The 1,153,433-nt window shown below is 39.5% G+C and overlaps 2 protein-coding genes, 3 long non-coding RNA genes and 2 pseudogenes across 18 annotated transcripts; 5 read left to right on the forward strand and 2 right to left on the reverse strand.

The window, feature by feature from the left end:
- The first annotated feature begins 275,396 nt into the window (after window positions 1–275,396).
- On the forward strand, window positions 275,397–296,502 carry CD180 (CD180 molecule). Its single transcript, XM_003925783.4, has 3 exons — window positions 275,397–275,664; window positions 287,404–287,570; window positions 289,148–296,502. Exons 1-3 carry the CDS (start codon window positions 275,575–275,577, stop codon window positions 290,874–290,876), a joined length of 1,986 nt encoding a protein of 661 aa, XP_003925832.3. The 5' UTR covers window positions 275,397–275,574; the 3' UTR covers window positions 290,877–296,502.
- Window positions 296,503–298,942: 2,440 nt separating this feature from the next.
- On the reverse strand, window positions 298,943–872,713 carry MAST4 (microtubule associated serine/threonine kinase family member 4). 13 transcript variants are annotated; one of them, XM_074385245.1, is made up of 31 exons: window positions 872,023–872,482; window positions 709,945–710,098; window positions 681,809–681,933; window positions 600,708–600,782; window positions 571,792–571,823; window positions 554,958–554,993; window positions 416,007–416,095; window positions 379,390–379,459; window positions 373,784–373,862; window positions 367,638–367,795; window positions 365,352–365,427; window positions 363,387–363,596; window positions 357,441–357,542; window positions 353,679–353,811; window positions 349,104–349,171; window positions 346,473–346,558; window positions 339,307–339,515; window positions 337,803–337,941; window positions 336,113–336,245; window positions 334,965–335,130; window positions 332,989–333,090; window positions 327,166–327,288; window positions 326,865–326,977; window positions 324,394–324,521; window positions 323,810–324,045; window positions 319,445–319,645; window positions 316,156–316,385; window positions 314,551–314,673; window positions 307,782–307,918; window positions 305,599–305,780; window positions 298,943–305,240 (listed from the first exon to the last, which is right to left on the reverse strand). In XM_074385245.1, the coding sequence occupies exons 1-31, from the start codon at window positions 872,389–872,391 to the stop codon at window positions 301,372–301,374; spliced, it is 7,953 nt and encodes a 2,650-aa protein (XP_074241346.1). In that variant the 5' UTR covers window positions 872,392–872,482; the 3' UTR covers window positions 298,943–301,371. The 13 variants fall into 13 exon arrangements, with proteins under 13 accessions (XP_074241346.1, XP_074241357.1, XP_074241354.1 ...); XM_074385256.1 differs by lacking the exon at window positions 600,708–600,782 and having other exon boundaries at window positions 872,023–872,713; XM_074385253.1 differs by lacking the exon at window positions 554,958–554,993.
- LOC120365392 (small nucleolar RNA U3) lies at window positions 484,882–484,965 on the forward strand (annotated as a pseudogene).
- An 81,636-nt stretch (window positions 872,714–954,349) lies between the features above and the next one.
- LOC141583481 (uncharacterized) lies at window positions 954,350–958,341 on the forward strand. The gene is made up of 3 exons (XR_012516109.1): window positions 954,350–954,397; window positions 956,967–957,139; window positions 957,902–958,341. It is a non-coding gene; the product is annotated as an uncharacterized LOC141583481 (long non-coding RNA).
- Window positions 958,342–1,040,176: 81,835 nt separating this feature from the next.
- On the reverse strand, window positions 1,040,177–1,058,794 carry LOC141583482 (uncharacterized). The gene is made up of 3 exons (XR_012516110.1): window positions 1,058,551–1,058,794; window positions 1,056,737–1,056,975; window positions 1,040,177–1,040,275 (listed from the first exon to the last, which is right to left on the reverse strand). It is a non-coding gene; the product is annotated as an uncharacterized LOC141583482 (long non-coding RNA).
- An 18,968-nt stretch (window positions 1,058,795–1,077,762) lies between these two features.
- On the forward strand, window positions 1,077,763–1,089,876 carry LOC101028371 (rab GDP dissociation inhibitor beta-like; annotated as a pseudogene).
- Window positions 1,089,877–1,125,778: 35,902 nt separating this feature from the next.
- LOC104651020 (uncharacterized) lies at window positions 1,125,779–1,146,420 on the forward strand. Of its 2 annotated transcripts, none has more exons than XR_005579824.2 (4): window positions 1,125,779–1,125,912; window positions 1,126,915–1,127,111; window positions 1,140,757–1,140,959; window positions 1,145,643–1,146,420. It is a non-coding gene; the product is annotated as an uncharacterized LOC104651020 (long non-coding RNA). The 2 variants fall into 2 exon arrangements; XR_005579823.2 differs by lacking the exon at window positions 1,145,643–1,146,420 and adding an exon at window positions 1,145,311–1,145,628.
- Window positions 1,146,421–1,153,433: the final 7,013 nt, after the last annotated feature.

The raw sequence follows: 1,153,433 nt of genomic DNA on the forward strand, positions 1-1,153,433 counted from the left end.
AAATTATAATCACCATGAGATACCACTACACAATTATTAGAATGGCTAAAATAAAAGCTACTGATAATACCAAGTGCTAGCAAAGTGCAAGAAAACCAAAACTCTCATATATTGCTGATACATACTGGCATACTCACTCTGAAAAATGAGTTTGACAGGTAAGCATGAACTTACTATCTAACACAGAAATCATATTCCTGGGTATTTACCTTAGAAAAATAGAAATTATGTTCACACAAAATTTTGTACATGATTGTAGCAGCTTTGTATGTAACAGTCAGAAACTGAAAGCAACCCAAATGTTCTTCAGCACGAGAATGGATAGTATGGAGTGGGACATCCTTATAATGCAATACTACTCACAATGAAAATGGATCAACTGCTGATACATGCAAAAAAATGAAGGAATCTTGAAGGCATTGTGTTAAGTGAAAGAAGCAAGTCTCAAAAGTTTATATACTGTCTGATTTTATTTGTATTACATTCTTACTAATTTTATTTATGTTACATTCGCGATTGGCTCATGCCTATAATCCCAGTACTTTGGGAGGCTGGGGCAGGAAGATCACTTGAGCCCAGGAGTTTGAAACTAGCCTGGGTAACATGGTGAAAACCTATCTCTACTAAAAGTACAAAAATTAGCTGGGTGTGGTGGCTCACACCTGCAATCCCAGCTACTAGGGAGGCTGAGGTAGGAGAATTGCTTGCACCCAGGAGGTGGAGGATGCAGTGAGCCAAGATCGTGCCACTGCACTCTGGCCTGAGAGACAGAGTGAGACTCCACCTCAAAGAAAAAAAAAATTCTCAAAAAGACAAAACTATAGTGATGGAGATCAGGGTTGGCATTGGTCATGAATTGGGAGAGAGTGTAATGATGAAGGGATAACACAGGGGCATTTTTGTAGGGTTGTTGAAACTGTTCTATATACTGGTTACAATAGTGATTATACAAATCTATATGTGTTAAAATTATAATATTGTACACTAAAAAAGTGAATTTTACTGTACAATAATTTTAAAAATTCAATAGTTTTAAACATGGCATTTGACATTGCAAATTGAGGAAATGATTCAGTCATTTGTAGAATTTAAAATATGCCCCTATTACTAAAAATCAAACTTTAAAATCTGTAATTTAAGATGGTAGCAACTTCATCCATACTTTGGACCAAGTGAGTTCTCCAAGCAGCCACCAAAGCTGAAGTTACTAGGCAAAGGAAAATAGTTTTTCTGGTACGGCTTCATTCTCTTTTTGATCAGCCTTGGATCAACCCCATACTGACTACACCAAGGATAGAAGAAGAGAGGACTGTTATTCCGCTGTTACCAAAATGGCTAGAAAAAAAGAGAAGACGCCACTTTTTGGGCAATGATAATATTGCTTAGGGCAAGAGTCTGGGGAGAGGCGACGATTGTAAAGTAGTGTTAAGAGATTAGAAAGAAACAAGACCATCCCTTGCTTTTAAGTTTTGGTAAAGCTTATAAATACACCATCTCAGCACAGTTTTTCCCGATGTTTCTAAAGCATCAGTATCACCCTTCCTCATTTACCGGCTTTTGCTTCTTATGTTCTTTTCTTTTCTATATATTCTGCATTCTGTTTCTATGAAAAAGAGTCAAATCATAAGCTAATATCAGAGACTCATTTAAAAATTATTTCTAGGGATATCTTCTAGGTTTGGAATAGGCTTAGCTCTACTCGCATCTTTCACATATGTATTCCTGCATAATGATTACTAGGTTGATCCTAGTGGTTTTCCATTTTGTGTATTATTTTGGAAATTCCTGAAGTATCTAATAATTCAAATTAGATTATATCATTTCTGGGATAGTTTTATTGCTAACTGTATTATATTAAATTCAAATTTATATATCAAAATGCTCAGATGATCAGAATATTCACTCAACTAAAAGCCAGTCCCACTGGAGATAACCTTTTGCAAAATGAGAAAAGTCCACTAGTGCTAAATCGTAATGAATATGTAATGAAGTCATCGTTCCTTTGTCAGCCGCATAATCAAAAAAAAAAAATGTTCAACAGGTATTTATGGACCACAAAGAAGGAAGGCTGATGGTTGTAATTCTTAGTCGTAAGGTCCTATGCTTTGTCTCATTCCTCAAAGGATATTTTAAAACACTTCCTAGGAAAAAAGCCTCAAGTACTGAGCATTCCCAATGGCCTAGCTGCCATTTATCACCCCATTTCCTGCAAAATGAATGCTCTTTATATTTTATCTTCCTGAGTATAAATGTCTTGACCCTTCAGACACCATGACTTTAATAAAAATGTGTTTTGTTTATTTTTCAGCATTTTGTACGTGGGAAGCACTTAGGAAACGATTGTTGAATGAAGGAAAGAAGGAAGGAAGGAATGCAAAAACAAACAGCTGTGGGGAAAAAAGCTTTACAAAATTCTGCCTACGTATGCAAGTGAAAATCCTAAGCATAGAGAGTATTCCACAATGCTAATGGGATGTCCACAGACTCTACCTTCTTCTGTATCTCTCCCCTGAGATGAACAGATGAGGCTGTGGTCACTGGGCCTTCTCATAGACCCATTATCTTGCACTGTGTTCCTTTTCTCTGCTTCATTAAAGCATTTCTTCTGAAAGGCATTGCTAAGTTTAAAATGCGTCAAACCAAAGGTCTGTGGCAGGCTGAAACACTCTGCCTCAGCAAACTGCAGTCTCTTCACCTGGGTGATACAAGCACTGACTTTGCCTCTGCCCAATTTAGATATAGGAAACTCGTTCCATTTGTACTGTGCCATTTACCCATAACACTCATTCAATTTTCCCACATACCTTTCCCAATTAGCTACCAATTTAATCCATTTAATCTATCTCTACCACAGTAAATATGTTCCCCTTTAGCATTTGCTAGCACTTGGGTCAAACATTCAAGGGCCTCTAACAGGCTTTGTGAGTCATTTATTTTTCCTCTTCCTGTTCAATTTTGTACATACCACTCATCACAAAAATGGATGCTGCTGCTGTAGGTAAATGCACTGGCAAGAACCTAACTACACAATCAGTCATTTAGTCCTGAAAAACAGAGTAATGACTGCAAAATGAATCTGGGCCACAGGGCAGAAACCATACTTAAACTTCATTCAGCATAGCACCTGCCACACAGCTGATGTAGTGAAAAATTGTGTCATGATGAGATGCCCTAGGTCTGGGTGCCATTTACTGTCCTTTCCATTATTGTTGATAATAGCAGTGCTTTCAAATGGAACAACATTCTTCCTGCCATGGATCAAAAGGATTTAGAAAAATATCCTGTCATCCTATTTGAGAGACCAATAAAGAAATAATTCAATTTTCTTAGTATTGCTGAGACCTTGGCAGCTAATATTAATTATTATCTCTAGCCATTTGGCACCGGCTAGTGCTTCTAAATTACAGTAAACTGCATTTTTCTATTTTGTTTTGCAGGAGAGTTAGCCCATTTTGAATTTTGGGAAGAGGACCAGCCTGACACAAACACTTTTCTCAGGTAACTCCTACCATGACCAACTTTCTACTTTGACACTGACCATTTGATATAAAATTATGGATGTTGATTTATCATCAGTTTACCTTTGTATTACCCATAATATCCCACATGACATTACTTTAGTAGGGATGCTTCTCAGTCTCTGTATTTTTTTTTTTTGACACTTCATGAAAACTGTTTCTCCTATGTGCCAAGAAAAATCTCGACACTACAGAAGAGAAGTACACATGGAACCTTAAAAAGTTTTATCCTGTAAAAAGGGAATCTACTGTGTGCAGTGGCTTGTCCCTATAATCCCAGCACTTTTGGAAGCCGAGGCAGGCAATCATCTGGGGTGAGGGGTTTGAGACCAGCTTGGCCCACATGGTGAAACCCTGTCTGTACTAAAAATATAAAAATTAGCCAGGCTAATTTTTTACAGGTGGTAAGCACCTGTAATCCCAGCTACTCGTGAGGCTGAGGCAGGAGAATCACTTGAAACTGGAAGAGGGAAGTTGCAGTGAGCCCAGGTTGCGCCACTGTACTCCAGCCTTGGCAACAAAGCAAAACTGTCTCAAAAAAAAAAAAAAAAAAAAAAAAAAAAGACTCCATTGGTATAATCCACAGTCTGATCAGGGGATTATCAAATTTATAGGAACTTTATAAAAAGACAAACAGTTGGGAAATATAAGTATTTATTTGGCAGTTTTATTTGAACAAAGGTCTTCTTTGATGTGGCCAGTTTGGGGGCCTAATGGATAAATTAACAATTTCCCCCACATGGAGTAGAAGAAAGGATAAACATAAATTACCTGCTGTGGTGACAACAGCCACATTAGGCCTTGCAATTTGAGATTACTGAAAAATACTGTGGTGAGAATTGCTAGTTGGCCATTTAGTTTGCCTATCTTCTCCTCTTTTTTATTGGTAGAATCTCATTTTATCCAAGGAGGCAACATGCCCAGCTAAGAGATGGTGTTTCCTAGTTGTCTTAGTCTGTTTTGTGTTGCTATAACAAAATACCACAGACTAGGTCATTAATAAAGAAAAAATTATTTGGCTTACGGTTCTTGAGCCTGGGAAGTCAAAGGGAATGGTGCCAGTCTGCTTAGCATCTGGAGAGGGCCTTCTTGGCATCATCCCATGGATAAAGGTGAAAGCAGGAAAGCATGCACAAGAGAGAGCAAGAGATCAAACTTGCAACCTCAAGCCATTTCATAATTTTCATTAACCCATTCATGAGAGTGAAGCCCTCCTAACCTAAACACCTCCCATTAGGCCCCACCTCCAGTGCTATTGCATTGGTGATTGAGTTTTCAATACACACTTTTCGGGAAGCACATTTAACCCATAGCACTAGTCTTTCTGCAAGTTTCTGTGACTGAGGCTTAAATGGAAGTAATTGAGGTGGGGCTTCTAGGACTGCTCTTTAAAGGGAGCCAGTTCCCCAGGGAGGGTGTTCATTCATAGCCCTCTCCACCACTAACAAACCACTTTTCTTTCTGACTGAAACAAGTGCATGATAGACAGTAGCACCCTAGCAGCCATCCGGGATTTTGGAAATGAACGAGTGACACCAAGGATGAGAAAGTGAACGTGGAGCCCTGGACTTCCCATCTCTAGATCTCTTATAGGAGAGAGGAAAGGAAACCTGTGTCTTTTTAATACCATGATTATTTGGATTTTTGTTCCAAGGGTTCTGACAAACCTAACACTAATTTAAAAGCTGATCAAGAAATTATTCTAAATTTACTGAGTACTTTCTATTCTTAAAATTTGGGATATGTCCTTTCATTAATAGTAGAAACATAAGAGATTATCCTTGCCCTCTGTTTTGAAAACTTATTTTAAGAAATAAGACTGATATGGAGCACAATGTTGTGTCAAAGCTCTGTCAGAAACACACACGAACTTACACAACACACCATACTTCTTTTGTGGTGACACTTTCCGCATGACTTTTCCATCTTAATAGTACTGTAGGGTTCTTGAAAACAAAGCTGGGTCTAATTCTTACATCAAGTAATCAATAAAAGCATTACAGCTATGACACAACGAAAATGATATGTGAGTTTTCCTGCCATTCTGCTTACCTTTTACAGCAAGAGATAATTCCAGCTTGATTTATCATGTCTTGCCTACTTCCTTTCCTAACATTCAAGAAACTCCTGCTTAACCATTTAAGTGCTTGCACTCTTGCAACAGAGAATCAGGATGCAGTAGGAGAATAGTATTAGGTTGGTGCAAAGGTAATTGCAGTTTTTGCCATACTTTCTATAGCAAAAACCACAATTGCTTTTGCACCAACCTAATAGTTCAAGGAACTATTACTACTGTAAAACAAGGGACACGTGATGGCAAAAGCTGGAAAAATATTTTCTTCTTTTTTTTTTGAGACAGAGTCTTGCTCTGTTGCCAGGCGCCAGGCTGGAGTGCAGTGGCACAGTCTTGGCTCACTGCAACCTCCGCCTCCCGGGTTCAAGCAATTCTCCTGGCTTAGAATCCCAAGTAACTGAGACTACAGGCATGTGCCACTACGGCCAGCTAATTTTTGTATTTTTTTTTAGCAGAGATGGGGTTTCACCATGTTGGCCAGAATGGTCTTGATCTCCTGACCTCGTGATCCACCTACCCTGGCCTCCCAAAGTGCTGGGATTACAGGCATGAGCTACCACACCCAGCCAAAATATTTTCTTCTTAATGTTTAGCACCTTTTTCCAAAGGTTTAAAATTCATTTCATTAGAGTACATAATTTATATAATTAAATGCACTCATTTTAAGTGTATAGAAAAATTAGTTTGGACAAATGTATATGCTTATGCTACCATCAGTCCAAATGTATTATAAAACCAATCAATCAACCCACTATGACCTCTCAAGCACATTGAAGTTCTAGCCTCAGGGAATCATGTGTTTCCCTGTTACTGTAGGTTAGTTTTGCCTATTCTGAAATTTCATATTAGTGGAATCATAAAATATATTCTCATATGGGTCTGTATTCTTTCACTCAGTGTGATATTTTTGAGATCCATTCAGATTTAATAGTGTTTTAGTAGTTCATTTTTTTTGTAAGACAAATAATATTTACTATAAAAAATAACTATTTTTAAAAAAATAGTGGGGTAAGTAACTGAAATAAATCAGCCAGAAGGCAGGCCCCTAAGTAGAATTAGTCTTTCTTTTAAACCCAACCAAGACAACTAGACCTCATCACTCAAAGTTAATTCATTTTTATTGAAGAACAGTTGTTTATTGCAACACAGTAAACAGGTAACCTACAGAATGGGAGAAAAATATTTGTGAGCTATGTATTTTATAACGGTTAATTTTTAAAATAAGGAACTCCTACAACTCAATGTTTTAAAAAACATATAATAACTCAATTTTTAAATGAGCAAAAGACTTGAATAGATATTTATCTAAAGAAGACATACAAATGGACAAAAGGTAGGTGAAAAAATGATCAATGTCACTAATCATCAGGGTAAAGGAAATCAAAACCACAATAAGGTATCACCTGACACCTGGCAAAATGGCTATTTATTTTTTAAAGACAAGAAGTGTTGGCAAAAATGTGGAGAAAAGGGAACTTTGGAATGCTGTTGATGGGAATGCAAAATGTCACAGCTGCTTTGGAAAACTGTAGAGAAGTTCTTCAAAAACTTAAAAATTCAACTACTATATGATCCAACAATCCCACTTCTATGTATTTATCTAATGGGATAAAAACAAGACCTCAAGGAGGCATTAGCAATTCTATATTCATTGCAGCACTATTCATACTAACCAAAATGTGGAAACAATCCAAATGTCCATCAACAGGTGAATTATAATTAAAATGTGGTATATACACATAACGGGATACGATACACGTGTTTGTTGGGTCATTGAGAAGAGACCCATTGGAGCAGTAGTGGTTTATGAGGGCAGTGGATGCAAGAAAACAGAATTTGGAGATGATTTGGTTGGCATATATTCCCTTCAAATAAAGGACTTTGCTACGCTATACATTAGCCTGTGACATACCTCAGGAACCAGCAATGTGGAACATGACTTTATTAGCATTACTTAATAATGGCAGTATCTATTCAAGTATTAAATAATGGGATGCTGACAATAAATGCTTTAAGAAATCAGAAATCAGAGAGAAAGAAATGGACTAGAAAAGTCAGGGATATTTATTTAGAGAGATAAACTCTGAAAAAGCGATAGGATTGAGATAAGCTGAAAAATGTGAGAAGCTTTTTGGAAGGAATTGTCCCAGACTTCCAGCTGCCACCAATAGGGAAAATTACCAAGCCTTAATCAAAAAGCTGCTTGAATCTGCTCAACTTGTGTAAAGCTCCATATGGATGCCTCCCTTATATACATATTGACTCTGTCTATGAGATAGTACATATTGAATTCATTTGGAAACAATTATGTCCTATGCAAATTGTTATCAATATCACTGTTAATTCACATTTGTGGGGTGGAGGTTATGTAGAATTCTACCCAATTCTCAACCCCGGCTATCGGAATAGCTTTGTTATTAAAATGTGCAGACTCCGACTTATGAAAACAGTGAGCGTCACATGTTTCAAACATGACCTTTACCCAATTAAACTTGCATAGCTAACCCAAGAGTCATGTCCAATGACACCAGTTGATACTTAAGTCTGCTATTTTAATAAGGCACAGACAGGTTTAGCAGATGCTGCAACAAACAAATAAATATGTTCCAAGCAGTAAATCTGCAGGGACATTCAGATTAGCATGAAAAGAATGTGCTTCATTCTTTCCAATGTAATCACAACAAGTAAGAGTTTATCACTAATTACAGATGCATACACATATTCATGGTCTACTGGGAATAGCATCTCCATATGGCATGACTTGCAAAGACGTTACATGTCTCAAACATTATTATACAATTGAGAGAACATTTCAACATTAAGAATATTCTATATTTCACATATAAAATGGATATGTGATGTGGTGAAAAAAATCACCAACTATTCTGATCATACCTAAGTTACAAATTGCTTGTACTAGCTTGAGAATGTTATTTGATATCTTTCTATGTCTGAGTTTCTCCAATGCCAAGTTGACTTTATTATCTAAATTATGAGAAAACTTGGTGGGAAGGAGGAAGAACAGAAAGTTGTCTTGGAAAGCAAATATTCTATGTACATTTAAGAAAAAAAATTTATAATACGATACTGAACTATTGCTGTACAATTTTCCCCCATGACACTAAAATGAAAAATTAATACTGATGACAGAAGCAAATATGGCATTAAATTTTTTCAGTGTTTAAGACAAATAGGAATCATCAATCTTTCTCACTTTTATCCTTTCTTTGGGCAATATAAAAATTCTATGGTTTATAAGATGGCAACAATAAAATTATGCAGAGAAGCTCCACTTACCCAATAATTGAGTCTATATTAAAGATCAGGATTACAAAAATACATGTCTAAAGGGAGACATTTATTGCAAAGTAGAAAATATCTGTTCATTAGGCCAAGAAAATATTAAGACAAATGTTATTCACCTTTTTAGTTCACTAAACAATTAATTTAGGGCTTTCATTCTTCATAGTCATTAAGCCAAACCTTCTAATGAGACTATTTGCCTAAAATTGCTATTAATTGCATACAAATAGAAAAAGTAAACATATTATATAAAACTTCTAATTAATAAATAGAAACAGGTTATTCACTTTGGGCAGTATTACCATTGTTTCCACTGACCCCATTGTTTCCATTGAGGTACGCAATACATAGAAATCGAATAAATAAATGCAAAGTAGCGGCAACTCCTTATAAGTTATAAAAAGTAAACAAACCTCAGAAATTTATAACTCACACTGGCAACATTATATAAGTTTCAAACATGCAACTTATTTTTAAAATTAGGTTCTTCTTAGGTACTCCAATATATTGGTCATTTTTTCTATGTATGGCAATTTTCTTTTTCCCCAAATATTAAAAAGTAAAATAGTAAAGTAAGGCTCATATTCTAGTGCTCAAATTAAACCTGATAATCTATATACTGGGACCAAGATTTCCAAGACCATTTCTTATGGTGCTACAGGCAGTTGCTTTGTACATCATCCTGTACTTCCCACACAGGTGGCATTGGGCCAAGTCAATAGTAAATTAACCTGCTTCTCCTTCTGTATTCTACTTTCATTACTTCCAGCACTGACAGTGGTTATTCTTAGTTATCCAATCTGCTTGGGATACAGATGGTAACATCTATCTATCTATCTATCTATCTATCTATCTATCTATCTACATCTGTACATCAAAGTTAGGCTGTAGGACCTTAAAACAATAGGCCTAAAAAGGAATCTCAAATCTATAGAACAAGGTGTATGCTCAGATCATACTTAAAAGTTGTTCTCCTATGCCAAGTGGAGACCTGAGGACTCATCTGATTATGGGCCAGTCATCTTAACAGAAGTTGATGCAGCTCCTCAGCCGCTAAGCTGTATGCACTACCACCTTCATTACCACAGACCAGGTACTTCTCTTTGGGTTTTTGTCTCCATGGAAGGAAGATGGAATCAGTAATAACGAATCCAGTGTAAGAATTACTCGTGATAAAAAAAATTGTCCACCGAGTGCTTTAAGCTCCTAGGAAACTGTGTGAACATAGTTTGTCATTTGTATTTTGAGACTTTGTCCTTGCAGGAATCATCACTCTCTTAGTGCCATGTTGCCTATGCATTCTTTCCACAGAAGCAGCCTTTTTCTGTTTGGTGTTTGGGGCATGCTAGTCCAAGTTTTCATGATTTCTGCCAAACAACTTTTATTGTTGTTGTTAAGAAAAAAATCTCTTATGCCAATAATGCATTCTTTTCTCTTAAAGTGAGGTTCTTGGGTATCATTTTAATGCTATTAATTTGGAAGTGAGGAGAGTCAAGTTTTAGCCAGACACTGTGTGAATTTCATAGTATTTAATCATTGCTCTGAGTTCAGTTTTCATGACCATCAAAATGAGGGTGGCAAACTACACAATATTTGAGCACACTTTTTAAAATGTGCACTATATGTAATCCCAGCACGTTGGGAGGCCCAGGTGGGCAGATCACAAAGTCAAGAAATTGAGACCATCCTGGCCAACACGGTAAAACCCTGTCTCTACTAAAAATACAAAAAAAATTAGTCGGGCATGGTGGCACGTACCTGTGGTCCCAGCTACTCGGGAAGCTGAGGCGGAAGAATCACTTGAACCCAGGAGGCAGAGGTTGCAGTGAGCCGAGATCGCGCCACTGCACTCCAGCCTGGTGATAGAGCAAGACTCCATTTCAAAAAAAAAAAAAAAGTGTGCACTATAGGCAAGATCACCTGTATCAGAAACACTTAGAGGACTTGATAAGAAGAGTAGGTATCATCTTTGGCCTTAAAAAATAGAAAGAGTTTGTTTGAGACATTTTAATCAGCACATCAGTAATAATTATCCATGACAAAGTTTAGGAGCCACTGCTCCAAGATCAGCACTCAATGACCGCTTGGTTTCAGCAATCAATGGCCTCTTGGTTTCAGGAGCTTCTAAGTAAACTTTAAAGATTTGCCATCCATTTTAACTAACAGCTTTTTGTTAGTGGGACCAACCTTGCTTTATCCAACACCTTCCCTGAGAATATGTTGGGCAGAATCAGGGTGAGCTGCTCTCTGCAGTGCATGCAGTACAGCAGAGTGTAGAGAGGCATCACATGGCAGAGCGAGTCTCATCTGCCAAAACTTGATCTTGCAAACAGCAAGGCCTAGGATTTTTCTTAGTCTATTTACGTATAATTGAGCAATCAATGGGCACACTGCCTTATGTACATAGAAGGCACTACTAGGCATCAGCTTTGAGAAAAGGAAGGCTTTGTTGCAAATCAACCAGTAAGAAGATCGGGGGAAAAGCTTAAATCTATTTCTTCAAGCTTGGGGTTGGGACAGGTTTTATAGTCAGAGGGTAATGAAGTGTGCTCTGATTGGATCTTTTGGTGGTGTGATGCCAGGAGACCTGCTCGAACAGGATCCTTCCATGAAGTGATGCCAGAGCTTGATCTGATTAGATCTTGAATCCTACCATGTGGCGTCCACTTCTTAATTAAATTGCCATTCCTTGGTCTGAGCACTTAGGTTCCACCAGTGCTAAGGTTATATGATCTTCAACCTGGGAGGCCATGGCAAATGAAAAACAACTCACAATTTTGTTACGTAAAAGTTGAACCAGATTGGTCCGATATGTTTACACATGTAACAGCTTTCCTAGGTCTTGAACTATAAGAAACATAACAAACCTGCATAGTCTTAGTTAAATCCAAACCCTACCAACTAAAAATTAATCTAGTTGATCGTCAGGATAAAGTGACTTGAACTTTTACCTCTTAAGAATTTATAGCAACATTCCTGATATCAACTCACCACAAAGGTTTTATTTTCTCAAGGGCAATTGCAAGTAAACCTACTCTAAATTATTTCACTCTATTATCCTAAGAAAATAATTATCAATATACACAATATTTGTGTTACTGTGAATAGCAAAAATATTGGAAACACTCTAAATATCTATCTGATAGATTTACTCAATAATTTTGTGTATATGATAGAATATTATATATCTATTAAATATGTAGCATAAGAATATCTACTGACAGAATTATGTTCGTAAACACCACGTAAAATAGAGATTGTAAAAGAGTAGTTGCTCCATGATCCATGTTTAAAAATAAAATGTATAGATAGAAGCATAGAAAATAACATATTAATAGTGTTTACTGTGGGTAATGGAATGATGAATGTTTTCTAATTTATTTATGATTCCTAACTTATTTGTACTTACATTTATTTTCTCCAATTAACATATACAATAAATGAAGTTAATTTTTTAATCTGAATTGTTAGAATTATAAATATATTATTTCACAATCTAACTTGTGATATATTAAGCTATACTCTGATATTTAAAATTGTATTAATGTATTTTACTTCTATGTCTTGTCTCTCACTGAGATTCCTTGCAGAGATGAGGAAACTAGGGCAGGGAATCTCCAATGTGGTCCCTATATTATCTGCAAAACATTATGTACAAAAAGTATATTTATTTAATGTAAATATTAATCTAAGATACCTTATGTTTGTGTATGTGAGAAAAAGAGCAAAAAATCCCAGTTCATGCACCCTCACTGTGAATGTAAAATAAGGCAGTAAGAAAGAATAAGGGCCTATTTTTTGTTGTTTTTAATATCTAGGGGAATTTGGATTAGAAAATACAGAATCTATTCCATGGGTACTTTTTCCTATTGGAATTTGGGAAAGGCTTACCCGGGTGGTTCTGGTACAGGATCTCTCACGAAGTCATATTTAAATTGTAAGATGTGACTGCAGTCACCTAAAGATTTGACCAACACTGGAGGCTCTCTTTCACTGTGGCTTATTCATATGAATGGCAAATTAGTGCTGGTTTTTGGTAGGAGGTTTCAATTCCTTCCCATGTGGGCCTTTCCAGAGGTTGCTTAAGTGTCCTCAAAACATGTCTTCCTCTCCTTACACCCCCCACATCCCCAGAGAACCAGCAGAATCCATCCTTTTATGACCTAGGCTTGGAAGTCAAATGCATCATTCCTGCTACACTCTATTCATTAGAGTCAATCATTTTGTTCATTGCACATTGAAGGAGAGGAATTCAGCTCCATCTTTTGAAAGGAAGTATATAAAAGAATTTGTGAACAAATTTTAAAACTACCAAAAGGACTTTTCCTCACTAAGTCTGATCTGGTGACTGCTACTTCTAAATGCGTAATCACCCAACAGCAGAGGCTAAAGCAAATCCCTGATGTCACACAGTTCTCTAGGAAGACCAGCCAGCCACATCATGAAGGACTGATTTCATTGCACCACTTCCAAAGTGGAAGGAGGGAAAATTTAGCCTCACTGGAACAGATATGTATTCTGAATATGGATATTCCTTGCCAACCCACAATGCTTCTGTCATCACAACCAACTGTAAGCTTGGAATGCTGTGTTCATTTTATATTTCACACACACAAAATGCTTCTAACCAAGTTACTATTTCATAGCAAAAGAAGTGCAGTGATGTTCACTTTGGGATAGAACAATGTAATGGCTTCCTGAAACTTTGCCCCCATAAAAGTAAGAAATACAGTTTGAGAATCAACGACTGGAAGTAGGAGTGTCTCCCTTCACTACTAAATCTAATAATGACACACAGATATTTACTTTTTATACCTACAGTGTTGAGTGTTGGCTTAGGGGTTCTAGTTTCCAAGGGAGAGATGATGATTTCAGGTGAATTGATGATGGTTCCATTAAGATGGATGTTGAGACTGCTACCTGGCCTTTGTGGATTTGAAACCATATCCCAAAGAGTTAAAGAAATCAGTGACTGATAGAAACTCTTGACATCACAGGATGACAGATAAGAAAAGATAAAACTTGCTGAAATGCTGACACTCTATGCTTGTGAGATTAAAACACTGGCTACATTCATTAAAAACCCAATATGGCCGACTGGATTCTGCACAGAACGAACTTGCTGGTGTCAGAGACCAAATTTCCACAGCATGTTTCATACTAACTCCCATTGAATTTGCCCATGTGACCCATGAAGAGAAATTAAGAGATAACTGCATGCCTGAGGACTTTCCAGATATCCCCTTTCCTTGCATCAATCACCTGCTAATCTCAAAATCCATCCTCCAAACTGTTTCTAATAAAAATATTCCCTTACAGAAAACCACACTGCCATGTGTGTACCTATGCAACAATCTTTCATGTTCTTCACATGTACCCCAAAACCTAAAATGCAATAAAAAAAATATTGCCTTAAAGTCAGCATAGGGAGACAGGTTTGAGATCCACTCCAGTCTCCTTATTGGTCAACCTGTAATAAAAATAATTTCTTTACTCAAAAACACAGTGTCATAGTACTGGCTTCTAGCACATTGAGCAGTATGCCCCTTTTGCTCAGTAACAGATGCTTCTGCCGTGAAACAAATAGTAAAAATAAAAGGATTACTATACTACTTGGTATGAATATCAGCTCAAAGATCACATTTTCCCTTATTTCTTTTCCTAGCATATCTACTGTCACCATCAATGCACCCAGAGATGACATGACTCCCTTCTTTGAACTGCTTCCATATCTTAGATTCACACCACAACACTATGTGATTTGCTGAGTTTACTTCTGACACATCTGACTTTTAAGGACAAGGTCTTATTTGTTTCCTCAGCAGCTGTCATGGAACAGGTACTTAAGTATTTGGTGGCTGAAGGAATGAATAGTTAAATGAAAGATTGGCTTATGAGAAAGATGATGGGATAATATCTGCTTCAGTCTCCAACAAAACAATTTAAGGAATAGAATTGGCCCACATATGTGTTGATGGCCTACAAAAGAAAACAGCAGATTTTATCCATTTCCACATGACTACATCTTTCATCATGCATAAGACAGAAAAGCTTTCTTACCCACTCATTTTACAAAATTAGAAAATTAAGGTCCAGAAAAACAAAATCCTTTAGTTAAGATCACACAGAAGTGCGGCAAAATGAGGGCTAGACTCACGTTGTGCCAGCTTCAGGCCAATACTCCTCATAATATATGTCATGTGTTTCACAAAATTTATATCAAATACATGTTTAAATAAGAAAAGTAGACAATAACATCCAGGAGTTCTTAATGTACACTGAGTAAGCACTGTTTTTTCTATCCCGTTTACCCACAGTACACCAGGACAATAGATGTAACCACCATCTGGGCACAATAGCCTCTTTTTGGTTTTCATATGTTTGTCATCTCATGAATAATGACAAAAGTCAGCCTAAAGGCAGAGTGGAAAAAAAACCTTATTAGACATTTTAATAAGAATTAAATATAGCACACCCAATTTTTTATTCCATATGTTCCTGATTTTAAAGAGAGAGAGATAGGTAGACACAGAAAGAAAAAGAAGAAAGGAAAGAAGGAGGAAGGAGGGAAGGGAAAGGAAGGGAGAAAAGAAGGAAAGAAGGAATGAAGAGAGGAAAGGAGGGAGGAAAAAAGAAAGGAAGGAAGGGAGGGACGGAGGGACAAAGGGAGGGAGGGAGGGAGGAAGGAAGAAAAGTAGGGAGGGAAAGAGAAAAAAAGTCAATGCCCTTTGAATGCAACTACAGGGACATATCCAACTTAGAAATTCCGATCTCAGATTACAAATATATCTCTGCTAGGTTCCATCTTGTCATTACTGCTAATTCAGCTTCATGCCGTTGTATCATCAAAATGTTATACTTCATCAATTTTGAGTTACATAATTTTATTGAAAAGAACATGGTCATCTTATTTGCTTAATCATTATAACACATTTTAATTTTTAGCTTTATAAATACCAATTAGAATGATGAATGCAATGGATTTTTCATTACTACAACATCTATTTCTTACTACTAAACTTTGTATATATAACTGTCCATTTATTAATGATATCAAGTAGATTTCAGTGCACAAACTTTATGAATGATGAAATAATGTGTAATATGCCTTTTGGCACAGTATAATAGTCCAGATTCTGGTCACAAAATATTTGCATAATAAAGACCTTTCTGTTGCATTACAATGAAAATATCATCTTTTTATTTTGCCCTTAGAAATGTGTAATTCATTCATCTATTACTGAATTTGGGAAAATTTACCTAAGATACTGTTATCTGAAGCCTCACTGTCTGAAATTTTCTTATACAATCAATTTCACACCATTGTTAAAATGTTGAAGAACACTGTTGTCTCTTTGCATTTATCTTCATCTAGCCAATCTGTAAACTCTTTCTCTGTCAACTCTTTCTTTTTGTCATTATGGAGAAACATTCAAAAATTCCTGGATTCTCAACTGTAGTCAATAAAAGCTAACGATTAAACTATAAAGATGATGGTTCTAGATTTCTTTTTTACCTCCTTGAAAGATTATATAAAACTTAAAGCAAAACAATGCAAAAAACTGAAGGATAGTATAATAGTAATGATTCATTTGACTATTTTATTATTCCTCTGAGCTATTTCATCACTGTTTTTCATTGTAGTTGGGAATAATTGATAATATACAGGAAAGCAAGATCACTGAAATTCAATAACCTAACTTAGATTAAGAAAATACAGATAGATAACAGATAGAGCTGTATAATAATTGCAATATAAAATCAGTTTTGTTGTATCTTTTAAAAGAGTAAGTAAACTTTTTTCTTTGTTCTTTGGAAAACATCAAAGACAAAAATAAAAATCATGAAATATCAACCTTTACAAACAAATAGAACCACTCAAAAAATAAACTAAAAGTTCAAATTGGGCCCAGTGTTTTCTATCTTTTCATCTGCAAAGAACTGTCCAAAGCATTAAAACAGATAATAACAAAACAATGAGTTTGCATAGAAATAATTGAGTTTGCTCTTCTGGCCCTGGTTTAGACATAGACCCTTACCACGGTTGCTATTTGCCTGACTACCTGCCTTGAAAGTCCCCACTCCCACCAAGACCCAGACTGAGTGCAAGGGTCATTGCTCATAACTGAAGATTTGCCCTTCATGAGGAGCTCTCCCTAAGTGGTGGGCAGTACTGCTAGAATGTCATGGCCAACCTTATCAGGAAGAATGTTTTTGCAGAGAGAAGAATGAAAACCACAAAATAAACATCTACAATAACTCTGGTGCTGAAACTGAGGAAGTATGAGGTCCAGAAAGGATCTGACTGGTGTTTTAAATATATCTTTTCTTTTTCCTTTTGTCTTGAGCCTGTCCCCTTTCTGGCCTCTTTTGGCTTGGTTTACCCCTCTTCATTCTATGATTACAACATCACATGAACCTAGCTCAGCAATGGAAGACAAGTTGAAGATTTAACTTATTTGTAGGAAGTTCTCCTTATGGAGTGTCATTATTTTCTAGATAAATTCTAATTTTTTCAAAGTTCTGAAGCTTAATCATCTCTTTCTTAAGGACAGTAACTGTAAACTCATGGCTTACAAGTTGAGCTAGGCAGTCTTATGAGCTTTGTTTAGCCAATTGAGCATTACTTGAGTTCAAATTCTGTTAATATGTTATAGGTTCCCATTATTTGTATTCTGCATTTTCACACTTGTACTTGACTTACCTGCTTACCAAGCATATGCATATGAAGTTCCTACTTTAAGAACATCTAATTTTTAACCTTTAAATAATTTCCAAAAATGTATTTTCTTTCTTTCACACAGAAGATGAACCTTTAAGACACTCTTTATCTGAGATATATATAAAGAAAAATGAAATATCAGAACATCAACTGAAATTCTATAAACAGGAAAATGTTTGCATGAATTGGTCAAAATTCTCACTCAATAGAACCAGATAGAGAGGCTATCACTATGTTTGACATAGTATCTTATCACTTCATTACAATTCTGTCACCCACAGCTATAAACTGTAGGGCTTTATACTTTTCAAAGAATTTATTTGATATGCAAGAAAGATATTAGAATTTGAACTATATCATATTGTATAATCCAGCATGGAATATATCATCTATATATTCTATATCTATTTCTTGCAGAAAGTTTCATCTCAATTTTTAAAAATTTTCTTTGAAAGCAAAATAATTCATGGCATTTCCCCTCAAATAAAAACTGTTTCCTGTCTCATGAATAACAAATAAGGAAAATGGACTACATGTTGCATTCATTCATATAAACAGTTAATGGAAGGTGACTGCCGATGAGTAGGGTAAAAGGTTCCTTTCCTCCTTTGAGATGAGGCAAGAATTCTGTATCTTAGCTATAGGGGTGGTTACACTAATCTGTAAATGGGATAAATATTCTTAGGACTACACACATAAAAAAATAAGAACTTGTAAAAATGGATGAAATTTGAGTAAGATCTGTAGACTAGTTAATTGTATTATATCAATGTCAATTTCCTGGTTTTAGTAATAAACTCTAGTTATATAAAATATTACCATGAGAAGTGAGAGGAAGGTAAATGTTTGAAGCGTACACAAGACCTCTCCATACTATTTTTGCAACTTCTGTGAGTCTATAACAAGTTCAGAATAAAAAAGTTAATGGAAATTTTGAGAGTTCATTCCATTGCTTATTTCTTTTCAGAGAAGCTGATGTCTGATACTTTAACAACACATGTTATCTGTGCAAAATGCAATCCATTTAATTTGAATAATTCAATAGGGATCAGGGTCAGCTTCACTAATCACTCATCACCTTTTAAAACTCAAGCTAAATTCTACAGAACATAAGTCACCCAAAAGTGAAACTTGAGCAGGTGTTTTAGCTAACTTATAAACACAGATTTCTCAGACTTTGAAAAACTGTCAAGCGATTTATTGCCCAGCCCTGGTCCATTTGGTCCCTTGAGGGAGTTGTCTCTCTTTTAACTCTTCTCTGTACACACTTGCTTTTTCTTCTCTACTACTTCACATCTCCTCTAACACTTGTGCATGCTAAAAACAAACCATTGTTGGAAGTTCTTGAATTTTTTTTTCTCCAGATATTGGATCTTTGATTGCTTTCATTAAGCATCATGGGTTGTCTCAGTGATTTGAGATGTGCTTCCTTATAAATTTCTCCTTCTAAACTCAGGAAAGCTTGAGGAGCACATGCCTACTCTGTTCAATCTCTGATAATTGCAGTGAATGTGATCTAAGTTTTAACTGCTCAATCACTATTTGCAGACACTTCAGGAATCTCTCATTTATATTCAACCTGCTGTTGTCAGTGAACCCTGAACAAAACCAAGATCAATAACATGAAAGTGTGGAGGGGGTAGAGTGAGTAAGAAATGTGAATGTATGTTAAAAAAATTTAGAGATGAATGGGACAAGAGGCAAGCCTATATATTAAGAAAAGAGAATCTACTCTCTTTTTGGGCCTCAGTTTCTTTATCTGTAAAACAAGACTATTGATGGGAAAACAACCCTAATAGTCTGTTATTTGGTGTACTCTAATAAATTAAACAAATAATCCATAAAGTAGGGAAAATCATTTCTCTAGATGCAGCTCATTGTAGATAAAGCATACTTCTATTTTAACTTGGAAAATTCAACTACAGGGAGGAAGGAGAGATTTCAGAAATAACTTTCTCCCGGATTCTATTCATAATTAAACTTCAATCATCTGATCAAATATGATTCTATTCCTGTTCGCAATCTCTTATCTGCTTCCTAGAGCTTTTTCTGAATGAGAATTGGAATCGAGAAATGGTATGCTGCACTTAATTCTTCCCTGGGCATATCCACATTAGAAATTTTTAAAACCATAAAAGCTGTACCGTAGGCTCCAGATCCACCTTGTGAATTGTTTTAGGGGAAAGAATGTTTTCCTATCTTTTTTGCCCTTGCAAGATGTATTGCCTGTGGAGGCATCTGAATCACCCCAGTTCATATAAACAGGAAACACAATCCCAAGTAAAGAAGAAAAAGAGAAAGCTGGAGCAAGCCAATCACTATAGGTATAATTCACAAACACACACACACACACACACACACACACACACACACACACCACACAAAATAGCACATTGCTGAATTTCCTTCCCTCAAGATTATGCAATTCTGAACTTACAGAAAGCTTGAAACTCTCAAGTGTCCCAGAGTCTCTGATTGAAAGTCCAAAGTTAAATGAGGTAGGGGTAACCTGTTGTAGACACTAGAAATAAGATTTCAATATCCCTGGGTCAGGTCCTTTCGTGATATAGGCCCTTTAAATACTAAAGTGCTGTGAAAATGGAAGTGTCATCTCGAATGAGCCAAAAAGCATTTAGACAGTGAGAAATTGAAGAGAATTAAATGATACAATAAATTGTGATACCACTAGAGATGGTCCAGTTATGACATGGAAAGTTGAGTCTAAGCTTTCATAGAGAAAAATTTCATATATATAATAGGTAAATTTTATCTTATATGTAATGTATAATTTAAAAACTGGGAGTGACATTAGCAAGATGGCAAACTAGAAGCTCCTAGCACTCTTTTGCCACTCAAAAAAAAAAATACAAAACAACAAATAAATAACTACCAAAGTAACTAAAGGAGAGCACCAGAGAACAGCAGAGAAGGAGCAGAAATCCTATAGAACGTGGAAACCCAGGATGGGCACACAGAAAAAGGAAGGAGGCACTTCACCTCTGTCACTTCACTCCCCAAGTTTTGACCAGTTTAGAACCAGGAATGTCTTCTCCTTGCTGGAAAAGGGTAAGCAAGAGAATCCCAGATGTCCCCATTACCACTGTAGACAACTGGGGTCTTTGCTATTGGAGATTCCCGCAGCCTTCAAAGGCTCGAGCCCAGGTAAAGAAGCTCACAGAGCCCACACACTGAGATACTCCCAAAGAGGAAGCTGACACTGAATTGCACCTCAGGGCCCAAGCTGCTACTGCTCTGTGACATCTTGGAACTTGAACCACTGCCAAAGCACATTATACTCTGGGGGCAAATAGGTATTGTATCTCTCCTTTATTGAGGTTCAGCTGCTACTGCACCATGCCCGTCTAATATCATACCATACCCAAGCAGAGGTGCTCTTACATCCTATACCCTAAGGACAAGCTACCACAGAGCCACTTCATGACCCCTACACCAGTCATTGGGGCACCCTTTGTTTAGAGTCAAGCTTAAGTAATCCTTTCCCTACTGGACCTGGAATCTTGAAACCAGAACTGTCAAAATTCAAAGACAAAAGAGAACTTTAAAAGCAGCAAGGGAAAAGCATCAAGTTACATATAAAGGAATGCCCATTAAATGACCAGAAGGCTTCCAGGCAAAAACCTTGCAGGCCAGAAGAAAATGGGATGATACATTTAAAGTGCTGAAAGAAAGAAAAAAACTGGTAGCTAAGAATACTATGCACAGAAAATCTACCCTTCAGAAATGAATAGATATAGTATTTCCCAGACAAGCAAAAGCTAAGAATTTATTATTATGAGACCTGCCTTATAAGAAATGCTTAAGGGAATTCTCCAAGCAGAAATTAAAGGAAAAAATGCTATCATGAACAAACACAGAAGTATAAAACTCACTGGTAGGGATAAATGTATCAAATATAGAAAAAACAATTCCGTAAAGGTGGTGTGTATAAATCATACCTATCTCCAGTGTATAGGTTAAAAGTAAAAACAGTCAAAAATAACTAAAGCTGAAATAAGTTGCTAAGAAAAACACAATATAGAAAGATGTAAACTATAACATCAAAAACAAATTGTAGAATGGGAGGGTAAAACTCTAGAGGGTAAAAGCTAAATATGCAACAGAAGTTAAGTTGTTAACAGCTTGGAATAATAGATTATAACTTCAATGTTTTATGTAAACCTCATGGTAGCCACAAGACAAAAAAAAAAAAACTACAGCAGATACACAAATGATAAAAAGGAATCAAAGCTTAGCACTCTAGAAAACTGTCAAGTCAAAGAGGAAGACAACAGGAGAGGAAGAGAAGAACAAAGGAACTACTAAACAACCAGAAAACAAGAACAAAGTGACAGTGGTAACTCCTTACCTATCAATAATAACCTTAAATATAAATGACTTAAATTATTCAATCAAAAGACATAGCATTGCTGAATGGATTTAAAAAAAAAATAGATCCAGCTACATGCTGCCTACAAGAGACCCAATTGAGCTTTACGGATACACAAAGACTGAAAATGAAAGGATGAGAAGATATTCCATGCAAATGGAAACCTAAAGAGAGCCAAGATGGCTATACTTTTATCTGAAAAAATAAACTTCAAGTCAAAAATTGCAAAAAGACAAAGATTATTTAATTATAAAGGGCTTAAATCATTAAAAGTACATATTCATTGTAAATATATATGGACCTGGCTGGGCATGGTGGCTCACACCTGTAATCCCAGCACTTTGAAAGGCCAAGGTGTGCAGATCACCTGAGGTCAGGAGTTTGAGACCAGCCTGACCAATGTGGTGAAACCGCATGGTTTAGCAGAGACACCACATAGAGACCAATGTGGTGTCTCTATTAAAAATACAAAAATTAGCTGGTCCTAGTAGCAGGCACCTATAATCCCAGCTACTTGGAAGGCTGAGGCAGGAGAATCGCTTGAACCTGGGAGGCAGAGGTTGCAGTGAGCCAAGATTGCGCTATTGCACTCCAGGCTGAGTGACAGAGTGAGACTTGGTCTCAAAATACATATATATATATATATATACCTAACATCAAAACACATAAATACATAAAGGAAAATTAATGAACATTAAAGGTGAAATAGATAATATGACAACAGAAGGAAATTTCTTTTTCTTTCCTTTCTTCTTCCTTCTTTCCTTTTATTCTTCCTTTTTTCTTTTTTCTTTTCTTCCTTTTTCCCTTTCTTTCTTTTCTTTCTTCATTTCCTCTTTTTTCTTTTTTCTTTCTTTCTTTCATTTCTCTTTCCCTTTCTTTCTTTCCTTCCTTCTTTTCTTTTTTCTTTTCTTTTCTTTTGACAGGTTCTCACTTTGTTGCCCAGGCTGGAGTGCAGTGGCACAATCATGGCTCACTGCAGCCTCGACTTCTTGGCCTTAACTGATCCTCTCAGCTTCCTAAGTAGCTGAGACTACAGACATGCACCACCACACTTGGCTAATTTTTTTTGTAGAGTCAGGGTCTCATTATGTTACCAAGGCTGGTCTCAATCTCCTAGGTTCAAGTGATCCTCCCACCTTAGCCTCCCAAAGTGCTGTGATTAAAGCACTATTTTGTAATCATAGCACTGCCCAGCAGTAGAGAATTTCAATCTCTCAAATTCAACAATCAATAATTCAAACACACAGGAAATTAATAAAGAAATACTGGACTTAAATTGCAGTTTTGACCAAATAGACTTAACAGAAGACTTTCCATCCAACAATAGAACACATAATTTCTTCAGTGCACGTGGAACGTTTTCCAGTATAAGCCATATGTTAGACCACAAAACAAGTCCTAACAAATTTTAAAAGATTAAAATTGTCTCTCATATCATCTCAGACTACAATAATATGAAACTAGAAATTAATAACCAGAAGAATCCTGGAAAACTGAAAAATATGTGGAAATAAAACAACATGCTCCTGAACAACCAATGGGCCAAAGAAAAAATCAAAATGTAAATTAAAACATATCTTGGGACAAATTAAAATATAAAAACAATGTACCAAAATCTAAGGAAAGTGTCAAAAACAATTCTGAGGAAAGTTTATAGCAATAAATTCTTACATTAAAACAGAAGAAAGATTCCATATAATAGTCTAACATTATGCCTCAAGGAACTAGGTAAAGAAAAACTAATTAAACCTAAAATTAGCAGAAGGAACAAAATAATAAATATCATAAATAAATCAAATAGAGAAGAGAAAAACCATAGAACAAATCAGTACAACTAAGAGTTTGGTTTTTTAAAAAACAAACAAAATTGACAAGCCTTTAGCTAATCTAAGAAAAAAAGAAAAGATATAAACAAATAAAATCAGAAATGAAAGTGAAGAAATCACAACACATGCCACAAGTAAAAAAATAAGAAATTATTATGAATAATTATATGTCAACAAATTGAATAATCTAGAGGAAATGAATAAATTCCTAGAAAGATACAACCTACCAAGATTTAATTTTGAAGAACTATAAAGCATCCCAACAAAGAAAAGCCTAAGACCAGATGCCTCCACAATTGAATTCTAGTCAACATCCAAATAAGAATAAATATCAATACTTCCTAAATTCTACTGAGAAAAAAAGACCTTGAGAAAATACTTTTGAACACATTTTATGAGGTCAGCATCACTTTGATAACTAAGCCAGAGAACAATATCACAAGAAAATAAAACTACCAATCAGTTTCTCTGATAAATATTGATGGGAAAATCCTAGATAAAATATTAACTAACCAAATCCAACAATATATCAAAAAAGATTATACATCATGACTAAGTGAGATTTATCCCTGGGCAAGGCAAGGCTGGCTTAATTTATACACATTGATCTGTGTGATACATCACATTAACAAAATACAAATAAAAAGGACAGGATTATCTCAATTGGTGGAGAAAAAGCATTTGACAAAATCCAACATTCTTTCTTGATAAAAACTCTCAACAATTTGGGTACAGAAGAAAAGATCCTCAACATAATATAGGCCAGTTATAAAAATAAAAAAAAAACCCACAGCTAACATTATAATCAATGGGGAAAAACTAAAAACTAAAACCTTATCTGCTAAGATCTAGTACAAGACAAGGATGCCTACTCTCACCACTTATATTCAGTAAGTACTGAAAATAATAGCAAAAGCAATCAGACAAGGAAAGAAGATAAAAGGTATCCAAATAAAGAAATAAAATTATCTTTCTTTGGAGATAACATGATCCTTATGTAGAAAACCCCAAATATTCCACCCAAAAACTGTTAAAACTAATAAATGAATTTAATAAACTTTCAGAATATAAAATTGACATACCAAAATCAGTAGCATTTGTATACACAAAAGCAACTAACTGAAAAAACAAATCAAGAAACGATCTCATTTACAATAGCCTCCAAAAAATAAAACAAAACAAAATACTTGAGAATCATTTTAAGCAAGGAAGTGCAAAATCTGTACACTGAGAACTGTAAAACATTGATGAAAGAAATTGAGGAAGATACAAATAAATGAAAGATATCCCATGCTTATGAATCACAAAAAATATTTTTAGAATGTCCATATTACTCAAAGCAATATACAGATTTAACATCGTCTCTATCAAAATCTTAATGGCATTCTTGACAGAAATAGGAAAGCAATACTAAAACTTGTAGAGAACTATAAAAGATCCCAAATAGTCAAAACAATTCTAAGAAAGAAAAAAAATAAGTTGAAGGCATCACACATCCTGATTTAAAATTATATTATAGAGCTACAGTAATCAAAACAATATGATACTGGCATAAAAACAGACTTATAGACCAGGGGAGCAGAGTAGAGTGCCCAGAAATAAATCCAAATATTTACAGTCAACTAATTTTTGGTACCAAGGACACCAAGAAAACACAACAGGGAAAGGATGCTGTCTTCAATAAATGGTGCTGAGAACACTGAATTTCCACATGCAAAAGGATGAAACTGGACCTTTATCTTATGCCAAACACAAAAATAAAACTCAGAATAGATATAAGACCTAAATATAAGACCTCATATGCAGAAATTGGGGCAAGAAATGGATGATCACTTAACAGTGAAATAGACCTCAAAGAATAAACACGTTTATGCAGAAATGAGGAGCTATTGACCTGGAAGTGGTAAAATTATTTAGGGCAAAACAATCCAATCCAGGCCCAAAGGTATGAGGCATATGAAAGAGAGAATGACATCACAGGATAAAACAAAAGGGAAGAAGATATTGGGGATATTGGTGAAGGGAATATTTGTGGGAAGGATTGAGATGAAAGGCAGTAGAAGAAAGGATGGGAGGGGAATGCACTAGGCAACAAGGACAGACAATAAGGGGAAAGAGTAAGAGAATGGATTCCTAGAGAAGATGGTGTTTATTATTTTTTTATTGCATTTTAGGTTTTGGGGTACATGTGAAGAACATGCAAGATTGTTGCATAGTTACACACATGGCAGTGTGGTTTGTTGCCTTCCTCCCCCTCACCTATATCTGTCATTTTGAAGTGGCCTAGGATGACAGACGCAGAGTCAGGTTAACTCGAATACAAAGGAACTCTGATAAGTTATTTCACTGACTGCTGAGGCTTACATAAGGAAGTAGTTTATCACATTCTGGCCCAGTTGATGGCCAGGTGAAAAAATGATGCAAGGAAATATCGAAATTGCATGAGAATTGGACTTTGAAGAAGAAATTGAGGGAACTTTGAATAACAAATTGAGGGGAATTCCCCTCTGGAAGGAGAAGTGTCTGGAGCACCTTGACGTTTCCATTGTACTTAACTATTGATCTTGAACAATATGAACGTCTCTCCTACCCCTACATTTTTTTTCTTCCATGTAGACACTGTGAATCATGTAACTGATCATATTTATTTTACTCGCTTTCAGGTGCCTAAAAAACAGAATTTCAGCCTATTGCTACAACACTGTAAAGCATACCTTTGGAGTAATAAATACGTTCGGGGAGTCACTTTACTTTTACTAACTTCACTCCCCTCTTTCACCAATTTTCTTCACTTATTTTTTTCCTGTTTTCTTTGTTTTTATAGGACATCCCTGCTCTGTTTAAAATGAGATGAAGTATAAATAATAAATATTTTAGTCTGTGGTTAATTCAAGGTTTGCACAAAAAACAATTAAAAACTCAGATACTAGGCACCTGACAAAGAGCATTTATTACCAGGGAACTTTTGAGAACATTAATAATTCTACAAGTCATATCTGCTACCAGGTTTACGTCTTTTATATATACCCTAATATTGATATTAAAGTGGCAGAGGCATTGCTCAGGTTCCAGATTCCCACATATCTACCTCGTTATTAATGTGACCATAAAATTCACTGTCCCAAACCAGGCACTTGAGAGTCAGAAGAGGCCCTACTAATAATTATGTCAGGACAATAGGTATGTATGTGCTAAGTCATAGTCTTGCCTTTCATAAAGATAGATTTTAAAATATAAGCTGAAGTTCCAAACTACCCTTATTCTCTGAGGAAAATCCTCAACTCTGTTATAATAGTCTTGCCATTTTCTACAGTAAATGGCTATGAGAGCCCTTTCAGTGCTAAAGTTGTTTGGAATATTCACAGGGCTCTGTTAACTTTCAACAAAAGATTATAAAGCTTACCAGTTGTGATGGGTAGTCAATCAAGTAACTGGTTAGCTCATCATGCTTGTGGTGAAACCACCAGAAAGATGGAAATGGAGGAGAGCGATTGAATTTAGACAGCTGTTCCATTACCTTTCCTCCACCACTGAAATTTGCTTCTATTCAATATGAAAACAAATCTCATGCATTTGAAATGCATAGTGCTTTAAATATCATATGTAACCTGCGGACCAAGTATTAATTGAAATCCTTTGTGTTGTATTATGACTTCATGCTAACTCTCAGAAAATTATATTCATGGCCATTTTGATAGATGAATTCAAGAAAATTCTTAAAAGGAGCTTTATAAAACAAACTACAATAAACCCATGTTCACATTTCAGATAGTCCTTTGGTCCTTGTGCCTGGCTACCCACTGAAATGTCAAAGATGAAAAAAAAATGCAGGCCGCAGTTCTAACCAGATGAGAGTAAAGAACAAAAGGAATTTCTGGTAGAAATATGGATGAATAAGTTTTCCATCCTGAAATGCAACCACCAAGACCACCCACAAGACATGGTTTTTCCAACTATGAAAAAAGGACATCGCTTGAAACTGAGCATTTTATTAAATATCTAAAATTAGCATTTGGGGGCTGAGTATTTAAGCCTACCACTCTGTGAATGTGTTTCCCCAGGTCATTATTAAGCAACTCATTGTTTAGGAGGAGATGGCCCTAGAGACCGGGAATACTGTGCCTGCTTCTGACCATAACTCTGACACCCCTTCTCCTGCTAAGGCCTACAACCCAGTGGGGCAGCACTACGGGGGTGGAACCACAGCCTTATAAATTGGAGGGTATTTGGTCTCAGAGAATTTCTGAGGGTGAGTCAGGTGTTGGGCATGCAAGGGTGAAATAAAAACCCAAATTGAAATATGAAACTGAGAAAGGGGTGCCGAGAAGAGGTATCACAGCAGAGCTAAGCAGGTGGGAGCCAGCCTGGCTCAATTCCTGAGAGGCCGGCCCATGCTCACAGGCACCTTTCATCCACTCTCAGCCCTTCTCCTGGTTGGACAGAAGTTCACTTTCACATCCATTCCAAACCGAGAACCATTTGAATAGGAAATGGTATTCCATGTGTCTCAAATTACGTTAATTTGGGATTGCCATCATTCATATACCTTGAGATAAAACGTAAAGGCCACAGAGAGTAGTGTAACTCTGCACACATCTGAGAGTATGACATATCTTAGTTCAGTATTTATTTAATAAAAGTTAAACAATAATTGACCTTTATTAATGTTGATGATAATAAAACATATCCTCTCTTTTAAAAATTATCAGTTCCTAATATGTTTAACTTATTAAGCAACTTATATGCATTAGTTGTTACTCTTAACTATCATGCTAAAAGGAAATACTGCTATTTCCATTGTACACATAAGAAAAAATAAAAATAAATAAGTAAAAATATAATTAAAGTAAGCAGTTCACTTAACGACATATGACTAGTAAATGACAGAGTCATAATTTGAACAGATTATTTTGACTCCACAACCTTAAGTCCTCTAAATTTATTAATGAAATTCCCAAGAGGAAGTCTTGCAGAAAGTTTTAATCTTACAGCAGGTAGAGAACAGATTAGGAATACAGAGGTGCTAATTGAACATGTTTCCATCTTTCTACCTTTCCAAGGATGCCCTAATCAAAATGTGGTTGATTTTAAGAGCCCAAAGGTTTTTACATGATATTTACCAGCAAGAATTTCTTTCTACATTTTGAGTTCATGGTTTGTGAGTTTGTTAATGCTCTCAATTCTAAAGTACTTTTCAAATAAATAAAATAAGGTTCAACTGTTTCTATGTTAGAAAATGATTGTATCTTACATTAAAAGAAGGCAAAGCAATTCAATTTTTTTTTGTGTATGACTAATGACAGTTTATTCTCCCATGGTTTTGCAAATCATTTACCAGGCCTATTTTTAAAACATGTAAATCATCATAATTTTCACAAGTAAAACATGTTTCTTTGCCAGCATATAAGTAACCTCACACTGTATTTATCAAGGACAGAATGAAACAACATTAGAAAACTAACCAGAAAAGCTTTTCTAATGTGGATCTTTAGGCTGTAGTCAACCAAACGGATAACTATTGCCCTGACCTGAATCTATCTGAAACTGTTAGTCATTCTGACCTCAATAATTCTCTCTGTTTATTTCCCATATAAAGATTCCACTGTTCTTCTTCAGTGCCACCAGACTTTATCCTAGTATTCTCTAAGATTCCATATGAGAATCAAACAGAGCATTCAAATTTTTGTAGAACAAACATCTGGCTCTTTAGAATTTTTCCAGACTGCAGCTCCTCCACTAACAGCAAAAGTAGAGCACTTGACCAAAATCTTGGGCTTTCCTTAAGCTCCAGTGTTGAAATAAACCAAATGTTGAAATACTGCTATTGTGTCACCACTTTTCATCTTTATGATCACTCTTACCACTCTCATGTATCTCATACTAGCTGCTCCAAAACTGAAGACTAATGCCTGCCTTTTACTTTCATCCTCAACTACAAGGGAAATCTGATTGGGAAATCACCTACAGTTTAATCATTTAAGATTCTATTTTTACAAAAGAGAGAGAAGAGTGGTAAACTCCAGTGTGCTCAAGAAAAAGAGATGTATTTGATACATTTGGAAAGGATCTTCCATGCCTCTGTAGTCAGGTCAATGGGCTCTGTCAAAGAAGGAAACAAGGAAAAGAAGTCCACTTTTCACAGGTTAACATGGTCCCCTCTGTGAGAGGCTCTCAGCTTCTTCAAAGGTGAGTTTTCCTCCAAGTTAACAACACACTTGAGGACAGGGTCTCTAGTTTGAAAGAAATGCACTCAAACTCTGGCTTAAACTGCCGTATAATTTAGCAAGTTACCTAATTTATCTAACCACAGCCCTAGATATATATATATTTTTTAAAGATAACAAGAATAATATCTATGGTACCAAGTTGTCCTAAAGATAAAATGAGGTAACATGTGTAGGTGTTTAATATAGTGTTGGGTATGCAGTAAGCATTTTAAAAAGTATCATTTATTTATTATCATTTTTCAGATGAAACTGTAGTGCTAAGAAATGTTTGTAAAACCAGTTAGTTTGGAATGTTTATTGACAGAACTAATGGTAAGGCTACGCTGAGGTACTCAAACACTTGTATTTACATTTTATGTAAACATGGAGTTTTAATATTCTCTACCTGCTGTATCTTCTCTGGTTCGGTGACTTTGTTTTTATTAACTTTGTTCATTGAAGTAAAGTTATATACCTACCCTACTATATCTGAACAAATTATAATCTGAAAAATGTAGATGCCAAGATCTGTGCTTAAAAATATCAAATACTATCATTTAACCTAAATGTTCGCAGTAAAAGTGCCTTTTCCATTTCTAAAACATGGGCCAAGAATGAATTCTTGAGCTTAAATAAAAGAAGCCACACATTGTTACTGTCATGGAAATTACCAAAGTCCTACAGAGAATGTGATAGAAATCAACATGTGTCAGTATTAAAATATTTAAGGGTTTTCTTACAGTTTAGGCTGCAGCACTAGAGGGTCAAGAATCACTTGAATTTATAAGAACACTCATGTCGAAAACACAGTTTCATTTGTCATAGCCTTATACTGTATTGACTCTCCACTGAGTATTTTTACTTGCAAAGTTCAAATACCCAACCATTTTTCATTTATTATGTGCAAGATTTTAAAAGCTCTAAACACTCCAGAGAGGAAGAAATTATACTGGGTGGTCTTGGTAAGGGAAAAGGGGATATAATTAGGAATGACATAGCAAACAGGGGGAAAGGCAGACTTAAATCTGAGAACCACAAAAGAAAACTTTTCTAACTACAACAAAAATGAATAAGATATCAAAGGAAAGTCAAAGACATCAATGACACGAAATAATTTGATGAGGCCACATGAAGAATTTCAATTCTTCAAATATCTTTAGTACAATTTTTAGCCGAAAGCAAGAGCACTATAAAATAAATAATCGCACATGTTTGTCTTATCTTGAATGTGAAATGAACAGAGTCGCCAAGAGAGAACACGGGTGTTTTAGACCATGACGTTCACATCAGGCCTGGAAACTTCGGAAAAGCTAACAACCTGTCGGTGAAACAGGGCAAGAACTAACACAAATCTCAACTTTTCTCATGTCCCATTCTCTGGCTTAGGATAGTGACCATCTCAGCAAAATGAGACCAGGACACCAGGGAAATCTTTTTCTAGAACTGTTATTTTGGAGACAAAAATCACAGATCATTCCAAAACTAGCAGTAGAATTGTGAAGAGTTCAGAAAGGCATGAAGAGGGAGCAGAGAGGGGCTAAAGGACAGTCAGGGAACAGCCAGGAAAGGCTGGGGACAGGGAAGCCAGAGTGGCTGTGGGGGGAAGCATGAGGCTTGGTAGGACAGAGCTCTTCCAAGGAGGCCAAGAGCAGGCAGCCTGACCTTGTTTGAAAGGCAATGTTGTCTACTCTCTCCAGAATGGTTGGTCTCTGATTACAGGCTCATTGCTTCCTTCCCTGCCTCCACTTCCCCAGGTGAATCTCATCTGATGCTGAAGGAAAAGATGGTAGAACTAGATCTACTGACTTTAATTCACAATGTTTTTAGATGTGCATTATTAAAACTCAGCACATGAGGAAGAGGAGGGAGGACTGAGAGATGGGGACAGGGAAAATGTGAAGAACATTGAGTAAGAGGAAGAGAACAGTTGGGAACCTGTAGGAACTGTAAGGAGAAGAGGAAGAGATAAGTGAACTTCAAGGAGGAGGAGAGAGGATGACCTGCTGGGCTGGAGGATCTTGAAACATTTCCAGACACAAATCATATGGATGAGGAAATAAACAATACCAGCTCCTATGGCTAAAATGAAAAAGAGTTCTCCATTTCCTGTGGAAAATTGGAGCTCACTCAAAACACTGCTGGTGATTGTGTTTAGTTTTCTCTGCAAATGCTCTGCTATAAATTGCTATTACTATATAACCTTGAAGTTTTAATTTGCAAGTTCAGTAAAGTTGCAGAAAAGCTTCCCTATTTTAATTTTCAAAGTCTAAATTCTCAGAGTTGGGATCATGGAGATCAACTACACTGCCTTTATCTGATTCACAGAAACCATGTCTCTTGATGAGCCAACACCACCATGGGAATCAGTTGAGCAATGTGGTCTAAGCTCCATGAATTCCCAAGGGGATGATATCTTGGATGACTGGCCAAGATTTTGATTTGAGAAATGTAGATTTCACATCCCAGCTCTTTAGGCACTCCAGCAAGCAATCACGTGAAATTCTGGAACTCCCTTGACACTAAATAAGGATTCTTAACACTTAGATAGCACTCGAGAGTTTGCAGATGTTTACATCAATGTTCTCATCTAATTCTCACTGTAGACACAGGAAGTGTTATATTTCCCACTTTGCAGATTAGAATTCTAATCGGACTCAGAGATTTATGGGATTTATCTAAAGTCATACAACTAATAAAGTCTTCTAACTTCAGCCTACTTCTGCAGATGTACTAAAATATTTACCTATGTAACTTTAGTTCATTTTCATACTTCTTGCTGATAAAGACATACCCAAGACTGGAGAATTTACAAAAGAAGGAGGTTTAAGGGACTTACAGTTCCACATGCCTGGGAGGCCTCACAATCATGGTGGAAGTTGAAAGGCATGTCTTACATGGTGGCAGACAAGAAAAAAGAGCTTGTGCAGGGAAACTGTCCTTTTTAGAACTATCGGATCTCATGAGACTTATTCACTATCACAAGAACAGCACAGGAAAGACCTGCATCCATGATTCAGCTACCTTTCACTGGATTCCCTCCCACAACACGTGGGAATTCAAGATGAGATCTGGGTGGAGAAACAGCCAAACCATGTCATTCTGCCCCGACCCCTCCCAAATCTCACATCCTCCCATTTCAAAACCAATCATGCCTTTCCAACTGTCCCCCAAAATCTTAGTTCATTTCAGCATTAACTCAAATGTCCACAGTCCAAAGTCTCATCTGACAAAAGGCAAGTCCCTTCTGCCTATGAGCCTATAAAATCAAAAGCAAATTAGTTACTTCCTAGATACAATAAGGATACAGGCTTTGGTTAATACAGCCATTCCAAATAGGAGAAATTGGCCAAAACAAAGAGGCTACAGGCCCCATGTTGCTCCAAAATCCAGTGGGGCAGTCAAATCTTAAAGCTCCAAAAGGATCTCCTTTGACTCCATGTTTCACATTCAGGTCATGCTGATGCAAGAGGTGGGTTCCCATGGTCTTGGGCAATAACTTTTGATGCAAACCATGAAATAATATGATACTAAAGAAATTCCCAAGAAAATAGGCCATTAAGAATGTGCTAATACAGTACAAGCATAGCAGGGGTAATTAATCTAATTAAATGATACACTGCTTCTCTTAGTTGGTGTATGTAAGAATCTAAGTATTTGAAAATCTGTATATGCTGTGAATCCATTGTATCTTGTTTATTACTACACAATAATTATGTTATTCTATGTCATTATTTTGAGAAAGTTTCTGCAAGAAGTTTCTGGAGAATTCAAAGAATCATGCATGTAACTAAGACATACATGTTCCATGAATCAAAATCAAAGCCTTAGATTCACTAGAGAAAAAAATCCCACCTGGTTAGACAGATAGGTTGGTGTAATGGTTAGGCACACATAAACCAGTACCAGTCTGTCCTGCATTTAAAGCCTGGTTCTGCCACTTATTTGATGTCTGATACTGAACAAATTAGTTAATCTTATTTTCGTGAGTTTTTTCACCTATAAAATGGTGATGAAAATATTTTCAATCCCTTGGGATGTTGTGAGAATTCAAAGAGTTCATACCTTTAATGTATTTAAAACCATTTCTGATACACAGTAAGCCCTATTTGTAGGTTATAATTGTTTTCATCTGCTGAGCATCATATATTAGGTATGCTGGTGTCTTAGTCAATCTTCAATATACCTCTAAGAGATAGGATTATTACAGCACATAAAAGAGGAAAAAGTTCAGAGGAGTCCAGTAATTAGCCTCACATAACACAGCTAATAAATGGCACAGTCAAGCATCAGCCTTATCCTTCTGGGTCTAATTTTCCTTGATGCTTCCTCTAGAGACACAGCAGTGGGGTATAAGCCAAGATAGCTGCTGCGTTTTGTCCTTGCAAATACATCTCATAGCTCAGACCTCAATTCTACCAACCTTCTGTTGTTCCAAGTTATTTTTTTAAATAAATTCCATTAAAGAAATGGGTATTGGTTTGACCAAAGCATAAGAAATCATAAAGTTATAAGGCATGTTACAATGGTGCATAATCTTAGATACCAGAAAACATTTCTATAGAGAGTATCTCATTGAATTTCCACAGCAAATGACCACTACCTGCATTTTATAGTTGGAACAACAGGTTCAGTGATATTAGATCATTTTGGTATTTCTAGGCCACATGATGAAGGGATCATTCTGAATCTGAATGCACAGCGCTTTCCTCTGCACACTTTCATCACTGCTAATTTATACTTGACTTATATGTTTTCTCTAGTTTTCCTTGGGAAAATTAATGTGATGTTACTAACCAGATGTGACCCTGCTAAGCCATTTGCCAAAATATATCTTATTGTCCCTGCCACAGGATATACCCCATCTAAACAGGATGCACGCCCACACAATCCACCAGAAACACTTTAACTCTATAATGAAGGCTCTCTGAAGTACGTGGCTCTTTCTTCCAGGGGATTCTCTGGTGAGAATTTATGGAACATTTAGTAGAAAACAGTAAATGACAACTAAATACATATTATTGAAGGAATTTAAAAAAAAACAGATTTTCTTTTGTGGATAGCTAAAAGTTGCATTTCTAACCTATAGCTGCTAAAGGGGTTGCATGTACAAATGGAAATAGAAAAATAATATCTTTACTAATTTTACTTTTACTAGTAAAATATATATTACTAAGAAGCATTTAAAGGTCATGCTTAATCGTATCTCAAACCGAAAAAAAGAGGTGGTGTGAAGTATATGCATATATAAGGTTTTTCAAGGTTCTGAAACAAAAACTTTTAGAAACATCATTGTGACATTAGGGTGTTTTAATATTTATCAAGTAAAAGAATTGTGAAGCCTGGCCATGTTTTTCCCTCCTGCTTACCATATCCCAGGAAAAAGAGCCAAAGAAACTTCTCTGAAATGTTATTTTACAAAATTTCAAAAGCACCATCCCCAAACTGCTACTCAGCAGAAAAAAATCACCAGTTTGAGTTCACTTGGGACCTATAAATCCAGAAATCAGAAGAAAAAGCTTTGCATCCCCTGACTTGAGTTGCATGATGCAACTGAACAACTTCATTGGAACATTTCAGAGTTGTAGTTCTAAGTAGAGAGTAAAAAATAAATAAGATGCCACGGTATTTATCACTCCTCCAAGAACTTTAGGCAAGTCAGATTTTATACCCTATGCAGAATGGATGTCCCCATTTAGGAGCCCATTCCAGCATCTCCTAAGAATAAAGTACTTCCAGGACTAACTTCAAAGCAAATCGCAGAAGCAGAGCTTACAAAGCTTTATGCCACAAGCACTTCAAATCACTAGGTATCTTAAATCAATAATTATGCTGCTATCATTAGCTAGACAACGACAGTGAAAATAATCAAATATTTTTAGGTTCATTATTCTTCCTTTCACAAACTGGAAAAAATTATGTTAGTATCTGTAGTGCTGATAATTGGAAGCCTTAGAAGTATTCAATAAGATTTATATCAAGTGTATTTTATATGAGCCAAAATGAGAGCTGTGGGGGAAAGGGTTCTCTTGAACTGATTCATGTTACTTGTTTTAGTGTTTAATTAACGACCTGATGACATGTTTTGAAAATAGCAATATTTCTAACTCCCTTAGCAACAATGTCCAATCCAGGACTTCCTCTTCACTGCAGCCAAAGCTGAGTTTTAACTCCGGCTACATGGATAATAAGAAGGCAAGTTTTCTGTTACGGTAGCTAAAAGGTACATTTCTACCCCAGTGACTAACTGTATCATGAAACAATGAAGCAAAAGATAAGGAAGGTGAAACAGGAACAGAGGGCCTAAATAAGGGGGCCGGCTTTCCCCAGCCACAATAAACAGCAGATTATTTGAAACCACGCTTGCAATTCTTTTTACATCCTTCATAATAAGAGCTCAGGAATAACTAGACTTGAAAGAAGAGACCCTGCGGAGGCACCTCAGCAGTGGCATGAAAAATAAAGAAAAGAGAAGGGAAATTTCTACTAGTGAAAAAATAATTATTATTATCTAACACATTCTCTTTTGTATTCTATGAAAGAATTTTAATGTCATTTTCTCAAAAGCATGCCTAATCCATTTCCAACCTGAAAGAATATACTTTACATCAGAGAAATGCAAACTACTTGTAAAATTACAAATGCCTCTCTGGGAATATTATTAGCTTCTTCTAGCTGGTTGCACACTTTTCTCCTCCTTCCATCCACCATGTTGGTTTAGTCAATGGGGTGACTGTCAACTGGCAGAAGGAAATCTGTTACTGAAAATCTTTTCCTCATAATCATGTTTCCGCTTGGAAGGCATATACATTCACCACCTACTCTACCTTTCCGATTTTTTAAGCTAATTGTAGCTTAAAAGATCTCTGTTTACAAAACAAGTGTCTATATTCTTTATAATTCCTTTCCCCCTTCTCCTTTTCTACTTCTTCTCTAATTACTCCAGCAAAATCTCTCACCTTCTCTTGATTATATTTTATTTGACTTCATCTTAGTTTATTTTATTTATTTTGAAACAGGGTCTTACTCTGTCACCCAGGTTGGAGTGCGGGTAGCGCAATCATGACTCACTGCAGCTCTGACTTCCTGGGCTCAGGTGATCCTCCCACCTTAATCTCTCAGGTAGCTGAGACTACAGGCACACACCACCATGTCAGGCTAATTTTTGTATTTTTTGTAGCAATGGGGTTTCTCTATGTATCCAGACTGGTCTCAAACTCCCGGGCTCAAGCGATCCAGCCCCACCCTCCCAAAGTGCTGGAATTACAGGGGTGAGCCACCATACCCAGCCTCTCTTGGTTATATTTGTAAACAACAACTAAAAGTTCTTGTTGTTTTGGAACTCTAGAAGTATAAAATATTATTACATGTGCAATTATATCAAATAAAAGGAAATCTTTAAAATTTGAAGTGAAATTAGATCAAATAAACCTATATCTTCAAAGCCCTTGAAAATATTCACAAATCTAAAATCTTCTCCAATGTTTCTGTCTACTTCCTTATCCTTATCCTTCTCTCCTTCAAGCACAATCATTTCAGATTAAAATATAACATATAGCTTTCTCATTTTGCTAAAAATATTACAGCATTCCTCTTTTTCTTGTATTTCATTGCAAATGGGGGTAGTCAGTTTTATCATGGTTTAAACAGACTATGGATTTTTCTTGAAATTTAACTACTAAAGAGTAGTAGCAATGACATTTTTTCTATGGAGAAATATGTCAGTGTCACAGATAATTCAATTCCCAAATGATTTCCAACAGAACTCATTCAAAAGATGTTAAACACTGACTGACTACTGAAGAACCTGCCTGAGTGCACTATGCATTAAGAACTAACAAAAATTGGCGCCCCTAGTTGGGTTTGTTCTCTCACTTGTAGTCACCAACAGCTTCACTGAAAGGAAGGACAGCAATGGTGGTGAAGAACACAGGCTCTGAAGCCAGATGGCCTAAGTCCAAATTTTAATTCTGTCACATGCTATCTGGGAAAACTTGAGCAAGTCACTTACTCTTTTAGAGCCTAAACTTCTTCATCTCTAAAATAGGGATAATTATAGTACATGTGCCATAGAGATGCTAGGAGAATTTAATGAATTAATTCGTGTGAAGTTTACAGAATGATTCCTGTTAGATGGTAAGCCATCAACAAATGTTAGAGATCTTTATTATTTATTATTATTATTATTATTATTATTATTATTATTATTACATCAGACACCAGAATCTCTTCTGCTTTTGTATCTCCCTTACCGAAGTTCACATGGAGGTAGGTACACCAGGGAGCTCAAAAGAGACTTGCTGACACCCAGATGTGTGATGTATGTGATGTGTAAGAGCTGCGTTGAGTTGAGGGGCAGGAAGGCCTGCAGAGCAGTGCTACTATCATCTGGAGTTAACAAAGGCTGGAATTAGCCCAGCTGCAGTGGAAAGGAAGATGAGTAAACAGGGGCCAGAGATATGACAAACTCTGAAGATCCAAATGGGAATGGTACCCTCAGCCCAACACTCATGCAAACACTCCTGACACAGCAGCAGGTCGGTCAGTAATAGGAACACCAACATTGTTAGGTGACCACTGCTGCTGTATTCCCAGAACCCTGCCTACTTACTAGAATCTCCAGCACCTAGTTGTCAAAAGAACTTGGAGTATATGATCCCTAAGGTCTCATACAGTGCTTAAGTAATGCCATTTTTGGCAAAGCAAATGCCAATATTCCTGAAGTATTTTCCTTAGCAAATAACAAGATGCTGGAGGCAGGATGGGGCTAGGCACTGACAACCTCTGTGACATTTATTTCTTCACCAAAGTAAACAATCTGAGCAAGTAGGGAAGATATATTAACCTTTGTTAAAAATAGGAGGTGGAAATATATTTTATTTTCTAAATTGTCTTTATGTTTCAAATATAATCTAGAATGAGCAAAAAAATAACACAGCGTAAAGAAGAATAAACATACACCAGTGTGTCTGTTAAAAATCCCTATTTTAGTTTCTAGTTGTATGCTTTCACTTGAGGGGATTGGATGTGGATAAAATGAGGGAAAAGTCAAGAGGACAGATTAGGGTGGGGCAGTGTGAAGAGAGGGTGGTATGTAGGCATCAATATATTCTTCCTGACCCTAACCCTAGCCCCATGTGGCAAAAATGTATGAACACAGCAGGCTGAAGCCTCAGGTATAGGGAACAGAAAGTGAGAAACAACAAAATCCAGAATGCCTAGGTGGCTCCTGACTCATGTCTAGATTCTGCACCGATTGCCAAATACTGACTAGCAGAAAGGCAATAGTCATGTGGACACAAACGCATGTTCTGTAGTCATCCTTGTCTGAGTTCAAACCCAAACTTTGCCAATTACCAGTCATATGACCTCGAGCAAGTTACTTATCTTACCTATGTCTTCTCCTCAGACAAATAGAGATAACAATGACACCTTACTCATAAGGCCATCCATTGTGAGGATTAAATAACACAAAATCTTCAACATTTTTAGAGCAATGCTTAGAACAAAGGAAGTTCTCACTAAGAGCCACTATTATCACCATCATCAATAACATTATCATTTGCCCTGCTCTTCTATTTCCTGGACTGCCTCAGCAGCAAAAAAAAAAAAAAAAAAAAAAAAAAAAAAAAAAAAAAAAAACACCTCTTTTCTTAGAGATATGCAAACCAGCTACAAAGTTCTGGAATTTCAGTTTTCCTTCTGCTCCATGGTTTATATGTTCTGTGCTTTTAATAGGTATATATCCATATCTAGTAGCAGTAGTCAAACTGACTGGACAAATAAGACAAACAGAGTGTCAAAATCAAATGAAATATTGAGATAGTCTTCAAATTTAGCATTTCATTTGGGAAGCACAAATAGACCAGATGGTCCTCAGTATGCCTGAAGAGCAAAGGAAAGGTTGAGGGTTTTATTAGAAGGAGAAATATTACTTGTTGTTTTGAAAGAAAGCTCATTGGCACTAGAGAAGCTCTTGGGAGCTGGGAAGCTCTGATTGGTGAGTCACAGCAGTAGGTAAAACTAGTTAGGATCACTGCAGGCCATGTCAGCAGCTACTAGTTAGAACTGGTCTTAGGGGTACACTAGCCATTTCACCAGCTGGGCTTGTGGATAATTTAACTCTTGGAGCAGGTGCTGTGTGCCCCGAGTACTTATCCCACCCAGTCTCTCAACTCTGATTAGTTGAGTATGACAAGAATTACCCAATTCATATTAATTAATTTAATTACTTTATTAATTTAATTACCATATTACTTTTAATTGCAAAAATCGCAATTACTTTTGCATCAACCTAATAGAATAAACTTTCACAAGAAAAAGCCTCAAAAGGCTAAAGGACCTTATAAGGAGTGTACCAGGGTTTTCTTTCTACCACGTTAGGTTAGAAGAGTCACTACCTGCTTGCATTATCTTCTTAGAACACATCCCCCAGCACCAAGACTCTTCCTGTGTAATTCCATCAAGTGTCCCCTGGAAATAACAGTAAATGTATAATATTACTGTTTCCATTCATGGCCAACCATATTGTAGAAGGGCTAGAAAATGATTTCTTTAGAGACACATTGCTGAACTTTATAATATCCTTGGTCCTTAAAGTTAGAAAAGCAGCACTAGTGGAGTGTTGCTACATGGATGGGAAAAAATGCAGTTGTATCACAGGCTTAGATCTGTCACAAAGCTCACCTCATGTGGAATCTTGCTTATTTAAAAAGTTTTAATGGGTACGAAGAATAGTTAGAATGAATAATAACTAGTATTTGATAGCACATCTGGGTGACTGTAGTCAGTAATAACTTAATTGTACATTTGAAATAAAAGGTGTAATTGTATTGTTTGTAACACAAAGGACAAATGTTTGAGGTGATGGATACCCCATTTACCCTGATGTGATTACTACACACTGCATGCATGTATCTAAATACATGGTATATGTATTTCCTAAATATATATACCTAATTTATACTCACAAAACATAATTTTTTTTTAATTCTCACATTTTGTTAAAATTCCTGAGGCTGCTATATCTTAGACCATTGTCGCTGTGTCCTCTTAGAGAAAAAAGAGGCAGGAGAAACAGCAGAGAAGTAAGTTACGATGCCCCAGAAGAAGAGAGGATACTGCAAGGGTATTTTAGAGCCAGAAAGGACTAGAAGGCACCAGCTGGCCCAACCTACTCAGGATCATATACCGGGAAACTGAAGCAGGGAGGAAGCTGTTTTGTTTAAGGTCACTGGGGGTAGATATGGAACTGAGATTTAAATTGCCTAACTCTTGTCTAATATTATTTTTACAGTGCTATTTTATGGAACAGAAAGAGTAGTAAAATTATATTTCATATAGTATTTTAATTAAATGTACTTTTTTTCAAAGGTAAGTAACTAAGAAGCAAGGAATGTTGCTTGTAAACCCTCTTTATAATTTATATTGGCTTTTTGGGGACCCAGAACATTAATAAAAATGGAGAGAAAAGATATCATTTTAGTGAAGTATGCTTTATATTTTCTATCGTAAAAATAAAACATGCACATTTGAACAAAATTGAACAATACAACGCTAGCAACAAGATTCCCCAATATCAAAATAAGTCTTAGAGACACCATTCAAACACCATCACCCTTAACAAGCTGGTATGTTTCTTTTAATTTTGTTTTCCTGCTGCAATTTTTATATATTTGTAGCTAGATTATACCAAATGCTACATTTTTATTTTTACTTAGCATTATAACGTAAGCATTTTTTTCTGTTTTAAAAATACATGCTCTGAGATAGAACTGGAAAACAGAAAAATAAAATATTTTTTAACTACATTTAACTTAATTAAAATTGGCTGGGCACAGTGCTCACGCCTGTAATCCCAACATTTTGGGATTACCAAGGCAAAAGGATCACTTGAGTTTGGGAGTTCAAGACCACCCTGAGCAATATAGCAAGACCCTCATCTACCAAAAAAAATTACAAAATTAGCCAGGCATAGTGGCACGTACCTCCAGTCCCAGCTACTTGGGAGGCTGAAGTGGAGGATCACTTGAGCTTAGGAGTTCAAGGTTACAGTGATCAATGGTTGCATCACTACACTCTAGCCTGGTTGACAGGAAAAAAATACCCTGTCTCTAAAAATAAAAATTTTAAACAATAATTTAAAAATAAATATAAATTAATATTAGTTAAAATTAGAATCACTCATAATGTTGTACCATGGACATATGATCCTTCCTATCGTCATTCAACATATTTTCTACTGCCTACATTTACTCTGTGCAGGCATCTACTTTACCCTGTGTAAACTCCAGGGATTGATGTTTATGCCTCAGCATAGATGGAGTGAACAGAGCAGAGAGAAAGAATTAGCAAGACAGGTTGACCCCATTACTCCTCCCTTACCTCCTGTTCAAGTTTTACCCAAGCCTAAATTCTTTTCCCATTTTCTCTATTTTATTTAGAGTTGTATAACTTCTATGTGTTCAGCTGGAGAAGGAGCTTCCAAGAGAATAGAGTAGGAGGTTGAGAGGAGAATGATTTAGAGAAGGGGAAACAGTGTTAAAAGTGAAGCTCTAATCACAAGTTATAAGTTTCAAAGAGAAAGTCTTCCAAGGAAGTCAGGGCCTAGCAGGTTAAATCCAAGGTGGGAGAATGGAAGAAAGCATAATGGCGAGGGATGAAAGAAAACCAAGAAATGGGGGGAAATGAGGGGAAGGAGATTGTAGAAAGGAGGGAGGGAGGAAGGGAGGGAGGGAGGGAAGGAAGGGGGAGGGAGGAAGGGAGGGAAGCAATGGGAGGGAGAGGGAAGGAGGGAGGGAAGGAAGGGGAGAGGGAGGGAGGGAAGGGAAGGGAAGGGAAGGGAAGGGAAGAAGGAAGGGAAGGGAGGGAGAGAGAGAAAGAGAAAAAGAAAGGCAGAAAGAGAAAGAAAGAAGAAGAGGGAAGGAAGGGAAGGAAAGAAGAAAGGGAAGGGAGGGAAAGAGAAAGAGAAAGAAAAAGAAAAGAGAGAGAGAAAAAGAGGAAGGAAGGGAGGGAGGGAGGGAAAAAAACTGCTATTCCCTTCTTTTCTACCTGCCTTTCTGTGACCTAGACTGATGTAGTGATTAATTTTATATATCAATTTGATTTGACTGGGCCACAGGGTGCCCAGATATCTGGTTAAACATTATTTCTGGTCTGTCTCGGAGAGTGTTTCCAGAAACAGTTAGCAATTACCCTGAGATAAGAAAATGTCTGTTTCTAAGTAACCTCTCTCAACTAATCTCAACATTAGGAAAGATAGTTTAATAATAAATGATTTATCTGCAAGACCACTTTGTAACTCTTCTGGTTTCTATCTTGACTAGAAAACTTCCTGGGGTCTGTTTCTGTTCCCACCTCTTAGAAGCTGTGTGAGTGTTCATAAATTACTTTTTATTTCTGAGCGGCATTGACCTCATTTGTAAACATAGGATAAAGTATTTACCTCCATCAGTTGTTGTGCTGATTCACCTATTCATTCCATAAACATGTATTCAGACCTATTTTATGCCAAGCACTTTTCTAGGAGCTAGGGCCACAGCAGTATGCACAACAGGCCATATCCCTGCCCTCTTGGAAAAGACAATAGGTGGGGGTCAAGGAGACAGACAATAAACAAATAAATAAATGGTTGCCTGATGGTAACTGCAGTACAGCATTCCACTTTTTTATAAAAGGCAATTAGCAATGACATCTATCCTCTATCTGGTCATGTATATATTTCATGGGGCAGTCTTTCTGGCAGCTGGAACCTCAGGTACAAAGGCTGAGTCAGGAATGTGTTTGCATTTTCACACAACAATTTAGATACCAGGATGGCTAGATGAGAGTGGGACAGGAAGGGAGAGGGGGCAGAAAAGGTCAGATAGTAAGGGGGTTGCAGATCTTGCAGGGCTTTCAAGACCAATGTAAGGGCTCTGAGTTTTACCCTGCAAGAGACTGGAGCTCTGGAAGTTCTAAGCAGATGCAGGATACGATCTGACATGAAGGAATCACTGGCTCCCATGCTACGATGAAACTGTAAAGGCAAAAGAAGAAGTAGGGTCCATGTAGAAGGCCAAGGCAGTATCTGAGAGGGAGGTGCTAGTGGCTTGGTCCACAGTGGTAGCAGGAAAATAGGGAGCAGTGTCTGGATTCTGGAGATACTGTGAAGGTTAAAGCGATAGGATTTGCTGATGGGTTGGAGAACATAAACGAGGTAGAACAAAGTCTAATGTCTGGTATACAGTACATGCTCTACACTTGTTAGCTTCTTTTCACTTCTTTCCTCCTAATAGATATTTGAGTTCAAAGCATTGAAGAAAAGAAGGATTTAGAGGAAGGAAGGAGTGAAAACTAACAGGGAAAGGGCAGAGCCTGGGCTTGCACACAAACATCTGCCTAGTTCCTTGTCTCTTTCAAACAGCATGAAGTCTTTGAGGGTTTTTTTGTTGTTTCATTATTTTTTTCATTTCTTGCTTCTTTTTTCTTTATTGAGGTATACATTTTCAGTGTACAATGTGGTGTCTTCATATATGTATGCATTGTTAAAAGACCACCACAATCAAGCTAATTGACATATACATCACCTCACATAGTTATCATTTTCTATGTGTGTGTTGTCAGAACATTATGGTCTACTATCAGAATTAGAATGGTGGTTGCCAGGGGCTAGGTGGAGGGAGAAATTGGGTTAAAGGGTACAAAAATTCATTTAGAAGATGAGTAAGTTCTGAGGATCTAATGTACAGCGTGATGACTGTAGATCATAATACTGTATCATATACTCGAAATTTGCAAGATAGATCTTAAACATTCTCACCACCTACCAAAATAAAAGAAAAAGTAACTTCGAAGTAATAGGTTAATTAGTTGGTTTGTATTATTTCACAATATATACATTTACACCACTCTGTACACAGTAAATATATTCAATGTTTATTTGTTAGTTATAATACAATAAAGCTGATAAAAATTTAAAATGTAAGATCTACTCCCTTAGCTATATTCAAGTATACAATAAATTGTGTTTAACTATAGTAACCATGCTGAACATAGGTTTTCAGAACTTATTCATCCCATATAACTGAAAGTTTATACCTTTAAAACAATACCTCTCCATCTTCCCCAATCTCACCCAGATCCTGGAAATGACCATTCTACTCTCTGCTTCTATGGGTTTAAATTCCACATGTAAGTGGGACCATGCAGTATTTGTCTTTCTGTGCCTGGCTTACTCATTTAACAGAATTTCCTTCAGATTTATCCGTGTTATTGCAAATAACAGGATTTCCTTCTTTTGTAAGGCTGAATAATGTTGCAGGCTGAAGTGTGTTGCTCCACATTTTCTTCATCCATTCACCCACTGATGGACACATAGGTTGATTCCATATATCTTGGCTGTTGCAAATGGTGCTACAATATACATGGAGTGCAAATTTATCTTTGACATATTAATTTCATTTCCTTTGGATATATACCCAGAGGTAGATTTGCTGGATCATATGGTAGTTCTAGTCTTAATTTTTTGAGGAATCTCCATACTAGTTGCAATAATTTACATTTCCACCAGTAGTGCAAAACGGTTCCCTGTTCTCCACGTCTATGCTAGTAACTGTTTATCTTTCATATTTTTTATCACAGTCATTCTAACAGGTATGAGGTGGTATCTCCTTGCGGTTTTGATTTGTATTTCCCTTATTATCAGTGATATTGAGCATTTTTCCATCTTCCTGGTGGTCATTTGTGTGTTTTCTCTTGAGAAATGTCTGTTCAGGTCCCCTGCCCATTTTTTATTTACCTTCTTTTAAATATATATATTTTGAGATGGAGTCTCACTCTGCTGCCCAGGCTGGAATGCAGTGGCACAATCTCCACTCACTGCAACATCCTCCTCCCAGGTTCAAGCAATTCTCCTGCCTCAGCCTCCTGAGAAATTGGGCTACAGGCATACCAGCACACCCAGCTACTTTTTTTTTTTTTTTTTTTTTTTTTTTTTTTAGTAGAGACAAGGTTTCACTATATTGGCCAGGTTGGTCTCAAACTTCTGACCTAAAATGATCCACCTGCCTTGGCTTCCCAAAGTGTTGGAATTACAAGCATGAGTCACCACTTGGCTGTGCCATTTTTCAGTGGGGTTTTTTTCTTGCTATTGAATTGTTTTTCTTACATGGTTTATGTATTAACCCTTTGTCAGATGTGTTATTTGCAAATATATCCTCCCATTCAATAGGTTGTGACTCCATTGGGTTGTTTCCCTTGTATGTAGAAGCCTTTTTAGTTTGGTCCAATCTTATTTGTCTAGTTTTGCATTTGTTGCCCTTGCTTTGGGGATATTTAAAAAAAACACCGCCCAGAAAAAATGTCAAGAAAAGTGTTGTTCTTCTGTTTTCTTCTAGCAGTTTTAGAATTTCAGGTCTTACTTTTAAGTATTTAATCTATTTTGAGTTAATTTTTATGTGTGGTATAAGATAGGGGTTCAGTTCCATTATTTTACATCTGGATATCCAGTTTTCCCAACACTATTTATTGAAGAGCTTACCCTTTTTCTACTGTGCATTCTTTGCCCCTTTGTCAAAGATCAGGTGACTATTGTCTTAGTCCACTTGTGTTATTATAACTAAATATCTGAGACTAATTTATTTTAAAAATCAGAAATTCATTTCTGATAGTTCTGGAGGCTGGGAAGTCCAAGATCAAGGCACCAGCATTTGGTGTCTGGTGAGGGCCTTCTTGCTCTGTCCTCATATGGCAGAAGGCAGAAGAAGGGCAAAGGGATGGATTGCTGTTTCCTTACATGGAGGTAGAAAAACAGAGCCTAAACTAGTTTCCTCCAGCCCTTTTATAAAGTAGTAATCCATTCATTGGGCTGGAGCCCTCATGACCTAATCACTTCTCACAAGGAAGTAATTAATACCACCTCTTAATACCACTACCATAGGAATTTAATTTCAACATAAATTGAGGAGAGGACACACTCAAACTCTAGCAACCATAAAGGCATGGATTTATTTCTGGGCTCTCTATTCTGTTCCATTGTTCAATATGTCTGTTTTTAATGCCAGTACTATGCTGGTTTGATTACTATAGTTTTAAAAATATTTTGAAATCAGGTAGTATGATACCTCCGGCTTTGTTCTTCTTACTTAATATGAATTTACCTATCAGGGCCTTTAGTGATTCATACAAAATGTAGGATTATTTTTTCTATTTCTGTGAAAAGTGTCACTTGAATTTTAATAGAGATTGCAATAGAAATCTATAGATTGCTCTGAGTACTGTCTTAGTTCATTCATTCTACAATAACAAAATATTTTAGACTAAGTAATTTATAAACCACAGAAATTTATTTATCACAGTTCTAAAGGCTGAGATATCTAAGATCAAGGCACCAGAAGTTTCAGTGTCCAGTGAGGTCTTGCTCTCCACTCCAAAGATGGCATTTTCTCACTGTGTCCTCACACAGGGGAAAGGAAAAAGTGTTACTTCAAGCCTCTTTTATAAGGTCATTAGTCTCATTCAGAGGACAGAGCCCTCAGGACTCCGTTTTCAATGTATCACCTCCCTCAGTTTTCAATGTATCAGTCTTTCATCTCCTTGGTTAAATTTATTCCTAAGAACTTTAGGGTTTTGAGGCTATTGTAAGTAGGGTTGTAGACTTGATTTACTTTTTAGATACTTCCTTGTTAGTGTACAGGAACATTACTGATTTTTAATGCTAATTTTGTACCTTTCCTAAATTTATTGGTTCTAACAGTTTTTTGGTGGAGACTCGGGGCTTTCTACAATATAAGATCATACCACCTGTTAACAGAGGCAATTTAACTTTTTTCTTTCCATCTCGGATGTCATTTATTTATTTCCTTTCCCTAAGTCCTCTGGCTGGGACCTCCGATACTATATTAAATACAAATGGTTAGAGTGGACATTCTTGTCTTTATTCATGATCTTAGAGAAAAGGCTTTCAGCTTTTCACCATTGAGTCTGATGTTAGCTCTGGGTTTGTCATATACAGCTTTTTTTATGTTGAGGTACATTTCTCCTATACATAATTTGTTGAAAGGTTCTATCATGAAAAGATGTTGACGTTTTCCAAATGCTTTTCTGTATCTATTGAGACAATCATATGATTTTTATCCTTCATTCTGTTAATGTGGTTGATATGGTTTGGATCTGTGTCCTCACCCATATCTCACTGTAATCCCCAGGGTTGGAAGGTGATTGGATCATGGAGTGGATTTCTCATGAATGGTTTAGCACCATCCCTGTGGTGCTGTGCTTGTGATAGTGAGTAAATTTCTATGAAATCTGGTTGTTTAAAAGTGGTAGCACCTCCTCCCTTTCTCTCTGTCTCTCTGCTCTAACCATGTGATGTGCCTACTCTCCCTTCGCCTTCCCCCATTATTTTAAGTTGTCTCACGCCTCCTCAGAAGCTGAGCAGATGACACCATCATGCTTCCTGTACAGACTGCAGAACTGTGAGCCAATTAAATCTTTTTTCTTTATAAGTTATTTAGTCTCAGCTATTTCTTTACAGCAATGCAAGAACAAGCTAATACAGTAGATAATCACATTTATAGATTGTGTATGTTGAATCACTCCTGCATCCTAGAAGTAAGTCCTGTTTAATTATGTCTATGGTTCTTTTAATGTGCTGCAGAATTTGTTTTGTTAGTATTTTGTTGAGAATTTTTGCATCTTTGTTCATGAGGGATATTGGCCTGTAATTTTCTTTTCTTGTAGTGTCTTTGTCTGGCTTTGGATCAGTGTAACACTGGTCTCAAAAAATTAGTTTGAAAGTGTTTCCTCCTCTTCAATTGTTTGCAAGAGTTTGACAATAATTCATGTTAATTCTTCTTAAATGTTTGGTAGAACTCACCAGTGAAGCCATCAGGTCCTACACATTTCTTTTTTAGGAGTTTTTTGATTACTGATTCAATCTCCTTACTCATTATTGGTCTGTTTAAATTTCCTATTTATTTCTTCATGATTCACTGTTGATAGGTGGATTGTGTGCTTTTAGAAATTTGTGAATTACTTCTATTCGCTTTTTGCCATATAATTGTTCACAGTAGTCTCTTATGATCCTTTGTATTTTTGTGATATCAGTTGTAATAGTTATAATTTTATTTGCATCTTCTCTGTTTTTACTTAATTTGGTCTAGCTAAAGGCTTGTCAATTTTATGTTTTCAAAAAACCAACTCAGTTTCATTGATCTTTTCTCTTGTTTTTCTAGTCTCTGTTTCATTCATTTATGTTCTGATCTTTGTTATTTCCTTTGTTCTGCTGACTTTGGGCTTAATTTGCTTCATTTTTCTAGTTCCTTCGGATATATAGTTAGGTTTTTTATTTGACATCCTTCTTTCTTAATTTAGGCATTTATCATTATAAATTTCCCACTTAGAACTAACTTTGCTGCCTCCTAGTCTGTTTCTGGGAGTTACTGGTGTAAATGTCCTGCACTTGTTGCAGCAGACAACTGGGGCATTCTTGGCTCAAGTATAAAGCCTTTGAATGCTGCTCAGTTAGGGGCCTCCTCAGCCCCACTGTTCTGAGAGGGTGAAGGTAGAGAAGGGTCACATGAAGAGCATATGTGTTTTCCAAGAGAGGCTTTACTGTCTTTATTCTTTGACTTAAAATCAGTATTAACAACCTGCAAGAAGAAGAAGAAGTATTTTCTTTTTTGAGACAGGGTATTGCAATGGCACACTCATGGCTCACTGTGGCATCAAACTCCCAGGCTCCAGTGACCCTCCCACCTCAGCCTCCTAAGCAGTAGCACCTACTCCATGAGTAGCTAGGACTACAGATGCATGCCACCTGTAGATATTTTTATTTTTGTTTATATTTTTTGTAGATACAGGGTTTCACCGTGTTGCTTAGGATAGTCTCAAACTCCTGAGCTCAAGCAATCTGCCTGCCTTGGAATCCCAAGGGAAAAAAAAAATTAATTTTGATTGGGTTATATAAGGTCTTAATTGAGTCTCATCAATGCTTAATTCTCTGTTTCTCCTCCAAATACCCATACTAACACATCTCTGGCACTAGATAAAACCTGGAACATAGATACAACCCAGGTGAAAATGGAGGAGTGAGAGGATCAGAACAGAAATTGGGATTTGTTTTCACTTCCCAGAAAAATTAGGGCTCTAATTAGAAAAAAACATTAATGTTGTATTTCATACACAGCTCAATTTTATGTAATGCAGTGCTACCCCCTACAATAACAGCACTGTAGTCTTAACATTTACTCTAGTTGTTTAAAAGTCATCCATCTATTTTTCTCCTATAAAGATATATTTGAGTTACATTTTGTGAATATTTCCTAAGAACTTATTTAGGCTTGATTATATTTTCAAAGTTCTAGCTCTAGCAAAGTAAAACAACTTGATTTATCAACATATGACAACCATACTATCTAGAGTCCTGACAAAGTTGGGTACCCAGCCATTTCCTTGGGTTATTTCATAGTAGGACTTGTGGAGCTCGAGGGATGACAGGCATCTGGACACAAGCAGCAAAATAGGAAAACTGGAATAAGGGATCTGACATTTCTTTCTTTCATTAAAGATAGTGAAGAAAGACCTGAGCTGGCTCACGCCTATAATCTCAGCAGTTTGGAAAGCTGAGACAGGCAGATTGCTTGAGCCTAGAAGTTTGAGAACAGCCTGGGCAACATGGCAAAGTCTCGACGAAAAATACAAAAGTTAGCCAGAAGTGGTGATACACACCTGTAGTCCCGGCTACTTGGGAGGCTGTGGTGGGAGAATCACTTGAGCCTGGGAGATTGAGGCTGCAGTGAGCTGAGACTGTACTACTGGACTCCAGCCTGGGTGACAGAGTGAGACTCTGTCCAAGAAAAAAAAAAGATAGTGAAGAAAAAAGAATCTTTTCCCTCAAGTTTCTGACTACTTTGCCATGTTGTACTGATAATGAAGAGCCCCTGGTAGAATTCTGAACTTCAGCTACAATGTCTATGTGGCACACACTATGGAGAGGAATTATGACAGTCTCGGTATAGTCACTTTACCCCACTGTTCTGGGGGTTTTCTCACTCTTGTAACTTAAGGTTTCATTTCATTTCCTTGTCAACATTGGCCGCGGCCATTTCTATGCTCTTAGTACTCTTCAAAATCTGTAGAATCACTTGATGTGAGAACCAGAGTCTTTGAAAACCAGAGAGTTTCCAGAAGCCAAAAGTTTCAAGTTAGAAAACTGAAGCCAAGGGATGCTGGGTAACTGCTCCTGGGTATGAGAGGAAGAAAAAGAAACCAGTACTGGCACATGACATTCAAGTTTCTTTTGACTTTATAAAATGCGCAGCTTACACACTGTAAGATCCTAATATAAACTTTAGAAATGAAGGGCACATTAGTGGTTGCAGAGGTTTTTGAAGGGGACAGCAGGAGGTAGGTGGGTGTGGTTACAACAGGGCAACATGAGGGCTCCTTGTGGTACTGGAATTGATTAGTATCTTGGCTGAGCTGGTGAATATGCCAATTATACAGATAATAAAATTGTATAAAACTTAATATGCACACACACAAAAATTTGTAAAATAAAACTGAGGAAATCTGGCTTCAGATTTCTGAATATGTCAATGCTAATATCTTGACTATAATATTACATTGCAGTTTTGCAAAATGTTACTCTCAGGGGAAACAGGGCAAAATGTACAAGGACAGGATTTCCCAGTATCATTTATTCTAATTACATGTGAATATAAAATTATCTCAATAAAAATTTCAATTTAAAAAAGTAATTACTGGGAAGACATTAGGTCTCTAAAATTGACTGCGTGCTACAGATGCTGACAAGACAAATGCAGAAATATTGAAGAAGTGTTTATTCACCAGAGAGCAATGCTTAATAAAAATAATGAAAACATTCAAGCTAGCAAAAAGTGAGGGAAATGTAAATTAAGACTGAAATATTTTCACCCATCAAGAGCTAATATTAAAATTTGAAAAGATGTGACAATGTCCATGATAGTATGCTAGCCTCTTATATGATAATACTAGGAATATAAAGAGACACAATATCCTTAAAAATAACTTAGTGTTTTGTAATGATATATCCTTGGTATGAAAAATTCAAGAAATAAAGTCCAGTGAAAGAAGAGTGAGAAAATTAACCTAAAATTCTCTTACCCAGAAAAATGAATCACATTATACATGACTTTAAAATAAAACTATTTAATTCAGCTTTCCTTAAAATTAGTAAAAGAAAATAACTATCTTGAAATGGAAGGAATTATGTGATGTCCGGTAAATGCTGAATATCAGAACTAGGAGAAAAAAACATTGTGAACTGGAATTCTTATGTCTCCATGTGTATTTTTAACATGTTATTATTAATAAGCATCTATGTCCATTTTCAAGTGGCAAAACTCAGTCAACTCTCTGATAAAAAGCAAGAGTCTAGGACAGGCACAGTGGCTCTTTGGGAGGTAGAGGCAGGTGGATCACGAGGTCAAGAGATTGAGATCATCCTGGCTAACATGGTGAAACCCTGTCTCTACTAAAAATACAAAAAATTAGCTAGGTGTGGTGGCATGTGCCTGTAGTCCCAGCTACTTGGGAGGCTGAGGCAGGAGAATTGCTTGAAACCAGGAGGCAGAGGTCGCAGTAAGCCAAGATTGCACCACTGCACTCCAGCCTGGGTGACAGAGCAAGACTCTGTCTCAAAATAAATAAAAAAAAATTTAAAAAGGCGAGAGTGCAAGAGTCTAAACAAACTCATAACCAACCATAAATATCACACCCTAATTTTTTAAGACACACAAACCCTTGAAAACATAAACTTACTGATAGGATGAGTTTTCAAGAAAATAGTAATAATGGGATGCTAAGCGCCAAGCAAAATAACATAAAATATACAAATTACATGTAGATGCCTAAAGCCAGCAGTGATTACGGCAACAGTAAATACAGAAAAATTACTCATGTATTAATACTATCAGTCTCTGCTTTCTGAATTTCTTGTCCATTGAAGATTTGGCTTTGTGGTATCATTAAGTTCTGTTTCTTACACTCCATTAGTCACTCAGAATAATGCTATATTTTAACTTACCCCATGGTTTGCTACTATGTTTCTTCCCAAATTTTCATTTGTTTTGCTTTTTTATGTTTATTTGTTAGACAGATAAATACATTAATTCAGTACTGAAAACATCCAGGTTTATAATAATGAAACATGTATATTAGTTTATATTTTCTTGTTAAAGATAGTCTCTATTGATCCATATTCTTTGACCCAATAATTCTATAAATTTAATCCAGAAGAAATTATCAGAGATGCACTAAACATTTATGTACAAAGTAATTTATTATTTATGAAAATCAAAATTAGATAGAATCTGAATAAATGATAATAAATGGTTTGTCAAATAAATTGTGAAGAAACATAAATAAAAAACTATATTTTCTGAATGCTCACATAAATGTGTTAATGCATAAAAAAACTACAGATACAAAATTGATAAAAACAGTAACTTCTGACAATGAGAAATACAAGAGGACTTTAATTATTTAAGACTTTTAAAATGAGAAAATAATGGTGTTTTACTTGATTTAATCTCTAAAACACATATAAAACTATTATTAATGTTCTATAAACCCTACATAAATCAAAGACCAAAGAAAATAGCAATGAAAAAAGCACATCCATAAGATGAAATATCATATACCTATTAAGATTAATGTATCTGGATACATTTTAGTGATATGAGAAAATGTTCATTATATATTACTAAGTGGAGAAAAGGGAATAATAAAATGTTCTGTCTACTATGAATATCTGTGTGTGTCCCTAAATAGGAAAACAGAAGAAAGCACATCAAAATATTAATAGTTGTTATATGTGAGCTGTGAAATAATGGTGATTTCTGTTTCCTTTCTATATTTATTTACTTTCCAAGTTTTCTATATTTTTATAATAAAGGTAAAAATATTTTAAAGCCAAATTATAAACTGAGTTCTCACATCTACTACACAGTATGTTACCATCAATTCCTAGGAAAATATTCTTTCTGTTGTGGATATTCATCATGGAGATTGTGTACAGTAGATGATGCCCCAGGATTCCACTAAGTAGAAATTAACAGTGGTGTAACACCTGCTAGAATGTTCTGTAAGTTCTACTAAAAGCAAAACAAACCAAAAAATGGGAAGGTAGAGTAGAGATTCAAAGAAGGGAATTTTCTTAACAATAAAATTAGCAAGCACTTATTAGACATCTTCCTGACCTTAATATACAGGTACATTCTGGCAACTCACATAGTACTGTTACACCCTGAAGATTTTAGGTTCACCAAAGGTGGAAATTCCTAACAAGGGTACTAGTTTTCAAGGCAAGAAATGAAGAGCTCTTTTCTAAATATTTTTTAAAATGCGAAATGCAAATCAAAACCACATTGAGATATCATCTCATGCCAGTTCGAATGGCAACCATTAAAAAGTCAGGAAACAACAGATGCTAGAGAAGAAGTGGAGAAATAGGAATGCTTTTACACTGTTGGTGGGAGTTTAAATTAGTCCAACCATTGTGGAATACAGTGTAGTGATTCCTCAAGGATCTAGAACTAGAATTACCATTTGACCCAGCAATCCCATTACTGGGTATATACCCAAAGGATTATAAATTATTCTGCTATAAAAACAAATGTGTATGTTTATTGCCACACTGTTCATATAGCAAAGACCTGGAACCAACCCAAATGCCCATCAATGATAGCCTGGATAAAGAAAATGTGGCATATATATACCATGGAATTCTATATGGCCATAAAAAGGATGAGTTCATGTCCTTTGCAGGGACATGGATGAAGCTGGAAACCATCATTCTCAGCAAACCAACACAAGAACAGAAAACCAAACACTGCATGTTCTCACTCGTAAGTGGAAGTTGAACAATGAGGACACATGGACACGGAGGGGAACATCACACACCAGGGCCCATTGGGTGATGGGGTTCTAGGGGAGAGAGAGCATTAGGACAAATACCTAATGTAGATGACAGGTTGATGGGTGCAGCAAACCACCATGGCACATGTATACATATATAACAAACCTGCACATTCTGCATATGTACTCCAGAACTTAAAGTGCACTAATGAAAAAAATAGGACAGTCTTATCTGTCAAGCAAGACATCTATGTGGTTTGCTGAAGTCAGCAGACTGGACTAAGTCACTCAAATTATTTTCTGTCCTATCACTATAGAGAGGAAAATAACCTAAACAACATATTTATAGGTTGGATTTTCAGGTAGGTTTTTCTGTTTTGTTTTGTTTTTTTTTCTGAGACACAGTTTCGCTTTTGTTACCGAGGCTGGAGTGCAATGGCGTGATCTCGGCTCACCGCAACCTCCGCCTCCTGGGTTCAGGCAATTCTCCTGCCTCAGCCTCCTGAGTAGCTGGAATTACAGACACGTGCCACCATGCCCAGCTAATTTTTTGTATTTTTCGTAGAGACGGGGTTTCACCATGTTGATCAGGATGGTCTCGATCTCTCAACCTCGTGATCCACCTGCCTCGGCCTCCCAAAGTGCTGGGATTACAGGCTTGAGCCACGGCGCCTGGCCTCAGGTAGCTTTAAGTGAAAAGTAACCTAGAGCAAAGATTCTCACATTCAATATTCTAGAGAATCAAAGTCTCTTGAATGATTTCAATAGATGTTATAAAACTCTCAAACCAAACATGTTTAACTCACTTTAATTTTTTAATATTAATATACATATAAATCAGTGCATTTAGGAGTTTGTATGTATGCATATGCATATTATGTAAATAGACTGTGTCAATTCACATGTGTATGCACAAACACACACATACACACAAACAGAAGTTGCTGAACATTGCAGTAGACAGGATATACACACTGGGCATTTCATCACCATCCAAGCAGAAGCTTCAAGAATTCTCACTAGTGGAGACCCCTTCCAAGGCCTTGAGTGGTTCCTAGGAATGTGTCTACCTGACCATAGGTCTTGGTTAAATTTGTAAAATAAGATATTTTTATATTTTTCTACTTGAAGAGATTCTCCAATATTGCATGTGCTTTGGACCCCAGAAACCTGAACCTATCTGTGTGTAGGATTAAATATAAGGAAAAAGAGCAGACAAGAAGAGGTAATGGCATACACACTTACTGAGTGCTAAATATGTGTAAGGCCCAATGAAAGGCATTTTGTACAAACCTCACAGAATCCCAGGCCTTCCATTTCCAGCTTTGGAACCTGCCCCCTCACTTCCTGGCTCAGTGTGAAGTCAGTTCAATTGAATTATGAGGCTGGTTCACAGCTACCCCTATAGGGATGAGGATAATGAGAAAGAGAAGGAATGTTTAGCCCTGCTTCAATTCCTCATTGTCTTCCACTTCCTCTCTTTGGTTGCTTGATAACATTGCATTTTATTTATAATGCATTCTTCTTGGCTTTAATGTGATTTTTAACATATTTCATCTGATTCTACTGTCACCCTACAAGATAGGAAGGTATTCTTAAAGCCATTTTACAGACCAAAACAACCTAAATTTTAGAAATGCCAGGTGGCTAGATAAAACCCATGAGGCAAATAACACAGCGTGATCACCAGAATCCAACCTTTATGACCTCTCACTTAGTGACCTTACCCTGCCCCATCTCTTGAAGCAGTGTGAGAGGCAAAGGGTAAACAGACCTTCCTTCAACACTGGGTTACTGCAGTAACTGCCTTGAGGCTTCCCAGGCAAAATCAGTGTGGCCCACAGCTACAGGAGAGCAAAGGAAACAAAACCATTGACACCATAATCTTTTATTTTGACTTCCATTAAGAGAGCATCAACCAGCAAACCCATGGATCTAACCCAAGGCCAGTGGCAGGCACTGAAACTCTAAATTTCTGCCTCTAAAATAAATGCATGGCCTCTGGCTCCACCACCACATCCTCAAAATCTAAGCTTTTTCAACTGGCTTCCACAAGCTTTCTCCTCTTATCCCCTTCCTGTAGTCACTGTGGTAATTTTTTTAAAGCCTGTTTATAGACTCAGATATAATCTTCTCACATGTGAAATTCATAAAGGTAGTTGTAAGGTCAAAATAGAGCCACTCATCATCATTCAATTTTCTTAAAATAGAGGAAAAGTTGAACTTCGAAGACGGTCAAAGATGTCACCTTGCCAACTTGCTCAAGTTCTCCAACTACACAAAGTTATTTCCCCTCCCTGACTCAAAGGAGTTCTTGTGGTTTTTTTCCTTTTTAATAACTCAAACTGGTCAACAGAATGAAAAAGTAAAGGTGAACAGACATAAAAAATTAGTTCCAGAGAACATGGCCACATTTCTAGAATGAACACAATATAATAATTGCTTATGTATCTTCGCCTCTTGTTTCTTCATTACCTCTTTATAGTCCACTTCCCTCTCACAGTTCTACTGAAAGGGCACACTTTGGAGTCTCTATTAGCCCTTCTGACAAACCAGATTGTTTATTGTCTCAGTCCTTTTTCTCTGCTTTCTCTGCATGGCTGTTATGGTCTAAATGTTTCTGTCTCCTCAAAATTCGTATGTTGAAATCGTCACCCCAGAATGATAGTAACAGAAGGTGGGGCCTTTGAGAGTTGATTAGTTCATGACAGTGCAGCCCTCATACATAGAACTAGAGCCTTATAAAAGATACTCCAGAGGGCTGCCTTGCTTCTTCCACCATATAATCCCAGCACCTTGGGAGGTCAAGACAGATGTATTCCTTCAGCTCAGAAGTTCAAGACCAGCCCGAGCAACATGGTGAAAACCCATCTCTCCTAAAAATACAAAAAAAACCAGCCAGGCATGGTGGTATATGCCTGTGGTCCAGGCTACTCAGGAGGCTGAGCGGGGAGGATCTATTAACCCTAGGGGGTCAAGGCTACAGTGAGCCATGATTGCACCATTGCACTCCAGCCTGGGTGAAAGACAAAAAAAAAAAAAAAGAAGGTACCGTTTATGAATCAAATTGCCAGCCCTTGCCATACACCAAATCAACCAGGACTTGATCTTGGACTTTCCAGCCTCCAGAACTGTGAGAAATAAACACTTGTGGTTTATAAGCCATTCAATTTATGATATTTTGTTATAGCAGTTAAAATAGACTAAGACAGTGCCCTTCACTCCACTGACGGGGTTCCAGAGTTTCCCTTCTTGAAACTCTCCATGCCTTTGGACTTGGGGATATTTCAGGGTTTTGGTTTCTTGTTGCTTCTCCACTTGCTGCTTTTTTTCCCCCGGTCTAGTTGCAGCTCATTCTGCTCATTTCATCCCCATTCTGTTTTGCTGCTTTTCCCATTCATGTTACAGCAATAACAAAAAAGGATTTAAAAACCCACAAGCCACTTCAAATCCCATCTGAGAGATAAGTCACTTGCTCCTGTTTGCAATATAAGATGTTTTAAGGGTTGAACTCAGAAAAGACTCTAAAGGAAGGCATGGAGATGCATTTCAAAATGCCATGCATTTTCCTTGGGTTGAGACATGCATAGTCTCAGGCTCAGTGAGGTTGCCCAAGGAATCAGAAACGACTCACAGAATTCACTGTGAAAGTATTTCCCAAAGTGGGAACAAATAGAGAAACTTTTTATCTCTGTCATTATAGGCTACATGACAAGGACTCAAGGTTCAGAGGGCCATGTGCTTAATTTTATTCTCCAATAACCAGACTCTTGTTGCTGATCAGTCAAAAAACTAAATTGATATGTAATTAAAAGCATCTTTTGCCTGTCAGCACTCCCTGATAATCAGCATATTTGTCTAATAGAAGGGCAATGTAATTAAAGAGGTTTTGAATAATGGAATTAGAAAATCGCAGAGAGGTGTGCTTACATATAGTGTGTCCTACTTAAACAAGGCATCCCCTAGACTTTCCACATGTCACAAGGTCAGGAAGAAAAGCAGTGGTCATTGACTAGATACTCAATTGATTTAATACAAATGGAAGTAAGATTTCTTGCTTTCCCAATAAAATATTCATTGAATATTAATAAGTAGAACTCAGTAAATGTCACTTTAAGTTTTACCAGGCTTCTTATGATTCATCCATTCAACACGCTACCTAACCGACTGCTGAAAATGCATAGGCACTATAGGAAATGTAAAAGTAAATTAGAAATATATCTTCTGGTCAAGAAATTGACAATCCAGTAGTACAATTAGATATCCTCTTAAATAACCACAATATAAGTAGAAAGTAAATTATGTAAGAACTGCTCAGAGAAAATACTATGTGCTAAGATTCTTTTAAAAAATATCAGCATACGGAGATTACTTTTAGTGCCAGGAAGTAGAGAGCTATGGAGGAAGACAGGGACTAAAGAAGGAAATAGCATTTGATGTGCATTTCCTATCCCAATTCATTCATTCATTTGAGAATTACTTATTACTTCCTCACAAAGTGTAAGGATGTGGGGAATACTATAGCAATAAAATACACAATGACCTAGTTCCTATGTAGCTCTGAGTCTTATCAGGAAAGCACGTACTATATAAGCGATTGCAAGAACATTGAGAATCACCAAAATAACATGGTGCGTATTGTAACCTGGCAATATTCAAGCAGTCTTGCACTTCCCCCAGTGACCCACAATACATTTTTGTGCTTCCCTTTCTCTAGCTAGGAAGCCTTGGAATCTGGCTGCAGGATTGAAAATGTCAGCCTATAATACAAAAGACTCATTTATAAATCACAGACAATATTGGTATTTTATCTACCAAAAACCCTACCTCCACTGAGGGAAATTTAAAAAAAAAAAAAAAAAAAACAAAAAACAAAAAACAAAAAAAAACAAGGCAGTCAAACAGATGTTAGTTACTCAGCTGACCATAAATGTAGCCTAAATAAATAAAAACTAGGTATAATTCTCAGTTAGACATAATACTCTACACAAAAGACAGAAAAACATATTATGTGTTTTTATTAAGCCCCTTAGATTGTTGGCAAAGTGGCCTTATGTAAGGTAGTTGAGACAACTCATCCAGGACACAGCCTCATGACTGTAGGTAATGAGAGAAGTTGGCTCCTTTTATGCCACATAAGTATTCATATTCATTCATTCCAAACAAACCTGTCAGGCATGGTAGCTCATGCCTATAATTTCAGCATTTTGGGAGGCCAAGGCAAGAGGATCACTTTAGCCCAGGAGATCGAGACCAGCCAGGGCAACATGGTGAGACCCTATCTCTACAAAAAATAAAAACAGCTGGGTGTGATGGCATACACCTATATTCCAAGCTACCTGGGAGGCTGGGGCAGGAAAATCCCTTGAGCCCAGGAGGTAGAGGCTACAGTGAACTGTGTGCATACTACTGTACTACTAAGCCTGGGTGACAGAGTAATAACCCTATCACAGGAGGCAAACGAGCAAACAATAAACATTATTGCTACAGACAGTCCTCAACTTATAATGTTCAACTTAAGATTTTTCAACTATGAGATGGTATAAAAGCCATGTACCTTCAGTAGAAACCATACTTTAAGTAACTATACAACCATTCTGTTTCTCACTTTCAGTACAACACTCAATAAATTACATAAGATATTCAACACTTTATGTAAAACAGGCTTTGTGTTAGATGATGCTGCCCAACTGTAAGCTAATGTAGTATTCTGAGCACATGTATACCTTAAATATCTAGTAGCAGGCTAGGCAAACTATAATGTTCAGTAGGTTAGGTGCATTAAATTCATTTGACTTTGCATATATATATTTCTACTTACATATGTGTTTATATTTTCAACTTACAATGGGTTTTATTAAGATGTAGCTCCATCAGAAGTCAAATAACATCTGTAGATAATTTTAAATAAATTCTTTATTTTAATGGAGGCTCCTTTATAAATGCTTGTGATATACTTTCTTAAAAATAAAAAACTCTTCTTTTCCAGAAAGCCTCAATCTACTTCAAAAACTTCATGTGCTTACTTTTTATATTTACTGATTTGTTTCTTTGTTTGTCTATTAAATCCAGCAAACATTTAGCATGGTGTTCTAGACACTACCATTGTAGTTACAAAGATGAATAAAACATAGCTCTTGCCCTCCTGTATAAGCAATAAAATCCTAGAAGAGGAAGAAATCAACATACAAAGCTTAAACAAGGGACTCCAACAGAGGCAGGTTTTAAAGGGAGACTACAGTCATTACTGGGCCCTAAAGGTGACAGCGGGCATGCCAGGCCAAGGAAATGGCTAAAGGAAGAGAGTCCAGAAATTGCTCTATGGGAAGAGCAATTAAGACACTTTCATGTTCAGTGCTTGATTAAATTGTACATTAACAAGATTTTGTAATCCTGAGAGAGTGTTGGTGGTTTTTTACTAGAAAGAGGCTAAAAATAGAAACACATTGATTGTGGACTTTTAGTGTTCTCTTTAAATAAAACCCTCCTCGAGGTCCCATCTTCATTCTGAGTTTCAAGGCTGATTAAAGCACTGTTTATTAAAAGCGGGTCTTCTCTACAAGGGAAGGCAAACTCTTAATTCAAAAAAAAAAAAAAATAAGTGACGATCCAGGGTATAGTGAGTGTTTTAATAGCTACACAGTTACTTACTAACCACACCCAGAATTATTAACAAAACAGACAATTTTATGTGGGTAAACAATATGAATCAGTTACTTTTAGATCCCAGTTTCTGTGAGAGAAAGAATGTGTGCTTTCATAAAATAATGACCCATGTGGTCATCACCACTTTTCATTCCTACATATCAATATTCTTGACAAGTATCATCTGATGCAATGTATATTATTCTGTCTAGAAAGGCTAATGATTTGACACAAATACCTTAACTCAGGATAGCTGAGATGGTGCTGGGTATAAACCAATGCTCAGTCTACCATTTGACTTCCCAATTAGTTCTGGACAACATTTCCACATTGAGCTACAAATCAGAGAAGAAATGAACTCTGCATTATCTCACAACTCAACCAAAACACCTCAACTCAGTGCCACCATTCATTCCAACCTAGAGTGATCAAAGATAAAGATATCTCATGAACTTAATATATTTCATGTTGAACCAGTGACTTTCTGCTTGGAACTGTGGAGAATTTCCCCACCAATCTCTTCCCATCCCTCAGGATGTAGAAAGTGCCCTTTCCTTCTGCTCTCCTTGCTGAGAAGGCAGAACATTCTTTTGTGAGCATTAATTTCTTTTTATTTTTATATATATTTGCATATATATATATATTTCTACTTATATACGTATCTATACCTATTTACATATATGTGTAGATAGATAGATAGATAGATTTTTTTTAAGTTTTTTTTGAGATGGAGTTATGCTCATCGCCCAGGCTGGAGTGCAGTGGTGCGATCTCGGCTCACTGCAACCTCCACCTCCCAGGTTCAAGCGATTCTCCTGCCTCAACCTCCCAAATAGCTAGGACAGGACTACAGGCATCCACCACCACATCCTGCTAATTTTTGTATTTTTAGTAGAGATGGGGTTTCACAATATTGGCCAGGTTGGGTCGAACCCCTGACCTCAGGTGATCCAACTGCCTCGGTCTCCCAAAGTTCTGGAATTATAGGCATGAGCCACTGTGCCAGGCCTAATTTATATATGCATATGTAATTATATATATATATATATATATATATATATATATTCATTTTATACACACACACACAGACATACTATGATGGTTATGTTAGATATCACCTTGACTAGATTAAGGGATACTATTATAGCTGATAGAGCATTATTTGTGGACATCTCTGTGAGTATGTTTCCAGAAGAAATTTGCATTTGACTCAGAGGACAATGTGGGCAGGCACTATTCAATTGTCTGAGGGCTCAGATAAAGCAAAAAGACAGAGAAAAGGTGGATTCACTCTCTCTTTCTGGGAGCTGGCACACATTTCTTCTCCTGCTTTTAAATATCAGAACTTCAGGTTTGACTCCAGGGCTTGCACTGTCAGCCCTTCAGATTCTCAGGCCTGCATTCTCAGAATGAGTTACAACATCCATTTCCCTGACTCAAGAGTTTTAGGACTTGCAATGAGCCACATTACTGGCTTCCCTGGTTCTCCAGCTTGCAGATGGTACATCATGGGACTTCTTCACCTCCATAATTGCATGAGCCAATTCTCCTAAAAAATCCCCTCTTAGATAGATGACTAGATAGATAGATAGATAGATAGATAGATAGATAGATAGATGGGTAGATATAGATGGATGGAAAGATAACATACATACATAGATACAAACATAGATAGATTCATTCTGTCTCTCTAGAGAACCCTGACCAATATACATGTACACACATGTTTTTATGTATTTACATACTTATATATTTAGTCTATTTTTTTATTTTCTAAGGTATGAATTTAAATTAATCAGTTTCACTTTAATTGCTGGTTGACCTGCATCCCACAATTTTTTGTTTGGTTTTTATTATGATTCTATTAGAAATATCTTAAAATTTCTCATGTTTTTTGTCTTTTACCAATATACAAGTATGCTGTTTAATTGTCAAATACTTCAAAATTTTCTAAATGTCACATAGTTATTGATTTCTAATGTAATTCTGTTATAGTCAGTAAGATTTCAATCTTTTGAATTTAATTATTTTATGTCTCAACATATGATCTGATCTGTCTTGGTAAATATTCTGTGTCCTCTTGCAAAGAATTCTTATTGTGAAGTTGTCAGATGAATTGTTCTATAAATGTCAATTTGATTAAGATAGTTGGTAGTTTTGTTCAAATTACACAAATTCACATATGTGATTTGTGTTGTTTGTGCTATTATTGTCATATATTTTGCACAACCCATGCTATAAATCCCAAATTAATTGTTAATATTTTTACTTTAGTCAGTTATCTTTTAAGGAAGAAATGAGAAAAAAAGGTAGTTTATATCTACCCAAATATTTAGCTTTTATGACATTTTATACATTTTCATGTGGATCCGAGTTTCCATCTGATATCATTTCTCTTAGGCCTGAACAACTACTTTTAGTATTTCTGCTGAGGACAAATTATCTGGGATTTTGTTGTTTTAAAATGTTTGGTATTTCACCTAAATTTCTAAAGGATAGTTCTTTCAGTACTTTGAAGATAACATTTTATTATTCTCTGGCTTGCACTGTTTCTCAGAAAAAAATCAGCAATAACTTTCAACATTGTTCTCATTTTTATAATGTATTTTTTCTCCCCTGGATAAAGTTTTTTTAATTTTGGCTTTCAGCAACTGACTATGGTGTGCTTTCATGTTTTTATTTATGCTTATTCTACCTGAGGTTTGCAGATACTATTAGATCTGTTGGTTGATATTTGTCATCAAATTTGGAAAATTATGATTTCTTCAAATATTTTTATTACCAGATCTCTGCGTCATCTTTTTCTGAGAACCTAACTACACAGTGTTTTGTTGCTTGATAGTGTCCCATAAGTAGCTGAGGCTGAGTCCATTTTTTAAAGTTTGTTTTTCTCTTTGTGCTTCAGTCTAAACTATTTCTAGTGACCTGTCATAAAGTTATCTTTTTCTAATAGTCTCCAATTTGCTATTAAGCCTACCAGTGGTGAATTTTTTCTTTTAGATAACAATTTTTTAGAAGTGGTGTTTTCATTTTTTAAGTAATTTCTCTTCTGAGATTTTTCTTTTGTTGACTCTTTAAGCTCTTTTCTTTTAAATCATCTGACATTGTTATCATATTGTTTTTTTCAAGACTTTGTCTGATAATTCAGTTATCTATATCATCCCTGGGTCTGTTTTGTTGACTGTTTTTTCTCCTAGTTATAGTTATATTTTCCTATGTTTTCATTATCTAATGATGTTTATTGTTTGTTTGGCATTGCAAGTGGGACATTGTTGAGAGTTTGGATCTTGTTCTTTTCTCTTAATTGAATTTTGTTCTAGAAGGCAGTTAATTGATAAGTGGATCAGTTTTATCCTTCCAAGGACTTTGCCAGAAGTTTTGTTAGGGCAGGACTAGTATAACCCTTACTTTAAGGCTAATGTAGCTCACTCCTATGGCATCTCAACTAAGTGTCTGATATCCTCAATGAGGTCACTCCACTCTGAATGTTAGGAATCCCAACATCTTGCAGCCCTATGTTTACATCCATTCAGCTAAGAGTCTTCAGTAACTATTTTCCACCAGACTTGCAGAATCTCGCCTACACATTGCATAGTAAGCCACAGACTCAGAGAAGCCCATATTCAGATATCTAATATTCCTTCTCTGTACAGTATCCTGCATTCTAATACTCTAACCTGCAAGTTGCAACACCCCCAAAATTTGAAATCTATTACCTTTGTCCAGTAAGATAACTGTTTATTGTCTAGGATCATCTTTTATATGTTACATCATTTGTAAAGTGCTCCAAGACAGAAGGCCAGGGTGAATATGAGTCTTGTCTTACATGTTTTCCTTCTCTCGAGGACCACAGACTTGTGATATCTGTTCTCCAATGCCTGAAAAAGATTGCTTCAGATATTTTGTTGATCTTTATATCTGTTAATGGAAGGAAGGTAAGTCTGATAATCATTTCTGTGTCATGGATGGAGCTATATGCCATAATCATTACTGGAGGTTTACTTGAGCTAAACTCCTCAAGTAGACGGAAAACACACACACACAAGAACACAAACAATCAATAGTTTCCTCTCAACGAAAACTCAAATATCTAAAGCTTTCCAATGTCTGAAATTTGAGACCTACATATTTCCAATCATGATTGAATTACCAACACCCAGCCACCCAAAAAAACAAGCATTTACTGGTGGCCATACTTCTTGCTTGGTTTTAGAAAGATGAGAAACGGAAAAAAAAAAAAAAAAAAAAAATTATGTCTAAAAAGATGACTTTCTATGGCATGGAACTACAGAAATTTGACTACCTGGATTGTTGAGCTCGTCTAAATGTGCTCCTGTACATATATTCCACATATGTGCCTCTCTGATAACCTCTAAAATGACATTAAGCCCATTTCTTGAGTCAAAGTGCCACTTCTCGGAGATCAGAATCTCTTGTGGCAAAGTCATCACGTAACTTATTATCTAAACTGGGACACATTGACAGTTTTAATAATTATGCAAGCACAAGCATCGTGCAGCATGGCATATGGTCACCCTACTTACATCGTTCTAGCGAGGAAATAGTCATAAAATGGTTTCCTGCTTGGAGCTGCGGAGGAAGGAAAGGAAAGTGATTCTAATACATCTTTAAACTACTTATACTCAGCATGTTATAGGAAAGTCTTTTACTGTTTTTTCTGTAAAGAAACAGAGGTCTGAGGATATTTATAATCTACCATATTTAAGTGGTCAGTTGTCAATTTCCTTTACCTCAGTATATTCTCTGTCAGGTTATACTTGGTAGAGTATTGCGTCATGTTTTGAAAGACCACTTCACACTAAATGCAGGAATTGCCATTGTGTATAATATGCTGCACATGTGAGTGAGGGGATAAGGAGAGAAACGGGGAAAGAGAAGATACAGCGAGAAAGAAAAATATATGCGTTGCCATTTTTCTTGATAGGTATATTAAGCTGATTTCATCTTGTCCCTAGAAAGTTGGAGAAATAGTGTTCAGGTCCTATTGAACCAATTACATTATTTGTTCTATTCTGTTCATTCATTAAGAGCTCTTGTCTGATTCAGCAAAGTAAAAAATCTTACTTTATTAAAGGTTTACTTCACTGTGATTAGTGTGAATACTAATCAGCCAGAGAAGAAAAGGAAGGAAAGATCATTTGAGGACTAAAATAGTTTGTTAAAAGGAATAGCTTTATACCAGTCCTTGAAAAAGACTTTATCCATGTTCTGTTTTAAAGAGGTTTGCAATATAAAGCCTCCCCAGCTCTCTTCTCTTGCTCCCTTTTATTTAACGGTCGTTCCAGAACATTTTACAGCCATTCAGCTTGGTTTCCATTGATTTCTTTGACTGAACTGAGAAAATATCACAAAATGTTCTCAAGCCACTGGGGCATTAAAGAGAAAGCACAATAATGTTCTGGAAATTTTTTTAAAACCTTTGTCTTATAGTCATGGCCAGATAGAAAATGTTTTTAAAGGAGAAATAAACAAATATCTTCTGTAGTCTTTCTTCTTAATTAAATGGATAAGAAACAGATAATGTTCTGCTTATGGATAGTATAAATAAATAATTATGCATCAGTGGCAGATTTCTCACAGCAGCTTGATTGGTTTGATGTAGTTTGGGCAACAGTTTTTTTCTTTTCCCATTTAGGTTTCTCCTGTGTAAATATGCATGCAGTGATTAAAAAAAGAAAAAATACTAATGCACTGCAGTGATTAAAAAACAGACATTCTTAAAATTTCCAGAGCTCTGTAGTAAACATTTGTTTGCAGTACAGATATTTGAGAGCTGCATCTCAAATTATAGTACCATACAAATGTATAAATACTAAACAGAATGTAAATCATCATAGCTTTATTAAGATAGGTTATGAAGAGTCTATCTCTAAAATTTGAATTTTCAGCAATGAAAGAGACTAATAAACTATCTTTAGTCTATTAATATTGATAAGAGAAAGTTATTCATTTGTCCTAAATGAAATACAAATTAGAAGGAACTGGAGGCTTTCTCAGAACCAGGAGAAGAAAGAGAAGACAATGAAGACTAGAACCAATTATTTCTTTTAGTCCCTTCTAGCTAAACATTTCACCAGGACCTTGTCAAGAATTGTTGTCAAATACCAGTTGGCTCTACCTTTCAATACATCCAGAATCTGAACAATCCTAATTACCACCACTGCCTTCACTCAATGCAAGTTCTCAACTACATCCCTGCAATGGCCTCTTAGTGATCTATTTCCAGTCCTTAGTCTCTCCAGCCTAGTCTCAACCCACAGCCAGAGTAATCATTTTTAAAGTAAAGCAGTTATTTTATTTCTCATCTGCTTAAAACCTTGCAATGGCTTCTAGTTTCACTTAAAAAATAAAAAAGAAAGAAAAAAGAAAAAAAGAAAAGAAAAAGCTATGGCCAGAGCAGTGGCTCATGTTGGTAATCCCAGAACTTTGGGAGGCTAAGGCAGGAGGATCACTTGACCCCAGGAGTGTGCCTGGGCACTATAGCAAAGCCCTGTCTCTACCAAAAAAAAAAAAATACAAAATAGCCAGGTGTGATGATGCACACCTGTAGCCCCAGCTACTCAGGAGGCTGAAGTGGGAGGATCACCTGAGCCTGGGAGGTCAAGTATGCAGTGAGCTGAGATCATGCCACTGCACTCCAGCCTAGGTGACAAAGCAAGATTATCTCAAACCAAAATAAATAAATGAAAGTTTTCATGATGGTGTATATGGTCTACATATATTGCAGCAGAACCACCACCGTCAGTCACTCAATTACCCTACCATATGGTCCAGTAACCAGATTCATATTTATGCATATAGCAAAATAGAACACTTCCATCAACTAGATTATATGACTTTAAGGAGCCAGAAAGTCTTCCTCACTTTCAAACACTTGTTCCCCTCTTGCCAACGGATAATAGAATTCAAGCAAGGGGCTCTTTATGTTTGACCTTATCACTTTAACCTTTGCTGAACAGCAAATATCCTTTAGAGAGACAAAAGTGTTTATTTTTAGAAATTTTCTATATGTAAGGATATATTAATTTCTCATACTCTTTTTGGCAGTAAACTTTGATAGAAAAATAATATAGATGCTGCAATAAGGAGAGAGAAAACTGAGATAAAATCTTACTGAATAAAGTGGCAGAACACACACAGGACAAACTTCAGTTGCATGATAATTTTACAAAGGGCCAAAACAAAAAATACTTAAAATTAAAAATGTAACGGTCTTTAAAATATTCACTGTCAAAAATATTAGTACATGCTTCTTGTAACAATTCAATTAATACAAAAATACATAAGGAAAAAATAATTCTTACTTTCATCTTCAACTATATTCCCATCCCCATCAAGATACATTATTTTAACAGTTTAGTGTACATCCTTCCACTGAGACACATTTAAATTAAAAGTATACCCCTAATACTAAATGATTTAAAATTCACAAACCATTCCTTTTTACCATTTACTCAGGCTAAGGATGTTTATCAAAAATAAAACCCTAGCCTTCTAGGATATTTGAAGATACTTATTTGAAGATAATTATTTTATTAAAAAGAAAGAAAAAAGGGATTCAAATGCAAATGATCTTTCATTACGTCTCTCACTAAGTCTGACAAACTCTAGTTTATTAAGCAATTTTTTGCTTAAGTTTGAGATTTTTGTCAAAGGTCATGCATTCTTCCAGAAGAAGAAACTAAAATGCTGTTTTCCCAGTGGAAAATTTGCATAAATATTTTCCTTGTTTTTTCCATTGAAAATATATTTGGAGAAATTAATGATGATTTCTGTGGTTGTTTGCACACACCTTGTGCTCAATAAGCACTCATCATAAATATTTCCTATGACACATTCTTGGTTTTACAGATGAGAATACCGAGGACTGGAAAATTCAAGCACTTACCTGAAGCACACAGTAAGTGGCAGAGCTAGCACAGAGAGACCATTTAGTCTGGGGAAGCACTACAGTACTATGTGGTAGTTAATAGGCTGGGACTCTGGGTCCAGTCAAAATAGGGTTCAAATCTCAGCACTGCTATTTAATGTTAAATATTAGCCACCTCCCCGTCATTTTAAACAATATTAACTAACATGTTTAGAATCACAGTTAAGGAGTAGAAATTACTAACAAGGAATTTTCAAAACTCAAAAACAGAATAAGTTCAGACCAATGTTGTTCCAATATATAAGGAAGTGTCTGCAAAATATCACATTCAGCTTCTAATTTTTGTGGAGTTTTTTGTTTGTTTGTTTTTTTCGTTAGATCTTTGTATTTTCAAAATTGTGTTTTGGATTAAAATATTTTCTTTCTTTTTTTTATTTTCTTTGTTAAAAACAAAGGTAAGGAAATGCTTGTTTTCTTTTGAGAAAATGGAAGAATATGAATTAACGAAGTTGCTACAGTCCACTCAGCAGAGTATAACTTTATATATCTATAGCCTAGTAAATGACAATTTTGGTTTCTTGGAATAACGTTAGAATATGAGAAAAGAAATAGAAATCAAGAGCATGGTTAGAGCCAGAACAAAACAAAACTCAGAAGGCAAAGTGCTAGACCAAAATGGGGTGGAAATTAAGCAGACAGGTATAGCAGAACCATATTTAGAAATGAGAGGAAAATATCTTCTCTCACTTATCCCTTCATAGAGTTCATAATCTAGGACGAGATGACAAATACGTTCTCTATGTGTAAACTCCATCTGATTGATGGTAGCTACCTAAAATGTTGTGCTGAAAGGGATGCTAAGCCTCTTTTTGGACTCAGAAAATATTATGAAGATTCTTATTGTCTAACCTGGTTTTAAAATAGGAAATAGAACATACATGTGATGCATTTGCTATCTCTTGGCCAGGCAGAGGAAATGGGACTAACAGTCACCAGCACTTGCCTTTCATCAGGTGCTTCAGCCACAATTGTTTAAATCCTCATAAATCCAATGAGGTAAAAGTTATCATCTGCATTTTACAGATGAGGAAAATCCTTCTCTGAGAAAATAACTGATTGCTATTTGGAGAAAGAGAAAAACAATGACTTTGCAATGGAGGGAAGGGAAGGCAGTGAGCATATAGATGACTATTCATACACAAAGAAAGTGTGAGTCAGCTACTGCCACTCAAGAAGAGCCAATGTACACTGATGTCTTCCTATCCCAGTTTTCAACGTTTCTTATATTTAAGTTTCACAAATATTTTGCAGTCTAAATTGTCTCATTCTTTAAGATTTGCCATTATACTAATTATAACCTCTTTATAAATGATAAATAATGTTTCCCTTTAAATTATCTTAGAGTTTGAAAAGGGCTTTATTCATACTCTCTGATTACTACCCTTAGACCACAAAGAGATTTTAAAACAATGAAAAAGAAAACATGCTAGCTCAAGTGTATAAGCCTCATTAACAGTCTCAGTCTTATCAGTAAGTTACCTCTATCTTGGATTAGTCTCTCTTCCCATCTAGGCCTTCGTTTTCCCCATAGGGAATTGCACCATACCCTATAAGGTCAATGCAGACTCCCAAATGCTGTGATCTCTACAAGTTCAAAATGCAATTCTTACTAGAAACAATTAGAGTGGTTTTACAATGAATAATAACGGTGATTGGAAACAATAATTTTATTATTTCTTTTTTTAAATCATAGAAGACATTTTCAGAGACAGAACATCTATTAGCTGAAAGCCCCTTGCTGGACTTAAAGATCCAAGGGGAGTCATTCATTCACTCATTTGTATGCACTGAGCACTGGTTATGAATAAGGTGCTGTGTAAATGTGAGAGAAATTTAAAGTTGTATAAGTATACATCTGCTCTAATGACTAATAAATGTACTTAAGTAACTAAAACATGGAGCAGAAACGAAAAAGAAACGTAAGAGTTATACAGAAAATTTGCCAGGAAAGGTTGGAGAAAGAGTATATTACCTCTTGTGAAACTATGGAAGGAGTTAAAGAAGTCTCCATAGAGCCTTGTTAAGTGGGCTTCAAATATAAGTAAGTCTTGGCCAAACAGGGAAGAGTGTGAAGAGGAAGGTGATACAGGCATCTGGTGTGCCATGAGCAAAGTGAGGAGGTGGAATAATGCAATACATAAATGGAGAAGATTTTAGAATGTCCATTTTGGCTGGGTTGAAAGGTCCAAGAGGGCAGCAATGATAAACGACAGTGGAAGATGGTATAGTAATTCTTGCCAAGCACAGGAATTAAAGACTTTATTTTCTAAGTTCAGTCCTTTAGAGCAAGAGAGTAAAAATCTTAGCCATCTGCCAGATTAATCTGGCAGTAGAATGCAAGATAAAGGCAGCGGAGAAGATCCTGAGTATAGTGAGGTCACTGAGGAATGACTTCAAAGTCTAACCAAGAACTAACAAATGGCTGAAGCATCATTACAGTGAGAAAGGAGAAAAAGGGGCAGATGCAAAAACTAGTAATCATCACAATAATAGCTAACATCTACTGGTGTTTATACACATCCTGTACTGTTCTGAGCCCAAGTCATTAGCTCATTTAATCTTCACAACATTCCTATAAAGTAAGTTTTATCGTTTCAGTTTTACAGTTGCAAAATGTGAGCAACAGAAAGATTAAAACTCACCGGAGGTTGCCCACTTAGAGACTCATCTCTGGGTCCAGAGTCCTGTTGCTTAATCATTCTATAATGCTTCTCTCCTACAGAAAAAAGATTGACATAACTTGAGCACAGCTTAATGATCCTCTCAGGGAGTCACTGGTTATATATGTAATAAAAAATAACAAGTTGGTAAATAAAATATGTAACAAGTAAAATAAATATGCCCAGCTTACCTATAGCAATTGCTCAAGTCTTTAGAAATGTATTACCAAATGAACAACTCCACCAATCAAATAGTAATTCCTCTCTGCCCCACCTGTCATTGAATGTGCTGTTGCTCCCGAGGTGAAATACGTGAGAAATTCTTTTTAAAAAAATTTAATAAGGGAAAAGTGTGTCTACCTCACCCCCATCCTGTGATGTCTAATTTTATCTTTTGTGTGGCTTTGTGCCAGGTAAGCTGAGGACGTGGACTCAGTGGCAAACCCCTCCCATGTTTCTCTCAACCAGTCCCTTGACTGCGTCAGCGACGGAAACACAATCCTCTACAGTTTTCGACCACAAGACCCAACTAGAGTTGTAACAGTGATTAGGAACAATGTGTCTGTCCTCAGCAAAGAACACATTGAAAGTGCCTAATTTGAAGGAACAAAGCTCCACACCTAAAACTCTTGTTTTCCTTAATTCTCAGAAGGAACTATGACAGTTGTGAAAATAGGCAAGGCCCACCAAGTGACAACCTATCTGCAGTCCATATTTATGCTACTACCACATCATTTTCTCTTTCATTTATTTCATTGCTTTTTGTTTATTTGGCTGTCAATCACAATGCCTAGGAATACAATAACATAAGCAACACAATAACATAAGCAACAGGAAATTCCAGAGGAAGGGGAAATGTCACTGACTAAAAGTCAATGATATGAATATCTAGAAACGGAAACAAAATGCCAGCTATTTCCCTAATTTCAAAGAAAAAGCCCTTGTTGGGCACCTTAGACTCAATGCTCCTGTTCTGGGTTGCTCTCTTGCATCTGCATTCCAGCTGGTGGAATTCAATGCAGGAAAGAGCACGGTTGCCATTTGATAAAATACATTTAATTCCCAGCAGGAAAAATTAACTGTTTCACAATACTGCTCTTGATGTAAATATGCTGTTTGTTAAATTCCAAACACCTATTAATTTGCTTTAAATTGCCCTAATAATAATCATTGCTTAAAGTTACAGCAGTGAAACAGCTTCTGCTTTTTGAAAAGCTAATTTTGACAGCAGGTGCTTTTTATGTCATTGTAAATTTTCCTATAAAGATCCTTATCCCTTAATTGTAAATTGCAGCTGCTTTGAGGGTATTTTGGTTCATGATAATGGTTTGATTGATTATTGAAGTTCTAATCCCACTGAGCTAAGGAGTCTAGTCTGTTGGGATTTCCAAAAAGCAACATCAAAATCTTAAATATCAACTCACATTAGTTCACTCTGTCAGAACACTGTCAACCATGAGGTAATGTTGTTTATAAAACACAGAGATCATCATCTTTTCCTTTTTGGTCAAAAAATTTAAAAAAATAAACAAAACATTTGTGTGTGGCTTCAAATGATATGTTTCCTTAGCTTCCTACTCAAAACAAGATATGCTTTTGGAGTAAACTAGACAAAGTGTTTTGTTTGAAGGATATGATTATATTTAAAGAGGAACAGGATTTCTCTATATTTTTAAGGAAAGAAATATGATGACGGTAATATATTCAAGACTTTCCATATTCTAAAAAGTAATAAAAACTCTTAGAAACTCAGTTTTGCTATGTTCTCTAAACTGTGAGATAAACATAAAAGTGAACAGATGCGTTGCTTATTCCTGAAACTCATCCAATTTTTACATAGGAGACTCTGTAGCTATATGTCTATCTACATTTGTTTTTCATCAGAGACAGGGATGTTGAGTATGTTGATCTCAGAGACATTCTATCCTCTTTGGGAGCCTACCCCAACAGAGGATAAACATAAAATTGCCTCCTATCCCAGTCCCATTCCTTTTCCAACTTCTTAAAGAGATTTAGCTGCGTGACCTTTGGCAAATCCCTCAACTTCTCCATGCCTCAACTGCCTCATCTATGAAATTGTGCTAACAATACAACCTGATTTTCTGCAGACCAAATGATATAACCTACTTTACACTCTTAGAGTCGTCACTATCACATTTTAAGCATTCAAATAATATGGACTATTTTATGTTCATTATTAAATAATTACATATCCTTATTGAGCACCCTCTCGAGACAGGCACTCTATGGGACGAAAGAATGAAATATAATCTCTATCCTCTAAGGTAAGAAAACTGCAGGCAACTGCAGCATGCTTTTTCTTGGCCACTAAGCTAAGAAGGAATTTTATATTTTAAAAGGTTTTTATTTTTTTAACAAACAAAGAAGAATATGCAACAAATACATGTAGTAGCCCTCAAAGTCTCAAATATTTGCTATCGGGTACTTTACAGAATACATTTTCCAAGTTCTGGCTCTGTAGGGAACATAAATGTCCTGATGACATAATAGGAGAAGAAGCCTACAATCTTGCCTCAGGGAAAATAGAGGGAAGAGAATAAGAGAGAGGAGGCGAGAAGTCACCTAAGGTTTCAAGAAGAGGTTATATTTGAACTAGGACTTGTGGACTTGTAGAGTAGGTGAGATTTCATCAAACTGAGAGGGAAAGTAGTATAGATAAAGAAAAAACAAATCATCAAAACAATAGCGTGGTATATTGATTGTAGGAATTGTGGTTAATTGAGTGTGACTCGATTATAGGTACCTAAGTGTGTAGGAGGTAGTGTGGGTGGGGAAGGAGAGAACTAATGGTTAAAAATTAAGGTGAAAAGAGCCATAACATGAAGGACCTTAGATGATCTGTTAAGATTAGAACTTTGATTTGAAGGTAAAGAGTTATCATCTAAATTTTTTAAGCAGGACAATGACAACATCAAAACAGATTCAGAATAATAATTCAAGCCACAGCACACAAAACAAATTATAAAGAAACTTTGGTTCAAGATTGAATAACAGGAACCAGGTTTAACATTCTGTCTGAAACAACTAAAACAATACCCTAGATAAAATATATAAAAACAAGATGTTCAGAAATTGAAAATAGGCAGTGCCAAATAGTGACTCCTGAGAGAAAAGAAAAAAATGAACTAAGCCCTATTACTGCCCAGATTCCCATATGGAGAGAAGTTACAGGCTTTAGCACAAGAGAAGGAAGATGAAGGGAAAAAAATCAACAGAAACAGACCCAGAGATGATAACTATAACAGAATTGGTTGACAAGTACATTAAAAGTGGGAAGTATATTCCAAATGTCCAAATATTGGAGTAGAATGCTTTAGCATGCTAAATAGAGATATGAAAGTTTTTTAAGTACCTAACTTAAATGTCTAGAGCCATGAAAACAAAAATAATAATGTTGGAGATGAAGAATACACTTGATAGGAATAACAGAATGTTAGACATTATTGAAAAAAGTATCAGCAAACCTGAAAACATAGTAATAAAAGTAATAAATTCCCCACACACACACTGAAATGAGTGTTAGTGAGCTGTGGGAGAACTTCAGACTTCCTGATATGCACACGTTGGAGTCACTGGAAAAAAAAGAGAGGATGAACATAAAAAGTATTTGAAAAAATAATGGACAAAATTTTTCAAAGTGGATATAAACTATAAACCCACAGACTCAGAGTTAAATGGACCCGAGCATAAGAAACATGCATAAGAAAACAATGAAGTTTATCATAATCTACTTAGTTTTAAAATGATGATAAATAGAAAAATTTTAAATCAGCCATAGGGAGAAAATGACATATTACATATTGAAGGTATAATAGTTGAAGAACAAAGACCAGAATAACAGCAGGATTCTCTTTGGAGATAATGTAAGGCAGAAGGCATTGAGCAACATTTTTAAAAAAGACTGGAAGAAAAGGAAAAAACTACCAACCTGTAATTTTATACCCCAAATTTTATATCTAAAATTTTATACTTTTTTTATTAAAAAAAAAATTTCCAAAACCAAGAAAAAATACGTTTTCATAATAGAAAGGCTGAACGAATTTGTAATCAGCAGCCCCATACTATAAGACATGTTAAAAGATGTCTTTCAGGATGAGGGAAATTGATACTGAATGGAAATCTGGATAGAAAAGTAATGGAGAGCACTGGAAATATTTTAATTTTTAAAAAATGTTTTTAAAAAGATAATTGACTGATTAAGGCCAAAACAATTACAAGGTATTACAGGATTTATGACATAATAGAAGTGAGATGTATGAATACAATTCCAAATTAAAAATAGAAAGAATTCTTCAACCTGATAAAAGACAGCTACAAAACTCTGCAGCTAACTTTCTATTTAATGTTGAAAGACTGGCATCAAGAACAAGGGAAAAATGTTCTCTCTCACCCCTTCTATTTAACATTGTACTAGAAATTCTAGCATAAGTAATAAAGCAAAACAAAGAAACAAGGAATCCTAATTAGAAAGAAAGAATTATGCTGAGTCAAAGAATTTAGAAAAAGAATACTCCACTTACATCAAATTCTAAAAAATACAAGCCATCTATCAAAAACTAGATCGATAATTGCCTGGGAATGGAGTTGTGTGGGGAGGAAGGAGGCAGAGAATAAAAAGGGGTACATGGAAACATCTGAGGATGAAGGATTGGTTATTACTTTTATTGTGGTGATGGTTTCAAAACTCCTCAAACTGTGCATTCTAAATTTCTGTACTTTATTATATGTCAATTATATTTCAGTAAATCTGAAAAAAAAATTGCAAAAAGTAATTATACTCAGGGTTGAGATGCAGAGGCAGGAATTCATCTAGGAGATAACATAAAGAAGTGGAAAAATGATTAAGAACAGAGCTACAGAGATGACTTTGGGAATGAAGAGAATACATAGATATAAGATTTCTTTCAGAAACTGAATGGACAGTTGGACAACTGGGTGTACAGTGTAACTATGAACAGCATTAAGGAACATAAGAGAAGGGTCTGATTAAAGAAGAAAGACAATGCTTTGAGATCTGAACATGTCTTATGGGGCATCAAATTGCAGATTTTAGAAGTAGATATATCTACAGTGCTTAATTTCAGGAGAGAAATCTGGGTTGGAGATAAAGATGTTGGAATCATAAGCATATTTAGGAGAGAATTGAGGCTATGGGAATGGATGAGAATGCCCAGGAAGAGACCTTGGATTGAGAAATAAATGAGAAAGTAGGGCTTTGGAAATACCAATATTAAGGGATGAGCAATGGACTTTGCTCTCTAAGGCGGGTCTCAATTCTCTTTTCATCATCTTTGTCCTCCGAGGGTCCCTGTGTGAAATACGTTCACCCGTCCAAGCCCAAAGAGTGGACTCAGGCACGAAGGACAGCGAAAGTGAGACTTTTAATAGTGGTCTTGCAAGACCTGCAAGATCAGGTGTCTAGTAGGCAGGCACACCCAGGGCAGCTGCAGCAGGTAATTTATCTCCTAGCACACAAGTCCCTCCCCCAGTTCCTCACTGGTTGAGTACTATGGGATTACAGTATTCCCAGGGCATTGCCTAAATTTCGTTTTCTTCCTTATAAGGTTATACTACATCCCCTTCTCTGCTTAAGTTTCAATTTCCCAATAATGAAACTTTCTTCCCTTTTATGGGCTGATACCTCCTCTACATTCTCTTTGCTTATCATGACTTTCTAGGAGCATGAGCTGTGCGGCTTGTTACATCATCCACAGGTTGGCTGCCGGTGCTTAGATTTATCATTCCTTAAAAATGGACCACTTAAAATGTGTTCTCACAGTTCCCACTCTCTTTTTGTAATGTTATACTCTAATCTGAATGTTCCAATCAGGTCAGATGAAAATAAAATAGTATCTCCAACAACAGGATATTCCTTTCCCTTCCCTCCAATAATTGATATATGTGTTTACAATTTCAACTCAGTCTTGGATTAAAACGTAAATATTTCATCAGATTCTCAAGTCCCATACAAAATACATACTTAACTCTTTTCAGGATATACACTGTACCTAAATTTTGGCATGTTTGGTGAGAGAGACAGCAGAGAATTGGAATATGCAAAAATGAAAGGGAAACTGGAATAGTCTTAGAAGACCAGCCTCCTTATGCTGACAAATATTTTGTCAGCTCCACAGTGTAATTTTAAAATGAGATTGTAATAAATATGGATAAAGTGTTATACTTAATTCTCCCAACAATAATAGAAAAGTAACTTATTAGCTCTGCGTTTATATATTCTGCTTATCAAGAATAAAATGGTGAAAGTATTTTTATCAAGAATAAAATGGTGTAAGTTGTTTTTTATTGACCAATTAGAGATTATCTCACTTTACACAAAAAACAATCCCTAGGCTATAACCATTTCCTTCCCCATCTCCCACCCTCACACCCAGTGGCTGGATGTACTTAGGGAAAACAAAACTGTTCACATAACCACCATTTCCAATGGCAAAACTTGTATTTTCATTTATTTTAATTAATTAATTTTTTTTTTTTTTGAAACAGAGTCTTGCTCTGTTGCCAGGCTGGAGTGCAGTGGCTTGATCTCAGCTCACTGCAACCTCCACCTCCCGGGTTCAAGTGATTCTGCTGCCTCAGCCTTCTGAGTAGCTGGGACTACAGGCGTGCGCCATCACACCCAGCTAATTTTTGTATTTTCAGTAGAGATGGGGTTTCACCATGTTGGCCAGGATGGTCTCCATCTCGAAACCTTGTGATCCACCCAGCTCAGCCTCCCAAAGTGCTGGGATTACAGGTGTGAGCCACCGTGTCCAGCTGGTATTTTTATTTCTAAGGAAAAATTCCAGTGAACCAAAATCTTTTCATCCTTTGTTCAATTCAATTAATTCAAACATCTTAGCCTTGGAGGTATCAAAATTTAGTAAAACTCAAAAAATGAGCTACAGAAAAAAAAGTAGCGGTCTCTTTCCTGGTGTCACTATAAGGTAGGGAACACTTAGACTTTGGAAGAGAAAAAAGGTTGCAGTCAGCCAAGACTGTTTCTTGCTGTCTGATATTTAACATTATTATTTCCTTTTCCATCTTTCATATGCAGACCAAATTCAAATTCACTAAATTCTAATTTATCAAATAGACTCACCTGAGAATTTAAAGATGAGGTCAAGTATTGGATAACACTTAACATTTGGTTTTTGTTTTTGTATTCTTGAGTCACACCCTAGACTGCAACTATCCCTTCTACCTAGTCAATTCAGAAATCTAAGTGCTTCCAGGGTGGGTACAAGCAGAAAAGACAAAAATTGAGCTTCAGATAGATGAAACAGAAAAACCATTCTAAATTTCACTACTCAGGTACATGCTAGGAGTCCTATAAGGCCATAGGAAGATAAACGAATGATTCTTGAGGAATTTCTCCTGAGGTTGCCATTGCTGGTATTATAGTAACTGTTACTCTAATTTCGCAAGAAGAGAAGATATGGCATGGTAATCTTCATTCTTATAAAAGATATGTTACTTGGTAGGTATAATATAAGCAGACACTAATATTATTCACCATTTTTAATCATCTGAGATACACTATATCTGAAAAAGACAATTTAACTGAATACTGGGGGACAAATAGAACTGATTTGAAGAGTAGAGTAAGGGGGAAGGAGTGTGGGTCCCACTTGGAGTGCAGAGGGGTGTGTGATGTAATCTCAAGAAGGAAGATTGAAGACTAGTTGGTTAGGATCTCAATTTATTAGATTTCTTAGGCATTTTTAAGTTTTGAAAGTTCTAACAGATTTGTTTCATTGTCTTTACCATTAAGTTTTCTTTCTTATATATCTCCTTCCCTTACATTTAGCTTTCATCTATTTCAAAATAATTAGTAGTACTCAGACTTCCTACACAATGGTTCTCAAATAGATTCTACACTCAGTTTAGTTAAGAATACAATATGAGAAGGGGAGAGAGACAGGAAGAGTCAATTTAAAAAATAGCCTAGAATAACTGCTATTTTAAGGATAACAACACATAATTCAAAAGCCTGGAATTACTCAAAAGAGGCAGCCCCTGAGGAAATGCAGAACATAATCCATAAGAAGTAATTAAAACCTTCCTGGTATACTCCAAAGAGGTCAAAAGAATTTAATTACAAACTTCATAGTTATATTATGACATTTTACAACAAAGCTAGAGGCAAGAAGTAGCCAAGCCAGGAAGGACTTAATCACAGAGGATCTTAATTATGTCTTTCCCAAGGAATCAATACTCTCTTCTCTCACAATAACATTGTTCATCATTCTGGAATATTATTTGCATTAACTTTTTCAAATACCCTATAAAGTTAACAAGAAACACCAATGGGGAGTAGTGAAGCTGTCATGTTCAGATTTTTGATGAGGGAAGATAATGGGAATGTCCATATCTAGAGTGCTCAAAAGTCATCAAAACACCAATCAGAGTATACATCAAGCAAAACACATTCTGTCTGGTTGTATAAGCAAGGTGAGCAGCTTTTAACACGACACTTTGTATTAGACCATTCTCATGCTGTTGTGAAGAAATACCCAAGGCTGGCTAATTTATAAAGAAAAGAGGTTTAATTGACTCACAGTTCCACACAGCTGCAGAAGACTCAGGAAACTTACAATCATGGCAAATGGCCTCTTCACAGGACAGCAGGAGAGAGAATGAGTGCCAAGCAAAGGGGAAAGCCCCTTATAAAACCATCAGATCTCGTGAGAACTCCCTCACTGTCATGAGAACAGCATAGGGGAAACCACCCCCATGATTCAATTATCTCCACCTGGTCCTGCCTTTGACATGTGGGAATCATGACAATTCAAGGTTTGATTTGGGTGGAATCGCAGAGCCAAGCCATATCACACTTAGGATTCTCCATAAGGCCTAATTCTTCCTAGAATAACTATCTTCTACCAATTTAGGATTCTCCTCACCTCTGATCAAGTCTTAGATTTGAGGCATTAGAAGTAAGAGTCAATTAAACAACAAAGACAATGACATTGTTTTCAGAAAGCTTCTTTTGCAGTATAGGAATTACTCCAGAGCAGGGAAGACAAGTCTTACTCTATTACCCAAGATCATAATTCTAATGGATGCTTTGGCTTCAAGCAGCAAAAAACAAAAATATGCAACTGCCTTAATCAATTAGAAGATTTACATTTTCACATATGAAGAAGTGTACATACAGAACACTTCTAGACAGTTCTAGAACCAAGCTGGGTTCTGGTTTGTGGCTCTATAAACTACAACCCATAGGCCAAATCTGGCCTACTACTTTTCTTTGTAAATAAAGTGTTATTGTAACACAGCCAAGACCATTCATTAATGTACTGTTTATATAATGCACAGCCAATGACATTCATTTTTGTATTATTCTGTGCTACAACAAGAAAGATGAGGAGTTGTGACACAGATCACATTGTTCACAAAGCCTAGAATATATATTATCTGGACCTTTACAGAAAAAAATAGTTGCTAACCCCTGCTCTACCTCTATCTTCCTGTAACTCTCTAGGCAGAAAAAATAGTTGCTAACCCCTGCTCTACCTCTATCTTCCTGTAACTCTCTAGGCTCTGCTCTCATTTGTGTATTTGGCTCTTGCCCAGCCTCTGTGTCCACTCCAGGTCAAAGGTGTCACATGCAAGCATAACAATATTTCTAAACAGAATATAAGCCATATTTTTCTTGTGTTGTCTTGTAAGAACAAGGAAGATTTCCTAGAAACCCACAGAACACTTTTATTAACATAGCTTTGGCCCAAAATATATCACAAGGCAGTACCTGAATCAGTCATTGGCAAGGCAACTGAAATTGCCAAGACTGGTTAGGCCAATCAGAATCCACTCTCTGGGATTGAGGATAGGTCCGCTTCTCCTGAATAAATGGCCAGGGTACCGAGGATAAATGTCTAAACCCAAATTAGGACTCTCTGGAAAGAGGAAAGCAAGGAGAATGGATGTTGGTTACTACTAAAGCATTGAGTTTTAGGAAAAGTGGAAGAGATGAGCTTGACTTGGTTGCCTAGATCTTTCCCCTATATATTTACAATGGCAAATGCTAACAAGAAAGATACTGAAAGGCATGAAGAGGACTCAAAAAAGGAAGTTTGAGGAGTACATGCTACTTATTTTGAGGTTTTTCTACAACCAGCCCCATCAATATCCAAAATAATAAATGCCTTATTGTCACATGGACCTATTAGGAAAATATACATTATATACTCCCCGAAAGAGCAGAGGAAGAAAAAGAGAAGAACAAAGATGTTGTTCTCCTGGAGAAAATTTACCAAAGTAATTCTCTGACCTCTTGTGCTTAATAACTGAATGATACTTATATCTAATGCAAAGGTATCATGCAGCTCCAAATGGCTTCTGCAAACTGTTGTTAGAAAAGGGTTCATAGGTATCTTCTCCACCCACCACAAATAAACACTCATTATATGCAATATGTAAAAATATAAAATTATAATAGCATAAGCAAGTGAGATCTATAGCTCATGTTTTTACTTCCATGGGAAGACTTTTCATAATTTCAATACAGGAAATCATTTTTAAACATTTCCCATGTATAGTTCCTCCTTGATACAAGAGAGTATACAGCAAATGATTTAAGAAAGGCAAGTCTGTGAATGGCAGTTCATTCTTGATTTGGTTCTATTGAAGTCTGTTATTGGTATATAGGAATGCTTGTAATTTTTGCACATTGGTTTTGTATCCTGAGACGTTGCTGAAGTTGCTTATCAGTTTCAGGAGATTTGGGGCTGAGATGATGGGGTCTTCTAAATATACAATCATGTCATCTGCAAATAAAAACAATTTGACTTCCTCTGTTCCTAACTGAGTACCCTTTATTTATTTTTCTTGCCTGATTGCTCTGGCTAGAACTTCCAATACTATATTGAATAGGAGTGGTGAGAGAGGGCATCCTTGTCTAGTGCCACATTTCAAACAGAATGCTTCCAGTTTTTGCCCATTCAGTATGATATTGGTTGTGGATTTGTCATAAATAGCTTTTATTATTTTGAGATACGTTCCATCAATACCTAGTTTATTGAGGGTTTTTAACATAAATCACTGTTGAATTTTGCTAAAGGCCTTCTCTGCATCTATTGAGATAGTCATGTGGTTTTTGTCTTTGGTTCGGTTTATGTGTTGGATTACATTTATAGACGTGTGTATGTTGAACCAGCCTTGCATCCTTGGGATGAAGCCTATTTGACCACGATGAATAAGCTTTTTGATGTGCTGTTGCAATCCATTTGCCAGTATTTTATTGAAGATTTTTGCATCTATGTTCATCATGGATATGGGCCTGAAGTTTTCTTATCTTGTTGAGTCTCTGCTGGGTTTTGGTATCAGGATGATGTTGGTCTCATTAAAAAATTTGGGGAGGATTCCTTCTTTTTGGATTGTTTAGAATAGTTTCAGAAGGAGTGATTCTAGCTCCTTTTTATATGTCTGGTAGAATTCAGCTGTGAACCCATCTGGACCTGGGCTTTTATTAGTTGGTAAGCTATTAATTGCTGCCTCAACTTCAGCCCTTGTTATTGATCTATTCAGGGTTATGACTTCTTCCTTGTTTAGGCTTGGAAGGGTGTAAATGTCCAGGAATTTATCCATTTCTTCCAGGTTTACTGGTTTATGTGTGTAGGTTCGTAGTAATCTCTGATGGTGGTTTGTATTTCGGTGGAATCTGCGGTGGTATCCCCTTTATCGTTTTTTATTGCATCTATTTGATTCTTCTGTCTTTTCTTTTTTATTAATCTGGCTAGTGGTCTGTCCATTTTATTGATCTTTTCAAAAAACCAGTTCCAGGACTGATTGATTTTTGAAGGGTTTTTTGTGTCTCTATCTTCTTCAGTTCAGCTCTGATCTTAGTTATTTCTTGTCTTCTGCTAGGTTTTGAGTTTTTTCATCTTGCTCCTATGGCTCTTTCAATTTTGATGATAGGGTGTCGATTTTAGATCTTTCCTTTCTTCTCATGTGGGCATTTATTGCTATAAGTTTTCCTCTAGACACTGTTTTAAATGTGTCCCAGGGATTCTGGTATGTTGTGTCTTCATTCTTGTTGGTTTCGAAGAACATCTTTATTTCTGCCTTCATTTCATTGTTTATCAAGTCAACATTCAAGAGCTAGTTGTTCAGTTTCCATGAAGCTGTGCAGTTCTGAGTTAGTTTCTGAATTCTGAGTTCTAATTTGAGTGCACTGTGGTCTGAGAGGCTGTTTGCTATGATTTCCATTCTTCTGCATTTGCTGAGGAGTGATTTACTTCCAATTATGTGGTCAATTTTAGAGTAGGTGTGATGTGGTGCTGAGAAGAATGTATATTCTCTGGATTTGGGGTGGAGGATTCTGTAAATGTCTATTAGGTTTGCTTGGTCCAGGTCTGAGTTCAAGTCCTGGATATACTTGTTAATTTTCTGTCTCGTCGATCTAATATTGACAGTGGAGTGTTAAAATCTTCCACTATTATTGTGTGGGAGTCTAAATCTCTTTGTAGATCGTTAAGAACCTGCTTTATGTATCTGGGTGCTCCTGTATTAGGTGTGTATATATTTAGGATCGTTAGTTCTTCTTGTTGTATTGATCCTTTTACCATTATGTAATGCCCTTCTTTGTCTCTTTTGATCTTTCTTGGTTTAAAGTTTATTTTATCAGAGACTAGGATTGCAACTCCTGCTTTTTTTCTCTCTCTCTCTCCATTTGTTTGGTAGATCTTCCTCTATGCCTTTATTTTGAGCCTATGTGTATCCTTGCATGTGAGATGGGTTTCCTGGATACAGCACACTGGTGGGTTTTGAATTTAATCCAATTTGCCAGTCTATGTTTTGATTGGGGCATTTAGCCCATTTACATTTAAGGTTAATATCGTTATGTGTGAATTTGACACTGCCATTTTGATACTAGCTGGTTGTTTTGTCCATTAGTTGACGCAGTTTCTTCATTGTTTTGATGTTCTTTACCATTTACTACTTTTTTGGAGTGGCTGGTACTGGTTGTTCCTTTCTATGTTTAGTGCTTCTTTCCGGAGCTCTTTTAAAGCTGGCCTGGTGGTGATGAAAGATCTGAGCAATTGCTTGTTCATAAAGGACTTTATTTCTCCTTCACTTATGAAGCTTAGTTTGGCTGGATATGAAATTCTATGTTGAAAGTTCTTTTCTTTAAGGATGTTGAATATTGGCCCCCACTCTTTTTTGGCTTGTAGGGTTTCTGCTGAGAGATCCACTGTGAGTCTGATGGGCTTCCCTTTATGGGTAACCCGACCTTTCTCTCTGGCTGCCCTTAGCATTTTTTCCTTCATTTCAACCCGGGTGAATCTGACAATTATGTGCCATGGGGTTGCTCTTCTTGAGAAAAATCTTTGTGGTGTTCTCTGAATTTCCCGGGCTTGAACATTGGCCTGCCTTGCTAGGTTGGGAAAGTTCTCCTGGATAATATTCTGAAGAGTGTTTTCCAGCTTGGATTCATTCTCTCCACCACATTCAGGTACATCTATCAAACATAGATTAGGTCTTTTTACATAATCCCATATTTCTTGGAGGCTTTGTTCATTTCTTTTTACTCTTTTTTCTCTAAGTTTGGCTTATCATTTCATTGAGTTGAGTTGATCTTCAGTCTCTGATATCCATTCTTCTGCTTGGTCAATTCGGCTACTGAAACTTGTGTATGCTTTGTGAAGTTCTAATGCTGTATTTTTCAGCTCCATCAATTCATTTATGTTCCCCTCTAAGCTGTTTATTCTCATTAGCATTTGGTCAAATCTTTTTTCAAGGTTCTTAGTTTCTTTGCATTGGGTTAGAACATGATCTTTTAGGTCAGAGAATTTTGTTATTACCCACATTCTGAAGCCTGTTTCTGTCAATTAATCAGACTCATACTCTATCCAGCCTTGTTCCCTTGCTGATGAGGAGTTGTGATCCTTTGGAGGAGCAGAGGCATTCTGGTTTTAGGTGTTTTCATCCTTTATGTGCTGGTTTCTTCTCATCTTTGTGGATTTATATACCTGTGGTGTTTGTGGTTGGTGACTTTCAGATGGGGTCTCTGTGTGGACGCCCTTTTTGTTGCTGGTGAAGTTATATCTTCCGTTTCCTAGTTTTTCCTTCTAACAGTCAGACCTCCCTGCTGTAGGACTGCTGGAGGTCCACTCCAGACCTTGCTTGCCTGGGGATCGCCTGCAATGGCTGCAGAACAGTAAGGATTGCTGCCAGTTTCTTCTTCTTTTATTTTTGCCCCATAAGGATATCCACTATATGCTACAAAGAGAATAAAATACCTAGGAATATAACTAACAAAGGATGTAAAGGACCTTTTCAAGGAGAACTACAAACCACTGCTCAACAAAATAAGAGAGAACACAAACAGATGGAGAAACATTTCGTGCTCATGGTTAGGAAGACTCAATATCATGAAAATGGCCATACTGCCCAAATTAATTTATAGATTCAATGCTATCCCCATCAAGCTACCAATGACCTTCACAGAACTGGAAATATCCACCTTAAACTTCAAAGGAGAGCCCACATAGCCAAGTCAATTCTAAGCAAAAAGAACAAAGCTGGAGGCATCATGCTACCTGACTTTAAACTATACTACAAGGATACAGTAATCAAAAAAAGCATAGTACTGTACCAAAACAGAGAATATAGACCAATGGAACACAACAGAGGCCTTGGAGGCAATGCCACACATCTACAATCATCTGATCTTTGACAAACCTCACAAAAACAAGCAATGGGGAAAGGATTCCCTGTTTAATAAATGGCATTGGGAAAACTGGCTAGCCATGTGCAGAAAGCAGAAATTGGACCCCTTTCTGACACCTTACACCAAAATTAACTCCAGATGGATTAAAGACTTAAATGTAAGACCTAGCACCATAAAAACTTAGAAGCAAACCTAGGTAAAACCATTCAGGACATAGGCATAGGCAAGGATTTCATGACTAAAACACCAAAAGCATTGGCAACGAAAGCCAAAATAGACAAATAGGATCTAATTAAACTCCAGAGCTTCTGTACAGAAAAAGAAACAATAATTAGCAACCAACAGAACGGGAAAACATTTTTGTGATCTACCCATCTGACAAAGGACTTATATCCAAAATCTACAAAGAACTAAAACAGATTTACAAAAAACAAACAAACAAACAAACTGATTCAAAAGTGGGCAAAGGATATGAACAGACACTTTTCCAAAGTAGACGTATATGAGGCCAACAAACATGAGAAAATGCTCATCATCACTGGTCATTAGGGAAATGCAAATCAAAACTACACTGAGATATCATCTCACACCAGTTAGAATGGCAATCATTAAAAAATCTGGAGACAACAGATGCTGGAGAGGATGTGGAGAAATAGGAACACTTTTACACTGTTGGTGGGAGTGTAAATCAGTTCAACCATTGTTGAAGACAGTGTGGCGATTCCTCAAGGACCTAGACATAGGAATTCCATTTGACCCAGCAATCCCATTGCTGGGCATATATCCAAAGGATTATAAATCATTCTATTATAAGGACACATGCACATGTATGTTCACTGCGGCACTGTTTACAATAGCAAAGATTTGGAACCAATCCAAATGCCCATAAATGATAGACTGGACAGGGAAAATGTGGCACATATACACCATGGAATACTGTGCAGCCATAAAAAACTATGAGTTTCTGTCCTTTGTAGGGACATGGATGAACCTGGAAACCATCATTCTCAGCAAACTGACACAAGAACAGAAAATCAAACACTGCAAGTTCTCACTCATAGGCAAGTTTTAAACAATGAGAACACATGGACACAGGAAGGGAAGCATCACACACTGGGGTCTGTGGGTGGGGACTAGGGGAGGGACAGTGGGGGGTGGGGAGTAGGGGAGAGATAACATGGGGAGAAATGCCATATATAGGTGATGGGGATGGAGGCAGCAAACCACATTGCCATGTATGTACCTAAGCAACAATCCTGTATGTTCATTTACATGTACCCCAGAACCTAAAATGCAATTTTACCTATATATATAAAGAAAGGCCAGTCTGGAAGACTCTGTATATTCTCTCAGTTGAATAATTGCATGAGTCTGACCTCTAATAACATGTATTTGATACAACTCATTTAGTACTCAAAAGTACATCATTATATCTTCTTAATGTTTTCATTAAATTTCAAGTTTCTCAACAGATTGTATGTTCCCTCTAGTGTAGATATTTTGTTTCCTGATATACCCTGCCCATAATACGTGTTCAGTATAAACTGAATACAGAGCTCTACATTTTTTCTTTAGTGATTCACAGTTGTATAAAGATTTGTATTCCAAACTGTTATTTGTAAACTTGAACTTGATATTTAAGTCCATTTTCCTCCTAAAACAATGTTAGAGATATTAGTTAGATCTCTAGCATAGTCCATGAAAGACTTTAACAAATGATGTAACTAATATTGTTTATTTTTATGACACAAAGTAGCAGAAAATCATATTAGTAGAAGGTTGCAACAGTTACCTTATAAGTTCATGATTTAAAGCCATAAAGAGTGCCTTTGAAGAGTAAAAGAATTCAGCAGTCATCATAACAAGGAGAGCCCCCACAATAAAAAAAAACAAACAACAGGAGGACATATGTTCTTGCCCAAAATAGCACTCTTTTTCACAATCACTAGCATCAAAAATAGTACGGTTTTTTTTGTGTGTATTTCAGCATATGCTGAAAAATCACACTGGTATACTAGCAGTTTTCATCTAAAGAACAGTAAAATCAGTTCAGAAATTGGTAATTATATTGTGATTCATTTGCCAAGAAAAAGTCCACATTAATTGCATTGGAGAAAAAAAAAAGATAACATCAAGGGAAAAAACAGAGCATGATGAGAAACACTGTACAATTGGTGAGGACAATATTTTTCGAAGTATTGGCACACCCACTGAAGGTATACCAACTATGAATATTTAGTTTATTCTGGTTTTAAGTCCTGTTGATAAAATCTTTGTTAAAAGTCTTTTCACTTAATCTTAGGGTCAAGTCTCATGACTACCCAACCAATTTTCTCTCTTCTCTTGGCTATATATCTATTATAGGTAAAGAAATAACTATATTTCATTCTTGCCTCTGATTAGCAACTCAAAACTAGTTCTTAGAGTAAAATTTAAGTCATCATGCTAAGGGGAGTTGCTTACTCCCTGCAGCTCTCCTGCAGTCTTATAATTAACATAATTAGCCAACTGTGGCTAAATGGGGAAATCATATCATTTGCTTTCCATGAACATGCCCTGGGATGCCTCATCATTCTTCCCACTAATGGAGAGAGCAGAGATTTGTTAAACCTTGCTCTTCAATTGGATTTAAAGCAGAGAGTTCATTTCCAATATCCAAATTACTTATACTTTAAAACTAGCTCATGGTTGATTCCTTCTTCACCAATATGTCCAATTAAAACACACAAAACAAAATTACTCTCTAGGTGATACTTTGTCTAAGCACAAATTCTTTACAATCATCATATTTAAAGCAATAAACAAATTGAAAAATAAAAATGTATTGTTTTTGTAAAAGTGATGCCTGCTCACCAATAAATCAAGTAATAACAGAGAATTTTGAAAATCACCACAATTTCTCAAACTGACACTGATGTTCTAGAGATAACTTTCTAGGTGTCTCTCTAGGCATATGGGCAAATAAGATTTTCAAAGCCGTATACAATAAGCTCATAGCTAACATCATACTCAATAGTGAAAAACTGAAAGCTTTTCTTCTAAGATGAAAAATAAAACAAGGGTGACCATCTACCACTTCTATTCAACATAGTATTTACTGGAAGTACTAGCCAGAGCAGTCAGGCAAGCAAATAAAGTAAAAGGCATTTAAATAGGAAAAGAAGACATTAAGTTGTCTCTGTTCGCAGATGACGTTTGTGTGTCTGGCTTTTTGTATGTCAGCATATGATGAAAAAACCATACAAGTCACTAGCAGTTTTCAGCTGAAAAACAGTGATACAAGTTCAAATAAATTAAAATATTTTCACCTTGACTCATTTTCTTTTTTCTCTCATATATAAAAACTCTCATTTCTTTTATATATAGAAAACCCTAAAGACTCCCACACAAAAAAAATAACTGTTAGAACTAAGAAATTAATTCCGTAAAGTTGCAGGACACAAAATCAACATACAAAATCAGTAATATTTCTGTGGACTAACAATATACTATCTGAAAAAGAAATTAAGAAAACAATCCCATTTGTAATAACTACAAAATATACTTGGGAATATATTTAATCAAAAAGATGAAAGATATGTACACTGAAACCCATAAAACACTGATGAAAGAAATAGATAAACACAAATTCAAAGGATATCCCAGGTCCATAGATTGGAATAATTAATATTGTTAAAATGTCCACCCTACTCAAAGTAATCTATATATTCAATGCAATCACTATCAAAATTCCAGTGGCATTTTTACAGAAATAATAAAAGCTATCCTAAAATTTGTGTGAAACCACAAAACAACCTAACAGCCAAAGCAACCTTCAGCAAAAAAAGAACAAAACTGGAGGCATCAAACTACCTGATTTGAAAATCTACTACAAAACTATAGTAAGTAAAACAACATGGTTACTGACATAAAAACACATAGACCAATGACACAGAAGAGAAAAGTCAGAAATAAATCAGTACATTTAGTCAATCAATTTTCAACAAGGATGTGAAGAATACAACATGGGAAAGGATAGTCTCATCAATAAATAGGCTGGAAAAACTGGATATCCACATGCAGAAGAATGAAATGAGATCCCCTTATCACACTATATACAAAAATCAACTCCAATCAGATTAAAGACTTAAGTGTAAGACCTAAAATTCAAACTATTTCAAGAAAACATTGTAGAAAACTTCCATGATATTTGGGGCAAAAATTTTTTGAATATGATGCCAAAAGCATAGAAAACAAAAGCAAAATAGTCTAATAAGACTGCATCAACCTAAAAAGGCTCTGTACAACCATGGAAGTAATCAGCAGAGTGAAGAGACAACCTACAAAATGGAAGAATATATTTGCAAACCTACAGCTAATAAAGGGTTAATATCCAGACTGCATAAGGAACTCAAACAACTGAATAGCAAGAAAGCAAATAACCCTATAAAGAGTAAAATCATCCCCAGTTGAAAATCAGTTTTCAAGTAATGAGCCTGGTTTTGGTGTTTCCTCTTGGTAGGGCAATTTCAGGACCCTGTATGGCAGAGGAGCTGAACTCCAGATTGTCACTGCCTCCTTCCAAAGCAGAATTCAAAAAGATGTTGGCTTCAGCCTCCTATACTGATTCTCATTCATTTCTGTATATTTGGGGACCAAGGAGATATTCCTCTTGTTTTGAATCACAGCTATGTCCTATTGGTTTTCTTCCTTAAACTTTCTATCTATCATTGCTACACGTTTGAAGCAGAGGGGGGATGTTGAGTCGTGAACTTAGGGAGCCAAATGGAATGGAAGTCAGTAGGTCAACCTAATCTTTTGTTTCAAACTAAGCTTTTCTCTTCAGTAGTCATTAGAGTTTTTAATGTCCAGGAAAGGAGAATGTGTTTGAATTTCTATAGTCTTGCTAGATGGAAGCAAATCACACTTATAAATATCAATTTACTAACAAGAAAAGTGTGATTTCTTTCGGTAGGGAATAACAGCAGCAGCAGAAACTACAGCTATACCAATCAGCATTCATTGAACACTTCATATATGTCAGGGAAACCCTTGACCTCATTTAATTCTAAGAACAGTCCCAAGATGTAGATAATATTTTACAGTTAATGTAGCAGAAGTTTAGTAGTATGTCTAGTTAACAGTCAATTAAGCAATGAAGCCAGGATTCAAATTTAATTTTAAATCCTAGGCTGTTAACAAATTTCCTCTATAGCCTCCCTATAGTACTCAACATAGCATAAATAATTAATGCTGAGATCGCTGTTTCTTAGTGATCCTTAATGCCTATACCTTGATGCATAATACTGCCACTACCACCACCACTTCCACCTCTACCACCACCTCCACCACTTTTCTATCTCTACTGCCACTGTTACCATTTACTGAGGACTCATGACCAGAAGCCATATTAAAGGGCTGGGGACTGAACTTGCCTCTTCTCTCTCAAAAATAACCTTCATGAAAGCAGAAAAAAAAAGGCAGATGAGATTTACAGACAGACAAAGTTCATTTTATTAAACTAGGTCCATACTATATAGTATACCTTTGGATAAAAGGCTTGAACTTGATTTTACTTGAATGTAACAGAAGAAAACAAAGTAAAACTGAATAAACAGCTACACTTCAGACAGATTCTTCCAGTTAAAAATATAAAATATGTAAAAACTTTAAGAATTAGAATAATTTTAACTTTAGTCAATACTCATTGACATTCTGTAAGACAAAAAGTCTTAATCTTACATTTCTTCCTCCTTATCTTCCTTCACATCTTGTTTGTTGTTACATTATTTTATATGCTCAATGTTTCTACCATCTTCATTCAGTTCTAAAATTAAAATTCTCACAGTTGTTGGCAGTTTTAAAGTGAAAATTATTTAAAGCATAATGTTAGTTCTATTACAACTTTTCCATTTGTTCTTTGTTTGATTCACCTCTTGGTTGGCTGGATTGCATAGCATGGAATATTATTCAAGAATAACTTGATTTTCCTGAATTATTTTATTTTCAAGGAGATCAGTCTGTTGCCTTTAGACCTGAAAGACAATTTGGCTTGCTACCTAAATTTGGCTTCTTATTTATTTCCCTTGAACTTTCTAGAGAATATTAAACTGTCTTGTATTACTTATTATTGCTGTGGAAAAAGTAGTTGGAATAGGATACTTAAAAAACATGAATATCTTCTACAATTTAAAAATGTTTAAAACAGGAGATTAACATTACTAAAATTTGCAGGTGGGCAGCAACACAATCTTATTAAAGAGAATATAAAAAGGGTACATAATTTTGTGCAGGCATATCTTTCCCAAGTTATTCATTCAATTGCATAAAAATATTTATTCAATGCCAACTATATACTACATGAGGGGATGAACATCTGGCAATTCCAAAGTTATTACCTTACCTGTAAAATGGAGATATATCAATATCTACTACATGATTACTCTATTAAATGAGGAAATATGCATACCAGTTAGGTGCTTAACATAATTGCTCAGTAAACTGTATATGCACTTATATGTGTACTGTGGTTTGGTAGCAAATGTTTAATAACTAGCTGGGGAGAGGGGTGCCTGATTTACAGCATTTACTAATTTGCATGGTATAAATTATGCTACTATTCCAAGCTCCCAATATGATTTTGTTAAGCAGGTTGCTAGGAAGAGATGGCCATATTCAGAGCATGATTCTATGTATCTAGCATTATAAAAGAAGAAAACAAAAGCTACAGTGAGTGAGAGGGAAACTTCAGGGCTTGAGTTTTCTAGGAAATGAGATGTGAGAGATACAATCTCTCAAATACAGTACAATATAAATTCTGGGAGTGAAAAATAAATAATAAAAGATTTATAAGGATATATAATAAGGATTATAATAAGAGATTATCACAGAGAGACCTAGTTACAGGACATTTTTCAGGAGGTGACTTTTGGGCTGATTACTAAAGAATGAGCAGGTATTTTCAGTCAACAGTGGGGAAAGGCATCCCAGAAAGTGAAATACTAGGCCCATGAGACAGGAAAGAAGCATGTTTCAAAGATTAGGAACTAAAAACCTATCATGAGCAAAGAAAGTAGCACAACCTGATGCCAGAGAAGAGGCGAGAATCAGATCCCACCTAACCTTGTGCACCAGCCATCTGGACAAGTTGGGGTTTCATTCTAAGTGCAAGAAGAAGTTATCACAAACTTCAAGCAGAAGGGAAATTCCCTTCTGCGGTGTAGAAAAAGGATTGAGGACATAAGTAAGCATGCTGAAGAGCTATTAGGAAGATAAGGAACAATTAGGATGCTTAGAAGCTGTGAAAATATTTGCAGGAGAATTATGATTGTGAGTTGAGCCAGTATAGGGAAGAAAAAGACGGAGAGACGCAGAGACATTCAAAATATGCTTGAAGAAGTCATCAGGATGTGGGGATTGAGGGAGAAAGAGATGTCAAAGATGACTTCTAACTTCTGGCTCATACCAGAGTTGATAGAAATACCATTTATGGAGAGAAGGAAAGCTAAGGAGCATCTTTGGAGATAAAGATTATGTTTAAGATGCCAATAGTACATTCAAATGAATTTTAGAATAGACTTTTGACTATGTGGTCTGGTCTCCATGTGAACCTGAAATAAAAATTTGTGATTTATCTATATAGAGCTAGTATTTAAATCATGATGCAGATGAAAATGCCTAGATGAAGAGTATGAGTAGTCCATACTCATTGTATGAGCTACATTCTCATGAGATTTATACATCCTGCAGTATGAGTAGTCCATACTCTTCATCTAGGCATTTTCATCTGCATCATGGTTTAAATGATAGTCCAACCAGAAAGGGGCCCAGGACTCAGTTTGTATCTCCAGTTATTGGCTGGTAAGAGAAGGAGACACCATCAAAGGAAACTTTGAAGGAACAGTGAGAAGACAAGGAAGAATTTTTTTAAAAAGTGGTATTATGAAGACAGAGAGAGAAAAAATTTTCAAAGAAAGGGAATAGGTAACCATTGAGTGGTCACAGAAAATGACTAAAATGTCCACTGGTTAGCAATTTGGGAAGTTATTGATAACTTTAGTGAAAATTGTTTCTGAGTTGGGATTGAGGTACAGAGAATGATCCTACCACATGATTCCTCTGCTTTTGAATATAAATTTAGGCCATTAAGATGGCCTGGATTTCTTGAGGATTTGTTCACTTCGTTGATACAAAGGGCCACATGTGATACCTGCCACAAAGACGTAGGAATTTATGTTCTTGGAATGAGCTGCATTCTCATGAGATTTATACATCCTGCAGATAAGAAAAAGTTAAAACTTCCATTGAGTACAAAAATAAATAATGAGTAATCTTTGAAGACATATATTCAGCAACCTTCACAGGACTCCTTTCACAATGGATATGTGGAATCAGGAAGATAGGGTGGAGGAGAGAAGTCTGCTAAATCATCACATAACATTGACTTTACCAGTCAGAGAAGCATGAGAAAACATTAGATTTAAAACAGTGTAAAAAAAAGATACAGAGTTTCTTGTTTGCTGGCTCTGGGGCAGGGATGGTGGGTTTTATTGTTTTATCATTGTCATTTTTTTTGCTAATGAATAAAATGATTTTTTAAAACTAAGTCCATCTATAACTGGCATAGCAAAATGTACTATTTTTTCTCCAAAGCATAGATGTCATGTGTCTAGGAAAACAGCTTTAGATACATGTGCTATGTTCTCAAGTTTTTCTCACTAAAGAAAGAAAGATTAAACAAATTATGATAAAAGAAGAAAAGTTGTTTTAAATCCATATCTTACAAGTCTATTTTTTCTTTTTACAGTTGAATCTACCACTGTTAATTAAAAATCTTTAAGTAACTAGAAAAAATGAGAAAAAGAGGTTCCTGCTAAGTTTAAACATTTATTCAAATAAAATGTATATTAAATTATAAATTTTTCTACCCTGCATTATGCATGTCAATCCTGCTTATACTGCCATTATTATGAAAATTTAGGGTTGAGAAATTTAGAACTTGAGGGAAAAAAGTAGAGCTCTTCCAAGCCAACTGATAATCACAGAAAATTAACTGTTCTGCATAACATTTTAAAAATGAAGCCTGTACCATATTTAGTTTCAAATTTCTAACCAGAGACATATGGTAAATATCAGAAATGACCTCTTGTTCCTTTGAAAAAAAAAACAAGATTTGAATTCTATATTGTGGGAATTTCTCTTCTGAGGATACAAGAATTCTAAAGAATAGCCCTGTCCTTAATGCACATATTAACCAGATGGGAAATGAGGAAAAAGGGGTGAGTGGGAGCAAATGGGAAGATCAGTCAAGCAAGCTTTGCTATAATCCAGGCATGAGAAGCATAGGGTGAGGGTGTGGTGGTGACGGGAAACAACAAATGAGAATGAAGTTGATGGATAGGGCCTGAATGATAGAAGGAAAGGAAGACATAAAGGCATGAAGACTGAACTCTTGAGTTGCAGTAAGAGTGGGAGTGCATTAAAAAGAAATACGGAAACCTAGAGTAGGACATGATTTTAAGAGAAAAAGTTGAGTTCAATTTTAAGTGGGAAGACTACCAAGTCATCAGGAGGAAAGAGGAGTGAAATTGAAGCTTGGGACAGAAACTATGCTCAGAGGATAGATGTGTAAGTCGCCTAAATACAGATGACGGTCACATCAAAAATGGAGAGGCAGTGAGAGGGCATAAATGAAGAAAGAAAAGAGCAAACAGCTCTGCCAGATGTACGTAAGGAAACCCATTATTTTCATGGGTAGCATATGAAAGTCAAGACATGAGAGATCCATTGGCAAAGAAGTATAGGTTTTTTATTATTTCTTCAATACAGATAAAAGTGCTTAGAATCTCACAACTCTATTAAAAACAGCTTTACACCGAATCTAATAGTAGAACTTTCAAAATGAAGGCAACAAAATCAAAATAAATGAGACACAATAGGCTAAGTCCGAAAATAGAATTGGCAAATACAGTTCATCAAAATTATTTACTCAAAGCAGATTCAAGTAATTCCAAATTTATTTGATTTTGTGAGGTGAGCATTAATTTGCAAATGTTCACATATTGACATACTATACTGTCACTGGTCACAGACTTGACTAGGTTATTGAATGAAATTGTCATCAATTCACCACAGCTAATTGGAAATGTGAAACATCCATTCCTTCTATGTTACAGAACTAGTTACATTTTAATTGCATACGTAATATCGGTAGCCTCCGCATAATACCATGAACATAATTGTGAAAAACTTACTCAAATCCAGTTTCTGTGGTAGAAGTTCTTTATTCTCATTATATTTCATACAAATTACATTTTATCTTCCATTGTGAACAAAATAGTTCCCTAAATGAAATAAAGTCATGTACAAACAAAATATACATTGAAAAATCAAATGAGAATGATCGTGTTTTTAAAAAGCTATCCATTTCAATAATGACAATGGGCAAAACATTACTAACAAATCCGTACTGCAATAAGACATGAACTATATGCACCATAAGCCATGCTTGCAGAATGGTATCAAAAGATATAGGCGGTCTGGCATACTGTCTGCCTAATCTGCTTTGGAAACAGCAGGAATTCAAGCTGAACAGTAATTCTGTTCTTTTCTATTTCCCTTATGGGATCTTCAAATAACAGAACAAAGATATAATAAGTAATTCATTTATTTATACATTTTCTACCAAGTATTTTTCTCCCTAATCCACTTTAATGAACAACTCTTCTAGGGAAAAGAAAGCTGACCATCTGGCAGACACAACCCAAATACTTATTTTAGTCAGAGTAATTGAATATGAGGATGTGATGGGGAGAATGAGATTTTGCTGAACAGAGCTGATCCTAGTCAGCAATTCCTGGCTAATCAGCAGCTAATCCCACTTTGGTTGCGTGAACCCTGAACCTAGGAAAAACTCTAAGCTTCTCTCAATCATCCAAGAGTCACCTTCTGGAGACAATGACTTCATCTGAAGAGGCAACCTATGTTCTTTATGCCATCCAGCCCTAATGGTCCTGTGAACTTACTCCAAGTTCAGCTGCTCATCTGGGTGATCTCAGCCTTCTTTTCATATTCCTTGTACTAACCTTATACTTGACTTTAAACAGTTATGTCTCCCATTTTCCTACAAACAATGCTACTCTCTTAGAGCCAAGAATAATTTTTCTTATTTTTTTAATAAGAGCATAAATTCTTGGTGAAAACAGACAGCATCTAATTCTCTGAAAGCAAATGCTTTTCTAGTAAATGTATGCTTGATTGAGTTAAATATAATTGTTTATAGAGGATGCTTACTCTGCTAGCACTGTGCTATAGAAATTGACTGCCTATTAAGCCATTTCTCTAGTCTGGTTTGAAGAAGTATTTTAAATTTTATCTAGATTTTAGAAATTACTAGAATATTTTTAAGGAGAAACAGAAATAGAATAATGACAACACTACTTCCATCTTGTTTTTATTGATAAGGAACAAGTTCTGTTATCTTTCTCCTATTTTAATCACTATTGAAAGTGTGGTCCGTAGATTGGTTCATGGAATTGGCATCGCCAGGGAACTTGCTAGAAATGCAGCAACAAGCAAGGTGCAATGGCACACCCCTGTAGTCCCAGCACTTTGGAAGGCTGAGACGGGCAGATCACAAGGTCAGGGGTTTGAGACCAGCCTGGCCAGCACAGTGAAACCCCATCTCAGCTGGGCATGGTGGCAGGTGTCTATAATCCCAGCTACACAAGAGGCTGACGTAGGAGAATTGCTTGAACCCAGGAGACAGAGGTTGCAGTGAGCTGAAATCATGCCACTGCACTCCAACCCGGGTGACAGTGCAAGACTCCATCTCAAAAAAACAAAACAAAACAAAACAAAAAAAACAGAAATGCAGCAACAGAGGCTCCACTCGACAATACCAATTGAATCAGAATGTGCAGTTTAACAAGATCCACAAGAATGCACATAAAATTTGGAGAATCACTAGTTTAGTTTATAAATTTTTCCTTTGTCAAATTATACTTTGTGTTTTATTTATTTTACTAGATTTTTCTTAAAGTACTATGTGTCTGATGTAATACATCAAACAATATAAAATTGTATATCTAAAAGTTAATAATCACCCCTACCCTAGCCATCTGTGACAACCCATGTTAAAAGTTAACTGTAGTCTACGTCTCTCTCTAGGTTCATATATCCTGATACAAAAATATATATGCACATAGCTGATAAGTTCTGAGTGATGGAGCAATCTTATTTTTAATCAGCTCCAGAATGTGGACATTGACATAAAGGGGCTGTTAACCCAAATCAGCATCAGCTGCCTACATCTGCCCAAGCCATTTTTCATATTCTCTAGGCGTTAATGGGCATTTTCACAGCAATCTGTGCACAAATGCCAACCTCCAAGCAGCAAGACGAAGATGAATAAGGGGGACAGACAGAATAAATCCTCAGGTTATGAGGGCCTAAGCCTTTGTATATAATATATCTCACATGATAATATGCACGTGACATGAGTAGAACCAAATGTTTATGAAATCAGATCAGCACATTGCAGTCTCTGTCTCCACTTACAGTTGGCAGCATTGATGGTGATGGAAATTATATGGCTTGATTCAGAGGACAAAGGACATTGTAAGTATGATTTACCCCTAAGGTTAAATGGTCATGTTACAAAACCAGAAATATGCATAAGTTTTCTGTAAGCAAACAACACACATTGCTTAAGCATCTCTAAAGGGAAGATGATAAAAGTAAGAAGGAATAACTATTTTGTAGGAAATAAAAGTTGTAGCCTATCTTAGAACAACAGGTGGCTAGAATCATCCAAATAAATACAGCTTAAGAAAATATAGAATAATGTTAACAGTAATAAAAGAAAGGGTATTCATTAAATTATGAACTCCCCAATTCTCTGACAGATGGCTTCCTTAGTGTCCAACAAGTCTAACTGTGGAGCCACTAAAACACACACAACTGTTACATTAGACACCAAACTAGCTCATGCAGTATTTAAAATTGGCCTGAAAATTGTCTGTACCGTTTTTCCCACCAACTGGAATTTGATGGGTCCAAGTAGATCCTCTCCAAGGGGTAGGTTAATTAAGAGAACAAATTCCTTCCTGATGAATTGTCCGCTTGTCCATTTCCCACTTGTCCACTTCCAATGACAAACTCTGTGACCTCTATGGCACAGGTCACAGAGTTTGTCATTGGAAATGGAGTCAGTCCTTTTAAGTTACAGTTGAGATCTCATCCCCTAGCTTAGCTCTTCAAATTTCTGAATCCTAATACTACAGGTTTTCAACTTTGACCTAAGCCTTCTGATCTGGTCTGCAGCAAAACTGAAACAGAAAGAATCCTTAAAAAATTGTACAAGTGTAGGTGAATCCAGTTGGTGCTCTAACACGAGGCCATTAACCAAACCCCAGTGCCCTATCATTAATAATGTTGATTAAGATCCAACCAGATCAATATCAACTTTGCTTTCCTTTCCCGTAACACCTTTAGTGTACAGAACTCCATTACAAGGGGAGATATGGTAAAATGCAAAATCTGAAAGACTGAACTTATTTCAAAAAAAAAGATGTTATTTTTAAAAATAAAATATTATTTCCTATGGGTTGTTAAATGCTAAGCATATCCAATGGATTGACTTTAAAAAAAAATGCTGGCTATCAGTACCATTGAATGATGTTGCTAATGATGTACCACGGAACATGCTAAACGTTTTATCTATGTTATGTCACGTCATCACTAAAACAACAACTCACTGTGTTGTTAAAAATTACCTCCATGTTACAGATGTGGAAATAAGAGTCTTTTTTTTTTTTTACACAGTCTCTCTCCGTCACCGAGGCTGGAGTGCAGCAGAGCGATCTCAGCTCACTGCAACTTCAAGTGATTCTCCTGCCTCAGCCTCCTGAGTAACTGGGACTACAGGCACATACCACCATGCCCGATTAAGTTTTGTATTTTTAGTAGAGATGGGGATTCACCATGTTAGCCAGTATGGTCTTGACCTCCAGACCTCGTGATCTGCCCACCTCAGCCTCTCAAAGTGCTGGGATTACAGGCATGAGCCACCGCACCCAGCCCGGAAACAGAGTCTTAGAGAGACTAAATGACTTCCAAAGGTCTTACAAATATAATAGTAGCAGATGCACCTTTCAATCATGAGTTTTTCTGGCTCCAGAGCCCATGGTTTTCTGTACTTTTCTATGGAGTCTTCACAGCAAAGTAAGAACACAGTGAGAGAATAAATCACTGGGTCTGGAGTTCCAATATGTGAGTCTCAAGCTGGCTCTGCCACCTACTGCAAGCAAATTACTTAACATCTTTGAATCCTTGTTTTAACATAGGATGCTTTAAGAATTAAATAAGTTAAAGAAAAAATGAAGTGTCTGGAGTATAGTCAGTTTATGCATATTACTCCCCCTGACATAATTTTTGTTCATTTGGAATTGCAGAGACTGATTCTGACATATTTTTAAGACTCGCTGCATGCTGGACAATGGATGAACAAGTGCCATCAAGTACTTAATTATCTGGCTAGAAGAAAGACAACATCATCCATAGACAAATTGAAAAAATGAGATTGGATAAAATATCTGTGGTTTTTTTAACCTTTCCCAGTAATGCACAGCTTGAAACATACATTGCCAAATATTTTTATCCTCATATCAATTCAATTAATTTAAACGGAATATAAAATTAACATATAGATTTCAACTTAGGGGCATTATTATTTTTTAACTAGTTGTGTGAACCAAGTTATCTAATGGCTGATATTTATAAAACAGTACAAATCTTATTTAGTGAAGAATCTGCTTCTAAGCTGGGCGACGTGCAGGGCTCTCCAAATCTCATCAGCACAAAAGCCAAAAAGGTTAATCCTGATTTAGCCGCCTAGACATTTAAAGCTGATCAGCTGTTTCTGTCCTTTTGTTCCACTCCACCTGCACAAATCCTTGAAGCTCCATTTAACTCTGCTCCAATGTGCTGGGTATCCAGAGGGCCCCAGGCTGGTGACATGAGGGACTTTCCTGAAAACACGCATCACCACCCCTTCCCTGCACACAGGCGGCACTGCCAGAGGGCTCACGTATGGTGTCCAGAAACTCATGTGAGAAACACATCCATCTGTCACAGCTTTGTATTGTGTAGGATCCTATAAGAGTTCTTGTATACTCTTCATTTTTGTTTAAAGGCAAAGAACAACAAACAGTAAACAACCAGATTTTTGCAGTATCAAGAGATTTTGGTTGAAGCTGATACATCTGCAAATTGAGAATGTACAGGAAATATGCTCTTTTCAGTAGCAGTGCAACAAGAGCCAAGAGTACACAGGGCAAGAAAGACTAAGAGTCTCAGAGAATTCTGCAGCTTAGTGGATCTTTTTCTATCATCAAACAAACAAGCAAGTAAGCAAGCAAATAAATAAATAGGAAATCACTGTGCTCAACACATATATTTTGCTAAATAAAAATATAAATGAATAAATTAGTGAATTATAATTAATTAATTAATTGAAGTAGGACCAGAATTGGAAAAAGAAGAGAGGAACTCAAATCTCTGATTTTAAAAACAAGAAAAAAACAAAGGCTTCCTTGATCCAATCTTCTCTAATTGTCATCTCCTTTCTCTTTTTCTCATCGTGCTTTCATTCAGATCTGGCATCCATAGAGTTTACTAGCTGTAGGTTCACAAAAAGTTATTTCAATACTCTGTCCTTTATTTCACCATCTGTAAAAAGAGGATAATGATAGTATATACTTCAGGGAACTTTTGCAAGGATTAACTAAATACCTATAAAGAATGCTGAACTGATGAGCAGCACTTAGTGGCCATGGTAAGTCTCGGTCTGCCCGTGTCTGTAGGACAGGAGTGGCCACCACACTTTGAGAATGTTTCTCATCAATATGGGACTCACTGTGAAGTAGAAGGTCTTGGAGTAGAACCTTCAAGGAAAGAGGCTGACGGTAGCATGTCATTTACAAAAGATATATAAAAATCTGAGCTGCTGTGGTAGGAATAAAAGGGACTTCAGGAGTTGCCCACTTAATCAGGAAAAAAACTTTGGGTTGGGAGAATTGAGAAATGTTAGGAGGAGGAAGAAGACGCAGGCTGAAAAATATCTCACAAACAACATCAGTCATAGAAGACTCAGTGAGAAGTGTTAAGAGCACTGTTGCATTAGTTCAAGTCCTCTGAAAAACAGAAACCAAGATTGGATTTGATAGGCAGGAGATTTATGGAGGAAACACTTATGGAGGAAAAAGGAAAGGAAGCCAGAGAAGAGAGGATATATGAATGAGCTGGGAATGGCTATGTGCAGCAACCATTCAAAGTGTGATGTGGGTATGAGCCCTGAGAAGGAGATCGGGAAGGAAAGAGGGATGGGAAGAAGGGGGTCTCAGATTTCAGTGTAGCTCCAAGGAAGTCTTGGCCAAGCTAATAGGAAATCCTCAAGTCAAGTAATCCATCAGAGAGGGCTCTCATCCTGCAGGGAAGAGCTTGCATTAATCCCTGCCGTGCTCAGTCATGGGCTAAGAGAAGCCTGTGGGAAGTATGGCCTCAGCAGGAACAAGCCAGTACTCAGTGGGAACTGAAGGCAGATGGGGCCATTAGTCAATAAGGCACTCACTACAGGAGACCTGAGAGTTCCTTTCCATGGCCACCACACTCCTCTTGGACTGCACAGATCTACTCTGCACACAGCCTTAGGTGACGCTGCTTCATGGCTCCTTGCAGCCCCTCTTACTTAAGGATGTTAGTTGACCTGAGAGTCACTACAGATTCTCATCCTCTCCCATTTCCACTATCCATTCTAAATTCTACCACCTCCGCTATCATCTCAGCTGGTTTTGGTGGCTTACCTGGTGATGTGAGCCAAATTTTCATTCTCGAATGATCTGAACTCTTGACAGGCATACCTTTCTGGGCTTGTAGTTGCCGCCATATCTACTCACAGGTCATAGGGTAGAGAGTGTCAGCAGATGCCAATGTGTATCAGAAGGTTCCACACACATTCCTCGCTGCCCCCATAGTGCAAAGGCAGCCCTATGCTCCCTGCAGGTCAGGAGCCATTACCCCTGCCAGGATGGTGACTTTTCTTCTTGCCTGATGGTCCCTAACAAAGTTGTCCAGAGTGCTTTGGCAAGAGGGGTACCTTGGACTTCAGTAGAACCTGACTATGTCCCCTGGAAGGAGGTTATCCTCTCTGGGGTCCAGGACCTCCAATTCAGAGAGCCCAGAGTTTCAGAAACAGGAAGCACAAAATCTCCAGTGGATCACTCAGAATGATGCTAAGTTAAGCCATTTCTGCTTTCACCTCTTAGTTCCCAGACCAATATATTCTTTCCATTGGGGACATGGTGTCATAGAGAGGTCTCTGATTTAATGCATATACTGCATCTTGAAGGACAGAACCTCAGCCTTTCAGAGAGTTGCCTCTAAGCCAATGCCTCAACCAGGCCTTCAGATGGCCACTCCATGGCTTTTTGAGGCTAGCTCCTTCTGGATGGTAGGCAGCAAAGTATGTGATAAAATCAGCAGATCCTATGGTCATGATTCCTCTCTTACTCCTCCTTTGCTGTGAAGTTAGGTCCCTGGTTGGATTCACATTTGGTAGGTCTGACTAGATAGCAGTGCTGGCTGAAACTCTATGGGTCCCCAGATAGTCCTGCTGACTGAAATTCTGCAAACAGGAAAGGCACATACCCAGAGTAGATCTCTATCCCTGTGAGGATGAACCACTGGCCCTTTCCAGATGGACTCAATGTAGACACCTTGTCACCAATGGCCAGCTGGACTCCTCGAAGATATCACGGCTCAGATTTAGCTCCCTTTCAGACAGGTAGGCCGTTCAGAGACAACAGAGGCTACATCTAAGTCATGCGTAGTTCACATCTGCCATTCTGTCTACACTACCTAGATGCACTGTATGACCTTGGGCAAATCACATGACCTCTACATACCTTAGTTTCCTTTTATGAGTAATAAGGAGGGTTGGACTAAATGCCTCTGAAATTTCTTGTGTGTCCAACACCGTGAAATACTATGATACAAAGATCTGGGATATTAGTGAATAGGGATGTGGTGTTTCTCTAACTTTGAGTCTACGTACAGCAAGCCCTCACTTGAATTGTTTGAATTACCATGTTTTGCAGAGAACCGAATTGGCATAAATTCACAACAATCTAGATTGTAAAATACTTGAAAAGAAGTTGTGTTACTTTCAAGTATGCCACTGTTACTAAAACTAGACTAACAAATTATTGCCTAGTAAAGTACCTCCCTTAGTCCAGAGGTAAAATTTGGTTTTTCTCACTTCCACAATTTACATATGAATTGATTGTTTAAAAATTAAAACAAAATAAAAAACCTAAACTGCTCCCTCTTCCCCCTGCCTCAAATTCACTACTCAATGGCAGGGTCCTTCACTTATACCATTTAGGATAGGGCATCATCAGGATGATAGATGAAAATGACACAGTAAAATCCAGACATTTCATGATCAAAATTGAGGGTTCAGAGTTTCAGCCAGTTACCTCTTTTCTCCTACTCTTCTCTTCCTGGGACTTCCTGGGTACTCTTGTCTAGTTTGACCTTAACAAGTTTCTTCAGTTCTCTGTGGCCTTTCTCAGCCCCTTCACCCACAAAAGAAAGATAATTTCACCTACCTACAGTGTGGTTGTGAAGATTAAATAAGATAATAATGTGGTTAGCCAGCCCCATTTCTGGAGTGTGGCATTGAGTATATAATCATTTTCATCATTTCCATTTGTGAATAATTTTATTGCCTCACTCTCCTTCTTCCACGTCAATAGATATTCTCACCCTCTTTGCCAGGGCTTTGGGTCTCCACTTAACTTTCTCATTTCTCAGTAGAAAGTTAATGTCCACATTTTCCCTGTTCCAGACACTGTCATTTCACACGTGTCTGGGCCTCAGTAATTCCCCAACATCCAGGTCCTTGGATCATCTTCACACCTCCCAAGTGAGGGTGTTCGAAAGGTTTTTGTTTTCAATATGTTCAATATTCTTCTTCCCTTCCTCCACGCATGCAGGCACTTTTCCTGTGGTGATAATTGGCACAATCTATGAAGGATAACTTCATCTACCCAAGAAAGATAAGCCATTGCTTAGACTTTGTCCAAAGTACAAGAGTTTAGTTTGGGATAAATATGCAATGTGTCTTCAAAGCAAATTATTTAATGAAAAACAATGTCCCTAAAATAGAGCTTCTCCAAAATAAAAGTTTATCTTCCCCAATTCCCTTCCCCCAGTTTAAAAGTAGTTCTATCAAAACCTCTATTTTTCAATGGAAAGAGGCTGCAAGTTTTAGGTGATGTTACTAACCAATGTCTAGTGGCAAGTAATGGTTTTCAAATTTCTGCCATTTTCTTTTTTCTAAATTTCTGCCATTTTCTTTTTTTTTTTTTTTTCAAGTTTTATTTTGTTTTTAATTGAGACATAATAATTGTACATATTTACAGGGATTGTGATGTTTTGATACATGTATACATTGTGTAATGATCAAGTCAAGATAATTAGCCTATTCATTACCTCAACACTTGTCATTTCTTTGCAGTGGGAATATTCAAAACCCTCTCTTCTTGCTATTTTAAAATACATAATACACTAGTGTTACCTATAGTTAACACTATAGTTAACTTACTGTTCAATAGGTCACCAAATCTCACAGAAGCAAAGATAGAATAGTGGTTGCCAGAGGCTGGGGACAGGGATGGGGGGAAAAAGAGAGGTTGGTAAACAGGTACAGTTTATTTTATTTCTAAGTTTGATCAGATTTAATCATCCCAAAGTCACAGATAAGGGAGCAGGCTCAGAGGAGACATGCAGATTGTCAGGGATCACAGAGATAACAGGACGGTTCTAAATCTTTTCTTACTTAGACTAGATTGGGGTCAGCAAACGTATTCTAAAAAAGGAAAGATAGTAAATATTTTAGTGTTTGTGGGCCACATATGGCTTCTGTTGAATATTCTTCTTTATTATATTTTTCACAATCTCTTAAGAATGTAAAAATTATTCTTAGCTCACATCCCATATTAAAAACAGGCAGTGGACTGTATTTGCCTCAGGCCAGAGTTTGTCGACCCCTGGACTAGAATAATTTTACTGATCCACTATTTGCATTTTATTTTTCACCCTGTTCCATAAACCAAATAAAATTTAAAATGCCTTCAGGTTTTATAACTAGTTTTTGTTTTTGATTACAGAGACGAGGAGTGGGTAGTGTTTCTTTGTTCAATAGTGGTAACCATAGGAATTTGGATTCTTTCTTCATAGTCAATTCTTTTCCCAAAGGTTTTAAAAGTAAATTTAGGATTTATAGGTCCCAAAACTTACACGTCTGCCTAAAATAACTAAATAGTTTTACTATATTTTTCTGAAGAGAAAACATGCAGTCTAAACCCTTTAACTTAAAAATATCTTACGTAGTTTAAATTTCCAAGGATTTTTCATGGTGTCCTTATTTCCAAAAATTTCTGGATATAAAAGGGAAATAAAATGGGACTTTTGAGCATTTTAAGCTGAACTTTACTACTTGTCATCACTTTGAACTTAACCAATGAGTGTTCCTCTGAAAAACTAATCAGCCCATATGAATAGCTTACAGAAAAATCAAAGTGAATATAAAGAATTCCTTTCTTTCATCAACTTTCACTTCTCTGACTATTTAGTCTTCATGAGTTTTTTAGGGTTTAAAGATCATTTTCCAGGACAATTCAGAAAAAGCAAACAGGAAATCAATGTCATGTTAATAACTGCAAGGGTCACCCTGGGTGAAAAAAAGTCATTCTTCATATATTATTGGCCTACATCTGTTATGAGAATTGCTATTCTTATGTGCTAGAGTTATAGGCAATGTGGAGTATCAGTAAGCCAGATGCTAAGATGACCAGCTTCATAATCTCCTCCATATGCTAATTGCTTTGCAAACCTCCTCATTTCTATAATCAGAAATGGGTCAAAATCTTTCTGGCACAGAACTGATGAAAAGCTTATCCCATGTGTTGTGCATTACACAATTGGCATCGACATTACAGAGATAAGAGCCATCCCTCTCTCCCTTACCCTACCTTCCTTTAGAGAATTAAGAATTGGCCACAGCCAGAAGGTGGATACTACATGTGCTCTATCAATTCCTGTAGGTGCATTTCTAAACCAGACTCCAGGTTACAGTCAGTCTTTTCCTGCTGTTCTAAATACCCGTTTCTTCTCCGTGGCCCTCAGTGTCACTCTCTTCTGCATCTTTGCATATTCCCTTCGTGTTTCCCCAATTTTCCTTTAAATCAAAGAATTGTGGGCTATTTTGGTGATTTTGTAATTTGAATCTATCATATAATCCTATCCAATAACAACAATTAGATTCCATATTTCAAAGAAAGTATAACCCAACCATAACCCCTATGTAGAAGAAAATGTATATCCATATAGAATTTATTATCTAAATGCCTGTTATTCCCACTGCTGAATCCTCCTTCAGCTACTAGTTTTGGTCTTAGTTATAATAGTGTCTTTCCCAGTAATTTCACTATCCATATAAAATCAAAAACAGAGACCATAGGATCCAGTAGACTAGTAGTTTTCAAACTTTGTATACACAAGAATTAGAAGGATTAGTCAAAAACACAGATTGCCAAGTTTACCCATAGAGATTAGAATTCAATATATCTGAAGTGGAACCTAGAAATATGAATTTTTGCAAGCTCCTAGGTAATATTATGTAGGCAGTCCACAGGACATGTGTAGAATACAATGAGTTAGGACCTTTTGGAAACATTCTGAAAATCATTGGATAAAAGTTAGGCTGAGTTTTCTTAATCATGCAGCCAGAACAAAGTAACATAATCATCATAAATCTGTAAAATTATAGATCTTGTAGGTTAGCATATTAGGGCTCTCCAAAGAAACAGAACCAATAGGATATATAGAAAGAGATGCATTTTAAGAAATTGGCTCACATGATTCTGGTGGCTTGGGGAGTCCACAATCTAATGGGAAAGACTGTCAGGTCGTGGCTCAGAAAACAGATGTAGTTCAACTTTATAGGTAGTCTGCTGTGGAACCGGGAAGAGCCTATAAAAGTCCAAAGGCCATTGCCACAGAATTCCCTCTTGCTCAGGGAAGATCATCCTTATATTTTATTCAAGCTCTCAGCTGACCAGATGAGACCCACCCACATTGTGGAGGATACTCTGCCTTACTCAAAGTCCACTAATTTAAATGTAAATATTATCTAAAAACATCCTTACAGAAACATTCTTAATAATGTTTGACCAAATATCTGAGCACTAAGACTCAGCCAAGTTGATATATAAAATTAACCATCACAGTCAGGGTACCCAGTTAAGATTGAGGCCGAGATTCAGGAATCATGGGTTATAATCCTATAACCCTCTAATTATCTGATTCATCAGTTCTCCAGTATAGTGCTACCTCTAGGATATAACTTCTAAAGTTATATCCTTAACTAAAGAATATAAATTAAAATGTCAGCCTTTGGTAGGCAAACATACTGATTACTCTTGACTAAAATTCTAAAGTAAAATTCCTACATTTAGTGGGCAAACATTCTGATTACTGTAAAATTTCTAAATTTTAAAGTAAAATTCCTACCTTTAGTAGGCAAACATACTGATTACTGTTGACTATTTTTTAAACTTGTTGAGTTAATCATACCCCCTCACTCTCTTTCTCTTTCTCTTTGTGTGTGTGTGTGTGTGTGTGTGTGTCTCATCCAAATCACCAGAAGAGTAATGGCAAACATTTTTAAATAATTATCTGTAGTTAAGAATATTTCCAGTGATGTTGGGGATATAGTTAATTTCTTTTTCATCTAGGAATCAAAGGCTCCAACTTTTTTAGTATTAGGCTCTAATTGAGTAACCTGATTTTTTTTTTTATTACAACAGGCTTTGGGAATGGGCATGAAGTCTTCTCATTATTTAAAAGTGTAGGCTGTAAGCCAAATACTTAGGAGGCAGTTTTACTTTCTCTCTGATACTTCTCTACTCATTCATTCATTCATTCATTCAGTTACCTTTTTCAAACCACTATTCTGGTCTGAATTTTGACATGCTGGACATACTAATGTGGGTAAGACTTACTCTAACCTCACATAGGTCAAAGTACAATGAGGAACAAACATATATACAATAAAAATAAACATAACCACTTACTAAGTATTTATTTATGATAAGAAACATACTGTACTTTTTGTTCTAGACCTCACAAAATTTCTAAAGAGTGGTTAATCCCATTTTACCTTGAGAATAATGAAACTAGGAGTGGTTAAATAACTTGCCTAAGATCTTGCCACTAATTTCTAAGACACCATGCTATACATCTACTCCTGCATGTGTCTAACTCCAAAATCCACACTCTTACTCTACTATAGAACTAACAACAATAGAAGCCCATAATGGACTCCAAATCTCTGAAAGAAGGTTTAAACAACTGTCTATAATACAATTCAAAAGCTTATTCATTTCTCTTTAATCCATACATCTTCAAAGTGAGAAATCATTAGTTCTTTCCCATCATTTACTTAACTGAGATTTGAAATATTCAGGTAGTCTGCTGTGGAACCAGAAGAGTGCACCTATAAATAAATGATTTTTGGAGAGAGTCATTTATTTATAGGTGCACCCTTTGTTCTCAGCATTGTTTATAACTCTGACTGTAAAAATCTGTCAAATGATGACTATACCTTTCCTTATTTGAATATCAGAGGAAAATTAATCCTTGAGATTCTCTTTTAAAAGATATTTTCATAAGGTGGAACTTTAATTTCTTAAATCAGTGTCAATCCAACTGGGTTCCAAGGGCCCCCAAGGGAATCTTGAAGAATTTTATTTTGCTTTTAAAAGAAGTAGGGTACAGTGGTTCACACTTGTAAGCCCAGGATTTGGGGACACCGAGTCAAGAGGATCAAATGAGGCCAGGAGTTTAAGACAAACCTGGACAACATAGTGAGACTCCATCTCTACAAAAAAAAATTAAAAAATGAGCCAGGCACTGTGGTGTGCACCCATAGTCCCAGCTTCTCAGGAGACTGAGACAGGAGACTCTCTTGAACAAGTTTACAGTAAGTTATGACTGTACCACTGCCCTCCACCCTGGTTAACAAAGTGAGACCCATCTCTAAAACAAAATGAAAAAAGTAGGACCTAATTAAACTAAAGAGCTGCTGCACAGTAAAAGAAACTATCAACAGAGTATACAGACAACATACTGAATAGGAGAAAATAATTGCAAACTATGCATCTAACAAAGATCTAATATCCCGAATCTGTAAGGAACTTTAACAATTCAACAAGCAAACCAAACCAAAACAAAACCATTTAAAAGTGGGGAAAAGACAAGAGCAGACATTTCTATTATAAAAATAAAGTGTTGCATCAAAATGACAATGAACTTGTACGTTCATCACAGAACTAGTCACAATACTAAAGACATAGACTCAACCTGGGTGCCTATCAATAGTGGCTTATAAAGAAAATGTGGTACATATACACCATGGGACACTACACAGCCACAAGAAATAACTATTATGTAATTTTCAGCAATATGGATGCAGCTGGAGTCCATTATTCTAAGCACATTAACGGAGCAACAGAAAACCAAATACCACATATTCTCACTTATAAGTGAGAGCTAAACACTTGGTACTCATGGACATAAAGATGACAACAATAAATACTGGAGACTACTAAAGTAGGGTGGGAAGGAAGGGAACACATGTTGAAAAACTAGCTATTGGATGCTAGGCTTACTAAAATAATCCTCAGAATCACACAATATACCCAGTTAACAAACATGCATGTGTACTCACTGAATCTAAAATAAAAGTTGAAATTATTTCTTTTAATGTTTTAAAGAAGTCTGTTTTGTTTCAGAGCTGGAGAAAAACTGCTTTTCAGAGGTGAAATCTAGCTGGCTTCACAAACCAAATGTCCTTGTTGTTTGGGAGGCAATAAAATGGAAAATGGAGGCTTGGTACAGATATTCCAATTTTGGGGATACTTACGTGTGCATTTCAGTAGTGAAATTTCTGCAAAGTAGATCCTGGAGGAGCCTATCCAAGTGCCACCACAAACAAATATCATCAGAACCTAGACAGTTTCAGAAAGCATTGTCAACTAGAGAAGCTACTTCACATCAGAGAATCAGTAGTCTGAAAACTCTTACAAGAAAATTTGATGCCAAGTCAAAAACCAGGGTGACGTCTCCAAGATATAGCCCAAGTTCTTCCCTTGCTCAGGAATTTTTGCTGTGTCAAACATTGTTACACATAATTTAGCCATCACTGAGGTTTAGAGACGCAGCCATTTCGTTTAGCAAGACATTTGACATCACGAAATACTACTGAGTAGATGGTATGCATGTGCACCCACAGATACAAACATAGAGCAGCAGGGTTAGAGACGCAGCCATTTCGTTTAGCAAGGCATTTGACATCACTGAATACTACTGAGTAGATGGTATGCATGTGCACCCACAGATACAAACATAAAGCAGCAGGTTTAGAAAGCAACTGCAACATAAAACAAGCAGTTTCATTTGGATGTACAAACTGAGTCAATACAAGCTATTTGCTCAATCAAAATTTTTTTCATAAAATGTGCCAATCTATGGGCTCCGTCCTTCAGAGAACTTAGTTCTGTTCAAATCTTGGTTCTGTATGTTTTCTCTTCCCTCTAGCATAAAGTAAACTTCTTATGACACGATTATTGTAAACTTTCATCAGTCTGTCAAATCTTCGTGTGTGTGATTTTTCTTAGTGTGTGTGTATATATATATATATGTATATTTTTTTTTCTCTTCCAAAATGCTGAGAGATTCCGTTTGGTGTTTGAAAGCCTGAATATAAATTCTTGGACCAAGTCAGCCAAATCAATTGCCAAATCCAAATTTGGCTGAAATACCAGAACACTTTTGTGCTTGTGGAAAATGTCCTGGTTTTCTTGGTCAGGGCTGCTTTGGGTTTTGGCTTCATTCCTCTCACAGCACCTTAAGGAAAGGTCCATACTTCTTAGAAAACAAAAGAAAATCTTCTTCAGAATTATCTATTTTTAGAAAAGTTGAGTTTCATTTATATTCTGAAAGTGGGTGATTGCTTGGCCTGTTGTGAATCAGTTGTACTAAGGGTAAAAAGCATAAAGCTGAAAAATGTGTCCGTCCAAGCCTTTCTTGAGCATCTGTGCTCAGTGATGAGGATGCACAGAGGAAATGGATGTATTTTCACTCCTCTAAGTGCTAAAATCTACTGGAAGAGACAGACATATAAACAGATAATTATAGTACCATGTAATAAGTGCTGTAAAGATATGAGAATACAGTGATATGGAAACCTAAAGGAAGGAGGATTTTTGTATGTATCTGTGTGTTGCTATTCTTCTCCATTACTGGCACTCCTTCTAGAAGCCTCAGGACAAGAAGACAAAAACAAAGAAGCTCTGAATCTGCATCTGGAAGTCTCACACAGAGAAGAGGGCTTCGCTGTATTGGGGTTGAATAAGGTGCTGATAATCAAAGTATCATCACCTGCGTGTGTTGAGCTTTGACTATTTCTAGCACATCGCTAAGGATGGAGGCTTCTCAGTGGCAGTGCCAAGGAAACTGTTGGAGATTGCCAGTCATTTTAGAGAAATGCCATGAAACAAAGCATGCCAGATGGCTACTGATGAAAGTGATGAAGGTTCACGCTTAGAAATGAAGTCCAATTCCATATTTGGTCCTTCTTTCCTTCTTTCTCTTTTGAATGCATAAGACAGCACAAACTCGGCCTTATTCTACTCCTGCCCTGCAAAATCGCCATCCTCCTTTTTTCTTTTATAAAGTCCTGGAGACATAGAGTCAAGTTACACCTGCTTCATTCCCAAAGCCTCAGAGGCTCCCGAGGTGCATCTCTTGCTGCACCCAGCCCTTTCTTTCTCTCTTGATTCTTCTTACTTCTCTTCTCACTCCTCTTTTTCCTGCCAGGAATCACTGTGTCAACAGAACCCACTCAGGGTCAGCTGCCTGCCCAGGACTAGTTTCTGTACGGTAAGCTTTTCCCATCTCTATATCTCATGTAAGAAGAAAAAAGAAATGCTCTGCTATTTCTTTGTTTCCTCATGTTGATCCTGCTTCCTTACGATGCTACATCATGACCCTGCTTTGTGGAAGAACTTCACCTTGCCTCTTTTGAGAACAAGCATAACCTCCGGCCACATTTCTGTTCTCTGACCAGTGCATGATATTAGAGCTAAATGCTTCTTCCTCGCTCCCAATGTCCTGGTAGAGGGGACTCTACTGGGGTTACAGTCCTGGTCTGCCTCCCCACACCCCCACACCCTGCCTTTTCTCACTCGCCTGGGGGAAGTGGAGTGATAACAAGGTAATGGGAAGAATAAACATAGGCTGCTTTTCCCAGTATCTTGATTTTTTCACACCAAGGGCCAAGCCCACACCGCTCCTCCTGTCAGGACATGCATGGGTAAGTGTGCTTAGTGTCGGCTCAGCATCCCTAGGTCATCGACTCACTAAGGTGACATTTCAATTCTCTGTTATTATATCCTCTCAAAGAACCCCCTGCAGGTAAGAAGTAGTCATGTTATCTGCAAAAATTAGCCTTCACTCTCTCTAAGCAGATTCATATCAGACAAATTCATTTCTGCTTTTTGGCTTTAAGGTATAGGAGGCCTTACCAGGAGAAAGGGAAATGGTAGCACATTTCTCAATCCGTCTTGAGGATCGTAAAAAGGGCCTCAGATGAAACATAACAAGTTAAAAGAATTCCACACATTGGTGGCTTTAACTTGATTATTGTCCTTTAGGGTGGGGAAAAAAACCCACCACATTCTGATATTTGGAGGTTCTGAGCCTTGAGTCTCTCCCTTCCTCCCACCTAGCATGTCCTCATAACTATATCTCCAAAAATTATTCTTAAAGCTTTGCGAGAAGTGTTCCCTCATCTACAGAGTAAGGTCTCTTTCCTCTAGTTTTCCACCATACTTGCTCTAATGGCATTTGAATGAGTGAATGAGTGAGTAAATGACTATGCAAAGATAAAAGAAATGGAATATCCTTTGCTTGCCCATCTACAGAAGAGAGATGGAACCTTCCCTGTTCCTCTTTGGGGTTACTTTTCCCCTGCCACTTTAAGCTCCATCGAAATACCTCAGGGGAATGCAGGAGCCCAGAGCTCTCCATCAAACAGCCCAAGAACAAGGCAGCAACTTGATTTTCATCACCTGAACTTTGCTTTGCGTTGCCTTGGACACTTGGGTCAGCATAAGATTTGTAACCTTTAAAGCCCAGAGCCTTTTTGTTTGGGCCAGGTAGCTCAACTGCCCAGCCTGAGACCAGGTCTCCACTGGCACAGGATGGTGAGCCAGAGGGCAATGCTCCAGACAATTCAGAAGAGCAGAAACTAAATTTGGCTTTTAAAAAAGCCCGAGGAAAGCAATTTTGATGCCTGGATAATCACCCCAGTTGCTTGCAAAGCATGCCAGTGGAAACCTGTCCCAGGGGTTCCAAGCTTAGAAAGTACAGTGATTGAAGCTTCATCCAGAAGGAGGGTAGCAAGGCAATTAACCAGAGGAACAAATGGGACCTTTGCCTGGAGCAACTTCTGTTCCATCAATTGAGGGAATTTACTTGCCCTCAAAGGAAGGTTACTGTAGCACCTGGCATCAGAATTCTCAATATATGAGCTTTGCAGTCTCCTTTGATCTGCACTTACTAGTTCCTGGATTATCAGGCAGTAACCAGGGGAGGGAACATATCCTCTAGCTGCACTTGGCTCACTGGCTGGGATCAGCTCTGAGAGCCCCCACATGGTTAACTTACTTTTAGTATAGGTTTACTTGTCACAGCTCCCTTCCAAAAACTCAACTGGACAACATTTTGTCATCTTTAAGATCAGACTACATCTACGCCAGCTTCTCACATCTTTTATCTCTCAGCCCTGCAGTGATATCCTCAGTGATATGGGGCCACCCAAAGAGCCCCAAGGTACTGTTTTGTTGTGTTTTGTTTTAGAAGGAGAAGGACTTTGGGTTTCTAGTTTCAAATCTTAGCTGTGTAACTCAAGAAAAGTAATTTTACTTCTCACTTTCCTCCTCTAAAAAACTAAAATTGCAAAACATAATCTCACATATTTGTTATTAACACCAAGTGAAATATTTCATGTCAAGGACCAGAACAGTGACTGGCATATTGTAAATGCTTAGCAGGTAATTGCTCCCTTCCTTGACTCTTTCCCACAAGCAGGCCCTGGAGAGCTCTTCCAGAGCAGAGGCTATGGTGGCGCACTCATGATAGCCAATTGTTAAGCTTTCAGGAATTGTGTGAGCCAGTGGTGGAAGCATTCACATCACAGAAATCAGCAAATACTCTAAGTCAGAGCTTCCACCCACTCACCCAGAGATTTGGTTCATCAAATACCGCCATGTACTTATCAAGATGTGATCCCTGCAATAGCAGCAACATCACCAACAAAGAACCTTTGTAGGTTTGTATTTCTAAAAATCTGCATTTCTAAAAATGCAAATTAAGCAGTCACACCCCAGAATTGCTGCAAAGAAAAAAATCTGTGTTTTAACAAAGCCTCTGAGTGAGTGTGTCTGATATGTTCAATGACTGGCAGAGAGATGAGTGTGGGTAGAGTGACGTGAGCCAGGCGAAGATAGGAAGATACACGGTCAAAGAAGAGACAGGGTGGTGGTAGGAGCAGAGAGTATCATTGATACTATAAGGATTTTCACTTATGTTCCAAGTGATAAGGAACCCACTGGAGGGTTTTGAACAGAATATACTGTCTTTTAAATCTCATTTAAAGGGATCACTCTGGCTGTTGGGTAAGGGTGATGAGAGACAACAGTGGCTCGGACTCAGGTGATACAGAAATACATGGTGGAAGTGGTTGGCTTCACATACGTTCTGGAAATAGAACTAATAGAATGTGTTGATGGTTTAGATATGGAGAGTAAGAAAAAGAGAGAAGTCAAGAATAACTCAAAATTTATTTAGCCTGAAAAACTGGACAGATTTTTACTAAGATACAGAAAAAAAAATAGGCTTATGGAAGGCAGAAGGTTAGTGATTAGGAAGTCAGCCCATTTTGAACACGTTGGGTTTAGAAGTCTATTCGAAATCGAGACGAAATGTCAAGGAGGCCGTTAGATATGAACTGGAGTTTGGAGAAGTTGGTTTGAAGGCACGTTTGGAAGTAACCAGCTTCCAGGTGACATTTGGTGAGCTATGATAAGATAGTTCAGTAAGTGAATCAGATAGAGAGAAGCGGATCCTAGCCTTGGGAAGCACATAGATCTGGAAGATATGGACAAACTAGCAAAGGCCACAGAGGAGCAATCAGTAAGTATTAGTTCCATACCTGCTAGAGAAGCAATCAGAGAGATGAAATAATATACTGCAAGTGGCTGTGTAACTTTAGTTGTGTGTCATTTCCTAGGGCCTCCTGTGTGACCTAACCATCAGTGTATCATGCAGTGCTCACTCGCAGCCTTCTGAATTAAGGCACTGGATCCTGAAAGCAGTGTTGAGTTATGTGTGCTGGGCAGCCCACTGAGCCAGTCTGTTCTTCCTTCACCCACTAAGGTCCTGCAGGACTCTCTTCCCCCTAAGGAATAGAAGAGTCATTACCCGCAAGCTAATTGCAGCCATCAGCTGGCTCAGCAGATGAGGCTGACACTAGGCCTGTGTTTGTGAATATTTTGGCTTATCAAAAAGAGCATGCAATTATCTTTAAAATATAATTCTCTGTTTTTAACATAAGCCGGAACAGTCAAAACTCCTTAAGCCCAGAGTGCTTTTACAAGGACAGTTTATTCAATTACCTTTTTAAGCTTTTAAACGTCTAGTCTCTGACTTATTTGAGCAAGTGAGGAGGAAAGACAAAACATCAGTATCTCGCTGGAAAAATACTGTGGTTATTGGCACTGAAACAAAAATAATGTTCTGATCAAGGCACTGTGTTACCCAAATCAAGAGCATGCTTCATCTTTTTCGTTAGAAATCTTCCTGCATTGGGAACTTCGTGAGTCAGAACATTTGTAAACTGTGTTGTGGCCTTGGACAAGTTCATCGCTCTGTCATTTCCCTTTCAGGTAAAATGGGAACAGTAATACCTACACAATAGCACATGTGTGGGAAGCACCCAACACAATGATACTCAATACCTTCTTTTCCATTGCCTTTAAAATATCCACAGCCACAAGTAGCTTAAATGGCTGTTCTGCACTGAAGGGAACTGCTGGTGCTGCTGTCTGTCCTATCCCTTTCCAACTTCCCAGGCCCTCTCCAATCTGTAAGGCATGTACTTGGGATCTATTTTACCAAAGCAAAGCATTTTGACTAAACTGTTTATTTGAAGAGAATATTAGGACACGGCCTCATCAACTACTATGAACGAAATGAAAAGTGACTTTAAAAGACTGGCTCACACCTGTAATCCTAGCACTTTGGTAGACCACGGTGGGCAGACTGCCTGAGCTCAGGAGTTCGAGACCAGCCTGGGCAAAATAACAAAACCCCATCTCTACTAAAACTACAAAAAATTAGCCTAGCATTTTTGTGCGTGCCTGTAATCCCAGCTACTTGGGAGGCTCAGGTACGAGAATTGCTTGAACTCAGGAGGTGAAGGTTGCAGTGACTCAAGATCACACCACTGCACTCCAGCCGAGGGGACAGAGCAAGACTCTGTCTCAAAAAAAAAATTACAAAGTGATGTGCAAGGCATACATTGTTGACCTACTCCATCCATGACCTTCTCCTCAATCCTGAACCCCTTTTTCAAGCGAAAGACTGAGGATGGCTGTTTCCCACATTCCTTGATAGTTTTGCTAAACTGAAAATGTAATACTCACTTTCATAACCTAGTTGAAACATATGGATGAAGGTTCCTCTCAAAATAACATGCACCCATCTTTGTGGTTGACAGGGAAGCCCAGTGACATCCAAGTACAGTATTCTTGGATGCTGAGCCATGCCCAGTGAAGTGGCCTTGCCCAAGGTAGAAGGCCAAGAAAGCAACCTGCTAGGGAACGCAGGTCTGAGAAGAAGCCAGCTGAGCCTCCCATCCATAGAGTAAATTAGTATGGATATCACTTTAAATGTAATTTCCACGAACTACAACGTAGTTCATTCCCCCATGTATTACACTTTTCCAAGGGAGACCTTTCATCTTACTTCACTCTGGCTCCCTCTAGAAATGTTCTTAAAGATGAAAAATATCACAGCAAGAAGCAAGCAATAGGGCAATTGTGGTCACTGTCTTCTGGGAGAATGTATCCAAGGAAACTCAGATTTTATCAGCTCAGAAGCAAATCCAAGGAGTTGTTTTCTAACCACTCCCTCCTTCTTGAAGCTCTCCCCACTCAGCTTCCTGGAGTCGCTCCTGCTTTTATGACAGATTCTTTGCTGTTTCCTTGGTGAATTCCTCTGCCTCTGCCTACCTCTCCTTCTCTCATGCTACAAATACTCACTCTCAGATTCTCCACCCCAGGCAGAAAGAAACACCAGGGTTTCTGAGATCAGAAAGTGAATCATAAATGTGTTGACCTTTCAGAAGGTGTTACTGGATACAGGAATGAGTGGGACCTGGTTTGGAAATTTCAAGTAAAGGGGTAACAGAGTTGTATAGGGGACCCTTGCCTGAACAGCCAGTTAGAGAAAATTAAGAGCCAATTTTTTCTGTCGTTATGGTTTCAGTTACCATTTACATGCTGAGGAATCCTGAAATCTCTCTCTAACATATTTCTCATGAGCTTCACAACTTTTTATCATAATTGCCATCTTCCCCTGAATAGTCTACAAAAAAGTGAAACTGAAAATGTCAAAACTCCTATGATTCCTCTCTTACCATCAAACCTACTTCTCATTCTATTTTTTACACTTATTGTGGAGTCCCCATCTATCTAGTTTTCCACATTAGAAACCTAATCCCAATAGCTCCCAATCATTTCTCAAATTCAATCACAAGTCCGATAAATTTTGCATTCCAAATATTTTATGAATTTATTATACTTCTCCATCTCTAAGTCAAAGAAGAAAAATATTTGATAAGCAGTTCCAGGATGGCCCCAGGCTAATAGCAGTAATTAAATCCATAGGACCCCATGGTGGCATTCTATAAGGAGAATTCTATAAACACATCACCTTCTGGCCACACATTTTTTTTTTTCCTTCCAGAAGTTAATGTTTACCTTGTAATCAAGTACTGGACATTTTAAATTTTTCCTGAAACTTAGCATTCTTATCACCCTCCTAGCTTTCTTTTAGCAAGTAATTAACTCATAAGAATCTTAAGATTCATATCTTGGCCCAACCAATGTCATCACTATTTGTTATAGAGAAGGGGTCCACTGAGAGTCAGAGTGGTCCTGCAGCCTCAGGACTATGACAAGTGGTACCCACAGAAGTTTCCAGTGCCAAGGGCAGGCATGACATTGGGCCCTCTGTGCTTTGAGAGGACACTATCACGGGAGAGATATGATATCAACTTGGGAAAAGTTATTAGTCATTTCCTGATTCTATTAAGAATCTGCGAGTCTAGTTTCTAATTGAGTTCCCTAAAGAAATAAGAATATGCACCATTTGGGAATAAGCAGGAGATGGGAGAAAGGAAAGGTACAGTATAGGTACATCCCCATCCCGATCAACAGAAAGAAAATTAGCAAAGGACTGTCAGTTCTCATGATGTTAAGACATTATTTCATGAAACTGAATTACTTTATAATATTTAATAATCTACTCTGCCTAAGCAGTAAGGGCAGACAGAACTGCAAATAACATTGCCATGATTGTTGTCTTCAGCAAGCTTACAATATAGCAAGAGATGAAGTCATGGAAGCAAGAACTTACAAAGCAATGTCATTAGAATTGTCATGAGTATGAAGGGAGGTGTGGACATGTGAAATGAGCAGCCAATCAGATTTAGGGGAGAGTCAAAAAAATACTGCTGCAGGAAATTATATCCACACAGAGACCAGAAGTTGAACAAAAGTTGGTCAGGTTGCAGAAAGAGAATAGGCATGGAAAAGACAGGTTCTGGGAGAAAACAACAGCGTGGGCAAAAGCCCGGAGATGGGAGATGGTCAGGCCCATTTAGGACTGCAAAAGAAGTGCATCCTAGCTTGTGTAGAACTGAGATACAAAGTGATGAGATTTAAGACCAGAAAAACAAAGAACATTTGAACTTTGAAGGCTCTTATTGATTGCACGGAGAAATTTAGACTTTGTCATGTCTTGTGTCTTAGAAATATCACTCAGTGGGCCAGGCGCGGTGGCTCAAGCCTGTAATCCCAGCACTTTGGGAGGCCGAGGTGGGTGGATCACAAGGTCAAGAGATCAAGACCATCCTGGTCAACATGGTGAAACCCTATCTCTACTAAAAATACAAAAAATTAGCTGGGCATGGTGGCGTGTGCCTGTAATCCCAGCTACTCAGGAGGCTGAGGCAGGAGAATTGCCTGAACCCGGGAGGTGGATGTTGTGGTGAGCCGAGATCGCGCCATTGCGCTCCAGCCTGGGTAACAAGAGCGAAACTCCGTCTAAAAAAAAAAAAAAAAAAAAGAAAGAAATATCACTCAGTGAAAAAATGGGTTAAAAGGGAAGAAGACTAGAGGAAGGATTATTTATTAGGAGGCTTATTACAATAATTTAGATGAGAAATTATGTTGGCTTTTGTTAGGGAAATAACAATGAGGATATAAATAAGTGGTCATGTTAAAAAATATATTTAAAAATTCAACTCAATAATAACTAGTGATTACCAATCTACAATTGCAAAGACACGGAACAGAGTCAAGTGCCCATTGACCAATGAGTGGATAAAAGAATATTTGATATATAAACAGCATGGAATATTACCCGGCCATAAAAAGGAACAAAATGTCCTTTTCAGCAACTTAGATGCTGGAGGCTATTATTCTAAGTGAAGTAACTCAGGAATGAAAAACTGAATACCATATGTTCTTGCTTATAAGTGGGAGCTAAACTGTGAGCATGCGAAGGCATGCAGAGTGGTATAACAAACTTTGGAGACTCAGAAGGGGACACATGGGAAAGGATAAAGGATAAAAAATCTAAATATTGGGTAAAAGATACACTACTTAGGTGACAAGTACACTAAAATTTCAGAATTCGCCGCTATATAATTCATCCAAAAACAAGTGGTTTTTTGTTAGCTTGCAGCTTGTCCTGCCATCCTGGAGGGGGGTTGCTCCCATGCTCTCTGTCAATGTTGACACTCCATGACCCCCACATCTGAATTCCCTTCCAAAGACAGGAAGAGGGACGATGTGGAGGTAAAGGGCGACCTGGTAGGCCCTGGAAATTGCATTTAGCACTTCCACTGGCATCCTTCTGGTTATGTTTAGGGACAAACGACTGTGGGAGGGGTCTCCAGGTGGTGGCCAAGCACTCAGTTAAAACTGATTTTTATGTTTAAGGACAAAAGGACAAGCTAACCGAAAACCACCTGTACCCTCAAAGCTATTTCAATTACAAAATAAATAAAACTGTTAAAACTAAAAGGAAAGAAGGGTGATTAACATGAAGACTGAGGAGACAGCAAAATTAAGAGGGACCCCATGTGTCTGACATTAGCAGTTTGTTGGATGGAAATAGCACTCACTGGGATAGGAAACTAGAGAGGAAAAGCAGCTTTAGGGAAACAGGATCAAAGGAGGATAATGAGTTGACTTGCTGATGTTTTGAGTTCTACATTTTTGCAGGATATTCAAGTGGAAATATGCATAGGCAGTTAAGTATGGAGGTTAGAAGAGAGATCTGAATGAAGGATAAAAATCAGAGCGTCAACAGCACATAATAGTGACAATGGGTATAGATCTACCACGGAGAAGATGAGAGCAGGAGTTGAGACTTAGAATAGGAACTGGATTCTTTTTTTATTTTTTTTTTTATTTTAAGTTCCAGGATACACGTGCGGGATGTCCAGGTTTGTTACATAGGTAAATGTGTGCCATGGTGCTTTGCTGCACCTGTCAACTCATCACCTAGATATTAAGCTCCACATGCATTAGCTATTTATCCTGATGCGGCTGCTCTCCCTCCTACCACCGCCCTCCCACTGACAGACCCAAGTGTGTGTTATTCCCCTCCCACCATGTCCATGTGTTCTCATTGTTCAGCTCCCACTTGTAAGTGAGCCATTATCCTCAGCAAACTAACACAGGAACAGGAACTGGGTCTTGCAGAGCAGACTGAGAAAGTGTGGGTAAAAGGGAAAACGGAGCACTGTGGTGGTCTGGAGAGCAGGAGCTTTTCAGAAGGAGTAGTTTATAATAATATGCTGCAGTTATCAAGAATGGAATCTGTATGTGCAGATAATGTGCAGATGTTCAAAATCCATTGCATGGAAAGAGCAGGTTGAGGAAGAATATGTGTGGTATGATCTCATTGTATATTTTAAAATATTGAATCTGAATGAATATTTCTGGAGAAATGAAGAAGAGATGGCCAAAAATAGGTCCTTAAGAAATAAGACTTGAGAGTCATAGAGAAAAAGAGGCTGCAAATTACCACTTAATGTACCTCCAATGTTGGTGGAATATTTTACCTTGAGTGTACCTTGCATTTGCATCATTTTAAAGTTAATTAGAAAGAGAATTGTTATCAGTATTAATACTGCAGGTAAATAAAGTAAATTCAAAATGAAAAATATTAATTAGCTTTGCAACAAGAAGGTCATTAGCGAATTAATAGAAATATTTTCAGCGGCCAAGAGTGGTGGCTCATGCCTGTGATCCCAGCACTTCGAAAAGCCAAGAAGGGTAGGCTGCTTGAGCTAACGAGTTTAAGACCAGCCTGGATAACATGGGGAAATCCAGTCCCTGCAAAAAAATACAAAAATTAACTGAGTGTGGTGGCATGCACCTGTAGTCCCAGCTACAGGCGGAACTGTGGCAGGTGGACAGCCTGAGCCTGGGAGGTGGAGGTGGCACGCGGTGAACTAAGATTGTACCACTGCACTCCAGCCTGAGCGGCAGAGCCAGACCTGTGTTAACAAAAAAAAAAAGAAAAAGAAAAAGAAAGAAAGAAAGAAATCTTCGGTGAAGTGATATGCTATAAATGACATAGGAAAAGAAAAGGAGAAGATCTGTGCAAATAACTCCTTCTAGAAGATTGATTATGAAGACAAGGCAAGAGATAGGGCAGTTACCAGAGCGGGCATGAGGTTGAAACAGAGAACGTTTTATTATGGAGAGTGTATGGCACACTGACATCTTGGTGGAGTCTACCCTAGTAGGCAGAGAGCCTCCTGCAAAAGCGAAAAGGTAGACAAGGACTCGAGATAGACATCTCAGAGCAGTAGGAAAAGATTGGACTAAGAAAAAAATGGACAAAAATTAACCTTGGATAGTAAGAGAGTCACCTTCCTCAATGCAAAAGAACATGAAAAGGGAGGAATCAAGGCAATGCAGGTAATCCTACAGTGTCAGTAGCAATAACATACAACAGCATCTCAGGCTTTTGAAATGTCCCGAATGCAATGAAAATGCAATCAAATTTGGTGTTGCAGGCCTTTAGAAGAATAATTTAGAGCTTCAGTGTTGATACCTAAAATAAAAACAGATTTATTCTTTAATATCTTTATCATGCAAAGCAAGCATGAATGATAGTAACAGATTACATGTGCAACTCGTGTTTTGAAAGGGTAATCATTTATAGCTGGATAATTTGTATGAATTACAAATTGCTTTTTTCTTCTTTATTAAACTCAAGAAAGCATGCAATATGGTAACATTAATTTATCTTACTCATAATATACGAGTTTCTTAAGGGCATGGTTTATGTCTTATTTGTCTTCATTTACTTATACTCAGCACAGGGCTAGCATGCCGTCACTGTTCAATCAGTGTTCAATAAATAAATGAATGTAATCCTGAAAATAAAGTTGGTGCTTTATTCTGATATATATTACCACCCAAATATTTTCTTTAAAGCCAAAAAGAAGAATTGCAAGGGTGCTTTCAGGAATAGGGAGAAAAGAAAAGGTCACAAGAGCTCTTAACAGTGAAGACTCAGGAGTGTATGTTTATTCCATGTTGCTCACCCCAACTGTAGCCATGACTTCGAAATAATAGCACAAGTTAATGCATTTTCACACCTCCAAAAAAGGTTACGCTCTTCATGTCAGCCTGCTGTGCACAATTATAGGAGAGAAACCACAGGGACTAACCAGTTGCTAAAAAGCATCCAGAACATCAAAGGATTTTTACCAATGCATTCATTCACCAGAGCTGCCCAGAGCAAATTTAATAAGAACCTTTAGTTTAGAAAGTATGCATCCTGGATGGCAGACTTTTCTAAAGGACCAGATTGCTCCAAGGGATTGAAGAGATGTAATCTAAATAACTGGCTCCATTATTGTTTTCTCCTTGTCAGCTACAATTACAAGTCACTACCATCAGAGGGCTATTTACCAGTCTGTATAAAAGGGATTAAATATTGAGCTAACTGATTGGAAATACATCCATGTACTATGACTTGCTCTCCCCATTGGGACTCATACTGACAGCTTAGAAAAAAGAGCCACAAAATTATAACACATCACACCTACTTGGCCACAGTCCTAGGTGGACCCAGCTCTGACAAGATTAAGGCAGACTGACCAGAAATCCATTATTGATCTGTACTCTGATTTTATTCAATAGGAGGGAGACCTTTCAGATATATTACATTTAGAGTAAATTGATAGGCTGGTCTTCTACACAGAGCACTCAGCATGAATTATAGATGTGGCCCAACTACATCCACACACTAAGACTGGGGCTGTTTTGCTGAGGCATCCTTCTGAAATAGTTTGTATATCTTTCTCTTCTCCTTCCCACTGCATAAGCTAATACTTTGACAAGCTAACCTCCCATTTTGTGGCTCCTGCCATCATTCTCCACTTCTTCTCTTTAATAACAGAGTCCCCTGAGTTTTAACTGACTGTTTGGCCACCACCTGGAGACTCCTCCCAAACTCTTTTGTCCCTAAACATAACCAGAAGGATGCTGGTGGAAGTGCTAAATGCAATTTCCAGGACCTACCAGGTTGCCCTTTACCTCCACATCTTCCCTCTTCCTGTCTTTGGAAGGGAATTCAGATGTGGGGGTCAAGGAGTGTCAACATTGACAGAGAGCATGGGAGCAACCCCCCTCCAGGATGGTAGGACAAGCTATAAGGAGCCCGGGTTCCTAGACCCCCACACAGAGCCAACTGCCCCACCCCTCTCATCATCTACCAGCTCATACTGTTATATGAGAGAGAAATGCTCTTTGATCTAGTTTGAGCCACTGTTATTTATTCTACTTTGAAGTAGCCAAACCCAAATCCTAAATAATACAAAGAGAGAGAAGAGAACTCAGGAACTGAGAAACAAGTCAGCAGGAAAATAAGGTAGGACAATAAAGTGGGGGAGCACCAGGAAGGAGAGCAAGGCTAAGGAGGAGATGAGTTATGCTTTATTTGTTTGCTTGTTTTAAAGTGTTCAGAAACACAAAGGAAGAGGAGGAAATCAAAGCTAGAGAAGAAAGGAAAAGCAATGTCGTACTCTTTTATCCGGCCTCCTGGGAGGTTGTGGGAGGCGGGAAAACAGAAGGGGAAGGAAAGGAATCCCCAGCTGTTGACAGGGCCCACAGAAAGTTCACACTCAGCCTTCTGCTGGGAGCCAAAGATGTTATTGACTCAAAAGAAAATGGGGTCCTTGGGATTAACTAGGTACCCCAAGAGCCTCTGCATGTACGGGAACCTCAATCACTCTAGAACAGAGCAGATCTCCTCACCATAAGGGCAGGGTGCGATGGTCAGGCATTACCATTGTCCATGTTCCTATTTTACCCACAAGTAAGATAATCACTCAATGCAAATGTGTGCAAATTTCCAGTTCTTTACTAAGAGTCGCATGCTTTGAAACATTCATTTCCGGAGTCCGCTGAACAGGACATTCTCTGTTATTCACATAAAAACAAATACAGCTCCTCTGAATTAAGAAACTCTTTTAAAAATCATATGCTAATTATTCTTCTATGCAATACCTTACCACAGCCAGCATGTCTGTGAGTAAACATCATTTACAGCGTTTCAGGAGCTGGCAAAGTCCCAGTGCCCCAGGAGTCCCACACACAGCGTTATTTAAGCTAGCTGTCAGACCTCAACAGCTAAGCCTCGCGTTGCTGGAACAATGGTTGTTGATGCGGCAGTTTACAGGCAACACACAGATCAATTGGAGAAATTAATTAGTTGCAGTCAACGAATAATGGTAGGTGAGAAAAAAATGCCAGCACCAGACAATTTGAATCAAGATATATCAAAATCCAGTAACTCTGGAAGAATTTGAATGAGTGTGCAATCGGGTTTCCCATCGCTTCAGTTGTCACAAGTCATTCCTGCCTTCAAGACTCGGTAGTCCAAGAACCCATTCTGCAGAACTTCAAGAAATCAAGTACAGTCTTTTGAGGAGTTTCTCCCTTCAATCTCTCTCAAGATACTTACACATTACATAAATCGGTCCTGACTGTCACTTGCCACCTCAATGAGCCATCATTGTTCTCAGTGACTCTTCCCTCCCAGTGGGTCAATTCTTGCCAACTCAAAACAGTTGTCCAGGCTGTTATCTTTTTCTCTGAATTACTTCTTCCTAAGCATTAGCCATCTCAAAAGTGACTCAGACCAGGATATGATGTCTAACAATAGATAATCCAGGGGATACTCAAGAGAATAACCACGCAGAATAAAAACCCTACACAGAACATTTCCCAACAAAGGATCCACAAACCAGGCCATTTCACAGATGGCATGATCAGCTTATGCCTCAATTTTCTCAGGCCACCCAACTGTTGTGGGTGACAGAGGGAGATCTAACTTTACTCTGGCTCGACTTCAGGGAGCTCAGGACCCCTGAGCATCTCCATCTCTCAGAGATGCCAAGCTGACTTCAAGAAGGGTGACTTCCATATTATCAAGCATAGCTTCTTGACTTCCCATGGTCCAGAATTTAATTTTGGCTTGATCTCACATGCACTGATTTACAGATTTGATTAGTCACCTTAAATCTCCAGCTAAACAGAAACTGACAGAAGCTTACAAAGAGCAGCTATCTTCTCTCGCCCCTGCTTTATTCTGCTGGAGCTTTTAGAAGTATGCGGGTTCAATAAGGCCTGGATTAAAACCACTGAAGAGCACTGGGAATATTACAGTGTCCCTAGCTGATATGGGATTCAAAATCAAAACAGTTTTAAAGAATAGGTATAAAGAAATCTAACTAAATTATCATTTTTATCATGATGATGATTTTGGTGTTTTATCAAACAAATTTTTAATTCAAATACTTTCTGGAGATGCTGTCATTTTTTTTTTGACATCCTTATTTGCTGGTGCCCCAGGCCCACACAACTTAAGAGGAACCCCAGCTCTGGGTCCAGTGTCAGAGTCCCCAGTTATACATGAGTAGTTTAGTCCAAGAGCCTTGCTAACATTACAGGTGCCTCTGTTTAGAAATCCACCAACCTGCCTATGTAAAGAACAAGATCTACTCCTCAATGTCTTCCTACTAGAGTATTTCTGAGAACAATAGGGTTTTTGTACTCAGCAAACAAGCTTGAGCTGCCCTCTAAATTATTTAGAACCAAAAGTAGCCTCTTCCTATTTTTTGTCCTCTACTTCCCCTTAAGCTTAAACCCGAAGGTCACAGCAAACTTCATATGGCTCATTTATTTGACAAATGTTTGTTGGGCATCTACAGTGCATTGAATAGTGTTTACCTCAAACCTCAGAATGTGACCTGATTTGGAAATAGGATCTTAACAAATGTAATTTTTAAGATGGAGTCATACTGGAATAGGGTAGATTCTAAGAAATCCAGTGACTGATGTCATGATAAGAAAAGGAGATGAGACACAGAGAAACGTACAGGGAAGAAAACCTCATGACAGTGGAGGCAAAGATTGGAGTGATAGAGCTACAGGCCGAGGAGCTAATCCTGTGGGTCGGCAGCAACCACCAGAGACTGGAAGAGAGATCTGGAACAGATTGTGCCTAGGAGTCTCCAGAAGAAACCAACCTGGCCAACAACGTGAGTTTGGGCTTCTGGCCTCCTGAACTGAAAGGGAGCAAATTTCAGTTGTTTGGAGCCACCTAGTTTTTGGTAATTTCTTATGGCAGCCACAGAAAACGAATACACCTCCTAGTATTTTCTAGTCACAATACCAAGCACTGAGTATAGCAACAGCAAGACATGTAAGGTGTCTATTCTCATGTAGCTTAAATTTTCTAGAGGAGAAGACAAACAATCGGTAAGTAACCAAATAAATCAATGTGATCGTTTCAGACTGTGATCAGTTCTACAAAAAAGAAAAGCAGAGGTATGTGATAAAGAGTGACCAAGGCAGAATGCAGGGCAATACAACTTTTAGGATGGGATATTTCTGGGACATTCACACCGAAAGTATTGATACTACCTACTAATTATCTCTCCAATCCAACCATGTCGCTCCAGAGAGTCCCTCCCACTGTCATGCTCTTCTCCTCCCAGCCACAGATATCTGGCCTCTCCTGCCTTCTCTTCCTGACCTCAATGCCAGGAGCTCCTTGGCAGCTCTGCTTCTAACATAACACACTATTTTGATCCACAAAAGTTTTTCTTCACATGTCCTCCAGCTTGAACGTGTATCCAAACCGACAAGAATTGTGTTTTTCCCCCATCCAGCTTGTGCATAATGGATGTCAGTATATTTCCTCACCATACTCAGAGAGCAGACCCAATTTAACTTAATTACAGCCAGAGCTCTGTAAACAGCCGCTCGTTACTGCGAGCCCTGCGGTTTATGAAGAGAACACCACAAATGACAGGAAGCTGCAGGGGGAAAAATAGTCTGAGCTGCCTTTGGCATGTTCGTTTTTGAATACAGATACTTCCATTCATCGATGGGGACATTTATGCAACCTGGGCTGTGAAGATGACAGTCTAGAAAGGAGCAACAGAGGCCCGTCACAGCCAGATTGCTGTGCTGAAGAGGCCATCTGTGAGCAGAAGGCTGACACCTAGAATGCAAGATGCTTCATGGGGACCACACGCCACCATACCCATCGAGGCAACCTACATGAGAATTTCAGGACCACCCTGATCCATGCTACCTACCCTGTTATTCAGGAATCAGCACAGACCCAAAAGCAAATTAATTCAGTCAGAATTTCACTTCTTCAGGGAAAAATTTACACCCAATAGTGCATGGTTTCATACAATGAAAGAAGTTGTGTTGAACTATGAGAACACATGGACACAGGGAGGGGAGCACTACACACTGGGGTCTGTTGAGGGGAAATAGGGGAGGGACAGTGGGGGCTGGGGAGTTGGGGAGAGATAGCATGGGGAGAAATGCCAGATACAGGTGATGGAGAGAAAGGCAGCAAATCACACTGCCACGTGTGTACCTATGCATCAATCTTGCATGTTCTTCACATGTACCACAAAACCTAAAATGCAAGTAAAAAAAAAAAAAAAAAAAGTCACGCCACCATCTGGCAGACTGAAAATTGCAGAATGGGCAATGTTTTGGGAGGGAAAGCAGGTCCCTCCCTCCATTGTCGTCAGCAGGCAGGAGAACCCTGCCTGGACCTCAGACACACGCAATAAGGAGCAACACAGAGGATATTCAGAGAGTCACTGGAAAGAACTGTGTTTTAAAATAATGCCCCAGAAATGTGAAAGTAGGGCCCTTGTTAAAATGCAGATTTGAGTTCACTAGATCTGGGACAGGGCCTAGCATTCTGCGTCTCAAACTTTCACTGATACCAGCGCCACAGGCTCTCCAGAACCTAGAGAAGTGGCCACGGCGTGAGGAGCGGCTGTGGGGAAGGAGTCCAGCTAGGAGGCTTTTGCCTAGGAGTCCAGGTGACAAAGATGCTGCACTCTGCAGCGATGTGGAATAGGATCAACTTTGTTGCATGTGAGATGTTGGTTATCATCAACAAGAATCAGTATTATGAATATAATTGCATATAGCAATTCTAGGTGTTGAATTAAGGCTGTTTCAAAAATAAAGTTTTTTGGTTTTTGGGTTTTGTTTGTTTGTTTTGAGACGGAGTCTTGCTCTGTCGCCAGGCTGGAGTGCAGTGGCACAATCTCGGCTCACTGCAACCTCTGCCTCCTGGGTTCAAGTGATTCTTCCTCCTCAGCCTCCCGAGTAGCTGGGACTATGGGCGCATGCCACCACACCTGGCTAATTTTTGTATTTTTAGTAGAGACGAGGTTTCATGGTTTCATCATGGCCAGGATGGTCTCGATTTCTTGACCTCGTGATCTGCCCGCCTCAGCCTCCCAAAGTGAGCCCCCACGCCCGGCCGCCCAAAATAAAGTATTTTTTAAGATGATAAATCAGCATATCTCGAATAGATCTGCGTAGCATAATCATCTGGGGAGGAGTTAGCAATCAGAACCCCTGGGCCCCAACCCAAAGCAACTGAATCAGTTTTCTCAGTCTAGTGTGTGTAAGGGGTTGGGGAGGAGGGAAGAGGGTAGGCAGCCCTGAAGAGAGGAAAGAGATAATCCCCCACCCCACCCCAAAAAAAGAGGGACTGGAGAGAAGAATTAAATCTACAACTTCTTTCTTAGGTAAATTTTATTGTGTATATTTGAGGTTTACAATATGATGTTATGAGATACATATAGATAATAAAAGAGTTCCTATAGTGACACAGATTAACTTGTCATCTCACATTGTTACTTTTTCATGGCAAGAGCAGCTAAAATTTACTTGTTCAACAAAAATTCCTAAAACAGTACGATTTTATCAACTATAGCTTTCACCTTGCACATTCGTCCAATGTGCACATGGATAAAGGACCTAAATGTTGTCAATTAATGATGTTAAGCACCTTTTCATATGCCTATTGGCAATTTTTATGTCTTCTTTGTAGAAATGTTTATTCAGATTCTTTGTTCTTAAAAAAAATTCTGCTACTGAGTTGTAAGTGTTCTTTATACATTTTGGATATTAATCCCTTATCAAACATGTAGCTCACAAGTATATTTTCCAAGTCCATAGGTTGCTTTTTCACTTTGTTAATTATTTTCTTTGTTGTATAAAAGCTTTTTAGTTTGTGGTAATTGCCTTCATTTGTTTTTGCTTTTGTAGCTTGAGAGTTTGGTATAATATCAAAAACACTCATGATTGAAGTCAATGTCATAGAGCATTTCCCCTATGTTCTCATCTATGAGTTTTATAGTTTCAAGTATTACATACAGGTTCTTTATCCATTTTGAGTTGCTTTTTGTGTATGTTGTAAGATATTGTAAGATAAGGATCCAATTTCATTCCTTTACCTGTAGGAAAATCCAGTTTTCCCAGCACCGTTTATTGAAAAGATCATTCTTTCCCCATTGTGTCCTTTGATGGCATTGTGAAAAATTAGTTAGCTGTATATGCTTGGACTTATTTCTGAACTATTACATTCTATTGTTCTCTGTTATTGTTTATATGCTCAGGCCATACTGTTTTGATTACTATAGTTTATAATTTTAAATCGGGAAGAAAGTATGATGCCTCCAACATGTTTCATCAGTATTACTTTGGCTACTCAAGGTTTTTTGTGATTTCATGTAGATTTTATGATTTCTTTTCTATTTCTGTGAAGAATGCCATTGGAATTTTGATAGGGATTGTGGTAAATTTGCATACTGCTTTGGATAGTATGGACGTTTTAACAATATTAATTCTTTCAATCCATGAACACAGGTATCTTTCATTTGTGACCTTTAATTTTTTCAGCAATGTTTAAGAGTTTTCAGTGTACAAATCATTCACCTATGTGGTTTAAATTTTCCTAGGTATTTTTTATGCTATTGTAAATTATTTTCTTGATTTCTTTTTCAGCTAGGTCATTATTTGGGTATAGAAAAGCTACCAATATTTGTATGTTGATTTTTGTATCCTGCAACTTTACTGATTTCATTTATTAGTTTTAATAATTTTTCTGTTATCTTTAAAGTTTTCTACATATAGAATTATGTCATCTGCAAATAGAGATAATTTCACTTCTTCCCTTCTGATTTGGATGCCTTTTATTTATTTTTATTGCCTGATTGCTCTTGTGAGTACTTCCAGTACCATATTGAATAAAAGTGTCAAGAGTGGGCATTCCTGCTTTGTGCCAGATCTTAGGGGGAAAAGCTTTCAGTTGTTCCCTATTCATTGAAATTTTAGCTCTGTGTGTGTGTGTGTGTGTGTGTGTGTGTGTGTGTGTCTGTGTGTGTGTGTGTGTATGTGTGTTTTAATGGCCTTTATTATGTCTATTATGTTGAGGAACTTTCCTTCTATGCCTAAACCAAAGAGCTTTTATCAAGAAAGGCAAATGCTTTTTTTATGTGAATTGAGGTGATCATGTGGTTTTTATCTTCCATTCTGTGGATGTAATGTATCACATTGATTTATTTGCATATGTTAAGCCAGCTTTAATTGCCAGGGATAAATCCCAGTTGGTCATTATGTATAATTGTTTTGATGTGCTATTGAATTCAGTTTTGTAATATTCTATTGAAGATTTCTATATCAATGTTCATCAGACAAATTCGTCTGTAGTTTTATTTTCTCACAGTGTCCTTCTTAGTTTGGCTTAGGTATTAAGGTGATGCTGACTTCATAAAATGTGTTTGAACATATTCCTTTTGCTCTATTTTTTCAGAAAAATGTAAGAAGTATTGGCAATTTTTCTCTGAATGTTTGATAGAATTCAGCCACAAAGCCATCTGGTCCTGTGCTATTCTTTCTTGGAAGGTTTTTAATTACATCTTCAGTATCTTTATTTGCTATTGGTCTGTTGAAGCTTTCTATTTCTTCCTGATTCAATCTTGGTAGGTAATATTTTTCTAGGAATTTATCCATTTCCTCAGGGTTATCCAATTTGTTGGCATGTCACTGTTCAGAATAGTCCCTTAGAGTCCTTTTAATTTCTGAGGCATATGTTGTAATATCTCCACTTTCATTTCTGAGTTTATTTATTTGAGTCTTCTCTCTTTTTTCATAGTCTATTTGTTTATTTTATCAAGAACCAATTCTTGATTTTATTCATTCTGTCTATATGGTATTTCTGTTCTCTATTTTATTTATTTCTGTTCTGATCTTTATTATTTACTTCCTTCTGCTAACTTTGAATTTAGTATGTTACTTTTCTCACTCCTTGAGATGTAATCTTAGGCTATTTATTTAGGAATCTTTCTTCTTTTTTAATGTAGGCATTTGTTGCTATAAACTTTTCAAACTACTTTTGCTGCATCTTATAGATTTTGATATGTTCTGTTTTCATTGTCGATTGTTTCAAGATTTTTTTATTTCCTTCTTGATTTTTCTTTGACTCATTGGTTGTTCATGAGCATATGGTTTAAGTTTCACATATATTTTTAATGTTCCAAAATTCCTCTGTTATTGATTTCTAGTTTCATATTGGTGTAGTCAAAAGCAATACTAGATATTATTTCAGTCCTCCTGAATTTTCTAAGACTTGTTTTGTGCCCTAGTAAATGGTCTATCCTGGAGAATGTTTCATGTGCACAAGAGAAGAATATATATTCTTACTGCTCTTGGATTGAAAGTTTTATATATGTCTGTTAGGTCATTTAATATAGACTACAGTTCATATCCAATATTTCTTTATTGATTTTCTGTCTGGTTGGTCTATCCATGTTGAAAGTGAGGCTATTGGCTTCCCCTATTTGCATTACTATCTATTTCCTCCTTCATATCTTTAGTGTTCTGTTTATATATTTAGATGCACAGATATTGGGTATGTAAATGTTTACAATTGCTCTTGATAAGTTGACTCATTTATCATTAAATAATTACCTTCTTTTTCTCTTGTAATAGTTTTTTGCTTGGATTATATTTTATTGGATATAAGTATAGCCACTTATTCTTTCTTCTGTTTACCAGTTGCATGGAATATTTTCTTCCATTTATTTACTTTCAGCCTGTATGTGCCCTTAAAGCTAAAATGGATCTCTTATTTGCAACATATAGTTGAATCTTGTTTTTTAATTCATTCAGCTAGTATGTTTTTTTATTAAAAGTTTAATCCATTTGCATTGAAGGTTAGTGTTGGTAAGGACTTAATTGCTGCCATTTGGTTATTTTCTGGTTATTTTGTAGATACTTTGTTCCCTTCCTTCTCTTTTGTCTTCCTTCATGAATTGGTGATTTTCTATAGTTTTTAGCTTTCATTCTTTTCTCTTTCCCCTTTGTATGTCTGCTGTAGTTTTTAAATTTTGTTTTTATTTTTTGCTTTGTGTTTAACATGGGCCTTATGCAAAACATCTTACAGTTATAATAGACTACTTTTAACTGATAATGACTTAACTTTGGTCACTTACAAATACTGTAGACTCTTGCCCTTCCCTCCATAATTTATAATTTTGTTGTCAGAATTTACAATTTCTTTTATAGTATATTTCTGCACAATTTATTGTGGGTATATTTTTAATTATTTCAACTTTTAACCTTCATATTAGAAGTTTGAAGTGTTTACACATTATACTAATGGAGTATTCTGAATTTGACTATGTATTTACCTATACTAGTGAGTTTTATACTTTCATATGTTTTCATTGTTTACAGCTGAAAAACTCCCTTAAGCATTTCTTGTAAGGTGGGTCTAGTGGTGATGAATTTCCTCAGCTTTTGCTTTTCTGAAAACACTTCATTTTGCCATCATTTCTGAAGAACAGACTTGTGGTTATGCTATTGCTGGCTGACAGTTCCCCCCCCCACCCATTAATCTGAATATGTCATTCCATCATCTCCTGGTCTGCAAGTTTTCTGCTTAGAAATCCACTAATAGTCTTGGGCTAGGCACAGTAGCTCATGCCTGTAATCCCATCACTTTGGTAGGCCAAGGCAGGCAGATTACCTGAAGTCATGAGTTCAAGACCAGCCTGGCCAACATGGCAAAACTGTCTTTATTGAAAATATAAAGATTAGTCAGGTGTGATGGTGCATGCCTATAATCCCAGTTACTCAGGAGACTGAGGTTAGAGAATCACTAGAACCCAGGTGGCAAAGTTTGCAATGAACCAAGATCAAGCCACTGCACTCCAGCCTGGGCAACAGAGTGAGACTCCATCTCAGAAAACAAACAGAAGGAAGGAAGGAAGGAAGGGAGGGAGGGAGGGAGGGAGGGAGGAGGGGGATGAGGGAAGGAGAGGGGAGGGAAGGCGAGGGAGAAAGAGAAAGAGAGAAATGAAAGAAAGATAGATAGATCCACTTATAGTCTAATGAAGATACCTTTGTATGCCATTTGATACTTTTCTCTTGATACTTTTAAAATTTCCTCTCTTTGACTTTGATTTTCTTATACTATGCCTTGGTGAGGATCTCTTTGGATCAATCCTGTTCTGGAAGCTTTGAGTTTCATCAATCTGGATGTCCATATCTTCCCTAAGGGTTGGGAAGCCCTCAGTCAATATTTTATTAATTTTTTGTGCCTTTCTTCATCTCTTCTCCTTCTGGAACTCCCTTATAAAAAAAAACTTGCTCACTTAAGGATGTCCTATAAGTTCTGTAGGCTTTCTTAACTTTGTTCCATTATTTTTTTTTCCCTTTGACTAGGTTATTTCAAAAGACTTATTTTCATGTTAATTGAGTCTTTCTTCTACTTGATCTAGTCTTCTGTTGACATTCTTAGTTGCAATTTGTATTTCACTGATTGAGTTCTTCAGCTCCAAGAATGCTATTATTATTTACTTCATTTTTATGAAATTTATCTCTGTTGAATTTCTCATTCAGATCATAGGTTGTTTTCCTAATTTTATTGAATTGTCTATCTGTATTCTTATGTATCTAACCAAGTTTCCTGGAGATTATTTTGAATTTGTTTCCAGGCAACTCATAATTTTCATTTCTTTGGTGTCAGTTATTGAAGAATTATTGTGTTCCTTTGGTGGCATCATGTTTTCTTGCTTCTTCATGTTTTTTGTTGTTGTTGTTGTTGTTGTTGTTGTTGTTGTGTGTTCCTATGCTGATATCTACACGTCTGATGTAACGGTCATCTATTCCAAATTTATAGTGGCTTTCATAGGGAAAGACTCTTTGAATAGGTTTACTCTGAAACACAGGCAATGCAGCTCTTCCCCCAAACTAAGGACTGTGACTCTGAGGCACTCCCAAGTGGTTAAGGCCCAGGAGGACAAGAAGGTAGCTGTAACTCTGATCTTGGGAACCAGTATGGCTCCAGAGAAGAAGGGGTGTTCAAGATGCTTGGTTTCTGGAGAGTGGCAACTTGGGCACCAGGAGAGGGGATACTGTGTACTGGTGCCTCTGAACCCTGAAGTGGTGGGACACAGAAATAACCCAGGCTCTGCAAGGCCAGGTGCAGTGGCAACACGGACCCAGGAATGACAGACAGCACAGCAGTGGCTTGGGCTCCAGGGAGGAGGAAGCAGTGCAACAGTGACTCCATGCCCCAGGGAGGTGTAACGTCTCAGTAACTTGACTCTAAAGGGCTGATCCAGATCCAGCAAGAAGGGGTGCTGTGGCTTTTCGGTCCAAAGCATATGGTGGCACAGCTCAAACAAGTTTTTGTCTTCCTGGGAGGCAGAGTGCCTCATCAGCTCAGGTGCCTGAAGGGACAGATACTCTGCTGGGCCAGGGCCCAGTTCCCCAGTTCCTCATGGGGTGGGGTGTCACTTTAGCTCAGGCACTGGGGGGTACAGCTGCTCCCACTGAACACATGTTTTTAGAATAATAATGGGCTGAAAAAGAGTCTATCAAGGAGAGGGAGAAGTGAAATTTGAAATAACTGGGAAAAAAAGTAAGAAGAGTAGGGATTTAGAGTGATGTCAACCAGACAGCTGACTGAGGTACATGATGCTCATCCCAACCCCAACCAAAGGGAAACAAAATAACAAATACTCAACTATATCTTAACTAGAGTACCTAAAAGAGAGTGGAACCCCTGTGAAGCCCTGAAACTCAGGGCAGCCACATAGAGAAAGGAAGGAAATGGCCTCTCTGCCACCCTATCCCCAAGTCAGGATCAGCTCAAAACTACAAGAGCTTCTCTTTGTGGGAAAAAGATAAGTAAGAGACCCCTAGACCCTGATTCCCAGCAGATCAGGGTACCAGGTTGGTTCAGGCAGCAAGGGATATGTCTGCTCTGCCTGTTCTGGAGTGGCTTCTGCATTGGACCAGTGCACCTGGTCCTCATAGGGCAGGGCATTGTGTGAGCTTAGACACTGGGGATGAGGCTGATCCCCTAGGCTAAAGTTCCAGTTCCCTCAGTGTGGGGTACCAGGTTGGTTCAGGTGTCCAGGAGATGTGGCTGGTCCACTGCACCCAGGCTCTAAGTAGCCATGGTATAGCAGCTGCTGAGGCTGGAGAGATGAATTGCCTTCTAGGCAGCTTGTTCCCAGACAGCAGGGAGCTACAGCAGCTTGGCTGGGGTACAACACATGTATGCGAACATGGTGCAATGATGATAGAGCCTCAGCGATGGCGAGATGTAGTGGCTACTGGGTCCCGGGGCAGGACACACCATAGCACTGGCTCTAGTTTCAACGTGGTGCCGCACAGTAGCAGCTTGGGCCATGGGGGGCAGGGCACAAGTGGGCACTTTCTCTGACGTAGCAGAGCTGTGTGAACTCCAAGCAAGTCCCAAAGCGGGGCTCAGGGACTGTGGGGATTTCAGGATTCTCCAGTATTCAAAACTGCAGGTATATACAGCAGTGATAGAGGCCTCCGGGGAATTCCTGCTTATCTTCCGGCAGAGGGAAGCCCCTTCTGTTTTTGAGCTGATCCTGACTGGGTAATAAGTCGCCAGAGGCAAGGCATTCTCTTCCCTTCTCTATGAGGCTCTCCTGAGTTTCTGTGCTTCACAGGGTTTCCACCACTCTCTTGCTATACTCCAGTATTCTCTTTTAGTCACTCTAGTTAAGAAGTAGTTGTGTGTTTGTGGTTTTGGTTCCTTTTTTGTTAGGTGGCATGAGCACTAGGCACTTCTAGTCAGCTGTCTTGTTGACATCACCCTAAATCCACACTTCATCGATTGCCACTGCTTTCAAATTCTCTCTCCCTCCACTTGATGGACTCTTCAGCCCAGTACTCTTCTGATCAAATGTGGTGGGGTGTCACCCATCAGCTCCTCAAGTTACACAGGCGGTGCACCCCCATGCAGCAACTGCTCAGGGCACATGCTTAGCATGGCTGCTTAAGAAAGAAATTGTGTTTCATGAATCAGCAGCTTGGGCTTCACCTGGGAGCTTATTAGAAACTCAGAATCTCAAGCCACTACCCAGACCTATTGAATTAGAATTTACATTTTAACCAGATCCCCGCTTAATTAGTGTGGATGTTGAAGTCTGAAAGCACTGCTCTGCATGGACTTAAGCCAGGTTTTCAGGACAAACACTGCTCTGCATGGATTTAAGCCAGGTTTTCAGGACAAACACACCCTAGGCACAAAGGCAATTATCAAGCTACTCAGGTAATGCAGACTGGGATTAGCTGCTACTTATAGTCGAGCCAGGCCACTGGAGGAAAGGAAGCCTGAGAATGTGTAATCAATTTAGAACATCATCTGGCAGTAACCCAGTGGAAGCCAAATTGTCTCTTTCTCTGTACTGATATAATTACCAACATGAGGAAAAGCAGGTTCTTTCTTCAGATAAAGTAACCTTGTTATTTATCAGCCTGTGCTAGCTCTGCTTCTGATTAGCAATTTATTCTGGGTGGTTATTGACTGACCCCACTTGGCCCCCGTTATTTATTCTATTCCCGCCAGCCACAATTATTTAGCTCTCAGGATGATGGAAACATAGATGGCATTGTGTATATTTGCATTTTCTGCACATTATTCTACTTTTCTTGCCTGCTCTATAGACAGAACATCCTTAAGGGCCATGACTCTTGACTCCTTACAATACTTAGCAAAGCAGCACTCACTGGAGAAGGTGGCAGATGTCACTGGGTGGTGTCAGGAACCATTCTTAGCACTGTTCATCTCAATTCTCTAGCTCATGAGCCAGAAACAAAATTGTTTTAAAGCCACATTGGGACACACTCAGTTCCACAGAGCTCACTGCCTGTCTGCTTCTCTGTGTACTAACTCTATGTTCTAAGTCAATCATAAAGAGCAGATGCTGTCTTAAAAATCATTTTCAAAGCCATTCATTGGAACTTCAAGTGTGTATTATCCTAATATGATGCCTGCAGTGGTAGCTCTGTTCCCAAGATAGACCCTCAGAGTGGGAAGCCATATTCTTATAATGTTACCAATTAACTATGACCATGAAATGTCATACAAAACATTAGTAAATGCAGAGGAGGAGTATATTGAAAAACTCATTGTTCAGTGGGTATAAAGTTTCAGTTGTGCTAGATGGGTAAGTTCTAGAAATCTGCTGTATAACGTGCTGCCTAAAATTAACCATATAGATTTTGCACTTCAAAACTTGTCAAGAGGGTATGTCTCATATTAAGTCTTTCTACAGAGAAAAGGAGGGGAGGGAAGGGGAGAGGAAGGAGGAGGGAGAGGTGGGGAAGTTGGGGAAAGAAAGAGGAAAAGGGAGGGAGGAAAGGGAAAGAAGGAAAACAGAAAGAATAAAGAGGAGAAAGAAAATGAAAGACAGGAAAGGAGAGAAAAAAAGAAGAAAGGAAGGAAAAGAGAAAGAAAACAGGAAAGAAAGGAAAGAGAGAGAGGAAGGGAGGAAGATGGAGGAAAGGAGGCAGAGAGAGGGAAGGAGGGAGAAAGGGACCTCTATTTCTGGTGCCCCAATAGAGGGAGATGTTGAATTTGTCTATTACCTTTATTGTGGTGATAGTATCATGGGTGTTTGTACATATTCAGAGTCACTAAATTGTATATATTAAATATCTATAATTGTTTATCAATTATAGCTCAATAAACCCTTTTTCTTGAAAAAAGAAGAGGAATGTATTATCTTTAGAGAAATGAAGCTGTGAAAACAAGTAGTAAAAACAATATACCTTTAGTACTTTACTAAAGGAAGTCAGTGTTGGGAGGAACAAGATAAAGAAGGGTTTCTTCCAACCTGGACATTATTTTCTGTCTATTTTTGATCAGCCCTAAAAACAAAAAGACAGTTCCCATATAGCTATTGAAAAAAAGATGAAGAGAAAGAGGACAGCTGAAGTCCCATGCATGGCTGGAAAAGAAAAATGATCCTCAAGAGCAATAAGTCATTTTGATTAGGATATGACCACAGGGTTTTGGCACCTCCTAGAGTTACTCAAAATCCTAGAGTTCCACAGCTTCCCCAAAAAGAGCTTTTGACTCAAGTAATTCATTGCAGATGACTTACAAAAAACACTTAAATAAATCTAGGAGAAAATAATGATTCGTGTATCAATAATGAATAGTGAATACCCATCTATTTGTACCTATCCTTAAACATTTATCTCAGCCTTGCTCTAATATACATCTTATTTAAATAGATTTTTAAATAGCACATTTATACTCAGCCACTTGAGTATAAAGCCATGCTGAGTGTGCCTGAGGACGACACAGAGGTTGGGGCCACACATCCCTCTGACTGGGAGCCACCATGTCCCTTGCACTGCATTCAAAGTACCTGGAAGAAAGTGGCAGGCATCTGAGGAAACCCACAACTGCAACTAAGTGACCCTATCACATTTCTGCAAAGGGGAATTGTGGAATTAAGGAAAACTTCATGGAAGAAACAGAATTCCAGATAGTGGAGAAGAGTGAGCATGGGATTCCAGGTGAATAAAGGAAATTCCCAGGAGATAAATACAAAGACAAGCCCTCCATTGTGTCTGCCGCAAAGCTCTCCACTCAGGCCTCTCAAGGAATGTGAAGAAAATTGTATGCCCCAAGGGAAGTCCACGGAGGCCCAGTGACAGCTGTTGTCTTGAGCGCATTGCATTCCACAGGGCTGGAGTTCGGGGACAGATTATGGTCAACAGCCCTGACAATTTCTACATTTAACTTTGTTCACAGAAACAGGCCTGCCTCAAACTGTCAGGGCCTATGGCAAGCCCATATACCATATGTCTAAATTATAAATGAAGCAAACAAACTACTAAATACAATGTGCTCTATTCTCCTACCTTAACAAATATACTCTTTCAAACAACCTGGATGTCCAAATTCCAAATTACTAGAATTTGCACCAGAATATGGCATCAGAACATGGCATCTAGAGGAGAACTAATGCCAGCCTCTGACCCAAGCTCTATCCTTTTCTCTCCCCCAAACTCAACTCTATTCTACATCTCTATCCTATACAAATGAGGTTTCTAAACTGCTTCTGAATTTTGAAAGGCCTAGAGTTTCATGCAATTAATTAACAACTTTCAAAACAACTTCTCAGCAGTAAGAAGCCCAGTGAAAGAGCTTGTGAAAGAGGCACTGGTCAATTTTCTGATGTTTTCTTTTCATTAAAGAAAACTACCTTGATCAAGCAATCATGGTTAACCTCATCCATGATAAATCATGTTGACATCATATTTTTCAATAATGTGGCATGTTGATGAGGAGGGGACTTTTCTTCCTCCACATATCCCAGACTGCATATCCAGACTCCATCCACAGCAGCCATCTGACTACCCCTCAGGCCTAGGGCTATGCACATTAGTGGCCCAGTCTTCCTTCTGAAGAAAAGGCCCAGAGAAGACGACCATGGAGGTTCTGGAAGCAGGCTCAGAGCCATTCTGGCTAACAGAATTCCAAGGTCCTGGGTAGCTGGGATGTGGTCTTTGAAGGATGCTGCATGCTCCTGGTGAGCATTTAGAAAAAGCAGGCCTAGATAAAAGCTGAAGGGGAGCTGAAGCATGGGCCCAGGGCAAGCCTGCTTTTGTCTGAGTGAAGCAGAAATTTTTGCCCAGGAATTTTCTCAATTTCCTGATGCTCTCAAAGAAACAGGTGGGAGAATCAACATTTATACATCTCTCAAAAAAAAACGCACTAGACTTCTTACTGCTTTTGAAGACTTCCATCCCATCAGTATCTCAAAAAAAAAAATTTTTTTGAAAGAGAAGGGACAACTGTTTCTTATGGAAAAATTCCATCTGCTATACCTAGATATTCTTCCATCCAGGAAATGGAGTTTAAACCCCTTCCCACCTTAATTGTGGACTGGACTCAGTGATCTGTATCCAAAGAATAGACTATGAAGAGGGAAAAATAATAACTTCACGGTGGAGAAACCTGGCAAACACTACCAATACCAAATGATCAAGGTTGACCTATCAGTGATAAATCATGTCAATAACATGTTCCCTGATAACATTTCACATTGACAGATTATTGGTTAGGAACTTCTTCTCTGACTCATAATTCCTGTCTAACTATGAGAAAAACATAAAACAAATCCAAAATCAGGAACATCTGCAAAATACCTGATCAGCCCTCTTCAAGACTGTCAAGAAACTATGTGAGAAATTGCCACACAACAGAGATTATGGAAACATAAACACTAAATGCAATATGGTACCCTGGATTTAATCATGGCACAGGAAAGGGACATTAATGTGGAAATTTGTGAAATACAAAAGAATCTGGAAATTTGTGAAACACAAAAAAAACTCAGTTTACCACGGGAAAGTAGCACAACACCTAGATCTTGCCATACACTAGGTTCATTCATTCGAAGGCCCAGAAAAAAACATGTTGAGTCTCATGTTAATAATAGTACTATAACAATGTTTGTTTGTTAGATTTGACAAATGTACCATGGTAAGGAACAATATTAACAATGGGAAAAACTGGGTCAGGAATATTTGGGAAAACTCTGTTTTCTTTGAAACTTTTCTGTGAATCTAACACTATTCCAAAATAAAAAAAAAAATGTATTTAAAAAAAAAAGTTCATCCACGGCCTCAAAGAATTATAGTACATCTATCATTCTGTCTCAGTCTGGCCCACATTCACTCGATGGAACAATGGGATGGCATTTCCCAGGTCTGAAGTTGCTGATATGGGGCTCTCGTTCCTGAGATCTCAAAGATGCCAATTCTCACAGTCAAAATCAGACTGATCCCAGAGGGGTACATTAGTAACAGCTCCTCGGAACATCAAGATGTGTCTGTATGAATTCCAAAGAACATAAGGCTTAGAAGAAGTGAAAGGGAAATTACTTGTGGCATGTTTACAACTTGGAACAGCATAAAATAGAAAACAAATGACATAAATAAAACTCCTGTAATGAACTTAAGGAGAAATTCCAAAACAGACCACAGTGACTGTAGTGCTCTAGGGTAGAACATTCGTCTGTGAAACTTCTCTCTAACAAACACACAGTAGGCATTCCACAAAGTTGACCCAAAATGAAATGAATTGCAACATGTACAATCACCTGAATCTAATGTTAAAAAGAAAATGTTGGAAATTGGCATTAAACTCAATAGGCCAACTATTTTTAGGGAAAGCACTCAGTTTACCAGGGAAAAGTAGCACAACACCTAGATCTCATACACCATACACCAGGTTCATTCATTCAAAGACCCAGAAAAAAACATGTTGAGTCTCATGCACACACACTTGTTGAACATTATGGTGAATAAAACACATGACTCCAAATATCTTACGTAGTTATAAATTTGCTCCAGGCAACAATAAGGAGGTCTTTCCTAATTAATTTATGTATCCTTCAATCAGCCCCACTATGTTTCAGGGGAGCAAAGCATGTAAAAGGGATTGTACCATAGCTGTTCCAAATAAAAAACAGAAAATTTTCCCGTTTTCCTCCAAAAGAAGCGTTTGCTCTCTCAATGGAGTCTTACTGTTTAGAAGTTGTTTTGAAAGTCATTAATTAATTATATGAAACTTTAGGCCTTCAAAAATTGGCAGCAATTTAGAAACATCATTTACATAGCATTAACTACTTTTGAATAAATATTTCAACATCCATCTGGGACAGAATTGTTCAACTTTCCTTTGTTGGATCACCAAATGAAGAAAACGTTTACATCACTGAGCACAGTCTACGTGCTAGGAATGAGACGAGCTTACTTTATTCATTTCCCCTACCCCTATAAGCAGGTGTTATCCTCCTTTTACACACAAGGAAGCTTAAGTCTGAGATAAGGTCACATTCCTGAGAGTGCTAGGTAGGGATTTGAGCTCAACATCATCTCCTATCAGAGCTTACACTGCCTTCAAAAATACTTTGAGGAGGAGGAGGCAAGAGAGATCAAGCCTGCTGTAGGCAAAATTTTGAAGTGCCTGCAGCTTCTATTCATCTGTTCCTACCCTGAGCTCTTGCTTTGCCCTTCTTCTCTCATCTCTGAATTCAAGCTTTCTTGTCATCGATGTCATCCCTGCAGATTTATAATCACTTCAGTTGCAATTAACAAAAATTCCAGCTCAAAGCACCTTAGATAAAAAGCAGGGTTTTTTTTTTAGATCAATTACTAGAAAATAGAGGTGTAGGGCAGGTTTTGAACCAATCTCTATCCTGGGATCACACAGTGGGACTGAGGCTTGTTTTGTCTCTAAATTTCTTTTTGTATATTCTCAGTAGTGCCTCCATTCGAGAGTGAATTTTCCCAATGCAGCTCCCAGGAATGAATGCTTCCCAATTGGCATTTGGTGGAATCAAAGTTTTTCTCTTTCTGTAATCATTAAAAATAAATTTTTAAAGTAATAAGTCTCATTTACATTCATTCATATATTTATTCATTTATTTGACAAATATTTGTAAGCATATATTATGAGTCAACCACAGTTCTAAAGAAAGGGTAAAATTTCTTAAGTATTTTTTAAGACAAGAGCCCTGTTTGATTCATCCAAATTGGTGACTGTGTTTCTAATGTATACCATCTCTAATCAACAGGTAATGACTGACAGAATAAGGATGTAGAATGGGATTGCGAAGCCACAAGAAGCTTAGCAGAAAACAGGGAAATCGTTTTTGGTATTCACTCTAAAATGCAGAAGGAAGGAGGGTTACCCTTTCTCCAGGTATTTAACAATTTTATTCCAGACCACACTTTGAGGAAGTGTCAAACTCAGCAAGCTTCTCTTATAGTAAGTTATTTCTCCTCCAAAAAAAAAAAATATATATATATATATATATTAGAAATTGGGATGAGTACCTAAATATAGAGCAAACATTAAGAGATCTGAAGGGAGACATAGACTGCACATAGACTACACATAGCACAATGATTATAAAGGATTAAATACCCCACTTCCAACAATAGACAAATTATCTAGGTAAAATTCAATAAGGAAGGTGGGTGCAGTGGCTCATGCTTATAATCCCAGCACTTTGGGGGTGGGGCTGAAGCAGGTGGATCACTTGAGGTCAGGAGTTAGAGACCAGGCTGGCCAACATGGTGAAACCTCATCTCTACTAAAAATGCAAAATTAGCCAGGTATGGTGGCATGCATGTAATCCCACCTACTGAGGAGGTTGAGGTAGGAGAATCACTTGAACCTGGGAGGCAGAGGTTGCAGTGAGCTGAGATCGTGCCTCTGCACTACAGCCTGGGTGACACAGTGAGACTCTGTCTCAAAAAGACATAAATTCAATAAGAAAACCTTGGACTTGAACTACATTTTAGACCAAATGGACCTAACAGACATGTAGAATATTCCACTTAAAAACAATAAAATGCATATTCTTCTCAAGTGCACTGGAAACATTCTTCACAATAGACCATATGTTAGATTATAAAACAGGTCTAAACAAATTTAGGAAGATCAGAATAATATCAAACATTTTTTCTGATCACAATGGTATGGAACTAGAAGTCAACAACAAGAGAAATCAAGGACAATTGTGGGATACAGCAAAAGCAGCATCAAGAGGGAAGTTTATAGTAACAAGACCTACATCAAAAAAGGAAAAAAAAATCCAAATGAGCAACTTTACACCTCAAGGAACTTGAGGGTGAGGAGGACATACTAAGGCCAGTATTAACAGATAAAACAAAGATCAGAGTAGAAATAAATGAAATAGAGACTAGAAAAAACAATAGAAAAGATCAATGAAACTAAGGGTTGGTTTTTTTGAAAACTTGAAGAAAATTGACAAATCTTTAGCTGAGCTAAGAAAAACAATGACAGAAGACACAAATAAATAAAATCAGAAATGAAGGAGGAAATATTACAACTGATAACACAGATATATAAAGGATCAAAAGAGACTACTATGAACAAGTCCATGCCAACAAATTGAACAACCTAGCAGAGATGGACAAATTTCTAGAAGCATAAACTTACCAAGACTGAATTACAAAGAATAGAAAATCTGAACAAACCAAATCAAGAAAGGAGATTAAATTAGTAATTAAAATCTCCCATCAAAGAAAATCCTAGGACCAGATGCCTTCAAACTCTTTCAAAAAATTGAAGAGGAGCAGATACTTCCAAACTCATTTTATGAGGCCTCCATTACCCTGTTATAAAAGCCAGACAAAGACACTCCAAGAAAACTACAAGCCAATATCCCTGATGAACATAGATGCAAAAGCTCAACAGAATACTGTAAAACTGTATTCTGCCATCCTTCAAAATGATTTAAAAAGATTCAAAATGATCCTTCACCATGATCAAATGGGATTTACCTCTAGGATTCAAGGATGATTCAACATATGCAAATCAATAAATGTGATTCACCATATTAACAGAATGAAGGCCAAATACCATATGATCATCTCAATAGATGCCAAAAACAACATTTGACAAAATTCAACATTCTTTCATAATTAAAAACTCTCAGAAAATGGTGTATAGAAGGAATATTCTTCAACACAATAAAGGGCACATATGACAAGCCCACAGCTAACATCATACTCAATGGTGAAAAGTTGAGACATTGCCTCTAAGATCAGAATAAGACAAAGATGCCTATTTTCACCCCTTCTATTCAACACACTACTGAAAGTTCTAGCAGCCAGAGCAATTAGGCAAGAGAAAAGTAATTAAAGACGTCGAAATAGGAAAGAAAGAAGTGATTGTCTCTGGTGATGGCCTCTTCTTATATATAGAAAATTCTAAAGACATACACATACAAAAGTTGGAACTATCATAGCTTTGTAATATGTTTAGGAATGTATTACAAAGCCAAATTGTATTTTTAGTACTTTATTCCTTTACTGAATAAAGGAATTCGGTAAAGTGTCAAGATAAAAAATCAACTTATAAAAATCAGTGGCATTTTTATATAACAAACTATCTGAAAAAAATTAAGAAAATAATCTCATTTACAATAGCATCAAAAAATTAAATATTTTTTTAAGTAAATTTAACAAAGGAAGTTAACGATCTGTATACTGAAAAGTATAAAATGTTAGTGAAAGAAATTGAAGACACAAATAAATGGAAAGATATCCTGTGTTCAAGGAATAGAAGAATTAATATTACTAAAATGCCCATATTACCCAAGTAATCTACAAATTTGATGAAATCTCTATCATTCTTTACAATAATAGATAAAAACAGTTATAAAACTTATATGAAACCATGAAAGACCCCAAATAACCAAAGCCAATTTGAGCAAAAAGAACAAAGCTGGAAGCATTGCTCTATCAGATTTCAAAATATATTACAAAAGTATGGTAGTCAAAACAGCGGTAGTCAAAACAGCATGGTACTGACATAAAAACCGACACACCAACCAATGGACTAGGATACAGAGCCCAGAAATAGTCCCGCACATTTATGGTCAACTGATGTTTTACACAGTTACCAAGAACACACAGTGCGGAAAGGACAGTCTTTAATTAATAGTGTCAAGAACTGGATATCCACATGCAGAAGAGTAAAAATGGGCCTTTATCCTACCTCACATAAAAATTAACTCAAAATGCATTAAAAACTTAAATGTAGGACTTGAAACTGTAGAACTACTGGAAGAAAACATAGGCAAAACCTCTATAACATTGGTTTCAGCAGTAATTTGTTAGGTAAAACCCCAAAACACAAGCAATGAAAGCAAAAATAGACAAACTGGATTTGATCAAACTGAAAATGGAAACAACACAGCACAACAAAGGAAACCATTAACAGAATGAAGAAACAACTCACAAATGGGGGAAAATATTTCCAAATCATGCATTCAATTATGGGCTAATACCCCAAATAAACAAGGAACTCAAACTACTCAATAATAGGAAAACAATCCTGTTAAAAAATGAGCAAAGGATCACAAAAGACATTAATCAAAAGAAGATATACAAATGGCCAACAGATGTGTAAAGAATACTCAACATATTTAATTATTAGAGGAATGCAAATTAAAATAACAATGAGATATCACCTCAAACCTGTTAGACTGGCTATTATCAAAAAGATAAAAGGTAAGTATTGGAGAGGATGAGGAGAAAAAGGAACACTTGTACATTGCTAGTAGTATTATAAATTGGTACAACCTCTTTAAAAAACAGTATGGAAGTTTCTCAAAAAAAACTAAAAATAAAAAATTATCATACAATACAGCAATCCCACTTCTGAGCACATATCGAAAGGAAGTGACATCAGGATGTCAAAGACATGTCTGCACCCTCATATTCACTGCAGCCTTATTCACAATAGCCAAGATATGTAAACTACCAAAGCACCCATAAACAGATGAATGGAGTTTTAAAATGTAGTGTGTATAAACAATGAAATACTATTCAGCCTTTAAAGAGCAGGAAATTCTGTCATTTGCAACAACATGGATGAACTTAGAAAACATATACTAAGTAAAATAAGCCAGGCACAGAAAGACAAATAACATATAATCTCACTTATTTGTAGAATCTAGAAAAAGTCAAACTTATACAAGTACAGAGTAGAATGGTGGTTCCCAGAAGTTGGGGGATAGGGGATAGAGGGGTAAAGAGGAGACAATGGCCAATGGGTACAAAGTTTCAGTAGGCAAAAAGAATAAGTTCTGGTGATCTATTGCACAGCATGATTACCATAGTAAATAATAATGTAGATTTCAAAACTACTAAAAGAGGATTTTATATGTTTCCATCAAAAAGATGTTAAATATTTAAGGTGATAGATAGGTGAATTAGCCTGATTGATCATTCCATAAAGCATACATGTGGAATCACACTGTGCTCTGTAACATCACGGTATATACCATAAAAAATATACACAATTGACAATTAAAAAGAAAATAAAATGTAAGAAAAAACACAGAGTCACTGACATTGATACACAAAAAAAAGGAAGGAAGGAAGGGAGGGAGGGAGGGAGGGAGGGACGGAGGGAGGGAGGGAGAAAGGGAAGAAATTTGGCTGAGATAGTAAAGTGGCAATACAGCCAGCATTCCAAAAGGTCCAAATTCTGCCTTGGCCCATTAAGCATTGCCCTATATCCTCACCACCATCTGCATCCCCCCACCCACCTCCAACTTTGTGGTTTCCTGTGGGGCACACATACCTAAGACAATGGGAACTGGGAAGGAAGATTCCACTTTACCATTTGCCAGGAGCACATCACCTGCAAACCAAAGTTGCCTGGTAAATTAGACAAGAGTCTCTGATATAAGTTTATGACCTCAGTGTGGTCTTTTTCTTCCAGCCACCAGGTTAAATGTGATGAGAACTCCCAAATACATAAATGTGTCTTTGAGAAGAACCTGGCTGCCTAGCTATCAAGAAGGGGAAGAATTAACAGGTCTAGGGCCAAGTCCTTATCTAATCATTGTTTAGATGGAGAAAGCAGCAGAGAGAGCCATATTCATGAGTGGGACTTCTCCTACTGGAAAATGTGGCCCTGTGAGTATGTTGAAATCTGACCAGGTTATTTTAGTATATTTCCTCTTGGAAAGGGACATACATTAGTACTAGGCATCATCTCCACTGCTGGGAAGTTTCTTTCTAGGAGGAGCTATCTAACCACTTTACTCTTTATATAGTAACAATAATGGCTACATTTACCTTATTGGATCATTGTCAAAATTGTTTTCATTTATTTATACTTTATGATTTTTTCAAAAAGCCCTTAAGATAGCTGACATCAATATGTAAGAATATAAGATGATGCAAAAAATGAGACTAAGGAAAGACAGAAAAAAACAAGACAGAATATAAAATGGAATTCAGAATGAAGCTAACATAGTTCATCTCATAGAGACATAATTATATGCTACAGGGAAATGGGAGGATCCAAGATGGCTGAATAGGAATAGCTCTGGATTGCAGTTCCAAGTGAAAGTGCAGAGGGTAAGTAATCACCGCATTTCCAAATGAATTTTTACTGCCCCAATACCAGGAGATTCCCATGCAGAAAAGTGCCACGAGCCTCCAGTACTGCTGTTTCAGCCAGCACAGTGGGTCTCCACACAAAAACTCACACAAATCCAGGCGCCATTTCAACTGGCAACTGAAACACCTGGGAGATTGAGTTGCCCATTTAAATGAAAAAAAAGGGGCTGAAACAGGGAGCCAGATGATCTGGATCAGCTGGTCCCACCCCCACAAAAACCAGCAATCTGAAATGTTCTGGATTGAGAGTTTCACAGTAAGCACAGCTGGACCCGGAATTGTCCAACTCCGTGGGGGGAAGGGCATCTGCCATTACCAAGGCAGTCCACCACTACTGAGCAGTCCACCATTACGGAGGTAGTCCACAATTACTGAGGCAGACCACCATTACCAAGGCAGTTCTAACTATACCCCTATAAACAAAACTGCAGGGAAGTTCACAGAGCAGCTGGGCAGAGCCTACAGTAGCTCAGCAATGCCTCTGCTGGCAGATTGTGACTAGGCTACCTCCTCGCTGGGCAGGACAGCTCTGAAAAAAGGCAGTAGAATGACAGGAACATATAAATAAAGCCCCACCTTCCTGGGACAGAGCACCTGGCGGTTATGAGTTCTGCTTCAGCAAACAAACATACCTGCCCAGGAGCACTGAACAGAACAGTGGAGGTCACAGCTCAGCACTTGAGCTCACATAAGGGACAGACTGCATCCTCAAGCAGCTCCTCAACCCTCGTGTAACCAAAGACACACCTCATAAGGAGAGCTCAGGCTGACATCTGGTGGGTACCCTTCTGGGACAAAGATAACAGAAGAAGAAACTGGCAACAACATTTACTTTTCTACAGCTGCCACAGGTGATCCCCAGGCAAGCAGGGTCTGGAATGGACCTCCAGCAGTCCTACAGCAGAGGGGAATGACTGTTAGAAAGAAAACTAAGAAACAGAAAGAAATAACTTCATCAGCAACAAAAAGGATGTCCACTCAGAGACCCCATCTGAAAGTCACCAACCACAAACACCACAGGTAGATAAATACATAAAGATGGGAAGAAACCAACGCAAAAAGGAAGCAAATACCCAAAACCAGAACGTCTTTCTTCCTCCAAGGGATCACAACTCCTCAGCAGTGAGGAAACAAGGCTGGATGAAGAATGAGTCTGATGAATTGACAGAAAACAGGCTTCAGAAGGTGGATAATAACAAACTTCTCTGGGCTAAAAGATCATGTTCTAACCCAATGCAAAGAAACTAAGAACCTTGAAAAAAGATTTCACAAAATGCTATTGAGAATAAACAGCTTAGAGAAGAATATAAATGAATTGATGGAGCTGAAAAACACAACATGAGACTTTGTGAGGCATACACAAGTTTCAATAGCTCAATCGACCAAGCAGAAGAAGGTATATCAGAGATTGAAGATCAACTCAATGAAATAAAATGACAAGGCAAGATTACAGATGAAAGAGTAAAAAAAATAAACAAAGCTTCCAAGAAATGTGAGATTATGTGAAAAGATCTAATGTATGTTTGATAGGTATACCTGAATGTGATAGAGAGAATGAATCAAAGCTGGAAAACACTCTGTAGGATATTATCCAGGAGAAATTCCCAACCTAGCAAGGCAGGCCAACATTCAATTCCAGGAAATACAGAGAACACCACAAAGATTTTTCTCAAGAAGAGCAACCCCATGGCACATAATTGTCAGATTCACCCGGGTTGAAATGAAGGAAAAAATGCTAAGGGCAGCCAGAGAGAAATGTCAGATTACTGACAAAGGGAAGCCCATCAGACTCACAGCAGATCTCTCAGCAGAAACCCTACAAGCCAGAAGAGAGTGGGGGCCAATATTCAACATCCTTAAAGAAAAGAACTTTCAACATAGAATTTCATATCCAGCCAAACTAAGCTTCATAAGTGAAGGAGAAATAAAGTCCTTATGAACAAGCAATTGCTCAGATCTTTCATCACCACCAGGCCAGCTTTAAAAGAGCTCCTGAAAGAAGCACTAAACATAGAAAGGAACAACCAGTACCAGCCACTCCAAAAACATACTAAATGGTAAAGAACATCAAAACAGTGAAGAAACTGCGTCAACTAATGAACAAAACAACCAGCTAGTATCAAAATGGCAGTGTCAAATTCACACATAACAATATTGACCTTAAATGTAAATGGGCTAAATGCCCCAATCAAAACATGGACTGGCAAATTGGATTAAAAGTCAAAACCCACCAGTGTGCCGTATCCAGGAAACCCATCTAAAATGCAAGGATACACATAGGCTCAAAATAAAGGCATAGAGGAAGATCTACCAAACAAATGGAGAGAGAGAGAAAAAAAAGCAGGAGTTGCAATCCTAGTCTCTGATAAAATAAACTTTAAACCAAGAAAGATCAAAAGAGACAAAGAAGGGCATCACATAATGGTAAAAGGATCATTACAACAAGAAGAACTAACGATCCTAAATATAGACACACCTAATACAGGAGCACCCAGATACATAAAGCAGGTTCTTAACGACCTACAAAGAGATTTAGACTCCCACACAATAATAGTGGAAGGCTTTAACACTCCACTGTCAATATTAGACAGTCAACGAGACAGAAAAGTAAAAAGGATAATCAGGACTTGAACTCAGACCTGAACCAAGCAAACCTAATAGACATTTACAGAACTCTCCACCCCAAATCCAGAGAATATACATTCTTCTCAGCACCACATCATACCTACTCTAAAACTGACCACATAATTGGAAGTAAATCACTCCTCAGCAAATGCAAAAGAATGGAAATCATAACGAGCAGTCTCTCAGATCATGGTGCAATCAAATTAGAACTCAGAATTCAGAAACTAACTCAGACCCGCACAACTTCATGGAAACTGAACAACTGGCTCTTGAACGTTGACTGGATAAACAATGAAATGAAGGCAGAAATAAAGATGCTCTTCAAAACCAACAAGAACGAAGACACAATACACCAGAATCTCTGGGACACATTTAAAGCAGTCTCTAGAGGAAAACTTATAGCAATAAATGCCCACATGAGAAGGAAGGAAAGATTTAAAATCGACACCCTATCATCAAAATTGAAAAAGCAAGAGGAGCAAGATCAAAAAAACTCAAAACCTAGCAGAAGACAAGAAATAACTAAGATCAGAGCTGAACTGAAGGAGATAGAGACACAAAAAATCCTTCAAAAGTCAATCAATCTAGGAGCTGCTTTTTTGAATAGATCAACAAAATAAACCACTAGCCAGATTAATAAAAAAGAAAAGAGAGAAGAATCAAATAGATGCAATAAAAAATGATAAAGGAGATATCACCACAGATTCCACAGAAATACAAACCAGTATCGGAGATTACACCACAGATTCCACAGAAATACAAACCACTATCGGAGATTACTACAAACAACTATGCACGTAAATTACTAAACCTGGAAGAAATGGATAAACTCCTGGACATGTGCACCATACCAAGCCTAAACCAGGAAGAAGTCAAAACCCTGAGTAGTCCAATAACAAAGGCTGAAGTTGAGGCAGCAATTAATAGCCTACCAACCAAAAAAAGCCCAGGTCCAGATGGGTTCACAGCTGAATTCTTCCAGACATACAAAAAGGAGCTGATATCACTCCTTCTGAAACTATTCCAGACAATCCAAAAAGAGGGAATCCTCTCCAGATCCTTTTATGAGACCAACACCATCCTGATACCAAAACCTGGCAGAGACTCAACATGAAAAGAAAACTTCAGGCCAATATACATGATGAACATAGATGCAAAAATCTTCAATAAAATACTAGCAAACCAATTGCAACACCATATCAAAAAGCTTATCCATCACGGTCAAGTAGGCTTCATCCTGGCAATGCAAGGCTGGTTCAACATATGCAAGTCTATAAACATAATTCACTACATAAACAGAACCAAAGACAGAAACCACATGATTATCTCAATAGATGCAGAGAAGGCTTTCGACCAAATTCAATAGCCCTTTATGCTAAAAACTCTCAATAAACTAGGCATAGACAGAACATAACTCAAAATAATATAAGCTATTTATAACAAACCCACAGCCAATAACATACTGAATGGGCAAAAACTGGAAGCATTCCCTTTGAAATCTGGCACTAGACAAGAATGCCCTTTCTCACCACTCCTACTCAATATAGTATTGGAAGTTCTGGCCATGGCAATCAGGCAAGAAAAAGAAATAAAGGGCATTCAGTTAGGAAAGGAGGAAGTCAAACTGTCTCTATTTGCAGACAACATGATTATATATTTAAAGGACCCCATTGTCTCAGCTCAAAATCTCCTTAAACTGATAAGCAACTTGAGCAAAGTCTCAGGATATAAAATCAACGTGCAAAAATCACAAGCATTCCTGTACACCAATAACAGACTTAAAGAGAGCCAAATCGAATGCTGGGAAGATGGCCGCCTAAGAACAGCTCAGGACTTCAGCTCCCAGTGAAAGTGCAGAGGGTGAGTGGACGCCGCATTTCCAGACGAACTCTTATTGCCCACAGACCAGGAGATACCCAGGCAGAGGGGTCGCCAGCATCGCAGTCCCAGCCGGTGCGGCTCTTTTGGCCCACGTGGGGCTGATTCCGCCCTCCCGGCTGCTGTGACCACGCCCTGTTGCTGCGGTTCTCCGTACAAAAGCCACTGGTCTGGGAGCCCTCGTAGCTGGCGATCAGAGCCCTGAGACGGCAGAGTTGCCCATTCATCTGAAATAGCGAGCCAGGCCAGGAGATTCCTAGGCAAAAAATCCGCCAGGAGCCGGCGCCGCGGTTCGAGCCGACTCCGTGAGTCGCAGCACGGCAGATCCCGGCGCCTTTTCAACAAGTGACTGGAACGCAGGGTAGTTCAACTTAAAAGAAAAGACTCTGAGTCAGGGAGCCAGGTGATCAGGCTCGGTTGGTCCCACCCCTCCACCCCAAACAACAACGAAAACAAAAACAGTAATTGGAAACCCTCTGGGTTGAGCCCTTCAAACCAAGCACAGCTGAACCGGGATGGTCGGGCTCCGCGGGGAAGCGGCTTCCGCCATTACTGAGACTCTCCACCGCTATGGAGGCAGGCCGCCGTCGCCGAGGCAACCCACTGTTGCCGAGGCAACCCGCCACAACAGAGAGAGTCTGCCATAACAGAGGCGGGGCCACCATTGCAGAGACAGTTCTAACTACGCCCAAATAAACAGGACTGCGGGAAAGAGCTCAGGGCAACTGGGCGGAGTCCACAGCAGCTCAGCAAAGCCCCTGCGGGCAGGCAGTGGCTAGGCGTGCTGCTAGCTGGGGGGGTCAGACCTGAAAGAAAAATCAAAAAAGGCAGTAGTGCAACGGAAACTCATAAAGCTCCAACTCCCTGGGACAGAGCACCTGGGAACAAAAAGTGCTTTATGAGTTCAGCTGCAGCAGACCTAAACATACCTGCCCAGCAGCTCTGAACGAACAATGGAGCTCACAACTCAGGACTTAAGCCCCAATAAAAGATAGACTGTCTCCTCAAGTAGCTCCCTGACCCCCATAGATCCAAAGACACACCTCATAAAGGAGAGAATGGACTGACAGTAGGCGAGCATCCTTCTGGGACAAAGATAGCAGAAGAGGAAACTGGCAGCAACCCTTACTGTTCTCCAGCTGCTGCAAGTTACACCCAGGCAAGCAGGGCCTGGAGAGGACCTCAGCAGTCCTACAGCAGAGGGGCCAGTCTGTTAGAAGGAAAGCTTAAAAAAAAAAAAAAGTAACTTCAGCATCCACAAACTAGAAGCTCACTCAGAGACTCAATCTGAAAGACAGTAATTACAAAGACAACAGGTGGATAAACCCACAAAAATGGGAAGAAACCAGCACAAAAAGGATGAAAACTCCCGAAACCAGAACACCTCTCCTCCTAAAAGGGATCACAACTCCTCAACAGCAAGGGAACCAGACTGGATGGATGGAGAAGGAGGGTGATGAAATGACAGAATCGGACTTCAGAAGGTGGGTGGTAAGAAACTACAGTGAGCTAAAAGAACATGTTCTAACCAACATAAAGAAAATTGGAACCTTGAAAAAAGATTGGACAAACTGCTAATGAGAATGGACAGCATAGACAGGATTATAAGTGAATTGATGGAGCTGAAAAACACAACACGAGAACTTCGTGAAGCATGCACAAGCTTCAACAGCCGAATTGACCAAGCAGAAGAAAGGATATCAGAGGTCGAAGATCAACTCAATGAAATAAAAAGAGAAGGCAAGAACAGAGAAAAAAGTGCAAAAAGTACTGAACAAAATCTTCAAGAAATGTGGGACTATGTGAAAAGACCCAATCTACATTTGATAGGTGTACCTGAATGTGATGAAGAGAATGAATCCAAGCTGGAAAATACTCTTCAGGAAATTATCCAGGAAAACTTCCCCAACCTAGCAAGGCAGACCAATATTCAAATCCAGGAAATACAGAGAACACCACAAAGATATTCCTCAAGAAGAGCAACCCCAAGGCACATAATTGTCAGATTCACCAGGGTTGAAATGAAAGAGAAAATGCTAAGGGCCGCCAGAGAGAAAGGTCGGGTTACCCACAAAGGGAAGCCCATTAGACTCACAGCAGATCTCTCAGCAGAAACCCTACAAGCCAGAAGAGAGTGGGGGCCAATATTCAACATCCTTAAAGAAAAGAACTTTCAACCCAGAATCTCCTATCCAGCCAAACTAAGCTTCATAAGTGATGGAAAAATAAAATCCTTTGTGAACAAGCAAGCACTCAGAGATTTCGTCACCACCAAACCTGCTCTACAAGAACTCCTGAAAGAGGCTCTACACATATAAAGGAACAACCAGTACCAGCCACTCCAAAAACACACCAAATGGTAAAAGAGCATCAACACAATCAAGAATCTGCATCAACTAACCAACAAAACAGCCAGATAGCATCAAAATGACAGTATCAAATTCACACATAACAATACTATCCCTAAATGTCAATGGACTAAATGCCCCAATCAAATGACACAGACTGGAAAATTGAATAAAAAGCCAAAACCCATCAGTGTGCTGTATCCAGGAAACCCATCTTACATGCAAGGATACACAAAGGCTCAAAATAAAGGGATGGAGGAAGATCTACCAAGCAAATGGAGAGCAAAAAAAAGCAGGAGTTGCAATTCTCATCTCTGATAAAATAGACTTTAAAGCAACAAAGATCAAAAGAGACAAAGAAGGACATTACATAATGGTAAAAGGATCACTGCAACAAGAAGAGCTAACGATCCTAAATATATATGCACCCAATACAGGAGCACCCAGATACATAAGGCAAGTTCGTAATGATTTATAAAGAGACTTAGACTCCCACACAATAATAGTGGGAGACTTTAACACCCCATTGTCAATATTAGACAGATCAACCAGACAGAAAATCAACAAGGATATCCAGGACCTGAACTCAGACCTGGAACAAGCAAACCTAATAGACATTTATAGAATTCTCCACCCCAAATCCACAGAATATACATTCTTCTCAGCACCACATCACACCTACTCTAAAATTGACCACATAATTGGCAATAAATCACTCCTCAACAAATGCAAAAGAACAGAAATCATAACAAACAGTCTCTTAGACCACAGTGCAATCGAGGTAGAACTCAAAATGCAGAAACTAACTCAGAACCGCACAGCTTCATGGAAACTGAACAACTTGCTCTTGAATGTTGACTGGATAAACAACGAAATGAAGGCAGAAATAAAGATGTTCTTTGAAACCAATGAGAACGAAGACACAACATACCAGAATCTCTGGGACACATTTAAAGCAGTCTCTAGAGGAAAATATATAGCAATGAGTGCCCACATGAGAAGAAAGGAGAGATCTAAAATTGACACACTATGATCAAAATTGAAAGAGCTAGAGGAGCAAGATCAAAAAAACTCAAAACCTAGCAGAAGACAGGAAATAACTAAGATCAGAGCAGAACTGAAGGAAATAGAGACACAAAAAACTCTTCAAAAAATCAATAAATCCAGGAGCTGGTTTTTTGAAAAGATCAACAAAATAGACAGACCACTAGCCAGATTAATAAAAAAGAAAAGAGAGAATAACCAAATTGATGCAATAAAAAACGATAAAGGGGATATCACCACAGATTCCACAGAAATACAAACCATCATCAGAGATTATTACAAACAACTCTATGCACATAAACTAGTAAACCTGGAAGAAATGGATAAATTCCTGGACACCTGCATCCTCCCAAGCCTAAACCTGGAAGAAGATGAAACCCTGAATAGACCAATAACATGGACTGAAATCGAGGCAGCAATAAAGAGCCTACCACCCAAAAAAAGCCCAGGTCCAGATGGGTTCACAGCTGAATTCTACCAGACATACAGAGAGGAGCTGATACCATTCCTTCTGAAACTATTCCAGACAATCCAAAAAGAGGGAATCCTTCCCAAATCATTTTATGAGACAAACATCATCCTGATACCAAAACCCGGCAGAGACTCAACAAGAAAAGAAAATTTCAGGCCAATATCCATGATGAACATAGATGCAAAAATCTTCAACAAAATATTGGCAAACCGATTGCAACACCATATCAAAAAGCTCATCCACCATGATCAAGTAGGATTCATCCCGGGGATGCAAGGCTGGTTCAACATACGCAAGTCCATAAACGTAATTCACCACATAAACAGAACCAAAGACAAAAACCACATGATTATCTCAATTGATGCAGAGAAGGCTTTTGACAAAATTCAACAACCCTTTATGCTAAAAACCCTCAATAAACTAGGTATTGACGGAACATATCTCAAAACAATCAAAGCTATTTACGACAAACCAACAGCCAATATCATACTGAATGGGCAAAAACTGGAAGCATTCCCTTTGAAATCTGGCACTAGACAAGGATGCCCTCTCTCACCACTCCTATTCAATATAGTACTGGAAGTTCTAGCCAGAGCAATCAGGCAAGAAAAAGAAATAAAGGGTATCCAAATTGGAAAGGAGGAAATCAAATTGTCTCTATTTGCAGATGACATGATTGTATATCTGGAAGACCCCATCATCTCAACTCAAAGTCCCCTGAAACTGATAAACAACTTCAGCAAAGTCTCAGGATACAAAATCAACGTGCAAAAATCACAAGCATTCCTATACACCAGTAATAGACTTCAAGAGAGCCAAATCAAGAACGAACTGCCATTCACAATTGCTACAAAGAGAAAAAAATACCTAGGAATACAACGAACAAGGAACGTAAAGAACCTCTTCAAGGAGAACTACAAGCCATTGCTCAACGAAATAAGAGAGGATACAAACAGATGGAGAAACATTCCATGTTCATGGTTAGGAAGAATCAACATCGTGAAAATGGCCATACTGCCCAAAGTAATTTATGGATTCAACACTACTCCCATCAAGCTACCAATGACCTTCTTCACAGAACTGGAAAAAAACACCTTAAACTTCATAGGGAACCAAAAGAGAGCCTGCATAGCCAAGTCAATTCTAAGCAAAAAGAACAAAGCAGGAGGCATCACACTACCAGACTTCAAACTATACTACAAGGCTACAGTAATCAAAACAGCATGGTACTGGTACCAAAACAGAGATATAGACCAATGGAACAGAACAGAGGCCTCACAGGAAATACAACATACCCACAACCACCTGATCTTCGACAAACCTGACAAAAACAAGCAATGGGGAAAGGACTCCCTGTTTAATAAATGGTGTTGGGAAAACTGGCTAGCCATGTGCAGAAAGCAGAAACAGAACCCCTTCCTGACACCTTACACCAAAATTAACTCCAGATGGATTAAAGACTTAAACATCAGACCTAACACCATAAAAACCCTAGAAGAAAATCTAGGCAAAAACATTCAGGACATAGGTGTAGGCAAGGACTTCATGACCAAAACACCAAAAGCAAGGGCAACAAAAGCCAAAATAGACAAATGGGACCTAATCAAACTCCACAGCTTCTGCACGGCAAAAGAAACAGTCAGTAGAGTGAATCGGCAACCAACAGAATGGGAAAAAATTTTTGCAGTCTACCCATCTGACAAGGGGCTGATATCCAGAATTTACAAAAAACTAAAGCAGATCTACAAGAAAAAAACAAACACGCCCATTCAAAAATGGGCGAAGGACATGAACAGATACTTTACAAAAGAAGACATACAGGAGGCCAACAAACATACGAAAAAATGCTCATCATCACTGGTCATCAGAGAAATGCAAATCAAAACCACATTGAGATACCATCTCACACCAGTTAGAATGGCGATCACTAAAAAATCTGGAAACAACAGATGCTGGAGAGGATGTGGAGAAATAGGAACACTTTTACACTGTTGGTGGGAATGTAAATTAATTCAACCATTGTGGAAGACAGTGTGGCGATTCCTCAAGGACCTAAAAATAGAAATCCCATTTGACCCAGCAATCCCATTACTGGGTATATTCAAAGGATTATAAATCATTCTACTATAAGGACACGTGCACACGAATGTTCATTGCAGCACTGTTTACAATAGCAAAGACCTGGAACCAACCCAAATGCCCAACGATGATAGACTGGATAGGGAAAATGTGGTACATATACACCATGGAATATTACGCAGCCATCAAAAACGATGAGTTCACGTCCTTTGTAGGGACATGGATGAAACTGGAAACCATCATTCTCAGCAAACTGACACAAGAGCAGAAAATCAAACACCACATATTCTCACTCATAGGCGGGTGTTGAACAATGAGAACACATGGAAACAGGGAGGGGAGCACTACACACTGGGGTCCGTTGGGGGGAAATGAGGGAGGGATGGGGGGAGGGGGAGGTGGGAAGAGATAGCATGGGGAGAAATGACAGATACAGGCAAGGGGACGGAAGGCAGCAAACCACACTGCCATGTGTGTACCTATGCAACAATCTTGCATGTTCTTCACATGTACCCCAAAACCTAAAATTCAATTAAAAAAAAAGAAAGAAAGAAAGAAAGCCAAATCAAGAAAGAACTGCCATTCACAATTGCTACAAAGAATAAAATACAGGTAGTGCTCGACCTACGACCACGGTCGGGACTGTGGGATGGTTGTAACACAATTTGGTCATAAGTTGAGTAGGCTATATGTACAGTTGAAATGATGCATGCGGAGATGGTAGTGCTGCCAGAAGCTGGTCTGCACTGTCATACGCCCAGCTGGGCAACGTTTACACTGCCAGATGCGGAGCAGTCATGGCTAGTGATTGTGGTTGTAAAGTCGAATGGTCGTAAGTTGCATAGGTCGTAAGTCGATCAATACCTGTACCTAGGAATACAATTAACAAAGGATGTAAAGGACCTCTTCAAGGAGAATTACAAACCACTGCTCAACGAAATAAGATAGGACACAAACAGATGAAGAAACATTCCATGCTCATGGTTAGGAAGAATCAATATCATGAAAATGGCCATACTGCCCAAAGTAATTTATAGATTCAATGCTATCCCCATCAAGCTACCAATGACCCTCTTCACAGAACTGGAGAAACCTTAAACTTCATATGGAACCAAAAGAGAGCCCGCATATCCATGTGAATTCCAAGCAAAAAGAACAAAGCAGGAGGCATCACACTACTGGACTTCAAACTGTACTACAAGGCTACAGTAATCAAAACAGCATGGTACTGGTACCAAAACAGAGATATAGATCAAGGAACAGAACAGAGGCCTCGAAGGCAATGCCACACATCTACAACCATCTGATCTTTGACAAACCTGACAAAAACAAGCAATGGGGAAACAATTCCTGCTTCATAAATGGTGTTGGGAAAACTGGCTAGCCATGTGCAAAAAGCAGAAACTGGACCTCTTCCTGACACCTTACACTAAAATTAACTCCAGATGGATTAAAGACTTAAACATAAGACCTAACACCATAAAAAATACTTAGAAGAAAACCTAGGCAAAACCATTCAGGACAGAGGCATAGGCAAGGACTTCATGACTAAAACACCAAAAGCATTGGCAACAAAAGCCAAAATAGACAAATGGGATCTAATTAAACCAGAGCTTCTGCACGGCAGGATAAACAACCATTAGGAGAATCGGCAACAAACAGAGTGGGAAAACATTTTTGTGACCTACTCATCTGACAAAGGACTTATATCCAAAATCTACAAAGAACCAAAACAGATTTACAAGAAAAAAAAAAAAGTCAAACCCATTCAAAAGTGGGCAAAGCATATGAACGGACATTTTTCAAAAGAAGACACATATGAGGCCAATGAGCATATGAAAAATTGCTCATCGGCCGGGCGCGGTGGCTCAAGCCTGTAATCCCAGCACTTTGGGAGGCCGAGGCGGGTGGATCACGAGGTCAAGAGATCGAGACCATCCTGGTCAACATAGTGAAACCCCGTCTCTACTAAAAATACAAAAAATTAGCTGGGCATGGTGGCACGTGCCTGTAATCCCAGCTACTCAGGAGGCTGAGGCAGGAGAATTGCCTGAACCCAGGGGGCGGAGGTTGCGGTGAGCCGAGATCGTGCCATTGCACTCCAGCCTGGGTAACAGGAGCGAAACTCCGTCTCAAAAAAAAAAAAAAAAAAAGAAAAATTGCTCATCATCACTGGTCATTAGAGAAATGCAACTCAAAACCACATTGAGATACTATCTCATGCCATTTAGAATGGCGATCATTAAAAAAATCTGGCAACAACAGATGCTGGAGAGGATGTGGAGAAATAGGAACACTTTTACACTGTTGGTGGGAGTGTAAATTAGTTCAACCATTGTGGAAGACAGTGTGGTGATTCCTCAAGGACCTAGCGATAGAAATTCCATTTGACCCAGCAATTCCATTACTGGGTATATATCCAAAGGATTATAAATCATTCTATTATAAGGACACATGCACACGTATGTTCATTGCGGCACTGTTTACAATAGCAAAGACATGGAACCAACCCAAGTGCCCATCGATGATAGACTGGACAGGGAAAATGTGGCACATATACACCATGGAATACTATGCAGCCATAAAAAACTATGAGTTTGTGTCCTTTGTAGGGACATGGATGAAACTGGAAACCATCATTCTCAGCAAACTGATACAGGAACAGAAAATCAGACACCGCATGTTCTCATTCACAGACAAGTGTTGAACAATGAGAACACATGGACACAGAGAGGAGAGCATCACACACTGAGGTCTGTTGGTGGGGGGACTAGGGGAGGCACAATGGAGAGTAGGGAGTTGGGGAGGGATAATATGGGGAGAAATGCCAGGTATAGGTGATGGGGATGGAGACAGCAAACCACATTGCCATGTATGGACCTATGCAACAATCCTGCATGTTCTTTACATGTACCCCAGAACCTCAATTGAAATTATATAATTATATATCTATATATATATAGATATATAGATATATATAGATATATATATAGATATATAGATATATATAGATGTATATATATAAATGTGGTAAGTGACTTACCACAGTAAGTGGCTTAGGAGGTAGAAGAGTGCCTCCTAAGGTATCAAGCACTACTCGATTGTCACTTGTTTTTGTGGAAAAGCCCCACCTTTGAAATTATGCTATTGTATGTGACCACTAGCTCTGTAGTTTAATTTTAAACTCAAAATTCAGAACTTTGAATTTTGTCATCTATACAAATAAGAGAATAAATCCTACTTTTCAGGGTTGTGGAGATATAAAGCATCTTGTGTTTGGTTGGCATCTGCAGAATGTCACCTTCCTTCCCCTCTCTTTCCTCGCTTCAATATCTCCTTTCCATTTATTTCAGGTGGTAACCCTTCTGTGAGAAACTTGTTGTTCACTAAATTGACCTTTATTTATCATCCTTTTTAAATAATTATTATGAGCAGCAATACAATACGCATATCAGTCTCAAAAGGTTACATACAACTGTATTTGCTTTAAAAAAATAACTTTTTTCTGAAGGTGTCAACAATAATAACAAAACAGAAAAGTGGCTTTAAAAAGTTGCCCTGAAACACTCCAAGCCGCTAATGTCATATGCAATATAGCAGAGTTGGTTTCTTGACAGAGGGTTAATTAGTTCTCTCCCATAGGATGGCATCGCCATAATTAAACCAATATCAACAAGGAAAAAACACCCCTGGGCAATTTAAGACATTCTGACAATAATGAGAAATGGCAACAGGCACTATGTACCAAGGCTGTTTTCTAGTTGCTGTTCTTTAATCACCATTGGCACAAGAAAGCAAGTCCTCCCACGCCAGATAATGTCTGTCCCTGAGAGAGCCCTATTTCAAGAGAAGGTAGATATTTCTGCCTTATGCTAGACTTTCCTTTACAATCGCTTGGTAAATGAAAGCAAGAAGCTCCAAATGTGGATGAAACATTGTTTCTGTCAAAAGCAGTACCATATATCATTTCCCCTGGTAATGATATGATTCACAGCATCTCTTCTGTAACTAATTATATTCAAATTCATGCATATTCATATCTAGCCTTAGACAGGAAGGGATGGAGAGGAATCTCTATGCATTAGGAGACCACCTGCATGGCCAGATTCCCCTAATGCAAGCACTAAACAAGATTTTCAAAAAGAATTTTAATTATTATGGATATATTACAGTTGTACATATTTATGGGGTACATAAGATATTGTGATGCAAGCTTACAATGAGTAATTATTAAATCATGGCAATAGTGGTATTCATCACCTCAAGCATTTATCATTTTTTGTGTGAGGAAGTTTCCAATTTCACTCTTATAGCACTAAGCAAGATGGATGTAAAACTACTGTTCTGAGCATTCATGAAACCCACAACAATGTCTAGAGGGCACATTTTTCTCTCCTTCATTCATGCACGATGGCTACACAGTTACCCCGAAGATCCTTGGCTCAAAACCCTGGAGAGGGTCCAAGGAAGAAGTATTAGGCACCCTGGACTCATTGTGATATCCTTAGAAAGGGTTTGGGAGTTCAAGATTCAAAGAAAGAAAGCAATATGTGTGATCACACATATCTACCACATCACCACAGAAACAGGAAAGCAGGCACATGCCCTTTGAATCCAATATTTTGAAATGACGAGGAAGGTTGTAACCTCCCAAAGTATAAAAAGAAGTAAATGTTGTATATGTTAGTGATAACACAGTTCTCCACCTGGTTTACATTCAAGACTCCATTGGGTTGAAGTTGACCACGGGAATCCCTTATTTAAACACCACCATCTTCAAGACTCAGCTGAACATCTGGGGGCTCATGGCTCAAAGCAACTATGAAAAATAGAACCAGAAAAATATGGCTTCTCACAATATGTTCAAGCTGCTCAGAGTCTTTAGTCCAAGCTCCAACGCTGTCTCTCTGCTAAGCCTTGCCATGACTTTAGAAGGTCACTGGTACTAACAGCTCCTAGGACTATACCTCAAAAAAAAAAAAAAAAAAAAAAAAAAAACTGGGTGTTGACTATGCAGAACCAATTAAAGAGTTGTGATTTAACTAAAACTTTATCCCAAGAGAATTTGGATGCCTGTTTTTCTTTCCAGAAGCAATTCTGAATCCTCCCTGTCAATTCCCTAGACTCAGCACTATTTTCAGAGTAGCACATGAACCAGTGTTTTCCAAGCAAATAAAGGACTCTGCTGAAAGGAAGCAAGTATATAAGTGGTTATACTTTCTTCAGAGATCCAGGACATTTGCAGACATAATCAATGGGCTTTGTACTCAGGTATGCTTGGAACAGATCTTTAGTGTCACTGGGGGTGCAATGTTACTCCCATATGGTTCCTTACATAATGACATTCAAAAAAGTTCACCTACTTGGAAGTAGTTTACAAGGATCTTTATTGAAATGTGATTCAAGACAAGGTGTCAGAATGCTTCTACAAAGCTTCAGAGTTCTGAGGCAACTAAAATGCATCCTTAGCTAAAACTTTGGGTAATTTACTAGAAATTTCAGTTCTTATGCAATCAAGAATATGAATTACTAAATTCAAGACTCTGTAGAGAATACTACAAACCATCACTGACTTCAAGCAGATTAAAATCTAAGTGAAACAGTGAGTGTAGGCCAGAATCACAGTGGCTTATCCCTGTAATAGCAAGACTTTGGGTTGCCAAGGTGGGTGGATCACTTGAGGCCAGGAGTTCAAGACTAGCCTGGCTAATATCATGAATCCCCATCACTATTAAAAGTACAAAAATTAGCCATACATGGTGGTGCACACCTGTGGTCCTAGCTACTGGGAAGGCTAAGGCAGAGAATCACTTGAACTTTGGAGGTAGAGGTTGCAGTGAGATGGGATTGTACTATTGTTCTCCAGCCTGGGAAACAGAGCAAGATCTATCAAAAAAAATAAAAAGTGAGTGTATTAGTCCACTTTCACACCTCTCTAAAGACACTACCTGAGACAAGGTAATTTATTTTAAAAGGAGGTTTAATTGACTCACAGTTTCACATGGCTGGGAGGCCTCAGAAAACTTACAATCATGGCAGAAAGCAAAGGGAAAGCATGGCCCATCTCACATGGCAGCAGGAGAGAGAGCGGGAGCAAAGGGGGACATGCCAAACACTTCTAAAACCATCATCTCTCATGAGAACTCACTCACTACCACGAGAACAGCAAGGGGGTACCATCCCCAAGATCCAATCACCTCCCACAAGGTCTCTGCCCTGACACGTGGGGATTACAATTTGTGAGGATTACAATTTGAGATGAGATTTGGATGGGGACACAGCCAAACCACTCCAGTGAGTATTGCAAAGCAGCCTCAGTACAAAGCAGAATGTGACTGATGCCACAGGATCTATGAATACAAGTGCCCATCTTGTCCAGACATAGTGAAGCAGGAATCAAACAAAACCCAGAGACTTATTATTCCATTCCTAAATAACATTTAACTCCTTCTGTACAGAAAAAAATATATATTTTCTTATTCATTGATTGGGTTCTAATCAATACTCATTTTAAATCAACAATTCATTTGTGGCCTAATGCTATCACCCACTTAAATAGCCACAGCTATAAATTTACCAAGATGATGAGGCCAGAAAGAACAGGAGTGAGATATTCTCATGGCATCATACACCCAAAAGACAAACCAAGTCCTCAAGACAGAAAGTGTCTGACATTACAGGAATTTTAATCTTGTTATCTTTTATTTAACTGACAGGACTCATGAGACAAACGTCAGGTTCTCTAAATGGAAAGTTCATTGATCGACTCTAACCTCAACGTTTAAAAATACATAACATCAAGATAAAAACCCTTTTTTGGGCCTAACCAAATACCATTTAAAACTCAATTGAGTACTTAATAAGTATTTATTGGTAATGGAGAAAATAAAATTGCTTTTCACATAATATGATATTTTATCATTCAGGTTTCCCACAGCAAATCATTATTTACTCTCCAAAATAGCATGGTACATATAAACTAACATATTAAATATGGGGAAGGATTCCAGCCTCTTGACTAAGTGACTAAGGTGTACTGCACATGCTGCTAAAAGCTGAATTATTGGAATGTGTATGTCTCAATCCATGTACTGAGCCTTACCAAGTTATAATTAGACTACCATTGGTGTCATCACATCTGTACTAACTTAAGCCAAATCACTACCAAGGAACAGCTAAATATCTTCCACCTTCTGCGTTCTCAGTTTTTACCCTAACAAATAAGTCACTCATGTCTCAAAATGTGATCAAGATTTTGAGTAGATGATTATAGACCATGGGTAGGTCCCTTCTCATTAAGTTGGGATATTAAAATTAGGTCATATTTTTTAGCTATTCTAATTAAATGATTCTAAGCTTCCTTATCAAGAATAAGTAACTTTCTTTCCCTTCCTCTGATAAGTCCAACACCTCAATAGTGCTGACCCACCATGGAGTCAGTCCTCATGCTGTCTCACGGAGAAAACCACAAAATCAATCTTAGCATCCACCATATGTAGGGCCATCATTTCTGATGTTGTCATAACCAGAACCATTACTTGGTGTTGTTGAAAATAAGTGATCTAGCAGCTCAGCATGATCATTGTCCACTGCTGGGAGACATGCAATGAACGAGGCCTGTCCCTCTCTCTGCTGATGGTGGCATTCTAACAGCTTGCTTCAGTTCCATGGACTGAATAAAGAGCTAGAGGAACTGCGGCCATATCAGCATACACCCACCTTCACTAGACTCAGTGTGTGCTGCTCGGACCCGCCTCCTCCCCCTGGGCCTTAGACAGATCTTTTATACCTAGGACGACAGAAGCCCTAGCAGCGGCTTCAGGTATCCCCGTAGAAGAAAGCTGAGGCTTCTGCTGTGACTGGGGCTACCGCCACCATTGCCACTACCATGGACCAGTGGACCCTCAGTCCACAACTGACAAGGAGAAACTGTGCACTGGCTGGCTGGACCCACAGAAGCCTTGGCTTCCCCGGTTCTTTCCCAGAGTGACCAGTTATACAACCCAGAAGTGAGGGAGGTGCGTGGTTCTGAGCTGCCTCTGCATGAGGCCTCTGTGAAGATGTCCCAGTGGCTGGGTAGTCAGCTGTGCATGGTATGAGGCTATAGTCCATGCAGCAACATGAGCTCCACTGTGTTTGCTCTCCCTCCTTCCCTGTCTGGCATCTTTTTTTCTTCCTCACTCTTGCTTCCCTGGAATGGTGTTCTCTCCATAAAGTACAGAGAAGCACATTCGCTTTTGCCTCAGGCTGTTTCCTAGTGAACCTAGGCTAAGACTGCATCTGTGTTGATTAAAATGAAGAGTTCCAGATTTGCAGTAAATAGAGAAAATTTCTACTGCAACTCTATTTACTCTGTATCATTGTAGCCTGGGCTCCCAATGCTATTGCAGTTAGTTATACTATACTTTCAGTACACAAACATACACACACACACACACAGAGAGAGACAGTCACATTATCACCCCCACCCAGGGCCAGAACATCATACCACACCCCCACCCACAGCAAATTATTATTTTTTATTTTTTATATTATAAAAAAAATCATCATACCACACCCCCACCCAGGGCCAGAAGAGCTAGGACAGAGGAGCTTCGATCATTAACCATACTGTGTTCAGATGTCCCCTCCCTACTAACCCCATGACATTGGTGTGACTTTGAGAGTAGTGAAGAGAGCATTCCCCTCCTCTGATTCCAAGAGCCACCGTATTTCCTGTCTTAAAAAGCAGTAATATTTCTTTCAGGGAAATCTCAGCCTATTCTATGAAGATGTGAGGAATAGTAATATACAGAAGTCTATTTCAATTAAACAGTTAAACTCCTGACATGGCTCTCTATTCTCCTGTGTGTCACAGGAGAGCCTCGCAAGATGGATAATGACAAAGGTATCAGTCTCTCCTTACTATTGTTTAGCCAGGACCACGCCTACTGGGGGTACTTCTTAAATGTAGCTATTTGAATGCAAATAAAGGAATTTCTCACCAAAACCATCCATACCTTTCTCCCTTCCTGGCATTAAACTCATTTCTTAAGACCTCTCTGGATACGTGGGAACCTAGTCTGAATAAAACCATTAAGTAGAAAAGACAGCAACAGAAATGGTTGTGTATTAGCAGTCAATATACTTGCATAGATTCATTGGCAGAAAGTCTGGTCCTAAAGTAAATGGCTGTCGTTTGACAACTTTTGGCCAATATATACTGAGCATTTACTAAGTGCCAGGTGTGGTACCATGTGCTGGAGAAAGGAGAAGCAAACATTCATGCCTCTTTCCAGGAGACAGACACACTGGAAAATCGTCTGGACTTGTTTTATCTGTTTTGTTATTACTAACTTCTTAATAAAATTCTGTATTTTTAATAAGTAAATTTTGAAGCAAATTTATATCATTGTATATTATTCTAAGTGCATTTTGAATAGTCATAAGAACACATAAATACCTTTTTACACAGTTATAATTGATGTGCGCAAAATGTTTTTCAATTACCATTATATCATATATATTATGTAATTCCCTGAACTTATATGTTAACATTTCGATAATTGCATATAATAGTAATTTTATCCATTTTTTGTTTCAATATATCTTATGAAAGTGAAAATCTCCTGCCAGAGACAATGGCACTTCAGGTTATTGTTGCTTTTTTTTTTTTTTTTTTTTTAAAGACGGGGTTTCACCATGTTGGTCAGGCTTGTCTTGAACTCCTGACCTCAGGTGATCCACCCGCCTTGGCCTCCAAAGTGCTTGGATTACAGGTGTGAGCCACCACGCCCGGCATTGTTCCTTTTTTTAATGTATGTTTTGTCTTGTTTTGTTTTCAGATAGAATCTCACTCTGTTGCCCTGGCTGGAGCACAGTGGTATAACCATAGCTCACTGCAGGCTTGCCTGTCTGGGCTTAAGCTATACTCCTACCTCAGTCTTCCAAGCTAGGATTACAGTTAAGTACCACCATGCCTGGTTAATTTTTTAAATTCCTGGAGAGATGGGATCTTATTCTGTTTCCCAGGCTGGTCTTGAACTCCTGGGTTGAGGCAATTCTCCTTCCTCTGCCTCCCAAAGCATGAGGACTATAGGTATTAGCCAGTATGCCTGGCCTCTTTTTAATGTATTAATCAGTATACCTCACTGCTATGGACATTTTTAAATAATCAATTTATTTTTGGAATATATTCCTCAAAATATATGTAAATATTTTACAACATGATGAATCACTGCTCAGAAGACCAGAACAATAGAGAGCCTCTAACAGTGCAATTAATGGGCATGTGTCCCCTTAGCCTGTTAGGTTTGATCAGTTATAATTATTGCTAATTCAAGTTGCTTTCATTTTCATTTCTTCAATTCCTTTCAAGGCTACATATTTCTTCCATGTGATGTTTCATTTACTACATTTCCTTCTATGTAAACTATCCGTTCAAATTCTTTGACAATTAGAAGTGAGTTTGTATGAAATATAGGAGGAGATACGGAGAGGCCTAGGATATGGTAGGGCTTATGGGGTTCTGACAGCCAAGGATAGGTCCTACCATGTGACCTAGGTCCCAAGAGGAAGTAGAAGAAATCAAGGGAATTCTATGCCAGCCAACCCTATTTCCACGCAGAAAGCCAAGACCTATACCCAGCAAAGGGAAATTCCCCAACGTTTGTGCCAGTTCACAAATCATAGAATAATCTGCAGGGGCTGGCATTTTTAAGGCCTTTTTAAGCATGCCTCATGGCTACTGAATAAATCTGACCATCCCCACGTTTCAAAGGAAGGAGCTGAGGTACAGAGGGTTGGCTGACTGACTCTGCAGGGAGAGCCCCTTAGTGGGAGAGCTGGAGGCAGGAGGCAAAGTGCCTGAATTCTTGTGCTGGACTCAGGGAGAAGGAGCTGCTTTGCCTCTTTATTGTGTCCATCAAGAAACAGACAACCAATTGTGACTTCCCCACGCCCCACAAAAGAGCAATTTGTTGCTTTGTCAACTGAATAACTGGCCCTTGTGCTGAGAGTATGCTGAACCCAATCCTCTGCACCAAGCTGAGAGCAGCCACAACCACCGAATTCTCTGGCTGGTGAAAAGTCCTCTAATGCAGCTAGAGATGGCTTGGCTATGAAAGGGGGAGTCATTAGGTTCCATTCCCTCCATGTTCTAGAAGAAGAAAATCAAAAATGCATTATGCATAAAAGCCACATTTTTAAAAAATGGACTAATTCTAATTTCTGAATTACACATTGGATTCATTAACTTTCCAGAGGCTTATAGGCAGTATGAACATATTTGTCAATTGAACTGATCCCCTGGTTGCTTAGCCAGCTTTTTGCCTCACATCCATGTAAGTTATAGGACTATGTTATTAGTATACAACAGACCAATAAACATTTGACAATGAATGGATGTTTTCTAAAGAAACTAGACACTCTAAAAATCAGTTTATTTTTTTTAACTATTAGTTTTAGGGGTACATATACAGGTTTGTTATATAGATCAATTGTGTGTCACAGGGGATTGCTGTACACATTGTTCCATCACCCAGGTAATAAGCAGAGTACCCCATAGGTAGCTTTTGATTGTCACTTTCCTCTCACCCTCCACCTTCAAGTAGAGTCCAGTGTCTATCTTTTTCTTCTTTGTGTCCATGTGTACTCAATGTTAATCTCCCACTTATAAGTGAGAATATGTGGTATTTGGTTTCCATTGCTGCATTAGTTTGCTTAGGATAATGGCCTCCAGCTCCATCCATACTGCTGCAAATGACAAGATCTTGTTCTTCTTTATGGCTGCATAGTATTCCATGGTGTATATGTACCACACATTCTTTATACAGTCTGCCATTGATGGGTATTTAGGTTAATTTCATGTTTTGCTATTGCAAATAGTGCTGCAACAAACTTACACGTGCATGTGTCTTTATAGTAGAATGATTTATATTCCTTTGGATATATGTCTAATAATGGGATTGCTGGGTTGAATGGTAGTCCTGCTTTAAGTTCTTTCAGAAACCTTCAAACTGCTTTCCATAGTAGCTGAATTAATTTATATTCCCACTAGCAGAATATAAGCATTCCCTTTTCTCCACAGCCTTGCTAGTATCTTATTTTTAATAATAACCATTCTAACTAATGTGAAATGGTATCATACTACGGTTTTTATTTGCATTTCTCTAATGATTAACGATGTTGAGCATCTGTTCATATGCTTGTTGGCTGCACATATGTCTTCTTTTGAAAAGTGTCTGTTCATGTTCTTTACCCACTTTTTAATGAGGTTGTTTGGTTTTTGCTTGTAAATTTGTTTCAGTTCCTTACAGATTCTGGATATTAGACCTTTATCAGATGGATAGTTTGCAAATACTTTCTCTAATGCTGTGGGTTTCCTGCTTACTCTGTTGATAGTTTTTTGTTTGTTTATTTTGGTTTGGTTTGGTTTGGTTTGGTTTGGTTTGGTTTGGTTTTGCTGTGCAGAATCTCTTAGTTTAATTAGGTCCTATAGTCAATTTTTGTTTTGGTTGCAATTGCTTTTGGCATCTTCATCATAAATCTTTGTCAGAGTTTATGTCCAAAATGTTATTTTCTAGGTTTTCTTCAAGTGTTTCTATACTATAAGTTCACATTTAAGTCTTTAATCCATCTTGAGTTGATATTTATACATATGGCATAAGGTTTTATTCTTCTTTGTATGACTAGCCAGTTACCTCAGCAACATTTATTGAATAGGGAGTTCTTTCCCCGTTGCTTGTTTTTGTTGACTGTATCAAAGATCAGATGGTTGTACAGAATTATTTCTGGGCTCTCTATTTCATTTCATTGGTCTATGTGTCTGTTTTTGTGCCAGTACCATGCTGTTGCAGTTACCATAGCCTTGTAGTATTTTGAAGTCAGGTAACATGAGGCCTCTGTCTTTATACTTTTTCCTTAGGATTGCTTTGGCTATTTTGCCTCTTGTTTGGTTCCATACAAATTTTAAAATAGTTTTTTTCTAATTCTGGGAAGAATATCATTGAGTCTGTAAATTGCTTTGAGCACTATTGCCATTTTAACAATATCAATTCTTCCTAGCCATGAACATGGAATGTTTTTTCATTTGTTTCTGCCATCTCTGATTTCTTTCAGCAATATTTTGTAATTTTCATTGTTAATATCTTTCACCTCCCTGGTTAGCTGAATTTCTAGGTATTATATTCTTTTTTGGCGGGGGTGGGGTGCATTTTATTCTTTTTGTGGCAATTGTGAATAGGATTCTGTTCCTGATTTGACTCTCAGCTTGGCTGTCATTGGTGTATAGGAATGCTAGTGATTTGTATATGTTAATTTTGTGTCCTGAAACTTTGCTAAAGTTGTTTATCATATGAGTGAGCTTTTGGGCCAGGATTATGGGAGTTTCCAGATACACAATCATGTTGTCTGCCAACAGGAATAGTTTGACTTCCTCTCTTCCTATTTGGAAGTCTTTTATTTCTTTCTCTTGCCTGATTGCTCTGGCCAGGACTTCCACTACTAAATTGAATAGGAGTGGTGAGAGTGATCATTTTTGCTTGTTCTTGTGCTCAGGTTAATGCTTCCAGCATCTGCTCATTTGATACGATATTGGATGTGGGTTTGTCATAGGGCTGTTATTATTTTGAGGTATATTTCTTCAATCTCTATTTTGTTGAGTTTTTTTTCTTTCTTTTTTTTTTTTTTTTTTTTTTTTTTTTTTTTTTTGAGACAGAGTCTCACTCTGTCACCCAGGCTGGAGTGCAGTGGCTCAATCCCAGCTCACTGCAATCTCTGCCTCCTGGGTTCAAGTGATTCTCCTGTCTCAGCCTCCCAAATAGACTAGCTGGGACTACATACCCAGGAAATTTTTGTATTTTTTAGTAGAGACAGAGTTTCACCTTGCTGGCCAGACCAGTCTCAAACTCCTGACCTCAAAAGATCCACCCACCTCAGCCTCCCAAAGTGCTGGGATTACAGGTGGAAGCCACCATGCCCCACCTTGTTGAACGTTTTTAACATGAAGGAATCCTGAATTTTATCAAAAATATTTTCTGCATCCATTGAGTTCATCACAAAGTTTGTTGGTTTTTGTTTCAAATTTTTATTTTATTAGAAATAGCCAACAAAATGTGTACTTTTATTTCATTGTCTAGACTGTGAAAAAGAGGCCTGAGTTTTTACTCTCCACAGTGGATAGCAGAAGATAAAATGTGCATGGGAATCCCTGCTGGGTCAGGCAATGACAGTGTTTCCCAGAACAGCAGGGTAGGACAACTAGATCTCAGGACTTCTCATGCTGTGCTTCTTTCCTCATACAATATCCTGTTGTGAGATCACTGAGGGGTTCTTTGCATTTTCTGAAGTTGAATGTTGGCCTCTCAGGTGAGGTTGGGCAAATTTTCAAAATGGACAATATCCTCCTCAAATGTCTTCTAAGTTGCTTGCTTTCTCTCCCTCCCTTTTAGGGATGTCAATGAGTCACAGATTTGGTTTCTACATAATCCCATATTTCATAGAGGTGTTGGTTCATTCTTTTTAATTCTTTCTCCATTTTTATGACTGACTTAATTCAGAGAACCATTCTTCAAACTCTGGGATTCTTTCCTTAGCTTGGTCTATTCTGCTGTTAATACTTGTGATTGTATTATGAAATTATTTTAGTGTTTTTCAGCTCTATCAGATCAGTTTGGTTCTTTCTTCAAATGGCCATTTCATCTTTTAGCTCATGTTACCCTGCTTTTTGATTCCTTGAATTTTATCATTTATCATTTTATCATTTTATCCTATTTCTTTGATTCCTTGAATTAGGTTTCAACTTTCTCCTACATCTCAATTATCTTCATTTCTATCCATATTCTGAATTCTATGTCTGTTATTTCAGCCACTTCATCCTGGTTAAGAACCATTCCTGGAGAATTAATGCAGTTGTTCAGAGGTAAGAAGATGCTCTGCTTTGTGAGTTACCAAAGTTCTTGTGCTGGTTCTTTCTCATCTGTGTGGGCTGATGTTTCTTTAATATTAAGTTGTGTGTTTTGAATAGGGTTTTTACTTTTATCTTCGTTGATGCTCTTGGGGGTTTGCTTGTGGTATAAGTTGGGTTCAGGTGACTGGCTTCGATTCTGAAAGATTTCAGGGGACGAAGTCTTAGTGCAGCACTCCTGGGTTGTGTGCTCTAACTTTTAGGGGCTGGTACCAAGTCCCCATCTTTGTTCTCTGGCCCCTCAAGATTAGAAACCTGCAGCACTGGAAGGATTGAGGTGTTCCTGGTCCACTGGCTTTAGCACTCCAATGGGGGGTGCTGGCCAAAGTGCTGCATAGGGGCAGTAGCAGCAGAATCCACGCTAACTTGCATGTGCCAGCAACTGCAGCTGTGGGGGTAGTCGGGTATACATGCATCAACTATGTGGGGTGCCAGTGGGGTTGGGTGGGGGTGTCTATACACACACTTGTGCCAGTGGTGGTGGCATGGTGGGGAACCTGTGCATCAGCAGAAGTGGGGCACCAGTGGAGGAGCTGGCATCCATGCACACAGTCATTCTGGCAGTCGAAGTGGCAGGGGCTTTTCAGTGTTCTCACATCTATATTTTCTACCATGTGAAATCAAGAGAAGAAGACAGAGCTGCCTGCTTCCAAAATGACCCTTGCTAATTCATTGAACAGCTATATGGATGCTACTTAAAGAGCTAGTCTACTCTCCCAAACAAAATCAAATGAAATTCTGTTGTCAGTTTTTATTTCATTTTATGGATATTACTAAATAGACACATGTGGAGAAGTGGGACAATGAAAAATGAAAAGAAGACCAAGATTTTGTGAAACTAATATGCATATGCTCACTTAGAAATTCACTGTAAAGTATACACAGTGGGAGTCTTGGGAATAGAAAAATTTCTTTAAAAGTTCTTCCTTGAAAGTGTTATAATCATTCTAAGCAAATAATTAAAGCAACATTCACTCCTGGTCTCATCTGCAGCCAGAGGGAGAGAACCACAGAGGGTGCTGGTGCTCCTGAGGTCCGAGGCCAGCTCTTCCCATCTCCAGCTTTCTACCCTGTTCCCCACAAGCAGATAGACTGTGCCTTTGTTGCTGTCAAACACCTAAACTCTACCTTAACAGGAATACCTTCTATGAGTTTGGTTCTCCAGGTATGGGAAGCACCAGGGGAAATGCTTTTGTTTTGATTAGGCTCCTGACAAACGAGTTCTTGTGTGTAGACTCTGCCCAGAAGACCAAGCACATGGATGGCAGCTTGCTTATTGTGACTCACACATGGTTCAGACTACTGTTCCCTTTAGTTTATCCAGCTCCTCGCACAGGAGTCATTCATTCAACCTACCGGTTAACTGAGGGCCAACACGCCAGGCTCCGTAGTAAGTACTGAAAATATGGCCAAGAGTGAAAAAGACAAGATCCTTGCTCTAGTGCAGTTTATTTTCTACACAATAACATAGTTAACAGATATGACCATAGCAAGCACTGTTAAGGGCCTTGGTGAAAATGAAATTGGGTAATATGAGTGAGTAACTTGTGTCACATTGGGTGTCAAAAGAAGCCTTCCTAGGGAGATGACAATTGAGATCCCTAAGCCTGAGTAATTAAGGCAGAAAAAATAAAACTTGCAAAGACCTTGATGTTAGAATGAACAAAGGGCAGAAACATTTGTGGCCCTAAAGAAGGATCCATAAACTCTGCAAAGCCTATCTCAGGCTGTTAGCCTTACCAGAATAGCTGCCTAAGAGAACAATTTGCCTTTGAGAGAAAGCCAACTAAGTGTGGCTTTGGAGGTCATCTTCTCCAATCTTTCATTCTAGAGTGCAAAGGCTCAGAAAAACCAAGAATGAGTTGCCCTAAGTCACATAGATTCAGGTAGGTATGGTAAACTCAGGGGGTGGTATAGGATATATGTAGAGGAGGTGATATTATGAAGTAGAATAGCCTTTCTGGAACCTCTAAAATCACAACAGGCTAATCCCTAACAGGGAAGAAGATCCTGAATTTTCATAAAAGGGAACTGTCTAAATTGGTCAAGAATGGTCAGGTTATGCTGCAATAACAACCCAAAATTTCAGTGACTTTAAGCATTGCAGATATCTTATCATGGGTCAGTAGAAAGGCTGTTTATAATAGTCAGGTCACTATCTTAAGCATTTTCCAGAAGTAAGGGAGAGTTCTGGAGGGTCTCACATTGACAATGAAATATTCCAACTCAGAGGTGACGCATGTTGCTTTGCTCACAACTCATTGGCCAGATCTACTTAGATGACCCTTCTCAACCACAAGTGGGCTGGGATATGCAGCCCACACAAGTACCCAGAAGAGAGAAGAAGTAGAAGTACTTGACAAATAGCACTTAAGTTTTTGTGCTATGTTCCATACTCTGCAGGCTATGCCAGCAAATAGAAAAACCTTCCATGGGACCAAGCAACAAGACTTTCACTTTCTATCCTAGAAAAGCTGAGGCACTACCAGGAATAAAGCAACTAGAGAATATGATGAGAAATACCCAATGGGTGATCAATAATTGTTCTGTCAACAGCAAAAGGAAGGTAAGAGGTATGGCTGGCCGAAAAGGAGGAATGGCATGCTAAAAGCTGGAAGTCACTTCCCAGGGCACTCAGGGCTTTGGACCCTGGATCTCAGAAGTCCAATTATAGTAGTAACAGAAACCCTAATAGGTATCAACACAGTAAGTGAGAAGTTGTAATGTTATTTTAGAAAACACCTTCACTGGTGACTGCCTCTAAAAAGAGTCTTTGTTCTGACATAGAATCTGCTTACCTCAAACCTTCTAGAGCTGTTGCTCTACCAGATAAGTCTGTCCACACAGGTAACTTTAGCCCTACATAACTATAGGACAAAATAGACTAAAATAAGACCCACCATCTCACTCATGTGCGTGTACAATTAGATCTTGCCCTAGAGACACATATAGGTTTGCTGCCTGCCAACATCCCAGGTACCTGAAACCCACCTGAAGTTTTCATCCACTGCCTCTCGTGGCCTTAGTGATCTTGTGTAACCTGGGAATCATTGCATGATTGCTGCATCTGTGTAAGATTCAGAAAAGTGACACAAACATACACCCACTTCAATAAGTGCTCACCCTCCCTAATCTAAAAATAGTGTGAATATGGAGGAATACAATTATCTTCTGTCCTCATTTGCCCCAGCATTACCATGCATGACAGAGGTTTAATGCTCTGTTTCCAAAGGCCACAGTGAGATGAGTTTAAAATTTCAGTCCAAAGACCCAGCACTTCAAAGAAACCACACAATAGAGTTACAGTCACAGGAACCCCAAGAATGTGTTGGTTATTTTCAAATCTTCAAAATCCACCCACGTTTTCCATATACATCACTCCCTTAGAATCTCTTTACCAATGATTCTGCTAGAAGGAAAAGCATTCCAAATTCACACAGACTTCGTGGCTATAGAGTTCTTCCCCACTTTTCCATGGAAATTGCGCACAAAACTGGCTTTACAGCAGGATGTCACAATGGCCTCAGCCTGCAAGCCTCTCTGTAGGAAACACTGGAATTCTTAGGAAATTCCATGCAATGACCTTTTTCAGCACATAATTAGAGTGTGAGATTTTCTTAAGCCATGTGCTAAGATGTTCCTTGTATAAACCTATTGGTGATCTGAAATCTCCTGTGATCACTGGAGTTTGCTGTGCCACTTCTCAGAGTTCAACAGCTAAGCAGGCAAATACCACTGGGCTTTGGAGAAACACAGCACTGATTTGTTTGCCAAACTAAAATACTTTCTCATTAGAACTGCACAGAATCCATAATTACTAGTCTGCTGAGGCTTTTTAGAGAATTTATATACATTCTCTTCACCTCGCAAAGAGCTGGAGTGCACAGACCATCCCCATTCCCCCAATCCAATCTGACTCAACTTTGTCAAGGCTCATTTTAATTGCATTAAAATGTCATATCTTGGTGATAAACTTTTTCATGGGGCCTCACATAGAGCCTCTTAAAAGGGACTTTTAATGCCAGTCCATCCATGTGCTGTCTCCTGTATGAGATGAGGTTCCGCTCTGCTTCTAGCTGAGAGCATAAATCCCACCCCTCTTTGTCTACCTACCTTCACTTCACCCCTTCACCAACTTGACCACTGAGGCTTGGTCTACATTTTCACCACGGGTGGGAAGGAAATTCCCCCTCATTATCTACTGTGCAACTCACTTCCTGCACTGAGTAATCCAAGAGCATTTATTTCGCCAGCTAATAAGCAATTTTTCAGATGCGGTACACTCTCAGTCCTCCAGGCAGCCCCATCAAAATTCTCTTTGTAAGCTCAATCCCCACCAAGATATCTCTACTCAGTGCCACCTTCCCAGGTTAACATGAGAAATGATTCTTTGCCAACGTGAAAATTGGTAGCAGTAAGCTACCAGTATCTTTACCAACAAAGTGGTCTCATCTAAACATTTTTGAGGACTTAACTCTACATCAGGCACTAATCTGTTCCTTTTCCTATCTGATTGCAACTAAAACCAGTGGAATAGGGGCCTGCATCCTAGTGCCAACATTTGCAGAGTTAAGATGTATAATTGCGTGTAAATAACCAAACCTTCCTGAGACTCAGCAGGCAATGAGTCAGTGGGCACAGAACACCAGGCCCGTGCCCCAGGCCCAGCACCTTTTCTTTCTTTCTCCAGGGACTGGCAGTCTGTCTTTGTGCCCTGGCTTTGATGAGCTATGCAATGAGGATCTCCAAATCCCACGAGCTCCTCAGCTCCTGACAGATCATGATTCTAGGAACTTGGGCATTCTCCCTTGTTCCAGTTTTGTTTATTCCTTCACCCCTGGCCTCTACTTTGCTTCTCTCATGCTTGGCAACATGTCCTCTTTCCCCGATCACCCTTGGCTCAGCCTTGCCAGCCCATCACGTGTGGAGGGGACCCCTCAGGGATGTGAGGATGAAAACTGCCCTGAGTTTGAGCAACAAACTCGTGGTAGGTTCAAGGCAAAATTACTAATCAGGTGATTTGTTTCCACACACCCACCGCATGTGCCCTATCTGTTCTGCTCCCATCTTATCTCATGGACAAATCCTGGCACTGGTTCCGTCACTCTCAGACATCTTGAGTAATGTTTTATGGTTCCCAGGATTAAGCACAAATCCTTGCTAAGGATTTCCAAACCTGCCTGCACCACTTCCTTTGGCCGTTCTTCAACCTTTGCCCTATCACACCTCTCCACAAAAACCCTGCCCTGGCCAAACGGAAGCACTGTCAGCCCCTGGACAGCCACTGGCCTTAGGCAAGCTCTTTCATCTCCCAGGACTTCAAGCTCATCTGCAAATTGCAGAAGGCCTCTGAAGTTCTTTCCCTAAAATACTCAATTCTCAGACTTGAGAAAATAAAGGCTCCTTTGACAGCAACGGGGCTAGGCAGCCAGGACTTTTTTAACTTCAGTGGGAGTTGATTTTTGACTTACATCATCTTAAAAAAAAAAAAAAAAAAAAAAAAAAAAAAAAAAAAAAAAAAAAAAAAAAAAACTGATGCTTTGTTTTGTCAAGCATAACCTTGACCTCTGCTTCAGGATGACCATCTACCTCTGGTCCCTGGAGTGCCCACTATTCCTTAAAGAGGCCATTGTGGAACAGCAAGTGTCCTCACATCCTTCTAGATCATGCCAAAGACTCATCAGTGTCTGGAATGATCCAGTAATAAAAACGTAGTAAAGCTAAAGTTGCTGCAAGTGAGAGAACATTTATGAATGAGATTTTTCTCACTGCACTAACATCAGGAAGTGAATCATTCCACCTCCCACTAGCCAGAAATTCCTCCCAACAAATCTGCAGGATTCACCATCCAACAGTTTTTATATCCAGTGGGGAAACAGGAAGACAGGTCCCCCTATGGTGTGTGTTTAAATAAACAGGGTCTGGCAGCATGGAGAACCTCTTGTAGCTCTAAGAAGCTGAGACAGAGGAGGAAGTGCTGGGGCACCTGTGCAGCATTTTTATACATTGCCTTGATATATAAGTCAAACTCAATTTACAAATCATGACATGAATAATACAAATTATGACACTAATACCCATTTCTACACAAAGCTGTAACACTTTTCTGTTTTTTGTTTTTTTTTTTTAAGTTTATATTGCCATTTACTACAGATGAGAAGACAGGAACTGAGACAATAAAATGTCGTGAAAGTTACAGTTGCTGCAGAAACCTCATTATGTCGTGGTTTTGCAATTTATACATATTCTATGCTCAAAGGCGAATAGGTCCTGGTTCACACTTAGCCACTTCCAGGAATTGTTTTCCTCCTTGTTTTATTTTTCATTCCCGGAGGCAGAGCCCAAAGGACGTATGAACTCCCTAAAGCCATATCTAGATCCTTATATTTATGGGTATATGTGCATTTGCTTAGGAAAGGAGCTCAAACTGAACACCAAAGGGATTCAAAAACCCAACAGAGTCAAGGGCCTCCATTCTAAAAGAGGTCTCCATCCATCTTTCAGAGCAAGGAGGCGGGTCAAATAGAGCCCATATGGACACCCCTAGATCCTGCAGACAATTTGCACCAGGGAGACTCCTAACAGTCGTCTGCAATTTTTATCCTCAATGCTCAATAGGCCCCTAACTACGTTATGTTTGAATTATCTGGTTTTGCTTCAAAAAATATTTGTTGTATGCCTACTTGTGTCATGACTGTACTGAATGTTAGTGACAACTGGTATACACCAGTACAGCTGTACAGGCTGTTAAAATACTGAAGCTCTTCTATACTGCCCCAGCCAATGCCTCCTCCCTCTGAACCTCTGGAGCTCCCCCAAAGCCCTGATCTAAAGGGTTAACCCTGGCAATGCAGAGGGCCTGCAGGACCCCATAAGCCCTCTAGTCAGTGTCTGTGTGGATTGACTGGTCCCACGGACAAGCATTGGTTAACATTTCGATGATCACCCCGAATATAATCATGAGCAAAAGCAGAGGAGACCTTGCCCTCTTTCTTGCTGCTAGTCTGTATTAATCAGAGAAATGAACAGAAGCTGTTGTGAAAAACAACCCCAAGATCGTAGTTGCCTCATATAAATTTACTTCTCAGAGTCCCCATTCGGGCCGGCCGTATACCAACCAGGACCCTGGCTTTAACATGGATGACCTCACTTCCGTGACATTCCATTGGCCAGAACCCCATCACATGGCTCCAATCGGACTGCAAAGGAACCTGAGAAATGTATCTTCCTGTGTGCCATACGATCTGACTTATAGCCTAGAATGGCACCCGGCTATGAATCAAATAATCACATTAATAAATGTAAAGTTATACCTAGGACAAGCTTCTCTCTCGCTCTTTGCCCAGAGCTCACCTCTGTATGTTCCAGAGCGCTGGTGCTCAAAGATGAGGTACATGCAGAACCTATAGGGATGACTAAAACCTGAACAGCAGGGCTCCTCACAGCATTCCTGATTCAGAAGGTCTGGGGTAAGGCCTGAGCGTTTGCTTTCGAAGAAGCTCCCAAGTGATGCTGATCCCAGGACCGTACCTCACCCTACTTTGATTCCCAAGCCAGTTTTCCTAGATCATCAAACAGGGCCTGAGCCAGGAAAATCTTTTTTTTTTTTTCCTGTTGGCATTTCCAAAGCCCTTCTCTCCTTGAGTGTCTTGGTTTTTAACTGTTTCCCCCTGGGATTTTGGTATTTCGGTGGCATTGCTGTCTTTCTGAAGTGGTGAGGGCCCTAAGGCTCATGAAGTCTAGTTATATCTTGCCACTGATGCCTTTCCTGCCCCTTCTCCCTCTGCCCAGTGTCCTTGCCCAAAATCAGATCTCTCCAAAGACACTCAGGATTGGCCGATACCACACTGCATGGAAGTTGTCTTCAAGTCCCTCCTTTCCTTTTTGTGCTCTTTTTATTTCCCCTCTGATGTAAAAACCCTGTTAGCTGCAACTCTCACTTTCTTTTAGAATACTAACTCTGGCTAAAAGGTAACACCAACAATTTCATTATAACCAGGAGCCAGAAAATCAACATTTATTTAAAATGTTTACTCTTCAGCTTCTCCTAGAACACTGACTCCGGGATGTCGCTGAACCACTGCTTTTGTATGTTTCCTGTCCAGATAGCTTTTCTTATATATGTTAGTGGATAGTGGATAATGGGGAGTCAGGTAGATGTGAGTCCAAACCCTGTCTCTACCTCTGCCCACTATATGACCTGGAGCCTCAATTTTCTCACCGGTGAAATGGGGATTAAAATGCCAACCGCATAAAACTTTTATGGTGAGGAAGTCAGGCATCATATGGAAGCCCCAGGGATAGACAGCCTAGGGCATATTCTTCAAGTACTTCATACATAGAGATTATTAATCATTCAAGATGGGGTATCAATGTCAAGTGCTAGCAGCATTAAACTGCAAACAACACTTAGGTTTTTATACCAGATCCCAATTGTAGCTACATGACCCTAGGCAAATTACTTACCCTCTCTGTAACTGCAGGCACTTTTGTAAGAAAGGAAAGTTTAGTTGCCACCTTGTTTCTCCTGTGGGCATTCTGAAACTAAGTAGGAAAGAAGATTAAATTCTTTCAGCTCCTTAAAAGGGAACTGGAACAGTGAGACAATGTTCTATCAACTCAAACCTCTGATTATATAATCTGGCAATATCAGAAAGTAAACTAATAGACTATGTGATATAAACTTGTTTTTTGAAAGAAAAGATTAGTCCACCAAGAAGGAATTATCTACAAATAATAACCAGCACAATTTTAAATGTGAGGCTGAGTCTTCAGTCTTTCATTTTTTTAGGTTATTTGTTTTGTTTTGTTTTAGCTGCTTTTTAACCAGAAGAGCCTAAACGTGAAAGTTTTAACTTGCAATTCAATTCCTAAAAATTTAGAAATGTTCTATAGCAACTTGAGGATTACACATCGATACATCATCCAGGGGGAAGCCGAGGTCATTATTTTAGCCCAGGGTTGAGTTAGCGTAATGCCCTTTCTCCCCCAACTAATTGCACATCAGGCACCTGAGCCACTTAGCATGTGACCCAGCAGCCCCTAGAATCTGGACCTGTCCAAAAGCAATGCTGCTGCTGAAGGCAAATTAGGAGAGTTCATGCCAACCATCAGCAAACTGAGTATTTCACATAATGTGCTTTTCCAGCTTAAAGAACTTTGTGAACGACATCTTTCTCGCTCTGTTAATTACAGGAAATGAATCATTCCTTGCTTCAGTTGGCCAGCAAAGCTACATTTTTCTAATCCTAGGGAATTACCCTGCAGCAGGATTTCTCTCTCCTGAGGGCCGCCCTGGAAAGGCCTCCAACACTCAGAATTTCACAACAGGCCTCAACCATGTAGGGAAGGCCAGTGCAACCCAGCACGTGAGAAACTCATGGCCACTGGGCTGGGAATTTTAAAATGTGGTGTCTCTTCCCCTTCAAGCTCCATAGAACAGTAAATCATGAGAGGATTATTTTTGTTTTCTATTTTTATTTTTTTGGCGGGGGGTTGCTTAAACAACAGAAATACATTGTCTCACTGTTCCAGAGGCTAGGATCCTGAAATCAAGGTGTCTGCAGGTTGGTTCCTTCTGAAGGCCGTGAGGAGAAATCTATTCCATGCCTCGCTCCCAGCTCCCAGCGGTTTGCTGGCAAACTTTGACACTTCTTGGCTTATACAAGCATCACCCATATCCCTGCCTTTGTTTTTACATGGCATTCTACCTGCGTTCATCAGAGATTTATTTTTGCGTATGTTTTGATGTTCTCTGTCCTTCCACCTCCCCAGATGGAACAATGAGACTTAAATTTATCACAGAAAGAATGAGACTTCAATATCCGAACATCAACCCATGATGTGGTGTAAAAATGAAAACTTGCCAACCTAGAATCTAACAAACAATATCATATCACCAAAGGGGCTCGAATGAGTTTCTATCTATGCATTTTGTAAGCTATCCCATCCTTACACCCCTGATACCCCCCAAAAAAGCACTCTTCCCCCTGGGAAGCTTGAGCAGGTATTAAGTATTTATGGAAAAAATAATTGAAGAGCAATTAAAAGAAGGGAAAAAAAACCATTGGTCAGTGCCTGAATATGCTGATCTCTCTTCTAAGTATTCCATGGGGTTTATCTCACTTAATTTGAACAAATCAGACCTCAGCTGCCCAGCCCTGCAGATTTACGACTTTTTCCATCGCAGTACCTTCTAATTCTCAGAATCGGCCCTCATGTAGTGTTACTGATTTTAAACAGAGACATTTGATTAGAGACAAAAATGCAGACCCACAAAACAATGAAGGCTGTATACCACGGAAGGAGGATTCTTCAACCACTGGCCCAGGAGTGCAGGGTTTTGGCCATCCGCAGGGGAGCCCATTCCCAAGCCACTGCCTAACACACATTTTATACCCAAAGTTGCAAAATAAGGGGGCAGTGTGGAGAGGAAACAGCAGATATCAAGACTTCCTTCTAATTAAGGAGAGAGCACACAAACGTGTAGAATAATCCCAGAACAACTGCAAGAAACAGCAAAGTGACTTCAGTAGCAGAACAAGGAAAAACAGTGCTAATAACATACGAAGAGAGGAATAGGGAGGCAAAGAAAGAGAGGGAGGAAAAAGGAGGAAAATATGAAAGAACAAAAAATAAGATCTATATGGCAGTCTATGCTATATTTAAAGTGACAGAATCATTTGTCTTCTCTCCAGACTATAAGCAAAATGACAGTGAACTCTGAATTTGAAATGGATTTTATTTTATTCCTTTCCTTCCACATGACCCAGCCCCACAATACGCACACACATAGCAGAAAGTTAAGTGATTTTTCAGCCTGAGTGTTTCAAATGCTCAGACCCCTGTAACCATAGGTTCCAGCTCCAGCAAAGTAATTAGAGTCCTTCTCCTCGTTCTCCTTTAATGGCTGTTGGTTGGGAGTACATTCCCTTTCCTTTCCTCCTCAAGGTCCAAGTCAGTGAATTTCTAATCTGTAGCAAGATTCTCTGTTATTTATCAGGGTAGATGGGATAAAAATATGTGTGTTATTATGAGGATAAAAGAGAAAAGATTTAAAGTTCACAATGGGGAAAACATTTTAGCAAATTAATGACTCAGATCTCTTGTTACCCACATCTGTAAGAAGTGATCATTTGTTAACTTAAGTGAGTGTGAGATGAAGTGTCTTGATTCTAGTATCAGCAGAAGAATGTGTTGATTAGAACAGAGTCCCAGCTAGAAGATGCCAAAAGCAAGAAATTCAAACATATTCATATTTGCTCCTGACCACTAATGATTTTAATTGAGGTGTCATATTTTTTGTGAAAACAAATGATTAACAGTGACTATAAGATAAAAACAAGGCTGTCATTAGTGGTTCCAGAGGCTATTAGTGGTCAAGATCATTGGCTCTGGCACAGAACAGCCTGGACTCACATCCCTGTTTCATCACTTATTGAGTGTGTGATCTTGGTCAAGTTACTTAACCTCTCTGTGCTTTAATTTCCTCATTTGTAAATTGGGGAAAGAGTAGTACTATGGTTATTGAGGTATTGAAATAATTGAAATAAATAAGGAAGAAAGTCTGGCACACAGTATGAACTTAAAACTGATAGCAATAGCTTTAAAGATTTTAAACCTATCTATAATACTATAGAGCAGTAATGTTCTAGAAACGAGGAGGAAGGAGTACCTTCATCTACCCTCTTGCCTAAGGGTGAGGATCACTACCAAAAATTAAAGTTGTTATAAAGGGTATGTGTTGCCTACATGAACAATGGGAAGGCTAAAAAATAAGTAAAAGAACAACTGAAATACAGGCATTGGTTAGTTTAGCGTTTCGCTGTGAACATTGACTGCACAAAGCTGAAAGAAGTTATTTCCTTTCCAATAACACTTGTCTTCCAAGTGCCACTAGCTAAATGGGAGATGCAAATATAAAGAAAACCATGATCCTCGCTGTTCAGAGGAGCACAGCCTAAAATTGATGCATTACAATATAAAGCTCCAGGCGCAATGTCAGGACACCAGGGTATACACAAAGCACTGGACAGCACAGAAAAGAAATGATTAGTTCTACCTGGGAAATCTGGAGGAATATGTGTGCTGGATCTTGAAAGATAGGCATTAGTTCTTCAAAGGATAAGAGAATTCTCTGAGGGTAAAGAGGGACAAAACTATGAATGGCCTTACGTGATATTCTGAAGAGGGTTAACTTTACCCTGTAGACGTTGGAGAACACTTCTGGAGTTTATGCAGAGAAGTACTGGGATTATGTCTATGTTTCAGAAAGTGTGGACTATGGGTTTGATGGAGCAGAAAGATAAAAGGAGAGACGGCAAGGCAAAGACTACTGAAATAGCCCAAGCATGAAAGGATGAAGCCTGAACTAGAACAGAGTTAACAGGGGGAAAGATGGAGGTGGTTGAATAGGAGCAGGATGTGTCAACTACTGAGATGTCTCTTAGGACTTCAGAGTCAAAATGAGCCCAAGTACTCTTAGCCAGATGGAATAGAAAACATTTCTATTGTGTTTTGGGTGCGAGTGGTGACAGATACAAATGCGTTTGGACATACTGAGTCTGTAAAGCCTATGAGTAATCAGATGAAGGCACACAAAGACAGGTGGGACCAAGCCTTAGGGTTTACGCAAAAGGCAGGAGTCTGAAACATAGACCTAAATGCCACTGGCATCCGAGTTGTCTTTGAAGACAGTCAGGGAAAGTACATAAAGTCAAGGAAAGGTCAAAGATGGAATCCCAGAGCCCACAAAGTGGGGCAGCTGGTGGAGCTGTCAGACAGACAGGAATGTGGTGAGAGCACTGGGCCAGGGGACTCTGGTTCTAACTCGGGCCTCCTGCAAACATTTGACTCCCCTTTTCACCCAGCATATTGATGAAAAGATTGTGTCTCTCTATTGGCTTTCTTGATAAACAGCTCAGTAAATATCTGTGAAGAATAGAGAGCCTGGAAGCTGGCATTGGAAACATCACCGATGGGTAGTGGGAACACTACTTCCTGTCTTGCTAACCTTGCCACAGCTTGGTCTCTGGGATAAGACCACACATGTTCTTTGTATGACCTGTCACTGTAGAATAATCCACCTTTCCACCTCCACTGCTTCTCCAGAGGCCTACTCCATTTCTGGCTCCATGCCAGATCACACTGGCTGCACACGGTTTCTCAGCATTCTGCATTGTAAAATGTGAGCTTCAGTTGCTCCATAAGCTTTTACAGTCTCCTAAAATAATCTTGCTTAATGTAATCTCATGGCTTGAGTATTTGCAAAAGACGCAGGACAAGCTACAGGTTTACCTGTTTTACAGGTATGTGTAATCACTAGAGTCAGATGAACCATGGATTAGAATTTTGTCTCTGTCCCTTGCTAGCCGCAGGATTCCAGACACTCTACTCAAGCTTTTTGGCTGCCATTTTCTCATTTGAAAAATAGGGCCGATCCTTCAAGTTGATGCTACTGGGTGTCAACATTGCTTTCACGCTTCTTTCATAACAAAACCCCTTTTCATATAGCCATGAGCCCTAGAGCAGCTTGTCCCGCCCTTAACTCCAGGAGGAAGTAGACCTGATTGATCAAAGAGTAATGCCGTTTGCTTTCCCAATGACTGGTTCAGAAACTCGCAAAATTCTAAACAATAAAACAAAGAAAAATCTGCTGCAGACATTTGGGGAAATATTTCTCTCACTTCTAGAAGAGAGGCACATGAACATGTGGTCTCACTCTGGACTTTGCTATGTTTGGCTGTGATGCCTGAAACTGCTGCCGCCATCTTGCTTCTAGCCATCGAGAGAAGCCAGTGTAGGAGATGGCAGAACAGAGAAAGGATCAGGATTGCAATTGACATTTTGGATTACTGAATCCACCAACTCTGCAGACCGATCTAATTCTGGACTTCCTGTCATGGTTTCTTATCATTTGAACCAGCTTCCTAACTGATTCAAATATCCTAACTGACAAAATGCTGATATCCCTTTCATAGGATTGCAATGAAAATTAAATGAAATCCCGTGAAGTGCTGGGGTTGTATGAAGCACTCAAGTAGCTATTGCTACTGTCATATTGCACTGTTACTATCATTTCAGTTCAACTCAAAGTCAGTTATTTGCAGGGAAGTTCAATCTTGTCTGGTTCACTTTGGGAAAATATCATACAAATACTGCCCATTATTTTGTTCTATGATCTTGCCGCTGGTGAAACATTATATTCACAAACTGAGTACTCTCCACATGCTGTACTGAGCAGGTCCCAGGTTATCTCATTGAATCTTTGTAATAATTCAGAGTAATTTACCATTTTGCCGATGATAAAACTATGGCTAAAAAAAAGGAACCAGAACCTATGTCTGCCTGCCTTCGGAGATTGTACTCCAAACTGACTATCATCCTGCTTTACTTTTGCATGTTCAAATGATACACTTCAGAGGTGCCTATGAAAAAACAGTAGGTGTCTCTTGCAGATCATCCCATGTGTAAAACCTTCTGCAAATAGGCCCTTCAATCTGTGAAGCTCCAGATGGGGCCAGACGATGCACAGAGAGTTGAGGATATTTAGAATTGACTAAAGGGTGAAGAAAGTGGATGCAAGAGGATGAGTAGGGAAGTGACAATGAGACACAGACTGAGCTAAGTGAATTCTACAAAATGGTGAGTTCACTCGAAAGAAGAGGCTCCCAGAACGTTGTGACGAACAGGGAGTAAGTTCCCTTTGTCAGGCAAAAGACATATTTATTCTGCTTTGTCCTAAATAGTGTTATCGATAGTGAAAAAATGTATGCTCATTTATGATCTAAAATAAAAGTTTTATATATGTGTGTATATAGTCAGCAAAAGACCACTGCAAGAAATATCATAACATTTCAGCAGAGATTTCTCTGGGTGGTGAAGTTATGAGTATTTTATTAATCTCTTTTGGTTTTTTTTTTTTCATGTTTTCCTAACCAAATTATTTTATAACCATTAATTATGCAATTAGAAAAAGTTACATAACAAAGTATGTGTGCTTGCATGCACACACACACACATGCACACACACACATGCAAACACACATACATGCACACACACACATGCACACACACACATGCAAACACACATACATGCACACACACACACACACACACAATACATTTTATATTAACCACACTTCTGCTAGGTCCGTCCAGCTATAGTCAGTTCCTCTCTTCTTTGCCCAGGTTTTTCTTTCTTTTAAGCCACCCGCCTCTTTTCACTTTTTCTCTGCTTCTCTTCCCCAAGGCAGTGGGATCCTACCTTGAGGGGAGGGAGGCCATCTAGAAAGAGAATCCCGCCCCTTACCAGCCATCCTGCTTTGCACCAGGGAGCCAGTGGGGAGATGGAATCATGCGTGAGGGGCACACTGAGGCTGTCCTGCTGAAGGAGCAGCTTGCTCTCAGATAACAGCTCTGTAGAGGCTCCACCATCAGTCTGTGTTGAGCTAGGAAGTGGGTATGATAAATACACTCTTCGAAGAAGTAATTAGAAGAAGGAAAAATCTTTGAAAATTCAATAGCACTAGAAAGGGATAAAATCACATTTCAAGACATATTTTTCTTGATATTAGAAAATATTCAGTGTTATTTTTGCACTTTTCTTATGTTTTGGAAGATGGAAAGAAAGAAGGACGGGAGGGAGAAAAGAGAAGGAAGGGGAGGGGAAAAGAAGGAAAGAACCAGCGACAACAACAAAAAGCCTCCCCTTTCCTAAAGTCAGCGTTAGAGTTAAAAAGAAATTACCTTAACGGACAGCTCCTGAATTCTCTTTAGAAAACTTTCTTTAGGAAAACAACTTAAGAAGGCAGGATAGGAAAATGTGAGGACAAGGGATAGCAGGAGACAAGGCAATCAAAAATACGACATGAGCAACGTGGACTTTTAAGAAAAAGTGAATCTAACTCTCAACTGAGGTCATGATCTTTACTGAGACATGAAAATGTAACATTCTTCTCTGATTCCCTCAAACCCTTGCTAATACCTAATACACACACACACACACACACACACACACGCGCACACGCACGCACGCACACACACACGGTGGGGGCGGGGGGGGGCTGGAGAAATAGGGGTAGTTTTATGGAAATCAAAATGGTTAAGGTCTTTGTCAGGGTTGACACAACGCGAGTGAGACCCAAGTAACAAGGATGAGACCATTCATACCCTGAAGTTATTTAGCAGAGGCAGGAGAACCAGTCTAGAAGTGACATCCACAATAATCAACAGGGCTGACACTCAAGCACAGCCATGGACTAAGGACTGTCCTGAGGCACAGCATCTGTGGTGAAAGAGCCAGTTTCATTCTCATGACAACCATCTCATGTAGAAGCTGTCCTGACCTCCGTGTTCTAGAGAGGGTAGGTGAGGCTCAGGAGGTTGAGTAACGTGCTCCAGATCCCAAGCTCTTCATCACTCAGCTGAACCAACCCTCCTGGAGGTGATATATCCCAGTGATACACACAGTGCTGCTGGACTTTTTCTCAGGTTTTCAGATGGGGGTAGATTTCAATGCAATCTCATTTGGAAGTGGCAAGAGGGGGTCCATCTGACATTTGAGTCAAAGTGATATAACACAGTAGTGATTTGTACTCAGACACCCGGGCTTGCTTTCTAGCTTCGAATGTGACCTTGGAAAAGCTATTTCTCTTCTCTGATCCACAGTTTTCTCATCAATAAAGTGGTAGGCTGGTAAGAAGACCTGTCTCATAGGATCTTGTAAGTCTTAAATTCACCAACGAACCTGCAGCATGAAGCACAGGACTCAGCACGTAAGTGCTCAAACAATGGAGCCTTTTGTTTGCTCTCTGCAGTCAAAATATATACCAATGCTGAGGGCACAAGCAAACAGCTGGCCACTAGCAAACCTGCCCAAACTCACTGTCAGGTGCACCATCTGTAAATGCAAAACATCTGGTTCACTTCATATAAGCCAGTAGGGTTTCTGTCAAATAAAATAAATATAGGCCTAAAGAAAAGTTAAGGGAAATAAACATTCAAACGGCTACTTTAATGCACTGTTGTGTGAACTGAGCATTAAAACAAAAAATAAAATGTTCCTGCCACTGTCTGAATATACTGTGACAAGTTGCAACCTGGAATTTACACAATACCATTTTTTCAAGGATTAAAGTTTCTTATTCCAAGTTCAGCACATAGGCTGATGCTCTGCTTTCTTTCTCCCACCAGGATTTTTATAAGGGAGCCTGAAATAAGATTAAGCAAGCATAACAAACCCATATCATATTTTCAGCTGAAAAAAAAATGAAAGCCTGAATCAGTCAATCCACCTCTCTACTTCCAGCTGAGCCATAAATGTCAGCTGTTCTACTTCAATAGAAACAGAGGGCCTGTCTCATATCTCTATGGGGAGCCAAGTGAGAAGAGAAACGGACCCAGAAAAAAAGAGCCAATTGTTTAAAAAAAAAAAAAAAAAAACTGCATTGCTGGGTGTACTTGGAGTTCTCAAAAAGAAATAGTAATTGCTGAACATCAAATTTTTAGCTATCAAAGGGCCACTGTTAAAGAGTTAAACCACATCCCACAAGAGGGCTTTGACAACATGTGATGTGAATAGAAATGTCTCCTACACTTTCGTTTTTAAAATATTCTAGAGGAAATCAGGAAAGCTGGTAAAAGAGAGTCAATACACGGAAGGGAAAAGGTTAACTGTCCCCTACATTGAAAGGTAGCAGCCTGCATAAATGGTGAGAGGAACCGCGGGGCTGCATGTGTTCCTGCTGATAGGTGCTAGGAACATTAAGAATAAGAAGTATCAAATTGAATCTATGAATTTGTTTTCACAAAGTAATTCCTTTAAAAAATTGTACATTAATGTATCTTAAATGGAAAAGAACTATTGTTTTAAAAAGGAGAAGAAAAGCCGGGCGCGGTGGCTTAAGCCTGTAATCCCAGCACTTTGGGAGGCCGAGGCGGGTGAATCACGAGGTCAAGAGATCGAGACCATCCTGGTCAACATGGTGAAACCCCGTCTCTACTAAAAATACAAAAAATTAGCTGGGCATGGTGGTGCGTGCCTGTAATCCCAGCTACTCGGGAGGCTGAGGCAGGAGAATTGCCTGAACCCAGGAGGTGGAGGTTGCGGTGAGCCGAGACCGTGCCATTGCACTCCAGCCTGGGTAACAAGAGTGAAATTCTGTCTCAGAAAAAAAAAGGAGAAGAAAAAAGAAATTCCATGGTTTTCAGAATTCCAAATGGCTTAAAACGAATTTTTATCCTCTGAAAACAGAATCAGAGTGCCTGTGAGAGAACATAGGAAGACCTCACTATTGCACCATCCAACTCATACTTCAGCAAGTTTTGCAAAACAGATACAAGGCAACCTTTAACAGCAGTGCCCTATCAACTTCTCTCTTGGTTTACTTCACCCAGTGCCTTACAATTGGACACCCAGTGCCTTACAATTCACCCAGTGCCTTACAATTGGACAGTCTCAGGTGTCATTTCACAAAGGAGTCTTCCTACAATTCAAAAAAAGCAAAGCTGTGAATATTGCTAATGAACAAAGATAATAGTATTGGCAAAACTCTCTCTCCACCCTCCTCCCACCACACATGTGCTGTCACTTCCATTGGGAAGGCCCATGCCCTTTCTGTGACTGTCCCTGAGACATGGCATTGCACTGACAAGGTCATTCTCAGGGCAGTAGACACAGTTCTCAGATTAGTCAGTAATTCCTCTGCTGGGTGGGGCAAAATCCTTGGAACAAGAAATCTAAAGGAACAAAAATCATGTTGAAAGTGTTTTTGAAACAGTGAATTTTGTGTATGTCGAACAGAGGATCATTTGATTTCTTTTTTATTTTAAAATGCTTGTGGGCAGAATGGTCTGATGTGTCGCTTCTGTGGGTGTTTCCAGCAAGTTTAGTCAGTAAGAAATCTGCACCAGGAACTCTCCCCTTCAGAAAAAACACATCCCTCCATCTCCACCTCCATTTGCACGTAAAGAGATCAATAAGTTAGCAGCAAATGTTCCTTGACCAGAGGCAGAGGGGATCCCTGAGGTATTACAAGATTCACCTGCTCAAAGATCATTCCACATTTAGCTTTTCAATTACAGTCAATTGTTTAAAGAATAGATGTAGAATGGGCATTAAGATGGCCCCGATTTACAATGGTTCAACTTAACGATTTTTCGACTTTATGTCAAGGCAAAAGCAATATGCATCATAGAAATCGTTGCATGGTGAATTTTTTTCTTTTCTCCAGTTAGCTACATGCAGTACAATACTTTTGCATGATGCTGGGTGGTGGCAGCAAGCCACAGCTACCAGTCACGAGGCTAAACACCGATATTCTGCAGTGTACTGGGTTGCTGGATGATTTTTGTCCAACTGTAAATTAGATGTATGGGTCCATTTAAGGTGGTCTGGGCTAAGCTCTCATGTTTGATGGGTCAGGTGTGTTAAATGCATTTTCAACCTTCAGTGGATTTATCAGGATGCAGTTCCATCCTAAGTCAAGGAGCATCTCTCTTTGGGTGGAAGGCTGGAGTGAGGGTGGGGCGGATGCAGAAAGGGATCAAGGGAAAAAGAGCTGAGAGCAGAAATCTGCTTGGGCTTCACAGTGGGGCTGTGTGAGACCCTGCGAGACGGGATGAGCAGACACAACCAGGAGTTGCAAAGATTAAAGGGGCTAAAGATATCCATTTCCTACTTCTTAATTATTTTTCCCAAGAAAGGCCAGCTGAGACCAGAAAATATGAATGAACTAGAAAAGTTCATATACCTGCAACCTTTCTCACATTACAATGAAATCAAACAGATTTAGGGAAGATACCATCACAGTCACCTCTCATAATAAACCAGATTAACCTTAGAGTCACAGATGTGCAACAGCATATTCAAGGACTATAAGAGTTAGAGGAGATGTTTAGCCATCTAGCAAAAGAGTTCTTTACATCTGGGGAGCCACAGACCACTTTAGAAAATGTGATAAAAGCAATGAGCCTTCTTTTGAGAAAAAAATACTTACATGCACAAAGACACAACATATTATAAACCATTGCAGAGGGTTGGCAAGACCTCTGAAGTCCTCTGGGTCATGGATAAAGGATATCTAACCCCGCTACCTTCAATCCACTTTCACCCCATAATGATGTGAGGAAGCCGGGGGCCTGGCGGGTAAAATCACACATCATAGTTTCAAATAGAGTTGCAGCAGGGGCAACAGGGTTAGCTCCATTGCCCCTGATTCCTAAAACAGAATCCTTTCCACTACTTTGTGACTCATAAAGGAAATACCTACTTTGTTTATATCTCATACCCAACACGCACAAAAGTTATTATCTTCTGCTGCCATTCAAGTCTCAAGGAACCACAAGCCAAAATGTCAGAAATGTAGACAACTAAATAAGAATATCCTTGTTTTTACAAACACATTGAATATTTTTTATTCTGAATAGAACATTCTTATGACAGCTACCTAGCTACTCTTAAAGTGAGCATCCCATTGGTCCCAGTCAGTCTGCCCCCAGACATGACTGTGACCAAGCCTGGACCCCAACATTCACCTCATTCACAGGTGTACTCCTCTACTGCTGGCTGGATATCTTTTTGAAGCAGTTCCATCTTATTCTGATCATTGTTCAGCAGAGAATTCTGTCCCCTTTTCCCTTTCTCTATTCAGAATGTAGGCTGCTGTTCTTTCCAACTCATGGCAAACTTTCCAAGATGTCACGGGGCCAAACCCTCTCGCTCACCACCTCACATCACTGATTCATGAGACCTTGAAATCCATGCCTGAAGTGTAAGCTATTGTGTTGCAAAGCGGCCCTTTAGACAATGAATCAGGGATTTAGGTGGGCTCTTGCAGAATTTCAGGGCGTGTAATATACCTTTATCACTTGGCTAGGGATGCTAATCAAAAATTACTGTGTACCAATATTTCTTTGGATCACTTTCTCCCTTTACTTTACAAGAGCAAGGATTTGTCCTTAGAGAGGCAAATATTCTGGGAAAAAGCAGAACACCAGTTACATAATTTTTTTCAAAATCCAAATATGTAGAATGCTAATCTTTCCAAGAGCGGTCATTAATCCAGGGTGCTATGATCATTGCCTAATGCAAGAGGCCACATGGAACAAAATGCAAGTCCTTGGGGCACCAGCTGGGCCAGTCCCAGGGAGGAGAGGTTCTAGTGCCAGGTCAGACTAGTTCAATCCACCAAGGGTGACCATGCTAAGCCTTTGCTATGACTTCCATGCCTACCCCCATCTCATCTGCCTTCTAACCCACAGGATTTTCACAGCTGGGAATGCTGCACACAGCAGTCACCCTCTGAGGACTCCTTAGAAGCCATGTTTTAAGATTCAGAGTCTGATATGGCTCCCAATGTCCAATTGAACCCAGAAAGCTTCAGGAAATGTGTCCATCTCTTCCACTCCAGGACAGCTTTCAATTCAGAACACATCGAGGTCACTCCTTCTTCGTGCTTAGGGAAAACCAGCAGACATCATGCTGCCAGATAATCACTGTGCTATGAGCAGAGCTCTCCACACTAGGACCTCACCCAGCAGCAGAGGAGAGAGATCTGATGTCAGTCTTCTGAATGAGCACCTGGTGATATCCATTCAAATGGCCCCTGGATGTGCTGACCCGGGCTCACATTTCAGGAGTTCCTTCTAAGCAGGCTAAAGGCCCTCCAGAGAATGTTTTAAAACCTAAACCTCAACCTGCCAATAGCTTGACCTTTTAGATCAAGCCCGCCCCTCTCTCCTTCCCTACCCTGCCTGGGTGACCACCTTCCTCCACCTCACTAGGTTCAGAGTCCTGGGTAATATACTTCCGCCCTTCCTCTTTCCAATTTATTCATGCAGTAAAAATTCTATCACCTAATTCCCTCAGGAGCTTCCCTTTTCATTTTCAAGAATCTGCTTTTAGGTAATTCCACTGGATATATAACTCCCCAAAGTGAAAGCCGGGTCTCAGATATCTGTATACTCATGTTCAGAGCAGGATTCTTCACAATAGCCAAAAAGTGGAAGCAACCTACATGTCCCTTGATGGGTAAATGGATAAATAAAACATGTTATATGCATATGATAGACCATCGTTCAGACTAAAATTAAGTGAAATGCTTATACATGCTACAGCATGGCTAAACCTTGCAGCTATTACGCTGAGTGACGTAAGCAAATGACAAAAGAACAAATATTGTGTGATTCCCCTCATCTAAGGTACCTGAAAATAGTCAAACTTACAGAAACAGAAAGTAAAATGGTGGATCCCAGGGACTGAGGGGAGAGAAAATGGGAAGTTACTGTTTAATGGGTAAGAGTTTCAGTTTGTGAAGATGAAAAAGCTCTGGAGATGGATGTTGGTGATGGTGTCATAAAGATGTGCAGGTACTTAATAGTAAAGACCTGGAACCAACCCAAATGCCCATCAGTGACAGACTGGATAAAGAAAATGTGGCACATATACACCATGGAATACGATATAGCCTTAAAAAAAGATAAGTTCATGTCTTTTGCAGGGACATCGATGAAGCTGGAAACCATCATTCTCAGCAAACCAACACAAGAACAGAAAGCCAAACACTTGATGTTCTCCCTCATAAGTGGGGGTTGAACAATGAGAACACACGGACACAGGGAGGGAAACATCACACACCAAGGACTGTCAGGGGATGGAGGGCTAGAGGAGGGATAGCATTAGGAGCAATACCTAATGTAGATGGCAGAGTGATGGATGCAGCCAGCCACCATGGCACATGTATACCTATGTAACAAACCTGCATGTTCTGCACATGTACCCCAGATATTAAAGTACCACAAAAAATATAAAAAATGTGTATGTACTTAATGTCACTGAAAAATATACTTAAAATTATTAAAATGGTAAATTTTATATCATTTATCTTTTAACATAATTTTTTCTGAAATTTTTTAAGTCTATCGTGGGGAGCAAAAACAAGGCTAAAAAAAATAAACTGAAGCATATTTCCTAAATGCATTGCTATTAAAACTAAAGATATGAGTTACTGCTTATATATACCCTGCATTTATTCACTCCCCTATTGGGCTTAAACAGTTCCTCTCAAATTTCTTGTGGCTCCTGGAGGCCCATGAGGCAATGACATGACTCTCAGAGACAGAACATCCCTGCGGGCCCAGGAAGATGTGATCTTTCCCACGTGTTTCTGCTGAGATAATAAGTATTCACAGCATGACATTCTGAGAAAAAAATTACATAAAAGCAATTTTCCTCAGTACTATTTCTGGACCTTGTATGAGTCACTCAATGCCTTCTGAAGGGCTCGCGTTGCTAATGAGGACTTTCCATGCACAATACAGCAAGAATCCTTCAAAATTCTATTGGGATGAAGAATAAAGAAATTGTTATTTCATTCTTAAGTTCACCCTGAAGGGTTAGAGACAAACTAAATGGAAGAAGCAACCACTTATGCTGTGCTAGGTGCTTTATCTGCAATGCCCACCACCTGGGAAGTCCAAGCTCAATGCATCTAGAATCCCCCATGCCTGCCTCAGTAGTGTTTAATGTTTCTAAGAGCTTATTGTGCCAGTTGGAAGAAATACGGTGATACATTTCTTAGAGATAAGTCTAGCTCTCATGATGTGCAGAATTGGAATCTTGCGTTGTGTATGGGTAATGACATTTGTAAGAATCACTCTTATAATGGCTGTAAGTTCAAGGGAACCTCAGGGTCAAAGGGCTCCTAAAAGATCAATTTAAAAGTTGCTGCAGATAAACTAGGACTCTAGTTCAAAAGCTTCTCATAGCTAGCTGTTCACAGGACAGCCTATCATCAAAGGATTCGAGCAAATTAGCATCTGTCTTCCTCTTCACCTACCTCCCATATGAAGTTAAATGAGCATACATATGAAAATTGTAAATTGTTATCCGAACAGGAAGAATTCCTATTAGCCTCCTTTGAAAAAGGAGGAAACAAAGACAGAGATTTAAAAGTTTGCCTAGGAAGATCCAGGAAGTCATTAAAGAAGAGTGTGACTGAAGGCTGCTTTTAGTGGCTTCAAGACTCTCACTTTTCCTCCAGCACTTCATTTCTATTCCAAACCCTCCGTATTCAAGGAGCATCCACTCACTAAAATTTACTTTGATCCTTTGGTCTATTCAAAGAAGGGACAGAGGACCAAAGTAACAACCAGCCAAAGAAGAGGAAAATTCCTTCTTCTTCCCCTTGTAAGCAACCTGTGCAGGTGGAAGAGCTCCTTATTTTAAAAGAGGTAAATGATTCATTTCTGAAGGGGATCTCCAAATTCTGGTTAATTCCCTTGAAGATGGGCTGCTCAAGTGGCTGTTACCTCATTTACGGTTTCTTATTCTTTCTTCTGGATAGTAAAGTCACCGAAGAAACATTTCTGCTCCGGACACCAAAGCTATCCCTCCCTCCTGCTTCCCCATTTCTGTTGACTTCTTAGATGAACCCAGAAGGGGCCAATACTAGAGATTCAGCCCAGTCCCAGAGAAGTTCAGAGACTTGCCCAAGACGGTTACACAGTAATCTGTGGCCCAGAGAGTGGCAAATCCTTTTTTGCCTCATCACTCCGGTCCTTACCTCTAGCTCAGAGCCTTTGCATATAGTAATCACTCAGTCAATATTGGCTATAATTGCAATGTTTTTCACATATTCCACGGAACCAATCATTCTATTTCTTGATCAGAGGTGGAATAGGGAATAGAAATGCAAATCACTTTTAATAGTCTTTGTTTGGCAGCCAATGAGAGGAACAGTCCTCAGGGCTTGGAAGGTGTGCTTGCTTGGTTTAGTATTGAAGGTTGTCCTTCCCGCCACCTACATACAGTCAATGAGTTGTGTAGTTTGTGGATGAGCACCGTGTCTAGCCACAGGAAGGAAATTTGTGTGTGTGCATGTGTGTGTGTATATATGTATGCATGTCTGTATGTGTGTGTGTCGATGCATGTGAGGTAGGAAGAGAGAGACAGGACACAGGAAAAAAAATGTAAGGACTAACTCTCAGGTAGGGACAATAGGCTGTCATAAAGAACCAGGAAGTGTCTGTCAATGCCTAAAGTTCCTGTGTTTCCAAGTTCCTCTGCAGCAGGCACTGTTGGCAGGAATCATCGTGTCACATTTTCAGGTAAAATTGAAACTGAGGAAGAGTAAATTCTTAGTCACTGCCTTAAAATTTCCCAGTCCCATGAATGTTCCCTCCCTCTAGGTTGGGAACAGCTGTCTGTACTCGAAGCTGCCTGCACCCACCTGGGGGTAGAGGACATAGAAAAGCTGCTTGCTTCTCTTTTGCCGAGAATAATCCTGAAACAGGTTACACACATTAACAATTGTCCAGGGTTGGACTCTGTTTGGGTCCACTGACTGTTCCCTGGCCCAGGGCTACTCAGCTCAGCACTGGGCCCTTCCACGTGTCTGAGCCAGGTAGGCTGAGGGAGAAAGCCTTGCTTGCTTGCTGAAGTTCTGAATGTGGCTGATAAAGCTATTGAGCATTTTCAGAGGCCATGCAACGTTTTTCTGAAGGACATTAAGACTTTTAGTCCAATTGTACTATACACTGTGCTTCAAAATCCTTTTCAAAGCTACATGGATTAAAAAGGGCAAAACTATTGCCTTCTGTCTTTCTTTGCCAAAAAAAATTGAGAGGGGGGCTGTGTCGGAGCTTCTCCATTGAAGATTCCTTCACCAAGGCAGAGAACCTAGTCTCTGACAGAAGTGTGACAGCAACTTGTAGGCTTATCGCTCTCAGCTCCTTTGTAAGGACAGATTCAGGGCAGGCAAAGGCAAAAGAGGCCTTTTGTGATCCACTCACCTTTTCTTATTCCCATATATTGGTCTTCTATCTGAGGTCAGGGGGCCTGAAATCCTCAGAGGTAACAAAATTAAAAGCATATTAAAGGTTGTTCAGCTCTACAAAAGAAAATTCTAAGTCGTGGTTAAGTTCTCACAAGGAATCTTATCCAAAGAGTCTGTTATATTTTCAAGTACAGAACCCGACACAGAGGTTCAAAACTGTTTCTTTCACTGAATGCTTCACAAAAGCAATATATCACTGAAAACCAAAAGATATCAGAGGAAAGGTTTGTTTTGTTTTTTTTTTTTTCTGTGCAGACACAAGAACAGAGAAATGGGCAAGAGACAAAGCTTTTAAGTGGGCTCCACTGGGCACTCAGCAGAACCTAAAATGCCCCCATCAGCGTGTTGACGTTCAATGACTTTTCACACCTTCCTTTGCTTCAAAAATCTAACTGTAGAGCTTATCTCATTGAAACTACTGCAATTTTCAAAGCCAACAACACTCCCAGAACAGTTGGCTAAAGAGGAATAAAATGTTTCAAAACCACAGTGAATTTGAGAAAAAAAGGAAGTCACAACGTAAAAGATGTTTGAACGTGAATTCATGTTCCTTTGAGGACTTCATAATCATTAGTTTATTCCTAAATCAGACTGCTAGGGAAATAAGAGTAGCCCCAAAGGGAAGACGAGAACACTAAGGCCAAGCTCCTTCAGGCCAGACGTAAGGCTTTTCTGCCCACATGTCAGATCCTCATGGCTGGAAGGAGCCCTGCAGCGACTTTCCTTTCCAAATTCCACGTTGCATCTTGAGATGCTCTAAGACAAGGGTCTGCAAACCACAACCTGCGGGCCAAATCAGTCTGCTACCTATTTTAGTAGGAACTGTAAGCTAAGAATGGTTTTTACATCTTTAAGTGGCTGAAAAATCAATAAAGCACATGTTATCCCACTGAAAAATTATGCAAAATTCAAAAGATTTCAGTGTCCATAAATAAAATTTTACTGGAACACACACCTCTCATTCACGTGTTGTGTTTTCTATGGCTACATTTGCACTACGTTGGAAGAGTTGAATAGAGAGCTTCTGACTCACAAAGCCCAAGAGCTGGCTCTTTACAAAAGTTGCCCATATCTCTGCAGCATCAGAGGAGAGAGACAGGTAAGGAAAGGGAGCCTTCTGGGTACCTTTCCAGAGACCACAAGGGGAGATGTTTGTTTTCTCCATTAAAGATCCTGGAGCCGAGTGCGGTGACTCACACCTGTAATCCCAGCACTTTGGGAGGCCGAGGCAGGTGGATCATGAGGTGAAGAGATCGAGACCATCCTGGTCAACAAGGTGAAACCTCGTCTCTACTAAAAATACAAAAATTAGCTGGGCATGGTGGTGCATGTCTGTAATCCCAGCTACTCAGGAGGCTGAGGCAAGAGAATTGCTTGAACCCAGGAGGCGGAGGTTGCGGTGAGCCAAGATCGCGCCATTGCACTCCTGCCTGGGTAGCAAGAGCGAAACTCTGTCTCAAAAAAAAAATCCCTTCACCAAGGTAGAGAACCCAGAGGCCATGTTCATCTTGGACGCTGAGACCTGACATAAGCTGCTCTGTCGTGAAATTCTGACCCTCTGACAATTTCCAAGGTTGTACAGCCATTTAAGTAAATGATCTGTGCATTTTCAATTGCTGCACTCAAGCCGCTTTGGCCACCCTATTATCTCATGGGAAATAACAGACTGTAATCACACAAACGCATAATTATATCTGCTAAACACTGAGGAGGAAGAAAGAGGAAAATGGTCCCCCAGTTAATGGCACTGGGCTAAGTAATCTGTTAGACATTCCACATGGCCGCCAGGGCAGATCTCTGGACTAGGCTTGTTGATAAAAAGACCCTCTGTGGATGAAAATTACTTGGATTAAAGGTTTTAATGCTGCTGTTACGGTCGTGTTCAGATCAAGTGTCAAGCAAGTCTGGATCTTGGGATAGTTGGCATGTATCTACTGACCGTCACATGGGGCTCTGTCTCCGAGCATTCAGTGCTTCCTAGAGCTCTGAGAATGTGGCGAGAGAGAGGGAAGACAATACGGGATTGTTTGCCCACAGCAAGTTCGATTTACCCCTTTGTTAAAATGAATCTGAGAAGTGGCTGCCATCCATGTGTGCTGTGAAGTTAACACAATTGGCATTGTTTATAGCCCTGTGTATTGTGGCCGCTGCATGGGCACAGATTTGTGGAGAGGAGAGGTTTCCATCTTAAAGTCGTCCTTCTGAGTGTTTAGTGCTTTGTTTTCTCGTTGCATAAGTCCTTGCCTATCATGCTTCTGGACTTAGCAGCTCAGCCTAGAGTGGGTTGGGAATTGTAGAAGATCTCAGGCCTATGGCATTATAAAGTCCACTAGCAAAGCTGTTCATCACTTTTTTCCATCCCCAACCCACCTAAGAGATGTGACACTTTTTAATCAAAAACATTGCTCACCAGGGGCGTGATTTTTATTAAAGAAGTTAGTCGGGGCTGGAGCAAAACAGATTTTTAAATATAGTTTTTAAATTTTAATATATAATTTTAACATTTTTAATATTTACCAATTAAAAATATATACAAACCCTGTAAATAAAGAGTTTATATATAAACCCTTTAAGTAAAACAGGATTTATGTATGGAACATATGGTTCACAAAGGTTCTGCTGTCCTTCCACTCCACAGCTGACAATCCCTGCAATGAAGGGCCTCTGTGGAGCCAGCTGGGGCACTTGAGTCTCATTTCTTTCCTTGGCATTGTTCCAGGCATCCCCAAACTTTTTACACAGGGGGCCAGTTCACTGTCCCTCAGACCGTTGGAGGGCCGCCACATACTGTGCTCCTCTCACTGACCACCAATGAAAGAGGTGCCCCTTCCTGAAGTGCGGCGGGGGGCCGGATAAATGGCCTCAGGGGGCCGCATGCTGCCTGCGGGCCGTAGTTTGGGGACACCTGTTCTAGCCCAAACGTGCATTTAGGTAGGAAAATGCCAGAATCTGGCAATGATTGAGTGGTCCCAGGCCACCAGATCTTGATTCAGCACAAGGTTTCCCTTATGTTCCCACTTCCAGCACCTTGGCAGGGATGATTAGGCCTAACCAAAGCATACACCTTAACTACTCAGTAAATTGCCTGTTGAAAGTCTTTTATCTATACTGAGATAATCTAGGTTCAACCACTCCCATCTGGGCTTGGAGTTGAGTTACAGGACGTGGGGTGTGAGAAGTGTCTGGCCTTCAAACCCAGCTTCTCCTGGGATGTTCAGATTCCCTAGGGAAGGATGCAAGGGTTTCTTGATGGCAGAGGAGAAGTAGGATAAATGAGGGGAGAGGGTGGGCAGGGATGAGAAGAACCCAATTTCTTTCAACCTCTTCATACAGTTTCCAGAATCTGTATCCAAGGAAGTGCCAGAATCCGGGTGGAGATCCCTGAGGCTAGGAACTCAGGTGTTTGACTTTGTATATGTTTGTGTCAGGTACAGTGAGAGCAATAAGCCCTTGAAAACACAACTAATTCAGGAGGTTTCTGCTTAGGTTTTACTTCAGAAAAGACTAGGAAGAAGTGGACAGACAAGTGGGATGTTTTTAATGATGCACTCATTTAACATTTTTGTGTGTGAGAAAACACGATGTGCACATTTCCAGTCAAAATCATGAACTGTGTTGTTGGCCATCAGAGCGCACCACGATCACTGCCGCTGGAGTCATCGTGAGAATAACATTTGTTCCTCAGTGTCCCTACTCGTGTGGACATCAGTGAGCTAAACCTGCTGCCCAACTCAGCATGTCACAGAAACAAAGTAAAACAGGACTTATTTACGAAAATGCTTTCTTTTATAAAACTTTTACCTTCAGCAAAAACTGTTTCTTTCAGGATAATACTGTAGGATAGTACCAGTTTGCAAACAAACTTTTAGCCAAGATGGAAGATTTTCACTTGGCTGGATCAAGTTTTAGGACAGGACAGGACAAAAAAGAGGAGAGGATAGGAAAGGAGAGGAGAGAGGAGAGGAGAGGAGGGGAAGGGAGGGAAGGGGAGGGGAGGAGAGAGGGGAAGGGAGGGGAGGGGAGAGGAGAGGAGGGGAAGGGAGGGAAGGGGAGGGTAGGGGAGAGAGGAGGGGTGGGGAGGGGAGGAGAGGCGAGAGGGAAGGGAAGGGGAGGGGAGGGGAGAGGGAGGGGAGGGGAAGGGAAGGGAGGGGAGAGGAGGGGAAAGGAGGGGAGAGGAGGGGAGGAGAGGGGAGGGAAAGAGAGAGGGGAGACATTCCTTTGTGTTTAATTGATTTAAAATCAACTTTATATTTAAGGAAGGAACATGAAACTAGATCATGTACTACAAATCTCAAAGGAGAGAATTTTTGCCATTTAAAAATATAAGTGTGTGTACATATTTACACACAGACACAGATATACACATACACACAATGTTTGACTCACCAAAAGCAAAGGAAGTAATACATTTATGCAACTAGCCTTTTTCATCTTTCAAAACTAAAAAAAATTTATATTATTGCAAAAAATCATCTTTAAGCCTATTAACTTCAATGAGGTTTATAAATTTTCCTATCAAACGGACCTTATGTCTGTAATTAATATATTTCAGAACCAAAAATTGAGACACAATGTCTGGCACATGGAATTTTCAGGGAGACGGAGGACAGTTCCAGGAAATCCTGGACACATGGTTGTTGTAATGATGCCATATGCAGAACATTATCAATTTTTAAAGTTCTTGAATGATAAGAATGATACTCCATATATTTCTTAAATCCCTTCTCCCCCAAGGCCAAGATTATTACTGGTCATGCAGCAGTGCTTAATATGCTTCGATGGTACTTTATGGTTTATAAAAATATTTTTTTATTTTTTATTTTATTTACCAAACCATCTGAAATGAAAGCAAAGAAACTATAAAGACTCTACCCATTTTATTGGAAGTGTTATTAAATTCTCCATTTTCTGTTATAGATAGAAAGGCCAGATGCCAACGGTCATCCAAGTAGTAACTGGCAGAGTTCAGCCATAAGCACTCATAGGTTGACTGATGAACAGATTCACTTAAGGGATCACTGTTAATTATCTATACAGTGGGCAAGTACAGAACCAGATCCTTGGTTTATGTGGTTAGATGTGCCTCCCATGTACCTCTGGTCTAGATACGCATTGGGACAGACTCTGTATAAGGAAACTTGGCAATACATATCTTTAAAATACTCTGTTTTTCCCAATAATCCCAACTTTGGGTATCTATCCTTTAAGCAATGCAAACATCCAGGAGTAGACTGACTAACTTATTCTGCATTCATACAATAGGATACTCTGTAGCCATTTCCTACATACTTAAATTTAAAATTTATCTTCAAGTGATATTTAAAGACGAAATATTCTTGATAAAAAAAAATTAAGTGACAAAAATAAGATACAAACCTTGCTTATAAAATAAAATATTAGTGATAGTTCTCTCTGGGGGTTAAGTTATAGGTGACTTTCATTTCCACTTATGTGTTTCTTCATCTTTACATTTTTGCATAATCAGGAAATTGTCCTTTTTTTCCACTGAAGAAATAAGAATGGTGGCTGGCCACTTTAAGACCTTAAGCACCATCCATTTTCAGAAACTAAAATCTTGGTAATTGGAATGTACGTACTGAAATGGAAAATGGCAGAGATGGGCTTAAGATGAGAGGAAATGCTGAGAGGTGTTCCCAAGGGCCAGTAGTAGGAACTTGGGGCCACAGTACCCCGGGAGAGTTCACAGTGTGAGGCGCTGCAGGGCAGAGGAGCATGTCTAAGAAACAAATGGATGCCTGGGTTGGCTCCAGGCTGGTGAAGTAGGAGGGCTATGGGAACGCAACTGAAGGCAGCCAGTGGGGCTGGGTCTTAGGAAGAGGAAGCCATATTATCTCACAGATTCCCATATTCAGATGAGCAGCTCCACGAATGTTATCAAGTCAGCTTTTCAGAAAAAAAGTGACAGAACTGTATACTGGAGAGACGGAGGGAGCCTCCCTGGCAGTTTCACCTCCTCAGCTTTTCAAAGGCCAACGAGTGCCCTACTCCACAGCCTCGGTATCCCAAATCCTAGCCTTTCCCTAAGTGGAGCTGTCGTGTGGCAGGTCTCCCACCCAGTTACTAAAGGGTGTATATCTGCTTCCTGAACACTGAAGGCCAGGCTGTGAGCCAAGAACATGGTGCCCCACTGAGGAGCAGGTGTCCCTGAGAACCCAAACATCCTGCAGAGTATCTGAGAACCTACCAAGGCAAATAGTCCCATTACACACACACACACACACACACACACACACACACACACAGAGACACACACACACACACAGACACACACACACACACACACACACACACACACACACACAAACACACACTAGGCAAAGGACCAGAAAATTAGCTTCAAAGCAGCTTAGGAATGGGAGATGGCCTGGGTATGTATAGCTGCCATCGGGAGCGCCTTGTATGTAAAGTCCTAATAATCTCACCTACTTGCCAAATTGGACTCTTCTGAGTCATTCTTTGGTCTCTTGGCTCCCTTAGTGGTTGGGGGAAAGTTTTATTTAATATAATTCCAAGTTTTTCTCATTACAGATGCTTTCTACCCATTAAGGCTCTGTTAATTTCCCTTTGGAAGGGGAGCATACTCGATGCATCCCTGAGTGCCTGGAAAGATGCCCCATGGCTTCTATGCCTCTGGGCCACACATTCTGTGCAACAGAGACCTGGGAGAAGGAGAGACACCGAATGCCCTTGTCTCTCAGACATCGCTCTCCCTAGACCCTTTTCTACCCTCTGAGCTGCTGAGAGGCAGCTCATTCATATCAAGTGATTCATACTTCTGAATCACTTCACCCTTCCCTCTCCCACACTCACTGCCCCTGATTCTCTGTCCTTACTGTTAGCCTCCAGTGTATATGTTGTGGGAGGTTTCCTCAGCTCCGTGGGTCACAGGTTTCTTATTCCTGAGCTCTGCCAACCCACAGGGATTTTCCTTCTCCTGGTAGGGAACATCACCTGCTGGGCTAAAAGAGGAGAAAGGTAGAAAAAGAGAAAGGTTCTGCCATCTGCTTTACAATTTTGCTATTCTGGGAAACTTTTGCATGTCATTGAATGCCAGAAAGAAGATGTGGTAGGGAAAGTTAGGCCAGGCCTCCTCAGGCTCACTGCAGGAAGGAAAGAGTGTCAGTCACATGTCAGTAGACACCAGTGAGGGCAGCCCCCTCTATCTTCAGATGGCAAAGCTAGAAGGGATGGAGCAGACTTGTTTCAAATTCCTCCTGTGAGGATCATTTTGGACAAGCTAACGTGTCTAGCCCTTGGTTTTCTCATCTGTTAAATGAAAAAATACAAATTCTTTATATGAATAAGGAGGAATATGAGCCAAAGTCCATAAAGTATATTTAAACACAGTTTCTAGAACACAGAACTCATACAATCAGTGGTGGCAAATAGAAAGGTAGAACCAGGACAGAAGCCTCATGCTCTTACACAAACACCGTTTCTCTCCCTACACCATTCCCTCCATTTGCTACTGATATTTTTAGGGAAATTAGGGCTTATAAATAGGAGGGCAAATGATAACATATTTTCAACATGTTTATTTATGGCATATGTTTAATATTCATATTAGAAAATGATGCATGTATAGAAAGATCAACTTGGAGAAGGTGTCCTGCGACCTACTTAAAGATTAAAAGGGATGGAGAATAAAACAATATAAAAGCTCCTTTGAGAAACCTCCCAAATAAGTAGAATTAACAATATGCAGAGGAGAAAATAGCTGTATTCCGATACCAAAACCCAACATAGCTATTATAAGAAAACTACAGACAAACATCCCTCATGAATGTAAAAAAACATGAATCCTTAACAAAACATGAACAAGTTGAACTATCAATATATGAATAGAATAATATGTTATCACCATATGGAATTTATCCCAGAAATGAAAAATTGGTTCAACATTCAAAAATTGGTTCGACATTCAAAAATCACTGTATCACAGGCTAAAAAAGAAAAGCCATATATCATCATCTCAACAGATGCAGAAATAGAATTGATAAATTTTAGCATCCATTTACAAGACACACTCTCAGAAAACTTAGAAAAGAACTTGCTCATGTTGATAAGGGTTATCTATGGAAAGCATACAGCTAATAGCATAATTCATGTTGTGAGAACGAATATTTCTCCCCTAAGGTTAGGAACAAACAAGAATATTCATTTCTACCACTCTTGTTTAACATATTACTAGAGGTCCTAGCCAGTGCAATAAAGCACCAACAGAAATAAAAGGCATTCAGATTGCAGTGCAAGGAATAAAACTGCCTCTATATCCAGAAAAAACATGATTCCTAGATGGTAAATCCTAAAGAATTTACACACAAAAAAAGCTGCAAGAATTAATAAGTGACTTTTAGCAAGGTCTTACAATACTAGGCCAATATTTTTAATTGTAATTTTTATATACGAAAAAGACAATTACAAATTGAAATGTTTTAAGTAGATTTACAAAAATACCTAAATAAGTGGAGAGCCTAACACATTCAGAAATTGGAAGACTCAATATTGTAAAGATGGCCAGGCACTGTGGCTCACACCTGTAATACACTCTGGGAGGCCGAGGTGGGAGGATTGTTTGAGGCCTGGAGTTCAAGACCAGGCTGGCCAATATAGGAAGATCCTGTCACTACATAAAATTTTAAAATTAGCCAAGTGGGTGGTACTCACCTGTGGTCCCAGCTACTCAGGGGGCTGAGGTGGGAGGATCACTTGAGCCAAGGAGGTCTAGGCTGCAATGAGCCGGGATCTCACCAAGCACTCCATCTGGGGCAGCAGAGTGAGTCCCCATCTCAAATATATATACATATATGTGAGATATATAGATTATATATCTTGAATTGGCATCTTAAATATATATATATAATATATTAAATATATAAATATATTTAAGATATATAATATAGATAGATAAACACACATATATAGTTAAGATGCCAATTCTTTCTGAATTAATCTATAGTTTCACTGCAAACCCAATGAAAATTCCAAAGGCTTATTTGAAGAAATCGACAAGCTGATTCTAAAAGTTTTATGGAAAAGTAAAAACCTGAAATAGCCAAAACACTTTTGAAAAAGAAAAAGGTGGAGAACTATCACTACCTAGTTTCAAGATTTTTTTATAAAGCTACAATATCAACACAATATGGCACTGCTGACAGAATAAACACATGCAAAGAAACAGAAGACCCACATATCTATGGGTAATTGATTTTTGAGAAAGGTGCAGAGGTAAGGAAAAAGGACAGTCTTTCCAGCAAATGATGCTGGAAAATTTAAACATTTGCACACAAAAAAATAAACCTCAACTTATACCTCATACCACATACAAAAATTGACTCTAAGTAGGTCATATGCCTCAGGATAAAATCTCGAATCTACAAAATTTCTAGAAGAAAACATTAGAGAAAATCTTTGCAAAACTGGGTTAGGCAAAAATTTCTCTGACAGGACACAAAAGTATGAATCATAAAACAAAAAACTGGTAAGCTGAACCTCATCAAAATTAAGTTTCTGCTGCATAAAAAATAGTTGAGGAAATGGAAACAGAAGTGAAAACTGTAAGAGAATACTTGCAAAGAACATATTTGATAATGGACTGCTATTCAGAATACATAAAGATCTCTCACAACTTAATAAAAAGAAAATAAACAATCTTATTTAAAAATGGAGAAAACATTTGAAGAGATACTTCATTACAGAGATACAGAGGGCAGATACACAAATAAAAAGATGCACAGAATTGTTAGTCATTAGGGAAATGTACATTAAAATCATAGCAAGGCAACACTACACACTTCTTAGTATGTAAACAAACAACAAAAGCTGTCATTACCAAGGGCTGGCAGGAATGTAGAGCCCTAGAACTCTCTCATAGTTTCCCAGCGGACACACAAAAAGGTACAGCCACTTTGGGAAACTCTTAGGCAGGTTCTTAGAAAGTCAAACATACTATTCCATACAACCTAGCAATATCCCACTCCTAGGCATTTATCAAAAAGAAATGAAAATATATTTTTATGTAAAAAACCATACAACAATGTTTCTAGCATCTCTATTCGTAATTGTCAAAAACTGGAAACAACCCATGTGAATATCAACTAGGAAATAGATACATTGTGGGACACGTACACATTGGAATACTACTTAGCAGTGAAAACGGGATAAACAAACGACTGGCATGTGCAGTAACCCTGATGAATCTAAAAAGTATCATTTTCAGTGAAAGAAGTGAGATACAAAAGGCTGTGTACTATATTTTCCATTTTTATGACATTCCTGAAAAGGCAAAAGCTGTAGGAAATACAGTCAGACCAGTGGTTTCCAGGGAGGGTAGGGATTTATTGTAAAGGAGCATGGGGGAACTTTTTGGGATTATGGAAATATTCTATATCTTGGTTTTGGTGGGGCTATATAAATGTATATATTTCTCAAAACTCATAGAACTGTATGCCTAAAATTGATGACTTCAATTCTGTGTAAATTATACTTTGATAAACCTTATTTTAAAAAGAAAAAAATACAGAAAACAATCAGAACCAAAAATCCCAGGTCATACTAACTGACAAGTCAATTTAACACTACCTGATATCTGTAACATATGTAAGAAGATAAGTATATGGTTCTTTGTATTATTTTGATCATATTTGTATAACGTGCTTTCATATACTTGGAAGAAAACCAACTAGCCTTAGGGTTATCAGTAAGAACAAAATTTTAAATAGAAGCCAGACAAGGTATTTTAGTATACAAACTGTTCCTCCCTGGCAGTGGGCTGAATGGCCCCAAAGGACATGCTCAAATTCTGATCCTCAGAACCTGTGAATATCACCTTATGGCAAAAGCTGTGATTAAGTTATGAGTCTTGGGAGGCATTCTTCTCCTGAATTTTCTGGGTCTGTCCAACATGTAATCACATGCATCTCTATAAGGAAAGAAGTTTTGAGACACAGAGGAGAATGTGAAGAAAGAGGCAGAGGTTGCAGTGACGTAGCCACAAGCCCAATACTGCTGGCAGCCGCAAGAAGCTGGAAGAGGCAAGAAATGGTATCCCTCTATATTATTCCCAGTGGAAGCGCAGCCTTGTCCGTTCCTTGATTTCATCTCCGTGAAACTGCCTTTGGACTTCCACCCTTCAGAATTGCAACAGAAAAAAATTCTGTTGCTTTTTTTTTTCAGCCACCAAATTTGTGGTAATTTGTGACAGCAGCCATCAAACTAATATACCACATTATAACGATATGGTAATACGAGGATATGGGTATATATGGCTAATTAGGCCACAGAAGCAGGCCTTGTATGAGTTCATCGCATACTGTACTGAGCAGGGTAGCCTGTTGCTTGGATTGTGCTCCTTACTGTCGCCATCACCACCAGAGCGCTTGGCCTGCCCAGAAGGCGCTGGAGAGCCAGGAGTCAGGCACAGGGACCACAGCGGAAGCGGCTACTTCCCCACCCAACAGCCTTTCCACCTTCTTAATAACAGACACCTGAATGATCAGGCCTTGCAGCGTGCCCAGCTGAAAAACCACATTTCCAAACCTCTCTTACAGAAGCAGGTTGCTGGCAAATGAAGCGGAAGTTATCAGTGAGTGTTTCAGGGAAACATTTTAAATGTTTCAAAAGCAGTTGATTGGAGTGGATCACTGGTGCCTATCTCCACCTCCCTTCTTTCTTCCTGATGTCTGCAAGGCAAAAGTGATGGACTGAGCTCCAGCAGCCATCTCTCCACAGTGAGGTAACCTCAAACATAGCAAGCAAGCACTGAGGACGGAGAAGCGAAGCACCCAGAAGGAGCCAGGGCTCCCTGTGACTACAGAGCCGCTGTCACAGTCCTGGGCTCCTTGCCTCTGTTTCGCATGACAGGAAACACACAAGGCCTTATTTTGTTAATGTCTCACTTAGTAGCAATCCAAAGCAATTCCTAGCTTATTCCAGGATCTAATTAACTTTATCAAATGATACTGAAAACTAGAGACAGAACGTTAAAAATGAAAAGCTGTTGATGGTATGATTTTTCACCTGGTTCAGCTTTCGGAGAACACATTTGCTGATGTCATAGGGTATTTCTATTATTTTACTTTGCTGATCTCTCTTTTCTTCCTTAGTTATAAAGAAAATGAAGAGACTCATACAAGTTACAAGTCACAAATCTCCATGTCTCCAGAACTGCATGAAAAGAGTACCTAGCTCTGTTACTTGCTCCAAACCAGGAAAAAGTTATCTTAGCAGCCAAATTACTAACTTCCCCCATCCTCTTATATTAATACTCAATGTACTCAAAGAACATCAAAACACATCCTACTAAACTACAAAACTCTGCATTTTGTAGAGCCTGAACTATTTGGACTATAGAGAATGGAGACAATTTTCTCCAAATCATTGCAAACATAATTAAATCTCCAAAACAGGGTAAAGATACAAGTTCCAAAACCTTAAAAAAATATGAAGCCCTAGATGAGTGGAAAAAAACAGGGAGAACTGCTGATTGAAGAGCTCAAAAGCAGATTTATAAAAGAATAACTAAAATAAATGATAAAATAAAAAGAATAAGAAGAGAGCCTCTTCAGGTTACAAAATGCAAAAAAGACCAGCAGCCAGCATAACTGATTGCCATTGGGCCTGAACCTTCTCAGCCTCGTTTCTGTTTACAAGAGCCCCATTCACACTACTTCACAAATCCTCCACTAACACCCCCTCCCAGGCCGACCTGAGAAACCACCTGGGGAATGCAGGCAGTACACACAGGAGGCTGATCAACAAGAACGCAAGCCCCACGAGGCACAGGACCTATGGCAGAATCCTTCATCTACGCTGGGCTTGGAAGCTAAGTTTACCTGCGTTTGAGTTTCCTTCATCCCCTTAATGGTTCTTAGAAGGGGGTTCAAACCAGCACAGGAGAAATAAAAACTGAAAGGTTTTGGTTCCTTGCCCTTGCAGTTGAAAGGAACCCACTGTACACACACCAAAGATGCCACTCCATGGAGTCTCACACAGGGAACCACTCAAGAACACTTCCCAAACAATTGTAAACACAAGTGTATCTGTGTGCTTTATGCCACTGGGTAACAAAGTTAAGAGGAATGGGGTTATTGCTTTTTTATTTCAGCTCTGTAACGTGCTTTCTAAAGAAAACTGAAAGATCACTTACACCAGAGAGGGTCCCCATCATGGCTTGGTAGAGTGAAAACAGAGATTTAGGGATCTAAAGACTTGGGCGTGGATCTGCCACTGATTTTCTAGATCATCTTAGACAAGTTATTGAACTTCCCTTAGCTTCAGTGTCCTGATCAGAAAATTAAGGTACTAATGCGTGTATTCCCAGCATTCAGTGAGAAACAGAGGCCCATAGGTGCTCAGTAACTCTGCTTTATTTTTCTGTTTTCCACATTTCCACGTCTCCAGACTGGCAACCTGCAGATCAATGCTGGCCTAAAGATATGGCTTTTGCTGAACGTTGTGCTCTTTTTCTGCTGTAAGGAACCACAGTTGAAGATTTCCTAAAACTTGGATTCCAGTTTATCTTGAAAAACTGCAACAGCAAACTGGGCCGCATCCCTCCCTGGCCACAGGATGGCTGGAATTGATCGCTTACACAGGGAATACACTATCCAGCTCACTGGCTTCCCAATCCAGCCTTACTCACTTCCTTGAGTGATCTGCCTGAGGACATAGACATCTGAATTTGCCAAATTCGCTAGTAATCACAAAGGGGCCCACTCAAACCACCACCTTTCCTTTTACCACATCACATGTGCTTTTGGTGCCCTAATCCACTACTGAAGATAAACATGCCATTTGGGCTAATTATACTCATGATAGACCAACAGAATGATGATGAAATTGAAAGTCCAGTCAATCACTTATATAAAACCAAGTTACAGGGGAAGGAGGTGGAGGAGACACACACACACACACACACACACACAAACACACACACACACACGCACACCATAACATTCTGACTACATTCAGTTAAATCTGTGTTTCTCTTAGTATATTCAGTGAAATGAGTTCATAGAAATAAACAAGGTATAAATCATGCAGTTAAATTCTACAAGTGTTAATTATGTTTAATTTATTTATTGTAAGAGATTATGAATCAGCTTACACTTAGATAATAAAAGATTAAATTGCTTTAATTATTAAATAAACTGGTAATGAAAACAAACTGTCAGAAGACCATAGAGAAACCAGCATTTTCCTGTTGCAGACGGGAGTACAAAATGGTACAAACCTTAAGACGGGGAATTTAGAAATAAAAAATTCCAGATGAATTTACTGTTTAGACCCAAAACATCCATTTCTATGAGTGTACTTGCTTAAGTGAGCAATAACGTATGCATACATGTACTAGTTGTCTGTCACAAATAGAATGACAACTGTTCCAGTTTGTCCAAGGCTATCAGTGCCAGAACTGGGACAGTCTAGGGAAAACCAACACTGTTGATCATCCTAGTAACAAACTGCCCTAAAATCTGTCAGCTTAAAACAATATATTATTTTTTTTATCTCACAGTTCCTGAGAGTCAAGAATCTAGGGAGGGCTTAGCTAGACTTCTACTTCACAGACTCTCACAAGACTATATCACGGTGTCAGCTAGGGCTGAGATCTCATCTGAAGGTTTGACTAAAGGAAGCCTTGCTTCCAAACTCACTTATGTGGCTGTCAGCAGGATTTTGTTCCTCAAAGGCTCCGGAATGAAGACTTCGGTGGCTTGCTAACTATGAACAGTAGTGTGCCCTCCGTCCTTGGCCATGTAGGCCTCTCCAGCATCACAACTTGCTTTATGAAAGCCAGTAAGAGAAAGAATTTGCTAACAAGACAGAAATAACAATTTGTTTAACCTAATAACAGAAGTAACACCTTCAATATTGCATATTCTAGTTGTTGGAAGCAGTTTACTCAAGGGGTAGGATTATACAATACTAGGAGGTAGAGATCATCATCTGAGACTAGCTTAGAATCCGTCTGACCCTGGGCTTAGGTGTGTCAAATACACCTTGTGTTTCATTTCAAATCTTCTCAACTCACAGCCATCCAGCATTTTCTTCTACCCAGTCGCAGTTCAGGTATGAAGGATGAGTTCCACATTGGGCAGGTGTGAGGGCTACCCTGATGAAAAAGCTCACTCCCCAAAGGAGCCAACACCTCCTGTGACAACCCCCTAGACATCATTTTTATTGCCCCTAGGTGCACACTAAAAAACCTAACCACATTCAGGGAAGCACAAAGCATTGGGTCGTCAGCAGATATGATCATTTGTTTATGGTTTCTTCCAGGCCAGATGCAATCTACCAATCAGAGGTCATTTTTATCATCAGTAATGTTGCCTAGAAAAGGAGTTTGTGTTCTACCCTTAGGCGGTTGCCAGAGTATCAGAGCTCCACAGTCCACCATAGCTTAACCGTAAGTTAAATAATCATGCACAAGGAAATAGTTGGCTAACCTTTACTCATTCACCCTCATATGAAAGAATCTACAGATTCCTCACTCTTTAAAAAGGAGCCACTGTGGCTACAGGGGTGTTCCAATGTCTTTGGAAAACCTGTAAGAAAAGATATGGGTGAAGGAAAGGAATTCCAAAACATGCTTTATCTCTCCCCTTGTTTTTCTTATATTTGCTGCTTGAAGTACAAGGCCCATGTATTTTGGTGGATTTTGTTTTTGTTTTTGTAAATAGGGAGGCTACTGCGGCAGTAACTCAGCCAAGTCATAGACTTCCTCTGAGAGCCTCAGTATGTGTAAAGTGTTTGGGACTGTCCAAGCAGAAAATATAAATGTCACCCACCTACTAGTATGTCCTGCAGATAAGAGGGTGAGATGGTCTTACCAGCGACCAGAAAGTCACCTCTTAAGCCACATTAGGCCCACTATGGGTGACAATCAGGAACAGTTTTCCCTAACCCCGCCACCTCGCTGCCTACCAGATAGGCCTGCATGCCTAGGACATAGGTCCCCTGGAGGTGGGGACCTCTCACCTAGAACTGTTCCTCCCTGAGGCTCCTGAGCCCATAGGCCCATTCTATTCTCTGCTCCCTTCTACAGTGCACCCTTTTATCCTTGCCAAGATTGTGACACTTGGCTCCATTCCATGTCCCCTAGGATGGAACTGGAGAGCATTTAGGCTCCATACGGATGAAGGGCAAAATGAAGATCAAGCATCTATTTACACAACAATCAAGTCATTTCCCTAGTGAGAATGCACGCCTCAGTAAAAATCATCTGCTCCATCATGCTAAAAGGGTCTCTGGCTCTTTTCTCTCCACTTTGAGCCACATTATGAAAAGATCCTCTTCTGGCCTCTTAGCTTGATGGGTAGCATGCCTAGGGAAGAGGAGAGACAAGGAACTCATTCTGTACAGCAATACTTCCCATTTTACGGAAGCCTGCCTCATTTGTTTCAAGAAATTGAATGTCCATGGAGAAAGGTTCGCCCTATTACCAGACCTCACCTTCTTTTCAGTATAGCAGGCAAGCTCTCCATGTGAACTCAGGTTTCCATCTTTAGGGCTCTGCTCTGACCTCCTTATGGCTAAATCTCCCTTTGCAGCTTGTGGACTGGCGCCAACCCAGTGGAGAAAACTTGGTCCTTTTTTTCCCTCCATGAGTCCAATAAGCTTCTTTAATGATTCTAGTGGTGCTTTGGTCAATGATTCTAGTGGTGTTTCAGAGAGCCAAGAACAGGCTCTGGGGTGAAACAGACAGCTGGCACCTGTGAGCCGGGAAGGGCTGTGCAGCGATTCTTTAATGGATTTGTTGAAGGGAGGATATAAAATATGGGGCAAAGTCCGAGAAGGCAGAGAGAGAAAGCTGGGAAAAGAGAGCAGATGTTGTAAAAGATACTCTTTCAAGTTTCCTGTGCACTAGCAATCTGCAGATGTACGTTGGCAGGGCTACAGTCAGAGTGCAGCGGGAGGCTGGGGTTTACACATCTGGAAATCGTTTGATAGGGGGCAGAGTTCAAACGCTTTCTGCTTCAGCTGCCTCAGACAAACCTAGCAGTGCAGGCTGAGGCTGAGGCTGAGTGAGGGGCCGGCGGTTCACAGAGGAGTCCCTCTGGCTTTACTCGGGTGGAAGCCCTACCTAAGCCAGTAGGTTTTCCTCTGTGTTGGGTCAGTCACATGGAAAAGTTGAAAGGATTATAAAAAGAGGGAACAGGACTAGGGAAGGAGGGAAGCAAAGAAGAAAATGCATCACAACTGAGAGAAGCCTGGCTGGAAATCAAGAAACAAAATGTACTTGGATCAAATCCAGTGCATGAGTTAACTAGAGAGCAAAGAACACCATTCAGCAGAGGAGGGGAAAAAAGCGTTCTCTGTGCATGGTAACACCCAGGGATCATGCTCACACCACATTTACTTTTCTCAGAAATCCCTGTACATTTTGCCTTCATTTATTTCAAGAATGTGCAGGGCTCTCTTGATCCCAAGGGAATTACTTACTTCCTTTTGAAGGATTTATGGGGTTCTGCTGAGAGAAAGAGCAGGTCTCCCAGGGCCAGGTCATCACCCCACTGACCTGCAGCCTCCTGCTGTCAAATGTGAGACATGGTCCTCCCTCCCAGAAGGGAGCCAGGTCAAGCTGGGGGCTTAGCTCCCCTCAGAGGAGAAGCACATCCTCAGGGTGAAACTGGGTCCTGGTTCAAAGTTCCTGCCGTGCTCAGCTATGCAGATGATATGGCTTGCAGCTGCTCAGAGGCTTAGTACAGGGCCTCATGTACTCATGTTTGGCAGGGTGACCTTTAGAGGGGTGGTAATGAGCGAAAGGCACAGGGCATACCCACGTTGGTTATTCTGATCCAGGACCTCAGAAGGATCCAAGCCCACTTAAAAAGAGGAGTAACAAAATACAACAAAAAATATAGTAACTGCCAGCTATGAGATAAAACAAGTTTAGACAGAGCTCCTCATAATCCTCACCCCCAAAGCCTGCTTATCTCCCCATATCCTCTAACTTGAGGTATGCCCTTGCGATCCCCACAGCTGTCCAAGCCAGAAACGTCCATGTCTCCCCTCCATTACCAGGCATATCCAACTTGGCCACTGAACCCTGTTGATGTGACAGCCTTAGCATCTCCTGAATGTTTTGCCCCACCCCAATACCACCACCCTCAATATTTCTAGGCTGACCATCGCAGCTGCCTACCAGTTTGTATCCCTGATGCCAATCTTGCTCATTATTTGAGTTATCTTTCTAAAACATAAGTCTGAGCATGCCTCTACCCTAAACAGTCCAATAGCTCTCCATGGCTTTCAGGATAAAACTCAGCCTCCTGAGCATGGCATGCAAAATCTTCATGATCTGGTTTTTGTCCACTTTCCAAACCTCATCTTCAGTGATATGCTGGTCTGTGTTTAACAACCATACCTGCAGACACACCACTGCATTATCTTATGTGACTCATACTGCCCCTCAGGCGACAATGAACTTCTTTCAAATTCCTGGTTATTCCTTAATTTCTCCCTCATCTGGACCCTTGCATATCTTTCTCTCTCAGCCAAAAACATCCTTCTTCCTGGCTCCCCCATGTCTAGTCATCCTTCAGGTTCAAGCTCATGCAAGCATAGTGAACTTGAGTGGCTACTAGTATGCTACCGTGTAATTGTGTGCTGGTGGGGCCTGCTGCACTAGGTGCTTCTTGAGAATAGAGACCATGTATTAATCCTCGTGTCCACCCTGCCTTACACCCTTCCTGGCACATAGTAGGTTTTCAGTAACATCTGCATTAAATAATAAAAACAGTGCTTTTTTCTGAGACAGGATCTCACTGTGTTGCTCAGGCTGGAGTGCAGTGGCATAATCATGTCACACTACAGCGGCATAATCATGTCACACTGCAGCCTCAACCTCCTGGGCTCAAGTGATCCTCCCATCTCAACCTCCCAAGTAGTTGAAACCACAGGCAGACACCACCTGCTGCTGGTGATGGGCTGATTTTTTATTTTTTGTAGAGACAGGGTCTCCCTCTGTTGCCCAAGCTGGTCTCAAACTCCTGGAGTCAAGAGATCTTCCCACCTCAGCCTCCCAAAGTGCTGGGTTTATAAGCTTGAGCCACTGTACCTGGCTCCAGTGCTCATTTTTAATTTTCTAGTTACACTCTACTTTTTTGTGAAAAGATTCAAGGTTGTAAGTGCTGCAGGCCTTCCACTGAGACCAAGACCGAGCTCTGTGGAGGACACAGTAGTCAAAGAGAACTTCATGGAGAAGAGTTGCCAGATACAGCAAATCACAATATAGGCTGCCCAGTTAAACTTCAATGTTAGATAAGCAACAAATACCATGTGCCCCATGCAACATTTAAGAAATACTCACAGTAAAAAAAAAAAAAAAAAAAAGTATTTGTTTATCTGAAATTTACGTCATTGAGTGTTCTATACTTTATCTAGCAACCCTATCTTTGAGAAGGTTGCATTTGAGCAAGATCTTGAAAGATGAGTCAGATTTAGAGAGGGCAGAGAGAAGGGAAACTCGTTCTCCTAACTGGGACCAGCAGGAGGGGTGATAAGCAAAGTGCACAGAAAATGGAAACCTGCCAGGCATTTTCAGATTGGTCTAATTAGGGCATGAGGTTTATCCCCACAGAGGATGAGACGCCAAAAAGAAGGAAGAGAACATTGAAACTGACACTGAGGTGACCAGAGAGGAGGAGGCTATCATCATTGTCCAGACGTGTGTTCAGAGTTTATAAGTCCTGAACTGGCCCACAGGCAATTAGAAGAAAGGACAGGAAAATGAGCAGATTTCTAATTGGGAAGGTGGGGAGGTACGGCAGGGGGATGTCAAGAATCCTCCAAGATTTAAGATTCGAAAGGGGAAGCCAGATGGGAAGGGTCCAGCAGAGGAGGATGAACTTCATTTAGACAAGATCAATTTGATATGAAAAGTAGGACAACCAAGGAGAAATGCACAGCCGAGCTGGAGTATCAGAGGCTGGGCATGACAATTATTGTGAAATGTCCATACTATGTGACTGTGATGGGCTACAGGGTCTGTCACTTATATGATCTACATACATGAAGGAGGAAGAAGATTATGTTCACAAATATCCCAAGCCATGTAATAGAACAGTGGCATGCTGATGTGTTGAACAACAACTCCCTACTCCAGAGCTCCTTAAGAGTCCACCAGGCCATTGGGGAGACATCTCATTCTTAGGTTTCCTGAAGGGATGCTTAATGCAGTTCACTGTGAGACAGTCGTAAGGTGGAACACAGCATTTTTTCAGTAATCACCTAAATGCATTGTAAAGACTACATTTAATATAGTTCAAATCTGAGCCTGAATGGAGCCAGAGAGTTATCTACACGAGATTGGTGAAAGCAAAGTTTGTGGAAATAATAAACATAAAAGTGCTTTGAAAATGATGTGTTATGCAAATCTCAAATGTTATTATTCACCCAAACTAAATATCTACAGTATAACTTGAAAATAATCACCTTGATATCAAAAATTGTGCCTGTGTATTGCCAAACACCTGAATATTTTAAGACAACGTCAACCCTTCCTACACCTTCTAAGCCCTTCCTGCCTTTCTTTTTCTTAGTACTTATCACCATTTATTACACTATCTAAGCAATAACTTATTAATTATGCATCTCCCCTGACCACCTACAAGAATATCTGAGACTTGAAAGCAAAAATTTATGGGTTTTTTTTTTCATGGATGTATCTCTCAGTATCCGAGATGATGCTTATTTCCAATGAATTAACTTCAGTTTTCAAAGGGTTGGCTGAGATTGCATACCCTGGTAACTAGGAATCATTCTGAAAGACAAACAGATAAGAAGTCTCAGAATCACAGCATCCATTGTCATACAACTAGGCATCAAACTGTCATGAAGGCTTATCAGGAGACACAGTGCATATGAGCTATTCAACTGTCCTCACAGTAAGAATTTTCTCACATTTGGAGGCCAGTGCCTAAGTCATTACTGGTAAAGGAACTATGAGCATTTCAGTTGATCCATGAGCATTCCTGCCCCTCCCTTGGGGTGGACCCTGCTAAGCTTAGCTGTTTGATGTTTCTCTTACACCTTAAGAGGCCTCAGAGCATCAACCCAACCCTGCTGGGGACTCACTTGACAAAAGCACTCTATGGACTGTGCTTTTCCCATCCTCCTGGGACATTGTATTGGTTTCAAATGCCAAAGAAGAGCCACATTTGAATTCATATTCCAGAGCTCAGTATGTCTAGATGAGCCTTTGATTCCTTCTGTACAGCCCATTCCCTGGTTTCTGTAGGAATCCTACTACTTTACAGTATTGACTGGACACCTCCTTCACATGACATTCTGCAGAGCAAGTAGAAAAGAAAGGATTCCTGCTCCACTTCCCAGCATGATCAGACATCCCTAATGTAGACAAACACACACAAAATACACCACAGCTGAAGTTCAGATGAGTCTCGAAAGACATCCAGCTGCTCTCGTAAACCCAGCTGGTATGTGTCCTGGTTCAACAATGGAAGAGACTGGCAAAGCTTGGAGAATCAGTGCTAAAGTCCAAATGACTGTCATGTCTGAACGTGCATAGCCACCCTGGGAGGCAGGAGGCTGGAGGGAAAAAGACTTAACAAGATGTTAGGGAAGATGTAGGGGTCCTACTTAAGAAGGACCCCACTTAGTAGTTGGCTTCTTCCTAGAGTCTAGTTTCAGGGAGACTCTTGCAAATTAATAGTAACAGAAAAGCCACAACCTCACTGGAGAAAACTGGAGTATCCAAAGAAGTCACAGGTGGTGACACCCGAACTTCCAGCAGGTCAGTGCAAAAGGAAATCTCATGCCCATCCTTTCACCATTCCTTCCGTCTACCATTCTGCCCCCTTCTCATCTCCTGTGTGCCAATCCCCTGGCCATCCATGAAGAGACTGGAAAAGAAGCTCCCTTACATTCTCCTTCTAACTCAAGCCCTCTCCTCCTCTATAAGTCCATCCAGCTCTGCAGAGACTATCAACTCTTTCTTATTTCCATTTTTGTCATCTGTCAATTCATCACAGTATTCCTTTGGCCTCCTAATTACCACCAGATGTGAAGCTGATGGGTATGGGTTTATAGACACTATTACTGCCAGACCCTCTTCCCTTCATTGTCTGGAAGCCTGTCTCCATTTAAGCTATGAGCCTTTTCCCATTTTTGACCTAGTTCCCATTATTTTGTATTTTTCCATATTAACTCAAACAAGTCACTTGTCAGCCTGTACATATTTCATTGGCTCCAGTTCTTCTCTTGCAACTAAAATCAATGCCTGTAGGGAAAAAAAATCTATAGGCCATTCCCAGACTCACCCATTTTCTTAGCTTAAAGGACTAGATGGGAAGCTCCTTTAAAACTTTTGGTGGTATCCCTTGACTAGACAGAGAGGTTCTATAACTTCATGACCACCCTACTCCCCACAATCTTCAGATGGAAGAAAGCATTTAAACACACAAAAAAATATGAAAAAAGTATGGATAAAGCATTCCTCTATAACAGTTAAGTCTATTCCTGGATGAAAATTGAAAATAGGAGATTAATGTGTTTCACAGATAAGTTGAAGAAAGAAAAAATTGAGCAAGAGAACAAAAGCAGAGTCAGGTGTCAAGAGTTTAATGACAAAAGAACATTCGTCTAAGGCATATTAATCCTCTCTTCTTACCTTCAGCCCCAGAGAACTGGAAGTGAAACTAAACAAAAGCTTAAGAGGCACCACTTTGGAAAATATTATTTCTTGAAACATGCATGGCATGCCCATGGGTCTGAACAAAGACACCTTTGGGGATAAATAACCCACAGACTCGTCCCTGCCCCTTTCAGGGCATATTTCAGAAGGAGTCACATGCACTGTGTTTGTATCACAAACCCTCTGAAACAAACCAAACTTTTACATTCTCTCATTGTTGCTTTAATGTGCTATATCTTGCTTATCTATCATGTAGGAAAACATTAGAACTACTTAAAAGTGTTTACAGATGCTATTCCTAGCCTATTTTTCTCCAAGACCAACTAGTTTCACAGCTGATCAACTGAAACTGTAGAGAATGTGACACTCTCAGGAATTACACCCAGAAACAGTAATGTCAGGGTAGTTTTATCATCCTGCCAAAGTGGTCACTGCATTGCCCTGACTGTTGGCAACTTGCATCATGACACTCTTTGAAACTGATGAGAAATAAGAAATACAGTCACAAGTCACTTCATGACAGAGATATGTTCTGAGAAACGCACTGTTAGGCAATTTTGTTGTGCAAACATCATGGAGTACACTTACACAAACCTAGATGGTATAGCCTACTACACACCCAGGCTATATGGTCCAGCCTACTGCTCCTAGACTGCAAACTTGCACAGCATGTTACTATACTAAATAGCGTAAAGAAATAGTAACACAATGGTAAGTAGTTGTGTGATAGGAACTTTTCAACTTTTTTATAATCTTATGGAACCTTCAATATATAAGCATTTTGTCATTGATCAAAATGTCATTATGTGGTGCACAACTGCCTATATGTATTACAGGTGTAAGCCTGAGGTTGTATTACTTAACTTTCCTGGTGTCAAGATATACACAGGTCTACCTGAATCCAGAGACCACACTTTCAAATAGATTGATAATAGATTTTTTTTTTTTACTAGACACATTCAAAAGGAAAGCAAAAACAACTATAGTTGACCCTTGAACAACATGGTTTGAACTGCGTGGGGTCCACTTATAAGTGGATTTTCTTTCCCCTCTGCCATTCCAGAGATAGCATGCCCAAATCCTCCCCTTCCTCCTCCTCCTGCAGCTACTCAACAAGATGATGAAGACGATAAAGACCTCTAGGATGGTCCACTTTCACTTAGTGAATGACTAATATATTTTCTCTTCCTTATGATTTTCTTAATATTTTCTTTCTCTAGCTTACTTTAAGAACATAGTATATAATACATATAGCATAAAAATATGTGTCAATCAATTGTTTATGCTATCAGTAAGGCTTCTAGTCAACAGCAGACTATTAGTAGTTAAATTTGGAGGGAGTCAAAAGTTATACTAGGATTTTCACCTCTGGTTGGGGTTGGTTCCCTTACCCTGCATGTTGTTCCAGGTCAACTCTATATCCATATTCACTTAGGAATAACTTCATGAAGAAACCTCTTCTACATACATACACTCTCTATATTCACAATTTAATGAAAAAGGAAGATGGAGATCATGCTTCATGTACTGTTGTATAAGCTTCATATTTTCATTTTAAATACATTGTGGAGGTCTTTTTACATCAATAAACACATTTCTACTACATCATATTTAATAGTGGTTTCCTTGGCTATCCCTGTACCATAATGTATGCAAGCAACTCTTGGACATTATGGGTCTTATACAGAGTACTGTGATAAATATTCTAATAGGTAAATTCTTACACACGCTTTCATTTCTTTAGATAAACTCCTGGAAACAGAATGCATATTTTTCACAAATTGCCATATTGCCTGGGGAAAGTACATGAATGTTCACTCACTCAGCAATGTATTAAACGCTCCTTTTCTGCACACTATTATCAACATTGGGTTGATAATGTTGATAAAATTGGCAAATATTTGACATCATTGCCAATTTGAATGGGGAAATAATGAAATCTCACTGATGTTTTATTTGGTCTTCCTTAATTATTACTGGGTGAAACATTTTTCATATGTTCTTTGAGATTAGTATGACATCGTTTGTGAAATCCCTACTCATGTCAATAACTTATTTTTCTTTAGGACTTGTTGTATAGTAATTGCTTGCCAAAATAATGTGCTGAATATATTTCTCCAAATTATCTTATTTTCTTTTAATTTTTAATTGTTTTAATTGCAGAGAACTTAAAGTTTCAGGTTTTTTCTTTGGTTTCTACTATTGATATCAGCTTTAAAAAGAATCTCTCTCTACTTCAAAGTCATAAAAATACTCACCTAAATTTTCTTCTTATACTTCCAAACTATTTTTTACATTGAAATATTTAAATTATACTGCATTTTTTAATGTAAGATGTACTTCATTTCTTATAATTTATTAAGCCAATGTTACAATATTTACTATACAACCTATCAATCCATTATATTCTATTTTATACCAAAACATTATGTATAATTGTTTATATCTAGAATTACTACTCCATTTCATGGACTTTTGTTCTGATTCCTATGTCACTATTATCTATTTTCATTAGTATAGCTTTATAAGCCATATTAATGTCTCAGATGGCAGTTTTCTCTTCATTATTACCAACTGTTTATTCATTTAAATGAATTTAATCAGTATTCTGTTTCCAAAAACAATGTTTCTACTATTAGAATTTTGTTACACCATTGCAATAATTTCGAAAGAATTGATAGCCTTACAATTTGAGTAAATTGTTCCTTCCAGGAAAAGCAAGGTGTGTCTAAATATTCAAGTTTTCTTTGACTTCTCTCAATAATGCATTCTCTTTCTTCGTATATATTATAATGTCTGCTATTATGTGAATGGAGCCTCCTCCCTGTTATATTGTACAACTGCTTATTGTGATACTTAGACTTAAGCAACTGGAATCCAACTTGTCTTCATTTTCACAAGGTTGATGTCCAGTCAAGCTTGTAAAAGGCTACTAATTGTCTTTGAAAAGTCCCCCATTTCTTTTGCAACAAAACTTAGCATGTAGCAGCACCAGCTAGTCCTGAGAAGTCTGTCTCCAGGGGTCCTTTCTAGATAGTCCACTCTTCCCCATCACCATTGCCACCACCCTGCTGCACTAGCAACTTTTGCCTGTATTGTTAGTATTATAACTGGTCCTCTCAATGCCACACTTCCCCCCTTAAACCCATTCTTTGGATTTCAGAAATTAACAAGTCATATCGATCCCCTGTTTAGCACCCTCCAGGTGCTTCCCGTAACACATTAAAAATCCAAACGTCTTCCTCTGCCAGTGAGGCTGTACATGATGTGAGCTCCACATACCATTCCAGCCACATTTCCTGCCTGCTGTCCCCTTGCTCAGCATGCTTCACCACCCTTTCTTTCTTTCACTTGCCCAGGTAAACATTTCCTCCTTACGGTCTTTTTATACAAGCTGTGCCCTCTAACGGGAAGCTCTTCTCCCACAGAGCTGATCCTTCAGATCAAACTTGCCATGCCACCTGTTCAACAAGGTCCTCCCTGACCTTGATGTAGAGGAAATCCCATTGTTTTATTTTCATAAAAACATGTATTATAAATGTTACTTATGTATTTGTGTATTGTGTATCATCTCCCTTCAAATGGTCCCTCAACACCACTTTGAAGGCAAGGGTTTAGAGGAGTCAGAATCTCTATCTTGAATACTGTTGAATTGCTGAGACTAGAAGAGTAACTGGTACATAGTAGGTGCTCAAGAAAAATCTGTGGAATAAACAGATGAATGACACAATGAACAAATCCAGAACTTCTGGCTCATGGTGGGCATTGTTTGATGGAAGAAGCACACATGTTACAACAGGCTGACCCATATTTGCATCTCAGCTCCAGTCCTTATTTAACTTGAACCTATGGGAAAAATACTCAAAGTCTTAGAATATTGCTTTATTTGGTCGTAAAATGATGTGATTAGTAACCATCTCACAGGATTGGTTTGAGAATTGGCTTTATACTATAAAGCATTAGTATAATTCCTGGCACACAGTAGATAACTCGTGATATGTTGCTTATTAACCACTCCTGAGCTATTTTCACTCACTAGCTAGCATCTTTACCTATGTTACCTTTTACAGCAGGGAGCTGTGGAATTTCAAGCCCAGAAAGCATTATTATTAGATTAAATGAAACTTCCAAATTAAGCGGAAAACAGGAAGCACGCTTAATTTGGGATAGGTCTCTGTTGCAATTTGTTTTCTGAAATTCAGAAAGAATAGACATTTCAGCAATTTATTCCCTACCCTATACTGGAACATAGAGTCCAAGGCAAGGACGGTTGAATGAGTCAACAAATAACTGTCATTTTGCTACAAATCAACACAGTTTGGGTCTGTAATCTTAATATCACATTAGGGGAAAATAGTCATTGCTCAGATGTCACAGAACATTGGAATTAAAAAAGGGGGCATTAAACGTAATCCCTAGAGGAGAATCCAAAATTCAATAAATCGATGATTATGGTTTCCTAGAGCAGTTTCAATGAATTTCCATGAATCTCCAACATCAGGGGAGTACATAAATTATACAAGACTATAAAGCAGGCGTCCCCAAACTTTTTACACAGGGGGCCAGTTCACTGTCCCTCAGACCGTTGGAGGGCCGCCACATACTGTGCTCCTCTCACTGACCACCAATGAAAGAGGTGCCCCTTCCTGAAGTGCGGCAGGGGGCCAGATAAATGGCCTCAGGGGGCTGCATGCAGCCTGTGGGCCGTAGTTTGGGGACGCCTGCTATAAAGTCTGACACAGTAAAAGTGTTCTGAAGAAGGAAATGAATTCTTTGACCTTCACAGTCAAAACACTGTCACTGCGTATTCTACACTTTCCTTTGGAGTTTACAGTTAAGAAGCTCATTCATTCTGTTTGATTCATTAATACTTTTTGGGTTTGAGCTCATGAACACAATTTTCTTAAATCTTAGGAAGGGTAAGCTAGTCACCAAATAGCCAACAGTCTTGTTTGTGACATCCTCCAAATTGTGAGTGGCCTTAGTTAGGATCGGTGCTCACTCTACTTGAAAAATGGTGACACAAAATTACCAGCCACCCATGATAATAAAGAAGTTGTACTTGCAAGCCGTCTTCTTTGCTTTTTAAACAGATGTGTGGCATATATTTTCCCAAGAAATACTAGAGAAGAACCAGCCAAGTGTACAGTGAGGGTGGGGTCTCCAGAATAAACTGTTCAGTTTGAATCCCTGTTCCACATCTCACTAGCTGTGTGAACTTAAGTAAGTTACTTTACCCTTCTGTGCCTCAGTATTCTTATCTACAAAATGGGAATGATAATTGTACCTACATCATAATGTTGCAAAGAGAATCCAAAGAGTGAGGATTTGTAAGGAACTCGGGAAAGCTCATGGAGGTTCTTACATAACTTAAAGATAACTAACAAGAAATTTTCATGTTTTTTTTTTCCTGTGAACTTGTGTCCTAAGAAGGAAGGGAAGAGATAAATGTCTTTCCCCACCCTTAGCAGATGTGATGAACAGGGACTTTCTGCACCTTGTCTTACAAAGTAAAAGAGGTAAACCTGAGTCATCCACTCACTTCTATAGATAAACAAAAAACTGGCATAAGTGTATTAGCAAGGGTGTTCTAGAGAAACAGAACCAACAAGAAAAAACAACATATGTGTGTGTGTGTGTGTGTGTGTGTGTGTGTGTGTGTGTACACACAGAGAGAGAGAGGTATCTCAAAGAAAATTTATAATGGGAATTAGCTCCCAAGATGGTGGAGGCCAGAAAATTCTACCACCTGCCATTTGCAGGACAGAAAACTGAGAAAGCCAGGAGCATAATTCAGCCTGGGTCCAAAGGCTCAATAACCAGGTAGACCATGGTGTAACTCTCAATCCAAGATCAAAGGCCTGAGAATGCCATGTCAGTCCTGCAGTCCAAAGGCCCAAGGGTCAGGAACTCTGACATCTGAGGGCAGGAGAATATGGATGCCTCTGTTCAAGAAGAGAGAGTGAATTCATTCTGCCTCTACCTTTTTGTTCTATTTGGGCCTCCAGTGGATTCGATCATGACACCCACACCGGTGAGGACAGATCCTCTTTACCAGAATTCCAATGCTAATCTCTTCCAGAAACACCCTCACAGACACACCCAGAAATAATGCTTTGCCAGCTCTCTGGGCAGTCAAGTGGACACATAAAATTAATCATCGCATTAAGTGAAATGAATAAAAAAAATCTAGTGCCATTTGCCTTTAGAATCAAAGGGAGAGGCAGAAACTGAATCGTGGTTTTCTGGTTTCCAGCCCTCCCTGTGACTTTCTGCAGGTGTCATAATAAATCGTGACCTGTTCTCAGGACACAGCTCCTGATGGTAAGTTTCCATTGCTTGGCAAAATGCAGAATATCCAAGTCTTCACCTTAGAGGGCCCCCATGCTGTCAGAAGAAATAAAATAAGGTAACACCATTCTAATGCCCTCGAGATTATAAAGCATGGAAAAGAACCCTCCAAGCATCTTCCAAGAATCAATTATCTCGTGCCTTGCGCCTTACCACCCATTGCCTCGTCATATCTTACTCTGGCCCACGAGTACTGCTTGGTGTTTTTGAAAACTGAAAATAACTTTCAGCACAGTCCATGAAAGTCCGTTATTTCCATCTGTTGAGCAGAAATTTAAATGAATCTTCTGAATGAGTTTCTTTACCACCAGATGGGGGTGATTTTAAAACTAAGGTTTATGAAGGAGAAGAGAAAATGAACTTTGTGAATCTAACCCATGCCCATTAAAAAAGATCTGGGGTCAGTCTGGATGAATTGTGTGTCTCCCAGAACACAGAGTAAACTCTTCAAACTAGAGGATAATTCCTGAAAGTGAGAACGAGGACACCATCCGCCCATTTATCACAACCGTAACAATAAATAGCCATAATGACAATGGCAGGAAAGGGCAGATAAACTAAAATGTTACAAGACATAGAGGCGGTAGAAAAACTGCATACTGATCATTTTTCTTCAGGGCAGACCATTGAGAAAAATTAAGTCTTTAACCTCTGATGGCTTCTTGTGGCTAAGCCACAGAAATCTAATCGAGAGAGTGAGGTCCACAGAAATCTGCTGTCTGCTCTGGCTGTAAAATCATATTACTATAAGCCTTTAACTCACTTACTCTAAGAAAAAAAGAATTGTTGCCATGGCATCATTATATAGACTGTACACCCAAAAGGTGATTTTCTAATTCCTGGTTACTAGACTTTCCCCATTATCCCCAGCAACCAGGTGAGGTAGGAGCCTCAGGGGACGTGGCTCTGTTTGGTTCCTGGGAGTTTTCCAAATGCATTTTGTACTTCCATTGGAGAAAAGACAAAACTGCGTACCTGTTTAAGAGACAGAAGGGTAGCTACTTCTGGAATGGCACTGTAGTATCACCAATAATGAGAGGACAGTCTTTTATCCTTGGTGTTATAAAGATGTTGGATCCACAATGGCTTCCCCACTATATGCGTGCTGCTCGTTATATTTATACGTGGCACATTCTGAGATGGTACAAGGATATCTTTCCACTTGTTCAAAAACACCTGAGCTCTAATAGCATCTGGCACAGAAGAAACTCCAACTAAGGGATGGGATTTCAGAGTAGTTCGAAGCCTTTCAGTCTCTGACTAGTGGCAGGTGGAAACAACTGGACAAAACCAGCAGGCTTTCAGAGGAGGAAGAGGAGTCATCTCAAATCTCCCTCCCCATTCTCTGTTAAAGTAACTTTGTTCGGTGTCGTGTTAAACTTCCCCCTCTCCTTCAGCAGGAATATCCCCGTGTCAATATCACCTTCTCCGGTTGCCTTCCCTAACTCCCCCAGAACAGAAAGAAGTATGCTTCCTTTCTCCTGCTCAAACTACTTCCTTAGCACAGAGCTTTTCTCATACTTACTGCTTTGAATTACAATGATCTCTCCACAACTTGCCCTCCCCCATTTTGAGTTTGAAACCCTGGTGCCAAGCTCAGTGTCTGATACTCAGAAAATTTCTTCTGAATAAATGAATAGATGGAAGAACGAAGATTGCAACTAGCAGTCACATAGGCTCAGGAATTTAGGATATTGATGCCTGCTAGGAGTAGAAATCTCTCATGAGGTCTATAGTTTAGGCTGCAATCGCAAATAGAGAACTCCCAAAGGAGTATGATATTTTCTGATTACCCAGAAGTATACAGTATTGGTTGTATTTGCTTAATCTTCTGTGGCGTGCAGTTTATATAGCTTGTGGGAGTAAAATTTAATAGCTGATATATTTTAAAAATCTGTGTACTGGTGTTGCTCAGCCTCAATAAAATGACGATGAAGATGATAATTAAAACAACCATTAGAAGACAATACAAGTCAATAAAGAGTAATAGTAACAGTCGATTTCACTTTTGGTGATGTCCCTGCTCTGGGGTTGGACAGTGGGTCCCTGGATGTTTATAATATTATTAAAAATATTGAACCATATATTTCTTGAACCAAAGATTATGATGAATATCAATAAAATTGTGTGAACTTAGTGGTAAAAAATAAAGAAGATCTACCTGCAATGTATAATCCTATAATCCTTAATTTATTATCATAATATTTATGTTTCTAGAACTTTAACTTAAATAGCACTATTTTTTATGCTACTTAATGATTTGGATTTTTGTCTAAAATTCAGAATCCTTTGTTGATGTTGAAAGTGGTAGATATATAGAGCTGAATACACCTAATGGGCTTCATATGCAATATAAGGCTTTGTATAAACAGATGTTCTGTTTGGGGGGACATTATGGACTCAGGAACTATTTGAATCTACATGGTAAACGATGCTAAAACCACCACCAAAACCACACGATTCTACTATATTCGGACACAACGTTAAAAGAAAGACTTGTGAAAACCAATTCAGTCCTCATTTTTCTCATTTAGGAGCAATGCTCTTAGTTGTCATAAAAACAATCCTAGTTAAAGTTCAATTCAGAGACAGAATTAAATTAACCAATGTTCCAACAACAATGAAGAGAAGACTAAGTGATGACTTACACTTGCATAAGACTGTACTGTTTTCATGACATTAGAGCTGGAATTTGTCACCATTGCAAGAATTCATTCAGCATGGAGCCAGCGCAGCAAAGCACCTCCTTGAGCTGGAGATATAATCGTTAGCAACAGTGATCGCACTGACAAGGCCTTCCACAGCGTGCTACATCGTTTACTTGAGAGTTAATAGGACATTTGACCAGAAGCACTCCTTTTTACAACCTAGTTAGTACTTACCTACAAAGAAAAACACAATTAACAGTAATAAGATGAGAATTTAAGTAGTGGGAGCATTTTACCCTCTGAGGCTACCATGGTGCCTAGGAGTCAATTAGCTTCATGATGAGAATTAACCCTGAACACAAGAGAATTTTTAATCATAAAGAAAATGCCATTTTGCTCTTATTCAACAGACCTCTGGGTCACAGTGTAAACCTAGACTCTAAAAGACTCCCATTCTGTTGGCTTCCAAACAGTTATTCTAAATGTGAGTCTGTTATGGATTGCAACCTGTCATGTGTGGAGCTTAGAGTGAACACTATGAAGCCTCAGAGTATGAATTAAGGAAAGGGCTTCCGTGTAGAAAATGGAGGCTTGCAGAGCTAGGCTTCACAGGAGCAGAGGAGGCTGGGGTCACCCACTGTTCCCATGGAGTTGTAGGCCAAGGCAACTCTGTTGGACAAGCAGCGTGGCTTACATTCCGCAAAAGGAACCCACACCCCTGTCTCTATACCTTTCTTAAGGGTATACAGGAAGTACAGAGAGCCTCCTACATGCTAGGTGATCTGGGTACAGATGCCAGATGAGAGAAGCTGACCTTGGGCACAGGATCTCCCTCTGGTAGAGGGTAAGCCCTCAGTGCCAGCTGAATCTTTGTCGAGGCAACCCAAAGTGGGCTCCAGAGGTCACTTGCAGATACCTGTTCCTTGCATCACAATTTGACACATGGAAGTTTGTGAAAGACTGGGTATAGCAGTCCATTTTCACACTGAGTAATTTATAAAGAAAAGAGGTTTAATTGATTCACAGTTCTGCATGGCTGGGGAGGCCTCAGAAAACTTACAATCATGGCAGAAGGGAAAGTAGGCACGTCTCACTTGGTAGCAGGAGAGAGAGGAGAAAGCAAAGGGGAAAGAGCCCCTTGTAAAACCATCTGGTCTCATGAGAATTCACTCACTATCATAAGAACAGCATGGGGTAAACCACCGCCATGATCTAATCACCTCCCTCCCTTGACATGTGGGGATTAAAGGTCCCTCCCTCCATGAATAGGGATTACAATTCGAAATGAGATTTGGGTGGGGACACAGAGCCAAGCCATAGCACTGGGAAATAAAATCATGCTCACCTGATTCTTTGCTTCCCTGAGTCTTAACTTGGCCTTGTTAGAATGACCCTGTTATAGCTAACATCAAACAAAAGTTTTCTGTATCTTCCTGTGTAGAAAGAGAGCAACTCTTGACCACTTTCTTTCTTTTTTTTTTTTTTTTTTTTTTCTTTTTCTTTTTCTGAGATGGAGTTTCGCTCTTGTTACCCAGGCTGGAGTGCAATGGCACGATCTCGGCTCACCGCAACCTCCGCCTCCTGGGTTCAGGTAATTCTCCTGCCTCAGCCTCCTGAGTAGCTGGGATTACAGGCACACGCTACCATGCCCAGCTAATTTTTTGTATTTTTAGTAGAGACGGGGTTTCACCATGTTGACCAGGATGGTCTCAATCTCTCGACCTCGTGATCCACCCGCCTCGGCCTCCCACAGTGCTGGGATTACAGGCTTGAGCCACCGTGCCCGGCACACTTTCTTTCTTTTCTTAGAACTAAGAGTATATTTTTCTCTACAAAACAATTAGAAATCCTTTCCTTACTTTTACTTTGCAATCAATTACACCAGGACCAATGCTAGAAAACAAAGACAAAAACCGTGACATAGATCACATTTGTCAGTGGAGCTTCTCGGCTTCACACTTCCATCTCCCTGCCCAGGTTCCAAGGCTTTCCGGTTGCCTGCCTGGATCTCAGCTTCCAGGTGCTAAGCTCCTGGCCCAACCTTCTTTGGCCAGCAAAACTTACCTAGTTAGGGCGCTTTCTCTAACACTAATGGTGATTTGATATAGAGACAAATTAATAGGATTAAACTATTTTGCTGTCTAGTGTGCAGTGAAATGAGTGATTTAAGGAGCAATGAAAATTCTGAACACTCAGAGATAAAATGTTTTGTCAGAGAAAGCTCTGTGTGTCTTACTTTTTGTCTCATGTCCTCCTTCACACTTGGATTCAGTTTGGCTTGCTTCCAGACGTGAGGCTGAATTGTAACAGCTGTCTGAGCCCTCATAACATACTTGAAGTCCTTTGGTTAAGCTCGTATCAGCCTTGTATCCTGATCTTTATCTTTTGGTTCCCCAATATGACATTTTACCATTATTATACTGTACATGTTATTGTTGCAGACCACTTTATTTCCTTTATGGAATGAGGTTTTGTGTAAATAAATCAATAATACATGTGCACCTTAGGGGTCACTCCCTAACAGTTGGCTTGGGCGTATGTGAGTCTCGAAACCAGAGCCAGAATCTCAAGCTCTTAGTGATAAGCTATTAAACATCTAGTTGGCAATTTATAATGCCAAAATGGTATTCTGTACTTGGAGCCTGAAAATCTCAATTTGATTCCTGACTCTGCATTTGGTGATTTTCCCTGAAAGTTTTTTTTTCCCCCTCCTCTGTTGTTTCTTGATACTGGGAAGGGTGGAAACTCATGAAAAGAAATGTAAAGGCATATTTCACAGGAGATAACCAAAGATCGCAATAATCTTGGCATCCTTTGCTATTAGGAGAAAATTGTTTTAAGAAAAAAGGATATACCATATTGAAACAATTTCTTAACTGATTAAATACCAAGATAATGTATGACTCTTCCATTTCATAACAAATCAACTGCTAGCCAACCTTATAAACCTCTTTTATGAGACCTTTTAATATTCTTTAAACTAAGTCTCCTAGGGTTTCTAAAATAGACTACTTGACCTTGAGCCCAAGTCAACAAACTTGTCCCATGTATCCCCCCGAAGCACTCAGGGGTGAGGGCCTGACAGCTGGCTGTGGGCACGGCACAGGAAGTACAGTATGTACTGCCCAACACACACCCAGGAATGTCTGCAGCTGGGGAGGATCAAGCAGGTACCTGTCCGTGTTTCCTGTGGTCTCTGAGAGCTGGGAACTAGACCAAATCACACCATGTTTCAACTGTAGCAAACCATTAGCAAAATAGGCAAATGGCAACAGTGGAATTGGAACAACAGGCAGTGGCACTTCTGTTACACCAATGACTGAAAACACAATTACTAAGCTAGAATATGAACAGCACACCTTTAAGACCCGCCCCGCCCCCCAGCCCAGGAGTTCAAAACCAGCCTAGGCAACATAGCAAGACCGTGTCTCTACAAAAAATTTAAAAATTAGCCAGGCATGATGGTGTGTGCCTATAGTCCCAGCTATGTGTGAGGCTGAGGTGGGAGGATCACTTGAGCCCAGGAGGTTGAGGCTGCAGTGAACTATGATCGCTCCACTGCGCTCCACCCTCGGCAACAGAGCAAGAACCTGTCTCAAAAAAAAAAAAAAAAAGAAAAGAAAAGAAAAAGACCCACCCTCAGAATACATCTGAATGAATCAGTGACCAAAGAAACAAATAAATAAATGGCATTCCTAGTCATGTTTCAGAACCATTAGAGGACATAATCAGAATCTTCAACATAAACCCCAGGTCTTCTGTTTCTGTTGAAACACTTTTTAGTTGCTCTTACTTCTATATATATTAATCAGCCTCCAGCTGACTCAAGATTTATCATCAGAGAATCAGATTCTTTCCATTTCTATCAAATTAGGAATTAAATTCCTTTGTGATGCATCTCTCTGAGACTAACAATTTTTTTTCTTTTCAGATATTGTGTCACCTTCAATTGTTATAGTCACAGAACACAAGGGAATCTTTTCTCATTTTTAAAAAATCATAAACAGTCTGAATCTTTTAAGTATAATGTAATGAATTGTTTCAAATAAATCACTTAGATCCCTGATGTATCATAGAAACTGACATCAAAATTAAGTATTCAAAATATGCAAGCACAGCATTAGAAATGTCGCCTGTATCAGAACTAGCCCACCTGCTGTAACATAAGCTAGCTTGGATGGCAAAGTCCACTCCCCGCACACACACCACTGGCCCCTGTATACCATCTTTCCCCTACATAACTTCCCAGGTGAACACAGAAGCATCTCTACAAAATATGGCTAAAAATTGCTACCCTAAATAAATTCAATTAGAAAGCCTAACAACAAATGCAGAGTTCATTAGATATTTCAGTACAATACAAAGTTGTTGGTTTTATATTGCTGTAGGCACAGAACCTGCCAATATGCTGAGTGTGTAGTATACACCAGGCACTCTTCTTGGAGTTATAAATCCCTATTAATATATATTTTATCAGGTAGGGACCAGCTGGTTTCTATATAATGCATTGCATTTCCAGCTGGGTCAATGCCTCCATGGTATGAATTATCAGGGAGCTATCACAGCTACACCTTTCATGAGCAACTAGTATGGTCTTCCCCAGGTATAGAAAAACCTAGCAGTTTTCCCAGGCTTCTTGCTTTGTGAATGATGCAAAATGTTATAGTATGCTGAGATAGAAATTGATAAAAATTATATTTAAAAAGGAGAATATATATGTATATATGTAGGTCTCTTTCCACTTTCTTTCAAAGTTATAGACATTATTTTACCAGGTTTTATCTAAATACAAATTGCAAGACAACGCAGGCCTTTTTCCTTTTACTTCCTTGCGTTTCTCCCCCTAGAATAATTCCTGAGCTTAACTCCTGATTCTGTCATATAGTGTGGCTTTGTGACAATTGACAGGTTATTTAACTTCCTGGACCGTCGCCTTAAGAATGGAGTTATCAACATCATCTGATTCAGAGAGTTGCTCTGGGGCTCAAAGAAGGGAGAATCAATGTAAAATTCAGGGCGTTAATGCTTTTGTGTGTTAGATCGCTTTCCACTCCTGGCCTTTCTTCAAGTGTAAGATTATCTGGACCATTATATCAACACCCTATCTTTGATGTACAAACTTGCTAACTATCAGCTTTTCATCTCTCTGTCAGTAAATGGATCCCCTATGCACATAGAGAATGTACTGACATGAAAATGTCCACTTTAAATAACAATGGTACTGGCAGCAGGGAGTCACATAATAGACAACATGTTTTAAAGTAAAGAACTCTCTTCCATGGAGTATTAATTTACCAACTTTCTACACGCCAAGTTCCCAAAGCAGTCAAGAACATCCGAGACCTGCAGGCTTCATGTTTCCCCTAATGGGGTACTAATTGTTCTCAAATAAATGCCCCCACTGTGCAAGCTCTCCATGCAGAATCAAAGTGGACTGAGGAATGGTAAGCGTAAACCATCTTTGTGATGTCTACAATGTCATGTGTCAGAAGATTCTAGAAAAGGTCTAGTTGGGATTAACTATACTTATATTCAAAAGCTTTAGTATTTAACTTATAAAAATATCAGTCGGGAGCCACCTTTCTAAAAAGAAATTATCACCACTTCCTATAACATTGACTTCTTCCTAAAACAATTATGACCTACACACACACACACACACACACACACACACACACACACACACTGTTTTGATAAAAAGTATTTTCGGTGTGAGACTTTAATTTTCCTTATTTGCAACCCTTTTTTAGTATTTTTAAATGAAGTGTTTTAATAGCGCCACCTGGTGGTAATGATCCATTTCTAATGTATCCACCCAACATAACTTCTCTTTCCTCACTTTTTCTCCTCTGTTTTGTAAGCTGTTTCTTTCATTTGTGCTCATGAATCATTTCTTTGCATTAGTGTTGCTGAAGAAAATCATGATTTTATCAAAACAACGTAGGTTATCACAAAAAAACTAACAACAGCGTTAATGTGAGCAGAACCGTAGAACCTGCACACTTAAGGGTATGCCACTCAACAGGGATAAGAAATGTAACTAAAAATTAACCGAAGTCTGCAAAGAAACAAAAAGGGGAGAGGCAGTAACTCCAAAATGGCCTTTAGAGAGAAAACACCCGATTTAGGGTAGGTTGACCAACATTTTCCTTTTATATCTGCCACATTTTCTGCCCTATGGCCAGTCTAAAAACTAAGCCACCCAGAACAGCAAGCAAATACTTCCCAGCCACAAACAACAGAATATTGAAGCCATTGATATTCCTCTCACAGCAGCAGGAATCATAGCAGGTGCTAAAGGAATTGGTTGTTTATGAAGAAATAATCAAATCTGCCTTCCTTCCTTCCTTTCTTCCTTCCTCCTCATTTCGGCTGCTTCTCACACAACTACCAGCATCCCTGCCTCCCACACCAGAGGGCTACTTGGGGAAAATAATAATAATGTATGATTTTTTTTCCCTAAATCACTTCAACTCCAAGGACCCATTAGCATCGTATGCCCTGTCACAGATCTGGCCATTTGATCATCAAGAAAGGTAACTTTAGAGATGATGAAATCAGGGGGAAAAAAAAAAAAGACAGGAGGAAAGGTAACTGCAGATACCTTTTTAATTTGATTTTTCCATGTCCCTTTTTGAGAATTAGGTCATTAAATTCATTGAAAATTCCATCCTTCACCCAGCCTTTGAAAGTTCATGTCTCTTTCAACTTTGAAACAGACCATAATGTGGATTCACGTGGTGAAAGACGGGAGAGATAGACTGAAGACTTGAGAATAATGAAGAGATTCTGTCCACCCAGAGGCTAACCAAGGGCACCCAGGCTGCTGAAGGAACTTCCTTCCACAGGGGCCCAAGGGAAAAGTGACCTCCTAATTTAAAGATCAAAATCAGATACACAGACACACATGCACACACACAACACACGTGTACACACATGAATCCACACAAGCACCAGAGCAATTATCTAGCCCATTGGCATCAGCATAAGGTTTCACCTAAAGTCCCTGCACTGACCTTTTATGGAAGATGTTTGCTTTCTAGGGACTGAGACCTGGGACCAAATCCCAGAGATGAGGGTATAGGGGAAAGAACCCAAAAGTCAAGTTTTATGGAAGACGAAATGGAGGCGGGAAAAAAATCTTCATTTATTGGTAATTTTAGTTAACAGGAACAATAGCTTTGAATTGATAGATAATAAATAAGTGAGGGGAAAATAGTGGTGGGGTGAGGGGAATTATATACCTGACTGTGAGGAGGACAACATGGCTGGAGCTGCCAAAGGAAGCTCTGAATGGGCTCTAAAAATAGCTACAACCCAACATACTATCGCATGACTGTAAGGCGCTGGAGGCCTGCCAGAGTCAGACATGCATTCTCGCTGACCTTTTAGATCTGACTGACTCACAAGCAGACTATGAAGACAGTGACCGAGGAATGAATTCCTGTTCCTTCCTGGTGACCTTGCAGTGCTTTCCAGTAAGTTCTCCCGTGATACAATTGTTCTTTTATCTGCACAGGAAGGGAATCTGTGATTTCTTCTGGAAACTGGAGCACTGTGGGAGGCAGGCCTACTCTCCTGGCTGCTGGAGAGCTGAGCATACGCAGGCCTGGGAAGAAGCCAAGTCATGGGGACTGTGATACAAAGCTCACCTCACCCCCAGGCTAGGTGGTGGCTTTGACTTTCTAGGTTGGTGACCATCAAACAGAAATTGTCATGACTTTAACGGTATAAAACTGGGGTCTTTATACAGCCTGTCAGCCAAGTCAAACCTACACCTATGCTTGTAAAGAAACCTTTATCGGAACACAGCCACACTCACTCATTTAAGGACCCTCTACCACTGCTTTTGCTCAACAATGGCAGAGTTGAGCAGCTGCAGCAGAGACCATTGGCCTGCAAAGCCAAAATAATTGACTATCTTGCCCTTTATAGAAAAAGGTTGCTGACCTCTGGTTTACAAGAAGGATCATTAAGAGAAGACCATGTGATGTGCCAGAAGAACCATGGGAAGGGGCCTCCAGAGGCCTGGGTTCTAGTGCTGCTCTCTGTTAGAAACCATCTAGGTCTGTAGCTCTGAGTGACCTTGAATGTCTCTTCTAGCTACAAAAGATACAAAAATTCTATGGTTTAAGCGATTGTAATGTACAGGTTTCAGACATCAATTTTACTGTCCAATACTCTTCATTCCCAAAAGAAATACCATTTTTTTATTTGTAATCCAAAGATTATAGTATATAAAATAATGACACTGGAATCCATACTTGGTGCTTACACAGAAAGAAACATAGACACATACAGGCACAGACACATAATGTACACACTCACACACATGCAAACATACACACACACACACACACACACACACACTGGAGCAAGGCTTCCAGCCCCACTGCTCTGAGCACAGGATTTCATGCCCAAGATCCTTGCAGTGACCTATGGGAATGACATGTGTCTTCTAGGACCACACCACTTGATTGAAGAAAGCTGCTGTGTCTAGGGCCTCACCATCTGCAAAGCTGTAATCAAAACATTACTATTCAGTTACCATCTAAGACACAGCTGTAGAATCATGGAGAACTGTTTTCACAAAACTAAGCAATTGGCTGGGTCTGTCTTCTGACTGAGGAAAGAAGAATGCCTAATTCACAAAATACTTCATACTTTATGGCACATTTACATACAATATAATGGATGCCACCCTATTTACTTGCTTTCTATACCATCTTTATTTAGTGTTTATTTTATGAGACTTGCAAATAGTTTCCAAACATCTCTAAATCTAAGAAAAAGTTAACCGAGTGAAGCTGATTTTAAATAAGCTGTCTTAGTCTGGGTTCTCCCCAAAAGCTAAACCTGAGACAAGAGAGCTTATTTTGGGAAATGATTCCAAAGAACAGAAGGAAAGAACAAGGCAGATTGAAACAGAAGGAGGAAAAAGCCAATCCAGAGGTCTTTTACGGAGCTGGTCACTGGTATGGGCAAGTGAGGAGCCCTCCTCTTAGGATGCTTTGGATTGCCTGGTAGAATGAGTCCTCGTCTGTCTTTCTAAGGAATGCCGCGAGAAGTACAGTCTTCAGCTCCCATCGTTGCCCCATGGGGTTTGAATCGGCTCTCATTTTCAGTCTGCATAGGGCAGAATGGCTAACTTGGTTTCTGCAAAGTCAGCAACAGCCTCAGAGAAGCCCCTGGTCAGAAAGCAAGAGTTTGGTGCCGCAGCTGAAGGAAGAGGCTGATTACAATCACGCAGTTTTCATAGCAATGCCTGGAGTCAAAAGGTAGGCTAAGAGGATGTAAGAAACTGTACAAGAAGTGATCCATACAGCATGAAATCCTTAAATTGTACTACTCTGTCCTCCCAAGATGCCATCAGTTATGTAAATGTAACTCCAATATTCCTTCAACATCCTAAGTGCCTCTGCCACCTGCTGAGCACCTGGAATAGAGATGTTCTATGCTAACACCCTGTTCTTATGCTAACAAACCATTTGAATGCATTCAGATCAACACTGTCAGTTAATAGGAGAACACAGTCAGTTTCTCCTGTTTACAGAGGATAGGTAGCAGTGAATGGAGGTCAACATAAAGGAAGACTTTAGAATGAAGGTAAAGCTTGAGAGTTGTTTCAAAGGACCAATAGGTGTTTTCCAGGAAGTAAATCAGGAAGGAATATTGAATAGACTGTGCAGAGCTGTGCAAGTTGGAGAAATCAAAATGCGTGCAGGAAAATGCAAAATACTGTGAGTAAAGTTAAAATAGAAATACCTGTGAGGAAATGGCTAACCATGAAGTGGAAGAGACAGGCAGATCCCAGACCATGAACACGGGATTCCATCCTGAGAACCTTGAACTCCATCTATCGATCGTAGAGGAATATGGAAGACCGTAGAAGAGGAGGGAGTTATTCAGCTTACTTTTAAGAAAGATAACTGTGATAACATCGTGTAGTTTATACCATCGCAAAGGAATTTCAGAGGTAAATTAAAGCTCATGTATTTTTACGATCCCAAGATAAAAATAATTCTTCTCTGTCAAACATTTAAATTCATAGATCATACAATAATATGTTTTTCTGTAAACGTACAGAACATTATGGCTAAATTTAACACCACAAATGAAAACCATCACAAGGCTTCATCAGAGCAGAGACTTTTGTGAGAGTGTAGGTCTGTTATGTATTATTTAGTGTTCACAGCACTTTACAATGCTGGCCTAGAAATCATTTAAACCACTGGCCACTTCCCCAGCCTTTTATTTCTGTGAGGCAATATGATAATTTAGGAAGACTAATGCCAGGACTCAGTCCAGAAATGTAGGCTTTTGCCACCCTGCTATGAAGAAAATCAGTCATGTTGTTTTTTTGTTGAAACCAGGAACAATAAGCATCCAATAAACCACAGTGACTTTCTCAACTTAAATTCAGGAAAACACAGTAATGAATTCTAAGGTCTTTACATGAGTTTGTGCAGCAAATACAAGAGGCAGAGGCACATCATGGGGAATAAGAAGACAACCATGTGACTCTGAAACCAGACGGGTAGAACGGAGACCAGAGAAAGACTTAAAAGGAGCAAAGCACTGTACCTCGTCCATTTCCACCTCTCCTAGAAATGGCACCCAATTTGCCCATTTGCTCGACAGTCCACAATAATTGATGTTCCTGTTGGGTAGCTAGAAAGATGACCCAGTTCTAAAGAGGCAATCCATAGACCATCCGCTATGTTCAAGCCCCTCCCCCTGCTCCAGTTAAAGCCTTCATCTATTTTGGAGCCATGTCCCACTTTGGTCATCTGGTGAGGCCCGAGAATCCTTTTTATATTCCTATTTTCTAAATTATAATGAATTTGAATTCATAAAAGTATATTGAAATTTAATTCTCCATCAAAATATTACAGAGCAAATTTTGTCATATACTAATGCAAGTGGTTTATCAGTGCACTAAATATGACTATCTAAAGGTAGATCTGATAACTAGCATAATTCTGATGTGATGATGAGCACAGATAATATTTTGAAATATTTACAACATTGTGAGATGATATGAAAATGTCAGTAATTTCTCTTGATGACAAATTCCTATATGCTGCAAATACTGCTGTAGTTGTCTACTAATAATTGATGCATATGCTAAGTTTGGTGAGACTAAAAATGTAACTCATAAATCCCTGGGTAAGCCTGCTTCTTTGGAAATGTGACCCCTGTGTTTCAATCAATTTCCTAGGGAAAGAAAAGAAATTCTAATTTCAAATAATTTCTTAGATTGTTGTGTATTGGAAGTTGTAACTTTTAATCAGTTGACTGAAAACATGCATAACTAAAAACTACAGTACATTTAAATGTACTTAGAAATATTTTATTTTTGTAAATCACAACACCATCTGTATATTTTAGATCTAGAACAGTACTCATACACACATATGTGCAAGATCTTGTATTTATTCAGTCCACAGTCAATGCACTAAGTACATGAGAATTTGGAAAGCTGCTTCTTCAACATAACTAAATCTGTTTTGAAATAGGAATACAATGCAAAATATAAGCTATGGACTGGTTTTTCTGCACGACTCTGGGCAAATTAACTCAGTTTTCTCATCTGTAAAATGAGTATGAAAATCATATTGACTTTATAAGATTCTTATGAAAACCAAAATGAGCTAAAGACGTTGTTTTCTTAAACCATTTGTCAGGCTATAAAATCAATTAGCATGTCACAGTCAGCAATTTTTTTTTTTTTTTTTAATTTTTGAGACAGAGTTTCACTCTTGTCATCCAGGCTGGAGTCCAATGGCATCATCTCGGCTCACTACAACCTCCACCTTCTGGGTTCAAGCGATTCTTGTGCCTCAGCCACCCAAGTAGCTGGGATTACAGGCATCTGCCACGGCACCCAGCTGATTTTCGTACTTTTAGTGGAGGCAGGGTTTCACCATGTTGGCCAGGCTGATCTCAAACTCCTGACCTCAGGTGATCCACCAGCCTTAGCCACCCAAAGTGTTGGGATTTCAGGCGTGAGCCACCAAGCCCGGCCACAGTCAGCATTCTTAATTGAAATAGATTAAATGGAAAATATTAAAGTGTGTCACACACAGTAAAGGTAAACATTGTCTTGTAAAACTCATTTCAAATATGTTTGTAGAGCCTAGTCCTGCTTTACAACATAATTTTTATCATGAATCATGAAAATCTTTTTAAATGCTGAAATAAAACATAAAATGTGTCACAGAAGACATGACACATAGCAAGCTATTGTTAGTGATAATAATAAATGACTGATGCCCCAAGGTCCAGAGTCACAATTGGCAACCACTCCCCTCACAATGCTACTTAGTAATCTAACTTGATAGACATACTTGGGACCAGCATTTTCAATATCCTGTAATCCTACAGAGGGACCAGAACAAATTTAACCATGGAGAAAGGAGCAAAGATACATGGTTCTACAAAAAAATAGGATACAGTTTTATTTAGCTTACCTCAAGAGATAGCTGGAATATTATCTTTGTTAATTACTAGGCATGTGACCTCAAACAAGTTGTTTAACTTCTCTGGGCCTCAGCTATGCCTGGCACATAGTAAGCACTCAATAAACGCTAGTCGTCCTTGGGTTTGCCATCATTATTACGGTCTCAAAAATAGGCAAATCTACAAACAAATACTATCTTTCTGCTTCTTCTCTTACTTTCAAATGATCTTTGTCTTTTATTTCTATTCCTGCAGCAAAACAAAAGACTTTTTAAAACAAAGTAAAAGGCTGCAAACAACTGTATCTTCAGGGAAATCATTATATATTACCACCTGCATTCTTCCTTTCTCCAAGATCTAAGTTATTTTTCCACGGTGATTTTTTATTTTTCTGTCTTGTGTAGCAGGCAGAGAGGGGCATGTATGTAAATGCTCACATCCTAACAATATGCTGAGATTTTCATCAGGAGATCCAAAGGTGTTAAGCCTGGCTTTCTGGATGTGTTAATTCTTACTTCCACATGGAAAATACTGTATGGAATTGATACAACCCATGCAAAAGGCCGTGGAGCTTTTCTGATATTCACAGACACATCAGCTCCTGGATTAAATTTGGAATTTAATACAGCAGAGCCCGATCCCCTGACATTGCCTGGTAACCGCCTGGCTGAAAATAGACTTTCTGGATGACCGCTGAGTTTCTAAATCACATTACCCTTTTGTCAAGTCACGCAGCAGGTAAACAGTGGAATAATTTAGAATCTTGACATCAGGGAAAAGCATGCACTCCAGAGAGGAACGAGGCTCTCCAAGGCTGCATTTGTTCTTTGCCTTCTCTTTGTCCTGAAAGTGTCTTGTAAAACTGTGTGGCATCCACCATCTTTTCACTCCCAGGCCTGTCCTGTTAGGGGCCCACCACCCAAAAGGGTTTGGAATTGGAGTGCCACCCACTCTGACACCGCACCCAAATGCTTGCCCTCGGTGTCTCCTTTGAGTCTCCCATGGCAAACGTTTCCCATCTGGAATAAATAAATGGCCTAGGGGGTGGGATGGAAACTCAGGAGAATAAATAACAGCAACCAAAAACAGACCCAAAACAAACAGACCACAGCACAGATGATTTTCCCCCAACTTTTTAATAGGAAAATGTTCAACAATGAAAGGCGATAGACTAGTATAGCAAATACATACACACCCCGCACCCACACCCACCAAGGGCTCCTAGTTGGCGTTTTTTGCTTTATCTACCTATGCATCCATTTGATCTTATGTGTGTGTGTGTGGCTGTGTGTGTGCTGGCCTCATTCTTTGGAAGTAAGTTGCTGACATCATGACGCTTCACCCCTAAATATTACAGTGTTTGTTTTCTCAGAATAAGGACATTCTCTTATATGACTTTAATACCAAAATCACACCTACCAAATTAGGAGTCATTCACAATATCATCTACTATTAGTCCATATTCCAATCGCTTTTCTTATCCCAGTAACTCAAGCATTGTGCTGGATTACTATAGCTTTTTAAATAAAGATCAGTTCTCTTAGCTTGTATTTTAATGACAGTGACTTTTTACATGTGTCCAGGCCAGTTGTCTTACAAAATGTCCCACACTGACCACGGGTGAGTTGCAACTGGAAGGGCAGGAGAGGAGGCTGTGCACAGCCAGGGACAGCAGGAGAATATATCTGACTCACCTGGTGAGTGTAGGTGATGGGTGTGTATATATTGTTTGAACCCCACATTATTTGGCCTTTCTGCTGTTCCCCAGTATGCTAAGTGCATGCGCAGCTTGAGATCTTGGCACAAACTGTCCCCTTTTCTTGGAATGTTTTTCTCTCACATCTCAAAACCATGGCCCCTTCCATCCTGAAGGTCTTTGCTGGAGACGCCTTCCTTTGCCACATCATTTAAAATTGCAAACCACCCTCCCAATCTTACTTTTTCTCTTTTTTTCCTTTTTTTTGAGACAGAGTCTCTCTCTGTTGCCAGGCTGGAGTGCAGTGGCACAATCTCAGCTCACTGCAACCTCCCACTCCCTGGTTCAAGTGATTCTCCTTGAATCCCAAGTAGCTGGAAATATAGGCAGGTGCCACCATACCCAGCTAATTTTTGTATTTTTAGTACAGACAGGGTTTCACCATGTTGGCCAGGATGGTCTCGATCTCTTGACCTCGTGATCCACCCACCTCAGCCTCCCAAAGTGCTGGGATTACAGGCGTGAGCCACAGCACCCGGCCCCAACCTTACTTTTTCTTTATGGCACGTTTCACCACCTAGCTTTCTATGTGTTTTATTTCTATTGCTGATTTCCTGTCTCATCATCTGAAACACGAGTTCTCCAGGGACCAGGTTTTGCTGTATTTTCTTCACAACTATACCCGCAGTTCATATACCAGTGCTTGACTCCATCGAATTAGCAAATATGTATTAAAACGTACTATTGAACTCTATTAAAACCTGTGATTGACTTTGTTATCCAGCCCCTGCTGCCCCAGGCCAGTGGTGATGCCACTGTCCAGAAGGGAGAATAGCTGACAGAAGCCAGGGTAAGGCCCTGGAGCAGCTCCAAGCCAGGGCTGACCACCCTCCCACTCTCACTGCCTCATCCTCGCAGTCCCCGTAGCTGGCGTGTCCATCTCTGACTATTCAACTGGGCCCCAGAGGCTCCCAGTCAGTGTCCACTGCAAACTTGCCCTCCCTCTCCCTGTAGAACCACATCACCTCCTGTCAGCATCCACCCTGCAACCTGTCCTCTTGAGGCCACTGATCTTTCTAAGAAGCAGAAAAAGCCAAGCCTTTCCATGTGCTCATCAGTTTTCACTAGCATCCCTCCTTCCACAGGGGAGCGCCCAGGCTGATGTATGCAGAAGACCCTCCCTGATCTGGCTGTCACCTTCCCAGCCCCCACCCCCGGCCATCCCCACCTCCACCTTGGGGATACCAACTTCTGTGTAGGAGTTTCCGGGATGTCTGTGCCCCTCACGCCTCACACTTACTCCACCTTCTGTCCAGCACGAACCTGTACCCCTGCCCCGTCACCTCCAGTGCGCTGTCCTGACAAACTTCCACTCTTCCTTCAACTTTCAACTCAAATGCTACCTCCCCCTTGGAAACTTTTCTGAACTTCCTTCTGCTACACTCAAACCGGATATTGCGTTTAAAATGGATATTTCTTTAACAAAAATCACATCACCATCATTTGCTTTTCTGTCTTTAGCTGGACCTCAACAGGGTCCTTAAAGTCATGCCCTGTGAAGAAGCTTGGGTCTATTCAGCTCTGCATCCACCAAGTCTGTGGCAAAAGGCGAGGTGTTTAATAAACTTGGATGACTTGGTCTAAGTAGCTGTTTAGCCCTGGGTAGAGGTAGAGCTGTTTGCCGAGAGCCTTAAGGATCAGAGTTAGTGACCCTGATCTTCTTCATCCTGACTTTATGGCTCAGGCCTGGCATTAATGGTAAACATTCTCATTGTTTCAGTTTGCTGAAATATCATGTAAACTCAACATCAGGCGGCTGTTTGACTGGGAACAAACAATTCTGCATTCCAGAGCACGTTGACCCTGTGGGCAGTTTGCTCTGTTTGCTTTTCACTAACAAAGAAGTTCTCATTCAAGGCTGTGAAAGTTAAACCACATTTTCTGTTCTATCTTGCTCTCCCTGATACGTGTGTGTAAGGTGTGTGTGTGTGTGTGTGTGTATGTGTAAGAGAGAGAAACAGCAGACAGAAACAAACAGAGAGAGAGAGAGAGAGAGAGAGAGAGAGAGACATAGAAGTCATAGAATTAGTCTGGCTGCTGTATTTAGAGCTAGCACAACCTAACATAAGGTACAAGTCTTTCTTCTGACACAAACAGAAGACTGTCTAATGCACAAGGATTAGGCACCAGGTCCACAGGGCCACAACAGGCTGCCACTAGCTTTAACAGGCCACCTACTTCCAAAGCACTGACCAACAGAAACAACATTCTGGCCAATTCTCCCCTCCATTTTATTTCTTAGGAGACATATTCTTCTTTACCGACTGAGTCCAGATAGTTAGATGTGCCTGACATTCAATTATGGTCAACACTCAATAAATAGCATCATTAGGATTTCTTGAGGGAGTTTAGTCTAATTGTCTACAGCCTAAGAACCTTCTACATTGTGAATCTGTATGCTTCTGTCATTTTTACCTGTGGCCATGACATGTCCACATAGCTGCAATATCACTTAATGTTATCATTACAAATTTTTAGCTGTCATTCTTCCCCATAAAGGAAACTGAATTCATAATTCTGCATAGGAAGGGTATCCGCAGAGGGCCCCAGGCTACTCAAATCCTCATGCTAAGAGTTTATAGGCTATGGGCTGAAGGTGAGTAAGCATTTCTCGCAGTTCCTTCCCTGGCTACTAGCATTGTTTCAGTTTTTCTGGTTTGAACCAAAGCCAGTTGAATCTCCTCCAAGTTCCAGTTTTGGTCAGATCTCAGGAGACAGCCTGTCTGGTTGCTCAAAAAACAAATATCTGCCTGAATATCCACCCAACCTGGAGTCATGGCAGATCACAGCTGCCTAATGACCCCACAAGTGTCCCTTCCACGGTGCAGGGTAGGGGAGCAGCAGGAAGCACTGTAATCCCCCCATCTGAGGTTGCGGGAGCCTAAATAAGAAGTCCTGCAAGCAGACGGCGAGGCCGCCCAGCCTGTTTCCTTCCCTCTTGCATGATTTGTCTCTCCCACCAGGCGTCTAAGTCATCTTTTCCCCTCGTTTACTAAATGTCTCCTGTCATGGCTCAAGGCACTTTAGACTGTCTACCACTATTTAGTGAGAATTTCCTGGGCCTGCTTCTGATATGTTTCCCAAAAGATTCTGAGAGACTTAGAAAAGGGGTCTCCACCCATGAGGAGTTTATAATCCAGAGGTGAAGACAAATACAACAATAAACAAAAGAGTGACATACAATTATTGTATTACACATACATATTAGGGGCCTTCTGATCAATAGGTATTTCTGCAAATAGGTTAAATCGTTACAGATTGACATGTAGAACTTGTCCATTAAAGGGGCAGGGGTGGCCTGGGATTTGATTCAGGGCTTTAAATAATCTACTTATTTTTCATAAGCCTTTTATTTGCTTTCTGTTTGCACAGCTTCTTTATGTCATTATTTGGAAGTAGCCTCTGAGAGGTACAAGAAGGTGGACTAATCACACGCAGTGTTCTCCTGTTCCAGGTCCTTAGAAATGATAGAAACACACACACGTGCATACATACATAAACATATATGCACACATGTACGTATGTACATACACATATATATGTATTCAGAGACAAGGGTAGGAATCTTCCCATGGACCATAAACTGTAAGGAATCCTGGAAAGAGGAAAAACAGAATCAGATTGAAGAAGGAATCTCCAATCTGAAATGCTCAGAGAAGGTACTCTTGCAAGGGGTTAGAGGTAGCAGTAAAAGACCCTCGAAGGAAGGGAGATTTGGCAGCAACTAACATGCCACATGCCCACCGGGTGTTGGACGACGGTTCCAGGAGGGAAACCCAGCCCTCTTCTCTCTGATGTCCATATTTCCACCATAGATTCTTGAATAGACACCAGAGACCAGCAAGGTCTACACAGCATAAAGTGAGTATACATTTGGCTGCATCTTATTAATTTGAGCACTGTACTTTAGTAAACCATGTTATTCGGGATTGATTACAATTTAAACAATCTACTTTTAAAACATTTTGAAACTGAGTAGCAGTGACTTCAAACATTTTTCACTGAACTACAGTCTGACTTTTTAATTAAATGTAAAGTTTCTCATCAAATTTACTGCTGTATATTTATGTTTAAACACATTTAAATATGTAAGAACATAGGTCTCTCTCTCTGTGTGTTTCTCTATTTTTCCTTCCTACCAGGAAGCTCAGAACATGCTAATCTCCAAACATTAATGTAACAGAGGTAGAATCTGGTCACTGATATTGCAACCACCCAAAAGGTTCACCTTGCCCGCTGCTGAGACAGAGCCGATTCATCAAGACAGGGGAATTGCGATATAGAAAGAAAAATTCACCAGAGCTGGCTCTGCAGGAGACTGGAGTTTTATTATTACTCAAATCAGTCTTCCGGAGCATTTGGGGAGCAGAATTTTTAAGAATAACTTGGTGGGTGGAGGGAAGCCAGTGAGCCAGGAGTGCTGATTGGTCAGAGATGAAATCATAGGGAGTTGAAGCTGTCTTCCTGCTCTGAATCAGTTCCTGGGTGGAGGCCAAGTTTATCAATCTGGGTGGTGCCAGCTGACCCATCAAGTGCAGAATATCTCAAGCACTGATCTTAGGAGCAGTTTGGGGAAGGTCAGAATCTTGTAGTCTCCAGCTGCATGACTCCAAAACCATAATCTCTAATCTTGTGGCTAATGTTAGTCCTACAAAGGCAATCTAGTCCCCAGGCAAAAAGGAGATCTGCTTTGGAAAAGGGCTGTTACTGTCTTTGTGTAAACTATAAACTAAGTTTCTCCCAAAATGAGTTCAGCCGAAGCCCAGGAATGAACAAACAGCTTGGAGGTTAGAAGCAAGATGGAGCTGGTTAAGTTAGATCTCTTTCACTGTCTCAGTCATAATTTCACAAAGGCGGTTTCAATATTATAAACAACTTTTGCATGATCACATTTTTAATTATCTTTCTTGCTCTGTAGTATAAATAGTAAATAGGCAGGTGAGTGTGATAAAAAGAATGTAGGCATGGAGAAAGGAGGCATGAATCTGAACCTGCTCCTTTCTCATTAAATGAACTTGGAAAGGAATCATGATCCCTTCCTCCTGAGATTTTTGTGGGGAAAAGGACTAATATAAATAAAGTCTGGCACAATGTTATGCATACTGTTTTAAGCTGTCTGGTATAGTTTTTGGAATTAGTTGGATGTAAATCATTAAAAACCATAACATATTAACTTTTGTTTAATTAATTGTTACTGCTTAACTGAATTATCTTTAAGGATAAATTCATACTCTCAGGCCTCATCTACAGCTGTGTAACCAGAACACCTGCACTTGGACAGTTTTATCACAGGTTAGGGTGAATCGGTACTCGCTTTGAAGAGGAGTTGAGTGTTTAACCAGGGTTTAAATTAATAGGGATACATCCTGACAGAGGGAAGAGGACATTCTGTCTAAGAAGCACATGAATGAGAGTGGAAGGCTAGGAAAAAGCCAGAAACAAGAAAAAATCAAATCCATCGACTCAACCAGAAACCCTCCAAGCCTTGCAGAGAAACGACATGGTAGAGAGAAAATCTCATAACAGGCTTAGCAGGCAGCAGGCTCCCAGCTCCTGGTCAGCCTCCGCTAGTTGTGCGACCCTGGGCAAGGCATGAGACCTTTCCAAACTTCCATTTCATCCTGGCAAAATTAGTAAAATAATGCCTAACTTAGCATGGAAGATTAGAGATGATCTAAGTAAAGTACATGACACAGTAACCTGTCCCCTAGGAAGTTTAGTAAGTCGCTTATTATTAGCTGTTAGTTATCATTCGCTATTATAATCCGCTAACAGCACTGTGAAGCAGATCTCTAACATAACAAATTAAAACTAGCCAACCATCCAGCCGCAGCAAAAGCAGACACTGATGAGCTAGCAAAGAAAAAACAAACAGAAAACACTGTGTTTTAAAACATTCGTTAAACTGAAACATTTCTAGAAAGGTTGATCAAGGAAAAAAATAGAAAATACAAATTACCAATAACAGACTTAAAGGTCTGCCAGTGTAGTTACATCAGCTGTTATTAAAAGATAATAATGGCATATTATTTTAAAAATTACACTGATCGGGCCGGGCGCGGTGGCTCACGCCTGTTATCCCAGCACTTTGGGAAGCCAAGGCGGGTGGATCGTAAGGTCAGGAGATCAAGGCCATCCTAGCCAACATGGTAAAACCCCACCTTTACTAAAAATACAAAAATTGGCTGGGTGTGGTGGCATGTGCCTGTAATCTCATCTACTCAGAAGACTGAGGCAGGAGAACAGCTTGACCCAGGGAGTCGGAGGTTGCAGTGAGCCAAGATCATGCCACTGCATTCCAGCCTGGCGACAGAGCACCGCTCCGTCTCAAAAAAAAAAAAAAAAAGACACTAATTAATTTGGCAATTTAAGTGAAATGAACAAATTTCTAGAAAATGCAATTTATGAAAAAAAACAATAATAAATACAAAAATCTAAATGTATCTATTAAATTTACTTTATTGAGTTTATTAAATTTATTATCCAATTTACCTATTAAAGAAATTAAATTTGTGATTAAAAACCTTACCACCAAGAAAGCTGATGGCCCAGATAACTTTTACTAACGAATTCTATCAAGCATTTGAGAAAAAAAATAATGTCGTTCTTACACTATCAGAAAATCTAAAGCCAGACTAACCTTGATATGGAAATCTAACAGATGTTACCAAAAAAAGAAATTTGCAGATTGATATCATTTATGAACATAGAATCAAAGGTCTTTAAATATTAACAAATAAAAATCTGCAACATATACAAGAGATAATACCTCATGACCAAATGGATATCATCCTAGGAATGCAAGATTACTTCAATATTCAAAAATTATCCAATGCAATTTGCCACATCAACAGAAAAAAGGAGAAAACCATAGAATCATCACCATGGATAAAGCAAAACTTGTGACAAGATTCCACATCCATTGCAAAACCTATCAGCAGACCGGAAATAGAAAGGAGCCTCCTTATTAAGACAAAGAGGATCAGTGAAAACCTCCAGCTGACATCATACTTAACGTTAAAATATTGAATGTGCTCCTCTCTGTTATCAGGAACAAGACAGGGATGTTCATTCACACCACTTCTAGTTTAGAAATCATAGCACTCAACAATAACATCGTGCTTTGCCTTGCTGGTCAGTCCAACCTCACTAACAGTGGCTGAAACATCTGAAGTCAGGTGACAAATCAGACTTCGGTTGATAAGAAGGAATAACAGTAATTATATCTACAACTCCACTCATGTAAAAGCAACTCCCTGTAGATACCCCTATTTGAAATTATATTGTTGTGAATTTTACCAGGTGTATATATACCAGAGAGGCAAAGTACCTTACTGAAGGTCATTCAATCAACGACCAGGAGGAGAGAAAGTCAAACCCACGTCTTCCCGGTACCATGTTGATATTCCACCTTCCTAGTCACTCTGCCTAGATTCTAAGACACCATTGTATTTAGATTCAGAAGTCAAACCTGAATGGGATGATTAACACCCTCACAATTCTAGTAGAAAGTAAAAAGGATTGTACCACTTCCAAATGTATTTAAATAAAGTAGTCAAAAATACATGCCACAGAAATTCACAGCAGGATTTCCACCATTATGCTAGTGTTGGAGACAAGGATAATAATCTTGCTTTCCTGGCTGTAATGAGGCTGTTCTACCATGTACCGTACATTTGTTAGAGAGACCCTGGGAGGAAAAGTGTGTCCTTCTCCTGGTTTAGTCCCTACCTGGAAGCTGTAGAAAAACAATGCAGGACGATGTACGTCCGCAATAGCCACATGTATGATTAATAAAGCAATCAATGAGAATATAGTACAAGGATTCTAAACCATGCCTTCTGTAGAGAAACTCAACAAAATAGCCAAAAGAAAATCTTTGCCAGGCGCAGTGGCTCAAGCCTGTAATCCCAGCACTTTGGGAGGCCAAGGCGGGTGGATCACAAGGTCAAGAGATCGAGACCATCCTGGTCAACATGGTGAAACCCCATCTCTACTAAAAATAGAAAAAATTAGCTGGGTGTGGTGGCGCATGCCTGTAATCCCAGCTACTCAGGAGGCTGAAGCAGGAGAATTGCCTGAACCCGGGAGGCGGAGGCTGTGGTGAGCCGAGATTGCGCCATTGCACTCCAGCCTGGGTAACAAGAGCGAAACTCCGTCTCAAAAAAAAAAAAAGAAAATCTTTTCATAGCACTATCTTTCCAAATTTCTCTCTCTCTCTCCTCTCTCTCACCCCCCAACCCATACACACACACCGCCACACACACACATACATACACACCTCCACACACACACACATACATACATACACACCTATCCTGTTGTTTACTTGCCACTCATAGCCCACACCTTCAAAACTTAAACTTTGACATCACTAGGTACTAAGAACTTCTCAGGGTATCTAACTCCAGTCCACAGAGTTACAGAGAATTCTGTTTGATTTCTAGTCCCCATTTCCTTTTCTTTTTTTTTTTTTGAGACAGAATCTTGCTCTGTCACCCAAGCTAGAGTGCAGTGGCACGATCTCAGCTCACTGCAACCTCTGCCTCTTGGATTCAAGCAATTCTCCTGCCTCAGACTCCCAAGTAGCTGTGACTACAGGCATCTGCCACCACACTGGGCTAATTTTTGTTTTGATGAGGTTTCACCACGTTGGCCAGGCTGGTCTCAAACTCCTGACCTCAGGTGATCTGCCCACCTTGGCCTCCCAAAGTGGTGGGATTATAAGCATGAACCACCACGCCCAACCGAGCTTGGACTATTTCAACTACACAAGTCACTCCCAAAAATATGTCTAGCTTCTCTGCTCAGCTCCAGTCTCAGACTTTTCTGTGTTGTGTTCAAGATCCCCAGAATCCCTGTGCTAACTCATCATCTTCCTTGGCACCACTGCCTCCAAAGTTGCTTATTCCGGCCCTTTCTTCCTGTTGAATCAGGCGCAAAGCCTCGCCCATGGCCCCCTCTCTTCTGACACCCAATCAGTTGTCATTTATCTTCTTTGCCCTTTGAAAAATCAGTCATTAATGGTTTCTCTTTTCCTTCCTTCTGCTTCTCACTCTCACTTCCTTCCTTCTACTCTCACTAGCTCTCAGATAGACCATGAATCCTAAAGCCTCCAAATCCCTTTTCCAAACCCTTCTTCTTACCTCTTACCCTCCACCACACTGCAGCTCAAGTCCTGTTACTCCTCTGCTTGGAACGACACAATGACTTCCCATCGCTTACAGAGAATGTGTAACTCAAGACCCCCTGTGAGCTTGCCCTTCCCTGTCTTCCCAGGCTGTCCTCCCTCAACTCCCTTTCCAATGAATTTCAACCACTTCTGTCCTTGTTCCCTAAATATACCTGGCTGTCCCTGCTTAAGCCACTTTCTCTGCATGAAATATCCTTCCTTCCCTCTCCCAAAATTCCAATGGCAAGCAAAGCCCTTTTTGAATGCCCCAATTGCCTCTTGACTAATGTAATCCTTCTCCTCTTTGAAACCCTATAACCCTCTACCTATTCCCCTGGTGGTCCTCATCAGAGTCAGTTCTCCATTAGAGTTTTTGGTGCAGGTGTTATCCTTGTAGAGTGTGGTTTCCAGGAATGGTAGGCCTGGAGTCCCATCTTTCTTGGCTTCCACACAACCCTAGGACAGTGACCTCCATCTATAACACATATTCTTGAGTACCAGATGACTGGGCCAGTGTTCTGACTGTATGGATAGATAATAGGCACATCGTAGGTTTTCATCGGCTGGGTCTGAGTCTGGTAGGATGGGAAAGTGAGGTCTGTCTAACTTGCAGAGTCAGGTAATCTTGGAATTACCACACATACATAGTGGGTGAGTTACAGGGGTGGGCTCACATTTCTCATTTTACCTTGACCCTGGTACACATCAAGTGGACTTTACTGCTATTTCGAGTTCTCCTTCCTAAATTTCTAGCTTCCAATTTGAGATTAAAGCTATTTCTTAGTCACCAGGACAGCAAGCTCTTTTGTGTCTTTTTGTCTGAAGACAAAATCATTCTCAAAGTTCCTCCTCCCATCCCGCCATTCTACATACAGTATTGCCCTACTCCAGGATTCAGCCCCTAGGATCTGACCCATAAAGTTGCCTTGGTCTATAAAGTTTTCATTTTATTCCCTTTTAAAAAAAAAATGCAGTGTTTTGTTTTGTTTTGACAGTCTGGCTCTATCACCCAGGCTGGAGTGCAGTGGCGCAATCTCGGCTCACTGCAACCTCCACCTCCCGGGTTCAAGCGATTGTCCTGACTCAGCCTCCCAAGTAGCTAGGATTACAGGCACGCGCCACCACACCTTGCTAATTTTTGTATTTTTAGTAGAGATGGGATTTCACTGTGTCAGCCAGGATAGTCCCAATCTCCTGACCTCGTGATCAGCCTGCCTCAGCCTCCCAGAGTGCTGGGAGTGCTGGGATTACAGGCGTGAGCACAGCGCCTGGCCAGTATTTTTATATTGAAACAAGCATGCATCCCACCTGGTCAAACATAATTCAGAGCACATGTTAAAGTCACCCTCCCACACCACAGTCCCTGAGTTCATCTCCTCAAAGACAACCACACTACCGTTTTTTTGGGTACCCTTTCACTTTCCCCTCACTTTCAATATAATGATGGCTTTTTAAAATAGTAACAAAAGAACACAGTGCACACTCCTGTGCTCCTTAGGTTTTGTTCTTAATGATATTCAGTAATTTGTAAATCTTAGCGAATACATGCAAAGCCCTTAGAGCAGTGCCCAGCGCATAGCTGATGCTAAATAAATGTCCCTTCACGTGGGGTATATCAAAGAATACACTGCAGCCTTCAAGAGTTTAAAGCAGCTATAGACCCCAGGAGCAGGCAAGAAAATCGTCCAGAGCCGAGAGGTGGTTTGTTCCATTCACATTTTCAGAGATAGGGTCCCTGCAGGCTTGGCTGTCACCTCTCCTGCTTCATGTGTGGCATTCGGAGAAAATATTGCCATCAGAGCTCACTTTCCCCTACAAATACACACCTACCTCCCTCTGATTCTGCCAAGTCGAAACAATACAAGAAAGAATAAATGCTTCATAGTGTATTTTGCTGCAACCACTTTCAGAACACAGAAAAAAATGCCTTCTTGCCCTTTAATTTGATTGCCTAGTAATGAAAGCTAAATTCAATCAGCTATAATGAGCTGTGTTGAGTCAGCACCCCAATCAGTGTGGCCAAAGCTGGCTCAGCTCTGCACCAGGTCATGGGTGTCTCTAAAGGGTCATGCAGACAGTCCCTTGTGGGCCACTGTCCCAAACCTTTCCACCCAAGTCTTTGAATTGTAGCAGAACTCACAAGTGATGTAAATTCAGAAGTTAATTAGGGCAAGGGCAAAGCAGGGGGAAGAAACCAGCGAAGTCTCTGTTCCTCTTCCAAAGCAGTTTTCAGTGCAGAGGGCTTTATCCGATAGCCTGAGAAACGCATCCTCTGTTCTCACCACTTTCAGTTCCCTAACCAGGGAAGGCTGCCAGCACTTCCTGTTGTTGAACACGGAGGAGCTTTTCACTCTCCTGGGGCCCCTAGCTCGGGCAGCTCCCAGCCACCTTGCCCAGCCCGCTCCTGGTCAGACCCAACAACCTAGGCAGGCCTGCAGGGCTGGAGCAGGGGAAGGGCATGGGATCTCTGAATATTTAGTTGTTTGCGTGTCTGTGGAATTTGGGAGAGCTTGTGACTGCATTTAGGAAGGAGACTGTTGACTTAAGTAAACATGTGCCACTCCAGAACAAATAATTGAGAGTCCATTTAAATTCATTCTCCCCAGAGACAATCTGTTGCAAATATACAAAGTTTGTGGGTTCACAGACATGTGCAGACACACACACACACACATGGTCTACCCGGCAACCAAAGATAGGGAGAAATCCCATCACAGTGGTGATCCAATCTCACAGAGGAGGAAACGTGAGAGGCCTGACCCTTCCATGTTCCCCGCTGAGAGGCTTATGTGGGGTGAGGGACTGGGTCAAAACAAGGCCCAGCAATCACAGACAACTGTTCCGTGCCACGGAGTCTCCACTGCATTCCTCAAAGCCCTGTGCACCTGCTCCACACGTCCGCGTCGCTGCACTTACACAGGGAAAGGAGCCTGATTTCAGAACAGCTGTGGCTTCTGAGCCTGTCGTATAGACTTTCCCAAAGGCCCTGACAGCAACAATATCAAAACTCCCAGAAGGAGTTGACTAAACGGGTCACAGTTACCTCAAGTGGCACTCAGCCAAGCCACCTGTGCCAACAGAGATCCAGGGGCTGAATGACCTCACCTGCCCCAGACCAGAACACGGAGAAACTCTGCTGCACCAACATAACTGGGCCAGCCTCCTAGAGCCCTAGGCACAAACGCAAAAGCAAGGTCCAGAAAGACACCCCAAAGCATGTTCTTACGTAGAGCCGTGGGTGTAAACGCCAAGACTCAGACCAACCTCAAGAGGAAGGTCAAGGGTCCACAGTTACTGTTCATCAGGGAGGGAATGAGGGCTGTGGACTGAGCATTGTTCTGAAGGTGGAATCGGACCAAGTCCTCTGTGCGCAGATGGGGGAGAGGAGTGGGGCATAAGTTTAGAGACGGGATCAGACACTCTCCAGAGGAAGACCGATGACAGCTCCATGCAGCTGTTGGGAAAGTTCCGCGCTATTGAGCCGTTCCAGTGACTTTAGGGAATTAAGCTGTTTGGGGTAGAAGTTCCAGACAAAACTCTGAATTTAGGCTAGCTCTCAGTTACATGAGCCAAAAACCTTGGTGATATTCTTGACCTCTCTCTCTCTTCCCTCAACCCCCCACCCCTCCATATCCAATTTGTCAGAAAATCCTATTGGCCCTGTTTTCAAAATACATCCCAAAGCTGATTATTTCTCAGCACCCCCATTGCTGCCACCCTGGTCCGAGCCACCATCACCACTCACCTCAGTTGCTGGAAAGACTCCTCCTGGGCTCCAGTTTCCACACTCGGTCCCTTGCAGTCCACAAAGGAGCCAGAGAGATACTTTTGAAATATGTCAGATGATGTCCCTCCTCTGCTGCAAGAAGCCAACCTCCTTTCACTGCCCTAAAAGACCCTACCCACTTGGCTCCCGTGGCAGCGCGGCCTCGTCTCTGGTCTCTCTCCACCTAGCTCACGTGCTCCAGCCGCGCAGCCTCCTCCTCATCTTCTTCCTGACCAGGACCACCTTTGCCTCCCGAGTTTCCTCAGGTGCAGCTCCCTCAGCCCGGGGCACTCCTTCCCCAGGTGCATTCTTGACTCATCCACCTCCTCAGCTCCTTCAGGCCTTTTCTCAAATTTCAGCTTCTCAAAAAGCTCTGCACCATCTAAAAATTGCAAATGTATACAAACCTTCTCTAAACTGCTCTATTTTTCTCACATCATCCCTTTCTAAGGTTATTTATAAACACATACATGCATATAAAATGCATTTATTATGTGTAGATTATGCCTTCTACCTGTCTTCTCCCAAGCTAAAATGTAAAGCTTCATGAGAACAAGGGATTTCATATTATGTGTTAATTGGTGGATCCTGTGAGCTTAGTACAATCTCTGGCATATAGATGGCTCTCAATAGGAACAGTTTAAATCAACAAAGTAATTTATGGTTTAAAAAAATACAATTTAATGGTCCCTTTACCAGACTGGGATCTTCCTAATGGTGGAAGAGATGCCATCCATCTATTCATATATATTGTAAACACTTACTGAGCATCTACTCTGCACGAAGCACTATGCTGGGACCTAAAATACAATGATGAACAAAACATGTATGGATGGTCCTGCCTTCACAAAGCCGATAACTGGTGACTAGAGATAGATACTTAACAAATAACATCACAAATAAAAAGAAAGTTACAAGGGCACAAATGAACTATTAAATAAGAATGGGAAAGATACTATGTTTTGGGTTAGGTTGGTGGCACAGGAGAGAGAAATTACTGAGAAAATTTAAGATTCATTTGTGAGAACCTGGTGGAGATCCTGGGGGGAAAAAAGATTTTTTTTTAAAGATAGAAAATAGAGTGATGGATGGATTTAGTGAGGTTGAGGAGAATTTTATGACAGACATGAGTTCCAAGTTTCTGGTTTAAGACAATAGGTGGATATAACTGCTGTTATATGAATTGATGGCTGAATCATGGTCCTTCGAAAAAACTGTCCTAATCCCTAGGACCTGTAAATGCTCTCTTGTTTGGAGAAAAAAATCATCTTTGTAGATGTGATTGAGGATCTTGAGATGGGGAGATGATCTTGAATTATCTAGGTGGAATCTAAATGCAGTCACTTGTATCTTATAAAAAAGAGGCAGGAGGAGATTAAAACACATGCACAGGGGAGGAGGCTATATAAAGACAGGGCAGAAGAAGAACCGAAGATGCTGGAAGACTGGAGTGATGCCACCCACACGTCAAGTGTGACAATTAATTTTATGTGTCAACTTGGCTGGGCCATGTAGTGCCCAGACATTTGACCAAACATTATTTTTAATGTGAGCAAAAGTGTTTCTGGTTGAGATTAACATTTAAATGAATAGACTGAGTAAAGTAGGTTGCTTTCACCAAAGTGGGCGGGCCTCATTCAATCAATTGAAGATCTGAGTTGAAGAAAAAGCCCAAGTAAGAGGGAATTTCTCCTCTACGACTACATGAGCTGGAGCACTGGTCTTCTCTAGAGAGACAGCTCGACCCTATTGGTTCTGTTTCTTGGGAGAATCCTGACTAATAAACTAAAGAATGCCGGCAGCCAACAGGAGCAGTAACAGGCAAGGAACACACTCACCCCTAAGCCTCCAGAGGGAGCACAGCCCTGCCAACACCTTGATTTCAACCCAGAGGAATTGATGTTAGATTTTTGGCCTCCAGGATTGTGAGAAAATAAATGTGTGCTGGGTTAAGTCAGCTCATTTTTAGTAATTTATTACAGAAGCCATAGGAAATTAATACAATAGGGACTATTATACAGGAAGAGTCTAAGTATGTGTGTGTGGAGGGGGTGGTGTATCAAGATTCCATCTGGGGTCAGGTGTGGTGACTAGCACCTGTAATCCCAGCACTTCGGGAGGCCAAGACTGGTGGGTTACCTGAGGCCAGCCTGGCCAATACGGCGAAACCCTATCCCCACCCAAAAACACAGAAATTAGCCAGCTGTGGTGGTGCAAACCTATAATCCCAGCAACTCAGGAGGCTGAGAAGGACAATCACTTGAACCCAGGAGGCGGAGGTTGCAATGAGCCAAAATTGTGCCACCACACTAATAATAATAATAATAATAATTTAAAATAAACTTGATAAAAAACATTCCATTTGGAACATGATATCTGAGGTGTCTAGCAAACACCTCTGGAAGGAAGGCCAAATAGGGATTTGGATATGCAGGTATGGGACTGACGGAATGGTCTGCGCACCTGTGCTCGGAGTGCCAAAGTCCAAGGGACTGAAAAGCTGTGGGAAGTGAAGTGAGAAAGACAGCAAACACATGTCCTGAAGAACCCTCAACATTGGAAGATCAGGTGGAAAGGCAGCCTGAGAAAGAAACTAGGAGAACGTGGGGTCTTGAAGGCCAAGGGAGATGAGTGGTTTTGAATGACAGGGTGATCACCTCCAGAACAGAATCCAATCTGGAGTAGATTTTATGATGAGGATGATGAGGAAGCAGAAACAGCCTGTGTGAGTGACTTATTCTTGAAGTTTGGCCTGGAAAATGCATAAAGAAAGCAGATTGTTGCTATGAATATCAGATCCAGGAAAGGCTTTTTTATTCTTAATTTTCATACGGCAGAGTTTAGGGCAATTGCATATGATTTGGAAAATGACCCCAAAACGGAAACAGCTGGAAATGCAGGTGAGAGAGGGCTACCTGCTGAAGCCTGAGAAGGCCGAAATGAAGGGTGGAGAGAGCAGGTCTCAATCCTGGCTATAGTTTAGGATCCCCTGGGGACATTTTTAAAAATCCACATGCCCAACCTAAACCCACGATGAATGACACCAGACTTTTTGATTTGGAACCCAGGCATCATCAGTCATTGTCAAAGCTCCTCTGGTGATTCCAATGAGTGGTTCGGAGCACACCTGGAAAGCCTGGCCGTGCATCCAGGGAGGATCAGGTGTGTGTGCGGCCACACGGATAGGAAGGTTTGAAGGTTTTGTGGGTGTAAATTAGGAATTTCCTAGCTGCAGCTTTCTATATCCAAAATTCAACGCAAGGTCATATACTGAGCATGTGCGGAGCATGTAATGGAAGAACGGGAGTCTAAGGGCTGAAGAAACGTAAAGAAAGATGACACAGTTCATCCTGACAGTGGGGAAGGGAAGATATTCCATCTGGAGAACTGTGGCAAGAATGCTAGGCAGACTGGGAGTTTATAGCCATACCATCCAGCCATTCATTCCCCTGACATGTGTCAGGCAGACATCGAACTAGGGGGTGGGGCTCAAACATCAGAAACACATTGTCCCTGACCTCACAGCTTTCGCAGTTCAATAGGCGAGGGACACATATTAACAAAGAGAAGATTCAGTTGCTACAATTGAATCAGTCTCAAGAGAAATTGGAAACTCTAACCCTAGGGGAGACAGAAGTCATCTCCTCCTTGGTACATAGGATGCTCCTGAGACATGCTCCTGGATCTCCAAGCACCTTACTGTTGTGGGAAAACAAAGGGAGACGATAAGTCAGTGCTTATTCTCCAGGGATCGCTAACGCAGCCCCCAAACCTTTATGACACATCGCCAGCATCGTGCCACACGAGGCCTGCCCAAGCAGGAGAACGTCTCAGAGACGTCTGCAAGGGCGGCCAGGCTGAGGTCAACACAAATCTTCAGGCGGTAATCTCCAAGTGACATTCAGAAAGTGGTCACTAGGTGGCAGGGTTAACATTTGCAAACTAAATCCTGTCGCTGCCTACGTGTGGGAGTGAACCTGACAACGCTCCACGCCAAAAACCCAGACTTCCAGGTCTGCCTGCAGTTTGCTGTGCCGAGGTAGCTAGCAAGAAGAGTCATCAGTCAATGATGATTTCAGCTGGCTGTTTCATCTGAACTCACTAATTCGTGTTCATTTGGTTTCACTTCTCTCCAGCTCACCTGTGCCTCTTGAGCACTTGAAACGTAGACTGAGAAACTGAATATTGAATTTTATTTCATTTTAACTTGTTTGGACATTAGAAACTAATACTTGATTCAGTGGCTGGAAAACTTGCAAGTGTACCTGAACAACCTGATTATGTCAATCTACTTTTTTGGCTATGAATTTTATGAAATCTAAATACAGATCAAATATTTCCAATAAAAATACAGTGCCAAAATTGAGATGTGATGGAAATGTAAAACAAGCCCTGGATTTTGAAGATATGCTATGAAGTCAGAAGGTAAACATCTCACTAATATTTCACATCAGTTATATTGGTTTTATATGATTGCAATAACATTTTGATATATTGAGTTAAATAAAACACATTCCTGAAATTAATTAATTTTTCACTTTGGGGCAGGGAGGACTGCCATGTCATTTATTAAGAGAAAGCAGAAGGAAGCAAGGAGCTGCTCTGGGAACACACAGGGTGATGGCACAAGAACACAAGAGCTAGCGTGCCCCCAGTTCCAGGGGTCCCTGCCTGCTTCCTCTACCAGGGCCTGCCCAGGGTCTCAGGGCAGCCTCCCTACCCAGCTTGAGGCCTGGGGCTAGCAGGTGCCTTAACCTCTTGTCCTAGGTGTGAATTGCAATGGAGCTCAGTCATTCCCCATATGAGCACGCCATTTCGACCTCTCCAGAAAGTACCGAACCGCAGTGCCCCACCCAGCTGTACAGGTTTCTCTGAAAACCACGGCCTAGGCTACCTCCAAATCAATTCCGAGAGTAGTTTGGACATGCCTGACTCACTTGAAGCAAACAATTCTTGTCATTTGTTCAGTTTATTGGTTCTTGACTATTTAATGTGCACGTTTCAAAGTTACAAGTCAGCCTCACTTTATACAGCCAAGATACGTGTAGTTAAATTCTTAAAAATCACGTCATCAAAAATTATACCAGGTTTGTTACAGTTTAAAGAAATTCTACAAAAAACTCTATTCTGTGAGCAGAATAGAGCAAATTTAAATTGTTTTGGTAGATTTGTTTAAAGCAAATTAAGCAATATTTAGAAGGTGGAAAGGGAATTTTAGAATTTCCTTTTTTTACTTCTTTTTTTTATTTGTTTGTTGTTAATTATAGGCTGTAACAGGAACTACAGTAATTATGTTCCAAAGAGAAAAACTATGCTAGAATTTGAAATTAGAATGTCAGCATATCACCATACTTGGCCATTGCTGATGGTATCTCTCTGTAAGGACTTTTTCTCTATCTTTATGTTTCTTTATGGTTGGTCTTATCATGGTATATACTTATTCAGCAATATAAACTGGATTTTTTTTCTCTGGTTGAAAATCTTGAGATACACCAGTTCTTAGCTTCTTATTTTCTTCTCCACGGGCTTCATATCTCGCATTTCATTTGGAAAAAAAAAAAAAAAAAAGTCAAAAAGCTAGTTGTGTCCCACCTCAGAGGTGAGCTGCCTACCGTATTGGTCAATGTCAGGGCTATGGGACATACCACATGTCAGGGGGCTGGAGCCCACCAGTCCCCGACTTACCTCCTACCAACACATCCCAGTGTGGCTCAGCTGGCCACAGGGTCCTTTCCCCTCTGAGGGTGCTGCCTGCTGAGCTGATCAGGCATCCGAGCAACCCCGAGGACTCGGATGAGTGGGCCCCAACCAGACACTGTGGGAAGAAAATCAATGGGTGCTACCTGGGCCTTCCACGGACCGAGAAAGATGGTGATCCCACAGAAACAAAGTTCTGGTGCATAAGGAACAAATGGGAAGGTAAGATGATGAAAAGCCACAGCCTCCAGTGAGGTTCAACAATGAAAAGGAACATAAAAGTCTGAGGGATGAAAGCTAAAAGAGATAGGCTCAATCAAAGCAAGAACGGAATACTGACCAAACCGGCCTTACGGGAAAAAGATTTTCAGAAAGAAAACGCAATCGAAGGGAAATAAATGACAGGCAAAGAAACAAGTGCAACCTATGAAAATCAAAGAAAACTAATGAAGATGCATTTTCCTGAGCTCGGAGGTCAGAAGGATTGAACAAGGTTTTGACCAACTCTCCATCAATCTCCATATAAAGTGATACCTTTCTGCTATTGGGGTTGGTTTGGTTTTGTTCTCGTCAGAAATTATAGTTGTTTCCAGATCTTAGGCTAGAATTGAAAACGGGAAACATTCAGAGACACAGTATTTTTTTATTGTTTTGAAATTAAAACTTCCAAATGTAAATTGCCCCGAAGTAGCAAATCTCAAAAACCTGAAATATCTTACATATGTTCCAGCCATGCAGAAGCTGAAAGAGAACTATTTACAATAGCTTTGATCAGTATTATTTATAAAACAGAAATCTCATGAATCTACTTGGAGCAAGTAGCACTTTCTTCTGGAGAAGTTACTGGGGGAATGCAAAGCATTTTGGTCCCAACTATACCAAATTTGGTGGCTTTGGGCACTTATTGGAAGGACCCATACTCTGCTTTAAAACAGACAGAAACTGGTATGTGAGATCCAAGTCATCTCTAGAAGCATGTTTAGAAAACGTGCAAATGTTCAGATGTTGCCATAATAAAAGCCCTCTGCAGAATCTTAACCGTTTACTTCTATTTCTCAAGCTCATCCCCAGACCCCTTCATATTCTATCCAGGACACTCACAGGCAGGCTGACTGCAGGAGATCTTAAGTGATTGGAGAGTGCCTCCCTGACAGGAGGAAGAAGGGCCAATAAGCAGAGATTTAGTATGCAGACCTGGCAAGCCACCTTAATTAGCTTCTTCACATGTACAAACATTTCCTCGCAGCCCTAGTTAACGATCAGCAGTCATCATGTGCCCTAATTCAGAGACTCTGTATCAACAATAAATTGGGCCTGGGGCAGCCTCTGCCTGCCCTGTCATTAAAGAGTCCTATTTACAGTGGCCTCTGCAGTCACTCCATCTCCTCAGCACTGGAAAGTCACTACAGTTTGCAGTGTTTGCTTTGGTGGTCGACAGTCATAGGCACTCGGCGGTCCTGGCAGTAGCTCAGAGCCCATAGATTCTGTGCAATTAGGAAAATACATCTGCAAGAAGCGAGGAGTGGCCCACAGGCTTGGGGACCAAGTCAGCATGTCCTTGGCATTTACTAAGTCCAGATGTCTTTATCTTCTGGGCAGGAAGTCAGAGCCTGTCCAGATGGCATCTTGATTGCTTTTGGCCCAGCTGATTAAATTTCTAAGTCTGACATCTCTTCCAAATACCCTCTCCATCCTATGAAATGTGGTTGTCAGATAAATGCCAGAAAGAATCCCCACAGAGGACCGCAAACTGGGAGGGCTTGAATGCAAACCTGAGTGCCTGAGAAGTCCGCGCTGAACACATTTCCTGCCATATGGCTGGGATTCTGGGATTCTTTCCACTACAAGCAAGGGGATTTCTTGAGAAGCAGTATGGTGGGGGGCAAGAGTAGTCTGGGATCAGAGAGAGTTAGGAGTCCTGGAACCTCCACTTTCCGACCTGTGACCTTGTATGTATTTCTGACCTTGGTGTATTCATCTATAGATTTGGAATAAAAATACGACCTACATCAACGAGTTGTTCTGAAATTGTATGTGATAACGGACATCAAGTGTTTACAAGAGAACCTGGCATATAGTACGTATTCCCTGCATATATTTTGCTCTTACTTTTACTTTGCCTCCTGAGGAGCTGCTCCGTAAAATCACAAACTGAATATGGACAAGGTGTCAGCCTCGTCACTCACATATGCTTTATGCCAGAAATAACACATAATTCTTGCCAAGCATGGTGGTTCATGCCCATAATCCCAGCTACTCAGGAGGCCAAGGCAGGAGGATCACTTGAGGCCAGGAGTTCACGACCAGCCTGGGCAACACAGCGAGAACTCCGCCTCTAAAAAGTTTTTTAATTATTATTTTTGTAATTTTTTTTTTTTTTTTTTTTTTTTAGAGACAGAGGCTCACTCTGTCACTCAGGCTGGAGTGCGGTGGTGCAATCTCAGCCCACTGTAGCCTCAACTCTCTGGGCTCAAGCAATCCTCTTGCTTCAGCCCCCCAGGTAGCTGGGACCACAAACATGCACCTCCACACTTGGCAAATTTTTGTATTTTTTGCCTGACATAAGACAGGATGTGAAAAATGTTCCTGAAGGGCTAAAAGTAAATAATAACATAAGTAAGTTGAATAATAATGTGAGTAATCTCAACTCTTGGGACTGTTAGACTCATCGATTGTTCATTTACATTCTTAACGAAAAAATGACAGGGTTGGATTAGATTATTTAAAAACTTATTTTTAGCTTAAAATGTCTGATTTTAATGCACCACTATTGAAACTACTTTATTTCAGAGTTGAGAGTTCATCTCAGAATCCCAATTCCCAGCCCTATGCTCACTCTAGTCTCTGTATCTCAGTTGCTGTTAATATTACATTCATTTACAGTTTAAGAGAAAAACCCTAAGGATGCCTTTAACATTTCTGCCTTCAAAAAATGCATCAGATGAAAGAGAAGCTAGTGAATGGTACTGATGTTATGGTTAATTGAAAGTTAAAGCTTGACAAATATTCTAATATGCTACATATCTTTTCAGAACTGTATACATGTAACTGGATGACCACAAAAAATAGTGAAACCCAGATTTGGGTAAATGTTCCAACACAGATAGTTTTCAAATTGCTATAATGAAGGCCCGGAGAACGAGTATTTCCAATAGCGCTTATCTTGAAAAGAGGTAAATCCTGGGGCAGGGCATGCAAACGTCTTTGGATCAGACAAGTAAAGACCTCCCCTTCCCCTGAGTATGGAAGCCAAGAAGATTTGGGCTCAGAGGCACGAAAGGACTTAGACAGCTCACCTCTGTGACAAAAACTTCTCTATGTGACGTGAAGATACTGTGCCTGTGCCGTTGCTCTTGGTGGCATTGGCGGCAGTGCCAACAACAACGCAGAGAGGGCTGGGTGTGGAGGTTCATGCCTGTGATATCAGCACTTTGGGAGGCCGAGGCGAGCAGATCACCTGAGATCAGGAGTTCAAACCAACCTGGCCAACATGGCGAAACCTCGGCTCTACTAAACATACAAAAAAAAAAAAAAAAAAATAGCTGGGTGTGGTGGCGGGCACCTGTAATCCCAGCTACTTGGGAGGCTGAAGCAGGAGAATTGCTTGAACCTGGGACGTGGAGGTTGCAGTGAGCTGCGATCATACCATTGCACTCCAGCCTGGGCAACAAGAGCAAAAAAAAAAAAAAAAAAAAAAACACAGAGAAATAGTTCTGGATGAGGGTCAGCATCACAGGGCTGTCCAGCTTCAAAATTACACAGCTGAGCTTGAAATTGAAGGTCAAATTGAAGGGGACCAGAACATAACACCTCAAAATACACCACTTTGATGTGTTGATTATTTTGACCTGAAGGTAATTAAGGCAGGAGGGGCTTCCTGGTCTCCCCATTTTTACCTAAAAATAGGACATAAATTTCCAATGAGACAGCTACCCTTCCTGTACTAGGAATAAGAGAAAGTTCTCACTGGAGACAGAGAGTCAAAACAGAGCTTACTTAACCCTTGCCTTTCATTAGTTTCCCCGTATATTTCCCAGTCACTTTCCCACAATTCACTGCTCCCTTTTCTTGGTCTTGTCACAACTCCACAATTCATTGCTCCTTGTTAAAATGGTACGTAAGCCTCTGGGTCTAATCACCACTTTGGGATCTTCCCGTCTTTCTAGGAAGCCCTTGTGCCACATAAAAATATTATAATCAAATAAAATTATTATACTTTATCTCCTGTTAATCTGTCTTTCACCAGTTCAATTGACAGGCCCCAGTCTGAGAACCAAAGAAGGTAGAGAAAAAGTCTTTCTTCCCCTATAAAACCAAGCCAGACTTGAGGAGAGCCCCGTCTCCTCTCAAGCTGTGAGATGGGCATCCGCATCACTTGCTCTGTCTAGCCTGGTGGCCTCATAAGTATCATCCACCACGGAGAAAGAAGCATAAACAGCATGATAAGAAAGCAGGAGTAGAGGACTAGAAGGCTCCATTCTGGTGTGCTCATGAAGCAGTACAGCAATAACCCTCAGAGAGAGGTGGGCTTGACTTTGGGCCTTTATGGCTCTGAACCTTGGGTTATAATAATTTGATTTTTTAAAAAAACAGGCCAGACACGGTGGCTCATGCCTGTAATCCCAGCACTTTGGGAGGCCAAGGCAGGTGGAGGTCAGGAGTTTGAGACCTGAGGTCAGGAGTTTGAGACCATCTTGGCCAATATAGTGGATCCCGTATCTACCGAAAATACAAAAATTAGCCACGCATGGTGGCACACACCTGTAATCCCAGCTACGCAGGAGGCTGAGGCAGGAGAATTGCTTGAACCCCAGAGGTGAGGTTGCAGTGAGCCAATATTGCACCAATGCACTCCAGCCTGGGTGACAGAGCGAGACTTCATCTGAAAATAATAATAATAAAATAAAATAAATAAACGTATCAGAAAATATAACAATAAAGAGTAAAATGGACTATACAATATTTAAAATATTCATGTAAAATTTTAGAAGCAAATAAATTTAACCATCTAGAGGCAGGAATGTAGGAAAGCAGGTTTGAACAAAAAGCAGAACTACAACTAAATGTACAGAGGGTAAAAACATAGGTCAGTTTAATACCGACTGGTGTCCATAAGATATAACATCAATTACTTAATTATCTAATGAAATTATTTTAAAAACATCTAGTTTTTAGCTAAATTTAGATCACAAAAGCATATTTTGGTTTGCACATCCTTGAAAAAAATGTAAATTAGTCTTTTGAGGTAAATTTCCTTTGAATTATCACCAGGAAAGAGATTGAAGAGCCAAATAAGGTATCCTAGGACCCCAGACCACTCCCAGATTATAAATACATGGCAACAAAAAAGCGAATATATGGGCCTCACCAGACAGGAGATTCTGTAGTTCTATGTGGTCACCCATGGGGTGACAGCTGACCACAGGGGACAAACTGCATGCAAATGTAGTAGAATAAAAGACAGCACAGAAACAAAAACAATGATCTGGGTTTTGTCTAAAAATATATGTTAATATCTAATATTAGGGTGCTTGAACTTTTGAAAACTTCTGGAGTCCACAGTCTGTTGTTTCCTCACTGACATGGATGCTGGTCAGTGGAAATAAAACGTTTATGATGTGTTTTCTCATGTTCTCTTCTCCGTCTCCATATCCCTGCAAAAACTGGTTCTCAGCATGGGGGTTGGCAATTTTATTCCTCAATGGCATTGTGAGTCAACTGGGACTACAGAAATCATGGTGCCCATCACTCAGCCGAACTTCTCTCTGTAATTTTTGTTTGCCAAGAAGATGTGAGGCAAATCAAGGGTAACTCAATATTACTGGCTCAAGCCAAAAATTCTATTACAAAAGTAAATTGGAAATCATAGTTTTGAAATAAAGTAATGGAGCTTTAAATAAATAAGTACCTTGTTGATAAGCTAGTTCAACTCCATCATTTTGCAGATAAGCAAACTGAGACTCAGAGAGACTGCCCAGTGACACACACAGTGAGTGGCAAAGCTAGGATTAAAATTCAAGTTAGTGCTTGCCTTGGGCAACTGAGAAAACATTTAGATAAACAGTCTGCTAGAGGTTGCAATACATTAATTTATGGCATAGTTTGAGGAACTAGAGATTTTTAACTTAGAAAGGGAAAGATTCAGGGACGTGGTAGCTATTTTCAAATACTTAAAGGTAGAAAAGGCCTAGAACTTACTCTGTTAGCCAAAGGAAACTTTAACAGTTCAATGTAAGATAAAACCTTTTGAACAATCAAAATTGGCTGAAACCATTGTGGGGTGAGGAATGATGAGTTTTCTGTCACCTGAGGCATTTCAGAATAGTCTGAAAAATAACTCAGTATGTTTTTGTCTACAGAGAGGGGTGAATTAAGGAGTGTGTAGGAGAGAATTCACGTATGAAAATCATTTGGATGGGTGACCTGTAAGAGCATGTGATTCTTTATATCCAAATTCTGGGACCAAATAAGAGTTTCACTCTTGCCTCTAAACCCTATCTTCTCATCTGTTTGTAATAGTTTAAATTTTAATCTATTTCATATTTCAGAGTATTATGCCCTGGATATGTGATTTGAATGCTGTGGCAGAAGGTCACTCATATTCATTCATTTTCTTTTACTCTTATATACTTGCAGTGAGTCTTGTGAATTCATTATGCAAATGCATGCAAATCATATGCAAATGATGTAGCCTCAGAAAATGACAAAATCTGATGGCCTTAACTGAGCCATCAGACCTTTCTTTAAGAAGGAAAGTAATATGCCTTTCAGCATCTCTGGGGCAAGAGACAATTTCCTAAGAGTGATATTTACATGACATCAGAATTTGTTACTCAGCCTTTGCCTCACATTCTGCATATTTATGTGGGACTTTAAAGTAAGGAAAGCATTTTCACAGACATGATCCTATTTGATCCTCATAATTACCCAGTGATGTAGGCAGAACGCAAATTCTAATTCTTGTTTTTCAGATGGGAAAATAGACTTAGAGAAGTGAAGTGACTTGCCCAAGGTCACTCAGTTGGCAAGCAAGGATCTCAGGTCTAGCACTAAACCCTTCCCAGTCCTCAGCTCTTCCCATTGCACACTGACGGATGTCTTCTTTGAAGCAAGGTGATCTGTCATTGCTCAGGGTTTGCTTAGACGTGTCTTGCTGATGGCACCTTCAGAGATTATTTTGCTGTCGAAGATGGCATTTTAAGAGTGACTAGGAAAAGCCCAGATATGTGTAGCAGCCCCAGAAGAGCGCCAAGTACATATTTCCTCCAATCCCCTCTGCATTTTGGCATCTTCTCTGAAATCTCCAAATGAACATCATTCTTCACTCATCTACTCTTCAGCTCCTTCCAGAGGAAAAATCCTTTCTTAAACCGTGAAGAGTAGTAGCACAGTCTCTGTAGTGAGGTTTTCTGGATCTGAAGCCCTAGACCACCACTTTCTAATTGTGTGCCTTAGAGAGATCATTTAATTTCTCTAAGAATCAATTTCTACATCTGTAAAATGAGAGAAATAATAACATCTCTTTTATAGAATATGTGGAAATATTCGAGGATAGGGAAATGCAGCAAAAACCAAAAATTAAACCTGACCCAGTGTCTGACACATAGTAAGGACTCGATAAATGGCAGATACTATAGTCATTTTATTCATCATAGTAATACAGTAGTGGTGGTGGCGGTAGTGGTAGTTGTACTCGAGTCATTTTCAACTCTGATACTGAGAACTGGGTTCTTGGAAATGGAGTGGGAGAACAGTAACACGAAATATATCCTGTATTCCAAAGGGTTGGAGAACAGACAGAACAGGTAGCTAAATGCAGCCTATTGAGGAATGTTTGATCTTTGTCTTTCTTTAATCATTGCCACATCTTGCTCCATGATAAGGATAATTGCAATCCTGCTTCAAAACTATTTGTAAGAAGAAATAGAGCCAAGACTGGCATCCCTAACTCTGCTGTCCCCTAGCCAGGCTGCTCTGTCTATAGCAGGTGTCTCCTCCTTCCCCAGGCCAGGTTAGGAAGGAACAAGAGGGGAGTTCACCCCAACTGCTTTAATAAGCCTGAACCACCAGGTCAAGAGATGAAGTCATCTTCCTCCTACACAAAGACCAGAGGTGGGGATGGCCAAGGTGGCCAAGGCAGCAGCTGAAGCTCAAGGAGCAGATACACTCTCAAGCCTGCTCCCTCTTGCTCCAGCTCCCAGCTCAGCAGGTGCCATGAAGGGCTCAGTTCTTTAATTTGCCCCCACAGAGTGCTCTGCCCTTCCAATGTTCTCCAACAGCTCTTCTACCCACTCACCTAGGACAACTAAGAAAGTGACCTCCTTGATGGGCAGAGCTTTCATGGCCTCTCTTGGGGAAAAGGACCAGAAGCTGTTGGAGTTGGCCAAATGCTTGAAGTTGGCATAAAGTCAATTGGAATCATCACAATGAAAGTCTGTGTGATCAGCCCAAAGGGACTGCACAACTGATTCATGCTCAGTGGCAGGAAATGCACTGGGCCATTCTGGGGCTGGGTCCTCAGTTATTTTTGGCAAAGATGGGTGGTATGCAAAAGAGACTTCCTTTTTTCTTTTTTCTGAAGCAGAATCACAGAATGCTGAGCAGTCAACAGTATTTCTTGCTCCAAGATCACCCTTCTGACTACCTCTCTGGCTGCCAAATTGCCAGCGCCTTCATAGCTTGATAGCTTCAGGGCCTTCATAGTTTCTCAGCTCCAAGCATTAGGTAAACCCAGCACACTGGGATTGCACTGGTCCTACGATGGCTTTTGACTGCAGCTGCTTCTTTTTGGTGGTGCTGTTTTCTGCCAGCTGTAAAGTCATCACCTCCTTGGATCAGATGTGCACTGAGGTGAGTCCAAACTGCTTGTCTTTATCCAGATTAAATTGCCTGAAAATTTTGAGATTTAGCATGCAGTCCAATCTGAGCTTTGGCATTTCAATATCCACTGTCTTTAAAAAGGAAATGAGGTATATATATTTTTTTATTATTGTGAAAAAGATGCCAAAGAGCTCAGCCAGGAGATTATCTGGTGGCATCTTAATAGGAAACAATGGGATTTTTTTCTCTTTTTCAAACAATTCCCCCCAAATAATTCTAAGTGGGTCATAAGATATCAACAGGGTCTCTGTGCACAAAGCAGACCCCTAAACCTGACTCAGCCTGGGAGAGCTGTTGGTTTTTACATCCCTACTCTCACACGGCGCTATCCCAATGAGTCCTTTGGTCTCCTGGCTCTCAGGGTGAGAATTAGTAAAGATAAGCCTGTGTTAGGTTTTAGAGCATTGAAAAGATCATTCTGAATGAGTCTGGCTTTCTCCTCGACTTGGACAGCCCTCCATCTGTTTTACTAACCCAGAGGAGTAAAATCTGAGAATGTAGCCAAATTACACCTTCTGTTTTGGACCATAACAATATTTATCAACCTGTGGGAAGTTCTTGGAGGGGGTGAAGAGAAAGGAGAAGGGCCTCCGTCTCTTGCCATCCTCTAAAATGCCTCAAACTTCCTCTTCCTTTCTCTGATCCCACAAGTGTTCAATACCATGTGGCCTGTCAGACAAAGGCTGCGTACAGAAGGGACAATAGGTCTTGGTGGCTGCTGGTCTGGGTTGGGGTTAAGAGTAAGAGCCAGGAGTAGCCAGACATGGAGTTGCCCTGGGGCAGTATTACAAGGAGGCCGGAAGGATAAGGAAGGGCAGAGCAAAGCCAGTGCTGGGGTACGTACGGCTCAGAGCTGGGTGAGCAGAGCCTTGTTTGTCTGGCATTAGGAATCAGCAGCAGGCCAAGAGGAGGCACCATGCCCATGAGAAATAAAAGCTGGGAAGGCATGTGTTGGTTTGCTTGGGCTGTCATAACAAATGCCACAGACTGGGCCAGGCGTGGTGGTTCACGCCCGTAATCCCAACATTTTGGGAGGCCAAGGTGGATGGATGGCTTGAGACCAGGAGTTCAAGACCTGGGCAACATGGTGAAACCCCATCTCTACTAAAAATACAAATATTAGCTGGGTGTGGTGGCATATGCCTGTAATCCCAACTATTCAGGAGGCTGAGGTAGGAGAATCACTCAAACCTAGGAGGTAGAGGTTGTAGTGAGCCATGAATCTGCCACTACTCTTCAGCGTAGGTGACAGAGCAAGACTCCATCTCAGAACAAACAAACAAAAAATATACCAAAAACAAACAACAACAAAAAATAATTACCACAGATTGGGTAGCTTAAACAAGAGAAATAGATTGTCTCACCGTTCTGGAGGCTGGAATTTCAGGATCAAGATGTTGGCAGAGTTTGCTTCTTCGGGGCCCTCACTCCTAGGCCTGCAGATGGCCATCTTCTCCCTGTGTCCTATCATGGCCTTTCCTCTGTGCATGAGTGTCCCTGGTGTCTTCTTGTGTGTCCAAATTTCCTCATCTTTTAAGGAATCCAGTCAGATCGGATTAAGGCCCACCTATATGACCTCAGCTTATTTTAATGACCTATTTAAAGGTCCTATCTCTAAATACAGTCACATTCTGAGGTCCTGGGGGTTACGACTTCAACATATGAATTTGGTGGTGGGGGAGAGAAAATTCAGCCCATAACAGAAGGGGAAGAGTGAGACGTTTTTATCAGCCCCAAAAGGCTGTCCTCTCATCCTTCACGTTGGAAGGTCTGTAATTGCCCAACAAGGTCTTCTTGCCCACTGCACAGACAAGTCAATCTGCTGAGACTACGGTACTGCAGTAAAGAAAGTTTCATTGATATGAGACTGGCCACACCATGTGGAAGACAGAGCTATTACTCAAGTTAGTCACTCCAAAGTCTTGGAGATTATGGGTTTTCAAGATAGTTTGGTGGGCAGAGGACACAGGAATGGCAAATGTTGACTGGTTGCGGATGAAGTCGTAAGGTTTTGGAAGATGGTTCTCATGTCCATTTCTGGGTGGGGCCACAGGATGGGTTGAGTCAGGAGTCTGGGTGGGGTTACTCTGAAAGATATCTCAAAAAAAATTATTAGGTTCTATAATGGTGATGTTATCTCTAGAAGTAATTAGGGAAGTCACAAATCTTGTGACCTTTAGTCACATGACTCCTGAACAGTAAGGAGTAACTATGCCAACATCTTAGCAGAATTCAAGCCCCTCTTATAATCCTAACCTGGTAGCCTTTCATTAGCTTTATAAAGGTGCTTTCATTTTAAGAAGGGCTATTATCCTTGCTTTAAGGTTAAACTATAAATATGTCCCAAATTCAGCTTGGTCTGCACCCAAGAATGACCAAGGAGAGATTGGAGGTTAGAAGTAAGATGGAGTCAACTATGTCATATTTCTCTGTCGTAATTTTGCAAAGGTGGTTTCAGGTCAATGTCATACAGACATGTGGGAGGCATGACAAGGGTAGGAATAAGGACACCATCCCCTCGGTGATCAGGGACATAGGTTATCACCTCCTAGTGAGAGCCTCTGATGGAATAATATCCCCATTTAATTCCAGCTCATTGGAAAGCAGGCTGTTTTAAATGCCCCACTCCTACACACCTAAAAGTTTAACTCTGAAATCCTTGCATCAGTGGAAGGCCGCCTAGTCCTTTGGCTGCCTGTTCTGGGGCCTTCAGTGCCATTCATGTCTCAGGAGTGGTGCTCAGGGTTCTAGGGTCTGCAGGCCTGGCCCTCTGTGGTAGCAAAGGCTTTACTTTTTGGATAAGCCAGATGAAACTGAACCCTTCTGTAACAACAACCTTCCTGCAGCTGTCCCTCTAAAAGAAGTTTGATTTTAAATGACCTTGTGAGCTATTCAATTAGCATTGGATCTGTATTTTCTGTTATTTTATCCATCATGTGTGAGTTCTCAAGAGCAAGATCGAAGGCTGTTTACAGAGCCCTTGCTACTGTGTGGATACCAGGGACGGAGCTGGAGGATGCAAAGACAAATGGAACTTATTCCTGACAGTCTGGAACTTCCAGGCTGCTGGCAAGGGATAAAAGGAAGGGTGGTTAAGAGAATAAACTCTTGCCTTTGACTTAAGGGTTTGGCCCTTTTTCAAATGTAAATCAGCCTCAACTTTACCCACCCTTCCCTGCTGGTTTCCTTTCCTCTTTTCTTCTTCCCCCTTCAGCTCATGCATAGTGTCTGCACGTTCATGTGACCACCATTACCCTATTAAGCCTGTGAACAAAAGTTCTCTGAAGAGGAATTTGAGGAAGGAGACTTTATTCCAATGAACAGTGTACAAATTGGGGAGACTGCGTCTTTTGACGCATAGCCTTTGGAAGGTGCATTCCAGAAAACAAATATGGAATTTGGCTTCTACATAGAGAGAAATATTTCCCACTCGGGTTCCCAATCAGATTCATTTATGCAACAGAAGCATTCAAACTTGCTTAGTGCTGATTGGTTGATGCAGCTGAGCCCTGACTGGTTGATAAAGTGGAGCCTGGACTGGTTTGTTAAGGTGAGAGCTGAAAGTTCCAAAATTAAACAGAGATGAGGGTTTTCAGAAACTCAGAGTACACATGCGACCTCTAGTCAGCAACTGGCTGCTTGGCTGTATTTAAAATTTAGGCCCAGTGAGCCAGTTGGGATCTGATAGAGTTTGGAGCTGTGTCCCTGCCCAGATCTCATGTTGATTTGTAATCCCCAGGGCTGGAGGTGGGGCCTGGTGGGAGGTGTGTTGGGACAGCTTCCTCACGGCTTGGTGCTGTCTTGGTGATAATGAGTTCTCCTGAGATCTAGTCGTTGAAAAGAGTGGCACTTCCCCTGCCATTCTCGCTCCTGCTTTCACCATGCAATGTGCCTGCCTCCTCCCCCTCTGCCTTCTGCCATGATTGCAAGAGTCCCGAGTCCTCCCCGAAGCCAGGCAGATGCGAGCGCCGTGCTTCCTGTAGAGCCTGCAAAGCAGTGAGCCAATTAGACCTCTTTCCTTTATAAATTACCCCGTGTTGGGTATTCTTTATAACAGTGCAAGAAAGGCCTAACAGAGGATTCAATTTGAAGAATTGGCTGGCTCTTTCAGTTCACATTTGTTTGTAAGCCCTAGCCTAAAAATAAGGTTTTTGTCTTGAGCTTAATAAACTTTCTGTCAAAATAAAACATACATACAGGAAAGTTCCCAAGTCACAGGTGTGCAGTTAAATGAGTTTTCACCATGAGAACACATCCACGTTACCATCACACAGATCAAGAGGTAGAAAATTCTCAGCGCCTCAGAAGCCCTCCTCATGCCTGCTCCATCATTAGCTCCTGAAAGCATCCAGTATTCTAGCTTCCATCACCAGAAACTAGTTTTGCCTGCTCTTGAACTTTATAGACATGAGATCATACAGTGGTGTAGTCTTTTGTGTCTGGCTTTTTTTCTGGTTCAACATTAAATTTGTGACACTTATTCGTGTATGCAGCAATCATTTGTTCATTTTTACTGCTAAATGTTACTCTGATGTATCAGGGAGCCACCACTGATTTATTCATTCTATTACCAATGAGCATTTGTGATGTTTCCAAATTTTTGCCTATTATGAATGATGCTGCTTTGGACATTCTTGTCTATATCTTTAATAAACAGAGGTACATATGTTTCTTAGGGATATACCTAGGAGTGGGTATATTCGATCATGGGTAAACATATGTTTAATCTTTAATAGATATTGCCAGTTTTGTAAAGCGTTAGTATCAGTTTATACTCACCGGCAATGTATATAAGTTCTAATTGCTCCAAAGCCTCACTAACATTTTGTATTGTTTGCTTTTAAAATGTTAGCCATGCTGATAAGTGGGTATTGGTATTTCACTGAGAGTTAATTTATATTTTCCTGGTGAACAACTAAATTGAGTACCTTTTTGTACTTTAATCACTAATTTGCATATTCTTTCTTGTGTGTGTGAAATGCCCATTGAAGTGTTTTGCTCATTTTCACTTGGGTTGCATTTTTTAATTCATTTATAGGAGTTCTTTGTGTAATGTGGATATAAGTCCTTCGTCAGATTGCAAATACCTTCTCTCACTCTGTGGCTTGCCTAGTGGTGTCCTTTGCCAAATCAAAGTTCTTAATTTTAATAAACCTCAACTTACTATTTTTTCTGTATTTTCAATATATTTCTGTCCTGTTTTAGAAATTTTTGCCTACCTCAAGAATTTGATATTATCCCATGTTGATTCTAGAAGCTTTATTGTTTGTATTTATTTTCTATTTCTAGGTTTCACATTTAGATCCATCTAAATTGTTTTTGTTTTTGGCATACAAGTAGGAGTCAAGATTGTTTTTAAATAAAACGTTTTGTTTGGAAAAATACTCAAACCTACCTACAGGTTCTAAGACAATTACGTAGTCTACATTGATTATTCCATTGTCAAATGCTACATGTTTTCTCTCTCTTTCTGTTTCTTTGAATATGTGTGTCCCTGTATATGTACGACTTAAGCAAAAATATTAGGACCCATATCAAGTCTTTGGAAGCTGACAAATACGCAAAGAGTAGCTGGAATTCAGTGTTCTGTGATTTGGATTGTGGCATCATTTTAGATGCACTCCTGAAATAGTTATTTGGGAATGTGGGCATGCCTCCCCTTTTCAAGTGAGCTCAGCTTGGCCATCCTTTTCCCTCCATACTATGATAGAAGAGAGTCCTTCAGTCCCTGGGTGTGGGATAAAGGGGGACTGGTTAGCAGAGCTCTTTTTTGGGAAGGAAACCCACGTTGATAGATACAAAGGCTTCCCAGTATCTTTTGATAATGATGTAAGGTTGCGATGATCCAATTAAACACTAAATTCTCTTGTTTAGTGCTGACACACATTATCACATTAATCCTCACAGTAAATTTGCAAGGTGAAGTTACTAACCTCAATCTACAGTTGAGGAAAAGGGAGTCTCAGAGAACACAGTTTGGTAGTTGAGGGCTAGGATTTGAACCCAAGCAGCCTGACTTTATAGATGAACAGAAAATAAAGTGCATGCAACTGGAATGCCCTTTGCCTGGAGGAATAAGATTGACAACAAAGTTATAGAGATGTGCTCCCTAAGGAGTGTTTGCTTTGCTTTCAGAAAGTAATTGTTGCTGTGGGATTTGGCTCAGTCGAAATTGCTCTATCTCAGATGGAGGCATGATTAATGAGGAAGGGTTGAGGGTCAGTGTCCCAGACTCTTCGTGCATCGGGGGCTGGCTGCTGCACGTGTCAAGTGCAGATGAGAAATCCGAAAAAGTGAGAATAAGCACTTGAGTGAAATTCAAAGAGTTCCAAATAAGAAAATGTTTCAACACTTGCAAGGAGGGAAAATACAGTGGGATGAGGGAGTTAGATATACAGCAGAAAGGAGGAAAATAAAAGCCTGATTGAAAAAATGCAAATGAATACCTAGAGGTAAAAAGGATTGCAAATACAGATGTAGCTCTGGGCGCACAGCTCTGAGACAGAGCTAGAGACAAAATGGATGGCACAGGTCCCAGTGCACAGTGGGTCCCAGTGCAAATGCCCCTTGACTTAGAATAGTGACGGGAATGAGGTAATTGTCATAAATACCACGTGACCTTGCCGCAGCTCTGCTGTCTGTGTGAGTTCACATCAAGAAGTCCAGTCTGCAGTGGAGCCAGCAGAATCAGAGAAGTGCAAAGGGGAGTTTGAAAATTGACCACATCTCTGGACTTCTCTAGGAAGAGAAAGCTGGGTTTATAGGAAACGATCAGGTGGAGGTCAGAGAAACTGCCATGGCGGTGGTTATCTGCCTGAAAAAAGCAACAGAAGCACGTGGTCCTGGCAGTGGCCATGCTATCTGCTTGGGCCCAGTGTTTCTTTGCATCCTGTCCTTTCACTCTCTGTTGCATTACCATTGTGGTGTTCTGGAAGCCTGGGTATCAGAACTCATGCTCAAAAAAGTTTGGTTTCAATCTTGGTAGGGAAAATGACACACCCTTATTAATGCAATATTACTACCAAAAATGTATAACCAGGGTCAAATCATGAGAAACATACAAACCCATTGCTTGGGACATTCTGCACAATATGAGCCTGTATTCTTCAAATAATATTCACGACTGAAAGATAATGAAAAGCTGAGGGACTGTCTCAGATTAAAGGAGTCAAAGGAGATATGACAACTAAATGCAGTGTGTGATCCTGAATCGGAAAAACAAAAATTACTGTAAAGGACAATAATGGGACAATTGGCAAAATTTGGATATAGACAGTATGTTGGATAAGAACATTGTATCAATGTTAAACATCCTGAATTTCATAATGGCACTGTGGTCCTATAATATCCTTGTTTTTAGGATATATAAACTGAGGTGTTTAGGGCTTAAAGGTCATGATGTCGGTAGTATACTCTCAATCCAAAAGAATGTGAATAATAGTGTGTGTGTGCATGCATGTGTGTGTACTTTCTGTCTTAAAAAATTACAATATACTGAAAACAATCTAATGCTTCCTAAATGATTCCAGAGCATGTGGCAATTTGGTATCTCTATCATCGTGGCCATTTTGATGATACAAGTGTGATTATAGAAACTATAAGGGAAGGGCCATGTGTATGTTGAGTCCTAGACATTCTCTAAAATGTGTTTGGTTTCTAAATTCTTTTATCAGCTGCATTTCTTGTCACTTGCTTCTTTTTTCTAGAAATCAAAGGCAGAGGATCTACAGCCATTCACACCTAACTAGAGATGATTCAATAGTATGGCCCAGGCTCATGGTGGCCTTCCTGATACTCCTTGGTAGCATCATCCACTCATTCTGTTTTTCACTGGATGGAAACCAAACTACTTCATTCACCTATTTTCAAGAAACTCAGGCCACTGGCTTAGTAGAGCTCCTCTGCATCACATTAGTGCAGTAAAGTGCTTAGGAAAGCACACAAGAGGCTCAGACACAGAATAATTTAGGTGTCGTGGGCACTGATATATTCAGGAGAAGCAGGGAATTGAGCATTGAGCCTTTTGCTGTAGGGCCAGAATAGAATGAGAAAATTGAGGAAGTCCCTTTTCTCCAACCGTATGTGACATCGGTTATGCCAAAGGAGACCAGAACATACAAATGTCTCCTCCAAGCTAATCAGCACCTTTGCAACTATGGGGGCAGCAGCTGCACATGCATATTCTCTCTGGGTCGTCCATATTCATGGGCACTGAGGGTAGGTCTGACAACACGTGGTTTTTTCCCCACCAGTCAGCTAAATCTAAGTTTTAAATGCAAAGTATGCATTTCGAGGACATTATGTGGATTTGTGGCAGTGCCTGGAGGACTTGGGGCCTATAAAATGAAGAATAAATTACAAGGAAATATAAATAAAGCATTTTCATCAGTGACAGTTATAATGTCACAATATCGAGGAAAACTGGGGACTTTCTGTATATGAGCATGTTCTGCAACTACAAAAAAGTGCATCGCTAAGCAGAAAGTAGAGCGAAAGAAAATGAGGCGACAGTGGTGACATCTCAAAAGCCGCCTGCTTCAGAGCAAAGCAGGATGTGCACAGTTCTGTTTCCCACTAAGCAGAACTGTTTGCATCTCAGCATGAGAAAAGCCGCTGATCTGGAGTTTAACAGAACAGATCTTTTCCAGGCCAGGGAAGTCTCGGTGGGGCGTCTAGTGAGCCCCTGTGTGTCAGGAAAAGGCAGGACCTGGAAGGTTGGATGAACTCACCTGGAGCCTGAGATGATCTGAGGGCTGGCCCAAGGTCCGGGACGTCAGTGTTCTTGTGCATCCAAGGCACTGTCTTACTCAGTTTCCTGCTGCAATCACAGAATGCCACAGGCTAGGTAATTTGTATAGATTTATTTACCATAGTTAGGAGCTAGGAAGCCCAAGAATATGGCTCTGGTATCTGGTGAGGGTCTTCTTGCTGTGTGATTCCACGGAAGAAGGTATAAGCAAGCACACGGACAGAGCAAATGGAGGTCTAACTCACCTTTCTATCAGGAGTCCAGTCCCGTGATAACTAACGCACTCTGCAATAATAGCACTAATTCATTCATGAGGGTGGAGTCTTTATGATCCCATCACTTCCCAAAAGCCTCATCTCTTACTATTACAATGGCATTTAAGTTTTCAGCACATGAACTTTGGAGGACATATTCAAAGCATAGCAATAACTTTCCCTGGAGATCATTTATATCTTCCCAAGGAGACTCTGCAGGCAAAATATACTCCATCAGACTTTCATACCTGCCCTGTTAGACCTTCCCATCTGCCCCCACTAATCTTTATCCTAAAGCATTAGCCAGATATATGATGACCCCACAGTTCTATAGGCTTCTAAACAACCACTTCCCATTTTTACCTACTTATTTCAACATATAACTTGTGTTAGGACATGATTGGCAGGCTTCAGAATCCATGACTACCCTGGGGCACAGGATGAGGAATTTCTCTGTACTTATGTTTAGGGTTGTGCCCAAAAGCCTACGGTCTGGTATCAGCAGCCTAGAAATCCACAGATCTAAAATCAATTCATACTTCAAGATTGCAAGACCTCAGGTCTATGCCACCCTGCTAATTTTTAAGCATTGTGTTAAGAAAAAAAGTTAACCTATACAAAAATAGTAGCAAAGAACCTCAGTATTTAACAATCATCAGCATTCTGCCTACTCACTTCATCTCTACAATCCTCTCCTCCTTTTTTGCCGAAGTATTTTAAAGCCAATTCCAAACATCATGCTGTTTTACTCCTAAATATTTAAATATGCATCTCAAAAAAATAAGAACACTTCTTTTACATAATCATGAGTCCACTATCATTAACATAATCCAGACTTCCTCAATATCACCGAATTCTTTCCTCATTCAAAGTTCCCTGACAGTCTATAAAATGTCTTTTTGAACTACTTTATTTGGATCAGAATCTAAATGAGGGCTACTCTATTATTTGATGGTATGTCTCTTAAGTAGATTTTACATTTGCGTCTTTTTTAAAAAAATTATACTTTAAGTTCTGGGGTACATGTGCAGAACATGTGGGTTTGACAATAGGTATACACGTGCCATGGAGGTTGGCTGCACCCATCAATCTGTCATCTACTTTAGGTATTTCTCCTAATGCTATCCCTTCCCTAGCCCTCCACCCCGCAATTGGCCCAGTGTGTGATGTTCTCCTCCCTGTGTCCATGTGTTCTCATTGTTCGACTCCCACTTATGAGTAAGAACATGCGGTGTTTGGTTTTCAGTTCCTGTGTTAGTATGCTGAGAATCATGGTTTTCAGCTTCATTCACATCCTTGCAAAGGACATGAAGTCATCCTTTTTTATGGCTGCATAGTATTCCATGGTGTGTATGTGCCACATTTTCTTTAACCATTCTATCATTGATGGGTTAGTTCCAAGTCTTGGCTCTGTGTCTTTTAACAAGCACTATCTCCTCTCTCATTCCCTCTCTCTCTCTCATTGTCTCTCTTTCTCTGTCACTCTCTCTCTCTCTCACACACACACAAACACACACACAAAGACACACACACTGATAAAACAAAGTCAGTTGTTCTCTAGAATGTCTCACATTCTGCAATTGGTGGATTCCTACCTTATGGTGTTATTTAACTTAAATCCACTGTATCACTTTGAGATGTGAAGTTAAACCTGAAATCTTGATGAGTTTCAAGTTTAATTTTTTTTTTTTTTTGGCAAGAATATTTCATAGACAATGCATACCTCACATTGTACCATATCAGAAAGTATATATATATATATATATTTTTTTGAGACGGAGTTTCGCTCTTGTTACCCAGGCTGGAGTGCAATGGCGCGATCTCGGCTCACCGCAACCTCCGCCTCCTGGGCTCAGGCAATTCTCCTGCCTCAGCCTCCTGAGTAGCTGGGATTACAGGCACGCACCACCATGCCCAGCTAATTTTTTGTATTTTTAGTAGAGACGGGGTTTCACCATGTCGACCAGGATGGTCTCGATCTCTTGACCTCGTGATCCACCCGCCTCGGCCTCCCAAAGTGCTGGGATTACAGGCTTGAGCCACCGCGCCCGGCCCGAAAGTATATATTTGATTATCTTATTTTGGTGATGTTTATCTAGGGTTGATTTGTTTGTTTCAAACTGAAATTAAACATTTCCATTCAACCAAAATCAAAACTGTAAAACAAAGTGCATTCAGAGAAGTCTCACATCTATCCCTGCTTCTCTATCTGGTCTCTTGCCTCTTCTTAAAAGCAATCAGTTTTTGAGTTTTTGCATGGTTTGTTTTAACAAATGTAAGAAAATTCACGCATACCTTTCTTACACAAAAGGCATACTCTGTACAGTATCCTACATACTGTGTACTATATACACTATGTATATTGTTCCGCACCTTGCTTTTTTCACCTTGAAATAGATCCTGGATATCACTCCAGATCAATATATGAAGATTTTTTTCAGCTTCAGAGAATTTCATTTTGTGAATGTACTATATTTTGTTTAAGTAGTCCTATATTGATTAATAGTCTGATTATTGTCAATCATGTTATTACAAAAAAGCACTACAGTTAATAATGTGCATACATCATCTTGTTTTTGGCAAGTGTATATTTGGTAAAGATCACTGGAAGTATGATTGCTGCTTGGAAGGTAAAACATATAATTTTGCTAGATAGTCAATCAAATTATTAAGTCTAATGTTTATTTACCTTGTTTCTCCCACCAGAAAGAAGCCAACAAAACATATAACTGTGAAAATTTAGGTCTAAGTGAAATCCCTGACACTCTACCAAACACGACAGAATTTCTGGAATTTGGCTTTAATTTTTTGCCTACACTTCACAATAGAACCTTCAAGAGACTCATGAATCTTACCTTTTTGGATTTAACTAGGTATGTATCTGAGTTATTTAATATAAGATGTTTTACTTAAATAAAAATACAGTATGTGTTCAATTCATTTGCAGGACCTTCTTTTGGGGTCCAGGGACAATCTGCTTATACTCTGTTTAAACTTTCCCATAAAATACTTCTATTTCTGTGGGTGAAATGTAATTTAAATAAACATCACCAATGGAGAATAAAGTGAATTGCTCTCAAACTAGTTGCATCAGTAGTACTGTTGGAGCAGTTCTAAGGAATACTGATGATAAAAATGAAAATAATCTTGTACTAAATCAGATGCCAAACTACGCTAAATTTTGGCATAGTGTATTTTTGGATAATGACATTTAAGAAAACTTTAGAGGAGAAAAGCACACTGTCTACCATTCCCACCTACAAATTGGAAAATGATTTCCATTATTTTGTTACAGTGGCAGAATTGAGATTCCACATGCTGAGCCAGAGTTTGAGAACCAGTAGGCAGAAGTATCACAAGAAAATAAGGGAAGAGTCTGGGCACGGTGGTTCATGCCTGTAATCCCAGCACTTTGGGAGTCCAACGTTGGCAGATCACGAGGTCAGGAGTTTAAGACCAGCTTGGCCAGCATGGTGAAACTCTGACTTTACCAGAAATACAAAAAATTAGCTGGGCATGGTGGCACGTGCCTGTAATCCCAGCTCAGTAGGCTGGGGCAGGAGAATTGCTTTAACCTGGGAGGCAGAGGTTGTAGTGAGCCAAGATCGTGCCACTGCACTCCAGCCTAGGCAACAGAGTGAGACTCTATCTCAAAAAAAAAAAAAAAAGATAAAGAAAATAAGAAAATGAAAGGGCTGTACTCTGTGTGTGTGTGTGTGTGTGTGTGTGTGTGTGTGTGTGTGTGTGTGTATAAGGGGAACAGGCTCTGCATGCACATGCAGTCTGCACCCCTCACAGCAGTGCTACTTCTATTTTGTCCTTCACCTTCAGCTTCTGTGGACAGAATGTCTAAATCCATAGTATCGTTTCATCTTTACAACCACCACTGTGAGGTTCCATGGTGCATATTATCATCCAACTTATGGTTAGATGAGGAGGCCATCTGTGTATGTGTGTGTGTGCGTGTGTATGGGTACTTCAGTATTTTTAGGTGGAATACCAGAATGGTTTTCTCAGATGAAAATACAGAGGTTGAGAAAAGATGTAACTTGCCCAGGACAGCACAGATTTTTGTATTTATATGTTTTATATCCTATATTCATATATTATTTATTATGCATTCTATATGATATATTTTGTATTACTTAAAACAGTAAATAATAGTTTGATTTTTGCCCACAATCAAATGACCCATGGTTCTTTAGAATACAGGCACAAATCTCTGAGGGTTCGACCTAAGGGGTGAGACACCTGGAAAAAAATCTAAATCAGAGTGTTCAGAAGTGAGGCTATTCATTAATTCCTTCAAGAGGCCATCTGTTGATACTGAAGAAAGTTTTTATGTTTGATTTTGAATGATACAAAAGATGACTTTGTTAATATGTGTCACTGTGAAGTTTTTTTTTCTTTTTTCAAATTAATTATTGTTAAATACGATTATCTTTTCAAGGTGCCAGATTAACTGGATACATGAAGACACTTTTCAAAGCCATCATCAATTGAGCACACTTGTGTTAACTGGAAATCCTATGATATTCATGGCAGAAACATCACTTAATGGCCCCAAGTCACTGAAGCATCTTTTCTTAATCCAAATGGGAATATCCAATCTCGAGTTTATTCCAGCGCACAATCTGGAAAACTTGGAAAGCTTGTATCTTGGAAGCAACCATATTTCCTCCATTAAGTTCCCCAAAGACTTCCCAGCACGGAATCTGAAAGTACTGGATTTTCAGAATAATGCTATACACTACCTCTCTAGAGAAGACATGCGGTCTCTGGAGCAGGCCACCAATTTAAGCCTGAACTTCAATGGCAATGATGTTAAAGGTATTGAGCCGGGGGCTTTTGATTCAACAGTCTTCCAAAGTTTGAACTTTGGAGGAACTTCAGATTTGTCTGTTATATTCAATGGTCTGCAGAACTCTACTACTCAGTCTCTCTGGCTGGGAGTGTTTGATGACACTGATGATAAAGACATTAGTTCAGCCATGCTCAAGGGACTCTGTGAAATGTCTGTTGAGAGCCTCAACCTGCAGAAACGCCATTTCTCTGACTTCTCATCCACCACATTTCAGTGCTTCACCCAAATCCAGGAACTGGATCTGACAGCAACTCACTTGGCAGGGTTACCCTCTGGGATTAAGGGTCTGAACTTGCTCAAGAAATTAGTTCTCAGTGTAAATCATTTTGACCAATTATGTCAAATCAATGCTGCCAATTTCCCCTCGCTTACACACCTCCACATCAGAGGCAACGTGAGGAAGCTTAACCTTGGTGTTGGCTGTTTGGAGAAACTAGGAAACCTTCAGACACTTGATTTAAGCCATAATGACATAGAGGCTTCTGACTGCTGCAATCTGCAACTCAGAAACCTGTCCCACTTGCAGACCTTAAACCTGAGCTACAATGAGCCTCTCGGTCTCCAGAGTCAGGCATTCAAGGAATGTCCTCAGCTGGAACTCCTGGATTTGGCATTTACCCGCTTACACATTAATGGTCCACAAAGTCCCTTCCAAAACCTTCATTTCCTGCAGGTTCTGAATCTCACCTCCTGCTTCCTTGATACCAGCAATCAGCATCTTCTAGCAGGCCTACCAGCTCTCCAGCATCTCAGCTTAAAAGGGAATCACTTTCAAGATGGGACTATCATGAAAACCAACCTGCTTCAGACTGTGGGCAGCTTGGAGATTCTGATTTTATCCTCCTGTGATCTCCTCTCCATAGACCGGCAAGCATTCTACAGCCTGGAAAATATAAGCCATATAGACTTAAGCCACAACAGCCTGACATGCGACAGTATTGATTCTCTCGGCCATCTTAAGGGAATCTACCTCAATCTGGCTGCCAACAGCATTAACATCATCTCATCCCATCTCCTCCCCATCTTGTCCCAGCAGAGCACCATTAATTTGAGTCACAATCCCCTGGACTGCACTTGCTCAAATATTCATTTCTTAACATGGTACAACGAAAACCTGCACAAACTTGAAGGCTCAGAGGAGACCATGTGCGCAAACCCGCCACCTCTAAGGGGGGTTAAGCTAACTGATGTCAAGCTGTCCTGTGGGATTACAGTCGTGGGCATTTTCTTTCTCATAGTATTTTTATTATTGTTCACTATTCTGCTCTTTCTTGCAGTTAAATACCTTCTCAGGTGGAAATACCAACACATTTAGTGCTGAAGGTTTTCAGGGAAAGCAAATAAATGTGCTTAGCAAAATTGCTGTAAGTGAAGGAACTGTCATCTGCTGGTGACCAGACCAGACTTTTCCGGTTGGTTCCTGGAGCTGGGCAGGGACTCACTGTGCTTTTCTGAACTTCTTACTCCTGTAAGTCCCAGAGCTAACAAACCTTTAGGCAAGGACACCAACTCAGGCCAGAGAGCCAGACGCTGCTGTGAGAGGCACAGAGCCCTTTCCACATGTGGGAGGTGGGAGGAAGCAGAGGGAGGGGCTGGGCAAGAACTGCCAGCTGGGAGTCACCCCCGGGGAGGCTGTCACCCTTCTACTCACCGACATCCCTCCCAGCACCCCACACCCTGCCCCTGAAAGGAGATCATCAGCCCCCAAAATTTGGCAGGGTGGAAGCCAGTCCTGCTACCCGCCTACCCAACCCGCACCTAGAGCATTGTGCTTGGGTCTGGGTTCTCAGTAATGTAGCCATTTGGGAAACTTAGCTGGAGATAAAGTCTTAATGCTTATTTTAAATAAAAAAAAGAAAAACACAGTAAATTTAAAAGAAAAGACTGAAATGAAACTTGGTATCAAATAGACTCCATTCATCTTCTTGATCCTTAGGTCTGTACGGTTTCTATAATGCCCCTAGGGTGTGAATGGCTATAAAAAAAAAAAAAAAAAAAGAACTCCCCCACCCCCCCAATCCCAAGGTTTAGAATTTCTGCCACATTTGCCTCACTCAGTTCAGAAAATAGGCAGAGATAGGCTCTCTCTGCCTATCTGGTCTTCTGGCTCTTACCTTACAGATCCTAACTTGCAGGTGGGCTGTGATGCAACACGCGCTTCTCATTCAGGCATTCGGTTCTTAGAAGATGCTTTCCCAGCAGAACCGTGAGATAAATGGTGGTTCGGTTCTCAGGTTGGCCCTTAGAAGCCTGTTTGCTTTGGAGAACATTTGAAATAGCACATTTACATGAAAACTAGGAAGAAGACATCCCTGCATGCTAGCTGTTGGCAACACAGTAAAGCTGGCTTAGTGAGAAGTGGTTTCTGTTGAGGCTGGGGATGTCAGCAAAGGTCACACCAGCAATGTACAGGGGCCTGGACCATTGAATGAAGAGAGACAAAGAGCAATGTCATGACTTAGGCCTAAAGGGCCGTATCACACAGGCTTCTATCTTCTGAAGTCTTGATTGCCAGACAAGCTGGGCGGGAGTTCCTGGATAAGGCCTGGATTCAGATCCATACCCAATTTTAGGGTAGCAATAGAGATGGTAACTTATAGTTATGAAATTCCGATAGACTATCAAAGTAAAAATTGATCAAACCAACCAGAATATATTTGCCCTTAGGTTGAGGGCATACTAGTGGGACATCAGAACAGAGTGGAAACTCGGGGGTCCTCTTTGTCTCTTCACCCCCAGGAAAAGCAAGACAGGCAGGGAACAGGAGTGGGTGAAGCTTCTCCCTGCTCAGGGATTTTCGGCCTTGGAGTCTGCTTTTTCCTTTGCCTGGAAGATGCTGCTACTGGCCTCCAAATGGTTCGTGCCCTCATCTCCTTGAGATTTCAGTGCTAATATTTTCTTCTCTCAGAGAGCGCTTCTCTGACCTAGCTAATCCAAAGCAACCTCTATGCATCACCCAATTCACTCTCATAGCAGCGGGTTTTAGCATTTTTATAATGCTTACCAGTGTTTGGAATTACTTTCTTCATCTGTTTTAATTCATCTGTCTTGTCTCTCCCAAATACAAGCTCCATGAGAGGGTCTTTGCCCAAGGATATCCTAGAACATGCCTGGGACATAGTAAGGACTCAAAATACTTTTAGTATGCTCTAAGCCCTGAGCCTTGATGGCTTCTAGTTCTGCCACCATGCCTGTCCTATTGACTCCTGCTCCTGACATCTCCACTGTTTCCTGGGCCTCCCACATGTTTTTCACTGGAATATTTTAGGAAAGTCTGTACAAAACGGATTCCCAGGCCTCACCCTCAGATACTGAGATTCTGTTGGACTGAGGTTGGCTCTGGATTCCCAGCCCAATGATTCCATGTAAAATCCCTCCCTATTCTCAGTTATAAATGTATTCCTCCTGCTTTTCCCATCTTAGAGTGTGGAAGGTCCACACTCTAAGAATCCAGTCTTAGACAGCATCAACCCATTGAGTTCCTGCATATTCTATCAGATGTAAGCTCTTTCTTGCCTTAGGGATTTAAACTGCAGATGGAGTATATTAATTACTGATTTATCGACCCATAGACATGCTGCCCTCCATAATATTTAATATGTAACTTGGAAAAACAAGACAATGAAAGAGACCCAAGCCTTAGCAAAGCATAATGGTCCATCCTGCTTTCCCTTCTCAGGCCCACTCCCTTCTTCTATGTGATGCAGCTTGCTGCTCCGTAACTGATCTAAGGCTTTGTGACAGCGCCTCTGTTTTAACCAACAGTAAATTCACCCCACAAAGTCAGAAAGGGAGCTTTTTGATGGCTGCTGTCAATTTTATTGCTTTATCCTGTTTACTAGGATAGAATCCGTAACATGGTGTGTTTATTGGTTTTATGTATTGCATGTTGTTGCTGCTCTGACAAGCTACTCCTATAAAAATGTGTTATTATTGCACGATGTAGCTCAGTGAACTGACCCTGCATTTCAAAGGGTACTGAAGCAAATATCATTGAAGTCCATAAAAGCTGACTGGCCTCCATCACAGAGGACTTGCTGCATGAGCTGCAACTCCTACAAGCTGAGGGAGAATTACATCTTACCCTGTGCCAGCAGCCGCTAACCGAGTACAGCACAGCCCTGAACCCAAGCATTATCTGTAAAATTCCAAGACAGAAACTGTCATTCCATTCTTATTTGTCCATCTCTCTAATCAGTGTTGTTTGCAATTTTGATACCTACAAAAGTATGAAACAAGCGGCTCTAGAATGTTTTCCTGTATTAGTATAGTGTGCAAGATGGGTGGCTGATGTTGTTTGGCCCTGAATGCTGAATAGAAACTTGAATTATAGCAAGAAGGGGTGTGGTTGTTTCTTAGCAAGTCATGACTGGGGGTGTCCTGGGTGTTGGGCTGGAGTTGGTGGCCTGACACATTAAGAGTGTGAAGGTCTAACATGGTAGGAGTTAGCCTGAAGGCTGTGGAGGAATTTGCTACTCCAGTTTAACAACAGAATAATTCGGGGACTTCTTTACAAAACAGATTCCGGTGCTTTGCCCCTAGATATTGGGCTTCTGTTAGACTGGGATTGGCCCTGGACCCTCAGCTATGTAAAATCTTTCCCTTATCTTAATGTTATCAAACAATAGCAGAAGCATATGTTAGGCCCCATGAGTCAAATGAGCTGGAGAATTGCTTTATATCCCATAAGAGGAAATTTCTTAACAAAATGGGGGAAAAGCGCTAAGGAACCCTCAAATCCAAGGTTGAAATGTCTTGGTCAGGAGCTCATTAGTCCCTTCTGCCAACACCACCAGACTCCAAGACCCTGCTCCTAAAGCCACCCTGCTCTCACACCCACCCCTACCCACTCTACCTTATCCTAGCTATTGGCAATTTGAAATCATTTTTTGAATACCATGGAACTTGATAAAGGAAAGAATTAATTTACATATTTTATTTAAAAGCTGTTATTGCTCATGAACGATTAAGCAATGAAGTTCATTGAACACCATCCTCCAGTCCTCCCCATCTTTGGTTAATGTTTTCTGAGCTCTTGGCTAGATCCTGCAAAGGTAAGCAGAGGACAAGTGGCCACCAGAGCATCTATTCCATCTCCTCTACCCTTCATGTTGATTAATGGGTTTTCTAAATAAATTGGGTCTCCCTTTTTCTCTTTCTCTCTTCCTTAGAGAGAACCTAAGTGTGCAACAATAGATAAATGATTAAGTATATTAGATGATCTGAATGCATGTGGAGATATTCCATGCTCTTAGGTGTAACAACTTAACACTAAAAACATGTTGATTCTATTAGCAATCAGAGAAATACAAGTTAAAATGAGATAAATGTTTATATTTGTTGGATTGGCAAAAAGAGAAAGCCGAGTGATACTGTAGTTGTGGCTGTGTGGTTTCCGGAACTACATGTCCTGATTATGGGGGTGTAGATTGGTACAGTCATTCTAGGACCATCTGGCAACAATGAATCAAATCAACTATATTACCCACAAGCTGCTCTGAGGTTGTAGCCCATTGCAACATTATTTGTAGAGGGGAAAGTTCACAGCAAGGGAAGTGTCCTGCACTAGGAAGTAGGCAGGTAAAATGGGGAAGAAGCTCAAGACAGGGGGCACTATGCAGTAATTAGAAGCAGTGGATTAGCTGCAGCCATAGCAATATAGCTGAATCGTAAGCATACAGAACTTAATGGGGGAAAAAACCAAAATAATACATTAGCACAGTCATCTACATAAGTTAAAAAAACATGCATAAAAATAATGATATATATATTTTGCAGGAACAAAAACAAAAAGATAAACCATCGAAATAATTGTTTATGGAGTGGTGGTGGGGAATGAAGGGACTATTGTGATAATTAAATGAATCTTAGGATAGGCCAAGGTTGATGTGCCAAGAACAGAAGAGTTGGCCTCCATGCTCTGCACCTGAGGTCCTCTAACACACACGTGCACACACGCAGAAATAAAGTGGTATGGCCCAAACGTATGATGAAATGCCATGCAGCCATTATACATATTGCAGGAGCATATGCTAAGCCCCTTATAAACATCGAAATACATTTGTGTTAAAATTCAAGTGAAACTGGCCCAAGAGTTACATAGACAGTTGCTTTTTTGATAAGCATAGATATGGACCCTTCTGCTGTTAAAGCTTGAAACACGTTTATTTGAGGAGTTCCTTTCTCAGGAAAGGACCTCAGACCTCTCACAAAAAGTATTGAAGAACTGAAACCAGATTGCCACACCAGATGCCACACCCCTAATTCACTGTGATTGCTTCCTTGCCCCTCCCAAATTCCTGTTTTCTTACACATTGTTACATTTTTTATATCATTATTTCCCATGCTTCCCAATGAATCACCTGTCCCTCACATTTTTCCTTACATATTGTTACACTTTATACATTGTTTATATATGCTATATAAACCCCTGGTTTAGTTGGTCAGGGAGACGGATTTGAGACTGAGCTTCCATCTCTTATGCAGCACCCCATTAAAGCCTTCTTCCTTGGTGATACCTGTTGTCTCAGGGATTGGCTTTCTGTGCAGTGAGCAGCAGGACCTAGAACAAACTCCAGGTGTTTCGGTGACCCAAGCGGAAGAGCAGAAGAGTGGGCTGAAGAGCATGCCCACTGTTATTTCATTATTCAGCAAAACAAACAAAACAAAATACCTGTAAGTTAAAGAAACAGAGTGGCTGGTAGGATTTCAGTGATTCAAGTGCTTTCTTCTTATCTGTATATTTCCAACATGCCTTCAATGACTAGCTATAGACAATAAGAAGAAAAATTAAATTTTTTTAAGGAAGACTTTTGCTTTTAAAAAGATAAAACAAAGAGATTACAGACTGTGAGAATAGGAGGTACTGAAAAGGAGACAGTGTTTTTCTAAGGCTTTGTGTTTTTTCTTTTCTTTTTTTTTTTTTTTTTTTTTTTTTTTTTTTTTTTTGAGACAGTCTTGCTCTCTCTCCCAGGCTTGTGTGCAGTGGTGTAATTTCTGCTTACCACAACCTCTGCCTCCTGGGTTCAAGGGATTCTCCTGTTTCAGTCTCGCGAGTAGCTGGGATTACAGACATGTGCCACCACACCTGTCTAATTTTGTATTTTTAGTAGAGATGGGGTTTCTCCATGCTGGTCAGGCTGGTCTTGAACTCCCAACCTCAGGTGAGCCACTGGCCTCAGCCTCCCAAAGTGCTGGGATTACAGGCTTGAGCCACCATGCCCAGCCTAGGCTTTGCGTTTTCAAATGCAAATGGTAAAGTCCAAGCTTTGTGTGTTGCTCTTTCCTCTTTCTGAGGGAACAGAGGGAGCCATGGCTATTCTAAGGATCCCTATTTGAAAGGGACAGTAGGACATGCATTACAGGGAATGTCCATAGAATTGCTTCCAGCCCCAACAGGAGGAGATACATCTTCAACTCAGGAAAATTACTTCAGTACAGCATTGTTTAACACAGTATACATATTTCAAAGGGACAGAACTTTCAGGCAAATGATTTTTATTTAGACAGGTTAAGGCTGGAGGATATGGTGATGCCAGCCTGACACATGCAGACTTTGTAGCTGCAACATGCTTGCTGCAGGCCTTGCAAACATCTTTTTATTCTTCCTTTCCCAGATGCTGACAGCCATCTCCTGGCAGCGCTTAATGAAATGGCAGATGACTATTTGTTAGAGGCCTTCAACTTTACAAGAGCAATAGACATTTCATCAAACTGTACGGGGTGATACATTGTAGCCATATGCAACAGATCTTTTTCCCACATCTGGACATACTGAACTGGCATGTCACAGAGTGTAAAGAGAACTTCAGTCTTCAGACTCATTCCGTTTTTCAGTTGCTTGCCTGCATACAAGTACTGGAACTGACAGCCCCGCCATCAGCCAGCAATGTTGTAAGACATAGTGATCTTGTCTTTTGAAATGCTGGGTCTCAGAAATCAGTGAGATGTTGCTGAGTGTTTTCCTATGAGGAATAGTGCTAATGACTCCAGTTCAGGATCTGAGGTGTCTTAACCTCGGTTAGGCTGATTGGCTTTCAGCATACAAAACGTAATTGAACCAAGGTTCAGCAAAGCCTTAGTTATTTCCAGATTTTCTAGATAGATCAGACATGTAGGAGGTAGAGAAAGAGCAGAATAATATAAAATGATTGCTTTGAGAAATAAAAACATCCTGGCAGGAGGAAAATTAAATTTAGAGAACAGCCCTACCATAGCTTTTCTTAATGCATGGCCTAGAATGAAGGAAGCAAATTTCTGTAGTTACTATAGCTACACTTTTGCATGTTACATTTCATTGTGAACTGAAAATGCTAGATGAGAAATTATCTATTGATTGATAAAGAAACCCTATTACAGAGAACTATTAGCTTCCTTCACTTATGGTTTCCCACCCATCACCAAATTCATAATGTAGTGCCATATGAGTTTTCTACATGGAAAGAGGACATAAAATAGCTTAGATCATTCACAGCAGGGCCTGAATCTGAATTCAATTACATAGTACCCAGTAATACTTAGAAAGGTCAAGAGCATCAGAACCAGAAAAATTCAGATTCTAATCCAAGCTCTCTTTCCAGGCTGTATGTTAAGCAAACGACGTCGCCTGGCTGGGTCTGATTTCTAATCTATAAAATGGGAATGCCACCACCTGGTTTGAGAATTGTGTTGATAAGAGGACTAATAAAAAGCATCTAAAAAGCATCTTGCTTAGTGCTAAGAGTGTGTGTGTGTGTGTGTGTGTGTGTGTGTGTGTGTGAGATGTGAGCACCACTATGACCAGCTAAAGGACTTAATTTTTTTTTTTTTTTTTTTTTTTTTTTTTTGAGACGGAGTTTTGCTCTTGTTACCCAGGCTGGAGTGCAATGGCGCGATCTCGGCTCACCGCAACCTCCTCCTCCTGGGTTCAGGAAATTCTCCTGCCTCAGCCTCCTGAGTAGCTGGGATTACAGGCACGCACCACCATGCCCAGCTAATTTTTTGTATTTTTAGTAGAGACGGGGTTTCACCATGTTGACCAGGATGGTCTCGATCTCTTGACCTCATGATCCACCCGCCTCAGCCTCCCAAAGTGCTGGGATTACAGGCTTGAGCCACCGCGCCCGGCAAGAACTTACTCTTGAACAACATTTAAGTTAAAAAAAAAGGCAAACTTCCACTCAGCAAAAAGTAATCTGCAAAAACCATCCTTTCCATAATACCAGAGTAATAATCAGTAATATTTTTTGGAGGTGGAATGTATATGAGTATGTTAGAAAAAAGCTTACTAGTCATTATCTTTCATGCTAAATTTTTATTTCAATGTTATGCAACTGCATAAGTATAAATATTTTGTTCAATATACAACAATTATGACATCCATAAGGAATTCCTTAGAGAAAATAAGACTGCAAACACTTTATTGCACAGATCCTAACAAATTTTTAAGCTGGTAAATCTACAGCTGGGAGTACTACCAAGGAGCACATCCTACGATCACACAGAGACTGACCAAATAGAACACAATGAGGAGAATTTCTACCAGCTGATTGGAGAGGTTTACAACAACAAACAGGTAATACATGAATGCAACCTTAAGTACTCTTTACTCATTCATAATGAAAAACATATTTGGCAAAAATGATGATACACTATACAAAATATACATAAAAATATCATTTGTAAACAAATAGCTAGTTGTGCTTTAAAGAAAATTGGACAGTTAAAAAGCAAAGGCTTGTAAACCATGAACTACCTCCCCGATAGACCTGTCCCAATGGCTGAATGTAGAAAGACTGAGTTACGACAACTGCCAAACACAGATATGTATTATAAACGTTGAGATCAGTTTTGAAGCCCATTTAAGCTCTTGTAAAATATATATATTTTTAACAGCTTCACAATGTAGTGATGGGGAATGGCTAAAACCACATAGAAAAAAAATTAGGGGCAAGGAGGAGGCTTTTCTTTTTTTTTCTTTTTTTTTTTTTTTTTTTTTCATTTTGCCAATACCAACTCATTTTATAATGAAGGACAACTGAGCAGTCGGTTAAGTTATGCCTTTGTTTTCAGAGTGGAGTTTACAGCTTTACTAGAAGATTTACAATCCATACAGCCATATGATGATGCTGGGCTTAGATGAACAATTTTATAGCCTGAAGATACTAAGACATCCCCAAGAGAGTCTGGGTGCCAGATTAGTTGTTTATTGGTGATTTTTTTTTTCTCTTACAAAACAAAACAAAAAATTCTGCGATGGTTCCCAAGCATCTTATAAATACTTATCTGTATTTTCTCTTAGTGCCTTAGTGCTTATATCAGCAAGTGCCATCTTACAACACAAAACAAGCCACCAAAAAAAGAAACTGCAACAACAAAAACAGAAACAAAAAATCAAAAACCTTCGGCACTAAAATGATTTGACAAATTCTACATATTCCACGGTATACAAAATTTAAATAAGGCTTAGCAAAAGTAAAAAGGATGGTCACATTCAAGCACCAAATAGCTCCAATGAGTCTCTTTTGTTACAAAAATGCTGCTCTTTATTAAGACAGTATTTTTGGCTCACAAATAAAGAGATCAGGTTATGAAATGTATGGAGCTACTAGATGCATCAGAAATGAATGTGAAACCCAGGAACTTGCTAAAAACAGCAAGCTTCATCTACAACATAAGGCCCCAGCTATGTATTAAAATGTATCTGATGTCCTGATTATTCCTTATTAATAAATATGCTACGATGCCAAAATCCACCCCCAGGTCTTTTCCTCAAAAAAGCAAATTTAAAACCCCTTCCAATGCCTGATGCTCATTTCTTGACTTAAGTACTAGAAGATTTGGGTGCAGCCAGTAATTTTCCTTTTTATTCAAGAGCAGGGCTGGTGCAGGACTACTACAAAACGTGTGCTTCTCGGACTAGTCACTCACAGCATAAAGGCCTGAGTTAAAGAGTTTGAAAAGCAGGAAAGGAAAGAAAATCAAAAGAAAGTTGATGTGTGTTTACAGTCCCCACTCTACCTCAGGTGAAGACCAGATGTACACATCCACAGGTGAGACCAACTGGCCTTTTAGATAGTTGGACCAGGGATCAAGTGTCCATTGGGATAGCTGTGTAAGGAAATTGGCTAGCTCCACTTGTCCTGGCCATTCCTAATGGAGGAGGATTTCAAATGCAGTAGGGCAGTTCTTGCTTTAGATCTGGAAATATAGGTAGCCAGATACAGTACTATCAGAAACTGGTTAAAACACACATAAAAACTCACAATCTACTGTGTTTAGGGCTTTCTTCCATCTTTACTTCAAATGTTTTAGCTTATAAAAATGGAAACTTGAAATAGTCTCTTAAACTACAGACCAAAACATGTAGGTGGATGTGTATATACAGGAATATGGGTGTATCTCTGTTCACACACACCCAATTTTGACCATTTTGCTTCATTACTACATTATGATAAATGGTAAAGCAAAAATCTTATTTAAAAAAAGCTGTAGTAAACGACGCAATCAGCAGCCAGGTATAGACTCCACATCCCAAACCAAACACAGTGCTATATATTTACAGAGAGAATCTTCTCAACAACCCTCGACTGTAAAGGTAATTTTTTTGTTTTTGTTTTTTGTACAAACACTATCTGGTAACAGTTTCACCGGTTACAACTGGGAAGGCATCTGGAAGAAGGGCCCCTCGCTGTCTTTCTCTCCCCTTTCTCAGTGAGGCTCTGAGCTCTGCCTGGCGGACATTCCCACACAGTGCTGGTTTCGAAAGGTAGTCAAGACACAGTCGCCCGTTCAGGACGGGTCTCCACAGTCCTGCCCCGGGGCCCGCCCCGTTACAAGGCCTTTTTGTGAGGGCTGCTGCGCAAACTCTCTTTCCCCCGCCTCTGCCGTACCACAAAGTCCTTTTCATTAGAGAGGGAGATGGGGCGGTCCGTGCTTGGGGCCGGGGACGGCTTGGTCACATCTCTGCCCACGTTCTGTTTCCTCGCTGTGGGAGGCTGGGCCGGGGCGAGGTCCTTCCCTCTGGTTTCCCCGGCGGTGGCGGTCACCGAGAGAGCCCTGTCCCGGTGGCTGGCTCCGCCCGTGGTGTCTGGGTCGGGGTGGTGTGACTCCGGAGCCAGGGTGGAGACCCCGAAGCAGGGCAGGGAGTCGCTCTTTGTCATGTGGGTTTGGGCCTCCCCTGCAGGCGCGGCCCTCCTGTGGTTCCTGCTGCTGGGGGCTGGGGGCTCCGGCGCGCCCCCGGCGGCCTTGTCGGAAGAGGTGTCGCTGCTGGCTCCTGGCCTGGCTTCGGGGAAGCTGGAGGAGCCGCTCAGAGGCTTTTCCGGGAGGGCCGTGGATCGGAAAGAACTCTGCCCGGCGGCTGAGGGAGACCGTTTCATGCCGCTGGGCTTGTCTGCCTCCGCCGGGGGCTTCTGGGGGCCGGGCCCTTTCCCTCTGGCCTCCGGGAAACCCTTCCCCGGCCCCGCGGCCAGCCACTCTGCGCCTTTCGGCCGGGCCTCGCCGTGCGCAAAGGCAAGGCTGGCCTCGAGCGCGTCGCCGTCTGCTGGGGCATAAAGTGCTTCGGTGCATTTCTTCCCCTCCGCCCTCCTGTCAGTGGTGGTGGCTGGCTGACTCGGGCTTTTGTCTGTCTGTCTGCACAGCGCGGGGCCATCTTTCACAGTGGATGGTTTGGGGTGCTTTGGAGACAGGGTTTGCTTTTCACCGACAGTGGTCAGTTTCTGGTCCGCTGGCTCACTGGGCCCTGGATGTCCCGGCCTCGGCAAACGCACGGGCTTCTCTGACACCTCCAGGGGCCGCCCACCACCGGCGGGTTGTGGCTTGCTGTCCGGCGGACCCCCGTCGGTGTGCAGACGGAGAGAGGGCCCACTTTCTCCGTGGCCGACCTCACCGCTGGCTTTGTTCTGGGAGCCTGGCGTGGCGGGAAACACATTCGGCCCACTCCTACCGTGGCCCTTCCCCTCTCTGCTACAGCCACCGACGGACTGAGTGGCAGGCTCCTGGCCCTTGGTGGCCCCAACACTTGGTTTCTGAGAGGAGAGGGATCGGTCAGGTTGCTTAGATTTTGGAGGACCTGGGTCAGGGCCAGGCCGGGGCTTGTGGCTGCTGTTTTCACTGTGTGCAGCAACGGGCTTGGGAGGGTCCTGGAGGCTCGGGCTGGGCTCTGGGGCACTGGGCTTGGCACCTGGCCCTCTGCCAGAGGCGTGGCTTGGGGAACTGCAAGGCGGCCTGGTAGCAGGACTGGGCAGGTCTTTGGCGGTCAGAGCGGGTGGAGGGATACTGCTGGGATGCCTTTGCAAAGGCTGCTCCTTCCTTTCAGCTTCCTTGGCACCATCTTTCTGCACAGATGGGAAACTGGAGAGTTTTTCACTCTTCCCACTCTCAATTCCAGGTGGCTGCAGAGACTGCCTGGCAGGAAGGACTTCAGGCTTGGGTTCCACGCCATGCCTCACCTTGCCCAGCTCCCTCTCACAGGGAGTTCCAGCCGAGTGTAGAGAGGAGCCGTCTCTGCACAGGGGCCTTGCCTCGTCTGGACCATCTTTGTGGTTCGTTCTCCCAGTCGGCGCCCATGCTTTCTCCATGGCCTGGGTCTGTGTGTAGAAATCTGGGTGGGTCCTTCCCACAGAGGGGAGATTTTTGGAGTTGTCACTGGTTTTAGCAGTTTCTGGAGAGCACAACGGCATGCAGGGCTCTCTGCACATGTCAGCCCTCACGGCAGACCGCTCGCTTCTGGCTGTGGAGGGGCCTTTTTCTGCCGATTCCCTCAGGCCTGGCTTCTCCCTTGAGGGGGAAACTTCTGGTGGGAGTGGGCCACGGGGCCTGGCCAGGTCAGCGTGCAGGTTCTGCCCCGGGCTGGTTAGAAGCTTGGGGTCCGTGGTGTGGTTTTGGTGTTTAGGGGAGCTTCCCTCTCTCTGTTGGGGATTGCTTTCCATGACAGTTGCAGGGTTCCTGGAAGTAGGATGAGGACCTTTCCTGTCCCTCTTTAACTCTGGGTCGGGCAGGGAAACTGCTGGTGAATTCTGGAGACCACGGCTGGGGGGCAGGAACCGAGGCTCAAGCAGGTAGGATTTATTCATCTTTAAACTGGCAGGAGAAAGTTCTCTCGCACTGGCAGTTTCACTCTTTTTCCCACTGCTGCTGGGGAGAGCTGGTGGCACAGAGGGCCCCATGTCACCACCTGGGCTGGGGCTCTGTACAGACTCCGGGGAAGGCAGTTCTGTCTTGGAGGCCTGAGGTCCGGACAGGAGAGCAATGTCCAGAGTGCCCTCAATCGGCTTCAGGCATGAGACAGTCCTCCCTTCCAGCTTATACTCGGAGGGGCTCTTCCTAACAGGGGACTCAGGAGCAACCAGGCCAGGCTTCTCAGCTCCATTGTCCACTCGGCCGGTTAAGGCCTTGAGGGGAACAAATGAGACGGTGCTCATCGGAGCTGCATGAGGGCTGCTGACAAAAGCTCGGCTCTCGGAGGCCGGCGGGGGCTCCTGCGGCCCTCCCACGGGTCGGACTTGGTTCCCTGGCAGGCATTCGTGGGCGCTAGCTGTCATCTTGGGCTTCAGCACAGGGCAGAGGTTGTCCTCTTTGTCCTCCAGTGACATTTTCTTTCGCAGGTAGTCGATGTTGGCCAGCTTGCTGTCTAACTTCTCACATCGGAGAAGCTCCTTGGCCTGGAAGGCCTTCTCTGTGCCTTCCCCCTTCCCGGTGGCGCCCCTGTCGAGGGAGTGGCAGAGACTGTCCTGGAGGGTGCCAGGAGCAGGGGCCCGTCTGAAGTCCCCGCCACCCTGGCCGTGCTCCGCAGAAGCCGGGCCATCGGAGGTGGCACCCTCGCTGGCGCGCACGCTGGCCTGCTTGTGAAGAGCGTCCTTCAGCAGGCTGCCCAGCGGTGGCGTTTCCTGCAGGGCTGCTTTGTTTTCAAAAGGACTTGACCTTTCCACAGCCTTAGGATAGATTTTCTTCTCTCTCTCGTCCAGCTTAAACAGAGCCAGGTTTTCCAAATCACTCCCAGGTCCATGGGATTTCTGATGGGATTCCGGTTTTTCTGGGAAGCCATCTGGCTTCTTCACCACCACCTTGGCCTTCAGCTTGTCACGGTCCAGGTCGTCCACCGACTCCTGGCGGCCCAGCTTCCGGGAGACGGGGCGTTTCAGGCAACCTTGCTCCACCGGCCGGGCGCGGCTGAGCGGCGGCGCATCGCACACGTTCTCGTCCAGGCTCTGCAGTGGCGCCTCGCGCTGGGACTGCTCCCGCTGCACCTCCTCCTGGGTCACCTCCAGGCTGTGCTTGCGGGAGCATAGGTGCTTCTTGTCAGTGCCATAGGAGGGCGACAGCTTCTCCTCGGACTGCACACGCTTGAGCAGTGGGGACCTGGGAGGCTCTGCGCTCTTGGGTCTCACGATGTGTCTGACGATGGTGGGCGGGGAGTGCATCTTGCTGGGAAAGGCTTGGGCGATCTTGGAATTGCCCAGTGAGTGTCCCAGAAGAGGGGATGGTGACCGCTGTGGGGAGGTGGGTTGCGGGGTTGGAGAAGGCGTCCGGGCCAGTGGGGACAGCGGGATGTTGCCGGCCGACTTTCGCCTCCCAGACCGGTACCGCTGCCCGCTCAGTTTGGGTGCCAGACCGTGGAGGGTGCTAGGCCGGATATGCCCGGACCCCGCTGGGGAATTGGGGGCACTAGAACTCGGGGAGCTGCTCTGGGAGGAATTAGTACCTGTGGATGGAAAACAGAAGGCTGTGAGCATCCAGGGTCATTTTCCCCTTTATTTCACAGTTGTAGCCCAGACTGTATTTGGTAAGGCCAGGTAAGGTCAGCACATTGCCTCATAATTTAACAGGTGGAATAAACACTTTTCAGATAAAACCCTCCACACCAAGGTGCAGCCCCATACTTCTGGCCTTATTTGATTGGTTAGAATAGCCACATCTTATGACCTCTCTATAAATCTGTCTTTATAGTTTACACCTTCAGCCTTTCTTTCAGCTGGAATAAGCTTCATGTGTTTTGGGACCTCACACGATGACTTGACTTTACCTCCCCTCCCCTCTGCTGTCTGGACCAGGAGACTCACCAGATGGGAAGTCGGGGGTGGAGCGGTAGCTTGGCGTTGGAGACCGGGGAGACAAGCTATGAGTGGGGGAACCTGGGAGGCTCTCGCCCGACGACAGGGATCTGTTCAAGCAGGAGAAACTTCGGCTGGTGTGGAGTAAAGGAGAAGGCTGCTTGGCTAGCTTTTTGAAAAGAGATCTCCTCCTAGAGCAAAAACAGGAAAACATTGTTCAGAGTCTTCTTTCAGAACAACTTCTGCCTCCCTACAATACCAGTGTGCTCAGCTGAATCACTCCGCGTGAGAGACAGTGACAGGGCAGATCCTATGAAAGAGCAGCATGCCACTTTCCTGTTAGAAACTGTCTTATGACATGTAAAGGAAGAGTTTTGATAGTAGACAAGGGAGGCTCTCTCAATTCCAAACACTTAAGAAGAGCTAGGAAAATAGAAAAAATATGAAGTGTAGTGAAAATACGTTCATTTACTTGTTAGGTTTATGAGGAGGATGTTCGTTGCTTGAAAGCCTCTGAGAACCTACTCCTAAATATGTGGACGCAATTTAACTAAGAGATGAATACAAAGTAAACCTCTGGCAGCAAAACCATTATACTGGAAATCAAATTCTTTAATGGTGATAGGCTGGGCAGAGGCCAACGAAGGGTTATTTGCTGTGCTTATTCCATTGTGGGCTCTTGACTGTTCCTGACAACATGCAGGCTGTACATTTACATAGAATAACTGAGAAAGGTGAAGCTGAAGCCTATGGCAGGGCAGCAGACACTAGGGCAGCATAAGCAAATGTGCATGTGGTACTCAACGAGCGTATCAAGGCAAAAAGTGAAGCTTCTGACAGCTTATCTGGACATCAGGCTGTACAGAGATCTTTTACCATGTTAAGTCTATATATGGTAAACCTAACCCACTCCACATGAGCTTAAAACAGAAAGTTTCTGGTTGATAGCCCTTGAAACAATTTGTTCTAAATGATTTAAAGCGCAATCAAAATGTAAAGCATAATAATAAAGAAGGATCTCAGAACTTGTGTGTAATTTTACTCAAAGTAATAAAAAATGAACTTAGGTGAAAAAGTCAAATAGTTCTGTAAACTTACAATGAAAACCAGAAACTCCTCACTCGGATTTTTCTCTACTTCCCAAAGAAATCACTTTGTATTCTTTTACCTGTTTCTTCTCCCATTTGTCTATATATTGCTAAATAATGTGTATATACTGCTATTTTTTAGTTTTTCAGTTTTAGAAATTATCTATTAATCTCATTCTGTGAAATATGAGAATTAAGCTCTTATACAACCCCCTTCTACCTTGCAACCAAATACATTTCCTCTTTCCCATTCTTTCCAATATAAGGAAATCAAAAATTTTTGGTTAGAAAAATGGCTGGCAGTTTACTTTATATTATAAATATTGTTCACAGCTGGGCCATATGAAACATAATTGCATAACTTTATTTTTCCCCCCAGAGTTAGTACGTTGTTTTTGTTGGCTTATTTTTCTGCATTTCTATCATCAAAAATCCTTTTAATAAGATGTGACTCATCAGGTCCAATTGGGCAAAGAAGAAATGCTGTGCGATTGCAAAAAAAGGCACACCCAGAAAGCTGCCTGGCAGGAAACACATGCACGCACCTTGATAGTGTCTACAAACAGCACAAAAAGATACTGATCTATGCTTTCCAGGCTGCAGAAGTGCGCAAGCTAGTCTGATTTTCAGTGAGTAAAACAAAGCCCTTCTATTTCTAGGCTCATTTAGAACCTTTAAAGATACGGTTATTTTAGAATATCTGGCATTTAAAAAATAGCAACTGTTTGTTTTTTGATAATGCAAAGGATATTTTAAAAGTAGATTTAATGTTAAAAACTGCCTGAAGGTTTAGTTCCTCAATCCAACTCAACTGAAATCAAGTGAAGAGGCTTAAAAAACAGCAAAGGGCTTTTCCTGGCATTCACACATGATTTAAAAAAAAACAATTGGAATCCGTCTACAGTGTAAATATGTAAATCCTTTTACTATGGAAATTAATGCTATTATGAATATGGACTTCAATGTATACATATATGTGAACCATAACATAAAATTTCTCACAGAAAAATAGATCTTCTTCGTATGTAAGCATTTAATTAAGGAGTAACTTTTCTCCAACATAGTTATACACCAAACTTTAAAAAGAATACTGATTTTACTAACCTTTCGAGACTTTCTTTCTTCTTGGATTTCTTGCTCCGCCTAACCATCCGGCTCTTATAGCTGTTTCTCCTGGCTGGTCCAGTTTTGATTGATGTGTTTTCAAATGGGGTAGTAGTGATTGACACCTTATTCCCACTCTATAGAAAAGATGAGGTGGTATTAAAGGGAAATGCTGTGATGAAGCAAGATCAGAACAGAGATGAAAGATTCATAGACAAATACAAATAGAAAGGAGCATACATATAAAAGGCCTTCTGTTTCTAAATAACCCTTCAATCAAAGAAGTCCTGCCAGAATATAAACTGGGTGGAAGGCAAAATATAAAGTTTCTTTAAGAGGGTGAGCTCTGGAGTCCACACATAGGAGCTCACATCTAAGCTCTGTGCCTAGCAGGCCGCTATGCTCCCTATACCTCAACTTCCTGTACCACCTAACAATGTAATCCTACCTATCTCCTGGGGCTCACTGGAGGATCACATGAGAACAAGTCTGTAAAGCCTTTTGCACCCAGTGCAACACAAGGAAAGAATACTGTAAATAAGAGAACTACTTCCACAGGTGTTAAGTATTAATGTGCCCAGTGGCTGTCTGCTCTTAGTTGATTTTTCTTTTTTCTCCTTTTTGTGTTTTTCCTTTGACCTAAAAATTGTAGAGGAACAAAACTGAATGAGACTTTTATTTTTAATTATCTTAGAAGGCTCCTTTTCTATCATCATAAAACCTGTCAGTTTGCAAAGCTGGAACATTTATGCCAGCCAGTAGGAAACCTCTTTTTAACCAGGTCATGCAGGGTAAGGTAATTTCTGGTGAGTTTCTGTGTCCTTTCTCTCAGTCCTGGGAAGGGGCTTGCTCAGCTGCCTCTAGGGATGGAACTGAGCATGAAGTCAGCAGCCAGGCCGAGGCAGGCCCAGGATAGGTTGGTAGTCCCTGGCATCAATTACCCTTCCTGAATTTCATAATAACTAGGGAAGAGACCAGACCTTTCAAGGTCAGAGATGGCCCCCATTACTTTGAAAGTACAAGAGATACAAGGAAAAGGATCTTTTAAAAGACCCATTCCTGGAAGATACCTTGAGCTCAGCTCGATGTGGTACCAAGTGAAGGGGAGTTAGGTATGGTGGCAGCAGAGGACTGAAAAGATAGGTAATGACTGTCCTAAAGACAGCATCTACTTTCCCCCTTGATTTGGGAAGTAATCCATGCCACAATAAGAAGGCAATAGGAAAGTATTAAAAAAAAATCATTGAGAAGCTTACCACCCAACCACTAGTAATATTTCCTGCTGGTCTTTTTTCAAGCATGTGCAAAAATGCACATATGTACACATGCGTTATAACTAATTTATATCTCAGTTTATTTACAGTTCTATGTTGCTTTTTCATTTTGCACGTTATATAATTTGGAAAAAATTTCCCATCCTTACTGCTATTGTTTTCTTTTCTTTTTTTTTAAGACAGAATTTGACTCTTGTTCCCCAGGCTGGAGTACATTGGCACCATCTCGACTCACTGCAACCTCTACATCCCGGGTTCAAGTGATTCTCCTGCCTCGGCCTCCTGGGTAGCTGGGATTACAGGCATGTGCCATCATGCCTGGTTAATTTTGTATTTTTAGTAGAGATGGGGTTTCTCCATGTTGATCAGGCTGGTCTCAAACTCCTGACCTCAGGCAATCCGCCTGCCTCAACCTCCCAAAGTGCTGGGATTACAGGTGTAAGCCACCGTGCCAGGCCCATTATTTTCTACGTTTAAATTCTTATAAGGTTTGATGTTGTTCCTTTTTTAGTTTGGTTATTTCTTTAAGAAATGATTTATTCAGTTTTATATCCAGTTTAATATTAGAAGGTCTTAGTGTTTTATTATTAGAGTTCTTTAATTTTTTTTAATTAAAAAAATTTTTTTGAAACGTTCGGTTGCCCAGGCTGAAGTGCAGTGGTGTGATCACCGCTCACCACAGCCTCAAACTCCTGGGCTTAAGCAATCCTCTTGCCTCAGCCTCTGAGTAGCTGGGATTACAGGTGCACATCACCAAGGCTGACTTAGAATTCTGTTCTGTTTAAGAACATATACTTTCATATCTAATGTCATATTTGCAGAAAGTATTTTAGGGAAAGGGGGGTTTAAGTTCAACAGGAGAAACAAGTTTATTTTGTTTTCTATTGTAAAATAATAAATTATACATTCTCTATGCAAGTGGCAAAACTTTAAAAATAAACCTTTATCTGATAGCAGAGATTACATTCTATTTGTTCTTTAATGAGAAAATCATTTTAGAAGTCTGTAAGGTCTACCATTGCAGGTTTTTTTGGAGTGGGGTCTTCTCTTCACAAGTTGAGGCCATGCTGAAATTTTAGTTTTCCCTATGGTGAAGGAACAGAGCAACAAGCATGGGTAGAGTTCCTCTGTCACTGACGTTCCTTCAGTCTGCTTCCATGTGCAGAGAGTGGACGTGCAGAACCGTAATGATCACTGGGCTATTCTATCACGCGTGCCGCTTGAGCCAGAATCTAGTTCCACTCTTTTCTAACACAATCCAGCACTGACTTCTCTATCTTTATCCGTAGGAGACTAACAATACCTGGCATTTTAAAAGCTTATATTTATTTTTAAACCATTTTCATACATATTCTCTAAGCTTATTTTCATAAACAAGTCATAAGGGTTGTCTGTTCTGCCCTCATGGCCTAAAAGAGTTTGTCACCCTTCCTTTGCAGATGAAGAAAACGGATTCTGAGACCCTGCGGTTCTCGTTCCCCAAAGTCACTGAGAGTCCAGGGGAAGAGCCCAAGCTGGTTCTCTTGCTGCTCACCCCCAACCCTCCTCCTGCCAAACCCCGCTCCCTGTGGGCAGGGAACATCCCTCCCCCACAGTCCTCTCCACCTCTCGTGAGCCTGGCACAGTGCATAGCTTGTACTTAATGGTCAAAGTATAAGACTGTCAAGATGAAATGAAGAAGCTATGAACATATAAAATTGTAAAAGACACACATAAATCCTGCACATATTTATCATCAGAAAAAAGTGAAGACCAGGGCTTGCTGAGTGACAGCACATCACTAGACTGTACAAGTGCTCCTTCCCCTATAAAGACAAGACCCAGCTCTGTTTCTTGTCTCCGCAAATAGCTATTCCAGAGGACAGTTCATTTAGCTTGCAGGCATACACCAAAGACAATTTCTCTAAGGGGAAATACAGACACAAAGGATGTAGAGTACAATAATTAAGTTGGAAGTATTAATGGTTAGAAAAATGGTAAATGATTGGAAAAAATGATAGGTGAGATTTGGGAAGCCTGCCACCTGGTGGATCTGTGCAGCTATAGCAAGTGCTACCTGAACTGCTGAAGGTGGCTTACTAGGTCGGTTTACTCACAACCAACTTTCTCTTGATTTAATGACTGGCCTCCTATAGGAGAATTTCTGTGGCACTTGTTTAAAAAATAACAAAAATGTACCTGGCAGACTGTTAAATGTTCAATTAATTCACTTTAAACTACTTTCATGACTGGTGCACAGCGTGAAGAAAATTATTTTAAGTTGCCGAATTGAATACAATAGTAGATGTCAGGCAGTCCAATTTCTTCTCTCAGTCTCATTCTGTGTTAGCTTATCAGTTTGGCCCTGGGTAACTCACTGAACAACTGCTTTTGCATTTCCTTCTCTGCAAAGCACAGATGGGGGATGAGCCCCCCTGCATCCTCACCCTGGTTCACCCCCTTCACTACCCAATCTCAGCCATCTTGCACACTTTATTCTCACATTAACCCAGGCTTCAGCCTGCTGGTTCACTTGTACACCTCATAAACCTTGAGATCTCCTGTCCTTGTGTTACACACCTCATCATTTGGCCTAGACTATCCTGCACCCCTGACCATATACTGAATCGCCACCCATCTATCAAAGCCTTGCACAGATAACCCTCAATTCTTTGACGCCATTCCTGTTCACCCTGGAGAAAAGCCATCCCTCCTTCAGAACTTCTGCCATGTTCCTTAAGTCTGTTCCTTAAGTTGAGCACTTTGATTTTCACCTGATTTTGCCATTGTTTCCCCCTGTGAACACTAGACTCTAAGTTACTGGCAACTGGAGACTTTACATGTAGAGCAGTGTGCTGTGCTAGTGGGAAGTGCAGGCTCCAGAGCCACACCGCCTGGGTGCAAACCATCTTCTGCTCCTTCCCAGCAGATAAGCTTAGGCTGCTTTACAACTCCTCTCTGCTTTTGTTTTTTTCATCTGTGAAATGGGAACATTTATATTTATAGCATCTACCTTAGAGGGTAACTCTGTTTGGATTACATGTGTTTATTTCTGTAAAATGACTGACAAGAGTGTGGCAGGCATCAAGCGCTCCTGCCCTATTAACTATTATCCTTCTGTGTCATTTATTTGAGATGGAATCTTGTTCCGTCGCCAGGCTGGAGTGCAGTGGCGTGATCTTGGCTCACCGTAAACCCGGCCTCCTCGGTTCAGCCTCCAAGTAGCTGGGATTACAGGTGCCTGCCACCATGCCCAGCTAATTTTTGTATTTTTAGTAGAGACGAGGTTTCACCATCTTGACCAGGCTGGTCTTGAACTCCTGAGCTTGTGATCCACCCGGCTTGGCCTCCTCCAAAATGCTGGGATTACAGGCATAAGCCACTGCGCCTGGCCTGTATGTGTCATTTTGGTGTGGCCCTTGCAGTATTTTGCACAAGGTTCTGTGCATATCAGGGGCTTGACAGATATGGGAGGGTGGTAATTGAGCTATCTGATGGCCCCTATTTGAGTACACAGAAGCTCCCCAGTGTCCATGAAAAGGAAATTTCTGAAGCAGAGGCTAGTAAAGTTTTAGGGTTTCTCCTTATGCATTGGGGATGTAAACTAATGCTATACTTAAAAAGCAACTTGGTTGAAAAGAAAATTTCTTGGATCACAGAAGTTAAGCCTGGCTAACGGGAACAGGTAACAGGACTGGGCCAAGTATCATCTCCAACTGTAACTCTAGTAGGTGAAGAATGACGTCGGTCTACTTACAAAGTTTTTCTTAGAAAGACTGATGCTGCCTAAAAGCTTTCCTCATAGCAGGAAAGCTTTGAGGTGAAGCTGAAAGAGAACACTGTCAGGGATTCACATAGCCAATGGGGAGCTGAACTGGATAACCATGACATTTTATAATTGCATGGATCTAGGATGCTGAATGACTCTGGACAAGTTTGCCTGTGCATGGAAGTCAGCGCTTCCATAGCAGGTTCACTTTCAAGTTGTGAAGGTAAATGAGACCAAATGTGAATTTATGAAACATAGAAAACGCTGCCTATATTCATAACCCAAAAGACAAACACTGTACATGTAGTCATGCAGTTCTAAGGCTACACCTAATCCCTCTGTCAAAACTTCTCCACCTTTTTCTAAGAGTGCCATGACATTCCGCACAGTACTCTGCAAGAATAAAACACTGTGTAAACAGCATCTGAGAGTACCACAATATAGCCAGCTTCCCTGCTGTTAAGCCAATGATGGCACACAGGAGCCCAGCACTGACACTAGTCACTTAATACTCTGTTTTCAAGAGTCATTGGTTAAATCTGGAAGAAAGCTGCATGATTACACAGTTCACTGGGAGGATAATTAAATCCCCCGTATCCTCTTGGTTTTATGACGCTGCTTACTCCTCTCGAGCGCTTCTTTTATGACAGGCAGAATGCTCTTTGGATTCGTGACAGAGTATACCATGGCTTCAAAGGGCACCAATGGCTCTCCACTCCACTATGTTTAAGTAATTTCAGTGACAGCACTGACTGCATCCAGGAATGAAGGCTTTGGGTTGTGCAAGGTTCTTCATAACCAGACGAGGGCAAGATAATAGAAATGGGATCACCTGAGTCTGCTAAGAGACCTTGCCAGAGTCCTCTAGGGAAAATACACATTCAGATTTCATAGAAGCAGGAAAGCAGGAAGAAGTTTTAAAATACAGCATACTATTAAAATGCTTCACAAAATAAATCACGAAAGTGATCAATTATATCTCAGCAAAATAAGCAAATGTCTGTTTCTCAATATATATTTCAATATACTTTTTTATTCTGATGCTGTGAACCATAACTTTATATGCTAAAGTCAGCAAGTGGCAAATCAAATAACTGAACGGAACTATCTAAGAGGATCAGTGTGTGTCCTTTCTCTCTCTCCATTTACGGTCATGCTTCCTGTGCCCTTCTTACTCCATAGGCTCTATTCAGCCAACATTTTAAACAGAAATTGATCCCTATTTAATTTGTATAGAGGAGAGAGAGGCGTAATAATTGCCAGAACCTCTTCTTTCACTACCATTTATTTTCTATAATTTATAGTACATATGTATATATTTACAATTTTGTTTTTCAAAAGAACTCTAACTCTCAGACTATACCTTCAGATTGAACCTCACAGTTTAATACAATTTTGTTTTCTACTATACTAGAATAAAACCTGCTAGAAGTTCCTGAAGAAATTCACCTTTAGGACAGGTGACTTCCGAATAGATGTGTGAGGTATATATACACAAAGAGAACTCTTAATACTTAACAATTTAGAATGAGAAGCAAAATTAAATTAGGGAACGAATACGCAGATAGAAGGACATTATTTCATGACATAAAACAAGAAATCATACTGTCTTTGTTGTAAGATTAAACCCGAGACGACTGAATACTTTCTCAGTACTGAGACACGGGTGTGCCACGGGGACACCCAGTACTGGCCCCTTCGGGCTACCTGCCTCATCCACATGGTCCTGACATAAAAAACACAGTACCTTCAGTAGGAGCTCTATGACTTCTGTGTGGACAAGTCCATGCACCGGTTCTCCATTGATGTGTGTGATAAGATCTCCAGCCTTCAGTCCTAACTGGCATGCTGGACTTCCTTCTTCTACGTTCTAAAGTCCAAGAGGAGAGGATATTTGTAGGCAAACAAATGACAACTCTTAACACCTACTGTGTCTTCTGGAAGAATAATGAGTTAATTAGCAAATGTTCTAAGCTTCTAATAGAAAATCTAAAAGGTATGGTTACTATTCCTATTCTGTCATTATTCTAAAATAGGAAACTTTCTATGGTACTTAGACATTTTCAGGTTATGAGAGCTGGGCGCGGTGGCTCAAGCCTGTAATCCCAGCACTTTGGGAGGCCGAGGCGGGTGGATCACAAGGTCAAGAGGTCGAGACCATCCTGGTCAACATGGTGAAACCCCGTCTCTACTAAAAATACAAAAAAGTAGCTGGGCATGGTGACATATGCCTGTAATCCAAGCTACTCAGGAGGCTGAGGCAGGAGGATTGCCTGAACCCAGGAGGCGGAGGTTGCGGTGAGCCGAGATCGCGCCATTGCACTCCAGCCTGGGTAACAAGAGCGAAACTCCGTCTCAAAAAAAAAAAAAAAAAAAAAAAAAGTATCAGAGCCACAAAGGAAAAAAAAATGAATGAGCAAAACATTTCAGGTGATTTGAGAAAATAATTTTTAAAAAGAAGGCTGGTGGCTCATGCCTGTAATCCTGGCACTTTTGGAAGCTGAGGAGGGTGGATCATGAGGAGTTCGAGACCAGCGTGACCAACATAGTAAAACCCCGTCTCTACTAAAAATACAAAAATTAGCAGGATGTGGTGACGTATGCCTATAATTCCAGCTACTCAGGAGGCTGAGGCAGGAGAATTGCTTGAACCCAGGAGGCGAAAGTGGCAGTGAGCTGAGATCGCTCCCCTGCACTCCAGCCTGGGCGACAGAGTGAGACTCTGTCTCAAAAATAAAAATAAAAGAAAGCTAGGATAAAAAGAAAAAATAAAACAAGGAAGGAAACAGGATTGCCTTTGACTATTTCTGTCAGTTTGGTATGTAAGAAAGAATAATAAAATATAAAAACTGGACAGAATTATCAGATGTTAGCTTTTGCTAAATTCAATTCCACCATATACATACAGGGATGTTAAGTATATGAAACAAGTCCCAAATACAAGCTTAAAAGTAAACACATTTTAGCCAGGCGCGGTGGCTTAAGCCTGCAATCCCAGCACTTTGGGAGGCCAAGGCGGGTGGATCACGAGGTCAAGAGATCGAGACCATCCTGGTCAACATGGTGAAACCCCGTCTCTACTAAAAATACAAAAAATTAGCTGGGCATGGTGGCGTGTGCCTGTAATCCCAGCTACTCAGGAGGCTGAGGCAGGATAATTGTCTGAACCCAGGAGATGGAGGTTGCGGTGAGCCGAGATTGCGCCACTGCACTCCAGCCTGGGTAACAAGAGCGAAACTCCGTCTCAAAAAAAAAAAAAAAGTAAACACATTTGCTATTTATCAGCCAACTTATCCACTCTGCAGCTTGGCTGGAAATGAAAAATCCCAAGTGCGAGACATGCAGGTCTTACCCAAACAATATGGTGCACTGTATAGATGTCACTGTCTCCCACATACACCCGGATGGCTCGGATGGTAAAGCCATAGTTCTTCCCTGAACTATGGATTACAATTGGCTGATGTGGACTGGCAGAAGCTGCTGAGGAATCTCGGCTTGGAGAGGAATCTCGTGAAGAAGAAGGGTCCGAAGACAGGGAATGGGGAGACATTGGACTTCCCAGAGGGGAAACAGCAAACATATCTGTAACGATAAGCCAGTCATCAAAGCCCATGCGGTGCACACAGGCATCCATGCAGCCAACCCTCACCACATGAGCCCTGCTGGGACTGGGAGCACAGTCACAACACAAATCCTTTTGTTTCCAATAGCAAAATAAAGACGAAATAATATAAAAATGTTTCTGTCAGTAACTAGCCTGAATCCTAAAATTGTCAAACTTTTAGAGTGTTGCTATTTTAACTAGTTTTTTGGTTAATATTCTCATGTTATAATTTTTTAGTTTCTATGCTAATTAAAAGACATCACAAAGATTAGTTACTTTCTGGCTGTGACATTTTTACTTAAAGTTTTTTTAAGAAATAAATCATAGTTGCATGTATTTCAAGTATGTCTTCATGTGGAGAAGACTATACAGTCTGTAGAAGACTATATGGTATCTGTATTACAGTAACAGATACTGAATTCCAAACTCTTCACTAAGCAATTTTAAGATGGTTCTTTTCAACACACATGGCCAGAAAAGCAATTAATCAACTTACCAGCTGATTTCTACAATATTATTGAATGAATACTGATTAAAGAATTTTAATTGGCCAGGTGCAGTGACTCACACCTGTAATCCCACACTTTTGAGAGGCCAAGGTGGACTTGTTGCTTGAACCCACAAGTTCAAGACCAGCCAGGTAATACGGCAAAACCCTGTTTCTAAAAACAATCCAAAAAAATTAGCCAGGAATGGTGGCACACGTCTGTAGTCCCAGCTACCTGGGAGATTGAGGTGAGAGAATCACCTGAGCCTGGGAAGTTGAGGCTGCAGTAAGCTGTGATTGTACCACGGCACTCCAGCCTGGGCAACAGAGCAAAACCCTGTCTCCAAAAAAAAAAAAAAAAAAAAACAAGGAAAAAAAAAGAAAAGAAAGAAATTTTAATCAAGAAAACAATGAAGTGGTGACTTCTCTATAAACGAACATTACTGTGGTGACAACTGATTCTCTTCATATATTACTTGCAATTCTAATAAGGTTTCTGAGAGCATAATGCAAGTGAAGTAAAGAAACCTGAAGAGGATCTCAGTGCATATTCCAAACCACCAATTCTACTGCTTTCTCTGTTTTACAAGCAAACTGCTATGCTCTGAATGTTTGTGTCCCCCTAAAATTCCTATGTAGGAATTGAACCTCCAAGGTGATGGTTTTAGGTGGGGCCTTTGGGAGGTGATTAGGTCATGAGGGCTCTTCCCCTAATAAATTAATTAGTGCCCTTACAAAAGAGGCTAGAGAGAGCTCATTCTTCCCTTCTGCCATGTGAGGACATAGAGAAGGTGCTGTCCATGAGGAACAAGCCCTCGCCAGGTGCTGAAACTGTTGGCACCTTGATCTTGGACTTCCCAGACTCAGAACTGCGATCAACAAATTCTTGTTGTTTATACCTTACTCAGTCTAAACTATTTTGTTATAGCAGTAGAAATGAACTAAAACACAAATACACTTTTATTTTTAGTTCATATCCCTGTTTCATCTATGTCAATCTAAACAGATCTTGACCGGTCCTGTAAAACTGTGTGTGCACGTGCACTTGAGAAAAGGCAGAATAATCTACAAAACATGCTGAGGTTTAAACATGAGCTCAGTTGGAGCCAGGTTCAAAGTTCCCAGTGCTACTGAAGGCTCATTAGGGTGTAGCTGAGTTCCACTGTGGCTACCACAAGCTGAAAGCATCCATACTACCCACTATTCCAAATCTTATGCTTGTTCAGAGAGCAAAGCCAACTGTTATCAGTATCCTTGCTCCTTCCTTCTCTGACTTCATGTAGCATCTTGGTTCTCTTCTGCTGGCTCCCTCCTGACTAATCAAAGGACACATGAAGAGATGCATGCTGTTAGGCAGGGAACTTCAAGACATGCAGGCGGGAGGAGGACATGTGGACACACACAGATCCAAACTGCTGAAAGGCCAGGTGCCCCGTTCTTTACCTTCTGATGGTCTCCTTTATTTTCCCAAATTGAATACTTTCTTTATTCTGTCAAAGTATGGGCTTTCTCACTAGCTTTCAAAACTACACTGGACAATATCCAATTTACCTTCCTGACTGTGCAGCTGCACTGGGACCATCATCAGGTTATAAAGAGTCACAGAGACTAGGGTTACAGATGTTTGTTTTATGGTGTTAAATGGGACACCTCCCAGAAACTGAATCTGCTAGAGTGAGCACTACTCCCAAATGAACATTTGTTTATGTCAAATTCCTTTCTATACAAATATGAAATTTTAAAAACATAAACAATCCCTTTTATACATGGTCTGTATTCTTCCAAAAACAAGCCATCTGCAATATAATTGGAGTCCCATTCTACTCTCTTCTTGTCATTTGAGTGATACCACAACCATCAGGGTGTATATTTCATTTCCGCCAGTGGGACACTACAGACTTAGTGATCAGTAGAGGCAAAACCAGTTTGTGGGAAAATACTACAATTCAACAAAAGCTTAATTAAGCCCAGTTTTCCAAAACAGGGCAGAAGATGGTTTGCTACCAGTAGGAGGAAGCATAGCTCAACCGACAGGGTTGGGAAAACCTAGAATTTCAATACTGTCTGTGACTCTGTCTCCAGAAATGAAAAGCTTATGTTCTGTATCTATTTTCCTCATTAATTAGATGAGAAAAAGTATATACTTAGCTATCTAAAACAAATGTTGTAAACAGCTCTATAAAGTATATAAATTATATGTAGTCTAGATAAAAAAATTATTCAAGGAAGGAAAATTTATCACTTAACTTGGAGGAAGAAAAGAAAAGGAAAGGAAAGAAAACAGAAATGAGCTTTTATGGAAAGGAAGCCTCTCTTGTACCCCTGATGCAGAAAGTAAGATGAAATAGGCCAAAATGCCCCTTGGGGGCCCTATCAATCCTGCAGGGAGAATTCAGGGTCTGCGGGCAGAAGCTCTCAAGAGCTGTCCTGGGACATGACCCATTATTACTTCAAGCAATCTTGCACCTCATTCAGCATTCCAAATTGGGAGAGGAGGGATGGGACCACATGCACAAATCACACAATTTCATGCAAGTAGTATCTCTCTACCTCCTGGGATCATGAGGGACAGAGCACTGGCAGAGAGGGACTTTGTGACTTTCCCCGAGATTTTCTTTTTTTCTGTGCTTTCTAATCGCTGCCGAGCCATGTGAGAAGTGGGTTCACTGGATGGCTTTGAAGAATTATCTGTACTGTCCACACACTCGCTTCGTCCATTTATCTGATCCAAGTGCTCTGAAAAACTGCCAACTGTACAAAGAAGAAGGGATAAACACGTTCAGGAAACTCTAGCCTAGGAGAGGTGGGAAGAGGGGAAGATAGAGACAGCCAGAAGAGTAAATGCCAGAAAACATACTCCCATGTGGACAGTAGAAAGTCCATACAGTGTCAGGCGAACATTAACAACACGTGATTGGTTTGACAAAGGTGATGGGGAGGAGGAAGAGATGGAAGAGGCGACTATTCAGGCTTCGTTCTACCTGTACACCAGTCTGCTAATTCTCAATCCATGACTTTATTTAACCAGAGGAATTAATTTCTTTCAACAATCTACATTTTTGAAAGCTTGCAGAGATAATTCTGATGCTTCTACCCCTTACACCATGAAAGGCTGGGCTATGAATCAAACATTACCTCCCAAACACCATGGCCACCCACTTCATACTGTGATTACCCTATGATACTGATGATTATCATTATCAATGCTGTTAATCCTAATTTTGACACATGGACTTTTTTCATCACTCCCTGTAGACTTTTGTGTACTCCCTGTCTGCTCGTAGAATACACCTCATACTAGGCTCAGGCATGTAACTATAGAAAAGTGCTTGAAGTGTCTCTTCCCACTTCTCAGCCCATATACCTTCTTTCATTCTACGCTCCCCGTACATTTGAAAGGACAAGCAAGACAAAGGATATTACTCCCTCCATTACTCAAGCTCACTTCATCCTGCTGGCTTTTAATCTAGTGTATCATATGCTGCTCCATCTTCATGTTATTTCCTCGCCCTTCTAAACCTCACCTTCTTTACTTTTAATTTTGTTAATCTTTAGTATAAACTGGAGTTATTTTTAACTTTAAGAAATCGGGACTTCCCTCAACAACGGAGCATAAGAGAGGATTAACATGGAGGTGTGTGGGGAACTGGAACATCACTGGTGCTGAGCCGGTGAATGCAGAGGCCAGGAGTAAAGAAAGCTCTGCAGCAGGGTGACATGCTGAGTCCCCCAGAGAGAAGCTGAGCAGCTATTCCTTTTGATTTGTCGTACTCTTTCTTTCCCAGGTGATAGGTTTTCTATCTTCTTTTTCTTTAAAAACATCATTGATAGCACATTTTTGTCCATCCAGAAGAGACAATACTCATCTCGTTTTTATTTCTAAATGCTACATTATAAGCCCCTTGTGCTTAAAAGTCATCAACTCTCTCATCACTTTTATAGATATAATCCATGCAGAGTATTTCACACCACTATAAATGATCCTTTGAAAGACCAGCCAGCACGTTTTGAAGTGCTGCCCACATGATACTCTGCATGGGAAAGAGTCAGACAACTAGCGTTTCTCATACACTACTATTTGGACACGACTCAGCTATAAAATTGTAGTTTGGCCCTAGACCTTACATCTGTGGTCTAGGCTAAGGGAAGCTGGGGACTTGGGACAGTGGCTATAGGCACAGCACACTTTGTGGTCATCTACTACACGTATGTACAGGAAAAGACTCGTGGACTTCCACATAACACCGATCTGACCAACAAAGGAAGATAATCTTAAGGCAAATGTTAATCTTTTTATTCCTATATGCTAGGCAAATATCAACCTTTTTACTTTTATATTCTTATTTAACAGTATATTCCATTTTCTTACAGAAATCAACTATGGAAGGACTCCATAAAAACTGCTTTGCAAGTAATAAATCTCATCTCGCAAAACTTATGCTTTTCTTTGAGTAAGGTACACACTTCCTTCTTTGTAATTTGGTTTGGATAGGATCACTGACAAGTATAAAATGAAAAGCTGAATCTCTTTACAATGAGTAATTATTGGATACCTTTGAGCAGGCATCCCCAAACTGCGGCCCCCTGAGGTCATTTATCCGGCCCCCTGCCGCACTTCAGGAAGGGGCACCTCTTTCATTGATGGTCAGTGAGAGGAGCACAGTATGTGGCGGCCCTCCAACGGTCTGAGGAACAATGAACTAGCCCCCTGTGTAAAAAGTTTGGGGACACCTGCCTTTGAGCCGCATATCTAGGACTTCAAGACTTTTATTTTTCATGGCTTCAAATACAACGTAGTCATGAAAAAAGAGAAAGAGGTATAAAGTTGGACTTCCCTAAATGCCAGAGTGTGGATACACAACCTTGTGTCACCTCTCCCTCATGCCTCTGCCATCTCATTTTGCAGCACTGCATATAAGCGTGTGCCTCTTTTCTGCCAATGGTAGATAATGTCACCTTAATGTTCTCTAAATGTCAAGGGTTCTTTCTTTTTGGTGGTGGAGCAATATAAAAATCAACAAATTTAATTTTACTACAGTCATGGTTTTCAGACTCCCTAATTACCTTTGGCTATAAGCAAATCAGCTCATCTCTCTATTCTGCACAGCCCCCAAGGCCTTTGATTATTTTTAGTGTGTATATGGGGGAGAGGGAGAGAGAGAGAGAAAGATGGTTTGAATCTCTTAATCAAAATGCATGGCGGAACCTAGGTGGATTTTTTTTTTTAATTATGAGAGTAATCAAATGCTTAGACACGATTCCCCTCCCTTCTCCTCCCACCTTTCTGGTAGTGAGGTGAGGTAGTGAGGCTGAGGTGACTAAAAGATAGTAAATAGTTCACTATATCAAGAAGAAATTTTAAATGAAGGTGAATATACTCTATTCAGAGTAAAGTAACTAAGAACCAGATAAAGGCCTCTGTAACCAGGAATGGAAAATGCCAAGGTTATCTACATGTGATCTGAGTGTCAACATGAGCTAGAGATGGTCAGGAATCTTAGTCTAATAAGTTGCTTTTACACTACTTCCTCCTTGCTGTTCTCTTATCTTTACAGTTAGGATAAGTAGAATTATGCAACATGAAAACAAAACTGAGGTGAAAAGAAAGAAGAAAATTCAACATTATTTTTCCCCACAATAAACTGTAAGGACATGTGAAGCTTCACAGAACCAAACTTATTTCACAGAGGTTGAAATAAATCCAGCCCATTAAATTTGTTTTTCTTGAAATGATTAAAAAAAGCTTACACTATGAATATTCAGTTAGTTCAAAAAATGTTGATGAAAAATCTTGGAATCATTCATAGTTATCAATACAGCACATTTAATGTAGCTTAATAGAAACATTTATTGTAGCAATCCTAAGCCATATCCATCTTTTATTTTTTGAAAAAGCATACATACACATTACTCTATGGAAGAATATGCTGTGCATAAAATTTTTATAAACTAAATGATATTTTAAATGAACTTAAAAGGCTTGTTCTTGAATTAATTGCAAGTTTGATTATCTAGTGAGGATACTACCATTACTAAGGACCAGCAAGTATCCATGATATATTAAGTTCCTTAAAAATCTGTAAAGACACTGTTCCTGGTGTTAGGAAGGTTACATCACATAAAGGTAACATCAAAAAAGTACTTTCAAAGCCCTAAGCCCCCATGACTGCCTCCCATACATGCAAAGATGTCTCAGGAGTTTCTTATTCCCCTTATCCAGAGATGGGGGAGGTAATTTTTGTCTGCAGTGGAGTTATTTCATACGCATGTAAGACACCAATTTAAATCTCAGTATTTCTGACCCCACTTTCCCCTCCTCAGTCCTGGAGGTACCAGGACAGCTTTAAGCGTCTTCCTGCACTCAGCTTGAGTCTTGTGTGGAGAGAGAAATTATTTGGTACAACATAATCCCTTAACAAAAGCCAACTCCATCAAACAAGCAACCATCCATTTCAATGCTAGAGAGAAACCCGGCTTTATACTGTGTATTATGGGTGATTAAAGATATCTTCAAGTGTAATTCTGACAAGTTGACTACTGCTACTGGCTCTTACACTGAACTTTCAGTTAGATAGAACTGCACAAGATATACCTTTGAATCAACAATTGAGAACATGCTCCCTTAGCACGTCCTAACTTCCCTCAAAAGATCCCCTTGCAACCTGGCTGAGAAAGTGAAGTTTGGCCCCAAGGTTAAAGTGAAGCAAGAACAGTTTGCTACCTGGCTGTGCACTGAGGAGGGGTCTGAGACATCTGATGTTAGCTCTCAGGAGATTGTGTCCCAAGCCTAAGGACTGAGGCCATGGAGAAAAGTCTAGCAGCATAAAACGGCCATCCTTACTGCCTGGCGAGGCCAGCCCTAGGAGACACTTAGTGTGGTAAGGAGGATGTCTGGCGCCACGGCCCGGGGCTTACCTGACAGGGTGGAGCTGCTGATGGTGCTGGCTGGGGTGGTGACCTCAGGCTCCTCCTGGGCACACTCTTCAGGAGGAAGGGCTGGCTTTCCTGGCTCCTCATGGGGATCTCCAGGGCAGGAGGCAGTTTCATCTTGTTCTCCCTCTGTTGAAATAGCCAGTTTGGGAAGTAGGCCAGAACTGAGTTTATGTCTGTTGCTTTCAGTATCTGAAGAGTTGGATGTTGATAGCTGTTGCCTTAAAAACAAAACCAAAGTCATACATACATACTAGAAAACTGTGTTCAAGGTGAGTTGTGGAAGAAACCAGGTGAAAATGGGAGTTGGGTCAGCCTAACCAGGACACGTGTAGTGCAATGGTTCTTAATGTGTGGTGCCCAGAGCAACAACATCTGCACAATTGGGGTACCTGTTAGAAATGCACATTTTCAGGCCCCACCCTAGATCTACTGGATCAGAAACTCTGGAGGTGGGCCCAGAGATCTGCATTTTAACAAGCCTCCCACGTATTCTGAAGCTCACTGAAGTTTAAGAAATGCTGCTCTAGTAGCTATGGCTTATATTACTTAAGAGGCATTTCACATACATTTCAGAATATTCTGAACTCCAGCTCAGCATTTCTGTGGATGGCAAGGTTGTGCTTTTGGTTTTGTCCCCAGAGTCTTCCTTCTCTTCTGCTGAGTTCTGAGTGATTCGATCTATACTGCTGAAAACCTAGAAGGCAAATAATTGGTGCTTATTATTATCTACTAGAAAGAGTTTGTCAGAAAAACACTCCAAGTCTTGGGAGAAAAACCTGAGAGGATAACTAAATTCTGAACAGAAACTGTGAATTGTGTATTCAGAAAGTACTTTCCAGTACTGTTGACCAGAATCCTGAGAAAACAGAGAGTGAGAGCGTGCGTGTGTGTGTGTGTGTATATGTGCTTGTGTGTGTGTACATATATGTGAATAGGGAGCTATGAATTCATCACCCTCTCATCATATCTTGTTGTGGACTTTGTATCTGCAAACACAATTCACAGATGCACTGGAGTTTCTAGGCTTCGGGATCAATGCACATCTTGATTACTTTTTAACTATGAAGTCAACTGGAAAAAGCAAATAACAGAGAAAAAGATTTAATGGCCACCAGTCAGGGGTAGGAAGAAGAAAAATGAATTGGAATTGAGTGCAAACAGAATAATAAATTATCTGTTTCAAGACTGGGTGGTGGTGTGGCAGGGATACAGTGCACATTTTGTTATAAAAGCCAGAGGTATTTGCTTGGCTTACAAATCACATACATAGACAGGCAGCTTCCTATACGGTACTGGGATTCCTGAAGGGGATCAGAGCTCAGGCAAGCCCAAGGTCTCAGCTACCTCTGAATCTCTGCTGTCTCACAGGAAGAAGAGAAGGTAACAAGGGGATCTAAGAGCCTAGGGCAGGAAGCACTCCCTACTGCCCTGCTCAGACACTTGCTGCTCTGATGGGAATTGTTCTCAGGCCTCCTATAATCTACTAGGAATAGAAGGAAAGTGGCTAAAGAACAGCAAACGGCGGGAAAATGAAATACCCACTAAGGCAAAGACGGAACGGTGTTTAGGGGTTGGCTTTGACGGTTCAGAGAACAGGCCTCGTCTGAGCCCACACTTAGCAAAGCTTCTGCCCTGGGTCTAGGACAGACTGGCTATCACCTTCTCCCGAGAAATCCTTACCTCTATGCCATTCCCATAAACGGGGAGGGTAGTGCTAGCCAATTTGCAGGTACATCTAGGTAATCATTTTGAAAAAGCTACAGAGCACTTTAAAGTCACTAAATGTTATAGAAAAGCTAAACAATAATCATGCAAAATGTCGTGGCAACAGAAAATACATAGCTACTGAAAATAGCAAACGGGAGATAGAGTGCCCTCGGGTTGATTTCTGTTTTTCCTAGGGACCCTAGGTACTGCCTCAGAATTACCAGTTTTCTTTGTTTTGATTTTTTAAGATGGAGTTTTCCTCTTGTTACCCAGGCTGGAGTGCAATGGCATGATCTCGGGTCACCGCAACCTCCAACTCCTGGGTTCAAGCAATTCAGCCTCCCGAGTAGCTGGAACTACAGGCGTGCACCACCATGCCCAGCTAATTTTTGTATTTTTAGTAGAGACGGGGTTTCATCATGTTGACCAGGATGGTCTTAATCTCTTGACATCATGATCCACCCGCCTCGGCCTTCCAAAGTGCTGGGATTACAGGCGTTGAGCCACCACACCCGGCCCTGTTTTGATTGTTTTTTAAATCTTACCTCTACTGGTAAAAAGGCATCTTTCTCAAGCATCAATTTCATTATCTTCTATCATTTTCATGAATCTAGCTTGGCTTCCTACTGCCTTTTCAATATGGCTTACAATTTCTATTTATTGGTTATGAGACTTTCTCTCTTTCTCATCTTTTTTTTTTCCCCCTTCTTACGGAGAATGGGGTTTCGTCATATTACCCTGGCAGGCCTCAAACTCCTGGGCTCAAGCTATCTTCTTGCTTCTGCCTCTCCAAGTGTTGGGATTATAGGCATGAGCCAGCACGCCTGGCAGTTACGAGACTTTACAACCCCAGTCAACTCCCAGCTATCTTTGCTTACTTCAAGGACTGAGCCTCCTCCTTGTGTCATACTCTGTGTGATCCCTAGGAGAAGACTCTGCACAGGGAAGCTCATGCTCTTCACCCTAAGTTGAAAGCAATGAGTGATGCCTTCGTAGCCTGGCATTGAGCCAGGTGAGAGATGTTCAAGGCAAGGTCGTAAGGTCGCCATATAAGCAGCAGTTACACAGTCCAAAAACAATATGGTGGGTGCAAGCCTGTGTCTCTAAGAAAACCAGATCTTAATGTGTGGAGAGAGATATATATTATCACAGTAGGATAGAGGCAGACTATAAGTTGATGTAGTCAGTTTTCTTCAACGAAAAGGAATTTTAAGCATAGGATACCTCAAATCCCAGAAAGGGTAAGTATCCAAGCTGCTCAGGGATAAGATCTGGCCAGTGGGAGATTCTCTCAGAGAGACTCTGTATGTTTTTGCCACATTTCACTTACTTTTGAAAACCGATGTGAACATGAAGAGAACTGCCTTATTTCCACATTAAAGTCTTCATCATTTGTGTCATCCTCTTCCTCCGTTTCCATATGATGATACTTCTCAGACCGAGCTGCAGTGAAATGTTTGGGAACAGGTCCAATTACTCAGATTTTCAGCTTTTAGATATTTTAATTATGAGTTTCTGTATCAAATCAACATTATGTTTAAGAACTCAGAGATATGAAAAGGTTCAAAAGCAAAGATAATTATTTATCAAGTAAAGCCCAAACAATGTTTTATGTCATATAAAGCACATACTATCAAAATAACTTGTGTCATCCTCAGATTCCAGCTGGGGAATAAATTCTGCCTTCTGTCTCAGCAAACTGTTCCAGTCTAAAGAACGGAAGAACCGATGCTGTTTGACCTCATATGCACCACCTGGAAGGGGACAGGTAGAGACAGAGAGGAAAGTGTTAAACTATCCTCACTAAGCAAAGGCAAACATCAGTTTTTAACAATTTTGAAAATGTATCAGCAGAGAAATACACACATGAAAATCATCCTTTTTCATTCTACAACCAAAGCCTCACAAATTTTTCTGTTAAATTATCAGTAGGAGATTTGATGTTGCTAACAGCAGTTGCTACGGCACTGTTTTTTTCTTTGTTAGTTTTTTTCCATGACTTCCTCCATTTTTCAAAGGTTAATGATGTGGCCACTTACAATCCCATTATGCTCAACCTGGAGAGGTGGATAAATATTGGCCCACAGCAGACTCTCTCATGAAAAACCCAAAGAAATTCTAACAAGGTACAACGTGTGTTCACAGCAACATTTCCTCTGGAGGTAAAGCTAATATTGATAATTTTTTCCTAAATATTATTTATAGAGATCACCATTCAATTTTATTAGATTGCTCATTAACATAGTAAGAATTAAATTCTGTGCATTGCAGATTCTTAGATAGGAAACTGACAAATGTGTTTTTTTATAGACTTATAATGCCCCCAAAATATCAATCACCATCTGCAAGTTTTAGGCTCCTTTTTGCCAAGTCAGCATGATAGTAAAATGTTTTCAATTCAGTTCATAATTTTAAAGAGTGATTTTAAAGGACAGGCCCATCAAAATATTAACACTATACCCTATATAAAAAGAAAAAGGTACATGTTATAATATCATAGCAGAAGAATCAGACCCCCACCCTGCTACCAGCACATATATGGTAGAGGGAAATAACAAAGAATCAACCCTGAAAAAACTCTAGGAAGAGAGATTTCTGAGAAGCTGATACAGGGTCTAATCAGCCTCCCTGCCAAGAGATCTCTGCTAGGTGCAAGTAAATGCCTCTTTCTTGCAGTTATCAACCAGGCCTCTCATCCTGTCCTCTGTGGGGTACAAAAAGAACAGATGAGAAATGCCAAGTTGAATGCAAAATGGGCTGTGAATCTTGGTTGGGGTTTGCTGTCTGTGGACCAAAGACTGGATTCTGTCCTCACCGGACCACTCTAGCACAAGGCACAGTGTCAACTCTAACTCTAAACCCAGCCAGGGCAAATTGGTTTTCTGAAAACAATGGAACAGAGTGAAAACAGCAAAGCAAGGAAATTACTCAAAAAAGAGGGAAATGCATTCTTCTTTACAAAACATTTAATTGTAATCTTTACCCCAGATTTTATGCAGGTGGTTTCCACATTTCCAGCAAAATCCTAGAGTCGACGGTAAGCATGCACAGCTATGACTGAGGGCCAACTTGTGACATGTATTGTACTAGATGCTACAGGACAGGTGTCTTATTTCCTTTAATTATATCATCAAATATAACCACACCAAGTGAGCATTAACAACACCTTTTGTGGATATGGAAATGAAGCATAAGCAACAAAGCACCATGGACCACCATCCCCCAGAGGGTAAAGATTCAAAGCTGAACCTAGGCCTGCCTAAAAACACCCAGGCCCAACATCAGTACCACATATAAGGTGGAGGCATGCTTTAGCGGCACTAAACGACTCCACCATCTCTCTTAAATTGATTTGCAAACAGATTCAGAACCGCCAATACTGGGGAATTGAGCCTGACAGCCACCTCATGCGGCTGTTCTGTAGCATCTCTGCAGTGTCTCATTCCAGTCCACCATGCATTCTTGCTCTCACCTGTGCCTAATCAATGTCTCTATACACAGTTGCCCATCTCATTTTCTTCTAGTGCTTTTTTTTTTTTTGAGACGGAATTTCACTCTTGTTGATCCCAGGTTGGAGTGCAACGGTGAGATCTTGGCTCACTGCAACCTCTGCCCTCAGGATTCATGTGATTCTCCTGTCTCAGCCTCTTGAGTAGCTGGGATTACAGGCATGTACCACCATACCTGGCTAATTTATTTTTAGTAGAGATGGGATTTCTCCATGCTAGTCAGGCTGGTCTCAAACTCCAGACCTCAGGTGAACCGCCTGCCTCGGCCTCCCAAAGTGCTAGAATTACAGGTGTGAGCCACTGCACCTGGCCCTCTAGTGCTCTTTTACTTGGAGAAACAGAATATAAAACCTAAGAGGGCTGAACTGTTTCCCTATCCAACACAGAGGTCGTCAACATGGGGTGGGTGTTGGATAGGGAAAGCCCTAGTTAGTGGCCCACAACACACAGCTCTGGACTCCTAGTGCAGTGATAGTTCCACTGTACCACAATGACTATCACTTCAGCTGCTGCTCATGGGGCCACATCAATGGCCCAGCCCTGACATTTGGGGTTGCTCAATTTTACCAGAAAAGCAGTTTCTCTACGGCCAAGAGCTCAACCAGACTATAGCCAGAGTGTTAAGGGCTTTACCCACTCCCGCCTGCTACCCTCTGGGACTCAAGCTGGTGAGAGCCTTCGTTTCATCTCTGTAGACAAGGACAAATGGGTCCTCCCCAAGGACTCACAGCCCATGGCTGATCTAGTTCACATTTCTCACCCTTTGGCCTTTGCCTCACTTATGACAAGCTGGTATCAGTGGGTCCAGTTTCTTATGCACTTAGGGAGAAATAAGGAAGAATAGAAACGAACAAATTGGAAATGTCCTCTGGGCTAAGCTTTTGGTAAAATATGGGTGATAGCATCATGACCTAAAAACAAATCACTCATGCAAATGATAGTTCTCACTGTAAGAATTTATCATGAAGGGAAGGGAAACATTATTCCTTGAGCTCCTGTTCAGTACTTAGTAAATGAACTATATACCTTCACAAACATTTTTGCATTTATGCCTCACAATAATCCTGTGAAATATATAAAATGCCCATTTCCATAGACTAGGCAACTGAGACTCAGAGCGATGAAGAAACTATTCAAGACACGGGTAGCAGTGACATCTGAGCAGCTCTGAAGTCCAATGAGTCAGGCTGCCACTCAATACTCGACAAGTTCAAAAGTATAGTTCCAGTAGGACAAGCTCCCGAATTACAATTTATGCTTTGACACTAACACTTTTCCCTTTTCTCTCCTTTCATGGAAGTTTCTTAAACATCCATTATGTTCTTCACACCCTTTTTCTCAGCCTCTCTAATCTCTTGGGCAAATGTGCATTCGCACATTTTCACGGTGCATTATTTTGCCCACTAAATATGCATAAATACAAAACGCTGTCATTGGAAGCAACATGGCAGGCCTATGGGATTCTCAGCCTCAGTCTCCAGGCCCTACTGGGACCTGTCATGTTGGACTGGCCTGTTTGGCAAGCACTTGACAATTCTAAGAGCTTGAGTAGGGTCTTTTAAATATCTCTTCTGGGTTTCTGTTAGGGGATTTGTTCTTCAAACTGTCAAACCCTAAAAAGACTGAATGTAGCAGTCAACAAGAAAATGTGCAGAGAAGTAACTTGCAGCATATGATTTATAAACACAGATATGCTGAACATTATCACATTCTTGTCTAGTTAAATCAAGCACAACCAAGAATCCAAGTTTTCTTGGAGAAGTAAATACAGGGCAGAATACAGGTTGAACATCCTTAGTCTGAAAATTTTAAATCTGAAATGTTCCAAAATCTGAAACTTTTTGAGCAGCGATATGACACCACAAGTGGAAAATTCCACACCTATCTTCAGGTAACAAGGGTTGAAACATATATGATGAGGCCAGGCATGATGGCTCACACCTGTAACCTCAGCACTTTGGGAGGCCAAGATGGGTGGATCACTTGAGGCCAGGAGTTGAAGACCAACCTGGCCAACATGGCAAAAACCCGTCTACTAAAAATACAAAAATTAGCCAGGCATGGTAATATGCGCCTGTGGTCCCAGCTACTTGGGAGGCTTAGGCATGAGAAAACCCAGGAGGCAGAGGTTGCAGTGGGCCAAGATCATACCATTGCACTCCAGCCTGGGTGACAGAGCAAGACTCCATCTCAAAACAAACAAACAAACAAAAACCCACAAAACATCAACCAAACAATAAACACACATCATGGGCTTAGTGAAGGACTAGAGCAGTGTGCATTCATAACAGAATAAGAAATCATGTCAGTTTATGAACTTAGAAAAGAATTCTAAGATAAAACTGTTGTTAATGAGGCAGATGACTCTGGAGGAATTGTTTTAAAAAGCCATTCAGCAGAATGCCTCTTCTTCCCTAGAATAATTTCTTTTTATCCTTATAATAATCCTATGAAATAGCACTTCTAAAAGCTCCTTTTCAAAAATGAGGAGATGAGCAATGGAAAAAGAAGTAATCTTTTTCGAGATTTAAACTCAGGCTATCTGACTGTGGAGTTTATGCCCTTAAGCTCAATTTATATTGGCTTTTCAGGTTAAAAGTCCACTCATCCATGGAAAAAGGAAAACAGGCACAAGGTGCTCTAGTGAGAAGCTCAACTAAAACAAGTTTTCTAGTCAAGCCCCAATTTTAAGCCTTCTTGGATTCTCTAATGCAGGGTCTACAAAGCTTTTGTGTAAAGGGCAAAACAGTAAACATTTTAGTCTTTGTAGGCCATATGTTCTGTCACAACTACCTAACTCTGACCTTATAGCACGAAAGCAGCCATACAATACCTAAATGAGTGGAAATGGAGATGTTTTAGTAAAACTTTATTTACAATACCAAGCTGTGGGACAAATCTGGCCGTAGCTTGCTGACCCTTGCATTATCGTAAACTCCAGTAGCACAGCATTCTATACTCAGGTAAGAACAGAGCCCTCCAACAGGAGAATTGGCAGGTGAATGTGGAGAATACTACATAATAAATATTTGGAGCTGTTTCAAATTTTTGTCTTGGAACAAATGGGGGAGAAAATGACTTCTTCAGTATTTTCTGGTATTTCTATTAAAAGGAGGGTAGAACGAAACATCCCAGAGTAAACAACCCATCAAGCCAACACTTTTCACTGATGAAAATTACGGATGCTGGCTAGACTATGTGCATTTATATTTAATATTTAGTCTCATCTACATAAATTCACATACTCAGGCAGACTGGGAGTCTATACTGGGATCGCTAAGTCTGTCTATTCAGAATACAGAGAAGAAAAGGGAATAACATGCTGGCAGAACAGTCAGAAAAAATAATCAGCAAGAAAGAAATCTATCTCATTAATCCTGAAAGGCAGTGGTTTTTAACTTTCTTTCTCGGGTCATGGTGCTGATCACTGTGATAGGAGAGCAAGGTTCAACCCCAGGCACTCATTTCTAGTAATTAGTTCAAGTACTGATAACTGATTCCAAAGCTTGTGGATAGCAATGTGCTGGGTCAAATCCGTATGGGGATGTGTATTTAAAGACAAAAACAAAAAGAGCTCCACATATCAAATCCTCTGTTTCAAGTTATTTAAGATGCATGCTTTTCAGAACAGAAGAGTTACATGTGCCTTTGAGGTTTTCTTCCAGAGAAGTTTTATTTATTGAAACAAATTAAGTCTAATTTCTGCTTTGCCAAACACAAAAACAACAACAAAAAACAAAGACGACCAACCCTCTCAGTGTACACAGTGTTTTGATTCAGAAAACAAAATCCAAAATATTATTGCTATAATGTGTTGCAGTCATGTTCTACATCAACTAACAGATGTTGCCTATCCAAAAGCAAAACAACAACAAAAGCTTCGGAGCGCTCCATGTAGACATTAGTTCTTGCATATTAGCAAAATTAAAACACATGGGCTCTAACCTGTTCCCAGCCTCTCCAGGGGATTCTGCCTGAGGAGTAAGGTGATCAGATCCTGGGCATCAGGTGGGGGTGCCTCATCCTTCTCAGGCCAGTTGATCTCATCTAGAAGGAAGAAAAGTTGTTTATAAATGTATTGTTTACAAGCTACTCCAGGTCCCAGCAGCATGGATATCACCTGGGAATTTGTCAGAGAGGCAGAGTTTCAGGCCCTCTCCAGACCTACTAACTCAGAGTCTGCATTTCAACAAGATCTTCAGTTGATTCCTAAACACAGTCATGTTTGAGAAGCATTGTTTTACAAGACATAAGTAGCACAGACTTTTTACAAGGTAGGAAGAGGACATTTCAATAAGCGGATCTTTCATTTGCTTTTTAAGTTCATTTTTCTTTCCAAGAATTGACTTCCAAAAGTTGCCTCTCTAGTTATTAAAAGAATTAAAATAACAGAAACTCTAAACACCTGCATTTCAGGTGGCTACCTATCTAGAGATTATCTCAGGGTAAGATTTTTCACTTTTAATTTCCACAACTGAGAATTTAGCCACAGCCATAGAATTCTTCAGCTCTAGGAAGCAAAAAGTAATTTTGTAAAAATAACTATTTCCAGGGGAAAAAAAGGTAAAAATGCTAAGAAAGAAGAAGAAAAGGAAGAAAAAGAAGAACAATAATAAGAAACAACAAAGAAATCATAGTAATGGAAGTATTTAAAATCTGTCATAAATATTAAGAATACATTCTCATTCTGAAGGAGTTAGCCTGAAGAAAGGTGTGCATGCTTGTGTGTATGGAAATGCAATAGAAATATGAGTTATTTCAGTGTGTGCCTGCCTCTAGCTTCCTCTGCTGCAGTTTAAATCTGATTTGGAAAATAAAACATGAATATGCATCTGAGCCGTAAGGCATCAAGAACAAAGCCAGCATTTGCTGCTTGTGTTAATTAAACAGTTGATTCCCTTTGCCATTCAGGCCTTAGTATATCAGAAAACAGCCTAGTTATAAATCCATAAACAGCTCAGATATTGTATAAAGGGGTCATACACTGCAGGCAACTCACAAATCTGCTTTGTTAAAGTTTACAAATATGCCAGGCTTGCAAAGTCAATGATAGGAAAGAATGCTATGATAAGAGGCTCCTCATATGTGAAATGAATTTTTCCCTACTTCTACTGCTGGACCCTATAAACACAGTCCAAATAGACTGTAGGTGACTGATAAAGATGTCAGGGATGCCTGACAAACTTTCGGGAAGAAAGGCCTTTTAGATCTATGTTGCAGGGAAATTTATAAAATCAGCAGGTAGGGTAGTGATAGACCCTATTTAATTATCATTTAGTTTTGCCACAAGCCATATAACAATAGTTAGGGTCAGCTTGCAGGTTAATTTCTAAAAGTTATGAATTTTAAATGAAAGATTAACAGCTGTTATAGAAATAACATTACGCCACAACTACCAATGAAATTATTAACAATCTGTGGATTTAATTTGCTTCTTTCCCATTCTCATTATTTATTATTTGGTAGACATTTGTTTTAGGGTTTATTACATTTTTGTTAATTTCTTCATTATGACATTAGCCATTTTCCCCATTTATGTAAATGTTACCCACATTAACCTTTTCTTCCCTGGCGCAACTTTCCGATCATGGAAAGGAATACTGGATGGCAATTAAATTGCCTATAAACCCCACACCAATTTCCCTTACAGAAAAAGCACACGATAAAAAATGGTTTTGTTGCCAGTACATTTCCAAATTCTGTGTTAACAAAATTTCTTCAGATCAATTCTCAGCAAAAATTGCTCTCTTGAGATGAAGAATGTTAGTTACATGCTTCGATGAATGAATTCTTTTAATTTGTTGGCTCAACTGTTTGATAAAGGTTAGCATTTTAGTAGTAAAAACTGTGACACTCAACAGATTTACATTAAATAGCTGCTTCCCAACAGTGACTTAAAGATAACTCCTGATGATATTTACCACTGATGACTTGTCCAAATAGCTCTTCTGGAGTATCCCCAAAGAATGGCACGCATCCAACCAGAAATTCATAGAGGATAATCCCCATGGCCCACCAGTCCACCGGCTTTCCATAACCCTGCCTCAGAATCACTTCTGGTGCAATGTATTCAGGTGTGCCACAGACCTAAAAGATAATTGCAATATTAGAATAATTGGAATATTAGACATGAATTAAAATGAGCAAGATGGCTAGTCACCAATTATTTTGCTCAGAATGCACCTGCTCAACCACATGGAACCACATGGACAAAGAACTTTAGAGCAAACAGCCTAGTTATAATCCATAAACAGCTCAGATATTGTATAAAGGGTCATACTCTGCAGACAACTCACAAATCTGTTTTGTTAAAGTTTACAAATATGCCTGGCAATAATTATAAGAAGATATTTAAAATACCAAGGCAAAGAATTATTACCAAAGATGGAAAGTTTACAGTTTTGCTCTAATGTTAAAATTGTATGCAATGTTTACTTTAAAATTGAGAATTTGACACTGTTTTGTAGTTTTACTTATTAACAATATTAAAATCATTTATAATCCTTATATTTAAAATAATAATGCATTTTTAAGTTTGTCATTGTCAGAGATCGTTTTAGTATCTATATGACCAAAATACACTCACACACAGGTTATTTCATAAAAGCAATGACAGTTGAGATGTGTTTACCTTAAGTAACTTTACAATGAACAGATTGTGGGCACATGGTAATGAGGCATGCTTAAAGGGAAATGGGCCGTGGCTTGGATTTAGTACCTGTGATGGTACAATGCATCATGAGTTTCACGAGTACTCTACTGAGACTCCCGAATTCCTTACAAAAACAGTTTTCCATTTGTCTCTCTCACACTCTCACTTGTGTGCAATTAGATCGTTCGTCTTGCTAATAGATCATAATGTTGGGGGAGGAATGTAGAGAGAGTACACAGTTCAAAGAGGCCCAGGGAGAAAAATGGGAGCAATTTGCACTTTATTAAATGTAAGGTTTATACAGACATCTAAACCGCCAGCATTAATGTGAAGATGGCCCACACAAGTTGATGCTGAACTTCACCAGCAATACTATACTTTGTATTTCTCAATAAACTAAATGGCACCCAAGCTTACCTGTTTATCCAGGAACTCTCGAGCATCCTTCTCAATATGACCCTCATAAAGATTGGTGGTCATGCTCATTAGTCCCACCTTAGATAATCCAAAATCTGTCAGCTTTATGTGCCCCATGGAGGTAACCAACAAGCTATGAAGCAGAAGGACATATAACACATTAATCACTTTATAAGCTGGTTATCTATTTTAGTTTCCCCTCTACCCCCATCCATTTCTAAGGCTATTTAATATATGGGCATCAAGCTTATTACAAAACCCAGCCCGGAAAGAGATGAAGTCACACAAAGATGTCAAATACTTGCATCTAGCAGCTGAGTGTAATTCACAAGGGAGGGCTAGAGACAAGGCATAGCTAATCTTTGTTCAAGCAGCCACATACAGTATCGTTTATAACATTTTGAAACTCTTAGAAAAATTCAAGTATGAAACTCTGATCCCTTTCCATTTTCATAAAAAGAAAATAAAAAAGAAAGGGCATACACCAGGAACTTATTTGTTATTCAAACGAGACATAAGATAAAGAAAAACAGACAAATATGGTATTGTTTCAGATTTCAACTTCCAGCTCTAAATTTAAATTTCTACTCATTAAGCACAAAACCTATATTTCCTACACATGCAAAGATTCTGCAACTGAATATATTTAAAACCTTTCATTTTAAGTGGAAAAATAAAATTTTAAAAGAGTATATATAGTATTATAGTAATTTGAAAATTCAAAGAATACAGGTATTTTTTAAAAAGCTACTGGATGGAAATATCCCAAAATTTTAATAGTTGTCTTTGGTAATATTGTGGATACTTTTTTTCGCTTTTTTTTTCCCCTTGAATTTTTCAAATATTCTAGAATGAACTTGAGTCAACTTTATCATAAACGTTTCAGTGCATTTAAAGTCTTTACATATTAATATGTAATGTTTTCAGAGGCATCTCAAATTATTGGAGAAAGCATGAAATATTTAATAAATGATGTCAAGATGAATAGCTAGTCATCTGGGGAAAAAAGTCTTTCTCAAATCAGACACCAAAATGAATTTCACATAAATTAAACATTAATAAAAAATTAAATTGTGAGTAAAACAGAATGTAGTATCAAGCATTTCATCTTGGAGTAGAAAAGAGTAATCTAAGTATGACATCAAATAAAGAAACTATCCAGAAAACAACTAGTAGCATTCTATGAAGCTATTATCACATTACATCATTTTAAAAAATTTAAAAAAATTAACTCTGGCTTTATCATTATCTTTTTCTCTTGTTGCTGATAAGTTATTAATATAAGCATCGTTGGGGGTGAGGAGCTAGGGGAGGGATAGCAGTAAGAGACATACTTAATGTAGATGATGGGTTGACATGTGCAGCAAATCACCATGGCAAGCGTATACCTATGTAACAAACCTGCACATTCTGACGTTCTGCACATGTATTCCAGAACTTATGGTATAATCATAAAAGTATATATATACACATCATATCCTTTTTTCCATGAGTTTCCTGAACTTCACATAAGCATATCCTTTAAAGATTTACATAAAAATTACCATATATATTGTTAAAACAACTGATTTTGGACATTATGTATGAAAGAATTTTAAAATGTGCATTGCATTAAAAGAAAGCATCTTTATAAACATACAAGAACTTTCCATTGGGCAAAAGAAGGCATATATTTCATTTGTGTACATACTTGTCTGGTTTCAAATCCCTGTGTACGATTCCATAATTATGTAAATATTCCAAGGCCAAGACTGTCTCAGCAAAGTACATTCTGGCCATATCAACAGGGAGAGGACCCATGTTTTTCATTAAAGTAGCACAGTCTCCCCCTATAACACAGGAAAAAGAGTTAGTAGCTACAGCATCAAGGCTTAATGAAGACCATCAGTTTAGACTACAGAATTTCAAGGTGAAATCATCTCTACTCACAGCATATCATAGTCGTAACTGGAGTCTGTGTGCTAACCTATCATGTTTCTAACTAAGCTATGGTATGGAGAAAATACAGATTTTTATTTAAGAAGTAGAATTCATAAGAGAGAAGGTCTGGCTCTGAAGTGAAACTCTACTTTGAAGAACTGCTAGCATAATTTTAGGATCATGGTAACAATTTAAAATATACCAGCATAAAACATGGATTCTAGAATCACGCTATCTGAGTTCAAATTCTAGCTCTGCCTCTTACCAAGCTATTCTTGGTTCCTTCATCTGTAACATGAGGATGGTAATAATGTCATCCTTGTTAGAATTCTCATGAGAAGCAAATGAGATAATCTATATTAAGAACTTAGGATATTGTCCAACACATATCACATATTAAATATGTGATAAATGTTAGTTATTGTTTTTTTAAGATAACAACAACAGAGGTTAAAAGAGCAAAATATTGGTGTGGTAGAAAGAACACTGGGTAAAAAAAAGGCAAGCTATGTTTTTGTCTTTTATCTACCACTCAATATCTAGTTAAAGTCTTCCTTTCTTGGACTTTATTTCACTCATCTATGAAATGGAAAGATGAAACTCAAAGGATATCTAATGTTTCTTTGAGTTTTACAGCTTTGGGATTCTGTTCAGTGACAACAGCTTAAGTTATTCATCTTAACTTTATGTCAACAAGTCACGGTCACTTGAACTCATAAATGCAATATAAAACTGATAGAAATAAGATTACTTGGAGCATTGAAAAGGTAGACCACAAACCTCTTAAAGAAAGAAAAAAAAAAGTCTTCCTGCAAATCAGGAAGACTGGGTGCATTTTCTTGAATGCATCTCCTTTTCCCTTTTATTTCATACCATAGACTGAAAAGAATATACATGTAATTCTTTCTGTAAGAAGACTAATTGTGATGAGTACTTTTATATGTAATAAAAATAAGTAGAAAAAAAATCCCATCACCTATATTCCAACTTTAATGACCAATTGAGAGGAGGTAGTTAGGATTAAAAACTATTTAAAAAGATAAACAACCTTTTTCCAGAGAGCACTAATTTTCCCTTTGTTACAGTAGAGCAGGCACTTTACAAGCAATTATCAGAAGATAATGACTGGGAATGCAGCCATCTCACTGCCTGGCTTCAGTTCCTAGGTGGATACAGCCATTATGGGGCACAAATACAGAAAGCTTCAACAACACAAATGAGCAAGGGATTTCTGGGTACAGATGCCGTGTTCTCTGTGCCCCAAATTGATATACCTTCCACATACTCCATGACCATGCAAAGGTGGCGCCTTGTTTCAAAGGAGCAATACATGCTGACAACAAAGGGGTTTTCTGCGAAAGTCAGGATATCTCGTTCCACAAAGGCCTGCTGGATCTGGTTTCGAAGGATGAGGTTCTGTTTATTAATCTTCTTCATGGCAAACCTCTGCCGGGATTCTTTATGCCGAACAAAGTAGACTGCCCTGAAAAGGAGCACAAGTATTGAGGTTGGCAGGAACAGAGAAAGTAAGGATGTTTTTGGGATACAGTAAACCATGTAAATCATCAACTCTTTAAAAGTCCCCATGGCAGGTGGAATTTAGCTCACACAAGCTGGCAGCTACAAACATCCCATCCCAGGCTAAACTCCTTTGGCTAGATTGATTTTTTTTTTTTTTCAAATTCTTTCAATTAAAGGTCAAGGGTCATATTCAGGCATCACATTCATCTTCACTGGTGAAGAAAAAAAATGAGCATTCCCCAGAGTGAGGTATTTCCTAATGTCAGGTAGCTGAGCTGACATTTTCAGTTTCTCCACAAACACATCAAAATCCAATATGTAAGTCAGAACAGGAAAGAATTAACAAAATTACACACATATTTCTCAACCAACTAAAGTGATATTTTTTTTTTTTCTTTTTGAGATGAAGTCTTGCTTGGTTACCCAGGCTGGAGTGCAGTGGCACGATCTCGGCTCATTGCAATCTCCAACTCCTGGGTTCATGCGATTCTCCTGCCTCAGACTCCTGAGTAGCTGGGATTGCAGGTGCACACCACCATGACCAGCTAAATTTTTTTGTGTTTTTTAACAGAGACAGAGTTTCACCATGTTGGCAAGGTTGGTCTCAAACTCCTGACCTCAAGTGATCTGCCCTCCTCGGCCTCCCAAAGTGCTAGGATGGGCTAGCACCCATGCCCACCACATGCTAGGTGGGCATGCACCACCATACCTCGTCCCTAAAGCAATAATTTTCTAAATGATACCCTTGGGATCTGCAAAAATAACCCATAGCTTTTTAGAGCATCTGGCTTCCAATTTAGAATAATTTACTTCCAGTGAAATTTCCAGATAAATAAGAAGTATGTGACACATTATATGGGGCTGTCCTGCAACAAAGGGTAACATATTTCCTCACTGCAGTCTTCGGTACTGTTACCCCCATGGCTGTTTCAACAGGAAAGGCACTTCCTGGCGTAACAGGAGGCCAGTGATGGCGCTGCATTTCTGTTCTCTCAGACCCAAAGTCAAGGTGTCAGGGAACTTTACTAGCAGACCAGGTGGCACTCGATTTCTGCCTAAAGTCTCAACAATACTTTATAGAGCCAATTATGTCTGGGTAAAGACAAGGGACTCACTGAGGCTTGGGGTAATGTAAAGAAAAGAATTAGAAGGAGGAGTCTTAAAAGCTCATCTGGAAATGATGAGCAAAAAGTAACATGTCTTCGATGGGTTCCTTCCTCGCAAGTCCTCTTCAACTGTTAATATCATGGGAGAACAAGTGTGAAATCTCTAATGATCAAACAAAAATAATTTGGCTGGAGAGCCATCAATCACAGTAAAGTTTGGCCAGTGTCCATCTTATAAAACAGGGGGTATGTGATCTGAGATGCGTTTTCTAATAGTTACTTAACTGTCCCTGAGCAATGACTGCAAGGGGGCCTAGGACACCCTATGCTCCTGATCAATCAGTATATCAGGGTGATTCACCGACATAAATCTCAAGTATATTCAATCCCAGTTTAATCAACATTAACATTTTCCCTTAAGTATTCAACTAGGAATTACTTTTTCTTTCATATATGTGTATCTTTATCTCTGTCTTCCCATCATGCTCATCTTTTTCCTTCATTTGGCATATCACACGTCTACATTTTTGTCTCGGTCTAAACATTATTATTATTATTATTTTGCTTTGCTCACATTTTTCTTCTCTTCTCATTTCTTTTGTTTTCTAGTTTTTCCTTCACCGTATAGTAAAAAGCTCTCTTAACCACACTCCCCATAATCAATCCACTGAATGATCCAGTGCTGCCATTCCTACTGTACACCAGCAAGCTGGGTACCCAACGTTCTCCACACTGACGGGTAATCCTCTTCGGGATGACCAGAGCCTTGGGCTCCCACCATTCTGAGGGATTCCCACATCTGTTCTGCTGGCTAGATTTGATTTTAAGATTAATTTAAACAAATACTTAAACTGATGAAACATGAGTATAAAAAGGGAAAGGACTGTTTAACAGAAAGCTGAACAAATTTTTTAGAAAATCTTAATAAATTTGAGTTGCTAAATAAAATTCCTGTTGATTTAATGTGGGTGACAAGATTTGCAAAAGTTGAAAAAAAGTAACAAAAATCTAGATTCCTACATTCATATTGCTTCAAGTTTTTGTTTCACCCTTAAAGCTGAAATTGGAAAACAGAAACAATATATTGTAAGTCTGGCTTTCTTGAAAAGATTTTCCATCAAAAGACCAGGACATTTACATATATTTAGCTTAAATTAAAATGTTTAAAATACATATCTTTTAAAAATTATTTCCTACTTTGACCAACTTTTAAATTAAACAACCAACTACAGAGTTGCTCTTAATCAGATGATGGTAGCAGGACAGAGACACAAAGGAGCACAGGAAATAACCTGGACATCCCTTAAATAGAAGATAAGCACTGATAAACAAATGTTTTCCAAACAGGGAATACTTATTTTAAAATGAAAGCAAGAATGTAAAATACTGACAGGGAGGAACCAGTCTTTCCATTATAGCTTGCCTATTCTCGAGAGTCAATCAGCATGCAGCTTATTTTCTATCTCTTCCTTCAATATTTGGTTTGGAGTAAGTTTAGTGCTGAGGAGCCTTAGACGTAGATTATGAATTTCACAGATGCTCACTAGGTGGCTATTCTGATTTTCAACTGAAATCACCATTTCTTACATAAACAACTGCTCTGCAATATGTTTGAGAATAGGAAGTGAAGGAAGAAGAATGGACTCATACATGATTTTATGAAAGAATAAAAGACAAATACGCATCAGGCCCAATTTGACCAGCATCCTGACTGGGTCTCTGCAGTACTGTGTGAAAAATGGCTTTAGTCTTTATTCTCAGATTTTTCAGTTCATAAAATTTTGTTTGACTTTCTGCTTTCCCTTGCTATGATGTACTTAAAATAATCCTTGGGACCAATTTAAAAGAATCTTACAGGTAGCTTGAAATATCACTGCCTCAGGACATGCATGTCTTGATCAAGTAACAGAGGTCAAACAGACTTCCTAATTAGAATTAGTTGTAGGTGGATTTTCTGTTTGCTTTCTTGTCTGTTTTTGAGTTTTTACATTTCTGTATTGCTTTGGGAATGTTATCCGTCATGTTGAAATTTGTTTATTGAGTAATAATTGTTGCCTCTCACATACATCTTTCCTCTTTTAAGTTGATGTTCCAAATCTGCTTAAAGTTAGCAGAGAGAGAGAGAGACAGAGAGAAACAAGGAGAGATCTGACAGCCAGGCATATAACACTGTTAAGTGAACTGGAAACCTCCTAGTGTTAAAAGTTGCATCGAACCGATATGGCTTCGTGTTTCTTCTCTGTTTTCTGGTCCCAGAGGTTGTGCTTTCTTTGAAGAGGCTCCTTCTGCCTCTCTTCCTACACTGACCTCCCTGTAAAACAGGAAAACCCAAGGGTAGAAGGTAGGGGGTGGAGAAGAGGTAACCAAGGACCCTAGTTCTCTCCAAGACAAGCGTCTCCCCACCCATGCAGAACTGAGGTGCGGGAGGGTGGGGAAGAGTGGAACTAGAAGCTGACAGGATCTGGAGCAGAATGAATCAGCCCTATTGCGAGCATGAATGTCTGGCGTGTATAAAATTATGCACGACTCTGAGAGCCCAGTACATGACTCAGTGCTAGCAAATCTCCACGTAGGAACGAGGGTGCGTGTGCCAGAGTACAGCTCAGAGAAGGGCTACAGGGAGAGCATGTGGGAAATGGGACGTATGCCACTTGTGCACATGGGCCTCTCTGGGACATGTCCTGGGCCCCTTCACAGGTAACAGAGAATCATGTGCATCAGGATTAAAAGGAAAGGAAAAGTGGGGAAGAAATGGTGGGCCAAGTTCAAATTTAGTTTTTTACCTTCAAAATTTTAAGTCAATTTTATTCTTTTACTCTGAAAACACTTGAAGTTATGACTTAAAGATCCTGGTGGAAGTGCTCACTGGAAGAAGTAGGACATCGCCACCCCAATTAGCATGGCTAAACATTTTCACAAATGGATACCTTACAAAGAGAAGAGAGCTCCTCTTAGAATCAGGATATCTGTGACTCTATCTCCGGGCCTCTCCTTTCCTACATATGAGTGGAAATAATATCAACTACCAAATAAGGGCTCTGTGAGAAGAGAATATACATAAAGAAACCAGTGCAGTGTCAGGCACACGGCGCCAGCTTTCTATAAAGCACTAAGTTGGCAAAAAGGCACATTTCACTTCCAGTTAGTAAAACGTTCTGTTCTGTTCCAGATCAGAGGCATGTTAAACAGAGAAGGAAATCAGATGTTTATCAAATTGGCTTTATAACATGAATTTTCACCAAGTATGATGCTGAGAAAGCCATGTGTGTTTTAGCACTACAGATAGAAGCCCTTCCCAATGACAGGGTTAGTTCCCAGCTGCAGCAATTTTTGAGGCATCATGGCATTGGTGTCTCTCTGAGCCACTGAGGTGAGTGGCAGACCCTGTACATGGATACCTAATAAAGCCTCTAGAAGTCCAGTTCAACCACCTGTGGAGGATAGTGGATACATTTGTTCAGCCAGTTCCGATAAACCTGCAATCAGCCTCACTGACTGGGTGAACCAACAGGGGTAGTTCCATTCAAATTTCAAATTAAAGATTATTAAAATGTAGAGAAAATCTATCAGAAATATAATGAGAGATTAAATATGAGAAGAGAGAAGGAGAAAAAAAGAGTTTTGGCTGATCAGCAGAGGCTCCCACAGGCAGCTTGTGAGTCCATTAATGACTTGGCCTGCATCCTGGGTGTTTACCGATTCACAGCTTGTTTAACTTCTTGTATATTCCCAACTATTCCCTACAGTGTGATATACCTCATCTACTAAACAGTGGTTTAATTGCACTACAAATGGGTTTACTCAACCAGTTAGAACTCCAAATACTGCTAAGATAAATGGCCGAATTTTTTAAAGTGGTGCTTCATAGATAATCTTATTCCAGAATTCCACTGCTAATAAAATCTGGCAGTGCTCAAACCCATACACCCATTAAATCAAAGTTTAATATTCTCCCTAATGAAAAAAGAAATGTCCAAGTCATTTCCAAAAGTATAAAGAACTAAAGAACAAATGATAAGCAAACAGGAACCACAAAGACTTGCATGCTAGAACCATCTTCCTAGATAGAAAAGTTTCAATGAAGTCCTTGACAAATAAAATATTGCAAAAATACAACATCATTAAGCATTTATAAGCCACAACAGGAAATATAGCATTTGACATATACTGAAAACAAATCCGTGAAGCATAGAAGGGACTCACAAATATTTAAGTTCCTAAGTTAATGGTGTGGAAAATATTCGAGGTGAAAAAACTGTAACAGAAACATCCCTTGCGGCACAACAAAAACCTCTTTTATTTCATCTGCTCATCTGTGTGGTAAATGGCAATAAATATCTATGAGATTGCTTATTGCTCTTCATATACAGATGGAATTGAGATTACAACTTAATTAAACTAGAATTCTTGGGCTATCTAAAATGGATCAGGTCATAGTTTGTGCATTAATTACCTTCTAGTAACTCAGATGTATCTTGTCCCTATTTACTGCCACAAGGAGTAAACTGTGTGTCTATAAAAATGGATCAATGAAGGAGCATTAGGTCGGGCGCGGTGGCTCAAGCCTGTAATCCCAGCACTTTGGGAGGCCGAGGCGGGTGGATCATGAGGTCAAGAGATCGAGACCATCCCGGTCAACATAGTGAAACCCCGTCTCTACTAAAACTACAAAAAATTAGCTGGGCATGGTGGCACGTGCCTGTAATTCCAGCTACTCGGGAGGCTGAGGCAGGAGAATTGCCTGAACCCAGGAGGCGGAGGTTGCGGTGAGCCGAGATCGCGCCATTACACTCCAGCCTGCGTAACAAGAGCGAAACTCCGTCTCAAAAAAAAAAAAAAAAAAGGAAGGAGCATTATTAATATGATTAGGTTAGAGCATACAGTTCAATTTTGAAAATCCTGGTGTAGGAGTTAGAAGCTGTAGTGGGTAAGCTATGACTGCACCACTGCGCTCCAGCCTGACAGAGCAAGATCTTAGGGTGGCCAAAATAAATAAATAAAAAATAAAAATAAAATAAAAACTTAAAATTAAAAAAAATTTTAAAAACTATGGTAATAAAAATAAAGACTAAAAGATTGCTAAATCTTTTAATTTAATTTAAACTAAAATTGCTCTTAATCAAACTTGTCCAATCCTCAGCCACTGAGCCGCATGTAGCCCCCAGGATGACTTTGAATGCCGACCAACACAAATTTGTAAACTTTCTTAAAATATTATGAGTTTTCTGTGATTGTTATTGTTGTTGTTCATCACCTGTTGTTCATGTTAATGCATTTTATGTGTGGCCTAAGACAGTTCTTCCAACATGGCCCAGGAAAGCCAAAGGAATGGACACTTCTGCTCTAAACTTTCAACTAGACTTATTTAAAGACATTTATCTTAAGGTTGTCTGCTGGGCAGATAGGAAATACAGGCTGTCATGTAGTAATACCATATAGAAAATTATAAATATATGATTATATATAATGTAGTATTTAATATATACGTATATATCTCAGTCAAGAGTCAGGTACTTCTTTTAACACAAAAGGGCGAAAATGAAGGAGGCAGAAAGAAGAGTAAACAAAATTTTTCCTTTCAAGTCTTCCTCTCCAACTCTCTAAAGTAACTCCTAGGTCACTTGGCATGTTTTCTGATGAGGTGTCCGGTAAGAAGTGATTTCGGCTGCACAGCACAAGCCTCAGGGAAGGAGTGGTGATCTAAAATGTCAAGTCCCTATACAGCATCTGTTTGGCCTTAGATAAATGTGAAGAATAAATACATTACTTGAGTGTGTAGAAACACAACAGAGAGCTTTTCTTGAATTACTCACCCATAGGCTCCATTGCTAATCAATTTAATCGTTTCAAAATCACTTTCCCGAGGTTTTCTTCGAAGTTTCAGGGAGGCATTAGAGCTCTTGAAAACAAAATATGGAAGTTAAAAGGTAGTTTAGAAGAAAATTCATATTTTATCAGCAAAATAGATAATACTTGAATTGCATGCTATATTACGTAATATGTTGAAGTACAGTGTTCCAGCCACAGGAACCTGAGGGACAGCTTTACAGAGCCATCATCCACAGCAATGCTGACAAACTCCTTGTGACACTGTCACTTAACCAAATCCACATTTCCAGGCAACCAGGTTCAATTCCTGATTTTAATTTTGTAAACTACTCAGGTTGGTCTTGTCCTAGTCTTAATATTTTGAGATTTAACTCCAAAATGCCAAACTTTCCTTTTGGTTTCAGTCAGCCAGAAAAGAACGGGCTGCAGTGACTCTACATGGGGCTCTATCCCTGACACAGCATGTCTCTTTCATTCCTGTGGCAATCTTCATTGCTCAGAAAAGTATTAGGCAACGCATGGAACACCCAAGTATAGAATGCCTGCCTTTCTCTACTTCCATGCCAGAAATCTAACATGGCTAAAAATCAAGTTTCAAAAAGACAGCTCTTCAAAAAGTTTAGCTCAAATGATAGGAATAGAAAAAATGCTTCAAAAAAATTCTCTCATGCCCCATTTATCTTAGTCTGAAGAGAGAGTTATCAGCTCTTTGCTTCCCTGTGCAAGAGTCTAGAATTCCCTTCCTATTGTTTGGAAGAAACACCATCATCCTCAACTTAGTACTGTCATTGCTGACCCTTTCGTCCCACTTGTTTTTAGAAGACTTGGCTACCCCTCTTCCTCTCTGCCCAGGAGCTCTCTATCCAGGATGACTTCAGTGTCTACAAAGATAAACCACCCAACACTCTGGCCTTGGGGCTATGTGACCTCATCAACCGGAAACTTCTGTCTCCTCTAGACTTTAAGACTGGGACCACTTACTTGTTCAGTCATTCACTATTACTCTTTTAATTTTTTATTCTTTTTTTTTTCTTCCTACTTCGTACTGGCTCAGAAGGTAATTCATTCACTATGACTGCTCTTTCATGGCTCTGAGCTGCAAGGCTCTGTACAAGACTCTCTAATCTCATTAACTCTTCCCTACCTGAGTGATCTCATTTATGTTCATGGATGACTCCTAAGTCACTTCCACTTCTACCAGAAACTCCCTCTGAGTGTCAGTTGCCAGTTTGATGGATCTTCTTCCATGTTTAAAAGGAACTTTAGTCTCGATACATTCAAAATTATGAATCAGATAACAAAATTAACAAGAACAGCTATCATTTATTTAGCACTTACTGTATGATACCATCCTAACCGTTTACATAAAAATCTCATTTACGCTTTTATAAGGAAATGAGGAAACTGAGGTACAGAGAAATTTCCCCCATCCCCCAGCTAGTAGAAAGCAGATTATCTTCAAATCCAGGCAACCTGACCCCAAAGCCTGGGTTCTTATCTGCCAAGATACACAACCTGCTCCTGCTTTCCTAAGCCCTAATCTGCTCCATTGTGGTTCCTCTTTTGGTGTTCACAATTAAGGAGAATAGCACCAGCATCCAGAGCCTCTCCCTGATACCACTGCAGCAGCCTCTGAACTGGCTTCGACATGGTGACCCCTCCCTCCTTCTCCCACACCACTGTTTTCTGCACTGCAGTCAGTGTGATGTTCAATCCATAACTCTGATTGTGTTATCTCCCTGTCCACTCTTCCCACCCCCATATACCCATACACCTCCTCCAAAGTTCAGTCACTTCCCATTGCTCTTAAAATACAAAACACCAGGCCGGGCGTGGTGGCTCAAGGCTGTAATCCCAGCACTTTGGGAGGCCGAGGCGGGTGGATCACAAGGTCAAGAGATCGGGACCACCCTGGTCAACATGGTGAAACCCCGTTTCTACTAAAAATACAAAAAATTAGCTGGGCATGGTGGCGCGTGCCTGTAATCCCAGCTACTCAGGAGGCTGAGGCAGGAGAATTGCCTGAACCCAGGAGGCGGAAGTTGCGGTGAGCCGAGACCACGCCATTGCACTCCAGCCTGGGTAACAAGAGCGAAACTCCGTCTCAAAAAAAAAACAAACAAAAAACAAAACAAAACAAAAAAACACCTGACAAACACGATCAACAGGGACCTAAGCATCCAGTTTTTACCCAAGTGCTCTAGTGTCTCCTGTCTCCCTTGCTCTTAGTCCTTTGATGTACCCTGTGGATGTTCCTTTTACCCCTTCTTACCCTAGTAATCTGTTACATTGAGCTCAAGTGCCATTTCCTTGGGAAATTTTTGGGGCCTGGACAGACTACAGCAAATATCTTTATGTTATATTCCAGTAGTACATGGTCTTTTTTCTTCACAGATCTTATTCCTACTTATCATTTCTATTTTTGCATGTGATTTTTTATTAAGTTTTGTTTCTTTTTGAAGGAACGGGCTAAAATTGTATGCTTAGCACCTGGCACAGTGCCCTCCACACAGAAGCATAATAAACATTTGGTACATAGATAAACTAACACAGCCAAAGTCTCCAGATGCTAAACAGAAAAACAAACATCATATTTCATCAAGAAAGATACTTACACTCACTGATTCATCTGTTTCTGGTGTTTCTGCTGTACCACTATCGTAGTTTCCCAATTGAGCCATTTCTAAGTAAAAAAAAAAAAAAGCCAGTAAAGCTTTATAAAAATATCACAATTGGATAAGAATACTAAGCTGAAACAAAAGAAAAATAATTTCTCCCATATTAAACTAACTGCTCCATACTCCAATGTGCCCATGGAAAAATCTTAAATCTAAAAAGAGGCAGCAATTGGTATTTTGAAATTGTTCATTATATACTCCTCAGTGGAACCCCATTTCTTGCAAACACCTAGACATAGGAACTTTAGAGGCTGGGCATAGGATCTCATTGGCTGATGCAATCACCACAGCTTGGAAAGGCTTCGGTAGGTCAACATCTCTGCTTACAATCAGGTATCTGAGACAGGCAAGTCTTTCCAGGCTCTGGCAGGCATCAAAGCAGCACTGACTACAACTAGGGAATGATTCTTAAGTTGTGGTGCTTATCTCTTGTTCCATTCCTTCATATCCACTGAGAAATACCCTGCCAAAGACACTAAGAATTTGTAGAGAGGAAGTAATAATGGTGGTTAAGAGGGATTTGGAGGTTAAAAGACTTAGGTTACCACTACTATCTGTACTTACTGACTGACTTTTAACTTCAAGCTCTTCCCTTGTAAAATGTAAACATTACTTACTTCTTAGAGCTTTTTATGAGTACTGTATGTGATAATGCATGTAAAGCTCTTAGCATACTGACTAAAAATTAAAAGCTCATTAAATGTTGATTGTTATTTATTACTATTATTTATATTGTGTAATCAGTCTTGGATTGGATATCACATGCTTGACAGCAGTTTTAAGTACTACCCTGATGATTTAGTTAAAAGAGACAAAGGTGTCTAAATTGCTCAACTCACATTGGAATGCATCATTGAATTCATAGAGGTAAATGAGAAAATCTAATGCTTTTACTGTTCATTTTCTTTTTTATACTTAAAAAATCATGTTTTATTTAAAAATCATGAAATAATTTTCTCTAAAACTATGACAGGGCTTATCTGAGTGATAGGATCACAGGTAATTAATGTTTTCTTCTTTTACTTGTACTTTCCAATTTTTCAAAATTGAACATGCATAATAAAAGCCATAGTTTTCAGTTACATATTGTTTTCATCCAAATATATTAAATTTAAAATTTTCAGCTTAAACATAATTTTACTTAAAATTAAATAATTAAAAAATTATTTCTTAGATTCTTATTTTAGGTATTCATGTTCTTATAAATATGATTATCCCTTTTGGGCAGACATTATACATAAGAGATATGAATCAAAACAACACTAGAGTATTACCTTTAGATAAATATTTATAAATATGGATTCTGGAATAACTGGACATTGACAATAATTTTCTCAGTTTAATGATAGGGGAAATTCCAGAATAAAAATGAGCTCAGCACAAACTATGCACTTTCTTGGTTTCATTTAAATGATGTCAATATCCAGTGTGACTAGCACCTTAGATTTATGGTCTTGGAGGTTAACTAAAATGTATCCAGTTGGAAGGGCTCTCAGACAAGGGGCAAAAATTAGTAGTGTTTAAATAAAATAGCAACAGCAGCTAACATCTATTAAGCACTTACTATGCTAAGCAATTACAAAGATAAACACATGATCCTCAAAACAATCCTATAAATAAATACTATTATTACCTCATTTTTATCGAAGAACTGAGGCACATCAATTTGGATGGTCAAGGTTCACATATCCAAAGCAAAACAACATTGGAGTATTACCTTTAGATAAAAATTTATAAATTCTAGATTCTAGAATAACCGGACATTGAGCATGCAGTGCTGGCTCAGGGTGTAAACCTGGGCAGCCCAACTCCGAAACTCCCAATTCCTAACCTTCAAAGGACGGGCCTAAGGTATATTGGTTTAGATGCTAACAAGAAAGGAAAACAAATGTGGAATAATCAAAGTTTTTAATTGTTTATTTACTTATTTATTTATTTCTAGGAGCTTTGTTCTGTCGCTCAGACTAGAGTACAGTGGTGCAATCTTGGCTCACTACAGCCTCTGCTTCCCAGGCTTGAGCGATTCTTCTGCCTCAGCCTCCCAACTAGGTGGGACTACAGACATTCACCACCACACCCAACTAATTTTTGTATTTTTAGTAGAGATGGGGGTTCACCATGTCAGCCATGCTAGTCTCTAACTCCTGGCCTCAGGTGATCCACTCTTCTTGGTGTAATTGTTTATTAAATTATGTGGAAAAGTCATATTTCAAATGTTTATAAACAGATTAAAAACTAGCCTCAGGGCCAGGTATGGTGGCTCACACCTGTAATCCCAGCACTTTGGGAGGTTGGGGTGGGTGGATCATCTGAGGTTAGGATTTCAAGACCAGCCTGGCCATCATGGTGAAACCACATTACAACTAAAAATACAAAAATTAGCTGGGCATAGTGGCACACACCTGTAGTCCCAGCTACTCAGGAGGCTGAGGCAGGAGAATTGCTTGAACTCAGGAGGTAGAGGTTGCAGCGAGCTGAGATGGCACCACTGCACTCCAGCCTGGGCATCAGAGTGAGAAATTTAAAAAAAATAAAAACAACAAAAGACAAAACCTAACCTCAGATCATAAATTAAGGGTCAGCAGTTAAAAAATAACACAATTCCCAGTGATTAAACTCTGAACTTGTCAAAGATCACTATTCATTTTTTTTAGAGCCTCTATAAAGATAGTTTATACATTGGCCTCAGGTTATTCACCTACCAAAGTTCAGCCTACTGTGATAGCTATTGCCAGGTAAGAAAACTAAAGAACTCACTTGGTCTACGACTCAAGAGCTGACTCAATCTTAACTACATCGGTGTGAAGAGTCACTATAATCTATTTTGACAGCCTCCCCTACTCCAACTATTTTCATAAAAAAACAAATTAAAAGATGGCTCTGTTTTAAACAGAATTTCTGCTAAGTAACTATTATCTGAGAAATACATATTATTTGTAAGCAGTGGGTAGTAATGGAATGGAACCAAGAGTCAGCTTTTGAAGCAGGAAGCTAAGGCATCATTTTGTAATGCCTGAAGTGATTTTTAAAACTCATCTAAATACCATTAAACATCTGCCCTTTTTATTTCATTGATTTAAACCATTTCTGAAGACTCATGATTCAAAAAGGTAAAGATGGTAATTTAAAAGCCATGGGGAAAAATCTCTCCCCAGGGAACTTTTCAGAAAAGCAGCCACCAGTCTCTGATAAGTGATGAATCTGTTGTGGAATTGCTTTCAGTACAGTATAAATTTATCTGGCATTATCTCACAGTAATGCATGCATCATTTCACTGGAAGCAAAGATATGATGGCCATAGAAGCAAACAAAGCCGGGAAACTGGAGTGCAGGGCAGAGAGCAGCAGGTTTCCTGGCTTCAGATGGGAAAATCTCTCTGACAACATTTACCACCATTACAAACAATTTAACAAGATAAACACTGTTTGCAAATTCAATTTAATGAACCAGGAAGACAATGTTGAATCAAGGAGTCAATGATAGTTTTGAGTCGTTTTGGGGAGTATATAACCTAAATGCTACAAATGATAATCCTAAATCATCATAAACAGGAACAGGTTGTGGGGGGAGTGTTTTACCTATATCAGATTTTTTCAAAATTCACTAGCAGGATGCTTCCTATTCTCTGTATTTAATTTAATAATATTATTTTAAAATGTGAATCACCATAAATCCTTTTTTACATTTATTTTTTTGAGACCCAGTCTCATAGTCTCACTCTGTAGCCCAGGCTGGAGTACAGTGGTGCCATCTCGGCTCACTGCATTCTGTCTCCTGGGTTCAAGCAATTCTCCTGCCTCAGCCTTCCGAGTAGCTGAGATTACAGGCACACACCACGATGTCCAGCTAATTTTTATATTTTTAGTAGAGAAGGGGTTTCACTATATTGGCCAGGCTGGTCTCAAATTCCTGACTTTGTGATCTGCCTACTTTGGCCTCCCATAGTGCCGGGATTACGGGTGTGAGCCACTGTGCCCAGCCTATAAATCCTTTTATAAGTTTAAAAAAACTCTCCTCTATATAACTTTTTTATACTTTAAGTAAACAAGAATATACCTATGAATACTGTATTCAATTTAAAGTAATCTAACATCTATTACATTACTTCCAAATTAAAATGTCAGTTTAATTAATGATAATTTCTTTAGCAACATTTTAAAAATTAAAAGTACTCTCAAGAAGAGCCCAACTGAGCTCTGCAAGAGAAAAACTACTTAGTGAAGACTGAAATCGAAACCCTTCCGGGACACTCTGGCATTCTCAGGCTGACGGGCTTCTAGGACGTCAAGGCCTGACCCACACTCTAGACAGACACAAAATGGGCCATGCTCATTCCCGTCTCAGGACCCAATTTATACCTATTTTCTTCAAATAGCAACCAGTCCCCAAATACGGACTTTTCAACAGATAGAGCCAAAACATAAGGAAAAATAAAGATCTGCCACTTAGATTTCTTCTATGAGGCGACAGTACATAAACAAAGTCAAAGCTAGGACCAGTCCAGGAACTTACCTTCCAAGGGATCCTTATTGAGTCCTAGTTGGCTAATGATGTACCTGGGAATGTCAGTTTTAATACCCTGTCCTTCTTTGGCATGGCCTTCTGCTGCTTCCAAAAGGTAGTAAAATTCTTCCGGATCAAACTCCTAGAAGACAAACACAGATGGATACTTCTTTGAGCCAAAATTGTCTTGAGGTTTTAGTATATAAATCCCATTCACAATAAAACTGCTGGATATACACGGTTTTAGGTCACTTACACAGAAATGAGGCAAACGGCTTTAAAATGTATGTAATTCTCATGTCATATTTGAAGCCTATTCATATTCTAAGCCAAAACATTTATGCACTTGATAACCCAAAGATAATGATCATTTCCAATTTGCTTGTAATGTAACTATGAAGGTACTATGCTCCACTTAAGATCTATCTCATCAGAAATGAACAGGTCTGATTTTTAATTGTGCCTTTCTAGCAAAGTTATAAAATCTGGAAATTTCTATCCAGAAGACTGGAGATTCAATTTCTCTCTCCACTCAACCAGCAACGAAAGGAATGTTAGAATGCATTTACTCAAAAATGCTGCAGGAAACTCTCTTAATATAGGAGTATCCAAAAACATCAGAAAGAAAAACTTCAAAGATACTATTTTTTTATTAGTTACCTATAAAATTAAGTTACTACTATTCACATAATGTAAAGACCAAGAAATAAAAATAGGAAATTAAAGCCTCTGTCTTTTATAAAATTTTGGGAATATATTTTTCCTATCTATTTAATTTGTGTGTGTGTGTGTGTGTGTGTGTGTGTGTGTGTGTGTGTGTCTGTTGCTTATAGTGTGTAATAAAAATCTTCAGGATCACCACGCTCCAGATGAATGCTGTAATACTATCAAATGTATTTTTGGTCTTCATCCTGTTTTCTGAAATACCACTCCTGAAACCCTTGGAATATCCAAAGTAATAAGTGGCTCTGTGTACTCTAGTGACTTGACTGGCGGCTGGGCACTCCTGGGTAAGTCTCTGGAAGAGGGCAGGTTGTCTGGGGAACCTACCATAGGATTAGAGGATTGGGAGTTGCAGCCCTATCCTCACCTCCACTTCAGAGAGGGGCTGAAGGTTAAGCAGATCACGAATGGTCAATGATGTCATCAAACATGCCTATGTAATGAAGCTTCCATAAAACCCAAAAGGACTACATTTGGGGAGCTTCCGGATAGCTGAATGTGTGGAGTTTTCTGGAAGGTAGTGTACCCATGGAGCTTTGCACTCCTTTCCCCAAGCTTCACCCTATGCAGCTCATCATCTGCACAGTTTTTAATGTATTTCATAATAAACTGGTAAACCTCAGTGTTTCCCTGAGTTCTGTAAGCTGCTCTAGCAAACTAATCAAACCCAAAGAGAGGGTCATGGGAACCTGGGTTTACAGCCAGATGGTGAGAAGCACAGGTGAAATAATGTGGAGCTTACAAGTGGCACCAGAAATAGGGGCACTCTTGTGGAACTGACCCCTCAACCTGTGGGATCTGACGCTATCTCTGGGTAGACAGTGTTGGAGTGGAATTGAAGGACACCCAGCTGGTGTCTGCTGCAGAACTGCTTGCTTGCTTGTTGTGTTGGGGTTCTCGCACAACTGGTGTCAGAATCATGTTGTGAGACTATAGCAGGAGAAACCAAGTTTGGTTTTTTCTTCTATGCCCAAAGGGCATATACCAAAGGGCATAGATTCATGTGTTGTAAACAATTATGCTTATAGATTTAAAGCCCAGTTATTAATGTCAGTTATATTTCCTGAAATTTTTTCCCCGGGAGCTTTCCCATTTTGATTAATCCCGGAAATAGGCAAGTTTGGAATCTCAGCATTTCACCTGAGAATTACACAAGAGTTTCTAAAGGCCATATTCAAAAAAAAACTTGCTGCAAATGGAGTAAAGTCAAACCAGTATAAATACTCAGTGCCTTTTACATACATAACACTTCAGTGACTGACAGAGCAAGCCTGGGTACTGTAGGGATAAGATGGTAGGATGGAGGAAGCATCCCCTAATACAATGAAACTCCAGTTTCATCTAAGCTTTAAATAGTACTTTGAAAGCAGCAGTATTTCTGAGCTACTTCTAAGTTCACTCGTTTCTATCTTTGAGAAGCTATATTTTTTCTCCTCTGATTATGAGTGATTACTGTAGAAAGTTAATTTCCTCCTTTAAAGCAAGATCTGCCCTTAGCATATCTGCTATTGCCCATAAAAACAAATTTTAATGCTAAATGACACCTTCCCCTAAAGTAAACAACTGTGGGAAGTACCAACATGTAGTCCCTAATTCAAAAGCTACAACAGGAGAGGCAGTAAAAAGTTTACTAACTCTTCTCCCAGTTCTCCCTGAGGCATCCATGATATTTTTTTTCCTTTTAGCCTTCCAGAGACACTCAGTGTCAAATGGTGTCTTTAAGTCTATGATTCTAAGGGTCCTCACCATTGATAAACAGTCCTTTTCTACACCTTCCAATCCCTATCTTTCTTCTCAAGATTTTGCTTTCTGTGTCTTACAAGGCATTGATATGCATTTATGGTGTTGTGACTATTTCACCATTATAAACCATTACGGATGGTAGTTAAAATAAGGGCAAGACCAAAGTACTGCAACCATATACGCATTATATATGTGTGTGGATTTCTGAAAAGCTGTGTCGTATGCGGTGTTATAATTACCTTAATAGCCAGTGGAACTTAAAAGTGAGTTTTGATGCTATATTACCCTATATTCAGTTAAAACTGTGAACAAATATTAAGCTGTGGACATAAGAATTATTTTATGTCCACAGCTTAATATTTGTTCACAGTTTTAACTGAAACCTCAAATCGGAATTTCATAAAAACTTTTAAACAGGAAAATGATCACTGACCAAACTGTATAATTGTATTCCTTTTTTATTTTTATTTTTTATTCTTTGAGACAAGAGTCTCATACTGTCACCCAGAATGGAGTGCAGTGGCGTGATCTCGGCTCACTGCAACCTCTTCCTCTGGAGTTCAAGTGATTCTCCTGCCTCTGCCTCCTGAGTAGCTGCAATTACAGGCATGTGCCATCACACCTGGCTAATTTTTGTATTTTTAGTAGAGACAGAGTGTCACCATGTTGGCCAGGCTGGTCTTGAACTCCCTGACCTCAGGTAGTCCACCCGTCTCAGCCTCCCAAAGTGCTGGGATTACAGGCATGAGCCACTGAGCCTAGCCAAAAATATATAATTGTCAAAATAAACTAATCATCTCTAAAAGTCTCATTCCTTCAGGTCTACATGAGGCTCTACTGTATTTTCCCAAATGGGATGCTAGCCAACACTTATTTTCTAACTTGCCACATTTTAGAGACAAATAATAACTATAATCACAGGTCACTATTTATCTCTGCATTTATCTCTATTCTGTCTCTGCATCTTGGCAACTCCAAAAAAGTGAGATACAGCAAGCATTTTAAATTAGCTGTGACATAAAGTAATTATGCTAAGGTCAAGCATATTATTTCATGATTATATTTCAAGTTTGACTAGAATATGATATGACTATCACTTAATACAGCAAAAGTACTAGAAGTCTCTTTAAAATCACAAAGGACAAGTCACATATCAATGTCATCATAATCATTCACAAGTTGTAGTTCCCCCGACTCTTTCCATTTAGCTCTGGTGTTTGAAACCAAATGAAGCTGGCGCTTTCTGATGGTTACTGCTTTCCTAGTTAACAATAAATAATACAGTTAAATTGAGGGGCAACTTACCAGGCACTCTAATAACCGAGCAGGGCGGGCAATAACAATTAGGATCTTTCGAACTAGTTGTTTAATAAATGCCAACTCTCCACTTTCTGAACGATCATGAGCCTATGAAAAAGCCATAAAGAGAGTGATGATGCAGTTGCTCCACTAAATGGAAAAGCAAATCAGCAAAGCATGCTAATTAGATATCGCAAATGTTAAAAAAATGGAGTGATTTTGAAAATACTGTTAAAAGACTGACAAAAAGAACAGACATTATCTGTATATAAATGAACACCGTAAAACGCCTATATCTACAAAATCTTTCTATTAGCTAAATCTTAATTGCAAAGCTCTGATAGATTATCTGTGCTAAAAATCAAATCAAAGGGTGCTTAATGTGAACCATGAATGAAGGAGACATTAAAAGTTTACAACACATTAAGTACATGGCACAAGTAGAGTAAAAAGCTGATCAAGAACCTTAATTTTCCAGATAGACCATCTTGGACATAAGAATGGCTAATATAGTGAAGGACTGCTTCTGTTATCCTGGACACTTAACACATTCTTGAAATATATTTCACATATACAATATGATTCACCTATAAATTAGTTATATCATCATACCTAAGAAGGGTGCAATGCTTTTTTCAAGTGTTAGCTGGATAAAGTTCATACCAGTTGAGTATCCTGTATCCAAAATGCTGGGGACCAAAAGTCTTTGATTGTTTTCAAACTTTGGAATATTTGCATACTCATAATGAGAAATCTTGAGGAGGGAATCCAAGTCTCAACACAAAATTCATATGTTTCTTGTACACCTAATACATACAGCCTGAAGGTAAATTTATACAATATTTTTTAAGAATTTTGTGAACTCATCACATGAGGTCAAGTATGAGAATTTCCACTTGTGTTATCATGTTGGTGCTTAAAAAAGTTTCATATTCTAGAGCATTTTGGAGTTTGGATGCTCAATCTATACCTGGGTATGTAAATGTGAATTTAGCCTCACACACTGAATAAATAATACCTAGGCACTTAACTTGGTAAAATTTAACTAACTTAAAATCTTTTAAAATTTTATTTTATATGTTGCCCAAGCAAAACAAATATTCTGAGAGCAAAGCTGTTTGTTAAGAGTCATTTACATTTTCAATAATATTTTCTGGAAAAAAAATCAGATAAATCTATATTAAGACAGACATAAAACAAGTTTTAGAGGTTTTAATGTAAACTTCCCTGTATGTTCACTTTTAAGCTTTCTTAATCTTTGTTTTTATGATTTATTTTCCTCTAAGGATTTAAAAATCACATCAAGGTGATGCTGGTACAACATAATATAATTTCACAGACACAGTAATAAATATTTACAATCATTCTTGAAGGTGCTTTACCATGACAAGGACCAATCCCCTACTCTCATGAAAAGAACTGGCAGACAAAATTTATAAAAAATGATTGTACTCAGAAGTAATATGTCTGCTGAATTTAAGCCATCAAATCAAAAGCCATTTTCCAAAACACAGGTACAGAAACCATACACAGGCAAAAGTAAAACAGTTAACTTCTGAAATTAAAAAAAAAAAAAAAAAAAGGAAAAATGACCATTGGTGAATAATCATAGAATAGAATATGTTCAAAGAAAACCAACTAGTAACTATAACAACAGGTCCTAGTAAGCAGGAAGGATGCTACAACATATATAACGATGTGCATACATATATGCATCTCAAATACTAAAACTGCCTTTAAATTTTCTTCCCAATTTTTGCTTTGCAACAAAAATAGATTTTTGGAAGATCCACTGAATGCCAAGAAATATGGTTACATCTTCTTTATGGTTTATCGTCAACCAAACTAAACACAAAACTTTAAAGATGAAGTAAAAAACTACCTAACTTCCTAGTTGACACTTTGAACAGGATATTGAACTTTCTTCTTACTATAACAATTTTTGATTTATAAATTCAGGAATATAAGGAAAATCTGAAAAGCTTAAATGCATTTTGGTTGTCCCTTCAAAGAGAAAGGAGAACTTTATATCTTAATAAACTTAAAAAGTCAGTTTAAAGAAATTCCAATTCAAAAATCATAAAAATAATCCATTCATTCCAACTTCCTACTTCTAAGAATGATCAGCCACAACCAGGGCTAAAACATATAATTTACATTAACTCAAACAGTATTTTATCTACTAACTTAAGTGTGGGGAAGAAGCTCTGTTAAAACAACATAAAATAAGGACACTATTAGCCCTCGAAGAGAAACTGCTTCCTGGCTGTTACTAGCAAGCCCCAAAGGGGAAACACTAATGGATACCCTGTGTCTGCATTTTAAGGGATGGCCACTATAAAACATAACCATGGCTGGGCACGGTGGCTCACACCTGTTATCCCAGCACTTTGGGAGGCCAAGGCAGGCAGATCACAAGGTCAGGAGATGGAGACCATCCTGGCTAACACAGTGAAACCCCATCTCTACTAAAAGCACAAAAAATTAGCTGGGCATGGTGGCACGTGCCTGTAGTCCCAGCTACTCAGGAGCCTGAGGCAGGAGAATCACTTGAAGCCAGGAGGCGGAGGTTGCAGTGAGCGGAGATTGAGTCACTGAACTGCAGCATGGGTGACAGGGCGAGACTCCATCTCAAAAACGACAACAACAACATAACCATGACCCAAATTTGAGAGAGTAGGTTAGAGCTTCCTATGTATTTTATTTTATTTGGCTAAACTTCTCTAAGGACAAAAAGAATGGAGACATAAAAGCATTCATCTGGAATTGTCTAAGGCCTGAGGAATTTAACAAGACATTAAGCTGCTCAAATCTTAGGGGGATTTTACGTGGGTTACGCAAAAAACAGACAATGAGGACAATGGCTGGGAGATAGCTCCACAGAGCACAGAATGTCACAGTTGGGAGCTGCATCCTGGGGAAACGAAGGCAAGTTCCACAATTTGGCTCTATCTAAAAAGGGTAAGCCCCACTGCAGCGAATTAGCTCCAAGTTCTGGAAAAACACTGTAAATGTGATTATGCAAATAGTTTAAATTTTTACAAAAGGATGGAAGGAAGCTCTTTATCTATAAAGATAAACTAGAAACCATTCTTATTTATACCCAACAAGATCTTTATGCCGCAAATATACATGCTTCTCTGGCCAAAAAAGAAATTTCTTTAAAAATCAGTATCTTAAAAATAGTAATAGGGTCCATCCACATGATCTGTGAAACCCTAAGATTTTATTTTAATTGTCATGAAACACTGCTGGGTCTGTCATACAGAAACAAAATTAAGTAGGGGATTTCAGTGTAAATAGCTTTGGATAGCAATCCTACTCTTTCCTGGGCATGCCTATAAAGGAATGAAAAACAGAGGACTAAGCTGGTAACTATGGTAATATCCTGGGACAGAACTGCAGAATTAGGAGTATCTCACAGAGGCTGACTACAGAATTCCTGTGTCTGCCTCTTCTGTTAAAAAGTGCACCATTTAGCAAACATAACTTTCAAAATAGTCTCCTAAATAGTAATATGCACAGTGTTTCCAGCATTTTCTGGACTCTAATTTGATTAAAGCAACAGCATAATTAGATTACTTGATACATTATAATAGGTTGAATATTTTGGCATGCAGTCTTGTCTATTTTCTTCCTTCCTCCCTTCCATGGTTTCTGAGGAACCAGTAAACACCACACACTGAACTTGGCACCGGGAGTTAGAGATGACTCCTGTTCCTCAAAGAGCCTCCTGTCCGCTGGTGAAGTGAGACGACAGAGATCAGTACAATGCATTATGGCTAAATGCACTGAGAGGAAGGGCACAGCCACATGCCATGTATGGTTTTATCTAAGGGCAGAATAGAGCCAACAAAGGGTTTTAGATATTCTTGCAGCTGCATAAAAGTATATGGATTTGAAGAGTTAAGACTGGAGGAAGGCAGACTCGTGAGGATGAAGGTCTGAGCTGGATGAGGGTCTGAGCCAGGTAGTGATTATAGAACAGGAAAGAAGGGGTGCAGAAATATTTAGGAAGTAAACTACCAAGGTCTAATGGGTTGCTTGATGAAGGGAAAGAGAGAGTCTAGTATTCTCAGTTCTAGCAGGAGACTAGGTAGATGGCAGTACCAACGATAGATGAGAAGAATTCAGAAGAAGCATGTGTGGTTGAGGAAATGCTGAGTCTAGTTTTAGATACCTTGGGACTGCTGCTTCCGTGGGCTGTCCAGGTAGAAAGATATTCAGTAGGCAGGTGGACCCATGATTCTGAAATGTGAGACATGACTACTGGTCTGAGATAAGGATTTGAAGCCATTAGAATCTGTAGGTCTTTAATTCAAGACAGCCAACAAGATCACTAGGAGAGAGGGAGGAGGAGTGGACTAAGGATGAGATCATGGGTAACCCTGTAGAAAACAGGGGTTAGAAGAGAAACCCCTGGAAGAAGCAGAGAAGAAATGGACAGAGATGTCCCAAGAATAATAAGTTAAAAGGAAGGCAGAGAAAAAGAGGGTTCTAATATTGCTGAGTGCAGTGACATTCCAGTAAAATGTCCAGTGGATATGACAGGAAGGAGGATGTCAGTGAGTTGAGGGATAACAGAAGCCATTCACTCAAAAAATACTGAATTCCTTCTACGTGTCACACACCACCCTAGGGGTGAACAAAACACACAATGTCCCTGCCCACAGAGACTTTCTACTGTAGTGCAGAGCAGTCAAAGGGCAGCATGCAGACTGGGGCCAGTCCACGAACTGTTATCTGTGTGTGACGAGGTAAGTACAATTTTAAGCATATGGCAACTCTTACAGCAATTTTACACTGTAATGTAACTCATTTAGTAACTTTACATTGCCAGGAAACCCCATGATCATTTTCCTGTACAACTCATTTTCCTTTTACTTTATGGGAGAGAACAGGTCCATGCCAAGTAAGAAATTGACAGAAGAACCCCAAAACAATGTGTTCACCCCTAAGGACAGTCTGAAAGGCACTGCTTCAGTGGACTGCAGTCGGCCGCAATGTGAGAAATCGGGAAACAGGACAGAAGGTCTAGATGGCAAAGGGGACAAAAGCAGCAGCTGCCAGCCAGAGAAGGATATTATCTCACCAGCTAAATTCTGCAGGGGCAAGGACAGGTAGAGTTCTCAAAAATTAGGATGCTAATACTTTCCTTCAGTTTTCTGCAATTATTTACATATTCATGTTCAGCAGAAACTATCTATAATTATGTTTTTACAAAGGTATAATTTGTGGCCTGTGAGATACAGAAATACAATGTATACAAATACACAGGCTTCATTGCAGGCTGTGGCTGGTCAATTTCAGTCAGAAGAGCAGTATTACACATGCATTCCATTCCCCATACAGCCTTTCTTCCTGTCCTGGGTGTTATCAGGTGCTAGGCATGCAAGTGTTAGATAGGTCCTGTGTTTATCTGTCATTTTGGAAATTGGATATTTTGTTAAAAGAAGAACTGACACTAATGAAAATATAAGTTGCCGTTTACTACCCAACACCACATGCCGGTTAATTAATAGAACACACAGCCCGGAAGAAGCCAGCAATTTTCCATTTAGCTTTTTCAGATATTAGAACTAGATAGCATCATCAAATAACACACATACACTCAGGCAATTTAAAACTTTATGGTTAAAGGCGGAAAAATCACTGCTTCAAAATCCTTCACAATCTACTTATCCTAGAGTCATAGATTGTTGGGTCCCAAGGTTCCTGTAAAGGTTATTGCTTTAATTTTCTATTACTATAAATAATGACCAGAATCAATTTATGGCAAGTAGCAATCATGAGGTGTTTTTTTGTTTTGTTTTTGTTTTTTCCTTCTTCTTTGCTTCTCTAGAATGTGAACTCCATCTCATGGTTATAATTCGTAAGCAAAAAAATAAAAAAAAATTTTTTTTCAAGGAAAAGCCAAATAAATCAGAAAACTGTATGGTATATGATTCTTACCTCCTGTAGCAACTTATCTAATTTGTGCTGTAATTCAAGGAAGTATCGTGAGGTGATGAGGCCCTGGTGGGATTTATCCAAGCAATCTCGAGCCAGTTCAATAATCTGGTGGTGAGTGAAACTAAGCACTCCATCTGCTAGGGGTAGAACATTGTCAGGAGAGTAGCTGGTGATAATTTCCTTTAGACGTTCTTCCATCTGAGCAGTAGCCTATTTAGAGAAGACACACATACACAGATGTAATATGAGAAAACATACATGTAAACAATTCAACCATCACATTTTTATAGCATTTTCAGAGACGTCCACAAGTTGTTAAATAGGATTGTAGAAATTAAATTTAAAAGGCTCACTTCTGATAAAATAATGGCACATACATGTCATTACACATTCGTCCAAACCTACTGATTGTACAACACAAAGGGTGAGTGAACCCTAATGCTTGTGGGGGGTGCACATGCATAGCCTTCCCAGGTACATGGGAAATCTCTGTACCTTCTGCTCAATTTTGTTGTGAAGCTAAAACTGTTCCTAAAAAAAGTAGCAGCACCCTCAGCATGTGAAATAAAAATCTGAGGATACATAAGTAAAATGAGTATTTCAGAATGATAATCTCCCTTTTCTGAGTTCTATCAAACATAGAATGGTCCCTGTAAGCTTCTTCAAGTAACTCAAATGGTATCTGTGAATTGTTATGCTTTCATTTAAGATCTTGGGCTCTTTCAGACGGGCTGTCCAAAATATCAATTATTTCTTTATGTTTTTGTACTTAAACATCAGGATGTTTCTACAGTTCTACAACCTAAGCCAAAAATGTGTCTTTTTGGTTAGGTTTTAATGTGCCAGGAGCACATATCTTACGGCATATTCTTTTTCTGAAAAGCTACATCGTACGCAAAAGGCCCAGGGGATTGCCTTAGTAAAATAAATCTAAAATTTCCTTTCCAACTTTCATTCCATTCTCTCTGGTCACCCACTACCTAATCCACATTCCTTGCTTACATTAATTATATATGCAGGGAGACTACCTTTTCTTCCTCCCTCCTCCTCCCCCTCTTTAATATCCTAACCTTCATTAACTAGGTAACAGTCAGTATCTGTTTCCCTGGTGAGCAAGTGACATGTGATAAACAGCTAAAACCGCTTTAATCAATGACATCAATGTTGGGTTTGTTACAAATAATAAGTACTCTACTCTTGATTTATGAAACCAAAGATTTTCATTTGTTGTCCTGCTTAGGGCAACACAGGCTGTGGGGGTGGATCAGAAAAAGCATGGAGAGTGGTGGTGGCCTTCTCCCAAATGTGCAGAAACGCTTTGGTGGGAAAGACGTGGAAACAAGGTGAGCTAATGAGACCATGTGACAGCAGGTCCTTGCAGCCAGGCGCTTGGCAGCAACTCTTCACAATTGCTGTCTCAATTCACGTTCCTTCCACCAGTCGAACTGGGGAACACAACAACTGTGCCTTCTCTTCTAAATTAATAGGGTTAGAAATACAATATCTAAAGAGATGGGAAATCACAGAAAAGTAAGGTTGGGAAAAGAAAACCAACAACTCTCATGATGTATTAACCTACAGACTTCTAATGGAGAAAAGCAGTCTCTACTTAAAATACAGCAGCAGGCCCAGAACATGGGTACAAGACGCACAGTCTAGAGGCCTTTCAAAGTAGACCCTCCCTATGGTACCTCACCAGGCCCACCCCGTGTGTGGTGCACAAGTGGCAGGGTTCACTTTAGATCCAGCTCAGCACACAGAGAGAGCACAGCTAGTTCTCAGCAGTTGTTAGCTTAATATTTTTTTTTTTTAGTTATTTTTTCTTTCTAAGAAGACTATGGAGGTGTTTTATGCAAATCATTACCAGATTGGACCCTTACTTCCCCTAACAAAACCACCTTACAGACTCTAAATCTATGCTGCTTGTTCATTTAGATGCTAGGCATCTTCAATTCAATTCATTACCTTTGGGAACCTTTCTTTGTAGACATGGTTCATCATAATTATTTCATGGTCACAGCAGGCGGGAGAACGTCCAGGGCTGCAAGCAAAGCAAATTAGCCTTTTAAACTTGCCACAGTATGAAATGAAAATAAGCTTTCTATTTATAAACAGTCAGTTGCATCAAAAACACTATGCAATCTTTGTAAGAAAAGAATATTAGATAATAAACTACAAAATCAGTCATTAGTACACGTGCACACATACATACCCACAAACACAGAGACACTTTGAATAGGACTGAAAAAGAAAGCTCAAGTGGAATGCCACAAAAATCATCACAGTTACAATACAATACTAGTTCAGAAAACATAAACTGAAATTATACTCTGCATGTAGTATGAGCTTGCATGAGATATGGAAAACAATTAATAAACCGCAAAATAAAACAAAATAGGGTAGCTACAAACAGCAACATCTAGGACACGTTTAACAGTGTGATTTCACACTTTTATCATACACCTGCGCTCTGCCACACACCACTGAAGAGGTCTGGGAGTCTTCAATGGCACAGGTATTATAATTGAAATCCATTTTCTAGCCTAGCAAATATTTATTTGGGATGCTGAGGTAGGCATTATATATAATATGAAACAGAGGCATACAACTGTTGTGCATTTTTCTTTACTCTTTCAATAGCAGGTTCATCTTCCTTCCCAGTTGTATGTAGTTGTGTAATTTCAGTGTATTTATACTCCTGGGTGGATACAGCTTATGCTATGCATCTTTGAAATTCCTTTAATAAAACAAAAAATGGCACCAATGTAGTAAAACACAGTGCCTGTAGATGAAGTAGGAAAACCAGTTGTTAATTCCATATCAGAATAATCTGACATGTCTCACAATTATCCAGTGTGGCTATCTTTAGTATTAGTTTATGAGACTAAGTGAAGAGAAAATATACAAAGGGAAATTTGTTCTCATTAAGCTTTGATATTCAACTGATCACCTAATAAATAATTTTTTAATATAATCAATATATCAAAGTGCATTTTTTGTTTGTTTGTTTGTTTTGATACAGAGTCTTGCCCCACTGCCCAGGCTGGAGTTCAGTGGCACAATCTCAGCTCACTGCAACCTCCACCTTCCAGTTTCAAGTGATTCTCCTGCCTCCAAATCCTGAGTAACTGGGATTACAGGCGCTCACCACTATGCCCAGCTAATTTTTGTGTCTTTAGTAGACACAGGGTTTCACCATGTTGGCGAGGCTGGTCTCAAATTCCTGACCTTGTGATCCACCTTCCTTGGACTCCAATAGTGCTGGACTACAGGCAGAAGCCACGGCACTAATTCTATAGCCTCAAGATCTCATACTGCAGTGCATGAGGTGATGCCCTGTCCTGATCCCTCCTTCAAAGAATGACCTGTTACCCTGCTGCTAGGAGTGCTGTTTATCGAAACCTTCAGCTGTCAGTCCCTGCAGGGATGGCTGCAAGGAGTCATCGTTCCCAAAGCTGAGTCTTTCCCAGGGTGCCACATCCAGTGAGGGACCCAATGACTGACGTAGGAATATACAGGAAGACACATTTGGGCCAGAAGAGCAACTCTGCTGAGTCCTGTCGTCCCTCGGCTCTCCGGGGAGTGGCTAGGGCTGCTGGACTTCTCCCTTTGCCCATCCTGCCTCCCCCTTCCCTCCCACAGGTGCTAATTTCAAAAGCACTCCCTAAGAAACATCCTTAACGGAAAGCTCTGTTTTAGATTCTGCTTTCTGAAGAAATAAACTCACAGTAAAACTGGCTATACCCAAGGTCAGGTGGACTACATCTGGCAACCACAAACTTCAACTCCTAAAAATATGTTCATAGTCTTAGAGAAAGTAAGACTTATGATGAGAGGAGAGAATAAAAAGATTAACATTTTGTAATATGGAACCTGGAATTTTAAAAAATCCTTCTATTCTTGTTGTCCTGTTTCCACCAAGCTGTTACCACTTAACATAATAATATTAACTGCTTTTGCACTGCCCTGAAATTTCCAACGGCTGGATGTTTTCACAGGTAGTCCCCTAAGACCATCACGATTACTACTACTGCTGCAATCAGCAAATTGTGAGAATTTAAAGGGAAAATTATAAGATGCCCTTCAATGGTAATTAACAATATTATGTATACATGGAAACATCACACTATGTTTGTAGGAGTTTGCAAGTCAGTTAACACACATATGAACTAAAGGACCTAAGTCTTCACTCAAAATGTATGAAAATAGAGAATCCAATTTAAGTAATGGTTTTCAGCCAGGCCCACATACCTCAGACTTCGGGAACGGGGGCGCATCGGGGTGTTCCTGCATCTGTTCTCAGCGGCGATGCTTTCGGTGGTACAGAAATGTTTCGATAAGAAGTGTAACTCATCTGGCGTTGGTTGGTACGGTAACTGATGCAACTTCTCCTGGGAGGAACAGGATGACTGAAACAAACCAAAGCGAGGTCACATGACTACCTCAGAAAGAAACTCTTCAAATGAATAGGAGAGATCAATGAGCTAAACTTGGGTGATACTACCACGTTATATTGTTTCTTTTTCATGTTAAAGTTATAAGAACTACTGCCTAAATGGATACCTTGATGTTCTCTCTCAGAATTCAAAATGCTTTCCGTATTTTGCTTCATTTGTTTATAATTTCCCAAAAGAGCCGGGCGCGGTGGCTCAAGCCTGTAATCCCAGCACTTTGGGAGGCCGAGGCGGGTGGATCATGAGGTCAAGAGATCGAGACCATCCTGGTCAACACGGTGAAACCCCGTCTCTACTAAAAATACAAAAAATTAGCTGGGCATGGTGGTGCGTGCCTGTAATCCCAGCTACTCAGGAGGCTGAGGCAGGAGAATTGCCTGAACCCAGGAGGCGGAGGTTGCGGTGAGCCGAGATCGCGCCATTGCACTCCAGCCTGGTTAACAAGAGCGAAACTCCGTCTCAAAAAACAAACAAACAAACAAAAAAAAAACGAAAAAAAAATAATAATAATAATTTCCCAAAAGATAGTTTTCTCTCTGGAGAAAACCTCGGCTCTGGAAATGGATTGGAACCAGTCAAAGCCAAAGCGAGAAAGCGACCACTTGAGTGGCATTAGGGAGCACTGTAGCACAGATTAGTTCTCAATTGAACGTGGCACCCCCAAGTTTACTGCTGCTCAAAATCAAATGCTGACTTTTAGGTTAATAACATGAAATCAATGATATGATGTGAGATTGTCAGTAAGGTAATGAAACCTCTCTTTATAATGCATCAGTGTGTACCATGGGTACAATGGGAGGGACTAAAGAATATACTTTTCAGGCCGGGTGCGGTGGCTCACACCTGTAATCCCAGCACTTTGGGAGGCCGAGGGGGTGGATCACGAGGTCAAGAGATCGAGACCATCCTGGTCAACATGGTGAAACCCCGTCTCTACTAAAAATACAAAAAATTAGCTGGGCATAGTGGTGCGTGCCTGTAATCCCAGCTACTCGGGAGGCTGAGGCAGGAGAATTGCCTGAAACCAGGAGGTAGAGGTTGCGGTGAGCCAAGGTCGCGCCATTGCACTCCAGCCTGGGTAACAAGAGCGAAACTCCATCTCAAAAAAAAGAATATACTTTTCACAATAAAGCCACTGTTTTCAAATTTGAAATTGAATTTTCTTTCTTCCTTTTCTTTGTGGGGAGTGAGAGGGCTGAGACTATCACTTAAAAAAAAAACCCCTTTAATTGGTAGTGACTTTTTTGTTCCATGCCTGCAGATTTGCTTTCTGAAAACCATCATTCAACATTTGAAACAAGAAAAGATAGGAAAGGTGAACAGCTAAATAACTCTGCTTTTAATCAATCCGAAACATTTAACTAAAAATCAAAGAAACTATTAATTGTTCTCATTTTTAGTTGGAGGTAAACTCTGTAATTCTAATAAAAGAGATTGAGAAATTTTTTAGTAAATGGAAACACATTAGAATAAGCATATATTGAAAGACACTACCTATTTAAAAATGTCAGCTCTAGTAAGCATTTTTTAAAAACATCATTATATTAAGAATACTCTTCATAAATACTGAAGCACTGCAATGCAGCAAAACTAGAAATTAATGCCTAAAGCTTAAAAATTATTCCTATAACTTGAAATTATAAAACAACTTACCAAGTACATATTGAGACAAAGAAGGATTTTTATAATGTGATGTGATTATTTTATAAGCCATAAAAAATGAGAACACTACTAGAAAGACTTAGGAGACAAATCAAAGCTCCATTCAATAAGTATAGTTACGGCCTTAAACACTTTTCACTAGGAAAAAAGAAATAAAACACAGGAACTAAGTCAAGTCAAGAAATAAGGAAAAAAATAAACTCAATACAAGCAGGAGTTAAACAGTGGTGATAAGAGGAAAGATAAAGAAATTAGCAAACAGAAAAATAGAACTAAGAATCTATAGATATTTGGGAGGCTGAGGCAGGCGGATCACGAGGTCAAGAGATGGAGACCATCCTGGCCAACATGGTGAAACCCCATCTCTACTAAAAATACAAAAATTAGCTGGGCATGGTGACACGCTCCTGTAGTCCCAGCTACTCGGGAGGCTGAGGCAGGAGAACTGCTTGAAACCGGGGGGCGGAGGTTGCAGTGAGCCGAGATCGCGCCATTGCACTCCAGCCTGGTGACAGATCAAGACTCTGTCTCAAAAAAAAAAAAAAAAAAAAAAAAAAAAAGAATCTATAGATACGTCTCAAAGGTGAATCAATGTCCACAATCCTATATACAAGATTTCAAAACTCACAAACTCCGAAGTTTGTTCCTAAGTTTACAGTAATCTGTTTTGGTGGCAAAGCACTAACTGAACTGATGGGAAGCTGTTTAAAATACTTACTTAATCTACTTAGTGTGAATGTTGATTCAAGCTGCTATAAAAATATTAATATATTTGATTATGAGTGGCTGGCCCCACTGTTGCTGGTCTGTTAAATACTGAACAGGCTGTTACCATTCTAAAAGTGAAAATTAATTCCAAAACACACCAGGCTCAAGAGTCTCACATAAGATACCATGCAACTGTACTTGCACGGGACAGTATCTATGACTTCAGAGAGGGGTCCAAAGAATGGAGTCACACAAAAAATTATGCTGCTAGTTCCTGAGGCAGTTAGAGTTCCAAAACCATGTTCTGAGTCATGATATCACTCAAATAGCATTTAGTCTCTCAAGGTAACCATTTTGCAAAGGATAATATTCATATGCACATTCAAGTTTCTACTTTTTATTAAAATCATGTCATTTTATAGACATACCTCATATTTTTATGAGTATTTATATTCTTATTTCTGTACTTTCACTCAGCAGAAAATAACGTATCTGGTAAGAAACATACGGGAGAGTGTCTACCTACTGCTACAATTCTATAATACTTATTTCAAATTAAGAATTATTATCTGAATATATTGGAAAGGGTCCACATATTAATTTTAATTGAAAACTGTGATGTTACAACAAACTCAACACTGAATACTCTCTGGGAGGACTGATTTACTTAATTAGGCCAAATCTTTCCAATTTTGGAATATAGCATTTTGAACATTTACCTATTTTGTAATTTCCATAATAGCCAAAGGATACAGGTATTATAATGGTTACATTTCAGTCTGGCATTCAGTCAACAGCTGAAATTATCTGTAAAGTTTAAACTACATTTTCAAAGCACTTGCAATTTTATTTGTATATATTCTACATTTTGATTTTTTAAATAGCTAAAGTACATTTCTGATTGGTTAAATGACTAATGGTTAACCCAGGGAAATGAGAATCTAACAGTGATTCAGATTAGGTTTGGAAAAGAAAAAACTGCAACTACTAAGAAGTTTTGTGCTTTTTGCCCTAATATTTAAAGAATAAGAACACAAAGAAATTGAGAAAAATAGGTAGCTTTTCTAGTTTTCACTCATCACTTTTATCAACAACCAATAAGGAGAAAAATTAATTGAACTGTCACACTACAGCACTTGCAGTCCATAATTTAAATAGTCTCTCTGTCTTTTGGCAAAAGGAGTAATTCTGGAAGCTAAAATTTAATTTTGGAGGACAAACAGGAATATTGAGCCCAATAATTATATGATATTAATGCCTTCAATAAAATAAACACTTCAGAGCAGAGCTGTTAGAAACACAATTGTGTATGACTAAAAACGGTCTCAGGGGTGTCTTCCTAGGCACATAAAGAATTTAGAGATGGCAACGATTCCATTTTGACTGATAACCAGGTCAGCTTCATTAATAAACAAGGTTTACTTTAAGAAATGTCAAAGTAAACAAGGTTTACTTCAAGAAATGTCATGTAAATTCCTTTAAAAGAGCCAAGAGACTAGGTTCTAAAACCGCTTACTGTATACTTACTGAGAAAATAAGGGAATAGTAAACAGTGTCTCAGTTAAACAGTTTCTCTGTGCCTCAGATTTCTGGCCCATACAATGACAACAACAGCAGTGATTACATCATAGGGGATATGTTGCTATGATTAAATGAGCCAATGCAGTTTAAGAAGTCAGACCAGGGCCTGGCATATAACAAGTATTTATAAACAAAATTATTTAAAAATTATTTGTAGCAAACAGGGTCCAATTTTATGTAGCTCACCTTTTTTTATGGATTCACTTTTAAAAATGGTAAATGACTTACTAAAGATGGAAAGAATACAAATCTTGAACTCTACCCTATTTTTCTCACAAAAGAGAGATTTCTATGTCCAAGTTATAATAAAACTTGACTAAAGGCAATGCAAAGTGATATCGCTGAAATTTTAAAAAATTGAATTAAAAGACATGTCTAAAATATTGGCCAATAACCAATGATAGTTACTGCCAGAAGAATCAAGGGTAACTTCAGTATTATTTATTGACAATTTTTTTTTTTTTTGAGATAGAGTCTCGATCTGTCGCCCAGGCTGCAGTGCAGTGGCATGACCTTGGCTCACTCAACCTCAGCCTCCCGGGTTCAAGTGATTCTCCTGCCTCAGTCTCCTGAGTAGCTGGGACTACAGGTGTGTGCCATCACACCCAGCTAATTTTTGTATTTTTAGTGGAGATGGGGTTTCATCACGTTAGCCAGGATGGTCTCGATATCTTGACCTCGTGATCCATCCACTGGGGCCTCCCAAGTGCTGAGATTACAGGCATGAGCCACTGCTCCCAGCTTATTTACTGACAGTTTTTTTAATTGCTGCTATTCAGGATTTTTAAGCATCCTTTACTGATGCTAATGTGCCTCTGAAACCACTCAATGTTGTTAGGATGTTTCTAAAAATATGATCTAAATGGACAATAGACTCATACAGCACAACAAAATGGAATAATGGATAGAAAAATAAATTACCTCTGCTCAATGAAATACCATAAGGAGATGGTAAAAATAACCCAACAGCTTTTAACAATTTGGTTTTAAAGGTACTCCAGAAACTCTACATTATATTATTATACTTGGAATTCTGGAAATATATCAGTATAAGGCAGAGGTGATATCAGTTTGAGTTTATTTAACTGTAGTTTCTTATCATTCAAGTATTATTAAGTGGCTAAATCTATGTGCTTAAAACAGTGCTGGGGCTATAAAAAATACAATAGATGGATATCCCTAAAGAATAAACCAGAGATTTTGACAAAATGGGGCTCTAGGTCCACATTCCTGGCTGCCACAAGTAGAGCCAGATCACTTCATTTATTGAACACCTACAACCTACTAGGCCTTTCTCAATGAAAGGCTTGTTTCTACTGCCCTGCAGATACAGTGATTCCACATGACCACTAATGCAAACTAAAAAAAATACATCTAACCGACTGAATTGTTCCCAGTAATTGCTAGATCTCTTGTTGATAGTTTGGGGCAAGAGTATCCTTTTCCCTCTATCCTATTTTCAGAGATACACCTTGTCTCTATGTATTTATCTTAATCTTTTTCTAAGTTGTTTCAATCTTTTCTTAAAAGAAAGTTCTTACCTAGAAGGCACCAATTAAGGCTTGCCTTTTAGTTTTTCTTTGAAGGAGAGAGAAAACAAAACAAAACAAACCTCTCTCTAAGCAACATAAGAAGTCTATCAAAGTTCAGTGGCATTTGTAGCACTAATGTCACTGGCATGGAACCAAAGCAATAAAACTAGATTGTGTTTCTTCCCCCAAACTACACCAAACGTTATTAAAATGAAAGCTTCCAGTCTCTTCCAAACTTGTGATCCTGGAACTTAATCTATGCACTACAGTTTCAAAGCTTGCAGCGATAGTATGTCCTTTTTTTGTTTGTCAGGCCGTCATTTGATGCGTCGCTTATTCAGAGTGGCAGATGCGTGGAATTTATCTTCCCCTCCCTACCGGGAAACACCCAGAGAAAACACTGCTTGTGTAATAGCTCTGTTGTTGTCAGGGAGAGAAAAAAAAGAAGTCAGGCACTTACGGAGACCGTAGAGCTGGGTGTGTTTGTCCCATAGCCAGAGGAAGGAAGAGAAGCCAATGACCAGCGTCGTCCATCAGTCCTATTGAGAAAGTGAGTTTAGCTTGGGCCAACACTGGTGTACTGCCACATGGGAACCCCAGGGAAACCAAGTATTTTTAGTCAAGTGAATGACACAAACATAGTCTGTGAGGATGTGGAAACGTTCAGCAAGGGTGAGGGTAAACAAACATTATACAGTAGGTTGACTTTTATTTAAACTGAATCAATACAACCAAACAAGTAGAAAGTGAATGGGCTGATCCATATTATTGATGTCTCACTAATACACTTTGACAAAATGAATACCAGGGATAATTACAATGGTCAGACTCAGCAGATTTAAATGAATAACAACAGAAAGGGAGGAGGAAAAACACGCTCATCTGGAAACTGATAACCAGAGAAAATGATCTTTGGAAGGGCCTGACTTCCAACATGGCATAAGAGCCTGTGGGGACTTGCTTAGCATCCAAAACACTTTCTGCTTATAATTTTCAAGGGAGCAGTTCTACTTATCATGCTTAGGGAAGAAGGGATCACTGGGCTCCTGGCTGGCTCAGGCCTGAAGTGTCAAATAACTTTAGCATTAAGTAAGTAACCGACCTTACGCTCAGAATCTCTTAAGAGTTACTGCCTTCTGTCATGACCTGGCTTGTTAAAGCAAAGCCTCCTGCAGAGTCTTTGAGCAAGCAGCCCAGCTCTGGCCAGTTAACAGTGGGGGCAGAATGAAAACTTCTCCATCAGTGATAGAACTTAACGTAAAGAGTAAAGTTGTTTGCCTCAGACTTAGAGGCAAAGCCGGCAGAAGCCATAAAGAAGGTGGTTTTTACCTTCAAGTGATGATAGAATGAGTGGCTTCTCAGTTGGAGTTTGGCCGTGAATAAGGGTCAATACAAGGGTCTCAGATTAGTGAATGCAGCAGTGGAAACAATACTGCTGCAAAGGGAAGGGGCCACCAGAAAGCAAATTTTCTGAAATCTCTGGCATTCCAGACCTATTACTTTAAAAGCAATTTTGGACAAGACTGTGCCTTAAAAACAATAGAACATTCTGAAGGTTCTATGCAAATTTGTCAAGGGGAAAAACAGAAAAAACACACTGTAAAAAGAGCAACACTGCATTCTTAGATCAGTAAGACGGCAGTGTCCTATATGAATATTTTGTAATTCATGATTAAATTAACTTGCCAAGTAAGTGACAAGAGTGGACAAAATTTACCAGAGATCCATTCACAGTAAGTTAAAGTTAGGGAATTCAACAGTATTAGACTTGAACGTGAGAAATGTCACAGTTAGATGTTAATGTGAAAAACTGACATTTTAGTCTAAATCTACATTCATGGGAACATAAAATTATAGGCTGCCATGGATGTAACCTCCAATAAATGCAATGGTCCACAAAGACAAAATGGAAAAATTCAAGTGGAGAAATCATGTAACTACTACAATGTTAAGGTTTTTGTAAAATTTACCTGTCATTTCTGTACCATGATTGGAGTACAATTGAATCAAGTATGTTTAAAAAAAGAAGCAAAACAACACGTACGTAAATATACCAAATAAAAGAAATTGGGATAAGTTATATGTTCTTTTGAAGTACTGTTAAATAACTGAAAATGTTAATGATTTAAGAAGAAAGTAATTATAATAACACACTTAAAAAGATACTTGATTGTTAAATGGACACTATTTTATTTGGCTACTTATTAAAGAGTTAAGAATCCATGGCTGCACTTTATCTTAAGCACCTCCAGTTTGATAAAGTAAGAAAAGTATATGATTTGAAAAGAATTATTCAGTCCATTTAATAGCAATTATCAGAAACTAGTCTCTGGAAAGAGTGAGGGACACAATCTCCCCCCACCATGATTTTGTTCTGTGATTCATTAACTCTCCTTCCCCTCAGGTATCAATGAACAAATTTCAGATGAATGAGCAATTCCAAGATAAGACACGTTCTTATTTCTGAAGCATAAATTACACACAACTAAAAAGATGTTTAAACAAGAATGTGCTCAGTACTCTGTACAGCCATGGACCAGAAATAATTTACAACTCATAAAGTTCTGTAAGTTGTCTGTGTCTATTTACTCAAAGGGAGCACAAAGGACCATTGCATTTTTATTACCATGACAACTGCACATCAGAAGTTACTATACATGCTACATATAGTACTGAAAGAGAGAGCATGCCCTTTTTTCAAGAAAGCTATCACACGAGTACAATATGGATCCTGCTAATAATGTTGTCTTTTCTTTGCAGTGGCTACCAATAAAATGTTATCGGAAGACAAGACTACATCCTTGCCAATGCAATTAAGCCTTTTTTGAAAAGAGTCTTTTTCCTTGGGGGTGGCAATCTTGGTGTAACGTTAAATGAAAAAGTAAGAAGGGAAAAACATCTGATGGGAACACAGGACACAAAAAGATTAGCAGAAAAAAAACCCTCATTTCAATACCACTCACAAAAATTAGATTAATATGGTGTACAACAAAGAAAGAATGAAAAGTTCCAGTATCATCCTGGCTATTCCAGAGGAAGCAGAATTATTGTGATAGTTACCTAGAGTGATACACTGAATATTCTAGTTGATGTTGGAACAAGTTGAACTATGTAAATATAGCTAACTAAAATCTACTCCAGAATTGTGAAGGTGTAACTAGGAGGTTACAAAGATCAGACTCAGCAGATTCAAATGAATCAAAACATAAGGGGAAAGGAAAAACACTCTAATCTGGAAACAACCAGAGCCAATGATCTTTAGCAGGCCTGACTTCCAGCCCAGTACTCAACAACCGTCTGATGACCCGAACTCAGCAGGCAAGTCTGTTGTAGTAATTTGCTTGTGGAAATATACTTGGAGACTTAACCTAGTGAGTAGTAACTAGGTAACTAGGAGAGACCTACAGCATTTCTTGGAGGGCTCTATGTTTCCAATGAAAGTGAAAGCAATCTACAATACATAAACCTCCAGGACTTCTGGGAAAGGCAGGAGAATATTTTTACCTCCATCTCACCGTCAGGGGAAAAAGGATTAAGTCAATCCACAATCAGATGGATTGTATATTAATACCACAATTAGCAATGTGAAAGTGTTTCCTTGCTCAGACAAAAATCTATGCCATGGTTCTCACTTTCATCTTTCATTTTATTAATACTAAAAAATTAATTTGATAATTCCACTGTCAAATCTGCATTTGAAAATACAGAAAGCAAGTCTGTGTCATCATACTTTCTAGTCTATACTTAGACTTTAGTTACAGGGGATGGCTGCTAGGGAAGTATTATCACATAAGGTAAGAAAGATCAGAAAAGATTAATAAGCCAGATTTTTATCCCTTTACCCAAGATTGTTTTTAAAAACAGAGCAGTCCTTCCTCAGTTGTACTAAATTTTACAAAACAATAAAATGTGGGAGTCTCAAAATGACATTACTTCTTCAAGCAGGCATCCCCAAACTTTTTAAACAGGGGGCCAGTTCACTGTCCCTCAGACCACTGGAGGGCCACCACATACTGTGCTCCTTTCACTGACCACCAATGAAAGAGGTGCCCCTTCCTGAAGTGCGGAGGGGGGCCAGATAAATGGCCTCAGGGGGCCGCATGTGGCCCACGGGGCGTAGTTTGGGCACGCCTGTGTTAAAGGCTCAGCAATGTGTACCAAAGGGAAGGTAACAGAGGCCTAGGGCTGGAATCTCCATGTTGCCTGAGGAAAAATGAACTCTAAAGTGGAGAGAAATACCCCAGATGTTCGATAAAAATTCACCAATTTGAGTTTTCATAGCACAGGGTCTGTTTACTTAAATAACAGTTTAAATGATGATCACTCATGTTCTAATCTAAATTAATACTTCTTGAAGAGTGTGGAGGGAGGTCCATTTGGAAATTCATGCAAAATGAACTACAGGTCTCCTGTGATAATCTCCTGTCACGGTTTGTGGTTGATTTGTCAAAAATTAACATGCCTGGGGGGTTATGTATTTTTTTATAGCATGGAAACCAGATTTGTCTGTCCTCCAGTCACCTATTTAATTACTAGATTCTCTTCATTTTTATAAATCTGCCAGGATTAAGATACTATGATTTCTGTCAGGTCTAAATGCACTCCATAACGAGATTTCCATTTTTCTTATTACTTACATTAATTAAATGCATTCTCCCCTTTATAGAGATATGTTTTAAAGACTATAATAGACACTTACTTATCAGTTTTTATACGATTTTTTTTCTACTTGGAATAGTAGCACTATTATAAATAAATATTCATTGGGCAAACAGGCTTTCTGGGACCAGTACATTTTCTTATAGTGCTTAAAATAAGAAGTTAAAAAAAGAAAAGTTGGAGCTGGGGGTAAAAACTTTATGGGTCTCAGTAAGTTCCCTGGAGATGATGCTTTAATCAGTCTTGTATTCTCCCCATGGTGAGATACATAAAGACATTTAACACATGATGGGAAACAACTAAACTCTGAAAGAACAAACTTTTTTACATCAGATCTATAATGGAATCTTAATTATATAGAATTCTGAAAATGCTGCAAATGTATCCTTTTTTCCAGGCTTAGTAATAAAAAATGCATGACGTGCTGACAAATGGTTGTGAGGACACTCCAAGTTTTGCTGCTTAGTCACGTGTGTAAAAACAAGTCTTCTTTTTTAACCTACCTATGTGTCTTTATTAAGTGCTATTTTAACCCAATTCAGAATGTAGTTAGTACTCTGAGGAAAACCGAGCAAACATCTAGGACATTCAGACCATCAACCAAGTTTATCCTGAATATTCAGAAACTTGGCTGAAGGTGCCATTTTGTTTTCTTGGTGTTTTTCCCAGGCAGAAGAGGACAAGCTATGCATGTGAGAGGGATGAAGGCACCCAGGAATGGGAAGGCTTACATCTGACAGGGTGAAGCCAATGAATTCCACATGCAGAACACAGAAGAGATGACTGTGCACACCCCTCTGACTTGGCTATGTGTGCCTGCCATCCTCTGAACAACAGAAACACTTCCTCTTGACTCAGTGGTCCAGTTATAAGACATCTATCTTTGACTTTGGAGGTGCCCAATTTACAAACATGATAGGAAGAGAAAGCAGAAAACATCCTATACCCCATGCATGGCTTTTTCTCAATGAGATCACTAAATTTCTGGCTTGAAACTGTTAAAGCAGGTGTGTTAAAACAAAGCTTTGTGGTAGCCGAAGCTCCTTTGGCCAGTGGGGCTTTGGAGAAGGCCTTACAGAATAAGGATTGGGGCCTCACAAGGCAGGGAGCAGGGGAAAGGGAGAAGCTGGGAGGGGCAAGCGAGGAGGGCGGGGGAAGAGGGGAGAAGGAGAAGTGGGGAGGAGGAGAAACAGGCAGGGGGAAAAATGGGGAGGGGGAGAAATGGGGAGGGGAAACGGGGAAGGGGAGAAGCAGGGATGGAGAGAAGTGGGGAGCGGGGATGGAGAGAAGTGGGGAGCGGGGATGGAGAGAAGTGGGGAGCGGGGATGGAGAGAAGTGGGGAGTGGGAGAAGGGGAATGGGATTCTCTCTATAAGACTTTATGCCTCCACGCACAAGAAGTCCTTACCTCCGTGCAAATGAAAAATGGGCTGAGGCACTGGGGGAGAAATTTCTTGGACTATCTTGGGGGCTATTTCCTAGAGAGAGAAAAAAAGAGAAAAAGTTACTACATGATTCTGTTTTTGTATCAGTATCCATATCCAGAATCCTCTCCCTAGAAATAAGTTTATTTACATTTCTGTAGAATGTCCTTTTCTCCAATAATGCTTTAGTTTTACCTGGACCAGGGATGGTAGGGGATGGGAGGAGATGGGGATGGGGAAGCATGAGTTCCAGCACACTTTTCTAAGTGTGCAAGACACATGAATAAACACATTCACCTATATCACCAACCAGAAGTCTTCCATCGATGGAACAATACAAGTATTTCAGTCTGATAGAATAATGAATATGTAAAAGTCTTGGTTGTGACCATCCAGACACTAACATTTCAATGAACAGGATGCATGGGTAAGCACATGCTGCAGTTGGAGGTGTTTTCCATTTTAGCAGGCAGCCTTTGTACTTGCTGTTTATAGTAGATAGAAAAAGAGTTTGAGTTCCTGAAGATAAATCCTCATATTCTGAAGCACATATTTTGAAGGAGGATGTGTCAAAACTAGTTGTAAAACACTGGGAAGACCCCCAGCAGTTTGGACCTACTTCTCAATGACCCAGATCTATCTCAGCATTGCCAAGTGGCTCAGCAGGATTACCCCTTGTCAATATTTTCCTCAACAATCCCTTTGCTCTTAAATAGCTAGACTGTGACTGGCAGGCAGCCTCTAAAAGCCACAGCCACACACAAGCTGGCAGAGCTCGTCTTCTCCAGGCCTTCACGGGTGTTGTGGAGCAGTGATTGCTCAGTGGAAGGAGGGCAGCTCCTCTGGGGCTTGTTACTTTCTCCATTAGCCCACTCAACCTGCTGCTGATCATTGAGAAAGCTTGGCTGGCAGCTGGTGAGGGCAAGTTCAGGACACTCCAGACCACCCTGCTTCCCTCTGCATGTTTAATTAGATTGGCGAATTGTCTGAGGACCGCATGGAACTGTAGCTGGTTTAAATAAGGGGGCAAGGAAAGGCTGCAAAGCAATCCTGTACCTTCTAGAAAAAGGAAACAGAAATCAGGAAACTACGTTTAATCCCTAACAGCAAGCCAATTGCCACATTACTGGTTTCTTAATGAAAGTGACTATTGTAATTGGGTGTAAGGAATACAAGATTTTATGTTAAAGTCAGTACCTGGCTGTAAAGGCAAACAACTTATTCCCAGTGCACAGAAAGAATAGACTAACATATTTACGGAGGGTAAGTTTAATGTTACCTTGAGGACTTTTGGACTGGCTATATCTCTACTGAAATTTTTCAATTAACTTAAGGTTGCAAATTTTATAGTGATGTCTTCAACAAATGCCATTAACTTTATGACAGACAGCACAATCACAGCTATTTAACTGGGAAGCGCTGAGAAGCCCATTTCTTTATGGATAGAGAATCATGAAGCATTTTTCCCCCTGCTACAATGAAATTTATCATGGCTTTGCATCTGTTGTTCCTTGGGCCCCTGGAGAAATGAATTCTGCTTTTGCAACCCAGTAATCCAGGATTCATTTTGTCCATTTATCTACACAGCTAAATTAAGTTCTTTCAACTTTTCTCAACAGCCTTCATCCCCACTCCCCACACCCCTAATTTAGCTTGTGTATTTCTCTTCATATTTCTTTAAAAATCTCAAAATTTCAAGATGGCTAAAAATTTTGTTTCCTAAAGGAAATAAACTAATTCCAGAAATATTCATATAAATTTTGTTTTTCATGTGGGAAAAATGTTCAATTTTCTCACACACTATATACAGCAAACTACCAGTAAATTATTAGGCATAACACAACAACTGACTGTCTGAAGCTGAGACATTCTAGGAACAATCCCTGCTACACCTATTCACTTAAATTGCAATCATAAGGCCAAAGAAACCTGGCACCAAATTCTTAGCCCTGTGTTCTTGGTAAAGAAAACACTACATCTGGAGATTTTAATGTGATCAACTAGAACAATACAAAGAGCTTATTAAGATGTATATTTTAATCTGAAGAAGGAAGAAACAAGGAATTGACTTAAAACCCTTTTCACTTTTAGGGATATTAGTGAATGGTCCCCATGGTGACCCATCACCTTCAGGATGAATGGGCAGAGATATACATAAAGAGATAGGTGAGTTTAACTCTGCTCTTAAAAAAAAAGAGAAAAAAACCAAGGCTGCCATTAACTATTTCCCATATTCAGATTTTGCCCTTGCATCTTAGGCTGCCTTTCTAGGCCCATCACTTAAAGATTTTCCTCCTTTTCTTCTTATCTACTACACTGCTATAAAACCAAACTTAAATTCCCACATGTACTTCAAGACTAGAGAGCCATCGGTATTATCTTACTAATCACAGATGTTTCTGTCTCATGTCACAACAAAAGCTAAATAAAAATGCAAATATGTATATATATACACACACACACACATATACATACACACATGAATTATTATTAAGGCTCTTAACTGTCAGAAGATATTAGAGAAGATGAGTGAGAGTGATGCGGGCTACAGCCACTGATAATTCCTTAAGGACAAGGGATTCTAGCTGAATTTGAGGGCAGTTCAGCTGGTTTTAGGTAAGAGAAGAAACAGAAGTCGACTTCAGGAAGGAGTCAGAAATAAACACAGTCAGGCAATGGAATTGAGACAGGCTCTCTGACCGAAGGCAATTCAGACCAGGAAAGCCAATGAACTGTAAGCCGTGTTTATTGCTACTGACTAGTTAGAGGCTTTAAGAAACACTCGGAGGCAAGCCAGAGGTTCTAACCTGGCCTGAGTGTACTTGGTATGGGTGGCCAGTGGAGTAGCAGAAGAGGGACCCAGACCAAGACATGGAAGGATGTCAAGACCCAGACAGGATATTCTGGTGGGCAAACCAAGCATAGTTGTTAGCGGATTAGAAGCAAGTGACAAAGGATGCAGACTAAAAAAGTGACTAACGTTTCCAATGTGGGTAGACTGGGAAAATGACTGACCTCCTTAGCAGGACATTTTGGGAGAGAAATGGAGAGGTGGTAACAGAAGAAAAGCGTACGTGGGCATTCTACAGACCTTTGTGTTATGTATTACAGAAATTCCTCCATTTCCCTAAGGGAGGAATTATAAGACTAGCAGATTAGGCAGGTAGAAGTCAATCTTTGAAGTCTTTGTTCTTATTTAAAATAAAAATTGATTCCTACTCAGTCGCTGAAGATTTAGCAATACTATTTTGTTACACAGTGATCAAGATACTGCTAATTTAGAACAGGCCAAATTATAAAGCACAATATACATATATATATATATATATATGTGTGTGTGTGTGTGTGTGTGTATACACACATACACACACACACACACACACACATATTCTAAACTCAGCGATGAGGACTTGACTGCTGTGTACATGCACAGTGCTTCCCAGGATGAGAGCAAAACGGAGTGAAACCTGAGTCCTATACATGACCTTCACTCCTCATAGCGCTGCTCTCTGAATTTATCCACCCATCTGTAAAGCAATACCTGAGAGACTCTCAAATGAAAACTGGTGCCAGTTAATTCTCTGCCCATATGTGCAGCACTTGCTTATAACTAAAATCCTGCTGCTCGCAGGGATTTGCTGGCTCTTGGATGTTTGAGTGCTAGGACACTTTATAGACTGCTGGTATCACTGCTGCTATTTCTGACCTGGTAAAGTAAACCTTAGCAGTGGTCAGGCATTAGGTAGGTAATTAACTCCATGATCTCCATGGGGAACTAGCATAATACATAAGCAATGTATGAAAAACATGCTTTACCTAATGGCGCTACACAGGGTGCCTCATTTTATCGGCAGCTATTGTTAAGAAAGTGATTTCCAGATTAATTAAATTGTTTGATTGCTTTGTAATTAGATTGGAGAAGTCCTGTGTCTTGCCACAGAGAAGCAAGCTGCAAATCTTTTTAAAAGGCATATGCTATGCCCTCTATAGATTATTAATGTGCTTTTAATAGCTGTCTGTTTGCGAAATGATAGTTTCTGATGACTTGAATTTCTATCAGGACCGGGGGATTCCAAGAATTAATGATAATTGCCATTTAAACTCCTGGTGGATCAAGAGTAAGCCCCCATTTGAATCCTTGTTGTCATTACTTGATGATCCCCTTAAATGAGTTGTGACATTTGCACCATAACAATCAGTGCTGTGTTTCTTACTGCTTTGTTGGAGATTCCTGGCAAATGGACATTGCTTAAACACCCTAAAACCAGACTTCACAGAATCAAACCCAGGATCTTGCATGATGAATACCAGCAGATAAAGTGGGCACTGGAGCACGACGCAGGAACCTCAATCTGAATGAACTCTGTAAAATAACATTTCTATTCCCCTGAGAACTTTGAGTCTATCTCACCATACTCAGACAGGTGACTCATGAAAAGAGCTAGGAATCTTCCTTTCATTTAGACACCTGTCTCAGAAACTGGATCCTCTCCAGATATAATTGTAGAATATTAATTAAACCTGGGCAGCTGTTTAGACTCTAAGTGGCCAAGAAAAAAACCCTTGATTGGCTGTCAGTGTAATTCTCTGGGTAAGCTGTCAAGTGTTCACAGGCAGGCCAGTGAATAGAAGTAGACTCATATGCTTAAGTTTCAAGTAAAGAGAATTATACACAATGAATCAAGGCTTTCTTATAATCTGGGCTCTCTGAATCTTTGTTTTTTCCAGTCCCTGTCTTATTGACCGTTCCATAGCTACAGCACCATTACTCACTGCTTGACTGATTCAGCCAACAAATATTTACTAATCATCTACTCTGTAAAGAGGGATGACATGATTTGATTTACATTTTAGAAAGACCCTTCTAGCTGTTCTGTGGCCAGTGGGCTTTAAGCAGGCAAGAGTGGAAGCAGGGAGATGAGTTAGGAGGCTACCAGCATAGACAAGGTAAGAGAGACGGTGATTTAGATAGGGTTATTGAAGAGCTATTAGTTTTGGCAGTGGACCCAATAAGATTGGCTGAAAAATGAGATTGAGTGGAATAAAAGGGAAAGGAAAGCAAATAAGACTTCCAGATTTTAGAAGCAAATGGGTATATGGTGGCATTAACTGAGATGAACAAGACTGAGGAAGAATATGGTTCATCAGTGTGAGAGAGAATTAAGGGCAAAATTTGAACACCTGGGCAAGCTTCAGTCTTTTTTTTTTTTTAACTTAAGGAGGCTCCACATAAAATAATTTCAAATATATTAAATATGCTCATAGTCCACAATCATGCAATCATATATAAAGATGCTACAGTTAATTGCAGTTCTCAAATGTAACATTTAGAGTACCTACACGTTTAAGAATCCTGTTACAATTTTCTTATTGTACATTAGAACAAATAACATTTTTAATCTCATATTTAGTGCATAATAAATTTAATAGCCCTAATGTATTTCAGACATTAATACCAGTCAACAATGCTAAGTAAAATATTTGCAGAGAAGGAAAATTCTACAGGCTAAATATTAGTTTGGATAATGATTATTTTAATCATTCTGTCTCCTGTCCCCAAAAGTAAAACTAAATGGAATATAACGATAGGTGTATTATATTCCACTTCTCTCTTTCTCTAAATAATTTATAATTGTAAGTGATGGTAAGGGATTAAACTCCAGGTATACATCTATATACACAAAAAGTATACTTTGAGTTCTTGGTGTCTAATCTAGTCCCTGTTATATAGCAAACTGAAAACTTTTTTTAACTTTAATAATTACGTATTAAGTTCTTTTATGCACAGGTCTTTGAACTATCTGCTGGAACAGATTATAGGTGAACACGACATAAGAAGCTAATCAGCTACTGACAGACACAGATGTGTACACCCAACTCCAGACTCACTTCGTGAAACCAATTCTGGATCTTTAACCATGTGACAAAGAAACTTTCTTAAACCAAAGCTGTTAAATATATTTACTTTTTAAGAAAACCCTGTCAATGACAATAGTCTACAGGAAATGTACTGTTTCACGACAGACTGTTGATAAATGGACATGTAATGTTTTCTAAGGAATGACTGATGAGGTTACAGAGAGAAAAACATGTAGGGAGTAGAAGAGAAACCCAAAAAGAGGTAATTTCTTGTCATAAGACTTGCACAGACACTCACTGTCTCCATTTTATGAAGCTGTTTCTCTGGAATTTGTGTACTGTATTTGAAATACCATGGCATTGACAGGAATCCCTTGGAGATGTGTTATAATGGGTTCTTGAGAATGTTTTAGCTTTTCATTGACCCTTCCTTATTACTCTGAATTGATGTCACATCTCAAGGTGATCCCGAGTAAAGACTGGTGAATGTCAAGAGTGATGAAGAAAGTTGATTTTTAGTTGTATGTTTTCCTCCCATCTACAGTAATTCATCTTCCTAGCAATAGAGAGGAGATTACTTTTACCCCTTGTTTAAAGTTACTGAGTAGCATTTGTAAGGTCAAGGAAGGGAGGTAAGAACATAGCCACTGTAACAGATATTCCTAAGCTTCACGCAGTTTCATGAAACTCAATTCATTCTATTAATCTTACATAATTAATTATAGACAGAATCTGGATAAGACTCTGAGTTAAAGAATGTAACCTAATGCGTGCATATTTTTTTTTCTATCTTACATGAAGGGATTTAATTCCTTAAGATAATTAGATACAAAGAATTCCCCCTTTTGCCTAGAAGAAGGGTGGATGTTATCAGGAAACTGGCTCTTCTCAGACTGTTTGCTTCAATTGCTGAGTAATTTCTAATTAAAGAGAAAGTATTTAAATGATAACTATCCATATACTTTTCTAAATGCAATCTAAAGGTATTCTCTATTATAAATCTCTTTCTTTCGGTTCTCAGTTAAAAAATAAATACTAAATTTAATGTGGTGCCATTTAACAAATGCTAAATGTTTTGTTTATCTTGGTTATACAAATTCTATGCCTCTTTTTGTCTTTTTTTGTTGTTGTTTTTTTGAGACAGAGTCTTGCTGTGTCACCCAGGCTAGAGTGCAATGGCGTGATCTCAGCTCACTGCAACCTCCACCTCCCAGGTATAAATGATTCTCCTGCCTCAGCCTCCGAAGTAGCTGGAACTACAGGTGCCCACCACCAGACCTGGCTAACTTTTGTATTTTCAGTAGAGATGGGGTTTCACTATGTTGGCCAGGCAAGTCTTGAACTCTTGACCTCGTGAAAAATACATAGAGAAATAGCAATAAAGTAATCATTGTAAATGTTAAACAGGTAAATCAGGCGGCCCACCTTGGCCTCCCAAGGTGCTAGGATAAAAGGCGTGAGCCACTGCGCCCAGCCCACAAGTTCTATCTGGAAGAAGCAAAATATGTGCAAAAGTTTTTTTCCTTTTCCTTTTAAGTTAATCATTTTTCAATTTGTAACTTCAGAAGTATGTTCAGACTTAAAGGATCAAAGGCATTTAACCCTATTGCTTCATAGTAAAATAATATGTGATGTGCCAAGAATCTATCAAATCAAAATTCTGACTTTTCAATTCCCACAAAGCATATAGGAAATCTTAGAAACTCTTGGCCTGTAGACATTTATTCCTCTAATATTTTTCTCACACTCACGTCCTCCATCTCTTTAGATCAATAAACAGGTGTCAGCCGGAACTGCATATCAGAATTACCTTTGAAGCTTTAAAAATGCTGATATCCAGGCCCTATTCTAACACCCCCTTTTGGGTGACTTATTTTGATATTTCAAATTTAGAGGAAAGTTGTAAGAATAGTACAGAGAGCTTCTGCCCTCTTTACTCAGATTTACCTGTTTAACATTTACAACAATTACTTATTATTTCTCTATATATTTTTAAATGTACATTTTAATATTATTTAAATAAGACAGAAACATACTATCTTATAAACCTAAATTTTTATATATATCCTATGACCAAGGACATTCTCTTACAGGCCAATAGTCTGATTTTCAAAATTACGAAATACAATATTGATACAATGTTATTATCTGATCTGTATTCCATAGTTAAATTTAATCTCACCAATTGTCCAAATAACGGCCTTTAGAGCTATTCTGTTCTCTTGATTTAGTATCTGATCCAGCATCTCACATTGTGTTTTGTTGCTATGTCTCTCCAGTTTCATTCAGTCTGAAACACTTCCTCAGCTATGACGTCTGCTTTAATAACCTTGACACTTTGAAAGATTGCAGGTAGTTGTTTTGCAGAAGGTCCCACAATTTGAGTTATGTAGTATTTCCTTATAAGTAGATTCAGGTTATGAAATTTGGGCGGGGGAGCAATTATCATGTAAGTGATGAAGTATCTTTCTCAGGGTAACATATCCAGAAGTACAACACTGATTTATCCTGTTATTGATAACTTTGGTGGTTATGTGGCTAAGGTGGTGTCCACCAGTTCTTCACTGTAAAATTATTTTACCCTTTGTGATTAATCCCAGTCACTTTCTGAAACATATTTAAAGTGTCATTACAAACAACAGAAAAATTGCCATCTTATTTACAAACCATTAGCTTTCTATATTTATATCTGGGGAATATAAATTTTATTTTCACAAAAAGTATGCTTTATCACACTAGAATATTTAAAAATCAAATAAATATATATGTCAATATTTGAAAATACATATATTTTTATAGTTTCAGGAGTGCAAGTACAGTTGTGTTACAGAGATATAGTGGTGAAGTTGGCCCACCCCTTTTAAATGAAATAATTCTAATATGCAGCCAGCGTTGAGAACCACAGCCTTTGAATTTCTTGTGTACTGTAAATCATATTCTAAGCTTCCACTTGTCCCTACAGCTCTTAATCAGGAAGTCTTGGAATTTTTTTTCACTTTCCTATTTTCTCCCATAATTCAGCATCTCTGCTGCCTTGTCTCAGTTACACTAGCTTGATGACTGTTTTATACATTCACCTCACTTTGACCTCTAAGTAGACTCAAAACTGCATTAGGACATGACATTCCTTCCCTATCAAACCAAACAAACAGTATCATACCATGTCAATAATCCAGAAATCACAAATGCCCACAGGTATCCTCCCAGGTTAAGCAGGTACATAACCTCCCCCACCACAAATCCTACTGCTACTCTTACCCAATTATATACACAGTTTTCCTTTCCCTCTAACATAGGAACCCCTCCCCATGTGCTAAGCTTCTATGGCTCCTATGTTCCTTAAGATTTAAAACCTCCATTTAAAAAAAAGTATGTATATTTTTTATATATATTGGAAGAATATATATTATATATATATATAATGGAAGAAAACATTAATCATAATCTTGGTTACATTTTCACTATCAACTTGAATCATGTTTGTTCAAACCAGTTTTCATTTTAACCAGTACCTAACAATACATATTTGACTTAAAATCTGTGCATCTCATGCTTGCTTTCATTTTGAGAGGCAGAATGCGTATATTGTCCATATAATATTAGAATATTTAAAATTATTGGGAAAGTTCAAATCAAGGCACAGGATCTAAATTCAACAAGTGATTATCAGAAGCAAAACTACGAGTTCACTTTAATTCTTATCATTCCTTCTTGCATAAAACATAATTTGCCTTTATCCATGATAGAACATGGCCATTCAGGTCCTTTCACTTATGTTCTGTACATGCATCTACGACATCTTTAGTAGACAATCTGAAAATAATTGATAAGTGTGATTAGTGGAGCTTGTTTCAAGCCACACACAACTTTTGAGATTCTGTTTGCACAAATGTCAACCTTCAGAGAATCAATACATTACACGGCCACAGTTACTACTGCAAGGTGTTGAATCCTTCAGGTATTCTGGGGTGAACTGAGATGGAAGAAAATTATTCTCTTAAAGAACATGATGGGGTCTTTAAGTCCCTCTTTTAAAGAAAAAGTAAGTACCTAAACAGAACATATTTAAAAATTTTAAATCATTTGGCAAGCACTTATGCAGAGTTAATATATGCTGGACATTTTTCTAGGCCCCGAGAGTCAAAGACAAATGATATCCAGGGCTTCCTTCAAGTGATGTTGGTAGTGACAAGGGATGCAATGGAATGCTAACCATTCTGAAGACTGTGTTTAACAAAGCCAAAGCTGTGTATTTTGAGAATACTCAAGGAGTCAGAAATGGTCAGTTATTTTGTGTGTCAGGTCAGGTGTGACTACAAGGTAGACTAGTGCTAAGAAGTTGGATCGTAAAGTACTGCCACTTTTCCCTACTTTTTGGCAGGGCCCTGATAGCCTTTGGAGAAAGAAGGCTGAATCAGACCATCCCTGACTACAAGCCCCTGACCCACTAGGCAAGGAAGAGAGACCCAGCAGAGCACTATGGGACTCTGTTCATGGTGGTAAGGATAAATTAGGGAAGCTGTGAATTCGGAAAAGACAATAATGGACAGCTTTGCAGGGGGGATTAGAAGGAAAAGTGAAAGGAAAGGAGGCTTTGAGGCAGGGGACAATGAAGGGACAGAGTCCCAAAAACGAACTGCGCACTTTCACATGTTTTAATTTTTATTATAAAAGCAGTGATATATACATTAAAAACCTCAAATTACTCAAGTAGATATAGGATAAAGCCAAAATACCTCTCTCAACCTCTGACTGTTATTCACTGATTCATTCAAACAATTTTCTGTCAGGCTCTGTACCAGACTTTGCGTCCCCACCCCCACTTCTGCATCCCCAGTTCCACTATTCAGAAGTGACCTCTTTAGATAGGGTATGTACCTATCTAGAAATATGTCACAAGACTACATGTTATGTATATAAAAATTCCTCCCAAAATAATACCATATCAAATATAATAACCTATATTTGTATAGCTTAAAGTTCTTTATTTGCTATTTTTAAATTACCTATAACCTTGTGTTAGCTTATCTAAATCTCTATTATCATCTTTCGGCACCAAATAATATTCCAGTATTTCAGTTAGCATCATTTACTTAGTATTCTATGAATGCATATTTATACTGATTGTAGTGTTTTGAAGATTCAATGAATATCTTCTAAATATTTATGCGATCATTTACAAGAACTAAATTCCTATGAGCAAAACTGCTGGGTGCAGTTGAGTACAGTACACTTTTCATTTTGGTCCTTCTTGCTAAATTTGCTCTCCAAAGACACTGCACTGATATTCTCACTAGTGGCATATAGGATGCTGTCTACCTTCCACCTTGCCAACACTAAATATTTTCAGATTTTGGTAATTTGATAGGTAACATCAGATTGCTTGATATGTATTTCTAGCTTTAGTGAAGTATAGCTGACAAAAATTATATATATTAAGATGTACAATGTAATGTTTTGCTATACAAATACATTAAAAATGATAACCACAATCAAGCTGATTAACATAGTCATCACATAACATTTCATGTTTCTTCCGATGATTACGAGTGAAGTTGAGCACTTTTAATGTTAACTGACAATCTGTGTTTCTTTTTGTACAAACTACCCAGACTTCGTACTTTATTCCACTGAGTTCTTCTGTTAGTATTTTATTGTTACTTTTCTTTTTTCCACATTGAGGCAACCCTGTCAATATATTGAAGACTGCTTTTTCTCATTTATTTCATCTTTTAATGTTGCTTATGGTAACTTTTCTGTGGAAAAATTTTTATCTAATCAAATGTATCAATCATTTTCCTTTATGGCTTTTAGGTATTGTATCCTGTTTGGAAAGTCCTTCTGCAACCCCAAATTATTTTCTAGATGTATCCTTACTTTTTTCTAGTACTTTCATTATTTATTTATCTATTTCAAGACAGAGTTTTGTCCTTGTTGCCTAGGCTGGAGTACAATGGTGCAACTTTGGTTCACTGTAACCTCTGCCTCCCGAGTTCAAGTGATTTTCCTGCCTCAGCCTCCCCAGTAGCTGGGATTACAGATGCCCACCACCATGCCCGGCTAATTTTTTGTATTTAGCAGAGGTGGGGTTTCACCATGTTGGTCAGGCTGGTCTCAAACTCCTGACTTCAGGTGATCCATCCACCCCAGCCTCCCAAAGTGCTGGGATTATAGGTGTGAGCCACTGCACCTGGGCTTTTTCTGTTTTTTGGGTTTTTTTTTTTTAATGGTTTAATTCATTTTTAAAAATCTACGTGAGGCTTATTTGTTGAAAGGAGATAGCAATCTGTCTTACCTCTTTTCCAAAGAGCTTATCAATTGATTTACGACAATTTATTGGCTTGAATAACCTATACTTTCTTCCAATGACTTAAGCAAGACACATTTAAGGAATGTGAAGTAATTTGATGCCATAAAGGGGGAGTTGTAGGAAATCAAGGCAGAGTAGTGAATGGTGAGGAGCAAAGTGGACGGATGAAAGTGTAACCACAACAGTCAGGGGCCAGTTGGATATATTCTTCACGGCAGTTCTCCAGGTGACTCGTCATCTAAGTAGGGCCCTTATTTTTATCAAGTACTCCAGGTGATTCTTAGGCACACTAGTGTTTCAGACATCCTAGCTTTAGAACAGTGAACTTAACCTTGGTTTCACATTAAAATAGCCTAGGGAACTTAAAAAACCCCAAAGCCCAAGTCACACTGCAAAGCAATTAAATCAGAACGGGGAGGGAGGTGGAGGGCAATCATCAGTCATTTTTAAAGCTTCCCAGGTGACTCCACTGTGCATTCAAGTTTCAGAAACACTACTTTAGATTCTTCTGGGAAAAAAAAAAGTGAATTTTACAGTTTAAGTTGTTCTCTACCCTTACTATGTATCAAAATCTCTGGGGAGCTTTTTAAAAGACATATACTGATGCCCAACCAGGCCAGACACCTTAAGTTTCTGACTTAATTGGTCTTGGGTCTGGGTATGTTTTTAAGTTCCACAAGTGGCTCAAATGCACAGCTAGGCTTTAGAACCTATAGGGCGTCATTCTCCAACTGTAGAGTGTATCAGAATCACCTTGAAAATGTGTTAGACCAGAGCGCTGGGCACCACCCCTCACAATTACGTACTTAGTAGATCTGAGTTGGAGTCTCAGAGTTTTAGTCTGTGGCGGTGGCAGCGGATGTTGCTGCTGTTCTGAGAATCATTTTAATAACCACTATACTCCCTGTATGTCATGAGGAACCATGACATGTTTTACATTAGGTAAAAGACATAATTAAGTTCATGTCTTTCAAAAAAAATTAGCTTCAATGTATAAGACAGATTTGATGGAGCTGGAGGACAGGAAGTGTGAGCCTGACAAAGCTGGCTCCCAATTCTCTGTCACTGCAAAATCCCAGAACCAGTGGCTGTGGTGCTGAGGAGAGGGGTCAGATGTAAGACACTTCTCAGAGGGAAAGTGGGAGGGAGGGTGTAACAGGAGATTATGCTGAGATTTCTAGTTTGAGTGACAAGGTGGATTCTGTTACTAATAAAAGAAAGAATAAACAGAAATTTGTGAAAATAAATTTGTATTGGGTAACAGCTGCATTTGAGATGTTGGTGGGACAAAATCACATGGAGAGGGTGTCAGTAAACAGACACCTGCATCTGTGTTCAGGAGAAATGTCCAGACCCAAGATAAAGCTGTGAGAAAAATCAGCACATGCATGAAAGAGAGGACCTTGGTAAAAAGAGTTTATGCCACAAGTAAGTGTGACAGTGAATGTGATCCAAGAGATTCCGATAGTTAAAATGGCACAAGAAGCAAAAGGAGCCAACAAGGACAGAAATACAGAAGCAAGCACCAAAGGAAGCAAGAGAAGATAACGACTCAAAAATTGGAGATGGTTCCTGGTATCAAATCCTGCAGAGTGCTCAGGCTCAAATTTTTCTTTTTTCTTTTTTTTTTTTTTTTTTTTTTTTTTTTCAGAAAGAGGTCATTGGATTAGATTAGGCTACTGGGCAATCAAGGTGCATCTCCCACAGTGAAGCAGTAGGGTGGATGGTGTCAGGCCTGAGTACCTCACCAATTAATCATGGGCAATGTTACACCTGGACTAGTTTCCAAGGGCTACTACAGTAGAAATTCCTGGCTCTGTTTTACCAAGACATGTAATAAAGTTAACAAATAACAATATCTACATTTGGTTATTAATTTAATTAAATTATAATTTTAAAAATAAGAAACTTCAAATGTTATAACAGCTAATCATTTCATAATATGATTTAAAAACTTAAAAATGTGCTCTCAGGTGGAAAAAATGGGTGAGATAATGCCTAAGGGAGTGCTTAGCTTTTATATTTTATGACATACAGTTAGAGCAAAACAAAATTTTGACCTTTCCCCTATAGGGCAGAGGATTTACTGTTTTGGAATCTTAATAGAGAACAATGTTTCTTAGGACATTTTTTATTTAAGTTTTTTTTTTTAACTAGAAAATAAAGAAGACAAACTTCTGCTAAATTGTTTTGTAGTATTTTACAACATCAATGAACTCAACTCCCCACCAATGACTTTTTTTTTTTTTTTTTTTGGAGACGGAGTTTCACTCGTTACCCAGGCTGGAGTGCAATGGCGCAATCTCGGCTCACCACAACCTCCGCCTCCTGGGTTCAGGCAATTCTCCTGCCTCAGCCTCCTGAGTAGCTGGGATTACAGGCATGTGCCACCATGCCCAGCTAATTTTTTGTATTTTTAGTAGAGACGGGGTTTCACCATGTTGACCAGGATGGTCTCGATCTCTTGACCTCGTGATCCACCTGCCTCGGCCTCCAAAAGTGCTGGGATTACAGGTGTGAGCCACCTCGCCTGGCCCAATGACATTTTTATTCAGCAATGTGTGTCATAAAAAACACTCTAATGCCATGTGTGGTGGCTCACGCCTGTAATCTCAGCACTTTGAAAGGCTGAGGTGGGTGGATCACTTCAGCCCAGGAGGTTCAAGACCAGTCTGGGTAACATGGAGAAACCCTGTCTCTATAAAAAATACAAAAAATTAGCCAGGCATGGTGATGCATGCCTGTAGTTTTCAGTTACTTAGGAGGCTGCAGTGGGAGGATCACCTGAGCCTGAGGAGTTCAAGGCTACAGGGATCCTTGATCATGCCACTGCACCCCAGCCTAGGTGACAGAGCAAAACCATCTCTAAAAAGGAAAACAAACAAACAAACACAAAAGGAAAACGCCCCACTCCAATCTTCATTCGGACCCTACACTAACCTCCAGCATACATATACATTTCTAGATGGATGTTAGGTAGAAGATAGTAGCATATGCCCGTCACGACCATGGGGCTAAGGACAAATTAGACTGAGGGGATAACTTTAGTACTGCTACTAATACTGGAAAATGCTATACATAAAACTGTTTAACTGTTTTAAACTGAGGCAGATGGTGAGGGTGAAAGCACTATGCACATGGGATTTTTCGGGTGTAACATTTAAAATCCATAGGAAAAGAACTGCTCACCTTTAAAATAACTTTTTAAAGTCTGACTCTAACACATGATCATGGCAGAGGATCTGCAAAATGCATTAAAGTATAAAAATAAAATTGGTGATCCTACTAACGTAGTACTGTAGTGTCTATTTTTTGACAATGTGTACATGTATATACAAATATACTTTCAAATTAGATCACAAACCATACTCAATTTTGTGTCCTTCTCTTTATAAAGTTATAAATTACAATCTTCCTATGCTATTAAATATTTTTCAAAAATGTGATGATTTTGAAATGGCTATAAATTATTCCATTACACAGATGGACTATAACCATCACTCTTCTTAGTATTTAATGTTTAGGGTGTTCCAATTTTGTATTATTACAAATTAATGCTGTAATTAACAACCTAAAATACATATTTGAGTACTTTTCTGATTATTTTCTTAAATTATATTTCATAAAATGCAAATAATAGTTCAAGTGATGTGAGCTAGCTTTAGGGTTTGTGACACAAAGTCTCAAGCTGCTCTAAAACCATTGTAAATTTAAATTAACATAGTGAAGATAGCCATTTCACTATATCATCAGAAATGAATATTACCATGTTTGCTGTTTAATATTCACAAATCAGGTGAAAACTGATATCTCATTATTTTGATGTATATTTATTTTATTAATAAGAGGTTGAACTTTTCATTTGTTTATCTGTCATTTCTATTTCTTTTGTGAGATGTCTGTTCATGTCCTTTGCCTACTTATTTAGTGGGGCAGAATTTTCATATGTTCATTTAAAAAAGCTCTTCGTGACTTAACAATATTGATCTTCTGCCCATTATACTTCTCATAGATAGGTCCTAAGTTATTTGTTAGCGTGTTAATTTTGTTTACAGTGTTTTTTAGTTTACAGAATTTTAAACTTCTATTATCATCTTTTCCTTTTAGTAATTTCTTCTACTTTTTTCATACTCAAAATATTTCTCCAGCCTAAATATATTAAATGTTCAACTATTTATTAATTTTACTTTTTAACATTTAATTTTTACAGGTAATTTAAAAACCATATGAAAATCATTTTCGTATATATATAGTATGAGAGAAACTCACCTTCAGTATTTTTCATATACTTTTCCCAATACCATTTGTTGATTAAACTATTTCCTTTACAGTGGTTTGTGATGTTTTCTTCACCAATTTTCATCCATTCCTTCCAATTCTTATTCATATATGCATGCTTGGATTTTCACTTTATGATACGTGTTAATCTCAGGTAGGTCAAGTCCAGCTCACTGATTTACTTGGCTAATTGCAGCTACTGAGTTTTCTAGATGTACCGTGGAGTCATTACATCAAGTTACCACTGGAAGCATTTGTTGTCTTTTTGGTCCCCCAGCTATCTTCTAAGCAACCTCCCTATGCAAGAGGAATTTCCCATATTGTGTCTCGTCCTGCCCCTGCAGGGCTGATGCCACCAACCACTTTCCAACTTTCCTTGCAGTTAGAATACAGACTAGCCTTTTTTTGAGTTTTTAAACTAAACTCAACTTTGGCTTGAAACAATGAATAATAATAAGACCTGCCAAAGAAATCGATTTTGGTGACAAAGTGGTAGCAGAGGCATTCCTTTTGGAGAGCATCAGTGTCAAGAGTTTCTGGAACCCAGAGATCAGGAGCAGCAGGAACTGGACCTGCTTTGGCACAGTGTCATGGTGTGGGCTGGGTGTTCTTCTAGGATATTTGACCTACAATGCTCATTCTCTGGTACTACTACTAATTCTGTGAGCTACCTAACATACTTTAATAAATTCCTCCCCTGGTTAAACTAGACAGAGTGCATTCAGTGTTTGCAATAAAGAAAACAGTTAAACCCAAATATACATACTCAGGAAAAGTCTAATTGAAAGTCTATCAGAACTATAATTTGAGGAAAATAACAATAGCCTTTTCTCCAATGAACAGAACATATCTTTCCATTGTTCCTATCAGTTTAGTTCTCAAAGTTTTGTTGTGTTTTCATAGCAATCCCTTACACATCTTCTGGTTATTTCAAAGCATGGTATTTTCTGCCATTTTGGAGGGTGGGCAGTGGGGTGGGGGTATGGGAAAAGAGCATGAAATGCTGTCATAGAATATCATCCTTTTCTTCCACTATCATATGTAACTTGTCATAGATGGAAATACACAACAACATAAACTTTTACATATCCATCTTATATACAATTGACTTCATTATTAATTTTAAAACTTATTCACTGAATTCTCTTAGATTTTCTAGGTTCTTTATGTCCTATAACAAATTTTACCATCTTTGAATTATACATTTTGTTTCCATTTTTTGTGTTATCTGACTGCAAAGAATGTGTAGAATAAAGTATTATATTAATGGGGAGAGATTTTAACAGAATGCCTCCTAGTTTTCACTAAAGTAAGACATTGGCCATTGGTCTAACTTAGATGTCTTTTACATTATGGATTGCTCAATTCATTCTCATAGTCTAAATAACTTTTAGCAGAAATGGATGTTTAATTTTATCAAGGTCTTTCTCAATGTCTCTTCAGATGAGCATGTGATATGCTGCTATGATATATACAATATTTATACTTGTTTCCTCCCCTACTCCTCAAAGTAAGTTAAAGAACTTCCCACGTGTATTTCTGTCACCCTTGTCTCTGATCTTAGTTAATTTGAGTTCTAGATCTATATTGCTATTACTGAATTATCATTTATACTACATTTTAAAGTATCATTCCAAAAGTTCACTTTTCTATGAATACTATAGTACTTCTATAACTTTTCTTTCCAATTTAAGTTCATTTAAAATTTTCAGTCATCTTCTTTTTTTTTTTTTTTTTAATTTGAGTCTTCCTCTATTGCCCAGGCTGGAGTGCAGCAGGCATGATCTCGGCTCACTGCAACCTCTGCCTCCTGGGTTCAAGCAATTCTCCTGCCTCAGTCTCCTGGGTACCTGGGACTACAAGTGCATGATACCATGCCCAGCTAATTTTCGTATTTTTAGTAGAGATGGGGTTTTGCCATGTTAGACAGGCTGGTCTCAAACTCCTGACTTCAGGTGATCCACCCACCTTGGCCTCTCAAAGTGCTTGGATTACAGGTGCGAGCCACTGCACCCAGCCATCTTCTGTATATCTTTGAGTGATTTTTCCAGGAAAGATCCATGGACAGTTATTTTATGTGTTCTTGAATATATGATTTTATCTACCTACTTACCTACCTACCTACCTACCTACCTACCTACCTACATCTTCTTAGCAAACAACAGGTCTCTGGCCATTATATCCTTATCTAGCAGTGAAAGGTGTGACTGAGGTCTGCATACATTTTATTCCTTCGTAAGCATTTTTTTTTTTCTATTCAGATAGTTTCAGATGTTTGTAGGTGTTTTTCCTTCATTGCTTAAAAATTTAAAAGCCACAAAACTATCTCTAGAGCAGAGTTTTGTTTCCTTCCACTATTTGTACCCATTTTACTGTTTTCCAACTTATGAAAGTCTTCACTGATAGTATTTTTGATAATTGATTTTGTTCAATTTATCTGGCTCCCCCACCAAAGAGGCATATTATTACAGATTAATAAATGAATCCCCAATTTATCTGATGTGGTATGTTTAACACTAGAAAGTATACTTTGTTAAACCTCCTACAGAAAGATAATACTGTTGGAAGGGCAACGGATGGCTCTGACCGCACAAAATGCAGCTTATTTGTAGTGTGGGGTGGGGGGTGACTGCCAGGTATTCTGATTGTGGGCATAGGTATAAAGTCTCTGATGTCAGAGTATGCAGTACAGGAGGTGAAATCTACCTTCTGTTTCCTGTTTATCTCACTATCATTCTGTTTCTATGTTCTAGCCATGAGCTGATTACTGACACAAGATTTTGTATTGACACAGGTAACAGGGTTCATTCCTATTAAAGAAGTGAATGATCACTGGTATATTTCTAGGTTCCAGTATTATAGCAGTTTTACAAATAGTAGGTGGTGGCAGATGTTACGGGTATTTTAATAAAAAGCAGAACACATGATTAGCTATCAAACATAAACTCACAAGTCAACCACTTATTCTGAAGTATATAAAGATCAGCAACTTAAATTTAGATATTGTAACTTCTACCCTGCTAGTAAGCACAATTTCAGGAAACGAATGGTAAGTAGGATTCAGGTTAGATAGGCACACTATACTCATGACAGAAACAGTTAAAGCCTCACATCACTAGAAGAAATGAACATCACTCATTTTTGTCAACAATAAGAACAGTAGGATGAAATGAAACAGATTCACAGAATCACTGACAAGGCAGACTGCTACTGCTTGTGTGAAATGTGTTGTTAGGGAAGGTATGCGTATCTCTTGATGTTAAAAGACCGTGCCTCCAGAGAAGGGAGAAGAATTTGCATTTGGTCCTTCTCTTTTGGAAATCAAACCTGTCAATTAAAATGATAAGCTTAAAACTCACATTTCCTGCTGAAATAATTGTATAAGAGCACCAAATGTGAACCAATTCACCTTTCTTTCTTTCAATTTCAACGATGCTAGAACGCGTTCATTCCCAAGCCAAATTACTGATCCCACAAGGAAGTGGGCTTTTTACCAATTAAGGAACTTGTTTCATTTCCTGCATTTGGCCTATTTAAGATGATTTGCATCTCTAAACACTGAAGTAGGGCATGTTCTTTCCCTGAGGAACAAACACACACATACACGCACGCACGCGCACATACACGCTTTCTCTCTTTCTCTCAAAGCCTTCAAAACTAAGTTCATTCCTTCAGACACTAGCCGGTCACTTTGGTAACAACTGCAGACTTCTAGTGCATTCCCACATGTGCAAAAATAGGCTTTAGGCCTAATTGTTCCAGTGGATAAATATAATTATCACAAACTGAGATATGTTGCTTCTCCAGATAAACAAGGGGATGCCTGGCCTTCAAAGTTCCTGGAAGGCACGGTCCACAGCACAACCTGTTTTCCTCTCAAAGTTCCTTTCAAAAGGGCACATATGTCCTAGATGCTGTTGAAATGCAGAGTGCATACCCAGAACATGTGGGGGGTCACCCGGGCATGCCCTCATATATTATGTCTGTTGGGTCCAAACTGCTAACCCATTCTCTTCTCTTTAATATTTTAGATGCTGAGAGTGTCATTTGTCATTAGACCTGGAATATTAAAAGCATGCCTCCAATGGAGAACACAAAGCAGGTATAAATTAATCCTGAGAACACAGGGTAAAAGAAAATCTTCTTTAAAGCAAAAGAACTAGAAATATGAAGGTACAGCCTTAGAAGGAATATATTTAAATTATACATACATATAAATATATATTTATATATATATGGATACATATATCTCCAATCTCCTCATTTAACAGAAAAGGAAATTAAAGCCAAGTTAAGATAATTGTTCAGGCCAGGAGCAATGGTTCATGCCTATAATCCCAGCACTTTGGGAGGCCAAGAGAGGTGAATCACGAGGTCAGGAGTTAGAGGCCAGTCAACATGGCAAAACCCCATCTCAACTAAAATTACAAAAAAAATTAGCTGGGCATGGTGGCAGATGCCTGTAATCCCAGCTACTAGGGAGGCTGAGGCAGGAGAATCGCTCGAACCCCGAAGGAGGAGGTTGCAGTGACCCAAGATTGCACCATTGCACATCAGCCTGGGTGACAGAGGGAGATTGTCTCAAAAAAAAAAAGATAATTGTTCAAAGTTATATTTGATTGTTAGCAGACCATGATAAAACTTTTAGGAAAATTATCCTGAAGTATAACTTCTTTACACCTAAGGATAAAAGATGTTGGGTGGGAGTGTAAATTAGTTCAACCATTGTGGAAGACAGGGTGGCAATTCCTCAAGGACCTAGACAAAGAAATTCCATTTGACCCAGCAATCCCACTACTGGGTATACATCCAAAGGATTATAAATTGTTCCATTATAAGGACACATGCACACGTCTTTGCAGCACTGTTTACAATAGCAAAGACGTGGAACCAACCCAAATGCCCATTGATGATAGACTGGTCAGGGAAAATATGGCACATATACACCATGGAATACTATGCAGCCATAAAAAACGATGAGTTCATGTCCTTTGTAGCGACATGTATGAACCTGGAAACCATCATTCTCAACAAACTGACACAAGAACAGAAAATCAAACACCACATGTTCTCACTCATAGGCGAGCGTTGAACATTGAGAACACATGGACACAGGGAGGTGAGCATCACACATAGGGGTCTTTGTGGGGGAACTAAGGGAGGGACAGCAGGGGATGGGGAGTTCGGGAGGGATAACATGGTGAGAAATGCCAGATATAGGTGATGGGGAAGAAGGCAGCAAACCACATTGCCATGTATGTACCTATGCAACAATCTTGCATGTTCTTCACATGTACCCTAAAACCTAAAATGCGATAAAATATAAAACAAACAAACAAACAAAAAAGATGAGCATAGTCCATGTAATTAAATGCCAGTCTCTCTGTTCATCTGGTACCTTAACAGATGGACCACTTTAGAGTGCTCATGCTTTGAAGTCATCCTTAGGTACACAAGTATCAGTGACTCTCCACCAATGTGAAGGATGTCAGCAGGAGAGTCAGCAGAATACTCAGGAAATAAATGGTTTTTATGAAAATGGTTAGGAAGTTTTCCTCTCTCAGTCCACATGTTTCTCAGGTAGGTGCCATCCCCTGCTGACTATCCTTCTCCTGATTTAGTTGCATGGGACCTGCTAGCTTACTATTACCTTGCTTATCTCTTGACTACTATTTTAATGTACCACAGCAATATAGTTTATTCCTAAAAAATACCTATAGAATTTTTTTTCTATACTTAAATTCCTATAGAATTTTTTTCTATGCTTAAAACATCCCATAAATGATAAATATCACAACAAAATACCTGTAAACAACAAAATGCCTGTGTTTCTTTTGGAAAAGTAAGGTTTCTCCCCACCCCACCACCACTATCTATTTTCAGTGGGGACCTAAGTTCCTTGACAGATTATACAGTTTGGCCATGTCACCACCCAAAATCTCATCTTGAATTTAGTTCCTATAATCCCCATGTGTTGTGGGAGGGATCTAGGGGAAAGTGACTGGATAATGGGGTGGTTTTTCCCATGCTGTTCCTGTGATAGTGAGTGAGTCTCACCAGATCTGATGGCTTGATAAGCATCTGGCATTTCCCCTGCTTGCTTTCACTCTGTCCTACTGCTCTGTGAATAAAGTGCCTTTCTTCCCCTTCACCTTCCATCATGACTGTAAATTTCCTAAGGTCTTCCCAGTCATGCAGAACTGTGAGTCAATTAAACCTCCTTCCTTTATAAATTACCCAGTCTCAAGTATTTCTTCATAGCAGCATGAGAACAGATTAATAGAACAGGACAGATGAAACATAAATGAAGAAAATCATTAATCTAAACACTGTGTTCAGGGCCCAGAGAGAAGAGTGAATCAAGGCTCACTCTCGAGATGTCCCAGATCTTCCCTGATTCTTCAAGAAGGCATCTTCAGGGACACATTCCAGGGCCTCACTGGGAGGGGTGCAAGATGCAGAGATCTGAGGAGCAGGGCTCCAGAGCTGACTCAGACACCAGCAAGTCACGGGATCCTGGACACTAGGTGTACTGGGTCTCTGTTTTCTAGAATGGTTTCAAACCCATGTGCATGTGTGTGTACACCAATTAATTCTACAGCTCAAGCAAAAGATTACTCCTTATTCCAAAATGGGATAGGTTGAGCTTCTCTGGTTGAATGAAGCAAAGGTGGGGTATGGGCTGTGAATCCCACTGCCAGATCATCCTTCCCACTCCCTATCACTGAAACAGCCCCTCTGGGAACTGCCATGGTTCTGATCCACCGGAGTAAATTTTTTTTAAAAAATACCATTAATTTCCCAAATCAGCTTTAAACTAGAGTAACTGCACCAGCAAAGGGACCTCTAAAGGTTGGTATACCAAAGTGAAAATATCACAGGCTACTGTAAGTGTGTCCCAGCAGAGACTGTTACAGGGAGGCCACATGCCTTTGTCAATAATTCACTTGGATATGCCAATAAGCCTGTGTCCTAATTTGCTCTGAATTTACACACTATGATGTCCTGTCATTTCTAGCTACAAATTTCTGGCTATAAATTCAGATTGGTTGTAATAATCCTTTGGTAGTTTCTTAAAACTTGACACTATTGCTGTACTTTATAATACTGAAAATACTTTCCCACGTAAACAATCATATGAGGTTTGAAGAGCAAGTTTGACTACTTCTATTTGAAAGATGAGGTTGATACCCAGAGTAAACTGCCCAGAGTAGCACTGCTGATAACTGGATGGGCTGGGTATAGACCAAATCTTTTACCCTGAGGTCCAGTGTTTATTATATATACCATTTAGTGCATCATCAATTGTCAACCACCTCAAAATCAAAGGGGTTCAGGTAGCAGAATTTCTGAGTTACACTGCAGATGGGGGTTTCTACACTGAAGTCGAGTCCTCAGTGTCTGGGAGGAACAAAATTGTGATAGCTTTGTAGCCTCCTGCAATAGTTCTTTCTTCATTCATCTCACTAACATCACCAGGTCACCATGATGTCACTGGGTATAAAGTTCCTGGAAGTTTAACACAGCTAGGTATTGTTTCAGTTAGGGAGAACATACTTGAGAGGTACTTAGATATGTGTAAAGTTATTCTGGTGTCTATACAACACATTCTTGATGCTTATTAAAGGTCATTTGCAGAAAGCATTAAAGAGCATTTCCTGTGGATACAATCTCTGGCTTCTAGGGCCTCAAAGATCTAAGTCAGGCAATAATGGAAAGCCCAACAACACAGATACAAGACAATAAAAGGCCAACATCTGAAAGAACATTTTTCTTAGATTAAGCTGAGAAACTAATCAGAGTTAATCACAAAGATTCATGAATAATGCTATTCACCACATTACTTATAAGATCAAAAATACTGGAAACAGCCAGAATGTCGATTAGGGAGAGGCAGTTATGGTACTTTCATAAAATAGAATATTTTGTATCTTTTGAAACCAACTATTAGGGTTAAAAAAGATATTTAATGACATATAAAAACAGTAAAAACATAATACTAAAAGAAAATGATACAAACATAAAATTATATCTATGATCACACATTTATACTTACAAAAATTTATGTAAACATGTTATAATAGATATAGAAAATACACAAACATACATTCAAACTCTGAGTAATGGCTAAGAATACAGACAATTTTTATTTATTTATTTCTATTTTCTTTTATCTATATGTTTCTTTTAAGGGGAACAATATAGATGATTTTAAAATTCTTCTTTATTCTTATGTTTTCCAAGTTTTCTACACTGAATACATATAGCTTTTGTAAAACATCTAACATACCTCAAATTTTTTTCAAGCAAAATTAATCTCTCCCCACTAAAACTATACGACTTTTCTTGTGTTTATACACTTCTTAAATTTTATCCACCTGTCTCTTCTCTAGACTAGGGAAACCAAATATATGCTACCAACTCCAATGCAGTGTTGATGGGCTCCTCCTCTCCAGGGTGAATGGAACCCTCTAAACTGCTGGGTTAGCACAGTGTGTGCACACCTAAACACTTCATGACAAGCCCTGGAATCACCCACTGTTACTCCATACTTGAAAGCTTAGAACTTGAAAGCCTGTGGTTTACACGGCTTTTGTAGAGAAGTAATCATACATTGCTGCAGTAAATGTTAAAAATCTGCATTAAAGCATAATAAAGCTGAAGCTGCAAGAGTGAATAAGTTCAATGATATGAGATATCATTGCTGTACATGATATTTAAATGTGCCAAAAAAAAAGAAAAATGCTTAGTATATATACTTGATTTTAAGTTATAGGCTTTTTATTTATTTATTTATTTTTTTCTGGAGACGGAATTTCGCTCGTTACCCAGGCTGGAGTGCTATGGCACGATCTCAGCTCACTGCAACTTCCTCCTCCTGGGTTCAGGGAATTCTCCTGCCTCAGCCTCCTGAGTAGCTGGGATTACAGGCATGGACCACCATGCCCAGCTAATTTTTTGTATTTTTAGTAGAGATGGGGTTTCACCATGTTGACCAGGATGGTCTTGATCTCATGACCTCGTGATCCACCCGCCTCGGCCTCCCAAAGTGCTGGGATTACAAGCGTGAGCCACCATGCCCGGCTCAAGTTATAGGCCTTTAAACTTCCGTTACCAGTTGTCTGATAGGTACAGGCCACTGTGGCTGTGTTGAGCATTCGGCCTTCTGTCTATGGCACTGGGCACTTCACGAAGACAGCTGGCTGATCCCACACTAACAGGGCCCCTGCCTCGAGTCCTTTTGTCTCTGTGGAACAGTTAGTTTGCCTGTGATACAAATCCACACACTCACTAGCTAATGACTGGAGGAAGACAGTCTGTATTTCCATTCAGCTGAGGATTTCTAACTCAAATTCAGAGATAAACATGACAGCACACTGGTGATGAGTGAGCTAGGAACAGAAAAGCCAAAGCCACAGAAATCACTGTGACAGTCACTGAAACTGTCCTGTCAGAGACCACCATGTTCTGAAAAGCACAAGAGTGAGAAGTGACTTGGTAAGGATTTTAAATGCCCCTTTTAATTTCTCGGTACTCACTCACCATGTCTTAGAACAAAAGCAACCTTAGACACAAGGCAATCTCCCATTTTCAATTAGCAGATGAGACATTTATTTTTCCAGTTTGAATATATAAACTTTTAGGGATTTAGTATATACTAATACATTGTCTTTTATACTATTTATTAATTTAGACATATTTTAAGCAATAGAATATATAATTATATGCTGCACCAGTTTTAAATCTGAAAATGTCTACTCCAAAGATGGACAAAGTTGATAAATCAATTATTCTAATTTCCAATTGTATTTTCTTTTACTAAATTTGAAATTTAAAAATTCTGCTAGCTCAATAACTTTCAAAAAGTTGATGATTTTGAGACTAGTTTTTGAAGAGTTCTTTCCCTCTCTAAAATGTATAAGAATCTCTTCTCACAGAAAAAGTAACCGCAATAATTCCCAATGTCAATTTTCTGTCAAAAATAGAAAATTCCATTTTTCACTGTTCACTTCACTGTTTTAGGTGAAGCAGTGCCCTGTTTGGCTGCTTTTTGGATTTGGGAGGTTGTATATCAGTCTCACCTTGGCAACTAAATTATGGAACACTTTGAAAGGCAACAGCCTCCTTTCAGCTTAGGAATGGTTAAAGTAGATTATACTATAAAGAAGGCAAATGAAAGATTTGCTAAAACTACTTTCAAAATACAATAATTAAGATAATGTATGATGTATAGGGCTTTGTAGGTACTCCAATATTTAGGAAGACTCTCTTTCGGGAGAAAGTAATCCTTGACTTGCATTAGGGCATATACTACATTTTTGGTCCTAAGAGTCAAACGAGGCTTTGGCCATTTATTTACAAACAATTACTTATTATTTCAATGAACATCTGTGAAGTGCCTGATAGAGCTGGCTGACTTGATATTAAGACATACGCCCTCCTCACTGTGGGCATCCATCTGCTCTCTTGGATTCTTTGGCACTGCATTCTCCGCCTTCCCTCCTGCCTCTCAGGTTTCCGCTTCTCAGTCTCCTGCTGGCCATGTGTCCTCTCAGCACCTTAAAATGCTAGCATTGTAGAGCCAGGCTTTGGTTTCTTCTCACTCCAAACTCTCCCTTCAATGATTCCCTCTCTTCTCATGGTTTTAAATACTATCAGCAAATTAATGCTTCCAATTGATATCACCAACACAGACACAACCTCTCTGTTTCAGACCAATGGAACAACGACTGCCTATTTACATCACTTAGATGTCTCATGAGCAAGTTGGCCCAATATGCAGTTAAGAACTTGAAAGTATGACCTCTGATTCATTTTTCTTGTTTCTTCTATCTTGAGAAATGCCCCATCCAGTCTTCCATATTCTCAACAAGCTGGAAGTCACCTTTGATCAACTCTCTCTCACCCTACATCCATTCTTTAAGTACTATCAATTAACATGAAAAATATGTAATTAAGATCCAACTGGTACTTCAGCAACCAATCCTAGCTAAAGAAAATCCCCAGCTGATACATAAACACAACAAAAATGCTGCAAATTTTTGATTAAAAAGCAAAAAGAAACAGAATGAAAAACCTACCCTATGGGTGGCTGCCCAGGATGACCCATGTTCTTTTTTTTTAAAAAAAAAAAAAAAGGTGCTACCACTTTTGTTAACATGGAGGAGCTTTAATATCAGCTTGTAAGAGCCTTAATTTATAACGAAGGAGAGAATAAAAATCTAAATCAAAGGCCATTCAGATTAAATTCTCTCACACCCAAAGATTAGGGAAATATGAATGATGTCTGTCATTGAATTATTATTAGGAATAGATTATAGGTTAACATTATAGACTTCTTAGAGGGCCAAAATGATAAATGAAGGGCATAGGGCAGATGAATCTACATAAAGGAATTAGCAGAGACTAATGATGTTGGTATATACACTCGATTATTGACTCAACACAAAGCAATACCCCAGATTAGGAAAACACATGGACTGACGTCAGTCCATCTGATTTTATCATTATTTTCCTTAAGCAGGAAGGGCAAGATGTGTCATTACTTAAGTAACAATTGGCAATTACACAAAGGCTAAGAACAGGAAAAAAAAAAGGAGCACAGCATAGAACAGAAAGATGGTATTCTCCATAACGCAGAGACACTGATTAATGAAATGACTTGAAATCACAGAACAGATGCATTGTAAAATGACACAGCTTGGATATATACACTATAAGAAATCTGATCTTGAGGCTCAGTGAAAAAGGTTTTAATAAAATTAGATGATTCCAAGGTGATGCTCTACCTATGGCTGACTAAGGGAATCACCTGGATAAAGTTTAGCCATATGATTTGCCTATTTTACCAACATAAAATGACACTCTATGAGAAGGACCGCAAGGTGCTCTAAATTGAAGATAAGGTTTTACAAGTTGATTTTGTTAAGATTGACATAATTTTTTTTTTTAAAAAGGCAATGTATGATGTCAGAAATCGCTTTGTAAAAACAAAAAAGAAAGTTAATATTATTTTAAAGAAACAGTGGCTATGTGGGTACCGGCAAACTTAATTCCTATGAAGGCTAACAATTAATTGCTATGACTCTATAAGCACATAATCTTCCTTTGTTCTGTTCCCCAAATTTAAAGAGGTGAGGGAACTGTTTGTCTCATACTATCATGTCTATGCAGCCAAAGGAGGTCACTGCCTTGCTAAATGAACATTTTTATTAAAGATCTATAAAGCAGGTTCAACCATTTGGGAAATAATATTTCAAGCATGGAAAACTTGCTGAAGGCTTTTGAATGAAAGTCGCAAAATAAACAAAACAAAGGCAGTATTTCACTCAGGGCTATGTCTCCAGTCTCACCTTATCTAAGCAGAATTCTTTCACTGGCACCTAAAGATCATTCATCTCTACTGACTAAATTGTTCTCACCAGCAAACTAAAATTCACAAGTAATGGCTACTCCTTTGAGCACTGCATGAAAATCTGATGGTACCACAAGTACATGAGCAGAAAGGTGTGTGCAAAAGTCACCTGTAGAAGTCTGGGGAGGTGAGAAGAACTGTTGTAATGCCCATTGGGCTTATAGACTTACCTCCTTTGTAGGCTCACTGATACAGGTTAGAAATGATTCCAATTTTTTTTTTTTTTTTTTTTTTTTGCCCAAAAACTTGCTCACTGTTTAGGAAAACTGTCACACTATACTGACAGACTGAGTATGAAGAGGTAAAGAAAGGCATCACTGATACTGAACTTGTCAAGCAGTAAGAGGGAGGGAAAGCAATGATACAATGATATCAGAGCAGGTGATGTTGAGAGCAAGATCAGTCTTGTTAAAAAAGTAGAACTCAGCTGGGCATGGTGGTTCATGCCTGTAATCCCAGCACTTTGGGAGACTGAGGCAGGCAGATCACAAGGTCAGGAGTTCAAGACCAGCCTGACCAACATGGTAAAACCCCATCTCTACGAAAAATACAAAAATTAGCTGGGCATGGTGGCACACGCCTCTAGTCCCAGCTACTCGGGAGGCTGAGGCAAGAGAATCACTTGAACCTGGGAGGTGGAGGTTGCAGTGAGCTGAGATTGTGGTGACAGAGTGAGACTCCATTTCAAAAAAAATCAAAACTCGTTATACAACTACACACGACAAACATGGAAGAAATCAGAAAAAAAAAAAAAAGACTGACATATTGGACCATTCACACACACACAAAATGAAAAATAGTAACTTCTATTAGTTACAAAACCTCCCTTATAAAAAGGGAAATGGCAAATTGAAAACAGATACTGGTGAGATTCTCTAAGATTAATATCAATTCTCACTTCTTATAAACAAAGTAAAAATTAAACAAAAGAGATGGACCGAGGATGAAAATAAAGATAAATAATAAAAGGAGATATGAATGGTTAATGAGTATGGAAAATTTCTAAATCCCATAGTAATAAAACATGTACATTACAAATAGTAAGATATTATGTTTGGCTTGTATTGGGACTCATAAAAACTAATATTCAGTGGTGATAAGCGGGGAATAAAATAAAAGTTTCAGCATAGACATTTCAGTCACACGTATATAGATGGACAGACACACACACACACACACACACACACACACACACAGAGTATATATAGGAAAAAAGACAAAGAGATACAATCAACTGGTAACAGGGGTTATTTCTGAGCAATGGGTTGACAGAGGATTTATATTTCCCAGGTGATTTCTCATATTTCTTACAAACTATTAGCTTTACTGTTATAATCAGAAACATACTTTTAAAGCAAACAAGCCTTGAAGATTAGAGTCATGGCAACATAGCCTGTAAAACCTCTTGAAACTTAAAAACAAAAGAGTCATATGCATACTAGTAAACAGAGTAAGTGCTTGGTTGGCATTGCGTGCTAACATTTCAGGTTTTACTAAATACCTTAAGGCTCAACTACACATCTTCCAAGTTTACAGTTCAAAGTCCTGGGGCAGCAGAATATTATAAAGTTTCAGGCTGATATCAAGGACGGCAGTGGGTTATAATAGTGATACTCCCAGGAACATCTCAGGCACACTGGAATAGCTGCTTACCCTGTTCTACCCCAGAGTGTCTTCTCTGAACTCATTAGTCTGCCTTGTTTATTTTTCCCTTTCTCTACCTTATTGTCAGACTATTAACTTTCAGTTCTTTGAGTTAACATGCCTGTTCATAAAACCATCGCCTTTACCCCAATCCAATTTAGTGTCTCATCTAATGAATGAGTTGCAAGACTGAGGTGAGTGGAACCGATATGGCTGAAGTGTAAGGTAAGCAAGCTGCAAACAATTCTCATGTGTGGCTCAAAAGGAGACTGTAAAACAAACCAAAAAGAAAAAGGTCCTCAGAGTTTTCTGAAATAATGATATTATATTTAAAAATGTACATGATGTCATATAGTTTCTCGTTGGAAACCCCCTAAGTTATAAGCTGGGTTTTATTTGTTAAGCCCCATGGGTCATTGTGGGATGGGGAGCAGAGAAGATAACAAAGGGATGTGCATTAAAATGTTCACATGATTCATTTTGAAGAGTGGGATTCAGGATGTTTTGTTTTGTGGCCAAAACCCCGTGTGCCTACCCTAAACAAGCAGAACACACCTGCATAAACACAATGGTGACTTGCCCTTAAGAAATGAAGTCTCCTTATAACCTAAATTTATATATACACATAGTCAGATATTTAGGGAGATTTCCTATCTTTAATAACTCCTAGAGTTTGCCCAATAGAAAACTGAAACTCCTTTCCACCCTTCCTTATAGAAACCCTTTAAAAAATCCATCAAAGTAGCCACCTGCAAATTCACAGTAAAACAACTCTGAAGACACAAAGAATTTCTGGCCAACAGGGCTACATTTGCTACCTAAGCACCTTAAGAGCCTGGGGTCCCTGTGTCTCAGTTATTTATCTCCTTTTCCTCTGCAGCTTATCCTCTTAAGCATCACTCTTAGAGCTCCCACTTTCATCCATTTAAATCAAAATACAGTATGAAGTGTTACTGTGGTAGGCAGAATTCTAAGCATGGCCCCCTCAAAATTCCAGTCCCCTAGTTATTCAATCAAACATGAATACTACTATGAAGGTATTTTTTAGCTGTAACTGTCCCAAATCAGTTGACTTTCAAGTATAGAGATTATTTGGGTGGGGCCTCACCTGACCAAGTGAGCCTTTTAAAAGCAAGAGTTTTTTCTTGTGGATGGAAAAAGACACAGTCAGATTTGAAATGTGAGAATGACCGGATGTGCACTGCTGGCTATAAGATCGCAGAGGGCAGCCTCTAGGAGCTGAAAAGCAGCCCCTTGCTGATAGCCAGGATGAGGTGGGGAACTCTGTCCTACAAAGGCGATGATCTAAATCTGTCCACACCTGCATGGGCTTGGAAGTGAGTTTTTTTCCCAGCCTCCAGATAAGAGCCCAGCTCAACCAACACCTTGATTTTGGCCTTGTAACAACCTGAGCAGAGAACCCAGGTAAGCCTGCCCAGACTTCTTCCTGGGCAGAAAAAGTAAGATTAATAAATGCATGATGATTAAACCAGTAAATTATGGATAATTCTTACTCAGCAATAGAAAACTACTGCAGATATCATATTGCTTTTTTGTTTGTTTGTTTGTTTGTTTTGAGACAGTCTTGCTCTTTCACCAGGCTGGAGTGCAGTGGCGCAATCTTGGCTCACTACAACCTCTGCCTCCTGGGTTCATGCGATTCTCCTGCCTCAGCCTTCTGAGTAGCTGGGACTACAGGCACATGCCACCAAGTCCAGCTGATTTTTGTATTTTTAGTAGAGATGGGGTTTCACTATGTTGGCCAGGGTGGTCTCAATCTCTCAACCTTGTTACCCGCCTGCCTTGGCCTCCCAAAGTGCTGGGATTACAGGTGTGAGCCACTGCGCTCGGCCTTGGGTTTTATTTTCAGAGGTTTCTTTTTATTAGAAAGGCACGATGTGCTAATTTCCCTACTTTCTTATTCCCTAAACACTTAATGGTTCCTCCTTTTTCCGCAAATTTCTGTGACTATGCATGAGTATACAAGTGTGCTTTCATCTGTGTATACACACTCTAAAACACACATGTACATGAAATGACAACAAGCAATGTTTTCGCCTAACAATGTATCTTGTGTATCTTTACAATACCAGCACAGAAAAGCCCACCTTGTTCGCTGTAACAACTATTTAGTGCTGGGTTATACCCCTGAATCATTATTTACTTAACTAGTCCATTACCGACAAGCAATTTAAACAAAAAGCTGGTACTTTTCCATTTGCTAGGTACAAGCTATGCTATACTTATAATTTTCTGTTATTCGCTGAAAATATCAGTAAGATAAATTCCTTTACATGAATTTGCTGAGCAAAAGGGTAAACACATTTGAAATGTTCACCAATACTGAAAACCACTAACTAAATGGTTACACTAATTCACATTCACCTTTAGATCATGGGAAAGGGACCACTTACGCACATCTTTGCTATCACTGAATTTGATCAATTAAAAAAGGTTTTTGACACCATGCTAGGTGAATGATACTATCTCTTTCACCCAGGCTGGAGTTCAGTGGCACCATTATAGCTCACTGCAGCCTTGATCTCTCCAGCTCAGGCGACCCACCCACCTCAGCCTCCCGAGTAGCTGGGACCACAGGCATGTGCCACCACGCCCGAGTAATTTTTAGAAATTTTGTAGAGATGAGGTGTCACTGTGTTGTCTAGGTTCAAACTGCTGGGCTCATGCAATCCTCCTGCCTCAGTCTCCCACAGTGCTGCAATCACAGGTGTGACTGTGCCTGGCCACATTTTTTAATAATCGCAATTAAGTATCATTTCACATTTTGTTGACCATTTTTTTCCTATGTCATGCTATTTGCACCTTTTGCCCATTTTCTCTATTGGTGCATTCACCATTTCATATCAGTTTACACAATTTCTTCATGTAAACTAGCAATCAGTTATGGGCACAAACATTTTTCATACTTTGATTTCTTTTGAGTTTGTTTATGAAACACAAATTTTCATTTTAGGTGAGACACACTAGTCTTTTCCCTTTGGGACTTCTGGATTATTTTTCATGCTCAGAATCTTCCCAGACCTGAAGGCCTCTGATCTTCTATGCATTCTTCTTCTTCTTCTTTTTTAATGAGATTGTCCTATTCACTGTTCTTTTAGGAATCTATGGCTCCCAACAAACACTGTTTTGTGAAGACATGCTCCAGAGCACTGTGAGAGCACTGCTGATACCTGTACACAAATTAATGTCCCTATCTCTACCAATGCTTTTGATGGGTACAAACAAGGTGTCAGTGATGAGTGGCCTGGCTCATGTAATCCCTACCTAAGAAAAACAGAAAGTGCAACTTTATTTTTTAGGTTAGTAAGTGCTGAGAGATGAAGGTTTTTCCTTCTCTTTTTTGGATGGAGATGTCTAGAAAGCCTCGCCTGGCACTCAGTGTCCAAGGCAGGATAGAGAGCATAGTAACAGAAAGGGTGAGGCAAAAGGCATGGCCAGTGAAGAGGCACTGCATGTTATCAAGACATGAGGACTGGTCCTGGATTGTATTCACATGTTCTTCTTTTTATAAAGAAATAGGAATCTACTCTCACAGAATGTCTGGCAGGCTTCTACTGCCTCTGAGAGAACAACACCCTGTTGGCTGTGTAACATAAAGAAAAGCAATGCTGGATGTGGTGGCTCTTGCCTGTAATCCTAGCACTTTGCGTGGCTGAGGCGAGAGGACTGCTTGAGCCCAGGAGTTCAAGACCAACCTGGCCAACACGGCAAAACCTCATCTCTACTAAAAATAAAAAAATAAAAATCAGCCAGGCATCATCACGAGTGCCTATAATCCCAGCTACTAAGGAGGTTGACGCACGAGAATAGCTTGAACCTGGGAGGCAGAGATTCTAGTTAGCTGAGATTAAACCACTGCACTCCAGCCTGGGCAAAAGAGGGAGACTCCATCTCAAAAAAAAAACCCACTCTTAGAACCTGAAAGGCTTCCCTCTGCCCACTCTTTTGATTAAATTCTAAATTAATATTGAAGGAGAGAGAACTTAAGCTAAATCTATGAAAGAAAAGAAAATAATTAAAATGACCATTAAAGTCTTAACCACATGTTCTGTCTTCTAAATATTAGAAGTGAAGAAAATCACAGCTATAAAAGACTAATCAACAAGCACATAAAGAATGATGAAATTGCTATAAATACTACAAAGAGGACGAGATTTAAGTCTTTACATCACTAAATTATATACTAAAAAATAGAATCCATCATTCACCTAGCACCTAGCATACACTGCTGGGCACTATGCTGGGTGCCGGAGTAATATCCCAATTAAAGTATTTGGCCTTGTTTGACCGTCTGTAGGGTTTTAATGACAGTAGCGTAATATCAGTCTCAAAAACAGAAATGGTAGTAATAGAAGTAATGCATCCTCATCACATAGCTTTGGAAATATGTTACCACTGCTTACACCTCTTCCCTAATTATAACCTTCTCATTCCCTCTCAGAGGTAACTACTATCATGAAATTGGTATTTATCATTACCATGTTTTCCTTTAGGCTCTTACATTACAAAAATACCTAAAATATAGTACAGTGATTGTATAATATGTACACTTATATATTACATAAACATTATATTTTAGGATATATAATATATATTTTATACATATATATCCCTAAATAAAATATTGTATGTAGCATGTTAACTTTATATGAAAGGCTTACATAATATTTTTCTGTGACTTGCCTTTGTTGTCCAACAATATATTTTAGTTTCATCCACGCAAATCTGAGCAGCATTCACTTGTTTCCTATGTGCATAAGTGTTTTGGATATAGCTATGCCACACATCCCTTAACCATTTTCCAACTGATAAATACTTAGGTTACTTCAAATGTTTAGCTATTACAAATAACGCTGCTGTGAGTGGTCTAGAACTCCTCTTCATCTGTTAAGAGCTTCTCTAACTCTAACGTTTTACCTGGAAGAGGTCTTTGTAAATGTTAGCGGTCATTTTACATTGTCATAATTTTATCTATTTATCTTTCATCTTTTTAATTTACCACCTTCAATTATTTCTATGGAGAAAATAAAATTTCACTCCAAAGGGGCGACTACTGCTTTCTCCCTTCTTCTTCTCCCCAATATAACAGACAACTTGAGCTTAAGAACTGTTTTCTGGGTGAGAGTGTTACCCCTGTATTTAAATATGAAGTGAAGATCATCTGAGAACACATGAGTGTCAAATTAGAGTTTTCACAAGAGTACAGTTAGGTAGGGATAAGAGCTCACCCTTTTGACCTTTATCCTTCACAGTCCTGAAGATACCTTCCTGTAACACAGATCCTCCTCCAAACCCTCAAAGGCATTCACAGTCAAACTTCCTCCCACTTCCTGACCTTCCTCTGTCTTTCCATCCTTATGTTCTCTTAATGAAGCGCACACATCCCACGCTCCAGCCATACACTGAGAATTCCCTTTCTCTTATTCCATCTCTACCTGTCGACAAAGTCTTGCTCACCTTTCAACATCTTGGGCAAATGGCTCCTTTAAACCCTTCTAGCCTTTCCCTTCAGAATTGACCCTTCTCTTTTTTGCATCACCATGGCTAGAACTTTAAAAAAAAAAAACAAAAAACAACACCACCATACAAAGCAATTTTCATAGTACAACTCTAACCTTCCTTTTAATTCAATAAAGTACTTGAGGCCAAAGGCCTCATCTCTTGAATCTTCATTGTCCCTAAAATGACTATCATAATATATTAGACGAGTTCAATTTTAGGGAGAAATATGCTGAATAGTTCTTAACATTAATACTTTTCACACGAGTTATCATGTTTACATTTCCCAAGGATATTCCTAACATGGAAACTATGTCTTGTATCATCCAGGCGTTTAGAAATAGAGAAAGAAATAATTGAAAAGAGACCCCATATAAAAAGGAATTCTGTATTTCAGAGTCCAAACACTCAGAGAGGACAAGGTTTGGGTTAACATGTCACAAACAACAACTTAGGGATAAAACAACAGGAAAACAAAGATAACATGTGAAGATATACCAAATCTCAAAATGTATTAATTATTTTTAAAACCAACAAATAAATAAAACAAAACTCAAGAATTGGTAATCAATTACCTGCATGAGCAGAGAGAGGTGAGTGTGGTCGAGGCAATGCTGGTGACTGCCCATTGCCTATCAAGCTTTTCCGGTTGCTTGTTCGGCAACTATCAAAAGGAAAGAAGAAACAAAGTTTAAAAAGAATACAGCATCAATAATGTTGTTCAAGCATATTCCAGGTAGACATGGACCAGGTTGCACAACCTATCTGCTCATGTTATTGTTAAAATTATTACAATTATGCATTCACTAATATTTGAGGGGTGGCTGCCTCTTGAAAATTAGAAAATATAATATATTCATATAGCACAACACCATCAATATTCCTCACCACCAGTGGTGCAATAATCAAATGCCTTCTTCCAGCTCTTGACTGCAAATATGCAACATACCATACATATAAGTGATAACTTAAGGATTCAAATCAGCAAACCACAGGTAGCATCTTTGTTGACACAAAATTTCTAATACAAAATTACATGCAACGAAGCGCAATGACATTAATCTTACAATGATGCACTAATTAAAAATCTAATTATTTAGACAAATTTCTTATTTGTGCCTTTTGTCAATAGAATAGCTGATGCCTAAGATAAATGCATCTCATCACTCATTCATTTTTCATCTTGTATATGGCATTCACAAATTCTTTATTAAGGTAAATGGTCTAGAATCATTAAATAAGATCCCAGTGTATTAAAACAATAGTGATGGTCCTCTTTCACAAGCACGCTAGCTACTGGTTTTATCCTGAGTACCCAGAGCATTGAGATAAATTACTACACATGGGCACAAGGTAACAATTTGTTGCTGTTTCTGCTAGTAGGAAGTTATAAAATGGCTAATTTGATTTCAAAGTAACTTCAACAAACCTCAAAGAATAGGACAAATACAAAATGGTGAAGTGGATATTATCTTATTTTCGTTTGCTTTCTTCAAAACAGATTGGCACTTCACTCTCTATTAGCAATACAGTAGTCAGAGAAGGGTAATAAAACCCAGCAAGTTACCTCATTTAATTCACCTATAACAAGGTTCAGGTGTCTCTATCCTCCTACATTGTGCTGCCCTCAACCACCATTAAGAGTTTATTGCAAGGCCTTCTTAATGCAGGACAGACCTCTGTTATACTAGGTTCCTGAAACAGAAATTTTCACTGGACTTCTAAGTTAGGTATAGTGAGATAACATTTCTAAATATTCAAGTAATACATTTCAAAACCAAACCCAATTTCTTTTGGCAACATGGACTTGGCAGTTGATCTTCTCTTAGATGTTTGCTGCTTATTTATCATTTCTCAACAGTCCCACGTTTATAATTTCTTAAGGTCAGGCTCCATCACTTTATTTTCCCCATTGCAGCAATCAGCATCCCCTAGTATTATCTGTGAGTTTAATGAAGATCATGTTTACTCAGCCTTAAACAAATTGTTAATGAGAATAGACCCTTGATATTTAATTGTGAAGGTGGGTTGGATATTATTAACTCATCTATCAAGAAATGTATTCAACCTATTAAATTCATAATCATTAAATCAGATACTCTGTTTTTAAAAGATACTGTATAATGTATTTAGTGTTAATTCAAATTAATATCTCCTTTCATTCCAATACTGAAATATTAAATATATTAACTTGCTGATGTTAATAAAAGAAATTATAAATGACAGATTTACGTTCTGGAAATGTCAGCAAACTTCTTTCCGCAAATAAACTGACATTCAGGTTATTATAAAAATGGCTATATTTTTTCATGTTTAGCGCTTGATCTACATAATTTATAAAGATCTTTTTCAACATATTTATTAATGTTTCTATGTATAAATATTAATAAGAAATGTGTATTAATGCAGATAGCAATCTAATGAATATCTTAACTAGGTATATCAGTGAAATATGCTGATAACCTTAAATTTAGAAAATGTTATTTCCTAAAGTAAAACCTAAAAAATTTCTAAGAAATGTACACTACCAGACATACCAAGGTACATACACTACCACAACAGGCAAAGCATTCAACAATTTAGATTTAAAACAAATAAAAATATGAACACTAAAACCTCACAATTGCATTAGTTATTTAAAGTGTATCAAAAAGGGGTAGAAAAGGGGTTTCAAAAATGTGATTAAAAAAATCTCAAAAAGAAATGTCCACATAAAACCCCCAAATAAAATACGCTTGTTTGGTCAATATACAAACAGATTTACATTAGTCATCCTGTGTGCGTCCACTCCTCTATAAAGATTGCTAATCTTTATAAACAGGTGATTCATTATGAATGCAATGTAGAGTGAAAGAAAATAGGCTACTTCATCTATGAATACATGAGCAAGTTTAAAGAGAAGTTAAAAACAAACTACCTCAGAATTTGAACAGTTTACCATATTTAACGTCCTGGTAGTATGTGACACAAAACAAATTATCAAAGGTATATCTTATTGACAAAAGCCATGAATAATCAAAGCATAATTCACAACTGAAAGTGTCTCCTCTAACCTTTTTTCCTTTTAATATGAAGCTAGAGATGATATTAAAATTAAAGAGACTTGGAACTTTCTAGAATCTCTCTCAACAATGAAATAGAAAGCTTTTAAACATCGAATGATCCCAAAGTAGCAACACCAATGTTTATACAATATAGGCTAAGATATATTTCCACATGTACACAAAATAAATCCCTATACTTAAGAAGTGGGGTCCTAGCTTCATGAATGAATTTGTTGCTAACATTCTCAAGAGTAGAGGGATACTTTACACTGCATTTCATCCCCAAATACCCAGATCTTTAGACAGACAGACAGACACATTCACACACACACACACACACACACACACACACACACACACACTTTTAAAATCCCAGGACCCTACTGATATTCTATAGAAAACTTTTCCAGGGTACAGGAGGGAAGAGTCCAGGTGTTCATGACCACACCTACTCATTTAATCCATTAAGTGATAAAACAGTGGAAACATCTCCACTCAGGCAAAATAAAGGCTCCTTCCTTTTCACCAGCATGACTAAGTCAATTGTGCCTTGCTTTTTTTCAAGCAAAGTCACCCAAGGGAAAAACAGGTGACATCTGACCAGATTCAACATGAATACTACTTCTCCTGTTGCAGAAATCTCTTCATTATAATTCACCCTTATCAAGGCATTTGAACTTGTAAAGAGTTATCTCCAGTTTTCATCCTTAGGGACACAGGGACGTGACCACAAAAATGAAACTAAAGAAAAGTTATGAATTCAAGTTGCAGCTATTCCATTCCCAAATGCATTCTTTTGACATCATTCTTCAAGAACTAGAAGCTGTTCACCATGTCCACGCTCCGATCTGAAAGCCAAACATGGGACTAACCACTTCCCACAAAGTACCTCCTCTCTCAGTTCTCCAGCTGAAGCAACACATGGAAAAACTTACTTTTCCTGTGGATAAGATGCACAGTTTGTTCCCTGAATTTGGAAGGTGGCTGCTATTGTTCTATCAACACAATGGCATAGAGTCACTACTTGCAAAATCAGAATTTAGCCTGAGAAGACAGTCATATGAGAACTTGAGACAATGGCATAAACAACGGATTAGGACAGGATCTGATGATCACAAGTAGGCATTTAGTTTTACGTCATTCATTCATCTGGTAGGTACCTCCTTGGGAAGCTCCACCTAGGGGCAACTATGAGGCACAGAAAAATAACTTAGACACAGGGCACAAGAAATGCACCTTGCTGATTACGGAATCTGAGAAGAATGGGAAGGGGAATGATGTTCCGATGATAGGACCTTGAGGGAGAAGGACTGGCTGTCCCTGAGGGGCAAGAGGCAAGCAGGCATGGACAGAACACTGCATGTAAGAATGTCACAGCTGGTCGGGTGCTTGGGTGGAGATGCTGTGGATTGACATGAGGTCACCACCAGGAAAAAAAGTGTTTTATTTGTCTGCATGGCTTTTGCTCAGGCAGGTGAAATGAGGACTCATCAAAGCACCACACCTGCTCTCTGATTTCACTGTTACCATCACAAAAACAGTTTCACAAGGAGCTTCTTAATTTCTTAATTACTGCCAACAGCACCTCCCATTTGCTAGGAAGACAGACAGGCCATGCATTTCATCATTCAAGTCAGGCCTGGCTCAGTGTGAGAGGGACAGAGGAGTATGGCTACTAAGCTGGAGCCAGGTGGGGAAGTTGTATGTATTTTCTGTTCAAAGTACCCCATTCCACTTCTGCAGAAGTTGCCTTTGTGTGCAGAGCTCCATACGAAAGGCTTGGTGGGACATGTAAAAGTTTCACATCTGCGTTTGCCACTTGTCTCCTGGCAGAAGAACCTGTTAACCATCCCCTACCAGGTCTCTAAAAGCTGTGAGGCCCACCAGGCTGTGGCCTTTTCCAATTATTCTGAGTAGTTGAAATCCAACTTGATTTTAAATTATATTCACTTTGAGACATAAATTCTGATTATTTCTGACCATGGCAAGAACAATGAGGGGAGAATACCCCAACAGGCAATGATTTTTACATTCACAGCTGACTTGAAAGGTCAACATTCAGTAGAACATAAGACTAACCACCACTGAGGGGCAGTAATAATATCATGAATTGAGTAAGAGGGGCCCTCTTACTCAATTATGGAAAGCTAGAATTACTTTGTCCTGATGAAAATTTGATAAATTTGCACAGGAGACCAATCACAGACAAAGGTTTACTGTCCATGAACATCTGCTATTTCCTAACGCCTTAATAGAAAATGAACATTTGAATATTTCTTAAACAAAGAAGAAGGCTGAAGTGGAAGACATAGGGCATGACCAGGAGGCAGAACTTGACTAGCTAAAGTGGTATTGCTGAATAAATGTTATGAACTAAGCAGGTTTCTGTTTCTATTTCTTTACAATGAAGGGGTTGAAACAGATGAGACAGTCATAAACTTCTTTTGGTCTCAAAAGTTTTAATAAAAGAAAAATAATCCAACAATTTCTACCACACTGGCACAAGCAACTGTATCATTTCTCCCATTTGATTCCAATCTTTAAAAAAGATACAGACATTAGAGAGAGAACAAAATGTACTCTCAGAAGTCCAAACCAATAATATTTTCTAGTTCCCAAAGGCAATTACTGAAAGAACTGGGAGGCCGGGCATGGTGGCTCACTCCTGTGATCACTTTGGGAGGCTGAGGCGGGCAGATCACCTGAGGTCGGGAGTTCAAGATCAGCCTGACCAACATGGAGAAACCCTGTCTCTATTAAAAATACAAAATTAGCTGGGTGTGGTGGCACAGGCCTGTAATCCCAGCTACTCGGGAGGCTGAGGCAGGAGAATTGCTTGAACCCAGAGGCAGGGGTTGCAGTGACCCAAAATCACACCATTGCACTCTAGCCTGGGCAACAAAAGCAAAACTCCCTCTAAAAAAAAAACAAACAAACAACTGGGACTCGTAGCTTTCCCATTCATTCTTGGTATGGTAGCATATATATATGCCATATGTATAACCACACTACATGTGTGTGGTTCCATATTTTCACTAGTAGTATCACGTAACAGGAAAAAACAGAGACTTGAAATTGTACAAAAGATATTAATAGTTACCTTTCAGTGGTTTGTTGGGCTTTTATAGTGGGCAATCCCTGGGGATTATTTGATTATGTAAAGGTGTACATATTGTTTTTCTATTGACCAGGTGATTCTAAAACTCTGTAGAAACTGAAGTTAAGTAGAAAACTGAGAGTAATACAAATGATTCTTAACCATAATAATGTAAATGAATTTTATCTGGTGAAGATACAATTAATATCCACCCCAAGGAAAGATGATCTCAAATCTTTACTATCACAGTCCTATGAGATATTAGTTTTGCATCTATGAGCAAATTCATAATTCCTGACTATATATGTGTATATATACATTCATATGTCTGATTTTCAAAATCTCTTTAAATCTTTTTTAATGTTACTGCTGCCCTCACTGATATGTTAAATAAAATATTTGATACGTGTTCATTTTATATTTGTATAACAGTCATGTTTTTGACTTTTGGATAAATTATACTTTAGCACACACTATACATTACAGATATTCTGTAACTCATTTTTTTTTCACTCAACATTATGTTTTTGAGATTTAACCATGGCAACATAAATATGTCTAATTCATTCCTTTTTAAGATTATTCCTTTGAAGCAAATTTTAGGATTCCTAAATGCACTAAAATTATATGTTATGGACACTTTTTTTCCTCTTTGCAACATTAAAGATCTAGAACCCTGTGCATTTGACTTAAAAAGCCTTGAAAAATGTCTTTGATAAGAGGCTATATTTCAAGGAAAAATTATATCATGCAACATAAAGTAAATATTCCTTAAAATCTTCTTTGGACACTTCTCCCCCAAATCCTGCTTATTGCTGCTTCACCTGGATATCTCCATTTTTGCCTACATTCTGCTGTCTTCTCCCAGAAATAACTGTTTTTCTCATGTAAATCAGCCAACCCTTTCTTTCTAGGCATCTTCAAGTCTACATCTCCACCACTTTTTCTGAATAGCACAAGACCGCACCTAGTAGCTGGCTGGATAAGCACTATTCCTCCTTAGAAGGTGGCAGGGAACAAAGCTGTTCTCTGCCTTTGTCACATACCCTTTGCTACTAATGTGAAGTTAAGAAACTTGCTGGGATCGTCTTTCATCTTCCCTATGGCCCATGAAACCAGGGCTCCTCCCAGGCTTTCATTAACTCCTTCAATAAATTACTTTGAGTACATAAGATATGCTAGGTACTATTCTAAACAAACAAAAATCCCTGCTCTCAAGGGAGCTTACATTTTAGAGGGAAAAGCAGAAAATGAACACAATAAATTTGTCAAATTTGTATTACATGAGATAGCGATGGAGGAAAAATAATTGTGCATTATATTCCTCCTACATTACAAATAAGGCAGATGTGGGAGTTCACAATTTCAAATAGGGGGTCAGGAAAGGCCTCACTGGGGGAGGTGAGAGAGCCTAAGACCAGATAAACAAGGAAGTGAGCATTCGGCAAGAGCAGAGGCCCTGAGGCCAGAGTGTTCCAGGAGGAGCAGGCAGGCCAGCGTGGCAGGTGTGCAGCAAGCCAGGGGAGACTGCCAGCAGAGGATGGCAGAGTCATGCTAGGAGGCAGGTCTGGAGCAGCCTGCAGGCCACAGTGCAGAGTCTGGTTTTCAGTCTGAGTGACGAGGGAAGCTGTTGGAAGGTTCTGAACGTAACCTGACTTTTGTTTTTAGAGAACCGTTCTGGCTACTAGATTAAAAGGAGGAAGCAGGAAGACCAGTTGGGAGGTTGAATTGATGTGCATCTTGAATACACTCTTATCGTCTGTGATTCTGCTTTAAAATACAGTATTTTATTTTAAAAATCAGTTTGTATAAAAACAGCTCCAAAATTCAATGGAAGTGTTACATCAGTCTGTGCTCTTTTGCATAGCCTCAAAAAAAGTTGGAGAAATAGCGAGTGCTGATCCTGAGGTGGCTCAAGGCCTCAGGCCTTTCCATATTTGTATCAATGTAATGATCCAGGTCATAGTGATCAGGGGGAAGTAATTATTGATATTACTGGCTTGATACTTGAACTTAACTTTCCTATTAGCAGAAAAACTCTTTTAAAGGCATTAATCATAAAGGGAATAAATGCTTGCCTACACTGTTTCACCTGTGAACAACAACAAAAAAAAATTCAGGCTAATTTCAATAGCTAGAGAAAGGAATACACTTTCAAAAATTCTGAAGAAAGCCAACTGGAAAATTTATATTATCTTATATAGTACTTCCTGGAAATATATCTAATCCATTAAGGTAAATCCACAGTGAGGTCTGACCCAATTTTCTGTCTTCGTAGAAGAAAAGAGAAACAGCTGAACATATAGATATTAGAAAAGGCACTATCCAATACAACAAGTATTTCTGGAATGTCTATTCCCATATACAAAGTACTGTGTGAGATAAGAAAATGAAGTTGCTTCAAAGTGTTTAAAGTACAAAAGGAAAGATAAGACTGATTCACAGGTAAATGCATTCTAAGGCAGAATCTGGAAAAGAGATAAAACAAAAATTTGTTGCTAAAGCGTGAGATAAATCCTCTTTCAGCTTTTAAACACATTTTCATAAACAATAAACACTAGAATTTTACAGAACATACTATGCATTGTGGATTATCCATCCATTTCGTAAGACTCCCCTAAATAATTTCATAAGTTCAGTGATATGCCTGATGAAAATACAGTCGCCTGTTGCTTAGCAGGGATACATTTGGAGAAATGCATCATTCGGCTATTTTGTCCTTGTGCAAACATTACAGAGTGCACTTACACAAACCTAGATGGTAGCGCCTACTGCATACCTAGGCTATACGTGACAGTCTATTGATCCCAGGCTACAAACCTGTATAGCATGTTACTGTACTAAACACTGAAGACAACTGCAACACAATGGTAAGTATTTGTGTAATGAAAAAAGAAAAATAGCTCAGAGCAGTCAGAGCTACGTGAGATAAGACAAATGTATCAGGCCCAGAGAGACAGGAGTAGGGACTTCAGTCACGTCCCCACCATGCCTGGGGGACAATTGTTAAAAGGTATTTCATTTCTGACTAGTTGCTTTACTCATTATCTTCATGTTCCTGGAATTTAAGACAGAAATAACAATGTAAACACAATTAATAGCTTGTGTTATTTTAATGTAAATTCTTGGTAAACAATTTAGGACCTATCTCTATCTTTTCTTTTCCTTTAAAAATCTACCTGTGGCCCAGCGTGGTGGCTCATGCCTATATCCCAGCACTTTGGGAGGCCAAGGCGGGTGGATCGTGAGGTCAAGAGATCGAGACCATCCTGGCCAACAAAGTGAAACCCCATCTCTACTAAAAACACAAAATTAGCCAGGCATGGTGGCAGGCACCTGTAGTTCCAGCTACTCGGGAGGCCGAGGCAGGAGAATTGCTTGAATCCAGGAGGAGGAGGTTGCAGTGAGCTGTGATCACACAACTGCACTCCAGCCTGGCAAAAGAGGGAGACTCAGTCTCAAAAAAAAAAAAAAAAAAAAAAAGAAAAGAAAAAGAATCTACCTGTAACTGCTGCTAATTGGAGTGTATATGCAGAACAACTTGAATCTATGCTCAGGAATGCAATCCTCAAACTTAGCCCCAATGAAACTTTCTACTTATCTTAATTTTGGTTCAGACTTTTCCTTTCAGGTTGACAGGGCCTAAACATAGAGGTACAGTAAAAATATGATATTACAATCATGTGGGACCACCTTTGCACATGCGGTCTTTCATATATGTGGTCTATTGTTGACTGAAATGTTACACTGTGCATGACTGTATATTTTTAACAACTCATTTCACCTGAGTTATTCTCCATTTTGTGGCTCTATTTCAAAGGTGGACATGTCGACATAGCTATTTCTACATGGCTAACATGGTGGGCTCTGATGTCATAGTATTAGCGCATGTCATTGGTGCCTGATATTCACCTTGTCGTGTTGCAGTAATTCCAGCAAGCACAATGTCACTTGATGGTCACTTACTCAATAACATAACACATAACTTGGGATTGTACATGAAGCTTACAACCTAGGAGTGGGCTATACATTTTTTGAGGACAAGGATTATATTTTATATAACACTGAATCTCTTTGGATACCAGAAGAATATAGAAAAAAGAATAGTTAAATAGAGATGCATTAAATACTTTTGAATGACTGGCTAAATGTGGTCTCTGCATTCAAGAAGTTTATAATTTAACATGGAAGACACACATAGAGTCCAATTTATATGACTAAACTGATCTAAGATGATATAATATAGTCTCATACTATTGGATTAATCAAAGTGATGCACATAGCTAAGAAAACACAAAGAGCTGATGAAGTCTGTAGTGCTGGATGCATGGTATGAAACATCCTGCTGGAATAATCAACATACATATCATTCTGAATAAAACTGCAGTGGGATCGTCAGTCTAATTAAAAGAGGGAGCATGACACAATGATCAAAGTTAATTAGAAGCTGGAAATAATGGGATTTGTATGGCTAATGCCTGTAATCCCAACTCTTTGAGTGGCCAAGGCAGGAGGGCTCACTGAGGCCAGGAGTCTGAAACCTGCTTGGGTAACACAGGGAAATTCCATCTCTATAAAATATTTTTTAAAATAACTAGGCATGGTGGTATGTGCCTTAGTCCCAGCTACTCAGGCACCTGAGGCTGGAGGATCATTTGAGCCTAGGAGTTTGAGATTGCAGTGAGCCATGGTCACTCCACTGCATTCCAGCCTGGACAACAGAGCAAGACCCTCCCTAATTTGAAAAAAAAAAAAAAAGGTGGGAGGAAGGAAGCATGTTTGTAGTAACAGAATAAATCCAACTTTTTTATATGTTAGAAGTAAAAAGTAATTAAAGTGAGAAGGGCCTGTATCTCAATGCCTACTAATTTTTTAGTGCAATTTATCTGCAACATGAGTCATAAGAGATACCTAGTCTGCATGCCCACCCCAGGAATTCTAAGTCATCAGGGCAGGCCATTTATTTACAGGAAGGACCTCAAGGGCTGGGAGAGTCAATGATGGAGATGGCTTTTGGATTTAAGATTAGCACAACAGCCCAAAGATCAAAGACACACAATAAAGAGTGTTACCATTTGAGATGAAGATGGGAAGAAAGTACTGGAAAGGCCAGGTAATTATCTCTGATCTAAGGGCATGTGCTGTAACATGGGAAACTTCTCCAAGGGCTGATGCTACCTAAAACATAGTATAAAGTCATTCAAAACTAACATGGTCTAGTCTATCCTGAAAAGATAAAGCAGCTATGACCTGGCTGGCCTACCTAGAGCTGGGCTAACAAAGCAGCAAAGAGTGCAAGTTGGACGAGAGGTGGAGGTGGTGGGGGGGCTAGTTTTATAACGAGGGAAAGGTCAGATCAAATACTTATGAGACAGACATCCAAGTGGTTGGCTGTCCATAGGTCAGTGATTGTCAGGGACCAAAGAGAAATCAACAGACATACCGGGGAATTAAGAAAAGACAAACAAAACACAAAGTAATGGTTTTCTAAATCTCTACAAGAATGTGTTGGGGGTAGGGGAGATGTGTGTATGTCATAAACAAGTTGTTTTTTCTTTTTAACTTCCATGTTTTGTACTCATATTAATATGAGTATATTAAAGTCACAATTTGATATATCTTTTTCCAAGTAGCAGAAAAACCAAGTTCAAAGTCCTACTGTTAAAGTCACTTTAATTAATTTAACTTAATGGCATTGGATTATTCTCAGTTGGCCAGGGACAAGGAAGTAACTCTTAAGAAGATCTTAGACAGTGGAGGCAGTCCCAAACCAGAATTAATATAATAACTGAAATCTAATGTTCCAATCTTTCTTCTTGTAAATAACACAGTGAAATTTTACTATGAAATTTTTTCTCCTGTACCTCATGTCCCACTTTCATTGCTTTTATGAATTGGTCATTGGCTTTAAAAGCTTGAGTGGGAGATGTCCTTATAACCAAATCTTATTTGAATATACACATAGCAACTGAACTACTATAATACAGTTTTACCATTTCAGCCTTCTCTATACAGAAATTAAATCTCAGTTTAACTTGCTACCTCTAGAAATATTTAATTTGGTGAATATATTTTAGTCTATAATTTAGCTACATAGTTATTCACTACCCATAAAAATAAAAGGGTCTGTTCCTTCCTTCTGCTTCAGAGGACCCAAGGACCGCTTCTTTCTGACCCACAAAAGGGAAGGAGGTTTACTTCCATGACCACCAAATCTCCTTTTATGACACTCAACAGAAACTTATTTCAAGCCCAGAATGAACAGCATGACTATTTAACACCTCCCAGCTCTACAGCATTTTGCTTTTATATAGCAGTTTGCCATAGCGTTCTGCCCACAAGTGAACTATCCCTGATTTCATGTGCCTCCACAATCGGAACACAAACATACAAATATGTGAAACCGACACCAGAGCTCCACTTTGTTCTTTTCTGTGAGAAGTCATGTGGCAAAAAGCCAATGTCTTTCTGTTCAGCATATTTTGTTGCTAGCTGCTCCTAATTCAGTATCTCGCAAAATGACATTCTGTTAATGACATGAATGTCAAAGCTGTGATAATGGGCAGAAGTAGAAGAAACTGTTTCCTAAATGGAGAAGCAACAGGAAAACTGCCAAATGGATATTAAAATTAGCTGTGTGTTTAGCCCATACCTTAGTGCTTTGTCCCTACTATTTGCTTCCAACACAAAAAGGGAAGTAGCCTCTAAGGAGGGAAGAATAACCCACCTTGGTGAAAAGCAGGGGCAAAAAAAAAGAGAGGTCAAAGGAATGTTTTCCCTTAATTAACTTGACAGATGTCTTTTCTTTTCCTCATTTGCATCCACTAATGTTTTCTTAGTCATTCTCTCATTTTGCAAAGATGAAATTGGCCACAAGGAACCAATTCTGTTGCTAAAGACAGGAGGGCTGGGGAATTACCAGAAGATGCTGGCCTTTAAGATGCTCAGTATTCAGTCTGGGTAATAAGTGTTCCTTGCTGTTGTTATTTGTGGGGTAAGTAACAGAATTTTAGGTCTGGAAGACAATGAAGTGATTTGCCAAGGTAGCACCACCAATTAGCGGCAACCAGAGCCTAAGAAGGGAGATTAAGTGGCTCCCACAACCAGGATACATTGGAAGGTAGAAATCTGCATGAGACATATGGATGCACTCGACTAATTCTTAATGTGAACATATAGTAACTCTGCTCTACAAAGGAATGAATAGTTTTGTTTTAAATGGACTCACTTTCGTAGGAGAATGCAGCCATGGAATACAAGGACTTGTCATTAGTAGACCTAGTATCAAATTCCAACCCCTCCTAAGCCTCAGTTTACTGACCTGTAGAACAGGAATAATAATATCAATAATCATGGCCAGGTATGGTGGCTCATGCCTGTAATCCCAGCACTTCGGGAAGCCAAGGCAGGCAGATCACTTGAGGTCAAGAGTTTGAGACCAGCATGGCCAACATGGCAAAACCTTGTCTGTATTAAAAATACAAAAATTAGCTGGGTGTGGTGTGCATGCCTTGTAATTCCAGCTACTCGGGAGGCTGAGGCAGGAGGATCACCTGAACCTGGGAGCTGGAGGTTGCAGTTAGTTGAGATCACACCACTGAACTCCAGACTGGGCGACAGAAAAAGACTAAGACTGTCTCAAAAACCAGAAAGACAATCAACGACCACAGAGGGCTATGTGGCGATTAAATGAGATAATGTATGTAAGGAAATTATCATAGTGCCTGGCAAACAGCAAGTGCTTTATAAATCCTGGCCATCAAAATAATTCTAGAGTACTTGATGTTGTGGAAGAAAAAAGAACAAAATAAAATACTTGGTCTTTCTCCCTTGTGTATGTTCTCTCAGGCATATTTGCTTTCTTACAAGAGGTTAGTTCTAGGGCAGCAAGATTTGATAGTAAATGTAAATATTATCCTAGTTATAGAAAGAATACACCAGTAAGAAGTATAATTGGTGGGCTTTAGAAACACAGAAAAACAAAAGCTCCAGAACCACAAGTTCAAAGTATCCACCCAAACACTGGCCAAGGGCTTCTAATTGTCAACATCCAGGTGGAGCAACACCAAGGGACTGCACTAGACAGACTTCAGTGATTTGCAATAACTGTCAAAACCATGCACATCAGCCCAGTCTTGCTCTGCTACCACCGTCCCCAGACAACCTTCTGATTAGCTTCATGGAGCGGTCTGCCCAAAAGTGATTAAAAAGAACAAAAATAATAATAACTGCTAACACTGACAAAGCATTTAACACACTCCAAGCAATGGTTTAATTTTCATGATGATTCTATAAGGTAGGACTTATTTTTATCCACATCTTTATAGATGTGAAAATTGAAGAACTGGGAAGTTCAGTAACTTGCCCAAGATCACAGAGCTAGTAAGTAGGAGAAATGGGATCTAAACCCAGGCAGTCTGCCTTCAGAACCTGGGCTTTTGATAATCTTGCTGGACTGTCTACAAAGCAGAGAATAAGACTTTTGAGGGGCCTAGGCCCAATAATGATTATATGTGCCCTTATAATATTAATAGTTCAGCATTCTGGTCATACATAGAAATCACATGAGCTTGGTAACTAGGAATCCACACCTAAGAGATGGAGCTGGATCTTCAGATACCAACCAAACCAGACTTCTGAGTCTGTAGCCTGAGGGTCAGGTACAAGAGATGGGTTCAAGCTATGGAGCTTCTTATCAGATTGTGAGGTTTTTCTGGAGGCAGCAAGTCTGACCCGGTGGACAGAAAGCCTAACATTACCAAGTGGGGCAAGCTTTTTATCCCAGGATATACTTGTGTACAGAGTTTTCAGGCTCATGTAGACAGGTGAAATGTGGACATGATACGACACAGACACTCCTTCCTCCACAGTGTATTCTCGAAGATCCATAGGTAGATGACCCAACATACAAATTACCCATGAAGCAGACACTTCCTTCCTTATCCCTGCCCAAACCAACAGATCTAGCCAGACACAACCTGGGAGAGAACAGTGTTTACACAAGTAGCAGATTTTTTTTTTATTCTATTGTTTTTTAGTGGATTTCAAAATCAAATCCACATTTCTGGATCATACCTTCTTTTATATGACTTTTTTGGTTTTTTATCTCTTAGTGTTCAAGAGAACCCAGAAATCAGATTTATGATATGAAGCATCTTCATATGCACTGGCTTCTAAGAACTAACACCCACATTGTAACATGCATGAGAAAGCAAATCTGGCCAGCAGATCAGAAGGAGATATATTACTGCATTAATGAGACAAGTTATATATATATATCTCTCTCAAAATAAAGCAAACTCAACAGTAAAAAAAATCTTCTATTTACAAATCCCATAGCCTTGTGACCCTATATTAGAGATTTTTCTGCTGCATTTATTCTTTCAAGATGTCATGCCTTTAGACTGGTATCTTCCACCATTACCGTCCCCCAAGAACTCCCTAGACTCTAAGAAAGCAGACAGGAGAGGGATCTGTGTATAGAAAGAGGCCTCACTACATGGTGTGAATTAGATTAAAACTATGGCAGGAGATTGGATGAGACAGAATGCTTCAGTTAATAAGGGGAAGTTTAACTGTGGATTCAGTCACTTTCTGATCTCTGGCCTGCCTCTTATGGCTATGACCACCTGTTTCTCACAGGGCCAGCCTTCTGTTTAATGAGATGAGATGAACTCATTTGTCCCTAGCCTGAGATTTGGTCCTTATTAGTAAGTACTCCAAGCTCCAGGATAACACATCAGTTCCTCCTCACCATATTCACCAGATACCCAACCTAAACTAATTCTGCATTCCCTGCAGTGACTCAGAGAATTCCTGTTCATTGTGTCCCTGGATTCCTGTTTATGAAAGTTATGGAATCCCTGACTTTCACGTGGAAGCATTTCTAAGCAGAAATTCAATGGTATAGACAGATGGCACCCCAATCCTGAATAATTCACCCACGTGAAATTAAACTGCATATCAAGACCAGAATTAGGATGCCTCAACTTACTGAAATCAATGATACCATGAAAGAAACAAATGTGAACTCCTTTACTGCTTACTTCCCCTTAGTATTTATCTAAATTACCCTAAATCCTATTGAAAGGGTAAAATACATCTGAAAACAACAATGCAGTTAAATCCATCTTGAAAATAAAACGTGTCAATAGCTACCAACCAAGTCATTCCATTGGCTTTGTGGTCATAACATGTTTTCATTCACACTATAATCATAAAATTGTAGGGCTCGTTTACATAAAAGAAACAGTGTTTTCTACATCCTTAAATTAAGGATCTCTCTCCAGAGGCCTGGGTCTTCAGATACTAGCTTCAGTGACTGTTTATTATAATAGGCTGTAATGTTTTCTGAACTCACGGAAGTATATGGTAAGGAGCAAATGTAATTTGTAATATTAGCTTGCCTCATGTGACAGTACACCAAAAATTTGATGCTACATATTTTAAATAAGTCATTTTTTATTTTATTTTTTAAAAAAATAACGTGAACACCTACTTTTATATCTACAAGTGTCAATATTTTTAAATAATATATAAGAAGGCAGATGAGTGGTAAGCATGAGGTTATGCTGTCCTTCTACAAATTGAAGACTAGCACTTGGTGATAAATAGTTTCACAGGACAAAGTTAACTCCCACTCCACTCCACCAATACCATCATCAATTTGGTTTCCTTGTTTTAAGTCAACTTGTTTTTCTGATGTAGAAGTAGCTGTGTTACTCCGCCAAAAATCCCCCAACATTTTTTAGAGTATCTTGCCCCAGGCAGAGGACTGGTACCAGGACCCAAGACAAGTGCTTACAAGAAGTTTGCAATCAGGAAATCTAGGGAGGGTGGCTTTTCCTTGCATTTTTAAATAGATCCATTGTTCAGTTAAGTGACTTTTTATAACTGGGAGGACAAAAATAAATAATAAAAATCAGTCTACCTAAGATTTGACAAAAGCTATGTTAAAAAAAAAAGAGAGAAACTAAGGCAAAAACAAGGTAAAGAAGCATATAAAATCATCTAAATCAGAAATGCAACTGTCAGAGAAAGATTTCAATAGCCAGACAGACAAAGTGTTTCCATCTTAGGCATTTTCTGAAATAAGTGTTGTAGGAAAGGAAAGATATTTAACAAAGAAGCAATTTTTTTTTTTAATCATTAAGAAATGTGAAAAAGGTTGAAGGAAAAGAAGAGGTCCCTAGAAAGATTATTTAATGTGTCCATAATACACTGTTAAACAAAACATAATTTCACTTATGAAATAATTTTTTAGATTATTATATTACAGCAAATACCAGAAGAACTAACAATTAATGTTTGTGTTCTAGTTTTAAAAAGACAAAAAACAAACAAAAACACAAGACCTGACCAATGAGTCTAGCACCATAGTTAGAAAGAGTTAATGATATATTAATCATAAATGATAACTCTATCTCCCAAATTCTTCTGGCTCTCATTGTCAAAGCTTTGCTTCAGAGATGGGTCATTTTCAACTGTTAAAACTTCCTCTTAGAGAAAGAACATTGATTAGTTTTCTACTCTCTCTTCTAAGAGATGACTTTACCTCAAAAAGATTAATCTCTAGCTTATTCAGGAGAGTTAATCAATTTGCATAGAAATGAAAAAAACTACTTCCCTGATCTTTTTTAAACGTTTTTTTTTTTTTTTTTTTTTTAATTGTTAAGATCCAGGTATAGAAATAGGGTTGACAACGGTTCTTAGGATAGCTCATTTTTTGGTTCTTCTCTCCCCCAAATGCTTTTTACGTACTAAATGAAGTACACATTTTTAATACTCTACCCCACAATACAGATCTGGTTCTATCTGAGTCACGCTAGCCTAACATCAAATGATGACAAAGTCTAGAACTGAGGGAAGAGAGGGTATTTCCAAAGGGAACATGGACTGAGCCTGACACAGAACAGTCTTGCTCTCCAAGAACAGGGAAGCTGGAGCACTCAACAATCACCTCTATGCTTCACAACTAACTTTCTTGTTTCTTATTTTTATGTTTATTTTATAGAGATGGGGACTTGCTATGCTGCTTGACTAGTCTTGAACACCTGGGCTCAAGTGATCCTCCTACCTCAGCCTCCCAAAATGTTGGGATTACAGGCATGGGCCACTGCACCCAACCCTTCCGCTTTACTTGAGACTGCTCAACAACCACCCTGGAATTCGCTGCTGCCTTTATGTGGCAGGTTTTTATTTCAAATCAAGCCAATTAGCAACCAACCTCTCCTATACATACATCCTTCTTTTAACCTTTTTCTGAGATTACAATGAACAAAAGACAGTGTAGGACAAATGATTAGTCTCTTTCTCCTAAAAACCCTGAATAAGAAGTTGAGTTATGCTATAACCACAAGATGGGATTACTTCAAAAATGCTTACAAAGACATAGGAGAAAATATATAACATTCAAAGGCTGGTATTAAACATGGTTAAAATACAACCAGCCCTCTGTATCTGTGGGTCATGCATTCATGGATTCAACCAAATTCAGACAGAAAATACTTGGTGAAAAAAATTGCATCTGTCCTGAACACGTACAGACAATTTTTTCTTGCCATTATTCCCTACACAATACAAATCTATTTACACGGCATTTACATTACATTAGGTATTATAGGTACCCTAGAGATGGTTTAAAGTACATAGGAGGATATGAGTAGGGTGTATGCAAATATTACGCCATCTTATATTTTGAACATCCTCAAATTTTGAACATACTCAGATTTTGGTTTCCAAGGGAGATCCTGGAACCAACTCCTCAGGACAGCGAGGGACTACTGCATAGAGAACACAAAGAAAATGTACATAAATCATAACGGTGATTACTTCTCCGTGGCAGGAATAAGGGAATATGAGGGTATGTATGCTTGTGTTCTAGTTTTCAAAAACTTTTAATCATGAATACTTTAACCTCCTAATCTGGAAAATGTGAGCTTTATCAAGAAAAGCTGATGTCCTTTTAAATATTGCTAGCCATAATTTCTAAGCAGAAAGGCAGAAGCTACAGAGGGTGGGCTATGGTCCTGCAACTGGATACTTTACTGAGATATTAATTCGTGGTATTCATTCTGCTGGAAGAGAATAGAAAGCATTTTTTCCTTCCCCTGTAGCAGGAAGTCTTAGTGTTCAGAGTCTGGTCTCCTGGGTCTTGAAGGGCATTTAATGAGTTTTGGTCCCAGGAAAAGAAGTGGATGTTGGCAGGCATGTTACCAGCAAGCCCAACCCAGGCTCCTTCCTGAGACACCCCCACAGGGAATGCAACGGGTAAGCTTCTCATGCCTAGATAGGGGTCTGCTTTCCTGAGACTGGGGTGGGGAATGAGGGAGGCAGTGGTGTCTGGCCTCCCTACAGCACTTACACTGTATTAGGTGTTATAGGTACCCTAGATATAATGTAAACGCAGTGGTGCCTGGTCGTGTAGCTAACCATGTGAGTAACAAAGACCTGTTACTCCTTTCCAGTGCAGGACTCTCAGGGGTGGAAGATGACAGGCCCCATGGTGGGCACTGTGTGGTTTGGGAAAGAGGTGAGCAGCACCCAGTGAAGAACGGAGGCCAGGCTTAGTTTGCTAGTGCCAGTTACAGATGTTCCTGTCCACCACAGGCATCCATAAGGACCACATCCCAGCTTAAAATCAGCCACATCACTCCATGTGGGCTTGGACAATATGTAACTCTGATGAGTAGAAAGTGATTACTGGTTTCTGTGTCACCTGACCACAGCATAAAGTCTACAACAAGCAGCTGCAGTAGAAAACTTGACATAGTAGATCCCGCTTGTTTGAGAAGTACCAGCCAGCCCTAACTTACTCGACAGCAACCCTTCAGAATACCAGCAAACTCTCTTTCAGTAAATTATCAATACACTGTAAGCCATTTTTTTAAGCCAAAATCTATCCTTCCTCAGAACCTGACTTAAAACATGAAAACAAAAACAAAGCACAGAATGCTGACCATACAGTTTGCTAATGAAAGGAATTGTTTGCACACCTTAAATTACAATCCAATGGCTGTTCCTTGTGTAGTCACAACAATGCTAATCAAAGCCAAGCCAGGCCAGGCCCATGCTAATAGTTATTAATGACGTGGCAGAGACACAGCCAGACTTTGGCAGGTTTGGTGAACCTCAGAAATAGCAAAGCAAAAGAAAAAGAACTCCTTTATTTAAAATGCAAAAAACACAAGCAAACAAAAAAACAAACACAACTTGAGTTGTAGAGGTTTGAGGGTAAACGCAGGTTATCGCTATGTCTCTAGGGTTCATTCTAAACCAGCAGTCCTACAGGGGAACTTCTTTTTTGGTTTATAAATTAACCCTCTGAGTTACATGGGTGCACTCATCAATGAAGATACTATCCTTTTAGAAAATCCACATAAAGCACAAAACTTTTATAGCGCTAGACATAACCAGCTACTCTAAAATAATAAAGAACTCCACAGACGTCATCTTTTCCCAGCTTTTATTGTTAAATATATTCACTCCTTTTGGAGCTTTAATTACTGAATTTATATTTGGGCAGTGATTATCATATTGCATTGGAATATAACGTGTCTCACATCCAATTTGCAGAAAACTTACAAAGTCAAAGCTGCAACGCCAAATCTAACTAGAATCACACTGTCACTTGTTAAAATATAAAGCTCGCAGTCCTGGGGTTAGTGAGATGGCCTGAATCATCTGTTACTGCAGTGTCTGACATTTCAGGAAGGTCACCTGACTCTTGCTATTGAACTTCTGGCTAGAGAACTGATGGGGCAAACACATAAGTTAGGAATTTGGCACCAGGGAGAATGAAGGGATGTTGTGGGTTGGAAATCATTGTTACGCAACCCCTACCCCTATCTCTACCCAGCCTAAACAGACTCACAAGTATGACTTGACATGGATTCCATCCATTTCCTTCCTGAGCCCTTTCCATACAGGTTACAGAAATGCCATGCTTTTGCGGTGGACAGAGAGCATTTCAATTATGTCAGGAGTTCAGGGTCCAGGTGGCTTTCAGTACCTTACATAAAGGCAACTTAGCAGAAAACATCTGAATTAACTCTAAGGAACAATTACAAACTCTCTGGTTGTGGCTTGTGATGACACCACAACAAAAGACATAGCCTTTCAGGCAAGCTGTTTAAACGGAGAGACTGTACAAAGCTACATATGACATTCTGTATTTAAGACACTGGCCAACTGGTTTATGCTCGAATTTCTTATTTGAAATGTGGTCTGCTGTAAAGAGTAAGCTGCTGTGAAGGGCTTCTCTCATTCAAGACCAAATAGATAAACAGGGTTACATATCTAAAGTGAAATAAGAGTTAAAAAATCTCATACTTCATTGTTTATACACATCTGCAGATGGATGGCATATGTAGATGCAGATTTGCAATGCCATATTATTTGACAATAAACTGATACTTTTCTTTGAAACCTAAACTTATTTTGCTTATCACAGAATGTGGTTACACAAGTCAGGGTAAAGGTGGCAGTGATAATGAGAAACAACAAACAAACAAACAAAACCCACAGGCAGACTGTCCTCCCACAGGAGAGTCAAAGTTAATCAGCTTATCATATTACAAAATCTAGATCACTGTAATGTAAGGAAATTCATAGGGCACCACACATCACTGCTTTAGCATTGTAACTGTTTCACCAACGCAAACACTCAGTTACTTTAGAATTGGCTGCTTCACTTATGATTTTGACCAGGAGCTTCTGTTCCTTGGCCAAAAAACACAGAATATTTTTTAGAGCATAAATCATGCCTATCTTGCAATACACTATGCCAAACCAGCTCAGCTTGACTCTGGTTTTCTTCTCTGTGTAGTTTCTTCAAAAAGAAGTATCTGTAACAATCTAAAGAAAAAAACAAAGCTACACACAGACACAAAGAAATGAAAACCCAAAAAAGTAATCCTTACAACTCGATCAGTTAGCTGAGAGCAAAATTTCACTCTTATTTTAATGCTAATAGCTGCCACTTTTTAAAAAGTGTTAAGTCAGCAAGAGTGGTTTTTTGTTTTGTTTTGTTTTGTTTTGTTTTTTAAGGGTTAGATGTTCACAGTAAGAACTAATGAACTTCCAAGAATGACATGAGTTTCCAAAGGAATACCATTCTCCTCATCAAATACTAGTTTCTATTTATTTTAGGTATGACCATTCATTCTTATTCTGAAAGTCTTTGTAAGCATGGTTAGAACAGGGCAAAAAGTATTTATATATTATTCTACAACATAAAGTAATTATCTTAATGTTGGGTTGAAATTCATTTTGTATGTGTATAAGTATGATACATCACTTTTCATACTTTGTGGTCTGTACAATACTGGACATGACAGCAGGTCTGAGCTACTAGATGTTATTTCTAGTTACTGTGTGTTTGTGTATTTCTGCTTAAATATATGACACACAAGATTTTCTTGTTCGCCGGGCGCAGTGGCTCAAGCCTGTAATCCCAGCACTTTGGGAGGCCAAGGCGGGTGGATCACGAGGTCGAGAGATCGAGACCATCCTGGTCATCATGGTGAAACCCCATCTCTACTAAAAATACAAGCTGAGGCAGGAGAATTGCTTGAACCCAGGAGGCGGAGGTTGCGGTGAGCCAAGATCGCGCCATTGCACTCCAGCCTGGTAACAAGCGTGAAACTCCGTCTCAGAAAAAAAAAAAAAAAAAAAAAAGATTTTCTTGTTCAAGGGTTTTGAATTCTGTTGTTCTCAATAATCCTCTCATCATTTACCTAAAATTCTATGGTAAATAACCAGCGTGCATACTGACGTATGTGACCATATGAAATACGTAAACGCTCTGATCCAGACAGACCAGGCTATGATGCTGAAAGTAATCAAGTCAGGTAAGAAGTCACCCTTATTTTGGTCTTGATGTAAAATAATTCTGCTCTCCCAAAAAATAAAAACAGTGTTTACAACTGGTCTTATTTACTCTTAATGGGACACCTTATAGCTCTTCTACTAGGCATGACAGGCAAGCATATATCTTGTTCTTTCTGTGACCCTAATGCAATACCTGGCACAAAGCCATGCTTGATTAAACCTTGCTGAATAAATGAATATTCTGAAAGAATAAGCTAATAAAAATGAGAAAAGATAAATTTTGCTGAAAACGTGGGTGGGGGAGTTTAGTCATAATAAACCCTAACCTTTGTTAAATTTCCTCTTTCCTAAATTAGTGGATGTTTCCATTTTAAAGTTTCTCCTAAAGATCCCAGAATCTTCATTAGAAAGCAGAGATTGTGGATCAGGCTGTGCTGAGAGCTATACAAAGTCAGATTGTTTCATTGGCCTCCAGGGGCTCAATCTAAAATGGATTACAGGTACAACAGGTTAATTCACAGAAAGATTTAGGCAACTGCAAACATTCTGAAAGAATCTATATGTTAAATGAGTTAAAGCAGCCACAGAGCAAGAATTTTTGGAAGGGGGGCAGACTGCTTTTGACAAATAAGCACACCTTCAATGCAAGTGACAGAAGTAGGTCACGATGAGTAACTGAATTTTCCACTGACTCATTTCCACATATATCAGAGGCGGCAAAGGACACCAGTGATCTAGTTCTCCACCTGGAAGACTGTACAAATTAGTCCTCTAACGAAAGAAGGTGGAATAAAAATTGACTCAGTAGGGAGAACTGCCATCCTGACCTATAAATAGGTCACTAGGCAGTAAGGTCAGCAGGCTGGACAGGAACATTCACTTCAGAGAAGTCCCCCTCTCTTTAGAAACTCTAATAATTTGGATTTTAGGGATACAGGAATAAGAAAATTCCTGCTCTTTCTCCAGCTAACAGATCAGCACAACCAGGTGTAATGGTGTTACAAGCCAATTAACGCGTATTTGACAAATCTTCACTAAGTCTGCCTGCAGTTTTTCAGTGTTTAACTTTGAATGCAACTAACCTCTATTTTAAATGTGATAGGGAAAAAAATTTGCAAATCATTTCTAAACACAAATTCATTTATTTTAGTGCAAATGGAGCATACCACTGTAAATGTCAAATAGTCACCATCCATTATGACAATAGGGTCCAGCCAATCTTTCCAACTTACTCAAAGTTCACTGCATGAATGATCCAAGCACTCAGTCCCCAGATGGAACTTAAAGCATGTCCTTATTTAAAAATTCAAGGGCAATAAATCAGGGTATAAAGGTGAGAAGAGACGACTCTTCTCGGCCATCAACTCTGGGAAATGCCCGGTGCTTTCTGCCGGACTAACAAGGGAGCCGACAGATTCTCTGTACCTCTGCAGAGGACACCAGCAAACGGTACTAATTTAAAGACTGATAATCTCCACCCACCAGGAACTGTTATTCATCTATTTAATAAATGTGTATATTTTACTTGAGTCAGAGATCATCCACAGATGAAGGTAAATGCTTTCTTTCACAAAGGAAAAAATATTCTATCTGTGTGGAAGTGTTATACCCAATAGACATCAGTTTTACTTTTTACAGAACAGTTAATGAGTTAGGCAGCATCATCCACACTTTGAACAAAAGTAGTCAAATTCCAGTAAGTTCTGAAATACCAGCTAAGCTATAGGAAAACAATTTCACCATGAAAGTTAATTGGCATAGAATCAACACCTATGACCTTGGCCTCTTTAGCACAATGTTCTACTGAACTACAATACGAAATAAAAACAAAGCAATTGAGATACTCAAGGCTTTATAAAAGGAGACATTGTAAGAGAGTGACACAAACACCCAAGATAAAAAAGTGCTAGGGTACAGAACACTTAGAAGACATTAGGTGTTCCAAATATACAATGTTTGTATGGTTTTAATGTTTCAAACTTAACTTTCTTGAAACTACAAAACAGAATGGAAGGGCTTAAAACCACAACCTTATGACTCATACAAAACAGATCTTATTCTAAATATCACCCCTTGGGACTCTGACCAATTTGCCCCAGGACTGCTCTTAAATGGTGATGTAGAGAAATGAAAAGGTATTTATTTTCTGAGTTAAAATGTCACTCAGATTATCTGTTTTTGCCACCAGTGCTATGGTTACCTCTTCAAAACCAAAACGATGATTATGTCATTTTACCACAGCTATATCCAATAAATATCAGATGGTCATTTCAGAGCTCTCATTCAGTATCCTGGTTCAAGGCAAAGTTTAAAAGGAAAACAACTCTAAACCAACAAATATTGCTTCTAAGACTATAAAACAAAAGTAATATGGAATAGAGGTATCATAGCATGGCGCTACTAAATTCACTATAGAGCCTTTATGTTTTATTGTCCTGAGAAATGACTTGTTAAATAAAAACCTATAAGGATGTGAATGACCCATATGTATACAAAATATTTAGGTAACAGAAATATACGTTTAATTTGAAATATGGTTTTATAATTTCCTAGATGCTCCTAAATATATATGACACTTAACAAGGAATCATGTGAAATATTAGTAAATTTCAACCTTAAACATATATACCTTTTTATTTAATCGAAAAAAATCTCATTGAACAAAATTTAAGCGTACTAGAGAAGTTCAAAATGTATATAAATAATACATGAGTCTTAGTTTCAGAATAATTAGGATTAACTTACAGATCAGACCTGTAAACAGGACAAATTTTCCAAGTCCCAGCCATTTCAATAATGTTGTTAATATCAAATTATAAAGTCAACAGCAATAAGCTTCTATCTTCCTTTCTCCTATGAGGAAATGTACTTTCCTTCTAAAACACCTACTATTCTGTCCATTTCGCTTTTCTTCTTCATGGACACAGAAATTATGCTGCCAATAAAGGTTTTCTAAGTAGCAAACATTTTTTGTTTTGTCAAAAATAAAGAAATAAACAAAACCCAACAATCAAAAAGCACTATCACCTTGCCAAAGAATTTTGCAAGCCCAATTTCCTGCTCAATTTCTTTCAGTCCTCTCCAGCCTTATTTCCTTTTTCTGAGAGATGAAATACACAGAATAGTAAGGTCCCTCAACATACTTAACTGAAAGAAATATGCTAGCGGTTTGATGAAATTTCAGTAGGTATCCGATCCTCATACAATCAAAGATGTTTACATCCCAAATATTACTCCAAAGTGAACAAAACATATACGCCTATGGGAAAGATAAGGCTCTATGGCTTGTCCTTCCTAGAAAACACTTTCTAAATCCTGTACAATTTGTCTCCCCACCCCCACCTCTGTTTGCCTTGGGAATGCAGAGGGCTAGAAACATTAGACTCTGACCTGGGTCTAAGCAAGCCATAAATACTTGAAGCTCCTGGAAAAGAAATATTCAACACAAATTAACATTGGCACTCTGCATTAATCTTTATGTATATGGCTTTTTTTTTTTTTTTTTTTTTTTTGAGACAGTGTCTTAGTCTGTCTGTCACCCAGGCTGGGTACAGTTGTGTGATCATGGCTGCCTGCAGCCTCAACCTCCCAGGCTCAAGTGATCTTCCCACCTTAGCCTCCCAGATAGATGGCACTACAGGCACATGACAACATGCCTACCTAATTTTTTAAAATTTTTGTAGAGATGGGGTTTTGCCATGTTGCCCAGGCTGGTCTTGAACTCCTTGGCTCAAGCAATTCACTCACCTTGGACTCCTAATGTGCTAAGATTACAGGCATGAGTGACCATGTCCAGTGATGGATGACTCTAATTCCCAACCTGAAATTCTGTCTTGGCTTCCATCCAGATCCACATATCCAGCATCTCCACTTGAGTCTGTCTTTAGAAGCTCCTATCCAACGAATCCCAAACTGAAGTTATCATCTTCATCCAAAGTGTCTTGCTTCCTGTGTTCCCAATTTCAGTATCAAACACGCTAAAGCAGAACTATGGGCACAACCTCCACTTCAGCTCCTCTTCACTCTGTTCACTCTGATTGTTCAGTTAGTCATCCAGTCTTGCAGAATCCAGTTCCTGAGCATCTCCCTTCATTCTCATGGTCACCAACCTGCTTTCGGCATCATCACTATCTTCCCCAGAAGCCCGTGATGCTTGCTCTAACTCACATCCTGGACTCCTGCTTGCACAACTCCAATTTGATCCTTTATTGCCGGGAATCTTTTCTATGGGCAAATGTGATCATATTGTTCTGTACAAAACCCTTCAGTGGCACTTCCTACCTTCAGAGTAAATTCCCTGTTTGTCAATCTAATGGGATTTCTCCTCAACTCTCACTCGAGAGTCTCTTTGCTTTGTGTATTTTTTGGCTGGATTATAGTCTTCCACATTTCAATGATTTCTGACTCATCAAGGTTGTTTACTTCTTTCACAGCCCACTTTTTTGCTGTGTATCTCTTAGATGCCCTCAAAGTCCACTATAACCCCCCTCATGGCATAGCTAAGAGGGGATAAGACATATACTCACACATGATACTGTAAATTCTGTTACTTCTTTGTCTTTTCCTATATCTAAACCCAACTCCACAGCATTTCCCATAAAGCTGCATGCTTTCAAGAAGGTCAAGTCTCATCTGTCTCCTTCACCACTGCTTCTCCAACACAATCCCTAACATATGGAAGGTGCTCAACTAATATTACTGAATTAATAAAAAAAAATAAATGCAGAGGATGGAGAGTCACCTACGCTCAGCTCCAAATTCCAAGCCTCATCTTCAAGTGAAATATCCTCTGCATGTCTTAAACTTAGGCCGTCATAACAACAGATCCTACTCTAAAGAATAGCTTCCAGGAAGTAAGGATATTTCCTATCTGAATTGCTTAATACAGACCAGAAGTCAAAAAATTCCTTCTTCATCCAACTCTCTATTCATTAACAATCCACAATCATGTTTTTAAACTGAAAAGGTTTATTCTTATAAAATGTACAGCTTCTAGTTTTTTTTTCCGACAGGTAAAGTTTTTATTTGGAATTATCAAAAGAAAACTAGAACGAAGCTCTGCCATCTTTGATGTAGTTCTATGGTTAGAATCAACTGTGCATCGAGGAGCCACGTCTAAGACCCCATCACTAAACTGTGTTTCTTTTTGAGTTGTACCAGGAGGTATGATTAGCCCCTCCAGATCCTCATGTGTACAACATATTTTTAACATTCATCTGTGAGTGCATATGGTATGTGGCTAGATTCAATTTTGCTTCTACAGCATAGTTGGGACTCTGATGAGACTAAAGAACATCTGTATGAACTGCTGGTCAAGACAGATAGATTTTATTTTGTTTTTGTAATAATTATTTATTTCAATGAGTTCAGTACTACCAATAAACGTGAACAGCACTCAAACCACCTTTCTTAGTACAACATTAAAGTATAAAACTGCTGTCTTCTATGCTAATTCTCTTAATTGTATCATTAAAAATGTAGATGACAAATATCCTTATATAATGTCTAGCAATAACCCTGATATTTTTAAAATAATTATATAAACATGCATTCTTGATGAAGATAACTTTTAATAATCTTATGTAAAATCATTAAAAAATAGGATATATTATATTCTACCTTCCATATTTAACATGAGATATTTGGATTTTCACAAACAAAGTTAACTGGCTAATTTAAACCTGATTTCTCTTCAGAGAGTTTCTTTTTCATCTGCACTAAGAATTAAAATATTAATATAAAGTGAGGCCCAAAGATAAGGAGGGAGGGAGGCTTTGCCCTCCACATCTATGTCAGCTTCCACGAGTCATTAAAAAATGGTCAATTGTTTTTTCCATGTCTTTAAAACAGAATTCTGTGTTCTCAAATATTCCAGAAGTGTGTCTAAGGGGCTATGATTTACAATTATTCTGTCTCATTCTGATTAGTGTAAACGACCATGATAGAAAATTGTATGCAAACACTAGAAGAGTCAATAAAATATATTGATCCATAGCAGCAACTAAAGGAGGAAAAATTGCTTACAGTCTATGCTTCAAGCTTCCTATCTAATTTGGTAGAGGATCTTAAAACCTGAAAATAATTCCATGTTTCCAAAGCATTCTGCTGATGGTCGCATGAATTATATTTCACATGCAGATAGACAAATCAATCTCCGCACTTTGCTCTACTCCCCAGTCTATCAGGCAGTAAGTTTGTACCCAGATTAACACAGAGGCATTTATACAGCAACTAAAAACCCAAAAAGAACGTTCCTCTCCACTAGAAACTACTGTGAGATACTGATGTAGTAGGCAAGTGGCATGGCATTTAAAAGCATTTGAGGCTTTGCCGCTTAAAATATTTTTTCCCCTCCAAAATGTAGCATTGAAGGTGGTAGGTATGCAGGTAATGAGAAAAAATGTCTTCACTCCTCTGAAAAGGTTAGGATAAATTTTGCTTGCCACTTCTCCTATTCATTACATACTTAGACCATGATCATTAAAACACTTATAAACTCCAGGAAAGAAAACTGCTTTAAGACTAACAGATGAGAAGGGCTTTATCATTATTATTCCTTAGCTTTTTTGTATTTCAAAGATTTTACTTTCCAGCAATACCAATTCAAGCCTGACAAGTAGGTAGGTGCAGTACACAGTCTTTACACGTTCATGGCCACACTTAATTAGGGAAAAGCGTGCAGTTATGACAAAGGAATGCTGACGTGCTGAGAGATACAGGCTCCTTTAAAGTACTACACGAAGTGCAGGGGACTTGGTCACATTTCCACAAGTCCTGGCCTTGGGTCCCTCCAAGATGATCTGGGTGATAATTACTCTACTCTTTTCATATAGTTCTTCCTTGTTTTAATATACTGCTGGGCTTTCCAAGCCACATGCTAGGTAAATGTAACTGATGAAAGCCAGTACTTTACTGACTGGAGTGCTGACCAGGTAAATCAAAGGTTACTTTTTTGGCATAACATCCCCTCAGTTATGCCAGGTCCCTGATAATCAAATTTCATGACAAACTCCAGAGGCCACCTGGGTCAGCCTTTTAATCTGCTACTAGTGTTTAAGCCACTGGAAACACCAGAGAACTTCTAACCTGGAGTCTCTGGACTTCCGAGATGTCTATGAATAGAACTCATAGGTTCATGAACTTGGGTTATTTTTAAAAATTATCATTTTCAGTAACCAGAAACTGAAATGTAACATCTCCTTTGTTTATACATCTATTGTCATAGTATTAGCCATGTATTTTCCATATCACATTAACAGTTGTTGCAGATACATTAAAAAATTATTTGTATTCATTATCACTTCAAATGGTAGTATCTGACTCTATATGGTAGATACTAGACATGCCTCTAGATCTTGACATCTGATATGCTAATAAAGAACCACATATATCACAAACTAATGACTATTTCATTATAATTGGTTTCCTTTATAATATTATGGATTTTATGTTATGCATTTAGAAGTGTTATTCTGAAATCATATCCATAGGCTTTACTATACTGCCAAGGGAATCCTTAATTTTTTTAAAAAAGGTAAGCAATAGAGAATCCATAATGTCTTGCCAATGTCACACAGCTAGTTAGTGGCAGAAATGTGACTAGAAATAAGATCTCTTTTTTAATTCTTATTTTTAATTGACAACAATCAAACATATTCATAGAGTACACAGTTATATAAAACAACATCCCCGGAATCACACTTGAGGGCTCATCTCTTTACACTGTTTCATTCTAGTAGACCTCAGCTAAAAAATTTTTTAAAAAAAAATGAAATCACCAAAAGAAAGAACATAAAATGGAAGCATGTTCTAGGCACTGAATGAGGCATGGGGCTCTCACATGCATCATCTCTTTCCTTCTTACAGTCTTCCATCATCAGCACCATGTGTGGAACTAGAAGTTTCTTCATTCAAAACATTCAAAAGGAAGTTTAGATATTGATTAAGTGTTAAAACTCAAACATCTAAGAAACAGAAAATCAGTTCCCCTATTTACCACCAAAGAGGATTATCTTCAATGACTGCAAATAGTACTTCAACATTACTTAGGATGAAGATAACATACTCCTTTCTAGAAAACACATTCTAAAGTCTTTTGAATGTATTTATACATTCAAAGTATGTATACATATATATGTGTGTATGTGTATGTGTGTGTACATGTGTGTATATATACATATATCCCCCACATTTTGGGCCCAACAGTGCACTCTCCATATATATGCTTGTACAATTGTGTGTGTGTGTGTGTGTGTATGTAAAAATGCACACACACAATGGAATACTGTTCAGCCTGAAACAAAGAAGGAAATTCCATCACATTCTACAGCGTGGGTGAATCTTGAGGACATTGTGCTAAGTGAAACAAGCAAGCCACAAAAAGACAAATACTACATAAGTCCACTTAAATGAGGTACCCAGAATAGTCAAAATTCATAGAGACAGAAAGTTAGAGTGGGGGTGGCCAGGGGCTGGGGGAGGGGGCATGGGGAGTTACTCTTTAATTAGTACAGTCTGTTTTTCAGGATGACAAAAGTTCTGGAGATTAGTTACATAGCACTATCAATATACTTAACACTACTAAAGTGTACACTTAAAAATGGTCAAGATGGTAAACGGCATGTATACACAATTAAACATTTTTTTATCCTAAAAAATAATAAAAGTCATAAACAGAATGGAGAAGATATAGAGCAATAATTGGACAAAAATTTTTAAAAAACTGAGTGCAGAATATGAATAAGTTAAGGAGGCATATTTATCCTACACTTGCTAAACAATATTTCAAACACTCAAAATATCACGTCATAATTAACCCACCATCCTGTCCTCCACCCATAAGTTTGCAAATAACTCAGAATAAAAATACTCATCTCAAAAGTGTTAAAATAAAGCCACTGAGTTAGGAGGATCTGTTCTTAATCCTCCAGCATGTTCACTCCAATACACATAAGGAAGATTTGGCTCTGTCTAAATAACAGGATCCAGGGTCCACAGAAAGACTTGCTCACTTTGATTATCCATGAGCCACCTAGATGCATCTTTAAGGTCTTGAAGCGATGGGCTCTGGAAACACTGACATCATTGTTCATAGAGTCCTTTTCAGCTGCTATGGCTTGGCATGTCCAGAGTATGATCATGTGCTACCAGGTAATTATTGGCTTCTCAAAAATTCTCCTAAAATGTCTAAGTAGGTCAAGGTCCACAGACTCTAGTTTGCTAGAAAAGATGAGGGGTATTATCTGAAAGCTAGACCTAGGACATCAGAAGTTTTTCTTATTCCTTTATCTCACTATCTCTTCAGAGACTGAAGTCATGTTTTAGTGTGGGTTGAAGCTAAGCTTGAAAATAATATATATACAATGGAACATGTAACTTAGAGTAATCATAAACTATAATTATTCAGAATATCTGTTGAACCTTCCTATTTATTAGAATCCTCAATTGCCACAGCATATTTCTAACAGAACATTGTTCTTGCTCTATTTAGCTTAGACCCCACAACTTTACATGCCACCTTATAAGCTATCACTTGGGTGATTCTATGTGTTCATCAATTACATACTTGCACCAAAATGTAGACATGGCTATTCATCATTGGTAATTTATGGGCCTGCCATATTCTAGGAGTATGGGAGGAGAAATAACAAACTAAAAAAAAAAAAAAAAGCTATTGTTGCTCAAGGTCACAGCATGGAGGCTCAATCTTATTTCACACACACAAATCAGATCAATTGAAGATGGAAATGCATTATACATTACACAAACAGTTTCAGACTTTGATAAAATCAGACTGTGGAATGTGTATTAACAGCAATTTGCATTTAGTAATGTTTCATGTTTGAACATTAAATATGTTAAAGGGGAAAAGTAAACAAAAATATTCAATTGCTTCCTTGAAATATTGATGACAATCCAGTGAAAGTTCATAGTAGTAATGAAACTCCATAAGTTCTCTGCCCCTATAACTGTATCTTTTATCCAGTAATTTGCCCCTGCTGCCAGCCTTCCTGTTTCCCAAGTTCCACATGAGGGAATTTTACTCTTTAGAAGTACTTCATCCTAAAGTATATGCAATGTTCATTCCAAACTTGAATTTGGCCATGATGTACCCTACTGTCATTTTTTTTTTTTTTTTTGGTGGAGAAAATATGAAACACCAGACATGCTAGCAATAATGTACCATGCAATATGAGAGTCACAAACTTGGAAGGCACCTCAAGTAGACAAAAAGCTACTTGGCATTATGTATTAAGATTCATAAACATGTTCACGTCACTTTGGCATAGAAGTCTCTATTCTGGGAAATTATCCTAAGGAAATAGTCCAAAAGACAGAAAAAGCTATATGCACGAATATGCTCCCTGTGTGGTGCTTTCATTAAATAAACCTTTATTAAGTGTCTATTATGTGCCAGGCACTATCCTGGCATGAAGTCTGTGCCTCAAGACACAGTCAGCTTGGAATTCAGATAAGTATATACAGAATTACAACATGTTGAAATGAATGCTGAGTACTATGTGAAAGCAAAAGAAACATTAAAATATGCTGCAAGTAGGGGACAGAGAATCAAGGAGGACTTTACAAAATTTTGGGTAATGCTCTTATAATTTCTTCAATATTTTTTAAGACACAAGGAAATGTTAAAATATTGAACAAATAAATTATTTTAGTATCCTAAAAATGATTCCTTAATACATTTTTTTTTTAATAAAATATATCAAGCAAACATAACTGCCTTTAGCAGCTCTCCGAAGTCCTCTTCTTTCTCTACACAGTGTGTGGGAGTTGGAGTGCACGCATCAGTCAGTGAGTTCTCACCTGGCACATTCTACCAGTCTATTCTCAGTCTGAGTCCACTACCAGACACTAGGGTGTCCCTACTCAAAACTGCTAAGAAACTGTGAATTCACTTTGCTTAGAAAACAAGGCAAAATAAACACATCAAAGAAACCTTACTGCTCCTTGAGAACTTATTTGTTCAAATGGCTCAGAGTCGCTTCAGAAGCTCTTGGTTTATGATTTCAGAAGGTCCCTTGATAAATATGGTATTTGTAATTTGCAATAACTTTTTTTTAAGTGTATTTTCAAATGAGAAAATTCCAGTTCTAGGGGTTGTGTTTGGAAGCTTTTGAAGAAGTATAAACTGGATTCACCTTGTGATATATAGTGAGAAATAATCTAAGCTAAATTGGGATATGTCACAATCTATATAGCATGCCTGTATTTACACTTGGATAAGAGAAAATTCTATTCCTATAACATGCACAACATTCAATTCAAGTCAGGACATGACACATATCAGGGGGTGGGAGCCATGAAGGTATCTCTTTCAACATGTTCTATCCTGTACCATGGCTCAAGGCCTTGGCTATACTCCAGAAGTTGGGTGGGGCTTTAGAAGCGTTACCAGAGAAGGCCATGCCTGAACTAATTTTCTTCAAACATTGCCTAAAGGGAAGGCTCAACTTGAAGCAACCAGTGGAAAAAGGGTAAAATTACAATTTATTGAATCTCTATATTTGCTAGGGACTATCTTAGGTAGGAGGCTGGCAAAGCTTTTCTGTCAAGAGCCAGAAAACTGCAGGCCAGAGTTTGTGGCAACTACTGGACTCTGCCATTGCAGCACAAAGAACCACAGACCATCCCCATGGGAATTGGTGTGGCTGTGTTCTAATAAAGCTCAGTGCACAAAACCAGGCAGTGGCCAGATTGGGTCTGCAGGCTGTAGTCTGTCTACACCTGCTCTATGTGCTTCATAATCTGTTTTACTTATGGTACAAAAAAGGCTTGCTGATTATTTCCCATACTTAACGATGAGGAAGCAAAGTATCAGAGGTAAGATGACCTACTAAGGTCAGATGTCTAACCCTGGATTCCAACCGTCTATCCAAATCCAAAGTCTAAATCCTTTCTACTATATGAAAAGGATTCTTCAATCCTTTCTACTATATTAGCATGAATACAGAGGAAGCGGCATCAACTTGAACAAAAGAAAAATGCCAAGTCTAAATACTTCCTTCTTGTTTAGCAGTAACTGATTTAAGCCCATCTATCCCAAAACATGGGGGACATCAAACATGCTGGAACAGTCCTTCCAAGAGAAGCTTCTGGAATAGTCAGTGCTAAATTCCTTCACACCAAAGAGGAGGGAAGTCAAATTCTGTATGATAATGTGGCAGATTGTGGGAAGGCTATAATGTGGTCATGTTCCTAGAATTTCAACATTCTCCGAGAGAATTTTGTAAAACAACCTCATTTATATTTATATATTCAGTAATTCATTCATTACATGACCAGGTAGTACACTATCCGTAAGTGCTTTAAAAGAGGATGTGGCAATTTGTCCTTCAGAAACTTTCAGCAGAACTGGGAGGCAAGGCATAGACACTAAACAGTTAATCACCTGCTGATCTGAATTGCCACTGGAGGGCAAAAAGACACTGTAGAGGTGACATGTACAGTTCAGTGCCCAAAACTCAAGGGAGAACAGGCAATAAATATGAGCACACTTCTCCTAGTTGAATCTTAACTAGGTTTTCACTCCGCTTTTTCCCCTCGAGAGATTAAAGATTCTATTTTCACCATGGTTGTCCTACTTTGGAATCTGAAGACAAGGTTCCCAGACCATCTCTGTTGTTTACCAGCTTGAAATTTTAATCTAAACATTAATTTCCTCATCTTTCAATGAGGGGGTTCAACTAGATGTTTCTGAAACTCTATTCTAGATTATACCTCCATGAATCAGATTTTCAATATATGACTCTATATAGCCAACTTTCAAAAAAAGTAATTCCCTGGAGAGAACTTAGATGTCCATATTTTTAGTCCATGACAGGGTTCTTCACATCTTTATAGTTAAAAAAAAATTACAATTATTAAAATTACTTCCATAAAAAAGCAGAAAGTATCACTTACAAGATTACACAACTTATGTCTGAAAATTTGATTTTCCCCCAAGGATAGAGGGGAAGGAAGATGAGGAGCAGATGGATTCATTGGTCTACCATGGAGAAAAAACATGTCTACACCTTGCAAAAATATATTAATTGGCCTGCCACCTGGCAAGCCTGCTCACTACATAAGGGATAAAGTTTAAATCTCGAGGTTTAACCTGTGGGGAGATGGTAATCGGAGTCTTTCTGAGCTAGCATTAGTATTTTTAAAGGAAGCATTTTAAGAAAGATCCGAATACAGATGGAGAAAAACAGGACCTAAAACGTAAGCCCACTCAGGATGCTGTCACTAGTGTCAGTGGGCCCATCTCCACTACATACCAGGAAGCCAGCTGTGGACACACCCACAATGGGTGCGGCTGCGCATCAACACAGCATCCTTCAGAGGCCTTTCCAATGTGCCCTAGGCCTTACCATCCACCTGCCCCAGTCTTCTTGTGTATTATAGGTATTTTTAAAAATTTCTAGAAATCTTAACCATTGCAAAGTTGGGCATTTAAAGGAATCTCATTAAGGGAAAAAAGCAGATCATAAACCATGAGGTAAAATAAAATACTTTGTGGTATGCATGCACACATGCTTGCAAATGCAGACAGGAAAATATTATTCTGCCAAGTTTTTAACAGTGGTTATGTCTGAGTACTAAAATACGGGGTGATTTAAAAAAAAAAAAAAACATTTTCCCCATTCTCTGTCTTGAGCATGTATTAATTTAAAATTTAAAGGTTATATAAGTTTTATTAAAGTTAAAATATAATAAAAATAGTGGAAGGACTTGATAAGTTATTTTACAAAGCAAATAATGTGCCAATAATTTATCTTTTGTCAAATACATATTTTGTTCCATCTTCACTTGGATAGAAAAACTCTAAGACTCCTTCTGGATCTCCATGTTTATCTTCCAACAATCATAATCTAGATCTTAAATTACATGGCTTCCAAGCCCTCTACTGTCACAGCCCTGTTCCTTCCCCTATAAACACCCCCAAATTATTTTTAACAATTTCCTAGTCAAATCTGTCGATCTGGTTTAAGTTTTTCATCTACATAGTATCAGAGGGGACTTTTTTTTTTTTTTGAGAAAATGTCTTGCTCTGTTGCCCAGGCTGGAATGCAGTGGCACCATCATTGCTCACTGCAGCTGCGACCTCCCAGGCTCAAGCAATCCTCCTGCCCCAGCCTCCGGAGTAGCTGGGACCACAGGCACACATTTTTAAAATTTTTTATGGACACAAGGCTCTCCCTATATTGCCCAGGCTGGTCTTGAACTCCAGAGTTCAAGTGACCCTCCTGCCTATTTAAATGCCGGGATTACAGGCATGAGCAACTGTGCCTGGCCAAATGGCCTATTACATATTAATAGCAGTCCACACAATTTAGTTTCCTTATCTTTCAGATATCTCATTTGAAAGATAAGGATGCATTTTTCTGGTACTTCACTTGACATTATCAACCATGTAATCAAACTATGTGTTAATCATTTCCTCATAAAAACGATTTTTAAGGAGGATGACATAGTGTACCATACTATCCTGGATGGAATAGAAAAAGGATATTAAGAAAAAATTGTGAAATATTAACAAACTGTAAAGCTTAATTATAAAATAGAAAAACAGAGCGAAGAAAAGATCTTATTCTAATGCTATATTAGCATTATTAAACTACTAAATCTATGTAAAGTTTTTTGAGGTAATAGAAATACCTGGCCAGATGCAGTGGATCATGCCTGTAATCCCAGCACTTTGGGAGGTTGAGGCAGGTAGATCACAAGGTCAGGAGTTCCAGATCAGCCTGGCCAACATGGTGAAACCCCGTCTCTACTAAAAATACAAAAATTAGCTGGGTGTAGTGGTACACGCCTGAAATCCCAGCTACTTGGGAGACTGAAGCAGGAGAATTGCTTGAACCCAGGAGGTGGTGGTTGCAGTGAGCTGAGATCACACCACTACACTCCAGACTGGGTGACAGCGCAAGACTCCATCTCAAAAAAATAGAAAGAAAAAAAAAAAAAGAAATACTCTATATCTTTATTTGTATGTTAGCTACATAACTTTATTTGTTAAAACTCATTGAACTACACAACTGAAAAAGGATGATTTTACTGTGTGTAAACTGTATCTCAATAAACCTGTCTCAACAAAACAAAACTAAAACCTAGTTCCTGGACAAAATACAAGTGGTAAACTCTGTGTCAGTACAAATCTGAGTCAGTCTTGGGCCTACGCTAGTGGTTACAAAATACATTTTAAGCCTTTGAAAAAATCCCTAAAGGGAAGACTTCTTTCATTCCGTCCTTAGGTATAGGCAGCTGTTCCCCAAAAACAGCTCACATATTGTATCACCAAAAGCTAAGAAATGGCTAGTAAAGCTTTTTGTGTGTGTGGTTTAGAGACCTCTGGACACAATATTTGTGTCCTTTTTGTGTTGAAGATTATTTATAGTCTATTCCTATGCAATTGTTTTATGCATTATAATTTTCTGTTCTCTAAACACAGTAATTTTCTCAAAGGAAAAGATATATTTGAGTGCCATCGAGTCATCTCCTCCTTAAAAACAGCAACAGCATCTTCAAGAAGAATTATTATATTTTTAAAAGGGAAGAAGTCTATAAGTAATTCATCTCTAAAATCTCCCAACAGATATTTTCTGGCATACCCACTGCATTGCCATAGATGCAGAAAGAAATTCTGTCCTTTCTAAGGGATGAACTATATGCATTATTACAAGATTGGCATGGGTTTCGAAATGTGTGTGTAACGTATACATTTATGTGAATGTAGAGGATTTTATAATACACAGAGGGAAAGCTCAGAAAAAAGAAGCCTGAGTGCATGCGGTGTTACTCATTCAAAGGCCTGGAAGACAGCAGCTGTGCAGAGCTACACTGTAAGTAAAGCTTCAACTTAAAAGCGCAAACCCACTTAAACACCATCATAAACTGTGATACTTTAAGATGAGGAAATTACAGCAGAATACATTTACTATTTCCATTAATAGGAAAGAGAATCAGCAGGTGGCAATCTTAAAACAAAGTAAAACTTACTTCTATTTTTCACTTTCCTTCCTCAGACAGCAGGCAGAATTTTCTATACCAAAGATCAAAATTACCAGAGCTCTATATTCCACAAATACCTTTTGAATTGCCAAGAGGCTACTGTCCTATAAAATTAAAAAGGTACTAAAATCTTGCTTTATAAATATTATTTTCAATAATTAGGATGCTGTTGGAGCTATATTTCTTTTGGCCATAAGAGTAAAGTTTTTATCCAAATTCAGCACTTACTACTGGTGAGATGTGGGGGCATAAATAATTCCTCTAATCCTCAAATTTTTCATCTGTGTAATAAATATAATAACATACCCTTCACGGAGTTGTTGTGAGGATTAGATGAGACAATATATATATTAAACTGTCTGCACAGATATTCTCCCCCTCCCTCCTCCTCGGCTGATGTTGGTAGATCTACCAGTTATTGCCTGTTACTCTAATTTTTGTCTGTGTTACTGTCTAAAGCACACTACATTGAGCTGCTTGAAGGAAAGGATCATGCTGTACATATCTTTGTTTCCCAGGTGATAATCATAGGCCCTGCTCACATAAAAGGTACTCAATAAACATTTGGCATACAAATGAAAAAATGAGGTGATGTGATAAATCCTCAGATCCTATTCACAGAAGCCAAACTTAGCCAAACTAGGTTATCAGGTTATCATGTTTCAGAGAGTGATTCAGGCTCATCCACAAGCTCCCAAAGCAGTGAAAGGGTCACAGAGAGATGCATGACTCATAAATAACCCCTCCAAGTATTTGTAAATGTCATTAACTTCCCATGTTTCAGAGGTTGATCGTTCAACTCTTGGTTTCTCTGTCTTTTGCCCAAATTTATAATCACTTGACTCCTCTTTAGTGCTTCCAGACAGTCAACAAAAGGAATTGAAAGAGGAGGTACATAGCCTTCAGGATTTGGAACTACTCCCTCCCAATCCAATCCCTGAGATAATCTTAACAAATTCATTCTAGGACTAGAAGGCAAAAACAAAACAGAGCAAAGCACAAACACAATTACTTTAGTCTAATAGGCCTTAACATATACTTTAAGATAAATACACACCTGAGACTTCCCAACAAAATCCATAAATGTTGGGCCATGAATCCCCTCCAAACATGTTAGTTTCTCTATTAAAAAGCTTTGAAATCAAACCTGTTAAGTGGCTGAAGGAACAGCTACAAGCCACTGCCTGCTGGACACACCTATAAGAATAGAAGGTTTGAAAAGCAGGGATTGTTTCTTCAGCTCCAGGCTGGGCATGCCACTTGCATGGGAACTAAGAGAACTGGCTTAAAATGAGGACTATAATCTTTCTGGAACAATAGGTCATGACGAGCTTCCTTAATGCCAAAATAAGTGTTTAGATGTAACTTCTGCTAACTGAAAAAAAGTATAAAGGGCATATATATTTATTCTGGCTTGAATACAACATTTCTGAATATGTTTATCAGTGCCAAGAGTCAGAACCCTTTTCCCTCATGGATTTTCAACCTAGGACCCATTCCATGGAATGTTTCTATAACCTAGAAATGGTATCAAAAAGGTGTATCATATTAATATCTAACCGGTTCAATATCTGTACCTTTTGACCCCCCAAAACACCCTAGGTCTGATGTGAGAAGTTAGACTAATTGTAAGGTTAAATCTCAAAAGGTAAGAAAGACCACAATTGCTCTTGATTAAAGAACTTCCTTTACAGGAAGCCATCAAGTAATACATAATCAATCACGATGTTACAGAAAAATGAAGTCTACCTGCTAAAATGGCATTTTGTCCACGGCTAGGAGGGTAAAATAGCATTAAAAACACTAAGATCCAAGAACTGGACTGAAGAGAGCAGGTCTCTGATCTTAAGCCTGGATACCAACGTTAAGAAAACCACTAGTGATTTTTCAGCTTAAAAATCCTTGATTTCAAAGGCTAACTGGCCTGAACTACACAGGAGAGAAGGCATCTACTGAGAAAGAATGCTATATATAAATTTTAGAGGCCGTACAGTAAAAACATACCATCTTTTATTCCACGGTTCAAATATGTAACACCAGACATCAAATCCTAAAACATATAGGAAATTATGATTCATAAACTTAGAGTCTTATTTTATAAAATCTGTAACAAAAACTACTACCTAAACCACCCAAACTATCCCACATCTGACCAGTGTTTAGCTCCACTGGTCACTAAGGCCATCTGAGATCAAAGATGAGAAATCCTTCTGTTTGGGGACCTACTATGGAAATGCAAACTTAGAATCATCCATTCAACTTGCCAAGGCAGCTGATGTGCCTATCAGTTGTTTTGCTGCATGCCTGCCCTTTGCAGTGGCTGAGCAAGCCTAGGTTAATTTTACAATTAACCAGTTTTGGGGTTAGCAAATTACCTGTATTTATCTGGATGGGTACTAGGATGGGGAATAGCAAGTATATAAAATCAGTCTTTACATGAGAAAAAAAATCTGACATAGTTTCAGTACCTCCAGAGCTTAGTTTCTGATCTAGGTAATCTATTTGGAAAAGTCTTTGATTTTGGTATCAAAAGTCTTGAGATTAGCCAAGTGAAAGTAATATTTTTACAGGAATTATATCTCAAGTTCCAAGATCAACAATCCACTCAAATCAGACATAAGAAATAACATTACATAATAGCCACTTAATGGCTATTGTTTTACAGTAACAAAGGCTTCATTTACCATATTTCCTCGAGTGTTTTATTCAGCTGGGAGTTTTTCCCATGCCAAACCTAATTTTTTTCTTTCAACCCCTGCATATAATAAAAGTGAAATATTTATTATAATTCCCAATTTAAACATATCCATCACATTGCATTTTAGAATACGTTAATGTGAAAGATGCATAAGTGATTTTTTATGTAAGCTATGGGTTCAGTGATTTTCTACAGATTTCATAGCTGAGAAATTTGTCAATCACTAGATAATATTCCAATAATGACGCTTAAGGAAGAAACACAGTAAAGTCTGAGACATAAACATATACTGTAACATTTAAAAATAGACAGAATAAAGCACACTAAAGATAGCTTCAACAAATACTCATATGGCAAAATGGGCCTGCTAAATCCATCAGCCTTCTTCCCCTTCTAATTCTATGACCCTAGGAGACCTCAGCAAATTTCACCAGTCTTCAGCTTCTCATTCCCTCCGCCCATGTGATTCACTCAGAACCTAACATATTTCCTCCAAAAGATACTGCCATTGAACTTCCCTGTCAGGTTAGAAACTTTCCAGGGGCACAGGGGGCTGGTACTTACTTTGAACAGCTACAAGCTTATTCAAGAACTTCAGAATACAATTGGTGGCTGGCTTACCAGATGTCAGGATCTGCATTTTCTTCGTACTAGTGCCTGCAATTACAGTTTGCTAAGAGCCCCCAAACTCTGACAAAATCATAGTCACTGATAAATGTAGGACCACAAAGCAGAATGTAAAAATTCCCAGGATTCTATAATAAAGTAAGCAATGGGGTGCTTGAGATAAGAGATATACATTAATGACTACCTATTCTTCTTGCCAATCTATTTGACCTTCAAGTACTGATCAAAGCCTAAATTCTCTGCTATGGTTTTTTTCTTTAAAACAAAACAACATGACATGTCAGTTGTGAGATTAGTATAATTACCTTCTCAAATAGGCATGTCCAATAGACATTAATGTAGCTAAAATTCCCACAGGTCTTTTATTCTATTAATAAGGTTTAAGGTCAACATTTTCAGAATTTACAACCATGTTCCTAGTGTAATTTTTTTCCTTTCTTTTCTTCTGTCTGCCTGGAAATTAGGAGAGTACCAAAACTACAAATGTTAACAAACGTATAAACTTTTATTTAGAGATCTGGCACACAAAATGTGCCAAATATCACAAAAACCAAGTTCGTACTGACAGAGATTGACTCTACTTTAGTAGACGATTTTATCCACACTTTGTGACTACTTTCATCCAGGTAGCCCCAGGACCATTCTAACATCTTGGCTCTACTATTTAACTTTCAAAAGGATTACTCAGTTACCATGATGTCACTCCCAAATGACTAGTTACAGGTAGTGAAGACAACTCAGATTAACATAGCTTTGTGCATGCTTACTCACACTAGAGATGGGTGTGTATGGAGGGTGAGGCTGGGGTCCAGGGCCTCCAGTTTCCATCTCTGTGAGAGACCAGCTATTTCCATTTCAACCAACAGAAGGAGGACTTTCCCAGATTATTCAGATTGAGTCCTACTTCAAGCTTCCTCTTCTATGGGGCATCTCCACACAGGAACTCAAATGATGTTCCTTGACACCAACACCTGTCGATCTTTAACCCAGAAGGCAAATGGTCTCTATCCTGAAGCTTATGATTCCTGTTTAAAGGTATCGAGCTTCTGATAACAGGATAGATGCGTATAGAGAAGCAAGCAAAACCATTAAAGAATATAATGTTCTACCCGTCACTGTGCATTTATCAATATACTACTCCCACCACTGCCTTGAGAGTGAAGACACACAGACACACAAACACACACACACACACACACACACACACACACACACACTAGCAATGAATAGTCCATGCCTCACCATGCAGCATATGCTCCATAATTCTCATGTTTTATTTTTAATGAATTCCTTTTGAAATCTACTTTTTATACTCACACATCTCTTTCTCCCCTTCTCTCTCTCACTCCTTTCCTCACTTCCTCCCTTCCTCTTGTCTCACAAAAACCCCTACATATTCCAGGGGCAAAACAGTCTGTGATCTCCTATTGTAAGTTTCACACTAGAAGCTAAAAGCAATATTTTTGATCTGTGCACATTTCTGCTCCCATCCTTTGTATCTGTTAAGACTTAGATGCCCAGAATCTGAAGAATGCTGCCATGGTTGGGACAGCCAGGCTCTCAAAAGAAGCCACTCAGCTGCTGGCAGCTCTGGGCTTGGAGCTCAGTTTTCTCCTCTGCTCTAAGGGTAGCCCTGACCAGCCTGGGGGAGTGGGGTCAGGAGCAAGGGCAGCCCAGGTTGCTGGACGGCGTCATGGAATATTAGCAACGTGAGAGCTAACTAGAAATGAGAGAAGGACTGAAGGGGCGAGCCCTGCACAATTTGTAAGCCTGTCCTGCCTGCAGAAGACACAGTCAGGAGCACAAACAAAGTACAAGGATGAAAGCAAGCAGCTATGAAACAGGCCTGGGCAAAGCAAGGAGTGGGAGGAAATGGGCGCAGGGACTCAGGGAGGGGCAGAGCCTGCAGGTCAGGCGTGGAGAGGAGGAGAGGAGCAACAAGTGGGGCCAGGCTTCAATCTCCTGTGACTAGGCTGCAGGGGAGGGGCTGGAGTAGCAGGGGCTCAGGAGAGCAAGAGGTGGTGTGTGGGAGCCACAGACACTCAGTCAGGGTTTTCCAGCAAGAGAAACTCCAACCATCACAAACATATCAGAAAGGAACAGTCATAAGGCTACGGAAGAAATGTGAGCTCCCAGAGGGAGGTGAAAAAGAAATTGTCATTGCCAATTTGGGCAATGAAGCAGACAACAAAGTGAGCAACAATGAGTAAGGGGATATGATTCAGAAAGGAGGGCTGACGGGCCAGCCATGAATGTGCAGAGGCTATGCCATTACAGCTGTGTTGCTGCTGTACTTAGCTGCCCACAGAGAGTGGTCACCACCCATGTTCTCCAAGTCCTTGCTTCACTCTTTTCTGGGTTGTGACACCCCAACCCTGGGACACCTGTTCCTGCGAAGTCATCCATGAGTTCTCAGTTGCCCAATACAACACACACCTTCACTTCAACTCTCTGTGGAGTGCTGGGGGGTGTTGACTATTTTCCTCCTGGCATTTCCCGGAGAGCACTCTCCTGGCCCCCTCCCTTCTTAGGGGACTTTTCTCAACTAAGTCTCTTTCCTGCACCTCATACCTCGCTGCATTTCCGCCTACTCCTTAAGTGGGGTATCTTTAATTTTCCCATGTATTAATCTGATGTATTTCTCAGATGGTCTTAATAGTGAGTCCCATGTTTATTATTTTGGCACAGCCTGTCTGAGTGCCCTGGATTTATGTACGGAGTGGCCTGCCAAGAGGGCTCTTTCTTTCTGGTCTCAGTGCCGTTGATGTTCCCAGATGTCTGTCCCCAAACTCTTCCCACAATTGTTCTTTTTCATCCTTTGGGGCTCCCTTAAATATCAGCATCTCAAAAGACCTTCCCTGACCACATTACCGGAAGTAACTCCCATCACCACCCTACGTGGTTATGGTCTCATCTCAGCTCTTGCTTATAGCCATTGGAACACTGACCACAATTTGGCAACTGACTTAGTTAGACACTTGTTTATTGGTGAGGCCCAAGCACTGTATCTTGAATATCACTCTGTCCCGTGACACAGTGGAGATCCCAGCATCGGAATCAGGGTCAGGATATTGGCTGAATGAAGGAATAAATATCCCATGGTATTCAGTACACAATAGCTGTTCAACAAATGTGAATTTAACTGAGCTTTAGGGGATAAAAGGGATAATATAGGTTCTTGTGTCTTCCCCTGCCTCACTTTCATAAGTACAGGTGGTTCCTCCCTCTCTTTTTTCCCCAGAGTAAAAAATCCCAGGGCCATCATGGAATCTTTCTTCTTCCCTCAGAGCCAAAGGCCCATTGCCTTCTATTAATGTGATACCCTTAATATCTCTCAAAAGCACAATCTCACTTCATTCTTTAGTCCTGCAAAATCTTTTAAATAGACTACCCTAAGAACTTGGCTTCCAGGTCTCATCCCCATTCCCAGACCTAAACCCCAGTGCGGTTAGACACGTCTCCCTAGCACAGTATCAAAACCAAACTCCTTCAAATATCAAGTGTCTCAGCACTCCTCCCCAGCTTCACCACCCACTACTCATCTTCATGTTGTAATGACAGTAACAATAGGTAAGACTTATTGAGTTTTTATATTCTAGTCATTGCATTAAGCATTTTACACATATGAATGCATTTTAATCTTATAAATCCTATAAACAATCCTATAAGATAAATACTTATCCCTATTATATACATGGAGCAACTGAAGTCCAAAGAAGTTAACATCACCAATTTGATAGGGTCAAGATATTAACCCAGGTGAACAGGCTTCAGAATGACTCTCTTAACCATTGTGCAGTACTGCCCCTTCCAACTCTCTGCTTCTGCAATACTAAGCTATGTAAAGTTCCTGGGACTCTATTGCCATGGCCACCAGGCCTTTGTACACACTATTTCTCCTGTCCCTTGGAAAGAACCTGTTCTTCACTTTCATAAACACCAAAATATCTTTCAAAACCTTTTCTATGTGGAGCCTCTTCTGGCTCCCTGAGACCAAATTCTCTCTTACCCACTGACCGCTCCCAAGGCTTATATGTACCTTGTAAATACTTCTTGATTGCCCTGGTTTGCAATGATTCATTTACTTGTCTTCACTGAAAGCATACCTACGGCTTTCAGCATTAGGTCACAGTGCACAATAGGTGCTTAATAAATGTGGAGTTAATTGGGATTTGGGTAAAAGGGGTGAGTACAAGTTTACTAACACCTGGAATACCAAGGCAAGAAGGAAGAAGATTCTCTATACCTCTCATAGTCATGACACACATTCATGAGCAAAACAAAGGAAAAACTCATCAGACACTAGAGATGTTTCTGAAGGGAAGATGCCAAATATATAAAAAATTCAATACATCCTGACAACTACAGGATTTAGTTTAAGATCCCTGAAGGTACCTGCTGCTCACAGCAATTGCTGAGTAATGTGAATTCTGCAAAAAACAACCAAAATAAAAACTCCAAAAACTTCTTTTTTGGTTCTTAGAAAAATACATTTGGAAACTTGCTCAAAGTGATGAACTGAGTCACAAACTACCCATCAGCATGGATAATGGTTTTATTGATTTAGGCGTCATCACGGTTGAGAGATTATTTCTTAAGGAAAACGAAAACACAAGAGATTTCTGAACACTGAGGTTAAAACACAAGCATCTTCTGGATTTTCAAGACTGTACTTCAGCAAAACTAAAGGCCCAACTCAAAACCCGGCAGCAACATTTAGAAATCAATTGTAGTTCTTTTCTTAAGGTGTGACAGAGAGCAGATATAATTAAAAGAGAAGCTTGATTTGTTTCCGCCGATCGTTTTTAATCCAATGGGCAAAGAAAAGATGCTAAAAACATAAGCAGTGACATGAATTCTGGCCAACTAATTTCCGTTATGAGTTGTGAGAGGATCCTGAATGAATGACATAGCCACAGACCTAGGAAACCGAAAATCTCAAAAACATGCAACCATTACTTCAGTCTAAAACAAAAATTTTGGTGTAAAAAGTCTGTTCCTTTAAGCCTAGGTTTCTGTCCCTCAAAGCAGCAGGTAAATGGCTGTATTGAGACCACCTTGAGGACATGAGGGGAAGAGAGAGAAGGATAAAACCAGTTATATACAAGGAACTCTTTCCAATAGAAGATGTAAGCTCTGCAGCAAAACAGTAGACAAAAGCCAGTGTGCGTCCAAACAATCTCATGTCTGCCATGGTCAAGACAAAAAAGAACGAAGGGCATAATATACCATGCCCGGGACACAGCACAAGCGACAGTCTTTCAGTTCATCAGTACTGTGCCATCTTCGAGAATCTAGGTCTGAGAGTACGTCTGTAGGCTTCCTTCCCTAGGAACCCCAAGAGTTACACACAGAAGTAGGGCTGTGACTTGTAAGAAAAACCTTAAACATTTTTTTTTTGAGAGGACAAGCTAACAAACCAGCATCACATTGAACTATATGGCAAATGTAATGTAGCAAACCAAAAGGTTTCCATGACGACAAGTTCTACCATAATAAAGGTTTAAGGTTTAAGGTAGGTCTGAAACCATTCAAGCTCTTATTGATGTGCTACAAATATTCTATGCTTATGAGTTCTAAGATGCTCATTCACAGGCTCAAAGCTGAATTTCCCTCTTTGATAGAAACAAGAAGCTAATATTAAAGTAAAAGCTAAGATAAAGTCCTCTGGATTACAAGGTTAATCAGAACAAATAGCTGGGAGAAAATATTCGAAATGAAGTCTGTCACTGAAGTCAGCAAGTGTGCAGGAAAGGAACTAAGTTCGGGCATGGGAGACACCCCAAGGGTTGAGGCATATCTGATGGATGGTGAGAACAAAGCGTCCTCACCTGGACACCGGGGATGCCCTTATTGAGGCTGGCAAAACAGGACAATGCGGGTACAGAAAGGTCCTTTGGAAAGGAGACAAACTACTCAGCCAGGTAAGAAATGGGGTTAGACTAGGAAAAGGAAACAGGACTTAGAACAGTTAAGGGGAATCCAGCCCCAAAGAGGCGGTCACAATGTAAGCACGTGTTTCATGTTCTTAGGGAAAGACATGGAGCCAGAATTGATCACTGTGTAACAGGGTATGCAGGAGCCACACACGCCGCCCTGGAGATGAGAACACCTGCCCTTCTGAATCTACATAATAAATATAAAGCAACGAACTGTAGCCCTTTGAGACAGACAATGACTCAATGGATACAGAGATGATCTTTGGGGTGTTTATTTCCAAACGGCAAGGCCTAAAAATCCCCAGTAACAAATAGGCTGTCATAATCTCTACTCTTGAAAGAGAGAGAAGAAAATCCACTTTCCTCTCTATTTTGCCAAACTGAAGATACGGGTTATGACTTGAGGTGGGAACAGCTCACCCAATGCTCTCCCATTTTACTGGGAAGAATTCAGTTTACCTCAGGACCTAGGCTCTCTGTCAGTGTGAGTTGTCTGAATTGGAGTGTTCAGGCTGGAAAGATACTGCTCTAAAGCCAGGCTCAGAGCAGCCTGAGAATCCTCATGCATCTGACTCCCTATTACTGTCAACAGATAGACAGGAAGAGGAAAGGCTCCAACTGCTCTACAGGTTACGATACACACATGTGATGCCAGAACAGACTTCTCTAAGAACTCATTCCAGGTAAGAGTAGAGGCTGTACCACGCCAGGACACACTACTCAGAAATATTTTAGGGATTCTGTCAAGTTGAAATAGTAAGAAATTATGCAAATTATCACTATGAGAAGCAGTGGCCTAGTTCATATATAGCATGTATCTCTGTTCAACTTTATTAGTTGTCTTGGAGATTTGGTGCATGGCTAACACAACTTGAACAAAAATGAGCAATACTACAAGAGAGGGTCTCTGACCATACATGGCAGAATGAGAAAAACATTATTTAAATAGTCACGTTATTTAAAAGGCACAACTACAGAATCCAACACAGTTTAGTGGTACCAACACTTTGAACCGCATCAAAAAGCAAACATGACTTTGAAACCTGCCAGATGTCTCTCTCATACACACAGGTGCACATGTGATTTGTGTGTGCACCCATGTATATAAACAGTGTATGTGTGTATTCCAGGATGTTTCTGAAATGTAAGAAACACCATGATAAATTTTGAAAGGAAAAGGTAAGTTTTCCAAAGTATCATATACCCGCATTTATATTACAAAAAGTTATAGGTATAACCAAAAAAGAACAAGCCATTTTCTTGGGTTCTTTGAACACTGAAGCACAGAGATTGTGAAGCTCCAAATCTGATAGGCTGCATCCTGTTTATCTGACTGCACAGTTGCTCTAGTGCACGTTCACATGTACATGCAAGGCAAGTTTTGAAGGAAAACGAAGAACGAGTATTAACACAACTCACAGGGTGTGCTCCCTCTAAAACCACAACAATCCTACTTTTCTGTGCTGGACACAGATGTGGCGAGAAATGCCTCCTTTAACATCATAGTCTCTCAATGCAAGTGTCAGCAGACTCTCGGAACTGCCTGTCACTTGTGGCATGAGCTTCATATTGACTTTAACATTCTTTCTCTTTCCCCATCTTTTCCGTCAAATACATGTTACAAAATGAAAAGGACAGTCCTGTATCAGTAATAAATGCCAGCAAACCACTGAAAAATCAAAATGACAAAGTTATGTAGCTGTGTCTCTCCACAGATAGTATGAAATAGCTAACCTGGGCTAGCCTTGCATTGTACATCTGCATCTTAGAAAGTTCAAATATTTAATAGAGGAACATCTGAAGGGCTCAACAGAAAGTACCAGAAGCCTCAATATCTGGGTGAATGAAATGGATAAACACGATCAAATCAAAGGGGCAGACTTACACAAAGTACCTCCTCCTCCTCCTTCCCTTTTTCTCTCCCCACCTCTCACAAGGAAACGTCTTATTATCCACATTTCAAAAGGAGAAAAACTATGAGCAGCACATTTATCAGGGTTACCCAGGAAACCACACGGACGATGAAATACCTGAAGCACTGCCCCGTCTCCTAGCAGGGCATAAACTTTTCAAAGTGTCACCCAATACACAAAACCCCCAGCTCCTGAGGGGCTCAGGCAGCTCGGCCTGTGGGCCCCTGGGGAGTGAAAGCCGTCCCTCTCCAGGCAGAGATCCCCGCGTTTTTACCTTTGTGTTCGCCGAAGCCTGTTCCCACTCCTCAAATGAGGCAAAGTAAAGTTTGAGAGCACAGTCCAAAAATTAGGGTCAGACATATCCATTTCTTGCTTTCTTCAATTCACTGTGGGTTCAAGGCCATACGACCAAAATAGGGAGAGGGAAAAGAAAAAGGAAAAGAAAAAAAAAAAGAAGAAAGACAAGACAAAAAAAAACAAAAAAAATCCCAATTATCTACTCACTCCCTCCAGAGAAAACCCGATGGGAACTGTGATCTCAAGAACAACTTGGAGCATGTCTGAGAACTACCCGTCCCGTCCTAGCCTTTAATTAACACACAGCCTCCTCTCAAAGGTCCGGGAAACTGATTTCCTCTCGGGTCTGCCCTCTCCTAGTCAGCCTCGGCCAGCTATAAACAGTAATTACAAGAGTTGAGCCGCGCGTTCGGCTCGAAACGCTGTCTGCGGGATTCAGTCCGAGGTACTTTGTCATCTGTTTGGCAGATACCATTCGCCGCTGCTGCGGGGGGCGGGGTAGACGACTATTTTGAGGCTTCGGTTCCGGAGGCTGTTGCTTATCAGCAAAACCATTCACATCCGAACATGCCCAGTGCCGAGTTTCCTTTTGGGATCTACATACAAGGAAAAGAATTTGAATAGAAAAAGCTGCTCTTGCCCTCCCCTCCTGAAGAAAACGGAAACTTGAAAGCACTTTTTAAAAAACAGGCCTATATTGGAGGACTTGACCCTGACACCTCTGTGGACCCTGACAGGGTCCGGCTGGAAGGAGGCGGCGGCAGGGCCCTGTCCCCGGCCCGCCTGGTGGCCGCGCCCCCAGCCTCGCACCCGCCCGCCCCTAACCCCCAGCGTCCCGGCTCCCCCCACCAGCCCCAGCCGCCTCGGGGGAGCGGGGGCTCACGGGAAAAAGAGCAGGCAGCCTCGGGGCGACCCCGGCAGGCGCCGGGACAGCCCCGCAGCCTCCGCCGTGGCTCCCCCGCCCCGGAGCCTGGAATGGATCCGTCCCCGAAATAAATAAAGACACCCGAGGCGGCTCGGGGTGTGTGCAGCGCGCACCTGAGGCCGACCTGTGATTCACCGCGGGGGCCGGGGAAGTCCGCCGCGACTCCTCTGCCCGGACGCCGCTGGCTGTACAGGAAAAGCACGCGGACGGGAAGCCACAGTCACCGAAAACCTCACTCAACTAAATTTATGAGTTTACATCTGTTCCATCAGTGACCATGGTGCACACCTGTTTGGCTTCATGGCCGGCAACTACAGATCTAGGTAATAGTCACGGCGTGGAAAGGCACTACCTGGCATTTCCGTGGCAAATGCTATAAGTATTGCCCCTTCCAGTACGTTAGACCTTGAAAGGACTGAATGAAGGGGGGCTGAATCAATGTTCTTGTTATTCATGTAGAAGAAAGGCATGGTATTTAAATATCTCCCTCCATCTATGAATGTTTGTGTGAAGTACATAAAGAAAAAAATAATTTAAATTAGCTGTCTTAAGTTTGGGGTAATATGGCAAGAAATGCTGTATCAAAAAATGTCTATATTCAAGCAAAAATAACCTCTAAAAATGGCTTAGTCCGTCCAGTAAATACTAGAATAAACTCGCTTACAAAAATTGGAGTATAAAGAGAAGGTAGAGGGGCTATCCGCTGACAAGGTAAGTGGGGTAAACAAAAAGAAGCCTGCTGTGGGATCTTCTTTATCTAATTATTGTTGCCTACATTAAAAAGAAGAAAGACAAGACAAAAAAAAAAAAAAAATCCCAATTATCTACTCACTCCCTCCAGAGAAAACCTGATGGAAACTGTGATCTCAGGAACAACTTGGAGCATGTCTGAGAAGTACTCGGCCCCTTCTAGCCTTTAATGAACACACAGCCTCCTCTCAAAGGTCCGGGAAACTGATACCCTCTCGGGTCTGCCCTCTCCTAGTCAGCCAAGGACTCCAAGAGTTTTGGATGATGTTTTGCATCCAAGGCTTTCCTATGCATTATCTCCTCGCATTCTTCCAGGGCCTTCGCAGATCCTTGCAACCCACAGAGGTAGACAAAGAAGCCATTATTTTCTCAATTTTATATTTGGGACATTATCCCAAATGTTCAGGGACATTAAGTGACAAAACACACTTCACCAGACATTAATGAGCTTGGTCCAGCCTTTTTTTTCCCCATGCTCTTTTAAAAAAATGTTTCTAAGTATTGAAAAAGATGTTTTGAAGGCTGACACAAAAGACAGTCCCTGTGCTCTGGAGCAGAGTTTCTGAATCTCGGCACTGTTGACATTTTAGGCTGGATAATTCTTTGTTTGGGGAGCTTTCTTGTGCATTGGAGAATGTTTAGCAGTATCGTTGATGTCTACCTACTAGATGCCAGTGCTGACAATTAAAAATGTCTGAGGAAGCTAGGCACAATGGCTCACGCCTATAATCCCAGTACTTTGGGAGGCCAAGGCAGGTGGATCACGAGGTCAAGAGATGGAGACCATTCTGGCAAATATGGTGAAACCCTGTCTCTACTAAAAATACAAAAATTAGCTGGGCATGGCAGAACAACACTGTAGTCCCAGCTACTTGGGGGTCTGGGGCAGGAGAATCACTTGAACCTGGGAGGCAGAGGTTGCAGTGAGCTGAGATGGTGCCACTGCACACCAGCATGGACAACAAGAGTGAAGCTTGAGCTGGGTGTGGTGGCTCATGCCTATAGTCTCAGCTACTCGGGAGGCTGAGTCAAGAGAATCGCTTGAACCCGGGAGGCGGAGGTTGCAGTGAGCCAAGATGACGCTACTGCACTCTAACCTGGCGACACAGCAAGACTCCCTCTCAAAAAAAAAAAAAAAAAAAGTCTGAGGAAATTGTGAAATGTCCATTGGGAGGAAAAGTCACCTCTGGTTGGGAACCATTGCCCCAGATAAAGGCTGCTTCTGAGAAAGGTGATACAAAGCACTGATTAAGAGCAAAAATCGTGGGTCCGAATTCCGGATACAACACTTATTATGACCTTAAATCTCTTCCCATTTTCCCCAACTGCAATATTGGGTCCATAATAGGACCAACCTCTAAGAAGCTGATATACATAAATGAAGAGGAGACAGCATACATTAACCCCTTCATGCAATGTCTACACACATACTGCACATAAATGTTGGCAGTATACAGACGCTAAAAGAACACTATGCTGACAGACATAAGAATGCAGCAGAGGGCACCCCACAATGTGCTTCTTTCTACTCTCTAGAGTCTCCAACATGTCTCTACCAGGGTGCTGATCACACTGCATATAACTGACTGTTTACTGCTGTCTTCCCTATTAGTCTGAGTTCCTCAAGGCTAAAGCCACATTTTATTGATCTCCATATTTTCAGAACTTGACAACTCCTGGGTTTATATAGGCATTTAATATCCTTTTTGAATGGATACTTCAGAAGTCCAGGTATCTCTTATTTCTCCTAAGATGCACTGAAACTATTAGTACTAGTAGATCTGAGATTTTCTCAAAGAATACTGAATTTTTAAGAATTCCATGAAGAAGTTGTTAAATTCTAAAGACTTTCTCTTATTTACTTATTTTTATCTATATCATATAGCTGAAAAGATGGCAGTGCTAACATTCCTCTGGTCTTTACATGGCTATAAGAAATGTCACAATCAAACCCAAAGGGAACTCCCTTTGAGTCCCATGTCCCCTCCTAAAAGTAGGCCCAGATAATAACTTTTTGTGATCACTTGTAGGTATCCAAGATCAAGAGGGATAATTACATATAATAAGATGCACAGAGAAAAGTAATCAAGGTGGACGTGAACTTGTGCTACATAAGTTACAGGTTGAAGAACTCTGTGTGGAAAGCAGAGAAGAAAAAATTTAGGGAACAAGCAATAACTGAATACAACCATGTGAAACTACAAGAACTATGTGAGAGAGGGTTTGGATCCAAAGATGAAAGGAGCTGAAACAAGAGTGGATTTTCTGTAGAGCTGTTTGAGCAGAGATAACTTGAAGATGATACAGTGGGTAGAACACAACCTCTAGATGGTTTGAAGACCTTAGGACATCAGTACCTCCCAAAACTCTCATATGCTCTATAGTTTTTCCAGAAAAGCCCATGTACTGGGGCATAACCTATAAAGATGATAGCAACTAAAATGGATAAATCTATGACATAAAATGTTTTTTTCTGCTCTGGATTAAATGACAAATACGCCGATCTGCAAGGATCAGATGTTATTACTACCTCTACTCTTTGCATTTTGAGAAAGCCTCTACAGAAATTCTCAAAGGAATGGGTAAAGATATGAGTATTTTTAACTACATATACTTTAATATATATTTGCATTTAGAAGGCTTGGGAGGATTTGGGTTGTATCCAAACTGAAAAAATAAAAATAGGTTAAGTACATGAGGAGCCAGAATGAATTACATAGTGAGTGAAAGTGGCAGATACATTCCCACACTCATGAAGCGTAGATGTGACACTGAAGTGGGACTTGTCTTCTAACCTGTTTGACTTGATTTGGGAACCTATGATTCAGAAGGTAGAACAGTCAGCGAACACAAGAATTAAAATTGTCAGAACTACTGACATTTTCCTACAAAATAATTATATGGGCAGAAACTACAGTTGCCACTGCCGTAAAACTCAACTGCAGAACAAAAAGGGAACTGAGATTACTGGAAATTCTTTTTTTTTTTTTTAGACAGTCTCACTCTGTCACCAGGCTGGAGTCCAGTGTCGCAATCTCGGCTCACTGCAACCTCCGCCTCCTGGGCTCAAGCAATTCTCTTGCCTCAGCCTCCCAAGTAGCTGCAACTACAAGTACGTGCCAACACACCCAGCTATTTTTGTATTTTCTGTAGAAATGGGGTTTCACCATGTTAGTCAGATGGTCTTGATCTCTTGACCTCATGATTTGCCTGTCTCAGCCTCCCAAAGTGCTGGGATTACAGGCATGAACCACCATGCCCAGACCAGAAATTCTTAAGACTATAGCTGGTCTAGGTCAATATATAGATATTCAGCAAGATTTTGTATTGTGTAACAACTAAGCCTATACAACAATAGACAAGCTATGTGATTCAAAATTTTCATTCATTTAATCAGGATGATATTGTCAGCCACTGGTTTTATAAGGTAAATGAAACTGAAAAATAAGCTTGTTATCCTGCTGAAATGCACGCTTAGGAATAAGTAAGTATTTAAGAAAGGGTCTAATCCTTCACTATTACCTCCCTTACCACATACAAAAAAATGCCCAGTCCTTTTTCCTGACTTGAATTCTGTCTACTGCCTACCTGCTGACCCAGGCCCTCTAAGAAGGTGTTTTATCCAGTCCACATAGAACAATATTAAAAGATAATATGCCCGGAGTCTTGTCTTGAACTTAGATTCTATGAAAAGACTCAGTTTTCTAGTGTGGATGTGAAGTCTGCAAAGCTGTCAGTTCCCTGTGCAGGACACTCGAGCCATGAGGCCATCTCCAATAAGATACAAAGGAGAGAGGGGTTGATGCTGAGATTTCATAAGCACTCCATCTGACCCTGGCCTAGTCTAAGGATTTTGCCCTAAACTAACTTTGACCTCTTCCCATTCCCATTTTCAGAGCACTTAGAAGTGACAAATTCCCCAAGGCTGTCCACACCTTCAAGTCCACTTTGATCACTTTCTAAATGCAGTCTTGAGAGTTTGAGACTAGAACTGTGAACTGCAAACTGGCTGTCCTAAATGAGCAATCCTTGTGATCCATTTGTACATCCCAAGAAATAAAGTTTAGTACTGGGATAGAAATGGGAAAAAAGGGTCGGGTGCGGTGGCTCACGGTTGTAATCCCAACACTTTGGGAGGCCGAGATGGATAGATCATGAGGTCAGAAGATCGAGACCATACTGGCCAACATGGTGAAACCCCATCTCTCCAAAACAAAAAAAAATACAAAAATTAGCTGGGCATGGCGGCCCATGCCTGTAGTCCCAGCTTCTCGGGAGGCTGAGGAAGGAGAATAGCTTGAACCTGTAAGTTGGTGGCTGCAATGAGCACAGATCGCACCACTGCACTCCAGCCTGAGCAACAATGAGTGAAACTCTGTCTCAAAAAAAAAAAAAAAAGAAAGAAAGAAAAGAAAGGAAGAAAGAAATGGGAAGAAAGTTACAACTATGAGGAACAGGCTGACAGAAAGCGCTTCTGGTGTTATTAAACAAATTTGCACTCACATTGCTAAAATATGGAGGAAGATAAAAAGATAGATGAAAATTAACTTGTAGAGATAGGCCTAAATGCTGAAAACTTAGATAAGAGTCGGGATTGTAGCATCCTGGAAAATATTTTTTTAAAAAATTTTTTAAATAATACCACAGGGTAAGAGACATTCAGATTTTTTAAGTGAATGAATAAAATAAAGAAAACATTAACCTGGAAGCAAGAAAAGGAAAAGGAAAAAAAAAAACAAAGGAAACAAAATAAGAATTCTATTTCCTGACAGGTTTAGCAAAGAACTATACAATCCCCAAAGGTGGTATAAAGGATGCAGTCCAAAGCAAGTAAAGGACAGGCTGAAGACTGGCCAGAATGGAAAGAGAATGAAAGGTCTTAGGCATTCTCTGGATTCCAGGAAAATCAGAAACATAAAATGATTAGCATAAAACTTAACAAAATCTAAGAGAAGCCAGGGCATAGATATGGGAAATGAACCACTTATCTCCCCAGGCAGTGGGTGACTTCTTGATATGTATGATTGATAAGTAGAGTAGAATACATATGCCCATAGGCCTGGGGAAGGTGCAGAATCAGGTCTTGAAAGCTCACTCCAGCACTCTGTCTTCTGACTTTCAAGCAGGAGAAGTTCCTGGGAGAAGCCCCATGGCTTAGCCCCCCAGCAGAGTTCCACCCTGTAGGAGAAGAGCTGGATGCACTGTCAGAAAACACATGGCATCCTTACAGGGATGAAGGGGTCATGCAGAAGAAGGATACTACTAGGCAAGATCCAGGGATAAGCGTATCTCTCCATTCTAAAACAGCTGTCTGGAAGATCCATCAGTAAACCACGTGGAGCACTGGCCTCCAGCCCAGACAGCCATCCAATTACAAAGTAGAGAGCAACACTTGGAGATCAGTGCATCACCTGACAAACAGAAAACCTAACTCCTATCTTGTTTTAAGACCAACCTCGTTGTCACTTTAGGCAGTTTTCAGGGGAGCGCTGCTTCCCAATGAATTAGATATCCCTCTACTGGGCTCTGCTGACGAGAGCTCCTGCATGAAAGGGTTCTTGCACTGTATCAAAATCCAAATAGGTTTGTGCACATTATCAGTCCCTATTAGAGTAAGAGCTCCTTGAGGGCAGGGGCTTTATTCTCTCATCTTTAAACCATCACTATCACCACTGGGATGAACATTAAGCCAAGGAAGAAAGAAAAGAAAAGATAGAGAAAGGATTGGGGGTGAAGGGGTGGGCAAGGGAAGGAAGATAGGATGGATTTGATCCAGGTTAGAAAGATGTGTAATAACAAAATTAGGGCTATGTGCCTAATATTTTAAAGACTCTATGTGTTTTAAAAAGCTTTTTCTGTCCATTTCAATTTCAGTTTCATGGGTCCATGAGTCCATTCCATTATCTATATAAGCTGTACCTATTAGGCAGGTCTATTGTTTCAAATTTCAAAATCTAAGAAAAAAAAAAAACTACAATATGTAATGAATTGCATTTATGTATAAATATACAACTAGTTGTGTATGAAATGCTAAATCCTTTTTGATATTAACAGTGAACCCCAGTTACTAATCATTGCATTAGATGCTCAATCTGGAATTAACTTCAAGGACAAGGTGCTTCTTGATCCAAAAGCTTGGGTCTAAGGTGCATCATTTTTTATACAGCTCTTGAGCATGAATTATAGCGCAATTATAAGAAGTGTCAATTTGGTTTAAGTGGGTCAGCATGGTTATATTTAGCCCTTTAGTAGCTGACACTAAGACCTTTCTGTAATTTAAGATTAAGGTTAATTTATCCGTTCTTCTTTTCTTGAATATTTTTTCCAGGTCATACATCTAAAGTTATGGAAAATTATGCCATTAAAATGAGAAGTATGAGTTTCCATCAAAGTACCATACAGGGAGCATATACAGAGGTAGAAATCACATGCTTCTGTAACAATCAGAATTTCCTTCCATTGCTAAGATCGATTCCAATTATTCCACACATCAGAAGATAATATGTCAGAGAGGACATGAAGTTACTTAGTCAAGGAGTTCTCAAGCAAGCTTTAGTATCTATATCTATTAAGTTTTATCAGTTCTATACCAACAAAAAGTTTAAAAGAAATGTTAATGCCTAGGGGTATAAATATAATGTCAGACATGAAAAGTGTGAACTCTGACTAGTTATCATAAAATGTAATTAAAACATCAATCAGGTCAGGCACAGTGGCTCACGCCTGTAATGCCAGCACTTTGGGAGGCAGAGGTGGGTGGCGCACTGGAGGTCAGGAGTTCAAGACCAGCCTGGCCAACATGGTGAAACCCTGTCTCTACCAAAAAATACAAAAAATTAGCCAGGCGTGGTGGTGGGTGCCTGTAATCCCAGCTAGTTGGGAGGCTGGGACAGGAGAGTTGTTTGAACCTGGGAGATGCAGGTTGCAGTGAGCTGAGCTCACACCATTGCACTCCAGCCTGGGTGACAGAGCAAAACTCTGTCTAAACAAAACAAAATATAACTCAAGTATCAATTTTACCTGTTTCACTGCTAAAAACTAAAAAAAGATAATAATGTTGGTGAGGGCATAGGAAAGTAATAGAGAATAATTTCTGGAAAGCAATTTGGAGAATGAAAACATATACACAAATACACCCATATATGGTTACATATATATACATACATGTAGTAGGCATATATGTGTATGTGTCCAAACACATATATAAATGCATGTGTCCATATATAGGTGCATATAATATACACATGCACACATATATGTGTATAATTTCATATGCAAAATTTATACAGAAGATATAATCAAGTATGCACACAAAGACTTGTGGATATGGAAATTATTTTCAGAATTCCTTGTAACAGCATAATACTGGGGGAAAAGCCAAAAGTACGAGATAAGAGCAATTGTTAGTAAATCCTAAAAAAGTCATAAAATAGAATGTTAGAAAACCAGTAAAGACCATTACAGTAGGCTAAATAATAGATTCCGAAGATACCCAGGTTTTAATCTTTGGAACCTGTGAATATGTTGCCTTACATAGAAGACTTCTGCAGATGTAATTAGGAATCTTGAAATGAGGAAATGGTCCTAGGTTATCCAGGTAGGCCTTAAATGTCATCCCAAGTGTCTCTATGAAAGTGAGGCAGAGGGATATTTGAAGAATGCAGCAATGTGGCACTGAAGTGAGATGCTAGGCTGCTGGGCTTGAAGATGGAGGAAGGGGCCAAGAGCCAAAAAATGCAAGGAATGCAGCTCTAGGAGCTGGAGAAGGCAGGGAAACAGATTCCACCTCAGCGCTTCTAAAGGGAGATCAGCCCAGCTCACACCTTGATTTCAGCACAAGGAAATTGATTTCAGACTTCTGACCTCTAAAATTCTAAGAGAATAAATAAATATATGCTAGTTTCTTACAGTTTGCTACAGTAACCAGAGGAAACTAAAACAATGATATCTTTTTAAAAAATGTAATAAATGGGAAATGCTCCTGAATATTTTAAAATCAGAAAAATCAAGTTGCATGATTTACATTGTTTAAAATATTATATATGTGATTGTATATGAATAAAAATGATGGAAATCAACAAAGGTTTTTTTGTTTTTGGATGGAGTTTTGCTCTTGTTGCCCAGGCTGGAGTGCAATGGCATGATCTCCACTCACTGCAACCTCTGCCTCCCAGGTTCAAGCGATTCTCCTGCCTCAGCCTCCTGAGTAGCTGGGATTACAGGTGCCTGATAGCATGCCCAGCTAATCTTTTGTATGTTTAGTAGAGACAAGTTTTCACTATGTTGGCCAGGCTGGTCTCAAACTCCTGACCTTGGGCAATCTACCTGCCTCGGCCTCCCAAAGTGCTGGGATTACAGGCATGAGCCACCGTGCCCAGTCAACAAAGTATTTTTAATGAACATCTATAAGTACAGAATTATGATTTATTGTTCTTTTATATTTCTTAATGGTTTTTACAATGTGTGTGTGTGTGTGTGTGTGTGTGTGTGTGTACACGTATGTGTGTTTTTTTGAGAAAGCATCTTGCTCTGTCTCTTAGCCTGGAGTGCCGTGGTACAACCTCCAACTCCAGGGCTCAAGCGATCCTCCTGCCTCAGCCTCCCAAAGTGTTGGGATTACACATGTGAGCCAATGTGCTATGCCTAGGTTGTTTTACAGTTTAAAAATTTTCTGATTTCCAGGAGCCACACATTTGACAGTCCTGTTATCATGACCTGAAAGTTCAAGTTCCTGAGAATTTTAGAATACTTTGAAGAGTTTACAAACTTCAGAAATAACATACACTTTCACTCTGGTATTTTCATAAAATTTGATTAACATTTTTTGACACATGAAATAATGCATATGTATTAATAAAAGCTCTATGAGTATTGGAAATAAATACTAAAATTGCTTTTAAAAAGAAGTCTTTCCTACTCCCAGGAATTTTACAATATAAAAATGAAAAATATCTCTGTTTTCTACATATAAATCCTTGCCTGTCTATGGCAACTGGGCAAATGAGTATTTTCAAAGCTGACTGTGTTTTAAATCCATACAGTGCTTTGCTTTTGTTTGAATATATGTACCATTATTTGCAGATTGGTGACGCTGTGCATTTATGTGAACAATTTTGAATTCCAGACCTGCTTCCTCTGTTGTGTTGTATAATGAAAGCTTTCTTTCACTGCTCAAAAGAATATCAACTCTTGAGAAGCAAACTTACTTTTAACATTATCCAGACATGTATATAATAAAAAATAATGCTCTACATTTCAAAGAATTAAATAGCTATAATTTGGGATTACTTCCTCCTTTCTCCAAAACACACAAACTTGTTATTTCCCCTGAGACTAGATAATTCAGTTTTAACCTTCTTTACATAGTTAAACTGAGAGTACTGAAAGAAAAAGAAAACATTTCTGGTGCTGACCATAGAAATATTCTTGTATTCAATGTACTGTCACACATGTTATAGAAGACAACTATATTAAAGTCCCTGGTGATCAAAAAACTTTCAAAGAGAAGTTACTCCAGTTAATAGGAACAAGAAAAACAGCCAGTCAAGTCACCCAATATAGCGACAGATGAATGATGAATAAATGAATATGAAACACGAATTGTCTTTTTTTTCCTTCTTCTTCTTTTTTTTTCTTTTTTCTTTTCTTTTTTTTTTTTTTTTTTTTTTGTGAGACGGAGTTTCGCTCTTGTTACCCAGGCTGGAGTGCAATGGCGCGATCTCGGCTCACCGCAACCTCCGCCTCCTGGGTTCAGGCAATTCTCCTGCCTCAACCTCCTGAGTAGCTGGGATTACAGGCACGCGCTACCATGCCCAGCTAATTTTTTGTATTTTTAGTAGAGACGGGGTTTCACCATGTTGACCAGGATGGTCTCGATCTCTTGACCTCGTGATCCACCCGCCTCGGCCTCCCAAAGTGCTGGGATTACAGGCTTGAGCCACCGCGCCCGGCCACGAATTGTCTTTTTAAGTAGCATTTAGAAAATGAAGCATGTACAGAATTATAAAGGATGTTAATATATGAAGGAGAAAAAAAATGATGTATACACAGCAGAAACAGAAAATTAAGAGAAATGCAAATCCCACTTAAAAGTGGCTGAAAAATAACTAGATTGGAAAATTAGAAAATGGAAGAAAATTGGGTAAAAGTTTTCACTCTATATAAAATGATAAAGGAACAATAGATTTTCATGTTTTCTCCTCACTTCCCATGACCCTGGTCATGGCTTCTGAGATCTCCTGTGTAGATGAATGCAGGACCAGTCCTTCCTCTTGCTGCTTCCCACTGTCAATGTGAAACCATTCTTCCAGAACTGCTCAGCTCAAACATGTGCATGCAGTCATATCACTCTCCCATGAAACAAAGTTGAATGGATCCCCATTGTTCTACAGCAATATTTCTCCACACATGGTTTCTGTCTTATCATCACTGAATCATCTGGAGTGCTGGTTAGAAATGCAGATACTGGTGGGGGATCATCTGCATACCTGTTGATTCAGAAATTCTGGAAGTACAGCCCAGAAATGCATTCTACCAAAATGTCCAGGTGATTCTTAAAATTTGAGAAGTACTCCACAAAAATATCAAAACCTCTTTTCATGGAATACTTTATGCGATGATCTCTTGTTATTTCTCCTGCCTCATCTCTTAATATGTCCTCTGTTATTTATGTACCTGCCAGAAATATTGAATTACTTTAAGCTCCTCAGACCCAGTAAGTTCTGCCACACCTCACCTTTGCACATCCACACCTTTGCAGGCCTTTGCCATGCCTTTGCCTTGCCATGCCTTTGCACATCCTGTTCCTTCTTCCTAGAATTTCCAGCTCCTCTGCTTGGAAACCTTCTGTACATCTTTCAAGTATGAGCTGTCAGGTCACCTCTCCAGCGATATGGTCCTGACTTTTTCCTGCAGACATAAGTGTTTTTTCTCCTGGATTCCCCAATGAATATTATTCATATGCATGCCTCTTTTCTAGCAATAATTCCACTGCAGCACAATTATGTGGGTTTACAGCTCTAATTCCCTACTATACTTAAAGATCTCCAAGTACAAAGACAATTTCTATTCATATGTTTATGTCTCAAAGTACATAGCAGATACTCAGCTGAATAATGGTTGCACACACATTTTATTCTAAGGTTAATTAAAAACAAAAACAGTTATTATTCTATTTCTCCAACTTCTACAAATAAGCCCTAAGGGATGCTTCCAAATCAGTTGCCTTTGTCAATTGGCTGGATGATTTTTCTTTTAAAGAACTATCATTATTGACAATCTTCATAATGAGTAATGAAATGAACAATAAAAAGTCAATGATATTCAGGCATATTTAAATGGTTAATTAACAAATGAACCAAAAACCACTATTGGCCTGTTACTTTTCTTCTCAGTAAGTATGGCTGAAGTACAGCATTATTTTGTCTTCTCTAAAAAGATGAATAAAAACAGGAACTTGAGCAGGATGACCTTTTTCCAAGGTAGAAACTAAATCCTGCTGGAAACATGATCAACACATACAGCCACAGCAGAGAACAGACGAGAATCAAGAGTGCTACATCAACAGTGCTCAAGGTTTGCAATCTGCTGGCTACCACCTCACAGTCTGGGGATTGCCACTCAGAAATGTCAGCTTACACAGAGAAACCTTGCACTGCACTTAGGAGGAGGTACAAAGTTGAACAGACTTCAGATGAGCTCATATGAGTGATGTTTCACAATCAGCCCCTCTGTTCATCTCCTTTCCCAGCACACTTCTTCCTCTTTCACAACTGCCCGTTCCTACATCTCATTCTTGCCTGTATTGCACAATCTATCTCACCTAAGGCTTTAGATGAGATTGATGACTAAGAATTAATGTTTAAGAATTAACATTTAGTTTATAATGTAGAAGATGTGACCATCTAGCTGGATTTACAGTTTAGAGGGGACTGAAAATTTTAGATGGAAGTACAAGGTATAGGTGATGCAGAGAGTCTACCCATGACTTTGGAAGTCTGAATTTCGTAGATGATGCTACTCATCAGAATTTAGATACATGCTTCCCAAGGAGAAGTACCCATCACTCCATCTCCCCATTCCTTTCCATTAGAGAAAACCAGAAGTGAAGATGTGAAACGCTGAAAAGGCCACCAGTCCTTGATATAGACACTCTCTCTTTTATTTTCCTCATAGTTATCAAGAGTAGATGACTTATTTACTAACTATGCAGACACCAAAAATGATCATTATGAAGATTATATAATAGCATGTTAATATGTTACATGAAAAAACAACAGGAAAAGTATATCTGGTATGATTGCAATCATAAAATCATGTATGCGTACAGAAAAAGATTCGTAGGCATCTTAGAAAACTAAAAACAGTTCATCTTAAGTGATTTATTATTTTATTTCTGCTATCATTGTTTTAATATATATTAAATCACATTATATATTTTGAGAGGGATTTCCAAGTCTTTAGTAACTTGCTCCATGACTATAGCCATCTGCCTTGCTGCCAACTCATGTTATCTGAAGGAACTATAGCTACATTCAAATAACACTGCTTGATGCAAAACACACAGGAAAAAAAGCAGGAGGGCCCAGGCTGTCTTTGGTGAGGGCTCAGAGAGGAAGGCACATCCTTCAATCGCTCAAAAATCCTAGACTAGAAACTGCCTGGGGCTAAGAGATAAACATAACCACATTTAACATCTTGAGCAGCATCAGATACTGCCAGTCCTTCCTCTCCCCTTTCAAAATAATTGTTTTTCTATTTATCCTTTGTATCTAGTATTATAGTTTCAGAAACATTACTGCAGAAATCATGGCTCAGAAAGATCCATCCAATGATTTTGTCCCAGAAAGAGGAGTGGACATGCTTTAGTGAGCTGCCAGGTGTCTGTAAAGTACCTAAAACCTGAGGTATTGTCTGTTACTTTCAGCTTTATTGAGTGACGCCTGCTGCACATAACAGAGAACATTGGCCCAGTCACCCAATCACAAAGGCTATTTCATATGTGCTTTAAAGATACAAGACAGGTAATATTCTCGGTGAGTCTAATACTTATCTGTCAACATGGGACCGGGGGTTATGCACATCAGATAACATATAAGTATCAAAACAAGGGCAATTTTCAAGGAGAAGGGGAAAAGAACTCTTGGTGGTATTTCCAAAACTTAAGTCATGCCAAAACTACTGAATTTTTTCAATGTGCTACTCTCCAAGGAAAGCAAATGAAAGAACAAATGGGAAACAGTGAACAAATGAAGAGACCAGAATATGCAAACCAGCCAGCCAGGTTTTTTGTTTTTGTTTTTGTTTAAAGACAAACTCTTACTCTGTCACCCAGGCTGGAGTGCAATGGCACAATCTCAGCTCATTGCAACCTCCGTCTCCCAGGTTCAAGCAATTCTCCTGACTCCGCCTCCCTATACCTGGGATTACAGGCACCCACCACCGCACTCAGCTAAGTTTTGTATTATTTAGTAGAGATAGGGTTTTACCATGTTGGCCAGGCTGGTATTAAACTCCTAACCCCAGGTGATCCACCCGCCTTGGACTCCCAAAGTACTGGGATTACAGGCTTGAGCCACCGCACCCTGCCCCATCCACTTTTTATAATTGCAAAGTATCAGAAGACTGTTTCATGCCAGTAGTCTCTGTAACATCCCTTTTCTCAACCAACTGATATTTCAGAGCGGTTTAGAACATAATTTCTTCTTTGAGTAGGGTAGCAATTTAAGGTCCTAAATTTGAGTCATTATTTTTGAGAAGCTTTCACTAAAATAATTCTGAACCTATTTTTTTATCCAAAGAGTCAGCATTTCAATAGAAAATAACTAAATTCATAACTATTTCTCTCAGAAATAGTCCAGTAAATAAAACAGTATCTGTTCCCCCAAAGAAATCACATGTAATCTATCTGTCCAATTTCCAGAAACTCTAGAATAGATTTACACCTAGAAGCTTACAAATCCAGTTAAGTAACTTAAGAAAAAGTCTCACAGAAAAACATGACCAGATAAATTTATCAACAACTGAGAGAAGTAATACAGAATGGTCATATGGCTCTTTAAATGTGAATATAAACTAACTTAATAAATGTTTTTGTGTGTGTGTGTGATGGAAGATAAGGCCTCTGTCTCCCAGGCTGGAGTGCAGTGGCACAATCATAGCTCACTGTAGTCTTGATCTCCCTGGCTCAAGTGATCTTCCCACCTCAGCCTCCCTAGTAGCTGGGACCACAGGCATAAGCCACCACATCTGATTAATTTTTTTTTAATTCTGTGTAGAGTAGAGGTCTCCCTAGGTTTTCCCGGGGTGGTATTGAACTCCTGGGCTCCAGTGATTCTCCTGCCTCAGCCTCCCAAAGTGTTGGGATTATGTGTGTGAGCCACCATCCCTAACCTAGACTGTATTTCTAACTGTGGTTTATTACTGATTTCCAAACAAAATCAATAGCTTCTAACACCATATACATTTTTAAAGAGGTCTTTAAAAGAAAACAAACATGAATAATAGAAATCCATTGATAATTCACAAACTTCATTTTATGAAATTATCTTAACTTCTTACCACACTGACTTTTCCATAGATCTGTCAACAGCTGACAAATTCTAATCTCAGTCCTCTGTGTCTCCCTATGAAACCTGTGAGGGCCTGCTGGAGAGCACAGAAATGCCCTAAGGTGGAAGTCAAGAATAAAGCTACAAAAGCACATTTCTCAGCTCATGTATTTATGTATATCTGGTATCTGAATATCTTGGCATTGATTACAAATTTAAAGAATATGAGAGATGAAGTAAAAATCCTTTAAAACAGAGATTTAAGATAGTCTAAAAGTTCCTTTATATTTTTACTAAATAAAACTATCATATTTTACATATCCTAGAAAAATGTTTTATTCCTCTTGAATTTAAAGTTTTGCTTAGTGTGACTGTGTTGTTTATTGAAAATTCTTGGAAATTCCCTTAAGTTTGCCCAAAACTGTATTTCTTTCTATAAGGGAGCTGGTTTTAAAATGTCAATGGGGAAAAAATTATGCCTCACCATATTCACAGTGCTATGCCTGCTTGCGGATAGAGGTTTTGATCAAAGCCACAGACCTGCATTCCTGTTATGCCTCCATTCCCGAATACCACAGACTCTGCCCAGTTTGCGTGAATGAATTTTGGGCTGCCACATACCTCAGTGAGACAGTGAAAACTTCAACTGATCAATGACTGGGTCAAACCACTCTGAAGACAAGTAGCTCTCCCACATGCTCAACACTAGGCCTATTTTTGAAGCCTTGATAAGAATAACTGGCTTCCTGAAGGGAAAGTAAGGAGCCTAAACCAGATTATGAGCAAGCAGGTACAAGGAGAGGCAGGTGCAGTTTGAAAATACTTCCACGAATCCCATTTAACAATGTCAAAGTCCTAGAAACTCTTACCTTTGGAAGTCCCATCTGACATACTGCCAAACAAATTCAAATACACCAACATCCCACATAACATTTTTTCCTGTAAGTATTTTATATTTTTACTTCATATCTCAGTAATCCTCACACACACTTGGGAATTCTCATGAATTACAAAGATCTCAAATAGAAATTGTTTTCAAATACAATGTTTTTGTGAGCATTAAATTTAACAGTTAATGAAGCTGGTATGTTACGTTTACAAATATGTTTTATTTCTCTGAATAAAGCTGTAAGCCACAACCTGATTCTAGAAACGTTAAAATGTGAACAATGCGAGGTGGGTAGATCACTAGGTCAGGAGTCCAAGACCAGCCTGGCCAACATGGTGAAACCCTGACTCTACTAAAAATACAAAAATTAGCTAGGCATGGTGGCATGTGCCTGTAATCCCAGCTACTTGGGAGGTTGAGCCAGGAGAATCGCTTGAACTCGAGAGGCAGAGGTTGCAGTGAGCCAAGATCATGCCACTGCACTCCAGCCTGGGTGACAGAGTGAGACTCTGTCTCAAAAAACAAAACAAAACAAAACAAAACAAAAACAAAAACCAAACCCAAACAAAAAAAATGTGAAAAATATATATGTTCCTAGGTAAATTATGGTATAAATTTTGATGCTACAATTTTCTTGTTGCGGTTTTCAACTAAAATCTCTCTCCACTTTGTTGACTCAAGCTTGTCAAAACTCTGTGAATGTCTCTTTGAGCTTGAGAAACTGGGGTAAGTGGAAAGGCAGTATTGTATAGTGCTTGAGAACAGGGATCCTGGAACCACTGCCCATATTTTTAATTACAGCATCAGTAGCTTCTAGTTCTGTGATCTTGGATACGTTACTTAACTTCTAAGTACCATAGTTTCCTGTTCTGTAAAATGAGAATATAGTACTTAACCTCAAAGGACTGTTGCTAGCATAGTATTTTTAAAGTATTTAAACGATGTATGATATTCCAGAAATGTTAGTCGTGTTACTGTTATTTTATACCTAACAGAAAAATAGTTCTGGAAGAATCACTCATTTCCCCTAACAAAGCTGCTCGCCCATTGGAAGCTGTCTTAAAAGAATTGGATGAACCCCAAATTTCAGATATCTCCACATACCAAGCACTACTCCGATATTCTTAATTCTACCTTCCCAAAGTTTCTTCTCTAAAAGAGGAAGAAAGGTAATCCCAATGCTAAAGATAACCCCCTTCAGGTTAAAGGTCAGTGACTAAGCACAGAATCAGAGATGAGGGACCTTTTCTTTCCCCAGAATAAATACTAGAGTCTCTTCCCTCTAGTGGCTGAAGTATATAATTACAATGCCCCAGCTAACTAATTCTTAAGGTCTGTTGTAATGGAAATAATTCAGAGGATGGTAAACTTAAGTGAAAAGACAGCTTTAGGCCAGCTTTAGGAGAGCAAAGGACAAAATAACAAACCACTGAGGGTTTTTTTTTTCTTAATAAAGGAATTAAACATTTGCACAGTGTCATAATTATTAACCTCAGCATCACAAAAAGAGCAACTTTAATTAAATGCAAACTCATTGTAACTATCTGTGTCCTCTAACTATAGTCAGTCTAATCCACATAATAAATAGCTTTTTGTTTCCCTAAGTTTTTTAATGGATGGGGCTCATTAGTTTACATAATCATCCCTAAAACTAGGACAGCACTACCACTGTCACTCTGCAGTAAAATATTAATCCTACCAAACCAAATATTTGACATGATCTGCAGGGCTTGAAATATTTTCCTTAAACCATTAACTTCTCAGTGGTATAGGGAGACAAAATAAAGAGAAAGAAAAATACCACAGTTTTTCAGTACAGTTTTGTTACATAAGGAACATTTTACAAAGGAAACTGGATTTTCTTTAACCATATTGAAATTAAACACCATACTTTAGGAATCATTTCTATAGTCTGTTACTTGAGAAGTTTCTCTGAACCTGGGGAGCTCCTAAAAAAAAGTTATTAAAAAAAATAAAAGAGTGTTGTAATTATTTTTGAGCAGTTTACGTCCTAAGCCATTCAGCTGTCAGGTCTCCAGCTCATCTGAAAAGTTCCGATTTTCAAAACACATTGAGCATGATTCATCAGCATATTTTATATCGGTTACACCAAATAAACTGTAAAAGTGTGACTCCTTTTTCGTGTGTAGAGTCATTTAAGAAAGCAAAAACATGTCACCTTCAAGACACAGAAGAGCTTCTGAAAACAAGGCTCTCGCTTCTTTCACATCAACTTTATACACACTTGCACACATATTTGACTTAAAAAAATATTTGAGCTAAAATATGTCCATTAGAAAAAATTTTATTCAGGCTATTAAATATACAAGCATTGAGGAAGAAAGTTTATATAACCTCAGACTTAAGATTTTGAGAAGTGTGTAAGAGCACACATGTGTACATGCACATTTGTGTGAAACAAAATATAGACAGCTTTAGCTGGACAGGGCAGCTTACACCTATAACCCTGGCTTCTCAGAAGGCTGAGGTGGAAGCACTGCTTGAGGCCAGGAGGTTGAGACCTGTCTGAGCCACATAGTGAGACTCTATCTCTAAAAAATAAAAAATTAGCCAGGCATGGTGACGTGCACCTGTAGTCCCAGCTACTCAGGAGGTGTGAGGATAAACTGAACCCAGGAGTTTGAGGCTGTAGTGAGCTATGATCATGTCACTGCTCTTTGGCCTGAGACACAGTGAGACCTTGTCTCAAAATAAATAAATATATATATTTTAAATTTATACATATATTTTTAATATGTCTATATGGAGAGAGAGAGAGAGAGAAAGTGCTGGAAAGGAAAGAATATGACCTTTAAATATATTTTATTTAATGTGGTGGCAATTCATCCAAGGGGTGATGTTCTCTCAGCATTTGAACACACAGGGCTAAAAATAAACAGAGGAAAAGAGAGTGATATGATGCACCTTTACAGATTTTCTTTCTAAAATAAAGGACAAGTATTACTCCACGTGAAAACATATGGATCCATACTGTCTACAAAATCAAGTCTCACTTCGGCTCAGTTTCCCTCTCCACACTCTGCACATAATGCTTCTTTCCTCCCCTTCCCAGCACTGTGCTCCCCAGGGACCTGCCCCACACTCTGCTCCCGCTGTGACCCTGCCCAGCCCAGCACTGGATGCCTGGCTAGCTCCTCCTCTCTTCCTCACAGACAACTTTTCATCCTCCTACATCCTGCTGAAACAGAATTATAATTAATCCTCTTTCCTCTGGTCTGTTATTATATTACAGCTGTTTTCATGTCTGTTTTCCTTGAGGGAAGGTCATGGGTCACCCATTTTGGTAGCCCAATCTCTATTGTGGGATCATTATTGACAATCAATATGTTTATAGGATGAATGAGTGGTTCTACACTGTGCTGTCTACATGTTGGTGACCTGAGTCTTTTTTAGAAGTAGGTGAGATGCAAGGAATAAATGAAGCTCAGGTTTCTCTTGTTGCTGTACCAGCTACTAGAGTTTTCACTACTGTGCTGAACACGTTGCCATTTTTCTATGATATAGGAGGCGGCCCCACATATGAAAGTTATTTTTACCTTCTATGACTTTGTTTTGACTTCGCTTCCCATCCCATACACCCTCGTTCCACTTACCCCGAAACCTAATCCTTCCTCTAAGCCCGACTTCCTAGCTTACCTATTCCAAAGGCTTTTTCAGCTATACAGACACACACAGGCAGGCTACAGGTAAAAGGAAAATAAACAGTAGGTTGTAAAATCATTCCAGGCCTACTGCTTAGATGAGGCTGGCACTAAAAACAAAAAGGATAGTTCTTAGTTCTTAGGTAAAGATCTAGAACTCAACTTGCCCAGCAGGAAAGTCTAGGGCTTCTCCAGCTGCTGGTATGTTAAACGCCTTTGCCTTTGGTCAAACATTTCTTCCAGCACCTGCATTCTACCTTCTATTCACCTACTTTTCCTGAACCCTCCTAATTCCATGGCGTATGCACAGATGGGCACAGACCTTTCAGCATCACTCCATACAGGAGACCACTCTCCTGTCTGAAACTCCTCCTTCATTCTGCTTCTTTGAAACCACCTGCCTGGTCTTCCTCCTAATCTCTGGCCATGCCTCCTCCAGATTCTCAGCATGACATTTCAGTCTGCAGTGTCTCAGGAATCTGTCCTGAAGCTACTTCTCACTAGTTGACTTCATCCAGTCCCCTGGCCCTGCACACCACCTACTTGCCTAAAAGTCCCAAATTTACTTCTCCAGACCTAACTTTTCCTTGGAATTCCAGACTCCACATGGGTATCATATAATGATCTCAAATTCAACACAAACGAAACAAAACTTTTAATTTTTTTTCCACAATCCTGCTGCCTGCCCTCTCGAGTCTTCCCCACCTGTGTAAACAGAACCATGATCTTCTGTTAGTCCAGCGGACAATCTAGGAGCCATTCTTGTTTTCGCTATCTTCCTCCACTCCCCCAGCGCCTGCTGCCCCCATCCTCCAACTCACCCCTTGGCAAGCCCCACACATTTTCCCTTCAGAATACAGCCTGAATCCACCTACTTCTCTCCAAAGTCACTATTTTCCCCTGTAGTCCGAGGCAACATTCTCTCTCATTCTAAACTGCCTTCTGAGCTCAATCCACCTTCTACACAGAAACCAAGGACACGTTGAAGAGGCAAATCTGATTATGTTATCACCCTACTTTAAACTATCAAGTGCTTTCCATGTATCCCTATGTAACAAACCTATACATTCTGTACTTACGTCCCAGAACTTAAAGTAAAATTAAAAAATAAAAATATCAAGTGCTTTCTTTTCATCCTGCTTAAAGGAAAGCCCAATCTACTTACTCCAATTTATGAAGTCCCGTGCACTTGGCCCTGCCTCTCCGCCCACTCATCCACGTGTGTGCCCTGTGCCCACACCACTCTTCTTCAGGTTGCTCCTGCCTTGGGTGGTCTCTTTACTTGGGAGGCTTTTGCTTTGGTTTTCTCATGGCTGTTGCCTTCAGGTCATTTAGTTCCAGCTTACATGCCACTCCTTCAGAAAGAAAGAAGCCACGGATTCCCCTGTTTTATTTCTCTGCAGCTCACTTGTCCCTCTCCAGGGTTTTTCGGGTTTACGTAACATCCTCTTCTCCCAATCCCTGCACCCCACTAGGATATAAGCTCCACGAGAGCTGAGACTTTCTCTATCCTGTATGTTACTGTATCCCTAAAGCCTAGAACAAAACATGGCTGGTGGCAGATTCTCAAAAACACTTGCTGAAAGGAAGATTGTGTGAATGAACATAGTGCCTCTTCCCTGTCACTAAACACTGTCAGGAGATTTTGAGAGGCATGGTCCAGGACTTCTTTCTCTGTCCTCCTCTGTTTGAATTTAGCAAAATTTCACTTTGTAAGCTCCACTCTCTGATGTCCTATGTTACATCTTTGCATTCCTCCAGGATTTCCACCTCTAATAAAGCTTTGTATAAGTCATAACACTCGCATAAACCCTCTGTGGACAAATCACAACATTACATAATAAAATAACTAAACCACAACATGACGTAAGCAAATACCTCTAATCCCTGCTCCTTCCCCTCCTCCTCAGTTTGTTAGAAACTATTTACTAATCATTTCCCCTGTGCCTGCTACATAATGATCCTCAAACACAGAATGATTAACGTTAACTTCCCCAATACACAGACGAGGAAACTGGCACTCAGAGATACTATGTAAATAGTCCCAAGTCCCTTGAAGCAAGTGTCATGCAAATGGCAGTTAAAATGTCTCAGAGGGAAGTCTAGGTATATTGAAATAACTTTCTCTTCACCGTTAAAGCAGAATCCCAAATTCTAGCTTCTAACAAAATCATGAAAATGATGAGCTCGAAAGTCACACATACAGATTCTGGAACAAGTATAACCTACGGACATCTGAGATCATGGAAAAGTAGCTCCTCAGAGATAAGTGACATTTTCGCCTCCAAAGCTAAATCTATGCACTGGTTTGACCACAGATCTCACCCACAAATGCTGCCTGAAGCAGAAACTGATGACTCCTGACATTTCATATCCTACTAATGAAGAAGGTACATAGAGCCACGAAGAGCACAGGAAAAGCTCCAAGGCAGCAAAGGGTTGAAACTTTAAACGGTGTATCTACCTCGATGAAATGAAGTCAGCTACATAGTCCAGGCAATGCTCACTGCTTAGCTCCCTAAATAAAAATGCTATATAAATGCTATTTCCTCAGTAAAAGCTATAACTCTCTGATGAATGAGGCAGCATTCCGTGATATCTATTTTAGTGTAATTCAGATTGATATTAAAACTAAATCCAGCTAGACAATGAACCCTGTATAGTTGTGCAAATTAATCACCAGTAAAAGGGCACCAAGCTCCGACAGTGGTTGCAGGCCGGCAACCTCCTTCGAGCAAATTGCAGATAGGCACTTTAATGAGGGAGAAAATATGAGCTAACATAACTGTAGTCAAATCAGTTCCTACAGGAGGGAAAGCACATTAACTGATGTGCTGATATCCGCCGCCAAAATATCAGCTAGGGAGAACAAAAGGCTGTCAAAGCAAGATGCTGTTACTAAGCCAAGACAGCCCAGGGTATGGGCTTAGGCTGCAACATGACATTCTCAAGGGGAACATGAGTTTTGTTTCTAATGTCAGCTCTTTAAGTGCTTTTTATTGATGTCATTTTTTAAGGATCTGATAGTTTTCCCTGACTACCAACAGGAGATTCCAATAGATTGTCAGGATGGCTTCAGAAATACACAAAAAATAAATACTCTTTTATGATATAATTTTCCTAGTTATGCCATGGTATAAGGTCATGGTGTCCAGACGCATTCAGATCACTCAATATTACATCTCTAAATGACCCTCCATGCCAAGTGAGACACTTTAACCAAACTGTTATTAGAACTGACTTTAGTCTCCTGAAGTAAGGAAACATGGAGAAGTTAAAAAAAAAGCACACACTCTCAAACACAGGACGCTTGTGGTTCAGAATGGGATACGGCCGATGATGTAAAGAAAAAAGCCGGGCGCGGTGGCTCAAGCCTGTAATCCCAGCACTTTGGGAGGCCGAGGCGGGTGGATCACGAGGTCGAGAGATCGAGACCAACCTGGTCAACAGGGTGAAACCCCGTCTCTACTAAAATTACCAAAAATTAGCTGGGCATGGTGGCGCGTGCCTGTAATCCCAGCTACTCAGGAGGCCGAGGCAGGAGAATTGCCTGAACCCAGGAGGTGGAGGTTGCGGTGAGCCGAGATCGCGCCATTGCACTCCAGCCTGGGTAACAAGAGCGAAACTCCGTCTCAAAAAAAAAAAAAAAAAAAAAGAAAAATTAAAAAGAATACTCACCTGCAGAAAGCTGAGATGTGCAAAGCCATTATACAGGAGCAGACTGGATCCTGGCCTTGCTAATTCCTGGTTTCTAAGTCTCTGAACAAGTTAATCTCTCTCTGTAAATCCTGATTTCCTCATGTTTGAAATAAGAATAACATCATCAAATAACTCTACTTAGTCTATCTATTCCCACAAAATTGAGTCCTCAAATCATTTTATGGCTGTCTCAAACACAATAAAAAAATCATGGGATAAAGTTCAAATAAATAATAAGAATGATCTCATTGGGTTTTTATGAGAATCAAGTAAGAGTTTGTGTGTGAGAAGTGTCCTCAAATAGGAGAGCACTTAACAATTACTGAGCCAATTGATCTTGGCAGAGACACTGAGTTTTTAATGCTCCTCTAGAAGCAATACTATTCTACAGCCCTCAGAATCAAAGTCTCAAGTCTCTCTTGAAAAATGAAATCTCAAATTTAAATGGGGCAAAAATAAGCATGGCCCTAGCCCGCATTGTCTCTCAAAAACCCAAATCTGTTAATAGGGCTATGGAATCCATGCTCTCCAAGAACAACAAACTAAGGATGTTTTTAGAAGCATCTGAAGCTTCTGGCCAATTTCTGACAAAATAAATTCAGTGCAACCCTGCCAGTTTCTGAACACGATTTCCATTGGCAAATCCCTGGTGCAGGTGCACATCATCCCTGCCCCCATCCTGCCAACACCGCAGAAAATACTGCTGATTGATTATACAGTTTTCAGCCACTACGTCCCAGGCGGAGCCTCAGAATCTTTCTCAACACAAAGTTCTGAGTGTATGTGGTCAAAAAGTATCCATTATTAGCCACTTCTAAAGTAGAGAAATGGACAATCGACTGCATAGTACAATGTCTTTCCAAAACAAAACTTCTATTTAGAGCTGATAATTTCCAAAAGATAAAAAACATCATTATTAAATAACTATGTTCATCAAATCAACCTATTCAGTTATTCTAGGTAATGTTTTCCAAAAACTCCCACTTGGAGGCTTAAAAATAAGTGATGCCCCTCAAAGTCACACGTTTTACCATATTATGAAGTAAATGGAAAAGGTAGAGGGTTACAAACTTTTGACTTTAAAATTTCTATGCCCAAATGATCTCTCCCATACTCCACTGTGCAGAGTTTTGCAGTCTCAGTCCAGCACTATTTTTTCTGTAGCACAGTCTTTATTCTTTTATGAGAAAAAAAAATGTCCTGATCAGCAAACATCCCAGCAGTTCACTTCCTCAGGTAAGAGGGAGAGACTTGCTACTGCCAGTCCCCAGGTGCTTCACCAGCATCAAAAGCAGAAGGCTCTCTTCTTGACTGTCCCGGAATAACTACACTTTCTAGGCCCAGCCAGAGCATTTATTCTAAAACTGAAGACTACTTGGAAATGATCAAAATTAAGTTGAGAAGAGTGATAACTGAAAGACAAAGAGAGACATGCTATGTAAACATATCTCTGAGTGGCCCTAGATGAATTAGATTGCTGCTGAAACCAATATTCTTGTATCAAATGCAGAACTTACATTCTTTGCTGAACCATACTAAAAAGGACTCATTTAAAATATATTTTCAGCCTTTCTGATGAACTGAGGTAATCAGCCATTTCCTGAAAGATTTCTCATAAAATTCCACAAGGGCAAGGCACAGAGCTCCAAAACCACACACACGGATTCTTCAGTCCGTGAGATCAATCTTCTTTCCCTTCTATAACTATCAGGAAACTAAGTTAAATTTAGACCTCGATTAGATTGGTTACCTTACTCAAGTGCCACATAAAAGTATCTTAGAGTTTGAGTTCTTGCTTATCCTTTTTAACTAATTTCATATGTATCTTTTTATTGTAAAACATTTTAAATCCTTTTCAAAGGAGGTGGGTGTAAGTGATGAACACACAGACAAGTGTGAGGCATTGCCATCACGTAGCATTGTGGCTGCAGCTTGCTATACTCAACAGAACATCCTTGACTCTCGGGGGACTTATCTCTGGCCAGACATGTACATCTCAGGCACTGCAAGAGACAGTAAATTTCATCTACTTCCCCCAACCCAGCTACTCAGAACTGATGAAACGTTGTATATCCAAACAGAATTTTGCATCCAGCAAGTAGCTTGAAGTTAGGAAGGCATATATTCTTCCTCAAATGACTTCTACAAAGAAACTTGCTATAATAGTGGTACTTGACAATGATTTTCCCTTGATAAATTAAAGATGACATTATTCAGAATTGTTCTGCAAAATTTGGTCAGATGCATAACAATTGTATGTACTCGTAATAGGCAGACGGTTCCAAGTTAAATGTATTCTATATACATGTGAATTACACACTTAATGACTGTAAGCCACAGGGCTAGAAGAGCTCCAATAACCATTGTTTCTCACAAAGTTCAATGACATTTTCTAATATCTTTAAAGCACCTACAAGGTAGACAAATTATTGCCTGAAATTTCAGTATCTGGAGTATAAAAAGTATCTCAAAAGCAAGCTCATTTGGTCTCTTGACAGCTAGTTTGATGTATTAATGACAATTCCAGCAGCCCAATCCTAGTAGTAGAAAAAACAAACAAATATGTCCCTGTGCCCACAACCAAGGATCATTCTCTAGCTTCTAGGGCAGGCGTCCCCAAACTACGGCCCGCAGGCCGCATGCGGCCCCCTGAGGCCATTTATCCGGCCCCCCGCCGCACTTCAGGAAGGGGCACCTCTTTCATTGGTGGTCAGTGAGAGGAGCATAGTATGTGGCGGCCCTCCAACGGTCTGAGGGAAAGTGAACTGGCCCCCTGTGTAAAAAGTTTGGGGACGCCTGTTCTGGGGCATCTCTAGCAGATCTAGAGGGTGAGCCCAAATTGGACCTTAAGGCTATTCAGGTGTTTCTCCAAAGCAGAACACCAGGCTTACTCCCTAGTTAACTGAACTCAATAAAGCTCAATTGCAGATTGCAGCTGAACATGCTTCCCCAAACCAATCACCATTTTTTTTTTTTCTGAGTCCAGACCTCAACCACAGGAACAAGGAGTGAGGTGGAGTTTTCAGAGCATCTGCCCCGCTACTCGCAATTTTAAAGAGGCCTCGGTGTCTCTGTTGACACCTCCTACACCTTCATCTACATTATAGAGGAAGTTCTGAACATTATCCCTGGGGTCCATCTCCAACAGCACGCTAGATCTTTCTACTTGGCTGCTGTGCCATCATTTTTAGGTTCAATATTACTAACCCACAGCTAAAAGTGAAACTGTTACCTTCCAAATTGATTGCTGTCCTTGCTTCTGAGATATCGCAATTCTCCCAATCTGCATAAAAAGCCTCCCATCCTTCAGCAGGTTTCTGTCAACTCTTCTTTCACAACACCTCCGATTCTGCCTTCCCCTTCTCAAGCCTGCCTTTCTAGTTCAGCTCTTTATCATTCTTTTTCTGCACTTTCCTTCAACTCTATCGAGACCAACTTTCTGTCATGCAGAAATCTTACTAAACTACCATGTTTATTCCATTTTCCTAGTTAAAAACCTCTAGACATGTCCTACACCGAAAAAAGAAAGCTCAAGACTAGCATGTGAGGCACTATAGTCTATTTCCAATGTTCCTCTTCCACAGAAGTCCCTTCTGTCCTCAAGCTCACTTTACGTACGTGCTCAGGCAAGCTGTCTTACCCAGCATCCTCCAACACGTCTCCATCGTCCCTTTCACTCCTATTCGTCTGCTCATCCCCAACGAACTTCCCTCCTCCTTTCCATGTACTTAGCCCCTAATCAACCTTCACAGTCCACTTTAAATCTTGATCTTAAATTCCCATAGCCTCGGATTATACCACTTGTGCGGTATTCATAGCTCAGTACATTTTATTTTTTCAGGTGTCTAGCTTAACTAAATTGCTACTTAAAATTAAAATAGGAACATCTTTTCTTCTTGGTATCTTTCCCACAGCATTAGTACAGCAACCTAACAAAAGTGGGTTATATTTGCTGATACGCCACAACTTACACAGTTTTAAGAAGACTTCCTAAAGACTGATTTTAAAACAGAATAATTAGCATACGGGCATTTTAGGTCTTTAATTCCTTTAGTAAACCCTACTCTCCTTACTACAACTCACCCAACCTTGGATGTGATTAAAAAACTGTAAAACTCATAGAGTCAAGGGGAGAATAGAGGAATGCATTTTACTTTACTAGAAAGATCACTTCTGATTCTAGTTCTATGTTAAAATGATCACAATAATTTCAAAGTATATCCTCTCTCATGTTCATTGACAGTCAAATTCACAAACTTATGCATATAAAAAAAATAGTGTCTCAAAATAAGCAAGCAATATAAAAATGTATGTGTGTGATTTTACAGCAACAGTACTTTAAGCAGCTGATTTTACACTGAAAAAGAAAATCTACTTTGAAGCCCCAAAGAAGCAGAGAATAGAAATAAAAATGCCTCTGGAGATAGGATGATGGTTCTGAGTTTGAATCCTCTTTAGTTGCCAGTACTTTCTAAGATGCCACTGGAAGGCACAAACCTATACATAGAACTGACAAAACAACAAAATACATTTTATGCCAAAGTCTTTCAATTCTGATTTTCACAAAAGAATACAGCATCAGGGCCAGAAGTGGTGGCTCACACTTGTAATCCCAGCACTTTGGGAGACCAAGGTGGGTGGATCACGAGGTAAGGAGATCAAGACCATCCTGGCCTACATGGTAAAACCTTGTCTCTACTGAAAATACAAAAAATTAGCCAGGCATGGTGGCAGGTGCCTTGTAGCCCCAGAAACATGGGAGGCTGATGCAGGAGAATTGCTTAAACCCGGGAGGTGGAGGTTGCAGTGAGCCGAGATCGTGCCATGGCACTCCAGCCTGAGCGACAGAGCAAGACTGTCTCAAAAACAAACAAACAAACAAACAAACAAACAAACAAACAAAAAAGATACAGCATCAAATGACATTTTATTTATTTCTATAACTGTGGTCATGTATAATCTGTTTTTCCTTTTGGAAACAACAGCCCAGGTAAATCCAAGAGCAGAACTTGATACGGACATCAAGGTGAGGAACAGCGACTCACGCCTGAGAAGCTATTATGAGAGATTTGTGCGTCTAAACACTGACAATAGAGAGAATAAACAAAGTCATATATAGGGACAGTAGTTTTTTTTTTCCCCCAAATGTGTATAACCACTGTTGTGATCAATACAATTAAAAAATTCAATGCTCTGAAGTTGCAGTCATTTTTAGCTTCTTCTACTTTCTCAATCCAAAGATTATGTGGGGAATTCTAAAAAATGTATAATAATAGAAAGCATCTCCATATTGATGAAGGTGAGACCATCTATATCGGCCCTGAGGTTGATCCCACACCCCTGTGCCACAGAGATCTGCAGCTTGGTTTAAAGCTCTTGGCCTGCTGCTCTCTATGTGATGCCTATACAATTTAGCTCTTTTTATATTTCCAATCATCATCAATAGAAAACTATAGATGCAAAGAAGTTGAGGATGGGGTCAGTGGCTACTGAAAGTGTTAAAAAGGGTACTTAGTTATCCATAATCGATTTAATCCCAAACTGAGCTAAATAGGAAGTCCGCATGATCAAGGCTCCCAGGTAGTTTACAAGTTTCATAAAGGTAATGGGTAAAGAATTATAACACATTATAATCATCACACCAAAATCTCTAGATCAACACTGGGGGGAAGCTAATTATCCAGATTTCCCTCCTGAATGCCACAGCCTATGGAATCCCTTCCATCTCCTGGTTCCTGGATGAGACTGCAAAGACCTGTGCATTAAACACATTGTTCTTTTCTCCAAACTTGTGGGCAGAGGGAGAGCATGAGATTACTGTCTCCATGCTTGTGCTATCTTCAGTCAAGCTTTTCCCTTCTGTTTTCCATTTGAGTCCGAGAGCTCCCTGAGAGGAGGGATGGAATCCCTTTTATCTTCATCTCCCCAGTATTGTGCTTGGCTCACAGAAGCAAAAGGACTGTTTAGTAAACTAGAGAACAGGAAGGCCCCATCATATATGCAGAGGTGGCGGCAGTGCAGATCAAGAGGCCGGGAGCAGTTCACAGCAGGGCCTGCAGCAGGAGAGCTCTGACGGCTGCCAGGAAGAAGGAGTGAGCCTGAATGAGTGCCTTCCAGAAAGGGGTAGTGCCTCGGAGGCCTGGATCCATGTGGTTCATCCCACAGCTTTTTCTTGGAGTTTCATGTTGGTGTTACTCACATGCACATGGCAACAGCAGAGGCAACGATGCCATGAGGTAAAGCTAAAATGTGCTGTCAACTAGATGGCAAGGGATTCTCTTCTCCATGCACAGACAAACACATGGACCAATGCTCAGAGGCATCTAACACCTGGAAGGTTAAACAGCATCTTTTTTTTTTGGAGATGGAGTTTCACTCTTGCTATCCAGGCTGGAGTGCAATGGCGCGATCTCGGCTCACCGCAACCTCCGTTTCCTGGGTTCAGGCAATTCTCCTGCCTCAGCCTCCTGAGTAGCTGGGATTACAGGCACATGCCACCATGCCCAGCTAATTTTTTGTATTTTTAGTAGAGACGGGGTTTCACCATGTTGACCAGGATGGTCTCGATCTCTTGACCTCGTGATCCACCCGCCTCGGCCTCCCAAAGTGCTGGGATTACAGGCTTGAGCCACCGCGCCCGGCCTCAAACAGCATCTTTTTCTAGACAGAGTCTCACTCTGTCACCCAGGCTGGCGGGCAGTGGTATGATCTCAGCTCACTGCAACATTGTCTGCCTCCTAGTTTCAAGCAATTTCGTGCCTCAGCCTCCTGAGTAGCTGGAATTATAGGTATGCACCACCATGCCCAGCTAATTTTTGTATTTTTTAGTAGACACAGGGATTCACTATGTTGGTTAGGCTCGTATCTGAGTTGTGACCTCAGGAGATCTGCCTGCCTTGGCCTCCCAAAGTGCTGGGATTACAGGCATGAGCCACTGTGTCCAGCCTAAAGAGCATTTAAGCAGGGAATATGTCCCTGGACTGTAGAAAGCAGGACTGCTCATCTCCTGACTCTCTCAATATTTTTCTCTTTTAAGGATGCCCTTGTGTTTCTACCTCACACACATTTGTCGTTGATCTCTCCTGCCACCGTGGGCTTTTTTAAACTGTCGTGATGAGCACTCATCAGTGCTGTTTCTAGTCACTAGGAGGAGGCAGGGGCCGCAGTGAAAGGGGCACTGGGCTAAGAGTTGGAAAAGCTGGTTCAAGTCACTGTCACTGCGCTCCCTTATCCCTTGGCTCTTCCTTCTGTAACATGACTGCAAAAGTGCCCACCACACTGCCCTCAGTCATTTCGGGGTCCCAGGAAAAAACAGGAGCATGTACAGTTTACCACTGCATTTGTTTCCTGCAGCGGCTGTAACAAACAATAACAAACTTGGTGACTTAAAACAATAGAGACATATCCTTCCAGCCTGGAGGCCAGAATTCCGAAATCAGTGTCAATGTGCCAAAATCAAGGTGTCAACAGGCCAGCTCCCTGTGAGGCTCTTGGGGAGAATCTGCTCCTTGCCTCTTCTGGCTTCTCCGTGGGCCAAATCTCCCTCAGCCTCTCTTGCAAGGACACTTGTGATTGAATTTAGGGACCATTGGGATAATCCAGGATAATCCCTCATCTCAAAATCCTTAAATTAATCACATCTGCAAAGACTGGTTTTTTTCCTAAGTAAGGTAATGTTTATAGGTTTCAGAGGTTAGAACCTGATATCTTTGGGGCCACCATTCAGCTCATGACATGCATCAGCTATATTAAGTGCTAATGAACAATTCTTACCCCACACTCTTAATTCTTACCATCTCAGCCAGAATAGAAATTCTTTGAAGATGAGAAGCAACTCTTACACTTTGCAAATTCCATGAAAGCTTTCAAGGTATTATGTACAGAACAAATAGTTATTTTTTTCCATTAGAACATAAAACCCTTACCCCACTCAATTTTTAGTTGCCAGCATTAGATTTCATGGCAAAAAAAAATTCTAACATAGTCAAGTGTTTCCTTTTTTATTTCTAAAATAGCCAAACCTCCTGTTCAGAGAAGCTGGAGAAGGAAATGCATCATAAAATGTTTCCACTGTCCATGACAAGTCCCTTGCAGTGAGTGACATCTGTAATGCATTGTTAGTAATACTTCCGAACACTACCAGAACCAGAAGGCAGAAAAGCTACTAGAAGCAAAACTGCAATGAACTCTGGACAAACATCTATAAACCCCTTGCAGTCAGCCCGATTCATCTCAGCATCATGAAACAGAAAAGCAGTGGCAGCTCAGCTAGAAGAGCTTGATGTAGCTTCAGAGTGAGGATAAATGCATTCATTCATTCATTTCTGTAACAAGTATTTGTTGAGGACATATTATATGCCAGATACTAGGGACTCAATGATAACCAAAAGAGGCAAATCCTTGGTAATTTGTTGGTTTCATGCTAGCTGGGTAAGATAAATAACAAACAAACAAATAAACGTTATTATATAACAGGTCAGGTGAGATATTCACTATAAGAAACATCATGAAGCAATCTAAAAGGTGATGGTGGTGCTCTCATAGAGTGGCGAGGAAAAGCCTCTGATACAGTCACATTTAGTACAGACACTAGGGAAGTGAAGGAGAGTACCATCCAGGTATCATTTGAGTGTTCCTTCAGCTGTTCTGAATAGTTAGAACATCTTGTGCCAGAAAGTAAGGAGGTGCTCAGAGATTAAGAGCATCACGTTAAAAGGAGAGAGGAGCCAGCTTCAAATGCTTCTGCTTCCCACTGAAGAATTTTAGGACAACTTGACCCACAGAAAAGAAATGATAGTTATAGATTATTATACACCAATATGTATTTGTCTTCCATTTTATTCTATAGAAAAATATATGAGTCAATATTCCTAAAAATGCGGGGAGAGAAAGAAGGGAAAATTCTTCAACTGAAGAACACCAATTAATAGTAGAAATAAAAAACTGTGACAAACAGTAATGTAATAAATGATTCAAGCAAGTTCATCAATGAATGCAAAAACCACTGGGTGAAATCTTGTTGGGAAGAGTATTTTCAAATGGACTAAAAATTTTACCTCAGAGATTACTTAATAAGGTCAAGGCATAATCACCATAAAGGAAAAATTTGGCATACACCAGCTTTTAGACTTCCTGATGTGATGCTATAAGGACATCATCACCTGCCAAATATGTTTAACCTAAATCTAAAGATAACAAAACCATCAGACAAATTGAAATTGTGGGACGTTCAACAGAAAAGTTGTCTAGTACTAAAGGATGAAGAAAGACACCATCATTTTCTAAATTAAAAAGAACTAAAGAAATAGATATGATAACTTAATGGAACATATGATCTTTAACTGAATACTGAATTAAAAAAAAACTTTTACAGACACATTTTTTGAAACAACAGGAGAAAGCTGACACAGCCCATATAATAATATTCAATTTCAAGGCTATCATAATAATGTAGTTATACAGGAAAATGTACTTATTCTTAGGAGACATATGCTTAAGTATTTAGGGGATAAGTCTCTGAATTATTCTCAAATGGTCTAGCGGGAAAAAAATTTTAAATACATCTAGGGACTAAGAGAGAAGGAAGGAGAGAAAGCAAACGTGGTAGGTATGAAGTGGTGAATCAAGATGAACACGGTCATACAATTTTTTCAACTTTTTAAAAATAGGTTTGGGATTTAAAAAAGAAATTTGCAGGGGAAAGTACAGACTATTTTAGAAACAGGGAATAATCGGCCCTGACACAGGAACATGCTTCGAGTGGTCAAGAAAAGGCAGAGTCCGATGAGACCAGAGAGAATGAGTGAGACGCAGCAGGAAGCAGGATCGTGGAAGACAGTGGGCAGCCACGGGAAGGTTCTGAGCAGGAACAGCTCACACTCCGCAAGGACCGCTCTGAGAGCTGGATGGAGACTGAATGCAGAAGGGCAAAGGCTGAACTAAAGCAGGAGGACATGCTGGGTTACTACACGAAACTAGGGATAAATGGTAGTGGCTCAAACTCACGTGGGATAGGAGAGGCGGTCAGCATTGCATATTACAAAGGCAGAATCAACAGGACTTCCTGGTGGATGATGCACACATGCCCCCAAATCCACACATGTGCACGCCGCAAAGATTTTCAAAATGGAAGAATTACAGATGACTTTCGACTCAGAGCTTGATAAAAGTTGAGCCAAATTTGTATTTTATATAAAGAGGAGAGAAAAATACACCCGCAAGAAAATAAGTGTTCTTCTCAATGTGGGATATCTCCATAATGTTTTACTAACCAGAGCCAGTAATGATTCAGCTGAGGAAATTGTCAGAGAAATGCATCGAAAAGCCCAAGAATCCATGAAATTTAGCTCATCTCCTTTTCACCCAGGACCATTAGTACAGCTCTCCCAGTTTCATAACACCTCATCCACCATCATTTCAATTAGAATATGCAACATCCTTGATACAAAGGTCGGGTTTTGTAGTTCATTTTGAATGCTGGGTTGCAAGAACAATATGACACTAATAATAACAAAACAGAACACTCTTCTTGGAACATTTCACATACATTACCTAATTAATTCTTACACCACCTCCAGGATGCATTATTATCTATGTTACTGCTGGAGAAACTTGACATTTAAGTTTTTGCATTTGTATTACTCCTTTTACTGAGGCATCTCTGAGTTTCACATTATCATAACCATCTTATGCTTTCAAAGAATATCACAACTTCATTCTCATATCAACAGAGGGGGTGCTAATGGTTATATCCACATCTTAAATGTTGGAAATAGGTTTTTTAAAATGATGTGAAATGTCTTTTTCTCTTGTCACAAAGAAATGCAGTAACAAAATGGAACCTAGGACATAACTTTCCCCCAACACACACATGAACACGTACACACACACAGAGCAAAGTAAATTTTTATTCACCCCAAGAAGATCAACTGAGAAAGATAAGCCTCCATAGAATAATTTTAATATATTTGAAAACCAAAATTTCAAAAATTGCTTAAGTAAAGTAGTCACAATATTGTGGCCCAGAAAAGACTACACAGTAATGAATCACCTTGAGCTACAAGGTCCAAAGACATGTGTAAGAGTGGATGGGATCAATAAATTGTCCAGGCTGCTTGCTAATGGGGTGGGGGATCCTTACTCAGGCCTGAAGAGGTTGGTCTCTTAAAAGGGCTCCCAGAGCCCTCTGAATGGCACAGCAATGGTGAGAACACTGTCACCCCTAAGGCAGTAGCAGGCTGGACTGGGCTGAGGGAACAAGGCACAGGCTGTTCAGACTGGAGTTGCTGGTGCCCACGGCCTGATTTCCAAAGCAAATCCAATTTAACCCTCTTTGCTGTCTAAAATAAAAAAAATTGTAAAGTAATTATCAGGCTCCACAGGTCAAAGCATGCTCCTCACACCCGTGAGTGCATTCTCAACAGAGGACTGAAAACATCTAGGGAACCAGGCAAGAGAGCTCCAGACACTGTGACAAATGCACCTCCCGGTAAACAGAAATGCAAATGACCACAAACCGAAGTCCTGAAGAAAAACACAGACGGTGTGGCTTTACGCCACAGAATAGGGGCACAGGTTCTACGGCCAGATGCTTGAGCTTGAACCAGATCAGGTCACTTTCTAGACTTTGGGAAAAGGGCATAATATGTTGGTCAAACTTGGAGGTTTTGAAAGTGAAATGGGGGTGCTTTTGATAATCACACTGGAATAAAAGGGCATATCTCAATCCGCATTCTGGGCAAACAGAGAGATGTGGGCTCCACGGAGAAGTCTGTCTGTGTGTCTCAGTTTTCACATCTGTAAAATGAAGATAGTACCTGCTTCCCAGCCGCAGGGTGAAAACTGTGTGAATTAACATAGGAACAGCACTAAGAACAGTGCCAAGCATGTAGCAAGCTCCCCATCAATGTTGGGAACTAAGCCGCTGCACGTGCAAGTACCTAGCTTAGTAATTTGGGCCTTTAACCCAAGTCAGTAGACAAAACAGAAAAGTTAAAATGAAAAGGTGAGTGCATAGTGAAAAAAACACAAATCACCATGACAAACACGGCCCTGGAATGGCTGTGTGGTCCTGGAGCATGTAGGTGTCTATGCATGGAGAGTGAAGGTGCTGCCAGGACGCAGCTGTGCCAGGACCCCTTGGACTTGAAAGCTCTGCTTGCCGTCTGACCTCACAGGACTTCAACCCCTAGGTTCTGCGACTTTATAGCAAATGAGCTTATAATATCCGTTCAAAAACACGGTATTTCAGAAAAGCCAAAGGAAACAACCTTTCTGCAGTAAGTTTATTATGCTTGCCCTTCGCCGTCACTCCTACCCACGCGAAGTCTCCTACCCCATCCTCTCCTCCTCTGGAGCACCACACACACATCATCTTTCTTACAAAGCAAGAGAAGTCTCCAGGTGGTGGCACTGGCAGAAACCAGCAAGAGTGGGGTGGAGGGCAGTGCTAAGCGGCCTGTCCACACCACCCCCGTGGCAGCTGAGACTGCCAACCTTCTTCCTATCTGCCCAGCCCCACACCCACAGGGCTGGCACCACGTTCCTAATCAAGCTCATGTCTGCTTAGCTGAGCCATTCCTAAGAGTGCCTGCACGACGCAGATTCGATCCTACATGACAATTCAGAAGTAAAATTCCGGGAATTCATTAAACCATTAAACATTCACAAAAGCACAGGAACTGGTGTCTGTAGAGTATAACGAAATTACCATCTGGTATGAGCATCTTCAGATTTTTGCAATGTTCTCCACAAAGTGAAAGGGGGAATAAGAGAGAGAATAAAAAAGACAAATGGGCCCTCTCATCCTAAAAATCAAATGAAACTAAAAGGGTTTAGCAGTCAGGTGACTTTCCCAGTCTTACAGGTTCCCTGTGAAAAGGAAACACTAAATCACGACATATTGCCATGTGTTTGGTAAATGCCTATGATGTCTGCCCCTCACCATGGCAACAAGTGAAGTGAGGGGGATTCAGGCAGCCATGGATACTCAGTAACCTTTCCAAGCAGCAAAAGGACAAATGGGCCAGCTCTTGGCAAAATGGGACTAGGTGCCACCTATGCTGGATGCCCTCCCTGATAAGGTGTTGTCTATTTTTCCTGCCCATCACTCCTAGGACCACTGTATGCTCCCATTCTTGCTCACACAAAGTTATTGCACTACAAACCCATAAGCTACTATTCTTACATTGCCAGTGAGGTAGGGGATTCATAGATAAAGACAATGAGGGTCCAAGAAGAGTGGGGTGGAGGGCAGTGCTAAGTGGCTTGTCCACACCACCCCAGTGACAGCTGACACTGCCAACCTTCCTCATCTCTGCCCAGCCCCACACCCACAGGGCTGGTACCATGTTCATAATCAAGAAGCTTATCACTTGCCCAAGGTCACAATGCTTGTATGTGGTGAAGGCAGTGACCAAAACTCAGGCACCATGACTTCTAGTCTGTCAGAGTCTCAAACCCAAGTGTCTCCAGGGCCAGTCAGGTAACATGAATGAATGAATTAGCCAGGTAGGGTCTGTGTGGATATGGAGGACGGCAACCCTAAAAGGTGCAGCAGTGACCCAGCCACAGACAGAATGTGGTCACAAAGGAACACAGACTCAATGAAGGGCTTCAGGTGTTTAAAAGCAGCCCCCAATTCAGAATTCTCTTATTGCTTCAAAGCACATTTAATGACAACAACTAAATAATTTATTTGCAGCCAGGCACGGTGGCTCATGCCTGTAATCCCAGCACTTTGAGAGGCTTGAGGTGGGCGGATCACCTGAGGTCGGGAGCTCAAGACCAGCCTGACCAACATGGATAAACCCCGTCTTTGCTAATAATACAAAATTAGCCAGCTGTGGTGGCACATGCCTGTAATCCCAGCTATTCAGGAGGCTGAGGCAGGAGAATCCCCTGAACCTGGGAGGCAGAGGTTGCAGTGAGCCGAGATCTTGCCACTGCACTACAGTCTGGGCAACAAGAGTGAAACTTCGTCTCAATAATAATAATTATTATTATCTGATTAGTACCTAGTTATTATCACATTATGCTACATGTGCTAGGGAAATGGCAGTATATAAGATAGACAGGCCTTGCTCTCCAGAGCTTATATTCTACTACTCTTCCTTAGAGTGACTGACCCTCTTCAGTGTGTGATCTGCCATGACTTTTGTATCATTTTCTCTGTCCCTCACCATAGCCAGGCATATCTATAAATCTACTCTGGGGTTTAACTTTCATTAACAATGACTTTCTACTTTGTCCTCGAACCTTACTGTACTTAAAATTGATACCTAGCTAGTTTTTATATTTTGATGACTAATAACTTGCTATTTAAAGAATAATCAAAATACAAGCCCTCTTCCTCAAAGTGTCAGCACCAATCTCAAAAGGTACCTACTATATAGCTGTATCTCATGTTTAAGCACAGGTAAAAACATCGGAACATGCTTGAGTCTCAGGGAGTAACACATTCATTCATTAAATCAATACATATTTATGGAGCCTCTCCTATGTATGTCAGGAACTATTTTAGGTTTTGTGGATAACATGTATAAAAAAAGTAGACAAAAATGGTTGTCCTCGTGGAGTTTATAGCACAGTGATAACATTATTCTCTGGAAGTAGTACTATATCCTACCAGCAACGTGGCATGTGTGTTTTCAGTCACAGCTGAAACAGGGAGAGAGAGATTTGGGAGACGGAAGGAGAAGAAACAGCATACCTTCTCTACTGCCAACTCTGGCATAGCTGACTGTGTGTTTATCACTTTGAGACTCCAGAAACCAAATGGAGATGCGAAGAAAAGGATGGGAGAAGTAAAATACAACACAGGACACGCAGTCAGCAGGTACCTGAGTGGTTACCAGGAAGATGCTGGGAGATGAAACAGAAATACAAAAGAACATCACTAGGGCGTAATAGAAACTTGGCCACTGAGTCATGGTGGCCCAGTCTCCAGCTGCTTACTGGGTCCCTACTGATGGCGAGGCATGCTACGTGCCAGAAAAGACACTGAGCATGTAGCTTCTTCTGGAATGTTGCTATCTAATCACAGTCCAGAATAGGAGCTGGTACAGGTCACATCTATGTTACTCAGAAGGTGGTGATGTCATCATTACACAAACAACTCCTAAGTAGTAGCCAATTTATTAAGTACTGGGGGTCATGGGAAATTTTGAGTGGTTATGATTGCCCCAGAAGGAAGAAAGGAAAATTTGTACATAAATTTCACTTAAAGTCTTGAAGATGTTCTCTGTCACACTGGTAACTGATAAACTGACATTTGGGGCCATATACATATATTTAGTTGTCAACAAAGTGTGTATTTGACCTATTTCTCCAGCCCTGCTGGACGATTTTTTTTTTAAAGGAGTGTGACATTTTCAAGATGGAAAGGCCTTTGAGAATGATGTGGTCTAATCCTCTGCTCATTGCATGAATACATTCTGCATCTTTCCAGTTCAGTGGGTGCCTGGCCTGCCTGAAAGTGATGGTTTGATGAGGCAGCCCATTAAAAGTTCAGAAACCTTCCTTAGAAAATTCTTTCTTTCATATTGAGCCCAAATTTGACTTACCATAACCTCCATACGGCAGTGCAGGGTCTTATAACGCAGACATACCAAACAAAATGTAAATCCTACTTAGCAACTGAGCTGTCCTGGAAGTTGCAGGTCTCTTATTTCTGGCCAACCTTCAGGAAGCCTGGCCTGGAGAAGCCCTTTGAGTTCAGCTGGAGATGGAGAGCTGACTCATGTCTCTGCACAGCCTGCCTCCAGGCTTTACTATGAAAAGAATAGAATCTCCCATTGCCATATTTAGAAACTCTATGTGTCAGCACCTCAAAAGGGCATAGACATTGTGATGCCACCACCACTCTCTCCTAGACCTTCAAGCCCCACTCATGAAAAAGGAATAAAGAACAAATCTGACCCATCACAATCAAAGTGAGGGAAAAAAATCTGTGCAGGGATACAACAAATGCTTTTTTTGTGGTAATAGCATGGACATATTTGGAGTCTTACAATTTATAATATTAGACCATCATTTTGGGGCACACTATCAGAGATACCCAATTCGAAGCTGCCAACTAGATATCTCTACCTAGAACTTTCTCACTGTGTTTATGACCAGACTCATCATTACACCATTTTCCTCCCTCCCCAACTCTGTTTACTGGGGTTCAAGTCATTAATGCCAGAAATCCCGGTGTAAGTTACTCATTGAAAATTATTTGCTGAACCACTGCTACGGGGCACCTTTATTTCTTCAACTTCTACAACAAAGATTGCTAACTATTTAACAAAACTTACGTCCCCCTTTTCCTGGACACCAGCAAGCCGTACTTCCCAGGCTTCCCTGTTGTTAGATGCAGTCAGAATACTACATTCTAGGTCATAAAATGTGAATGGAAGTGATGTGTGCCACCTTCAGGTCTGTCAGTGCACAAACCTCCATGCTCTTTCCCTTTCCACCAGCTAAATCAGGACTCCCCAAACTATGGCCCGCAGGCCACATGCGGCCCTCTGAGGCCATTTATCCGGCCCCCCACCGCACTTCAGGAAGGGGCACCTCTTTCATTGGTGGTCAGTGAGAGGAGCACAGTATGTGGCGGCCCTCCAGCGGTCTGAGGGACAGTGAACTGGCCCCCTGTGTAAAAAGTCTGGGGACGCCTGAGCTAAATGCTGATGCCCAAGGCATCCTTGAAGGCCATGGGTTAAAGATCCCCCTGGATTCCTTAATGACTCTATGGAGCAGATTCTCCCCCAAGCCCTTCATCTATGAGTGAAAAATGCAATTCCATTGTATTTGAGCCACTGAATCTGTTTATTTGGTGGTTGGTATATTAGCAGCACCGTAACCAAGACATCTTCTATTTCTTATTCACCCATTTATTCATTCTTTAATAAACATTTTTCAAACACTTAATACATTCCATACATAGAGTGAGGCACTGGGGAAATAAAAATGACTAAAGAAGGTCACAAGGTCTACCTAAACCAGATAATTAAAACTCGGTATAAATGATCTCAGAGCAACATGTGTATGTCTAAAGTAAGTCACAGTGGAAAGACTTGAGACTTCATTTTGAGTCCTAGGCTAGTTAAGCTATTTAATCTCTATGAGTGTTAGCATTTTTATCTGTAAACAAAGGCAATATTCCTTCCTATCTCACGTAGTATTGGGTGGATTAAATGGAATGAAATCACATATATGAAACCAGTTGGCCAACTATAAACAACTTTGCAAATTTTAATTTAGTTTATTGCAATTGTCCTAATCCCGGACCTGGTTACTCATGATACGTTGTACTAGCATCCTCATTGGCGTTTCTGCCTAAAATACAATCTAAACTTAACATTGGCAAGATTGGTCATTTCCGTATTCAAAACATCATGTGACTCCTGAACACTTACAAAATGATACTCAAACTTTTTCATGTTAGTATTTAAGGCCTTACATAGCATGATCCCAAATCGATTTTCAAGTTTATATCAATCTCTATACAGTTCCAAACTTTTCTATTTCACATACCCTGTGTCTTAGTGGCATACATTATTTCTACTGTGTGCTATGCTTTCTTACAATCTAGATTTTTTTTTCTGTATCTGCTTTTATCCTTTATCTCCTCCACCCTCACCACCAATCCCTCCTCACTCCAAGATTTTTCAAGGTGCAGCTCAAACGTAACCAGTTCCCTAAAACTTTTCCCCCCAAACACTCCTCAGAATCTCATCTTCCTCTGCACTATCTTAGCATTGAATTTAATTCTCTTTTCTTTTCTACTAGTGATGGCATCTTCATATTGAATAGCCTATTGTCTTTAGGAAGGATAAAGAAAAGGAAATACGAGTGCTGTATGTAATGAAAACATATTTAGCTGAAGAAAAAAATTGAGAACAGAGTTCAATTTCTTGCAGTTGGATAAATTAGAAGAGCAAAGGAATTCTCCAGATAGAAAAAAACAAAAAAATAAAACTACTCTTATGTTTTAGGATCTATTAAATTCAGAGGATGCTTTATAAAAACTATTACACAGAACTTTTATGTTTAAAGTCACTTTTATAATAATAAATATAATCCCATCGGCAGAAGAGTAGAACTAAAGTTCCAAGTCATCAATTTGTTTCCGTAGTCAATTATTCTTTGCAGATTTCAGTTCAGCCTTACTTTAGAAATATGAAAGAAACAATTTTTTCAAATTGTCCCACTGATATCATCTAAAGCTTGTAAGTTAGTATTTTTAAGGAACTGTCCCTAAGTGGCAATTTCATCATTTATTTGCATGTATGAAACAAAAAGTATTCATTAAAAAATTTAAGTTGTCCTTTGCATCAATGGAGAATTTGATTTTACTTTCTTCCATAGGATTTTAAAAAGGGGAAAGGGATGCTGGGTGCTTTATGTGTGTCTTCCAATGAGATACGGGGCGATTCACTAGATCCATAAACAGTGAATTTATGAGAAGTCTATTAGATACATACTACAGATACAATGGTAGCAGTATTTTCTATCATGTAGTCTCATAACAAACTATGCTAAAATGTAAGAGTTCCTCGGGGATATTTCTCTAACACACAGAGAAGAATGAATATAATCAGCCTATGAGTGAGGGGGTAGGAGTATATAACTGTGAGTTCTAAAAAAGATTTTAAAAATATTAACCCTTTAGACAATTTAAATAAATTATTCTGTAAATAACAGTGTATAGAATACTTTGAAGCAACAGGTAATATAATACACTCACATGAATTGGGAAATGTTTTCAAGAAACTAATAAATTGTATCTTTATATTGATCAAAACATACAGAATCCAGTGCAGATCATTTCCTAAGAAAGCAAAATGAAAAACTGTCATATATACGCAGACCTTGAACAATGACTCAAGAGACATCAAGTGAAATCTTAGTAAATACACTAAATGGAGTGATCAAGTAAGTCACCAAGTAAACAATTCAACCAGTTTCCTCATCCTGTATGTTAATGCTAGGGCAACAATTAAGAAGAAATGGTTTACTGCAGATTGCAGAGTCTGAAATAATCAAATGCTGGTGGTGGGAAATGGGGCAACAGAAAGAAAAAGCAGCCCTGGGCAGGCCCTGGAGCATGCTTACCTCCAAAAGTGAAAAGCCAAGAGAGGACTACAAGGACTGCCTGGGCTGGATGGGGTTGGACTCAGGCTCCTGGGAGTGAGACTGAAAGTTAAAAAAATGTCATTCCAAGTGGGAGAATTGATGGCAGTAAAAATAGCATAGCTCAGTTAAGGGACTGTGTTCCCTTTAGGCCAGAATCACTGTGGCAAGCTTATCAACACCACTAGGTAATCATCTAATCACTTGCCCTTTTCAGCTAAAAAATACAGAACAAGTAAAATGCTTCCTGCTGAAATTTACATTTTAAAAACTACAGCTGCCATTTTTATTTGAGCCTTTTCTTTGTCACAAAGCAACTTGGCAGATATCTTTGACATGTGATTTTTGCATCAAAGAAAATCCAGTGCCATTTTATATTGAGTATATTTTATTCTAGTTTAAAGACAATGCAAATAAAAATTTAGGTGAAACATCATAGTTTTTAAAAAGCAAAGCAACAAACATTTCCACATAGGAAGATATGTTTTTAGGCACTTTTGCAAGGAAAAACAAGTCTTCCTTGTAATAAAGACCTAACATTTTCTTTAACCCTCAGGGGCAGTAATTAAAACGTGTTCCTATGTGTATATTCAAAATAAATAATTTCAAAAATTCTTACATGTAGCTGTGCATTATTTTACCTTCTAAAGAGGTCTTCTCAAATCTAGCTGTCAATAAACCATTATAATCCCTGCCTCCCACTCCTCACCCTCCCATCCAAACCACCAAGCTTATTCCAGCCAATTCTCAAATATTCACCACAGTGTGGTTGGAATATAGTTCATTTATCTTTTTTTTCTTTCTGGCCTCATGTCTCTTTTTTTAGGGAGACAAAATTTAAACTAGATATAGTACAACAATTTAACCAATAGTTCTATTAAAGCATGAAGTTGATTCTGGTCAGTTACCAACTATTTTTGTATAGCAAAATCAAAGTAAAAATTAGCTAGGTACTCTGTAGGTACTGTGGTCCCAACTCTCAGACTGAAGTGAATGATAAAAACTCCTGCTATAGTGCAATGAGTTTCTTTTCCTTTCTTTTTTCTTTTTTCTTTGTGTTCTTTTTGAGACAGGGGCTTACTCTGTTACCCAGGTTGGAGTATAGTGACATAATTGTAGCTCACTGCAGCCTCCACCTCCTGAGCCCAAAGTGATCCTCCTACCTTGGCCTCCCAAGTAGCTGGGACTACATGCACACACTACCATACCTGGCTAATTTTTGTATTTGTTTGTAGAGATGGGGTTTTGCCATGTTGCTCAGGCTGGTCTCAAACTCCCGGGCTCAAGTGATCCTCCCGCTTCAGCCTCTCAAAGTGCTGGGATTACAGGCATGAACCACCGTGTCTGTCTTTTTTCTTTTTTAGAGATGAGGGTCTCAATATGCCTCCCAGGCTGAACTTGAACTACTGGGCTCAAGAGATCTTTCCATCTCAGCCTCCCAAGCAGCAAGAACTATAGGCACGCACCACCGTGCCTGGTTAGTGCATAGAGTTTCTTAAAGAATGTTATTTTGCCTCTCTGCTGGACGATGGCTGTATACTGTATCATCTTTTCCTATCTTAGAGAATGAGGTCTTGGAACAGAGCTGCATTTCAGCTGATTCAAGCTAGTTGTGCTCTTCATTGGCACAGAGTTGGCAACAATGGCTAAAATCAGATTTGGGCTTACCATGGTTTACAGATTCTAAAGGCCATCCTTATCTCCCATTATGTGGATAATTGAGACTTGGCTGTATTTGTCTTAAACTGAAATATAAAATTATTGCTTAAAATGCTCTAATTTTTAAAATATAATGTTTCAACAGAGTAAAGTTTTATGTCTTCTGAGACCATTCTTTGATTTGGTACCAGTATTTGGAATTAGTAAGGAATTATTTTCCTTATATATTCAGAGCATATTCAAAAGCTGCTGCTGTTAAACATGCTGTACTCTAACTTAGCAGCTCATTGGAAAGCTCTCAGGAATGTCCCCTGATACATCCATCATTTAGTCTAAGTACAGTCTTATCTATTCCTTCCGGTCTTAAAATCGGCATGCATAGGCACTAACACTGCTCCCTGTCTCCATGCGGAAACATGCATGATGAGTGCTATGAAGTGTCTATGCACCCAGTTCTATTCTTATGATGAAAACAGAAACAAACAAACAAACAAACAACAACAAAAAAAGATTTTTCTCAGAAACTGGAAAGCCAGGCATAAGCCATCTAGGTATCATTAATTTCTGAAATATATATTTGATGTCTCACCTAGGATTTCAATGTCTGAAACAGGAATCAGAAACTGCCCTGTGCTATTGACAATCAGATGGAAAATTCTAGATTGCATCTACAGAGCATAAAATAGGCTCATGCAATACTTCACAGCTGCAGTGCTTATGGAATAAACTCTTCTGAAAGAAAAACAATAATGTCTCATGAACGAAGATTCAAAACCTGCTCTACACATTTGCTGTGTGAGTTAGGACTCTAAGATTCCCAAATAATTAAAGTCATATGCATTAAATCTGCTTTTAATACATTCAGTGATAAGACTTTCCATTATAACATTCCTCTGCAGTGGCTAGAAGTTGAATTCATTCAAAGACTGCAGAATTCACTTTTTCCATGAATGAATGTAAAGTTAGCTATGTCTATTTTGGAGTAATTTTTCATTTCAAGGTAAACAAAATGTTCAAAGTAAATTACATACTAATACTGTGATGACATCTATTCCACTCTCAGGCTCCTCAGCCAGACAGAATTATCTACTTTAAAGGCACAGTAATATTTACCGAGATAAGAGGATAGAAGTAGGAGGCGTGGTCTGATACCAAAACAACATCCAAGGATCCCCTGTGTTTAGCTGACTGCTATGTCCTGTGTTGACATTAGCAAGGTCATACAACTTGTGACATAATTCAGTCCTTCTAATCATAAAATGGAATGTTTGACAAAATTGAGTTGATATTTTTAAAAAGTTACTTTGAAGTGTCTCCTCTTAATGTAGACAAGATTGAAAAAAGAAAGAAAGGAAAGGAAAGGAAGAAGAGGAAAGAAAGAAAAAGCCTAAAGTGAAATGATATCTACTAAGTCCAAAGAAAACAACCAGGAAACAGCACAACAAAAAACAGAGGCAAAAGCAAAGTTGGAAGTTCATGCTCCTGGGTTTTAAAGATAGAGCTATGGCTTAGTTGTGCATTTCCAGAATGCTAGAGAGAGGAGGGTTAAGTAGAAGAATGAGTGCATGCCACTAAAATATTCCACACAGATGGTGAGAGTTGAATGTTAGGGTGGGGGTGGAGATGGGAGAAATATTAGGGCAATGGGTAAACAATATTCATACCTCTAATATGAAAAATGTCACATCTGGCAAGAAGGTTGTAAGAGCCCTCTAACTTTTTGTAAGTGAGCTCCGCATTAGTATAAAATCAGGGCACAATTTTAGAGCAAGGACTGATTAGAAAAGTATTCACTTCAGAATGTCATGTTTTTATTAATTAAGGAAATAATTTCTCTTGTATGATGCATCTACAGAATTCAATTAATCCTCAGAACTGAGCACAGTCCTGCAGTCTCTTTCTGGAGGCAGTCCAGTATGAGATTATTGGGACTGTACAGATTTCCCTAAAATGTAATTTTCTATCTGTGCTGTAAGTTACAAAGAGGGATATTTATATTTTTCTACCGGATTTATATTTTACTGTTTATTATTTTAAGTGTGCCAGCACAGACTAACTCACAGCTTCTGCATTTTTGACTAACAGATTTAAAATAAAAATTTGCTGACACTTCCTGCATCACAGATGTCTAACTTCTGCGCCACAGATTAGATGTGGACATGTTCATGTAGCTACATCACATCAGAAGGCAGTCAGATGACTTAATGGGTTAAAAGAAAAAAACAGCTAAGCAAACACACAGCTCAACTAGGTAAACACACTGCATGCAGTGGTTGGAGATTCTGCAGAGAGGATTCTAAATGTACCACAGTTCATTAATATTCTGTTGCACAGATAAAACATGGATCACATCTAATGAATGTCACAAATAACCCTTCTCTTGGACTTTAATCCATTGTAATATCTTCTATTATTCAATGCAGACAGAGGCCTTTCTTTAGAAAAAGGAAACATGGGGATAAACAAACAGTAAAAGAGAGAAGGAGAAAAAGACAGAGACACCATGGCCTACTGATACATTCTTTCACAATGAGCTGTTAAGATGTTTCCAGAACTGGGGTTTAGTAACTTTAAATATGCAGCAGTGCTTTTCCTCTGACTGCAATGCAAAATGCTGGTCTGGGTGTCCACATTTGCTGAAACCAAATGCCATGCATTTAAGACATGTTCTTCCACCTCACACTGCAGTGCTCTGAGGCTGTCAGTACAAACAAATGCTAAATAGCTATTGGTCGCCGGAAAGCGAGTGCCATGCAGAAAGCATTAAAATATTAAAGACAGACAATACTTACTCCAAGGTCAGCCCCGGAATCTGTAGCCTTTCCCGCTGGGCTTTCATGCTTGTTATATGTTAGCATACTCTATTGTAACCATGACACACACTCCCTGCTAGCGTCCCGGTGATGACAGAGAGCCAAACCGAACCTCTTTAAAGGACTGGACTAACACTCTCTCGAGGGGGAGGGGGAGGCTGCAAGTTTGGGTCCTTCCACCTCTAGCCGTAATCAAGAGATGTCAGCTGCTTTCCTCAGGTTAACGGCAGTGCACACTGCACTGATTTTGTTAAAGGAACGAGGCTTGCAGTTCTGCATATCAAGTAATTGGTTTCTGATTTTTTTTTTTTTTTTTTAAAGAAAGTCGCTCCACTCACAGACCCACTTTTCACCTCAGTGAAATGAAAAGTCCTTTTGCCCCTGCAGACTGGGGCAAAAAAATAAAGCACCAGTGTCATACTTGTAAAAGAGTTTATCTCAGCACACGTCAACTACTCCCCACCTCCCTGTGATGCGCTCGAATAGAATTCAGCCACCCTGAGGAGGCTCGTCTTACACTTCCCTTGGTGGAGTTAACTAAATCACTCGTAGTCCCCAAGAAAGAAATGAGGAATAGTGCCACATAAAAATAATTAGATCTTTCTCTATATATGGCAATCATCAGAAAGAGGAATAAACTAACTGCATTAATTTGGGGGAAGCCAGACTCTGTTGTGTGGCAAAGACTTGTGTGAACAGGCAAACCCTATGATAGGAAACTACCAACTGGAAACGCAAGAGATAGGCATTTGGATTTTTATTTTTGAAAAGCTCATTTTTAAGACCTCAGTGCTGTATACTTTACAAAAGCGATCTAATATGAATAAGGAGGGAAAAAGAGAACATGTGCTTTCAAAATGTGAAAGTTTCACCTTGTATTTATTCAAAAACCTAATTTTTTACAGCATTCATAACTTGGCACTAAGTGTACTTTCATTGTCGCGTATGAAGAACATAACTGACTCACTTCCTCTAATGTATTTTAAAGTGTTTTAAAACTTGGCAACCCCTGGTTTGTTGAGAAGAAACACTAGAACTAATTAGAGCTTTATTTTATCAAGAATTCTAATTTTCAAGTACTACAAGGCATCTCTCTCTCTCTCTCTCTCTCTCTCTCTCTCTCTCTCTCTCCCTCCCTCCCTCCCTCCCTCCCTCACACACAGACACAAAGAGAGACAGAGCCAAACTGCGGTGAAATAGCAAGTATATTCAAGCAGTTACATTTCAAAGGCTATGAAGTCAAACTCCATTTTTTTGCAGATGAAGAAACTGAGGGCACACAGTCGGTAGCTATGCTAGGATTAGATCCCAGTATGTTTACTCTTATCCCAGAGGCCTGTCTAGGCAGGGATGCCACACCGGCAGTTGTTCAGGCTGTGCCCGGGGCAAGGAGGGAAGTGGGAACTGACATCCAGTCTGCTCTCCATGTTTTTATGCCTGCGCCTGGCTCTGGGTTGCTTCACCTCATTTTTCTCATTTTCACCAAGTCTCCCTCAGCTCTGTGAGCTTCTGGAGGGCTACCTGTTTCTAACTCTACAAAGGTGCCTGTTGAGTCAGTGCAGGTTTATAGGATACTCCCAGAACTCTTTTCTGCACTACATCCTTATCTATCAACTTGCTCTGGGGCATGTGTTAATGTTAACTAGGTACCTTTATCTTTCAGTGTGAGCTCACAGAACCAAACAATCCTCCTTCCCTTTACAAATCCATACTTGAAATAAAGTCATTGACCCCACCAATAGGCAGATAGAAATGTAAAAAGTTATTGTAATTTATCACAAAAGGAAACAAAAGATAAAATGGATCCCAGCTACCCAGAATGTTGAAACGAGAAGACTGCTTGAATCCAAGAGTTTTGAGACCAGCCTGGGCAACACAGCAAGAGTTCAACTCAAACAAACAAACAAACAAACAAACAAACAAACAAACAAACAAGATACAATAGAACACAAAAAAGAGGAATCAACTTTCCTTAGGAAAGTTGGTCAGGGAAAGTTTGAAAGCCTGGGTGTCACAAGCCAGACAATGATAAACAAAGAAAAGAAAAAAATCAGTAACCACCCTATGCCAAAAAATAAAGCTAAATTCCCAAATTCTTTAACCTTTTAAGGTCGACCCTCATCTCCGGAAACACATTAGAATATTATTCAATAGCCTTCTGCACACAGATCTTCTGAAGTCAACTTCAGTTCCATATAGCCAATCGACCACAATACATTTTCACTTCAATTTCCTTCTGCTACCCCTAATTTAACATATCCAAAAGCAAACTCATCATCCTACCCTCCAAACCCCGAAAGAAGCTTCCTTCCAACGTAAAATATCCAGAATGCCACCATTATTTCCACCTAAACCACCCTGATCCTAAATACACTGTGTCTTGGCCAGATTATTCCTCCTAACTGGTCTCTCTACTTCCTCCTTGGTACCCTCTACACTTTGGTGACCACATAAACTCCAGAGTGATCTCTTTCAGAATATGTCACTCTTCTGTTCAAAATCCTCCAACAGCTTTCCTATGAGTAAAAGTCACAAATTTAGCACATTTGGCCCTAAATGGGATAATCAAGCATCAATAGGAAGGACAATGGTAATGTATCACAACATATCAAATGTTTAAAGTCATGAGTTCAAGAAGAGAAGAGAAAGTCACATCACCTTGAAAGGATGCTAGAGAACTACCACAGTAATCTTGAAAACTGATAAAGGGAAAGAATCAAGCGCATCTCTGCTTCCCCTGTGAGTTACACCTCATGGATGGTGAAATCGTTCACTCCAATTGGTAAATAAAGAAGGAATTGCAGTCATAAATGTCACAATTTTTCAGACTCTAAAGAACCAGGGAATCTAAGCCAAGATCATCAATGACTGCTGACATCACAAAGAGAGAAATCTCAGACATCAAAAGCACCTCAAGGCAACGCAAATGATGTAATCTTACCAAGAAGACTCTAGCACTACTGGATACAACTGAGCCTCTACATCAAAATATCAAGTTACAGGATAGAGACAAGGGAATATGTTAAAACAGTATCACAGAGGTGTGATCAGCAAAAACTAGATATGAAAGTCAGAACAAATGACCTGGTTTCTTCAAAAATTTAATGGGGAGAAAAAGAGATGGAAGGGGAACCCGAAGTTTGAATAAAGGCAGGCACAGTGGCTCATGCCTGTAATTCCAGCACTTTGGGGGGCTGAGGTGGAAGAATGATGTGAGCCCAGGAGTTCTAAACCAGTATGGGCAACATAGCAAGACCCTGTCTCTACCAACAACAACAACAACAACAACAACAACAACAACAACAACAACAAAACCCTAAGAGACATATCAACTAATTGTAATATATAAATTTTTTAATGGATGTTGATATCAAACTAATCAAACTATAAACAAACACACACATAATCAGGCATTTAGAAAATCAGCTTATTACATATGTACACACTTCAGCCTGAAATATATATTGAATAGAGATACATATGTGTGTGCATATATATATACACACACAGTTTGGATATTATCTGCTGTAACTAGCCAATCATTTTAAAGTGTGATATTGGATCATGATCACCTTTAATTCCCAATCTTTTATAGATATATACAAAAATATTTACAGATGAAATAATACATGTAGAGTTTGCTTCAAAATAATCTGGGTAGGGGGAGTAACTGTATATAAAATTAAATTGGCTTTGGTTACTATTTATTAAGCTTGGATAATAGGCAAATAAGGGATTCATTATACTATTCTCTGCACTTCAGTGTATGTTTGAAATTTTGTCTGATAAAAAACAGAAGAAGAGTCTCACCAGGCCTCCAAAGCTCCATACGCTATGTCCACAGCACATATCCGCACCCCCTCTTCTACAGCTCCCTCCCCGACACTCCTCACTACCCTTCACATATACCAAGCACAGCCCTGCCTCTTGCCCTTTGCACTTACCATTCCCACTGCCTAGAACTCTTTTACCCTGAGATGTCCAAACATCCTGCTCCTGAACTTTCTTTACATCTTGCTTGACCCTATTTAAAAACACAATACTTCCCATCTAGTGTTCCTTCTCCTCATCACTTTTTTAAGGCAGGGTTTCACTCTGTTGCCCAGGCTGGAGTTCAATGGTGCAATTATGGCTCACTGCAACCTCTGCCTCCACCTCCTGGATTCAAACAATCCTCTCACCTCAGCCTCCTAAGCAACTGGGACCACAGACACATGCCAGTATGCCCAGTTAATTTTTGTGTGTGTATTTTTTGTAGAGACAGGTTTCACCATATTGTCCAGGCTGATCTCAGACTCCCAGACTTGAGCGATCTACCTACCTCAGCCTCCCAAAGTGCTGGGATTACAAGCATTAAGCCACCACATCTGGCCTTTCTCCTTTTTTTTTTTTTTTTTTTTTTTTTTGAGGCAGAGCCTTGCTCTGTCACCCAGGCTGGAGTGCAGTGGCGTGATCTCAGCTCACTGCAGCCTCCGTCTTTGGGGTTCAAGCAATTCTTCTGCCTCAGCCTACCGAGTAGCTGGGACTACAGGCATGTGCCATCACACCCAGCTAATTTTTTTATTTTCAGTAGAGATGGGGTTTCACCATGTTGGCCAAGCTTGTCTTGAACTCCTGGGCTCATGTGATCCTCCTGCCTCACCCTCCTGAAGTGTTGGGACTATAGGCATGAGTCCCGTGCCCAGCCTTTCTTCTCATCTTGATGTATTTTACACCTAACATATGTTATACTTATTTATTGTCTGTCTTCCCCTATCAGAGTGTAGGCTCCTAGAAGGCAAGTGTGTTTATGTTGTTTATAGCCATTTATTGCTAGTGCCAAGAGCAGCCCACATAAGTATTCAATAAATATGTGCTGAAATGAATGAATGACCCTCCCTATATTGGAGAAACCACCAATTCAAGATTTTTCATTTTTTATATAATTGTAGCTCACCACAGTGTTAAATAATTAAACAGTGTCAAAGCAATGACCTCAAAGAGTGGTCTTAAGAAACTGGAGAATTGGGACATGTTCAGATACCACATGAAGACCCAGAAAAGACCTTTGCTGGCTGGAAGGCATATATCGTGAACTAGCTGTACACACATGTCTACAGAATAAGAGCCTAAGGTTACGCTAGAGTAGTGTGATATATTTCTGGTAGAGGTGGGTGGGTGAGGAAGACATTGGTTTAAACCACAGTACTCTGGTATGGCTGAGAAGACATACGTATGACAAGGTGGAGGTTAAGGAGTCTTCTCTACCACTGCTGCATTCATGGTGGAAATATGGTTTCTAAACAAACCCAGAGGCATAGTTTAAGGCTAGATCCTTCTACGCATTCTCTAGAGTAGTGGTTCTCAACCAGGTTTTGCAATGTCTGAAGACATCTTAGGTTTTACTCTTTACAGCGGGGAATGAGGGGGTTGCTGCAATTGGCACCTAGTGAGTTGAGGCCAGGGATGCTGCTAAACATCCTATAGCATACAGATACTGCCCCACAGCATAGAATTATCCAGCCCCAAATCAAAACTGCTATTCTACAAACCTTGCTCTAGAGACAAGGGTCAATTTCTGCAATACCCTCAGCATGACTGACTCATTTTAACATGTCTATTCTGATTTCATTGCACGCAAATGGGGTGAGGGAGGAACACTGTAACTGTTTTGCTTCTCATGCCACATTTCTTCTCTGGGAATATTACTTCACTGTATGTATATACTTCTGTCCTGTTTTCAGGAGGAATAGCTTTTTATAGACAGAGCCTCAGAACTGTCTCTAAGTCACAGAAACCTAATTATCAGGGTCTCCATGCCATGCAGGAACAGCAACCTAGATACAGAATTTTTAAAAGCAATATGACCCAAACTACATACAAAATAAGCTTTACCACTGCTTATTTTGAGGCCATAGTTAAATAGGCTGGCTCAAGAATAAAGCCAGTTGCACGTGTCTGGGCATAGAGGAGTTTAACATAAGAGTTTTGGCTTCTCAGATGAAATTCAAGGGACAGATCTCCCCAGTGCAATATTTTCTCACCTTTTTCCTTTCTAAATCCAAGGCACTCATAAGGAATACACAAAATCTTAGGGCAAGTGCATTCCCTGAATGTTCAATTATTTCTATATTCTTTTTCCTTTCCTTTTCTTTCTTTCTTTTGAGACAGAGTCTTACTCTGTCGCTAGGCTGGAGTGCAGTGGCGCGATCTCAGCTTACTGCAACCTCTGCCTCCCAGGTTCAAGCAATTCTCTTGCTTCAGCCTCCCGAGTGGCTGGGACTACAGGCATGTGCCACCATGCACAGCTACTTTTTGTATTTTTAATAGAGACGGCATTTCACCATGTTGGCCAGGACGGTCTCATCTCTTGACTTCGTGATCCACCCACCTCAGCCTCCCAAAGTGCTGGGATTACATGTGTGCACAGTTGAGGAAAACTTTCAAAGAAGGTGAATGTGTATGTGCTCTCTAACCACTCACATAATCCAGTAAAGTTTAGGAGAAGTTATTAACATTGTCATTTTCTCAACAACTCATATCATTCATTTAACACACTTTTATTCAGCAGCCCCCATTCTAGGTGTGGAGATACAGCAGTGGATGAGACAGAAAGGCACATCTATTGAGTCTCCATTTATCAGGGAAAATAAATAAAGATGCACATAAGGTCATTTCTGATAATGACGGGTACTCACATCACAGGATGATGGGCAGTGAACAAACAGTATCTTTAGATCAGACTGGGAAGATGACATGATGGGCAAGCTTCATCTGCAGGATGAAAATTGCCAGAGTCGGGGAAAGAGTGCTGCAGGCAGAGGGAGCAGCAACCGCAGAGTCTCTGATGTTGGAACAAGGCCGGCTCAATCAGTGCACACCAGAAAGGCCATGTGTGCAATGAAGAGCCATTGAACAAATCTTTACTGGGCATTATATAATTCATGACATTATCAGGGATGCAAAGATGAACCATACATATGTTAGGGTACCCAGGATTTGTATCATCTGGTGAAGCAGGAGGAGTAGAATAAAAGTTAATGGGGGTCAGATTTATGTTCTATATGATGAGGAGGTAAAAAACCAGTTTGATTCTTGTGGCATCTCTTAATAACTGGAGTTCATTTTTTGAGCAAGGCTTTCTAAGAAGCTGGCTAATGGCTTCTAAGGACTCTCTACCACTTCAAACAGCAGAAAATCTGAGGCTATCTGTATGTGTTCATTCATTGAAGAACATATCTTAAGTGTTCACTGTGGGTGAGACATGAGAGAAGCAAAATGACTAAGACGTGACTCTGGCCTACAGAGGCATTATGAGAAAAGACCAGGGTGGAAACATCTTCCTCTCTTCCTCATCTGTCTCTCTCTCACCATTCTCTCCTGTTTCTCTTCCTTCCCCAAACAACATGTGCCCTTTTCTCCCCAGTCAGAGAGGGTTCATCACTGTTATTTAAGGTGTCCAGTTTGCCACCTGTACACCTCTTCTCAAGAAGCTCCTGCAGGACATGCTCCACATGAACAATGAAATAAATCATTTAAGGGAATGCATGAGATCAAAAAAAGGGCAGTACATGGAGAGAGGTGAAGGGAATTACCATGATGTTAATGAGGGTGAAGGGAAATCACCAAAAACTGCCGCCATGCGGCAGACCCAGAGAGCACATCACCCAGCTTGAAAAAGAAACAATGGAGGGCCCAGGAAAAGACTTTGAGAAAAAACAAACTTATAGGTGATCTGATATGTTTGATAACATGGAAAGTGCAAACAAGAGTTTCATAGTTCTACTGAAGAGTGTGGAAAGGATTCAGGACAGCTATATATAATCTAAAAAGAAGAGAAACACCCCAATTACTAACTCCAAAAAAAAGCACAAAATTATAAAGGAGAGGAACATTATCATTGGCTCATCAGTGAGAAAAAATACATACACTGCCCCTCCCCCAACACACATACCCCCACACACATCATGGGAGGCAAAATAGCCCTCTAAAGATGTAGCAATCCCAAGAACCTGTGAATATATTATTTTACATGACAAAAGGGGCTTTGCTGATATTATTAAGGGTCTTGAGATGAGGAGACTATTCTGTATTATCTGTATGGACCTAATGTAATAATGATTTCCTATAAGAGAAAAGAGGGATACAAGAGACAGAGTTAGAGAAGGAGATATGACAAAAGCAGAGGTTGGACTGATGTGGCCAGGAGGCAGGAATAAGGTCAGTGTTGCTGAAAGCTGGACACCTAAACTTTCCAGTCATGTGATAAGCAAGTCCCCTTCTCTTAGGATAGCATGCATTAGCTATTCCGTCACTTGACAGAATTTAAATTACCAAGCGATACAATCAGAAAGCATTATGAGTTGTTCAAATAATGTCTTCAATTTAATGTTTTCATTTCCATAAAAAAATCACAAAGCTACAGAAACTTAAGGCCCAATTTTAAAATGCCCTCTAATAGTAGCACTGCTTGTAATAACCAAAAACTGAAAATTACCCAAATGCTTATCAATAGTAAAATGGCTAAGTACATTATGGCACATTAACATGATGGAACGCTACACAGCAATGAGACTGAATGACCCACAACTGCATGCAGCAATGTGGATGAATCTTGCAAACATAATGTTGAGCATAATGTTGAGTAAAAGGAAGTGTAACTGTAGAAATGTAAAATGGTGCAGCCAATGCAGAAAATGGTATGGCAGCTTCTCAGAAACTTAAACACAGAATTACCATATGATCTGGCAATTCCACTTCTGGGTATATTTGCAAAGAAATGAAGACAGGAACTCAGACATGTATATACCCATTTTCACAGCAGTATGAGTCACAATAGCCAAAAGCAGAAGCAAGTCAGGCGTCAATTGACAGATGAATAGATGAGCAAAATATGGTATTCCATACAATAGAATTTTATTCAGCCTTAAAAAGAAGAGAAGTTCTGACATATATTACAACATGGATGAACTATGAAGACATTATGCCAAGTGAAATAAGCCAGACACAAAAAGACAAATATTGTATAAGGCTACTCTAGGTAGCTACTACTCTATTTAGCTACTCTAGAGTAGTCAAATTCATAGAGACAGAAAGTGGAATGGCTATTGTCAGAGACTAGGGGAAGGGGGAGTAGGAAGTTAGTGTTTGATGGAAACAGTTTCAGTTGGGAAAGACGAAAAAGTTCTAGAGATACATGGCAGTGATAGTTGCACAACTATGTGAATGTACTTAACGTGCAGAATTGTATGCTTAAAAATGGTTGAAATGAAAATTTTATGTTGGGTATATTGTCCATAACTAAGAAAAAAAGAAAAAGAAAAAAGTACACCTACTATACTTACCCTATGACTCTGCTTATATACATAACTTCAAATTTCTGGTATAGGCAACCCATGCTATTAGAAGTCAAGATAGTGGTTAAGATGGTGGAATGTGGGGAAGGGTGGGGTAAGGCAGTGGAAGGATTTTCTGAGGTAAGAGTCAAGTTCTGTTTCTTGAACTATGAGCTGGTGGCATGAACGTGACCAGTTTGCAAAAATTTTCCAAGCCTGTGAACTTGGGGATCCCTCAAAGCCTCAAGCTGTAGCTCTCATAAAGCAAATAATCTATATTAGAGGTTTTACAGCTTTCAGACACTTCTCAAATACACTCCCTCTTTAAAAGTTATTTATACTCAGCATCATTCCGTCTAGGATTTGAGGCAACACATAACAGTATACACATAAACAGACTACTCAGTAACTTTTTGTTAAACCAACAAATGAAGCAAAGTAGAAAATTAGAAGTAAATTAAATCAGAACCATGAAAAATAGGATTAAAAGACAAATCCATGGGAAAATATAGAACCCTAGGTATAACAGAAAATGCAGAAACTTAAAGGGATAAATTTTACAGTGCTATCTGTCACCAAAATAATTACTTGCCTGTATTAGTCTGTTCTCACTCTGCTAATAGACATACCCGAGACTGGGTAAAAGGAAGGAGGTTTAACTGACTGACAGTTCAGCATGGCTTGGGAGACTTCAGGAAACTTGCAATCATGGTGCAAGGGAAAGCAAACACATTCTACTTCACACAGCGGCAGGAAGGATATGTGCTGAGTGAAGACGGAAGCCCCTTAATGAATAAAACCATCAGATCTCATGAGAACGTACTCACTACCAAGAGAACTGCATGAGGTGAACCACCACCATGATTCAATCATCTCTACCTGATCCTGCCCTTGACTCATAGGGATCATTACAATTCAAGGTGAGATTTGGGTGGGGACCCAGGGCAAAACCATATCATTGCCCAACATCAATAGTTAGGAACTGATTGAGCTGGAACTGGAAATCAGTGCTGACTCCAACTACTGCATTCTTTCTATTGTAGTAAGCTAGACTTTTCCAGATCATAGTAAGGACAAGTTGTTTGACAAAATGATTCCAGTAGTATTTTTCCAGGTAATGTACTCATTCATTTAATATTTTTGTCTATTTGCTATTGCTTGCATTCATCGTTCTTTGCCAAATACCTCCAGCTTACTTTTTGGCATGTATATCCAATATATATCTGACTTTATGCAATGTTTTAAAAAATGCCATTAAAAATTTGTTGGGGGGTGTGAATTAAATGCCCCATGAGGGCAGGGGTCACATGCCTTTTCTAGTCACTGTTTCTAAGCACTATATTAAGTGCTTAACACAGTGCTCACACACATAGTGGGCACTCAATAAATACTTGACAAAACAAAGAGGTTATCAGCTAACAAAGATTACTAAAAGTATAGTCACAAGGGGTGTTAAATTCAACTGGGAGACTATATCCAGATCGCTTATTTACTCATTATTGACTAGAGAAATTCATACTCTGGGCCATCTTAAGAAGTCCAACTTGCCATGTTTTACTAAGCTCCAGCCACACCAGGGAACACAGACAGCATTTTAAAGCCCAGTGACATGGCTGTGAGTACCAAGAGTAGTTACAGGGCTTGGAAAGTGCTGCGGAGGAGTGGTGCTAGCTGCCCTGAAAAGGACAGGCTGAGGGACTTTACTGTACCTGCCTAACTTGGGGAGCAGGGGGACAACAAAGGCTTTGGGTATCAGGAGGCAGGAAAGAAGCATAAAAGCACATGTTTTGATAATTCTGTAACTGAAGAGCAATCTCTGCTGATATTACACAGATTTTATATGTGAATGCCAGTATTGCCCACTCCTCTCTAGATAATCTAAAACCTGGAATCAGATTGCACATGTACCTTATCTCCCTCACACTTCAAGTTTGGTTCTTTGGAACCCAGTCTTTGGCTCTGTAACAGGTAATCCAATTCAGAATACAGCACAGGGTCTCATGTTGCCTTTCCTTTTCTATCTGCTCAGCCAACTTGGGAAATTAGTCCCTCAGCCTGTTTAAGTCTTTAAGCCACCAGCCTCCTTGGTCACCCACTCCTTCTATATACTCAGGGTATGCGGGATGGAATAGAACCTGTGACACCTGGCTTGTGCATAAGAGAGACAGTCCATTTTATAGAAGAATGCTGTCATCCAGACACTCTATTTTCCTTTGTATTTTTCAGGGGAAAGAGATTAGATTTTTTTAAAAGTCTCCAGGCCACATGAGATTATTAAATGAGTATTAATATATCTTTACCAATTATAGTCTCATGCTGCCTCCTCACATCATCAGCTACTGACTCTAAAGAGGGGAAATTCTTGAGACCCAACATTAAGAATTAAAACATATCCGTGATCTCAAATCTAAATTAAAAATAACTTACTTTTCCTGTGGGGTCCGTGATATGCTGCCCAACCGGGCTTTGCCAACGTGTACAAACTTTAGGAAAAAAAGCTGTCTCCTGCCATGGGGAAATGCTTAGCAGGTTAGAGGAGGATTATATGGATATTTCACTATAACAATTCTAGAAAGAAGAGGCTGCACAGAGAAGCTGTGTTGAGTAGTAAAGTGAGTGGGAGCTTAGCTTCCAATATCTGGATGGCAAAGTAGAAAGCTTAGAATACTCAAAACCTTGAAGAATCAGAGATGACTGTAACCCATTACACTGTGATTTCCATAAAAGTACAGACTTGAAATCTGAGGTGCTTTATAAGAAAAAGCAGAAGAGGCAAATGTTCATATATTTTTCTTTGTAGGAACATGGATAGGGCACAGGAAGAAAAAAAAAAAACATATTCCTTTATTTCAATGTTCCTTTGACAGGTCAGGTTCAGGCAGCAACTCAGGTCTGGTCCAAACCCTACAGGGACCATGAAAGTCACGCAGAAAAAATATACTCATTTTCTGTGGCCCTACTTCTTCTAGGGCAGAAACAACAATAAAGAATCCAGAAGTGAAAAGAATTACTACATCATAAAAAATAAAGAAAAATAAAATACTCTCACATTGACTGTCCCTAAGAGAATTTACTCACATACTTAAATTTATGCAGCAAGTTACCAGGAGCCTCATAAATACCAGACCATAATCAAGCTGTAATCATTCATTTTATTTACATTTCATTAGGGGGCACTAAGGTAATGATCTTCCAAAGTTTCACTACAGCCAATGAAAAAGAATGTGGACATCTAAAGTGGGGAGGGCATAAAAAAAGAATGTCATTTGTCCCAAAGGCACAGAATTATTAAAAACAATCTGTTTTAAAAGTTCCTATGTGCTTTTATGCATTCCCGACTCATAATTGCATTCTGAATTATTTTTACTCCACATATTACATGTGAGGTAAGACATAAATCTATCTCACTAAAGAATTTAGACTGAACTTTTAGCATTACGTGAAAAACAAACTTCCATGAAATAGAAGCTGCAACAGTAATTTCCAATACACCTGGAACATTCACCATATATATTACCGCTTGTCATTTACTGTTGGCAAAATCCATGACAGCCTTTCAGGCACTTCCACAGCAATTTGAATAGCTGCACAAAAGGGCAGAGCAGCAATATACTGAATAAAACATCCAATGCCTGTATCATTCCTTTGAAGGCTGTCAGCCATACATTTTGAATAACCTGAAATGAAGATCAAAAGGGAATAGAATTCATTTATTTATTTATTTTACCTGAGGCAGTGAATGAAAAGAAAGTAAAATTTAGACTTAGGAAAGATCTAAATTTAGGCAAACATCAATAAGGGCTATAAAGAATTTCAATAATTTCATCTAAGTCACAAAGCATGACACCGAGGTATAAAAATAGAGACCAAAGCAACAAAAAGAGTTAAAGAAAAATAAAATGAGATATTCCTTCCTCTAACTTTTTTCCTTCGCAATCACCTGTCTGACCTTCGGCACACACAGCTCCTCTGTATTCCAGTCATGAGCAGCACGACGCTTCTCTTCAATAATTTCAGTTTGAGAGTGGTTCCTCCTTCCTGTGGGGATTCCCTGGGAATTGTTCATGTTTCTCCCTCTTTCCTCAAGCACGTTTTAAAGACAAGAAGAACGTGAGAGAACTCAAAATGGGAAGAAGAGAAAAAGAGAGGCTGCGTCATTTTGAAACCCTTTTACCTAATGCATAAATACCTGCTTGATATAAACCTTATAAGCCATCTCTTTATACAGATTCAAAGGAACATAGTTGAGGAAACTAGCTGAAGGATAAAGATGCTTGTTAAATAGTTTAGCACATAACCTGCTGTGCAAGTTTAATGGGCACCACTTAAAAAGCTACTATCACTACATAATGATTCTCTCTAAAAGATCATTCAGCCAGTAAGATTCTGTATATAGGATATACCATAATTACCTAACTGATAAATTAAATACGATACCAATGCTCAGTGTTGTAAGCTTTCCCTACTAAAACAGAGTGGATGCAGCAAATGCCTTCACCTACCTCCAGCAGACACAGAGACAGCTAAGGGCACAGTTTGTGCTTCTCCTTATCCCTGGAAGAGTCATAGTAACTTTCATCTCTGAGGGGCTGTCCCCACACAAGGCAGCCATAAAGCCTCAATTACCTTCATGGGGCACGGGGATTAGGGCCCAAGAGGTTCTGGATGACCCTGAAGACAAATTGTTTTCTGAGAGTATGTGTGAAGTTGGATTTTGTGGAGCCAATTGGGAACTTACCATTTATAGCATGATTTCCTTGGGGAAATATGTTCATAGGTTTGAAACAATCCCTGAATGTGAACTGCTAAAAGAGAGTTCATTTAAAACTTGAACTGCTTAGGAAAAACAACTAAAAACCAGGCTCTCACTCAATTGAAGCTTTTGTCTCTAAGAATGTCTGGTTGGCCCTTTAAGTCGGTCATATCTCGAGCCAATCAGTCTTTGCAAATTTAAGTTTTGCTCATTTATAAAATGGAAGTTATACATTGTACCTAGCAACTCAGTCAACAGATGTTCATTTACTTCCTTCCTTAAATGACTTTCCCCGTTTTAAAATCCAGGATATGACAGGCAGAATTCTAAGACCCTGCTCAACGACTGACACTCTGTATAATCCCCATGGTCTTGTGGACTGTGGGCAGAGCCTGTGGAAAAGATGTGCTATGACTCCCATGATGAGGTTATCAGTCAATCATCTTTGACTGAAGTATCAGAGAACTGCCAACCTCAAAGAACATGGAAGTGCCATGAGTTCTACTCTTGCAAGAAAACTAATTCTGCCAACAGCCAGGAGAGCTTAGAAGCGGACCCAGATGAGGCCTGTCTAAGCTTCTGATTGACAGAACTGTGAGGTAAGAAATGAGTGTTTTAAGCCATTAAGTTTATGATAAATTATTATACAGCAATAGGAAACTAATTTAAAAACCTAGGTATAACTACAGGGAGAAGAGACATCAGAAATTACACAAAACACACATACTAGAAAAAGAAAAGGAAGGCAAGAGACATTTACAAAGCATCTATTTTCTGCAAAGAAAGTCTTATTTAGAAAGAAGTTCTAGTGCCTTCTATTATGCTAATATAGAGTTTCAATTTAAAGCCAAGTTACTACCAATTTAATAACATTTTAAATTTCATTCTCATGATGGAAAACAAGGGTATCACCTAAAGATGGCTTTGAAGATTTTTATTTTAGAAGTACTCAGAACAACCAGCAAAGAGTAGACGATAATGACCTTGAAGCAACTTTAAAAACCCATTTGTTTATCACATAAGGCAATTCACGACCAACTTTCTGTACTGGTGGAAAATTAAATACATCATTTTAGAAACAGATGCAACACAACTCATGTGGCCATGCAGAAAGCAAATAGCTGAACCAACGATATTCAGAAGGAAATAGGAATTGTAAGCTATTTTTTTGAAAATAACAAAATCAGAAAATACCCTCAAAATGTTTTAAAACTAGAAATTCTACACGTCAACTCTAACAAACCAATAGAGCAAAGAATGGGAAGAGGGTTACCTGTACTTTAAAAAATCTCAATCTCCATGTCAAACACAAGATTAATACTATAAGAATGCTTGAGATTCTTTAAAAACTGAAATTGACTCATCAGAGAAGATCAGTGAATATAAAACACACCTTTGCTACTGTGTAATGATTTTGAAATTTCTATCATTTATCATGCTGTAACTTTGATTCTTTGGGGAAAAAATGGCATGTTCATCAAGCATAGCCTCAAAACATTTCAGAATGCTACCACAGGGAAAAGACAGCATGTTTTTTCTCTAAGCACACATTTCCCAGCACTGTAATTCATATCTTAGTGTTTCAGAAGAGATAATAAAATTATTCAAATAAATACTAAAAGGTTTAAGGTACTATTAGTAATAATTTTTGCTTAAATGCAAAATGGAGAAATGCATTCACCAAGCAATTCCATTAAACAAATGAGTCTCTCAACATTTGCTACTATCTTAATTTTATATAACTATATTTCAACTGTATGCTATAGAGTACATGGGATAATGACAACAAGAGCTATTTAGGCTCCCGAAACTTCCCTGCATGCATGGCTTGCTTTAAAAAAAAAAATTAACGACTTTCTAAAATGGGGAAGCACCTTTAAATATTCCTTTATCTCAGAGTCTTATTCAATACCCTGTATGCTAAACACAATGTGAACACACATTTTCACTAGGAATACTAACCATAGCTTCCATTTATAAATGGTTGCTCTGGGCTAGCACTCAATGTGCATTTCCACTTTTAATTGAATGATACACATACTATCAACAACCTCATTTCACTGGTAAGAAAATTAAGACATAGAAAGGATACTAAACTTTTCTAAGGTTAAGTGGGGTGATAAGAGGAGAATTGAGATGGCCAGTGCTAAATGAGGTGGTTGAATGTTTGTGTTTCACCAAAACCCTAACTTCCAATATGATAGAAGGGGAAAGTGATTAGGATATGCAGCAGGACTCTCATAAATGGCATCAGTGCCTTATAAAAGAGGCCCCAGAGAGCTGCCATGCCCCTTTCTACAGCCATATGAAGCAGACACAGCAAGAAGATGGCCATCTATGAACAGGAAAGAGGCCCTCACCAGAATCTTCCAGCACCTTTATCTTGGACTTCTCAGTCAACAGAAAGTGAGAAATAAGTTTCTGTTTATAAGCCACCCAGCTTATATATTTTGCTATAGTTGCCTGAAAGGACTAAGAAAGCCAGCCTCCAAAGATGAAAGAAGTAATCCTTATGTTATACTATCATTCATGACATGACTACCTTTATTCAAACACTGGAAGCATGACATCGATCATGGCTACTTTATCATGACAGGAAGAAATCAATAAACATTTTTTATACACATATATGCCAATAATCAAACAGTTTTAGATCTGCAAGGGTACAACATGCTCACTCTCTTTGACTTTCACCCACATTATCATACCAGTATGAACAGAGTGATATTTCACACTGCATGACAACCATTAACTATTTAATTATATCTAAATAATTTTTAATTTGCAAGTCAGACAATGGTTATATTAATTAATTTTTAAGCATTAAGTCCCCTGACATAATTAATTCAAGACCAAGAAAGTGGTCATGAAGAAACCTAACTGGGAGTACTCAACAGCTTTTGTCAACAAGCTAAATTACCACAGGTAACTATGAGACACATGCACATACCAACATGTATGACAGTCTGGCATATAGAACATAATGTCTACATGCTTGTCAATGTTGTTTAGAATACGCTGTGAAAGCTAATCTTTTATCATCTAACATAGTCTTCCAATATAATTTTCAGAACAGACATACCAATTTTTATTGTGCTTTGCAGAAGATTGCATTTTTTAACAAACTGAAGGTGTGTGGCAACCCAGCACAGAGCAAATCTATCAGGATCATCCTTCCAACAGTATGTGCTCACTTCATGCCTCTAAGTCACATTTTGGTAATTCTTCCAATATTTCTAATGCTTTCATTATTATTACATCTTTTATGGTGATCTATGATCAATGATTTTGATGTTACTATTATCATCATTTTGGGGCACCACAAACTGTGTCCGTTTAAGACAATGAACTTAATTGATAATTGTTGTATGTGTTCTGACTGTTCGATCAATCAGCCGTTCCCCCATCTCTTTCCTTCTCCATGGGCATCTCTGTTTCCTGAGACATGACAACATTGAATTTGGCCAATTAGTAACCCCACAATGGTTTCTAAGCATTCAAGTAAAAATGGAAGAGATACACATCTCTCATTTTCAATCAAAAGTTAAAAACGATTATGTTTCATGAGGAAGCCATGTCAAAAGCCAAGACAGATAGAAGGCTGGACCTTCTGCACCAAACAAGTAGCCAAGTTGTAAATGCAAAGGAAAAGTTCTTGAAGGAAATTACAGGTGCTACTCCAGTGACCACACAAACGATAAGAAAGCAAAACAGCCTTCTTGCTGATACAGAAAAAGTTTTCATGTTCTGAACAGAGGATTATACCAGCTACCACATTTCCTTAAGTCAAAGCTTAATCTAGAGCAAAGCTTAACTCTCTTCAATTCTATGGGAGCCAAGAAAGGTGAGGAAGCTGCAGAAGATGAAAGCTAGCATAGGTTTAAGGAAAGAAGTCCATACCATAAAAGTGCAAGGGGAAGCAGCAAGTGCTGATGTAGAAGCTGCAGCAAGTTACCCAGAAGATCTAGCTACACTAAATAACAGATTATCAATGCAGACAATACAGCCTTCTGGGACTTTCATAGCTAGAGAGGATAAGTCAATGCCTGACTTCCAAGCTTCAAAGGACTCACTTCCAAGCTTCAAAGCTTGACTCACTCTTTAGGAACGAATGCAGCTGGTGACTTTAAGTTGAAGCCAATGCTCATGTATCATTCTGAAAATCCCAAGGTCCTTCAGAATTATGGTAAATCTGCTCTGCCTGTGCTCTATAAACAGAGCAACAAAGTCTAAAGGACAGCACATCTGTTCATAGCACAGTTCATCAACTGTTTTAGGCTCACTGTTGAGAACTAGTGCTCAGAGAAAAAGATTCCTCTCAAGGTATTACTGCTCTTTGGCAATGCACCTTGTCACCCAAGAGCTCTGGTGAAGATGTATAAAGATATTAATGTTGTTTCCATGCCTGCTAACAAAACATCCACTCTGCAACGATGGATTAGGAGTAATTCTGACTTCCAAGTTGTGTTATTTAAGGAATATTTCTCTTAAGGCTATGGCAGCCATAAGGATTCCTCTAACGTAACTGGGCAAAGTACATTAAAAACCTTCTAAAAAGGTCATAAAAAGAGGTCAAAATAGCAACCTTAACAGAAGTATGGAAGAAGTTGATTCCAACTCTAACAGATGACTGGGAGGGTTTCAAGACTTCAGTGGAAAAAAGAACTGCATATGTAGTAGAATTAGAAAATTGGGTTTAGAAATAGAACCTGAAGATGTGACTGAATTGTTATAATCTCATGATAAAATTTGAATGGATGAAGAGTGGCTTGTTATGGATGAGAAAGAAAGTGATTTATTGTGGTAGAATTTACTTCTAATGAAGATGCTGTGAACATTGTTGAAATAAAACCAAAGGATTTAGAATATTACATAAACTTAGTTGATAAATCAATAGCAGTATTGAAAAGATTGACTCCAATTTTGAAAGAATTTCTACTGTGGACAAAATGCTATCAAACAGCATTGACTCCTACAGATAATCTTTTGTGAAAGGAAGAGTCAATTGATGTGGCAACATCATTGTTAAATTATTTCAATAAACTGCCACAGTCACCCCAACCTTCAGTAACCACCAGCCTGATGAATCAATAGCCATCAACATCAAGGCAAGACCCTCCACCAGCAAAGAGATTATGACTTGCTAAAGGCTCAGAGGATCTTATTATTATTATTACTTTTACCAATAAAGTATTTTAAAATTAAAACGTGTGTAGATAATTATATATACTTATGAGAGAGGGTCTTGCTCTGTTGCTTAGACTGGAGTGTAGGAGCGTGATCATAGCTCACTGCAGCCTGGTACTCCTAGACTCGAGCTATCTTCCTACCTGAGCCTACTGTGTAGCTGGGACTACAGGTATGTGCCACCACAGCCCAACTAATGTACACTGTTTTTATAGACAGAATGCTACTGCACACTTAATAAACTACAGTAGAGCATACACATAACTTTTATATGCACTGGGAAATCAAAAAAAAGTTGTGTGCTGCTTTATTATCATATTCATTTTATTATAGTCACTTTACTGCAGTGGTCTGGGGGAAATAAAAACTCCGCAATATCTCTGAGGTATCCTTTATACAAATAAATCCAGATTTGTTGTAAAATAAAACAGTATATTAATCAAAAATGTTTTACGTGTAGATCTAGAAAATTTATATGTAACAGAAATGACAAAATGTTATTATCTTAGAAAAAAAATTACAGATTGATACAAATGACCCCAGAGACATAATGGCAAATATATGAATTGATTTTTCTCAGAAAAGAACACCTAACTAGCAAAATACAATAAAAAGGTAAAATGTTGTGAGAGAAATGGAATTAAATTAACAATGGGATGTCGCTTTACACAGAAATTGGTAAAATATAAACTATGTTAAAATACATATTTTTAGCAAGGATATGGGAAAAGATGGTACTTCAAAAACAGGTTGCAAGTGGAATACATTTATATATTATTTCCTCTCTACTTCAGTTTGGTCCAGACAGGTTATTTTCTATTATCCTGTCTTCCAGTTTACTAATCCTGCCTTCTATTGTGTTTAATCAACTTATTAATGTAAGTTAACAGTAATTATGTCATTTTTAAGTCCATATGTTCTAACTCCAATCTATGGAGCAAAATTGCAACTGTACATTATCTGGTCTGTCTACCGTCTTTTGGTCACATGTTCTTGTCTTTTAGAATATCTGTAACTTTTAATTATCAGGTATTATACTAAAAAACTGAAAAGGCTCTAAATCAGTGTTTCCCAACCTTTATTTTTCACTATTATACCCATAAAGAACTTTATTAGGCTTTTTGTTACTAATTTCCCCCAACTTGCCAGTTGCATCAGTTTAGATGTTGTAGGTTTTTGAAGGTCCACAAATCACTGTAACATTTAATATTTGTTCCCATCAGAAGAACCAATCTTGTGCCTACTGAGAATACATGTTGTAAAGGATGTTATTTTCTACAAGAGTGTGTTACTCTTCCTCATACAGGCAGATAGAGAATTAATCACCTTAGTGACCTTAGTGCAATCATGGCTGAGCTGAGTCTAGGCTGGTTACGGTTTAGGTGTAATTTGGTATATCTCAGATTCGGCCCTGCTCCCAGGGTGAAGGTCCTCCTGGGTTTTCAACAGATAGCCTGGTTGGCCTTTGCCCAACTCCTCTTTAAACTCATGAATATAACACAATCATTACCACTGTAAAGCCAATTAGACAGTATTCTTCTGTTTTAAAGACGTAAGTCCATTAAATTCAGGCAATTTTTTCTTATCTTGAAGCCATTTTCTCTTTCTCGATAGCAAGAAGCTTTCACTTAAATATGAACAAGGCACTAGGTGACAAAATTACCACATAACTAAAAACAAATTTTAAGTTATATGACATTTTAAATTTTAATATTTCTTATACTAGAGAGCATATTTTACAGTAACAGTCTAGAGTTATCTTAATAAGGCATTAAAAGCATTATAAGAAAAAACCATCTACCATAATCATTATGTAATGATGATTTGGAATAAGATTCAATGTAATATGAAAGTTCAAAAATAGGTAAAAATATTGAAAAAGAAGAAAAATTATCATTATTTATACATAATTTCATGTCTAGAAAGCCAAACAGACTCAACTGAAAAACTATTGGAATTAATATAAATATAAAAGTTAAATGCCCTGAACAGATCCCACAGAAATGTATACAATTTCAGTTTTGTTACCAATGACAAAAAGAAAAGGTGATATAAAAGAAGAAACTATTAACATAGAAACAAAACTAGAATAAAAATGCCCTCAAGGTATAATCATAATAAAAATATGGGTTAACTACAAGGAAAACAAAAACTTTACATAGAGAGACTAATACCAATGTCATTAGACTCAATATAAAAAATGTTCACAGAAGAAAATTTAGATGCCACCAGATGATACTTTCTCCTAAATGAAATGCAGAGTTTTAATATGTGCCTTAGGGAAATACAGCATGGAGGGAGAACCTCAACCATGATTCTAACACTTATCTAGAAAAAAAAAAAAAAATGAACAGTTGAAAAAAATGAGATGAACGTATCACATAAAAACCTGTAAAAGAAGGGCAAATATAGAAACGCATGTCTACCCTTGTTAAAAATAGTGTAGTAATAGCTGAAGAAAATACAGATAACAAAACCAGAAAGAATATATATAGTAAATGTAATGAGACATAACAAATCAGTGAGGAGAGGAGGATTACTAAGTGATTGGACAGAAAGTGGTTAGCAAAAGGGGAAGAAAATGTTATCCTACTATGCATCAAAATAAATGCCTGATCCATTAGACCACTAACATTTGTTCCATGCCTACTAGGTGCCATATGCATTTAGGTACTAGAGATTCAAAGATGGGAAGACAGTCTGGTAGTGCAATAAATGAAGCAGTACATATGAACCTGCACTGAGGTACCCCTTAGCCTTTCTGGTGAGAGGGATTTTGTTCTCCTAATTTGAATGAGTACTTATGAAGTTTAGAAGGGGTCATGTCTGTCCTGTTCAGTGTACCTCCCCAATATTTTTCAAACCTAAACGTACAGTGCTTGACACACAGTAAGGACTCAAATATTTATTAAACAGTAAAGTACCATAAGTGTTTTAAAATAACATTAGTGCCTGACTGTGTTACCCATGGCAAAAGCCTAGATTCTTATCCTTCCACCAGCGAGTGAAAGTTTACTGGAATCCATCCTTTGCTGAGTGATTAGAGAGAAAGAAAGCAGTGGGAGATTTAGTTAAAGCCACACTGTAGTGAGGAGGAGAGAGGGGATGAGAGAAAAGGGCTGAGTAATTAAGAAGTGGGTACAACAGCTTCTGAGTAGCACAGAAGCTATTGCTAATGATAAAGAACAATATAAGCAATGTCCCAGACATCAGTCTTAGGATTTTCTAAAAGCAAGGATTTGGGCCGCATAAGGAGCTCAGCACTGAAGGTTATCTAAGAAAAAGAGGATTCTGGGAAAAGAAATTTTAAAAAGACTTTTTCATTGCTTTATAATCTGAAGACATTTTTGCTGTTATTTAACAAACCCACATAAAGGTTAACATTCATCAGGAACTGTTTAAGGTGCATTTACAAATATCACTTCATTTAATCTTTGTGATAACCCATGATAAGCATGCCAATATGACTATCTCCATTGTACAGGTGAAGATAGTAAGGACCAGAGATGTTAAATAACTTGTATAAGATCATTCAGCTATTACATGGCAAAGCCAGGAATTAGACTGTTATAAATATGTTCCCATTGATACAGTCCATTCAAAATACATGACCCTGCCCCACACAAATTCACTTTCTCATTTTGAAACCATAATAACAAAAAGACAAGAAAATAGGGGAATAGTCAAAGGAGTGATAAAGACTGGAGTTTGGATCCTCTGTCAGTTACTAGCATTGAGACCCTGGGCAGGTTAAACAATCATTCTGGGCCTTGGTGTTCACATCAGTTCAATAGAGATAACACAACCTAACCTTAGCACTAAAGACTGGGGGCAGAGGAAGTGTCTATGGAGAAGCATCTGACAAATGAGGAGCACAAAGCTAGAACAGTGGCCACAAATGTAGCTACAACTGCTTTGGCATTAAGTGGCACACGAAGTACTGAGCTAACTCAGCTTCCCTGAGAGTTTCCCAGGACAGAAAGGGAAGAAAGGACAGACTAGAACGATGGCTGAGGGAATTTAAAGGAGGGATAACCAGGCTGGAAAAGGGCAGATTCAGAGGGTAGTTATGAGGTTGCAAAGTTCCAATATACTTGGCCTCCATAGGTACCCTAGAAGATGGTAATTCCTGTCATAAACAAGCTAAAGATAATACACTACCTTATATGCTAAAAACATCATACCACAGAGTATCGAAATCTAATGACTAACTGCAAGTTGAGAAATGGTGATGCCTGTCTCAGACCTTTACTTCTCTTCTCTGTATGTGAAATGAATTTGAAGAGTTGTTACTGGGAATATTCTTCTTGCAGTACTGGTAGTGGCATTAGGAGTCAGCAAATACCCACTTGTGCCAAGCGTAATCCAAGGACTGTGAAAAGCACATATGATATACTCTGTCACAAAATCCTCAGAATGGTCCTATTTCCACCATCCCACTGTAGCAGAGGCAAAGTCATACAGCTACAAAGTGGCAGAACTAGATTGGAAGACAGCCTCATCTGCTGAAAAAATGCTGTGGAGATAATCCTAACTATAGTAGTTATTGCTTTCAAATGCATATGTCTTTGGGAAACATATTTACAGAAATTAGAGAATCACCCAGTAGAGTCCCATGTTACCAGTGAGGGCAGAGAAATTTTTACTCATCAGAGCTTGTGGTTTGCCAACATTCTCTGTCATCTGTCATCCCACCTTTTGAATTTCTCCTTTGCTGCCAAGTTAGTGTACCTGTTGCAGATAAGACAGCTAAACCAAGGCTGAGTTTAGAAAAGGAAACAGTCAAAGCCAAATACCAAAAAATGCAAAGCTTAGGTTCATGCAGTTAATTCACTAAAAGTAATTTGTACCAATTCTTACTCATAGTATATTCTATGTCAGTTTTCTTAAGGGTAATCTGAAAAAAAAAATTCAGGGATATATGAATACTCACTACATTAAAAAAAATTGTATTGCCATGTCATTAACAGTCTTACAAAATACTAAATGTATGATTACTATCCTTTAATTTCAGACTGCCCATGATTTCAGTGTCATATTTCATAAGTACTAATGATCAAGTTGGCTAAGTATTACTGCTTCAATTTCCCTGAGCTAATGACAAAAGATCAGAGGTCTAATACACAAATGAAGTGAGGATCAAATGATATTAAGGAGTATTGTGGAATTGTCACTAAAGGCTTTGTATCAGAAAAGTTATAGGAGAATTGAGATTACCTATGATAAATATAATAATTCAAAAATATAAAATAAAATAAAGAAAGCCTCTTCCAGAGCAGTCAATAGCATAATCACACTGTAAAGGGTGATTTAGTTTCAGCAAAGTATCATCATTAATATGCAATATTAAATTCATATTGTTACTTTATATGCTACATTTTTGCAATCATGTTGTATTTGTTTTAAATTGTTTTAGCAGAAAAATTGTTAAATACACAAGTTTATACCTGACTTTTTTCTTTGTAAACAAACTAGCATTACACTACCAGGTGTGGTGGCTCATGCCTGTAATCCTAGCTACTCAGAAGGCTGAGGTAGGAGGACCACTTGAAGCCAGGACTTTGAAAACACCTGGGCAACATAGCTTCATCTCAAAAATAAATAAATAAATGAATAAATAAAATAAAGCAAAAAAGTATCATTAAAATAAAAACAATTTAAGTCAATATTGTGGGTATGGATTTTTTTCTCTTACAAGACATTCATACATTACTGAAATGTGAACAACACCTTTAAATATAAAGACAAACTACTACCACTTGGTTTGGGAAGCATCGAACTCAGCAACCTCTACATGCAGCCACTTTGCCATTAGGTACTCCATAATGAACAAGTGTCAGGCAGATCACGGTACCACAAGAAGCTTAAGATTTAGGTAGAGGGAGAAGTTCCATGAGAAAGCAACAAAATGTCCTTACTTTCAGGAGTCAAGGAGACTTTTGAGATTCAGAGGAAAGCTGTAGGAAAGACATGCACATATGTTTATATACAATTTCAGGGAATTCATAGACTCCTGAAAGCTATCTGCTAATTCCAGGATGAGAATAACCAAACAAGAGCAAATAAGAATAGTTTGTAAGAGATGCATTATTTAATAAGGAGAAATAAGATGATGGCATGCAATCAAGACAAAAATAAGTTGGAACCAAAAATAATTTTTTTTCCACAGCAGTAAAAGAATGTGGAACAATTATTAATAGATTTTGCTGATGAAAGCTTAAACACATGTATCTACAATTCCAAATCTCATAATCTCACTTCCAGTGAATCAAATTATGAAAATAGTACATAATCACCGAAATATTTACTAGAGATTTTTCCACATAAAAGGGACATATAAAGGCAATGAAGGCATAGAGGGAACTTATCAGAACTCTAAGTTATTAGCTTACTTCAATGAAAGAGATATGAATAGAATCTTTGGAGAATTAAATGTATTAATAAATAATAAACTTGAGATACGCAAAAGTCAGTCATATCAGGTATTGAAGAGGCAAAAAATCTCTGGCTTCCTAATGTCTATGGGTTTCAAAATATGATTCGTATTTAGGTGAGAATTAAAGGATATAACTATGAGGAGATTAGGAATAATTATGAAAAGCTGGCCAGGTGCAGTGGCTCACGCCTGTCATCCCAGAACTTTGGGAGGCTGAGGTGGACAGATCACGAGGTCAGGAGTTTGGAACCAGTCTGACCAACATGGTGAAACCCTGTCTCTACTAAAAATGCAAAAATCAGCCGGGTGTGGTGCACGTCCCTGTTATTCCAGCTACTCAGGAGGCCTAGGCAGGAGAATCGCTTGTATTCAGGAGGCAGAGGTTGCAGTGAGCCAAGATCGTGCCACTGCACTCCAGCCTGGGCAACAGAGCAAGATTCCATCTCAAAAAAAAAAAAAAAAAAAAAAAGAAAAGAAAAAGAAAAAGAAAAAGAAAATTATGAAAAGCTATGTTTACTAGACGCCAAAGAACCACTAAATAATATTTTGAAAACTCCAATACAATGTTTGGTTGAGACTTATTTTCAACAAGTACAGACTTTAGATGAATAAAAGGATTTAGTTGCTAAATTTCATGGTTTGTCAGAGAAAATACCAAGTTTCACTCTATCAAAGACTAAAAGTCATAATAAAAACTGTGCCAATTATTTACATAGCTTAAGTAGATATCAAAGATTGCAGACATGCTCTGAGGAACAGAACTAATCACCAACCCATGACCCATGCATAACTAATTACCAACCTCAATACGGAGAAAAGTTTCATCACCTATTCAGTCTATACTGCAGCTTTCAGATCAAGGTTTCATCACTTCTGGCCTTAAATAAGAATCAGCCATGCAAGGAATTTAATTCAAAGCATAAGCACAATTTCAACATGCACTTAGCTCGTATCTCTTTTTGCTCTACTTTACCCTTTTTCATGAGAAAACAAACTGTGCTATTTCTTGAAATATACAACCTGTGGGGTAGCCTTGAGATCTCAGTCACCTCCACTTCCAAAATCACATTATCCAGCTAAAATAAACTAATGAAACTGAAGCCTTCTACGGAAAAACCATCTTATGAATTTACTGTTTGAGGAAGTAAACTAGAAGATAAAAGAAGATACTCATTTCTAGGACTGAAGCCCTCTCTCCAAGCCCAATAATTCCCAATGAAAAGGCCAATCTCATATAAACTGATAACGTTTTGGCATGTTTCTGATAATGGTGACAGACCTGATGAAGACTTTTTACCTACTCATCTCCAAAAGCCTCTCAAATAATTCAAATTGCACTTTGACAAACAGATTATCTATAAAAACCTCTCATTAGTTAAGATTTTTATGTACAGCAATTCAGAAGGGACAGTTCATTAAAGGAAGAAATCAATGTGATATTTCTTATCAGCGAGGCTATTCAAGATATACTCCCTACCACTCCTCCCCACCCATGAAAAAACAAAACTGGATACTAACTATAATTCCCTGAAGATAACATGGTTTCATGGCTCCTTCCATGTACTTTTTAAAGGTTTGGTAAGACCACACTACACAATCACCAGGTGTTAGCATTCTCATTCTGGCTGTAATTTCAGTGGGAAACTCTTACAGTTCTGCATTGGGGAAACTGGATGCTATATCCTCCTGACTTTTTAAAATACAGTGTACTAATATATACATGCCTTTCAGGCAGCAATGCTATCTTCAATATTAGGTAAATATTTTTTATGATGGGGCCAAGTATTGAATGAATAAAGAAAACACCATTTCCAAACTTTCTAGATAGCCATGGAATAACCAGAAATCGATAAATAAAATCCAACATAACATCTAGCTCAATCTTGTTTCATCAGCAAGTGACAACTATAATAACTTCATTAGAAATACATTAAGAAAACTGCAGAGTTGGCTCAGCTCCTTTCACCAACCTCATTGCAACATCCCTCCCTTCCGGAGGAAAAAAAAAAAAAAAAGATATAGGAAAGAAGAGATTTCCACGAACCCAGCACAGAAATTCCACCCACAACAAAGAATTAGGTTCCTGATAAGCACCAAGAAAAGTGAACTCACAACTGGAAACATTAATAGCTTGAGGGAAAAAACCAACAACAAAAAAATAGAGGAGTTGCGATTAGAAATAAACCTTTAAAAACCCTTGCAAATGTCTGAAACTCCATAAAAATAAGGATAAACACATTCAGTGAGAAAATATGTCATTTTATATACTTAGGCAAGTATAAATGGATATCATGAATTGCCTTCTAAGTTTCCCAAGCAGTAGATACTACTTAGGGTCTCATATCATTGTGACTTTAAAATGAGACACTTAGAAACCGACTTGGCCTTGTTAGAGATAAAATAAGTTCTCAGAAGCTGTATTTCCCTGAAATCTGGTCCTCCATGAAAATCTTCACCTCTGAGGGTTGGCTATAAATCCAAAGATGCAGAGAAACATGAATAATTCAAGATAGATAAAGAAACTTTACAGTAACCTTTATTTATCCTACACAGATGGAGGGAGAGTGGATACCTTCCATAGGATCAAGTATACAAGCTCAGTTCTGCCACAATTCCATCCATCTCTGCTTCTCCTTCCTCAAAAGTCCAGCATTACTATTTCCACTCAATCCACGATATTCTATCAGAGAATCATTCAGTTGCTGAAAGATAATGAACCCAGATGGAATAGTATAAAGACAACTCTCTGCTTTCCTGTTTCATATATTTCTGAAAACATGTCAAAGGGTCAAATACATATTATCAGGGAAGTTTTTATTCCTTGAGACATAAAAAATTTCAAACTTCCTAATTCTTCCTCATATACTCCTCAATGATATACTTCTGGCCTGTTCAAATCCTCTACCTTTGTTCTTCTCAATCACAATCATATAAACACACCACTGGCTCAAATACAATGAATGCCTTATTGAAGCTAAAGATTAGACCTTTTTGGAAAGCCAAATTTCCCTGTGGTGTCAGCGGCATTTAGTTTATGGGAACTACACTTCTTACTGGATAATCAGCACATGCTTCTGTTTTCTATTCGCCTTTCTGAAACAACAGTAAAAAGCAATGAAGTACTCAAAACAGTGTTTTACTGCCAAGATGCTGCTGCTGCTGTATTTGATGTGAGCTAGCAGAAAATCATAACGGTCAACACCCTCTATGGTATTAGGAAGTGAAATTTTATGAAATAAGGGAGCAGCTAAGGGGGGCACAGTTTCAGTCTTCTCTTTCTGCTTACATTAAAAATGCCTTGGGGAAAAGATACCATGGTATATAGCAGACCCATTGTTCTTTAAGTCTTGGAAAGTAACTCTTCATTCCACTTGGTTGGCCTTTATTTTTGAACATACTATATCCTCTAGAGAATATTGATTGGGGTTCCTATGGAAAGGATCTCTGTATGGGTTAGAATTAGCTGTGGCTGCAGATAACTGGGAAGCCAAATAAGTGACTAAGCAAAATAGTTTATTGCTTCATTAGGTAAAAGAAGTTTAGAAGCAGGGGTGGTTTGTTAGCTACCAAATCATCAGACTCAAGCCACACTTCTACCTTTCAGTTCCATCATCTTTAGCATGAAGAGTGTACCTTCATGTTTATTTCATAGACCAATACGGCTGCTGGAGCTCTGGCCAACACAAATTCATTCCAGATAGAAAGGAGAAAAGAAAAAAGATCCCCACCAGCTGTCCATCCTTTGAACTTAATTCCCTCTGCTTACATCTCATCAGCCAGAAAGTAGAACAGCTGTGGGAGGGAGGCTGACAGGTATATCCTTTTAGCTGAAAACATTACCACCTTGACACAAAGCGGAGTTTTATCATTAAGGCAAAGGGGAAGTACAGAGTGATGGTTACTTTTAGGTGTCAACTTGACTGGATTAAGAAATATCTGGAGAACAGGTAAAGCATTATTTCTGAGTGTGTCTTTGAGCGTGTTTCCAGAGGAGACTGATTGGCACATGAGTCCATAAACTAAGTGAAGCTTTGCTCTCAATGTGGGCAGGCACCATCCAATCAGATGGTGGCCCAGACAGAACCAAAAGGCAGAGGAAAGGTGATTTCCTCTCCATTTCCTAGTGGTGGGACATGTATCTTCTCCTGCCCTTGAACATCAGAACTCCTTTGGAATCCAGGACTAACCCTAATGACCTCCAGGGTTCTCAGGCCTTCTGACTCAGACTGATAATTACACCATCAGTTTCCCTGCTTCTGAGGCTTTCAGACTTGTATTGTGCTGAACCATGCTACTGGCATTCCAGGGTTTCCAGCTTGTAGACAGCTTGTTGTGGGACTTCTCAAACTCCATAATCATGTAAGCAAATTTCCCTAATTAATCCCTTCTTATCCATCCATCCACCCCCTCCCTATTGGTTCTCTCTGGAAAGCACAGCTAATACACACAGACCTTGGGTTAGCTGATGCTTCTCCCAGTCATCAGCCAGTTTTAATTCTGGACCTGAGCATGATCTCCTCCACGTCAGGGGAATCATGATTCACCAAGGAGACACCACTGCTGAGCAGGCAACGGCCTCCTAGCACAGAAGAGCACCCTTGCCCGGAGTGTTCTTCTGCATCTTTCCAGAAGCACTCAACATGGAAGAAGAATTCAGGCTGGCGTGACCCCTAGTCCTGACTAACCCTATTTCCCCCGCTCATGTGCACAGCAGACAAAGATGTGCTCTGAAGGTGCATCTATAAGTTTGATAAATTAGTCCACATTCTTAGAGAAACAATGTTATAAATAGTGGGGAGGTTTCCAGGTTTACCCACAAAGGCCCATTTAACAGGTAATGTAGTAGAGATGGTATTTGCCATTATTGAAAGTGGAATTGTTTGGATTTTGATAAACTAGATTTTGCCTTAATGAGGTGTGAAGAAAAGCCTGATCGAGTGTGAAAGAAACAATAGCAAAGAGCAACTCATACTACTTCCTGACTTTGCACTCTGGCAAATGCATCCTTCAACTGTCCTCTCCCCAACAAGTTCGTGTTTTTCCTTTCACTGTCTATCAATGGGACTACGGACCCCATTCTGAAGAACTTAGTAAGAAAAGAGGAGATATCCCAGAAACCACAACATGCTCAAGCTGGGCCATGTCTACTGGCAGGTAGAATCTGCCTTCTAGACTTGAGCAGTAGGGATGAGAATGGAGCGGTATTATCCAATGAATTGTGCCCCCTGAAAGTTGTTGAAGTCCTAACACCTGGTACCTTTGAATATGACCTTATTTGGAAATAGGATCTTTGCTGATGATCAAGGTCAGATAGAGTCACTAGGGTGAAGAGTAAATCAATATACCTGCATCCTTATAAAAAAGGGAAATTCTGACACAGGGATAGACACACAGGCTAGAGAAATGTCATGGAAAGATAAAAGCAGAGATGGAGGTGATGCTTCTGCAAGCCAAAGAAAGCCAAAGATTGCCCACAAACCACCAGCAGCTAGGAGAGAGGCATGGAACAGGTTCTTCCTCATAGTCCTCAGAAGGAATCGAGCCTGCAATATGATCTCAGATTGCAAACTTCTAGAATGTGAGATAATAAATTTCTGTTGTTCAAGCCACCTGATTTGTGATACTTTGTCATGGCATCCCTAGCAAACTGATACACGAGGCAGATGGAACATCTTCACCCACCTTCTTGGGTCTAGCACATTGCTTCCTTTCCTCTCAAGTGTCCACATCACTGTGTGTGCCTCTCTGCCCACTCTCTGTCTCCATCAAATTACTTCTCAAGCCCCTTCAGCCACCATCATTTACACACTTGGGGCTCTAGCCATGCAGACTTCAGGGGTGGTTCCAGGAATATTCACTGGTTGGAGTAAGGGGCAGGCACAGGGCCCCTCCATCCTGGCAGGGATCATATACTATGATGAGCAAGATAATGAGAAGTCAGATGCTGCTAAATTGGGTACCTAAATTTAAAAGCCTGCACATGTAATATTAATACCTGGATATGTAGTTGTCAAAGGCTTATGTAGAAATAGAAACCATTTGAGTGAAAGAAGAGGACAAGTAAATGATTACACATCTGGAGGTATTATAACCTCTCACTTCTGAGGATTCAACAAGGTTAAATATCTCAGTGTATTCTATGTGTCACTGTCTCTTAAATGTAATTCTCTGCTTCCATAACATCTCTCTTTCTTTCCTTCTCCTGACCATCTTGCCACAGGATCTGTCTGGAAAACACTGGAAACAGAAGAGGCTAAAAAAGCTGGAGAAGAAAGCCAAACCCTTTAATGATAAAAGTGAATGGGAGGAAATCTCACTTCCATGCATATCCATTCTCCAGATTTTATTGTTTTTGTTTTTTTAATTAAAAAACCTAGGAAGGGACTCACATAACGAATACCTATCTGTATATTAACTACCCCAATGGATAAAGGATACTGAAACACAGCTGAAGGCTCTAGCAACTCTCTCTGATCTCAGTTCCCCTCTCTCCCCTCAGATGTAACCACTGATATAAATTTGGTGTTTATTATTCTCTAGCATATCTTTATACTTTTAATACAAAGAAAACCCACCCAAATTGATGGTGCTCCTTAGCCACAGTCCTATCAGTTTCATTTTTTAAAAACTCTTTCCTTTCTTTCCTTCATATAGCGAAACAAACAACACACACACACACACACACACACACACATACACCCCCAAAAAACAAAAACAAAAAACAAAAAAACTATCAAATCAATATATTCAAGCCATAGGAACAATAATGGAAAAAATACATATATTTATATTTTTGAGATGGAGTCTCTCTCTGTCACCCAGTCTGGAGTGTGGTTGCACAATCTCTGCTCACTGCAACCTCTGCCTCCCAGGTTCAAGCAATTCTCCTGTCTCAGGCTCCCAAATAGCTGGGACTACAGGTGCACCCTACCATGCCCAACTAATTTTTTTATTTTTAGTAAAAATGGGGTTTCATCATATTTGTCAGGCTGGTCTTGAACTCCTGACCTCAGGTGATCCACCCATCTTGGCCTCCCAAAGTGCTGGGATTACAGGCCTGCCACCATGCCCAGGCAGAAAATTTTAATTTTATTCCTATCAACTGATATCTATTTTTCACCTGTATTATCTCACCATCACCACCACCACCACCACCAATAAGGCTGTGATATAGGGGATTCAAGCCAGATCAATGGGAAATACTTTGCATAGGTATCTATGTCTGGAACTCCTTAACTCATACCAGTAAATTGGAGCCTACATCACCTATGCTGAAATCTCTCCTTGACAAAAAACCCAAATGGATGAGAATTAAATTATACTCCTTTATATAGAAGACTGGTAAAACATTAATTAGTAGTGAATCCATCACTCATCTGTTCTCATAAAAGACTTAAATGCAAAAAAAAAAAAAATTGTACTAGGCTGGAAGCTTATTAAATGGAGCGCTCAACATTGACCATTATATTTGGAGAATAGCATGTTCTTATTAAAAGAGAACAATTTAATGTAGATATTCAATAATTGCTTGATCAATTAATGAAAGGGTTAGTCAATGAGAGTGTTAGGCAGTAAGGGAGACACATGATTTAAAAATCACACAAAACTAGACTCTACAAATATTTATGGAACACCTGTTACATGCTAGGCATAGTGCAGGAAACAAAACTCCTTACCCCTAGGGAGCCTCCACTCCAGCAGGACAGTATAGACAAAGTTACATTAATGATATATCCTGAGGAACTCTGGGAAATCCTCCGTGATCAATATATCACTCTGTAAGTCATAACTTGGCTAAGAACGGCTACAGTGCTGGTTTAGGAGGAAATCTTATTAAGCCCCGAGTGTTAAGGAAAAACAAAGAAAATCTGTTATATTCCCTAAATGAATATAGCATCTCTGTTGACTACTGGAACCTATTATATGTGTTGTTTAGAGTGATTTCCTGCACATAAAATGTAAAAGCTTTCCTGAACCTAAACAAATATCACCAATAGCTGAAGGAAAAATGTTACCTTTTGGAATTTCATAAAATGAGTTATTGAAACTAAGGAAATGCCTCAGTACCCTAAACAACTCTACGTGACCACTAAAAACCGTCTAGCACTGTGCTCTCCTGACTGCTTCTGTTTAAAGATACAACAAATTTTGTGGGCAAGCAGAGCACTCAACTAATATAAAACTGGTCAGTTCTAGAAAGTACTTCCCAGCTAGAAAGAAAACGCATGCCAAAAATCAATAATCATCAAATAAAAATTGAGGAAAAAAGTCTAAAAGTATATAGTAAAACATTTGTGCCCACTATCCTACATGGTTAGATTATGGGTAAAAACTAACTTATTCTTCACATTTCTATATTTTTCTACAATAGAAATATTCAGAAAAATGATTCATGCTTTATGATCTAAGAATGTTCACAGTAAAATAAAATGCTGAGACTGTGACACTGAAAGTACTTAAAGGAAAAATTACTTAATGCATCAAAAGACAGAAGTAAAAGCTTAGTTCTTTGCTTTGTAAACTATCTTTTCCCTAAGTGATACAATGCGGGGTAATTTAAATGCTTTTTTTCCCTATCTGCATTTTCTAGTTTTTCTCAAATGGCCACCCACATGATTAATTGAAATATTAAATTGCTTTCTATAAAAACAAATTAGTCCTATTAACATATTATAAATTCTATATGTTTACTCAAAAGATAGGCCACAATAATAGGGATACACATATCCATTTATTTTCCAAATAATTCTTGAGAATGCCTCCAGGTTAGAACTACTTCCCTCTTTGAAAGGATCCATGGTAGTTCAGAAAGGTCAAAATGTACAAACTCTTCTGAAATTGGCTATTTCAACTGAATACACAGGTGCCAGGCCCTCTGCCTTTCCTACTTTGCAAGCAGATCAACCTCAAATCTGATGAGTCAGGGAGACGAGATGGCAACAAGGAGAAAATGGAACAGGAAGGGGCTTGGTTTTTAAAACCCTATCATATGTCATTCATTGAAGGATTAAAGGGTTTCCTGACGATGGAAAAGCAACTAAACCAGGGCCACCGAACTCTTTGACGGCAGGTTTTTAAAACGCATCTTAAGATGAGCTTTTTGTTCCTTCTATCCCGAATGCCATTTCCCAATAATTGAATGATAGCTTATGAAGCCAGAGAACAATTTGTCGTATCTCTGAATTCCTCTATGTACAAGGCCACGTTTCACCAACCCCCTCTACCCCAAACAACTTGAAATATATGACTGTGTTGTGAGGTTGAGGTCAGCATGCAGGGTTACAAACACAGGTAGGCAGGATGATTTCTAGAGCAGCAGACAAAAAGCAAGATCTCTGCAACATCAGGAGTCATTTAGACTACACTGAGAAGCAGCATGAGTTTGGTTTCCGTTAGGTGTGAGACAATGGAATTCGGGGGTTACAAGAGGATGCAGATTTAGGACCAAAAAAAGCCAAGAGAGAACGTGACAGCCACAACCTTAGGAAGATCCACCTACAGCCCTTAAAGCACGTCCTTCCCCAGCCAGTTGCATTATTTTGCTTTGTGGCAAGTCTCCCAATGGCCAGCTAGACTTATTTTGTTCAGCCTTCCTGTTGACGGCTCCTGTGACCAAATCACCTGTCTCAATTGTCTTCGGCTGACCCTTGAAGATAGGAGAGTGAGATTTCCAATATTAACGTATCCCAAGAGGATAATGCTTTCTGCCACTCACATAGGGTATGAAAGCCTTTAACTACCCAGAATTTCTTTTAATCAGTTATACTGCTTTTGCAGTCATTTTACAAAGCCATCTGGCTTTGCAGACATTAATACAAGGACTATGAAAAACCTCACTTTTTATTGTAGCCCCACATGGGGAGCAATTCACTTCAAAGTGTGTTGAGCTCATAGGGTTCTGGTGCTGAAATAGATCGCTCAGATTTTTCATTGTTCAGGCTTCCAAGGAACCTGGCCATCTCAGAGATAAAAGAATTCTTCTGAAAGCACCATGTAAAAGAAAATATTTGTTCAGTCACAGTGTCCCTAACAAATGTGATCTTATGCTCCACAGCTGGACACCTGAGAAGATGAAAATGAAGGGGCCTTAACAGATACAGTGGAGACCTGGTCAGATAAATTGGAGGTTGGGGAACATGTGCCATCCTAAATTGGAGAATGCTGAGGTGCTCTCCTTCCTGTGAATATCCTACACATTCTTATAAAATGTTCCACACCTCAGGATGGCATTAAGTAGAAATCCTTTGACTTTTTTTTTTCACTACTGAATTCAACTGCAATTATATTTAAAATATCTTTATTTCCCATTGCTTTGACAGCTTCACTTTTGAAGTTTTCTATTCATACATCTCAATAGTCCTAACTCTTTCTAAGCAATAGTAAGCTGGAAGGCAACACTAGCAGAGATAGCGTATTTTTGTGCAAGTAGTTATTTCATTCATTAGAATTTTTGTCATTTTTTAGCAGAAAATGAAGAAGAGGTTGACATTTAAACATTTAGATGTATACAGGTATTGTGGGGATTCATAACTACGGACCAAATTCAATGTGTCAATTTAAAAGACAGTCTTTCGACATGACTTAACCTAGAAGTTAAATGCAGCTGGCAGTACATGTCACCAACGCACAACAGGTTCCCAAAGGAAAGAGGCTGCTATTTCTCTTTAAGGTACAGAGAATAAGGGTCACTGACTACTGACCCAAAGGCTTCATCCCAATAAACAGAGCAGTCTCAACTCATCTCTTAATAGTGAGAAGACCTATTAGCAGGGAAGACGAGCACTCAGGTCACAATTACAGCTGATTTACAATTTCCACAGTGAGCCCGGAAACAGAGCGGATCCATACTCCAAAAGAACTGCATCTTCTCTTGGGATGCTACGCTTTCCCACTGACAGAGCCATTTAAAATTTAGCAATATGGAAGTCCCGCACGAGCACCGGATCTGTTGTCAGTAGTTTGCTACCTCCTGTGTGGAGGAGGCTTAACGTCCTCTAGTGGTGGACTAAGGCAAAATACAGAGGAAGACTGGTGCCATTTCATTTTCAGACAATTGAACGCGGTACCAAATACATGAAGGTAATATTTAATAAAGGCAGCATTTTGACAAGACATTATTTAATTAGAACATTACATTAAGTTATATTTTATCTAGGCCATTTGTAGGCAAACTTTACAAGTCTTAAATTGATATTTAATGTATATAAAACATTGACCTTGATTCTTTTTTTTTTTTTTTTGAGATGGGGGTCTCACTCTGTCACACAAGCTGGAGTGCAGTGGAACAATCTAGGATCACTGCAACCTCTGCCTCCCAGGCTCAAGCTATCCTCTCACCTCAGCCTCCTGGGTAACTGGGATTACACGCCTGTGCCACCACATCTGGCTAATATTTTGTATTTTTTATTAGAGACAAGGTTTCATCATGTTGGTCAGGCTAGTCGAACTCCTGAGCTAAGTGATCCACCCATCTTGACCTTCTAAATTGCTGAGATTACAGGCATGAGCCATCGTGCTTGGCCACAGTTTTAATTTTTAGCTGTACTTTCATATTGTACGATGTCACGTAAGGGTCGTAGGTTTCAGTTTGATATAGGTTAAGAATGTCTCCAAATGAAGGTGGGCTCCAGTTTACCTCACCTCATTTAAGACCAGGAGTGATATCCCCGGCCTTATGGAGTACTGCTTTGAACATGAGACCTAAAATATTTCTGGAGGTATACTGTCATTTTCCGGTCAGTGCAGAATACTCATTTGCTTCCTATCCTTGGGTGAGACTCAGGGACTCTAACATAACCTTAGTTGATTCATTTAAGTCAACATATGTGATTTTTTTTTAACCCAATGTTGCAGTTTTAGGGCAACCCCCCTGAGACTCCACCTTTTTCTTTAAGTCATGTGAGCATTATTTTATCATTCTAGTGCGTCCCAGCTTATCACTTTGTCCCCTTTAATCCTAAGTGGTTTTCTGGGCATCTTGGTCCACTGCAGCAGCTGCGGTTTTTCTGGTTTGGGAAATCACAAAGTCCACAGTCACCCTGTCTGTGCACTCCAATGCTCACTCCAACCCCCAGGCTTTCCGCTTGTTTATATTTACTTGTTTCACAAAAACAGAAAAGTTCTCTATTCCAATGTAAACAACTCTATCTTCCAAAGTCATTAGAAATTAGGAAGCCCTCGAACAAATTAAAGGCTTAAATATAAGTATTATAAAAGAAACATTAAATGAAGTTATTATAAGGGAAACATTTATAACACTTAGATGCAAGTATTATAAAAGAAACAGATGTTAATCTTATGACACCTGTTATTGATTTTTAATGTGTTTTCAAATCTCGAATTCTATCTGTATTTTAAAACAATTTTACTGGGCTGGGCACGGTGGCTCAAGCCTGTAATCCCAGCACTTTGGGAGGCTGAAGCGGGTGGATCACGAGGTCAAGAGATCAAGACCATCCTGGTCAACAAGGTGAAACCCCATCTCTACTAAAAATACAAAAACATTAGCTGGGCATGGTGGCGCGTGCCTGTAATCCCACCTACTCGGGAGGCTGAGGCAGGAGAATTGCCTGAACCAAGGAGGCGGAGGTTGCGGTGAGCCGAGATCATGCCGTTGCACTCCAGTCTAGGTAACAAGAGTAAAACTCTTCTCAAAAAAAAAAAAAACAAAACAACAACAACAAAAAACCAAAAAACAATTTTACTTTAAAATTAACAATGTGGAATTTACAGATACAAATCATTATATTTAAAATATACTCTATTTTTTAATATTTATATCAACTCTGTCAATTTTGATAATGATTAAAACAAGTGTAGGAAACACAATTTGAGTGGATCAAAATACAGATATGAAAATACTGGAAACACAATATGCCTTTCATTTAGCATAGTTTGTATCATTTGTCACCTTTGACTATATCATGATTGACTCTTGGTTCATGTGAGGTTCAACTGGTTCAAACAGCTTATAATTACCATTTCCTCTTTGCTATTTAAATTTTCACTGCTGGCCAGCAGAAGTTACCTCAATTTGGTTCATCTGCCCTTAATAGCTCAACCTCCACACATCGTTAAAAGCATTCTTGTTCATTAGCAACAAAAATAAAAAGAAAGTGTTCCAAACAAAATTCTGCCTATATCAACCATGACATCCAGTTATGATGACCTTTAGTGGAGAAATATTACACAAAACCAGGGTAAACAAAGTGTCTATTAGATGGTTTTATATGAGTACTGGAGGAGGTAATTGTTTATCACCTTTTTTTTTTTTTTTTTTTTTTTTGAGATGGAGTCTCACTCTGTCACAGAGGCTAAAGTGCAGTGGCATGATCTTGGCTCACGGCAACCTCCGCCTCCCGGGTTTAAGCAATTCTCCCACCTCAGCCTCATGAGTAGCTGGGATTACAAGCATGTGCCACCATTTCCAGCTAATTTTTTTATTTTTAGTAGAGATGGAGTTTCTCCATAGTGGCCAGGCCTGTCACAAATGGAATCTTAACTTTTAAAACAATTTTATTTTATCTATGTATATCATTCAGTAATAATTACAACAACAATCATTTCACCATTTTATTTTTGGCTACAGAATAAACTAATAATTTTTTTCTACTTAATCAAGTAAACATAGGTAGAACCTACGTGGGATGTCCCACTACTTCCATATGTAAAGTAGAGACGTCATATTTGTGTTCATTTGTAAGTGAAAATTACCATTATTTTTAATCCCAGAGGGTTTTAGTGTTTAGCTCCACTATTTCAGATGCCTTTAGGAAAACACAGGTATTTTTTACTTTAGTATTATACCAGCTAATGAACTCCAAAAAGCAAATAAGAATGTCAGTAAATACAATTAGGTGAATATCATATTAATAAAGTATAAGTTAAAAATTAAGAATGGTCAAAAGCATATCAAATACTAGAAAACTTTATCCACAGCCTCAAGTGTGACGATTTCCAAAGTCCATGTAATATTCAATATTACGCTTAAAAAGAATTAAATCGTAAAAGACTCCAAAGTACACTGTTTATTGTGCACTTCAGTTACAGTTCTTTGTTCACATTACATTTACAAATTTCTAAGCCAATCCAGATGTGGGTATACTTCATAATTTGGTACATAAACAGACATACAAGCTAAAAACTTACATTCATGGAAAACTTTAACCTATTAAGCTTTAATGTAGTAATTATTGGATGATTGAAAAGTCATGGCTGTATCCCAATACGTGCATCTTGGCATAATTTTACAATTATCACAGAGATAAAGTAAATCACATTTAAAGAATTAAAACTGACAGAAGTAGTAACTCTTAAGTTTCTCAGTAAATATTTTTCCAATTAGTGGCATCAGATAAAGAGATCCCCATACTGAGAAATATTAATTTTTTGGTTCTATTTATTGCATAGTGTTATATTACCTTTCATTTTAAAAGCACTTAAAACTCCTTCAATTTTAAATTTTTAATTAAACCAGAACAATGTGGAAAAATAACTGGCTAAAAAGGCATGAAAGTATGAAAGGAGGGTTAAGGAGGACTTACCAGAAATTACAAGTGACTAGAAAAGCCAGTGTATTCAAAACAGAAAGATTCTGGCACAGAAATAGATAGGAGCAGAATAGGGAGCCCAGAAAGAGTTCCAAATATATATGGCATCTTTATATGTGACAAGGACAAGAAATTCAAACCCATGAAAAATAAAGGATCTTGTATTAACTAGGACTTAAGTAACTGGTCATCCATCTAGACAAAGAGAAAAGAGAATCCTACCTCATCTCATGTACAAAATTATAAGTTGAAGATTGAATGTTTTTTAAAATGAGAAAATTTAAGAGAATATCTGCATGACCTTGGGGTGGACAATACCACTCTGAGCAAAACAAATAATTCAGAAGCAACAAAGGAAAAGACAGACATACTTGATTAAATAATTGACAATTTCATTTAGCAAAAGATATCATAAACAGATAAAAACTGCAAAAACATTTGTATACATATAACAATGGATTAATACTTTCATTAAGAGTTTGTAGAAACTGAAAAAGAAAAACATTACTAAATGGGAAGCAGAAATGAGCATGAAATGAAGAAAAGAGAAATGTAAATGAACAGTAAACATATGAAAACATACTCAACATGAGTGGTAGTGAAGGAAATGCAAATTAAAGCAATGACCAGGCAAAATAAGATTGGAAAGAAGGGCAGTGACATCCAGTGCTGGTGAGAGTGTAGGAAATGGGCATTCTTATGTGTGAAGGTGATTTGCTATTCTTTTGGATAAAGTGATAACTATTAAAATTGGAAATACACATACCGTTTGACCAAGCAATTCCACTTCTGGGAATCTATCCTATAGGAGACAAAAGGACCAGTACGTAAGGATATAGGTATAAAATGTTTACTGCAGCATTGTTTGTTGTGGGTAGGCTAGAAAGGGAGTACTGAAAACAACAAGAATGTCAGTTAATAGCAAACAGTTAAATAAAATGTGCTATTTATATAATGTAGAACATAATATAATTATTAAAATGAATGGGATCAGTTTGTATCTACTGAGTTGGAAGACTGATAAGGTGACAAAAGCAAACTGAAGAGTAGGTGCTAACATTCTTGTTTAAGACAGGCAGTAGCAACAACTGCAACAAATCAAGGTGTGTGAATGTACCTGCCCCTGTATGCATACGAAGTGAAAAAGGGAAGAATACAGACCAGTCTAACGATGACTACCTAAGGCTGTGGATAGAGACAGGGATTGGAAGGGATGGGGATCATTTACTTCCTCTTTGTATATCTTTGTGCTGTTTCGCTAGTTACTATGAGCACATTAATTTCATAATTTTCAAAACTACATTATTAACTTTTTTAAATGGTAGTACATTAGTAGTATTTCTATACATTCATCTTTAGGAAAACAGCAGCAAATGAACATTCTTTCTTTGCCTACGCATCTCACCATTGTGTTCATTTGTGGGTACGTGCTTACTATCCATCCCATCTCTTTCCCCTCTGTGTTATCAGCCATGCGGTTTGGGTGTAACTGACTACACCCCATTTCCAAGGACTCTTGAATGGTCTAAGCCACTGTTTTCCAACAGAAGTACAATTCAGAGCCACTTACGCAATTTAAAATTTTGTAGTAGTCATATTAAAATTACTTTCAAAGAAACAGGTTAACGTTATTTTAATAACATTTAACCCACTATATCCACAAATACTATGATTTCAGCATGCTATTAACATAAGAATTACTAATGAGATATTTCTCATTCTTTTTCTGGATCTCAGTTTCGACTAGCCACATTGCAAGAGCTTGAGAGCCACATGTGGCTAGTGGCTACTGCACTGGATAGAGCAGGTCTCAGCTAGATGCTCTGGTAATGCTAGAAATACTCCCCTGTTCATGATTAAACACATAGTTCAAAATGGTCCAACCAAAGAGAAATCCATAATGGTAGGAGAATAAAATTTCTTCTTCTTCCATTAACTCTGGAAACTGTAGACAGACACTGAGGGATGAACCAAGAAAAAAGCCTGCAGCTGGTGCAAGAGGACCTGTGTCCCTGAGACACTGCTGAGTCTTGGGACCAGACCCCCAGTGCAGGAGGACCTATGACCCAGAGACAGCACTGAGCCTTGGGGCCAGCCTCTCAGTGCAAGAGGACCTGTGTCCCTGAGACAGTACTGAGCCTTGGGACCAGGCCCCCAATGCAGCCTCAACTGTTTAATTATACAGCAGGCAATTTTTGTCCCCCAGTCACTCACTGCGAGTTAGGTTTTCTACTAGTAGTAATGAAAAGTACACTAATTGATAAACTCATCTATGGACAATGCCATGTCCAAAGAGAATAATTTTCTTAAGCACACTAATTCAAATGCTAAAATTTTCTTCCAATTACCTGTAGTCAAGCTATTCTTTTGTTAAACTAGCTTTATTTGATAACCTCTTTAGAAGTCTTCTGAAAATATCCCTGAAGAAGATTCCCACAGACTAATTCCTTACCATCCAGGGTAACTTCCCACAGTCACCACACAAGAGAATACTTCTCTTCAGAAGAAAACATGAAATCTCATAGCAACCAATCAGGTCTGAATTTTTTTTTTTTTTTTTTTTTTTTTGAGATGGAGTTTCACTTTGACGCCCAGGCTGGAGTACAGTGGTATAATCTCAGCTCATTGCTACTCATGCCTCTGGAGTTCAAGTGGTTCTCCCACATTAGCCTCCTGAGTAGCTTGGATTACAAGTGTGTGCCACCCTTCCTGGCTAATTTTTGTATTTTTAGGGTCTCACCATGTTGGCCAGGCTGGTCGTCAACTTCTGATCTCAAGTGATGCACTTGGCTTCTGACTCCCAAAGTGCTGGGATTACAGGCATGGGCCACTGCACCTGGCCGGCCTCCACTTTCTTTTCTGATTTTTGTGCTCTAGACTAGGGTTTATCAGCCTTGGCACTGCTGATATTTTGGGCAGATAATTCGTTGGGCAGATAATTCTTTGGGGTCGTCTTGTTCTGTAGGATGTTTAGTGGTATCCCTGACCTCTCTCCATTAGAAGACAATGGGAGTAACCCTGGTCCCTAAATAGTTGTGACAACCAAAAATGTCTCTAGACACTGCCAAATGTCATCTTTGGGGGTAAAATCACCACCGGTGGAGATGCTCTGTCCTAGCAATCAGTTCAAGTGTATAACTGACCTTCACTGTTGTATTGGACTCAGACACTGCAGCAGTCATTAAAGCATGATATCACCCTCTGTGTCACCTGCATTACAACATGTTGGACTGGTGGTCCTCTCCCCAGACACTGAACCTCCTCTGGTCACACTCTTCCTCTTCTACCCCCTTTCCATGCCAAGTCTGAGCTCTCCATTGTAGTTCTTCTTTCCAGAAGAAATGTAGCTAGTTCCTTCTGACTTTAGCTTTAAATCATTTCTTGAACCACCCACCAAACTATACATCCCTTGCACTTCTCTGAGGGGCTCCTTGGACAAAGTATTTGCTCATTTATGGTAAGTTTTTCCTCAACTCATTCTCCCCAGCCTGGCTCCTCTCTTCCATCAGCACATCTAGGGGGCCATTCCATCCCATCTTTCCACATGGTATCAGCTTACACATTGTCATATTTAATCCATCTCTAAGACTAGAATTTCAGTGCAAGTACTGATCAACATTTCATAGCTCCTCAGATTGATCTAAGGATTCAATACAATTTCAGTTAAAATATCAACAGGCTTTTTTGTAGAAGCTGACAAACTGATTCTACAACTAAGGAAACTAGAATAGCCAAAACAACTTTGAAAAAAGATGAACAAAGTTGGAAGACTAATGCTTCTGAGAGCAAGACTTATTATAAAGCTACAATAATATGACTGTATATTGATATAAAGACAAATAAATCAATGAAACAGAAATTCTGTAAACAGAAGCAAATACACAGATAACTAATTTTTGGCAAAAGTTCAAAGCATTTCAGTGGAGAAAAAATAGCCTGTTCAACAAAAGGTGCAGGAAGAATTAGAGATGTGTATGCAGAAATGAACTTCAAGCCACACCTCACCTCTGGGCATAAAAATCAACTCAACATTAATCACAGACCTAAATGTACAATCTAAAACTATAAAAATTAGGGAAGAAAACATAGGAGAAAACCTTTGTGACCTGGATTAGGCAAAGATGGCTTAGATCCAACACAAAAAGCATCTAAAGAATGAATTAATGAAGCTTTTGCTTTTCAATAGACGTTATAAAGAGAATAAAAACATAAGCCACAGGCTGGGAGAAAACATTTACAGATCACATATATCAGGTTTATTTATAATGGCCAAAAGCAATAAATAACCCAAATGTCCAGCAGCAAAAGACTAATGAAACTGACACAGTCATTCAATAGGATATTACTCAGCAAAAAAAAAACCCTCATCGACATATGCTATGACACGGATGAATCTCAAAATAATTACACTGATAAGCCAGGCCAGGAAAAGGGTGCATACAGTGTCACTGTATTTGTGTAAAATTTTTTAAAAATGCAAACTAGTTTTCAGGGATGGAAAGCATTGGTAGTTGCCTGGTTGGGGATGTAGGGGTGGGGGAGCAATGACAAAGGGATAGGAGAAAACTTCTGGGGGAGACAGATATTTTATTATCTTTACTGTGCTGGTGGTTTCACAGGAGTATACGCATATCAAAATTTATGAAATTGTGCACTTTAAATTATGTACAGTTTATTGTATGTCTCAATAATGCTTTTTTTAAAGAAACAAATCCAATGCTAGCTATTGGGAAAAACGTCACTACTATACCATGTAGGGACAGCTGAAATTGGTTCATGCTACTTGGGAATCCATGAAAGGAAGCAGTTTTAGAGTTTTTGTTTTGTGGTTTTTAAATTCCTCTGTGGGTTAACATAAGCAGAATTCACAATTCTTGGGTACATTAACATAATACAGCCTAGATGATATTAAATTGTAGATGTGGTCTGTGTTGGGAAGGAAGACTCAGATCCTTAAGAAAACCAATTTGTAGTTTCTTTACTTTAACTCTCCTTTGAAGTGCTTCCCAACACAACCACCACCATCACCATCTCCACTGTGGTCTTAAAGGTATATCCAACCAACGTCTTTCAGAAAAAAAAAAAAAAAAAGAGAGAGAGAGAGAGAATAAAGCTAAGTGTTCTGAATTCTCAAAGATAATAATTATATATTATGCTTTTAGCCAGGTATTTGATGACAACATTTTTTCCCCATGATTCTATGAGATTCAACTATATCTACATATTGGTAGTACCTTAGAAATCCACCTTAAAAAGCCACCACTATTCCCCTACGACAGGAAACTTGTGTAGTGATCTATTAATTTCATTCCAGTGTATGATGTCAAGTGTATTTTAAAAATATACTTCATCGCTTCCAAGTGCTTCTTTAATCCACAAGGATTGGTTTTAGCATTTAAACTAATTTATTCTAGACATAAAAAACCTTCTGCTTATTCTCGCAGATAATTGATTCTTGATTTGTTAAGATACTAAACACTATAGTTTATATACTAAAATACAAAGCCCCTGTTAAACCCACTCAAGTGCCCCATGCAAAGCAAATTTGAATGTTTATTGCCTCGGCAGAGAGGCCAAAAGGAGCTGATAAAAGGAGCAAAACTCTCCCTCACTTTGTCCTCCTGCTAGTCCAGGGGGAAGGTCCCACTCTCCTGCAATTAACATTACCACTTGTTCCACAGCAGCCACATATGGAAGGCACACAGTACCAAATTCTCAAATCAAATGCCCTCCACAATTTCCTAAAAATAAAATAAATCTAGAAGATAGTCTCTGCCTCAAAGCTGACCCCTCTAAGTAAAAGCATATACCACCACCACCAATAACAATAAAAGACTGCATTGGAAAATCAGGATTTAGCAAGAATTAGGCACTTGGTGCTTATGTTACCAAAAGTTTAATCCCATTGAGTTCTATGACAAACCAAAAGTTTAAAAACATTATTTTTCTGTGCAATGAAGAGCACAAAGTATAAGCTAAATTAGTATTTTGATAAAAGATACCTTCATATAAACATCTATAAAATTACATAAAAATTTCTTGAAAGATTATTTTTCTAATATACCTGTTTAAATTCATTGATTTATTTATTTTCAGAGCCAGGGTCTCATTCTGTCACCCAGGCTAAAGTGCAGCAGCATGATCACAGCTCACTGTTACCTCAAACTCCTGTGTTCTAGCAATCCTCCCACCTCAGCCTCCCTAGTAGCTAGGGCTACAGGTACATGCCACCATGCCTAGCTAATTTTTTTTTTTTTTTTTTTTTTTTTTTTTGTAGAGACCATGTCTCGTTATTTTACCCAGGCTGGTTTCCAACTCCAGACCTCAAGCAATCCCCCTGCCTTGGCCTCTCCACATGCTGAGATTATAGGAGTGAGCCACTGCACCTGGCTTGAATTTATTATTAGAATTTGCAATCTAAAAAAAGTTTTAAATGTGTCTGTCTATGCTACATTAGATTCATGCCACCCATTTCCATACGTAAATCAAATATATAGACTGTAGTCAACAAAACTTTTTCCTCTCATGCATGCAAATGTGTTCACAGAACTATGTGCAGAGAATTTCCTTATGGTACTGGTCAAAAGTTATCTCAGTGATGCGTGGGATGAAGGAGAGTTCACATGGCCACTGGAAGGAAGTGTGCAGTTACTGGCATTTCCATGGGTTTATCTCGTGTTCCCGTACTTAAGCATGGGAAAGCCCTCAACATCATCCCAGAAGAGGTGACTTCATAAAACAACCTATTAAAAGAAAACACTTGTATTCAGATGAAAAATGACCCACCAAAACCCTCAGAGGGTGAGGTCCTTAACTCAGAAGAGTAGAGAAAGAAATCCTGAAAAATGCTTGATGTGCTTTCCCTTAGTTGTTTAGGTCTGACAGTCTACTGCCACAAGGAGTAAAAGAATTATTTAAATCTGAAGAGCCAAAATGGCAGAAGAGATGGCACGGGTTCCAAGAAACACCAGGACACAAGAGAAGTCCTACTTTCCATGGTTCCCTGTTAGAGCTACCAGGGCCCAACTTGCTATCACACAACAGGGATAAAGAGAGAACAATACAGAATTCAGAATTCAGCTGCTCTGCTCACATGGATAATTGGCTAATGAATAAATTTGGGGACTGCCAGTTACTGCAGCTGGGACCATAACAGACCACCCGTGTGACTGTCACTACCCTCTTGATCAGTCTGAGGTAAACTCAGCATCCTGGTAGTGCTGGGTGTGTCACTGCAGGTTTCCCCTACGGTGGCAAGGGTATACTTTTAGGGTAAGTTTGGGGCTTTGCTTTCCAAAATATTCAAAGAAACTATGACAAGCATGGTGAAGTCAAGCAAACTCTGAGTTTTACCCTTTATTGAGCCATACTGTGGGTGTTGATGCTCACATTTCTTTATAAAACAAATCTGTATTAGCCTGTTCTCACACTGCTAATAAAGACATACCTAAGACTGGGTAATTTTTTTTTTTTTTTTTTGACTGAGTCTTGCTCTGACACCTAGGCTGGAGTGCAATGGCGCAGTCTCAGCTCACCGCAACCTCTGCCTCCTAGGTTCATCTGATTCTCCTGCCTCAGCCTCCTGAGTAGCTTGGATTACAGTCACGCACCACCATGCCAGGCTAATTTTGTATTTTTAGTAGAAACAAGGTTTTACCATGCTGGTCAGGCTGATCTTGAACTCCTGACCTCAGGTGATCTGCCCTCTCAGCCTCCCAAAGTGCTGGGATTACAGGTGTGAGCCACTACACCTACCCAAGACTAGGTAATTTATGAAGGAAAGAGGTTTAATAGACTCACAGTTCCACATGGCTAAGAGAGTCCTTACAATCATGGTGGAAGGCAAAGGAGGAGCAAGTCATGTCTTACATGGTGGCAGGCAAGAGAGCTTGTGCAGAGGAGCTCCCATTTATAAAACCATCAGATCTTGTGAGACTTATTCACCACCACGAGAACAGTGTGGGGGAAGCTGTCTCCATGCTTTGATTATCTTCACCCGGCCCCACCCTTGACACATATGGATTTTTACAATTCAAGGTGAGATTTCGGTGGGGACACTGCCAAACCGTATCAATACCCACTCCCTTGCCGATATCTGTGTTTCTGACCCAAGCACATTGACCTCAAAAAGGAAAGGCTGCTTGCCAGTCCCTGGGAGTTAGGAACCCTCAATTCTGGTCATGGTTTTGCAATAAACATATGTACTCTCTGAGCACAAGCAAGCCTCAAATCCTGTGAGTCATTAGTTCCTTGTTTACTAAATAAAGATATTTTCAGTCAGACTTCTCTTAAGGCTTCTTTCAGCTCTGAAATTCTATGATTAAAATTTTCCATACAGACAGCTATAATATAGCATATTATTCTCTCAGCACCTGTCAGTCCCAAAACACAATTTCAAGGAGTGGCCTGATTACCCTGCTGAGAAGGGATGGCTTAAATCTGGAAGAGGGGCCGCTGAGGACAGGGAGTGAGTTCCCTCACGGCCTGATGATATTGAGCCAGAACATGTGTGCAGTCTGTCTCCACAGCAATGCAAAGAGCTTGTGTTCTCAGGGTACAAGTGAAAGATCTACCGAAGGACATGGGGTCAACTGCCCCTTTCACACCTCTTCACACAAACAGAACAGCCCCTGAAAAAATGCTACTCCAGTGATCTGGCATTAAGGTGACTTCCCCAGCCTACTCTGTGGTCTTTTGCCTAACTCGACAGGACAAAAATAAATGATTTGGGGAGACAGAAAGAAGGGCATAATTCCCAATATATTTTATTTATTTAAGAAAACATACAGTAATTATTGTATGCCAGGTACCATTTTAAAGACTTTACAAATATTAATTTAATCCGATAAACAATTTGAGGACACAATAATATCCTCATTCTGCTTTAGGAAACTAAGGCACATAGAGGTTAAGGTCACTCAGTTGGCTAAATGGCAGAGACAGGATTCACACCTAGGCTGTGTGACTTCTGAGTCCATGCTCTGAAATGCTGCTCAGGGACTGATTATCTATTGAGTAATAGATGTGAGAAGGTGGCTTTTAGTGAGACAGCACAGATACCTGCCTGTCTCAGTGGGCCACTCCAAATAAGCCTTGCTGAAAAGGACCGCTCACTAAAAGCTTTGCCCCAATCCTAGTTGATTCAGATTTGCTAAAAAGTTAATCCAGTAAATATGAAATAGGAAACTTCTGTTCCTGCCTTTGGCTATCCAAAAGCACACTTCTCCACTACGCATATCCCCTGAAACTAAGAACATTCGTTCTCAACTGGGAGTGGCATTTTAGATTCACCTTGAAAAGTGGTTAAAAGTACACAAGCCTCTGCCTTACCTTGCCCTCAATTTACACGCTAGATTCTGATTGCATTCCCAAGGGTGTTTGGCAATGCACACATATTTTAATAAACCTCCCCACTGGTAACCTCACCCTCTCCCCTGGGACAAAACTAAGGTCTTCATATAATTTTCAAAGGTAAGAAGATCCATCCTACATTGTTTCTGTCTTCCAAATCTCTTCCCTACCCACCTCACAGAAGACAAATGCATGTGTGATAAGGAAAGCTGCAATTACATGCCAAATACCAAACTGGCTATTCGATGAATATATAAATGCAATTGACATTCTTCCACAGTCTGAAATCCTCTCTTTGCTCTCAGGATAGATTACACTGTTCTCTTTTTATATAAACATGCCACTTTAAATGCTAATTCAGATGTGACACTCGAATTTTTCTTGGTTTTGTTTTTGGGTTTCTAACATTCAACATGACACTGGACTTCCATGTGGCTTTGACAATAGATATTTTGAATTATTGCTTCAATATCTGTGGCGGTGGGAAGACAGAGAATGCTAAGAAGAAAACTAAATTTATTTTAAAACTTATCTAAATATGATTTACAAGCCCTTTATTTTGTTTGAATTAAACTCTTTCCCTCTCTTTTAGAAAATACTGCCTTTACTTTGCTGAAAATCTCACAAATGTAATTCAAATAAGTTGGAAAACCAAGGTGATTCCCTCTTCTTGCATTCTAGAAATCATCTCATTTTACTCAAACTACTTTTCTAAAGAGGCAGTCAGAAAGGCAGTATTTTATGATACATAACAGGACTGAATGTAAGTCTTCCTTTTAAAAAATACACAGACCACACACATACACACACACACACACACAAACACAGGCGTGTGTGCATCAACCTATGCCTATTCAATTATATAGAAGCTTACTTCCTATCATATGTCAAAATTAGGAATTCCAATTTTAGAAATATCCTGTTCCAATACATACAATTCAATACGACTGAGACAGGAGACAGCCAAGGGTCCCTGGTGAAATCCCACTTTCAAGCTTAAAACAGCCTGGAGGCTGGAATACCGAACTGCTGGTCTTGGAAGAAGCCCGCCCTTTCCTGGCCGATTCTCTCTGAGTAACGCCTGCCCTGGGAGGATGAGGTAGAGACTAGGGAAGTCTGCACCTTTTGCAAGGGGAAGAAGCCTGGCCTTTTCTGCTCCTATGCGGTGACCTGCGATTCTATCTGTGAGGTGGGAAACCTGCCTCACAGACAGAATCCCAACTCTCTCTCTCATTTTGCTTAGATTTATTTTTCCTTTTTGCCCAGTAAATTCCATTTTCCCCACCCGTCTATAGATCCACGAGCCTAATCTTTCCTGGTTGTATGACAAGAGTCCAGTTTTAGCTGAACTGAGGAGAAAGTTCTCCAACAAATGTATCTACTTGTAAGACAAACTATCTCCGAAGTCCAGCAGGCCCAGCTCCACCCAGAAGTTACCATCAAGCTCCCCTACTCTCCTGTCCAAACTACTTTTTCACAATATTCTCTCCCTCTGTTGGTCACTCTTATTGTCCATCTCATCTCTGGGCACCCTTTCCTGCCCTTAACCAAGAAAGGCAAAATTAGAGAGTGGTAAAATAACTTTACTATTCTTTTCATACATTTATTAATGTATTCATATGGTAAAATGATTCTTAACACCTGCTCAACTTTCTGCTAGCCTTGATTCTTGCCAGTTCACCAGAAGCCTCCCATTAATTAATCACCTTCTGCTATGCTAAATTTAGCTTAGGTGACAACCTGCTCTGACCAAAGGTATGCACGTTTCAGTAAGATACCAAAGACATCTCCAAGATCCAGCAGAATGACTTTCTAGTACTGGCATGTTTGACATGTGGTAGATGTGTTTAAGATGGAAATCCCCTTTGCGGTCAGCAGGGTGGACCTCCTAGCAGACCTAAAACTATCAAATGCCAGTAGATACCTAGCCCACTTACTCCAAGGCCAGCCCTGCTAGACTCCAACCACTCTGAATAATGAAAGGGTGAATGAAGAAAAGTAATAAAAAAAATGTAAACCAAATACAAAATTCTAAGCCCCCCAACTGACTGAATGAATCCCCCTTCTCAGCCAATAACACTCCAAAGTAAACCTGAAAAACTAGTTGAGGCCATGTTAAGAGAGGGTTGGACATGTCTCATGATACCCTCCCTCCCTTTGGAATTCAGCACAACTGACCAGCTGCCATTAAAACAGAGATCTTAAGACTGACAAAAGAGGTTCTCTGTAGCCTAAGAGACTAAATTCCAATGTGACTCTAGTATAGCATCACATGACAGACGGCAGGTCCTAAAAGAAATTAAAGTACTTTACCCTAAAATATATATTTTTGACACATTTTTAAATGGCCCTGCAAATCTATCTCTTGTGGGGAAAACCTACATTCTGTAGAGAATCTCTTCCTTTTCCAGGGCTTTTCCTGATCCAGGAGAGATTAAACTAAGAGTCTGATACCTTTTAAGTTCTGATAAGAGACATTTACTATCTCGTCTACATAATAAGAACCCTAGTTTCCACAATCACTTATCTTAACCCAGACACTCCTTTCTCCTGATTCCAGGTCTTAGATAATAACAACTCTTTCAACCAACTGCCAATCAGAAAATCTTTGAATCTACCTATAATCTGTAAGCACCACCCACCCAGCTATCCCATATTTCCAGACCAAACCAATGTACAATTTACGTGTGTTGATCGGTATCTTCTGTTTCCTTAAAATGTATAATACCAAGTGTAACTCAACCACCTTGGGCACATGTTCTCAGGACCTCTTGGGATGTGCCTCAGGCCTTGGTCGCTCATACTAGGCTCATAATAAATCCCTTCAAATATTTTACAGAGTTTGACTCTTTTTCATTGACAAACTCTATAAAGAGGAATATTGTAATCAGCTGCTAGTATTGTTGCTAGATCTGTTAATTAAAATAAGCCAAACCTTTTAAATTGCCTCTGGGATAATTCAAACACTTGCAGAAATTCCTCAGCATGCAGAGACATAGTTTTTCAGGACTACTATACATACTAGGAGCTGCTTCTGCTTTGGGTTGCTGCTGCTGGATAATCCTTTTTTTTTTTTTTTTTTGAGATGGAGTCTCACTCTGTCACCCAGGCTTGAGTGCAGCAGCACAATCTCTGCTCACTGTAACTCCTGAGTTCAAGCGATTCTCCTGCCTCAGCCTCTTGAGTAGCTGGGATTAAAGGCATGAGGCAGCACAACCGGCTAATTTTTGTATTTTTCAGTAGAGATGGGATTTTGCCATGTTGGCCAGGCTGGTCTTGAACTCCTGACCTCAGGTGATCTGCCCACCTCAGCCTCCCAAAGTGCTAGGATTACAGGTGTGAGCCACTGCACCAGGCCCTGGATATTTTTTTAAAAGCATCCTTAAAGCATGTGTGTGGACATAAAGATGGGAACAATAGACACCGGGGTCTACCAGGTCTACTAGTGCAGGGAGGCAGGAGGGAAAGGGCTGGAATAAAAATAAATTTAAAACAGCTGTCACATTCAAATATCATAAAACAATCCATCCATCCATCAATCAAGCAAGCAAGCATGTGTGGCCAGAGAACTTAAAAGCTAAGAAACTGCCAAGTGTCAGTCACTGCTTCTACTAAAATGATGTGATAATTGCAGATAATTTTATAGATCCCAGACCTCCAAGGCTCCATGAAACAATGCACCATGGCTTAGAATTAAACAAGGTAGAGGAAAGGTCATTTTAAGTAGCAGGGAGAATCTATTTGCTAAGAATAGATAATACAGTTTCCTTCTGCTCCATATGGAGACATCTGAAAGACCATTTAAAAGCAGGAGGAGGCACAGGAGCTGGCCTGAGCCAATTCCCTGCTCCTCTCTCCAGGGTATAAACACCATCAAGGCACTCCAGGGAATCCCATGAAAAAAGAAGCCTCTCTATCCTGGAGAGCTGTTTATTTAGGCAATTAACAAAATACAAAGGGGTCCTTTAAAAATAAATCATGGCTGCCAGGGACACCTTGGTTTTGCTCCTAATCATCTTGGGCTCCTGTCTTGGGCTTTTCCACTTTTCGCACTTTCCTTGTCTGAAAACAAACACTTTCCGGTGAATTTTTCCACTTAGAAATATAATTTCAGGATTCAAAATATGGGTGAATTTTAGATAAAAGTACCACCACAACAATGGCACTTCCGAAAATACAGACAATAAAAATTAATTATTAGAGAAATCTAAATCAAACAACATCTAGAAAGTTGATGTGTTCCACAGTGAATTGAAACCGTGAAGGATCTGGCTTCAGCCATCCAGCCACAGCATCACGGCTTGTCCTCCTGGAGAAGCACGGTGACAGGACCTAAGGGAATAGGGCAGGTCCACCACTCGGAGGCTCCCAAGCTAGGAGGGGGAGGCAGATTTGTACAGACTTTATGACTGTCTGCACCGTGTAGTTTTTATACCAGGCACCTTGTTGAACACGAAGAACAGGCATTCAGCGTCACGTCTCTTCAACGGGAAAACAGTCTAGAGCAACAGATCTGGTTCTGAAGCTATGTGTAATAACATACCATCGCGAATGCTATTACCGCAATTCCTTCATCCCCTGGCGTTGGGCAGTATACACTGAAGCATTTCAAGATGGTCAAAATTGTCATCATAAGTGTTTTCTGTGATATTCTGGCATTTAACTGATTGGTGTCTGCCATTGTAGATAATTCAGTTATTGTCAAATCGTATTTATTTGGAGCAACCTTCATTATGAGACAATATAAACCAAATACGCACAAAAAACGCAGGTGTGATCTATTTTCTTATTCAAAATAGTGTTCAGGTAATTTTTATTCAAATTACTTAAAAATCTACATAAACACTTGGTTAAAGCAATTTAAATCTTACTTCCATACAATCACTATTTTATGTAAAATGTTTCAAGAATACCAGAAATGTAGAGGGTATAATATAAACACCCATATACATACTACTACATTAATGATACACATGAAACTCCTCATAGAGCCCTTTCAAATTCAATTTATTTCATTCCCTCCACTAGTAAGTGACCTTTATCATATACTTGCTCTCCATGCATGTTTTTATACCTTTACTGTAAATGTCCATATTCAGAAACAACCTATTGTTTCGCATATTTTTAAGTTTTATACTATAAATGCCATCTTGTACCCAGAATTTGCTTTTAGCACTGCTTATCATTATATTCTTGATAATTATACCTGCTGATACATATACACTGGTTCAGTTACTTTATCTGCTGTATAATATTTCACTATCTGACTATATTATGATTTTGATAGGTAGCTGGAAGGAGGGGGATAAGAGAATGAGATAAACTTTAGTTCCAAGGAGAATGAGGGGGAAAATGCGGGAAGAATCTGGGATCAGAAGAAGCCTTGGCACATGGCTATTCATTGAATGGAAAAAGAGAAACAGCTAAAATCCAGCTGTCTAGGAAGCTGGAATGCCTCTGGAAAAGTGATCTGGAGTTAGTTGGTATCTTGTAACAGCATCTTGCCTAGAAAGCAGTTTCCTTCACTTCTCTTGTCCATTACCCTTTGCGCCATGAAAAAAAGGAGGTCACAATCATTGCTTCTGCACCTTTTAAAAATGTATATAAAACAAGAGACTCTTGAAGTTAGTTCTCGTTAAAATGATTGTAAATAATAAATTAGTGGGGATCTGAATTTTTTTCTAGACAGAATAGTTTGCTTTTTCATACTTTCAATTAATAACAAGAAAAACACTTCCTGTGTTCTTTCATTTGTGAAAGCTTTCAATTTAATACATGTTTTTACGATGATTCTGCATGTAAAAATTATCTTTAAGCTTATTTAAAGCAATATTCAAATTTTTCCAAAAAATCTGGAACACCCCGTAAATTTCAGAATAATAAAAATGCAATTTAAAAAATACTATCCTTCAAGACATATAGATTTGAAGCAGCAGATAAATAAAAATAAAGGCCTGTTTAGCCTTTATCAAAGTATAAACCCGCTAACAAGTTGGACCACTTTGCTGTATAATCAAAGACAATAAGAAATACATCATACTGTGTGCAGTTGCTCACTGCTAATATGGGGGGAAAAAGACTGAAAAGAACAGCAGGAGCAAATCCTCAATCTTTCTGAGAGAAGATATAAAAATATTTCACAGCATTTATGGAGGAGGCATGTATGCAGTAAATAAACTAAGAAAGTGTTAACAGGTTTAATTATCAGGTATATTATGTTGGCTGATACTAATAAAGATACATTTCTGCCTTTCTTCATTAGATTTGTATAAAATCACTCTAGCGTTTATTTTAAAAACCATTTTCCCTTTCTCAAAGTCATAAAAGAACTCTGCATGCATGAGGAGAGTAATTACTGGCATCTGTACAGTATTCACTGAAAATGCTGAATGACACTGGGTTCTAGAACAGCTATGTCAGGCATTGTTAATTCTCTGGGGAATATTTGTGTTTAACAGAAAATACAAAATAGTATGTTTACTTTTGGTTTACCTTACTTGGAAGTATTAATTTTCCCAGAATTCACTGAAAAAGGTAGATTTGTGTTCACATATACATATACAGTGTGCTTCATGCTCATCATCTGAATGCTCAATTGACTTTTAATAGGGAGGGGAGTTTAAATGGCTCTGATGTAATTCAGACCTTCTCTATGGTTCCAAAGGATGGGCTCCAAACAAACTTATGCCATCATTCTTTTTTCAGTAAAGACACCATTTTCTCAAATAAAGAAATTTAAATATTTTCTTTATCACATATTTTCACATCAACTCATGGCTATCAGCTAACTTGAACAGAATTGAGACTTATGCAAGTGTGAAAGAGGAAATGCCCCTTAAACAGAAAAAGGAAATCCAATTCCATAATTAACATGATCTTTATATTATTGGAAATATTAATGTGATAAAACAAGAAACAAAAAATAAAACCCATGTGCAATCTATTAAAAAGGCTAAAAACAAGATTTGACTGAAGTTCTGAAGTTTTCAAATAAAAAAGAAAGGGTGTTTAAGCCTTAAATAAAAGTACAAACAAGCAAATGAGATTTTTTTCCATAAAAGTATTTCATGTAGTTTTCTATTTTTCTTCCACCTCAGCATGAGAAATATCAAAAAGTTTGGACTTCCTAAGTTTAGGCAACAGAGTCCTAATCATGATGCCGAAGAGGGAAGAGTTTAAATCTAAGGGCATTTCCTATAGCAAACTATTTTCTGTTAAACTCTAGCACAGAGAGATGGAAGCTGAAAGCTAGTGACAATTTATCTAGGCACATTCTCTAAAAATAATAATCCAGTGTCTGCCTGGCAGCCTAGACTTGTACAAAGGACAGGACACAAAATGAACAATAAAGAAATGTGCACAACTGATGAATTTTTGGTTCTTGGACGCAAAGGCTGAAATTTTCCAAAATCTAGCCAAAAGAATCTCATATTTCAACAGTCGCCACATGTTTTTTTAATCCACCAAGATGAGAGTGGCGAAAACTTATCTTAAATACTAATTTTTTTTTAAAGGAGCTCCTCCATCTACTAACTTATTCAACTTAAATCAGACATCAAATGTAAATGTTTCCCGACCAGCCCTTACACAGTACTTTTGGACAACGAATTCGACCTTAAATTGTAGTCAAATATTGAAAGTAGTTAATTCTGACCTCAATTTCATTCTGCAACTTGCTAATGGAAAAAAGTACGATTTATGCAAATATATTATTGGCCTTAAAAATAAAAGATTAAAACACAGTATAAAGAAATCAAGTCAAAGTTCATAAATCCGTTATTTTACTACATTATATTACATGAATCAGTTCAATAAGATCTAGAGCTAATAATGGAAAGTTTAACTGATTCAAAGTTTCTAATTCAAATGCAAAAGTACATAACTTACTCCACATAAAATCCATAGTATAAAGAAAAATCATGGATTTCAGAACATCAGAGCACTAATTCTGGATTCAGATCAATTTATACTATCTGCTGACCAAATAATATTTCTGCTTGATTATATAACAGCATTAAAAAAAATTAAGACTCTCTCAGGAATAAATATGCATTTAGGTTTACAATGGCCATATAGAAGAAACCCTGGAAATTACCATAAAATCATTACTGTTTGACTTTTATAAATAATTTATTTTCTTAATTCAGTTGATTACCATTAATTCTGCAACTTACACTAATGAATCAGAAAAGAATCGTAAACTACATATTAATAAAAAGAAAACAAGGAAACAAAATAATACTACTTACAGACTTCCTCTTCTGGGGAGACTCAGCTCCTTCTGCAAAAGAAAAAAAAAACATATATAATTGGTGCTGCATTAACCTTAGATTACTAGGATACCAAATGGATAGCATGGAATGCATCGTCCTTCATTATACTTGATTTGGCATTTCCTATACTGAAAACATTTTAACGTCATAATTTTATGCTGGATCCCTTCTTACACGGTTCTCTTTACACACTGTGTTTAAGGTACAAACACAGCTTACCTGAATTCCAGAGCAGCAAAACCATCAATCTTCCCAAAGCAACTACAGTAAAATAGTGAGTTGAGTTACATGGCCCTACAATTGAGCATACAGAAACTTATCCAAACAGGATATAGATATAAGAAGTAGGAGATATTCTACAGGATTATAATTAAATGAAAGGTACAATAAAAAGGACAATGAAATCAGACTGTTTGCCCTCAATAGAAATATATTCACACAAAACATTATGCATCCCAAAGATTGTACTTTCTTATTATTCTTTAAATAATAATGGAAAAGATTTCCTTTTGGTATTATTTCTCAAAACATGCATTTATTCCTTGGGATATTTAAAAATAGCTTAATCAACTTCTAAAAGGTAATCAGACAACCACTACAATTATCGGAGTGCTTCATAGTTTTAAAAGGACATCCTCACACTTACCTCAATTTTAGATTCTTATCTACCTAATCGTCAAAAGGCTTTGAAAAACCAAAAAAATCACCCAAGAAAACAAGCCAACCAAAGAAATAAACAAAAATAGATTCAGAAATACCTCTATCTACCAATAAAGTTTTCAAAACTCAAGAATAACTACTTGCTGCCCATTATTAAAGAATAGGAAGCAATGAGTCATTTGGCTATTTAAACTCAAAATGAAGAGTACTATGACTGAATTTGGTTATTCACGTCCATAATTCTCATTTATTTTTCTGCCTTTCAGGTGCTTGAGCATTATCCTTTGAAAGGTATTTTCCCATCAGCTTCAAACTCACCTTTCCTGTCTCTGATTTTTACTGAATGTTTGTCATGGACAGCAGGCTCACCTATCACTTATCCACAGCACAACTTACTCCAGCACAGCTTATAGAAAATGGCCTTGAGAGTATCAGACCAGAGGGGAGGAGAGCTCTGCGGCTGCTGTTTTAAACACAGCAGACCTTACTTATTAACCGGCAAATATATTTCCATACAGAGTTACAGTAATCATATAACTGTTCAACAGCAAGGAAAACAATCAGCAATTTTAGGAATGAAGTATCATCTTCTTTTTCCAAATAGCAAACGTTTTCAAGGGCTCTAGGGTTCAGTGGTAAAGTGCTTTTTTGTTTTGTTTTGCTTTCCTTTTTTCTTTAATCCTTGATTAGCTCCAAGAAATTATAGTGTTTGCTAAACTTGGCTCTCTGATTCTGAAACATAAATATACCTTCATTTACTAAAACCCCTAATGACAAGAGAAAAGTCTCTGCCCAAGACAGTCTTCCTTGGGAACTGAAACATAAATAGAAAACCAATGAGTAATTTTCTGTACAAGGATCTTTGATTATGATAAGCATTGAGAAATCAGTGTTGTATTCAGGTTAAAGAAAAGAAAGAGAGAACTCCCTAGACATAATAGGTCACCGGACTTTATCTTTTATTTTTTAATTTTTATTTTTATTTAGGATGAGGTCTCATTACATTGCCCAAGCTCGTCTCAAACTCCTGGGTTCAAGCATTCTCCTGCCTTAGCCTTCTGAGTAGCTGAGATTACAGAGTACACCACTGTCCGAGGCTCTGGCCATTTCTCCTGGAAAGGAATTGATACCACTGCATACCAGAAGGCCTAGAGACCAAATGAATAATACTGCTCTGTCCAATAAGTTGATCGGACAGCTGCATAAAAGGTACCTGAGGTTTTATCATTAATAACAAAAATAATAAATCAGATGTTCTTTCAACTATATACGCAAATAGATCACTCAGAAGATATAAGAGGAAAGGGGCCAAATGAATGACCCAAATAGTTCCATCAATCATATTCCACCAAATGACCCAAGCATAAACTGGCTGCTTTGCTTTGAGAAAAAGCTGCTGAAACAGCAAGATAAGAGATAAAAACAACTCTGTTTTTAATCAAAAGTCTTTCCAGTAGGTCTAGAATTATGAGTTCTAAACAAGGAGAAAGGTTACAGTGGGTAACCCAGCACTGCAGCTCCACAGGACAGCGGCCGAGATTCCAAGATGAGGAGCAAAGGACATTTAATAGGCCACAGTCAACTGACCTGAAGCTACCACGCTAACCAAGCTGAAGGAGCTAATCCACCTGATGGCTTGAATGTCAAGCTCAGGACTGGAAACTCAATTTGGTAGCAAATTGGAATCAGATGTGATGGTAATAAAGTGAGAGAAATGAATGTGCCGTGGCCAAGACCTTGTGAACAGTAGCTGCAAAAGTCTGCCAATACCAGGAGGGCTAAGCAATTGCAGCCTGAGCAGGGAGCAGCTCCTGCTCTAACAGACGAGGGCCACAAGCTGATAAATCTGCACCCGTCAGACATAAATGAACAGCATCAAGGCATTTTATCGCCAAAGTCCCTGTGGCACTTTGTATATGTGTCCTCATTTTATTTTCTTAATGTCAGGATAAGGTCACTAACGCATACTTAGATAATTAGATGAGACGTGGTATTGGTCTGAGTCATAAACCTAAGCTTGTGCTTGACGTATGTGGAGTGTGTGTTAAAAATTTACTGTCAGGTAAGAATTGGAGGAGGAAAGAAAAAGGGAAAAAAGAGAAACAACAGCAAGAAGTATCCATCTGAACTAAACAATATGCTAATTGTCACTGGATTAAAGAAATTCTTAAGATCAAAAATTCCTAGACTTTCATTAATATTGATTACTCAAATGACATTTAACATTTTTAGAGTTGCTGTTTATTATTTGCTTGACATTGTATCCTTCCCCCACTGACTTTCTAGTGTTAACTAGCAAATATTTGCATTAAAAATAAAGATTACATAAAATTAATCTTGCCTGGGAATCCTATTATTTTTTAGATCCCTCAATTACCTGAAGATACCAAAAGGTCCCTCCAATCCAGGAAGAAAACTCATGGAGAGTCCGAGAAGAAAGAGGGGTAAATGATTCTGCTCCTTTCTCCCAGTCACCCTTAGCTTCAAAAGAGAAAGTGACTGTTTCATTCACGAAGATGGTGAGAAAACTGCCATGTTTTATATGTACAAGCAATTTCCACAGTGGTAATTTTAAAACTATTTACAATGTTTAGCATTTAACAGCTAGTCATAGACAAATAAAATATGGCTATACATGCTCCATGTGTTTAGAGAATCTCTGAACTCTTTTTAACTAAGGGTGAACTTATGATTTAAAATAGGACATTTACAGAAGTCCAAATAATGTATGCAGATATTCCCTTCTTCAAGAGGTAGAGCTTAATTCTCCTCTCTTTGAGAGTGGCCTGTGAGCAAATAAGAGAATACAGAAAGGGAACAATAGCAACATTACAGTGGGGAAACCCACAGATATCACCATAACTAAGTGATCAAGGCTAACTTCTCCAGTGGTAAGTCACACTGACATCATGCTGTTATCCTCTGATATGAGGGAGGAGAAGTGGTATTCAAGATGTCCGTCTGTAAGAATACCACCTGATGCCTGTGGCATTCTCTCCAAAATCCATAACACCAAGCTAATCGTGAAAAAGCCTCAGGCAAACCCAAATGTAGGGACCTTCTAAAAACATCTGATCAGTACTCCTTACAGCTGTCAAGGTTGTGAAAAACAAGAAAAAATTAAGCAACTGTCACCGATCGGAGAAGACTAAGGGTGGCTACATGCAATGAAGAATCTTGAATGAATAAAGAATTCTGAATTGGATCCTCAGTGAGAAAAAAGACGTTAGTGGAAAACTTTATGATATCTAAATAAAGTCTGTAGTTTAGATAACAATGTACCAATGTTGTCGTTATTTTGACAAATGTATTAAGGTTACATATGATGTCAACATTATGAGAGACTGGGAAAGGGGTATACAATAATTTTCTGAGCCATCTTATACATTTTCCATAAATTTAAAATTATTCCAAAATATTAAAGAAAGCGTATCAAAAGGGGGAGACAGGGAGAAAGAAAGACTGGTGTGGGGCTGGAGAATAGAAGAAATGAACACATAAATATCTAAATATTCTAAGCTTACTTTAAGGCAATATTTAATATCAAATTTTTAGGAAGCTATAGAAATACTCTCGGTGAGAGAGATTCTGGCTAGGATCAGCAATGAAGATGGTAAGGGGTAGTCAGATTTAAGATATGTCTTCATAAAATTTACACACAAACTGGATGTGGAGCGTGAAAGAGAAAGCAAGGAGGAGTCATAAGTTTTCGGCCTGAGCAAATGGAGTTTGATGGGAAAACAGTTCAGCTTTGACATGCTACATTTAAGACATCCGTCTGTAAGAATTCCAAGTAGAAGTTTTAAAACAGGCAACTATACAAATGAATCTGGGTGCAAGAAAAAGGTCAGGGTTGCAGGTTGATTTTGGAGTCATTATGACCTGAGATTCTACGTAAAGCCATGGGGCTGGATGAAACAGGAGAGACTCAATTAAAAAAAAAAAAAAAAAAAGAACAAAGACACACCTGGTTACAAAGCTATGGGCACTTCGCCATTTAACATAAAGAGGAAGGGAGGATTGCGCTATACGCTGTTAACTGACCTGTTGCTCTACCCAGCAGCTGGAGTTCTTGAAGTCAGTGGAAACTGAATGAGACTGACAAGTAAACAATCTATGTATGGACAGCTATTGGCACTGCTGAAGGCAATAGGATGGTTGGGGAGACAAGGTCAGAAAGTAGGCAGGAACCAAAAAATTAAACCCAGAGAATATGACCACACCCAGGGAACAGCCCAGTTAGGACACCTCTGCAGCGGAACACTAAGTGGGAGCTCAGCCTCCAGGGAGAATCGCTAACTGCCCCCCATACCTTCACTTCATCTCTCCTAGCAGGTGTCCTGCAAGAGTTACACCTGGGTCTCTGTCCCAGCTTCCAAGTGGGCATGAAAATGGAATATTGGCTCCCTTATCAGTGTAGTGGGAGGCAGGGCCAGCTCTACCAAGATCCATACCTTGGGAGTTCCTCCAAAAAACAAAGAGAATTTGGAAGTTGAGCAACTTGCCTTCCACATCACCACTCCCAAACCCCACTCACAAACAGAGTGGCAATATCCAGCACACACCATTCCCTCACCACTTTCCTGACACCATTGAATTTAAAGTGCATGTGCTTCCCCACCATTATCATTCTTTCATTAGTCATCGGTGGCCTCATCCTATAACTGAGTTACTAGAAGAACTCCGCACTAACAATTAATTTAGGCAGAGAGTTCAAAGAAGCCAAGATGTGTAAGGCAGTATATCAGGTGCTTTTAGGGACATATGAGGAAAAACAAAATAAAACACATTTAAAAGGTAGTTGGGGCAACATAAACACACAAATATAAAACAAAAAGAGTTATTACCAGGTGCAAGATTATGCAGTATTTCTTGAATGTGCAAATGCTAACAGAGGAGAGAAAATAAAAGGGAATGAGATAATTCAGCTCAAGCAGTGGTTCTGAAGCCTGGCAACACATTAATGTCACCCAGGGAGTTTTTAAAAATACTAACGCCTGAGCCTCACCCCTAGAGATCTAGAGAGAGAGAGTGGTTTGCCTACGTTGTTTATTAGAGGTTGGTACTTTTAAGTCCCCCTAAGGACTGTTGGTTTGCATAAAACATTTGCCTTTGGATTGTTTTTTTCTTTAGGGAATATTAATTTTCTAGGCTGTCATTACAGAGATAAAGTTGATAAAGTTTCAGGTTTTTAGCTATTTCCTTTGCAAGTGGGAAGCAGTGTGAGGCAAGGAAAGGTACTCAAAATGGGGCTTTTACTATTTGACAAAGCATAAAATTAGCTGGCTGGGTGTACAGGTTCATCCAGGGATGGGATCTCCTAAAGAAATGCTTTGGGCCGGGCGCGGTGGCTCAAGCCTGTAATCCCAGCACTTTGGGAGGCGGAGGCGGGTGGATCACGAGGTCGAGAGATCGAGACCATCCTGGTCAACATGGTGAAACCCCGTCTCTACTAAAAATACAAAAAACTAGCTGGGCGTGGTGGCGCGTGCCTGTAATCCCAGCTACTCAGGAAGCTGAGGCAGGAGAATTGCCTGAGCCCAGGAGGCGGAGGTTGCGGTGAGCCGAGATCGCGCCATTGCACTCCAGCCTGGGTAACAAGAGCGAAACTCCGTCTCAAAAAAAAAAAAAAAAAAAAAAAAAAAAATGCTTTGGGCCCCATTTTTCTGGTGTGCATTTCTGAGAGTCACTTGCAAAGGCAGGACAGGACAAAAAAGTTCATACCATAGAACCAGATCTTATACGAGGCTTGGCTGTAAATCATCAGAAGGCAAAAATGGTCTACATCCTAACAACACTTGAAAAATCCAGTAAGTTGCCCATAAATATATGTTTTTCTTAATGAACACCGTAGAGTAAAGCTAGAAAACCAGAAGGGAAATCCCTATAGAAACGCCTGAACAGTCAAACTACCCAACCTGTAACATATCAGTAAAATCCTTGAGGGAAATGTGAGATGGATCAAGAATCCTAAACTATCTCTTTTCACAGAGTTGATGTTATTTTCTTTTTGTATCTATAATCATAATGCACTTTCTTGTATTTACTTGTGCTGGTAAAGTTTAAAAAAAAAAAACTGGCTGGGCACAGTGGCTCATGCCTATAATCTCTCAGAACTTTGGGAGGCCAAGACAGGTGGATCACTTGAGGTCAGGAATTCGAGACCAGCCTGACCAACACAGTGAAACCCCTGTCTCTACCAAAAAAAAAAAAAAAAAAAAAATTAAAAAATTAAATTCACAGGGCGTGGTGACACACGCCTGTGGTGTGGTCCCAGCTACTCAGGAGGCTGAAGTAGGAGAATTGCTTGAACCTGGAAGACGGAAGTTGCAGTGAGGCTAGATGGCGCCACAGCACTCCAGCCTGGGCCTGTCTCAGAAAAAACAAACAAACAAACAAACAAAAAACACCACCACCACCAAAATAAACCACAAAAGGCTAATACAAAATGCTTGCTGGGTTTATATACAAACTTTCTTTGATCAAAATCACAACACTCACTTTCTTTGAAAAATTTTAAAAAATAGCTACCTTATTCCCTTCTTTCCAATTTTTTTTTTCCTGCCATAAATCTAAATAAATAAGACTATGGTATCAGTTCTCATAAGCCCTCTATATAGACAAAGTCTCTGAGTCATGATATGAGTGTCTAGTGTGGTTTTGCAAGATTTTATCGTGAACTGAGTCTATAAGCTTCATCACAAAATCAGCTGCCTGCCTGGACAGTAAACACAAGTCTTCCCATGGAAAGCCCAGAGGAGACTGGCAATTGACCAGAGTTGCAGAGCCGTGAGACAGTGGAATCAAATGAACCGATATCACCCAGTTCCAATGTTTTCCCTTATACTCCACCATGGGAATGCCAGAGAATGGGTGACAGTGGTGATGCGAGGGGCTGAAAGGAGTGGTTTGAATCAACACACAAGCAGGGAGGGCTGGTACTGCTAATAAAAAGAGGGAATTCTTTCCCCTCACGAGGAAGAAAGGAACAGGTGAAAACAGGTGCTTTTCAAAGATGAGCAAAGTAAAACTGAAGCAATTCACTTTAAGTTCTGTAATTTCAGTAACTCCGAAGGCAAAACTCTTCTACCAAGGGCAAAGGCAAGGGCACATTTGGGGATTAAAGCAAACAAAATGGGTTTCCTTTATTCAATCACACACTTTTTAGTAAAGGTGGATATGGCTGGTGCTGTGCCAGACACTGGAGATAAAGGACTTTACTCAGTGTAAAATACAGTGTGAAAAGGCCTGGAATAGAGGTCTTTTCAAAGTATAGAGTCATATAAAAGGGAGGAGGTGATCAGTTTCTTTGAGGAGAGACAGGACAGTTCCTTCCTCAGTGTTTCCTGTTATTCATGCTAACAAAATACAGTGGAACTGATACTACCCTCAACCTCAAGGATAAGCTTCAATTAAACTAATGACAAAACTCACTGCTTTGGCCAAAGTAATTGGTTTAAAGATGACATGTGACTCAACCTGGGCAAATAAGATGCAAAATGATGTTTGCTCAGGGCTTCTGGGAAGGAACTTCCTCCTTTGTCTGAGACAGCGAACAGGAAAGCAGCAGCATTATACCCACAAAGCTAACAGCAGCCACAAGAACAGGCATCACAGATGGCAGACACAAAAGCCTGGTAGAAACTGGGTTTTGGGTGAAATCTCTGAAACAATACATCTACCCTGTGTGTATCTCAACTTCCTGGTATATGAGCCAACCAGTTTAACTTGTGTTTTCCAGTCTTTGCAATTCAAAAATTCCTAAATGACACAATACTTGAGCCCCGTCTTTCTTTTGCAATGTCTGGGAGTTAGCCAGGTAGCCTTGGGAGTAGGTGAGGAAGGAGAAATCCAGAAGACAGAACAGATGTTGTCAGGTAGGGCGGAGTGAAAAAGAACACACTCCGAGGAAACAGCATGGCTGGAACAGAGAGCAGGAAGGAAAAATCGGCAGGACAGGAGTATGGAGGCAGGGACAGGGTCACATCAGAGAAGGGTTTGGGAAGTGGCTGCCCTTATCTTATAGGCAATGGGGAGCTCATAGAACTTTTTTTTTGAGACAGAGTCTCACTGTGTGGCCAGGTGCCAGGCTGGAGTGCAATGGTGCAATCTCGGCTTGCTGCAACCTCCGCCTCCTGCATTCAAGTGATTCTCCTGCCTCAGCCTCCTGAGTAGCTGGGACTACAGGCGCGTGCCACCATGCCCAGCTAATTTTTGTATTTTTAGTAGACACGAGGTTTTATCATGTTGGCCAAAATGGTCTCAATCTCTTGACCTTGTGATCCGCCCACCTCAGCCTCCCAAAGTGCTGGGATTACAGGTGTGAGCCACCACTCCCAGCCTCATGGAACATTTTAAAGAGGAGAATAGGATGCCCTAATCAACATGTTAAAAAAGATCACTCTGGCATTAGGGTGTCACATGGCTCTGGGAGGGCAACGTGGGAAAGATGTTAGGAGACTTCTTTAATTCTCCAGGAAGCATGGCTGAGGGCCAGGAACTAGGAAGACGAAGTGAGGAGGAGGAGGGGGCCAGAGTCAAGAGAGAAATGTATATACAGGATCCACAGGAGTTGAGAGGAAATGCTTAACTTCTTGGCTGGTTTAGAACAGCTGTAGTGGAGCTCAGGACAGGGTACCACCCAGAGATGAGGAAAAAAGACTGTCCAAAAGCACAGAGGGCCTTTCAGAAGTTAAATGTAATGAAAATCTGAAAGTGGATGAAAAGATGACATAACCAGTTAAGTTACACCATCGTGTCCTTGATGAGCAGGAATATGAGACAAAGTGCAGGATAAAATCCCCGATTTTGCTTAGAGGAAAAGCTAAACATCATTCATGACAACCACTTTTTCCACTTTAAACTTTTTACATAAACAGTAGGAACTGTCTTTCTTAACTAAGCTCATCTACTTTCACTAGCTTAAAAGTGGCATCTCACATTTTCTGCATGGTGACATACATTATCTTATTTATGCTACACTATTATTCTCATTTTACAGATGAGAGAACTGAGGCACAGACAGGCTAAGTAACTCACGCAAGGTCTTAGGGCTGGTAAAAGGCTTAGCTTGTCTTTGAATCCACATCCACCCAAGTCCAGAGTATGTTAATTATTTTTCATCACCAAGTAATGAAATGATACCTTTGCACCACAGACCCCTCATGTAGACTACCAAGCTTCATTCATAGTTGGTAACACACTGTCAATTAATCTTAGGAGAGTCACAACACAGATCTTGGCAACTCTTTCTAAACAAATTTCACACTTATTTTTATAGACTCTGATTTTATTTGAAGCAAAGCCCTGTGAATATGATACTTTTAACACAGACCTTTTAAAGCAGAAGAAGCGTAACAAGTCAAATAATCAGCTAACGTCAAGTAAATGGACAAATAAAACAAGCTTCCTTTCTAGCCAATTTCTATGGGGTTTGATGCTTCCTAACATGTTATACACTTGATGTCAAAAATTCAAGCTTGAGAATCAGACATTTGTATACATTCTGTCTTCCAAGTCAGTCTGACCTAAGGGAAATCTGCCTCCTAAGTCAAAGTTTACATGCTTCTCTGCAGGGTTTTGCTGAGTAACAACCAGCACTTATATGAATAACAGCTCTAGTTTCTTGTTTATTATATAGTAAGTAAAGTACATTTATTATATCAAGGTTAATAGCTTCCAACCCACAGTCATATATTTTCTGTGTTGACTTTGTTCTCAAACAACAAAAGAACTGTCTCTTTCAAGCAAAAGTTTCTGCATCACTTTAAAAATTAAACAAACTAGTTTTGATCAAATTAGAGAAGGCACAGTGCTTCATAACAAAAGAAGCTAAAACAGAAAACACATATTAGATCAACTGGACTCAAAGCTTACAACAATCCTTATTTAAGTCAATTGTATGTTTCATAGTGATTAAACAAATAGGATCAGGATTCAGACATACCCATATTCTAATCCAAGACAATGCTAAAAAGCATCTTTCACAAACTTTTAACTTCCCTAAGATTTAAATTTCCAAAATTACAAAATGAAGATAATATAGCTTGTCTTACATGGTTTTGAGAAGGTTAAAGCTAACACATGTCCTGCATATGGCACAGTTCCTAAACATAAGCACCCTTAGATGTCAGCTATGACTATTTAAGCGTACTACTTGAATTAGAAGAAGGAATGTAGGGCACAACTACAGAGCTATGGTAAAGAGACAGAAGGACGCAATAAAAGAGCAAGGGTGTGTGACTTGCACATGTCCTCCACTTCTAAATACTGAACCTGGGTGCAGGGCTGTGAATACATTTGAAGATTTGAAGCAAATTAGGCTTCAGTGAAATCACACACCCTGTTATTAATCAGCAGCAAAATTACTTTAGCAGAAGGAGATCAAACACCAATGTTAGATATTTAGAATTTTAATTGCCTTTAACATAGTGTACATTTAGAGGTCCTTTAGGATCTCTATAAAATTAAAGTCATGGTGGATAACTTTTGTGATTTCCTTTTTTCCTTAGCAAGATTTATGAAGGCTCTTGATAAATATGCGTATCAGCCCTGCCACTTAACCATGTTTCTTGTTGGGAAAGCCTGTGACCTACAATGAGCTTAGATAAAAAGGCAACACTGCACAGCTGTGCCCCACAAGGCTCCACAATTTTTTCAGTTCTTCCATCCATTACCAGCAAATTACAGTAAATTCAAAATATTGATCTGCACAACCCTATATGGGAAGAAAGTTACCATTGACTTTTATTGCTTATTGTTGGGTCCAATTCCCTAGAATCAATAAAAGCTACAATGTTCATAAGCTTCTAAAAAGCTAGTTAATATAGTGGATATGAGACACCTTCTAGAATCACTATAAGTCTATAGTATTCTTCAACAGAACAGCGGCAAACATCTTCAATGTTCAAAAGCTTTATTTGATTTTAGAGCCTTCTCATTACCAAGGAAAATGCCCTGGAAAAGAAGTGAATATCAATGATGGGGAATAAAAACTCAACAACAAGAAAGAACCCTGCCTGACAGATTTCTGCTTTCACTTTTCAGTTCGCTTGGATTCCTACACCAACCCCACTGTCCAGTCCACAGTCAATCATTAAGAGTTGTGATCATTTTTCAAAAGGTGTATCTCACGTGGATTTACGATGAGTTTTCTCGACAGGGCTTTCCAAGACACATCAAGGGATCAGTTTGCTTATAAACTTACATTTCGACTGCCCCTAATTTGAAGAATCAATATCCTTTTATGAACCAACTTTTAAAAATCAGATAATAATTCATGTGTTCTATTAAAAGTACAGACAACCTTAATACAAAAAGAAAAAGGCTTTTTATAGAACCAGGAAACAGAATGGGATGAGACTATTTGACCAGTGATAGTGAATTTACTCTGCTGAGATTAATCATCTTTATTTACTACAGACACCTTGTGGTTTATCTAGCAGTCCCTATTCTGAAAGCCTATTTTAGTGTAGAAATTTACTGGCAAATCAGCTCAAGGGACCTCTTGAAGTGCTATATGAAGCTAATACCCACAAGTCTACTTCTGGCCATTCCTCTCCATCTAAATGCAAAAACGACACTTAAAATGTACATATAAAATGTATGCGCACGATGAAAGATTAATGACACACATATTCAAATAATCAATAATGTAAACTTAAGGCTCTAATGGTACTGAAATTTATGGTAAAGAGGTCACAGAATAAACAATTAGCTTACAGAAGATATATATCACTTAATAAGTAATAGATTCTATTTGTTACAGGGTACAATAACTGCCATTTTTTTAAAAGTATTTTCTCCAATGTACTATTTTAAATAACATCATCTGGAGGTATGCTGGAATAGAGAACTTCGAGAATGAAGACCATGGGTTAAGGCAGAATCCTAGAATCCCCAATTTCCTATTTCACACACTCCCTTCCGCAACACCACTATGAAAACTAGTGCAGCTGTGGTTGCCATTGCAGTGTTAAAAATCAACTTTATTCTTGAAAGCCACATTTTCTTATACAGGATTACATGTAAGCCTCACCACTATCCAGCAACTATAGGAAGAATGTTCAGTATTTTTTCAGATGGAGAAATTGAGTATTAGGAAAGTTATGTCATGATTTGTCCAAGGTCAGGGTCCTCACATTAAGAATAAGGACCAAAGACCAAAGTAGCCAGGGTCCCTGATGATGCTGTTTCCATACTGCACCAGCCCCGGACTTTCTACCAACAAATATTTTTATAGGAGAAAAATAAATCCCTATTTATTTAAGCTACTATTAGTTGGGTTTTCTGTTACCTTCAGCTAAGTACATTCCTAGCTGGTACTAGGACTAAATAAACTTTGCAAATTAGCTTTGGAACAGTGTATTCAAAAACAGTGTATTCAGACATCAGCACAAGCCTGATATCATAAAAGCTGGTGCATGTTACCCAAAAAAAAAAAAATGAACAAATGTTCTTAAATTAGGATTAGGTTCTATGAGAAACAAAACCCTTGAAAACACTGATTACAGATCTGTCAAGTTGTTTCCTTTTTCCAAAATATATTTGGGAGGGCTGCACAGTGTGTGTTAGTGACTTTGAAGTTAACCAAAGAGGGTCCAAGCTTAATGGCATCACATTTGTGACAGTTAATTAGCAGAAAATATTTCAGTGCAGTGAGGTTTCGCTTTTTTGTTTTTCAAAGCATCAAAAGCAATAAAAGGCTCCGGGGTTTTAATTGCTTCTTCCTAAAGACTGAATTTTGTTCTCACTACCAAGACAGAATCTGTTCCTCAAAGTCAAACTAATCCCCTGTGGTTTTCTGGGATCACAAAGTCTATACAACTGAGTGGACACTTACTTTTGAGACTTAAGAAAATGTTCATAAGGTGGCCTCTTATTTTTGTTAACCAAAAAAATAGTCATTTCTAAGGAAGAAGACCCTACTCTAATTACACGTGAATGCAGTCATCTGTAATGTATGAATGAATTTAGGTGGTTTTCACTTTAATTTCTATTATACTAACTAGGTTCTTCCTTTGAAAAATAAAAAGTATACTAGAGCGTATTGGATTGGCATGCTTACTGAATTACACAGAAGGTTTTTTTTTTTTTTTTTTAACACATAATTACACTGGATTGCCTTGGAAACATGAAACTCAGTTGATTCCAGACTCACTTTCTTCAGAATAAAAGTTTAAACACACACACAGCAACAACAAAAACTTATGATATCATAAAATAGTATGAACAAAGAGGGTGGAAAGAATCAACATTAGAACAAATAAACTTTGAACAATACAAACTTTTAGGCAGCCTAAACCATCATTTGAAGCTACGCGATTTGGACAAGTTGATGAATTTGCACTAATACTTGTGAATGGTTCTGTCACTTTAAATGCTAGTTTAAAAAAGAAAAGTAAACAATTACACAAATAGAATTGTATATCAATCAGAAAATAATAGCAGCTAGAGTAAAAGAGACTCTTGAAGAATTATGCCTCTTTTAAAGAAAGAATCTAAAAACAAAAGTCCTATATGCTAATTGAATTAAGTGGCTGACTCGCCCTTACTTAGGACTAGCAGGGTGAAAATATTGAGGTAACAGAGCTTCAGGACATGGCCTGGCAGAGTGGCTTAGAAGTCTGGCTTGGGAGTCTACATGACAAAGTGAGTGCCAGCCTCATCTTTCCATATGGCCTTGGGTAAATTACCTACCCTCTCTGTGGCTTTCTCACGTGGCTGGATATTGTAGATTTGAGAGGTCATAGAGTTGTTGTGAGGACTAAATGAAATAACACATGTAAAGTACCTAGAAAAGTAACTGGCACACACTGAGCACTCTAATATTAGATTATGATTCTGTCTTAAATATTCATGTGCAAATCTGACATTGCAACCCTAAGCTTTTGCAATTTGGAAGTATAAATTATTCATCTACATATCAGGTAGTTATGCTGATATATCTTCAGTGCATCGAAGGACAGATGAAAACTAATAATAAATTTAAATACTCTCTAATCTGAAATACTGAAAACTTAGAGAATCTATTCTTGAATTTATTATTGATACTCTCAGGTGCTTTCCAAATGAACTCTGCTACTTCAAAACTAACCCAAAATGGATTACCTGGTCAATTGTAATCGCCATTTATCAAGCATGAATTCCATTTCTTAATGAAACACAAACTTCTTAAAAAGCTGGATTCCATTTTTATCTGCCCACACGCTAAACATATTGGCATATGTTCCCAGCATTCCATATCTGTATATTTTAAGCAAACTCTTTTTATCTTGAGAAGCTTTCATTACATTACAAGAGAAAAAGTATTTCTTGCTGTGACCAGAACAATACGCTAGACTCTGCATTTTGTATTTTTCTCAGTCTACCTTTCATCAATAAATAACAGTGTTGCTTTAACAAAAAAGTGTGGGAAATTCTGATTGAATTTTCCACTTCAAAGTACAGAAAATCATTTCATCTAACATGCTGTGTTAGAAAATCTATGCTTCATTCTGACCTCCTGTTGCAGTCTATTTCAAGTATTGGTGATGCACCGTATCACACTGCATGGCTGGTGAAGTAGAGTAAACATATTGACTGAGAAATGTTTTGAAAACCCCCTATTCCACATAGATCCCAGCTACTGTCAAAAATCACAAAAATGTTTGCATTCTGTCTGTGCAAGAGCATGACAGAGCTCTAGGAGAAATTCCCACAATAAATAAATCCAGCTACTTGCATAACACTCCATCAAAACAGGACCGTGCAGGGCTTACTGCTAGGGAAAGGAGGAGCAAGATTCAGCCCAAATAATATGCTCAGAGGTATATGGGAGAAGACGTTATTAACTGTGCCCTTCCTTTAACCTATTTGCAAGGTTAAAATAAAATTTAGCAGAAGAGATTACCACCACTAGTAAGAAGGCACAACTCTGCCGGCGGCCAAGGAACACATGGAAGGAAAAGTAATATATTGATTGACCTTTCCTTCCAATTGCAGGCTAGGCAGCTAGCTGTCTTTTTTCATTTGAGGGGATATGACAGCTGACCTAGCTTATTTTCCTGGACTAGCAAACTAGGACAGTCCTTGGACAAGTCAGGCAGGCAAGACCAGGATACTCCTACAGTGGCAGAGCATTTCAACATTAACACTTAGAACGAGGAGACCCTAAGCAATCATGCTATAACCGAACAGGATTCTGAGTTAGAGCTCTTCCTTCCTCCAAATGCAAGCTTCCTGGGTCCTTCTCAGGAAACAGCAGAGAAGATGTTTTCCAGGTGTACATAATGACGTTCCAATATGAATTATTCATACTCTCCTTAATAAAGACCAACAGAGTCCATTTAACTCAACATTTCCCCAAAGAGTGTTCTGCACTTTGTTAATGGTTTTGACAAGAAAAACTTAAGGTTCCTCTGCTAAAAGGTTCTGTATTCAAATAAGTTTGAGAAACACCTAATTAAATATAGCTTAGAAGATTTACTTATTTTAAGATTTCCCCAAGACTTTCTACAATCATTAGCACTTTATTTTCCAAGAGCAAGGAACATAATCTCTGGTTCTGCCCAAATTTAATATGAAACAGTTTTGGGGGAAACATAGGGTGTGCTTCTGAAAGAATATACTTTGGGAAATGGAGGTTTAAATGAGCCCTACTTGTAGTGCAGTCATGGAATGACCATACCAAAAATGGACCCTAAGTTATTGCCACACCATATATCAGTTATTGTACTTAGTAACTTAGAATTTCACTCTTGAATTGTGCTATGATGAAAGAGGCAGGTGGCTTATGCTGTAATTCAATCAAGTGTCCCCTTGTACACTTGCAAGACTGCAGCAACTAACTGAGCTTTTAGTCTTGTTTCTGAACAAATCCCTTGTGTACTACAGTGATCAAATCTCTAAAGAAATAAACATAAGGCATAAAAATACATGACTACCATTCCATACGTAGGCCTGCAGTTCACAAGAAAGATAAATCCAGCAAATAAGGAGTTACCATGTCCATGTGTTTATAACAGTGACGGAACAACACACTGTGTCCTATTTACCAATGGTCAAGGCCTATCTTTGTTCTTTTTTCCCTATTGGCAAATTTCCTAGTCTCCCTGAACCAATGTCCTATTTCTGAGGTTTCCACATGGATATAAACACCTTCACAAGAGACCACTGCTCACAACATGAGTGAAGATACAAAGAAAAGCTAGAAGTGAGAAGCAGGTTTTCAGTTTGGCTGATTCCTTCTTACCCCATCCACAGCAGATCGCTCCTCCTCCTGCCAATCCACCAGGGCTGAGAGAAACCAGGGGCCGCTTCTCTCCTTTGAAGAGTTTGCCAATTTCTGGAATTTACTTTTTCAAGGTTTATTTATGTCCTTAGCATTTTTTATGATTTTTTAAACTATGATTTCTTTTAACTTACCCAGCTTATTTTGACTGTTAGAGTGAAGCAATGGTCCCTGGTCATAGCCTACCTCCTAAGTGGAAGAGGAAATCTCAGAAATAGGAGATATTTTTTCTTCTCCTATCTATAATTTTTCAAGTAGGTGCCAAACATTTTAAATATTGGTAGAAACTAATGCTGAAGTAAATACTACTTAGCTTCAGAAAAAGGTATGCCTCTTCTATATCATACACTGGAGCGGTGCTGACTCATTCTGCTCCCTGCCTGAGCTAGGTCTGGGTATTGTGATGACCCACGGTCAACAGAAGACACACAGATACAGAGACAGTCAAGCTGCTGGTGCTGCTGGTGTTATCGGACAGACTAAAAAGTAACTATGCTTAAAGGATACAGAGGCAAATGTATGTCAACATAAACAGAGGTGTGGGAAATTTTGGCAGAGAGATTGAATTATAAAAAGAAAAATCTAGCCTGAATAATATATTAGAATGAAATGGACTTACTAACTGGCAGAGTAAAGCAAAATAAACGATCAGCAAAGTTAAGTCAAAATAATAGAAATTATCCCAAATGAACTGCCAAGAGAAAAAAGCAAAAACGAGGCAAAAACTAAAAGAATGCCTCAGTGGGCACTGTGTGGGACAATATTAAACTTCCTAATAGAGCAATTAATGGAGTCCCAGGAGAGGAAAGAAAGTGGTCTAAAAAATATATTTAAGTAGATAATTTCCATGGATGTTCCAAAATTTGATGGAAATCATTAATCCACATACCCTAGAGGCTCAGCAAATCCTAGACAGAATAAATTCAAGGAAAAGCATACATGGGCACACTATAGTCAAATCTTTTTCAGGCAGGAAATAGATACATGTGTGTGAGGTAATGAAAACGGAGTATCTATAAAATAAAATTTAAAAATCCCAAAACACAATAACCTGAAAAATCTTAAAACAGGCAACACAGTTACCAAGATATTGAAACCAGTTACAGAAAGAGAGGCATCACCAGCCTCCAAGCCCTGGTCAGCAAAACCTGTGCCAGGTTTCTCTTCTCAAGCACTGCTAGGGAACACGCTCCTCCCAGAATCCACAGAAGCAAGACAAAACTTGATAAAATTTGCCTAGCTAAATGCTTAAATTAATTTTTTTAAAGAGTTGCTCATTATGTTTTGACTTGTTTTTCTTTTTGTCTGATGGGTAAGGGGACTCAGGGGCAAATAAAACATAGAAGTCCCTAAAATTCTTCGTAATAGTTCTTCGTAAATAGAAGCCAAATTGAGTAACTTATACTTAACCTCGTCTGTGATCTTTTCACCTTCAAATTTAAAATATTTCCTACAACCTTTCTCCAAACAAATTGCTAATCCCAATTTGGCAAATTTCCTGTTACACAAGTCTTTGGCAAGCACAACTCTGATGACTGGGAAAAGTCAACAAATTGTAATTCACCAGTTTTTTAAAGTCCTTAAAAATAAAAATCCCCAAAAGGAGAGGTGGGACTGTAACAATTCATCTATGAATCTTCAACTTTTGCCAGCTGCAAAAAAAGGAGAAAGATAACTGCATTCCTGTGTTACGAAAGAGAAATGGACGAAATACAATTTGTCTCCCAGATGTTTCTGGTCACAATATTCAAGTGAACTTAAATCTTAAGAGCCATATTGAGTATGATAGTTACATGTATTCTTTATTTCACTCATGTTCTCAAAATCCCATGCTTTCCTTAAAAACAGAAAAATGAAAACAGCTGTTATTTTGCTTGATAATAAATTAGAATGTTAGGAAGCAATATCATGAAAAATATGATTTTGAAAGCAAAACTTCAAAACAATAGGAAATTCAAAATAAAAATCTGAAATTTGCTACAAAGAGGATCTTCTGGGGGCTGGTGATGCTGTTTTGTTTTCGATCTTGGTGTTGATTACATGAGTATAGTCAATTTGTGAAAGTTCAGTGATACTTGGACTTTTCCAGATATGTGTTCGTCTTACAAAAGAAAGAAAAACAGTGTTCAAGATCTATGGGATAACATCAAACTTAAAATATCTATACTTTTGAAACGCTTTAATAAAAATCTTAATAGCCATAGTGAGTATGAGCTTTAATAAAAGAAACACTTTTCGAAACACTTTAATAAAAGGTGTTCCAAAAAAAGATTAGGGAATGATTCTTCAAAAGGCAGCTGGCCATATTCACCTTCCAGTCTAAGTACTAAGTCTCCAGCACTTAGCACAGTGCCTGGCCAAAAAGTGAATGCTCAGTATATGTTACATTAGTGGAACTGATTTTCAAAGATAGTTTTTATCTTTGGTATTTTTCATGCTTTAATACTGTTTCTATTATACCTTATACATAGCATCCTGGAAAGTAAGTGGCATCCAGTCTCCTTAGAATTGCTTGTATGGGTCCGAGTAAAGAGATGTCAGGCTGAAAACAAACCTGGTAAGCTCTATAGTCTTCTACTTAGCCTTCTCGGCCTTTTGTTGCAATAAACTTTAGAGGATGATTAACATCCTTAAATGGTCCATTGTTAAGGAGAAGCTAGGCAATTCAGGAGGAATCCAGTAGAGGTTAGAAGTGATCAGGGAGGTTTAGAAGGTGGCTCAGATTGAAAAGAAGAAACCCTGGGTCAAAAGCTCTGGATATTTTTATGTTTAAAAAAACCCACTTCTTTTTTTTTGATGGTTAACATTATTACCATGGTCTATAAAGTATAGAGAAGCATTTAGTTTTTAAAAAAAACTCCTTTCCACCTAGTTCCCCATTCACCCAGTTCCTATATTACTCTCCCAGAGAGAGCCACTATAAGTTTTGTATGAACTTGTCCAGAATTTATGAGCAAAATGAGCAAATATGTAATATCTGATTACATAAGCTAATGAGTACATGTTGTTATTCCTCTCCTACTTTTACAGAAAATGAAACATATTAAGCCTACTATTTGGCCCTTTGACTTTTCCCTCTGATCAGATCCTTTGATAGCAGTGCAAAGCCTTCAGTCTTTTATATAGCTGAATGGTATTCCATTGCATGAATGAAACACAATTTGTTTGTCCACTAAACTACTAAAATGTTTGGGTTATTTCCAATCTTTTGCTGGTAAAAAGGATGCAATAATAAATAATATTTTCCAGGATTCATTCAGCATGCGCACTGGTCTATCTGATGGCTTTACTCACCAAAGAAGAACTGTTGGGTGAAAAGGTACATGTATTTTGATTAACATTGCCAATTTGCCCTCTGCAGAAGTTGTTCTAAACTATACTCCCACCAGGATTATAAGTAAGAAAGCTATTTCCCAGACCAGTGGCTCATGCCTGTAATCCCAGAACTTTGGGAGGCCAAGGCAGGTGGATTGATTCAGCCCAGGAGTTTGAGACCAGCCTGGGCAGCACGGTGAAATCCCATTTCTACAAAAAAATACAAAAATTAGCTAGGTATGATGACATTCGCCAGTCGTCCTAGCTACTCAGGAGGCTGAGGTGGGAGGATCACCTGAGCCTGGGGAGGCCGAGGATACAGTGAGCCATGAGTTATGGTACCACTGCCCTCTAGCTTCAGTGACAGAGTGAGACTTTGTCTCAAAAAACAAAACAAACAAAGAAAATAAGCTATTTTCCCATAAAGTGTATCTAGGAAATACTTTTAGTTTTAGATTCAGTTTTAGAAACTGGAAATACCCCCCATTTTAGATTTTTGCCAATCCAATAGGTAAAATAAACACACACACACACACCTCAGCACAATTTTTAATTTGTACTTTTCTTATAAAAGCAGTTGAAAATAATTTCCTATGCATATGAGCCATTTATTCATATTTGCTTTTCTGTAAACTGTCCATTTGTTTCCTTTGCCTATTTTTCAATAAAATTGTTGGGGTCTGGAGTTCTTGTTAACACCAACAGAGACAAAAAAAAAAAATCCTTGTAAATTGGACGAGGAACCTTAAGGAGAATGAACACTGTTTCATCAGCTTTGCAGTTTTACCTAGGAGCCAGGGGCCAGAGAGTGATATCTAGGCCAAAAGAGTTCTCTCGCATTTAGATAAAATGAACATCACCACTACTTGAGGCTAAAATAGAAAAAAAAAGAAGATATAATGGTTGCCTTCCTCTTGAACCCTGAGAAATCCTGCATTGCCCAGCACAGTCCATGCCCCAGAAAAGAGGCCCAGCCCTTCCTAGATGTTGGTGGCAAGAACTAGGCTATGATGGTAAAGTACAGAGTTCAACTGGTCTGAATCCTGGCTTCACCTTTTACTAGCTCTGGGATCTTGTGTGAGTTATTTAACCTCTCTGCCCAAAGGTTCTGAATTTGTGTGTACAAATTTGCCAGGTAGGTAGAAGACGTGTTAAGAGTAGCCCCAAAATGCAACATTACCCTTTTTCTGGACATAAAGAGAATCAACCATTTGAAATATGAGAAAACATTATCCTTTTAGTGTGATGCACGTTGTCATAGCTTTGTCCTGCAAACTGGCAAATGGGGCCCACAGGAATTGACACTGAACATCTAAGACAGTTGTCCCACAGAGTTAAACAATGACCAGGAGAGAAGAAAATTCATTTATCTGGCCACTGCAAGGTGATCCTTATGATCCAAATCATGAGAGTTATTTATCTATTTATTTACGTCTAACTAATGCTTGCAGCTCAAACTGTTTTATCCTTTGATAACAGGAGACTGCCTTTAAATTCATTGAGAGATGTTTCTGCTTTCCTTCATGAGTCATCCATGCCTCCTGGCCAGTCATAACAGAAGCAACTAACTGTAGTAAAAAAAATCAATGAAAAGGTAGAGGCTTTCTCTATGCCTTAGGAATGCCTCATATATCTAGCAATTTCAGAATGTTCTACATTTCTATTGTTTTTGCTTCTAAAGGCTTATGTTTTCATGATGTTGTTTTCAAGCATCATAATTTAGTACCTAGTACAAATGACAGAAGTTTTTGTTTTCTTTAGTTTTTCAGTGTTATCCATCTGGTTCTGTGTCACTTGATTTGTGTTGCTTGATCTTGCTCGGTTTGTGGAAATTCATGAAGCCGTATACTAATGAGTCTATATTATATTTCAATAGAAAGTTTTATATACATATGCACACATTGAAAGAAAATGGTCAGCTTTCACAAAGAGGAAGCAGTTGCAAATGCCAGGCCCGTGACAGCGGTACCATCTGTGAAAGCCATTTTTACCTCTCTTCTCCACTTTAGTTACGTCCATCAGGAGTCAGCAAGGCTTGGTGGTTAAAAACAGGGACTCAAAGCCAGACTAACCTGGCTTGAATCCTGGCTTCACTTTTACCAGCTGTGCGACCTTATGCAAGTAACTAAACTTCACCATGCTTCAGTCTCCTCACCTGCAAAATGGTGCTAACAGTACCCAAAATCCTCACGTTGCTGTGCAGATGAAAGGAATTCACAGGTAGGAATTCACAGGTATGTAAAGCACCTGCAACCACGATGGGCCCCTGTGAGTACTGTGTCAGCATTAGCTATCCCACTGCTCCCCACAGCAGCACTTCCCTTACAGGTAGCTGCATCCACTTCTCAAGCATTTAGCTCTCCCTTATATCCTATTTCTTTGCCTATTTCTTCTTGTGGAGATCCAAGTGTAGAAGACAGACTAGGGCGACTCCTACTCCTCAATCACCCATCCGTTCACCTATCTGCACACCTACTTTCCAGTCCCAGGCCCTCCCCTCCTACTTCCAAGCAACCTTTCTCTATATCTGATGGAGCTTCAGCTATTTGCACATGCTCCTATAAAATGTACATTGTGTGGTGTGTGCTTTTGAATGACATTAAAAGCATGATACTGCAGAGCTGATTTGTTAAGCTTGGTTCCACATAGTGATACATTTTAGGCTCTATCCACATTGCTGTATGTTCCTTTGGGCTGTGGCTTCCAACGGCTAAATGGTGCTCTATGGCATTTCTCCATTTACCCTGCCACACTCAACTGTCAATGCCCACAAAACCCCTGACTTTCTGTCATGACAGTGCTCCAAAAGGCACCTGGGTACATGTCCTCATACAAACATAACTTCTTTAGGAGTGAGACCGCTGGGTCATAGGGCAGACTATGTCTAACTTAACTAAGTACTGGCTGTACTTAGGCTGACACAGCCTGATCACTCTATGGAATAGCCTCACCAGGCCATCTAATTATAGCATTCCTAATGAAGTACATGTTTGTGACTTCCCCCATTGTACTGATAAGATAAAAGATTTTCCCTTGGCTTCAGAGCTGGTACACAGAGTTTGAAAATAGGGCCACATGACCTCAGAGCTGCAGTGCCTCCCACCACAGAGGGTCACGACCAGAGCATGCCTTCCATCTCATCTCAGCCTGTGACACATCCCCTCTGGACATGCCTAAGCCCGTTCTGTTTAAAAAGTCCCACCTCACCTTCTAGGCCCACATGGAAAAACCACCATTTCAAGGATGCCTTCTCTGGCCGCCACTCAGATCTCCCTCCACTCAAAATCAGTACTGCATTGATACTGTTTAACTGACAATACATTATTGTCTCTGCTTTATTTACTTATTTTTGCCAGTTAAATGACAGAGTGAAATACTGTAATTTATATTCCTCCATGGCTAACACACTGCTGAGTGTATAATAAGCATTTAAAAATAAGTATAATAGAACTGGAGCCAGGCACAGTGGCTCACACCTGTAACCCCAGCACTTTGGGTGCCCAAGGCAGGAGGATTGCTTGAGCCCCAAAGTTAGAGAACAACCTAGGCAATATAGCAAGACCCCGTCTTTACCAAAATAAAAATAAAATTGTGAGCTGGGTAATGGTGTGCACCTGTAGTCCTAGCTATCTGGGAATCTGAGGCGTGAGGATCACCTAAACCCAAGACTTAGAGACCGCACTGAGCTATGACTGCTACGGCACTTCAGCCTGAGTCACAAAGTGAGACCCTGTATCTAAAAATTTTTGTTAATAAAAAGATAAAAAAACATAGATCTATATAGACGTTTAATAATGCACACATTTTAACTCAACGATCATGTGGTCCTAACCACTTATTTACAAACGATGGAAAAACAATGATGATTACCAAATAACTATAGCAACAGTAATCGCAACTTAAAAGATTACAATTTGGTACTCATTAAGTGCCTGAGCATATGGTAAAAAAATTTTTATGCATTATCTCATTTAATCCTCAAAATAACCTGATGAGACTGTTATTGTTTTGTTCCCTGTTTTTCAGATGAGGAAGCTATGGTTTTCTCAGGGTGATTAAGTAATTGACTTAAAGTCATGGTTAATAAGGTTCAGAAATGAGATTCATGCTCATGTTAGTTGGAATCAAAGATAATTTATAGATGACTGATGTAAAAACACACAAAAACTACATGCTGCCTCAGAATTTTCTATTAGAAATTTATCATCCCTAAAAGCCTTTATAAAAAGTTTACATAGTACAACATTTTATGTGACTAAAATACTCCCAGAATAATTATGGCAACCAGTCTTCCAATCCCTTCCCCATCTTTCTGTCCTTAAATTTAGTAACAAGTATTACACCCTCCAAAAATGAAGAAATTATTCTTTAACACTTGAAATTCCTGGGACTAAGAAGGTGTTAATTACCATCCAGAAACTCAATGCATAATAAAGCTAAAAAACGCAGATATTTTAAAGCCTATCCCCTTAGTGCTTAAAAATCAACCTATTTTTTAGATGCTACCGACAGAAACACAATTCCTTGATTTTCCATTGCCTTTATATTATATCATCTATATAACTATGGACTCTGGCCGAGGGAGCTTCTTGTCCCCTGTGAACAGTGGGTTTCTAAGGTCTTAAAGACACTTATTCTTCAGATAGGTAAAAATGAAAAAAGGATCAATCCTAAAAGGTTTAATAGTAATGAGAAAAGAAGACCATCTGCTCTGATAGCTCTGGGCTGATTTTCCCAGCAGGAAAGCCCAGGTTTTAGAAACCTTGTTATCGCTAGAGAAAGGTAAAGAAATTGCTGATAATTAGGATAAAAGATTTTCAAGCCCTACAGCAGCTTGAAACAATGTATTTTAGGTTTTGGGTAGTTGGATTATCTGTGAATTTGGAGAGATTGGTTTGTTTTTTAAAGAAGGATAGACTGTTACAACACTTTCGGGTTTTGAAATTTATCAGATGCTATGCCTACCACTATTTACTCTCACATACTCAAAATTTCATACGATCTTTATATGAACCTATTTATTCTGGATCAGCAAAGCTTCTAATGTAAAATGACAGCTCATGTAGAATAAATCTTCATCATTCTTTTGTGCTGAAATGCCAGGAGATTTGAAAACTAATCCTCTGTACACTCTCTTGTTCTCTTCTGTCCACCAGATCATGTCCCTGATCCTCCCATATCAAACAAATTTTTATTTAACAGAGGCCTCTACCAGCTTGACAAATAACTGCTCCATGGTCTTTGAACTACTCTTCCTTTTGCCCGTTTTGCTTCATTCTTTGTTCATTTGCTGTATTACAGCGTTCATACTGAGGGACAGACAGGTGAGCATATTCTCAAAGTGAAAGGCACTTTAGAAATTCCCAACAGACAAGCTTAGCCAATCAGAGGCACATTACCTATCTTTGCCTTCCCCCAACCCTTTACTCTAATTCAAATAAAACAGATTTAAAAGCTTGTTTTCCTATACTCAAAGCACAAAAGGCTTTCTAAGACAAAGAAAAAAGTCAGGCTTAAAAAAAAAAAAAGCCAACTCGTTGAGCAGAAAACGAGCCTCTTATTTCTGGTCCATATTTTCCCTATAGCTTTAAAGTAATTTCTCTTTTAAAAATTAACTTTCTCTGAAGTTACTGAGAGAAGACTGCCTAATAACAATACATTCCAAGGAATAAGGAATGATGACATTTGTAGAGGGATTTTAGGATTGAGAAACACCAGTCAAAACCCTCAGACTAAATGGTAATATATCTAGCTATAAGGAGCCTTAATGGAAAAACACAACAATTCTGTAATTTGATTAACATAACATTTCTTACACTCTCCCCATAGAAGAGAAAATCTAGAGCACTGGGGCTCAGTGTTAATGATCACCCAAGTCCACAGAGCTGGTTAATGACAAAGTCCAACATATAATCCAGTCCAGTATATTATTTGTACCACATCATATTGCCATTGGAAAGCTAAACATTTCTAAATGAACACCCTTCTTCAATGTAGACTCACAATAAAATCAATGTTCTCAAAAGATTTGGCAGCTGGTTTATCATTTTGTTACTGATCCCCAGAATACAGGAACCTGTAATTTGTAAGCATTCTTTATAACAACTCAGGTTATTGAGTTGAAAATGATATAGTGTAAAATCTAAGCAAAGTGTGCTTATAAAGAAAGGTCACTGGCCACACAGATGCACATTTCCATTTGCCATTTATTGTTCAGGTAATGCAGCCATACAGCAAACGGTGGCTTCTCCTATGGCTTCCCAATGTTAGAAAAGATTTTTAGGCCCACCTCAAATTTCTACTACTGCAGTGTTTTGAGGAGGAAAGAATGTGACCTTTTCACACAGCACATTAAGGCAACAGACATCTTCTCTATGGCAGTTTAATGAGTTCCTCTTAAAGTGTGTCTAGAAAAAGAAGCCATGATTCTTGCTCAAAACAAAATGGAACAACAAAAAGACTCTCACCACCGGTAGAAGAAAGTTAGCTAATTGACAGTCTACTATAGAACACACTGTACGGTGAGGCAGAGTATTTCCGCAAATGCCAAGACACAATAAAATGAATACAGGAGAAAAGGAGGGGGAACAAAAGCACATGCTGAGTCCTTAAAACACCACTGATCAAGAGGTGCACGCTGTGTCTAACAGTGGATGTGCTTCATTCACCCACTATTTTAGTGCCTCATTAGTTAAAACTCTTGGGTAGGGTCCAAGAAGGCTCCACCGAACTCTGAGTTGTGCTCTACTTTAGCAAAATTTACACGTTTCATGATGAAACCATATGACTTTTTCAAAGCTCATCTATTTTTTCCTTCATATACCAATAGAACGTTCATGATTTCATCTCAATGCTACTGAGCTAAAGTGAGTTGTCTGGGGCTCGGCAGGAAAGGATGCCCTACACACTTAATTAATGTGACAGAGCTATGAAATCTGTAGTCTAGTTTCAAACACTTCAGCATAGACAATGTAATACATTTATGGATTAAAATTATATCCTGGTCAGGCACGGTGGCTTACACCTGTAATCCCAGCACTTTGGGAGGCTGAGATGGGTAGATAACTTGAGGTCAGGAGTTCGAGACCAGCCTGGCCAACATGGTGAAACTCCATCTCTACTAAAATACAAAAATTAGCTGAGCATGGTGGCAGGCACCTGTAGTCTCAGCTACTTGGGAGGCTGAGGCAGAAGAATCACTTGAACCCAGGAGGTGGAGGTTGTAGTGAGCTGAGATCATGCCACTGCACTCCAGCCTGGGTAACACAGTAAGACTGTCTCAAAAAAAAAATTATATCCTATACACAGTCAGTGGTCCTAATCAGAATTTACTTCCCCAGGCTGATAAATTAGCATTATATCAGAGCTATCTGTGTCTTAGTCAACACCAGAGATTTTTCTAATTGGTATACTCATATGGATTTTCACTGGTGAAATAAAAATCAGTGACTTGTGGCTTGCGTGGCCTTCGTCAACGAAACTAGTAGTATTTAAGATAAGTGAATTGGCAAAATTTTCCACCCTTGTATGAACAGAGCATGAGAATCTAGGGATGTCTACAATTTGCACCCTCAGGACATCTGATGTTTAATTGCCACATGGCCTTATGTCCAGCAACTGGGTTAGAGGATTCCCATTCCCTACTTCTCACTAAAAAGGTGAGAGAATCGTGCCTCTGGAAAGTTGAGATGTTGACCTGGAGTGGAACTGTCCAGAAAAATTTGACTGGAGCACTTTAAAAAGCCTGAAAGCTTGTATCCGAGTCACGGCACCAAAAATATAAAATTAAATAAAATTAAATTTAAATTTAAATTTAAAAAAAGCCAGAAAGCTGGGACTTCATTGAGTTTACGGGACCGGCTTCATGAATGCTTCCTGCCTGTCTGCTAATAACTGTTTAATAAAAGTCTGTTATACAGAACTGGCCTAAGACTGAGTTGAGCTGCATGGGATGAGCAAATCCTCACGCAAAACTTCAGCCACTTTTCTGTGGCTATTGCTGTCTATTAAAAAGAGTTGGGCGTGACCAATTGGCTTAAGACTATTCCCAACAAGTATGTAACATGTATAAACACTGCTCTGGAGCCAACCTGTACCAGCTCAGTAAATTTTCAGGAGTTTTCCAAGCCAGTTGTTAAAAATAGCCATTATTATGAATTAAAAATATCTAAATTTAAAGTAAATATATTATACTGAAAACAAGTGTAATAGATACTTAAAACTGATACACTTCCTATTTAATTTGCTACATTTTACTAGGGTTTATGTCAATTGTATTTATACTGTGGAAAAACTATATAATACAACTCTGTAACAGTGCTCCACTGTGCCTCTCTTCCCAGCTCTGAGTTCAATGATGTCACACTGGTATCAGAAACTGGCCACGGCAGGAGGATCTACACCAGGGAAACCAGCAAATGCTATAATCAGGGATTTGTTTCGTTTTCAGGACTGGTTGTTAAATACTTACCAGAACACCACTGGTGTGCATGGTCTGGATTTAATAGAGAAGACTTTGACTCTTCTCAATATCCATATTCTAAAGCCCTGGAATATACCGGCATAAATAAAATCCCACACCCTGTTTACCGCAGTGAGACCACGCCGCCATGCACACCCGCTGCCCGGAGCAACGGGACACACTCACTTTTGAAGCAGCTGGGTCCACTAGTCTCTGGCGATGCCGGGCTGAGTTGAAATGGCTCTTCGGAGGCTGCCCTTCCTGACAGTGAATGGAAGATGGGGAGTGAACGAGAGGCGGGAAGGGAGAAGGTGGGGCGTGGGATGGAGAAATGGTCAAAAAAGGGAGAGGGACAGTGTTTAACGGCACTGTATTTTGTTTTAGCTAAACATCAATAACAAAAACACAAGGCATGTTCTCCCCCACAAAAGCACATGTCATGTGCAAGTTATTTTGTTATAAACAAACTTGTATGTGCATGTGTGTAATAAAGTCACAAACACAACCCAGTAAGACACTTCCCATCAAATATTCATTTTTAGTAGTTTAGTTTAATTTGCATTATTTTTCTATTATTTGATAATTGTCTCTATTTCAAAAATACTAAGGGACACCAGAACATGATTTCTCTGAATATGAAGTCCATCTTCCTCAAATAACAGAAAGCATTACAGTCTTCTTAGGGTGAGACATGCCATCCATTTAGATATGAACAAAGTGATGTGGAAATCACAATCTTCCTCCGAATTATGAAAAATCTCCTGCCTCAGAAGCTCCTGGCTCCATCATCCTGGAAGAATTCATGGTGTATGACAGCCATCAAAAACTCTGTCCCTAAATGCATATATTTTATTGGCTGAAACAGATGTAGCATTAAGTTTATAATTTAAACCTATATGAAAGAGTGGTCTCTCCTAAGACCAATCCTTTAATGCCCTCTATACAGTTCCATCCTTTAATATGCTCATATACATATTGGACATGTGGATCACATGGAAAGGAGTAACACCTCCCTATTATTATTCATTCCATGCCAAACACACATACAACCCAAGGTACTATATTTTAAAGGTAAGTTTGGAAGAGGAGCCTCCATTAATGGTATCGAGTTTTACTTCTCCATCTCTCAGAGCTAGACAACAGTGAACAAGAACTTAAGAAGCAAGTACTGCCCACTGTGAGCATTAACTTCAGGGAACGGGAGATAAAGTAACAGAGAGACGGTCTCACAAAATCCCTGGGCTTAAAGGCCCCATGCAAGTGAGAGGCCCCAATACCAGCAACAAAATGACCCTTGGACAAGGGCTAGCATTTGCTCAGCTGTCTTAACAGAGGAAGCTGAAAAGACCTCCTCAGATAAAAATGCAATTTCTGTATTACAAGACTTAAGAATTCTTTTTTTTTTTCTTCTAGGAATAACAGCTCTATGTCTTTTAAGACATGTATCAATCACACCCACTTGAGTGGCCAACAATCACTGCTTCAGCGTCTACAGTATAATGCTTACCTTTCAAAACGGAAATGTTATAAACAGCAGATTGCCAGTCAGGATTATGTTTTTCCTAGTAACCACCCTGCCAACATGCATTCTTTCTCTACCCTCTTTGGGAAAAAAAAATGCAAGGAAATAGTCTTGAAACTCAGCTGACCTAGAAAATGTACCAAAGCTTTAAGAACAGAGAAGCTATCCATTGACTCACTGAATATCAGGCAAAACAAAACCAGGCGAAAATCTGAGCATGTCTTCCCATTTCTACAGAATCAAGAGTTTTCACAGGAGAAACAGAGTTTGAAAAAAAGCATAATGGATTATTTATTTAGTTTGATGTAAAAGTGCTCCTTTCAACTTAATGGTTTATCAGAAGGTGGTTTTAAAGCTTTTTTTTCTCCCTAAAAGAAGTTATCAAATATAAATAAATAATTATCTTAATTAATGTATCTGCAGAACTAACCACCCTTATTAACCTTCCCTATGGAATGATTACAACTGATTTAAGAGTTCCAAAGCACAGTGCCAGGCTCCTACTCATCAGGAAAAAAAATTAATCTCAGCATTAAATACACAATTACAGTCAATGTGCAAATTAACTAAATTCTGGGCCTGTGGTTTATTGCTCTTCTTCTGACTCCAAGGTGAATTTTTTTTTTTTTTTTAATTAGCTAATTGTACCATGAACTCGGCAGGGGGCAGATGTTGATATTAAACCCAGGATCTGAATCTTAAACTCCCAGTAGGTGGGAGAGAAGAGAACAAGAACATCCTTCAAGGGTTAGGTTGTTGAAACCTGGTCTCCATTTTATCTAATTTATTTTCAAGTATAATAAATCTGTAACAATAGTCTGCTTGCAATGAACAAATAGGGCTATGAAGTCATCAATGTATTTACACAGAGATTCCAGTAATACATCTTCATAGAAACAAGGAAGAGCCTGGAGGATTAAAGTCATTGAATAAATTGCATATGGAGTAAAAATAAAGGAATTGTAAACAGCTCACAAGTTTTTCTTCATGTGACTCATAACTTAAACTGACCTTAATTTTCAATGAACTAGTTATTTAGTATCCTATCGCTAAAAAAAAAAAAAAAAAAAAAAAAGGTTTGTGATGTGGTGTGTGTGTGTGTGTGTGTGTGTGTGTGTGTGTGTTATATGTTAGGTGACACTGAGACTTTGTGGAAAGGTGCACATGGCTAGATCCAAGATGAGAACCTTTGAGAAGAATTTAATTCCATAGAAGCTGAACATGCCTGTGTCTTCACTTTAGGGAGATCCTACCTGAAAAGATTTTTCTTTCCCTATTCCCAGTCTTGCTACCTACCAGATCTTATGACACATCCAAGGAAGGTACAAACTATAAACCTTTGAGTTTAGTCAATTAAGTACAGCTATATCAGTTCAGTTATGTAATACTTCACACATTTTTGAAAACACAAACAGGGCTCTCGTAAGTGATATCACAGAGAACCGACGATCCTATATAACAGATTTGCGCACATAGTTTTCCGTGTTCAGGAAAACATTAAATTATGTCACTCAACACCAAAGGCAAAATTTGTGACTTCATTTTCTTTTCCCAAATTCTAAGTTCTAAGAACCCATTTCTCTTTCTAAATGACAGCCTTCAGACTCTGATACTGTCATTCCAGACTGAGACATCAGTCTCCTGGTATCAGTTACCTCCTGGTTAATGCCATCAGCATCAGCAAAATAACAAATTGGACCTGGGCAAGCCCCACAGGGCTCTAAACTGAATGGCTTATTTACATATGCAAATAGGGGCTCTTCACTGCCAGAGGAGCTGGCAGAGGATGGGGTGGATTCCTCATCATTAGTTTTGAGGAAAAGGAAGCACATTCTATTGCTTGGGTGAACCCAACCAAAATCATTTTGCTGGGATAACTAACATTAATAAAAGCAGCAACCCCCAGTAATGTAAATAAACTCTTAGAGCCTAACAAAAGAAGAGTTGACATGTGCATAATGAAGAAACTTAATGAGACATATTTCATCTCTATGCTAAATGCTTTCACCAAGCCTTCTCCTATTAAGTCATTTTAGAAATTATAAATATCCCTAACACTGCAGATCATACTTTTTAAATAAATTACCGTTCCCTTAACATTACAGATCTGATAGTTTAGTACTTTAATTTGCATCATGTAAACATATTTACAAGAATGCTCTATGGAAAACAATGTATAAGGCATGAAATAATGGGTGCCCAGAGAATTTAGTTGCTAACATCAGACAATTTATAAAAGCCTAATTCTTTAAATCAGGTATAAGTTATTGTATATCAAAATGAGAGGCATAAGGAAAATTTAAAATTGTCTATAATTTTAGCATTAGTCCTATTTAAAAAAATCTGTCATTAGGCATTTCTAGCCTAGAAATTTTAACATTGAAAAACCAGAAAAATCAAATAACAGAGCATTTAAATATTTGACGGCCTCTCAGACTGCTTCTTAAAAGTCCATTCAAAGAGTTTTGATGGGCAGGGCACTTTGGAAAGCTGAAGTTGGGGGAATCCCTTCAACTCAGGAATCAGAGACCAGTCTGGGCAAGTGAGGGGGCCTACTTAAAAAAATAGGCTGGGCGCGGTGGCTCACACCTGTAATTCCAACACTTTGGGAGGCCAAGGCGGGCAGATCATGAGGCCAGAAGATAGAGACCATCCTGGCTAACATGGTGAAACCCTGTCTCTCCCAAAAATACAAAAATTTTTAGCCGGGTGTGGTGGTACACACCTGCAGTTCCAGCTACTCAGTAAGCTGGTGCAGGAGAAATGCTTGAACCTAGGAGGCAGACGCTGCAGTAAGCCAAGGTCATACCACTGCACTCGAGCCTGGGCGACAGAGTGAGACTCCATCTCAAAAAAAAAAAAAAAGCCCGGTATGGTAGCCCACGCCTATAGTCCTGACTACTCAGGAGGCTGAGGCAGGAGGATTACTTGGGCTCAGGAGTTTGAGACTGCAGTGAGCCGTGATCACGCACTGCACTCCAGCCTGGGGATGGAGCAAGACCCTGTCTCAAAAGAAAAAAACAAAAAAAGAGTTTTAATTCTGAAAAGAATCACACACATTTTCAGAGAATAAATGTATCTACTCAACTCTGAGAGAGTTTGTATCCCACCTCCAACCAAAGCTCTTACTAAACACTATACTTAAATGTAACAAAGCTATTACAAATAGGCATTATTAAAGGGGCGCCTGAACATAAGTAAAGCCATATAGGATTATGCAAAGTCAAAAATATTCCATGAAAATAAATCAATTGATAGACTCTGTAACACAGGGAGATTTAACCATTATCAAGCATATCAAAATAGAGATCAGAAACCCAAATGAACATCAAAGAAATGTGCCATTTAGAAGTAGAGCACATTTTCAATTATGACATATAGGCTTCTAAAAGCCCATCGAATTAATCACAATTTATGAAACTTCTATTATTAATAATCTTGTAAGGAGAAAAGATCATTTTCCCTCATCTCCAGAAAAGTTTAGTCAAACCCAGACTTTTCAAATTAGCTTGAGAAGTAAGTCGCCAAAATGGGATACTCCCATTGCTGAAATTTACACCCTAAGACAGAGGCTTTTTTCACCGTTATGTTCATATTTTACACCATGAAACAATACTTGCCAATACTGTTGGCAGTAACTACCAGCAATGTACTCTATTTCCTGATTTTTGTTTTGTTTTGTTTTTGAGATGCAGTTTCACTCTCTTGCCCAGGCAAGAAATGCAGTGGCACAATCTTGGCTCACTGAAACCTTCACCCCCAGGGTTCAAGTGATTCTCCTGCCTCAGCCTCCAAGTAGCTGGGACTGCAGACACATGCTACCACGTCCAGATAATTTTCATATTTTTAAAGATGGGGTTTCACCATATTGGCCAGGCTGGTCTTGAACTCCTGACCTCAAGTAATCTACCCACCACAGCCCCCCAAAGTGTTGGGATTGCAGGCATGAGCCACTGCACACATCCTATTTCCAGGTTTTTCAAACAAATGCTGGTCTTTACTTATGATGTGACTTGTAGTTAAAAACAGGCCTAAGATAGTGGTTCTTTGTGATGAGACAGAGATTAACTAGGAAACTCAGAATAAATGCTTTATTTAGGTTGTGTCCCAAACTTTCAATCATTTATTAATTTTTCCCATATCCATGTAGTACTATAAGTACTATTACATATACTACATGTGCTATTTTCTTAACAGTTTTATTTAAATAGATGATTTGCTTTTTAAAAAAACTTAAATACTTCAATTTTAATGATGGCCTACGTAATAACACCTTAAAAATGTATCTTCGCAATATGTATTTTTCCTTATACATATTTAAAAATATTAAATGCTAAATTAAAACTATTTGTGTACTGACTAGCGTAATCCTGCATGCAACCAGTGGTGCCCACCCCACCTCTGAAAAACCAATGCTAAAGCATGGCCCTCAATGGAAATGAGCAGTCCAAGATTTATGGTTTCAGAGGCAGCAGTGGTAGAGTGTGATGGTCACCATAGCTGGCATTTATGACTCTGTCACATCTCCTTCACATCTCAACTGTCTGAGATATCAAACAGGGATTGCAAATTTCACACGTCCCTTGCCAGTTCTTGACCTTTGCCCACAAAATCCACCTTTCCCAGTGTTCGTCATCTCCAGCAAGAACACCACCATCTGCCCAGTGGTTCTAACTCATGACTCAGGAGGCAACATTACTGTCTCATTTTTGATCTCAGTTTCTCTCTCCTGTTCTCTCTCTCATAGGCCAAACAACTAGCCCTGCCCCTACATTTAATGCCTCAGCGAATCCTACTGGTTTTAACTGCGTAATATATTTCAAATTCTGCCCTTTCTTTTATCTACTGTCCTCAACCTTATCTAAGCCATCTGTGTGAATTTGCTAGGGCTGCCGTAACACAGTATAATAACCTGGGTGGCTTCAACAACAGAAACTGTCTCACAGCTCTGGAGGCCAGAAGTCCAACGTGAAGATGTAGGCAGGGCTGGTTCTTCTGTGGGCAGAGGGAAGGAACTGTGCCAAGCCTCACTTTGGCCTCTAGATGGCTGTCTTCTCCTTGTGTCTCTTCATCCCATCTGCAATATTGGGGGTCAAGACTTCCACGCATTTTTGGAGGGACATAATTCAACCCACAACACCATCCAAGTCATCAAGACTCCAGCAATAGCCTCATATCTCTCTTCCATTATTTACTTTTGCGGTCTGTACTCTCCCAAGGGCAGATGCCATAATATGCAAAGATGCCCTCATAAGATAAACTATGTCACCTTCCTCCCAAGCCTCCCCTTCCCTTCCCTCTACTCTCTGGGTCCAGCCTGGGTGGGTGTTTGGATTCCTATGGCCCTCCTGCTCCCAGTTCTTACTTCACTGCAGCCACACTGATCTCCGTGCTGTTCCCAGAGCTCTCCCAGCGTGTTCTCAGCTCAGGGTTTCTGGGATTCCCTTCACTGGAAAACATTCCCTTAAGTATTTTGCAAAGAATGCCCATTTACTTCATTCAGGAATGCTCAAATGTCCCCTCCTCTAAAAGAGGAATGCCCTCATCACTACTTTTCGCCATCTTTCTTTATGCCATAACATTTATTATTACTTTACATAATATTGCATATGTATGTGTTTATCTTTCTGTAAGCTCCACAAAGCCAGGAACTTCGTCTCATTTGTTCTCTACCTAGCACTTAATAGGTGTTCAATAAATATTTATTAAACTATTCAATGAAAAGAGAGAGAGAGAGAGAGAGTGTGTGTGTGTGTGTGTGTGTGTGTCTGTCTGTCTCATAGTTACCCATCATCAGCTCAACCACAGTCAGGATTCCTGCAAGAAACAGATCGAACTCTCACACTGGGTGGCTTGAGAAGAATTCGATGAAGGGATTACTTACAAAGGAGTAGGGCTCTTTTGCCATCTCTAGGCCTAAAGAGGAAAAAGAAGGAAGCTGCTTCCAGAACCAAAAAGAGAAGAGGTCACGTGACAGGTGCCCTTCCTTTTTCAGTAAAGCATTCAGCCATCTAGTGCTAAAGCCACCAGCAGGGAGCCAGGGAGCATAGATTTCCATCACATTCTCCATTCTGCCTCCTTCCTTCTCATCTCCTGTCTCCTGCCAGGATCTCCCCATGGGGCTGAACCCAACCAGACACCAGAGGGCTGACATGAGGAAGCTGAGGAGGTGGGGAGAAGGAAAAAGGAAGAAGAATGAAGGGTGCAGAGCAAGCAAAAGAAAGGATGAGAAATGGGGAGAGGAAAAGGAAAAGGGAAAGAGGTAGGGGTTGGGAGAAGAGAGGGAAACGAGGAGGGGGAGATGGGAAAAGCACAAAGTGAAGGTCAGACCGAAGCCAGAAGACACCTGCACCGTCGCTGGGCCAAAGTCAGCTGCAGCCACAGGGACTTTCCCTTGTTCCTTCTCTGACCAGTCCCAGTTTCTTAAAGAGCAAGTGTTCTTCACCTTCAAAATTTTTCTGTTTTAGAAACAAACACTGTGGACGTGCCTATGTGTCTGATGGGAGGAGAGGCCGACAACTGGAGCGGGGAAGCCGCACAGCAGATTTTCTCCTCTGGCTCTCACTTCCCAGAAATGCTGAAGGGGTGAACTAGATATTATCTGTGAAGCCCACATATCTAATCACTGGGATTTTTCTTTTGTCAAGGTTTCACATTACTGGAATTTTTGTAGGTCTGCAGTCTCAAGTCAAAAGGAAACCCTGGGATTGGATTCCTGATGAAATTCTTACTTTGAATTCAAATTTACTTCCCAAACCTGTTATGCTTCAATTTGTCTTTTAAAGTTATTCATCATTAGGAAAGTAAAACAGCCATTCCCATACAGAATCCACTCAGATTCCACAGAGAAGGGAGTTCTCTGAAGGGCAGCAGGAAGAGAAACTGACACAATTATCCTCCTGGCCACCAGCTGGTGGTAGATGCAGGCGGGTCACTCATCCTTTCTGGACCTCAACATCCGTATCTGTAATTAGGCATGGGGATTTGAGGTCTGAAATTCCAAGACTCTGCCTGAAAGCTAGTTCAATTTTACAAAGGCCAAAAGTATCTAAGATACTCTGTTTTATAGATGAGTAAATTCAATTATTGGGTTCATGTCATAGTTCAAACTTCTTGTAGCCTTTATAATATGTGTTTTGGAAATCATAGTATTCACAAGCTATTTAGAAAACATTTACCTTGACTGATGTTCATAGAGAAATGTTTGGGTCTTAGACTGTATTATATCCATCGGTCAATGATCTTTTGTTAGAGCGCTTTAAAACATTACATATTGATTCAAATTAATGAATTTTATGTCAAAGACCAGTTAACATATTTTACCATAGACAATAAGTTTATGGATGTAATTACTGACTGGAGCTCCAAACACACAGCACAATTATACTGCAGCACATGTCAGCCCACTTATGTCCCTTCAACTTAGAAAGAAATTTAATGCTATCACATGGCACACATTTTTTAATGAGTGAAATTACAAGATACCTAAATTAAGAGAACCAATTTTCCACAGGGAAATCTTGGCGGGGGTGGGGGTGGGGGCGGGGATCTAAAGGTAAACCAATTTTCTGAAAGCAAAATAAAATTTTCAACATAGCTCTAAGTTGTACCCAAAGCAAATTATTGCCAGCAAGTAATATGGCTCTGATAATTAGACTTGATTGGGGTTTAAATTAAGTAAGGGATGCACTACACTCCTCAAAGCTCTTTTGACTTCTTTCATCTGTCCTAGCAGGCATGAGGAGGATGGTCAGGGTCCCAGGGAAGGAGAAGCAGCCTGGCTTTGCAGACTGGGGTAGGATAGCATTTACCTGAATTCACTCTCATTTGGCAGTTTCTTACCACACAGATTCCTATGTGAAACAGATGAAGAGCTCACATACATAACCAAATCATCATAATAACACTGAACACCTAACAGAACAGTGTTAATCTATAACACAACAATAATTACATCTTCTACCAGGGGCGTAGTCACTACACATCTACACATCTAGGATAGGGTATATGGATGAAAGGTCATCTTATCCCTCCCTCTTATTAATAAAAGCCCCAAGGCTCAGAAGACATGAACTCTGCATATTTCAAACAAATGCAAACAAAATCATCCTCATTCACGTTCAGGTCACACTGCCATAATGTCACTCTGCACTCTTTAACTAACGCTTACTTTTACCAGGAGAATGTAAAACACGACATTTTGGCTCCCCACAATGGTTCCACTGCTAGGCTTTGCCCCGTGGGGTTCACATAGCATGTGTGGAAGGCACTCTATCATAGTCAAAAAGGTCTAAATAACCCACTTACATTGTGGCTTTACATGCCTAGCAGAGCCTCAGCTTCCCCATCTATAAAATGGTGATAATAGTTACCTCCATAGGGCTGTCAGATACATTATGCATACACCATATTCAGCACATGCCTGGTATGAGTAAGCACTTAATAAAGGTTGGTTACTAGTGGTACAGAGAAGGCTCTCAGCACCTGCTGATTTGTATCATCGCTAACACTGACCCAACTCACTTCCACATAATTGATTTCATGGGGATTTTGAGCATTTTCTACATTTTTGAATGAAACCATTAGAGCCTAGATAGGGGCTTCAGGTCCCCATGAGCTCCAGACTTTGTGGGGACCATGGATATTTCAGATCCCCTGTCTTCACCTAAATAAATCACATGTATCAGAAGAAGGCAATAGGTGCCTCTAGTTACAGTAATCTAATTAGAAGGCAAATCCTGAGCGAACCTCTTTGAAAATAACTGAGCAGTGACTCCAGACTAGGAGCAAATGGCCACATAGATGGCCTTCCTAGCATCAGATTCAGGCGCTGCATTCTGTTGCCCGCCAGCCAGGGATCCCGACTTCATCATCAAAGTGCCGCCACCGTCCAGAGTGCCTCTCCCATGCTGTCAGCACACTTCCACTCTGATTGTCCCAGATGCCTCGTGGCATGCAAAGTCGGAAGGAAGCATGCTAAACAATCGATGAACAAAGTTGGGTTCTTTTTTTAAGTTCGAAGCTGGGAAGTGGTGGGAGGGAAGTGCTGAGGCATGGGGAATAGAATAAGGGCAGATGACAGAAAGACAGAAGCACAGGAAGTGTTTGGAAGGAAAAACAAGAAAGACCGCTAACGAAAAATACTCCAGAAAAAAAAGAAAAAGGTGATCTTTGCCAAGAAAAATGTGCTAATCTTATGCAGCTGAAAGATATTTAAAGAAACATTGTAAGATTTCTGTCTTTAACTCCTTAATTCTTAATCCTGAAGCATTCCCAAAGGAACAAGGACTATTCCATGACCTATAGCTATGAGCAACAGTTCTCTAATTGTGAACCTCTGTTATGGGCAAAAATAAAATGCCAGGATAGCATTTTTTTATTACCTCAATAAAACTGCAAGGCAACAATCTGCTCTTTAAAAGAGCAAATATTCTTGTGAATCTATGATTTTTTTTTAAAGACAGTCAGCAGTTACATACAGCAGTTTCTATGTGTTACACTCTGTTGTACATGTATCAATTACTGTAATCATTATAACAGCCCTAAGAAATGCACACTACTTTTATGCCCATTTTACAGATAAGGAAAAAAAGGTGTACAAGGTTTAAAAATGTGTCTGAGGTCACAGAGCTGATAAATGAAGCTAGAATTCAAATCTAATTTGGCCAGGGTCTGTGCTCTTAACCACCACCCCAAAGAGCCTCTCCTTAGTCATAATTGATTAATAAAATATATCAAATCATTTATTTAAGGTGGCACTGAGTTATCAGTTTCTTTTTAAGTTCAGTGACCTCAAGTATGCTAAGATGTTTTGAGGACTTCCAAGTACTGTACCTACTTAAACCAAAATCTATTGCTCTATTAAAAGTCCAATTCTGAAAGAGCCATAAATGATATGACCTACAGTCTCATACATGCCTAGCTTTTAGGATGATAGGCCCTTAGGCAGCACGGCACTCACTTCTGCCATCACTGCTGTCACTCACACTCGGGAGGATGTGAGATGCTCATGGACTGTGCTGTCTTCATTAAGTTATTCTTCCTCTTGTATTTAAATTGCTCATCTTCTGTGATACTGCACTCAGCGACAAGCCTTCGCCCACTTTCCTCAAAACCAGGGGCTAGGCTTAATTCATTCCTCAGTATCACTCCTTTCTAGCTATCTTTGAATTCGATAAAAATAGGTGGTAAGATATAGATGCCCTTTAACTGTTACATAGTCTAAAGATGTCAATGAATTGAAGAGTTAGTCAAAAGAAAATTCTCCAATCCAGTCCTATTGGTGCTGGAACCAGAAGGGTTTATGGGAAAGGTAACAGGTTTAAGGCAATGGAGAGGCAAGGAAGGACAGGGGTGGTGGGATTGCAGAGAGAAGCAAGGGTCAATGATGACATTAACCTGTGTCTTAAATAAATGTATTCACACCAACAAAAACTCCAGTATTTTAATACTTAAATGTAGTATAGTATTAAGGAATGTCAAAATTCCAAAAAGATAGAATGACAATTAGCAACATAGAGGACAGAACAAGAAATTTTAATGTATGTCTAACAGATTACAGAAAGATTAGAGACAGCAAAAAGGGGCAGTATTTAATTCTCATGCTGCACAACAAAATAAGGTTATAATATTGCTATGATTTATCAAGATACTAAAAGTTCTCACTAATGCAATAATAGAAGAAAAGCAAATAATTAAAAAGCTATTCTATTTGCAGTTGATAGAATGTCTCTACTAAAATATCATGAGATTCTATTAATATACATATTATTTTTTGAATTTTTAAAAGAGCTTAGAGATTTTAGATACAAGACCAACATATAAAAATAAATAGTATTTATATATACTAGTAATAATCAGTTAGAAAACATTAAAGGAAAAATGATACAATTCACAATAGCAATAAAAATCTTAAGGTATCTAGAAATATTATCTATCAAAGAGTGAACAACATCTATATAGTGAAAACTGTAAACCAGCCTAACAGGCACAAATGAATACAAAATTAACAGAAACATATGCCATATTCAAAGAAGGAAAGTCTCAAATACTCCCCAAATTAATTCCAAGAGCCACTGTAATTCTAACCAAAATTATAAGTAGTAAATTTGTTTTGGTGAAATTAAACAATTTTTAAAACTTACTTAAAAGCATAAATAGCCAAAAATATCTGAAATCAATTCTAAATAAAAAAAGAACAAAAATAAGAGACACGCCCTACAAAAGTCAAGACTTATTACAAAACTGCAGTTGTTAAATCATGCGGGATTCACTCACGAATAAACAGATTGGAGCAACTAGAGAACTGAAAAACAGACCCTCACACCGATGTGAATGTAGTATAAACTGGAGGTGGGGAAACAAGCAAGAAAAAATGATACACTAAGTAAATGATATGTCAAAGATTCACTCTCTGCCTGGAAAAATAAATTTCATCTATACCTCACACCATACTCAAAACAGAAATCAGATAAATTAAAAACCATGTCAAAACACAAGTTTAAGATTTTAGAAAAAAAGGCTGGGCGTAGTGGCTCACACTTGTAATCCCAGCACCTTGGGAAGCTAAGGCAGGTGGATCACTTGAGCTCAGGAGTTCGACATCAGCCTGGCCAACATGGTAAAACCCCGTCTCTACTAAAAATACAAATGTATTTACAATATGTAAAAAATACAAAAATTAGACAGGCATGGTGGCATGCACCTGCAGTCCCAGCTGCTTAGGAGGCTGAGGGAGAAGAATCAGCTGAACCCAGAGAGTAGAAGTTGTAGTGACCTGAGAGTGCACCACTGCATTCCAGCCTGGGTGACAGAGTGAGACTCCAGCTCAAAAAAATTAAAAAATTTAAAAAAAAAACAAATTTAGGAAAAAAAGGTACTTTACAACCTGCAAATAAGAAAATATTTCTTAAATAGGTAGAGAAAGCAAACTCATTAAAAAGGACTAAAAAATTAAACTGCATTAAAATTCAATCCTCTACATAACAAATGATACCATAAGTAAATTTTAAAGAAAATTACAGAATGAAGATATTTCTAATATCTAAAATATATACATTAATAGAAACAGGAAAACACTGAGATTGATGGGCAAAATATATGACTTAGAATACATGAAACCCCAAATGGCCATTAAACATATAAAAAGATATATAACCTCTTTGGTGTAATTTAGTAAAACAACGAAGTTGTCACTTCACACCAAACAGAATAGTGAAAATCAAAAAGTCTCAAAATGTTAGTATAAAAGAAAACAGATCTTCTGGTAGAAGTGTATAATGATTCAGAACTTCGATAAGTTTATTGCAATATCCATTAAGGTTAAAAATGTGTATACTATAGAACCCAGCAATTCTGCTTCTTGGCATAGATTGTAGAATCATACTCACATACAGACAGCAAGCAATCCACACATGGATGTCCACTAAAGCATTGTTTGTAATAGAGAAAAAAACAAAACAAAACTAGAAACACCTGTTTACTGTTAGGGGAAAGGATAAACTGTGGTATATTCATGAGATGAAATACTAAACAGCACTTAAAATGAATAAACTAAATCTGTATGAATCAATGTAGATACCTAAAAAGCCATTCTGTGGGAAAAAAAAGTTACAATATAGACGTAAGAGAAAAACATAAACTAGAAATATGCATATCAAAACCTCCATAGTGTTGGCTTCCAGGAGGGAAGGTAGAAAAAAGAACAAAAGACGGAAGAGAGGTTTCCAGTCCTGTTGCATTTCCTTCATGTTTTAAGTTTTCTTCTTTTTATAATGTCCGATTGCTTTTATAAAAAAAAATACTCTCTGAAGAAATGTGATAAAATGTTTATATGACAAAACTTTAATTTCAGATGTCAGATAAAGAGGTATTTGTATGTCATTCTCTATGTTATTCAGCATTTCACAAACTTTTCAAATTATTTTAAAGACCACATTTAACAGCTGTACATGTAACCATATCACCATAATTCTTGTCTAGTCATTATTTAAAACAAGAGGACAGTCTAATTTAATAAAAAGCACAATCAAAAGATCTTCCTACAGTAACATGGGCATAAGGGCTGTCTTTGTGCAAATGCACGTATTTGACTCAAAATCAGATATAAGCCAAATCAGATTTAAAATCAGGAAGGCAATCAGTCAGTGTGTGTCTTCCTGATAAAGGCAATGCGCAGGGACTTCTAATCTTTTCCTCCAGACAGCACTGACATTGACTGGCACATGTGAGGGCAATTAATAACTCTTCAAAACCGAGACCAATATCTCACTTTTCTTTTTGTTCCAGTGGAAACAGTAAATAAATCAGCTTAAAACTTCCACTAACTACTGTACAAAAGGATTTCTCCAGTTAAGTTCCAGGTGAAGGCTAACCATGTCCCTGATCTCAATTTCCCATCCAAACCGTCAAGGTCTAAGGTCCTACCTGGGATCAGGCCTTAGTGCCTCGTCTGCAAGCACAGCTGACACTACACAACTGGGAGGCGGGGAGGCCTGCATCACATCCCGCAGATTCTCCCTGCACCCTTCAATAACAGCCTTAGCCACAGTGGGGGCTCACTGCAAGCTCAGACTAATCTCATGCAAAGAGTGTCCTATCCCTCACTTTTGTTTTGGTGTTTGAAACAGGGTCTTGCTCTGTCACCCAGGCTGGAGTGCAGTGGTGCAATCATGGCTCCCTGCACCCTCAGACTCCAGAGCTCAAGCAATCCTCCCACCTCAGCCTCCTACCACCACTTACACCACCACACCTGAATATTTTTAAATATTTTTTGTAGAGATAGGGTCTCGCTATGCTGCCCAGACTGGTCTCAAACTCCTGGGATCAAGTGATCCTCCCACCTTGGCCTCCCAAAGTGCTGGGATTACAGGCATGAGCCACGAGGCCTGGCCAAGTGTCCCATCTCAAATAGACACATTGTACACTTTTCTTCTGCCCCAGGCACTCTCCAAAACCAAGTGAGCCTGCTAAGGCCCACAAGTGAAACAAAGTCCATTCCCCTGGGACAACCACCACCAACTAATGAGCGCAGGAGCTGGTGGTGGATAAATGCTCTGGTTTCCAATAAAAGTCCTTCAGGTAGCCAGTTCCAGAGTGTCTTTCAGCATATCTCAGGAGGTGACAGTCAAATGACATTCCCATTGCCCATCACAGCTCCATTACACTGGCATTACTTCCTTATCTCTCCTCCCTCATTCTTGTTTCTTGACAACATCCCGAAGCCTCTTGCCCTCAAATCCTCATCTCCAGCTCTGTCATCAGGAGAATGCAAATGAAGAGAGCAACCACCACCTAGTCCAACTCTACATGTATTTTTCTTAATCATTGATTCATTCTACTTGTATTAAGCCCTTCTTGCATTGCTATCAAGAATTATCTAAGACTGGGTAATTTATAAAGAAATGTGGTTGGTGCTGGCAAACTGCTCAGCTTCTGGGGAAACCTCAGAGAGCTTTTCATCGTGGCAGAAGGTGAAGGAGGAGCAGGAGTCTCACATGGAAAGAAGCGGGAGTAAGAGGGAGGCAGGTGGGAAAGGTGCCACACGCTTTTAACCATCAGATCTCGAAAAAGCTCACTCATCACCAAGGGGATGACTCTAAGCCATTCATGAGGGATCCATCTCCACAATCCAACATCTCCCACCAGGCCCCACCTCCAACTCTGGCGATTACATTTCAACATGAGATTTGGCAAGGACACAGACTCAAACCATAGCACTATTATTTTCTAAACACTTGAGTGTCAAACAGCATGTGAACACAGACACAAAAATAAACAGGATGAAGCATCTGTCATCAAGGAACTCATAATCTAGCAAGGCATAATTTACACACACTTGTCATAAAGTGTAACAATGGCTAATGTCAAGGCGGGTACAAAATACAGCAAAGCAGTGAGGAAAGGGTGACTGCTTCTGCCTGTGGAGATGCTCCCAACTCATGTCTGTTTCCTTTTCTAACTGATGGGGCAGCATTTACAACGGTTCCCAATCATCCTTGGCGTTTGGTCTTCATACCTTTTTGTAGCCTGTCCTTGAATATGGAATAAAGTGGTTCACTTCCAAGGACTAGAACACAACAAAAGTGAGGAGGTGTTACTTTCCAGATTAGGTTACAAAACTGTAACTTCTCCTTCCAAGAAGGGGTCACCTGCCTGCCCTCTCTTGCTCTCTCCCATGTTCCTTCTGTCTGATGGACTTGAGTTGTCATGCTGTGAGCTGTCTCATGAGGAGGACAGTATGACAAGGTTCTGATGGACTTGGAAAGCAGGTGGTCCCTGAGTCTAGCCTTGAAGTGGCTGCAGCCCCAACCAATACCTTGATATTAGCCTTGTAACCGACCTGGCACCAGATCACCCAGCTAAGCTGCATCTGGATTCCTGATGCACAAAAACTATGACATGATAAATATTTGATGTTTGAAGCAGCTATGTTTTGAAGTCATTTGCCACAAAGCCAGAGATAACTAGCATACACACTAATCATAATTTAAAATCACCAAGAATATAGATAAATAGTTTAGGCAAAGAATGTCTGATGTCTGTCTGTTTCTTGTTCTTTCACAGACTCATTCAGTAAGCATCTACTATGTGCTGGGCAGTATAGGCACAAAACTTTACTTTAAAAATGACACTAGCTGGGGGCAGTGGCACACATGTGCAATGCTGCTACTGGGGAGGTTAAGACCAGCCTGGCCAACACACGGAGACATCATCTTTTATAAAAATAAATATAATGAATAAATGAAAATAAATAGGACACAGTCCCTGCCTTTGTAGAAAAGGCAAATTTGCAAAATTTGTGGCAAATCTATTTATGCAACTTCCCTAGCTTATTTTAAACTATGATGTGTTATAAATAATTTCTACTGACCCTATAAGTAATTTATTAAACATATAATCAAAATACCTTTGCTAACAAGATAATTAAAGGTTTATGCAATCTGTTTAAAACATAAGAAATATATTTAGAAAAGAATTCTGATTTCCTTTTCCACAAAAACTCCTTGCAGGAATTAGGTCTTTTCCTTCCATTCATTTAGAAAACTATTCCCACAGGCAGAAAACCCATGAAGCAGTGAATTGAAAAACTTTACATCCAAACATTCTGTAATATTTTCCAAATCAACTACTTTGAAGTCTACATTCTGCTCTTTCTGATGAGACTTAGTAACTTCTGCAAAAACTCAGAACAAACATGTAAGCATTACTGAACAAGATCACTTATGTTAGACTTCCATATTTTGTGATACAACTTTTCCCTCTACTATACTATACTAACCATATACTAACAAGAAGGGGAGTTCTTTCTCACTTACTCATAAAACACTTCTTTAATACTATTTATTTTTAAAAATACCATCAGCTTTTCCACAGCATCCTAAGCAACTTACTTAAAGAAATGTTGTCATTTAGAATAAATACACACAAACACACACAAACACACACACACACACACACACACACACACGACCTATTAAACCTGTGACTAGAATAGTTACCCTTACTCCAGGTAGATTAAATTACCACACTGGTTATGCAAGTTTTTCGAACATGCCTCAATTTTCTTCCTGTTAATAGAATCCACTTTAACCAACGTGACTTGAACAAAAGTTTACTTTCATTAGAATAGCAATACCTTGACTCTCTACCAGTTATGGCACAAGGCCGTGAACTAAGGAATAGACACCAGAATATGTAGGGGGAAAATCACAAAAGGACTTGAGATTTATTAACCACCTTCCTCCTAGACTCACTCTGGGCTTTGACCAGGGTGTACCATCCACTATGACACTGTTGAGAAGCAAGCATATGCCTTCTCTGTTTTCCACTTACACTCTTCCTCTTCAGCTCATCATACTTTCTGCATACCTCTTTCTTCACTCACCAAAGGGAGCATAATGAGAATTCTATTTAGGGAGGGAAGATAGTTTACATTTTATTAGGATATCCTTTGAAGATTACTGACAGCTATCTCTGTAACTTACTTAAATCCGCTGTACACAATGGAACTCTGAGAACTTGCAATGCAATGGTATTTTCTTTTCTTTTCTTTTCTTTTTTTTTTTTTTTGAGACAGAGTTTCACTCTTGTTACCCAGGCTGGAGTGCAATGGCGCGATCTCGGCTCACCGCAACCTCCGCCTCCTGGGTTCAGGCAATTCTCCTGCCTCAGCCTCCTGAGTGGCTGGAATTACAGGCACGTGCCACCATGCCCCGCTAATTTTTTTGGTATTTTTAGTAGAGACAGGGTTTCACTATGTTGACCAGGATGGTCTTGATCTCTTGACCTCGTGATCCACCCGCCTCAGCCTCCCAAAGTGCTGGGATTACAGGCTTGAGCCACCGCGCCCAGCCTGCAATGGTATTTTCTATACAAAAGATTTATCTGTGTTTCTAATTAAAGGGGAGAAATGTAGCTAAAGGTATATTCTAAATGAATTTCAGCTGTGCAAAAACCCAGCCCAACTTCTTCCTCAAAATCATTTTGCAGTAAGAAAGGGCCAGACCATGGTACAAACTGTGAAGCCAAAAAAACAGATTTGTATCCACACAGACAAGCCTTATGGTGTTCAGGCAATTTGTCAAACATCTCTGAGCCTCAGTTTCCTCTTCTCTAAAATTGAGTTAATAGGCCAGGTGTGGTGGCTCATGCCTATAATACCAGCATTTTGGGAGGCCGAGGAAGGCAGATCCACTTAAGCCCAGGAATTTGAGACCAGCCTGGGCAACAAGGCAAAACCCCACCTCAACAGAAAGTACAAAAATTAGCTGGGCATAGTGGTGCACATGTGTAGTCCTAGATACTTGGGATGGGAAGCTGAGGTGGGAGGATCACCTGAGCCTGGGTGGTTGAGGCGGCAGTAGGCCATGATCGTACCACTGTACTCGAGCCTGGGTGACAGAGTGAGACCTCATCTCAAAAAAAAAAAAGAAAAAAAATGGAGTTAATAATGCCTAGCCATTTTTAGAATTATAACTAATATATATACAGTGTTTAGTAAATTTACTATTTAGTAAATTTCCATTATAATATGGTAGGTTATTATACATTTTCAAAATGGTCTATACTTTGAGGCCGGTACTAGAACTGTTCATGGAAATTACTATTCATTAAATATATTGGGAGTTTAGCTAATGCTAGATAACCTCACCGGATTATACAGTAAGAGGATCAAACTAAAGGAATCTCCAATACCAATCTAGCTCTAAAATAAATAACATGATGAAATGAGGCACACTTAGCAAGTCTGAAAACAGGCAAAAGGAAGAGTATAGACAGAAAGTGTTTCCAGAAGGAATTATTCCACAATTAGCTACTGCTCATTTTGAGAAGGAAGTCTGCATCAAGGAAATGCTGATACAAATAGGGGCTCCACAAAGAGAAGAAGTGCAGGGACTACAGTAGCCCGTGATATGTGATGCTAATAAAAATAAAAAGGGATTTAGATACGCAGCACAGGTTTTTAAAACATTAAGAAAACAGTGACACTGAAGAGTCATTTCCCAAGGAATAAAAGGGACAGCAAGCCACAACAGTATCTCACACGAATTAAACTGTCCTTTAAGAGCAACGGCCGACACAAAAAGAATGCATCTGAGCCCACTGCAGCATCCTCATGGCTCTTGCCATAGGTATTAAATTTTGTGTAACAAAAATTTGTTACTAACAGGTTGCCTCAAATTGCTCAGCAGCCTAATCAATTAGACTGCTGCTCCTGCCCACCCTCCTATTAAACCCTGGTTAAGGAGATGCTCTACCCAGCTTTTTCTCTTCTCTGAGCCTTTTTCCTGAGGCTTTGCATAGATAGATACTAAGACAGAAAATGGAGAAAGTAGACTTCAAAGTGGTTGATTTGGGAAATATTACAGAATGTTTGGACATAATAGGCACAGACAGACAGAAAGACAAGATTAGATTATGGCTCTTTCAATAAACAGGGCCAAGATGAAATACTGTGCTAAAATCTCATTTGATTTGAGAGTGATTTGAAACCATTCGAAATTATAAAAGACATTCTCAACCATGGGAAAACGTTGTGGGGCATGCGCTTAGTATAAATACCGCCCAAGCAGTACTTGCCGGAGAAGCCCTCTCTCCATTATGAGAACACATTTCTCACATGTATGCATCTTTTTTTTAAGGCTTAAAATGGTGGCAACATTTTGGGGCAGAGTTTTGCAATTAACTAAGTTGAATCAGAAGACACACTGAAGGATATTAATGAACACTGAAATGGAGTAATTTTTGTTAGGCAAGAACTAGTTTTTTTTTTTTTGGAAGTATACAGGTTGGGTAATCCTTCTCCAAAATGCTTAGAACTGGAAGTGTTTCAAATTTGGGGGGATTTGGGAATATTTGCATATATATAATGAGACACCTTGGGGATAAGACTCAAGTCTAAACATGAACTTCATTTGTGTTTCTTATACACGTATCCTAAAGATATTTTTACACAATAATTTTAATGATTTTGTGCATGAAACAAGTGATTTGGCTGTGACCCATCCACACAAGAGGTCAGGTGTGGAATTTTCCACTTATAGTATCATGTTGGCATTCAAAAAGTTTCCGATTTTGCAGCATTTCAGATTTTGGACTTTCAGATGAGAGATCCTCCACACCTGTAGTTCAATGTGGCCACACAGAAGAACTCAAGCATCAGCTATGTGTAGAAAGACAGAGAGAACAAACAAAGGAATGCTTGACAACCATGAACAAAAACACCTTGATTTTGACGTTCACTATTTTGATAACTTCAGTTCATTTTATTTACCAAATTCAGTGTTCTTAGCCAAAAGATGAAGTGAAAAGTGAAGCTAGATTAAATCAAAGGTTTCTCTCCTAGACTTAAAATTCTCTAATTCGCTAATTCCGAAGCACCTCAGGCTTCAGCTGTTGAGGCAAAAAAATGCTTTACTTTTTTTTTTTTTTTTTTTTTTTTTTTAAACAGAAAAGCTCTAAACCTGAAGCCTGGAGGACTTACAGAGGCAATAAAAGGCAAATCAGGCAAATTCTTTACCTGGAATTCTGCACTGAGTCAGAGGATGAGCAGGGACATGAATCCAGAATTCATCATCTCTATTCTGGCTGATGTAACCACTATAAATAATTGCCTCATGCCTGTGAGGTAATATGCTTTTTGCCAAGGACCCCATTAACATCTGAGCAGACCTTGAAACAGTCTCCTCTATTGTGTGTACAGCTTTTATCAAATTATATTTCTCTTTAAACTTTCTGTTCTGATTATAAAAATAATACATAACACAGATTCCTAATGGAATAGCTCAAAAACACAAAGAGAATTAAAATCAACCGTTAACGCCAGCCCTTGAAAATAACAAATACTTATTGACCATGTATTGGGATATAATGGGGGCAAGACAATTTTCTTGATCTTAAGAAGTTTACAGACCCATGGGGCAGAAAGAGACAGGCAAGAGGCAGTTCCACAGACTCTCACGGGAGCTCAGCTAGGTGATGGGCGTCTGCAGAAGGAACCCCTTACGCTGGCTTACTTCTCTGGGCAAAAAAATGCTCAAGTCAACTCCAGGGAAGAAGGAGATGGAGTGAATGAAAAAGGACTGGAGAAGAGAAAAAGGGGGAGGCCTGGGCGCAGTGGCTCACACCTGTAATCCCAGCACTTTGGGAGGCCACCCAGGCGTGGTGGCTTACACCTGTAATCCCAGCACTTTGGGAGGCCACCCAGGCGTGGTGGCTTACACCTGTAATCCCAGCACTTTGTGAGGCCAAGGCAGGCAGATCACCAGAGGTCAGGAGTTTGAGACCAGCCTGACCAACGTGGCAAAACCCCGTCTCTTCTAAAAATACAATATTAGCCAGGCATGGTGGTGTGTGCCTGCAGTCTCAGCTACTTGTGAGGCTGAGGCTGGAGAATCACCTGAAATCAGGAGGCAGAGGCTGCAGTGAGCCAAGATCGTGCCACTGCACTCCAGCCTGGGCAACAGAGCAAGACTCTGTCTCAAAAAAAGAGAAAAGGGGGAAGGAAAGCAGAAGAGGAGTAGGGGAAAGAGAAGGTAGAGGGAGAACAGACAGGAGCGGGGAACTGGATGCAGAAGTAGGGAGAGCCAGCCAACAAATGGAGAGACGGCTCCTCGGGAGGAGGGCACAGATGTTTCCTTAGTGAAAACTTGATAGACTCTAGTCTTTGGCTACTTCCTCCGCTTCAAACTGGGGTATGAACCAGAATAGACCAAACTGGACAAAGTTAGAACCCCCACAAAATTTCCATCAGCTCTGCAACAACACTGCAGGCTCATCCTCTAGACAGAGAACGCCAGTTTGGTTTATGACCCCATCATCACAATACAAAGATGCATAAAGGAGCCAAGGGAACCTAGCGCAAGGACACCCCCAATTATCCATAATGCAGATATTGAGAGTCATTATTTCACTGAGTCCAACAGGTTTCCTGTTTTGCAGAGGCTCTGACCCTCAACAAAATTCCAACGTTTCAACTGATGATGCAGGAAGAGCATAACGCTGGGGAAGGCAGCATAAAGGACAATCATCTCATGTTTGTCAGAGTTTTCCGACATGAGCACACCAGACATCCCAGCGGCTCATGCCATGTGTATAAATGCTGCAGCTATAGACATACATGTGGTCTCGCAAGAGGGTCTGTGGACTTGGATCTTAAATCATGAGTACAACTTTCACAAGTAAACGCACTGGAGAGAAGAGGAGGAAAAGAAATAGAGAATTTTAAAAAATCACTAGGCAGGGTTTTCTGTTCCATACATCCTAATCCTCACAAAACTGCATCTAAGAGCCCACAGATGAGAACAATTATTTACAGCACAAGTGATAAAAGGCAATAACAACATAAAGCTTTGTGCAGACTTGCCACTTCAGCTATTTATCACTGTCAAATCATTTAAGTTGAAAACTATAATAACGGAGGCTAACTAATCATTGGTGAAGTCATGCCCAGTAATTCTTAGTAAACAAACAAAAACCATCTGCCTGCTTTTAAGAGGTTAGCAGAGTAAACGCACAAACATACTAATCCTTCAAAAGAGAAAAAATTAATATTTTATGACAAATGTTACTGAAATAATTTGCATTCCATAAGTTATCACCTTATTTCTGCCTCTTGTAACCTCATCATAAACAAATTATTCATACATAAAACATATTTTAATTGTAAAATAACAAAGCATAAGAAATCTTTGTAGAAGAAAAAAGCAAGACATTTTAGAAGGGGATACACTAAATTTACTTTGATACCAAAATAAAAATTTCTGAATATTCAAAAGAAAAAATCTATTATCCTAAGTAAATAGTAAGCAAATTAAAATCCCCAAAAAGTAGCATACTTTTTGTTCCAAGTAACAAAACACCCAAATCACAGTGACTTAAACAATGTTAAGGATTTATCCACTGATGCAACACAAAAGTCCAGCAAGAGGTTTTGCTTAGGACAGCATTTGATCCAGTGGCCTCACGGTGGCTTTAAGAACTTGGTTTCTTTCCATGTCTTGGCCTCATCTTACACGGCATTGCCTTTTTCTAAAACAATCTTTCTTCATACACCCAGAGTAACCTTGCGCTACTGTTAGGGTTGTTTTGTTGTTGTTGTTGTTGTTGTATGCGAAAGAGTCTCGCTCCAGTGCTCAGGCTGGAGAGTAGTGGTGAGATCTTGGCTTAGTGCAACCTCCGCCTCCCGAGTTCAAGTGATTCTGACGCTTTAGCCTCCCAAGTAGCTGGGATTACAGGCTCCCGCCACCACACCTGGCTAATTTTGGGGGATTTTGTTGTTGCTGTTGTTTTTCTCTTGCTTTGTTTTTTGAGATGGAGTCTTGCTCTGTCACCCAGGCTGAAGTACAGTGGCACAAACTCGGCTCACTGCTGCCTCTGCCTCCTGTGTTCAAGCAATTCTTCCTGCCTCGTCCTTCCAAATAGTTGGAATTACAGGCGTCTACCACCACGCCTGGTTAATTTATGTATTATTTAGTAGGGATGGGGTTTTGCCATTTTGGCAAGGCTGGTCTTGAACTCCTGACCTCAGGTGATCCACCCGCCTCAGTCTCCCAAAGTGCTGGGATTACAGGCGTGAGCCACCATGCCCGGCCCTGTTAAGGTTTTGTATCTCCCAATTAATGTCCAACAAGAAAAAGCATCTTTGCCTCAGCAGTCCCAATAACAGGACAGAAATTCACTCTGCTAGACTCAGTATAGGTCACATGCCATCCTTGTGGTCCCCGGGACAGAATTAAGACAGATCCACATTACATGCTCCCTTAGATGTGGATCCACGTCAACGTTTCCAAAACTGTCTTTTGGCCCTACTTTTCACATCACTGCCATCTTCCTAAACAAGTTTTCTTCAAACACTCAAAACAGCTCTGAGTTATTGTTAAGGCCATGTATTTCCCAGTTAATCTCCAGTAAGAAAGAACATCTTTCCTGAACAGAAAAAAAGGGGCTGATAAAGAAGGCACTGGGGAAATGAGTGCCCGGGAGGTAGTTACCATCAGGGAACCACGTGTTCTAATGCAGGAAGCTCTGAATTTAGTCAAGTCATACAAAGTTATAGGCAATGTTATATACAACTCAAAATCATTTTCCATAATAAAATTAATGTTCCAGACACCATTTTATCTCCATGAGCCCCTTCAATGTCATTCATCCTATCTTTCAAGAACCAAAATTAACTTAAACAGCAACTAAAATTTTAAATCTTCTTTTTTTTTTTTGGCCTATTTCTCTGTTTAACAGCCTGACTCTCTGTACACCAACTAGTTTATGGAATTCAGCCTTTAAGAGAATGTTCTAGAAATTTTATACCATAACATACCTCTTGTGATACAATTACATACTTTCTAATTTACAGTCATTGATCAACTATTATATCCAGGACTCAAGTCATTAATCTCTCGCAACAAACTAGGTGTACCTCCATAGACCAGGAAACCTGCCTCTTAGTATAATGGACATTATCTCATCCTGCCACCCATGGATAAAATAACCAGAACAAGTATTGCTCTCTAAACCTTCACTGAAAAAAATACATCATAACTTTATCTCCTCAAGGCTAATGGAGAAATATGGATATATGGAACTCATAACAATTTTTCTATCCAACTAACCACCTTCACATAGATAACCAACCACACCCATCTCTGAGCTTCCATGTTATCCTGGATACAACTTCTACTGAACTTACCACAGTGGATGATACCTATAAGTTGGGCTATCAGTCTGGCCTACTTCAGAGAGGCAAAAATAAAAAGCATAAGACCAGTAAGAATGTGACCAAACTGCCTGATTTGAATCCAGGTATCTAGGTTTGAAGCCAGACTCTGCCAGTTATTAATTCTATGAATTCACTAAAGGTCAAGTAACTCTCCAGTTTTCTTCTCTAAAAACTGAGGATAGAAGCACCTCCTCCAAGGGTTTGTGGTAGAAATGAAATGAATTGACACATGTAAAGCACTCAGAATGGCACTTAAAAGTTCAATACATGTTATGTTTATGATTCTTACATAGGATGCAGTTTTCAAGAGCATCCCTGAAGTCCCAGCACAGAAGAGGGCCAAATATATACTATCCAATAAATAAATATCTATTTACTTACTCATTTGGACCACTAATCTTACAGTGTTCCTAAAGATTAGTGACCTTAATGGGTCAGTGTTATTTCCTAGGTCCTCCTTTATTCTTGCCCCTCCTGCTTTCACTGGGTGATCTCCTCCACTCCCATGGCTTTATTTAGCACCCATAACATAAGGACACCTAGACTGTCATCTCTAGGCCGTTTGCATCCTTATCTCTCCAAGCTCATATATATCCTTCTTGTCTACTGAATCTTTCCCTTTGAATTTCTCAATAGGACTCAAAATGTAAGGTGAACAGTAATCACTGCCAAACTACACTACTGATGTCAGGTTTCTGATAACTCAATAGCTGGACAAGCATCCTCCTAGGTACTCTTTTTTTTTTTTTTTTTTTTTTGAGACGGAGTTTCGCTCTTGTTACCCAGGCTGGAGTGCAATGGCGCGATCTCGGCTCACTGCAACCTCCGCCTCCTGGGTTCAGGCAATTCTCCTGCCTCAGCCTCCTGAGTAGCTGGGATTACAGGCACGCGCCACCATGCCCAGCTAATTTTTTGTATTTTTAGTAGAGACGGGGTTTCACCATGTTGACCAGGATGGTCTCGATCTCTTGACCTCGTGATCCGCCCGCCTCGGCCTCCCAAAGTGCTGGGATTACAGGCTTGAGCCACCGCGCCCGGCCCCTCCTAGGTACTCTTACAGCACTTCTTTACACTCTCAGACTTACCCATTTCTTGAGCACCTACTATGTGTCATGTCTGGCTAACCATCACAGTACTCACTCTGCAATGTCTATTTATCAGCGTGCCATCTCCATTTCTGGCAGTAAGCTCCCAGGAGACAACTGGAATTAGGACTTATTTGCCCTTGTTTAACCAGCTGGGCACAAAGCAAAAATGCACAACAAATATGCATTGGGTGAGTGAATGAATGTTCCCATGAGACGGTCCAGTGATGACCCCATGGAGCTAAAACAATTCCCATAGATCACAAGTTAATACCAAGAGATGACAGCACTAGGAAGAATATAGGTGATTACTATTTTCAGCAAAGAGATAAAATCCAAAGATACTCCAACAAATCAACATTCTTATACTATGTCCAAAGTGATTCCATAATATTGATGAAAAGAACACAAATGCGTGTCTGCATCTGAAAGCTGAAAAGGTCACAAGAGTCCATAACTGAGAAAACCCAGGAGGAAGGGGGAATTGTGGATAGCAGAAACCAGTAACCCATAACCGCCCCCACCCCCACACTACCCCCCACCCCCCTCACACACACACACACAAAACTGACTGGGACCAGCTGTTAGGATGAATGCCAGACTTCACACCAGCTTTCAGTTTAGAACAACTTAAGGAAAGCGTTTGACAATGACAGGAAGGGCTATTATAATGGAAGACACCCTCCTTGCGTGAGGAGGCAGGAAATGATGCAGCCACCAGGCACCACCGCTGCTATCCACCCCAGCACATCCATCTGAGCAAATCTGAAAGCCTGGGGGTGTGGGGAGCTAAAACCTGAGATAATCCATGAGACTAGGAAAGAGGGTCCAATTCCAATACTTTGTGCAACCCCTTTGTGCTCTAAGTTGGAGCCACTAATGTACCCTGGCTGTGCATCAGAATTCCCGTGAATATTTGTTATTTTCCCAGAAAACTGACCCTACCTGGAAAGTACAGAACTTCAAAGATGGCAAAGAGAACTGATAAAGGCTTGTTTGATACGGCTCCCAGAAAGTGACGGAAAGCTCAATTCAAACCATCATCAACATTCTATGGGGACATAAAGCTTAACAAAGAATTTCACTTAAGTCTATGTTCCTTCTTTCAAATCTAATGCCAGATACTCAGCCTCATCACATATGGAAGACTTCATCAGAAAATGTTAGTGCTAGCACCAACAGGCATTAGGCAGGAGACTCAGTTGGGGGAGTATTGGATCTGATTAGAAAATCATTCTCCCCTCTGTTAAGAAGTGACCACAGCTTAGGGGAAAAAAGGATTCTGAAGGTATTAACTGTTCACAAAGGCTAACTTGCAGAGCAGATCAAATGACAGAGGAAATGTCTTGCTGACACACAATACTCTTTTTTAAAGTACTTGACAAACGAAAAGTGGTGGATGACTTAAAAATACAGGTGAATGGACAGCACAGGAAAGAGTATTCTGTTTCAGGACCACGAATGTGACAACTATCAAACAAAGAAAATGTGCTTTGACATTAATGCTCTATCTCATGGAAGCCTATTAAGCAGCACAATCCAAAGATTCCATTTTTTTCCTGAGGCAAAACAATATAAACGAAGTTTTAAATTCTTACCCATTTTACATGGAGATTTAAAAGACAGTTGTACATAAGGCAATGGCATAGGTGTACGTGTAAATGTATATACACAGACACAGGGAAGCGTTCACTTAAGGGCTGCATTTCAAATTATTTTGATTGGTTTAGGCTAGTGTTGGTATTAGAGATGCAAAGTTTCATTCATGAAATTTTAAATAATGGTGATAAGATTTATCTAGACATACAAGCAGAACCTAAATATAAGGCACATGAATAATAGAATGTGCATGAATTTTGAATGCTTATTTTTCAGAAGAAAACAAAGAACTGAATATGTGAATTCTTAGACTCTCTAAGCTAGTCTGTATTTGCATTTCAATAGCTTGCAAGGTAAGCTCTGTGAAATTGGTCAAATGTATAGACTCTCATCTCGCCTCCACCTGAAATCAGTCAATTAGCTTCTAGAGAAAGTGGCATACAGAAGTTAATATCCAGGATCTCAAAACCTATTCCCGCTGATACAGATCAAAATAATTTCAAAGCAAGTATGTTGAAGACACAGGTTTTCTTTGGAACAAATTCTGGACAGGATACATATAATACTAGGAGCTACTAGCTAATGTGGTCAGTGAACCCACACATGGAAATGAAACAGACAAGACAGTGTACAACATTTGGGGGAAGAAAAAGGAACCACACACAAAAATCAGAAGATGGAAAAGCAACATGTTGAAACATTTTTCCAGGTAGAAAGATAAAAAGGTGTTTGGCAAATTCTGTCCATTTAAAACAAAAGCATTTTAGATGCCATCTCTGCCACACTGATTAATAAAGACATGCTGTATGTATGAGTCCCCCTGTGATTCCACACCCCTATGCCATTCACCATGCCCTCTAATGCTGAATCTCTACTAATTAGCATTTTGTAATTCTGCAATCAAAAGCCTTTAATGGTTCCACATTAGCAACTCCTTGCCATTTATAAATCCCCTTATTCCAAAGAGTTACTGTTTTAAAGCCTATAGGAGCAAAAGTATAGTATAATAAATACACAAGTACTATTTACTTGAATGACCTTATTAATACATGGCTTCCTAATTGCAGCACTTCTGTTCCTTCACTTTCTGCCTTCCACAGTCTTTCTTACTTCAATGTAATGAAAACAGGGATTGCTAGGAACCAAGAATTAAGTCAAAAGTACAAGGCCTCATGTACAGCTCATAATAGAAACTCAAAAACTAGGAGTGAAAAACTGAGCTTAAAGAAATGAATAAGTAAGGGAATGAAGCAACATATAGATAGTGAACATAATTAAGCTATTTTTATTAAGTACCCATTCACCTAGCCAGTGTTAACACTGTGGTCTGAATATTTGTATCTGCTTCCCGTCCCGTCCTAGAGTTCATATGTTGAAGCCCTAACCCACAAAATAACACTATTAATATTTAGAGATGGAGCCTTTGGGAGGTAATTAGGGTTAAATTAGGTTACGAAGGTGGGGCCCTCATGATGAGATTAACGCCCTTATCAAAAACAGAAAAGACATGAGATCTCTTCTCACCACATAGCAAGAAGGTAACTGTCTACAAACCAGGAAGAGAGCCCTCCCTAGAAACCAAATCTGCTGGCACCTTGATCTCCAGAACTGTGGGCAACAAGTGTCTGCTGTTCACACCACACAGTCTATGTCATTTTGTTAGAGCAGCCAGAACTAAGACAGATATTTGCATACCATTGGTATTGTCATCGTAATAATCCTGTCAAGTAATTTTTAGTATCTTCATATTATAGAAAAGGAAACTAAGCCTCAGAAAAGTTTTAACCTGCTCCAGAGTCACACAGGTAGAACATGAGAAAGCCATGCGATGCAAGAAGAGGAGGCTCAGCTGTCTACGAATACAAGAGTAATAGCAGCCACAACCTACTATGAACTTACGGTGTTCTTACTTTCTGCTTCACACTGCCTTAAGTAATTTACATACACACATCTTATTTAGTTTTACCATGTTCCTGGGAGGTAAGTAATATATCTTATTGATAGCAAAATAAAGCTTAGAAGAAAATAGCATGCCCAAGAAAATAAAGCCAGTAAGTGCTGGGCCAACATTCAAACAGAAATCGAATAGACTTCAGTGCCTCCAGTAGTGTGCTTCAGTGCTCTTAACCACAACATAAGCTTGTCATATTAGTCATCTTTGTCATCATAAAGCTGGATAACAACTCATTACAAAACTTAGTAGTTTATTCTCACATTTGTAGGCCTAGAGGAAGAATGCAGTCTGTTGGTCTTGACTCCTGGCTGCAGGTTTATGTAGGTCAGCTCCACAGGGGCTTCTTCTGGGACCCAGAGTAAACAGGCAGTAGCTACCCTGGGCATGTTCTTCTCGAGGTAGAAGAACATGCCTCTGCTCATGACACATCCACTAATAGCTCATTGGCCAATGAAAAGTCTCATGGCTGAGCCTGAAGTCAAGAGGTGGAAGACAGGAGTATCTCTGCCTATCATGAGGCCAAGCAAGGGAATGCATGTACAAATCTATTACAGGAAGTAGAAAAGTAAGAGGATTGAGTCTGTCACACTGTCCAAGTTTGACTAAGAGCAACCATATTGTCTCTTAGCTTGATTGCTACACAGAAATGAAAAATGAATCTGTGAGCAGAGCTTAATCTATATTTGGAATATAGTTTTAATGAAAAAATATAAACAGTCAAATCAATCTTGAATCAATATAATTGTCTTTACCTTTATTCACAACAATACTAAAACTGAGAAAACAGGTAATTAAAAAATATATAACAATCCCTATCTCATCATGAAAATGTTAAGATAAAAATCATATAAAATGAAATCTTTCTAGACCTAGCTTCTAAATTTTAGCACAAAGCTGAAAAATTCCCCATTTTAAAATTTCCAGTTAGAAAATATTTAATGTTTTCTCTAATCATTTTGAGCTCATTGTAATAGATCCTACCTCTGACTTCCTACGACTTTCCTGAGGATTTCATGTTCTCAACATACTAAACTACTAGGCAGAAGCTCAAAAAGAAAGTGATGCTGTAAAATTAATTTTGCATTCTCATTTGCTGCCCAAGAAAGCGTCATTTTTTTTTTATTATCAATATGATGTAATGGCTTTGTAAATACAGACACACATGCACAAAGAAACTGGAAACAGAGTGCAAGAAAACTGATAAAAATGTACATGCCATGTGTCTTTCTTAGTTGAACCCCCTCATCTTCAGTTACAGATACTCCATTCAAATGGAACAAAAATCTTGGCTGAATTTGATGTAATCTCACTCAGGTTTTAAATTCACTCACTGTTCAAGAAATATAGTACACCAACCCCATCATCTTCATTTAAAAATAAATTGCTTTTTCCATTACAGCCTCTAGTTTGAGATGCTTCATTCTGCCTTTTAAAAACTGTAGTGGAATGAGACTTGTAGGCAAGTTGTCAAAGTTGGAAGCAATTTGGGGGGAAAAAAACTATACATCTTCAAAGCTGGACATATTATTTTCAAGACCTCATACTAAACCACAGAACTACTTTGTGCACCATGTAATTTTAACCATTCCTGCAAAGTAAGTGTTAAAATATACATTACGGTATAATTCTTGAAAACTATTCTAACAGAAATCTATGAGTCTGGGAGAAATTGCATTCTCTACTTATTCATAGTCTAGTTCAATTAATTATTAAAAGTTGATAACTTCAGAGTCTGTCCAGGCTTGACCTCTCTTTAGAAGTCTAAAACTACATATCCAACTGCTTACTGAACATCTGCACCTAGATGGCTTCCACAAGTGCTTCAAACTCCAGATTCACAGAATGAACTCTCTTCTCAGCATCCAAGTCACATTTATCTCTTGCTCTTGTTTCTAATCCCTAATTCCTGAAACCAGAGAGTCACCTCAAGCTTCTTCCATCTCTCCTTTGCCAACTATCAATATATCACCATGTCCTGTTAATTCTACTGTCAGTTGCCTTTTCTCCATTCCACTGTCACCACCTCGGTCCAGCAGCATCATCTGTCACCTCCTCATTTCTAACTTTCTAGCTGTTTATCTTGCTTCTATTCCTGGCCTCTTCCTAAGTATTCTTTATTAATAGTTGACAGAATAGTTCACAGTTGATAAATTATTTTTGTGTCCTGCTTTCAGTCTTTTAATGGCTTCCCATTGCTAGACTCTAAAGCCCAAATCCCTGCACGCAAACAGCATCATTCTTGGGACTGCTCATCCCTTCCTGCTTCCCACAAACACTATTTGCAATTCCTTGAAAAAGGTGCACCCTGTTCAGCCACCACACCTAGCATACACTGTTGCTTCCTCTGCCTGGAATCCTCACCTTGCCTAATCAGTGCCTGTCCATCCTTCACCATCTTGCAGAAATATCTCCACCTACATGAAGCCTTCCCAGCCTCCTTAAGCAGAGCAGGGCGCCATGATCGGGGCCCCTGTATCTTGACTGATGAAGGTTACAGCACTTGCTATTTCAGAAACTGTTGTGTGTCTCACCTAAAATAACAGAAATTCCTCACAGGTCAGTGTCATATTCCACTCATTTTTGTATTGCTAGAATCTAAGATAAAAGTACAATAATGTAAATTTAAGACATAGCACACAGTTCTCTGACATAAACAGTTCAATATATGCTATTATTATTATTAAACATTTGTTGAAAGAAAAGCAAAGAATGGGGTTCTGTCCCTGACTGCCTCATCAAAAAAGCACATGCATTCACGACCTAAGTAAAATAGTCAATGTTTTGACAACTCAAACATGTACATTATTGAAGAGTATCTATGATAAAGGTTTCCAAATCACAGGCATTATTATCTCTGCATTAGGAAAACATTTCAAGGGGAAAAGCAACTGTCTTATCATGCCCTTGAGGTGGTTTCCTAACGGAAACCATGGAGCATATGCCAGCAATTGTGAAAACATAAAACTACACCTGGACACTAGCAGTGCTGTGGGTCCTTTCGAGGTAATGGTCTAGAGCTGCCTCCAGCTACCCCACTATGATAATTGCCCCTCAAGGTGGGTTGGCTAATGGTCTGAGCTCTCATGTTACTATCATCGTTGTTATTTGGCAACTCAAATACAGTGAGTATATCCACCTTCTATATACCTCCACATTGAAAAAAAAACAACTACTACAAAAAAACTCAGGTCTCACTTAAAGAAAGGAGACCAAAGCACTGACCTACATTTTAAAGGCTGTCAAACTTTACATTTGGAGATTAAGAAGTTGTAGGTTTGATGACTTGGGAGTTACTTGGACCCCTAATCCCCTAGGAGAAGTGGGTTTCAACTCTTGGCTACATACCACTGAGAGACGCTAATTGAATTGCTGTGGATTGTATCCAGACTACAGGCTTCAGAAAGCTTGCCAGGTGGTTCAATGGGGCAGCCAGCTACAGGTGAACCAGGTCCTAAGGTTTAGAGACATGCACCACATTAAAGTTGATATAGCTTGCTCAATTCCAAAAGACTGCACAAAACAGAAAAGAGTCTTTACGGGCCTTTCATTGATGGTGCTAAATACTATATAAAAGTTTTACTCAGACAATGAAGGAACTTAAAAGCAGGTACCCCAAACCCTCTTATTTGATTGATTATAAAGTAAAACATGCTTACTGTTAGATGGTTCAAAGAAAAATTCTTATGATTCCACTAAGATATAACAAATATTAACATTCTAGTGCATTTTCATGTTATTTTAGATAATAATGATAAAGAAAAAGAAAATAGGTTCTCAATGTTAGCTTCAGTAAATACTTTTTAGGCTTTCTATACCTCATTTTTCATACTCAGCAACTCTGCTGAAATTAAGTGTTAGTATTTTATTGGTGAGGAATTAAATAGCCTGGCCAACATCACATAGGAAGAGGTAAAGACAATGTCAACACTCAAAAGCTCATGAATGTTCTTTCTATCCCACTAGGCTACGGCACACACGCGCGTGCGCACACACACATGCACACAGTGTTGCTGCATGGTCTTTTACCCAGGCACATGTATGTATGTCTATGTATCTGTACATGATGCACATTTTTTTTTTACTTTTTTAACTTTTAGGTTCTGGGGTACATGTGGCTTGTTTTACAGGTAAATTGTATAAGAGCTTAGTGTACAGATTATTCCATTACCCAGGTAATAAGCATAGCACCCACTGGTTGTTTTTTTGTCTTCACCATCCTCCCACCTTTCACCCTCAAGTAGGTTCTGGTGTCTTTTATTCCCTTCTTTTTGTCCATGTGTACTCAGTGTTTAGTTCCTATTTGAAAGTGAGAGCATGCAATATTTGGTTTTCTGTTCCTTTGTTAGTGTGCTTAGGATAACACCTTCCAGGTCCATCCATGTTCCTGCAAAGGCCATGAGGCCATTCATTGTTATGGCTGTGCAGTATTCCATGCGTACCACATTTTCTTTTATCCAGTCTACCACTGTGGGCATTTAGGTTGATTCCATGTCATTGCTATTGTGAATAGCACTACAAAGAACACATGCGTGCATGTGTCTTTATGGTAGAACAATTTATATTTCTTTGGATATATCCCGAATAATGGATTTGCTGAGTCAAATGGTAGTTCTATTTTAAATTCTTAGAGAAACTGCTAAACTGTTTTCCACAGTGGTTGAACTAATTTATGTTCCCACTCGCAGTGTATGAGCATTGCCTTTTCTCTGTACCTCATCAACATACAATGCACATTTTAAATGATCTGTACATATATTACATATACAGTTAGCCTGCTCTTTTTTTCACTTGACCCTATTTTCAGCTTTTCCTCGTATCATTAAATATTTGTTAAAAGCATAATATTTTTCTTTTTAGACAGGGTCTCACTTTGTCACTGAGGCTGGAGTGCAGTGGAGCAAACACAGCTCACTGTAGCTTCAACCTCCCAGGCTCAAGTGATCCTCTGGCCTGTCTCCCAGGTAACTGGGAATACAGGCACACACCACCACACCCAGTTAGTTCTTATATTTTTTGTAGAGACAAGTTTTCACTATGTTGCCCAGGCTGATCTCAAACTCCTAGACTCAAGCAATCCACCCACCTCAGCCTCCCAAAATGCTGGGATTACAGGTGTGAGCTACCGCACCAGCCCGAAAGCATGATTTTAATGTCAATGTGGTCTTCTAACATGTGTATCTCATGTTACCTGCCAATCTCCATGTTTTTGGTTGCTTCCAAAAATTTTTTTTTAAAAAATGATTTCTAAGACACTTTAAAAAAGCTCTATGGTTACGTATAATTTATTTGAAATGTAAGTTTCAAGTAAATTCAAATATCCTATTTAGTTACGCTCTAGTGCTGACAACAAAATGATTGGTGGTTGCATGCATATTGATCTTCCCAAGTTCATGTAATTCTCAATTTTTATAGTTTATCTAGTTTATTGATTAGCTGAGCTTTCAGTCTCCTTTGTCTTTTGTCATTCTTTCAAATAACTTATTTGTTTTAAATGCAATATCAAAAATTTTTGGTCATCTTAAGAAATCTTTTGAGGCAAGTTAATTTTTTATATAATAAATAAAACCACACAACTCTCAAAAAGGAGCCATAAGATTAACAATGAAGTGGCAGCTAATTGTATCTATAAAGCTGTTGCGACTGAGCATGAAACTCAGTTCTGGACCACTAAGGCAAGAATAGAAAGACACAGGATGGGTCACAGCTCTCATTATCTGATTAAAAGAAGTAAACTGGTTCACCTACAGAGGGATAAACTTTTTTAATGTTGAACTCTAAGCTAATTTATTATGTAGGCCTAATATAAGAGACAGGGCACAACATAATGGATGGGACTTCAAAGGGAGATTTACAAAAAGTGCAAAGATGTTTTCTCACAGTCATTTCTTTTAGCAACACTCAATAAAAGCCAAGGGCATAATGTGAAGTTGTAATTCTGCAAAGGGGTTTCAAGGGGAGCAGAGATGGGTGGCGTAGGTGTATTGCATTCTGGTGATACGACCTGCTGTAGGGCAGGCCTCTGGAAATCCAGGAGATAAATGGTAAGAGGTCTCCTGGGCTATTCCTCTCACACATCACTTCTCTGAGCCAAGCTCTCACAGGATCTGTAGAGCAGAGCAATTTAAAATTGAGACTGCTTGCAGGACCTGCAGCACAGGTATCCTGCATTATTGATTCAAAGAAACGCCATGTGCTTCAGATACTAAAATGGAAGGGGATGCACTAACATTTTCCCATGAGGATTAAGAGCCTGATTGGAGAGTCTATGTTATCTCACACAGCTGTGGGCAATGGCTGGGAGGGGGACGGGGCATGGCTTTTCACGAAAAGCAGCTTTGAATCTGTTCAAATTCCTGAACTCAGTTCAGGCCCCAGTGATGTATGCCAATGAACACTCCAACACTGACTTTGGCTTGCAAAATGCTAAGAGCAAGGGGTAGTTCAGCATGTGTTCCTTATAAACCATGTTAGGTGTACTTGATCCGCCCATCTGGAGCTACTCCCTGCCCCATGCTGGGTCCTGGAGTCTGGCCTGAACGGACAACATCCATGGGCTCCCTTGACTTCTGGCGTCAACCTCGATTCTGCTAATGGAGAGCACAAGAAGAGTTCAGAAAATAAGGCTGAGATATCCCCTGGTCCTGCCCGGCAGGTATGACTGGCTGTGTGCTTTTACCTAAGATCACAGCTCCTGTCTCACTTCTTCACTGTCTACTGGTTCTATAACTGTTCCCTCTCTCACCCCTTTAGGCCTAGAGGTAGTGATGGCTCTCTGTCACTTCTAGCTCCTGGCACTGCGCCATCCGTTAAATTTTCCCAATTCCTGCCCATACTTTTTCCAACAATCCCTCTATGAAGTTCTTCTCGAATTATCCAAGACAAGTATGCCATCTTTTCCTTGTAAACCCTGCCTGATACCCATAATTACTTAAAATTGCTGTGCAAGGCTTAGTGTTGATAGAGGGAAGAGAACTAAGATTAACTAAGAATAATGTGCCAGGCACTGTGCTAAAAGATTGATAATCTCCTTCAATCTTTAAACACCTCACTTAGTTATCTCCATTTAGTGGACATGGAGATTCAGAGTGGTCAGGAAACTTAACACAAGTTACAGAGCTATTCAACAGCACTAAACACATATCTGACTCTAAAACCACTAATCCTCAATGATTTTATACTTTCAGTGTAAGATACTCCTACATGAAATAATTTTAAATAAATTACTTAAATTAAAGCATGGTAGGCCAGGTGCGGTGGCTCACACCTGTAATCCTAGCACTCTGAGAGGCTGAGGTGGGTGGATCACCTGAGGTCGGGAGTTTGAGACCAGCCTAGCCAACATGGTGAAACACTGTCTCCACTAAAAATACAAAAATTGGTTAGGTGTGGTGGCACATGCCTGTAATCCCAGCTACTTGGGAGGCTGAAGCAGGAGAATTGCTTTAACCCAGGAGCCCAGGAGGCGGGGGTTGCAATGAGAACAGCCTGGGCAACATAGCCAGACTCTATTTCAAAAAACTAAAAAATTAACAAATAAAATAACACGTTATAGGATTAGATTGCAAATAAAATCATGACTATTATAAAGTTCAGAATGGAATTCAGTAAATATAGAAAATTTCATGAAAATTAAAATTCATATTAATCTCGAATAAGCAGGAAGAATTTGGGCAAAATAAAGAAAGGATGTAATAGGTAAAGGGGATGCATGCAGTTTGGAGACTCCAAACACTAGGAGAGGGGGTTATGAAACAGGGATCTGGAAGGCAAAGATTTAGAGATGAGATCCGAAAGGAAGCCTGTGGCTAAACTCACAGTATGCAGCATTTTTAACCTATCCTCGAGTAGATCACAGAAAGCCATAGGAGGATCTTACACCAGGGCAGTGATATGGGCCCTGGGCTAAGCAGCAGGGCGGACTGGAGAAGGGCCTGGGTTCAGTGGGATACCAGACATTTCCACAATCCAGGTGTGGGAGAAGTTACGCCTAGCCTGTAGACATCCTTTGATGGTAGAATTGACAGGGTTTGGTGACAGAGGTCATGAGATGGAGAAATCAAAGGTGGGAACTAGAATGACTTGGAGAATGACAACGTTGTAGTTTATTAACAATTATACCAGAGAGCCAGAATATGCAAAAGAGGAGCTAGTAAACAAATGTGTTTATTTTACACTGTTAAAATCAATTCTTAGAGTATAAAATAGAATTTTTTCTGAACATAAGGTTTTGAGGACATGGCATTTTTATCCCCAAAGGATCAGGAAGCAGAAACCACAGAACTGTATCTATCTCAGAGGCAGAAATTGAACTCCTCCAATGGATAAGAAACACCATTCAGACATAACACTGATTTGTCTAATGAACTAAGGACTCAACTGCAAAAAGTTCATTTGCCATCTGGATATTTCCTGTCCCAAAGAAGTCTCAATGTCTTTCTGGAATTGCTAAAGAACAAAAGTGCTTTATCCCCAAGAGGAATTAATATTATCATAAATGTTTCTATTATAATCCTCCAAATAGACTTCTTCCCTATAGCCACACAGAGTCTTCAAATGAATATAGACAAAGTAATACTCCCATGTAATGACCCTTCTATTGAATTTCAGGTAAAGTGTAAACATACCCATAATTACATTAAAGTTGACACAGAAGAAACACTGAGACATTATAACTTGAATATACATCCATGCACCATGAGTCAGAGGCAGTTTGATGCTCTGTCAGAACATAAAAATCTATCTGCTTTTTTTGTTTTCTGAAATTGAATTCTAGAACAAGGCCATTGGAAAATCAAAGCCTAGGCCAGAGTAAGAAGGTTATCTTGTTGTTGTTTTAAATAAGGTGGGAAGGCCCAGGGATGAAGGTAGGGAGTACGAGGTCATGTTTAGAAGAAAGAGAAGCAAACAAAACAAAAAACCTAAACACTCACAAATCTAGAAATCTAAATGATAAACATTTAAATGTTTTTTGTTGTTGTTGTTTAACTGCCTCTTACAGGAAATTTAGGGAAAAAATTTTTTCACATTCCAGTTGCATGTGAGAGTCTGCAGGTGGATGGAAATGGCAATATTTAACTGGGGGCAGGGGATGAAGGAGGAGTGATCATGAGAAGATGATGCCAGGCACAGCAAAGCACCAGAGGATGGCAGGAAAGGCATTGTCAGCCTCTCTGGGATGCCCCTTTCTTTTAGTAAGTCATGCCTGCCTGTTGTTCATTGTTCTCCAGCCTTAGAATCTATCACATTAAGGATAGGGACACTTTCATTAAAGCAAATAAAGAGAAACATGTAACAGAAATCACTGTAACAATTAATTTCCCTGACAGTTAAAAAATATGATCCACATATGAGGAATATTAGGCCCAAAAGGAGCCAGTTATCCTTTGATGAATTAGATCTGTCTAGAAATTCAAATTGCCCCAAGTCCAAGGTCTGGCCAAGCCTATCCATCCGCCAGAATTTCCTATGTTTTGAGATGCAATCTGAAAAGTTTCCTAGATTCTAACAGTGCAAACCATTGGGGCCTCTTTCTCTCATTCTCATTTCAAAGGCAGTGATTGAAGTGCTATCAGCAGTACTGGAAATATTAACACAGTCCATAGAAAAGATGGAAAAGTGCAGTCACTTAAGATGAACAACTCAGTTGTGTTGCCATTTTATGAGGTTGTCACATTTGAAAAATTGTATGTTCTGACTAAAAATAATTTTTCAAAGTCCAAATTCTGAAAACATCACTAATAGTCCTGTGTTTCAAAGGCTTAAGGTACTGAACTTTTAAAAATTTGTTCTAAATACATACCGCATCATTTTCCACTAAACATATACTAAATTATTATAAAATTAGATTTCTGAGAATTAGAAGAGTGTATACCCCAGATTTTTGGCATTGGGCTTTAAGTGAAAGACCTGGTTAGTCTCACATATTATGTATCTATTCAATGTACAGCTGCTTTTAAAAATAATATAAACTCACCAATATCAGTCTGTCCTAATGATCCCTGTAAATAAATGTTTACTAGCTTTACTGATAACTGTTCTAACTTAAGGACAAATTTAGACAACAAACATGGTGCGTAAATACAACAAGTTCCTTTCATAAGCAATGATATATAATGTTATAAAGAATAGAAATCATCCCTTGTTTTTCAACAATATTTACTGAGTTCCTCCTAGATGTTAGTACATTTATTATATAACCCCTTAACTTTAAACAACTCAACTATATCCATCTACTTACTCAGTACAGTCAAAAGTCATACATTACAGTGTGCGTTTTACAGAAGAATACACAGACACCAAGAGGGTGTGTGACCTGCTCAGGATGACCTTGCAACATAGGGTTGGAGCCAGGAATAGGAATGTGCAGGTTTCAGCCCAGCTTTACGATCACAGGTATACCTCACTGGCATGTTCAAATGTTCCACATAGCTATATTTGTAAACTAACTTAATTCTTAAATTCACTAGGTGGCGGTACTCTTACGAACTCTACAGTGACATCTGTGGTAATACAAACACATAAAGTGTGTATTCTGTAAATAGTTTCCTTACATTGGAATTTCTAAAAACAGCTATTCTGTGTAATGTCTTTCTTTAAATGTTAGATTCAATGGGAGTAAAAGCAAAATAGGTTTTGTATTAAGCCACAGTAAAGTTGTAACCGTGAAGTGGCAGAACTTTTAAGCACTTTTATGTTGTTATTTTTCACAGCATGAAGACTTCTCTCATCCAGAAGAGAAAACATTCTGTATCCATTGTGCAGGTGTAGTAAAAGTATATTAAGTACAATAAAAATGCAGCTCTCTAATAATGTATTAGCAAGTATTCCTTTGTTTTGTAGCAAACCTTTTAAATAGAAAACAGCTCCATTATTTTAATTAATGAAAAATAATGATTCCTTTACTTCTAAAATTAAAGGCCCATGAAATCCATGCCCCTCAGAAGCACCATATGCTTCAACCATCCCCTCTGAAGTTGTGATAATTCATGTATCTTACAGAAATGACAAAAATTCAAAAAGGAGTTTCTTCTGAAAAACACATTTACAGATTATTTAAAACCAATTAAAGAGTAAACTCACAGAAGAATTACTATCTAGTCACTAATAATCTGAACTATTCAGAGTTTAATATAGTTAAGCATCTTTTTAACAAAGAGCCTTTCCAAATTTAACCAGTGACTCCAAAGAGGACGTGGAGACAAACAGCTGTGCATTACTAGAACTTTATAGGGGTGATGAAAACAAAGAAAAGGAAATCCACAGCAGTGAGTAACCACACTGTGTATTCAAAAACAATGACCACACTGAAATTCATTAAGGAGGTAGTCTGTTTACTTAGGTTTGAACAATAGATGGTATGTAACCTCAACTTCTCTAATCCCTCTTTTGTTTAGCTGCAAATAATCCTTTAGTTGCCTATATTATAATATTAATATTATAGTAATATGAATATTAGTATTAATAATTGATACTTAGAACAAAAAGCAGACAGCTAGACCAGCTGAGATTCAAAGACTTAATATTAAGGAAACATTTCCAAATGTGTTATATATTCTATATTCCCAAGCATTTTTTAACATCAAAATAATATATAAGAGTTTAATAATGGCTGATTACATTCTTTCACAAAGAAAAATATCACTTATACACAGGACAGAGTTATGCAGGAGTTAACCATACTAATGTTGAACATACTTATGTTTTGGCTTCCTTAAACTTACAAACTGCCAAGCAGATGTGTATTTTTTTTCCCCAAGTTTTCTGATTTGCCAAGTTTTAACTCAAAATGTATTTGTACGATAAAGTCAGAGTAATTTCATTAGAGAAACTTGGGCACAAAAAAGCAAGGCAGTTAGATATATATCTTTTCTCATCTCACCGTAAACAAATTACAGGAAACTTTGATTGAGCTGCCAGCAAAAACTTTCATTTCACTGACGGGGAAAATTCCCAGCAGCTGCACACAACTGCAAGGCGATCAGACAGATGCCGCCGAGCGGAGGTTGATCCCGACACAAAACTGAGTCCTGTGTTCCCAGAACTGAAAGGAGTTGCTACCCCTAGACAGACTTCCCAGACAGTTGACAGCATGCCAGATCAGTGCATCAGCTGTCACTGCCAGCCACGATTTAACTACTCTTGAATAACCAGCAGAAAAACAAACCACAAAAGTGTCAAACTAAAAGTCATATCTATTGTCTCTGACAAAAGCAGCTTCCTCACTGAACCCCCTGATGTGTCATACCTGTAACTAGAAACTCCGTACAGCGATGCCATGTAGATACTAAGAACTATGCACATATTCGTGCCCAGTAAAGGAATGACAAGGGAACTTTGAAATCCTCAATGGCTGGCCACTGACAATGCTACATGTCAAGAATGGAGCAATCTCCTACCTGGAGCCCTCTTCGTCTTAGAAGGCTGGACTCATCCATCTCACCCTCCGCTTTCTCTGAGCCTCTCACAACAGTCTAGCCATGCTGTACTACCTCTACTTCGGCACGCTAATTCAGAGCCCCGCAGCTGCTAAACACTTACATCACGCTCTAGCTGATTGGAGCCCGGAGTCAGCTGGTCCAGCTTAGTTATTCACTCCAGCAACTTCGGAGATCACGGATGCTTGCAGTTCGGAGGGAGAGAGCAGCAAGTGGGTTCAGACACCTAGTGCATTTATCCAGGCGGAGGAGGCTCTTGCTATTAGACAGAAATCGTGAGATCCTTGTTTTCCCTTCTTCAAAATGCTGGCCATGGCATACCAGGAGACCACTAAATGGCTTTCGGCAGTAGCTTTGGGTCAAGCCCCTTCTGAAGCAACTATAAGGTCACTGTGGCTAAGTAAATCAGCGGTGACAGACACCTCTGTAAGAGGCAGCCGCTGATTGGGACGGTGAAAAACTAGGGCACAGCTGGTCAGCCAAGCAGCACCATTGTGCCTGGCGCTCATCTCTTCTGAGGCATCAAAGAAAACAAAAATGTAGCGAACACACACGCTGCCTGCAAACCTGAAAACGGAGGGCTCTGGGCAGCTGCTCTCCAGCCACCCAGCCCTTTACACCTCCCAGCGTGAAAGCCCATTCATTTACATAAATACCTGCCAGTCAATTCCTAGCCCAAAGACAGAAACGGTTTAGATTTTAATTTCTCTCATAATAACTTAGTTCTGCTGATACCTGACCAAAATGAAAAAGGGGGTTAGATTCTAAGAGCTGTCATTAGTTGGAATATTTAACCTATGTATAGTCTATAAGCAGCTAAAAAAAAATTGCCATCGTGCAATTTCACAGTCTGTTTCGGCTTGTTTACTCCGCTCATCCTCATCTTATTTCAGTCGAAAGCCACCAAGAGATGAATATTAAGTTTTCATTACCGGGGTGGCACCGGAGTAACAACATATGATACAATTTACAATAAATTATTCCTCCTTGGTATCTATTCTAAAGATATTTAAATTCAGAGACTAGTTTGAACCTGAGAGATACAAAGACTATGTGCACTCTGTCTAGGAACCACCTCTTTCACTCTAACCATTAGAAGAATTATTTTTCTTAAGTTAGGAAGACAGGTATAAACAGGTTTTTTAAAATCAGTAATTCCTGGATTTTACCTAACTTAGTTATCTAGTGATGTTTAAATGTAGGAGAGGAGGAGGAAGTGTCTAGTGGTTCCTCACCCATTCACCTGCTATTCCATTAGTTCTCCTTCTGGCTGTCAACACACTGTTAGGCTTGCTATCAACTGATTAGGTTATATCATTAAAAATAGCTCAGGGATTTATGAATCTAACCACTGAGGACGATTTATTTCATTTTATGTTCCCAAAAGGTTTTTGCATACATCTCCAGAAATACAAAGAGAAGCCTGTCAAGAAATGCCACCCCTAGCAGAGAAGGGTGTCAGGGTGTTTTTCCACTTAGGCATGTTCACGATACCACTTAAGGAAGAAAGCCCCAGAGAGCTTTTAGCTCTTGCTTATATGTGTAGGAGTAATACCATCTCCAAAGCAAAACCCAGCACAAAAACTGGTCAGTCCTCAAGTCAAAGTGTACCAACAAATTCTAGCACAAATGAATTTTTTTAAAAGATTTTTAAAACTATGTTTTTTGTTTAAATCAAAGGACAAAATAAAGGAAACCAAAACCACCAAAGACAGGGAGAAAGGGCCAGCCTTGCTATATCTTTTGACAACCCGTGATGCTGGTGGAGAATAGACCCCCAACCTTCCCAGGCTCACCTGCACTTTAATCTGTTCCTGCAAAGAGAAAATCTGGCTCTTCAATGAAAACAAAGGAAATCACAATTGTTGCCCGCTTTCTCCCTCAAATCACCCTCTTGAGAGAGGAGCACGAAAAGTTCCCTGAATGTGAAGAATTGTTTTAGACAAAGCCTTGGCAGCAGCTCTGAATATATTTACCAACTTACAGTGTCATTGCTATCTGCCAACAGAGGCATAAGGAAGTCCTGACTGATTTTGGAAAATATCTTGACCCAAGAAGCTCAGATTTTAAAAGCAAAAGCCAAGCATGGTGTACTCATATACACTTCTACTCTGAGGACTACAGTCTTCACTGTGCTGGTCCTTCTAGAAAAACTAGTCTAGTGGGCTGTACCAAGTTCCCATGAGAAATAAAAAGAAGGGCAGGCAGGGGGAAGGCAAACCACTTTTCCCCTTGCAACACAAATTGGGTCACCAGGAGAACTAAACAAAAAAGGTAGAGAGCCCAGAAGTATCTTTTCTGTGTCCAATCGTGTAAGCTAGTTGGAGGTACTAACAGAAGACATTCTGAGGACAAACTGTCAAAACATCAGCTGACGAGCATGCATCTTAGGCACTCTGCAGCTCAAGGTGTTTGGGAAGTGGTGGGAGTGATAAACAGGAATCTGGCTAAGGACGAAAAGTATGTTTCTTAACAAAAGAATATTTGGAGATAAAATCTAAGTGAGTGTTCTACCATTAACAAAGTCTAAAATGAGGATTATGACCATCATGCCATCAAATCTAGTATGAAAAAATATCGATTACCTGTCAAAATGTATCATTTTGAAAAGTGATACACATACGTTTTAAAGAAATAAAACCAGCCAGAGGCAAAAACATTTGGGACAAAAATGAAAGGCTGCTGAAAAATAACATCAAGCAATAATGGCTTAGTGGAGGGAATAGTAAAAGGAAAATTGCTACATTTACCCTTTGCTATATATTTTCTCATCAAGATAAGCCATGTGTTAAAATGCAATAAAAACTTCAAATGATGACACTATTCACAGGTAATAATTAGTATCTAGCCTAATTTCCATTAATAAACTTGTTTTTCCTGTGATTTTATACCTTCATGGAATATGTTCACAATATTGTGAGTCAACGCACAAAGTACCAGCCTCAATATGTATTGCTCTTACATATGTATTCAAATAATAAAATCCAGTAGGCTTTGTCATTAATTGTACTATAAAGCCAGGGGCTTTGTGGTATTTCATTAAAAAAAATTATTTCTATGGATACAATGCAGGCCCACTCTATTATAGGCATAATTTACTTCCTGGAATACTCAAAATCCCTGGTCACTATAAGGGGTCAAATTTAAATTTTAATAATTATTGCAATTAAATGGTTTACAGAAGCAAAAACAATTCCAAATATCAACTGAGAAAAACCAGGGGAAAAGAAAACGTTTGGTTGAACATATATCAAAAAGCACACATTGAGATTTGGTAATATTGTCCACAGTGATATTTAGTGCAAAGATACGGCTTTGTCCTCTGATTCACATGGTCAGATATTTTTCACATGCAGTCATGTGCTATATAATACTGACATTTCAGCCAGTGATGGGCCACATATATGACAGTGGTCCCGTATGAATATAATAGGGCTGAAAAATTCCTATTGCCTAATGACACCTTGACGATCCTGACCCTGTGTAGAACTAGGCCAGTGAGAGTGTGAGAGTGTGTGTGTGTGTGTGTGTGTGTGTGTGTGTGTTTGTGTGTATGTTTTAGTTTTTAATAAAAAAGTTTTAAGTTTAAAAAAATACTTTTTTTAAATAGAAAAAAGATTAAAGAATAAAAATATAAAGGAAGAAAAATATCTTGGTACAGCCACATAATATGTGTTTTAAGCTAAGAGATACTGTGAAAGAATTTAAAAGTTTAAAAAATTGAAAAGTTTATAAAATAAAAAGGTTACAGTATGCTAATGTCAATTTATTATTGAATAAAGAAAAATATTTTTTATGAATTCAGTGTAGCCTAAGTGTACATTATTTGTAAAGTCTATAGTAGTGCAGAGTGTTGTACAAGATCTTCACATTCACTCACCACTCACTCACTGACTCACCCAGAGCAACTTCCAGTCCTGCAAGGTCCATTCATAAGTGCCCTATACGGATATAAAATATTGTTTATATTGTATTTTTCAGGTAACTTTTCCATGCTGACACACACAAATACTTGCCATTGTGTTACAGCTGACTACGGTATTCAGTACAGTAACATGTCGTACAAGTTTGTAGCCTAGGAGCAACAGGGTATACCATCTAGGTTTGTCTAAGTTCACACAACAATGAAATCACCTAGCAACACATTTCTCCAAATGTGTCCCTGTTAAACGACACATGACTACTTAGAAATAAGTTACCTCTCTTCACTAGTTCTGTGTCAGTTACCCTAAACTAAACCAATCTTCTGATGTTACCCATTCTTCAAGCAACTGAAATGTTCATTTAAGTACTGCTCTGAGGAACATTTGAGGAGTTTCCACTCCACCCCACTCCACTCCACTGGCCTAATCCAGCCACATCTGGCAGCTCTCACTGAACTGCTTATCCAAAAGCCATGGGAACTGAAGTCGGAGGGCAGTAGAGAGGATCATTTTTTGATAAAGAAGTTGTTTCTCCTGCCACATTAGCCAGAAGGAGGAATGACAGAGGAGTACCACTGTGTTGCCTTTCTCTCATCCCACCAGTCAGAGTTCTTGGTGTGCTAGGAATGTGATTTCCAATACCATCACCACAATCTGGGGTGGGATCTCTCTTAAATACCTTCTTATGTTAAGTGTGACCATGATCACTACTTCTCAACAAGGTAGACAGCCATAAAATACATAGCCTGTTAATTGCTTGTAGACAACAGATCAAGGGTTCATATGTCTCTCTACATGTTCATTCAGAGGTAAGTCAACATGGCCAAGTGGATAAATACCTCTATTCATTCACTGATTACTTTTTTCCATTAATAGATAACTGCCAGTGGCCAACGAATGTGTACTATTAGGTCATAAAAGGTTACAAAGGAGAAACGGATGATTCATGAAAATATATACATCCATTATTGTGATTATAACCATATCATGAATGCCAAAGAGCAACCCTGCTGTGAGATTTGTGTCTACATTTAAATTCTTTCTTAATTTTTGTACTTTATTTTCCCCCATGTTTCAATTCTAAATATTAATAACAATGACTGGCCAGGTGCTGTGGCTCAGGCCTGTAATCCCAGCACTTTCAGAGGCCGAGACAGGCAGATCACCTGAGGTCAGGAGTTCAAGACCAGCCTGGCCAACATGGTGAAACCTCATCTCTACTAAAAATATAAAAATTAGCAGGGTGTCATGGCACATACCTAGAACCCCAGCTACTCAAAAAACTGAGGCACAAGAATCACTTGAACCCAGGAGGTGGAGGTCGTAGTGAACCAAGATCATCCTACTGCAGCTCCAGCCTGGGTGATAGAGCAAGACTTCGTCTCAAAAAAAAAAAAAAAAAAAAATGGCCAATGTTTGTCGATCACATTATGTGCCAGTCATTGCTCTAAGTACTTTATATGTATCATCTCATTAAATTCCCACAACATGAGTGATGAAACATTATAATCCCCATTTCACATATGAGGAATCAACACTTAGAGAAGTTAAATAACTTCCTTAGATTCCACAGCCAAGCCAAAGTGTATTCGTCCATTTTCACACTACCTAAGAGACCTGCCTGAGACTAGGAAGGTTATAAAGGAAAGACGTTTAATTGACTTATAGTTCAGCATTGCTGGGGAGGTCTCAGGAAACTTACAATCATGGCCGAGGTGAAGGGGAAGCAAAGCACCTTCTTCATGAAGTGGCAGGAAGGAGAAGTGCCAAGTGAAAAGGGGAAGAGCCCTTTATAAAACCATGAGATCTCATGAAAACTCACTCACTTTCATGAGAACAGCATGGGGGCAACCGCCCCCATGATCCAGTTACCTCCATCTGGACTCTTCCTTGACACATGGGGATTATGGGGATATAATTCAAGATGAGATTTGGGTAGGGACACAAAGCCAAACATATCAGCTGGGATAGGATACCAACCTTGATCAGGCTAACTCCAGAGTTTGGGTTCCCAACACCATGCTCTCCTGCCTCTTGGAGTTTAAACAAAGAAGGAAACAGTGCTTTCAAAGTGAATTAATAATGTGAAAAGCATCAGATCTTTTAGCTCCTAAAGAAAAATGAGCACATCATAAGCTGTCAATGGTCAGAACATACCAGAAAGAGCATCTCGAATCCCCAATTCTGAGCCATGTGCCTCTAAAAGAGAAAAGCAGCAGGGCCCCAGCTACTTTAGAGGGGAAACTAGAGATACCCCCTTGGCAGGAGAGGGTGGAGGAAGAGGGCTGGCCAGAAACAAGATTCTTACTACTTTCTTCTTAAATGTCTCTGGGCCTGCACGCTGAGTTTGAACAACTCTTTATCCTTCTGACTTCAAAATTATACAGTCCTAAATATAACACATTTATTTACAATCAAGTGGATTCCACACAATCAAGAGCACCCTTTCCGATGCTGTGCCAGGCATAACACATCCCTGCTAACTTTGCGGGGGTTTTGGCAGCTCTTCATTTGCTAGTCTGATGCTTTTTCTGGAATTTACCATTGAAGGCAACTCCTTAATTCACTCTTTTCTTTTCGGTGAAATGACTCAGGGCAAGGCTGTTCACTCTGTTCTGAGTAGTGCTGGGAAGGAAGAAAAACCCCAACTCTGACATCTGCCTTGATTTTCTGGAAGACATGCCTCCCCAGTGTACTTAGAAGTACCAGGCACTAAGAGCCAGTCCTTGTGCAGGCTTTGCCAAGGAGAAACCTGGTAGGCTGGGCAAGTCCCTGAACTGCCTTGAGCTTTGGCTTCTTGTCTGTAAAATAAAAATATTATGGGCTTATCGTCAGGAAGCTGGGGAAGTGAAGAAGAGGCAACCTTCTGGGAAATTGGGAAACTGGTCTCACCACCCTCAAGGTAACAGCAGCCCACGCCCCTCACTCTGGACACATGGTCCCTCCCTAGTGAACCCACAGTCCTGTCTCCCAACCCTCCTTTCTCCTCCAGGCCATTACTATCTCACCAAGCATCTGTTTCACATGGCTGCTCAGCTACCTTCCTGGCTTCAAGGCTCCTGCCCTGAACATGCTCAAGGCTGAGGAGGGCACCAAGGTCTCCCATCAGCCCCTCCTCATCACCAGTCTCCCGAGTCAGACAGCAGAGCTCAGAAATCAGTCATGAGTGGAGGTTCACGTGTCTAAAACACACACTACAGCGTTAATGTTAACTCTGAGAACATGCTAAATCCTTAGCTAAGGTTGACATGAGTCTTTATTACCATTTAAAATTAATGCCATATTATTACACTATTACTATCTGCTGTTATTAATGGCTAATCTTTAGAAGTATTTACTATTCATTAAAGTAACATACAAATGAACCAGATATTAATTACCAGTGTCATCAAAACTCAAAAGTAAAATGACACCTGGAAACAGGTTCCACATTATTTAAAGTTCCAAGAGATGTTACACTCAGGAACAGATACCAAAACCACTAGTTTTCTTTCCCTATATTCAAAATAGTCATTTGAAATTTTAAAATAAAGTTCTAACCTCTAAGGTTAACAAAGGTAAAGAAACAGCAGGCACATACTGTATATGTCTTTTTCTCACCAAAGAAAACAGACTTTAAACCTGTCAGAAAGACTAAAACAAAGGGCAGGCTGCCTTCCAGGGAAAGAAGGAATTTTTTCCACACCAAAGAAAAGAGAGGCTCTAACACCTTCCCACTGATAACACACCAAAGTCTGAATTTCTCCAAAGTGTAGCATTTTCTAAAACACGTTTCATTTAGCAAAAATTGCAGGTGGGGTCAGCAGCAAGCATATATCTATGAAATAGGCTGCATCCCACACTTCCTGCATTCAGCTCTGTGTTCCTTTCTGCCTGCAATCCTGAAGACTTCTTAAATGTATGCAATTGGTGATTTCTAGAATGTAACATGCATGATTTTGCTTAAGGCTTCTCACAAGAAAGCTATATTGCCTTGACGTTTGCATCACCTTTTTTTTATCTAATTATTTCTGGCATATTAGCCATCAAATCACTACTGACAATATGACAGGAATCATGGTATTGAAAAAATTACATCCTAGGAGGAAATAATAAAATATAAATCACATACATAATTTTCTTTTGAACATTTTAACAATGACACCCTCATATACATATGAAATATAGCAGACTATCCTCATAAATGCCCTAACATCAATCACAACAGGAAAATATTCTCTACTTTGAAAACACACGAATCCAACAAAATATAGCATTTCTAATAAAACTGGGTAATAGAACTTCATTTTTTTCATACAAGAGCATTTATGAAGATCTGAAGATTGGAAATAGCTCCAATATATATTTTTTCAATTATGTTCCTTCATGTCTAAATGATGCACAGCTAACACTGGGACCATGAACTAATATTTAGCAAAATCCCATATTTCATATTAATATATAGATTAAGATGGGAATAGATGAGTGAAGTGATGTTGGCAGTATTGCCATTGTAGGATATCTATCAATTGTACAAGCTTTAGAAACTCATATGTTAACATGTATGTTTACTGAAGATAATACTACTGACATCATCTAAGAATTTTATGAGCTTCTGAAACAGAGCAATATTCTTAAAATTGTTCCTAAAGTGAAAAGATATACCTAGAGATAAAAGATCAAGGAAAATCATTATTTTTTAAATTTTGGACTCTATATTCCAAGTATAGCTACTACATCAGAGATTAGAAAAGCACATTCAGGCTACATATGTGTTAAAAAATCCCACGATGGCTGGGCACAGTGACATACACCTATAATCCCAGCACTTTGGGAAACTGAGGCAGGTGGCTCACCTGAGCCTGGGAGTTTGAGACAGTTTGAAATGTTTAAGAAGTTTGAAACCCCATCTCTACCAAAAAAAAAAAAAAAAAAAAAAAAACCCAAAAAAATTAGCTGATGTGGTGCTGTGTGCCTGTAGTCCCAGCTACTTGGGATGTTAAGGTGGGAGGATCAATTGAGCCTGGGAGATCTAAATAGCAGTGAGCTGAGATCACACCAGTGCACTCCAGCCTGGGGGACAGAGTGAGACCCTGTTGAAAAAAAAAAAAATCCCACAGTGAGGAGAAGCTCAATTCTAGGTTAAATGTACTGTTGCCTAGCCAAACTTCTCGAAAGAAAAAGTTAAAATGGAAAAAACTCTGGAAAATTTTCCAAGGAGAAAAACCAAACTTGTCTCCCTGGAATTTAAAATATGATTGACCAAAGACAAACATTTTAACTAAAATTAGTGTGGGATCCCACATGTAAATTAATCAAGCATTCCTTCTTACATCTGTTTTCATACTGACAGGTATTACAACACAGATCTGAACCACCTGTGCAAGCTGACTATTTTAAACTCCCAGTTTAAGATAATGTCTTCAGCACTGGTTTACCCACAAGCATCACGTTAAACTAATTCTGAGATTCTGACCACAGGCTTCACTCTGATCTTGTTTGCACTACGCACACATTGCCAGCCCTTCTGGTGACATCCACAAATACTGAGCAGCCAAATAGGTCCGAGAGAGATATATAAATTATTTTTTAATAGATAAGTTTCTTTTAGGTAGCAATGCAGCAGTCTAGATGTTCCCCCCTGAATCTTGCTCTTCATTCCACTACTCCCTATTCCCTACATTTGGTTTGACTTCCTATCGCCCTGCACTAACATGTCATCCATTTCAGACACAAATAGAAATGAGGTTGCCACCTGCCAACTAGTTAACACTTGAATGAGAAGTGCTCCCTGAGACTCTATCATATAACACAGTAAGCAATGTGTGTTCCACTTCTCTAGGACATTAACTCTGTCTTCTAGCATCCCTTAAGTGTATTCTTTTTAACACAAAATGGGCTCCAGATTCTATCTCATTAATCCTCATCAGTTTCTTGAGAAGTAGAAAGAGAAGAGACTGGTCCAATTTACCAATGAGGAAAGTGAGATAATGAGGTTACAAGAAGAGCCCAAGGTCATGAAAACAGTAAAAAAGGCAGAGCTAACAAGAGATTTCAGGCTTTATAGGCCAGAACACAGGGCCAAGGCAGCTGCCATGTTCCAGAACACTTCCCTCCCCTTCTTCCTGCACTTCCCTCGTCCTTATCACCACTGCAGCAGCAATCCAAGGGCAATCGCTGCCCTGCAGAACTTTCAGATAGACACACAAATGAATAAAAAACCAAATGTGTGCGTACCCACACATACATATGCATATGGTGGAAGAAACAGAAGCATTAAGTGAAGATCAGACCAAGGGGATATACATAGGAAGAAGTCACTTTAAGCACCACCTGAGGACACAGTATTTGTATTTATCTATCTAGTTGAGCAAGATGTGGAAATCACAGTGCTTAAACTAGAAGGGCACAAACCATAGTGAAATCTCTTCTTTTTTTTTTTTTTTTCCTTTTTAGTGGCAAAGTTTCTCTTGATACTACAAAACCACAGAATCAAGCATCAATACTCAAAATACCGTATGATTCTTGGGATCAGGGTATACACTGAATCCACGGCTCTTCCCTAAGACCCTGATGAGCACCTGCTCTCTGTTTTGCCTTTCTCCATCTCTTAGTTCAAGAAAAATAAACATATGTCTACTTTTCTTAATATTTTAAAATTATAAAAATAGATGTCTATGGCAGAACATCTGGAAGATACAAGAACACCCTAAAGTCATATCTAATTTAAATGCACAATGATTTATAACCAAAATGTACATGCACTCTTATGTATACAGGTCCTGGAAACTTTTATTTAAAATTGTCTTTAAAATTGAACTTAAAGTAAAATTTAAGGATGGCTTTCTTTTACAGAAATCCATTTACAACAGTCTTCCAAAAAATGGCAGTAGATGTTTAAGAAGTTTAATCCTTCTCGAAGTTGATTTAATTTCTTGTATTTATTTTCTAATTTATATAAGAATTTAATAAGGGCTCTAGCATATTTTCCTTAAAAATCAAGGCAATCTATCTCAAGTTTTATACACTGATATAAAGTCCCTCTGTTCTGTTTGAAAGCCCCAGCTCATTCATTTATATTCATTAATCTTAATGATATCATTAATGCACAATGTGTTTCACAGAAACTAATTGTATTTTGCCAGAATCAAACATTAACAATTATGCCTCCCATCATCACCTAATAAAATAAAATTTAAAAACTCTCAGGCACATCAATGAATATTTTGGTATATTAGCTGATTTGCATTTTTAATGCTATAATAAATTGACCAGATTATCATCAATTAGATAAATTAATATTCTTTAAGTAAGGCAATGGGGAATTATTTTGTTAGAAATTGACAACACTTCACTCTCACTTCCCTGAGCTTTATTGACTATAAGCTTAGCCCTCTTTGTCCCCTTATCTAAAGCTGGCTTTCGTGATTCAAGCTAGTACCACACAACAGAACATATTCCTCTTAAATTTTATATACTTATCATTGCTTTAAGCAATGGCAGGAGATTAGGGAGTCAATGCTTTTCAAGTAAAGGGGAAATATCTACCTGGACAATAAAAATGCCCTGAGACAGAAGTACATGAATCAATTTGTTTAAATCACTGTATTAGTATTTTGTTTTATCCCCTTGATTCAAAAACCAATCACTATCTACTATGAATCAGACATTACGATGGATGTTTGAGAACAGAAAGAGGAAAAAGGTTAGTCCCACCAGAATGCAGTCATGGGGTCGAAAGACGCATGGGTAAGCAAACAAAATACAAGGAGGTAAGTGGAGACACAGGGACAAGACAGTCCAGGTGCTGGTAGTGCAGGAACACCGAGGAAGGAATAACTCAGAGGGGTGGGTAGAGAGTAAGGGAAGGTTTGAGAGAGGAGGTTAACAGAGTCCAAAACAGCAGTTCTCAAATTTATCTACACATTAGAATCACTGGAAAATCTTTTATAAATTTCAAAAAAACTAAGGCCATAGACAGGAGAATTAAATCACAATCTCTGGAAGTAAGTAGTTTCTGAAGTCACCACTGGTGATTCCAAAGTGCAGACAAGTTTAGAAATCCCAGGTCTAATGGCAGCAGAAATTCTAGGTGGGGTAGAGGATGGATGGGAAGCTGGGGGAAGCATGCCAAGCCCAGAGAGCAGCATGTGCAAAGGCAAACAGGAGTAATGGAGCTGAAAATGCAGTGTGATGGCAGCCAGGGTGCAGCCATTCTCTCCAACCTCAAAATATCCTGAACTTCGAAACCTGTACAGGTCGACAAAACCAGACCCCACGAGTTCTGTCCCTTTCCCTCTTTCCAGATTCAGAGAGTGTATTTTCCTTCTACTTACTACACTCTTACACAAAAGAGCTCAAATACCTAAAAGACTTTCTCACAATATTCCTGTAATATTTCTCATAAATGATTATAAAACTTGAGGAAAGGTGAAGGGATAAGAGAGGTGACTCATGGGAATAGAAGGGCAAGGAAGCATTAATTCTTGTGGCCAGGAACAGAGATGTCCAATCTTTTGGCTTCCCTAAGCCACACTGGAAAAAGAAGAATTGTCTTGGACCACATATAAAATACATTAACACTAACAATAGCTGATGAGCTTTAAAAAAAAAATCCAAAAAAAACTCATAATGTTTAAGAAAATTTACTTCTTAAAGAGTTACACTACATTCAAAGCTATCCCAGGCTGCAGATTAGACAAGCTTGCTATAAAATAATATGACTTTAATCTCTTTTCATCAAAGACTATTATTTTCATGGAAAGACAAGGCACTTTTCCTCAGTCTTCCTCTAAAACTGAACTTCAGTGAATTGGATAAGTCCTAGATATCTATCTTGGCTTTACTAAACACATTACATGACTCAATTATTAAAAGCAAACAGGCTCCTCCTTCTTTTCCTCCTTGAGGATTCTTGAATGCCACCTGAACTCTGGTGATGATTCCATACCTTACCTGACAACCTTGAAAACCTGTCACCACTCTCCTCTGGGCCAGCAGGTAAGGACGTTTGTGAGGAGCCTGTTAATTGTGCACTTCAACTGTCCTCTAAAGAAAACTGGATTCGAAAGGATGTATGTATCCTGTTTTACCTACAGACAAACCTAATAAATTAAATCTGAATCTTCTTTGTAAAGCAATACCCTAAGCCATCAGAAATAATACCAATTTCTTTAGGGGGGAAAATATAACAAAATCTGAATACTTTAATAAAAAGCAGAATTTTTTTAAGTCTTATTTTTCTTCTGAAATACAAGTAAATTAGACCTCCCTTACACTCTGGGGATAGATTCCAGGATGCCCAGTGACTGCCTGAAACCACAGATAGTACCAAACCCCATATATACTGTTTTTCTTTATATATATACACACTTATGATAAAGGTTAATTTATAAATTAGGTACAGTAAGAGATTAACAACAATAATAGAGCAATTAAAACAATATGCTGTAATAATAGTTATGTGAATGTAGTCTCTCTCAAAATAACGTACTGAATTCACCTTAAATACAATATTATATACATGTATTAGTTATCATTTTTATACCAAAAAAAAGAAGTATCTTTAAACATTTTGGTATAAAAATCATAACTAATACATGCTCAGCATGGGCTACTCATTTAGCTATGTTTAGTTGTGCATGCAATAAGGATTATTGATAATGCATTCTAGCAACATGAAGTGTAGTCCTTCAAATGTAAATTATACCTAACATCTTCTACTAGTTTTTTTAAAAAGTCATTGGTAGGAACCTCTCTAGCTCAAGTATGCACCATTTTCAGAACATAATTTCAATACATAAGCCTAGGATATCTAAACGTCTTCCATACATTATTCTGTATACTCAAAATGCGAGCAGGATTAACAGCATTCTCTTACTTGCAGCAGTAATCTGCAGCCCAACTGTTATGGGAGAAAAAAAATCTCCAGGACACAACAAAAAACTTTTTAATTTCAACCAATCTGTCAGCATTTTAAAAGTTCTTCCTGGCAATTTTGTTACAATGAGAGAATCAGAACGTTTTCTCCTCCCAGTTGACTTGGCAAATCACCTTGCACATAGGGTACACATTTATCTCACATGCTAACAGACGCATCTTTTTAAAAAATCCCCAACATTTTTACCTCCATCCATTGCAAAGGAGATTTGCTGATGTGCCACCTAGTGGACAAAATACTACCTTCATCAGTGCACTTCACCTTGTCTTTGGAGATGAAAATCAGTAGAAATATGTTTCAGAAGATCATCTAATGAGAAATGTGGAGCCTGTCCCATCAAAGGTGCTCTAGAAGGTGATGCTCTGAATGAGCCACAAGGGAGTGCTGGTATCTTCCGCACTGGTATCTGTGGCTGCTCCTCAAGCTTGATTAGGCACAAGGGAGGTAACCAAAGGTGAAAAAAGCCCCACAACAGGACAACGCTTGCCAGGCCAGGATGAAAGTGATCATCTCCCTCCCACAGTGATGACCCAGCTCCAAAGAGCTCCCTAGCACTGAGGAGGCACAGTAAGTGATTCTACTAATTTTTTAAAAAATTATTGTTTTTTTTTTTTTAAATTTCCAAATGCCGTTAAGTTTGAGGTAAATGTTGATCATAAACAGGTTATTGTGATTTCATAATTTGTTGCGAGACCAGGTAACATCACAAAACTGAAAAACAGATCCTTCCCTAAGGTCTCAGAGGAGACAAGGAGGCAGGCAAACAGCACTGTCTGCTCCTGAGAAGTGGCCCCTGGAGAAACATCCTCTTCTTAACCCACACAGGTCCCCGGGATCAGATGGATCAGAAAGTGTTCAACTCCTCTCTCCTAACTTTCCAGAGATGACAGACACACAGGATAATTAGAGGCCTTATCAGTCTATCTCATGTTCCCAATGACCTTCCAACGAAACAATTCTGAAAGCAGTGTAAGAGTGCAGCATGCAATTCTTATTTTGTCTCCCTGTCAAACTACCAGATTTGTGTCTAACATTCCTTCTTTCACAGCTAAATACTACTTCCCATGGACTCATTTTTCTGTTTCGAGTTGTCAGAAAAAAAAATTCCAGGTTCAGAATTAAAACCACCTATTTCTTCTCAGTAGGTAAAATATCTACTCAATGCCGTTTAATTAGCAGTTTTATAAAACTGACACTTAGGTACCAATTTTCTGGTTTTCCCATTTGGATAATTTATAAGTAAAAATATATGTCAATATTGCAAGACTCAGAGATATTTTGTTCAGAAGCTATGCCTGGAGGAAACTCTCCTATACTTGCTTTTCCTAAGGGAGCAGAGATGGCCGAAAAGTACAAGAAACATGACCGAACAGCTAGAATCTCTTTCTGGTTCTTCCACCTCACTCTTGTGTGACTGTGAAAAATTCAGTTAATAAACTGTTTCCCTTCATTTGTCTTAGTTTTTTTAAGGGAGTAAAATACACTTGTCCAATATTTTAGTTCAACATTTTTCAAACCTCCAGTAAAGTTGGAAGACTAGAATAAGAAACATGCTTATACCCAGATTCACCACATGTGAACATTCCTCTATAATTGCTATACATATTTGTGAAAATACATCTCAAACACAATTTTTTTCAACTTAATAGAAAAGTCTTGAGATGAAAAGCTCCCCACAGGAAGGTGACAGAAGGTTAATAACTATACGTTGAGCAAGATTTCCTAAGAATATTTTTGTAAGGAATTAGACTTCCTTAAAAGCTCTTGGAATGCAACAACATTCTTCTCGTGAACACTTTCCAGGAAATGCGTCCGTAAGAACCGTCTTACATGAATCCTAGAAACACTCCACTTCAGAGCTGGAAACCATGTGTTTCAAATGCTCCATTTTAGTGATGTGTAAACTGAGCCCCAGTGATGCTGCTTCTTATTAGCATTCACTTTTCATTTCTCATAAATAATACACTTCTAAACTGCGAGAGAGGTGGGGACTTCAGAAGGAAAAGGAGAGAACAAGGAAGACAAGAATAGAAGGGAGTAAGAAGAGGTAACCATACATGACTGAGAGCAACAGCTCCCCGAACCCACTGACAACCCCCCGCAGCACACAGCTTTACTACATACCGAGGGTGATGCAGAAGAGCTGTCCTTCTGAGCAAACCACAGCCTTATCCCACATGTTCAAAACTCACACATTCACCCTCAGCCCTACGTCTACCTAATTCAATGGTCTGACCTACTTCACACATTGCGAGCATTTTTATTTTTCCACTTTGTCGATTATGCTATTAATGTTTCTTCTGACTATTTACTGAACACAGGTTCTATTGGAGCCAAGATTTGACCATGGCAATGAAGCTGTACCCATGTGGCTCTGCAAGATAACCACTTCTCTAAGCAAACATAGGCAGGGGCTCTCCTGAGGACAGATGATAAGTTTTATGTTTCCCAGGCCATGTTTCAAGGTTTTGTGTTAGAGATGGGATTTCCTCTGTTATTCTGGTCTTCTGCTTAAGAAATACAAAGGCTTTTTGTTCATAAAACTATCTAAGGCCATTTTTAAAATCCCTAAATCAATAAAAATAATTCAACAGCAGAATATTAATTTTCAGTAATACATCTTCTATTGATTGTTTCCTTGGCATACTTCCTGGTCTGGCATAGCTCAGCGGTCAGCTCCATACCCAATGGCTGTGTGTTAATGAGACTTATTGATGGCCTTCTAATGCATAAGATCTCACCATTATCCAACTAGCCTGCGCCAGCCTTGCATCATACTGTCTGCAGTTTTTTCCCTTCTCACCCAAACACAGCCCTAGACTGTAGCTAAGAAGCAGGTGCTTCTTACAGTCAGCCATCAATTGCTTCATTTGTAAAATTAGGCACTCATGGACATCTTGTTAAATACTTGGAGATGTTTTGATAAATTATAGCCAAGGTACACAATTGTAGTATTGATTCCTAAAGTCACCAGGTTCTCTACCCACCCCTGCTGCATTTGCAGCTATGTTTTAAATATCTTTTCTCCTTTCCGAGAAAAGCATCCAAAAACCTGACAGGTACTATTATTTAGAGTGTGCAATGCCTTCGTCATTTGAGAGTAATGGGTCAAACTCATTTTCACCTGTCCATTTGCTCCCTTTACATGTGAGTGTACTAGGACCCAACAGATGGCTAAACCAAGATGTTCACCAGATTAGACTTTCTTGATATGACTGACTACTAAAAAGCTTAAGATAACAGATGTTAACCTACCCAGGATGTATTATATGTTCTATCAAGACATCAGAAATACTCCTAGGCTTTCCCAAGCTTGGAAATGCATCTAATTTATCTGAATAAAAACAAATAAAAGTGGCAAAGAAGGGGGCTGGATAGAGAGACAAAGAACCTATTTCCCAACATTTCCTGGATCATTTTCTCAGTTAAAGTTCTAATGTGTTTAGATGAGTCTGTCTTTTAGGTACCTTTTTTTCATGAATATAGGGTGCTTTTTATTTTTTCCTCCTACCCAAAAATGGTGTCATTAAAAACAAAAAGCAGAGGGCTATTGCAGAGTAATATATTATCTTCACTAATTCTCAAACAATCAAGGAGCATGTAGCCATGAGCTGTTTATTCCTGGCCACAGCTAGGCTAGGATTCCTCAGCAGCAGAGCTGTGAGGCAGCAGAGCGTTACTGACATCTCTCTCTGCAATGCTCAGAGGCCAACTGTGAGGGAGCCCAGGTGGCCGCACAGGAGAGGCCAACATGAGCCACTTCTGCCTGGCGGATCCTCCAAGCCTCTGCCTGGCTCCTGTGCATGCCTGGCCCTGTTCTATTCCAGAAAGCCATTGCCTGAAAAGCCCCCGGTGATGTTTTTCCTGTAAACAGTCACCCCTCAGAAGAACAGAGGGAAAGGATGTGGTCATTCTGCAAAGTGAGTGCAGCATTATCATAACTTCTGCTTTCACAGAGAAGTCCTCCGCGGGACTATGCAAACACTTTCCCATCCCACTTTGCTGCCTCCCTTCTCTGCTCAAGTTCAGCCACATGTATGGATCAAAATCACTACATATGGCCAGTACCCTATGACAGTCGGTAAAGCCTATGACGGTGGAGGGAAGGCAGAAAGAATTGCAGAGAGGAGGGGTAGCAGCCCTTCCAGAACTGTTGCCAGTAGGCCCAATGCTGGCTACACTGCAGAAGAAGGCAGGCAGCCCAGACACCACTTCTCGGGGCAACAGATGCTTTGGTGACACTCCTGTTCATGCTTTTGGCCATATTAACTGGCTACTTACTTGTTCATCTGGGGATGCAGCTAAAATAAATTTCCCAGTCTCCCCTGCGGTAGGTGCGGTCACAAGACTGAGTTCCAGACAATGGAATATGGGTAGATGTATGCCACTGTTCAAGATCTGACCCATTAACACTTCCCATACACTCTTTCTCCCATATCCCAATCAGGATGTCAACACCCAGAGGGACCTTGGAAGTGACATAAAGATGGCAGAACATCTGTCAGCCTGAGTCCCTGAGTGACCAGGTGGAATGGGGCATGGCCCTGCAAAAATAAAAATGGCCTGTAGGTGAGAAAGAAACAAACTCTTATTATGTTAAGCCAGTGAGAACTTTGAGTATATTTGTTATACTACCGATCATTTAATATAGCACAACACACTCTAAAGCAACCTGACTAAACACCAGAAGACTTACCTCACCAACTATAAATCCCCTTACAACTAAAAGTAATGATGCGCCAGCATTCTCATACCAGAAATCATAGAGGTTAAAGGCTTTAAAACTGTTGAGAGTCCACCCCCCAGGGACTGGTCAGGCAATTGTATACCATGGTGTGGCTATGCAATGACATACTCTGCCACTATTAAAAAGGATGCAGGAAAGTTGTATGTACTACTATAAGAGATCTTCAGAAGAAGTTCAAAAGCAAGTCTCAAACTGTGTATGTCATATATTTTAATTGTAAAATTTTTTTTCTGGAACATGAAACAAATAGCAATAATTATTCATAGGGAGAAGTATGAGAGAGAGAAAAAAGAATAATTTTTATGCCTTTCTGTGTTCTTGGAATTTTCTAATATTGTATATGTATTACTTCTTATAAAAATGTCAACAGAGTAGTGACACTGTGGGCTACTTAATTTTTTCTTTCTCATTCTGTATTTAAAAAGCTACTGTGAAAATGCAAATCAGCAGCAATGAAGGAAGGAACATGACCACAGAATGACTGAACCTCTTCCTCCAAGGAAGATTATCCCCCAAACGAGGATGCTACAAGTTATTGTTGATTGACTGCCAATCACAACTATAGAGTTCTGAGTCTGTAATGGTAACACGGGTGACCATTAAGGCTCCTCTAGTTGATTAGAAAAGTGACACGTGGCAAGAACATTTCTAATTAGTGATCACTGTAGAAACGTCTTAAGGGCCAGCTCTATGTAAGTTTTCTCCCAGAAGAATTCATTTACCTTTCCCTCAGAGTTCAAAAGCTGACTGTCTGAAGACCACAGTTTGGGGGCGGGGAGGAAGTTCTGTTTGTTTGCTTGGTTGGTTGGCTGGTTTTGAGACAGCATCTCGCTCTGTCACCCAGGATGGAGTGCAGTGGCACCATCTTGGCTCACCACAACCTCCGTCTCCCGAGTTCAAGCGATTCTCCTGCCTCAGCCTCCCAAGTAAATGGGACTACAGGCGTGTGCTACCACATCCAACCTTTTTTTTTTTTTTTTTTTTTTTTTAGTAGAGATGGGTTTTCACTGTAGTAGCCAGGATGGTCTTTATCTCCTGACCTCATGATCTGCCCACCTCGGCCTCCCAAAATGCTGGGATTACAGGCATGAGCCATTGCACCTCGCCCTGTTTCAAACTATGTAGAGAAAAAGCATCAAGAAAGAAAAACATAGAATGAAGGGGATACATACCTGCTGACACACAGGAACAGTGTAGTCAACAGTTAGGAATGATCCCTCTAATCGGGGAGAAATTCTAGGTCTCATCTTTAAAGTACCCTCAGAAAAGAAATACCTCTTCCACCTGCACAGCTCCCAATGAAGTGCTGTACAAAAACGCTTCTTACATTCAGAGTCTGGCTCATCTCTATTGTGTGGGTTTAATTTCCATGAAGGCAGGGAAAAGGCTGGCCTGGGACACAGGCATCACCTCTAGTAGAACACAGGCACCTGCTGAGCTGCTCCAGGTTTTGTTTAAACCATCTGAACACGATTCCACTGGAACACAGAAGGTAAGGCAGAGAAAGTGTGTGTTTAAATATTCTGAGATAAATGTCTGTGCTATGGTATCGGGCACTACCAAATGCAGGGCAAAGAGGATGCTGTGAATGCGAGTGATGTTCCTCAAGTACTCTCTGTTTCTCAGCCCTGATCTACCAACAGCGAGGACACAGAGACATGACCCTGGCTGGGCTTCAAGGAGTCCAAAGTTTCATGGGAGAATAGCTGGGTTAACAAAAAGTATAACTAGCTTAAATTTCCAACACGGTACTATTTTTAAAAATGAAACACTCTCCTGTGCTTGATTTGAACTCTAAATGTAAAGTATTCTAAACCAAAAAACAACATAATTTAGTTAATATTGGGGCTATTTGACATCAATGAAAAACTGAGTTGTTCAGAAAACCAAAGCAGAGCTTCACAAGCTAGGGGGGCTGCCCAGCCTGCACAGGGCACACCTATGAGATGGGACCTGCCAGGTAACACTTCACCTCCTTCATCAGAGGGCAGCGCTACCCACAAGCCCCTGTGAGCAGTCCTGTATGAAATTACCTAACACCCTCAGGCTGCGGTGTAAAGCACTGCTCTCCAACAAAATTTTCCTGGATTGAACACGACGGAATGACTGGATTCATGTTTCTGACTTGGTAAGCTAAAGATTGTGACAGGGAAGCCGGGGAGAGTGTACTGGATGTTCTACCTCAAGACTGTCTGCAGAGTTTCAAACACACATGGAAATAGAAGAAATCACAAGGAAAAACATGCAAAGTGAAGAACATTACCCTTGGGGCAAGTCAACTGTTATTTTCCAACACAGCCTCAAGGCAGAGGGAGGTGGATGCTGCCATCTAGAGATATGCAGGGATATTGGCTTTGATATCAATGCAGTCAAAACAAACACACTGATGGGGGTGGAAGTGGAAGATGGCACAGTCTTAGGGAAGCAGCTGCCTGAGGGACACATTCTTTCCCGAACCAGGTCCTCGCCTGGTTTAGAGAGAGGCCGAGGAGGAAATGCCCAACAGACAGGGCACCTTCAGTCCCACGGTTCCCATGAGCATAAGAATGCAAACAAATTCCTCTGTGCAGGGAAAGTGGGCCATGGGGAATCAGAATGAGTGAGAAGAGATCAAATGTGGGAATGGTTAATGGATACACATAAAAAATAGAAAGAATGGAATAAGACCTACTATATGAAAGCACAAGAGGGTGACTACAGTCTGTAATAATTTAATTGTACATTTTAAAATAACTAAGAGTATAATTGGATTGTTTTTAACATGAAGGATAAATGCTTGAGGGGATGGATACCCTTTCTCCATGATGTGATTATTATGCATTGGATGTCTCTTAACAAAACATCTCATGTACTGCATAAATATATGCACCTTCTATGTACCCACAAAAATTTAAAAATTTTTAAAAATTTAATGAAGGTAAGAGTAATGTGAGACATGGTGCCCAGGACAAAGGGTTAGCACCTGCTGCCACATGGAAGCCTGCAGAGTTCCACGGCCAGGTAATGAACCACAGGAAAGGAAAACAGGGTTGGAAAGAAAGCCAACGGCAGAAATTAGAATCACACAGGCAAGAAAACCAAAGAAATAGGAAATTCAGCCCAAGACTGGCATCCTGGGGAAAACAGGAGATATAATGAAAAAGTGCACATTTTTTATCACACATTACTAGGATGCACAAAAGAAAAAGGAAATTTATGTTTACAGATGTTAAGAATGGTTTTATGTGATGTATGATTTTTCTCCCTATTAAGAAAATTTTTAAAAATTGTCAATGGGAATTTTTCAACTTATGATAGAAAATATTCAAGAAAGAATGCATGCAGGCGTTATCTAATCCTGAATTTCCCAACTGATCAAGCGGATCTGTGATCCTGAGAGAGGGAGCTAAATTAAGTTCTACCTGATCAACAACATGATTTTATTTGTCCTGGTGTAGGACTCCCAGTCTTTCCCTCTTAATGAAGAGCTTTCAGCACAGACGGGGCACAGATGATGCTCATAATTTAGATGCAAGTATGTGACACTCCACAGCCTGTGGGACAGGTTATAAGCTTCTGACTTTAGTAAGAACTGTTGCCATCAGCAACTTCAGCTGCATCTAGTTAATTTCATATCAGATGCAGATTTGTTTAAAATGTCAGACAAGTGGGGACCATTCAATCCTGCCCAAGCCTCTCCCTGCTCTGACAGCGTAAGGAATCTAAGGGTTGTCAGGATTGATGGATGAGGGGAATTATTCCTGATGTGCTGTCAGCACCCATCCCCCTTTGAGCACATCCTTCTTGTCAGCACAAGAGGCGGAGGATGTTCTAAACATCTCAGGATAGAGATCGTTTAGGGAAAAAGCGCATGCCCAGCAAAGCGGTGCAGTCATTAATGTTTCACTTCCCCTTCGGTTGGCCAATGAGACACTGCCAGCAAGAAGAAGTTACTACAGCAGAGAACACCTCTACAGCTAGCATGGCAGTTGGAGGCATTTATAATTTCACATCTGCTAAGCTGGGTCTCTCTCTTCATAAAAATCAATGCAGTAGCCCCTGAGATTGGCAATGAAAGCATATCTGCATGTGAAAAGGGAGATCTGGACTTCACAATCTCAACTCCTGTCTCTGAAAATATCCCCAGCCTTTGGAGAGCTGCCACCACCCAGCTCCAGCTTCATAGGCTGATAGCTATAGTCATCATTGAGTCCTGCTCCAGGAAGCAATAAGGTCCAGGGTTATGTCGTAAAACTCCAAGAGAACTAGTTACATCAGCCTTGGAGATAGCCTTTCAACACTGTGCAGTGCCCAGGCTAGGAGCTGAACAAGAAAAGCTGCCAAAACTACAATTTCTCTCCCCAGTAACAACCCAAAAGGACTATGACTGTATAAAAGCAGCTGCAGTTCAATATTTTCACAAGGGATGATTTTTTTTTCCTCACTGGTTTTCTAAGAAAATGATAAAGATATTGCTAGAGGTAGAAAAATGTTAAAATGAGAAGTCTTTTAAATGCTAGTGAAAATAAATTTAACTGCAAGCATTATAAGGCTCCTCTACCAGTCCTACTTAGTCGTTAAACATACCATGAAATGACAAGAATTTGATGATGTGATACAGATACAGGAAGACAAGTCAAAGGAACAGAACAGAGTCAAGAAACAGATCTATAATGCACTTCGGAATTTAGTATATGCAAAAAGTAGTATTATAGATTAGTAAAGTTGCCCAGTAATAATGCTGAAATAACTAGCTATGTCTGGAAAAAGAGGAAGAAGATGAACTGCTCCTTTACTCCTTTTAAAAATGAGTTCCAAACGGATTAAACACTAAAAATTGACCCATAAAGATATGAGAAGAAAATATGAGACTGTATTGTTAGAACTGAAGATGACAAAGTATCTTCTAAGCATGACATGAAATTCAGAGCCATTCCAAATTAATAAAGTAGACAAACCTCTGGAAAAACTAATAAAGTGAGAGACAGAAAACAAAACTAAACAATATTAAGGATGAAAAAGGACTTAAAACTGAAGATGCCACATAGAAAGCATAAACATAATTTTCAAACTTAATCAAATTTCCATAAAATCATAAAGCACCAAATTGATTCAAGAAAAAAATGTAAAAATCAGAATAGTCCTATAACCATGAAAAATCTGGATCAATTAAAAGTCCCCCCACAAAGGAAATACAAAGTCCAGATGCCATTATAGGCAACATACAGAAGAGTCCATTCTTAGACTCTTCCAGAGATTAGAAAAAGAAGGACGCTTCCCTGTGGTAGATCAAATTACTGTTTAGCAAATACACCCTTCCCACTCTCTACTTCTATTGGAAGGATAGACTTCCCCACTCCACTGATGCCAGCCTTAATCATGTGGCTTGCTTTGGCCACTGGGCAGAAGTGACACTGTGTCAGTTCCAAGTCTAGTCTTTGTTTCTGATCACCAGTCTAAGAGTTTCCAACCTTCAGCATGTGAAGAACATACCACAGGTAAGTGCCCTTCCACCTGGGTCCCACGGGAAGACCTGCAGACCAGACAGACAGTGATGGAAGCCATGCCAACCACAGATCCATGGCCAAAGCAGAGCTAACCCAGCTAGCACACAGACCCACAGCAAGAAATCCTTATTGATGCATGCCTCTGGGAAACTGATTTATTATGCACCCCTATTACAGTAATAGTTGGCTGATATAAATTCCTACTTTGTTCAGCTACCATAGCCTTGATATTAAAACTAGACAAAGATAGTCCATAAAAGGAAAACGATAGGTTAATCCCAATTGTAAACATACAGAAAAATCCTAAACAAATTATTAGTAAGCTAAATGCAAGAAAATGTTGTATAAACATATTTGTCATGTCAATGTTTTATTTTTTCTGAAAATGTAAGATTAATGGCCATCAACAAATGTAGAAAAAGCATTTAATAGCAAAAGAAAAAATTAAGAAAACACGGGGCATTCTTCATCTGACACAGAGCTTTAAAAACAAAACAAAACAAAAAAAAAACCATAGCATTTATCATACTTAGCACGCAATAGTGAAAGCATTCTCTTTATGATGAAGACAAGGACGTGTAGGATGTGTAGTATCACCATGTCTATTCAACTTAATCCTGGAAGTCTTAATTAATAAAAATAAGAAAAAAAGAAATAAAAGCTACGAAGATTGGAAAAGAAAAAAGCCACCAGTTTACTTGCAGATTATTATTATCTACAAAATTTCCCCTCCTCCAGATCTACAGAGAAGAATCGTTGTAAGTTAGCAATCTTAGTTAATTTAAGTAATAAAGCCAACTGAATTCCCAGACATTAGCAAACAGCTAGAGATGTTCATTTTAAAAGGATATTGAAGTTACTAAGAATAAATCTAACAAAGAATGTACAAATTCTTTCTGTAAAAAAGGCGTTATTGAAAACCATTAAAGTCCTAAGTAAACGGAGTAATATACCATGCTCTAGAATAGTAAAAACCAGCATAATAAAAATGTCAGTGTTCCCAAATTGATCTACACTTTTAATGTAATTTTAATCAAAATCTCAGCTTACAGAATTTCATGAGCAAATTCAAACAGAAGATAAACCTGCCGAAAACAGCCAACACTCTTGAAGATCAGCATGAGGGAACTTTCTTGACCAGTTATTTAGGTTTGTTAAAAGTTACAGTAATTAAGAAAATGTGACATTGGCACAGGCATAGATGGATTGACCAACTACAAAATAGAGTCCAGAAACAGACTCATGTATATGGAGAAATACACAAAGAACACCCAATACTTAGCAGTCTGCTCTGATATGAATTATGTCCCACAGTTGTTACAACAGTGTTGCCAGGATTAACTATTCCTATTTTACTAATGGAGACCCCCAAGTCCCGTGAGGTTAAGGAACAGATGCCCAAAATTACAAAGCCAAGAAATGTCAGTACTAGAATTTAGTCCTAAGTTTCTCAACCTCAGATATGCCAGTCTTTCTCATTATCTGCTATGTTTTGAAGAACAGTTAATAAATAAAGCAAAGTAAAGTGCCTGTATGCTAAGGAAGACAGCAGCCTCCAAAACAGTGAATAAAAATTTTAGCAGAAAATAAGGCAGAACCCAGTATAGGCAAGCAAAATTACACAGTGGTCATTCTAAGAGGGGTCAAGAAGAAGTGCTCTTCTGTTCTGAGAATATCACCCCTGAGCCAGACCATGAGTCCACTTAATTGGGAAAGGTATATTGCATGTCCTAGAGAATTAAGGTCATGGCACTGAAAGTGTTGGGGTGATTTATGAGGATCACAACTGGAAAAATAAAACAATCCCCACACTCTCAAATTAGAAGAGAGACACTCATGCTAAGACTCTCAATAGAAAAAAATATACTCAAAACTCTGAAGGTCTACAGAGACCAAAACTAAATCTTCAAACAGATACGGCCCCCAAGTGATCAAGCAGAGACACAGTTAACCCTTTACATATGCAAGAAGTGGCAAAGATTTAAGGGCAACAATAGAAATGCTATTTTTTTTTTAAGAACTATAAGAGAGGGTAGACTAGGAACACTAAGTCGCATAAAGTTTGTTTCCAAAGAGCCATAATTCTCTGGCTGGGCTCTCAAATACTTAGTTTAGTTATATGAAATTCCTATTAAAATGTTTTATGTTCTCAGCTCACTTAATAGCTTGATTTTTCTAGCAGTTTGTTTATGCCTAGCTTCTATGAATACAGAGAGAATCATGCTTTAAATAAAAATGAAATACAAGAAAAATGGTATTTGAAAGAATAGAAATCAAATTAAAATCTAAATTGCAAATCGTCTAACATGTACAAGAAAGCTAAATTAGAATCCCAAGAAATGCTGAAAGGGAATATATTTTTAAGGGTCATAAACCAAACGATAATATTAATTGCAATAAGAGGGCTTATTTAAATGAAAAGCCCAAAACTAAGTATTTCATAAGCAATGTTTCTAATTTATATTCTTAACATGCTAATATTTATTTCTGTCTTTTACATAGCTAACCAATTAGAGTATATTTCTAAGGAACCAATTTTATTTGCTGACAATTATTTGTTATCTTAGTTATAATTCCGCAGCTTTTCAAGCAACAAATGAATGTCTTATTACATCTGGAAAAGAAAACACAAAAAGTGATGGTATGATGTTTGAATACATGCAATTACTGGTATGTTACATTCTAATTAACATAATTAGCTTTGAAATAGTTCTCACAATAGCTGTCAACACTTGTGTCAATTTAGTGGCAGTTAATGACATGTGTAACAAAGATCTGCTATTTTTCCACTTAAAAATAAAATAAACCTTTCCAAAAAGAAAAGACAGGCAGCTTCACTGAATATTGAAAACTCTTTTTAATCAGTAAAGCTCTACTGTAGATGATTTGAAAAGCAGATCTTGTGGTTTATTCCAAGGGTCTAAAAATCAGGGTACAGGCACCCAGTGGTGCACAATATAATCAACTGGGGTTTAGAAAACAAATACTAGAACATCAGCTTTCACAGAACATTTCATACTTTGATATTCAAGGTGACAGTTGGTATGTACCACTACTGATGGCTAACACACTTCCTTACAGGTTGGCTGATAGTGACAGCCACAAACTTCCAAGTACACCTTAACCTCCCTATCACCTATCCTAGGATTCTTCTCTCCCTGATGGTGGCAACAGAATTTGCCTCCAGGTAGCTTCTGAAATTCTACAGTAAATGTCCTTTAACACAGGCCTGTTAAAATACTTTCAGTACCTCCTTGAAACACATGAAAATCACATTAAAATACATTTACATATTAGGGAGGCATTCTAAAAAAATGCTTTTGCTGATAGTCTGAGCCAGAAAAAATGTTAAAGAGGCCCAACAGGCATCTTCTAACTTTGTTACACCTGGGCAACTGGTAGTTAAATTTGGCAAAGGCAAAAAAAATATGGCAATATTAATAACACTTTCAGTAAAAAGCTTTTAATATTCTAAAGGTCCAAATACACATATACTGTGGTAGTAGTATACAAAATGTTAACTAAAAAGAGAGTACGACTTTGGTACAAGTTACATTTTTTGTGGTATATGATGAACACCTACCAGTCATATTTTTAATACAAAAAGAAGATTCACGAAGAGTAGGATCCTGATCTTTTGTGTAATCTTTCTGGGTAATCCAATGAGAGGAAGGAATATAAAGGAGTTGAGTTTCTTTTTTCTAGTTGCCTATTTATTTAGTGTTTTTTAACTTTTAAGTTCAGGGATACAAATGCAGGTTTGTTACATAGGTAAACCTGTGTCACAGGGGTTTGCTGTACAGATTATTTCATTACCCAGGCATTAAGCCTAGTACCCATTAGTTATTTTTCCTGATCCTGTCCCTCCTCCAACCCTCTACCCTCAAGCAGGCCCCAGTGTTGTTCCCCACTTTGTGTCCATGTGTTCTCATCATTTAGCTCCCACTTATAAGTTAGAACACGCAGTATTTGGTTTTCTGTTCCTGCGATAATTTGCTGAGGATAATGGCCTCCAGCTCCATCCATGTTCCTGCAAAGGAATGACCTTGTTCATTGTTACAGCTGCATAATACTCAGTGGTATATATGTACCCACATTTTCTTTATCCCATCTACCAAAATGTAACTGAAAGAATGCCTTTTATTTTTTTTTAAGGCATCATCTCTTAAAGTCTACTCATTTCAGCCGGGCACAGTGGCTTATGCCTGTAATCCCAGCATTTTGGGAGGCCAAGGCAGGCAGATCACGAGGTCAAGAAATTGAGACCATCCTGGCCAACATGGTGAAATCCCATCTCTACTAAAAATACAAAAATTAGCTGGGCATGGTTGCCCGTGCCCGTAGTCCCACCCACTTGGGAGACTGAGGCAGGAGAATTACTTGAACCCGGGAGGCGGAGGTTGCAGTGAGCCGAGATCGCGCCAGTGCACTCCAGTCTGCCAGTCTGGCACCTGGTGACAGAGCAAGACGCTATCTCCAAAAAAAAAAAAAAAAAAAAGTCTACTCAGGTCAAAAGTTTATTATCCTTTCCTCATAACTTCTAATTTCAAACGAGACTCATGTCTGACAAATTATCCTGCAAAAGACATAGCAGATATGCAGTTACCTGAGAAGAATCATAGAAAAGCTTATCTTCACAAGATCTGCTTCATCAGTTCTATAAATCATAAATTTTGGATGTGCAGTTAATGAAACTTAAATTCCATAATCTAATAATACATCAGCTCCTCTTGTCCAAGATGATGATAACAGTTAATATTTTTCTTGTGGTCTTCTGTGTTCCGAGTGGATATCCTCAGTTGTATGATCTCACTTGATTTCAGCAACAACAACATGAGATAGGCACTATCAATATTCCCATTTTCCAGATGTGTGGGAAGGTTATATTCCTTGGTCAAGGTCACATATCTGGTAAGTGGTAAAGTAAGACTCCAACCCAGGCAGCCAGGTACTGGAGCCCATGCTCTTAACATTACTCTAAACTGCCTATAATTGAATTCTAAATCAAGTACTTATACAATTGATCACAATTTAGGTTAGGGCCACAGCAGAGCGTGATCTCTTTGCACAATGGGAAAGGGGTGACCCCAAATCTATCTGTTCCATCCATGAAACTCTCCAATTCCAAGGTTCATATTCAAAAAGAGGGCTCTCAAAGCTCAATTAAAATGTAGAGACGCTATGGGCACAACCCAATATAAGTCCATATTTTATCTGGTATCATTTAAAAGAGCCCACACAAGGCAATATCCTAGATTCATGTCTTCAACAGCTACAGCTCATTTTTTTAGGTTCTTTAGGCATTCAGGCCATTTGGGAATGATGAGAGAAAGGGGAAGAGACAGGAAGAAATGCTTCTGGTCTTACATAATTATATAATAAATGCTTTGGTTCCAATATGCACAATTCCAAGGAGGGTCAAGTAACCTGGGTTGGGGTGAGGGTGAGTAAAGAAGGCAAGGAAGAGACAGTGCATGTGCTCAGGTACAGACAGGTATTGTCCAGGCAGAGAAGACAGTGGTGTAGAGAAGAGTTTCCTTTCCAGAATAAGGAAGAGTCTGGGAAGAGGAGGCCGATGTCAAAGGAAAAAATGGCAGGTGCCTCACTATCACCAGTTATTGTGACAAACTCCAGAAGCACTTAAAGATGAGAAATGCTCAGCCCTCCCCATCCATGTGAATCTGTCAAGGAGATGAATGTTTCTAGAAAATGAGAACAAAACTCAAAGTTTTTCAAGTTGAATTAATGACTACTAAATCTGAGCTTTATAAAAAGGGAGGACAAAGTATCACTTGTTCACAATATTTATAAAGCTAAACTTCATTACTGTATTCGGAAACCAAAGGGAGAGAAATGCCAACTTACCCTTATACAGACAAGCAAGGAAAGAAATACTCGTATGAACCTAACTAAGCACCCATATAAACAAGGCAGGGGGCATCTCTAACCAAGGAAAAAGACACTGGTTACAGACAATGAAGAGATACTTCATACTTAACAGTATTAGAAGAGGCATTAATTCTTGTGAAAAGAATTATAAATGTATACTCTTGTTTTCCTGGGGTTACATATCCATCCAGGACATACTAGAACCCAGTTATTACTCAGTAAATACAGAATCCTACTGTGAAAACAATAATGTATCTTCAGTTTTTCGATGGTCTAGAATATAGACCATCCAGAGAGGAATTCAGGTTTTCTTGAATTCTGGTAGTGGATCATCTTGGAAAGAAAGATACAGAGACATATAAGTAAAAGACAGACAGAAGAAACAGAAGTCTGGGATCTGAGGAAACAAACCTGAAGAAGCACTAGGGCTTGGAATGACAACCAGTCCTAGCATGGGGTCAGAATTATCAAAACTTGAGCAAGGGCTTCATACCTCCACATATTATTTGTAAAAATGCCTGCCACTACTTAGCACTCACTGTTGAAGATTTTTTTTTAATGGAAGCTTATGTGCCCTGAACAATTGAAGATTTAGTATATCACAAAGAGCTAAGTGGGACGTTATCACACTGCCCCACACTTCACTTAAAAATGAATAACCAGTGTCAGATCACAAAGATCTCACAATCCAGTAGGCCACGATGAATATCTAGCCACTGAATCTAACAAATGCACAGACTTATTTCCTTTTGGCTAAAGTACCAGAAGATACCATGATTTCCACCTTGGATATTTCCTACATTAAAAAGACTCGCTTAACTTAGGAAAATTAAGCGAAGGCTCCCTCATCCACCTCATATAGCACCACCATGATGGTGCTGGTGGTGGTTTCTAGAGTACAGATTAAGTCAGAATTCATTTGATCACTGATATCCTTGAGTCTTTGAGTTTTCAGGCAGTTCCTCTGCCTTCTTAACTATCCTAGAAATATCACATTGAGAAGAAATATGGCCGGGCCCAGTGGCTCACACCTGTAACCCCAGTACTTTGGGAGGCCGAGGCAAGCAGATCACCAGGTCAGGAGTTCAAGACCAGCCTGGCCAACACAGTGAAACCTGTCTCTACTAAAAATACAAAAAAATTGCTGGGAGTGGTGGTGGGCACTTGTAATCCCAGCTACTTAGGAGGCTGAGGCAGAAGAATCACTTCAACTCTAGAGGTGGAGGTCCCAGTGAGTCAAGATTGCACCACTGCACTCCAGCCTGGGTGACAGTGTGAGACTCTGTCTCAAAAAAAAAAAGAAGAATGAAGAAGAAGGGAGGAGGAGGAGAAAGAAGGAGGAGGGAGGGAGGGAGGAAGGAAGGAACATTATTGTCTACTGCACTGTCCACCTTTATCTAGCACTTCCTGCCACATCACACTGTATACAATTTCTACTTGGCCTTGAATCTTGCCTAACCAAAACCTACTCAATGTTTAACACTCAGTTCAAGTTGCAAAGTTTTTCCAGACACCAGCAGGTTAAGTCATTCTTCTGCTTCTATAAATTCTCATGGCTGCAAACTCTCCAGCAAGTTTATCTTCTACCTTGCTCTCAGATTTCCCAGAAGTCTTTTTCCAACTAGTTTATAGACTTCTTAAAAGCAAGACCATGTGTCATAGAGCTTTTCATACTAGTTGAATAAGAGGAAATCCATTAATAGCCAAGTAACTGATCAATAAGCATCCTGGGGAATACACTGATTCAGAATCCCACAGTAGATTGAAGCTTCAGGAGCCAATGAATCAGGAATAAGTATAATGACCACTTCTACTCATCATACTAACCACAAAACCGTATCTAAAAAACAAGATAGGAAACATATGGAGGCATGTTTTCCCAGAGCCACATTAACAGGAATTTCCTAAGAAGCCTATGAGGTAAAAGGATAATTTCTCATTTTTCCCAAGACAGGAAATGCTACATCCCAATACCTTTCCCCCAACAAACTGCTGTCTAATTATTATGGGTTTCTTGGTTTCTTTTGAGAATAAGATTGCAAACAGGTCAATGCCGATATTTTACCATGGCAGGAAATAGGATTCTAGAAAGGACAAGCTGTGTCACCCCCGCAGTCCACAAGAGAGGAACTTGTCCACACCAGTGGGCACTTCTGTAACAGCGGCCATCACTGCTTTGGCACCTTCCCTTAATCATTTCCTCAGACATGGAAGCCAGTAAAATCCTGAACAGCCTAACCATTCAACTAGCCTGGGCACCAGGAAACAGCACAGCAGGAGCCTCTGAAAATGACAGAAAGATCTCCTGTGTTTGTTTAAAAAACAAGTATTTTCTAAGTGCTAACTACAGGCCAGGCACTGCTGTTGGTGCTACAGATACTGTAAGGAATAGGACCGCTAGGGGCAGGCATTCACCACCCTATGGGTCATCTCTTTATGCCTGGTGGACAAGTTGGCCACCTCCTAAATGGGTACACCAGTTGGGTAAACAGGTAATAAGCTGTAACGCATAGAAATCTATGTACATACATGTGTAATATTGCTATTTCAAATTTGTTTTGGTCCCTTCTGTAATGGTAAATAATTAAAAGAGGGCATGTGCTTCTATTCTTTAAATCCCACATAATCTATATGGGTACCACTTGCCTCACTGACTGTCAAATGAGCCTTTGATAACAAGAAGTCCACACCTGACTGGTCTGTCCAGGCACACCCACTCAAGAGGCTCATGCAGAGAGCTGCTCCAGCTGGTGCCCCATCCTTTCCAGGAAGGACAACACCTACAGAAGGTAATAAACAATTTTTAATCTCCACAAAATGAAAAGAAAGAAAACTAAAACACAAGGACATTTTAAGTGGCTGCTCTGCGTAGAATTTCCTTTTAGGAAAAACAAACTTCTCCCCCAAATATGTGGCTCTTCACTCATTCATAGACCAAATCGAAATGTCCTTCACATGCCTGATAATTACCAGTTAGCTACACAAGCATATTTACAGAAAGAATACACATTTAGAGTATCTCTTCACAGAAACAATAGTTGGATTACAGAGAGGATTTCAGACTTCATTTTAAGCTGATCTTTGATTTACAGACTCATGTTAAACCAGCTACTCTGTGGATGGGCCCAGGTGAGCCTATAATGAGATTTATCTTCATGGATTAGGCCTGACCTATAATAATCTGCTCAGGGCTCCCTACTGCTATTTCAGCACTGAGTTATGAAAATTCATCCCTTCACTGTAAACAGAACCTAGCTCAGAGGGTAATAACTATGAGATGTATTACTCCTGAAATACAAGCACTCCAGAGACTCTGATTATAATGTCCACAGCTGAAGGCACTATTTCACTATTGAGATTACTACTTTGCAGAGGAAAAAACTCTGAGTCGTGGAATAATGCCTTCAGCTACACACATTGTAATCACACTCAGCAGTTCCTGTATCCCAAGAGCAATAGAGGTTACCAACAGTTGGTTTGGTAAGCTGATTTAGGGAATAAAAGAAAGATGTTACAGGAGGCAGCACAGATAACCCTAATTTCACATTTGCTTTATCTACTGGCTTTAGCGTAAGACTTCAACAGGTCCAATAACCATATCGATTTCACTGAAGCATAAATTTAAAATAATAATTATTTTATAACCAAACCAGCAAGGTTTTAATGATGACAATATTGACTGCTGACCAGGGTATAGTAAGATGAACTTTACCATTCTAAAAGATAAATTTGTATGGCATTCCTAGAAACATCTTAGCAAGAGCTATGGAGAACCTCAACAATGCTCATATTCTTTGCCCCAATAATCCCACTCCAAGAATCTACCTAATGTAATCATTAGAGGCAAATAAGAGCATATTTAAAATCTACTCATCACCATTATTTGCAGTAGGAAAAACTTGAAAATAACCTAAAGGGGGAGACAGTTTAATAAATTATGATAAATCAATATATTGGAATATTATGCAGCCTTTAAATTGAGTCACAATGGCAATAGAGAAATGTTAATTCATAGATAAATTCCACAACCTTTGTTGAGCAATTTATTCAAGGTCATTCAAATTGTTCTTACATCAATATTTAACAGATACTCTCTCAGAGTTAACTAATTGGACTTCGGATCAGGTTTCTGTTTTTGAGCTATAAGGCTAATGAAGTATTGATATAATATTAAATGACTGCAAATAAAGTCTGTACCCTAAATAAATGCTGACATTATGTCTCCACATTCTGAATGAATTAAAAAGGAAAAATACACTTTTGCATACATTTAGTGAATTTTCCTTGACTTCTTATAATGCATTTTTTTTTTGCAAATGGAAAAGATGAATATTCATCAAGGCTCTTTGAATATATTACAGTTTAAATAGTTTGGTTTTAATATTTATAGAACATCATGAAATATAATTTTTCCATTAAAAGAAATGTATGTGATGTCAAAAGACAGCCACTGAAGAAACATAAAATTATACCACTTAACCTAATATTTAAATGTTAAAATACAGTATTTGAAAGCACCTTGTCCCTTCAAAAAAGTTAAGAATTCTAGATCTTTCAGTTTGGTTGGCACATTTTAAGTAAAAATAAGAAAGAAAGAAACAAGCTACTCCCTCCTCATGCAAGCTAAGGACAAAAGGTTAAACTCCTACCTCAATTCAAATCACCTAAGGGAAAAGTGTGTGTTTTCCTCCCTTTTGGGTAATACCAGCCACCTAAAGCTATCTTAAAACCTCCCAGAAACACTTTTTGTGTTTCTGGGAAACACAAAATGACAGCATTTCTTCAGTGACAGGCACCACTATGCAAAGTACTGCACAAGAGTTCACTCGTTTAATCCTTACAATAACCTTATGAGGTTATCACAACCATCAGTCCCACTTCACAAAGGAAGAAACTGAAGTCCACACAGTTAGCCCTAACTGAGGCTAATAAATGGTACATGCTGGAGTTGAGCTCGGGCAGCCCATGCTCTCAACCACTCTGCTTTTCCCTTTCATTCTCATCATTTTCTAACTGAACTATTACAGCTTAATTCCTGAATAAAGTTTACATAGCTAATTTCTCTCTGGCTTCTTGATAATTTCTCTTATTGCTAATTTCTCTTCTTTCTTCTTGGTAAGGCTACATAATATAAACAAAAAACATCACAGATTAAAAACAAAACCATAAATATACAAGAGTCTGTTCTAGAGCTCTGAAAATGTACAGAAGGGAGACATATGTTTAGGTATTCAACAAGTTCAATGAGCAACCTACTACATGCCAGGCACTATTCTAGGCACTGGGGAAATGGCTGGGGAAAACAGAATTATCTCTGCCTTCATGAAATTTACATTAGAGTAGTAAGAGATATATAATACAATAAGCAACCTATATAGTATACTGGACAGTGATATACTATGGAGAAAAATGAATGAAGGAAATGAGATATATGACAAGCAATATAGGGAAAAGTTTGAAACAGGATGGTCAAGGAAGACCTCAATGGGAAGAATGTGAATGAAATCTTCACACAAAAAGGATGAGGCATAGGATTCCAACCAAACAGAAAATTGGAGAAAAATCCAGGAAATTAATGTTCATGGTGCTTCTACCATCTATTACTTCAAAGTACAAAAGGAGTAAAGAATTCTGATCATGGCCACAAAAGCCATTTTAAACTTCCGTCATCAAGGCTTACAATCTTATTTGCCTACAAAGAAATAAGTTGCCACTGGTCCTGATTTTGCCTCCTGAAATTTCCATCTTTCTTGGCAGAAAGCAGCATCTGTAAAAATCCCCCGGCTTTTGACGACTATGACTTCTGTGATAAACTACCCATGTGTGTGGGGAGGGACAGAAAGATGGAGGAAGCAAATGGGAAAATGAGTTTTCCCCTCTTCAGATTAATGTATATGAAGTATACATCTGACACTTCATCAGCACTCCCGGCTGCTGTCCCAGCAGGCGGACACTGGCTGAGCATGTATTCTGCCAGCTACCAGGCTACTTAGGATGAATTGGCAACATGCCATTTATCTGAAATGCCCAACGTGTCTGGGAGAGGGAACACAACTACATTTAGCATTGCCAAGGAAAACTAGATACTTCAGGCTAGGAATTAATCTCCTCCTTGAGAAGGTAGTTAGCAATACCTTCAATCTTGCCTATGGCATTAAATCACTAAAGGTCATGCATTTACTAAAATTCATACCTACCAAACCTCAGGGCCTTCATTTATATCTTACTAACGTATTAATACCTCTCATGTTGAGGGTCTATACTTTTCTGAAATGTATGTTGTTGTAATTGGGTGTAGAATTGTTACATCAAGTGTAATGCTATCATCTGGACATAACCCAATTTGGTTCCTTGTTTTTCCAATTCCCCCACACTTGAACACACATATCACTTTGACTTACTCAATGAATCCACAAAATACGCAAACAAATGTGACTATGTGATTGCTTAAAAGCAGACTAATGAAATTTCCTTGAATGTAGACACTAATAATCTCTTCACTAATTTTGTCACATTTTTTGAATGGCCGATGTCAAACTAAACGGGATTTAGCCTGTAACATGGACTTTAAGGCCAACCACAATTGTAAGATGCACACTGACCAGCAAAGCCATAGAGATTTTAGAAGGATGACCTTATTAGGCCACCCATTACAGCATGAAGAATCACACCATCGTGCTCACCTTGCAACTAAAGGAAGCTGTCACTTTTCCATAAATAATTACTTGTTCCTTCAACATTATTTATTGAATGCCTTCTACATGCAAGGCATTGTGCTGAGAGCAGTGAAAACTAGAAAGTAAAAATCAGACAAGAATCTGCCCTCAAGGGGTTTGCAGTCTAGCAGAGAGATAATCGGCATAAACAAAGAACAAAAGCAAAGGTGTGCCATGATACATGTCAGGCAGAGTTGGGAGAAGGATGGCTTACAGCTCTGAGACAGGGGCAATGGGGTAGAGGATCATCAGCATGAGGAATGTCCTACTGTACAACGCACCTCCGCAAACATCAGTAAGAGGCATTAAACAATCTATAAAGTCCCTTTCTTATCTGGAATTTCCTGATTCTTCTTTTCTAGGAGGATAAATGAGGTGACAGAATTTGAGAAATGGACTGGTCCAAGTTTACACAGCTATCTAATGGCAAAAGCAGGACTAGAGGCTACACCGAAACAAAATCTCTGTCCATTATTGCATTATTTCCAAATATCCAGCAGAATTTATTATCAATGCATAAAATTGTAAGACACAATACACAGATTTATAAATCATTTGTACCTTCATCAATAAACAATGTGTAAAATCTATTTCCATATCATAGAACCCTACTACTGATGCAAAAGTAACTTGTACAGACTTCTAAGCTGAGCCAAAGGCCAAAACAAAGAAAGGCCCACCAGCAAATTAAAAAAAAAAAATTCTAATAATCATATTAAATATAAAGATCTACATTGGGGATAAAATAGAAATGTGCAGTCCATGCTGCTAACAAATACACACATATTTGTGGAGAGTGAAGTTGGAAAAATCACCATTTTCAAACATAGAAAAGAATGGTCCAGGCAAGAATCACCAATGGATTCTTGGGGAAAATTTTGATGAAATGCATATTTGCATTGCTTGAGGGTACCTCCCAGGTTGCTCATAGATTGCAGAGAGGAAGTGGTAACTACAGTGGAGAATTCAGACAACACTCTGACTGGATGATCAAAATTAATATCACACAGAGGGGCAGACGGACATGATGAGCCTCCAAACCTCATTCCCTGAGAGGACATGACAACACCAGTGTCATATTCTTACCTGGAATGCAAAATCCTGAATCTCACCATGAGGAGAAAACAAAGAAACATGAGAAATATTCCCTTAAAAATAAGCCATTAAAAAATTCTTCAAAAATGTCAATGTCATAAAAGATAAACACTGCAGAAAGATTCCAGATTAAAGGGGACTAAAAAGAGGGATAATTTAATGCAACACATGACCCTACACTGGAACCTACACTGGAGGAGGGAAAATACTGTAAAGGACATTAATGAGTCAACTGATAAGACTGAAATATAGATGGTAGAGTAGATAATTGGACTGTATCAGCCATAAATTTACTCAAGTTGCTAACGGTGATAACAAAGGTCTGTGATAGATAATGCACTCTAAAATAGCTCAAAAAATCATGTGTGTATGTACACATACACACCTACATACACATACACATAAAGAGAAAGGAAATTATGAGGCTAATTGGGCCAGGTGTTAGTCAAATCTAGATAAAGGATAAACTGGTATTCTAAGAATTTTTCTTATTCTTGCAACTATTCCGTAAGATGGGGCCAAAATGGAGAGAAATCCTCCAAACTGGGTACAGGTGTAGAAACTAGCACATTGAAAACAAGGAATTTCACATTGCCAAATCTGTGTTTACCGTCACATGTGGGTAAGTCTAAATTAACTTAAGCTGTCCCTAGGGAGGTGGTGAGCTGGAGCAGCCTCCACCGGCGCCCGTGGACACTCACCAGGCTGGCGGTGAGCGAGGGCGCTGACTGGCCCAGGGCCTGGCTGCGCATGCGCACGAGGTTGGACGTCTCTGCAGAGGCCGGCCAGGCCTGTCCCGCCACCGGGTTTGGAAGGAGGTACCTCCCTGTTGGAGTTAAAGAGAAGAAAATGTAAGTGACAGGCGGACGGTAGTAGTTTTATTGCAATGTGGGCGGGGGTAGGGTGTCTCTTCCTGGCCAACCTTCTTATGTATTACTTCTGCCATACCCAGCAATAACATTTATTAATAGCAACCTGGGAAAACTTGTTCTAATTAAGTCAGGAGATCCAGTGGCAGGGTCTGGCCCTGACCTCCAACATCATCTCCTGCATAAGTGTGGCCTCATCAAAGTAAGATGAGGTGTTTTTTGTTTTTTTTTTTCCATCTGCCTATACTAAGGGAATGGGTTGAGGATGTATATAAGTACACAAAGCATTCTCAGCATCACAGAAGTAACTGTGTGCATTTATAAGTGTTCTTTGAAAAAAATCTAACATGGAAAGTGATCTAGGACTCAGTTAGAAAATAATCCACAAAGTGGAAATCATGACCAGTAAAAGGAAACAGAATTCTTTCAAGATGAAATGAGGCTGGTGCCTCTCCCCCAACCCACTTTTTCTCTGAAGTGTAGGTGGCCATCCAACTGTGTCTGTGGGATACATAATCATATCCATTTGCATAAATCAGGACATCAATGTCAGTCTAGGTTCACTGAGCAATTTCCATCAACCTTGAACTCTAATATAGACATATATGTTTTTAAAAGTCAAACAGCCGAACCAATTCACACTATGTTACTTCCTCGGTATCCATGGACTTGACTAATATTAACACACAAGAAATGGTTTCTGACTTCAGGAATGTTAGGATGGGCATGAATATTCACATAGCAATAAAGGTCAGTAAAAGCAGAGACTGTGTTTGATTTTCATCTGCTTTGCTCTAATTCTAGCACAATGACCATAATAGCTGCTCAATAAATATTTACTAAATGATGAAGCGACAAGTAGACATTTCATCCCCCCCGCACCCCCGAAAAAAAAAAAAAAAGAAATAGACAATGAAAAGAGGGCAGACCGCACAGAGAATCTCATTTGAGGGCCACATGTGTGAGGACTCCAGCCTCATTCCTCTTCAGAATCATGAGGGATTGCAGCAGGCATAGCTGGTAGCCCTGCAGCACAGGTGACATCTGTTCCTCATTCTTCCCTCAGGCATGCATCTCACAAGCATATTGCACTAGTTAATAACAATTGCAGTATATCAACTAGTTTACCATTACTGCACATGCTAACTACCAGCAGTGTCAAAGTACAGGAGCTGGGGCATCTCCTATCAATTGTACATGTTAAGAGGTCCATTACTCTATTTAAGCCAAGTGCTTTCAAAATGTATATTTTAGTTTTAGAGGAAAAAAATTGCCAAAATTGTTTTACTCTTTTATTATAGAGTGAAAGCCCAGACTCTGGAGAAAAATAAGATCTCCTTTTGAAATCCTGCTCTGCGGCTGAATGACAGTGGGAAAGTTAGTCTCTCTTGGATTTGGTTTTTCTATCTCTAAAATGGGAGCAATAGACTTAACTATCTACAGTTATTGAGGGGATTAGAGAATTTTGTAAGTACAGCACTCAGTAAATGTTAACTATTTAGCCATAACAGTAGTAAAAATGAAAAGTATTTTTTTTTTTATTTGGGATGGGTTTTTCATTCACAAGAAGAAAATGCACATATATACAAAGGAAGAAAAATTACCTATCATCACACCAGAGAAAATTACTATCAAGGCTTTAGTGATTTTTCCTTTAGACTGTCTTTCTACAACCTACATTTTCTTACAAAAAAAAGTAATACTGATTTTTGTCACATGCTTCCTGCCAACCCCACATAATAGATTGACCTTTTCCAAGCAAATAAATGTAGCAAATGTCAATTAAGTTAAACAAACACTATTATTGAAAATTCAAACAAAATTACCCACTGTGGTTCTGATCACCATCTTGAAAACATTCAGACATATTTTTTGTGCAATGTATGTTGCATTTGAAGGCTAGAATTTTAATCTTTTCCTTGCCTTATTTTGAAATGTGAACTAAAAGCTGAACCAAGAATGGCTTTGAGAAATAGGTCCCCTGTAGGCCCCAGAGCAGGTAATTAATGAGGAAGAGCAGAAAAACTATAGACTGCATTTAGGAATGCTGCATTAATATTACAGGAATAAATGGTTTAATACAGAAATCACTCAGTATTTGAAGGACACACTTGTAAACAATATATAAACCTCTAATAATCTGAATCAATTTTTTCTCCCTCCTATGTCATTTTCTACGTTTTATTTTTATTTATTTGGATTTTATTTGGATTTTCTTTATTCATGCTTTGTTCATGTCATGTCAAGGTATGATAAAAGGTAGAGAAGCTGCAGGATGTCAAAGTTTATATGAGGGAGAGAACCCACTATAGCCTCACTGTTGCTCTGCTTCCATATGCTTCATTTTAAAGAAAACTGAGGGTAGATTAAAAAAAAAAAAAACTTGGAGAATTTAATGTAGTAGCAGAAAAAAATTAAAGGCAAAGTACTTTTATTCAGAAGAATTTGACAAATCTTTTTTTCCTTTAGTAGAAATTAATTATTTGGCTGGGTGCAGTGGCTCATGCCTGTAATAGCAACACCTTGGGAGGCCAAAGTGGGTGGATCCCTTGAACCTAAGGGTTCAAGACCAACCTGGGCAACATAGTGAGGCCCTGTCTCTACAAAAAAATAAAAACAAAAATTAGCCAGGTGTTGTTCCAGCTACTCAGGAGGCTGAGAAGGGAGGACCGCTTGAGCCTATGAGGTGGAGGTTGCAGTGTGTCAAGTTTATACCACTGCACTCCAGGCCTGCGTGACAGAATGAGACCCTATCTCAACAAATAAAATAATCATAATCATAATCACAATATAAAACAGAACATAATTATTAGACTGTCTCTGTAATTCCCCTGATGTGAGGAAATAAGTTTATTCTTTTCTGTATCCCCAGTACCTGCTATAGGCCCTGGCGCTTAGTAAATGTTCAATATTGTTTGCTGACTGAAATGCAGTGAAACTATACCATTATAACAATACTTGATCAAGTTTCAAAAGGAAGAAAACTACTGAACAGATAATTTTCTTAAATTTCCTTCATAAGTATAACATAATAGCTAAAATATATTGAGGCCTTATTATATATCAGGCACTGCAACATCCTAATAATTGTATGTAATAGTTATTATCACCTCCAGTTTAAACCCATAGAGGTACATAACTCTGCAAGGGGATATAGCTACCCAAATGGACAAAAATCAGGATTCTGACTCAAAAGCCCAATGTACCCCAGGAAATATTCATCACATACGCTTGGTGGAAAACAAGTTATAAATTAAGATAGAATTATTCTATATTTATACAAAAATAATACATATTATATAGAGAGAGAAAAGTACCTGGAAAGATGGGAGCAGAGTGATTCAAACTACAGGCTTAGAATAAGGCACAAATGGGTCTGCAATACAGTTTTTTTGTTTGTTTTTGAGACAGGGTCTCACTCTGTCACTCAGGCTAGAGTGCAATGGCACAATCTCGGCTCACTGCAACCTCCACCTCCCAGGTTCAAGTGATCCTCCTGCCTCAGCCTCCCGAGTAGCTAGGATTACAGGAGTGCATCACCATGCCCAGTTAATTTTTGTTTTTAGTAGAGATGGAGTTTCACCATGTTGGCCAGGCTGGTCTTAAACTCCTGGCCTGAAGCCATATGCCCGCCTTGGCCTCCCAACGTGCTGGGATTACAGGTGTGAGCCACCATGCCCAGTCTGCACCCCAGTTTTTACAGTCACATGCAGTTGAGCAACTTAATTTCCAAGCCCCCAATATTCCCATCTCTAAAAGGGGGATAATACCTTACAAACTGGCAGATAAGATTAAAGGAGATAACACACTTAGTAACTCAACCTAGGACATGGAAGCAGTCAATATACTATAGCTACATTATCATTAGACCTGTATCCTCCACCACCACCATAGCAACAAAATAAAATATGGTAACTGGGTTCTTAAGCCAGGTCACACACATGCAAAAGAATAATATTGAAAGATATTGAAACAAATAATATTTCTTCTTGTAAGTGATAAATAGAAAATTCAGAATTGTAGTCATCTCTGGCAGAGAAAATGAGGGGTGGGTGCAGGGAGCAGTATGCTGGATCTGTAATATTTTATTGTTTTAAAAATTACCAGCAGAGAATAATAGTATTAAAAGTATAAATGAAGAATTGAGGTTTTGAATTGTGGCTTTAATAAATTTAATATGAGATGTTTTAATGTATCTAGAGAATGTAGCAAATATTAAGCTTTGATAAAGCTGGCTGGTAGGTATATGGGGTTGTATAGAATTATCCCCTATTACTTGCTGTACATATTTTATAATAGTAACTTTTAAAAATTTCTAGCAAAAAATGTGTTCTGTATTCCTGCATGGCAAACTAGTCAGGGGCACATTCCACCCACTCCTCAAGACAGTCGTTCCTACGGTGCAGGTCACGGACCCCAGGGGTCTGGGTGATTGTCGGGGACCCCAGGTCCTGGGTTGGAAAGCAAGGAGTGAGGGGAGAGAGTTGATGGGGAATGGGAGCAATGAGGAACCACAAGGAATCGCATCATCATTTCAACATCAAAGTCACAGCAACAGCAACTGGGAAAGGCTCTCTCTCTGCCAGCGGGAGAGTGGAAGAAAAGCAGGCATAGCTCCCAGGTAAGGCCTCAGTACAGGAAATTCATGGAAGCTAGGACCCTGGCTCAATGAAACCAGGTATGGCTCTGTGAGAAGCTGGACTCTGAACAGAATCCAGAACCAGCACCCAGCTCTGAGGAACACCTGAACCATGCCCTTTCTCGTTCCACACTCCAAGTCACGCTTTGAATACTGCAGTTTTGTTACATCTCACAGGGTACTGTAAAGCAAGCAGAGACCACTGAAAACAAGCATGCATGCCATCTCGTCCTTCTCCGAAATCGCTCAATTTAACATTATTATGTACATTTTATTTGTGCTATCTCGTGTAAGTCCAATCTTGGTAACGAGACCAAAGGTGTGTCTTCAATTCCTTTGTTACCTCAACAGCCTAACCCAAAAGATGAGATTTTGACATCCAATAACCAATTTGTCCTTAGCCCATATTGTTATCTAGCAGCCTCTTCAAATATAAGAGGATAAAAAGATCCTTGCCAGTAATGGCAAAAATTAATTGCTCTAGTCGTGGCTGACTTTAACGTTGAACTCAGTTCCTATTCTAAACTCCCAAACTGATTCCATCACTTATAACATGAACTTCTCCAAACCTCAGGTTCCTGAGTAGAACAGGGCCAAACATGTAGGGCTGTTGTAAAACCCAAAAATAGAAAATTTAGAATGAATACTCAATAAATACAAGCTTAAAAGATAAGAAACACCAAGAGCTACTGAACACACATTAATTCATACACTGAGCAAGAAATAAAATTTTGTTAAGCCTCTGGAAAAAATAAACTGGGAAACACATATACATATACAATGAAATGCTTATGATCCAATGATGGGTTAGATTTTAGATGACATTATTTGCATAGGTTTTGTCCTGAGGAATCATATGAAAGTTATAAATTGGAGGGTCCATTAATACAACACATGGGATATTTTATTCCTGCCTAGACCCCCATTAGTGTTAATAGAGAAAAGAGGAGAACAGATGGATTTAAGACAGTCATTAGAAGGCACTAACATGATACCATAGTTGATAGTGATTACATCAAACTTTATATAAATTCACTTTTTGATGACTATCAAGAGCCTCTAAAAAGTGTGTTGCTGTTGTATTCATGCATCATTTGCTGCCTACAATTTAAGAAAATTAGCATCTGTCAATGGCATTATTCAACTGCACAGGGTGGAAATTAATGGATAATACCATTTCCAATTTGTTGTATGAGAGGTTAGCTTGCCTGGCAATCTGGCTGCTCTATTTTCATACCGAATTGAGCTTGTTGTTACAACTGGAACTGGATTAGCTCTGTGTTATTTAGGAAAATGTTTCTAAAATTCTACTATGTTTATTGAAACATGTAACCAATGTTTTCTACTGGCATGACTAGAAATTTAGAGGCACTAAATAACAGCCTGTATTAAAGTTGGAATCAGTTGGCTAGATTGATACAAGAACTTTTCAGGTCTCAACCACAGAGGTGCGGGTTGTTTTAATGGTCTTTTTGTACTGGTTATTTTTGCTGTTTTAGCCAAAGGGCCTCTAGCTAACAGAGTTAAAGTGAGAAGTTCTGTAGCCTTGTATGGTTACATGTATAGTAAAATAAATACATTACTGAATCTAGACCCAGATCATGCTTTGGTTCTATCAAGGCTATGTATGACCTTCCCTGGAATATGTTTTCCTTTGTTTCCATCCTGAATTCCAGGAAACAAGAGGCAGGACTTCAGGACTTCATAAAAGCATGTTTTCAACATAAGATACACATTTTTCTGTTTGTTTTATTGTTTTATTTTTTGAGACAGAGTCTCACTCTGTTGCCCAGGCTGGAGTGCAGTGGGACAATCTCAGCTCACTGCAACCTTCACCTCCCAGGTTCAAGCGATTCTCCTGCCTCAGCCTCCAGGGTAACTGGGATTACAGGCACCCACCATCACGCCAGCTAATTTTTGTATTTTTAGTAGAGACATGGTTTCACCATGTTAGCCAGGCTGGTCTCGAATTCCTAAACTCAAGTGATCCATCCACCTCAGCCTCCCAAAGTGCTGGGATTATAGGTATGAGCCACAATGCCCAGCCAAGATACATGCTTTCAAAGCACCCCAAAGCTGGAACTATCCCTCTGAAGTGGAAAAATATCAAGTCAGGAATAATTTTAGCAGAATGGCCCTATAAAGAACTAAATACAGCCTCTGGAGATCTACTTCATCATTGGAGAATAATGGTACCTGACTGGATTTGAAAGCTTCCATTAGAAAAGTTCCCTATCACCTGAAGTGCCACATATATTTAGTAGCCAGTCTACAGTCTTACATTTTGGGTTATTTTTCTTAGACTACAAGCAGGACATCAAAGAGAAAATAAGACCTAGTAACTACATAACAAAGCACTCTCTTATATGACTTCTGCTTCTCAATCATACAGGAGAACTCTGAAAAAAACGCGTACATCCCGCTAAGGTACGAACCAGGAAAAGGGGAAGCTGAAGTGGCCCAGATGTCGCTCTCAAGGGTTTGGGGGAGAAATTAAGGAAAGCCGTAAAAGGGATGCAGGAAGAACAGGGGTAGCACTGCAGAAGCTAAGGGACTAGAAGCAAAAAGAACAATGGCAAGCTGGCTCTGAACTGGTGCCACGAGCAGGCAGACTGAGTACAGACTCTGCTGCCAAACCTTGTTCTCTCATCTTGTATCTTTACAGGTACATAGTAGCTTAATAGGTTTTGGCTACCAGCCTCTATTTGCCTACACATCTCTACTGAAGCTCTCTCAGAAGCTCCCAAAAAGATCACAACCACCGCTAACCTGGGAGGAGGGACATTCTTACCCTTTTACCTTCCTCTATGTCTAGTAAAGTCTCCCTTGCTTAATCTCACTTCTGGGTACACAGTGGAAGTAAAAGTAGGGGCTCAAATAGATATTTGTACTCCCAGGTTCATAGCAGCATTGGTCACAATAGCCAAAAGGAGGAAACAACTCAAGTATTCATTGAGGGATGAATGGATAAACAAAATGTGATACATACAGCAATGGACTATTACTCAGCCTCAAAAAGGAAGGTGACTCTGACTTGTGTTACAACATAGATGAACAGTGGAGACATGCTGAAAGAAATAAACCAGTCACAAAAGGTCAGATATTGTGTGATTCCATTTATGTCAAGTACTCAGAGCGGTCAAATACATTCTTTCATAAAAAGGGTAACAGTGGTTGACAGGGGCTGGGCGGAGTGGGGATTGGCAAGTTCCTGCTTAATGAGTACAGAGTTTCATTTTTGGATGATGAAAATGTTCTGTAGATAGTGCTGATGGCATACATGTAAAAATGTTAAATGGTAGATTTTGCTATGTATATATTTTACCACAATGTTTAATCTGCCCCCCATCCTTTGCTTGGCCAATACCACTGTACCTTAAAGAAGAAAAAATATGGGGATTCTTTTTGTTGTCCAAAAGGAGGTATCCACATTGACTACACCACCACCTGCTTTTGCAAACATAGCCCTCCCAATATTTTAAAAGTTAGGGGAAATTAGTTTTTAAAGAACCTGTCAAACTTAAGAAGAAGGGGCAAATATCACATAGAGTCATTATCTGAATCTGGGCAGAATCCATGACTCAGCAGCCATCACCCTAATTCCATCACCATCAAGAGATTCTTCTTCTCTGCCCCATTGCTCACTCCTAAACATTTGTTCCCTTGTCGTCATGACTCTCGTCTTCATGGGCAATTACAGCCTCCCTTATTCATCTTCAGCTGTGTTCCCACAACACAGAGACATGGTTCCCTTCATCTTCCACTCACATGGGTGACTGACTTCCAATTTCTTGTCCTCACTGCAAAAGAATGATTGTACCTAGACAGCATCAACAATGCTGCTAAATCACTCCTCTTAATGGCATAAATGAATACAATTTGAGAAACCAACAGACCTGTGACCAGAAAGTGCAGAAGTTCACTGACTCCTATACTGAGCTGCTATTCTAGCCTTAAAAAAAAAAAAAAAGCTGTGTGTTTACTCACACAAGGGAAGTCCAAAGCAGAGCCTTGACCCTAAGTGCTTAAAAACATCACTGACTACTAACCAATGATCTCCAACTGACAAGGAAGCTGAAAGCTGGATTAAGAGCTCCCGCGAGTCTTTTGGAAGGCTGACATTTGGAGTAGGGTAATGCCAAGAGGGCATCACTGTTGTGGTCAAGACTGTAAGACTCCAATTTTTTTTTTGCTAAACTGTTTTTCCACAAGACTCAAATCCACCAGAGATACCCAATATCACTTTTTAGAACATTATCACTAGCACTACATACTTAACAACATTACTAATGGTAAAAGCCTGGTGAGCAAGTCAGAGCAACACAGTGAAAGGAAGCTCCTAGCAAGGGGGACAGGTATCAGAAGTTTTTCTTTCAGGCAAACTCAGACAGACTGAGTACCTGACAAATGTTTTAAAGACTCACTAAAAAGCCCAGTTCCGTGCCGTGAGAGAACGAGGGACTGGTGAGAAACGACAGAACATACACGCCTACAATACAGAAATCAAAGTCTTTGAACAAACCACGAGGCTATGGAGCAGAAACACAAGCTGCTACTGCCACTGTGAAACAGAGCTGCAGTGTTAAGAACTTTTTGGTATGGGTAATACGGCAAGGTGATTCGAAGATAAAGTCATCTTTTCACCCTTCCTCATAGAGAGCCACCGTGTTACTCTGGCCATGATATGATAAAAGAGCAAAAATGCTAACATATAGTTTATTTTTAAATGGAAATCATTCAAAGTCAGGGACCTAAAGAGAAATATATTTGCCCTTTCTTTTACTTTCCCTTAATTTGTTCATTAAAAAACAAAATTTCTTATCCACCAAGATGACCACGCTCAGTCAAATTCTAATAAGTGGCAGATATTAGGACCAAGTTAATGCATGCGATAAAGCTTGGTAAGCTATAATGTTTCTATTATTACAGGCATATCACTGCCTTTCAGTTTACCAACACCCAGCAAATTCCATTCCGCAATGAGAACCAGCCCTGACCACCAGCTCCCTATCTTACCTAGACCACCAAGGCGTTAGTTGCCCTTCAGCTGGCATGTGTCTGGATTTAAAATTCTTATCAAAAAATAAATAATGATTTGGCCCCAAACTCCAACTGCATAGACAAAAGACTAATGCGACAACTTAAAATTGATTTTTAAAGAAGTATTAAATAGAGCCTACACTAATGAGAACATGGTAACAAGATTCTGACATCCAGCAGCGTTGCTTAGAATGAATGTGTGCCTGACTGAGGGCACCCAAAGAGATGGGTGGTGGCAGTGTGTGAGCAATGCTGGGCAGAGGTCAGAGTTAACATCTGCAATCTGGCCTCCTTCAATTCGCGTATTGAAATATAATTCAGTAGAATGAATTGCTAGACATGTCTAACCCCCCTGGGAAATGACAGATATTGATGAATGCTGCTGGCAAGATATATGGAAGGAAACGGCAAATAAATAGAACCATTTTTTCTCAGAGTCATTCTGTGGCTATGTGGAACAGCTGTTAAACTACTTGTCAGCTCCCTCTCTGTCTTCCTCCCCATCCTCCCTCTCCCCAGCTGCCTTATCTACACCTTTCTAAAACCTCCCTGAGGACCAGTACCCGACCCTCTTTAAAATAATAATCTAATGAATAAGAGTCATCTCTTTCTCCTCCCCATCACACTGACTTCTCAATCCAATCAGTGCAGTCCTTTCTAAGATTTCACTCCACCTAAATGTGTTGACTGCCCCCTCCAGATCCTTTCCCTTTCAAGGGAAAGACCCTTAATTTCTAAACTCATAAAATCAAACTGTTGATTTCAAGTCCATCACATGGGTCCCACGTATGAGGTTAAATCCTAAAAGCAAACACTGACTACTATCATGTATCTGCCATTTGACCTTGGATAGGCTTCTTAACCTTCTAAGCCTCCGGTACTGTAGACATGCTGTACAATGGTGATGATACCAATCGTCTGAGGTGATGAGAACTAATTGAGAATTTAAACAAAGAACCTATCATACCATCTGACAAAAGGCCCACAGTAAATAATTACTTTTTAACCCCCTCTACTTTTCACTTGTTAAACAGCTCCTTCTGGCAACGGTCCTCCTCCTTGGTATCATCTTCAGACCAGATCGAATTCTTTCCAGCACCGGGCACTGACAGCACACCTGCTTCTCGTTCTATCCAGCAGGTGGACTCACGAGTACAGAATGGAAAAGCAGTCAGATGTCAGCTTGCATCCTCCTTTCACCATTTAGTAGCCAGATAACCTGGATAAATAACTTTACCTCTCTGAGCTTCGACTTCCCCGCGTCTAGTGATGATGACAGTAACACATGTTAAAATGCCCAGCACAAAACTGAACACACAGTTTGTACTCAGTGGTATTTCAGGTTCCCCTCCAGGATGCTTTTACCCATTTTGGCACCATTAGCAATGAATCCACAAACAGGATTCGATGCCAATGGTGCCAACCAGGAAGGCTACTACCCTTACCTTCCCCCATCGCACCACCCACTCCCTTGTGTGGGTGCACGTGTATGGAGTGCCATTTATGTCTGTACACAGCATGTTCTACTACACCGTAACTTCTGCATCTCATCTGTTTTTGTAGCCCCACGTCGCACCTAGCACAATATCCTACCTGTGAAAACATACTAGAATTTAACAGAATCAGATACTTAAGTCTGTGTGTATTGACTTTCCATCTGTCTCTCATATTTCTCCCAAAGATCATATTTTTCATCATTATTTAGTTACACATTGTCTAGAAGAATATTTAAGTTTGGTTCAAGTGTTAGTTTTATAATGATAACAATAATGAAGAAATCTCAGAGGCCTTAAACTTAATATGGAGGAGATCATGTCACTTATAGCTTTGATCTTCTCTTCTAAAAACCATCTCAAAAAGAGTCTACCATCCCCATAATATAATAATGTATATTTTCAAGGTAAGCTAATTAACCCCAATACCCTAGAGGCCAACTTATACTTGATATCTTACTTCTTGGAGAAATTATAAATCCTACTCAGTGATGCTCTTTTGCTCACCAAGATGCTTTGATGGCTGCACTCAAATGTCACTGGCGGCCCTGAGACACAAAACATTTCTGACAACAGCCCTACATCTAATAGTCATGACAGAGGCTAAGGAGGTGGGGGCCAGTTTTACAAGAAAAACAAAAAGAACAAAAGCCCATATAGAGGTGACAAAATAAACTCCAGATGATAACCTATGCAGAAACTTCCAGACAAGTCTAAATTTCCTAACAGGTTCGCTATTTTCACAAGGAAGCTCTTATATACAGTCTAAGTCACATAATCGTGTATTTCATAACCATGTTATCACATCTATTTTTTGGAACACTTTCTAGTTCCATGGTAGGTCTCTCCCAAATTCTTTCTCAACAACAGTGTCTATGTATGCTATCTGAAGAATGCAGTATTTCTGTCATAAGAAATGCTTGTCAATATTGATCAGTGAATAAGCAAGAAATCTAGAGCATAATCATAAAATATTTCCTCAAAAATATCACAGAGTACATCTGCCCCAGCACCTCCAAGTGGCCAGTTGTTAAAGGTCCCTACTTCTGAAGTGAGAGATCTCAATCAGGAACTTTATAACCTGCTCTCCCTCCTCCCTTATGAGGAAAGTTAGTTAATAACCACTCTGCCTAGTTTCAAAGTAAAGGGATCTAAGAACCATTGTTATCCAACCCTGCAACTCTGAATTAAATCCTAACAAACCGCCAAATGCTTCACAAAACAATGCCCTTGTTTTTAAGATGAGAAAAGTCAAAGCCAAGATTAGCATCATGTCTGCCTCAGCACTGCTTAAAAATTAAAGGCAGGTGTAAGGGCGGAATTCAGCCTTTCCATTTCTGGTCTATCATTTAGCCACTGACAACTTCTGAAAGCTCAGATGACATTAAATAGCCCTGAACTCCAGGGTCAATGCCTCATGTTTTACAGTAACAGTTTTGCCAGCTACTTAGCCTTCTTTTTTAGAAAATTCAGCCACGCTTATGGGGAAATCAGTGGGCTGAGTTGGGGGAAGGCAGTCTGTCAGATGCTCCAATCACCCTCCAAAGGGCCATCTCTCAAGCTTGAAAGCCGGGTCATTTTCTTCTGGCCATTTCACTAAATGCATTAAATCTCCCATTATTTGATCCACAAAGAGCACTGTGACTATTGAAGGCATTGTAACAGGACATATGCACACAGACTTTTACATATCAAAGAGTATGGTGTTTCATATATCAGAGCTGCTTGGGGTTGTCTGCAAAGATGGTCCTGACTCCCATGTGAGTAAGCAGCTACAGGGGGAAAACACACACACACACACACACAAACAGAGGAAAAGGATATTTTTAAAATGTCTATGTGTAATGCCTGTAAACACATGCCATTCATACCATGCCTGTACCTATGAGACTGCATGTCTAATAACCCTTAGGTAAAGAAACATCCCAGTCTTTATTAATAAGATGGCCAGATTTAGCAAACAAAATACAGGATGCATACCTATATTTAAATTCGAGTAAATTTAAATACACATGCTCCTAATATTGCTAGATACTAAAAATATTATTAGTTGCTTATCTGAATTAAAATTTAATTGGATATCCTATATTTTATCTGGCAACCATATAAGAATTAGAAATACACAATGCTTTGCTTTGAGGATACAAAGAAAAAGTCTTCAGAAATTTATAAAGTAGCAAACAGAATGATAGGTACACAAATAATACAAATTGAAAGTGATCTCTCTTTTAAGAAAAGAACGACATAAGATGGTATCAAAGGAGAGAGAGACGGAAGAATCAGCAAAAGTAACATGAAGATGTTTGGAAAGGAATATGAATGTAGGCCTTAAAGATTACATGCTTCATTATTAGTTTATACATCTAAGAGGGCAGGGGTATGACACCACCCACAGCCACAGGTATGCACATGATATATTACTCCCTGCTTTAATGTTACTTATACATACACCACTGCAGCCAAAAGCTAGCAAAATGGAGCAAAACCAAAATAAAATACTTTGCACTGAGATTCCTGGCAAGCAAGACAAAAACAGAAACAGTGGGTTTACGCAGCTCTCATTATTTAACGAAAGAAAGAATTCAAATTTATCAGACCAATCTAAACACTTTTTCCTTCATCTGAGCACAAATAAACTTGTTTCAGAAGTTTTAACAAAAGGTCAATAACATACATAATTGTTAACTGTCCTTCAGAGTAACTCAGGGAAAAAATACAGGCCATCCTACATTATTGGAACTAAATAAAAAGCAAGGGTGCAATGTGGTGTGTGCATGCATACATGTAAACACATAAATGTCCATGTATGTTCATTATATATGTATATGCCTCTTGTTCACAGACTGGAAAGCTGGGACCTGCACAACCTTATGCTAAATCCTTCTTAAAGCTGAACTTGGTGTAGCATTAATAATGTACAGCAGTCACAATTTGTCTTAGTCAGTTTATGCCGCTACAACAAAATAACAGAGACTGGGTAATTTATAAAGAACGGAAGTTTATTTCTCACAGCTCTGGAGGCTGGAAGTTCAAGATCAAGGTGCTGGCACATGGTCTGGTGAGGGCCTTCTTGCTGCATCCTCACATGGCAGAGGAGGAATGAATGGCAACCTCACCAAATGCTGCTTTGTAAAAGAAGCCTCTTTTAAAAGAATCTTAGTCCCATTCATGAGGGAGCAGTCCTAGGATAACCTAATCATCTCTTAAAGGCCCTACTTCTAAATACTATCAATTTGGCAACACCTGAATTTTAGAGAGGACACAAACCATGACATGATTCCCCTTGTGTTCTTACTCAAAAAAGGAAACATATTTAAATAAAATCATTCTCTCTTTCACAAGTCAGCAATGAGTTAAATGCAAGGATGGGACTTACCCTCTGCTCTCCCTTCACGCTTAGGTCTGATTGAGGTGCCTAAGACAATACTGTCAAAGAACAGAGAAATTATCTGGCTAGGCAGACAATAAGAAAATAAATTTAGCCCTGACAACGTGTGTTGATTAAGTACTTGAATGACAATGGAACATGACAATGACAAACGTAGGCTACTACCACTAAAGTCGTTAATATATCAGAAACACTAATTTTTATAAATTTTTCAACTTCCCAGTTGGTGGCATTCCTATTTCTTTGCCTACTCTTTTTCCTGTGGAACTGACAGAAAGTCAGCATCATTTTTAGTTTCCATCTGGGAAGTTAAAAAAAACTTCTACATTCTCAGTGGCTTTGATTGGCCACTAAAAATGAGCTGTAAGCAAAAGATAAATGGCATGGGTGTGCTCAGGTGACAGGACACCCACTATCAGCTCTGATAGAGGCAAAGGTGGGCTTCCTCCAACAGCAACAAATAAAGTGCGTGTGTGTGCACAGGGGTTCAAGGGAGGGCGTGGGGACTAGAAAATGAAGAAAAGCCATTCTCTACAAAGACTTTCCCTCCCTCTCAACATGGTAGCTAGAATTATTTACTATTCAACTCAAAGGGACCTTGAGAGTATAGGATCCAACCTGCCCACTTTACAGATGAAGAAACTGAGAGCCAGCAATGAAAGCTACTTAGAAGTTGACTTGGGACAAGACTCTAGGCCTAAGATCTCTGGTTCACGTCCTTCCCTTTACACCCTGAAACAGCAGTACAAGATGGCAAGATGCTGTCTCTACCCAGGCAAGTCACCTGCTTTCTTTAAATTTCATTCCATTTAATTCAGTGATCCCACTCTCTGATCGACATCTCCCCCACTCCCTACTGCATCGCACCCTGCTACTGTCCATCTCTGTTGTCCAGGGATTCATGTACAGTCCAATTTACCAACTCCAGTACATGAGCAGTTAACACCTCATTAGCATGGTAGTGTGGCTGTATGAAATACAATGTCACTGGCCTTTTACTTTGGAACCCAGTAGGGTATGTCAAGCCAGACACCCTTTCCCCATGCTTCCTGTAAGAGGGTAAAACCTTAAAAAAAAACACATAAATTGAAACATAAAGAAAGGGAATAGAAAAGCATAAAATAGAAACTGAAACATAAACAGTAACTGGCTCTCCAGAAGAGCCAGTGACCTATGTCCAACTCTGTATATGGGTTCCAGTGTGGTATGAAATGGCACCAGCCACCAACTCCTTACCTTTCCCAACCGTATCTCCTCCTCCTCCTCAGTAATTCAAAGATGCAAAGCATGAGATTTACTAGTTCATACTGATTTTCTAGTATTTCAATAAATCTTTCACACTCTTAATTGTAATATAATCAAGTCATTGTTTGTGGTTTCCTTATATCTACCAAAGACTCAGAGGAGCTAAGGCCACTTCACCTCTGAGAGGCTGCATGTATAAGGAACTGAGAAGATGAGCTTGGATCAAGCATGCTTTTCAGAACCTAAAAGGGCACAGTGCATGAAGGATAGAAAAGCCACGCCCAGCCATGCCTGGCCCATAGTCCATCCTGTAAGAAGGAAAGAAAGTTTCAGGAAAGTACTTTAAAAAACACAACTAAAAAGCTGTGGAAAGAAGAAGGAACATGATTTTGACTCTTCCTAAAAGCTTAACACCTTGGTAACAGGTTTGTTGTTGTTGTTGTTGTTGTTGTTGTTTAAAAAGAGGGCCCTGAAACTTATTCTAAAGGGAATTTTAAGAACAAAGCAACTTAAATTTTTAATATATGGATTCAATAAATTAATCTTGTCTCCTTGGGAAGGACCAAAGCTTATTTGCAGAATTACACTAGAACATAAGAAAAAGAAGGGAGTGGGGAGAGAAAGCTTCCTATTCATGGATCCTAGTATTCTATACATTTTTTGTTTGTTTCTGCTAAGTTTCTTCATTAGTCGAATTGGCATACAGAGCCTTCTGATGGAAATATATTTACATACATATAAGTTTTAAAATCATGCCAGTGAAAACTTTAAATGACTACCAGACATCTTCCTCTGTGGCGTATGTTGAACAATTCCAGTTATTGGGTCTGGTTTGCCACGTCTAACCTAGCCAAGGTCCAGACAGCCAACTTATTTTGCAGCTGATAATGGTTTAGCTGTATCTGAGCATTTTCCTGCCCCAGTGATCTTGAAATTCTATGTCAACAGTGATTGAAGGCCCACGTTACCTTTTGTTCTGCAAAGGGGGCTTCAAGCATCTTAAGAGAAACAGGGCCTCCTATGGAAAACATTAACACTCAGGAGCAAGTGTTACATTTTTCAAACTTACAGGTACAGAACTGTAAAACTGATTTCTGTAGTGCCCAATTTGTTGACCAAGCATGGCTCCCAACACTCTCCAGAGCTCAGGTACACATTAAAGGAAAGAGCCTAGTCTCTCATCTGCCTCTAGGTATGAGAGAGAAATGCCTTTAATTCTTAAAGTCCTCATTCAGCCTCTTAATTTTCTCCTCATGCCTGTCTTGTCGCCTCCTGGTAAAGTTTCATTGGTGCAAAATGTCTGAAGGAGAGATTTGGGCTTCCAAGAGGCTGCAGCCTGGCTCTGAACAAGGTGGTGGCCACTTGGCAGTTCCTAAGTGGCAGGTGACCTGGGTCTGGGAACCACCACGTGAGCCAAGCCCGTTAGAGGGGCAATGACTCATCAGTAGACCATCTGCATGGGAGATGGGCTTCGGCAGCAGGCTCACTGACAGAGCGCCACTGGGAGGCAGCATCTGCCAAAGGAACTTGCTGACAGCTGCGTGGCCCATTAAGTCGCGGTCTCATGAGACCTTCCTACTCTTGACAAGGAGAAATTACAACGCTTACAAAAATACATCAAAATAGTCACACCTTCTATTTAGAACACCTAGATAGCAAACAAAATAGCCGGGATATAAATTGTCATAGGAGCAATAAAGACAATAAATGGTTTTAAAGCTTCTTAAAATCATGTATTGTCACCAGTAAGAAGATGCTAACAGAATTGCCTGTTTATTGCCTGGTGGCTCAGAAAAATATGTAGAGACATTCTTCAGCTTCAGAAACTATTATTGATGAACTACACAATTTTTTAAGTTCTAAAACACAAGACCGACCCAAGAGAATTCCTGTCCTTGGTTATGTGCCTTCAGCGTAGTGATTTTGTAAGTATTAAGAACTAGTAAAACAAACACCAGCAGGATGTTTTTAAGTCAGGAAAATCTTAAGTGTAAATTCATGTGGATCTGGGTTTTTTCTTCTCATTGGCCAAGAGCCAAGAACCCAAATTGGGAGTATCACAAGAGAGCACCATCATGAGAACTGTAAAGATCTTTGCCCTTTAAAATTTTCAAATTGTGCCAAATTTCAAAACACAGTCATGTACCACATAATAATGTTTTGGTCAACAATGGACCACACATTGGAGGGTGGCCCCTAAGTGCATAATACTGTATTTTTACTGGACCTTTCTATGCTAGGTATGTTAGACACACAAATACTTACCATTGTATTATGGTTGCCTATTCAGTACAGTAACATGCTGTAAGGATGTGTAGCCCAGGAGCAATTTGGGCTACGGTAGGCTAAACCACGTAGGATTGTGTCAGTATACTCTATGATGTTTGCACTAGGAAATCACATTCTCAAAATGTATCCCTTCATTAAGCGATGCATGACTGTATTAACATTTCAGTCCTCCTTCAGGGGCTAAGTCCAATTCAGTCCACCGACTGCTCACTCCCCAGCCCCACCATGCACCCAAGTCCCAGCTTCTAGTCCTCTTTCCAAATTCCCACTGGCTTTGGCTCAAGCCCCAGAAATATCTCACCATGGGCAGTAAAACTGCCTCTCATTCCTATACAGCTCAGTTCCACCCTTTCCACCACTGTTATGAATGACCCTTGACCAGGCCTCTGTTTTGTGGAACCAATATACCCAGTATATGAATTTTCCTGGTGCTTTAACCTTTTGCACAAACACGTAAACTGGCTTCACTTTCAATTCATGATCTCAGACTTTAAATGGGCTGTCAATGCTGTCAGGAAATCCTATTACATTTATAGCTTCCCTTCCTGCTCTTCAAGACTATGTCACACTTCCTTATCTCCTCAATTCCCATATAACCCTCCCACTGCACCCCTTCCTTCCATGGCCTCTTACAATACACTGAGAAAACTGAAGCCACTAAATCTATTAAACTCTCTGCTTTTTTAAAAAAATCAAATGCATTAAGATTAGTGATACAAATTTTAAAATTATCTCATTTTATTATAATTATATATATACATGCAGTTACAAGAATACAGAAAGACCCCAGGTACTTCTCCTTACCCAGTTTCCCCAATGGCAACATCGTGAAAAACCTTAGTACAGTATCACAGTCCAAGAACAGACATTGACACTGTCAAGATAAAGAACATTTCCATCATTACAAGGATCCCTCATGTTACCCTTTTATAACCATATCTACTTCTTCCCACCTTGCCTCCTCAAAGCCTGGCAACCACAAATCAGTTTTCCAGTTCTAGAATTTTGTCATTGTAAGAATATTACATGTGGAATTATACAGTATAACCTCTTGGGACTGACTTTTTCACTTAACAAAATTTTCTGGACATTCACCCAGATTGCTGCACATATCAACAGTTGTTCCTTTTAACTGCTCAGTAGTATTCCATGGTATAGGTGCACTTGAACTACCTGCTTTGGTATCTGTTTTCTCTTCCTTCCTCCTGTGACAATGCAGGAAGTGCCCCTCTTCCTATAAAAGGTCAACCCTTTTACATGTGCTCTGGATACCTAGCCCTGTTCCTCCAAATTCCTTCTTCTGCTGTCGTCTCTCTCACCCAAACCATTTTCAGTGCTTTATAAACATGTTCTCATGACTCCAACATTAAGATGGCTCTTGCTGACCCCTCATACCCTTTCAGCTCATACGTTGTATTTTTAGTCCCTTTCAGAGCACATTTTCTTCTCAAAAGAGTTACCTGTACTTTTATTTATCAAGATAGAAGCCATCTCGGATTCTTTAATGACCACTTTGTTTTATTGCATCCCACTCTCGCTCCTGTCTATACTTCCCTACTTGTGATGATTAATACTGAGGGTCAATTTGATTGGATTAAAGGATGCAAAGTATTGATCCTGGGTGTGCCTGTGAGGATACTGCCAAAAGAGATTAACATTTGAGTCAATGGGCTGGGAAAGGCAGACCCACCCTTAATCTGGGTGGGTATAATCTAATCAGCTGCCAGTGTGGATAGTATATAAGCAAGCAGAAAAACGTGAAAACGCTAGCCTAGTCTCCCAGCCTACATCTTTCTCCCATGCTGGATGCTTCCTGCCCATTAGTCCCTGAACATCAGACTCCATGTTCTTCAGTTTTGACACTTGGACTGGCTCTGCTTGCTTCTCAGCTTGCAGATGGCCGATTGTGAGACCTTGTGATCATGTGAGTTACTACTTAATACTTTATATACATTTTATATATATATATATGGGGGTTATTAATAAGATATATATATGTCTGTGTGTGTATATATATATACACACACACACATAGAATAGTATATATGTATATATTTTATATATATTATATATATATTCTCTCTCTCTCTCTCTCTCTCTCTCTCTCTCTCTCTATATATATATATATATATATATATATATATATATATATATTTTACTAGTTCTGTCCCTCTAGAGAACGCTAATACTCTCTCCAGGACCAAGACTGCTCAGTGATGACACTGTCCCATCCAATGGGACTTTCTTGTCCTCATCTTACTCTCTCACATGGAGCCAGTATATGGTTTGCCGTCATTTCCGCCTCTGAAGATGCTTCTCTCCTTCTGTGATTCCACAGTTCTACCTGACATGCCTATTTAGCATGTCTCATCGGGCATTTCAAACATACCCCAAACGGAATTCATCATATCCTGTGCCTTTGTTAAAATCTGTTTCTCTCCCAGTCTTTCCTGACTTAGTATGTGCCCTGCTCCCCCATCTCTTGTCTAGCTGAATGCTGAGGCAAGGCCAGCAGGGACCATATTTCCCTGGCATCTGCTGCCAACACACACAAACACACACACACACACAAACACCCCTTGCATTCATCTGTGACCATATGATTAGATCTTTCCAAAAGAATAGAAAGTAAAATGAGTATGTCTCTTCCAGGCTGGGACTTTCGGGAAGTCAGAAGGGTTTCTCCTCTCTCTTTCCACTTCTGCCAACTGGAAACAGGGTACCTCAAGGCTATTAAGAAGAACAAAACCAGAAGATGGAATGTGGATCCCTGAGTCACCACGGGAAGACAGTTGCCTACAAACCCAAGCATTTACTTTGAACTACTACACGAGCAAGAAATAAACTACTGTTGTGGTAAGCCATTGATATTTTATGGTTTGCTTGTCATAGCACGTGTGTGTTATCTTAACACACGCCATTTTTATACAGGCATTCTTTTGATGGTGTTACAAAACTGAAGAAATCTCGAGTGTATAAGAGAGTTTAAATTGTATTTAGGTGTGATATTTAGAAAATAACTGAAGCTACCCATAAAACAGCCATAACTTATATAAATTATCTTTAATCTGAATTATTTCAGCCTTGCCCACTAAGGTAAGGAGGGCTTTAGGAAGACAGACCCATTAGGTACTACACAGTACTTAAAAGCAATGGCTTCCAGGTTAATTTTAAAGTAAAGAATGTTTTCTGGGATTGTATCGTTCCTTTCTCTCTTTAAAAAAAAAAAAAAAAAAACACTCAAAAATGCCTTTTTAAAAATTTTCAGATTTTATTCCAAATTGATTTCCATAGTCCAAAAAAGAAAACCCTCTCAACTTTCTTCCCAAGATAGAACATCATGATTCTAACAGCTTTAAGATTCTAGTTTATATTGTCTACAAAGCTGATTTCTTATTATTATGTACATGTTATACACATATATAGATTTTTGTCTTTCTTTTACATTCCAACCAACCCAAACATTTGGGATAAAAAAACAACTCTCTTCATGGGGAAAAGCAGCACTCATTTTCTGGTTGTTAAGGCTGCAACATACATCACAGCTGTAGAATGCAGGACAAGGATTTGGGGCATGCATTTGCATATCAAGAAGCCAGGATTCAAGATCCTGGGATTCTGTCCCTCATTCTGCAGCTTCCTCACTGTGAGCTGTCAGGCACACTACCAACAATATCCATGCCCAGACTTGAGGGTCTGTATAATGATTAGAATAATGCTCCACTTCCTCATCAGGGGGCTCCAAAGCTCAGTCAATGTTTACACAAGCCTTCTAGCTGCCTATTTAGCAAGCTGTGGACCTTCAAGACAGGAAACACATCAGCCTCCAAAATAAAAAAGAAATCCAGGCAGTAATGTGCATAGTAAGCTCCAGGTCTGTTGTTTAAATGCCAGCCCTGCAAAAAAGGCCCTGCTTATTTTCTCATCTTTAATCTAATGCCCTTAGTGATTCAAAAGTTTAGTTAGGGAAGAAAATGTGAACATTTCAATCATGAGTGTCTATGCATAGTGAAACTATGAGGTTTTGGGCTTTTTTGTTATTGTGGTCTGTATTTTCTAAATTGTCTACATTGAACACAAACTACTTTGAAACTTAAAAATAGGTAAATAAAATATTTTATTGTAAAAGATTTTTTCTTTTTTTTTTTTTTTTTTTTTTTTTGGGAGACGGAGTTTCGCTCGTTACCCAGGCTGGAGTGCAATGGCGCGATCTCGGCTCACCGCAACCTCCGCCTCCTGGGTTCAAGCAATTCTCCTGCCTCAGCCTCCTGAGTAGCTGGGATTACAGGCACACACCACCATGCCCAGCTAATTTTTTGTATTTTTAGTAGAGACGGGGTTTCACCTTGTTGACCAGGATGGTCTCGATCTCTCGACCTTGTGATCCACCCGCCTCGGCCTCCCAAAGTGCTGGGATTACAGGCTTGAGCCACCGTGCCCGGCTGTAAAAGATTTTTTCTAAAGAAGCTAACCAGGATAGACTGAATGATCTGTACTACAGTTCCAATTCTGTACTCCCCTGGAACAGCATGACAGTCAGCTCTCACATCCAGATTCAACTAACTGTGGATCAAACATATTTGGAAAAAACAAAAATGATATGATAAAAATAATAAAAATGTTAAAATGCAGTATATAACAACTATAGACTATTAATATTTACATTGTATTAGGTGATATAAATCATCTAGAGATGATTTAAAACTTACAAGAGGATATGCATAGGTTACATGCAAATACTACACCATTTTATATAAGTGATTTGAGCAACTACAAACTGTAGTATCCTGGAATCTGGAATCTGTGGATACTGAGGGACAACTGTGCATACAGTCATGCATTGCTTAGCAGAAAGGATACCTTCTGAGAAGTGCTTCCTGAGGCAATTCTGTCATTGTGCAAACATCATAGGGTGTACTTATACAAGCTTAGATGGTGTAGCCTACTATGCACCCAAACTACAGGGTATAGCCTATTGCTCCTAGGCTGCAAATGTGTACAGTGTGCAACTGCACTTAATACTATAGGCGACTGTAACACAATGATCAGTATGTGCGTGTCTAAACACAGAGAAGCTACCTTAAAAATATAAAAGAAAACATAAAAAGTGGTACACCTGTATAGGGTACTTGCCATGAATAGAGTTTGCAGGACTAGAAGTTTCTATGGTTGAGTCAGTGAGTGGTGACTGAATGTGAAGGCCTAGGACATTACTGTAGACTTTATAAACAATGTACACCTAGGTTACACTGAATTTATAAAAAATATTTTTCTTTCTTCAATAATAAATTAACCTTAGCCTACTGTAAGTTTTACTTTATAAACTTCTTAAACTTTCTGACTTGTAATAACACTTACCTTAAAATACAAACACATTGTAGAGCAGTGCAAAAATATTTTGTTCTTTATATCCTTATTCTATAAGATTTTTTTCTATTTTTTCTTTTAAACATTTTTTGTTAAAAACTAAGACACAAACACATTAGCCTAGGCCTACACTGAGTCAGGATCAGGAAGACATTACCATGCAATAGTTTTCCAGTTTCATTATAATGTTATGGGCCCATTGTCACACATACAGCCCATCACTGACCAAAATGACTTTATGTGGCACATGACTACCTGCATCCTGGCCAAGGTATCAAGATGAAGTATGCATCTACTCCTTGACTCCAGGGTTGACTGTGCTTTTTGCTTTAGCCAATATAAAATTAGCAGACATGACACCAGCAGAACCTTGAAATGTGCCTGTACAGGAGAACTTGCCCTCTCATGCTCCTGTCTTTCACCAGGAGAGGATGCCTTTGGTAGCTGCTGGTCTAAAGAAGAAGATAGACACATAGAGGAAATCTGGATCCAAACTGCATCCTGGAACCAAGCCTAATATGGCCCAGAGTGACCTACACCAAACCCCAACTGATCTGTAGCCATGTGAACAAGAAAAAAAAATACTTACTGTTGTCTACCATTGAGATGCTTGCAGTTATGCAACATGACTGCTGCTGACTGACATACCACCAAATGCCACCGAAAAACTCGGGCTCAAAAACTATCTCATGGATTAAGCTGCAGGGTATAAAAATGCCATAGCATCCTTCACTTGCCTATTTTTAAATAGAGCCTACTCAACCATCACTGCATTTTGAGAAAATTCCTTAGCAGAAAGTAATTGCTTTCTTCTTCCTCATTAAAGACAGATGCTCCTCATCTTACAGTGGGGTTACATCTAGATAAACCCACCATCAGAAGTAAAAGAAAGCCTAAGTCAATAATGGATTTAATACCCCACTAAACTCACCACAAAGTTGAAAAGTCAAAAGCCAAACCATAGTAAGTGGGGAACCATCTGTATACAATTATTTAATTACAAATACAGCAAGTCTTAGGAAGCATGAGACACTATGAGGCCATTTAACAGTGGAATTTCATATTAATATATTGTATCTTTCAATATCAAAACTTTTTTTTACAATATGACTTTTAAATGTCACAACTGTTTTCCATTTTTTGTGCATACCATAATATGTTTAATCAGTATTCATTTGTCAGCTATTTAGATAATATGAAATTTTAATTATTATAAATGTTGCTGCTTTAGATATAACTAAGGTTAATTCTCTTGACATACAACTATTTCCTTGTGATGAATTCTGAGCAGTCGAATTTCTGTATTAACCAATGTGTAAATTTTAAGGTTTTAAATATGTACTAATTGCCTAGTTTTACTTTATTTTTATAATTAAACAACTGGGAGCCATTCAGATTGAGTCAGCTATAAATTCCAACTGAGAGAAGAAATTTTCCCACATAAGAGTCACTGCAATTAACACTGCTAGAATTAAGAGTTTATTTAAAACTTACTAGGTACTAATGATGCTAGGAACAGTGCGGCAGTTGTGAGCACTCTGGAGCCACGATGCCTGGGTTCAAATCCTGGCTCTGCTGTGGTGAGCACTGTGACCTCGAGGAAGTTACTCAACCTGCCTGTGCCTCAGTGTTCTCATGTGTAAAATGGGATAACAGTGTCTCCCTCATAGACACACAGAGATGTTGTAAGGATTAAATAAGTCAATAAATATAATTCCCTAAACACAATGCCTGCTACACAGTAAGCTTTTAATGTTAGCTATCGTTATTAGGAATAAATATATAAATTGATCACAGATCTTCCTCTCAAACAGCTAAAAAAAAGTCTAGTGAAACTTATCAAGGATTACCGGTTGGCAAAATTGTCCAACTATAAAAACTAAAAATCTTTGTTTTAAGGGAAGTAGAATACTGCCAAAGAAAAGATCCTTGTATTAAAACAAAGTAAAACAATGAGAAAGCGGTCGCTCATTAAGCAACAGATTAGATCAGGCATGGGTCTCTGATGGAAAAACAAGTATGACTTAATTGAAGTTTAGCAACAGGTTATGTCCCAAGGTGAGATCACATGTGATTATTTACAGTTACCTAAAATTAGTAGAAAACACGTTTTTTAAAGTTCAGGGAAGATGCCGTCTTCTCTGAGTTCCAACATCTGACACTAGCCTGACATGAACATGTGCCTAACACAAAGCAGCAATCCAGTCGATAAGGATACCAAACTGACTTCCGTGAGCCCATGTACCCATCAACTCCAAATCCCCCCAAATTCAATTAGTTATGCACATACTACTAATGGCTCCTATCATTGGACTAACTACTTGGTATATATTCTTTCATTAAATCTTCAGCTAAAGCATCTAGAGGAACAATTTAAAATGGTCATTTTTCTTTATATTCTAATATAACTTTCAAGGAGCTGTCTTCAAAAACAGGCTGATGTTCAATGGATTTTTTTTTTTAGCTTCTCTAAGGACTATTAAGCATTTAAAAACTTATCTGACCAAAGATTTAGTTCCCCAAAATAATTGTGTAGCAAAGTAACTGTATAAGGATAGACTTGCTAGAGCTGTTAAAATTACAAGAGAATCAAGTCCAGCTATTTATTTTCAAAGCTAAAGGCCGAATTTCACGTTTGAGATCGTATATCTGCATCAACGGCCATACCCTTGCATTATTTTAAAGCTTTATGTAAACTGCTTTAGCAAAAGTAAATAGAACAATTACTGCCTCTCCTGTCAAAAATCGTTAAATCAAGGTAAGTAAATTTCCTAAGTGAAATTAATCAGAGGATTAGTCTTTTAACCTTTGAGATTTAATTTTCTTACCTATAAGATTTAGAATAATCTTTGGGATCTCCTACTTTAAAAAGCAAATAGTCTGCACTTATAAAAGGAAAGCAAAGAAAAATATCCTAACAAGCATTAGAAAAGCATCAGTAAACTCAAGGGAAAAGATTTGCCTTAAACTTGAACTGCAGCAATTTTTTTTTTTTTATTGATTTCTCCCCCTTGACCTGAGGTCGTTTTGCCCTTTGTTAGAGCAGTGTGGCACACTAGGTCAGATATCCTAGACTCCACTAATCATGTGGCAGAAGCACTCTGTTCCCAGAAATTTAATCTCCAAAAAGTCAAAAATCCATAGTTCTCAAAAAAAATGAGTAATTCAACTTATTTTCTAGGCCATTTTTAAACTGGTAGACAAGACCATCATACGTAAAAAAACAACTCTGGGAATTTTAAGAAATAAAGTTCCCTAAAAATATTTATATGTAGAGGAAAAAAGCACTCTGATGAAATAAAAAAAATCCAGCTTTCAGTGACTTATAGCTAAACTTAATAACGTAAAATTTTAAATGGTGAGTTACTTTTTAAAAGCTATGCTTTAACTTTTTTGTCTGTTTTGCGAGTCAAAAATAATTTGTGAGTTTTCTGAATTTAAAAATTTCGTGATTTTAACAATGAAATTTTAAAAGGGGTGAAAGAATTGAACCAATACTTCACAAAATACGAATAAACTGTCCAATAAGCACAGGAAAAGATGTTCTATATTCTCTAGTCACCAAGGAAACAAATAAATCCATAATGTGATACATCTATATACCACTGAAAATGGCTACAATTTTAAAAACTGGTAATACCACAGGTTAGCAAGAACTCCTAGCATTGGATCATTTATCCATACCAGTCATGAATGTAAAATGGTACAATTTTAGAAAACCATTTGGCAGTTTCTTTTCTAATTTTATTTTTATTAACAAAGAATAATTTATACACATTCATGAGGTACTAGTGCTCTTTCCATCATATAATATATAGTGATCAGATCAGGGTAATTAGCAGATCCATCATCTCAAACATTTATCATTTCTTTGTGTTGGGAACATTCAATATCCTTCCTCTAGCTATTTGAAAGTACATATAATTGTTAACTATAGTTATCCTAAAGTAGTATAGAACACTAGAACCTATCCATTTAAAGTTAAACATATGCTACTAATACACACGGCAACATGGGTGAATCTTAAAAACATCACACTGAGCAAAAGCAGCCAGACACAAAGGAGTAGATTCTCTATACTTCCATTAATATAAACCCCTTGTGAAGGTCAATCTAATCTATAATGACAGACAACAGATCTATGGCTGCCTAGGGCCAAGGATTTGGCTTTGAGGGTGGGAGTAGAGGGTGGGTTTGACTAGGAATAACAAAGGAAACATTTTATATCCTGATCAAGGCAGTAAACCGAGGTATAAATTTGCAAAAATCCATCCAAATGTACACTTTAAACTGGGGATAAGTCATTGCATGTAAATTATATTTCAGCAAAGTTTACTAGTAAAATTATCAATTTAACTGGTTTCTAGATTGGATAAGATTTTTATGAAATGTTCTGCAGAGCCAGGCCCATTCTTAAGCAGGCGGATTACATGTGGAATGCTGAGGCCACGCAGGACCCTGTACCAGAAACGCAATTCCTTCTCTCAACACAGCCACCACGACTCACCAGTCAAGGCTCCTCCCAGGCTCCCTCGCCTTAGCTGTCTTCCATCCTCACTCAGCTGTCTTTTATACTTCAGCGATTTTCCAGGGCCAGAAGCCACATCTGGGTTGCTGCATTTCCGAAACGGCATGGGTGGAGGGGATAATATGTGGTCAAGCTGCAGAAAGAGGAAGAACAGCGTCACTGACTAGGGCATCCACACAGCCTAGAATGAAAGACCAATCGTTCACACTTTCTTCCTTTCTTTTCCTTCTCCAAACCCCATTCTCCCAATCCTGTGTTTCATTTGGCTACCTTAGAGAATTCAGAATTTCTTTGTCACGCCTTCCATCTGAAAGAGAGTCTGGATTGCTGAAAAATCTTGACAGCAGTGTTTTTCAAACTATGGGTCACAGCATATTAGTGGGTCATGAAGTCAAGTTTGGTAGATTGTGACTGGTATTTCTTAATGCAATAGAAAAAAATTATCAGAGTCCAATGAAGAAAGGGAAAGTATTGTTTCATGAAATCTTTTATTCAGTTATACGTGTACGTGTGTATATCCTAGGTCACTATATAAAATAGGTCTTTCTGTACTTGGTCTCCCCCAACATTGAAGATTGTTGCTCTATAGAGAAGCAATAGATCATTCTCTTTAGTTGGTCACAAAAGAAAATTCACATATTGCTCACAAATATGTGCTGTACGGGAGAGAAATTTCTAAGCACCCTAGTCCTTAATGGAAATCAATACATCCCTATATCACCTTATAGCTTTTTAAAAGAAAATCTGTCACAAGAATCAGAGAAATCAAAGTCACTTCAAGAGAAAGCTTTCTACAAAAGAATCCCTTGTGTCACAACACTTATTTCAAGATCTGCCTGTTTTTATAATAAAGCTTCTCATACTTAATAGAGCCATACCTTCTAAAATGTTCACCTTCAAGTAAGTACATATGAATATGTGTCTAGATAGTTACAAAGGACAAAAATATTCACGTGCACATGTGTACGTCCAGTTAGTTATCAAAGATCTCTCAAAAAAAGTACAGAAAAAAGGTTAACTTTGTAGAAATTAAAAAACAGAAAAGCCAAGTAACATTACTCAAAGCTGGGCATTTTAAAAGCTGTTTCACTGAGATTTGTTTTGTTTTCATGGGGAAAAGAGGTTGTCACCTGGTTATACTTGTCTAAATTTTTTTCAGGTTAAGATTATCATGGATGTATTTATCAGAAATAGAAATCTGGAGACTAAGTTATCCATTCGTCTGTCTATGCACTGCATCATATTCAAAGCCACTGCACAGGCCGGGTGCAGTGGCTCATGTTTATAATCCCAGCATTTTGAGAAGCCGAGGCAGGAGACTCTGTTGAGCCCAGGAAGTCAAGGCTATGGTGAGCCATGATTGCAGCACTGCACTCCAGCCTGAGCAACAGAGCAAGACGCTGTCTCAAAAAATAAATAATAAAAAATAATTAAATAAATAGAAGTAAACAAAATAAAAACTACTGCACAAAAAGAAATTTGATCCTGTTTATGAGCAACCCTTCCCAGGTTGGCTGAGATAGAACAGACTTCATGGGTTCAGCTACTAAAAGATTCCCTTCAGCACAGTTGTCTTCATTAGAAACACCTAACACCTGGATTTCAAGCACTACTCTCTAAGTACCATCCCACACCCACTGCAGGTCAGTACTTCAGTGAGAGGCCCTTGAAGAACTGGCAGCCCATCCACTCCAAGATCAAAGCCAGATCCACAGAAAAAGGGACTCCAGAGTGCACTTGGGAAAAAAGAAAAAAAACACACACACCCTTTCAAATGCAGAGCTGTACTTATCCTAAGGAATTTGTCGAGGGTGGGTGTTCATTACAGTGTCCTACCTAGCAGAGCCTCCAAGGAGAAGTTTCAGTCTAGTCTCTAGAAAAAACAGAACCAAATAGCTGGGTTCAATCTGGAGTCAGATCATTACAGAACGTAGAGGTTATTTTTTGCCTCTTTCTTGGCTCTATTTTGTGCTTTCACCCCAATTATTTTTTCTGCCAATTCTCAACTTAGAAGCTTTTCAGAAAAACATTGGCAACTACAGGAAAGTTACAGGAACAGCACAGTAAACACCTATATTCTCAATGGAGAGTTGTAAACCTTCTGCCACACTGCTTTTGCTCCCTCTCCTTTTCTTCACACATGAACGGTTGACTTGGTTGCAGGTAGTGTGATTCTTCACCCCCAAATACTTCAACATGCCTCTTCTGAGAACAAGAGTATTCTCTTAAGTTCTCCTATGCCATAGCCTATGTACTCTTATAAGGGGTCTCAAATCTTTTGTGAGCAAGGTAAAGTATAAACACTAGGAAAAAATGTAACATAAGATTATATCAGGTAGACTTAACATTAAAAATTTGCTTTTACATTACAAGACAAACTTGCAGCCACAAGGTGGCAATGTGCCATAGACATTGAACAAAATGTTCCATAACAGCTACTATTTAGTAGTCCTAGTAAATGTACTAAGCATGGATGCCCACTCTACAAAGCAATCAAGCAAGTTAGGATCCGTTCTACTTAGATATTTCCTCTTAATTATGAGTGGCAGCTGCATAAAATACAAATATTTCTCATTTAAGGTTCATCAGCTTCTGCTACTTTTCACCTGAAGTTAAATTTTTTCAGCTTGTAGAATTACAATTAATTACTCTGGGGAAGACTGCTATATCACAGATTAACAGAGGGTAAAAAAACAAGCAGAGGAAAGAAGATAATTCCTAAATAGGAATGAGGTAATTTTCTTACATATTTTCAACAAAACCATGAAAGACATGAAACAAATGTGGAAGAAAGAGAAGGAAATCAAGGAGAAAGTATAGAGAAAAGGCGGGGTGGGGGGGGAATATAATTTATCACACATCACACATATAGAGACATGAGCTATTAGTCCATAAGCCAGGGTTTTTAATCAAAATCACAACCCAAGAAGGGAATATTATTTTAAATCTGGGAAAATTGAGGCAGTGAACTGTGAGGGCTGCAAATGTTTTAAGCACAGTATGAGCAGAAAACCTATAAGCAGAGTGCAATGCTCCAGATCCCATTTCCTTCTTCACATCAAATCACACTCCCAACAGGGCTTTCTCGAAATAGATCATTTTTCCAAATTTGCTCTGTTGTCACTGGCTTTACTACTCTTTCCACAATTAGTCAAAGCTAAAAATGGTCCGCTGCAGCCCTGCAATTTATTTTTCATTTTTTGTCCTGATTCGAAGACTCACGATCCCTTTAAAAACATTTCATCACACCCTAGAGCTTATGGTAGACTTTGGACTTTGTCCTTTAAATAATTTCATTTTAATGTTCTCCAACTTTTCCAGACTCCCGAAGTCTTCATACTACAAGGAATCGAACTAAAGACAGAGGCTGTCTTGCAACATTCACTGATGTTCAAGAGCATCTAAGCCTGGGCCTCATACCCTTACTTCAAACACTTGTGGTTCCTCTCCCTAAGCAAGCCATGTACTCTTAGAGGGCCAGGTCCTACTGAGGGACCGTATTAACTTTTCTTCCCGGGTCCACAAGGGGCGGGGTTTCAAGGGCAAGAACTTCCCAGCGACATGCCCTACCTGCCTTCTTTCACATCTCCATCCGGAAGCCTAGAGTTCTCTGTCTAACTTACACATGCACAGGAAAGGTAGACTGTCCAAGTGAGCTTCCTTTGTTTAGAAAAGCCCACAAAAAGCCCTGGAAAGAAGAGTTCTGTTGTGGGCCCGACAGCCAATCTGATGTCAAAGTCAAACATCAATCACTCCAGCAGAAGTTCGAGGGAACTCCTCTCATGGGACAAGGACTTGAATGGGGTGGGAGTAACTCCCAGATTAAAAGTCCCCCTTCCCCTTACCTGTGGAGACTCCATCTCTGGATCCCCTCCCACGACAGTGTGGGAGTCCTCTCTCTCTCTCCCACTACTTCTCTTTCTTTCTCTCTCAGCCTAATAAATCGCTTTTCTGCAAAACTCTCTGGATCTGATATTTACTTGAACAGTATCACCACACCACCAGGGTCTCCTACCCATTACTGGGTGAGTGAGAGCCCAAGGACCTGGAAAAAACCATATCCAATCAGGGAACAGTGAGCACCTCCTGTCCTCCGGATATACTACTCCATGGTCACCTACATGCTGCTGGCCACATAGTATCCTGGATTGAAATAGCAATATGACCTTACCTCATGCACCAATAGCAAACACTGATCTGTGGTGACTGGATTCGCTTAAAACTTCCTATGTTCTTACAACCTCCTTATTTCTAACAAGAGCCACAGAAAAGTTGGAAGAGGTTCTTTTACATACTATTGAATGAAGAAGTCAGACAGGGGCAGAGCATACTTTCTAAAGTGAGGGATGTACACCCGCTCTTGTTAGCAGTTTATCACAGGAAACATGTTAGCATTTTAAGGGATAAAAGGTGTATTAAAAGTTTCCAAAATTGTCGGTTCTATAGAAATGCTGATCACCAGAATTCTACACCTATTACAAATTATCCACACTATTTACAAATTAACAGGCTGAGGAAAAAAATGAATCCTCCACGATGACACTGTGGCTTCACCATATCAATGAAGATTAAAAGCACCGTTAATATTTAGTTAATATTTATTTAGTTAATAATTCTAGTTAATATTTAATAGCAATGTATTATATTCTTGAAAATCACTGAGAGTAGATTTAAGTGTTTTCACACCCCCAAAATGATAAGCATGTGAGGCAATACACATATTAATATATATTAACTAATACATATAATATATATATTAATTAGCTTGACTTCACCATTCCATAATATATACATATTTTAAGATTGTATGATGCATATGCATATGCAGAACTTTTATTTTTTATTTTTAAATTAAAAGAATAAATTTTAAAAGTAAAAGTGAAGGCACATCATTTACGAGCCTCAATCTCATTTTGCTTAGTGTCTCCACCATCACCATCACAACCATCTGCAAACATGGACGACAGATTTCTTTATCTATGGCTATATGCCCTAGTAATACCATCCATCTGTTTATAAAAAGGCATGTTAGAACTATCCACGAACACAGAACTTTCAGCCTTTTAACTGACAATTGTCTCCAGCCTTGTATCCAGACACTTCTATTCCCAAGCACATGGATTCTATAATTCATAATTTTTAAATATTAACAATGGTCATTATTAGCAGAAAGAGATAGATTTTTCCAATTTCAGTAAATGGCAATTTCGTTTTCTCTAGCTACTCAGGTCACAAAACCTTTCAGTTATTCTTAACTTCTGTTTCGCACTCCATACCAAACCAGTAAATCCTGCAGTCTCAAATTCCAAAATACATCCAAAATCACTTCACCATTTCTATGGCTACCACGCTTGTCCCTGCCATCCCCTTCTCTCTTGCAATAGCATCCCAAGAGGTCTCTGCTTCCAACCTCTCAGCACCATAGCAGTGACCCTTGTAAACCATTAAGCCAGATGCTCCAATTCCACTGCTGGACTCCTCCTCCCTAGTCCCAGCTCCTACTACTCCACTTGATCCAGCTTGGTCTCCTGGCAGACCCTGGATGCCTCAGGCATCTTCCCACCGAGGACCTTACATTTATCATTTCCTCTACTTGCGACATATTCCAGATATTAGCTACTGTGCCCGCTCTGTCCTCTGGGTCTCTATTCAAATGTCACTCTTCCTGGGACACCCTCTGTAAATGCCCATGTAAAATAGCACGCCCAACCTTTATTCCCTGTTCTCACTTTTCTTCAGAGCAACTATCACCACATGACATATGAGATTTTTTGTGCTTGTTTCTTGCTGTTCTCCCTCTGCTAAAATTAAAGTTACATCAAATTATGCACTATGTTGTTTTGTCCACTTCTGTATCCCTAGAATACAGCAGACTACATAAAAGGTACCTGTAAATATTTGTGGAAAGAGCAAATGAATTGCAAATGTCTGGTATTTACTGTAAAATATAATAGGAAAAAAATAGAAAACATGCCATAAAGGGCTTTAATTATTTTTAAAAAATAGATTAAAATTATATTAAATGTTATTCAAGGTGACATACTGGAAACTAAAATGAGTCTCTAGTGTTTTAACAAAACTGAACACTTCATGTATGGAAAAGACCCTTAGGTTATGGCAAACCACATTGTTTGAAAGAATCTGTTCCTTATACCAAACTAATATGCTAATTTTTGAACACAGCTACCTCCAAAGGTAATTCCTCAATAATTAACTACTCAACTTTTTGACTATATCCCTGCTAGCATATTTACTTGTCCAAATCCATCCAACATTTTCCTACTCCACTCCTCTTTTCTGTAAGCCCGCATTCATTCCCAAGATGTGGCACATGCATTTTAAAGACTCATCCAGAATGTATGTGCCCTAAGGCCAAAGTTCATTCGTTCAAAGGGATCACCAATGTGATCTGCATACATAATGAGAGGCTCACCAGTAAAGTCTTTATGCTTAAAAAAAAGAGAAAGAGACTGATTAGCAACATAGATTATGAAGACACTGTTCAGTTATTCTGTTTCTTGATATTAAATATTTTAAGAAACCAAAGATATAAAAATAGATGAATGATTATAAAACTGCAGAGACTATGCTTGTAACCCCAATTAACTGCTCTCTTTCTCTCATCCCTGCCACCCAATAAAGAATCAAACTGGTGACCTGAAATGACTTTATTTCAAAATTGGATTTTATTTACTTTTAAACCAAAGACTACAATCAATATTTTAAAATTTGATAGAACAGACTTCTAGAGTTAATACACTCATTATTGGATTCATACTAATTCCGCAGCAGTTAGGAGCTCAGATGAGGGCCAACACTTACTATACTAATTAAGATATTTAACTATTTCTGTGCCTGTTTCCTCAACCACAAGAAGTTTGTAACAAATATCTAACTCCTGAGGTGGTAGTGAGGATGAAGAGAGAACATCTATGTGAAGCACCTAAGACAGTGCTTGGCACAAAGGAAATACACCATAAATGTCAGCTATGGTTATTATTATCATTCTCCTATCCAAAGTCATTTCGTTGTCTAGGCAAACGTCTCTATGAGTGTACATCATCATCAATGGTTCACAAGGAAATTAAACTCTTTACGATTGTACCAAGGTTTTGGTTTGTGTTTTGCTTTTATGGCTCAATTGAGAATTTGATTTAAACTGCTTTCACATCATTTCAGGCTGTAACGCTCACACCTGTACTCCAGAGCACAGGGCACAATCACCTATGCTATGGGCGTCTGGGGCTATGTTTTTGGCATGAAGTGGAGCAATACAGTGGTGAGGAACCTAGCCCCAGTGGGAACTGCCACAACAGAATCCCAATGTCGTGTCCTGGGCAAGAGGGAACTCTGAGACTGGACATCAGAGATGATGCATGAAAAGAGCTGGCACGCGGAAGCACTCAGTAACAAGTGATACTGATGAATGTCACTATCACCCTAGGCTGATATCTGGTACAACCTGCAGCACTATTCCTTGGCCTGACATCCAGTACAACCTGCAGCTCTGTTTAACTGGCCCTCCTGAGTGGCCCATCTCAGGCACTGTTCTACACCACTCAAAGGATAGAAAAACATTTATTATTCTCTGCAGTGGCTGAAGAATATGCAAGGCCTCTTTCCTAGCATCTTAAAATCTATCTGTAGATTGAGTCAGACCACTAAGACCTCTACAGTCCTAGACCACAGCGTCCTGGAACCTATTTAATTGATTTTGCTGACATTCACACTGGACTATGCCACTCAGAATGCATTCTTCCATTTAATGATACCATAGGAAACAGTCCTATAAATCCTGCCACTCTGTTCCTACAAACATGTAAAGAAGGGCCTATATTGCATAGCATCCTTCCTTGTGAAGAGCCATCTCTTTTTATAGAAATTTATTAAGCAACTGTGTGCCAGGTATTCCTCTGGGCACAGCGGTTCACAAAACAGCAAAGAACAAAACAGACGAAAATCCCTACCCACTGGGAGCTTCACTGGAGTTGGGGAGGAAAAACATCTGGAGAAAATCCTTTCAGTTCCATGCACTAGGACTATTTTTATACTGGGAACCCTGTGACCCACGTAACTAGTCATGTTTTTCTACTTCAGTCCCAAGAAATCTCCAGGCAAAGCCCACAGCCCATCACCAACAGGCATAGCATATCCTATGTCCAACTGAGACTTCATGGATCCATCTGCTGTGCTAACCTTGGTCCAGATTTCACCTTACCCTCTAAGCCAGCAGTTCTAAACTCATGGCGATTTCCCCTCCACCTCCTTACCCTTCAGAAGAGATGGGGAAATGTCTCAACCCCCTTTTGGTTGTCACAACTTGGGTTGGCTACAGGCCAGGGAGGCTAAATTTCCTGCAATGCACAGGATAGCTTCCCACAACAAAGAATAATCCAGCGCAAAGCATCAGCAATATCACTGTTGATAAGCCCTGCATTACACTCACTCTTTTTTTTTTTTGTCTCTCTTCAGCTGTTTTGAAGTGTCACCTTGCCGAGTTATGTGTTGTTGTAGGCCATCCTAAAACCTTTTGAGGACAGGAAGCAGGACAGAGAAGAGCACAGATAAAAATCTAAGCAAATATTGTTCATGTCACCAAAGATTTGGTAAGCAAATAATTTGCTGAGCAACATCAGTTTACACAAACTATTTAACTGTTCACTGCAATTCACTTTCTCAATAAATGTCCATTTTTTTAAAAGAGAATGCATCAGTAGAATGTATTTAAACTGGAAGATATATTAGATACCAACATCATTTTGCATCTTTGGTTTTATAATTAATTCTTTGAATCACAAATTTCAATAGAAATATAAAAAGTGTTTCAGAAACATCCTAAAGGACAGTATTAGATCAAACTGCAATGGCATTCACATAAACAGAGCTGTATCACTAGTTTTGTTTCTTAAGAGAATTGATTTTCTTTGTTCCCTTCCAAGAGAAATATGTAAATTAGCACTTTGATATTGCTATCTCACGACTGTCTGTCAACTCAACTTCAAGAAAGTCGATTTCTTTGCTCTACACACAACCACACACTCATAATACACATGCACACATCCACCACCAGCAATACAATTTCATCACAGCCCCAAGGACAGAGCACCACACTGTAGGCATTTAACTGCAACTGACTGTGATTAAGCAATAAATTCAACAGTCTCAAAATGTAAATAAATAAATAAATAAATAAATAGAGCTAGTATCATTTTATAGTTATTTTTAAAACATGGCACTTTGTGCACAGTTTTCAGATTATGAATCCCTTCTCAAAGTTTACTTTAGAAACAATGACCCTGGGAGAACACGAAAAATAAGTATTTGACTTTGCATATACATCACCTGTTTTCCTGACACTTTAATATTCTAGCTGTTTCCTTGACCTTTATTGAAGTGTTTGATCTATACCTGAAGTTGTTTACTTATCTGCAGTCATTAAATTCCCCTGATAACATCATGTCCCCATCAGCAGCAGAACTAAAGAGTCTGACCATGTTTAACAAGCAGGAAGAGAATATGCTGCTCACCAGTCATCTTCCTTCCATTTAAAGTCAGAGGGGAATATTCGCACACGATGCCACAAAATGTGACGTTGTGTGCCTGCTTCCAGCTTTGGCGAAAAAGTAGACTCCCTACTAGGCAGAATTATTATTCCCATTTTACCAAAGAGGAAACAGATCCAGAAAGATGAATCCTTCACAGCTCTCAGCTCATTAGGAGGTATTGCGAGAAATCAAGCCCAAGACGCCCAACTCCAAAGCCCATGTTTCTTCCTCTGTTCCAGACTGTGTCCCAGAGAAAGTCTCACTGTGGCAAGGTGCCAAAGCCTTGGAAAGTCAACCTTAACCTCCTCTTACATCCCCAGTCTGAGAAGACTTCACAAAGACAGAATTCTTAGAACCTGCTGTTAATGAATCCAAATGATCCAGTTCAATCCTAATTGGCTGGCTACACAAGTAGTTTCTAGGGCTTCTATAGTGGCAATTTTTAAGAGAACTACAGAATCACAAGATGTTAAGCAGTGGAATGGACCAAAAATCATTTGTAATCTAAATCACTGGTTTTACTGGAAGATGGAGGCCCAGACAAGTCAAACGAACTGCCCAGATTTAGAAAGATGACTGGTGCACAAACGCAGACCTCACATTTCTATACCCACAATCTACTGCCTACACGCTGTGCTTCCTGCAGTCCCTCAGTTTTCATCCCTCTGTTACAATCAAGAGTATGATGTCCTCTGGTTTTCTATTCCTACATACTCTATCAACTCAGAGTTGCTTTAGAAAAAAATTGTTTACCCAAATGTCTACTATGGAGTAGACACTGTGCTAAGGGTTAAAGCTAGAAAACAGAAAAGATACAGTCATCTTCCTTGGGGCACTTCCATCCAAGTCCGCAGACACAAAACCACAACCATGAAGACAACATAGCAAATGTCGGCAGAGAGTCAGGTATAAGCAACCCTGCAGCTTTGAGGAAAGCTGTGGTCCAGCACCTAATAAATTATTTTCCTTGCCTTGTTGGCAGGGCAATGCTGGTATTGATTAACGCTTTGAATTGCATTTGCTCTTACAGATTATAGTCTTCTCAGGCACACAGAAGCCAGTCCAGGAAGGAGCACAGAGCAGTAAGGAGCTGTATATTGATCATTAATCAATGATCGATTGAATAATTTATAATTAGTGTTATCTAAACACATGCTATAATAAGTTTCCTTCTGATTTGGGGCTTTTCAAATCCATCTGCCATGTTCTAAGAGATAAGAGAGAGAGCAGTCTCTTCCCACCCCATGAGCACCACACATCATAACATGGACCTTTAAGATCCTAAAAATCTACCCTACTTTAGGCAGCAACTGCCTCCTGTGGACCAGATGCTGAAGGCATCATGCAGCTCATCACATCCCACCACCCAAAAGAATCAAACAGTGGCAAGGAAGAAGGCGGTGGTCTGAGGCAAGCCCACAGCTGGGACTTCATTCAGCCACTTATCAGCTATAGAAAGGCAAACAAATTTTAATTTCATCTATAAAATAAGGAAAATTATATCCTCCTCAAAGGATATTGGTAAATTAATGATCAATATATAGCCCCTGGGATCATATCTGATATCAAAAAGGCTCTCAATTGTTTATTCTCTTCCCCTTCCCTACCCTTTCTTAGCCTAGTACATTTTTTCAGAACTATAAAGGAAAAGAATCAGTTGTTGACCTTCTGCTCAGTAACATATTGAAGCCAAAAATAAACTTTATACAAGTTTCTGGAAACAACCTTTAAAATAACCTTTTTGATATGGTTTAAATCTGTATCACCACCCAAATCTCATGTTGAATTGCAATCCCCAGTGTTGGAGGAGGAGATTGGTGGGAAGTGACTGGATCATGGGGGTGGATCCTTCATGAACGGGTTAGTGCCATTCTCTACGTGCTGTTCTTGTGACTGTGTTATTTATCCTGAGATCTGGTTTTTTAAAAGTATAGAGAATTCCCTTGCTCCTGTTCCTTCCATGTAGACATACATTGCTTCCCCCTCACCTTCCATCATGACTGTAGGTTTCCTGAGGCCTCATCAGAAGCAGAAGCTGCCACGCTTCCTGTACAGCCTGCGGAACCATGAGCCAATCCAACCTCTTTTCCTTGAAAATTACCCATATTTCTTTATAGCAGTGCAAGAACTAATACATACTTCTTATAAAATAATGTTTAAGCTCTTTAACTGGACAAATACTAAAAATTAATATTCATTTCATGACTTCATACTAAGAGGAAAAACGAGCTGTTTGAGGAACTCTACAGTGGATAGCTCTAACCCAAGAGGCAAAATAAATGTTCTTAAGAAAAGCATTCTTAAGAACCACGAGTCACGAATTCTCAGCAGCTCAGGGGCTCCACGCGGTTAAAATGGAAATCATTCAGAAAGACAACCACTGAGCAACTGGCAAATGTAAGAGGGTGAAACAGCTCTGGGGGATGAAGGGGCACTGGGCCATGTGAGCTATCTTATCAGCTTTATTTCTTCTTAAAGGGAAAAATAACCAGAGAACATGAAGCGAATGGCAAAGAAAGAGAAGGAGATGACTGAGGGATAAATAAGAGAGAGAGGAAGAGGAAAAGAGAAGAAAGTGGCCAAATAAGAGATGTTCAGAAAATGCAATGCCCTGCTTAGCTCCCGAGTTCCCCAGAGCTGTGTCCTCTCCTCTTTCTATTTGAGGTTGTGTCCCGCCATAGAATCGAAGACCAATCATTTCCCTCTTAGCCAAAACAATACATAATATGCAATTATAATATTAATAAATAATTTTAAGTATAATCCACAAGAACAAATTCTAAAATTCCAAGACCTTAAATCAACAGCCCCCCTGGCTCAGCACAGATCTGTCTTATCCCTGAATTCTATCTGACTGGGTCTCTGTCCTGCTATCCTCCGTGTTCTTCTGGACTGGGTCTCTGCCTCTCCATAATTATCTCCCTGCCCTGTGTCCCCAGAACTCCAGGTCTGGGGGCCACCTTGTGCCCAGCGTCTTGCACTGACAGACTCCTGCCTCTGAAACGCAGCCTGTAGAGGACTGGACTCTGACCCAGTGCCAGGCCTGTGCTGCCAGACTGCCCAAAGCACTTCCAAATGCCTGCCCCACCTCTGTGGGAGGCACACCCTGGACTTAGAGCTTGCTTTAAAACTTTGGGTAATGGCACTGACACCCCAGCTTCCCTCTTCCCAGGTCACACCATCCCAGAGCTGAATCCCAAGGCAAACTTCCCCACCTGAATTCTCAGTCCTCAAGAGACAGACAACATCTGACCTGTCAACCTCGTGAGGGAACATGAACTAGAGAAAAAGAGGAAGGAGAAAATGGCAGAAACACACACATGAGGAGGAAGAGAGGACGGGGGAAATGCAATGAGAAAAACAGAAGAAAGGGGTATGAAGAAGAAGAAAACAGGAGATGAAACAGAGCACGAGGGCGGCTCTATCATATGAGGGATGAGAGAAGGCTGCCCTGAAGAGGGGGCATTTGAACAAAGATCCAAAGGAAGGAAGCTGGCGAGCCGCACAGGGGGTGGAGGCTTCCAGGCCAGGAAATCAGCAAATATCAAGGCCCTGAAGTGAGAGTACATTCAGAGTGCAAGCCATTATTCACAATTAATAGCTTGACAGATTCCCTAGAAAACAAATCTACTTGAACTTTTCTTTCTATTCTACTATTCACCCCGTTATGAGCATGTGAGCAAGTTGATTACACTGTACTCTGAATTCTGATGAGCTGACCAACCATCCCTCAAACCTCCTCTGTGTATTTGTTCTTGACGACAAGATCTGGCTCCAAACAGGCCTGACTCATCCACTTGCCAGAAGAAAACTCTCCTGTAGGCTGCAAGAGCACAAGGTTACTCGAGATGTCCCCATGTTCACATGTGATCAGGAAAGGAAAAGATTTCGCCTTTGGGTACGAGTTCACAACTCCACTAAAAGAAGTATTCACCAGAAGCCACAGTGTAGTAAAAACAGAAAATAACTCATTGTCAAGAGTCACTTGAGTCTTCCAGGCAGCCCCCAAGGATGGGGTGGGGCTGCTTAAATAAGGCCAAGGCAGCAGCTGGAAGAGTGCTTGGGAGCTTTGAGAGCTGTATCACATTCCTTTTTTGTTTTCTTTTAACCATGTCTATAAACAATTGTATTCTAAAATTATTAATAAAATTACAACCAATCTTAGCCATTAAGAATAGCAATTCTGTTTCCTTTCCCCCAAAAGGACAAAAACAAAACACAGCAATAAACAAGAACCCCAGGGAACAACCTAACGAGCTGGAGTGCCAACCAGTCCTCGCCTCGGGACGCGTGAACACACCGGCATCTGAAGAACTCTGAAAATAGACTCGGGCAGATGAACCACGAGAGCAACTGTACGGTCAGCATCTGACCCAGCACCATCTCCCACGCTCCAAGTGTCTATTTTCCCTTCCTGCCTGCACCTCACTGGTGGACCAACTCTGCATTGAAGGCATGTGGACCGGAAGGCTGGAAACAAGAGCTAAAGGAAGGTTCTAAGTGTGCGCTTGAAATCTGCCTGACAGCATAGCACTCCGCTCTGGGGGTACAGATGCCTGTCCTTTCAGTAAATCTAGGGCTCTAGTATATAAAAACCTGAACTTAACAGGAGATCAATTCGATTTCCTCTCCTTATACCGGGATTTTCAGCAATGAATTCCCCTGCCATGTAAGTGTTTAAAGATTAACAAAAATCAGCTCACAAGAAATGAAAGAACAGCTCTGATTTAGGAGAACATGCCCATCTGACTGGCCTGGCTGGTGAAGCATACCGATCCCCTGACCATGAGTATCATCACAGCTGCCAGAAGCCAGGCCACCTCCCCACTAGGGCTACGGGTTTCTTTTTCCTCCAATTCCACATCTTATTTCTCTAAAGGTTACAGTCACCTTTAGAGTCCACTGATGAGAGTCCCCATTCCCACCAAGCTCAAACCACTGTATCCACTCAAGGTACATTCCTGACCTTCACTGTTATTGACATTCCAGGGATTGGCAAACTACAGCCTGTGTGCCGAATAAAATCTTATTGGACCACAGCCACACTCGTTCACTGATGTCGTGTCTACATGCTGCCTACTATAGCAGCATTGAGCAGCTGCCGCAGAGACCACAGAGCCCACAAAGCCTAAAATATTTACTATCTGGCCCTTCACAGAACAGGTTTGTGGGTGCCTGATTTATATAAATTCACTGAGCATCTACTGTGTGCCAAGTGTGGCTTGGCCACTGTGCAGATAGCAGTGACCAGAACAAAGTCCCTTTCTTCAAGTGGTAGTGAAGAAGAAAGCAAGAGACGTGACAGAGAACGAGGGTTAGTCTATCAAATGAGTGATTAGAGAAGACTGCTCTGAAGAAGGGGGCATTTGAACAAAGACTCAAAGGAAGGAAGCGGGTGAGCTGTACAGGGAGTGGAAGCTTCCAGGCGAAAGAAATGGCAAATATCAAGGCCCTGAAGTCCGAGTGCATTCAGTATGTTTGAGAAAAAGCAAAAAAGGGGGTAAGCAATGTCCCCTTTTTCCATGGTCACCATCTAGCAGCCCTCCCCCAATCAGGCCAGGCACCATCTTAAGTGTTTTTCAGAACATTATCTCATTTGATCTTTAAAACAACCCTCTGATATGGTATTATTATCACCCCTATTTCACAGATAAGGTAACAGAGGCTTTTGGAGCTTGTAAGTGACTTGCCCAAGGCATCAGAGACCCAGGGTTAGCTGTCAGACACATGCCGTTCCCATCCTGTTTCCCATTCCATCTTCCCACAGGCAGCACCAGCACGGTCACCCAGCCACAGACCAACAGCTCGAAGCGACGACTGTACCCGATCCAAGCTACACAGGTGGGAGAGGCTCCACTGGGCCTGCTTTCTTTTTTACCCTCTTTTTTGAATCATGTTCTTGCTGAATTTCTCTGCTTCCTCCACCTCCACATTATATAAGCCTCCTAAGATCACCACCAAAACAAACAGCCAAGCTATGGAAGATGGACGGATGGGAGAGAAGAAAGGAGAAAGGAAACGAATATTTGCAAACCTTCTGTGAGCCAAGCGCTGATGTAACAAAGCACACCGTGGACCTTCTTTCTGGGAGACGGTGGTTAATGAGAATATTAAGGTAGAAAAACACAGCATTTGCCATGTGGACTTGTGCATTCCACAAGCAGGAATTGCTATTGCTTGAGGAGTCTCCACAGCTAACATAATTTAAATTTAAGAGACAGCACATTTTCACTGTGTTCCTCAAGATCAATCATCAGCCATTGTTCTGAGCCAAGACATACAGCAACTTCCTAATCTTTCCTGCTTCACAGCGTGTTCTCTGCTGCCTTCCACTGGCCTGCTCTGTCTCTTTTAAGAGTTTACATCAGCCTTTAATGCTTTCCTCAAGTGATGAGATGGCCTTTCAACTTTATTTAGGGTTTCGACTTTATGCAGACCACAACTGATGAGTCCTCCAGCAGCCACCCAGCCACATCCACGCTCAGTTCCTCCCACAGGCCTAGCAGCTCTCAGGCAGTGATGCCTCTTGGTGACTTCTCACTACCTCCTAATAGTCCCAAGACAAGGATACGGATTAATTCCCTGAGAGCCCTAAACATAATACTACTAAGAAACCTAAAAATCATTCACGACAAACTTCAGCAGCAGCATGCCTTGGAGAGCGAGGAGTGTTCCTCAACAAATGTCACCTACAAAAAAGCAGGATGGAAAAAAAACAGATTGATGGAAAATAACATTCTGCTTGGCAGAAAAAACAAATGTACAAAAATGCTCAGCTGATTCTTCTGTTTCAGCACTTGCCATGGAAAAACATCATCTCATTCTTCCTTAATGGGTCGCTGGCCACTCTGAACCCTGATGTCTTATGTGTGGCTCCCAACACTGAGCAAAAGGCTTGACATACTTAACACCTGGTATACGTGTCATATGAATAAACATCTACTTATACTTGATGTTATTATTAGATGACAGCTAGCCCAGGCCGTTAAGAGATGTGCTGTTGAGGGGGAGTGAACAGACGACTGAAATAAAGTCAAAATGCCTCTATATATGTGAAAAGAGAGGAGGGCAGGCTATTTCCAAAAATTCCTTGGAGCAGGGTCAAGAAGGGGCCCAGTCATTCTCTACCACCTATTTCTACCCCTTTGTGATTGAGGCAAACCAGTGTTACTCATCTCCTCTTTTTCTCCCAAGAAATCCTTCCCCAGGGGATACAGAGGTCAAGGAAATGAAATGAGAATTACTGCTGCCCCTACAATGGAAGAAAAATGCACCTGAACAACTGGGTGTCCTCTGAGGAAGGAAGCATAACATAATTTTACACTTTATGTTACATAAATGATATTTCACCAAAAATGAGAACTATGTGCCATTTCCCCATTTTCACAATGAATGAGAATACAGGAAAAAGCAGGAAATTCAACTCTCAAAAATTACTTCAGAAAACTTAGGAATGACTGTTACATAAATCACACAAACGCATTTAAGTGACGGCCCTTTTTGCACGGTAACAAAGCACTCCTCATCGCAGTAGGCAATTAAGAAAAAAAAAAAGATCTATAGGAAAATGGCAATGAAGGTATCATTAATTTAAGACTCAATAACTGCTCTAAAAGAGGGAAGTAATCAACCAAAAACCTTCTAAGGTTTCTCACAATTCAGTCTTACGTAGTCATAGTATCTCATAACAAAAATTTAATCAGCATTGGTACTTAAGTTAGAAATAAAATGTCAAAGAAATAAGATGAAAGGGATTTATGAACAGCCTAAAAGTATGGTGTGGTTCACAGCGCAAAAGTCCTGGCAGTAGCTAAGTATTCAGCACAATCAAGATCTGAGAAAGTAGACCCACGTCAGAGCATTTTCAACAAGGACGAGGGCATCGTGGCCACCTATGCTGGCCTCCGTTACACATGTTCGGAACACAGAATCCATTCTTCACCCCTCCTGCTATATTCTCCTCCGCAGTACCTAGCATCTGACACGCTGTACACTTTACTTGTTGGCTTCTTGTCTCCCTTCCGCATTAGAATATAAGCTTCATGAAGGCAGAGATTTGGGTCTGTTTTGCTCCCAGATGAATCCCCAGAGGCTAGAAGAGGGGCCTGGAACATAGCAGGTGTGAAAGCCAATAGTGCCAAGTAGACTCTGTTGGGCTCTCCACCTTCTGGGCATACAGTAATATTGTACTCTCTGGCCCTTTGTGGTTGGACAGGGCCAGGTGACAAGGTCTGACCAGTGAGTGTGAGAAAAGGCAGGGTGTGTCCTGTCCAGGCTAAAGTACTTAACTGTGGGTGTGAGATCCCCCAGAACACTCTCACCTACCTGTGCTTCAGTGACTGCTTGCTCCAAATGGGGCCTGCTCTGCCAGCCTAGCCCAGAGTGAAGACACTGCCAGGCAGAGCCCCAGTCAACCCACAATGGATATAAAGCATGAGTAAGAAATAAACCTTTGTGCTTTATGTCACTGAGGGTCAAGTGTTGTTATCACCCTTCCCAACTGACAGGGTAGGCATTCAGTAAAAATCTGTGGTTGAATTTGTCAGCTCTCCTTGCAGAGTTCATCCAGCATAAGGAGTTTCAAGGGGACCTATTCACTCACAATGCACCCTGTTCTAATTTGGAACAACTCACATGTCCTTTCTGGTACTAAGTCAAGAACTATGTTCTTAAAGAATACAAATGGCAAGACAGGGTACAGGCAGGACTTTTTAGTTTTTTCTTTTCTAATCAGCCTCACTCTCTTCTTTTCATATCTGCCTCAAGCAGTCCTAAGGAATTCTCTGATTGATCAACATCAAGAGAGTGACTTGGAAGTTATGCTGTAAGGAGTGATCAATATTAGCAAAAGAATGACTTGTCTTGTAGAGGTATCACTCAGAAGCCTCTAATGAGCCTCAAGCTCTTTCCATAAAAGCACAGGACCTCAAAGGATGAAGCAGCCTCTTCAGTATATGCCCTAGACATGGAAAGAATCCAGAAGTAGAAGACAGAAGAGATCAAAGTACATGGAGAGATACGAAGCCAAGGAGAGACTCCGCTGCCTAGGTGTGGTGATCTCATAATAAGCAGACAAATTTCTTGGTACTCCTCTTTTCAAGAGGTAGTACCCTCCCCTCGAGTGCAGGCTCTACTTAGTGGCTTGCTTTTGAAAAACAACACAGCATAAATGGTGGTGTGTAATTTCTCAGGCTTGACTGTAAAAGACATTGTGGCTTCCTCTTTGCATTTTCTCTCATTGATAAGGACATCACATGGACACTCAGCAGCCCAATGGACAGGTCCACATGGGAGGAACTGAGGCTTCCTGACAACAGCCAGCATCTATGTGCCAGCAACATAAAGGAACTGTCGTGGAAGTTGATCCTCCAGCCCCAGTCAAACCACCAGATGACTGCAGTCCCAACTGCACCTTCCTGAATTATCCAGAGCCAGAACCACCCAACCAGCTAAGCTACTCCTGAATTCTAAACTCACAAAACTGGGATAAAACTTTTTTCTAAGCTACTCACTTTGGGGGATAATTTATTACACAGGAAAAGGTAACTGCTGTATCAAGTGTCCTTGAGCCTGAGTATGTGCATATGTTATACAAATGAGCTGTTCATAGCGACTTCACAGAAAGGACTATATGCTGACCCATATGACTCGGATATAACTGATGTTTAAGCAAGTACAGCATTCTTTGGTTCCTAACTCTAGGTTTTTCTATTCATCATCTATAAGTGTACAAGAGTAGTAAGCACCCTTCATTGCAACCTTGATGTTCTGAAAACAGCCTTCCATCTATCACCTTTGAAAACCAGTTTCATCTCTGTGTATCATACTATCTCTAGGCTTCACACTTCATGACTCAAACTCTTGAAGAACTACAAAAGAGCAAAGGAAAGAATAGGCCACTGTTAACAGTACCTGAATGCAGGACTGCAGAAAAACTACTTTAATCCGTATGTCCTCATACTCCACCTTTATCCAAAAAAGACTTAAAGAACTTAGTAAAATACCCCTAGTAGGAATCACTTTCCCTGATGCTGACCCACTGTCGTCTTCAGCAACTGAATCGTTGTTGTTACCTTTCTTCCCTTCCTCAGAACTTGCATTTCATTCTCTGGGTAATCTGCTATTTTATTAAACAGTAATTCAGTGATTGACCCAGAGCAAATCTACAGCTCCAATTGTGTGTGTGTGTCAGCAGGCTAAGAGGCACATATTAGGCAAGGCACACACATACAAGGACCAAAAAACAAAAAAATCCCTCACTACATGGTTGCCAAAGTATTCTCCTTCTCCTGGCATTCTGCATCTTTTGCTTCTTTCTTAGTTGGAGTATAAATGGTAGCAGGGAGATGATCATTAAGCAGCCCAAGGTTTGGTTTAACTTCTGTAACAATGTTTATGAATAAGGATGGAAAGGAAGGAGCAATAGTAGGCAGGTGAGGTAAGATTAAAACAAACAAGATGGTGCTAGGGTCTGCCATGGAGCTAGCTTTGAAACAGGATATCTGAAAACAAGTGATAGAAATGGGAAAAATAACTTCTCTAGATCCCTCCAATCCCACAGCTATTTCCTCTAAGATTAAATGTTCCATATCACCCTATCTTGTAGCAATAATGGAAACCTAACATCAGAAGCATGAAAAAATAAAGGTCTTCATAGATTCCTTCTGCTTAAAAAGAAAGGAAGTGTATCACCTGTGAAAGAAATGGCTTCCAATTCCATTTCAAAAGCATTTCTCAAGTAATTACTCTATGTTATGACATCACACTAGGAATGGGGGCAGGGGTACAGTGATGAACATGGCCCCTGCAATCAAGAATCTCTCAACCTAACAAGTGACTTTTAACCTTTAAGAGTCACAGATCCCTTTGTAAGTCCTACACTTCTCTCCAAATCAACACATATACAGATAAAAACAAAATTTTGCTAACAAATTTAGATTATCCATAAATTGTCAAAGTATATGGATCCTAGAATAAGTATATCTTGCTCTACCAGAGGAAAAAAAAAAAGTAAGATTTTGTTTAATAAGCAAGTATCACATAATACCTAACATTAGATAGTAGCCTAGCCTCTTTTCCAAGTCGCTGAAAACACTGCCTTCCATCTTATTGTATACCAAATATCACAGGGGATAAAATACATAAGTTCATGTTTAAGTAACATTTATATAAAATTAACATTTGCTAGTATTTCTGACATCACTTTTTACAAACAATAGTAATTGAACTAAAATGAAATCTGCATGAAACCTAAATTTGTAAGATCTACATTTTTAACCTCATTTTTATACTAAGTATAATTATTTTGCATGATTAATTCTGAATATAAAACATTTTCTGTAGTTCTAAGATAGCAAGCTGAGCACTTCTCATTAGTTTCAATGGTTTAAATAATTTTGGGCTATAATACTGGTGGAAAAAAAGATTCACTTGAATGTTCCTTTTTTAAAAAAAAAGCTTAGTTTCTCTATATAAACTGCGTTTATGCTGTCAGAAAAACGGGAATGATGAGTGAATTAGGTACCAAGAATTTTCAAAATACAAAAATAAAATCTCCTCTCATAGTTTCTGCAGTGTCTTCCAAGACAGGCTCTTGGATACAGGGTAGAGGATATTCTTAAGGGTGGAGCATGGAATGCTAACAGGTGTCCAATGGAAGAATTAGGGAATAACTGGAACAAATACAAAGAATGACATTGCAAGGGGTGAGGAGAGTCAGGACAGCTAGAAATCAGGAGAGAAAGAACACAAATTGATGTGTTTTCAAGCTTGCAACACTGTGCTGTCCAATACAGTAGCCACTAATCACATGTGGCTATTTAGATTTAATTTGAACTAAAAATTCAGTTCCTCAGTTGCACTAACCTATTTTCAGAGCTCAAAAGCCACATGTGGCTAATGGCTACCATAATGGTCACTGTAGAATATAGAACATTTCCATCATCTCAGAAAGCTCTATTGGACAGCACTGTTCTATAAAGTGAGAGCCCAGAAAACATTAAGAGGTTACTTAGTCTTGAATAGAAAGTACACAGATTCAGAGATAACATCATTTTCAGATAAGTTCTTCTATTTACAAAGGAATGAAAATTGCCACATGTGAGGTAGAAAATAGTTAAGAATTTTCAGTGCAATGGATAAATGGCCCACATTACACAATATAGCCTATGATACCCTGGACTCCAACTGAGATTCAAGTTCAGGAACTACCAAACCAGTGGAAGTTCTGTGGATCATTCTTCCCTGCCAGCCAATAACAGCATGTACCAAGTTACTAATAGCTACATATAACTTGCACAGAAAGTTCTAAATAGTAAGACATGTTTTAGCCTTCAGGAATTCAGTAAGGAAGGGAGGAAGGGTAGAACAAACAGAGTGAGGAAGGGAATACAAATGACATTTATTTGTATTTTTAGCTCACATATGTTTCCATAGCTACATATCAAAGTCATGCTGTAGTTAATCACATGAGGGAAACATATAACATTATTGCTATGACATATAATCTTTATTTTCATTCAAATATTATCTTTTCCAGAGACTCATTTCATTACATTCCTCCAATTCCTTTTGGCTCATGACTGGAGATTAGGTCTATTCAAAAAGAAGATCTTTCTGGAAAACTTCTGATATGGTTTAGCTATGTCCCCACCCAAATCTCATCTTGAACTGTAGTTCTCATAATCCCCACATGTCACAGAAGGGACCAGGTGGAGATAACTGAATCATGGGGGTTGTTTCCTTCATCCTATTCTCATGATAGTGCATTAGTTCTCACAAGATCTAATGGTTTTATGAGGGGCTTCTCCCTTTGCTGGGCACTCATTCTTCTTCTTGCTGCCACCAAGTGAAGAAGGATGTGTTTGCTTCCCCTTCTGCCATGATTGTAAGTTTCCTGAGGACTCCCCAGCCATGCGGAACTGTGAGTCAATTAAACCTCTTTCCTTTATAAATTATCCAGTCTCAGGCAGTTCCTCATAGCAGTGTGAATGGATGAACACAGCCTCAATTCTTCACTTGAAAAATTAAGGAACTGGGTGCATCCTCTAAGTTTATTTCTCTTTTGGCTCTCTAAGATCTATTATCTGACCTGGTGCCCAGAATTCTCTAAAAGCCTCCCGAGGTCTGCAATCTAGTTGGGGACTTTTAGAAGCCTCACACAGTAACTATGGGAGAATTACAAAATATGTAGATACAGAGTAACAACTTTTCATTAAAAATGCAAAAGTGACACAGTACAGAAGGAGAACAGCAAAGTTTGAACCATAAAATTGTTTAAAATTTGGTAAAAAAGAAGGTGACAGAAAAGCTTGCATGGCAGGGCTATGTATAGCCTATTTATTATCTTGTCACAAAAGGGTTTATGAAGGAAGTAAGCTTTTGGTTAAATATTGAATAAACTAATGGTTTTGTACTACTATGCGTCAGGAACTTTCAAAATTATTTAACTACAAACCATACTAAGACATTTTAGATTATTATCCAGTAGGCATATACCACTAAGTAAGCATTCCACAAAGCAATAATTTAGCCATACTACAATGTACACTTTCTGATATCTTCGATTATAATTTCACTTAAAAAAAAACACAAGTCATGACCCATTAAGCCATTTTTATAACCCACTCATGGGTTCGAACCCACAGAATGAAAGATATCTATAAGATGAATTTCCATGGTAGGAACTGGTAAATGACCTATCTGAAGAAAGGAAACCATATTTGTAAAATAGGATTAGAAAACTGTGTGTGCATGTGTGTGGTGGGGGAAAGAGGGAGGGAAAACAGGGGAAAAGTTAGAGGGAGAGGGAGAGGAATGGTCAGAGGAAGAGAGATAACAGTTGGAGGGAGGAGGCAGAGAGACAGAGGGAGGATAATTGGAGGGGGTGTTTAGTGAAAAGTCTTATATGTCAATGTCTGTATTTGACAGGCAGAAGGAACCCATTTTTCTTGAAAACAAAGGCTGGGACAGATTTGCCTGGTAGCGCTGGATAATATGGCTTTGGAATGAGATTTGGAAGGCCAGTCATGAAGTTTGAAGCATAAAAAACAAAGTTAATGAAGGAAGACCTGGATTATGACGGTGAGAAAAAGTAGGGGGGTACAGGTAGAGAACCGTAGGACTTTCAAACTGGAATGAAAAAAATAATTCTCGCATCTTCCAAAGCAAGCAGAGCCTTAGAGACTGAATGGCAAAATACTAAGAAGAAAGCTAAAGGAAAGAGGCAGCTGGGCAAGAGACAGAAGCAAGTTGATCAGCCCACTCCACAAACCACACCGGTTCCATTCAACCTTCTTTCCCTCATGAGCTAGAATACACCAAGGCCCAAGTGGAAAAAGGGATAATCTCTGTCTCCAGTTCCCAACACAACTAGATGCTGAGCATCTGCAGATGGAGTATGCATCTGTTCAGTTTTTTATTCAAAGAACAATGTTGACTACCTACATAGCACAGGCACCAGATGTATAAGGTTCACAAAGCATTGTCCTTGCCCTTAAGAAACCACAGTCAGAAGCCAACTTCCTAAGCAAGTAACTACAGCACAAAGTGATCAGTGCTAGGAGAGAGGTGCTAGAAGAACACAGAAGATGCAGTGAGTGTTCTGTGTGGATCAGCAAAGGCTTCCAGGAAGAAGAGGCAATGTTAAGAAAAGCTTCTCTACCAGAGGCAACAGTGTAGGCAAAGTGGGGAAGCCTGAGAAGTGGAAGTATGCAGAAGAAATGATGAATGGAGTCAGAAAATGGGGCTTGGGGGAAAGATGGAGAAGGTGGGAGAAAGGGCAGTTGGAGGGACAGTCTGCCAGAAGAGGAAGCTGGGACTAGTTTGTGAACTCGTCTTCAAAACAGTGCTGACGATGGTGAAGACAGGAAACCATATTTGTAAAAACAGGATTAGAAAACTGTGTGTGCATGTGTGTGGCTGGGGAAAGAAGGAGGGAAAACAGGGAAAAAGTTAGCGGGAGGGGGAAAGGAATGGTCAGAAGAAAGCAGTAACCAAAAGTCCATAGGAAACCAGACATTATAAAGCTAAGAAAAGGTACAATTACACAAATGCTTTAGAAAGACCACACAAGCAGTGGTCGAGGAAGTGAACTGGATAGAGGAGATAATACAGAAAAAGAGGCCAGTGAGGAAGCTGTTGAGAAGGGCCTGCATGGGACTGGTATCACAGGAAGGGAAAACAATTAGGTAGACACTTGGAAAGTAAAATGAGCAGTCTTTCTGCCTACCTGCAGGGAAGGTGAAGGAGAACAGAGACACAGATATCCATGGGGTTCTTACTTGCAGGGAGCAAGGGTAGCTTGGCCTTGAGGAGAAAAGATAGGAAATTTGTTCTTATACATGTTGAATTCAGGTTGCCTCTGGGACACCCTAATAGATTTATCAAGAAAGCAGGTGAAAATACAGCTAAGAGGCGCAGGAGAAAAATCAAGCAGAAGCAATCAGTTTGGGAGTTGCAATGCAGAAACCACTAGAGAAATGAGAGTGGAGATAAAGGTGAGATCAACCATATTTAAGGAGGGAGGACAGCTAGAAGACTACAAGCCAGAAAAAAAGACTGCCTTTTCTTAACAAAAATAAATTAAGTCGAAAAAGAAACAAGACAAAGTGGTTTTCAAAAACAAGATTAAATGCCATAGGGAAGCTTAATAGAATGATGAACACTTTTTTTTTTCTTTTTCTGTTTTAGAAATAAGCAGATATTACCTAACCAATCAATAGCATAATTGAAGGCTGGTAAAGAGAGAAAAATTAATAGGTTGCCATCTCATTGGATGCTCTTGAACCTGGAATCAAGCAAACTCCCAAGAAAGGTGATGTAATTAAACTACCATGACACATTAACCGAAACACCTTATTCTATATGCAAATATCTGACAGATATGCCCCAGTGTCTCTGCAGATAACAGATGTTCTGATCTTTGGATATTGCTAAGCTGCACCCAATGCTACTTTATCATAAAGCATGTCATGATTAAACTTAAGTGTTATTATGCAATTGTGTATCCCTGTGGGAGCTCCAAAATGCCTCTAAACAATAATTTACTCACCCATGGCCCATTTAAGTTTTTTCATAAACAAAAACCGAAATAATTTTCAGAGGTGGGCTAATGCTTATTTTATATAGTATGCATAACTAGGTTAAACTGTTAAAGACATACTTTATTAAAGTTCCAATACCTACTTAGATAGGATGTGTTACCTATTTCTATTGCCAATATCTAAATAACTTTAGAAGCCAACTATCCCATTCTAGTCCCAGTTTCTCATTTTTCAACATTTGTGTAAAGTACTCTTTTCCCTTTTTTGGGGTGAGGGGGGTGGCATATGTGGATCCATAAAGCAAAATGGCATGTTGTCAACGAACATTTTCTTTTGTGATAATTGAATTAAGTAGAAGAAAAAGAAACCATAGTAGGTAGGCATAAGGTGTATGTATAGTGACATGATGATCAGATTCCAAAATCTACATTTTCCTTACAAACTGAAGGATATTTGTAATTTAAGCTATCCTGATCTTAACTGATTAATTTGAAGAAAATGTTCTACCTTAACTACTGCTCAGAATCCCTTTAAATTACCAGTGATCGGCAATCCGTCATCAGCAAATATGCTTATGTCAAATGCCCTTATAATGAGCTATCACATTTTCAAACATTTTCCTCCATTACCTGACCAGGAGATTTACACAATGTGAACAACGAACGGAGAACAGAGTTAATGAAGTATTGGCTCTTAGTTTAAATGAGTAAATCCCATCCTGAACAGTAGGGGGGAGAAATGTATAAATTGAGAAAAGAATTACCTATTCATCTTCATCAATAGTTGACACCATCATCATTTGGCCTCTAAAAAAAAAGAGGATGTTTTAATTTGCTGGGAAGAACACATCACTTCAGGGAGGAGATTTGGGGATTTCACCATGAATAATAATGAAGTGAGCAGAGTTTTCTTCATATGTAAAATCTAGCTCTAGATTGATTCTAAGTTGCAGACGGAGGTCAGGGGATTCGATTTATTTATTCAAGCACATGAAGGCATCCTTCATCCACATTAACCAGATATATACTTCCTCTTTCTCAAATTAACATTAAGACAAAATTTTAAAAAATAAAATATTCCGGTTCATATTGGCCAGCTTGTAGCAACAATCCTGGGTTCAAAGAACAACCACTGTTCCCTAGGCTGCTCCTTGACAGTCCTCTCGTCATTACCCCACCGCTTTGGTAAATGCAAAACATTCTCTTGGTGTCCGCGGCTTGCAATAAATCATTCAGGCTCATGCCAAAGCTCGAAACTCAGCATTTATTAATTTTAAATAAGTTCTGATACCTATTATCAGTTACGGACAATGACAGTATTTCTCTAAGCCCATTATTTCTCCTATGCCCTTCAGAAAGCGGAGAGAAAGCAACAATATGTCTAACCTTTTGTCCCTCCCTAATCACGACGGCTGCCCACAGAGTAGGAAAAAATTAAGAGGGTCCTAGAACATTATGCAAGTCAGGTAGACAGAAAGAGAATCCCAGTAAAGCAGACTTAGAATAAGAGACCCTCAATATGCAGCACTGACGTGATGTATAAATCAATAGAGAATGATTAAAAAACACTGCTCTATGAAGGGCCTGCATAGTTAATATACATTTCATTATGAAACAAGAATGCTGTAGTCAGACCAAATGTGTGGTGGGCACACTGCTTAACAGACGCAAAAGTACCAAGCTGTTTAAATGTATAGAATTTCAAGGAATATGGCTAATCAACAGCAACATCTCTCTAACAAAGCCTGTTCAGATACTTCACTTGTAATGTAAATGTTCATATTAACACATATACCCCCAATACCTGAATTCTAATGTGCTCCATCATTTAACAGATCCCTTTCAAAGCCTAGCATTAATAAAAGCTATACTATTCTTACTCAAGTCACAGCACAAAATTCATACCTAAATATTTGTAATTGCATAATCATTGCACTCACTGAAATAAAACACACACTTATCCTTTCTTTCAAATGGATCAAGTAAGTACTGTTCTACTTCTTTCCCTTTTCTAAAATGCAAATTTAAGAGCTAAATATTATGTGGTTTTGCTTCAATTAACTTCCCTAAGAATACAGTATTGTGTTTACAAAACAAAGAAAAGCTATCAAAAAGCTGATGGTACCCAAGCAACCCAGGAACCAAAGAGTTTCAACAATCTTTTCTCCTTCCTCCCCTCAATGTAAGCCTCTATCCTCCCCAGGGGACCCAAACAGAAGGGATAGGCTTTTGGTGTTAATTTCCTTATAAACTTATACTTACCACACACTGGTATAAAGAAAGCCATCACGACTTCTCTTAAGGAGCTTTTTGCCATGTTCTTCCAAAGGAAAATAACATTCCTTCATCTTGTTTTCCACATTTGACTTAAAGAGAACATAAAAACTGGTCCCAATAAAATTCTTCCAATGAAGGTGTCCTTTGTTACCTATTTCCATAGACTTCTACTTAAGATTTGAGCTAAACTCTAACTTGCACTAGTCAAAAGAAATCAATCCCTTAGTCATGACATTTCCATCATTCAAATAAATCTCATGTTTAAAATTTTAAGTTTAGTCACTTGACATGCACTGCAGACCTATGACACAAAGGACTATAGCAAAAATAAATGTTCAATATTATATATAATTATATGTCATTCATGGGCATAAAGCCAGGACTGCTGAACAGCTTTGTTCACCCTAAGCAAATTCAAAACGGAGGCCCTTAAGAAGCTACCTATGGAACCATCTCAACTTGGATGTATTTTAGTATCCTTCTTCCTGAATTCAAATGCATTTGATTTTCCATGGAAATTTCTATACTCTGTTAAAAATTTCAGCACACATCAACAGAAGAACTTTAATTTTAGCGCATTCTATATATGAAAGTGAGAAAGGCTCCACATCTTTCCTAGTGCAAATTAAAATGAGCAAAGTAGGCCAATGTCCATAATATTTTAGTTACAGGAAGAAAATAACAGTAGCCATTTATTTTAAGTGTTTCCTGTGCCTCAGACACTGTACTTTCTACATGTTGTCTCATTTAATCCTCATGAAACAATCAAACCGAGTATTATCCCCCATTTTAGAGCTTAGCAACCTCAGTTATTTGATCAGAGAAAATCAACAATGGTTTTCAACATGGACGCAACACAGAGTCCCAGAAGCAAACACCACAGCTGCAGGGGGACTTCCACTGCAACATTAAAGAGTGATCCAAATGAGTCACAAGGAGTTAGCAGTGACCCATGACCACAGGCAACACCAAGGAGTCACTAGTTTTGGATAAGGGAGCTGCGGACTCATGACCTCTGAGGCCCTTCCAGCACCCAAAACTCTACCAACTCTTGTCTTCTAATGAGAACAGGTACTCTGGCAGCAAAGGAAGTAGAAAAACATGACAGCCCTCTCCCCTCCCTCCAAAAAAAAATCCACATAAATGACATCTGCAACACAACTAACCATCCTCTTGGCAGAGGCGCCATGACATATTCTTGTGGGCAGCTCTTTAACTGTTCCATGATGTGGCCATCAGTTGGCTTACTAGGTGGTCAGCACAACTTTGCCTCAAATGTTTCTATAGTGCACTAAACTTAAAAACAATACTTCTTACTGCCCTCCTCCTCTCTCCCTTCCATTGAGTGAAAGGTGTCTGGATACTCTGGACCACAAAGAAACCCAAGGAGGAAGAAATATCCTGTCCATTGCAGGATAACCTGAGAGACGCCTGTGTGGGTGACTTTGAGACCGTGGGTCTTGACCCATTAGTGGAAACAATGTAGTGAGTCAATGCTAGCATTTTACAGAGATTGAAATAGAATGGAAGAGAAAATATCAGAGTATGCCACAGAAAGGTAAAACATTCTTGTTTCAGCAACGTATTCTATGATCAATTAGTTATGTGTGTTGGTGGCATGTGTACCAGGTTGTGATATAAGTGTATTTCTTATTGTAAGTTAAAAATATACTTGGCTCTTCTTCATCTTCGTCCCTTACAAGCAACCACTAAGTTCTGCTGACTTTACTTCCTAAATCTATCCTGACCACTATGCCCGCCTCCCTGCACACACCATTTCCTATCTAAGGTAAGTATCTCTTACCAGAACCACTGGAACAGTCTCCAAACCCTTCTCCACTATACTGCGTGGCTCCCTTATATCAGTCTCCACCCCTTTGCCAAATGGTCTATTTCAACAGTCCCTAACCTTTTTGGAACCAGGGACCAGTTTCATGGAAGATAATTTTTCCATGGACTGGAAGTGGGGGCAAGATTATATTCTCATAAGGAGCACACAACCTAGATCCCTCATATGCGTAGGTCATAATAAGGTTCATGCTCCTATGACAATCTAATGCTGCTGATATGACAGGAGGCAGAGCTCAGGCAGTAATGCTCGCTTGCCCGTCATTCACCTCCTGCTGTACGACCTAGTTCCTAAGAGGCCATAGACCAGTAAGAACCTTAGATTAGGGGGTGGGGACCCCTGATCTATTTGAAATGTAGATCTGACTCTGTCAGTCCCCAACTTAAAAGCCTTCCATGTCTACAGAATCAAATCAAAGCTCCCTTAGCATGGTGTACCAGGTACTCCATAAACTGATCCCAAGCACCTTCCGCATTCAACTGCAGCTCCAGTCTCAGTAACTGCTCAGTGGGAACATCCAAGCAGCTATCTTGTCATCTCCTTGCCTCTGCGCTCTTGCTCTTCCTTTGAGATTCCACCCAGGAGTCCTTTCCTCTAATGAGGCCTGCTGGGACCTTGGAATATGGTTAAGTGAATCTACTCTGGGCTCCAGCATGCTCTATTTCTACATCTGTCTGCTCTCTTGCCCCCATGAATATTAGATTACCTATATGCCTGCCACTACCACTGGGCAACAAGGATTTTATCTACTTCCTCTGAGTCTTAAACATCACTTCAGTAAGACCCTCCCTCCCTTCCCTGACCACCTTATCTAAATTTTCAACCTATCATTGCCTTCCCACCACCTTCCTAGCTCTCTCCACTGGTTTCCCTTTTTGTTCCTTATTACTATTACCTAACTTACGTGTACACACACAGACACACACACATACACACACAATGTTCATATATGTATACAGATTTTAACTTATTATCTAGTTTGTGTATATCTCCACAACCAGGAATGCCAGCTCAATTATCTGTCTGTTTTGTTACTGTTATATAAGAGGTACTCAAAAAAGACTTGCTTAATGAATAAATGAATGAATATCATCAACATCAGAGGTTATACCTATTTCAACTTTGAATCCCTGGCACCTATCATAGTGCCCCCTGCAGAGCTGGTACACAGTAAATAAATATTTGCATTTTAAAAAGTGAAAATAGAAACTCACATATGATGCATTCTTTTTGCCTCATATTCATTCTCATTCAATAGACACTGGATAGACAGAAATATAAGGCTAGACACATCAGCTAGGTGACCAAAAGAAAGCAGAAATGTCACAACATCACCATACCTGCAGTACAGGCAGGTCATCCAAAAAGTTTTCAGAAGGTGAAGAAGTGTCTTTTGGAAGTGACCACTATTTTGAAAAGATATTTCTTTTTTGGCATGAAGGTACAAAAGACAGGGCTTTTAGTATTCATATTTTGAGCATTCATATTTGCTGATAATAGAGCCATTAAAGCTCAGAAGGCAACTGAAGCCAGTGAACCATCAGGCACCTTATTCTTTGGGGGAAGGAGGCTTTTATTTGACAAGAAGTCAGAGGCACATCCAATATTTACAATCATTTTAAAAATCAAAAATGCAAGAAGGATAAAATATGCATATGCCCTTGAAGTTTAAAACTAAATTTCACATGTATTAAGTAATTTTTCTTAAAATACAAATTTGTAAATACAAAAAGCATAAAGTCATCTTTTAAAGTTTCTTTCTGAGCAAATAAAAAATATAGGTGCTTTGATTTTTTTAAAAAAAGTATCCAGTATCACTTTGTCCTTAAGATATCAATTGAACAAAATTGGCAGAAATTTAAAAATTAAAAAAGAAAAATCATATGAACAGAAACATCACTATTTCTTTAAAATAACATCATATTTAAGAACAAGAAAGAATTAGCTGAAAAATAAGGAAATAATCATTTTAAGTGTTTTCAAAAAGAAAAGAACTTTCAAAGAGAAACAAAGGGATGGCTGTGGCCTAAAAAGGGAGACTAATATTTGAATCCATCAACTAGTAAGATTCTTTAAGCAAAAATTATCGACCATTTAAGATACAGTCAGTGCTGTATAATGTTTCAATCAACCACAGACCACATATGTTATAATTATCTATTATAAAATATTAAAATACCATATTTTTGCTGTACCTTTTCTATGTTTGGATACATTTAGATATAAAAATGCTTATGATTATGCTACAACTGCTTACAGTATTCAGTACAGTAACATGCTGTACAGGTTTGTAGCCCAATAGCAATAGCCTATACCAAATAGCCTAGGTATGTAGTAGGCAACACCATCTCAGTTTGTAGAAGTACACTCTATGATGTTTGGGAAATGACAAAATTGCTTAATGACATGTTTCTCAGAATGTATCCCCATCCATGAGTGACACATGACCATAACACTACTTGAAAAGGTATTACATTTCATAATACATAAATACACTCTCCTGTTACCAAGCTAAGGTGAGAATAACCCAAATTCAAATCCATAACTCATCACAAGTGGCCAGAATCCCACCTGGATAATTTACTGTGTTGGAGTTTAAAACTTGCTCTGTGACAACCTAGTTAACCAGGGTTGACAGGTCAATACACAAAACCATGCCCTGTATTCCTCTGTGCTCCTCACCTTATAAGTGTAGTTTTAAATCAACAACTTACAACTGAAATATCACCAGTCAAATGATGTTATAACTGTTGTAAAAGGAAAGACAACAGAGTGAACCGAGCTCTTTCCTCTGCTAGGAAGAAAATTAATACCTTGCTTGGTAAAGTGGGCCAACGTGCAATCAGCATGTTTGCTTAGAAATAAAATGAGAATAATTCCACTACGAGTGACAATTTTATAGTTTACATTCTTGAGTCAAACTTTTAAAATATCCCCCTTATTTCCCTTCACCTCACCATCCCCAGAAATATCCTGGCCATGTAATTGGCAAAGAAGGGTAGGGGCACAGGGTGGTAGTCCTGCTTCGGAGACAATCTGCCTGAGTAAATATCATCATCACCAAATGTTCTTCCTACAAATGAGACTCAGACAAACTAAGAAGTCATAACCTGTAATGTTTTAATAAAAATGTAATTTTGTTTTAAGTAATTTGGTCTTTCCTCTTAAATGATCTGGTTAAGTGAGAAAATTTTTATTTAAGAATCTCTGACTAAAACGTAAAAAGAAAACAATCCACTTAAGATTATTCCTTGAAAAAGCACCTCCAAAGATTCCTATTTTCATGGATTTATAAAGCCACAGTGAACGCTCAAATTTTTCATAAGGGAACAAGCACTTTCCCTTAATATATCAAATTCTTCATATCTCAATATGTGATTAAAAATAATTAGCATCTTTCTTATCAATAAAGATGTCATTGTTAAAAAATTCCAGAAGAAGCCTTCCAAAAGGGCAAAGTCAGCAGTTTCATAGCTAAACCTTCATTCCGCAATTGTAGTCTACAGCACTGCCACTTCTATAGCAGTGGAACAAACTTAGTTCTAGGCAATTTCTCATGATGTTTAATAAATCGGGCTTAATATGAGAGCAAGACTCTAGAATCTAAAATAGATCCCATTATGTTTAGGAAGAATTATTTCAATCGCTGACAGAAAGAAGAACCTTTTAGGATTTTGAAATGGTCAACTAACTTTCTGGACAAGGGCTTCCAAGAACTTAGACCTTAACAGATTCCTGATTTAAAATGGTATCTAAGTTCCTGGTGCTGCTTCTCCCAATTTCTCACTAAAGTGCCACTGGAGACTTCCAAAGGAGTGATTATTCCTATTACCTCCAAAAACCAATGCTGCTGAAGATATAAATTACTGTCAAAATCTGTAAAGTACCCACTATGATTTAAAGGCAGAAATATACCCACGCTTCTGTTCATAACACCCTCACTTCACTCCATTAATAGATTTTATTTAAAATGGTGGGAAACTGCTTCATAATTCCACCACTTCCATTACTCAGACATATTTCTTTTCAACTAAATATCTGGCAGGTATCCTTAGACTCTGTCTCGGAAGTAAGGAGGGCATAGCTCCCCAGATACCTCTCCCTCGCTATGCAGCTGATTGCCTCCCTAACCAGTCATCTCTCTCCACTCAGAAATAGATTACAAATCCCAGAAAACTAGTTAGAAACCAAGTAAAACGAGGATGCTGGATATAAAATTTTATGAGCTGCAGCCAATATTTCTCACAGCAAAATCACAGCCTTAATTCACTCGTTTATTTGACAAATATTCATCGAGTTCCTTCAATGTTCCAGGCACTGTTCTTTGTACTTTGAGACACATTAGTAAATGTTGCCCTGCTGCCTGCTGGAATTTACATTCTGATGAGGGAGGCAGAAAATAAATATAAGTTACATAATTTGATAATTTAAAATACTATGTAAAAAAAAAAAAAAAACCAGAACCAGGTAAATGTGTAAGGGGAAGGACTACAGTTTCAATAGGGCGGTCACTCTAAGCCCCATGGAGAAGATGACATTTGGTGAAGCCTTAAAGGAGTTAAGGGAATTAGCCTCTTGGCTAATTGAGGGAATCTGCCCCTAGATAAGGGAAAAACTTCTACATAGAGGCTCAAAACAGCCAGGAGACAACAGCATGGCACATCTAAAAAACAAGGAAGCGACATGGCTGGAGCAGAATGAGGGATAAAAAGGTAGGAGTTGGTAAGGTCTGAGGAATAATAGGCGCCAAGTCCCATGTAAGAATTTGGGTTTTTCCTCAAAACTTCAGAGGTTTGAGTGGAAGAGTGGTCTGGTTGACATCTCAAAAGGATCACTCTGGCTGCTCTATTGAGCCCACGCCATGGGAGTGGGGCTGGGCAGAGATGGAAGCAAGGAGCCCACTTAGGAGACTACAGCAGTACTTGCAATGAGAAACGGTTGCTTTTAGACCAGGGGAGTAGCAGTGCAGAAGGTGAGAAGTGATCAGATTCTGGATATATTTGAAGGTAAAGCAAAAAGAGTTGCTTAATAGTCTAGATATGGAGTACAAATAGTAAAGAATGGAGCCTGAGCAACTAGCAAGATGAAGCAGGCATTTCCTGGGTAGGAGAAGTCCAGTGGAACAGGACTGGTGGGTAGATGAGAAGTTGAGTTCAGGACACAGGTTAAGTTGGAGACACCTACTAGGCATTCTAGTAGAGATATTGAGTAGGCAGTCAGATTTGCACATGTGGAGTCTGTGAGAGATCTCAGAGCTAGAGACATAAATTTTGGAGCTATAAGTTTATAGGTGGTAGCCATTGTACTAGATGAGATCACAAAGACAGGGTAAAAATAGATCAGAGAGGACTATGTCTGCACTCTGGGACTTTCTAACATTAAGAATTCAAAGACAAAAAAAAAAAAGAAAAGAACCAGCAAAGGAGAGTGAGAAGGGGCAACTAGTTAAGGTAGGAAGACAACTAACAGTTGGAGGTATTCTGGAGGCTAAGTGAGGACCACACATTACAAGCGTGAGTACCAACTGTGTCATGCAAGATGAGGCCTGAGAACTGACCATTATGTTCCAATCACCAGTGGAGATTGGTGATTACGACCTTGACAAGAGCAGTCTCTATGGAGCAAGGGATGAAATCTTTATAGACTGGGTTCAAGAGAAAGTAGGGGGAGGTAAATTTGAGACAGTAAATGTAACTCCAGAGGAATCTGACTGCACAGCAGAGGAATAAAACTGCAGGCATCTGGTGATAAAGTGAGAGCAAGAGAAGCTTAGTGGAAGATGGAACGATGACAGCCCACTTGTGTGTAGACATGCATGGTGTCAGAGAGAAGGAAAGCCTGATGAAGTAAGAGGTGGGGAGAAATGCAGGGAGTTTTCCTTAGACTAGGTGAGAGGAGACAGGATGGGGAACACAGGAAGGCACTGGCTCTAGGCAAAAGCATGAATGGTTACCTAAGACAACAAGCAGGAAGGGAGGGTAAGAGTGGTGATGCTGACAGCAGGGAAACGTGATGGGGGAATCTCCGGAGGCTCTCTTCTGTTTCCACTTTCTCACCAATGCAGGTATCAAGGTCAACAGCTAAAAGCAAAAATGAAAGGACAGATGTTTAAAGTTTGAGGAGAGAGAAAATGAGAAAAAGTCACCTTAAAGAAGCCAAAAAGGTTAAAAAGTCACCTTAAAAATTATTAAATAATAAAAAATAATTCCACTCAACAAGCTGAAAAAAACCCTGCCAAATAAACTTTGGAGAAACAAAAGAAAGAATCGTTAAAAAGATAAAAGCAGAAATTAAAGGATTAGAATATAAACAGTGGAACAGCTGGTTCTTTGAAAAGATCAATAAAATAAACCTCTTACAAAGCTCATCAAGAAAGAGAGAAAATACAATTATACAACATAGGAAATAAGAAAATTGATACAGCGAAGAAGACAAAGGAAATTTAATACAAGTATAAAGTATACAATTTTATGCTGAAAATTAAAATACATTGGATGAAAGAGACATTCCCAAGAAAATAGAAATTATCAAAAATTGACTCACAAAATAGACTCTGAAAAATTCAATAACTATATGGAAATAGACAATGCTGACAACGATTTACAGGGGAATACCACCAAATTTTTTTAATGGAATTTTTATGGTATTGAAAATGTTACATGGTATAGAAAAATCAAGCAAAGATTCCCATTTCAGTTTTTACAGAAGTCAGCATAACCTTGATATGAAAACTTTAAAAAAAAAATCACAAGAAATATAATGTGACTATATTGTTAAATGTCAACATTTGCATTAACCTCAGAAACACATAAATGCTTAATAAGCATTAGCTGCTATATTAATAGTATTACTATTATTACATTTGAACAAGAATACCTGTTCCTATCACTGATAGTTAACTCTCTATAAAGATAACTCTTCCCCCTCCTCAAAGGAGATAATGGTACAATGACTACGACAACTACTTGAAAATCCTCAAGCATAAATTCAGGCAAAGTACAAATACTTCAAGGGAAAAAAGTCTGGTTTAGTTGCATTTTCTTTCAACAATGTAGTAGATCTTAGTATTTGCCCAAATTTCAATGAATTAAGAAAGGCAGGGAAGTGGGGAGTAAGGGGAGGGAGCACATTAGGACAAACACCTAATGCATGCAGGGCTTAAAACCTAAATGACAGGTTGATAGGTGCAGCAAACCACCATGACACATGTATATTTATGTAACAAACCTGCCCGTTCTACACATGTATCCCAGAACTTAAAGTAAAATCAATTTAAAAAAAAAGAAAAGAAAATCTATAAAACAAATTTTAAAAAGTGGGACAAGATTGTTTAGTCTCACTTTGTAAACAATTTAGAATAATGGGGAGAGAGATCCAAGATGGCTGATCACTAGCAGCTCGGGATTGTAGCTCCCAGTGAAAGCGCAGAGAATGAGAGGACGCCACACTATCAGATGAATTCTTGTTGCTCACGCACCAGAGATTCTCAGTGGAGGAACCCTATGGGTCGCCAGCGTGACTCTTGTGACCGGCGAGGCGGTGTTGCTGGCACCTTGGAGCGTGGGTTCTTGGTGCAGAGTCAGAAAAGCACCATCAATCTTACGCCGCTGTTTTAGTCAGCACAGTGGGTTGCTCAGATTTCGGCGCTGAGAATCAGTAAGTTGGATGTCCACTCAGAAACCCAATTACAAATATGGTAATTTTAAGGCCACAGATGGATAAATCTACAACGAAGGGGAGAAAACATCCAAAAAAGGCTGAGAATACCCAAGATCTGAACGCCTCTCCCTCAGCAGGGGATCACAGTTCCTCATCAGTAATGGAACAAGGCTTGATGGAGAACGAGTGTGTTCCAATTACAGAAGCAGGCTTCAAAATGTGGATAATAAGAAACTTCTGTGAATTAAAAGAACTTGTTCTAACCCAATCCAAAGAAACTAAGAACTTTGAAAAAAGGTTTGATGAAATGCTAACAAGAATACACAATTTAGAGAGGAATGTAAGTGAATTGATGGAGCTGAAAAACATAATAGGAGAACTTTGTGAAGTATGCACAAGTTTTAACAGCCAAATTGATCAAGCAGAAGAAAGGATATCAGAGGTCGAAGACCAACTCAATGAAATAAAACAAGAAGACAAGATTAGACAAAAAAGGACAAAAAGGAATGAGCAAAGTCTCCAAGGAATATGGGACTATGTGAAAAGACCTAATCTACGCTTGATAGGTATACCTGAAGGTGACGAAGAGAATGAATCGAAACTGGAAAATACGCTTCAGTATATTATTCAGGAAAATCTTCCCAACCTAGTAAGGCAGGATAATATTCAACTCCAGGTAATACAGAGAACACCACAAAGATATTCCTCAAGAAGAGCAACTCCAAGGCACATAATCATCAGATTCACCAGGGTTGAAATGAAGGAGAAAATACTAAGGGCAGCCAGAGAGAAAGGTCAGGTTACCCACAAAGGGAAGCCTGTCAGACTTACAGCAGATCTCTCAGCAGAAACTCTACAAGCCAGAAGAGAGTGGGGACCAATATTCAACAGCCTTAAAGAAAAGAACTTTCAACCAAGAATTTCACATCCAGCCAAATTAAGCTTCATAAGTGAAGGAAAAATAAAGTTTTTTGTGAACAAGCAAGCACTCAGAGATTTCATCACCACCAGGCCTGCTTTACAAGAGCTTCTGAAAGAACCACTACACATAGAAAGGAACAAACAGTATCAGCCTTTCTAAAAAAATGCCAAAAAGTAAAAAGCATCAATATAATGAAGAATTTACATCAACTAATGGGCAAAACAGTCAGCTAATATTAAATGGCAATATTAAACTCACATATATCATTATTAATTCTAAATTTAAATTGACTAAATCCCCCAATCCAAAGACAGGCAGGCAATTTGGATAAAAAACTAAAACCCATCGGTATGCTGCATCCAGACCCATCTCACATTCAAGGATACACAAAAACACAAAACAAAGGGATGGAGAAAGATTTACCAACCGAACGGAGAGCAAAAATAAATAAATAAAAAGTAAAGTTACAATTTTGCCTCTGATAAAATAGTCATTAAAGCAACAAAGATCAAAAGAAGCAAAGAAGGACATTATATAATGATAAAAGGATCAATGCAACAACAAGAAGAGCTAAAGATCCTAAATATATACGCACCCAATACAGGAATACCCAGACATACAAGACTTACAAAGAGACTTAGAATCCCACACAATAATAGTGGGAGACTTCAACATTAACATTAGACAGATCAATGAGACAGAAAATCAACAACGATATCCAGGACTTGAACTCAGATCTGGAACAAGTAAATCTAATTAACATTTATAGAACTCTCCACTTTAAATACACAAAACATACACTCATATCAGTACCACATCATATCAACTTAGAAGTTTAAACGAAATGTTGCTTGGCTCCTTGTTTGTTATTCTCTTCCCTCATTTTCTTTCAAGTCTCCATTACTAAGCACAATTATAGGCATACCCATATTTAGACTGCATTCTAGCCCGGGCAATAAAGCAATACCCCCATTCTCTCTCCCTCTTCCTCTTTCTTCCTCTTCTTTATTCTTTTTCTTATTATTTTTTTCTTTATCTCTTTAAAATAAAAAAAGAAAAAGAAATGTACCAACCTAAATAACTCTTTGAGGGTCTGTGAGACATGGTATTGCCTTTCATTCCTGAGCCTTTTTTATTATAGTATCTGTGTTTTAATATATAATTTACATCTTTTAAATTGAGGAGATGACTAAATCATACTTTTTTTTCAGCTTAAGAATTGGATGAAGTTGGAAGACTTAAAACGTTTGGCACTTGAGTTGAAAAAAAAAAAAAAAAAAAAAACTGCTCCATTTCTGGCCATGGGCACTTGCAATGACATATGGACACATAAGCTGAAGATCACCAACTTGCCCTTTACAACCACCTTTGAAAGAATGTTGACCCTTATACCTTCAATGTTAGATTTTCCCTTTAAGATTTAACTCAAAAGTACATGGTTATGAAGGACATTTTCTGGCCTTCTTGCCTACATATGACTTTCAAAAATATAATATTGGGCTGGGCAGGATGACTTGCACCTGTAATCCCAGAACGTTGGGAGACCAAAGTGGGGGAATCATCTGAGCCCAGCCTGCAAAACTCCATATCTACAAAAAACACAAAAAAATTAGCCAGCTGTGGTAGAAAAAAAAAAACAATTTAGAATAATGTATAACCCATTAAACATTTGGTCTTAATGTTTACTCAGCTGATAGTTTACAAATAGGAAATTCTTCAGCCTAGGAAAGAAAACTTTTAAAACTTGTATTCCCACTTTCCCACCCTGTCTCTCTGTGATTTCCCATTGGGAAGAAGACTCATAAGGAAAAAAATTAGTTTATATTTCCTCCAAAAAGAAATAATAACATCTTTTCTTACAACTCATTGGGTTTGAGAAAGCTTTTAAAATAGCCAAGCAAGAAGAAGTAACCCAAGGTGATGCCTTTGGTTGTGGTTAGACCTATAGCAACACAACCTCACACGGGTCCACTGCAGTGAGATTCTTAGCCCCCAGAAAGGAAAATAATTTCCAAACATATACAGTTCACTTCCATAACTCACCCCAACCATTCTGTATTTGAAATATCTCCACTCCTTCTCTAGACACTTCAGGAAATTGGATGTTGCTTAGGTAATGCTGGTATATAACTCTGCTTGGTGTTAAAGACCAAAGAATAGGGAAGTTAGAGTCTAGGTTAAGCATGTGAATTTACAAAGCTATTACTAAGAATGACGCCAGGTCACTCTTTCCAAATGCAGAGCTGCACTGACAAACCTGAAATCAAGCAAGAGGCACAGAAGACAAATGGAATCGCTCGAGAGGGAAGAAGACCTTGAATGCATGATACAAATAAGGAAGAAGATTCGAGAAGGATAAGGAAGGTTTACAAAAACTTTACAGGAATAGAGCATATCTAGATAAACGGGGGGAGATTAGGCAAAAAACTCAGACATATTTCTCAAAACAGCTCAGTTTTCTTATTTTCAAAGAGACAAAACGGTGCTGTAATAGATATCTTTAAGGCTGTCCACAAAACCCTCAGGCCCTTTCTCTGAAAAGGCTATCTACCACATGACCTTGCCAGAGCCAGGGACCCTGAGACAGATACTGCCACCCAAAGGCCAAGCACACTCACTCTCTTATCAGCCTCTACTAGGCACCTGAACTGGCCCAGACCCTCATGGGGTCCTCAGGTTCAGAAGACACCAAAAGAGCCTTCACCATACCAAGTGGCAGCATGTAGAAGCAGCTGGGTGCCTAATTTAATGAGCAAGGTGACATCATAACTTAATCACTTGTACTGAAAGACAAGCTGTAAAAGGTATTTTCAAAAAAGAAAGAAAGAAAGAAAACCTTCAAATATAGTCCCTCTCATTTGCTTATGCTTTATTTTCTTAGCAAAGTTTAAACATAAAAAACTGGCTTTAAATATATATAGTCTGTCTCTGAGCATCTCACCCCATAGACTCTGAAAAGAGCCTTTGAAAGAAAGACATTTTTTTAAAGCACAGAGGATGTAAGCCACTGTGGAATGGCCAAGAGCAACAAAACATTGTCACAGCTGAAATGCAGTCCCTCATGTCCCAGTGAGATCTCAGGGATGGAGGAAGGCTAACAGCTGTCGGGAGGTGGTGGGAACCAGGCTTAGACCCAGCAGTCCCACGGCCTCCTTCCTTCCCTCAGGCAGTGAGCAGGGCTATGCCTAACTGGGAATGACTGAGACAACTAACGAATACCTGGGACTAGTCAAATGATACCAGGAAGAGATAATCATCTGGAAATGTTTTATAAATATAAACATAAAGGAGATTAGCTGCAGCCTCCACCACACAAATTTGAGGTCAAGGGGTAGGGGAAAAACACCTTAGACTGCAATGCTAGGAAGAATTTATTTTCCAAACATGGAGAGCCATTAAATGGCTAGCAACCTCCCCAGGGAAATAGTAGCAAAGTCACTTCAAGTGGAGTGAGAAATTCATTTCTGAAAGCCTTTTTCCAACTTGGGAAATTTAACTCTATGCCTTTGTAACCCCAAGGGACTGCTTGGCTGAGGCTGCACTGGGTGCGACCGTTATGTCAAAATTAATACATTGGGTATGGTACTCACCCACAATTTGCTAGAAAACAGTCAAAACTAAAAGTGCCAAAGGAGGCTTTTCTTTATGAATATAAGCATAGCTACTAATTTATAATAGTACAAATATCCACTTTGACTCTGCCTAATAAGAAAATTATTTAGAGAAGAAATGTTTTAAAAGCCATAGAAATAGGCATCTCCCTCTCCCCTTGAGCCATGGTTCAAGAATGCTGGCTATCTTTTGATCTTCATAGCAGCATTTTCTCCAGGAATGAATCCCTCCTCTCCACCTTCCAAGCCACTGAGTATAGGGTAGCCTCCTCCATCACCTGAAAGAAGAGTCCTGGGCCCATCCTGGCCGATCCTCCAGGATTCTGCTTAGCCTGAGGTCCGGGGTCCTCTAGGAAACCCTCCTCTTCAGAGTCCAATGTGCCATGGAAAACCTTGCTTCCCTCCAGCTTAACACTCACCATCTGGGATTAGAAGCGCTGGTCTCCCCTACAGAATGAACTCCTTGTGGGAGAATTCTGTCCTTTTTACCTATGAGACCCCTGCATAATGCACTAGTGTTTCTTGAATGGATGTTGCTTGGCTTACCGGGAATTGAGTCAAAATAGATGGGAAAGATGTAACTGATAAAGGTGACCTCAGTTCTGTTCATTGGACTCTACTACAGTGGCTAATGAGTTCAAGGTGATAGCCAAAAAACACAACAAGGTATACACCCTTGTATCATGAGCCTTACCTTTCCAGGTCAGATGCCCTGGAGAAGTGGTCTACAAAGAATTTTGTAATACATATATGTTCTAACACAATTTAAAGTAAAAATCTAGGCTGGGCACAGTGGCTCATGCCTGTAACCTCAGCACTTTGGGATGCCAAGGTGAGAGCCTAGGTAACATAGGGAGATTCTGTCTCTACAGGTAAAAAAAAAAATTTTTTTTAAATTAGCTGGGCACAGTGCACCTGTAGTCCCAGCTACTTGGGAGGCTGACATGGGAGGATTGCTTGAGCTCAGGAGTTCAAAGTAAGTTTGATTGCACCATTGAACTCCAGGCTGGGCAACAGAGTGAGACCCCCCTCTCTAAATACGCGCGCGCGCACACACACACACACACACACACACACACACACACAGAGAGAAAGGGAGAGAGAGGGAGAAAAAAACTCTAATATTGTTCATCCTAGCTTTAAATAGTGGCATGATATATAATTTCTGACATACTGTAAATATTGAAATTTTAAAATGAAACTGCTTTTATTCAAGCTTTTATTTTATTTTTATTTTATTTTATTTTTAATTGCATTTTAGGTTTTGGGGTACATGTGATGAACATGCAAGATTGTTGCATAGGTACACACTTGGCAGTGTGGTTTGCTGCCTTCCGTCCCCTCACCTGTATCTGTCATTTCTCCCCATGCTATCTCTTCCCACCTCCCCACCCCCCCGCCCCTCCCCCATTTCCCCCCAGCAGACCCCAGTGTGTAGTGCTCCCCTCCCTGTGTCCATGTGTTCTCATTGTTCAACACCCACCTATGAGTGAGAATATACGGTGTTTGATTTTCTGTTCTTGTGTCAGTTTGCTGAGAATGATGGTTTCCAGGTTCATCCATGTCCCTACAAAGGACGTGAACTCATCGTTTTTGATGGCTGCGTAATATTCCATGGTGTATATGTATCACATTTTCCCTATCCAGTCTATCATCGTTGGGCATTTGGGTTGGTTCCAGGTCTTTGCTATTGTAAACAGTGCTGCAATGAACATTCGTGTGCACGTGTCCTTGTAGTAGAATGATTTATAATCCTTTGGATATATACCCAGTAATGGGATTGCTGGGTCAAATGGGATTTCTATTTTTAGGTCCTTGAGGAATCGCCACACTGTCTTCCACAATGGTTGAATTAATTTACATTCCCACCAACAGTGTGAAAGTGTTCCTATTTCTCCACATCCTCTCCAGCAACTGTTGTTTCCCGATTTTTTAATGATCGCCATTCTAATTGGTGTGAGATGGTATCTCAATGTGGTTTTGATTTGCATTTCTCTGATGACCAGTGATGATGAGCATTTTTTCATATGTTTGTTGGCCTCCTGTATGTCTTCTTTTGTAAAGTATCTGTTCATATCCTTTGCCCATTTTTGAATAGGCTTGTTTGTTTTTTTCTTGTAGATCTGCTTTAGTTCTTTGTAAATTCTGGATATCAGCCCCTTGTCAGATGGGTAGGCTGCAAAAATTTTTTCCCATTCTGTTGGTTGCCGATTCACTCTACTGACTGTTTCTTTTGCCGTGCAGAAGCTGTGGAGTTTGATTAGGTCCCATTTGTCTATTTTGGCTTTTGTTGCCATTGCTTTTGGTGTTTTGGTCATGAAGTCCTTGCCTACACCTATGTCCTGAATGGTTTTGCCTAGATTTTCTTCTAAGGTTTTTATGGTATTAGGTCTGATGTTTAAGTCTTTAATCCATCTGGAGTTAATTTTGGTGTAAGGTGTCAGGAAGGGGTCCTGTTTCTGCTTTCTGCACATGGCTAGCCAGTTTTCCCAACACCATTTATTAAACAGGGAGTCCTTTCCCCATTGCTTGTTTTTGTCAGGTTTGTCGAAGATCAGATGGTTGTGGGTATGTTCTACTTCCTCTGAGGCCTCTGTTCTGTTCCATTGGTCTATATCTCTGTTTTGGTACCAGTACCATGCTGTTTTGATTACTGTAGCCTTGTAGTATAGTTTGAAGTCCGGTAGTGTGATGCCTCCTGCTTTGTTCTTTTTGCTTAGAATTGACTTGGCTATGCGGGCTCTCTTTTGGTTCCATATGAAGTTTAAGGTGTTTTTTTCCAGTTCTGTGAAGAAGGTCATTGGTAGCTTGATGGGAATAGCATTGAATCTGTAAATTACTTTGGGCAGTATGGCCATTTTCACGATGTTGATTCTTCCTAACCATGAACATGGAATGTTTCTCCATCTGTTTGTATCCTCTCTTATTTCGTTGAGCAATGGCTTGTAGTTCTCCTTGAAGAGGTCCTTTACGTTCCTTGTTAGTTGCATTCCTAGGTACTTTATTCTCTTTGTAGCAATTGTGAATGGCAGTTCATTCTTGATTTGGCTCTCTTGAAGTCTATTACTGGTGTATAGGAATGCTTGTGATTTTTGCACGTTGATTTTGTATCCTGAGACTTTGCTGAAGTTGTTTATCAGTTTCAGGAGATTTTGGGCTGAGATGATGGGGTCTTCCAGATATACAATCATGTCATCTGCAAATAGAGACAATTTGATTTCCTCCTTTCCAATTTGGATACCCTTTATTTCTTTTTCTTGCCTGATTGCTCTGGCTAGAACTTCCAGTACTATATTGAATAGGAGTGGTGAGAGAGGGCACCCTTGTCTAGTGCCAGATTTCAAAGGGAATGCTTCCAGTTTTTGTCCATTCAGTATGATATTGGCTGTTGGTTTGTCGTAAATAGCTTTTATTGTTTTGAGATACGTTCCATCAATACCTAGTTTATTGAGGGTTTTTAGCATAAAGGGTTGTTGAATTTTGTCAAAAGCCTTCTCTGCATCAAGTGAGATAATCATGTGGTTTTTGTCTTTGGTTCTGTTTATGTGGTGAATTACGTTTATGGACTTGCGTATGTTGAACCAGCCTTGCATCCCCGGGATGAATCCTACTTGATCATGGTGGATGAGCTTTTCGATATGCTGTTGCAATCGGTTTGCCAGTATTTTATTGAAGATTTTTGCATCTATGTTCATCATGGATATTGGCCTGAAATTTTCTTTTCTTGTTGAGTCTCTGCTGGGTTTTGGTATCAGGATGATGTTTGTCTCGTAAAATGATTTGGGAAGGATTCCCTCTTTTTGGATTGTCTGGAATAGTTTCAGAAGGAATAGTATCAGCTCCTCTTTGTATGTCTGGTAGAATTCAGCTGTGAACCCATCTGGACCTGGGCTTTTTTTGGGTGGTAGGCTCTTTATTGCTGCCTCGACTTAAGACCATGTTATTGGTCTATTCAGGGTTTCGGCTTCTTCCAGGTTTAGGCTTGGGAGGATGCAGGTGTCCAGGAATTTATCCATTTCTTCCAGGTTTACTAGTTTATGTGCATAGAGTTGTTTGTAATAATCTCTGATGATGGTTTGGATTTCTGTGGAATCTGTGGTGATATCCCCTTTATCATTTTTTATTGCATCAATTTGGTTATTCTCTCTTTTCTTTTTTATTAATCTGGCTAGTGGTCTGTCTATTTTGTTGATCTTTTCAAAGAACCAGCTCCTGGATTTATTGATTTTTTGAAGAGTTTTTTGTGTCTCTATTTCCTTCAGTTCTGCTCTGATCTTAGTTATTTCCTGTCTTCTGCTAGGTTTTGAGTTTTTTTGATCTTGCTCCTCTAGCTCTTTCAATTTTGATGATAGGGTGTCAATTTTAGATCTCTCCTTTCTTCTCATGTGGGCACTCATTGCTATATATTTTCCTCTAGAGACTGCTTTAAATGTGTCCCAGAGATTCTGGTATGTTGTGTCTTCATTCTCATTGGTTTCGAAGAACATCTTTATTTCTGCCTTCATTTCATTGTTTATCCAGTCAACATTCAAGAGCAAGTTGTTCAGCTTCCATGAAGCTGTGTGGTTCTGAGTTAGTTTCTGCATTCTGAGTTCTAACTCGATTGCACTGTGGTCTGAGAGACTGTTTGTTATGATTTCTGTTCTTTTGCATTTGCTGAGGACTGATTTATTGCAAATTATGTGGTCAATTTTAGAGTAGGTGTGATGTGGTGCTGAGAAGAATGTATATTCTGTGGATTTGGGGTGGAGAGTTCTGTAAATGTCCATTAGGTTTGCTTGTTCCAGGTCTGTATTCAGGTCCTGGATATCCTTGTTGATTTTCTGTCTGGATGATCTGTCTAATATTGACAATGGGGTGTTAAAGTCTCCCACTATTATTGTGTGGGAGTCTAAGTCTCTTTGTAAGTCATTAAGAACTTGCCTTATGTATCTGGGTGCTCCTGTATTGGGTGCGTATATATTTAGGATCGTTAGCTCTTCTTGTTGCAGTGATCCTTTTACCATTATGTAATGTCCTTCTTTGTCTCTTTTGATCTTTGTTGCTTTAAAGCCTATTTTATCAGAGATGAGAATTGCAACTCCTGCCTTTTTTTGCTCTCCATTTGCTTGGTAGATCTTCCTCCATCCCTTTATTTTGAGCCTTTGTGTATCCTTGCATGTAAGATGGGTTTCCTGGATACAGCACACTGATGGGTTTTGGCTTTTTATCCAATTTGCCAGTCTGTGTCTTTTGATTGGGGCATTTAGTCCATTGACATTTAGGGATAGTATTGTTATGTGTGAATTTGATATTGTCATTTTGATGCTACCTGGCTGTTTTGTTGGTTAGTTGATGCAGATTCTTGATTGTGTTGATGCTCTTTTACCATTTGGTGTGTTTTTGGAGTGGCTGGTACTGGTTGTTCCTTTATATGTGTAGAGCCTCTTTCAGGAGTTCTTGTAGAGCAGGTTTGGTGGTGATGAAATCTCTGAGTGCTTGCTTGTTCACAAAGGATTTTATTTTTCCTTCACTTATGAAGCTTAGTTTGGCTGGATAGGAGATTCTGGGTTGAAAGTTCTTTTCTTTAAGGATGTTGAATATTGGCCCCCAATCTCTTCTGGCTTGTAGGGTTTCTGCTGAGAGATCTGCTGTGAGTCTAATGGGCTTCCCTTTGTGGGTAACCCGACCTTTCTCTCTGGCTGCCCTTAACATTTTCTCTTTCATTTCAACCCTGGTGAATCTGACGATTATGTGCCTTGGGGTTGCTCTTCTTGAGGAATATCTTTGTGGTGTTCTCTGTATTTCCTGGATTTGAATATTTGTCTGCCTTGCTAGATTGGGGAAGTTTTCCTGGATAATATCCTAAAGAGTATTTTCCAGCTTGGATTCATTCTCTTCATCACATTCAGGTACACCTATCAGACGTAGATTAGGTCTTTTCACATAGTCCCACATTTCTTGAAGATTTTGTTCATTCCTTTTTGCGCTTTTTTCTCTGTTCTTGCCTTCTCTTTTTATTTCATTGAGTTGATCTTCGACCTCTGATATCCTTTCTTCTGCTTGGTCAATTCGGCTGTTGAAGCTTGTGCATGCTTCACGAAGTTCTCGTGTTGCGTTTTTCAGCTCCATCAATTCACTTATACTCCTCTCTATGCTGTCCATTCTCGTCAGCAGTTCGTCCAATCTTTTTTCAAGGTTCCTATTTTCTTTGCGATGGGTTAGAACATGTTCTTTTAGCTCATTGTAGTTTCTTACTACCCACCTTCTGAAGTCTGATTCTGTCATTTCATCACCCTCCTTCTCCATCCGGTCTGGTTCCCTTGCTGGTGAGGAGTTGTGATCCCTTTTAGGAGGAGAGGTGTTCTGGTTTCGGGAGTTTTCATCCCTTTTGCGCTGGTTTCTTCCCATTTTTGTGGGTTTATCCACCTGTTGTCTGTCTCTGTCCCAGGTAGTTGGATCTTTATGAGTTTCCATTGCACTACTGCCTTTTTTGATTTTTCTTTCAGGTCTGACCCGCCCAGCTAGCAGCACGCCTAGCCACTGCCTGCCCGCAGGGGCTTTGCTGAGCTGCTGTGGGCTCCGCCCAGCTGCCCTGAGCTCTTCCCTGTAGTCCTTTTTATATGGGCGTAGTTAGAACTGTCTGGGCAATGGTGGCCCTGCCTCTGTTATGGCGGACTCTCTCTGTTGTGGCAGGTTGCCTCGGCAATGGCGGGTTGCCTCAGCAATGGCAGCCTGCCTCCGGTAGCGGTGGAGAGTCTCAGTAATGGCGGAAGCCCCTCCCCCACGGAGCCGGACCGTCCCGGTTCAGCTGTGCTTGGTTTGGAGGGCTCAACCCAGAGGGTTTCCAATTACTGGTTTTGTTTTCGTTGTTGTTGGGGGTGGAGGGGTGGGACCAATGGAGCCTGATCACCTGGCTCCCTGACTCAGAGTCTTTTCTTTTAAGTTGAACGACCCCGCGTTCGGATCGCTTGTTGAAAAGGTGCCGGGATCTCCCGTGCTGCGACTCACGGAGTCGGCTCGAACCGCGGCGCCGGCTCCTGGCGGATTTTTTGCCTAGGAATCTCCTGGCCTGACTCGCTATTTCAGATGAATGGGCAACTCTGCCGTCTCAGGGCTCTGCTCGCCAGCTAAGAGGGCTCCCCGACCAGTGGCTTTTGTATGGAGAACCACAGCAACAGGGTGTGGTCACAGCAGCAGCGCGGGTGGAATCAGCCCCGCGGGGGCCAAAACAGCCACACCGGCTGGGACTGCGACGCTGGCGACCCCTCTGCCTGGGTATCTCCTGGTCTGTGGGCAATAAGAGTTCGTCTGGAAATGCGGCGTCCACTCACCCTCTGCACTTTCACTGGGAGCTGAAGTCCTGAGCTGTTCTTAGGCGGCCATCTTCCCAGCATTCTCCTTATTCAAGCTTTTAAATGTATCCATTGTTATTTACATACCTAGTGATCCACATAAAATATACATAAACAACTTTTCCTTTCACACTCATATTTTTATAGTTTCTTTTTTTTCTTTAAACTTATATTTCTATTCCACTTCTCCCACAGAATTTTATTCCAATAAAGCATCTTCATGTTTTACGGTTTATTGATCACACTGTCATACTCTTTCTGCAACAAAAATAGTTATGAAAATTAAAAACATATTTATTTCCTGTGACCAAATGGTTCTAGATGCTAAAAATTTAATCTGGATTATCATCAAAACTATTAGTAGAATGCAATCTGACAGAATAAATGTATAATTTCATAATAATTAAAAATTAAAGCATTAAAGTAAATTTTTATTGGAAATACATTTCTCAATGAGACGGACAGAACAATTTGATACCTGTATCTATAAATGAATATTTTTATTGTCAGAATAAGAAATATTTCAACAGTAATTCCATGCCACTTTTTAGTATTAAAGCAAAAGTCTTGTTTATGTAAATTAGTTGATGGGAATTAAAGAAGCGTTGTGATAGCTGTGGCCCTTACTTCTTTAAATTCCTGAGATTTATGCCCCCAAAAAAATCGTAAATACAAACTTACATGATAATCATCATTTTTGACAAATTGTTCAGGATCATATTCAATTTTGTTTCAAACAATTAGAAGACATTTGATTTGCAAAAGGACTAATTTCTAAGACATTAGATTCATGCCCTCTCTCTATACCACAACAATCTTCTGATTGCCCCTTTTTCTGGCACCCTGAGAAGTAGAGGTTTCTTCCTGTGACTACATGACATGATGAGATTTGGAAGAGGTAAAGCCAGGCAACCCATTAGTCCAGCTGTGCCCCAGGTGGATCTGTTTTAGGAAAGAGTATATAGGGAAGCTGAATACCTGAAATAATTTCCTTGTTACTTTCCATGGGCCCAGTGCCTCTTGGAAAGTCATCATGTACCCCAGGGTTAACATAAACCCATATCTGTTGACTTCAAAGACCAGTCTGCCAGAGGTCTGTCCTTAGGTGGGGTAAACAGATTCAAATACCAATGGAAGGAGAGAATGTAAGTGAGAGAAGCCAATGCTTTAGTAGGGCAGGAGACAAAACAAGCCTAGTATAACTACAGGTGGGACCTGTGGGGACCGCAAAGCACAGCAGACAAAGGTAGACTGTTACTCCAGTGACCTGACGTGAGCAGGGGCTCCCACTCAGTGTATGGCAAAGCAAGAATTCACTATCCAAAAAGTGGTATTGTTTTAAAAAGACAAAGAGCAGTAAGAGCAGGAAAAGCTATGGAAGAAAGTTTTGGGCATTATATTCAGATGTGGATTTAAGAAAATGCAAGGAATTCACTTTCGGTGGAGAAACAGGATTTGCCAGCAGAAGGATATGCCAAGTATGAGCACAGGACCAAAGAGAGACGCAGAAGAAAGGAAGACCATGAATCTAACCACTGTGCTGTAGGATTAATGCAGGCCTGTCCAGACACTGGCACATCAAGAGAGGGATTCTCAATGTTATCTTCATAAACGAGAGAGGACTGTCCTTCTCAGTTCCTGGATTTTTAAAGTAGAGAGCACCATTCTTGTGTTCTCTAAGGAGAAAACACCAAAACTTAGTGGACAGTTTCAATGACACAGGCAAGGCACAGAGATTAGTGCTAGGGAGGTCTCCCTGGCCAGCAGGAACATACCCATGCACAACTAGCAATGGGCCTGATTTGCACATCTTCAGGTGACTCACGTCTCCCTCTTGTATATTAAGTAGTTGAAAAAGACTGGAGACTAAAGAGCAGCTTGGGTGAGTCATCTGTGTCACAGGGAGAGGCGGTCTAGCAGAAAGACTAAGAGGAGGGACATGGCGTCAGACGCCTGTGTGTGAATGCTGGCTCCTCCACTTACCAGCTGGGTGAACTTAACAAAGCTCTGCATCTCAACTTTCCTATCTGTGAAACAGGAGTACTTTCCTCATGGAATTATCATCAGAATCAAATGAGTTGAGATATATATATATGATTTTTATGAGAGTATCAGGCACATGGAAATAAATTTTGGCTATTGTAATTGTCATCACTGAGAGAGAACTAGACCATCATAAAAAAAATAAGAGGCCATCTGGTCCAAGCCTCGTTTCTTCAGTCTTCAGATCTAAAACTGAGATCACCAAATTAGATTAAAACCTCAGTTCTAATTCTCCACTTGTCTTACCAGCCACTGTGGAAAGAGATAAATACTGACAACTCATCTACTAATAAAAGCATCACAACATACCCTGCAAAAGGGCATGATTATGAAACGTTTGCAATGAGTAATGCAAAACTAAAACATGTATTTAAAAGTTCTAGTAAAGATATTGGTTCAATTGAAGAAGAAATGCAAAGGAAATGGAGGGGAGTAAACAAACCCAAACTTCATAGTGTAAAATATTTGAGTAGTGTATTTCTTAATACTTGAGTAATATATTCATGTCTAGCTTGATCCTCAATATAAGTCAAGGCAGAAGGATGAAGTGATTACAGAGCGCATGGCCAGAGTATCCATACACTGGTTATTTTAACCTCTAAATTACATTTTAGCCACTCTCAGTGCTTCTCCTACTCATATTCTGTGGTCCCATCAGTCTCAGGCTATCCTCCCCAGATCACCACCAGCAAAGGTACAGGGCTGCTTGAGGCAGGAGAGCTGGGTATTTTCTAGGTGGGCTGTGGGCCCCAGAGCAGGGATCCTGACCTTTATATGGTACAAGGAGAAACATCACCCATACAAACAAGATTAGAATTTAAGTCAACAACAACAAAAAATCGTGACCAAAAGAAAGAAGAAATAAGAAGCAGATTGTTCTGTTACATGCTGGTTTAGAAAAGTAAAAAAAAAAAGGTAAGAGCAGGGGTCAGAGTGGGGTAAATGTGTCAAGAGATCCAGACGGAAAATAAGTATATCAGGGACAAACATTTTTGGATGAATCCCACTGACACTGTTCTCAGTTACTAGATTTTTTTTTTATATATATTGGGCTCCTTGACGTGAACTTTAAGACTGCAGTATTGCAAATCAACTTTCCCTAACCTACAGGTTTCACTAAAATAAAACCAAATAGGAGCGAATTCAACCCATTTTCTGGTAGTTTTTATTTCTCTATAAATAGGTCTTTATGGAGTGAATACTCAAAGACATACTAGTGGGTTTTTTTTTTCTTCAAAAGGAAACTTCTCATTACTTTTTCAGCAAAGAACATTCTGAGTTTTGATTCACTCCAGAATTTTCAAAGGGTATTTCTTGGAACTCTGTTTCTTTGAGACATCAAAAGAGGGAAACTGAGTCAAAGTTCAATCCACTTTGACAGACATAAGGCAAACAAATATAAAGTTAAACACGATTAAGACCTTTAATGTGTTCATCTGCAATGTGAGGCTCCCAGCAAGGTCCACTAATTTGATAAAATAAGTCAAATAAGTCTTTTCTCAGACAGCTCTGTAGATTCCTATTCATATAAACATGCTTTGAAAAATTCTGAAACATATACAAAGGGTGTAAAGTAGGGGCTAACAACGGGTTTCATTCTGGAACAAAACTGCCGAACTATGCTCTATTCTTTATAAATGATATCTGGCACTCTCATATACCACTAGCAGGGGCAGAAGTTGGTACAACCACTTTGGAAAACTGTTTGACATTATGTTCCGAGGTTAAACTTACATTTATCATGTGACTGATTCCTAAATATATACACACCACATAAGTGTGTTGTGTTGTGTATGTGCATGCATACTCTAGCACGTGTGTATAACAGACACAGAAAAACATGCACAAGAATACACATGCAGCATGATTCATAGTAGCTCCAAAATGAAAACAACACAAAAAGTTCATCAACAGTAGAATGGATAAATGATAATACCTTCACACAACAGGCATGGCATTCTGAAAAATGGCCCCCCAAAATATTTACATCCTAATCTCCTGAACTGGCAAAAGTTATTCTACATGCCAAGAGACTTTACAGATGTGATTAAAGTAAGGGTCGTGCAATGGGGAGATTGTCCGAGATCATCCAGGCAGGCCTGGAATAGAATCGGAAGTGCCTTTTTTTTTTTTTTTTTGGTGAGACAGAGTCTTACTCCGTGAGCCAGGCTGAAGTGCAGTGGCACGTTCTCAGCACACTGCAACCTCCACCTCCTAGGTTAAGCAATTCTCCTGCCTCCGCCTCCTGAGTACTTGGGGTTACAGGCACCCGCCACCAGGCCCAGATAATTCTTGCATTCTTGGTGGAGACAGGGTTTCACCATGTTGGTCAGGCTGGTCTTGAACTCCTGACCTCAAGTGATCCACCTGCCTCAGCCTCCCAAATTGCTGGGATTATAAGCATGAGCCACCACACCCAGTCTCAAAAGTGTCTTTATAAGGAGGAAGCAGAAAGATCTGATGACAGAAGAGGAGAAGGTGGTATGAAAAGGCAGTAGATACTGGAATGATATGCTTTGAGGATGGAAGAAGGGGCCACATGCCAAAGATTTTCAGCAGCATCAGAAGCTGGTAAAGTCAAAGAAATGGATTCTTCCTCCAGAGCCTGCAAAAGGACTGAGCTCTGCCAATACCTTGATTTTTGCCCAGTGAAATGATTTTGGACTTCTGAACCCTAGAGCCATAAAAGAACTTGTTTGCCTTAAGCCCCGAACTTTGTGATAATTTGTCACAACCACAATAGGTAAATAAAAATAGAATAGCATAACCATGCAGAAATGAGAAAGAATAAACTATTGCTACACACAACAAGGATGATCCTCACAGACACAGCGTTTCGTAGATGAAGCAAGACACAGTGGAACATCCTGTATGATGACATTTATATAAAGTTCAAAGACCAGCCAAACTAATCCACAGTGTTAGAGGTCAGGACAGTGTTTATCTCAGGGAAGAGGCACTGACTTGAAGGAGGGTGCTTCTGGAATAACAACTGCTTTCTTAATATGGGTGCTGGTTACAGAGGCATATTCACTTTGAGAAAATTCATCAAATTGTAAACATGTAATGTGCATACTGTTCTCTCTACATGTTATACATAAATAACATATTTTTTAAAGCTATATGTTGTTTTGTTTTGTTTTAATTATTAGATTCAAATGACTCATAGAATAAATCCCTTTTGGGGAAGCACTGCCTGGGAGCAATGCCAGAGCTTGGCCGTTCTCACACAGTAAGGGAAACATAAGCCCACTGACAACCCAGACAGTGAGTCCACAAGAAAAAAATTACATTCCTGGCAAACAAACCAGCCAATGCTTTACACAGAAGGAAGATACCTATTTGTGAGTAAAAAAGACTCCACAACCTAGATTTTTTTCCCCAAAAATTCAGCCTATTATTTTATATAACAAAAGTAGAATAAGAATTGAGCAGGCAAGTCGAGAGAACTCACTGGGCTAAAGAAGCTGTAAAGTGTGTCTGTAGACCCATGTCTAAGGAAGAAAGATGAAGGGGAAGAAAAATGATCAGTGAGAAAAACCCCAGCCACCTAACAAGGTCAAGATGCTACTAAAGTGCCCTTCTCTTTTGTCCACTTATCAAGTAATAGAAGAATAAAAGTCTTAATAGTCTGACCTTGACATGGTATAATACACATTGTAAAACAGACACTGCCTATTGCAGGTAGAATTTAAAACAAACACACAATATTTCTCCATCTTGAAAATCAAATATTGCTTGCTTCCTCTGGCAAATCAGATCAGGATGAATCTCAATGCAGTCACATCATTTCTGTAACTAAAAATTACTAAATCCAGGAGAGAAATGGAAGCAGCTAAGCTTGCAGCACTGTCAGGATCAAAGCAGAAATGGATCACACCAGCTCCTCAGATGGCAAGGCCTGACTTCAGGAAAGTAAGGAGAAAGGTAGTGGAGACCAGCCCTTTTCTTCCCTTTTACTGTGAGAGTCAAGGGTATCAAGCTATATGAAGGGCTACTAGAAAACACTGGCTGGAAAAGGAGACAGCCAGTCCTAACATTCAAACAGCTTACAGCCCACTTGTCTGTATGGCACCAAATTTGAGTGAATACTTCATTTACAAAGCTTAAAAGCTCCTTAATACCCACAGGTGACACAGGAGGCTCAGAGATGTTAGGAATCACAAAGCTAGCAGCTATAAAGTGAGGATTCAAACAGTCTGGGGAATTTTTTTTTTTTTTTACAATATTTGACCAAAATGAGTATTATATATAACCTAATTGAATTTATATAATTGATACAAGTTTTACAATAATTATAAAAAGAAACAGAGGCAAACAGCCAGAATGCCAATTTGGCCTTAAACATTCATTTTTGGGGGCTATACACTTTGGCTCATGCTTATAACCCCAGTACTTTGGGAGGCTGAGATGGGAGGATTGCTTGAGGCCAAGAGTTCAAGACCAGCCTAGACAACATAGCAATACCCCATCTCTACAAAAAAAAATGAAAAAAAAATTAGCCAGGCACAGTGGCACATGCCTGTAGTCCCAGCTAGTTGGGAAGCTGAAGCAGGAGGATTGCCTGAGCCCTGAAGTTTGAGGCTACAGTAAACTATAACTGCACCTCTGAACTCCAGCCTGGGCAAGATCCTGTCTCAAAAAAAATTCATTTTGATGCTTCAATATTCCTGAACATAACAAATCCCTGTTGCCTATAAAGTAGAACCGTAAATTTTAGGCTTCAGATTTTTTTTTTAATTTCAAACAAAGCAAAATATCAGGAATAGCAAAATCTGGGTGGTATCTGCAATATTCTTAGTGCTTTCCTGGAAATGTGCAATATTTCATAATTTTAACCAAAGAAGAAAAATTAATGTCACTGAATATTTGTGTAATAAAGCCACCTGCAAAAAACAACAACAACAACAACAAAAAAAAAAAAAAAAAAAAAAAACACTTTCAGGTGCCTTTGAAATAAAGAAGTGACAGACATGGAAGAAAGAGAACCCCAAGTTGGAAAACTAGTCATAGTCCTAGTAAGGAAAATTATATGAATTATGCTTGTGCAATACCTAATTATCTATCAATATAAATTCTTATTACTAACCCATTTTTGATCCCATTTGCTCATTATTAAGGAAGTTTATAATTTAATGCTTTTTTCCACTGATCATTTATATTATTAGAAACACTGCTACCACCCCAAGAAATAAATTCATTTACGGTCAAAGGTAATGCATGGAAAACTGAAAGTCCACTTTCTGGATAGTACTTTTGTTATTTTAAATGATTAATGGCTACTAAATGGGTTTGCAACAGCCTCCCCATCTAAAACCTTAATAGCCAAACATGCAGATCACCATCACCAGGGGAAAATGAATGTCTAATGCTTATAATAATGGAAAATGGAAGGCTAAGTTTAGACAAAACAGAAGCAGCAAAGTCAATTCAGATAAGGAGATCAGACAAACAGTCTATACTTGCTACTGCATGCCAGGTACTACTTTCCTTCTTATAGAAAAGGTAACTGAAGCTCAGAGCGGCTCACCCAGAGTCTGTTAGGTATGATGGGCTTCACTACCAGATTCTCTGTATAATTATGGAATGCTACTTTAACAAAATTCAACATGACCTAGACCTTATGAGAGGTTTATGCACACTGTCATGTAATGCTTATACTTCCAGTGATATAAATATTAACACCAATATCATGTGACCAGTCAAGAAACTAAAGTTCAGACAGAGTTAAATTTGTCCCAAGGTAGTCAGATTTCAACAGTTAAGCCAAGGCACGAACTTCATCTTCCAACTCCAGGTCCTTCATTCTTTCCACAAATAAAAGAAGTGAGACGCAGAGGCCACACAGTGTAGAGAAACTAGGACTAGCTTTGCAGAGCTGGGTTTGAATCTCTGTTGGTGTTACACACTCAGAAAAGTCATTCAATTATTTTGAATTTCAGTCGTCTCTATGATGGATCTACCAGCACCATCCTCATCCTTGCAGGGACCAGAGTTGATGTGTAAAGGGTCCGGTACAAACAGGCACTCAAATGGTAGCTGTTACTGTTATCAATGATAATATAGGCTCTGTCTCTTAGTAAGTCTTTCCTCTTCTGAAGTCTTATCTGAATAAAGCACTCCTGAGCATATGCTACCAAAAGAAATTAACCTGAGTTCCACGGTGTATCCATAAGCCACTGTTCATTACCACAGCACATACCCCTGCCCTTGGTTTCCATCAGTCTTTGAGCTAACATTTTCCCACGGTTATTAGCTGAATTATATTCTGCTCCCCTACCACCATATCCCAAAATCATGTTGATGTCCTTACCCCCAGAACTTCAGAATTCATTGTGTTTGGCGATAGGACCTTTAGAGAGTTATTTAGGTTAAGTACCTAATCCAATATGGCAGGTATTCTTATAAGAGGAGGGAATTAGGACAGCCAGGCATGGAAGATAGAAAGATATGTTAAGATAAAGAGAAGAGAGCCAACCACAAGCTGAGAAGCAAGGACTCATAATTAAACCAACCCTGCTGGTACCTTGATCTTGAACTTCCAGCCTCCAGAACTGGGAGAAAATTCATTTCTGTTTTTAAGGCCCCCTGTTGGTGGTACTTTGTTATGGCAGACTTAGCAAACTGTTATACCTACCAAATGACCTCTTACCTGAATGGCAACCCAACCCAGGTATGAGGAACATACAGCTGTGGCTCTATTATCACAGCACTGGTGCCAGAAACCTGGCTGGAAACAATGGCTAGAAACAAATGTGTGGTGAGCCAGAAGCCCGTTTGTGACATATTTCCAGTCCACAAAAGGGCAACATCTTCCAGCACTTTCAACATCACTGGCTAGTTGACAGGACTCCCCAAGGAGGGACTGGAATTCAGGAGCCTCCTACTGGAATCTTATTAAGACCACGGGCTCTCTTGATAGGGAGGGCCTCTCTGCAGGAAAGCAAGTTAAGGGACAGGAGACAGAGCCCTACTCTCAGAAATACTGCCACCTCTTCTCATGAATTTCATTATAAATTTTAAGTTGCCCTCCCATTTCATGTGGCATTATGAATAATGGTGGGTTTGGGGCCCGCCTCTGTCCTCCAACACATTTTATGACATTTACTGAATCCTCTCTGCCCCTGGTGTGAATTACAGTCATCATCACATGCATGGATTTGCTCATCTAAGGTCTCTGCATTTCTCTAACATCCTTTGTCCTGTTAATGATAAAAAAGATTGAGGACAGTGCAGCAATATTTCTCAAATATGCCCCTGGATCAACTTAGCTAGCATCATCTGGGGGGCTAGATTTTGTAACTTAAGGTAGAGCCTAGCAATCTTCACAGTAATAAAACTCCACAAGTAATTCTTATTCTGAGTATATTTTAAGATGCAAAGCAGCATAGAGAACCTGATAAGGCCACTGGATTAGAATCCAGCACTCTTACTCACATCATGTGTAATCATGGGAAAGTTACTTTGCCTTACTAAGCCTTGATTCGCTACCTAAATTTTAGGGATAATAACAGTGCCTACCTCCAAGAGGTATTAAAGAATGACACAAAATAACCTACATAAAACCTTCAAACACTGTCCAACATAGAACAAGTATTCAAAAATGCTAGCTATTCATATGATATGTAAAAGGACTTTGAATTTATTAATTTTGGTTGCGTGACCGATTACCCTTCATTACAGTAAAATGAATATATGGTAAGGGAATCATGGAAACATATATTCTGATTAAAAACTCATGAATCTTTGAGTGCTCAGTTTTTAAATAATATTTAATGGTAAGTGCCAGGCATATGGCTACAAAAATACATTCTGAAAATACAGTTTTGTAGTCAACTAAGTTTTCATTTCACAGCATCTTAAATGGAGGTGTCAAAGCACTCAGGGGAACCTGAAACTGTTCCTGTGAAACATGATTTGCCTCTGCTGTCCAATGTAACACCACAACATTCATCTGTATAATTACATATTTGGCTCAGATTTCCTTTTATCATTCATATCTTTTGTTTTATCTTTTAAAACATTCCTATGTACAGCAGAGACTGGAAACACACCTGGGAGTTTTCTAGAACTGAAGCAGCACATGTATTTGATTACAGTGAGGTTTCTGGTGTTATCATTCTGAACATGCTCACGCTATGCCCATTAAAAACAGAAAAAAAGGAAGCTGCAGGGAAATGCAGATGGCACCACAGTAAGTTTAATCTTTAGATGATCTCAAGTGAATTTGTGCAAGCAGCATTCCAAACCACTGCATGTAAATAAAAAGCAGGAAACCTGATCCTCCAATTTCCACTCTCCAGAGATGATTTACGGGACATTTCTGAAATGAACCTTCATCCACGAACTAGGTCAGCAGAGGAACTACGAATAACTGTGGAGCAACAATTTCTGTGGCTTGATGGGCACCAAACATTCACAGCTTGATCCCAGGCCAGGAAGCACCAAAACTCTCGTGCTATGTTGAGTGACCCCTTCTCTAGGACTGCTTAGCACTCTAAAACATCTAAAACTTCTCCCTGACTGCTTTCAAGGAAGCAAGCTCAAGATTCTCATGTATGAAAAGAATACACAAAAGACAAGAAGGAGGGAAGTGGAGGAGCAAGAGCAATAGGGATTAGCAGTAAGCTTTTAAAAGTGGATGAGCAGAGGAACAAACAGCAGGGAGGATGCAGAAGAAAGGAGCTTTCAACAGAGATGAAGTATCTATGGTCAACAAAGCCTCGCCTGTAGCTCAAAACTGAGGCATGTTACATAGACAGGAGTAACTTATTAACTGATTTATACGCAACCCTTGAGGCCATTCTCAGGATCCCCATTTCACGGATAAGGAAACTGATGTTGAACACTTGGCACTTAGTACATACTTGATACACTACAGCTATTTTTTTTTAGTGAACAAATGAGTCAACCCAACTGCGTGTACTTCTAGAAAGATTAATTTTAGCACTCCAAGTAGATATGGTATAACAAAATAAGATATAAATGGTTAGAGAATTTTAAAAAGCCCCAGGTACTCAAGAAGTATGTTTCTTAATCATGAAACTCTGGAACACACTAACCCAGGGACAACATTATAATGTTCAGGAAAACTGGTCTATTTGGCCTTCCTCTACCTTGGCAACTGCTAAAAACACACTGACCAACCTCATCCACCTACAACACTCTTGTACTTTATATAAAATATGGACAAGGTAGTAATGTTTACATGTGTCAATGCTTCAGGTTCCTATAAAATTTTGTGGCTCAAAATGTTATGTTCTTTGTGTTTCCAGGACAGCTCACATTTTCTGATTGCCTAAAGAGATCAAACTGGGGCACAGATAAGCATACTTCTTTCCTCCTGACTTGATCTTATATATACTAGCTTAATGACTATTTCTGAAGCTTGGACATGCCTAAGAATAACAAAACCACTCTTCTGGATGGAACAGGGAGTGACTGTAAATGAGCATGAGGACAACTCTGTTTACTAAAAATCATTGAATGGTACACACAAGATGAGCATATTTCATGTGTATAAGGTATATCCCAATAAAGCTGTTAATAAACAACACCCATTGCTGCACCCTGTAGAGTTCACCCTGCAGAAGCTGGGTCACTGGCTCAGGAGAGAGTGCTGATCTTGCTACTCCCATTCCCTACCCCTACACCCCCACGTTCCCACCGATTCAACTAATAAACCTACATGTTACTTAAAATGTAAAGTGATTTTATGACAATGATCATCCATGCATATATGTAAGATAGTCAATATTATTAGTATTTTTAAATGGCTTGGTAAATGCATCATTTTTAAAGCTGCTCGTGCCATAAATGCTGCACAAAGTAAGCTTAAAACTTAAGAATCTTATCAAGTCAGCATATCTTCTTCCTGAATCTGCCTGCTGAGAATCAAGCCTTTCTCAAAATGCCAAAGGAATTATCGAGGAGCTGAGAGCCTCCGTCCCCACCACTCCCCTCCCCTCCCCACCTGAGGAACACACTAAGGAAGGATAGAAAATGCACTAGCAGTGCCATGCCCGCCACCTTGTCGGAGGAGAGGAGCCACAAGGATATGCATTTAATCCATAATGAATCCTGATAGGTCCACCCTTCAAATAGGTCCAGGTTCTGGTCACATCTGGCCACTTCCTTGTAAAGCCATTGTCATCCCCCTTCTGATCTCCTACAGTGGCCTCCTCACTCATCTACCTGCTTCCACCCACTTTCCTGTGATCTATTCTCAATACAGCAGCCAGAGTGATCCTCTCAGAATGTTAAGTTGAATTATGTTACTCCTCACACTGAAACCCTCCAGTACTTTGCATCCACTCAGTAAAACAGGCCAAGACTTAGCAATGGCCTCAAGGCCCTACCTGATTAGGTCTCTGGTACCTTTCTGATTTCTTCTGTCAACCTGCCCTTCCTTTCATGCCTGTTCTACTCCAGCCACACTCACCTCTTTATCTTCAAACACAGTTCCACCTCAGGGTCTTTGCACTTGCTGCTCCTCTGCCTGGAAGGCTCCTGCAGCGGATTCCTTTACAAGTTGGCTGTCTCATTTCATTCTGGCCTCTCAAATACTCAAATGTTACCCTAAGTGAAAGGCCTTCCCTGACCAACTTATCTAAAATATCACTCCCCACATACATGCACAGCATCCGTCAATGGGCCTCCTACCCTGCTTTATTTTTATCTTAGCATGCCACTGGACCACTGACATAACGTAACCATTTCTGTGTTGCCCACCTCTGCATTCCCTCTGCCCCTAGTATCAGCTCCATGAGAGGAAAGACTATCTTTACAACCTGGAATGAAGCCTGCCTGTAGAAAGTTTTAAATAAATACTTGGTGGTGGTAAGTGAATAAAAACAGGAGTGAACTCCATGGTGGTGGAGAGACCACTGGAATGAGGATGCTCTGCTTTGCATAAGGCAGTTACCCACTCCTGGACCAGGAGGTCCAGCTGCCGATGCTCCCACCCCCTGATGGGAGAAAGAGGAAAGGGCCAAGGAGCCAATCAACATTAGAGACTTTTTCTATCATGAAGCTTCAAAGTCTGTTCCTGGGAGTAGCACTCATTCAGGACTCACAATTGTCTGAGCAAAAGCAATCATATCCCAAAACACTTCCACAGGAAAAAATATTTTTTCAGTAACAGAAGAATAAAGACAAAAGTGAATGTAAAATTCTGGTATATTTTGAACTGTATATGAATTTAATTTTCTAAAGTTTTTAACTTGCAAAGTTCATGTTTTAGGTAAAGCAGAGTCCTCTAAAAGGTGAAAACTAATTCTCATAGCGAATTTTCATTAAAAAAAAAAAAAACCCTATAAGGTTGGTATGATAACCTATAAGTTTGCTAAAATCACCATTTCCATTTGATAAAAAAAAATGGGGGTTAAAAAAGGTTAAGCAACTTGCTCAAGGCAGTGAAATTCCAGCATCAAGACCTGACCTTATTAATTTTATTTCAAATACACTACTTTTTCCATTATTTATGTTGTGTTTACAGAAAACCAAGTTCAGAAAAAGGAAAAAGGAATCTTTAAAATGAAGACCTAACTAAAGAAGCACCCAAATTCAAACAGCAATGCTTTGAACCCTTGAGAAACTCAGTGTGCTAGATCAGAAAACCAAAGCCTAATGTACCACAAAAACTAGACAGGTAAACACATCTAGGCTTGAAATACAGATAAGTAAGGAGTGAAACAGAAAATTAGACGTAAGAGCTACAGAATCCTCTCTGTGAGGAGAGACACAGAGACACATGTTACTAACTATAAAGAACCAAGCAGAACAACAGAGAAAACACAGCCAGGTACTACAAGACAGTGAGTATCAGTTCCATAATCTCTCAAAATGTATTTAAAATAAATTCATTAAAAAGTCAGTTGTATAATTTATCTCAAAGGTCAAGGGAATCACTGCATCCCCATACAACCTATAAAGAGAAACAGCAAAGTTTTGGTCACTTACTAGAATGCAAACCTTAAGTTAATCATGATTTGTTGAAACATGTTCAAAAATGCCTAGTAATTATATCAATAAGATAATGTTAGTCATTAGTAATAACCAATAATTATTCTGGTAATTAATTAAATTAAATATATTCATGATTAATATAAATGTGCTTTATTATATTAAAATGTAAATGGCACTTATAATGCAGCACAAAAGATTAAAAACATATTTGCAAATCAGTCTTAAATAATTCCCAAGGTGATCTCAGTATATTAATATTCAAAGATCTAAAGAGAAATACGCAATCCATTTTATACAAATAAAAAGACACTTGAATGTGTTATCCAGTTTTTGTTTTTGTTTTTGTTTTTGTTTTTTTGCGCCATCTCAGCCCACTGCAACCTCTGCCACCCAGGTTCAAGCAATTCTCCTGCCTTAGCCTCCCAAGTAGCTGGGATTACAGGTGCCTGCCACTGTGCCCGGCTAATTTTTGTATTTTTAGTAGAGACAGGTTTCACCATCTTGGTCAGGCTGGTCTTGAACCTCTGATCTCGTGATCCACCCACATCAGCCTCCCAAAGTGCTGGGATTACAGGTGTGAGCCACCACACCTGGCCATGTCATCTAGTTCAAATAGAGCAATGTGTCTCTGTGCGTGTGTGTGTGTGTGTGTGTGTGTGTGTGTGTGTATTTTGTTTTTAATCTAACAGCCTCATTTCCATACAGAGAAAGGACTTGAGTCAATTTTTTTTGTTTTGTTTTGTTTTGTCTCACTCTGTTGCAAAGGCTGAAGTGCAATGGTGCAATTGTGGCTCACTGCAATCTCCATCTCCTGGGTTCAAAAGATTCTCATACCTCAGCCTCCCAAGTAGCAGGGATTACAGGTGTCTACCACCATCCCCGGCTAATTTTTGTATTTTTAGTAGAGACGGGGTTTTGCCATGTTGGCCAGGCTGGTCTCAAACTCGTAATCTCAGGAGATCCACCTGCCTCAGCCGCCCAAAGTACTGGGATCACAGGCATGAGCCACCGCGCCCAGCCCAGAGTCAGTTTTGCCTCACATCATAACAGGCGAATATTCAGTGAATATTTAAGCACATCATATCAAAATTTAAGGCTTAAAGGAATTTACCAAGATTAAAGACAATTTGAATACAGAAACGAGAGAACAAAAATTTGTAAGAGGTTGCAATGGAATGATAAAACCATCACAATTTTCTGTCATGAAATAATAGAATCATTTCTATAAAATATCTTGCTAAGAAATGCAAAGGTAACATAATTCTGCTTTTCAAACTACAGTTAATTATTCTCTTTGCTGCCAATAGAGGAAATGAAATTATCAGTTTCCATTTTGGCTCTAACACCCTTATTATACCTCAAGGAAAAAGGGGAAGAAAAGAGAGGCAAAGCCACAGGGCAGAAGACACTGGGCTGCAGTCAACACCAAAAATGACTGTAACAGCAACCGGGAAGCTTCTATCATGTATGTAGTTTCACAATCACAGCTGCACTGTTAATGATTGATTCATTCATGCAAGCAAAATGTGTTGTACACCTACTATGAGACAAAGAGTTTTTGTTTTTGTTTTTGTTTTTTACTTTAAGTTCCAGGATACAGGTACAGAACGTGCAGGTTTGTTACACGGGCAAACATGTGCCATGGTGGTTTGCTGTACCCATCAACCTGTCACCTAGGTATTAATGCAACCTCACCTCCTGGGTGGGTTCAAGCGATTCTTGAGCCTCAGCCTCCTGAGTAGCGTGAATTACAGGCGTCTGCCACCACGCCCAGACAGTTTTTGTAGTTTTAGTAGAGACAGGGTTTTGCCACGTTGGCCAGACTGGTCTCAAACTCCTGACCTCAGGTGACCCCACCCCACCTGGGCCTCCCAAAGGCCTGCATGCATTAGCTATTTGTCCTGATGCTCTCCTTCCCCTTACCCCACAACCCCTGGACAGGCCCTGGGTTGTTCTTATCCCTGTGTCCATGTGTTCTTATTGTTCAGCTCTCACTTACGAGTAAGAACATATGGTGTTTGGTTTTCTGTTGCTATGTTAGTTTGCTGAGGATGATGGCTTCCAGCTTCATCCATGTACCTGCAAAGAACATGTCCTCATTCATTTTTATGGCTGCATAGTATTCCATGCTGTATATGTACCACATTTTCTTTATCTAGTCTATCATTGATGAGTATTTGGGTTGAGTCCATGTCTTTGCTATTGTGAATAGTGCTGCAATGAACATATGTGTACATGTATCTTTATAACAGAATGATTTACATTCCTTTGGGTATACAACCAATCATGGGATTGCTGGGTCAAATGGTACTAGGTCTTTGAAGAACTGCCACACTGTCTTTCACAATCATTGAACTAATTTACATTCCCACCAATGGTTTAAAAGTGTTCCTATTTCTCCACAGCCTCACCAGCATCTGCTGTTTCTTGACTTTTTAATAATCACCATTCTGACTGGCATGAGATGGAATCTCATTGTGGTCTGGAAGAATCAATGTCATGAAAACGGCCATACTGCCCCAAGTAATTTACGGATTACTTTGTAATCTGCATTTAATAGCTATTTGCATTAAACTACCATTGACATTCCTCACAAAATTTAAAAAATTACTTTAAAATTCATATGAAACCAAAAAACAGCCCATATAGGCAAGACAATTTTAAGCAAAATGAACAAAGATACAGTCATACTACAAGGCTATAGTAACCAAAAAAGCATAGTACTGGTAAAAAAAAAAAAAAAAAAAAAAAAAAAAAAAAAAAAAAAAAAAAAAAAAAAAAAAAAAAAAAAAACAGACACATAGATCAGTGGAATAGAATAGAGATCTCAGAAACAAGACCGCACATCTACAACTATCTGATCTTCCACAAACTTGACAAAAACAAGCAATAGAGAAAGGATTCCCTATTTAAAATTGGTGATGGGAAAACTGGCTAGCCGTATGCAGAAAATGAAAACGGACCCCTTCCTTACCCCTTAGACAAAAATTAACTCAAGATAGATTAAAGACTTAAATGTAAAACCCAAAACTATAAAAATCCTAGAAGAAAATCTAGACAATACCATTTGGGATATAGGCACAGGCAAAAATTTCATGACAAAAACATCAAAAGCAATTGCAACAAAAGCAAAACATGACAGAAGGGATCTAATTAAACAAAAGAGCTTCTGCACAGCAAAAGAAACTATCACCAGAGTGCATGGACAATCCCCAGAATGGGAGAAAATTTTTGCAATCTATCCATCTAACAAAGGTCTAATATCCAGAATCTACAAGGAACTTAAATTTACAAGAAAAAAAAAAGCAACCCTATTAAAAATAGGCAAAGGATATGGACACTTCTCAAAATAAGACATTTGTGCAGCCAACAAACATGTGGGAAAAAAGCTCAACATCAGCCAGGCATGGTTCATGCCTATGATCCCAGCACTTTGGAAGGCTGATGTGGGCAGATTACTTGAGATCAGGAGTTTAAGACCAGCCTGGCCAGCAAGGCAAAACCCTAATAGCTATTGAAAATACAAAAAATTAGCTGGGCATGGTGGCAGGTGCCTGTAATCTCAGCTACTCAGGAGACTGAAGCAGGGGAATCACTCGAATCCAGGAGGCAGAGGTTGCAGTGAGCCGAGATTGCACCACTGCACTCTGAGCTGGTCAGGAAAAAAAAAAAAAAAAAAAAAAATGCTCAACATCACTGATAATTAGAGGAGTGCAGATGGTTAAAAGAGAAAGAACAGTAGCTTGGAAGTGGCAACAGCAGCAGAGAGAACAGCTTCCCTACTTCCAAGCTGACTTACATGAGCTAAGGGAGAGGGACTGTTGGCTGCCAGAAACCACTGAAAGGGGTGGACCTTCATTGGCTTCTCATTGCCAATGGCATGTTCTAAGACAGGCCCACACCTTAGAATAATCTGGAGAGCTTTTGAAAAAACACCCAAGCTCCAGGCTCCATTTCAAGAAATTCAAATTCAAGATGTCCAGGGTGGGTCATGTGTATCTTATTCTTTCAATGTGCTCCCTGACAATTCTGATGCTTAGTCCCTCTTGAAAACCAGTCCCAGCCACCATGAATCTGAAATTAATCTCTGTAAGCCTCCAGTCTAGCCAACTTAATTCTAGCTTGACTTTTCCCCTCAAGTATGTTCATGTACCATTCCCTTTATCTAAATTATTCTATCCTTAGCTATCTAAGCCTTTTCCATACATCAGTGTTGGAGCAAATCCCTGCCCTTGTATAAAGTTTTAGTTGTGTGATCACCAAAACTTTGGGTAAGAACCTTCTACTCCTCCCAAAGTACTTGCTAGCTTGTTTCTCTTTCCACATTTGCACACCTATATGTCTTCTTGCTCTCTAAATGCACCCCATCTAGATAAAAAAATTCTAGGAAAGCAAGGACCATATCTTAAGAGATTTGATAGCATTTAGCACTGTGTTTTGTAATCTTAAGACATTTGATAGCATCTAGCACTGTTTTATAATCTTAAGAGATGTGATAGCATATAGCACTATGCTATATATATTAAATGCCTGCTATATAATAGTATATACAATAATATATATAGTATTACATAATAGTACGTATTTAATAACTCTTCCTAAAATCACATCTTGCTCATCTTGTTAGTGAATTGTGGCCAATGCATTTCTTTCATTTTCTTGTGATGAGGTGAAAATAAAACAAACACTTGTAGTTCAAAGATTTCATTCCCAAATCATGGTTTTCCCTAAAGAGCTTAATTTATTAAAAGAATAAGAGGATGAATAATAAAGTCTTTACTTTGCAGCTGACAGCTACCACCAATCTACTTCAAAGCCCACTGGAATACTTACTCCCTTGCCCCTTCCACCAAGTAAGGACATTGCAAGAAAGTCAGCAATGAGCTAGAAAGCAGGCCATGACCAGAGCCCTCACAGTAGGAGTAGTGCAGAAGAGTAAGGGAATCAAGTTGGTTGTTTTATATATTAGGACTCCTGGCAAAATGATTTAATAAGTCCACTGCCCAGAAGCAGTCAGTAAAAGATCAGCTTAAGTGTTCTGATGGTGGAACACCTATTGCCTCTAACATACAAAGGATGGAAGCCCAGCTGACAGAATAGCCCATGTTCATCTTCCGTCTGCTATTCTCCAAGCTGGGTCTAGTCTATGTGACTCAGGACAGCCCTACAATACAGTAAAAAAGAGAGAAAAAGGAGAGAGTCATCAAAAGAGAAGTAGATTTGAACAAAGAACAAAATATGAGCACAAAAGAGCTTATACAGGGAGACGGGATACTGAAAAGCAACGAAAAGAATAAGCGTGCTCAAGTCTCAGGCCCAGCGAAGTTAGAACTGAGGTTAAATGTTCTTGTAACTCTTGAGATGTTTCTCTTACCATGTGACTGAATGCCTGAGAGACTGCCAGGGAGCAAGCGAGGGAGCAAGAGACAGAGCATACAAGTGAGAGCGCGCGTGAGAGAGTGAAAAAATGCAAAAAGCACACTTTATATACATACCTGAGAGTACAGTGTAACCTTCAGCCTCTTTCAAGACTACACAAAAACAAAAGACAACTTTCACTAGAAACATTTTATATATGTCCTTGGGTTTCTATAATTTTTGCACATACACATGTAAAATTCTTACCTGGGATGAGTCAAAATAAAATTGTGCAGCATTTACTGTACAGTATTAATAAACTCTCAGCCTGGGACACTCACAATCATTACCATAGAGAATGAAGAGATGGCTATTACTAAAAATAATAAACTGAATCTCTGTGTTCCCCCAAAATTCATGTTGAAATACTAACCCCCAATGTGATAGTATTAGGAGGCAAGGCTTTGTGGAGGGGGTGACCAGGTCATGAAAGCAGATCCCCTCATAAGCGGATCAATGCCCTTATAAAAGATATCTCAGGGAGTTCCCTTGCCTGTTACACCAAGTGAAGACACAGCAAGAAGTCAGCCATCCATGAACCAGAACATGGGCCCTAACGAGATGCTGAATCTGCTGGCACATTAACCTTGAACTTCCCATCCTCGAGAATTGTGCAAAATAAATTTTCTGTTCTTTAAAAGTAACCCAGTTTATAGTATTCTGTTATAGGAACCTAAGTGGTCTAAGACAACAAGTTCATTTTTTATGTAGCCATTTTATTTACTGTAATCCATCTACTCTGAAAAGTTTTTTACTCAATTTAGTCTTTGCATATCAAAAAATGGCCGTAACATCATATGAGATATTTATTTGGAGTTAGCAAAAACCCTAGGGGAGTTAAGACACTTGAAAAAGGTAATTTAAAATTAATCTATCATAATCAATAGGTACTGAAAAGATTCTTAATAAACCATCTCCAAAGGATTCTGACATTCCCTATTTTTCCCAAAGAAGAATGTCTTTTTTCAAAATTTTTTAGTAGATAAAATTTGTAGGAAGAAGAAAACTTATCTAGGCTAATGACTGACAATAACAGTAATTTCAGCTCCACCATTTACATAGTTTCAGAACCCTAGGCAAGCTGCTAACCTAAGTTATTGTCACTCTAAGAGAGTTACTGGGAAGATAAAGCAATATTATAGGTCACTCAAAGTATACTCAATACCAGTAACACAATAAGTATATTGAAATTCAAATGCCCAATTCTTACTTATCAGTCTAAAATTGAAAGCAACTATCAACATTCTACTTCAGCATGCCTCACAGGATGCCTATTGCTGGAGAAACAGTAGCCACCCCCCTAAAGGTGTCATCAGCAGAACCACCAGTGAACACATTCATATTCCAAAAGAACAGGAAAGAGGTTTTCAAAGTAGGGATGACACCTTCACCAAAACTTCTATTGCCCTGGCTCTCTTAAAAGTCACCTTCTCAATTTTTCAACAGTGCTAGATAAGAAGTTCTTCAAATGACTGTTTTCTTCTCTCAGAACTACAAACAAGTATCTGAAGAAAGGCTAGAACTGCTTAGATGAAGTGACTATAATTAGGGGAAGCGAAAGGAACATAAGGGTCATTCAGAACATTCTTGTACTTGAATAAAAGGGAGTTGAAAATCTTCCAAAAACTGCTAGCCAGTGGCATCTGAAATTTTAGCTCACAACTGGGAAGCAATAACTGCAAGAAAAATATAGCAAACCCTTCCTAATCCCTGACAATGTAAACAAACCAACAATTCCTCAATAAGTGTTGTGGAGTTTCTAAACTAAGAGAATCATAAAAATTAATCCCCTTCCCAGATTTCTGAATCCTATAAATACTTATTAAGTAGCAACACTAAATATCTTATCCTGACAAGTTTCCAAAGTTCTTCAACTGCTTCTGCAGTCATTATTTGACCCTCAAATTAACAATTCTCTGCAGTAAACAAGGCAAGTATGGTGGTTCTTATTTGATGAATGATAAAACTGAGATATAAAAAGCTAAATGACTTGTTCAAGGTCACATGCATAAGTGAGGGAACAGGAGTGGAGTTTCCCTAAGTCAGAACTTTTCCATCATCTCACAGATTAATCATTACTTATGGTGCTTAATGCAACTGAAAGGATTCTAGCAGTTCAAAGTTTCCACAGCACAGCCTATAATACACTTACAGCTTTCCAATAGAGGAGGCTTCACGTGAAAAAACCCAAAAGATCTATTGTTACTACTACTCAGTAGGCTTAGTAGGCTACTCAGAAAATATAATTAGAGATGGCATCACCTTCTTGCACTCTTTATGCCTTCCATATGGACAGCACTGTACAATACACTACTCCACCATTAAATGCACTGCGCATTTTAATAACCGTTGGGGCAAACAGTAAATGGTTTAATCAGAAACGCTGAGCAAAAGTTACATAGTCACTGAAGATGTTATTTATCAACTCTGGGGACAGACAAACTCTAAAAGGTAACCAGTGTACACTGGATAAGGGCAGTCTTAGAACTCCAAATGACTTTCAAAGCCACTGGATATTTCAGATCAAGGCAGGTCAAATAAACAATAAAGCAGTGGGCTGAAGTTTAACAGGGAAGACAGGGCACTGGTAGGTTTAGGACGGAAAGCAAAGTAAGAGAAAGAGAAACACCTGGAAAAAGAAAAGCTCAACTAAAAATGATAAAAGTCAATAGACAGGAATGACAAGAGCAGGCAAAAAACACTAAATTGTGGATGGGGCTCAGTTTAAATGAATACTTCAAGGAGAAAAATCTTCCCCTCTTCCTAGATTTGAAGAACCTCTGATTAGGGGACAGTAGAGACTGCTCCTGACCCTGGTCTCTCTTCTAAGCACTCACAAGATTTTAAGAAGACAGAATGATAAAGCAGCATGAGATCAGATAGCCTGAGGACAAGAATACTAAGTGGCAATTAATGGTCTTCACAAATATGAAGAAATTTTCTAAAGATCAGAGTAACCCACTGTTTGAATTCTCACTAAAGCTTAAATCGCAAAAAGAGGGCCGGCACGGTGGCTCAAGCCTGTAATCCCAGCACTTTAGGAGGCCGAGGCGGGTGGATCACGAGGTCAAGAGATCAAGACCATCCTGGTCAACATGGTGAAACCCCATCTCTACTAAAATTACAAAAAATTAGCTGGACATGGTGGCGCGTGCCTGTAATCCCAGCTACTCAGGAGGCTGAGGCAGGAGAATTGCCTGAACCCAGGAGGCGGAGGTTGTGGTGAGCCGAGATCGCACCATTGCACTCCAGCCTGGGTAACAAGAGTGAAACTCCTTTTCAAAAAAAAAAAAAAATCGCAAAAAGAGGAACTGTTTAAGCAAGACAGTTACTGACACTGAAGACACTGTTACTAGGAGACCCTCAGATCTTCCTTTTAAAACTTTTTCCTAAGGGTAGAACAAACATTGAAAAGCTTGCAAAAAAAATGCCCTTTTGAGGTTCTATTCTGATGAAGAGAGGTAGAGACATGTATAAATGTGGGGCTTTTCAGCTAAATTTCACATAATGTTCCTCTTCAGTCAACTTCATCTCTGATCCCAACATACTATTAGGGCTGCCATGCAAAGGTCCTCACAGGCCCTGTCCTACTGGCTTTAGTGGCCAGTCTTGGTCTAAGCAAGGTTCTTCCCCACCCCTCCCATAGCCTAAGAGTCCACAAAGTCACCCTAGCTCTCAGCCCCTGAAATCACTGAAACTAGAATGGGAATCTTTTTTCCCTAAGTAACTTCTGTACCATACAGAAATCATGCTTCCCTCTGTCTTATTCCAGAAGTACTAAAAAAAAAGATAGCATTCTACTCACCAATGATCTAAGAGAGTCTCTGGAAAGACTGGTACTTTTCTTGTTCAAGGAAACAGAATAAGAGGTATAAAGAGACAGCAACCTCTTCTCAACATAGCTCGGGGTCCCAGTCACCCACGCCGGTTCAACTTCTGCAGAATTCAGCCCTCCAAAATGGCAACTGTGGAAATTAGCCTGGCCAATAAGGGTCAGCTCATCCAAACTTGGTGTGAAACCATGACAGGACTTCCAGATCGCACTCCTTCAGGAGATAGGACTGAATAAGACCCAGATAGCACTTCAGGAGATACGACTGCCAGGACATTCCTAAGGTTACCTCATATCGATTTGAGTGGGTGTGGCAGATCACTGCAGGCATCCTTACTGATGTGCCCAGTTGACACCAAGGTTGCACAGCTGTCTTGGAAAATAGGTCATTCCTTTTGATAGACTTGACATCAACATGCTCTAGGGCAGGGACTCACGAACCTACTGGGAAGTGTGCTAAAAATCCAAATCTAAAAGCTGTCATGACCATAGATGGATAGTGGGCCATTCCGTATTAATGTCCAAACCAAGCAAAAGGTTTACCCAACAAAGAACATGCTCAACCATTTTCATGGACGTAAGATTTGAACATAAGGACAGTTCAACTACTTATGCAATGACTTTATCATGAGCTAACATTGTGTGCCACACCTGTGCATGTGAAAAACTCCATGTCATATTCAAAGAAAAACACCAGTTGAACTTAAGTCATTTTTTAAGGTAAACTTCACCCTTAAAAAAAATTGCTGCTAAAAATCCCACTACTGAGTATTTACTCAAAGGAAAAGAAATTGTTTTATCAAAAAGACACCTGCACTGTTACATTTATCACGGCATTATTCACAATAGCAAAGTCGTGGATTCAACCAAAGTGTCCATCAACAGTTGACTGGATAATGAAAATGTGGCATATACATACCATGGGATACTCTGCAGTCATAAAAATAAAGGAAGTCATGGATGGAGGCAAAAACCTTTATCCTAGGTGAAATAACTCAGAAACAGAAAGTCAAATACTGCATGTTCTCATTTATAAGTGAGAACTAAACAATGGGTGCACATAGACAAAGATGGAAATCACAGACACTATGAACTCCATAAGGATGAGGGAGAAGAAGAGGGTGATGGTTAAAAAATTGCCTGTTGGGTACCACGTTCACTACTTGGGTGATGGGTTCACTAGAAACCCAAACCTCACCATTATACGATATATCCATGTAGCAAACCTGTGTGCATACTTGCTGAACCTAAAATAACCAAAAAAAAAAAAAAAAAAAAAAGCTGCTAGCAATAAGAAAGCTACAAAATCAAACAACTAGTTAAAATTAGGATTTCTACCAATCCACTGAAAAAACATTTTTAAGAACATCCTTTGCACACTTGACTTCCAGTCTTACAAATAGCAAACAGTTCAAAACCCCTATGAATGAAAGTTTCAAATTAGCTAAATAATGCTATCGTACAATGGGTATACTCTTAATTTTTATATTTTTTGATAAATGCCTTCTATGTACATGGCATCAACTTAGGTATCTGGTGATACCAAAGATGTATAAGCTGTAGTCTCTACTCTCTGGGCTCACAAACTCTTACAAGACAGTAGGGTGGGGAAACTTCCAGGACAGACTGAAACATACGAAGTAATTTTTTAAAAGAGCAAAAAAATGTAGGTTGGAGGGCAGGGAAGAATCACAGGGGAAGAGCTAGTTATGGGCTAATGAGGAAGCAATCCAATCTGAAGCATCCAATTGGAATCCTGATAACGGAAAATGTGCTACTTTTAAATGCCATCCTGGCAGCAGAGTTAATGAAGAAAAATCATGTCCTCATGGGGAATGGCTGAGTAATGTTAACAAGGAACCCTTCTTTAAGTCTTATTAAAATAGCTTTTGTTTCATGACAGTTTTTTTATTCCATTTTTAAATCCCCCAATTAGCAAACTTGTTACAACTCTTTAGTTTGCTTACTCAGAAAGGCTTTTCTGTAAAATTTTCATCTACTTTTGGAAGTGTACACAGCCATAACGATACAATAACAATAATAATAGTAATAACTACTATTGGCTAACATTTGTTAAACAGATTATTATGCTGGGTACTGTTTTGCATAATGCAGTTTTTCTTCCACCTATGTAGTGAGTAATATTATCCTCATTTACCGATAAAGAAACTGAAGCTTAGAGAGGTTAATACCCTAAGGTTACGAAGATATTGTTAGGGCCAAGATTTTAATCTGGTGGTCTGACTCCAGAGCAGAGGTCCGCAACACCCAGGCCACAGAGCAGTCCATGGCCTGTTAGGAACTGAGACACACAGCTCACACTTGAGCAGCAGGTGGGCAAGCATTACTGCCTGAGTTCCGCCTCCTGTCAGATCAGTGGTGGCATTCAATTCTCATAGGTTGTGTGCTACTTTTCAGAATCTAACTAATGCCTAATGATCCGAGGTGGAACAGTTTCATCCTGAAACCATCCTTCCCAACCCCTCCTCCCAGTCCATGGAAAAATTGTCTTCCACAAAACTGGTTCCTGGTGCCAAAAAGATTGGGGACCACTGCTCTAGAGTGCACATTTTTCACCTGTATGTTAAGTGACAGGATCAAGCATTACCCTTTCCTCTGAAGCAAACCTTAGTAGAAAGCACTTCTCTTTTCATAGCAATGCATGAGGTAATAAGCTCTCTCCCTCCTAAACACAGTTCCCCGAGACGACTCAAAGGGCAAACCTACAGTGAACTTACTTGTTTCTATGAAATGCCTACTTAACCACTACCATTCTGTGGGGGAATTTTGTTCCCTAGTTTTATCAATGATTTTTTTTTCTTTCCTTATTTTATCAATGATTTTAGAAAAAAAATCTCAAGAAGAAAGCAAAATTGTCTATTGCGTTCATCTCCATTAAAACAACTGTGCAAATGTTTTATCTGTTAATCCCTATGAATTTCTTCCAACTCTTTATGTTCTGATCCTTTAAATCACACCAAATTATCTGTGAAAAACTCATTTTACTATGGGTTTACCTATTCTTTTTGAGGGGTTTGGGAGGGTTAAGACAAAGTCTCACTTTGTCACCCAGGCTGGAGTGCAGTAGCATGACCTCAGCTCACTGCAACCACTGCCTCACAATCTCACGCGATCCTCCCGCCTCAGCCTCCCCACGTACTTGTGACTACAAGTGCACGCCACTGCACCCAGCTACTTTCTGTATTTTTTTGTAGAGACAGGGTTTCGCCATGTTGCCCAGGCTGATCTTGAACTCCTGAGCTCAAGCAATCTGCCTGCCTCGGCCTCCCAAAGTTCTGGGATTACAGGCACGAGCCACCCCACCCAGCCAACTATTATTTTTTTTTACAAGTACTCATGCCCAAACCCATACCCATTTGCTTGCTCTTATGCCAGAAGAACTTACTAGAACTGTAGCGGTCAGCATCATGCCCTTTTACCTCCTGCAAGCGCCGAGCAGCAGGTGCGGACTCAATACCATCAACTGCTGGCTCATCCACAGCATTTCTAAACTGAGACAGTGACCCCTCTTCCTCTTTCCCCAAGTTTTATATTGTAAGTCCCCCAAAACTACTAGCATTACTCTTTCCAGGAACACTGGGATGAAAATAAAAATCTCTCTCCTTATAACCCACAAAGCAATGGTTATATTTTATATGTGCGATTCATTAGACATGTGACTGGCAACTAGCCCTTTAGGCAGTTTTTCAACCCTGACTTTTAGTGAAATGTGTATGTATAAAACATGTATGCATCCATACCCACATTCACAATGCATATATACATATTCAGATTCCTTCCAGAGCAATTTAGGCACCTGATTTCCAAACACACTTAATTGAACCTACTGTCAATTCAAATGAAATTTCTACTTAATTGGTAACTTCATGTGAATTATTAACTAGTGCTCTTTGAGAATAGAACACACACAAAAAAAAAAAGAGAGAAAAAAAGCTCCCGGTACAGCTGGAAGAAAAGAAACAACTACATTTTCCCCTCCGACAACTGTATAATAGATTCCATCCCTTTCCTCCAATTTCATTGTCAGCCTTTAAGTGCTGCGGCAGGCTAGCGGGATGGCAATGCAGAGAAAGGGCCCTTAGATCTGTGCCCTATTTGGATGGAAAGATGTTTTTAAAAGGCTTTACAGAGCAAGCACTGCCTCAGCTTTCATCACCCACTGACCTTCCTTAAGCCTCCTCTCACTCTACTATGTCTTTTAAAATAGACAGCCGTATTAGTACTTAATGTAGCAAAGCTTGTTCTCCAACATCTAAGAGATTGCAGTGAAAAACACGACTCCTGTGATCTGACACTGTCATTCCTAAGGCGCCATACCTACTTTCCCAGCACAATCCCCTGCCCTGCACTCCAACTTTTCTTCCATCCTGAAGAACATGCTTGGGTTCCAGGTGGATGGGAATACCAGTCTCCGCAGCACCTGTTAGTCCACCTCATGGTACCAAGGGGAATGATGTTTAACCTTGGTCTACTGGTTTTTTCAGAGCTAGAAAAGCAATCTGGAGGATGGGTCCCAGGGGTCTAGCTTACTTGCTCTTGGGGCAAACCAAATCCCAGTCTCAGGCCATCCTCTGGGGGCACACAACCTTTAATGACCCCAAGGCAGGTCAACTGCATGTATCCAGAGTTGTCTGTAGGCATGGCTGCTCAGGGAAATCTGCCCCAGGAATGCCAGCATGACAACAAAGTTACCTTTGAGATCTTCATCTTACATTACTTTTGGTAAGCTACCAACCTTGATTATAGCTGAAAAGGCCTTGAAGGCAAGTCAGCTAAGAGAGTACAGGATAATACTGTAAGAACAGCAGTATGGAGACAGATGTTTACCACATCAGGTCAGGCACTAGATGCTAGGTTAATCTGGGAAACACCACTACGTGTACCTTTCAAATACAAAGGGGCACCAACCAGCAGAAAGCATTCAACAGTCCAATGAACCAGAATAAAAATCACAGTAAATAAACTGCAAAGGGGCATCCAAGAGTCAGCTCTTAATAGCATTCTTGCTTCAATCTAAGTGATGCCAGAGGACTAACTTCCGTTAACTTAATTAAGAAATTTAATTTTTACGTGGCAGCCAAAATGATGCTGATAAGACCTCAGAGAAAGAGAAGCTTATGCTTTGGGACAGTGAGATAGATGCTCACGAATCAGAAGGGACCACATACCCAACACTAAAACTCGGGGTCTTGTCCCTGATGGAGGGAAGCCCTGGGTACAGGGCTGCTCTAGGGAATCTTTCTTTCCTCCAAAGGCCCCACCATCCCTTTTCCTGCCCTTTATTCCATCCAGCATTCCTCATTACCACCAGCCAAGAGGACAGCTAAAGCACAGTCCACAATACAACACAAAAAGCCTCTTCAAAGGTGGCCCTTTGAGGAATTAAAATCCAGACGAAACTGGATACAGTGGCATAGGCCTGTAGTCCCAGCTGCTCCGGAGGCTGAGGATCACATGAGCCCAGGAGATTGAGGTCAGCCTGGGCTACATAGCAAGACCCACTTTTCTTAGGGGGAAAAAAATGGTCTTCTTTGCTTACTGATGTAGTTCTTCCCTTCCCCTTCACCTCTTCAGATAAGTAGATTGCTACCAATGATGCTCTCTAAGGCAACAACACATAATGCTCACTTCTCTCCTTACTCTTTGCCAGGCACTACAGATCTTTTATGCATTATCTAACATAACAGTTCTAAAGATAGGCCCTACTACTGTCCTCTTTTCCCAGTTATAACGCTAGGCACATAGTAGGTCCAGAATTCAAACCAGATCTAACTCCAGAGCTCTAATTCAACTGAACCCACCTTTATTTTCAGCTTAGCTCTTTACGCAATTCACTGCAAGCAGTACTGACACAGCACCTTTCATGTGTGAAAACATTTAATGTCTAGGTGATTCCTCACATTGTTCTTTGAGAATTCACAAGAACAAGAAAGCACTTAAACTGTAATTTGTTTTCATGAAAATGCTGATGATATTAACCTCAGTGCCTCTGCAGTTCAGGCATCAAGCACTCAAAGCCAGGTGTGGACTCTAATCCATTTCTGGGTGTGGGGCCACTCACAGCTGCTCTTGGCCTTGACCTACAGAGCAGCCTTATAACTTCTGTCTGTGTGAAGCTTCATCCCAGGGAGTGGCGGTAGGCCTGTCCAACCTAGATGCCTTCATGTAGGTCAGGGAGCACATGTGTTTATGATATGAAATAAAGCCTGGACACCTGTGTACATATTTAAGCAGTTCACACACACACACACACACACACACACACACACGACAGACTGGCTGATGCTCCAGGTATCATCAGCCAGCCCCACAAATGAACCCAACTTCGGTTTATGATGCTAAAGCTATCTGAGGGAGCCCAATGCCCCTTAGAGGAAAGATGTGCAGAAATGCAATGACAATTAAAAATAAGTTTGTTGTTGTTGAATGAAGAGGCAGCTTGGGAGGACAGAAAAGACAGCAGAGATACAGCTGAGTCAGCCCTAACTACACTATCCCTATCAGAGTTCATTTCCAGAACACTCAGATCTTCCTGCAATGCCCTCTCATCAGCCAAGATGTGCCTTTTTGCATGAGAAGCACAAATGCAAAGCAATTAGAGCCAAAGAAGCACATTCAGGAAGAAGCCTGCAGCTGAACAAGGGCAAGCCCAAGTTCAATCTGAGGACGTCCATCGACAGTTTCAAACACCAGCGTAGTGACAGGCACCTGGGAAGTTGGTTTCAAATGCAGGTTGCCAAGTCACCCCCACCAGGATGCTGACTCAGTCACTCTGGAGTAGGAACCAGGAACCTGTATTCTCAATGGACCCCAGGTGATCTAATGCAGGTGGCCTGGACCACACTGGCTGAAACTCTGACTCAAGTCATCCCTGCCCAGCAGCTGGAAAAGCAAATCTAGAAGTTTTGGGAGACCTGGATTCACATGTGACTCAGTTGCTTATAAGTGCTTAGAAGTTACAGGGCCTGAAGCAATCATTTCATCTTTCTGGGTCTTTTTCTGTTAAATAAGGAGAATGGAAATATTCTCTAATGGTCCCTTCTAGCTTTGAAATACTGTCACTGTGGAAAGTGCTTTTGAGACTAAATCTGATAGCCCAATATATTTTTGCTTCATGAACTTGCAAAGTTAGCACCTTTGGTATGCATATGTACAGCCCAGGTATGAGAGGTAAAGTAAAGCTGGATTTGGGAGGGATATCACATTGTTAATACGTTCTGAAGTAGAATCATACTCTGCCTTGGTCTCCCTCGTGGCCAAAGGCATGTGCCACCATGACCGGGAGGTCAGAGGGCTGTGCCCAGAAGAATGTCAACAACCAGCCCAAGTGCTGGGAGGCCCGAGCCCTTGGGCATTCAGACTGAGTGGCATGACTTCATGTGCCTTCATGTGCTTTTGCTCCAGGTCAAGGTGACTCCTCCTCTAGAAAAGACTCCTGAAAGATCTTGCCCATAAAAATAACTTTTATCAAAACCCCCAGGACATTGCTACACTCTTTACTTTTTCACCTACAGGCTTGCCTTTTTTGGGGGTTGGGGGGTGACACCACAAAGAACGTGGTAAAACCTCTCCCACACTTTAGCATGAGCAAAACAGCACAAAGAGCTTTATTTTTCTCTCCCCCAGATGTATAGCCCCTGTTCACTATTCTCTGTGAAATCACGGCTTGTTTGTTCAGTAAATAAAGCATCTGAATTAATAGGGGATTTAAAGAAGCTAGAGGGGAAAGGCCTTGCCCTAAAATAAGATCTGTGGTTAGCGCCAGCCCTCAGTGAGAAGTTGAATTGACATTCTCATTCCCTCTTTAATTACTAAGGGAGGAGGGGCACTGGCAGCAGTTGCAGAGGGGACTGTCAATGAGGCTAGGAAGTACCCTGGAGGACAAAGGGAGTCACGAAACGCAATGAATGACAGCACAGATTCAGGGTTAGCAACTGCTGCATGGCTCTTCCCTTATTTTCTTCTAAGACAACCAAATAAATTAGATTACAAACCAGTGAATCCTGTAAAAAAGAACATCAACAGAACTCTGCCTTAATTTAGCACATCCTTTCAATATGAAAGGAGCCAGGAACTAGTAAATTAAGAGGGACCCCGGTTCAGAACAAAGTGTATTCTCAGCCTTTCCCCAGCTCACCTCCAATTTAGGTGCATCTTTTCAAATTTAGGCCAGAGGCCCAATCCAAACAAATAAAACTAGATTCTCTGCTAAGGACAGAAGGCTCTCCTTTTTTCTTCAAGCTGCCCATGATCAGTCTTTACCCAAAGGGGATGGAAGGAGCCAATTTACACACAGAGAGTTTAAAGTTTATGTGTAATAGAAAATGATATAAGTAATATTAACTGTCACATAAAGAAAAAAGTGTTGTACACTGAGTTTAGTGATTCAGAATATGGGCTTTGGAAAATGATGAATTCCATCATCCGCCCAGTGGCAGTGGTCAAGGTTAGAGACAAATAATAGTTGTGCACGTGGCAGGCTGAATGCCTGCTGTGAAAGACACGTGCAAAGTGTATATGCTCAGCATGCAGAGGTAAGTGCTTCCCCAGCTGGAGAGCCTGCAACCCCACCCCCACCAAGAAGCCTACAGCTTCCACTTCTTTAGAATCATTGGAATGGTGTCACTACAGATGATTTCCATGCAACAGGTTCATTTCAGAATTGCCAGATACACTGAGACTTAGTGGTGTAGGAAGAGAAGCAAGAGTAAGCAAATGAAGAAGAGAAAAATCTCTCCAAGTCTCCTCTTCAGTGGAGTCTATACACATACCATCTTCTTTTCTCACTTAGGATATGAGAGAGGGCAAAATACTCAGACACAGAAGCTGCTTAGAGCCTACACGTGCCACCAGGGCAGCTACCACAACAGTGCCCCTGATGTGTCTCTGAACACAGGGCATCTGATTTCTACCAGAAACTAAGAAGCTGTCCCCACTTAATCACATGCAACTGACTACTAAATCTGGCCAATTCCATCTCCTACATATGATTTAGATTTGTTGCTTTTCTTGTCAACCCCCACTAGAGCTTTAATCCTTGCCCTGTCCTCTCCCCTAAACTATCTCAATATCCCCTCTGCCTCCGAGTTCACATCACTTTCACATGACTTCATGTCGGAGTAATCTTTTCTTACCATCCCCCTCCCCAGCTTTATTAAGGTATAATTGACAAAAATTGTAGTCGAAGCTATATGCAGTGGCTCACACCTGTAACCACAGCACTTCAGGAGGCCAAAGCAGGCAGATCACCTGAGGTCAGGAGTTTGAGACCAGCCTGGCCAACATGGCGAAACCCTGTCTCTATTAAAAATACAAAAATTAGCCAGGTATAGTGGTGCATGCCTATAATTCCAGCTACTCAGGAGGCCGAAGCAAGAGAATCATGTAAACCCAGGAGACAGAGGCTACAGTGGGCAGAGACCGTACCACTGCACTCCAGCCTGGGCAACAGAGTGAGGCTCCATCTCAAAAACAAACCAAAACAAAACAAAAACCTGTAGTTTATATACATACACCTTGTGAAATGCTTAACTTAAGCTATTGAACATATTTGCCTCATAAACTTGTCATTTTTTTTGTGGTAAGAACATTTAGGATCTACTAAGCAATTTTTAATTATTAACTGTAGTCACTGTGGTACAATAGATCTTCAGAACTTATCCAACCTAACTTTGTACCCTTTGACCGACTCTCCCCATTCCCAACGTACACATTCTCACCCACCGCAGACCACCAACATTCTACCCTCTGAGTTCTATGAGTTCAACTATTTCAGATTCTATGAGTAAGTGCAATTATGCAATATGTATCTTTCTGTGCCCAGCTTATTTCAGTTAACATAATGTCCTCCAGGTTCATCCATGTTGTTGCAAATTAGATCAGAAAAATCTTCCTAAAAACTCACCTAATCATGGCACTTGCAACTTTAGATTCTTCAATACTTCCAATTCCCATAGAAGAAGGTTCCCAAACTGCGCCTGACTTCACAATCAGACATGCCCGGTCCCACTTCCAGAAAAACTGATCTCAAGGGGAAGGGGAGGGATTAGATGTAGGAATCTGCATTTTCAACAAGTTCATCGGGTGGTTCTGATAGAGAACTACATCACAAGAACCCTGCCCAAAAGTTCACGCTTTCCAAATCCAACTCCAGACCCACCACCACCTCCTCCAAACCTCTGCAGATGCTCTTCTCTCTACCAGAGTCACCCTGCCATAAGTGTGCCTGGTACATTCCTACCCACTTTTCCAGACATGATTCAAACATCACTTCTTTGGGAACCCTTCCTCAGACATACACCTCTGCTCTGAGCATCCCAAGCTCCCTTTGCATAGCAGACACACACATTAGATTTCCTTTTCCATCTCTCTTACTAGTCACAGAGCTGCAGGAGAGAGCGATTGTTTAAAATCAGCACTGGTACCCTGACACTCAGTAGGAACTCAATAAATGTTGCTGACTAAATTTTGAACGCATGAACTTTGAGCAAGTGCAAAATGGATATCTGGCAGTGTTTACCCTCAGACAGTTTTTCATTATTCCAGAACAATAAACCAAGAGAGAGGTTACAGAATGGGGAGGAGAAATGCCAAAGAAATGAAATTAGTCGAGACACCAGCACAGACTTTTACAATGCAGTTTCTGGTGATTGCCTTGTAACTCGGGGATCCTTTACAAGGCTATAATTTTCAAATCCTGCTGCAAGCTAACTACTTTTATGCTAATCTCTCTCAATAAATACCACTGCTAGAGAAGATACATGCACTTGTTTGCATTGTAAAGGCCAAAAACCTTGAAAATACCACTTTTAAAACTTTTAACTTTGATTCTGGGTATTTGTGCCAGAATTTTCCTTAGTTGCAACAATGGTTGCAGGAGGCACTCAATAAACGTCCACTGAGAAAGGTGACCATGCAGACTACAAATCTACAAAATCCTAGAGCCACCCCTCCACTAGATGACCTTCAGAAAGGAGATGTTTTATAAACCCTTTAGCCCAACTCCCAATACTGGATGATGAATCAATATGTGATTTTCTTGACAGAACCATTATTTTGCAACTTGTTTACATCTTTTAAAGTATAAAAGAGACTTCTCTAGGTCTCTAGCAAGTTAAACTCCCATAGCAATTACCTTTAGAATTTCCCTGATCAGCCAGGCAATTCTACATACTGACATCTTAAGGATGAAAATACATTTAAAATAAAATGCCTTTAATGTGAAAACTACAAGCTCCTAAAGAGCGGCCACTTGTGTTAGGGCACCTTGGCACCAATTAAGAAAAAACTTCATTCTCAGCAAGTGCTCTGCCGATTGGTTTATGATCCCATCTTTTCAAATCAAATATTTATTGTCTCATGTTGCTCTCTATTAAGACTTCCAGCTTTATGATGAATTCGTATTCCCAGATCTGAAAGCTATTCCGAGTCTTTCACTAACCCCATGCAGATATTAAAATTTTCAACAGCCTTGTGAGGGAAAGAGTCTTGGGGAAGTTCAACATTCAGGGAGAGTTAAGACCTGTGAAAGTAACATGGGCAAATATGCTCACAAAATATTCGAATATCCCCCAAGAGCCTAGTTGGCCACAAGCAGTGGTCACAAGTGATGTGCAAGCTACTACTTCCCATCAAGGCACAGTCAGAGCATGGCATTGCAAACCTCCCTCTTCACAACTGACATCCGCTTGTTTAGCTCTTCCCCTCTGCAGTCACACCACCTATGCTTGCTTACAGACCCTTGCCTGTATTTCTAGATAGCTAACGTGTCTCCCAGGTCTCCAAGGTGACAACTCACTGTTTTAATTGCCCTGCACATGCCAAACTTTTACATCCACTTGCATTTTGGTCGCTCTCTGCCCAAAAAAGCATTCTTGAGTGTGTCCAAAAACCAGTGGAGATTTTATGTGTCACCTAAGCCACACAAAATAAGGCAAATCTCTACCTTGTGATGGACACACATGATTCCCACTAACACACTGTAAAATCACCCTTGGAGTTTTGTTTTGGTTTTAAAAAGATGTCAAACTTTTGACTCATATATTTCCATTCAACTTAAATGTTAAAGGCATTTTCACATGTGATGCTGTAAAATGGCTCCTTCTTTATTCATCACGTAGACACAGCTGGGTTCGCGAACCTCAGAACAAGATGTAATATTTATTCCCTATTAAATTTCATTCTGTTAGATTCAGCTCTTTGTTCCAACTCACAGGGATCTTTCTGGATCCTAATTCTCTTTGTCAATGAACTCCCTAGCCCTTCTAGCTTAACTTCAAAAGCAGATTTGATGAGCCTCCCATGATGTTCTTGGCCAAGCCATTAAGAAGCCCAGGATCACTCCCTGGAGATGCCTCCAGGCATCGCTCACATTACCCGACACTCTTTGGATTCAGATGTTCAATCAGTTATGACTTGTACATGAGACTTGAGACATGAGACTTGTGGGAGTTCAGCAAAGGCCTTTCTAAAATTCAGCACAACCATTTCCTAACTGAGAAATCCTATCAAAAAGGATGAATTTCATCTGATATGAACAGCTCATCGTTAACCACATTGGGTCCCAGAGAGGCAGTCTCTTTCCCGTCTTCTGGACTACTGCAGTGAAGGTTTGCTGTTCCTTTTGGATGTCCAGTTTCTGAACACCCTTCCTATGTTTGAGAGTTCTGCCAATAAGTGGGACCTAGTGGGGAGGGGGGAACTCCACCTTCTACTAAGGGGGGTAAAAAGGAAGCTAAATGCACGTATAGTCTCCCAGAACACAGGCAGCTAGAGCATAGACAATTTGCCTAGGCTCAGCAAACAGGTGTGCCTATCTAGGACTGCGTTTGGAGTGCATGGCGCAGAAGGCGAGGGCAGTTCAGAATGCATGTGGCAGGCAGAGTCAAGAGTCCAGCAGGCAGCAGTGACCGTCCTATAGCAGGGGCACTGTGGCAGCCTTCTAAGGTCTCCATTCCTTCAGCACAGGCTGGCTGTGTTCTTAGAAGCCTGGCTTCTCCTGATGCCTGCCACTTTCTGAGACTGGGTGGGTCTCTAGTTTTTCCATCAAGATATCCAATATCCTTCTAAAAATACTCATTTTTGTTTAAGTTACTCAGATTTGGTTGTTTGCAACCAAAGACTGACAACAGCCTACAAATCTATTGATTAATAAATCTAGAATTCCACCCAGGGTCCATAGCAACAGAACAGAATCCACCCTTACCCGTTTTGAAAATAAGAAGCAACTATCTCCACTTCTGGCACTGTTCTCATTCCCCAGGAATTCTGAAAGATGGGTCAGCTGTAAGCTCAGCAATTCCAGCTACAGGTTTTCTCAGGACCCTGGGATGCCATTCATCCACAGGAGAGAATCTGAACTCACGTAGGTGCTATTTGTCTAATCTTTTCACTTGTTTTAGGTTTCTAATCCCTCTCGCCAAGGCTTGTTCCCACCCTTTCCAATAATCTTATCAGTGTCTTTAACAAGAATACAAAAGCAAACAAGAAATTTAGTATTTTTCCTTCATAATGGATCCAGAACTCCAAGTAGTATTCTTGTAACCCTGTGCTTTTTTCTTTGAATAGCTAAGTGGTCTTTGCCCACAAGGGTCCAGAAACTCTCTCACAGCAAACTGAGCAGCTGGCTGGCCTCTAGATATATTTAAAAGAAAGACAGTTACTCTCACATGCCTTACTACCTTTTCCTCCCCAAAAAAACTTAGTCATCACGCTTTATTCTAACATAGGTCAATAAGGCATTTAATTCCCATCACCCTTCCTAAATTTATACTCTTAAAAATTCTGAGGCAGTATAATCATTCTTGTTATTAAGGGAGTATCAGGTTGTATGACCCAATGATTAGCCACATTCTTGTCAAGTTTTAACTTTTGCATTATAGATCTTCATTCTCTCCTGGAGAAACAAAGTTGAATAGACTTTTCCATCTCATCACTTTTTCAGACTTTCTGTAATCCTGAGAGCCTTACATTACATAATGTTGTTTTTAAATATTTAACTAACATTAAAATGCAAGGTACAGTTTCACGTAGAAGACCACTTTGTTATGCTAATAAAAGGTGAAGGCTCAAACACCATGAAAGAAACTAACACTTTCTATTAAGTTTTAGCTACTCCATACAGAGATCTTTAAAAAAAAGATCTAGCCTAGGCCCCGCACAGTGACTCACGCCTGTAATCCCAACACTTTGGGAGGCTGAGATGGGCAGAGGTCAGGAGTTTGAGACCAGTCTGGCCAAGATAGCGAAACCCCATCACACTAAAAATACAAAAAATTAGCAGGGTGTGGCGGTGCATGCCTGTAATCCCAGCTACTTGGGAGCCAGAAGTTGCAGTGAGTTGAGATTGCAGCCGCTGCACTCCAGCCTGGGTGGAGTGCAGACTCTGTCTGGAAAACAAAAACAAAAGCAAAAACATCCAGCCTACTGGAGTCCCAATAAATAAATATACAGTAATTTATGTTTCAGAAAGGGATGGTAACTTCATAAGATGCTAAGTAAAAATGACGTTTATTCAAAATTAAAATACAATAAATACTTTTAGAACATCTAACACCAAAATAAATAAAGGAGACAGCTTAATGGCCTAGGAATCCGGGGGGCGGGGAGGGGGGGAGACTATAATAACAACACCAACATTTAGAATTTCTGTCTAAAGAAGACCACTATGGGCAAAGTTAGTATGCAGCTGAGAAAGTGTAAGCATATAATTTAAATGTATAAAACTTACAGAAGATTAAATTCTACAATACCCAAGAAACCCCTACAGATCAACAAAAAATTCCAATTAAAAAAAATGGCCAAAGGATATGAAAGGCAATGTACTGAAGAGGAAAATACTCACACGCACAAAATCATATGCACTTGATGACATGCTCAAACAGTGGTAATTTGAGAAAAGCTAACTAAAACCAAAAGTTACTGCTTTACACCAATCAAATCAGCAGATACTAGGAAGCTGAAAGATAACAAGGGCTAACAGGGATGTGGGAGACAGAGCAAGGGCTGGAAGATACGTACCTGATAGGCCACTAGAGAGAGCAATCAGACACTGTTTAAGTATTATAAAATGATGTACTGTATATAATTATTCTGTGACTCAACAGCCCTGCTCCTGGGTATAAATCCCATGGAATTTCTCACTCAGGTCCAGAAAGCAACATGGACAGAAAATTCACTGGAGCACTCTCTGTGGTAGCCAGAAATTAAAAGCAACCCATCAATGAGAAAGTGGTAAGTAAATTGCAGTGGACACATTACAGGCAGCAGAAAGAGCCAGGAACTGTGTGCACACAGGCCAATATAAAAGGGATGTGTGAGAAACATGGTGATGTGTAATTTAAGAGACTACATATCCTTCCTCTCTCCTGATTTCGTCCAGAATCCTTGGGGATATATGTCTTTTTTAAATGCAAATAATAAAAGCAATATAAGATAGAAAACAAAAATACATTCAAATGAAACAATACTGGTTGTGCAATAACTTATTCAAATAAAATTTAAATTATTAAAATGATTGCCTGTGGGGGATGAAGAAAGGAGGAAAAAAGGAAAGACATTTCACTTAATACAGTTTTCAACTGACAAAAAGACATTTCCCAAGTGTCAATAGTTAGGGGCAGGTTTTCTTCAGGGGTGAGGTAGGTGCATATTTCACATATGCACACATGACCTGGTTAAGCGTGGTGAGCTAAAACTCACATATGTCTGTGAGTAAATCAATTATATTTCATTATTTGTATCCAAAATTTACTGAACATGGTTTAGATTCACAGCGGCATCAGATATTAAAGAAAATACACTACATGTTTAAATCAAACAAAATTAAAACACTTAGAAGTACTTGAACAAGTTAAAATATTCATGCACATCATTTGTGAGTTTCTGAGATAAAAATGGGAGAAATTACTTTGTAAGACACCTGACATTACAAGATGTTTTTAAAAATTAAACAGCATTTTTTTTCACATTTTTAATGACCTTCTAAAGTTGGTTGGGCTCACCACAATCTAGGATAATGAAACACATACTCTTTAAAGAGTGAGTGTATTAGTTGGCTTTATTTTCAGAATTATGTTAGGAAAAAAAATTAACTTGGACTCTGTGTAAGATCACTGCACCTCACTAAAAGAGCTCAATTTAACCTTTCATCATTCTTGCTCAGTCATGGATGTTATAGAGTTTTGTAGTGGTACGACAGTGGTTAAATCTTGAGGGAAAGTTATTATCTCCAAAACCATATTCCCATGTTAAGGAAAGACTATATTTTATGGTTGTGGCAGACTTTGTGGACTGGCTACCAAAAAACCATTAACAGCCCCATCTTCCTGGTCATCCGCCAACACAGAATTGGAAAATTTCCCAGATACTCTTGCAGCTTTGGGGAAACATGGGAGTCAGTTCCAACCAAGAGAAGTTGCTAGATAGGTCTTAGGGAAAGATTTCTGCCAAGGGACAGACTTAGCTGGCAGGTCCCCTTTTACCCTTCACTCTTGTAGCCTCTTCACACTGGAACACAAATGCGATGCTGGAAACACACCAGGAGGATAAAAGGCCCCAAAGAACGAAAGAACGGGAAGGCAAGGTCTCCATCCTTGGTAACATACTAGAGCCACTGCATTAGCCCTTGCTAAGTGAAATAGAAATAGACAAACTCCTTATTGGTTAACATACTGTCGGCTGGGTTTTACCTAAATGCATTTTTAACTCACACAGCAGCAATTTAAAAAATACAAAAACTGTGCAGCAAAAGAGAAAATGCTTATAAGAGATTAAGTGAAAAAGACTATGAAATGGCACACACGCTACCACAGCAACTATATAAGAAAAAACTAATGCACGATAAAAGACTGAAAGGCAACATCAGTGTAGAAGTGGTGGTGTCAGGGAGGTAGGCCTATGGATGGGTCAAGTGACAAAATACTTAATCTTTCCAAATTGGGACACTTCAGAGCGAAAGTGCGCTATTAATAATTATGCCGAGGTAAGCTATAGTATGTGTGTAATGTTTTTAGTTTGTTTGAAAACTTTCAAGTAACATCCTTATCTCACCTTTAGAGTTATAGAAGGGAAAAAAAAAATCTTGCTTACTTTTTCTAGCCGATTGCCTAATCATAGCCGTTCGTCTTCTTGGGAACATATTCTGTGTTTGTTCTTATAGGGAACTCAGTGCAAAATAGTTCTAGTGAGATACACTGCCCGACATCTCAATGAAAAGAAAATTTCTTAATATATTTCTATATGCCGTCAATTAAAAAGTTTTCCTGAGAAATTCCCCAGCCAAAACGTTCATGTCAACTGGTGTATTTTATCCAAAACATAATATAGTTCATGTTCACCAAGTAACACAATTAAATGGCTTCCACAATCCTGATTTATAACAAACTCTGGAAGGAATCAATTCACCTGAGAGAAAAGTAAATCAATGATTAGGAGTTGGTAAATTATTGCAAATTAGTATGCTTGTATTAAAAATTAAAATATTTTAATTATATGTTTCTTAAAACTGAGACCCATAGACAACCTAAGGAGTGGTTATTCATACCACTGGAGATGAGTCTCCAAGACCTGTGACTAATCCAAAAATCACAGTAACTCCAAGAGCCATTTATATTTGACCTTGGTGTATTTGCTCTTATACTTCCTTTGAGCAAGATGAAGACACACAGGACTGTCACTTTCCATAACAGCCTCACAAAAATTATAACCAGGCAGTGCAAAAGGTTAATTGCCACACCTTTGTTGGAACTCACCCCAATTCTGCAGCGTAAACAGCCAAATGTGAGCTAGGCATTAGAAAACCCTGCACATCCCAGCAGTTCACCTGGCTTCTCAAGCTCACCTCTTGTCACTTCTTCCTACTACCCGAATGCTGCACAGCCATTCAGCTTCACACTAAGGAAGTTGTATGGGGCCTTTGCCCCCTTTTCTCCTGGCAAACCTATTCTTCATTCAAAGCTTACCTCAAATGTCACCTTTCAAATGCCAACACCCAGTGACCCAGCCCAAAAGCAAAACTCCTTCCTCCACACCCTCACCCCCACTGCACTTCTCACTCTCTCATTCTGGAAACAGTTCCCCTTGGATCTTGCAAGCTCTCCAGACCCTCAGCAGTTTCCTTTTCTCCAGTGCGGGCACTGCAAGCAGCACTTCAAACATCTTCTTCAGCCAGTAGCTTCAAGTTCATACTCTGCTCACCTGTCCGACTTCCCAGCCCAGCACCAGCCAGCCTTAGCTCTACCCTGCTTTCCTGGTCTTTGCTCCCTACCTCTCCCACTGCTGTTGAGCCCAGGGGAAGAATCTCCACTGGGTTGCAGCAGGCTACAATCCTTTGTATGTGATCCTCACCTGCTTCCTCCCACAGCAACCATCCTCAAATAGCCTCAGATGTGTTTTAGCCATGCAGTGTTGCAAAGAAAAGAAGCTGTGTGGAAACTGGTACTTTTCACTACACCCACTGATCTCTTCTCATTTTAAATAAATACGCATAGGGTACACCCCCTTCTCCACAAGGAGTGCCCACTCTATAGAAGCTATGGCACATTTCGAGATTATGAGACTTCAAGCAGCATCCCCACCCCAGAGCACATCCACCTGGAGGTTGAGATCACCCTCCTATCTCTTTAAGACCAGCTTCCCTAAAAACTAAGCCTGAGATGTGGTAGATGATGGAGAAGAAAATTCTCATGCTGATTCTACAGTTTTCCTCTAACTGAATGCTTATACAGGCACTAGACTGAGATTTAGAAAAAGGAACATGTACTAAGGATGCTGCAGTCTCGCTATATCCAGTAAGCTCCTTATTTTTAGAGCTCTGTATACTTCCTGGGTGCTTTTTTCCCTCTGCAAGTCTAGGGTAGTTTTCGGATGCCTCCCGCGCTGGATCCTTCCACTGTGCCAAAACAGCTCTGCTAAGTCGCACTGTTGCTGGTCTCTCAGCAACTAGAAGCTGTCGATCAAATTCGGTCAAAGCCAGGGTTTCTCCCACCTCCGGCCTCCTCCTCCTACTACCTCTGAATATTAAGCAAATCATATCTTAAAAACATAGACAGTTCTCTTGAGAAAGTCGGATGTCCTGAAGATTCTCTTAAACAAAATTATACCAAACCAACAATTAATATTCTAGTACTTGCTATGTACCAGGCACTTTTCTAAACACTCTACGTGAATTAACACGTAGACCTCACAATCACCTTGTGGGGTTGGTACTATTACTGTCTCCATTTTACAGAGAAGAGTCGTCTTTCTCTTGGGGAAATCTATCTAGGACAGGTGGCAAATCTGTTTAGTTCCCTTTAACATACCCCCGATTCAGCATCTCTCCACAACCCACTCCAGACTCCCTTCTTAAATGGATACAAATTACCAACCAAGGCAGAAAAGTGATCTTTCAAACACATTCTACAAAGGCAGAAAAAAGCCTGGAGATTAATTTCAAACATCTTGCATACCTGCTACAAGTAAGGAGACTAAAAGTCAAAGCAAGTAATTAAGCAGAGAAGATACTAACACTCAGAAAGGCTGTAAACAAGACTCTCAGGATAAAAAATGCTGTATAAAAATCCACTCAGAAATTACAGTTAACTATATTAAGCCTCCTGATCATAGGTATTGACATCTAATTACAGAATATTAAGCCAAAGATAGAAAGCATAACTCTAATTCTTTCTTTACATTTCCAGTTGTTATCATAAAATAAAACTGTTCCAAATTAGCACAGTTTTGATTGTACTCTGAGTGGTCTGGCATTTTATACAAAGCCATGAACCAACTCACTGATCCTATGGAATTACTTCCTCATTTACATTCAAATGGAAGATTTTCCTTACCATATAGTGAATAGGAAATTATTCAATAAATAAGGCAAACCCCAAAATGCAATTCTTTTAAAAGCTAGTCTCTTAAAAGCTACTGATAAATACTGGAGCTGGCCCTTACCATTTTTAATTCACGATGAAGACATGAAAATGAATTGTATTTTGACAATATGAATACCAGATTTTGTCACCATTTGCTGAAGAACAAAAAAAAAATCAATTGTAATTTGTTGGAAGATGCCATCAGTAGCAGCAGCCCCATTCCACAGACTGAAGTATTAAGCAAATAGGTAGTGTTCGTAAGATTTCAGTCTGTCTGCAGTAAAATGAAGAACAGAATAAAATTCACTGACCATAAACAGTGGAGTAGGAACTCAGCATCAACAAGGACAAAGAATAACTAGGTAAGAATTGGTGATAAACCACAACTCTGGGGTTGCTAACTCGGTGTCACTGCATTTGATAATTCTGCCAGCAGCATTTGGGGACCTAGTTCTGGCCACATAAAAAGATGAGAGAAATGTAATAAGCAGCAAACATCATCATATATCCTAAAATGTGACAATCTCATGAAAAACAAGACAAGGTTTCTCCCAGAGGAACACTACACTGGCAATTATAGTACAGTAGTGAATTAAGTATAACCTACTATTTCTAATTGGAGTAATTAGCGAGGTGTGAATGAGGGGCCATCTGAAAGAAGAGCAACTAACAAACCAAACACCCATATGTTTTCTTATATCATTCCTTTGTACAAGTTTCAATGTCAACCATGGGTAGAGGGACTAGATACAGAAGTCAAGGTCTAAAGCAGTTCATTTCTGAGTAAAAAGGGGCTACTCATAATTATGCAAGACAGGCATACCTGGATATGGTCAAACTTCCCGTGGACTACACTGTTTTCTGACCAGCATATGCTCTTCTCTTTAGCTCAGAGCATGATGTTAGCCTCTTCCCTTCACCTTTACCTGGCTATGCCTCCTGATCCTGCAGCTCTCACTGCAGACACCACCTCTTTTCTACGGGCTACCAGCCAAGCCCCAGTGACTGCCCTGCTACCTGTTTGCACACAAACCAACCCTTATTCTTACCCTAGCATTGGTGATGCTTCATTATAAGCATCTGTTTACTCACCTGGCCCCTTTACTAGATATGCCAAAAGTTTATTTTGAAAATTTCATTTGCATGCTGTGATTTTTAAATGGCCTCACATTTCTCAGGACTATTAATTTACAGGAAAGAGACATTTTAAATTATAAAGTCACAGCTGCATGAGTTATAGGGGCTTCAGTATCAAACTGTGGGCTTATAAATTTTATGGAAAAACAGCAGTCCTTGAAAAGAAGAGACACTAAAGTGGTTTCATGTTTATTTCTATTAGATGAGACACTCCAGCCAATTTCTCTACTAAATTAGCTTGCCTTGCCACAGTGGAGTTAATGTGACAACAACTGTCCCAAAGGCTGTACATTTTAAGTCACATGAAAAGCAAATGTGCAACAATAAATACTCCATTTTATTTTGGGCATACCACACAATTCATTTGGTGTGATTTGTGCAATTTTTATTAGACTACAAGGTTCCATGAAAAAGAATCATACAACAGAATACAGATGACCAGATATAACATGGGCAGCAAGAATGGTACACTTCAAGCTGACTGGGGGTCTGGAGATATAAACATCATTACCATCACAGACATTTCCAACTCATTCAGAATAAAAATATGAGCCAAGTTTTAAAGGCTCAATCAAAAGTACCTTTGTAAACATGGTCTTGGCAAACCTAAAACTAATACAAAGATTCTTGAGGGCAGGAATATACTGAATAACTAAATCAATCACCTTCCTGGACCACTGCAACTCTAGTTACAAATTGGAAAAACTGAATTGTTCAGACCTGACCTAAATCAGTCAACCTAGAATTTCAAAGGGGAGTACCCAGCCATTGGTATTTTTTAAAAGCCCCAATGGGGCTGTAATGTACAGTCAATGTGAGAACTACTCTTCTACTTCCAAAGGGTTTTAGCAGAACCAGGGATAGTTGGAAGAAGTATTTTTGAACTATTTTCTATGTGCTGGGCATTGCCCTAGGAACACATATTTATTACTTCATTCAATACTCACAATAACCCCATAGAGTAGATACTAACATACCATCCCACCACATTTTACCAATGAGGAAACTGAAGCTCAGAAGGGTTACATAATCTGCCCAAAATTCCACACCTAATAGGTGAAGAAAATGTGATTCAAACCTCAGCAATCTGTCTCCCAAGCTAGCCGTCTTAACAATGACTCTGTGGTTCAAATACTGCCACTGAAGACATCCCCAGATGTCCTAAGTGCCTTCATACTGAAGAAGTCTGCAGGAGATGGGGGTTAGGTGATCACCAGAGTGAGGGCATGAGAGAGATGCTGCTATTAAATGTTACTAAAACTACAGCAAATAAAAGACAAGTGAGAATTATACCATTTAAAATACTTCTCTACTTCCTTAGAAATAGTATTCTTATAGCAGATCTACTTTCTTCATTAATTATTTAATTTAAAGGCAAATAGGGATTTGGAGATAGTCATGAAGAAATGTTCATCTTGTTCTCGCCACTGGGTCCCAGCCACTGTTACCTGTTAAAGGACATAGTACATGACAAGCAACTGTCCCCGCTCTCTCCCATTCCACTGGTCTCCCTCCTGGATCATTCCTATCAGCACATAAGCATGTTCTAATACCTAAAAAGAAGCAAACAAACAAAAACTTGCTTGTCCCCACATCCCAATAGCTATTACCTCATTTTTCTTTCTTTTACACAAGACTCTTCAAAAAATTCTCTATATGCATTCTACCAAGTTCTCCTCCCATTCCTCTTTATTTGGTATTGAGGAATTCTCACCTATTACCTCTTCTAATAGTACTCTGTTCTATTCCACCTTTCCTCTTCTTTCATACTCCAGTGATATGTATGTTAGACCTTTCACCCACATTACACATACCTCTTCAGCTCTTATCTGTGCTTCAGCCTGAAGATGTCCATCTGACTTGCCTTCCAGTTAACTAACTCTTTTCAGATGACTCTAAAATTCTATGAAGTTCTTTATTTTGATTATTTCACTTTCTGGTTGTAATGTTTCCAATTGTTTTTAAGTTTCCAGTTCTCCTAACAAAATTCACAGTCTCATCTTTTAATTCCTTGAACATATTGATAGTTTATTTTAAAATCTGTGCCTGTTTTCTGAATTGTCTGTTTCTATTTTGGGTTTTTTCTTCTCTTGGCTTTTGAGCAAGTCTTATCTCTCCTTGTTCTCCGCTGTCTACACTATCAAGTTCATGGTCTCATCCAGTCTCATGGCTTTAAATACTTTCTTTATGCTGATAATTTCCAGATTACTATCTCCAGCCCCTTCCCTTAACCTCAGATTCTTAGATCCCTCTGTCTACTAGATATCTACAATTGGCTGTCTTGTAAGCCCACCATCAAAGTTAAAATGGCCAAAACCAAAATCAAACTCTTGATTTTTTTTTTTTTTTGAGACAGTTTCACTATTGTTGCCCAGGCTACAATGCAGTGGTGCCATCTGAGCTCACTGCAACCTCTGCCTCCCAGGTTCAAGCAATTCTCCTACCTCAGCCTCATGAGTAGTTGGAATTACAGGCACCCATCACTAAGTCTGGCTAATTTTATATTTTTATTAGAGATGGGTTTCACCATGTTGGCCAGGCTGGTCTTGAATTCCTGACTTCTGGTGATTCACCTGCCAAGGCTTCCCAAAGTGCTGGGATTACAGGCATGAGCCACCGCACTTGGCCTCATACTCCTAATTTTCAGCACCTTCTCCTCTAGCAATCTTCCACAGCTTTGTAAATGCCAATTCTATTCTCATACCAGAAACTCTTGTTACCTCCTCTCTTTCTTACACCCTACTCATCCAGTCCATCAGTGAATCTTTGAATTAATCTTCAAAATGCATATGGGATGCAACTCTAGTTACTTCTCACCACCCCCACCACCACCACCACCCTGGCCCAAACACTATCCCCGCTCCTGGTGTCACTGCACTAACTCCAGCTGGTCCCCTCCTTCCACCTTGGCCTCCCACAATCTATCCTCAACATGGTAGCCAGTGATCTTGGTTTTAAGACTTAAGAAATGTCATTTATTCATTTGCTCAAAACTTACCACTGACTTTTCTTCTCAGCCAGTATAAAAAGTAAAGTTCTTAAAATGGCCCGCAGGTCCTATATAATCTGCCCCATTATCTCTCTGAGCTCACCTCCTTCTTCCTCGTCCCTTGTCCATTCTATTCCAGCCACAGTGGCTTCCACTGCTGTTCCTTGAACAAGTCAGAAGTCAAATATGCTCCTTCCAGGGCTGTATACCTTCTGTGGCCTCTACCTCAAACACCCTTTCTCCTGACATCCATGTGAATCACCCCTCACTTCCTCCAACTCTTTATTCAAATAATCGTCTCAAGGATATTTCCCATAACTGACCAATAAAGGATAGCAACTCTTCTCATCACTCCCTATCTCCCTTGACCTGCTTTATTTTTCTCCATTTGACATCAATTTTTAAAATTAGGTTTTGTCTCCTTTCTACATTTGAAACTCCATGAAGGCAGTAATTTTGTCTGTTTTGTTGACTGTTAAGAAATCAGCCAGACATACGATAGGTACTAAAATAATCACCAAAGGAAAGAATAATGAAGAACTACACCAACTGATTAATTTGACCTATATGAATAGATGAAGACCACTCCTAAAAAGCAAGTGTATCACAAAGGAGACCATTCCTAAAAAGGACTTTGTGATTAAGATATTAAAACAATCCATGTATACTCACATGCACTGAAATGGGTGGCATACAATATAAGCACAAATACACAATCCTGAGGGAACAGCAAGCAAAGACCACAATTATCAAGGAGAACAGGTGCAGGGGCTCCCAGCACTGTGGGAGGCTGAGGCAGGTGGATCATCTGAGGTCAGGAATTTGAGATCAGCCTGACCAACATAGTGAAACCCCATCTCTACTAAAAATGCAAAAATTAGCCAGGTGTGGTCGTGGGCACCTATAATCCCAGCTACTAAGGAGTAGAGGCAGAAGAATCACTTGAACCTGGGAGGATGAGGTTGCAGTGAGCCAAAATTGAGCTACTGTACTCCAGCCTAGGCAACAGATACTCTATCAAAAAAAAAAAAAAAAAAAGAAAAAAAAGAAACCCACAATTATCAAAGACTTCACTAAATATCTGTATGTCTTTAAGGGAGTATCATTAAATATTTTTAAGAGATCACCCAATTTTTTTCAAAAGAAGGGCATATTCCTTGGCTAACAATCTACAGTCTCCTAGAAGATTTTTTTCTCAACTTATTATTTTCATTGTCTTTAAACAGATGGACGAAATAAAAGGCATCCAGCATGCTTCCCATTCTAATTACTAAACTATAGCTTTTAAAATACTACTGTCCCTTTATCTTTAAAAAAAACTGTGCTTATATGCCCAAAGTTCAGACTATTAAGTGCTCTTAAGCATATTACAAAGTGTCTACAGAACTAAAATCCTTGACTATATTATAATATTTAATTAGGAAATAAAAGATTCTGTAATTAAGGTACTTTACATGATAGAAATGTGAAACGAAGAGCTTAAAATGAAATGATTTGGCAGACTCTAAAGACAAGTCTTTCTGCTCACAACTTTTGATTGCTGCTCTGAAATGTTAGACTATAGCTTAATTAACCAGTATGTCTCTCATATAGCCAACAAAATTCTGAAAGATGGGAAAGCAAAATGGAAGGGCAATAACAGTCCAGAGTGTTTTTTTAAAAAATATATATAGCCCCATTTATCAGATAATATAGAACTCACCCAACACTCTATATTGCAAGTTCTACAAAAGCAGAGATTTCTGTTTTCTTCACTATCATCTCCCCAGAGCCTAGAATAGTGCCTGATAAGTGCTCACTAAAAAAAAAAAGAAAGAAAAAGAAATTGAGGGATTAACGAGTACACTGAATACCAGGCATAGTATAGGGCAAGCTTACTTAGTTTATCACCACTGAAGAAATACCACCTGTAACGTATGACTCTGTTTTGGTTTGGTTAGGAGCCAAAAAGTGTATTAGCTTAGAATATTACATCCCGCTGCTTCTTTCAAAATAAAAACTTAGGTGGACCTATTAAGAAAACCGACCACAGCTATTAGAACTCAAACATTGCTAAATATTTGAGAATGTGCCCTTTGGTTAAAAATATTAAATTCTTTTTTGTAGCCCATTTTATTTCCTAACTTATGAAAGGCAAATACAAGTGTCTGCTGTGGCTCTGAGTTTTCATTTTTGGTCTTTCTCTTGCTGGATCAAGAGATGTGATGTGGTAAATGCATGAAAGACCCAGGCTCTGAACAGGCAGATCTGAAAACCCTTAGATGGGGCAGATAGTGCAACAAATACTATAGGCAGTCACCAAAGATCCTCCTTTTCTTTCTCACTACCCAAGTTCAGAGTTATTTCAGAAGAGTAACTTGCCCCGGCCAAAACTAAAGGAAAAAATACATCTACATTCCCTGGACTCCTTTGTAACTATGAGTAGCTGCAAAACAGTCCTGGTCAGTGAGTGGAATTTAAACAGTAGCCAGAGGGACTTCTAGCCAAGCAGACAGCGGGAGCATGTCTTTTCCCTTCCCCCTTCATCCTGTGTGGAAAGCAAATGCAATTACTAGACCTGGAACAATCATCTGAAGATCATGAGGGAACACGCACAGGCCAAGGATGACTGAATGTCAGGAGGGAAGGGCCTGGATTTCCCAAAGGAACATGGGAGTCACTGGACCAGCTACGGACTGCCCATCTCATGTTTCCTTCGATGAGAACATACAGACCCTCTATCAGAGTAAAACCACTATGTTTACATTGCATTTCTTGCCACTGAATCTAATCCTGACTATTACAGACATTAGGGATGACAAGAGGATCAGAGGAAATACTACTCTCCCAACATTTATTAACTCAGCATATTTACTGCAATAAAAACACGCTACATGCTAACATGTGACTTTTCACATTTTAGCAAGGTAGTAATATTGAAAGCCTGACCGCAACAGTCCACTGCTAAGAGAAATTAAGCTTTCAGGAAGACACATTCTTTTATTAAATGAAATTAACTTTAGAAATTCACACAGGAGTTGGGAAATCCAATCACCATAATGACGTCTGAATTACAGAATTTAATTATATTACTTTTATTTTAGTAATTAGCAAGACAATTATTTGTATGTAATGTTTCTAAAGTATTTGCTACCAACCAAAAAATAGTTTAATCCTCAAAATTAAAATCCTTCCCAAGGCTTACAAAAACTACTAACTTGCAAATGAAGACAATGTTTCCTAGACCACGGTCAGACAAGTGTTACCGGCTTTCTTGTATTTACCAGATTTCAAGATATTGCAGACAACATGGAATGAAGGTTTACTAAATATTGACAGATGTTCTCTAAGTAAGTCCTGGTTATGGTCAGGCTTGAGATGATGTGAGGCTTGACTTTTATAATCCCATATCCTCTGGTTTTGGAGAATAGAGAGCTAAATACCCATCTGTGGATAACATATAGCAGTGAACCACATCTCTGTGTCTTCACAAGCACTCCTTCATGTGCGAAGGAAACCCTTCCATCACTTTCCCAACCAGCAAACTCCTACTCATCCCAAGATACCCAGAACAAATGTCTTGTCCTCTTTGTGAAGGTCATCCCTCTCAGTACATTATTCACACCTCTGCCGGCGCATGAACTACACAGCATTATCATTATTGATGGATCTCTTGTTTGCCTGTAAGCTGCTTGTGAACACTATGCTTTCTTCATCTCTGCATTTCTATAGTCTGTGAAAGACATGGTAAAATATCAATCAATGTTGGCCAAATGACAAAAAGAATGATTCAATGAGTACATGATGACAAAAAATACATCCAAATTTATGACTTACAGGGTCTACATAAAGCTAAACTGGCTTTAAAATAGAATCTTTAAAGGAAAATGCAGGGTTGCTTAGCTCACCATTTGGCCTACAAATCTTTTAAAATTCTGGATATTAAGGCCAGCTTTCATATTAAAACACTAACATTTGTTTACAAATCCACTGTCTCATTGGTTACAGCATCCAGTTGAGATGGATACGTGTGGCAATGTGATACATCAGTGATAACAGATTCGAAATCGGATGACCCAAGTTCAAGGACCAGCCCTGCTACATCCCAGCTATCAAACAGGGAAGACATACTTCCCACCATCTGACTGCCCAAATAATCATCAAGGAAGTTCTCACTTCAGCTTGTGGACTTCACCCAGAACTGGCAGCCCAGCCCCCATGCTTCAGGCTGTTCCTGGCTTGAAGTGGAGGTTTCACCAGGGACCCATCCCTTCCCTTCCAGGAACCTGTCTGCCTCCTGCCGCCAACAACATGCCGTCCATGGCATCCAGAGTACTTGCAAAGTAGCTTCCCCACCCATCTTGCAAGGTGTTGTGAGAATTTTTGTTTATTTATTTATTTTTTAACAGAGTCTTGCTCTGTTGCTCAGGCTAGAGTGCAGTGGTACAATCATAGCTCACTGCAGCCTTGAATTCCTGGGCTCAAGCAATCCTCCTGCCTCTGCCTCTCAAGTAGCTGGGACTACAGGCATGCAACAACATGCCCAGCTAATTCCTTAATTTTTTGTAGAGACTAGATCTCACCATGTAGCCCAGGCTAGTCTCGAACTCCTGGGCTACCATGATCCTCCCACCTTGGCCTCCCTAAACTGCTGGGATTACAGGCATGAGCCATCCAGCCAGCTGAATGTATTTGTTACTGCATCTCTAAACCAGAGTATACTGTCTGGCACCCAGTGGGCATGCAAACGTCACTAATGAAGGAAGCATTAAAGAGACAGTGCTTGAACTCACAAACCAGGCTTTTATCCCACCACACCCTGCGAGCTCATAATGCTTATTTTACAAAAGGCTGCTTTTCTGCAAGTTCACTTTAACAATACTGGGTATTCTTTTCTCAGTAAAGTGTTTTCCTTGAAAAACTATATGCTAGTTGTTGCCTTGACAATTCCACTTACTTAGGTTTAATTTGATATTGATTTAAAAGGAAAGAGGGGAAAAGAACCCATAACAGTTCTACAATTAACACATTTAAGCTCACATAAAACTTCGTTGGAAATAGGCCAGTCTTTGTAACACTTTGTTTTTCTTAAGAATGGAACTGCATTCCCTTTTAGTCTGGACAGGCCAACCTAAAATGTTTAGCTGGAGAATCAAAGGTATGTTCACAATTATGCCTAAAAGCCAACTATGTGACCCATATATTTTCAAGATGCAAATTTTAAAAACAGAAAAACATAGCCTGTATCCAGTTATTCCTATTCCCCGGCTCTCTTCATATGCTGAATGTATTTCAATTAATGCTTCTCTTCAGCGTGACCCCCATGTCCTGAAGTGGCAGCACCAAATTACCTTGGACTGGAAAACGCAAACTGATCATGCAATGTTCACTAGTATCCATAACATAAATATATACATGCATACACTAAGGTTGTATATAATTATTCTTCTAGTTTAACACAAACATATTCCCCCACGTAAAAGCACTATGGAGCATTTTAAGAAAGTATGCTCCAACTTTTTACTTTCCTCATTTATTTTCTGCTTTGCCATCTCCCAACTTGTCTGGTGGGTTCCATTTAACCATTTCTATGTTTTGTCACATTCCATTAGAATGAAAGAACCGGCCGGGCGCGGTGGCTCAAGCCTGTAATCCCAGCACTTTGGGAGGCCAAGGCGGGTGGATCACAAGGTCAAGAGATCGAGACCAACCTGGTCAACATGGTGAAACCCTGTCTCTACTAAAAATACAAAAAATCAGCTAGGCATGGTGGCACGTGCCTGTATTCCCAGCTACTCAGGAGGCTGAGGCAGGAGAATTGCCTGAACCCAGGAGGCGGAGGTTGCGGTGAGCCGAGATCGCGCCATTGCACTCCAGCCTGGGTAACAAGAGCGAAACTCCGTCTCAAAAAAAAAAAAAAAAAAAAAGAATGAAAGAACCTACACAACCATCAGGAACCACGGCACATTTTCCAGTCATCTTCATGGATAAGGGAAATGACAGGCAGCAAAGCAGGAAGAAAGAACACACAGAAATAAGCAGAACTCAGGCTGAATGGAAATTAAACTTCCCTTGCTGATATTACTCACACATGTATCTTTCATTCAGAGCCATACATTTACAGAAGCAAAATTCAATTAACTGGAAATGTATACAGGAAATTATACTACAAATACCAATTTGCCCTTCATTTGTAAAACGCTGAAGAAAAATATTCCAACTGAATGGAGGAGGTAGATGGAATATCAGCACATTAACACAGAATATGCAATTTCTTTTCTAAGCAATATTAGGATAGAAATAAATTTATTCCATGAAGATACAATTAGAATGTTAAGGGGTCTCTGGGCATTGTCCAATTGTAATCAGTTTGCAGACTGCTAAACTATTAGAGACTCTGAAGATATTCTCCTTGGTGATAAGACAGTGTCCTTTGTTAAAACAATGATAATTTTTATCTATACTTGTCGCCCAGTAAACTAGATAGGCTATTGATTTAGGCTGGACACCCAAATGCCCAAACAACAATGAATGGTGACTATATCCAGTCATTAGAAAAGGCAAAGACAGATCATTTATTCAGCTGATCAGCAATCAATTCATGAAGTAGAAATAATTCATAAAACCTCTAGAGCAAACATTTTTCTTTAAGTTTCCTACATTTACTGAATCTTCTCAGAAACAGGGTGAATAATATTTACAGGGTAACTGCAAAAATAAATACATAAAGGATAGAGATATTTGATGCTGCTGGGCAAAGTAACACATATGATCTCTCAAAATACAATTCTGCTTGGGAAAAATGAAACCAATATACCCAATATCTGCACTTACATATGTTGCATACCCAAGAATTATGTCTCACAGGTATAAACAAAGGCATTTTTCCCTTTCCGAGGCACTAGAGAAGAAAAACATTTCACTTAGTAATTTATAAAATATATGTAGGCCTAACATTCTAGAGTACTTTAAAACTTGGAGGTATTCTTACTTCATAAAGTCCATTCACAGCAGAAGGCAAGTGCACCTGCAATGCAAAAAGCATTCTTTGAGCCAAGAAAGTGACCTACCTTGGAATTGTCTCTGCATCAGATGGAAAAACCAGTGAACCTAATCAAGTGAGGATATCAGAGTTTTTTTAATCGAATCTAGAGTCCCACCCACACAGTCTCCTCATCAATATTCCTCAATGCTTCCTCTTACCCAATTACAAAAGACCAGATAACCCTGTGACTGATGGGTGAGACATACAAGCTTATTTTCCCCTCTTAAGTGGAGCTAACATACCCAGGGAAGCTATTGCAATTACTGATAAAATGGAAAAGGGTTAAATGCAGAATTTAATGGAAGAGGATTTAACAACATTCCCAACCTCATCAGCAAGCAAACAGGCAATTTCTGAGGAAAATGTGCTAGAGAAGGCAAATCTTATGAAAAATCATGTGGAGACAACATTTACATTATTTCACAGTTGTAAAAAATAAGCCAACTGTAACCCTGAGCAATACTGACATACAGTGGTCAGTCCATTATTAAGACACGTACAAAGTGGAAAGGTCTTCCAGCCCCTCTGCTACACCAACCCCACTCATGCCTCTGGCCCACCCGTGGCCACCTCACCAAGCCTGCCTTTCTCACCCTCTCTGGGAAGTCGCATGCCCTGCTTTCTTCAATCCCAGATTCTTGATTCAGCTCCTTCAAGATGCCATTCCCAGCTTTTATACATCACTATGGAACCTTCCAAGCCATTAAATTTCTAAGCACTTACATTTTCAATAAGTATTTTCCAAGTTAAAAAATAAATGTAGGGGAAGACACTGCTAATCATTTGTGGATCACAATTTTTTAAAAACACATTAAAAGTTTTGCATCAAGCCATTCCTTCCCTTCACAATAGATACTACCTACCACGCTTCAGCTAGGCTGGCTTGTTTACTAATGAGGCAATTTCCACAGTATGAATGTTAACACACATGCACCTCACACTGCATTATGATACATGAGTAAGGGTAGAATAATTACAAAGTGATGCATCTTGTTTCCCAAATTGGAGTGTAAACTTGAGAGAGAAACTACTCTAGCTGCTTTCCTTGTAGCAAAGAGCTTTGTATTCTCTCCTCAAGAAGGCCTAGGTTTACGTATTTACTGTTAAATCATGCTGGACCCACCCTGAAATTGGTATCCTGCTAAAGAAACGGGACAAAAGGTTGCCTTGCATCAAAATCACTGGTCTCTGGCAAATTCGCCCCTAGAAATGATATCTCTTAACATCCAGATTACTGTTCCTCCTAGTAAATCTCTGTTTCTAAAACTGGCTCTTTGTCTTCTTTTCTTACTGACCAGGAACCAAATATCTAGGTTCTGGTTCTAGCTCTGCTACTACCCAGCTACATTAACCTGAGTAAATCACTTACATTTCTTTCAGCTCCTTCTACTACAATATGCTTCAACTTATTCATCTATGAAAATCCCATGAGCCCCATTTTTTTTGTTTTAATGTGTGGCAATCTTCTAACAGCAAAGCATCAATACCCTAAGACAGTTATGAAGCACTTAACACCAAAGTTCTAAGACTCCCATCATGACGCAACATGTCTGCGCTGATCACAGGAGTTAAAATTAGTGCCTACTTCACAATGTTGCTGCTGTGGTGAAGGTAAAAAAAAAGCAATGAATGCAAAGCATTTAGTTCAATGTTGTGCATTTAGTAAAGCACTCAATAAATATTAGCTATTATTATTAATATTGAAACAAATATAATTGAACCTAGGTCTCTATATTTTTACCAAAACCTACAATTTCAATGTAAATAATTTGACGGAACTCAGTCTATTCATAAATTCCCTAAAAAAAAGAAATGATGCATTCACTTGTTGGCCACTAACCAAACATAATCACAGAAAGCATATCCCAGCAACCTAGAATTTCCATATTTAATTTTGTGTGATCCTCTCATCTTTGAGCTGAATTTTGTTTGTTTCCTGCTTAAAAATAATCTTAACATAATTCTGAATAAAGCCACCTGTCAATAAAATAAAAAATTATTTATTTGCGCTATTAAAATTGTTTTATTGATGCAGTGGTTGAATTCCACTAAACTTCATTTCCACCTTTAATACTTAATTTGTAGTCAAAAAACAATTTCAACAGTTAAATTTTAATTTTCTCCTATCTCCTCTGTGTACCTGAACCTTTCCTTATCTCATTTCTCCTCTGAATCAAGAATTGCAAAATGGCACCTTCCATAGCTCTGTTCTCATCTTCAAGCTCCCTTCCAGCGTCTTCTCTGATCACTCCATCTCTATCTCAGTCCTTTTATGAAGCTCCTGGAGAGATCTATTTACTCCACAGCAACCACAGTCCTTTAGAACCAAATCACCTTTGATTGCCTTATAAAAACAATTGGGGCAAAGGATGTTTGATGGATACCATTCTCCCTTCTGACTACTTAAGGGAGCATTATTCTGTACTACTTCTATTTCCCAGACATAACCTTTAGCATCAGGACATTATTAAACATTACTCCTCAGTGGAGTCTCCCCTGGCCATCCCATGTGTAGCCCCAGTTCTTTATCACAGCACACCAATTCCTTGACAGCACTTATCACAGCAAGTGTTTATTTAATGTCTGCTTCCTTCCCTAATCTGTTAGCCCCATGAGGCCAAGGACTTTATCTGATTCATTTAACAATGCAGGCTGAATGTCTGGTACAGTGTCTCTTAAAACACAAGTATTCAATATATAATTGTTGAATAATGAATCTGGGGACACATATGTGGCTCGGCACTATGCCAGGCTCTAAGAAAAAAAGTAATAGACATGCTCCTCCTTTACACAACTTTCAACTTTACTGAGGAAACAAAACACACTAACTAGATAAAAATGCACACTGTCAAAAGGTATGGCAGAGATTACAAGCACCCAGGGAGAGAGACAAATGAATGCCTGTAGCCATCAGAGGCTACATGGAGAAACCCAGACTTACACTGGGCTTTGGTGGAGGAATTAAATTAGGGCTGGAGAAGAGTTCAGATGGCCTTCCACAGTGAGAGGAGGCCAGCAAAGCAGATGCCAAGGAAGGAGATGTGAATCACCCTGGCCCATCTGGAAATGACACATGCGAGACTCTTGCTGCTGAACAGAAAGCCAGCTGAGCAGCACGGGAACAGATTATGAAGGGCCAGATTCGAAAGAGCCTTGAATGCAACACTGAAGCATTTACATCTGACATCATCCAAAAGAAACCTCCATAGGTTGAGTAGGAAATATCATAGCAGCACTGGGAGGGGACTGGCACAGCAGTTACAGGACCCACCAAGTGAGAAAAGACTGGAGGCAAGGAGACCCACAAAGGTGGAGTGGTCAAGTTCCCACAACTGTCACTTCTTGGTTAGAAAAAGGGAATAAGCTGGTCCTTATACTTACTAGTAACACTTAAGACTAGCTAAATGAGGTTGATGGCAAGAATGAACTACTGAGAATCTATTATGGATCTAGCACAGCTCTGTCCTTTTGAAAAGTTATGACACCATAGGCTGATATGAACTACTCCCAACAGAAAGAGCCACGTGGCCTGACAAAGGCATTGACATCCACATTAACAAGGCAAAGATCAAGATTACAGTGATTCAAATGTTCAGGGTTGGTACCTGGTGGGAAGAATCAATGAGAGCACTTGCCTCAAAGAGAGCAATTTTTTTCCCCTCAAATAAAAGAGGAATCTAAAGAAAGCTAAATGTAATATTCGTTTATGCCCAAACTTAAAGACAATTCTCAAAGCCAGGCATATTGTTAAAAGGAAATAAACAGACATACAACATTTAGGCAACTGAATTCTTAAGCTGAGAACTGTCAACAAAAATAAATTAGGAAAACTATGTTATTCTCTCTCGGCTTGCTTTAAAGATTGAATTCTACTTCTTAGGAAACATGGATATTTAGATAGATAGATAGATAGATAGATATCATATTGTTTTTTACACCTTTTTCTGAAATAAAGAACAAATTTTAACTACTTTGTCAAATTTGTTATATTACTTTAGCTTGAGTCTTAGGAAAACAGAGCAACCATTTTTAAATAAGTTGCAATAATATAAATAAGCCAAGATGATGAACTTTTTTAATTTAAATGTTTTTGATACTTTGTACCATCTCTTTTTCTGTTGTCAAGGAAATAAACACAAAGAAAACAAGAATAGGAACAACTAAAAGAGCCATACTATCATTGACATTTAATCATTCATTCGGTACAAGCACTTGTGAAATACTCATTACTTATTAAATACTTATTACATTCCTGGTGGTGATATGATTACAGTGATCACCTCCTTTATGCAGCTTACATTCTAGCATTTGCTTTGACCTCAAAGTTTCAAATTGTCTTCTTGGATGAAGAAGATCCAAGCTGAAAAACCAGTTATATTGTATGCTAGCATCCTAACCCTGAAACAAATAATTTAACTTCTTTGCTCCCTCACTTCCTAATCTGTAAAAGAGAAACAATTTTATAGGGTGCCAGTATACAACAATAAAATTATGGCAGGCAAGTACTAAAACAGCCCTCAATAATTACCACCTCCTCAGATTCATGCCCCCTAGGTAATCCCCTCCCCTTGAATGTGGGCTAGACCTAGCAACTTGTGTCAGATAACCACAACATGGCAAAATTATGGACTACCACTTCCAACATTAGAAACATACAAGCTGTGGCTTGTTTTTCTCACCCATGGAGAGGTCCACACAGCCAACAGCCAGTGAGGAACTGAGGCCCCCACAGCAGTGAGGAAGTGAATCTTAGGAATAAGTACATGAGTGAGTTAGGAAGTAGATCTTCCCCAGCTGAGCTTTCAGATGAGACTGCAGGCCTGGCTCAATACCTAGAGTGTAGTACTGTGAGAGAGTTGAAGCCAAGGCACCCAGCCAAGCCACATCCAGATTCCTGATCACCAGAAACCGGCAGATAATATTGTTTAAAGATGCTACATTTTAGAGGAATTTCTCACACACCAATAAAGTAAACTATCTTTTATCCATTGTCATCTAGTAAATCTGAAATTTAGTTATGTTTCCAATGGTAACAATCATTGTTGGTTGCTGTCCCAAATAAAGTGAATTAAAAACCATCAAAAAACAATTTTGACAAATTTTATGAACTTATCAATGCTACTATAGACATACAAAGTTAAAACACGGGAGAAAAAGACTGAGTATGTAATATCAGACAAAGGTCCTCAGGGGAAAAAGTTAAGTATAGAAAGATCAAATGATAAAGTAGCAATCCACTAGGAAATGACAATCTGCATCTATAATGCCTGAGAAAGCTTCACAACATGGAGGGTAAAATTTCAGACTTCACTTTTTTACCCCAACATCTTTCCTGAATAACAGCTGTCACACTGTATGAGACATACTTTTTTCAAAAAAAAAAAAAAAAAAGATTCTCAATCAAATCTGCCAACAGAACTTATAGCCATGGGTACTGCCACAGAAATATGATTTCGACACTTCAAAGATGGGGTTAAGTGCAGTTAACATAATATGGATTTTGCTCTACTATGTATATGTAACAGGATTAATTCACTGAATCACTGGCCCCAATTCTTCACCCTCCATGTAGCCACACCCTTTGCCATGTGACTCTGCAGTTCCTCCTCCTACAGAGTGTGCTTGCCCATCCACTTACTTTGAGCTCTGCCATCAGGCTTGTTTTGACCAACAGGATATGAACAGAAGTGACAATGTGTCAGTTCGGAGCCCAGGTTTTACCACATGGATCTGGGTTAATGCAGTGATGTCTTAGAATACCAATATACAGTATTAAAATGGAGTATTCCGTGTTATGTATTTGGGTTAACCCAGTGATGTTCTGTAGTACTGCTGTATTAGAGTATTCCATGTGTGCATTTGGGCTAACCCACTGATGTACTGGACCCAGTTCGTACTAGCTCATGATGGTGATTTAATTTTCAGGAACTTACAGGGCAATTGGTTAAACAGACTAATAAAAATTATATTTGCTTAAAATTAAATTATAGCAAAACAATGATACTCAAAATTCCTAACTTATTTTACATTTTCTTCTTTATGCTTTTGAGGTTGTCTATTTCAGCTGTATGATGAAAAATATTATACAATGGTATGCTACTGTGCTGTTCTTTCCAGTGATGTCATATTGGTGGCTTGAAACTGGCTGTGGTAGGAATATTTACTCCACAGAAATGGACAAACGCTACAAATCAGGGCTTATCTTTTCTTCCGTAGAGCCAGGTAGTCTTCTATCACCATGAGAAATGCTTCCTAGTAGTCTCTGCTCTTTCACCCTGGGACACTTGAGAAGGATCATGTATGGAACAGATAGGAGTCAAAGCCAGAGCAAGGAGACAAGTTTGGCCAGGACACAGCTTGAAGCAGAGCCACCAGCCAAGCTGAGCCTAGATCTGCCAGTCCATATCCCACCAACAGGACCATGAATCTGAGAATATATGTTTATTTAATAGGCTGATTTAGAGGACAGTGTCATTCAACATTATTGTGGCAATGGTTGACTGGAATACATGGTCCAAGTTGGAACATGGTCAATTAGACTATGAGAAGTGGTAAGACTGCCATTTAACAAAAAAAAAAAAAGTGAATTGGTATAGGACCTGAAAGTGAGAAGCCAATGGGCAGTCATTGAGAAACTGATAAAATGCTATGCCCCAAATAACATAGTGTATGAGATGGCAGTATTGACTAACTGATGTAGAATTTCTAAGCTCCTGCAATCCACCTTCCTCAGACTCCCAAAGTGCTGGGGCACTGTGGATTCAGAGTGAAAGAGGGAGTGATCACAGTCAAAGTCCTTACAGAGGAGGGAGAAACAGATCATTACAAAGGCCAATATGGTCCACGGTGCTAAAAGGCAGCAGAAAGAACAAAGGTAGGGTATTATAGCAGCACATAGGAAAAGATGTGACCCAGTTTATGGGACCAGGGAAGTCCTCCCAGTTGAAATGATCTCTGAGCTGAGAATGCTCCAATAGCTCAATTAAAATAACCAAAGGCTAAAAATCAGAGATCTGCTATAATGAAAAGAAGAGATAAGAAATGGGCAGGACTTGACAAATGATTCTTTCAAAGGCATCACAGATGGCTCTGTACACTAAAAGGGTGAGGGTGAAGCCCACTTCTGCACCCGTACACCAGGTGACAGCCACTCATAGAAGAGTCCTGTGCTACTTACCACAGAGACACACACAGAACCTGGCTCAACACACGTGTGCAGGCACTGATTACAGCAATTGTTCTCACCTCTCATTTGATGCTTTATCCATTTACCTGACAGACAACCCTGAGTATGTCCCAGTAACAAAACTCAACAGCTCAAATTTGGTCCACATTAAATAAGAGCATTTATACAGAAGTATTCTCTCTACAAGTGGTAAGACAACCAAGTCAACTGATTCAGCGTTTGGGCAGTGGCTTCCATGAAACACTGAATCACAAAAGCTGGAATACCCTGAACTCCCAACCAAGAGAGGAAACACAGGCAGCTGGAGACCACCACATTCTATGTACTTTTTGAAATCTAAAGTGTATACCTATTACTTACACTTCTGAAGGTATGTCCAGACACCCCGTTAAGCAACTCTAAGTAGAAAAATGAAATTTAAAGGTTTTTAAACTTTAAATCTTTTTAAACAGCTCCAATTCATATTGGATGGTCATAATCATAAAACATCAAGTCTAACTGTAAGATTTTTACTTTGAGAACTAATACTACAAGTATGACTACCCTGCAAATAATGTAAAAACCAACTTCATTTTAGCAGAACTGGTAAATCAAGCATACTAAAGTCATTCTACCAGATGACAATTCAAATATTGAAACACAGAAGAAAAATAAAACACTTGACAAGGCTTTCATTTAGAAACATCTCAGGATACAGTTCAATTGAGCACCAATCTATTCTACTGAGATTGTTAGCCTGCAATGAAATATTAAAATTAATAAGACTATTTTCTTTGGAGACTTGGGTAAAAAAAACTCAACAGGAATGTCAAAGACAAAACAGAATAATTTCATTTAAGAAAAAAAAAAGTCACCAAACCGTACTGTCTTTCTCTGCTACCGTTAAATACACACCTAAGGCATTTCCTGTATAAAAAAAAAAAACCAGAATATAAATTATGGAAAAGACATAACACAGTCGCCCTTTTTATTTTCCTGCTTCTGCTGAACTTCACTCTTGAGCATTCTGTTCATTTGATTCTTTTTTCACCAGATATTTTTCTGCTCAGCTCCTTCTTTGCCATGCCAAGTTAAACTTGCCCAAATCTTCTTGTTCTAATCATAGCACAGAGAACTCCAGTAAAAATAACTGAGAAAAACTTCCCTAAAATGACTGGTATCTATAGCAAAAAGCTGCTTCAGAATTATGACTTACTTTTTTATATTATGGCCCAAATTACCACACTGTCACAAAGCCTGAAAATAAGAAGGAAATACTAAATCAATCTCTCTCTCTTTCTCTCTCTCTCTCTCTCTCTCTCTCACACATACACACACACACACACACACACACACTCCTACATTAACCACTCAAATGAAGTCAGGAATTTCCCTCAAGCTGTACAGCATCAATAATGTAAATGACTTACCAGATGTAATTAGAGTACAGGTAGTTAGAATTAGGTCTAATTCTCACCTTTCTCTCTACATTTCTAAAGTTCAACTTAAAAACCCAGATATTTTCCTTCATGTTTAAGGCAATAAGAGTAGAGGCATGAAAAGTGAATGGTGTAGTAAATTCTCAAGAAGCATTTATGGCCCGCCAGTGGCAAAAGAGGCAGGAGCTGGCCAGGTGTGAGTCTGTAATTGCGCATTTACTTCCTGTGCTCTGTTCGGGAGCTGGAAATTCCACATCACTCCTACACCACAGGAATTTTGTTTGGTTATACCAATACTGAGTCTTCAATCAAACTACAAACCACTTACACCACAGTTAGATTATTTAAGACATTTTAACTTCTTTATTTTCTTTATTTGAAATAATGCAGATAATTCTAGATAAAATGTTTTTAGATTTGGTTTATCTATATAAAACATTAGGTGATAACTTTGAACCTCCAGTAAACATTATTGATTTTTTTATTCAATACCCAGTGTCATTTGGTAAAAACAACTTCTTAGATATTTTGCAATGAAAAGAAAAAAAATGTTTTGATATTGTACTCAAGGACATGGGGTAGTCACTGGGGAGTGAGAGGAGAGGTGAATCAGAGGTCAGAAAGACTAGTGTTGGAAAGGGCTCTACTACCTCACCATTTCTTTAAACATGTAAAGATTTGTTTTAGAAGTATAAAATATTTAAATGATGTCCCAATCAGTGATCCTGGAGCCAAACTTCAAAAAAACATCCCAAGTGTTTAGGAGAGAATGGGGACACAGACTATGAAGAGGCAGTTGACTTGGCCAGAAATTCAGTATACAAAGCACTAACATTTGTAACCCCAAATCTTAATCCTATAATATTATGGCCAGTTAAGTGTGCTAGGAAAACCCATGGATGTTATATTACATTTGGAAGCAGAGGGCATATCTCCAAGTAGGAAATCAACAGGAATGACCTACACAAACAGCTAAGTAAGACACCTTATTTAAAGGTTATTTTAAAAGTCATTTAAATTTTCAATCACATTGATAATAAGCTTTTAAGGTTATATAGCCCAGTATTACAAAGAAACCTGATGTCTATCTTGAATCTGACATTTGCTTCTGTCAGCGAGGGTAGCTGCTTGGGGCTCCAGCACTCTGGAGTTATTTGGCCTATTCTTACAGAGTCATGATAAATGATTTCATAAAGTGCTCTTGACACATCTGACATCATCCACTGAAGCTGAGAAATGAGTGAAACATGAATGAGAATTAAGTGGGAAGCAGAGGGTATAATGATTTTCTAATACATGGTGTTAAAGCAGAATTTAAAAATTAATATTTCCATGAATATAGGTAACAAATGCTATATTCTTCCTTACAAGAGTAATACTAGCTTCCTGAAAAAACTATATTAGGTTTAGACTTTATCACCATATTTCTGTTTTATCCTAAATAAACAAAAATGACAAATAGGGACAGAATGTACCTTTTTTAAGTCTAGCAACTGAAGAGAATTTTTAGCACTTAACAGAAGCTGGAGGCTTCTGTAAGAAGGGTTAAAATCACAGCCTATAATTGGGATTTAAGATGTATGTTGCTATGTTCCTGTCAGAGTTCAATTTCTGATGTCAGCCTATAACCAGTGTCATCCCTTATAAATGTTGGGCTCTGAAAACAATAAAAATGATTTATCAAAACATTTTAAAAAGATGTCCATTAATAATGATTAATAACCAAAACATTCTCTAATCCTGATATCTGATTGAATGGCAAAAACCATTTATAACATTTCCCTACTACACGTTGTAGTGTGAACAACGATGAAATGAGGGAACGGGAATCAGACTACAAAACAACCTCTTTATTTCAATTATTGCCAAATGTCCTATAATTTCCTGTGCTCTCAATCTCAATTCTAGAACATTTTAACCTGTTATAGTAAAATCAGAACATTAGTGATATAGAACAAAAGACAACTATTTTAAGTCTTATGGGAAGAAAATATTTCTGTCTGAACTGTTTTAAAACCAAAGATGGAAAAAGTTTCAAATCTGGGAAGAATGTTCCATATATGAGAAAAGGAAGAAAAGGGGAAAAAAAAAAGGTGGAATGGACTAGAATTTGAAGGACAAAAAGTTTCAACATTTGAAAATTGAAAAGTAAAATTGTAACTGCTGCAGTTCAAACTAGTTTTTTATAAAAGCACATATCTTTAAACCTAATTTACCTTTACTTTTTTTAAAAAATAAAAGGGCTGCTAAACAAATACTATCTGTGATTTCAAGATATTTATGTGGTTGGAAGGGAAAAAATGTATTAAAGTCCCTATATATGTAGACGTTTGCTAAAACACCTTCTCTATGTTCCACTGGTTGAGAATTGTCAACATATGTACTTAAAAATAAAAGCAAAAGAAATATTCCACAACTTTCAACTTTCTAACACCACTACCACTTCCCCAAAGCCCCAGCTGAGTTTTTAATCATGTCATTAAAATAACATTGGCCTAGGCATCGTCTTTGCACTTCATTCTGAGAAATAACTGGAATAACTTTTTCCCCATCCACTTCAGTCTGCAAGAACTAAATTTACAATGCCATGTTTTAGATAACTGTCTATAAAAATCTGTGCGCCTCCACAAACAACAGAGTAACAGAAACTTAGATTCTAATCTAGATTTGTCTGATGACTCAGAAAAATGACTTGAAGTACAACTCTTCATCCCTCTGGGCCTTAGTTTTATCAACTGCAAAATGAAAGAGTTTGGTTTAGAGTGGTTCTAATCTTTCCTGGGCACAGGTACCATCATTTGGATTAAAGCCCCAGCATCTCCCCTCCCCACCTGACCTCTGAAAAGAAACAGATGCTCAACACTTTCTGTGCGACTCTGGGCACACACCAGTTCCCCCAACACCCAATCCCCCACCCCTCAATCTCCCACCCCAAAGAAGCCCATTGATCGATCCCACCTCTAATCTTTCTACTGGAATATTTATAAGGTCCCACTTAGTTCTAATACTCTGACACTGTCATCAGGGTATTATCTCTTGATAAATAACCTCCCAAAATTAAAAGACTGGGCCATACCCACCATGGTCAGAGTCTGGCTATGACAATGGACAAATACATTTTAAAGACCTAAGAATATCCTATACACGGCATCTCATCCAATTTTCATTTGAAACAAAACAACTACTTCGAATGTAGCTGTCTAAAAAAAAAAAAAAATCATAACTCATTAGAACTGTGCCCTCGTGGTCATCTCTTCCAGATCCCTGTTTGGGAGACTGTATAGTGTCAGTTTGGATTCCAGCTTCTTTAGGCTTGACCATCTCTACTTGTATCCTTTGGAGGCCAACCATACCAGATGGAATACTCCCATTCTGGAGCAATAATAATTCCACGAGGTGTAGATACCTCTCTCAGGGAAGTTTAATCTCTAAACTAAGCTGAGCCAATAAGATCTCTCTCTGTTAAGTTGAATGAAAAAACAAAGCAACTAGAAAAAAATAATGGGAATGTATGAACAAAAGTTACCTAAAGTACAGACTTTGATTGGCACAATAAGCTTTTGTAATTAGCATTTTCACCCTTTCCTCTGCCTAAATGCAAACTGGCCATAAAGCCAATAATCTCCTAAACATCCCTTGAATATAATCCCCAGAGAAATGAAGGTCTGATAAGTAAATCCCTATTACATAAAGCTGTTTGCTACTATTCTGAGAATTTAAGATTTGACAAGCTATTGATATTGTTCATACCTACATCTAGTAGAATCTTAATTTTCCTTCTAAATCTGAAAAAAAAAATCAAGTCAAACTAGGCTTTTCTCCAACAGTTTATTAACTACTAAAATACAGTAAGTACTAACAATCCAAGAACACAGGATTGTTTTTTTTAAGCTTATAGATCAACACTTTTATTTATAAGAAGGACTCTAGAATATACGACCCATTAACTCAGATAGCCAATAATGACTATTATAACTCTTGGTCAAAATTCATTTTATACTTCTGAAAGCTATTTGGGTCACCCAAATGTAATTTAAAGAAAAAAACAAAACAAGCTAATGCTCTTCTTTCCTGCTCAATAAATCCCTTAGAATCAGAAACATCAGTAACAATTTAGGAATGCAAATAGATTTTCCATTTGCATTTAAACTTAATCATGGCTTAAACAGAAGGAATACAGTTTAATTTTTCAGGGGTAGATTAAACCCACAGGAGTACGATGTTTAAAAAAAAAGAAAAGAAAAGAAAAAAACTAATTTTGACTAGGAAACAAAAAGCATGTCAAAAAGGAAATTCTGGCACAGAAAAAAAGAGAAATTTAAACATACAGCCTGTGGCCTGGTCTGAAGGCGACAGAATATGGGGCATCTGTCCTCTGCACAACAGTAAGTTATTGAAGACCACTCTCACTAAAATCCTCTCAAATATCCGTTTTGTTTCCTCTCAGTTTTAAATTGTCGCTCTTTTTAATTCATTTTGCTACCTTGAACTTTACATGTGACTAACGCTGAAAAACAAACCTTTTAAAGTAGAAGACATATGTGGGTATAATATATACTCTCTTTCATATCACAGGGACACAGCAATAGCTTCAACAGATATCAACTCAATACTAAGGGAAGTTGCTCACAGATTTCCTGAATTCAGCACTAAGTCCAAATAGTCCCTTCTTCTGAGAAAATATGTTTCCCAACATTTTATGGGAAGCAAACAAAAACGTATCTAGTGGATTTTTTAAGTCTATCCTGCAAGTAGTTTTATGTTTAATTCTATAATGTCAAAACTGACTCAACCAGAAAACATTTCTGCCCTAGAATACAGATCTAAGCATGTCAGCCAAACATATTTTTTAAACAGTCATTCAGCCCATTGAAAGAGAAATTAAATGGCCATGTTCTGAAATTCACATTTACATGACGGTTTATATTCAAAAGGCATGGGTTCAATTTAAACTAAAAGCATGGCACTTCTTCTTCCCAGCTTTCCAGCTAGGTAAGCAATAACAACATAGAAACCACAGCAAATACTTCTCCAAGGTATTATTAATCACACCCATTCAAAACTCCCAGAGGAAAACCACCAGGTGTTAAAAGAGAGGGCAATACACAATTCAGAACCAATATTTGACAAAATGCCCAGCCACCAGTTTTGTTCGAATAGTCTCAGAATTGGGTATTCTCAGGGTGTATAATCATGAGTAATAACATCACAATTATATCTAGCTATTCTTGGTGAGGGTGAAAATGAGTCATTTTTTGAAAGAAACAGCTTTAATTAGAGAAATCCAGCTTCCATTATAAATCAGCAGTCATTCTTGTTTCCTCTGTCCTTGCCCACTTCCCTAGACATCATACCATCAAGTTTCTGTAAGTCTCTCTAAAAGATAAGAACTCTTTTTAAACATAACCACAATATAATTATCACACCTAAAAAAAATGAATAGTAATTCCTTAATACCAAATAGCCAGTCATTGTTCAATTTCCTTGACTCAAGATGTTGTTGGTCTGTTTGAACCAAGACGAAAATAATGTTCATAGATTACAATTGATACACTTAAGTATTTTATAATCTTGAGGTTCTTCCCTCCCTGCTCTCATCATTTGTGATTTATTTGAAGAAACTCTATAGTTTATCTTATGTACAGTTTCTCCCGGTTCAGATTTTTCTGACTGCATCCACATGGTATCATTAAACATGTTCCCCTTTCCACTATATTTCTTATAAATTGGCACTTAGATCCAAAGACTTGAACAGAGCTAGGTCCAATTTTTAAGAATATATCCTAGGTGATACTGTCTACTTCCATCAGGAAATACATAATGTCTGACTGTCTCTGTGTGACATTAGGTGTTATTAATGATTGTTGCCTGAATCCATTATTTTATTATGGTATAAAATGGTAATATTCTAAATGTATCAATTCTTCGTTTATTAGCTAAAATACTTCTATAAAGAGAAACTTACTAATTATTCATCATCCTGAGGTGCAATTCTGACTGGAAAGGCAGAATGGTTATTGCTTTCTATTTATCATTTTCAAAGTAACAAGCCAACCCTTCAAAGGTGACTAATTAGGGGGGTTTTTTGGTATCATTTTGAAGTCATACATTTAAATATACTGAATGTATTTCAATCCTGTATAGTTATTTTTATTGATCTCCAAACTGTCACATTTATAGCCAATGAGAGACTCCTGAATGCTTTTGAATACAACCTCAGTAGTTTTTGACAGCTTCTTTGTCTTCTGGTTTGACAAGCTATTTCTGATTCATCATTTCTGTTCTCTACACCAGACCAAGAATCAGCCATTCCTTTCAGAAAGCCTCGTTCCTCTTGCTGGGAAGTAGTATTTAGAGACCAGAATCTGAGCACTAGGGATGCTCGTTGCCACGGAACTGAACATTATTTCTAGGCCTTTTTAGTGGAAGAACAAGCAAATACATTTTTTCAATATATCATGAGGCCAAGCACGGTGGCTCATGCCTGTAATCCCAGCACTTTGGGAGGCTCATCATTTGAGGCCAGGAGTTAAAGATCAGCTAGCCAACATAACGAAATCCTGTCTCTACTTAAAAAAAATACAAAACATTAGCTGGGCATAGTAGCATACGCCTATAGTCCCAACTACTCAGGGGGCTGAGGCACAAGAATTGCTTGTACCCGTAGGTGGAGGTTACAATGAGCTGAGATCACACCACTGCACTTCAGCCTGGGTGACACAGCAAGACTGTCTCAAAAAACAAAAGAAAATAAATCACGAGCACACCACATACTGGTAAGAGATGAACATCCAAAATACATAAAGAGCTCAACGAAACTCAAAGCCAAAAAAAATGAATAATCCAATTAAAAAATGGGCAAAGGACCTAAAGAGGTACTTCTCAAAAGAGGAAATTCAAACGGCTAACAGGTGCTCAACCTCTCTAATAATCAGGAAAACACAAATCAAAACCACAATGAGATATTATCTCATACCTTTTAGAATGGCTATTATCAAAAAGACCAAGAAACAACAGTGCTGGTGAGGGTCTAGAGAAAAGGCAACCCTGGTACATTGCTAGTGGGACTGTAAAGTCCAGCCGCTATGAAAAACATAGTGGAAGTTCCTCAAACTATTAAACATAGAGCCACCATATGGTCCAACAATCTCCCTTTTAGGCACACATGCAGAGAAAATGAAATCAGCACCTCATAAAGATATTGCCACTCCCATGCTGATGGCAGCATTATTCGCAATAGCCAAGATATGGAAATAACCTGAGTGTTCATCAAAAGATGCCAGGATAAAGAAATTGTGAGCTATCCATCTATCTACACAAATAGTGAAATATGAGCCCTAAAGGAAGAGGTTCTGCCATTGTGACAATGTGGATAAACCAGGAGGACATTATGCTAAATGAAAAAAGCCAGACACAGGATGAAAACTCCTGCATTATCTCATATGTGGAATCTAAAAATAGTTGCTGTATACATAGAAAAAGTGAGTAGAATAGAGATGGGGGAATGGGGAAATGTAGGTCAAAGTATACAAAGTTGCAGTTTTGTAGGATTAATTACTCTAGAGATCAAATGGACAGCATGGGGACTATAATCATATAGTATTACATACTGGAAATTTATTGAGAATAGAATTTAGATGCTCTGCCACACACAGAAAAAGGTAACTATGTGAGATGATAGATGTATTAATTGGCTTCACTATACTAATCACTTCACTATGAATATAAAAACATGCCATGTGCTTTAAATATATATAATAAAAATTTTTAAATAAAAATAAATCATGAATTCATACAGATAACACTGATTTAAATTCAAGATTACAAGGTTCTTACTTAGCTTTAATCTTACATTTTTACCTTCTTTCATAAATATATCAAAAATCCCTGTTCTGAATACCACCAAAATATTTATTCATTTGTTTTACTCCACATGCACACATAACAGTCTTGGAATAGTGAAATTATCCCTATTATCAACAACATGGTTATTAAAAGCATTTGAAGCACTGTTTGGCTGTTTTTTGTCCTAGGCATAACTAAAACACCGTGCTTAAAGTCATTTGATACAGTTCCACCCAACAGTTACGCCACTTTCTCAATATAATTATGTGAATTCGTTTCATGTTGCTTTTGAAGGATTGTCTTAATTTTCTTTACAATTATGGAAAGCATTTACTTAATTCCAAAATCAAATATACAAAACACGGTGTGTGTATTTCCTCTTCTACTTTTCCTTCTCCAACTAATTTTTTGTTGTTGTCTAGTTTTCTGTTTCTTCTTAAAACAAAAGAAAGGCACACATAAGCTGCCTCTCAGTACTACAGTACTAATCAACATACTGACCACTCCCTCCTTGAAATACTCTCTTATCTTGGTTCCCATGACATCATCCCATCCAGGTTTTTCCTCAGTTCTCTGGCTTTTCCCTCTTGCTCTCCTAATTGTTCCCTTCCTCCAAACCTCTACCTATCAGAACTCCTCAGGATTAAGCCAAGACCCATTCTCTTCTCTCTACACAGGTCATCAATTCCTATGCCATTAAATATCATCTATATGCTATCTGAGCTTCCAACTCGAGTACCCAATCGTCCACTAAACTTTGGTGCTTCGTGATCTAACAACTATCCCAAACTTAACATGCACAAAACAGAACTTTTAACTACTGCTTTATCCCTGAAAGTGTTCTTCTTCATTTCCCCATCTCAGTAAATGGCACCCAATTACACCAAAAACCCAAGCATCATCCTTGAAACTCTTGAGCACCAACAGGACATCACAAGTAGAAAATCCTACACCTAACATCACATGACAGGTCACAGTACAAGTGTAAGAAAATAACTGCTTATCAATAGGCATATAGATTCAGAGTCAGGAATGACAGTGATGCCAAACCACCACAGATCGTCCACATAGATGGCTGGGAGAGTGACACCTTTGCTTTCCGAAAGCTCAATGTATACATATTTTGTTTGCTCCATAAAATTATTTAAAGTATTATGTAAATTACCTCCATGCTATGTGTATAAGATATATAAGAAACATAAATAAATTTTCTGTTTAGACTTGGGTCCTATTCCCCAAGATATCTCATTATATATATGGAAATATTCTAAAATCTTTTTTAAAAAAAATCCAAAATACTGCTGGTCCCAAGCATTTCAGATAAGGGATACTTATCCTACAGCAGTATAATGAGGGGAGAGAGGCAGGAGTGACCCAGGATGAAAGAGGCATTCTATTGTTGACTTACTTAGGATTGCCAGCACAGAAAAGGAAGCCAGCTTTTTGTCAGTTTTAATATTGTTCTTGTCTCCAGGCCACGCATCCGCATTTTGCCTATACACAGCAGGGATCACTCCCACCATCTGTGGCTGGGAACACTACTGCCAAAGACTTGCCCAGACTACCAGAGGAATTCAGGACACAAAGAAGGGTAGAAACCCCTGAGCAGGAGCTGCTACAACATAAGAGTAAGGAGCTCTGGAAGGTTCCTTGAACAGAGATTGGGTAGCTTATTTAATTTGAAGTATTTGATACACAAACAAAAACCATAAAAATTTAATTAAGAGCACTGAGAAATAAATTACAACTAAAAAAGACACATCAAAAGGCTGGGTGTGATGGCTCACATCTATAATCCCAACACTTTGGGAGGCCAAGCCAGGCAGATCACTTGAATTCAGGAGTTCGACACCAGCCTAGGCAACATGGTGAGACGCCCCCCCTCTACAAAAATTAGCTGGGTGTGGTGGCATATTCCTGTAGTACCAGCTACTAGGGAGGCTGAGGTGGGAGGTTCAGATAGCTTGAGCCTGGGAAGTCAAGGCTACAGTCAGCTGTGAGCATGCTACTGCACTCCAGCCTGGGAGGCAGAGTGAAACCCTGTCTCAAAAGAAAAAAAAGAAAGAAAAAGAAAATATATCAAAACTTTCTACCTATAACAAAAGAAAGTTTAAAAATAAAAAAAAATAAAATTTTCAAGCTACAAAAAACTGGAAAATTTTCCCCAAATTTAACAATTTCTTTGATAGGAAGGGATCGATACATCGACACTTTAAAAATATTTGCAGCTCTTACAAATCAGTAAGAGAAAGACTGATTGCCTAACAGACAAATGTCCAAGGACACAAACATATTGGAGGGAAAAAAGAAGGCTGCCCATAAACATAACAATGTTCAACTTCGCTATTTATCAAAGACGTACAAATTAAAACAAGATATTTTCATTATTAATTATAAATGTTTAAATATTTTAATTTTAATCATGTAATCAGATTAATACTTTTTTTTACTTAAAAGTATGAGAAAAATACTAACATACATTATATTACTTTTCTAAAGGATGATACGGCAATACATATCCAACATTTTTAAAACATATCTACTCTTTGTCCCAGCAATTTGAATTCCAGGAATTTATCCTAAGGAGAGGATCAAACAGCTATACTTACATGAAAGTGTAATCAAAGCACGGTTTGCAACTACAACATTTAAAAAAATGAATGGAAATAAGCCTATGCCCAATAGTATATTTATACAATACAAAATCACTTTTTACAAGTTTAGCCTTTCTGATATGGAAAAAGGCTTAAGTGGAAGAAAAAAAACAAACTGAACTGATAAATCATGTCTTTTATGATTCGCATCTTGGTTTTATAAAAGGTGTATGCAGGTACGGAAAGTCTAGAAGCCTACCTACGTTTCCACAGTGGTATCTGTAGATCATGAGTACACACAAATGGTGTTTTTTATATTTTAAGTTTCTGAGATTTTAACAATAATAACACATTACTTTAGTACCTTTCAAAAAATATAATTTGCATATTTAAAATATTCTGAGACATAGAAAAAGACGGATGCCAACCATCCTCTTAGGCAAGAGAAAGATTTCTAAGGATAATCTCAGCACTTCCCCAGACACGCCTTTGGCTCATCTCCAAGTGAAGGTAGCATGACTTTCTCTTTGACATACCATAGATCCTGGCCATATGTGCCATACAAAATATGCAACACAGGAAAGCTACACCCCAGGTATTATTGGTAACCACAATCTCAATGTCATTACCACCAGACACTTACCAAAAACTCAGTTTAGGGAATCACAACCTACAGGATATGGAATCTATCTTTTCTTCTCTAATCTGCATCCAGATTAGGCAGATCAGCAGGAAAGCAGTTTTGGCCTAGTATCTTATTGTTCCAACCACCACCACTACTGGGTATCAACTCTCCCCCCATTTTTGCTTTTACTGAATTAGCATCTGTGGAATCCCATCAGTTTATATTGTGGAGCACTGTAATAAACATGCCTATGAAATTCATCATGTCTACTGTAAGTGCAGGAAATACTTGTTACATTACCATCTCCTAAAATTATCCCAGGAAGGAATTCCTGCTTGGGCTAAGCATCAGAAGCCGATGGTGCATCTTCTGATTAAAAGATCTATACTTGGCTGCACGCAGTGGCTCACACCTGTAATCCTAGCACTTTGGGAGGCCGAGGCAGGCAGATCACGAGGTCAAGAGATTGAGACCATCCTGGCCAACATGGTGAAACCCTGTCTCTACTCAAAATACAAAAATTAGTTGGACGTGGTGACATGTGCTTGTAGTCCCAGCTCCTCGGGAGGCTGAGACAGGAGAATCGCTTGAACCCAGGAGGCAGAGGTTGCAGTGAGCCAAGATCACACCACTGCACTCCAGTCTGGTGACAGAACAAGACTCCATCCAAAAAAAAAAAAAAAAGAAAGAAAGAAAGAAAAAAGAAAAAAAAAGTCTGTATTTATTTTATGTAGTGATTTTTAACCTTGGGTAGGGAGTGTGGTCATACATGTCCCCGAGAATCTAATCAAAGCTATGACTCCTCTCTCTCATATACACATGCCCGACTTTGCATACAATTTCAGGGAGCTCAGAGACATCTCCCCTGTCTCCATGTTAAGAATCCCCAATCTTGGCAGAGTTTACAGTGAGCCAAGATCATGCCACTGCATTCCAGCCTGGGCAACTCTGTCTCAAAAAAAAAAAAATCCACAATCTTATGGGTCAAATTTTTCGTAAGTTTCCTTTTCACATGGGCTGCAAGAAAGCTTAGCTTTCAATTTAATGTCCACCTTCAACACACATACAGTTTGTTTCGATACACATGTTGCAACGGTTGCACACTTGGTTCCAGAACATATTCCTATACTAATTTCTGCCCCAAACTTTGTTGTTTTCTGAAGTTCAGATATCCTAGAAAACATTTTTCTGGAACAAAAGTAGGAAGGTTAAGTACAAAAAATAAAAACATAATGGTAATTCCAAGATCTAGTCATAAGGGTGACAAACCAAATATTTCTGGTTCGTTCCTTTTCCATGAACATAACGGAATCACCTGGAACAGGTGACAAGTTCTTGCAAATAAGCTGCACACGAAACTGACATGTGTCATTTCCAGACTAGGACATTTAACTGCTGACAGAAACTTCCAAGAGCTACTTCTCTGGAATGGTCACCAGCAAGATTAGGAAAGGCAACTGTTCATGGAGCCTGGGTCCCCTGTAGACCTGTGATAAGCAATATAATGCTGTTTTAAGCCAGGAAGATTTGGTGCTCTCTAGGTCTGCAGTATAACCTAGCGTAACAGGAATGATATACCTGATGTACAGCAGTGAGCTTTAATACAGACCTCTGTCACTTGTAAATGAAGGCCCAGAGCTTTTAAAAGACAATACTAGGACGGCAGGACTGGCATCTCAGAGACAGGATTGGGTTTTTTGCACATCTGGTCACATCTGGAGCACTGTCCTAAGAGAAGGAAGTAGAGGGCTCGGGCTGGGCTTCAGAATAGTGAGCCCAGCACAAAGCAACTGGGATACAGCTGATTCTACCACTCAGCCCCTACCCTGGGCCTATCCCAACGTCCTCACAACAGCCCCAAGGGTCAGGTGGCTACAACAAAGTGTAAACAACTTCTACTGCTCATTGCCGAGAAGACCACATGAAATTGGTGTCAACATTTGCCGAGGGCCTATTAAGATTATTTGCTCCCGAATGTGTCCCAGAAAGCACCTACAGCAGTCCCCAAAAAGGGGGGCATGTTTTTCTATAAGGGAAGAAATCAGCAGGAAAAAGATACGAATTTTTTAGAATTCAAAAAAAATGAGCAAAAGACTGAATTTATTTTTTTTAAAGAATCAAAACAACAACAAAAATCTACAATTTGAAGTTCTAGGCACTACAGCGAGGCCTTGTGGCTTCTTGGTGTGGTCGTGGGCAACGTGAAGAAGAAACAGGATGAGTTGCACAAAAAACAATGTACCTAAGGAAAAAAAAAACAGTTACTTTAGAACAACTCCTTTCAGTACTGAGAGCAGGGGGAAGGTCTCCCATGTCCTCATAATGAGGCAGCTGTGTAATATGATCCTCATGGTAAATAAGGGTTTTACAGGGATTTTTCTCAAGAGGATGCTGCAGTGCAAGCTGACAGCCTTGCGCCAAAACACCATTCAGAAAGAAACAAGGCTAGAACCAGGTTTTCAGGAATCAGCTGTCTGGTAGGCTGAACTGATCCAGCAACAAATTTTAGCATATATGAAAGAATAAAGATAGGCATATATTTTTAAAAATTGAGCAACAAAGGTGGGTAACCTAGTTGGAAAACAAACAAACCTAGTTCCCAGTGGATGCTTTGAGAAAATATTTGCATTCTTGAAACCATCTTTAAAAGCTTTTAATTACTAAAAATCTAACATTCCCAGCAACAGAATCCAACAGGATGCCAGAGGGACTTCTGGAAACCCCTGATATTGCTATACAAATGGGTATATGATAAATTGGACCAAATGACAGGAGAAAGCATGGGGATAAAATATTTTTAATTTAAAAACTTTCAATTGACTGTATAACCTGCAGACAGGTCTCCATAACTATTACTCTCCCAATCTGGTTAGATCACTGCACGTCTATGAATTCCTGGTTGTACACCCTGTAACACATCTGATGCTTATCTTTCAGTTGCCAGTCAGGTACAAATCCAAATGTTTTACAGCTCATACAAGTGCTGAGGAACCTTTTCCTGAAAAGATGGCATCTCACCTTTGTAGAACAGTCATTGAAAGAAACAGCTATAGGCATGACCAGACTGTCTTCAAAAATTAACTTGAAGGTCTTTCAAACACAAGGGCAAAGGGGCTCCTCAGAATCAGGCTCTCAAACTAGGGTATTTGAGCCTCAAGGGTACATGACTGGTGATGTGAACATGTAAGCCACAGAAGAATGATGGTGCATTTTTCTAAAGCATCCCTTTTACAGTGGTAACTAGTCGCTTACATTCATGATATTTGAATAGACTACCAGAAAATTAAATTACTGTTTAATGAACGAAAAGAAAAAATTCAAACTCATTTGCACCAAACTTACATGGGTGTGTATATTATGTGCATTCCTGTATTTTACTCATTATTTTAGATTTATTCTATTTATATGTCTATTTTATCTATACACATATGTATATGTATATTTTGCCTATCTATAGATAAAACACTTCATTTCACACTTCCCAACAATTCCTGAATTATGTCATTCTATATACTGAAGCCAAAATAAATTTTAGTCTTGAAAATATTTTATACTGAATATTACCAAGTATCTGCATCAGTCATGAAACATACATACATACATACATACATATACACAGAGAGAGCTCACTTCATCAAAATAACTTCAGCAGAACTTTGTAATGAACTACCTGGACAAACTAGAAACAAGATCTTTAGGTTGCAGTATGCAGAGGGGTACACTGTATACAAACATAGGGTAAATAATGGCTATACTCTCCACCTACTAAATAAACACCACATGAGGCAGACACTGCCATCCCCATTTCACAGCTGGGATTTTAGCCCAGATGACTTCTCTAAGGCCCCTGTTCAATTTGTATTAATAACATGAATCCCATCATTAGGACTGGCATTTTAAAAATACTCCCCAGATTTCTACCACTCCAGTAGAATTACTTTGCAAAAGTATAAATGAAAAACACTAAGGAAATAATTCTACATTTAATAGTTTCTTCAGAAGCTGACAACAGTAGAACTATCAATAGCAGCATATCCTGAGGTGGCAGGGACTCCAACATAAGATTTTCAGGCAATTACAATCCAACCCATGATGCCCATATTTTAAGGATTTTTCCCAGGAAAACACTCCAAAGGAGAAAATTTTTATGATGTTAAGTATATCATTGTAATAAAAACTCAAAATCAACTGACGAATAGAACACTCTCAAGCATCTCCCAAGACAACAGAGCACAGCTTGTAGGAGCGTCGGGGTCTCAAGTCAAACTGCCTAGGTTCAGTTCGAATCCCAGCTCTGCCAATTATTAACTGAACAACTCTTGGTAGATTATTTAAATTCCCTTTGGTTCAATTTCCCCTTTGGTAAAATGGGGATGGCAATACCTATACTTTTTTTTCCAAGGATTAAATGAATACAATAAAATTTCATCACAGCACTAGATAAAGGGTCCGAGGTGTTAAATCATGTAAAATACAAAATCTTGTTCTTGTGAGATTATATATGGGGCAAGCTTCTGCTGTTAGCCTGTCTCCAAAGCACCCAACAATCACCAACACCTTTATGTACAAAGTTACATTATTTGGGGGTGTTACTGGGAAGCTTACTGTGCACACAAAGTATTACCTAGCACACAAAAGGCATTAAGTAACGATTCACTCTCCCAACTCTGTTTTCCCACAGCTCACTGTTACACTCGGCCAGCCTGTGGATCCTCTCCTTCATGTGTGTATGTATCTTACCTCCTCAGCAAGACCCAGTATTGAGATAAGAGATTCAGATTTAGAAATAAAGCATACACAAAACACGGATACTTCAAATTCCAGAAGATTTTTCATTTACACCTCATTCACTGCTTTACATATAGCAACTCCTTACCCCCTACTTAGATATTACATCAAGCACACTTTCTAGGACATAGGTAAAAGACCAGAAATAAGGCAACAAACAAAAAGTCAGTTCAGTCCATTTACGGCAACTCACAGATTTTATTTGTAGAAGTCCTTACGTCTTTACTGACAACCTATTCATTCTTACTTGATCCACAATTCTAACTAATTCACAATGCTAATTAATTTGATCACATGGTTTCCAGATCTATGGCAGATTAGAATCAATAAACTAAGGGGAAAAAAAAAAACATGAAGACTACTCTAGAAAAACTATAAAGTATGAGCTAGATCAAGTCTTAAATTTAAAAATAAAAATAAGGTAAAACCCAAAGCTTAGTAGACTGAAGGCACTCAGAAAAAGGACAAACAGTAGCCTTCCCAATTGCTCCTGAATGCAACACCTTTATGGCCTAGGACATGTGTCTGTAATGTCATTAGTGAGCCAATATAACAGTTTAATTATCTAGAAATCTATGAGGCAGCAGAGATTCAGAGAGATCGCTCTACGGAACCACTTCTTTCTTTATTTTTAAGTAGTGATGTTCTCTGCTGGGATTAACCCTGAGCTATCTGAGAAAACTGAGATGATGAAATAATGTTTTCTCAAAGAGCTCTAAATAGTGCATTTTAACTACACATACTATGTTAAAAACTAGTTGATGAGATTTGCCAGGTAGAACCTTATAAAACCTTTAGAGAAAATGATATATATAATATGTGAATACTTTAAATTTCAATATAAACTCTAAAGTGTTTGTAAATTTGTTTTATAACCTATATTAAACTCCCTTTACAACTTTGTTTATGCTGCCTATGTTATAATTAAGTCTCCTTTTCAAGACAGAACAAGGATAAACTTCAGTCTAGATACTATGCAAGTCACCTCCCCCAAAATCACAAAATCCAAAATCACAACTATTATCCACTGTATTTGAGTCATAATTTTCCCAAAATGATGAAAACAGGATGCAGATTCGACATAATGATTCAGAACAAAAGTGATCAATTTTAAATACTTTACTAAGTCTTTATAACCAAAAAGTTATGATTTGAGATCACTACATTCTAACAGCCAGAGTCTGTAACATCCTGGAGTAGTGGCTTCCAGCCCTGGCTGCACATGAGAGGCACCTGGGGAACGTCAGCAATACCTAGGCCCCATCCCGAGGAGTAGGATTTGATTGGTCCAGAGACTGGGGCCAAAGATTTTTTTTTTCATCCTCTAATGATTCTAATATGCACCCAGTGTTGAGAACCACTCCCTAGTATGGTCCTTTCTTTTCTGTAAAAATCCGACCTAACAAGTTAAAAATTGGTATTAAACCTTTTACCCCATTCTGAAAAAGCCCACCACTCCATCCTTGTTACTTACAAGTTAATAAATAGCTAAGGCAAATATTTCAAAGTTTCAAAGTAAAACTATATTCCCACATTTCACCTTAGCTAAAAGGCCAAGAAGAGATAATAAAACTATATTCCTATTCCAATGTGAATATTAGCTACTCATAAGCACCTTTCCAGTTGGTTAAAATTATTGAGCACTATAATAACTTGTTAATAAGTTGTTTTAATATTAGTCCACAGGTTCCCAGTCATTCTTTCATCAGCTCCCAGCATGAGCAGAGACCACACTCCCAGAGGCCATGGACAGACAATTCCTTGTGGTCCAACAATAGCTCGGATTATTCCACCAAATTTCGATTTATACCGGTGGAATGGCAGACGGGCAGACAGCAGCTGCTATAAATGCTGTACAACACACTGAAGCTTCACTTGAAATTTTTTCACTGAGATAAATGGAGATATGTGTGGGCCCAGGTGGAAATGGTTCAAAATCTTAAATATGAAATGCTCTCAGTAATTTGCTAAAACTTGAACAGAGCAGGACAGCTGGGATTGGAAAGAAAAAGGTTTCCAAAGGGAGAGGCCAAGCCAGAAGTCTGCCAGGCTCATCACAGAGCTAACTGCACAGATATTAAATGCAGATCTCCCTGAAAATATGCTCACCTCTTCCAGTTTGCAGTAAAACCACCACTGTCAAAACTATAATTTGCAATGAACCTTCTGGAGGAATCTGGGTGAAAGGAGAACATATTTTATATGCCAAGTATGTTTCCTTTATCTAAAGGTATTCCAGCAAGAAGCCCAGCCTTCCTTGGCTCCCCCTCCCTGGGTATTGGCGATTAGTGATGCAGGCTCAATTTCCACAAGACCTCAGCCTGCACTCACTCAGCTTTCAAAGCACATGAACATGACCTTAAGTGGACAATACCAGTATCTGCTGTAAAGGTTTTTCTCTAAAAAATGATAACACTGTTTGGGTCCCTAATGTAATCGTGCTTTGATCTTTCAGTGTAAGATATTATACAATTCTAGGTAACTCTGGACTATCTATTGCAGGGACATTGCTCAGGACACTGTACATTCACTATTCAGCATTTTCTATGTTATGGAAAATTTTATCAGATCTCAATACCAAGAAAAGCTCTGCTTCTCCTGAGTAACTGCTTTGCTTTTACTTTCAGAATACTGAATCACATAATCACGTTTCCTTCTTTGCCAAGGCTGTTATACTGCTACGAAATCCAGAAGCAAGTTTTGGGCCTCCTCTTCCAGCAAGTGCATAGGATCTGCCATCATACATTCTTACATGCTAACTTCACCATGACTTTTTTTCCCCCTCTACAATTTTTCCTTTGCTGGGGCAAGTTGATTAAAGGTAAACAAACAAACAAAAGTAATAAATTTCCCTTTACTCCAATTTCCTGATCTATTAATTTTATCCTCTGAGCACAAGTAGAATTCCCTCTATAATCCACAGGAAGGAATTCAACCTGACTGCATTAGATGAAATCACTGTAAATAATCAACACGTCATTTTAGCTAAATAGATAAGCAGCAACTTCCTCCTACATCTTTGATCTACTCACAGTGACCTTCCTTATTTCGCAGTTCTGGAGTATACTTTAAAAGAAAAAAAAAAAAAAAGGCCAGGCACATGGCTCATGCTTGTCACCCCAGCACTTTGGAAGGTCAAGGTGGGAGGAACGCTTGAACCTAGGAGTTCAAGACCAGCCTAGGCAACATAGTGAAAACCCACCTCTGCAAAAAATAAAAAATATATAGCCAGGTGTGGTGGCATGTGCCTATAGTCCTAGCTACTTGGGAGGCTGAAGTTGTAGGATCACTTTAGCTCAGGAGATTTGGGGCTAATTGAGCTATGATTACACCACTGCACTATATTCTGGGCAACAGAGCAAAGCTCTGCCTTTAAGAAAAAGAAAAAAAAATCACTTAAAATCAATAAAAAAAATTTTTTTTAATCAAAGTTTTGTTTTTAGCAATATAAAATAGCAATTGGTGGGGGCAGTGGGATGGGGCAGAGCAAAGATGGCATTTTGTCCAAAGGAGCTAAAAGGTACCTAACCTCTCTACACTTCCAGTAAGTCCGAAACCCAATGAAACTGAGGTGACAATATGCAAGATCCCACAGTCATATGACTTAATTGGGAAAAACCAATGAATTTGTAAAAGCAGCTTTGCAGCTCCCTATTTCAGTTTTTTTTTAACAGATAAATTCTAGTTTTTGCTATAAAAAGTTTTTAATACTAAAATGATAATGACCATGTAAATAGTTACTAATGCAGGTCACAGACGCCCAAATTGCATATGCTGAGTTTAATTATTTGCAGCCATTGATCTAAAAATCCTCATGCAAACACATCACTCCATCTACAACGTTCTAAACCAAGTCATCTATGACTGCCACCCTGGTGAAGTCTCACTTCTCAGTCTTGCCTTCCTTTCAATAGCACTGAACATGGTTGATCACATTCTCTTCCTCAGAATAACATTTTACTTGCCTTCCAGGACACCGCTGTTTTCCTTTTAAATCTTGATTTGGTTTGGCTCTGTCCCCACCCAAATCTCATCATGTACTTCCCACAATCTCCAGGTATCATGGGAAGGACCTGGTAGGAGGTAACTGAACAATGGGGGCAATTATCCCCAGGCTGCTTTTCTTGTGATAGTGAGTGAGTTCTCACACGACCTGATGGTTTTATAAGGGTCTTTTCCCCTTTTTTCTCAGCACTTCTGCTTGCTGCTGCAAAGTGAAGGATGCGTTTGCTTCCCCTTCCACCATGATTGTAAGTTTCCTGAGGCCGACCTAGCCCTGCTGAACTGTTAAATCAATTAAGCCACTTTCCTTTATAAATTACTTAGTCTCCCATGTCTTAACAGCATGAGAACAGACTAATACAAACCTCCTATCTTTGGCCATTCAACCAGGTATCCTTTGCTAGTTGCTTTGTATCTCCCTGACCCGTAAGCCACAAAGTGCCCTGGGCATTGCTAACTATCACAGTGATCCTGTTGGTCCCACAGCAAACACCCCTCCCTAGCTTGGGTGTCCTTTCCTGACTTCCAGATTTCCACTTAGATGTTTAACAGAAACCTCAACCCTCACCCCTTAAAAGGATTTTATACCTTTTATACCATATGGCATGGCATTCACAACACTGACATGTAACTCTAATTCTAGTAAGATAAAGGTAAGACTAAAGCATTTGTCTTAAGAGAAACAGAAAACACTGCTTACAGTCTTTAAATCATTATTGCACTTTAACTGTCATAAATTTATGATGCATTTGGGAAACAATTTGCAAATGTTCTAGCAGAGAATTTACAGAACATTTTAAGCAGACATTACTGTCCTAAATTGCTTATTGGTGCTGTATTTTGCATGTTACTTAAACGTACTAACAGTGCAGTGGAAGAGTATCTTGGACCTTCTCCAAGATACACAATGAGAACCATCAATAGTGCATGAAACCCATTATTTTTCTTTAATAGCTCTATTGAGACACTGTGAACGTGAAAACTATGTATTCAAGGGGTACAACTTGACGTTTTGGTATACATATACATTGTGAAATGCATCTCTATTACCTCTACAGTTACCATTTGTGCATGTGTGTCTGTGAGCAGATTTAAGATCTACCCTTTTAGCAAAGTATATAATACAATATTATCTTCACCATGCTGTACATTAGATCTTCAGAACTTCATCTAACATAACTGAAACTTTGTACCCTTTGACTAATGTCACCCCATATTCTTTTTTTTTGAGATGGCATCTTGCTCTGTCACTCAGGCTGGAATGCAATGGCATGATCTTGGCTCACTGCAACCTTCGCCTCCCGGGTTCAAGCAATTCTCCTGTCTCAGCATTCTGACAAGCGCCCGCCACCATATCCAGCTAATTTTTGTATTTTTTAGTAGAAACAGGGTTTCACCATGTTGGTCAGGCTGGTCTTGAACTCCTGATTTCAGGTGATCCACCTGCCTTGGCCCCCCAAATTGCTGGGATTACAGGCGTAAGCCACCATGCCTGACATGATATCATGCAATATTTCTTTCTGTGTCTCATTTTGCTTAGTATAATGTCCTCTGGTTCTATCGATGTTGTTGCAAAGAGGATTCTCTTCTTTTTAAAGGCTGAATAGTATTCCATTGTTTTCTTTACTCATCTGTTGAGTGACATTTAGGTTGTTTCTACATGTTTGTTACCATGAATAATAATAAAGCTAAGAACCTGAGAGTACAAGTATCTCTTTATGATCCTGATTTCAGTTCCTTTAGATATATAACCAGAAGTAGAATTGCTGAGCCATATGGTGCTTCTTTTTTTAATTTTTCTGAGGAATTTCCATACTGTTTTCCATAATGGCTATACTAATTTGCATTCCCAACTGTGTACTAGGATTCCCTTTCCTCCATATCCTTGCCAACATTTATCTGTTGTCTTTTTATGGTTTTGACTCTTTTTCTTGGTGATTAAAGATGTTGAACACCTTTAAATATACCTGTTAGCCATTTGAATTTTTTTCTTTTGACAAGAACCTAATTAGGTCCTTTTCCCAATTTTTAACTGGATTATTTGCATTTTTGGTATTGAGTTATATTTGCTCTTTATATATTTTGGATGTTAATCCCTTATCAGATATACAGCTTGCTAATATTTTTACTCCACAAGGGTTATATCCCTTTCATGGGGGTGACAGGCCAGCATTCACAGTGTTGCCATGAAGGAATATTGTATTTATAAATAGTGCTTCTGTTGGAAAACATCCTTCTGCAGGCTTAAGGAAACTGAATGCAAGAGAGGTAGGTTTTCTCCCATTCTGTAGGTGTTCTTTTCATTGATCTCAATTTCAATCCCATATTCAATATAAGATCTTGCTGGAGAACACAGACAGACACATATGAAGGAAAGGAATAGGGCAGGGCCAAATGTCACAGTGAGCTGAAGGAGACCACCAGAGTTAAAAGAGTATCAAAAGTTATTTAATGCTTTTTGTATGATAAGTAGTGCTCTAGTGCTTTACATGTACAAAAAAAAAAAAAAAAAAACTTCATTTTGATTATTTCTTTTGCTATGCAGAAGCTTTTTAATGTAATACCACATGTATTTTTGCTTTTGTTATCATATGCAAAAAATTATTGCCAAGATCAAGGTCAAGATGATTTTCCCTGTTTTCTTCTAAGACTTTTAGAATTACAAATCTTATATGTTTAAGTCTTTGATCTATTTTGAGTTGATTTTTGTGAATGGTATGAGACAGGGGTTCAATTTTATTCTTTTGCTTAAAAGACTATCCTCTCCCAATTGTACACTTGGCACTCATGGAAATTGTTGACCAAAAAGATGTAGGTTTATTTCTGGGCTCTCTATTCTGTTCCATTGGCCAATATATCTGGTTTCATAGCAGTACCATGCTGTTGTGATTACCATAGCATTGCAATATAATTTGAAGGCAGGAAGTGTGATAACTCCAGCTTTGTTCTTCTTGCTTAAGATTGTTTTGGCTATTCAGGGTCTTTTGCAGTTCCATATACATTTTAGGGTTATTTTTTCTATTTCTGTATAAGTTACCACTGAGAGTTTGATACAAATTACACTGAATCTGTAGTGTGGGGTAGTATAAACATTTTAACAATACTAATTCTTCCACTCTGTGAACATGAGATCTTTCCATTTATGTTTTAAACTTCCTTCACTAGTGTAAGTGTACAAGTCTGTTAAGTGTACAAGTCTCTCACCTTCTTAATTCCTATTTTATTCTTTTTGTTGCTAATGTAAATGGGATTTTTTTAATTTTCCTTTCAGAGTTTACTGCTGATGTATAGATATGCCACTGTATTTGTATGTTTATGGTTGTATCTCACAACTTTACTGAGTTCACTGATCAGTTCGAATAGTTTTTGTGGAGTCTCCAGGATTTTCTATGCATATATGATCATGACGTCTGCAAACAGATAATTGTGCCTCTTCCTTACCATTTGAATGCCTTTTCTTCTTGCCTGTTTTCTCTGCTTAGGACTTCCAGTACAACATTGAAGAGAAGTGATGACATTTGGCATCCTTGCCTTGCTCTAAATCTGAGAGGAAAAACGTAAAGTTTTACCCCATTGATTTTAGCATTAGTTGTGGGTTCTTTACGTATGGCTTTTACTAAGTTCCTCCTATGCCTTTTTGGTTGAGAGTTTTTAATCATAAAATGTTAAATTTTGTCAAATATTTCTTCTACATCTGGTGAAATGATAATGTTTTTATCTTCTATGCTGTGAATGTGGTATATCACACTATATGTGAACCATCCTTACATCCCAAGGATAAACCTCACTGGTCATAATGTATCATCCTTAAAATGTACTACTGAACGTGGTTAGCTAGTACTTCATTAAGGATTTTTGTATCTATGTTTATCAGGGATTATAGCCTGTAGTTTTCTTTTCTTGTGGTGTCTTTTTCTGGCTTTGGAATAAGGGCGACACTGGCCTCAAAATGAGTGTGGGAATGTTCCCTCTTCTACTTTTTAAAAGAGTTTAAGAAGGCTTGCTATCAGTTTTTTGAACCGTGATTCTTAAAGGCCATAGCCCTTGTAGCCACCAGATGTCATCCCACACATCTCCTTGCGTTTGAGGGCATGCCTGCTGACCCCCTGGGTATCAGGGTTTCTTTTGATAATTTTACAGATCAAAAGGGATTCACCCGAAGGATCTTTATGTGTTATCTTCACCTGTCCCATAAGAATTTTCAAGACTCTCAGCGACCCACAGTAGCACAAAGTCCATAACTTAGCAATAGACTGAAGGCTACAAACAAACCCCATCACAGACAGCACAAGCTGCAGCATTAGGAACAGGGCACCTATGGCCACCAGGGCACCAACAAATCCAGAAAAAATGACATAACCTTGGTTAGCTTGGCATCTCAGACTGGTGCTTTATTGGGTCTAGGATTCTGTGCAGCGAGGTTGTCATTAGGTTGGTTGTCCTACATCTTCCCCACTCCGTAAATGACACTCTACCCTTCGAGTTCACCTGGTCCAAAATTAGAAGTCGTCTTTGATTTTTCCAGTTATCTCCCATCTTCACTCTGTGAGCAAATCCTGACAAGTTTATGCTCAATATACATCGGGAGCCAGTTTGCTTCTTGCCACCTCTACTGTTAACCTGCTCCAAGCACCATCACCTTCACTTGATTACTGCAGCAACCTCTTAACTGATTCTGTTTCCACTCCAACCATACAGAAGCCAGTGAGCCTGTTAAAAATTAGATCATGTCATCCTTCTACTTAAAACCTTCCAGTGACTATGAAACTGACTGCCAAGCTTTAAGAGAAAGAAAAATAAAAAGGTCATACAAGGACCTACAAGGTGACATGACATGGCCTTACACTTCACTCCTACAAATCTCTCCCATGCTCATTCTGCTCCACTCTGGCCTTCTTACCATTCCTCAGATTCTACAAATATGTGCCATCTCAGGGCCTCTGCCCTTGCTGTTTCCCCTTCTCTCCAGATAGACACACATCCAAACACATCATCTTGTTCAAATCTTTACACAAGTCACCTTCATGAAAACATCGTCTTTGATCATGCTGCCAAAAACTGTAACATTCCTCACGCCACACCCCAGCATTCCATAATCACTTTCATTTTTCTTTCTCCTTAGGGTGCACTACCATCTAACACAGGGGGCTGCAAACTATAGAGGACTGTGGGCCAAAGCTGGCCTACTGCACGATTTGGTAAATAACAGTGTTGTTGGAACACAGCTACGACCTTTCATGGACATATTGTCTATGGCTGCTCTCACACTACAGTGGCAGAGCTGAGTAGTTGTAACAGAAACCATCTGGCCCATAAAGCCTGAAGTATTTACGATTGTCAACTCATGCTCTAACCCATTGCCTAACATATTATCTGCCTCCCCTCTGCGCAAGAGAAACCCCATGAGACCAGGGACTTTTGCTTGCTTTGTTCGTTAATGTATTCCTGGTTCGAGTAACAGTACCCGATGTACAGTAGGTGCTCAATCACTATTGGTTGAGTAGAATGAGAAATGAATAAATTGGTATGGTGACTTGAAAGGCCTAGAACGTACTAGCAACTTTTAACCATTTTTATTGTGAAACATGCAGAAAAATACCTAAAACATTAAAGCACAGTGTCATAAATAAATACAGGATACTCTTATAACCACCACCCAAGTAAATAAGTAGATATGGTTAATGCCTTTCAAGTCAAAATATTATGCTTCTCTAAAAACCAACTTAACTGAAATGCAAAGTAGAGTAAGAGCCCTGTTCTCTCTACATACTCTGATTCTTAGACATGCTATCCAAACATTTGCTCATGGATTCTCTTACAATAGCACACTGTGAGACAAAAGAAGAATGTGAAAAATTCTAGACCCTCACTGTAAAGCAACGCTGTCAAGACACATGCCATTTAAGTTAAAATTGCCTTACAGTAGGGCCTTAGGCATTTTTAATATAATCATCTTCTGTTATTTGAGGTCCCCAGAATCAAATTCTACCCTAAAATGAATATGACACTACCATGGCTCCCACATATTTACGTAAATCTCTGAATTCATTTTTCTTAAGCATTTCTGATCCCTTAGAACAAAAAATTAACACAGTCATCCTCAACTCCTCTTCATGTGTATCTCTCTTCACTTTAACAAGACACTGCTGCTGGTGCTCAGAGAATTCAGGGGGGGTGGAAAAAAACAATCTATTTAGGAACAATTCTGACTTAACTGCTTTGTCATTTCCTATACATGTCTCCCTTTCTCTGGATTAGGGGGGACATTTACATTAAAACAGTATCTCTTTTACTGTAGAATTACTGCAGAATGCACCTGCTCGGCTGATTAGGTCACAACTAAAGTCATAATCCTCCACTTTTGAGCTCACGACCATTCTAACAAAATGAGTTATCACTTCCAGTGAGACATTAAAAAAAAAAAAAAAAAATCAGGACCTGTAAAAACAGAATTGCCCCCACATGAGGTGAGAGAAAAAAGAGATGGACACAGAGGTAGGAGGAAAAAAAGATGTAAAAAACAAGAACTAGCAAATATTTTCTCATCTAATTTACAAAAATGTTAAGATAATTACCATTCCATAAATAAGACTACTGCTCACAGAGTTAAATGTTTCTCTCCTACAGCATTTCCATGGAAATGTTACACACTGTTTTGTTTTACTAAAGGGCACGCTGCGTTGTTTTTTTTAAAGGCCATCAGTTAGGGTTGACTGCCATTATTAACGGCAAGTACCACAGATGATGTGCCCATCCATACCAATTTCACACAGTGATACTTTATTATGAATAAAGAAGTACTACAAAGCTTTGTTCAAAATTTAAAATTGTACTGAGCTTTTACAATATTTTAATTTGCAGGCATAACTTCATATGGTTTTAATGTGGAGGGAAAGTAGTATTGTAGACTTCTACAAATTTTCCCCACTCACAAATATTTATACTCAATATAATATAATTGCTTTGTTGTGAAAGTGCTAGAGAAACACAAGCATCCACCTTCTACTATACCAGGGTTTAATCTTCAGCATAATGGGATATGATTCATCCTATAGAATATTTTGCTAACAGTGAACTACAATCACCAGGTAACAATAATTTTTAAGTATTACTCCTTTCCTTACTCCATCAACAACAACAAAAAAGTCAACCTAAATCTTTCATTCAAGAACTATATTTAAAATACTAAAATTCTGGTATAATATATATCCTACATATCTTGTATAATATATAACCTATATATCTTGTATAACATATATCCTACTCTCTGGTATCATATATATTTTTATACATATAAAATACTTTTTTCTTTATAGGGCTCAAGGACATATACAGAGTTGGAAAGAATTTACAAATCTATTGTTTTGAACAAAAAAGTGACCTTGATATATTTTTTTAAATTGAATCTACTATTCTTTCCAGATATACAAGTAAACAAAGCATCACTATGGTAATAAAGAAGTGTGCTGAATAGGAATCTGGCAAAATATGTACAAAATTAATAAAATTTAAAGTATTCCCCAGAATGGAGTCTTCTGAGACCATGAATAGAAATATCTTAGTCGCATTGACTCAGTGAGGGGGAAAATTAGTTTATTTCATTTCCCTCAGCAAACTTACTTTTGCACATACATGCGCCTCCTGTATAGATTCAAAAGCACACACCTGTACCCGTGTATATGAGGAGAATGTATCATTCTCTATATCTCTGTATCAATTAAGAGAAAAGGGTATAAGCAGATCAACAAAATTCCACAGGTTCCTGCAGGCATTGATATTACAATATGAATTTTTATGAGCTTTCGGGGAGAAAAATATTCCTAATGAAAAGTTGATAAGACCCAACAGCTCCAAGTGAGTGAAACACATATACCCTGGGGTTCTCATGCAGCAAGTCCCTACTCTGAGGGTGGCACAGGCATAATTCAGTGCCTGGCAAGCTCCTGATGTGTTTAGGGCTCAAAGGTTCAAAAGCAGAAACCCCATCAGGTCCCCAAATGCAAAATCGTCTACTATAGTTACTCCTAGAAAAGTTATTCCCTCACAATGGCCATACTTCTACTTGAGGAACAAAGCACTAACAAATGACCAAAATGTATTAGACAAGTGTTATTCTCTTCATCTGCTAATTTCTTCTATTTCCACTATCCCTACTGTTAACTGTCCTCCACAAGACTTGGGGTGACAGGCCAGCATTTAGTGCATTGCCAAGAAAATAATACTATGTTTATAAAATGGTGCTTTTGCTGGAAAACATTATTTTGTAAGTTTACAGACCACAAAAAGACACTGATGGAAAAGAAGAGAGGTAAGCTTCCTTCTCCGTTTCTTCTCTCCTCACATACTCACATATCCATCCATTCAGCAAAATTAAGTCAGGGAAAAAAATCCTTTTCTTTTTATAAAACATGCACTAGCGATTCTCAGACTACTAAAGGAAATGAAAAGCACAATATTCCTAATGGGAATAACACTTTTAATAGCTGCCTTGCTATTTGAAGATCCACTCAAAAATGATCAGGATAAACATCCAAAAGTCGCATCTAGTTAATCCGAAGCCTTTTAAACCAGCATGTCTGTCTCCCTTCAATACAGAGGAAAGTGTTTAGTTCTGTAATGAGACATTAATATTCATCCAACAGGTTAGGCTGGGGTGGTGACATACATTTGTAAGTATGCTTTAAGGCAAAAACATACACACTAAAACCTAGAGTCTTCTACATGTTACAAAAAGAGTCATGAACAATGCAGGTAGAACCAAGTGTCCAAAATCCTTTGTTACACTGAGGGAGGTCAAGGGACATCAGAGAGTAACAAAGTCAGACACTAACAAACGGGTTCAAATCCTATCCCTGTCACTTACTGGAAGACCCAGTGACATGACTGAAACCCTTGCTTTCTCGCCTATAAAATGGGGGTACTACCCTGAACCCTCACAGACTTGCTGTGAGGATAAAAGGGCTGATATGTGCAAACATCTGGTATAGTTCCTGTGCAGAAAAGGCTGTGGGGAGGAAAGAGCACTGGGCAATAAAGATTCTCTTTCTCCACAAGCCAGCAGGCAGGAGGCCAGTGCTCCTACAACCCTGGCCACTCACAGAACCATCTCACAGGCGTTTAACACGAACAGACACACAGAGTCAGGAGCCTCCCGGATTCCTCCCAGAATCAGGGTCTCCCAGTGTAGACACTGTCAAAGCCCCATAGGGGATTTGAATGGAATCACAGCAGGGACCAAAAATACTGCCCTAGCACCTACTTCCCCATGCAACACCAGCTGCCAGGAACACAGGCTAAATATTCTGCTTATTGCATTCTGGCCTTCCTGAGCATTATCTATCTCCCTTTATTAGTTTGCTTTATGTCTTACTTTGTTAATGGTCACTGCCTTTCCACATCTGTGCTTCTATGGTAAGCTCCTCAAGTGGGTACCATGGGGAGGGTGGATTGTGGAGAGAGGATGAGCACAACAAGATATGGTTGTCTATTGGGTGATACAGACTGTCCCAAAGCTTAGAGGCTTAAAACCGCCGCTGCTTTATTTTAACTCACAATTTTGTGAGCCAGGAATTCAGGCACAGCTCAGCAGTTATGCTCTACATAATCTTTTGTATTTTTAAAAGTAACTGTCAATAAATTGATATGTCCATTCATTAGCAACTTTTAAAAAGAAAAAAATACCCTCTCTGTGCTTTTACCAATCCAAAGTGTGAAACAGCACTGGTTTTGAAATCACGCAAACCATGAGCAAATTTAATCTCCGTAAGCCCCACTTTCCTTAACTGGGAAATGGCAATATTCCCCACCTTCCTGTAAAGATTGAGGATGGAATTAAATGCCATCATGCACATAAAGCACCTGTGCGGTGCCCAGCACTGGCCTTCATGGAGGCCTACTGCATGCTACGATGTGTTAGCCACATTTTCAAAAGCTCAACAGCCAGAGAGAGTCACTTCTCATTAATAGCATCAGAAAAACCCAAATATTTTAATGAGATACTGCTCCTGGTTGTATTTGAAGGTAATCTGAATGGCTCATACTCCATTTTAATGTTTCCCTTTACCTTCTAGAAAAAAATCCAAAATTAAATCATTAATAACATGTTTAATGTTCTCCTTTCAATTCAGATGGGAATGTGCAAGGTGCCTATTTTCAAGGCTCAACCACTTTAGTTAAAACCATTTTTTCCTGGCTTTCTATGTTTTTATAGCATGTTATTACACAGATAATTGAGCATCGCAATTCAGCAACCAATTGTAGAGAACTGCTGCCAGCAGGCAGTGCTGTCAGGGAAACTTACTAGCAAAAGGAAAGAAAGGGGCAAATACTTATAAACTATTTACACAAGGAAGTCTTACTCTTCTTGTCCAGAATTTGCTTTTGCAAACATTTTGCAATTTGTGCCTATTCAGAAGAGAGTGTGTGGTGTCCAGGCACTCTCTTAATCTGTCCCTTCACACAGAGACCCCTGCTAGCTGCCATTCAGGAGCCTGAGAAAGCAAAACCCGGGCTTCTTGACGGTTTTTTGGAACTTGTCAATCCAGAAGAGAAGCCCTTCGCCTCCCAAAAGGCCCGCTCCGGGCTTCACCTCGCTAAACCAGCAATCTGCGAAGGCCCTTGGGAAGAGAACCAGGAGGCCTGAGATACCGGCCCCAGATGTACAGCTAGCCTGAGCTGGTCTTATTCCAGGTAGTTCTGCCTAATGGGTGACAACCGGCCAGCTAGAATGCTAGACCTCTGGAAACGAATTCCTATGTATTATTTGAACATATAATACTTAAAATTTAAGGGAACAAAATTTAAGCATCTCTTCTTTGAATCCAACTCTGAACAGCTCACCTTGACGGGGGCTGGTTGGTTGCGGGGGTGGCACATGGACTGAATGTGAAAAATGCATGCACTGCACCTGCCTGTGCTCTACATGGTAAAGTGAGGGGACCTTTTTCCTGGAGTTCTTCTTGTATCAGTCTTTCAGTGGCTGGCATTCACTTCAGAGCTTCAACTTCCCTTAAGCTGCAGAATAAAGTTTTCCTCTGTGCATTTATTTGTTCAACAAAGATTTACTGCATACTGGGAGGCAACTACTGTGGCTATGAAGATGAGTAAGACAAGCAAGGGCTCTGTTCTCACGTAGCTCGCAGTCTTGAGAGGGGAGAAAACACCACAACAGGGCAAGGGTAGGTTCATCAACAGACCTATGGGTAATGCCCAGATCCAAGAAACAACGACCTTGCTGAGGGCAGGCAAATGGGAGAAATAGAAGGAAAAACATAAACTTTGAGATAAGAGATCCTTTTCAATCTGTCTGGGTCTCAATACTTCATTCATTCATTCATTCATTGATTTGAGTCAACAATCTAGTTGCCCATACTGCAGTGCAGTGATGCCAGCACAGCCCACTGCAAGCCTCAAATTCCTGAGCTCAATCCTCCGTCTCAACCTTCCAAGTAGCTGGGACTACAAGCATGCACCACCACACTCAGCTAATTTTTTTTTTTTTTAAGGGACTGAGTCTATGTTGCCCAAGCTGATCTTGAACTCTTGGCCTCAAATGATCCTGCCTCAGACTCCCAAAGTGCTTGGATTACATGCATGAGCCACCATACCTGGCCACTTTTCTCTTGAGATCAAACTCATTCTGATTCCAAGGTCTATGGTAGAAAGTGATCCCTCAGAGCTATTCTGGGATGTCACAGAAAGTGAAGGGCCTCTACCCTATTGTCCTTACTGCCAAAATCCTCATGGTCACCCACAGGCCCATAAAATCAGCATATCTGTGCTTCTATGGCACCTGAACCTCTGCCAGGCAGGAAACCCAGTGTCTAAAGTCCAGCCTCCCCAGGCCCATCAAGTAGCCAGTGACCTCTTGCCTTATGCTACCACCAAAAGGTTTACTGCTTCAGTTTCCTGCCAGGCAAATATCCCCAAGGCAAGGTCTTACAAGGGTCCTGGTTCATTTGAAATGCCAGAAAAAGAAAATACAAAGTGCAAGACACAGATTTAACAGCTCCAAAAAGATTATTTTGCCACCAGTTCCCCACTCAAAAACAAAGCATCAGAAAGGATGCCTCGTCTTGCACTGCAGACAAAAATATCTCCAGCAGGAGAATCCCACTGCCTCCCAACACGAGGAGATGATAGATCTCTCCCTGCATGTGACCCAAAAGGTCCCTGCTCTCCCCAAACCTGTGTACTGGAAGCCCCATCACATTGGGAGGTGTAGGAAGTACCAAGTCTTTTTGTCTCTTTTTGGCACAAAAGAAATATGCCAGTTCAAACAACAAGAGGGAATTTGCTCTCCAGGGAATGAGAAAATTGGAAGTCCCTTGAATGATCTTCTCTCCTGCAACACAGAAAATCTCCAACAGAATTCTTCTCAAAACTTAACCCAAGATTGGGATCTTATGGCCCTCATCAACAGCCAAAGAATTCTAGAGACCCCAAATACCAATTTAATAAGGGTGGATTAACTCCTCAGCTTCACATGCCCCAAGACTAAAGTCTTACAAGAATAGCTTCTGTTCTATCACTTCATGCATGAACGAGGTTGACTGTGAGCTCCAGGTGGAGAGGGTGAATATTTAGTTTTCAGAGTTAAGATTAATAGCATGGTTGTAGCTACAAGTTTCAAAAGTCCAGAGTACATACTGTGGTTATAATAAAAAGAACTGAGACAGAGAATCTTTGAAGTAGTTGAACTGGCCAGACACCCACATGGGGCCTCACAGACTGCTTTCATATTTATTTTTCCTAAGGGAAAGGTGAAGGATACGATGTGCCAGGCCAGGGAAGAGTGAGTAGGGTGAAAGAGAAGTTCCTTTGGGAGTTTGACGTTAATTATAAAAGTTGAACTGCCCTCATTGTTCCATCCTGGCTTAGACATTTATACCTAGCACCTTCTCCTTTAAGTTTTCCCCCTTCATGCTATAAACTCATTTCCACCAGTCCTCTTGGCTGCCTTGCTCTGTAAATGTGCACAGCTTTGGGAGCAGCCATGCTGCCACAGGTGGCCCCACACCAGTAAACCATGACTGGCATCCAGGAAATCTGTGAGGAAGGAATTTTTCCCCTATGCTTGCAGAATACTGACAGACAGATAAAATTCAGCTTATTTTATTTTTTTTTTACAAATTAGGTTTTTCCTCAGTAGGTTCACTTCCCTCTCCACCTGCAAACGTAAGAATTAGCCACCCTCACAGGTTTGAGGCCGGGAGAAACTACCTTATAAAATCACAGGCTCTGCTTGATAAGACCAGTTACTCTGCGGCTGCTGAGAACGTCAGCAAGTCCACACATCTTAGAGGTCCCAGGAAGCTCCTGGGGCCCGGGACAGCCTGGCCACAAGGACATCAAGATCTCACCCATGGAGGGGGCTCCACTGTGATAGGAGCCATGACTCCTGTCAAGAACTCAGAGGCTGAGAGTTTCTCCTTGAAGAAGTTTTTCCAACTATACCTGAGGGGAGACAGAAGTAGTATTTGAAATTCTATCTGGGCCAAAATCATCACCACTCTAAATCTGACAGATTTCAAGTAATGAGTGACCAAAAGACATCCCAAAGCAGGGGAAGAAAATGCTATCCCAAAGAGATATTACAAAAAAATGCATTATCTGAGAAATTCTTACTTTCTCCCCAAACTCTGGCCCCACAACAAACAAAAACAGAACATTCCTAAGACAATGACTTAGATGGTATTAATCGGGCTGGGCACACTGGCTCACACCTCTAATCCTAGCACTTTGGGAGACTGAGGCAGGAAGACTGCTTGAGGCCAGGAGTTCAAGACTGCCTGGGTTACACAGCAAGACCCTGTCTCCATTTAAATATACATACATTAATTGTAAACATTGCTTAATTATCTAGCAAGACAGAAATCTTTAAAAAAAAAAAAAAAAGCACCCTTGATAAGATACAAAGCCACTAATAAACTGGTAATAGAGGAAACACTATGATCCTCATAGTATGTTGTTTCAGTAATTTTTAATTAGACAGACACAGAATTACCTATAACATATGTAAAACACAACCTGTCAATTACTATTCCTCCTAAATATGACTTTCAAAGAGAAAAGCAGAAGACTTTCCCAAGACTGTAACTCTCTATAGCAAACATATCTGATAGGCCAAATAATTTAAATCTGATACAACCTCCTCCTTTTCTTCTCTCCAATGCTTACAATGTTCAAGGCACCATGGAAAATCCACTTACAGATAAATCCATCAGGTTGGTTCCCTCTCCATAGGCACTTTCAACTTGACTCGCATTTTTCACTTGATAGTGCACTGTGCACATTCAGGTCAAGTCACTGTGTGTGCTCTGTCTCTTAACCCAACTACAGGCTGCTTTAGGCACTGACCACATCTATTATTTCTTTTGCATTTTCCTTCCCTCCCCACCCACCAACTCCTACAGCACTGTGCGAGTATCAAGGTTCAGTACCTGCAGACTCGACAAAGAAAAAGAACTGGCAGTTTCACACCAGCTCCAGTCCCCAGAGCAAGCTGAGTTAGCAGCAGCCAGGGTACTCGGGGGAGTCCCAAACCTTACCACCAATAAAAAAAAAGTCTTCACCAGCACTCACTATGTGAAACAGTGCAAAGGTAACACCCTTGCTCTCCAGGACCCTACATTTCACCCACCCAGTACTCTAACAACATCCTTTTCTGCAAGAAGCACTGCAAAAATAAAGCCTAAAGCTCAGAGGTTGATTTGGCTCAGCCCACTCACCTCCCGAGTATTTGAACACTGCCAGAGATAGAGCTCCAGCCGGCAAATTTGGGTTACAACAAGCCATACACACAAAACCTTGCTGTAATTAAGCCCTCATTTTCTAGGACATCCTAAGTAAGATGTTAAAGCTACGCCTCAAAATTCAAATTATTCTGATTGCCTAAGATCTAAGAGAAATTATTTAAAAGTTATTAATCTGTATTACACATTAGAAACAAAATTTTGAACATCCATGGAACTCAGGTATAAGAAAACTATATCTTAGTGGCAATTGTTATATAATCCACCACTCTTCATTCAAATAAAAAGAAAGCAGTAGTAGTAATTAAATTTACATCTTTAGAGGTCCTTAATTGTCAAAATGAATTTCTAAAAACTGCAGATAACAGTATTTAACAATTCAAGAAAGTGCCCATCTGATTAGAGGTTTTTCAGGTGTACTAAGTGAGCACTTTCCGACGTATCCTAGCTGTGGCTTACACCTCTCATTATGACATCAACTGGTAAGGCTATATTTATCATTTTTAAAAACCTATATTTCACTTTCCTTTTAAATATCACAGAAGATCCCTAGAGACGTATCAAGAGAGGCTCTGAAGGAATCACTCTCATTACTAGAACCTGACTGTAGACTACTTTGATGGGGGCCTTTGCCATCTCTTAGAAGAACAAATTGCACTAATTCCACAGTGCAGCTTTAACCCTCTCATGAGAGAAGGACAGAGAGATGGGAGAGAGGAGGAGAGAAAACCAGTGGCCTGCAGCACAACAAATAAAAACACTGAAATGAGGCGGATATGCTTCTGCAAACTCTGTGGATTTGGGTTCCAAAAACAAAGAGGCCCCTAAAAAACCACAATCGGGTGCAAGGTCCTCACTGGAACAAAGACATGTAGCAATTATTTAAAGCCTCATCTACAGGAGCTATCTCATTATCTGCGTTTAAACTAAAAGAAAAACCATAACAGAATTAAAGTCTGCTGGTGAGCAGGAGACAGAACATGCAAATTAGAATGTGTTAGAAACTCTGTTACACAAGGAAAAAAATGTTATAGACAAAGGATCCTTGGTTATAATTATTTCTAGTAATAGCACTTGGTTTATTTTTAAAGGCATTTTGATGGATTTTCTGAAGTGACCACTTTGCTCTTAAATTCTGAGCCTTCACTGGCATCTCTTGTTAGACATCAGCTGAAAAGCAGTAAGAAATTTAACTTTGTGTTAAAATATTGTGCCCCCATTTGTGAAGGAGTCTTGGGCATCCAGTAAAGATGTCCTAAAAACAAAGAAAGGTCCTGGCCATGTCTCCAAGAGGCTCCCCAGAGCCACAGCATGGCTAAGAGTAAAGGCTGAGTGTGTGAGTTCCTTCTTCCAGCTTACCTGTTCCCTAACTCAGAACACCTGGTAGGACAGGGCCCTGCTCCTCCAGGTGTGCAGATGTTGAGAATTACCTGTGCATAGTCATCCACCCCAGAAGCTGCTGTAGTGCCCAACACCATAAAGAAGACAGACCTGCCTTCAGCACTCCCAGTGGAACTCGTGTTCTAACAAAATGCGAAAGGCAGCACTGCACCAAGGGGCAGGAGTAGCTCACAGAGGCAGAGGGCCTGGGTAATGCTCAGGGCCAGGTGTTCACTCAACTTCTCTAGGGAAAACTGAGTGTAAAACAGCCTTTGGCTTTTCGAGTTCAAAATTCTACTGTCTTCACCATTTCACTGAACATCCATGAAACTCAGGTTTAAAAAAACTATATCTTAGTTGCAATTATTACATAATCCACCAATTTTCATTTGAAGAAATTTCCTATTCCTAGAAATTTATCATCCTGGGAACTAATTAGGCTTCTGTAGGTTGATCTATAAACTGAATCACCATTTAAAGCTATGTGGAGGTAGACAAAGACTACAGGTAATCAAGCTGGGTCTCTAGGGTAAGCCCTAATCCAAAATGACTGGTAGCCTTATAAAAAGGGGAAATGTGAACAGAGACAGACATGTACAGAGAGAAAATGTAAAGACACCAAGAGAAGGTGGTCATCTGCAAACCAAGAGGCACCTGAGGCTACTGGAAGCTGACAAGGAAGCACTGAACAGGTCATCATTCCTTTAAATGGTGATTTAAAACCAATCACCATCAGGTTGGTGCAAAAGTAATTGCAGTTTTTGCTATTAGTAAACCCCAGTTACTTTTGCACCAACCTCATAAAATCCTGCCAACACCCTGACTTTGGACTTCTAACCACCAGACCTGTGAGATAATAAATTTCTGTTGTTTAAGCCACCTAGTTTGTGGTACTCTGCAGTGGTACTAAAAGAAACTAAAGCAGATGCATGCCAAGATGGCGGTTCCTTTTGGTTGGCTTCACATCCATTAGTTTCTATAGTACCACACACTCCAAGTTCCAAACAACTGACTTTCAAATGAACTTAATGAAACAGCTCACCAATAGCTTAGTCCAGAACTGAGAATTGTCTGTCTTTGTTTAAAAAAAACAAAAACAAAAACAGGCAGGGCACGGTGGCTTACTCCTGTAATCCCTGCACTTTCAGAGTCTAGGGTGGGCGGATCACCCTAGTTCCACCTAGAAGTTCAAGACCCTCTTGAGCCCAGGAGTTCAATACCAGTTTGCAGCATAGCAAAACCCAGTATTTAAAAAGAAAAAAAAAAATTAGCTGTGCATGGTAGTATGCACCTGTAGCCTCAGGTACTCAAGAGGCTAAGGTGGGAGGGTGGCTTGAGCCTGGGAGGCAGAGGCTGCAGTGAGCTGAGATAGTGTCACTGTACTTCAGTCTGGACAACAGAGCCTGAAACTCTCAAAAACAAACAAAACAACGACAACAAAAAGCAGCACATTGGTAAAAAAAAGTTTTGATAGACTGTAACTTAACTGTGCAAATAGACATTTAGCCCACTTCAAGGGCTCAGCAGCTAATGTCCAGAACACACAGGAAAACCCTGACTGCCTAGGAGGACAGAGATCCTACAAACCTTTTTAAATAAAAGATTAATTTTTTAAAATCAGAAGTAGTTGGTCTAGGACACAGGAGTGATAGACTTGTAACATGTAGCCCAAGCAAAATCATCCCAGGCAGCAGCAAAATCCAAACCCAAGCCTTTCTGTTTGGAGCCTGGAGACTCTGCCACTGATCCAAGGATTTGCAGGGGGAAAAGAAAATCTAAGGGAGAAAGATCCAATTCTGCACTCAATCTCCAGGAGCTAGCACCGAAAACCGTTCTTTGTGATTACAACAATACCTTCCAGTGTTAAGATTCTTTTACTTCAAAAACAACTCAACAGCCACACCACAGCATTTTCTAAAAGACAGTCTGAGCTCAGTTAAGATCCTAATTCACAGGTTCTAAAGTTACCCTGTACTGAAAAAAAAGTCTCACATTCTCCACCTGCTTTCCCCTGCTGGTTCTACCAGTCTTTCATTACAAGACTTATTCTAAACCTGAAGTGCCATGCTTAGAGATTCAAAGTATCTAAGTATTTCAAAAGCCACCCAGAAGCCTGAGAACTAGAATGGGTGAGACGACAAAACAGAATGTTCCAGCATCAGGACGAACACAGAACTGGGCTGGGCGTGGTGGCTCACCCCTGTAATCCCAGCACATGGGGAGGCTGAGGCAGGCGGATCACCCGAGGTTGGGAGTTCAAGACCGGCCTGACCAACATGGGGAACTCCCATCTCTACTAAAAATACAAATTAGCTAGGCGTAGTGGCGCATGCCTGTAATCCCAGGAGGCTGAGGCAGGAGAATTGCTTGAACTTGGGAGACAGTGGTTATGGTGAGCTGAGATCGTGCCTTTGCGCTGCAGCCTGGGCAACAGAGTAAAACTCCATCTCAAAAACAACAACAACAACACAGAACTGACGGTATTCTCTCTGGAGTCAAACTTCTCTGCAGGGATTGGGAGGTGAGAGATAGTACCCTCAACACTTGCTAGAGATACTGACAGAGACATACCAAATAATTGTTAAAGAATTAAAGCAAAACATATAAGTAATCTACATATTCCTATATGCATTATCTGAAAGGCAGAATTCATGAGTAAGGGTCTTTGTGAGGATTCTTGTCAAGAATATATACACAGACCTTAATGTTCTCTCCATCAGGAAAAAAAAAAAAAAAAAAAAAAAAAAAAAAAAAAAAAAAAAAAAAAAAAAAAAAAAAAAGAACAAATGGGCCAAGCACAGTGGCTCACACCTGTAATACCAGAACTCTGGGAGACCAAGGCAGGAGGATCACCTGAGGTCAGGAGTTCAAGACCAGCTTGGCCAACATGGTAAAACCCTTGTCTCTACTAAAAATACAAAAATTAGCCAGGTATGGTAGCACATGCCTGTAACCCCAGCTACTCAGGAGGCTGAGGCATGAGAATCACTTGAACCCAGGAGGCAGGGGTTGCAGTGAGCCAATATCTTCACCACTGCACTCCAGCCTGGATAACACAACAAGACTCTGTCAAAAAAAAAAAAAGAAAAAAAAAACATGGTAAGCATGCAAGGTGATAGATATAATTTGCTTGATTCAATCATTTCACAATGTATACATGTCAGAACATTGTGTTGTACACCATAAATACATACACTTTTTATCAATTAAACTTTAATAAAGCTAGGGGGGACAGAAATAATATATGCCTATTGACAAATCAGAAAACACCACCAATTATCAAGTCTGTCAAAAGAAAAACATCAATCAACAGGTCCTAAAAAAGTAGAGTGATATAAAAACTAAGTTTTTAAGATAATGTTTTATAATAAGAGGCAAACAAAAAAAACGAGCTAAGAAAGACCTCTTATTTCATCACAGATGAGGATCAGAGATGCTAATAATTTGCCTAGCAAGAAGCCAAGGCAAGAGTTCAGATTTCCCAATTTCCAGGCCAATACATCCACTACTGATGAAATTCCTGCAATCCATTTCCATTCACAGCAGCATGACCCTGAGAACTGAGTACACCCCAATATTACTATTAACATGTTAAAGCTAGCTGTCAATACTTCATCAGAAATCAAAACAATTCCTTTTAACATGTGTCCCAAAATGCCTTAACTGCTACAAGTATGATTTTAATGAATAACCAGGAATTATCCTGGCAGGATACAATTTCCCAAAGCCAGCAGGAAAATAAGAATTGGTTTACAGGCAAAAGCTTTCATTTGTAGAAACTCACTCATGCCATTCACTGATGTCCTAAAACCCAGGATTATAGCAGCTTTAAGTCTTGGCACTAACTTTAACAGAAGTTCTTCAGACACTTAATCTGAACCTTTATGCTAAGTGCACAGATGATTTATTCAGCAATCGATCACTGTGTGCCACATCATGCAAGGTTCTGTGCTAGGCTCTGGGATGCAGATATGACCAAGAGGCCTGATATCTCCTCAAACCTGCCCTTGTCCCATTATCTCCCTACCATTTTCTTCCTCACTTGTATGAGGTTGAACGGGTCACTTGGCTGTAACATGATAGTGCATATCAACTTAATTATGAATTGAATGTCAAAAAGGCTTGTATAAAAACTAAATGAGTAAATTCATAAACTCATTTAATAGTTAATTTAAATGAGCAAATTCACACTCAAAATGGTGCTTTGCCACACACATTATGTCTCACCTGCAATTTAGTGTCAAGTATTATTATTATCCACGATATGCTATGCACCCTGCTCTGTTAGAAGATTTGAGTTGATATGACATGGTTTCCACCTGAGGGGCTCACAAACTAGTGGGAGAGAGAGATTTACAAAGAGAAATGTATAGAAAATAGGCAATATGAGAAAAGGCTGTGCAAACTGTAAGTACTCTACAAATACTAACAACATATACAAAACCTGGCACAAAGCAGGAACAAAATAATGCAGCACAACCCTCCAAAAACAGAACTTATTTTGCTAACTTCGGCTTTTAAAGTGAGAAAAAGAAATCAAGATAACTTGTTAACAGCACAATTTTATATTCACTTTCTACCTTCACATCTTCAATAGTTTCAAAGATGATTGGTGCTCAGAGTGAGAGCCCTAAACCACTACAAGACATCCAATTATTTAAAAAAAAAAAAAAAAAAAAGCTTGTTCAGCACTGAATTGTAAGGCAGGAAAACACACCATGACATTATAGAAAAAGAGGTAAGCAACAAGGTGAGATAAAAAAGGACTCACAAATTAATCCTTTATGAATCATAAAATTCAGTCACCAAAAAAGGCTTTACCCCCAAACATTCTGTTTAACAAGAGGTTTTTCTGCAATCTTCTAGCTAAAGTGGTTTGTTGTAGTCTTTTTTAAATTCTGATGACGAAGCTACAGATAGAGAAGAAGAAAAGAACAAAAATAATAACAAGGAATGACAGGTAACCTAATACACAGAAACTGGTGATTCAGAAATAACTTTAAAAGAATATGAAACTGCATGATTTTAGCAGGTTACAAAATTGTCATTGTTGTTACTCTACCAGCATAACTCTTCCCAGCCAGTCTTACCCTATCGTTCTAAAACTGTTGCCCTCAGGTTGCTTGCACACTTAGGCTAAGCTTTCTCTAGGTAGAAATGTTTTAATGTCAAAAGTGGAAATCTTAAAAACAAAAATTATGTTGATGTTTCTAAGGAGAAAAATCAAGAGAGTTCAAAGTTGTCATTTCCCTTTAATCCCTTGTCCTCTGAAAAGAGAACCTGCATCATGGTGAGGACCCACCCATCACCATGGATTAAAGCTGCTCCTCGAAGGTCTGGCAGGTTCTCTGGGGAATGTCCCACTCCCCAAGCAACAATAAACCAGAGTAACCAATTAGGGAAACTTGGTCAATGCCTGTAGAACAAATAACCAAGAAATTCCAAAGAAAGAAAACAGTATGTGAATTAAAATTTACCAACGTAATATTCTGAACAGTAAAGTACCAAAATGTAAGGCAAAGACACAGTCTTCTTACTTGACTCTCCTGCTCAGGCACCCTCAATTTTCAAACTAAGTTTGCACAGACTTAACAAAGCACTTCTACTTACCAGTCTGCTAAGAGCCATGAGGACAGGAAGGTCAACATTTTCTAGGGGTTTCCAGGTGTATATATATATTCTACTCATTTGGGATGTCTGAAACCCTCCTCCTAAAGTAAAACCTTTTTGTATTTCTTTCTCTGGGGCTGAGTTTTCTACTCTAGAGCAATCCTCCCCTCCTTTTCTTCATTGCTTCTAAGTATCCTCAGAGCCATGCTTAAAATGAAGCCCAGGTGAGGACTCAGGTTATTTCAATCAAGCCACTCCAGCTAAAAGGATGTGAGTGAAAAGCAAGTTTTGTGCGTTTTGTGTAGGACTAGATAGGCATATATGGAACTAATTTATTTCATGAAATAATTTTTGAAATTAGTAGTTGAACTTTTATACACAAAATGGATTTCATCATTCCATTTCAATACCATAATGCAGTTTTGCTGTCTATGAATACCCTAAGAAGTAATTTCAAATGTGTGGATTTTGTGAATGTCAGTCTCAGTGACTGTGTACATTGACATAATAATTTAACCTCAAATTTTAACCCAATGTAACTTAGTCTCCCTGCCACTGATGAGGCCCCGGGGCCCTTTCGGCATTGCAGCAGGTACATCGATTTCTGTATGAAGAAATGCCCGAGAAGAAAAATGTTAATAAGGAATTCTGAAATTATTTTTGTTAGACAAACATAAAAAGGCACAAAATCACCAGCCACAAAGGAACTAACACACCTAACTTCTCAGCTTATTAAACAGCAGCTAGCCAAGTTCTAAGGCAGAAGCCAAAAGACCCACATCTAATGTGAGTTTAACAGATACTCATCTACCCTAAATTGGATGCACTTGTGATCTTGCTGTCTGCCAAAAACACCAAAACAGCACAAACCAAGAACATTAAAATTAAATTTTCATTTTCCACATGATAGCCCATAAAATTAGTCAAGAAAAGAAGTTCAATGTGTCAGTATTCCATCTCCCTCTCACCTACCATCATTCCCCCTTCCCCAGTATCATTACAAAGCATTTGGACTGAAAGGTTCAGTGGAAGTAAGTATCACAATCAAAATTATATCGACTGTGTCTGAGAAGCGAATTGATGGGCTGGCAAGAGTAGAGGCCTAGGATACAAATTTATAAGCTGTCTCACAGACACGTGTCTAGTTATGAACTCAAATCATTAAATAAGCAGTGACTGCTTTTCATTAAGGGAGGCTGGAATAGACACCAGGAATTTCACACAAGTTCCATACACTTAAATGTGACTTCAGAGTATGTGTCTGTACCACGAACCACAGTCCTGAGCCAACATTTTACATTTAGGGCGTGGCTTTCTCTGCTAACCCTGGAAGCACAGGTGACTATTATCCAATCCCTCCTAGGAATTCTGAACCAGATGAGAGGGCGGTAAGAGAAGAGCAAAGAGAGGGAGAAACACAAATGCCCAGAAACTGTTGGCGAAGCCGACTTCTGCTTCGTTTTGTATTTTGGTATACTTTAACCTAAAATATCATCATCAAATAAGAAGCCAGACAAAATACTAGACACATAAAAAAACAAGATCCTTTGAACTAAATGATGCAAAGTTGTGTAAATGTCAACAAGTGCACAGGGCAGAACACCAGTTGTTTGGAAGAGAAGTGAACTGCAATCACTGCACCAGCTTGAGTTACATCAAAAGGGCTACTAGGTTATTTGCATTTTATTCTCAAAAAACAAAATGTTTATACCACTCCAAGGAGACAAAACAGAATTTGTGTTAGGTAATCTGCATACAGGAGCTCTTGCATTTTTTAGAGTTCTGTTGCATTCCTAGCAGATTTCTCCCATCTGAGAAGTTGGGGTGGCTGCAAACCGTCTGCCTTGCCCCATCCCTCATGCTTGTATGAACCAAGCTTGGCTGACTTCCAGATAATCACCTGATTTCCTTCCTATTCCTTTCTCATCCCCCAAATCATTATTCTAGGACGCTTAAATGAAGTACATGGTCATGTCACCAGCCCCAGCACACAGCTGACACACTGCCTTCTGACTAAATCCCTGGGTGCAGCTAGTCATTTACATGTTCATAAAGACTTGCAGGATATTATTTAATAACTGATCACTAAGAACAGGTTCCATGAGCAAAAGAGAGATGGTGTCTTAATAGAAGGATTAATGAATCATATACCATAAAGCTTTGCTGTTACTATCTCATAAAGAATGCTCTGCCCATGAAATTAAAAGGGATAACTGTTACATATCTACCTAGTCATGAATGAAAGAGCCTGCCAGGATTACCAACAAAATATGCTAGACGCATAATCTATCAGGGAAGGGACTTGCAAGTTTCTTGCTTATTATGTACCTTCCTATGGTGCTGATGGTACCAATACTCTGCATAAACCAGCTTTTCCATACTTAGTAATAGTAGCAAATATCATTATGGAGTGTTTACTATGCACCAAGCATCATGCTGGGTACTCTACATAAAGCATCTCATTAATCCTCATAATGACCCTCAGGAATAAAAACTACATGCCCATTTTACAGAGGAGGAAACTGCCTCTGCAATAATAACCCAGCCAAAGTCATCCAGCCTATAAGTGCCTGGACCAGGATCAAAAGTCTGTACCCTTAGTCACTACAGACCCTGACCTCAGTGCAGGGAAACACCGGCTGCTAGCTCCAAGGGGATGAAGGAAAAGAACACAAGCCCTTTCCGGTAACACTATAGAATGTAAGAACATGATCAGAAACAACACAGAGCGATTTTCATCTAAAACATACCATCATCTCTTCTAAGAGATGGGCATACTCCTTGGCCCCCACTCAGCTTTCTCTAAGGCCAAGTCACCAAGGTCATGTCCCTTCTCACTGTGGCGCATGTTCTGTGAGGATTCTTTTTCCATTTTATCATCTTTGTACCCCACTTCCATGCTCTTCCCTACAGAATCAAACTAGAAAAAAAAATCCACCTGGATTTCCACACTATATCCGCTAGGTCTGAGTGGATAGCCTTTGTCACTAAAACGCTGGCAAAATATTAAGTATTTGGCATTCCCTGGAGTACGTCAGACCAGAGGTGGAAAGAGTAAAAGCCTTTGTTCTTTGGTACTGACCTCTCCTCTCTAGGGAAATCCAAGAAAGACTCTAGTAATGCGTGTTGGTACCCAAACACCATGCTTTCTGTCAGCAGAGACGGACAACCTCAGACCATCTCCCCTCATACTCAGCCTAGGTAACTCTGTCCCAGAAATTTACTCTGGAAATGAGCATTTGCAAGGCTCTCCCTTCAGGTCAATAAAGTTTTTCTTTCAATACTAGGGTTACAACAGCATGGCAGTAAAAAGTAGCATTAACATTAACACTAAGATGTTCTCTTCAACAGATCAAAATTATTTTCCTATTGTATTTCATATGTATTTCATACATATTCACATGTATATATTTCAAAGGTATATGTATATACCTGGAGTACCTAAGCTACTAGAAATGACCCCATTTTACCTCCACACAATTTACTAAGGGGATATCTTCTCAGGTTATCAGTTCCAACTCTGGAACAATTAGGCTAAACCAACAGTTCCCAGCAAGTGGGTTTCATACTTCCTGACCCTCCCAAAATACAAATCTGATCAGGTCACTTCCTTACTTCAAATCCTTCAGTGGCTCCCAGTGCCTTTAGAAGGAAGTCCAGACAGCTCTGTCTGACCCGACTTCTGCTTCTCTATCAAATGTCATGAGATGGCATGCTCTTCGCTCCTCCACACCTAGCAACCCAGAATCCTCTCAGAGCGATGGACCCACCATGCTCTCTCCTGCTTCAGGGCCCCCTGCTACCTGGACCACACCTAGCCCTTCCCTTCCCCTCCCCCACCCAACTCCTGCTCATCCTTTGGGTCTCAGCTCACAGATCACTTCCTCAGTGACTCAGTCCTTAACACCAGACTCAGTGAGTTACAAGTGCGGCCACTCACTACCTCACAGCTTGTTCCCCACCTGCCACATTTTGAAACCAATTAATTCATACTCTTGTGCTTAGTGACTATCTCCCCTACTAGAGGAGAAGTTCCCTCAGGTAAAAAATATCTCTGTGCCCAGGACGATGTCTCTTAGTCAGGCTCCACACGTGTTGGTTGACTGAATTTCTGATCATGTGGGTCTTACTGAATTCAGTAGAGTCCAAAAGTAGACTAAATAATAAATATGCCAAGATTTATGCACTACTTCTCTTTCAGAATTAGGTAGCTTCTGTGATTAATAAAATATAAATTCAATGAAAACCTTTGCTGAATTCCTCTTTGCTTTTTGCTATTTAATTTCTTAACCAATAAACACCAAAAACTCATCTATTGCATTAGTACTATGTGGGAAACCTCCACCCCACACAGACATCCAAAATGGTATTAAAAGCAGTCCTCATGTTCATATACCATTTAATAGAACAATTTAAAATCATTCTATCACTGTAAGCCTATTGTTAATAAGGGAAACCATTTCCCAACTTATACCAACAACAACAAAAAAAGTCCCTTAGTATAGCAGGGACTGGGTTCTCTCTTGTTGCATTGGAAATCCTTAATTACTAAGCCCTTTTCTGCCATGCTAAGAATCTCTGCACATTTCAAGTTCTAATAAACACAATGAAAAGGAGAGTCAGTAACAGTTAATATATAGGTCTCTTCAAAGGCATTCTGAGGAACCTCAGTGACCTCTGACTGTTCAAAATTTACCTGGAAACACCACTCATTTCTCACTGTGATCCACAAGGTTTCTCTTGATAAGAGATCTAGAGGTTTGTATATCATAATTAACAACAGACAAAATAAATGAGTGCACACAAACACCCTTCAATCAAAAGTGCAACTATTTTCGTAGATGCCATTTTTCCTCATTCCTCATTCAACATATATTTACTGAGCCCCTACTCATATATTAACCGTACCGTGCTAAGCATACAAAGACAAAATTCCTGCCCTTGGCCAGTTTGCTGACACAGTTACCACACAGCACCCAAGTAGTTTCTTAGAGTCATCACAGGGTGCTCTGGGAAAGGACAAGGCAGAATGCCTAAAGACAAATCTCAGAGACATTGTCAGGGGAAAAGTCCTTCTGAGAGTGTTAATTCTCAGAAATGAAGCGTGCTACCTCCTTAACACACACGGACCCCGAATTCAAAGGTTTGGGAAAAGAGCAAAAGTCAGAAACACTTTCCTTAAACAAAAGTCATGCTGTATGTCTAGCTGTCATGTATTTGACATTAAGCACATAAAAATTACCATTACTGTCACATTAAACTACTTTTTTTAAAGACATCAAAAGCTTAAAGGGCTCACTTAAGCATGTGAGACTTTGTAAGTTTATACAATTATTGACAGTAAGATAAAGCAAAATAGGTCAAACTCTGTTGACATTACTAAATACATTCAAAACAGCTTCAACAATGTTGCCAAAGAGATTAGCACTGCCATAATATACTAGAAACTTGAATTTTGCTGCTCTTCAAAAATTGATATAATAACTTACTGGTGGGGGGGGGGAACCTTTGGAAAAATCAATTCCCCAAACTAGACATAACAATTTTAAAATGAACCTCTTTCCATTTTTTGAGTTGCACTCAAGCCTTTTAATGCTTTATACAGTGCCTTGCTACAGCAGTATAACATTACACTCACACTGCCTTGTCACAAAACAACTAGAGACAAAAACTGTTTCCCAGCTTATACTCATAAAATGGGAATCAACTAAGTAGACATAGCCTCCAAGTCTCTGAAAGTAGGTAGCATATAAATTATGCATTTACAAAACAACAGGATAACCCAACTTGGTCTATTTTGCAAAATTTCATCAAGAATGAACTAAAAAATATTTGCTAACACTTGGCATTCGATGCTATATGTTGGCTACTGTGCTAGGATAAGCTAGCACGTGTAAAATGCCTAACTCTATTGCTATTATTCCCATTTAACAGGTAAAAAAAGCTGAGACTTGCAGAAGTTGAATGGTCCACAATCCCACAGCTGGTCAAGGTGGCAGAGCTAGAAATCAGACCAAAATCTTTCCACTAAACTGAGTGTTTATTACCTGGCATTCCCAAATCCTCTGGTGTGCTTTTTGAGGAGAGGAACAAGGGAGTTTTCATTTGATCCTTAAAGAGGTCCACAACCCCACAAACGGTGAAGACTCCTTGCCCCATACCATCACCAGTGTAACCAGAAAATGCACTGGACTTCAACCCCTTTCACAAAGATTATCCCTCCTCTACTCCACAAGAGGGGAAAAAAATGATGTGGTTTAGTTTTAGTTTCACTTTAAAATTCTCAGAGCAAGTCAAGATTTTGCTCCTGAGCAATTTCCAGCATCCCATGCCACAGGTTAAGCTACATAATAAACTGCAATACTGTATCAGTTTACATGCAATTCTGAGATTTCACGAATAGTGATACATGTTATATAATTATTCCACTTTCCAAAATGTGTTTCAATCAACCAATTCTCACTGCACTGCCTGTGAAATAAGTTATCATATCGACTTCCAATAAAGCAAAGCACTGTCACCCTGGGGCCAGGCAATAAATCAGCGACGGAATGGGGATCAGAAGTTCCCTGACAATATCCCTCCCCTCCACCTGCAAGATCATCACTTACCATGGAGCATCGTCCTAGCTAAGCAGAAAACATAAAGCAACTAACTACCCTCTTGTCTACCAGCTGCAATACTAAATTAGGATGTATTGGTAAATCATTAAGTTAGGGTACACCTGCAGCTTCCCAGTGCCAGTGTGCTTATCTCTGGAAGTAGAGGAAGAAGTTAAGGAGCAAACACGTGACACATGCCTTCGCATCTTGAAAGGGAGATGTAATCAGCAAAGAACGCTAGGACAGTACAGGGTTTGGTCACCTTCGCCAGGATGTAGCTCTGTGATGGGTGAGGCACTCAGCAAACTCCTGACATCCCGCCGCTAGGATCGACTTGGAACTGCCGATTCATCTGAAATTCCTGGTAAATGTGAAACTGAACGTCAACTTAAAGTTCCTCCTTTTACAGATTATAGAACTGAACCTCGAGGAGTGAAGTGATATACCGAAGGTCTCACAGCTCAGTAGCAGAGACAGTTCTAGAAAGCAAGTCTCCAGACACTTAATCAGGATCCTTGCAATGGGGGTTAGGGGAATTAGGGAATGGGTCATGGTTACTGCAAGAGGGTTGGCCAAGAACCAGCTAAGCAGCTAAGGCTTATTCCATCTCTGCCAGGCTAGGACTCGCCTCCTCTCACCTTGTGCCAGATCCAGTTTTTGCTTCCATGCTGGGGACCCTGGGGGCTACTGCCAGGGCACTGGCCTCTGATTGCTTACTCTAAGGGACAAAGGCAATTATTTACGAAAGCTAACCCCATCCAAGATGAGGAAAATACAACGCTGGCACTCAGGAAATAATTTCACAATACGTCTATGTTAGGGTGATGTTTTATTTACGGTCCTGCCTGATCCAGATGACTTCCCCAGAAGAAACGTCCAAAGCAAACAATCTTCAAGACATGAAGAATCGTACGCTTCTGTAACTATCCTCCAAAAGCAGAAAATAAGCCGGAAAAAGTAGCTAGGAGGACGCTAGGGTCCTACGCTCAGCGTGTCAGGAAGCGACCCACAAGTTCTGGAGGAACATCCTTCCAGGAAAGTGGGCAGATACAGAACCCCTCCCCTTGGCTCCCCATACTCGCTTTGGTGACAAGCGTTCATCTGGAAACGCTGGAACCAAGTCTGAACCGGAGCTGCAGGCGCGCACGCCCGCGCCGCCGAGGGAACGCGGGGAGTCCTCTTCTCCCAGAGTAGGGACGTGCCAAAACCATCCGCGGGCGATCCCGGGGGCCTGGCGCCATTGAAACCCCCGCGCGCAACTCCGCCGCTACCGCTGCCCCGCTGCCCCTCTGCCTCCCACCTCCAAGGCACCATTTCTCTCCTTCAACTCCCTGCCCCTCGGCCCAAGCCCTTCTGTGGGAAACAACGCCCACTTTGGAGAATCAGGGAGCTGAGTTGTGGGGACATGCCAGGTGTCCAGATCACATCCATGCATAGACCGACCAAGGCAGATACAGACATGAAGGAGTTTGCTTCTCTGACATTTTTAAAACACATCATTGGCAGCACCTGGAGACACACTCGGCGGTAACAACCACAGGGAAGTCAATAACCCACAGGGGGGCTCCTAACTGTCGCTGCCCCGGGCTCGGGGCAGAGCGCGTGGGGTCCCTCCCCATCTCCAGGCCACTGGGCTCTCCTGCCCACCGCCTGCGCGCGGGATGGGAAGCTGGGGTCGCCCGACTGCCGGGACCCAGAGGGGGCGAGATGGGGAAAGGCGGGGCCCACCTCCTCGTCCTGCTCCTCCTGGGACGCGCTGCTGCCCCGGGGCGCGGGCAGCGCAGCTCCTCCGGGGGGTGGCGGCGGCAGCGCAGGGACTCCGCGCTCGAGCAACACGCGTGCCGGAGCCCACGCGGCGGGCGGCCGGGCCCCCAGGGCGCCTCCCGGCGGCGGCGGCGGCGGCGGCGGCAGCTGCTGCTTTCTGGAGAAGCCGCCGGGCTCCCCTTCCTCCGACAGAGTTTCTGAGCCCGAGGAGGACTCGGCCGAGGAAGCACCCAGAGAAGACGCGGCGACCGTCACAGAGGCTGGAGTCCGGCTGTCGTGGCTGCTGCAGCCGCGGGGCACCGGCACTGGCGCCTCCGAAACTTTCTCCCCCATTTCCCTGTCCGGCCCAAAGTGCTGCCCGAGAGGCGGCGGGGGCGCGGCGCGCACTCAGCGCCTCCAGGGGAAGACGCGGGCTCCTGGGCTCTGGCTCACCGGCGCTGCCGCTCCCGGGCTGCAGGGAGCCCCGCCGGCGACTACATGGCCGCGGCGGGGCCGCAGGAGCCCCCTGCTAAGTTCTCAGGCGCCCGAGCTCGGCACCGGGGGCTCGCCCGCGCGGGAACATGTTCGGTCGGGTCCGCGAGCGGCGCTCCACACTCCAAGGGGCTCCCGTGCTGCGCCCGAGCCGCCGGGACTGCGGCTTCTCGGGCAAACCTGCCTCCGGGACGGAGCAAGGAGACGGGCAGCCCGCGGAGCCAATGGCAGGGCAGGCGCGCCGGTGGGCGGAGGCTGCGGCGCCCCCGGCCGTGCGGGCGTCAGGTAGGGGAGGCGGGGCCCGGGCGCCGGCCTCGGTCGGGCTGGAGCGCTGGGGCGCGGAGGGCAGGGACAAGGGAACGGAGGGTGGGGGCGCAGCCCAGATTTGAAGCCGAGGACTGAGACTCCGAACTTAGCGGGGGAGTGGCTGGCCAGCCTTGGGACGTCAGAGGGAGACGGCGAGGGGATGCTGAGACCTTGTAGGAGAACTGGACTTTGTCTCCAAAAAGTGGAATCGAGAAATCAGACCAGAAGGAGAAGGAGGGCTCTGTAGGGAAAAAAGGAAGCGCGCACACAGTCACGCACGCACGCGGACCCACCAGCGTGTTGGAGGGAAAGAGGAGAAACTTCGTGGTACAGTGAGCGAACCCAAAGGAAGGTGACCTCTAATCTCTGCTTTTCCGTTTAAGCTCTTCGGACCTCAGTTTCCTCAACTGTAAATGGCTACTGGTCTTGTCTGGCTATGGGCAAGTTTAAAGCGAATATATATAATGCATCAGCAGAGTGTCTGGCTTGGATACACGGAGAGTTTTTAGAAGACTAGTTCCTGTTTGTAAATTAAAAAGTTAATTGTGAGACTTGCACCTTTTGATAGGGAGGAAAATAACAACGTATGTCCTTGTATTTAATTAGGACCAAGCTCTGTGGTGCTACTCATTGTCTGTCTAGGTATAATCAGCTAAGCAGAGGATGAAAAGAATTCACTTTCCAATGTAAGTTCTCCTAGCCCTGGGTTGTAAACCAACACGATGCAGGACAGGTTGCTTCATTTTCTTTACCTCTAAGAACTAGGAGAAAGAACTTTCACTAAAGGTACCAATAGAATACCCTTAAGGCCCTCCCTGGAGCTGGAGGATGCTGCCTGTCCAGTGACTGGAATTTCCTTGGAAGCCAGCAGTCAGCGCAGCAGTGGGAAATAAATGATTCTTCTCTTGCCTTCAGCTCTAGCCCCATTCTGAGCTCTGGCACAGTGACGTGGGATATAAATTCAACCGCTTCAATTCCATGTACGTTGATTGAGATCTGTGCCAGATGCTTGCAGGGGATACAAAGATTAATAAGTGAGGTCCCCTGCCCTTGAGCAGCTTATGGTCAAGCAAGAGATTGATACTGCATAATATAGCTCCATTACCCATTTTAGAAGCTGTGATAAGTGCTACAGGAAACAATGTGTGTGGGAGAAGAGGGAAGAGTTACAGAAAAACAGTAGCAGGTCCTTGAGCATCTTAGATCTCTCTTTGTCAGAACAGCCTTGCCAAAGATTCTTAAGAACTGGAGGATCCTAATTGAAAGTCCCTTCAGCTAATGAGCCTTTCATGCTATCATGGTATTTACAAACGACACATCACACAGAGGGTTTCATCAGATTGGACAGCAACCTTTGTCCTGATCAGTTTCCTACCCTCACGATGAAGGGGAAGGAAATATGATGGGTCCATCGTGCCTTAGATGGCCATACTGCAAAATGGACTCCAGCTGTCAGGCTTTCATTGTAACACTTCGGAATTATCCACAGGGATATGAAGACCTGCTGAGGCAAAAGGGCAAGTCTAGTGGCAGTTAAGTTGTGAGAGCAAGGCTGAAGAGAGAGCACAGTGGGGCAGTCCCAATGTAACCATGGCCTTACAATTACTTTCCTATTTAGGAGTTCTGGTCTTTATCTGAGCCCCTATGTGGTTGATTCATCAGAGCTGAACTGAAATGACAATTTCAGACATGTACGTAAAAGAAGAGGAGGGGTTGCTTTTCAGAACATACGGAAATAAGAAGCAAGGTCATGGTCTGAATAACCGACAGCAAGAATGACAATAGTTGTTATCGCTGAGTCCTCTGTATCTTCTCTGGATGGCCTCATTTAATCCTGGCAACAACCTCGTGAAACAGATTCTATTATTCCCATTTTATTGATTAAGAAACTGAGGATCTGGAAAGGTCACACAAAAAGTAAGCAGTGGTTTGGAACACAGCAGTCTGGTTCCAACGCTCTTAGGCATTCAGTATTAATATAATGCCACTCAAAAAAGACAGCTTTTTCAAATATATATGTGTATACTATATTATAAATATCCATAGGGAAGAAACTTTGTTGTGTTGGTTCAATATGTAAAAGGAAATACTTAAGGAACAGATTTGTTTTTCCCACAAACATTTTTAAGGCACTTACTATGTGCCAAGCAGAATTTTAAGCACTTTAAAATGTTAGTGTACTTAATTCTCATATCAGCCCAATGAGGTAGCTACTATTGCTATTCTCATATGATATTTGTGAAATGTGTGAAAACTGTGACAGAGAAGTAATTCAGCTAAAGTTGCACAGCTAGCAAGTGATAGAGCCAGGATTCAGATTTGAACATTTGGCTCTAGCATCTGTGATCTTAACCCCAACAGATAAAAGTCAAGTACTAGATCAGTATTTCTTTAACTTTTTAAATCTGAACCTCAAAAAAGAAATATATTTCACGCTGGAACTCACAACACACATGCGTACTTGCAAATACAAATCAAATGTCATGAAACAATATTTACCCTTCCTTCAAGTAGCCTGAAATTTATATTTTATTGAAAATAAAGATGCTAGTTGTAGTCCACTAAATAGATTTCATATTCTACTTCAAAATTTGCAGTTTAAAAGTGTACATGGACTCTGTGGCCTTGGAGGCAATGCCACACATCTACAACCATCTGATCTTTGACAAACCTGACAACCAATGGGGAAAGGATTCCCTGTTGAATAAATAGTGTTGTAAAAACTGGCTAGCAATGTGCAGAAAGCAGAAACTGGACCCCTTCCTGACACCTTACACTAAAATTAACTCCAAATGGATTAAAGACTTAAACATAAGACCTAACACCATAAAAACCCTAGAAGAAAACCTAGGCAAAACCATTCAGATCATAGGCATAGACAGGGACTTCATGACTAAAACACCAAAAGCACTGGCAACAAAAGCTGAAATAGACAAATGGGATCTAATTAAACTCCAGAGCTTCTGTACAGCAAAAGAAACAATCATTAGAGTGAACCAGCAACCAACAGAATGGGAAAAAAATTTTGCAATCCACCCATCTGACAACAGGCTAATATCCAGAATCCACAAAGAACTAAAACAGATTTACAAGAAAGAAAGAAACAAGCCCATTCAAAAGTGGGCAAAGGACATGAATAGACACTTTTCTAAAGAAGACATATATGAAGCCAACAAACATATGAAAAAATGCTCATCACTACTGGTCACTAGAGAAATGCAAATCAAAACCACATTGAGATACCATCTCATGCCAGTTAGAATGGCAATCATTAAAGAAAATCTGGAGACAACAGATGCTAGAGAGGATGTGGAGAAATAGGAACACTCTTACACTGTTGGTGGGAGTGTAAATTAGTTCAACCATTGTGGAAGACAGTGTGGCAATTCCTCAAGGACCTAGCAATAGAAATTCCATTTGACCCAGCAATCCCATTACTGGGTGTATATCCAAAGGATTATAAATGATTGTATTATAAATACACATGCATGTGTATGTTCATTGCACCACTGTTTACAATAGCAAAAATCTGGAACCAACCCAAATCCCCATTGATGATAGACTGGACAAGGAAAATGTGGCACATATACACCATGGAATACTATGCAACCATAAAAAGCAATGAGTTTGTGTCCTTTGTAGAGACATGGATGACTCTGGAAACCATCATTCTCAGCAAACTGACACAAGAACAGAAAATCAAACACTACATGTTCTCACTCATAGGTGGGTGTTGAAAATGAGAACACATGGACACAGGGAAGGTAGCATCACACACTGGGGTCTGTTCAGTGGAGCCAGAGGAAGGACAGTGGGGTGTGGGGAGGTTGGGGAGGGATAACATGGGGAGAAATGCCAGATAGAGGTGACAGGGGGATGGTGGCAGCAAACCACATTGCCATGTATGTACCTATGCCATAATCCTGCATATTCTGCACATATACCCCAGAAGCTAAAGTGCAATAAAATATATATGTATATATATAGTGTGTACATGGTCACCTCCACACCTGCCTGTGAGGGAAATAAGGGAAATAAACTGTAGTCCAGGCTAAGAGTATCCAGAGCGGAACTGGGCTAACTCAAAAGATAACTATAAATAGAAGATGACCACAGAGTCAAGATAGTTCCCCAGAAGTATCCTATTTGGACCCATGGATAAATTTCCTGGAGTGTTGGCAAACCACTGGACCAAAATCAGTTTTGATTGATCCAAATCCTGAAGTTCAACTTTCCTATCTTGTTAATTAAATAATATTTTCTCACTGGCCAGAAATGGTCCCCCTCCAAGAGACATTTTTATAAATGTGTCTAGTGTTGGAGACTGTGGGACCAGAGCTGAGTGTGAAAGCACAGCTTTTTCTCTGCAGTTTCACCATAGGCAGAAGTCAGAAAAATAAAAACAACATAATCACAACTTCTGAAAAACCAATAGTGTAGCTTCACATGACAGAACCAGACTAGCCTAAGGGGAGGAGAGACAAGGTCAGCCTACTCCCAGGTAATCAGTCTCCATGTGTTCTCTGAGACATGCTCCCAAAGTGTTTGGTTCAAGGACAGCACTCCTGGGAATCTGGTAAGTGTTCATTGTGTTTTGTGATTGAATGCTCACCTCTGGTTTCTATGTTGTTCTCAGAAGTGATGTTGTTCTCAGACACTTCTTCTGGGAGTCTCTGTTGTCTCTGCCATGTAGGTGGGGGCTGTTGTGAATGTCAAGCTCTGTCTCTTCCAGATGGAGGATGTTCCAGCACAAGTTATCACACCCTTAAATCCACTCCCAGTCTACTCCCACAAGTCACCACACCCTTAAGTCTATTCCCAGTAGAAAGTCTACCTTTCTCCCAAACATTAGGTTGGGAGAAAGGTCAACCATCCTTCTTTCTTACATAGATAAAATTGGAATATCATAAACTCAGAATGAACATTTTTGCAAAATCCCAAGTAAATATATTTCTATAATACACTAAAAAATCCTAAATATCAGATTATCTTTGAATTATGAATATCATATTATCCAAATTTGGTAGGCTATTTTTATTATCATTATTAATGATGGGTTTGCCTACTCCCCATGACTAATAAAGTATAATTTCAAGACAATGTAAACATCTATCAAAAGGTGGCTGTTGAAGGGCATTACATTGGAGGTTTTGATTTATACGCAAGGCTGTGGCATGATACAGACCATGGAAGTTTCTGATCAGCCAGCCAGGAGGAAAAGCCCCTGGAGCCCTCTCAAGCTTTTGTTTGTATCTAAGGAAAGGAAGGGTTACAATACAAAGTTCCAGAAGACAATTCAAAGAATTTTTAAATGATGGTCAAAAAGAACAGGGGAGGAAGAGGAATAATGTGAATTGCTGCTGTTCAGTTCTCTGACATAGACGTTGAGAAGGATGAGAAACTGAGCTAAGTTAGCAAATTAAAACAAGCCTGTGATGGACCAAAGAGGAGTATACCACTGATGTGATCTCTCTGATCAAAGTTTCTGAATGTATTATATGTGGAACACTTACATCAGATGGCCAGGGGAGTGGGAGACGCTGGCTTCCTGGCCACACCCCAAGGTCTGGGAATCTGTATTTTTAAAGGACTATCCCAAGAGTATCAGGTATTCTAAACCTTGATGATTACTGAAGATAAGCCTAATTTGGAGATCGAAGAGACATTTTATGGGGCGAATGCGCGTGGCTCTGTAGAAAGAAGGTGGTTAGAATGATCTTAACTGTACCTTGTGTCTCTTTGGACCTGTTTCTTCTTATTCTCCTAAAGACCAACCACCTTGAGGAGACAAAGGCAGCTAAGCAGCTGAACAGGAATTGCATGTTCTAAAAACAGCTGGAAAAACTGAGCTAATACACAAAAAGAACTGAGGATGATGTTCCCTTGAGGATTCTGTTCAAACAAAATACAAAATGGTGACCTATTTCCCACAGAAGACTCCAATGTTTTGCACTTGTCTTTCCAAAATGGATACTCACATCTGGGATTTTCTTGCTAGGCTTTCAGCATGAAATGTTCTTTTATCACTTTTCATTTTTCCAAAAGATTTATTCAGTACTCTTTGCCTGTTCAGGAAATAGAAGACAGGCAAATACATTTACTAGCTTTTATTCATTAAGGAGGTTTGCTTTCTGAGTGAAAGGATTCCATTTTCTATTTTCAATTCTTAGAGCAATCTCCCTGACTGTCTATGCTATATGGCAAGTAGTTCTTTCTACCACTAATGCCAACTAATTAGAAAATAAAATGATGCTGAATAGTTAGCTAGCAAATAATGAGTTTCTCTGCAGCCACAAGCCACTTTATAACCCTGGGAATACTTTTTAAGGCTTTTGGTACTTGAAGAAATACTGTCTTCTAGCTCCTTTTTCCTCAGTGTGCAAACTGCCAATGAGCAGATGTGGGAGCTTTTTAGAAATGCAGAATCTTGGTTCCTGCCCCAGCCCTACTCAATGAGTCTTAATAAGATTCCAAGGGGCTTCGTAGAGACATTAAGGTTAGCAGAGTACCACTCTAGTCCAGTGATTCTCAAACTCAGCTGCACATTAGAATCACCTGTAGAACTTTTAAAACTACTGGCCGGGCGCGGTGGCTCAAGCCTGTAATCCCAGCGCTTTGGGAGGCCGAGGCGGGTGGATCACGAGGTCAAGAGATCGAGACCATCCTGGTCAACATGGTGAAACCCCGTCTCTACTAAAAATACAAAAAAATTAGCTGGGCATGGTGGCACGTGCCTGTAATCCCAGCTACTCAGGAGGCTGAGGCAGGAGAATTGCCTGAACCCAGGAGGCGGAGGTTGCGGTGAGCCGAGATCGCACCATTGCACTCCAGCCTGGGTAACAAGAGCGAAACTCCGTCTCAAAAAAAAAAAAAAAAAAAAAGAACTTTTAAAACTACTGACACCTAGCCGGGCGTGGTGGCTCAAGCCTGTAATCCCAGCACTTTGGGAGGCCGAGGCGGGTGGATCACGAGGTCGAAAGATCGAGACCATCCTGGTCAACATGGTGAAACCCCGTCTCTAATAAAAGTGCAAAAATTAGCTGGGCATGGTGGCACGTGCCTGTAATCCCAGCTACTCAGGAGGCTGAGGCAGGAGAATTGCCTGAGCCCAGGAGGCGGAGGTTGTGGTGAGCTGAGATTGCGCCATTGCACTCCAGCCTGGGTAACAAGGGCGAAACTCCGTCTCAAAAAAAAAAAAAAAAAAAAAAAAAAAAAAAAAACTCCTGACACCTGAGTCCCACCCCTAAGCTCTTCTGATTTGATTGGCTTGGATTGGGGTATGGATTTAACAAGTTCCCCAGGCGCGAAGTGGTTGATTTTAGAGCTGAAGTGGGGAAAACACAAAATAAGCCTCAAGTAACTCATGGTGCACAAATTAAGCAAATCCTCAACAAAAGATGGGACCTTGTTGAAAGAAAGCAGATGGCAGTCTAAGGGAGTTCTCAATGGCCAAAGCTGGAGCAATTTAAATAATAAATTCAAATCATAATGACAAATAAATAATGATAGCATTGGGTTTTAAATCATAGACTACAATAAATATCCATGAGTCCAAACTCATATAAATAATGAAATAAATTTAAAAGTAAGCAGAGGAGCAGAAGCAACTCTTCCTTACAATAGAGTTTCAATTAATAAACATAGAAAAGAGGGAAAGAGAGAATCATCATTTGGAGAACACCACAGCAATCATTGTTTTGGGTTGACAAGGCCCAAAAATGTACGTCAAAATTTGGAGGCAACAGTCTGAGAAGAAAAGGATTTGCATAGACTCAAAGTCCTTCCCCTAACATACTTACTAATACAAAGTCACTTAACAACGAAAGCCTTAGCAAACACCAACTTAACCATCGAAACATCACTATTAATACATATCAACATCCTGAACCCCTTGCTATAATGCACAACCTCATCTTTGTGTACTCTTGAAAAAATTGCAGAACTTCTCTCCAATCATGATAAAACTCAGCAAACCCAAATTGAGGGGCATTATACAGAATGACTATTCTTACTCTTCAGAAGTATCAAGGTGATGAAAGATAATTAAAGTGTGATGAACTATTTCAGGAACTAAAAAGTAACACCTAAGTACAATTTCGGATCCTAGATAAGGTACTGGAATTTTAAAAAGTACATGAGGAAAAAAATCGTGGAAAATGTGTAGTTTACTAAATAACCAATGCTAATTGCCTGTTCTTGATATTTATATTGTGATTATAATTATGTTAGTAGGAGAAGCAGGGTAAAGGGTATTAAGGAACTTTATTTTATTTTTTTTACAACTTTTCTAAAGTCTAAAATTAGTTTAAAATAAATAATTAAAATGCAGAAGTCCCTCGGTGATGCTGATGGTAGCCAAGATTGAGAACCACTACTTCAGCCCTCAGTAGCCCCATTTCACCCTTCCTCCTTTCTCCTTACACAAGGAAAATAAGTTTTGTTCCTATCTTGGGTTGAGAACAACATTGTAAGTAGCAACAGCACTATTAAAAGCCAATATCCACCCAGGAAATTGTCCATGGAAAGCACCATGAGAACCTCACACGGGAAGCATAAACACACTGGTAGACAAATTTGGAATCTGGCTGCCTATATCCATTCTGCTTTCTTTTGATAAGAACATCCCGGTTTATTTTTAAGGAATTACATGTTTCATTTTAAGCAGTCTCAACCTTATCAACCCAGAATTGGGCTATCTTTGGACATTTGAATTTTGAGAAGAATAACACAAGATCAGTGGTATCTGGACAAGATTATCAATTAGTTCCCATTAGCCAGATCCAGAGCGGCTATGGTTCCAGCACTTTTCCAAGCCTTATTCTCCAGCTTTTCCTTTCATTTTCTGAACTACCATAAAACTTACTTCTGATTGAATTAAAGTCAGCAGTTGCTTGCCACCAACGAACCCTAAGAAATACAGATGTGCTGACCTGTATTTCCACTTAGTCCAGGTGGAAATAAGACATCTGAATGCAACCCAAAAGCTATTAGTGATACTAAACTTAAAAATGTATTCCTGACCTTGATAAGAGTGCTGTTTCCACCAAATTTTAGCAATCTTATTAATGTTTCAAGTGTAAGAAGAAACTCCTTGTACAGGAGGTTAAACTACTTTAAAGAAAAAAGAAGAAGAAGAAAAGGAGTGCCCTGGCGGAAAAAAAAAAAAAAAAAAAGACTATTTCCAGTTCTGGAAGCAACAGATTCTAGCACCATACTATGTTGGAGTTGTCTGTCTGTCTTCCTACTGGGTTATAAGAGTCTTGAGCGTAAGAGAGCACGCTGCATCTTACTGATTCAGCATCTTATCTGTGCTATCACCTAACATAATATCTGGCATACCGTAGTTCATGATAAATACTTATTGAATGAATTAATGAGACCATTACCACTATGCGACTTTAAACAAGCTTTATTAAAAGTCTGTGTTTATCCAAAAAATAAATAAATAAAGTTTAAGCATTGTATAGACCAGATGTCCCCAGACTTTTTACACAGGGGGCCAGTTCACTGTCCCTCAGACCGTTGGAGGGCCGCCACATACTGTGCTCCTCTCACTGACCACCAATGAAAGAGGTGCCCCTTCCTGAAGTGCGGAGGGGGGAGCTGGATAAATGGCCTCAGGGGGCCACATGCGGCCCACGGGCCATAGTTTGGGGACGCCTGGCATAGACTAATCAAATGAACCCAAAATATTTTAGGAGGAAAAAAGCATCTGTTTATTTAATAGCCGGGCGCGGTGGCTCAAGCCTGTAATCCCAGCACTTTGGGAGGCTGAGGCAGGTGGATCACGAGGTCAAGAGATCGAGACCATCCTGGTCAACATGGTGAAACCCCATCTCTACTAAAAATACTAAAAATTAGTTGGGCATGGTGGCGTGTGCCTGTAATCCCAGCTACTCAGGAGGCTGAGGCAGGAGAATTGCCTGAACCCAGGAGGCGGAGGTTGCGGTGAGCCGAGATTGCGTCATTGCACTCCAGCCTGGGCAACAAGAACGAAACTCCGTCTCAAAGGAAAAAAAAAAAAAAAAAAAAAAAAAAAGTTTATTTAATAAAGTGGCCTCATCCCTGAATAGTCTTTCAATTTAATAAAAATAATAATTGCATAGAAAGTCTCCATTTTAAACCACTATTATTTTGTTATGCTCATAGTAGTTTCTTTACAACTATTTGTCTTCCTAAAACATCCAAATTAATAAGCACTGCTTGCATGAATATGGTGAATAGGGGGAAGGAACACCTGAGGAGCTCTTGAGACTAAAGCCGCAAGATTCTTCCTGCAGGCATCCCAAAGACATCACTCGGAACCCTAATCAAAGTGGGAAGAGTCTATGCCCCTTGTTTACAAAAAGCCCCATTCTTACGTAAGTTTGACTCATGTAAGAATATCAGGACCCCTTATTACACTTATTCTTGTTGCAGAATTAACAAGGGAATTGTGGCAGGAGGAAGATAAAAGAAAATGGTGGGACATAAGCATTATGAAAGTCAGGGTTCTTAATTACTAATCATGTAATCTATTGTATTTGGTTTAAATAGGAAGTGGATTACTAAAAGACATTAGAACGCTCACTGAGTCTTTGGAAGAAGTGAAGAAACAGGCTCTGGAGTGAGCTTCCAGTGCTGAGAAACTCAATGCAGAACTGGCAGAGAAGGAAATTCCTGTTCCTCATGATTCCAAAACCATGTTGGCTTTCCTACCATCTGTGCCTGCAGAATTGATGTCCTGCACCCCACCTCCTTCCTCATATGCATCACTTCTGTATCTGCATCTCTGTATGTGCATCTGATTAGCAGAACCCAAGTCACATGACTACACCCTGGCGGCAAAGAAACTGAGAAATGTGGGAGCTTTGCATGCTATCTTGGGAAGAGGGATTCACACCACCGGGAACAATCATAATGAAGAAAGAATAGTAAAAGATTTGGCTAACAGTGTAAACCAAAATGATTTGACTTTAAAAGGTTCCAACCCTTGATTAATTGTGCCAGTCTGTCCCTAGCTAATGTTTTCAGCCATCAGGTAGATGTGGGCCTGAGCGTCAGCTTCAGCATGCCTGCTCCAAGCTCCAAACATTAGAGTCATTTCTCCACTAAATACCTCATCAGGGAAAAGAATTATCACGTACTAAATACATTCTAAATGCTACACACTGTACTAAATGCTTTATGTGCATTATGTATTTAATCTCCTCAATAACCCCACTTCAAGGGCATAATTCCCATTTTACAAGTAGAAAAATGAGTGCTGAGAAATTAAATAGTTTTTCTCAAAGTCACACAGAAAAATGGGGCAAAGACTTAATACAAGTTCTCTCCCAAGTCCATGCTCTCCCTACAACATTGGGTTCTTAACCAAGATTTTCATGGAACCGTGGAAGTGGCTTCAGGAGCCCGTGTAATTGTGGATGTGTATCTTTCTGGGGAGATCATGTATAGCTTTTATCAGATTCAAAAGAGGTGTATAACTCCTCAAACAGTAAAGTCTCACTGCATTCCCCAAAGTAGTAGTCATATGTTCATAAAGCTGTGGTTGTTGGGGCAGGAGTATATTGCCATTATATTTTTTAAATTGGGATTAAAAAACCCATGACATGAAATCAGTCTCTTAACAAATTTTTGTTTACAGAACATTATCATTAACTACAGGCACAATGTTTTACAGCAGATCTCTAGAACTCTTTCATGTCTTGTAACTGAAACCATACACATGGAACATCAACTTCCCATCTCCCTTCCCCCTAGCTCCAGGCAATCAACGTTTTACTTTCCGCTTTTATGAGTTTGATTCTCCAACTACATTTTTGATGTTGGATCTTAGCATTCATTGTTTGTGATATCATTTTGCAATATAGGATTCAAATTTAAAATTAGAGTCAGGAGCCCCATCTCTTGGAAGTGGGAGGAATGCATGTCTGTGCTGGAATGAACAAAGGTTAAAATCAATGAGAAAGGTTCTCTCTGAAAGATGAGAAAGGGCTGAACAAACCAGGAACATATTTTTCATTTAACTACTGAAGTCATAGCTGTACATCAGAAGGCCTGGCTGCTATTTGTGACTTTGCCACTGACTCCATTTATCAGGGCCTCCATCACCTGTGTGATGGAGGTAATATAAAACCTGCCATCATTTCCTCCATCACAATGTTATGAGATTGTTTTGAAAGTACTTTCATTTCCCCAACAGAAAGGCATTATAGATCTCTATATATATACCCGTTATGACTTCTTTGGGGGAAAGAAAAGCACCTCGGAGAAGACTTGGCTCACAACTTCTAAGACTGAGTAATTTCTGAGTCTCCCAGGCATCCATACGTGGGATGTTCTTTGTGAAGAAAGATTTGTTTCTATCTTATTTTTTCATTTCTAGTGGGTTGTTTCTTCCCTCTTTTTCATTTGTTGTGCTTTTTTTGAAAATTCCAGTATAAATCAGCCTCTCAAATTGTGTTAGCTAGCTGGAATGTTGCTTTAGATGGTTCATTATTTATATCTTGCTGTCAACATGCATAATATTTTACAGAACACAAAAGCTTTACTCCAGAAACAAGATAAAGATTGTTTTAAAACAGAAAAGATGCAAAGAAGCCCAGAAAAGTCAGCCTGGTCCACTAGTAGAAGTAACAGTATACACTGTAAATACAGGAGAATTTATAAATGTAGCATTTTATGAATGGGATCAACCATCTGAATATGAGATGTCTCCTTTGCCATCTGCTCCCCAAGCAATAAGTTTTTAAAGTGGTATTTTAGAAAGGTAATGAATATCTACTAAAACTCAATGCAAACCTAATTTCACAGCTGTAGAATAGGCCATAAATAAAAAAAGTGAGTGATATCCATTCTCAGCCTGTTCATACCAATGGAAATATGAATTACCAACAGGGAAAGCCAAGAGCTCTTCTTGAATAGGGTAAAATTCCAGACAGCATGAAGTTCAATTGTTGGTTGCTATTGTTCTCAATATTATTATGTTTTCTTGAGTACTTTTTATAAATAAAAATATGAATAAATTCACAATTATGGTGAACTGTTGCAGTTCCTAATTTAAAACCATAATCTTACATATTATTCTGCTTGGATGCAGATTAACTGTACTTATTTAACAAGGTATCTAGTGTAAGAACAGGAGCTACCGCCTCAGGAGTTGAAGAATTCTTCCAATTGCTGCCAGCACAGGACACCTGAGCTATTTCATGTCACCTCCATAGGATGCAACTAAATCACCAGTTGGCAAGATTTTCTCCATAACCAATCAGTCATCAAGTCTGTTGACTTCTCCTTCACATAACTCTCCCATCATCCCTCTTCCTTGTGTCAAACTCCGTTTCCTTGATTCAAGTAGGCCTCAACACCTCTATGATTACTCCAACAGCCTTATAAGTGACTTTCTTTCTTATAGTCTGGCCCTTCCAATGATCTTGTACCTCCATGCCAGATTAATCTTTCAGAAACACTGCCTTGATCATGTCACTTTCCTTTGTGTCAAGGGCTGCTCACTGACAATAAGGTAAATGCCAAAATTCTTAGCCTAGCATGCAAGTTCCCACAAACTTTTCAGGTTCACCTTCTCGACTTCCCTCCACAAATCTTACACTCTTGCCAACTGGATTAGTCACTGGACTCTATTTCAGTCTCTCTCCAGTAAGTGTCTATATACTTAGAATCCTGTTTAGCCTTTCTCTCCACCATTACAATTTGACAACTACTCAAAATCTACAGATCTGACAAAACTGAACTAAAATGCAGTCCCCTGAGGGGCACTTTAAACACGTCCTCCAATTCTTTGATACTCCTCTCTGCCTAAATCTGGGTTGACCTTAGGGATTTGGGGGTGATTTGTTATGCAATAATAGTAAGTAGAACACTCCACACATTGTCTTCCTGAACTCCCAGTCCTATTTTCTCTGCTTTGGACTGTGAAAACTTTCTTGAATGTAAAAATTCTTTATCCAAAACAGTATACAAAGTTTCTTAGACAATAAAGACCTTTGATACAATGGGGAGGAAACGGGGCAACTAAGACTTTACAGGAACCAAAAAAATACATGAGATAATATTTCAAAGCACATAGTAAGTGATCAAATTACACCATTTTAAATGTTTGCTGATGATTATTTGTTAGGAGAAAGGTGACTTACTTGTTTCTTAGTGGGCCTCACATTTGTAAATTTAGGTTTCTGAGGTCAATCCTTAAATAACTCTATTCCATCACTAGGACTCCATCACTATAAACATTTAACCTATAAATAGTGTTAGCTGTCATAGTGTTAGTGGTGGCTATGGTTTTGTTGCTCCCAGAATTAATGTCCCATAAGCATTATGAAATGAGAAAGATTAGTATGTATGTTTTCCTCTGTAATTATCCTGTACATGAAAGCAAAATTCTTTATTAAAACAGACAAGCACAAATATTTATTAGTATTACTAATTGCTCTGTTTAAATAGGATATTTAATTAGGATAGGCTTTAAAGAACTGTCAGATACTTGATACAATTACATCTTCCTTTTTCATAATCCTTGTTATTAATCACTGCTTAATTTAATCCTAGGTTTATCCTGAGTTTAATTATGATTAACTTATGCTTTATCCTTCCAAGATCCAAACCTTACATTTCTAGATCACTTTCCCTTATTGATAATTGTTTGTCTATTTCTGATTATGGAACATTCCTGTAACCGCTTACTTTTCTAGGCTACTGATAAAGCAATGCTCCACAAGTTTTAGCTCTCTTCTTTTTAGAACACATTCTTGTTCCTCTCCCTCCCCACCCACTTTCCAAATTTCCACAAATCTTAGTGGAAATTGATATTTCCTCTGCAATTATACCATGAGTATCCTAGGACATTCTCTTTCCCAAACTAGAAGTTCTTGCCATCTCTTCAAGTCTCTCATTCTGCTTTGAGCAATCAATCCTGAATCACAATTTCATATGTAAAATTGTCTTCCAAATAGTCTGGGGTCACAAAGCAAAACTTTTCCAAAGTTACCTTTTCTAGTTAGAACTTACAATTTTTAATAAAGATATATAAACTAAGGTTACCTTAGTAGTGCCAACCTTACACTAGCAGAAAAGCAAGGCAATCATTTTAGGGGTGAATGCTTGGCCTTGACAGTATTTTTTATTGCTTTTATTTTGTTTTGTTATTTATTTATTTATTTATTTATTTATTTATTTATTTATTTATTTTTTAACAGGATGTAAAGGGTGAGCGGTTTATATGGTAAGAGTCACTCAAATCTTAGATGGAAGCCTGAAAATAGAGCAAAGTTGAGAAAATAATGTTGAAAATTAAAAAAATGTGGGATAGTTAAATAAGAAAACGAGAGAAGAAAAGAAGGCTGAATATAACTGCTTGAAAGAGAGACCAAAGGGCTTAAAGTGAGTGAGGGAAGAAAAGAGGAAGCAGACAGATGATTTCAAAAATGGAACTAAGGCAACACTGGTCCAATGTTTGGAAAAAATAATTTTGAACTAATAGTACTGTGAATGGAAAGATTTAAAAGCAAGACTTAACATCTTGTTGGATCCTCTGTGAGTAATGAATACATATTTGTTGACTAAGAAAGGAGCTTCTACAAGGAAGCTGGCAAGAGTGGATGAGAAAGGGGTGGATGATTTTCCGTGCAGAGATAATACAGCTGGATTCTAAGGACAAGGAGTGTCTGTTACTGATACCTGATCTCTGACGTACTTAAATATTTTAGGGATGTGTTTATAGTTTTAGTCTCCCTCACACAGCTCAGAGTGGGTGGGTACATGATACACCACTCTCTAAAAAGCCTGTTACTGCATTTCTAGAGAATCACAATGAACAGGTTTTCTCCTCCTATGAACCACACATTCACTCTCTTTCTTCCTACATGCAGCACTAAAAGCACTCAGTGAAATTACAGAAAATTTTATACAATTTATAAAGGAAATGTGTCTTCTAGTTATTTTTAGCATTTTCTCTTTTTACCATTTACGGATATTCAGAAGGTAACATTTGTTTAGGAAGGGCAACAACTACTTTCTCTATTTCAAACAGTCTTTGGCCAGAAAATCCTAATGATGACTCCTTTGTTTTCAGACAATTGAGCAAAACCTAAAATGTACTAATATAAAATTAAGAACAGTATGTTTACTTGAAAACAACATTTTTTAAACAGTGTTGTTTTCTACTTCTTGTGAGTCTTCTAACACTTTTCTAAGAAATTACTGAGTTAAAAACTTCAGATATGTCCAACAAAAAGACCTGTAATGCTGTTATTTGCCCCCAAATGATCACTTTCCTATTGTACCTTATGAAACAAAAATGTCCTGGGCTATTTTCTTCAAAATACTCCACTGGGAAATGGAGATTTGGAAGTTATAGGCAAAACAAGATTAGCTATGTGCTGATAATTGTTGAAGCTTGGTGATAAAATGTTTTCTTAATGAAATAAAGTATGTGTACAAGGATGTCCACAATGGTAATATTCATAACATCGAAAAAGTAGAAACAATTGGATTATTTAATAATAGGAAATGGCTTTAACAAAGGATCAGTAATGGCATATTCAAAAGGTACATTATCATGTGGCCCCTAAAACAGATCATCATGTTTTCGATAAATAATGACATGGAACAATGCCCACAATTTGCAGAGTGAAAAATCTGAGTGACAGTTTATATATAATGTAATCTCAATTTTTAAAAATAAGTTAAAATATAAATGGGGTAAAATTCTTCAGACTGACTCAATTCTAATTTTTATCCTAAGAAAAGAATCAGAAATGCATAGAAAGATTTATGTACACAGATTTCTACTATAGAATTTATTATAATAAAAAAATAATTTGGAAATTGGTCAAATTAATCTGATATCTATTTTTGTGGAAAACTATACAGTCATTAAAAGTGACATTTTTAAAGAATATTTAATGAAACTAAAAAATGTTTGTAAGAAGACATCAAATTAAATGGCACAATTCCAAACAATATAGCATAGTCCACGCATACTGAGAAAGGAATCAAATCTATTTATAGCTTGATAATAAGGAATTAAACATTTTAAAATACGTTTTTAGAAAACAAATGGGGCTGGGCCTGGTGGCTCATGCCTGTAATCTCAGCACTTTGGGAGGCCGAGGCAGGTGGATCACTTGAGGTTAGGAGTTCAAGACCAGCCTGGCCAACATGGTGAAACCCCATCTGTACTAAAAATACAAAAATTAGCCAGGCATGGTGGCGGGAGCCTGTAATCCCAGTACTCAGGAGGTTGAGGCATAAGAATCAATTGAACCCAAGATGTGAAGGTTGCAGTGAGCCAAGACTACACCACTGGACTCCCACCTGGGTGACAGAGTGAGAGTGAGACTCCGTCTCAAAAAATTAAAAAACGAAAGAAATAATGAAAAAAGAAAACAAATGCTTCCCCCCCCCCCAGGCTGGAGTACAATGGCATGATCTCAGCTCACTGCAACCTCCACCTCTTGGGTTCAAGCGATTCTCCTGCCTCAGCCTCCCAAGCAGCTGGGATTACAGGCATGTTCCTCCATGCCTGGCTAATTTTTGTATTTTTAGTAGAGACAAGGTTTCTTCATATTGGTCAGGCTGATCTCAAACTCCCAACCTCAGGTGATCCACCCGCCTCAACCTCCAAAAGTGCTGGGATTACAGGCATGAGCTACTATGCCTGGCCAACAAATGGAATTTGAAATTTTTACTCTTTTTCTAGTTTCTTGGGAAGGGTGTGTGTGTTTGTTTGTGTGTGTGTGTGTCTGTTTTCACACTGAATTTTCTAGGTCAGAAATTAAACTCCATTACCACTGATAATGACTGTTCGCTCCAGACTGGGTGTATTTGGAAATTCGCCCTGCAAATCATGAGCTCCCAGTCTTCTATCACGCCTTCCAGCTCATTCTTTGTTCCAATGTGTAGAGGTAGTTGCCCTAGTTGCTCTAGTTACTGGTTTTAAAAAGGTACCAACACAACAATTTATAGGGAGAATGAAACCTCTGAAGTTAGAATCACTACATATTGATTCTGTTGTTTGAAAATGAAAAAAAAACAACTTTTTCCCCTAAATTGTATAGGCACAGATTATTAAGATTTAATTTCCTACTTTTTATAGATAGTGCTAACTACGATGTATGAGTCATTTATTTTGGTATTTATACACAACACTGAACACTTGTTCAGATGCCACAAATGACAAAGGGGACTTTTTGAAGGTCAAATAAGGAAAAATAAAATGATGAAATGGGATAAAAATAGATATGTCTTATCTCAGGAGTGATAAACCATATGTGTACCCTTTAAATTTATACAAATATAAAAGAAAAGACATTTAGATAGAATAAAACTGACCCATTGACAGTGGGAGCCTTCCTTGAAGGAGGTCACTAACTCTACCCTCCTTAGAATGTTCATTCTGAGGGGAAGCACTCCAGAAAATTGAAGCCTAGTCTTCTAGACTTCAGCTCTCCATTCCCCAGCCTCCCAAACTCCACAGGCTTGCAGGTAACCTCAGAGATTAATCAATAGAAGGAAGCAGGGGATCTGCATAATCTGTCGACATGAACCCAGAAAGTCCTAGGAAGTACAAGGCAGAATTGCTTGGTTCCTCGGGAGAGCTCAGCAGTCTCGGGACAGCTGAAACTATGCTTAGCCTGTAGAATCAACCAACCTGCTGTGATCTTATCCGATTCCACTCCATAGGGCTCCAAGTACACATGCCTGCTTCTGAATTGGCTGCCACAGTTTTGAATTATTATGGTCTCCACAATCATGATATGTAATATCATTGAGTAGAAAAAGAGACTGTGTGGATGTGTGGATGGGGCCAGTTCAGGCTGTCTTGTCCTCTCAGAGTAGCAAGCTTAGCAAGTGCATTGGGCTTTCTATGTCACACCCTTCAAGAGTTATCAGGTATATTGCTAATACTTTTTTGGAAGACAGTATCAAAGCCCTTAAAATAAAAAACAAAAATTTATAAATTTGACCTAGCAAATGCTTTTGTAGAAAATTATGTTAAGAAAATAATTAGTGAGCGGCCGGGCGCGGTGGCTCAAGCCTGTAATCCCAGCACTTTGGGAGGCCGAGGCGGGTGGATCACGAGGTTGAGAGATCGAGACCATCCTGGTCAACATGGTGAAACCCCGTCTCTACTAAAAATACAAAAAATTAGCTGGGCATGGCGGCGCGTGCCTGTAATCCCAGCTACTCAGGAGGCTGAGGCAGGAGAATTGCCTGAACCCAGGAGGCGGAGGTTGCAGTGAGCCGAGATCGTGCCATTGCACTCCAGCCTGGGTAACAAGAGCGAAACTCTGTCTCAAAAAAAAAAAAAAGAAAGAAAATAATTAGTGAACAAATATTTACATACAAGGGTATTCATCAAAGTGATGGTATTATTGATCCATTAAATACTATAATGCAGTCATATTTATTAACTTAGAAGGAAGTCTAAATTCTATTAAATGAAAATTTTAAGCTAAAAACAAGATCTATCATATGATCCCCAAAATTTAAACATACACACAGCAAAGACTCTAGAAGTTTCCATACTAAAATAGTAGCAATATTTATCTCTGGCAGAGGTATTACGGATAAATATTACTCTCTTCTTTACATTTCTCTGTGTTGACTAAACAAAGCATAAAATAAGGCAAGTAAAAAAGAATTCATCTCTACCTTCTGGAACACGAGATTTTTATTAAAATGATAATTCAAACAGCCTAATATCCCATTTTCTGTGTAACATCCTATTTGCGCCTGTATTGGGATGCATTATGGTCCTGTGTTTAAGTTTAAGCCAAGCAGTGGGAATACAGATATTACATACTGTATTCTCCAATTTACTGGCTCTGGCAAGTCAGGAAATCATTCTGACTACAAGTTGAATAAAATTAGCGCAAATAGAATTATCATGTTATCTTCACACTGTCTGAATATGCCCATAATCTTCCAACTGCAATCTGGAAACCTCATGGATGAACAGTTCTATTCATCAGAAGATTATCATTCAGGGATTAAAAATACATGGCGTGGCTACCACCACTACCTCCTCTCACAACCATGGCAGGCATCATTAATCACACTTTGTCCTATGAACCCAGATCTGGCCTCAAAATCCTTTCCAACACAGCTGTGCTGCAGGCAGCTTCTATCAATCATGTATTATTTCAACTCAGGTTGAAATCTATTAGCCATATCTGCTCCGATCACCCTGGCTGGAATGCTATTATTCCGGTGAGTGGTTCCCAGGACTATACAGTTGAAGAGCATGACCACTTTCTTTAATGATCTCTCTTCCCCTTAAAATATATCGAACATATAAAGGTGTTGCTGACAACAGTTTTACTCTCAGGAGCCCAGCAGCATGTTTTTAAAAGCCCTCCACCTTCAGTCCTGAACTAAATAAAAGAACCATTTCTTTTCAAGATCTTCAAAAACTAAGTGATAGAAATTTGAACCCTCTCCTCCTTATGTTAACTTTGTTTATGTAACATACAAAATAATACAATATTAAGGGCAGTTACAAATATTAATAGAAGGTAAACTCTAAAGGGATGCAGCAAACTAAAATGGAAAATGTTGCCATACATGAAATCAGAGCAGTAAATGAACAATTTTTGTATTCTATATCCAGAAAAGTCATACTTCCACTAAAAGTTTGTCTGAGGAAGGTACTGAAATCTTAGAGACCTTCCACATGTAGGACAGGCAGGATCTAGCCTTATAGAAATGTCTACCTGGAAATCTAGATCAATATGGCAAATTAATCATATTTACTAACTCTCTTTTTTTTTTTTTTTTTTTTTTTTTTGAGACAGGATCTCACCGTGTCACTGAGGCTGGAGTGCAATGGCGCAATCACAGATTATTGCAGCCTTGACCTCCTGGGCTCATATGAGCTTCCTGCTTCAGCCTTCCATGTAGCTGGGACTACATGTGTGAACCACCATACCCAGCTAATGTTAAAAATTTTTTTGTAGAAACAGGGCCTTGCTATGTTGCCCAGTCTGGTCTTGAATTCCTGGTGTCAAGCAATCCTCCTGCCTTGGCCTCCCAAAGTGCTGACATTACAGGTACAAGCCACTGTGCCCAGCCCTAGTTTCCATTTTCTGACAACCTTCACAAAACTCAGCCTCCAATCCTTCATTGAACTGTTGAAGTAACTGTGGCTGAGCTGTTACTATACCTCTTGATTATGTATTTTAATCAGAAGCACTAGAGAAACTTCTATATTGAGACTGCAAAAACTCCCACAGGGTTATATATGAAATCTGCCCAATCATCTGTCATGTAAAACATAAAAAGCTGTGTAACTCTTTGAGGGAATCACTTTGTTCAAATGATGTCATTCACTGGGGTGAGGGAAAAGAGTGAAGTCTCAGCACCTTGCATCTGCACAGTTTGCCTCTATGATTTCTAACCAAAGGGAATTCTTATTTCTGAAGGGAAAGTCTTGCCATATAGCAATAGGACAAGAACTTGATGAAAAACTGATTTTTATTGTATGCAGAGAATCTCAAAGATGACAAAGAAAATTTTAAAAAATCAAGTCATTTCTCACTCATACAGTGACCTTATTAAAACAATGAAGTTTCTCTTTATTTAATCGAGTAGTATTTAACCAGATGGAAGAAGGGATTTATTTGATTGAATTTTTTTATAGCCAGCAAGGACACGTTAGTCTTACAAATATCAAGGATATGGTATCTCCATTTTAACAGTAGTTTCCCAGCTCAACAACTGTCAAATGATCCATGTGGCTTTGTCTTTGCTAAAATATTAGTCTATCTGCCCAATGTAAACACATACCCAAAATACCCAAGACACTGACACTGTTCTTTTAGGTTGTGGGTGTCATCTATACCTAGTAGCACCTTAAGAAAGGCTTATAGCAAGTATCTACAGAATTCTTTTAAAAAATTTTTGGATAGTCAAGTGCGGTAGAGAGAAGGGAAGAAATGCAGAATTCTTATGTAAGTTAAAGTTCCTATTCAGGAGGTCTTAATGTGCCACAGGGACATTTCTGGAAAACCAAGATGAGGCTGTGGGTAGAACATTGTAGACTAGCACTGTCCAAAAGAAATATAATGTGAGCCACGTATGCAATTTTAAATGTTCCAGCACCTAAGTTTTAAAAGCACAAAGAAATAGGTGAAATTAATTTTAATAACTGTTTAACCCAGTATATCTAAAATATCATTTCACTAATTACTAATGAGAATTTACTTTTATGTTTTTGTCTAAGTATTCAAAATTCAGTATGCATTTTGTACTTACGTTTCAATTCAACAAGCCACATTTCAAATGATCACTTAACCACATGTGGTTAGTGACTGTTTCATGGACAGTATAGACAGTACAGTCAAATGAACATATTTCTAGATGCTTCCCTTAGCATAACTTTACCTCAATCCTAATTTTCCAGTTTTCAGCCTTACCCTCTGATCTCCATAAGCAACTTTTTCAAAACACCTCTGGGGTTTCATTCACTCCGTACTCTTTTTCTCCACACTCTCTCCCTGGGTCCTAAAGCTTTAAATTTCCTTTATTTGCTGATGACTCAAGTTTCTCTCACCCAGAACTGTCTGCTGAGCTCCTGATTACATATTCGACATTTCCTCTTGGATGTCTAGTAGATACCTAAAATGTAGTGTGATCAAATAGGTATTGTTTACGAACTCCAATATCACCACATTTACTCCTCCATCAGGCTTCTCCTTGGCAAAAAATGGCACCACTACCTACCCAGTTGTTTGCCTAAATACCTCTCCTTCCCACATCCCACATCCAATCCATCAGCCACTTCTGTTGGCTCTAGCTTCACAATGCATCTCTATTCAAACTCCTTCTCTTCACCTCCATTATCATAACCCAAGTCTAAGACCCTACTATTGCCCTCTGGATTATAGCAACCATCTGCTAACTAGCCAACTGCCCATACTCTATTTGCTATTTAGCAACCAGATTGGTCTTCGAAGCACAAATCATATCATATCTTTTTCCCTGCTTCCAACTCTTCCATTGCTAATGGAGGACATAAAAAGACAATCAATCTCATTAGTCATTAAGGAAATGCATATTCAGTCCACAATGGGATATGGTTTCATACCCACTAGAATGGTTACCATAAACACAACAGACAGCAACAAATGTTAGTGAGTATATTGAGAAATGAGAAGCTTCATACATTCCTGGTGAGAACATAAAATGGTGCAGTCACTTTGGAAAACAGTTTGGCAGTGTCTGAAACTCCTATATAACCCAGCAATTCCATTTATAGGTATGTATCCAAGAGGAATGAAAGAAAACATGTCCACATAAAGACTTGTACACAACTGTTCATAGCAGCATTCATTAGTCACAATAGTCAAAACCTGGAAGCAACCTACCTGTTCATCAACAGTTAAATGGATAAACAAATCGTGGCATATCCGTACAATGGATCTCTGTTCAGCAATAAAAACAACAGACTACGAACACATGCTACCTAATCTCAAAAACATTATGCCTGGTGAAAGAGGCCAGACACCAGAGTTCATATATTGTATGATTTTATTTATAGAAATGTCCAGAAAAGACAAAGTTAGAGAGGCAGAATGTAGATTAGCAGTTGCATGGGAAAAGCAGTAACTGTTAGTGGACAGAAGGGTCTTATTGGAAGGATAAGAATTTTCTAAAACTGATTTATGGTGATGGTTGCTCTCCTCAAATTATAAAAAGCATTGAATTGCACACTCAGAACGGTTGAATTTATAATCTATAAAATATACCTTAGTAAAGATGTTTCAAAAAACAATTAAACAAAACTCATTACACTTAGAATATAACCCGAACCAAAACTCCTCATCATGGTCCATAAAGTTCTACATGATTGGCTTCCTCCTACCTCTTGGATCCTGTATTCTACCAGCCTTGTCTTGTTCACCGCATTCCAGCTACACTGGTCTGCTTTTGTACCCCTTGAACATGCCAAGTTCACTGCTGTCTCAAGGGGCTTGTTCCTCTGCTAGGGTGGCTCTTTTCCCAGTACTCTCAGGCCTTCTTCTCAACATTCAGATCTCAATCCAGAGAACTTCCCCAACTCCACCTGTGCTGAAGCAGCAGCCCCTCTCCCACCACAGCTCAAGTCATCCTCTGCAACTTGATCTATTTTATCCTCTTCACGGCAATCCCCCATACCTAAAATCATCTTTGTTGCTATGTCCTTACGTGCTTACCACCCGCCTCCCTCTGCTCGCCGAGAAATTTTCCATCGAAGGACTTACCTCCCTTTTTAAAAGATGTGTTCAGAATAGCAAGTTCTGACACACAGAAAGTGCTTACTGAGTGAGACAAACTGGCTAACTTGCTGAATGTTCTTGGATGTTTTATTAATCCACTAAGCCGCAAATTATTCTTCTGTAAAAAACATATAATAATTATATCTCTTTCTCATCTCATGAGACTGTTTGTGAAGCTTGCATCAGAATTATGTGAAATCTCTCTGTACAGAAAGCTTGCTGTTACTACTTTTATGAGAGGATTACTTCATGATTACTTTGGACCATTCTTCTGTTTACATACTTCAGGGTCAAAAAACTACTGTCAGTGAATGGCTGAGTTGTACATTCTCTGCAAGCTGGAGTGAGGGCGACAAAGCAAGCACAACCAGCTGTTCTATGTGGGGTATACGAGGAAACCAGTGCTCCACTGATGCATAGGACAAACAGTACCTCTCCCGTCCCTCAGTTCCGTCAGTGAAGGAAGACCGCACGTCGTCTCTCATAGGAAAACCAGGTAGGTTTCCTATGAGAGACTATATGTCCTTCCGGCAACAGTGACGAAGCTGTAGGGAAGTCCATCTGTTTTTTGCCCTCTGCTTGTGCCATGAAAGGGAGGACAAGGATGCAGCACTTGCCACACTTTGCTGCGCATGTAAGAACCAAAATTCTAAGTGGAAGAAACTGGACATCAAAACTAGTTCATTTCGCATAAGCCACTAAATGGATATCAGAGTGTAATAGGTTTTCTCTGCCGCTTAACTAAGCTGCTGAATCTGAACTTGTTCCTAACTTTTGCTTGCTTGCTTCCTTCCTTCCTTTCTTCCTTTCTTCCTACCTACCTTCCTTCTATCCTCCCTCCCTCCTTCCCATCCCTTCCTTCCCACCTTTCCTTCCCTCCTTTCCTTCCCCTTCCTTCCTCTCTCCCTCCCTCCCTTTCCCTCCTTCCTTCTTCTTCCTCTTTCTCTCTCTCTTTTACTCTTGCTTTTGATTTTTCAAATGTGTAACTTTGCTAAATGTTCTCTTGAGAATTATTCTGACAGTAATCTAAATATTTCTCTCAAACTAAAATACAGTCTCCCAACTGGCTCAATATTTTAAAACTTTAATCCCTCTGTAAATTCTTTAATGCAACAAGACTTTCTTGCACTTAAAATTGTCATTTTCTTCTTGTCCTCTAACTTGAATGTTAGTTTTTCTAGGAACCAAATACTTTGTTCGAAATAATTCTTTCTTAAAATTTTGAAGTGATTCCCTAGTGTCTCTTAGTCTTCAGTGTTTTTGATGAGAAGTCTGATGCCAAGCTGATTCTCCTGTTTAAGTAATCTTTTGTCCTCCTACTCTCTCTGGAAACTTTCTCTTCATCCTTAGTGTCTGAAATTTCATCAAGATGTGTCTATTCCAACCTGTTTAGCATTTTGTGGGTACTTTTAATGTGAAAACGTGTCACTGTTCAGCTCTGAGAATTTTTCTTATATTATTTCTTTGATTTTTTTTCCCCCAGCCATTTCTAGTGTCTCCTGTTCTGGAGTTCCTCCTAAAACGTTTCATTCCCTTACTAATATGTATTTTCTACATTATTTGGGCTATAGTTTCCTCTGCCAATGTGAGCACATCAGCTTTGCTTTTTCAGGGCTTCTTCAAATTTTCTGATATGCTCCTGACACAATATTTCCTCTTTTCCAGAGCTGACTGTGTGTGTATGTTTGTTTTAAGCTGTTTCCTGAGATCAGCAGTCCTTACATAAACTTTAGCATATACCCTGGGGCTTGTTAAAACTTGACTGCGCAGCCTCTCCGCAGAGTGTCTGAACCATTATGTCTAAGATGGGCCTTTCTGATCAGTTCCAAAGTACTACTGACACTGCTGGTTGAAAGACCACTCTGAGATAACCACTGATCATCTCTGCTACACCCCCTGTAGCTCAGCCTTGTATAGTTTTGTGCATGTTCAGTGGATGTTTATTTGCCCATTGGCTCACTTAATGCAGAAGTTTCCCAAAGATCTCAGACAGTCTGATAACTATAAAATAAGATTTCAAAAAGCAAGCCAGTCATCAGACATTCAACATCTCTAAGTCTGATAAATGGAAACTAGATCATTTTATTATCATTTTGAAATTGTATATAAAAATACACTTTGCAGTTTGGAGAGAAGCTGAGTCAAAACTAATTTCTCTTCTCACTGTACCAATCACTGATTATCCATCTAACCATGACATTTCAGCTCAAATAAAAATTCGGGGAAAGATGTGGCATAGACTGCTTACTCACTCTCTGCACAGAATCATCTATGTGAGTATTTTTCTCCTTGGGTCACTTCAGCATGATACAATTTTGTTTTATTTCCATCTGTGTTGCAGCAAAGCTGAAAATCAAGAAGATCATTTAAAATTGTGTGCGATAAAAGGATCCTTATTAATTCAAATATTTGCAATGGGAAATAGCCAGTTAATGTGATTTAGCACTTTAGCAATAAGCCAAAACTTGTGCTTTCCTATGTGTGATACAGAATCTAGTTTTTGGCACCATATAGATGCTTTGAAATGTCTTACATCATGATTGAAAATTTCAGGAAAGTAAATGCTAAGTGTGACTCTGCTAGGGACTTGCTAGCTATACCTGGAAAAGTCACTTGCTTTCTATTTCCATTTCTATATTTCTGATATAGGAACAGCAGCTCTTCTTATGCATAATGTGTTTACTGAGGATGTATTTAATTGTTACGCAACATACTTCGTCCAAGTTATTGACTGAAAGATGCTAGATTCCTCAGCAGAACAGGCTGTCCCCTTTCATCAAGAGTGCAGCTTCTGAAGGTGTGGGTACCCATGGAGGTAAAAGGAAGGTGTCACCCGTCTCAGCTAGCTCATTTTTCATCCAATTTCTGAGCCAGTAATGATCACCAGTATCAGAGATAGTCAAGAAATACCTCTTTGAAAAGATTTAAAATATAATATTCAATGCTGGCCTGAGCCCAATGTTAATAGGAATGAAAACTGATACATCATTTCTGGAAAGCAGTTTGGCAGGAAACAACAAGCTCCGTAGAATTTCACTTCCTTTAATTTAGTAATCACCTTTCTAGGAATCCATTCCCAGGAAATGTCAGAGATACTGACAAATATTTGTATATACAGAGAATTGCAGCAGCACTGTTTGTGATAGAGAAAAATGGAAAACATCCTAAGGTAGCAATAATAGAACAGTTAAATAAATAATGGTCCATTAGCATTTCTTCTAAATTAGTTTGGAAGAATATCCCACGATATAGTAAACTGCTCTTGCCGTAATGTTCAGTATGATGGGAAACTAATAAAACCATATGATCCTATGTTGGAATGCACTGTGTCAACTTGGTTAAGCTGGAAACTATGGGTTCCAGAGTTCTGTTCCCTATATGGGCTAAAGCTGGTTCAAGAGGAGCTCATGAAATTTAGAGGTGACAAAGTGGCCATTGCTTTCTGCAGGTATTTTCAGTCAGATGTAGTAAGGACAGACAAAGGAGTATCTAGTGGGGTCCAGCTCTCCTCCACTCTGTGTCCAGCTCATCTTGTTTCTAGCCCTGCTGACCCACCAACAGTGGTCCCAGGCCCAGCACCCACTGCCTGCAGAGCCCTAGAGCACCTAACTACTGAGGCAGCAGCTTTCAACAGACTTCTCTGGAGATGCTCCCTTGGTGGTCTCCCTTTGTGGCTGGATATGTGCATTTATTTCCTGGTGCTCCTACAACAAATTACCACAAACTTGGTGGCTTAAGACAATGCAAACTTATTTTCTTACAGTTTTGAATTCCAGATGTCTGAAATCAGTTTCTCTGGGCTAATGGCAAGGTGTCAGCAGGGCTGGTATCTTCCGGAAGCTCTAGGAGAAAATTCATTTCCTTGCCTTTTCTAAGTTCTGGAGGCCACCTGCATGTGTTGGCTCAGGTCCCACCCTTGCATGGCTTCAGTCGTCATCACCTTTCCTACTATGGTAGTCACATCCTTCCGCCTCCCTAAGGACAATTATTGTCACATTGGACCCACCTGGATAATCCAGGAGGAAGTGCTTGGCTTCTCAGCTGACTGACAAGTGACTGCTCTCTGCTTCCAATTTTCCCATCTGGGGCCTTCACTTCTCTCACAATTGTAAGGCCCAATTCCTATAAGTCCCATAACATAGTGACTCTGCTCCCCCTGCTCCATTTTGAACTTTAATTGATAAAAAACCCAATGAGGTATAATAAAATGTACTCTTACACATTTTTTTTAAAACCTAAAAGAATTCTATCAATGTATTAGTAGCACAAATCTCTGGGTGGTAGGAATACAACTGAAGAGAGGAAGAGATGGAAGATACAGGAGAGACAGAGGAGACTGAAAGAGCAAGATCCAGAGCATCTGAGAGAAAAATGGTGCCTCCAGAAGGAGAGACAGTGCAATAGAAGGAAGCAGGAAAGGCCAGGTGTAGAAGCTGGTGCATGTGACGCTGTGGAAGCCAGTGCACATGCAGGTGTGGTGGTAGAAAGTTAAGGGATTTCCTGTCATGGCTTCTACTTTCTCTGTAGGTTGAAAGGTAAGTTCACATGTTCAGATGCAGGAGGAATGGCTGGGCCTGACATTTGAGAAGAAAGCAGAGCATTTGGAAAGGAAGGAGAGAAGTTGCTGATAGGAGGAGGGGCATGATCTTTTGCATGGTGTTGAAAGCTCATCTGGGCAGCACCATTGGCCTGGGCCAGGGACTTTCTCTCAGCACATTCAGTAGCCCAGATGCAGGAAGAGAAGAAAGAGAGTAGAGTCATCCAGATTTGGATTTTTCCAGGCAGGAAGGAAGGGAAGGCCATGGGGCAAGGGAGTTTAAGATCTCTAACATAATGTATCTCCTTGCTCTTTCAGGATTTAGATGAGGAAATAGAAGCCCTGGGAGTTGAAGTAGCTTCCCAAAACCACAGGACTGGTGGAGAGCATCACTAGAACTAAACCCAGGTCTCCTGAGCAAAAAGTAGAGCTGTTCTGCTACGGCAGAGTGTGGGGTTGCTCAAAGTGTAGTCTTCTTACCAAGTCAGAATCACCTGGAGCAGGGGAGGGTACCTTCTGTTAAAATGCAGATTCCTAGGCCCTGGCTCAGCTCTCTTGATTCAGAAACACAGGACGAGTGGCCCAGGAGCTTAATAAGCATCTCCAATGATTGTGAAGCACACTAAGGTTTAAGAGCAGGATTAGGGCAGAGTGCCTGTTTTATGAATGAAATACAACAGCGGAATTATGGTGGGGAGGGCCAGGGAGAAAGGGGATACCCATGGTTCAACATGGAAAGGCAAAATATATAAAATTCTCAAGAAGAGGGGAGAGGAGGGGTAGGGAAGGCAGGTTAGGGCATAACGAAGGTCAGTAGATACCAAATGGGGGCTAGGTCTGCAAGAATGGAGGGAGCTTATGTCAAGAAACAGACTGGAGCTAAAGGAGAACCAGACAGCTCCTACCCTTTTCCCATGGCATTTTGTTTCTTCTCTTGGTGAAGATTCAAAGTATTCAGAATCCAAGCAATATCCACGCTTCTAAGGAAGTGTGCTTCTAAGTAAGTGTTAATGAAATTCAATATCCTCTCAGTTTTCCTACTAACTAAATATCAAAAGTAAAAGAACGACCACAGACTCAACGGGCGCTAACTCCAGACCTAGAGCGAGGATAGGCAGGGCTCCTTGACTCCAGTATTGCCAGTAATGAAATGTTGTGTGCCCTCAACGGGCAGGGAGACTATAACTGATTCAAAAATAACAAGGTCCAAAACCCACGCCAATTGGTAGAAAGAACAGATGCACCTCCCTGGAGAAGTACGCCTCCTGGTATTTGCACTTTAAGTCGTCTAAGCCAGAAGGAGATTTCATGCAGTAGAGATCTGAAATGAAAAGCTCTCTTGGTCTCTACAGCAAATTTACCTAAAATATGTATCATTAAACTCATATATCTAAAATTCATTTTGACCTATAAAATATCCTGGACCCACAGGCTGTTGGCCAAGGTGGAATAGGATTCTCCCCTCCTCCTCATCCCCTCATTGGCCAGTTCACCAAAGCCAGTCCAAGTAACTGTCCAGTCCATCATCCCTTGCCTAAGTTCACACTGCCATCTTCTCTACCCTGGTTTACTACATCAGCATCCCCTTGGTCTTCTTGCCTCCAGTCTTTTTCTTCCAATTCATCCTCCAGAAATCTAATCTTGTTTCAGTCCTGTTCAAAGGCCTATATTACTTCCTCTTCTTCCATTGCCTTCAAGATAATGCCCAGACTCCTTGTTGAACATATAAGGTTCTCTACTCTCATACCCCTGCTTACTCTTCCACCTCATTCCATCCCACTTCTAGACTTCTCTCTTCAGTGCAGGATGGGAAGCACCAACCCAACTTTCCAAACCCACTGCTTCTTGTCTCCTAGCCTGTGTGTGTGTGTGTGTGTGTGTGTGTGTGTGTGTGTGTGACAGAGTCTCCCTCTGTCACCCAGGCTAGAGTGCAGTGGCACAGTCTGAGCTCGCTGCAACCTCTGCTTCCCAGGTTCAAGCAATTCTCCTGTCTCTGCTTCCTGAGTAGCCGGAATCACAGACACATGCCACCACACCTAGCTAATTTTTGTATTTTTAGTAGAAACAGGGTTTCACAACGTTGGCCAGGCTGGTCTCGAACTCATGATCTCAGGTGATCCACCCGCCTCAACCTCCCAAAGTGCTGGGATTACAGGCATGAGCTACAGCACCCAGCCTCTCTCAGCCATTATGTATGCTGTTTCCTTTTACACAACACACCCTCTCCCCTTCTTGGCTTTCTCTGGCTTACTGACACTTTTTCCATAGGCTTCAGCCTTGGTAAGATCTTTGTAGGAAAACTTCCCTGACCACCTCCTGATATATCTCACATTTTAAGGGTTAATGAAATTGAATAATAACAGAATGCCAACTTAACAACATAGTACAAAACTTATTCATTATTTTATATATATATATATATTTATTTATTTATATATTTTAATATAGAACTACAAAATATCTTAGAGAAAGTTCCCAGATTATTTTGGAGTAATCAACTTTAGAAAACCTGTGCACTAGTCACATGGTTCCATAATTGTCTGACTCCCTAACCAGACGACAAGCTCCTTAGGGACAGGAACACTGCCTTCTGTTGCATCTCCAGTGCCTACTACTGTAGTTGCTGATTATACTTAACAAAACTTTAAATTATTTGAACTTTTCACAGGGATTAAGTAACCTTTCCCTATGATCCCATAGCACCCACCCCGCTGCCTACATACCACTATCTTCAGAGGTCAGTCCCTTAACCATTAGACCACCGGAGATTCACGTACCCACCACTAGCTCAGCACTAGTCACGTGGTTCTATAATTGTCTGACTCCCTCACTAGACTATAAGCTCCTTGGGGATAGGAACACTGCCTTTTGCTGCATCTCCAGTGCCTAATACAGTGCTGATTATAACCTGCATGATACTGAGCAAGCGGTGATTAAAGGGCAACACCCCGATCTACCCATGTCTACCTGGAAGAGTGTTGAATGCTCTTGCACAATTGTCGTAGACTGCCCATTTCTGAGCAACGACAAAGGGCTTTCTTTACACTTAGGCCTCTAAACAGGCAATGACTCTTCTGCTTCAAAGGTTTTTAGAACACCCCACCCAAAGCTATAGAGCTGAGAAAGAAATCCCACAAAGGGAACATTTGGAGTGTTCTCATAAACAAGACCTACAGCAGACCTTCCCAAGGTTAAAAAAGCAAAGTCTTACTCTCTGAAGTTAGTAATAAGGGACCTGCAACAAGGAAAGCACCTCTAAAAACATCAAAGGAGGCAACAACATGGATACACTACTATGTTGGAAGAAAGTAACCCAGCCTGCGCTGAACTTTTCTCATGGTTACAACAGGTAAAGAAAAATTACCAATTCTTAGGTGAGGAGAAATTAGACTTGTATTTGCTCACTGTGGAGCTTTTATTGTTTGTGTACTCTAGAATGAATTAGTAAATATACAGTTTTCATTTGTAGATTTGGTTACTCTCAGCACAGCTTTGTGTTAAAACAAACAAGCTAGTTATCTTACAATAGACACCTAGACTCAGAGGCTCCCACTGGATAATCAGAATCAAAACTCGTCTACAGAATGGTCAAAACCAGATAAGCAAGCCCTCTATCCCCAACTGCCAACGTGTGCATACTTCCCATCCCACATCCCTTCTCAGGCTGGGTCTTACTAGAGTTTATTTCAAGCTCAGTGTACAAGATGCACACATAATTAATGCTCAAGATTTGTTGACAGAATGAGTGAATGAATAAATGATTGAAATTCACGATACCTGCCAACACGTCAGGTTCTACATCTTAACATTTTATACCTGTACTACTTTCTCCATTACAAGCATAAATCTTATAAATGGATTTCATGTATTTCTACTCTGTTATATTAACAGCTAGATGTAGCTCCGATGCCAAAGACTGTATTTTCTTCTACCATTAATCTTTCTCCAGCTTGTGAGCTGGAACAGTCATAATGATGGGAGTTGTCATAATGAACCCAAACAGTAATTGTAATAAGAAAACGGAGAAAGAAAATTGAAAAAGAAAATGTCTCTCCCACAGCACCACAGATAAATGACCCTATTCTCTCCTGACTCCAAATCCACATGGTTGTATTTGTTCTTGTCAAGATCATTAGGTACCAAAAGACCATGTGACATTAGTGAGAATGATATTTTTAATAAGAGTAATATATTGATGTTAAAAGAACATATCTCTTCTTTATGTAGGTTCCTGTCTAGTCTGCAAAACATTGAGTTAAAAATGCATTCAAAATACTTAATATAACGTGGATATGAATGAGACATGAAAGCAAGTAACCTGTCTCAGCCAATTTTCTTAAACCGAGATAAGCAATTACTTCTAATAAAGCAATCAAGGGCTTGAAAGAGAGCAGGTTTCATGCTAACTTAGTTAAATACTAATTTGGAGATTTAAAAGACTCTTTTCACTGCTCTTTCTCCTCTTAAAAAAAGAAAAAGATGTTTTCAAAGTCATTCCCAGTCACAGTGATAAGTTACATCTTCCTGTCATTGTCAAGCATTTAATGTACAATAAGAATTACTAGACAATATAAAGAAATTTATAAGACTGCTACATCATCCTGACACCCTCTAGGTCCTGATGGATTTAGTAATGAGTTCCACAATGAGATCCCAGACAAATGAAGTAATTAAGTGCTTGATCCAAAGGAAAAAGTATGGCAGCCTTCTGAAGCACCAAGAACTTGGCTTGGAATGATTGCTTTTAACCATTCCAACTATTTACCAGTGACACTGTAAGAAGGTGTTAATATGTGAAACCGATCTTAATTTCATATTGTCCTACACTGCCTGTGTCCTTGCCTCAGGGCTCCGCCTCCCTCCAGGTAAGTTAATGACCTTGACCTAATATTTATGCTTTATTTTAGGAGAGTGAAATACATTATTAAAATGGAGAAATTTTTTCTCTACGAATCTTTCTCTTTATTTTGCTAACTTCCTTAATATGACTACTTTAAATTCAACCCAATTCTTAGATTAAAAGATGAAATTAGAGAAGTACTTGGTAAAGTTCAAGATTCTTAATTGAAATGGTTACGGGAAAGGGATCCCTATCCAGACCCCAAGAGAGAATCCTTGGATCTCACGCAAGAAAGAATTCAGGGCAAGTCCATAGAATAAAGTGAAAGCAAGTTTATTAGAAAAGTAAAGGAATAGAGAATGGCTACTCCATAGACAGAGCAGCCCCTAGGGCAGCTGGTTGCCCATGTTTATAGCTATTGCTTGATTATGTGCTAAACAAGGGTGGATTATTCATGTCTCCCCTTTTTAGACCATATAGAGTATCCTCCTTCTGTTTCCATGGCATTTGGAATTTGTCATGGCGCTGGTGGGAGAACAGCAGTGAGGACAAGCAGAGATTACTCTTGTGGCCATCTTGGTTTTCGTGGGTTTTGGCAGCTTTCTTTACTGCAAGCTGCTTTATCAGCAAGGTGTTTATGACCTGTATCTTGTGCTGACCTCCTGTCTCACCCTGTGACTTAGAATGCCTTAACCCTCTGTGAATGCAGCCCAGTAGGTCTCAGCCTCATTTTACCCAGCTCCTATTTAAGATGGAATTGCTCTGGTTCAAAGGCCTCTGAGAGAATCACCTGGGGAGCTCCTAAAACAGTCTGATGTCCACCCCCGGCCGGTTGTGTCCAACTATCAGGGGCTGGCTCAAGCATCTCTTTCTAAAGTCCTCCAAGCGGTGCCAAAGTGCAGCCAGCACTGAGGATCTTTAGGGAAGCAGAGTTGAGTAGATGAGGTGTGCTTCAGGTTTGCAAAAAGGCAGTCAGTTTAGTACAGCTGCCCTGGTGCAGCATGGAGTCTGGAGATGGGGCCTCTGGTAACCCGTGGAGTTAACAGATGATGTATATCTTAGGAAATTGTCGTGGAAAGACTTTGAGTTCAGTTTAGAAGTTCTTTGAAATGCAAGCACAACACTAGCTTAAAAACCTTCAGAGACCTACTAAAATAGAAGCAATCAAACAGAAAAGTAAAGCATTGCTGTGTACCAAGGTTACCACCGTCAACTATTTCCTCAAGTTCTTTTTCCTCTACACAGAAATCTGTAGAGCGCTCCCTCAAGTCAAAGATAGTCAACGCAAAGCACACACGAGTCTCCTGGGAAAATTAAGCCAATTCCTTCTTTAAGAGGAAAAAGGGGGAAAAATTCTACCCAACTTGAAGGAGATGATATTTCACGGTTACCTCACCCACGGCTGCTCCCCCAACCCAGTGTGATTTTATTGACATTATAATAGTTGTAGGTGATGTGGCAGATGACCAGGAACAGCACTTTCTCCTCAGGAAGCTGGAAGTGATCTCAAGAAAGATCTCCTAGATGGCTTTGTCAAGAACTTCCCGCTAAACTGAAGCAGGAACACTAGTCCAGTGCCCAGTGGGCCAAATGAATGATTACCGTGGTGGGTAAGCTATATTATATGGCCAGGTTGTTTCTGCCTTTACCAGCCATGTTCTGCTAAAGTTCCAACCTTCTTGGGGTCATTTGACTCTTGAATTCCTACTTCAAGTGTGTTTTCTGTGTTTTACCTTGTCCTAAGCCCAGTTCATAGGACTGAGTGAGCTTTTCTCCACATTTTATTATCTTTTTTTAACCTTGAAATGCAAGCTCTTAGAGGGTAATGCCTTTGCTTTCGAGATCTCTGCAAACATTAAAGAACAAAATTCCTTTGGGAGAGAAGTGGAAACTCAGGGAGGGAGGGAGTGTCGGGGGAAGAGAAGTTGGGGTGACAGAATCTTGTCTCTCTTCCTCTATTTAATGATATCTGGTGTTTCCTCTCAATTTTCTGGTTTTGCCATTAACCAAAACATTTGGCCCAGATTTTTTGGTAATGAAAATACCCAAGGTTAGTAGGTTAATTTGTACAGACTTTCTAAAACGACATTTTTTGCAATATTGATTTTTAAAAACTTAAATTATATATGTACTGTGACTCAGAAATGTTGCTTCTAAAATGTGTTCTGAGGAAATAATTAAATGTATTAATCACACATGCCAAGATTAGCTATAAGGATGTTCACTGCAGTGTTGTTTATGACAGAAAAATTTTGGAAATAACCTAAATGAAGAGAGACTGGTTAAATATATATTGGCATGCTGTAATGATCATTATATCCACAGGGTTCTTTGGTGGTGCCTCAGATGTCTTAGTTCATTTTGTGTTGCAATAAAAGAACACCCAAAACTGGGCAATTTATAAAGTAAAGAGGTGTATTTGGCTCAGAGTTCTGCAGGCTGAGGAGTTCAAGGTCATGGCCCTGGCTTCTGGCAGGGATTTCACGCTGTGTTACAACGTGGCAGAGAGAGGCTCAAGGGGAAGCAGACACAAATAAAGAGAGAAACATAAGGGCCCTCTAGCTTTATAACAACTCATCCATTCCCTGAACTAAGCCAGTGTCTCTAGAATGGGAACACATTCATTACCGAAAGCTCCCCTTGAATGAGGGCTCTGCCTTCACGACTTAAACATCTCCCACGAGGCCCCACCTCCCAACACCAACACACTGGGGATGAACTTTCAACACGAGCCTTGGTGAGGACAAGCAATCCGTATCCAAACCGTGGCAGGGGCAACAACTGAAGGGTGGGGAAGAAAAAAACCCATAGGAGACGGTGTGGGTGATGCCCTGGCTCTCACTTTCCTTTTCCAACCTCAAAAGCTCGATTTTATCTTTCTTAATGTAGGGTGGTTCCTCTCAGAAAATTAGTTCTGCTGCCAAAAATAGTTGAAACAAAAGAACTGAATATTATTGGAATAGAAAGATGTTTACAGTACTTTGTAACAGGAGAAAAGCAGACTGCAAAACAGTACTTCAGTTTGATCCCATTTTTGTTTATATATATATATATATATATATATATATATATATATATGTACACACACAATTTGGAAAGACACATACATGAAAATTAGATATAACAATGAACATTGTATTCTTTCGAGTAATAAGAAAAAGATTATATTTGACTTTAAAAATATATTTTCTATATGATTCTCAATATTTTAAGTTCTTCAACCATTATGATGCCTGAGTCAATAGTTACCTACCAATTCTTTACCTTAAGACTATAACTTACATATAAGAATCTCAAAATTAAATGTCCTCTCCATTTTTCAGAGCTAAAGAGACTGGCGGGTGAAGGGATACTGTGAATTATTGCAAAATTGAGAAATGGCAACAGAGACCCCAGTTTTCTCACCTCTTCAAGTTATAATGTTTCAAGTATCGCCACAGAGTCCTGCAGTTTTTCAAAGCTGGATGAATCAGGTGGTTGGTAAAAGGAGAAAAACTATGTTTCTGCTGTAAAAACATAAAATTGTTACATATTTTGTACTCATTGAAATTACAACAGCAAAAGGATGTTAACGAGAAATTAATACAACCAGAGACAGATGGCAAGGTAAGCGGGAACTGGCAGGCGGGTGGAGGTGCAGCAGCTGGGAAGAGCCAAGGGTGCTAGAGAGCAGTAGCTTCATTATTGAAGCATGCAAAGCGGGGTCACTTCGTTCAAGTATAAATGATCATGTGGCCGTGATGGTGTCGATGACAATAACACTAACAGTATTATTATGAAGAGATTGCGGTACACCAGGCACTGTTCTAAGCACTCTGTGTATATTAGCTCTTAATCCTTACAACACTGCCATGAGGTAGAAACTACTGAAGAGGAAACTGAGGAACAGAGAGAAGACACAATGGATGTCGACGCCACAATTTGAAGTGCCTTATTACTTTTATTATCAGCATTCTAAATCTAAAAATACAAATGAGACAATACATCTCTTTCCTGAACGTTAAAAATACTTTGTTCTGTTTTTAAACACACACACACACACACACACACACACACACACACACACACACAGAGCAGCATAATGACAAACGGCTTCTGATGCCAACAGACGCAGCTTCAAATTCTGGATCTGCTATTTTTCTCCTCTCAGAGCCTCAGTTTCCTCATATTTGAAGGAAACTAATGATACCCTGCCAAAGCACTGTGAATAAGATTTCATGTCTTGATCCAGAGCATGCTGCAAGTGGGTACACAATAGATGGAAGCTGATACTGATAGAAAATGAAGCAATTGAAGGGATTTAACTGAACAATATTTTATTTTATTAGTTAAAAAACAACAGGTGGACCTAGGAATAAGCATCATCTATTGGTGATTATATAATCTATTGTCTAAGCCAGGAGACTTTAAAGAGGAGAAGGGTCCTATTAATAATTGCCTGAGGTCAGGTGCAGTGGCTCATGCCTGTAATCCCAGCACTTTGGGAGGCTGAGGTGGGTGGATCACTTGAGTTCAGGAGTTTGAGACTCACCTGGCCAACATGGAGAAATTCCATGCCTACTGAAAATACAAAACTTAGCCAGGTGTGGTGGAAGTTACTTGTAATCCCAGCTACTCAGGAGGCTGAGGCAGGAGAAGCACTTGAACAAAGGAGGCGGAGGGTGTAGTGAGCCAAGATCATGCCACTGCACTCCACCGTGGTCAACTGAGCAAGACACCATCTCAAAATAGTAACAATAATAATTATTATTATCTGAGATAACAGGTGATATGGTTTGGATCTGTGTCCCCACAAAGTCTCACATTGAATTGTAGTTCCCAGAGTTGGTGGTCAGGCCTGGTGGGAGGTGACTGGATCATGAGGGTGGAGTTCTCATGAACAGTTTAGCGCCATCCCCATCTTGTTGCTGTCCTTGTGATAGTGAGTGAGTTCTGATTGTTTAAAAATGTATGGTATCTCCCATGCCCCCTTGCACTGCTCCTCTTATATGAAACACCTTGTTCCTGCTTTGCCTTCTGCCATGATTGGAAGCTTCCTGAGGCCTCACCAGAAGCAAAAACCACTATGCTTCCTGTACAGCCTGAAGAACCATGAGCCAGTTAAACGTCTTTCCTTCATAAATTATCCAGTCTCAGGTATTTATAGCAGTGTGAGAATGGACTGATACAACAAGTGTAAACAGACTCTGTCTTGGGCAAACTAGGACATGCCACATATTGGTGAGCAATGGTTCCAAGCTCATAGCTAAGGGACCTTTTCTGGGCCTTCCTCTGACCCTGCTTCAGGATGGCCATTAGGCTAGAGTTGGGGGAACATCAAAGAGGAAAGTCCCTAGGCTGTACCTTTACGATCTTCAGGAGATTGTGAATTTGTATTGCCTTCTGCTTAGATGAAGTCTGTTCTTTTTTTCTCCCCCTCTTTTCTTTTTGAGTGAGATGGAGTCTCACCCTGTCACCCAGGCTGGAATACAGTGGCACGATCTCAGCTTACTGCAACCTCTGCCTCCTGGGTTCAAATAATTCTCTGTCTCAGCCTCCTGAGTAGCTGGGATTACAGGCACCCACTATCACGCTGGGCTAACTTTTGCTTTTTTTTTTTTTTTGAGACAGAGTCTGGCTCTGTCACCCAGGCTGGAGTGCAGTGGTGTGATCTCAGCTGCCGCATCCTCCGCCTCCCAGGTTCAAGCAATTCTATTGCCTCAGCCTCCTGAGTAACTGAGACTACAGACAGATGCTGCCAAGGCCAGCTAATTTTTTTTTTTTTCTTTTTTTAGTAGAGGTGGGGTTTCACCATATTGCCCAAGCTGGTCGCGAACTCCCAAGCTCAGGAAATCCGCCCACCTCGGCCTCCCAAAGTGCTGGGTTTATAGGCATGAGCCACCACGCCCTGCCTAATTTTTGTATGTTGAGTACAGACAGGGTTTCACCATCTTGGCCAGGCTAGTCTTGAACTCCTGACCTTGTAAACTCTGTTCTTAAGAATTATCTCATCCAGAATACATGCTCCACTACCATATTTTGTCACGTTTCCCCTCCCTCTTCATGGTCTTGAAGGGAAAGACTATGCAAGATAGTGTGTTGGAATGCAAAATTGAACTTCTCATGAAAGTCTTTCTTCAAGAGACTCTGCTGGCCTGGTAGCTATGGTGATATCATCTCTGCAGTTTGCTTCATGAAAGTTGTGGCCTTCTTGTTCTGGCTTGCATACAGACCCACTTTGCTAGGCTTTCATACAGCATCTCTCATCCACATCACAGGATCATAGAATATCAATGCTTGAGGGATTCTTTAGTTCAAATGCTTCATTTCGGGCCCAGAGAGCTCAAGTGACAACCTAGCCAAAGCTAAGTTGGCCACACACCAAGCTAGCTGCAGAAGAACCAGAACCCAGGACTGCACTCGTAACAAACTGTCCTATTATTTTACAGTTGCTTCCCTGAAACACAGCTGTGCCAGCTTAAAGTATAATATAGTAATTCCAAAAATGACATTATTTCAGACTTCTCAGGGTTATTAGTAGGAATTCAATATTCTCCTATTGTAGTCTATAGCATCCTTATAATTAGACATGTTTTTCAGTTCTTGAGAGAAAATTTAAATTAGATTTATGAAGACACTTTAAATTCTCTACATTGGGCAGGTAAGAAGGAGGCTAAGTAACACATGTGCACCAGAGACTAGATGATAAACACAGCCACCAAAGTTGGGACATTTATTTCCGAACACTGACATAGATGGGGATACGGAAAAAAATATCAGATAACACAAGCTAGGGTGAGGGTGCCAAAAAGAAAAAACTGATAGCCATAATCTGGTGGTTGGGGTATACAAATGGAAAACGACCTAACTTCATCAGTTTCCATTGTTTAAATTGTATGTTTTCCACCATTTGTGTTCAGCATGGTAGTTTAGGGTAAGACAGGAGATTGGAGGTGAAAGATAACTGGTTAAATGCCAGTTGATGGATCACTGGGTAATGCCCAAGAACATGTTTGAAAAGAAGTACTCTGCCTTAAGTTACACATTCCTTCCTAAATGGAGAAATCAGAGAGGAGAGATGTCTTAATTGGGGAATAAGAAAATAAGAATATCAACAAATAGATTTATTTGCAAGATGCTGGGTTCCTAGACATTCTTGGCCTTGCCTTTTTTGACTTTTTCTCTTCTGGCAAAAGAAATTCTAGACTAGGTGCAGTGGCTGATGCCTGTAATCTCAGCACTTTGGGAAGCTGAGGTGGGAGAATCACTTGAGACCCTGAGTTCAAGATCATCCTGGGCAATAGTGAGGCTCTGTCTCTGCAAAATATAAAAATGAGAAAAAATGAGCCAGGCATGGTGGTGCATGCCTGTAGTCTCAGCTACTCAGAAGGCTGAGATTGGAAGATCATTTGAGCCCAAGTTTGTAGCTACAGTGAGCTATGATGTCTCTTAAAAAAAATAAAGTAGTCAAGAAAAAGGAAAGAAAGAAAAGAAAAGAAAGAAATGCATTAGATTGGACAGGAAGAAGTAAAACTATCTCTATGGCAGATGACGTGATCGTATTTTTAGAAAATCTTGAAGAATCCACCAAAACCCACTATTAGAACAAATAAACATTTTTAGCAAGGTTTCAGGAAACAAGATCAATATTCAAAAATCAATTGTATTTCTAGCAGTAAACGACCCAAATATGAAGTTAAGAAAATAATAGCATCAAAAGAATAAAACAGGAATAAATTTAACAAAAGTAGCGCAAAGACTTATACGCTTAAAACTATAAAACAATGTTTAAATAAACTAAAGAAGACCTAAATAAATGGAAAAGTATCTTCATGGATCTAAAGACATAGTATTATTAAGATGAGAAAACTACTAACACTGATAGGTAAATTCAATACGATCTCCATAAAAATCCCTACTAGCTTTTTTGCAGAAATTGACAAGCTGATCATGAAATTCACATGGAAATATAAGAGACCCAAAAGAGCCAAGTCAATCTTGAAAGATAAGAATAAAGTTGGAGGACTCACACTTCCCAGTTTTAAAACTTACTACAAGCTACAGTAATCAAGACAGTGTCATTCTGGCATAAAGATAGACATACAGATCAATGGAATACACGTGAAAATCCATTTACAATTAATTAATTTAATTTAGATAATTCAGTGGGAGAAAGAAGAGTCTTTTCAACATATGGTGTTGTGACAACTAAATATTCACATCCAAGAATGAAGTTGGATCCCTACATCACATAATATACAAAAATTAACTATGGATCATAGAGTTAAATATAAGAACTAAAATTACAAAACTCTTAGAGAAAATATGGGGGTAAATTTTTGTGACCTCGGATTAAGCAATAGCTTCTCGGATATGATACCAAAAGCACAAGCAAACAATAATAAAAATAAGTTAATGAAACTTTATCAAAATTAATAAGTTGTGCTTTCTTCACCAAGAAAGTGAAATCATGGAATCAGAGAAAGTATTTGTAACTAATATACCTGACAGTAGGCTTGTATTCAGAATATATAACTCAACCATAAAAGGAAAAATAATCCAATTTAAAAATGATCAAAAGGGCCAGGCTCAGTAGCTCATGCCTGAAATCGCAGCACTTTGGAAGGCTGAGGCAGGCAGATCACTTGAGGTCAGGAGTTCAAGACCAGCCTGACCAACATTGTGGAACCCCATCTCTACCAAAAATACAAAAACTAGCTGGGCGTGAGGCAGGAATTGCTTGAACCTGGGAGGCAGAGATTTGAACCAGTGAGCCAAGATTTGAACAGACATATTTCCAAAGATTATATATATATATATATACACATATATATAGCCAATACACACATGAAAAGATGTTTAATATCATTAACCATTGGCGAAACGCAAGTCAAAACTTCAATGGGGAAAGAAGGACATGGGTAATTATAGCTCATTGAATACAGAGTTTCTGTTTGGGAAACAGAAACAGTTCTGGAAGTGGATAGTGCTGATGGTTGCACAACATTGTGAATGCACTTAATACCACTGAATTGTACATTATAAATGGTTACAGGATAAACTTTATCTTATGTATATTTTACCATGATGTCTTAGTCAGTTTGGGCTAATACCACAAAAATAACATAGATTGAGTGGTTCAAGCAACAGCCATTTACTTTTCATAGTTCCGGAGGCTGGCAGGTCTGAGATCAGGTGCCAGCATGGTGAGGTTCTGGGGACAGCCCTCCTGCTGATTTCCTCACATGGCATGGGAAGGATAAAGAAGGGGAAAGACATTCAGTCCATTGCAAAAGATAAAAATTGAAAACCAGAAAGATATGCTACTTCATAGCCACTAGACGGCTATAACGAAAATGACAAATTACAAATGTCAGCAAGAATTTGGAGAAATTGGAACACTCATACACTCTTTGTGGGAATGTAAAATGATACAGCCACTTAGGAAAATAGTCTGGCAGTTTCTCAAACGGCTAAACAGAGTTGCCATATGACCCAGCAATTCCACTCCTAGGTATATACCTAAGAGAGCAGAAAACATGTTCACACAGAAAACTGTACATGCGTGTTCATTGTAGCATTACTTGTAATATTCCAAAAGTGAAAAGAACCCAGATATCCATTAACTGATGAGAGGATAAACTAAATGTGGTATATCCCATACACTGGAATATTACTTGACAATAAAAAAGAATGCAGTACAGATACATGCTACAACGTGAATGGACCTTGAACTTATTGTGCTAAGTGAAAGAATCCAATCATGAAAGACCACATACTGTATGATTTTATTTCTATAAAATATCCAGAATGGGCAAATCCAAAGAGACAAAAAGAAGACTAGTGGTGGCCAGGAGCTGGAGGAGGGCAGTAATAAAATTGATAGCTGATGAATACAGAGCTTGTTACTGTAGTATGAGAATGCTTTCAAATTAGATAGTGGTGATGTTCACACAACTTTGTGAATATATGTAAACTACATCTCAATAACTATTAGAATTTTACATAGAATCATCAAATTGAGTGTTGAGTAACCATGACACCTCCAAGAGTTTAATACCCTGTAATTAAAACTCTGCTAAGGGCACTGAATGCAAATATTTTAGGTTTGGAAAAACCACACACCTGACATATTCATTTAGCTGCCATAGGCCATTCTTCATCATTGCCAAGTGATTCACAGTACTTTTCTCTGATCTCTTATTATATCTAAGAAGGATCAGGTAAAAGAATGGAAACCTGTAAGTCTCTGTGGGTTCTCTTGTAAAATGTAGAGAAAACAGTGGTGATCACACATGTGACTCACTGCTCCATTCATCCCTGGCTTTGACGAGGCCAGAAAACCACATACTTGGGGAAAAGAAACCAGGTACAACATAGCTATGGGTAAGTACAATTTGGCCAGAGATAAACAGTGTGTGCACATACTTAGGATTCTGCATTCCCAGAGCTAACTACAGAAAACTCCAGGTAAAGGGATCTCCCTACAGGAACACAAACAGTTCTACAGAGATTTAAATTATAAGCAACATGGTGCTCAGGAAAAGCCTTCACCAAACACCAAGATTTACCTGTGGTTTGATCTGGGCACAAAAGATAAAACTAAGCAAATCTTTGTTCTAAATGAGCTGACAAGACTGTATGAAGCCTCTCTGGCACGTTGGTAGAATTTGTGATATCTTTAAGCACTAAATACTACCTTAGTCATTTTTTTGTTAATAATGTCTTAAAATAAATAGACCCTAAAATGGTTTCAGGTGATTGAAGAGAAGTAATGCAATGAACTGGTTGAGTTCAAGGGTTTAAATGTCCTAGCACCTTTTTCCCCAGCAGTAACTTTGAGCAAATTACTTAAGTCCTGTGAGCCTATTTCCTCATTTACAACATGAAGAAAGCAAAAGGCTGCCATCATAGGGGTATTGAGAGGATTAAAGGAGTTATAGGCAGGTACAGTGTTCAGTATGGTCCTGGGATACAGTAAACACTCCAGAAATAGTCCTCTTGAGTGGCAGTCCTCTTTCACTGGAGCAGGGATGTGATAGTTAGGTGAGTATCTACTCCCAGGAGCTTTGGCTCTAGGAACCTATCCCCTTCAGGTTCTGACCTCCTTAGCCAGAATTCCAACTCAATTGGGCAGACAATGGTAAACATGGAAGGTTTTGAAACATGCAAAAGAGGTGGTCAGATTTCTTTTAGAAAAGGGAAACAGCTAAAAGTTGCAGGATGGGTTAGGGGGAAGAGTCACCAGAATGTGATTGTAATGATTCAGAAAAGGAATGACTAGGGACAGAACAAAAGAGTACACATCGACCTGGAAATGTTACAGCAATAATGATGTTAGGCACCTTAAGAAAAACTAATATTGATGGAGCACTCCTGTGAATCAGGACCTGTGCTTTCAGGTGTCTTGGGTTATTTAATCCTCACAGATCCTCAGAAAACAGATGAAGAAAAGGAGATTTTCAGAGGATAACTGGTAACTTGTATGAGGTCAAAAAGTAACTGGGATTGGAACCCAAAGGGGCTGTTACTGGAGCTGCAGAAAAATGATGACAGACTAGATTTGGTGGTGGAGAGAGACAAAAATATATAATGGAAAGGGAAGAACTTAAGCTGCATAAGACACCTGAAACTGAATTAGAAAATATTTTTTCCCTGTCTTAATTCTTACAGCAAATAACTTATATTATTCTCCAGATGTTACACAGGCAAATATAGTCTTTCCAACCAGACCATATAACCTACCTGAGTACAGCATTACTTACGTCTTATTTACTATGTGCCATATGTACTCAATCAGCAAGTACTGAGCATCTACTGCAAGCCAGACCCTGGGCTAGGCACCAGGAACAGAAGGATGAAGAAGACCAAAAGCCTTCTTTGACCTTAGAGATTTATAAGCCAGTGGCGGTGATAAAGGATTTTGATGTGATGCTGCAGTGTAACCCTAGTGTTATAAATGAGGTGACCTGAGAGCCCAGGTGTAAGAGCTTATCTACATCCAACTGAGGAGGTCATGAAAGGATTGAACAGCAGTGAAACTTGAGTTACAGATTAGCATACACGTTGGCATTCATTAGAGAAATCAACTGTAGAAGAGCCTTCCAGTGTGAAGAAACTACACGTCCAGAGGCCAGAGTTGTTAGGTGTTTTGTGTAAAAGACAAGTGAGAGTGAACAAGACAAGAGACAGGACGAGATTTAAAAGGAGCAGCCACTTAAGTGGCTGTGTGGTAGGAGATGAATAACAAGAGGGGCAAGCTTGGATATGAATAAACAAGTAATTTGGAAAGTTACCATTAGTGACCAGCCTGCACTTACTTGACTGGTTGGGCATAATTGATGTGTGAGATGATTTAACCTGAGTGTTGAGAATAGAAGCAAGATGTGGCTGCCTATGGTGGATTGCAATTCCTTATATGCATACCCTTTTCAGCGTGACTTTGCTGCCTTCTCATCAAGAGGTGGAGTAGATTTCATCACTTGGATCTGTAATCACGCAACTAGCTTTAGCAAGTGGGTCATTAGCAAATGTGATGCAAGCAGAAGCTTGAAAACTGCTTGCACATTGGCATTTGCCATCTTCTGCTGTTCTCTGGGAATTCTTCCACCAGTGTGTGAATAAGCCTGGGCTAGCCTTTTGGAAGATGAAAGACCTATCAGATAGAAGGTCTGTGCCAGCCCTTCCTAAATAATCCAGACATGTATGAGTGATGCCAATGTAATCTAAACTCAGCTAAGCTAGTCTAGATAAGAAGTGCCCATAAACCTCACAGAATAGGGAGAAATTATAAATTTTATTGCCTTAGACACCAAATTTGGGGGGTAATTTGTTACACAGCAAAAGCTAACTGATACACTGGCCCTATTTATTCTTTATAGAGATCACAATCAGGATCATGAACGTCAAATTGCAATTATTCACATGGATGCTTTCCTCAGACATTGGGAAGGTAAACCAGTGAGTGGATCTTCATAGTTAGAAGCAAATCATCTTCCAAATACGGATGCCAAACATCTTACTATTTAATTCTAAGATCCGATGCCTTTACAATTTGCAAGTAGGCATGAGGACTTAGCTGGACTACTTCTCACCTCTCTAACTACACCTTTTCTGGAAGCATTGAGTTAATTTAGGCTCAGTGTAGTAACAGCAAAGAGGCCTCATGTTCTAACTGTGGGGAGGATATATTATTGTTCTTCTCTTCTATCTTTACTGACAAATTATGGAGAGATACAGAGGGACTGATTTTTCCACCTCAAGGGGAAAAACTCCAGGTTACCATCAGTTCATAAGCCTACATTGCACAAAAGAAGCTAACAATCTCTTCCCTATGATCCCAGTAGAGAAACCCTTAAACTTTTCTGCTTTGCTTTCTGCATAGTTAGGGTCATCTATTGCTTTCATTTGTTAATCTAAAATATTTTGGAAGGGTGTTGAAAGGAGTTTCACAACATGTATTTCTCCTGATAGGAACAGTCAGGAACACTGCTAAGTGTAAAATAAATGTGAAGCATGCGTTAGAGTCTATCTGTTCCACTCCCTGCCCCTACACTCCACTCTGATAAAATGAGTAGAGATAAAAATGGTAATTTTTGACATTTGAAACTTTTTGATAATACTTAAGACTAAAAATAAGATAATATCTCTTAAATTTGTTTACTTAAACACAGAGGGTGAAGACAGTGAGGGCTAATCTGTACACCTATCTCCAGGTTCTGAGACTTCAAGACCACCAAGAATCCAATTTGCATGACAGCAAACAGCTATCTGGGCCTAAGGCCTCTAAATCCAGGCCTGAGACACCAAGATTAAGGCTCTCCAGCAGTGAGAGAAGCACAGCTGGAAGTCCCAGTATTTACTCTCTGTGAACATCGCTCTCCAACTCACACATTGGGAAGGACATTCATATCTCCAAACTTAACTTAAACATCACCTCTTCAAAAGACTCCCTGATCTTTGCACCCTAAAAGAGAGTTCATAATTAGTTTGTGCTTCTAGTTTTGCACTTATCTGCCTGCATTATAAAGCACCTCCTTACATGTCTGCTTTAACCATTAAACTGAGAATGGCTTCAGATTACAAGAGATAGGAGGCTGTGTCTCATTTATCTAGCAAAGGGGTTGTCATATAAGAAATATAAAATATGTATTTGCTGAATTAATAAATTAATAAATGAGACACCAGATAATGGAGAGTGGTGTTTTTGAATAAGAGAGTAAAGCTACTTAAATATCCCTTGGTACAGATGTTAAGTAACTTAGTTTAAGTTTCTCAACAGATGAGATAAACAGAAAGCACTCAATAATCTAAGTCCTCGCTCTTCAAGGTGTGGTCCACAAACCAGCAGCATCAGCATGATCTGGGAGTTTGCTGTAAAAAGGTCCCATTACAGACCTACTAAATTGGGAATTTTTTTTTTTTTTTTTTTTCCAGATGGAGTTTTGCTCTTGTTACCCAGGCTGGAGTGCAATGGCACAATCTCGGCTCACTACAATTTCTGCCTCCTGGGTTCAAGCAATTCTCTGGCCTCAGCCTCTTACATACCTGGGATTACAGGTGCCTGCCACCACACCTGGCTAATTTTGTATTTTTAGTAGAGACGGGGTTTCACCATGTTGGTCAGGCTGGTTTTGAACTCCTGACCTCATCTGATCCACCTGCCTCAGCCTCCCAAAGTGCTGGGATTACAGGAGTTTAATTTTAGCAAGATTCCCAGGTGATTCACATGAACATTAAAGATTACTAATCACTGATTTAAGACAGTAGTTTTTGTAGTTGACTGTATATTGAAATCATCTGAAAACCTTTACAAACTATTAATATCATGGTCCTGTCTTTAGAGATATTAATTTGAATGGTTTGGGACTTCTTTCTGACCTAGATAGAGTAACAAAGACTTCATTTATACTCATACCTCATAGATGACCAAACAAAAATGACAGAATATATAAAATAATGATTTTTAGATTGAATTATCCATTGCTGAGTATAAAGTTACTCCAAAACTTAGCAGCTTAAAACAATACACAATATTTTGTCTTACCATTCTTGTGGTTCAAGAATCCAGGCATGTTTTAAGTGGGTTCTTGGACTCAGGGTCTCTCATAAGGCTGCAATCAAGGCATTCAGTGCTGTGGTCTCATCTAACTGCTCGACTGGAAAAGGATCCATTTCTAAGCTCACACAGGTTGTTTTTGGCAGGATTCAGTTCCTTGTGGGCCACTGGACTGAGGGCCTCTGTTATTTGCTGGCTGTTTGCCAAAGGCTGCCCTCAATTCCTTGCCGTGTGGACCTCTACAACATGGCAGCTTGCTTCATCAAAAGCCAGCATGAGTCTGCTGCAAGTTAGAAGTCATAGCCTTCTATAACTAATTATAGAAGTAACATCCTCTCACACTTGTTTTATCCTATTTGTTAGTCACTAGATCCAGCCCACAGGCAAGAGTGGGGATTATATAAAGTACAAATGCCAGTAGGCTGGTATATTAGTCTGTTCTCATACTGCTCTAAGGAAATACCCAAGACTGGGTAATGTATGAAGAAAAGAGGTTTATTTGACTCACAGTTCCTTATGCCTGGGGAGACCTCAGGATAACAGAATTATGGTGTAAGGCAAAAGGAAAGCAAGCTTGGACCTTCGCACATAGCAGCTGGAGAGAGTATGAATGTGCAAGATAAACTACTATTTATAAAATCATCAGCTCTCGTGAGAATTCACTCACTATCATGAGAACAGCATGCAGAAAACTACCCCCATAATCCAATCACTTCCATTCCTTGACACATGGGGATCACAGGTCCTTTCATTGACATGTGGGGGCTACAATTTGAGATGAGATTTGGGTGAGGACATATAGCCAAACCATATCAGCTGGGGTCATTAGGGGCCATCTTAGAAGGTGCCTACTATGTAGATGTTGAATCAAGATACTGTGATTCCTGACAGAGGGGAAACAAATAAGGTCAGCTGAATAATTGTACCAGTTTATTTCTTAGGAGACAGTTTAGATTGCAGTGCAGAGATGGGAAAATCAAATGCAATCCCAACCAAAATTTTAGCCATCTTTTCATAGAAATATACAAGCTCTTTCTAAAATTTATAAGGCAAGGCAAGTGGCCTGTAACAGACAAAACATTTTGTAAAGAAAGATCAAAGTGGGACACCTTACACTAGCTGATTTTAAGACTTACTACAAAACTATGATAAGACATTATGATATTTATGTAAGAGGCATTTAAATCAATGGATCACAGCAGAGTCCATAAATACACTCATTAATGTATGGTCAACTGATTTTCAATGAAAGTACAAAGTAATTCAGCAGTGAAATAATGATGTAGAACAACTGGACCTTCATAAGGAAAGAAAAGAAATTTGGCCCTTACCTTCCCTCACCCATAAAAATTAACTCAAAATGGATCATAGACCTTAATATAAGAGCTAAAACTATAAAACTTCTCAAAGAAAACAGGAAAAATATTTGTGACCTTACATTAGGCAAAGATTTCTTAGGACACAGAAAGCACAAACCATAAAGGGAAAAACAAAAAGTAAATCTGACCTCATTAAAATAAAAAACTGCTCTTTAAAACAGTAGTCCCCAACCTTTCTGGCACCAGGAACCATTTTCATGGAAGACAAACAGATCCGGGGTGTGGGGGATGGTGGAGACGATTGAGGGATGATTCAAGTGCAGTATGTTTATTGTGCACTTCATTTCTCTTATTACATTGTGATATATAATGAAATAATTATGCAACTCACCATAATGTAGAATCAATGGGAGCCCTGAGTTTGTTTTTTTGCAATTAGACAGTCCCGTCTGGGGACTATAGCACACAGTGACAGATCATCAGGCATTAGATCCTCATAAGGAAAATGAAACCTACATCCCTCACATGCACAGTTCACAATAGGGTTCGTGCTCCTGTGAGACTCTAAGGCCAACACTGATCTGATAGGAGTGGAGCTCAGGTGGTAATGTGAGCGATGGGAAGCAGCTACAGACACAGATGAAGCTTTGCATGCTTGCCCGCTGCTCAGCTCCTGCTGTGCAGCCTGGTTCCTAATAGGAACATGGCCTGGGAGTTGAGAACCCCTGCTTTAAAAGACATTGTCCTGCAAATGAAAAGGCAAGCCACAGGCTTGGAAAACATGTTTGTTAAACAAACATCTGTTAAATGCCTTGATGCAGATAATATAGAGACCACTTACAATTCAGTAAGAAGAGGTAAAAACTCTAAACTTTTTAAGAATTGGAAAAATATTTGCAAAAAGTAAAAAAGAACATGAAAAGATGCTCAATATCCTTAGTCATTAGGGAAATGCAAATTAAAACCACAATGAGATATCACTTCACACTCATCAGAATGACTAAAGTTTAGCAGCCTGCCAAGTGTTGGTGAGGGTGTGGATCAATTGGAACTCGCATACATTACTGGTCAGAATGCAAAATGCAGTAGCCACTTTGGAAAAGTTTGGCAATTTTGTGTAAAGTTAAACATACACTTAACCATGTAACCCACAATTACCCTTGGGTATTTATTCAAGAGAAACAGAAATGTATGTTTGTACAAAGATTTATATTCATATGTTCATAGCAGCATTATTTATGACAACCAAACACCAATCCAAAGTCCATCAACCAATTTATGGTCAAATAGATGATCATAGATGCATGCAACGAAACACCACTCAACACCAAAAAATGAAGAAACTACTGATACATGCAACCACATCGATGAATCTTCAAAGCATTCTTTTAAATAAAAACCACGAAAGACTATGTACTATATGATTCTACTTCCATGAAATTCTAGAAAAGGCCAAACTGTGGTCACTGAAAGTAGATCAGCGGTTACCAGGGGCTGGACTAGAAAAGTGGATTGACTATAAGTGGATACAAGAGAATTTTCTGGGTTGTTGAAAATAATCTATGTTATGATTGTGGTGGTAATTAAACAATTGTGTACTTTTGTTATCATACCTAAGTTATACCTCAGTCATGTATAAAAACTAATTTAAATGATCTGGGGTGCAGCATGAGCATGGGGTATTTAAGTACTCCTCCTCCACATGATTCTAGTGTGCAGTAGTGGTAGGCAGAACCCTGATAATCCCTGACTCTGGTTTCTCTTGCTCTTGTGTACCCTTTTTGAGTGTGGGATGGACCTAGTGACTTGCTTCTAACAAACAGAGATCAGCGAAAGTGATGGGATACCACTTCTGTAATTACATTACTAAAGACTGCAACAGTCATGTGACTGGTACTGTTGTGTCCTGCTGACCCTCTCTCCTGCCCTTGAAGCAGGCCCCCATAACGTAAAGTGCTCTATGGAGAGGCTATGTGGTATGGAACTAAGCGGGGGTCTACAGCCAAAAGTTCAGTACGAACTGAGACCTCAGACCAACAACCCATGAGAAAGTAAATTCTGCCGACAATCATGTGAGTGAACTCGGAAGCGGAGAGTCTTAAGCGATTGTAGCCTTGCGAGGGACCCACAGCTGAAGGATCCAGTCTAAGCTGTGCTTAGATTCTTGATGCACAAAACCTGCGAGGTAACAAAGGGTGATTGAAGCCACCAAGTTGTGGGGAAATTGGTTATTCAGCAATAACTAACATAGCAGCCAAGGTTGATAATTGCTGATCTAAGTGTGATTTGTGAGGAGAGAACTTCATCCTCTTCTATCATTACTAGCAGAATCATTTTTTCAAAATGATAACTGCTGTCCAGAGATTTGAGAATCTGCTGGAAGAAAGAAGACTGGAGGGCCTCAGGCCTCAGTAACTAAGTGGGTAGGTGAGGAATAGAATGAAGGACACTGCCTCTATTATCTACAGCTTGATTCTTCCCTAGGGGTAGCCTAGAGCAATAGGTTTCTCACAATAAAAAAGATAATTATCGTTTTCATGTGAGCTGTCATAACTTTCATTTATGTAAAACTCATCTTAAAATAAAGTGTACCCCAAGTAAAAATGAACCAAGCAGAGTCACATTCACTAATTGGACCCAATGTCAGTTTTATTTAACTGTGAACTGAATCAATTTGTATAAAACTAGTAACCTCTTTGAATTCATATGTATATTTTTAAATTAACTATTAAAAACAAAATCCTGCAACATCACCATGTTCCTCAAGCCTGAGGAGATGCGGATACTATGTTTTGCCAATTCATGGGTGGCAGATTTAGCAAAACAAGGATAGGGCATCCAGGAATCCCAGAAGCTCCTTGAAGATCCTGTATTAGAAGACCTCACATCGGGACCCATGTGATGTGGGCACCTCAGTCAGGAGCAAGGGATTCCCAATTTGCCTCTGAGCTTTCAAAGAAGGGCCTGGAAAAAATAGAACCTAGAGAACAGTTATGAACAAATTAAGGGATTGAAATTAGGATCTATGAGAGAAATTTTTTAAAGGGTTGGAGGTAATTTTGCATGAAAAAGATAAAGAGTGACTGTCTTCAAATAAATTAAGAATAATTGCTAATAGATAATTAACACTATTGTTCATTACTGATCCACAAGGAGAAAGGAGTTTAAATTGCCATTGTGAAGTTTGGTTACACTGAAAGTAGAATTTATTGACCAGAAGAGTGATTAAATACAGAGAAAAATCCAGGTTCCTAAAACATTTCAAGTGACACTGTATCTTCCTGACAGCAAAACATCTGGTGATAGTGAACATTTCATGCTGCTGACTGTCTTGTGGATAAAACATCTATATTATAACAAGATTTGTTAATCGATTTATTGAACTAAGCAAATGTTTTGTGGCTTTTGGGAAATTTTATCCAAATGATAAGAAAATGAGTTGTCTTCTGTTTTACATTGTTTTGGAGTAATGTATGTTATATCATTAGAATAACACTCTCCATCTGACAGTGGACTCTTTCTTATGGGAGGGCAGATAAACCTCCACCTAATTAGTCAAGTCTTTACAGTAGGATTTACTTAAATGACTCAATGTCTTGACTCTCCAGTGAATCACTGTTTTCTACCATGTATAAACCATGTTGCCCAAGAGCTTACAGAAACCCTAAACGGACTGAGGATGAAGATATTAAGAAATCTCATATTTCAAACTTGTTGCCTTCTTGGATTGAGGCAAGAAAGATCTTTACTGAGGAATATTTTGGGCATGTGAAAGCTAAGATGAAGTTGGAGGACTATCGTACATCCAATCCAAATATGCTTTTTTTCTTTCAGAAAGCTAGTCACCAAATGATTAAGGCAATGGTTTTCCAAGTGTTTTTCTCAGATGAGTACCAGCATCACCTAGGACCTTGCTGGAAATGCAACATCTTGGGTCGAACCCAAAACTAAATCAGAAACTCTGGGGGTGGGGCCCTGCAATCTGTGTTTTAACAAGCCCTGCAGGTGATTCTGATCCTCTGGAAGGGTTCAGAGACAGCCTCTGGATTAAAGGAATGGTTTGTACTGACTCCCAGCTGAGCCCAATCTGGTTTGGTGTCTGGCTGTTTGTGTAACTGATGATCCCTAATGGGTCGGCATCGCCATGGTGTGAGATGCACAGGAGTTTCAGGTTTTCAAGATGAAGGAACAGCACATGGAAGGTAGAAGTATGGTAAGATGTCTAGATACTAAGTGTTACGGTGTGCATTCAGTATCTACTGATTGAAAAAAAAATAGAAGTTTTACATATAGTAGAATCCACACGTATTTCTTGATTACTTGATTCAGCCTAGTCTTTTGGCTTGACAAACTGCTTTTCATCCTCAAAAGCCTGGGGTGAGCCAGAATCTCAAAGGTTTATTTGTTCATTAAGGCAAAGCAGAATGAAATGAAACAAAGAAATAAAAAACCTGTAATGAGACGTGGAACATAAACAGCTGCCTCAGGGCCAAGGAAGCAAAATGGGGCTCAGCCCTGGGCTGAGGGTGTTCTTGAAGGCTGAACCATCTGAGGGCTTGGGGCAACTCCCAGGGCAAGGAGGCTTTGTCCAGTTGGAGAGTGTTCTGTTACAAAGAAGCAGCAGCAGAAATAATGGTAAGAATACCTGAGAGACATGAAGAGAGGCTGAACTGAACTACAGCTGCTGTGACTTGAATATTAATGTGGCCTTATCTCTTTATCTACAGGTTGGCAAGGTCTGGGACAATTAGTTTACACATATAATATATAATAACACTAAACTAACCAGAAGAAGTAAGAAAGCATGTTACCTAAGTGCTGTTCCCAGTGTTACAGGGAAAATAATTTAAACCTTTGGCAAACCTGGTTTAAATGCTTTCAGATTCAAAGTAGTATAGTGATTGTTGGGTCCAATAGCTAGCTATCTGTTAATGTTAATGATTTGGGAATTATGCAACCCTAGAAAAAAATCAATTCCTATCATTTTCTTTCCATAGAAGAAGCTGCAGTCTTTTCTATAAGATCAGCAGATAGAGAACATCGAAGCTGACAGGCTTCACGTCCATCTTGAACAGTGGTCAACATGTATTTAGTACTTGTACAGTGTGAATCATCAATTCATTTCAGACATATTTATTGAGTGCTTACTATGCATCAGGAATTATGCTAGACACTGATAGTCATTAGAATCAGATAGATTGAGTCAAGCTCTTTAGAGCCTCTCTATCCAGTACAGTAGCCACTAACCATGCATAGCTATTTAATTCAATTCCTTAGTCACACTTGGAATTCAACTGCTCAATAGCCACATGTGACTAGGGACCACTGTGTGGGACACCACAGATACAAGGAGAGTAGAATACAAGGTCCTGCCCAAGACTTAATGCTGGGCTTTTTCTTCCTGTTTCCATCTCCCCTAGGGCATCAAAGCCTGCATCGTCTTTGAGAGTTGGTGCTGTCCTGAATGTCTTGGACCGTGGTATCGGTGGTAGATGTTTTTGCGGATCATTTTGAATAGGTGTCAGTACAATTTTGAGACAGACAGAGGCCTCCTTGGCTGAGTGCACCACGAATAGTATGCAGGCCTCTAGAAAGCCACATCCTCTTTCCAACTCCATTGTTATGGTATGGACTCTGGGCATGGTGTAAAACCCTCATACTTTCCCCTTTAATTCTCAAAAAAAAAATAAAAAATAAAATCTGTAGTGATTAAACAGATTATTTTTTAAATCTATTTAACCTAAGCAAATTTAAAAAAAAAAGTTTAAAAAAATCAAAACATACTCAGAACTTTGACAATCTTGCTTTTCTTTTGCCTGCATCTTTCTGCTTGAGGGAGTGTGCACACCTTTGCCTGAGAGGAGGAAAGTCACTTACAAGGACAAGAAGAAAACAAAAGCACAAAGATTAATATTTCAAGATATTATCTTTCTAAATCAAAATAGCAGAAAACATGGTTTTCCCCCCTCAAGCTGCCTATGTAACTGAGAAAACATGAAAAATAGGGAAATTCATGAAAAGTTAATTAAAAAATAAGGTAACAACACTAAACAGAAATGAAAGACATGTCACCTGGCTCTACAGATTAGTAGCAGTGGAGTGGTACAGATCCTAAGTGTCACTTCCCAGGGAAAGAGGAGGAAATCTGCAAGGCGAGGTGGAATTTCAGGTGGGGAAACGTGATAAGCGGAATTGTGGACATGGAGGCTAAGAGTTGTTTAAAGTACAAAGAGTTTGACTCATGCAAGGTGAGAGGAACTAAAGCTGAAAAAGTAGGCTGAGGAAATATCACGGATGTCACCGAAGAGTTTGTTCATTACACTGTAGAGGGAAGGGGGCGGAGGTGTCCTGGAACAATTTTGGATATGGAAGTGACATAGCTAAAGCAGTTTCATGACATTGACTCTAACATTGCACCCTAGCAGCAGTGTTTGGCTATTTGGATGTCCTGATGCCAAGGAAGGCTGAAGACAGGAGAGTAGTTAGGAGGTGATTGCAAGAGGTGATAGGCGTGAAATGACACTAGCTGGAAACAGGGTTGATGGTGTGACAATGACAGGCAATGAGTGTGCATGGCATATTGAAGGAAAAATCAACAGAGCTTTGATTCTTTGGCGCTGAGGGAGAGAGAGAAGTCAAATATACCGTTAACTTGGGCAAATTACTTAGCATCTATAAAACAGTGATAATAGCTATGTTTTACAGGTTTGCTGTGTGATTTAATGAAAAGACCTTCATAAAACACAAGAAGTCTCTGGTATAAAAATGCAATTTAAGTCTTTGTTTGGAACTCAGATGGCCTAGAACTGCCCTCCTCATTCCATCAGTCAGGACCCTGGGGAAGCAGATTCAGCTGGAAGGGCAAAACAGATGTCCCTTCCTTCCTTATGGGCTGGGAAATGATGCGCTTGCAGGACAGATTGCAATTCTGATCACTTCTTGCTCATGCAGGACTGATATCCTCTTAGTACCACCTTGGTAATGGTCTCAGGTTGGAACCTGCTGGAGTATAATAAAACTTGCTGGAACATACTGGGACTCTCTGCTTTATTTTTAAGCACATCCAAGGTTGCAGGTCTCTTTTAAAGACTTCTGAGGCCTCTCCCATAACATATAAAGGCCCACAGCACAAAATCTTGATGTGCTTGTCCCTGTTATTACCCCAAATATCTAGTTGCATTCTATAGATCAGATCACCACCTGCTTTCCCTCTATTCTAATGACTCCTGAAAGAATAGTGCTTACATTTTTATACACTGCATAAAGCCCTCATTAATACCTAATATTGTTGCAAATGCCTTAGATTTAGAACAAAAAATAGAAAATGGTGCTACTACAATACTAGATATCATTTTCTAAAAAGAAAACAAGAAAATATGAGTCAGAAATTATTTTCTTCCATTATTTTGAACACTGCGTTTGAGAAAGGGCTAGTTAGATTAGTAGAAAGCAAAAGGGCAGATGAATAATTTTTGGTAAAATTTTAGTAAAATTATGAAGAAAATCTTTCAAGCACCTCCAAGTGTTATAGAAATGGAAGGTCCTGAGCTTTTACTATAATACTTTTTTTTTTTTTTTTGAGACAGAGTCTTGCTCTGTTGCCCAGGCTGGAGTGCAGTGGCACAATCTCAGCTCACTGCAATCTCTGCTTCCTGGGCTCAAGCAATTCTTCTACCTCAGCATCCCAAGTAGCAGGGACTATAGGTGAGTGCTGCCATGCCCAGCTATTTATTTTTGTATTTTTAGTAGGCATGGGGTTTCACCATGTTGGCCAAGCTGGTCTCGAACTCCTGACCTCAGGTGATACTCCTGCCTCGGTCTCCCAAGTGTGAGCCACCACACCCCAACCTTTTACTATAATACATTTAACTCAAACCTCTGCCCCTCCTTTTTACTTAAAACAGCTGTATCTAAGCTGACTACAAGGATATATATATGTGTGTACACACACATATTCATACATATACACACACATATGACTGTGGATACTTGGAAAAGGCACACAGGATGGGAAAAAGAATACGGCAAAAGAAAGATTTTTTCTGAGATGACTAGAAAATTAGGGAAAGTTTAAAACGTGTGTATAGAGAAGAAGTAATGAGTTAATTCGTGGATGTCAAAAAACAAAAGAGAAGAAAAGAGGATAAAGACATGAATCCACCACCAGGAAATGTTTTCAACCCAGCACAGCTTGTCCTGCTGTAATAAATGAGACCCAAATGCTGGAGCAGTGTGGCTGTTCTGAGGCAAGAGGAAAAGCCGTGTCCCTCTAATTATGTGAATGTTCAAAGCCTAGGTTAGTAACTTGGAGAATGTCTCTATTCTCGAACCTAAAGATGAATCAATACAAATCATAAGTTGAATTATAAATAACTGGTGCCTTTCCATTCTTTTTCAGGGACCTATTGTCTCTTACTGCTCTGGTTGGACAGAAAGTGCCACTGAATGTACTCACTAGAGCATCATTCCCAGACATACTTACTTCCCTGAGCCCATCAGAATATGTCTATCAGCTGTCTTCTAGTTTCAGAACACAGTTCTAAGTGATGGTTTGTTGAACATACTCATGCAAATATGAATAGAAATACAAATGATTTAATCTGCAGTAGCACGTTCCCTCCATAGACCATGTCACATGGCATGGCCATACATTCTAAAAATCTGGGATATTTTGCCCTTTTTCAACTTAATTCTCAGAGAATCAAACTGCTGGCAGATCCTGGACGGGGTAATTGTCCCTGTTATACCAGCACTGAGGGATTTCTGGACATGGAACTTTCAGTATTAAAACTTAGAGAATCCTGGGCAAACTGAGACAATTGGTCACCCTAATATTCCTTCTTACCTCAGTCAGGTCCTGATTTGAGTGAAGAATGTCAGGAAAGGATATCTATCTACCATCTACACCCTGCTGGCTCTTTAGCAAGAAACAGTAGAGCTTTATACACATACAAACTATCAAGTCTTTACTTTTACCCATTGTCTTACTTCCACCCCCAGACATTTCTGTAGTAACATCAAAGGCAGGTTCAGTTATTTAACAGCATCAGACCAAGTTAAACAAGCCAGTCAGAAATCACAGAAGGCTACAAAAGCAACTCATACATTTTATAATGCAGAATCTACAGGCCCTACAAGTTACAAGTCTCTATGGTTAGTAATAGCACTGATAGATAGGTTTATAAAGTACAAGTATGGCCATAGGCAAAATTATAATGTACTTTTTCTTTTTCTTTTTTGAGACAGAGTTTCGCTCTTGTTTACCCAGGTTGGAGTGCAATGGTGAGATCTCGGCTCACCGCAAACTCCGCCTCCTGGGTTCAGGCAATTCTCCTGTCTCAGCCTCCTGAGTAGCTGAGATTACAGGCACACACAACCATGCCCAGCTAATTTTTGTATTTTTAGGAGAGACGGGGTTTCACCTTGTTGACCAGGATGGTCTCGATCTCTTGACCTTGTGATCCACCCGCCTCGGCCTCCCAAAGTGCTGGGATTACAGGCTTGAGCCACCGCGCCCGGCTATAATGTACTTTTTCTATAGGTGTCCCAAGCCCATCACTTTCTTCTCTCAAACAGAACTTGAGTGCTTCCTACCCCTTCTTCCTTATGGTACAACCTTTTCCCAGGGAAATAACTAATACCAGCAATTTACTCATTAGTGTGAATGAAGTGGTATCTCCTGCAGGCTGATTTAAATTGTTAAGTCTTGTCTTTAATTATACCGTATTCTTTCATTCCTTCTACTAATAAATATTCACTGAGATCTTACAATGACTAATTGGGAATACAGTTACTGAAAGCAACACACAGCCTGCCTCCAACTAACTTACAAAATTTGGCCTCCACTAATTTCAGGCATCAGCTAGCCATTATGAAAAGGACATTTACAATAGGGATGGCTTTTCTAACTGCCCCTGAAAGAGGAGCTCTTAGGCTGGCACTGACAGAGGTTCTTACATGACTTTTAGATAGTCATGAGCTCCCCAAAGGAATTAAAGTGGATATTACAGCTTAAAGTCTCAGGGTCTTGTCTTACTCTTTATTATATTTGTTCTGAATTGAAAGATGATGTTAGAAGCAAAGGAGGAAGGAGATTAGAGAAGCCATCTCATAGAAATCTGGACCAGGAATAAAACTAAAAAGGAGGACATTTAAAACAGAGTAATATAAAGTTATGATTTTGGCCCAAGAAGTCATTTAATTTCAAGGAACATATTAAAATCCCCCAAAGGAAAAAAATTTATGTAGAATGATAGAACAACCTCAATATCTGAGACAGGGAATGGTTGCATAAATATGGGATGTCCTACTATGGAATTTAATGCAGCTATTTTAATACATAGTTACAGGGCAGGGCCAGATGCCATGGCTCACATCTGTAATATCCGAAGCCAAGTCAGGAGGACTGCCTGTGGCCGGGAGTTTGGGACCAGCTAGAGCAACATAGTGAAACCCAGACTCCTCAAAAAATTAAAAAATTAGCTTGGCATGGTGGCATGCATCTATAGTCCTAGCTACTCAGGAGGCTGAGGTGGGAGGATCGCTTGAACCCAGGAGTTCAAGATTGCAATAAGCTATGGTCATGCCACTGCACTCCAGCCTGGGTATATATAATTATAAAAGATAATGTAGTAGTTTGGGAAAATGTTAATATACTACACTTAAAGTCAGGGTATGAAATGTTATCTAGGTTATGATGAAAACTATATAAAATTTATATAAGCATATGTGTGAGAACATGGACAACTGAAAATTGCTGATGTTAGTAAGATTCTGGGTCCCTTATTTCCTTGTTATCTGGAATATTGTTTGCACAACAAACATAGGAGATCAATTGAACAGATAAGAATGGGGGAAACAAATGCTTATTTACAAAGAACCTGGGGATTTGATTGACTATAAGCTTGTAATAAGCCATATGACAGTCTTATGTGACTACTTTGAACAAAACTGATGCAATCAGAATTCATCAATAGACATATAATCCAGATCCAACACAAGTAAGTGTTTCACATATTGTGCATGAATATAATCACATCTCAAATACTCTGTTTAGCTCTGGGTGTCCCAATTTGGGAGGGACATTGGTAAATCAGAGAACAATTAGAGAAGGGCAAGCAGGAGATTTAGAAAGACCTGAAAACAATAGTAAATAACAAATGGTCGGGGAAAGTTTGGAATTTTAACTTGAAGATGAAAAGAGGCAGAGTGGGTACATCTGTAAGATTGTTATATGAAAATGGTATTAAGTTTTTATAAATTTGGAGGGGAGAATTAGAATCAAAATATAGAAACTTTAGGAAATTATTTTTTGGGCTAAAAATGAGAAACTTTCTAGCGAGAACTGGCCAACAATGCAATGAACTACTTCAAAAGGTAGTGAAATTCCCATTGTGGGACATGTTTGAGGAAAGAATGCTGACATTGCTGGAAGATTGTTCTGGATGATACCTAAAGCCTGATTGAATCCTGAGATCATATGATTCAGTCGAATTTGGGAATGGCAGAAATTTCAATTGGTTTCTACAATTCTTAAGCATAAGCGTGAGGCAGGTCAGGTTTTCCTTTACACATCCTCATTCAATTTAGACACATACAATATAATTAGACTAAAGCCAGATGAGAAGAAATAGATTTTATCAGTTCCCATTGGATTGTGTGGGTGTGTCCTCTGAGTTTACTTTAAAATATCATTGCTCGATGTCTATTTTATTACTGTCAACCTAATTACTTTTGGCCATATTGTAATTACATTCTTAACCTTCAGCCTAATCACTAAGGAAGGAGTTAAAAGAAATAACTGTTACGAAGCATTATCTATGGACCAGGCACCATACTAAGTATATTACATATATAATTTTATTTAATCCTATAACCCTATGAGGGAAGAGTTATTAATCCCATTTTATAATTAGAACAAAGGTTTGCTTATGGTTAAACAAACATACCCAAGGTCCTACAGCAAGTGCGACAGCTGGGCTTCAAGCCTTGAGTCTGGTGTATGAGGAAGCACTGCTCACCATGCCACTGCTCCAGCTTTCTCCAGACCAAATCATTGTTAGACTACAATTCGCTCAGAAGCAAGATCCTGCCCATGTATTTATTAGTTTTGTTTTGGGAAACTGAGCTCATTCCCACAAGAGGACCTAAGGCTGCTTATTCTTTGAATGAGAATGTTCAAGCCAGTAACTTGCCTCTGGGACCACTGCCTTCACAGCTGTGGTACAAAGAATAATGGGCTGGGTGCAGTGGTTCATGCCTGTAATTCCAGAGCTTTGGGAGGACAAGGTGGGCGGATCATTTGAAGTAAGGAGTTTGAGACAAATTTAGCCAACATGGTAAAAACCCATCTCTACTAAAAATGCAAAAATTAGCCAGGCGTGTTTGCAGGTGCCTGTAATCCCAGCTACTTGGGAGGCTGAGTTAGGAGAATCCCTTGAACGCAGGAGGCAGAAGTTGCAGTGAGCCAAGATCATGCCACTGCAGTCCAGCCAGGGTAACATAGCAAGACTCAAAAACAAAACAAAACAAGAATAACGGCTCCTAAAAATGTCCATGTGGCATGGCAAAAGGGATTTTTCCTATGGAATTAAGGTAAGGAATTCGAGATGGGGAGATTTCTTGGATTATCTGGGTGAATCCAGTGTAATCACAGTGGTCCCCATAAGGAAGAGGCAGGAGGGTCAGAGTCAGAGGAGATGTGACGACAGAAGAGGCCAGAGAGAGAAGAGGTTTGAAGATGCTGCATCACTGACTTTTGACATGAATGAAGAGACTATGAACCAGGAATGCTGATGGCCACCAAAAGCCAGAAAAGGTAAGTGCTATGGTTTAGATGTTGTCCCCACCCAAATCTCATGTTGAATTGTAATCACCAGTGTTGGAAATGGGGCCTCATGGAGTTGACTGGATCATGGGGGTGGGTCCTTCATGAATGATTTAACACCATCCCCTTGGTACTGTTCTCAGGATAGTGAGTGAATTCTCAGGAGATCTTTTGTTTAAAAGTCTGTAGCACCTCCTGTATCTTCTCTTCCTCCACTTTGGCCATGTGAAGTATTGGCTTCCCTTCACCTTCTGCCATGATTGTAAGTTTCCTGAGGTGCCCCCAGAAACCAAGCAGATGCCAGCATCATGCTTTCTGTACAGCCTGCAGAATCACAAGCCAATTAAACCTCATTTCTTTATAAATTGTCCATGCTCAGCTATTTCTTTATAGTAACGTGAGAATAGACTAATACAGTAAGGAAACAGAGTCTCCAGAAAGAGCTCAGCCCTGGTGATACCTTGATTCCTAGGACTTCTTTTAGAAATAAAATCATTAATTTGTGTTGTTTTTAGGCCATCAAGTGTGTGGCAATTGGTTAGAGCAGCAATAGGGGACAATACAATAGCCTGAAATATTGTTTTCATTTGAATAAAGAAATTACCTGTTGAAGAACCTCTTGAGAACTGTGCTAGGGTAGGGGTCAGGAACTTCAGCCCTGCCTGTCCAGGAGAGAACTAAGCAATGACTGTGAGTGTCATTGGCAGGCCTAGGATCCTGGGAGAAAAGGAGAAAAAAGAGGGTAAGGGAGAGAGGGAGAGAGGAAGAAAAGTAGGAAGGGAGGGAGGGAGGGAGAGAAAGACTAGGAGGGAGAAAAGAAGAGCGGAAGGGAAATGAAATAAAGATAAAAGGATGGATAACAAGAGTAAATGTGGATGAGACAAGGAACATTTAGGTGACAGTGAGCAGTGCCTGGCTTTCTGATCACATGCATAGCCTAAGAGGAGAGGTATTCAGAGAGCCATTCTAAGGACAAGGATTACCATGAGCTCTCAATAGACAAGGAGAGATTCACCCTTAATTCAAGGCCGGTGCAGGTCACCTGCACAGCATTTTTGCCCTGCTCCTTGTCAGTAAGTAGCCCTCAAGTTGTCAGCCTGATAGGAAGTGACAGATTCCACCCCTGCTGAGCTTTTCAAAAGGCGGGCTCAAAGGTGGGGCCCTGAAGAACACTCCTGCATGGTGATTATTCGGGTCCTCACAGGTTGTAGGCAATGTAAGCATCTGCTGGAACAGATTGATGTCTACTTAGGGGTTCTGTGAAATTGGGAACTTTTGTCTTCCTTTAAGGCTTGCTTTGCTTACCTAAACCAAGGGATAACGTAGTCTGAGCTGATTCAACCAGAAGCTTGTACAAAATGCTGCACTCAATTCTACATGATCAATGACTCTGTAAAACTAGCTAGCTAAGACATTTTTTGGATTAAGAGAAACCATGAAAGCTTTCTAGGTGTGGGATCCCAACAGATTTATTTTTAATTTAATACTTCTTAGAGGGTATTTTGTATACTGCATTGACTGGAAGCCAGCTCTGACACTATGTCGCTGTGTGACGTTGAGTAAATTCATCTCTTTGCACCCTAGTTTCCTCACCTCAAGTATCCTTCAGGTATAGCCTGTGCTGAGGTTCTTTAAACCTAAGGAAATGCAAAGTGCTTGATTCCCTATTTGTATTTCAGTGGCGGCTCCCTCTGCCCCCTCTATTAGTGGTACATTTTCTTATTTGTTTGGGCTAACAGCTTTCTTTAATGCCAGAAAACGTGTCTCCTCTAAATACAAAATTCAACTGACTTTCCTCTGCCCTCCTTCATCTAGTCTCCATTAAAAATGGGCTCATCATCTCTGTAAACCCCAGCTATCAATTGTGATCTTTTGCTTGGTTACTCTGTGAGCAAGATTAAAAAATAGTAATAAAGACATCAGAGCAGAGTAACTGAAGAAGCTCCCAACAATCAGTTATAACAAAAATATACATCATACATCTGTGCATTTGCTGAACATCTCCTTTAAGCAGAAAAAGCCCCTGCCCCACGGAAGTTACATTTTAGTGAGGGAAGACATACAATAAGCAATAAGTACAAATCAGAAAAATAAGCCTGGGTGAAGGAGTAGAGAAGGATCAGACAGGCGGAGGTATGAGAAGGTGGAGGATGAGATAGGTGGAGGATAGCGTTTATGTTGTGCTGTGCCAGGCAGGTGCTGTGAATAGTGGCAGAAATCATAAAACACCATCCCTGTGTTAAAGATTGTTTTTTGGTTTTTGGGTTTTTTTTTTTTGCCCTTTTCAAGAAGAGCTTAAAAACCACAAGTCAACACTAGGGGACCAAACAAAATAGTTTGTATATATTTGAGCTGAATTCAAAAGGGATTTGAGAATATGCTGGGGAGTTACAGAAATCGTGTGGAAAGAGACTGATGAAGAGTGCTACTTCTACTGGAAGGTCCCTTAAATCTACCATATGGATCAGAGACAGGGTGCACTGAAGTAAAGGAGCTACTTCCCTGAGGGTTTCCCAGGTGCAGGAGCCCCAGAAATGGACTCAGGAGCTCACATTCCTTTCTGCACTGAGGTCCAAGCCTCCAAGTAGGGTTCCTAAGAGAAAGTCTAATTTCTGCTTTCTCTTCCCTAACATGCCTGACCCCATCTGTCCCAGGGCCATAGGGAGGATTGATGAGGTAATGTCTCCTAGTGGGGTTGTGCTCCACAGATTCTTTTCTAAAATGCAAATTGCAAGCAGGTGAAGTCACATAGTCTAGGATGAAAATTCTGGAGCTAAAATATTCTAAACATAACACCAAAGACATAATCTTTCCCTTTATCAGACAGTTCAGAGTACATATGATATGGTGGATTTTCCTGTCTTTCCTTACCATTTTAACACTCTCATCTTTGGCCAGTGGTATGTGGGTTTTGGGATGTGATGTGGAAAAGTACAACTGACTTTCTCTGAGCCATAGAATAGTGTTCCAAAGTAAATCAGGACACACATATATTAGGCATGTTCGTTTCCTTGGCTCTGTGTTTGGCCAGATGATGTCAATGCTTAGTTTGCTGTAACTCTAGTTCCAGCTGGCAAGCCATGCCTGTGCAAGTTATAGGATTTTAGGAACAGAAAGAAGCAGAATGAACCAGAAGATGAAGTGCTAGAGAGTGAGATAGAAAATCCTCACTTTCAACAGTGACTCGACAAATCAGCTTATTCTAAAATGTCAATTCATCATCTAAGCAAAAGCTTCTTGCAGAGCTATGGGGCTCTACAAGCTTTAGTTGATGCTTCAAAATATATCTCAGATATAAAATTCTCTGGCAATACTGAAGAACAATCAAATTACATGCCCTAACTCTTTCTGAAGATGTTACTTTATAAATCTGAGGTCTTATGAAATGCTGTTGAAAATGTCAGATTTAAACATGGAAAACTGACCTCCCAAAAAAGAGTGTGGGTTTTTTCTTGATAATAAATCTTTCTTCTTTAAAATTTAGAAAAAGAAGCAAAATATATAAAAGGAAGTCAGTATCATCCATAATCCCATGATCCTGAGATAGCCATAGAAATAATTTGATAAATAGTCTCCCATATTTCTGAAGGCATGTATGATTACCATTTACGTTTAGTTTTTAGCAAACTTAAGATTACATTTTATACATCTTGTAACTGCTATTTTTCTATAATTTTCAATCTGAATATAAATTATATGTGACAAGACTAGTTCCTTGAAAAGGCAGCTCAAAGTTTAGCCTCCTAAAATGTGCTTGCAAATATTAATTTAATAAATATCTAGAAGAAGAAATGAAAGCCCCTAGTTGGCCACTGAACAGATATTAATTACACAGCTAGTGGTTATAATATAGAACTATCTTATGGAATACAGGACTGTAACAATGATGTCAACACATCGTTGGGGTGAGGGATGTTAGTCAGGCTCTTTGCTCATTCCTGCAGTGGCTCACTGAGATTTTCCATAGCCTTTACTTCTTTTATGTACTTACTGTACTTTCCAACTGGGCTTTATTAGGACTGAATCTATCCAAGGAAGACACGAGTCTCTGACTGCAGGTACTAATAACTAGTACATAGGCATTTCTTTATAAATCAAAGTCATTTTCAGATATTTCCTAACTTTCATTTCAACCTAATTTATTACCCCAACATGCTATGGAACTTGTGAGGATGTGAAATGGGCAAAAGCTATTTTTAGTCTTCCTTTACAAGCTAGGAAAATATGGCCCCCCAAAATGCACAGAAGTTGTCTAAAGCCATTATATATAAACTGAAGCAATTTCTTAATAGGAGTTTCTTAATAGGAACTCAACTCCCCAGTTACTGCACTGATTCCTCTGTGCTCTTAGCTAACTAACACTAAAGACTTACTAATTCTTTAATGAAAGTGTTCCTGTTCTAAATAATATATTTTCTCTATTTTTCCCTCCTTGACTTTAATATGTATGAATACTTAAAATGAAAAATTTGTTTTTAAGAGTTCATCAGCTCCTGCTGCAGATCCCTTGCTGCAAGCATAATGTTCCCTTACTGCTGGCCTACATTTGCTGGAGTGAGGAACATGGAGGTAGGGAAAATGAATTTTTTTTTTAAAAGCCCTATTTCCTATTTTCCTATGTAACTCTCTATATTTCTCTGTCACACCCTTCTAGGTGGACCCAGTTACTATTTGATTCTCTAAAACTGGACTCTTATCCCAACCAGAAACCATGGTGGGAAATCAGAGTTCCCACCTGCGCTGTTCAGGGTCCACACCAAGGTCATCTGTAGTAGTCTTCCTACTGAACGCCAGTCAGACTGGCTCTCTGAGGGGTGGGGGAAAGAGCCCTAAATAGCATTGGCCACTACTCGGGAGGCTGAGGCAGGAGAATTGCCTGAACCCAGGAGGCGGAGGTTGCGGTGAGCCGAGATCGCGCCATTGCACTCCAGCCTGGGTAACAAGAGCGAAACTCTGTCTCAAAAAAAAAAAAAAAAAAAAAAATAGCATTGGCCAATTTTCATAGTGTAAATACTGACCCCAAGGCTGATTTCAAGCTATTAATATTAATAATATCAATTCAAGGTATTAATGCCACTGGAATGTCACTAAACATGGAGATGGGGTGAGATGCATGCAGTTGGCTCAGGTGTGAGTCAGCATCAGCACCTCCTACATGGGAGTTCTTTGGAGTAATATGTTCATCTTTCTCTAGTCTGGCATTGGGGAACAAGCTGTAATTACAGTTCCCCAGATGCCACTTCAGCAATCTTCTGCTAAATGTGCATAAATCTAGGGATTGTCCTGGGCCCTGGGTGAGATCTCAGATTCCCTAAGAACAATGCCTTCCATAAAGTGTGGTCTGAGAATCGACAGCATTAGCCATACTTTAGAGCTTTTCAGAAATGTGGACTCTCAGGTCCTCCCAGATCTACTGAATCCAAATTTGCATTTTAACAGCATTCCCAGTTGGAGAGACCTTGAAGTAGTAAATTTTGTTCAATTTCAAAGCTATGAAGTGAATTAAGATCCAGAAACAGCACTGGATAGCCCTTCATTCCCCAAGGTAGATGTTAAACAGATTCTAAAATGGACCGAAAATTGCAGATGAAAATGAATCCCCTGAATATAAACAAACTGATTAGGACAAGTGGATATTAGGATATCAGAAAGAAGGAATCTTTTTCCTACCAAGATCTACAGACTCAGAAAAAACTTGTAATCATCAAAGAGCCATTTATTTTGCCCACCTGTTTTAGATAATACATTGCATTTAAAATATTCTACTACTTTATTTTTATTTATTTATTTATTTTTTAAAGACGGGGTTTCACCATGTTGGTCAGGCTGCTCTTGAACTCCTGACCTCAGGTGATCCACCCGCCTTGGCCTCCAAAGTGCTTGGATTACAGGCATGAGCCACCATGCCCGGCCTCTACTACTTTATTTTAATTAGGAAAAAGGAACAAAAAGCCCTTTCTATGGTGTTATGTGTAAATTTAATTTGTTTTATCTGACTGATGCCTAATATGCCATTGTGTACACTTGCCATATTCTATTGTTCCAGTCCTTTACTAAAGGACATGTAGAGAGTTTCCTGTTTTTTTGCTATCTCAAACAATGCTTCCACAGACATCTGCATACATTTCCCCTTTTGGATCAGTGTAACAGTTATTCTGGTTGTACATCCAGGGTTGTAGGATATGTTCACGCTCAGTTTCATTGAATACTTTCAGATGAATCTCCAGAATGGCGGCACCAATTTACATTCCCACTAGCAGTGTTTAGAAGGTTCCATTTGCCCACTTCCTTTTTTATTTTCTGACTTTTGAATTCTTGCCCACCTGGTGGATATAGAATACTTTCTTAAGCTTCTATTTATTTACAATTTTTGATGTGAGACTAACCATCTCCTCGCATACTTGTCATTGACAGTTCCCCTTCTTGGAATTGCCTATACTTGTCCTTTGATGCTTTTTTTGTGGGATTGTCCATTTTCAGATGTTTATTCATTCATTTTTAACGGATTTTCAGGGAACATGTACTGTGTGTCAGGCATTGTTCTAGGTGCTAAGACAACAAAGTCAGCAAAACAGATAAGAAGCCTTGAGCTTAGGTTTTTTAAATCAAACCCATAGAGCTAAGGATTTATTAGTGAAAGGAAAGAATAATGAACAAACAATCATATAATATAATGTTGGGTTTTGGTGTTATGGAGAAAAATAAATTAAGTTTAAAGAATAGATAGTAAGGAGGCAGTGATATTCAGAAACTCAAGGAAGTCTTCTCTGAGGTGGTAATATTTGGGTAGAGACCTGAATAAGGGATTACTTGTATATGCTGTTTATTAACCATTTGTCCACTTTAGATGCCATAAATATCTTTTCACAGAAGATTACTCATCTGTTAACTCTATTGATCATTCCTGTTATTATTCAGAAATCTTTAATATTTATACAAACTCATTAATTTTGGGGGAAGGTATGCTTTCTTAAGTCTTATTTAAGAGATTCTTATTTTAAGTCACAAAGACATTCTCTATCATTTTTTTCATTAACTTTATAATTTTACTTTTTGCATTTGGTTTTTATATTCTACTTGATGTGCAAGATCAATTTCAGTTTTTCAGGTGGAAAGCCATTTGTCCCAGGATAATTTATTGACTAACCCCTTATTTCTAGATTGATTTGGGATGTCAACTCATTATATACCAAGTTTTTAGGTACTTATCAGTCTTTTAACGGGTTTTCTTTTTTTGTTTCATTGGGCCATCTGCCTGTTCCTGACAAGCAGCACACTTTTGTATTGTACTATCCCTTTATAATATATGTCTTAGTATCAAGTAGGACTCTGCTTTGAATAATAGATAATTATAAATTTCTGAAAAACTTTAAATTGTCTATAGGAAAGACTATGACTCATTCATCTTTGTGAGTCAGCTGTAGAACTTAGCATACTCTCTTATAGCCAGGAATTGCTCAATAGATGTTTTAAAATTACATAAAGCATGTTCTTTAGATACTGCTATTCACTTGGGCTGTGAGCATTATAAACAGTTATCAGTTACTGTCCTTTCCATTTGTGGTATTGAATTGACCTTTTCCAGATTGTGAAAGTGATTTTCTGCTTCTATCTGCAAGCATAAAAGTTCATTTTGAAACAGAGGCTGATTTTGTCATGTAAATTGGAAGGTTTAACATGGGTGGGTGAGAATCATATAAGAACTTAAAACAGGGCAATTTGTTATTTAACAGTTTTTGATTGCCTTGCATTTTGTGAAAAGGTAAGCCTCACACATTCTATTGTTTTTAAAAAGTAACTGGATTGGGAGGCTGAGGTGGACAGATCATGAGGTCAGGAGATCAAGGCCATCCTGGCTAACACAGTGAAATGCTGTCTCTACTAAAAATACAAAAAATTAGCTGGGCATGGTGGCATGCACCTGTAGTCCCAGCTACTCAGGAGGCTAAGGCAGGAAGGGAGAGGTTGCAGTGAGCCAAGATTATGCCACTGCCCTCCAGCCTGGGTGACAGACTGAGACTCTGTCTCAAAAAAAAAAAAAAAAAAAAAAAAAAAGTAACTGGAAACTGGCATATATCTTAATATTAGCATTCTTTTCTGAATCAATCCCAGTTCTAATGCAGATCAGGTAAAATTCAAAACTTGTTTTATAATTAAATTAATTGAGACTAGGCTTCCTGTTTCTGTCAATATTGGACTGGGTAATGTGGAACATCCCTCTTAGTAAAGAACATTGAAAACACAGGGGAACTAGTAAGACAATGAAAAATTATGAGGTAAAGATACAGAAGAAAGAAAAACCGGAGAGGTAAGCTCAGCACTTAAATCTGTTTATCTCCTGGGAGCACTGACAATTTAACAAGTCATCTGAGAAACTGAGAAGTTAAGCAGTTTTTTTTCTTTTTGAGACAGAGTCTCACTCTGTTGCCCAGGCTGAAGTGCATTGCCATGATCTCTGCCCACTGCAACCTCTACCTCCCAGGTTTAAGCAATTCTCCTGCCCCAGCATCCCGAGTAGCTGGAATTGCAGGTGTACAGTACCACAACTGGCTAATTTTTGCATTTTTAGTAGAGATGGGGTTTCACAATGTTGGCCAGGCTGGTCTCAAACTCCTGACCTCAGTTGATCCATCCACCTCGGCCTCCCAAAGTGCTGGGATTACAGGCGTGAGCCACCATGCTCTGCCAAGCAGATGTTTTGTCAGCCTCACGAAGTAAGTAAAAATTGGAATCCAGAACCCACAAAAGAGGAAGATCCCAAATAAACTTCCATGATTTTTGTGGGAACCCCTAGAGGCTATAACTTAGAAACAAAGGTGAACTAGAATAATCTGGCCCTCACTGAAGCCTAGCTTTAAATAATATCAATCCCTATATTAAGATTAAGGGACAGCCATGACCCTTGTTGCCTTCCAAAAATAAAGTAAATCCTTATGTTTCCAGTTATTTCTATATCTTAAAATGTATAATCACCAGTAGATGGCAACAAATAATCAGTCACGTGAACCAAAAAGAACATGTAATTTAAAACCAAGAGAAATAATAGACATTATAAAGAGTCCTGCATTAGATCTGGATACTATATTTTAAAAGAATAGAATGTAAAATCTAGAACTGGGAAAATATAATAATTAAAATAAAAAACTCATTAAATGCTTAATTTTATACTAGATAGGGTTGAACAGAGAATTCATGAACTGGAAGAATATATCCAGAATGAAACACAGAAACAAAAAAGGATAGAAAATATAAGAAAGAGTGTGAGAGACAGGATTTCAGTGAAAAAGGTTAAAATGCATGTATTCGAAGTACCAGAAAGATGAGCTAAAGGGAAAAGGACACAAATCATATTTAAAGAGATAATGACTGATAATTCCCCCCAAAAAAATAGTGAAAATCATGAGGCTGCCTTTTCAAGAAGCTCCTAATGTCAAGCAGAATAATTCAATATAAGATCACAAGACACATAATGACAAAATTACTAAACGCAGGCCAGCAAACAATCAGGAAGAAAGAGAAAGAAAGAAGAAAAATCTTAAAAGCAGCCAAAAGAGCTTCAGAGCAACAATTAGATTAACATCACACTTCTCTACAGAGAGAATGAAAAGTCAAGAGACAATAAAATGATAGAATGATATCCTCAAAATACCTGCAAAATATAAACCTGTATTCATTTTAAAAACTTCAAAAATGAAAGTGAAATACACAAAAAAGAAGATACGAACTTAATTTGTTACTGACAGACACACATTATAAGAAACACTAAAGGACATGCAATGAAAATGATCCCAATTGGAAGCTCAAAGATATAGGAAAGAATGAAAAGCAACCAAAGGGCAAATATGTGGAAAAATCTAAATGAATATTGATGTATAAAACAGCGGTAATAACTTCTGGTGTGATTATCCTTAAATGCAGAATTAAAATACATAAAAACAATGGCATAAATGTAAGAATGGATAGATTTAAAGGTTCTAAGACCTTTTCATTGGCCAGTAAGAGGTAAAAGTATTAATGTATAGTAAACTGTAATAGGTCAGTATACATGTTTCCACCTTTAGGCAAGCAGCAAAACAAAATGAAACAAAAACAGTTTTAAAATGCATAATTTTGTATATGTATAATCAGTGGCTGATGTATGGCCACAGCAATATCTATCTTCCCACGTTTTTTGGAAATATGATTTTGCCTCTCTCCTAAAAAGAGATGGTCTCTATTTCTCTACTCTTCTGAATTTGAGTTCACTCTGTCACTTATTTGACTAATAGAGTATGACAAAAGTGATGCTGTGTCAATTCCAAGAAAGCCATACATTGGTCTGACAGCTTCTATGTCTGCCTCATGGAAGCCAGCCTGTATGTAAATGTGACTTCAGTCAGCCCTCTGTATCTGTGGGTTCCACATCCATGGATTCAACAAACTGAAAATAAGAAATATTTTTAAAAATCTAAATTATTGCACCTGTACAAACTTTTTTGTTCATTATTCCCAATATAGTGTAACAACTATTTACATAGCATTTACATTGTATTAGGTATTATAAATAATCTAGAGATCATTTAAAGCTTATGGTAGGATGTGCTTAGGGTATATGCATCTACTACTATGTCATCTTATAAAAGGTTCTTAGGCATCCTTGGATTTTGTTATCTGCAGAAGGTCCTAGAAACAATCCTCAATAGCTACCAAGGGATGACTATATTTTGAATAACTGTGCAGTGAGAAGAACAAGCCACATGGGGAGACTCTACAAGGTGAGACACAATGTGGAGGGAGTGGAAGGTAGGGAGTGAAAGATTGGCCACAGAGCCCATGGCCCAGATACATGAGTAAAGAAGCCATCTTAGACATTCATTCCACAGCCATGCCACGTGTAGCAGAAATCAGGTGCCTAACCAAATCCTTTTTTGAGTTCCCGATTTACAAAATTATGACCTAACTAAAATGATTGCTATAAGTCATTAAGTTTTTGGGGTGGTTTGTTACATAGCAATAGATTATCAGAACAGCCACCAAGTCCAGGGCAGGGTGAGAAATGGAATAATAAAACCTACTCTAATCAATCTAAAAGATGGCAAGAAAGATGGAAATAAGAATATAATAAAATGGTAGATTTAATTCCTAATAGAGCAACAATTACATTAAATGAACCAAATATTTCCATTAAAAGACAAAGGTCAGCAGCTAGAATTTACATAAAGAAATATATGATTATAAGAGATGACATCAAGAATATCAGGATATAGAAAGATTGAAAGCAAAAATATGGAAAAAATATAACATCCAAACACTAATCAAAATAAAAATACTGTGACTACATCAGGAAAAAGAGGGATCTTTTATAAAGATAAGACACTCCATTCACCAGAAATAAAAAATTATTTTAAATGTGCATGTGTACTCAAGACTTACCAGAGCAAAGACACGGTGGCAACTGCCTCAGAAACCAGGACTGGGGTAGGAAATCCTGAGCTGTAATGGTCAAATTGCTGAAGGCTATATATGTGGACAAGTCTGAGAGTTCAAAACAATTCCAGAAGGACCCAGTCAGAGAGAAGTTCTCATACTTTTGCGAGTTTTATCTCCCAGTTCTTGACACTTTCTCATAGTAAGTATCAAAGGAAAATCCCCCTCATGCTTCTGGTGATGGGAGGAGAAAAGGAATGCTTCGGAAATATGCCAGAAACCCTTAGTTCTTAACAAGGCCTGCTCTCCGGAGAAACTCTAACCAGACTCCAACCTTCTGGGGTCTTATCAGAAGTTAACCTAGGGGAAGGGAAGTGTCCAACTCCAGCCTGCTTTAGCTGGTTTGTCCCACAGCAGCCACTGAGAAGCACTTACGAAGTTCACAGTCTAGAGGCTCAGGCTCACTCAACCTGTCCACAGATAGTAAGATAGTCTAGAATACAAAGCAAAAATGTAGAGCACTTCAAGAAGCAGTGGATGCATATACAATCCAAATGGGAGATTTAAACTCACTTGGAGGGTAAGTAAATTATCATTTAATTTCTTTGGCATCTTCATTCAATAGGTAAAGAGTATGCGAGATGCTTTGCTTTCAGTAGAATATAAAAATGTCAAAGAAATTGTTCCAAGTAATAATTCAAGCCAAAGAAATTAAGGTGAATGCCAAGTTTAATCAGAAATCTTAAGATTTCTCACCCATCCTCTGCCTAAACTCTATCAACTGAGAGATTTGGTGAGGGGATCAGGGAGGACAAGCTGTCTGGAATCTCATAGAGATAAATTCCCAAATTGACCTATTTAGGAGTTTACGGGACCCTGTCTGTATAACACATTCCTGACATGGAGGTAGGCACTATGTTACAATGCGGTAATCAACAAATCCAAAGCTGGGTTATCATTCAAGACACACCTACCCATTCCTCAGAACAAATCGGCTGAACTTATTCCTCTGTGGTTCTGTTTTCTTATATACCCCATGGCAATGATAATTTACTTCACAATAACAATAATTTCCCAGCCCATACAAATATTCAGTTAATAGCCAAGCTGTCCCATTTGTCTATCTAATCTATTAGAAAAGGCAACGGAACTGCTATATAGTGAATATCAACATTGATAACCACCATATGACAGTTCCGTTGCATTTTGAATCATTTCCTTAATCACACTTGCTGTTCATGATACTTTATCTCTGTTTACACCATCTGCTCCTTAGAATTGAGAATTATTTTACTATTGACTATGGACCATCAGGAATCGGGGTCCTTATCATATCCTGGTAAGAGAGCACTCTTTCTTATCTTAACGAAAAACATAGACATTCAGAAGACTTCAATTTCACAGTTATACTTGGTTACCTTTTTGCTTTTCCAGGTATGCATATCACTGGCACTGCATGAACAGTATGGTGCATTTCAAGCATTGTTTTAAGTATTCCAGCACTGGGATAGATAGAGACTCCTGGTAGCTAGACAGAGTACTGGCAGCCTATAGCTCTCCATCCTCCTGCAGGTCTCTAAATAGAGTCTAGACGAATCTGCGCAGTAGTTCCTGCCAAGTCTTTCTACCTTGACTGTTATACCATCACACCATGCTCCTGATTCTTAGCCAACAATACATTTATTTAAGTCTGCTAAATTAAAATTGAGGAACAGGTTTTTTGCTTACCTGCCAGATGAATAGCAAGGGTCACTCACTAAAGCACAGTCAGAGGAAATCTTCCTACAAAATACCTGCCAAGGGGATGTAGACCCTGTTTAGGTACAATAGCTCCTCTAACAGGGAGGCTGAACTCTTGCCTCTAAAATTTCTGATAACTAAGCTGTCTAGAATGCTTTTCATAAAGCAGATTTATTTACCTTTTCCTCAGTTCCTAACCACAGTCTTCTGGGAAAATGTAACTGCTTTGCTCAGTTTGGTTGATCTTTACTCAAAAGCCAGCCTTATCACCTATGAGAAACAAAGTGTCTGTTTCACTCTGGTAAGTAGGATGGGTCTCCCCTGGTGATAGTTAATACTCTTTGCTTTGCTGGGTCTTGTCTTTCATCTGCTGACACAATTGATCCTGAATTTCTATTGGTTCTGACGCATCTTGTTTTGAGATTTCTCTCGCATGGCTTTGTTTAATTCTCTCTTCCTTGCCGTTCTGTGCCTAGCCTTTGAACCCCCTGAAGGACTTGGTTTCCACTCCCATCTCTTTTTCTCTTTTATAAATTACTTTGAAAGCTGATTTAGCAAGATCTTCCTATAGTGTTTTAGAAATCATGTGTGGTAGAGGGAGAAGCCACACTGGTAAAAAGGCAGTGGTGTACTCACAGCTCAGTTGTTTTAAAATGTGTATCATGTCCTCAGGGAGTCTATGGAGTGCTTCTGTTTAAGGCAGTTGGTGTATTTTTCCCACCTCAAGAAAGAGCAAACTAAACAGTTATTTAATGGTGCGGTTCTATTTTGCTGCCTTAATTGTAGCTCCCTGAGATTCTGCTGTCAATGCATGGTGCTACCAAAATTTTAAGAGTGCTACATGATAAAGTAATGCCTTAACTTTGAATACTACTCTAACTTTTAAAATCGACATTCAAGTTTACACGATCTTCAGGGCAACCCTGCATATTGGCAGGACAGTAGACATGGAAACACTAAAATAACTTAGAGAGTCAACAGGAGTTTTTCTATGAGGCCAAGCTCTTCTCCTTTTTCCTCCTTTAACAGAAACGGATAATAAATTGTCACCTTAGCCTAAAAGAATCTAAGGTCAACTGAAATAAAGAAACCAACGTGAAAAAAATGCCTGCCTAGAGCATTGTATACTGTCTTCAGTTTATCAACTATCCTTCCCTAATGGGGAGCAGAAAGGTGAGCCACTTATCTCCCTTGCTTCAGTAAAGAAAAAATAATAATGAGGACGAGGCTATAGTTAGATGTACATCGAAGGGTGATTAGCTAAGTGACTATCGTTAAGGTTAATGGACTTCCCTAAGTTAAATTCCCTTCCATCGTATGCCACTGGAAATAGACTGGGTCAGTGAAGCTATTCTGAGGTCTCTGAAAAGGTACAGGCATACCTTGTTTTATTGTGCTTCATTTTATCATGCTTTGCAGATATTGCTTTTTTTTTTTTTTTTTAACAAATTGAAGGTTTGTGGCAACCTTGCATCTAGCAAGTCTGTTGGCACCATTTTTCCAACAGCACGTGCTCACTTCACGTCTGTGTCACATTTTGGTAATTCTTGGAATATTTCACATTTTTTATAGCTGTTATATGTGTTTCAGTGATCTATGATCAGGGACCTTTGATTTCACTGTCGTAATATTTCTGGAGTGTCTTGAGCCAAGCACCAAAGATAGTGAACTAACTTAGCCGATAAATGCTGTGTGCGCTTCCCCATCTCTCCCGATTTTTTCAGGCCTCCCTATTCCCTGAGATATAGTATTGAAATCAGGCCAGTTAATAACCCTACAATGGCCTCTAAGTGTTCAAGTGAAAGGAAGAGTCTTATGTCTCTCACTTTAAATCAAAAGCTAGAAACAATAAGGCTTAATGAGGAAGGCATGTGGCAAGCCAGGATAGGCCAAAAACTAGGCCTCTTGTGCCAGTTAGCCAAGTTGTGAATGCAAAGAAAAAGTTCACGAAGGAAGTTGAAAGTGCCACTCCAGTGAACACATGAAATATAAGAAAGTGAAACAGGCTTATTGCTGAGATGGAGAAAGTTTGAGTACTCTGGAAACAAGATCAAACCAGCCACAAGGTTTCATTAAGCCAAAGCCTAACCCAAGCAAGGCCCTAACACTTTTCAGTTCAATGAAGGCTGAGAGAGGTGAGGAAACTACAAAAGGAAAGTTGGAAGCTAGCAGAGCTTAGTTCACGAGGTTTAAGGAACTGTCTCCACAGCATAAAAGTATAAAGTAAACCAACCAGGGCTGGTATAGAAGATGCAGCAAGTTATCCGGAAGATGTACCTGAGATCATTGATAAGGCTGGCTACCACTAAACACATTTTCAGTGTAAGTGAAATAACCTTTTATTGGAAGAAGATACCATTTAAAACTTTCATAGCTAGAGAGAAGTCAATGCTTGGCTTCAAAGGACAGACTTCCTCTCCTGTTAGGAGCTAATGCAGCTGGTGACATTAAGTTGAAGCCAACTTACCATTCTGAAATCCTAGGACCTTTAAGAATTATGCTGAATCTACTCTCCCTGTACCCTATAAATGGAACAACAAAGCCTGGATGACAGCACATCTGTTTACAGCATGGTTTACTGATTATTTTAAGCCCATGTTGAGCCTAGTGCTCAGAAAAAAAGATTTCTTACAAAATTTTACTTCTGATTGACAATGCACCTGGTCACCCAAGAGCCCTAATGGAGAGATGTACAAGGTGACTAATGTTTTTTTCAAGCCTTCCAACATAGCAACCATTCTGTAGCCCAGTTGAAAGGGGAAATTTCAACTTTCAAGTCTTACTACTTAAGAAATACATTTTGTAAGGTATAGCTGCCATAGTTCATGATCCCACTGATGAATCTTGGCAAAGTGCATTGAAACCTTTTGGAAAGGATTCACAATTCTCGATGTCATTAAGAACATGCATGATTCATGAGAGGAGGTCAAATATCATCCAGTTGAAAAAGCAGTGGCAGAGTTTGAAGGGATTGACTCCAGTTTTGAAAAAAATTCTACTGTGGGTAAAATGTTATCAAACAGCATCACATACCATAGAGAAATGTTTCATGAAAGGAAGAGCCAACTGGTGTGGCAAACTTCATTGTTGTCTTATTTTGAGAAATTGGCACAGCTATGCCAGTCTTCAGCAACCACCACCCTAATCAGTCAGCAGCCATCAACATGGAGACAAGACCCTTCACTAGCAAAAGGGTTATGATTCCCTGAAGGCTCAGATTGTTAGCATTTTTTAATCAATAAAATATTTTAAGTTGTTATAAACATATAGAGAGATACAGTGCTATTGTACACTTAATGAAGTACAATATAATGTAAACATAATTTTTATATGCACTGGGAAACAAAACAATTCACTTGACTCACTTTATTATGATAGTCACTTTACTGTGGTGATCCATAGCCAAACGTGTGTATTTCTGAGGTATGCCTGACCTCAGGTATGAGGTACCCCACAGCCACATTTGGCATGGCTATGGGATGCCAAACTCATCACTTAGAGAGTCAATAAGTTACCAGGTCTGAAATTGGGGAGAAGTTCATGTTCTGGTCCATAACATAAGTTAGCAACAGTCTAAGTTACTCAGGGATAGAGTCTGTTTCATGGACCAGAATATGAAAATCAAGCACTAAGGAGAGTTGATCAATGAGCCAAGTAGATAGCCTGAAAGGAGCTAACACATGTGGGGTAAATGAGACCACAGCTTCTGGGAACAGCAGGTGGAGAAGTGGAGCCAGCAAGAAGGGAGAAAGCAACTCATGAAGGTGCCATGAAAAATCACCTGTCTACTAAAATTACAGCAAAACAGCACGCTGGTGAATTTAAGGAAGGTTTTTATGCAGATGGGGATTCACTTCACTTTTTTTTTCTTTTTGCACCTGCTGTCAGTAAGCATTAGAGCATAAACATCAGCAAACATTGATTAAGCATATTGCCTTGATGAAACTTCAAGCAACAGAATAAAGTGGTTCAGCAGCTCCAAAGCCCAGAAGACAGATTACTCTTGGTATGGCAATTCGAATGGAGAAAATTGCTGCATCTTTTTTGAAAAAGCACTCTGAGCTTGGCTCTACAGACAATCTAATAATAGTTGACAGGGCTTTAGAGAAAGCACTAGCATTCCCATTATGGTTTTATAATTTTTTAAAAAGTACTTCAGGTATAAAGAGCTGTATGACGAAACGTACCAAGTTCAGTTTACTTCTAAGATATACTTCAGACTAGGTGTTTAAACTAGTTTGCTTCAAGAAATATGTGGTATATTAAATGAAATGAGAAAGACTTCAGGGACTCAGCATTCCTGCACTTCCTGCAATAATGTCCATCCTGAGCTAGGTTTTCTGTCAATTTTCCTCCAGCAGGTCGATAACATGAATGTTTCACAAGCAACTTTAAAATGCATTAGTCATGTTGGGATTCATTTCTTCAGTGTTCATGCTGCTCCTTTGGAGCATGTAGCCGCAGCTGCGCTGTGAGCACAAAATAACAACCTTCTTAGTTGAGATGACCTATGTATATTGTGCAGCAGTGCTGGCCATGAACTCCAGGAAATTCTAGTTTTACTTCTAGTTTAGACATACTAAACTCAATATAAACGTGAATAGAGGGAAGGTTGTGTAAATTTGTGTATGTGTGTATTTTTGTGCACTTAACTAAAAATGTATATGTTTATACTTAGGTTTTGTATTGTCCCTTTCTTCAAAGGGGAGGGGAAATAAAATTCATGTTTATTGATCATTTATTATGCATCAGGCTACATGCCAGGTACTTTATATTGTCCTAGTCAGATAGGCCTGGTGCTGGGCATGTGGCCTCTGCAGCCAGGCTGCCTGTGTTCAAATACTAGCTTTGCTGTGACTAGTTGTGTAACATGGGACAAGTCCTTAACCTCTTTAACTTCTGTTTTCTCACACGTGAAATATGGAGGCTAACTAAAGTTACTTCATAGGGTTATTGGGACGATTCAATGAGATAAGGTATGTAAAGTGCCTTGCATAGGGCCTGGTTTATGGTAACATTCAGTAAATGAGATACTATCTCACTTGGTATGAGAACAATTCTTGGAGATACAGAGCATTAGCCCCATTTTATAGATGTAAGAACAGATGCTAATGAAAATGAATGAACTTAACCCCCATTTCAGAACTAGTAATGATCTCATCTACGAAAAAATTATGTGAATTTTCAAAGTGGACAACTATATTCATCGGGGAATTACTAGCTGCTATAATAAATAAATCTCAAGTTTTGAAATGCTCAAACACAACAAAAGTTTATTTCTCCCGTGTAATATTTCTAGTGGGTTCCTAGTTGGTGAATGGCTCTCCTTGCCATGACTCAGACATCCAGCTTTCTTCCATCTGGGAGCTCCGCCATCCCCTAGAGCCTTGACGTCACTTATATCCAGCCAGCATAATGGAAAACGGAACATGGAAAATGAAGTATGACTTCTGAAAAGCCATGGCTCAGAGTGACACATGTCACTCCCACTGACATTCCATTGATAAGTACTAGTCATATGGCCACACCTAGATACAGAGAGTGCTGGGAGACACAGTTCCTGGCCAGACAGCTGCTTCCCAGTGACAACTCTATTTTATGTAAGGGGGAATGTCAACATAAGATAAGGTTCATTCTCTGCTGCCAGTGGGTCAAATTAGCATCTTTAAACCCAATGGACATTATTCAATTTGGTGGTCTTCTTTCATTTTCCCTCTTACTTAGTAAAATTTCTCTGAATTAAAACTTCTCCGTTCTTCTAGCTACTACTGTCCTTACTCCTTGCCAAGAGAATTTCAGATCAATCCATTTCAGGGCCCTAAATAACTCTCTCATGGACCACAGTAATGGTACCATGCTGAGGCTGAAGGAGAAAAGAGCAAGTAGAATCTAGTCAATTCTATTTATAGCCTGAAGCTCTGGTTTTGTTATGTGTGTGCTTTTCTGTGCTTCAAATATTGATAAGGCCCATCAAATGAGTTCACTTTTTAAAAAATCAGAGACTTGTGCTGATTGTGAACTAAAGGGATTTTGCATTCAATAGCTATTATCAACCCACTGAAGAACATACTAAATGCCTAGAAGTGGAGTTCAGTTAAATGAATAATTAAAGAAGACCACACACATAATCAATGCCCCTGTTTCAGATATCTACTGCCACATAAGGAACCACTTCAAAACAACAGCTTTAAACAAAAACCATTTTCTTATTCTCATGATTCACTGGATTGACTGGGCTCATCTGGGCAGTTCTTCTGCTCCACATGATGTCAACTGAGACTGTGGGCATCCGGTGGCTCAACATGACCAGACTGTCCAAGTTGGCTCTTTCATATACCTGGGGCCTTGGTGGAGACAGATGGATAAGACCTCTCCCTTTCCATATGGCTTCTTCATGAGGTCTCTCCATGTGGTATCTCCAGAAGGGTAGCCACTCTTCTAACACAGAAGCTCAGAATTTCAAAAAGCACAGATGTGGAAGCTTTCAGGTCTTCTTAAGACTTAGTTCCAGGACCAGCACTAGATTCTGCTAAGTTCTGATTGTTAAAGTGAGTCACAGGTCCAGTTCATGTTCAATGTGGGAGAGAAGAGAAAAGAATTCATACATACTAAGACATGTGGCCCACTGGGCACCATCTAGAAGACTGGTCACCACACTCCTAACTCAACAATGAGAATAAGCACCATGCTGCATTCAAGGTCTAGTGAACTCAGGATGACCTGAGAAGAAATTTCATGTACTTAGCCTCTCATTTGTTTCCTGTCTTTGTTTCTAGGAGTCAGATTTACTGGGAACATTGTGAATCCGTAGCATTCCTGATCTCAGGGTGAGAAAAGGCAGAAGGCAGTCATTTGCAATTGTAATAAAACAGCTTAATTCCATCTACTTAGAGATGGTTCTCTCACTGTTCTACTGTTAGATAACTGAAGAGAAAGCAGTAAGAGGGCAGAATCAAGTAGAACAAGAGGATGAGGGGGAGCAGACAACCAAATAATCCCATAACAAATGCAGTGGCAACTGTGACAAGTGTCATGGAGCACTGTTAGAGGCTGGGAGAATCATTAGGGAGCTCCTGTGCTCATCTAGACAAAAACTGATGAGTGTTGGACCTGAAGGAACGGAAGTGGCCTTTCAGAAAAAGAGATGTATTTTAGAAACATAAAGTAGATGTAATCCAAAGCATTTAATGACCAGAGGCATTAGAAAGGAGAGAGAATAACTGAGTTTAGGGGCTTGAGTGACTGGATGAATGAGGAAACAATCAGATACCAAGGAAGAAAAGAGAGGAGGAGGAGTACACTGGGGGTAAACGATAGAGAGTTCACTTTTGGACACACAGTTGGAGTTGTTTGTAGGAGATTTAGTAAAGCTGTACAGTGGGAATTGAAAATATGTCTCTGTGGTGAACTTTTATTTTTTTCCTTTCTTTTCTATTCTTTGCTTTCCTCTTTTCCCTCATTTATTTCTATTTCCCAATGTCATCAGCTTTGGATAGGTGGGAAATTACTCACCGAATGAATCCTGAGGAGGGACAGACCATATTCCAATATAAAATCTTAAAAGGCCAGATTTTTGTTTTCCTGGCTCCCTTGCAGCTAGGATATGTACACATGATCTTGGTTTGGCCAATCAGGTGCACCCATCTGAGAGTCTGAATTAGGAGCAAGTTGCTCAAAGAAGCAAGTTCAGTGGAAAATTCATTCTGGAGGTGGCAACAACACCTATTTCCCAAAAAGCAACACTGCAGCATCCAATGTCTGGGACAGCAGGGACCTTCCTGGACAAATGCTGTGATTTAGCTTTGCCTTCCTTTCTTCCAGCCTATTTTCTATATCTTGTTCTTTAGTTTTTCTAACAACTCTGGGAGCTACACTGTATCTCTTTGATAATTTACTTTAGTGCTTGAGTTAGCCTCTGTGGCTTGCAGCTTAGGTCCTGGCCAGCTCAGATACTCTAAAACCTGGAGGAGGGACTGGGGATTCATCAGAGAAAAGATGAAGGTTAAAGGCATAAGGGAATGAGATCATCCAGGGAGAGAGAGTTGGGGTAAGAAGAGTGGCCTGCAGCCAGGAGCCTGAGGCACAGCCACATTAAAAGCATAAGTGGAGAAGAACACCAACAAGGTACCTCTGAGGACCATCACTTCGAGGCTTTTCTTCCTCTTCCAGATCCAAAGAGTGAAATCACACAGAGTAGAATGAATTCAGGTTTCAGAATGGCTATTTAGGATTCAAAGTTCTACCAACATGAGCAATCTGTTCCATGACAGGTCAGAGAAGCCATGAAGGACATGAAGGGAAGTAGATGGAACTGGAAACAGAGGGCCAACGCCAGCAGTCAGGCAAGTACCATCCAGAGAACAGGCAACGCGAAAGGATCGGGTACAGCTAGAACGCCTAGGCATAGAGACTTCAGAAGTTCAAAGTTGGGGAGAATAGCACTGGCAAGAAGGGTGCACCAAGAGAGGTGCTGCTCCCAGGGCAGAGGCTGTTAGCCTGTCCCTTCACACTATTCACCACCTGTCTGGGAGTGTCTGGGCCAGGCCTTACAGGTGTAAGAATAAGAACTCCATGTGGCATGGAATTTATAATTGAAGCAGGGCAGAATCACTAGGCCTCCTAGGAAGTTCTTGTTCCAGGCAACACAGATGACTGGGTAGTTTAAGTTATAAAAATGTTTTATCCAAATTAGAACAAAACAATACATAATTTATTTGTGGTCGTGAATTCATCTTTTCTGTGAATAGCTGCTAAGGGTGGGGTGCTATTGGTCAGCATCTCAAAGTTCCCCAAGATCTGCCACAGTCCCTAACTGTCACATCTAATTAGTCCTCTGTAGCACTCACTGCTCTGAGCTTTAATTGTCCAAGTCTTTTTCTCTTCGGTTACGCTGAAGTATCTCATAGTATTGAATACCTCTTTATCCTTCCCCAGAATGGCAGCAAGGCACAAGCATATATAAGTATTCAGTAAGTACTTGACCCAGATGGCTTATATATATTAAGAAAATCAACACTAAGCTTTTGTGGCTAAAATTTCAAACTAATCCTATCATAGGTTATGGTATAATTCTCTTACCATTGCTTTTTCTTTTCTTGCTCTAGTGATGCTCAGAAAAAACGGGACACTGAAATTTGAGGACTTAATGGAGTTTGGTGCCTTCACTTAGCTGACGTCTATGAAGCCTGACCAGTCTACTGCTAGTTTATAAGATCATGTGGAAGCTTCAGTGACAAGCTTCTACTTTGCTAACGATTTTATGATCCTGTAACCCATTGCAATTGCTTAAATGGTGTTTTAATTAGCTGCTTTAAATGACTTTGCTTTTTTACTAAAAGCAGTGTGTGCTTTAGTTTAAAATATGGGTCACTGGTGTTTCTTTCTAGAAGATGACTGTGCTTAGTACCAGGGAAGATTGAGGATATATTTGAAGGGGTTTTAATTTCTATAACTCAGGTTGATTTCTGGAATATGAATGTTTCCATACTTCTGTGGATGCAGCAAATTTAGATAAAGGGATATTAAATTTGTTCTGGTTTTTAAATACTGTTAATTCTTTCATGGCCTTTCCATGCTGCCAGTTTTTGGTTTTTTTTTGTTTTTTTTTTTTAATGGTACCTGCAACAAGTCAATCAGCTGTGTTTATGTTTATATACTGTTTTAGAAAGAAGGGTCGACCCAGAACATTATGTGCTAGGAAAAATAAAAAGACACCACTCTGGACACAGATTTGCTTTCCCTACAAGTAATGCTTCTGCCAAAACTACCATCTGTGAGCTTAGAGAATGCCTTATCCACCATCATGGTATTCCACACAGCATTGCTTTTGATCAAGGAAATTACTTCACAGCAAATAAAGTGTGGCAATGGGCCCATGCTTGTGAAATTCACTGGTCTTACCATGTTCCCCAACATTCTGAAGAAGTGGGTCTGATGGAACAGTGGAATGGCCTTTTGAAGACTCTGATACAGAGTTTCATGCCATGTAGGTAGCAATATCTTGCTGAGCTGAGGCAAGGTTCTCTGTAAGGCTGTATATAATTGGAATCAGTATCCAATATAAGCACTCTTGGATATGCAGTACTCACAGCCAAGATTAGTGGGTTCAGGAATTAAGGGATGGTAATGGAGTGGCATCACTATTACTCCTAGTAACTCACTAGCAAAATGTTTTCTGTCCCTGTGACCTTATGCTCTGCTAGCCTAGAGGTTTTAGTTCAACCAGGATCATAGTAATGATTCTGGCATGCAGCCATTTTGGGCTCCTTATGCCTCTAAATCAACAGGTGCTGAAGAATGTTGCTATACTGGCTGTGGTGGTTGATTCTGATTACCAGGGAGAAATAAGACTGCTATCCCACAGTGGAGGTAATGAAGACTACATCTGGAATATAGGCGCTCCCTTAAGGCATCTCTTGGTATTACAATGTCCTGTGATTAAAGTCAATGGAAAACTGTAACAATCAAATCTGGGCTGGGCTAAGAATGGCCCAGACTCTTCAGGAATGAAGGTTTTGGATATCATCCCCACCCCCCTTTCTTCAGGTAAAGAACTATAACAAGCTAAGGTGCTTGATGAGAATAAAGGGAATGTGGAATAGGCAGTGGAAGAAGGCAGTTATAAATACCAGGTACAACCACATGACCCGTTACAGAAATAAGGACTGTAATTATGATGAGCATGTCTTCCTTATTTTGTTATATGTGTATGTGTGTGTCAAACATCTCTGTTTTCATCCTACTCTTATCTCTTTATCACCATAGTATATATACCATAGTATCTACCTTAATTTAACAAAGTATTTAAGTTATGAGATATCAAGGGGAAGACTAGGCATCACCCAGGGACCATGACTGCTTTTCTGGGGAAAGGATTAGTACATTTTCAGTTATATAAGATAGTTGTATCTCACGCCTATAATCCCAGCACTTTAGGAGGCTGAGGCAGGAGGATCACCTGGGGTCAGGAGTTCAAGACCAGCCTGGTCAACATGGTGAAACCCCATCTCTACTGAAAATACAGAAAAAAATTAGCTGGGCATGGTGGCGGGCACCTGTAATCCCAGTTACTTGGGAGGCTGAGGCAGGAGAATCACTTGAATCCAAGTGGTGGAGGCTGCATTAAGCCGAGATTGCACCAGTGCACTCCAGCCTGGGCAACAAAGTGAGACTCCATCTCAAAAAAAAAAGAGATAGTTGTATTATGTTAGGTAGAAATGTGATCCTGTTATTGTCTTTATGATTAAGTATGGTTTAAGGAGATGCATATGGGTGCCAACTTGACAAGGGATAGACTTGTGATGCTTAATTTTATTTGTGGGCCTTGGTACCTAGATATGTGATCAAACATTATTCTGGATGTTAGAGTGTTTGGGGATGATATTAATATTTAAACTGGATAACTTTGAGTAAAGCAGATTGCCCTGCCTTACGTGGATGGGCCTCATTCAATCAATTCTAGACCTGAATAGAACAAAAACCCAATCTCCCTGAGGAAAGAGTCTTCTGAAATAGATGTCCTTCAGACTTAGAACTGCAACAACAGCTCTTTCCTGGGTCTCCAGCCTGACAGCCTACTTTGAAGATTTTGGACTTGCCAGCCTCTGTAATTGTATGACCCAATTTCTTAAAACAAATCTCTGTATGTATTCACACATCTTCTAGGTCTGTTTCTCCAGAGAACCCTGACTAACACACAAGATGATTGGATTATTTGTTGATGACTACCATGAGCATTTTGGTTAGAATGGGCATAGCTGACTTGTGGTCCTGAAAACATGGCAAACTGAATTATCCAGCACCCATTCCTGAAACACATACATAGAAATAACACACAAATTACAACCTAAAAAGTGTACAATGCTGACCTTAAAATAAATCTCTAGCTGCAAGAAATAATGAGGAAATTTGCCATGATGGAAATGTTCCATATCCTAATTACACAAATTTGTATTTATTAAAATTCATAGAACTCCAACCTCAAATGCCAACTTTACTATATGTTAGGGCTTTGTTTGTGTTTTTTAAGGAAATGATGAGGAACAGAAGCCAGAGTGCTATGCTTGTAAGTGGACATGGTACAAGAGAGAATCCAGGAATCAAACCTGGATGGAGCACTTTCCCAAGCTAGGGATCAGAATAGAGAACAGGAAATGTGTCCTTGTGCTCCTCAAGGTAAAAATCATGAAAATCAGATTCCAGCCAAAATTGGAATTCTGGAGAGTTGCCCTCTTGATGAAAAAGTGTCCCAACAAACTTCAAACCTCTTGTTATAGGCTCAGAAAAGTAAATGGTAAGGCACAAGATGCTTATCTCTATTGTGGGTAGAGTAATAAAAGCCTACAGTTAAAAAAAAAAATCCAAATCCCAAGCCTATGTACCAAACATGCAGTGCAAATTTTCATTGCTCACAGGTGCAGGAGTCATTAAGCCTTGAGGTGTCTGAAAAAAGCAAAATTAAAACTTCTCTATTGTGATATGTCCAAAACCTAGGGACACCCTAAAATACTACAGGAAGAAAAATCAAATCTTCACTGAAGATGAGCTCACAAACAAAAATAACAAACCACTAAAGGAAATGAAACACCGTAACAAGAGCCAGCAGATACAAACAGAAGGTTAATAACCACAAAAACTCAAGGTGATGAATCCATTTAAAAACATTCAAAATGGACAATGGAGGTGGAGAATAAATATCATAATGAACAAAGAACAAACAGATTTTAAAATTTATTTATTTATTTATTTATTTATTTATTTATTTATTTTGAGATGGAATTTTGCTCTTGTTGCCCATGCTGGAGTGTGATGGCACCATCTTGGCTCACCACAACCTCCACTTTCGGGGTTCAAGCAATTCTCCTGCCTCAGCCTCCCAAGTAGCTAGGATTATAGGCATAAACCACCATGCCTGGCTAATTTTGTATTTTTAGTAGAGGTAGTTTCTCCATGTTGGTCAGGCTGGTCTTGAACTCCCAACCACAGGTGATTCTCCCACCTTGGCCTTCCAAAGTGCTGGGACTATAGGCATGAGCTACCGTGCCTGGCCAGATTTTAAAATTTCATCAAAAAGTTTTCAGAAATGAAAAATGTCACTGAATAAATAATTCTATTGATGGATTAAATATTAGGTTACACACAATTTTAAAGGAATATATTAACTAAAACATGCTCCAGAGAAAATTACCCAGAATGTAGCACAGAAAAATAAAATTATAAAAAAAGAGAACTAGAGATAGATTAAAGACACAAAGTATAGAATGAAGCCCACTTATGCCTAAGAAGCTTCAGAATGAGATTCTAGAACAGAGATTGTCAAACTTTTTCTGTAAAGAAATAAGCAGTAAATATTTTAGGCTTCATGGGCCATATAATCTGTCACAACTATTCAAGTCTGCAGTTGTAGCACAAAAGCAGCCATAGAAATTATATGAATAAATGTGTGTGGCTAGGTTCCGGTAAAATTTTATTTGTCAAAACAAGCAGTAAATGGTTTGGCCAATGTGTCATGGTTACTGACCCCTGGTCTAGAGAATATGGGTGACAAGCAGTATTTCAGAAAATGGTAAAGATTTTCTCCTAAATTTTTACATGCTTGATCTTTAGGTTAAAGAAACATAACAAGCCCCAAGCAAGTTTAATATAAATAGCTCCACACTGAGTCATATTGTAGCAAAACTTCAGCATGCAAGGATCAAGAGAAAATTTTTATAAACAACCCGAGAAGTCAGAGTATCTATAAAAGAATGGCTGAGAGTACATTTCTCATCACCAACAAACAGAATAAAAAAACAAACAAACAATAGAATCAAATCTTCACAGAAAATAACAGAAAATTTACAGATTTTATGCCCTGCAAATTTATTATTCAAAAGCAAGGTCAAAATGAAGATATTTTGAGACAAATACTGAAAGGGTTTACAACCCATATACCCTCAACCGAAAGAACTAGTATAAGCCGTAATTCAGAAAAAAAGGAAATTGCGCCCAGAAGGAAGAAGTTGGGTGCAATGTTGAGCAAAGAGGCCTCTTTTCTATGGGTAAATTCAATGCACTTTAACAATAATTACTGATGTCGAAGGTTTTGAAAATAAGTTGGAACTAAAATACGAGGCAACAATAATTTAGATTTTGTTAGCTGTGCATGTTAAAATTTTAAAGAAAAAACTCATAAAAATAAATATGAAATGTGTAACTTCCAAACTAGGAAAAGGATTAGAAGTTGATTTTTTTGAAGTTTAAATCCAATAGAAGTCAGAAAAGGAAACAAAAGGGAAATACAAACTGATACACGGAAAACACAACATAAAGGCAGAATAAATTTAAATACCTCAGAAGCTGCATCAAATGTAGATGAATTCAATTTCTTTAAAAGACAGTGGCTGTTTAGTTTAGTTTTTTAAAAAACTAAATCAAATCATAAGCTACTTAAAAGAGTCATGCCTGAAACTTAGTAACACAGGACATTTAAACATAAGAAGCTGGAAGCGATATATAAAGTAATAATAAAAGAGATTGATGATGATATTATCAGACAAAATAAACTTTAAGGCAGTAATTAAGTATAAAACAGGCCGTTATGCTCTGATAATTGGAAGAAATTGACTAAATATTTTTTAAAAAACAATTTTGGATTTGTATGCCTCTAACCAAATAGTCTCAATATATATAAAGCACATTTAGACAGAATTATCAGAAAATGGGAGGAGCTAACTATTTCAGAAAGACTTCACCAGTTGGTAGCATCTTTGTGGGACCACTATTTGTCAAGTGTTTAATTTTGCAGGTTTACTGGTTTATGTACACAGAGTTGTTTGTAGTAGTCTCTGATAGTAGTTTGTATTTCTGTGGAATCGGTGGTGATATCCCTCTATCTTTTTTATTGCATCTATTTGATTCTTCTCTCTTTTCTTTTTTATTAATCTGGCTAGCAGTCTGTCTATTTTATTGATCTTTTCAAAAAATCAGCTCCTGAATTTATTGATTGTTTGAGGGTTTTTTTGTGTCTCTATCTCCTTCAGTTCTGCTCTGATCTTAGTTATTTCTTGTCTTCTGCTAGCTTTTGAGTTTTTTGACCATGCTCCTCTAGCTCTTTCAATTTTGATGATAGGGTGTCAATTTTAGATCTTTCCTTGCTTCTCATGTGGGCATTTCTTGCTATAAATTATCCTCTAGACACTGCTTTAAATGTGTCCCAGAGATTCTGGTATGTTGTGTCTTCATTCTCGTTGGTTTCAAAGAACATCTTTATTTCTGCCTTCATTTCACTGTTTATCCAGTCAACATTCAAGAGCCAGTTGTTCGGTTTCCATGAAGTTGTGCAGTTCTGAGTTAGTTTCTTAATCCTGAGTTCTAATTTGATTGCACTGTGGTCTGAGAGACGGGTTGTTATGATTTCTGTTCTTTTGCATTTGCTGAGGAGTGATTTACTTCCAATTTGATCAGTATTAGAGTAGGTGTGATGTGGTGCTGAGAAGAATGTATATTCTGTGGATTTGCGGTGGAGAATTCTGTATATGTCTATCAGGTTTGCTTCGTTCAGATCTGAGTTCAAGTCCTGGATATCAATGTTAATTTTCTGTCCCCTTGATCTGTCTAATATTGACAGTGAGTGTTAAAGTCTCCCACTATTATTGTGTGGGAGTCTAAGTCTCTTTGTAGGTTGTTAAGAACTTGCTTTATGTATCTGGGTGTTCCCATATTGGGTGTGTATATATTTAGGATTGTTAGCTCTTCTTGTTGCAACCTGGAAGAAATAGATAAATTCCTGAACACTTGTACCCTCCCAAGACTAAACCAGGAAGAAGTTGAAACCCTGAATAGACCAATAACAAAGGCTGAAGTTGAGGCAGCAATCAAAAGCCTACCATCCAATAAAAGCCCAGGTCCAGATGGGTTCACAGCCAAATTCTACCAGACATACAAAGAGGAGCTGGTACCACTCCTTCTGAAACTATTCCAAACAATAGAAAAAGAGGGAATCCTTCCGAAATCATTTTATGAGATCAATATCATCTTGATACCAAAACCCTGCAGAGACTCAAGAAAAAAAGAAAACTTCAGGCCAATTTCCATGATGAACATAAATGTAAAAATCTTCAATAAAATATTAGCAAACCAATTGCAACAGCACATCAAAAAGCTTATCCATCACAATCAAATAGGCTTCATCCCGGTGATGCAAGGCTGTTTCAACATACACAAGTCTGGAAATGTAATCCACCACATAAGCAGAACCAAAGACAAAAGCAACATGATTATCTCAATAGACACAGAGAAGGCCTTCAACAAAATTCAACAGCCCTTTATGCTAAAAAACTCTCAATAAACTAGGTATTGATGGAATGTATCTCAAAATAATAAAAGCTATTTATGACAAACCCACTGCAAATATCATACTGAATGGGCAAAACCTGGAAGCATTCCCTTTGAAATCTGGCACTAGACAAGGATGCCCTCTCTCACCACTCCTATTCAATACAGTATTAGAAGTTCTGGCCAGAGCAATCAGGCAAGAAAAAGAAATAACGGATATTCAATTAGAAAAGGAGGGAGTCAAATTGTCTCTGTTTGCAGATGACATGATTGTATATTTAGAAGACCCCATCATCTCAGCCCAAAATCTCCTTAAACTGATAAGCAACTTCAGCAAAGTTTCAGAATACAAAATCAATGTGCAAAAATCACAATCATTCCTATATACTAATAACAGACATAAAGAAAGCAAAATCAAGAATGAACTGCCATTCATAATTGCTAAAAAGAGAATAAAATACCTAGGAATACAACTAACAAAGGATATAAAGTACCTCTTCAAGGAGAACTGTGAACCACTGCTCAAGGATATAAAAGAAGACACAAACAGATGGAGAAACATGCCATGCTCATGGTTAGGAAGAATTCAATATTGTGAAAATGGCCATACTGCCCAAAGTAATTTATAGATTCAATGCTATCCCCATGAAGCTACCACTGATCTTTTGCACAGAACTGGAAAAAAAAACACTTTAAACTTCATAAGGAACCAAAAGAGAGTTGCATAGCCAAGACAATCCTAAGGAAAAAGAACAAAGCCGGAGGTATCATGCTACCTGACTTCAAACTATACTATAAGGCTACAGTAATCAAAACAGCATGGTACTGGTACCAAAACAGAGATATCAACCAATGGAACAGAACAGAGTCCTCGGAGGCAACACAACACATCTACAACCAACTGATCTTAGACAAACCTGACAAAAACAAGCAATGGGGAAAGGATTCCCTGTTTAATAAATGGTTTTGGGAAAACTGGCTAACCATGTGCAGAAAGCAGAAACTGGACGCCTTCCTGACACCTTACACTAAAATTAACTCCAGATGGATTAAAGACAAACATAAGACCTAACACCATAACAACCCTAGAAGAAAGCCTAGGCAAAACCATTCAGGACATAGGCATAGGCAAGGACTTCATGACTAAAACACCAAAAGCAATGGCAACAAAAGCCAAAATAGACAAAGGGAGCCTAATTAAACTCCAGAGCTTCTGCACAGCAAAAGAAACAATCATTAGAGTGAACCAGCAACCAACAGAATGGGAAAATTTTTTTGCAATCTACCCATCTAACAAAGGGCTAATATTCAGAATCTACAAAGAACTAAAACAGATTTACAAGAAAAAATCAAACAAACCCATTCAAAAGTAGGTGAAGGACATGAACACTTTTCAAAAGAAGACATATACGAGGCCCAACGAATATATGAAAAAATGCTCATTATCACTGGTCATTAGAGAAATGCAAATCAAAACCACATTGAGATATCATCTCATGCCAGTTAGTATAGCAATCATTAGAAAATCTGGAGACAGCAGATGCTGGAGAGGATGTGGAAAAATAGACACTTTTACACTGTTGGTGGGAATGTAAATTAGTTCAACCATTGTGGAAGACAGTGTGGCAATTCCTCAAGGACCTAGCGATAGAAATTCCATTTGGCCCAGCAATCCCATTACTGGATATATATCCAAATGATTATAAATCACTCTATTATAAAGACACATGCACATGTATGTTCATTGCGGCACTGTTTATAATAGCAAAGACCTGGAACCAACCCAAATGCCCACTGACGATAGACTGGACAAGGAAAATGTGGCACATATACACCATGGAATACTATGCAGCCATAAAAATGATTTTTTGTGTCCTTTGTAGGGACATGGATGAATCTGAAAACCATCATTCTCAGCAAACTGACACAAGAACAGAAAATCAAACACTGCATTTTCTCACTCATAGGTGGGTGTTGAACAATGATGAGAACACATGGACACAGGGAGGAGAACATCACACACTGTGGTCTGTTGTGAGGCTCAGGGGAGGGACAGCATTGGGTAGAAAGGTTGGGGAGGGATAACATGGGGAGAAATGCCAGATAGAGGTGACCGGGGGATGGAGGCAGCAAACCACACTGCCATGTATGGACCTATGCAACAGTCCTGCCTGACCTGCACATGTACCCCAGAACCTAAAGTACAATAAATGATATATATACATTTAAAAAAAGAAACTTCAAAAAAACAAAAAACAGAACAAAAAAAAAAGAGTTTAACTTTCTTCCATTCAAAAAGGGTGCCAGAAATCTGATTAATGACAGACAGTAAAGGATAAAATGCATTAATATGTTTACAGGTATGTTTGCTTTTCATGCAATCTACCTGTATTGCCATACTTGTTTTCTTAGTACTGCCCAAAGACTGGGCTGTATGAGCCCTTCACTTTATTCTGTTCATATTTACATGCAAAGGAAATTAGCTAATCAAATGAAGAAACTAACAAATCAAGTGAGGAATTGATTTACTGAGAAATTTCCATGAGGAATCAAGAGGGGAGGGGGGATAGGAAATATCTCAGGTTACCAAACAGTAGATAGAGGGACAGCTTCTTCACCAAGGCATGGGGAAGGATATATGTGAACACAGAGAAGTGTGTTTATGGAATAGGGTGAGCCAGTTAATTGAATGTTGACTTGTATTTAATTGTGAGTTATCCCAAGAATACAAACCCTACAGGGGCAAATACTTGTCTGTCTTGTTCACCATTGTGTCCTCAACACCTTAAACAGGGCCAAGTCCATTGGCTCTGTTTATTATTCCATATAATAATTAATGTATAATTAATTACTACATACATTAATGAGATGTTGAATACTATGATGCGGGGGAGGGTGGGAGACAGTGAACTACAGAGCTGGGGAAGCCAGCAAGTCAGCAGTTGAGGGTGATGGGCTGAACGCTGAATGCATCTCTCAAATCAAACTCTGGGGCAGAGCTGGCAGAGGAGTAACTGTGTACAATGCATCTCACAATCTTTGAAACAAGGAGTGCTAGAGGTACTTTCAAAGACTCTTTCAGACATATCATCTTAGAAGCAGAGAAGAAGCAGCAGCACTTTTCCTGAGGGTAGAAGTACCATAACCTCCAGCTAATGCAAGTGCTCCAGAAAACCAACAAGACACGAAGCAGCAGCTCAATGGAGCCTGAAGATGCGGCAGCTGTAAGCCAGCCATTGGAGTCTGGGATTTCAGACCTAGACAGCATGGAATAATACTCAACAACTCTCCTTTTAAATTGTTAATTTTTTTTTTAAGATGGATGTCTTGCTATGTTTCCCAGGCCGGCCTCAAACTCCTACAGGCCCAAGTGATCCTCCCAACTCAGCCTCCAGAGTAGCTGAGATTATAGACCTGCGCCACTGCTCCTGGACCTTCCTTTTAAAATATTTTATGTTGAACTATTATTTCCAAGATTAGAGAGTATCTGCAGACTATAGTAGTTACACTTCAGTTAATATCTTCCTTTTAAGGAAGTCACCAAAAGTCCCTTCAGAACATTTCAGAACACCCTAGTCCTAGCAGTACTGCACTAGCAAATTATTTCCTAGGCAGGGTAATACACTGATTGGCCCCTTTGGGTACATGCTCTCCCCAGATCATTTCATTCCTTAAGTTCAGGGGTGTTGAGTAATCTGACTGGCCAGCCTGCATTCTGCCACTCCCTCCCCACCCACACTTCACCATGAGAAAGGCAGGCCTGCATGATGACCCCCATTCCCAAAAGCAAAGATGCTGAGTGGACCCAGAAAAGTACAAAATATTCATCTTCTTTCCAGAGGCCTCTCAGCGCAAGGGAGCTACAGGCTGACTCTCACCATTTACCAGCTTAAACGACTGTCAAAACTGTCTGCGTCTCATTTTTTCTTATTTGTTTCGAACTTGGCAGAGTTATTGTGAGGTTGAAGATCATCTGTGTAAAGCACCATTCAGCAACTTCCCTGCCTTCCTTGTGTCTGTCCCTGTTCCTGACTGATCACCGTGACCCTGAGTGGATACCCCCATGTTTGGTCCTCATCTTGTAGTGAAGGAGACAGCATTGATCTGCACTGTACTCTTCCCTAACCCCAAATCTTGCAGTCTTGCAGCTATCCCCTGGCTGCCTGCAGTCTCCCCTCATGTGCCCTCACAACTTTTCTCATCCTCTTTAAACTGTGCAGAGGTCTGGCCCATTCTCGGTCCCTGACTCACTGGTTTATACCGTGCTAACGCTTCCTCCCCGCCCTAGCTGACATGAGACCCATTCTGTGTCAGGAAGCAGACAGATGGTGAGACAGGGTTAGGTGTACATAAGGTTTACTGGGGAGCAACACTATGAAAGGAAAACGGAAGAAACAAGATCGGGCAGGAAGAACCCCAGATGGTGATACAGACATGACAAAGTGTCTGCCATTCCAGTGGGAGCTGCTCCCCAGTAGAAGGCTCCAAAATTGGGCCAAGATGGCCAGAGCCTAGCACCACTGTGTCCCGCAGCTGTTAAGTGAAAGCCATGAAGAAAAAGGCATGCTCTCAGTGCCCTCAGCTGTCATCCCCTTGCTCAGACACTGGCTAGCAGATGTTCCAAAAAGAGTGTAACCTTGGCCAGTAAGCTGAGGCTGGCCCTGAAGTGACAACTGGAAGCTGTGGCTAAGCACACACCTTGCAGCTGGGCAGCGTGTCCTTCCTTGAAGAGGGATCTATGTGGTGTTGTCCTGCCATGTCCGTCACACCTTCTAAGACTCTGCATAATAAAAAAAGTTCTAGAGGATTAACGTCTTACCCCAAAGCGGCATCCTATGATGGCTGGTAGATGGCAGGGAAAGCTTTCAGTTCTCTACCGTATCATGCAGATGCTGCACACTCAGCCCTAAGCACAGCTCTACTCAAACATCCCAGTTCCTTCTAGAACCCCTCAAACTGTGGATCTTTCCAACTTCATCAAGCGTATCCTTCCATCCTTTCTGTTACCTTCCAGTTGAAACATTAGCATGTTTCTAGACAATGTCTTTCTTTATTTTATTTTTTTGGAAACAGGGTCTCTGTCTGCCACCCAGGCTGGAGTGCAGTGGTGCAATCTCAGCTCACTGCAGTCTTTGCCTCCCAGGTTCGATCAGTTCTCTGCCTCAGCCTCCTGAGTATCTGGGATTACAGGTGCCCACCACCACACCCAGTTAATTCTTTCTATTTTTAGTAGAGACAGGGTTTCACCATGTGGGCCAGGCTGGTCTTGAACTCCTGACCTCAGGTGATCTGCCTGCCTTAGCCTCCCAAAGTGTTACGGTTACAGGCATGAGCCACAGCGCCCTGCAGACAATGTCTTTCTAAAATGTGGAAGACTGGAGCCTGGCTGAGAGCCCAAGAAACGCCAGCAATGAAGGGTTCTCGCAATTAACCAATATTTATTGGATACTTAACTATATAATGCAATTGTGCCCATTTCACAGGGTTAAGAAATGGAAGCTCAGTAAGATAATTAATTTACCAAAGGATATTCAGTTAGTAAACGGGGCTGTGAGTATTCCAGCTTTCTTGGCCTTTAAAGTCTGCACTCTTTCTATTGGCCACTCAGAAGAGTACATGAAACATTTTCCAGAAAGTTTTCCACCCAATAAGCTTTTAAAATATTTTTGTGCTTAATTAATGACTTTTTGGCTATTTATTATGCTCAGCTATCTGAAATAAGTCACTTCAAAAGGATACTAGGAAGCCGAGGTTTTTAGCCTCCCACAAATTCTGTGCAAAAGACCAGCATGAAAACTATTTAAAGTGAGCTCTCTCTTATGTGAATAACTAATATGTGCTAGCTAAGTTTTGCTGGTTCCCTCCCTCTAAACTTTCAAGGCTCCTCCTATGTCTCTTTTTCCTCTACCAAGTGGTGTTGACCTTGGTCATGACATTGAACAGTATACGTTTGTAAATGTCCTGTTGACCTAAAGCATCTGATCCTTGGCTTGTTATTCCCATCATATCCTCCCTGCCTTTGTGTGTGGAGTTAATAATCCATACGAGGACAGCAAGGACCAAACCTTACTCATTAAAACGAGCAAGCCAGAATGACTACAGGGGCCAGTATCAAAAGCATCACCCACACACAAACAGTCTTTAGTTACTTTTACTTGCTTATATTTAAGAGAGGCTGACAGCCTTCTCCATGTGAAAGCTCTCTTGGAGATACGCTGCTTCCACCATGCCAGGGAAAAGCAGAGAGAGACCCAAGCACTGAGCTAATAAGGACGGAAACATCTGCATTAGATATTTGAAGAAGACAAGGGCAATTGGGAATGTATTTGTTTAACCATATTACTTATTGCTTTATTATTATCCTGCTTAATGTCTGGCTGCACTCGTGTACACTGAATGCTGACCCCCACCATTTGAGATGCTTGACTCCTTAGTACAAAACAAACATGTGCAACTGTCTCAGGAACTGGGAGATGTGATCTGAAAGTCAACACCGGGCCTGCACAGTGCATAGATTATTGGTAAGAGAGAAAGGAATGGGGGTTTTCTTTTCTTTTTTTCTGCCCTAGACCTACATTGACCTCCATCTTAAAAGGCAAAGTGAAGAGTTAATGAATATGGTTTCAGCCAACTTACCTAAAATTAAAAGCTACCCAATAAATGGAGGAGGCAAAGATCTGCAGCATTCTAGCAAAGAGAACCTAGGGTAAAACATGTAGTTTGTTATTTAACTGTTTTTTGATACAAGCTGCTGCCTTGGGAAAGGCAGGTATGGAAGCGGATGGCTCACCAGGGAGGCCACAGTGTGGCTTCAGCATCGGTGCTCTCACAGTCAGAGTAAGGCAGAGCTGATCTCTGCAGCCGTCAGCAGGTTCAGTCTTTACTGTCAGCCTCTCTCTGCTCAGTTAGGATGCTGCTGGGTTTGGCTCCAGCAAGACCTCTGTCTACAACTAAGACTCATCTCTGCACAGAACTCAGTTCACCCTCGGAAAAGCTTTACTTACAATTTTATGTAAAATTTTTCTCTACAGAAAACCTCACAAAATAAATGTTAAGCTTAATGAACAATGAAAGCAAACACCCTTATAACTACCATTCAGACCAAGAAAAGAACTTTCCAGTGACTCGGAAAACCCCGTCACATGTCCTGGTCCCAAATCCTCCTATAGAAGTCTCTTTCTTGTGTTTATTTGTGTTTTTCCTTTTCACCCAAGTGGCAAAAACTATAGTTCAGTCTAGCCCATTTTTTCACTAATGTGTTTTAAATCTCTTTTAACCTACAGACACCTCCTCAGTCCTTCCCTTTGCCTTACACTGCAAATGGGGATTTTGCTGACAGTTCCCTGATGGTGCAGTTCAATGTGTTCTTCTGACCTTTGGATATCCTACAAATGAGCAGCCGGATTCATGACACTGCTTGACTTTTCATGAGTGTGCTGACCAACATTTCTTCCTTATCTCTCCCTTGCCCAGAAGATAGGGGTCTTTCCTCCAAGGTGAAGGCTGTACCTTTTTAGACACAGAAAAATCTCACAAAATAGATGTATAGCTCAAACATGAAACAACCCTTTCATGCTTCTATATTTTCTTGCTGACTTGTCCCCCTGCCTGAAATGACCTCCCCACCCTCTTGACCTAGAAAATAACTACTGAGTCTTCAAGGCCTGATTCAAAAGTCACATGTTACTCACCAGCTCTGTGGTCTTCAGACATCCCCCAGGAAGCATATGTCCCTGAGTCTTCACTGTGTTCACACACACCTCTAGGATAACATTTGCTACACCATATCATAATTACCTGAACTCATAACCTTTCCTGCCACCCACCGCTCCCAGCCCATCCCTGCTCCTTGAGAGAGTAATCACCTCCACCTCACCTGAGCAGAAGCAGGTATTCAGCACCTGGTAGTTAGCAACACACTTCCCCCCCACCTTGTAGGGGACACCTGGCCTTCCTTTCGCTCCATTGCCATCCCCGTGGTCCACAGGGTGTGCACTCCCCTATGGGTCCCCCTTCTTTCATGGTGCGTCTAGAGTCAGCTCTGCTTAGCAATTCTTTAGTTTCAAAATGGACAGCATACTTTCCTGACCTCAGTTGCCTCTTCCTACCATCTGACAAATGGCTAATATCCAGAATCTACAAGGAACTTAAACAAATTTACAAGAAAAAAACAACCCCATCAAAAAGCGGGCAAAGAATGTGAACATGCTTCTCAGAAGAAGACATTTATGCAGCCAACATATGGAAAAAAAAGCTCATCACCACTGGCCATTAGAGAAATGCAAATCAAAACCACAATGAGACACCATCTCACACCAGTTAAAATGGCGATTATTAAAAAGTCAGGAAACAACAGATGCTAAAGAGGATTTGGAGAAATAGGAACACTTTTACACTGTTGGTGGGAGTGTAAGCCAGTTCGACCACTGTGGAAGACAGTGTGGCGATTCCTCAAGGATCTAGAAATAGAAATACCATTTGACCCAGCAATCCCATTACTTTATATATACCCAAAGGATTATAAATCATTCTACTATAAAGACACATGCACAAGTATGTTTACTGTGGCACTGTTCACAATAGCAGACTTGGAACCATTCCAAATTCCCATTAATCATGGGATAAAGAAAATGTGGATAACTGAAATGATGGATAAAGAAAATGTGGCACATATACACCATGGAATATTATGCAGCCATTAAAAAAACATGAGTTCATGTCCTTTGCAGGGACATGGATGGACCTGGAAACCATCATTCTCAGCAAACAAACACAGGAATAGAAAACCAAACACCACATGTTCTCACTCATAAGTGGGAGTTTAACAATGAGAACACATGGACACAGGGAGGGGAGCATCACACACCGCCTGTCGGCGGGTGTGGGCCTAGGGAAGAGATAGCATTAGGAGAAATACCTAATGTAGATGATAAGTTAATGGGTGCAGCAAACCACCATGGCACGTGTATACCATGTATACCTATGCAACAAAGCTGCACGTTCTGCACATGTATCCCAGAATTGAAAGTGTAATAATAATAATAAAGAAGGCTCTGTACTCTTGCTATTTCTTTTGATCTGAGGTTAGCTTAGAACTTGCCATTCAGAGAGGAAGATCATAGAATTCCAACCGGTTCCCTGCCTGTTCTATAGCATGGCACTTGAGCAGCATTTTCAGTGTAATGCTGCCTTGCTTCAGTCACACCATTAACCAATATGAAGAATGACATTGGCTGCACAAGCCCCAAATTACACTCATCTGTAAGCGGAAATAGGCAAGCAATGAGGGATGTATCCTCTCACCCCATTCCATTAAACTTTCTCACCTTTCAAACCTAGTTTAAAATCACTCCATGAAAACTTTTCCTTATTAACTTGACCCAATTCTCTTAATTTCTCTACTCAATGAGCCTTCATTAATTATGTACCTAGAGATTTTAATCTATTCATGTGCTCTTGCTATGTTATTCTATGATCTACGCTTTTCATTTATTTTCAGGTGCAGTTCCTTGAGAAAAAGATCTGGTCTTGCAGCTCATTTGAATCCCTCACACTGTCAGTTCACGTTTCTGCAGAGGACAGACCCAATAAATGTCACTGACTGACAAATGTATGTCACTATAAATGTATCCTTATAATTTTCTAGTACAAGAACTGAAGAAGCTGAGAATGAAAAGGTGCTAAAATTTCAGCCTCTCTGAAGAACATTTTATCTAAAATATCTGTTTTTTCTTTTCCTGAATAGTGCTGTTTTTTTCTTGCTAACCTGCTGAAATTTGCTAACCTGCTAATCTCTTAAGCTCTTTAAATAAAGACTTGTTGAGCAAGTCTTGACTTTTGAAAGAAGTCAAAAAGTGTTTCAGCACCCAATATAAAGTTCTAAATATAATTATGTTACTTGAAGTATTGCTATAGCTATTTGTGTTCATTATAAATAAACACCATTGAATCAATTCTGTTTTATCAACGTACAGAGTTTTAACTAATTCTTCCCATAGTCCCCTTTGATGTACTAATGGTTTCTCTGAGGCAATGAGCCCTAGTAATAATGTTGTGAGTCAAACTTGAATTATTTAAATTTGTATTACATCTCACTTTCCAAAGGGAGTATCTTTTGGAGCCTTGATTTACAGATCCATGATAATTTAGAATAAATTTTAATACTTTTCTGAAGACAAAGGCATTTGACCAAATCTGGACAAAAGAAACTTGCTATTTCTTCTGATAGAAAGTAAGCTCCCAAAAGACTGTGGTCATCTGTCCATTTACCCAAAGACTTATTTAAAAACTAAGCAGCACAAAACTAAGCAGCACGCTGTGTGTGTGTGTGTGTGTGTGTGTGTGTGTGTGTGTGTGTGTGTGTGTCTGGTCATCTATTCATTTACTCAAAGACTTATTTAAAAAACTAAGCAGCACAGGGTGTGTGTGTGTGTCTGTCTGTCTGGTCATCTATTCATTTACCCAAAGACTTGTTTAAAAACTAAGCAGCATGCTGTGTGTGCATGTGTGTGTGCGTGTGTCTGTGTGTGTGTGTGTGTGTGTGTGTGTGTGTCCGGTCATCTATTCATTTTCCCAAAGACTTATTTAAAAACTAAGCAGCACTGTGTGTGTGTCTGTGTTTGTGTGTGTGTGTTTGAGAAAAGTTTCAAGTTGTACATTTCAGGTTAGAGCCCCTTATTGCCAAGCTGAGGGGAAGACATAATGCATTCTAGAGAAATGACAGGAAATTCCTTGGGATCTTTGCTCATATTTTCTTCAGTCAATAAATTAAGGAAGGATTTCGGTAATTTACTGAAATGAGGTAAGGTAAGATTATCAGTGTGTGTTTGTGTACATGTGCCATTGTGAACATGGTATTCAAATAGCTAATCAGTAAATGTATATATTAAACTTTATCTATTAATTTTAAAGAAAATTATAGCTTTAATTATGCTAACCAAGGTGAAATACATTTTTATTTATTCATGGCAATGTAAATGTTTAAACTGGAAGACATTAATTAGATAAATGAGTGGTTAATTTGGTAAGATGGATAAAAGAATTGAGATCACACTACTTGTAGTGTGATTTGTCTGTAGGCTGGGTTCTCCTAGTAGCCTGTAGCCCCCAGGCTCAGCGATTCATCAATGTTGTGTTTTCTAAGCTTTCTTCCTTGGTTCCTTCCTTCATTTTGAAACTGCCTTTGCAAAGATCATAACTTAGAAAATTATTACAGTGAAAGAGATCTGACCTAACTGACTCCATCTTGCCTCTAACCTCTAAACTGTCCTTGTCCATTTGTGGGCATAGGCCAAACTAACTTTGGGAGGAATTCAGTTTATACTTTAACTTTGAAACAAAGGTGGCAACAGCCCTTTCCCAAAACGAACCCCCTTCCTGCCTAAGGACTAGACTGCCTTTGTAGGACTAACAAATTAGCTACAAGATTAGAAGTTTATGGTTTAGGAGCCATGTAGCTAGAGGTTCCTGGGGATAACATCGCTACTGAAAAACCTAAGGAGTGCTTGAGACATTTTGCAGGCCCAGTACTTGATGGATCTGCTGGTACCACCCAGATGGATAAACTGGCTCATCTGGTCTTGTGGTCCCCTGACTCAGGAACTGACTCAGTGCAAGGAGACAGCTTCACGTCCCTATGATTTCATCTCCAACCCAACCAATCAGCACTCATGACTCATTGGTCCCTACTCACCCAATTGTCCTTTAAAACCCTGATCTCTGAATTCTTGGGGAGACTGATTTGAGTGAGTTATAATAAAACTGTGATCTCCCCTACAGTCAGCTTTGCATAAATTAAAGTCTTTCTTTACTGCAATTCTCTTGTCTTAATAAATCGTCTTTGTCTAGGCAGCCAGCAAGGAGAACCCGTTGGCACTTCCTTCTTTCCTTTTTTCATTTTTCCCTCCTTTCTCCCCCCTTGCCTCCCTTTCCTTTTTCCCTCCCTCACCCCATCACTCTCATCTTCCGAAGACAGTACTTTCGTCTTTTTTCATGTCTAGCTGCTACCTCAGCCTCCACCTTGGATTATTTTATTCCCTAAGCCTATCGCTACTTCTCCCTCTTTACATTCTCTCTAAAATAATCAGTCAGGCCCTTATATTTCTAGGTTCTTATTATTAGTTCCTGAATGAGAGAAAATAAGAGGTTCAGAAAAATCCTGAAAAATTATCTAGTGACTTATTGAACCAGAAAACACAACTTCTTTCTAGACCTGCATTATCCCACATGGTAACTACTAGCCACATGTGGCCATTTAATCATAAACTTAAATGAATTACAGTTAAATGAAATTAAAACTTCTGTTTTTTGTTCTCACTAGCCACATTTTAAAAAATAAATGGTCTCATAGTCCAATGTGCTACAGAGTCACACAAATCCAATGCCATAGGGGCTAAGGAATTAGACAGCACAGAACATTCCCAGATTACAGGATATTCTATTGGACAGAATCTCAAAGATTCAAGACTTCATTTTCTGCTGGAGAGGTCTAATGGCTTTATTTTTTCCTACTCTCATTTTTCTTTCAGGAAATGCCATCCTTTCTTGTCAAAGAGCTTGTTCACCTTCAGACCTTACGAGACCTCGTCCCAGTGGTATGTTAAAGCAGGACAATCATCCTGTTTCTGAATCAAGCGAATCATGTAAGTGTTCCATGAATATAATAAATCCTAGGGGAACTATAGTACTCATAGAGGCCCAAGGAAATGGGCAAGCCTACTGGAGCTTAGTCCCCTGCCAACAGATAAATATAGAGTAGTGAGGAGAAAGTTATGCAATTTCTTGAGTATATTTAAGATCCAAGGATATAACACTCTCTCTGGTTGGAAAGTGAAATCTAGGATTGTAGACTGTCTCTAACTTTATACAACATTTTAATTGTGTGTAAATAAATGCCAAATATACCAGAAGCTTACAAGGAAAAGGTCCCTGCAGTGAAAATATTGCTAACTTTAGAATCCTTTTTCAAGTGTAAACTGTCATCCATGTAAAGGATTAGAGCTTTCTGAAAGGAATGGGCACACCTATAACCAAGGCCTCAGGGAATTTGCTGGAAATAGCTTATTAACACAAATTAATTTGCAATCTCTCCCATCAGACTGTGCAATCTTTACAGATATACCTTCATCACCTTGCTCTCTCAGCCTAGTACAAAGCTAGACACACAACAGGAGCCTGGTAAAGTTTTGTTGAATGTATTTTTAAAAAACAGATTCATTTATAACTTTGGCTCCTTTCCTCTACTGTCAATAGCCCCACATGATTAAATCACAATTTTTTGTGTACTTAACACTAAGGTGTATACAATTATGGTTGAATGAATGTATATTGCTAAGCCAAGTAATGTTTATGATTTCCTTTCTTTGATCTTATTGTTTTCCCATTCGCTTAATTTTCTGTGTACCTTTCGCTGATTCCTCCTACAGTTCCAACAGCTCCATAAAACTGCTCTTAATACTATTTTTCATTAGTCAGACTTATTACATCATCTTTTGGTTGCATTTCATTCCTGGAGACTCCCTCCTGGCATCCCTGGTCCTTCTGCCCAATAGAAGTCGATTGACACCCAGGTTGCTACACACAAGTATCCTGGGACTTATCTTCACTGCTTTTGGATTTTCATTCCTGGATCTCTTGACTCCTTTTTTCTTGATTTAGTCCCTTTGATACAAACAGGAGGCAGGGAAATACTGGGTAGAAGAGGGCAAGTTTCCTGGCAAGGGCTCTGCCCTCAAGCCGGAACCCACAGCCCTAAATGAGAACTTCACATTTCTATTTTCCTATCCAAATTTTGCCTTTTGGCCTGCCCATAAAAACCCTAAGCTTTGCTGGCAGAGAAGCAGAGCGGCATGGCAGAGAAGGACATACAAAAGAGAGAAGCATCTGAACATTGAGAGGAGAAGCAGCTAGACATCAGAAACTATGACTGGGGAAGTAGTACAGTCAAAGACTACAGCCAGAGGAAAACTGTTTTCCCACTCCATCCCCTTTCCACCTCCCCATCCTGCTGAAAGCCACTTCCACTGCTCAATAAAATCTCCACGTTCACCATCCTTCAAGTCCATGTGACCTCCTTCTTTTTGGGCACTGGATAAGGACCCAGGTGCTGGTGCAAGAAGCTGTTACACTGACTCTACACTGAGCTGTTTAACATGTAAGCCATACTTGGACAGCAAAGCTAAAAGAGCACACTGTAACACACGTCCTCTGGAGCTTGAGAGGTCACAGGCAACACCTAGACACTGCTGCAGGCCAGTATATGGGTTTGTCCCTACTGGTCCCCAAAGGCACTTGCCCCTGCTTCTGCACCCACTCACCTGCCTGCTCCCCTTCCTGCAAGGGTCTTGAGCACTGTGGGCTGAGTTAAGTGAACCACCCCTTCGTGAGTCCCACACAGGGATCAAAGGAACTATTTTGTCTCATTTCGTCTTAATAAATACCATCTTTTAGTTATTCTTTAAGGATGCATGAGAGATAATTGTTTGAAGTTGTTTTTATTCTTCCCTCATATTTGATTGATAATTTGTCTGGGTTAAGAATTTTAGGTTGGAAGTCAAGATGGAGCAGGGATGTCTCTTAGGGGCCTGCAGGCCACCCAAGCATGGAAATAAGGGAAAATCTTGAGTTCCTTCAAGGAAAACTCCAGATACCCTGCTAGCTCTGAGAAGTAAATAAGCAACTTGATAAGCAAGAGGGTAATAGTAGCTTAAAACAATAGCCAAGGAGTTAGAATAACAGTATGTTTGCTCCCTGATAGTAACTAAACACAGAATCTTTTTCTCAGACTTTGAGGGCCTTGCTCCATTGCCTTCAAGCTTTCTGTGGTGCCAGTGAGATGCCTGATGTTACTTTGATTCCTTTTTTCTTCTTTTTTTTTTAAGATGGTCTCTCACTCTGTTGCCCAGGCTGGAGGGCAGTGGGGCGATCATAGCTCACTGTAACATCAACCTCCCAGGCTCAAGTGATCCTCCCACCTCAGCCTCGCAAGTAGCTGGTACCACAGGGCATGCTACCATGCCTAACTAATGTTTAAATTTTTTATAGAGATGGGGTTTTGCCATGTTGCCCAGGGTGATCTCAAACTCCTGGGCTCAAGCACTCTTTCTGCCTTGGCATCCCAAAGTGCTGGGAGCACAGGTATTAGTCATATGTCTGGCTGATTCCTCATCTTTTTTATGTGACCTGCTTTTTCCCTTTTTAATATGCATTAATATGAATCTTTTTGACATTATTATTTGTGCAAGGAACTTGATAGAACCTTCTATGCCTGGAGATGTGAGTCCTTCAGTCCTGAGAATCTTACATACTTTCCTTAATAATTTCTTCTCCATTTTATGTTTTAGCTCTAAAATTCTTTTTAGATCCTCAATTCATTCTCTAATTTTCTGGTTTTTTTTTTTTCTCCTGTTTTCCTTTTTTTTTTTTTTTTTCTATTGTTTTCTAGGTGATTTCCCCAACATTATCTTCTAAATGTTCTCCAGAAACATCTATATCTAACACATTTCTGGCTCTTTTTGTTTCATGGATGCAATGTATCTCTGAGGCTTTTAGTTAACAGTTACCTTAAAGCTTGCAGTTTTTTCCCTGTCTGTTTCCTAGGGATTTATTTGCTATTTGCTGATATTGGCTTTGTCTTTCACATCCAAGTCTCCTTCAAACCTCTGGCAATCTGTTGACACTCATATGTAAGAGGGAGACTAAAACGTTGATTGAAAACTTGGGGTCTTGGCAGGGCTTGTCAAATGGAGGGTTTCACTGTCATTATTTGTAGATCTTTTCTCTGTAGTTATTCATGCTCCCCAGGGAAGAATCTTTTAATCTGCCTCAGCAGAGTATAAATCCTCTTGCTGGCATTCAGGAAGGAGGGTGGAGGAAGGGCCCCAAGGGTTTCAGAATCCAGTGTTTTCAACAGTGTCTGCTCAGAGTGGCAGAGGGCCCTCAAGTTTCCAACTGTAAGAGGCTTCAGCTCTGATGTGCTAAGGCATTCATTACAGGGAATGAATAAACTTCTCTCCTATGCATGGAGAGTAGCAGTAAGTTTGTGCCATCCTTGGTAGAACTGAGAGATTAGTAGCTCAAACCATTTTCTGCAGGGTTTAATCATCTGGCAGAATCCCCACTTGAGAAAGGCTGGTAATCGCTACATTACCCAGGCTCTCTCAGTCACAACCTTGGTTTTCACCTTCATGCCTCACCCGTGCTTTTCTACAAGTCCTGAAGCTGATGGGGTTTTTCAGAGCAATAAGCTTGCCCCTCTGTAGGCACAAAGGTGAGTTGAAGAATCTTGGCTCTATTTAATCAGTTACCCTATCCATCTGCCTTAAATCTTACAGCAGTTTTTGCCATTTTGCATTCTTTCTTGTTTCCATGCCTCTACACTTTAGCTTTATGGACTTGAAGCATTTTATTTCTCTAGAGTCATTTTGGTGGGCTTTATAGGAGAGATAACTTAATATCAATTCACTGTTATTACCTAGAAGTCCAGGCATTCCAAGCATATGACAAATAATTACAACTAGGGTTATGTAATTTGTCATCCAAACCAGGGTATCATTGAGAGTAAAAAAGGCACTAAGAATAACCACAACTACATAATTTACAGACTTTTGCTTACTAACTAACAAGTTGGTATCATGATTTAAGTGGATCAACAAAAATGTTTTATTCAAACTATTTTAAATATAAAAACTTTCTAGAAAATTTAAATTAACATATTTACAAGCAAAATTACATGTCTATGTATATTAAAGTGAAATTTTCCAAAATTTCTTATCTTGATTATCTGAACATTAAACAAGAGAATAATGATTCCTGGAACACATTCATGTATTTTAATTAATTTTCAAAATTGTTTTCTAATGGTATATAATTGTTATTTTTCTAACCCATATACTTTTTAAAGTATAATTATTTTGTATAATTTTTCATAAAATTTATTATTTTCAAAGTTGCATTTATAATTACTAAATTTGTTATTATTGATATCTTAAACTGAATTCTCTTGGTAGAATATGTATATATATATATATATATGTGTGTGTGTGTGTGTGTGTGTGTGTGTGTGTGTGTGTGTGTATATATATTTTTTTCTTTTTTTTAGACAGAATCACTCTCTGTCACCCAGGCTAGAGTGCAGGGGCATGATCACAACTCACTGTTGCCTCAACCTCCCTGGCTTAAGTGATCCTCCTGCCTCAGCCTCCCAAGTAGCTGGAACTATAGGCCTGTGCCACCATCCTGGCTAATTTTTGTATTCTTAGAAAAGACAGGGTTTTGCCATATTTCCCAGGCTGGTCTTGAACTCCCAGGCTCAAGCGATCCACCCACCTTGGCCTCCCAAAGTGCTGGGGTTATAGGTGTGAGCCACCACACCTGGCGGCTCACACTTATAATATTTTAGATTAGAATATTTTAGATTAGAATATACATTATAATATTTTAGATTAGAAAATACATGCTTAGAGGAGCTGAGGTATATAGGAAACTCAAAGTAAATTCTACTAAATGGAGGATAGCCTGATTTCTACCTTTAAAAATTAAAATGTATAAATATTTGAGTTCAGTATTTTCATAAGCACTGCCTTTTTGTCTCCATTCAGAGTAATATTCTTTGGCAATTAATTGTAGAGGATAAAATTTGTCAAGGATGTTACTTCTGTTTATTATTGAATGCTAGCTTTTGAACAAAATGCAGTCAAGATTTGAAGGACTTATTTGCAAAATAACATAATGTCATATTAGGTCACTGAGGTGAATTTATAAAGTCATTCTCCAAAGGCACAACATTTTCTAAATTGCAACTGATGATGGACAATGAAGAGGAAAAATAATTACAGCCAAATTGAATTATCTTTCTGTATTCAGCATCAGCTTTGTCAGAAAATTTCGTAGTTCTGTTACTCTGTGCATATATTAAAATACTTATGAATATTAATAACTAAAACTTCTATTTTGATTGGTAGAATACTGTAGCTTTTTTGAATTATGAATTGTGTGTGCACACAATCAATTTCAAATACATTTCTGCTCAGTTTCCTATTGAAGTAATGCTGTGGTTTATCAAAATTTGTATTTGTATTAACACTATAAAAACACATTATTTTATTTTCATTGTTAAACTTTTGAACTCTATTTACAATGAAATCTACATTGATGTCAAATATTTCAAATTCAATGCAATGAACTTTTGAAAGATTTACTTTGACTCCATGAATTTGATGAAAAAAATAAACCACCATTTGTATCAGTTTGACTTCTTTTTCACTCTGAAGCATCTGATGTCACAAATATAAAACAGGCCTCAGTTATCTGTTTGTAAATTTCTTCTTTTGCTAATGGAGCCAACATATGGACAGTTATCACTCTATTTTTTGTACATACACAAGAGAAATTAGGAGTCAAAATTAGAGAAATTAATTTAAAATAGCAATAATTTTAATTATTATTCAAATTATTAATTTGAAATAGCAATAATTTTATTTTAAGGGTCATATTTCTCTTTTAAAGATTGTGATATGTAAATAAACTTCTGCAGCTACACATGTTAAATTGTCTCAGATACAGTCTTCATAGAATAACTACTTTTAAAGTAGATCTTGATAGTTCTTAGCAGATTTTTATCTCCTGCATTCAAGTGGTCAGAGATGTCACCACTACCTCTATGATGAATGGTAAAAATGAATTGGGTTTTGCTGAGATTATACATTTACCATTGATTTTCTTGAGAAATTAAAATTCAGCTCTTAATTTTTTAAATTAAACATGTGTTTTAAAAAGCTTGTTGTTGAGAGAAAATCGATGGTGTGTAAGGAACTCCCAAAGTCTATTCTTCCATAAAACAATGAAAAAAACTGGCAAAAATGATTATAAATTTTTTGGAACTTTGAAAACTAACCAAATCTTGCAGCAATGAAGAGAGCATTTATTCAAGCAAAATGAGCTGGATCTCAGTAACAATAATGAGCTTTGTGGCATCTTAACCTACCCTAGTCCAATCCTCCATTCCCCATCTTAATGGTAGCCTTAATAGTAACAGCTTGCATTCCCTGTACCTTACCAGGAGAGGGGAGTGCAGAAAGACATCATCTACAAATTGTCCTTAGTTGATCTGTCTGTTGGCTCCCTGGGAGACCCACTCAAATGACTTCCTTGATCTCATCTGACTGATACTCTTCCTTTGTGCTAAAACTGATACAAGAGCAGAAAGCTTTTGTGAAAAACATTTGTGGGCAAATGTTTCAGTCCCTTCTGATGCAACACATATTAATAATAGCTGGGGCAAATAATAGATGAACCAAAATACTTGAGAGAAAAGTGTTGAGAGTGAGATGCATGAGGGAATAAGGCCTTTGAAAAGCTCTGACATAGTCCTAGGAATCTAGCAGATTACGTGTATACCCAGCACTACCTGCATGCTCAGGAAAGACCTCTGTAGAAGTGGGAAGTAAAGACTCAAGCAGGATAGTTAGTAAACATCCTGACTGAGTGTTAAAGGTATACTTAACAAACAAAGCCTCAAGCCGGGCGCGGTGGCTCAAGCCTGTAATCCCAGCACTTTGGGAGGCCGAGGTGGGTGGATCACGAGGTCGAGAGATCTAGACCATCCTGGTCAACATGGTGAAACCCCGTCTCTACTAAAAATACAAAAAAAAGATTAGCTGGGCATGGTGGCGCGTGCCTGTAATCCCAGTTACTCAGGAGGCTTAGGCAGGAGAATTGCCTGAACCCAGGAGGCAGAGGTTGCGGTGAGCCGAGATCGCGCCATTGCAAACCAGCCTGGGTAACAAGAGCGAAACAGTGAAACTCCATCTCAAAAACAAACAAACAAACAAACAAAGCCCCTCTGAAAAGATTGGGAAATTTTTTTGGTTCCACGCATTGAAAGTAATCTTTACTTAATTCAGGCGTCGCCAAACTTGTTACACAGTGGGCCAGTTCACTGTCCCTCAGACTGTTGGAGGGCCGCCACATACTGTGCTCCTTTCACTGACCACCAATGAAAGAGGTGCCCCTTCCTGAAGTGCAGCGGGGGGGCCGTATAAATGGCCTCACCGAACATTAAGCTAAGGCTAAATAGGAAACTTTAATATCTAAAAACGGTTATAAAAAAGAAGAGCAAAATTGGAAGATTCATACTTCCTGATTTCAAAACTTACTACAAAGTTACAGTATTCAAAACAGTGTACTACTGGCATAAAGATAGACAGATATATTGATCAATGGAACACAATTGACAGTCCAGCATTAAACGCCTATAACTGTGGATGCCAAGACCATTCACTGGAGGAAGAACAGCCTTTCAACAAATGATGTTGGAACAACTGAATGTCCATAAGAAAAGAATGAACTTGGACACTTACCTGACGCCACATAGAAACATTAACTTGAAGTGGGAAAAAAAAAAAACAAACTAAATGTAAAAGATAAAACTATAAGACCCTTAGAAGAAAACATGGGTATATGTCTTAACAGCCTTTAATTAGGCAAGGCTTCTGAAATATGACACCAAAATCACAAGTAACAAAAGAAAAAATAGGTAAATTGGACTTCATCAAAATTAAGAGCATTTGTGCTTCAAAGAAAACTATCAAGAGAGTGAAAAGACAGCCCATTGGTGGGAGAAAGTATTTGCAAATCATGTATCTGATAAGGGTCTAATATCCAAACATAATGAAGTCTTACAATTCAGTAATAAAAGATAAGCCGTCTAATTTTAAAAATGGGCAAGGGATCTGGATACACATTTCTCCAAAGAAGATACACAAATGTCCAATATGCACATGAAAAGACTTTTAGCATTATTAGCCATTAGGTAAATTTAAATCAAAGCCAAATGAGATATCACTTCACACCCACTAGGATGGCTATGATCAAATAGGCAGACATTAACAAGTGTTGACATGGATGTCCAGACATTGGAACTCTGATACATTCCATTCCTGGTAGGAATGTAAAATGGTATAGCCACTTTGGAAAACACTTTGGCAGTTTCTCAAAAAGTTAGACATAGTTACCCTGTGATTCAATAATTCCTTTCCTAGGTATTTACTTAAGAGAATAGAAAACATGTTGTATACACAAATGTTCATAGATGCATTATTCATAATGTAAAAAAGAGGAAATAACATAAATGTTCACTCATTGATGACTGGATAAACAAAATGCCATATATTCATATGGAGGAATATTCAACCATAATAAGGGATGAAGTACTGGTATATGCTACAACATGGATAAACCTGGAAAACATTGGCTAAGTGAAAGAAGCCAGACGCAAAATGCTACATAATCTGTGATTCTATTTCTGTGAAATATCCAGAATAGGCAAGTCCCTGAAGACAGAAAATAGACTGGTGATTGCTAGAGAACAGGTGGAGAGGGAGGTAGGGAGTGATTATTTTTCTTTTTTGGCATGATGGAAATGTTGTGAAATTAGACAGTGATGGTGCTTACATAAAATTGTAGATATACTAAAAAACTACTGAGTTTTGCCGGGCGCAGTGGCTCAAGCCTGTAATCCCAGCACTTTGGGAGGCCAAGCCGGGTGGATCACGAGGTCAAGAGATTGAGACCATCCTGGTCAACATGGTGAAACCCCGTCTCTACTAAAAATACAAAAAATTAGCTGGGCATGGTGGCACGTGCCTGTAATCCCAACTACTCAGGAGGCTGAGGCAGGAGAATTGCCTGAACCCAGGAGGCGGAGGTTGCAGTGAGCTGAGATCGCGCCATTGCACTCCAGCCTGGGTAACAAGAGCGAAACTCCGTCTCAAAAAAAAAAAAAAAAAAAAAAAACTACTGAGTTTTACATTTCAAATTTGTTAACATGGTGGTTTTTTTGTTTGTGGGTTTTATCTTAATAATAACAATAAAGCTCATGCTGATGATAGGGTTTTTCATGAAATAAAAAAGTGTTACCAAATAATAAAATAAATCAATACTTGTGTGCAACACATGATAAAGGAGAGAACTGCTGCAGCAAGAGCATTCCAACGACCTTCTCTCAGTGCACAATGGATGGAAGGACTGTTCAGCCGGAGCACCCAGGTGTCCAGCTGGAGTGACAGTGTCAATCCCTCCCACCACCACCTGAGGCTGGCAGGAGCAGGGGGTCCTCCATTGCCTGCATCTCAACCACTTGCTTTCATCAGTGAGTGTCCTGCCAGCTCTCACTGAAAGGAAAATGTTAGTTGACACTACCTCTTAACAATGTTGGGAAAAGAGAAAGACAACCACCAGCCATCTTTATATTTAACTACAGGTTCAAGAGAAAACTCTGTTCAGTGTGTGAATTCCCCAAACTGCTAGATGAGATCGTGGCAGAAAGCGGAAGTGCAAAGTGGAGATCTACGAAGCCCATCCTGGCTCATTTTAATGACATTATTAGTAAGTCTTTGTTAGAAAAAAAATTGAGGGCAAATACTAGGAAGAGATGCCAGGAATTGAGGTAAATCTGTACTGCCCTAGTCAAATCAAGACCCTCGTTGTGTTAGCTCTAATACAAGCTGTTTCTCAGGATTAAGTGTCAAGTGCCTGGCACAGAAATTAAGTTGTATGAAGGTCAAAGGTGGAGATCATATCTGGCCTCGTAAAGGATCATGTTTTGTGCTGTAATAATATGACATAATATTAACAGATAGAGATGGGGGCAAGTACAAGCTGGAACAAATGGAAAGCGGCAAGAAAGCAAAAGGTGAATTTAGAAGGGAACAAACAAACCAGAAGTTTCCCATGGAGGTTCATTTGTTACTGAGCATTTATATAAGTAATGATTTCATTTAATTACCTGTATTTCCCATATACTAACTATGCCTAGATATTCCTCACATTAACTAACTTCTGGCATAGTCTCCTCTTTGTAATAATAAAGTGAAGAAGAAAATAAATAGAAAAAGAATTAAATAGCTTGCAAAAGCAGACTCACTTTCTCAATCTTCTAGTAAATGGGCAAAGGCCCCCCAAATATTTACATGAATAACTATTTTTGCTATGGATAATTTTTATAACTCCTGTTAAAACATAGAGGTTGTTTTTTTAAGTTTCACTAGATTTAATCAGATTAAGCACCTAGAAGAAGCATGTCGATGAAAAGTGTCAAATGCTGTAAAATATTTGAAGAGGTTTATTCTGAGCCAAATATGAGTGACGATGGCCCATGACACAGCCCTTAGGAGATCCTGAGAACATGTGCCCGAGGTGGCTGGGGTGCAGCTTGGTTTTATACATTTTAGAGTGGCATGGGACATCAATCAAATACATTTAAGAAATACAATAGTTTGGTCCAGAGAGGCGGGGCTTCCAGGCTATAGGTAAGTTTAAACATTTTCTGGTTGACTGATCAACAATTGGCTAAGTTTGTCTAAAGACCTGGGATCGGCCAGGTGCAGTGGCTAACGCCTATAATCCCAGCACTTTAGGAGGCTGAGGTGCGTGGATCACCTGAGGTGGAGTTTGAGACCAGGCTGGCCAACATGGTGAGACACCATCTCTACTAAAAATACAAAAAAAAAAATTAGCCAGGAGTTGTGGTGCATACCTGTAATCCTAGATACTCAGGAGGCTGAGGCAGGAGAATTGCTTGAACCCAGGAGGCAGAGGTTGCACTGAGCCAAGATTGCCCCACTGCACTCTAGCCTGGGCAACAGAGTGAGATTCCATCTGAAAAAAAAAAAAAAAAAACAAAAAAAAAAACAACCTGGGATCAATAGTTCTAGTTGAGATAAAAGATTATGGTGACTAAGTTTCTTTTGAAGTCTCATAGTGGCTGCCCTTAGATACAATAGATGACACGTTTCCTATTCCGACCTTTAAAAGGTGCTGGACTCTCAGTTAATCATCTCTCCAGGATTGGGAGGACCTGGAAGAAAAAGATCTGGCTATCTTAATAGAGGTTCTCTACAGATGCAGATTTTGTCCCGCAAAGGACAGTTTTGCAGAGTCATTTCAAAGTATGGCAAAGAAACATGTTTTGGGGTAAAATACTTTGATTTTCTTCTTTGTCACATAATATTATGCCAGAGTCAGATTGGAAAATAATTCACAATCTATTCGGTTAAATAAAACCCATCTGATGGGAATTTATGGTTGTTATATGTGAATTTTCGGTGCTGCAAAAGAAGTAGCATTCAAATATAAATTCAATTTTCTCAGCAAGGCAACTTTGATTTCTCCAGAAAAGGTGCTCCCATTAGGCATCTTGCCACAAGAGGACACTGAACAAAGTAGGCAGGGCCATTTTATATCTAATGCATCTGCACTACTGCTGTGTCCTGATTCCGTTAGCTGGAACCAGACTTCACAGTCTAGGCTGCACTCAGTTGGCTAATAACTTAAAACTTTTCTGAAGACGTAAAGATAGAAGAGAACAAAGGAAAAAAAGGAAGTAGCTTGAGGAATGCTTAGAGAAGCAATAACATTTCCAAATAAGGAAGGTGAACAATCTATGACCTAGGACTCGCCTGGGCTTGTCCAGCCATGTCAGGGCAAGTATATAGGCTAACGTGTAAGAACGAAGAACACAGGTTACACTTATTTCTTTGGTATGACTAACAGCTGCTTTAAGATTATTAGCAAAATCTTTAAAGTAAATTAACCTTTGAAGAAACTATTATTTATTCATAATGAACTAAGAGGAAAGCTTTGAAGAGGAACCTTTTATTTATTCTTATTTCCTACAATAGTTTTTAGTGCATGACTCTCCAGATCCCTTAGATAGGAATTTGGGCAAGATCAGAAAAAAATCAGAGCTTAGTCCTCAAGCATAATAATGAGAGAGGCTCAGACTGATCTGATGTCATGCACTTTTCCAGCCTGCCCAGGCTGACAGCAGCTTCTGGCTTTATAAAGTACTGTACAAAGTCACAACTCCATTCTAGAAAGGACCAAGTGCTCAGAGCCTTTCACCCCTTCCCCACCTGCAGATTTTTCCAGAGCTTTTGCTGACACAGTGAAAACAAGTAACTGTTATGTTTACTAAATACATTTAACCATGCTTTCAACCTATAATCTGAAAGTCCTAACTGGTATAATTTGGCATTTCCAAAGTTTTGCCAGAAATGTATGCTAATAACCAATTTTTGTAATTTGGGTAAATATAATTCAGTTTCTAGAATAGGAGTAGTCACATGGAGTTTAACACAGATACACCTTCAATCATCTTTCGTCCTCTAAATTATCCCCTGCCCCAATCTATTGGGACATGCTCTTTAAGAAGACTAGTTGACTAGGGCAATGACCATGTTTAGTAGCCACCACATATACAGGAAAAAATTAATTGGACAAGAAGGTGTTGTTTGTTTGTATTTTAGTTGCTCGTTTTTCCTTTTTGTTTTTTGTTTTTTTTTTGAGACGGAGTTTTGCTCTTGTTACCCAGGCTGGAGTGCAATGGCGCGATCTCGGCTCACCGCAACCTCCGCCTCCTGGGTTCAGGCAATTCTCCTGCCTCAGCCTCCTGAGTAGCTGGGATTACAGGCACGTGCCACCGTGCCCAGCTAATTTTTTGTATTTTTTTAGTAGAGACGAGGTTTCACCATGTTGACCAGGATGGTCTCGATCTCTTGACCTCGTGATCCACCCGCCTCGGCCTCCCAAAGTGCTGGGATTACAGGCGTGAGCCACCGTGCCCGGCCTAGTTGCTCGTTTTTATTTACTTCAGCAGGGAATTATTATGGATTCAAAACTTATATATTTATCCACTATCATTATTTAAAAAGGCAATTATCAACTTTTTTTTTTTTTTTTTTTTTTTTTTTTTTTTAAAGACGGAGTCTTACTCTGTTGCCCAGGCTGGAGTGCAGTGATGCAATCTTGGGTCACTGTAGCCTCCACTTCCCAGGTTCAAGTAACTCTTGTGCCTCAGGTCCAGAGTAGCTGCGATTACAGGGGCCCACTTCTATGCCTGGCTAATTTTCCTGTATTTTTAGTGGATACAGGGTTTCACCATGTTGGCCAGGCTGATCTTGAACTCCTGATCTCAGGTGATCTGCCCACCTCAGCCTCCCAAAGTGCTGGGATTAGAGGCAGGAGCCTCCACACCTGGCAAAGATTATAAATCTTTGAAAGATAACTTTAGAATATGAGATGAGTTTTATAGTTTGAAAATCTGAGCTAAAATCAGTACTTAAAAATTTGTCAGACAATATGAGGTTTTTCAAGTATTAGAAAAGTGGAGAAAGCACGTGCTGTGTCTACACGGCCTCAAACCCTCAATTACATGAGTCATTTCTGAGGGAGAAAAATTATACAAAATCAGTTGCTTGTATTTCCCTAGAGCAGAACATGAAATAAAAGCTACTGCCCCAACAAAGAGATGAGAGATAAGACTCGGCATTCTAATGTCAGGAAAATTCAAATATGTTCTCAATAAGACAAAAAATGAAAAGACAAACATTTATCTTAACCATTAGAGATAATCTATATGAAACGGTTTAGTTAGTAAAGCTTCATTTTTAGCCCTGGGCACTTGGGACTTTGTGTGAGACTCCTGCTCAGGAGTGGTATGGGCAGACCAGAGGGAGACAGGCAACCAGTAAGCTCAGAGAACAGCTTTTTAAAAAACTGTTTTGTTTTACAAAAGAAAAATCAATTAAAAATTAGATTTATGAGAAAGGGTCATAAAAAGTTGCAGTTTCGCCGGGCACGGTGGCTCAAGCCTGTAATCCCAGCACTTTGGGAGGCCGAGGCGGGTGGATCATGAGGTCAAGAGATCGAGACCATCCTGGTCAACATGGTGAAACTCCGTCTCTACTAAAATACAAAAAAATTAGCTGGGCATGGTGGTGTGTGCCTGTAATCCCAGCTACTCAGGAGTCTGAGGCAGGAGAATTGCCTGAACCCAGGAGGCGGAGGTTGCGGTGAGCCGAGATCGTGCCATTGCACTCCAGCCTGGGTAACAAGAGCGAAACTCCGTCTCAAAAAAGAAAAAAAAAAAAAGTTGCAGTTTCTCCCATGAGAAGATAGGATGGCTGTTTATAAGAACAGGACTTGTTCCCAAAGATTAGAAAAAGGACATAATCTGTATTATGATGCAAAAGATCATGGCTGCAGCGGGCTGAGTAACTGAGCTGCCTTGAGTCAGGGTCAGGCTGAGAGTGAGGCACGCTGGAATATGCCATGGGTTAGAACCATTTCCTGAAAATTGAGGGAAGATAGGCCTAAATATGGCATTACCGGAGGAGAAATGTTTCCCAAAGAGACATTTTTCTCAATAGCTAAATCCAAAGGAAACATTATCCTCTATGACCTCAGAAATACCGGGCATCTACAGCCCTCTCTGCAAATGTATTTTTTCCCAGTTTCTTATGCTGTGAGTTGTTAGAAGCAGAGTGCAGAGGCCCAGTGTCCGGGGTTTGCGTGGCGGCCCGGAGGTTAAGAAAGCCTAGAGACAGGACACCGCAGTCGGAAGGAATGCTGCTTCAACTCTTCTTCAAGAGACAAAAAAGGAAGAGTCATTCGATGCCACTAATTTTGAAGGAGCTGATTAGTCCTCTGGTTTTGTTAAAGTTAGAAGTTAAATGTAGTCTAACTCTCTTTGGCATGGACTTAAAAAAGAAAAGTTATCTTTTTGTGCTTTGCCAAAGCTAGTTTTTCAGTTTTGTGTTAGAAATGGGGAGAACTTAAACCTTTCAAGTCTTCTGACTAGACTTAATGCCATTTCATTCTTGGGTTTCAGCTGTGATTGTGACTTAATTGGAGGAGACACACAGCCGCCACAAGCCCTTGTTCTAATACTGAACACCTCTTCCTCGCTTCAACAGGCCAAAAAGACATTGTTCTCCCCTGTGCTGTCTGCTCCACATTGAAACCCAGAGCAGCCCATCTCAAGAAAGGCATAGCAATTTGAAAAGGTGAGATTACAGAGGCTTAAACGAAAATTAGTGCCATATGTTGAAGAGCCTCGTTATTTATGCCTGAACCAGATGCTCCTATTCCCTACATTATATTTGCAATCAATCATTTTTTAGCTCTTTTCCTGATGCAATGCCAATTTAACGAAAGAATTGTACTTCCTTTTCTTCTTCATGACTATGAAAGCTCTCATGGCCAGATAACCTCGCTATTTCATCTCAGAAAGGTTCCCCTTGGAATTAATTACTTTGAAATCAAAGTATTCCTGGACTCACAGATTCTTTTAAAAATATCATTGGCACTTCTTCCCAGCTGATTATCTTCCATAATTGAATCAAATCTTCTCTATGATGTCACACAGAAGAATTACAGCAAATACATGGTGTACTATTACAAGTTAACCTGGACAATTACCCCATGCTAACTCTCAAATTATATTATTATCATTATTATTTTACATTGTAAATAGATTAAAATGTCCTGCTGTGGAATTAAGTCTGAGATCTAAACATGGACATATGGAATCCATGAAATTCTGCCTTGAGTGTAATATACGTCAACATTGTACAGATGTATATTACTTTTTGTTTAAAAAATATACTAACTGAAATATATTTATTGCTCTTCTAAAAGTTTAGAGATAGGTGACTCTCAGATAATGAAACCCATTCTCCAAGCTACCCAAGAATTTCTCTCCCATTATTTTTTATTTTGCCTCTTAATTCTTTCTTTCTCCACATCCTACAAAGGTCTCTTTTAGTATTTCCTAATGAAAATCGATCTCCTAGATTTCTCCTTTTGTTTTTCTGAAATGATGGTAAAATATACATAATTATAATTTGCCATTTTAACCATTTAAGGGTACAGTTCTGTGACATTCACTATATTCAGATTGTCATGAAACCATCACCACCATTCATCTCCAAAACTTTTTCTTCTTCTCCAACTAAAACTTTATACCTATTGAACAATAACTCCCCACTCAGCAACCACCTGTGAAAGGAATATAAACTTGGGGCCCAAATCACTAAGCTAAAGGGAAGCGTCAAGCTGGAAACTGCTCAGGGCAAACCTGCCCCTCATTCTATTCAAAGTCACCCCTCACTTACAGATAAATGTATATCTGATTGCCTCCTTCCAAGAAGCTCAGCAGAAATTCAAAAAAATATAACCATTCGTCTCTTATCTATCTATGACATGGAAGTTCTCTCTCTGCTTCGGGTTGTCCTGCCTCTGCTTTAAGTGGCCCTCCCTTTCTGGACCAAACCAGTGTTTATTCTACATATGTTGATTGATGTCTCATGTTTCCTTAAAATGTGTAAAACCAAATTGTTCTCTGACCACCTTGGGTACATGCCATCAGGACTTCCTGAGGCTGTGTCACAGGACTGTGTCCTTGACCTTGGCAAAATAAACTTTCTAAATTAACTCAGACCTGTCTCAGATACTTGGGGTTCACATTTTTGGTAACCACAAAAGGATTCTGAGTGGAGGTACCCCTGACCTCTGACAAATCTCCCATTGGTGCTTGGTACCAGCATGAGTTAACTTTATGTCACAAGCCAATAGGACAATTTGCTGAGATCTGGGAGCACCCCCTCCAGAGAATCCCTGATCTCCCAAAATTTGGTCAAGATTTAAAGTTTATTTTGCTGTACAACTTCCTTTTTTTTTTTTTTTTTTTTTGAGTTTTACTTGCTTCCAACAAGGAAGGCAAGATTTCCTGTTTCCATGATGATGGAAGGCAGGGAACTCCTTTATGGATTTTGAGCTCACTCCCAGCAGAGAGGGTAAGTTTGAGTTTTTTTCTTGCTTCTAGGATGGTAGAGGGCAGTCTTCAGCCTGAGACCCATCCTTACATAAGCAGGAGAATTGGAGTTTTGTCTTGGCTAAAGTTTAACAATGAACTGGTCTTAATTTCTCCTTACCATTAGAGCGCTCAGTGATCACATTGTTGGGGGTTTTTGTTGCTGAGGTTTTTGTTGTCGTTGTTTGTTCTGGGGTATTTCTCCCATCAGATCTATCTGACTTGGTCAAATGTGAGTGAGAACTCCAAGTTACAGTTTAACAAAGCTTCTCTAATTTGGCTAAAATTCCTCATAGCTCCAAAAGAGGGGGGAACCCCCCCAAAAAACCCCAAAACATGCACTTGCTTTCTGTGTTTGCTTCCTGTCTTCAAAAAAATATTCTTTCATTTACTTTTCTTCCACCCTATACATCCTTCCCCACTTTTGCCACCTGCAGCACCAAAAATCTAGAATAGGCTTTTAATGACTTGAACTTCTTTAAAGAATTCAGAATAAAGGTGCCACTCACCCCTTTTGGGGTGTTCTATTTCCTTTGTGGAGTGTCAAGACTCATGGGATGGGCAGATTCTTCTTAGGTCTAAAGCTCTGTTTTTCTATATTGCATGACCTGTCCTCTTTGGCTTTGGGGATACCAGAGATTACCTTGTACTGCGAGAGGATTTGACCTTGGCATGTTTAATGGTGGATGAGAGCAGCAAAGTAGGGGTAGCTGAGCACAGTTTACAGAAAGTAGCCTTGGCTGTTGTTTTTCTTTTCTTCCTGGGAAGTTATTGTTTAAAGATCCTAATTCTATTTCGAAGAATGCATTCTTTTTTTTTTTTTTTTTTTTGAGCCGGAGTTTCGCTCTTGTTACCCAGGCTGGAGTGCAATGGCGCGATCTCGGAGTTTCGCTCTTGTTACCCAGGCTGGAGTGCAATGGCGCGATCTCGGCTCACCGCAACCTCCGCCTCCTGGGCTCAGGCAATTCTCCTGCCTCAGCCTCCTCAGTAGCTGGGATTACAGGCACGCGCCACCATGCCCAGCTAGTTTTTTGTATTTTTAGTAGAGACGGGGTTTCACCATGTTGACCAGGATGGTCTCGATCTCTCGACCTCGTGATCCACCCGCCTTGGCCTCCCAAAGTGCTGGGATTACAGGCTTGAGCCACCGCGCCCGGCTCGAAGAATGCATTCTAATGGGTCTTCTCTATTTGCTTTTTGTCTCAAAATTAATCTCGATTCAGCTTGTTCATGCACACTTGCATGAGGAACTGAACTGTTGTTTTCACAGGTAAATGAGAGACTGGGCTTTCTCAGCTCTGAAAAGAAAGGGCATTTTGCTCTTCCCAGCTGAAAGGCAGCCCTGGGTGACCAGGGGCCTCATGGGAGTGTCTGGGAGGTTGCCCACTGTGACATGCAGCAGCCCCGAAGGGTAATCCCCAACAAAAAATAATTTAAAAAAAAATTTTACTTCAGAACTTTAGCCATGAGATAAATACAAGTTCATTGGCTTGCAAACAAAACACTTATTGGATCCAAACTGTGGTTTTTAAAATCATAACAGAAAAAATAACCGCAGATTTAAAAAGGCTCATCCAGGAAACACATGTAAGGGCTAATCACCCCATGTTTGGAGCCATCTCAGAGGTCACAGACCTCTGGAGAGAGAAACTGAGATATATAAGAGGGCAGAAATGCCTCAGTGGTGACACACTGTGGAGTCCTGTCCACAAGCAGCACACATCAATCCACAACACAATAACCCTAGGCTATAGCTCAGTTACCCTTTCAAGAAAAAAAAGTGTAAAACAAATACTCTGAGAATGAGGAGAAAACAAGAAGAATGACCCTCTTTTGAGTACTCTGCCGGTTTTAGGACACCTCTCCTTGCCAGAGTTTATGTCAATGGAGGTAATATGGTCTTTGTGCACATCTACATTAAGAAGAAAGAGACCTAAGGTCAACCTGCAACTGCAGAGTTCCCAAGTTCTCCTTTTTCTCTATTTTCTTTTCTGCCTGCTTTAAATCTGCTGTTATTTTTTTCTATTATGATTTTTAAAAAAAACCACGGTTTGGATCCAACAGGTGTTTTGCTTGCAAGCCAGTGATCTTATATTTATCTCGTGGCTAAAGTTCTGAAGTAAAAGCTATAGGATCTGTGTGTGTGTGTGTGTGTGTGTGTGTGTGTGTGTGTGTGTGTGTGTGCGCGCGCGCGTGTATGTATTTAAAAGGCCTTTATAATGTATATAATTTTATGTTTAATTGGTAATTACATCCATTTTGATTTCTCCCTAGCACACCAGACTTTCTCTCTCAGCACCCTGTGATGTAAATTTTACTATTTTATTTTCACCTGAGTTGTTTCCTTTAATATGCAAATTCCAGGCTATTTAGCTGAGGACTGCCTAGGGTTATCAAGAACTGATACAGGTTACCTACTGAAACAGGGTATCGAGAATTTGAAAGTATAAGATGGGAGAAAGGTTTTCATGAATCTATAAGATGTACTTCTATTGGCATGCCTAATACATCTATGTGTTTATGTATTGGGTACACAATGTTCACTACTGAAAATATAAAAAAGAGCTCTAGAACTCTAATTAATTGGCTTAAGAAAGTAAAAACACTTGAATCAAATACTTTATGAGGAAAAAAGAAAAGCTAGTCAAATGCTTTTTCAAGTTTATGTAACTTAAGTAAAATTTTTAATAAGCTAGCTTTAAAATAATTGCTAAATTATAATATTAGAAATGTCTTAAGAATTGCCAGCATAAATTTTTGTTTGCATTTATTAATTAAGCAATTTCATATTTATCCCTGACAAATCATATAAGGTGTCAAAATTTGGTACAGGGTTTACAAAACTATAAACCAAGCCCAAAACAAAATAATCTTTGCTTGTATAATTTTTAGTAAGACATTGATATTGGTTTAATGAAAATAGCTACATCTTGAATTGAGTAAGGCTACCACAACTTCTAATTTTGTGGCTTTAGTCAGTCCAGTCCACAGGCAGTAACATTTGTTTTGAGAAAGGACTACTAATACTTTATTTCAAAGCTAAAGTACAATCTAAGTTCCCCCTAAAAGTTAGTTCGGCCTATGCCCAGGAATGAACAAGGATAGCTTGGAGGTTCAAAGCAAGATAAAGTCAGTTAGGTCAGGTCTTTTTCACTGTCTCAGTTATAATTTTGCAGTGGTAGTTCTATAACTTTATATAATGACAATCACAGTTTTCATAAATAATCTTGTAGATAAACTCATCACAATTTAGAACCTGAAGTTATACTAAATTAAATAATAGATATTTCAGGCTGGGCACAGTGGCTCATGCCTGTAATCTTGGCACTGTGGGAGGCCACGGCAGGTGGATCACCTGAGGTCAGGTATTCGAGACCAGCCTGGCCAACATGGTAAAATCCCTCCTCTACTGAAAATACAAAAATTAGTGGGGCATAGTGGCACATGCATGTAATCCCAGCTACTCTGGAAGCTGAGGCAGGAGAATTGCTTGAACCCAGGAGGCAGATGTTTCAGTGAGTTGAGATTGCGCCATTGCACTCCAGCTTGGGTGACAGAGCAAGATTCCATCTCAAAATAATAATAATAATAGATATTTTATTATTTGGGTATTTCTCCAATACAAATATATTTGTAGGAAAACATTCTTTCAAAAAAAGATGTGCTCCCTTTTTAAAAAGTTGAGCAATTTTTATCTAATTCAAGCTTATTTAAAAGTTATATATAAAATGAGGTCAAAGGAACTAGGAATCTTAAACACTGACAGCAACTAAAACTTCATCTTCAGGCCTGGTAAAAGATGCCAATCAAAATAAACTACATTGTTAAGACACAGGGCCAGAAGTTAAAACTATTTAATTCCTCAAGGCCCAGGGACTATCATGGAAGAGGTGGGCATGTGCAATTTTAAGGGCTGATTTTGAGAGATAAAATAAGTGCTGTTTCTCTATAAATTAATCATTAATGTCAAAGGAACACTGATATAAGAAAGCATATGGGTCCCTGTGTCAGATTAACAAGGTTTTCTTGAAGCATTAACTGACTCCTTAATAGAGTTTATAAAGGTATAAAAGGCTTATGGAAGTTATATCTTATGGTCAAGATTAAAAGTTTATAATTATTTCTAAATTTTTGAAAAACAAATTTAATTGGATTAATGCTGTTTTATTAGGGCTTATTGTTTAGAAAATTAAGTCTCCTCTCTCAAAGAATTAAGGTTTTCACCTTTTTTAAAAAAATCCTTGAGTTACTACTTTGCTCAAATGAATGACTTATTTTACAATGACCTGTGATATCAAGTGTTTTAAACCTTTGATATTTGACAAACTTTTCAAAATCAAATTATAAATTATGTCTTTTTCTGACAGATTGAATCCTTTAAGATAATAGGTTCCCTAAAAATCTGAAAAATGATATAATTTGGCTTCTTTGGTATGAAAATTATACAGAAAACATTTTCAAATATGAAGTGGTATTCTTTTTCTTTGGGCTGTATTTATATAAATATGTTATTGGTATGTGTCCTAAAATTATAAAAAACTTCTATAATTCTGATATGACTTAGTATACATTATCAGTAATAATTATAATTGTTATGTTAAATTATTGTGTGCCACTGAGGTAACAAATTTACTTGTCAATTATGTCTTTGATTACGGCTGCCCTAAAACTTTTGTCATCCACAGACAATTGTTGTCTCGTTTTGGTCCTCTTTAGAAGGTGGTTTTATAATCAGCTATAAAACTCTAACAGGTGCTCTTGAATACAAGTTTTTGATAACTTTGTAGACTGTGACATTAGAATAAAAGAAAAACTTTCAGAGCTCATGGCGAACTAAAATGTTCATGATTATCAAGCAGAACAGAAATTAACTACAGGGACTGAACTAGTAGAAGACTAAAGTAATCTTTTTGACTTTTTGCTTAAAACATTGCTGATCCTTTGTTTTATTTTTTTCAGAGTCAAGATAACTTTTCTTTTGCACTATTAACAGCTTTTAACAATTTAGTATATTTCTATAAACAAAATTTAGAACATATTCATTTCTATGTACCTGATTTTTCTAGAATTTGGAAACTATTTGTGAGTGTTCTTAAGTGTAATAGGAATTTGTTTTCCTTTATAACAGGGCACAATTTGAGAAACTGGTTATTTTACCATGGCTTTGACTGGAATGGTGTGCTTTCCTTTAAGGAATCAAAAGTTGATTTATGGAGACAATAAGAGCCCCATGAAAAAACTAGCCTCATACCTTGTCTACACAGTCCCTGTACAGGGTTCCTGGATGTGGTGAGTAAAGACTTCACTTTCACACAGGTCCAGGAGCCACATGTTTATCTTGGAACCTCAAGAGGAGAGAAATTCACCCAACTCATAGGTATTTGATGGTAAAAATCCATGACTGGGCTTAGCTTTAAAGAAGCTTTATCTGAGATTCCTCCTATGGAACAAAGTTCCATCAAAGCCAATTTAAAAGCCTATGTAAAAAAGATTATTTTTTCTGTACCATATATAAATAACCAGGCCAAGTATAAAGCAGATCAGTCCTACCACGATTTGTTTTTAATAAAAGTGGGAAACTGGAGAGAGAAAAATTATGTTTCAAAAACTATAGTACACCTGTTGTTAGATTCTAATCTTGCCTAGCGTTTTTCCATTTTTATTATTTCTATAGTTCAGACCAAATTCTAATTTCTCTTTGCTACAAGTCTTCAAAATAATGTTTTCTGTTTTCTTCCTTTTCCCCCCTTTTTCCTAATTTGGAGTCACTGAAAACTAAGCTGTGCTTTTGTAAGGTTCTGGAAACTGAAGCTAGACAACTCAAATTTCAGAATAAAATAATAGCAACCTGGCTGGGCACAGTGGCTCATGCCTGTAATCCTGGCACTTTAGAAGGCCAAGGCCGGCAGATTCCGAGGTCAGGAGTTCAAGACCAGTCTGATCAACATGGTGAAACCCCATCTCTGCTGGGCTTGGTGACACACCTGTAATCCCAGTTACCCAGGAGGCTCAGGCAGAAGAATCGCTTGAACCCAGGAGGTGGAGGTTGCAGTGAGCTCAGATCATGCCACTGCATTCCAGCCTGGGTGACAGAGCAAGACTCAATCTCCCAGAAAAAAAGGAAAATTACAGCAGCCTATTTACATACATAAGGCACCTTCATACCTTCCTGCTGATGTATGGATTTCAGAATAATGTGGCCTATTTTGATTTTTCAGGATTGTTCTTTTGTTTGTTATTGTTCTCCCTTCCTCCCCCTATTTTTTTTTAAAGACAGGGTTTCACCATGTTGATCAGGCTGGTCTTGAACCCCCAACCTCAGGTGATCCGCCCACCTTGGCCTCCAAAGTGACTCCCCCTATTTTTTTAATAGGACCTGAGACTTTACAACCTGCTAAAAATACACTTTCCTAATAATTCAGGACCTACTGTCTAGGAATAAACCATTCTAGCCATGAAAGATCAGATGAAATCTGAGACCAGAGACTCATTATCTTCTAAAATGCTTTCTCCAAAAGATTTTTTAAAATAAAAGTGGAGAAACATGAAAGGAAAATACATCTTGGGGGCCCAAATAACTAAGGTAAAGGGAAGGGAGGTCAAGCTGGGAACTGCTCAAGGCAAATCTGCCTCTCATTCTATCCAATCACCCCTTGCTCACTGAGATAAATGGGTATCTGATTACCTCCTTTGGAGAGGTTAATCAGAAACTCAAAAGAATACAACCATTCACCTCTTATCTACCTATGACCTGGAAGCCTCCTCCCTGCCTCAAGTTTTCCCACCTTTGCTTTGAGTAGTCCTGCCTTTGCGAATCAATGTTCATTTTACATATGTTGATTGATGTCTCATGTCTCTTTAAAATGTATAAAACCACTGTGCTATGACCACCTTAGGCACTTGTCATCAGGACTGCCTTCTGAGGCTATGTTATGGGCATGCATCCTCAACCTTGGCAAAATAAACTTTCTAAATTAACTGAGACCTGTCTCACATATTCAGGGTTCACACACCATTCTACTTCCTGCCTCTATGAATTTGACTTCTCCAGACATGTCATAAAAGTGGAAGCATATAATTTATCCTTTTGTGACTGGGTTATTTCACCTAGTATGTCTTCAAGATTTGTCCATGTTGTAGCACAAGTTAGAATTTCCTTTCTTTTTAAGACTGAGTAATATTCCATAGCATGTGTATATCACATTTTGGTTATACATTTATCTCCTGAAGAATCCTTGAATTGCTTCCACTGTTTAGCTATTTTGAATAATGTTGCTATGAATATGGCCATACAAATATGTGTTCAAGACCCTGCTCTCATTCCTTTTGGATGTATTCCCAGAAATTGCTGAATCATATTGTAATTTCTATTTTTAATTTTTTGAGGAATCACTATATCATTTTCCATAGGGGCTGAACCACTTCACTTTCTTACCAATAGTGCACAAGTCTTCCAATTTCCCCACAACCTCACCAACACTTGTTATTTTCTCATTATTTGGTTTCAAATAATCAGATTTATTTTGATTATGATGACTTTTTATAATAGTCATCATAATGTGTGTGAAGTGATATCTTGTTATGGTTTAAATTGCATTTCCTCAATGAACTAATGACATGGAGCATCTTTTCATGTGCTTATTGGACATTTGTATATCTTCTTTGGGGAAATGTCTATTTAACTTCCTTACATAGTTTTGAATCAGGTTGTTTATTTTGTTGTTGTTGTCAAACTGCAGGAGTTTTAAAAATACATATTCTGGATATTAACCCCTATCACATATATGAGTTGAAGATATTTTCTCCCAGCCTGTGGGTTGCTTTTTCACTCTGTTGGCAATGTCCTTTGATGCACGAGTTTTAAATTTTGATGAAGTCCAGCTTACCTAGATTTTTATTGTTGCCTTTCTTTGGTGTCATCTCCAAGAAAAAAATCCCTGCCAAATCCAGTATTGTCATGCTTTACTTCTATGTTTTCCTCTAAGAGTTGTATAGTTTTAGTGTTACATTTATGTCTTTAATAGATTTTGAGTTAATTTCTGTATATGCTGTAAGGTTAGGATCTAACTTCATTTTTCTTTTTTGTCTGAAGATTTCTTCGTTTTAATTATTTTTCCCCACTCTACTGAGTTTGGGCACAAAACTCAATCACTTTGTGTATTCTTTTCCACCCCTCCACCCCGCCCACTATTTTTTACCTTCTTGATGTGCATTTTTTGGATCATGGTGATTGTGTCAATCAGCATTCACTGACAGAACATACAAAGCACTTTAGCTACCTTGAGTGGAAGCATATTTAATAAAGAGTCATGGGTAACATGGTGAAACCCCATCTCCACTAAAAAAAATACAAAAAAGTTAGCTGGGCATGGTGGCACGTGCCTGTTGTCCCAGCTACTCAGGAGGCTGAGGCAGGAGAATCACTTGAACCTGGGAGGTGGAAGTTGCAGTGAGCCAAGATTACACCACTGTACTCCAGTCTGGTAACAGAGTGAGGTCTCAAAAAAAAAAAAAAAAAAAAAAAGGAAGTTGGCCAAGAGAATGGGTTTGAATGGGGTTTGAACGCATTCTTTGAAAGGAAGTGGCTTGAGGTTGGACCCCTGGAGAACATCAATATTATATATGGGGGGAGGAGACCAGAGAGGAGTGATCAGTAGGACCAGGTAGAGCAGTTTCATGGGAATCAACCATTTTGGCAATATCTCAAAATGCTTTGATGGGATATCATGTTGTAAAAATGTTACTCTGCTTCTCCATCTTTCTTTACCCTTCTCAAATCCCCTCCCTAACCTGTCTATGCTCTCTCTGAGCTTTTCTGAGGCCACAGTTCATGGAAGCAGTTGAGGAGAGGAAGAAGGTGGATACAGTAGGATGCTTAGTGATTAGGAAATCTGGGTTCTAGACCAAGGACTGAGCTGAGTGTATCTGGGGACCTCTTCTCAGTTTTGAGCCCCAGTTTCCCCATTTATCAAATTAGTAAGTTGAAACAGCAAATCTTTAAAGAATACAAAGAACAGGTTCAGTTTCTGTGCTATATTTCTGTTACAATTGAGCAGCAAAACTGACACCCTGTTGACCTCTGCAGCGAATGAGATACAGCACATAGAGCCAGAGCTTGGAGATGTGAGAAGTGGATTAAAGCTGCCATAGAATAAAAATGTTTAGCAATCAGTATGGCAGGGGTACCTACCAATCAGAATGGGCCACCAACTAACCAGGAACGATGCCAGGACATAAGCAACTCATGTCACACTTGTACACACTGGCTGCATATGTAACTCACACTGATTGCCATTAAGAGGTTGTACAACGAGAGGTAAAGAGGGTGGGTTCAACCTCAGATCTGGTCAACTGAGGTTCTATTCCTGGTTCTGTTCATTCTAGCTGTATGATCCTAGAATGGTTACTAAACTTCTCTTTCGGTTTCCTTATCTATGTGTCTATGGAATGAAGATAATCACAGTTTGAAAAATAAGTTTAAAAAGGTTTTATAACAATACCTGGCACTTGGAGAGCACTAACAAATGCTAGTTATTATTATTACTGAAAAATGGCCCTGGGGGAATTTGCTTCCATATACACACAGAATGCATCTTTCTCTTTTATGCATGTTGAATCTGCATGGGCAGTCAATGATGCATTCATGCAACCATGGTCTCCCCTTGGAAAAACTCCTAAATTTAATTAGCCTCTCAGTTCAACTAAACACACTGTGGAACAATCCCAACTGCTTCACATACTTTATGTAGATGATTTCAGTAAGGAAGAAAAAACCTTTGACAGGAAACCAAAAACTCACAACAGACATGTTTTATGATTGGAACTACAAGAATTTCAGAGACATTTTCTTTTTTGGAGTAAGGTTTGCGGGATTTGACTAAAATATTATTTAAGAAGTAGGGTTGGGAAGGAAGAGACACTTTATTTGTGGTATGTTGTTTCATCTATCCTGAAATGGACTTTTGCCTGAGCACTTGCTTGAGTTCTGTTTAAATAGCTGTGATTTTGTGTGAAGACAAGGGCTCTTAAATCATAAATGAAAGCGAAAATTAGAGAAGACATGTTTGAATGGACAGAGATGAGATTATAAACTGTGGCTTTCAGAAAAATCTGCTCATTACACTGTCTTCTACAATTTGTAAAAACTTGCATAAATGAATGCTCTAGCAACAGCCATGGTGTGCCAGTTCCGAAGTAATTTTTGTAGATTTTAGGGAAATTGATTTAAAACTAAAAATTTCCAGGCTTCCTCCCAAAAGAGAGTGGGTGGACAGACAGGAAGAGATCAACATACTGGGTTTGCCATACTGGCTCAAATGTCACTTTCGCAGACTGGTTCACCCTCATCACTTTTAATGTAAAATGATCCTCTTCATTGTTCTCTAACCCTTTGCCTTCTTTTCCTTTAGGGCACCTCTCTCTGTTATAATTACTATATGGGCCTAGTGCAGTGACTCACACCTGTAATTCTAGCACTTTGGGAGGTTGAAGCTGGAGAATGGCTTGCTTGAGCCCAGGAGTTTGAGACCAGCCTGGGCAACACAGTGAGACCCTGTCTCTGCAAAAAATGTAAAAATTAGCCAGGCATGGTGGCTTATGCCTGTAATCCCAGCTACCGGGGAGGGTGAGGTGGGAGAATTGCTTGAGCACAAGAAGTTGAGGCTGCACTGAGCTGTGATGGTGTCACTGCACTCGAGCCTGGGCGACAAAGCAAGACCCTGGCTCAAAATTAATTAATTAATAAAAAATAAAATGACCATATGGATTATTTGCTCTCTTGCTTATTATCTATTTCTCCACAAGAATATAATTCTGTGAGGGCAAGGGCTATTTTGTTTCTTACTGTAGCCCCAGTTTTCAGAACCCCTAGAACACAGAAGTTTGTTCGATAATAATACGTGGGATTAATGGGTAAATGAATAAATGAAAACAGTTGCTATAGAGACCATTTTGAATGCACTGTTGGGTACATGCAGTGTCATATATACATTATCAGCCAAGTTGGCCATCTGATCAAATTAGTAGGTATTTTGACCAAATTAAGCAGTCAAATCAGTCAAAAGTGATAAGCCCAGGAATTTTGTTCAGAGCCTTAGTGTACCCTTGTTCCAGCTGAAACTCCAAACCTAATTTTGACAGACAGAGTTAGAAGTGTCCTCCTGGTATCCCTATTCAATAGTTTTCTTCTCTAATCAGCTATTTCCACAGTCATAACTAATAATAGAAAAACAATATATTAAATTGAAAAACAATTAAGTTGTTGGGGCAAAATGGTCAATCTAGGTAAACAAATTATATCAAGGGCTAGTGATTATGGAGCAACTGGCATGCATGTGGTCAGTGTATTGACCACTGAATCGACTAATTTAGAACTTGGAGAGGGTTCATTATGTGAGACCATACTCTCTGCATCGTTATTTTAAATTACCAAGAAGGATGTTCTAGAGTTTGACAGGGGTTGAGTTTCACTGAGTGTTTGAGAAGTACATAGATATCATCCATTCATTCGGGAAAAGAAGCCTTAAAAAAAGACAGATAGAAAAGAGTAAAGATGAGAAGGTGGGAGGAGGACAGGTTGGCTGGCAGGCAATGAAACACCACACATATGCAAACACACACACACACACACACACACCTAAACTAAAACAAATCAAAACAAAAGAAGACTCAAGTCCCTGAAGTCCAAAGCACTAAAAATAAAGGTAAAACAGTGTCTCCAAAGCATGTTACCAGCAAGAACATACGTGAGAAACCAGGGCAGGGTCCTGAGTGTTTTCATTAGGATGAAAATAATAATAATAATAATAATAATAATAATAATAATAATAATAACTATCCAGCAGCTGGCTCCGCTGTTGGAAAAGTTTTCTTAAAGATATACCTTACCAAATACCTGAGTTGGGTAAGTGAGAGAAGGTTTTTTTGTTTGTTTGTTTGTTTTTGTTTTTCTTGAGACAGAGTTTTGCTCTTGTTGCCCAGGCTGGAGTACAATGGCACGATCTCGGCTCACTGCAACCTCCACCTCCCAGGTTCATGCAATTTGCTTGCCTCAGCCTCCCAAGAAACTAGGATTACAAGTGCCTGACACCATACCCAGCTAATTTTTGCATTTTTAGTAGAGACGGGGTTTCACCACATTGGTCAGGCTGCTCTTGAACTCCTGACCGCAGGTGATCTGCCCACCTCAGCCTCTCAAAGCGCTGGGATTCTAGATGTGAGCCACTGTGCCTGGCCAGAAGGTCTCCTAATGCGAAGAAAATGCAAACTATTTTGTATGCTTTCTATCAACCAACTCTTTGTGGGTATAAATATAAAAACAGAGCATTCCAAAACCATATGGAAAAAGTCCTCCCCAAAAATCAGAATCGGACTTTTGTTCATCGCATAACAATGATTATTATGGTTCTTCACTGGTACAGAATCATAGCCAGCTCTAGCCAGGATGCTGGAACCTATAGGCCTCCAGGGCCAAAAATAAAAATTGGGAGTGAAGGGAGAATTGATTTGTGAACTGAAATCATTCCCTATAGAGTGAAGAAGGGCTGTGTGTGGTGGGGGAGACTGAGCAAAGGTATTTTCATGTTGTAAATGGAACCTTTTTCCATTCTTTGTAGGTATTTGACAAATGAAAGAATTAACAAATTTTCATTTTCATTAATATATGCCAGGCTTAGCTGAGCACAGTGGCTTACACCTGTAATCCCAGCACTTTGGGAGGCCAAGGTGGGTAGATCACAAGGTCAAGAGATTGAGACCATCCTGACAAACATGGTGAAACCTCGCCTCTACTAAAAATACAAAAATTAGCTGGGTGTGGTGGCAGGTGCCTGTAGTTTCAGCTACTCGGGAGGCTGAGGCAGGAGAATCACTTGAACCCAGAAGGCAGAGGTTGCAGTGAGCTGAGATCGCACCACTGCATTCCAGTCTGGCAATAAAACAAGACTCCATCTCAGAATATATATATATATGCCAGACTGTATGGTAAATATTGTATATAAATTATTTTGTCTTAGCCTTCCAACAATCCCACATGGTATATACTGTCATTCCTGTTTTGCAGATGGGGATATTCAGCTCAAGGTCAAACAGCCATCAAGAGGTGGAGCCTGTGGGTGGTGAAACCCATGCTCCCCTGCAGTAGCCAGCAATTTGAGAAAGCTACACCAGAAAAAGCCCAATTCCGGCTGTCCATAAAGAATGAGGCATTTTGAACTTTGAAATAAACCAATCATCCTTGGGCCCTTAAGTGTGTTTCTCAGGGCCAAAGGGGCAAAAAGGGAACTGGGGAAAAGACAGCACTGGTCAATTTAGACGGAACCAAAACACAACCTGGGTGCAGGGGATACTTGTGTATATTATAAGGAATTGGTTTTGTTTTTACAATAACCGAAAGCATATTTTCTTTCTCTATCCCCCCACCCTTGTTTTTTGAGACAGGTCACCCAGGCTAGAGCACACTGGCAGAGTCACAGCTCATCCTGCCTTAGCCTCCCAAGTAGTTGGGACCACAGGCACACGCTATACCATGCCCAGCTAAATTTTGTATTTTTTGTAGAACAGGGTCTCACTATGTTGCCCAGGCTGTTCTTGAACTCCGGAACTCAAGGAATCAGCCCTTCTTAGCCTTTCAAAGTGCTGGGACTGTAGGAAAGAGGCATATTTTCATGTTTGGAACACTATATTGGATTCACAACTATCAAGGGAGGTAATAGTCAATTGTGACTTTTAAAGATAATTAATCAGAAACTAGAGGAGAAAGAAAAATTGAGGTAGGCATGCTGGGATCACATAGCAGATTACATCTAGATGTAAATCTGTCCCAGATATAAAGTAAAAACTTAAAAGAAGGAAAAGGGAGGTAGTGGAGGGAAGAGGAAATAGAAGAAATCTAGAGAAGACTAAAACAACAAATGAAAGCAGCAGACCAGAGCAGACAGATATACCAGCTGTTAGGGGATGGTCTGTGTGAGGGATGACTGATTAGATTGAGGGGCATTTGGCGAATTGTAAACCCCACGTACCATTTCATCTCTTTACATGAAATTGAAAGATAAACTTTGGCAGGAAACAAACCAACCAACCCTTCAGGTCTCCTAGTGCATTTAGATTTGTGCAGCCCTGGCCCATGCTTATCAGTGATTTCTGAATCCACAGCCTTGTCACCAGCAACGTGAACCCTTCACTTTGCAATGCATTCGGCAGGGGAACAAATGAAAATCAAATGGGAAAAGGCAGGAGAGCTCCATGCTGTGTGCCAAGAGACAGGGGAAGTAAAAACATAACCTTGTAATGAAGTGATAGAAAGACTGTTAAGACATTCCATGTACAAGAGAAATCACTCTCAACAATGGAGAAATCACCATCTCAACAATGTGATTGCCTGACTCCCAGGCAGACAGTGCTCCAGGTGAATGTCTCCTTTTCTGAATAAAGCAATTGTGCCTTACTCACAGACAAAAACAGTTTTCCGGCACATTGTAGAAGAGGTAAGAAGTGGCACTTTGGGTAGGGATGGAAGTGCCTATCACACACATTTTTTAGCCTACATTCCTTCCCAGAATGCTGGGAGAATTTTTTCTTGCTGTTCCAACTAATCCAGCCCTGCCCTTCTCAGACTGATGATGGGAATATGAACCTGTCTAGAACTCACCAAATGACTGGCTATTTTTAGGGAAACAAAGAGGCAGTTTGGGTTCCATTGCAGGGTGTCTGGCTCTAGTACAGCCAATGGAAATGTCCTGTTTATGTATAGAAGCCGGCCACTCACTGCTACTACAGCCTGGGTTGGTGACAGGGAATTCTATCTCTAGAAATTCAGTGTCTTGGCACTCGAGTGGAATTTGACTGATGATGAAATCAAATGTGAATTTCAAGCAAGCCACTTCCTGTGACTACTTCAGGGAAACACTAAAATGAGTAGAGGTTTTTAAAACCAGACAGAAGGAGAACTGGTCATTAAGCCTTATAAGTTGCTGAATGCCTCAGAAAGCATTCATAGACTCTGGCAATATCTATATTATTATTTACACATTTCCATAATGAGAACTTATTTCCAAGGAAGCTCAAATTGTTTCATAAATGCAAGTTTCTTAGTCCTTAGAGTATCCCTAGGCCACACACTGGAGATTAGTTTTTCTATCAGTCTATTCTCACACTGCTAACTACCTGAAACTGGGAAATTTAAGAAGAACAGAGGTTTAATTGGCTCATGGTTCTGCAAGCTGTACAGGAAGCATGGCTGGAGAGGCCTCAGGAAACTTACAATCATGGCAGAAGGTAAAGAGGAAGCAGAATGTCTTCACATGGTCAGAAGAAGAGGAAGAGAGGAGGGGAGGTGCTACACACTTTTAAACAATCAGATCTCATGATAACTCACTCTCTATTATGAGAACAGTGCCAAAAGGGTGATCTGACCCCATGATTCAATCACTTCCCACCAGGCCCCATCTCCAACATTGGGGATTACAATCTGAGATTTGGGTGGGGCCACAGATTCAAGCCATATAAGTTTCATTAGCTCCACTTAAAAATAGGGAAAATAAAGGCCTAGAAAGATTAAGCTTCTAGGCCCTGAGGAAAAAAAAGATGTGAAGTAGGGATGGAACTCAAGCCCCAGCCTTCCAATCCTGGGTGGCTTCCATCACACTAGTAGTTCAGATGGGAGATGCACAAAAATGTTTTCTTACGGCTGTAGGATGTAGTTTAAATTATCAGAACAGGGACAAGGGTAGGGCTTGGAGCTGGGAAATGAACAGACTTATGCAGTACAGCTCTGATGTTCTTGCTGCTGGACACCCCGGCCCCTAGGGTCATGAAGACAGGAAGCGGGTGGGATGCAGGGCCGTGAGTGCAGAGGCCTTCTCCAAAGCCTAGGAGTAAGTGTCACAATGGAAATTCCAGATGTCCCTTCCCCTGTCTGCTTCCTGGATTTCAAGGAGGGGAGGGCCGGTACAATGGGAAGCACAATGCTGAGAAAGAGAAGGCCAGGCTCTGGGCCTTTGGGCCAATTGCTTTCCTCCTACCCAGAGGTGGCCAGAAGCCTGGAGCAGCTCAGCAGCACCAGCAACTCCTGAGAGCCTGATAAAAATGCAGAATCCCAGGTCCTACCTCAGACCTTAGGAATCTGTTTCTGCTATTAACAAGATCTCTAGATGATTCGTTGCCCATTAACGTTTGAGATTCATTCTTAACAGTGGTTACAAGTAAAGGCTAGGTTTACAGCACCTGATTTAGAATCCCCTGGTTTTCCACTTAAATTACTCATGTGACCCCCAGGCACATTACTTAAACTTCATTTACTCATCTGTGAAATTGAGGACAATAAGAGTGTCTGCATGGGAGGATTATTAAAAGGATCAAATGAGAGAATCCATGGTATTAAGGACAGGAGAGACAATTTGCATATATATTATGAACAATGCCTAGCACAAAGTATGTACTCTATATAGGTTACCTTCAGAGCCCCTCCTATAATTCACTCTAACATAATTAATTGTACATGGTGAACTATTTGGGGTAATAACACGCTGATTTGCTCCTGGACCCCTATTTCTTTAGTAATGCCCTCCATTTCATAACCCCTGGACCATCTTTACATAAACCATGTACTGGATCTTTTCTCCCAAACAACCCCCTGCCAACCCATAACCCCCAGCCCCAGAATTTTGTTTAGGGGGCAGTTTCCATGTTGGGAATGCCTGTGAGGGCACAAGACCCTCCAAGAGCCTGAGTTAGACCCTGTCCCTCAGTTTAGCTACAATCTTACCCACCCCAGCTTCCACGGGACCCTGATGCTGTTCAGGAACTTGACTCCAAATAGGACAGCAGGACAGCCGTGCCATGCAGAGCTCTGTGGCAGCACCACCCTTAAAGCCTTGTATTGTCAGGAAGGTTTGGAGGCTAAACTGGTTTATTGCAAGAAAGAGACATAATAGGATGAAACAGGCTGCCTACTGTTCCACTGACCTTTATTTAGCACACAGAGTTTGGAAAAAAAAAAAAAAACAAGCATGCTAGAGAATGAATTCTGCCACTGAGGTAAAGGCCAACCCAGATTGGTCTATTCATAACAGATTGCCCTTTCTTTAACGACCAGGGAGAGGTTTATAGGAAGAGGCCTACTTTTATCCACAACCCGAAAGTTTACTTCACACAGGTTGTCAACAAGCATCACTTAATCACTTAAGCGGAGGAACAAGGACTGGTTCCTTCTGTGGCCCCAATCCCTCCAGCCAGGAATTGAGGTTCCCAAGCCCTTTCTAGCTGGAGGGAACCACACCTCGAGTTTTTAGTGTTAATTTTTCAATGAGAACATGTATTCAGAACTCTCTGATGAGAATTTATGAATATCTAAATTATAGTATTTTCCCACCTTCCTTCCCTCTTCCTTTCCTTCAGATCACAGGGAAAAAAGCAGAGATTTCAGGATTAAAGTCTGAAATCAACTGCCTTCAATGAAAAGAGAAAGACTTTATTAAGCAGTTAACCCTCTGCTCACCAGAGCGCCACCTGGAAATATGACGCTTCAGATCAATAGCATGTTTCTTGTTTAAAAAATCTGCAAGTGTTGGTGGCCTCTCTCCAAATCACAAACCACTGAATTATGGAGATGTTGCTTCAGGGTTGCTGATGCAAGTTCAGGTCTTTCTCTTCCACCACCCCATTCCTCCATGTCTCCTCCCCTTTTAACAGTCTCTGGTTTTTTATTCTGGCCTTGGTAAATACGCTGACAATGTAAACAGTGAGTGGCTGCAACCAAGTGTTGCTGAGCAAAGTCCACTCTGGGTTTGTAACTCAGACCTCCCTTATCTCTGGGATCTTCTTGGAATGTAGACAACCTTCCAGGTGTGGCCTCTGCAAATGTTGCCTGTCATTAGCGGGCACACACATTGAGAGCAGGATAGGATGTAACAGGGAAGAAATAGGCTTCCCACTGTTCTCTTGACATTTATTCAGTTGGAATGGGGTGCATGTTTATATCAATGTAAAACAGCTGCCACATAAACACAGCTTGCCATAAAGAAGAAAAACAAGAACCAAGTAAGGAAGGGAGGAGGGAAATGACTGATACTGAAGGATTTACTAGATGAACAACATACAGAGAGGCAGAGAATTTGTTATTTAAGTTATTGAACATTTGATTTGGTAAAGTTCTATTAATAAGTATATGAATCGTATAAATGGTTGGGTTTGGCTTTCTCATGTAAAATTGGAGCTGGCAAAATTGCTACATTGACAGCTTTGTAGGTAGAAATACACAAAAAGCAGCTGGTCTGGGGGTCTCGGCACAGTTTCTACAAGCTGGATCACTGTTCACGGTTCATCATGGGCGTGCTGACATCTCTATTTCCACTTATGAAAAATCTGGGTGCCACTTAAACCTTGGCAGGACCACAGGGAGCCAAACCAGAAGGCATCGAACAACACCGTCCGCTTACTGCCCTGTGTTCTGGGAAATCCCAGACAAACCCTGTAGATTCTTGATGCACACGGAGATGTTCTGATCATTGTTGGCTTCCCTGAGCACTCCTTTGGGGGAGAAAAAGCTGGGTGGCCAAGACTGGACATCAAACCAACCATTAAACCCAAGTCATTATTTCTGCTCCTAGCAGCATTTCCATTTCAGCTTGCATCAGTATCACTAGGAGGGCTTGTTGAAACACAGCCCGCTGAGGCCTCGCCTAGAGGTTCTGATGCGGTGCCTCAGGGGTGGGGATTGAAAATGTGCATTTCTGACAATCTCCCTAACGCTGCCGCTGCTGCAGCTGGTAGTCTACAGCCTGCTCTCTGAGAACTATGTTAGGGAAACATGGAGGGCTGGGAAGTTCCAGAAAAGTCCTGCTACGGCTTCAGTGTTTAAGCTTGAACTGCCTCTGCTATCCTGGGGAAAATTTTTAAAGTGGTTGATGCTGAAACAAGGCCTCAGGCCTAGAGCTGACAAGAATAGGCCTATTCCTTAAAGGGAAAGGCAGAAACATATCGGGCTTGGTGCCTGTCCTTGAGGCTGTATTTTGAGTCCCACCAACCTGAAACATCTGACAAGTCCGAGGACCAGGGACTCCCATGGGCTGTGTGGACCTGCAGGGAAGCCACGTCATGAGACACCTGTGTGCAATAGCTCCCCACACTTTGTAAGATTTGATAAGGGATCTTTTCTCCTTCCCCACAACCAGTGTTCAAATTATTTAGAGCAAAAGAACAAGGGAACTTGTGGGAAACAATGGAATGAGTACAGAATACTCTTTTTCTTCTTGATCATTTCCTTGAACATTTCAAATACTTCTGTGGCGGATAGCCAAAACTATGGAACATTCAATGAAACAACTGTACCTCACAGACGCACATCATCATTGACTTTAACATGCCACTCTAATTAATGCAAACCTTCATATTTCTGATAAGAACCTTCACTTCCTTAGTTTTCTTTCCTTTTTGTTTGTTACCATAAGCATTAACAGCTTTTTATAATAAAACAAAAGGAAATTATTATATATCACCAGAATTATTATGGAACTTCAAAGTCTGAGATGTGGGTATTTACTTGCTAGCTCAGGGACTCACTCCCATACATTAGCCTTGCAGCATGTGCTTCATCAAAATTACAATCCGTCATGAAGCTTTGGGGTTGAAAAAGCAAAAGTTAAAATCATTACCGGCCAAGGGCTGAATGACCTGAACTGTCTTGCATTCTGGGTTCTAAGCCAGGCCCTCCATTCACTAGCCATGTGCCCTTGTCCAGGTCATTAAATCTTTCTGGGCCGCATCTTCTTATCTGTGCTTTGGCAGTTTTCGTGACCTGCCGGAAGATGGTTTTACAATGCAGTGGGTCCATTGTTGGTCAGCTCACAAAGGCAAAGATTCTTCTGTAATTTATGCTCAAGTCTGACTCTTCTTATCTCTACTCACTTTCCCTAATTGTGCCCTCTGGAAAAACATAGATAAGCCTTCTCCCTCTTCACATGATTGAAAACAGTTGTCATGTCCCCTTTAAATCTTCTTTTTGGTGTGCATCTGAAGTTCCCTAGGCTGTTCTAGTAGCAGATTACCAAAAACATACTATAGCTCCTGGCAAAGAGATGTTCAATAAATGTAAGTTAAACAAATGAGTAAGCAAATGGATGGATAATGTATATGTAAACACAGATATTCCCCTTCTCAACCTCTCAAGTTAGTCAATGATTCCTTTAAGTGAGGTGCGCAGACCTAGGGTCAGTACAGTTGGCTTTTGACAATCACCAAGTTAACATTTGCAGTTTCAGTCATTTGTGACTCTGAAGGCCTATGCAATGTAGTCATTTATGGTTATGGAACAAACAAACAAAACAAAACTGAAGTGATGCTACAAGGTTAGTTTAACAGTTAAGTCATTTAAATCGTCCAGCTAGTGAGTGAGCCTAACTGATCTCTCCATATCCAGATCTTAATTTGACTTTTATTATGCATGTATTTCATAGTGCCAATGATATCCTATAAGGTGTCAGGAAATCTGGAAATTTGTGAGGATCTTAGGTCACATCCCTCTCAAATTACAAAGGTCAAAGGTTTTCCAAATAGACACAAAGAACCCAGTGAGGTGATTTTCAATTATGTGGTCCCTATGTAATGGTGGGTCCTGAGCTTTCATCAGCCTTCTTAGCTGGATTACATCATCAAACCACATGGGGATTTTTCAGAGGAACTGCTATTCAGCATGCTTTCCCTTTTGTTCTGTTATGCTTATTGCATTTTACAGGTTGAGAGTAAACTCTCCCAGAGAGATTGGCTGGCTACTCTACTAGGCCTCAGAGGCAGAGGGAATCTAAGTGGATTCTGCTCCTCAGTTTTATGTGTCTAGAAACTCCATCATATTAGAGCAGTCATTGCTGTTCTGGCTCTTTGGCTTGATTCACACAAATTCAACTCCAAAAAGATTGATGTGTAAATGGTAAAATGCTTTTTAAAAATTTCTAATGAGATCTACATTTTTGCAGTGGCTGATATGTGTGTCTCATATTAATCAGATAGCTTGTAAAACATAGGGAAACAATTAGTAATTAAAAGTTTACTGAGCACAGAACCTAAACAAACAAACAACAAAAAAAACCAGAGTGTTCTTGAATCACATAAAGTATACTTCCCTAGTATTAAAGTACTTACATCTGCTAAATACTGCCTTTCTCCCATGGTCTGTGTAAACACCAACAAATCCTTCCTATTTGATTTCTCTTTATCTAGACTCTAAGCAGATCATCCACCTCCTATAAATCTATGCTTTCTCTAGACAGAAGAAAATACAATGGCTTAGGTCATAACTTTCTTAAGTTATATTCCATGCTTGAAGATATTCTCCTAGCTATCATGATTGTAATGGAAGGCTTTGCAGGCTTATATCAACAACGCATTTTAAGCGCTCTCTTAACGTGAGTGACTTTTTATCTATTTTAGTTTTCTAATTCTTTCACTTTTGGAATATGTAACATACACACATAATGAAAGAACTGTCCTTCAAAAAGTATCAAAAACAAGGAGTGAAAAGTTATCTCCCACTCCTGAGTCCCATCTTTTCCACTGCTGTCAATCTCATGTGTATCTATCCAAAGATGATCTATACACATTCTTTTCGTTTGTACAATAAAATGGTAGTATACTGTGCACATTGTTTTGTTCTTTGTTTATAATATTACATTATTCTCTTTAATAGCTGCATAGAATTTCATCATATAGATGTACCATATTTATTTAACTAGTCCTAGTAACAATACAAATTTAGATTGTTTTCAGTCTTTGATCATTACAAAGACTGCTATAATAAATAACATTGTTTAATGAATATTTCACACCTGTGCAAGTGTACTTACATTTTTACTGTAAATGCGGAATTACATTTTTACTGTAACAGATATTATCTATTATGTTTCCATAGTTGATCTGATTTACATTTCTACCAGCAATTGATGGGGGTGCCTATTCTACACACCTCACTGCAGAAAGAGTTCATTAGTTATCTATTGCCATGTAAAAAGTTACAGCATGGTGGCTCTGTCTATAATCTCAGCACTTTGGGAGGCCAAGGTGGGCTGATCCAGCCTGGGCAACATGGTGAAATCCCACCTCTTAAATAAACACAAAAAATCAGCTGGATGTAGTGGTTTGTGCCTGTGATGCCAGTTACTAGGGAGGCTGAAAGTGGGGGATTGCTTGAACCCAGGAGGTAGAGATGGCAGTAAGCTGAGATCACTGCACTCCAGCCTGAGTCACAGAGAGAGAGAAAAAAATTACCACAATGTTTAATAGCTTAAATAGCTGCCTCGCTGACTCATGAGGCTGGACAACGCTGCAGTCATCCAGGGTGGGAGGATCCACTTCCAAAACGTCTCACTCACATGACTATTGGCAGAAAGCTTCAGTTCCTTGCAATGTGGACTTCTCTGCAGGACTTCTTGAGTGTCCTCCTGACATAGCAATTGGCCTTTTCCAGAGAGAGTGATCCAAGATGAGACAAGTAGGATATAGCCACACCTTTCATGACAGTCTCAGAAGCCACAAACCACTATGTCTGCTATGTCTTATTCATTAGAAGTGAGTTGCTGAGTCCAACCACATTCACAAGGAGTCAAATTAAGCTCTACCTCTTGAAGGAAAGGGGTATCAAAGAATTTGTGGATATATTTTAACACTGCCACAGTGAGTTATCCAACTTGTTTTTATCTTTGCCAATATGATAGGTGGAAATGGTATTTATTATGATTTTAATGTGCAATTTCCTTATTGTGAGTTTTTTTAACAGCTTTGAGGTACAATTAATATACAAAAACTGCTTTTTTGTAGCTAGGACATATGCAAATGCCCATGATCTCATCACCACAATCAAGGTAATAATAGACATCCAACACCTTCCAACATAAACAAAATTGACTAATATTTAGCTAGATTAAGAAAAAAAGAGAGGCTGGGTGTAGTGGCTTATGCCTGTAATCCCAGCACGCTGGGATGCCAAGGCTGGCAGATCACGAGGTCAAGAGATCAAGACCATCCTGGCCAACATGGTGAAACCCCATCTCTACTAAAAATAGAAAAAGCCAGGCATGGTGGTGCCTGTAATCCCAGCTACTCAGGAGGCTGACGGAGGAAAATCGCTTGAACCCAGGAGGCTGAGGTTGCAGTGAGCCGAGATCGTGCCACTGTATTCCAGCCTGACAACAGAGTGAGACTGTTTCAAAAAAAAGAAAGAGAGAAAGAGATAAAGAGAGACAACTCAAGTTAGTCAAATCAGAAATGAAAGAAGAGACCTTACAAGTGATGTCAGAGAAATAAAAAGGATCATAAGAGAGTAGTAATTTAAATGATACCACAACAAATTGGACAACTTGGAAGAAGAGAAATTTCTAGATATATATAACCTACCAAGACTGAATCATGAATAAATAGAAAATCTGAAAGATCAATAATGGGTAAGGAGATTGAATCATGAATTTTAAAATTCCCAACAAAGAAAAGCTCAGGACTAGATTGCTTCACTCATGAATTCTGATTTTCTTTTTTAGAAGAAACCATTCACATTTCCCTTCCGTAAATTGTCCACTACCTTTGTTGTTTTCTGTTGTGGTTTTGATGCTTGTCTGTGGATATGCATTGCAAATATTTCCCTGTTTGTTAACTTCCTTTGTGGTGGGATTTTTTTTTCATGCCAACTTTCTTATGAAATTAAATCTTCAAATGTTTCTATTATTTGGAGTATCTTAGAAAGACCTTCAGGACAAGGCACAGTGGCTCACACCTGGCATCCCAGCATTTTGGGAGGCTGAGGCAGGCGGATCACCTGAGGTCAGGAGTTCAAGACCAGCCTGACCAACATAGTGAAACCCTGTCTCTACTAAAAATACAAAATTCGCTGGACATTGTGGTACAGGCCTGTAATCCTAGCTACTGGGGAAGCTGAAGCAGGAGAATCACTTGAATCCCAGAGGTGGAGGTTGCAGTAAGCTGAGATTGTGCCATTGCACTCCAGCCTGGGCAACAAGAGAGAAACTCAAAAGAAAGAAAGAAAGAGAGAAAGGAGAGAGAAGAAAGAAAGAAGAAAGAAAGAAAGAAAGAAAGAAAGAAAGAGAGAGAGAGAGAAAGAAAAAAGAAAGAAAGAGAAAGAAAGAACGAAAGAACCCGTTTTCCCAGTTTATGGTTAAAAATCTGCCATGTGTTCATATACATACACGTGTGTGTGTGTGTGTGTGTTTCTTTTTTGGTGGAGGAACAGGGTCTTGCTTTGTCACCCAGACTGCAGTGCAGTGGCATGATCACGGCTTACTGCAGTCCTCCCACTTCAGCCTCCTGAGTAGCTGACACTATAGCTGCATGCCAACATGCTCAGCTAATTTCTAAATTTTTGTGGAGACATGTCTCACGGTGTTGCCCAGACTGATCTCAAACTCCTGGGCTCAACGATCCTCCCTTCTTGGCCTCCCAAAGTGCTGGGATTACAGGCATGAACCACTATGCCTGATCTGTTTTCTTCTATATTTTTGTGGTGTGTATTTTTAATATTCAGATCTCTGATTCACCTAAAATATATTTTGGTATAAAATGTGAGGTAGGGAATCAAATGTTTTTTTTTTAGTTCTGGAAGTTGACTTCAGGTCCTTGAATAGCATTGTTTAGTTCACCATCATTTCCTCATAACATTGACGAGAAAAAAAAAAAATGCTTTCCAGCCAGAGCCACTCTCCATGTGGAGTGTGCACGTTCTCCCCACACCTGCACAGGCTTTCTCCAGGTACTTTAGTTCCTTCCCACGTCCCAGAGATATGCACCTTAGGGTTACTGGTGTGTCTCAATTGTCCCAATATGAGTAAGAGCAAGTGCGTGTGAGTATGCCCTGCGATGAGGTAATGTCCTATCCAAAGTTGGTTCCCCTCTTACGCCCTGAGATGCCAAGATAGTCTCTGGCCACCCTGACTCTGAGCTGGAATAAGCAGGCTGGAAAAGGAATACATGAATACAAATTACTGTAAAGTAAAAATTCATAAAGTATACAATAAGCATGGCAAATGCACAACAATACATGACGAGGTGCAAAAGCACTCAGCAAGCCTGCCACATTTATGATTGTTTTTGAACTGCATAGTGCTAAGAGATGCTCCTCACAATTTTCACTGTGCAAATCTTTATGCCTTCATTTAACCCACCAGCTCTACACCTGCCGTTACTCACTGACTCACCACAAATTTGCTGGTCATCTTAGTTGCTCTTATTAATCTTTCTTAAATGTTTGTATAGCTCATGCTCATTCCAATGTTTAATATTAGAGCTATTGCGGTATTTATTTAGAAGTTCGGTGATTTTTTGTGCCAGAAAAATGCCATAGGAACTTAATTCTTTTTTCTCCTAATTAGCCTATGATAAAATTAGCTTCATTATATGTCCAGTTTCCAATTACCTATAGACTAGCAGTCCGCAAAATTTTTTTGGCACCATGGACCGGTTTCATGAAAGACAATATTTCCGTGGACCAGGGTGGCAGGGGATGGTTTCAAGATGAAACTGTTCCACCTCAGATTATTAGGCAGAAGGGGCGTGCAACCTAGATCCCTCGCATGTGCAGTTCACAATAGGGTTCATGATCTGGTGAGAATCTAATGCTGCGGCTGATCTGACGGGAGGTGGAGCTTAGGCCGTGCTGCTCACCCACCACTCATCTGCTGTTCGGCCCGGTTCCACAGACTGATAGCAGGGGTTGAGAACCCCCGCCATAGACAATGTTAAGTGAGGAGTTACTATACCTAGTTTTGACAATATCATTTATTGAATAATTGTTATGTTCTCCTTGGATCAGCTAGTGTCCTGTTAGGAAATGTGAAAGCACTCTAGATATTTCCAGCAGAGAACAAAGTAACGCAAACAATTTGTGACAAAGAATTGGAAGAGCTAAAGAAGCAAAAGGGGAAAGGGATATTAGTCTATGATCGTGATGCTGCTAGAGCCCCTGGGCCGGAAACCAACAGTTAATGCTTACTGCTGAGCTGCTGGCTGCAGGGCCTCTGCTTTTTTGGAACATTTCCATGGAAATTGAGCAGGAACCCAGGAACTTATATTCTAAGGAAGCTACTTAAACTACCACCATTCTTACTAATGCTAGTGGAGCCCAAGTTGCCTGCTGTTGATGCTATTCCTACGGCCAGAAGCAGCACCAGAAGCAGAAAAACGGCTCCTTCTTACCGCTTGTTCCTCAGGTCGAACCAGTGAGTACCCCTCAGTTGCAGAACCTTACCATAGGCAGCTGACAAGAAAATCCAGAAATGTAGCACTCTGGTTTCCAGCCAGCACCTTTGTGACAGAGAGGAACATGGAAGTTTGGGAACAGAGCTAAATGCCAACAAATGATCAGCTCACTCACTGCTTTGAAAATCACAAAATAAATTCCTCAATGCTTGAGGATCTATTCCTAGATTTTCTAATTATTCCTCATTAGTTTATTTATCTACTTAACATCTAGTGTCACATTGTTTTGAATATTACATTTTTATTTCTAATAGAAACAGCCCCTCATTTTTTTCCCATAACTTTCCTAGATTTCCTGGATTATTTTTTCCATATAAATTTTAAGAGGTCAAAGCCTCTTAAAATTTATTAAGAGGCCTTACTATTTTTTCCATATAAATTTTAAGAGGTCAAAGCCTCTTAAAATTTATCAAGAGGCTTTACTATTAAGCAATCAGGGCCATATAAGTTTTAGCATTAGCTTGTCTAGTTCCAAAAACCTGCAGTTTACATTTTACTGACAGTATGTTATAAATTTAGTTTACCTTAAGGAGAATTCATATCTTTATGATGATACAATATTCTATCAATAAGTTGTTCATTTGTTCAACTGTCCTTTTGTGATCCTCATTAGTATTTAACGTTTTCATCCTATAGATCTTGTACATTTCTTAAGTTTATTATTAAGTATTTCATGTATTTTGTATTTGCCCTTGGGGGCCTCTTATTCCTATTGATTATAATTTGCATATATGAAGGCTATTGATTTCCATATATTACCTTTACTCAGTTACCTTGCTACATTCCCTGACTATAACAGTATTTCAGTCTATTGTCTCTTGGATTTTTGAGGCAAATAAATCTGCTAATAATTATAACTTTATGTCCTACATCCCAACTTTTGAATCATCCATTTCTTTCTCTTCTCTACGTGTGCTGAAAAACTCCACTAAGCGATAATAAATTACACTAGTGATGCTGTGTTCTTTCCTTGTTCCTGATTGTAATAGGAATGCTTCTACTCTTTCCCTGATAGATATAATACCTGGTTTGCATAACAGAGTAATATCTATTAAATCCCATTTTATTAAAACTTTAAAAAAATTAAGAATAGGTATTGAATTTTCTCAAAAAATTGATGGAAATCTTTCTATAATATTTGAATCCATTAATGTTAAATACATTAATAAATATACAAATATTGAAACACCCTTACATTCATGGAATAATTTCCTTTGTTCATGTAATATTAATCTTTTAATATACTATCTGTTTGCACACATTTTATTGAGCGTTGTTCCAATGAGCGTCATGACTGTGAACAGTCCGTAGGTTTATGTGCATGTGTGTGCTCTTTGTCCTCCTCCATTTAAACTTGATTTTTACTCGCTTCACTCTTAGTGACCTTGCTATCACTTTTCTCAGGATTTCTTACAGTGGCCTCCTTCCTATAGGATGAGTATAATGAAACTGATCTTTTAAACGTAATGGCTTTGGGGTGGAAGAAAAAAAGATAAGAGAAGCATAAACATAAACCTGGACTTGCTGTTTATTTCTTATAATTCTCTCATAGTTTTATTTAATTACAGCAATCCACCAGTATCTTTTTGATTCCTGACTTCTCTCCATAGATTATATCCTGTGACTTGAAGAACAGTTGGCAAATGGGTCAAAAGCCAGTAGACACGCTGGCTCATAATCTCTCCCTTACCTTGTGAGAAAATATAGAAAGAATCAGAATCAGATAATGACTCTCGACCCCAGGAAAGAAGGACACTCATGAAACACCTGCTGGTGGCATGTGAGGCCAGACACACCCATCAAGACCTCCTGCAGCCAAGAAGGAGAGGCCATGCAAGCTGGGAGACGAGAGAATCTCCAAGGCCACGGCTTTGGTTTCCGGCAGTATCTCTGTCATTCATTTGGTAGTTGGAAAGCTTCCTGCAAACTAGGACTGAGGGCAATAAGCAGAATACTGTTTTTAGCATGTAGGATCATTTATGATTACTCACGCCAGGTCAAGGTTATAGCGTCAAACACTGATACCTTTTAGGGTCAGAAATCAGGAGTTGGCCCATCAGAAACCATTTGTTACACTGGCTCAAGATTCCTACCCTGTATGATGGCAGAAGAACAAGCTCTTCCAAGGGATGTTTCACAGACTGGGAAACAACTGACGGGATACCACAATTACAATTTTTAAATTTCCAACAAAGCCTACACTCATTCTTTTTAGACTCTGCCTACATTGCCAAGGTAAGCTGTTAAAAATTCTAATCAGGCTGGGCACGGTGGCTTATGCCTGTAATCCCACACTTTGGGAGGCCCAGGCAGGTGGATCACTTGAGGTCAAGAGTTCAAGACCAGCCAGGCCAACATGGTGAAACCCTCTCTCTACTAAAAATACAAAAATTAGCCGGGCACAGTGGCATGCCCCTGTAGTCCTAGTTACTTGGGAGACTGAGACAGGAGAGTCTCTTTTTTTTCCTTTTTTTTTGAGATGGAGTTTTGCTCTTGTTACCCAACCTGGAGTACAGTGGTATGATCTCAGCTCACTGCAACCTGCACCTCCCAGGTTCAAGCAATTCTCCTGTCTCAGCCTCCCAAGTAGCTGGGATTACAGAAGCCAACCACCATGTCTGGCTAAGTTTTGTATTTTTTTTAGTAGAGATGGGGTTTCACCATGTTGGCCAGGCCAGTCCTGAACTCCTGACCTCAAGTAATCCACTTACCTTGGCCTCCCAAAGTGCTGGGATTACAGGTATGAGCCACCACACCCAGCCAGGAGAGTCTTTTTAATCCCGGAGGCGGAGGTTGCAGTGAGCCAAGCTCATGCCATTGCACTCCAGCCTGGACAACAGAGTAAAATACCCTCTCAAAAAAAAATTTATAATCAACTAGTTATTTTATCAAACTATTAAAAGAACTCTGAACACACATTTAGAATTGTTATATTTCCTTATATACCTTTTTCATTATTTAATGCCCCCCTTTACTGCTGGTAATATTCCCTGTTTTCAAGTATGTTTTGTCTAATATTAATATAGACCCTCCAGCCTTCTTTCTCTTACTGTTTGATGCATCTTTTACTATCGTCTTAGTTTATATCTTCATACTTAAAGTGAATTTCTTGGTGTCCTTAAATTTATACTTTACCTAATTTTTGATATGGTTAGATTTGGGTCTTCATTTTATTACTTGTTTTCTGTGTAGGTCATCTGTTTTTGTTCCTCTTTTTCTTCATTCCGCCTTCTTTGGGGTTGAGTTTAGTTTAATTTAAATGTTATAATTTCAATTTCACTTTAATTCATTTACTGGCATTTTTGATATATCTCTGGATTATTACCGTTTTTAGTGTTCTCTGGGAATTACAATATACCTGCCTGACTTGTCACACTCTATTTTGCATTAATATTTTAGGTCAAGTAAAATGTAGGTGCCTTAAAACCATGCAGATCCTTTTAGCCTCCAGCACTGACCTTTATGTAATAGTTGTCATATGTATACATACATATGTATAATATATAAATATGTATTATATACGCATATGTTGAAAATCCCACCGGACGATGTTACAGGTTTTGCTTTCAATAGTCATACACATTTTAATGAACTGAAGAGAAAAATTTTTTTTCTCTGCCATTTAGATTGGATAATTTCTGCAGATTTAGCTTCCCACTAACTGACTTTTCTAATTTCTCCATTTTATTACTGAGCCAATCCAGTGCATTTTTAATTTCAGATATTGTATTTTTCAGTTTTAAAATGTCAAATTTTGCTCTTTTTATAGTTTCTCTCCCTCTGCTGAGGATGTCTACCTTTCCTCCCATTTCTGCTGTGCTTATGTTCGTCGTTAGAGCATACTCATTCTTTAAAGTATTTGTCTGATAAATCGAATGTCTGGTTTATGTGCGTTGGCATTTATTGATTGTTTTTCCCCTTGAGAACTGATCACAGTTCTGGGTTCTTTGTTTATTGAGCAATTTGGGATTGCATCCTGACAATGTGGTATTTTGTTGTGTAGGCTTTCAGTCCAGTTAAAATCCTTTGCAGAGTGTTGATTTTGCTGCTGCTGTTTTTATTTTAGAAGGCCATCAATCTGGTTAGGTTCAGACTGCAAATACTGTCTCACCTTCTGATATGGTTTGGCTCTGTGCCCCACCCAAATCTCATGTTGAACTGTAATTTCCAGTGTTGGGGGAGAGATCTGGTGAGAGGTGATTGGATCATGGAGGCAGATTTCCCTTGCTCTTCTCCTGATAGTGAGCGAGTTCTCATGAAATCTGATTATTTAAAAGTGTGTGGCACTTCCCCCTTAGCTCTCTCTCTCCTGCTCCACCACACTAAGATGTGCTCACTTCCCCTTCATCTTCTGCCATGATTGCAAGTTTCCTGAGGCCTCCCAGCCATGCTTCCTGTGTAGCCTGTGGAACTGTGAATCAATTAAACCTCTTTTCTTCATAAGTTACCCAGTCTCAGGAAGTTCCTTACATCAGTGTGAGAATAGACTAATACACCTTCTGTAGATGGTAATTATTAGTTCAGTTTCTAAAGCAAACTCTTTACTTTGCTTCTTTAGGTCTGTCCTTCGCATGTACGATTCACAGACTAATCTGGATCTTGGGCAGTGATTTAAATCTTAGCTCAATAACGTTTTTTCTCGGCTGCTGCCTTGAATCTCTTCCATAAATATGCAGCTCAGGGTTAAACCCAGAACTTCCATGGGCTCACATACAAAATTAGGTTCATACACAATTCTTCTCTCTAAGATTCCCTCCATATTCGCTGGCACTCAGGGAACACTTTTTGCACTTCCTCTGACCAGAAAGATGACATCTTTCTTTGGGTTTTAGCCACACACTACAGTGCTGCCTGCCTCAGAGCCCGATCCATGACTGGGGTAGGGCCTCAGGACAAAACCAGTAGAGAATTGGGCAAAAGGCCTGGTGCAGTGGCTCATGCCTGTAATCCCAGCACCTCAGGAGGTGGAGGTGTTGGGGATCACTTGAGGTCAGGAGTTTGAGACTAACCTGGCCAATATAGCAAAACCCTGTCTCTACAACAATACAAAAATTAGCTGAGCATGGTGGCATGCACCTGCAGTCCCAGCCACTCAGGAGGCTGAGGCAAGAGAATTGCTTGAACCTGGAAGGTGGCAGTTGCGACGAACCAAGATCACGCGCACCACTGCACTCCAGTCTGGGCAACACAGTGAGACTCAAAAAAAAAAAAAAAAGAAAGAAAGAAAAGAAAGTGAATAGGGCAAACCTGTAAAGAATCAAGAAGAAAACTGAGATGCTGATTTCCATATGTCTCTTTTTATAAGTTGTGGCTCCTTTCCATAATTTACCTGCTTTTGTTTACTATCCATCCTCAGGTGCTTTCTGTCCTCATGTGGTTGCTTTTTGTTTTTGTCCACAATTTTTATTTGTAATTAATGGAAGAGGCAAGCTGTGATGGACTTACTCCATCTTGGCCAGAAACAGAACTCATCTAGATAAATTGGTTATTTGGAGTTTTTTTAATTTGATTTTTTTTAATGTGAGACAATTATAGATTCACATGCAATTATAAGAATAATGCACAGAATTCCCATGTAGCTTTTACTAACTTTTCCTCAAGGCTAATATCTTCCATAACTATATAGTACATATGATATAGTACAATAGTACAATATCACAGTCTGTACATTGACATTGACGCAGTTAAAAGATAAACCATTCCTATCACAAAAATTCCTTGTGTTGCCTTTTATAGCCATACTAATTTCCTTCTCATCTCCACTCCCTCCTTAAATCCTACAACTAACTAATGTGTTCACTATTTTTATAATTTTGTCATTTCAAACATATTATTTAATAGAATAGTGCAACATATAACCTTTTGAGATTGGCTTGTCTCACTCAGCATAATTCTCTGAAGAGTCATCCAGATTATTGTGTGTATGTATAGTTCAATCCTTTTCATTGCTGAGTAGTATTTCATGGTTTGAATGTACCAGTTTGCATAATCGTCCATTCATTGAAGGACATCTGAATTGTTTCCAGTTTTGAGCTATTATAAATTAAGCTTATGTAAATACTCATGTATAGGTTTTTGTGTGAACATGGTTTCATTTCTCTAGGAGAAATGCTCAGGAGTGAAATTCTTGAGTCATATGGTAGTTGTATGATTAGTTTTTTAATTAACTGCCCAAGTGTTTTCCAGAGCACCAGCAATGGATGAGTGATCGTTTCTTCACATTCTTGTCAGCATTTGTTGTCATTAATTTTAAATTTATCCATCTTGATATTTGTGATGTGATATCTCATTATGATTTTGATTTTCATTCCTCCAATAATCCATGATGTTAGACATCTTTCCATGTGCTTATTTGCCATTCATCTCTCTCCTTCAGTGAAATTTTTTTCATGTATTTTGTCCATTCTCTAATTGGGTTGTTTTTAAGTTGAGTTTTGAGAATCTTAGATACTAACATAGTTTTATGTAGATGCTATATAACTAGTCCTTTGTTAGGCATGTGGTTTGCAAATATTCTCTTCCAGTCTGTAGCTTGTCTTTTTGCTCTCTTAATAGGATCTTTCACTGAGCAAAAGCTTTTGGATTTTTTTGAAGTTTAATGTATCAATTTTTCCTTTTATAGATTGTACTTTTTGTGCCAAATCTAAGAATTATTTGTCTATTCCTATACTGTTTTCCAAATGTTGTATTGTCTTACGTATCACATTTTTATATAAGGTGTGAAACTCAGACCAAGTCTTTCTTTTCCTATGAATGCCCAGTTGCTCCAGTGACATTTGTTGGAAAGGCTAGATTTCCTTCTTCTATTACTATTGAAATATTGTAAAATATTTGTTGGGCATATTTATGTGGGTTAATTTTTGGGTTCTCCATTCTGTTTCATTAATCTATGGGTTTATCCCTCCACAAATATCACACAGTTTTTATTACTGTAACTATATAAATCTTGAAATCAGGTAAACAAATTCCTCCCATTTTATTCTTCTTAAAAAATCATTTTGCTATTTTGGTTTCTTCTTTCCACATAAATTTTAAAATAATTTTGTCTATATCAACAAAAAATTTTGCTGGAATTTTGATAGGAATTATGTAATATACATAGTAGTTTGAGGAGAATTGATATCTTTATTGTGCTGAGTCTTCCAATCCATGCACATGGTTTTTATCTCCATTTATTTACATCTTCTTTGATTTCATTTATCAGCATTGTATAACTTCCAGCATACAATTCCTGTAATATTTTGTTAGTTTACACCTAGGTATTTTATTTTTGGTGATTGTAAATGGTATAATAATTTTAATTTCACTGACCACATTGCTTGCTGGTATGCAGAAATGCAATGAAATTTTGTTTGTTTGTTTTGTATCCTGTGACCTTGCTGAATTAGTTCTAGGAGTTTTTTTGTCAATTCCTTGCTATTCTGTATGTAGAGAATCATGTTGTCTGCAACTAGGAACAGTTTTATTTCTTCTTTGTCAAGTGGTATGCCTTTGATTTCCTTTTCCTGCCTTACTGCACTGGCTAGAGCTTCAAGCACTGTTTTGATTAAGAATAATAACAGTGAACATCTTTGTCTTGCTGTCAGTCTTAAAGGGAAAACATTCAGTTTTTTACTATTTGTTTTAACGTTAGCTATAGGATTTTTTTTGTAGATGCTTGTATCAAGTTGAAGTTCTAATTTTTGAGAGTTTTTATCAAAAATGAGTACTGAATTTATGATGTCAAATGATTATTCTGCATCTACTGATATGATTATCTGATTTTTGCAATTTATCTTCTTAATATGATGGATTGCACTGGTTGATTTTCAAATTCTAAACTAACCTTGCCTTCCTGAAAAAATCCCACTGTATCATGGTGTGCAATGTTTTAATATTTCTGAATTTTATTGGTTAATATTTGGTTAAGGATTTTTGAATCTGTATTCAGAGGAACAATGATCTGTAGTTTTCTTTTTTTTTGTATAGTCTGTTTGATTTTGGTATCAGGGCAATACTAACTTCAGAAAACAAATTGAGAATTATTTCCTCCTCCTTTTTTCTAGCAAAGATTGTTTAGATTGATATTAATTTCTCTAAACATTTGGTACAACTCTCCAGTGCAAAAATCTAATGTCAGAAATTTATTTTGGGGAAGTTTAAAAATTATTAATTAAATTTCCTTAATAGTTATAGAGCTATTCAAGTTATCTATTTTATATTGAGTAAGTTGTAGTAGTTTTGTTGTTTCTTGAGGAAGTGATCAATTTCACCTGTATTGTCAAATTTATCTATGATAAGTGTAGAGTTTTTGTAGTTCTTATTACCTTTTCATATCTTCAGGGTCTAAAGTGATTTCTCCTGTTTCATTTATGATATTGGCAGTTTGTGTCATTTCTGTTTCCTTGACATTTTTCATAGGTTTGACAATTTTATGGATCTTTTCAAAGATCTAGCTTATTGTTTTATTGATTTTCTTCAGTCTTTTTGTTGCATCCTTCAATTTAACTGATTTCTATTCTTTCTTTTTTACTTTTCTTTCTGTTTATTTAGTTTTTGAGACAAAGTTTTGCTCTGTCACCCAGGCTGGAGTGCAGAGACATTATCTCGGCTCCCTGCAGCCTCCACCTCCCAGGTTCAAATGATTCCTCAGCCTCCCAAGTAGCTGGGATAACGGGCACCCACCACCACACCTGGCTTTTCATATTTTTAGTAGAGGCAAGGTTTCACATGTTGGCTGGTCTGGTCTCAAACTCCTAACCTCAGATTAACCACTTGCCTTGGCCTCCCAAAGTGCTGGGATTACAGGCACGAGCCACTGTGCCCAGTCCTCTTTTCTTCATTATTTTGTTGATTTTGTCTTATTTTCCTCTTCTTTTTTTAGATTCTCAAGGTAGAAGTTTAAATTATTGATTTGAGACTTCTCCTGTTTTCTAGTGTATCCATTTAGTACAAATTTCTCTCTCAACTCTATGTTAGTTATGTTCCACAACCATTATATGCTATAATTTAATTTTCTTTTATTTAGAATACTGTTGTTTAGTTTCTATATATCTGAAGATTTTTTTGATACCTTCTTTTGGAGATGGAGTTTCACTCTTGTTGCCCAAGCTGGAGTGCAATGGCACAATCTCAGCTCACTGCAACCTCTGCCTCCCAGGTTCAAGAGATTCTCTAATGTCAGCCTCCTGAGTAGCTGGGATTACAGGCATATATCACCATGCCCGGGTAATTTTGTATTTTTAGTAGAGATGGGGTTTCTCCATGTTGGTCAGGCTGGTCTCAAACTCCTGACTTCAGATGATCCACCCGCCTTGGCCTCCCAAAGTGCTGGGATTACAGGTGTGAGCCACTGCACCTGGCCTAATACCTTCTAATTTTTTGAAAGTTTTTTGTTGTTGTTGAGATAAAACATACATATGTAATATATCATCTTTATTATTTTTAATGTGTAGTTCAGTGGTAATACATACATTTATCTATTTTCCTCCCTTTATTCCTCCTCCCCTTCCTGGCCTCTGGTAACTGCCAACCTACTCATTTTTTTAGCTTCTACATATAAGTGATAGCATGTGATATTTATCTTGGTGCTTGGCTTATTTCACTTAACATAATGACTTTTAATTCCATTCATTTTGCTCCAAATGACACTATTTTATTGTTTTTTATGGCAGAATAATATTCCATTGTGTATACATACCACATCTTCTTTACTTATTCATCCATTGATGGGTACTTAGGTTGATTTCGTATTGTGACAATTGTAAATAGTGCTGCAATAAATTAGGAGTGCAGATATCTCTTTGATATATTGATTTCTTTCTTTTGAATATATACTCAGTAGTGGAATTGCTGGATGATCTAAAAGTTCTTTTTTAGGAACCTCCATATCATTTTCCATAGTGGCTATACTAATTTACATTGCCACCAACAGTGTATGAGGGTTCTTGTTTCTCCACAACCCCACCCAGTGTTATTGACTTCCACTTTGATTCCATTGTGTCAGAGAACACACTCTGATTAGTTCAATTCTTTTGTATTTTTTCTGAGACAAATTCTTACATTGTCACCCAGGTTGAACTGCAGTGGTGTAACCATAGATCACTGCATCCTTAATCTCCTGGGCTCAAGTGATCATCTTGCCTCAACTTCCAAAGTAGCTAATACTACAGGTATGTGCCACTGTATCCAGCTAATTTTATTTTATTTATTTTATGATATATATACTTTTTAATCATACTTTAGGTTCTGGGGTACATGCGTAGATCGCGCAGGACTGTTGCATAGGTACATATATGGCAATGTGGTTTGCTGCCTCCATCACCCTGTCACCTCTATCTGGCATTTCTCCCCATGTTATCCCCCCGCAACCTCCCTACCATCCTGCTGTCCCTCCCCTATTCCCCAGCAACAGACCCCAGTGTATGATGCTCCCCTAAGTGCGTCTATGTGTTCTCATTGTTCAACACCCACCTATGAGTGAGAACATGCGGTATTTGATTTTCTGTTCTTGTGTCAATTTGCTGAGAAGGATGGTTTCCAGATTCATCCATATCCCTACAAAGGACACAAACTCATCGTTTTTTATGGCTGCATAGTATTCCATGGTGTATATGTACCACATTTTCCCTGTCCAATCTATCATCGAAGGGGGTTTGGGTTGGTTCCAGGTCTTTGCTATTCTAAACAGTGCCACAAGGAACATACATGTACAGGTGTCTTTATAATAGAATGATTTATAATCCTTTGGGTATACCCAGTAACAGGATTGCTGGGTCAAATGGAATTTCTATTGCTAGGTCTTTGAGGAATTGCCACACTGTCTTCCAAAATGGTTGATCTAATTTACACTCCCACCAACAGTATAAAAGTGTTCCTATTTCTCCACATCCTCTCCAGCATCTATTGTCTCCAGATTTTTTAATGATTGCCATTCTAACTGGAGTGAGATGGTTTCTCAATGTGGTTTTGATTTGCACTTCTCTAATGACCAGTGATGATGAGTATTTTTTCATATGTTTGTTGGCCTCATATATGTCTTCCTTTGAAACGTGTCTGTTCATATCCTTTGTCCACTTTTGAATAGGTTTTTTTTCCTTGTAGATCTGTTTTAGTTCTTTTGTAGATTCTGGATATTAGCTCTCTGTCAGATGGGTAGATTGCAAAAAATTTTTCCCATTCTGTTGGTTGCTGGTTCACTCTAATGATTGTTTCTTTGGCTATGCAGAAGCTCTGGAGTTTAATTAGATCCCATTTGTCTATCTTGGCTTTTGCTGCCAATGCTTTCGGTGTTTTACTCATGAAGTCCTTGCCTATGCCTATGTCCTGAATGGTTTTGCCTACGTTTCCTTCTAGGGTTTTTTATGGTGTTAGGTCTTAAATGTTTAAGTCTTTAATCCATCTGTATCCAGCTAATTTTAAAACAATTTTATTTTTTAGACATGGAGTCTTCCCATATTGTCCAGAATGGCTTCAACCTCCTGGCCTCAAGCAATTCTCCCACCTCAGCCTCCCAAAGCACTAGGATTACAGGTGTTAGCCTTTTTACATTTTTCAGGTTTGTTTAATGGCCCAGGATGTGGTCAATCTTGGTATATGTTTTATGGGTACTTCAAATAATGTGCCATATTGTTGACTAATGTGCTTTATAGATTTAGAATCGACCTTGTTAGTTGATACATAAATTATTCTATATCCTTGCTAGCTTATGTCCTGTTCTATTAAACATTGAAAGAGGAGTTCCAAAATCTTCAACTAAAATTGTAGATTTGCCTACTACTCTCTGTTCTATCAGTTTTTGCCTCATATATTATGCAGTTATATTATTTGGCGCACACATATTTAAGATCACTATGTCTTCTTGGTGGATTGACACTTTTGTTATTTTATTATGTTATCTTTGCTTCTGGTAGTTTGCTTTGAAGTCTACTTAATTTGACAATACTATAGCCCCTCCTGCTTTGCCTGATATATTTTTTCATCCTTTTAGTTTTACTCTGCCTATATCATCACATATGAAGCGAGTTTCTTGTACAAGGCATGTAATTACATCATTTTTTCCAATCCACTCTGCCAAACCCTGTCTTCTGATTGGTGAATTAAGACTATTTACATTTAATTTTATGGCTTAGGTTGGTCATTTCATTTTTTCCTTTTCTCTGTATTTTATTTTATTGTTTTCTTTTCCTTGCTGGTTATTTAAACATTTGTTAGAATTCCATTTCAATTTAGCTACAGTGCTTCCACATATAGCTTATTCAGTAGCTATGATTTTATATATATATATATGCATTTATATATATATATGCATTTATATATATATGTATCTCAGTTTGATATATACATAAATGTAGAAATCCTATTTCTTGAAGAGAACCCCAGTAAAATATTTCACAAGAATATCACTCCCAAGACACATAATCATCATACTCTTCAAGGTCAAAATGAAAGAAAAAATGTTAAAGGCAGTTACGGAGAAAGGTCAGGTCACCTACAAGGGGAAGCCCTTCAGACTGACAGTAGACCTCTCAGCAGAAACTCTACAAGCCAGAAGAGACTGAGGCCAATACTCAACATTTGTAAAGAAAAGAAATTCAAACCCAGAATTTTCATATCCAGCCAAACTAGACTTCACAAGTGAAGGAGAAATAAGATAATTTTTAGGTAAGCAAATTCTAAGGGAATTCATTACCACCAGACCAGCCTTATAAGAACACCTGAAAGAAGCACTAAATATAGAAAAGAAAGACCATTACCAATGACTACAAAAACACTGAAGTATGTGGATCAATGACACTGTAAAGCAAACCCATAAATAGGTCTACATAATAACCAGCTAACATCATGATGACTGGATCAAATATGCACATATCAGTACTAACCTTGAATGTAAATGGGTTAAATGCCCTAGATAAAACATATAGAGTGGCAAGCTGAATAAAAAACCAAGACCCATTGGTATGCTGTCTTCAAGAGACCTATCTCACATGCAATAACACATATAGTGTATTAGTCCATTTTCACCCCACTATAAAGAAATTCCCAAGACTAGGTAATTTATAAAGGAAAGAGGTTTAATTGACTCATAGTTACACATGGCTAGGGAGGCCTCAGGAAACTTACAATCATGGCAGAAGAAGTGACACCTTATTCACATGGCATCAGGAAAGAGAAGAGAGCAAGAACAGGAAAAACTATGACTTTTAAAACCATCAGATCCCATGAGACTCACTCACTATCATGAGAACAGCATCAGGGAAGCAGCCCCCATAATCCAATCACTTACCTCTCTCCACACATGGGATCACAGGTCTCTCCCTTGACACACGGGGATTACAATTAAAGATATGGTTTGGATGTGTATACAGAGCCAAACAACATTATTCTGCCCCTGGCCCCTCCCAAACATTATACTTTTTACATTTCACAACCAATCATGCCTTCCCAACACTCCCCTAAAGTCTTTACTCATTTCAGCACTAACTCAAAAGTCCACAGTCCAAAATCTCATCTAAGACAAGGCAAGCTCCTTCCACCTGTGAGCTGGTAAAATAAAAAATAAGTTAGTTCCTTCCAAGATATAGTCGGGGCACAGGCATTGGGTAAATAGCCTTGTTCCAAATGGGAGAAATTGGTCAAAATAAAGAAGCTACAGGCCCCATGCAAGTCCAAAACTCAGTGGGGCATTCATTAAATATTAAAGCTCCAAAATTGTCTCCTTTTACTCCAAGTCTCAGATCTGGGGCATGCTGATGCAAAGGGGAGGCTCTCACAGCCTTGGGCTGCTCCTTCATGGGCTAGCATTGAATGCCTGCCTGCAGCTTTTCCAGGCACATGGTGCAAGCTGTTGGTGGATCTACCATTCTGAGATCTGGAGGATGGTAGCCCTCTTCTCACAGCTCCACTATAGGCAGTGACCTAGTGGTGGCTCTGTGTGGAGGTTCCCACCTCACAGTTTCCTTCTAGACTGCCCTAGCAGAGGTTCTCCATGAGGACTCTGCCCCTGCAGCAGACTTCTTCCAGGACATCCAGGCATTTCCATACATTCTCTGTAATCTTGGTAGAGGTTCCCAAATCTCAGTAATTGACTTTTGTGCACCCACAGGTCTAACACCACATGGAAGTTGTCAAGGATTGGGACTTGCACCCTTTGAAACAACAGCCTGAGCTGTACTTTGGCCCTTTTTAGTCATGGCTAGAACTGGAGTGGCTGGGACACAGGGCACCAAGTTTCAAGGCTGCACACAGCAGCGGAGCCCTTGACGCAGCCCACAAAACCATTTTTCCTCCTAGGCTTCTGGGCCTGTGATGGGAGGGGCTGCCACCAAGATCTCTGACATGACCTGGTGACATTTTCCCCATTTTCTTGGGGATTAACATTCTTCCTGATCACTTATGCAAATTTATGAAGCTGGGTTGAATTTCTCCCCAGAAAATGGCTTTTTTTTTTTTGTAATCACATTGTCAGCCTGCAAAATTTCCAAACTTTTATGCTTTGCTTTCCTTTTAAACATAAGTTAAATTTCAGATCATTTCTCTCAAGTTCAAAGTTCCACAGATCTCTAGGGCAGGGACAAAATGCCACCAGTCTCTTTGCTAAAGCATAGCAAAAGTTCTCAAGAAGTTTCTCATCTCCATCTAAGACCATGACAGCCTGGAATTTATTGTCCACATCATTATCAGCATTTTGGTCAAAATCATTCAGCAAGTCTCTAGGAAGTTCCAAACTTCCACACATCTTTCTATCTTCTTCTGAGCCCTCTTAACTGTTCCAATCTTTGTCTATTACCCAGTTCCAAAGTCAATTCTACATCTTCAGGTTATCTTTATAGCAGTACCCCACGCTCTGGGTACAAATTCAGTGCATTAGTTAATATTTATGCTGCTATAAAGAAATACCCAAGATTGAGTAATTTATAAAGGAAAGAGGTTTAATTGACTCACAGTTTCACATGGCTGGCGAAGCCTCAGGAAACTTACAGCCATGGCAGAAGGGGAAATGGTACCTTCTTCACATGGTGGCAGGTGAGAGAAGAGAGCAAGCACAGGAAAGACTGCCACTTTTAAAACCATCAGATCTCATGATACACTCACTATTATGAGAACAGCATGGGGGAACCACCCCCATAATCCAATCTCTTGCCTTTCTCAATACATGGGGATTACAGGTCCCTTCCTTGACACATGGGGATTAAGATTTGAAATGTGAATTTGAGTGGAGACACAGAGCCAAAGCAGATCACATAGGCTCAAAATAATGGAATGGAGAAAAATCTACCAAGCAAATGGAAAACAAAAAAGCAGGGTTTACAATCCTAGTTTGGGACAAAACATACTTTAAACCAGCAAAAATTTAAAAAGACAAAAAAGGGCATTACATAATGGTAAAGGGTTCAATTTAACAAAAAGAGCTAACTATCCTAAATACATATGCACCTAACACAGTAACATCCAGACTCATAAAGTAAGTTCTTAGAGACCTTCAAAGAGACTCAGAGTCTCAACAAAAGTAGTGGGAGACTTCAACACCCCACTGAGAATATTAGGCAGATCATTGAGACAGAAGGTTAACAAAGATATTCAAGACTTGAACTCAGCACTGGATCAAATGGACCTGATAGACATTTACAAAACTCACTTCTGCAAAACAACAGACTATGCATTTTTATTGCCACATGACACTTACTCCAAAATTGACCACATAATTAGAAGTAAAACACTCCTTAGCAAATGCAAAAGAACTGAAATCATAACAAACAATCTCTTGAATCACAGCATAATCAAATTAGAAATCAAGATTTTAAAATTCACTCAAAACCATTCAATTACATGGAAATTGAATAACCTGCCCTGAATACTTTTGAGTAAATTATGAAATTAAGGTAGAAATCAAGAAGTTCTTCAAAACTAATGAGAACAGAGATACAATATACCAAAATCTCTGGGAAGCAGCTGAAACAGTGTTAAGAGGGAAATTTATAGCACTAAACTCTATCAAAAAGGTAGAAAGATCTCAAATTAACAACCTAACATCACAACTAAAAAAACTAGAGGGCCAAGAGCAAACAAATCCAAAAGCTAGCAGGAGGCAAGAAATAACCAAAATCAGAGCTGAACTGAAGGAGACTGAGACACCAAAAAATCATTCAAAAAATCAACAAGTCCAGGAGCTGGTTTTTTTAAAAAAAATTAATAAAATACATGAATCACTAGCTAAACTAATAAAGAAGAAACAAGAGAACACTCAAATAAATACAATCAGAAACAAGGGGATATTACCAATGACCCCACAGAAATACAGCTATCAGAGACCATTAGGAACACCTTTATGCACGTGAGCTCAAAAATCTAGAAGAAATGAATAAATTTCTGGACACACACATCCACCAAAGATTCCAGAAAGAAACTGAATCCCCAACCAGACCTATAACAAGCTCTGAAATTGAGTTAGTAATAAATAGCCTACCAACCAAAAAAATCTCGGGACCAGGTGGACTAACCACTGAATGCTACCAGACGTACAAAGAAGAGGTGACACCATTCCTGCTGAAACTATTCCGAAAAGTTGAGGAAGAGGGACTCATCCCTAATTCATTCTATAAGGTCAACATCATCTTGACACCAGAACCTGGTGGACAGGTAACAACGAAAGAAAACTTCAGGCCAATATCCTTGATGAATATCAGTGCAAAAGTCCTCAACAAGATCCTAGCAAACTGAATCCAACAGCACATCAAAAAGTTTATTCATCATGATCAAGCAGGCTTTATCCCTGGGGATGCAAGGCTAGTTCAATATACACAGATCAATAAATGTGATTCATCACACAAGCAGAACTAAGACAAAAACCACATGGTTATCTCAATAAATGCAGAAATGATTTTCAATAAAATTTAACACCCCTATGTGTTAAAAACTGTGAATAAGCTAGATATTGAAAGAACATATCTCAAAATAGTAAGAGCCATCTATGAAAAACCCACAGCCAACATCATACCGAATGGGCAAAAGCTGGACGCATTTCCCTTGAAAACTGGCATAAAACAAGGATGCCCTCTCTCACCACTCCTATCCAACATAGTATTGGAAGTCCTGGCCAGGGTGATTAGTCAAGAGAAAGAAATAAATTCACCCGAACAGAAAGAGAGGGAGTCAATCTATCCCTGTTTGTAGATGACATGATCCTATATCTAGAAAACCCCATAGTCTCAATCCAAACATTCCTTAAGCTGATAAACCGCTTCAGGAAAGTCTCAAGACACAAAATCCATGTGTAAAAATCACTAACATTTCTTATATACCAACAACAGTCTAGCTAAGAGCCAAATCAGGAGTGCAATCTCATTCATAACTGCCACAAAAAAGAATAAAATACCTAGGAATACAGCTAACCAGGGAGGTAAAAGATCTTTACGAGGAGAACTATAAAACACTGCTCAAAGAAATCAACAATGATACAAACAAGTGGAAAAACATTCCATGCTCATGGATATGATGACTCAATATCATTAAAATAGCCATACTGTCCAAAGTGATTTATAGATTCAGTGCTATTCCCATTAAACTACTGCTGACATTCTTCATAGAACTAGAAAAAAACTATTTTAAAATTCATATGGAACAAAAAAAGAGCCCAAATAGCCAAGGCAGTCCTAAGCAAAAAGAACAAAGCTAGAGGCATCCTGCTACCTAACTTCAAACTATACTACAGGGCTACAGTAAACAAAACAGCATGATACTCATATAAAGACAGACACATAGACAAATGGAACCAAATAGAGAGCCCAGAAATAAGGCTATACATCTATGACTATATGATCTTTGAGAAACTTGACAAAAACAAGTGATGGAAAAGATTTCCTATTCAATAAATGGTGTTGGGATAACTGGCTAGCCATATGCAGAAGATTGAAACTAGACTTTTTCCTTATACCATACATAAAAATTAACTCAAGATGGATTAAAGACTTAAATGTAAAACCCAATGTTATAAAAACCCTGGAAGACAACCTACACAATATCATTCTGGACAGGAATGGGCAAAGATTTCATGATGAAGATGCCAAAAGCAACTGCAACAAAAGCAAAAATTGACAAATAGGATCTAATTATACCAGAGAGCTTCTGCACAGCAAACAAAATTACCAGAGTGAACAGAAAATCTACAGAATGGAAAAAATTTTTTGCAAACTATGCACCTAACAAAGGTATAACATCCAGCATCGATAAGGAACTTAAACCAATTTACAAGAAAAAGTGAACAACCCCATTAAAAACTGAGCAACGGACATAAACAGACACTTTTCAAAAGAAGACGTGGCCAAAAATAATATGAAAAAAATTCAGCATCACTGATCATTAGAGAAATTCAAATCAAAACCAGGAGATAGCATCTCACACCAATCAGAATGACTACTACTAAAAAGTCAAAAAACAACAGATGCTGGCAAGATTTCAGAGAAAAAGAAATACTTATACACTGTTGGTGCGAGTATCAATTAGTTCAACCATTGTGGAAAACAGTATGACAATTCCTCAAAGACCTAAAAACAGGAATACCATTTAATCCAGCAATCCCATTACTGGATATAAACCCCAAAGAATATAAATTACTCCATTATAAAGACATATGCACGTGTATGTTTATTGCGGCACTATTCACAGTAGCAAAGACAAGGAATCAACCTAAATACCTATCAGTTATAGTCTGGATTTTTTTAAAATGTGGTACATTTAATGCTGTGCAGCCATGAAAAGAATGAGACCATGCCCTTTACAGCAACATGGACGCAGCTGGAGACCATTATCCTACGTAGGTGGTTCCCACTAATACCACGTGGAGAAAAGAAGGTGCTCATTACCACCCAATGGGGATCAAAGTCCCGGCTCCCCACTCAGCCTTCTCTGACACCACCCCAGCAGGAGTGAAGTTGGGTACCTCTTGACATCCTAGGCTCCCCCTTCATCCTTTTCTAGTGTTGGTGGGCATGGGGCAAAGTGTGTTTGACTGGAATAGGGCAGCTATTGCTAAGCCATCCCTTTCTTGGTCCTTTGCCTAGAAAAACAGGTTTTTGCTGGAGTTCTGTCTATACATTAGTGTACATTAGTGTTTCCCGGTTGCTAGCTTCTTCAGCTCTGAGCCTGAGACATATGAAGCAAAAAGAAAACTCAGGGAACTCACCACATCATTCCATGAGTTCTAGGGTCCCTCACTGGTCTGTCTTCTTCTCTCCATCTTTCAGAATCCTCTTATGTTTGTTTTATGTATATTGTCCAGGAAGTTTGGCTGCATTTAGGGAATGGAATAGGGAAAGTATGTCAATTTATTTCCTGGAAGTGGGAGTTTCTATTTTGATATTTTAAGTTTGGGTTTAACTTGGTTTAAACCCAAATTAAATTAAAATTAGACAATTAGACAATTTTACGCTTTGCCCAATGTCTACACTGCTTTGCCCATGGGCAGAGGAAGCCTTAATGAAAAGTTTTGGCAATACTTTAAATAAGCCAGCAATAGCTTGTGTGGAAACACTGGAACCAATAGACAATGAGACTTCTTCATATTTACTCTGTTCACATCAAAGGATGAAACTGCATTCACGCTGTTTTCAAAGGTTTGTTGAATGCTTACTATATCCCACCTTGGTACTGGGTATACAATAATAAACAGGGTATTGTCCTTGCCCTCAAAAAATGTATGTCTAGTAGGAGAGAAAGAGAAGTAAAGTGCCATCTTAATACACTATAATAACTACCATGAGAAGGATAAGCCCATAGGAGAGTCTCCCAGTCCAGGTTACAGAGTCAGAGAAAATATAGTTTAAATGCTAACAGAAACCAACATTTTCTAACTTGAATATAAAAGAATTTAATGGAAAGGTACTGAGTACAAACAGAACATCTGGAGAAACAGGCTTATAAAGGGCAGAAAGCAAAGCAGCTTTGAAGGGTTAGGAGGTAAGAACCCAGGAAGTATCTCTGATCCAGAACACTCTGGTCAGAGCCCTGCCACTAATATGGCAGGATATCAATTTCATTCATCCTTGCACTATTTGTATAAGATTTAAAGCCCTGGAAGAAAGCATCTAATTGACCAGCTTAGGTCACAGCTCATCTACCTGCTTGTACCATGACCACGAGAGAAATGAGTTTACACCCTTTAGCTTCTGCAATAGCGCCTGATGCATGGATTTACCATCCAACCAAGGGGACACAAAGGAAAAAAGGGTTAATTCTCCAGAAGGAAATCAGGATACTGAAGGAAGGGTGAATGGATGCTACTCAGTTAAAAAAAAAATGACAAAAGTCCATGGCAACAGCTAAGTTGAGACCAATGCATGGAATGACTTAGCTAGTCTCAGAGTGGGAGAAGAGTATATTTAGGAAGACATTGGCATGTGCAAAACCTGAAGATAAGAGGAAGCATGGTGAATTCAGAAAACTAAAATACAGTGGTTCATAATGGCCTGGGTGTAGACTTTGGAGAGAGATTGGAGTGAGGATAAAGAGGCCAGCATGGGAGGAGGTGCCACTGGACAGGAAAAGAGGAGCAAAGTGCCACTATGACTTGACAAGTGAAAAGCTGGAGTTTATTCCTTACAATGAGAGAGATGTTAAAGTGTTTTACATAGAGTTGTGGTATTTTTGTTTTTGAGTGATGGCTTTGGCTCTTGCAATAATTCAAGTAGAGATGAAGGTAGCCTGAACCAAGATGGCAGTGAGTGGATAGAGAGAATTGATTCATTAGGTTTGAAGGAGGAACAGGCAAGGGAGTGGGAGGAGGCAGGATGATTTCTAGGTTTCTGGCTCGAGTTGTCACATGGATAATAACATCATAGTCAGAGGAAAGAAATTATGGTAGATAAAATGGATTCAGCATTAGAGATACTGAGCTTGAGATAGATGGTTGACTATTCGGGTGTGAAAGGCAGGAAAGAGATCAGAGCAAAAGATTCAGGGTAGGTATTCATCACTACATAGAAGCCAAAGGGATAGAAACATCCTGGGAAGAGTATAGAGAGTGAGAAGAGAGCAGACCCTAATGTGTACCCTTCCCAGCATCGACACTTAAGGATTGGTTCAAGGAAAAGCAACAGCCAAAGAGAATCACAAGGATGACAAGAGAGGCGAAGGAAACAGATGTGTGGTGTCTGGGAAGCTGACGCCGGGGACCGCTTCAGCACAGGGAAATGGTCAAGCGTCCAGTGTTGAGTAAAGTAAGAAGGGAGAAGTGCCCAGGGGACTTGTCAACAAGAAGGCAACTGGTGCATGAGAAGAATTTTGGAGGCGTGGGGGACTCAGCAGCAGATTGTAAGGGGCTGAGGAGCATGGGGGAGTGAGGACCTGGAAACAGTGCAACCCTGTGGTGCCCAGGCCTGCTGTACAAGAGAATCACCTGCGGAGCTTTGAATCCTTATTAAAGCCTCAGCTCCACCTCACAGAATTTGGGTTTGGGTAGTCTAGAGAAAATTTACACAATGTGTCAACTTCCTATGGCTGCTGCAATGAATTACCATAAACTTAGTGGCTTAGAACAATGCAATTTTATTATCTTCTAATTCTATAGGTCACAAGCTTGACACAGGTCTCACTGGGCTAAATTCAATGTGTCAGAAGGGCTGCAGACCTTTCCAGAGACTCTAAGAATCTGTTTCCTTGCCTTTTTTTTTTTTTTTTTTTTTTGAGACAGGGTCACCCAGGCTGGTAGAGTGTAGTGACATGATCACAGCTCACTGCAGCTGTGATCAACCTCCTGACCTCAAGCAATCCTTCCATCCTCCCACCTCAGCCCCCTGAGTAGCTGGGACTATGGGTACATGCCACCACATACAAGTAATGTTTTTATTTTTTGCAGAGATGGTGTCTCAGCACGTGGCCCAGACTGGTCTCGAACTCCTGGCCTCATGTGATCCCCCCACCTCTGCCTCCCAAAGTACTAGGATTACAGGTGTGATCCACTGTTCCTGGCCTCTTTTCCCTTTCAAACCTCCAAACCTCCTTGTTCCATCTTCAAAGCCAACAAAATTGAGTTTTGCATCTCTCTATGCCTTTTTTCCATGGTGATATCTCACTCTGACTCTCTTCTGCCTCCTTTCTCTATTTTTAAGAACACTTGTGATTACTTTTGGAGCCCACCTAGATAATCCAGGATAATCTTCCCACCTAAGATTCTTAACCACATGGAAGGTAGCAGGTCCTGGAGGTCAGGATGGGAACACCTCTGGAAGGCCATTATTCTGCCTGCCACAACATCGGTACATTTTTAAACACCCCAGGTGATTCTTCTGTGCAACTGGGATTAAGCAACACTAGAAAGAAACAGGGTGATAATGGGGTTGATAGAGAGTGTTTTGGTTTTGTTTTGTTTTACAAAATGAGATGTGCAATAGTAGAGATAAAGGAGACAGTCATTTTAATCCCTAGCTACATTTTTTCAATGGTGTCTTAATGGTGAAATTATGTTAGAGAAGAAAAATTTTATTTGACACCTTCTAAAGTCCGCCCAGAGCTAACTCTTTTTTTCCTTCTTCCCTTATTCAAAACATGACATATTGTAGAAGCTTCCAAACCCATAGTGATAATTAAAAAGACGAGCAAAAGATATGCAGCTGCATGCTCAAGGTGAGCCTGAAGATATCCAAACCTAGATTTATAGAAAATGAGCTTTTCAGAGACAAGAAACTGAAGAGGCTAATCTGAAATGAAACTCAATTTTCTCCCACACAGTGGCCTGGGGTTACTTAAGACTGGTCTTTTGTCAGCACTGGGGACTCAGAAATGAAAGTGTGCAGATGATCAAATGCCAAGATCGCCATATTGCGCAGGGAAGGCGAGCATGTGTTTTGGTTGGAAGGGGGAACAGTGTTCAATTAATCCTGAAATGTTTGCAAAAACAAATGATGGGCAAAAAGAAAACTCAACTTGAAAGCGGTGTGATTCTTTATGAAAGAACCATCTCTACCAGTCTGGCAGCCACAAAATAAACATGTCAGCCAGGCCAGCCAGAGCACAGATAATTAGGAGTGAGTAGCAGCACATGAACAGTTTTCATTAAAACCAAGGCAGTGCGGCAGATGGGCAGGCCTCAGTGGCCCACCACTGGGGGCTTGGAGGGGGTGGGGCCCTACCTCCTCTGGTCTTCCTGGGGCTCAGGGCCCTGGCCGCTTCCCCTTCAAATAGGGGCCAGGATGGGAAGGCGTGCGTTCGGACTGTGCAAGTGTCTGTCCATGCCTCAGTCTCTGGCCAGCAACAGAGGATCGTGACAGCTGAGTAATTAAGCCCCTGGGGGAATCCCACAGGCCTGTCAAAGTGAGGGGCTTCCTCCCTGCTCTTCAGACACTTTTCTATGTTCTGGCCACTCCCAGAATTGCAAACTATTAGAGGGTTGGCTTTGCCTTTGACCTCTTAAGTACAGAGGAGAAAGAGCCACCAAAAATGCATGTATTCGGTTTAAGCAACTGCCTCATTGTTGCATTTTAAAAAATGATTATTTACGTAATTCAATTAAGGCAGAGTGCTGATCTAGGCAGAACGAAGGCTGGGGTTTACAAGGGCGCTGCAGCTACTGTCCCCTGTGGTCGAGTCTGGTTCATGAAATAACCATGCCTTAGCGGTCAGATGTGTGCCTGCTTGACAGCAAGGTACCAGTTTGATGACAACGATGCATCCAATTCCCAGAGGTGAGTCGCTTAATGACTGCTCTGCATCAACCCAATACAATATCTGATTTGTGTTGCTGTAAAAGGCACTGTCGAGATTGTGGTGAACATCTTGGAACTGACATAGTCAATACAAGGAGGGCCAAAATATTCTGAGGCTTCCACCCTTCCTGCCCCCTCTTCCCTCTTCCCCATCTTCTCTGAGGCAGGCATGCAGATGAGCTAGGATCTGACATACTGACAGCGGTGGGTCTGTGTCCACTGGTTTCCTTCCCTACCGCCAACCCACTACCCTTACAGCACTCACTGTTCTTCCAGCCTCTGTCCCCCAAAAGCCACTTCTCACCACTCAGCAGAGCTTTCTTTTGTGCTGTGGGCTTTGCCAGCATTGCTGCTCTGCTCTTCTCCTTCTTGGGTAGAACTGGGTCAAAGAAAGAAGCCAAGGGTGACAGAACCCAATTTTGACAGAGTTCAGTCCCCATTTCTTTGCTGCTGACTGTATCAGCCTGCAGGGAGCTTGCCTCTGCCCTTGGTGCTCCAGGGGGCACTCTCCTTAAAGGCATGAGTTCATGCCTTTTCTAGGAAGTTTCTGGGCCCTGGTGAGAAATACAGTCTATATTCTGGTTGCCCTAATACTTAATGCAAGACCAAATGAAAAAAGTGACAGGTCTGGGGACCAAAGGTAACTGGGCAACTGTGTGGAGAGTGGGGCCAGTAATTCCTCCAGAGACAGCCTAGAAAGGAAAAGGATGTCAGTTTTGCAAAACTGAGTTGGAGATAACTGTGGTACTCTGAATAGATGCGCAGTAGGTCATCATGGAATCCTCAAGAAAGATCAAAAAGAAAATCTGAGATTTCAGAATCATCTGCTTTCCACCTTAAATTCAAGTTAGTCCAAAATTCCAGCTTTCTTCTGCGTAGTTTCTGCCTGGCATACCTTCTCCCATGATTTCTGTTCAGCCTTTATTTAAGTGGAGCTCTTGTGTACAGCATATAACTTGTCTTTCTCTTAAAAATCCAATCAGATTATCTTTTAATAGGTGAATTTAATCTCTTTACATTTATTCTGGTCACTGATAGAGTTGGAGTTATTTTTGCCACTACATTTTGTGTTTCTGCTTACCATCCTTTATTTCTTATCCTTTTTACTGCCTTCTGTTGGATTGATAACATTTTTCTGTATTTCTGCTTTCTGCCTCTGCCCGCTTGCAATCTATAAATTGTGTTTATCTTCTTTGGTGGTTATCTTTAAATTATTAACATAAACATTTAGCCATAAATTTTTTCACAAAGTCTAAATTTGTTCATTATTTCTATCCTCCTCTAGACCATGAAATGGACTTTGCACATTTTAACTAAACAATGACTACCCCTGTCCCCATCTGGTTATTTATCCTTTTTTAATCCTCAAATTTTCAACACACACAAAAAGTTATTTTCTAAACAAATTGTTAAATTTACCAACTTATTTAAAGAAAGAACCATCTTTTTATGAAAGAACCATCTGAGTGGCAATAAGTTGTTTGCATACAAATAAATAGCTACAAAAAATAATTGTGCACATACATATTTGCAATTGCAAAAATATGGAACCAGCCCAAATGCCCATCAATCAATGAGTGGATAGAGAAAAATGCAGTGTGTGTGTGTGTACATATATATATATATTCCATGGTGTATATATATACTGTATATTTTATGCAGTATATTTATATATATATAATACACACACACACACCATATTACATGGTATGTGGGTATATATATGTGTATATATATATATGCATATACCATGGAATACTACTCAGCCATAAAAAGGAATGAGATAATGACATTCACAGCAACCTGGATGGAATTGGAGTCTATGATTCTACGTGAAATAATTCAGGAATGGAAAAACAAACATCGTATGTTCTCACTCATGTGGGAGCTAAGCTATGAGACACAAAGGCAAAGAATGATACATATATATTAGACTTTGGAGACTCAAGAGAAAGGGTGGGGAGTGGCAAGGGATAAAAGACTACACGCTGGGTACCGTACACACTGCTTGGGTGATGGGCACACCAAAATCTTAGAAATCACCACTAAAAAACTTATTAATGTAGCCAAATAACACCTGTTCCCCAAAATATATCAAAATAAAAAAATTTAAAAAACAATTTTCTAAAATAGATTTATTTATTTGTATGCACACAATTGTTTACGGTAATTCAGCCTTTTCTCTGGGCTTGCTTTCATCTTACAGAAGATTTGTTTTTTAAGCAGGGTACATTTGCTCATGCCTGTAATCTCAGCACTTTGGGAAGCTGAGGAGGTAGGACTGCTTGAGCTCAGGAGTTCAAGACCAGCCTGGGCAATATAGCAAGACCTCATCTCTACTAAAAAATAAAAATAAAAATTAGCTAGACCTGGTGTTATGTGGCTATAGTCCCAGCTACTAGGGAGGCTGACATGGAAGGATTACTTGAACCTGGGACATCAAGGCTACAGTGAGCTATTGATCATGCCACTGCACTCTAGCCTGAGAGACAGTGAGATCCTGTCTAAGAAAAAAAAAGTAATGATTTATTTCTGAGAATGGTAAACTCTTCTAGATATGGAGTCTCTAACAATTTCATTATTTTTCTCTCACTCTTGAATAATAGTTTACATGACTGTAAAATATTATGTTGACTGTTAATTCTTCCCAGTGCTTTCAGGAAACTAATCTACTATCTTCTGGCATGCTGCTGATGAGAAGTCTGCTGTCAGTCTTAACTGCTTTCTCTTTGTAGATAAAGTGTCTTTTCTTTCTGGTCACTTGCAAAAGCATTTTTGGTTTTATCCTTGGTATTTTTTAGTTTCACCATAATGTGTCTCAGTGTGGGTTTACTCTTATTTATGCTGTTTGTTTCTCAGGGTGCATTTTCAATCAAAACCATGTCTTTCTTAAATTCAGGAATATCTTTGGCTATTATATTTCCAAACATTGCTCTTTGTTATTCCCTTCAAGTTCTTTTTCTGGAAGCCCTATTAAGATATCTGTTAGGGTTTCTTAATTTATATACTTTGTTTCCTAAATGTGCTTTCAGATTTTAAAAAATTCTCTTCAATCTCTATGTTGCATCCTGATGAACTCCTCAATACTATATTCTAATTCATTAATTCTGTCTTTGATTATGACCAGCCTAAAGTTTATCTTATCTATTGGGTTTTTACATTTTTGGTTATCGTATTTTTTTATTTCCAACATTCTAATTTAATCTTTTTCTGATATTCACTTCTTATTGTTTCATTTCTCATTTGTGTTGCTGTTTCATAATTTTATGTTTTATTGTGGATTTCTTTTAAATTTAGTTCTTTGAATATTTTAAGCATTATTTTAAAGACTTGGTAAGATTGTTACAAAATTAATTTTGGGGGAGTGAATTTTTTTCCTAATTGTTCATTGTACTTTTTTTTTTTTTAGCATTTGATTCCTATGAGTTTTGTGATTTTTCACTTACAGTTGTCTTTTTTGTTTTGTTTCCATTTTTCTATCTCACAATCACCCCTAGAAACCAGAGAGACTATATAACATGATGCAAAGCTTATAGATCCAACTTCCAATTCCCTAACACCCTTTGGACTTTATATGTAATTGGTAATACATCACTTAAACCTAAAGAACAGAGTGTCAGTCAACTCAGGCTGCCAAAACCAACCACCACTGACCGAGCAGTGCTGCTGTCAGGGTTCCTTTCTGGCAAGGGCTTGCTTTTTGTTTTGTAGTCAGCCACCTTCTCACTGTGTCCTCATATGGCCCCTTATTTATGCTATAGGGGAAGGGGTTTACAGATCTGGTGTCTATTCCTCTTCTTAGAAGAAAACCAATATATCACATAGGTCCTATCTCCAAACATAGTCATATTATCAGTTAAGAGTTCAACATACAAATTTGAAGTTGACATGATTTAGTCCATAACACACAGATTGGATAAAATATTCTTTGGGCGTGTATACATGTGTTGACTTGTGAATGGAAAGGCTAGGACCCCTTACCCCTCACTTTGCCCCTGATATCACCAGCAGTTTCCTGGAGCTTTCCAATGTACAGGTAGAGAAGTGAAGTGGGTCATGCATGGGATCAGTTGACTACTTAGCAGTCATTTTTGGTTACTGACTATCCTGTCTTCCAAAATAACAAGCATAGTTCCTGGGGCTTCTGCTCTATTTGTGCAGCCTGAAAAGGGCTTGATCTACGCTAGAGAGGAGTCTGTGGCAGGTCAGCAGAGGCAGGAAGATGGCCTTTTCCATGCTCTCTTAGACACTGAACTGCCACATGCCCTGGCACAGAAGAATGGGACAGCCTGTTGACATAGTTATAGCTTCTTCTTTTTGAGGCCAGATAGGGCTGTTTTAACCATTAGACACCACAGGCATAGTGCTATGGTCTATTGGATGTTTAAGGACCTCTGAAAATGAGAATTGAGAACAAAAAGTAATTCCAAAATCAAAAAAGAATTCTGACCAAATTACTACAATGTATTTAATCAAAGATAGAACCTCACGCTTAGAACTAACTAGTCAATAATAATTCAATCTTTATACAACTGTTTAGTTGCACGTGATGATTATTTTGCCTGGAATATATCTTCTCCCTTTTTCTGCCTGGAAACTTTTTACTCAGGCCTTAAAGCCCAGTCAGAATTTACTCACTCCATGATGTGTTCATTGATGACCCCTAACCCCAAGACAGCACAGTTCTCACTGTGCTCTTTCAATGCTGTATACATCTCACAAACCTATTTGTATGATATTTTTCATAACTCTGTTTCCCCCCCTCAATCCCTAACCCAAATGATAATTTTCTTGTGGGCAGGGACTATATGGTGTCTCTGCAATGCCCAGTAATATACTATTGTTAGTGAATATTATATTATTATTTTTTATAAGTTTGTTGCAAAAGATTGTTTCTGTGCATTTATATCTATCTACAAAGAGATTAATGTACAGGTCCAGTGACTGGCTGCCCTTCTCCTGCTCTTCTTTTGTACCTATGGGTGTCTGGCCAGCTCTGCCAATAGAAAGCACTGACACAAGATTGGAGAGTAGGAGGGAAGAAGCGCCTCTCTCTGCTTCCTCTGGCACCCCCTCCTTAGCTTCAGAACCCATGTGATGGGCCCACCAGGTTCCAACTCTCAGAGGATGACATTGATTTGTAAGTCCAGAAACATGATCCCTTCCCCCTGTTCTTCAAGCAGAGGGACGGGAGTGGCTTCCTGCTGATCACTGGATGGGCTCTCTCCTATTTGCTTCTCTCATTTTCCACTCATGAATTAAAGCAATTCTCTATTCTAGACTCAAACTAGTTTTTTTAAATTGTGGTTAAAAAACACATAACATAAAATTTACCATCTTCACCATTTCTAAGTGTATAGTTCAATAGTGTTAAGTGTATTCACCTTGTTGCAGATTCATTTTGTTTTAAATACCAGAAAAGTTTCTATTTTGCTGGATGATGTGGTTCTTGAACAAGTTTTAAGAAACAGACTCTAAATTAAGAAACAACTTCAGTAAAGTTTCGGATGCAAAATCAATATACACAAATTAGTAGCACTGCTATACACCAACAGCAATCAAGCTGAGAATCTTATCAAGAACTCAACCCCTTCTACAACAGCTGCAATAAAATAAAATATTTAGGAATATACCTAACCAAACAGGTGAAAGATCTCTACAAGCAAAACTATAAAACACTGCTGTAAGAAATCATAGATGACACAAACAAATGGAAACATGTCCTGTGCTCATGGATTAGTAGAATCAATATTGTGAAAATGACCATAATGTCAAAAGCAATCTATAAATTTAATGCAATTCTTATCCAAATACCATCATAATTTTTCACAGAACTAGAAAAAACAATTCTAAAATTCATATGGAACAAAAAAAGAGACTTCATAGCCAAAGCAAGACTAAGCAAAAAGAGCAAATCTGGAGACATCACATTACCCAACTGCAAACTATACTACAAGCCTATAGTTAGTAAAACAGCATGGAACTAGTATAAAAACATGCATGTAGACCAACCGAACAGAATAAAGAACCCGAAATAAAACCAAATACAGTCAACTGATCTCTGAGTAAGCAAACAAAAACATTAAGTGGGGAAAGAACATCCTATTCAACAAACGGTGCTGGGATAATTGGCATACCACATGTAGAAGAATGGAACAGGATCTTCATCTCTCACCTTATACAAAAATCAACTCAAAATGGATCAAAGACTTAAATCTAAGACCTGAAACCATAAAATTCTATTATAGAAGATAGCATTGGAAAAACTCTTCTAGATATTGGCCTAGGCAAAGAGTTCATGACTAAGAACTCAAAAGCAAATGCAACAAAAACAAAGATAAATAGATAAGACTTAGTTGAACTAAAAAGCTTCTATACAGCAAAAGAAATAATCAGCAGAATAAACAGACAACCCACAGAGTGGTAGAAAGTCTTTGCAATATATACAACCAACAAAGGACTAATATCTAGAATCTACAAGGAACTCCAATAAATCAGCAAGAAGAGAACAAATAATCCCACGAAAATTGGGCTAAGAACCTGAATAAACAACTCTCAAAAGAAGATATATAAATGGCCAACGAACATTAAAAAATACTCAACATCACTAATTATCAGGGAAGTACAAATCAAAACTACAACGCGATACCACCTTACTCCTGCAAGAATGGCCAAGATTTAAAAATAAAAAATAATAGATGTTGGCATGGATGTGGTGAAAAGGGAACACTGTGCAGGTGGGAATCTAAACTAGTACAACCGCAATGGAAAACAATATGGAGATTCCTTAAAGAACTGAAAGTAGAACTATTTACACAATTTGGTCCAGCAATCCCACTACTGGGTATCTATCAAGAGGAAGATAAGTCATTACATGAAAACACACACACACACACACACACACACACACGCACGCACACACACACTTGTACATGCATGCTTATAGCGGCATAATTCACAATTGCAAAGATATGGAAGCAGCCCAAATACCCATCAACCAACAAGATAAAGAAAATACACACACACACACACACACACACACACACACACACACACCATGGGATTCTACTCAGCCATAAAAAGAAACAAAATAATGGCATTCACATCAACCTGGATGGAGTTGGAGACCATTATTCTAAGTGCAGTAACTCAAGAATGGAAAACCAATCATCATTGGTTCTCATAAGTAGGAGCTAAGCTATGAGGATGCAAAGGCATAAGAATGACATAATGGACTCTGGAGGCTTGGGGGAAAGGGTGGGAGGGGCATGGGACATAAAAGAATACACAGGGTGCAGTGTACACTGCTTGGGTGATGGGTACACCAAAGTCTCAGAAATCACACCTAAAGAACTTATCCTTGTAACCAAATGCCACCAGTTTCCCCAAAATCTATTGAAAGATGAAAAGGAAGAGTAGGAGGAGGAGAGGAAGAGAAAGAAGAGGAGAAAGAAAAGGAAGAAGAGGAAGAAGAAGAAGAGACAGAAGAGGAAGAGAGGCAGGGAGGAGGAAGGCAGAGAAGGAGAAAGAAGAGACATTCTGATTTGGGTTGCTCACCTGGTAGAGCACAAATATAGTGATTATCTCCCTGCAAATGGAAGTAAAATGCAACAGGCAGTGGCAACACATTTACTTAAATTATCACCTAAAGGTCACTTGGGATAATGTGCCAGTTAAGTTAGGGCTTGGGAGATCAAATACAGTCATCAGCCACATAACAGCGTTTCCGTCAACAGCAGACCTCATATACCATGGTGGTTGGAGCAGTTGGCCATACCGCCTAAGTTTGTAAAAAACACCTAAGGACACATTTCTCAGAGCATGTTACTGTCATTAAACAACAACTGTAACTTATTCACTCAATGGGTATAAGCTGTTAGGTGGCTCCTGCTTCTAAAGGTGCCAAACACAGAAAAGAAACTATCAACTCAGGCACAGGTACAGAAGCAATGGGCTTCTTTAGCATCCTTAAAATAATCTCTTATTTTTAGTAGCCACTGAGTGGACAGCTGAAGATTCGGCCCAAAATCTAACTGTGCATGTTGCAAGTTACAATGTAAACTAACAAAAAACCTAGCCACATTTTATAGGCTAATGTTAGGACATTAGTTGAGAAGACGTGAGAACCTGAGCCTTGAGAGGACATCTGGGTAGTTTGGCAATGCTTAGAAGCTTGAACTGACAAATCCCTCTGGGCCCCGCTTCTGTGGAGCCAGACCAACTTCTCCTGTTTGTGGAACCTAGCCTTCCCTTGCTTACAGTCTCCAATGTAATGATCATATCTCAGGCAGCTTCTTGCAATGGGATACTATTCTCCTCCAGACCTACTCCTACAAGTTCTCCTTGCTCTGGATGCATAAAAAGAATCAGATACCACTGTATTCTCAGGGAAGAACTGCAAGATCTGTTCTGGGAAAAAATATTTTATGTGTCAGAGGAAATGTAAGATCATGCTAATTCATATGAGCAGAAACCTGGAGAACAGCTGTGCAAGTAAATTGAAATGATAGTCAAGAATAGAAAATAACATGAGATGAGGCTGAATTTATCAGTAAGGATTCAATTACTCAAGATTCCAGACCATGTTCTAGCTCATGCAGCTGGAAACAGTTTCCACAGTTTTCCTGATTGGTTGACTGAAACTTGGATTCAACTGCCTACATTCAATTACATAAGGATGCCAAAACTTCTCTGGTATAATGAGCTCCTCATTCTTCTGTCAGCACCACTGTCCATGGACTTAGGGAATTCTTCATTTATCATTGTGATATCTCACATAACATTCTGAGCAAGTTATACATTTTATACTGAAGGAAGTACAGCAGTGGTTCCATACTCATGGAATTTACCAGCTTTACCATATTCCTCAACTGTCCAGAAGCAACTGGCCTGATAAAATGGCACGTTGCAGACTCAGTTACAGCATGAGATGAAAGACAACACCCTGTGAGGTTTGGTACCAGGCTATAGAATGCAAAATAACAGCGTTTAACTGCAGCAAATGGTTGGTGCTCTTTCTTCTGTAGCGAGAACACGTGAGTCTGGGAACCAAGGAATAAGAACTGACCCCATTCAGTATTATACCTCTTCTTAGAGATTTTCTTCCTGTTCCTGCAGTCTTGGTCCCCAAGTGAGGACTGCTTCGATGGAAGTGGAAGGGAAAACTGCCATTTAGCTATTTGGATTTCCTCATTTCACTGCACCAAAAGATGGAAAATAAAATCAATTTAAATTAACAAGGGGGAAACTGGATTGCTACTACATAATGAATGTAAAGAGGCCATGGTTGGAGGCAAGAGATATGCTGAGATGCCTCTTACTACTTCCAAGTAAAGATCAATAGAAGACTACAACAATCCAATAAAGGCATGGTCACTAAAGACTTAGAGCCTTTAGGAATTGTGTTTTCAGTTGCTCCATGGCTCAAGGACCCCAATCAGGTGGAGTGCTGAGTAAGGGCATGACAGGGAATGGGTGATAGAAAGAAGAAGTTATAAAAATTAACTGCTGTCTCATGACCAATTACAGATATGTGGACCCTGGCAGCTATAAATATTTTTGCTAGGTTTATATTATTCAATTATTTCCTTTTCCCTTTTTTTATGATGAGTGTTGGTGATATTTAACATTATAACTAAGTTGATAGGCATCTAGATTAGGAGAAGCAACTCCAGACCTTTGGGAAGGATAATAGCAGTTTAAAATCATGCACTTGAAACGGATATGACAACTAGTGGGACCTTGGGTCTCCCCTTGTTGGGAGAGAGTGAGAACATTTTGATTTGTATGACAAATGCCTCTTGTTAGGCAAATGAGAATAAATGTCAGGTTGCAAAAGGGGTTGATCATGTAGGGCAACTGCCTGTTTGTTTTTTATCCATGCTCTGATCCACATTTTCTCTATTCTGGGAACTGCCTTCTCAGGTTCTCTTTCCCTCTGGCTTCCAAGTAGATATGACCAATGCAGGTGGTGACCAGGTAAGACTGGAGGGTGGTTAGAAGAGAGAAGCCAGAAGCATTTCTCCCTCTCACCCTGGCTGTCGTGGCATCTCTGGTGGCAGCTGCATTTGTCTATGGCTTCAGCTCCCATTGGAAAGACCCTCCGTGGTTCCTGCTCACAATAAGCGGCTTCAGCATCTGAGCTTTGATAACATTATCTCCTAAGTTTGTAGGGTATGTTTTTACCTTTTCAATCAATTCCCTTAATTAAATTTTCACTGTTTTAAACATTTAGAGAGTTTTCTATTTTTCTGGTTGGACCATGAGTGATGTAGTTTGTTATGTTATAAGAATAGGCTATATGCTGTTCCACAACTACTCCTTTAACCCTACAATGGACCAGAGACATCTCTCAATTTCAGACAACTAAATCTAATTTATTCTTTTATATTATACAATTTGCATATCATAAAATTTGCCCTTTTAAAGTGTACAGTTCATTAGTTTTTAGTATATTGTTAACAAAGTTGTGCAACCATTACTATTAATTCCAAAATATTTTAATCATCATCAAAAGAAACCCTACACTAATTAGCAGCTACTCCTCATTCTTTTCCCTTCCCCAGTCCCTGGAACCTATCAATCTGTTTTGTCTCTATAAATTTGCCTCTTCCAGACATTTCAAATAAATAGAATCATACAATATGTGGCCTTTTATGTCTGGCTTCTTTCATTTAGTGTAATATTTTCAAGATTCATCTACATTGTAGCATGCATTAATACTTCTTTCTTATGGCTGAATAATATTCCTTTTTATAAATATATCACATTTTGCTTATTTATTCATCAATTGATGGACATTTGGGTTATTTCTATTTGTTGGCTTTTATGAATAATCCCATATGAGTATTCATGCACAAGTTTTTATTTGGGTATATGTTTTCAGTACTCTTGGGCATATTCTGCTAAGTCATATGGTAACACTTGGTTTAACTTTTTGAGGAACTGCCAAGTGTTTTCCAAAGCAATTGTGCCATTTTACATTTTTAACTCATTCTTTTTAATAGTTCCACAAAATGTCACAATATGGCAATATGAATGTTCCATAACTGATTTAACCCTTCCTCTATTGAAATACATTTAGGTTTTCTCAATTTTTTCATTATAATTAATCACAATTATTTATGAACATACAACTTTATGCACCTCGGTAGGTATAGGGGTTCTTGGATGTAAAATTGCTATGTCAACCAATATTTAAATTTTTGCTTTGAAATGTGCCAAAGTATCCCAACCCTAAAATTTACTAATTTACACATAAAACAACATAAAAAGAGAGCCAATTTTCCCAAATGGTTTTGCCAATCTGACATGGAGAAACTATCTTCTTGTTTTATTCATCATCAAAAGCATTGTTCTGATCACAAGTTGAATCGAACGCCTTTTCAAGTACTTGTATATTTATTGCCAAACTTAAATAGCTAGATTGGCTGATTTCTAAAATTCTTCACACCTATAAAACTTGACTTGTGTGATTTATACTCTGGCAAGAAGTGATGGTTCCAGCAATGCTGGCTGAAAGCAGAACTGGTTTATGGAGCATGTGATTATCTAATTACATTTCACAGGTGCTGGAACAGGCCCTCACGTTCCCAAGATCCACCTTCAAGATGCCTACTCATAGAGCCTCCTCTCTTTAGATTATAGCCCAGGAAAAAAAGCCAGTGGCTGTCGGAGAGAGACAAGTTAGCACAACCAAGGGAACAAGAGCAAGTGTTGACTGAAACTAGGGAACTAATCTTTGAGATGGCAAAAGCATATAGAAAAGAGAACCTGGAAGATTGGAGAACAGAATTGACCTATTTCTCATGTTTGCTTAAAATCAACCATTTCCCAGAGAGTAGATTGTGTTGTAACAGAATTGGCTTTAAATGTAGAGTTGGAAAAGTTAGGGTCTAGTCCTGACTCAGACATTCATGAGAGGTCTTGGGTGATTTCCATGCCTCACTTTTCTAATCTGTTAAGTGGTAATATTCCCTATTACACCAAATTATTGTAACAGTCAAATAAAAGAACAGATTAAAATGCAATAAAAGAAAATAGCGTTCTACCTGAGTGCCAGTGCGATTTGCTCTTCTCTCCCGTATCCAGCAGTTACAATCACAGAAGCAGCATAACCCAGCCAGCTGTCCAGATGGAAATGCCTGGCAACTCTACTCCTCCTCTTGATGGGAATCACAAAATAACTCTTCTCAGAAACAACAGATTAGAGGAGCCACACTCTATCCAGGCTTCTCACATTCTAGAACTCAGCATACCTGTGCTCCAGTACCTCAGCTTTCTTCATCTCCTAAAAACATTAAGAGAGCAGTTTAAGGCTCCAGATGGGCTTTGTTTATGTTTCACTTGTTTCTCAGGTCATCTTATTCCATTGCGTTTTTGCCTGTCATTCCAATTATTTCCCAAACTCCTCCACATTTCTTTGTAAGTCAAATTAAGCTGTGAGTAAACCTGGAAGACAGCTGGTGGGCTGTCCTAATTCTTAATTATGGACTAGAGAGCATGCACAATTAAGAACTGTGATGGAAAGCACCTAGGGATTACATTTGCCATCCCTAAAACATCTAACTGTGGCCATGTAACTAGCTTTCACCCATCGGCTATGAGTCGGCATCCTGTTGTCATCTCCTGACATTCTGTTTGGTCTTTGCCAGCTGGACACACATGGCAAGGTCTTAGAGAATAGCTAAGCCCCTCTCTTCCATGAGACAGGAGGAGCCCTGGTTCCTGGATGACCACATTCCAGTCAGTCAAGAAAAGCTGATTTGCTTTGACTATTAGATAAGTGAGAAATAAAATTCTGTTATTTAAATTTGAGGTCTATTTGTTTAAGCAGTTGCTATTATTTGAACACCCTGCCTGAAAACATTTCACCAACAATCTGACCATTTTAATAAACTACAGAGTAGCTAACCTCATGACATTCCCAACAGCCATCTTCATTAAAGCCTAGAATTTCTTCAAACATAAAGCTCAATAAATTACCCTCATGTCATAGGATAGCTCAGTTCTGCTATATCTAGCAGTTCTTGGCTTGTGTTTTGAAAAGCTCTGAAGCGTGAGAAACAGATGTTTAACAACAAAAAGTAACAACAATTATGTTGATTGTATGTTCCTGAAAATTTTCAGGAAGTATGAAAAATTTAATGAAATTAATCTTGTTCAGGAGCTTACAATTTAAATGGAAAGGCAAGATGCCTAAACAAGTAATTCTACTTAAAGACCAAAGTCTGGGTGGTACCAGAAACAGGGGCTCTAAGACTTTTAAAGAGGGTAAAATCACTTTTATTTGGGGGCAGTACCATAAAGCTTACTGGAGGAAATGGGATTTGAGCTGTGCCTTACAAGTTGGGTGGAATTCAGTGGTGGAATCATACACAGATCAATAGAAATCAAACTGGCAACTTAAACTATTGTTAGATTTCAGATATCTAGAATGTCTTGAATGCCAAGTGTAAGAAGTTGGACATGATTATAAAGGCAACAAGGAGCCGGCAGGTCTCCTTTAAGTCCTAGAATTTTAGAGCTAAAAATGTGTCTTACCTATAGCAAATGCCATGGTGGCTGTCTTTTCTTTCCAGTGATATACTGCAACCCACATTTATTTTCCTATGCCTACTTCTATCGTCCCCAAATTTCAGTTATTCAAATGTCACTTTAATTTTTCTTCCATATCTACATACCACTTGTATGTTTTTATTTAATAATTTTTATAACTAAAATATAAATCTAGTTGACTCCTAGACAAAAAATATCTATGAAATTACAGGGTGGAGATATAGGCTAGAATAAATTTTTGTCTAATACATAGTCAACTAAATGCATGCCTATGAACATTTTTTAAAAAGTTCTGTTTTCCACTTACCTGTATTCAGTCTTCATCAGAGGTTTACATATCACACTTTGCAAAACATGGTCCTGCTCTGAACAATGGCACACATCTCTCCTGGGTTTTCAACTCACTTGTCTCTCCACATCCATGCTGCCATCTTGTTTCGGTCATTTTGTAGACTGAGTAACTGTAATGTTGACACAAGCAGTCAAGTATATTTCCTGCTCATGGCACAGGTGAGACAGCTCTCCTCTGTCTTGGAGCTTAATCATCCAGAACACAAGGCCTCCAGGGTGACCATGGTGAGGAAAGACTGAGGAGCTGGAAATCATATGGGAATATTGAAGGAGCAGGCCTCAAAATAACCTATGTCACTTTTGCCTACACCCCTTTGGCCATGTGGCTCCAACTCATCCACAAGGGAGGCAGAGAAATACAGTAGATCTCACAGATAATGGTAAACCCTAAGGATCTCTGCCACTGTAAACTGGGTACTATTGACTAAGAGATTCTCTGAGCCACTGATCCAAAAACTGCCCCTGGTATTAGCCTCAGTATCTCATAGTTAAAAGTTCAGATGCATCTGCTTAACTGGCAGGTAATTTTTAACCAAAATGGTCACTAAGGAACTTAAGCAGCCAAGCTTAGCATTCATCCTCTCCATTTATCCCTCATTATTAGAAAGGGCAAGTTGAGTTTTATAGCGTTCCTCTATTTTCACCATATTTATCATTCCCCATCTCAATCTCTAGATTAGAGTTTGAAAAGAGAGACTGTATTAGTTTCCTATTGCTGTTGTAACAAATTCACACAAATTTGGTGATTTAACAAGACAAACTCATCACCTTATAGTTCTGTAGTGGAAAAGTCCAAAACAGGTTTTCCTGGGCTAAAATCAACATGTCAACAGGGTTATGTTCTTCTCTGGAGGCTGGAGGGGAGACTCTGTTACCCTGTCCTTGCCAGTTTCCAGTGCTTCCTGCTTTCCTTGGCTCATGGCCCCCTTCCATCTTCAAAGCTAGCAATGTTGCACTGTGTCTTCTTCACATCACATCACTTTGTCTCTGACTCTTCCATCTCTCTCATCCACTTTTAAGGATCATTGTGATTACATGGGGCCCACCTGTGAGATCCAGGGAACTCTTCCCCATCTCAAGGTCAGCTGGTTAGCAGCTGAATTCTATCTATAACCTTAATTTTCCTTTATTATGTAACATAGCATATCCACAGATCCTGGGGATTAGGGCATGGATCTTTGTGCAACCATTATTCTGCCTACCACAGAGGCCCACAGGCCAAATCCAATCCACGGATGTGTTTCGTTTGATCCACCTAGTATTTTCTCTTTATTTTTTAAGATTTCAAACAAAATTTTAAACTGTAAATTAAATGTTTTCAAGTTGGAAGATTTTATATATTTTAAAACATCTATGTCTAGCTTTTCTTGAAACTTCAAGAGGTCTAGAAACAAGGGCCTGCATTCTCTTACTGAAACAATTGGCTGGCGCTAAGCAGTGGCTGCCCCTTTAAATGGGGCATGGAGCCCTTCAGGTGGGTGGCATGATCTCTGGCATTTCCTATCACCCATACTCCTGGCACACTTGAAGTTATGTGACTTGCCTTGCCCCTTTAAGTTTGCAAACTTGTACCGAGTATACTAACATCCAGATCCCAAACTATCATTTTACTATGTGTATTGGACTTGAGATGCGTTCATTCTCTATGGGCTACACACCCTCCTGCTGGGATTCCTACCAGCTTACTGTCTGTACAGAGATGTCATGATAGCCCCTTCTTCTGACTCTAGAAGGCAAATGGGCCTATGACTTGGGAGTCGGAGAGCTGGCAGATGTGTGCCTAGGTAATCAGCGGCATTCACAGGACCTCCCCAGGCCTCTAAGTCATAAATCTCCTCAAGCAGCAGGGACATTTGTGCATCCTGTCACAAGGGACAAAGTTTTAACGTGCTGCCTCTCCATCAGCACCCACCCCCTCTTTTTTTCCTCTCATCAGCCCTTGCTATGAGATCTTCTTTAATGAATTTCTTTACTCTGACAACAGGCCTGATTCTGGCTCCCATCCAAGCTGCACGGTAGCCTTCATTGTCCTCCTGGGCTTAAGTGAAGGGCAAGTCGCTGTTTCACTTACAGATGCTCAAAGATCCGACGCTGGCATTAATAATGCTGCAGGCCTGGTCATTCTATCTTCATCAGCGGTCGTGCACCCAACGCTGCATGGCGGAGGATGAGCCGCCTCTGCTGCCAGGGAGAAGAGCTCTTCATTACCCAGGTGGGGCTGAGGGGCCTTTTCACCAAACACCTGAAAATCACATTAGCCAGGTGAAATCTATCCTGTCACTACGCCTTAAACACTGAAAGTGGGTGAGAGAAGGAGACTTTCAAGATCTAAATGATGTTGAGACCCTTGCAAAGGTGGTGGGAGCGAGAAACCAGGGTGGGAGCTTTGTCATGAATCCCACATTTCCCTGGCTTCCGCCCTCTGCCTGCCACCTCTGTGGTTTTTGCCAGTCCTGCATCATGCCTATCATTCTATTCATTTAATGTTTTTTCTTAAATCAACTATGTGTTGATTCACCTTTATTCAGCCTCATCCTAGGTGATAATAGCCATAAAATTAGAATTTTGTTGTTTTTTCTAATACATAATAAAATTGGAATATTTATTTAATTAAAATTAGAATATTTAATATTAAAATAAGCAATGTGAATCCACATAGCATCTAAGATTTTATATATCCACATGGTTTGGCTGTGTCCCCATCTATATCTCATGTTGAATTTAGCTCCCATAATTCCGACATGTTGTAGGGGGACCAGGTGAGAAATAATTGCATCATGGGGGTGGTTTCCCACATACTGTTCTCACGGCAGTGAATAAGTCTCATGAGATCTGATGGTTTTAGAAGGTGTTTCCCCTTTCACGTGGCTCTCACTCTCTCTTGCCTGCCACCATGTAAGCCATGTCTTTTGCCTTCCACCACGATGGTGAGGCTTCCCAGCCATGTGGAACTGTGAGTCCATTAAACCTCCTTTTCTTTATAAATTGCCCAGTCTCGGGGGGAAAACACAGCTCTAATCCATCCTTCCACCTCAGAGCAGAATCACACCTACACTAAATGATACAGATTCCTCCTATGCCATCCTTAAGGCTTTCTGGGTAGAATTTCAAAAATTCTGAAGGTGCTGATGGCTGTAGGTACTAGAATGATTGAGAAGTTCTGTCGCACATCTCACCTAAATCTCTCACTTTCTTCTGTCTTTTTCCTCAATATTTCAGCCTATAGTTGATAGTGGCAGAATCAGGAATTTTAGACCTCTCAGTAGCCCATGTCCTCTAACACTACACTCCTAGATAGCACAGCAGAAACCAGCTTGGAGCTAAAGGCTGCAAGTCAGAGATGAACAATGAAGAAAAGAAGCAAATGAGGCAGGGGAATGGAAGCACGAGCCAGCCTGTTTCCACTCGTGCTTTCCCGTGAGCCATCTGCTGCAGGGCCTGACCCACGTGCCCTTTCCTCTGCTGGAGTCCAAGGAGAAGCAGGTGCCATGGAGCAGGAGGTCAAGTTTGCAGGGATTCTAGGCTCCATGAGGCCCCTATGAAGCCCATGGCATTTGCGCTTCACCAGCCTTCATTACCCTTTTCAAACATGGCTTGCAGGCTCCTCAAAGCAGGTTGAGAAGAGAGGACAGATGACACAGGATCTACCAACACTTCCAGGGGAGTGTAAAAAGCGCCTCAGTGACACACGCCTGTAATCCCAGCACTTAGAGAGGCCGAGGCAGGTGGATTATCTGAGGTCAGGAGTTTAAAACCAGCCCGGGCAACATGGCAAGACCCCCATCTCGACTAAAAATAGAAAAATAAGCTGGGCATGGTGGCGGGCACCTATAATCCAGCTACCCAGGAAGCTAAGGCAGGAGAATTGCTTGAACTCCAGCTTCCGGCGGAAGCTGGCAGGAACTGCTGGGAGGACTTCCGAGGAGAGAGGCCCGGGGCCTTCAGGAGGGAAGTCTGGATACGTGAGGAAGGAGGGACGGGTGGCAGAGGAGCATTTGTGGCTGAGGCTCTAGAGGAAACTGGACACCTTAGGATGAGACTGTGAATGAATACTTGAGTCCTAGAGTTTGTAGGCATTTAATGTCCTTGGGCCTGACTCCTGTAGGGCTCCAATGTTACCATAGAATAGAAGAAACCACAAAGTAGAGCCTCTCCCTTTTCCTTGGAAAACTAACCTCCTCCCACCCCACCCACACCTCAAATCACTGTGTCTAAGCACACCTCTGAAATTGAGCAATCTGGCTTCCAGTGCAGCTGTGTTGAGGACCAGTTGTGCATCCTTAGACAGCACTTCACAACTCTTGCACTTGGGGTCCAAACATGCCAAAGGAGGAGTTAGGCCTCCAGCACCCCCTGCAGTCCAGACATGCAGATTCCAGGACTCCGGGACATCCCACGCCCACAGAGCCTAATGCACGTCAGCCTTCTCATGGGAGCTGTTTACTACTTCCATAAATGAGCTGTATACCAGTATTTGTAGTTTAGTATCTCACTCCCAAGCACAATTAGGAAAGGAAGAAGATTCAGGAATGGGCCAAGCTAAAGCAGGGTGACTATGCATGGTGCTACGTGAGGTAAGGGCCCATATCCCCCCACTGTCTGCTCCCCAAGAGCTGAAAACTCCTGCTCTGCAGTGAAGGACCTTAGCAATATGGGATGAGTCCCTCTGGTACTGAGACAGGGAGAGGAAGAAAGCAGGGTCCATAGTGGAATCTGGGTTTGGGAGGGAGACCTGGGGACCTGAGTGGGGGACTGTGGGAAAGTTGCTTGGGATTCTGCGAAAGCTCATGGAACCTGGAACCAGAGAGCAGATAGTGTGGGGTTTACAATTACTTCCCGGAAGGAGACCATCACCATTCCAGGTGCTCTGTTTCAAAAAGTTCGATATAATGACCATAAATGAGGCTGTTCTAAACAGCACATCTGTCGCCCACCTTTTGCAAATATTTAATTATGCTCACATTCTATTCACAAGGGAAATGATGACACAGAGCTGTTTGGCCATGATGAATCTGTCCCACTGAATGATTAATGAACCCTAAATGCCAGGCACATAAAGATGCTGGGACAGGCTGTGGGGATGCTTGGTTGACTGGCCCTGTCAGAGGGGATGCTTGGCTCTGGTGGGGAGCTACAGCTTTCTCTTCCTCTCTATCCTTCAGCACATCAACTCCAAATATGGGACATGGGGCAGCATCTCTAGAGTGGAAGGTGTTCCTGCTGAGAGATCAGACAGAGAGACCAGATAGATAGAGATCAGACGGAGAGACAAAGGCGTGTAGCGCCCTTGTCTCACGCCTTCTACTGCCTCTTCCCCACTTTGGCTTCTACCAGATTCTGAACTCTCTTCTGCTTTCCTCACACTCCTTCCTGCCTCACCCAGAGAAAAAGCAGGGACAGTACCTGGCAGGAATCCACAGGCAGTCCGACTCCTGATTTATGCTTCTGCTTATCTCAGCCATATCATAACTGACTATAGAGATCTAAATTAATATAAGGAACCAATTTGCTTTTTAGATTCACATTCAGGACATACAGTACAAACTCGGGGTTATCTAGCAAGTGCTTTGCAATAACAAGAAATCAACATTTCTTTCTTTCTTTTTTTTTTTTTTTTTTTTGTTTCCTTTATAAATGTTCCCACCTTGTGGGACATTATATTATCAAACAGTAGCATCATATTGACATACAGAAGACCCCTTGAATTTTCTCACTTAACAGTGTGCTAAAATAGTTCCATGTTAGATCTGTAAAAGTCGATCTCTAGATCTACTTCAGTCTTATTGATGGCTGCAGACTATTCCACTATAGAAATATGCTTTAATTTATTTCATTGGTTCCTTATTTATGGGCACTTAGATTATTTCTAGACTTTTGTTATTTTACACAATGCTATAGCAAATATCTTTTGGCACATGTTCAAATATATCTATAAAGATAAATCTGGTTGGGTGTGGTGGCTCACTCCTGTAATCCCAGCACTTTGGGAGGCCAAAGTGGGCAGATCACAAGGTCAGGATTTCCAGACCAGCCTGACCAACATCGTGAAACCCCATTTCCACTAAAAATACAAAAATCAGCCGGGTATGGTGGCACGTGCCTATACTTCCAGCTACTTGGGTAGCTGATGCAGGAGAATCACTTGAACCTGAGGTGGAGGTTGCAGTGAGCCGAGATGGCACCACTGCATGTGAGCCTGGGCAATAGAGCAAGACTCCATCTCAAAAAAAAAAAAAAATCCTAGGATTGGGATTGTAAGGTCAAAGGGCATACTATTAATAATTTAACATTATATATATATATATAAATCATAACAAATACATAAATCAAGTATATAAATCATAAATACAGATCTTAGTGATAACTCGTAGAACTGAACTCTAGAATTTAAGTGAGAGCAATCCTTCTTTTGGGAGGTGTTATGTATGCATTTCTCACACCTCTTCTCTTACCCTGAATATTTAATTTACAAGATGTTTGTGTCTTAGATGTTCTCTACTTTGAGGGCCTGAATAACATTTTCTGGAATAATTGGAATATTTGAAGTAGGAAAGGTTGCAGAAATGATAAAAAGATAATGGAGCACGGAGAGATCAGCCTCCACTCAGCTATTCCTAGTTAGTTTCTTCCCCACTCAATCTGTGCCTGGCATATTGGAAGCAAAAAAATATTTGATGAATGAACAAATGCATGAAAAATGAAAAACATAGCTCGGGGAATTTGCTCCGGGATCCAAGACCAATGTTTTGGTTTCGCCATTCTCATTTCCTATTAGATACACCCTGATAAATCAGCCCCCCTTACATCTATTAGACTGAGTTTTGCTGCTTTATGTACAAATCCAATCTATAGGCTTTTGACTTTCATTTAAAAAATCAGGCATATGTTGACAATCTCAGTGGACAAGAATGATAGGTTTATATCCATATGCTGATATATTTTGGAGTGAGATCAAGATCACTGAGTTCCTAAATACTGCATAATCTAGAGGAAAGGAGCTTAGAAGTTGGAGAGGCTCTGAAAATAAATTCTAATTCCATCCATTACCCAACACTGAACACACAAAGCAAGTAAACTCTGGCTGTGCAGACTACCCAATCTCTTGGACTAAAGCAGATTGTGCCCCCATACCTAAAATTGGTTAGACATAGAAATACTCAATATGAGCATGATTAAGAGCTGTGTGACTTTAAATTTACTGAACTCCCAAGTTTCAGTTTCCTCATCTGTGAAATGGAGGTAAAAACACCTTTGTCATGGTGAAGCCAATTTAGGCCCCATACTCAGATCCGCCAAACAAATGTATCTAGCATCTGTTTTTTTCTGTGTCTGAACTGATCATTCTCAAATCCTTCACTGCCAACTGGAAGTAGTAGGGGAAGAAAACAAATTTAATCCAGTCCGGTGAGAATCAGCCCAACCCAACATTTGTAGCAGTTTCTTTAGTTAATTCACTCTCTCAGACTAACACCAAATCTTTCACCATTTCACTCCCTCCTGTTTCTCCTTCTCCTGGTAACAGCCGGCCTTTGGGGAGTTTTCTGGGGAAATATGACCCACCTGCGCTTGCCCTGGTACTGTCTACTGACTTCTCTCATCCCCCTTCTTCACCTGGCTGCAGGGTGGCTACTGCTATCCAATGGCGGTGTCTGTCTCTTACGTTGTTCATTCGCTTGGCTAAATCAGAGCCTGGTGGAACTCCCCTGCTGACTCGGTCTCAGCTGGGCCCTTGCTGGAACTGTGAATTCCTGCAATCTGCTGTGGCTCCCATTAAATCCCTAGATTAAGCAGCCAGCCTCTCAGCCCTTAGAGGCGGTTTCACTTCACCTCAATCACTGTGAACCCACCTCCTCACGCCCACCTGCTCCACAATCCCTTCAGCCTAACACGACGTAGACTCTGTCTCTTAGGATCCCATTCAGCTCAAGCTAACAAAAAACTAACATAGTAGTGGATTAATACATGAAGCTCAAGTCTCTTACTTTACAAAATCTAGAGGGAAATAATCCAGGTTTTGCGTGGTGATTCCATGAAACCATCAATGAGCCGGGCTTTCTCTCTCTCTCTCTGTTTGCTTTGCTGCACATGTTTCTGTCCTCAAGATCAACTCGTGTGACAAGATGACAATGCATCTGGACATAATGAAATAAAAATTTATAGGACATAACAGAAGGAAGGATGGGAAGGGTCTCCCTACTAGGCTGGCTTCCTTTAAGAGGCCTTCCCAGAAGTCCCACTCAAATTTTGCTTACATTTCATTGTTCATAACTTGGTTCTATGGCCATTTCAGCTGCAATGGTGACTAGGAAATGTAGTCTTTTAACTGAGTCCATGATTACCCCCAAATTAAGATTCTGTTACTTAGGAGGACAAAGGCATGAACAGTAGGGAGCTATTCAGTCATCACTGCTGACCTGTTTCATGGCATTCAGGGTCCAGGCATTCTCTCCGCCTTACAGCCAGGCTGCTCCAGTCGTCATTCATTCAGCAAGGCACTTTTCACCCTGAGTTCCAAACAGGATGTCGCATCAAGATCTCCTCTAGAGATTTCAAGTTTTACCTCAACTAACAGTGTTCCTTCGTCCCACCACAAACACACATTCACACATCCCCCGGACTTCAGCCAGAGGAAGCAAAGTCAGAGACCTCATGTTCCTATCATTTTGTTCCCCGATACGATCCCCTTCTGCTTCCCACAGCTCCCAGGGCTGGGGAGAAAGGGATTTCCTCTTCTTCTTTCTTTCTATCCTTGACCTTCCTATGTTACATCAAACAACCCTGCCCCTTTCCCAGGGGCAAGATAAGGGAGACAATGGCTACCAGGGACTATAGAGAAGCAAAATTCCAATGCACTGGCTTCGTATTTGGAAAACATTATCCCTGTCACATCTGTATTCTTCATTTATCAAGTGCATGTTAAGCATTACATCTAGGTCTTTTAAATGAATAATAGAGTTATTGTGAGGGTGGTGGGGGTCAAAATGAGATAAAAAATGGAAAGTTCTTGCCACAATGTGTGGATTGTTGTACATGCTGAATAAATGTTAGCCATTATTGCTATTATGATCACTCAAATAATATTACAGCCTGCCTCAGTCTTCCTTTGTTGTTTTTTTTTTTATTATTAATCCCAAACAAACATGCTGACATGCAAATGCAGATTCCATCTCAAAAAGGGGCATCATTATCCTCTACCACAGCATTTTTTGTTTTGCTTTGTTTTAACCCCAGTTTCTGGAAACAGGAGGAAATTTTGCTAAGGAAGGGAAGGAACTGCTTGGAGACCTAACTTCTAATTAGCTTTGGTACTGGATGCCGTGTAACTGTGGGTGAGTCACTGTTCTTTAGGGAAAGGGGCTAATTGGAAGAGGAAAGATTGATGACAGTCAGTGCAGACGGTGACGTGGAATTATGGCCAGAGGCTGGGTCAGCTGAAGTCAGGCCTTTCCAAATAATACCTCATCCTACAACTCTAAATTACTTCTTACCCCTTGTGACCTCCTCACTTTATGTTGTTTGTGTAACAGGAGCTCTAGAGAACATATGAGTTAAATAAGGCAAGATGAGAACTGATCTACTGATAGTCAATCAGGAGGCTGGCCCAGCGACTACCACAGGGAGTTGCCAGAGGCTCTGAACTGAAATTGCACTTAAATAGATTTGAAAAAATATTAGGAGGAGAACAAGGATATACATTCAGTTTACTCAGGTACATTTTGACCTCACAGTCCACCAGATGCACAAGATTTCCTAGGGCTGGGTGGAAAACCCCTGGAAATTTGGGGCCATAAGTAAGCAGATTATTTCAATGTAGAAAAAATATGAATGAATGAATTTGTAAAGAATTAAAGTTCAGTTACTTTCAAATACAGCACATGGAAATCCAACAAAGATGTAAACAAATACCCTAAATATTCTTAGAGATTGTCATCAATAGGGCCCATCCCTGGGCAGGGATTTCACAGATCCAGCAACCCGGGGGGATTTCTACATTGTCAGATAAGCAGGGAAGTTGAGACAGGAAGAGATAGGAAGGGTTTGGGAGGACAGGAGAGGGGCATTATGGGGTTCAGCAGCAGCCTGGGAACAGGTTCTCTGAACAGTCTTAAGATCCTTGGTCCCCATTTTCTGTAGTCTCCCACTCCAAGAAGCTAATTTGGTGTAGTCAGCCAAATCTGGAAGGACTAGCGTTCAATTTCACATGCTATAGGAAGGGTAGTGTACCCAGTGGGATTCTCACAGCAATACCTGAAATTCATTTACTCTGGGGGAAAGAAGAGGAAGGGATTAACATGGATGAAACTGGAACCAACACTAGGGATGGGTCAGAGAATGGATTTGGGAAGTGTCAAAGAAAGGCCTTGTTCTTGGATGTGGCGAGAATGTATACTTATTCGTAGTTGACGGAGAATGAACACTTACATATATCGACTCATTTAATGCACATTGCGAAGATATGAAGCAGGTGATATTAATATCTCCATTTAACAGATTAGGAAATTGAGGCCCAGAGAAGTTAAGAAATGTACCTAAAATCTAGATTTTGTAAATGGTAAAGTTACGATTTGAGCCCAGAGAGTCTGACTTCAGGGACCCATACTGTTATAGGAATGCATTGTCATACAAATATTTGTTGTACCCAAAACCTCAATAGTAAAATTCATAAGCCAGGGAACTGATCCTTGTGGCATTAACTGAAAAGTATCATATTTGCATAAATTTTCATAAGGTTATTTTCAGTTAATTAAAGAATTTTCAATTCCACTGAGAGCTGTTCTTTAATAAGTGAGTTTGGGTTTTTTCTGTTTTTAAATAATTACCTCTAGTTTGTGTCTTTAGTTCATAGCCACCTTTTCATGTTTAAAATTCAGTGTCAATGCTGGGAAGATGGCCGCCTAAGAACAGCTCAGGACTTCAGCTCCCAGTGAAAGTGCAGAGGGTGAGTGGACACCGCATTTCCAGACGAACTCTTATTGCCCACAGACCAGGAGATACCCAGGCAGAGGGGTCGCCAGCGTCGCAGTCCCAGCCGGTGCGGCTGTTTTGGCCCCCACGGGGCTGATTCTGCCTGCGCGGCTGCTGTGACCACTCCCTGTTGCTGCGGTTCTCCGTACAAAAGCCACTGGTCTGGGAGCCCTCTTAGCTGGCGATCAGAGCCCTGAGACGGCAGAGTTGCCCATTCATCTGAAATAGCGAGTCAGGCCAGGAGATTCCTAGGCAAAAAATCCGCCAGGAGCCGGCGCCGCAGTTCGAGCCGACTCCGTGAGTCGCAGCACGGGAGATCCCGGCGCCTTTTCAACAAGTGACAGGAACGCGGGGTCGTTCAACTTAAAAGACTCTGAGTCAGGGAGCCAGGTGATCAGGCTCGGTTGGTCCCACCCCTCCACCCCCAACAACAACGAAAACAAAAACAGTAATTGGAAACCCTCTGGGTTGAACCCTTCAAACCAAGCACAGCTGAACCAGGACGGTCCGGCTCCGTGGGGGAGGGGCTTCCGCCATTACTGAGACTCTCCACCGCTACGGAGGCAGGCTGCCATTGCCGAGGCAACCCGCCGTTGCCGAGGCAACCTGCCACAACAGAGAGAGTCCGCCATAACAGAGGCGGGGCCACCATTGCCGAGACAGTTCTAACTACGCCCATATAAAAAGGACTACAGGGAAGAGCTCAGGGCAGCTGGGCAGAGCCCACAGCAGCTCAGCAAAGCCCCTGCGGGCAGGCAGTGGCTAGGCGTGCTGCTAGCTGGGCGGGTCAGACCTGAAAGAAAAATTTAAAAAGGCAGTAGTGCAACGGAAACTCATAAAGCTCCAACTCCCTGGGACAGAGACAGACAACAGGTGGATAAACCCACAAAAATGGGAAGAAACCAGTGTAAAAAGGATGAAAACTCCCAAAACCAGAACACCTCTCCTCCTAAAAGTGATCACACAGCACTTTCGGAGGCCGAGGCGGGTGGATCACGAGGTCGAGAGATCGAGACCATCCTGGTCAACATGGTGAAACCCCGTCTCTACTAAAAGTGCAAAAAATTAGCTGGGCATGGTGGAACGTGCCTGTAATCCCAGCTACTCAGGAGGCTGAGGCAGGAGAATTGCCTGAGCCCAGGAGGCGGAGGTTGCAGTGAGCCGAGATCGCGCCATTGCACTCCAGCCTGGGTAACAAGGGCGAAACTCTGTCTCAAAAAAAAAAAAAAAAAAAAAAAAGTGATCACAACTCATCACCAGCAAGGAAACCAGACCGGATGGAGAAGGAGGGTGATGAAATGACAGAATCAGACTTCAGAAGGTGGGTAGTAAGAAACTACAATGAGCTAAAAGAACATGTTCTAACCCATCGCAAAGAAAACAGGAACCTTGAAAAAAGATTGGACCAACTGCTGACGAGAATGGACAGCATAGAGAGGAGTATAAGTGAATTGATGGAGCTGAAAAACGCAACACGAGAACTTCGTGAAGCATGCACAAGCTTCAACAGCCGAATTGACCAAGCAGAAGAAAGGATATCAGAGGTCGAAGATCAACTCAATGAAATAAAAAGAGAAGGCAAGAACAGAGAAAAAAGCGCAAAAAGGAATGAACAAAATCTTCAAGAAATGTGGGACTATGTGAAAAGACCTAATCTACGTCTGATAGGTGTACCTGAATGTGATGAAGAGAATGAATCCAAGCTGGAAAATACTCTTCAGGATATTATCCAGGAAAACTTCCCCAATCTAGCAAGGCAGACAAATATTCAAATCCAGGAAATACAGAGAACACCACAAAGATATTCCTCAAGAATAGCAACCCCAAGGCACATAATCGTCAGATTCACCAGGGTTGAAATGAAAGAGAAAATGCTAAGGGCAGCCAGAGAGAAAGGTCGGGTTACCCACAAAGGGAAGCCCATTAGACTCACAGCAGATCTCTCAGCAGAAACCCTACAAGCCAGAAGAGAGTGGGGGCCAATATTCAACATCCTTAAAGAAAAGAACTTTCAACCCAGAATCTCCTATCCAGCCAAACTAAGCTTCATAAGTGAAGGAAAAATAAAATCCTTTGTGAACAAGCAAGCACTCAGAGATTTCATCACCACCAAACCTGCTCTACAAGAACTCCTGAAAGAGGCTCTACACATATAAAGGAACAACCAGTACCAACCACTCCAAAAAGACACCAAATGGTAAAAAAGCATCAACACAATCAAGAATCTGCATCAACTAACCAACAAAACAGCCAGGTAGCATCAAAATGACAGCATCAAATTCACACATAACAATACTATCCCTAAATGTCAATGGACTAAATGCCCCAATCAAAAGACACAGACTGGCAAATTGGATAAAAAGCCAAAACCCATCAGTGTGCTGTATCCAGGAAACCCATCTTACATGCAAGAATACACAAAGGCTCAAAATAAAGGGATGGAGGAAGATCTACCAAGCAAATGGAGAGCAAAAAAAGGCAGGAGTTGCAATTCTCATCTCTGATAAAATAGACTTTAAAGCAACAAAGATCAAAAGAGACAAAGAAGGACATTACATAATGGTAAAAGGATCACTGCAACAAGAAGAGCTAACAATCCTAAATATATACGCACCCAATACAGGAGCACCCAGATACATAAGGCAAGTTCTTAATGACTTACAAAGAGATTTAGACTCCCACACAATAATAGTGGGAGACTTTAACACCCCATTGTCAATATTAGACAGATCAACCAGACAGAAAATCAACAAGGATATCCAGGACCTGAATACAGACCTGGAACAAGCAAACCTAATAGACATTTACAGAACTCTCCACCCCGAATCCACAGAATATACATTCTTCTCAGCACCACATCACACCTACTCTAAAATTGACCACATAATTGGCAATAAATCACTCCTCAGCAAATGCAAAAGAACAGAAATCATAACAAACAGTCTCTCAGACCACAGTGCAATCGAGTTAGAACTCAGAATGCAGAAACTAACTCAGAACCGCACAGCTTCATGGAAACTGAACAACTTGCTCTTGAATGTTGACTGGATAAACAATGAAATGAAGGCAGAAATAAAGATGTTCTTAGAAACCAATGAGAACGAAGACACAACATACCAGAATCTCTGGGACACATTTAAAGCAGTCTCTAGAGGAAAATATATAGCAATGAGTGCCCACATGAGAAGAAAGGAGAGATCTAAAATTGACACCCTATCATCAAAATTGAAAGAGCTAGAGGAGCAAGATCATAAAAACTCAAAACCTAGCAGAAGACAGGAAATAACTAAGATCAGAGCAGAACTGAAGGAAATAGAGACACAAAAAACTCTTCAAAAAATCAATAAATCCAGGAGCTGGTTTTTTGAAAAGATCAACAAAATAGACAGACCACTAGCCAGATTAATAAAAAAGAAAAGAGAGAATAACCAAATTGATGCAATAAAAAACGATAAAGGGGATATCACCACAGATTCCACAGAAATCCAAACCATCATCAGAGATTATTACAAACAACTCTATGCACATAAACTAGTAAACCTGGAAGAAATGGATAAATTCCTGGACACCTGCAACCTCCCAAGCCTAAACCTGGAAGAAGCCGAAACCCTGAATAGACCAATAACATGGTCTGAAGTCGAGGCAGCAATAAAGAGCCTACCACCCAAAAAAAGCCCAGGTCCAGATGGGTTCACAGCTGAATTCTACCAGACATACAAGGAGGAGCTGATACCATTCCTTCTGAAACTATTCCAGACAATCCAAAAAGAGGGAATCCTTCCCAAATCATTTTACGAGACAAACATCATCCTGATACCAAAACCCGGCAGAGACTCAACAAGAAAAGAAAATTTCAGGCCAATATCCATGATGAACATAGATGCAAAAATCTTCAATAAAATACTGGCAAACCGATTGCAACAGCATATCAAAAAGCGCATCCACCATGATCAAGTAGGATTCATCCCGGGGATGCAAGGCTGGTTCAACATACGCAAGTCCATAAACGTAATTCACCACATAAACAGAACCAAAGACAAAAACCACATGATTATCTCGATTGATGCAGAGAAGGCTTTTGACAAAATTCAACAACCCTTTATGCTAAAAACCCTCAATAAACTAGGTATTGATGGAACGTATCTCAAAACAATAAAAACTATTTACGACAAACCAACAGCCAATATCATACTGAATGGGCAAAAACTGGAAGCATTCCCTTTGAAATCTGGCACTAGACAAGGATGCCCTCTCTCACCACTCCTATTCAATATAGTACTGGAAGTTCTAGCCAGAGCAATCAGGCAAGAAAAAGAAATAAAGGGTATCCAAATTGGAAAGGAGGAAATCAAATTGTCCCTATTTGCAGATGACATGATTGTATATCTGGAAGACCCCATCATCTCAGCCCAAAATCTCCTGAAACTGATAAACAACTTCAGCAAAGTCTCAGGATACAAAATCAACGTGCAAAAATCACAAGCATTCCTATACACCAGTAATAGACTTCAAGAGAGCCAAATCAAGAACGAACTGCCATTCACAATTGCTACAAAGAGAATAAAGTACCTAGGAATACAACTAACAAGGAACGTAAAGGACCTCTTCAAGGAGAACTACAAGCCATTGCTCAACGAAATAAGAGAGGATACAAACAGATGGAGAAATATTCCATGTTCATGGTTAGGAAGAATCAACATTGTGAAAATGGCCATACTGCCCAAAGTAATTTACAGATTCAACGCTATTCCCATCAAGCTACCAATGACCTTCTTCACAGAACTGGAAAAAAACACCTTAAACTTCATATGGAACCAAAAGAGAGCCCGCATAGCCAAGTCAATTCTAAGCAAAAAGAACAAAGCAGGAGGCATCACACTACCGGACTTCAAACTATACTACAAGGCTACAGTAATCAAAACAGCATGGTACTGGTACCAAAACAGAGATATAGACCAATGGAACAGAACAGAGGCCTCAGAGGAAATACAACATACCCACAACCATCTGATCTTCGACAAACCTGACAAAAACAAGCAATGGGGAAAGGACTCCCTGTTTAATAAATGGTGTTGGGAAAACTGGCTAGCCATGTGCAGAAAGCAGAAACAGGACCCCTTCCTGACACCTTACACTAAAATTAACTCCAGATGGATTAAAGACTTAAACATCAGACCTAATACCATAAAAACCTTAGAAGAAAATCTAGGCAAAACCATTCAGGACATAGGTGTAGGCAAGGACTTCATGACCAAAATGCCAAAAGCAATGGCAACAAAAGCCAAAATAGACAAATGGGACCTAATCAAACTCCACAGCTTCTGCACGGCAAAAGAAACAGTCAGTAGAGTGAATCGGCAACCAACAGAATGGGAAAAAATTTTTGCAGTCTACCCATCTGACAAGGGGCTGATATCCAGAATTTACAAAGAACTAAAGCAGATCCACAAGAAAAAAACAAACAAGCCCATTCAAAAATGGGCGAAGGATATGAACAGATACTTTACAAAAGAAGACATACAGGAGGCCAACAAACATATGAAAAAATGCTCATCGTCACTGATCATCAGAGAAATGCAAATCAAAACCACATTGAGATACCATCTCACACCAGTTAGAATGGCGATCATTAAAAAATCGGGAAACAACAGATGCTGGAGAGGATGTGGAGAAACAGGAACACTTTTACACTGTTGGTGGGAATGCAAATTAATTCAACCATTGTGGAAGACAGTGTGGCGATTCCTCAAGGACCTAAAAATAGAAATCCCATTTGACCCAGCAATCCCATTACTGGGTATATATCCAAAGGATTATAAATCATTCTACTACAAGGACACGTGCACACGAATGTTCATTGCAGCACTGTTTACAATAGCAAAGACCTGGAACCAACCCAAATGCCCAACGATGATAGACTGGATAGGGAAAATGTGGTACATATACACCATGGAATATTATGCAGCCATCAAAAACGATGAGTCCACGTCCTTTGTAGGGACATGGATGAACCTGGAAACCATCATTCTCAGCAAACTGACACAAGAGCAGAAAATCAAACACCGTATATTCTCGCTCATAGGCGGGTGTTGAACAATGAGAACACATGGACACAGGGAGGGGAGCACTACACACTGGGGTCCGTTGGGGGGAAGTGGGGGAGGGGCGGGGGGGTGGGGAGGTGGGAAGAGATAGCATGGGGAGAAATGACAGATACAGGTGAGGGGACGGAAGGCAGCAAAGCACACTGCCATGTGTGTACCTATGCAACAATCTTGCATGTTCATCACATGTACCCCAAAACCTAAAATGCAATAAAAAATATATATATATAAAAATAAATAAAAAATAAAAATAAATAAAATAAAATAAAATTCAGTGTCCAGAAAATAAGTTCAGAGCAACCAAAGATTGATGAGTTTCCTTGAAATTGCATTTTGAATTCCAGCTGTATTTTGAGGTTTCTCTGTCAGCCTGGATGGGTGAGACCTACAGTGCCTAGCACAGAGCCTGCTGCTGCTCACTAACTGTGCACTCCAGGGTTGAATGGAATCTGAGTGAATTTCAGACTCACATTTTCACTCATTGACTCAGAATTACATTCTAGTAGCTGTCATTTTCTCTAAGAAATTTTAGCTTTATTGCCAGAAATAAAAATAGCCTAAGCCATTCTGTGTTCAAATTTTACAACTCATTTTGAGAATTAATATTTTATAAGAAAATTATTTTGATTCAAAATGTGACTTTTAAAAGGTTTATGGTCTTCTTAAGTGTAACTTTTATTATGCCTTGGGGCCAGCAGCTTTTCTAGAGAAATATGCTGTAGTTATTGATGTATTGTACCCCTTGTGAATTTCCCTTCATGTTCTGAGGCTGGAACATGCAAAATTATTTCCCTCCCTTCTTTCCACCTCTACCCCTCCTTTTTCCTGCCTGATATTTTTCTTTCAGTGCAAAATAAGTAAAAGAACTACCGTTATCAGTGGAATTTTAAAAAATAACATGTTGTGTTTAAATCAGTCTAACACTCAATTAAAAGAATGAGCACCAGCAAGGCGCAGTGGTTCACACCTGCAATCCCAGCACTTTGAGAGGCCAAGGAGAGGCCAAGGCGGGTCAATCGCCTGAGGTCAGGAGTTGGAGACCAGCCTGACCAATATGGTAAAACCCCATCTCTACTAAAACTACAAAAATTAGCTGGGTGTGGTGGCATGCGCCTGTAGTCCCAGCTACTCAGGAGGCCGAGGTAGTAGAATTGCTTGAACATGGCAAGCAGAGATTGCAGTGAGCTGAGGGTTGCAGTGAGCCAAGATCATGCCACTGCGCTTCAGCCTGGGTGACAGAGCAACACTACATCTCAAAAAAGAAAATAAAAAGGAATGAATACCTACTCATCAAGGCCTGGGAAACTAGATATGAAAAACCATACTCTCAGTTCTACCCCAGCCCTGGTCTATGTTGAAATGATTGAGCTCCTTTTCCACCTTCCATGTGATGAAAAGACAGACACATTGATTTGTAGCTGTAGCATCAATAGCTGCCTGGTGCTCTTCCAGAAGATCTTGAGTGCTAACATCCCTAAATTGAAATTAGAGATGCTCAAGTCTCAGATCAGTTCATTACTGATGTACAACAAACCATTCAAGACATAGTGGCTTAAACCAAAAATAACTGATTATTTCTCATTGTCTCTGGATCCAGAACAGGGCTTGGGTGATCTCAGCTGGGCTCTCTCACTCTTCTGTGGGCAGCCAGTGGGCTGTTCAGGGTTATCTGGTGTAGAACGGTCTCGTGTGGGACAACTCTGCTCTCCATTTGTCTCCCTTACCCTTGTTTTGGGTGAACCCAGCAGGTTCTTATGGTGATGGCTGAGGTCCAAGAGAGAAAGAGAAAATGCACATGTGCTTTCCAAGCTTCTGCTTGTACCGGGTTTATTATCCAAGCCTGGAATCAAAGTGGGAGGGAACCAAGAGTTGCAGGGTGGAGAGCCTGACACTGGGAGACCAATATGAAGGCCATTGGTGAGATCAATCTACCACAGTCCACAAGTTAAAACTTAAAACTGGGCAAAAAGGGATATTTCAAAAGCAAAATACAGTTGATCCTCATCATTTATGGATTCCAGATTTGCAAACGTGCCTACTTGCTAAAATCTGCTTGTGACCTCAGAATCAAGAGCTTTCACAGTCATTTGTGGGCATCGATGGGCATCTTCAGAACAGTGAAAAATTTGAGCTATTCAGTGCACAGCTCCCCAGCTGAGGTCCACAAGGCCTTCCGGTCTAAACTCTCCTACTGTTGTAAACCAAAAAACTGTCTGAGATAGGTCTCAATCAGTTTAAGGGTACATTTTGCCAAGGTTGAGGATGCACCCAGGAAAAAGAGACACAAGTCACATTAGGACGTGTGGCCCCACCTTTTTCCAAAGAGGGGTTTGAGGGCTTCAATATGTAAAGGGGAAAAATGGGCAGGAGAGGAAAGAGAAAAGAAAGAAAAAGAGGAAGGGCATGTAGTGAGATGAGTGTTCACATTCTCATGAAGGTGCATTTAACATAAAATAAACAGTAGTGGAAGAAGCCACATACGCATTTGTCTCCTGGGTAGGCAGAGGGACAATTTCTAGTCTTGTCTTTGTCCTGTACCTATGAAGATGAGCCGTTAATTTACATTGTCAGAGTAAGGGAGGCTATCCAGGGAAATATGTAGCCTTCTGTTTTACAGCCGTCTGTACAGAAACAACAAAAGGCAGTCTTTTTGTGTGACTCAGTTTCCGAGCCTAACTTTTCTCTTTGGCAAAATGAGTTTGAGGTCTCAAGATTTTCTTTTCTTTTCACACTGTAGACCAGCATTCTTTTTGTAGTATGTTTGGTCACAAAAATTTTTTTAATTAAAAAATTTTTTAAATTTTAAAAATTTTTTTTAAATTTTAAAATTTTTAAATTATAAAAAAAATTTTATAATTTTTAAATTTTGTTTTAATCGTCTTTGCAGGAACAGGTGGTTTTTGTTTACATGAATAAATTCTTTAGTGGTGATTTCTGAGATTTAGTGTAACCATTAACCAAGCAGTGTACACTGTACCCAATATGTAGTCTTTTATCCCTCACCCCTGACCCTTCCCCAAAGTCCCCAAAGCTCATTATGTAACTCTGATGCCTTTGCATCCTTACACCTTAGCTCCCACTTATAAGCGAGAACATACAATCTTTGGTTTTCTATTTCTGAGTTACTTCAGAATAATGGCCTCCAACTCCATTCAAGATGCTGCAAAAGCCATTATTTCATTCTGTTTTATGGCTGTACAGTATTCCATGGTGTGTGTGTGTTATCACCGTCTCCCACTCTGGGAACTCACAGTTCTTTACCTGTCTCATGGAGTTTGCCACTTCTTTCAAAGGATCCGTGAATTATTTTGGTTTTCTTGGTAAGTTCCTACCGTGGTTCTTGGAACAAAAGTTCACAGTGTGAGTCTCCACACACTGCCTGTCCTTCAAAGTGGGAGAGGCATGCTGGCACTGCCTCCTATTTGCCATCCTGGAAAAAAAAAAAAAAAAAACCTTTTTTTCTTTTTGCATTTTTGTGCTTTGTGTTGGTGATTACTCTGTTTAAAATGGTCCTCAAATGTAGTGCTGTTTTTCTTGGGTGCAGCAAGCCTGTGATGTACCTGAAGGAGAAAATACAGTGTTTGATCAGCTTCCTTCAGGCACAAGTTAGTGCCACTGGCCATGAGTTCAATGTTAATGAATCAACTATATATTAAATAAGATATCTTTAAACGGACACACACCTAAAACAAAGTTAGGTACTGACTGATCGACAAAAATGTTATGACCAGACACTCTCAGGAATTTAACTCTGCATTTCCCTTTGTTTAGTACTCACTAATTCAGTGTATATAGTGACTTTGTAGGACATAACTCCCATGAACAATGAGAATCTGCTATACTTTCATTTAGTTTGAGAGTTATCTTCTAAAAAGGATACTGAAATAACAAAAGTTGTCTTCTTGTCTCCAGATATAATTAGTTGCATACTTCAAAAAAATCAAAACAAAAACAACTCTTTCATGTAAATACCTGCTTGGTTTTACATAAAACAATCTTTTGTTCTAAGCAAAACATTTTAGAAATGCAATAACTAATTGGTGGAGGGACACATGTTAGTGAGACTCTTAGTCACATTCAATAAACGGCTCCTGAGCTCCTGCTATGAGTAACTCTAGCTAAGGCACAATTCTGCAGTAAATGGATAAATACTCTGAAAGAATAATTAAGATTCCAGAGAGTAAAGGAGGATTCAAATGTGTTGATGAATCTTTGAATGAAAATACTGAGCAAGAAAGAAAGGCACAATCATAACATTATTCATATAATGAAAGCCAGGGAAAAACAGTATTCAACATGAATACAGTCTTTGAGAATGCATCTATTGTATGAGGAGATTCAAACCCATTTTGTCTTGTTAAGGCACCCAAAAAGGTTTGAGCCCCAGAGAGGTGATGTTGGATATGTGCAAGAGGCCAGGAAGTATCTGTAAAAGGTTAGTATCTACCATGACCCAGACCAGCGTCTGAGTCCTAGCTTCATTTTATTGGCTGGGTGACATGGCAAAGGACACACCCTTTTCATGGGCCCCAGTTTTTTCATTTATAAAACGGGAGTAATAAAAGTAATAATACAAATACATAAAGACATTTTATGAGTTCTGACTAGGTGCCAGACACTCTGCTGGGAGCTTTTCATGCATTACCTCATTTAATTTTCCCAACTGTCTGGGTGACTGCTATCACTAGCCCCACCTTATACAGGAGAAAACAAAGTCAGAGAAGTTGAACAATCTTGCCAAGAATTAGGGTTGGCAAAGTCAAAACTTAATCCCAGGTGTCTGACTCTAACTATTTAATCGTGTTGTTTGTAAAATTTAAATGAGATAATGCATATAAAATGCTTAGCACATTGCCAGGAAGATAATAGCACATATTACACATGTAATAAAAGATACTATCTTATTTCATTTATTTTTTATTTTTATTTTTTGAGACAGAGTCTTGCTCTGCCACCCAGGCTGGAGTGCAGTGGCACAATCTTAGCTCACTGCAACCGCCTCCTGGGTTCAAGCAATTCTCCTGCCTCAGCTTCCCAAGTAGCCGGGATTACAGGCACCTGCCACCATGCCCAGCCAATTTTTGTATTTTAGTAGGGACATTTTTTGGCCAGGCTGGTCTCAAATTTCTGATCTCAAGGATCCACCAGCATCAGCCTCCCAAAGTGCTGGGATTACAGGCATGAGCCACCCTGCCCAGCCAAAAGATCCTTTTAAATAAGAGTGTTCAACCACATTTCCATTCTCACAACAACCAACAGATCAACAACAGTTACTAGTGGCTATGTAGAAAGGTTTGTGTGGAGACAATACACTGAATTCTACTGCAGCCGAAAGCACCACAGGGAAGAGTTCTGCCTAACCAGGAAAGGTATTCTAAATAGCCCCCTGGAGAAATGTCTATCTACCTTCATTAATGGATGTAAGTTGGGAAATCAGACCCAAGATTTGTTTTAAAAATCTCTCCCACTGGGCGTGGTGGCTCATGCCTGTAATCCCAACACTTTGGATGGCAGAGGTGGGCAGATCACCTGAGGTCAGGAGTTCAAGACCAGCCTGGCTAACATGGTAAAACCCTGTCTCTATTAAAAATAAAAAAAATAGAAAGCTAGGCGTGTTGGTACACACCTGCAATCCCAGCTATTCAGGAGGCTGAGGCAGTAGAATCACTTGAACCAGGAGCTGGAAGTTGCAGTGAGCTGAGATCATGCCACTGTACTCCAATCTGAGTGACAGAGTAGGAGTCTGTCTCAAAAAATAAAATAAAATAAAATAAAATATCTCCTGTAGAGGTTAAAACTTCAGATGGCTTATCTCAGCCCTTCTTAAATCTGTTTAATTGATCGGATATTGTTAACTTGATTTTTTGTCCCAATCTCAGATATAATTATATTGTTTTCTTGAAAAGCATTTTAGGTACAGAGTGAAGCAAGCTATATAAGCCAAGTTTCTGACATGCTAAAACAAAACACATTTTGATATCAAGAGGTTTTCATCCCCTCTTGTAGGAAGGGGAACTAGAGAGAAAACAAAAATCTTAGAGTACCATATTTACTTATATAATCCTCTTTCCCATTTAATACCTGTTTCATCAAGCTATTGCAGTCAAGTTTCTCCTAGTTTAGTATTTTAGGCTTGGCCAAGCATAGTTATGAGCAGGGATTACTGATTGTCCTTTTATCTTCTGCAAACAAGAAGACTGCTGACTCTGTCCCTTGGCCCTTACTAGGTCTCCAGGGGGTCCTGGCAATGTCAGCCACCCATGAGGTGGAAGTATACATGGAAGAAGTTAAAACAAATGAAGATATTTCCTCCTCATCATTTGTAAACCCTGTGCTGGCCAAGAATGCCTGAACTTGCACAGTAAGCCCTGACTGTGAGTCCAAATGCCACCATGTGGCATTAACGAGACTGGATAGATGCCACACATGCTAATATAGAACAATTGCTAGCATATATTGTTAAGTGAGAAAACTCAACCATACATATACAGTGCTACTATTTGAACAACAGAGTTGTACATGCAACGAATCTTTGTCCAGAAGAATACACACAAAACAAATATACACAAAAAGCAAGAGTGGTTACCTCAGGGGAAGGGATTAAGTATAGGTATAGACTTGCTTTTCAACCTATATCATTTGGTACTTTTGAATTTTTATTATAAAGTAGGTTTAAGCGGACTTCTGCCAAGATGGCTGAATAGGAACAGCTCCAGAGCGCAGTTCCTGGCGAGAATGACACAGAAGGCAAGTGATCTCTGCATTTCCAACGGAGGCACCAGGTTCATCTCAATGGGACTGATTAGAGAGTGGGTGTAGCCCCAGGAGGGCAAACCAAAGCAGGGCAGAGCATTGCATCACCCAGGAAGTGCAAGGGGCTGGAGAGCGCCCCTCTCCCAGCTAAGGGAAGCCATTAGGGACTTTTCTGGGCACTCCAGCACTCTGGCTCAGATACTGCGCTTTTCTCACTGTCTTTACAACCCACAGACCAGGAGATTCTCGCTGGTACCTATAAATCCAGCCCCCAGGGTTTCCAGCACAAAACTGGGCAGCTGTTTTAGCCGGCTCCTGGAACACCAGCAAGACGAAACCACCCATTCCCCTGAAAATAAAGGGGGTGAAGGCAGGGAGCCAAGTGATCTGGCTTGGCAGGTCCCACTCCCACAAAGACCAGCAAGCTGAGACCCACTGGCTTGAAGTTCTCGCAGCCAGCACAGCAGACTGATCTCTACCACAAACAATCAAGCTCAGTGTGGGGAGGGGCATCTGCCATTACTGAGGCAGTTCTAACCTCGCCTGTGTAAACTTTCCCAGGGAAGTGTACACAGCAGCTAAGCAGAGCCTGTGGCAGCTTGGCAAGGCTTGTACAGGCAGACTATGACTAGACTCCCTCCTTGCTGGGCATGGCATCTCTGAAAAAAGGCAGCTGCCATCAGGGACTTATAAATAAAGCCCCACCTTCCAGGGACAGAGCACCTGGGAAAAGGAGCAGTTATGAGTTCCACTTCAGCAGACTTAAATATCCCTGCCCAGCAGCTCTGAAGGGAGGAGTAAAGCTCCCAGCACAGCACTTGAGCTCTGATAAGGCACGAACTGCCTCCTCAAGTGGCTCCCTGACTCCTGTACATCCTAAGAGACACCTCATACAGGAGAGCTCTGACTGACATCTGGCAGGTACCCTTTTGGGACAAAGTTATCAGGGGAAGGAGCAGAGAGCAACCCTTACTGTTCTGCAGCCCCCATGGGTGATTCCCAGGCAAGCAGGGTCTGGAGTAGACCTCCAGCAGACCTGCAGCAGAGGGGCCTGGCTGTTAGAAGGAAAACTAAAAAACAGAAAGAAATAGCTTCAACATCAACAGAAAGGATGTCCACTCAGAGACCCCAACCAAAAGTCACCAACTTCAAAGACCAAAGGTAGATAAATCCACAAAGATGGGAATAAATCAGCACAAAAAGGCTGAAAACACCAAAAACGAGGATGCCTCTTCTCCTTCAAGGGATCGCAACTCCACACCAGCAAGGGAACAAAACTGGATGGAGAATGAGTTTAACGAATTGACAGAAGCCGGCTTCAGAAGGTGGGTAATAAACTTCTCCAAGCTAAAGGAGCATGTTCTAACCCAATGCAAAGCAACTAATAACCTTGAAAAAAGATTAGATGAAATGCTAACTAGCATAACAAGGGTAGATAAGAACATAAACGACTAGATGGAGCTGAAAAACACAGCACGAGAACTTCACAAAGCATACACAAGTTTCAATAGCCAAATCAATCAAGCAGAAGAAAGGATATCAGAGATTGAAGATCAACTCAATGGAATAAAATGAGCAGGCAAGATTAGAGGAAAAAGAGTGAAAAGGAATGAACAAAGCCTCCAAGAAATATCAGATTATGTGCAAAGACCAAATCTACATTTGATCAGTATACCTGAATGTGATGGGGAGAATGAAACCAAGTTGGTAAACACTCTTCAGGATATTAACCAGGAGAACTTTCTCAACCTACCAAGGCAGGCCAACATTCAAATTCAGGAAATACAGAGAACACCATGAAGACATTCCTCAAAAAGAGCAACCCCAAGGTACATAATTGTTCTATTCACCAGGGTTGAAATGAAGAAAAAAATGCTGAGTGCAGCCAGAGAGAAAGGTCAGATTACCCATAAATGGAAGCCCATCAGACTCAGAGAAGATCTCTCAGCAGAAACCCTACAAGCCAGAAGAGAATAGAGGCCAATATTCAACATCCTTAAAGAAAAGAATTTTCAACCTGGAATTTCATATCCAGCCAAACTAAGCTTCATAAGTGAAGGAGAAATAAAATTCTTTATAGACAAGCAATTGCTGAGAGATTTCATCACCACCAGACCTGCCTTAAAGAACTCCTGAAGGAAGCACTAAACAGGGAAAGGAACCACCAGTACCAACCACTGCAAAAACATACCAAAGTGTAAAGGCCATCAACGTAATGAAGAAACTGCATCAACTAATGGTAAAAACAACCAGCGAGCATCAAAATGGCAGGATCAGATTCACACATAACAATATTAGCCTTAAATGTAAATGGGCTAAATGCCCCAATCAAAAGACACAGACTGGCAAATTGGACAAAGAGTCAAGACCTATCGGTGTGCTATATTCAGGAGACCCATCTCAAGTGCAAAGACACACATAGGCTCAAAATAAAGGGATGGAAGAAGATTCGCCAAGCAAATGGAGAGCAAAAAAAGGCTGCGGTTGCAATCCTAGTCTCTGATAAAACAGACTTTAAAACAACAAAGATCAAAAGAGACAAAGAAGGGCATTACATAATGGTAAAGGGATCAATGCAACAAGAAGAGCTAATGATCCTAAATATATATGCACCCAATTCAGGGGCACCCAGATACATAAGGCAAGTTCCTAATGACCTACAAAGAGACTTAGACTCCCATACAATAATAGTGGGAGACTTAAACACTCCACTGTCAGTATTAGACAGATCAATGAGACAGAAAATTTACAAGGATATCCAGGACTTGAACTCAGATCTGGACCAAGCAAACCTAATAGACATCTACAGAACTCTCCACCCGGAATCCACAGAATATACATTCTTCTCAGCACCACATTGCAATTATTCTAAACTTGACCACATAATTGGAAGTAAATCACCCTCAGCAAATGGAAAAGAACAGAAATCATAACAACCAGCCTCTCAGACCACAGTACAATCAAATTAGAACTCAGGATTAAGAAACTTACTCAAAACTGCACAACCACATGGAAACTGAACAACTTGTTCCTGAATGACTAATGGATAAACAATTAAATGAAGGCAGAAATAAAGATGGTCTTCGAACCAATGAGAACAAAGACACCACATACCAGAAACTCTGGGACACATTTAAAGCAGTGTCTAGAGGGAAATTTATAGCACTAAATGCTCATATGAGAAGCAAGAAAAGATCTAAAATCGACATCCTAATATCACAATTACAAGAACTAGAGGAGCAAGATCAAACAAATTCAAAAGCTACCAGAAGACAAGAAATAACTAAGATCAGAGCAGAACTGAAGGAGACAGAGACACAGACACAAAAAACCCTTCAAAAAAATCAATAAATCCACAAGCTGGTTTTTTTAAAAGATCAACAAAATAGATAGACTGCTAGCCAGACTAATAAAAAAGAAAAGAGAGAAGAATCTAATAGTTGCAATAAAAAAGGATAAAGGGGATATCACCACTGATTCCACAGAAATACAAACTACCATCAGAGATTTTAAACACCTCTATGAACATAAACCAGTAAATCTAAAAGAAATTGATAAATTCCTGAACACTTACACCCACCCAAGACTAAACCAGGAAGAAATTGAGTCCCTGAATAGACCAATAGCAAGGTCTGAGGTTGAGGCAGCAATTAATAGCCTACCAACCAAAAAGTTCTGGACCAGACAGGTTCACAGTCAAATTCTACCAGAAGTAAAAAGAGGAGCTGGTACCATTCCTTCTGAAACCATTCCAAACCATACAAAAAGAAGGAATCCTCCCTAACTCATTTTATGTGACCAACGTCATCCTGATACCAAAACATGGCAGAGACATAACTAAAAAAGAAAATTTCATGCCAATATCCATGATGAACATTGATGTGAAAATCTTCAATAAAATACTGGTAAACCAAATGAAACAGCACACCAAAAAGCTTATCCATAACAATCAAGTAAGCCTCATCCCTGGGATGTAAGGCTGGTTTAACATATGCAAATCTATAAACATAATCCATCACACAAACAGAACCAAAGACAAAAACTACATGAATATCTCAATAGATGCAGAGAGGGTCTTTGACAAAATTCAACAGCCCTTTATGCTAAAAAACTCTCAATAAACTAGGTATCAATGGAATGTATCTCAAAATAATAAAAGGTATTTATGACAAAGTCACAGCCAGTATCATACTGAATGGGCAAAAACTGGAAGCATTCCCTTTGAAATCTGGCACTAGACAAGATGCCTTCTCTCACCACTCCTATTCAATATAGTATTGGAAGTTCTAACTGGAACAATCAGGCAAGTAAAAGAAATAAAGGGTATTCAATTAGGAAAGGAGGAAGTCAAATTGTTTCTATTTGCAGACGACATGATTGTATATTAAGAAGACCCCATTGTCTCAACTCAAAATCTCCTTAAGCTGATAAGCAACTTCAGCAAAGTCTCACAATACAAAACCAATGTGCAAAAACCACAAGCATTCCTATACACCAATAACAGACAGAGGGCCAAATCAAGAGTGAACTGCCATTTGCAATTGCTACAAAGAGAATAAAATAAAATAAAATAAAATATCTACAAAGATAATACAACTAACTAGGGATGTGAAGGACCTCTTCAAGGAGAGTTGCAAACCACTGCTCAAGGAAATAAGAGGGCACAAAAACAGATGGAGAAACATTCCATGCTTACGGTTAGGAAGAATCAATATTGTGAAAATGCCCCATACTGCCCAAAGTAATTTATAGATTCAATGCTATCCCCATCAAGCTACCATTGACCTTCTTCACAGAACTGGAAAAAAACACTTTAAACTTCATATGGAACCAAAAAAGAGCCCACATAGCCAAGACAATCCTAAGCAAAAAACAAACAAACAAAGCTGGAGGCATCATACTACCTGACTTCAAACTATACTACAAGGCTACAGTAATCAAAACAGCATGATACTGGTACTAAAACATAGATATAAACAATGGAATAAAATAGGGGTCTCGGAAATAACACCACACATCTACAACCATCTGATCTTTGACAAACCTGACAAAAAGAAGCAATGGGGAAAGGATTCTCTATTAAATAAATGGTGTTGGGGAAACTGGCTAGCCATATGCAGAAAGCTGAAACTGGACCCCTTCCTTACAGCTTATACAAAAACTAACTCCAGATGGATTAAAGACTTAAACATAAGACCTACCACTATAAAAACCGTGGAAGAAAACCTAGGCAATACCATTCAGGATATAGGCCTAGGCAAGGGCTTCATGACTAAAACAAGGAGCAATGGTAACAAAAGCCAAAATAAACAAATGGGCTCTAATTAAACTTAAGAGCTTCTGCGCAGCAAAAGAAACAATTATTAGAGTGAACCAGCGACCAACATAACGGGAAAAAATTTTTGCAATCTACCCATCTGACAAAGCACTAACATCCAGAATCTACAAAGAACTTTAAAAAATTTATAAGAAAAAACAAACAACTCTATCAAAAAGTGGGTGAAGGATATGAACAGATACTTTTCAAAAGAAGACATTTATGCAGCCAACAAACATGAAAAAAAAAACCTAACATGACTAATTATTAGAGAAATGCAAATCAAAACCACATTGAGATACCATGTCACACCAGTTAGAATGACAATCATTAAAAAATCAGGAGACAACAGATGCTCAAGAGGATGTGGAGAATTAGGAACACTTTTACACTATTGGTGAGAGTGTAAATTAGTCCAACTATTGTGGAAGACAGGGTGGCGATTCCTCAAGGATCTAGAACTAGAAATACCATTTGAACCAGCAATTCCATTACTAGGTATATACCCAAAGGATTATACATCATTCTATTATAAAGACACATGCACACATATGTTCACTGCAGCACTGTTTACAATAGCAAAGACTTGGAACTAACCCAAACGTCCATCAATGATAGACTGGATAAAGAAAATGTGGGACATATACACCATGGAATACTATGCAGCCATAAAAAAGAATGAGTTCATGTCCTTTGCAGGGACATGGATGAAGCTAGAAACCACTGTTCTCAGCAAAATGACACAAGAACAGAAAACCAAACACCACATGTTCTTGCTCATAAGTGGGTGTTGAACAATGAAAACACATGGACACAGGGAGGGGAACATCACAAACCAGGGCCTATTGGGGGGTGGGGGACTGGGGAGCAGAGGACAGCAGGGATAGCAGAGGATGGGGGGATTGGGGAGGGATAACATTAGGAGAAATATCTAATGTAGATGACAGGGGGATGGAGGCAGCAAACCACCATGGCGTGTGTATACCTATGTAACAATCCTGCACGCTCTGCACATGTATCCCAGAACTTAAAGTATAATTTTAAAAAAAGAAAAAGAAAAACAAGGTTTAAGCAATACGTTGTAAGTTGGAGGTGTCACTGAGAGCAGCAATGACCTCCTATCTGGATAATCTGCTCTCCCCAACTGGGAAGATCAGAAAACTAGGGACATATGTGACCTCAGGGTAGAGAAAGAGAAATCTAAAAAGAGTTCTGATAAGACATTTCCCAGATTAACATCATGGCTTTCCCTGGTCACATCCTCCTGTAAAGACTACTCCTCTTCACATATTAGCACAAAGGATGCAAAATGTAAAGAGAGTACATAAAAAGTAAGAAACAAACCTACCAAAAAATAAGCAGATTAAACAAATTATTCCAAAAAAAAAATCATTTCAGAAAAGGTAAGGAAATTTTATATTCTTTTACTCTATTTATAAGGAAACAGAACTTAGGTTCTTTAGGGAAAGTAAAGGAAAAAAAGCATAGAATCAAAGATTAGAGGTTAAAAGAATAAAAGGAAATTTTTAAATGAACTGAAGAAGTATTAGAAGAAATTTAAAAGAATATAAACATAGGAATAAAAATCAATCACACTAGAGGTAGCAAGAAGAATATATAATACTGAAACAGGAATATGGAGATATAACTCAAGAAATTCATACAAAATGAAATGGAAAAGAACGGATGATAAAAGAGATTACAGAGAAGATACTTGCATTAGAAGTAGCCAGAAGACCAGTGATGCCAGCTCCTACCAGATCATTATTCCACAGAACCAAGTCAATTGAAAGTCAGATATCTATGTCTGCATGATCTCCTCTGAACACAATGTGGTGGCACAAGAGAAGTATCTTGCCATAGTTAGTCCAACTGTGGAAACCAGGGAGCCCGAGAAGGAAATCAGAGTAGCTTTGGAGCTCTTGGAACCAACTGAACAAAAACTTGTTAGCATCAGTGGCCTCCTGGTATGAAAGACTTGGGAACAGAAAGCCAGATCTTCATTTCCCGCACATACAATGCTACCACTCATTTTGAGACAACGTGTGATGACATTAAAAACATCTCTAAGAGAATGACATGATCATAGTTTGACTTTGAGGAAATGAAGCATAAGAAAAATGACATCTATGGGGAAGACTAACAGCAGTACATGTTGTTATATAATTAGGACAAATTTAAAATTTGGCAAATAATGCACATATGAAATCAATATTGTAAGGCCTGCTTTTGTAATCAAAATGGAGAGAATGAAGACTGCTGTGCCAGTAAATACTCTTCCCCTTCATCTTTCTAATATTATGTATTAACTTGTTTTCATGGAGTGGCTATTCAGAATTCTCAGGACCACATTCCGTTCAATTTAACCAAACTGGCTTTTTTTCTCTAGTGAAGGGTCAGTTTTAAACAAACATTGGGATATTGATACTTGAGACAGTATTTGTATCTTTTAATCAGTGTACCTTTGCAGTTATGTGCTTCTGCTGCCCAAGAGCTGGATCCATGCAGGTTGTGTGCCATCTGTCCTCTTGACATTCAGGAGATTCTAAATTGACTATTCCATGGTTTGGGACAGCATCCAGAAGTTTTCCCTGTGACTTTATATTTTGTGTTATGTCAAGTGTTATAGCAGGGCCCAAACAGCATAGCCACAACTTTGGTTTAACATGGGCATAAAATTGTAGCCAAACTCCAGACATAGGGAGTCATTTGGAGAAAGCCTGTATGTGGTGTTTTGACCTAATAAAGCTGATGAGAGAAAAGGGGAGAGAAAGCGAACACAGAGCAGATAAAGTGTAGAGCATCTTTTGTATCTCAGGTGTAGCTTCTTCAGTGGACCAAGATGCAATGCAGTATTGACTTCACAGAGCCTCTACTTCTGTCTCAGAATGGCTCCAAATGATTTCTGTACTGCAAAATAAAGCCAAATTCTGGAAACCACAAAAAAAAAAAAAAAGAAGTAGCCAGAAGAATAGATGATACTGAAAATATAGTCAGTGTAAGGAGGTTCTTCATGTACATCATCTTCCTAATGTGGAGAAACAAATATTCAAAGATAGAAAAAAGAAAACCTGAAATACAGAAAAATATGAACATCTACTGATTAAAATTTGTAGAACATAAAATTTTTGTCCAAAGAAAAAGGAGAAATACCTAATGTAGATGATGGGGCGATGGATGCAGCAAACCACCACCGTGACACGTGTAGACCTATGTAACAAACCTGCACGATCTGCACATGTACCCCGGAACATAAAGTATAATAAATCAATTTTTAAAAAAAGAAAAATACAGTCTCAAATTTGAACCCTATCTTAGTGGGACCCTGAAATTAAGAATAAAGAAAGAGTCCTACAGGCGTTCAAAAATTAAAAGCTTGTTCCCCAAAAAGAGAAAATTCCTGACCTCAGTCTTCTCAATGGCAACATTCAGAGTAAAAAGTTGGTGAAACAATTTCTACAGAATTCTGATGGGGAAAACATGTGGCCCAAGAAACATATGCCTTACATTTAAAATTAGCAGAAAAATAATTTTAATAATATTAAATTCTAATAATATGGCACATATATGAGGGGCCTTTTTTAAAAAAAAGAAAAGACGTGATGACAAAATCTAGCCAACCCAACCCAAAGATAAGTAAAAAGTGTTTAAAGTCATGTCATGAATGGGAAAGCCATGGATGAAAAACCTGTTGGTGACCACTGAGCGTGTAATAAATTCAAGTAGTTAATGTACTTGAACACTAAATATTCCCAGAGCTCAGCTTGGTATAAGTTATAAATCTGTGTAGTATTAAAAAAAATTAAAAAGTAAGATGAGGGTAAGGAGCTGGAAGAAAGTGTGAAATATAAATTTTCTCTTCTCTTATGATGTGGTATAAAAACTGTCCAAGATTGATAAAACAAAAAATAGAAGTTTAACTATATCAAAATTCAAATATTATTATTAGAAGACAAGGAAAAAGAAAGCACAGAACAAATAGCAAAAAAAGTAAGAAACAATATAAAAGGAAAATATAAATATAACCAAATAGTGTGACAAAATTAGGTGTAACAAATGTATCTGTTATTTAAAAAATATAAATGAGGTAAACTTACCCATTAAAAGAAAAAGACTGTCTGTGTTAGCAAAACTCATCTATCTTTCATGGTAATAGTAAATATATATATATATATATATATATATATATATATATATATATACACATACACACATAGGAGATTTGGATAGAAAATTTATGCTACATTCATATGATAGAATAGACAGTCATCAAGAATGATTTTGATATGTAAGAAATGATGTAGCACTTCTAAGTCCAGTATAAATTAATAGAAAAATATTACAAGAATAATATGTATTATTCCAATTGTACTTTACAAAAGATATATGTTGTTCACATATACTTTTACACATTTGTCTATATAAATGTGTTTGCCTCTGTATAAATGTGTATATGTTCAGAGGTTTAGCAGCAGGGGAGGAGGACTTGGGAGAGAAGTTCACCTCATAAGGAGGAGTATTTTACCCCGGACATTGTTTAGAATTACTGGTCCATGGTGTTAATAAAAAGCATATTTACTTTTAGAAGGTTGTATTATTTTTTACAATTCTCTTCTAACAATGTACCTCCTTATTGCCTTCACCTGGGGTAGTCCACTCCAATTTTCTTGCTCTTGGGGTGTGTGTGTGTGTGTAAAATGGCATAAAACATAAGTGTGTGTGAGAGTGAATGTATGTGTGTGTTTCACAGCTGGACTCATGCATAACACACAGCTAATGGTGTCACTAAGGAATACAATTACAGGATGTATAAAGTACAGAGGCCTGACAAACTTTTCTATACTGTATAAAAATTTTACAGTGAGAATATATCTCTTTACAATATAGTTTTATCAAGAAGGAAAAAAAAGTTTATTTTATTAATAATAAAAATAAAATAGTTGTGCCTGGGAAGTAGCAGTTAATGTACCTGAACACTAAATTTAGTTTGGTGCTACTGCCAGATATACCAAAAACAAATGCAGCTCTTGGGCTACACAGACCTTATTTCACTTATTTCAGACAAAAGAAAACATACTTTGTTCATCCATTTTTCTGTACCTAGCCTAGAGCCTGGTACACACACACACACACACACACACACACAAAACTCCGTGAAGGTTTGTTGGGAGAATTAATACGTTAGTCTGGTCAAAGATGTTTTTTTTTCTATCAATGAATTTTAGAAAATGTAACATGACTTGTATAACCAGTAACACTTTCAAAACTAGACATAAAGAAATACAAAGACAATTGCAGAATGACCCTTGCTCCATCAACTCTCAGGACTTAACAAAAGCGTAATATTCAGTCTTAACTCCTGCTAGGCTTCTCTTTAAGGCCCTCAAAAGTATTCACTTGCTGTTTCCTAAATTAATATGCAAACGGTACTTAGAGGATTCAGTGAAAGTGATGTGGAGCGTGTCCCTTAGATGGTCTCTTTCAAGTGACAGATGTCTCAAGTAGCCTTTAGCAATTGCTAGGTTGCAGACAGCTTCCAGTTGAGTCTCTCACAAGTGTATGAAGTGCTATGTTTGTTGTTGTCTAAAGAGTCATCCATTCTCTTTAGACATCTGGTGAGCTGGTGACAGAGCCGATGTTGCATTCATCTACTTAAGAACTAATTTGCTCATTCCTGTGGCAGAAATAAAGTGGGCTCTTTTTCTTCCATCTAATTGTAGTTTACAAAAAGAGCCAGACTCACAGTGCAGGCAAAAACGAATTAAGCTTTCATTCTACCTCCCATTCTCCCCAGACCCAGTGGGGAGGAAAAGGAAGTGTCCCCAGATGAAGTTAGGAGTTCGGGGTTACAATTTCTTACCACTTTAGGCAGAGTTATGCTCATATTGATGGCAGAAAAGGGCAAGTGACGCCATCTTAACATTTCATGGAGTCCCAGCAGGTGGAGCAGCAGTGGCTGGGACCCAAAACAAATTGTTGGCTTAAGCTGACCCCAAGAGACGGGCATTGAGCTTCTCCTCAGATGAGACCAGCTGAGTATGCTCTTGACTGTTGCTGAGTGACACTTTCAAATATAGGCTTACAAAACATACATATACAGCTAGGAGACAATAATGGAGTAATATGTTTATCATGGCATTGGCACAAAATCAAACCACAGTATTCCAATCCTGCATCAACCAGGCTCATATCTAAGACTACTTACTTTTCCTACTCTACAAGACGGACTGGTGACCAAAGCCAGGAAGTCTCATTGCATAGTGGCATTTTCATAGAGCTACCCAGGCCACAGGGGGGATTGCTCCAGGGATCTCTACCATAATAATTTTCTGTTGCGGATATTTATGGAATTAATTTCAACTTAGATGCCAGATGAATGGAGGGTGACCAGAGAGGTAATGACAGAAAGAACGAATATTTCTGTCCCTAAAGAGGGCTTTAAATCTGCTTATGAATCTGGAAACATCCCCCTTTAGGGATCTGCCTCAATACCTCTTTCTCCAGATAGGCTTCTCCATTATCCCTTCTTCTTGCTCCCCATGCAGGGATGGTGGTGGGAGGCTCTGAACTGGAAATTCTAGGACATGACTAGACCTTGTGGCAGAGGTAAATGGGTCTGAGGAAGTGCGGCCATATATTTCTCTCTCCTCTTCTCTCCCATGCTCTCTGTTTCATTTTCTATCCTTTGATGTGGTTGAAGAGTGGTCAGAAGGTTTGGGTTTTAGGAGAGGAAGAGGTTCCCTTTAGACCTCCAGCCTAAGCCACAGACTTCCTCAGTGGGGTTTCTGGCACAGCATCATATCATAGTAACTGAAACTTGCATTCCTTTCCCATCATCCTCTGGAAATATGCCTTCCTCATAATATCACAGGGAAATAGAGCTGCTTAGAGGGAGGGCCATGAGTGAGTGCCCCATCCATAACACCTCACATGGCACCTTGCAGGTAGTGAGCAAGCAAATATTTGTTGAGCTGAGAGAGTTTGAAGTCTGTCACATGTAAAGAACTAAAGTTCCTGGTGAAAGTGACTTTGGTTTCCACAATGACAAAGCATCAGCAATAGCTGCATCAAGGAGAATTCACTGGAAGTCCTCTCTTAAGTGGAAGTGAATTGGTTGAATAGAATGGAATCTGCTGACATAAAAAGTATCCATTCCAGTCACTTAAAGGTCTTCTATGGCTGTGTTTTACCAAGTGTGGTATGTGTCCCCATGTAGCTATACAAGAGAACTTAACGGTACACAAGCAAATATTTTATTATAATAGTTCTGAATTTATTTAATATTAATTAGGAAAAATATAAGCAATATATCAAAAATATTTCACAGACACTACTTATTAGCATAAGATTAAAGTGAATATTATGTTTTAGTTGTTTCAGTAGTCTTAAACAAGTTGATAATAATAGAATAATAATAAATACAAATCATAGCCCAGGTGATATAAAGTCAAAATGATGAAGATGAGGGTATGAAAGGCTGAAATCAGGGAAACACTGCCCATATCCTCTTCAGTTCATAATATATGCTGCTTGTGAACCTTGCCAATAGCAGAAAGATGGAGACTCATGTAATAGTCAAAAACCACCTTAGCATACACCCTGAATGGCCTTTAAAAACTCAGCAACATCCAGTAACTCTACTGAGTTACTCTTGACGCTGAACTAGGTGCCCTCTAAATGGAATATTTTTTGTTCATCTCTGTACAGTTTCCAAAAGAGTGCCATGTGGTGTGACTGTCCCACAGGGCTGGCTTTGCAACCTAGAAGGCTTTCCAGGAACAGGACAGAAGATTGTATGGGGGACCTGAGCTCTGTGGAGTTGGCCTACTTTGTCTGTGCCTGGGACAGACCCTGAGCTGGACCCCTACCTTGGGGCTTTCTATTTCCCATATTAAAATATGAAAACTGGCTGGTGCAGTGGTTCATGCTTATAATCCTAACACTTTGGGAGGCCAAAGCGGGAGGATCATGTGCGTACAGAAGTTTGAGATCAGCCTGGGCAACATAGTGAGACTCTATCTCTATAAACAAAGTAAAATATTTATAAAATGTAAAAAGGTGATAAGATGCAAAAAAAATTTTTTTGAGACGGAGTCTCACTTTGTCACCCATGCTGGAATACGTGGTGCGATCTCGGCTCACTGCAACTTCTGCCCTCCAGGTTCAAGCGATTCTCCTGCCTCAGCCTCCTGAGTAGCTGGGATTACAGATATGTGCCACTGCGCCCAGCTAAGTTTTATATTTTTAGTAGAGATGGGGTTTCACTATATTGGCCAGGCTGGTCTTGAACCCCTGACCTCGTGATCCACCCACCTCAGCCTCCCAAAGTGCTGGGATTAGAAGCGTAAGCCACCGTGCCTGGCTGCAAATTTGTTTTAAAAGGAATATAACCTAGAACTGTAACAAGTAGAGTGACAGGAGTAAGATGAAGTCTGCTGAGGTGAAAGAAAGCCCAGCGAGTAAGTGGCCAGAGCATGTGAGGAGTCAAAGCTGAGTCATGGATTGGCAGGCTGAGAGCTTCTGAGGCAGGGCTGGTCAATCACCAAGCCTAGAAAACAGTAGCCCTCATGGTCCATCCTCAGACACAATTGTGTTATTTTAGAAGAATAATAGCTTGAGAAGGTATTAGTTTTACCTGTAATGGCAAAACCACAATTACTTTTGCATCAACCTAATAAAATGTTAATGACAGTGAGCTATGATATCACAGTGAGGATGGAATCAAGACTGGGGATGCAAGGTAGAGAATGTTGTCAAAATCCTAGTACAGGTGAAACGTGTGATCTGTGATCAGAATACTTGGACATTCTGGCCCCAAGGGTGTGGTCAGGAATGAAAACTCCTCCCCAGGTCCAGACAGTCCTAGGTAGAGACCTAGGTTGCTGCCATGCCCCGGGTCCCCTTCTGGGCAAAGCAGACATGGGGTACCCCTGGCATATACACTCCCATTTTTGTGTCAAGAAAAGCTGCTACTCTGTGTCTTTAATATAGACATTGGTAAAATAATATAACCAAAAAAAAAAGAAAAGAAAAGAAATGCTGCTACCCAAGCAATGCCAACTAGACCCAGAATTTGGGGAAGCAATTCCTGGGGGATGCTCAAATTCAAGAGACAGAGGGAAGGAGGAGCAGGGGAAAACAGCAGCAGCAGGAGAGGCAGTGACAGCTCCGAGACTGACAGGCTAACTGTCACGCACAAGAGAGTCACGGCAGGCAGAAGCCAGAGCCTCCATTATAAGGAAATGCCAAGCTGATCACTCCAGAACCATGTCACAGATCTCCAGGAGTCTTGACTGCACAGCTGCTGAGACATCTGCTGTCCCCTTACTTCTGGTGACCTTCACATAACCTCCCTATCCTGGAGCATGGCTTTGGTCCTCAAGCCTGGGAGAGCCTAATACACAAGGGCCCTAAATGGAACAAGTCAGTGGGCCAAACCTGGTACCCGTGGTCAGTTGTCACATAAGCATCGCGAGAGCCAGCTGGGACAATCAGGGGTGAGGAAGACAGTACAGAAGAGCTGGAACACTGCTGATACTGATAATACTAATAGTCCCAAACAGATGTGTAAGGCAGGTGGTCAAAAGTCAAGAGCTAGGAGTGACATAAAAAGAAGGGCAGATTGGAAGCATTAGCTCCAGGGAAGACTTTCACAGCCACTACCAAGGAATAAATCACAGTAACTCCTCTTACAGCTCTTCTCAGACATTGTGGCCACTTTGAAAGCGGTCAGTGACCTTCCTCTGGGCTTGGTTAGGTCCCCCTTCTCTAGCATCCTATGCTTACCCCTTTCGCAACACTTATCACACTGTATTGTTATCGTCCTCTTCTCCTGCAAAGATAGAGACTATTTTTAATGCCAGTATGTACTGGAGGAGAGAGAGAGATTAGGTGAACTTGGACTGAACCAGCAAAGTTCCGACACAGCCAAGTCACTTGGAGGTCCCAAAGGGTGTGTTATCACAGGGTTGCAACTATATTTCAAAAATTAGCTCATGTTTACTGATGCTTAAAGGTAGCTGATGATGCAAGAGGGTGCTTTTGTCAAATCCAGCTTCACCCCTTCGCTGTGTCAGCATGGCACTTCTTTTTCTCTCCATCCTCCCTCGTCTTTGAAGCCATTGTCTGCTTGACATGAAAAACATCCTCTAGAAAATGTAATCACTAATTACATCAGTGAAAAACTGCCGGCTCTCAAACGTGGAATGATAACCACAAGAAAACAAATTTTCAAGAATGAGTTTCTAGTCCTTGGTTTTCCACAAAAGTTGGTTGTCTGCCTGTGCAGCGAGTTTTCCTTGAGTCCTTTAATGCTTTACCCACCATCAAATCCCAGGAGAAATCCTCTAACAATGATGGCATTCTGCATCAAGAAAAGTCTTGACTCCACGTCAACTGAATTGCTCTCCTTGGTTTCTCTTTTAAGCACACAACTTCTTTCAAAAGCCCTTCATGTTAAGCTCTTGCATTTTCTTGACTTCTAAACTTTCAGGCCTGGATCATCCTCACACTCCACCCTCGCCTCTGACTTCTGGGTTTCTTCTACCCAGCACTTTGCATGCTTTGTTCACGTGAGGTCAGTCATGGGGCAGGGCCCTCTGCTTCTTGCCGTGCACCATTCATGTGGCCCTTGGGCCATCGGAGGTGGTAGGCTAAGTGTGACAGAAAGGCGGCCCTCCCATGGTTCCCTCTCAGAGAATGTTCTCCAGAGGTTGTCATCTCTCATTCCACAGACAGCTGTGCTAAGGTTGAGGTAGGGACAGAACAATCAGATAGCTGTCAAGCTCCTGGGTCACATCTGGCAAATGTCTTCCATTCAAGTCCCAGTTCAATTATCACCTTTTCTGTGAAGGCTTTCTTGACTAGTACTCCCTCCTCTTTGACCCCATAGTTCTCTGTTCATATTTCTGTTATTGTGCTCGTCCTGTGATCGGATTTAAGGGAAACTACAAATGCCACCCTTCCCCTTTGCTTTTGGAATCAACCGAGAAATGCACATGAGCCTGAAAGCTGGAGCTCACAGTATCAGCTGCGTTAGGTAACAGATGAAGCTGGACATGGAAAAGCAATGCACCTGCAGCCACACGAGCGTCCTAATACACCACACATCCCCAGTACACTCACCCTGTCTTTGTCCTGACTTATTCACCTTGCCACCTAGAGCCACCAGAACACTTCAGGCCTCTGTGATGGAGTCAGTTTCTTGTCACACAGAGGAGAACACATGTGTGCCTACCTGCTATGAGGAAGCTGTTTTCAAACAGAAAGAAAAGGGGCCATTTGAGAATGAGGACCTTTAGTTTAACACATTGTTCTTTCCCATGTGAAGCAGTAGGTGTTAATTTCTCCCCTTCCCAGCAAACAGCTACCTCACTTCTCCTGCTCCAGGGAAGAGGAGGTAAGAGGTGGCAGGCAGGACAGGATATTTCCAATATGCTCGAGAAGACTGGGGCAGAGACATGAGAAAAGTAAGAAAATAGTCAACACACACACACACGTACACATACACACATACATACACATCCCTAGGGACTATAATTTTCTGCATAAAATTCCGTTTCTTAGGCTGGACTTTGAGCTTCTCAAGAGCAAGAGCTATCTCATTCATTTTTGTACAAAAAGAAAATGAAAAAGAAATTTCCTGGCTGTCACGTAGGCTTATTTAATAGATCTTACCAGACAAATAAATGTGGAATACCCTCTCTCCTGTTCTTTAGGCTATATGCCCACCTATGAGTGGGAGATAAGTCAGTGACCTCAGTGCTAATGAGGTCTGAAGGATGAAAAATGCTCTTGACCACAGCTGGTCCACAGATACCCTCCACATCTACTGCCATCCCGTGATAACCAGGGTCCTTCTAACTCTGTCTTGGCTGCATCTTATGAAGTCGCTAGGACGCCGTCACCTTCTTCCCCTCCCGCAGTGGTAATCTGTGACCAGTGATCTTTGATGTTACTACTGTCATTATTTTGGGGCACTACAAGCTGCATCCATATAAAATGGTGAACTTCATCAATAAATGTTGTATGTGTTCTGACTGCGCCACCCACTGGCAATTCCCCCATCTCTCTCCTCTCTCTCCTTATTCCCTGAGACACAACAATACTGAAATTAAGCCAGTTAATAACCCTATAATGACTTCTAATGTTCAAATAAAAGGAAGAGTTGCACATATCTCACTTTATTTTATTTTTGTTTTTATTTATTTTTTGAGACAGAGTCTCACTCTCTTGCCCAGGCTGGAGTGCAGTGGTGTGATCTCAGCTCACTGCAACCTTCACCTCCTGGGTTCAAGCGATTCTCATGCCTCAGCCTTCCAAGTAGCTGGGACCACAGGCGTTCACCACCGCACCTAGCTAATTTTTGTATTTTTGGTAGAGACAGGGGTTTTACCATATTGGACAGGCTGGTCTTGAACTCCTGACCTCAACTGATCCACCCTCCTGGGCCTCCCGAAGTGCTGGGATTATAGGTGTGAGCCACTGCACCAGGCCTGGACATATCTCACTTTAAATCAAAAGTTAGAAATGATTAATTAAGCTTCTTGAGAAAGGCATGTTGAAAGCCAAGATGAGCAAAAAGCTAGGCATCTTGGGCCAAACAGCCACATTTCGAATCTAAAAGTTCTTGAAGGAAATTAAAAGTGTGACTCCAGTAAAAACATAAACAATAACAAGGCAAAACAGCCTTCCTACTGAGATGGGAAAGTGTAAGTGGTCTGGATCAAACCAGCCACAGCACCGCTGTAAGCCAAACACCGCCTTAAGGCAACCACAACACAGCCTTAAGCCAAAGCCTAGCCCAGCGCAAGGCCCTAACAGTCTTTAATTCTATGAAGGCTGAGAGAAGTGAGGAAGAGACCAAAGAAAAGTGTGAAACTAGCAGAGGTTAGTTCGTGAGGTTTAAGAAAAGAAGCTGTCTCCACAACATAAAAGTGCAAGTTGAGGCAGCAAGTGCTGATGTAGAAACCGCAGAAAGTTATCCAGAAGGTCTAGCTAAGATTATTGGTGACAGTAGCTACACTAAACAACAGATCTTTCATGCAGATGAAACGGCCTTATATTGGAAGAAGATACCATCTAGGACTTGCCTAGTTAGAGAGGTGAAGTCAATGCTTGGCTTCAAAGCTTCAAAGAACAAGCTGACCCTCTTATTAGGGGCTATGCAACTGGTGACTTTAAGTTGAAGCCAAAACTCATTTACCATTCTGAAAATCCTAAGGCCCTTAAGAATTATGCTGACTCTACTTTGCCTGTGCCCTATAAATGGAAAAACAAAGCCTGGATGACAGCCCTTCTGTTTACAGCATGGTTTACTAACCACTTTAAACCCATGGTTGAGACCTGTTTCTTCAAATAGAAAGATTCATATCAAAATATTGCTTCTCATTGACAATGTGCCTGGTCATAGAAGAGCTCTGATGGAGACGTACAAGGACATTAATGCTACTTTCTTGCCTGCCAATACAACAATATCCATTCTGTAGCCCCTGGATCAAGGAGTAATTTTGACTTTCAAGTTTTATTATTTAAAAAATACATGTTGTAAAGCCATAGCTGCCATAGTGATTCCTCTTGTGGATCTGGGTAAAGAATATTGAAAACCTTCTGAAAAGGACTCACCTTTCCACATCCTATAAAGAACATTTGTGATTCATAAAAACAGGTCAAAATATCAACATTAACGGGAGTTCGGAAGAAGTTGATTCTAACACTCATGGATTACTTAGAAGGGTTCATAACCTCAGTGGAGGAAATAATTGAGTATGTGGTAGAAGTAGCAAAAGAACTAGAATTAGAAATAAACCCATAAGATGAATTGCAATCTTATGATAAACTTGAATGGACGAGGAGTTACTTTTTATGGATGAACAAAGGAAGTGACTTCTTGAGATGAAGTCTATTCCTGAAGATACTACGAACATTGCCGAAATGACAACAAAAAATTTCAAATATTACTTAAACATAATTGACAAAGCAATAGCAGGATTTGAGAAGACTGCGATTTTGAAAGAAGTTCTGCTATATGGGTAAAATGTTATCAAACAGCATCATAAGCTACAGAGAAATCTTTTGTGAAAGAGAGTCAATCAACACGACAGACTTCTTACTGTCTTATTTTAAGGACTATTCACAGCCACACAACCTTCAGCAGCCACCACCCCAATCAGTTAGCAGCCATCAACAACGAGGCAAAACCCTTCACCAGCAAAATGATTGTGATTTGCTGAACGTTCAGATGATTGTTAGTATTTTTTAGCAACAAAATATTTTTTAATCCAGGTATGTACATTGTTTTGTAAGCATAATGCTCTTGCACGTTTAATAGACTATAGTGTAAACATAGCTTATATGCACTGGAAAAGCAAAAAAATCATGTGACTCTCTGTATTGAGATATTTGCTTTATTGCAGCGGTCTGGAACCAAATCTGCAATATCTCCAAAGTACATCTATAGTCAGTAGGAAACATGGCAGAGTGAAAAACAGAAGCGGCCGGGAAATATTTCTCTCTTTTGTCTTAAAAGCCTAAGCCCATAGAGAAGTGATATTTGGTCAATATAAATAGGATTTCTACAAAAAATGTAAAGGGATTAGAATTTCCTTATTTTTAGATATTTTCCTTCAGGTTTGTGTGAAAGAGTGGAAGGGAAAGAAGGAAGAAAAGAATGAGAGAAAGGGAGAGAATAAGGGACAAAGAAAGAAGAAAAGGAAGGAATAGAGATCAATTGTTCTGTGGGTTACAAAAGCAAAAATAAGCCAAGTCCTGGCAGCCGCAATGGAAAAGCAGAAGACTCTAGAGAAAAATGACTGCATAGTGCATCACGGCAAATTGGATGGATTAGAATCAAAGCCAAAGTTGTCTACGTGTCAAATACAGCCCAGAGGCAGCAGAGAATCACCACACCTAAGGACCGTGGGAAAGAGGATGACAGTGTTCACAACATACCTAACCCTAACCTGGGTGGGCTCCCAGGACCAAATGAGCCTGCATTCTTGAACACCGTAATTTAAGCTTAGAGATTTATGCCTGCTGCATGATGTTTCTCTGAAAACAACATTGTCTGATTCCATATGAAGAGGGGATATCCCTTTATTAGCATGACTTTGACCCTGTTCCCATAGAAACAATAACCCTAGTGCTACTGCGCAAAGGAGCACGTGACTACCCTTAGGGTCCCTGTTCATCTGTGAATTGCACTAACTAATAATGGCTCCTAACAGATTTTTTTAAAACATTAAATTGCTGCCCCAGTGAAAGAACAGAGGTGGGGATGGGAACCAGGTCTTAGGTCAGGTCTTAGGTCGTCTTGCAAAATTACTGAATGACAGACTCAGCCTCCGGGTGAACTGGATATAACCAGGACTGACCAGCACTGACCAGCACGGCTCAGTCTGTATGCATCCCACCAGGCCAGGGAACTGCTGAGCAAGAGAGACCAAGACTTGGAACTTGGGAAGGTAGAAGCAGCTGAGCAGAAAGAAGGCAACAAAGGAGCAGGAGTTTGTGCCCAGCCCCCCAGGAGGGCAACCTCATGTGAGTCACCAGCAACTGTGAGCATCTGTTTTATTGAGGCCAGTATGGAAAAGCAGAGTTATGTAGTTGAAAGAGCACAAGTTTTGGTGCTATACCTATGAACTTGAACCTTAACTCTGTCACTTATTAGCTATGTGTTGTCGGGCAAGTTAGTCAACTTCTCTGCTAAGCTTTTGTTCCCTGAGCTCTAAAATAGGATTATGGCAGCACCTAATTTAATTCAAAGGAATTGTGGAGTGGGTTGAGTGAGATGTGGTGCATCAAGCTTCTAGCACAAGAGTGTCCAAGCTTTTGGCTTCCCTGGACCACACTGGAAGAAGAAATATCTTGGACATAAAATACACTAACACTAATGATAGCTAATGACCTAAAATGAAAAAAATTGCAAAAAAAAAAAAAATCTTGTAATGTTTTAAGAAAGTTTGCAAATTTGTGTTCGGCTGCATTCAAAGACATCCTGGGCTGCATGTGGCCCAGGGCTGTGAGTTGGACAAGCTTGTTCTGGCATTTCTAGCACAGTATTCGGCACAGAATCAAGAATCAATAAACATTAAAGGTCATCATTGCCACCATGATGCCATACAGATTCCGCCATCTCATAATTCAGAATGTCGGTCAGAAAGAGCACAGAGTCCTGAGGCCAGACGGCTTACATTGAAGTCCAGGCTCGATCCAGGCTCTGTTAGGCAGAGCCAGTGGTTTAACCTCTCTGTGCCTCAGTTATGTAATCAGAAAAATGGGTCGATATCAATGCCTGTCTCCTTGGTGTTAAATTGACCTAAATTTGGCCTGAGCTTGCCTCTGCAATTGGGTCCTTCATAAAGAGCAATGAACTGCAGCCTGGCTTAGTGTGGAAGCTAACTGAGAGCCTAATTTAGGAATATACTTTCGTAACAAACAGCTGAGTCTCAGCCCATTTCAGCAGCTGAGCTTCAGTCATTCACAGGCAACCAACTGATTCAAATAAGGCAAGCACAAGCTGTAACCAATCAAGCTGTACACCTCACTTCCGTTTTCTCTCCATAAATACTGCCTGACCGTGTTGCCGGCCAGAGTTTTTAGAACTTGTTTTGGTTTTGAGGGCTGCCTGATTTGCAAATTGTTTTGTTTTTTTTTTGTTGTTGTTTTTTTGTTTTTTTTCTCAATTAACCTCTCCTAAACTTAACTTGTCTGAGGGTTTTTTTCCTTTTAACATTGGTTAGTAGGAGATGGAAGTGCCTAGGGGCTGCCGGTGAGGCATCAGAACAGGTTTGGCGCATGGTACACAAGATAGGCTATATACATCAGGGTATAAATGGCCATGTCACTTTTTGTACACTCTGTTTAAGAATAGAGGAAACGAGAGATGTTCATGAAAAGATTTCATCAAATGGCTAATATTAAATTTAGATCCTTGAGAGTAAAGCTTCCTTTATCAGGAAAATTCACTTTTCCTGTATGACTTCACTTCACTTCTAGTAGAGGATGACCTTGTACTACTCACCAGCAAGCAACCTTTGCAGGTCCTTATTACTGAGCCCAGATGAAAGTATGATTAGGGAGAGGCTGACCCGGGTCAGACTGGCTGAGTCCAAGTCCTGGTCCTGCACTTCCTGGCTATGCAAACTTAGGCAAGTTAGTTAACTTCCCTTTGTTTCAGTTTCTTCTACCTGTAAAGTGGAAATAATAAAGCCTACCTCTGAGGGTTGTGTTGTTGTGAAGAACAGCACCTGGCATATCACACTCGAAAAAAAGCCATCAGTTATTGCTATTAGGAGTTGAAATAACTAACAGTAATTTAATTGGGATTGTTATTCTGATTCCCATTTTACAATCAAGAAAACCAAGGCAGCAAGCTGCTGTAGGAGTCGGGTCTGATGTTCAGCCTTCTGTTTAGCTGCTAATTTCATTGAACTCCACTCTGAATGTTAGATTGATTTTTGGTGTGTGGGTACCAGTCATGAATGGTTTTATTTTCCCCGATGCATTTTAGAAACGAGGAGGTCAGTATTTCATGACAACTCACCTACCCCTTCAGACTTGATAGACTCCACTCAGTTTCCTCCATGAAAATAAAAGTGGTGCTCAGAATAGAATGGCACATTGGAAAATGTCCCCAACAAAATGAGACCTAATTGTGGAAATAAGAGCCAACCTTCAACTTGGCATCTGCTCAACCTAGAGACAGAAAATACTGATGTCACCATGTCCCCACCCCAACTGGGCCTTTCTGTACCTAGTTGGCAATGAAAAGAAAAATGGACAGAAGAGAAGTAGATTCCACTGTTTCATTACAGTGATAAAAGCACGTGACCATAGAGTTGTTTATGCCCTAAATGCCAAAAGAAACTCTTACCAGAAAATACATTGTTTTTCTCCCCAGTAGTCTAGAATCTCCCAGTCTATCTCTGATGCTTCTGGCATTTGAAGTCCAGATCCATCTTCTGTTACCTTCTAGAACAGGCATCCCCAAACTTTTTACACAGGGGGCCAGTTCACTGTCCCTCAGACCGTTGGAGGGCCGCCATATACTGTGCTCCTCTCACTAACCATGAATAAAAGAGGTGCCCCTTCCTGAAGTGCAGCGGGGGGCCGGATAAATGGCCTCAGGGGGCTGCATGCGGCCCGCGGGCCATAGTTTGGGGATGCCTGTTCTAGAATAAAAAAGGTGGTTTTGTTTTTCAAACACAGTAACTTTGTTCTCCCTCTATCTGAACACATGAGCAGCAGCCAGAATCATGTATCCTTTAGGCTGACCTACAAGTGTCAAACCCAAGATGGCAAGGCTTTCAGGTGACCCAGCATGGAAGTGTCAGCCATGCCGCTCTCACTTCCTCCTTTCCACATCCTGCAAGAGCTCAGCTTGATCATCCCAACTCAACCACTAGCCAAGAGTGGATTTAAGGAAAAACAGTACTGGTCTCTCATTAGAGCTCATGGTAACCATTTTATCTGTAAGCTCTAAGGAGTTCCCAGAAGATAAAGAAAGCACTGTGGAATCACAAGCATTCCTATATACCAACAACAGACAAACAGAGCCAAATCAAGAGCAAACTCCCATTCACAATTGCTACAAAGAGAATAAAATACCTAGGAATACAACTAACAAAGGATATAAAAGATCTCTTCAAGGAAAACTACAAACCACTGATCAAAGAAATAAGAGAGGACATAAACAGATGGAAAAACATTCCATGCTCATGGATAGGAAGAATCAATATCATGAAAATGGCCATACTGCCCAAAGTAATTTATGGATTCTATGCTATCCCCATCAAGCTACCAATGACCTTCTTCACAGAACTGGAAAAAACCACTTTAAACTTCGTATGGAACCAAAAGGGAGCCTTCATAGCCAAGACAATCCTAAGCAAAAAGAACAAAGCTGGAGGCATCACACTACCTGACTTCAAACTATACTACAAGGCTACAGTAATCAAAACAGCATGGTACTGGTACCAAAACAGAGATATAGACCAAGGGAACAGAACAGAGGCCTCAGAAACAATGCCACACATCTACAACCATCTGATCTTTGACAAACCTGAAAAAAACAAGCAATGGGGAAAGGATTCCCTGTTTAATAAATGGTGTTAGGGAAACTGGCTAGCCATAGGCAGGAAGCTGAAACTGGACCCCTTCCTGACACCTTACACTAAAATTAACTCCAGATGGATTAAAGATTTAAACATAAGAACTCACACCATAAAAACCCTAGAAGAAAACTTAGGCAACCCCATCCAGGACATAGGCACAGTCAAGGACTTCATGACTAAACCACCAAAAGCAACAGCAACAAAAGTCAAAATAGACAAATGGAATCTAATTAAACTCCACAGCTTCTGCACAGCAAAAGAAACAATTATTAGAGTGAACCAGCAACCAACAGAATGGGAAAAACTTTTTGCAATCTACCCATCTGACAGAGAGCTAATATCCAGAATCTACAAAAGAACTAAAACAGATCTACAAGAAAAAAAACAAACAAACCCATTCAAAAGTGGGCAAAGGATATGAACAGACACGTTTCAAAAGAAAACATATATGAGGCCAACAAACATATGAAAAAATGCTCATCATCACTGGTCATTAGAGAAATGCAGATCAAAACCACATTGAGATACCATCTTACTCCAGTTAAAATGGTGATCATTAAAAAATCTGGAGACAACAGATGCTAGAGAGGATGTGGAGAAATAGGAACACTTTTACACTGTTGGTGGGAGTGTAAATTAGATCAACCATTGTGGAAGACGGTGTGGCAATTCCTCAAGGATCTAGCAATAGAAATTCCATTTGGCCCAGCAATTCCATTACTGGGTATATACCCAAATGATTATAAATCACTCTACTATAAAGACACATGCACATGTATGTTTACTGCAGCACTGTTTATGATAGCAAAGACCTGGAACCAACCCAAATGCCCAACAATGATAGACCGGACCAAAAAAATGTGACACATATACACCATGGAACACTATGCAGCCATAAAAAACTACAAGTTCATGTCCTTTGTAGAGACATGGAGGAATCTAGAAACTATTGTTCTTGGCAAACTGACACAAGAACAGAAAACCAAACACCGCAGGTTTTCTCTCATAGGCAGGTGACGAACAATGAGAACACTTGGGTACAGGGAAGAGAACAACACTCACTGGGCTAGGTGTGGGGTTGGAGGGGAGGGGAGGAGAGGGAAAGCGGGCAGGGCAGGGGAGGATGGGGAGGGATAACACTGGGAGAAATGCCTGATGTAGGCAACGGGGTGGGGGGCCATGGGGGGATGGAGACAGCAAACCACCATGACATGTATGTACCTGTGCAACAATCCTGCATGATGCAGGATGTGCTCATGTACACCAGAGCCCAAAATAAAATAATAAATAAATAAATAAAAGCACTGTAATGTAATACTAAAAGCAGCCTTTTACAATGTGCTTACTTAAGCAGCAGGAGGCATGCTAAGTACTTTATATACATTATCTAATTTACTCCCAGTCCCAACCTGTGAAGTCGTTTCCCATCTATTAGAAAGCTAAGGCTTAGGGAGCTTAAGTCACTTGCCCAGGGTATTGCAGCTAGCAGACAGCAGGGCTGCCATCTGAATGAGGTTCCACTCTGCTTCCAGAGCCCATGACTTACCCACTGCATTGTAACTTCTATGACAGCATCCACTGCAGATGACACATATTCTCTCCAGAAGGTAGCTTTCCAGCATCATTCATTCAACAGATCTTTTACAAAACATTTTTAATGTGTCAGACACTGTGCTAGGCACAGGAGGTGCAAAGGTGAACAGGAGGCTTACAGCTCATTAAAGGCAGACTAAGATATAACAGTCCAGGCCAGGCACAGTGGCTCATGCCTGTAATGCCAGCACTTTGGGAGGCTGAAGTGGGCAGACCATGAGGTCAAGAGATCGAGACCATCCTGGCCAACACAGTGAAACCCCCAACTCTACTAAAAATACAAAAAAAAAAAATAGCCAGGTGTAGTGGCACGTGCCTGTAGTCCCAGCTACTCAGGAGGCTGAGGCAGAAGGATCGCTTGAACCCAGGAGGCAGAGGTTGCAGTGAGTCGAGATTGCAGTGAGCTGAGATTGTGCCACTGCACTCTAGCCTGGTGACAGAGCAAGACTCCATCTCAAAAATAATAATAATAATAACAGTCCATAAACAATGCATCTTGTGAAAATAGACACATGAACCCTCAAGTATGTTTCAGGAAACCCAGGAATAAAAGAGGCAGGTGGTGACTTTCTACCTGGGGCTCTGGGACATTGAAAAGCCCTGCAGATAAACCCACAGAGGACCAATTGGCATTTGAAGAGTCCAGGACACTGGGCCAGAGAGCAGCTTTCCAGGATCCTGTACATCCCAGCAGCTGTGGTGAGAGCAACCAAATCTTCCCATGCTCCAGGGAAAGAGCTTGATGGAGTCTTACGGACATAAGTATGAGATATATCCATGGATGGCAGCGTGGTCCCAAGATGTGAGCCCAACCTGCTTCAGCAAAAGCTGGCGGTGGTGGGAGGGGGTTGGTCTTCACCAGAAGCCGATGATCAAGACCATTCAGCACACAGAAAATGAATGTCAGCTCAAATGACCATAAATCCAAGCACTTCCTCCATGCCACTGAATTTTAACGTCCCCACGAAGGAAAGAACAGTCCTGTCTTACCAAGGAGTTGGGAGGGAGAGTGAGAAATACCTGAACATGACTGAGCTTAAACCCAAATAGACTAAGAAATCACTGAACTGGACTGAGTTGACCTGGGCATGACTAGATTGGGCGTCCTGTATCAGTTACCATAGTTACTAGAGATAGAAATCTAGTAAAGCTAAAGGAAAACTTAAAAAGCTACATTTCTACACGTAAGAAGTATGAAACTAACTCCATAGGTGACATCAGTAGTTCAAATGAGCTCTGATGGCACCCAGACCACACAGCAAAAGAGGAGCTAGAGACAAGTGTCACAGCTTGAATTGTGTCCCTGCAAAAATTGAGATGCTGAAGTCCTCAGCCTCACTTCCTCAGAATATGACCCTCCTTGGAGACAGGGTCATGGCAGATGTAATTTGATGAGATGAGGTCGCACAGGAGCAGGATGGTCTCCTAATCCAATATGGTGGGGAACTTTTAAGGAGACCTTGTGAAGATGGAGACACAGGGCGAATGCACTAAAGACAAAGGCAGAGATCAGGGTGGTGTGTCTACACGTCAACAAATGCAAAGTGACAGCCACCTAGCAGAAGCTAAGCAGCGAGGCAGGGAACAGCATCTCCCTCACAGCCCTCAGAAGGAACCAGTCCTCCAACACCTTGACCTCAGATGCCCAGCCTCCAGAAATGCGAGACAATAAAGTTGTTGTTCAAACCACCCAGTTTGTTATGGCAGCACTAGCAAACTAATTCAGTGGAAATCCACATTTTCGTTCGCACATTATCCATTTCCTATGTACCTTGTAGGGACCAGGCAAAGCACAAGGTGCTCTGAAGGATGTGGAACTTTGCATTGCCCATGACAGTTATTCTCGTCTTAGAGCCCATAAGCTCGTTCGTGCCTCCTCAGTCACAGAAGGCTGCTGGCAGGAGCCACCAGGCTCCTCTGGAGACCCAGGTCCTTCCCAGCGGACTAGAGGTGGAAGCCTCAGAGTCACATAAACCCAGGAAGCGTCCCAGTCCTGTTTCCTGGTTCCCGCCCAAGACCTACATCCCTCTGATTATTTATCTTCTCTACCAACCATGCTCTTCGTTTCTCCTGACGTGATCTTCTCATACAACACTGACACCCAGGCTTTCCTGAAACTCCTACTCCATGAAAAACAAAGTCCCCAGCCCTGACCCTTTTAACCAAATGCCTGCCCTGCCTCCCAGCTCTAACTGAGACCTAACTCTGACCTGAGGACCCTCTTTTCTTTTCATCTGAATTTTGCCTTTCCCCACCCCCTAGTACTTCAAGGTATGAGGGGTGCACACAGGGAAATACTATTTCCCCTGAAAGAAAATCAGGCCTCATTCTTCACTCTTTCCCTCACTCTCTTCTGGAAGCAACGACTCCCCGCCTTCTGGGAGGGCGCCCGGGGGGTTCCTGTCCCCTTTGCCTCTGCCCTTGCAGCCTGGGAAATCCTTACCCGCTCTTCAGGGTGGAGAAACCTTGTGCTGACACATCTTCTCTGCCTACTGTTTAGTCCAGGGCCTTAGCTCTAGAGGTTCAGAGCATCTTTCTCTCTCAAGACATTGCTATTGTTTTGATAGTTAAGATCTTATTTTGATACTTCAAAGCCAAAGAGGCTTCTTTCTCTTGGCATTCCCTGCTATGATGTCCTAATCTTCCCTGATGCAATGGATGCCCCTGAGGAACATGTCCATGGAAGGAACATATCCACAAAAAGAATAGATTTGCTATTTTTCTGCCCCAGCTCCCTGCTGCCAGACAGTGAGGTGGGAAGTGAGCGGATGACTGGGAGACGGCATCAGAAAATATTCAAAGCTTCACCGGGAAAAAAAAAAAAATGTAGAGAGAGAACATTTGGAATTATTTGCCGACGTTTTTTTCTTGTTGTGTTTGTCCCACAGCGGCCTGCATTCGTACCTACCTCAGTGCACGGCAAAGACAAAACTCAGCAGAGTTGCTTAGCAGACACTTTAAAATTCATGGTAGAGTTGGTAGTATCAATAATCTAGGGCAGGCGTCCCCAAACTTTTTACACAGGGGGCCAGTTCACTGTCCCTCAGACCGTTGGAGGACCGCCACCTACTGTGCTGCTCTCACTGACCACCAATGAAAGAGGTGCCCCTTCCTGAAGTGCAGCGGGGGGCCGGAAAAATGGCCTCAGGGGGCCGCATGCGGCCCACGGGCCGCAGTTTGGGGACGCCTGATCTAGGGTCTATTGATTTGCAAGAACCTGGTAAGAAGAAGAAAATATGATAAACATCCAACAGAGACTCCACCTCAGGGAAACTGCTGAGTTTCCTGATGCTGCCCATGGAGCAGAATCCAGCTCCCCAGGCACCTGAGGGTGTGGAAATAAACTCCAGAACCCCGACTAGCCCTAGAGGAACGAGGAGAAGAAGGAACAGTGAAGCCCTAAAATGACACACACTGCAGTGACTGCGTTTGTCTTCAATTGTCTAGAATCTATACCAGCTGGACTCTAGATAGACTTTCTACTACCCAGAATGGGGAAGCTACATTTTTGGAGAAAAGATTTAGTTACATTTCTGCTGCATACTTGGGATGTGATTCACATCCATTATACCAACTAAACTGCCCACCCCAATTCCAGGCTTGCAACCCATTATTCACAGCATATTCCCTAAACAATGTCCTTTCCTGCGTTTTAATAACCTCTTATTGTACTTAAAAATCACAATTCCTTACCATGACTTAACAAAGTAAATCATAATATGATCTCTACCTTCCTGCATGGACAATCTCTGCCTTCCTGCCTGGATGCTCCCTGCTTTTGTGCCTGGATGGTCTCTGCCTTCCTGCAAGAATGGCCTCTACCCTCCTGCCTGGATGGTCTCTACTTTCCTGAATGGATGGCCTCTGCTTTCCTGCGTGGATCATCTGCCTTCCCTGCATCATATGGTTTCTGCCTCCCTGCCTGGATGGCCTGTACCTTCCTGCCTAGATGGTCTCTACCTTCCTGCCTAGATGGTACCTGCCTTCCTGCATGGGTGGTGTCGACCTCCCTGCAGGGATGGTCTCTACCTCCCTCCATGGATGATGTCTACCTCCCTGCCTGGATGGTCTCTATCTTCCTCTTCAACTGTGCATTGTGCCCCTCTCCCTTTAGCTTACCACTCTCCAAGCTTTCCCTTTCCCAGCTCATGCTTTCCAATACTGTCCCAAGGCCTGCTTACATACTCCTTATAAGGCTTCCCATCCTTCAGATCGGACTGAAATGTTACCTCTTCAGAAAAGCTTTCCTTGACCATCAGGTGGTTCCATGCCTACCCCCACAGTTCACTGTCTCAGCATTGAGAGTGTTTCCTTCGTAGACTAACCCTGTCTGCAATTATCTCATTTGTGTGTTGTTGTCTTTCACCTCAGTGTGTTAAGTCCCTGAAGGTATTGAATTAAGTTTAACCTAAAGCTTCCTTCTTACATATCTTAAGTTCACCCAAAAGGTTTCTCCCTACACAGTGACCTGTAACCCAACTGGATGTGTAAACAGGCTGTAACCTACTTTTGTACCAGTCACCTAGTTTTGGCCAATCAAAAGTGGCCAGCAGTTTAAATCGTGTTCAAATAAGCAAACACCAAGCTGTAACCAATTTAGCTGTTTCTGTACCTCATTTCTGTTTTCTATATGACGCTTTCCCTTTTCTGTTTATAACTGTTCTTCAACCATGTGGCAATACCAGAATGTCTCTGAACCTGTTTTGGTTCGGGGATGCCCGATTCAATCACTGTTTGCTCAATTAAACTCTGTTAAGTTTGTCTGAAGTTTTTTCTTTTAACAAGAGTGAAGACTTTATCACTCCTGTTTAATTTCCCATTTCTAGGGACTAGCCCAGTACTTGGTACTCATAAGTATTTGTTAAGTGAAGGAATGAATGAACCCCAGATTATCACCAATGTAACTTCTTTGATGGAGCAAGAAGAGGGAAGTTTTCTCTGCTGATGTGGGTAATGCCTCACAACATCTGTTTATAGTGCCCTAAGGAGAATTTTGCTTTAATAAGCACAAGAATTTACATTTCCAGGAAACACATGTGGTTACTAGCAACAATAAACCGGTGGTGAGCCATCCTTTCTGGTTGAGAGCCAACTTAGGAAAAACAAATGTTTATGATCAGCATTTTAAAATTTAATATGAAAGTAACTTTACTGAATCCTATGGGGTGGAGGGAGTGGTGTATATTTTTACCATTAAGACAATGTACTTTATTGATAAGACAAATATTAATGAACAAATGGGCATTACTTTTTCACCACTAAAATGCTAATATGAGCAGCAATCCATAGACATTTGTGACGCAATAAGAAATACGTATTTGCTCTTTGTCCCAGTTTCCTGACACAGAGCTTCTAAAACCCTGAATTTCCTAGTGATGGGGTAATAGGAACATCTTTTGTTATTCGTAACAAGTCCCTTTCAACTGTACCTGAGTTTATGCTAATGACGTTACTCTTGATGGGCCCCTAGTAGCTTCAGGATAAAGGCTGGTTGCCAGAGGAATCCACCATGGAATTAGAAAGTTGAAACTATCAGTCCTACCTGGGAACCTTAGGAGAGGGGATAGGGCTGGAGATTGGTGATATGGTTTGACTCTGTCCCCACCCAAATATCATATTGAATTGTTCCAGTAATTGCTATGCCTCATGGGAGTGACTCTGTGGAAAGTAATTGAATCATGGGGGCAGTTACCCCCATGCTGCTCTTCTTACGATAAATGAGTGAGTTTTCATGAGATCTGATGGTTTTATAAGGGGCTTCTCCCCCTTTTGCTCAGCACTTCTTCCTACCATCATAAAAGGAAGGACATGTTTGCTTCCCCTTCCGCCATGATTGTATGTATCCTGAGGCCTCCCCAGTCATATGGAACTGTGAGTCAATTAAGCCTCTTTCCTTTATAAATTATCCAGTCTCGGGCAGTCCTTTATAGCAGCATGAGAATGGACTAATACAGTTGGATTCAATCATCAATGGCCAATGATTTGATCAATCATTCTTCCATTTAAAAAAATTCTCTAAACAAGCGGGTTTGGAGATCTTTGGATCTGGTGAATACAAGGAGGTGCTGGGAGGGTGGCACACTTGGAGAAGGCATGGAAAGCCTGCACCCTCCCCCATACCTTGCCCTAGGCATCGCTTCCATTTGGCTGTTCATGCATCTTATCCTTTATAATAAACCATTAATACTAAGTCAAGTGCTTTCCTGAGTCCTATGAGTCATTCTAGCAAATCGTTGAACCCACGGAGTGTATTGTAGGAACCCCCTAAATTTATAGCCAATTGTTCAGAAGTACCAGTGACAACCTGGAACTCATGACTGGCATCTGAACATGGGGATGATCTTGTGGGACTAAATCCTTAATTTGTGGGATCTAATGATGACCCTAGGTAGATAATGTCAGAACTGAACTGAGTTGTAGGACACCCAGCTGGTGTCTGAGAGTTGAAGTGGCATTGGAAAAGACCATGCATTTAGAGTCAGAAGTGTTGTCAGTAAAAACAACTTCATATTTTGCCTTCCCCTTTATGTGTATATCAGACTTTAAAGTCATGGTCTCCAAAGTAAGATAAATGCAATTCAGGGGTGCACAAGATTATTCATTGGGTTATAAGAAGAATACATTAGAACTTCTATTTATTTTTACCTAATTCTTTAAAAATGCATATTATGTAAATACATAATAGAATGAATATCTAATTTAAAAATACATAAATATACTTACCTTGGAATACATATATTTAAAACGTTCTACTGATAGGACAACATGCTGAAAAAATATTGGAAATTATTGATGTCACATTCCCACTTGCATTAAATTATTTCACCCTTGAAATTACCCAAGAGTCATGATGATCCCTATTAACAGAGGGGAAAATTGAGGCTCAAGGTGAATTGATTAGTCCAAAGTCACATAGGGTGTTAGGGATAGAATTGATTAGTCCAAAGTCACATAGGGTGTTAGGGATACAGCCTGTGCTAGAATATGTTTCTGCCATTCCACTAACGTCTACTGACTACCTGTTTATCTCAGACTCTGTGGTAGGTATTGGAAATAGAAGACAAATAACATATGCTTCCTCCTCAGCCTGGGTCACCCACTCTCACTATGATAGAGCCTCTTCTTTGGACAGGGTGTGGGACCTACAGCAAGACTGTGATCACTACCAGTTTCCTGGAGCTCTCCTTTCTTCCATCCTTCTGACTTCCTGTCCCACTCCTCCCCCTCACCCCACAACCCCTCTCCATCCTTCCTGGACAGCAAGAAGCTGGGGCTCAGTGGCTCTGCCCGAAATGACCCTAAGGACCTCCTGGACAGTGGCTAGATCAGCAGCATGTTAGAACGGGCACTTGAATTAAGAAAAGTGAGCAGACTAATTCTGGAATGATGTATAAGATGCACTCTCTGCAAGGTCCCTGCAAGAGGCACAAGGCAGAATGAAGTTGGTGTGTTAGGGGAGAAGTACATGGGCTGCAGACTGGAGGAAAAAACTGTATTGGAGCATGTGGTGAGGGTGGCAGGGACTCAGTCAAGAAAACCAAGGCTCATTGCAGGACCATGTCTTTGGGCTGCCAGAGGTATTGAGCAGGGATCTATTTACCGGCACTGAGCTAAGAGGTAAAAGCTTCTTAACCAGGAATGAAGCAAGAACCTGGTTACTAGAACTGGAACACGTGATAGCAGTTCATGGGACCACAATGCTGGCTTACTACCTCATCAGTTCCCCATCTAGAACAACTTCACATTCCCTCGCCCAAGAACAGGACTCTTTCAAGATCTAGGATGACACAAAAACTGAAAATAGGGGTTTCAAAACATGTAAGTATACCACCTTTTTTCATTAATTAGACTAATATTTATTAAGAGCCTACTATTGGCCAGTCGTGTGTTAGGTAGTATGCACAACAGTGAACAAGAAAGCTGGCCCTGCCCTGCAGGGCTTCTGTGTAAGAAGGGGATAAGCAAGTGAGAACTGTGACAAGATACACCAAGTGCTGAGAGGGAAGGGAGAAGCTGTCAAAGGAGGGTTTGCTCTTCTTTCATCAAGATGAAGAGATGCAAGTATATGCAACCATAATCAAGAATTCAAGCATATCCATTAGTGGAAAGGAGCCTAGAAGAGATGGGGGTGGGAGACACAGGGGAGAGAGGAGATAGCTAGTGGACCTCGGACCTCAGGGATCCAAGATGGGGGCACCTTCTAGAGCCTTCTAACTCTGCATGGTATTCTGTTTACCAGTAGAAAGTATAGATGTTATCTCTTCAAGGAAGGTTACAAAACAGACCGTGCCACACTGTCAGATGGAAAAGCTTGGTGTTTGGACTCAGATGAACTGGTTTTACAGATTTGAAGCTCTACCACTTTCCCAGCCAAGTGAGCCTGGGCAAATCATTTAACTTGTTTTAGCCTTGGGTTGGCCTTTTTCCCCTAGAACTTCAGATGGACAGAATTCAGTTCATCACATTTCTTGGTTCTTGACACACTCTTCTCGTTAGTCCATCATATATTGCATGGATTCATTCATATTGCCGCATGTAGGCTGCTTTGACCTGCTGCATCATATCTCATTGTGTGGATGCACATATGGATCACTGATATATGTCAGAGCTGGCAAGATATGTCAGAAGGGAAAGGAGAAACTCTTAACTAAATAGAGTTGGAAATAAAATAATTGTCTGTATGGAATAAGATCAAAGGTCCCACATGTAAAAGTCAACTCCAGATGAATTAAAGTCTTACCTGTCAAGAAAGAAATTGAAACCTTCAGGAGAAAATCTAGGTGAATATATTTTGGACCTTAAGATAGAGAAAGATTTCTTAAAGAAGACACAGGATTAGACTGGTAAATTTAAATATATTTATGTTAAGAACTTTTCCACCAAAAGAGAGCCTCAATTTCCTCATTTTTAAGATGGGGATAATAATGATGCCCTATAGAATTCTAAGAAGATGAAATGAAGCAACATATACAAAACACTTAGCACAGATCCTAGCACCTACAAAACAATAAATGATCATGATTATTACTATTCTCAAACAATGCTATTATTTATTAAATAATACTGAGTAATATGACAAGACATATTTAAACCACACAAGCCACCTGCAGACAAGTGTTTAATGTCATAGTGATGGTTTCAATAGCGAGATGATAATTTATTCTACATTTATCAGAGGCCTACAGCCCAATAGTCAATAAGTATTTATCTATAGTCAATAAGTATGATCAAGCATCCATGCCAGGACCCATGCTAGGGGCTGGTTAATTTACATCAATCACCATGACTTTTTTGCCACAAACACACACACAACCTTCATATATTTTTCTGTGACCACAGCAAAGAAAACACCTACACATATTTGGATAATCTGTAACTATAGAAAAATTTTAACACTATCAGGGACAGCAATCTCAGAATAGTCCAACTCTCAATTTTTTGTGCTAATGAACGAGTAAAGTAAAAAAGACAATTAAAATGGCAAATGTGTTGTGTTTTGTTTTACAAGTACTCAGAAACCTCAAATCAACATGACCCAACCGTAAGGAAGCAAGTCAGAAGCAGGCCGTCTTCCAGAGCTGTTTGTTCAGCAGCTCAGTATTGCCATGAAGGTTTGCTTCCTTTCTCTGCTTTGTGGCTCTGGAGACATACATTTCAATATGGCTGACAGCAGTTCTGGAATGTGTAAAGCCTTCCATAAAGAAAATGACAGTTCATTATGAAAATCTGATTCGGATAATGTTGAAAATAGATTTAGTGTCTGCTCTGCCTCGCTGTTTTCTGGGATTTCACCACCTCAGAGGCTTTGTACACTCATGGTTCACATCTTCCTCACTGTGCTTTCTTTAACCAGGAGAGGATAAATAGCTTTAAAAAATAGTAAATTATGTCAAAATAGACTTTATCGTATAATTTACCTAATTATGCACCTTCAGTAGGTATTTATTGAACTCTGGGGTGTCAACAATTATTCAGCTCTCATAAGTAATATTTGCTTAGAAATCTACCCATGAATAGGATAACAACTTTCATAAAACAACAATTTATACCTAGCTAACCTGAAAAATCTAAACACCCCTTGGAGTACAATTCTCCTGAAAATCATCTCCAAATGGTTTATTAAGGCTGATGGATTTGGACACTGGCTTTAAGAAAAAAGATAAAGAGGAAAGCTACTGTCTACCACAACACATTCTTCTTTCCAAGAGCTGGCAAGTTTTTTGCATATACGGAAACAATCCAATAATGTTTGGAACACTCTTTTCTCTTTTTGGTAATGTGCTGTACCCAATGTGGGCCTATGGTACAGAAGGAAAGAGAGTAGATCAGGAGTCAAAAATCACAGGTCCTAGTTCTGGTTCTATCATTTCTTAGCTGTGAGAGTCTGAACCAGTGACTTCACGGCTCTGAGTTTCCGTTTTGTCATTGTCCAAGTCAGGTCATCATCTGCCTTCCCTACTTCACAGGTGGTGTAGGGTAATCTTTTCAAAAGCCCTTTAGAAAATGTAACGCAACCTTATGTTTATTTTCTGCTAGAGCATGACTCCCTTGAGGGCCAGGAGCATGCCTTAATCAAATTTGCATATTTCATCATTCCTACCCCAGATCTATTAAGTGCTGAATAAATGTTGATTTTAAATGACAGCTGTCATGAAATAAATGAAAACAAAAGCCAACAGTGAAGGTTTGAGCTGCCTGCTGGCTGGCATGTAACACTTAACATCTAAAGAGGGACAGTGGCAGCTAAAGTGCAGAAGGAATTTGCTCTGTGAAACTATCTGAGCAGTGAAGCACTGAAAATCACAGGCTCTCCTTCTGGCTACTGTTTTACATTTAAATATGAAAGCTAGTCAGGCTGGGCTGAGAATAGACAATGACAAACTAGCACATTTCAACAGGTTTAGAATAGTTTCCTAATGAAGAATTTTCCTGGCCTCTCTCCACTCTGGTTCTTATCCCTCCTCTTGGGAGTTATTTTTCCCAAATGTACCCAACGATTGGTAAATTTCAGAAGAATAACTGGGTTTGGCTCAGTTCAGCTCCTCCCTTTCTTTCTCCTAAGTCTGTTTCCAAAGGCAATCTGCAAGGGAGGGATAAAGCAATTGGGAGAGGGGAGGAAAGAGAGATGAAGAAGGAAAGAAATTGGAAGACCCAAAACAACATGGTAGTTGGTAGAGCTAATGAAAATGAGGAAGCTCCAACAATATCTGGTTTTTTTTCCCCTGACTTTGTGAAAACCATTTGTTATGTGATACAACAATGTAATCAATGGTACTCACTAAAGTCAGTATCCCAAAATTCAGCCAGGTGGCTTTGTGCATATGGTTGTCCTGGGAATTACAGGAGAAGGAACGGGCTGTGCCCCTGTAGGGGAGATGACGTGCAGAAACAGACGGTATACACAGGAGGAAAGACAAGGAGAAAAGATCAGGAAAGAATTCACCGTAAGCAGGGACTTGGAGCTAGAGAAGAAACAAAAGACTATCCATAATTCTTGGAGATATTGGGGGAATACTAGGCTTCCCATGAAAAAGATTCAACCATTCTATTGCACTGTCAACTGGAAGGTGGTCCCAAAAAGCTGGGGAAATTGGAGACACTCAGGCAGCTGCTGCCTTGGTTACAAGCATTTGTGTATGGATGAGGCTGGAGAAGGTAAAAGATGGAGGAAGAGAGTAAGGAGGCAGAAAAGAGACTCTTTATTGCCTTCCTCTATTGCAGGCTTCAGAAGGTGAAGCCAGAGAGCAGGCTGTTTCTGTCCATGGGAAAGCAGGATGATACAGCCCATATCTGATTCAAAAGCCAACAGTGAAACCATTCTTTCCTAAGACTAAAGCAGAGAATGAAGCTATTTCCCAGAAATTTGGGTCTTTAAAAAATCACCTTGGCCTGGGTTACAGAGAAATTGTCCCATATCTATGTTTCACCTGCAAATTCATGGGACAGAATTATTTCCCAAATCCAGCTCTGTGCTCCTTTCTTGACTTAAGTCAGAGAATATTTGATATGTAGTAGCATTTATTATTTTGTGTGCAAAATATCTCAATGACTTTAAAACGTTAATGTGTTAAACAGAAATTTAGCAGGCATTGCTTTGCACAGTCCCATGATGCCAGCTTGCTAGCATAGATATGCCCGGGGCACCCTACCAGGTGCTGGACACAAAAGCTGAACGCGGTAGTTCTGCCCTGTGAGGGTTCACAGCCCAGTGGAGATCATCAGGCAAGTAAATCATCCTACTGTACAGCCACGATGTGCAGAGGACTCAGAGGAAGGAGTGAAACTGCCACTCCCAGGCCCATGTGAGACTGACTCTTCCCCTCCAGCCAGTTGTGTAGACTGCACCTCTTCTCTCCCTCCTTGGTGAATACAGGCTAAGCAATGCAGGCTTCTCTTACCCAGGTTCCCTGAACTGCTTTTTTAAGCCCATCTCATCTCTTGGTTTCATTCCATTTTCTGCAAGCTTTTCTATCTGGCTCACTTATCTCCCTTTATCCCTCAGAACCATCTCCAGTAATTCCATTGACTGGCAGGACATTTTTCCATCAGAGAGCAGAGCTGAGCTGTCACAGCGCCACGGACACCTCCCAGCAACAGCCCCTCTGACCCCGGCGGAACCATTGCCTGGGTTTTTAGGTCACTGGGGACTTTTCAGACAGTATCTCTTTTCTTTTAGCTTTTTAATTTCTGTCTGCCAAGCTTTCTTTTCTTAATTACGTTTGGAGCAGTATTTCACACATCACAACAGCCATGTCAGTTTTCAGGTGAGTTAGGATTCTGCCGAGGAATCCCATCATTCTGATTCCCTCATCAAAGCAGGGCTAAGTTTAACCCCCTGCAAATATGAGAATGAAAAGGACAGAGTGTAGTGTTGTGACAAAGGCACCAAATGAGTCACCAGGAAACTGGACACAGGTCCCGGCCCCACAACTGACTCTGCCATGGGATTTTAGGCAAGACACCTCACCTTTCTGACTCCAAAATAATATGCCTCTTAGTCTCACACATGGTGAAGTTGGAAAAATCAGATATATTGATTGCTATAAACATACCTCATAAACTCTAAAGCACACTGTTCAGTCAACTGAACACCCATGTCAAACCTAGGGACACCTGGGCAGTGTGTCCTTCTGAATAAGCACTTGCATAAGCTCCGTGAGAATGGGGGTGGGTCACCTCTTGCTCGCTATTTACTCCCAGTGCTTGGCACTTGGAAGGAAGGAAGAGAGGGAGGGAGGGACACAGAAGAAAACTGTGCACCCAAGAGGTCTGAAATGTCAGGTCCTTCCACATATTTGTAAGGCCTATCACCTGCTGGTAGGAGTAAAAATATCTCAAACCCAATAAATGTCTTTCCTGAATTTGCATCTATGAATTGAATCCCATTTGTGTGAGAAGTGAAAATGCTGAAGTTTCCACTTTTCAATCAATGGCCAAAGTCCTGACCTGGACCTGATGCAACCTCATGGAGACTGTTCATTTGTACAAGCCAATATTATAGCAATCGCTTACATTTTTAGAGTTCTCTGGAGTTTATCAAGCATTTTCAAGTATCCGACCTCATCCTGATCTTCAAAATGTCACATAAATAGACAGGGTGGATTAACCCTATTTTGCAGATGAAGAAATTGGGGTTCAAAGAAGTGCAGAAATTTACACCAACTCACAAAGCCTGTAAGTGGCAGAGCTGGGATTTGGGCAGGTTCTCTGGGTACCTTGTCCTTTTCAGCTGCTAATGAAGACAATAATGCCAGTGGTCTCATTGTTAAGCTGATAGCTCTATAGCTACCCAAACCAATATGATTTCCTTTTTATTTTGCTAGAATTATGGTTATTCTGAATCCTGGAGAGTAGAGTAGGTCCTCACCTCATAAAATAAAGACAAAAAATTCTTTTCAGGAAGGACAAACCATTGGTCAATAATCACAATTTTAATGACTTCATTAATCATCTATCAATTGAAACAGCAACAATGATGCATCATTTCCCCCTATCAAGTTAGAAACAATAAAATCAGTGTTGATAAGGATGTGGTAAAACCGGTGTTTATGTGCAAGGCTGGTGGGCTCGCACACTGCTAGAAACTTTTAGAAGCTATTTGGCCATGTGCCTCAAGAGCCATGAAATTGTTCACACTCTCTGAACCAGTAATCTTACATCTGGGAATCTATCGTAAGGAAATAATATGAACTAGAAAAAGAAAAAAAAAAAAACCTTCCCGGGGCCTGGTTGTTGAGTTCTCCCTTAGATAGCAATGAGATCTCATGGTATCTTTTTAATAAATCTCCTATTTGTTTAAGCTCATTCCAGCTGGTTCCTGTTACCAGGCACCAGAACCATCATTACAAAAGCCCACATACAGACAGCTAATATAAATATTCATATCTTCCCTTCTGTTGCTTCAAGCTTGACCTCCACTGACGTTTGCAGCTTCACAGCCTGGTATCCCATCCCTCCACCCCCTCATCAATCCCAAAGCTCTGGTCAAGTCAAATGTCTTACAGTTGACTAAAGGGGCCATGAATCAGCACATTCTGAGCTTTAGTTAGGATCAGAATCACCTGGAAAGCTGGTTAAAACACACACACACACACACACACACACACACACCTTTCCACCAACTTTGAGAACCACTGGTTTAAGCAAGTCTACCTCTGGCAAAATCATCTAGTCCTTCAAGTCCCAGCTCCCCACTGCCTTTTGCAGTCATCTCCAGTCACACCAGACTGAACTAATTACTTGTCACCTGTGTTTCTTCTGGGCAAGAAAAGCACCTATTACACTGTATAATGAGGGTTAATCGGGTAATCAATGCCAGCTCACTGCTCGTGGGGAGTATTTGGGGGGCAGCCCCTGGCTTCAGCGTCTCTGTGTGCCCAGAGCTAGCACAACACTTGGCATATAGTAGCCATACCTGCATGTATGACTGAATTGTTCCTTGCTGCCTCCCTCTATAGGAAGTTATGGTTTATTCCTGTTTCCACAGGATCCATTAGCATATTGAATAGCTATTTTTAAAAAGCAACGATTAGCCATGATAGCAAAAGAAGAAACATGAACAGAGGTTATTTGTTAGCCAGGATAGTAAATATCTTGCTTTGCTCTCTAAACTCCCTAATGAAGACCGCAGCTTTCAGGCAAACAAACAAAACATTAGGTTGACAACACACAGCACATCACAAGCAGAGTCCACTAATTTGCCTATTGCTGAAGGACATTAGCCACTTTTCAGATAATCTCCATAAACATACTGCCTCATCTCCCTCTCTCAGAGATGAATTGTATCAAACTAAAGTTTTAACGTTTTGGAATGTCTTATATGTATTTTATTTCAATCACTTTTTTTTTTTTTTTGAGAAGGAGTTTCACTCTTGTTACCCAGGCTGGAGAGTGCAATGGCGCGACCTCGGCTCACCGCAACCTCCGCCTCCTGGGTTCAGGCAATTCTCCTGCCTCAGCCTCCCGAGTAGCTGGGATTATGAGGTGGGTGGATCACGAGGTCAAGAGATTGAGGCCATCCTGGTCAACGTGGTGAAACCCCGTCTCTACTAAAAATTCAATCACATTTTTTAACAACAAGATACCCATCTTAATCAAATGAAAGCTGTTTTCTGTAATTGTCCTAAAAGCCTATTTGTTTTCTGGAAAAACAGCTTTTTGAATCAGAAGTGGCTAGGCTAAACAGTGTTCTCAGAATATTAATGTGAAACGTAAGCTATTAAAATGTCATGATTAACCTTTTTAAAACCTAATTAAATTAATAATATGTGGAACACTTTTACAGAAAGGTAAGGCTCTTTTACAAAGAACCTGTTCCAAGTCTCAGAGCTAACACCTCATGAAGCATGGTGGGAAAGAGGTTTTGCAGGCAGACAAAGAGAGCCTGGCTTTGCACCTGCTGTGATTAACTTTTAGTTGTTGGTATTAGAGTTAATTATTACAGCATGCTGGAGGGCAGGGACAATTTACTTGTCTGATCATACCTAATAAGATGTATTTGCAGATGCTAGCATCTCCTGGACTTAATCAACAAACTATCAAGACAATCAATGTTGTTAGGCCCCATGTCCTTGTGATAGTTTTTTCCAAATAAAAAAGATAAAAATCCAAGGACACAATGCTAAGGATATAGGCAGGCTGCTCAGAAGGCCTCTGTTAGCTAGCATCAGGCTTATCTCCCTCCCTGCATGGCTAGATCTATTATGCAGGAGGGTTAGTGCACCCTAAGGCCTGTTTCAATTGAGAGCAAAGTTCAAGGCAGCCACACCAGATACAAGAAAATTAAGTTCCGAGAACTCTAGCACTTCTTGGTGACTGAGCTCTGGAAGGCTGCAAATGGGCCCTTTCTACTTTATCTTGTATGGGAAAACGTTGTTAATACCCAAGGCACTATACTCATTTTCTGCTACACAAGGAGTGAGTTTCTGTTTGTTTATATAATAATCTATGCTTGAATCTATGGAATACATTTTTAAAAGAAAGAAACTAGGTATGACATAAGGCAGATTGGCAAATTCCACAAAACAACATGCTTTAGTTTCAACTCTGTTCCTTTTTAGGCCCCAACATACTATGGGAGGATTGGGGTCATGTGTGGGCACACAAAATAAGGAGGGTGCTACCACCTAGAGGGATCTCATGCAGGTAATGGAGAGGTGCAGGTGACAGCAATCAGCAGTCTGGGGGCACTGAAAATAGAACTAAGACTGTCTTTGATTCATAAGTCATCCATCCTGAAAAATGAAAGAAGACCACCATTCAGCATGAACACCTAGATCTGTAACATCACTTATTCATTCACTCAACACATGTATTTGTTGAATTCCTCCTTCACACCAGGGACTGTGCTGAACATGTTCCCAATTTCACTCACTGCGAGCTGTGCAATCTTGAGCTCTAGCAGTTTGCACAAGGTCTAGCTGGGGGGGAAAAAAAACTGTTTTATGACAATGTTGGCGATCTTGGTTGACCTCCAGGCTTCCAAAAATATCAGTACCCCAGCTATGACCCATATCACTTCCATTCACATTCCGTTGGTGAGAACCAGTCATGTGGCCACACCAACTGCCAGGCAGGTTGGAAAATGTAGTCTTCATTCTATGTTCAGCTAAAATTCAGGGGTTATGTTACCATGTGAAAGAAGGGAAAAACCGATTATTAAGTGTCTCTTCTTTTGTAAGATATTTGCTTTTATAACAAAAGATATAGTGTCTTAATCACACTGATGAGTCAAGAATTTGGGGCATCTCCATAGACCAGAGATATGGAGGGATGGCCAGGAGCCAAGAGCCATGTAGTTAGATTTCTCAATGGGATCCGAGCCCACTTCAGGGCCGGGCTTCAGAGTTAAGGACAGGTATCTGGCCCCTAAAGAACTGACAAGTGATCCATGCTGGCATCACCATTCATAAAAGCTTCACAAAAGACAGTTCTCTGTCCTGTTTAGAAATATGTGGACCTTTTTAAAGTATCAGGTAAGAAAAACTTTTCTTTATCCTCTTGGGTTCAGTGATTTGGGGGTCTATGAATTAAACCAAAAAAAGACAGATTAGCAAGAAAGACAAAGTATATTTATGTATGTACTTGAGAGCTCACAAAGAAAGTGGCTCAAAGAAGCTGTGAGAACTTGAAGCTTATATCCCACCTTAACAAGGAGAAGGGGTTGGGATTTTAAGGGAAAACAAATGGTGGGAAATGACTGAAAAACATATAAAGAAACCAATGGAAAGTCAGTGAAGTGGTAAATTTTATGCGTCAACTTGACTGGGTCACAGGGTACCTAGATAATTAGTTGCATGTTATTTCTGTGTGTGTCTGAGAGGGTGTTTCCAGATGAGATTAGCATTTGAAGCAGTGGGCTCAGCAAAGTACACTGCCCTTCCCAACAGGAGTGGGCACCATGCAATCTGGTGAAGGTCTGGATCAAACAGAAAGGCAGAGGAAAGGAGAATTTACTCTCTCTCTACCTGGCTGCTGGAACTGAATATTCATCTCCTGCCCTCAGACCAGGACTTACAACATCAGCTCCTCAGGTTCTTAGGCCCTCAAATTTAGGCCAGGGCCATCAGTTCTCCTGGTGTTCAGGCCTTTGGGATGTATGGCAGAAGAATCTGATAGCCACAACTTAAGCATGCCCTAAGAGTGACCCTCTGGTCTAAGAAGAATGTATGTTCAGACTCTCAAGCTAAGGAATTCAGGAGTGGCCAATGTAAAGACTCATTCCTTATGTATGAAGGACATCTGAAGTCCCAGCCTTTCCCTTGGAATGCAGGCTGTACAAGGGATTGAGGCCCTTTGTTTAGGGTTAAATGGAGGTTGCTAGGTGAAGGTTGCTAGGTGGAGGGTGCTAAGTGAAAAATGCTAAACTGCATGTTTGTCACAAATGATAGTGGTTCTCCTGTCCAGCCCACCACCATCAGATCATCCCTGTATGTAAGTCCCGCCAATAAACCCTATGTCTTGTTCTCTGTCTCTAGGTCTCTTCCCTGGCCTCTCAGACATGGTACCATTTCTATTGGAGTCAATAGGATTCTAGAATGACGTGGTGCCTGACTAAAACCATACTACCAGCTATTCTAGGCTCTAGCTTGCAGACAGCAGATCATGGAACTTCTCAGCCTCCATAATCACATCAATCAATTCCTTATAGTACAATAAGGCTTATTTTAATAAGGTATGTTTATGCATCTGGGGGTCAACTTCTCATCTCTGGTAACAAGAGCCACCCTTTCCCCTGGCACTTCCTTAAAGTAGGATTTACGAATAGCAGAATTCTTTGGGAAGGTTCTGTTTTAGGCAGATGAGGGAGTGCAGAGAAAGACTTTTCCTGAACCTATTGATTCTCAAATGCCTTTTACTCAGAATAATCTTTATGCCATAGTGGCATATTCTGATCCCTTCCTTGAACATAACCAAATTTTATGAACTCAATTACTTTGAAAGAAAAAAGAGACCAGGCGCAGTGGCTCACGCCTGTAATCTCAGCACTTTGGGAGACCAAGGCGGGCAGATCACCTGAAGTCAGGAGTTTGAGACCAGCCTGACCAATGTAAGGAAACCCGTCTCTACTAAAAATACAAAAATTAGCCAGGCATGGTGGCATGCACCTGTAATCCCAGCTACCTGGAAGGCTGAGACAGGAGAATTGCTTGAATCTGGAAGGTGGAGGTTGCAGTGAGCTGAGATTGCACCATGGCACTCCAGCCTGGGCAGCAAGAGTGAAACTCCGTTTCAAAAAACAAATAAATAAAGGAAGGCAAAAAGGAAAGAAGAAAGAAAAAACAGATGGAAGAAAGGAAGGCACTGGCCATGATAAGACATTTTTCAGATGATGTATGAATTTTAGAAAAAAAATACATTTGCATCCCAAAACTAGGGCATTATTTTTAACCAAACAATGTATGGGAAAAGACAAGTTCAATTCCAGATTCAATTGGTAGGATTTCATATTCAGTGTGAGCCACTCTCTGCCTGTGCCATGCTTGCTCCCAACATATTTGCACAGCCTTGGATAATATACCTTGATTTTTGCTTAGTATTGTAAAAGTTCCCCGGAATTTGAGAAAGTCTTGGAAAAAACTTGGAGAAGCAAGTAAAACCAGAGAGGAAAGCCATGACACAGGAAGAGAAGGTTTTACTGCCCACAGAGCAGCTGTTTATCAACAACCACAGGAGTGGTCTGGGATCATGAAGGAATGTTTAAAGCATTTTATACCCTAATACAAGTTTTTTAGTTACATATAGGCATTTTTCTATGTTTCAGTTATATTTTCAGAAACTGGCTAAGGATTTGGGGTTGAGGTGTAGCATTTTGTAATTTTCCCCATTTCAAACAAAAGGTAATAGGCTCTGGTAAGCATTTTTGTGCAGAACATCTGATTTTAGAAGTGGATGACTGATATTAAGTGGGAGGTGTCTCTGTTTTAGAAACTAGACAGGAAATTATGTTCTCTTTACTTACGCAACATACATTCAGCAAACATTGACCAAATACTACAGTGATCCAGGCATTGTGCTAAGTGCTGAGGAGACAGCAGAGGAAAGTCTTCATCCTTGGCTAAAAGGATCTAGTCTAGTAAATGAGACAGAGTGAGGGAAGGGGGTTGTGGAAGTTGTGGAAGGGGGTGTGGCAGACACTAATCCAGCTACAGGAGCCCAGGAGAAACTGAAATTAACTTTGCAAAATCATGACAGTAAGAGAATTCTGACATAGTTGACTCCATCTTGCTTCTAACCTCCAAGCTCTCCTTGGTCATTCTTGAGCATAGGCCAACCAACTTGGGGAGAAATGTAGTTTATAATTTAACCTTAAAGCAAGGAAGATAATAGCCCTTCCCAAAACTAAACTGCCTTTGTAAAATCTGATGAAAATCCTTAATTCTGCTAAGATGTAGGCATAGTTAAAGGACAACTAGCCATTGTTCCGGAGATCACAAGACTTGTAACTTTCCCCATCACTCCTGTAGATAGCATAACTACTGTAGAACTAAGATTGGCTTTTTGGGATGTCTTTTTGGACTTCCGCATTTCTGACTACTGGCTGACTCCACCTGGACTGGCAACGTGTGACTCAATGGGTTCTGCGATACCCTGCCGACACCCACCCATAGGGGGACTCAGTGCATAAGGACCATTTTCCATACTTCTATGATTTCATTCCCAACCAATCAACATGGCCCATTCCCTAGCCCCTTGCCCACCAAACTATCCTTGAAAACTTCTACCCTCAGAGCCTTCTGGGAAATTAATTTAAGTAATAACTCTGTCCTCCCACATGGTTGGCCTGATGTCAACTAAACTCTTTCTTTACTGCTACACCATGGTTTCAGTGAACTGATTTTGTCTATCAGCAGGTTGGAAGAACCCATAGGGCAATTACAAGATCAATAAAAGTTACCAGGGGAGAGTGGGGGAATAAGTACACCAGGCAGAGGGAGCAGCCTGTGCAAAAGCCCGGAGACAGAGAGCAAGGCAGCTGAATCTGGCATCACCAAGCCCCAGCGGATGTGCAGGGCAGATCCTCCCACCTACAACATCCCCATCAGACCCCAAGAAAAAGGCTGAAATATCCAGTTCTCTCCATAGCCTCTACCTATACACCCCTGACACTCATCTTCTTCATAGGCTACTTCAGGAAGAAAACTATGAATGAATTCTAAAATGTGGTTTCCTCATCTATAAAATGGGATAATAAAGTTTTATCCCCTAGAGTTATTGTAGATATTGAACGGGTTGATATACATAGAGCGCTTTTTACAGATGCCTAGCACATTTTCAGTGTTGTATTTTAGCTATTATTGTTAGCTAGAGGCCCTGACAATGTGACGCAGTGAGGCCAGAGGTCCCTGAGGTCTAGCTGGGGATGTCGGGTCCCAGGTTTTCTGCCCACTTCCCTCCTCTTCCAAATCAGGCAAATGCACACTTTTTTGGACCACACATTGGTGAGTAAACCTGCATCCTACATGGATTTAACTTAAGCAAATTCAAGTAAAGCCCAGCTAGCTGGATGAGACTGGGAGAAGAATAACTTAGCGACTGCCGGTCCTACTCCATTCTCTGAGAGCAGGTCCCCCACGTGAGCCTAGAGGAGAGTGAGGACAGGCATTCCCCTCCAACCACACTGCTTTCCCTACCTTTCCCTGGTCTAAGCAGCTTGATGGATACTTTGTTAAAGGATTTTCAAGCCTAATTGTGACTACCTGCAATTTTCACCGCACAAGCTGACTTTAAAACCTAACTCTTGCTAAAAAGAAGACACTCCAGCATCTCTGTCCCTTTAGCGCCAAGTACATTCTAATCAAATTAGAAATCTTGAAGGCTTTCTGAGAGCTGATCTTTACTTTGAACAGTTTAAATCACCTCTAAGCTTAGCCTGAGGAGTAGGATTAAAGCTTCCCTGATGTGGAAAGAAACAAAAGAAGGAACTGTGATTTACTACCTAAGCCACCGCCCCTTAGCTTCCTCCACCACACTCTCCAGGTAAAATCTGCTTCCTTTCTGCCTACTACTGTAGGCTAAAAAGAGATCACCAGTCCTGAGACTCTAGTCACATGGATGCTACAGCGGGGCAGGCACCGAGCTCCGCGGCTTGAAAAATAGATGCTCACAGCTCTCAAGCCCACAAGTCCACCAGCCCGCCGCCTCTCTTGAAGCTCAGGCAGATACGTTTGCCCCGCTGGGTTTAATTTCAAAATCCAGTGCAATCACTGAAAAACTAGAGTGATTTGCTCTTTCAGCTATGCACAATTTTCATCAGCAGTCTCCAGTGGCTACAATTTCAGGCAGGCTATTACCACCTTTTCCTTGTCCTCTCTATATGGACACATATTCTGGAGAAATGGTTTTTCTAATGGCCTGCGGAGGTCTGCCTGTGTTTTGAGGCTTTGTCTGAGCACCAAGTCCAGCAGATAGAATTCTCTTTCCTGAGTCAAACATTTAAAAAGAGCTGTGATCTCAGATTTCAGCTTGCTTCAGTCTTCCTTCTTACTCCTGAAATCTGATTAGCCCTTTTATCTCTCTACCACAATTACATATTGAAAGATAAACATGAAGATGTACGAGTCTGCAGGGACATGTGTAAGTGATTGTCTGCAAGTGGTAAATACAGGGTGAGGCAGTGCCTTGTGGGAGAAAAGACAAAAAAAGAGGTAGGGGGAATGTTCTTTATAAAATGTTCTTGTCTTTATTTTTAGCTTGATGCTCAAGTCTCATTTTCTAACACACGCGGACAAAGAATACACTCATGCACATGCAAACACACTCACACATGCACATGCGCACACACACAGAGAATGTAGCATTTTAGAGACCCTTGGTCTTTTATTCTTTTCAGCAAATGAACAATTAGCCTAAATAGTCAAATAAACATCAGAAGGTCAGCGGTTTTCCCCCTTTCCTCTGCTGTTAAAAAATACAGCAACAGAGATGGGCAAAATAGCATGAAACCTGAACCAGCTCACACAGAAGGACTCAAGAGAATAGCATCTTCCAAGTGGAAGTTTCTGTTAGCTGCAGTGTTCTCAGAATTGCATCTCTTAAATTTTGATTCCAAAAGGGAAATTCCCTATGGTTCAGCAGGCACATACAATCAATTTTCCACATTATTTATGTAAAAACCTGTCCTGTTGCATATTCTGGACACAAAAGTGACAATTTCAAAATGAGACTTGCCAACACACTCTCTTGTCCCAAACAGCAAGAATCAGCAGAACATTCCTATCAGTCCTCTCTATTCTTTGTCAGAAGCCAGTGGAAAAGCAATTCGGGAAAGTGAGATCTCAAGCTGCACAAAGTACTAACCGAATCACACCCAAAGGAAAACGAGAGAAGAGTTTGAACTGGAGAGTCTCAAATTAGTGGGCACACTCAGAGGCTCAGGGGAATTTTAGCTAAGCAAGGCACCAATAATTTCGAGAGAGTTTGATCTAATGAAGGGTCCAAGCTGCAGAGAGCTATAGACAATCTTCCAAGGCCAAGGCTCTGGGCCACGTGACCTGTCCACAGCAGAGTGGGTGAGTCAAGCACTGTGAAGTGTACAGAAGTGTGTACAGAAGTCAGAAGGTCCCTGACTTGTGCTGCTTTGACGTACAATTTTTCAACTTTACCATGGTACAAAAGCAATACATGTTCAGTAGAAACTGTACTTTGAGTACTCATAAAATCATTCTGCTTTTCACTTTCAGGAGATACTCAATAAACTACATGATATATTCAATACTTTATTATAAAATTAGCTTTGTGTTAGATGATTTTGCCCAACTGTAGGCTAATGCAAGTGTTCTCAGCATGTGTAAGATAGGCAAGGCTAAGCTATGATATTCGGTAGGTTAGGTGTGTTGAATGCACTTCGACTTACAATATTTTCAGCTCATGAAGGGCTTATGAGGATGTAACCCCATCATAAGCTGATATGGTTTGGCTGTGTCCCCATCCGAATCTCATCTTGAATTCCCACATGTGGGAGGGACCCAGTGGGAGATGGTTCAATCATGGGGGTGGTTTCCCCATTACTGTTCTCATGGTACTGAGGGAGTCTCACAAGATCTGATGGTTTGATAGGGTAAACCCATTTTGCTTGGCTCTCATTCTCTCTCTTTGCCTGTTGCCATCCATGTAAGGTATGGCTTGTTCCTCCTTGCCTTCCACCATGATTTTGAGGCTTCCTTAGCCTTGTGGAACTGTAAGTCCAATTAAACCCCTTTCCTTTGTAAATTGCCCAGTCTCAGGTATGTCTTTATCAGCAGCATGAAAAAGGACTAATGCATATAAGCCAAGAAGCACCTGCACATATGTGTCTTGCTTTAGAAAGCAGCAAGACAATTAAACTTTATTTTACATGAACCTACAATGCTGGTGAAACCTGCTCTTCCAATATTCTGTAGGCTCCTGGAATGGGTTCTGATTAGGCATAAAACAAGGCATCAGCCATACACAATGATTTTACCTAGAATACTGTTCATTTTCCTGTTCCTCCCACCCTGCAAAAGTAGGGAATAGATTCATTGGCATCATTCAAAAACGGTTTCCTTGCTTGTGTGCTCACTTGCTCTTTCTTCTTTTTTTTGGAGAGATGATAGCCATTGTGCTTACCTTCTGTTTAGGAGGGGCTTTTGGAAAGCTGAGGGGGTCAGGGTGAAGCCTGGGGGAAAAGGAGCAAAAAGCTGGCTGATGGAGACCTGCTCTGGCTGAGTCTTTGGGAATAGAGGGTAAAGCAAATTGTGTAGAGCCCGATCAGTCCAGCTCCCCAGGGCAGAAGAGATGAGGTTTAGGCAGAGTACCCACCCAGGACAACGCAGTTGGCTGGAATGACGTCAGTGCATACGAGAGACAGGAAGATGTGCAAATCAAGCCCAAGCAAGGGAACCCCTACCATCAGTGGAGCTCCATAATCCAGGAAGCTCCTAATATACTGCAGCTATCTTTATTTTAGGATGCTCAGAAAGAGACAGGATGGTATCACATCCAGGTGAGCAGAGTGCTACCTGGGAGTCAAGATCCCTAAATCTCTCAAGTTTCACCTCTGACTGCTTCTCTTATCACAAGAAAGTACTGAGAGCCTGCTATGTGTGAGGCCCTGCAGATGACACAGAAATTAACAAGACCCACTTGTACCCTCAAAGACCATGTAGGGAATGGAAAGAGTATGGGTTTTTGAAGCCATCCTGATCATGGTTCTGTCATTTACAAATTGTGTGGCCTTAGCCTAATCACTTTGTGTCTCTGACCATATGTTTTTTTATTTGTAAAATGTTGGTGAAAATACCACTGAACATTTCTGAAAGGATTAGAGAATATTACTCACTGTGGAGAACCTCAGACTTGCTAGTTGCTAAGAGTGAAGCAAGGGGGTAATACTGAACAAACAGTGAGTTGGCAACCAGAGCAAAGCAGGCTTAATGCTCATGGGCCAAGGAAAGAGTAAAAAGGGAATGCATCAGAGAGAAGATGACTGAAAATACTTTCCCAAAACTCTACCCCTGGTCCACCTTTAAGGTGGAAATATGGACAGGCAATGATCCCACCCAGGGCCATATAATCCAGGTCGTTGCACTAAGCCTTACACTTAGAAGGGTTTGTGATTAATTTAATAATCTGCCATCATCATCTTGAAAGTCTATCATTTTTGGAAAAGGGACTGAGCATTTCCATTTTAACTGGGCCCTGCAAATTATGGAGACAGTCCTGTTCCCACTTACTGAGATTGATGGGGCTTTGTTGGTGAGCTACCTCCCCTGAGGCAGCCCACCTCCTTCTCCGAGGTTCCCGAGCTGTCAGACCCAGATGCTTCTCTAATATCTCTGTCTGTGGACACACTCAGTGTGCTAGGCTCTCCTTCTCAACTTCCAGACTTTCTAATGCACACGATCCACCCAGCGTCTCTGCAGGGACCTAAGTGAGAGGTTAAAACTACACCAGCTCATCACTCTCAATACACAGGAACATTTCCCTCCAGGAAAATCATTTCCAGGATTCAAGAAGTCTATCTGGCAAAAACCATTCATCAGCCCAACATATCTCTCATTCAACAAACATTTATTGAGCACCTAGTATATACATAGAAAAACGCCACCTGGAACTGACGGGTGCTTGACTAAAGCAAACAAAGCTAAAGGAGCAAAGTCCTCCAGGACGTAAATGAGATAAATCTTTAGGCAATTTGACCTGGGAAACTTGCCTGGAAGACAGCAAATTCTGGGAGCAGGGATGAGAAAGTGGAGGTAGGGTTGTGTTCCCTCTGGCTCCAGCAGCTGGTACAAGGCAGCTGAATGAGATGCTGCAAACCCTGGCATATTCCCTTGCCTGTTATTAATAAGTTCCTAGCTGACTGTGAGTTTCATTACTACTGACTATTCTGCATCCACGGGCACCATCCTTGGGGATGTCAGCACCATCCCAGTGATACGCAGGGGTTGGTGGGCTATCTGCCACATTTGGCCTGGACTCAGTTTCCCTAAGGGAGAGGGTTTGGGGTGATCCAAGAACCCTGGGTGTTTGCAGGCACAGAAGCAGCAAGGACTGCAGAGAAGCCAGACAGTGGGTAGAGGACAGAGCAACAAGACGCCAACTGCTGCTGACTAACCTCTCTCCTCTTCCTCAGCTTCCTCGCTCCATGAGCAGCTAGACCTGAAGTACAGAAAGTCCCAGAAGTTGATCTATAGGGTGTGCCAAGAAAAGATTCCCCATTCTTCAAAACCAGTGAACTGTAAGCCATAAGTAGTGAAAGTAAAAATAGCTACATCCATCTCAGGAGAAAGGGAGACCTGAAACAGTGAGGGAAGGGCCCAATCTTTCCCAGTAAACTCCAAGCCAGAAATTCTTGGCATTTTAAAGAATCCATGCCCCTTTGTCATAAAGAGGAAAATATCCTACTCTCTTTTGGAGTTGTATAAATTTTCAGCAAATTAATTATATTAACTTTAATTAAACAAAAGGCATAATGGTGATCTAAGCATATGCTTTTTGGACTAAGCTTGCCATTTCTTCCTACCTCCCCAGTTTTTCTATCCTACTGACTGAGATTCTAACATCTCCTTTAATATATCCTGTAATGGGGATATTCCCTTTTGCCCCTTTATATTAGTCCATTCTCATGCTGCTATAAAGAAATATCTGAGACTTGGTAATTTATAAAGAAAACAGGTTTAATTGGCTCAGAGTTCTGTATGACTAGGGAGGCCTCAGGAAACATATATCATGGTGGAAGGCACCTCTTCATAAGGCAGCAGGAGAGAGAATAAGTGCCCGGTGAAGAGGGAAGCCCCTTGTACAACCATCAGATCTCATGAGAACTCCCTATGATAAGAACAACAGCATGAGGGTAACCGCCCTCATGATTCAATCACCACCTCCCACTGGTCCCTCCCATGACCCATGGGGATTATGGGAACTACAATTCAATATTATATTTGGGTGGGGACACAGCCAAACCATATCATTCCACCTCGGCCCCTCCCAAATCTTATGTTCTCACATTTCAAAACATAATTATGACCTTACAACCTTTCCCCAAAGTCTTAACTCATTCCAGCATTAAACTAAAAGTCCAAGTCCAAAGTCTCCTCTGAGACACAGCAAGTAGTCCCTTCCACCTATGAGCCTGTAAAATCAAAAGCAAGTAAGTTACTTCCTAGATATAAGTTAGATACCTCCTAGAGGAGATACAGGCATTGGATAAATACACCCATTCCAAAGGGGAGTAATTAGCCAAAATGCAGGGGCTACAACCCCCATGCAAGTCCAAAATCCAATGAGGCAGTAATTAAAACTCCGAAATAATCTCCTTTGACTCCATGTCTCACATCCAGGTCATTCAGATGCTCCCAGGTGGAGGGCTACCACATGGTGGGCTCCACCTGGTGGGCTCCCACGGCCTTGGGCAGCTTCATCCCTATGGCTTTGCGGGGTACACTCTCCTCCTGGCTGCCTTCACAGGCTGGCATTGAGTGTCTGCAGCTTTTCCAGGAGCATGGTGCAAGCAGTTGGTGGATCTACCATTCTGGGATCTGGAGGACACTGGCCCTCTTCTCACAGCTCCACTAGCCAGTGCCCCAGTGGGGACTCTGTGTGGGGACTCAACCCCATTTTCCTTCCACACTGCCATAGCAGAGGGTCTCCATAAGGGCTCTGCCCCTGCAGCAAAAGTCTGCCTAGACACCCAGGCATTTTCATAAATCCTCTGAAATCAGGTGGAGGCTCCCAAAACTCAATTCTTGACTTCCGTACACCCATAGGCTCAACACCACATGGAAGCTGCCATGGCTTGGGGCTTGAACCCTCTGAAGCCATGGCCCAAGCTGTACCTTGGCCTGTTTTAGCCATGGCTAGAGCAGCTGGAACACAGGGCACCTAGGCTGCACACAGCAGTGGGGGCCTGGGTCCAGAAACCATTTTTATCTCCTAGGCCTCTGGGCCTGTGATGGGATGGGCTGCTGTGAAAGTCTCTGACACCTCCTGGAAACATTTTCCGCATTGTCTTAATGATTACTATTCAGCTTTTTGTTACTTATGCAAATTTCTGCAGCAGGCTTGAATTTCTCCCCAGAAAATGGGTTTTTCCTTTCTATTGCATCATTAGGCTGCAAAGTTTTCAAACTTTCATGCTCTGTCACTCTCAAATGCTTTGCTGCTTAAAAAATTCTTCACCAGATACCCTAAATCATCTCTCTCCAGTTCAAAGTTTCACAAATCTCTAGGGCAAGGACAAAATGCTGCCAGGCTCTTTGCTAAGGCAAATCAAGAGTCACCTTTGCTCCAGTTTCCAACAAGTTCCTCATCTCCATCTGAGACTACCTCAGCCTGGACTCCATTGTCCATATCACTATCAGCATTTTAGTAAAGTCATTCAACAAGTCTCTAGAAACTTACAAGCTCTCCCACATCTTCCTGTCTTTTTCCAAGCCCTCCAAACTGCTCCGACCTCTGCCTGTCACCCAGTTCCAAAGTCATTTCCACATTTTTAGGTTTCCTTATAGCAGTGCATCACTCCCTCAGTACCAATTTACTGTATTAGACCATTCTCAAACTGCTATGAAGAAATACCTGAGACTGGGTAATTTACAAAGAAAACAGGTTTAATTGACTCACAGTTCCACAGGGCTGAGGAAGCCTCAGGAAAGTTACAATCATGGTGGAAGGCACTTCTTCACAGGGCAACAGGAGAGAGATTGAGTACCCAGGGAAGGGGGAAGACCCGCCCACCCCGCGTTTTTTTTTTTTTTTTTTTTTTTGAGATGGAGTTTCGCTCTTGTTACCCAGGCTGGAGTGCAATTGCGCGATCTCGGCTCACCACAACCTCCGCCTCCTGGGTTCAGGCAATTCTCCTGCCTCAGCCTCCTGAGTAGCTGGGATTACAGGCACGCACCACCACGCCCAGCTAATTTTTTTTTTTTTTTTTTTTTTTTTTTTTTTAGTAGAGACGGGGTTTCACTATGTTGACCAGGATGGTCTCAATCTCTTGACCTCGTGATCCACCCGCCTTGGCCTCCCAAAGTGCTGGGATTACAGGCTTGAGCCACCGTGCCTGGCCCAAGGGGGAAGCCCCTTATAAAACCATCACATCTTGTGAGAACTAACTCACTTTCACAAGAACAGGAGCATGGGAATAACTGCCCCCATGATTCAATTATCTCCCACTGGGTCCCTCCCATGACATGTGGGGATTATGGGAACTACAATTCAGGATGAGATTTCAGTGGGGACACAGCCAAACCTTATCACCCCTCATTGAAATGTTTCATTATAAACTTACTTTAGATTGTGACTTTCTTGAGGCTCTGCCTTAATCTTCTTGACTCTTCTTAAGCCTTCTTTGAATCTCTGACTACTTACAGAAGGCGCTCAGGAAGAGAAGAGAGATTCCTCAGCAGGAACCCACATCTCACAGGTCCTATTTCCCTGCCTAGTTCATGGCTTATGAAAAAGTCAGTGCTCAGTGCATGCTGATAAATGATTCATGTGAGGAAGGATGGATAGATGGATGTTTGGATGGCTGGATAGATGGACGGATGAATATCAGGAATGCTAGATGCTTATCTACTCTTCTTTAGGACCAAAATTAATTCTATGCTGTGGCATTGGGCCACAGTGGGGCCATGATCTGTGGGAAAATGAGAGGAGCGGACTATTTTAAGGAGTAGACAGATCCTTGAATAGCACAGGCAAGTCTTTTCCAATCTAGTTCCCCTACACTTCTTGGGGAAAGCCAGCTTCCCGGGCCAGACAATCCCCACCTTGGCAAAGAACTCCCATCTTTGGGCAACCATAAATGGTCACTAGGCACAGGGCAGGCCAGACTGCCAAAAAATCATTCAGGAAGGCTCAGAAAACTCCTAACTGCCACACGCAGGAAAAGCTCAGTGCTATGATCCTCTTGGCTTTCAGAGAGAAGAAAGAGGCCAGGCCATAGCTCATGCTGACAAATCAGAAGACATCCAAAGGAGCCCAGAGAAGTCTAGAGATGTGTTCTATGATCAACAAGGGAATGAACTGAGGAGATTTAGCCTGAAAAAGAAAACAGTGGGGGAAGAGTAAGGTGGGGGCTGAATAGCTCTCTTTGGAATGACAGCATGTTGAAAGTCAATATCACTGTTCAGCTCTAGAGAGCAGAACTATGGCCAAGGGGAGGCATATTTAATTTCATGCAAGGAAGCAGCCTCTAACAATTAACATCAGCTATAGTGGGTTGTTAAAGCTTATCACTGTTAAGAGGTTTGTTAGTTTCCTGTCAATGCAAGAATTGAAACAGAAGCTACAGGATCATCTGATTGAGCTGTTGCGTGAGGGATTCCTGTGGTGGGAGGAAGGTGGGGCTGGATGATTCAAGGTCTTTTCCATGATTCATTTGTTTTGGGGAGGCACCCATGACATTCTCACCTCACCCACGCCTACTAAGACTCTGAAATCAAGCTTTAATTCAAGGGTTTGACTACCAACTCAATTCCCCACATACATTGACTTTATGGATCTTTAAACTCCTAAGTTTATTAATGGAAAATTCTGATATCTTCCCCAGGGATGTGTAGATCCATATGGGAGCCAGCCCCTTTCTTCTTTAAAGGGACACACTTACCAAGGGATGGTAGAAACCTTCAGTTACAAAGTCCTCCTCAAACTCTGTCTCTGAGTTTTTCTGTTTTTCTCTCCTTTCTCCACACCCACACCCAGAGTGATTCCCAGCAAGTGCTTTGGAAAGGTTAATCTTGGGTCTCCATACTCTATAACACCATCATTGTAGGACAATCAAGTATACTTTCAGCTCAGCCCTGGAAAACAACTCACATAGTGTCCCTGCTTATTGAATTAGTGAACCTGTCCAAGATCTGACTCTTTCGTAGAAGTAGTCCACAGCCCTTTAATCAGTAACACCAGGAAGTGTGCTGAGGAAAACCCATATCCTTCTATCACCAACCAGGCATCATTCTCATCTTCTCTCCACCTTCATTGTGCTATGCTCTGACCAGGACACAGACCCAGTGCCCCCTGCTACCACCACCCAACCAAGTATTGTGCCAATGAACCCCTCGTCTTCTCCTCAGGAGTCTTAGTGCTGGTTTAACAAAATACCTGGAACTGGGATTACTTATAAAGAACAAATTTATTTCTCATAGTTCTAGAGACTGGGAAGTTCCAGATCAAAGTGCCAGCTGGTGAGGGCCCTGTCTCTCTGCTTCCAAGATGGTGCCTTGTTGCTGTGTCCTCCTGAGGGGAAGAATGCTGAATCCTCCCATGTGGAAGGCAGAACAGTAAGAGAGCCAAACACTGCTGCATGAGGCTCTTTTATAATGGCCTTAATCCCATTTATGAAGGAGAAGCCCTGCTGGCCTAATCACTTCTTCAAGGCCTCATCTCTTAATTCTATCACATTGGCTATTAAGTTTTAATACCTGAATTTTGGAGGAGACACATTCAAATTATAGCATCTGGTATGTAAGGAACTTGGCAATAACCTAAATTTTTAAAATTAATCTTTATACACCCACTCTTCCTACACTAGATAGAGTAGTACCTGCAAATTAGGTGCCGGGAACTGTCCAGAGGGTCCCAAAGTCTACTTTCAAGGTAAACCCCGAAACTGACTCTGGGTCACCAACATCATCAAAGTTTGGGGTGAGCACCAAACCTGGCAAGTGCACTATCAGGAGTCACAGTGATGTGAGTTCCCATGCTGCATGACTCTGAGCACAGACCTGGCAGGAGCAGAAGTGACACTTCAACCCCATTTCTTCATCCATCAATGCGGAGGTTGATCTTGATGATTTCTGGGACTTCACCACATCTAAAATGGCACAATTCTACGATTAAAAGAGGCATTTTCTCTTCAGCCCCTTCTGTTTCAGGTGAAGAAATCCAAGTCCTGATTGGTCAACTGACTTGGCCAAGCTCACACTGGTCTTTAGAGCCTGGCCTTCTGTCTCCCAGTACGATCTCCATTGAACCATACCTCTCCTGAACCCTGGAAGCTGGATAGCCCTGGAATTTAGGAAAATGAACTGAAGAAGACACACAGCACACAATAAAAGGAGCCGTGAGTCAACTCCATGGGTCTCTTTGGCATAAGGCAGGCAGGCCCCTTAGTACAAAGTCCATACATAGATGCCAATCTTACACCTTCCTATCTTCTCCCACCATAGACCCCATTCAGAGCTCAAAGCAAGGCCCAAGGCAGAGGGAGCTCCCTAGGGGGTCTCTGCTTGGGACCGTTCAGATCTGGGGACAAAAATAGCAGAAAGCCACTTACTTCTGAATTCAATGTTGCTATGATCCCCAGCTACCTCTGTGTGTTTAGAAGGAACACTGTGAGCTGACTTAGAGCCCTACTGGGGGTGCAGCAAGCACTTTCTAAGTATTCCCTGAGCAACCCTCAGAGAACCCTTTGGGAATAATTATTATCTCACAATGATGACTAAACTCATTCAGCCACAGGAGTGTTGAGTGCCTTGTTATGCTAACAAGGGGAAGTCAGTAGAAGAGAAAGTAGTCAGATCGTGAGTTCCACACCAAGAACTGCATGTTCAGTAGGTTCGTTTAATATAGTTTCCTAAGTGAAAGTCACTGATGGCTACTTGGCAATAGTCATATGATAAAGTTCTGGCAAAGGCTGTTAACACTTTTTTTTTTTTTTTTTTGAGACAGGGTCTCCTGTCACCCAGGCTGGAGTGCAGTGGTATGATCATGGCTCACTGCAGCCTTGACCTCCCAGGCCCAGCCTCCTGAGTAGCTGGGACTACAGGCACATGCCACCACGCTCAGCTAATTTTTTTGTATTTTTTGTTGAAATGGGGTTTCACCATGTTGCCCGGACTGGTAACCTTTAAGGACAAAACAGGAGACACTGGGGGGTTAGAAAAATTACTCTGGAGGAGTTATGTTATAAGAGATTGAATTTGGGAGAAGAGCCCTTTTTTGCAGGGTTGTTTGTGCCATTAACTTTGATGATCTAATGCATCTTCAGTTTTTCCATGATCCAAGCCAAGACTGAAAATAATACAATCATGTGCAACTAACATTTTTTAGATACAAATACCTTGGAACACAGTCTGCCTATTGCTCTAAATGACTTTCACATTGTCTATGTGAAGAGCACCATGTGAGACTTCCGAATACCTGCCTAGATGTTGACAAGTACCAAGTCAGGCTGATAGAAGTGACTGAACAGTTCACATTCCAGGAACTCAGCACTCTGAAATGTCTGCATGGTTCAGAAAGCCAGGAACTTTGTGTGTGTACAATATAAGCACACTGATAAGAATCACACCACAGTGTTCACCCCTGCAACACTTCCAAAGCCCATTGCCAGGGGTAACCAAAGGAAGTGTTGAGATCTGATTGGCTGAGACACCCTTAGCTTATGTGAGTTATGTAGTAAGCTACATGGAAACGCAGCTATTCCAATACTATCACCAGTTTCCCTCTAAGCTTGGTCTATTTTGGAAACAGAAGTGAGATAATGAACAAAAAAGAACCAAGGAATATCGGAGTAGGAAGGGACCCCAGAGATAATCAGCCCAGCCTCCTACTTCACTTCACAGAGAAGTAAACTGAGTTGCTATCTTAGGTCACATATTCGCTAAAAGCAGACCTGAGACAGGGATTCAGGTGCCCATGATTTATTGAGGGAGTGCTCTTCAGGAAAAGCATCTGAGGGAGTAAGACAAGCAGTTTAAAGAAGAGGAAAGTGCTGGTTAAGGATGTGACCTCAAGAAACTTTAGTCCAGGCCTGAAGGGCTCTGGCTGTAGGCTTTTCCCCAAAAAGTGGGGAGCTGCTATCAGCAGTGGATGGTTCTCAGAGAAAGGAACAGCTGTGAGCTGTTAGCACTCAGTGCTGCAACAGCTGAGAGATGGGTCCACGGGCCCATGATGAGGATCGTGGTGGGGTCACAGTGTCTACTACAGCCCCAGAGAAATGCCTCATGCAAGGCACTACAGGCAACTACAGCCCAGTTTTCTGGTGCTCATTCACTACTTCTTCTACTGCACAAAGCTGCCTCTTCAGAGTTTTTTATTTTGTTTTGTTTTTTGAGTGTGTGTTTTCTCTTTTTTTCAGAATTTCAGAATCTGATTTCATTAATTTTATTTCCCTGAGGATTGGATGACTTGGTGAACTGTGATAAAGTATAAAGATCTGAGGCCATTTTTGAATGCATCTGAAATAGCTAGATCCTTTGCATTATTTCTCAGTTTAAACTTTATAGCAAAAAAAAAGTATGGTAAATACTAGACATGCCATGATGCTGCTTCACCCTAAGACCTTCCTAGAAACTGTGTCACATCCACAGCACCTTCTGTAAATGGACAACCTGTAGCCAGACTGATTAGACTACAAGTAGGCACCTGTCCCACAAACAAGCAATTTGTAGGTGAATTCTCTTCCTCTTTCATTTTGTTTATATGTTTTGAACTTCATGCAAAATAATAAATAAATAGAAGATGTAAGCTGGGCAAATAAAATTTCTCAGAAATATCAGAGAGTGAGGCAATAATTAAGGGAAGCTGAAAGGTAAACCTATAACCTATAGCGAGAGAAAGGGATAAAGAGGGAGAGAGAGGAGACATGGTGGCTAAGATGGGCCATGTGGAAGCTGACATTCTAAGGAAGCATGCACTGAGTAATGAAGACTTTTGGTAGAGAAAAAAACACTGGGTGGAGGATGAGGAGTCTGTCACCAGAAAATGGAGGAGAAACACAGACAGGGCCTCTGAGTCTATTAATGGCAGAGTTCAATGAAGATCCATGAACTCTTCCTAAAGAAGTGGCATTTTGATAAGCCAGATCAAGGGTTTAGAAACCTAATGAAGGTATTTGTCTACCAGAGCAGGACAGATATAAAGGTGGGAACACAGCTGCAGGCAGGAGGAGGAGACTTGGCCAGTCAGAAGGTCATGTCCAGAGAAGCTAGGGGCTGATGAAAGGAAAGGAACCCAGGAATTACAGCCAGGGTAACCAGTTGGCAGACCAGCCAGGTGGCAGAGCTCTCCCCAGGGGTATGGGAATAGACTGTGCGGTGATGTGGCACAGGCTTAGGGAAGCAAAGGCAGGAGCCATGACATGGGCACAATGCCAGTCCCAGGGAGACTTGGCAGGAGCACAGTCCAGGCCAGGTAAGAGGGGGACCAATGACAGGGGGGATGGAGGAAGGAAGAAGGGACCTGGTGGAAACACCAAGTCCCAGGAGGCAGAGCAGCAGGACAGTTTCATGAAAATCTCTTCTAGGTTAGAGTTTCTTTTCTCCGTTCTCAAGCTTGGCAGGCACTGGAAGACAAGATGGAGTCTGACTCTCTAGGGATTAACGGCAGCTCCTCTTGTTATCTAAGCCTATGTTTGCTGAATATGCAAACATTCCACGAGTATGGATCTTAAAAAACTATCAAAAAGAGCAAAGCTCCTATAGGAAAAATGTGCTATTAATCTTAAAAGTTCTTTTCATTTTTTTATGGCTGTTCTCCAATAAAACATGACATTGTGGTTTTGTTTATTTTAGAATACTATAGTTTTGATAAAGCCCCAAATCCTTACATCAAATATATTCTTCAATGTCAAAAGAGCATGCAAAGATACGGTTCCTAATGAAAGATTTATCTTTTATCTGACAGTGATGATTTAGCTAGTGCTGATCTCTTCATCCTCTTTTCAGTTAAAAAAAAAAAAAAGAAGTTGAACAAAATTACCTTTCTTGGAATAACAGCCCCTTTAAAAACCTGACTGCTTTGTCATTACCTCTGTAATCTCCCTTGGAGATCATGGGCTATTCATTTTCTCCCTGACTCCAATTTGCCTTTTGATATTTTTCTTTGGTCTGTTCAAACAGTCCCCCAATTGCCCAGCTCATCAGAGCGAGGCCTTGGTGCGAGCAGGAGCGTGTCATCCAGCGCTCCGCCAGCTCTGGGCCCCTCCGTGCACTGTGAAGGAGCTTTGAAAATGGTCTAAGCTCTACTCGTTAAAGTTTCTCTAGCTCTTATCCCCATGACATCTTTTATCTACATATCATGTCAGAGGCTGCAGCTTCATGGTTCTTAAAAAAAAAAAAAAAAAAAAAAAAAAAGCTAGCTATCAAGCCTGCCTTTAAAAAAAGGAAAATAAGAGAAAAAGAATGGGTGGAAAGATGAGAGAATTACATGTGAATACTCAGGGCACCATGTACAGCTGGGAAGAGGGTTTCCTGCATGAGCGGGGCTGAAATTCAGCCAGTGTAGGTCTGTGTGTGCCTGGACAGGTGCCTCCTCCCACTTACACCCAGGGGCCATTTGTTAGCAGCTACCCGGGGTTCGTTTCCAGATGTCGAGTTGGGCCAGTGATGGATAGATACAGTGTCGCTGCTTTTTCTGGTGTTTTGAGCTATTCCTGTTGTCTCTGGTTATTTTTCTTTTCATCCCATCAGTGTGATTTCATCCCTAATGGCTCCTGTGGAAAGTTCGGCAGCCCGTGGCACCACAATGGTTCAGAGGATGCATTGCACAAATGAGAAATCTTACACACCTCTCCCGCTTCTCCTCTTACACTGCCCCTTGGAAATAAATTTCTCTCCGTGTTTAATCAGTGGTGCACTCACTTTGTCCTTACTAGATTTTGAATGCACAACCACATCCCACCTCATTAGTGACAAGAAAGCTGAGCCGTCAAGCATGGCTTACACTCCAGGAGCGGGGTCTGTATTACAGCAGGGTCCAGGATCCTCACACCAGCTGAGTTGGCTTTTTCTTTTCTTTTAAGCTTTATTGATCTCAGGAAGAACTGAAGGTCTGTTGAAAAAGTGTGGGAATCAGCTCAACATACTAATTTATGTATTATTTATGCACTTAAAGAAGCCTAGACTCCTGGCAAGAAAGAAAAATGTGTGCACTGGAACTGCCATCGTATTCAACCCCAGCATCCAGAGCATTTCACGCAGGCACTGTGAAACCTCATGGGGGAGAATGGGATACGGCAAGCAAGGTGGAATTGGAAATCAGCCTGGGTTTGAGCACCACCTCCATCATGAGACCAGGGGCAAACGACTGCACCTCTCTAGGCTTCAATTTTCTCATCTCCAAAATAGAGAGAAATGCCTGTTTGCAGGGTTATTATGAGAATTAAATGAGAAACGCAGTGCATGAATTTCGAAGTCATTACAAATGCCTGTTGTCAGTATCCTGTGTGAGGAGGGGCGCATGTGAAGCTTCTGGGTTTCTTGTCACAGAAGCCTTTCCTGACCGAAGACCCCAGTGGGAAGTGGCAACTCTACAGCACCGAAGAATTCTCCTATCTTTACCAATAGGACACAGAGCAAAGACCTGCTCCATTAATTCAGGCCACAGCTAGCATGCATCTCTCTCTCTCTCTCTCTCTCTCTCTCTCTCTGTCTTTCTCTCACCACCAACCAAAAAAATAAATAAATAAAATGGTCTCTCAGTCACCCACATACCATAAAGCAATAAGTCCACTATTTTCCAAATAACCACAGCCCAATAGTAATGGCCAGCCTGCCTTCCACATTCAGCAAGGAGAGCGCTGGTCTCTGAACAATCCACTCCTGCCTGGTTCCTTGCTGTCACCAACATGGCTGTTGAACTCTGCCCATAGGCTGAGATGTTCCCTCCACCCTGCGCCGGCCCTATATGTTTGGTCCTGTGAGGGAGGATGGTCAACTTTAGTGCCCAGCTCAGTGAGTGCTGTGTACGCCTCTCCCCAGCATGGGCTCTAGGACAGCAGTTCCGAGCTCATCCGTCCTCCCTCCCTCCTCAGTCATCCTGCAGGATTCCAGGGATTGTCTGTCAGAATTGACTTGCACAGCAAGAACTCTCTGACTCTTTCAATTCCCTATAATCTGCATTCCTGTGTCTCCAACCCCTAGAAAGCAGGCAGATTTTTCTTTTCAGCCTTTGAAATCCAGTGGTTCTCCTCCTGTTCAATATCCTGCTTCTAGCTATTTGAAACAGTCATCCTACACTAGAACTCACTCCTCCCACCTAGCCATAATTTTGTGTCCTTTAACAAATCTCTCCCTATCCCTCCTTCCCCCAACCCTTCCCAGCTTATCCTCTGTTTTACTTTTTATTTCTATAAGATCAACTTTTTTTTAGCTTCCACATAGGAGTGAGAATATGCAGTGTTTAGCTTTCTGTTCCTAGCTTATTTCACTTAATGTAATATCCTCCGGTTTCCTCCATGGTGCCACAAATGACAGGATTTTATTCTTTATATGGCTGATTAATATTCCATTGTGTGTATAGATCACATTTTCTTTATCCGCTCATCTGTTATTGGACACATAGGTTGATTGCAGATCTTGGCTATTGCGTATAGAGCTGCAATAAACACAGGGGTGCAGATGGCCCTTCAATATAATGATGTCCTTTCCTTTGGATAAATTCTCACAGCTCCCCTTTGTCCCACTCCCGCTCCTCATTCTCCCCTCCCCACTCCATCCCCATGCCTACCTCATCTTCCCTCCTTCCCACCCTCACCCAAAAAGCACAAAGCTTCCTCTTCAGTTTCACCACAGTGGCTTCATCTCTTGTGCAAAAGACAAGGTAAATCCTCAGCGAGACCTTTTACTACAGTTCCAATATTTATTCAAAATGTCTTATATGGGACAAATTCTGTGCTCAATAGTTTACATCCTTACCTCACTTAATTCTCACAACTACTTTATATAAATATTACAAAGAGAAACTGAGATTCTAATGGGTTAAACGACTCTTCCAAGGCCACACAGCTTGTAGACTCCACCACTTGTTAGAGCCCCTATCCCCTGGCAGTCACCTCCACACTACTGTCCTATATATCTCACAACACTTACTCTGCCAGGATTTCCTAGCAGTTCTTAGCACATCTCACAAAATAACTCATTTCATCCTCATATACCCTATGAGGAAGGTACTATTATTATCCCATTTTACAGATACAGAAACTGAGACATAGTGAGTTTAGATACCTTTTCCAAAGACCTAGAGCTGGTAAGTAGACAGAGATGCAAACCCAGGTAGTCTCAGACCCTTCAGGTTGTATGGCCTCTACCTAGCCTAGCTCCTCTCAGAAAGGAATTCCCTCTCTCCCAGAACCCTGCTCCCAGCAGAGGACTGGCAGTGTTGATGGGATCAGGTATGGGACACTGAGACAGGGACTGTTGCATCTATGTGGCCTGGGAATAGGGTTTCCTACAGTCCCCTTTCTGAGGAGACGGAGGCTGTGGAGCCAGGACCAGGGAGGAAACTGAGCCAGGATCTCCTGCTTGTGTGTGATGTTCTGGAGGCCCCGCCACAAATAGACTGTCAAAGTGCCCAAATCACACCTGAAACATTTCTTCTTTTGAATCCTGTAGACTTCTAGATGGAGAGCCACCTATTAAAACACCTCTGGGAGCTGAATCTCCTTAAATACCACTTTAGCAGAGGTGACAACTGATTAGAGTTACACAGCGTTTCTTTCACTGTTCTCCTTTCAGTTGCCCCAGTGTGCTGAGCCCAGAAATGGCTCTCCCTGGCCATCAGGAGTAGAGCTGGGGGCCCTGACCTAATGCTCAGGAAAGAGGGCAGCAGAGGAAGCTGACCTCAGAGCCAAGGCTGAATCGCCACGGTCAGGTAGAGTGAGACAGGGACAAGGAAAGGAGAAATGTGGGCTGCCACCATAGGAGTCCCCTCCCGGGCTGCACATAGCATTCCCTCATGGCACATGTGTGTGTGCCGGCTGCAGCGGCCACTCTGAAACCTGTCCATCCTCCCGGCTTCACTCCCACACACCATGACAAACACTGCTTACTGGGAACCCCTGTGACTATCTGATTGAGGAGGGCTCTTTTTCCGATCTTGGGAACATACTCCGCTAACATATAGGGCAAGGTGGAAAAGCCAAGGAGTTAATGCTCCCAGAAATAGCCTGAACTATTGATGAAAGCTGCTGAATCAATATTCCAGGGAAAGTCCTAAACTGCCTCCCAACGTTCTCCCACATGCCCCAGCTCCAGGTGCTTTCAGGCACCATTTACTGGCTTCCTTTCTCATCTCACTTCCCTGCTCCTCTACCAGTGGCTTCTGGGGTGAACTCCCAGTTGAGCTACATGCATTCAAATCCTTGTTTTGGGATGTGCTTTAGGGGGTATTACTCTGGGTATTTAATTTCATTCAACTTTCCCTCCATATTTTGTCTTCTTGGCTGATTTGAGGCTGTTTTGCCACAGTTTATTCTTGAATGTCATCCCCTGTTTTGCACTTTGTATGGATGTGTAGACAGTCCTATGACCCACAGGAGAACATATAGAAGTGGACTATGAAGATAAAAGAGCAAAAAACAGTAAGTATTGTCTTTATTGAAGAGACACATTGAATATCATCTTTAAAACAAACTTATCTTAGTAATTTCTATCAAGCTCTATATTGGCTCATATCAATGATTTAATAAACCATCACTGAGCACCAATATGCATAGAATACCCTGCTAGATACTGTAAATGACACAAAGTATAAGACACAGCTTCTCCCTCTAGAAGGTAATACATGACTTGAGGAAACAAAACCTGTGCGCCTAACAACTTATCAACAAGATTGCATACACTAAATACCAGATGGATGCCATGTGACTTGAGATTTCAAGAAACAGTAAAATAAGTTTAATTTCTGGGTATCCCTCAAAGAACTCAAAAATAATTTCATTCCCTTTGTTAGCTGTGAAGCAAAGAGCTTTCCATCAGAGGAGTCCCTGGTCAGTTCTGCACTACAGGGGAAGCAGCAGCATCAGAGCTTTATTCACAGGTGCGATTTACGATTGTCTGTAATGGATGCCTCTCAGAAGCATTAGAAAATACCTTGCTAATCTGACAAGGTATCTGACCTCAGAATCTCTACCAATAGCATTACGCCTTTGCTTGAAACATTTGTTAGTTGCTTAGAGGCCCCCTATCCATGCATGTTTTCGAGGGTTTAAGCTGATTTTAGGGGTTAGCACAAATCATCCCAGAATCCTTGAATCTCAGAGATACAAGAGACCTGAGAGGCCATCCACTCTCACCATGTCTCCATAGGTCACCCTCCAGATTGGCCACTTTCAGTGACCTGAAGTTGACTCTTTTGGTATCCCATTTCTTTGGGAGCATCTCAAAGTGGTAGAAGATTCTTCCTCCGGTAGTAAAGGTTCTCTTGGAGTCATAAAGAAAGGATGACAGCACTTCTACAAAGAGAGATGAAAAGCTGACAAACAGCCCATAGAGCAAGAAACTCACTCCCATGTAACGAAGGTGAAGGATGCATAGTCTCATCCCAGGCATAGGCCAGCAGTGGTGAGGAATTGTTTTGAGGCTGCTTCTTCAAATATTCCCAGGAGTTTATTCAGTAGTCTTCAACAGAGGGGTTTATAAGGTTCAGTGAGCCCAAACGACTTGAAAATACCTAAAGGCTAGACATTCTGAGGTTAGGCCAACGAGCCGTAATCACTTTGGTGTCTACTGGGGCTTGCCCAAAGAAGGGATAGATCAAGGGAGACAGCAACAGAGAATCCCAAGAGAGATCTTGGCCCTTCAGAGAAAGATAGCTGCTTGGAGAGGTTGGGAGTCCCAGAAAGAAAGTAGATGCATGTTCAGAGTCGAACCTGCACCTGCAAGAGTTTATTGCGTCTCTACTTAATATGACAACTGAAATAGAAATAGCTGGTTCTTGCTTTTAAAGCATTCATTTCATGTGCCTTTTGCCCAAGTCTTTGACTTCCTCCAAGCTGCTGCACTTAAACTGATCCACAGTTACAACATGTGGTTTCCTTAAGACTTCTTTTTTTTTTAACAATGCCAAAAAATAGCAAAGATTAATATTTTGGAATTCCATATCACCATGATGCAGAATTAACAGTTTTATTTGCTGTCTATTCATGAACCTCATCCCTCCTTTTTTGCTTTCACCCCAAGCTTTTACTCCCAGAAAATCACTGTCCTGAGTTTAGTGTGTGTCTTTTGGCCCATTTCTTCTATAATTTTACATTCATAATCTTTATTTTCTACTTCTGGTTTAAAGTTTTACTTTCTACTTCAGTAAAGTTTCAGTATACAAAATCAATGTATAAATATTAGTAGCATTTCTATACACTTATAATGTTCAAGCTGAGAACCAAATAAAGAACACAATCCCCTTTATAATTGCCACACAGAAAAGTAAAACACCTAGGAATACATTTAGCCAAATTGATGAAAGAACTCTACAAGGAGAACTATAAAACACTGCCGAAAAAAATCCCACTGACACAAACAAATGGAAAAACATTCCATGTCCATGGATTGGGAGAATCAATATCACTAAAATGGCCATACTGCTCAAAGCAATCTACAGATTGAATGCTATTCCTATCAAATTACCAATGTCAATTTCACAGAACTAAAAAAAAAAAAAAATTCTCAAATTCATAGGGAACCAGAAAAGGCCCTGAATAGTCAAAGTAATCCTAAGCAAAAAGAACAAAGCTGGAAGTATTATATTACCTGACTTCAAACTATACCATAAGTAACCAAACATGGTACTGATGCAAAAACAGATACATAAATCAATGGAACAGAATAGAGAACCCAGAAATAAAGGCACACACTACAGCCATCTGATTTTTCTTTGACAAAGTTGACAAAAATAAGCAATGGATCCAGGCATAGTGGCTCATTCCCGTAATCCTAGCACTTTGGGAGACCGAGGCAGGTGGATCATCTGAGGTCAGGATTTCGAGACCAGCCTGGCCAACATGGTGAAACCCCGTTTCTACTAAAAATACAAAAATTAGCCAGGAATGGTGACACATACCTTTAATCCCAGCTGAGGAAGGAGAATCGCTGGAACCCAGGAGGTGGAGGCTGCAGTGAGCTGAAATCACTCTACTTAGCTCCAGTCTGGGTGACAAAGCAAGAGTGCATCTCAGAAAAAAAGCAATGGGAAAGGACTCCCTATTTGTTAAATGGTACTAGTATAGTTAGCTAGCTATATGCAGAAGAATGAAACTGAACGCCCCGCCGCTGCCACAATTACCATATACAAAAATTAACTCAGGATGGATTAAAGATAAAAATGTAAGACCTCCAACTATAAGAATCATAAAAGAAAACCTAGGAAACACCATTTTGCACATTGGCCTTGAGAAAGAATTTATGACTAAGCCCTCAAAAGCAATTGCAACAGAAAGAAAAAATGAGAAGTAGGACCTAATTAAGCTAAAGAGCTTCTGCACAGCAAAAGAAACTATACACAAAGTAAACAGACATTCTACAGAATGGGAGAAAATATTCACAAACTACACATCAACCAACAAAGGTCTAATATCCAGATATACAAAGAATGTAAACAACTCAACAAGCAGAAAACAAATAACTCTGTTTAAAAATGGGCAAAAGACATGAACAGATACTTCTCAAAGGAGCACATACAAGCAAGCAACAAACATATGGAAAAATGCTCCACCTCACTAATCATCAAAGAAATGTAAATCAAAACCTCAATGAGATACCATCTCACACCAGTTAGAATAGCTTTTGTCAAAAAATCTAAAAATAACAGATGCCGGCAAGGCTGTGGAGAAAAGGGAATGCTTATTCACTGCTAGTGGGAATGTAAATTAGTTCAGACACTGTGGAAAGCAGTTTGGAGATTTCTCAAAGAATTTAAAACAGAACTACTATTCAACTCAGCAAATCCCATTAATTGGGTGTATACCCAGAAGAAAACAAACAAATCACTCCACCAAAAAGACACATGTACTGGTTTGTTTATCACAGCACTATTCACAATAGCAAGGACATGAAATCAACCTAGTTGCCCACCAATGGTGAATTAGAGAAATAAAATATATATACAATAGGAATACTATGCAGCCAAAAAAAAGAATAAAATCATGTCCTTTGCAGTAACATGGATGCATATGGAGGTCATTATTCTAAGCAAATTAACACAGAAACGGAAAACCAAATACCACATATTCTCACTTTTAAGTGGGAGTTAATCATTGGGTACTCAGGATCATAAAGATGACAACAATAGAACCTGGGGAATACTGGGAGTGGGAGAGGATTGAAAAACTAATTGTTGGGTACCACGCTCAGTACCTGGGTGATGGGATCATTCATACCTCGACCTCAGCATCATGCAATATACCCAGTTAACAAACCTGCATATATAACCCCTAAAATAAAATAAAAGTTAAAAGAAAAATTACTTAGTGATTTAATTTATTGTGGCATATTAAATAGGTGGGTAAATGGTTCCTTAGTAAAATTAAATCTATTTTGTTAAATCTATTTGTGGTTATTCAAGTAATAAAACTTGTAATTTAATTTTTTAAAATTTAAACAATAAATAAAACTTTCACTTTCTATTTATACTCTTTTAGTGGTTACTCTTTAGATTTTAAAATACATACTTAACTTTATATTTTTGTAACTGTGTTTAAAGTTATTTGGTATTTGGATCTATCTCCTAAACTTTAGCTGGCTTTAACTCTCTTCCCAAATGAACCTTTATTTTTATGTCAGAATTTTACCAGTTATATTTTGCTTTTAAACATATAAAT

This window comes from Saimiri boliviensis, chromosome 1, assembly GCF_048565385.1.
Source record: "Saimiri boliviensis isolate mSaiBol1 chromosome 1, mSaiBol1.pri, whole genome shotgun sequence".
Taxonomy (NCBI): domain Eukaryota; kingdom Metazoa; phylum Chordata; class Mammalia; order Primates; family Cebidae; genus Saimiri; species Saimiri boliviensis.

Excerpts from the sequence above, each read along its gene's own strand:
- CD180 (XM_003925783.4), top strand. The coding sequence starts at position 275,575 with ATGGCTTTTGACTGCAGCTGCTTCTTTTTGGTGGTGCTGTTTTCTGCC. Across the intron at positions 275,665-287,403 it reads TGGATCAGATGTGCACTGAG|AAAGAAGCCAACAAAACATA; the intron begins GTGAGTCCAAAC and ends TTCTCCCACCAG. Across the intron at positions 287,571-289,147 it reads ACCTTTTTGGATTTAACTAG|GTGCCAGATTAACTGGATAC; the intron begins GTATGTATCTGA and ends TATCTTTTCAAG.
- MAST4 (XM_074385245.1), bottom strand. The coding sequence starts at position 872,391 with ATGGGGGAGAAAGTTTCGGAGGCGCCAGTGCCGGTGCCCCGCGGCTGC. Across the intron at positions 367,796-373,783 it reads CACCCAGCTCTACGGTCTCC|TCATCCTGTTCCTCCCAGGA; the intron begins GTAAGTGCCTGA and ends GGTTTGTTTCAG. Across the intron at positions 363,597-365,351 it reads ACAAAGAAAGGTTCCCAAAG|GCTACTGCTCAGATGGAAGA; the intron begins GTAATGAATTGA and ends TTCTCTAAATAG.